Raw genomic sequence first — 1,153,433 nt, 5'->3', positions numbered from 1 at the left:
CTGGGAATGTACATGGGGATTCTAACCCTTGGAATGTACATGGGGATACTAACCCTGAAATGTACATGGGGATTCTAACCCAGGAACGTACATGGGGATTCTAACCATGGAAATGTACATGGGGATACTAACCCGGGAATGTACATGGGGATTCTAACCTGGGAATGTACATGGGGATTCTAACCTGGGAATGTACATGGTGATTCTAACCCTGGGAATGTCTATGGGGGATTCCAACCCTGGGAATGTACATGGGGATACTAACCCTGGAATGTACATGGGGATACAAAACTGGGAATGTACATGGGGATTCTAACGCGGGAATGTACATGGGGTTTCTAACCCTGGGAATGTACATGGGGATTGTAACCCGGGAATGTACATGGGAAATCTACCCGGGAATGTATATGGGGATTCTAACCCTGGGAATGTACATGGGGATACTAACCCTGGAATGTACATGGGGATTCTAAACTGGGAATGTACATGGGGATTCTAACGCGGGAATGTACATGGGGATTCTAACCCTGGGAATGTACATGGGGATTGTAACCCGGGAATGTACATGGGAAATCTACCCGGGAATGTATATGGGGATTCTAACCCTGGGAATGTACATGGGGATACTAACCCTGGAATGTACATGGGGATTCTAAACTGGGAATGTACATGGGGATTCTAACCCTGGGAATGTACATGGGGATTCTAACCTGGGAATGTACATGGGAATTCTAACCCGGGAATGTACATGGGGATTCTAACCCTGGGAATGTACATGGGGATTGTAACCCGGGAATGTACATGGGAAATCTACCCGGGAATGTATATGGGGATTCTAACCCTGGGAATGTACATGGGGATTCTAACCTTTGGAATGTACATGGGGATACTAACCCGGGAATGTACATGGGGATTCTAACCCAGGAACGTACATGGGGATTCTAACCTTGGGAATGAACATGGGGATTCTAACCCTGGGAATGTACATGGGGATACTAACCCGGGAATGTACATGGGGATTCTAACCTGGGAATGTACATGGGGATTCTAACCTCGGAATGTACATGGGGATTCTAACCCTGGGAATGTAAATGGGGGATTCCAACCCTGGGAATGTACATAGGGATACTAACCCGGGAATGTACATGGGGATTCTAACACGAGAATGTACATGGGGATTCTAACCCGGGGATGTACATGGGGATACTAAATCTGGGAATGTACATGGGGATTCTAACCTGGGAATATACATGGGGATACTAACCCTGGGAATGTACATGGGGATTCTAACCCGGGTATATAAGTGGGGATTCTAACCCGTGTATGTACATGGGGATTCTTACCCGGGAATGTACATGGAGATTCTAACCCGGGAAAGTACATGGGGATTCTTACCCGGGAGCGTACATGGGGATACTAACCCGGGAATGTACTTGGGGATACTAACCCTGGGAATGTACATGGGCATTGTATCCCGGGAATGGAGATGGAGAATGTTAACCGGGTATGTACATGGTGATTCTAACCCTGGGAATGTACTTGGGGATTCAAAACCTGGGAATGTTCATTTGCATTCTAACCCTGGAATGTCCATTGGGATACTAACCCGGGAATGTACATGGGGATTCCATCCCGAGAATGTACTTGGGGATTCTAACATGGGAATGTACATGGGGATTGTAACCCTGGGAATGTACTGTGGGGATTCTAACCCTGGGAATGTACATGGGGATTCTAACCGTGGGAATGTACATGGGGATTCTAACCCTGGGAATGTATATGGGGATTCTAACCCGGGAATGTGTATGGGGATTTCAACCCGGGAATGTACATGTGTATTCTAACCCGGGAATGTACATGGGGATTCTAACCCATGAACGTACATGGGGTTTCTAACCCGGGAATGTAAATGGGGATTCTAACCCGGGAAGGTACATGGACATTCAAACGTGGGAATTTTCATGGGTATATTAACCCAGGAATGATCATGGGGATTCTAACCCGGGAAGTTACATGGGGATTCTAACCCGGGGATGTACATGGGGATTCTAACCCTGGAATGTACATGGGGATTCTAACCAGGTAAAGTACATAGGGATTCTAACCCGGGAATGTACATGGGAATTCTAACCCTGGGAATGTACATACGGATTCTAACCCTGGTAATGTACATGGGAATTCTAACTCTGGGAATGTACATGGGGATTCTAACCCGGGAATGTGCATGGGCATTCTAATCCGGGAATGTACATGGGGATTCTAATCCGGGAATGTACATTGGGGATTCTAACCCGGTAATGTACATGGGTATACTAACCCTGCAATGTACATGGGGATTCTAACCCGGGAATGTACATTGGGGATTCTAACCCGGTAATGTACATGGGTATACTAACTCTGCAATGTACATGGGGATTCTAACCCGGGAATTTACATAGGAATTCTAACCCGGGAATGTACATGGGAATTCTAACCCTGGGAATGTACATACGGATTCTAACCCTGGTAATGTACATGGGAATTCTAACTCTGGGAATGTACATGGGGATTCTAACCCGGGAATGTGCATGGGCATTCTAATCCGGGAATGTACATGGGGATTCTAACCCGGGAATGTACATTGGGGATTCTAACCCCCTAATGTACATGGGTATACTAACCCTGCAATGTACATGGGGATTCTAACCCGGGAATTTACATAGGAATTCTAACCAGGGAATGTACATGGGGATACTAACCCGGGAATGTACATGGAGATTGTTACCCGTGAATGTACATGGCGATTCTAAACCTGGGAATGTACATGGGGATTCTAACCCTGGGAATGTACATTGGCATTCTAACGCGGGAATGTACATGGGGATACTAATCCGGGAATGTACACGGGGATTCTAAGCCGGGAATGTACATGGGGATTCTAAACTGGGATTGTACATGGGGATTCTATCGCGGGAATGTACATGGGGATTCTAACCCTGGGGATGTACATGGGGATTCTAACCCTGGTAATGTTCATGGGGATTCTAACCCTGGGAATGTACATGGGGATTCTAACCCTGGAATGTACATGGGGATTGTAACCCGGGAATGTACATGGGGATTTCTACCCGGGAATGTACATGGGGATTCTAACCCTGGGAAAGTACATGGGGATTCTAACCTTTGGAATGTACATGGGGATACTAACCCGGGAATGTACATGGGGATTCTAACCCAGGTACGTACATGGGGATTCTAAAATTGAGAATGTACATGGGGATTCTAACCCTGGGAATGTACATGGGGAAACTAACCCGGGAATGTACATGGGGATTCTAACCTGGGAATGTACATGGGGATTCTAACCTCGGAATGTACATGGGGATTCTAACACTGGGAATGTAAATGGGGGATTCCAACCCTGGGAATGTACATAGGGATACTAACCCGGGAATGTACATGGGGATTCTAACACGAGAATGTACAAGGGGATTCTAACCCGGGGATGTACATGGGGATACAATCTCTGGGAATGTACATGGGCATTGTATACCGGGAATGTACATGGAGATTGTTAACCGGGTATGTACATGGCGATTCTAACCCTGGGAATGTACTTGTGGATTCTAAACCTGGGAATGTTCATTTGCATTCTAACCCGGGAATGTCCATGGGGATACTAACCCGGGAATGTACATGGGGATTCCATTCCGGGAATGTACATGGGGATTCTAACCCTGGAATGTACATGGTGATTATAACCCTGGGAATGTACATGGGGATTCTATCCGTGGGAATGTAAATGGGGATTCTATCCCTGGGAATGTATTTGGGGATTCTAACCCTGGAATGTATATGGGGATTTCAACCCGGGAATGTACATCTGTATTCTAACCTGGGAATGTACATGGGGATTCTAAACCGGGAATGTACATGGGTATACTAACCCTGGAATGTACATGGGGATTCTAACCCTGGGAATGTACATGGGGATTCTAACCCTGGGAATGTACATGGGGATTCTAACCGTGGGAATGTACATGGGGATTCTAACCCTGGGAATGTATATGGGGATTCTAACCCGGGAATGTATATGGGGGATTCCAAACCTGGGAATGTACATGGAGATACTAACCGGGGAATGTACATGGGGATACTAACCCGGGAATGTACATGGGGATTCTAACACGAGGAAGTATATGGGGATTCTAACCCGGGAATGTACATGGGGATACTAACCCTGGGAATGTAGATGGGGATTCTAACCCTGGAATATAAATGGGGATTCTAACCCGGGAATGTATATGGGGATTCTTACCCGAGAATGTACATGGGGATTCTAACCCGGGAAATTACATGGGGATTCTAACCCGGAAGCGTACATGGGGATACTAACCAGGGAATGTATATGGGGATTCTTACCCGAGAATGTACATGGGAATTCTAACCCTGGGAATGAACATGGGGATTCTAAACTTGGGAATGAACATGGGAATTCTAACCCTGGGAATGAACATGGGGATTCTAACCTTGGGAATGTACATGGGGATTCTAACCCGGGAATGTACATGTGGATTCTAACCCGGTAATGTACATGGGTATACTAACCCTGCAATGTACATGAGGATTCTAACCCTGGAATTTACATGGGGATTCTAACCTGGGAATGTACATGGGGATACTAACCTGGGAATGTATATGGGGATTCTAACCCGGGAATGTACATGGGGATTCTAAACTGGGAATGTACATGGGGATTCTAACGCGGGAATGTACATGGGGATTCTAACCCTGGGAATGTACATGGGGATTGTAACCCGGGAATGTACATGGGGATTTCTACCCGGGAATGTACATGGGGATTCTAACACTGGAAATGTACATGGGGATTCTAACACTTGGAATGTACATGGGGATACTAACCCGGGAATGTACATGTGGATTCTAACCCTGGCAATGTATTTGGAGAATCTAACCCGTGAATGTACATGGGGATTCTAACCCGGGAATGTACATGGAGATTCTAAACCGGGAATGTGCATGGGGATTCAACCCGGGAATGTACATGGGGATTTTAAGCCTGTAATGTCCATGGGGATTCGAACCCTGGGAATGTACTTGGGGATTCTAACCCTGGGAATGTACATGGGGAGTCTAACCCTGGGAATGTACATGGGGATACTACCCCGGGAATGTACTTGGGTATTCTAACGCAGGAACGTACCTGGGGATTCTAAGCCAGGAATATACTTGGGGATTCTAACCCTGGGAATGTACTTGGAGATTCTAACCCTGGGAATGTACATGGGGATTCTAACCCAGGAATGTACATGTGGATTCTAACCCTGGCAATGTATTTGGGGTTTCTAACCCGGGAATGTACATGGGGATTCTAACCCGGGAATGTATATGGGGATTCTAACCCGGGAATGTGCATGGGGATTCAACCCGAGAATGTACATGGGGATTCTAACCCGGGAAGGTACATGGAGATTCTAACCCGGGAATGTACATGGGGATTCTAACCTGGGAATGTACATGGGAATTCTAACCCTGGGAATGACTATGGGGGATTCCAAACCTGGGAATGTACATGGGGATAATAACCCTGGAATGTACATGGGGATTCTAAACTGGGAATGTACAGGCGGATTCTAACGCAGGAATATACATTGGGGATTCTAACCCTGGGGATGTACATGGGGATTCTAACCCTGGTAATGTACATGTGGATTCTAACCCTGGGAATGTACATGGGGATTCTAACCCTGGGAATGTACATGGGGATTGTAACCCGGGAATGTACATGGGGATTTCTACCCGGGAACGTACATGGGGATTCTAACCCTGGGAATGTACATGGGGATTCTAACCTTTGGAATGTACATGGGGATACTAACCCGGGAATGTACATGGGGATTCTAACCCAGGTACGTACATGGGGATTCTAACCCGGGAGCGTACATGGGGATACTAACCCCGGAATGTACTTGGGGATACTAACCCTGGGAACGTACATGGGCATTGTATCCCGGGAATGTACATGGAGATTGTTAACCGGGTATGTACATGGTGATTCTAACCCTGGGAATGTACTTGGGGATTCTAAACCTAGGAATGTTCATTTGCATTCTAACCTGGGAATGTCCATGGGGATACTAACCCGGGAATGTACATGGGGATTCCATCCCGGGAATGTACATGGGGATTCTAACCCTGGAATGTACATGGGGATTCTAACCCTGGGAATGTACATGGGCATTCTAACCGTGGGAATGTACATGGGGATTCTAACCCTGGGAATGTACATGGGGATTCTAAATCGGGAATGTACATGGGTATACCAACCCTGGAATGTACATGGGGATTCTAACCCTGGGAATGTACATGGGGATTCTAATCCTGGGAATGTACATGGGGATTCTAACCGTGGGAATGTACATGGGGATTCTAACCCTGGGAATGTAAATGGGGATTCTAACCCGGGAATGTATATGGGGGATTCCAAACCTGGGAATGTATATGGGTATACTAACCGGGGAATGTACATGGGGATACTAACCCGGGAATGTACATGGGGATTATAACACGAGAAGGTATATGGGGATTCTAACCCGGGAATGTACATGGGGATACTAACCCTGGGAATGTACATGGGGATTCTAACCCTGGAATATAAATGGGGATTCTAACCCGGGAATGTATATGGGGATTCTTACCCGAGAATGTACATGGGGATTCTAATCCGGGAAAGTACATGGGGATTCTAACCCGGGAATGTACATGGAGATTCTAACCCGGGAATGTGCATGGGGATTCAACCCGGGAATGTACATGGGGATTCTAAGCCTGGAATGTCCATGGGGATTCTAACCCTGGGAATGTACTTGGGGATTCTAAACCTGGGAATGTACATGGGGAGTCTAACCCTGGGAATGTACATGGGGATACTAACCCGGGAATGTACATGGGGATTCTAACGCAGGAACGTACATGGGGATTCTAAGCCAGGAATATACTTGGGGATTCTAACCCTGGGAAAGTACTTGGAGATTCTAACCCTGGGAATGTACATGGGGATTCTAACCCGGGAATGTACATGTGGATTCTAACCCTGGCAATGTATTTGGGGTTTCTAAACCGGGAATGTACATGGGGATTCTAACCCGGGAATGTATATGGGGATTCTAACCAGGAATGTGCATGGGGATTCAACCCGAGAATGTACATGGGGATACTAACCCGGGAAGGTACATGGAGATTCTAACCCGGGAATGTACATGGGGATTCTAACCTGGGAATGTACATGGGAATTCTAACCCTGGGAATGACTATGGGGGATTCCAAACCTGGGAATGTACATGGGGATACTAACCCTGGAATGTACATGGGGATTCTAAACTGGGAATGTACATGTGGATTCTAACGCGGGAATATACATTGGGGATTCTAACCCTGGGGATGTACATGGGGATTCTAACCCTGGTAATGTACATGTGGATTCTAACCCTGGGAATGTACATGGGGATTCTAACCCTGGGAATGTACATGGGGATTGTAACCCGGGAATGTACATGGGGATTTCTACCCGGGAATGAACATGGGGATTCTAACCCTGGGAATGTACATGGGGATTCTAACATTTGGAATGTACATGGGGATACTAACCCGGGAATGTACATGGGGATTCTAACCCAGGAACATACATGGGGATTCTAACCTTGGGAATGTATATGAGGATTCTAACCCTGGGAATGTACATGGGGATACTAACCCGGGAATGTACATGGGGATTCTAACCTGGGAATGTACATGGGGATTCTAACTTCGGAATGTACATGGGGATTCTAACACTGGGAATGTAAATGGGGGATTCCAAACCTGGGAATGTACATAGGGATACTAACCCGGGAATGTACATGGGGATTCTAACACGAGAATGTACATGGGGATTCTAACCCGGGGATGTACATGGGGATACTAACTCTGGGAATGTACATTGGGATTCTAACCCGGGAATGTACATGGGGATTCTTACCCGAGAATGTACATGGGGATTCTAACCCGGGAAAGTACATGGGGATTCTAACCCGGAAGCGTACATGGGGATACTAACCAGGGAATGTATATGAGTTTTCTTACCCGAGAATGTACATGGGAATTCTAACCCTGGGAATGAACGTAGGTGTTAGCGTTAGTGTTTTCTTAGAAGAATCACTCAACACTCAGGGTCGGTTCCAATGCTGAAGCAGCTTTTATTACGCTCAGCGGGAAGGAAAAACTCAGGACCGTATCCAGGTTTCTCTTCACAGAACAAAGGATTACATGCACCTTTATATGTTTCACAACAGTTACAAAACAGTTTACTACAGCTACACAGCCCATCACGGCTGGACACAAGCCAATCACAATGATTATAGATTACATATAGGTTATTTTAACCCAATAGAATTCCCCTTATGTCTCAGGAACTATGTGTTTGTCTTTTGTCAGCTTGGGCTGATTGATATAGGTTCTCTCACTAGTTCTTTCTTCTTGGAGAAATAATTGGTTTCTAACCTTGTTTACAGGAGATGGGTTCTCTTATCTCTTTCTTCCTGGGGAATTAATTGGTTTATGGCCTTGAATATGGGAGATGGGTTCTCTCCTCATTATTCTTATTCTGCATCCAAGGCATTCCTATAGTGGGCCTCACAGGGTTATTGCTCGGTCATTGAACATTCAACAGTTCACAGCTTGACTACCTGATTTCCCATCATGCCTGGGCAGCCATTTTATGTGTGGCCACTTTAAACTTATATGTGTTTAGATATATCTAGCAGGTGCCTAATGCCTAGTATTCTGGTATATTCTAAAGGTGCCTACCTCCTACAACAACTCCCCCTTTCGGTAAAGGGACTAGTCCTAGTCCCCTTTTAACCGACCATTCAACCTTTATTAGATTTTGTGCACGGCCCGGTACTCCCTGCCTCAACGTGCTGGCCAGTCACGCGATTTCAGGAGTCCCGGTTGCTTAAATCGAATTGACAAAGGCCAAATCCTCCTGCCCCCTTATAAAACAGGCTTGTTTAGTATCCAGGGAACGGTGATTTGTCCGTCTTCGTTGTGCGTGGTGTCTGCATGCCTGGCAGGCCATTACGCCCCATGTTATTGCTAAGATCAATTGTATACCGACCAGTGTGTGTGAAATAATTCGGATCCATGGGTGGATGTTCACATTTATTCCCCAGTCCCAGACCTTTCTCCACCAACTCTGACTTTGTAAGTCTACCTCGGTATCTTCTTCCAGTTCTTTGATTTTAGTTTGTAGCTGGTGATAGAGTTTTACGGATTGCCCCACTCTGAGCCTTAACTCCCGTAATACCTCCGTGAGATGTGGGATAGGGACCTGCTCTGGCTCGTCATAATCCTGCAAATGATCATGGAGCTGATCAGTTACTTCAATAACTTCAGACTTCCGGCGCCTAACCTGGGTGATATGCGCTTGCCCGATCGCGACAGGTCGTCGTGGTGTAAAGCAAAAGTTTGGCTGCGGTATAGGGCACTGCAGGTCATTATACTGGTATGAACGCTCTGTGGTAGAGACGCAGTATCTTCCCCTCCCTCCGTAGCCTGCCCTCGCGAAGTGCATGTGTGCGGGCACTATTTCTAGTACACACCCGTTGGTTCGGTTAAACCCGCACTCGTCTAGTTCACCTCGGCCCACCGGGTGAGGGCATACTGTGATTTCCCCCCCTTTGCTTGCAATCTGCTAGGGAAATCCCAGTAAGTATGTTGTTTCGACGAACGGCAGAGGTGGTGGTCAGGTAGTAGCGTATGGAGACATTTTCCCGTATTACTCCGATATTCTCTAGTTGGTATAAGGGGAACGGCCCTGAGTCCGGCGTTGCTATAGGGATCAACAGGACTATCCCTATCCCGGTAGTCCTACCCATCTGGCAATCTGGAATTGCGGGGTATACTCGGGTCAGTCCCTTCAGAGTACAATTATCCAGTGTCCCCCTTTGGTTCGCCAACTGAGCTAAATGTGAACTGTCTATCCAATCGGGTACTTCCCCGCGTTGGATCTGGTCGAGGTTGTGGCGGATCTGTCCCACCATCCACAGACCATAAGCATGACAGAGTTGCCCCTGTCTTTGCTTTATTGTATCTTCTTGTTCTCTATCAATGAGGTGATTGATGGTTTTAGCGTGAGCTTCCAGGACTGAGATGCCATCCAACTGGATTTTGGCACCCTCCTTTCCTAGGTTGGCCTGGTCTTCCTGGTTTTGCTCCACCCTCTCATTTAATCCTTGTATGTCTATCGAGTTCACTACGGAGGTCTCTGTATTGAAAACGGTAGCAACATCATTAACTATTTCCCTCTTCATCCTGGGGCTAACCCCTGTCCCCGGAACCTACTGGCGCCCATTGCATCGGCAGCCTGCTGCATGACAACTTTACTTAATACATTGTACATCTTCCTTGACTGTTCGGTACAATATTCCGGCATCTGGATGCCTGAAATATTGATCAGAACAGGCACAATTTCATGTCTAACATTATCATACAACAGTTCCCCCTCGCTGTACATTACAATCCCATTCTCTGGTCCCTTCGTAGTTATGGGGCAAGGCAGTTCCTCGGGCAATGTAGTGATTCTTATGGGGCGCGGTGTTGGAGGGGGTGAGAAACATACATACAATTATATTGCAACCACCCCCGCCTCCTCGTAATACCCACACAGCCCCATTCCCTTCTTGCGGATGACTGATTGCTGGGATTGTCCCGGAGGCGCACAAATTATGCCGAAAGTACATTCATCGGGCCCTTTGACATCCCTCCGTTTAATGCAGCTGCTCCTTATACCCGTGGAGCACTGTACACATACCCGGTCCTTATTAGGATTCACTTGTAACCATGCATTAAAATAAGTTCTGTCCTTGCTCCAATCCTTAGTCGCTGGAACACATATTCCGTCCGTCAAATTGAACAACACTCCATAGTTCATATAGTTGTTTATTTCCAGCGTGCTCTGCTGTCCGTCGGTGTTGCCCAGGGTTCGTGTATGTCGCAGGGCTATCCATATTACGAGTAGCGCCGTTCGTATTCCCATTCCGGTAAGTATTATCTGTAATTTTAAACAGACGGCCTGGTCGTCACCAGGGGTTAAGTTTTTTGCTCTACGAGTGTCCCTGTCACCCTGCAAAATCAGAAGCACAAGGTTATAATCGAACCATTTCGAGCTGAATCTGTAGGGCGTGCGCCCGTGTCTTTACTCACTTAAATATTACCCAAACTCCTATTATGACCAAGGCCAAAGCTATTCCTCCAAACATCGCTGTCTGCTTTACCGTTAGGTTGGGTTTGTGGACTACACCTACCCACCGTGGGGTACATTGGCTCTATTGCCAGAGGTGATGGTGCTATGGCTGCGCACTGCACTATCCGTCTAGTCCTGTTATCTCTTCCAGCCTGTTTATCTTAGCTTTTAACTCTTCAATTTGTTTTATTGAATATCTATTTCTTTCTTGTATCAGGCAAGTATTATTACATAAGCTAGTTCTGTTTTTATTTTTTGTTTCCTCTGTTAGGTGAGTCTTTTTTTTTCTTATTAAGAAATCCAAATTAATAATGTTCAGTATAACACGGCTGTCAATGGAAAGGGTTAACTCCTTTACAGGTTTGTAAGAAGACCTGATGTCATTACGTGACTTCACGTAATCATCTGAAAAAAAGTCTTTGTGCCTTCAAAACTGGCTTCGAAATTAGGAATCCGTTAAAAACAGCATAAATCATTAGAGTAAACTCCAATGTTTTCTTAACTTCTAATTCAAGTACTTGCCAAAGAATTTTTTTTTTTTTTTAATTGTTTTAAAACAAGACCACACATACAATAGCAATTTTGTTTACTGAAATTCAATTCTGTTTTTTTTTATTTCTCTCTTTCTCCTCGTTATCTTCAAAACCTTCCTGCTTGTTTAGACTGTTCGGGACATTTTTGATAAACACTGTCCATTTTGGAAATCTTTTCAAACTGCATTGAAACTTTTTCATAATTGAAAATTCGAATCCATGTAGAGTGTTTTTTACTTATTCCAATTTTTTTTTTCCTCTTCTAATTAAACCAATATCTTTTTCACAGCAAACATCAACTAGTATTTAGTAAGTTATGTCTTTTTCCATTTAGTCCGTTACATCTTTTTTTCCTTTCTTCAAATTAGGTTTTGTATTTTACACGGAGGGTTCGTAACTCCATAAAGTTGTTAATTTAAAATCATTTGTTTACTTTCAAAGTGGCGTCTTTATCTTTTTCTTTTTCTCCATAACTGGAATGAAGTCCATCTTTGAGAGTTTGAGTGCTTTTTCGTTATCTCAAAATGCTCCAGTTTCAAAGTCGTTACTAAAGCTTGCTGTTTTTTTTTTAACATTTTCCAAAAGTTCCTTTTACACCTTCGCAGATAGCTCGCCACTTGCCCAGGAGTTTGACCTGATCAGATTTAATTTAATCTTTTTCTTTTTTTTTTTAAATCCACCTCAGTATTTCCTGTGCCTTCTCTGAATATCTCAAAATCCCAATTCAAACTTTGTAATTTCAATCTTTATTTAAAACTTTTTTTTTTAGAAGCTCTTTTTTTTTAAAGCATTCTTTATCTCACTCCGAGACTAAATTTATGTCTTTCAGCCCAATCAATCATTGCATGTTTTCTTTCGGCAAGTAAGTGAGCATGTCAAATAAATATTTTGCTCAACAAACCTATTCTTTATTTGTTTATTTTCCTAGCTCCGTAACTTATCATCCGAATAAATCCACACCTGCGTTTCTAACTTAAATTTCTTAAAACTTCCCACATACAGGACAACATTACAAAGGGTTTAAAAAAAGACTTTCACTCTGTTTCTAAAATAAACAGACACTTGCATTCCTCTTCCAACCAGGCTTTCGGAACATGAAAACATAAAAAATTCATTCTGCAGTCAAAAATCACACAGACACTTCTCACTCAACGATCAGACATTTACAACAGTCTCTCTTCTTGTTTTGGCCGGCTCTATTTTTGGATCCATGACCTTTCAGGGAATTCGTAGTTTTATCTAAATAATTCCTCACATAACTAGTTCCTGAGGATTCCACCCTGCTTTAATCATTTTTTTCAATTAGCTTCTTTTGTTTTGCCGCCAGGTGGCGGGTAAGCGACCCTTCTGGTCCCCACTCGAGTTTACTTGTTTTCATGGCCATTCCTGGGTAGGACTGGTATCGTTAGGAATCTACTCTCAGAGGTCCGCTTTCTTTCTAGCGCGACTTGTAGTAAACTGTCTCTTGGCTACTGTCAGGTCACAAGTTCTGCTGTTGCACAAACTTATACAATTCTTAAAAACGCGTTTAAGCAATTCCCGCAGTGCTCTACGTATCCTTAACGACTACCTACCACCGCTCAGCCCGTTGGTCCGACCCTGTTCACAGGTTTGGATTCCGTTAGCCGCTGTACACCGCTTGGTTCTATCCCGGGGTATTTCAAATTACACTACTGGGTCCGGAAGATGTCTCTCGGTATCACGATCCCACGGTCTAAGTGTGTTCCCTACGTCTACTTGGTTCCTGGCCGTCACGTGGGACAAAAGTCCTCTTAATTCAGGCTCAGGCTAGGCGTTTGAGATATTAGACCGTCTCCTCATGTCGATCAACCAGCTTCCACCTTCCGCACCCTTTATACTTAAAAATTGTTTTTTATACTCACCCGGGTTTTTTCCAAGGGCGTCCAGCGACTCCGCGAAAATCCCGTCGACTACGCCATTGTTAGCGTTAGTGTTTTCTTAGAAGAATCACTCAACACTCAGGGTCGGTTCCAATGCTGAAGCAGCTTTTATTACGCTCAGCGGGAAGGAAAAACTCAGGACCGTATCCAGGTTTCTCTTCACAGAACAAAGGATTACATGCACCTTTATATGTTTCACAACAGTTACAAAACAGTTTACTACAGCTACACAGCCCATCACGGCTGGACACAAGCCAATCACAATGATTATAGATTACATATAGGTTATTTTAACCCAATAGAATTCCCCTTATGTCTCAGGAACCATGTGTTCGTCTTTTGTCAGCTTGGGCTGATTGATATAGGTTCTCTCACTAGTTCTTTCTTCTTGGAGAAATAATTGGTTTCTAACCTTGTTTACAGGAGATGGGTTCTCTTATCTCTTTCTTCCTGGGGAATTAATTGGTTTATGGCCTTGAATATGGGAGATGGGTTCTCTCCTCATTATTCTTATCCTGCATCCAAGGCATTCCTATAGTGGGCCTCACAGGGTTATTGCTCGGTCATTGAACATTCAACAGTTCACAGCTTGACTACCTGATTTCCCATCATGCCTGGGCAGCCATTTTATGTGTGGCCACTTTAAACTTATATGCGTTTAGATATATCTAGCAGGTGCCTAATGCCTAGTATTCTGGTATATTCTAAAGGTGCCTACCTCCTACAACAATAGGGATTCTAAACTTGTGAATGTACATGGGAATTCTAACCCTGGGAATGAACATGGGGATTCTAACCTTGGCAATGTACATGGGGATTCTAACCCGGGAATGTACATGTGGATTCTAACCCGGTAATGTACATGGGTATACTAACCCTGCAATGTACATGGGGATTCTAACCCTGGAATTTACATGGGGATACTAACCAGGGAATGTACATGGGGATACTAACCTGGGAATGTATATGGGGATACTAACCCTGGGAATGTACATGGGGATTGTAACCCGGGAATGTACATGGAGATTGTTACCCGTGAATGTACATGGCGATTCTAACCCTGGGAATGTACATGGGGATCTAACCCTGGAAATGTATATTGGCATTCTAACGCGGGAATGTACATGGGGATACTACGCCGGGAATGTACACGGGGATTCTAACCCGGGAATGTACATGGGGATTCTAAACTGGGAATGTACATGGGGATTCTAACGCGGGAATGTACATGGGGATTCTAACCCTGGGAATGTACATGGGGATTGTAACCCGGGAATGTACATGGGGATTTCTACCCGGGAATGTACATGGGGATTCTAACACTGGAAATGTACATGGGGATTCTAACACTTGGAATGTACATGGGGATACTAACCCGGGAATGTACATGTGGATTCTAACCCTGGCAATGTATTTGGAGAATCTAACCCGTGAATGTACATGGGGATTCTAACCCGGGAATGTACATGGAGATTCTAACCCGGGAATGTGCATGGGGATTCAACCCGGGAATGTAGATGGGGATTCTAAGCCTGGAATGTCCATGGGGATTCGAACCCTGGGAATGTATTTGGGGATTCTAACCCTGGGAATGTACATGGGGAGTCTAACCCTGGGAATGTACATGGGGATACTACCCCGGGAATGTACATGGGGATTCTAACGCAGGAACGTACATGGGGATTCTAAGCCAGGAATATACTTGGGGATTCTAACCCTGGGAATGTACTTGGAGATTCTAACCCTGGGAATGTACATGGGGATTCTAACCTGGGAATGTACATGTGGATTCTAACCCTGGCAATGTTTTTGGGGTTTCTAACCCGGGAATGTACATGGGGATTCTAACCCGGGAATGTATATGGGGATTCTAACCCGGGAATGTGCATGGGGATTCAACCCGAGAATGTACATGGGGATTCTAACCCGGGAAGGTACATGGAGATTCTAACCCGGGAATGTACATGGGGATTCTAACCTGGGAATGTACATGGGAATTCTAACCCTGGGAATGACTATGGGGGATTCCAAACCTGGGAATGTACATGGGGATACTAATCCTGGAATGTACATGGGGATTCTAAACTGGGAATGTACATGGATTTCTAACGCGGGGATATACATTGGGGATTCTAACCCTGGGGATGTACATGGGGATTCTTACCCGGGAATGTACATGGAGATTCTAACCCGGGAAAGTACATGAGGATTCTAACCCGGGAGCGTACATGGGGATACTAACCCCGGAATGTACTTGGGGATACTAACCCTGGGAACGTACATGGGCATTGTATCCCGGAAATGTACATGGAGATTGTTAACCGGGTATGTACATGGCGATTCTAACCCTGGGAATGTACTTGGGGATTCTAAACCTGGGAATGTTCATTTGCATTCTAACCCGGGAATGTCCATGGGGATACTAACCCGGGAATGTACATGGGGATTCATTCCCGGGAATGTACATGGGGATTCTAACCCTGGAATGTACATGGGGATTCTAACCCTGGGAATGTACATGGGCATTCTAACTGTGGGAATGTACATGGGGATTCTAACCCTGGGAATGTATTTGGGGATTCTAACCCGGGAATGTATATGCGGATTTCAACCCGGGAATGTACATGTGTATTCTAACCCGGGAATGTACATGGGGATTCTAAACCGGGAATGTACATGGGTATACTAACCCTGGAATGTACATGGGGATTCTAACCCTGGGAATGTACATGGGGATTCTAACCCTGGGAATGTACATGGGGATTCTAACCGTGGGAATGTACATGGGGATTCTAACCCTGGGAATGTATATGGGGATTCTAACCCGGGAATGTATATGGGGGATTCCAAACCTGGGAATGTACATGGGGATACTAACCGGGGAATGTACATGGGGATACTAACCCGGGAATGTACATGGGGATTCTAACACGAGAAGCTATATGGGGATTCTAACCCGGGAATGTACATGGGGATACTAACCCTGGGAATGTACATTGGAATTATATCCCTGGAATATAAATGGGGATTCTAACCCGGGAATGTATATGGGGATTCTTACCCGAGAATGTACATGGGGATTCTAACCCGGGAAAGTACATGGGGATTCTAACCCGGAAGCGTACATGGGGATACTAACCAGGGAATGTATATGGGGATTCTTACCCGAGAATGAACATGGGAATTCTAACCCTGGGAATGAAAATGGGGATTCTAAACCTGGGAATGTACATGGGTATTCTAACCCTGGGAATGAACATGGGGATTCTAACCTTGGGAATGTACATGGGGATTCTAACCCGGGAATGTACATGTGGATTCTAACCCGGTAATGTACATGGGTATACTAACCCTGCAATGTACATGGGGATTCTAACCCTGGAATTTACTTGGGGATTCTAACCAGGGAATGTACATGGGGATACTAACCTGGGAATGTATATGGGGATACTAACCCTGGGAATGTACATGGGGATTGTAACCCGGGAATGTACATGGAGATTGTTACCCGTAAATGTACATGGCGATTCTAACCCTGGGAATGTACATGGGGATTCTAACCCTGGGAATGAACATTGGCATTCTAACGCGGGAATGTACATGGGGATACTAACTTGGAATGTACATGGAGATTGTAACCCGGGAATGTACATGGAGATTGTTACCCGTAAATGTACATGGCGATTCTAACCCTGGGAATGTACATGGGGATTCTAACCCTGGGAATGTACATTGGCATTCTAACGCGGGAATGTACATGGGGATACTAACCCGGGAATGTACACGGGGATTCTAACCCAGAAATGTACATGGGGATTCTAAACTGGGAATGTACATGGGGATTCTATCGCGGGAATGTACATGGGGATTCTAACCCTGGGAATGTACATGGGGATTGTAACCCGGGAATGTACATGGGGATTTCTACCCGGGAATGTACATGAGGATTCTAACACTGGAAATGTACATGGGGATTCTAACACTTGGAATGTACATGGGGATACTAACCCGGGAATGTACATGTGGATTCTAACCCTGGCAATGTATTTGGAGAATCTAACCCATGAATGTACATGGGGATTCTAACCCGGGAATGTACATGGAGATTCTAACCCGGGAATGTGCATGGGGATTCAACCCGGGAATGTACATGGGGATTCTAAGCCTGGAATGTCCATGGGGATTCGAACCCTGGGAATGTACTTGGGGATTCTAACCCTGGGAATGTACATGGGGAGTCTAACCCTTGGAATGTACATGGGGATACTACCCCGGGAATGTACATGGGGTTTCTAACGCAGGAACGTACATGGGGATTCTAAGCCAGGAATATACTTGGGGATTCTAACCCTGGGAATGTACTTGGAGATTCTAACCCTGGGAATGTACATGGGGATTCTAACCCGGGAATGTACATGTGGATTCTAACCCTGGCAATGTATTTGGGGTTTCTAACCCGGGAATGTACATGGGGATTCTAACCCGGGAATGTATATGGGGATTCTAACTCGGGAATGTGCATGGGGATTCAACACGAGAATGTACATGGGGATTCTAACCCGGGAAGGTACATGGAGATTCTAACCCGGGAATGTACATGGGGATTCTAACCTGGGAATGTACATGGGAATTCTAACCCTGGGAATGACTATGGGGGATTCCAAACCTGGGAATGTACATGGGGATACTAATCCTGGAATGTACATGGGGATTCTAAACTGGGAATGTACATGGGGATTCTAACGCGGGGATATACATTGGGGATTCTAACCCTGGGGATGTACATGGGGATTCTAACCCTGGTAATGTACATGTGGATTCTAACCCTGGGAAAGTACATGGGGATTCTAACCCTGGGAATGTACATGGGGATTGTAACCCGGGAATGTACATGGGGATTTCTACCCGGGAATGTACATGGGGATTCTAACCCTGGGAATGTACATGGGGATTCTAACCTTTGGAATGTACATGGGGATACTAACCCGGGAATGTACATGGGGATTCTAACCCAGGTACGTACATGGGGATTCTAACCATGGGAATGTACATGGGGATTCTAACCCTGGGAATGTACATTCTTATACTAACCCGGGAATGTACATGGGGATTCTAACCTGGGAATGTACATGGGGATTCTAGCCTCGGAATGTACATGGGGATTCTAACACTGGGAATGTAAATGGGGGATTCCAACCCTGGGAATGTACATAGGGATACTAACCCGGGAATGTACATGGGTATTCTAACACGAGAATGTACAAGGGGATTCTAACCCGGGGATGTACATGGGGATACTAACTCTGGGAATGTACATGGGGATACTAACCCGGGAATGTACATGGGGATTCTTATCCGGGAATGCACATGGAGATTCTAACCCGGGAGCGTACATGGGGATACTAACCCCGGAATGTACTTGGGGATACTAACCCTGGGAACGTACATGGGCATTGTAACCCGGGAATGTACATGGAGATTGTTAACCGGGTATGTACATGGCGATTCTAACCCTGGGAATGTACTTGGGGATTCTAAACCTGGGAATGTTCATTTGCATTCTAACCCGGGAATGTCCATGGGGATACTAATCCGGGAATGTACATGGGGATTCATTCCCGGGAATGTACATGGGGATTCTAACCCTGGAATGTACATGGGGATTCTAACCCTGGGAATGTACATGGGCATTCTAACTGTGGGAATGTACATGGGGATTCTAACCCTGGGAATGTATTTGGGGATTCTAACCCGGGAATGTATATGCGGATTTCAACCCGGGAATGTACATGTGTATTCTAACCCGGGAATGTACATGGGGATTCTAAACCGGGAATGTACATGGGTATACTAACCCTGGAATGTTCATGGGGATTCTAACCCTGGGAATGTACATGGGGATTCTAACCCTGGGAATGTACATGGGGATTCTAACCGTGGGAATGTACATGGGGATTCTAACCCTGGGAATGTATATGGGGATTCTAACCCGGGAATGTATATGGGGGATTCCAAACCTGGGAATGTACATGGGGATACTAACCGGGGAATGTACATGGGGATACTAACCCGGGAATGTACATGGGGATTCTAACACGAGAAGGTATATGGGGATTCTATCCCGGGAATGTACATGGGGATACTAACCCTGGGAATGTACATGGGAATTCTATCCCTGGAATATAAATGGGGATTCTAACCCGGGAATGTTTATGGGGATTCTTACCCGAGAATGTACATGGGGATTCTAACCCGGGAAAGTACATGGGGATTCTAACCCGGAAGCATACATGGGGATACTAACCAGGGAATGTATATGGGGATTCTTACCCGAGAATGAACATGGGAATTCTAACCCTGGGAATGAAAATGGGGATTCTAAACTTGGGAATGAACATGGGTATTCTAACCCTGGGAATGAACATGGGGATTCTAACCTTGGGAATGTACATGGGGATTCTAACCCGGGAATGTACATGTCGATTCTAACCCGGTAATGTACATGGGTATACTAACCCTGCAATGTACATGGGGATTCTAACCCTGGAATTTACTTGGGGATTCTAACCAGGGAATGTACATGGGGATACTAACCTGGGAATGTATATGGGGATACTAACCCTGGGAATGTACATGGGGATTGTAACCCGGGAATGTACATGGAGATTGTTACCCGTAAATGTACATGGCGATTCTAACCCTGGGAATGTACATGGGGATTCTAACCCTGGGAATGAACATTGGCATTCTAACGCGGGAATGTACATGGGGATACTAACTTGGAATGTACATGGAGATTGTAACCCGGGAATGTACATGGAGATTGTTACCCGTAAATGTACATGGCGATTCTAACCCTGGGTATGTACATGGGGATTCTAACCCTGGGAATGTACATTGGCATTCTAACGCGGGAATGTACATGGGGATACTAACCCGGGAATGTACACGGGGATTCTAACCCAGAAATGTACATGGGGATTCTAAACTGGGAATGTACATGGGGATTCTAACGCGGGAATGTACATGGGGATTCTAACCCTGGGAATGTACATGGGGATTGTAACCTGGGAATGTACATGGGGATTTCTACCCGGGAATGTACATGAGGATTCTAACACTGGAAATGTACATGGGGATTCTAACACTTGGAATGTACATGGGGATACTAACCCGGGAATGTACATGTGGATTCTAACCCTGGCAATGTATTTGGAGAATCTAACCCGTGAATGTACATGGGGATTCTAACCCGGGAATGTACATGGGGATTCTAACCCGGGAATGTGCATGGGGATTCAACCCGGGAATGTACATGGGGATTCTAAGCCTGGAATGTTCATGGGGATTCGAACCCTGGGAATGTACTTGGGGATTCTAACCCTGGGAATGTACATGGGGAGTCTAACCCTGGGAATGTACATGGGGATACTACCCCGGGAATGTACATGGGGATTCTAACGCAGGAACGTACATGGGGATTCTAAGCCAGGTATATACTTGAGGATTCTAACCCTGGGAATGTACTTGGAGTTTCTAACCCTGGGAATGTACATGGGGATTCTAACCCGGGAATGTACATGTGGATTCTAACCCTGGCAATGTATTTGGGGTTGCTAACCCGGGAATGTACATGGGGATTCTAACCCGGGAATGTATATGGGGATTCTAACCCGGGAATGTGCATGGGGATTCAACCCAAGAATGTACATGGGGATTCTAACCCGGGAAGGTACATGGAGATTCTAACCCGGGAATGTACATGGAAATTCTAAACCTGGGAAAGATTATGGGGATTCTAACCCTGGGAATGTACATGGTGATTCTACACCTAGGAATGTACATGAAGAGTCTAACCCTGGGAATGTACATGGGGATACTAACCCGGGAATGTACATGGGGATTCTAACCCATGAACGTACATGGGGTCTCTAACCCGGGAATGTACATGGGGATTCTAACCCGGGAATGTACATGGACATTCAAACCTGGGAATTTTCATGGGTATATTAACCCAGGAATGATCATGGGGATTCTAACCCGGGAAGGTACATGGGGATTCTAACCCGGGGATGTACGAGGGGATTCTAACCCTGAAATGTACATGGGGATTCTAACCAGGTAAAGTACATAGGGATTCTAACCCGGGAATGTACATGGGAATTCTAACCCTGGGAATGTACATACGGATTCTAACCCTGATAATGTACATGGGAATTCAAACTCTGGGAATGTACATGGGGATTCTAACCCGGGAATGTGCATGGGGATTCTAATCCGGGAATGTACATGGGGATTCTAACCTGGGAATGTACATGGGGATTCTAACCCGGTAATGTACATGGGTATACTAATCCGGTAATGTTCACGGGGATTCTAACCCGGGAATGTACATGGGGATTCTAAACTGGGAATGTACATGGGGATTCTAACTTGGGAATGTACATGGGGATTCTAACCCTGGGGATGTACATGGGGATTCTAACCCTGGTAATGTACATGGGGATTCTAACCCTGGGAATGTACATGGGGATTCTAACCCTGGGAATGTACATGGGGATTGTAACCCGGGAATGTACATGGGGATTTCTACCCGGGATTGTACATGGGGATTCTAATCCTGGGAATGTACATGGGGATTCTATCCCGGGAAGGTACATGGAGATTCTAATCCGGGAATGTACATGGGAATTCTAAACCTGGGAAAGATTATGGGGATTCTAACACGGGAATGTACATGGTGATTCTAACCCTAGGAATGTACATGAAGAGTCTAACCCTGGGAATGTACATGGGGATACTAACCCGGGAATGTACATGGGGATTCTAACCCATGAACGTACATGGGGTTTCTAACCCGGGAATGTACATGGGGATTCTAACCCGGGAATGTACATGGACATTCAAACCTGGGAATTTTCATGGGTATATTAACCCAGGAATGATCATGGGGATTCTAACCCGGGAAGGTACGTGGGGATTCTAACCCAGGGATGTACATGGGGATTCTAATCCTGGAATGTACATGGGGATTCTAACCAGGTAAAGTACATAGGGATTCTAACCCGGGAATGTACGTGGGAATTCTAACCCTGGGAATGTACATACGGATTCTAACCCTGGTAATGTACATGGGAATTCTAACTCTGGGAATGTACATGGGGATTCTAACCCGGGAATGTGCATGGGGATTCTAATCCGGGAATGTACATGGGGATTCTAACCCGGGAATGTACATTGGGGATTCTAACCCGGTAATGTACATGGGTATACTAACCCTGCAATGTACATGGGGATTCTAACCCGGGAATTTACATAGGAATTCTAACCCGGGAATGTACATGGGGATACTAACCCGGGAATGTACATGGAGATTGTTACCCGTGAATGTACATGGCGATTCTAAACCTGGGAATGTACATGGGGATTCTAACCCTGGGAATGTACATTGGCATTCTAACGTGGGAATGGACATGGGGATACTAATCCGGGAATGTACACGGGGATTCTAACCCGGGAATGTACATGGGGATTCTAAACTGGGAATGTACATGGGGATTCTAACCCTGGAATGTACATGGGGATTCTAAACTGGGAATGTACATGGGGATTCTAACGCGGGAATGGACTTGGGGATTTCTACCCGGGAATGTACATGGGGATTCTAATCCTGGGAATGTACATGGGGATTCTAACCTTTGGAATGTACATGGGGATACTAACCCGGGAATGTACATGGGGATTCTAACCCATGAATGTACATGGGGATTCTAATCCGGGAATGTACATGGGGATTCTAACCCGGGAATGTACATTGGGGATTCTAACCCGGTAATGTACATGGGTATACTAACCCTGCAATGTACATGGGGATTCTAACCCGGGAATTTACATAGGAATTCTAACCCGGGAATGTACATGGGGATACTAACCCGGGAATGTACATGGAGATTGTTACCCGTGAATGTACATGGCGATTCTAAACCTGGGAATGTACATGGGGATTCTAACCCTGGGAATGTACATTGGCATTCTAACGTGGGAATGGACATGGGGATACTAATCCGGGAATGTACACGGGGATTCTAACCCGGGAATGTACATGGGGATTCTAAACTGGGAATGTACATGGGGATTCTAACGCGGGAATGTACATGGGGATTCTAACCCTGGGGATGTACATGGGGATTCCAACCCTGGTAATGTACATGGGGATTCTAACCCTGGGAATGTACATGGGGATTCTAACCCTGGGAATGTACATGGGGATTGTAATCCGGGAATGGACTTGGGGATTTCTACCCGGGAATGTACATGGGGATTCTAATCCTGGGAATGTACATGGGGATTCTAACCTTTGGAATGTACATGGGGATACTAACCCGGGAATGTACATGGGGATTCTAACCCATGAATGTACATGGGGATTCTAACCTTGGGAATGTACATGGGGATTCTAACCCTGGGAATGTACATGGGAATACTAACCCGGGAATGTACATGGGGATTCTAACCTGGGAATGTACATGGAGATTCTAACCTGGGAATGTACATGGGGATTCTAACCCTGAGAATGTCTATGGGGGATTCCAACCCTGGGAATATACATGGGGATACTAACCCTGGAATGTACATGGGGATTCTAAACTGGGAATGTACATGGGGATTCTAACGCGGGAATGTACATGGGGATTCTAACCCTGGGGATGTACATGGGGATTCTAACCCTGGTAATGTACATGTGGATTCTAACCCTGGGAATATACATGGGGATTCTAACCCTGGGAATGTACATGGGGATTGTAACCCGGGAATGTACATGGGAATTCTAACCCTGGGAATGTACATACGGATTCTAACCCTGGTAATGTACATGGGAATTCTAACTCTGGGAATGTACATGGGGATTCTAACCCGGGAATGTGCATGGGGATTCTAATCCGGGAATGTACATGGGGATTCTAACCCGGGAATGTACATTGGGGATTCTAACCCGGTAATCTACATGGGTATACTAACCCTGCAATGTACATGGGGATTCTAACCCGGGAATTTACATAGGAATTCTAACCCGGGAATGTACATGGGGATACTAACCCGGGAATGTACATGGAGATTGTTACCCGTGAATGGAAATGGCGATTCTAAACCTGGGAATGTACATGGGGATTCTAACCCTGGGAATGTACATTGGCATTCTAACGTGGGAATGGACATGGGGATACTAATCCGGGAATGTACACGGGGATTCTAACCCGGGAATGTACATGGGGATTCTAACGCGGGAATGTACATGGGGATTCTAACCCTGGGGATGTACATGGGGATTCCAACCCTGGTAATGTACATGGGGATTCTAACCCTGGGAATGTACATGGGGATTCTAACCCTGGGAATGTACATGGGGATTGTAATCCGGGAATGGACATGGGGATTTCTACCCGGGAATGTACATGGGGATTCTAATCCTGGGAATGTACATGGGGATTCTAACCCTTGGAATGTACATGGGGATACTAACCCGGGAATGTACATGGGGATTCTAACCCATGAATGTACATGGGGATTCTAACCTTGGGAATGTACATGGGGATTCTAACCCTGGGAATGTACATGGGAATACTAACCCGGGAATGTACATGGGGATTCTAACCTGGGAATGTACATGGAGATTCTAACCTGGGAATGTACATGGGGATTCTAACCCTGAGAATGTCTATGGGGGATTCCAACCCTGGGAATATACATGGGGATACTAACCCTGGAATGTACATGGGGATTCTAAACTGGGAATGTACATGGGGATTCTAACGCGGGAATGTACATGGGGATTCTAACCCTGGGGATGTACATGGGGATTCTAACCCTGGTAATGTACATGTGGATTCTAACCCTGGGAATATACATGGGGATTCTAACCCTGGGAATGTACATGGGGATTGTAACCCGGGAATGTACATGGGGATTTCTACCCGGGAATTTATATGGGGATTCTAACCCTGGGAATGTACATGGGGATTCTAACCTTTGGAATGTACATGGGGATACTAACCCGGGAATGTACATGGGGATTCTAACACGAGAATGTACATGGGGATTCTAACCCGGGAATGTACATGGGGATACAAACCCTGGGAATGTACATGGGGATTCTAACCCTGGTATATAAATGGGGATTCTAACCCGGGAATGTAAATGGGGATTCTAACCCGGGAATGTACTTGGACATTCAAACCTGGGAATTTTCATGGGTATATTAACCCAGGAATGATCATGGGGATTCTAACCCGGGAAGGTACATGGAGATTCTAACCCAGGGATGTACATGGTGATTCTAACCCTGGAATGTACATGGGGATTCTAACCAGGTAAAGTACATAGGGATTCTAACCCGGGAATGTACGTGGGAATTCTAACCCTGGGAATGTACATACGGATTCTAACCATGGTAATGTACATGGGAATTCTAACTCTGGGAATGTACATGGGGATTCTAACCCGGGAATGTGCATGGGGATTCTAATCCGGGAATGTACATGGGGATTCTAACCCGGGAATGTACATTGGGGATTCTAACCCGGTAATGTACATGGGTATACTAACCCTGCAATGTACATGGGGATTCTAACCCGGGAATTTACATAGGAATACTAACCAGGGAATGTACATGGGGATACAAATCGGGAATGTACATGGAGATTGTTACCCGTGAATGGCGATTCTAAACCTGGGAATGTACATGGGGATTCTAACCCTGGGAATGTACATTGGCATTCTAACGTGGGAATGGACATGGGGATACTAATCCGGGAATGGACATTCAAACCTGGGAATTTTCATGGGTATATTAACCCAGGAATGATCATGGGGATTCTAACCCGGGAAGGTACATGGAGATTCTAACCCAGGGATGTACATGGGGATTCTAACCCTGGAATGTACATGGGGATTCTAACCAGGTAAAGTACATAGGGATTCTAACCCGGGAATGTACGTGGGAATTCTAACCCTGGGAATGTACATACGGATTCTAACCCTGGGAATGTACATACGGATTCTAACCCTGGTAATGTACATGGGAATTCTAACTCTGGGAATGTACATGGGGATTCTAACCCGGGAATGTACACGGGGATTCTAACCCGGGAATGTACATGGGGATTCTAAACTGGGAATGTACATGGGGATTCTAACGCGGGAATGTACATGGGGATTCTAACCCTGGGGATGTACATGGGGATTCCAACCCTGGTAATGTACATGGGGATTCTAACCCTGGGAATGTACATGGGGATTCTAACCCTGGGAATGTACATGGGGATTGTAATCCGGGAATGGACATGGGGATTTCTACCCGGGAATGTACATGGGGATTCTAATCCTGGGAATGTACATGGGGATTCTAACCCTTGGAATGTACATGGGGATACTAACCCGGGAATGTACATGGGGATTCTAACCCATGAATGTACATGGGGATTCTAACCTTGGGAATGTACATGGGGATTCTAACCCTGGGAATGTACATGGGAATACTAACCCGGGAATGTACATGGGGATTCTAACCTGGGAATGTACATGGAGATTCTAACCTGGGAATGTACATGGGGATTCTAACCCTGAGAATGTCTATGGGGGATTCCAACCCTGGGAATATACATGGGGATACTAACCCTGGAATGTACATGGGGATTCTAAACTGGGAATGTACATGGGGATTCTAACGCGGGAATGTACATGGGGATTCTAACCCTGGGGATGTACATGGGGATTCTAACCCTGGTAATGTACATGTGGATTCTAACCCTGGGAATATACATGGGGATTCTAACCCTGGGAATGTACATGGGGATTGTAACCCGGGAATGTACATGGGGATTTCTACCCGGGAATTTATATGGGGATTCTAACCCTGGGAATGTACATGGGGATTCTAACCTTTGGAATGTACATGGGGATACTAACCCGGGAATGTACATGGGGATTCTAACACGAGAATGTACATGGGGATTCTAACCCGGGAATGTACATGGGGATACAAACCCTGGGAATGTACATGGGGATTCTAACCCTGGTATATAAATGGGGATTCTAACCCGGGAATGTAAATGGGGATTCTAACCCGGGAATGTACTTGGACATTCAAACCTGGGAATTTTCATGGGTATATTAACCCAGGAATGATCATGGGGATTCTAACCCGGGAAGGTACATGGAGATTCTAACCCAGGGATGTACATGGTGATTCTAACCCTGGAATGTACATGGGGATTCTAACCAGGTAAAGTACATAGGGATTCTAACCCGGGAATGTACGTGGGAATTCTAACCCTGGGAATGTACATACGGATTCTAACCCTGGTAATGTACATGGGAATTCTAACTCTGGGAATGTACATGGGGATTCTAACCCGGGAATGTGCATGGGGATTCTAATCCGGGAATGTACATGGGGATTCTAACCCGGGAATGTACATTGGGGATTCTAACCCGGTAATGTACATGGGTATACTAACCCTGCAATGTACATGGGGATTCTAACCCGGGAATTTACATAGGAATACTAACCAGGGAATGTACATGGGGATACTAACCCGGGAATGTACATGGAGATTGTTACCCGTGAATGGCGATTCTAAACCTGGGAATGTACATGGGGATTCTAACCCTGGGAATGTACATTGGCATTCTAACGTGGGAATGGACATGGGGATACTAATCCGGGAATGGACATTCAAACCTGGGAATTTTCATGGGTATATTAACCCAGGAATGATCATGGGGATTCTAACCCGGGAAGGTACATGGAGATTCTAACCCAGGGATGTACATGGGGATTCTAACCCTGGAATGTACATGGGGATTCTAACCAGGTAAAGTACATAGGGATTCTAACCCGGGAATGTACGTGGGAATTCTAACCCTGGGAATGTACATACGGATTCTAACCCTGGGAATGTACATACGGATTCTAACCCTGGTAATGTACATGGGAATTCTAACTCTGGGAATGTACATGGGGATTCTAACCCGGGAATGTACACGGGGATTCTAACCCGGGAATGTACATGGGGATTCTAAACTGGGAATGTACATGGGGATTCTAACGCGGGAATGTACATGGGGATTCTAACCCTGGGGATGTACATGGGGATTCCAACCCTGGTAATGTACATGGGGATTCTAACCCTGGGAATGTACATGGGGATTCTAACCCTGGGAATGGACATGGGGATTGTAATCCGGGAATGGACATGGGGATTTCTACCCGGGAATGTACATGGGGATTCTAATCCTGGGAATGTACATGGGGATTCTAAACCTTGGAATGTACATGGGGATACTAACCCGGGAATGTACATGGGGATTCTAACCTTGGGAATGTACATGGGGATTCTAACCCTGGGAATGTACATGGGAATACTAACCCGGGAATGTACATGGGGATTCTAACCTGGGAATGTACATGGAGATTCTAACCTGGGAATGTACATGGGGATTCTAACCCTGAGAATGTCTATGGGGGATTCCAACCCTGGGAATATACATGGGGATACTAACCCTGGAATGTACATGGGGATTCTAAACTGGGAATGTACATGGGGATTCTAACGCGGGAATGTACATGGGGATTCTAACCCTGGGGATGTACATGGGGATTCTAAACCTGGTAATGTACATGTGGATTCTAACCCTGGGAATATACATTGGCATTCTAACGTGGGAATGGACATGGGGATACTAATCCGGGAATGGACATTCAAACCTGGGAATTTTCATGGGTATATTAACCCAGGAATGATCATGGGGATTCTAACCCGGGAAGGTACATGGAGATTCTAACCCAGGGATGTACATGGGGATTCTAACCCTGGAATGTACATGGGGATTCTAACCAGGTAAAGTACATAGGGATTCTAACCCGGGAATGTACGTGGGAATTCTAACCCTGGGAATGTACATACGGATTCTAACCCTGGGAATGTACATACGGATTCTAACCCTGGTAATGTACATGGGAATTCTAACTCTGGGAATGTACATGGGGATTCTAACCCGGGAATGTACACGGGGATTCTAACCCGGGAATGTACATGGGGATTCTAAACTGGGAATGTACATGGGGATTCTAACGCGGGAATGTACATGGGGATTCTAACCCTGGGGATGTACATGGGGATTCTAAACCTGGTAATGTACATGGGGATTCTAACCCTGGGAATGTACATGCGGATTCTAACCCTGGGAATGTACATGGGGATTGTAACCCGGGAATGGACATGGGGATTTCTACCCGGGAATGTACATGGGGATTCTAATCCTGGGAATGTACATGGGGATTCTAACCCTTGGAATGTACATGGGGATACTAACCCGGGAATGTACATGGGGATTCTAACCCAGGAATGTACATGGGGATTCTAGCCTTGGGAATGTACATGGGGATTCTAACCCTGGGAATGTACATGGGGATACTAACCCGGGAATGTACATGGGGATTCTAACCTGGGAATGTACATGGAGATTCTAACCTGGGAATGTACATGGGGATTCTAACACTGGGAATGTCTATGGGGGATTCCAACCCTGGGAATATACATGGGGATACTAACCCTGGAATGTACATGGGGCTTTTATACTGGGAATGTACATGGGGATTCTAACGCGGGAATGTACATGGGGTTTCTAACCCTGGGGATGTACATGGGGATTCTAACCCTGGTAATGTACATGTGGATTCTAACCCTGGGAATATACAAGGGGATTCTAACCCTGGGAATGTACATGGGGATTGTAACCCGGGAATGTACATGGGGATTTCTACCCGGGAATGTACATGGGGATTCTAACCCTGGGAATGTACATAGGGATTCTAACCTTTGGAATGTACATGGGGATACTAACCCGGGAATGTACAGGGGGATTCTAACCCAGGAACGTACATGGGGATTCTAACCTTGGGAATGTACATGGGGATTATAACCTGGGAATTTACATGGGGATTCTAACCTCGGAATGTACATGGGGATTCTAACCCTGGGAATGTAAATGGGGGATTCCAACCCTGGGAATGTACATAGGGATACTAACCCGGGAATGTACATGGGGATTCTAACACGAGAATGTACATGGGGATTCTAACCCGGGGATGTACATGGGGATAATAACTCTGGCAATGTACATGGGGATTCTAACCTGGGAATGTACATGGGGATTCTAACACGAAAATGTACATGGGGATTCTAACCTTGGTATATAAATGGGGATTCTAACCCAGGAATGTACATGGGGATTCTAACCCGGGAATGTGCATGGGGATTCTAATCCTGCAATGTACATGGGAATTCTAACCCGGGAATTTACATAGGAATTCTAACCAGGGAATGTACATGGGGATACTAACCCGGGAATGTACATGGAGATTGTTACCCGTGAATGTACATGGCGATTCTAACCCTGGGAATGTACATGGGGATTCTAACCCTGGGAATGTACATTGGCATTCTAACGCGGGAATGTACATGGGGATACTAATCTGGTAATGTTCACGGGGATTCTAACCCGGGAATGTACATGGGGATTCTAAACTGGGAATGTACATGGGGATTCTAACGCGGGAATGTACATGGGGATTCTAACACTGGGGATGTACATGGGGATTCTAACCCTGGTAATGTACATGGGGATTCTAACCCTGGGAATTTACATGGGGATTCTAACCCTGGGAATGTACATGGGGATTGTAACCCGGGAATGTACATGGGGATTTCTACCCGGGAATGTACATGGGGATTCTAATCCTGGGAATGTACATGGGGATTCTAACCCTTGGAATGTTCATGGGGATACTAACCCGGGAATGTACATGGGGATTCTAACCCAGGAACGTACATGGGGATTCTAACCTTGGGAATGTACATGGGGATTCTAACCCTGGGAATGTACATGAGGATACTAACCCGGCAATGTACATGGGGATTCTAACCTGGGAATGTACATGGAGATTCTAACCTGGGAATGTACATGGGGATTCTAACCCTGGGAATGTCTATGGGGGATTCCAACCCTGGGAATATACATGGGGATACTAACCCTGGAATGTACATGGGGATTCTAAACTAGGAATGTACATGGGGATTCTAACGCGGGAATGTACATGGGGATTCTAACCCTGGGGATGTACATGGGGATTCTAACCCTGGTAATGTACATGTGGATTCTAACCCTGGGAATATACATGGGGATTCTAACCCTGGGAATGTACATGGGGATTGTAACCCGGGAATGTACATGGGGATTTCTACCCGTGAATGTACATGGGGATTCTAACCCTGGGAATGTACATGAGGATTCTAACCTTTGGAATGTACATGGGGATACTAACCCGGGAATGTACATGGGGATTCTAACCCAGGAACGTACATGGGGATTCTAACCTTGGGAATGTACATACGGATTCTAACCCTGGTAATGTACATGGGAATTCTAACTCTGGGAATGTACATGGGGATTCTAACCCGGGAATGTGCATGGGGATTCTAATCCGGGAATGTACATGGGGATTCTAACCCGGGAATGTACATTGGGGATTCTAACCCGGTAATGTACATGGGTATACTAACCCTGCAATGTACATGGGGATTCTAACCCGGGAATTTACATAGGAATACTAACCAGGGAATGTACATGGGGATACTAACCCGGGAATGTACATGGAGATTGTTACCCGTGAATGGCGATTCTAAACCTGGGAATGTACATGGGGATTCTAACCCTGGGAATGTACATTGGCATTCTAACGTGGGAATGGACATGGGGATACTAATCCGGGAATGGACATTCAAACCTGGGAATTTTCATGGGTATATTAACCCAGGAATGATCATGGGGATTCTAACCCGGGAAGGTACATGGAGATTCTAACCCAGGGATGTACATGGGGATTCTAACCCTGGAATGTACATGGGGATTCTAACCAGGTAAAGTACATGGGGATTATAACCTGGGAATTTACATGGGGATTCTAACCTCGGAATGTACATGGGGATTCTAACCCTGGGAATGTAAATGGGGGATTCCAACCCTGGGAATGTACATAGGGATACTAACCCGGGAATGTACATGGGGATTGTAACCAGAAAATGTACATGGAGATTGTTAACTGGGTATGTACATGGGGATTCTAACTTTGGGAATGTACTTGGGGATTCTAAACCTGGGAAGGTACATGGGGATTCTATACTGGGAATGCACATGGGGATTCTAACCATGGGAATGTACATGGGGATTCTAACCCTGGGAATGTATATGGGGATTCTAACCCGGGAATGTATATGGGGATTTCAACACGGGAATGTACATGTGTATTCTAACCCGGGAATGTACATGGGGATTTTAAACCTGGAATGTACATGTGTATACTAAACCTTGAATGTACATGGGGATTCTAAACCTGGAATGTACATGAGGATTCTAACCCGGGAATGTACAAGGGGATTCAAACCTTGGAATGTGCATGGGGATACTAACCCGGGAATGTACATGGGAATTCTAACACGAAAATGTACATGGGGATTCTAACCTTGGTATATAAATGGGGATTCTAACCCGGGAATGTACATGGGGATTCTAACCCGGGAATGTGCATGGGGATTCTAATCCAGGAATGTACATGGGGATTCTAACCCGGGAATGTACATGGGGATTCTAACCCGGTAATGTACATGGGTATACTAATCCTGCAATGTACATGGGAATTCTAACCCGGGAATTTACATAGGAATTCTAACCAGGGAATGTACATGGGGATACTAACCCGGGAATGTACATGGTGATTGTTACCCGTGAATGTACATGGCGATTCTAACCCTGGGAATGTACATGGGGATTCTAACCCTGGGAATGTACATTGGCATTCTAACGCGGGAATGTACATGGGGATACTAATCTGGTAATGTTCACGGGGATTCTAACCCGGGAATGTACATAGGGATTCTAAACTGGGAATGTACATGGGGATTCTAACGCGGGAATGTACATGGGGATTCTAACACTGGGGATGTACATGGGGATTCTAACCCTGGTAATGTACATGGGGATTCTAACCCTGGGAATTTACATGGGGATTCTAACCCTGGGAATGTACATGGGGATTGTAACCCGGGAATGTACATGGGGATTTCTACCCGGGAATGTACATGGGGATTCTAATCCTGGGAATGTACATGGGGATTCTAACCCTTGGAATGTACATGGGGATACTAACCCGGGAATGTACATGGGGATTCTAACCCAGGAACGTACATGGGGATTCTAACCTTGGGAATGTACATGGGGATTCTAACCCTGGGAATGTACATGGGGATACTAACCCGGCAATGTACATGGGGATTCTAACCTGGGAATTTACATGGAGATTCTAACCTGGGAATGTACATGGGGATTCTAACCCTGGGAATGTCTATGGGGGATTCCAAACCTGGGAATATACATGGGGATACTAACCCTGGAATGTACATGGGGATTCTAAACTGGGAATGTACATGGGGATTCTAACGCGGGAATGTACATGGGGATTCTAACCCTGGGGATGTACATGGGGATTCTAACCCTGGTAATGTACATGTGGATTCTAACCCTGGGAATATACATGGGGATTCTAACCCTGGGAATGTACATGGGGATTGTAACCCGGGAATGTACATGGGGATTTCTACCCGTGAATGTACATGGGGATTCTAACCCTGGGAATGTACATGAGGATTCTAAACTTTGGAATGTACATGGGGATACTAACCCGGGAATGTACATGGGGATTCTAACCCAGGAACGTACATGGGGATTCTAACCTTGGGAATGTACATACGGATTCTAACCCTGGTAATGTACATGGGAATTCTAACTCTGGGAATGTACATGGGGATTCTAACCCGGGAATGTGCATGGGGATTCTAATCCGGGAATGTACATGGGGATTCTAACCCGGGAATGTGCATGGGGATTCTAATCCGGGAATGTACATGGGGATTCTAACCCGGGAATGTACATTGGGGATTCTAACCCGGTAATGTACATGGGTATACTAACCCTGCAATGTACATGGGGATTCTAACCCGGGAATTTACATAGGAATACTAACCAGGGAATGTACATGGGGATACTAACCCGGGAATGTACATGGAGATTGTTACCCGTGAATGGCGATTCTAAACCTGGGAATGTACATGGGGATTCTAACCCTGGGAATGTACATTGGCATTCTAACGTGGGAATGGACATGGGGATACTAATCCGGGAATGGACATTCAAACCTGGGAATTTTCATGGGTATATTAACCCAGGAATGATCATGGGGATTCTAACCCGGGAAGGTACATGGAGATTCTAACCCAGGGATGTACATGGGGATTCTAACCCTGGAATGTACATGGGGATTCTAACCAGGTAAAGTACATAGGGATTCTAACCCGGGAATGTACGTGGGAATTCTAACCCTGGGAATGTACATACGGATTCTAACCCTGGTAATGTACATGGGAATTCTAAATCTGGGAATGTACATGGGGATTCTAACCCGGGAATGTACACGGGGATTCTAACCCGGGAATGTATATGGGGATTCTAAACTGGGAATGTACATGGGGATTCTAACGCGGGAATGTACATGGGGATTCTAACCCTGGGGATGTACATGGGGATTCTAACCCTGGTAATGTACATGGGGATTCTAACCCTGGGAATGTACATGGGGATTCTAACCCTGGGAATGTACATGGGGATTGTAACCCGGGAATGGACATGGGGATTTCTACCCGGGAATGTACATGGGGATTCTAATCCTGGGAATGTACATGGGGATTCTAACCCTTGGAATGTACATGGGGATACTAACCCGGGAATGTACATGGGGATTCTAACCCAGGAATGTACATGGGGATTCTAGCCTTGGGAATGTACATGGGGATTCTAACCCTGGGAATGTACATGGGGATACTAACCCGGGAATGTACATGGGGATTCTAACCTGGGAATGTACATGGAGATTCTAACCTGCGAATGTACATGGGGATTCTAACACTGGGAATGTCTATGGGGGATTCCAACCCTGGGAATATACATGGGGATACTAACCCTGGAATGTACATGGGGATTCTAAACTGGGAATGTACATGGGGATTCTAACGCGGGAATGTACATGGGGATTCTAACCCTGGGGATGTACATGGGGATTCTAACCCTGGTAATGTACATGTGGATTCTAACCCTGGGAATATACAAGGGGATTCTAACCCTGGGAATGTACATGGGGATTGTAACCCGGGATTGTACATGGGGATTTCTACCCAGGAATGTACATGGGGATTCTAACCCTGGGAATGTACATAGGGATTCTAACCTTTGGAATGTACATGGGGATACTAACCCAGGAATGTACATGGGGATTCTAACCCAGGAACGTACATGGGGATTCTAACCTTGGGAATGTATATGGGGATTCTAACCCTGGGAATGTACATGGGGATACTAACCCGGGAATGTACATGGGGATTCTAACCCTGGGAATGTAAATGGGGGATTCCAACCCTGGGAATGTACATAGGGATACTAACCCGGGAATGTACATGGGAATTCTAACACGAGAATGTACATGGGGATTCTAACCCGGGGATGTACATGGGGATACTAACTCTGGCAATGTACATGGGGATTCTAACCTGGGAATGTACATGGGGATACTAACCCTGGGAATGTACATGGGGATTCTAACCCGGGTATATAAGTGGGGATTCTAACCCGGGTATGTACATGGGGATTCTTACCCGAGAATGTACATGGAGATTCTAACCCGGGAAAGTACATGGGGATTCTTACCCGGGAGCGTAAATGGGGATACTAACCCGGGAATGTACTTGGGGATACTAACCCTGGGAATGTACATGGACATTGTATCCCGGGAATGTACATGGAGAATGTTAACCGGGTATGTTCATGGTGATTCTAACCCTGGGAATGTACTTTGGGATTCAAAACCTGGGAATGTTCATTTGCATTCTAACCCGGGAATGTCCATGGGGATACTAACCCGGGAATGTACATGGGGTTCCATGCCGAGAATGTACTTGGGGATTCTAACATGGGAATGTACATGGGGATTGTAACCCTGGGAAGGTACTGTGGGGAGTCTAACCCTGGGAATTTACATGGGGATTCTAACCGTGGGAATGTACATGGGGTTTCTAACCCTGGGAATGTATATGGGGATTCTAACACGGGAATGTGTATGGGGATTTCAACCCGGGAATGTACATGTGTATTCTAACCCGGGAATGTACATGGGGATTCTAAACCGGGAATGTACATGGGTATACTAACCCGGGAATGTACATGGGGATTCTAAACCTTGGAATGTACATGGGGATTCGAACCCTGGGATTGTACATGGGGATTCCAACCGTGGGAATGTACATGGGGATTCTAACCCTGGGAATGTATATGATGATTCTAACCCGGGAATGTACAAGGGGTATCAAACCTTGGAATGTGCATGGGGATACTAACCGGGGAATGTACATGGGGATACTAACCCGGGAATGTACATGGGGATTCTAACACGAGAATGTACATGGGGATACTAACCGGGGAATGTACATGGGGATACTAACCCGGGAATGTACATGGGGATTCTAACACGAGAATGTACATGGGGATTCTAACCCGGGAATGTACATGGGGATACAAACCCTGGGAATGTACATGGGGATTCTAACCCTGGTATATAAATGGGGATTCTAACCCGGGAATGTACATGGGGATTCCTACCCGGGAATGTACATGGGGATTCTAACCCGGGAAAGTACATGGGGATTCTGACCCGGAAGCGTACATGGGGATACTAACCCGGGAATGTACTTGGGGATACTAACCCTGGGAATGTACATGGGGATTGTAACCAGAAAATGTACATGGAGATTGTTAACTGAGTATGTACATGGGGATTCTAACTTTGGGAATGTACTTGGGGATTCTAAACCTGGGAAGGTACATGGGGATTCTATACTGGGAATGCAGATGGGGATTCTAACCATGGGAATGTACATGGGGATTCTAACCCTGGGAATGTATATGGGGATTCTAACCCGGGAATGTATATGGGGATTTCAACACGGGAATGTACATGTGTATTCTAACCCGGGAATGTACATTGGGATTTTAAACCTGGAATGTACATGTGTATACTAAACCTTGAATGTACATGGGGATTCTAAACCTGGAATGTACATGAGGATTCTAACCCGGGAATGTACAAGGGGATTCAAACCTTGGAATGTGCATGGGGATACTAACCCGGGAATGTACATGGGGATTCTAACACGAAAATGTACATGGGGATTCTAACCTTGGTATATAAATGGGGATTCTAACCCGGGAATGTACATGGGGATTCTAACCCGGGAATGTGCATGGGGATTCTAATCCAGGAATGTACATGGGGATTCTAACCCGGGAATGTACATGGGGATTCTAACCCGGTAATGTACATGGGTATACTAATCCTGCAATGTACATGGGAATTCTAACCCGGGAATTTACATAGGAATTCTAACCAGGGAATGTACATGGGGATACTAACCCGGGAATGTACATGGAGATTGTTACCCGTGAATGTACATGGCGATTCTAACCCTGGCAATGTACATGGGGATTCTAACCCTGGGAATGTACATTGGCATTCTAACGCGGGAATGTACATGGGGATACTAATCTGGTAATGTTCACGGGGATTCTAACCCGGGAATGTACATGGGGATTCTAACCTGGGAATGTACATGGGGATTCTAACGCGGGAATGTACATGGGGATTCTAACACTGGGGATGTACATGGGGATTCTAACCCTGGTAATGTACATGGGGATTCTAACCCTGGGAATTTACATGGGGATTCTAACCCTGGGAATGTACATGGGGATTGTAACCCGGGAATGTACATGGGGATTTCTACCCGGGAATGTACATGGGGATTCTAATCCTGGGAATGTACATGGGGATTCTAACCCTTGGAATGTACATGGGGATACTAACCCGGGAATGTACATGGGGATTCTAACCCAGGAACGTACATGGGGATTCTAACCTTGGGAATGTACATGGGGATTCTAACCCTGGGAATGTACATGGGGATACTAACCCGGGAATGTACATGGGGATTCTAACCTGGGAATGTACATGGAGATTCTAACCTGGGAATGTACATGGGGATTCTAACCCTGGGAATGTCTATGGGGGATTCCAACCCTGGGAATATACATGGGGATACTAACCCTGGAATGTACATGGGGATTCTAAACTGGGAATGTACATGGGGATTCTAACGCGGGAATGTACATGGGGATTCTAACCCTGGGGATGTACATGGGGATTCTAACCATGGTAATGTACATGTGGATTCTAACCCTGGGAATATACATGGGGATTCTAACCCTGGGAATGTACATGGGGATTGTAACCCGGGAATGTACATGGGGATTTCTACCCGGGAATGTACATGGGGATTCTAACCCTGGGAATGTACATGAGGATTCTAACCTTTGGAATGTACATGGGGATACTAACCCGGGAATGTACATGGGGATTCTAACCCAGGAACGTACATGGGGATTCTAACCTTGGGAATGTACATACGGATTCTAACCCTGGTAATGTACATGGGAATTCTAACTCTGGGAATGTACATGGGGATTCTAACCCGGGAATGTGCATGGGGATACTAATCCGGGAATGTACATGGGGATTCTAACCCGGGAATGTACATTGGGGATTCTAACCCGGTAATGTACATGGGTATACTAACCCTGCAATGTACATGGGGATTCTAACCCGGGAATTTACATAGGAATACTAACCAGGGAATGTACATGGGGATACTAACCCGGGAATGTACATGGAGATTGTTACCCGTGAATGGCGATTCTAAACCTGGGAATGTACATGGGGATTCTAACCCTGGGAATGTACATTGGCATTCTAACGTGGGAATGGACATGGGGATACTAATCCGGGAATGGACATTCAAACCTGGGAATTTTCATGGGTATATTAACCCAGGAATGATCATGGGGATTCTAACCCGGGAAGGTACATGGAGATTCTAACCCAGGGATGTACATGGGGATTCTAACCAGGGAATGTACATGGGGATTCTAACCAGGTAAAGTACATAGGGATTCTAACCCGGGAATGTACGTGGGAATTCTAACCCTGGGAATGTACATACGGATTCTAACCCTGGTAATGTACATGGGAATTCTAACTCTGGGAATGTACATGGGGATTCTAACCCGGGAATGTACACGGGGATTCTAACCCGGGAATGTACATGGGGATTCTAAACTGGGAATGTACATGGGGATTCTAACGCGGGAATGTACATGGGGATTCTAACCCTGGGGATGTACATGGGGATTCTAACCCTGGTAATGTACATGGGGATTCTAACCCTGGGAATGTACATGGGGATTCTAACCCTGGGAATGTACATGGGGATTGTAACCCGGGAATGGACATGAGGATTTCTACCCGGGAATGTACATGGGGATTCTAATCCTGGGAATGTACATGGGGATTCTAACCCTTGGAATGTACATGGGGATACTAACCCGGGAATGTACATGGGAATTCTAACCCAGGAATGTACATGGGGATTCTAGCCTTGGGAATGTACATGGGGATTCTAACCCTGGGAATGTACATGGGGATACTAACCCGGGAATGTACATGGGGATTCTAACCTGGGAATGTACATGGAGATTCTAACCTGGGAATGTACAAGGGGATTCTAACACTGGGAATGTCTATGGGGGATTCCAACCCTGGGAATATACATGGGGATACTAACCCTGGAATGTACATGGGGATTCTAAACTGGGAATGTACATGGGGATTCTAACGCGGGAATGTACATGGGGTTTCTAACCCTGGGGATGTACATGGGGATTCTAACCCTGGTAATGTACATGTGGATTCTAACCCTGGGAATATACAAGGGGATTCTAACCCTGGGAATGTACATGGGGATTGTAACCTGGGAATGTACATGGGGATTTCTACCCGGGAATGTACATGGGGATTCTAACCCTGGGAATGTACATAGGGATTCTAACCTTTGGAATGTACATGGGGATACTAACCCGGGAATGTACATGGGGATTCTAACCCAGGAACGTACATGGGGATTCTAACCTTGGGAATGTATATGGGGATTCTAACCCTGGGAATGTACATGGGGATACTAACCCGGGAATGTACATGGGGATTCTAACCTGGGAATTTACATGGGGATTCTAACCTCGGAATGTACATGGGGATTCTAACCCTGGGAATGTAAATGGGGGATTCCAACCCTGGGAATGTACATAGGGATACTAACCCGGGAATGTACATGAGGATTCTAACACGAGAATGTACATGGGGATTCTAACCCGGGGATGTACATGGGGATACTAACTCTGGGAATGTACATGGGGATTCTAACCTGGGAATGTACATGGGGATACTAACCCTGGGAATGTACATGGGGATTCTAACCCGGGTATATAAGTGGGGATTCTAACCCGGGTATGTACATGGGGCTTCTTACCCGAGAATGTACATGGAGATTCTAACCCGGGAAAGTACATGGGGATTCTTACCCGGGAGCGTAAATGGGGATACTAACCCGGGAATGTACTTGGGGATACTAACCCTGGGAATGTACATGGACATTGTATCCCGGGAATGTACATGGAGAATGTTAACCGGGTATGTACATGGTGATTCTAACCCTGGGAATGTACTTGGGGATTCAAAACCTGGGAATGTTCATTTGCATTCTAACCCGGGAATGTCCATGGGGATACTAACCCGGGAATGTACATGGGGATTCCATGCCGAGAATGTACTTGGGGATTCTAACATGGGAATGTACATGGGGATTGTAACCCTGGGAAGGTACTGTGGGGAGTCTAACCCTGGGAATTTACATGGGGATTCTAACCGTGGGAATGTACATGGGGTTTCTAACCCTGGGAATGTATATGGAGATTCTAACACGGGAATGTGTATGGGGATTTCAACCCGGGAATGTACATGTGTATTCTAACCCGGGAATGTACATGGGGATTCTAAACCGGGAATGTACATGGGTATACTAACCCGGGAATGTACATGGGGATTCTAAACCTTGGAATGTACATGGGGATTCGAACCCTGGGATTGTACATGGGGATTCCAACCGTGGGAATGTACATGGGGATTCTAACCCTGGGAATGTATATGATGATTCTAACCCGGGAATGTACAAGGGGATTCAAACCTTGGAATGTGCATGGGGATACTAACCGGGGAATGTACATGGGGATACTAACCCGGGAATGTACATGGGGATTCTAACACGAGAATGTACATGGGGATACTAACCGGGGAATGTACATGGGGATACTAACCCGGGAATGTACATGGGGATTCTAACACGAGAATGTACATGGGGATTCTAACCCGGGAATGTACATGGGGATACAAACCCTGGGAATGTACATGGGGATTCTAACCCTGGTATATAAATGGGGATTCTAACCCGGGAATGTACATGGGGATTCCTACCCGGGAATGTACATGGGGATTCTAACCCGGGAAAGTACATGGGGATTCTGACCCGGAAGCGTACATGAGGATACTAACCCGGGAATGTACTTGGGGATACTAACCCTGGGAATGTACATGGGGATTGTAACCAGAAAATGTACATGGAGATTGTTAACTGGGTATGTACATGTGGATTCTAACTTTGGGAATGTACTTGGGGATTCTAAACCTGGGAAGGTACATGGGTATTCTATACTGGGAATGCACATGGGGATTCTAACCATGGGAATGTACATGGGGATTCTAACCCTGGGAATGTATATGGGGATTCTAACCCGGGAATGTATATGGGGATTTCAACACGGGAATGTACATGTGTATTCTAACCCGGGAATGTACATGGGGATTTTAAACCTGGAATGTACATGTGTATACTAAACCTTGAATGTACATGGGGATTCTAAACCTGGAATGTACATGAGGATTCTAACCCGGGAATGTACAAGGGGATTCAAACCTTGGAATGTGCATGGGGATACTAACCCGGGAATGTACATGGGGATTCTAACACGAAAATGTACATGGGGATTCTAACCTTGGTATATAAATGGGGATTCTAACCCGGGAATGTACATGGGGATTCTAACCCGGGAATGTGCATGGGGATTCTAATCCAGGAATGTACATGGGGATTCTAACCCGGGAATGTACATGGGGATTCTAACCCGGTAATGTACATGGGTATACTAATCCTGCAATGTACATGGGAATTCTAACCCGGGAATTTACATAGGAATTCTAACCAGGGAATGTACATGGGGATACTAACCCGGGAATGTACATGGAGATTGTTACCCGTGAATGTACATGGCGATTCTAACCCTGGGAATGTACATGGGGATTCTAACCCTGGGAATGTACATTGGCATTCTAACGCGGGAATGTACATGAGGATACTAATCTGGTAATGTTCACGGGGATTCTAACCCGGGAATGTACATGGGAATTCTAAAATGGGAATGTACATGGGGATTCTAACGCGGGAATGTACATGGGGATATTAACACTGGGGATGTACATGGGGATTCTAACCCTGGTAATGTACATGGGGATTCTAACCCTGGGAATTTACATGGGGATTCTAACCCTGGGAATGTACATGGGGATTGTAACCCGGGAATGTACATGGGGATTTCTACCCGGGAATGTACATGGGGATTCTAATCCTGGGAATGTACATGGGGATTCTAACCCTTGGAATGTACATGGGGATACTAACCCGGGAATGTACATGGGGATTCTAACCCAGGAACGTACATGGGGATTCTAACCTTGGGAATGTACATGGTGATTCTAACCCTGGGAATGTACATGGGGATACTAACCCGGGAATGTACATGGGGATTCTAACCTGGGAATGTACATGGAGATTCTAACCTGGGAATGTACATGGGGATTCTAACCCTGGGAATGTCTATGGGGGATTCCAACCCTGGGAATATACATGGGAATACTAACCCTGGAATGTACATGGGGATTCTAAACTGGGAATGTACATGGGGATTCTAACGCGGGAATGTACATGGGGATTCTAACCCTGGGGATGTACATGGGGATTCTAACCCTGGTAATGTACATGTGGATTCTAACCCTGGGAATATACATGGGGATTCTAACCCGGGAATGTACATGGGGATTTCTACCCGGGAATGTACATGGGGATTCTAACCCTGGGAATGTACATGAGGATTCTAACCTTTGGAATGTACATGGGGATACTAACCCGGGAATGTACATGGGGATTCTAACCCAGGAACGTACATGGGGATTCTAACCTTGGGAATGTACATGGGGATTCTAACCCGGGAATGTACATGGAGATTCTAACCTGGGAATGTACATGGGGATTCTAACCTCGGAATGTACATGGGGATTCTAACCCTGGGAATGTAAATGGGGGATTCCAACTCTGGGAATGTACATAGGGATATTAACCCAGGAATGTACATGGGGATTCTAAGACGAGAATGTACATGGGGATTCTAACCCGAGGATGTACATGGGGATACTAACTCTGGGAATGTACATGTGGATTCTAACCTGGGAATGTACATGGGGATACTAACCCTGGGAATGTACATGGGGATTCTAACCCGGGTATATAAGTGGGGATTCTAACCCGGGTATGTACATGGGGATTCTTACCCGGGAATGTACATGGAGATTCTAACCCGGGAAAGTACATGGGGATTCTTACCCGGGAGCGTACATGGGGATACTAACCCGGGAATCTACTTGGGGATACTAACCCTGGGAATGTACATGGGCATTGTACCCCGGTAATGTACATGGAGAATGTTAACCGGGTATGTACATGGTGATTCTAACCCTGGGAATGTACTTGGGGATTCAAAACCTGGGAATGTTCATTTGCATTCTAACCCAGGAATGTCCATGGGGATACTAACCCGGGAATGTACATGGGGATTCCATCCCGCGAATGTACTTGGGGATTCTAACATGGGAATGTACATGGGGATTGTAACCCTGGGAATGTACTGTGGGGATTCTAACCCTGGGAATGTACATGGGGATTCTAACCGTGGGAATGTACATGGGGATTCTAACCCTGGGAATGTCTATGGGGATTCTAACACGGGAATGTGTATGGGGATTTCAACCCGGGAATGTACATGTGTATTCTATCCCGGGAATGTACATGGGGATTCTAAACCGGGAATGTACATGGGTATACTAACCCGGCAATGTACATGGGGATTCTAAACCTTGGAATGTACATGGGGATTCTAACCCTGGGATTGTACATGGGGATTCTAACCGTGGGAATGTACATGGGGATTCTAACCCTGGGAATGTATATGGGGATTCTAACCCGGGAATGTATATGGGGGATTCCAAACCTGGGAATGTACATGGGGATACTAACCAGGGAATGTACATGGGGATACTAACCCGGGAATGTATATGGGGATACTAACCCTAGGAATGTACATGGGGATTCTAACCCTGGAATATAAATGAGGATTCTAACCCGGGAATGTACATGTGGATTCCTACCCGGGAATGTACATGGGGATTCTAACCCGGGAAAGTACATGGGGATTCTAACCCGGAAGCGTACATGGGGATACTAACCCGGGAATGTACTTGGGGATACTAACCCTGGGAATGTACATGGGGATTGTAACCAGAGAATGTACATGGAGATTGTTAACTGGGTATGTACATGTGGATTCTAACTTTGGGAATGTACTTGGGGATTCTAAACCTGGGAATGTACATGGGGATTCTATACTGGGAATGCACATGGGGATTCTAACCATGGGAATGTACATGGGGATTCTAACCCTGGGAATGTATATGGGGATTCTAACCCGGGAATGTATATGGGGATTTCAACACGGGAATGTACATGTGTATTCTAAACCCGGGAATGTACATGGGGATTTTAAACTTGGAATGTACATGGGTATACTAAACCTTGAATGTACATGGGGATTCTAAACCTGGAATGTACATGAGGATTCTAACCCGGGAATGTACAAGGGGATTCAAACCTTGGAATGTGCATGGGGATACTAACCCGGGAATGTACATGGGGATTCTAACACGAAAATGTACATGGGGTTTCAAACTTTGGTATATAGATGGGGATTCTAACCCGGGAATGTACATGGGGATTCTAACCCGGGAATGTGCATGGGGATTCTAATCCGGGAATGTACATGGGGATTCTAACCCGGGAATGTACATGGGGATTCTAACCCGGTAATGTACATGGGTATACTAACCCTGCAATGTACATGGGGATTCTAACCCGGGAATTTACATAGGAATTCTAACCAGGGAATGTACATGGGGATACTAACCCGGGAATGTACATGGAGATTGTTACCCGTGAATGTACATGGCGATTCTAACCCTGGGAATGTACATGGGGATTCTAACCCTGGGAATGTACATTGGCATTCTAACGCGGGAATGTACATGGGGATACTAATCCGGTAATGTTCACGGGGATTCTAACCCGGGAATGTACATGGGGATTCTAAACTGGGAATGTACATGGGGATTCTAACGCGGGAATGTACATGGGGATTCTAACACTGGGGATGTACATGGGGATTCTAACTCTGGTAATGTACATGGGGATACTAACCCTGGGAATTTACATGGGGATTCTAACCCTGGGAATGTACATGGGGATTGTAACCCGGGAATGTACATGGGGATTTCTACCCGGGAATGTACATGGGGATTCTAATCCTGGGAGTGTACATGGGGATTCTAACCCTTGGAATGTACATGGGGATACTAACCCGGGAATGTACATGGGGATTCTAACCCAGGAACGTACATGGGGATTCTAACCTTGGGAATGTACATGGGGATTCTAACCCTGGGAATGTACATGGGGATACTAACCCGGGAATGTACATGGGGATTCTAACCTGGGAATGTACATGGAGATTCTAACCTGGGAATGTATATGGAGATTCTAACCCTGGGAATGTCTATGGGGGATTCCAACCCTGGGAATATACATGGGGATACTAACCCTGGAATGTACATGGGGATTCTAAACTGGGAATGTACATGGGGATTCTAACGCGGGAATGTACATGTGGATTCTAACACTGGGGATGTACATGGGGATTCTAACCCTGGTAATGTACATGTGGATTCTAACCCTGGGAATATACATGGGGATTCTAACCCTGGGAATGTACATGGGGATTGTAACGCGGGAATGTACATGGGGATTTCTACCCGGGAATGTACATGGGTATTCTAACCCTGGGAATGTACATGGGGATTCTAACCTTTGGAATGTACATGGGGATACTAACCCGGGAATGTACATGGGGATTCTAACCCAGGAACGTACATGGGGATTCTAACCTTGGGAATGTACATGGGGATTCTAACCCTGGGACTGTACATGGGGATACTAACCCAGGAATGTACATGGGGATTCTAACCTGGGAATGTACATGGGGATTCTAACCTCGGAATGTACATGGGGATTCTAACCCTGGGAATGTAAATGGGGGATTCCAACTCTGGGAATATAGATAGGGATACTAACCCGGGAATGTACATGGGGATTCTAACACGAGAATGTACATGGGGATTCTAACCCGGGGATGTACATGGGGATACTAACTCTGGGAATGTACATGGGGATTCTAACCTGGGAATGTACATGGGGATACTAACCCTGGGAATGTACATGGGGATTCTAACCCGGGTATATAAGTGGGGATTCTAACCCGGGTATGTACATGGGGATTCTTACCCGGGAATGTACATGGAGATTCTAACCCGGGAAAGTACATGGGGATTCTAACCCTGGAGCGTACATGGGGATACTAACCCGGGAATGTACTTGGGGATACTAACCCTGGGAATGTACATGGGCATTGTATCCGGGAATGTACATGGAGAATGTTAACCGGGTATGTACATGGTGATTCTAACCCTGGGAATGTACTTGGGGATTCAAAACCTGGGAATGTTCATTTGCATTCTAACCCAGGAATGTCCATGGGGATACTAACCCGGGAATGTACATGGGGATTCCATCCCGAGAATGTACTTGGGGATTCTAACATGGGAATGTACATGGGGATTGTAACCCTGGGAATGTACTGTGGGGATTCTAACCCTGGGAATTTACATGGGGATTCTAACCGTGGGAATGTACATGGGGATTCTATCCCTGGGAATGTATATGGGGATTCTAACACGGGAATGTGTATGGGGATTTCAACCCGGGAATGTACATGTGTATTCTAACCCGGGAATGTACATGGGGATTCTAAACTGGGAATGTATATGGGTATACTAACCCGGGAATGTACATGGGGATTCTAAACCTTGGAATGTACATGGGGATTCTAACCCTGGGATTGTACATGGGGATTCTAACCGTGGGAATGTACATGGGGATTCTAACCCTGGGAATGTATATGGGGATTCTAACCCGGGAATGTATATGGGGGATTCCAAACCTGGGAATGTACATGGGGATACTAACCGGGGAATGTACATGGGGATACTAACCCAGGAATGTATATGGGAATTCTAACACGAGAATGTACATGGGGATTCTAACCCGGGAAGGTAGATGGGGATACTAACCCTGGGAATGTACATGGGGATTCTAACCCGGGAAAGTACATGGGGATTCTAACCCGGAAGCGTACATGGGGATACTAACCCGGGAATGTACTTGGGGATACTAACCCTGGGAATGTACATGGGGATTGTAACCAGAGAATGTACATGGAGATTGTTAACTGGGTATGTACATGGGGATTCTAAATTTGGGAATGTACTTGGGGATTCTAAACCTGGGAATGTACATGGGGATTCTATACTGGGAATGCACATGGGGATTCTAACCATGGAATGTACATGGGGATTCTAACCCTGGGAATGTATATGGGGATTCTAACCCGGGAACGTATATGGGGATTTCAACACTGGAATGTACATGTGTATTCTAACCTGGGAATGTACATGGGGATTTTAAACCTGGAATGTACATGGGTATACTAAACCTTGAATGTACATGGGGATTCTAAACCTGGAATGTACATGAGGATTCTAACCCGGGAATGTACAAGGGGATTCAAACCTTGGAATGTGCATGGGGTTACTAACCCGGGAATGTACATGGGGATTCTAACACGAAAATGTACATGGGGATTCTAACCTTGGTATATAAATGGCGATTCTAACCCGGGAATGTACATGGGGATTCTAACCCGGGAATGTGCATGGGGATTCTAATCCAGGAATGTACATGGGGATTCTAACGCGGGAATGTACATGGGGATTCTAACACTGGGGATGTACATGGGGATTCTAACCCTGGTAATGTACATGGGGATTCTAACCCTGGGAATTTACATGGGAATTCTAACCCTGGGAATGTACATGGGGATTGTAACCCGGGAATGTACATGGGGATTCTAACCCAGGAACGTACATGGGGATTCTAACCTTGGGAATGTACATGGGGATTCTAACCCTGGGAATGTACATGGGGATACTAACCCGGGAATGTACATGGGGATTCTAAGCTGGGAATGTACATGGAGATTCTAACCTGGGAATGTACATGGGGATTCTAACCCTGGGAATGTCTATGGGGGATTCCAACCCTGGGAATATACATGGGGATACTAACCCTGGAATGTACATGGGGATTCTAAACTGGGAATGTACATGGGGATTCTAACGCGGGAATGTACATGGGGATTCTAACCCTGGGGATGTACATGGGGAATCTAACCCTGGTAATGTACATGTGGATTCTAACCCTGGGAATATACATGTGGATTCTAACCCTGGGAATGTACATGGGGATTGTAACCCGGGAATGTACATGGGGATTTCTACCCGGGAATGTACATGGGGATTCTAACCCTGGGAATGTACATGGGGATTCTAACCTTTGTAATGTACATGGGGATACTAACCCTGGAATGTACATGGGGATTCTAACCCAGGAACGTACATGGGAATTATAACCTTGGGAATGTACATGGGGATTCTAACCCTGGGAATGTACATGGGGATACTAACCCGGGAATGTACATGGGGATTCTAACCTGGGAATGTACATGGGTATTCTAACCTCGGAATGTACATGTGGATTCTAACCCTGGGAATGTAAATGGGGGATTCCAACTCTGGGAATGTACATATGGATACTAACACGGGAATGTACATGGGGATTCTAACACGAGAATGTACATGGGGATTCTAACCTTTGGAATGTACATGGGGATACTAACCCGGGAATGTACATGGGGATTCTAACCCAGGAACGTACATGGGGATTCTAACCTTGGGAATGTACATGGGGATTCTAACCCTGGGAATGTACATGGGGATACTAACCCGGGAATGTACATGGGGATTCTAACCTGGGAATGTACATGGGGATTCTAACCTCGGAATGTACATGGGGATTCTAACCCTGGGAATGTAAATGGGAGATTCCAACTCTGGGAATGTACATAGGGATACTAACCCGGGAATGTACATGGGGATTCTAACACGAGAATGTACATGGGGATTCTAACCCGGGGATGTACATGGGGATACTAACTCTGGGAATGTACATGGGGATTCTAACCTGGGAATGTACATGGGGATACTAACCCTGGGAATGTACATGGGGATTCTAACCCGGGTATATAAGTGGGGATTCTAACCCGGGTATGTACATGGGGATTCTTACCCGGGAATGTACATGGAGATTCTAACCCGGGAAAGTACATGGGGATTCTTACCCGGGAGCTTACATGGGGATACTAACCCAGGAATGTATTTGGGGATACTAACCCTGGGAATGTACATGGGCATTGTATCCCGGGAATGTACATGGAGAATGTTAACCGGGTATGTACATGGTGATTCTAACCCTAGGAATGTACTTGGGGATTCAAAACCTGGGAATGTTCATTTGCATTCTAACCCAGGAATGTCCATGGGGATACTAACCCGGGAATGTACATGGGGATTCCAACCCGAGAATGTACTTGGGGATTCTAACATGGGAATGTACATGGGGATTGTAACCCTGGGAATGTACTGTGGGGATTCTAACCCTGGGAATTTACATGGGGATTCTAACCCGGGAATGTACATGGGGATTCTAACCCTGGGAATGTATATGGGGATTCTAACACGGGAATGTGTATGGGGATTTCAACCCGGGAATGTACATGTGTATTCTAACCCGGGAATGTACATGGGGATTCTAAACCGGGAATGTACATGGGTATACTAACCCGGGAATGTACATGGGGATTCTAAACCTTGGAATGTACATGGGGATTCTAACCCTGGGATTGTACATGGGGATTCTAACCGTGCAAATGTACATGGGGATTCTAACCCTGGGAATGTATATGGGGATTCTAACCCGGGAATGTATATGGGGGATTCCAAACCTGGGAATGTACATGGGGATACTAACCGGGGAATGTACATGGGGATACTATCCCGGGAATGTATATGGGGATTCTAACACGAGAATGTACATGGGGATTCTAACCCGGGAATGTACATGGGGATACTAACCCTGGGAATGTACATGGGGATTCTAACCCTGGAATATAAATGGGGATTCTAACCCAGGAATGTACATGGGGATTCCTACCCGGGAATGTACATGGGGATTCTAACCCGGGAAAGTACATGGGGATTCTAACCTGGAAGCGTACATGGGGATACTAACCCGGGAATGTACTTGGGGATACTAACTCTGGGAATGTGCATGGGGATTCTAATCCGGGAATGTACATGGGGATTCTAACGCGGGAATGTACATGGGGATTCTAACACTGGGGATGTACATGGGGATTCTAACCCTGGTAATGTACATGGTGATTCTAACCCTGGGAATTTACATGGGAATTCTAACCCGGGAATGTACATGGGGATTCTAACCCAGGAACGTACATGGGGATTCTAACCTTGGGAATGTACATGGGGATTCTAACCCTGGGAATGTACATGGGGATACTAACCCGGGAATGTACATGGGGATTCTAAGCTGGGAATGTACATGGAGATTCTAACCTGGGAATGTACATGGGGATTCTAACCCTGGGAATGTCTATGGGGGATTCCAACCCTGGGAATATACATGGGGATACTAACCCTGGAATGTACATGGGGATTCTAAACTGGGAATGTACATGGGAATTCTAACGCGGGAATGTACATGGGGATTCTAACCCTGGGGATGTACATGGGGAATCTAACTCTGGTAATGTACATGTGGATTCTAACCCTGGGAATATACATGTGGATTCTAACCCTGGGAATGTACATGGGGATTGTAACCCGGGAATGTACATCGGGATTTCTACCCTGGAATGTACATGGGGATTCTAACCCTGGGAATGTACATGGGGATTCTAACCTTTGTAATGTACATGGGGATACTAACCCGGGAATGTACATGGGGATTCTAACCCAGGAACGTACATGGGAATTCTAACCTTGGGAATGTACATGGGGATTCTAACCCTGGGAATGTACATGGGGATAGTAACCCGGGAATGTACATGGGGATTCTAACCTGGGAATGTACATGGGGATTCTAACCTCGGAATGTACATGGGGATTCTAACCCTGGGAATGTAAATGGGGGATTCCAACTCTGGGAATGTACATACGGATACTAACATGGGCATGTACATGGGGATTCTAACACGAGAATGTACATGGGGATTCTAACCTTTGGAATGTACATGGGGATACTAACCCGGGAATGTACATGGGGATTCTAACCCAGGAACGTACATGGGGATTCTAACCTTGGGAATGTACATGGGGATTCTAACCCTGGGAATGTACATGGGGATACTAACCCGGGAATGTACATGGGGATTCTAACCTGGGAATGTACATGGGGATTCTAACCTCGGAATGTACATGGGGATTCTAACCCTGGGAATGTAAATGGGAGATTCCAACTCTGGGAATGTACATGGGGATTCTAACCCGGGCATGTACATGGGGATACTAACTCTGGGAATGTACATGGGGATTCTAACCTGGGAATGTACATGGGGATACTAACCCTGGGAATGTACATGGGGATTCTAACCCGGGTATATAAGTGGGGATTCTAACCCGGGTATGTACATGGGGTTTCTTACCCGGGAATGTACATGGAGATTCTAACCCGGGAAAGTACATGGGGATTCTTACCCGGGAGCGTACATGGGGATACTAACCCGGGAATGTATTTGGGGATACTAACCCTGGGAATGTACATGGGCATTGTATCCCGGGAATGTACATGGAGAATGTTAACCGGGTATGTACATGGTGATTCTAACCCTGGGAATGTACTTGGGGATTCAAAACCTGGGAATGTTCATTTGCATTCTAACCCAGGAATGTCCATGGGGATACTAACCCGGGAATGTACATGGGGATTCCAACCCGAGAATGTACTTGGGGATTCTAACATGGGAATGTACATGGGGATTGTAACCCTGGGAATGTACTGTGGGGATTCTAACCCTGGGAATTTACATGGGGATTCTAACTCGGGAATGTATATGGGGATTCTAACACGGGAATGTGTATGGGGATTTCAACCCGGGAATGTACATGTGTATTCTAACCCGGGAATGTACATGGGGATTCTAAACCGGGAATGTACATGGGTATACTAACCCGGGAATGTACATGGGGATTCTAAACCTTGGAATGTACATGGGGATTCTAACCCTGGGATTGTACATGGGGATTCTAACCGTGCGAATGTACATGGGGATTCTAACCCTGGGAATGTATATGGGGATTCTAACCCGGGAATATATATGGGGGATTCCAAACCTGGGAATGTACATGGGGATACTAACCGGGGAATGTACATGGGGATACTAACCCGGGAATGTATATGGGGATTCTAACACGAGAATGTACATGGGGATTCTAACCCGGGAATGTACATGGGGATACTAACCCTGGGAATGTACATGGGGATTCTAACCCTGGAATATAAATGGGGATTCTAACCCAGGAATGTACATGGGGATTCCTACCCGGGAATGTACATGGGGATTCTAACCCGGGAAAGTACATGGGGATTCTAACCTGGAAGCGTACATGGGGATACTAACCCGGGAATGTACTTGGGGATACTAACCCTGGGAATGTACATGGGGATTGTAACCAGAGAATGTACATGGAGATTGTTAACTGGGTATGTACATGGGGATTCTAACTTTGGGAATGTACTTGGGGATTCTAAACCTGGGAATGTACATGGGGATTCTATACTGGGAATGCACATGGGGATTCTAACCATGGGAATGTACATGGGGATTCTAACCCTGGGAATGTATATGGGGATTCAAACCCGGGAATGTATATGGGGATTTCAACACTGGAATGTACATGTGTATTCTAACCCGGGAATGTACATGGGGATTTTAAACCTGGAATGTACATGGGTATACTAAACCTTGAATGTAAATGGGGATTCTAAACCTGGAATGTACATGAGGATTCTAACCCGGGAATGTACAAGGGGATTCAAACCTTGGAATGTGCATGGGGATACTAACCCGGGAATGTACATGGGAATTCTAACACGAAAATGTACATGGGGATTCTAACCTTGGTATATAAATGGAGATTCTAACCCGGGAATGTACATGGGGATTCTAACCCGGGAATGTGCATGGGGATACTAATCCGGGAATGTACATGGGGATTCTAACCCGGGAATGTACATGGAGATTCTAACCCGGAAATGTACATGGGTATACTAACCCTGCAATGTACATGGGGATTCTAACCCGGGAATTTAAATAGGAATTCTAACCAGGGAATGTACATGGGGATACTAACCCGGGAATGTACATGGAGATTGTTACCCGTGAATGTACATGGCGATTCTAACACTGGGAATGTACATGGGGATTCTAACCCTGGGAATGAACATTGGCATTCTAACGCGGGAATGTACATGGGGATACTAATCCGGTAAGGTTCACGGGGATTCTAACCCGGGAATGTACATGCAGATTCTAAACTGGGAATGTACATGGGGATTCTAATGCGTGAATGTACATGGGGATTCTAACCCTGGGGATGTACATGGGGATTCTAACCCTGGTAATGTACATGGGGATTCTAACCCTGGGAATGTACATGGGGATTCTAACCCTGGGAATGTACATGGGGATTGTAACCCGGGAATGTACATGGGGATTTCTAGCCGGGAATGTTCATGGGGATTCTAATCCTGGGAATGTACATGGGGATTCTAACCTGGGAAGATACAAGGAGATTCTAATCCGGAATGTACATGGGAATTCTAAACCTGGGAAAGATTATGGGGATTCTAACCCTGGGAATGTACATGGTGATTCTAACCCTAGGAATGTACATGAAGAGTCTAACCCTGGGAATGTACATGGGGATACTAACCCGGGAACGTACATGGGGATTCTAAACCATGAACGTACATGGGGTGTCTAACCCGGGAATGTACATGGGGATTCTAACCCGGAAATGTACATGGACATTCAAACCTGGGAATTTCCAAGGGTATTTTAACCCAGAAATGATCATGGGGATTCTAACCCGGGAAGGTACATGGGGATTCTAACCTGGGGATGTACATGGGGATTCTAACCCTGGAATGTACATGGGGATTCTAACCAGGTAAAGTACATAGGGATTCTAACCCGGGAATGTACATGGGAATTCTAACCCTGGGAATGTACATACGGATTCTAACCCTGGTAATGTACATGGGAATTCTAACTCTGGGAATGTACATGGGGATTCTAACCCGGGAATGTGCATGGGGATTCTAATCCGGGAATGTACATGGGGATTCTAACCCGGGAATGTACATTGGGGATTCTAACCCGGTAATGTACATGGGTATACTAACCCTGCAATGTACATGGGGATTCTAACCCGGGAATTTACATAGGAATTCTAACCAGGGAATGTACATGGGGATACTAACCCGGGAATGTACATGGAGATTGTTACCCGTGAATGTACATGGCGATTCTAACCCTGGGAATGTACATGGGGATTCTAACCTTGGGAATGTACATTGGCATTCTAACGCGGGAATGGACATGGGGATACTAATCCGGGAATGTACACGGGGATTCTAACCCGGGAATGTACATGGGGATTCTAAACTGGGAATGTACATGGGGATTCTAATGCGGGAATGTCATGGGGATTCTAACCCTGGGGATGTACATGGGGATTCTAACCCTGGTAATGTACATGGGGATTCTAACCCTGGGAATGTACATGGGGATTCTAACCCTGGGAATGTACATGGGGATTGTAACCCGGGAATGTACATGCGGATACTAATCCGGGAATGTACATGGGGATTCTAACCCGGGAATGTACATGGGGATTCTAAACTGGGAATGTACATGGGGATTCTAACGTGGGAATTTACATGGGGATTCTAACCCTGGGGATGTACATGGGGATTCTAACCCTGGTAATGTACATGGGGATTCTAACCCTGGGAATGTACATGGGGATTCTAACCCTGGGAATGTACATGGGGATTGTAACCCGGGAATGTACATGGGGATTTCTACCTGGGAATGTACATGGGGATTCTAATCCTGGGAATGTACATGGGGATTCTAACCCTTGGAATGTACATGGGAATACTAACCTGGGAATATACATGGGGATTCTTACCCAGGAATGTACATGGGGATTCTAACCTTGGGAATGTACATGGGGATTCTAACCCTGGGAATGTACATGGGGATACTAACCCAGGAATGTACATGGGGATTCTAACCTGGGAATGTACATGGGGATTCTAACCTAGGAATGTACATGGGGATTCTAACCCTGGGAATATACATGGGGATACTAACCCTGGAATGTACATGGGGATTCTAAACTGGGAATGTACATGGGGATTCTAACGCGGGAATGTACATGGGGATTCTAACCCTGGGGATGTACATGGGGATTCTAACCCTGGTAACGTACATGTGGATTCTAACCCTGGGAATATACATGGGGATTCTAACCCTGGGAATGTACATGGGGATTGTAACCCGGGAATGTACATGGGGATTTCTACCCGGGAATGTACATGGGGATTCTAACCCTGGGAATGTACATGGGGATTCTAACCTTTGGAATGTACATGGGGATACTAACCCGGGAATGTACATGGGGATTTTAACCTGGGAATGTACGTGGGGATTCTAACTTCGGAATGTACATGGGGATTCTAACCCTGGGAATGTAAATGGGGGATTCCAACCCTGGGAATGTACATAGGGATACTAACCCGGGAATGTACGTGGGGATTCTAACCTGGGAATGTACATGGGGATTCTAACCCTGGGAATATACATGGGGATACTAACCCTGGAATGTACATGCGGATTCTAATCCTGGGAATGTACATGGGGATTCTAACCCTTGGAATGTACATGGGGATACTAACCCGGGAATGTACATGAGGATTCTAACCCAGGAATGTACATGGGGATTCTAACCTTGGGAATGTACATGGGGATTCTAACCCTGGGAATGTACATGGGGATACTAACCCGGGAATGTACATGGGGATTCTAACCTGGGAATGTACATGGGGATTCTAACCTGGGAATGTACATGGGGATTCTAACCCTGGGAATATAAATGGGGATACTAACCCTGGAATGTACATGGGGATTCTAAACTGGGAATGTGCATGGGGATTCTAACGCGGGAATGTACATGGGGTTTCTAACCCTGGGGATGTACATGGGGATTCTAACCCTGGTAATGTACATTTGGATTCTAACCCTGGGAATATACATGGGGATTCTAACCCGGGTATATAAGTGGGGATTCTAACCCGGGTATGTACATGGGGATTCTTACCCAGGAATGTACATGTAGATTCTAACCCGGGAAAGTACATGTGGATTCTTACCCGGGAGCGTACATGGGGATACTAACCCGGGAATGTACTTGGGGATACTAACCCTGGGAATGTACATGGGCATTGTATCCCGGGAATGTACATGGAGAATGTTAACCGGGTATGTACATGGTGATTCCATCCCTGGGAATGTACTTGGGGATTCAAAACCTGGGAATGTTCATTTGCATTCTAACCCGGGAATGTCCATGGGGATACTAACCCGGGAATGTACATGGGGATTCCATTCCGAGAATGTACTTGGGGATTCTAACATGGGAATGTACATGGGGATTGTAACCCTGGGAATGTACTGTGGGGATTCTAACCCTGGGAATTTACATGGGGATTCTAACCGTGGGAATGTACATGGGGATTCTAATCCTGGGAATGTATATGGGGATTCTAACACGGGAATGTGTATGGGGATTTCAACCCGGGAATGTACATGTGTATTCTAACCCGGGAATGTACATGGGGATTCTAAACCGGGAATGTACATGGGTATACTAACCCTGGAATGTACATGGGGATTCTAAACCTTGGAATGTACATGGGGATTCTAACCCTGACATTGTACATGGGGATTCTAACCGTGGAAATGTACATGGGGATTCTAACCCTGGGAATGTATATGGGGATTCTAACCCGGGAATGTATATGGGGGATTCCAAACCTGGGAATGTACATGGGGATACTAACCGGGGAATGTACATGGGGATACTAACCCGGGAATGTACATGGGGATTCTAACCCTGGGAATGTACATGGGGATTCTAACCCGGGAATGTGCATGGGGATTCTAATCCTGGAATGTACATGGGGATTCTAACCCGGGAATGTACATGGGGATTCTAACCGGTAATGTACATGGGTATACTAACCCTGCAATGTACATGGGGATTCTAACCCGGGAATTTACATAGGAATTCTAACCAGGGAATGTACATGGGGATACTAACACGGGAATGTGTATGGGGATTTCAACCCGGGAATGTACATGTGTATTCTAATCCGGGAATGTACATGGGGATTCTAAACCGGGAATGTACATTGTTATAGTAACCCTGGAATGTACATGGGGATTCTAAACCTTGGAATGTACATGGGGATTCTAACCCTGGGATTGTACATGGGGATTCTAACCGTGGCAATGTACATGGGGATTCTAACCCTGGGAATGTATATGGGGATTCTAACCCGGGAATGTATATGAGGGATTCCAAACCTGGGAATGTACATGGGGATACTAACCGGGGAATGTACATGGGGATACTAACCCGGGAATGTAATTGGGGATTCTAACCCGGGAATGTACATGGGGATTCTAACCCGGGAATGTGCATGGTGATTCTAATCCGGGAATGTACATGGGGATTCTAACCCGGGAATGTACATGGGGATTCTAACCCGGTAATGTACATGGGTATACTAACCCTGCAATGTACATGGGGATTCTAACCCGGGAATTTACATAGGAATTCTAACCAGGGAATGTACATTGGCATTCTAACGCGGGAATGTACATGGGGATACTAATCCGGTAATGTTCACGGGGATTCTAACCCGGGAATGTACATGGGGATTCTAAACTGGGAATGTACATGGGGATTCTAATGCGTGAATGTGCATGGGGATTCTAACCCTGGGGATGTACATGGGGATTCTAACCCTGGTAATGTACATGGGGATTCTAACCCTGGGAATGTACATGGGGATTCTAACCCTGGGAATGCACATGGGGATTGTAACCCGGGAATGTACATGGGGAATTCTAGCCGGGAATGTACATGGGGATTCTAATCCTGGGAATGTACATGGGGATTCTAACCCGGGAAGGTACAAGGAGATTCTAATCCGGGAATGTACATGGGAATTCTAAACCTGGGAAAGATTATGGGGATTCTAACCCTGGGAATGTACATGGTGATTCTAACCCTAGGAATGTACATGAAGAGTCTAACCCTGGGAATGTACATGGGGATACTAACCCGGGAATGTACATGGGGATTCTAACCCATGAACGTACATGGGGTGTCTAACCCGGGAATGTACATGGGGATTCTAACCCGGAAATGTACATGGACATTCAAACCTGGGAATTTTCATGGGTATATTAACCCAGGAATGATCATGGGGATTCTAACCCTGGAAGGTACATGGGGATTCTAACCCGGGGATGTACATGGGGATGCTAACCAGGTAAAGTACATAGGGATTCTAACCCGGGAATGTACATGGGAATTCTAACCCTGGGAATGTACATACGGATTCTAACCCTGGTAATGTACATGGGAATTCTAACTCTGGGAATGTACATGGGGATTCTAACCCGGGAATGTGCATGGGGATTCTAATCCGGGAATGTACATGGGGATTCTAACCCGGGAATGTACATTGGGGATTCTAACCCGGTAATGTACATGGGTATACTAACCCTGCAATGTACATGGGGATTCTAACCCGGGAATTTACATAGGAATACTAACCAGGGAATGTACATGGGGATACAAATCGGGAATGTACATGGAGATTGTTACCCGTGAATGTACATGGCGATTCTAACCCTGGGAATGTACATGGGGATTCTAACCCTGGGAATGTACATGCGGATACTAACCCGGGAATGTACATGGGGATTCTAACCTGGGAATGTACATGCGGATACTAACCCGGGAATGTACATGGGGATTCTAACCTGGGAATGTACATGGGGATTCTAACCTGGGAATGTACATGGGGATACTAACACGGGAATGTGTATGGGGATTTCAACCCGGGAATGTACATGTGTATTCTAATCCGGGAATGTACATGGGGATTCTAAACCGGGAATGTACATTGTTATAGTAACCCTGGAATGTACATGGGGATTCTAAACCTTGGAATGTACATGGGGATTCTAACCCTGGGATTGTACATGGGGATTCTAACCGTGGCAATGTACATGGGGATTCTAACCCTGGGAATGTATATGGGGATTCTAACCCGGGAATGTATATGGGGGATTCCAAACCTGGGAATGTACATGGGGATACTAACCGGGGAATGTACATGGGGATACTAACCCGGGAATGTAATTGGGGATTCTAACCCGGGAATGTACATGGGGATTCTAACCCAGGAATGTGCATGGTGATTCTAATCCGGGAATGTACATGGGGATTCTAACCCGGGAATGTACATGGGGATTCTAACCCGGTAATGTACATGGGTATACTAACCCTGCAATGTACATGGGGATTCTAACCCGGGAATTTACATAGGAATTCTAACCAGGGAATGTACATTGGCATTCTAACGCGGGAATGTACATGGGGATACTAATCCGGTAATGTTCACGGGGATTCTAACCCGGGAATGTACATGGTGATTCTAACCCTAGGAATGTACATGAAGAGTCTAACCCTGGGAATGTACATGGGGATACTAACCCGGGAATGTACATGGGGATTCTAACCCATGAACGTACATGGGGTGTCTAACCCGGGAATGTACATGGGGATTCTAACCCGGAAATGTACATGGACATTCAAACCTGGGAATTTTCATGGGTATATTAACCCAGGAATGATCATGGGGATTCTAACCCTGGAAGGTACATGGGGATTCTAACCCGGGGATGTACATGGGGATGCTAACCAGGTAAAGTACATAGGGATTCTAACCCGGGAATGTACATGGGAATTCTAACCCTGGGAATGTACATACGGATTCTAACCCTGGTAATGTACATGGGAATTCTAACTCTGGGAATGTACATGGGGATTCTAACCCGGGAATGTGCATGGGGATTCTAATCCGGGAATGTACATGGGGATTCTAACCCGGGAATGTACATTGGGGATTCTAACCCGGTAATGTACATGGGTATACTAACCCTGCAATGTACATGGGGATTCTAACCCGGGAATTTACATAGGAATTCTAACCAGGGAATGTACATGGGGATACTAACACGGGAATGTGTATGGGGATTTCAACCCGGGAATGTACATGTGTATTCTAATCCGGGAATGTACATGGGGATTCTAAACCGGGAATGTACATTGTTATAGTAACCCTGGAATGTACATGGGGATTCTAAACCTTGGAATGTACATGGGGATTCTAACCCTGGGATTGTACATGGGGATTCTAACCGTGGCAATGTACATGGGGATTCTAACCCTGGGAATGTATATGGGGATTCTAACCCGGGAATGTATATGGGGGATTCCAAACCTGGGAATGTACATGGGGATACTAACCGGGGAATGTACATGGGGATACTAACCCGGGAATGTAATTGGGGATTCTAACCCGGGAATGTACATGGGGATTCTAACCCGGGAATGTGCATGGTGATTCTAATCCGGGAATGTACATGGGGATTCTAACCCGGGAATGTACATGGGGATTCTAACCCGGTAATGTACATGGGTATACTAACCCTGCAATGTACATGGGGATTCTAACCCGGGAATTTACATAGGAATTCTAACCAGGGAATGTACATTGGCATTCTAACGCGGGAATGTACATGGGGATACTAATCCGGTAATGTTCACGGGGATTCTAACCCGGGAATGTACATGGGGATTCTAAACTGGGAATGTACATGGGGATTCTAATGCGTGAATGTGCATGGGGATTCTAACCCTGGGGATGTACATGGGGATTCTAACCCTGGTAATGTACATGGGGATTCTAACCCTGGGAATGTACATGGGGATTCTAACCCTGGGAATGCACATGGGGATTGTAACCCGGGAATGTACATGGGGAATTCTAGCCGGGAATGTACATGGGGATTCTAATCCTGGGAATGTACATGGGGATTCTAACCCGGGAAGGTACAAGGAGATTCTAATCCGGGAATGTACATGGGAATTCTAAACCTGGGAAAGATTATGGGGATTCTAACCCTGGGAATGTACATGGTGATTCTAACCCTAGGAATGTACATGAAGAGTCTAACCCTGGGAATGTACATGGGGATTCTAACGCGGGAATGTACATGGGGATTCTAACCCTGGGGATGTACATGGGGATTCTAACTCTGGTAATGTACAAGGGGATTCAAACCTTGGAATGTGCATGGGGATACTAACCCGGGAATGTACATGGGGATTCTAACATGAAAATGTACATGGGGATTCTAATCCTGGGAATGTGCATGGGGATTCTAATCCGGGAATGTACATGGGGATTCTAACCCGGGAATGTGCATGGGGATTCTAATCCGGGAATGTACATGGGGATTCTAACCAGGGAATGTACATGGGGATTCTAACCCGGTAATGTACATGGGTATACTAACCCTGCAATGTACATGGGGATTCTAACCCGGGAATTTACATAAGAATTCTAACCAGGGAATGTACATGGGGATACTAACCCGGGAATGTACATGGAGATTGTTACCCATGAATGTACATGGCGATTCTAACCCTGGGAATGCACATGGGGATTCTAACCCTGGGAATGTACATTGGCATTCTAACGCGGGAATGTACATGGGGATACTAATCCGGTAAAATTCACGGGGATTCTAACCCGGGAATGTACATGGGGATTCTAAATTGGGAATGTACATGGGGATTCTAATGCGTGAATGTACATGGGGATTCTAACCCTGGGGATGTACATGGGGATTCTAACCCTGGTATTGTACATGGGGATTCTAACCCTGGGAATGTACATGGGGATTCTAACCCGGGAAAGTACATGGGGATTTCAAGCCGGGAATGTACATGGGGATTCTAATCCTGGGAATGTACATGGGGATTCTAACCCGGGAAGGTACAAGGAGATTCTAATCCGGGAATGTACATGGGAATTCTAAACCTGGGAAAGATTATGGGGATTCTAACCCTGGGAATGTACATGGTGATTCTAACCCTAGGAATGTACATGAAGAGTCTAACCCTGGGAATGTACATGGGGATACTAACCCGGGAATGTACATGGGGATTCTAACCCATGAACTTACATGGGGTTTCTAACCCGGGAATGTACATGGGGATTCTAACCCGGGAATGTACATGGACATTCAAACCTGGGAATTTTCATGTGTATATTAACCCAGGAATGATCATGGGGATTCTAACCCGGGAAAGTACATGGGGATTCTAACCCGGGGATGTACATGGGGATTCTAACCCTGGAATGTACATGGGGATTCTAACCAGGTAAAGTACATAGGGCTTCTAACCCAGGAATGTACATGGGAATTCTAACCCTGGGAATGTACATACGGATTCTAACCCTGGTAATGTACATGGGAATTCTAACTCTGGGAATGTACATGGGGATTCTAACCCGGGAATGTGCATGGGGATTCTAATCTGGGAATGTACATGGGGATTCTAACCCGGGAATGTACATTGGGGATGCTAACCCGGTAATGTACATGGGTATACTAACCCTGCAATGTACATGGGGATTCTAACCCGGGAATTTACATAGGAATTCTAACCAGGGAATGTACATGAGGATACTAACCCGGGAATGTACATGGAGATTGTTACCCGTGAATGTACATGGCGATTCTAACCCTGGGAATGTACATGGGGATTCTAACCCTGGGATTGTACATTGGCATTCTAACGCGGGAATGGACATGGGGATACTAATCCGGGAATGTACACGGGGATTCTAACCCGGGAATGTACATGGGGATTCTAAACTGGGAAGGTACATGGGGATTCTAACGCGGGAATGTACATGGGGATTCTAACCCTGGGGATGTACATGGGGATTCTAACCCTGGTAATGTACATGGGGATTCTAACCCTGGGAATGTACATGGGGATTCTAACCCTGGGGATGTACATGGGGATTGTAACCCGGGAATTTACATGGGGATTTCTACCCGGGAATGTACATGGGGATTCTAACCTTGGGAATGTACATGGGGATTCTAACCCTGGGAATGTACATGCGGATACTAACCCGGGAATGTACATGGGGATTCTAACCTGGGAATGTACATGGGGATTCTAACCTGGGAATGTACATGGGGATACTAACCCGGGAATGTACATGGGGATTCTAAACTGGGAATGTACATGGGGATTCTAACCTGGGAATGTACATGGGGATTCTAAACTGGGAATATACATGGGGATTCTAACGTGGGAATGTACATGGGGATTCTAACCCTGGGGATGTACATGGGGATTCTAACCCTGGTAATGTACATGTGGATTCTAACCCTGGGAATGTACATGGGGATTCTAACCCTGGGAATGTACATTGGCATTCTAACGCGGGAATGGACATGGGGATACTAATCCGGGAATGTACACGGGGATTCTAACCCGGGAATGTACATGGGGATTCTAAACTGGGAATGTACATGGGGATTCTAACGCGGGAATTTACATGGGGATTCTAACCCTGGGGATGTACATGGGGACTCTAACCCTGGTAATGTACATGGGGATTCTAACCCTGGGAATGTACATGGGGATTCTAACCCTGGGAATGTACATGGGGATTGTAACCCGGGAATGTACATGGGGATTTCTACCCGGGTATGTACATGGGAATTCTAATCCTGGGAATGTACATGGGGATTCTAACCCTTGGAATGTACATGGGAATACTAACCCGGGAATGTACATGGGGATTCTAACCCTGGAATGTACATGGGGATTCTAACCTTGGGAATGTACATGGGGATTCTAACCCTGGGAATGTACATGGGGATACTAACCCGGGAATGTACATGGGGATTCAAACCTGGGAATGTACATGGGGATTCTAACCTGGGAATGTACATGGGGATTCTAGCCCTGGGAATATACATGGGGATACTAACCCGGGAATGTACATGGGGATTCAAAACTGGGAATGTACATGGGGATTCTAATGCGGGAATGTACATGGGGATTCTAACCCTGGGGATGTACATGGGGATTCTAACCCTGGTAATGTACATGTGGATTCTAACCCTGGGAATACACAGGGGATTCTAACCCTGGAATGTACATGGGGATTCTAACCAGGTAAAGTACATAGAGCTTCTAACCCAGGAATGTACATGGGAATTCTAACCCTGGGAATGTACATACGGATTCTAACCCTGGTAATGTACATGGGAATTCTAACTCCGGGAATGTACATGGGGATTCTAACCCGGGAATGTGCATGGGGATTCTAATCTGGGAATGTACATGGGGATTCTAACCCGGGAATGTACATTGGGGATGCTAACCCGGTAATGTACATGGGTATACTAACCCTGCAATGTACATGGGGATTCTAACCCGGGAATTTACATAGGAATTCTAACCAGGGAATGTACATGGGGATACTAACCCGGGAATGTACATGGAGATTGTTACCCGTGAATGTACATGGCGATTCTAACCCTGGGAATGTACATGGGGATTCTAACCCTGGGAATGTACATTGGCATTCTAACGCGGGAATGGACATGGGGATACTAATCCAGGAATGTACACGGGGATTCTAACCCGGGAATGTACATGGGGATTCTAAACTGGGAAGGTACATGGGGATTCTAACGCGGGAATGTACATGGGGATTCTAACCCTGGGGATGTACATGGGGATTCTAACCCTGGTAATGTACATGGGGATTCTAACCCTGGGAATGTACATGGGGATTCTAACCCTGGGGATGTACATGGGGATTGTAACCCGGGAATTTACATGGGGATTTCTACCCGGGAATGTACATGGGGATTCTAACCTTGGGAATGTACATGGGGATTCTAACCCTGGGAATGTACATGCGGATACTAACCCGGGAATGTACATGGGGATTCTAACCTGGGAATGTACATGGGGATTCTAACCTGGGAATGTACATGGGGATACTAACCCGGGAATGTACATGGGGATTCTAAACTGGGAATGTACATGGGGATTCTAACCTGGGAATGTACATGGGGATTCTAAACTGGGAATATACATGGGGATTCTAACGTGGGAATGTACATGGGGATTCTAACCCTGGGGATGTACATGGGGATTCTAACCCTGGTAATGTACATGTGGATTCTAACCCTGGGAATGTACATGGGGATTCTAACCCTGGGAATGTACATTGGCATTCTAACGCGGGAATGGACATGGGGATACTAATCCGGGAATGTACACGGGTATTCTAACCCGGGAATGTACATGGGGATTCTAAACTGGGAATGTACATGGGGATTCTAACGCGAGAATTTACATGGGGATTCTAACCCTGGGGATGTACATGGGGATTCTAACCCTGGTAATGTACATGGGGATTCTAACCCTGGGAATGTACATGGGGATTCTAACCCTGGGAATGTACATGGGGATTGTAACCCGGGAATGTACATGGGGATTTCTACCCGGGAATGTACATGGGAATTCTAATCCTGGGAATGTACATGGGGATTCTAACCCTTGGAATGTACATGGGAATACTAACCCGGGAATGTACATGGGGATTCTAACTCTGGAATGTACATGGGGATTCTAACCTTGGGAATGTACATGGGGATTCTAACCCTGGGAATGTACATGGGGATACTAACCCGGGAATGTACATGGGGATTCTAACCTGGGAATGTACATGGGGATTGTAACCCGGGAATGTACATGGGGATTTCTACCCGGCAATGTACATGGGGATTCTAACCTTGGGAATGTACATGGGGATTCTAACCCTGGGAATGTACATGCGGATACTAACCCGGGAATGTACATGGGGATTCTAACCTGGGAATGTACATGGGGATTCTAACCTGGGAATGTACATGGGGATACTAACCCGGGAATGTACATGGGGATTCTAACCTGGGAATGTACATGGGGATTCTAACCTGGGAATGTACATGGGGATTCTAAACTGGGAATGTATATGGGGATTCTAACGTGGGAATATACATGGGGATTCTAACCCTGGGGATGTACATGGGGATTCTAACCCTGGTAATGTACATGTGGATTCTAACCCTGTGAATGTACATGGGGATTCTAACCCTGGGAATGTACATTGGCATTCTAACGCGGGAATGGACATGGGGATACTAATCTGGGAATGTACACGGGGATTCTAACCCGGGAATGTACATGGGGATTCTAAACTGGGAATGTACTTGGGGATTCTAACGCGGGAATTTACATGGGGATTCTAACCCTGGGAATGTACATGGGGATTCTAACCCTGGGAATGTACATGGGGATTGTAACCCGGGAATGTACATGGGGATTTCTACCCGGGAATGTACATGGGAATTCTAATACTGGGAATGTACATGGGGATTCTAACCCTTGGAATGTACATGGGAATACTAACCCGGGAATGTACATGGGGATTCTAACCCAGGAATGTACATGGGGATTCTAACCTTGGGAATGTACATGGGGATTCTAACCTGGGAATGTACATGGGGATACTAACCCGGGAATGTACATGGGGATTCTAAACTGGGAATGTACATGGGGATTCTAACGCGGGAATGTACATGGGGATTCTAACCCTGGGGATGTACATGGGGATTCTAACCCTGGTAATGTACATGTGGATTCTAACCCTGGGAATATACATGGGGATTCTAACCCTGGGAATGTACATGGGGATCGTAACCCGGGAATGTACATGGGGATTTCTACCCGGGAATGTACATGGGGATTCTAACCCTGGGAATGTACATGGGGATTCTAACCCTTGGAATGTACATGGGGATACTAACCCGGGAATGTACATGGGGATTCTAACCTGGGAATGTACGTGGGGATTCTAACCTCGGAATGTACATGGGGATTCTAACCCTGGGAATGTAAATGGGGGATTCCAACCCTGGGAATGTACATAGGGATACTAACCCGGGAATGTACGTGGGGATTCTAACCTGGGAATGTACATGGGGATTCTAACCCTGGGAATATACATGGGGATACTAAGCCTGGAATGTACATGCGGATTCTAATCCTTGGAATGTACATGGGGATTCTAACCCTTGGAATGTACATGGGGATACTAACCCGGGAATGTACATGGGGTTTCTAACCCAGGAATGTACATGGGGATTCCAACCTTGGGAATGTACATGGCGATTCTAACCCTGGGAATGTACATGGGGATACTAAACCGGGAATGTACATGGGGATTCTAACCTGGGAATGTACATGGGATTTCTAACCTGGGAATGTACATGGGGATTCTAACCCTGGGAATATAAATGGTGATACTAACCCTGGAATGTACATGGGGATTCTAAACTGGGAATGTACATGGGGATTCTAACGCGGGAATGTACATGGGGATTCTAACCCTGGGGATGTATATGGGGATTCTAACCCTGGTAATGTACATGTGGATTCTAACCCTGGGAATATACATGGGGATTCTAACCCTGGGAATGTACATGGGGATTGTAACCCGGGAATGTACATGGGGATTTCTACCCAGGAATGTACATGGGGATTCTAACCCTGGGAATGTACATGGGGATTCTAACTTTTGGAATGTACATGGGGATACTAACCCGGGAATGTACATGGGGATTCTAACCTGGGAATGTACGTGGGGATTCTAACCTCGGAATGTATTTGGGGATTCTAACCCTGGGAATGTAAATGGGGGATTCCAACCCTGGGAATGTACATAGCGATACTAACCCGGGAATGTACATGGGGATTCTAACACGAGAATGTACATGGGGATTCTAACCCGGGGATGTACATGGGAATACTAACTCTGGGAATGTACATGGGGATTCTAACCCGGGAATGTACATGGGGATACTAAACCTGGGAATGTACATGGGGATTCTAACCCGGGTATATATGTGGGGATTCTAACCCGGGTATGTACATGGGGATTCTTACCCGGGAATGTACATGGAGATTCTAACCCGGGAAAGTACATGGGGATTCTTACCCGGGAGCGTACATGGGGATACTAACCCGGGAATGTACATGGTGATTCTAACCCTGGGACTGTACTTGGGGATTCAAAACGTGGGAATTTTCATTTGCATTCTAACCCGGGAATGTCCATGGGAATACTAACCCGGGAATGTACATGGGGATTCCATCCCGAGAGTGTACTTGGGGATTCTAACATGGGAATGTAAATGGAGATTGTAACCCTGGGAATGTACTGTGGAGATTCTAACCCTGGGAATTTACATGTGAATTCTAACCATGGGAATGTACATGGGGATTCTAACCCTGGGAATGTACATGGGGATTCTAACCTGGGAATGTACATGGGGATTCTAAACTGGGAATGTACATGGGGATTCTAACCCTGGGGATGTACATGGGGATTCTAACCCTGGTAATGTACATGTGGATTCTAACCCTGGGAATGTACATGGGGATTCTAACCCTGGGAATGTACATTGGCATTCTAACGCGGGAATGGACATGGGGATACTAATCCGGGAATGTACACGGGGATTCTAACCCGGGAATGTACATGAGGATTCTAAACTGGGAATGTACATGGGGATTCTAACGCGGGAATTTACATGGGGATTCTAACCCTGGGGATGTACATGGGGATTCTAACCCTGGTAATGTACATGGGGATTCTAACCCTGGGAATGTACATGCGGATTCTAAACCTGGGAATGTATATGGGGATTGTAACCCGGGAATGTACATGGGGATTTCTACCCGGGAATGTACATGGGGATTCTAATCCTGGGAATGTACATGGGGATTCTAACCCTTGGAATGTACATGGGAATACTAACCCGGGAATGTACATGGGGATTCTAACCCAGGAATGTACATGGGGATTCTAACCTTGGGAATGTACATGGGGATACTAACCCGGGAATGTACATGGGGATTCTAACACAAAAATGTACATGGGGATTCTAACCCGGGAATGTACATGGGGATACTAAACCTGGGAATGTACATGGGGATTCTAACCTTGGTATATAAATGGGGATTCTATCTCTGGGAATGTACATGGGGATTCTAACCCGGGAATGTGCATGGAGATTCTAACCCGGGAATGTACATGGGGATTCTAACCCATGAACGTACATGGTGTTTCTAACCCGGGAATGTACATGGGGATTCTAACCCGGGAATGTACATGGACATTCAAACCTGGGAATTTTCATGGGTATATTAACCCAGGAATGATCATGGGGATTCTAACCCGGGAAGGTACATGGGGATTCTAACCCGGGGATGTACATGGGGATTCTAACACTGGAATGTACATGGGGATTCTAACCAGGTAAAGTACATAGGGATTCTAACCCAGGAATGTACATGGGAATTCTAACCCTGGGAATGTACATACGGATTCTAACCCTGGTAATGTACATGGTCATTCTAACTCTGGGAATGTACATGGGGATTCTAACCTGGGAATGTGCATGGGGATTCTAATCCGGGAATGTACATGGGGATTCTAACCCGTGAATGTACATTGGGGATTCTAACCCGGTAATGTACATGGGTATACAAACCCTGCAATGTACATGGGGATTCTAACCCGGGAATTTACATAGAAATTCTAACCAGGGAATGTACATGGGGATACTTACCCGGGAATGTACATGGAGATTGTTACCCGTGAATGTACATGGCGATTCTAACCCTGGGAATGTACATGGGGATTCTAACCCTGGGAATGTACATTGGCATTCTAACGCGGGAATGGATATGGGGATACTAATCCGGGAATGTACACGGGGATTCTAACCCGGGAATGTACATGGGGATTCTAAACTGGGAATGTACATGGGGATTCTAACGCGGAATGTACATGGGGATTGTAACCCGGGAATGTACATGGGGATTTCTACCCGGGAATGTACATGGGGATTCTAAACCTGGGAATGTACATGGGGATTCTAACCCTTGGAATGTACATGGGGATACTAACCCGGGAATGTACATGGGGATTCTAACCCAGGAACGTACATGGGGATTCTAACTTTGGGAATGTACATGGGGATTCTAACCCTGGGAATGTACATGGGGATTCTAACATGGGAATGTACATGGGGATTCTAACCTGGGAATGTACATGGGGATTCTAACCTGGGAATGTACATGGGGATACTAACCCGGGAATATACATGGGGATTCTAACCTGGGATTGTACATGGGGATTCTAACCTGGGAATGTACATGGGGATTCTAAACTGGGAATGTACATGGGGATTCTAACGCGGGAATGTACATGGGGATTCTAACCCTGGTAATGTACATGTGGATTCTAACCCTGGGAATGTACATTGGCATTCTAACGCGGGAATGGACATGGGGATACTAATCCGGGAATGTACACGGGGATTCTAACCCGGGAATGTACATGGGGATTCTAACCCTGGGTATGTACATGGGTATTCTAAACCTGGGAATGTACATGGGGATTGTAACCCGGGAATGTACATGGGGATTTCTACCCGGGAATGTACATGGGGATTCTAATCCTGGGAATCTACATGGGGATTCTAAACCTTGGAATGTACATGGGAATACTAACCCGGGAATGTACATGGGGATTCCATCCCAGGAATGTACATGGGGATTCTAACCTTGGGAATGTACATGGGGATTCTAACCCTGGGAATGTACATGGGGATACTAACCCGGGAATGTACATGGGGATTCTAACCTGGGAATGTACATGGGGATTCTAACCTGGGAATGTACATGGGGATTATAACCCTGGGAATATACATGGGGCTACTAACCCGGGAATGTACATGGGGATTCTAAACTGGGAATGTACATGGGGATTCTAACGCGGGAATGTACATGGGGATTCTAACCCTGGGGATGTACATGGGGATTCTAACCCTGGTAATGTACATATGGATTCTAACCCTGGGAATGTACATGGCGATTCTAACCCTGGGAATGTACATGGGGATTGTAACCCAGGAATGTACATGGGGATTTCTACCCGGGAATGTACATGGGGATTCTAACCCTGGGAATGTACATGGGGATTCTAACCTTTGGAATGTACATGGGGATACTAACCCGGGAATGTACATGGGGATTCTAACCTGGGAATGCACGTGGGGATTCTAACCTCGGAATGTACATGGGGATTCTAACCCTGAGAGTGTAAATGGGGGATTCCAACCCTGGGAATGTACATAGGGATACTAACCCGGGAATGTACGTGGGGATTCTAACCTGGGAATGTACATGGGGATTCTAACCCTGGGAATATACATGGGGATACTAACCCTGGAATGTACATGCGGATTCTAATCCTGGGAATGTACATGGGGATTCTAACCCTTGGAATGTACATGGGGATACTAACCCAGGAATGTACATGGGGATTGTAACCCAGGAATGTACATGGGGATTCTAACCTTGGGAATGTACATGGGGATTCTAACCCTGGGAATGTACATGGGGATACTAACCCGGGAATGTACATGTGGATTCTAACCTGGGAATGTACATGGGGATTCTAACCTGGGAATGTACATGGGGATACTACCCCTGGGAATATAAATGGGGATACTAACCCTGGAATGTACATGGGGATTCTAAACTGGGTATGTACATGGGGATTCTAACGCGGGAATGTACATGTGGATTCTAACCCTGGGGATGTACATGGGGATTCTAACGCTGGTAATGTACATGTGGATTCTAACCCTGGGAATATACATGGGGATTCTAACCCTGGGAATGTACCTGGGGATTGTAACACGGGAATGTACATGGGGATTTCTACCCGGGAATGTACATGGGGATTCTAACCCTTGGAATGTACATGGGGATTCTAACTTTTGAAATGTACATGGGGATTCTAAACTGGGAATGTACATGGGGATTCTAACGCGGAATGTACATGGGGATTGTAACCCGGGAATGTACATGGGGATTTCTACCCGGGAATGTACATGGGGATTCTAAACCTGGGAATGTACATGGGGATTCTAACCCTTGGAATGTACATGGGGATACTAACCCGGGAATGTACATGGGGATTCTAACCCAGGAACGTACATGGGGATTCTAACTTTGGGAATGTACATGGGGATTCTAACCCTGGGAATGAACATGGGGATTCTAACATGGGAATGTACATGGGGATTCTAACCTGGGAATGTACATGGGGATTCTAACCTGGGAATGTACATGGGGATACTAACCCGGGAATATACATGGGGATTCTAACCTGGGAATGTACATGGGGATTCTAACCTGGGAATGTACATGGGGATTCTAAACTGGGAATGTACATGGGGATTCTAACGCGGGAATGTACATGGGGATTCTAACCCTGGTAATGTACATGTGGATTCTAACCCTGGGAATGTACATTGGCATTCTAACGCGGGAATGGACATGGGGATACTAATCCGGGAATGTACACGGGGATTCTAACCCGGGAATGTACATGGGGATTCTAACCCTGGGTATGTACATGGGTATTCTAAACCTGGGAATGTACATGGGGATTGTAACCCGGGAATGCACATGGGGATTTCTACCCGGGAATGTACATGGGGATTCTAATCCTGGGAATGTACATGGGGATTCTAAACCTTGGAATGTACATGGGAATACTAACCCGGGAATGTACATGGGGATTCTAACCCAGGAATGTACATGGGGATTCTAACCTTGGGAATGTACATGGGGATTCTAACCCTGGGAATGTACATGGGGATACTAACCCGGGAATGTACATGGGGATTCTAACCTGGGAATGTACATGGGGATTCTAACCTGGGAATGTACATGGGGATTATAACCCTGGGAATATACATGGGGCTACTAACCCGGGAATGTACATGGGGATTCTAAACTGGGAATGTACATGGGGATTCTAACGCGGGAATGTACATGGGGATTCTAACCCTGGGGATGTACATGGGGATTCTAACCCTGGTAATGTACATATGGATTCTAACCCTGGGAATGTACATGGCGATTCTAACCCTGGGAATGTACATGGGGATTGTAACCCAGGAATGTACATGGGGATTTCTACCCGGGAATGTACATGGGGATTCTAACCCTGGGAATGTACATGGGGATTCTAACCTTTGGAATGTACATGGGTATACTAACCCGGGAATGTACATGGGGATTCTAACCTGGGAATGCACGTGGGGATTCTAACCTCGGAATGTACATGGGGATTCTAACCCTGAGAGTGTAAATGGGGGATTCCAACCCTGGGAATGTACATAGGGATACTAACCCGGGAATGTACGTGGGGATTCTAACCTGGGAATGTACATGGGGATTCTAACCCTGGGAATATACATGGGGATACTAACCCTGGAATGTACATGCGGATTCTAATCCTGGGAATGTACATGGGGATTCTAACCCTTGGAATGTACATGGGGATACTAACCCAGGAATGTACATGGGGATTGTAACCCAGGAATGTACATGGGGATTCTAACCTTGGGAATGTACATGGGGATTCTAACCCTGGGAATGTACATGGGGATACTAACCCGGGAATGTACATGTGGATTCTAACCTGGGAATGTACATGGGGATTCTAACCTGGGAATGTACATGGGGATACTACCCCTGGGAATATAAATGGGGATACTAACCCTGGAATGTACATGGGGATTCTAAACTGGGTATGTACATGGGGATTCTAACGCGGGAATGTACATGTGGATTCTAACCCTGGGGATGTACATGGGGATTCTAACGCTGGTAATGTACATGTGGATTCTAACCCTGGGAATATACATGGGGATTCTAACCCTGGGAATGTACCTGGGGATTGTAACACGGGAATGTACATGGGGATTTCTACCCGGGAATGTACATGGGGATTCTAACCCTTGGAATGTACATGGGGATTCTAACTTTTGGAATGTACATGGGGATACTAACCCGGGAATGTACATGGGGATTCTAACCTGGGAATGTAGGTGGGGATTCTAACCTCGGAATGTACATGGGGATTCTAACACTGGGAATGTAAATGGGGGATTCCAACCCTGGGGATGTACATAGGGATACTAACCCGGGAATGTACATGGGGATTCTAACACGAGAATGTACATGGGGATTCTAACCCGGGGATGTACATGGGGATACTAACTCTGGGAATGTACATGGGGATTCTAACCCGGGAATGTACATGGGGATACTAACCCTGGGAATGTACATGGGGATTCTAACCCGGGTATATAAGTGGGGATTCTAACCCGGGTATGTACATGGGGATTCTTACCCGGGAATGTACATGGAGATTCTAACCCGGGAAAGTACATGGGGATTCTTACCCGGGAGCGTACATGGGGATATTAATCCGGGAATGTACTTGGGGATACTAAGCCTGGGAATGTACATGGGCATTGTATCCCGGGAATGTACATGGAGAATGTTAACCGGGTATGTACATGGTGATTCTAACCCTGGGAATGTACTTGGGGATTCAAAACCTGGGAATGTTCATTTGCATTCTAACCCGGGAATGTCCATGGGGATACTAACCCGGGAATGTACATGGGGATTCCATGCTGAGAATGTACTTGGGGATTCTAACATGGGAATGTACATGGGGATTGTAACCCTGGGAATGTACTGTGGGGATTCTAACCCTGGGAATTTACATGGGGATTCTAACCGTGGGAATGTACATGGGGATTCTAACCCTAGGAATGTATATGGGGATTCTAACACGGGAATGTGTATGGGGATTTCAACCCGGGAATGTACATGTGTATTCTAACCCGGGAATGTACATGGGGATTCTAAACCGGGAATGTACATGGGTATACTAACCCTGGAATGTACATGGGGATTCTAAACCTTGGAATGTACATGGGGATTCTAACCCTTGGAATGTACATGGGGATTCTAACTTTTGGAATGTACATGGGGATACTAACCCGGGAATGTACATGGGGATTCTAACCTGGGAATGTAGGTGGGGATTCTAACCTCGGAATGTACATGGGGATTCTAACACTGGGAATGTAAATGGGGGATTCCAACCCTGGGGATGTACATAGGGATACTAACCCGGGAATGTACATGGGGATTCTAACACGAGAATGTACATGGGGATTCTAACCCGGGGATGTACATGGGGATACTAACTCTGGGAATGTACATGGGGATTCTAACCCGGGAATGTACATGGGGATACTAACCCTGGGAATGTACATGGGGATTCTAACCCGGGTATATAAGTGGGGATTCTAACCCGGGTATGTACATGGGGATTCTTACCCGGGAATGTACATGGAGATTCTAACCCGGGAAAGTACATGGGGATTCTTACCCGGGAGCGTACATGGGGATATTAATCCGGGAATGTACTTGGGGATACTAAGCCTGGGAATGTACATGGGCATTGTATCCCGGGAATGTACATGGAGAATGTTAACCGGGTATGTACATGGTGATTCTAACCCTGGGAATGTACTTGGGGATTCAAAACCTGGGAATGTTCATTTGCATTCTAACCCGGGAATGTCCATGGGGATACTAACCCGGGAATGTACATGGGGATTCCATGCTGAGAATGTACTTGGGGATTCTAACATGGGAATGTACATGGGGATTGTAACCCTGGGAATGTACTGTGGGGATTCTAACCCTGGGAATTTACATGGGGATTCTAACCGTGGGAATGTACATGGGGATTCTAACCCTAGGAATGTATATGGGGATTCTAACACGGGAATGTGTATGGGGATTTCAACCCGGGAATGTACATGTGTATTCTAACCCGGGAATGTACATGGGGATTCTAAACCGGGAATGTACATGGGTATACTAACCCTGGAATGTACATGGGGATTCTAAACCTTGGAATGTACATGGGGATTCTAACCCTGGGATTGTACATGAGGATTCTAACCGTGGAAATGTACATGGGCATTCTACCCCTGGGAATGTATATGGGGATTCTAACCCGGGAATGTATATGGGGGATTCCAAACCTGGGAATGTACATGGGGATACTAACCGGGGAATGTACATGGGGATACTAACCCGGGAATGTACATGGGGATTCTAACACGAGAATGTAATGAGGATTCTAACCCGGGAATGTACATGGGGATACTAACCCTGGGAATGTACATGGGGATTCTAACCCTGGAATATAAATGGGGATTCTAACCCGGGAATGTACATGGGGATTCCTACCCGGGAATGTACATGGTGATTCTAACCCGGGAAAGTACATGGGGATTCTAACCCGGAAGCGTACATGGGGATTCTAACCCGGGAATGTACTTGGGGATACTAACCCTGGGAATGTACATGGGGATTGTAACCAGAGAATGTACATGGAGATTGTTAACTGGGTATGTACATGGGGATTCTAACTTTGGGAATGTACTTGGGGATTCTAAACCTGGGAATGTACATGGGGATTCTATACTGGGAATGCACATGGGGATTCTAACCATGGGAATGTACATGGGGATTCTAAACCGGGGAATGTATATGGGGATTCTAACCCAGGAATGTATATGTGGATTTCAACCCGGGAATGTACATGTGTATTCTAACCCAGGAATGTACATGGGGATTCTAAACCTGGAATGTACATGGGTATACTAAACCTTGAATGTACATGGGGATTCTAAACCTGGAATGTACATGAGGATTCTAACCCGGGAATGTACAAGGGGATTCAAACCTGGGAATGTACATGGGGATACTAACCCGGGAATGTACATTGGGATTCTAACACGAAAATGTAAATGGGGATTCTAACCCGGGAATGTACATGGGGATACTAAACCTGGGAATGTACATGGGGATTCTAACCTTGGTATATAAATTGGGATTCTAACTCTGGGAATGTACATGGGGATTCTAACCCGGGAATGTGCATGGGGATTCTAACCCGGGAATGTACATGGGGATTCTAACCCATGAACGTACATGGGGTTTCTAACCCGGGAATGTACATGGGGATTCTAACCCGGGAATGTACATGGACATTCAAACCTGGGAATTTTCATGGGTATATTAAACCAGGAATGATCATGGGGATTCTAAACCGGGAAGGTACATGGGGATTCTAACCCGGGGATGTACATGGGGATACTAACCCTGGAATGTACATGCGGATTCTAATCCTGGGAATGTACATGGGGATTCTAACCCTTGGAATGTAAATGGGGATACTAACCCGGGAATGTACATGGGGATTCTAACCCAGGAATGTAGATGGGGATTCTAACCTTGGGAATGTACATGGGGATTCTAACCTGGGAATGTACATGGGGATACTAACCCGGGAATGTACATGGGGATTCTAACCTGGGAATATACATGGGGATTCTAACCCTGGGAATATAAATGGTGATACTAACCCTGGAATGTACATGGGGATTCTAAACTGGGAATGTACATGGGGATTCTAACGCGGGAATGTACATGGGGATTCTAACCCTGGGGATGTACATGGGGATTCTAACCATGGTAATTTACATGTGGATTCTAACCCTGGGAATATACATGGGGATTCTAACCCTGGGAATGTACATGGGGATTGTAACCCGGGAATGTACATGGGGATTTCTACCCGGGAATGTACATGGAGATTCTAACCCTGGGAATGTACATGGGGATTCTAACTTTTGGAATGTACATGGGGATACTAACCCGGGAATGTACATGGGGATTCTAAGCTGGGAATGTACGTGGGGATTCTAACCTCGGAATGTACATGGGGATTCTAACCCTGGGAATGTAAATGGGGGATTCCAACCCTGGGAATGTACATAGGGATATTAAACCGGGAATGTACATGGGGATTCTAACACGAGAATGTACATGGGGATTCTAACCCGGGGATGTACATGGGGATAGTAACTCTGGGAATGTACATGGGGATTCTAACCCGGGAATGTACATGGGGATACTAACCCTGGGAATGTACATGGGGATTCTAACCAGGGTATATATGTGGGGATTCTAACCCGGGTATGTACATGGGGATTCTTACCCGGGAATGTACATGGAGATTCTAACCCGGGAAAGTACATGGGGATTCTTACCCGGGAGCGTACATGGGGATACTAACCCGGGAATGTACTTGGGGATACTAACCCTGGGAATGTACATGGGCATTGTATCCCGGGAATGTACATGGAGAATGTTAACCGGGTATGTACATGGTGATTCTAACCCTGGGAATGTACTTGGGGATTCAAAACCTGGGGATGTTCATTTGCATTCTAACCCGGGAATGTCCATGGGGATACTAACCCGGGAATGTACATGGGGATTCCATCCCGAGAATGTACTTGGGGATTCTAACATGGGAATGTACATGGGGATTGTAACCCTGGGAATGTACTGTGGGGATTCTAACCCTGGGAATTTACATGGGGTTTCTAACCGTGGGAATGTACATGGGGATTCTAACCCTGGGAATGTATATGGGGATTCTAACCCGGGAATGTGTATGGGGATTTCAATCCGGGAATTTACATGTGTATTCTAACCCGGGAATGTACATGGGGATTCTAAACCGGGAATGTACATGGGGATTCTAACATGAAAATGTACATGGGGATTCTAACCCGGGAATGTATATGGGGGATTCCAAACCTGGGAATGTACATGGGGATACTAACCGGGGAATGTACATGGGGATACTAACCCGGGAATGTACATGGGGATTCTAACACGAGAATGTAATGAGGATTCTAACCCGGGAATGTACATGGGGATACTAACCCTGGGAATGTACATGGGGATTCTAACCCTGGAATATAAATGGGGATTCTAACCCGGGAATGTACATGGGGATTCCTACCCGGGAATGTACATGGTGATTCTAACCCGGGAAAGTACATGGGGATTCTAACCCGGAAGCGTACATGGGGATTCTAACCCGGGAATGTACTTGGGGATACTAACCCTGGGAATGTACATGGGGATTGTAACCAGAGAATGTACATGGAGATTGTTAACTGGGTATGTACATGGGGATTCTAACTTTGGGAATGTACTTGGGGATTCTAAACCTGGGAATGTACATGGGGATTCTATACTGGGAATGCACATGGGGATTCTAACCATGGGAATGTACATGGGGATTCTAAACCGGGGAATGTATATGGGGATTCTAACCCGGGAATGTATATGTGGATTTCAACCCGGGAATGTACATGTGTATTCTAACCCAGGAATGTACATGGGGATTCTAAACCTGGAATGTACATGGGTATACTAAACCTTGAATGTACATGGGGATTCTAAACCTGGAATGTACATGAGGATTCTAACCCGGGAATGTACAAGGGGATTCAAACCTGGGAATGTACATGGGGATACTAACCCGGGAATGTACATTGGGATTCTAACACGAAAATGTACATGGGGATTCTAACCCGGGAATGTACATGGGGATACTAAACCTGGGAATGTACATGGGGATTCTAACCTTGGTATATAAATTGGGATTCTAACTCTGGGAATGTACATGAGGATTCTAACCCGGGAATGTGCATGGGGATTCTAACCCGGGAATGTACATGGGGATTCTAACCCATGAACGTACATGGGGTTTCTAACCCGGGAATGTACATGGGGATTCTAACCCGGGAATGTACATGGACATTCAAACCTGGGAATTTTCATGGGTATATTAAACCAGGAATGATCATGGGGATTCTAAACCGGGAAGGTACATGGGGATTCTAACCCGGGGATGTACATGGGGATTCTAACCCTGGAATGTACATGGGGATTCTAACCAGGTAAAGTATATAGGGATTCTAACCCGTGAATGTACATGGGAATTCTAACCCTGGGAATGTACATACGGATTCTAACCCTGGTAATGTACATGGGAATTCTAACTCCGGGAATGTACATGGGGATTCTAACCCGGGAATGTGCATGGGGATTCTAATCCGGGAATGTACATGGGGATTCTAACCCGGGAATGTACATTGGGGATTCTAACCAGGTAATGTACATGGGTATACTAACCCTGCAATGTACATGGGGATTCTAACCCGGGAATTTACATAGGAATTCTAACCAGGGAATGTACATGGGGATACTAACCCGGGAATGTACATGGAGATTGTTACCCGTGAATGTACATGGCGATTCTAACCCTGGGAATGTACATGGGGATTCTAACCCTGGGAATGTACATTGGCATTCTAACGCGGGAATGGACATGGGGATACTAATCCGGGAATGTACACGGGGATTCTAACCCGGGAATGTACATGGGGATTCTAAACTGGGAATGTACATGGGGATTCTAACGCCGGAATGTACATGGGGATTCTAACCCTGGGGATGTACATGGGGATTCTAACCCTGGTAATGTACATGGGGATTCTAACCCTGGGAATGTACATGGGGATTCTAACCCTGGGAATGTACATGGGGATTGTAACCCGGGAATGTACATGGGGATACTAACCCGGGAATGTACATTGGGATTCTAACACGAAAATGTACATGGGGATTCTAACCCGGGAATGTACATGGGGATACTAAACCTGGGAATGTACATGGGGATTCTAACCTGGGAATGTACATGGGGATTCTAACCTGGGAATGTACATGGGGATTCTAACCCTGGGAATATACATGGGGATACTAATCCTGGAATGTACATGGGGATTCTAAACTGGGAATGTACATGGGGATTCTAACGCGGGAATGTACATGGGGATTCTAACCCTGGGGATGTACATGGGGATTCTAACCCTGGTAACGTACATGTGGATTCTAACCCTGGGAATATACATGGGGATTCTAACCCTGGGAATGTACATGGGGATTGTAACCCGGGAATGTACATGGGGATTTCTACCCGGGAATGTACATGGGGATTCTAACCCTGGGAATGTACATGGGGATTCTAACCTTTGGAATGTACATGGGGATACTAACCCGGGAATGTACATGGGGATTCTAACCTGGGAATGTACGTGGGGATTCTAACCTCGGAATGTACATGGGGATTCTAACCCTGGGAATGTAAATGGGGGATTCCAACCCTGGGAATGTACATAGGGATACTAACCCGGGAATGTACGTGGGGATTCTAACCTGGGAATGTACATGGGGATTCTAACCCTGGGAATATACATGGGGATACTAACCCTGGAATGTACATGCGGATTCTAATCCTGGGAATGTACATGGGGATTCTAACCCTTGGAATGTACATGGGGATACTAACCCGGGAATGTACATGGGGATTCTAACCCAGGAATGTACATGGGGATTCTAACCTGGGAATGTACATGGGGATTCTAACCTGGGAATGTACATGGGGATTCTAACCCTGGGAATATAAATGGGGATACTAACCCTGGAATGTACATGGGGATTCTAAACTGGGAATGTGCATGGGGATTCTAACACGGCAATGTACATGGGGATTCTAACCCTGGGGATGTACATGGGGATTCTAACCCTGGTAATGTACATTTGGATTCTAACCCTGGGAATATACATGGGGATTCTAACCCGGGTATATAAGTGGGGATTCTAACCCGGGTATGTACATGGGGATTCTTACCCAGGAATGGACATGGAGATTCTAACCCGGGAAAGTACATGGGGATTCTTACCCGGGAGCGTACATGGGGATACTAACCCAGGAATGTACTTGTGGATACTAACCCTGGGAATGTACATGGGCATTGTATCCCGGGAATGTACATGGAGAATGTTAACCGGGTATGTACATGGTGATTCTAACCCTGGGAATGTACTTGGGGATTCAAAACCTGGGAATGTTCATTTGCATTCTAACCCGGGAATGTCCCTGGGGATACTAACCCGGGAATGTACATGGGGATTCCATCCCGAGAATGTACTTGGAGATTCTAACATGGGAATGTACATGGGGATTGTAACCCTGGGAATGTACTGTGGGGATTCTAACCCTGGGAATTGACATGGGGATTCTAACCGTGGGAATGTACATGGGGATTCTAACCCTGGGAATGTATATGGGGATTCTAACACGGGAATGTGTATGGGGATTTCAACCTGGGAATGTACATGTGTATTCTAACCCGGGAATGTACATGGGGATTCTAAACCGGGAATGTACATGGGTATACTAACCCTGGAATGTACATGGGGATTCTAAACCTTGGAATGTACATGGGGATTCTAACCCTGGGATTGTACATGGGGATTCTAACCGTGGAAATGTACATGGGGATTCTAACCCTGGGAATGTATATGGGGATTCTAACCCGGGAATGTATATGGGGGATTCCAAACCTGGGAATGTACATGGGGATACTAACCGGGGAATGTACATGGGGATACTAACCCGAGAATGTACATGGGAATTCTAACACAAGAATGTACATGGGGATTCTAACCCGGGAATGTACATGGGGATACTAACCCTGGGAATGTACATGGGGATTCTAACCCTGGTATATAAATAGGGATTCTAACCCGGGAATGTACATGGGGATTCCTACCCGGGAATGTACATGGAGATTCTAACCCGGGAAAGTACATGGGGATTCTAACCCGGAAGCGTACATGGGGATACTAACCCGGGAATGTACTTGGGGATACTAACCCTGGGAATGTACATGGGGATTGTAACCAGAGAATGTACATGGCGATTGTTAACTGGGTATGTACATGGGGATTCTAACTTTGGGAATGTACTTGGGGATTCTAAACCTGGGAATGTACATCGGGATTCTATACTGGCAATGCAAATGGGGATTCTAACCATGGGAATGTACATGGGGATTCTAACCCTGGGAATGTATATGGGGATTCTAACCCGGGAATGTTTATGGGGATTTCAACACGGGAATGTACATGTGTATTCTAATTCAGGAATGTACATGGGGATTCTAAACCTGGAATGTACATGGGTATACTAAACCTTGAATGTACATGGGGATTCTAAACCTGGAATGTACATGAGGATTCTAACCCGGGAATGTACATGGGGATTCAAACCTGGGAATGTACATGGGGATACTAACCCGGGAATGTACATTGGGATTCTAACACGAAAATGTACATGGGGATTCTAACCCGGGAATGTACATGGGGATACTAAACCTGGGAATGTACATGGGGATTCTAACCTTGGTATATAAATGGGGATTCTAACCCTGGAATGTACATGGGGATTCTTACCCGGGAATGTACATGGGGATTCTAACCCGGGAAAGTACATGGGGATTCTAATCCGGGAGCGTACATGGGGATACTAACCCGGGAATGTACTTGGGGATACTAACCCTGGGAATGTACATGGAGATTGTTAACCGGCTATGTACATGGGGATTCTAACTTTGGGAATGTACTTGGGGATTCTAAACCTGGGAATGTACATAGGGATTCTAAACTGGGAATGTACATGGGTATACCAACCCTGCAATGTACATGGGGATTCTAACCCGGGAATTTACATAGGAATTCTAACCCAGGAATGTACATGGGGATACTAACCCGGGAATGTACGTGGGGATTCTAACCTCGGAATGTACATGTGGATTCTAACCCTGGGAATATAAATGGGGGATTCCAACCCTGGGAATGTACATAGGGATATTAACCTGGGAATGTACGTGGGGATTCTAACCTGGGAATGTACATGGGGATTCTAACCCTGGGAATATACATGGGGATACTAACCCTGGAATGTACATGCGGATTCTAATCCTGGGAATGTACATGGGGATTCTAACCCTTGGAATGTAAATGGGGATACTAACCCGGGAATGTACATGGGGATTCTAACCCAGGAATGTAGATGGGGATTCTAACCTTGGGAATGTACATGGGGATTCTAACCTGGGAATGTACATGGGGATACTAACCCGGGAATGTACATGGGGATTCTAACCTGGGAATATACATGGGGATTCTAACCCTGGGAATATAAATGGTGATACTAACCCTGGAATGTACATGGGGATTCTAAACTGGGAATGTACATGGGGATTCTAACGCGGGAATGTACATGGGGATTCTAACCCTGGGGATGTACATGGGGATTCTAACCATGGTAATTTACATGTGGATTCTAACCCTGGGAATATACATGGGGATTCTAACCCTGGGAATGTACATGGGGATTGTAACCCGGGAATGTACATGGGGATTTCTACCCGGGAATGTACATGGAGATTCTAACCCTGGGAATGTACATGGGGATTCTAACTTTTGGAATGTACATGGGGATACTAACCCGGGAATGTACATGGGGATTCTAAGCTGGGAATGTACGTGGGGATTCTAACCTCGGAATGTACATGGGGATTCTAACCCTGGGAATGTAAATGGGGGATTCCAACCCTGGGAATGTACATAGGGATACTAAACCGGGAATGTACATGGGGATTCTAACACGAGAATGTACATGGGGATTCTAACCCGGGGATGTACATGGGGATAGTAACTCTGGGAATGTACATGGGGATTCTAACCCGGGAATGTACATGGGGATACTAACCCTGGGAATGTACATGGGGATTCTAACCAGGGTATATATGTGGGGATTCTAACCCGGGTATGTACATGGGGATTCTTACCCGGGAATGTACATGGAGATTCTAACCCGGGAAAGTACATGGGGATTCTTACCCGGGAGCGTACATGGGGATACTAACCCGGGAATCTACTTGGGGATACTAACCCTGGGAATGTACATGGGCATTGTATCCTGGGAATGTACATGGAGAATGTTAACCGGGTATGTACATGGTGATTCTAACCCTGGGAATGTACTTGGGGATTCAAAACCTGGGGATGTTCATTTGCATTCTAACCCGGGAATGTCCATGGGGATACTAACCCGGGAATGTACATGGGGATTCCATCCCGAGAATGTACTTGGGGATTCTAACATGGGAATGTACATGGGGATTGTAACCCTGGGAATGTACTGTGGGGATTCTAACCCTGGGAATTTACATGGGGTTTCTAACCGTGGGAATGTACATGGGGATTCTAACCCTGGGAATGTATATGGGGATTCTAACCCGGGAATGTGTATGGGGATTTCAATCCGGGAATTTACATGTGTATTCTAACCCGGGAATGTACATGGGGATTCTAAACCGGGAATGTACATGGGGATTCTAACATGAAAATGTACATGGGGATTCTAACCCGGGAATGTATATGGGGGATTCCAAACCTGGGAATGTACATGGGGATACTAACCGGGGAATGTACATGGGGATACTAACCCGGGAATGTACATGGGGATTCTAACACGAGAATGTAATGAGGATTCTAACCCGGGAATGTACATGGGGATACTAACCCTGGGAATGTACATGGGGATTCTAACCCTGGAATATAAATGGGGATTCTAACCCGGGAATGTACATGGGGATTCCTACCCGGGAATGTACATGGTGATTCTAACCCGGGAAAGTACATGGGGATTCTAACCCGGAAGCGTACATGGGGATTCTAACCCGGGAATGTACTTGGGGATACTAACCCTGGGAATGTACATGGGGATTGTAACCAGAGAATGTACATGGAGATTGTTAACTGGGTATGTACATGCGTATTCTAACTTTGGGAATGTACTTGGGGATTCTAAACCTGGGAATGTACATGGGGATTCTATACTGGGAATGCACATGGGGATTCTAACCATGGGAATGTACATGGGGATTCTAAACCGGGGAATGTATATGGGGATTCTAACCCGGGAATGTATATGTGGATTTCAACCCGGGAATGTACATGTGTATTCTAACCCAGGAATGTACATGGGGATTCTAAACCTGGAATGTACATGGGTATACTAAACCTTGAATGTACATGGGGATTCTAAACCTGGAATGTACATGAGGATTCTAACCCGGGAATGTACAAGGGGATTCAAACCTGGGAATGTACATGGGGATACTAACCCGGGAATGTACATTGGGATTCTAACACGAAAATGTACATGGGGATTCTAACCCGGGAATGTACATGGGGATACTAAACCTGGGAATGTACATGGGGATTCTAACCTTGGTATATAAATTGGGATTCTAACTCTGGGAATGTACATGGGGATTCTAACCCGGGAATGTGCATGGGGATTCTAACCCGGGAATGTACATGGGGATTCTAACCCATGAACGTACATGGGGTTTCTAACCCGGGAATGTACATGGGGATTCTAACCCGGGAATGTACATGGACATTCAAACCTGGGAATTTTCATGGGTATATTAAACCAGGAATGATCATGGGGATTCTAAACCGGGAAGGTACATGGGGATTCTAACCCGGGGATGTACATGGGGATTCTAACCCTGGAATGTACATGGGGATTCTAACCAGGTAAAGTATATAGGGATTCTAACCCGTGAATGTACATGGGAATTCTAACCCTGGGAATGTACATACGGATTCTAACCCTGGTAATGTACATGGGAATTCTAACTCCGGGAATGTACATGGGGATTCTAACCCGGGAATGTGCATGGGGATTCTAATCCGGGAATGTACATGGGGATTCTAACCCGGGAATGTACATTGGGGATTCTAACCAGGTAATGTACATGGGTATACTAACCCTGCAATGTACATGGGGATTCTAACCCGGGAATTTACATAGGAATTCTAACCAGGGAATGTACATGGGGATACTAACCCGGGAATGTACATGGAGATTGTTACCCGTGAATGTACATGGCGATTCTAACCCTGGGAATGTACATGGGGATTCTAACCCTGGGAATGTACATTGGCATTCTAACGCGGGAATGGACATGGGGATACTAATCCGGGAATGTACACGGGGATTCTAACCCGGGAATGTACATGGGGATTCTAAACTGGGAATGTACATGGGGATTCTAACGCCGGAATGTACATGGGGATTCTAACCCTGGGGATGTACATGGGGATTCTAACCCTGGTAATGTACATGGGGATTCTAACCCTGGGAATGTACATGGGGATTCTAACCCTGGGAATGTACATGGGGATTGTAACCCGGGAATGTACATGGGGATACTAACCCGGGAATGTACATTGGGATTCTAACACGAAAATGTACATGGGGATTCTAACCCGGGAATGTACATGGGGATACTAAACCTGGGAATGTACATGGGGATTCTAACCTGGGAATGTACATGGGGATTCTAACCTGGGAATGTACATGGGGATTCTAACCCTGGGAATATACATGGGGATACTAATCCTGGAATGTACATGGGGATTCTAAACTGGGAATGTACATGGGGATTCTAACGCGGGAATGTACATGGGGATTCTAACCCTGGGGATGTACATGGGGATTCTAACCCTGGTAACGTACATGTGGATTCTAACCCTGGGAATATACATGGGGATTCTAACCCTGGGAATGTACATGGGGATTGTAACCCGGGAATGTACATGGGGATTTCTACCCGGGAATGTACATGGGGATTCTAACCCTGGGAATGTACATGGGGATTCTAACCTTTGGAATGTACATGGGGATACTAACCCGGGAATGTACATGGGGATTCTAACCTGGGAATGTACGTGGGGATTCTAACCTCGGAATGTACATGGGGATTCTAACCCTGGGAATGTAAATGGGGGATTCCAACCCTGGGAATGTACATAGGGATACTAACCCGGGAATGTACGTGGGGATTCTAACCTGGGAATGTACATGGGGATTCTAACCCTGGGAATATACATGGGGATACTAACCCTGGAATGTACATGCGGATTCTAATCCTGGGAATGTACATGGGGATTCTAACCCTTGGAATGTACATGGGGATACTAACCCGGGAATGTACATGGGGATTCTAACCCAGGAATGTACATGGGGATTCTAACCTGGGAATGTACATGGGGATTCTAACCTGGGAATGTACATGGGGATTCTAACCCTGGGAATATAAATGGGGATACTAACCCTGGAATGTACATGGGGATTCTAAACTGGGAATGTGCATGGGGATTCTAACACGGCAATGTACATGGGGATTCTAACCCTGGGGATGTACATGGGGATTCTAACCCTGGTAATGTACATTTGGATTCTAACCCTGGGAATATACATGGGGATTCTAACCCGGGTATATAAGTGGGGATTCTAACCCGGGTATGTACATGGGGATTCTTACCCAGGAATGGACATGGAGATTCTAACCCGGGAAAGTACATGGGGATTCTTACCCGGGAGCGTACATGGGGATACTAACCCAGGAATGTACTTGTGGATACTAACCCTGGGAATGTACATGGGCATTGTATCCCGGGAATGTACATGGAGAATGTTAACCGGGTATGTACATGGTGATTCTAACCCTGGGAATGTACTTGGGGATTCAAAACCTGGGAATGTTCATTTGCATTCTAACCCGGGAATGTCCCTGGGGATACTAACCCGGGAATGTACATGGGGATTCCATCCCGAGAATGTACTTGGAGATTCTAACATGGGAATGTACATGGGGATTGTAACCCTGGGAATGTACTGTGGGGATTCTAACCCTGGGAATTGACATGGGGATTCTAACCGTGGGAATGTACATGGGGATTCTAACCCTGGGAATGTATATGGGGATTCTAACACGGGAATGTGTATGGGGATTTCAACCTGGGAATGTACATGTGTATTCTAACCCGGGAATGTACATGGGGATTCTAAACCGGGAATGTACATGGGTATACTAACCCTGGAATGTACATGGGGATTCTAAACCTTGGAATGTACATGGGGATTCTAACCCTGGGATTGTACATGGGGATTCTAACCGTGGAAATGTACATGGGGATTCTAACCCTGGGAATGTATATGGGGATTCTAACCCGGGAATGTATATGGGGGATTCCAAACCTGGGAATGTACATGGGGATACTAACCGGGGAATGTACATGGGGATACTAACCCGAGAATGTACATGGGAATTCTAACACAAGAATGTACATGGGGATTCTAACCCGGGAATGTACATGGGGATACTAACCCTGGGAATGTACATGGGGATTCTAACCCTGGTATATAAATAGGGATTCTAACCCGGGAATGTACATGGGGATTCCTACCCGGGAATGTACATGGAGATTCTAACCCGGGAAAGTACATGGGGATTCTAACCCGGAAGCGTACATGGGGATACTAACCCGGGAATGTACTTGGGGATACTAACCCTGGGAATGTACATGGGGATTGTAACCAGAGAATGTACATGGCGATTGTTAACTGGGTATGTACATGGGGATTCTAACTTTGGGAATGTACTTGGGGATTCTAAACCTGGGAATGTACATCGGGATTCTATACTGGCAATGCAAATGGGGTTTCTAACCATGGGAATGTACATGGGGATTCTAACCCTGGGAATGTATATGGGGATTCTAACCCGGGAATGTTTATGGGGATTTCAACACGGGAATGTACATGTGTATTCTAATTCAGGAATGTACATGGGGATTCTAAACCTGGAATGTACATGGGTATACTAAACCTTGAATGTACATGGGGATTCTAAACCTGGAATGTACATGAGGATTCTAACCCGGGAATGTACATGGGGATTCAAACCTGGGAATGTACATGGGGATACTAACCCGGGAATGTACATTGGGATTCTAACACGAAAATGTACATGGGGATTCTAACCCGGGAATGTACATGGGGATACTAAACCTGGGAATGTACATGGGGATTCTAACCTTGGTATATAAATGGGGATTCTAACCCTGGAATGTACATGGGGATTCTTACCCGGGAATGTACATGGGGATTCTAACCCGGGAAAGTACATGGGGATTCTAATCCGGGAGCGTACATGGGGATACTAACCCGGGAATGTACTTGGGGATACTAACCCTGGGAATGTACATGGAGATTGTTAACCGGCTATGTACATGGGGATTCTAACTTTGGGAATGTACTTGGGGATTCTAAACCTGGGAATGTACATAGGGATTCTAAACTGGGAATGTACATGGGTATACCAACCCTGCAATGTACATGGGGATTCTAACCCGGGAATTTACATAGGAATTCTAACCCAGGAATGTACATGGGGATACTAACCCGGGAATGTACGTGGGGATTCTAACCTCGGAATGTACATGTGGATTCTAACCCTGGGAATGTAAATGGGGGATTCCAACCCTGGGAATGTACATAGGGATATTAACCTGGGAATGTACGTGGGGATTCTAACCTGGGAATGTACATGGGGATTCTAACCCTGGGAATATACATGGGGATACTAACCCTGGAATGTACATGCGGATTCTAATCCTGGGAATGTACATGGGGATTCTAACCCTTGGAATGTAAATGGGGATACTAACCCGGGAATGTACATGGGGATTCTAACCCAGGAATGTAGATGGGGATTCTAACCTTGGGAATGTACATGGGGATTCTAACCTGGGAATGTACATGGGGATACTAACCCGGGAATGTACATGGGGATTCTAACCTGGGAATATACATGGGGATTCTAACCCTGGGAATATAAATGGTGATACTAACCCTGGAATGTACATGGGGATTCTAAACTGGGAATGTACATGGGGATTCTAACGCGGGAATGTACATGGGGATTCTAACCCTGGGGATGTACATGGGGATTCTAACCATGGTAATTTACATGTGGATTCTAACCCTGGGAATATACATGGGGATTCTAACCCTGGGAATGTACATGGGGATTGTAACCCGGGAATGTACATGGGGATTTCTACCCGGGAATGTACATGGAGATTCTAACCCTGGGAATGTACATGGGGATTCTAACTTTTGGAATGTACATGGGGATACTAACCCGGGAATGTACATGGGGATTCTAAGCTGGGAATGTACGTGGGGATTCTAACCTCGGAATGTACATGGGGATTCTAACCCTGGGAATGTAAATGGGGGATTCCAACCCTGGGAATGTACATAGGGATACTAAACCGGGAATGTACATGGGGATTCTAACACGAGAATGTACATGGGGATTCTAACCCGGGGATGTACATGGGGATAGTAACTCTGGGAATGTACATGGGGATTCTAACCCGGGAATGTACATGGGGATACTAACCCTGGGAATGTACATGGGGATTCTAACCAGGGTATATATGTGGGGATTCTAACCCGGGTATGTACATGGGGATTCTTACCCGGGAATGTACATGGAGATTCTAACCCGGGAAAGTACATGGGGATTCTTACCCGGGAGCGTACATGGGGATACTAACCCGGGAATCTACTTGGGGATACTAACCCTGGGAATGTACATGGGCATTGTATCCCGGGAATGTACATGGAGAATGTTAACCGGGTATGTACATGGTGATTCTAACCCTGGGAATGTACTTGGGGATTCAAAACCTGGGGATGTTCATTTGCATTCTAACCCGGGAATGTCCATGGGGATACTAACCCGGGAATGTACATGGGGATTCCATCCCGAGAATGTACTTGGGGATTCTAACATGGGAATGTACATGGGGATTGTAACCCTGGGAATGTACTGTGGGGATTCTAACCCTGGGAATTTACATGGGGTTTCTAACCGTGGGAATGTACATGGGGATTCTAACCCTGGGAATGTATATGGGGATTCTAACCCGGGAATGTGTATGGGGATTTCAATCCGGGAATTTACATGTGTATTCTAACCCGGGAATGTACATGGGGATTCTAAACCGGGAATGTACATGGGGATTCTAACATGAAAATGTACATGGGGATTCTAACCCGGGAATGTACATGGGGATACTAAACCTGGGAATGTACATGGGGATTCTAACCTTGGTATACAAATGGGGATTCTAACCCTGGAATGTACATGGGGATTCTAACCCGGGAAAGTACATGGGGATTCTAATCCGGGAGCGTACATGGGGATACTAACCCGGGAATGTACTTGGGGATACTAACCCTGGGAATGTACATGGAGATTGTTAACCGGCTATGTACATGGGGATTCTAACTTTGGGAATGTACTTGGGGATTCTAAACCTGGGAATGTACATGGGGATTCTAAACTGGGGATGTACATGGGGATTCTAACCCGGGTATGTACATGGGGATTCTAACCCTGGGAATGTAAATGGGGATTCTAACCATGGGAATGTACATGGGGATTCTAACTCTGGGAATGTATATGGGGATTCTAACCCGGGAATGTATATGGGGATTTCAACACGGGAATGTACATGTGTATTCTAACCCTGGAATGTACATGGGGATTCTTACCCGGGAATGTACATGGGTATACTAACCCTTGAATGTACATGGTGATTCTAACCCGGGAATGTACAAGGTGATTCAAACCTGGGAATGTACATCGGGATTCTAACCCGGGAATGTACATGTGGATTCTAACCCAGGAACGTACATGGGGAATCTAACCTTGGGAATGTATATGGGAATTCTCACCCTGTGAATGTACGTGGGGATGCTAACCCGGGATTTTACATGGGAATTCTAACCCTGGAATGTACATGGGGATACTAACCCTGGAATGTACATGGGGATACTAATGCTGGGAATGTACATGGGGATTGGAACCCGGGAATGTACATGGTGATTGTAACCCGGCTATGTACGTCGGTATTCTAACCCTGGGAATGTATATAGGTGATTCCAACCCTGGGAATGTACATGGGGATATTAACCCGGGAATGTACATGGGGATACTAACCTGGGAATGTACATGGGGATTCTTACCCGGGAATGTACATGGGAATTCTAATCCTGGAATGTACATGGGGATTCAAACCCGGGTATAAAAATAGGGATTCTAAACCGGGAATGTACATGGGGATTCTTACCCGGAATGTACATGGGGATTCTAACCTGGGAAAGTACATGGGGATTCTAACCCGGGAGCGTACATCGGGATACTAACCCGGGAATGTACTTGGGGATACTAACTCTGGGAATATACATGGGGATTGTAACCCGGGAATTGTCATGGAGATTGTTAACTGGGTATGAACATGGGGATTCTAACCCTGGGAATGTACATGGGGATTCTAAACCTGGGAATGTACATTTGCATTCTAACCCGGGAGCGTACATGGGGATTCTAACCCTGGGAATGTACATTTGGATTCTAACACTTGGAATGTACATGGGAATACTAACCCGGGAATGTACATGGGGATTCTAACCCAGGAACGTACATGGGGATTCTAACCTTGGGAATGTACATGGGGAATCTAACCCTGGGAATGTACATGGGGATACTAACCCGGGAATGTACATGGGGATTCTAACCTGGGAATGTACATGGGGATACTAACCCTGGGAATGTATATGGGGGATTCCAACCCTGGGAATTTACATCGGTATACTAACCGGGTAATGTACATGGGGATACTAACCCGGGAATGTACATGGGGATTCTAACACGAGAATGTACATGGGGAATCTAACCCGGGAATGTACATGGGGAAACAAACCCTGGGAATGTACATGGGGATTCTAACCCGGGTATATAAATGGGGATTCTAACCCGGGAATGTACATGGGGATTCTTACCCGGGAATGTACATGGGGATTCTAACCCGGGAAAGTACATGGGGATTCTAACCCGGGAGCGTACATTGGGATACTAACCCGGGAATGTACTTGGGGATACTAACCATGGGAATGTACATGGGTATTGTAACCCGGGAATGTACATGGAGATTGTTAACCGTGTATGTACATGGGGATTCTAACCCTGGAAATGTACTTGGGGATTCAAAACCTGGGAATGTTCATTTGCATTCTAACCCGGGAATGTCCATGGGGATAGTAACCCGGGAATGTACATGGGGATTCCATCCCGGGAATGTACATGGGGATTCTAAACTGGGAATGTACATGGGGATTCTAACCTGGGAATGTACATGGGGATTCTAACCCTGGGAATGTACATGGGGATTCTAACCCTAGGAATAAACATGTGGATTCTAACCGTGGGAATGTACATGGGGATTCTAACCCTGGGAATGTATATGGGGATTCTAACCCGGGAATGTATATGGGGATTTCAACCCGGGAATGTACATGTTTATTCTAACCCGGGAATGTACATGGGGATTCTAAACCTGGAATGTATATGAGTATTCTAACCCTGGAATGTACATGGGGATTCTAATCCTGGAATGTACATGGGGATTCTAACCCGGGAATCTACAAGGGGATTCAAACCTGGGAATGTACATCGGGATTCTAACCCGGGAATATATATTTGGGATTCCAACCCTGGGAATGTACATTGGGATACTAACCCGGGAATGTACATGCGGATTCTAACACGAGAATGTTCATGGGGATTCTAACCCGGGAATGTTCATGGGGATACTAACCCTGGGAATGTACATGGGGATTCTAACCCGGGTATATAATTGGGGATTCTAACCCGGGAATGTACATGGGGATTCTTACCCGGGAATATACATGGGGATTCTAACCCGGGAAAATACATGGGGTTTCTAACCTGAGTATGTACATGGGGATTCTTACCCGGGAACGTACATGGAGATTCTAACCCGGGAAAGTACATGGGGATTCTAACACGAGAATGTACATGGGGATTCTAACCCGGGAATGTACATGGGGATACTAACTCTGGGAATGTACATGGAGATTCTAACCCGGGAATGTACATGGGAATACTAACCCTGGGAATGTACATGGGGATTCTAACTCGGGTATATAAGTGGGGATTCTAACCCGGGTATGTACATGGGGATTCTTACCCGTGAATGTACATGTAGATTCTAACCAGCGAAAGTACATGGGGATTCTAACCCGGGAGTGTACATGGGGATACTAACCCCGGAATGTACTTGGGGATACTAACCCTGGGAATGTACATGGGCATTGTATCCCGGGAATGTACATGGAGATTGTTAACCGGGTATGTACATGGCGATTCTAACCCTGGGAATGTACTTGGGGATTCTTAACCTGGGAATGTTCATTTGCATTATAACCCGGGAATGTCCATGGGGATACTAACCCGGGAATGTACATGGGGATTCCATCCCAGGAATGTACATGGGGATTCTAACCTGGGAATGTACATCGGGATTCACACCCTGGGAATGTACATGGGGATTCTAACCGTGGGAATGTACATGGGGATTCTAACCCTGGGAATGTATTTGGGGATTCTAACCCGGGAATGTATATGGGGATGTCAACCCGGGAATGTACATGTGTATTCTAACCCGGGAATGTACATGGGGATTCTAACCTGGGAATGAACATGGGTATACTAACCCTGGAATGTACATGGGGATTCTAACCCTGGGAATGTACATGGGGATTCTAACCATGGGAATTTACATGGGGATTCTAACCGTGCGAATGTCCATGGGGATTCTAACCCTGGGAATGTATATGGGGATTCTAACCCGGGAATGTATATGGGGGTTTCCAAACCTGGGAATGTACATAGGGATAGTAACCGGGGAATGTACATGGGGATACTAACCCGGGAATATACATGGGGATTCTAACACGAGAATGTACATGGGGATTCTAACCCGGGAATGTACATGGGGATACTAACCCTGGGAATGTACATGGGGATTCTAACCCTGGAATATAAATGGGGTTTCTAACCTGAGTATGTACATGGGGATTCTTACCCGGGAATGTACATGGAGATTCTAACCCGGGAAAGTACATGGGGATTCTAACACGAGAATGTACATGGGGATTCTAACCCGGGAATGTACATGGGGATACTAACTCTGGGAATGTACATGGAGATTCTAACCCGGGAATGTACATGGGGATACTAACCCTGGGAATGTACATGGGGATTCTAACTCGGGTATATAAGTGGGGATTCTAACCCGGGTATGTACATGGGGATTCTTACCCGGGAATGTACATGAAGATTCTAACCAGCGAAAGTACATGGGGATTCTAACCCGGGAGTGTACATGGGGATACTAACCCCGGAATGTACTTGGGGATACTAACCCTGGGAATGTACATGGGCATTGTATCCCGGGAATGTACATGGAGATTGTTAACCGGGTATGTACATGGCGATTCTAACTCTGGGAATGTACTTGGGGATTCTAAACCTGGGAATGTTCATTTGCATTATAACCCGGGAATGTCCATGGGGATACTAACCCGGGAATGTACATGGGGATTCCATCCCAGGAATGTACATGGGGATTCTAACCTGGGAATGTACATCGGGATTCACACCCTGGGAATGTACATGGGGATTCTAACCATGGGAATGTACATTGGGATTCTAACTCTGGGAATGTATTTGGGGATTCTAACCCGGGAATGTATATGGGGATGTCAACCCGGGAATGTACATGTGTATTCTAACCCGGGAATGTACATGGGGTTTCTAAACCGGGAATGTACATGGGTATACTAACCCTGGAATGTACATGGAGATTCTAACCCTGGGAATGTACATGGGGATTCTAACCATGGGAATGTACATGGGGATTCTAACCGTGCAAATGTACATGTGGATTCTAACCCTGGGAATGTATATGGGCTTCTAACCCGGGAATGTATATGGGGGATTCCAAACCTGGGAATGTACATAGGGATACTAACCGGGGAATGTACATGGGGATACTAACCCGGGAAAATACATGGGGATTCTAACCCGAGTATGTACATGGGGATTCTTACCCGGGAATGTACATGGAGATTCTAACCCGGGAAAGTACATGGGGATTCTAACACGAGAATGTACATGGGGATTCTAACCCGGGAATGTACATGGGGATAATAACTCTGGGAATGTACATGGAGATTCTAACCCGGGAATGAACATGGGGATACTAACCCTGGGAATGTACATGGGGATTCTAACTCGGGTATATAAGTGGGGATTCTAACCCGGGTATGTACATGGGGATTCTTACCCGGGATGTACATGAAGATTCTAACCCGGGAATGTAAATGGGGATTCTAACCCGGGAGCGTACATGGGGTACTAACCCCGGAATGTACTTGTGGATACTAACCCTGGGAATGTACATGGGCATTGTATCCCGGGAATGTACATGGAGATTGTTAACCGGGTATGTACATGGCGATTCTAATCTGGGAATGTACTTGGGGACTCTAAACCTGGGAATGTTCATTTGCATTCTAACCCGGGAATGTCCATGGGGATACTAACCCGGGAATGTACATGGGGATTCCATCCCGGGAATGTACATGGGGATTCTAACCTGGGAATGTACATCGGGATTCTAACCCTGGGAATGTACATGGGGATTCTAACCATGGGAATGTACATGGGGATTCTAACCCTGGGAATGTATTTGGGGATTCTAACCCGGGAATGTATATGGGGATTTCAACCCGGGAATGTACATGTGTATTCTAACCCGGGAATGTACATGGGGATTCTAAACCGGGAATGTACATGGGTATACTAACCCTGGAATGTACATGGGGATTCTAACCCTGGGAATGTACATGGGGATTCTAACCATGGGAATTTACATGGGGAGTCTAACCGTGCGAATGTACATGGGGATTCTAACCCTGGGAATGTATATGGGGATTCTAACCCGGGAATGTATATGGGGTTTCCAAACCTGGGAATGTACATAGAGATAGTAACCGGGGAATGTACATGGGGATACTAACCCGGGAATATACATGGGGATTCTAACACGAGAATGTACATGGGTATTCTAACCCGGGAATGTACATGGGGATACTAACCCTGGGAATGTACATGGGGATTCTAACCCTGGAATATAAATGGGGATTCTAACCCGGGAATGTATATGGGGTTTGTTACACGAGAATGTACATGGGGATTCTAACCCTGGAAAGTACATGGGGATTCTAACCCGGAAGCGTACATGGGGATACTAACCAGGGAATGTACTTGGGGATACTAACCCTGGGAATGTAATGGGGATTGTAACCAGAGAATGTACATGGAGATTGTTAACTGGGTATGTACATGGGGATTCTAAATTTGGGAATGTACTTGGGGATTCTAAACCTGGGAATGTACATGGGCATTCTAAACTGGGAATGTACATGGGGATTCTAACCCGGGAATGTACATGGGATTCTAACAATGGGAATGTACATGGGGATTCTAATCCTGGGAATGTACATGGGGATTCTAACCGTGGGAATGTACATCGGGATTCTAACCCTGTGAATGTATATGGGGATTCTAACCCGGGAATGTATATGGGGATTTCAACATGGGAATGTACATGTGTATTCTAACCCGGGAATGTACATCGGGATTCTAACCCGGGAAAGTACATGGAGATTCTAACCCGGGAGCGTACATGGGGATACTAACCCGGGAATGTACTTGGGGATACTAACCCTGGGAATGTACATGGGGATTGTAACCCGGCAATGTACATGGAGATTGTTAACCGGGTAGTACATAGGGATTCTAACCCTGGGAATGTACTTGGGGATTCTAAACCTGGGAATATTCATTTGCATTCTAACCCGGGAATGTCCATGGGGATACTAACCCGTGAATGTATATGGGGATTCCATCCCGGGAATGTACATGGGGATTCTAACCCGGGAATGTACATGGGGATTCTAACCTGGGAATGAACATGGGGATTCTAACCCTGTGAATGTATATGGGGATTCTAACCCGGGAATGTATATGGGGATTTCAACATGGGAATGTACATGTGTATTCTAACCCGGGAATGTACATGGGGATTCTAACCCGGGAAAGTACATGGAGATTCTAACCCGGGAGCGTACATAGGGATACTAACCCGGGAATGTACTTGGGGATACTAACCCTGGGAATGTACATGGGGATTGTAACCCGGCAATGTACATTAAGATTGTTAACCGGGTAGTACATGGGGATTCTAACCCTGGGAATGTACTTGGGGATTCTAAACCTGGGAATATTCATTTGCATTCTAACCCGGGAATGTCCATGGGGATACTAACCCGTGAATGTATATGGGGATTCCATCCCGGGAATGTTCATGGGGATTCTAACCTGGGAATGAACATGGGTATACTAACCCTGGAATGTACATGGGGATTCTAACCCTGGGAATGTACATGGGGATTCTAACCATGGGAATTTACATGGGGATTCTAACCGTGCGAATGTACATGGGGATTCTAACCCTGGGAATGTATATGGGGATTCTAACCCGGGAATGTATATGGTGGATTCCAAACCTGGGAATGTACATAGGGATACTAACCGGGGAATGTACATGGGGATACTAATCCGGGAATATACATGGGGATTCTACCACGAGAATGTACATGGGGATTCTAACCCGGGAATGTACATGGGGATACTAACCCTGGGAATCTACATGGGGATTCTAACCCTGGAATATAAATGGGGATTCTAACCCGGGAATGTATATGGGGGTTCTTACCCGAGAATGTACATGGGGATTCTAACCCGGGAAAGTACATGGGGATTCTAACCCGGAAGCGTACATGGGGATACTAACCAGGGAATGTACTTGGGGATACTAACCCTGTGAATGTACATGGGGATTGTAACCAGAGAATGTACATGGAGATTGTTAACTGGGTATGTACATGGGGATTCTAAATTTGGGAATGTACTTGGGGATTCGAAACCTGGGAATGTACATGGGCATTCTAAACTGGGAATGTACATGGGGATTTTAACCCGGGAATGTACATGGGATTCTAACAATGGGAATGTACATGGGGATTCTAACCCTGGGAATGTACATGGGGATTCTAACCGTGGGAATGTACATGGGGATTCTAACCCTGTGAATGAATATGGGGATTCTAACCCGGGAATGTATATGGGGATTTCAACATGGGAATGTACATGTGTATTCTAACCCGGGAATGTACATCGGGATTCTAACCCGGGAAAGTACATGGAGATTCTAACCCGGGAGCGTACATGGGGATACTAACCCGGGAATGTACTTGGGGATACTAACCCTGGGAATGTACATGGGGATTGTAACCCGGCAATGTACATGGAGATTGTTAACCGGGTAGTACTTGGGGATTCTAACCCTGGGAATGTACTTGGGGATTCTAAACCTGGGAATATTCATTTGCATTCTAACCCGGGAATGTCCATGGGGATAGTAACCCGTGAATGTATATGGGGGATTCCAAACCTGGGAATGTACATAGGGATAGTAACCAGGGAATGTACATGGGGATACTAACCCGGGAATATACATGGGGATTCTAACACGAGAATGTACATGAGGATTCTAAGCCGGGAATGTACATGGGGATACTAACCCGGGGAATGTACATGGGGATTCTAACCCTGGAATATAAATGGGGTTTCTAACCCGAGTATGTACATGGGGATTCTTACCCGGGAATGTACATGGAGATTCTAACCCGGGAAAGTACATGGGGATTCTAACACGAGAATGTACATGGTGATTTTAACCCGGGAATGTACATGGGGATACTAACTCTGGGAATGTACATGGAGATTCTAACCCGGGAATGTACATGGGGATACTAACCCTGGGAATGTACATGGGGATTCTAACTCGGGTATATAAGTGGGGATTCTAACCTGGGTATGTACATGGGGATTCTTACCCAGGAATGTACATGAAGATTCTAACCAGCGAAAGTACATGGGGATTCTAACCCGGGAGTGTACATGGGGATACTAACCCCGGAATGTACTTGGGGATACTAACCCTGGGAATGTACATGGGCATTGTATCCCGGGAATGTACATGGAGATTGTTAACCGGGTATGTACATGGAGTTCTAACCCTGGGAATGTACTTTGGGATTCTAAACCTGGGAATGTTCATTTGCATTATAACCCGGGAATGTCCATGGGGATACTAACCCGGGAATGTACATGGGGATTCCATCCCAGGAATGTACATGGGGATTCTAACCTGGGAATGTACATCGGGATTCACACCCTGGGAATGTACATGGGGATTCTAACCATGGGAATGTACATGGGGATTCTAACCCTGGGAATGTATTTGGGGATTCTAACCCGGGAATGTATATGGGGATGTCAACCCGGGAATGTACATGTGTATTCTAACCCGGGAATGTACATGGGGTTTCTAAACCGGGAATGTACTTGGGTATACTAACCCTGGAATGTACATGGAGATTCTAACCCTGGGAATGTACATGGGGATTCTAACCATGGGAATGTACATGGGGATTCTAACCGTGCAAATGTACATGGGGATTCTAACCCTGGGAATGTATATGGGGATTCTAACCCGGGAATGTATATGGGGGATACCAAACCTGGGAATGTACATAGGGATACTAACCGGGGAATGTACATGGGGATACTAACCCGGGAAAATACATGGGGATTCTAACCCGAGTATGTACATGGGGATTCTTACCCGGGAATGTACATGGAGATTCTAACCCGGGAAAGTACATGGGGATTCTAACACGACAATGTACATGGGGATTCTAACCCGGGAATGTACATGGGGATACTAACTCTGGGAATGTACATGGAGATTCTAACCCGGGAATGAACATGGGGATACTAACCCTGGGAATGTACATGGGGATTCTAACTCGGGTATATAAGTGGGGATTCTAACCCGGGTATGTACATGGGGATTCTTACCCGGGAATGTACATGAAGATTCTAACCCGGGAAAGTACATGGGGATTCTAACCCGGGAGCGTACATGGGGTACTAACCCCGGAATGTACTTGGGGATACTAACCCTGGGAATGTACATGGGCATTGTATCCCGGGAATGTACATGGAGATTGTTAACCGGGTATGTACATGGCGATTCTAACCTGGGAATGTACTTGGGGATTCAAAACCTGGGAATGTTCATTTGCATTCTAACCCGGGAATGTCCATGGGGATACTAACCCCGGAATGTACATGGGGATTCCATCCCGGGAATGTACATGGGGATTCTAACCTGGGAATGTACATCGGGATTCTAACCCTGGGAATGTACATGGGGATTCTAACCATGGGAATGTACATGGGGATTCTAACCCTGGGAATGTATTTGGGGATTCTAACCCGGGAATGTATATGGGGATTTCAACCCGGGAATGTACATGTGTATTCTAACCCGGGAATGTACATGGGGATTCTAAACCGGGAATGTACATGGGTATACTAACCCTGGAATGTACATGGGGATTCTAACCCTGGGAATGTATATGGGGATTCTAACCATGGGAATTTACATGGGGAGTCTAACCGTGCGAATGTACATGGGGATTCTAACGCTGGGAATGTAAATGGGGATTCTAACCCGGGAATGTATATGGGGGATTCCAAACCTGGGAATGTACATAGGGATAGTCACCGGGGAATGTACATTGGGATACTATCCCGGGAATATACATGGGGATTCTAACACGAGAATGTACATGGGGATTCTAACCCGGGAATGTACATGGGGATACTAACCCTGGGAATGTACATGGGGATTCTAACCCTGGAATATAAATGGGGATTCTAACCCGGGAATGTCCATGGGGATACTAACACGGGAATGTACATGGGGATTCCATCCCAGGAATGTACATGGGGATTCTAACCTGGGAATGTACATCGGGATTCACACCCTGGGAATGTACATGGGGATTCTAACCATGGGAATGTACATGGGGATTCTAACCCTGGGAATGTATTTGGGGATGTCAACCCGGGAATGTACATGTGTATTCTAACCCGGGAATGTACATGGGGTTTCTAAACCGGGAATGTACATGGGTATACTAACCCTGGAATGTACATGGAGATTCTAACCCTGGGAATGTACATGGGGATTCTAACCATGGGAATGTACATGGGGATTCTAACCGTGCAAATGTACATGGGGATTCTAACCCTGGGAATGTATATGGGGATTCTAACCCGGGAATGTATATGGGGGATTCCAAACCTGGAAATGTACATAGGGATACTAACCGGGGAATGTACATGGGGATACTAACCCGGGAAAATACATGGGGATTCTAACCCGAGTATGTACATGGGGATTCTTACCCGGGAATGTACATGGAGATTCTAACCCGGGAAAGTACATGGGGATTCTAACACGACAATGTACATGGGGATTCTAACCCGGGAATGTACATGGGGATACTAACTCTGGGAATGTACATGGAGATTCTAACCCGGGAATGAACATGGGGATACTAACCCTGGGAATGTACATGGGGATTCTAACTCGGGTATATAAGTGGGGATTCTAACCCGGGTATGTACATGGGGATTCTTACCCGGGAATGTACATGAAGATTCTAACCCGGGAAAGTACATGGGGATTCTAACCCGGGAGCGTACATGGGGTACTAACCCCGGAATGTACTTGGGGATACTAACCCTGGGAATGTACATGGGCATTGTATCCCGGGAATGTACATGGAGATTGTTAACCGGGTATGTACATGGCGATTCTAACCTGGGAATGTACTTGGGGATTCTAAACCTGGGAATGTTCATTTGCATTCTAACCCGGGAATGTCCATGGGGATACTAACCCGGGAATGTACATGGGGATTCCATCCCGGGAATGTACATGGGGATTCTAACCTGGGAATGTACATCGGGATTCTAACCCTGGGAACGTACATGGGGATTCTAACCATGGGAATGTACATGGGGATTCTAACCCTGGGAATGTATTTGGGGCTTCTAACCCGGGAATGTATATGGGGATTTCAACCCGGGAATGTACATGTGTATTCTAACCCGGGAATGTACATGGGGATTCTAAACCGGGAATGTACATGGGTATACTAACCCTGGAATGTACATGGGGATTCTAACCCTGGGAATGTACATGGGGATTCTAACCATGGGAATTTACATGGGGAGTCTAACCGTGCGAATGTACATGGGGATTCTAACCCTGGGAATGTATATGGGGATTCTAACCCGGGAATGTATATGGGGGATTCCAAACCTGGGAATGTACATAGGGATACTAACCGGGGAATGTACATGGGGATACTAACCCGGGAATATACATGGGGATTCTAACACGAGAATGTACATGGGGATTCTAACCCGGGAATGTACATGGGGATACTAACCCTGGGAATGTACATGGGGATTCTAACCCTGGAATATAAATGGGGATTCTAACCCGGGAATGTATATGGGGTTTGTTACCCGAGAATGTACATGGGGATTCTAACCCTGGAAAGTACATGGGGATTCTAACCTGGAAGCGTACATGGGGATACTAACCAGGGAATGTACTTGGGGATACTAACCCTGGGAATGTAATGGGGATTGTAACCAGAGAATGTACATGGAGATTGTTAACTGGGTATGTACATGGGGATTCTAAATTTGGGAATGTACTTGGGGATTCTAAACCTGGGAATGTACATGGGCATTCTAAACTGGGAATGTACATGGGGATTCTAACCCGGGAATGTACATGGGATTCTAACAATGGGAATGTACATGGGGATTCTAATCCTGGGAATGTACATGGGGATTCTAACCGTGGGAATGTACATCGGGATTCTAACCCTGTGAATGTATATGGGGATTCTAACCCGGGAATGTATATGGGGATTTCAACATGGGAATGTACATGTGTATTCTAACCCGGGAATGTACATCGGGATTCTAACCCGGGAAATTACATGGAGATTCTAACCCGGGAGCGTACATGGGGATACTAACCCGGGAATGTACTTGGGGATACTAACCCTGGGAATGTACATGGGGATTGTAACCCGGCAATGTACATGGAGATTGTTAACCGGGTAGTACATAGGGATTCTAACCCTGGGAATGTACTTGGGGATTCTAAACCTGGGAATATTCATTTGCATTCTAACCCGGGAATGTCCATGGGGATACTAACCCGTGAATGTATATGGGGATTCCATCCCGGGAATGTACATGGGGATTCTAACCCGGGAATGTACATGGGGATTCTAACCTGGGAATGAACATGGGGATTCTAACCCTGTGAATGTATATGGGGATTCTAACCCGGGAATGTATATGGGGATTTCAACATGGGAATGAACATGTGTATTCTAACCCGGGAATGTACATGGGGATTCTAACCCGGGAAAGTACATGGAGATTCTAACCCGGGAGCGTACATGGGGATACTAACCCGGGAATGTACTTGGGGATACTAACCCTGGGAATGTACATGGGGATTGTAACCCGGCAATGTACATGGAGATTGTTAACTGGGTAGTACATGGGGATTCTAACCCTGGGAATGTACTTGGGGATTCTAAACCTGGGAATATTCATTTGCATTCTAACCCGGGAATGTCCATGGGGATACTAACCCGTGAATGTATATGGGGATTCCATCCCGGGAATGTTCATGGGGATTCTAACCTGGGAATGAACATGGGTATACTAACCCTGGAATGTACATGGGGATTCTAACCCTGGGAATGTACATGGGGATTCTAACCATGGGAATTTACATGGGGATTCTAACCGTGCGAATGTACATGGGGATTCTAACCCTGGGAATGTATATGGGGATTCTAACCCGGGAATGTATATGGTGGATTCCAAACCTGGGAATGTACATAGGGATACTAACCGGGGAATGTACATGGGGATACTAATCCGGGAATATACATGGGGATTCTACCACGAGAATGTACATGGGGATTCTAACCCGGGACTGTACATGGGGATACTAACCCTGGGAATCTACATGGGAATTCTAACCCTGGAATATAAATGGGGATTCTAACCCGGGAATGTATATGGGGGTTCTTACCCGAGAATGTACATGGGGATTCTAACCCGGGAAAGTACATGGGGATTCTAACCCGGAAGCGTACATGGGGATACTAACCAGGGAATGTACTTGGGGATACTAACCCTGGGAATGTACATGGGGATTGTAACCAGATAATGTACATGGAGATTGTTAACTGGGTATGTACATGGGGATTCTAAATTTGGGAATGTACTTGGGGATTCTAAACCTGGGAATGTACATGGGCATTCTAAACTGGGAATGTACATGGGGATTCTAACCCGGGAATGTACATGGGATTCTAACAATGGGAATGTACATGGGGATTCTAACCCTGGGAATGTACATGGGGATTCTAACTGTGGGAATGTACATGAGGATTCTAACCCTGTGAATGAATATGGGGATTCTAACCCGGGAATGTATATGGGGATTTCAACATGGGAATGTACATGTGTATTCTAACCTGGGAATGTACATGGGGATTCTAACCCGGGAAAGTACATGGAGATTCTAACCCGGGAGCGTACATGGGGATACTAACCCGGGAATGTACTTGGGGATACTAACCCTGGGAATGTACATGGGGATTGTAACCCGGCAATGTACATGGAGATTGTTAACCGGGTAGTACATGGGGATTCTAACCCTGGGAATGTACTTGGGGATTCTAAACCTGGGAATATTCATTTGCATTCTAACCCGGGAATGTCCATGGGGATACTAACCCATGAATGTATATGGGGATTCCATCCCGGGAATGTACATGGGGATTCTAACCCGGGAATGTACATGGGGATTCTAACCTGGGAATGAACATGGGGATTCTAACCATGGGAATTTACATGGGGATTCTAACCGTGCGAATGTACATGGGGATTCTAACCCTGGGAATGTATATGGTGGATTCCAAACCTGGGAATGTACATAGGGATACTAACCGGGGAATGTACATGGGGATACTAATCCGGGAATATACATGGGGATTCTACCACGAGAATGTACATGGGGATTCTAACCCGGGAATGTACATGGGGATACTATCCCTGGGAATCTACATGGGGATTCTAACCCTGGAATATAAATGGGGATTCTAACCCGGGAATGTATATGGGGGTTCTTACCCGAGAATGTACATGGGGATTCTAACCCGGGAAAGTACATGGGGATTCTAACCCGGAAGCGTACATGGGGATACTAACCAGAGAATGTACTTGGGGATACTAACCCTGGGAATGTACATGGGGATTGTAACCAGAGAATGTACATGGAGATTGTTAACTGGGTAAGTACATGGGGATTCTAAATTTGGGAATGTACTTGGGGATTCTAAACCTGGGAATGTACATGGGCATTCTAAACTGGGAATGTACATGGGGATTCTAACCCGGGAATGTACATGGGATTCTAACAATGGGAATGTACATGGGGATTCTAACCCTGGGAATGTACATGGGGATTCTAACCGTGGGAATGTACATGGGGATTCTAACCCTGTGAATGAATATGGGGATTCTAACCCGGGAATGTATATGGGGATTTCAACATGGGAATGTACATGTGTATTCTAACCCGGGAATGTACATGGGGATTCTAACCCGGGAAAGTACATGGAGATTCTAACCCGGGAGCGTACATGGGGATTCTAACCCGGGAATGTACATGGGGATACTAACTCTGGGAATGTACATGGAGATTCTAACCCGGGAATATACATGGGGATACTAACCCTGGGAATGTACATGGGGATTCTAACTCGGGTATATAAGTGGGGATTCTAACCCGGGTATGTACATGGGGATTCCATCCCGGGAATGTTCATGGGGATTCTAACCTGGGAATGAACATGGGTATACTAACCCTGGAATGTACATGGGGATTCTCAACCTGGGAATGTACATGGGGATTGTAACCCGGCAATGTACATGGAGATTGTTAACTGGGTAGTACATGGGAATTCTAACCCTGGGAATGTACTTGGGGATTCTAAACCTGGGAATATTCATTTGCATTCTAACCAGGGAATGTCCATGGGGATACTAACCCGTGAATATATATGGGGATTCCATCCCGGGAATGTTCATGGGGATTCTAACCTGGGAATGAACATGGGTATACTAACCCTGGAATGTACATGGGGATTCTAACCCTGGGAATGTACATGGGGATTCTAACCATGGGAATTTACATGGGGATTCTAACCGTGCGAATGTACATGGGGATTCTAACCCTGGGAATGTATATGGGGATTCTAACCCGGGAATGTATATGGGGGATTCCAAACCTGGGAATGTACATAGGGATAGTAACCGGGGAATGTACATGGGGATACTAACCCGGGAATATACATGGGGATTCTAACACGAGAATGTACATGGGGATTCTAACCCTGGAATATAAATGGGGTTTCTAACTTGAGTATGTACAAGGGGATTCTTACCCGGGAATGTACATGGAGATTCTAACCCGAGAAAGTACATGGGGATTCTAACACGAGAATGTACATGGGGATTCTAACCCGGGAATGTACATGGGGATACTAACTCTGGGAATGTACATGGAGATTCTAACCCGGGAATGTACATGGGGATACTAACCCTGGGAATGTACATGGGGATTCTAACTCGGGTATATAAGTGGGGATTCTAACCCGGGTATGTACATGGGGATTCTTACCCGGGAATGTACATGAAGATTCTAACCAGCGAAAGTACATGGGCATTCTAACCCGGGAGTGTACATGGGGATACTAACCCCGGAATGTACTTGGGGATACTAACCCTGGGAATGTACATGGGCATTGTATCCCGGGAATGTACATGGAGATTGTTAACCGGGTATGTACATGGCGATTCTAACCCTGGGAATGTACTTGGGGATTCTAAACCTGGGAATGTTCATTTGCATTATAACCCGGGAATGTCCATGGGGATACTAACCCGGGAATGTACATGGGGATTCCATCCCAGGAATGTACATGGGGATTCTAACCTGGGAATGTACATCGGGATTCACACCCTGGGAATGTACATGGGGATTCTAACCATGGGAATGTACATGGGGATTCTAACCCTGGGAATGTATTTGGGGATTCTAACCCGAGAATGTATATGGGGATTTCAACCCGGGAATGTACATGTGTATTCTAACCCGGGAATGTACATGGGGTTTCTAAACTGGGAATGTACATGGGTATACTAACCCTGGAATGTACATGGAGATTCTAACCCTGGGAATGTACATGGGGATTCTAACCATGGGAATGTACATGGGGATTCTAACCGTGCAAATGTAGATGGGGATTCTAACCCTGGGAATGTATATGGGGATTCTAACCCGGGAATGTATATGGGGGATTCCAAACCTGGGAATGTACATAGGGATACTTACCGGGGAATGTACATGGGGATACTAACCCGGGAAAATACATGGGGATTCTAACCCGAGTATGTACATGGGGATTCTTACCCGGGAATGTACATGGAGATTCTAACCCGGGAAAGTACATGGGGATTCTAACACGAGAATGTACATGGGGATTCTAACCCGGGAATGTACATGGGGATACTAACTCTGGGAATGTACATGGAGATTCTAATCCGGGAATGAACATGGGGATACTAACCCTGGGAATGTACATGGGGATTCTAACTCGGGTATATAAGTGGGGATTCTAACCCGGGTATGTACATGGGGATTCTTACCCGGGAATGTACATGAAGATTCTAACCCGGGAAAGTACATGGGGATTCTAACCCGGGAGCGTACATGGGGTACTAACCCCGGAATGTACTTGGGGATACTAACCCTGGGAATGTACATGGGCATTGTATCCCGGGAATGTACATGGAGATTGTTAACCGGGTATGTACATGGCGATTCTAACCTGGGAATGTACTTGGGGATTCTAAACCTGGGAATGTTCATTTGCATTCTAACCCGGGAATGTCCATGGGGATACTAACACGGGAATGTACATGGGGATTCCATCCCGGGAATGTACATGGGGATTCTAACCTGGGAATGTACATCGGGATTCTAACCCTGGGAATGTACATGGGGATTCTAACCATGGGAATGTACATGGGGATTCTAACCCTGGGAATGTATTTGGGGCTTCTAACCCGGGAATGTATATGGGGATTTCAACCCGGGAATGTACATGTGTATTCTAACCCGGGAATGTACATGGGGATTCTAAACCGGGAATGTACATGGGTATACTAACCCTGGAATGTACATGGGGATTCTAACCCTGGGAATGTACATGGGGATTCTAACCATGGGAATTTACATGGGGAGTCTAACCGTGCGAATGTACATGGGGATTCTTACCCTGGGCATGTATATGGGGATTCTAACCCGGGAATGTATATGGGGGATTCCAAACCTGGGAATGTACATAGGGATACTAACCGGGGAATGTACATGGGGATACTAACCCGGGAATATACATGGGGATTCTAACACGAGAATGTACATGGGGATTCGAACCCGGGAATGTACATGGGGATACTAACCCTGGGAATCTACATGGGGATTCTAACCCTGGAATATAAATGGGGATTCTAACCCGGGAATGTATATGGGGTTTGTTACCCGAGAATGTCCATGGGGATTCTAACCCGGGAAAGTACATGGGGATTCTAACCCGGAAGCGTACATGGGGATACTAACCAGGGAATGTACTTGGGGATACTAACCCTGGGAATGTACATGGGGACTATAACCAGAGAATGTACATGGAGATTGTTAACTGGGTATGTACATGGGGATTCTAAATTTGGGAATGTACTTGGGGATTCTAAACCTGGGAATGTACATGGGCATTCTAAACTGGGAATGTACATGGGGATTCTAACCCGGGAATGTACATGGGATTCTAACAATGGGAATGTACATGGGGATTCTAATCCTGGGAATGTACATGGGGATTCTAACTCTGGGAATGTACATCGGGATTCTAACCCTGTGAATGTATATGGGGATTCTAACCCGGGAATGTATATGGGGATTTCAAAATGGGAATGTACATGTGTATTCTAACCCGGGAATGTACATGGGGATTCTAACCCGGGAAAGTACATGGAGATTCTAACCCGGGAGCGTACATGGGGATACTAACCCGGGAATGTACTTGGGGATACTAACCCTGGGAATGTACATGAGGATTGTAACCCGGCAATGTACATGGAGATTGTTAACCGGGTAGTACATAGGGATTCTAACCCTGGGAATGTACTTGGAGATTCTAAACCTGGGAATATTCATTTGCATTCTAACCCGGGAATGTCCATGGGGATACTAACCCGTGAATGTATATGGGGATTCCATCCCGGGAATGTACATGGGGATTCTAACCCGGGAATGTACATGGGGATTCTAACCTGGGAATGAACATGGGGATTCTAACCCTGTGAATGTATATGGGGATTCTAACCCTGGAATGTATATGGGGATTTCAACATGGGAATGTACATGTGTATTCTAACCCGGGAATGTACATGGGGATTCTAACCCGGGAAAGTACATGGAGAGTCTAACCCGGGAGCGTACATGGGGATACTAACCCGGGAATGTACTTGGGGATACTAACCCTGGGAATGTACATGGGGATTGTAACCCGGGAATGTACATGGAGATTGTTAACCGGGTAGTACATGTGGATTCTAACCCTGGGAATGTACTTGGGGATTCTAAACCTGGGAATATTCATTTGCATTCTAACTCGGGAATGTCCATGGGGATACTAACCCGTGAATGTATATGGGGATTCCATCCCGGGAATGTTCATGGGGATTCTAACCTGGGAATGAACATGGGTATACTAACCCTGGAATGTACATGGGGATTCTAACCCTGGGAATGTACATGGGGATTCTAACCATGGGAATTTACATGGGGATTCTAACCGTGCGAATGTACATGGGGATTCTAACCCTGGGAATGTATATGGGGATTCTAACCCAGGAATGTATATGGTGGATTCCAAACCTGGGAATGTACATAGGGATACTAACCGGGGAATGTACATGGGGATACTAATCCGGGAATATACATGGGGATTCTACCACGAGAATGTACATGGGGATTCTAACCCGGGAATGTACATGGGGATACTAACCCTGGGAATCTACATGGGAATTCTAACCCTGGAATATAAATGGGGATTCTAACCCGGGAATGTATATGGGGGTTCTTACCCGAGAATGTACATGGGGATTCTAACCCGGGAAAGTACATGGGGATTCTAACCCGGAAGCGTACATGGGGATACTAACCAGGGAATGTACTTGGGGATACTATCCCTGGGAATGTACATGGGGATTGTAACCAGAGAATGTACATGGAGATTGTTAACTGGGTATGTACATGGGGATTCTAAATTTGGGAATGTACTTGGGGATTCTAAACCTGGGAATGTACATGGGCATTCTAAACTGGGAATGTACATGGGGATTCTAACCCGGGAATGTACATGGGATTCTAACCCTGGGAATGTACATGGGGATTCTAACTGTGGGAATGTACATGGGGATTCTAACCCTGTGAATGAATATGGGGATTCTAACCCGGGAATGTATATGGGGATTTCAACATGGGAATGTACATGTATATTCTAACCTGGGAATGTACATCGGGATTCTAACGCGGGAAAGTACATGGAGATTCTAACCCGGGAGCGTACATGGGGATACTAACCCGGGAATGTACTTGGGGATACTAACCCTGGGAATGTACATGGGGATTGTAACCTGGCAATGTACATGGAGATTGTTAACCGGGTAGTACATGGGGATTCTAACCCTGGGAATGTACTTGGGGATTCTAAACCTGGGAATATTCATTTGCATTCTAACCCGGGAATGTCCATGGGGATACTAACCCGTGAATGTATATGGGGATTCCATCCCGGGAATGTACATGGGGATTCTAACCCGGGAATGTACATGGGGATTCTAACCTGGGAATGAACATGGGGATTCTAACCCTGTGAATGTACATGGGGATTCTAACCCGGGAATGTATATGGGGATTTCAACATGGGAATGTACATGTGTATTCTAACCCGGGAATGTACATGTGTATTCTAACCCGGGAAAGTACATGGAGATTCTAACCCGGGAGCGTACATGGGGATACTAACCCGGGAATGTACTTGGGGATACTAACCCTGGGAATGTACATGGGGATTGTAACCCGGCAATGTACATGGAGATTGTTAACCGGGTAGTACATGGGAATTCTAACCCTGGGAATGTACTTGGGGATTCTAAACCTGGGAATATTCATTTGCATTCTAACCCGGGAATGTCCATGGGGATACTAACCCGTGAATGTATATGGGGATTCCATCCCGGGAATGTTCATGGGTATTCTAACCTGGGAATGAACATGTGTATACTAACCCTGGAATGTACATGGGGATTCTAACCCTGGGAATGTACATGGGGATTCTAACCATGGGAATTTACATGGGGATTCTAACCGTGCGAATGTACATGGGGATTCTAACCCTGGGAATGTATATGGGGATTCTAACCTGGGAATGTATATGGTGGATTCCAAACCTGGGAATGTACATAGGGATACTAACCGGGGAATGTACATGGGGATACTAATCCGGGAATATACATGGGGATTCTACCACGAGAATGTACATGGGGATTCTAACCCGGGAATGTACATGGGGATACTAACCCTGGGAATCTACATGGGGATTCTAACCCTGGAATATAAATGGGGATTCTAACCCGGGAATGTATATGGGGGTTCTTACCCGAGAATGTACATGGGGATTCTAACCCGGGAAAGTACATGGGGATTCTAACCCGGAAGCGTACATGGGGATACTAACCAGGGAATGTACTTGGGGATACTAACCCTGGGAATGTACATGGGGATTGTAACCAGAGAATGTACATGGAGATTGTTAACTGGGTATGTACATGGGGATTCTAAATTTGGGAATGTACTTGGGGATTCTAAACCTGGGAATGTACATGGGCATTCTAAACTGGGAATGTACATGGGGATTCTAACCCGGGAATGTACATGGGATTCTAACAATGGGAATGTACATGGGGATTCTAACCCTGGGAATGTACATGGGGATTCTAACCGTGGGAATGTACATGGGGATTCTAACCCTGTGAATGAATATGGGGATTCTAACCCGGGAATGTATATGGGGATTTCAACATGGGAATGTACATGTGTATTCTAACCCGGGAGTGTACATGGGGATTCTAACCCGGGAAAGTACATGGAGATTCTAACCCGGGAGCGTACATGGGGATTCTAACCCGGGAATGTACATGGGGATACTAACTCTGGGAATGTACATGGAGATTCTAACCCGGGAATATACATGGGGATACTAACCCTGGGAATGTACATGGGGATTCTAACTCGGGTATATAAGTGGGGATTCTAACCCGGGTATGTACATGGGGATTCCATCCCGGGAATGTTCATGGGGATTCTAACCTGGGAATGAACATGGGTATACTAACCCTGGAATGTACATGGGGATTCTCACCCTGGGAATGTACATGGGGATTCTAACCATGGGAATTTACATGGGGATTCTAACCGTGCGAATGTACATGGGGATTCTAACCCTGGGAATATATATGGGGATTCTAACCCGGGAATGTATATGGGAGATTCCAAACCTGGGAATGTACATAGGGATAGTAACCGGGGAATGTACATGGGGATACTAACCCGGGAATATACATGGGGATTCTAACACGAGAATGTACATGGGGATTCTAACCCTGGAATATAAATGGGGTTTCTAACCTGAGTATGTACAAGGGGATTCTTACCCGGGAATGTACATGGAGATTCTAACCCGTGAAAGTACATGGGGATTCTAAGACGAGAATGTACATGGGGATTCTAACCCGGGAATGTACATGGGGATACTAACTCTGGGAATGTACATGGAGATTCTAACCCGGGAATGTACATGGGGATACTAACCCTGGGAATGTACATGGGGATTCTAACTCGGGTATATAAGTGGGGATTCTAACCCGGGTATGTACATGGGGATTCTTACCCGGGAATGTACATGAAGATTCTAACCAGCGAAAGTACATGGGGATTCTAACCCGGGAGCGTACATGGGGATACTAACCCCGGAATGTACTTGGGGATACTAACCCTGGGAATGTACATGGGCATTGTATCCCGGGAATGTACATGGAGATTGTTAACCGGGTATGTACATGGCGATTCTAACCCTGGGAATGTACTTGGGGATTCTAAACCTGGGAATGTTCATTTGCATTATAACCCGGGAATGTCCATGGGGATACTAACCCGGGAATGTACATGGGGATTCCATCCCAGGAATGTAGATGGGGATTCTAACCTGGGAATGTACATCGGGATTCACACCCTGGGAATGTACATGGGGATTCTAACCATGGGAATGTGCATGGGGATTCTAACCCGGGAATGTATATGGTGGATTCCAAACCTGGGAATGTACATAGGGATACTAACCGGGGAATGTACATGGGGATACTAATCCGGGAATATACATGGGGATTCTACCACGAGAATGTACATGGGGATTCTAACCCGGGAATGTACATGGGGATACTAACCCTGGGAATCTACATGGGGATTCTAACCCTGGAATATAAATGGGGATTCTAACCCGGGAATGTATATGGGGGTTCTTACCCGGGAATGTACATGGGGATTCTAACCCGGGAAAGTACATGGGGATTCTAACCCGGAAGCGTACATGGGGATACTAACCAGGGAATGTACTTGGGGATACTAACCCTGGGAATGTACAGGGGGATTGTAACCAGAGAATGTACATGGAGATTGTTAACTGGGTATGTACATGGGGATTCTAAATTTGGGAATGTACTTGGGGATTCTAAACCTGGGAATGTACATGGGCATTCTAAACTGGGAATGTACATGGGGATTCTAACCCGGGAATGTACATGGGATTCTAACAATGGGAATGTACATGGGGATTCTAACCCGGGAATGTACATGGGGATTCCATCCCAGGAATGTACATGGGGATTCTAACCTGGGAATGTACATCGGGATTCACACCCTGGGAATGTACATAGGGATTCTAACCATGGGAATGTACATGGGGATTCTAATCCTGGGAATGTATTTGGGGATTCTAACCCGGGAATGTATATGGGGATGTCAACCCGGGAATGTACATGTGTATTCTAACCCGGGAATGTACATGGGGTTTCTAAACCGGGAATGTACATGGGTATACTAACCCTGGAATGTACATGGAGATTCTAACCCTGGGAATGTACATGGGGATTCTAACCATGGGAATGTACATGGGGATTCTAACCGTGCAAATGTACATGGGGATTCTAACCCTGGGAATGTATATGGGGATTCTAACCCGGGAATGTATATGGGGGATTCCAAATCTGGGAATGTACATAGGGATACTTACCGGGGAATGTACATGGGGATACTAACCCGGGAAAATACATGGGGATTCTAACCCGAGTATGTACATGGGGATTCTTACCCGGGAATGTACATGGAGATTCTAACCCGGGAAAGTACATGGGGATTCTAACACGAGAATGTACATGGGGATTCTAACCCGGGAATGTACATGGGGATACTAACTCTGGGAATGTACATGGAGATTCTAATCCGGGAATGAACATGGGGATACTAACCCTGGGAATGTACATGGGGATTCTAACTCGGGTATATAAGTGGGGATTCTAACCCGGGTATGTACATGGGGATTCTTACCCGGGAATGTACATGAAGATTCTAACCCGGGAAAGTACATGGGGATTCTAACCCGGGAGCGTACATGGGGTACTAACCCCGGAATGTACTTGGGGATACTAACCCTGGGAATGTACATGGGCATTGTATCCCGGGAATGTACATGGAGATTGTTAACCGGGTATGTACATGGCGATTCTAACCTGGGAATGTACTTGGGGATTCTAAACCTGGGAATGTTCATTTGCATTCTAACCCGGGAATGTCCACGGGGATACTAACCCGGGAATGTACATGGGGATTCTAACCATGGGAATGTACATGGGGATTCTAACCCTGGGAATGTATTTGGGGATTCTAACCCGGGAATGTATATGGGGATTTCAACCCGGGAATGTACATGTGTATTCTAACCCGGGAATGTATATGGGGATTCTAAACCGGGAATGTACATGGGTATACTAACCCTGGAATGTACATGGGGATTCTAACCCTGGGAATGTACATGGGGATTCTAACCATGGGAATTTACATGGGGAGTCTAACCGTGCGAATGTACATGGGGATTCTTACCCTGGGAATGTATATGGGGATTCTAACCCGGGAATGTATATGGGGGATTCCAAACCTGGGAATGTACATAGGGATACTAACCGGGGAATGTACATGGGGATACTAACCCGGGAATATTCATGGGGATTCTAACACGAGAATGTACATGGGGATTCTAACCCGGGAATGTACATGGGGATACTAACCCTGGGAATCTACATGGGGATTCTAACCCTGGAATATAAATGGGGATTCTAACCCCGGAATGTATATGGGGTTTGTTACCCGAGAATGTCCAAGGGGATTCTAACCCGGGAAAGTACATGGGGATTCTAACCCGGAAGCGTACATGGGGATACTAACCATGGAATGTACTTGGGGATACTAACCCTAGGAATGTACATGGGGACTATAACCAGAGAATGAACATGGAGATTGTTAACTGGGTATGTACATGGGGATTCTAAATTTGGGAATGTACTTGGGGATTCTAAACCTGGGAATGTACATGGGCATTCTAAACTGGGAATGTACATGGGGATTCTAACCCGGGAATGTATATGGGATTCTAACAATGGGAATGTACATGGGGATTCTAATCCTGGGAATGTACATGGGGATTCTAACCGTGGGAATGTACATCGGGATTCTAACCCTGTGAATGTACATGTGTATTCTAACCCGGGAATGTACATGGGGATTCTAACCCGGGAAAGTACATGGAGATTCTAACCCGGGAGCGTACATGGGGATACTAACCCGGGAATGTACTTGGGGATACTAACCCTGGGAATGTACATGGGGATTGTAACCCGGCAAAGTACATGGAGATTGTTAACTGGGTAGTACATGGGGATTCTAACCATGGGAATGTACATGGGGATTCTAACCGTGCAAATGTACATGGGGATTCTAACCCTGGGAATGTATATGGGGATTCTAACCCGGGAATGTATATGGGGGATTCCAAATCTGGGAATGTACATAGGGATACTTACCGGGGAATGTACATGGGGATACTAACCCGGGAAAATACATGGGGATTCTAACCCGAGTATGTACATGGGGATTCTTACCCGGGAATGTACATGGAGATTCTAACCCGGGAAAGTACATGGGGATTCTAACACGAGAATGTACATGGGGATTCTAACCCGGGAATGTACATGGGGATACTAACTCTGGGAATGTACATGGAGATTCTAATCCGGGAATGAACATGGGGATACTAACCCTGGGAATGTACATGGGGATTCTAACTCGGGTATATAAGTGGGGATTCTAACCCGGGTATGTACATGGGGATTCTTACCCGGGAATGTACATGAAGATTCTAACCCGGGAAAGTACATGGGGATTCTAACCCGGGAGCGTACATGGGGTACTAACCCCGGAATGTACTTGGGGATACTAACCCTGGGAATGTACATGGGCATTGTATCCCGGGAATGTACATGGAGATTGTTAACCGGGTATGTACATGGCGATTCTAACCTGGGAATGTACTTGGGGATTCTAAACCTGGGAATGTTCATTTGCATTCTAACCCGGGAATGTCCACGGGGATACTAACCCGGGAATGTACATGGGGATTCTAACCATGGGAATGTACATGGGGATTCTAACCCTGGGAATGTATTTGGGGATTCTAACCCGGGAATGTATATGGGGATTTCAACCCGGGAATGTACATGTGTATTCTAACCCGGGAATGTATATGGGGATTCTAAACCGGGAATGTACATGGGTATACTAACCCTGGAATGTACATGGGGATTCTAACCCTGGGAATGTACATGGGGATTCTAACCATGGGAATTTACATGGGGAGTCTAACCGTGCGAATGTACATGGGGATTCTTACCCTGGGAATGTATATGGGGATTCTAACCCGGGAATGTATATGGGGGATTCCAAACCTGGGAATGTACATAGGGATACTAACCGGGGAATGTACATGGGGATACTAACCCGGGAATATTCATGGGGATTCTAACACGAGAATGTACATGGGGATTCTAACCCGGGAATGTACATGGGGATACTAACCCTGGGAATCTACATGGGGATTCTAACCCTGGAATATAAATGGGGATTCTAACCCCGGAATGTATATGGGGTTTGTTACCCGAGAATGTCCAAGGGGATTCTAACCCGGGAAAGTACATGGGGATTCTAACCCGGAAGCGTACATGGGGATACTAACCATGGAATGTACTTGGGGATACTAACCCTAGGAATGTACATGGGGACTATAACCAGAGAATGAACATGGAGATTGTTAACTGGGTATGTACATGGGGATTCTAAATTTGGGAATGTACTTGGGGATTCTAAACCTGGGAATGTACATGGGCATTCTAAACTGGGAATGTACATGGGGATTCTAACCCGGGAATGTATATGGGATTCTAACAATGGGAATGTACATGGGGATTCTAATCCTGGGAATGTACATGGGGATTCTAACCGTGGGAATGTACATCGGGATTCTAACCCTGTGAATGTACATGTGTATTCTAACCCGGGAATGTACATGGGGATTCTAACCCGGGAAAGTACATGGAGATTCTAACCCGGGAGCGTACATGGGGATACTAACCCGGGAATGTACTTGGGGATACTAACCCTGGGAATGTACATGGGGATTGTAACCCGGCAAAGTACATGGAGATTGTTAACTGGGTAGTACATAGGGATTCTAACCCTGGGAATGTACTTGGGGATTCTAAACCTGGGAATATTCATTTGCATTCTAACCCGGGAATGTCCATGGGGATACTAACCCGTGAATGTATATGGGGATTCCATCCCGGGAATGTACATGGGGATTCTAACCCGGGAATGTACATGGGGATTCTAACCTGGGAATGAACATGGGGATTCTAACCCTGTGAATGTATATGGGGATTCTAACCCGGGAATGTATATGGGGATTTCAACATGGGAATGTACATGTGTATTCTAACCCGGGAATGTACATGGGGATTCTAACCCGGGAAAGTACATGGAGATTCTAACCCGGGAGCGTACATGGGGATACTAACCCGGGAATGTACTTGGGGATACTAACCCTGGGAATGTACATGGGGATTGTAACCCGGCAATGTACATGGAGATTGTTAACCGGGTAGTACATGGGGATTCTAACCCTGGGAATGTACTTGGGGATTCTAAACCTGGGAATATTCATTTGCATTCTAACCCGGGAATGTCCATGGGGATACTAACCCGTGAATGTATATGGGGATTCCATCCCGGGAATGTTCATGGGGATTCTAACCTGGGAATGAACATGGGTATACTAACCCTAGAATGTACATGGGGATTCTAACCCTGGGAATGTACATGGGGATTCTAACCATGGGAATTTACATGGGGATTCTAACCGTGCGAATGTACATGGGGATTCTAACCCTGGGAATGTATATGGGGATTCTAACCCGGGAATGTATATTGTGGATTCCAAACCTGGGAATGTACATAGGGATACTAACCGGGGAATGTACATGGGGATACTAATCCGGGAATATACATGGGGATTCTACCACGAGAATGTACATGGGGATTCTAACCCGGGAATGTACATGGGGATTCTAACCCTGGGAATCTACATGGGGATTCTAACCCTGGAATATAAATGGGGATTCTAACCCGGGAATGTATATGGGGTTTGTTACCCGAGAATGTACATGGGGATTCTAACCCGGGAAAGTACATGGGGATTCTAACCCGGAAGCGTACATGGGGATACTAACCAGGGAATGTACTTGGGGATACTAACCCTGGGAATGTACATGGGGATTATAACCAGAGAATGTACATGGAGATTGTTAACTGGGTATGTACATGGGGATTCTAAATTTGGGAATGTACTTGGGGATTCTAAACCTGGGAATGTACATGGGCATTCTAAACTGGGAATGTACATGGGGATTCTAACCCGGGAATGTAAAAGGGATTCTAACAATTGGAATGTACATGGGGATTCTAATCCTGGGAATGTACATGGGCATTCTAACCGTGGGAATGTACATCGGGATTCTAACCCTGTGAATGTATATGGGGATTCTAACCCGGGAATGTATATGGGGATTTCAACATGGGAATGTACATGTGTATTCTAACCTGGGAATGTACATGGGGATTCTAACCCGGGAAAGTACATGGAGATTCTAACCCGGGAGCGTACATGGGGATACTAACCCGGGAATGTACTTGGGGATACTAACCCTGGGAATGTACATGGGGATTGTAACCCGGCAATGTACATGGAGATTGTTAACCGGGTAGTACATGGGGATTCTAACCCTGGGAATGTACTTGGGGATTCTAAACCTGGGAATATTCATTTGCATTCTAACCCGGGAATGTCCATGGGGATACTAACCCGTGAATGTATATGGGGATTCCATCCCGGGAATGTTCATGGGAATTCTAACCTGGGAATGAACATGGGTATACTAACCCTGGAATGTACATGGGGATTCTAACCCTGGGAATGTACATGGGGATTCTAACCATGGGAATTTACATGGGGATTCTAACCGTGCAAATGTACATGGGGATTCTAACCCTGGGAATGTATATGGGGATTCTAACCCGGTAATGTATATGGTGGATTCCAAACCTGGGAATGTACATAGGGATACTAACCGGGGAATGTACATGGGGATACTAATCCGGGAATATACATGGGGATTCTACCACGAGAATGTACATGGGGATTCTAACCGTGGGAATGTACATGGGGATTCTAACCCTGTGAATGTATATGGGGATTCTAACCCGGGAATGTATATGGGGATTTCAACATGGGAATGTACATGTGTATTCTAACCCGGGAATGTACATCGGGATTCTAACCCGGGAAAGTACATGGAGATTCTAACCCGGGAGCGTACATGGGGATACTAACCCGGGAATGTACTTGGGGATACTAACCCTGGGAATGTACATGGGGATTGTAACCCGGCAATGTACATGGAGATTGTTAACTGGGTAGTACATGGGGATTCTAACCCTGGGAATGTACTTGGGGATTCTAAACCTGGGAATATTCATTTGCATTCTAACCCGGGAATGTCCATGGGGATACTAACCCGTGAATGTATATGGGGATTCCATCCCGGGAATGTTCTTGGGGTTCTAACCTGGGAATGAACATGGGTATACTAACCCTGGAATGTACATGGGGATTCTAACCCTGGGAATGTACATGGGGATTCTAACCATGGGAATTTACATGGGGATTCTAACCGTGCGAATGTACATGGGGATTCTAACCCTGGGAATGTATATGGGGATTCTAACCCGGGAATGTATATGGTGGATTCCAAACCTGGGAATGTACATAGGGATACTAACCGGGGAATGTACATGGGGATACTAATCCGGGAATATACATGGGGATTCTAACCCGGGAATGTACATGGGGATACTAACCCTGGGAATCTACATGGGGATTCTAACCCTGGAATATAAATGGGGATTCTAACCCGGGAATGTATATGGGGGTTCTTACCCGAGAATGTACATGGGGATTCTAACCCGGGAAAGTACATGGGGATTCTAACCCGGAAGCGTACATGGGGATACTAACCAGGGAATGTACTTGGGGATACTAACCCTGGGAATGTACATGGGGATTGTAACCAGAGAATGTACATGGAGATTGTTAACTGGGTATGTACATGGGGATTCTAAATTTGGGAATGTACTTGGGGATTCTAAACCTGGGAATGTACATGGGCATTCTAAACTGGGAATGTACATGGGGATTCTAACCCGGGAATGTACATGGGATTCTAACAATGGGAATGTACATGGGGATTCTAACCCTGGGAATATACATGGGGATTCTAACCGTGGGAATGTACATGGGGATTCTAACCCTGTGAATGTATATGGGGATTCTAACCCGGGAATGTATATGGGGATTTCAACATGGGAATGTACATGTGTATTCTAACCTGGGAATGTACATGGGGATTCTAACCCGGGAAAGTACATGGAGATTCTAACCCGGGAGCGTACATGGGGATACTAACCCGGGAATGTACTTGGGGATACTAACCCTGGGAATGTACATGGGGATTGTAACCCGGCAATGTACATGGAGATTGTTAACCGGGTAGTACATGGGGATTCTAACCCTGGGAATGTACTTGGGGATTCTAAACCTGGGAATATTCATTTGCATTCTAACCCGGGAATGTCCATGGGGATAGTAACCCGTGAATGTATATGGGGATTCCATCCCGGGAATGTACATGGGGATTCTAACCCGGGAATGTACATGGGGATTCTAACCTGGGAATGAACATGGGGATTCTAACCCTGTGAATGTATATGGGGATTCTAACCCGGGAATGTATATGGGGATTTCAACATGGGAATGTACATGTCTATTCTAACCCGGGAATGTACATGGGGATTCTAAACCGGGAATGTACATGGGTATACTAACCCTGGAATGTACATGGGGATTCTAACCCTGGGAATGTACATGGGGATTCTAACCATGGGAATTTACATGGGGAGTCTAACCGTGCGAATGTACATAGGGATTCTAACCCTGGGAATGTATATGGGGATTCTAACCCGGGAATGTATATGGGGGATTCCAAACCTGGGAATGTACATAGGGATACTAACCGGGGAATGTACATGGGGATAGTAACCCGGGAATATACATGGGGATTCTAACACGAGAATGTACATGGGGATTCTAACCCGGGAATGTACATGGGGATACTAACCCTGGGAAGCTACATGGGGATTCTAACCCTGGAATATAAATGGGGATTCTAACCCGGGAATGTATATGGGGTTTGTTACCCGAGAATGTCCATGGGGATTCTAACCCGGGAAAGTACATGGGGATTCTAACCCGGAAGCGTACATGGGGATACTAACCAGGGAATGTACTTGGGGATACTAACCCTGGGAATGTACATGGGGACTATAACCAGAGAATGTACATGGAGATTGTTAACTGGGTATGTACATGGGGATTCTAAATTTGGGAATGTACTTGGGGATTCTAAACCTGGGAATGTACATGGGCATTCTAAACTGGGAATGTACATGGGGATTCTAACCCGGGAATGTACATGGGATTCTAACAATGGGAATGTACATGGGGATTCTAATCCTGGGAATGTACATGGGGATTCTAACCCTGGGAATGTACATCGGGATTCTAACCCTGTGAATGTATATGGGGATTCTAACCCGGGAATGTATATGGGGATTTCAAAATGGGAATGTACATGTGTATTCTAACCCGGGAATGTACATGGGGATTCTAACCCGGGAAAGTACATGGAGATTCTAACCCGGGAGCGTACATGGGGATACTAACCCGGGAATGTACTTGGGGATACTAACCCTGGGAATGTACATGGGGATTGTAACCCGGCAATGTACATGGAGATTGTTAACCGGGTATGTACATAGGGATTCTAACCCTGGGAATGTACTTGGGGATTCTAAACCTGGGAATATTCATTTGCATTCTAACCCGGGAATGTCCATGGGGATACTAACCCGTGAATGTATATGGGGATTCCATCCCGGGAATGTACATGGGGATTCTAACCCGGGAATGTACATGGGGATTCTAACCTGGGAATGAACATGGGGATTCTAACCCTGTGAATGTATATGGGGATTCTAACCCGGGAATGTATATGGGGATTTCAACATGGGAATGTACATGTGTATTCTAACCCGGGAATGTACATGGGGATTCTAACCCGGGAAAGTACATGGAGATTCTAACCCGGGAGCGTACATGGGGATACTAACCCGGGAATGTACTTGGGGATACTAACCCTGGGAATGTACATGGGGATTGTAACCTGGCAATGTACATGGAGATTGTTAACCGGGTAGTACATGGGGATTCTAACCCTGGGAATGTACTTGGGGATTCTAAACCTGGGAATATTCATTTGCATTCTAACCCGGGAATGTCCATGGGGATACTAACCCGTGAATGTATATGGGGATTCCATCCCGGGAATGTTCATGGGGATTCTAACCTGGGAATGAACATGGGTATACTAACCCTGGAATGTACATGGGGATTCTAACCCTGGGAATGTACATGGGGATTCTAACCATGGGAATTTACATGGGGATTCTAACCGTGCGAATGTACATGGGGATTCTAACCCTGGGAATGTATATGGGGATTCTAACCCGGGAATGTATATGGTGGATTCCAAACCTGGGAATGTACATGGTGGATTCCAAACCTGGGAATGTACATGTGTATTCTAACCCGGGAATGAACATTGGGATTCTAACCCGGGAAAGTACATGGAGATTCTAACCCGGGAGCGTACATGGGGATACTAACCCGGGAATGTACTTGGGGATACTAACCCTGGGAATGTACATGGGGATTGTAACCCGGCAATGTACATGGAGATTGTTAACCGGGTAGTACATGGGGATTCTAACCCTGGGAATGTACTTGGGGATTCTAAACCTGGGAATATTCATTTGCATTCTAACCCGGGAATGTCCATGGGGATAGTAACCCGTGAATGTATATGGGGATTCCATCCCGGGAATGTACATGGGGATTCTAACCCGGGAATGTACATGGGGATTCTAACCTGGGAATGAACATGGGGATTCTAACCCTGTGAATGTATATGGGGATTCTAACCCGGGAATGTATATGGGGATTTCAACATGGGAATGTACATGTGTATTCTAACCCGGGAATGTACATGGGGATTCTAACCAGGGAAAGTACATGGAGATTCTAACCCGGGAGCGTACATGGGGATACTAACCCGGGAATGTACTTGGGGATACTAACCCTGGGAATGTACATGGGGATTGTAACCCGGCAATGTACATGGAGATTGTTAACTGGGTAGTACATGGGAATTCTAACCCTGGGAATGTACTTGGGGATTCTAAACCTGGGAATATTCATTTGCATTCTAACCAGGGAATGTCCATGGGGATACTAACCCGTGAATATATATGGGGATTCCATCCCGGGAATGTTCATGGGGATTCTAACCTGGGAATGAACATGGGTATACTAACCCTGGAATGTACATGGGGATTCTAACCCTGGGAATGTACATGGGGATTCTAACCATGGGAATTTACATGGGGATTCTAACCGTGCGAATGTACATGGGGATTCTAACCCTGGGAATGTATATGGGGATTCTAACCCGGGAATGTATATGGGGGATTCCAAACCTGGGAATGTACATAGGGATAGTAACCGGGGAATGTACATGGGGATACTAACCCGGGAATATACATGGGGATTCTAACACGAGAATGTACATGGGGATTCTAACCCGGGAATATACATGGGGATACAAACCCTGGGAATGTACATGGGGATTCTAACCCTGGAATATAAATGGGATTTCTAACCTGAGTATGTACAAGGGGATTCTTACCCGGGAATGTACATGGAGATTCTAACCCGGGAAAGTACATGGGGATTCTAACACGAGAATGTACATGGGGATTCTAACCCGGGAATGTACATGGGGATACTAACTCTGGGAATGTACATGGAGATTCTAACCCGGGAATGTACATGGGGATACTAACCCTGGGAATGTACATGGGGATTCTAACTCGGGTATATAAGTGGGGATTCTAACCCGGGTATGTACATGGGGATTCTTACCCGGGAATGTACATGAAGATTCTAACCAGCAAAAGTACATGGGGATACTAACCCGGAAGCGTACATGGGGATACTAACCAGGGAATGTACTTGGGGGATACTAACCCTGGGAATGTACATGGGGATTATAACCAGAGAATGTACATGGAGATTGTTAACTGGGTATGTACATGGGGATTTTAAATTTGGGAATGTACTTGGGGATTCTAAACCTGGGAATGTACATGGGCATTCTAAACTGGGAATGTACATGGGGATTCTAACCCGGGAATGTAAAAGGGATTCTAACAATTGGAATGTACATGGGGATTCTAATCCGGGAATGTACATGGGCATTCTAACCGTGGGAATGTACATCGGGATTCTAACCCTGTGAATGTATATGGGGATTCTAACCCGGGAATGTATATGGGGATTTCAACATGGGAATGTACATGTGTATTCTAACCCGGGAATGTACATCGGGATTCTAACCCGGGAAAGTACATGGAGATTCTAACCCGGGAGCGTACATGGGGATACTAACCCGGGAATGTACTTGGGGATACTAACCCTGGGAATGTACATGGGGATTGTAACCCGGCAATGTACATGGAGATTGTTAACCGGGTAGTACATAGGGATTCTAACCCTGGGAATGTACTTGGGGATTCTAAACCTGGGAATATTCATTTGCATTCTAACCCGGGAATGTCCATGGGGATACTAACCCGTGAATGTATATGGGGATTCCATCCCGGGAATGTACATGGGGATTCTAACCTGGGAATGAACATGGGGATTCTAACCCTGTGAATGTATATGGGGATTCTAACCCGGGAATGTATATGGGGATTCTAACCGTGCGAATGTACATGGGGATTCTAACCCTGGGAATGTATATGGGGATTCTAACCCGGGAATGTATATGGTGGATTCCAAACCTTGGAATGTACATAGGGATACTAACCGGGGAATGTACATGGGGTTACTAATCCGGGAATATACATGGGGATTCTACCACGAGAATGTACATGGGGATTCTAACCGTGGGAATGTACATGGGGATTCTAACCCTGTGAATGTATATGGGGATTCTAACCCGGGAATGTATATGGGGATTTCAACATGGGAATGTACATGTGTATTCTAACCCGGGAATGTACATCGGGATTCTAACCCGGGAAAGTACATGGAGATTCTAACCCGGGAGCGTACATGGGGATACTAACCCGGGAATGTACTTGGGGATACTAACCCTGGGAATGTACATGGGGATTGTAACCCGGCAATGTACATGGAGATTGTTAACTGGGTAGTACATGGGGATTCTAACCCTGGGAATGTACTTGGGGATTCTAAACCTGGGAATATTCATTTGCATTCTAACCCGGGAATGTCCATGGGGATAGTAACCCGTGAATGTATATGGGGATTCCATCCCGGGAATGTACATGGGGATTCTAACCCGGGAATGTACATGGGGATTCTAACCTGGGAATGAACATGGGGATTCTAACCCTGTGAATGTATATGGGGATTCTAACCCGGGAATGTATATGGGGATTTCAACATGGGAATGTACATGTCTATTCTAACCCGGGAATGTACATGGGGATTCTAAACCGGGAATGTACATGGGTATACTAACCCTGGAATGTACATGGGGATTCTAACCCTGGGAATGTACATGGGGATTCTAACCATGGGAATTTACATGGGGAGTCTAACCGTGCGAATGTACATAGGGATTCTAACCCTGGGAATGTATATGGGGATTCTAACCCGGGAATGTATATGGGGGATTCCAAACCTGGGAATGTACATAGGGATACTAACCGGGGAATGTACATGGGGATACTAACCCGGGAATATACATGGGGATTCTAACACGAGAATGTACATGGGGATTCTAACCCGGGAATGTACATGGGGATACTAACCCTGGGAAGCTACATGGGGATTCTAACCCTGGAATATAAATGGGGATTCTAACCCGGGAATGTATATGGGGTTTGTTACCCGAGAATGTCCATGGGAATTCTAACCCGGGAAAGTACATGGGGATTCTAACCCGGAAGCGTACATGGGGATACTAACCAGGGAATGTACTTGGGGATACTAACCCTGGGAATGTACATGGGGACTATAACCAGAGAATGTACATGGAGATTGTTAACTGGGTATGTACATGGGGATTCTAAATTTGGGAATGTACTTGGGGATTCTAAACCTGGGAATGTACATGGGCATTCTAAACTGGGAATGTACATGGGGATTCTAACCCGGGAATGTACATGGGATTCTAACAATGGGAATGTACATGGGGATTCTAATCCTGGGAATGTACATGGGGATTCTAACCCTGGGAATGTACATCGGGATTCTAACCCTGTGAATGTATATGGGGATTCTAACCCGGGAATGTATATGGGGATTTCAAAATGGGAATGTACATGTGTATTCTAACCCGGGAATGTACATGGGGATTCTAACCCGGGAAAGTACATGGAGATTCTAACCCGGGAGCGTACATGGGGATACTAACCCGGGAATGTACTTGGGGATACTAACCCTGGGAATGTACATGGGGATTGTAACCCGGCAATGTACATGGAGATTGTTAACCGGGTATGTACATAGGGATTCTAACCCTGGGAATGTACTTGGGGATTCTAAACCTGGGAATATTCATTTGCATTCTAACCCGGGAATGTCCATGGGGATACTAACCCGTGAATGTATATGGGGATTCCATCCCGGGAATGTACATGGGGATTCTAACCCGGGAATGTACATGGGGATTCTAACCTGGGAATGAACATGGGGATTCTAACCCTGTGAATGTATATGGGGATTCTAACCCGGGAATGTATATGGGGATTTCAACATGGGAATGTACATGTGTATTCTAACCCGGGAATGTACATGGGGATTCTAACCCGGGAAAGTACATGGAGATTCTAACCCGGGAGCGTACATGGGGATACTAACCCGGGAATGTACTTGGGGATACTAACCCTGGGAATGTACATGGGGATTGTAACCTGGCAATGTACATGGAGATTGTTAACCGGGTAGTACATGGGGATTCTAACCCTGGGAATGTACTTGGGGATTCTAAACCTGGGAATATTCATTTGCATTCTAACCCGGGAATGTCCATGGGGATACTAACCCGTGAATGTATATGGGGATTCCATCCCGGGAATGTTCATGGGGATTCTAACCTGGGAATGAACATGGGTATACTAACCCTGGAATGTACATGGGGATTCTAACCCTGGGAATGTACATGGGGATTCTAACCATGGGAATTTACATGGGGATTCTAACCGTGTGAATGTACATGGGGATTCTAACCCTGGGAATGTATATGGGGATTCTAACCCGGGAATGTATATGGTGGATTCCAAACCTGGGAATGTACATGGTGGATTCCAAACCTGGGAATGTACATGTGTATTCTAACCCGGGAATGAACATTGGGATTCTAACCCGGGAAAGTACATGGAGATTCTAACCCGGGAGCGTACATGGGGATACTAACCCGGGAATGTACTTGGGGATACTAACCCTGGGAATGTACATGGGGATTGTAACCCGGCAATGTACATGGAGATTGTTAACCGGGTAGTACATGGGGATTCTAACCCTGGGAATGTACTTGGGGATTCTAAACCTGGGAATATTCATTTGCATTCTAACCCGGGAATGTCCATGGGGATAGTAACCCGTGAATGTATATGGGGATTCCATCCCGGGAATGTACATGGGGATTCTAACCCGGGAATGTACATGGGGATTCTAACCTGGGAATGAACATGGGGATTCTAACCCTGTGAATGTATATGGGGATTCTAACCCGGGAATGTATATGGGGATTTCAACATGGGAATGTACATGTGTATTCTAACCCGGGAATGTACATGGGGATTCTAACCAGGGAAAGTACATGGAGATTCTAACCCGGGAGCGTACATGGGGATACTAACCCGGGAATGTACTTGGGGATACTAACCCTGGGAATGTACATGGGGATTGTAACCCGGCAATGTACATGGAGATTGTTAACTGGGTAGTACATGGGAATTCTAACCCTGGGAATGTACTTGGGGATTCTAAACCTGGGAATATTCATTTGCATTCTAACCAGGGAATGTCCATGGGGATACTAACCCGTGAATATATATGGGGATTCCATCCCGGGAATGTTCATGGGGATTCTAACCTGGGAATGAACATGGGTATACTAACCCTGGAATGTACATGGGGATTCTAACCCTGGGAATGTACATGGGGATTCTAACCATGGGAATTTACATGGGGATTCTAACCGTGCGAATGTACATGGGGATTCTAACCCTGGGAATGTATATGGGGATTCTAACCCGGGAATGTATATGGGGGATTCCAAACCTGGGAATGTACATAGGGATAGTAACCGGGGAATGTACATGGGGATACTAACCCGGGAATATACATGGGGATTCTAACACGAGAATGTACATGGGGATTCTAACCCGGGAATATACATGGGGATACAAACCCTGGGAATGTACATGGGGATTCTAACCCTGGAATATAAATGGGATTTCTAACCTGAGTATGTACAAGGGGATTCTTACCCGGGAATGTACATGGAGATTCTAACCCGGGAAAGTACATGGGGATTCTAACACGAGAATGTACATGGGGATTCTAACCCGGGAATGTACATGGGGATACTAACTCTGGGAATGTACATGGAGATTCTAACCCGGGAATGTACATGGGGATACTAACCCTGGGAATGTACATGGGGATTCTAACTCGGGTATATAAGTGGGGATTCTAACCCGGGTATGTACATGGGGATTCTTACCCGGGAATGTACATGAAGATTCTAACCAGCAAAAGTACATGGGGATACTAACCCGGAAGCGTACATGGGGATACTAACCAGGGAATGTACTTGGGGATACTAACCCTGGGAATGTACATGGGGATTATAACCAGAGAATGTACATGGAGATTGTTAACTGGGTATGTACATGGGGATTTTAAATTTGGGAATGTACTTGGGGATTCTAAACCTGGGAATGTACATGGGCATTCTAAACTGGGAATGTACATGGGGATTCTAACCCGGGAATGTAAAAGGGATTCTAACAATTGGAATGTACATGGGGATTCTAATCCGGGAATGTACATGGGCATTCTAACCGTGGGAATGTACATCGGGATTCTAACCCTGTGAATGTATATGGGGATTCTAACCCGGGAATGTATATGGGGATTTCAACATGGGAATGTACATGTGTATTCTAACCCGGGAATGTACATCGGGATTCTAACCCGGGAAAGTACATGGAGATTCTAACCCGGGAGCGTACATGGGGATACTAACCCGGGAATGTACTTGGGGATACTAACCCTGGGAATGTACATGGGGATTGTAACCCGGCAATGTACATGGAGATTGTTAACCGGGTAGTACATAGGGATTCTAACCCTGGGAATGTACTTGGGGATTCTAAACCTGGGAATATTCATTTGCATTCTAACCCGGGAATGTCCATGGGGATACTAACCCGTGAATGTATATGGGGATTCCATCCCGGGAATGTACATGGGGATTCTAACCTGGGAATGAACATGGGGATTCTAACCCTGTGAATGTATATGGGGATTCTAACCCGGGAATGTATATGGGGATTCTAACCGTGCGAATGTACATGGGGATTCTAACCCTGGGAATGTATATGGGGATTCTAACCCGGGAATGTATATGGTGGATTCCAAACCTTGGAATGTACATAGGGATACTAACCGGGGAATGTACATGGGGTTACTAATCCGGGAATATACATGGGGATTCTACCACGAGAATGTACATGGGGATTCTAACCGTGGGAATGTACATGGGGATTCTAACCCTGTGAATGTATATGGGGATTCTAACCCGGGAATGTATATGGGGATTTCAACATGGGAATGTACATGTGTATTCTAACCCGGGAATGTACATCGGGATTCTAACCCGGGAAAGTACATGGAGATTCTAACCCGGGAGCGTACATGGGGATACTAACCCGGGAATGTACTTGGGGATACTAACCCTGGGAATGTACATGGGGATTGTAACCCGGCAATGTACATGGAGATTGTTAACTGGGTAGTACATGGGGATTCTAACCCTGGGAATGTACTTGGGGATTCTAAACCTGGGAATATTCATTTGCATTCTAACCCGGGAATGTCCATGGGGATACTAACCCGTGAATGTATATGGGGATTCCATCCCAGGAATGTTCATGGGGATTCTAACCTGGGAATGAACATGGGTATACTAACCCTGGAATGTACATGGGGATTCTAACCCTGGGAATGTACATGGGGATTCTAACCATGGGAATTTACATGGGGATTCTAACCGTGCGAATATACATGGGGATTCCATCCCGGGAATGTACATGGGGATTCTAACCTGGGAATGAACATGGGGATTCTAACCCTGTGAATGTATATGGGGATTCTAACCCGGGAATGTATATGGGGATTCTAACCGTGCGAATGTACATGGGGATTCTAACCCTGGGAATGTATATGGGGATTCTAACCCGGGAATGTATATGGTGGATTCCAAACCTTGGAATGTACATAGGGATACTAACCGGGGAATGTACATGGGGTTACTAATCCGGGAATATACATGGGGATTCTACCACGAGAATGTACATGGGGATTCTAACCGTGGGAATGTACATGGGGATTCTAACCCTGTGAATGTATATGGGGATTCTAACCCGGGAATGTATATGGGGATTTCAACATGGGAATGTACATGTGTATTCTAACCCGGGAATGTACATCGGGATTCTAACCCGGGAAAGTACATGGAGATTCTAACCCGGGAGCGTACATGGGGATACTAACCCGGGAATGTACTTGGGGATACTAACCCTGGGAATGTACATGGGGATTGTAACCCGGCAATGTACATGGAGATTGTTAACTGGGTAGTACATGGGGATTCTAACCCTGGGAATGTACTTGGGGATTCTAAACCTGGGAATATTCATTTGCATTCTAACCCGGGAATGTCCATGGGGATACTAACCCGTGAATGTATATGGGGATTCCATCCCAGGAATGTTCATGGGGATTCTAACCTGGGAATGAACATGGGTATACTAACCCTGGAATGTACATGGGGATTCTAACCCTGGGAATGTACATGGGGATTCTAACCATGGGAATTTACATGGGGATTCTAACCGTGCGAATGTACATGGGGATTCTAACCCTGGGAATGTATATGGGGATTCTAACCCGTGAATGTATATGGTGGATTCCAAACCTGGGAATGTACATAGGGATACTAACCGGGGAATGTACATGGGGATACTAATCCGGGAATATACATGGGGATTCTAACCCGGGAATGTACATGGGGATACTATCCCTGGGAATCTACATGGGGATTCTAACCCTGGAATATAAATGGGGATTCTAACCCGGGAATGTATATGGGGTTTGTTACCCGAGAATGTACATGGGGATTCTAACCCGGGAAAGTACATGGGGATTCTAACCCGGAAGCGTACATGGGGATACTAACCAGGGAATGTACTTGGGGATACTAACCCTGGGAATGTACATGGGGATTGTAACCAGAGAATGTACATGGAGATTGTTAACTGGGTATGTACATGGGGATTCTAAATTTGGGAATGTACTTGGGGATTCTAAACCTGGGAATGTACATGGGCATTCTAAACTGGGAATGTACATGGGGATTCTAACCCGGGAATGTACATGTGATTCTAACAATGGGAATGTACATGGGGATTCTAACCCTGGGAATGTACATGGGGATTCTAACCGTGGGAATGTACATGGGGCTTCTAACCCTGTGAATGAATATGGGGATTCTAACCCGGGAATGTATATGGGGATTTCAACATGAGAATGTACATGTGTATTCTAACCCGGGAATGTACATTGGGATTCTAACCCGGGAAAGTACATGGAGATTCTAACCCGGGAGCGTACATGGGGATACTAACCCGGGAATGTACTTGGGGATACTAACCCTGGGAATGTACATGGGGATTGTAACCCGGCAATGTACATGGAGATTGTTAACCGGGTAGTACATGGGGATTCTAACCCTGGGAATGTACTTGGGGATTCTAAACCTGGGAATATTAATTTGCATTCTAACCCGGGAATGTCCATGGGGATAGTAACCCGTGAATGTATATGGGGATTCCATCCCGGGAATGTACATGGGGATTCTAACCCGGGAATGTACATGGGGATTCTAACCTGGGAATGAACATGGGGATTCTAACCCTGTGAATGTATATGGGGATTCTAACCCGGGAATGTATATGGGGATTTCAACATGGGAATGTACATGTGTATTCTAACCCGGGAATGTACATGGGGATTCTAACCCGGGAAAGTACATGGAGATTCTAACCCGGGAGCGTACATGGGGATACTAACCCGGGAATGTACTTGGGGATACTAACCCTGGGAATGTACATGGGGATTGTAACCCGGCAATGTACATGGAGATTGTTAACTGGGTAGTACATGGGAATTCTAACCCTGGGAATGTACTTGGGGATTCTAAACCTGGGAATATTCATTTGCATTCTAACCAGGGAATGTCCATGGGGATACTAACCCGTGAATGTATATGGGGATTCCATCCCGGGAATGTTCATGGGGATTCTAACCTGGGAATGAACATGGGTATACTAACCCTGGAATGTACATGGGGATTCTAACCCTGGGAATGTACATGGGGATTCTAACCATGGGAATTTACATGGGGATTCTAACCGTGCGAATGTACATGGGGATTCTAACCCTGGGAATGTATATGGGGATTCTAACCCGGGAATGTATAGGGGGGATTCCAAACCTGGGAATGTACATAGGGATAGTAACCGGGGAATGTACATGGGGATACTAACCCGGGAATATACATGGGGATTCTAACACGAGAATGTACATGGGGATTCTAACCCGGGAATGTACATGGGGATACAAACCCTGGGAATGTAAATGGGGATTCTAACCCTGGAATATAAATGGGGTTTCTAACCTGAGTATGTACAAGGGGATTCTTACCCGGGAATGTACATGGAGATTCTAACCCGGGAAAGTACATGGGGATTCTAACACGAGAATGTACATGGGGATTCTAACCCGGGAATGTACATGGGGATACTAACTCTGGGAATGTACGTGGAGATTCTAACCCGGGAATGTACATGGGGATACTAACCCTGGGAATGTACATGGGGATTCTAACTCGGGTATATAAGTGGGGATTCTAACCCGGGTATGTACATGGGGATTCTTACCCGGGAATGTACATGAAGATTCTAACCAGCGAAAGTACATGGGGATTCTAACCCGGGAGTGTACATGGGGATACTAACCCCGGAATGTACTTGGGGATACTAACCCTGGGAATGTACATGGGCATTGTATCCCGGGAATGTACATGGAGATTGTTAACCGGGTATGTACATGGCGATTCTAACCCTGGGAATGTACTTGGGAATTCTAAATCTGGGAATGTTCATTTGCATTATAACCCGGGAATGTCCATGGGGATACTAACCCGGGAATGTACATGGGGATTCCATCCCAGGAATGTACATGGGGATTCTAACCTGGGAATGTACATCGGGATTCACACCCTGGGAATGTACATGGGGATTCTAACCATGGGAATGTACATGGGGATTCTAACCCTGGGAATGTATTTGGGGATTCTAACCCGGGAATGTATATGGGGATGTCAACCCGGGAATGTACATGTGTATTCTAACCCGGGAATGTACATGGGGTTTCTAAACCGGGAATGTACATGGGTATACTAACCCTGGAATGTACATGGAGATTCTAACCCTGGGAATGTACATGGGGATTCTAACCATGGGAATGTACATGGGGATTCTAACCGTGCAAATGTACATGGGGATTCTAACCCTGGGAATGTATATGGGGATTCTAACCCGGGAATGTATATGGGGGATTCCAAACCAGGGAATGTACATAGGGATACTAACCGGGGAATGTACATGGGGATACTAACCCGGGAAAATACATGGGGATTCTAACCCGAGTATGTACATGGGGATTCTTACCCGGGAATGTACATGGAGATTCTAACCCGGGAAAGTACATGGGGATTCTAACACGAGAATGTACATGGGGATTCTAACCCGGGAATGTACATGGGGATACTAAATCTGGGAATGTACATGGAGATTCTAACCCGGGAATGAACATGGGGATACTAACCCTGGGAATGTACATGGGGATTCTAACTCGGGTATATAAGTGGGGATTCTAACCCGGGTATGTACATGGGGATTCTTACCCGGGAATGTACATGAAGATTCTAACCCGGGAAAGTACATGGGGATTCTAACCCGGGAGCGTACATGGGGTACTAACCCCGGAATGTACTTGGGGATACTAACCCTGGGAATGTACATGGGCATTGTATCCCGGGAATGTACATGGAGATTGTTAACCGGGTATGTACATGGCGATTCTAACCTGGGAATGTACTTGGGGATTCTAAACCTGGGAATATACATGGGGATTCTAACACGAGAATGTACATGGGGATTCTAACCCGGGAATGTACATGGGGATACTAACCCTGGGAATCTACATGGGGATTCCAACCCTGGAATATAAATGGGGATTCTAACCAGGGAATGTATATGGGGTTTGTTACCCGAGAATGTACATGGGGATTCTAACCCGGGAATGTACATGGGATTCTAACAATGGGAATTTACATGGGGATTCTAACCCTGGGAATGTACATGGGGATTCTAACCCTGGGAATGTACATGGGGATTCTAACCCTGTGAATGAATATGGGGATTCTAACACGGGAATGTATATGGGGATTTCAACATGGGAATGTACATGTGTATTCTAACCCGGGAATGTACATCGGGATTCTAACCCGGGAAAGTACATGGAGATTCTAACCCGGGAGCGTACATGGAGATACTAACCCGGGAATGTACTTGGGGATACTAACCTGGGAATGTACATGGGGATTGTAACCCGGCAATGTACATGGAGATTGTTAACCGGGTAGTACATGGGGATTCTAACCCTGGGAATGTACTTGGGGATTCTAAACCTGGGAATATTCATTTGCATTCTAACCCGGGAATGTCCATGGGGATACTAACCCGTGAATGTATATGGGGATTCCATCCCGGGAATGTTCATGGGGATTCTAACCTGGGAATGAACATGGGTATACTAACCCTGGAATGTACATGGGAATTCTAACCCTGGGAATGTACATGGGGATTCTAACCATGGGAATTTACATGGGGATTCTAACCGTGCGAATGTACATGGGGATTCTAACCCTGGGAATGTATATGGGGATTCTAACCCGGGAATGTATATGGTGGATTCCAAACCTGGGAATGTACATAATGATACTAACCGGGGAATGTACATGGGGATACTAATCCGGGAATATACATGGGGATTCTACCACGAGAATGTACATGGGGATTCTAACCCGGGAATGTACATGGGCATACTAACCCTGGGAATCTACATGGGGATTCTAACCCTGGAATATAAATGGGGATTCTAACCCGGGAATGTATATGGGGGTTCTTACCCGAGAATGTACATGGGGATTCTAACCCGGGAAAGTACATGGGGATTCTAACCCGGAAGCGTACATGGGGATACTAACCAGGGAATGTACTTGGGGATACTAACCCTGGGAATGTACATGGGGATTGTAACCAGAGAATGTACATGGAGATTGTTAACTGGGTATGTACATGGGGATTCTAAATTTGGGAATGTACTTGGGGATTCTAAACCTGGGAATGTACATGGGCATTCTAAACTGGGAATGTACATGGGGATTCTAACCCGGGAATGTACATGGGATTCTAACAATGGGAATGTACATGGGGATTCTAACCCTGGGAATGTACATGGGGATTCTAACCGTGGGAATGTACATGGGGATTCTAACCCTGTGAATGAATATGGGGATCTAACCCGGGAATGTATATGGGGATTTCAACATGGGAATGTACATGTGTATTCTAACCCGGGAATGTACATGGGGATTCTAACCCGGGAAAGTACATGGAGATTCTAACCCGGGAGCGTACATGGGGATACTAACCCGGGAATGTACTTGGGGATACTAACCCTGGGAATGTACATGGGGATTGTAACCCGGCAATGTACATGGAGATTGTTAACCGGGTAGTACATGGGGATTCTAACCCTGGGAATGTACTTGGGGATTCTAAACCTGGGAATATTCATTTGCATTTTAACCCGGGAATGTCCATGGGGATAGTAACCCGTGAATGTATATGGGGATTCCATCCCGGGAATGTACATGGGGATTCTAACCCGGGAATGTACATGGGGATTCTAACCTGGGAATGAACATGGGGATTCTAACCCTGTGAATGTATATGGGGATTCTAACCCGGGAATGTATATGGGGATTTCAACATGGGAATGTACATGTGTATTCTAACCCGGGAATGTACATGGGGATTCTAACCCGGGAAAGTACATGGAAATTCTAACCCGGGAGCGTACATGGGGATACTAACCCGGGAATGTACTTGGGGATACTAACCCTGGGAATGTACATGGGGATTGTAACCCGGCAATGTACATGGAGATTGTTAACCGGGTAGTACATGGGAATTCTAACCCTGGGAATGTACTTGGGGATTCTAAACCTGGGAATATTCATTTGCATTCTAACCCGGGAATGTCCATGGGGATACTAACCCGTGAATGTATATGGGGATTCCATCCCGGGAATGTTCATGGGGATTCTAACCTGGGAATGAACATGGGTATACTAACCCTGGAATGTACATGGGGATTCTAACCCTGGGAATGTACATGGGGATTCTAACCATGGGAATTTACATGGGGATTCTAACCGTTCGAATGTACATGGGGATTCTAACCCTGGGAATGTATATGGGGATTCTAAACCGGGAATGTATATGGGGGATTCCAAACCTGGGAATGTACATAGGGATAGTAACCGGGGAATGTACATGGGGATACTAACCCGGGAATATACATGGGGATTCTAACACGAGAATGTACATGGGGATTCTAACCCGGGAATGTACATGGGGATACTAACCCTGGGAATGTACATGGGGATTCTAACCCTGGAATATAAATGGGGATTCTAACCCGGGAATGTATATGGGGCTTCTTACCCGAGAATGTACATGGGGATTCTAACCCGGGAAAGTACATGGGGATTCTAACCCGGAAGCGTACATGGGGATACTAACCAGGGAATGTACTTGGGGATACTAACCCTGGGAATGTACATGGGGATTGTAACCAGAGAATGTACATGGAGATTGTTAACTGGGTATGTACATGGGGATTCTAAATTTGGGAATGTACTTGGGGATTCTAAACCTGGGAATGTACATGGGCATTCTAAACTGGGAATGTACATGGGGATTCTAACCCGCGAATGTACATGGGATTCTAAAAATGGGAATGTACATGGGGATTCTAACCCTGGGAATGTACATGGGGATTCTAACCGTGGGAATGTACATGGGGATTCTAACCCTGTGAATGTATATGGGGTTTCTAACCCAGGAATGTATATGGGGATTTCAACATGGGAATGTACATGTGTATTCTAACCCGGGAATGTACATCGGGATTCTAACCCGGGAAAGTACATGGAGATTCTAACCCGGGAGCGTACATGGGGATACTAACCCGGGAATGTACTTGGGGATACTAACCCTGGGAATGTACATGGGGATTGTAACCCGGCAATGTACATGGAGATTGTTAACCGGGTAGTACATGGGGATTCTAACCCTGGGAATGTACTTGGGGATTCTAAACCTGGGAATATTCATTTGCATTCTAACCCGGGAATGTCCATGGGGATAGTAACCCGTGAATGTATACGGGGATTCCATCCCGGGAATGTTCATGGGGATTCTAACCTGGGAATGAACATGGGGATTCTAACCGTGGGAATGTAAATGGGGATTCTAACCCTGGGAATGTATCTGGGATTCTAACCCGGGAAAGTATATGGGGATTTCATCCCGGGAATGTACATGTGTATTCTAACCCGGGAATGTACATGGGGATTCTAAACAGGGAAAGTACATGGATATACTAACCCTGGAATGCACATGGGGAATCTAACCCTGGAATGTACAAGTGGATTCTAACCTGGGAATGTACATCGGGATTCTAACCCGGGAATGTATATTAGGCGATTCCAACCCTGGAAATGTACATGGGGATACTAACCGGGGAATGTACATGGGGATACTAACCCGGGAATGTACATGGGGATTCTAACACGTGAATGAACATAGGGATTCTAACCCGGGAATGTACATGGGGATACTAACCCTAAGAATGTACATGGGGATTCTAACCCGGGTATATAAATGTGGAATCTAAGCCGGGAATGTACATGGGGATTCTTACCCGGGAATGCACATGGGGATTCTAACCCGGGAAAATACATGTGGATTCTAACCCGGGAATGTACATGGGGATTCCATACCGGGAATGTACATGGGTATACTAACCCTGGAATGTACATGGGGATTCTAACACGGGAATGTACATGGGGATTCTAACCCGTGAATGTACATGGTAATTCTAACCCTGGGAATGTACATAGGGATTCTAACCCTGGGAATGTACATGGGGATTGTAACCCGGGAATGTACATGGGGATTTCTACCCGGGAATGTACATGGGGATTCTAACCCTGGGAATGTACATGGGGATTCTAACCCTGGGAATGTACATGGGGATTGTAACCCGGGAATGTACATGGGGATTTCTACCCGGGAATGTAAATGGGGATTCTAACCTGGGAATGTGCATGGGGATTCTAACCTGGGAATGTACATGGGGATTCTAACCCTGGGAATGTAAATGGGGGATTCCAACCCTGGGAATGTACATAGGGATACTAACCCGGGAATGTACATGGGGATTCTAACACGAGAATGTACATGGGGATTCTAACCCGGGGATGTACATGGGGATACTAACTCTGGGAATGTACATGGAGATTCTAACCCGGGAATGTACATGGGGATATTAACCCTGGGAATGTACATGGGGATTCTAACCCAGGTATATAAGTGGGGATTCTAACCCAGGAATGTCCATGGGGATACTAACCCGGGAATGTACATGGAGATTCCATCCTGGGAATGTACATGGGGATTCTAACGTGGGAATGAACATGGGGTCTAACCGTGGGAATGTACATGGGGATTCTAACCCTGGGAATGTATATGGGTTTCTAACCCGGGAATGTATATGGGGATTTCATCTCGGGAATGTACATGTGTATTCTAACCCGGGAATGTACATGGGGATTCTAAACAGGGAATGTACATGGGTATACTAATCCTGGAATGCACATGGGGAATCTAACCCTGGAATGTACAAGTGGATTCTAACCTGGGAATGTACATCGGGATTCTAACCCGGGAATGTATATGGGCGATTACAACCCTGGGAATGTACATGGGGATACTAACCGGGGAATGTACATGGGGATACTAACCCGGGACTGTACATGGGGATTCTAACACGAGAATGTACATAGGGATTCTAACCCGGGAATGTACATGGGGATACTAACCCTAGGAATGTACATGGGGATTCTAACCCGGGTATATAAATGTGGATTCTAACCCGGGAATGTACATGGGGATTCTTACCCGGGAATGCACATGGGGATTCTAACCCGGGAAAGTACATGGAGATTCTAACCCGGGAATGTACATGGGGATTCCATACCGGAAATGTATATGGGTATACTAACCCTGAAATGTACATGGGGATTCTAACACGGGAATGTACATGGGGATTCTAACCCGGGAATGTACATGGTAATTCTAACCCTGGGAATGTACATGGGGATTCTAACCCTGGGAATGTACATGGGAATTCTAACCCGGGAATGTGCATGGGGATTCTAAGCCGGGAATGTGCATGGGGATTCTAATCCGGGAATGTTCATGGGGATTTTAACCCGGTAATGTACATCGGTATACTATCCGTGGAATGTACACGGGGATTCTACACCGGGAATGTACATGGGGATTCTAACCAGGGAATGTACATGGGGTTTCTAACCTGGGAATGTACATGGGGATTATATCCCTGTAATGTCCATGGGGATTCTAACCCAGGCATGGACATGTGGATATAAATCCGGGAATGTACATGGGTATTCTCACCCTGGGAATGTACAAGGGCATTCTAACCCGGGTATGTACATGGGGATACTAACCCGGTAATGTACATGGGGATTCTAACCCGGGAATGTACATGGGGATTCTAAACTGGTAATGTACATGGGGATTCAACATGGGAATGTACATGGGGATTCTAACCCTGGGAATGTACAAGGGGATTCTAACCCTGGCAATTTACATGGGGATTCTAACCGTGGGAATGTACTTTGGGATTCTAACCATGGGAAATAACATGGGCATTCTAACCCGGGAATGTATATGGGGATTTCAACCCGGGAATGTACATGGGGATTCCATCCCGGGAATGTACATGGGGATTCTAAAATGTCAATGTACATGGGTATACTAACCCTTGGAATGCACATGGGAATACGAACCCAGGAATGTACATGGGGATTTTAACACGGGAATGTGCATGGGGATTCCAACCCAGGAAGATACATGGGGATTCTAACCCTGGGAATATATCTGGGGGAATCCAACCCTGGGAATGTACATTTGGATACTAACCCGGGAATGTACATGGGATACTAACCCGGGAATGTACATGGGGATTCTTACTCGGGAATGTACATGGGTTTACTAACGCTGGGAATGTATATGGGGATTGTAACCCGGGGAATGTACATGGGGATTGTAACCCGGGTATGTACATGGGGATTCTGACCCTGGGAATGTACATGAGGATTCTAACACTGGGAATGTACATGGGGATTCTAACCCGCGAATGTACTTGGGGATTCTAACCCGGGAATGTACTTGGGGATTATAACACGGGTATGTACATGGGGATTCTAACCCGGGAATGTACATGGGGATACTAACCCTGGGAATGTACATGGGGATTCTAACCCTGGAATATAAATGGGGATTCTAACCCGGGAATGTATATGGGGGTTCTTACCCGAGAATGTACATGGTGATTCTAACCCGGGAAAGTACATGGGGATTCTAACCCGGAAGCGTACATGGGGATACTAACCAGGGAATGTACTTGGGGATACTAACCCTGGGAATGTACATGGGGATTGTAACCAGAGAATGTACATGGAGATTGTTAACTGGGTATGTACATGGGGATTCTAAATTTGGGAATGTACTTGGGGATTCTAAACCTGGGAATGTACATGGGCATTCTAAACTGGGAATGTACATGGGGATTCTAACCCGCGAATGTACATGGGATTCTAAAAATGGGAATGTACATGGGGATTCTAACCCTGGGAATGTACATGGGGATTCTAACCGTGGGAATGTACATGGGGATTCTAACCCTGTGAATGTATATGGGGTTTCTAACCCAGGAATGTATATGGGGATTTCAACATGGGAATGTACATGTGTATTCTAACCCGGGAATGTACATCGGGATTCTAACCCGGGAAAGTACATGGAGATTCTAACCCGGGAGCGTACATGGGGATACTAACCCGGGAATGTACTTGGGGATACTAACCCTGGGAATGTACATGGGGATTGTAACCCGGCAATGTACATGGAGATTGTTAACCGGGTAGTACATGGGGATTCTAACCCTGGGAATGTACTTGGGGATTCTAAACCTGGGAATATTCATTTGCATTCTAACCCGGGAATGTCCATGGGGATAGTAACCCGTGAATGTATACGGGGATTCCATCCCGGGAATGTTCATGGGGATTCTAACCTGGGAATGAACATGGGGATTCTAACCGTGCGAATGTACATGGGGATTCTAACCCTGGGAATGTATCTGGGATTCTAACCCGGGAAAGTATATGGGGATTTCATCCCGGGAATGTACATGTGTATTCTAACCCGGGAATGTACATGGGGATTCTAAACAGGGAAAGTACATGGATATACTAACCCTGGAATGCACATGGGGAATCTAACCCTGGAATGTACAAGTGGATTCTAACCTGGGAATGTACATCGGGATTCTAACCCGGGAATGTATATTAGGCGATACCAACCCTGGAAATGTACATGGGGATACTAACCGGGGAATGTACATGGGGATACTAACCCGGGAATGTACATGGGGATTCTAACACGTGAATGAACATAGGGATTCTAACCCGGGAATGTACATGGGGATACTAACCCTAAGAATGTACATGGGGATTCTAACCCGGGTATATAAATGTGGAATCTAAGCCGGGAATGTACATGGGGATTCTTACCCGGGAATGCACATGGGGATTCTAACCCGGGAAAATACATGTGGATTCTAACCCGGGAATGTACATGGGGATTCCATACCGGGAATGTACATGGGTATACTAACCCTGGAATGTACATGGGGATTCTAACACGGGAATGTACATGGGGATTCTAACCCGTGAATGTACATGGTAATTCTAACCCTGGGAATGTACATAGGGATTCTAACCCTGGGAATGTACATGGGGATTGTAACCCGGGAATGTACATGGGGATTTCTACCCTGGAATGTACATGGGGATTCTAACCCTGGGAATGTACATGGGGATTCTAACCCTGGGAATGTACATGGGGATTGTAACCCGGGAATGTACATGGGGATTTCTACCCGGGAATGTAAATGGGGATTCTAACCTGGGAATGTGCATGGGGATTCTAACCTGGGAATGTACATGGGGATTCTAACCCTGGGAATGTAAATGGGGGATTCCAACCCTGGGAATGTACATAGGGATACTAACCCGGGAATGTACATGGGGATTCTAACACGAGAATGTACATGGGGATTCTAACCCGGGGATGTACATGGGGATACTAACTCTGGGAATGTACATGGAGATTCTAACCCGGGAATGTACATGGGGATATTAACCCTGGGAATGTACATGGGGATTCTAACCCGGGTATATAAGTGGGGATTCTAACCCAGGAATGTCCATGGGGATACTAACCCGGGAATGTACATGGGGATTCCATCCTGGGAATGTACATGGGGATTCTAACGTGGGAATGAACATGGGGTCTAACCGTGGGAATGTACATGGGGATTCTAACCCTGGGAATGTATATGGGTTTCTAACCCGGGAATGTATATGGGGATTTCATCTCGGGAATGTACATGTGTATTCTAACCCGGGAATGTACATGGGGATTCTAAACAGGGAATGTACATGGGTATACTAATCCTGGAATGCACATGGGGAATCTAACCCTGGAATGTACAAGTGGATTCTAACCTGGGAATGTACATCGGGATTCTAACCCGGGAATGTATATGGGCGATTACAACCCTGGGAATGTACATGGGGATACTAACCGGGGAATGTACATGGGGATACTAACCCGGGACTGTACATGGGGATTCTAACACGAGAATGTACATAGGGATTCTAACCCGGGAATGTACATGGGGATACTAACCCTAGGAATGTACATGGGGATTCTAACCCGGGTATATAAATGTGGATTCTAACCCGGGAATGTACATGGGGATTCTTACCCGGGAATGCACATGGGGATTCTAACCCGGGAAAGTACATGGAGATTCTAACCCGGGAATGTACATGGGGATTCCATACCGGAAATGTATATGGGTATACTAACCCTGAAATGTACATGGGGATTCTAACACGGGAATGTACATGGGGATTCTAACCCGGGAATGTACATGGTAATTCTAACCCTGGGAATGTACATGGGGATTCTAACCCTGGGAATGTACATGGGAATTCTAACCCGGGAATGTGCATGGGGATTCTAAGCCGGGAATGTGCATGGGGATTCTAACCCGGGAATGTTCATGGGGATTTTAACCCGGTAATGTACATCGGTATACTATCCGTCGAATGTACACGGGGATTCTACACCGGGAATGTACATGGGGATTCTAACCAGGGAATGTACATGGGGTTTCTAACCTGGGAATGTACATGGGGATTATATCCCTGTAATGTCCATGGGGATTCTAACCCAGGCATGGACATGTGGATATAAATCCGGGAATGTACATGGGTATTCTCACCCTGGGAATGTACAAGGGCATTCTAACCCGGGTATGTACATGGGGATACTAACCCGGTAATGTACATGGGGATTCTAACCCGGGAATGTACATGGGGATTCTAAACTGGTAATGTACATGGGGATTCAACATGGGAATGTACATGGGGATTCTAACCCTGGGAATGTACAAGGGGATTCTAACCCTGGCAATTTACATGGGGATTCTAACCGTGGGAATGTACATTGGGATTCTAACCATGGGAAATAACATGGGCATTCTAAACCGGGAATGTATATGGGGATTTCAACCCGGGAATGTACATGGGGATTCCATCCCGGGAATGTACATGGGGATTCTAAAATGTCAATGTACATGGGTATACTAACCCTTGGAATGCACATGGGAATACGAACCCAGGAATGTACATGGGGATTTTAACACGGGAATGTGCATGGGGATTCCAACCCAGGAAGATACATGGGGATTCTAACCCTGGGAATATATCTGGGGGAATCCAACCCTGGGAATGTACATTTGGATACTAACCCGGGAATGTACATGGGATACTAACCCGGGAATGTACATGGGGATTCTTACTCGGGAATGTACATGGGTTTACTAACGCTGGGAATGTATATGGGGATTGTAACCCGGGGAATGTACATGGGGATTGTAACCCGGGTATGTACATGGGGATTCTGACCCTGGGAATGTACATGAGGATTCTAACACTGGGAATGTACATGGGGATTCTAACCCGCGAATGTACTTGGGGATTCTAACCCGGGAATGTACTTGGGGATTCTAACACGGGTATGTACATGGGGATTCTAACCCGGGAATGTACATGGGGATTCTAACCCGGGAATATTCATGGGTAAACTAACCCAGGAATGTACATGGGTTTCTAACCCAGGAATGTACATGGGGGTTCTAACCCGCGAATGTACATGGGGATACAAACCCGGGAATGTACATGGGGATTCTAACTCGGGAATATACATGGGGATTCTAACCCGGGAACGTACATGGGGATACTAACCCAGGAATGTACATGGGGATACTAACCCTGGGAATGTATATGGAGATTGTAACCCGGGGAATGTACATGGGGATTGTAACCCGGGTATGTACATGGGGATTCTATCCCTGGGAATGTGCATGGGGATTCTAACCCTGGGAATGTACATGGGAATTCTAACCCTGGAATGTGCATGGGGATTCTAACCCGGGAATGTACATGGGGATTCTAACCCGGGAATGTACATGGGGATTCTAACCCGGTAATATACATGGGTACACTAACCCTGAAATTTACATGGGGATTCTAACCCGGGAATGTACATGTGGAATCTAACAAGGGAATGTACATGGGGATATAAACCCGAGAATGTACACTGGGATACTAAACCTGGGAATGTACATGGGGATTGTAACCCGGGAATGAACATGGAGATTGTTACCCGGGAATGTACATGGGGATTCTAACCCTGGGAATGTACATGGGGATTCTAAGCCGGGAATGTGCATGGGGATTCTAACCCGGGAATGTTCATGGGGATTTTAACCCGGTAATGTATATGGGTATACTAACCGTGGAATGTACACGGGGATTATATCCCGGGAATGTTCATGGGTATTCTAACCAGGGAATGTACATGGGGTTTGTAACCTGGGAATGTACATGGGGATTATATCCCTGGAATGTCCTTGGGGATTCTAACCCACTCATGGACATGTGGATACAAATCCGGGAATGTACATGGGGATTCTCACCCTGGGAATGTACAAGGGCATTCTAACCCGGGAATGTACATGGGGATACTAACCCGGGAATGTACATGGGGATTCTAACCCGGGAATGTACATGGGGATTCTAAACTGGTAATGTACATGGGGATTCAACATGGGAATGTACATGGGGATTCTAACCCTGGGAATGTACAAGGGGATTCTAACCCTGGGAATTTACATGGGGATGCTAACCGTGGGAATGTACTTTGGGATTCTAATCATGGGAGAGTACATGGGCATTCTAACCCGGGAATGTATATGGGGATTTCAACCCGGAAATGTACATGGGGATTCCATCCCAGGAATGTACATGGGGATTCTAAAATGTGAATGTACATGGATATACTAACCTTTGGAATGTACATGGGAATACAAACCCAGGAATGTACATGGGGATTCTAACTCGGGAATGTACATGGGGATTCTAACCCAGGAACATACATGGGGATTCTAACCCTGGGAATATATCTGGGGGAATCCAACCCTGGGAAAGTATATTTGGCTACTAACCCGGGAATGTACATGGGGATACTAACCCGTGAATGTACATGGGGATTCTTACTCAGGAATGTACATGGGTTTACTAACGCTGGGAATGTATATGGGGATTCTAACTTGGGAATATACATGGGGATTCTAACCCGGGAATGTACATGGGGATGCTAACCCAGGAATGTACATGGGGATACTAACCCTGGGAATGTATATGGAGATTGTAACCCGGGGAATGTACATGTGGATTGTAACCCGGGTATGTACATGGGGATTCTGACACTGGGAATGTACATGTGGATTCTAACCCGGGAAAGTACATGGGGATACTAACCCAGGAATGTACATGGGGATTTTAACACGGGAATGTGCATGGGGATTCCAACCCAGCAACATACATGGGGATTCTAACACTGGGAATATATCTGGGGGAATCCAACCCTGGGAATGTACATTTGGATACTAACCCGGGAATGTACATGGGATACTAACCCGGGAATGTACATGGGGATTCTTACTCGGGAATGTACATGGGTTTACTAACGCTGGGAATGTATATGGGGATTGTAACCCGGGGAATGTACATGGGGATTGTAACCCGGGTATGTACATGGGGATTCTGACCCTGGGAATGTACATGAGGATTCTAACCCTGGGAATGTACATGGGGGTTCTAACTCGGGAATGTACATGGGGATACAAACCCGGGAATGAACATGGGGATTCTAACTCGGGAATATACATGGGGATTATAACCCCGGGAGCGTACATGGAGATACTAACCCAGGAATGTACATTGGGATACTAACCCTGGGAATGTATATGGAGATTGTAACCCAGGAATGTACATTGGGATACTAACCCTGGGAATGTATATGGAGATTGTAACCCGGGGAATGTACATGGGGATTGTAACCCGGGTATGTACATGGGGATTCTATTCCTGGGAATGTACATGGGGATTCTAACCCTGGGAATGTACATGGGAATTCTAACCCTGGAATGTGCATGGGTATTCTAACCCGAGAATGTACATGGGGATTCTAACCCAGGAATGTACATGGGGATTCTAACCCGGTAATGTACATGGGTACACTAACCCTGAAATTTACATGGGGATTCTAACCCGGGAATGTACATGTGGAATCTAACAAGGGAATGTACATGGGGATATAAACCCGGGAATGTACACTGGGATACTAAACCTGGGAATGTACATGGGGATTGTAACCCGGGAATGAACATGGAGATTGTTACCCGGGAATGTACATGGGGATTCTAACCCTGGGAATGTACATGGGGATTCTAAGCCGGGAATGTGCATGGGGATTCTAACCCGGGAATGTTCATGGGGATTTTAACCCGGTAATGTACATGGGTATACTAACCGTGGAATGTACACGGGGATTCTATCCCGGGAATGTACATGGGGATTCTAACCAGGGAATGTACATGGGGTTTGTAACCTGGAAATGTACATGGGGATTATATCCCTGGAATGTCCTTGGGGATTCTAACCCACTCATGGACATGTGGATACAAATCTGGGAATGTACATGGGGATTCTCACCCTGGGAATGTACAAGGGCATTCTAACCCGGGAATGTACATGGGGATACTAACCCGGGAATGTACATGGGGATTCTAACCCGGGAATGTACATGGGGATTCTAAACTGGTAATGTACATGGGGATTCAACATGGGAATGTACATGGGGATTCTAACCCTGGGAATGTACAAGGGGATTCTAACCCTGGGAATTTACATGGGGATGCTAACCGTGGGAATGTACTTTGGGATTCTAACCATGGGAGAGTACATGGGCATTCTAACCCGGGAATGTATATGGGGATTTCAACCCGGAAATGTACATGGGGATTCCATCCCGGGAATGTACATGGGGATTCTAAAATGTGAATGTACATGGGTATACTAACCCTTGGAATGTACATGGGAATACGAACCCAGGAATGTACATGTGGATTCTAACACGGGAATGTACATGGGGATTCTAACCCAGGAACATACATGGGGATTCTAACCCTGGGAATATATCTGGGGGAATCCAACCCTGGGAAAGTATATTTGGCTACTAACCCGGGAATGTACATGGGGATACTAACCCGTGAATGTACATGGGGATTCTTACTCGGGAATGTACATGGGTTTACTAACGCTGGGAATGTATATGGGGATTCTAACTTGGGAATATACATGGGGATTCTAACCCGGGAATGTACATGGGGATGCTAACCCAGGAATGTACATGGGGATACTAACCCTGGGAATGTATATGGAGATTGTAACCCGGGGAATGTACATGTGGATTGTAACCCGGGTATGTACATGGGGATTCTGACACTGGGAATGTACATGTGGATTCTAACCCGTGAAAGTACATGGGGATACTAACCCAGGAATGTACATGGGGATTCTATCCCAGGAATGTACATGGGGATTTTAACCCGGTAATGTATATGGGTATACTAACTGTGGAATGTACACGGGGATTCTATCCCGGGAATGTACATGGGGATTCTAACCAGGGAATGTACATGGGGTTTGTAATCTGGGAATGTACATGGGGATTAAATCCCTGGAATGTCCATGGGGATTCTAACCCACTCATGGACATGTGGATACAAATCCGGGAATGTACATGGGGATTCTCACCCTGGGAACGTACAAGGGCATTCTAACCCGGGAATGTACATGGGGATACTAACCTGGGAATGTACATGGGGATTCTAACCCGGGAATGTACATGGGGATTCTAAACTGGTAATGTACATGGGGATTCAACATGGGAATGTACATGGGGATTCTAACCCTGGGAATGTACAAGGGGATTCTAACCCTGGGAATTTACATGGGGATGCCAACCGTGGGAATGTACTTTGGGATTCTAACCATGGGAGAGTACATGGGCATTCTAACCCGGGAATGTATATGGGAATTTCAACCCGGAAATGTACATGGGGATTCCATCCCAGGAATGTACATGGGGATTCTAAAATGTGAATGTACATGGGTATACTAACCCTTGGAATGTACATGGGAATACGAACCCAGGAATGTACATGGGGATTCTAACACGGGAATGTACATGGGGATTTTAACCCAGGAACATACATGGGGATTCTAACCATGGGAATATATCTGGGGGAATCCAACCCTGGGAAAGTATATTTGGCTACTAACCCGGGAATGTACATGGGGATACTAACCCGTGAATGTACATGGGGATTCTTACTCGGGAATGTACATGGGTTTACTAATGCTGGGAATGTATATGGGGATTCAAACTCGGGAATATACATGGGGATTCTAACCCGGGAACGTACATGGGGATACTAACCCAGGAATGTACATGGGGATACTAACCCTAGGAATGTATATGGAGATTGTAACCCGGGGAATGTACATGGAGATTGTAACCCGGGTATGTACATGGGGATTCTGACACTAGGAATGTACATGTGGATTCTAACCCGGGAAAGTACATGGGGATACTAACCCAGGAAAGTACATGGGGATTCTAACCCAGGAATGTACATGGAGATTATAACCCGGGAATGTACATGTGTATTCTAACCCGGGAATGTACATGGGGATTCTAACCCGGGAAAGTACATGGAAATTCTAACCCGGGAGCGTACATGGGGATACTAACCCGGGAATGTACTTTGGGATACTAACCCTGGGAATGTACATGGGGATTGTAACCCGGCAATGTACATGGAGATTGTTAACCGGGTATTACATGGGGATTCTAACGCTGGGAATGTACTTGGGAATTCTAAAACTGGGAATATTCATTTGCATTCTAACCCGGGAATGTCCATGGGGATACTAACCCGTGAATGTATATGGGGATTCCATCCCGGGAATGTACATGGGGATTCTAACCCTGGAATGTACATGTGGATTCTAACCTTGGAATGAACATGGGGATTCTAACCCTGTGAATGTATATGGGGATTCTAACCCGGGAATGTATATGGGGATTTCAACATGGGAATGTACATGTGTATTCTAACCCGGGAATGTACATGGGGATTCTAACCCAGGAAAGTACATGGAGATTCTGACCCGGGAGCGTACATGGGGATACTAACCCGGGAATGTACTTGGGGATACTAACCCTGGGAATGTACATGGGGATTGTAACCCGGCAATGTACATGGAGATTGTTAACCGGGTAGTACATGGGGATTCTAACCCTGGGAATGTACTTGGGGATTCTAAACCTGGGAATATTCATTTGCATTCTAACTGTGGGAATGTACATGGGGATTCTAACCCTGGGAATGAATATGGGTTTCTAACCCGGGAAAGTATATGGGGATTTCATCCCGGGAATGTACATGCGTATTCTAATCCGGGAATGTACATGGGGATTCTAAACAGGGAATGTACATGGTTATACTAACCCTGGAATGCACATGGGGAATCTAACCCTGGAATGTACAAGTGGTTTCTAACCTGGGAATGTACATCGGGATTCTAACCCGGGAATGTATATGGGCAATTCCAACCCTGGAAATGTACATGGCCATACTAACCGGGGAATGTAAATGGGGATACTAACCCGGGGATGTACATGGGGATTCTAACACGTGAATATACATAGGTATTCTAACCCGGGAATGTACATGGGGATACTAACCCTAAGAATGTACATGGGGATTCTAACCCGGGTATATAAATGTGGATTCTAAGCCGGGAATGTACATGGGGATTCTTACCCGGGAATGCACATGGGGATTCTAACCCGGGAAAATACATGTGGATTCTAACCCGGAAATGTACATGGGGATTCCATACCGGGAATGTACATGGGTATACTAACCCTGGAATGTACATGGGGATTCTAACCCGGGTATGTACATGGGGATTCTGACACTGGGAATGTACATGGAGATTCTAACCCGGGAAAGTACATGGGGATACTAACCCAGGAATGTACATGGAGATTCTAACCCAGGAATGTACATGGAGATTATAACCCGGGAATGTACATGGGGATTCTAACCCGGGAATATACATGGGGATTCTAACCCGGAAATGTACAATGGAATTCTAACCCTTGGAATGTACATGGGGATTCTAAACCCTGGGAATGTACATGTGGATTCTAACCCTTGATTGTACATGGGGATTCTAACCCGGGAATGCATATGGGGATTTTAACCCAGGAATTTACATGGGGATTCTAACCCGGGAATATACATTGGGATTCGAACCCGGGAATGTACATGGGTATACTAACCCTGGAATGTACATGGGGATTCTAACCCGGGAATGCACATGGCGATTCTAACCCAGGAATGTACATGGGGATTCCAATCCAGGAACATACATGGGGATTCTAACCTTGGGAATGTATATGGGGATTCTAACCCTGGGAATGTATATGGGGATACGAACCCAGGAATGTACATGGGGATTTTATCCCTGGGAATGTACATGGTGATTCTAAAGCGGGAAAGTACATGGGAATTCTAACCCTGGGAATATATCTGGGGGAATCCAACCCTGGGAATGTACATGTGGTTACTAACCCGGGAATGTACATGGGGATACTAACCCGGGAATGTACATGGGGATTCTAACTCGGTAATCCACATGGGTATTCTAACCCAGGAATGTACATGGGGATACTAACCCAGGAATGTACATGGGGATACTAACCCTGCGAATGTATATGAGGATTGTAACCCGGGGAATGTACATGGGGATTGAAACCCGGGTATGTACATGGAGATTTTGACCCTGGGATTGTACATGGGGATTCTAACCCTGGGAATGTACATGGGGATTCTAACCCGGGAATGTACTTGGGGATTCTAACCCGGGAATGTACATGGTGATTCTAACCCGGGAATGTACATGGGGATTCTAACCCGGGAAAGTACATGGAGATTCTAACCCGGGAGCGTACATGGGGATACTAACCCGGGAATGTTCTTGGGGATACTAACCCTGGGAATGTACATGGGGATTGTAACCCGGCAATGTACATGGAGATTGTTAACCGGGTAGTACATGGGGATTCTAACCCTGGGAATGTACTTGGGGATTCTAAACCTGGGAATATTCATTTGCATTCTAACCATGGGAATGTACATGGGGATTCTAACCCTGGGAATGTATATGGGTTTCTAACCCGGGAAAGTATATGGGGATTTCATCCCGGGAATGTACATGTGTATTCTAACCCGGGAATGTACATGGGGATTCTAAACAGGGAATGTACATGGGTATACTAACCCTGGAATGCACATGGGGAATCTAACCCTGGAATGTACAAGTGGATTCTAACCTGGGAATGTACATCGGGATTCTAACCCGGGAATGTATATGGGCGATTCCAACCCTGGAAATGTACATGGGGATACTAACCGGGGAATGTACATGGGGATACTAACCCGGGAATGTACATGGGGATTCTAACACGTGAATGTACATAGGGATTCTAACCCGGGAATGTACAAGGGGATACTAACCCTAAGAATGTACATGGGGATTCTAACCCGGGTATATAAATGTGGATTCTAAGCCAGGAATGTACATGGGGATTCTTACCCGGGAATGCACATGGGGATTCTAACCCGGGAAAATACATGTGGATTCTAACCCGGGAATGTACATGGGGATTCCATACCGGGAATGTACATGGGTATACTAACCCTGGAATGTACATGGGGATTCTAACCCGGGTATGTACATGGGGATTCTGACACTGGGAATGTACATGGGGATTCTAACCCGGGAATGTACATGGGGATACTAACCCAGGAATGTACATGGGGATTCTAACCCAGGAATGTACATGGAGATTATAACCCGGGAATGTACATGGGGATTCTAACCCGGGAATATACATGGGGATTCTAACCCGGAAATGTACAATGGAATTATAACCCTGGGAATGTACATGGGGATTCTAAACCCTGGGAATGTACATGTGGATTCTAATCCTGGGATTGTACATGGGGATTCTAACCCGGGAATGCCTATGGGGATTCTAACCCAGGAATTTACATGGGGATTCTAACCCGGGAATATAAATGGGGATTCGAACCCTGGAATGTACATGGGTATACTAACCCTGGAATGTATATGGGGATTCTAACCCGGGAATGCACATGGCGATTCTAACCCAGGAATGTACATGGGGATTCCAATCCAGGAACATACATGGGGATTCTAACCTTGGGAATGTATATGGGGATTCTAACCTTGGGAATGTATATGGGGATACGAACCCAGGAATGTACATGGGGATTCTATCCCTGGGAATGTACATGGTGATTCTAAAGCGGGAATGTACATGGGAATTCTAACCCTGGGAATATATCTGGGGGAATCCAACCCTGGGAATGTACATGTGGTTACTAACCCGGGAATGTACATGGGGATACTAACCCGGGAATGTACATGGGGATTCTAACTCGGGAATCCACATGGGTATTCTAACCCAGGAATGTACATGGGGATACTAACCCAGGAATGTACATGGGGATACTAACCCTGCGAATGTATATGAGGATTGTAACCCGGGGAATGTACATGGGGATTGAAACCCGGGTATGTACATAGAGATTTTGACCCTGGGATTGTACATGGGGATTCTAACCCTGGGAATGTACATGGGGATTCTAACCCGGGAATGTACTTGGGGATTCTAACCCGGGAATGTACATGGTGATTCTAACCCGGGAATGTACATGGGGATTCTAACCCGGGAAGTACATGGGGATTCTAAACGGGGATTGTACATGAGGATTCTAACCCGGGAATGTACATGGGGATACTAACCCAGGAATGTACATGGGGATACTAACCCTTGGAATGTATTTGGGGATTGTAAACTGGGGAATTTACATGGGGATTGTAACCCAGGAATGTACATGGGGATTCTAAACCGGGAATGTACATGAGGATTCTAACCCGGGAATGTACATGGGGATACTAACCCAGGAATGTACATGGGGATACTAACCCTTGGAATGTATTTGGGGATTGTAAACTGGGGAATCTACATGGGGATTGTAACCCAGGAATGTACATGGGGATTCTGACCATGGGAATGTACATGGGGATTCTCACCCTGGGAATGTACATGGGGATTCTAACCCGGGAATGTACATGGGGATTCTAACCCGGGAAAGTACATGGGGATTTTAACCCGGGAATCTACATGGGTTTTCTAACCCTGGAATATTCATGGTATACTAACCCATGAATGTACATGGGGATTCTAACCCAGGAATGTACATGGGGATTCTAACCCGGGAATGTTCATGGGTATACTAACCCAGGAATGTACATGGGGATTCTAATCCGGGAATGTACATCGGATTCTAACCCGGGAATGTAATAGGGGTTTCTAACCCTGGGAATGTACATGGGGATTCAAACCCTGGAAAGTACTAGGGGATTCTAACCCGGGAATGTACATGGGGATTCAAACCCGGGAATGTACATGGGGATTCTAACCCGGGAAAGTACATGGGGATTCTAACCCGGGAATGTACATGGCTTTTCTAACCCGGGAATATTCATGGGTATACTAACCCAGGAATGTACATGGGGATTCTAACCCAGGAATGTACATGGGGATTCTAACCCGGGAATGTTCATGGGTATACTAACCTGGGAATGTACATTGTGATTCTAATCCGGTAATGTACATGGGGATTCTAAACCGGGAATGTACATGGTTATTCTAACCCAGGAACGCACATGGGGATTCTAACCCGGGAATGTACATGGGGATTCTAACCCGGGAATGTACACGGGGATTCTAAACTGGGAATGTACATGGGGATTCTAACCCTGGGAATGTTCATGTGGATTCTAACCCGGAAATGTACAATAGAAATTCTAACCCTGGGAATGTACATGGGGATTCTAACCCTGTGAATGTACATGGGGATTCCATCCCTGGGAATGTACATGGGGATTCTAACCCGGGACTCTACATGGGGATACTAATCCGCGAATGTACATGGTGATCCTAACCCGGGAATGTACATGGGGATTCTAACGCGGGAATGTACATGGGTCTACTAACTCTGGAATGTACATGGGGATTTTAACCCGGGAATGTACATGGGGATTCTAACCTGGGAATGTACTTGGGGATTCTAACCCGGGAATGTACATAGGGACACTAACCCGGGATTGTATATGGTTATACTAACCCAGGAATGTACATGGGGATTCTAACCCGGGAATGTACATGGGGATTCTAACCCGGAAATTTACATGGGGATTCTAACCCCGGAATGTACATGGGAATTCTAAACCTGGGAATGAACATGGGTATTCTAATCCTGTGAATGTACATGAGGATTCCATCCCTGGGAATGTACATGGGAATTCTAACACGGGAATGTACATGGGGATTCAAACCCGGGAATGTACATGGTAATTCTAACCCTGGGAATGAACATGGGGATTCTAACACTGTGATTGTACATGGGGATTCCATCCCTGGGAATGTACATGGGGATTCTAACCCGGGACTCTACATGGGGATTCTAATCCAGGAATGTACATGGCGATTATAACCCTGGGAATGTACAAGGGGATTCTAACCCGGGAATGTACATGGGGATTCTAACCCTGGGAATGTATATGGGGATTCTAACCCGGGAATGTACTAGGGGATTCTAACCCGGGAATGTACATGGGGATTCTAACCCGGGAATGTACATGGGGATTCTAACCCAGGCTCGTACATGGGGATTCTAAACCGGGAATGTACATGGGGATTCTAACCCGGGAATTCTTACACGGGAATGTACATGGGGATTCTAACCCGGGAATGTTCATGGGTAAACTAACCAGGGAATGTACATGGGGATGCTAACGCGGGAATATACATGGGGATTCTAATCCGGGAATGTACATGGGCATTTTAACCCTGGGAATGTACATGGGGATTCTAAACCCTGGGAATGTACATGTGATTTCTAACCCTGGGAATATACATGGGGCTTCTAACCCGGGAATGTATATGGGGATTCTAACCCGGAAATGTACAAGGGGAATTCAACCCCGGGAATGTACATGGGGATTTTAACCCGGGAATGTGCATGGGGATTTGAACCCGGGAATGGGCATGGGGATTCTAACCTGGGGATGTCCATGGGGAATCTATCCCGGGAATGTATACGGGGATTCTAACCCAGGAACGTACAAGGGGACACTAACCCGGGTATGTACATGGGGATACTAACCCTGGAATGTACATGGGGATTCTACATCGGGAATGTACATGGGGATTTTAAACTGGTAATGTACATGGGGATTCAACACAGGAATATACATGGGCATTCTAACCCGGGAATGTATATGGGGATTTCAACCCGGGAATGTACATGGGGATTCCATCCCGGGAAAGTACATGGGGATTCTAAAATGTGAATGTACATGGGTATACTAACCCTTGGAATGTACATGGGGATACGAACCCAAAAATGTACATCGGGATTCTAACACGGGAATGTACATGGGGATTCTAACCCAGGAACATACATGGGGATTCTAACCCTGGGAATATATCTGGGGGAATCCAACCCTAGGAATGTACATTTGGATACTAACCCGGGAATGTACAAGGGGATTCAAACCTGGGTATGTACATGGGGATTCTAACCGAGGAATGTACACGGGAATTCTAACCCGGGAATATTCATGGGTATACTAACCCAGGAATGTACATGGGGATTCTAACCCAGGAATGTACATGGGTATTCCATCCCGGGAATGTACAAGGGGATACTAACCCGGGAATGTACATGGGGATTCTAACTCGGGAATGTACATGGGGATCCTAACCCAGGAACGTACATGGGGATACTAACCCAGGAATGTACATGGGGATACTAACCCTGGGAATATATATAGGGATTGTAACCCGGGGAATGTACATGGGTATATTAACCCGCGAATATACATGGGGATTCTAACCCGGGAATGTTCATGGGTAAACTAACCCGGGAATGTACATGGGGAATCTAACCCGGGAATATACATGGAATTCTAACCCGGAAATATACATGGGAATTCTAACCCTGGGAATGTACATGGGGATTCTAAACCCTGGGAATGTACATGTGGATTCTAACCCTGGGATTGTACATGGGGATTCTAACCCGGGAATGCATATGGGGATTCTAACCCAGGAATGTACATGGGGATTCTAACCCGGGAATGTACATGGGGATTCAACCCTGGGAATGAACATGGGGATTCTAACCAGGGAATGTACTTGGGGAATCTAACCCGGGAATGTACATGGGGATTCCATACCGGGAATGTACATGGGTATACTAACCCTGGAATGTACATGGGGATTCTAACCCGGGTATGTACATGGGGATTCTGACACTGGGAATGTACATGGGGATTCTAACCCGGGAAAGTACATGGGGATACTAACCCAGGAATGTACATGGGGATTCTAACCCAGGAATGTACATGGAGATTATAACCCGGGAATGTACATGGGGATTCTAACCCGGGAATATACATGGGGATTCTAACCCGGAAATGTACAATGGAATTATAACCCTGGGAATGTACATGGGGATTCTAAACCCTGGGAATGTACATGTGGATTCTAATCCTGGGATTGTACATGGGGATTCTAACCCGGGAATGCCTATGGGGATTCTAACCCAGGAATTTACATGGGGATTCTAACCCGGGAATATAAATGGGGATTCGAACCCTGGAATGTACATGGGTATACTAACCCTGGAATGTATATGGGGATTCTAACCCGGGAATGCACATGGCGATTCTAACCCAGGAATGTACATGGGGATTCCAATCCAGGAACATACATGGGGATTCTAACCTTGGGAATGTATATGGGGATTCTAACCTTGGGAATGTATATGGGGATACGAACCCAGGAATGTACATGGGGATTCTATCCCTGGGAATGTACATGGTGATTCTAAAGCGGGAATGTACATGGGAATTCTAACCCTGGGAATATATCTGGGGGAATCCAACCCTGGGAATGTACATGTGGTTACTAACCCGGGAATGTACATGGGGATACTAACCCGGGAATGTACATGGGGATTCTAACTCGGGAATCCACATGGGTATTCTAACCCAGGAATGTACATGGGGATACTAACCCAGGAATGTACATGGGGATACTAACCCTGCGAATGTATATGAGGATTGTAACCCGGGGAATGTACATGGGGATTGAAACCCGGGTATGTACATAGAGATTTTGACCCTGGGATTGTACATGGGGATTCTAACCCTGGGAATGTACATGGGGATTCTAACCCGGGAATGTACTTGGGGATTCTAACCCGGGAATGTACATGGTGATTCTAACCCGGGAATGTACATGGGGATTCTAACCCGGGAAGTACATGGGGATTCTAAACCGGGAATGTACATGAGTTTTCTAACCCGGGAATGTACATGGGGATACTAACCCAGGAATGTACATGGGGATACTAACCCTTGGAATGTATTTGGGGATTGTAAACTGGGGAATCTACATGGGGATTGTAACCCAGGAATGTACATGGGGATTCTGACCATGGGAATGTACATGGGGATTCTCACCCTGGGAATGTACATGGGGATTCTAACCCGGGAATGTACATGGGGATTCTAACCCGGGAAAGTACATGGGGATTTTAACCCGGGAATCTACATGGGTTTTCTAACCCTGGAATATTCATGGTATACTAACCCATGAATGTACATGGGGATTCTAACCCAGGAATGTACATGGGGATTCTAACCCGGGAATGTTCATGGGTATACTAACCCGGGAATGTACATGGGGATTCTAATCCGGGAATGTACATCGGATTCTAACCCGGGAATGTAATAGGGGTTTCTAACCCTGGGAATGTACATGGGGATTCAAACCCTGGAAAGTACTAGGGGATTCTAACCCGGGAATGTACATGGGGATTCAAACCCGGGAATGTACATGGGGATTCTAACCCGGGAAAGTACATGGGGATTCTAACCCGGGAATGTACATGGCTTTTCTAACCCGGGAATATTCATGGGTATACTAACCCAGGAATGTACATGGGGATTCTAACCCAGGAATGTTCATGGGGATTCTAACCCGGGAATGTTCATGGGTATACTAACCTGGGAATGTACATGGGGATTCTAATCCGGTAATGTACATGGGGATTCTAAACCGGGAATGTACATGGTTATTCTAACCCAGGAACGCACATGGGGATTCTAACCCGGGAATGTACATGGGGATTCTAACCCGGGAATGTACACGGGGATTCTAAACTGGGAATGTACATGGGGATTCTAACCCTGGGAATGTTCATGTGGATTCTAACCCGGAAATGTACAATAGAAATTCTAACCCTGGGAATGTACATGGGGATTCTAACCCTGTGAATGTACATGGGGATTCCATCCCTGGGAATGTACATGGGGATTCTAACCCGGGACTCTACATGGGGATACTAATCCGCGAATGTACATGGTGATCCTAACCCGGGAATGTACATGGGGATTCTAACGCGGGAATGTACATGGGTCTACTAACTCTGGAATGTACATGGGGATTTTAACCCGGGAATGTACATGGGGATTCTAACCTGGGAATGTACTTGGGGATTCTAACCCGGGAATGTACATAGGGACACTAACCCGGGATTGTATATGGTTATACTAACCCAGGAATGTACATGGGGATTCTAACCCGGGAATGTACATGGGGATTCTAACCCGGAAATTTACATGGGGATTCTAACCCCGGAATGTACATGGGAATTCTAAACCTGGGAATGAACATGGGTATTCTAATCCTGTGAATGTACATGAGGATTCCATCCCTGGGAATGTACATGGGAATTCTAACACGGGAATGTACATGGGGATTCAAACCCGGGAATGTACATGGTAATTCTAACCCTGGGAATGAACATGGGGATTCTAACCCTGTGAATGTACATGGGGATTCCATCCCTGGGAATGTACATGGGGATTCTAACCCGGGACTCTACATGGGGATTCTAATCCAGGAATGTACATGGCGAATATAACCCTGGGAATGTACAAGGGGATTCTAACCCGGGAATGTACATGGGGATTTTAACCCTGGGAATGTATATGGGGATTCTAACCCGGGAATGTACTAGGGGATTCTAACCCGGGAATGTACATGGGGATTCTAACCCGGGAATGTACATGGGGATTCTAACCCAGGCTCGTACATGGGGATTCTAAACCGGGAATGTACATGGGGATTCTAACCCGGGAATGTAGACGGGAATTCTTACACGGGAATGTACATGGGGATTCTAACCCGGGAGTGTTCATGGGTAAACTAACCAGGGAATGTACATGGGGATGCTAACCCGGGAATATACATGGGGATTCTAATCCGGGAATGTACATGGGCATTTTAACCCTGGGAATGTACATGGGGATTCTAAACCCTGGGAATGTACATGTGATTTCTAACCCTGGGAATATACATGGGGCTTCTAACCCGGGAATGTATATGGGGATTCTAACCCGGAAATGTACAAGGGGAATTCAACCCCGGGAATGTACATGGGGATTTTAACCCGGGAATGTGCATGGGGATTTGAACCCGGGAATGGGCATGGGGATTCTAACCTGGGGATGTCCATGGGGAATCTATCCCGGGAATGTATACGGGGATTCTAACCCAGGAACGTACAAGGGGACACTAACCCGGGTATGTACATGGGGATACTAACCCTGGAATATACATGGGGATTCTACATCGGGAATGTACATGGGGATTTTAAACTGGTAATGTACATGGGGATTCAACACAGGAATATACATGGGCATTCTAACCCGGGAATGTATATGGGGATTTCAACCCGGGAATGTACATGGGGATTCCATCCCGGGAAAGTACATGGGGATTCTAAAATGTGAATGTACATGGGTATACTAACCCTTGGAATGTACATGGGGATACGAACCCAAAAATGTACATCGGGATTCTAACACGGGAATGTACATGGGGATTCTAACCCAGGAACATACATGGGGATTCTAACCCTGGGAATATATCTGGGGGAATCCAACCCTAGGAATGTACATTTGGATACTAACCCGGGAATGTACAAGGGGATTCAAACCTGGGTATGTACATGGGGATTCTAACCGAGGAATGTACACGGGAATTCTAACCCGGGAATATTCATGGGTATACTAACCCAGGAATGTACATGGGGATTCTAACCCAGGAATGTACATGGGTATTCCATCCCGGGAATGTACAAGGGGATACTAACCCGGGAATGTACATGGGGATTCTAACTCGGGAATGTACATGGGGATCCTAACCCAGGAACGTACATGGGGATACTAACCCAGGAATGTACATGGGGATACTAACCCTGGGAATATATATAGGGATTGTAACCCGGGGAATGTACATGGGTATATTAACCCGCGAATATACATGGGGATTCTAACCCGGGAATGTTCATGGGTAAACTAACCCGGGAATGTACATGGGGAATCTAACCCGGGAATATACATGGAATTCTAACCCGGAAATATACATGGGAATTCTAACCCTGGGAATGTACATGGGGATTCTAAACCCTGGGAATGTACATGTGGATTCTAACCCTGGGATTGTACATGGGGATTCTAACCCGGGAATGCATATGGGGATTCTAACCCAGGAATGTACATGGGGATTCTAACCCGGGAATGTACATGGGGATTCAACCCTGGGAATGAACATGGGGATTCTAACCAGGGAATGTACTTGGGGAATCTAACCCGGGAATGTACATGGGGATTCTAACCCGGGAATGTACATGGGGATTCGAACCCGGGAACGTACATGGAGATTCTAACCCGGGAATGTACATGGGGATTCTAACCCGGGAATATTTATGGGTATACTAACCCAGGAATGTACATGGGGATTCTAACCCAGGAATGTACATGGAGATTCTAACCCGGGAATGTTCATGGGTATACTAACCCAGGAATGTACTTGCGGATTCTAATTCGGGAATGTACATGGGTTTCTATCCCGGAAAGTTCATGGGTATATTAACCCGCGAATGTATATGGGGATTCTAACCCGGGAATGTTCATGGGTAAACTAACCCGGGAATGTACATGTGGTTTCTAACCCGGGAATATACATGTGGATTCTAACCCGCAAATATACATGGGAATTCTAACCCTGGGAATGTACATGGGGATTCTAAACCCTGGGAATATACATGTGGATTCTAACCCTGGGATTGTACATGGGGATTCTAACCCGGGAATGTATATGGGGATTCTAACCCAGGAATGTACATGGGGATTCTAACCCGGGAATGTACATGGGGATTCGAACCCGGGAATGTACTTGGGTATACTAACCCTGGAATGTACATGGGGATTCTAACACGGGAATGTACATGGCGATTCTAACCCAGGAATGTACATGGGGATTCCAACCCAGGAACATACATGGAGATTCTAACCTTGGGAATGTATATGGGGATTCTAACCCTGGGAATGTATATGGGGATACGAACCCAGGAATGTACATGGGGATTCTAACACGGGAATGTACATGGGGATTCTAACCCGGGAATGTACATGGGAATTCTAACCCTGGGAATATATCCGGGGGAATCCAACCCTTGGAATGTACATGTGGATACTAACCCGGGAATGTACATTGCGATACTAACCGGGGAATGTACATGGGGATTCTAAATCGGGAATGTACATGGCTATTTTAACCCTGGAATGTACATGGGGATACTAACCCGGGAATGTACATGGGGATTCTAACCCAGGAACGTACATGGGGATACTAACCCAGGAATGTACATGGGGATACTAACCCTGTAATGTATAGGGGGATTGTAACCCGGGAATGTACATGGGGATTCTAACCCGGGAATGTACATGGGGATTCTAACCCGGGAAGTACATGGGGATTCTAACCCGGGAATGTACATGGGGATTCTAATCCGGGAATATTCATGGGTATATTAACCCAGGAATGTACATGGGGATTCTAACCCAGGAATGTAAATGGGAATTCTAACCCGGAAATGTACATGAGAATACTAACCCGGGAATGTACATGGGGATTCTAACCCGGGAATGTACATGGGGATACTAACCCGGGAATGGACATGGGGATTCTAACTCGGGAATGTACATGGGGATTGTAACCTGGGGAATGTACATGGGGAGTGTAACCCGGGTATGTACATGGGGATTCTGGCCCTGGGAATGGAAATGGGGATTCAAATCCTGTGAATGTACATGGGAATTCTAACCCGGGAATGTACTTGGGGATTCTAACCCGGGAATGTACATGGGGTTTCTAACCCAGGAATGTACATGGGGATTCTAACCCGGGAACGCATATGGGGATTCTAAACCGGGAATGTACATGGAGATTCTAACCCGGGAATATTTATGGGTATACTAACCCAGGAATGTACATGGGGATTCTAACCCAGGAATGTACATGAAGATTCTAACCCGGGAATGTTCATGGGTATACAAACCCAGGAATGTACATGCGGATTCTAATCCGGGTATGTACATAGGATTCTATCCCGGGAATGTTCATGGGTATATTAACCCGCGAATGTACATGGGGATTCTTACCCGGGAATGTTCATGGATGAACTAAACCGGGAATGTACATGGGGATTCTAACCCGGGAATATAGATGGGGACTCTAACCCGGAAATGTACATGGGAATTCTAACCCGGGAATGTATATGGGGATTCTAACCCAGGAATATAAATGGGGATTCATATCCGGGAATGTACATGGGGATTCGAACCCGGGAATGTACATGGGTATACTAAACCTGGAATGTACATGGGGAGTCTAACCCGGGAATGTACATGGCGATTCTAACCCAGGAATGTACATTTCGATTCCAACCTAGGAACATACATGGAGATTCTAACCTTGGGAATGTATATGGGGATTCTAACCCTGGGAATGTATATGGGGATACGAACCCACGAATGTACATGGGGATTCTAACATGGTAATGTACATGGGGATTCTAACCCGGGAATGTACATGGGAACTCTAACCGTGGGAATATATCTGGGGGAATCCAACCCTGGGAATGTACATGTGGATACTAACCCGGGAATGTACATGGGGATACTAACCGGGGAATGCACATGGGGATTCTAACTCGGGAATGTACATGGGTATTATAACCCAGGAATGTACATGGGGATACTAACCCGGGAATGTACATGGGGATACTAACCCGGGAATGTACATGGGGATTCTAACCCAGGAACGTACATGGGGATACTAACCCAGGAATGTACACGGGGATACTAATCCTGGGAATGTATATGGGGATTGTAACCCGGGAATGTACATGGGGATTCTAACCCTGGAATGTACATGGGGATTCTAACCCGGGAAGTACATGGAGATTCTAACCCAGGAATGTACATGGGGATTCTAACCCGGGAATATTCATGGGTATATTAACCCAGGAATGTACATGGGGATTCTAACCCAGGAATGTAAATGGGAATTCTAACCCGGAAATGTACATGGGGATACTAACCCAGGAATGTACATGGGGATTCTAACCCGTGAATGTACATGGGGATACTAACCCGGGAATGGACATGGGGATTCTAACTCGGAAATGTACATGGGGATTCTAACCTGGTAATGCACATGGGGATTCTAACACGGGAATGTACACGGGGATTCTAACCCGGGAATATTCATGGGTATACTAACCCAGGAATGTACATGGGGATTCTAACCGAGGAATGTACATGGGGATTCTAACCCGGGAATGTACATGGGGATACTAATCCGGGAATGGACATGGGGATTCTGACCCTGGGAATGTACATGGGGATTCAACCCTGGGAATGTACATGGGGATTCTAACCAGGGAATGTACTTGGGGAATCTTACCCGGGAATGTACATGGGGATTCTAACCCGGGAATGTACATGGGGATTCGAACCCGGGAACGTACATGGAGAATCGAACCCGGGAATGTACATGGGGATTCTAACCCGGGAATATTTATGGGTATACTAACCCAGGAATGTACATGGGGATTCTAACCCAGGAATGTACATGGAGATTCTAACCCGGGAATGTTCATGGGTATACTAACCCAGGAATGTACATGCGGATTCTAATTCGGGAATGTACATGGGTTTCTATCCCGGAAAGTTCATGGGTATATTAACCCGCGAATGTATATGGGGATTCTAACCCGGGAATGTTCATGGGTAAACTAAACCGGGAATGTACATGTGGATTCTAACCCGGGAATATACATGTGGATTCTAACCCGCAAATATACATGGGAATTCTAACCCTGGGAATGTACATGGGGATTCTAAACCCTGGGAATATACATGTGGATTCTAACCCTGGGATTGTACATGGGGATTCTAACCCGGGAATGTATATGGGGATTCTAACCCAGGAATGTACATGGGGATTCTAACCCGGGAATGTACATGGGGATTCGAACCCGGGAATGTACTTGGGTATACTAACCCTGGAATGTACATGGGGATTCTAACACGGGAATGTACATGGCGATTCTAACCCAGGAATGTACATGGGGATTCCAACCCAGGAACATACATGGAGATTCTAACCTTGGGAATGTATATGGGGATTCTAACCCTGGGAATGTATATGGGGATACGAACCCAGGAATGTACATGGGGATTCTAACACGGGAATGTACATGGGGATTCTAACCCGGGAATGTACTTGGGAATTCTAACCCTGGGAATATATCCGGGGGAATCCAACCCTTGGAATGTACATGTGGATACTAACCCGGGAATGTACATTGCGATACTAACCGGGGACTGTACATGGGGATTCTAAATCGGGAATGTACATGGCTATTTTAACCCTGGAATGTACATGGGGATACTAACCCGGGAATGTACATGGGGATTCTAACCCAGGAACGTACATGGGGATACTAACCCAGGAATGTACATGGGGATACTAACCCTGTAATGTATAGGGGGATTGTAACCCGGGAATGTACATGGGGATTCTAACCCGGGAATGTACATGGGGATTCTAACCCGGGAAGTACATGGGGATTCTAACCCGGGAATGTACATTGGGATTCTAATCCGGGAATATTCATGGGTATATTAACCCAGGAATGTACATGGGGATTCTAACCCAGGAATGTAAATGGGAATTCTAACCCGGAAATGTACATGAGAATACTAACCCAGGAATGTACATGGGGATTCTAACCCGGGAATGTACATGGGGATACTAACCCGGGAATGGACATGGGGATTCTAACTCGGGAATGTACATGGGGATTGTAACCTGGGGAATGTACATGGGGAGTGTAACCCGGGTATGTACATGGGGATTCTGGCCCTGGGAATGGACATGGGGATTCAAATCCTGTGAATGTACATGGGAATTCTAACCCGGGAATGTACTTGGGGATTCTAACCCGGGAATGTACATGGGGTTTCTAACCCAGGAATGTCCATGGGGATTCTAACCCGGGAACGCATATGGGGATTCTAAACCGGGAATGTACATGGAGATTCTAACCCGGGAATATTTATGGGTATACTAACCCAGGAATGTACATGGGGATTCTAACCCAGGAATGTACATGAAGATTCTAACCCGGGAATGTTCATGGGTATACTAACCCAGGAATGTACATGCGGATTCTAATCCGGGAATGTACATAGGATTCTATCCTGGGAATGTTCATGGGTATATTAACCCGCGAATGTACATGGGGATTCTTACCCGGGAATGTTCATGGATGAACTAAACCGGGAATGTACATGGGGATTCTAACCCGGGAATATAGATGGGGACTCTAACCCGGAAATGTACATGGGGATTCTAATCCGGGAATATTCATGGGTATATTAACCCAGGAATGTACATGGGGATTCTAACCCAGGAACGTAAATGGGAATTCTAACCCGGAAATGTACATGAGAATACTAACCCGGGAATGTACATGGGGATTCTAACCCGGGAATGTACATGGGGATACTAACCCGGGAATGGACATGGGGATTCTAACTCGGGAATGTACATGGGGATTGTAACCTGGGGAATGTACATGGGGAGTGTAACCCGGGTATGTACATGGGGATTCTGGCCCTGGGAATGGACATTGGGATTCAAATCCTGTGAATGTACATGGGAATTCTAACCCGGGAATGTACTTGGGGATTCTAACCCGGGAATGTACATGGGGTTTCTAACCCAGGAATGTACATGGGGATTCTAACCCGGGAACGCATATGGGGATTCTAAACCGGGAATGTACATGGAGAATCTAACCCGGGAATATTAATGGGTATACTAACCCAGGAATGTACATGGGGATTCAAACCCAGGAATGTACATGAAGATTCTAACCCGGGAATGTTCATGGGTATACTAACCCAGGAATGTACATGCGGATTCTAATCCGGGAATGTACATAGGATTCTATCCCGGGAATGTTCATGGGTATATTAACCCGCGAATGTACATGGGGATTCTTACCCGGGAATGTTCATGGATGAACTAAACCGGGAATGTACATGGGGATTCTAACCCGGGAATATAGATGGGGACTCTAACCCGGAAATGTACATGGGAATTCTAACCCGGGAATGTATATGGGGATTCTAACCCAGGAATATAAATGGGGATTCAAACCCGGGAATGTACATGGGGATTCGAACCCGGGAATGTACATGGGTATACTAAACCTGGAATATACATGGGGATTCTAACCCGGGAATGTACATGGCGATTCTAACCCAGGAATGTACATTTCGATTCCAACCTAGGAACATACATGGAGATTCTAACCTTGGGAATGTATATGGGGATTCTAACCCTGGGAATGTATATGGGGATACGAACCCACGAATGTACATGGGGATTCTAACACGGTAATGTACATGGGGATTCTAACCCGGGAATGTACATGGGAACTCTAACCGTGGGAATATATCTGGGGGAATCCAACCCTGGGAATGTACATGTGGATACTAACCCGGGAATGTACATGGGGATACTAACCGGGGAATGCACATGGGGATTCTAACTCGGGAATGTACATGGGTATTATAACCCAGGAATGTACATGGGGATACTAACCCGGGAATGTACATGGGGATTCTAACTCGGGAATGTACATGAGGATTCTAACCCGGGAACGTACATGGGGATACTAACCCAGGAATGTACATGGGGATACTAACCCTGGGAATGTATATGCGGATTGTAACCCGGGGAACGTACATGGGGATTGTAACCCGGGTATGTACATGGGGATTCTGACCCTGGGAATGTACATGGGGATTCAAACCCTGGGAATGTACATGGGGATTCTAACCCGGGAATGTACATGGGGATTCGAACCCGGGAATATACATGGGTATACTAACCCTGGAATGTACATGGGGATTCTAACATGGGAATGTACATGGGGATTCCAACCCAGGAACATACATGGAGATTCTAACCCGGGAATGTATATGGGGATTCTAACCCTGGGAATGTATATGGGGATACGAACCCAGGAATGTACATGGGGATTCTAACACGGGAATGTAAATGGGGATTCTAACCCGGGAATGTACATGGGAATTCTAACCCTGGAAATATATCCGGGGGAATCCAACCCTTGGAATGTACATGTGGATACTAACCCGGGAATGTACATTGCGATACTAACCGGGGAATGTACATGGGGATTCTAAATCGGGAATGTACATGGCTATTCTAATCCTGGAATGTATATGGGGATACTAACCCGGGAATGTACATGGGGATTCTAACCCAGGAACGTACATGGGGATACTAACCCAGGAATGTACATGGGGATACTAACCCTGGGAATGTATATGGGGATTGTAACCCGGGAATGTACATGGGGATTCTAACCCGGGAATGTACATGGGGTTTCTAACCCGTGAAGTACATGGGGATTCTAACCCGGGAATGTACATGGGGATTCTAACCCGGGAATATTCATGGGTATATTAACCCAGGAATGTACATGGGGATTCTAACCCAGGAATGTAAATGGGAATTCTAACCCGGAAATGTACATGGGGATACTAACCCGGGAATGTACATGGGGATTCTAATCCGTGAATGTACATGGGGATACTAACCCGGGAATGGACATGGGGATTCTAACTCGGGAATGTACATGGGGATTCTAACCCGGGAATGTACATGGGGATACTAATCCAGGAATGTACATGGGGATTCTAACCCGGGAATATTTATGGGTATACTAACCCAGGAATGTACATGGGGAATCTAACCCAGGAATGTACATGAAGATTCTAACCCGGGAATGTTCATGGGTATACTAACCCAGGAATGTACATGCGGATTCTAATCCGGGAATGTACATAGGATTCTATCCCGGGAATGTTCATGGGTATATTAACCCGCAAATGTACATGGGGATTCTTACCCGGGAATGTTCATGGATAAACTAAACCGGGAATGTACATGGGGATTCTAACCCGGGAATATAGATGGGGATTCTAACCCGGAAATGTACATGGGAATTCTAACCCGGGAATGTATATGGAGATTCTAACCCAGGAATATAAATGGGGATTCAAACCCGGGAATGTACATGGGGATTCGTACCCGGGAATGTACATGGGTATACTAACCCTGGAATGTACATGGGGATTCTAACCCGGGAATGTACATGGCGATTCTAACCCAGGAATGTACATTTCGATTCCAACCTAGGAACATACATGGAGATTCTAACCTTGGGAATATATATGGGGATTCTAACCCTGGGAATGTATATGGGGATACGAACCCACGAATGTACATGGGGATTCTAACACGGTAATGTACATGGGGATTCTAACCCGGAAATGTACATGGGAACTCTAACCCTGGGAATATATCTGGGGGAATCCAACCCTGGGAATGTACATGTGGATACTAACCCGGGAATGTACATGGGGATACTAACCGGGGAATGTACATGGGGATTCTAACTCGGGAATGTACATGGGTATTATAACACAGGAATGTACATGGGGATATTAACCCGGGAATGTACATGGGGATTCTAACTCGGGAATGTACATGAGGATTCTAACCCGGGAACGTACATGGGGATACTAACCCAGGAATGTACATGGGGATACTAACCCTGGGAATTTTTTTTGCGGATTGTAACCCGGGGAACGTACATGGGGATTGTAACCCGTGTATGTACATGGGGATTCTAACCCGGGAATGTACATGGGGATTCTAACCCGGGAAGGTACATGGGGATTCTAACCCGGGAATGTACATGGGGATTCTAACCCGGGAATATTTATGGATATACTAACCCAGGAATGTTATTGGGGATTCTAACCCAGGAATGTACATGGAGATTCTAACCCGGGAATGTACATGGGGATTCTAATCCGGGAATGTACATGGGATTCTATCCCTGGAATATTCATGGGTATATTAACCCGCGAATGTATATGGGGATTCCAACCCAGGAATGTTCATGGGTAAACTAACCCGGGAATGTACATGGGGATTCTAACCCGGAAATGTATATGGGAATTCTAACCCTGGGAATGTACATGGGGATTCTAAACCCTGGGAATGTACATGTGGATTCTAACCCTGGGATTGTACATGGGGATTCTAACCCGGGAACGTACATGGGGATACTAACCCAGGAATGTACATGGGGATACTAACCCTGGGAATGTATATGGGGATTGTAACCTGGGGAATGTACATGGGGATTGTAACCCGGGTATGTACATGGGGATTCTGACCCTGGGAATGGACATGGGGATTCAAATCCTGAGAATGTACATGGGAATTCTAACCCGGGAATGTACTTGGGGATTCTAACCCGGGAATGTACATGGGGTTTCTAACCCGGGAATGTACATGGGGATTCTAACCCGGGAATGCATATGGGGATTCTAACCCGGGAATGTGCATGGGGATTCTAACCCAGGAACATACATGGAGATTCTAACCTTGGGAATGTATATGGGGATTCTAACCCTGGGAATGTATATGGGGATACGAACCCAGGAATGTACATGGGGATTCTAACACGGGAATGTACATGGGGATTCTAACCCGGGAATGTACATGGGAATTCTAACCCTGGGAATATATCCGGGGGAATCCAACCCTTGGAATGTACATGTGGATACTAACCCGGGAATGTACATTGCGATACTAACCGGGGAATGTACATGGGGATTCTAAATCGGGAATGTACATGGCTATTTTAACCCTGGAATGTACATGGGGATACTAACCCGGGAATGTACATGGGGATTCTAACCCAGGAACGTACATGGGGATACTAACCCAGGAATGTACATGGGGATACTAACCCTGTAATGTATAGGGGGATTGTAACCCGGGAATGTACATGGGGATTCTAACCCGGGAATGTACATGGGGATTCTAACCCGGGAAGTACATGGGGATTCTAACCCGGGAATGTACATGGGGATTCTAATCCGGGAATATTCATGGGTATATTAACCCAGGAATGTACATGGGGATTCTAACCCAGGAATGTAAATGGGAATTCTAACCCGGAAATGTACATGAGAATACTAACCCGGGAATGTACATGGGGATTCTAACCCGGGAATGTACATGGGGATACTAACCCGGGAATGGACATGGGGATTCTAACTCGGGAATGTACATGGGGATTGTAACCTGGGGAATGTACATGGGGAGTGTAACCCGGGTATGTACATGGGGATTCTGGCCCTGGGAATGGAAATGGGGATTCAAATCCTGTGAATGTACATGGGAATTCTAACCCGGGAATGTACTTGGGGATTCTAACCCGGGAATGTACATGGGGTTTCTAACCCAGGAATGTACATGGGGATTCTAACCCGGGAACGCATATGGGGATTCTAAACCGGGAATGTACATGGAGATTCTAACCCGGGAATATTTATGGGTATACTAACCCAGGAATGTACATGGGGATTCTAACCCAGGAATGTACATGAAGATTCTAACCCGGGAATGTTCATGGGTATACAAACCCAGGAATGTACATGCGGATTCTAATCCGGGTATGTACATAGGATTCTATCCCGGGAATGTTCATGGGTATATTAACCCGCGAATGTACATGGGGATTCTTACCCGGGAATGTTCATGGATGAACTAAACCGGGAATGTACATGGGGATTCTAACCCGGGAATATAGATGGGGACTCTAACCCGGAAATGTACATGGGAATTCTAACCCGGGAATGTATATGGGGATTCTAACCCAGGAATATAAATGGGGATTCATATCCGGGAATGTACATGGGGATTCGAACCCGGGAATGTACATGGGTATACTAAACCTGGAATGTACATGGGGAGTCTAACCCGGGAATGTACATGGCGATTCTAACCCAGGAATGTACATTTCGATTCCAACCTAGGAACATACATGGAGATTCTAACCTTGGGAATGTATATGGGGATTCTAACCCTGGGAATGTATATGGGGATACGAACCCACGAATGTACATGGGGATTCTAACATGGTAATGTACATGGGGATTCTAACCCGGGAATGTACATGGGAACTCTAACCGTGGGAATATATCTGGGGGAATCCAACCCTGGGAATGTACATGTGGATACTAACCCGGGAATGTACATGGGGATACTAACCGGGGAATGCACATGGGGATTCTAACTCGGGAATGTACATGGGTATTATAACCCAGGAATGTACATGGGGATACTAACCCGGGAATGTACATGGGGATACTAACCCGGGAATGTACATGGGGATTCTAACCCAGGAACGTACATGGGGATACTAACCCAGGAATGTACACGGGGATACTAATCCTGGGAATGTATATGGGGATTGTAACCCGGGAATGTACATGGGGATTCTAACCCTGGAATGTACATGGGGATTCTAACCCGGGAAGTACATGGAGATTCTAACCCAGGAATGTACATGGGGATTCTAACCCGGGAATATTCATGGGTATATTAACCCAGGAATGTACATGGGGATTCTAACCCAGGAATGTAAATGGGAATTCTAACCCGGAAATGTACATGGGGATACTAACCCAGGAATGTACATGGGGATTCTAACCCGTGAATGTACATGGGGATACTAACCCGGGAATGGACATGGGGATTCTAACTCGGAAATGTACATGGGGATTCTAACCTGGTAATGCACATGGGGATTCTAACACGGGAATGTACACGGGGATTCTAACCCGGGAATATTCATGGGTATACTAACCCAGGAATGTACATGGGGATTCTAACCGAGGAATGTACATGGGGATTCTAACCCGGGAATGTACATGGGGATACTAATCCGGGAATGGACATGGGGATTCTGACCCTGGGAATGTACATGGGGATTCAACCCTGGGAATGTACATGGGGATTCTAACCAGGGAATGTACTTGGGGAATCTTACCCGGGAATGTACATGGGGATTCTAACCCGGGAATGTACATGGGGATTCGAACCCGGGAACGTACATGGAGAATCGAACCCGGGAATGTACATGGGGATTCTAACCCGGGAATATTTATGGGTATACTAACCCAGGAATGTACATGGGGATTCTAACCCAGGAATGTACATGGAGATTCTAACCCGGGAATGTTCATGGGTATACTAACCCAGGAATGTACATGCGGATTCTAATTCGGGAATGTACATGGGTTTCTATCCCGGAAAGTTCATGGGTATATTAACCCGCGAATGTATATGGGGATTCTAACCCGGGAATGTTCATGGGTAAACTAAACCGGGAATGTACATGTGGATTCTAACCCGGGAATATACATGTGGATTCTAACCCGCAAATATACATGGGAATTCTAACCCTGGGAATGTACATGGGGATTCTAAACCCTGGGAATATACATGTGGATTCTAACCCTGGGATTGTACATGGGGATTCTAACCCGGGAATGTATATGGGGATTCTAACCCAGGAATGTACATGGGGATTCTAACCCGGGAATGTACATGGGGATTCGAACCCGGGAATGTACTTGGGTATACTAACCCTGGAATGTACATGGGGATTCTAACACGGGAATGTACATGGCGATTCTAACCCAGGAATGTACATGGGGATTCCAACCCAGGAACATACATGGAGATTCTAACCTTGGGAATGTATATGGGGATTCTAACCCTGGGAATGTATATGGGGATACGAACCCAGGAATGTACATGGGGATTCTAACACGGGAATGTACATGGGGATTCTAACCCGGGAATGTACTTGGGAATTCTAACCCTGGGAATATATCCGGGGGAATCCAACCCTTGGAATGTACATGTGGATACTAACCCGGGAATGTACATTGCGATACTAACCGGGGACTGTACATGGGGATTCTAAATCGGGAATGTACATGGCTATTTTAACCCTGGAATGTACATGGGGATACTAACCCGGGAATGTACATGGGGATTCTAACCCAGGAACGTACATGGGGATACTAACCCAGGAATGTACATGGGGATACTAACCCTGTAATGTATAGGGGGATTGTAACCCGGGAATGTACATGGGGATTCTAACCCGGGAATGTACATGGGGATTCTAACCCGGGAAGTACATGGGGATTCTAACCCGGGAATGTACATTGGGATTCTAATCCGGGAATATTCATGGGTATATTAACCCAGGAATGTACATGGGGATTCTAACCCAGGAATGTAAATGGGAATTCTAACCCGGAAATGTACATGAGAATACTAACCCAGGAATGTACATGGGGATTCTAACCCGGGAATGTACATGGGGATACTAACCCGGGAATGGACATGGGGATTCTAACTCGGGAATGTACATGGGGATTGTAACCTGGGGAATGTACATGGGGAGTGTAACCCGGGTATGTACATGGGGATTCTGGCCCTGGGAATGGACATGGGGATTCAAATCCTGTGAATGTACATGGGAATTCTAACCCGGGAATGTACTTGGGGATTCTAACCCGGGAATGTACATGGGGTTTCTAACCCAGGAATGTCCATGGGGATTCTAACCCGGGAACGCATATGGGGATTCTAAACCGGGAATGTACATGGAGATTCTAACCCGGGAATATTTATGGGTATACTAACCCAGGAATGTACATGGGGATTCTAACCCAGGAATGTACATGAAGATTCTAACCCGGGAATGTTCATGGGTATACTAACCCAGGAATGTACATGCGGATTCTAATCCGGGAATGTACATAGGATTCTATCCTGGGAATGTTCATGGGTATATTAACCCGCGAATGTACATGGGGATTCTTACCCGGGAATGTTCATGGATGAACTAAACCGGGAATGTACATGGGGATTCTAACCCGGGAATATAGATGGGGACTCTAACCCGGAAATGTACATGGGGATTCTAATCCGGGAATATTCATGGGTATATTAACCCAGGAATGTACATGGGGATTCTAACCCAGGAACGTAAATGGGAATTCTAACCCGGAAATGTACATGAGAATACTAACCCGGGAATGTACATGGGGATTCTAACCCGGGAATGTACATGGGGATACTAACCCGGGAATGGACATGGGGATTCTAACTCGGGAATGTACATGGGGATTGTAACCTGGGGAATGTACATGGGGAGTGTAACCCGGGTATGTACATGGGGATTCTGGCCCTGGGAATGGACATTGGGATTCAAATCCTGTGAATGTACATGGGAATTCTAACCCGGGAATGTACTTGGGGATTCTAACCCGGGAATGTACATGGGGTTTCTAACCCAGGAATGTACATGGGGATTCTAACCCGGGAACGCATATGGGGATTCTAAACCGGGAATGTACATGGAGAATCTAACCCGGGAATATTAATGGGTATACTAACCCAGGAATGTACATGGGGATTCAAACCCAGGAATGTACATGAAGATTCTAACCCGGGAATGTTCATGGGTATACTAACCCAGGAATGTACATGCGGATTCTAATCCGGGAATGTACATAGGATTCTATCCCGGGAATGTTCATGGGTATATTAACCCGCGAATGTACATGGGGATTCTTACCCGGGAATGTTCATGGATGAACTAAACCGGGAATGTACATGGGGATTCTAACCCGGGAATATAGATGGGGACTCTAACCCGGAAATGTACATGGGAATTCTAACCCGGGAATGTATATGGGGATTCTAACCCAGGAATATAAATGGGGATTCAAACCCGGGAATGTACATGGGGATTCGAACCCGGGAATGTACATGGGTATACTAAACCTGGAATATACATGGGGATTCTAACCCGGGAATGTACATGGCGATTCTAACCCAGGAATGTACATTTCGATTCCAACCTAGGAACATACATGGAGATTCTAACCTTGGGAATGTATATGGGGATTCTAACCCTGGGAATGTATATGGGGATACGAACCCACGAATGTACATGGGGATTCTAACACGGTAATGTACATGGGGATTCTAACCCGGGAATGTACATGGGAACTCTAACCGTGGGAATATATCTGGGGGAATCCAACCCTGGGAATGTACATGTGGATACTAACCCGGGAATGTACATGGGGATACTAACCGGGGAATGCACATGGGGATTCTAACTCGGGAATGTACATGGGTATTATAACCCAGGAATGTACATGGGGATACTAACCCGGGAATGTACATGGGGATTCTAACTCGGGAATGTACATGAGGATTCTAACCCGGGAACGTACATGGGGATACTAACCCAGGAATGTACATGGGGATACTAACCCTGGGAATGTATATGCGGATTGTAACCCGGGGAACGTACATGGGGATTGTAACCCGGGTATGTACATGGGGATTCTGACCCTGGGAATGTACATGGGGATTCAAACCCTGGGAATGTACATGGGGATTCTAACCCGGGAATGTACATGGGGATTCGAACCCGGGAATATACATGGGTATACTAACCCTGGAATGTACATGGGGATTCTAACATGGGAATGTACATGGGGATTCCAACCCAGGAACATACATGGAGATTCTAACCCGGGAATGTATATGGGGATTCTAACCCTGGGAATGTATATGGGGATACGAACCCAGGAATGTACATGGGGATTCTAACACGGGAATGTAAATGGGGATTCTAACCCGGGAATGTACATGGGAATTCTAACCCTGGAAATATATCCGGGGGAATCCAACCCTTGGAATGTACATGTGGATACTAACCCGGGAATGTACATTGCGATACTAACCGGGGAATGTACATGGGGATTCTAAATCGGGAATGTACATGGCTATTCTAATCCTGGAATGTATATGGGGATACTAACCCGGGAATGTACATGGGGATTCTAACCCAGGAACGTACATGGGGATACTAACCCAGGAATGTACATGGGGATACTAACCCTGGGAATGTATATGGGGATTGTAACCCGGGAATGTACATGGGGATTCTAACCCGGGAATGTACATGGGGTTTCTAACCCGTGAAGTACATGGGGATTCTAACCCGGGAATGTACATGGGGATTCTAACCCGGGAATATTCATGGGTATATTAACCCAGGAATGTACATGGGGATTCTAACCCAGGAATGTAAATGGGAATTCTAACCCGGAAATGTACATGGGGATACTAACCCGGGAATGTACATGGGGATTCTAATCCGTGAATGTACATGGGGATACTAACCCGGGAATGGACATGGGGATTCTAACTCGGGAATGTACATGGGGATTCTAACCCGGGAATGTACATGGGGATACTAATCCAGGAATGTACATGGGGATTCTAACCCGGGAATATTTATGGGTATACTAACCCAGGAATGTACATGGGGAATCTAACCCAGGAATGTACATGAAGATTCTAACCCGGGAATGTTCATGGGTATACTAACCCAGGAATGTACATGCGGATTCTAATCCGGGAATGTACATAGGATTCTATCCCGGGAATGTTCATGGGTATATTAACCCGCAAATGTACATGGGGATTCTTACCCGGGAATGTTCATGGATAAACTAAACCGGGAATGTACATGGGGATTCTAACCCGGGAATATAGATGGGGATTCTAACCCGGAAATGTACATGGGAATTCTAACCCGGGAATGTATATGGAGATTCTAACCCAGGAATATAAATGGGGATTCAAACCCGGGAATGTACATGGGGATTCGTACCCGGGAATGTACATGGGTATACTAACCCTGGAATGTACATGGGGATTCTAACCCGGGAATGTACATGGCGATTCTAACCCAGGAATGTACATTTCGATTCCAACCTAGGAACATACATGGAGATTCTAACCTTGGGAATATATATGGGGATTCTAACCCTGGGAATGTATATGGGGATACGAACCCACGAATGTACATGGGGATTCTAACACGGTAATGTACATGGGGATTCTAACCCGGAAATGTACATGGGAACTCTAACCCTGGGAATATATCTGGGGGAATCCAACCCTGGGAATGTACATGTGGATACTAACCCGGGAATGTACATGGGGATACTAACCGGGGAATGTACATGGGGATTCTAACTCAGGAATGTACATGGGTATTATAACACAGGAATGTACATGGGGATATTAACCCGGGAATGTACATGGGGATTCTAACTCGGGAATGTACATGAGGATTCTAACCCGGGAACGTACATGGGGATACTAACCCAGGAATGTACATGGGGATACTAACCCTGGGAATTTTTTTTGCGGATTGTAACCCGGGGAACGTACATGGGGATTGTAACCCGTGTATGTACATGGGGATTCTAACCCGGGAATGTACATGGGGATTCTAACCCGGGAAGGTACATGGGGATTCTAACCCGGGAATGTACATGGGGATTCTAACCCGGGAATATTTATGGATATACTAACCCAGGAATGTTATTGGGGATTCTAACCCAGGAATGTACATGGAGATTCTAACCCGGGAATGTACATGGGGATTCTAATCCGGGAATGTACATGGGATTCTATCCCTGGAATATTCATGGGTATATTAACCCGCGAATGTATATGGGGATTCCAACCCAGGAATGTTCATGGGTAAACTAACCCGGGAATGTACATGGGGATTCTAACCCGGAAATGTATATGGGAATTCTAACCCTGGGAATGTACATGGGGATTCTAAACCCTGGGAATGTACATGTGGATTCTAACCCTGGGATTGTACATGGGGATTCTAACCCGGGAACGTACATGGGGATACTAACCCAGGAATGTACATGGGGATACTAACCCTGGGAATGTATATGGGGATTGTAACCTGGGGAATGTACATGGGGATTGTAACCCGGGTATGTACATGGGGATTCTGACCCTGGGAATGGACATGGGGATTCAAATCCTGAGAATGTACATGGGAATTCTAACCCGGGAATGTACTTGGGGATTCTAACCCGGGAATGTACATGGGGTTTCTAACCCGGGAATGTACATGGGGATTCTAACCCGGGAATGCATATGGGGATTCTAACCCGGGAATGTGCATGGGGATTCTAACCCGGGAATATTTATGGGTATACTAACCCAGGAATGTACATGCGGATTCTAACCCAGGAATGTACATGGGGATTCTAACCCGGGAACGTACATGGGGATTCTAACCGTGGAATGTACATGGGTATTCTAACCCGTGTATATTTATGGGTATACTAACCCAGGAATGTACATGGGGATTCTAACCCAGGAATGTACATGGAGATTCTAACCCGGGAATGTTCATGGGTATACTAACCCAGGAATGTACATGCAGATTCTAATTCGGGAACGTAAATGGGGATACTAACCGGGGAATGTACATGGGGATTCTAACTCGGGAATGTACATGGGTATTATAACCCGGGAATGTAAATGGGGATACTAACCCGGGAATATACATGGGGATTCTAACTCGGGAATGTACATGAGGATTCTAACCCGGGAACGTACATGGGGATACTAACCCAGGAATGTACATGGGGATACTAACCCTGGGAATGTATATGTGGATTGTAACCCGGGGAATGTACATGGGGATTGTAACCCGGGTATGTACATGGGGATTCTGACCCTGGGAACGTACATGGGGATTCAAACCCTGAGAATGTACATGGGGATTCTAACCCGGGAATGTACTTGGGGATTCTAACCCGGGAATGTACATGGGGATTCTAACCCAGGAAGGTACATGGGGATTCTAACCCGGGAATGTACATGGGGATTCTAACCCGGGAATATTTATGGGTATACTAACCCAGGAATGTACATGGGGATTCTAACCCAGGAATGTACATGGAGATTCTAACCAGGGAATGTACATGGGGATTCTAATCCGGGAATGTACATGGGATTCTATCCCGGGAATGTTCATGGGTATATTAACCCGCGAATGTATATGGGGATTCCAACTCGGGAATGTTCATGGGTAACCTAACCCGGGAATGTACATGGGGATTCTAACCCGGGAATATACATGTGGATTCTATCCCGGAAATGTACATGGGAATTCTAACCCTGGGAATGTACATGAGGATTCTAAACCCTGGGAATGTACATGTGGATTCTAACCCTGGGATTGTACATGGGGATTCTAACCCGGGAATGTATATGGGGATTCTAACCCAGGAATGTACATGGGGATTCTAATCCGGGAATGTACATGGGGATTCGAACCCGGGAATGTACATGGGTATACTAACCCTGGAATGAACATGGGGGTTCTAACACGGGAATATACATGGCGATTCTAACCCAGGAATGTACATGGGGATTCCAACCCAGGAACATACATGGAGATTCTAACCTTTGGAATGTATATGGGGATTCTAACCCTGGGAATGTATATGGGGGTACGAACCCAGGAATGTACATGGGGATTCTAACACGGGAATGTACATGGGTTATTCTAACCAAGGAATGTTCATGGGAATTCTAACCCTGGGAATATATCTGGGGGTAACCAATTCTTGGAATGTACATGTGGATACTAACCCGGGAATGTACATTGGGATACTAATGGGGGAATATACATGGGGATTCTAAATCGGGAATGTACATGGCTAATCTAACCCGGGAATGTACATGGGGATACTAACCCGGGAATGTACATGGGGATGCTAACCCAGGAACGTACATGGGGATACTAACCCAGGAATGTACATGGGGATACTAACCCTGGGAATGTATATGGGGATTGTAACCCGGGAATGTACATGGGGATTCTAACCCGGGAATGTACATGGGGATTCTAACCCGGAAAGTACATGGGGATTCTAACCCGGGAATGTACATGGTGATTCTAACCCGGGAATATTCATGGGTATATTAACCCAGGAATGTACTTGGGGATTCTAACCCAGGAATGTAAATGGGAATTCTAACCCGGAAATGTACATGGGGATACTAACCCTGGAATGTACATGGGGATTCTAACCCAGGAATGTACATGGGGATACTAACCCGGGAATGGAAATGGGGATTCTAACTCCGGAATGTACATGGGGATTCTAACCCGGGAACGTACATGGGGCTACTAACCCAGGATTGTACATGGAGATACTAACCCTGGGAATGTATATGGGGATTGTAACCCGGGGAATGTACATGGGGATTGTAACCCGGGTATGTACATGGGGATTCTGACCCTGGGAATGTACATGGGGATTCAAATCCTGGGAATGTACATGGGAATTCTACCCCGGGAATGTACATGGGGATTCTAACCCGGGAACGCATATGGGGATTCTAACCCCGGAATCTACATGGGGATTCTAACCCGGGAATATTTATTAGTATACTAACCCAGGAATGTACATGGGGATTCTAACCCAGGAATGTACATGAAGATTCTAACCCGGGAATGTTCATGGGTATACTAACCCAGGAATGTACATGCGGATTATAATCTGGGAATGTACATAGGATTCTATCCCGGGAATGTTCATGGGTATATTAACCCGCGAATGTACATGGGGATTCTAACACGGGAATGTTCATGGATAAATTAAACCGGGAATGTACATGGGGATTCTAACCCGGGAATATAGATGGGGATTCTAACCCGGAAATGTACATGGAAATTCTAACCCAGGAATGTATATGGGGATTCTAACCCAGGAATATACATGGGTATTCAAACCCGGGAATGTACATGGGGTTTCGAACCCGGGAATGTACATGGGTATAGAAAACCTGAAATATACATGCGGATTCTAACCCGGGAATGTACATGGCGATTCTAACCCAGGAATGTACATTGGGATTCCAACCTAGGAACATACATGGAGATTCTAACCTTGGGAATGTATATGGGGATTCAAACACTGGGAATGTATATGGGGATACGAACCCAGGAATGTACATGGGGATTCTAACACGGTAATGTACATGGGGATTCTAACCCGGGAATGTACATGGGAACTCTAACCCTGGGAATATATCTGGGGGAATCCAGCCCTGGGAATGTACATGTGGATACTAACCCGGGAATGTACATGGGGATACTAACCGGGGAATGTACATGGGGATTCTAACTCGGGAATGTACATGAGGATTCTAACCCGGGAACGTACATGGGGATACTAACCCAGGAATGTACATGGGAATACTAACCCTGGGAATGTATATGCGGATTGTAACCCGGGGAATGTACATGGGGATTGTAACCCGGGTATGTACATGTGGATTCTGACCCTGGGAATGTACATGGGGATTCAAACCCTGGGAATGTACATGGGGATTCTAACCCGGGAATGTACATGGGGATTCTAACCCGGGAATGTACATGGGGATTCTAACCCGGGAATGTACATGGGGATTCTAACCCGGGAAGGTACATGGGGATTCTAACCCGGGAATGTACATGGGGATTCTAACCCGGGAATATTTATGGGTATACTAACCCAGGTATGTACATGGGGATTCTAACCCAGGAATGTACATGGAGATTCTAACCAGGGAATGTACATGGGGATTCTAATCCGGGAATGTACATGGGATTCTATCCCGGGAATGTTCATGGGTATATTAACCCACAAATGTATATGGGGATTCCAACCCGGGAATGTTCATGGGTAAACTAAACCGGGAATGTACATGGGGATTTTAACCTGGGAATATACATGGGGATTCTAACCCAGAAATGTACATGGGAATTCTAACCCTTGGAATGTACATGGGGATTCTAAAGCCTGGCAATGTACATGTGGATTCTAACCCTTGGTTTGTACATGGGGATTCTAACCCAAGAATGTATATGGGGATTCTAACCCAGGAATGTACATGGGGTTACTAACCCAGGAATGTACATGGCTATTCTAACCCGGGAATATACATGGGGATACTAACCCGGGAATGTACATGGGGATTCTAACCCAGGAACATACATGGGGATACTAACCCAGGAATGTACATGGGGATACTAACCCTGGGAATGTATATGGGGATTGTAACCCGGGAATGTACATGGGGATTCTAACCCGGGAATGTACATGGTGATTCTAACCCGGAAAGTACATGGGGATTCTAACCCGGGAATGTACATGGGGATTCTAACCCGGGAATATTCATGGGTATATTAACCCATAAATGTACATGGGGATTCTAACCCAGGAATGTAAATGGGAATTCTAACCCGGAAATGTACATGGGGATACTAACCCTGGAATGTACATGGGGATTCTAACCCAGGAATGTACATGGGGATACTAACCCGGGAATGGACATGGGGATTCTAACACGGGAATGTACATGGGGATTCTAACCCGGGAACGTACATGGGGATACTAACCCAGGAATGTACATGGAGATACTAACCCTGGGAATGTATATGGGGATTGTAACCCGGGGAATGTACATGGGGATTGTAACCCGGTTATGTACATGGGGATTCTGACCCTGGGAATGTACATGGGGATTCAAATCCTGGGAATGTACATGTGAATTCTAACCCGGGAATGTACATGGGGATTCTAACCCGGGAATGTACATGGGGATTCTAACCCGGGAATATTTATTAGTATACTAACCCAAGAATGTACATGGGGATTCTAACCCAGGAATGTACATGAAGATTCTAACCCGGGAATGTTCATGGGTATACTAACCCAGGAATGTACATGCGGATTCTAATCCGGGAATGTACATAGGATTCTATCCCTTGAATGTTCATGGGTATATTAACACGCGAATGTACATGGGGATTCTAACCCGGGAATATAGATGGGGATTCTAACCCGGAAATGTACATGGGAATTCTAACCCAGGAATGTATATGAGGATTCTAACCCAGGAATATACATGGGGATTCAAACCCGGGAATGTACATGGGGATTCGAACCCGGGAATGTACATGGGTATACTAACACGGTAATGTACATGGGGATTCTAACCCGGGAATGTACATGGGAACTCTAACCCTGGGAATATATCTGGGGGAATCCAGCCCTGGGAATGTACATGTGGATACTAACCCGGGAATGTACATGGGGATACTAACCGGGGAATGTACATGGGGATTCTAACTCGGGAATGCACATGAGGATTCTAACCCTGGAACGTACATGGGGATACTAACCCAGGAATGTACATGGGAATACTAACCCTGGGAATGTATATGCGGATTGTAACCCGGGGAAAGTACATGGGGATTGTAACCCGGGTATGTACATGGGGATTCAGACCCTGGGAATGTACATGGGGATTCAAACCCTGGGAATGTACATGGGGATTCTAACCCGGGAATGTACATGGGGATTCTAACCCGGGAATGTACATGGGGATTCTAACCCGGGAATGTACATGGGGATTCTAACCCGGGAAGGTACATGGGGATTCTAACCCAGGAATGTACATGGGGATTCTAACCCGGGAATATTTATGGGTATACTAACCCAGGTATGTACATGGGGATTCTAACCCAGGAATGTACATGGAGATTCTAACCAGGGATTGTACATGGGGATTCTAATCCGGAAATGTACATGGGATTCTGTCCCGGGAATGTTCATGGGTATATTAACCCGCAAATGTATATGGGGATTCCAACCCGGGAATGTTCATGGGTAAACTAACCCGGGAATGTACATGGGGATTCTAACCTGGGAATATACATGGGGATTCTAACCCGGAAATGTACATGGGAATTCTAACCCTTGGAATGTACATGGGGATTCTAAACCCTGGGAATGTACATGTGGATTCTAACCCTGGGATTGTACATGGGGATTCTAACCCAAGAATGTATATGGGGATTCTAACCCAGGAATGTACATGGGGATACTAACCCGGGAATGTACATGGCTATTCTAACCCGGGAATGTACATGGGGATACTAACCCGGGAATGTACATGGGGATTCTAACCCAGGAACGTACATGGGGATACTAACCCAGGAATGTACATGGGGATACTAACCCTGGGAATGTATATGGGGATTGTAACCCGGGAATGTACATGGGGATTCTAACCCGGGAATGTACATGGTGATTCTAACCCGGAAAGTACATGGGGATTCTAACCCGGGAATGTACATGGGGATTCTAACCCGGGAATATTCATGGGTATATTAACCCAGGAATGTACATGGGGATTCTAACCCAGGAATCTAAATGGGAATTCTAACCCGGAAATATACATGGGGATACTAACCCTGGAATGTACATGGGGATTCTAACCCAGGAATGTACATGGGGATACTAACCCGGGAATGGACATGGGGATTCTAACACGGGAATGTACATGGGGATTCTAACCCGGGAACGTACATGGGGATACTAACCCTGGAATGTACATGGAGATACTAACCCTGGGAATGTATATGGGGATTGTAACCCGGGGAATGTACATGGGGATTGTAACCCGGGTATGTACATGGGGATTCTGACCCTGGGAATGTACATGGGGATTCAAATCCTGGGAATGTACATGTGAATTCTAACCCGGGAATGTACATGGGGATTCTAACCCGGGAACGCATATGGGGATTCTAACCCGGGAATGTACATGGGGATTCTAACCCGGGAATATTTATTAGTATACTAACCCAAGAATGTACATGGGGATTCTAACCCAGGAATGTACATGAAGATTCTAACCCGGGAATGTTCATGGGTATACTAACCCAGGAATGTACATGCGGATTCTAATCCGGGAATGTACATAGGATTCTATCCCTTGAATGTTCATGGGTATATTAACCCGCGAATGTACATGGGGATTCTAACCCGGGAATGTTCATGGATAATTTAAACCGGGAATGTACATGGGGATTCTAACCCGGGAATATAGATGGGGATTCTAACCCGGAAATGTACATGGGAATTCTAACCCAGGGATGTATATGAGGATTCTAACCCAGGAATATACATGGGGATTCAAACCCGGGAATGTACATGGGGATTCGAACCCGGGAATGTACATGGGTATACTAAACCTGGAATGTACATGGGGATTCTAACCCGGGAATGTACATGGCGATTCTAACCCAGGAATGTACATTGGGATTCCAACCTAGGAACATACATGGAGATTCTAACCTTGGGAATGTATATGGGGATTCTAACACTGGGAATGTATATGGATACGAACCCAGGAATGTACATGGGGATTCTAACACGGTAATGTACATGGGGATTCTAACCCGGGAATGTACATGGGCACTCTAACCCTGGGAATATATCTGGGGGAATCCAACCCTGGGAATGTACATGTGGATATTAACCCGGGAATGTAAATGGGGATACTAACCGGGGAATGTACATGGGGATTCTAACTCGGGAATGTACATGGGTATTATAACCCGGGAATGTAAATGGGGATACTAACCCGGGAATATACATGGGGATTCTAACTCGGGAATGTACATGAGGATTCTAACCCGGGAACGTACATGGGGATACTAACCCAGGAATGTACATGGGGATACTAACCCTGGGAATGTATATGTGGATTGTAACCCGGGGAATGTACATGGGGATTGTAACCCGGGTATGTACATGGGGATTCTGACCCTGGGAATGTACATGGGGATTCAAACCCTGAGAATGTACATGGGGATTCTAACCCGGGAATGTACTTGGGGATTCTAACCCGGGAATGTACATGGGGATTCTAACCCGGGAAGGTACATGGGGCTTCTAACCCGGGAATGTACATGGGGATTCTAACCCAGGAATGTACATGGAGATTCTAACCAGGGAATGTACATGGGGATTCTAATCCGGGAATGGACATGGGATTCTATCCCGGGAATGTTCATGGGTATATTAACCCGCGAATGTATATGGGGATTCCAACTCGGGAATGTTCATGGGTAAACTAACCCGGGAATGTACATGGGGATTCTAACCTGGGAATATACATGGGGATTCTAACCCGGAAATGTACATGGGAATTCTAACCCTTGGAATGTACATGGGGATTCTAAACCCTGGGAATGTACATGTGGATTCTAACCCTGGGATTGTACATGGGGATTCTAACCCAGGAATGTATATGGGGATTCTAACCCAGGAATGTACATGGGGATACTAACCCGGGAATGTACATGGCTATTCTAACCTGGGAATGTACATGGGGATACTAACCCGGGAATGTACATGGGGATTCTAACCCAGGAACGTACATGGGGATACTAACCCAGGAATGTACATGGGGATACTAACCCTGGGAATTTATATGGGGATTGTAACCCGGGAATGTACATGGGGATTCTAACCCGGGAATGTACATGGGGATTCTAACCCGGAAAGTACATGGGGATTCTAACCCGGGAATGTACATGGGAATTCAAACCCGGGAATGTACATGGGAATTCTCACCCTGGGAATATATCTGGGGGAATACAACCCTGGGAATGTACATGTGGATACTAAACCGGGAATGTACATGGGAATATTAACCCGGGAATGTACATGGGGATTCTAACTCGGGAATGTACATGGATATTCTAACCCGGGAATATACATGGGGATACTAACCCAGGAATGTACATGGGGATACTAACCCTGGGAATGTATATGGGGATTGTAACCCGGGGAATGTACATGGGGATTGAAACCCGGATATGTACATGGGGATTCTGACCCTGGGATTGTACATGGGGATTCTAACCCTGGGAATGTACATGGGGATTCTAACCCGGGAATGTACATGGGTTTTCTAACCCGGGAATATTCATGGGTATACTAACCCAGGAATGTTATTGGGGATTCTAACCCAGGAATACACATGGGGATTCTAACCCGGGAATGTTCATGGGTATACTAACCCGGGAATGTACATGGGGATTCAAACCCGGGAATATTCATGGGTATATTAACCCAGGAATGTACATGGGGATTCTAACCCAGGAATGTAAATGCGAATTCTAACCCGGAAATGTACATGGGGATACTAACCCGGGAATGTACATGGGGATTCTAACTCAGGAATGTACATGGGGATTCTAACCCGGGAATGGACATGGGGATTCTAACACGGGAATGTACATGGGGATTCTAACCCGGGAACGTACATGGGGATACTAACCCAGGAATGTACATGGAGATACTAACCCTGGGAATGTATATGGGGATTGTAACCCGGGGAATGTACATGGGGATTGTAACCCGGGTATGTACATGGGGATTCTGACCCTGGGAATGTACATGGGGATTCAAATCCTGGGAATGTACATGTGAATTCTAACCCGGGAATGTACATGGGGATTCTAACCCGGGAACGCATATGGGGATTCTAACCCGGGAATGTACATGGGGATTCTAACCCGGGAATATTTATTAGTATACTAACCCAAGAATGTACATGGGGATTCTAACCCAGGAATGTACATGAAGATTCTAACCCGGGAATGTTCATGGGTATACTAACCCAGGAATGTACATGCGGATTCTAATCCGGGAATGTACATAGGATTCTATCCCGGGAATGTTCATGGGTATATTAACCCGCAAATGTACATGGGGATTCTTACCCGGGAATGTTCATGGATAAACTAAACCGGGAATGTACATGGGGATTCTAACCCGGGAATATAGATGGGGATTCTAACCCGGAAATGTACATGGGAATTCTAACCCAGGAATGTATATGAGGATTCTAACCCAGGAATATACATGGGGATTCAAACCCGGGAATGTACATGGGGATTCGAACCCGGGAATGTACATGGGTATACTAAACCTGGAATGTACATGGGGATTCTAACCCGGGAATGTACATGGTGATTCTAACCCAGGAATGTACATTGGGATTCCAACCTAGGAACATACATGGAGATTCTAACCTTGGGAATGTATATGGGGATTCTAACACTGGGAATGTATATAGATACGAACCCAGGAATGTACATGGGGATTCTAACACGGTAATGTACATGGGGATTCTAACCCGGGAATGTACATGGGCTCTCTAACCCTGGGAATATATCTGGGGGAATGCAACCCTGGGAATGTACATGTGGATATTAACCCTGGAATGTAAATGGGGATACTAACCGGGGAATGTACATGGGGAATCTAACTCGGGAATGTACATGGGTATTATAACCCGGGAATGTACATGGGGATACTAACCCGGGAATGTACATGGGGATTCTAACTCGGGAATGTACATGAGGATTCTAACCCGGGAACGTACATGGGGATACTAAGCTAGGAATGTACATGGGGATACTAACCCTGGGAATGTATATGTGGATTGTAACCCGGGGAATGTACATGGGGATTGTAACCCGGGTATGTACATGGGGATTCTGACCCTGGGAATGTACATGGGGATTCAAACCCTGGGAATGTACATGGGGATTCTAACCCGGGAATGTACTTGGGGATTCTAACCCGGGAATGTACATGGGGATTCTAACCCGGGAAGGTACATGGGGATTCTAACCCGGGAATGTACATGGGGATTCTAACCCGGGAATATTTATGGGTATACTAACCCAGGAATGTACATGGGGATTCTAACCCAGGAATGTACATGGAGATTCTAACCAGGGAATGTACATGGGGATTCTAATCCGGGAATGTACATGGGATTCTATCCCGGGAATGTTCATGGGTATATTAACCCGCGAATGTATATGGGGATTCCAACTCGGGAATGTTCATGGGTAAACTAACCCGGGAATGTACATGGGGATTCTAACCTGGGAATATACATGGGGATTCTAACCCGGAAATGTACATGAGAATTCTAACCCTTGGAATGTACATGGGGATTCTAAACCCTGGGAATGTACATTTGGATTCTAACCCTGGGATTGTACATGGGGATTCTAACCCAGGAATGTATATGGGGATTCAACCCAGGAATGTACATGGGGATACTAACCCGGGAATGTACATGGCTATTCTAACCTGGGAATGTACATGGGGATATTAACCCGGGAATGTACATGGGGATTCTAACTCGGGAATGTACATGGATATTCTAACCCGGGAATGTACATGGGGATACTAACCGGGGAATGTACATGGGGATTCTAACTCGGGAATGTACATGGGTATTATAACCCGGGAATGTACATGGGGATACTAACCCGGGAATGTACATGGGGATTCTAACTCGGGAATGTACATGAGGATTCTAACCCGGGAACGTACATGGGGATACTAACCTAGGAATGTACATGGGGATACTAACCCTGGGAATGTATATGTGGATTGTAACCCGGGGAATGTACATGGGGATTGTAACCCGGGTATGTACATGGGGATTCTGACCCTGGGAATGTACATGCGGATTCAAACCCTGGGAATGTACATGGGGATTCTAACCCGGGAATGTACTTGGGGATTCTAACCCGGGAATGTACATGGGGATTCTAACCCGGGAAGGTACATGGGGATTCTAACCCGGGAATATTTATGGGTATACTAACCCAGGAATATACATGGGGATTCTAACCCAGGAATGTACATGGAGATTCTAACCAGGGAATGTACATGGGGATTCTAATCCGGGAATGTACATGGGATTCTATCCCGGGAATGTTCATGGGTATATTAACCCGCGAATGTATATGGGGATTCCAACTCGGGAATGTTCATGGGTAAACTAACCCGGGAATGTACATGGGGATTCTAACCTGGGAATATACATGGGGATTCTAACCCGGAAATGTACATGGGAATTCTAACCCTTGGAATGTACATGGAGATTCTAAACCCTGGGAATGTACATGTGGATTCTAACCCTGGGATTGTACATGGGGATTCTAACCCAGGAATGTATATGGGGATTCTAACCCAGGAATGTACATGGGGATACTAACCAGGGAATGTACATGGCTATTCTAACCCGGGAATGTACATGGGGATATTAACCCGGGAATGTACATGGGGATTCTAACTCGGGAATGTACATGGATATTCTAACCCGGGAATATACATGGGGATACTAACCCAGGAATGTACATGGGGATACTAACCCTGGGAATGTTATTGGGGTTTCTAACCCAGGAATACACATGGGGATTCTAACCCGGGAATGTTCATGGGGATTCTAACCCGGGAATGTACATGGAGATTCTAACCCGGGAATATTTATGGGTATACTAACCCAGGAATGTACATGGGGATTCTAACCCAGGAATGTACATTGGGATTCCAACCTAGGAACATACATGGAGATTCTAACCTTGGGAATGTATATGGGGATTCTAACACTGGGAATGTATATAGATACGAACCCAGGAATGTACATGGGGATTCTAACACGGTAATGTACATGGGGATTCTAACCCGGGAATGTACATGGGCTCTCTAACCCTGGGAATATATCTGGGGGAATGCAACCCTGGGAATGTACATGTGGATATTAACCCTGGAATGTAAATGGGGATACTAACCGGGGAATGTACATGGGGAATCTAACTCGGGAATGTACATGGGTATTATAACCCGGGAATGTACATGGGGATACTAACCGGGGAATGTACATGGGGATTCTAACTCGGGAATGTACATGAGGATTCTAACCCGGGAACGTACATGGGGATACTAACCTAGGAATGTACATGGGGATACTAACCCTGGGAATGTATATGTGGATTGTAACCCGGGGAATGTACATGGGGATTGTAACCCGGGTATGTACATGGGGATTCTGACCCTGGGAATGTACATGGGGATTCAAACCCTGGGAATGTACATGGGGATTCTAACCCGGGAATGTACTTGGGGATTCTAACCCGGGAATGTACATGGGGATTCTAACCCGGGAAGGTACATGGGGATTCTAACCCGGGAATGTACATGGGGATTCTAACCCGGGAATATTTATGGGTATACTAACCCAGGAATGTACATGGGGATTCTAACCCAGGAATGTACATGGAGATTCTAACCAGGGAATGTATATGGGGATTCCAACTCGGGAATGTTCATGGGTAAACTAACCCGGGAATGTACATGGGGATTCTAACCTGGGAATATACATGGGGATTCTAACCCGGAAATGTACATGGGAATTCTAACCCTTGGAATGTACATGGAGATTCTAAACCCTGGGAATGTACATGTGGATTCTAACCCTGGGATTGTACATGGGGATTCTAACCCAGGAATGTATATGGGGATTCTAACCCAGGAATGTACATGGGGATACTAACCAGGGAATGTACATGGCTATTCTAACCCGGGAATGTACATGGGGATATTAACCCGGGAATGTACATGGGGATTCTAACTCGGGAATGTACATGGATATTCTAACCCGGGAATATACATGGGGATACTAACCCAGTAATGTACATGGGGATACTAACTCTGGGAATGTTATTGGGGATTCTAACCCAGGAATACACATGGGGATTCTAACCCGGGAATGTTCATGGGGATTCTAACCCGGGAATGTACATGGGGATTCTAACCCGGGAATATTTATGGGTATACTAACCCAGGAATGTACATGGGGATTCTAACCCAGGAATGTACATGGAGATTCTAACCAGGGAATGTACATGGGGATTCTAATCCAGGAATGTACATGGGATTCTATCCCGGGAATGTTCATGGGTATATTAACCCGCGAATGTATATGGGGATTCCAACTCGGGAATGTTCATGGTTAAACTAACCCGGGAATGTACATGGGGATTCTAACCTGGGAATATACATGGGGATTCTAACCCGGAAATGTACATGGGAATTCTAACCCTTGGAATGTACATGGGGATTCTAAACCCTGGGAATGTACATGTGGATTCTAACCCTGAGATTGTACATGGGGATTCTAACCCAGGAATGTATATGGGGATTCTAACCCAGGAATGTACATGGGGATACTAACCCGGGAATGTACATGGCTATTCTAACCCGGGAATGTACATGGGGATACTAACCCGGGAATGTACATGGGGATTCTAACCCAGGAACGTACATGGGGATACTAACCCAGGAATGTACATGGGGATACTAACCCTGGGAATTTATATGGGGATTGTAACCCGGGAATGTACATGGGGATTCTAACCCGGGAATGTACATGGGGATTCTAACCCAGGAATACACATGGGGATTCTAACCCGGGAATGTACATGGGAATTCAAACCGGGGAATGTACATGGAAATTCTAACCCTGGGAATATATCTGGGGGAATACAACCCTGGGAATGTACATGTGGATACTAAACCGGGAATGTACATGGGGATATTAACCCGGGAATGTACATGGGGATTCTAACTCCGGAATGTACATGGATATTCTAACCCGGGAATGTACATGGGGATACTAACCCAGGAATGTACATGGGTATACTAACCCAGGAATGTTATTGGGGATTCTAACACAGGAATACACATGGGGATTCTAACCCGGGAATGTTCATCGGTATACTAACCCAGGAATGTACATGGGGATTCTAACCCGGGAATATTCATGGGTATATTAACCCAGGAATGTACATGGGGATTCTAACCCAGGAATGTAAATGGGAATTCTAACCCGGAAATGTACATGGGGATACTAACCCGGGAATGTACATGGGGATTCTAACCCAGGAATGTACATGGGGATACTAACCCTGGAATGGACATGGGGATTCTAACACGGGAATGTACATGGGGATTCTAACCCGGGAACGTACATGGGGATACTAACCCAGGAATGTACATGGAGATACTAACCCTGGGAATGTATATGGGGATTGTAACCCGGGTATGCACATGGGGATTCTGACCCTGGGAATGTACATGGGGATTCAAATCCTGGGAATGTACATGTGAATTCTAACCCGGGAATGTACATGGGGATTCTAACCCGGGAACGCATATGGGGATTCTAACCCGGGAATGTACATGGGGATTCTAACCCGGGAATATTTATTAGTATACTAACCCAAGAATGTACATGGGGATTCTAACCCAGGAATGTACATGAAGATTCTAACCCGGGAATGTTCATGGGTATACTAACCCAGGAATGTACATGCGGATTCTAATCCGGGAATGTATATAGGATTCTATCCCGGGAATGTTCATGGGTATATTAACCCGCGAATGTACATGGGGATTCTAACCCGGGAATGTTCATGGATAATTTAAACCGGGAATGTACATGGGGATTCTAACCCGGGAATATAGATGGGGATTCTAACCCGGAAATGTACATGGGAATTCTAACCCAGGAATGTATATGAGGATTCTAACCCAGGAATATACATGGGGATTCAAACCCGGGAATTTACATGGGGATTCTAACCCGGGAATGTACATGGGTATACTAAACCTGGAATGTACATGGGGATTCTAACCCGGGAATGTACATGGCGATTCTAACCCAGGAATGTACATTGGGATTCCAACCTAGGAACATACATGGAGATTCTAACCTTGGGAATGTATATGGGGATTCTAACACTGGGAATGTATATAGATACGAACCCAGGAATGTACATGGGGATTCTAACACGGTAATGTACATGGGGATTCTAACCCGGGAATGTACATGGGCACTCTAACCCTGGGAATATATCTGGGGGAATCCAACCCTGGGAATGTACATGTGGATATTAACCCGGGAATGTAAATGGGGATACTAACCGGGGAATGTACATGGGGATTCTAACTCGGGAATGTACATGGGTATTATAAACCGGGAATGTACATGGGGATACTAACCCGGGAATGTACATGGGGATTCTAACTCGGGAATGTACATGAGGATTCTAACCCGGGAACATACATGGGGATACTAACCCAGGAATGTACATGGGGATAGAAAGGAGATGAGGAAAAGTGGAGGGCAGAGAAACCCAAGGCAAAGAACAAAAAGGGCCACTGTACAGCAAAATTCTAAAAGGACAAAGGGTGTTAATAAAACAAGCCTGAAGGCTTTGTGTCTTAATGCAAGGAGTATCCGCAATAAGGTGGATGAATTAATTGTGCAAATAGATGTTAACAAATATGATGTGATTGGGATTACGGAGACGTGGCTCCAGGATGATCAGGGCTGGGAACTCAACATTCAGGGGTATTCAACATTCAGGAAGGATAGAATAAAAGGAAAAGGAGGTGGGGTAGCATTGCTGGTTAAAGAGGAGATTAATGCAATAGTTAGGAAAGACATTAGCTTGGATGATGTGGAATCTATATGGGTAGAGCTGCAGAACACCAAAGGGCAAAAAACGTTAGTAGGAGTTGTGTACAGACCTCCAAACAGTAATAGGGATGTTGGGGAGGGCATCAAACAGGAAATTAGGGGTGCATGCAATAAAGGTGCAGCAGTTATAATGGGTGACTTTAATATGCACATAGATTGGGCTAGCCAAACTGGAAGCAATACGGTGGAGGAGGATTTCCTGGAGTGCATAAGGGATGGTTTTCTAGACAAATATGTTGAGGAACCAACTAGGGGGGAGGCCATCTTAGACTGGGTGTTGTGTAATGAGAGAGGATTAATTAGCAATCTCATTGTGCGAGGCCCCTTGGGGAAGAGTGACCATAATATGGTGGAATTCTGCATTAGGATGGAGAATGAAACAGTAATTTCAGAGACCATGGTCCAGAACTTAAAGAAGGGTAACTTTGAAGGTATGAGGCGTGAATTGGCTAGGATAGATTGGCGAATGATACTTAGGGGGTTGACTGTGGATGGGCAATGGCAGACATTTAGAGACCGCATGGATGAACTACAACAATTGTACATTCCTGTCTGGCGTAAAAATAAAAAGGGGAAGGTGGCTCAACCGTGGCTATCTAGGGAAATCAGGGATAGTATTAAAGCCAAGGAAGTGGCATACAAATTTGCCAGAAATAGCAGCGAACCTGGGGACTGGGAGAAATTTAGAACTCAGCAGAGGAGGACAAAGGGTTTGATTAGGACAGGGAAAATGGAGTACGAGAAGAAGCTTGCAGGGAACATTAAGGCGGATTGCAAAAGTTTCTATAGGTATGTAAAGAGAAAAAGGTTGGTGAAGACAAACGTAGGTTCCCTGCAGTCAGAATCAGGGGAAGTCATAACGGGGAACAAAGAAATGGCGGATCAATTGAACAAGTACTTTGGTTCGGTATTCACTAAGGAGGATACAAACAACCTTCCGGATATAAAAGGGGTCAGAGGGTCTAGTAAGGAAGAGGAACTGAGGGAAATCTTTATTAGTCGGGAAATTGTGTTGGGGAAATTGATGGGATTGAAGGCCGATAAATCCCCAGGGCCTGATGGACTGCATCCTAGAGTACTTAAGGAGGTGGCCTTGGAAATAGCGGATGCATTGACAGTCATTTTCCAACATTCCATTGACTCTGGATCAGTTCCTATGGAGTAGAGGGTAGCCAATGTAACCCCACTTTTTAAAAAAGGAGGGAGAGAGAAAACAGGGAATTATAGACCGGTCAGCCTGACCTCAGTAGTGGGTAAAGTGATGGAATCAATTATTAAGGATGTCATAGCAGTGCATCTGGAAAATGGTGACATGATAGGTCCAAGTCAGCATGGATTTGTGAAAGGGAAATCATGCTTGACAAATCTTCTGGAATTTTTTGAGGATGTTTCCAGTAAAGTGGACAAGGGAGAACCAGTTGATGTGGTATATTTGGACTTTCAGAAGGCTTTCGACAAGGTCCCACACAAGAGATTAATGTGCAAAGTTAAAGCACATGGGATTGGGGGTAGTGTGCTGACGTGGATTGAGAACTGGTTGTCAGACAGGAAGCAAAGAGTAGGAGTAAACGGGTACTTTTCAGAATGGCAGGCAGTGACTAATGGAGTGCCGCAAGGTTCTGTGCTGGGGCCCCAGCTGTTTACATTGTACATTAATGATTTAGACGAGGGGATTAAATGCAGTATCTCCAAATTTGCGGATGATACTAAGTTGGGTGGCAGTGTGAGCTGCGAGGAGGATGCTATGAGGCTGCAGAGTGACTTGGATAGGTTAGGTGAGTGGGCAAATGCATGGCAGATGAAGTATAATGTGGATAAATGTGAGGTTATCCACTTTGGTGGTAAAAACAGAGAGACAGACTATTATCTGAATGGTGACAGATTAGGAAAAGGGAAGGTGCAACGAGACCTGGGTGTCATGGTACATCAGTCATTGAAGGTTGGCATGCAGGTACAGCAGGCGGTTAAGAAAGCAAATGGCATGTTGGCCTTCATAGCGAGGGGATTTGAATACAGGGGCAGGGAGGTGTTGCTACAGTTGTACAGGGCCTTGGTGAGGCCACACCTGGAGTATTGTGTACAGTTTTGGTCTCCTAACTTGAGGAAGGACATTCTTGCTATTGAGGGAGTGCAGCGAAGGTTCACCAGACTGATTCCCGGGATGGCGGGACTGACCTATCAAGAAAGATTGGATCAATTGGGATTGTATTCACTGGAGTTCAGAAGAATGAGAGGGGACCTCATAGAAACGTTTAAAATTCTGACGGGTTTAGACAGGTTAGATGCAGAAAGAATGTTCCCAATGTTGGGGAAGTCCAGAACCAGGGGTCACAGTCTGAGGATAAGGGGTAAGCCATTTAGGACCGAGATGAGGAGAAACTTCTTCACCCAGAGAGTGGTGAACCTGTGGAATTCTCTACCACAGAAAGTAGTTGAGGCCAATTCACTAAATATATTCAAAAGGGAGTTAGATGAAGTCCTTACTACTCGGGGGATCAAGGGTTATGGCGAGAAAGCACGAAGGGGGTACTGAAGTTTCATGTTCAGCCATGAACTCATTGAATGGCGGTGCAGGCTAGAAGGGCTGAATGGCCTGCTCCTGCACCTATTTTCTATGTCTATGTCTATGATACTAACCCTGGGAATGTATATGTGGATTGTAACCCGGGGAATGTACATGGGGATTGTAACCCGGGTATGTACATGGGGATTCTGACCCTGGAAATGTACATGGGGATTCAAACCCTGGGAATGTACATGGGGATTCTAACCCTGGAATGTACTTGGGGATTCTAACCCGGGAATGTACATGGGGATTCTAACCCGGGAAGGTACATGGGGATTCTAACCCGGGAATGTACATGGGGATTCTAACCCGGGAATATTTATGGGTGTACTAACCCAGGAATGTACATGGGGATTCTAACCCAGGAATGTACATGGAGATTCTAACCAGGGAATGTACATGGGGATTCTAATCCGGGAATGTACATGGGATTCTATCCCGGGAATGTTCATGGGTATATTAACCCGCGAATGTATATGGGGATTCCAACTCGGGAATGTTCATGGGTAAACTAACCCGGGAATGTACATGGGGATTCTAACCTGGGAATATACATGGGGATTCTAACCCGGAAATGTACATGGGAATTCTAACCCATGGAATGTACATGGGGATTCTAAACCCTGGGAATGTACATGTGGATTCTAACCCTAGGATTGTACATGGGGATTCTAACCCAGGAATGTATATGGGGATTCTAACCCAGGAATGTACATGGGGATACTAACCCGGGAATGTACATGGCTATTCTAACCCGGGAATGTACATGGGGATAATAACCCAGGATTGTACATGGGGATTCTAACCCAGGAACGTACATGGGGATACTAACCCAGGAATGTACATGGGGATACTAACCCTGGGAATTTATATGGGGATTGTAACCCGGGAATGTACATGGGGATTCTAACCCGGGAATGTACATGGGGATTCTAACCCGGAAAGTACATGGGGATTCTAACCCGGGAATGTACATGGGAATTCAAACCCGGGAATGTACATGGGAATTCTAACCCTGGGAATATATCTGGGGGAATACAACCCTGGGAATGTACATGTGGATACTAAACCGGGAATGTACATGGGGATATTAACCCGGGAATGTACATGGGGATTCTAACTCGGGAATGTACATGGATATTCTAACCCGGGAATGTACATGGGGATACTAACCCAGGAATGTACATGGGGATACTAACCCTGGGAATGTATATGGGGATTGTAACCCGGGGAATGTACATGGGGATTGAAACCCAGATATGTACATGGGGATTCTAACCCTGGGATTGTACATGGGTTTTCTAACCCGGGAATATTCATGGGTATACTAACCCAGGAATGTTATTGGGGATTCTAACCCAGGAATACACATGGGGATTGTAACCCGGGATTGTTCATGTATATACTAACCCGGGAATGTACATGGGGATTCTAATCCGGGAATGTACATGGGATTCTAACCCGGAAATGTTCATGGGTATAATAACCCGCGAATGAACATTGGGATTCTAATCCCGTAATGTACATGGGGATTCTAACCCGGGAATGTACTAGGGGATTCTAACCCTGGGAATGTACATGGAGATTCTAACCCTGGAATGTACATGGGGATTCTAACCCTGGGAATGTATATGGGAATTCTAACCCGGGAATGTACATGGGGATTCTAAACCGGTAATTTACATGGGGATTCTAACCCGGCAATGTACATGGGGATTCTAACCCGGGAATGTACACGGGGATTCTAACCTGGGAATGTACATGGGGATTCTAATCCGGGAATGTTCATGGGAATTCTAACCCGGAAATGTACATGGGAATTCTAACCCTGGGAATGTACATGGGGATTCTAAAACCTGGGAATGTACATGTGGATTCTAACCCTGGGAATGTATATGGGGATTCTAACCCGGGAATGTACATGGGGATTCTAACCCGGGAATGTACATGGAGATTCTAACCCATGATCGTACATGGGAATTCTAAACCGGGAATGTACATGGGGATACTAACCTGGGAATGTACACGGGGATTCTAACCCGGAAATGTACATGGGGATTCTAACCCGGGAATGTTCATGGGTAAACTAACCAGGGAATGTACATGGGGATGCTAACCCGGGAATATACATGGGGATTCTTACCCGGGAATGTACATGGTAATTTTAACCCTGGGAATGTACATGGGGATTCTAAACCCTGGGAATGTACATGTGGATTCTAACCCTGGGAATATATATGGGGCTTCTAACCCGGGAATATATATGGGGATTCTAACCCGGGTATTTACATGGGGATTCTACTCCGGGAATGTACATGGGGATTTTAACCCGAGAATGTACATGGGGATTGAACCCAGGAATGGGCATGGGGATTCTAACCTGGGAATGTCCATGGGGATTCTAACCCGGGAATGTATATGGGGATTCTAACCCAGGAACGTATAAGGGGACACTAACCCAGGAATGTACATGGGTATACTAATCCGGGAATGTACATGGGCATTCTAACCCGGGAATGTACATGGGGATTCTAAACCGGGAATGTACATGGGTATACTAACCATGGAATGTACATCTGGATTCTAAGCTGCGAATGTACATGGGGATTCTAACCCGGGAATGTACGAGGGGATTCAAACCTGGGTATGTACATGGTAATTCTAACCATGGGAATGAATATGGGGATTCTTACCCTGTTAATGTACATGGGGATTTCCATCCCGGGAATGTACATGGTGATTCTAACCCGGGAATCTACGTGGGGATTCTAATCCGGGAATGAACATGGGGATTCTCACCCTGGGAATGTACATGGGCATTATAACCCGGGAATGTACATGGGGATACTAACCCGGGAATGTACATTTGGATACTAACCCGGGAATGTACAAGGGGATTCAAACCTGGGTATGTACATGGGGATTCTAACCCGGTAATGTACATGGGGATTCTCACCCTGGAAATGTACATGGGCATTCTAACCTGGGAATGTACATGGGGATTCTAACCCGGGAATGTACATGGGGATTCTAAACTGGTAATGTACATGGGGATTCAACACGGGAATGTACATGGGGATTCTAACCCTGGGAATGTACATGGGAATTCTAACCCTGGGAATGTACATGGGGATTCTAACCCTGGAATGTACATGGGGATTCAAACCCGGGAATGTAAATGGTAATGCTAACCCTGGGAATAAACATGGGGATTCTTACCCTGTTAATGTACATGGGGATTCTAACCCGGGAATGTACAGGGGGATTCTAACCCGGGAAGTTCATGGGTAAACTATCCAGGGAATGTACATGAGTTTGCCAGCCCGGGAATATACATGGGGATTCTAACCCGGGAATGTACATGGTAATTTTAACCCTGGGAATGTACATGGGGATTCTAAACCCTGGGAATGTACATATGGATTCTAACCCTGGGAATATACATGGGGCTTCTAACCCAGGAATGTATATGGGGATTCTAAGCAGGGAATGTACATGGGGATTCTACCCCGGGAATGTACATGGGGATTTTAACCCGGGAATGTACATGGGGATTTGAACCCGGGAATCGGCATGGGGATTCTAACCTGGGAATGTCCATGGGGATTCTAACCCGGGAATGTATATGGGGATTCTTACCCAGGAACGTACAAGGGGACACTAACCAGGGAATGTACATGGGTATACTAATCCGGGAATATTCATGGGCATTCTAACCCGGGAGTATACATGGGGATTCTAAACCGGGAATGTACATGGGTATACTAACCCTGGAATGTATATCGGGATTCTAAGCTGGGAATGTACATGGGCATTCTAACCCGGGAATGTACATGGGGATACTAACCCGGGAATGTACATGGGGATTCTACCCCGGGAATGTACATGGGGATTCTAAACTGGTAATGTACATGGGGGTTCAACACGGGAATGTACATGGGGATTCTAACCGTGGGAATGTACATGGGGATTCTAACCCTGGGAATTTACATGGGGATTCTAACCGTGGGAATGTACATGGGCATTCTAACCCGGGAATGTATATGGGGATTTCAACCCTGGAATGTACATGGGGATTCCATCCCGGGAATGTAAATGGGGATTCTAAACTGTGAATGTACATGGGTATACTAACCCTTGGAATGTACATGGGGATACGAACCCAAGAATGTACATGGGGATTCTAACACGGGAATGTACATGGGGATTCTAACCCAGGAACATACATGGGGATTCTAACCCTGGGAATATATCTGGGGGAATCCAACCCTGGGAATGTACATTTGGAAAGTAACCCGGGAATGTACAAGGGAATTCAAACCTGGGTATGTATATGGGGATTCTAACCTGGGAATGTACATGGGGATTCTCACCCTGGGAATGTACATGGGCATTCTAACTCGGGAATGTACATGGGGATTCTAACCCAGGAATGTACATGGGGATACTAACCCATGAATGTACATTGGGATACTAAACCTGGGAATGTATATGGGGATTATAACTCGGGGAATGTACATGGGGATTGTAACCCGGGTATGTACATGGGGATCCTGACCCTGGGAATGTACATGGGAATTCAAACCCGGGAATGTACATGGGAATTCTAACCCTGGGAATATATCTGGGGGAATACAACCCTGGGAATGTACATGTGGATACTAAACCGGGAATGTACATGGGGATATTAACCCGGGAATGTACATGGGGATTCTAACTCGGGAATGTACATGGATATTCTAACCCGGGAATGTACATGGGGATACTAACCCAGGAATGTACATGGGGATACTAACCCTGGGAATGTATATGGGGATTGTAACCCGGGGAATGTACATGGGGATTGAAACCCGGATATGTACATGGGGATTCTAACCCAGGGATTGTACATGGGTTTTCTAACCCGGGATTATTCATGGGTATACTAACCCAGGAATGTTATTGGGGATTCTAACCCAGGAATACACATGGGGATTGTAACCCGGGATTGTTCATGTATATACTAACCCGGGAATGTACATGGGGATTCTAATCCGGGAATGTACATGGGATTCTAACCCGGGAATGTTCAGGGGTATAATAACCCGCGAATGAACATTGGGATTCTAATCCCGTAATGTACATGGGGATTCTAACCCGGGAATGTACTAGGGGATTCTAACCCTGGGAATGTACATGGAGATTCTAACCCTGGAATGTACATGGGGATTCTAACCCTGGGAATGTATATGGAAATTCTAACTCGGGAATGTACATGGGGATTCTAAACCGGTAATTTACATGGGGATTCTAACCCGGCAATGTACATGGGGATTCTAACCCGGGAATGTACACGGGGATTCTAACCTAGGAATGTACATGGGGATTCTAATCCGGGAATGTTCATGGGTAAACTAACCCGGGAATGTACATGGGGATTCTAACCTGGGAATATACATGGGGATTCTAACCCGGAAATGTACATGGGAATTCTAACCCATGGAATGTACATGGGGATTCTAAACCCTGGGAATGTACATGTGGATTCTAACCCTAGGATTGTACATGGGGATTCTAACCCAGGAATGTATATGGGGATTCTAACCCAGGAATGTACATGGGGATACTAACCCGGGAATGTACATGGCTATTCTAACCCGGGAATGTACATGGGGATAATAACCCAGGATTGTACATGGGGATTCTAACCCAGGAACGTACATGGGGATACTAACCCAGGAATGTACATGGGGATACTAACCCTGGGAATTTATATGGGGATTGTAACCCGGGAATGTACATGGGGATTCTAACCCGGGAATGTACATGGGGATTCTAACCCGGAAAGTACATGGGGATTCTAACCCGGGAATGTACATGGGAATTCAAACCCGGGAATGTACATGGGAATTCTAACCCTGGGAATATATCTGGGGGAATACAACCCTGGGAATGTACATGTGGATACTAAACCGGGAATGTACATGGGGATATTAACCCGGGAATGTACATGGGGATTCTAACTCGGGAATGTACATGGATATTCTAACCCGGGAATGTACATGGGGATACTAACCCAGGAATGTACATGGGGATACTAACCCTGGGAATGTATATGGGGATTGTAACCCGGGGAATGTACATGGGGATTGAAACCCGGATATGTACATGGGGATTCTAACCCTGGGATTGTACATGGGTTTTCTAACCCGGGAATATTCATGGGTATACTAACCCAGGAATGTTATTGGGGATTCTAACCCAGGAATACACATGGGGATTGTAACCCGGGATTGTTCATGTATATACTAACCCGGGAATGTACATGGGGATTCTAATCCGGGAATGTACATGGGATTCTAACCCGGAAATGTTCATGGGTATAATAACCCGCGAATGAACATTGGGATTCTAATCCCGTAATGTACATGGGGATTCTAACCCGGGAATGTACTAGGGGATTCTAACCCTGGGAATGTACATGGAGATTCTAACCCTGGAATGTACATGGGGATTCTAACCCTGGGAATGTATATGGGAATTCTAACCCGGGAATGTACATGGGGATTCTAATCCGGGAATGTTCATGGGAATTCTAACCCGGAAATGTACATGGGAATTCTAACCCTGGGAATGTACATGGGGATTCTAAAACCTGGGAATGTACATGTGGATTCTAACCCTGGGAATGTATATGGGGATTCTAACCCTGGGAATGTACATGGGGATTCTAACCCGGGAATGTACATGGAGATTCTAACCCATGATCGTACATGGAAATTCTAAACCGGGAATGTACATGGGGATACTAACCTGGGAATGTACACGGGGATTCTAACCCGGAAATGTACATGGGGATTCTAACCCGGGAATGTTCATGGGTAAACTAACCAGGGAATGTACATGGGGATGCTAACCCGGGAATATACATGGGGATTCTTACCCGGGAATGTACATGGTAATTTTAACCCTGGGAATGTACATGGGGATTCTAAACCCTGGGAATGTACATGTGGATTCTAACCCTGGGAATATATATGGGGCTTCTAACCCGGGAATATATATGGGGATTCTAACCCGGGTATTTACATGGGGATTCTACTCCGGGAATGTACATGGGGATTTTAACCCGAGAATGTACATGGGGATTGAACCCAGGAATGGGCATGGGGATTCTAACCTGGGAATGTCCATGGGGATTCTAACCCGGGAATGTATATGGGGATTCTAACCCAGGAACGTATAAGGGGACACTAACCCAGGAATGTACATGGGTATACTAATCCGGGAATGTACATGGGCATTCTAACCCGGGAATGTACATGGGGATTCTAAACCGGGAATGTACATGGGTATACTAACCATGGAATGTACATCTGGATTCTAAGCTGCGAATGTACATGGGGATTCTAACCCGGGAATGTACGAGGGGATTCAAACCTGGGTATGTACATGGTAATTCTAACCCTGGGAATGAATATGGGGATTCTTACCCTGTTAATGTACATGGGGATTTCCATCCCGGGAATGTACATGGGGATTCTAACCCGGGAATGTACATTTGGATACTAACCCAGGAATGTACAAGGGGATTCAAACCTGGGTATGTACATGGGGATTCTAACCCGGTAATGAACATGGGGATTCTCACCCTGGAAATGTACATGGGCATTCTAACCCGGGAATGTACATGGGGATTCTAACCCGGGAATGTACATGGGGATTCTAAACTGGTAATGTACATGGGGATTCAACACGGGAATGTACATGGGGATTCTAACCCTGGGAATGTACATGGGAATTCTAACCCTGGGAATGTACATGGGGATTCTAACCCGGGAATGTACATGGGGATTCAAACCCGGGAATGTAAATGGTAATGCTAACCCTGGGAATGAACATGGGGATTCTTACCCTGTTAATGTACATGGGGATTCTAACCCGGGAATGTACATGGGGATTCTAACCCGGGAAGTTCATGGGTAAACTATCCAGGGAATGTACATGAGTTTGCCAGCCCGGGAATATACATGGGGATTCTAACCCGGGAATGTACATGGTAATTTTAACCCTGGGAATGTACATGGGGATTCTAAACCCTGGGAATGTACATATGGATTCTAACCCTGGGAATATACATGGGGCTTCTAACCCAGGAATGTATATGGGGATTCTAAGCAGGGAATGTACATGGGGATTCTACCCCGGGAATGTACATGGGGATTTTAACCCGGGAATGTACATGGGGATTTGAACCCGGGAATCGGCATGGGGATTCTAACCTGGGAATGTCCATGGGGATTCTAACCCGGGAATGTATATGGGGATTCTTACCCAGGAACGTACAAGGGGACACTAACCTGGGAATGTACATGGGTATACTAATCCGGGAATATTCATGGGCATTCTAACCCGGGAGTATACATGGGGATTCTAAACCGGGAATGTACATGGGTATACTAACCCTGGAATGTATATCGGGATTCTAAGCTGGGAATGTACATGGGCATTCTAACCCGGGAATGTACATGGGGATACTAACCCGGGAATGTACATGGGGATTCTACCCCGGGAATGTACATGGGGATTCTAAACTGGTAATGTACATGGGGGTTCAACACGGGAATGTACATGGGGATTCTAACCATGGGAATGTACATGGGGATTCTAACCCTGGGAATTTACATGGGGATTCTAACCGTGGGAATGTACATGGGCATTCTAACCCGGGAATGTATATGGGGATTTCAAACCGGGAATGTACATGGGGATTCCATCCCGGGAATGTAAATGGGGATTCTAAACTGTGAATGTACATGGGTATACTAACCCTTGGAATGTACATGGGGATACGAACCCAAGAATGTACATGGGGATTCTAACACGGGAATGTACATGGGGATTCTAACCCAGGAACATACATGGGGATTCTAACCCTGGGAATATCTCTGGGGGAATCCAACCCTGGGAATGTACATTTGGATACTAACCCGGGAATGTACAAGGGAATTCAAACCTGGGTATGTACATGGGGATTCTAACCTGGGAATGTACATGGGGATTCTCACCCTGGGAATGTACATGGGCATTCTAACTCGGGAATGTACATGGGGATTCTAACCCGGGAATGTACATGGGGATACTAACCCAGGAATGTACATTGGGATACTAAACCTGGGAATGTATATGGGGATTATAACTCGGGGAATGTACATGGGGATTGTAACCCGGGTATGTACATGGGGATCCTGACCCTGGGAATGTACATGGGGATTCTAACCCTGGGAATGTACATGGTGATTCTAACCCGGGAATGTACTTGTGGATTCTAATCCGGGAATGTACATGGGGATTGGAACCCGGGAATGTATATGGGGATTCTAACCCGGGAATGTACAAGGGGATTCTAACCCGGGAATGTACATGGGGATTCTAACCTGGTAAGGTACATGGGGATTCTCACCCTGTGAATGTACATGGGGATTCTAACCCGGGAATGTACAAGGGGATTCAAACCTGGGTATGTACATGGGGATTCTAACCAGGTAAGGTACATGGGAATTCTCACCCTGGGAATGTACATGGGCATTCTAACCCGGGAATGTACATGGGGATACTAACCCGTGAATGTACATGGGGTTTTTACCCCGTGAATGTACATGGGGTTTTTACCCCGGGAATGTACATGGGGATTCTAAACTGGTAATGTACATGGGGATTCTAACCCGGGATTGTACATTGGGATTCTAAACTGGGAATGTACATGGGTATACTAACCCTGGAATGTACATCGGGATTCTAAACTGGTAATATACATGGGGATTCAACACGGGAATGTACATGGGGATTCTAACCCTGGCAATGTACATGGGGATTCTAACCCTGCGAATGCACATGGGGATTCTAACCGTGGGAATGTACATGGGCATTCCAACCCGGGAATGCATATGGGGATTTCAACCCGGAAATGTACATGGGGATTCCATCCCGGGAATGTACATGGGGATTCTAAAATGTGAATGTACATGGGTTTACTAACCTGTGAATGTACATGGGGATACGAACCCAAGAATGTACATGGGGATTCTAACACAGGAATGTACATGGGGATTCTAACCCAGGAACATACATGGGGATTCTAACCCTGGGAATTTATCTGGGGGAATCCAACCTTGGGAATGTACATTTGGATACTAACCCAGGAATGTACAAGGGGATTCAAACCTGGGTATGTACATGGGGATTCTAACCCGGTAATGTACATGGGGATTCTGACCCTGGGAATGTACATGGGCATTCTAACCCGGGAATGTACATGGGGATACTAACCCGGGAATGTACATGGGCATTCTACCCCGGGAATGTACATGGGGATTCTAAACTGGTAATGTACTTGGGGATTCAACACGGGAATGTACATGGGGATTATAACCCTGGGAATGTACATGGGGATTCTAAACCTGGGAATGTACATGGGGATTCTAACCGTGGGAATATACATGGGCATTCTAACCCGGGAATGTATATGGGGATTTCAACCCGGGAATGTACATGGGGATTCCATCCCGGGAATGTACATGGGGATTCTAAAATGTGAATGTACATGGGTAGACTAACCCTTGGAATGTACATGGGGATAGGAACACAAGAATGTACATGGGGATTCTAACACGGGAATGCACATGGGGATTCTAACCCAGGAACATACATGGGGATTCTAACCTGGGAATATATCTGGGGGAATCCAACCCTGGGAATGTACATTTGGATACTAACCCGGGAATGTACAAGGGTATTCAAACCTGGGTATGTACATGGGGATTCTAACCCGGGAATGTACATGGGGATTCTCACCCTGGGAATGTACATGGGCATTGTAACTTGGGAATGTAAATGGGGGATTCTAACCCGGGAATGAACATGGGGATACTAACCCAGGAATGTACATTGGGATACTAACCCTGGGAATGTATATGGGGATTATAACCAGGGGAATGTACATGGGGATTGTAACCCGGGTATGTACATGGCGATCCTGACCCTGGGAATGTACATGGGGATTCTAACCCTGGGAATGTACATGGGGATTCTAACCCGGGAATGTACTTGGGGATTCTGACCCGGGAATATACATGGGGATTCTAACACGGGAATGTAGATGGGGATTCTAAGCCGGGAAAGTACATGGGGATTCTAACCCGGGAATGTACATGGGGATTCTAACCCGGGAATATTCATGGGTATACTAAACCAGGAATGTACATGGAGATTCTAACCCAGGAATGTACATGGGGATTCTAACCCGGGAATGTACATGGGGATACTAACCCGGGAATGTACATGGGGATTCTAACTCGGGAATGTACATCGGGATTCTAACCCGGGAATGTACATGTGGATATTAATCCAGGAATGTACATGGGGATACTAACTCTGGGAATGTATATAGGAATTGTAACCCGGGGAATGTACATGGGGATTGTAACCCGGGTATGTACGTGGGGATTCTGACCCTGGGAATGTACTTGGGAATTCTAACCCTGGGAATGTACATGGGGATTCTAACCTGGGAATGTACATGGGGATTCTAACCCGGGAATGTACATGAGGATTCTAACCCGGGAACGAACATGGGGATTCTAACCCTGGAATGTACATGGGGATTCTAATCCGGGAATATTCATGGGTATACTAACCCAGGAATATACATGGGAATTCTAACCCAGGAATGTACATGGGGATTCTAACCCGGGAATGTACATGGGGATACTAACGCGGGAAGGTACATGATGATTCGAACTCGGGAATGTACATGGGGATTCTAACCCGGGAATGAACATGGGGATACTAACCCAGGAATGTACATGGGGATACTAACCCTTGGTATGTATATGGGGATTGTAACCCGGGTAATGCACATGGTGATTGTAACCCGAGTATGTACATGGGGATTCTGACCCTGGGAATGTACATGGGGATTCTAACCCTGGGAATGTACATGGGGATTCTAACCCAGGAATGTACTTCGGGATTCTAACCCGGGAATGTACATGGGGATTCTAACCCGGGAATGTGGATTCGGCTTCTAACCCTGGAAAGTACATGGGTTTTCTAACCCGGGAATATTCATGGGTATACTAACCCAGGAATGTACATGGGGATTCAAACCCAGGAATGTACATGGAAATTCTAACCCGGGAATGTTCATGGGTACACTAACCTGGGAATGTACATGGGGATTCTAATCCGGGAATGTACATGGGATTCTAACCCGGGAATGTACATGGGTATAATAACCCACGAATGTACATGGTGATTCTAATCCCGGAATGTACATGGGGATTCTAAACCGGGAATGTACTAGGGGATTCTAACCCTGTGAATGTACATGGGGATTCTAACCCTGGAATGTACATGGGGATTCCAAGCCTGCGAATGTATATGGGGATTCTAATCCTGGAATGTACATGGGGATTCTAAACCAGGAATGTACATGGGGATTCTAACCCGGTAATGTACATGGGGATTCTAAACCGGGAATGTACATGGGTATTCTAACCCAGGATCGTACATGGCGATTCTAACCCGTGAATGTACATCGGTATTCTAACCCGCGAATGTACACGGGGTTTCTAACCTGGGAATGTACATGGGGATTCTAACCCGGGAATGTTCATGGGTCAACTAACCCGGGAATGTACATGGGATTCTAACCCGGGAAAATTCATGGGGATTCTAACCCGGAAATGTACATGGGAATTCTAACCCTGGGAATATACATGGGGATTCTAAACCCTGGGAATGTACATGTGGATTCTAACCCTGGGAATGTACATGGGGATTCAAACCCGAGAATGTATCTGGGGATTCTAACCCAGGAATGTACATGGGGATTCTAACCTGGGAATGTACATGGGGATTCTAACCCGGGAATGTACATTGGTATACTAACTCTGGAATGTACATGGGGATTCTAACCTGGGAATGTACATGGGGATTCTAACCCGCGAATGTACATGGTGACACTAACCCGGGAATGTACATGGGTATACTAACCCGGGAGTGTACATGGGGATTCTAACCCGGGAATGTACATGCAGATTCTAACCCGGAAATGTACATGGGAATTCTAACCCCGGAATGTACATGGGAATTCTAACCCTGGGAATGAACATGGGGATTCTAACCCTGTGAATGTACATGGGGATTCCATCCCTGGGAATGTACATGGGGATTCTAACACGGGAATGTACATTGGGTTTCAAACCCGGGAATGTACATGGGAATTCTAACCCTGAGAATGAACATGGGAATTCTAACCCTGTGAATGTACATGGGGATTCCATCCCTGGGAATGTACATGGGGATTCTAACCGGGGAATGTACATGGGGATTCAAACCCGGGAATGTACATGGGAATTCTAACCCTGGGAATGAACATGGGGATTCTAACCCTGTCAATGTACATGGGGATTCCATCCCTGGGAATGTACATGGGGATTCAAACCGGGAATGTAAATGGGGATTCTAATCCGGGAATGTACATGTGGATTCTAACCCTGGGAATGTACATGGGGATTCAAACCCGAGAATGTATATGGGGATTCTAACCCGGGAATGTACATGGGGATTCTAACCCGGGAATGTACATGGGGATTCTAACCCGGGAATGTACATTGGTATACTAACTCTGGAATGTACATGGGGATTCTAACCTGGGAATGTACATGGGGATTCTAACCCACGAATGTACATGGGGACACTAACCCGGGAATGAACATGGGTATACTAACCCGGGAGTGTACATGGGGATTCTAACCCGGAATGTACATGCGGATTCTAACCCGGAAATGTACATGGGGATTCTAACCCCGGAATGTACATATGAATTCTAACCCTGGGAATGAACATCGGGATTCTAACCCTGTGAATGTACATGGGGATTCCATCCCTGGGAATGTACATGGGGATTCTAACACGGGAATGTACATGGGGTTTCAAATCCGGGAATGTACATGGGAATTCTAACCCTGGGAATGAACATGGGGATTCTAACCCTGTGAATGTACATGGGGATTCCATCCCTGGGAAAGTACATGGGGATTCTAACCGGGGAATGTACATGGGGATTCAAACCCGGGAATGTACATGGGAATTCTAACCCTGGGAATGAACATGGGGATTCTAACCCTGTCAATGTTCATGGGGTTTCCATCCCTGGGAATGTACATGGGGATTCAAACCGGGAATGTAAATGGGTATCTAATCCGGGAATGTACATGGCGATTCTAACCCTGGGAATGTACATGAGGATTCTAACCCGGGAATGTGCATGGGGATTCTAACCCTGGGAATGTATATTGGGATTCTAACCTGGGAATGTACAAAGGGATTCTAACCCGGGAATGTACATGGCGATTCTAACCCGGGAATGTACATGGGGATTCTAACCCAGGCGCGTACATGGGGATTATAAAACGGGAATGTACATGGGTATTCTAACCCGGGAATGTACACGGGGATTCTAACCCGGGAATGTACATGGGGATTCTAACCCAGGAATGTTCATAAGTAAACTAACCAGGGAATGTACATGGGGATCCAACCCAGGAATATACATGGGGATTCTAACCCGAGAACGTACATGGGAATTTTAACCATGGGAATGTACATGGGGATTCTAAACCCTGGGAATGTACATATGGATTCTAACCCGGGAATGTACATGGGGATTGTAACCCGGGAATGTACATGGGGATTCTAACCCGGGAATGTACATGGGGATTCTAACACGGGAAAATACAAGGGGATTCTAACCCGGGAATGTACATGGGGATTCTAAACCGTGAATATACATGGGGTTTCTAACCCGGGAATGTTCATGGCTATACTAACCCGGAAATATACATGGAGATTCTAATCCGGGAAAGTACATGGGATTCTAACCCAGGAATGTTCATGGGTATAATAACCTGGGAATGTACATGGTGATTCTAACCCGGGAATGTACATTGGAATTCTAACCCTGGGAATGTACATGTGGATTCTAACCCGGGAATTTACATGGGGATTCTAACCCGGGAATCTACGTGGGGATTCTAATCCGGGAATGTACATGCGGATTCGAAACCGGGAATGTACATGGGGGATTCTAACCCGGGAATGTACATGGGGATTCTAACCTGGGAATGTACATGTGGATTCTAACCCAGGAACGTCCATGGGGATTCTAACCCTGGAATGTACATGGGGATTCTAACCCGGGAATGGACATGGGGATTCTAAACCGGGAATGTACATGGGTATATTAATCCTGGAATGTACATCGGGATTCTAAGCTGGGAATGTACATGGGGATTCTAAACCGGGAATGTACAAGGGGATTCAAACCTGGGTATGTACATGGGGATTCTAACCCGTGAATGTACATGGGGATTCTAACCTAGGAACGTACATGGGGATTCTAACCTTTGGAATGTATATTGGGATTCTAACCCTGGGAATGTACATGGGGATATTAACCTTGCAATGTACATGGGGATTCTAACCCGGGAATGTATATGGGGGATTCCAACCCCGGGAAATTACGTGGGAATACTAATCCAGGAATGTACATGGGGATACTAACCCTGGGAATGTACATGGGGATTGTAACCGGGGAATGTACATGGGGATTGTAACCCGGGAATGTACATGGGGATTCTAAACCGTGAATATACATGGGGATTCTAACCTGGGAATGTTCATGGCTATACTAACCCGGAAATATACATGGAGATTCTAATCCGGGAAAGTACATGGGATTCTAACCCGGGAATGTTCATGGGTATAATAACCTGGGAATGTACATGGTGATTCTAACCCGGGAATGTACATTGGAATTCTAACCCTGGGAATGTACATGTGGATTCTAACCCGGGAATTTACATTGGGATTCTAACCCGGGAATCTACGTGGGGATTCTAATCCGGTAATGTACGTGGGGATTCGAAACCGGGAATGTACATGGGGATTCTAACCCGGGAATGTACATGGGGATTCTAACCTGGGAATGTACATGTGGATGCTAACCCAGGAACGTCCGTGGGGATTCTAACCCTGGAATGTACATGGGGATTCGAACTCGGGAATGTACACGGGGATTCTTACCTGATAATGCACATGGGTATTCTAACCCGTTAATGTACATGGGGATTCTAACCCGGGAATGTACATTGGAATTCTAACCCTGGGAATGTACATGTGGATTCTAACCTGGGAATTTACAAGGGGATTCTAACCCGGGAATCTACGTGGGGATTCTAATCCGGGAATGTACATGGGGATTTGAAACCGGGAATGTACATGGGGATTCTAACCCGGGAATGTACATGGGGATTCTAACCTGGGAATGTACATGTGGATGCTAACCCAGGAACGTCCATGGGGATTCGAACTCGGGAATGTACACGGGGATTCTTACCTGATAATGCACATGAGTATTCTAACCCGTTAATGTACATGGGGATTCTAACCCGGAAATGCACCTGGGGATTCTAACCCGGGAATGTACATGGGGATTCTAAAACTGGTAATGTACTTGGAGATTCTAACCCTGGGAATGTATATGGGGATTCTAACCCTGTGAATGTACATGGGGATTCCATCCCTGGGAATGTACATGGGGATTCTAACCCGGGAATACAGATGGGGATTCGAACCCGGGAATGTACATGGGAATTCTAACCCTTGAAATGAACATTGGGATTCTAACCCTGTGAATGTACATGGGGATTCCATCCCTGGGAATGTACATGGGGATTCTAACCCGGGAATGTACATGGGGATTCTAATCCGGGAATGTACATGGCGATTCTAACCCTGGGAATGTACATGAGGATCCTAACCCGGGAATGTGCATGGGGATTCTAACCCTGGAAATGTATATTGGGATTCTAACCCGGGAATGCACAAGGGGATTCTAACCCTGGAATGTACATGGGGATTCTAACCCGGGAATGTACATGGGGATTCTAACCCAGGCTCGTATTGGGGATTCTAAACCGGGAATGTACATGGGTATTCTAACCCGGGAATGTGCACGGGGATTCTAACCCGGGAATGTACATGGGGATTCTAACCCAGGAATGTTCATGGGTAAATTAACCAGGGAATGTACAAGGAGATCCAACCCAGGAATATACATGGGGATTCTAACCCGAGAACGTACATGGGAATTTTAACCATGGGAATGTACATGGGGATTCTAATCCCTGGGAATGTACATATGGATTCTAACCCGGGAATGTACATGGGGATTGTAACCCGGGAATGTACATGGGGATTCTAACCCGGGAATGTACATGGGGATTCTAACACGGGAAAATACAAGGGGATTCTAACCCGGGAATGTACATGGGGATTCTAAACCGTGAATATACATGGGGTTTCTAACCCGGGAATGTTCATGGCTATACTAACCCGGAAATATACATGGAGATTCTAATCCGGGAAAGTACATGGGATTCTAACCCAGGAATGTTCATGGGTATAATAACCTGGGAATGTACATGGTGATTCTAACCCGGGAATGTACATTGGAATTCTAACCCTGGGAATGTACATGTGGATTCTAACCCGGGAATTTACATGGGGATTCTAACCCGGGAATCTACGTGGGGATTCTAATCCGGGAATGTACATGCGGATTCGAAACCGGGAATGTACATGGGGGATTCTAACCCGGGAATGTACATGGGGATTCTAACCTGGGAATGTACATGTGGATTCTAACCCAGGAACGTCCATGGGGATTCTAACCCTGGAATGTACATGGGGATTCTAACCCGGGAATGGACATGGGGATTCTAAACCGGGAATGTACATGGGTATATTAATCCTGGAATGTACATCGGGATTCTAAGCTGGGAATGTACATGGGGATTCTAAACCGGGAATGTACAAGGGGATTCAAACCTGGGTATGTACATGGGGATTCTAACCCGTGAATGTACATGGGGATTCTAACCTAGGAACGTACATGGGGATTCTAACCTTTGGAATGTATATTGGGATTCTAACCCTGGGAATGTACATGGGGATATTAACCTTGCAATGTACATGGGGATTCTAACCCGGGAATGTATATGGGGGATTCCAACCCCGGGAAATTACGTGGGAATACTAATCCAGGAATGTACATGGGGATACTAACCCTGGGAATGTACATGGGGATTGTAACCGGGGAATGTACATGGGGATTGTAACCCGGGAATGTACATGGGGATTCTAAACCGTGAATATACATGGGGATTCTAACCTGGGAATGTTCATGGCTATACTAACCCGGAAATATACATGGAGATTCTAATCCGGGAAAGTACATGGGATTCTAACCCGGGAATGTTCATGGGTATAATAACCTGGGAATGTACATGGTGATTCTAACCCGGGAATGTACATTGGAATTCTAACCCTGGGAATGTACATGTGGATTCTAACCCGGGAATTTACATTGGGATTCTAACCCGGGAATCTACGTGGGGATTCTAATCCGGTAATGTACGTGGGGATTCGAAACCGGGAATGTACATGGGGATTCTAACCCGGGAATGTACATGGGGATTCTAACCTGGGAATGTACATGTGGATGCTAACCCAGGAACGTCCGTGGGGATTCTAACCCTGGAATGTACATGGGGATTCGAACTCGGGAATGTACACGGGGATTCTTACCTGATAATGCACATGGGTATTCTAACCCGTTAATGTACATGGGGATTCTAACCCGGGAATGTACATTGGAATTCTAACCCTGGGAATGTACATGTGGATTCTAACCTGGGAATTTACAAGGGGATTCTAACCCGGGAATCTACGTGGGGATTCTAATCCGGGAATGTACATGGGGATTTGAAACCGGGAATGTACATGGGGATTCTAACCCGGGAATGTACATGGGGATTCTAACCTGGGAATGTACATGTGGATGCTAACCCAGGAACGTCCATGGGGATTCGAACTCGGGAATGTACACGGGGATTCTTACCTGATAATGCACATGAGTATTCTAACCCGTTAATGTACATGGGGATTCTAACCCGGAAATGCACCTGGGGATTCTAACCCGGGAATGTACATGGGGATTCTAAAACTGGTAATGTACTTGGAGATTCTAACCCTGGGAATGTATATGGGGATTCTAACCCTGTGAATGTACATGGGGATTCCATCCCTGGGAATGTACATGGGGATTCTAACCCGGGAATACAGATGGGGATTCGAACCCGGGAATGTACATGGGAATTCTAACCCTTGAAATGAACATTGGGATTCTAACCCTGTGAATGTACATGGGGATTCCATCCCTGGGAATGTACATGGGGATTCTAACCCGGGAATGTACATGGGGATTCTAATCCGGGAATGTACATGGCGATTCTAACCCTGGGAATGTACATGAGGATCCTAACCCGGGAATGTGCATGGGGATTCTAACCCTGGAAATGTATATTGGGATTCTAACCCGGGAATGCACAAGGGGATTCTAACCCTGGAATGTACATGGGGATTCTAACCCGGGAATGTACATGGGGATTCTAACCCAGGCTCGTATTGGGGATTCTAAACCGGGAATGTACATGGGTATTCTAACCCGGGAATGTGCACGGGGATTCTAACCCGGGAATGTACATGGGGATTCTAACCCAGGAATGTTCATGGGTAAATTAACCAGGGAATGTACAAGGAGATCCAACCCGGGAATATACATGGGGATTCTAACACGAGAACGTACATGGGAATTTTAACCACGTGAATGTACATGGGGATTCTAATCCCTGGGAATGTACATGTGGATTCTAACCCGGGAAAGTACATGGGGATACTACCCCGGGAATGTACATGGGGATTTTAACCCGGGAATATACATGGGAATTTGAACCCGGGAATGGGCCTGGGTATTCTAACCTGGGAATGTCCATGGGGATTCTAACCCGGGAATGTACATGGGGATTCTAACCCAGGAACGTACAAGGGGACACTATCCCGGGAATGTACATGGGTATACTAATCCGGGAATGTACATGGGCATTCTAACCCGGGAATGTACATGGGGATTCGAAACCAGGAATGTACATGGGTATACTAACCCTGGAATGTACATCGGGATTCTAAGCTGGGAATGTACATGGGGATTCTAAACCGGGAATGTACAAGGGAATTCAAACCCGGGAATGTACATGGGGATTCTAAATTGGGAATGTACATGTGGATGCTAACCCAGGAACGTCCGTGGGGATTCTAACCCTGCAATGTACATGGGGATTCGAACTCGGGAATGTACACGGGGTTCTTACCTGATAATGCACATGGGTATTCTAACCCGTTAATGTACATGGGAATTCTAACCCGGGAATGTACATTGGAATTCTAACCCTGGGAATGTACATGTGGATTCTAACTCGGGAATTTACATGGGGATTCTAACCCGGGAATCTACGTGGGGATTCTAATCCGGGAATGTACATGGGGATTCGAAACCGGGAATGTACATGGGGATTCTAACCCGGGAATGTACATGGGGATTCTAACCTGGGAATGTACATGTGGATGCTAACCCAGGAACGTCCGTAGAGATTCTAACACTGGAATGTACATGGGGATTCGAACTCGGGAATGTACACGGGGATTCTTACTGATAATGCACATGAGTATCCTAACCCGTTAATGTACATGGGGATTCTAACCCGGCAATGCACCTGGGGATTCTAACCCGGGAATGTACATGGGGATTCTAAAACTGGTAATGTACTTGGAGATTCTAACCCTGGGAATGTATATGGGGATTCTAACCTGGTGAATGTACATGGGGATTCCATCCCTGGGAATGTACATGGGGATTCTAACCCGGGAATACACATGGGGATTCAAACCCGGGAATGTACATGGGAATTCTAACCCTGGGAATGAACATGGGGATTCTAACCCTGTGAATGTACATGGGGATTCCATCCCTGGGAATGTTCATGGGGATTCTAACCCGGGAATGTACATGGGGATTCTAATCCGGGAATGTACATGTGGATTCTAACCCTGGGAATGTACATGAGGATTCTAATCCGGGAATGTGCATGAGGATTCTAACCATGGGAATGTATATGGGGATTCTAACACGGGAATGTACAAGGGGATTCTATCCCGGGAATGTACATGGGGATTCTAACCCGGGAATGTACATGGGGATTCTAACCCAGGCTCGTATTGGGGATTCTAAACCGGGAATGTACATGGGTATTCTAACCCGGGAATGTACACGGGGATTCTAACCCGGGAATGTACATGGGGATTCTAACCCAGGAATGTTCATGGATAAATTAACCAGGGAATGTACATGGAGATCCAACCTGGGAATATACATGGGGATTCTAACCCGAGAACGCACATGGGAATTTTAACCATGGGAATGTACATGGGGATTCTAATCCCTGGGAATGTACATTTGGATTCTAACCCTGGGAATATACATGGGGCTTCTAACCCGGGAATGTATATGGGGATTCTAACCCGGGAAAGTACATGGGGATACTACCCCTGGAATGTACATGGGGATTTTAACCCGGGAATATACATGGGGATTTGAACCCGGGAATCGGCATGGGGATTCTAACCTGGGAATGTCCATGGGGATTCTAACTCGGGAATGTACATGGGGATTCTAACCCAGGAACGTACAAGGGGACACTAACCCGGGAATGTACATGGGTATACTAATCCGGGAATGTACATGGGCATTCTAACCCGGGAATGTACATGGGGATTCTAAACCAGGAATGTACATGGGTATACTAACCCTGGAATGTACATCGGGATTCTAAGCTGGGAATGTACATGGGGATTCTAAACCGGGAATGTACAAGTGGATTCAAACCTGGGTATGTACATGGGGATTCTAACCCGGGAATGTACATGTGGATGCTAACCCAGGAACGTCCGTAGAGATTCTAACACTGGAATGTACATGGGGATTCGAACTCGGGAATGTACACGGGGATTCTTACTGATAATGCACATGAGTATCCTAACCCGTTAATGTACATGGGGATTCTAACCCGGCAATGCACCTGGGGATTCTAACCCGGGAATGTACATGGGGATTCTAAAACTGGTAATGTACTTGGAGATTCTAACCCTGGGAATGTATATGGGGATTCTAACCCTGTGAATGTACATGGGGATTCCATCCCTGGGAATGTACATGGGGATTCTAACCCGGGAATACACATGGGGATTCAAACCCGGGAATGTACATGGGAATTCTAACCCTGGGAATGAACATGGGGATTCTAACCCTGTGAATGTACATGGGGATTCCATCCCTGGGAATGTTCATGGGGATTCTAACCCGGGAATGTACATGGGGATTCTAATCCGGGAATGTACATGGCGATTCTAACCCTGGGAATGTACATGAGGATTCTAATCCGGGAATGTGCATGAGGATTCTAACCATGGGAATGTATATGGGGATTCTAACACGGGAATGTACAAGGGGATTCTATCCCGGGAATGTACATGGGGATTCTAACCCGGGAATGTACATGGGGATTCTAACCCAGGCTCGTATTGGGGATTCTAAACCGGGAATGTACATGGGTATTCTAACCCGGGAATGTACATGGGGATTCTAACCTGGGAATGTAAATGGGGATTCTAACCCAGGAATGTTCATGGATAAATTAACCAGGGAATGTACATGGAGATCCAACCTGGGAATATACATGGGGATTCTAACCCGAGAACGCACATGGGAATTTTAACCATGGGAATGTACATGGGGATTCTAATCCCTGGGAATGTACATTTGGATTCTAACCCTGGGAATATACATGGGGCTTCTAACCCGGGAATGTATATGGGGATTCTAACCCGGGAAAGTACATGGGGATACTACCCCTGGAATATACATGGGGATTTTAACCCGGGAATATACATGGGGATTTGAACCCGGGAATCGGCATGGGGATTCTAACCTGGGAATGTCCATGGGGATTCTAACCCGGGAATGTACATGGGGATTCTAACCCAGGAACGTACAAGGGGACACTAACCCGGGAATGTACATGGGTATACTAATCCGGGAATGTACATGGGCATTCTAACCCGGGAATGTACATGGGGATTCTAAACCAGGAATGTACATGGGTATACTAACCCTGGAATGTACATCGGGATTCTAAGCTGGGAATGTACATGGGGATTCTAAACCGGGAATGTACAAGTGGATTCAAACCTGGGTATGTACATGGGGATTCTAACCCGGGAATGTACATGGGGATTCTAACCCAGGAACGTACATGGGGATTCTAAACTTTGGAATGTATATGGGGATTCTAACCCTGGGAATGTACATGGGGATACTAACCCTGGAATGTACATGGGGATTCTCTCCCGGGAATGTACATGTGGATTCTCACCCTGGGAATGTATATGGGGGATTCCAACCCTGGGAATGTACATGGGGATAATAACCCGGGAATGTACATGGGGATACTAACCTGGGAATGTACATGAAGATTCTAACCCGGGAATGGACATGGGGATTCTAACCCGGGAAATTACATGGGGATACTAACCCAGGAATGTACATGGGGATACTAACCCTGGGAATGTACATGGGGATTGTAACCCAGGAATGTACATGGGGATTGTAACCCGGGAATGTACATGGGGATTCTAACCCGGGAATGTACATGGGGATTCTAACCCGGGAAAATACAAGAGGATTCTAACCCGGGAATGTACAATGGGATTCTAACGCGGGAATGTTCATGGGTATACTAACCCGGGAATGTACATGGGGATTCTAAACCGTGAATATACATGGGGATTCCAACCCGGGAATGTTCATGGGTATACTAACCCGGAAATATACATGGAGATTCTAATCCGGGAATGTACATGGGATTCTAACCCGGGAATGTTCATGGGTATAATAACCTGGGAATGTACATGGTGATTCTAACCTGGGAATGTACATTGGAATTTTAACCCTGGGAATGTACATGTGGATTCTAACCCAGGAATTAACATGGGGATTCTAACCCTGGAAATGTATATGGGGATTCTAACCCGGGAAAGTACATGGGGATTCGAAACCGGGAATGTACATGGGGATTCTAACCTGGGAATGTACATGTGGATGCTAACCCAGGAACGTCCATGGGGATTCTAACCCTGGAATGTACATGGGGATTTGAACACGGGAATGTACACGGGGATTCTAACCTGATAATGCACATGGATATTCGAACCCGGGAATGTACATGGGGATTCTAACCCGGGAATGTTCATGGGTAAACTAACCCGGGAATGTACATGGGGATTCTAACCCGGGAATATAAATGCGGATTCTAACCCGGGAATGCACATGGGGATTCTAAGCCGGGAATGTACATGGGGATTCTAACCCTGGGAATGTTCATCGGGATTCAAACCCGGGAATGTATATGGGGATTCTAACCCAGGAATGGACTTGTGGATTCAAACCCGGGAATGTACATGGGGATTCTAACCTGGGAATGTACATGGGAATTCTAACCCGGGAATGTTCATGGGTCAACTAACCCGGGAATGTACATGGGGATTCTAACCCGGGAATAATCATTGGGATTCTAACCCGGAAAGGTACATGGGAATTCTAACCCTAGGAATGTACATGGGGATTCTAAACCCTGGGAATGTACATGTGGATTCTAACCCTGGGAATGTACATGGGGATTCAAACCCGGGAATGTATATGGGGATTCTAACCCGGGAATGTACATGGGGATTCTAACCCGGGAATAATCATTGGGGATTCTAAGCCCGGGAATGTAAATGGGTATACTAACTCTGGAATGTACATAGGGATTCTAACCTGGGAATGTACATGGGGATTCTAACCCGGGACTGTACATGGGGACACTAACCCGGGAATGTACATGGGTATACTATCCCGGGAATGTACATGGGGATTCTAACCCGGGAATTTACATGGGGATCCTAACCCGGAAATGTACATGGGGATTCTAACCCCGGAATGTACATGGGAATTCTAACCCTGGGAATGAACATGGGGATTCTAACCCTGTGAATGTACATGGGGATTCCATCCCTAGGAATGTACATGGGGATTCTAACCCGGGAATGTACATGGGGATTCAATCCCGGGAATGTACATGGGAATTCTAACCCTGGGAATGAACTTGGGGATTCTAACCCTGTGAATGTACATGGGGATTCCATCCCTGGAAATGTACATTCGTATTCTAACCCGGGAATGTAAATGGGGATTCTAATCTGGGAATGCACATGGCGATTCTAACCCTGGGAATGTAAATGAGGATTCTAACCCGGGAATGTGCATGGGGATTCTACCCCTGGGAATGTATATTGGGATTCTAACCTGGGAATGTACAAGGGGATTCTAACCCGGGAATGTACATGGCGATTCTAACCCGGGAATGTACATGGGGATTCTAACCCAGGCTCGTACATGGGGATTCTAAAACGGGAATGTACATGGGTATTCTATCCCGGGAATGTACACGGGGATTCTAACCCGGGAATGTACATGGGGATTCTAACCCAGGAATGTTCATGGGTAAACTAACCAGGGAATGTACATGGGGATCCAACCCGGCAATATACATGGGAATTCTAACCTGAGAATGTACATGGGAATTTTAACTATGGGAATGTACATGGGGATTCTAAACCCTGGGAATGTACATGTGGATTCTAACCCTGGGAATATACATGGGGCTTCTAACCCGGGAATGTATATGGGGATTCCAACCCAGGAATGTACATAGCGATTCTAACCCGGGAATGTACATGGGGATTCTAACCCAGGCGCGTACATGGGGATTCTAAAACGGGAAAGTACATGGGTATTCTAACCCGGGAATGTACACGGGGATTCTAACCCGGGAATGTACATGGGGATTCTAACCCAGGAATGTTCATAAGTAAACTAACCAGGGAATGTACATGGGGATCCAACCCAGGAATATACATGGGGATTCTAACCCGAGAACGTACATGGGAATTTTAACCATGGGAATGTACATGGGGATTCTAAGCCCTGGGAATGTACACATGGATTCTAACCCGGGAATGTACATGGGGATTCTAACACGGGAAAATACAAGGGGATTCTAACCCGGGAATGTACATGGGGATTCTAAACCGTGAATATACATGGGGATTCTAACCCGGGAATGTTCATGGCTATACTAACCCGGAAATATACATGGAGATTCTAATCCGGGAAAGTACATGGGATTCTAACCCAGGAATGTTCATGGGTATAATAACCTGGGAATGTACATGGTGATTCTAACCCGGGAATGTACATTGGAATTCTAACCCTGGGAATGTACATGTGGATTCTAACCCGGGAATTTACATGGGGATTCTAACCCGGGAATCTACGTGGGGATTCTAATCCGGGAATGTACATGCGGATTCGAAACCGGGAATGTACATGGGGATTCTAACCCGGGAATGTAAATGGGGATTCTAACCTGGGAATGTACATGTGGATGCTAACCCAGGAACGTCCATGGGGATTCTAACCCTGGATTATACATGGGGATTCTAACCCGGGAATGGACATGGGGATTCTAAACCGGGAATGTACATGGGTATATTAATCCTGGAATGTACATCGGGATTCTAAGCTGGGAATGTACATGGGGATTCTAAACCGGGAATGTACAAGGGGATTCAAACCTGGGTATGTACATGGGGATTCTAACCCGTGAATGTACATGGGGATTCTAACCTAGGAACGTACATGGGGATTCTAACCTTTGGAATGTATATTGGGATTCTAACCCTGGGAATGTACATGGGGATATTAACCTTGGAATGTACATGGGGATTCTAACCCGGGAATGTATATGGGGGATTCCAACCACGGGAAATTACGTGGGAATACTAATCCAGGAATGTACATGGGGATACTAACCCTGGGAATGTACATGGGGATTGTAACCGGGGAATGTACATGGGGATTGTAACCCGGGAATGTACATGGGGATTCTAACCCGGGAATGTACATGGGGATTCTAACATGGGAAAATACAAGGGGATTCTAACCCGGGAATGTACATGGGGATTCTAACGCGGGAATGTTCATGGGTATACTAACCCGGGAATGTACATGGGGATTCTAAACCGTGAATATACATGGGGATTCTAACCCGGGAATGTTCATGGCTATACTAACCCGGAAATATACATGGAGATTCTAATCTGGGAAAGTACATGGGATTCTAACCCGGGAATGTTCATGGGTATAATAACCTGGGAATGTACATGGTGATTCTAACCCGGGAATGTACATTGGAATTCTAACCCTGGGAATGTACATGTGGATTCTAACCCGGGAATTTACATTGGGATTCTAACCCGGGAATCTACGTGGGGATTCTAATCCGGTAATGTACGTGGGGATTCGAAACCGGGAATGTACATGGGGATTCTAACCCGGGAATGTACATGGGGATTCTAACCTGGGAATGTACATGTGGATGCTAACCCAGGAACGTCCGTGGGGATTCTAACCCTGGAATGTACATGGGGATTCGAACTCGGGAATGTACACGGGGATTCTTACCTGATAATGCACATGGGTATTCTAACCCGTTAATGTACATGGGGATTCTAACCCGGGAATGTACATTGGAATTCTAACCCTGGGAATGTACATGTGGATTCTAACCTGGGAATTTACATGGGGATTCTAACCCGGGAATCTACGTGGGGATTCTAATCCGGGAATGTACATGGGGATTTGAAACCGGGAATGTACATGGGGATTCTAACCCGGGAATGTACATGGGGATTCTAACCTGGGAATGTACATGTGGATGCTAACCCAGGAACGTCCATGGGGATTCGAACTCGGGAATGTACACGGGGATTCTTACCTGATAATGCACATGAGTATTCTAACCCGTTAATGTACATGGGGATTCTAACCCGGAAATGCACCTGGGGATTCTAACCCGGGAATGTACATGGGGATTCTAAAACTGGTAATGTACTTGGAGATTCTAACCCTGGGAATGTATATGGGGATTCTAACCCTGTGAATGTACATGGGGATTCCATCCCTGGGAATGTACATGGGGAATATAACCCGGGAATACACATGGGGATTCAAACCCGGGAATGTACATGGGAATTCTAACCCTTGAAATGAACATTGGGATTCTAACCCTGTGAATGTACATGGGGATTCCATCCCTGGGAATGTACATGGGGATTCTAACCCGGGAATGTACATGGGGATTCTAATCCGGGAATGTACATGGCGATTCTAACCCTGGGAATGTACATGAGGATTCTAATCCGGGAATGTGCATGGGGATTCTAACCCTGGAAATGTATATGGGGATTCTAACCCGGGAATGCACAAGGGGATTCTAACCCTGGAATGTACATGGGGATTCTAACCCGGGAATGTACATGGGGATTCTAACCCAGGCTCGTATTGGGGATTCTAAACCGGGAATGTACATGGGTATTCTAACCCGGGAATGTGCACGGGGATTCTAACCCGGGAATGTACATGGGGATTCTAACCCAGGAATGTTCATGGGTAAATTAACCAGGGAATGTACAAGGAGATCCAACCCGGGAATATACATGGGGATTCTAACACGAGAAAGTACATGGGAATTTTAACCATGTGAATGTACATGGGGATTCTAATCCCTGGGAATGTACATGTGGATTCTAACCCGGGAAAGTACATGGGGATATTACCCCGGGAATGTACATGGGGATTTTAACCCGGGAATATACATGGGAATTTGAACCCAGGAATGGGCCTGGGTATTCTAACCTGGGAATGTCCATGGGGATTCTAACCCGGGAATGTACATGGGGATTCTAACCCAGGAACGTACAAGGGGACACTATCCCGGGAATGTACATGGGTATACTAATCCGGGAATGTACATGGGCATTCTAACCCGGGAATGTACATGGGGATTCTAAACCAGGAATGTCCATGGGTATACTAACCCTGGAATGTACATCGGGATTCTAAGCTGGGAATGTACATGGGGATTCTAAACCGGGAATGTACAAGGGGATTCAAACCCAGGAATGTACATGGGGATTCTAAATTGGGAATGTACATGTGGATGCTAACCCAGGAACGTCCGTGGGGATTCTAACCCTGCAATGTACATGGGGATTCGAACTCGGGAATGTACACGGGGTTCTTACCTGATAATGCACATGGGTATTCTAACCCGTTAATGTACATGGGAATTCTAACCCGGGAATGTACATTGGAATTCTAACCCTGGGAATGTACATGTGGATTCTAACTCGGGAATTTACATGGGGATTCTAACCCGGGAATCTACGTGGGGATTCTAATCCGGGAATGTACATGGGGATTCGAAACCGGGAATGTACATGGGGATTCTAACCCGGGAATGTACATGGGGATTCTAACCTGGGAATGTACATGTGGATGCTAACCCAGGAACGTCTGTAGAGATTCTAACACTGGAATGTACATGGGGATTCGAACTCGGGAATGTACACGGGGATTCTTACCTGATAATGAACATGAGTATCCTAACCCGTTAATGTACATGGGGATTCTAACCCGGCAATGCACCTGGGGATTCTAACCCGGGGATGTACATGGGGATTCTAAAACTGGTAATGTACTTGGAGATTCTAACCCTGGGAATGTATATGGGGATTCTAACCCGGTGAATGTACATGGGGATTCCATCCCTGGGAATGTACATGGGGATTCTAACCCGGGAATACACATGGGGATTCAAACCCGGGAATGTACATGGGAATTCTAACCCTGGGAATGAACATGGGGATTCTAACCCTGTGAATGTACATGGGGATTCCATCCCTGGGAATGTTCATGGGGATTCTAACCCGGGAATGTACATGGGGATTCTAATCCGGGAATGTACATGGCGATTCTAACCCTGGGAATGTACATGAGGATTCTAATCCGGGAATGTGCATGGGGATTCTAACCATGGGAATGTATATGGGGATTCTAACCCGGGAATGTATATGGGGGATTCCAACCCCGGGAAATTACGTGGGAATACTAATCCAGGAATGTACATGGGGATACTAACCCTGGGAATGTACATGGGGATTGTAACCGGGGAATGTACATGGGGATTGTAACCCGGGAATGTACATGGGGATTCTAACCCGGGAATGTACATGGGGATTCTAACATGGGAAAATACAAGGGGATTCTAACCCGGGAATGTACTTGGGGATTCTAACGCGGGAATGTTCATGGGTATACTAACCCGGGAATGTACATGGGGATTCTAAACCGTGAATATACATGGGGATTCTAACCCGGGAATGTTCATGGCTATACTAACCCGGAAATATACATGGAGATTCTAATCCGGGAAAGTACATGGGATTCTAACCCGGGAATGTTCATGGGTATAATAACCTGGGAATGTACATGGTGATTCTAACCCGGGAATGTACATTGGAATTCTAACCCTGGGAATGTACATGTGGATTCTAACCCGGGAATTTACATTGGGATTCTAACCCGGGAATCTACGTGGGGATTCTAATCCGGTAATGTACGTGGGGATTCGAAACCGGGAATGTACATGGGGATTCTAACCCGGGAATGTACATGGGGATTCTAACCTGGGAATGTACATGTGGATGCTAACCCAGGAACGTCCGTGGGGATTCTAACCCTGGAATGTACATGGGGATTCGAACTCGGGAATGTACACGGGGATTCTTACCTGATAATGCACATGGGTATTCTAACCCGTTAATGTACATGGGGATTCTAACCCGGGAATGTACATTGGAATTCTAACCCTGGGAATGTACATGTGGATTCTAACCTGGGAATTTACAAGGGGATTCTAACCCGGGAATCTACGTGGGGATTCTAATCCGGGAATGTACATGGGGATTTGAAACCGGGAATGTACATGGGGATTCTAACCCGGGAATGTACATGGGGATTCTAACCTGGGAATGTACATGTGGATGCTAACCCAGGAACGTCCATGGGGATTCGAACTCGGGAATGTACACGGGGATTCTTACCTGATAATGCACATGAGTATTCTAACCCGTTAATGTACATGGGGATTCTAACCCGGAAATGCACCTGGGGATTCTAACCCGGGAATGTACATGGGGATTCTAAAACTGGTAATGTACTTGGAGATTCTAACCCTGGGAATGTATATGGGGATTCTAACCCTGTGAATGTACATGGGGATTCCATCCCTGGGAATGTACATGGGGATTCTAACCCGGGAATACAGATGGGGATTCGAACCCGGGAATGTACATGGGAATTCTAACCCTTGAAATGAACATTGGGATTCTAACCCTGTGAATGTACATGGGGATTCCATCCCTGGGAATGTACATGGGGATTCTAACCCGGGAATGTACATGGGGATTCTAATCCGGGAATGTACATGGCGATTCTAACCCTGGGAATGTACATGAGGATCCTAACCCGGGAATGTGCATGGGGATTCTAACCCTGGAAATGTATATGGGGATTCTAACCCGGGAATGCACAAGGGGATTCTAACCCGGGAATGTACATGGGGATTCTAACCCGGGAATGTACATGGGGATTCTAACCCAGGCTCGTTTTGGGGATTCTAACCCGGGAATGTGCACGGGGATTCTAACCCGGGAATGTACATGGGGATTCTAACCCAGGAATGTTCATGGGTAAATTAACCAGGGAATGTACAAGGAGATCCAACCCGGGAATATACATGGGGATTCTAACACGAGAACGTACATGGGAATTTTAACCACGTGAATGTACATGGGGATTCTAATCCCTGGGAATGTACATGTGGATTCTAACCCGGGAAAGTACATGGGGATACTACCCCGGGAATGTACATGGGGATTTTAACCCGGGAATATACATGGGAATTTGAACCCGGGAATGGGCCTGGGTATTCTAACCTGGGAATGTCCATGGGGATTCTAACCCGGGAATGTACATGGGGATTCTAACCCAGGAACGTACAAGGGGACACTATCCCGGGAATGTACATGGGTATACTAATCCGGGAATGTACATGGGCATTCTAACCCGGGAATGTACATGGGGATTCGAAACCAGGAATGTACATGGGTATACTAACCCTGGAATGTACATCGGGATTCTAAGCTGGGAATGTACATGGGGATTCTAAACCGGGAATGTACAAGGGGATTCAAACCCGGGAATGTACATGGGGATTCTAAATTGGGAATGTACATGTGGATGCTAACCCAGGAACGTCCGTGGGGATTCTAACCCTGCAATGTACATGGGGATTCGAACTCGGGAATGTACACGGGGTTCTTACCTGATAATGCACATGGGTATTCTAACCCGTTAATGTACATGGGAATTCTAACCCGGGAATGTACATTGGAATTCTAACCCTTGGAATGTACATGTGGATTCTAACTCGGGAATTTACATGGGGATTCTAACCCGGGAATCTACGTGGGGATTCTAATCCGGGAATGTACATGGGGATTCGAAACCGGGAATGTACATGGGGATTCTAACCCGGGAATGTACATGGGGATTCTAACCTGGGAATGTACATGTGGATGCTAACCCAGGAACGTCCGTAGAGATTCTAACACTGGAATGTACATGGGGATTCGAACTCGGGAATGTACACGGGGATTCTTACTGATAATGCACATGAGTATCCTAACCCGTTAATGTACATGGGGATTCTAACCCGGCAATGCACCTGGGGATTCTAACCCGGGAATGTACATGGGGATTCTAAAACTGGTAATGTACTTGGAGATTCTAACCCTGGGAATGTATATGGGGATTCTAACCCGGTGAATGTACATGGGGATTCCATCCCTGGGAATGTACATGGGGATTCTAACCCGGGAATACACATGGGGATTCAAACCCGGGAATGTACATGGGAATTCTAACCCTGGGAATGAACATGGGGATTCTAACCCTGTGAATGTACATGGGGATTCCATCACTGGGAATGTTCATGGGGATTCTAACCCGGGAATGTACATGGGGATTCTAATCCGGGAATGTACATGGCGATTCTAACCCTGGGAATGTACATGAGGATTCTAATCCGGGAATGTGCATGAGGATTCTAACCATGGGAATGTATATGGGGATTCTAACACGGGAATGTACAAGGGGATTCTATCCCGGGAATGTACATGGGGATTCTAACCCGGGAATGTACATGGGGATTCTAACCCAGGCTCGTATTGGGGATTCTAAACCGGGAATGTACATGGGTATTCTAACCCGGGAATGTACACGGGGATTCTAACCCGGGAATGTACATGGGGATTCTAACCCAGGAATGTTCATGGATAAATTAACCAGGGAATGTACATGGAGATCCAACCTGGGAATATACATGGGGATTCTAACCCGAGAACGCACATGGGAATTTTAACCATGGGAATGTACATGGGGATTCTAATCCCTGGGAATGTACATTTGGATTCTAACCCTGGGAATATACATGGGGCTTCTAACCCGGGAATGTATATGGGGATTCTAACCCGGGAAAGTACATGGGGATACTACCCCTGGAATGTACATGGGGATTTTAACCCGGGAATATACATGGGGATTTGAACCCGGGAATCGGCATGGGGATTCTAACCTGGGAATGTCCATGGGGATTCTAACCCGGGAATGTACATGGGGATTCTAACCCAGGAACGTACAAGGGGACACTAACCCGGGAATGTACATGGGTATACTAATCCGGGAATGTACATGGGCATTCTAACCCGGGAATGTACATGGGGATTCTAAACCAGGAATGTACATGGGTATACTAACCCTGGAATGTACATCGGGATTCTAAGCTGGGAATGTACATGGGGATTCTAAACCGGGAATGTACAAGTGGATTCAAACCTGGGTATGTACATGGGGATTCTAACCCAGGAACGTACATGGGGATTCTAAACTTTGGAATGTATATGGGGATTCTAACCCTGGGAATGTACATGGGGATACTAACCCTGGAATGTACATGGGGATTCTCTCCCGGGAATGTACATGTGTATACTCACCCTGGGAATGTATATGGGGGATTCCAACCCTGGGAATGTACATGGGGATACTACCCGGGAATGTACATGGGGATACTAACCTGGGAATGTACATGAAGATTCTAACCCGGGAATGGACATGGGGATTCTAACCCGGGAAATTACATGGGGATACTAACCCAGGAATGTACATGGGGATACTAACCCTGGGAATGTACATGGGGATTGTAACCCAGGAATGTACATGGGGATTGTAACCCGGGAATGTACATGGGGATTCTAACCCGGGAATGTACATGGGGATTCTAACCCGGGAAAATACAAGGGGATTCTAACCCGGGAATGTACAATGGGATTCTAACGCGGGAATGTTCATGGGTATACTAACCCGGGAATGTACAGTGGAATTTTAACCCTGGGAATGTACATGTGGATTCTAACCCGGGAATTAACATGGGGATTCTAACCCTGGAAATGTATATGGGGATTCTAACCCAGGAAAGTACATGGGGATTCGAAACCGGGAATGTACATGGGGATTCTAACCTGGGAATGTACATGTGGATGCTAACCCAGAAACGTCCATGGGGATTCTAACCCTGGAATGTACATGGGGATTTGAACACGGGAATGTACACGGGGATTCTAACCTGATAATGCACATGGATATTCGAACCCGGGAATGTACATGGGGATTCTAACCCGGGAATGTTCATGGGTAAACTAACCCGGGAATGTACATGGGGATTCTAACCCGGGAATATAAATGCGGATTCTAACCCGGGAATGCACATGGGGATTCTAAGCCGGGAATGTACATGGGGATTCTAACCCTGGGAATGTACATCGGGATTCAATACGGGAATGTATATGGGGATTCTAACCCAGGAATGGACTTGTGGATTCAAACCCGGGAAAGTACATGGGGATTCTAACCTGGGAATGTACATGGGAATTCTAACCCGGGAATGTTCATGGGTCAACTAACCCGGGAATGTACATGGGGATTCTAACCCGGGAATAATCATTGGGATTCTAACCCGGAAAGGTACATGGGAATTCTAACCCTATGAATGTACATGGGGATTCTAAACCCTGGGAATGTACATGTGGATTCTAACCCTGGGAATGTACATGGGGATTCAAACCCGGGAATGTATATGGGGATTCTAACACGGGAATGTACATGGGGATTCTAACCCGGGAATAATCATTGGGGATTCTAAGCCCGGGAATGTACATGGGTATACTAACTCTGGAATGTACATAGGGATTCTAACCTGGGAATGTACATGGGGATTCTAACCCGGGACTGTACATGGGGACACTAACCCGGGAATGTACATGGGTATACTATCCCGGGAATGTATATGGGGATTCTAACCCGGGAATGTACATGGGGATCCTAACCCGGAAATGTACATGGGGATTCTAACCCCGGAATGTACATGGGAATTCTAACCCTGGGAATGAACATGGGGATTCTAACCCTGTGAATGTACATGGGGATTCCATCCCTAGGAATGTACATGGGGATTCTAACCCGGGAATGTACATGGGGATTCAATCCCGGGAATGTACATGGGAATTCTAACCCTGGGAATGAACTTGGGGATTCTAACCCTGTGAATGTACATGGGGATTCCATCCCTGGAAATGTACATTCGTATTCTAACCCGGGAATGTAAATGGGGATTCTAATCTGGGAATGCACATGGCGATTCTAACCCTGGGAATGTAAATGAGGATTCTAATCCGGGAATGTGCATGGGGATTCTAACCCTGGGAATGTATATTGGGATTCTAACCTGGGAATGTACAAGGGGATTCTAACCCGGGAATGTACATGGCGATTCTAACCCGGGAATGTACATGGGGATTCTAACCCAGGCTCGTACATGGGGATTCTAAAACGGGAATGTACATGGGTATTCTAACCCGGGAATGTACACGGGGATTCTAACCCGGGAATGTACATGGGGATTCTAACCCAGGAATGTTCATGGGTAAACTAACCAGGGAATGTACATGGGGATCCAACCCGGCAATATACATGGGAATTCTAACCTGAGAATGTACATGGGAATTTTAACTATGGGAATGTACATGGGGATTCTAAACCCTGGGAATGTACATGTGGATTCTAACCCTGGGAATATACATGGGGCTTCTAACCCGGGAATGTATATGGGGATTCTAACCCAGGAATTTACATGGGGATTCTAACCCGGGAATCTACGTGGGGATTTTAATCCGGGAATGTACATGGGGATTCGAAACCGGGAATGTATATGGGGATTCTAACCCGGGAATGTACATGGGGATTCTAACCTGGGAATGTACATGTGGATGCTAACTCAGGAACATCCGTGGGGATTCTAACCCTGGAATGTACATGGGGATTCGAACTTGGGAATGTACACGGGGATTCTTACCTGATAATGCACATGAGTATTCTAACCCGTTAATGTACATGGGGATTCTAACCCGGCAATGCACCTGGGGATTCTAACCCGGGAATGTACATGGGGATTCTAAAACTGGTAATGTACTTGGAGATTCTAACCCTGGGAATGTATATGGGGATTTTAACCCGGCGAATGTACATGGGGATTCCATCCCTGGGAATGTACATGGGGATTCTAACCCGGGAATACACATGGGGATTCAAACCCGGGAATGTACATGGGAATTCTAACCCTGGGAATGAACATGGGGATTCTAACCCTGTGAATGTACATGGGGATTCCATCCCTGGGAATGTACATGGGGATTCTAACCCGGGAATGTACATGGGGATTCTAATCCGGGAATGTACATGGCGATTCTAACCCTGGGAATGTACATGAGGATTCTAATCCGGGAATGTGCATGGGGATTCTAACCATGGGAATGTATATGGGGATTCTAACCCGGGAATGTACAAAGGGATTCTAACCCGGGAATGTACATGGGGATTCTAACCCGGGAATGTACATGGGGATTCTAACCCAGGCTCGTATTGGGGATTCTAAACCGGGAATGTACATGGGGATTCTAACCCGGGAATGTACACGAGGATTCTAACCCGGGAATGTACATGGGGATTCTAACCCAGGAATGTTCAAGGATAAATTAACCAGGGAATGTACATGGAGATCCAACCCGGGAATATACATGGGGATTCTAACCCGAGAACGTACATGGGAATTTTAACCATGGGAATGTACATGCGGATTCTAATCCCTGGGAATGTACATGTGGATTCTAACCCTGGGAATATACATGGGGCTTCTAACCCGGGAATGTATATGGGGATTCTAACCCGGGAAAGTACATGGGGATACTACCCCGGGAATGTACATGGGGATTTTAACCCGGGAATATACATGGGGATTTGAACCCGGGAATGGGCATGGGTATTCTAACCTGGGAATGTCCATGGGGATTCTAACCCGGGAACGTACATGGGGATTCTAACCCAGGAACGTACAAGGGGACACTAACCCGGGAATGTACATGGGTATACTAATCCGGGAATGTACATGGGCATTCTAACCCGGGAATGTACATGGGGATTCTAACCCGGGAATGTACACGGGGATTCTAACCCGGGAATGTACATGGGGATTCTAACCCAGGAATGTTCATGGGTAAACTAACCAGGGAATGTACATGGGGATCCAACCCGGCAATATACATGGGAATTCTAACCTGAGAATGTACATGGGAATTTTAACTATGGGAATGTACATGGGGATTCTAAACCCTGGGAATGTACATGTGGATTCTAACCCTGGGAATATACATGGGGCTTCTAACCCGGGAATGTATATGGGGATTCTAACCCAGGAATGTACATAGCGATTCTAACCCGGGAATGTACATGGGGATTCTAACCCAGGCGCGTACATGGGGATTCTAAAACGGGAAAGTACATGGGTATTCTAACCCGGGAATGTACACGGGGATTCTAACCCGGGAATGTACATGGGGATTCTAACCCAGGAATGTTCATAAGTAAACTAACCAGGGAATGTACATGGGGATCCAACCCAGGAATATACATGGGGATTCTAACCCGAGAACGTACATGGGAATTTTAACCATGGGAATGTACATGGGGATTCTAAGCCCTGGGAATGTACACATGGATTCTAACCCGGGAATGTACATGGGGATTCTAACACGGGAAAATACAAGGGGATTCTAACCCGGGAATGTACATGGGGATTCTAAACCGTGAATATACATGGGGATTCTAACCCGGGAATGTTCATGGCTATACTAACCCGGAAATATACATGGAGATTCTAATCCGGGAAAGTACATGGGATTCTAACCCAGGAATGTTCATGGGTATAATAACCTGGGAATGTACATGGTGATTCTAACCCGGGAATGTACATTGGAATTCTAACCCTGGGAATGTACATGTGGATTCTAACCCGGGAATTTACATGGGGATTCTAACCCGGGAATCTACGTGGGGATTCTAATCCGGGAATGTACATGCGGATTCGAAACCGGGAATGTACATGGGGATTCTAACCCGGGAATGTAAATGGGGATTCTAACCTGGGAATGTACATGTGGATGCTAACCCAGGAACGTCCATGGGGATTCTAACCCTGGATTATACATGGGGATTCTAACCCGGGAATGGACATGGGGATTCTAAACCGGGAATGTACATGGGTATATTAATCCTGGAATGTACATCGGGATTCTAAGCTGGGAATGTACATGGGGATTCTAAACCGGGAATGTACAAGGGGATTCAAACCTGGGTATGTACATGGGGATTCTAACCCGTGAATGTACATGGGGATTCTAACCTAGGAACGTACATGGGGATTCTAACCTTTGGAATGTATATTGGGATTCTAACCCTGGGAATGTACATGGGGATATTAACCTTGGAATGTACATGGGGATTCTAACCCGGGAATGTATATGGGGGATTCCAACCACGGGAAATTACGTGGGAATACTAATCCAGGAATGTACATGGGGATACTAACCCTGGGAATGTACATGGGGATTGTAACTGGGGAATGTACATGGGGATTGTAACCCGGGAATGTACATGGGGATTCTAACCCGGGAATGTACATGGGGATTCTAACATGGGAAAATACAAGGGGATTCTAACCCGGGAATGTACATGGGGATTCTAACGCGGGAATGTTCATGGGTATACTAACCCGGGAATGTACATGGGGATTCTAAACCGTGAATATACATGGGGATTCTAACCCGGAAATGTTCATGGCTATACTAACCCGGAAATATACATGGAGATTCTAATCTGGGAAAGTACATGGGATTCTAACCCGGGAATGTTCATGGGTATAATAACCTGGGAATGTACATGGTGATTCTAACCCGGGAATGTACATTGGAATTCTAACCCTGGGAATGTACATGTGGATTCTAACCCGGGAATTTACATTGGGATTCTAACCCGGGAATCTACGTGGGGATTCTAATCCGGTAATGTACGTGGGGATTCGAAACCGGGAATGTACATGGGGATTCTAACCCGGGAATGTACATGGGGATTCTAACCTGGGAATGTACATGTGGATGCTAACCCAGGAACGTCCGTGGGGATTCTAACCCTGGAATGTACATGGGGATTCGAACTCGGGAATGTACACGGGGATTCTTACCTGATAATGCACATGGGTATTCTAACCCGTTAATGTACATGGGGATTCTAACCCGGGAATGTACATTGGAATTCTAACCCTGGGAATGTACATGTGGATTCTAACCTGGGAATTTACATGGGGATTCTAACCCGGGAATCTACGTGGGGATTCTAATCCGGGAATGTACATGGGGATTTGAAACCGGGAATGTACATGGGGATTCTAACCCGGGAATGTACATGGGGATTCTAACCTGGGAATGTACATGTGGATGCTAACCCAGGAACGTCCATGGGGATTCGAACTCGGGAATGTACACGGGGATTCTTACCTGATAATGCACATGAGTATTCTAACCCGTTAATGTACATGGGGATTCTAACCCGGAAATGCACCTGGGGATTCTAACCCGGGAATGTACATGGGGATTCTAAAACTGGTAATGTACTTGGAGATTCTAACCCTGGGAATGTATATGGGGATTCTAACCCTGTGAATGTACATGGGGATTCCATCCCTGGGAATGTACATGGGGAATATAACCCGGGAATACACATGGGGATTCAAACCCGGGAATGTACATGGGAATTCTAACCCTTGAAATGAACATTGGGATTCTAACCCTGTGAATGTACATGGGGATTCCATCCCTGGGAATGTACATGGGGATTCTAACCCGGGAATGTACATGGGGATTCTAATCCGGGAATGTACATGGCGATTCTAACCCTGGGAATGTACATGAGGATTCTAATCCGGGAATGTGCATGGGGATTCTAACCCTGGAAATGTATATGGGGATTCTAACCCGGGAATGCACAAGGGGATTCTAACCCTGGAATGTACATGGGGATTCTAACCCGGGAATGTACATGGGGATTCTAACCCAGGCTCGTATTGGGGATTCTAAACCGGGAATGTACATGGGTATTCTAACCCGGGAATGTGCACGGGGATTCTAACCCGGGAATGTACATGGGGATTCTAACCCAGGAATGTTCATGGGTAAATTAACCAGGGAATGTACAAGGAGATCCAACCCGGGAATATACATGGGGATTCTAACACGAGAAAGTACATGGGAATTTTAACCATGTGAATGTACATGGGGATTCTAATCCCTGGGAATGTACATGTGGATTCTAACCCGGGAAAGTACATGGGGATATTACCCCGGGAATGTACATGGGGATTTTAACCCGGGAATATACATGGGAATTTGAACTCAGGAATGGGCCTGGGTATTCTAACCTGGGAATGTCCATGGGGATTCTAACCCGGGAATGTACATGGGGATTCTAACCCAGGAACGTACAAGGGGACACTATCCCGGGAATGTACATGGGTATACTAATCCGGGAATGTACATGGGCATTCTAACCCGGGAATGTACATGGGGATTCTAAACCAGGAATGTCCATGGGTATACTAACCCTGGAATGTACATCGGGATTCTAAGCTGGGAATGTACATGGGGATTCTAAACCGGGAATGTACAAGGGGATTCAAACCCAGGAATGTACATGGGGATTCTAAATTGGGAATGTACATGTGGATGCTAACCCAGGAACGTCCGTGGGGATTCTAACCCTGCAATGTACATGGGGATTCGAACTCGGGAATGTACACGGGGTTCTTACCTGATAATGCACATGGGTATTCTAACCCGTTAATGTACATGGAAATTCTAACCCGGGAATGTACATTGGAATTCTAACCCTGGGAATGTACATGTGGATTCTAACTCGGGAATTTACATGGGGATTCTAACCCGGGAATCTACGTGGGGATTCTAATCCGGGAATGTACATGGGAATTCGAAACCGGGAATGTACATGGGGATTCTAACCCGGGAATGTACATGGGGATTCTAACCTGGGAATGTACATGTGGATGCTAACCCAGGAACGTCTGTAGAGATTCTAACACTGGAATGTACATGGGGATTCGAACTCGGGAATGTACACGGGGATTCTTACCTGATAATGAACATGAGTATCCTAACCCGTTAATGTACATGGGGATTCTAACCCGGCAATGCACCTGGGGATTCTAACCCGGGGATGTACATGGGGATTCTAAAACTGGTAATGTACTTGGAGATTCTAACCCTGGGAATGTATATGGGGATTCTAACCCGGTGAATGTACATGGGGATTCCATCCCTGGGAATGTACATGGGGATTCTAACCCGGGAATACACATGGGGATTCAAACCCGGGAATGTACATGGGAATTCTAACCCTGGGAATGAACATGGGGATTCTAACCCTGTGAATGTACATGGGGATTCCATCCCTGGGAATGTTCATGGGGATTCTAACCCGGGAATGTACATGGGGATTCTAATCCGGGAATGTACATGGCGATTCTAACCCTGGGAATGTACATGAGGATTCTAATCCGGGAATGTGCATGGGGATTCTAACCATGGGAATGTATATGGGGATTCTAACCCGGGAATGTATATGGGGGATTCCAACCCCGGGAAATTACGTGGGAATACTAATCCAGGAATGTACATGGGGATACTAACCCTGGGAATGTACATGGGGATTGTAACCGGGGAATGTACATGGGGATTGTAACCCGGGAATGTACATGGGGATTCTAACCCGGGAATGTACATGGGGATTCTAACATGGGAAAATACAAGGGGATTCTAACCCGGGAATGTACTTGGGGATTCTAACGCGGGAATGTTCATGGGTATACTAACCCGGGAATGTACATGGGGATTCTAAACCGTGAATATACATGGGGATTCTAACCCGGGAATGTTCATGGCTATACTAACCCGGAAATATACATGGAGATTCTAATCCGGGAAAGTACATGGGATTCTAACCCGGGAATGTTCATGGGTATAATAACCTGGGAATGTACATGGTGATTCTAACCCGGGAATGTACATTGGAATTCTAACCCTGGGAATGTACATGTGGATTCTAACCCGGGAATTTACATTGGGATTCTAACCCGGGAATCTACGTGGGGATTCTAATCCGGTAATGTACGTGGGGATTCGAAACCGGGAATGTACATGGGGATTCTAACCCGGGAATGTACATGGGGATTCTAACCTGGGAATGTACATGTGGATGCTAACCCAGGAACGTCCGTGGGGATTCTAACCCTGGAATGTACATGGGGATTCGAACTCGGGAATGTACACGGGGATTCTTACCTGATAATGCACATGGGTATTCTAACCCGTTAATGTACATGGGGATTCTAACCCGGGAATGTACATTGGAATTCTAACCCTGGGAATGTACATGTGGATTCTAACCTGGGAATTTACAAGGGGATTCTAACCCGGGAATCTACGTGGGGATTCTAATCCGGGAATGTACATGGGGATTTGAAACCGGGAATGTACATGGGGATTCTAACCCGGGAATGTACATGGGGATTCTAACCTGGGAATGTACATGTGGATGCTAACCCAGGAACGTCCATGGGGATTCGAACTCGGGAATGTACACGGGGATTCTTACCTGATAATGCACATGAGTATTCTAACCCGTTAATGTACATGGGGATTCTAACCCGGAAATGCACCTGGGGATTCTAACCCGGGAATGTACATGGGGATTCTAAAACTGGTAATGTACTTGGAGATTCTAACCCTGGGAATGTATATGGGGATTCTAACCCTGTGAATGTACATGGGGATTCCATCCCTGGGAATGTACATGGGGATTCTAACCCGGGAATACAGATGGGGATTCGAACCCGGGAATGTACATGGGAATTCTAACCCTTGAAATGAACATTGGGATTCTAACCCTGTGAATGTACATGGGGATTCCATCCCTGGGAATGTACATGGGGATTCTAACCCGGGAATGTACATGGGGATTCTAATCCGGGAATGTACATGGCGATTCTAACCCTGGGAATGTACATGAGGATCCTAACCCGGGAATGTGCATGGGGATTCTAACCCTGGAAATGTATATGGGGTTTCTAACCCGGGAATGCACAAGGGGATTCTAACCCGGGAATGTACATGGGGATTCTAACCCGGGAATGTACATGGGGATTCTAACCCAGGCTCGTTTTGGGGATTCTAACCCGGGAATGTGCACGGGGATTCTAACCCGGGAATGTACATGGGGATTCTAACCCAGGAATGTTCATGGGTAAATTAACCAGGGAATGTACAAGGAGATCCAACCCGGGAATATACATGGGGATTCTAACACGAGAACGTACATGGGAATTTTAACCACGTGAATGTACATGGGGATTCTAATCCCTGGGAATGTACATGTGGATTCTAACCCGGGAAAGTACATGGGGATACTACCCCGGGAATGTACATGGGGATTTTAACCCGGGAATATACATGGGAATTTGAACCCGGGAATGGGCCTGGGTATTCTAACCTGGGAATGTCCATGGGGATTCTAACCCGGGAATGTACATGGGGATTCTAACCCAGGAACGTACAAGGGGACACTATCCCGGGAATGTACATGGGTATACTAATCCGGGAATGTACATGGGCATTCTAACCCGGGAATGTACATGGGGATTCTAAACCAGGAATGTACATGGGTATACTAACCCTGGAATGTACATCGGGATTCTAAGCTGGGAATGTACATGGGGATTCTAAACCGGGAATGTACAAGGGGATTCAAACCCGGGAATGTACATGGGGATTCTAAATTGGGAATGTACATGTGGATGCTAACCCAGGAACGTCCGTGGGGATTCTAACCCTGCAATGTACATGGGGATTCGAACTCGGGAATGTACACGGGGTTCTTACCTGATAATGCACATGGGTATTCTAACCCGTTAATGTACATGGGAATTCTAACCCGGGAATGTACATTGGAATTCTAACCCTGGGAATGTACATGTGGATTCTAACTCGGGAATTTACATGGGGATTCTAACCCGGGAATCTACGTGGGGATTCTAATCCGGGAATGTACATGGGGATTCGAAACCGGGAATGTACATGGGGATTCTAACCCGGGAATGTACATGGGGATTCTAACCTGGGAATGTACATGTGGATGCTAACCCAGGAACGTCCGTAGAGATTCTAACACTGGAATGTACATGGGGATTCGAACTCGGGAATGTACACAGGGATTCTTACTGATAATGCACATGAGTATCCTAACCCGTTAATGTACATGGGGATTCTAACCCGGCAATGCACCTGGGGATTCTAACCCGGGAATGTACATGGGGATTCTAAAACTGGTAATGTACTTGGAGATTCTAACCCTGGGAATGTATATGGGGATTCTAACCCGGTGAATGTACATGGGGATTCCATCCCTGGGAATGTACATGGGGATTCTAACCCGGGAATACACATGGGGATTCAAACCCGGGAATGTACATGGGAATTCTAACCCTGGGAATGAACATGGGGATTCTAACCCTGTGAATGTACATGGGGATTCCATCCCTGGGAATGTGCATGGGGATTCTAACCCGGGAATGTACATGGGGATTCTAATCCGGGAATGTACATGGCGATTCTAACCCTGGGAATGTACATGAGGATTCTAATCCGGGAATGTGCATGAGGATTCTAACTTTGGGAATGTATATGGGGATTCTAACACGGGAATGTACAAGGGGATTCTATCCCGGGAATGTACATGGGGATTCTAACCCGGGAATGTACATGGGGATTCTAACCCAGGCTCGTATTGGGGATTCTAAACCGGGAATGTACATGGGTATTCTAACCCGGGAATGTACACGGGGATTCTAACCCGGGAATGTACATGGGGATTCTAACCCAGGAATGTTCATGGATAAATTAACCAGGGAATGTACATGGAGATCCAACCTGGGAATATACATGGGGATTCTAACCCGAGAACGCACATGGGAATTTTAACCATGGGAATGTACATGGGGATTCTAATCCCTGGGAATGTACATTTGGATTCTAACCCTGGGAATATACATGGGGCTTCTAACCCGGGAATGTATATGGGGATTCTAACCCGGGAAAGTACATGGGGATACTACCCCTGGAATGTACATGGGGATTTTAACCCGGGAATATACATGGGGATTTGAACCCGGGAATCGGCATGGGGATTCTAACCTGGGAATGTCCATGGGGATTCTAACCCGGGAATGTACATGGGGATTCTAACCCAGGAACGTACAAGGGGACACTAACCCGGGAATGTACATGGGTATACTAATCCGGGAATGTACATGGGCATTCTAACCCGGGAATGTACATGGGGATTCTAAACCAGGAATGTACATGGGTATACTAACCCTGGAATGTACATCGGGATTCTAAGCTGGGAATGTACATGGGGATTCTAAACCGGGAATGTACAAGTGGATTCAAACCTGGGTATGTACATGGGGATTCTAACCCGGGAATGTACATGGGGATTCTAACCCAGGAACGTACATGGGGATTCTAAACTTTGGAATGTATATGGGGATTCTAACCCTGGGAATGTACATGGGGATACTAACCCTGGAATGTACATGGGGATTCTCTCCCGGGAATGTACATGTGTATACTCACCCTGGGAATGTATATGGGGGATTCCAACCCTGGGAATGTACATGGGGATACTACCCGGGAATGTACATGGGGATACTAACCTGGGAATGTACATGAAGATTCTAACCCGGGAATGGACATGGGGATTCTAACCCGGGAAATTACATGGGGATACTAACCCAGGAATGTACATGGGGATACTAACCCTGGGAATGTACATGGGGATTGTAACCCAGGAATGTACATGGGGATTGTAACCCGGGAATGTACATGGGGATTCTAACCCGGGAATGTACATGGGGATTCTAACCCGGGAAAATACAAGGGGATTCTAACCCGGGAATGTACAATGGGATTCTAATGCGGGAATGTTCATGGGTATACTAACCCGGGAATGTACAGTGGAATTTTAACCCTGGGAATGTACATGTGGATTCTAACCCGGGAATTAACATGGGGATTCTAACCCTGGAAATGTATATGGGGATTCTAACCCAGGAAAGTACATGGGGATTCGAAACCGGGAATGTACATGGGGATTCTAACCTGGGAATGTACATGTGGATGCTAACCCAGAAACGTCCATGGGGATTCTAACCCTGGAATGTACATGGGGATTTGAACACGGGAATGTACACGGGGATTCTAACCTGATAATGCACATGGATATTCGAACCCGGGAATCTACATGGGGATTCTAACCCGGGAATGTTCATGGGTAAACTAACCCGGGAATGTACATGGGGATTCTAACCCGGGAATATAAATGCGGATTCTAACCCGGGAATGCACATGGGGATTCTAAGCCGGGAATGTACATGGGGATTCTAACCCTGGGAATGTACATCGGGATTCAATACGGGAATGTATATGGGGATTCTAACCCAGGAATGGACTTGTGGATTCAAACCCGGGAAAGTACATGGGGATTCTAACCTGGGAATGTACATGGGAATTCTAACCCGGGAATGTTCATGGGTCAACTAACCCGGGAATGTACATGGGGATTCTAACCCGGGAATAATCATTGGGATTCTAACCCGGAAAGGTACATGGGAATTCTAACCCTATGAATGTACATGGGGATTCTAAACCCTGGGAATGTACATGGGGATTCAAACCCGGGAATGTATATGGGGATTCTAACACGGGAATGTACATGGGGATTCTAACCCGGGAATAATCATTGGGGATTCTAAGCCCGGGAATGTACATGGGTATACTAACTCTGGAATGTACATAGGGATTCTAACCTGGGAATGTACATGGGGATTCTAACCCGGGACTGTACATGGGGACACTAACCCGGGAATGTACATGGGTATACTATCCCGGGAATGTATATGGGGATTCTAACCCGGGAATGTACATGGGGATCCTAACCCGGAAATGTACATGGGGATTCTAACCCCGGAATGTACATGGGAATTCTAACCCTGGGAATGAACATGGGGATTCTAACCCTGTGAATGTACATGGGGATTCCATCCCTAGGAATGTACATGGGGATTCTAACCCGGGAATGTACATGGGGATTCAATCCCGGGAATGTACATGGGAATTCTAACCCTGGGAATGAACTTGGGGATTCTAACCCTGTGAATGTACATGGGGATTCCATCCCTGGAAATGTACATTCGTATTCTAACCCGGGAATGTAAATGGGGATTCTAATCTGGGAATGCACATGGCGATTCTAACCCTGGGAATGTAAATGAGGATTCTAATCCGGGAATGTGCATGGGGATTCTAACCCTGGGAATGTATATTGGGATTCTAACCTGGGAATGTACAAGGGGATTCTAACCCGGGAATGTACATGGCGATTCTAACCCGGGAATGTACATGGGGATTCTAACCCAGGCTCGTACATGGGGATTCTAAAACGGGAATGTACATGGGTATTCTAACCCGGGAATGTACACGGGGATTCTAACCCAGGAATGTACATGGGGATTCTAACCCAGGAATGTTCATGGGTAAACTAACCAGGGAATGTACATGGGGATCCAACCCGGCAATATACATGGGAATTCTAACCTGAGAATGTACATGGGAATTTTAACTATGGGAATGTACATGGGGATTCTAAACCCTGGGAATGTACATGTGGATTCTAACCCTGGGAATATACATGGGGCTTCTAACCCGGGAATGTATATGGGGATTCTAACCCAGGAATTTACATGGGGATTCTAACCCGGGAATCTACGTGGGGATTTTAATCCGGGAATGTACATGGGGATTCGAAACCGGGAATGTATATGGGGATTCTAACCCGGGAATGTACATGGGGATTCTAACCTGGGAATGTACATGTGGATGCTAACTCAGGAACATCCGTGGGGATTCTAACCCTGGAATGTACATGGGGATTCGAACTTGGGAATGTACACGGGGATTCTTACCTGATAATGCACATGAGTATTCTAACCCGTTAATGTACATGGGGATTCGAACCCGGCAATGCACCTGGGGATTCTAACCCGGGAATGTACATGGGGATTCTAAAACTGGTAATGTACTTGGAGATTCTAACCCTGGGAATGTATATGGGGATTTTAACCCGGTGAATGTACATGGGGATTCCATCCCTGGGAATGTACATGGGGATTCTAACCCGGGAATACACATGGGGATTCAAACCCGGGAATGTACATGGGAATTCTAACCCTGGGAATGAACATGGGGATTCTAACCCTGTGAATGTACATGGGGATTCCATCCCTGGGAATGTACATGGGGATTCTAACCCGGGAATGTACATGGGGATTCTAATCCGGGAATGTACATGGCGATTCTAACCCTGGGAATGTACATGAGGATTCTAATCCGGGAATGTGCATGGGGATTCTAACCATGGGAATGTATATGGGGATTCTAACCCGGGAATGTACAAAGGGATTCTAACCCGGGAATGTACATGGGGATTCTAACCCGGGAATGTACATGGGGATTCTAACCCAGGCTCGTATTGGGGATTCTAAACCGGGAATGTACATGGGGATTCTAACCCGGGAATGTACACGAGGATTCTAACCCGGGAATGTACATGGGGATTCTAACCCAGGAATGTTCAAGGATAAATTAACCAGGGAATGTACATGGAGATCCAACCCGGGAATATACATGGGGATTCTAACCCGAGAACGTACATGGGAATTTTAACCATGGGAATGTACATGCGGATTCTAATCCCTGGGAATGTACATGTGGATTCTAACCCTGGGAATATACATGGGGCTTCTAACCCGGGAATGTATATGGGGATTCTAACCCGGGAAAGTACATGGGGATACTACCCCGGGAATGTACATGGGGATTTTAACCCGGGAATATACATGGGGATTTGAACCCGGGAATGGGCATGGGTATTCTAACCTGGGAATGTCCATGGGGATTCTAACCCGGGAACGTACATGGGGATTCTAACCCAGGAACGTACAAGGGGACACTAACCCGGGAATGTACATGGGTATACTAATCCGGGAATGTACATGGGCATTCTAACCCGGGAATGTACATGGGGATTCTAAACCAGGAATGTACATGGGTATACTAAGCCTGGAATGTACATCGGGATTCTAAGCTGGGAATGTACATGGGGATTCTAACCCGGGAATGTACATGGGTATTCTAACCCGGGAAAATACAAGGGGATTCTAACCCGGGAATGTACAATGGGATTCTAACGCGGGAATGTACATGGGTATACTAACCCGGGAATGTACATAGGGATTCTAAACCGTGAATATACATGGGGATTCCAACCCGGGAATGTTCATGGGTATACTAACCCGGAAATATACATGGATATTCTAAACCGGGAATGTACATGGGATTCTAACCCGGGAATGTTCATGGGTATAATAACCTGGGAATGTACATGGTGATTCTAACCCGGGAATGTACATGGGGATTCTAACCCAGGCTCGTATTGGGGATTCTAAACCGGGAATGTACATGGGGATTCTAACCCGGGAATGTACACGAGGATTCTAACCCGGGAATGTACATGGGGATTCTAACCCAGGAATGTTCAAGGATAAATTAACCAGGGAATGTACATGGAGATCCAACCCGGGAATATACATGGGGATTCTAACCCGAGAACGTACATGGGAATTTTAACCATGGGAATGTACATGCGGATTCTAATCCCTGGGAATGTACATGTGGATTCTAACCCTGGGAATATACATGGGGCTTCTAACCCGGGAATGTATATGGGGATTCTAACCCGGGAAAGTACATGGGGATACTACCCCGGGAATGTACATGGGGATTTTAACCCGGGAATATACATGGGGATTTGAACCCGGGAATGGGCATGGGTATTCTAACCTGGGAATGTCCATGGGGATTCTAACCCGGGAACGTACATGGGGATTCTAACCCAGGAACGTACAAGGGGACACTAACCCGGGAATGTACATGGGTATACTAATCCGGGAATGTACATGGGCATTCTAACCCGGGAATGTACATGGGGATTCTAAACCAGGAATGTACATGGGTATACTAAGCCTGGAATGTACATCGGGATTCTAAGCTGGGAATGTACATGGGGATTCTAACCCGGGAATGTACATGGGTATTCTAACCCGGGAAAATACAAGGGGATTCTAACCCGGGAATGTACAATGGGATTCTAACGCGGGAATGTTCATGGGTATACTAACCCGGGAATGTACATAGGGATTCTAAACCGTGAATATACATGGGGATTCCAACCCGGGAATGTTCATGGGTATACTAACCCGGAAATATACATGGAGATTCTAAACCGGGAATGTACATGGGATTCTAACCCGGGAATGTTCATGGGTATAATAACCTGGGAATGTACATGGTGATTCTAACCCGGGAATGTACATTTGAATTTTAACCCTGGGAATGTACATGTGGATTCTAACCCGGGAATTAACATGGGGATTCTAACTCTGGAAATGTATATGGGGATTCTAACCCGGGAAAATACATGGGGATTCGAAACCGGGAATGTCCATGGGGATTCTAACCTGGGAATGTACATGTGGATGCTAACCCAGGAACGTCCGTGAGGATTCTAACCCTGGAATGTACATGGGGATTTGAACTCGGGAATGTACACGGGGATTCTAACCTGATAATGCACATGGGTATTCGAACCCGGGAATGTATATGGGGATTCTAACCCGGGAATGTTCATGGGTAAACTAACCCAGGCTCGTACATGGGGATTCTAAAACGGGAATGTACATGGGTATTCTAACCCGGGAATGTACATGGGGATTCTAACCCGGGAATGTACATGGGGATTCTAACCCAGGAATGTTCATGGGTAAACTAACCAGGGAATGTACATGGGGATCCAACCCGGCAATATACATGGGGATTCTAACCTGAGAACGTACATGGGAATTTTAACCATGGGAATGTACATGGGGATTCTAAACCCTGGGAATGTACATGTGGAATCTAACCCGGGAATGTACATGGGGATACTACCCCGGGAATGTACATGGGGATTTTAACCCGGGAATATACATGGGGATTTGAACCCGGGAATGGGCATGGGGATTCTTACCTGATAATGCACATGACTATTCTAACCCGTTAATGTACATGGGGATTCTAACCCGGCAATGCACCTGGGGATTCTAACCCGGGAATGTACATGGGGATTCTAAAACTGGTAATGTACTTGGAGATTCTAACCCTGGGAATGTATATGGGGATTCTAACCCGGTGAATGTACATGGGAATTCCATCCCTGGGAATGTACATGGGGATTCTAACCCGGGAATACACATGGGGATTCAAACCCGGGAATGTACATGGGAATTCTAACCCTGGGAATGAACATGTGGATTCTAACCCTGTGAATGTACATGGGGATTCCATCCCTGGGAATGTACATGGGGATTCTAACCCGGGAATGTACATGGGGATTCTAATACGGGAATGTACATGGCGATTCTAACCCTGGGAATGTACATGAGGATTCTAATCCGGGAATGTGCATGGGGATTCTAACCATGGGAATGTACATGGGGATTCTAACCCGGGAATGTACAAGGGGATTCTAACCCGGGAATGTACATGGGGATTCTAACCCGGGAATGTACATGGGGATTCTAACCCAGGCTCGTATTGGGGATTCTAAACCGGGAATGTACATGGGGATTCTAACCCGGGAATATACATGGGGATTCTAACCCGAGAACGTACATGGGAATTTTAACCATGGGAATGTACATGCGGATTCTAATCCCTGGGAATGTACATGTGGATTCTAACCCTGGGAATATACATGGGGCTTCTAACCCGGGAATGTATATGGGGATTCTAACCCGGGAAAGTACATGGGGATACTACCCCGGCAATGTACATGGGGATTTTAACCCGGGAATATACATGGGGATTTGAACCCGGGAATGGGCATGGGTATTCTAACCTGGGAATGTCCATGGGGATTCTAACCCGGGAACGTACATGGGGATTCTAACCCAGGAACGTACAAGGGGACACTAACCCGGGAATGTACATGGGTATACTAATCCGGGAATGTACATGGGCATTCTAACCCGGGAATGTACATGGGGATTCTAAACCAGGAATGTACATGGGTATACTAAGCCTGGAATGTACATCGGGATTCTAAGCTGGGAATGTACATGGGGATTCTAACCCGGGAATGTACATGGGTATTCTAACCCGGGAAAATACAAGGGGATTCTAACCCGGGAATGTACAATGGGATTCTAACCCGGGAATGTACATGGGGATTCTAACCCGGGAATGTACATGGGGATTCTAACCCAGGCTCGTATTGGGGATTCTAAACCGGGAATGTACATGGGGATTCTAACCCGGGAATATACATGGGGATTCTAACCCGAGAACGTACATGGGAATTTTAACCATGGGAATGTACATGCGGATTCTAATCCCTGGGAATGTACATGTGGATTCTAACCCTGGGAATATACATGGGGCTTCTAACCCGGGAATGTATATGGGGATTCTAACCCGGGAAAGTACATGGGGATACTACCCCGGCAATGTACATGGGGATTTTAACCCGGGAATATACATGGGGATTTGAACCCGGGAATGGGCATGGGTATTCTAACCTGGGAATGTCCATGGGGATTCTAACCCGGAAACGTACATGGGGATTCTAACCCAGGAACGTACAAGGGGACACTAACCCGGGAATGTACATGGGTATACTAATCCGGGAATGTACATGGGCATTCTAACCCGGGAATGTACATGGGGATTCTAAACCAGGAATGTACATGGGTATACTAAGCCTGGAATGTACATCGGGATTCTAAGCTGGGAATGTACATGGGGATTCTAACCCGGGAATGTACATGGGTATTCTAACCCGGGAAAATACAAGGGGATTCTAACCCGGGAATGTACAATGGGATTCTAACGCGGGAATGTTCATGGGTATACTAACCCGGGAATGTACATGGGGATTCTAAACCGTGAATATACATGGGGATTCCAACCCGGGAATGTTCATGGGTATACTAACCCGGAAATATACATGGAGATTCTAAACCGGGAATGTACATGGGATTCTAACCCGGGAATGTTCATGGGTATAATAACCTGGGAATGTACATGGTGATTCTAACCCGGGAATGTACATGGGGATTCTAACCCAGGCTCGTATTGGGGATTCTAAACCGGGAATGTACATGGGGATTCTAACCCGGGAATGTACACGAGGATTCTAACCCGGGAATGTACATGGGGATTCTAACCCAGGAATGTTCAAGGATAAATTAACCAGGGAATGTACATGGAGATCCAACCCGGGAATATACATGGGGATTCTAACCCGAGAACGTACATGGGAATTTTAACCATGGGAATGTACATGCGGTTTCTAATCCCTGGGAATGTACATGTGGATTCTAACCCTGGGAATATACATGGGGCTTCTAACCCGGGAATGTATATGGGGATTCTAACCCGGGAAAGTACATGGGGATACTACCCCGGGAATGTACATGGTGATTCTAACCCGGGAATGTACATTGGAATTTTAACCCTGGGAATGTACATGTGGATTCTAACCCGGGAATTAACATGGGGATTCTAACCCTGGAAATGTATATGGGGATTCTAACCCGGGAAAATGCATGGGGATTCGAAACCGGGAATGTACATGGGGATTCTAACCTGGGAATGTACATGTGGATGCTAACCCAGGAACGTCCGTGAGGATTCTAACCCTGGAATGTACATGGGGATTTGAACTCGGGAATGTACACGGGGATTCTAACCTGATAATGCACATGGGTATTCGAACCCGGGAATGTATATGGGGATTCTAACCCGGGAATGTTCATGGGTAAACTAACCCGGGAATGTACATGGGGATTCTAACCCGGGAATATAAATGCGGATTCTAACCCGGGAATGCACATGGGGATTCTAAGCCGGGAATGTACATGGGGATTCTAACCCTGGGAATGTACATGGGAATTCTAACCCTGGGAATGTACATGGGGATTCTAAACCCTGGGAATGTACATGTGGATTCTAAACCTGGGAATGTACATGGGGATTCAAACCCGGGAATGTATATGGGGATTCTAACCCGGGAATGTACTTGTGGATTCTAACCCGGGAATGTACATGGGGATTCTAACCTGGGAATGTACATGGGGATTCTAACCCGGGAATGTTCATGGGTCAACTAACCCGGGAATGTACATGGGGATTCTAACCCGGGAATAATCATTGGGATTCTAACCCGGAAATGTACATGGGAATTCTAACCCTAGGAATATACATGGGGATTCTAAACCCTGGGAATGTACATGTGGATTCTAACCCTGGGAATGTACATGGGGATTCAAACCCGGGAATGTATATGGGAATTCTAACCCGGGAATGTACATGGGGATTCTAACCCGGGAATGTACATGTGGATTCTAAGCCCGGGAATGTACATGGGTATACTAACTCTGGAATGTACATAGGGATTCTAACCTGGGAATGTACATGGGGATTCTAACCCGGGAATGTACATGGGGACACTAACCCGGGAATGTACATGGGTATACTATCCCGGGAATGTACATGGGGATTCTAACCCGGGAATGTACATGGGGATCCTAACCCGGGAATGTACATGGGAATTCTAACCCTGGGAATGAACTTGGGGATTCTAACCCTGTGAATGTACATGGGGATTCCATCCCTGGGTATGTACATGGGTATTCTAACCCGGGAATATAAATGGGGATTCTAATCTGGGAATGCACATGGCGATTCTAACCCTGGGAATGTACATGAGGATTCTAACCCGGGAATGTGCATGGGGATTCTAACCCTGGGAATGTATATTGGGATTCTAACCTGGGAATGTACAAGGGGATTCTAACCCGGGAATGTACATGGCGATTCTAACCCGGGAATGTACATGGGGATTCTAACCCAGGCTCGTACATGGGGATTCTAAAACGGGAATGTACATGGGTATTCTAACCCGGGAATGTACATGGGGATTCTAACCCGGGAATGTACATGGGGATTCTAACCCAGGAATGTTCATGGGTAAACTAACCAGGGAATGTACATGGGGATCCAACCCGGCAATATACATGGGGATTCTAACCTGAGAACGTACATGGGAATTTTAACCATGGGAATGTACATGGGGATTCTAAACCCTGGGAATGTACATGTGGATTCTAACCCGGGAATGTACATGGGGATACTACCCCGGGAATGTACATGGGGATTTTAACCCGGGAATATACATGGGGATTTGAACCCGGGAATGGGCATGGGGATTCTTACCTGATAATGCACATGAGTATTCTAACCCGTTAATGTACATGGGGATTCTAACCCGGCAATGCACCTGGGGATTCTAACCCGGGAATGTACATGGGGATTCTAAAACTGGTAATGTACTTGGAGATTCTAACCCTGGGAATGTATATGGGGATTCTAACCCGGTGAATGTACATGGGGATTCCATCCCTGGGAATGTACATGGGATTCTAACCCGGGAATACACATGGGGATTCAAACCCGGGAATGTACATGGGAATTCTAACCCTGGGAATGAACATGTGGATTCTAACCCTGTGAATGTACATGGGGATTCCATCCCTGGGAATGTACATGGGGATTCTAACCCGGGAATGTACATGGGGATTCTAATCCGGGAATGTACATGGCGATTCTAACCCTGGGAATGTACATGAGGATTCTAATCCGGGAATGTGCATGGGGATTCTAACCATGGGAATGTACATGGGGATTCTAACCCGGGAATGTACAAGGGGATTCTAACCCGGGAATGTACATGGGGATTCTAACCCGGGAATGTACATGGGGATTCTAACCCAGGCTCGTATTGGGGATTCTAAACCAGGAATGTACATGGGGATTCTAACCCGGGAATATACATGGGGATTCTAACCCGAGAACGTACATGGGAATTTTAACCATGGGAATGTACATGCGGATTCTAATCCCTGGGAATGTACATGTGGATTCTAACCCTGCGAATATACATGGGGCTTCTAACCCGGGAATGTATATGGGGATTCTAACCCGGGAAAGTACATGGGGATACTACCCCGGCAATGTACATGGGGATTTTAACCCGGGAATATACATGGGGATTTGAACCCGGGAATGGGCATGGGTATTCTAACCTGGGAATGTCCATGGGGATTCTAACCCGGGAACGTACATGGGGATTCTAACCCAGGAACGTACAAGGGGACACTAACCCGGGAATGTACATGGGTATACTAATCCGGGAATGTACATGGGCATTCTAACCCGGGAATGTACATGGGGATTCTAAACCAGGAATGTACATGGGTATACTAAGCCTGGAATGTACATCGGGATTCTAAGCTGGGAATGTACATGGGGATTCTAACCCGGGAATGTACATGGGTATTCTAACCCGGGAAAATACAAGGGGATTCTAACCCGGGAATGTACAATGGGATTCTAACCCGGGAATGTACATGGGGATTCTAACCCGGGAATGTACATGGGGATTCTAACCCAGGCTCGTATTGGGGATTCTAAACCGGGAATGTACATGGGGATTCTAACCCGGGAATATACATGGGGATTCTAACCCGAGAACGTACATGGGAATTTTAACCATGGGAATGTACATGCGGATTCTAATCCCTGGGAATGTACATGTGGATTCTAACCCTGGGAATATACATGGGGCTTCTAACCCGGGAATGTATATGGGGATTCTAACCCGGGAAAGTACATGGGGATACTACCCCGGCAATGTACATGGGGATTTTAACCCGGGAATATACATGGGGATTTGAACCCGGGAATGGGCATGGGTATTCTAACCTGGGAATGTCCATGGGGATTCTAACCCGGGAACGTACATGGGGATTCTAACCCAGGAACGTACAAGGGGACACTAACCCGGGAATGTACATGGGTATACTAATCCGGGAATGTACATGGGCATTCTAACCCGGGAATGTACATGGGGATTCTAAACCAGGAATGTACATGGGTATACTAAGCCTGGAATGTACATCGGGATTCTAAGCTGGGAATGTACATGGGGATTCTAACCCGGGAATGTACATGGGTATTCTAACCCGGGAAAATACAAGGGGATTCTAACCCGGGAATGTACAATGGGATTCTAACGCGGGAATGTTCATGGGTATACTAACCCGGGAATGTACATGGGGATTCTAAACCGTGAATATACATGGGGATTCCAACCCGGGAATGTTCATGGGTATACTAACCCGGAAATATACATGGAGATTCTAAACCGGGAATGTACATGGGATTCTAACCCGGGAATGTTCATGGGTATAATAACCTGGGAATGTACATGGTGATTCTAACCCGGGAATGTACATTGGAATTTTAACCCTGGGAATGTACATGTGGATTCTAACCCGGGAATTAACATGGGGATTCTAACCCTGGAAATGTATATGGGGATTCTAACCCGGGAAAATGCATGGGGATTCGAAACCGGGAATGTACATGGGGATTCTAACCTGGGAATGTACATGTGGATGCTAACCCAGGAACGTCCGTGAGGATTCTAACCCTGGAATGTACATGGGGATTTGAACTCGGGAATGTACACGGGGATTCTAACCTGATAATGCACATGGGTATTCGAACCCGGGAATGTATATGGGGATTCTAACCCGGGAATGTTCATGGGTAAACTAACCCGGGAATGTACATGGGGATTCTAACCCGGGAATATAAATGCGGATTCTAACCCGGGAATGCACATGGGGATTCTAAGCCGGGAATGTACATGGGGATTCTAACCTTGGGAATGTACATGGGAATTCTAACCCTGGGAATGTACATGGGGATTCTAAACCCTGGGAATGTACATGTGGATTCTAAACCTGGGAATGTACATGGGGATTCAAACCCGGGAATGTATATGGGGATTCTAACCCGGGAATGTACTTGTGGATTCCAACCCGGGAATGTACATGGGGATTCTAACCTGGGAATGTACATGGGGATTCTAACCCGGGAATGTTCATGGGTCAACTAACCCGGGAATGTACATGGGGATTCTAACCCGGGAATAATCATTGGGATTCTAACCCGGAAATGTACATGGGAATTCTAACCCTAGGAATATACATGGGGATTCTAAACCCTGGGAATGTACATGTGGATTCTAACCCTGGGAATGTACATGGGGATTCAAACCCGGGAATGTATATGGGAATTCTAACCCGGGAATGTACATGGGGATTCTAACCCGGGAATGTACATGTGGATTCTAAGCCCGGGAATGTACATGGGTATACTAACTCTGGAATGTACATAGGGATTCTAACCTGGGAATGTACATGGGGACACTAACCCGGGAATGTACATGGGTATACTATCCCGGGAATGTACATGGGGATTCTAACCCGGGAATGTACATGGGGATCCTAACCCGGGAATGTACATGGGAATTCTAACCCTGGGAATGAACTTGGGGATTCTAACCCTGTGAATGTACATGGGGATTCCATCCCTGGGTATGTACATGGGTATTCTAACCCGGGAATATAAATGGGGATTCTAATCTGGGAATGCACATGGCGATTCTAACCCTGGGAATGTACATGAGGATTCTAACCCGGGAATGTGCATGGGGATTCTAACCCTGGGAATGTATATTGGGATTCTAACCTGGGAATGTACAAGGGGATTCTAACCCGGGAATGTACATGGCGATTCTAACCCGGGAATGTACATGGGGATTCTAACCCAGGCTCGTACATGGGGATTCTAAAACGGGAATGTACATGGGTATTCTAACCCGGGAATGTACATGGGGATTCTAACCCGGGAATGTACATGGGGATTCTAACCCAGGAATGTTCATGGGTAAACTAACCAGGGAATGTACATGGGGATCCAACCCGGCAATATACATGGGGATTCTAACCTGAGAACGTACATGGGAATTTTAACCATGGGAATGTACATGGGGATTCTAAACCCTGGGAATGTACATGTGGATTCTAACCCGGGAATGTACATGGGGATACTACCCCGGGAATGTTCATGGGGATTTTAACCCGGGAATATACATGGGGATTTGAACCCGGGAATGGGCATGGGGATTCTTACCTGATAATGCACATGAGTATTCTAACCCGTTAATGTACATGGGGATTCTAAACCGGCAATGCACCTGGGGATTCTAACCCGGGAATGTACATGGGGATTCTAAAACTGGTAATGTACTTGGAGATTCTAACCCTGGGAATGTATATGGGGATTCTAACCCGGTGAATGTACATGGGGATTCCATCCCTGGGAATGTACATGGGGATTCTAACCCGGGAATACACATGGGGATTCAAACCCGGGAATGTACATGGGAATTCTAACCCTGGGAATGAACATGTGGATTCTAACCTTGTGAATGTACATGGGGATTCCATCCCTGGGAATGTACATGGGGATTCTAACCCGGGAATGTACATGGGGATTCTAATCCGGGAATGTACATGACGATTCTAACCCTGGGAATGTACATGAGGATTCTAATCCGGGAATGTGCATGGGGATTCTAACCATGGGAATGTATATGGGGATTCTAACCCGGGAATGTACAAGGGGATTCTAACCCGGGAATGTACATGGGGATTCTAACCCGGGAATGTACATGGGGATTCTAACCCAGGCTCGTATTGGGGATTCTAAACCGGGAATGTACATGGGGATTCTAACCCGGGAATGTACACGAGGATTCTAACCCGGGAATGTACATGGGGATTCTAACCCAGGAATGTTCAAGGATAAATTAACCAGGGAATGTACATGGAGATCCAACCCGGGAATATACATGGGGATTCTAACCCGAGAACGTACATGGGAATTTTAACCATGGGAATGTACATGCGGATTCTAATCCCTGGGAATGTACATGTGGATTCTAACCCTGGGAATATACATGGGGCTTCTAACCCGGGAATGTATATGGGGATTCTAACCCGGGAAAGTACATGGGGATACTACCCCGGGAATGTACATGGGGATTTTAACCCGGGAATATACATGGGGATTTGAACCCGGGAATGGGCATGGGTATTCTAACCTGGGAATGTCCATGGGGATTCTAACCCGGGAACGTACATGGGGATTCTAACCCAGGAACGTACAAGGGGACACTAACCCGGGAATGTACATGGGTATACTAATCCGGGAATGTACATGGGCATTCTAACCCGGGAATGTACATGGGGATTCTAAACCAGGAATGTACATGGGTATACTAAGCCTGGAATGTACATCGGGATTCTAAGCTGGGAATGTACATGGGGATTCTAACCCGGGAATGTACATGGGTATTCTAACCCGGGAAAATACAAGGGGATTCTAACCCGGGAATGTACAATGGGATTCTAACGCGGGAATGTTCATGGGTATACTAACCCGAAAATGTACATGGGGATTCTAAACCGTGAATATACATGGGGATTCCAACCCGGGAATGTTCATGGGTATACTAACCCGGAAATATACATGGAGATTCTAAACCGGGAATGTACATGGGATTCTAACCCGGGAATGTTCATGGGTATAATAACCTGGGAATGTACATGGTGATTCTAACCCGGGAATGTACATTGGAATTTTAACCCTGGGAATGTACATGTGGATTCTAACCCGGGAATTAACATTGGGATTCTAACCCTGGAAATGTATATGGGGATTCTAACCCGGGAAAATACATGGGGATTCGAAACCGGGAATGTACATGGGGATTCTAACCTGGGAATGTACATGTGGATGCTAACCCAGGAACGTCCGTGAGGATTCTAACCCTGGAATGTACATGGGGATTTGAACTCGGGAATGTACACGGGGATTCTAACCTGATAATGCACATGGGTATTCGAACCCGGGAATGTATATGGGGATTCTAACCCGGGAATGTTCATGGGTAAACTAACCCGGGAATGTACATGGGGATTCTAACCCGGGAATATAAATGCGGATTCTAACCCGGGAATGCACATGGGGATTCTAAGCCGGGAATGTACATGGGGATTCTAACCCTGGGAATGTACATGGGAATTCTAACCCTGGGAATGTACATGCGGATTCTAAACCCTGGGAATGTACATGTGGATTCTAAACCTGGGAATGTACATGGGGATTCAAACCCGGGAATGTATATGGGGATTCTAACCCGGGAATGTACTTGTGGATTCTAACCCGGGAATGTACATGGGGATTCTAACCTGGGAATGTACATGGGGATTCTAACCCGGGAATGTTCATGGGTCAACTAACCCGGGAATGTACATGGGGATTCTAACGCGGGAATAATCATTGGGATTCTAACCCGGAAATGTACATGGGAATTCTAACCCTAGGAATATACATGGGGATTCTAAACCCTGGGAATGTACATGTGGATTCTAACCCTGGGAATGTACATGGGGATTCAAACCCGGGAATGTATATGGGAATTCTAACCCGGGAATGTACATGGGGATTCTAACCCGGGAATGTACATGTGGATTCTAAGCCCGGGAATGTACATGGGTATACTAACTCTGGAATGTACATAGGGATTCTAACCTGGGAATGTACATGGGGATTCTAACCCGGGAATGTACATGGGGACACTAACCCGGGAATGTACATGGGTATACTATCCCGGGAATGTACATGGGGATTCTAACCCGGGAATGTACATGGGGATCCTAACCCGGGAATGTACATGGGAATTCTAACCCTGGGAATGAACTTGGGGATTCTAACCCTGTGAATGTACATGGGGATTCCATCCCTGGGTATGTACATGGGTATTCTAACCCGGGAATATAAATGGGGATTCTAATCTGGGAATGCACATGGCGATTCTAACCCTGGGAATGTACATGAGGATTCTAACCCGGGAATGTGCATGGGGATTCTAACCCTGGGAATGTATATTGGGATTCTAACCTGGGAATGTACAAGGGGATTCTAACCCGGGAATGTACATGGCGATTCTAACCCGGGAATGTACATGGGGATTCTAACCCAGGCTCGTACATGGGGATTCTAAAACGGGAATGTACATGGGTATTCTAACCCGGGAATGTACATGGGGATTCTAACCCGGGAATGTACATGGGGATTCTAACCCAGGAATGTTCATGGGTAAACTAACCAGGGAATGTACATGGGGATCCAACCCGGCAATATACATGGGGATTCTAACCTGAGAACGTACATGGGAATTTTAACCATGGGAATGTACATGGGGATTCTAAACCCTGGGAATGTACAAGTTGATTCTAACCCGGGAATGTACATGGGGATACTACCCCGGGAATGTACATGGGGATTTTAACCCGGGAATATACATGAGGATTTGAACCCGGGAATGGGCATGGGGATTCTTACCTGATAATGCACATGAGTATTCTAACCCGTTAATGTACATGGGGATTCTAACCCGGCAATGCACCTGGGGATTCTAACCCGGGAATGTACATGGGGATTCTAAAACTGGTAATGTACTTGGAGATTCTAACCCTGGGAATGTATATGGGGATTCTAAAACTGGTAATGTACTTGGAGATTCTAACCCTGGGAATGTATATGGGGATTCTAACCCGGTGAATGTACATGGGGATTCCATCCCTGGGAATGTACATGGGGATTCTAACCCGGGAATACACATGGGGATTCAAACCCGGGAATGTACATGGGAATTCTAACCCTGGGAATGAACATGTGGATTCTAACCTTGTGAATGTACATGGGGATTCCATCCCTGGGAATGTACATGGGGATTCTAACCCGGGAATGTACATGGGGATTCTAATCCGGGAATGTACATGACGATTCTAACCCTGGGAATGTACATGAGGATTCTAATCCGGGAATGTGCATGGGGATTCTAACCATGGGAATGTATATGGGGATTCTAACCCGGGAATGTACAAGGGGATTCTAACCCGGGAATGTACATGGGGATTCTAACCCGGGAATGTACATGGGGATTCTAACCCAGGCTCGTATTGGGGATTCTAAACCGGGAATGTACATGGGGATTCTAACCCGGGAATGTACACGAGGATTCTAACCCGGGAATGTACATGGGGATTCTAACCCAGGAATGTTCAAGGATAAATTAACCAGGGAATGTACATGGAGATCCAACCCGGGAATATACATGGGGATTCTAAGCCGAGAACGTACATGGGAATTTTAACCATGGGAATGTACATGCGGATTCTAATCCCTGGGAATGTACATGTGGATTCTAACCCTGGGAATATACATGGGGCTTCTAACCCGGGAATGTATATGGGGATTCTAACCCGGGAAAGTACATGGGGATACTACCCCGGGAATGTACATGGGGATTTTAACCCGGGAATATACATGGGGATTTGAACCCGGGAATGGGCATGGGTATTCTAACCTGGGAATGTCCATGGGGATTCTAACCCGGGAACGTACATGGGGATTCTAACCCAGGAACGTACAAGGGGACACTAACCCGGGAATGTACATGGGTATACTAATCCGGGAATGTACATGGGCATTCTAACCCGGGAATGTACATGGGGATTCTAAACCAGGAATGTACATGGGTATACTAAGCCTGGAATGTACATCGGGATTCTAAGCTGGGAATGTACATGGGAATTCTAACCCGGGAATGTACATGGGTATTCTAACCCGGGAAAATACAAGGGGATTCTAACCCGGGAATGTACAATGGGATTCTAACGCGGGAATGTTCATGGGTATACTAACCCGAAAATGTACATGGGGATTCTAAACCGTGAATATACATGGGGATTCCAACCCGGGAATGTTCATGGGTATACTAACCCGGAAATATACATGGAGATTCTAAACCGGGAATGTACATGGGATTCTAACCCGGGAATGTTCATGGGTATAATAACCTGGGAATGTACATGGTGATTCTAACCCGGGAATGTACATTGGAATTTTAACCCTGGGAATGTACATGTGGATTCTAACCCGGGAATTAACATGGGGATTCTAACCCTGGAAATGTATATGGGGATTCTAACCCGGGAAAATACATGGGGATTCGAAACCGGGAATGTACATGGGGATTCTAACCTGGGAATGTACATGTGGATGCTAACCCAGGAACGTCCGTGAGGATTCTAACCCTGGAATGTACATGGGGATTTGAACTCGGGAATGTACACGGGGATTCTAACCTGATAATGCACATGGGTATTCGAACCCGGGAATGTATATGGGGATTCTAACCCGGGAATGTTCATGGGTAAACTAACCCGGGAATGTACATGGGGATTCTAACCCGGGAATATAAATGCGGATTCTAACCCGGGAATGCACATGGGGATTCTAAGCCGGGAATGTACATGGGGATTCTAACCCTGGGAATGTACATGGGAATTCTAACCCTGGGAATGTACATGCGGATTCTAAACCCTGGGAATGTACATGTGGATTCTAAACCTGGGAATGTACATGGGGATTCAAACCCGGGAATGTATATGGGGATTCTAACCCGGGAATGTACTTGTGGATTCTAACCCGGGAATGTACATGGGGATTCTAACCTGGGAATGTACATGGGGATTCTAACCCGGGAATGTTCATGGGTCAACTAACCCGGGAATGTACATGGGGATTCTAACCCGGGAATAATCATTGGGATTCTAACCCGGAAATGTACATGGGAATTCTAACCCTAGGAATATACATGGGGATTCTAAACCCTGGGAATGTACATGTGGATTCTAACCCTGGGAATGTACATGTGGATTCAAACCCGGGAATGTATATGGGAATTCTAACCCGGGAATGTACATGGGGATTCTAACCCGGGAATGTACATGTGGATTCTAAGCCCGGGAATGTACATGGGTATACTAACTCTGGAATGTACATAGGGATTCTAACCTGGGAATGTACATGGGGATTCTAACCCGGGAATGTACATGGGGACACTAACCCGGGAATGTACATGGGTATACTATCCCGGGAATGTACATGGGGATTCTAACCCGGGAATGTACATGGGGATCCTAACCCGGGAATGTACATGGGAATTCTAACCCTGGGAATGAACTTGGGGATTCTAACCCTGTGAATGTACATGGGGATTCCATCCCTGGGTATGTACATGGGTATTCTAACCCGGGAATATAAATGGGGATTCTAATCTGGGAATGCACATGGCGATTCTAACCCTGGGAATGTACATGAGGATTCTAACCCGGGAATGTGCATGGGGATTCTAACCCTGGGAATGTATATTGGGATTCTAACCTGGGAATGTACAAGGGGATTCTAACCCGGGAATGTACATGGCGATTCTAACCCGGGAATGTACATGGGGATTCTAACCCAGGCTCGTACATGGGGATTCTAAAACGGGAATGTACATGGGTATTCTAACCCGGGAATGTACATGGGGATTCTAACCCGGGAATGTACATGGGGATTCTAACCCAGGAATGTTCATGGGTAAACTAACCAGGGAATGTACATGGGGATCCAACCCGGCAATATACATGGGGATTCTAACCTGAGAACGTACATGGGAATTTTAACCATGGGAATGTACATGGGGATTCTAAACCCTGGGAATGTACAAGTTGATTCTAACCCGGGAATGTACATGGGGATACTACCCCGGGAATGTACATGGGGATTTTAACCCGGGAATATACATGAGGATTTGAACCCGGGAATGGGCATGGGGATTCTTACCTGATAATGCACATGAGTATTCTAACCCGTTAATGTACATGGGGATTCTAACCCGGCAATGCACCTGGGGATTCTAACCCGGGAATGTACATGGGGATTCTAAAACTGGTAATGTACTTGGAGATTCTAACCCTGGGAATGTATATGGGGATTCTAACCCTGTGAATGTACATGGGGATTCCATCCCTGGGAATGTACATGGGGATTCTAACCCGGGAATACACATGGGGATTCAAACCCGGGAATGTACATGGGAATTCTAACCCTGGGAATGAACATGTGGATTCTAACCCTGTGAATGTACATGGGGATTCCATCCCTGGGAATGTACATGGGGATTCTAACCCGGGAATGTACATGGGGATTCTAATCCGGGAATGTACATGGGGATTCTAACCCTGGTAATGTACATGAGGATTCTAATCCGGGAATGTGCATGGGGATTCTAACCATGGGAATGTATATGTGGATTCTAACCCGGGAATGTACAAGGGGATTCTAACCCGGGAATGTTCATGGGGATTCTAACCCGGGAATGTACATGGGGATTCTAACCCAGGCTCGTATTGGGGATTCTAAACCGGGAAAGTACATGGGGATTCTAACCCGGGAATATACATGGGGATTCTAACCCGAGAACGTACATGGGAATTTTAACCATGGGAATGTACATGCGGATTCTAATCCCTGGGAATGTACATGTGGAATCTAACCCTGCGAATATACATGGGGCTTCTAACCCGGGAATGTATATGGGGATTGTAACCCGGGAAAGTACATGGGGATACTACCCCGGGAATGTACATGGGGATTTTAACCCGGGAATATACATGGGGATTTGAACCCGGGAATGGGCATGGGTATTCTAACCTGGGAATGTCCATGGGGATTCTAACCCGGGAACGTACATGGGGATTCTAACCCAGGAACGTACAAGGGGACACTAACCCGGGAATGTACATGGGTATACTAATCCGGGAATGTACATGGGCATTCTAACCCGGGAATGTACATGGGGATTCTAAACCAGGAATGTACATGGGTATACTAAGCCTGGAATGTACATCGGGATTCTAAGCTGGGAATGTACATGGGGATTCTAACCCGGGAATGTTCATGGGTATTCTAACCCGGGAAAATACAAGGGGATTCTAACCCGGGAATGTATAATGGGATTCTAACGCGGGAATGTTCATGGGTATACTAACCCGGGAATGTACATGGGGATTCTAAACCGTGAATATACATGGGGATTCCAACCCGGGAATGTTCATGGGTATACTAACCCGGAAATATACATGGAGATTCTAATCCGGGAAAGTACATGGGATTCTAACCCGGGAATGTTCATGGGTATAATAACCTGGGAATGTACATGGTGATTCTAACCCGGGAATGTACATTGGAATTTTAACCCTGGGAATGTACATGTGGATTCTAACCCGGGAATTAACATGGGGATTCTAACCCTGGAAATGTATATGGGGATTCTAACCCGGGAAAATACATGGGGATTCGAAACCGGGAATGTACATGGGGATTCTAACCTGGGAATGTACATGTGGATGCTAACCCAGGAACGTCCGTTGGGATTCGAACCCTGGAATGTACATGGGGATTTGAACTCGGGAATGTATACGGGGTTTCTAACCTGATAATGCACATGGGTATTCGAACCCGGGAATGTATATGGGGATTCTAACCCGGGAATGTTCATGGGTAAACTAACCCGGGAATGTACATGGGGATTCTAACCCGGGAATATAAATGCGGATTCTAACCCGGGAATGCACATGTGGATTCTAAGCCGGGAATGTACATGGGGATTCTAACCCTGGGAATGTACATGGGAATTCTAACCCTGGGAATGTACATGGGGATTCTAAACCCTGGGAATGTACATGTGGATTCTAACCCTGGGAATGTACATGGGGATTCAAACCCGGGAATGTATATGTGGATTCTAACCCGGGAATGTACTTGTGGATTCTAACCCGGGAATGTACATGGGGATTCTAACCTGGGAATGTACATGGGGATTCTAACCCGGGAATGTTCATGGGTCAACTAACCCGGGAATGTACATGGGGATTCTAACCCGGGAATAATCATTGGGATTCTAACCCGGAAATGTACATGGGAATTCTAACCCTAGGAATATACATGGGGATTCTAAACCCTGGGAATGTACATGTGGATTCTAACCCTGGGAATGTACATGGGGATTCAAACCCGGGAATGTATATGGGTATTCTAACCCGGGAATGTACATGGGGATTCTAACCCGGGAATGTACATGTGGATTCTAAGCCCGGGAATGTACATGGGTATACTAACTCTGGAATGTACATAGGGATTCTAACCTGGGAATGTACATGGGGATTCTAACCCGGGAATGTACATGGGGACACTAACCCGGGAATGTACATGGGTATACTATCCCGGGAATGTACATGGGGATTCTAACCCGGGAATGTACATGGGGATCCTAACCCGGGAATGTACATGGGAATTCTAACCCTGGGAATGAACTTGGGGATTCTAACCCTGTGAATGTACATGGGGATTCCATCCCTGGGAATGTACATGGGTATTCTAACCCGGGAATATAAATGGGGATTCTAATCTGGGAATGCACATGGCGATTCTAACCCTGGGAATGTACATGAGGATTCTAACCCGGGAATGTGCATGGGGATTCTAACCCTGGGAATGCATATTGGGATTCTAACCTGGGAATGTACAAGGGGATTCTAACCCGGGAATGTACATGGCGATTCTAACCCGGGAATGTACATGGGGATTCTAACCCAGGCTCGTACATGGGGATTCTAAAACGGGAATGTACATGTGTATTCTAACCCGGGAATGTACACGGGGATTCTAACCCGGGAATGTACATGGGGATTCTAACCCAGGAATGTTCATGGGTAAACTAACCAGGGAATGTACATGGTGATCCAACCCGGCAATATACATGGGGATTCTAACCTGAGAACGTACATGGGAATTTTAACCATGGGAATGTACATGTGGATTCTAACACTGGGAATATACATTGGGATTCTAACCCAGGAATGTATATGGGGATTCTCATCTGGGAAAGTACATGGGGATACTACCCCGGGAATGTACATGGGGATTTTAACCCGGGAATATACATGGGGATTTGAACCCGGGAATGGGCATGGGTATTCTAACCTGGGAATGTCCATGGGGATTCTAACCCGGGAATGTACATGGGGATTCTAACCCAGGAACGTACAAGGGGACACTAACCCGGGAATGTACATGGGTATACTAATCCGGGAATGTACATGGGCATTCTAACCCGGGAATGTACATGGGGATTCTAAACCAGGAATGTACATGGGTATACTAAGCCTGGAATGTACATCGGGATTCTAAGCTGGGAATGTACATGGGGATTCTAAACCGGGAATGTACAAGGGGATTCAAACCTGGGTATGTACATGGGGATTCTAACCCGGGAATGTACATGGGGATTCTAACCCAGGAACGTACATGGGGATTCTAACCTTTGGAATGTATATGGGGATTCTAACACTGGGAATGTACATGGGGATACTAACCCGGGAATGTACATGGGGATTCTAACCCGGGAATGTACATGGGGATTCTAACCCTGGAATGTACATGGGAATTTTAACCATGGGAATGTACATGGGTATTCTCACCCTGGGAATGTATATGGGGGATTCCAACCCTGGGAATGTACATGGGGATACTAACCCGGGAATGTACATGGGGATACTAACCCGGGAATGTTCATGAAGATTCTAACCCGGGAATGGACATGGGGATTCTAACCCGGGAAATTAAATGGGGATAATAACCCAGGAATGTACATGGGGATACTAACCCTGGGAATGTACATGGGGATTGTAACCCGGGAATGTACATTGGGATTGTAACCCGGGAATGTACATGGGGATTCTAACCCGGGAAAATACAAGGGGATTCTAACCCGGGAATGTACAATTGGATTCTAACGCGGGAATGTTCATGGGTATACTAACCCGGGAATGTACATGGGGATTCTAAACCGTGAATATACATGGGGATTCCAACCCGGGAATGTTCATGGGTATACTAACCCGGAAATATACATGGAGATTCTAATCCGGGAATGTACTTGGGATTCTAACCCGGGAATGTTCATGGGTATAATAACCTGGGAATGTACATGGTGATTCTAACCCGGGAATGTACATTGGAATTTTAACCCTGGGAATGTACATGTGGATTCTAACCCGGGAATTAACATGGGGATTCTAACCCTGGAAATGTATATGGGGATTCTAACCCGGGAAAATACATGGGGATTCGAAACCGGGAATGTACATGGGGATTCTAACCTGGGAATGTACATGTGGATGCTAACCCAGGAACGTCCGTGGGGATTCTAACCCTCGAATGTACATGGGGATTTGAACTCGGGAATGTATACGGGGATTCTAACCTGATAATGCACATGGGTATTCGAACCCGGGAATGTACATGGTGATTCTAACCCGGGAATGTACATGGGGATTCTAACCCGGGAATATAAATGCGGATTCTAACCCGGGAATGCACATGGGAATTCTAAGCCGGGAATGTACATGGGGATTCTAACCCTGGGAATGTACATGGGAATTCTAACCCTTGGAATGTACATGGGGATTCTAACCCTGGGAATGTACATGGGGATTCAAACCCGGGAATGTATATGGGGATTCTAACCCGGGAATGTACTTGTGGATTCTAACCCGGGAATGTACATGGGGATTCTAACCTGGGAATGTACATGGGGATTCTAACCCGGGAATGTTCATGGGTCAACTAACCCGGGAATGTACATGGGGATTCTAACCCGGGAATAATCATTGGGATTCTAACCCGGAAATGTACATGGGAATTCTAACCCTAGGAATATACATGGGGATTCTAAACCCTGGGAATGTACATGTGGATTCTAACCCTGGGAATGTACATGGGGATTCAAACCCGGGAATGTATATGGGGATTCTAACCCGGGAATGTACATGGGTATACTAACTCTGGAATGTACATAGGGATTCTAACCTGGGAATGTACATGGGGATTCTAACCCGGGAATGTACATGGGGACACTAACCCGGGAATGTACATGGGTATACTATCCCGGGAATGTACATGGGGATTCTAACCGGGAATGTACATGGGGATCCTAACCCGGAAATGTACATGGGGATTCTAACCCCGGAATGTACATGGGAATTCTAACCCTGGGAATGAACATGGGGATTCTAACCCTGTGAATGTACATGGGGATTCCATCACTAGGAATGTACATGGGGATTCTGACCCGGGAATGTACATGGGGATTCAAACCCGGGAATGTACATGGGAATTCTAACCCTGGGAATGAACTTGGGGATTCTAACCCTGTGAATGTACATGGGGATTCCATCCCTGGGAATGTACATGGGTATTCTAACCCGGGAATATAAATGGGGATTCTAATCTGGGAATGCACATGGCGATTCTAACCCTGGGAATGTACATGAGGATTCTAACCCGGGAATGTGCATGGGGATTCTAACCCTGGGAATGTATATTGGGATTCTAACCTGGGAATGTACAAGGGGATTCTAACCCGGGAATGTACATGGCGATTCTAACCCGGGAATGTACATGGGGATTCTAACCCAGGCTCGTACATGGGGATTCTAAAACGGGAATGTACATGTGTATTCTAACCCGGGAATGTACACGGGGATTCTAACCCGGGAATGTACATGGGGATTCTAACCCAGGAATGTTCATGGGTAAACTAACCAGGGAATGTACATGGTGATCCAACCCGGCAATATACATGGGGATTCTAAACTGAGAACGTACATGGGAATTTTAACCATGGGAATGTACATGTGGATTCTAACACTGGGAATATACATTGGGATTCTAACCCAGGAATGTATATGGGGATTCTCATCTGGGAAAGTACATGGGGATACTACCCCGGGAATGTACATGGGGATTTTAACCCGGGAATATACATGGGGATTTGAACCCGGGAATGGGCATGGGTATTCTAACCTGGGAATGTCCATGGGGATTCTAACCCGGGAATGTACATGGGGATTCTAACCCAGGAACGTACAAGGGGACACTAACCCGGGAATGTACATGGGTATACTAATCCGGGAATGTACATGGGCATTCTAACCCGGGAATGTACATGGGGATTCTAAACCAGGAATGTACATGGGTATACTAAGCCTGGAATGTACATCGGGATTCTAAGCTGGGAATGTACATGGGGATTCTAAACCGGGAATGTACAAGGGGATTCAAACCTGGGTATGTACATGGGGATTCTAACCCGGGAATGTACATGGGGATTCTAACCCAGGAACGTACATGGGGATTCTAACCTTTGGAATGTATATGGGGATTCTAACACTGGGAATGTACATGGGGATACTAACCCGGGAATGTACATGGGGATTCTAACCCGGGAATGTACATGGGGATTCTAACCCTGGAATGTACATGGGAATTTTAACCATGGGAATGTACATGGGTATTCTCACCCTGGGAATGTATATGGGGGATTCCAACCCTGGGAATGTACATGGGGATACTAACCCGGGAATGTACATGGGGATACTAACCCGGGAATGTTCATGAAGATTCTAACCCGGGAATGGACATGGGGATTCTAACCCGGGAAATTAAATGGGGATAATAACCCAGGAATGTACATGGGGATACTAACCCTGGGAATGTACATGGGGATTGTAACCCGGGAATGTACATTGGGATTGTAACCCGGGAATGTACATGGGGATTCTAACCCGGGAAAATACAAGGGGATTCTAACCCGGGAATGTACAATTGGATTCTAACGCGGGAATGTTCATGGGTATACTAACCCGGGAATGTACATGGGGATTCTAAACCGTGAATATACATGGGGATTCCAACCCGGGAATGTTCATGGGTATACTAACCCGGAAATATACATGGAGATTCTAATCCGGGAATGTACTTGGGATTCTAACCCGGGAATGTTCATGGGTATAATAACCTGGGAATGTACATGGTGATTCTAACCCGGGAATGTACATTGGAATTTTAACCCTGGGAATGTACATGTGGATTCTAACCCGGGAATTAACATGGGGATTCTAACCCTGGAAATGTATATGGGGATTCTAACCCGGGAAAATACATGGGGATTCGAAACCGGGAATGTACATGGGGATTCTAACCTGGGAATGTACATGTGGATGCTAACCCAGGAACGTCCGTGGGGATTCTAACCCTCGAATGTACATGGGGATTTGAACTCGGGAATGTATACGGGGATTCTAACCTGATAATGCACATGGGTATTCGAACCCGGGAATGTACATGGTGATTCTAACCCGGGAATGTACATGGGGATTCTAACCCGGGAATATAAATGCGGATTCTAACCCGGGAATGCACATGGGAATTCTAAGCCGGGAATGTACATGGGGATTCTAACCCTGGGAATGTACATGGGAATTCTAACCCTTGGAATGTACATGGGGATTCTAACCCTGGGAATGTACATGGGGATTCAAACCCGGGAATGTATATGGGGATTCTAACCCGGGAATGTACTTGTGGATTCTAACCCGGGAATGTACATGGGGATTCTAACCTGGGAATGTACATGGGGATTCTAACCCGGGAATGTTCATGGGTCAACTAACCCGGGAATGTACATGGGGATTCTAACCCGGGAATAATCATTGGGATTCTAACCCGGAAATGTACATGGGAATTCTAACCCTAGGAATATACATGGGGATTCTAAACCCTGGGAATGTACATGTGGATTCTAACCCTGGGAATGTACATGGGGATTCAAACCCGGGAATGTATATGGGGATTCTAACCCGGGAATGTACATGGGTATACTAACTCTGGAATGTACATAGGGATTCTAACCTGGGAATGTACATGGGGATTCTAACCCGGGAATGTACATGGGGACACTAACCCGGGAATGTACATGGGTATACTATCCCGGGAATGTACATGGGGATTCTAACCGGGAATGTACATGGGGATCCTAACCCGGAAATGTACATGGGGATTCTAACCCCGGAATGTACATGGGAATTCTAACCCTGGGAATGAACATGGGGATTCTAACCCTGTGAATGTACATGGGGATTCCATCACTAGGAATGTACATGGGGATTCTGACCCGGGAATGTACATGGGGATTCAAACCCGGGAATGTACATGGGAATTCTAACCCTGGGAATGAACTTGGGGATTCTAACCCTGTGAATGTACATGGGGATTCCATCCCTGGGAATGTACATGGGTATTCTAACCCGGGAATGTAAATGGGGATTCTAACCTGGGAATGCACATGGCGATTCTAACCCTGGGAATGTACATGAGGATTCTAACCCGGGAATGTGCATGGGGATTCTAACCCTGGGAATGTATATTGGGATTCTAACCTGGGAATGTACAAGGGGATTCTAACCCGGGAATGTACATGGCGATTCTAACCCGGGAATGTACATGGGGATTCTAACCCAGGCTCGTACATGGGGATTCTAAAACGGGAATGTACATGGGTATTCTAACCCGGGAATGTACATGGGGATTCTAACCCGGGAATGTACATGGGGATTCTAACCCAGGAATGTTCATGGGTAAACTAACCAGGGAATGTACATGGGGATCCAACCCGGCAATATACATGGGGATTCTAACCTGAGAACGTACATGGGAATTTTAACCATGGGAATGTACATGGGGATTCTAAACCTGGGAATGTACATGTGGATTCTAACCCTGGGAATATACATGGGGCTTCTAACCCGGGAATGTATATGGGGATTCTAACCAAGGAAAGTACATGGGGATACTACCCTGGGAATGTACATGGGGATTTTAACCCGGGAATATACATGGGGATTTGAACCCGGGAATGGGCATGGGGATTCTAACCTGGGAATGTCCATGGGGATTCTAACCCGGGAATGTACATGGGGATTCTTTTCCAGGAACGTACAAGGGGACACTAACCCGGGAATGTACATGGGTATACTAATCCGGGAATGTACATGGGTATTCTAACCCGGGAATGGACATGGGGATTCTAAACCGGTAATGTACATGGGTATACTAACCCTGGAATGTACATCGGGATTCTAAGCTGGGAATGTACATGGGGATTCTAAACCTGGAATGTACAAGGGGATTCAAACCTGGGTATGGACATGGGGATTCTAACCTTAGGAATATATATGGGAATTCTAATCCTGGGAATGTACATGGGGATACTAACCCGGGAATGTACATGGCGATTCTAACCCTGGGAATGTACATGAGGATTCTAATCCGGGAATGTGCATGGGGATTCTAACCATGGGAATGTATATGGGGATTCTAACCCGGGAATGTACAAGGGGATTCTAACCCGGGAATGTACATGGGGATTCTAACCCGGGAATGTACATGGGGATTCTAACCCAGGCTCGTATTGGGGATTCTAAACCGGGAATGTACATGGGTATTCTAACCCGGGAATGTACACGGGGATTCTAACCCGGGAATGTACATGGGGATTCTAACCCAGGAATGTTCATGGATAAATTAACCAGGGAATGTACATGGAGATCCAACCCGGGAATATACATGGGGATTCTAACCCGAGAACGTACATGGGAATTTTAACCATGGGAATGTACATGGGGATTCTAATCCCTGGGAATGTACATGTGGATTCTAACCCTGTGAATATACATGGGGCTTCTAACCCGGGAATGTATATGGGGATTCTAACCCGGGAAAGTACATGGGGATACTACCCCTGGAATGTACATGGGGATTTTAACCCGGGAATATACATGGGGATTTGAACCCGGGAATGGGCATTGGTATTCTAACCTGGGAATGTCCATGGGGATTCTAACCCGGGAATGTACATGGGGATTCTAACCCAGGAACGTACAAGGGGACACTAACCCGGGAATGTACATTGCTATACTAATCCGGGAATGTACATGAGCATTCTAACCCGGGAATGTACATGGGGATTCTAAACCAGGAATGTACATGGGTATACTAAGCCTGGAATGTACATCGGGATTCTAAGCTGGGACTGTACATGGGGATTCTAAACCGGGAATGTACAAGGGGATTCAAACCTGGGTATGTACATGGGGATTCTAACCCGGGAATGTACATGGGGATTCTAACCCAGGAACGTACATGGGGATTCTAACCTTTGGAATGTATATGGGGATTCTAACCCGGGAATGTACATGGGGATTCTAACCCTGGAATGTACATGGGGATTCTCTCCCGGGAATGTACATGGGGATTCTCACCCTGGGAATGTATATGGGGGATTCCAACCCTGGGAATGTACATGGGGATACTAACCCGGGAATGTACATGGGGATACTAACCCGGGAATGTTCATGAAGATTCTAACCCGGGAATGGACATGGGGATTCTAACCCGGGAAATTACATGGGGTTACTAACCCAGGTATGTACATGGGGATACTAACCCTGGGAATGTACATGGGGATTGTAACCCGGGAATGTACATGGGGATTGTAACCCGGGAATGTACATGGGGATTCTAACCTGGGAATGTACATGGGGATTCTAACCCGGGAAAATACAAGGGGATTCTAACCCGGGAATGTACAATGGGATTCTAACGCGGGAATGTTCATGGGTATACTAACCCGGGAATGTACATGGGGATTCTAAACCGTGAATATACATGGGGATTCCAACCCGGGAATGTTCATGGGTATACTAACCCGGAAATATACATGGAGATTCTAATCCGGGAATGTAGATGGGATTCTCACCCGGGAATTTCATGGGTATAATAACCTGGGAATGTACATGGTGATTCTAACCCGGGAATGTACATTGGAATTTTAACCCTGGGAATGTACATGTGGATTCTAACCCGGGAATTAACATGGGGATTCTAACCCTGGAAATGTATATGGGGATTCTAACCCGGGAAAGTATATGGGGATTCGAAACCGGGAATGTACATGGGGATTCTAACCTGGGAATGTACATGTGGATGCTAACACAGGAACGTCCGTGGGGATTCTAACCCTGGAATGTACATGGGGATTTGAACTCGGGAATGTACACGGGGATTCTAACCTGATAATGCACATGGGTATTCGAACCCGGGAATGTACATGGGGATTCTAACCCGGGAATGTTCATGGGTAAACTAACCCGGGAATGTACATGGGGATTCTAACCCGGGAATATAAATGCGGATTCTAACCCGGGAATGCACATGGGGATTCTAAGTCGGGAATGTACATGGGGATTCTAAGCCTGGGAATGTACATGGGAATTCTAACCCTGGGAATGTACATGGGGATTCTAAACCCTGGGAATGTACATGTGGATTCTAACCCTGGGAATGTACATGGGGATTCAAACCCAGGAATGTATATGGGGATTCTAACCCGGGAATGTACTTGTGGATTCTAACCCGGCAATGTACATGGGGATTCTAACCTAAGAATGTACATGGGGATTCTAACCCGGGAATGTTCATGGGTCAACTAACCCGGGAATGTACATGGGGATTCTAACCCGGGAATAATCATTGGGATTCTAACCCGGAAATGTACATGGGAATTCTAACCCTAGGAATGTACATGGGGATTCTAAACCCTGGGAATGTACATGTGGATTCTAACCCTGGGAATGTACATGGGGATTCAAACCCGGGAATGTATATGGGGATTCTAACCCGGGAATATACATGGGGATTCTAACCCGGGAATGTACATGGGGATTCTAAGCCCGGGAATGTACATGGGTATACTAACTCTGGAATGTACATAGGGATTCTAACCTGGGAATGTACATGGGGATTCTAACCCGGGAATGTACATGGGGACACTAACCCGGGAATGTACATGGGTATACTATCCCGGGAATGTACATGGGGATTCTAACCCGGGAATGTACATGGGGATCCTAACCCAGAAATGTACATGGGGATTCTAACCCCGGAATGTACATGGGAATTCTAACCCTGGGAATGAACATGGGGATTCTAACCCTGTGAATGTACATGGGGATTCCATCCCTAGGAATGTACATGGGGATTCTAACCCGGGAATGTACATGGGGATTCAAACCCGGGAATGTACATGGGAATTCTAACCCTGGGAATGAACTTGGGGATTCTAACCCTGTGAATGTACATGGGGATTCCATCCCTGGGAATGTACATGGGTATTCTAACCCGGGAATGTAAATGGGGATTCTAATCTGGGAATGCACATGGCGATTCTAACCCTGGGAATGTACATGAGCATTCTAACCCGGGAATGTGCATGGGGATTCTAACCCTGGGAATGTATATTGGGATTCTAACCTGGGAATGTACAAGAGGATTCTAACCCGGGAATGTACATGGCGATTCTAACCCGGGAATGTACATGGGGATTCTAACCCAGGCTCGTACATGGGGATTCTAAAACAGGAATGTACATGGGTATTCTAACCCGGGAATGTACACTGGGATTCTAACCCGGGAATGTACATGGGGATTCTAACCCAGGAATGTTCATGGGTAAACTAACCAGGGAATGTACATGGTGATCCAACCCGGCAATATACATGGGGATTCTAACCCGAGAACGTACATGGGAATTTTAACCATGGGAATGTACATGGGGTTTCTAAACCCTGGGAATGTACATGTGGATTCTAACCCTGGGAATATACATGGGGCTTCTAACCCGGGAATGTATATGGGGATTCTAACCCAGGAAAGTACATGGGGATTCTACCCCGGGAATGTACATGGGGATTTTAACCTGGGAATATACATTGGGATTTGAACCCGGGAATGGGCATGGGGATTCTAACCTGGGAATGTCCATGGGGATTCTAACCCGGGAATGTACATGGGGATTCTTACCCAGGAACGTACAAGGGGACACTAACCCGGGAATGTACATGGGTATACTAATCCGGGAATGTACATGGGCATTCTAACCCGGGAATGGACATGGGGATTCTAAACCGGGAATGTACATGGGTATACTAACCCTGGAATGTACATCGGGATTCTAAGCTGGGAATGTACATGGGGATCCTAACCTGGAATGTACAAGGGGATTCAAACCTGGGTATGTACATGGGGATTCTAACCTTAGGAATATATATGGGAATTCTAACCCTGGGAATGTACATGGGGATACTAACCCGGGAATGTACATGGGGATTCTAACCCGGGAATGTACATGGGGATTCTAACCCGGGAATGTACATGGGGATTCTCACCCGGGAATGTACATGGGGATTCTCACCCTGGGAATGTATATGGGGCATTCCAACCCTGGGAATGTACATGGGGATGCTAACCCGGGAATGTACATGGGGATACAAATCCGGGAATGTACATGAAGATTCTAACCCGGGAATGTACATGGGGATTCTAACCCGGGAAGTTACATGGGGATTCTAACCCAGGAATGTACATGGGGATACTAACCCTGGGAATGTATATGGGGATTGTAACCCGGGAATGTACATGGGAATTCTAACCCGGGAATGTACATGGGGATTCTAACACGGGAAAAAAAAGGGGATTCTAACCCGGGAATGTACATGGGGATTCTAACGCGGGAATGTTCATGGGTATACTAACCCGGGAATGTACATGGGGATTCTAAACCGTGAATATACATGGGGATTCTAACCCGGGAATGTTCATGGGTATAATAACCTGGGAATGTACATGGTGATTCTAACCCGCGAATGTACATTGGAATTCTAACCTGGGAATGTACATGTGGATTCTAACCCTGGAATTTACATGGGGATTCTAACCCTGGGAATGTATATGGGGATTCTAAACCGGGAATGTACATGGGGATTCGAAACCGGGAATGTATTTGGGGATTCTAACCCGGGAATGTACATGGGGATTCTAACCTGGGAATGTACATGTGGATGCTAACCCAGGAACGTCCGTGGGGATTCTAACCCTGGAATGTACATGGGGATTCGAACTCGGGAATGTACACGGGGATTCTAACCTGATAATGCACATGGGTATTCTAACCCGGTAATGTAAATGGCGAATCTAACCCGGGAATGCACATGGTGATTCTAAGCCGGGAATGTACATGGGGATTCTAAACCTGGGAATGTACTTGGAGATTATAACCCTGGGAATGTATATGGGGATTCTAACCCTGTGAATGTACATGGGGATTCCATCCCTGGGAATGTACATGGGGAATATAACCCGGGAATACACATGGGGATTCAAACCCGGGAATGTACATGGGAATTCTAACCCTGGGAATGAACATGGGGATTCTAACCCTGTGAATGTACATGTTGATTCCATCACTGGGAATGTACATGGGGATTCTAACCCGGGAATGTACATGGGGATTCTAGTCCGGGAATGTACATGGCAATTCTAACCCTGGGAATGTACATGAGGATTCTAACCCGGGAATGTGCATGGGGATTCTAACCCTGGGAATGTATATGGGGATTCTAACCCGGGAATGTACAAGGGGATTCTAACCCTGGAATGTACATGGGGATTCTAACCCGGGAATGTACATGGGGATTCTAACCCAGGCTCATACTTGGGGATTCTAAACCGGGAATGTACATGCGTATTCTAACCCGGGAATGTGCACGGGGATTCTAACCCGGGAATGTAAATGGGGATTCTAACCCAGGAATGTTCATGAGTAAACTAACCAGGGAATGTACATGGGGATCTAACCCGGGAATATACATGGGGATTCTAACGCGAGAACGTACATGGGAATTTTAACCATGGGAATGTACATGGGGATTCTAATCCCTGGGAATGTACATATGGAATCTAACCCTGGGAATATACATGGGGCTTCTAACCCGGGAATGTATATGGGGACTCTAATCCGGGAAAGTACATGGGGATACTACCCCGGGAATGTACATGTGGATTTTAACCCGGGAATATACTTGGGGATTTGAACCCGGGAATGGGCATGGGTATTCTAACCTGGGAATGTCCATGGGGATTCTAACCCGGGAATGTACATGGGGATTCTAACCCAGGAACGTACAAGGGGACACTAACCCGGGAATGTACATGGGTATACTAATCCGGGAATGTACATGGGCATTCTAACCCGGGAATGTACATGGGGATTCTAAACCAGGAATGTACATGGGTATACTAACCCTGGAATGTACATCGGGATTCTAAGTTGGGAATGTACATGGGGATTCTAAACCGGGAATGTACTAGGGGATTCAAACCTGGGTATGTACATGGGGATTCTAACCCGGGAATGTACATGGGGATTCTAACCCAGGAACGTACATGGGGATTCTAACTTTTGGAATGTATATGGGGATTCTAACCCTGGGAATGTAAATGGGGATACAAACCCGGGAATGTACATGGGGATTCTAACCCGGGAATGTACATGGGGATTCTAACCCGGGAATGTACATGGGTATTCTCTCCCGGGAATGTACATGGGGATTCTCACCCTGGGAATGTATATGGGGGATTCCAACCCTGGGAATGTACATGGGGATACTAACCCGGGAATGTACATGGGGATACTAACCCGGGAATGTTCATGAAGATTCTAACCCGGGAATGGACATGGGGATTCTAACCCGGGAAATTACATGGGGTTACTAACCCAGGTATGTACATGGGGATACTAACCCTGGGAATGTACATGGGGATTGTAACCCGGGAATGTACATGGGGATTGTAACCCGGGAATGTACATGGGGATTCTAACCTGGGAATGTACATGGTGATTCTAACCCGGGAATGTACATTGGAATTTTAACCCTGGGAATGTACATGTGGATTCTAACCCGGGAATTAACATGGGGATTCTAACCCTGGAAATGTATATGGGGATTCTAACCCGGGAAAGTATATGGGGATTCGAAACCGGGAATGTACATGGGGATTCTAACCTGGGAATGTACATGTGGATGCTAACACAGGAACGTCCGTGGGGATTCTAACCCTGGAATGTACATGGGGATTTGAACTCGGGAATGTACACGGGGATTCTAACCTGATAATGCACATGGGTATTCGAACCCGGGAATGTACATGGGGATTCTAACCCGGGAATGTTCATGGGTAAACTAACCCGGGAATGTACATGGGGATTCTAACCCGGGAATATAAATGCGGATTCTAACCCGGGAATGCACATGGGGATTCTAAGTCGGGAATGTACATGGGGATTCTAAGCCTGGGAATGTACATGGGAATTCTAACCCTGGGAATGTACATGGGGATTCTAAACCCTGGGAATGTACATGTGGATTCTAACCCTGGGAATGTACATGGGGATTCAAACCCAGGAATGTATATGGGGATTCTAACCCGGGAATGTACTTGTGGATTCTAACCCGGCAATGTACATGGGGATTCTAACCTAAGAATGTACATGGGGATTCTAACCCGGGAATGTTCATGGGTCAACTAACCCGGGAATGTACATGGGGATTCTAACCCGGGAATAATCATTGGGATTCTAACCCGGAAATGTACATGGGAATTCTAACCCTAGGAATGTACATGGGGATTCTAAACCCTGGGAATGTACATGTGGATTCTAACCCTGGGAATGTACATGGGGATTCAAACCCGGGAATGTATATGGGGATTCTAACCCGGGAATATACATGGGGATTCTAACCCGGGAATGTACATGGGGATTCTAAGCCCGGGAATGTACATGGGTATACTAACTCTGGAATGTACATAGGGATTCTAACCTGGGAATGTACATGGGGATTCTAACCCGGGAATGTACATGGGGACACTAACCCGGGAATGTACATGGGTATACTATCCCGGGAATGTACATGGGGATTCTAACCCGGGAATGTACATGGGGATCCTAACCCGGAAATGCACATGGGGATTCTAACCCCGGAATGTACATGGGAATTCTAACCCTGGGAATGAACATGGGGATTCTAACCCTGTGAATGTACATGGGGATTCCATCCCTAGGAATGTACATGGGGATTCTAACCCGGGAATGTACATGGGGATTCAAACCCGGGAATGTACATGGGAATTCTAACCCTGGGAATGAACTTGGGGATTCTAACCCTGTGAATGTACATGGGGATTCCATCCCTGGGAATGTACATGGGTATTCTAACCCGGTAATGTAAATGGGGATTCTAATCTGGGAATGCACATGGCGATTCTAACCCTGGGAATGTACATGAGCATTCTAACCCGGGAATGTGCATGGGGATTCTAACCCTGGGAATGTATATTGGGATTCTAACCTGGGAATGTACAAGGGGATTCTAACCCGGGAATGTACATGGCGATTCTAACCCGGGAATGTACATGGGGATTCTAACCCAGGCTCGTACATGGGGATTCTAAAACAGGAATGTACATGGGTATTCTAACCCGGGAATGTACACTGGGATTCTAACCCGGGAATATACATGGGGATTCTAACCCAGGAATGTTCATGGGTAAACTAACCAGGGAATGTACATGGTGATCCAACCCGGCAATATACATGGGGATTCTAACCCGAGAACGTACATGGGAATTTTAACCATGGGAATGTACATGGGGTTTCTAAACCTTGGGAATGTACATGTGGATTCTAACCCTGGGAATATACATGGGGCTTCTAACCCGGGAATGTATATGGGGATTCTAACCCAGGAAAGTACATGGGGATACTACCCCGGGAATGTACATGGGGATTTTAACCTGGGAATATACATGGGGATTTGAACCCGGGAATGGGCATGGGGATTCTAACCTGGGAATGTCCATGGGGATTCTAACCCGGGAATGTACATGGGGATTCTTACCCAGGAACGTACAAGGGGACACTAACCCGGGAATGTACATGGGTATACTAATCCGGGAATGTACATGGGCATTCTAACCCGGGAATGGACATGGGGATTCTAAACCGGGAATGTACATGGGTATACTAACCCTGGAATGTACATCGGGATTCTAAGCTGGGAATGTACATGGGGATCCTAACCTGGAATGTACAAGGGGATTCAAACCTGGGTATGTACATGGGGATTCTAACCTTAGGAATATATATGGGAATTCTAACCCTGGGAATGTACATGGGGATACTAACCCGGGAATGTACATGGGGATTCTAACCCGGGAATGTACATGGGGATTCTAACCCGGGAATGTACATGGGGATTCTCACCTGGGAATGTACATGGGGATTCTCACCCTGGGAATGTATATGGGGCATTCCAACCCTGGGAATGTACATGGGGATGCTAACCCGGGAATGTACATGGGGATACAAATCCGGGAATGTACATGAAGATTCTAACCCGGGAATGTACATGGGGATTCTAACCCGGGAAGTTACATGGGGATTCTAACCCAGGAATGTACATGGGGATACTAACCCTGGGAATGTATATGGGGATTGTAACCCGGGAATGTACATGGGAATTCTAACCCGGGAATGTACATGGGGATTCTAACACGGGAAAATACAAGGGGATTCTAACCCGGGAATGTACATGGGGATTCTAACGCGGGAATGTTCATGGGTATACTAACCCGGGAATGTACATGGGGATTCTAAACCGTGAATATACATGGGGATTCTAACCCGGGAATGTTCATGGGTATAATAACCTGGGAATGTACATGGTGATTCTAACCCGGGAATGTACATTGGAATTCTAACCTGGGAATGTACATGTGGATTCTAACCCGGGAATGTTCATGGGTAAACTAACCCGGGAATGTACATGGGGATTCTAACCCGGGAATATAAATGCGGATTCTAACCCGGGAATGCACATGGGGATTCTAAGTCGGGAATGTACATGGGGATTCTAAGCCTGGGAATGTACATGGGAATTCTAACCCTGGGAATGTACATGGGGATTCTAAACCCTGGGAATGTACATGTGGATTCTAACCCTGGGAATGTACATGGGGATTCAAACCCAGGAATGTATATGGGGATTCTAACCCGGGAATGTACTTGTGGATTCTAACCCGGCAATGTACATGGGGATTCTAACCTAAGAATGTACATGGGGATTCTAACCCGGGAATGTTCATGGGTCAACTAACCCGGGAATGTACATGGGGATTCTAACCCGGGAATAATCATTGGGATTCTAACCCGGAAATGTACATGGGAATTCTAACCCTAGGAATGTACATGGGGATTCTAAACCCTGGGAATGTACATGTGGATTCTAACCCTGGGAATGTACATGGGGATTCAAACCCGGGAATGTATATGGGGATTCTAACCCGGGAATATACATGGGGATTCTAACCCGGGAATGTACATGGGGATTCTAAGCCCGGGAATGTACATGGGTATACTAACTCTGGAATGTACATAGGGATTCTAACCTGGGAATGTACATGGGGATTCTAACCCGGGAATGTACATGGGGACACTAACCCGGGAATGTACATGGGTATACTATCCCGGGAATGTACATGGGGATTCTAACCCGGGAATGTACATGGGGATCCTAACCCGGAAATGTACATGGGGATTCTAACCCCGGAATGTACATGGGAATTCTAACCCTGGGAATGAACATGGGGATTCTAACCCTGTGAATGTACATGGGGATTCCATCCCTAGGAATGTACATGGGGATTCTAACCCGGGAATGTACATGGGGATTCAAACCCGGGAATGTACATGGGAATTCTAACCCTGGGAATGAACTTGGGGATTCTAACCCTGTGAATGTACATGGGGATTCCATCCCTGGGAATGTACATGGGTATTCTAACCCGGGAATGTAAATGGGGATTCTAATCTGGGAATGCACATGGCGATTCTAACCCTGGGAATGTACATGAGCATTCTAACCCGGGAATGTGCATGGGGATTCTAACCCTGGGAATGTATATTGGGATTCTAACCTGGGAATGTACAAGGGGATTCTAACCCGGGAATGTACATGGCGATTCTAACCCGGGAATGTACATGGGGATTCTAACCCAGGCTCGTACATGGGGATTCTAAAACAGGAATGTACATGGGTATTCTAACCCGGGAATGTACACTGGGATTCTAACCCGGGAATGTACATGGGGATTCTAACCCAGGAATGTTCATGGGTAAACTAACCAGGGAATGTACATGGTGATCCAACCCGGCAATATACATGGGGATTCTAACCCGAGAACGTACATGGGAATTTTAACCATGGGAATGTACATGGGGTTTCTAAACCCTGGGAATGTACATGTGGATTCTAACCCTGGGAATATACATGGGGCTTCTAACCCGGGAATGTATATGGGGATTCTAACCCAGGAAAGTACATGGGAATACTACCCCGGGAATGTACATGGGGATTTTAACCTGGGAATATACATGGGGATTTGAACCCGGGAATGGGCATGGGGATTCTAACCTGGGAATGTCCATGGGGATTCTAACCCGGGAATGTACATGGGGATTCTTACCCAGGAACGTACAAGGGGACACTAACCCGGGAATGTACATGGGTATACTAATCCGGGAATGTACATGGGCATTCTAACCCGGGAATGGACATGGGGATTCTAAACCGGGAATGTACATGGGTATACTAACCCTGGAATGTACATCGGGATTCTAAGCTGGGAATGTACATGGGGATCCTAACCTGGAATGTACAAGGGGATTCAAACCTGGGTATGTACATGGGGATTCTAACCTTAGGAATATATATGGGAATTCTAACCCTGGGAATGTACATGGGGATACTAACCCGGGAATGTACATGGGGATTCTAACCCGGGAATGTACATGGGGATTCTAACCCGGGAATGTACATGGGGATTCTCACCCGGGAATGTACATGGGGATTCTCACCCTGGGAATGTATATGGGGCATTCCAACCCTGGGAATGTACATGGGGATGCTAACCCGGGAATGTACATGGGGATACAAATCCGGGAATGTACATGAAGATTCTAACCCGGGAATGTACATGGGGATTCTAACCCGGGAAGTTACATGGGGATTCTAACCCAGGAATGTACATGGGGATACTAACCCTGGGAATGTATATGGGGATTGTAACCCGGGAATGTACATGGGAATTCTAACCCGGGAATGTACATGGGGATTCTAACACGGGAAAATACAAGGGGATTCTAACCCGGGAATGTACATGGGGATTCTAACGCGGGAATGTTCATGGGTATACTAACCCGGGAATGTACATGGGGATTCTAAACCGTGAATATACATGGGGATTCTAACCCGGGAATGTTCATGGGTATAATAACCTGGGAATGTACATGGTGATTCTAACCCGGGAATGTACATTGGAATTCTAACCTGGGAATGTACATGTGGATTCTAACCCGGGAATTTACATGGGGATTCTAACCCTGGGAATGTATATGGGGATTCTAAACCGGGAATGTACATGGGGATTCGAAACCGGGAATGTATTTGGGGATTCTAACCCGGGAATGTACATGGGGATTCTAACCTGGGAATGTACATGTGGATGCTAACCCAGGAACGTCCGTGGGGATTCTAACCCTGGAATGTACATGGGGATTCGAACTCGGGAATGTACACGGGGATTCTAACCTGATAATGCACATGGGTATTCTAACCCGGTAATGTAAATGGCGAATCTAACCCGGGAATGCACATGGTGATTCTAAGCCGGGAATGTAAATGGGGATTCTAAACCTGGGAATGTACTTGGAGATTATAACCCTGGGAATGTATATGGGGATTCTAACCCTGTGAATGTACATGGGGATTCCATCCCTGGGAATGTACATGGGGAATATAACCCGGGAATACACATGGGGATTCAAACCCGGGAATGTACATGGGAATTCTAACCCTGGGAATGAACATGGGGATTCTAACCCTGTGAATGTACATGTTGATTCCATCACTGGGAATGTACATGGGGATTCTAACCCGGGAATGTACATGGGGATTCTAGTCCGGGAATGTACATGGCGATTTTAACCCTGGGAATGTACATGAGGATTCTAACCCGGGAATGTGCATGATGATTCTAACCCTGGGAATGTATATGGGGATTCTAACCCGGGAATGTACAAGGGGATTCTAACCCTGGAATGTACATGGGGATTCTAACCCGGGAATGTACATGGGGATTCTAACCCAGGCTCGTACTTGGGGATTCTAAACCGGGAATGTACATGTGTATTCTAACCCGGGAATGTGCACGGGGATTCTAACCCGGGAATGTAAATGGGGATTCTAACCCAGGAATGTTCATGAGTAAACTAACCAGGGAATGTACATGGGGATCTAACCCGGGAATATACATGGGGATTCTAACGCGAGAACGTACATGGGAATTTTAACCATGGGAATGTACATGGGGATTCTAATCCCTGGGAATGTACATATGGAATCTAACCCTGGGAATATACATGGGGCTTCTAACCCGGGAATGTATATGGGGACTCTAATCCGGGAAAGTACATGGGGATACTACCCCGGGAATGTACATGTGGATTTTAACCCGGGAATATACTTGGGGATTTGAACCCGGGAATGGGCATGGGTATTCTAACCTGGGAATGTCCATGGGGATTCTAACCCGGGAATGTACATGGGGATTCTAACCCAGGAACGTACAAGGGGACACTAACCCGGGAATGTACATGGGTATACTAATCCGGGAATGTACATGGGCATTCTAACCCGGGAATGTACATGGGGATTCTAAACCAGGAATGTACATGGGTATACTAACCCTGGAATGTACATCGGGATTCTAAGCTGGGAATGTACATGGGGATTCTAAACCGGGAATGTACTAGGGGATTCAAACCTGGGTATGTACATGGGGATTCTAACCCGGGAATGTACATGGGGATTCTAACCCAGGAACGTACATGGGGATTCTAACTTTTGGAATGTATATGGGGATTCTAACCCTGGGAATGTAAATGGGGATACAAACCCGGGAATGTACATGGGGATTCTAACCCGGGAATGTACATGGGGATTCTAACCCGGGAATGTACATGGGTATTCTCTCCCGGGAATGTACATGGGGATTCTCACCCTGGGAATGTATATGGGGGATTCCAACCCTGGGAATGTACATGGGGATACTAACCCGGGAATGTACATGGGGATACTAACCCGGGAATGTTCATGAAGATTCTAACCCGGGAATGTACATGGGGATTCTAACCCGGGAAGTTACATGGGGATTCTAACCCAGGAATGTACATGGGGATACTAACCCTGGGAATGTATATGGGGATTGTAACCCGGGAATGTACATGGGAATTCTAACCCGGGAATGTACATGGGGATTCTAACACGGGTAAATACAAGGGGATTCTAACCCGGGAATGTACATGGGGATTCTAACGCGGGAATGTTCATGGGTATACTAACCCGGGAATGTACATGGGGATTCTAAACCGTGAATATACATGGGGATTCTAACCCGGGAATGTTCATGGGTATAATAACCTGGGAATGTACATGGTGATTCTAACCCGGGAATGTACATTGGAATTCTAACCTGGGAATGTACATGTGGATTCTAACCCGGGAATTTACATGGGGATTCTAACCCTGGGAATGTATATGGGGATTCTAAACCGGGAATGTACATGGGGATTCGAAACCGGGAATGTATTTGGGGATTCTAATTCGGGAATGTACATGGGGATTCTAACCTGGGAATGTACATGTGGATGCTAACCCAGGAACGTCCGTGGGGATTCTAACCCTGGAATGTACATGGGGATTCGAACTCGGGAATGTACACGGGGATTCTAACCTGATAATGCACATGGGTATTCTAACCCGGTAATGTAAATGGCGAATCTAACCCGGGAATGCACATGGTGATTCTAAGCCGGGAATGTACATGGGGATTCTAAACCTGGGAATGTACTTGGAGATTATAACCCTGGGAATGTATATGGGGATTCTAACCCTGTGAATGTACATGGGGATTCCATCCCTGGGAATGTACATGGGGAATATAACCCGGGAATACACATGGGGATTCAAACCCGGGAATGTACATGGGAATTCTAACCCTGGGAATGAACATGGGGATTCTAACCCTGTGAATGTACATGTTGATTCCATCACTGGGAATGTACATGGGGATTCTAACCCGGGAATGTACATGGGGATTCTAGTCCGGGAATGTACATGGCGATTCTAACCCTGGGAATGTACATGAGGATTCTAACCCGGGAATGTGCATGGGGATTCTAACCCTGGGAATGTATATGGGGATTCTAACCCGGGAATGTACAAGGGGATTCTAACCCTGGAATGTACATGGGGATTCTAACCCGGGAATGTACATGGGGATTCTAACCCAGGCTCGTACTTGGGGATTCTAAACCGGGAATGTACATGGGTATTCTAACCCGGGAATGTGCACGGGGATTCTAACCCGGGAATGTAAATGGGGATTCTAACCCAGGAATGTTCATGAGTAAACTAACCAGGGAATGTACATGGGGATCTAACCCGGGAATATACATGGGGATTCTAACGCGAGAACGTACATGGGAATTTTAACCATGGGAATGTACATGGGGATTCTAATCCCTGGGAATGTACATATGGAATCTAACCCTGGGAATATACATGGGGCTTCTAACCCGGGAATGTATATGGGGACTCTAATCCGGGAATGTACATGGGGATACTACCCCGGGAATGTACATGTGGATTTTAACCCGGGAATATACTTGGGGATTTGAACCCGGGAATGGGCATGGGTATTCTAACCTGGGAATGTCCATGGGGATTCTAACCCGGGAATGTACATGGGGATTCTAACCCAGGAACGTACAAGGGGACACTAACCCGGGAATGTACATGGGTATACTAATCCGGGAATGTACATGGGCATTCTAACCCGGGAATGTACATGGGGATTCTAAACCAGGAATGTACATGGGTATACTAACCCTGGAATGTACATCGGGATTCTAAGCTGGGAATGTACATGGGGATTCTAAACCGGGAATGTACTAGGGGATTCAAACCTGGGTATGTACATGGGGATTCTAACCCGGGAATGTACATGGGGATTCTAACCCAGGAACGTACATGGGGATTCTAACTTTTGGAATGTATATGGGGATTCTAACCCTGGGAATGTAAATGGGGATACAAACCCGGGAATGTACATGGGGATTCTAACCCGGGAATGTACATGGGGATTCTAACCCGGGAATGTACATGGGTATTCTCTCCCGGGAATGTACATGGGGATTCTCACCCTGGGAATGTATATGGGGGATTCCAACCCTGGGAATGTACATGGGAATACTAACCCGGGAATGTACATGGGGATACTAACCCGGGAATGTACATGAAGAATCTAACCCGGGAATGTACATGGGGATTCTAACCCGGGAAATTACATGGGGATACTAACCCAGGAATGTACATGGGGATACCAACCCTGGGAATGTACATGGGGATTGTAACCCGGGAATGTACATGGGGATTCTAACCCGGGAATGTACATGGGGATTCTAACCCGGGAAAATACAAGGTGGTTCTAACCCGTAATGTACATGGGGATTCTAACGCTGGAATGTTCATGGGTATACTAACCCTGGAATGTACATGGGGATTCTAAACCGTGAATATACATGGGGATTCCAACCCGGGAATGTTCATGGGTATACTAACCCGGAAATATAAATTGAGATTCTAATCCGGGATTGTACATGGAATTCTAACCCGGGAATGTTCATAGGTATAATAACCTGGGAATGTACATGGTGATTCTAACCCGGGAATGTACATTGGAATTCTAACCCTGGGAATGTACATGTGGATTCTAACCCAGGAATTTACATGGTGATTTTAACCCTGGAAATGTATATCGGGATTCTAACATGGGAATGTATATGGGGATTCGAAACCGGGAATGTACATGGGGATTCTAACACGGGAATGTACATGGGGATTCTAACCTGGGAATATACATGTGGATGCTAACCCAGGAACGTCCGTGAGGATTCTAACACTGGAATGTACATGGGGATTCGAACTCGGGAATGTACACGGAGATTCTAACCTGATAATGCACATGGGTATTCTAACCCGGGAATGTACATGGGGATTCTAACCCGGGAATGTTCATCGGTAAACTAACCCGGGAATGCACATGGGGATTCTAACCCGGGAATATACATGGGGATTCTAACCCGGGAATGCACATGGGGATTCTAACCCTGTGAATGTACTTGGAGATTCTAACCCTGGGAATGTACATGGGGATTCTAACCCGGGAATGTACATGTGGATTCTAACCCTGGCAATGAATTTGGGGATTCTAACCCGGGAATGTACATGGGGATTCTAACCCGGGAATGTACATGGGGATTCTAACCCGGGAATGTGCATGGGGATTCAACCCGGGAATGTACATGGGGAATCTAACCCTGGAATGTACATGGGGATTCTAACCCGGGAAGGTACATGGGGATTCTAACCCGGGAATGTACGTGGGAATTCTAAACCTGGGAATGAACATGGGGATTCTAACCCTGGGAATGTACATGGGGATTCTAACTCTAGGAATATTCATGAAGAGTCTAACCCTGGGAATGTACATGAGGATACTAACCCGGGAATGTACATGGGGATTCTAACCCAGGAACGTACATGAGGATTCTAAACCGGTAATGTACATGGGGATTCTAACCCGGGAATGTACATGGACATTCAAACCTGGGAATTTTCATGGGTATACTAACCCAGGAATGATCATGGGGATTCTAACCCGGGAAGGTATATGGGGATTCTAACCCTGGAATGTACATGGGGAATCTAACCCGGGAAAGTACATGGGGATTCTAACCCGGGAATGTACATGGGAATTCTAACCCTGGGAATGTAGATAGGGATTTTAACCCTGGCAATGTACATGGGGATTCTAACTCTGATAATGTACATGGGGATTCTAACCCGAGAATGTGCATGGGGATTCTAATCCGGGAATGTACATGGCGATTCTAACCCAGGAATGTACATGGGGATTCTAAACCGGTAATATACATGGGTATACTAACCCTGCAATGTACATGGGGATTCTAACCCGGGAAAGTACATGGGGATACTAACCCGGGAGCGTACATTGGGATACTAACCCGGGAATGTACTTGGGGATACTAACCCTGGGAATGTAAATGGGGATTGTAACCCGGGAATGTACATGGAGATTGTTAACCGGGTATGTACATGGGGATTCTAACCCTGGGAATGTACATGGGGATACTAACCCGGGAATGAACATGGGGATACTCACCCGGTAATGTACATGGGGAGTCGAACCCGGGAATTTACATGGGAATTCTAACCCTGGAATGTACATGGGGATTCCATCACTGGGAATGTACATGGGGATTCTAACCCGGAATACACATGGGGATTCAAACCCGGGAATGTACATGGGAATTCTAACCCTGGGAATGAACATGGGGATTCTAACCCTGTGAATGTACATGGGGATTCTAACCCTGGGAATGTAAATGGTGATTCTTACCCGGGAATGTACAAGGGGATTCTAACCCTGGAATGTACTTGGGGATTCTAACCCGGGAATGTACATGGGGATTCTAACCCAGGCTCGTACTTGGGGATTCTAAACCGGGAATGTACATGGGTATTCTAACCCGGGAATGTGCACGGGGATACTAACCCGGGAATGTACATGGGGATTCTAACCCAGGAATGTTCATGAGTAAACTAACCAGGGAATGTACATGGGGATCCAACCCAGGAATATACATGGGGATTCTAACCCGAGAGCGTACATGGGAATTTTAACCATGGGAATGTACATGGGGATTCTAATCCCTGGGAATGTACATGTGGATTCTAACCCTGGGAATATACATGGGGCTTCTAACCCAGGAATGTATATGGGGATTCTAATCTGGGAAAGTACATGGGGATACTACCCCGGGATTGTACATGGGGAATTTAACCCGGGAATATACATGGGGATTTGAACCCGGGAATGGGCATGGGTATTCTAACCTGGGAATGTCCATGGGGATTCTAACCCGGGAATGTACATGGGGATTCTAACCCAGGAACGTACAAGGGGACACTAACCCGAGAATGTACATGGATATACTAATCCGGAATGTACATGGGCATTCTAACCCGGGAATGTACATGGGGATTCTAAACCAGGAATGTACATGGGTATACTAAGCCTGGAATGTACATCGGGATTCTAAGCTGGGAATGTACATGGAAATTCTAAACCGGGAATGTACAAGTGCATTCAAACCTGGGTATGTACATGGGGATTCTAACCCGGGAATGTACATGGGGATTCTAACCTGGGAATATACATGTGGATGCTAACACAGGAACGTCCGTGGGGATTCTAACACTGGAATGTACATGGGGATTCGAACTCAGGAATGTACACGGAGATTCTAACCTGATAATGCACATGGGTATTCTAACCCGGGAATGTACATGGGGATTCTAACCCGTGAATGTTCATTGGTAAACTAACCCGGGAAGGTACATGGGGATTCTAACCCGGGAATATACATGGGGATTCTAACCCGGGAATGCACATGGGGATTCTAAGCCGGGAATGTACATGGGGATTCTAACCCTGTGAATGTACTTGGAGATTCTAACCCTGGGAATGTACATGGGGATTCTAACCCGGGAATGTACATGTGGATTCTAACCCTGGCAATGAATTTGGGGATTCTAACCCGGGAATGTACATGGGGATTCTAACCCGGGAATGTACATGGGGATTCTAACCCGGGAATGTGCATGGGGATTCAACCCGGGAATGTACATGGGGAATCTAACCTGGAATGTACATGGGGATTCTAACCCGGGAAGGTACATGGGGATTCTAACCCGGGAATGTACGTGGGAATTCTAAACCTGGGAATGAACATGGGGATTCTAACCCTGGGAATGTACATGGGGATTCTAATTCTAGTAATATATATGAAGAGTCTAACCCTGGGAATGTACATGAGGATACTAACCCGGGAATGTACATGGGGATTCTAACCCAGGAACGTACATGGGGATTCTAAACCGGTAACGTACATGGGGATTCTAACCCGGGAATGTACATGGACATTCAAACCTGGGAATTTTCATGGGTATACTAACCCAGGAATGATCATGGGGATTCTAACCCGGGAAGGTACATGGGGATTCTAACCCTGGAATGTACATGGGGATTCTAACCCGGGAAAGTACATGGGGATTTTAACCCGGGAATGTACATGGGAATTCTAACCCTGGGAATGTACATGGGGATTCTAACCCGAGAATGTGCATGGGGATTCTAATCCGGGAATGTACATGGCGATTCTAACCCAGGAATGTACATGGGGATTCTAAACCGGTAATATACATGGGTATACTAACCCTGCAATGTACATGGGGATTCTAACCCGGGAAAGTACATGGGGATACTAACCCGGGAGCGTACATTGGGATACTAACCCGGGAATGTACTTGGGGATACAAACCCTGGGAATGTAAATGGGGATTGTAACCCGGGAATGTACATGGAGATTGTTAACCGGGTATGTACATGGGGATTCTAACCCTGGGAATGTACATGGGGATACTAAACCGGGAATGAACATGGGGATACTCACCCGGGAATGTACATGGGGAGTCGAACCCGGGAATTTACATGGGAATTCTAACCCTGGAATGTACATGGGGATTCCATCCCTGGGAATGTACATGGGGATTCTAACCCGGGAATACACATGGGGATTCAAACCCGGGAATTTACATGGGAATTCTAACCCTGGGAATGAACATGGGGATTCTAACCCTGTGAATGTACATGGGGATTCTAACCCTGGGAATGTATATGGGGATTCTAACCCGGGAATGTACAAGGGGATTCTAACCCTGGAATGTACATGGGGATTCTAACCCGGGAATGTACATGGGGATTCTAACCCAGGCTCGTACTTGGGGATTCTAAACCGGGAATGTACATGGGTATTCTAACCCGGGAATGTGCACGGGGATTCTAACCCGGGAATGTACATGGGGATTCTAACCCAGGAATGTTCATGAGTAAACTAACCAGGGAATGTATATGGGGATCCAACCCGGGAATATACATGGGGATTCTAACCCGAGAACGTACATGGGAATTTTAACCATGGGAATGTACATGGGGATTCTAATCCCTGGGAATGTACATGTGGATTCTAACCCTGTGAATATACATGGGGCTTCTAACCCGGGAATGTATATGGGGATTCTAATCTGGGAAAGTACATGGGGATACTACTCCGGGAATGTACATGGGGATTTTAACCCGGGAATATACATGAGGATTTGAACCCGGGAATGGGCATGGGTATTCTAACCTGGGAATGTCCATGGGGATTCTAACCCGGGAATGTACATTGTGATTCTAACCCAGGAACGTACAAGGGGACACTAAACCGAGAATGTACATGGATATACTAATCCGGAATGTACATGGGCATTCTAACCCGGGAATGTACATGGGGATTCTAAACCAGGAATGTACATGGGTATACTAACCCTGGAATGTACATCGGGATTCTAAGCTGGGAATGTACATGGGAATTCTAAACCGGGAATGTACAAGGGGATTCCAACCTGGGTATGTACATGGGGATTATAACTCGGGAAGGTACATGGGGATTCTAACCCAGGAACGTACATGGGGATTCTAAATTTTGGAATGTATATGGGGATTCTAACACTGGGAATGTACATGGGGATACTAACCCGGGAATGTACATGGGGATTCTAACCCGGTAATGTACATGGGGATTCTAACCCGGGAATGTACATGGGGATTCTCTCTCGGGAATGTACATGGGGATTCTCACCCTGGGAATGTATATGGGGGATTCCAACCCTGGGAATGTACATGGGGATACTAACCCGGGAATGTACATTGGGATACCAACCCGGGAATGTACATGAAGAATCTAACCCGGGAATGTACATGGGGATTCTAATCCGGGAAATTACATGGGGATACTAACCCAGGAATGTACATGGGGATACCAACCCTGGGAATGTACATGGGGATTGTAACCCGGGAATGTACATGGGGATTGTAACCCGGGAATGTACATGGGGATTCTAACGCTGGAATGTTCTTGGGTATACTAACCCGGGAATGTACATGGGGATTCTAAACCGTGAATATACATGGGGATTCCAACCCGGGAATGTTCATGGGTATACTAACACGGAAATATACATGGAGATTCTAATCCGGGAATGTACATGGAATTCTAACCCGAGAATTTTCATAGGTATAATAACCTGGGAATGTACATGGTGATTCTAACCCGGGAATGTACATTGGAATTCTAACACTGGGAATGTACATGTGGATTCTACCCCGGAAATTTACATGGAGATTCTAACCCTGGAAATGTATATGGGGATTGTAACACTGGAATGTACATGGGGATTCGAACTCGGGAATGTACACGGAGATTCTAACCTGATAATGCACATGGGTATTCTAACCCGGGAATGTACATGAGGATTCTAACCCGGGAATGTTCATTGTAAACTAACCCGGGAATGTACATGGGGATTCTAACCCGGGAATATACATGGGGATTCTAACCCGGGAATGCACATGGGGATTCTAAGCCGGGAATGTACATGGGGATTCTAACCCTGTGAATGTACTTGGAGATTCTAACCCTGGGAATGTACATGGGGATTCTAACCCAGGAATGTACATGTGGATTCTAACCCTGGCAATGAATTTGGGGATTCTAACCCGGGAATGTACATGGGGATTCTAACCCGGGAATGTACATGGGGATTCTAACGGGAATGTGCATGGGGATTCAACCCGGGAATGTACATGGGGAATCTAACCCTGGAATGTACATGCGGATTCTAACCCGGGAAGGTACATGGGGATTCTAACCCGGGAATGTACGTGGGAATTCTAAACCTGGGAATGAACATGGGGATTCTAACCCTGGGAATGTACATGGGGATTCTAACTCTAGGAATATACATGAAGAGTCTAACCCGGGAAAGTACATGGGGATTCTAACCCGGGAATGTACATGGGAATTCTAACCCTGGGAATGTAGATAGGGATTTTAACCCTGGCAATGTACATGGGGATTCTAACTCTGGGTATGTACATGGGGATTCTAACCCGAGAATGTGCATGGGGATTCTAATCCGGGAATGTACATGGCGAGTCTAACCCAGGAATATACATGGGGATTCTAAACCGGTAATATACATGGGTATACTAACCCTGCAATGTACATGGGGATTCTAACCCGGGAAAGTACATGGGGATACTAACCCGGGAGCGTACATTGGGATACTAACCCGGGAATGTACTTGGGGATACTAACCCTGGGAATGTAAATGGGGATTGTAACCCGGGAATGTACATGGAGATTGTTAACCGGGTATGTACATGGGGATTCTAACCCTGGGAATGTACATGGGGATACTAACCCGGGAATGAACATGGGGATACTCACCCGGCAATGTACATGGGGAGTCGAGCCCTGGAATTTACATGGGAATTCTAACCCTGGAATGTACCTGGGGATTCCATCACTGGGAATGTACATGGGGATTCTAACCCGGGAATACACATGGGGATTCAAACCCGGGAATGTACATGGGAATTCTAACCCTGGGAATGAACATGGGAATTCTAACCCTGTGAATGTACATGGGGATTCTAACCCTGGGAATGTATATGGGGATTCTAACCCGGGAATGTACAAGGGGATTCTAACCCTGGAATGTACATGGGGATTCTAACCCGGGAATGTACATGGGGATTCTAACCCAGGCTCGTACTTGGGGATTCTAAACCGGGAATGTACATGGGTATTCTAACCCGGGAATGTGCACGGGGATTCTAACCCGGGAATGTACATGGGGATTCTAACCCAGGAATGTTCATTAGTAAACTAACCAGGGAATGTACATGGGGATCCAACCCAGGACTATACATGGGGATTCTAACCCGAGAACGTACATGGGAATTTTAACCATGGGAAAGTACATGGGGATTCTAATCCCTGGGAATGTACATGTGGATTCTAACCCTGGGAATATACATGGGGCTTCTAACCCGGGAATGTATATGGGGATTCTAATCTGGGAAAGTACATGGGGATACTACCCCGGGAATGTACATGGGGATTTTAACCCGGGAATATACATGGGGATTTGAACCCGGGAATGGGCATGGGTATTCTAACCTGGGAATGTCCATGGGGATTCTAACCCGGGAATGTACATGGGGATTCTAACCCAGGAACGTACAAGGGGACACTAACCCGAGAATGTACATGGATATACTAATCCGGGAATGTACATGGGCATTCTAACCCGGGAATGTACATGGGGATTCTAAACCAGGAATGTACATGGGTATACTAACCCTGGAATGTACATCGGGATTCTAAGCTGGGAATGTACATGGGGATTCTAAACCGGGAATGTACAAGGGGATTCAAACCTGGGTATGTACATGGGGATTCTAACCCGGGAATGTACATGGGGATTCTAACCCAGGAACGTACATGGGGATTCTAACTTTTGGAATGTATATGGTGATTCTAACCCTGGGAATGTACATGGGGATACTAACCCGGGAATGTACATGGGGATTCTAACCCGGGAATGTACATGGGGATTCTAACCCGGGAATGTACATGGGGATTCTCTCCCGGGAATGTACATGGGGATTCTCACCCTGGGAATGTATATGGGGGATTCCAACCCTGGGAATGTACATGGGGATACTAACGCAGGACTGTACATGGGGATACCAACCCGGGAATGTACATGAAGAATCTAACCCGGGAATGTACATGGGGATTCTAACCCGGGAAATTACATGGGGATACTAACCCAGGAATGTACATGGAGATACCAACCCTGGGAATGTACATGGGGATTGTAACCCGGGAATGTACATGGGGATTGTAACCCGGGAATGTACATGGGGATTCTAACCCGGGAATGTACATGGGGATTCTAACCCGGGAAAATACAAGGTGGTTCTAACCCGTAATGTACATGGGGATTCTAACGCTGGAATGTTCATGGGTATACTAACCCGGGAATGTACATGGGGATTCTAAACCGTGAATATACATGGGGATTCCAACCCGGGAATGTTCATGGGTATACTAACACGGAAATATACATGGAGATTCTAATCCGGGAATGTACATGGAATTCTAACCCGGGAATGTTCATAGGTATAATAACCTGGGAATGTACATGGTGATTCTAACCCGGGAATGTACATTGGAATTCTAACCCTGGGAATGTACATGTGGATTCTAACCCAGGAATTTACATGGGGATTCTAACCCTGGAAAAGTATATGGGGATTCTAACACGGGAATGTATATGGGGATTCGAAACCGGGAATGTACATGGGGATTCTAACACGGGAATGTACATGGGGATTCTAACCTGGGAATATACATGTGGATGCTAACCCAGGAACGTCCGTGGGGATTCTAACACTGGAATGTACATGGGGATTCGAACTCGGGAATGTACACGGAGATTCTAACCTGATAATGCACATGGGTATTCTAACCCGTTAATGTACATGGGGATTCTTACCCGGGAATGTTGATTGGTAAACTAACCCGGGAATGTACATGGGGATTCTAACCCGGGATTATACATGGGGATTCTAACCCGGGAATGCACATGGGGTTCTAAGCCGGGAATGTACATGGGGATTCTAACCCTGTGAATGTACTTGGAGATTCTAACCCTGGGAATGTACATGGGGATTCTAACCCGGGAATGTACATGTGGATTCTAACCCTGGCAATGAATTTGGGGATTCTAACCCGGGAATGTACATGGGGATTCTAACCCGGGAATGTACATGGGGATTCTAACCCGGGAATGTACATGGGGATTCTAACCCTGGAATGTACATGGGGATTCTAACCCGGGAAGGTACATGGGGATTCTAACCCGGGAATGTACGTGGGAATTCTAAACCTGGGAATGAACATGGGGATTCTAACCCTGGTAATGTACATGGGGATTCTAACCCTAGGAATAGACATGAAGAGTCTAACCCTGGGAATGTACATGAGGATACTAACCCGGGAATGTACATGGGGATTCTAACCCAGGAACGTACATGGGGACTATAAACCGGTAATGTACCTGGGGATTCTAACCCGGGAATGTACATGGACATTCAAACCTGGGAATTTTCATGGGTATACTACCCCAGGAATGATCATGGGGATTCTAACCCGGGAAGGTACATGAGGATTCTAACCCTGGAATGTACATGGGGATTCTAACCCGGGAAAGTACATGGTGATTCTAACCCGGGAATGTACATGTGGATTCTAACCCTGGGAATGTAGATAGGGATTTTAACCCTGGCAATGTACATGGGGATTCTAACTCTGGGAATGTACATGGGGATTCTAACCCGAGAATGTGCATGGGGATTCTCATCCGGGAATGTACATGGCGATTCTAACCCAGGAATGTACATGGGGATTCTAAACCGGTAATATACATGGGTATACTAACCCTGCAATGTACATGGGGATTCTAACCCGGGAAAGTACATGGGGATACTAACCCGGGAGCGTACATTGGGATACTAACCCGGGAATGTACTTGGGGATACTAACCCTGGGAATGTAAATGGGGATTGTAACCCGGGAATGTACATGGAGATTGTTAACCGGGTATGTACATGGGGATTCTAACCCTGGGAATGTACATGGGGATACTAACCCGGGAATGAACATGGGGATACTCACCCGGGAATGTACATGGGGAGTCGAACCAGGGAATTTACATGGGAATTCTAACCCTGGAATGTACATGGGGATACTAACCCAGGAATGTACACGGGGATACTAACGCTGGGAATGTAAATGGGGATTGGAACCGGGAATGTATATGGGGATTGTAACCCGGCTATGTACGTGGGTATTCTAACACTGGGAATGTATATAGGGGATTCCAACCCTGGGAATGTTCATTTGCATTCTAAAGTGGGAATGTCCATGGGGATTCTAACCTTGGGAATGTACATGGGGATTCTAACCCTTGGAATGTACATGGGGATACTAACCCGGGAATGAACATGGGGATTCTAACCCAGGAATGTACATGGGGATTCTAACCTTGGGAATGTGCATGGGGATTCTAACCCTGGGAATGTACATGGGGATACTAACCCGGGAATGCACATGGGAACTCTAACCTGGGAATGTACATGGGGATTCTAACCTGGGAATGTACTTGGGGATTCTTACCCTGGGAATGTAGATAGGGTATACCAACCCTGGGAATGTACATGGGGATACTAACTGGAGAATGTACATAGGGATACTAACCCGGGAATGTACAGGGGCATTCTAACATGAGAATGTACATGGGGATTCTAACCCGGGAATGTACATGGGGATTCTTTCCCGGGAATGTACATGGGGATTCTAACCCGGGAAAGTACATGGGGATTCTAACCCGGGAGCGTACATTGGAATACTAACCCGGGAATGTACATGGGGATTCTAACCCGGGAAAGTACATGGGGATTCTAACCCGGGAGCGTACATTGGGATACTAACCCGGGAATGTACATGGGGATTCTTACCCGGGAATGTACATGGGGATTCTAACCCGGGAATGTACATGGGGATTCTAACCCGGGAAAGTACATGGGGATTCTAACCCGGGAGCGTACATTGGGAAACTAACCCGAGAATGTACTTGGGGATACTAATCCTGGGAATGTAAATGGGGATTGTAACCCGTTAATGTACATGGAGATTGTTAACCGGGTATGTACATGGGGATTCTAACTATGGAAATGTGCTTGGGGATTCTAAACCTGGGAATGTTCATTTGCATTCTAACCCGGGAATGTCCATGAGAATACTAACCCGGGAATGTACAGGGGGATTCCATCCCTGGAATGTACATGTGGATTCTAAACTGGGAATGTACATGGGGATTCTAACCCGGGAATGTACATGGGGATTCTTACCCTGGGAATGTACATGGGGATTCTAAACCTGGGAATGTACATGGAGATTCTAACCCTGGGAATGTATATGCGGATTCTAACCAGTGAATGTATATGGGTATTTCAACCCGGGAATGTACATGTTTATTCAAACCCGGGAATGTACATGGGGATTCTAAACCGGGAATGTACATGGGTATACTAACCCTGGAATGTACATGGAGATTCTAACCCTGGAATGTACATGGGGATTCTAACCCGGGAATGTACAAGGGGATTCAAACCTGGGAATGTACATTGAGATTCTAACCAGGGAATGTATATGGGGGATTCCAACCCTGGGAATGTACATGGGGATACTAACCGGAGAATGTACATGGGGATACTAACCCGGGAATGTAAATGGGGATTCTAACACGAGAATGTACATAGGGATTCTAACCGGGGAATGTTCATGGGGATACTAACCCTGGGAATGTACATGGGGATTCTAACCCGGCATTGTACATGGGGATTCTTACTCGGGAATGTATATGGGGATTCTAACCCTGGAAAGTACATGGGGATTCTAACCCGGGAGCGTATATGGGGATACTTACCCGGGACTGTACTTGGGGATGCTAACCCTGGGAATGTACATGGGGATTGTAACCCTGGAATGTACATGGAGATTGTTAACCGGGTATGTACATGAGTATTCTAACCCTGGGAATATACTTGGGGATTCTAAACCTGGGAATGTGCATTTGCATTCTAACCCGGGAATGTCCATGGGGATACTAACCCGGGAATGTACATGGGGATTCCATCCCGGGAATGTATATGGAGATTCTAAACTAGGAATGTACATGGGGATACTAACCTGGGAATGTACATGGGGATTCTAACCCTGTGAATATACATCTGGATTCTAACCCTGGGAATGTACCTGGGGATTCTAACCGTGGAAATGTACATGGGGATTCCAACCCTGGGAATGTATATGGGGATTCTAACCCGGGAATGTATATGGGGATTCTAAACCGGGAATGTACATGGGTATACTAGTCCTTGAATGTACATGGGGATTCTAACCCTGGAACGTACATGGAGATTATAACCCGGGAATGTACAAGGGGATTCAAACCTGGGAATGTACATCGGGATTCAAACCCGGGAATGTACATGGAGATTCTAACCCAGGACCGTAAATGGGGATTCTAACCTTGGGAATGTATATGGGGATTCTCACCCTGGGAATGTACATGGGGATACTAACCCGGGAATGTACATGGGGATTCTAACACGGAAATGTACATGGGGATTCAAACCCGGGAATGAACATGGGGATTCTAACCCGGGAATGTACATGGAGATTCTAACCCGGGAATGTACATGGGAATTCTAACCCTGGAATGTACATGGGGATACTAACCCAGGAATGTACATGGGGATACTAGCCCTGGGAATGTACATTAGGATTGTAACCCGGGAATGTACATGGGGATTGTAACCCGGGAATGTACATGGAGATTATTAACATGGTAGTACATGGGGGTTCTAACCCTGGGAATGTACATGGGGATTCTAACCTGTGTATATAAATGGGGATTCTAACCCGGGAATGTCCATGGGGATACTAACCCGGGAAAGTACATGGGGATTCCATCCCGGGAATATACATGGAGTTTCTAAACTGGGAATGTACATGGGGACTCTAACCTGGGAATGTACATGGGGATTCTAACATTGGGAATGTACATGGGGATTCTAACCCTGGGAATGAACATGGGGATTCTAACCGTCGGAATTTACATGGGGATTCTAACCCTGGTAATGTATATGGGGACTCTAACAAGGGAATGTATATGGGGATTTCATCCCGGGAATGTACATGTGTATTATAACCCGGGAATGTACATGGGGATTCTAAATCGGGAATGTACTTGGGTATACTGACCCTGGAATGTACATGGGGATTCTAACCCTGGAATGTACATGGGGATTCTAACCCGGGAATGTACAAGGGGATTCAAACCTGGGAATGTACATCGGGATTCTAACCCGGGAATGAATATGGGGGATTCCAACCCTGGGAATGTACACCGGGTTACTAACCTTGGAATGTACATGGGGATACTAACCCGGGAATGTACATGGGGATTCTAACACGAGAATGTACATGGGGATTCTAACCCGGGAATGTACATGGGGATACTAATCCTAGGAATGTACATGGGGATTCTAACCCTGGTATATAAATGGGGATTCTAACCCGGGAATGTACATGGGGATTCTTACCCGGGAATGTACATGGGGATTCTAACCCGGGAAAGTACATGGGGATTCTAACCCGGGAATGTACATGGGGATTCCATACCAGGAATGTACATGGGTATACTAACTCTGGAATGTACATGGGGATTCTAACCCTGGATTGTACATGGGGATTCTAACCCGGGAATGTACAAGGGGATTCAAACCTGGGAATGTACATCGGGATTCTAACCCGGGAATGTACATGGAGATTCTAACCCGGGAACGTACATAGGGATTCTAAACTTGGGAATGTATATGGGGATTCTCAACCTGGGAATGTACATGGGGATACTAACCCGGGAATGTACATGGGGATTCTAACCCGGGAATGTACATGGGAATTCAAAACCTGGGAATGAACATTGGGATTCTAACCCTGGGATTGTACATGGGGATTCGAACCCTGGGAATGTACATGGGGAGTCTAACCCTGGGAATGTACATTGGGATACTAACCCGGGAATGTACATGGGGATTCTAACCCAGGAACGTACATCTGGATACTAACACGGGAATGTACATGGAGATTCTAACCCGGGAATATACATGGGGATTTAAACCTGGGAATGTACATGGGGATTCTAACCCGGGAATGTTCATGGGGATTATAACCAGGGGATGTACATGGGAATACTAACCCTGGAATGTACATGGGGATTCTTACCCGGAATGTACATGGGGATTCTAACCCGGGAAAGTTCATGGGGATTCTAACCCGGAAGTTTACATGGGGATACTAACCCGAGAATGAACCTGGGGATACTAATGCTGGGAATGTACATGAGGATTGTAACCTGGGAATGTACATGGAGATTGTTAACCGGGTATGTACATGGGGAGTCTAACCCTGGGAATGTACTTGGGGATTCTAAACCTGGGAATGTACATTTGCATTCTAAACCGGGAATGTCCATGGGGTTTCTAACCCTGGGAATGTACTTGGGGATTCTATCCCTTGGAATGTACATGGGGATACTAACCCGTGATTGTACATGGGGATTCTAACCCAGGAACGTACATGGGGATTCTAACCTTGGGAATGTACATGGGGATTCTAATCCTGGGAATGTATATAGGGATTTCATCCCGGGAATGTACATGTGTATTATAACCCGGGAATGTACATGGGGATTCTAAACCGGGAATGTACATGGGTATACTGACCCTGTAATGTACATGGGGATTCTAAACCTGGAATGTACATGGGGATTCTAACCCGGGAATGTACAAGGGTATTCAAACCTGGGAATGTACATCGGGATTCTAACCCGGGAATGTATATGGGGGATTCCAACCCTGGGAATGTACATGGGGATACTAACCGGGGAATGTACATGGGGATACTAACCCGGGAATGTACATGGGGATTCTAACACGAGAATTTACATGGGGATTCTAACCCGGGAATGTACATGGGGATACTAATCCTAGGAATGTACATGGGGATTCTAACCCTGGTATATAAATGGGGATACTAACACGAGAATTTACATGGGGATTCTAACCCGGGAATGTACATGGGGATACTAATCCTAGGAATGTACATGGGTATACTAACCCTGGAATGTACATGGGGATTCTAACCCTGGAATGTACATGGGGATTCTAACCCGGGAATGTACAAGGGGATTCAAACCTGGGAATGTACATCGGGATTCTAACCCGGGAATGTACATGGGGATTCTAACCCGGGAACGTACATGCGGATTCTAACCTGGGGAATGTATATGGGGATTCTCACCCTGGGAATGTACATGGGGATAATAACCCGGGAATGTACATGGGGATTCTAACCCGGGAATGTACATGGGAATTCTAAACCTGGGAATGAAGATGGGGATTTTAACCCTGGGAATGTACATGGGGATTCGAACCCTGGGAAGGTACATGGGAATTCTAACCCTGGGAATGTACATTGGGATACTAACCCGGGAATGTACATGGGGATTCTAACCCAGGAACGTACATCTGGATACTAACCCGGGAATGTACATGGGGATTCTAACCCGGGAATGTTCATGGGGATTATAACCGGGGGATGTACATGGGAATTCTAACCATGGAATGTACATGGGGATTCTTACACGGAACGTACATGGGGATTCTAACCTGGGAAAGTTCATGGGGATTCTAACCCAGGAGCTTACATGGGGATACTAACCCGGGAATGAACTTGGGGATACTAACGCTGGGAATGTACATGGGGATTGTAACACGGGAATGTACATGGAGATTGTTAACAGTGTATGTACATGCGGATTCTAACCCTGGGAATGTACTTGGGGATTCTAAACCTGGGAATGTTCATTTGCATTCTAAACCGGGAATGTCCATGGGGATTCTAACCCTGGTATGTACATGGGGATTCTAACCCGGGAATGTACAAGGGGATTCAAACCTGGGAATGTACATCGGGATTCTAACCCGGGAATGTACATGGGGATTCTAACCCGGGAACGTACATGGGGATTCTAACCTTGGGAATGTATATGGGGATTCTCACCCTGGGAATGTACTTGGGGATAATAACACTTGAATGTACATGGGGATTCCAACCCGGGAATGTACATGGGAATTCTAAACCTGGGAATGAAGATGGGGATTCTAACCCTGGGAATGTACATGGGGATTCGAACCCTGGGAAGGTACATGGGAATTCTAACCCTGGGAATGTACATTGGGATACTAACCCGGGAATGTACATGGGGATTCTAACCTGGGAAAGTTCATGGGGATTCTAACCCAGGAGCTTACATGGGGATACTAACCCGGGAATGTACTTGGGGATATTAACGCTGGGAATGTACATGGGGATTGTAACCCGGGAATGTACATGGAGATTGTTAACAGTGTATGTACATGCGGATTCTAACCCTGGGAATGTACTTGGGGATTCTAAACCTGGGAATGTTCATTTGCATTCTAAACCGGGAATGTCCATGGGGATTCTAACCCTGGAATGTACATGGGGATTCTAACCCGGGAATGTACAAGGGGATTCAAACCTGGGAATGTACATCGGGATTCTAACCCGGGAATGTACATGGGGATTCTAACCCGGGAACGTACATGGGGATTCTAACCTTGGGAATGTATATGGGGATTCTCACCCTGGGAATGTACATGGGGATAATAACACTTGAATGTACATGGGGATTCCAACCCGGGAATGTACATGGGAATTCTAAACCTGGGAATGAACATGGGGATTCTAACCCTGGGAATGTACATGGGGATTCGAACCCTGGGAAGGTACATGGGAATTCTAACCCTGGGAATGTACATTGGGATACTAACCCGGGAATGTACATGGGGATTCTAACCCAGGAACGTACATCTGGATACTAACCCGGGAATGTACATGGGTATTCTAACCCGGGAATTTTCATGGGGATTATAACCGGGGGATGTACATGGGAATTCTAACCATGGAATGTACATGGGGATTCTTACACGGATTGTACATGGGGATTCTAACCCGGGAAAGTTCATGGGGATTCTAACCCGGGAGCTTACATGGGGATACTAACCCTGGAATGTACTTGGGGATACTAACGCTGGGAATGTACATGGGGATTGTAACCCGGGAATGTACATGGAGATTGTTAACAGGGTATGTACATGCGGATTCTAACCCTGGGAATGTACTTGGGGATTCTAACCCTGGGAAAGTACATGGGGATTCTAACCCTTGGAATGTACATGGGGATACTAACCCGGGATTGTACATGGGGATTCTAACCCAGGAACGTACATGGGGATTCCAACCTTGGGAATGTACATGGGGATTCTAACCCTGGGAATGTACATGGGGATACAAACCCGGGAATGTACATGGGGTTTCTAACCTGGGAATGTACATGGGGATTCTAACCTGGGAATGTACATGGGGATTCTAACCCTGGGAATGTATATGGGGGATTTCAACCCTGGGAATGTACATGGGGATACAAACTTGGGAATGTACATGGGGATACTAACACGGGAATGTACATGTGGTTTCTAACACGAGAATGTACATGGCGATTCTAACCCGGGAATGTACATGGGGATACTAAACCTGGGAATGTACATGGGGATTCTAACCCGGGTATATAAATGGGGATTCTAAACCGGGAATGTACATGGGGATTCTTTCCCGGAAATGTACATGGGGATTCTAACCCGGGAAAGTACATGGGGATACTAACCCGGGAGCGTACATTGGGATACTAACCCGGGAATGTACTTGAGGATACTAACCCTGGGAATGTACATGGAGATTGTAACCCGGGAATGTACATGGAGATTGTTAACCGGGTATGTACATGGGGATTCTAACCCTGGGAATGTAATTGGGGATACTAACCCGGGAATGAACATGGGGATACTCACCCGGGAATGTACATGGGGATTCGAACCCGGGAATTTACATGGGAATTCTAACCCTGGAATGTATATGGGGATACTAACCCAGGAATGTACATGGGGATACTGACGCTGCGAATGTACATGGGGATTGTAACCCGGGAATGTACATGGGGATTGTAACCCGGAAATGAACATGGAGATTATAAACCTGGTAGTACATGGGGATTCTAACCCTGGGAATGTACATGGGGATTCTAACCCGTGTATATAAATGGGGATTCTAACCCGGGAATGTCCATGGGGATACTAACCCGGGAAGGTAAATGGGGATTCCATCACGGGAATATACATGGGGTTTCTAAACTGGAAATGTACATAGGGATTCTAACCTGGGAATGTACATGGGGATTCTAACCCTGGGAATGTACATGGGGATTCTAACACGAGAATGTACATGGGGATTCTAACCCGGGAATGTACATGGGGATACTAATCCTAGAAATGTACATGGGGATTCTAACCCTATATAAATGGGGATTCTAACCCGGGAATGTACATGGGGATTTTTACCTGGGAATGTACATGGGGATTCTAACCCGGGAAAGTACATGGGGATTCTAACCTGGGAATGTACATGTGGATTCCATACCAGGAATGTACATGGGTATACTAAACCTGGAATGTACATGGGGATTCTAACCCTGGAATGTACATGGGGATTCTAACCCGGTAATGTACAAGGGGATTCAAACCTGGGAATGTACAACGGGATTCTAACCCGGGAATGTACATGGGGATTCTAACCCGGGAACGTACATAGGGATTCTAAACTTGGGAATGTATATTGGGATTCTCACCCTGGGAATGTACATGGGGATACTAACCCGGGAATGTACATGGGGATTCTAACCCGGGAATGTACATGGGAATTCTAAACCTGGGAATGAACATGGGGATTCTAACCCTGGGAATGTACATGGGGATTCGATCCCTGGGAATGTACATGGGGAGTCTAACCCTGGGAATATACATTGGGATACTACCCCGGGAATGTACATGGGGATTCTAACCCAGGAACGTACATCTGGATACTAACCCGGGAATGTACATGGGGATTCTAACCTGGGAATGTACATGGGGATTCTAACCCGGGAATGTTCATGGGGATTATAACCAGGGGATGTACATGGGAATTCTAACACTGGAATGTACATGGGGATTCTTACCCGGAATGTACTTGGGGATTCTAACCCGGGAAAGTTCATGGGGATTCTAACCCGGGAGCTTACATGGGGATACTAACCCGAGAATGAACTTGGGGATACTAATGCTGGGAATGTGCATGGGGATTGTAACCCGCGAATGTACATGGAGATTGTTAACTGGGTATGTACATGGGGATTCTAACCCTGGGAATGTACTTGGGGATTCTGTACCTGGTAATGTTCATTTGCATTCTGAACCTGGAATGTCCATGGGTATTCTAACCCTGGGAAGGTACATGGGGATTCTATCCCTTGGAATGTACATGGGGATACTAATCCGGGATTGTACATGGGGATTCTAACCCAGGAACGTACATGGGGATTCTAACCTTGGGAATGTACATGGGGATTCTAACCCTGGGAATATATATGGGGATTTCATCCCGGGAATGTACATGTGTATTATAACCCGTGAATGTACATGGGGATTCTAAACCGGGAATGTACATGGGTATACTGACCCTGGAATGTACATGGGGATTCTAAACCTGGAATGTACATGGGGATTCTAACCCGGGAATGTACAAGGGGATTCAAACCTGGGAATGTACATCGGGATTCTAACCCGGGAATGTATATGGGGGCTTCCAACCCTGGGAATGTACATGGGGATACTAACCGGGGAATGTACATGGGGATACTAACCCTGGAATGTACATGGGAATTCTAACATGAGAATTTACATGGGGATTCTAACCCCGGAATGTACATGGGGATACTAATCCTAGGAATTTACATGGGGATTCTAACCCTGGTATATAAATGGGGATTCTAACCCGGGAATGTACATGGGGGAACCTTACCCGGGAATGTACATGGGGATTCTAACCCGGGAAAGTACATGGGGATTCTAACCCGGGAATGTACATGGGGAATCCATACCGGGAATGTACATGGGTATACTGACCCTGGAATGTACATGGGGATTCTAACCCTGGAATGTACATGGGGATTCTAACCCGGGAATGTACAAGGGGATTCAAACCTGGGAATGTACATCGGGATTCTAACCCGTGAATGTACATGGGGATTCTAACCCGGGAACGTACATGGGGTTTCTAACCTTGGGAATGTATATGGGGATTCTCACCCTGGGAATGTACATGGTGATAATAACCCGGGAATGTACATGGGGATTCTAACCCGGGAATGTACATGGAATTCTAAACCTGGGAATGAACATGGGAATTCTAACCCTGGGAATGTACATGGGGATTCGAACCCTGCGAAGGTACATGGGGATTCTTACCCGGAATGTACTTGGGGATTCTAACCCGGGAAAGTTCATGGGGATTCTAACCCGGGAGCTTACATGGGGATACTAACCCGAGAATGAACTTGGGGATACTAATGCTGGGAATGTACATGGGGATTGTAACCCGCGAATGTACATGGAGATTGTTAACTGGGTATGTACATGGGGATTCTAACCCTGGGAATGTACTTGGGGATTCTGTACCTGGTAATGTTCATTTGCATTCTGAACCTGGAATGTCCATGGGTATTCTAACCCTGGGAAGGTACATGGGGATTCTATCCCTTGGAATGTACATGGGGATACTAATCCGGGATTGTACATGGGGATTCTAACCCAGGAACGTACATGGGGATTCTAACCTTGGGAATGTACATGGGGATTCTAACCCTGGGAATGTATATGGGGATTTCATCCCGGGAATGTACATGTGTATTATAACCCGTGAATGTACATGGGGATTCTAAACCGGGAATGTACATGGGTATACTGACCCTGGAATGTACATGGGGATTCTAAACCTGGAATGTACATGGGGATTCTAACCCGGGAATGTACAAGGGGATTCAAACCTGGGAATGTACATCGGGATTCTAACCCGGGAATGTATATGGGGGCTTCCAACCCTGGGAATGTACATGGGGATACTAACCCTGGAATGTACATGGGAATTCTAACATGAGAATTTACATGGGGATTCTAACCCCGGAATGTACATGGGGATACTAATCCTAGGAATTTACATGGGGATTCTAACCCTGGTATATAAATGGGGATTCTAACCCGGGAATGTACATGGGGGAACCTTACCCGGGAATGTACATGGGGATTCTAACCCGGGAAAGTACATGGGGATTCTAACCCGGGAATGTACATGGGGAATCCATACCGGGAATGTACATGGGTATACTGACCCTGGAATGTACATGGGGATTCTAACCCTGGAATGTACATGGGGATTCTAACCCGGGAATGTACAAGGGGATTCAAACCTGGGAATGTACATCGGGATTCTAACCCGTGAATGTACATGGGGATTCTAACCCGGGAACGTACATGGGGTTTCTAACCTTGGGAATGTATATGGGGATTCTCACCCTGGGAATGTACATGGTGATAATAACCCGGGAATGTACATGGGGATTCTAACCCGGGAATGTACATGGAATTCTAAACCTGGGAATGAACATGGGAATTCTAACCCTGGGAATGTACATGGGGATTCGAACCCTGGGAAGGTACATGGGGATTCTAACCCTGGAAATGTACATTGGGATACTAACCCGAGAATGTACATGGGGATTCTAACCCAGGAACGTACATCTGGATACTAACCCGGGAATGTACATGGGGATTCTAAACCGGGAATGTTCATGGGGATTATAACCGGGGGATGTACATTTGAATTCTAACCCTGGAATGTACATGGGGATTCTTACCCGGAATGTACATGGGGATTCTAACCCGGGAAAGTTCATGGGGATTCTAACGTGGGAGCTTACATGGGGATACTAACCCAGGAATGTACTTTGGGATACTAACGCTGGGAATGTACATGGGGATTGTAACCCGGGAATGTACATGGAGATTGTTAACCGGGTATGTACATGCGGATTCGTACCCTGGGAATGTACTTGGGGATTCTAAACCTAGGAATGTTCATTTGCATTCTAACCCGGGAATGTCCATGGGGATACTAACCCAGGAATGTACATGGGGATTACATACCGGGAATGTACATGGGGATTCTAAACTGGGAATGTACAAGGGGATTCTAACCCGGGAATGTACATGGGGATTCTAACCCTGGGAATGTACATGGGGATTCTAACCCTGGGAATGTACATGGGGATTCTAACCGTGGGAACGTACAATGGGATTCTAATCCTGGGAATGTAAATGGAGATTCTAACCCGGGAATGTATATGGGGATTCTAAACCGGGAATGTACATGGGTATACTAACCATTGAATGTACATGGGGATTCTAACCCTGGAACGTACATGGAGATTCTAACCCGGGAATGTACAAGGGGATTCAAACCTGGGAATGTACATCGGGATTCTAACCCGGGAATGTACATGGAGATTCTAACCCAGGACCGTACATGGGGATTCTAACCTTGGGAATGTGTGTGCGGATTCTCAGCTGGGAATGTACATGGGGATACTAACCCGGGAATGTGCATGGGGATTCTAACCCGCGAATGTACATGGGGATTCTAACCCGGGAATCAACATGGGGATTCTAACCCTGGGAATGTATATAGGCGATTCCAACATTGGGAATGTACATGGGGATAATAACCCGGGAATGTACATGGGAATTCTAACCCTGGAATGTACATGGGGATACTAACCCAGGAATGTAAATGGTGATACTAATCCTGGGAATGTACACGGGGATTGTAAGCCGGGAATGTACATGGGGATTGTAACCCGGCTATGTACATGGGGATTCTAACCCCGGAAATGTGCATGGGGATATTAACCCTGGGAATGTACATGGGGATTCTAACCCGGGTATATAAATGTGGATTCTAACCTGGGAATGTACATGGGGATTCTTACCCGGAATGTAGATGGGGATTCTAACCCAGGAAAGTACATGGAGATTCTAACCCGGGAGCGTACATGGGGATACTAACCCGGGAATGTACATGGGGATTCTAACCCGGGAATGTACATGGGGATACTAACCCAGGAATGTACAGGGCGGTACTAACCCTTGGAATGTATATGGGTATTGTAACCCGGGGAATGTACATGGGGATTGTAACCTGGGTATGTACATGGGGATTCTGACCCTGGGAATGTACATGGGGATTCTAACCCGGGAATGTTCTTGGGGATTCTAACGCGGGAATGTACATGGGGATTTTCACCCTGGGAATGTACATGGGGATTGTAACCCGGGAATGTACATGGAGATTGTTAACCGGGTAGTACATGGGGATTCTAACCCTGGGAATGTACATGGGGATTCTAACCCGGGTATATAAATGGGGATTCTAACCCGGGAATGTCCATGGGGATACTAACCCGGGAAGGTACAAGGGGATTCCATCCCGGGAATGTACATGGGGATTCTAAACTGGGAAAGTACATGGGGATTCTAACCTGGGAATGTACATGGGGATTCTAACCCTGGGAATGTAAATGGGGATTCTAAACCTGGGAATGAATATGGGGATTCTAACCGTGGGAATGTACATGGGGATTCTAACCCTCGGAATGTATATGGGGATTCTAACCCGGGAATGTATATGGGGATTTCATCCCGGGAATGTACATGTGTATTATAACCCGGGAATGTACATGGAGATTCTAAACCGGTAATGTACATGGGTATACTGACCCTGGAATGTACATGGGGATTCTAACCCTGGATTGTACATGAGGATTCTAACCCGGGAATGTACAAGGGGATTCAAACCTGGGAATGTACATCGGGATTCTAACCCGGGAATGTATATGGGGGATTCCAACCCTGGGAATGTACATGGGGATTCTAACCCGGGAATGTACATGGAAATTCTAAACCTGGGAATGAAGATGGGGATTTTAACCCTGGTAATGTACATGGGGATTCTAACCCAGAACGTACATCTGGATACTAACCCGGGAATGTACATGGGGATTCTAACCCGGGAATATACATGGGGATTCAAACCTGGGAAAGTACATGGGGATTCTAACCCGAAAGCTTACATGGGGATACTAACCCGGGAATGTACTTGGGGATACTAACGCTGGGAATGTACTTGGGGATTGTAACCCTGGAATGTACATGGAGATTATAACCCGGGGATGTACATGGGAATTCTAACCCTGGAATATACATGGGGATTCTTACCCGGAATGTACATGGGGATTCTAACCCGGGAAAGTACATGGGGATTCTAACCCGAGAGCTTACATGGGGATACTAACCCGGGAATGTACTTAGGGATACTAACGCTGGGAATGTACATGGGGATTGTAACCCGGGAATGTACATGGAGATTGTTAACCGGGTATGTACATGTGGATTCTAACCCTGGGAATGTACTTGGGGATTCTAAACCTGGGATTGTTCATTTGCATTCTAAACCTGGAATGTCCATGGGGATTCTAACCCTGGGAATGTACATGGGGATTCTAACCCTTGGAATGTACATGGGGATACTAACCCGGGATTGTACATGAGGATTCCAACCCAGGAACGTACATGGGGATTCTAACCTTGGGAATGTACATGGGGATTCTAACCCTGGGAATGTACATGGGGATTCAAACCCGGGAATGTACATGGGGTTTCTAACCTGGGAATGTACATGGGGATTCTAACCTGGGAATGTACATGGGGATTCTAACCCTGGGAATATACATGGGGATTCCAACTCTGGGAATGTACATGGGGATACAAACTGGGGAATGTACATGGGGATACTAACCGGGGAATGTACATGGGTATTCTAACACGAGAATGTACATGGGGATTCTAACCCGGGAATGTACATGGGGATACTAACACTGGGAATGTACATCGGGATTCTAACCCGGGTATATAAATGGGGATTCTAACCCGGGAATGTACATGGAGATTCTTACCCGGGAATGTACATGGGGATGCTTACCCGTGAAAGTACATGTGGATAATAACCCGGGAGCGTACATTGGGATACTAACCCGTGAATGTACTTGGGGATACTAACCCTGTGAATGTACATGGGGATTCTAACCCTGGGAATGTACATGGGGATACTAACCCAGGAATGAACATGGGGATACTCACACGCGAATGTACATGGGGATTCGAACCCAGAAATTTACATGGTAATTCTAACCCTGGAATGTACATGGGGATACTAACCCAGGAATGTACATGGGGATACTTACGCTGGGAATGTACATGGGGATTGGAAACCAGAAATGTACATGGGGATTGTAACCCGGCTATGTACGTGGGTATTCTAATCCTGGGAATGTATATCAGGGATTCCAACCCTGGGAATGTAAATGGGGATACTAACCCGGGAATGTACATGGGGATACTAACCCGGGAATGTACATGGGGATTCTAACCCGGGAATGTACATGGGGATTCTAACCCGGGAAAGTACATGGGGATTCTAACCCGGGAGCGTACATGGGGATACAAACCCGGGAATGTACATGGGGAATCTAACCCTGGGAATGTATATGGGGGATTCCAACCCTGGGAATGTACATGGGGATACTAACTGGGGAATGTACATGGGGATACTAACCCGGGAATGTACATGGGGATTATAACACGAGAATGTACATGGGGATTCTAACCCGGGAATGTACATGGGGATATTAACCCTGGGAATGTACATGGATATTTTAACCCGGGTATATAAATGGGGATTCTATCCCGGGAATGTACATGGGGATACTAACCCGGGAATGTACATGGGGATACTAACCCGGGAATGTACATGGGGATTCTAACCCGGGAATGTACATGGGGATTCTAACCCGGGAAAGTACATGGGGATTCTAACCCGGGTGCGTACATGGGGATACAAACCCGGGAATGTACATGGGGAATCTAACCCTGGGAATGTATATGGGGGATTCCAACCCTGGGAATGTACATGGGGATACTAACTGGGGAATGTACATGGGGATACTAACCCGGGAATGTACATGGGGATTATAACACGAGAATGTACATGGGGATTCTAACCCGGGAATGTACATGGGGATATTAACCCTGGGAATGTACATGGATATTTTAACCCGGGTATATAAATGGGGATTCTATCCCGGGAATGTACATGGGGATTCTTACCCAGGAATGTACATGGGGATTCTAACCCGGGAAAGTACATGGGGTTTCTAACCTGGGAGCGTACATTGGGATACTAACCCGGGAATGTTCTTGGGGATACTAACCCTGGGAATGTACATGGGGATGGTAACCCGGGAATGTACATTGAGATTGTTAACCGGGTATGTACATGGGGATTCTAACCCTGGGAATGTACTTGGGGATTCTAAACCTGGGAATGTCCATTTGCATTCTAACCCGGGAATGTCCATGGGGATACTAACCCGTGAATGTACATGGGGATTCCATCCCGAGAATGTACATGGGGATTCTAACCCGGGAATGTACATGGGATTCTAACCTAGGAATGTACATGGGGATTCTAACCCTGGGAATGTATATGGGGATTCTAACCCTGGGAATGTACATGTGGATTCTAACCGTGGGAATGTACATGGGGATTCTAACCCTGGGAATGCATATGTGGATTCTAACCCGGGAATGTATACGGGGATTTCAACCCGGGAATGTACATGTTTATTCTAACCCGGTAATGAACATGGGGATTCTAAACCTGGGAATGAACATGGGGATTCTAACCCTCGGAATGTATATAGGGAATTCCAACCCTGGGAATGTACATGGGGATAATAACCCGGGAATGTACATGTGAATACTAACCCGGGAATTGTACATGGGGATGCTAACCCAGGAATGTACATGGGAATTCTAACCCTGGAATGTACATGGGGATACTAACCCAGGAATGTACATGGGGATACTAAACCTGGGAATGTACATGGGGATTGTAACCCGGGAATGTACATGGGGATTGTAACCCGGCTATGTACATGGGGATTCTAACCCCGGGAATGTACATGGGGGTACTAACCCTGGGTATGTACATGGGGATTCTAACTCGGGTATATAAATGGGGATTCTAACCCGGGATTGTACATGGGGATTCTTACCCGGAATGTAGATGGGGATTCTAACCCTGGAAAGTACATGGAGATTCTAACACGGGTGCATACATGGGGATACTTACCCTGGAATGCACTTGGGGATACTAACCCTTGGAATGTAAATGGGGATTGTAACCCGGGAATGTACATGGAGATTGTTAACCGGGTAGTACATGGGGATTCTAACCCTGGGAATGTACATGGGGATTCTAACCCGGGTATATAAATGGGGATTCTAACGCGGGAATGTCCATGGGGATACTAACCCGGGAAGGTACATGGGGATTCCATCCCGGGAATGTACATGGGGATTCTAAACTGGGAATGTACATGGGGATTCTAACCTGGGAATGTACATGGGGATTCTAACCCTGGGAATGTACATGGGGATTCTAAACCTGGGAATGAAAATGGAGATTCTAACCTTGGGAATGTACATGGGAATTCTAACCCTAGGAATGTATATGGGGATTCTAACCCGGGAATGTATATGGGGATTTCATCCCAGGTATGTACATGTATATTCTAACCCTCGGAATGTACATGGGGATTCTAAACCGGGAATGTACATGGGTATACTGACCCTGGAATGTACATCGGGATTCTAACCCGGGAATGTATATGGGGATTCTAACCCGGGAATGTACATGTGGATTCTAACCCAGGAACGTACATCTGGATCCTAACCCGGGAATGTACATGGGGATTCTAACCCGGGAATGTACTTGGGAATTCAAACCTGGGAATGTACATGGGGATTCTAACCCGGGAATGTTCATGGGGATTATAACCCGGGGATGTACATAGGAATTCCAACCTTGGAATGTACATGGGGATTCTAACCCGGAAAAGTACATGGGAATTCTAACCCGGGAATGTACATGGTAATTCTAACCCTGGGAATGTACATGGGGATTCTAACCCTGGGAATATACATGGGGATTCTAACCCTGGGAATGTACGTGGGAATTCTAACCCGGGAATGTGCATGGGGATTCTAACCCGGGAATGTAAATGGAGATTCTAACCCGGGAATGTACATGGGGATTCTAACCCGGTAATGTACATGGGGATTCTAACCCGGGAATGTACATGGGGATTCTAACTTGGGAATGTACATGGGAAATCTAACCAGGGAATGTACATGGGAATACTAACCCGGGAATATACAATGGGATACTAACCCTGGGAATGGAGATGGGGATTGTAACCCGTGAATGTACATGGAGATTGTTACCCGGGAATGTACATGGGGATGCTAACCCTGGGAATGTACATGGGGATTCTAAGCCGGGAATGTGCATGGGGATTCTAACCCGGGAATGTACATGGGGATTCTAACCCGGGAATGTACATGGGGATTCTAACACGAGAATGTACATCGGGATTCTAACCCGGGAATGTATATGGGGGATTCCAACCCTGGGAATGTACATCGGGATTCTAACCCCGGAATGTACATGGGCATTCTAACCCGGGAACGTACATGGGGATTCTAACCCTGGGAATGTATATGGGGATTCTCACCCTGGGAATGTACATGGGGATACTAACCCGGGAATTACATGGGGATTCTAACTAGGGAATGTACATGGGAATTCTAAACCTGGGAATGAACATGGGGATTCTAACCCTGGGAATGTACATGGGAATTCAAACCCTGGGAATGTACATGGGGAGTCTAACCCTGGGAATGTACATTGGGATGCTAACCCGGGAATGTACATGGGGATTCTAACCCAGGAACGTATATCTGGATACTAACCCGGGAATGTACATGGGGATTCTAACCCGGGTATGTTCATGGCGATTATAACCCGGGGATGTACATGGGAATTCTAACCCTGGAATGTACATGGGGATTCTAACCCGGAAAAGTACATGGGGATTTTAACCCGGGAATGTACATGGTAATTCTAACCCTGGGAATGTACATGGGGATTCTAACCCGGGAATGTACATGGGGATTCTAACCCGGGAATGTACATGGGGATTCTAACACGAGAATGTACATCGGGATTCTAACCCGGGAATGTATATGGGGGATTCCAACCCTGGGAATGTACATCGGGATTCTAACCCTGGAATGTACATGGGCATTCTAACCCGGCAACGTACATGGGGATTCTAACCCTGGGAATGTATATGGGGATTCTCACCCTGGGAATGTACATGGGGATACTAACCCGGGAATGTATATGGTGATTCTAACTAGGGAATGTACATGGGAATTCTAAACCTGGGAATGAACATGGGGATTCTAACCCTGGGAATGTACATGGGAATTCAAACCCTGGGAATGTACATGGGGAGTCTAACCCTGGGAATGTACATTGGGATGCTAACCCGGGAATGTACATGGGGATTCTAACCCAGGAACGTATATCTGGATACTAACCCGGGAATGTACATGGGGATTCTAACCCGGGTATGTTCATGGCGATTATAACCCGGGGATGTACATGGGAATTCTAACCCTGGAATGTACATGGGGATTCTAACCCGGAAAAGTACATGGGGATTTTAACCCGGGAATGTACATGGTAATTCTAACCCTGGGAATGTACATGGGGATTCTAACCCTGGGAATCTACATGGGGATTCTAACCCGGGAATGTACATGGGGATTCTAACCCGGTAATGTACATGGGTATACTAACCCTGAAATTTACATGGGGTTTCTAACTCGGGGATGTAAATGGGGAATCTAACCAGGGAATGTACATGGGGATTCTAACCCGGGAATGTACATGGGAATTCTAACACGGTAATATACATGGGTACAATAACTGTGGAATGTACACGGCGATTCTACCCCGGGAATGTACATGGGGATTCTAACCCGGGAATGAACAAGGAGATTCAAACCTGGGAATGTACATCGGGATTCTAACCCGGGAATGTATATGGGGGATTCCAACCCTGGGAATGTACATGGGTATACTAACCGGGGAATGTACATGGGGATACTAACCCGGGAATATACATGGGGATTCTAACACGAGAATGTACATGGGGATTCTAACCCGGGAATGTACATGGGGATACTAACCCTAGGAATGTACATGGGGATTTTAACCCTGGTATATAAATGGGGATTCTAACCCGGGAATGTACATGGGGATTCTAACCCGGGAATGTACATGGGGATTCTAACCCGGGAAATTAAATGGGGATTCTAACCCAGTAATGTACATGGGGATTCAATCCCGGGAATGTACATGGGTATACTAACCCTGGAATGTACATGGGGATTCTAACCCTGGAATGTACATGGGGATTCTAACCCGGGAATGTACAAGGGGATTCAAACCTGGGAATGTACTATCGGGATTCTAAACCGAGAATGTACATGGGGATTCTAACCCGTGAACGTACATGGGGATTCTAACGTTGGGAATGTATATGGGGATTCTCACCCTGGGAATGTAAATGGGGATACTAACCTGGGAATGTACATGGGGATTCTAACCCGGGAATGTACATGGGAATTCTAAACCTGGTCATGAACATGGGAATCTAACCCTGGGAATGTACATGGAGATTCGAACCCTGGGAATGTACATGGGGATTCTAACCCGGGAATGTATATGGGGATTTCATCCCAGGTATGTACATGTATATTCTAACCCTCGGAATGTACATGGGGATTCTAAACCGGGAATGTACATGGGTATACTGACCCTGGAATGTACATCGGGATTCTAACCCGGGAATGTATATGGGGATTCTAACCCGGGAATGTACATGTGGATTCTAACCCAGGAACGTACATCTGGATCCTAACCCGGGAATGTACATGGGGATTCTAACCCGGGAATGTACTTGGGAATTCAAACCTGGGAATGTACATGGGGATTCTAACCCGGGAATGTTCATGGGGATTATAACCCGGGGATGTACATAGGAATTCCAACCTTGGAATGTACATGGGGATTCTAACCCGGAAAAGTACATGGGAATTCTAACCCGGGAATGTACATGGTAATTCTAACCCTGGGAATGTACATGGGGATTCTAACCCTGGGAATATACATGGGGATTCTAACCCTGGGAATGTACGTGGGAATTCTAACCCGGGAATGTGCATGGGGATTCTAACCCGGGAATGTAAATGGAGATTCTAACACGAGAATGTACATGGGGATTCTAACCCGGTAATGTACATGGGGATTCTAACCCGGGAATGTACATGGGGATTCTAACTTGGGAATGTACATGGGAAATCTAACCAGGGAATGTACATGGGAATACTAACCCGGGAATATACAATGGGATACTAACCCTGGGAATGGAGATGGGGATTGTAACCCGTGAATGTACATGGAGATTGTTACCCGGGAATGTACATGGGGATGCTAACCCTGGGAATGTACATGGGGATTCTAAGCCGGGAATGTGCATGGGGATTCTAACCCGGGAATGTACATGGGGATTCTAACCCGGGAATGTACATGGGGATTCTAACACGAGAATGTACATCGGGATTCTAACCCGGGAATGTATATGGGGGATTCCAACCCTGGGAATGTACATCGGGATTCTAACCCCGGAATGTACATGGGCATTCTAACCCGGGAACGTACATGGGGATTCTAACCCTGGGAATGTATATGGGGATTCTCACCCTGGGAATGTACATGGGGATACTAACCCGGGAATTACATGGGGATTCTAACTAGGGAATGTACATGGGAATTCTAAACCTGGGAATGAACATGGGGATTCTAACCCTGGGAATGTACATGGGAATTCAAACCCTGGGAATGTACATGGGGAGTCTAACCCTGGGAATGTACATTGGGATGCTAATCCGGGAATGTACATGGGGATTCTAACCCAGGAACGTATATCTGGATACTAACCCGGGAATGTACATGGGGATTCTAACCCGGGTATGTTCATGGCGATTATAACCCGGGGATGTACATGGGAATTCTAACCCTGGAATGTACATGGGGATTCTAACCCGGAAAAGTACATGGGGATTTTAACCCGGGAATGTACATGGTAATTCTAACCCTGGGAATGTACATGGGGATTCTAACCCGGGAATGTACATGGGGATTCTAACCCGGGAATGTACATGGGGATTCTAACACGAGAATGTACATCGGGATTCTAACCCGGGAATGTATATGGGGGATTCCAACCCTGGGAATGTACATCGGGATTCTAACCCTGGAATGTACATGGGCATTCTAACCCGGCAACGTACATGGGGATTCTAACCCTGGGAATGTATATGGGGATTCTCACCCTGGGAATGTACATGGGGATACTAACCCGGGAATGTACATGGGGATTCTAACCCGGTAATGTACATGGGGATGCTAACCCTGGGAATGTACATGGGGATTCTAAGCCGGGAATGTGCATGGGGATTCTAACCCGGGAATGTACATGGGGATTCTAACCCGGGAATGTACATGGGGATTCTAACACGAGAATGTACATCGGGATTCTAACCCGGGAATGTATATGGGGGATTCCAACCCTGGGAATGTACATCGGGATTCTAACCCCGGAATGTACATGGGCATTCTAACCCGGGAACGTACATGGGGATCCTAACCCTGGGAATGTATATGGGGATTCTCACCCTGGGAATGTACATGGGGATACTAACCCGGGAATGTACATGGGGATTCTAACTAGGGAATGTACATGGGAATTCTAAACCTGGGAATGAACATGGGGATTCTAACCCTGGGAATGTACATGGGAATTCAAACCCTGGGAATGTACATGGGGAGTCTAACCCTGGGAATGTACATTGGGATGCTAACCCGGGAATGTACATGGGGATTCTAACCCAGGAACGTATATCTGGATACTAACCCGGGAATGTACATGGGGATTCTAACCCGGGTATGTTCATGGCGATTATAACCCGGGGATGTACATGGGAATTCTAACCCTGGAATGTACATGGGGATTCTAACCCAGAAAAGTACATGGGGATTTTAACCCGGGAATGTACATGGTAATTCTAACCCTGGGAATGTACATGGGGATTCTAACCCTGGGAATCTACATGGGGATTCTAACCCTGGGAATGTACATGGGAATTCTAACCCAGGAATGTGCATGGGGATTCTAATCCGGGAATGTACATGGGGATTCTAACCCGGGAATGTACATGGGGATTCTAACCCGGTAATGTACATGGGTATACTAACCCTGAAATTTACATGGGGTTTCTAACTCGGGGATGTAAATGGGGAATCTAACCAGGGAATGTACATGGGGATTCTAACCCGGGAATGTACATGGGAATTCTAACACGGTAATATACATGGGTATAATAACCGTGGAATGTACACGGCGATTCTACCCCGGGAATGTACATGGGGATTCTAACCCGGGAATGAACAAGGAGATTCAAACCTGGGAATGTACATCGGGATTCTAACCCTGGAATGTATATGGGGGATTCCAACCCTGGGAATGTACATGGGTATACTAACCGGGGAATGTACATGGGGATACTAACCCGGGAATGTACATGGGGATTCTAACACGAGAATGTACATGGGGATTCTAACCCGGGAATGTACATGGGGATACTAACCCTAGGAATGTACATGGGGATTTTAACCCTGGTATATAAATGGGGATTCTAACCCGGGAATGTACATGGGGATTCTAACCCGGGAATGTACATGGGGATTCTAACCCGGGAAAGTAAATGGGGATTCTAACCCAGTAATGTACATGGGGATTCAATCCCGGGAATGTACATGGGTATACTAACCCTGGAATGTACATGGGGATTCTAACCCTGGAATGTACATGGGGATTCTAACCCGGGAATGTACAAGGGGATTCAAACCTGGGAATGTACTATCGGGATTCTAAACCGAGAATGTACATGGGGATTCTAACCCGTGAACGTACATGGGGATTCTAACGTTGGGAATGTATATGGGGATTCTCACCCTGGGAATGTAAATGGGGATACTAATCTGGGAATGTACATGGGGATTCTAACCCGGGAATGTACATGGGAATTCTAAACCTGGGCATGAACATGGGAATCTAACCCTGGGAATGTACATGGGGATTCGAACCCTGGGAATGTACATGGGGAGTCTAACCCTGGGAATGTACATTGGGATACTAACCCGCAATGTACATGTGGATTCTAACCCAGGAACGTACATCTGGATCCTTACCCGGGAATGTACATGGGGATTCTAACCCGGGAATGTATATGGGGATTCAAACCTGGGAATGTACATGGGGATTCTAACCCGGGAATGTCCATGGGGATTATAACCCGGGGATGTACATGGGAATTCCAACCGTGGAATGTACATGGGGATTCTAACCTGGGAAAGTACATGGGAATTCTAACCCGGGAATGTACATGGTAATTCTAACCCTGGGAATGTACCTGGGAATTCTAACCCTGGGAATATACATGGGGATTCTAACCCTGGGAATGTACATGGGAATTCTAACCCGGGAATGTGTATGGGGATTCTAACCCGGGAATGTACATGGGGATTCCAACCCGGGAATGTACATGGGGATTCTAACCCGGTAATGTACATGGGTATACTAACCCTGAAATTTACATGGGGTTTCTAACTCGGGAATGTACATGGGGAATCTAACCAGGGAATGTACATGGGAATACTAACCCGGGAATATACAATGGGATACTAACCCTGGGAATGGAGATGGGGATTGTAACCCGTGAATGTACATGGAGATTGTTACCCGGGAATGTACATGGGGATGCTAACCCTGGGAATGTACATGGGGATTCTAAGCCGGGAATGTGCATGGGGATTCTAACCCGGGAATGTACATGGGGATTCTAACCCGGGAATGTACATGGGGATTCTAACACGAGAATGTACATCGGGATTCTAACCCGGGAATGTATATGGGGGATTCCAACCCTGGGAATGTACATCAGGATTCTAACCCCGGAATATACATGGGCATTCTAACCCAGGAACGTACATGGGGATTCTAACTAGGGAATGTACATGGGAATTCTAAACCTGGGAATGAACATGGGGATTCTAACCCTGGGAATGTAAATGGGAATTCGAACCCTGGGAATGTACATGGGGAGTCTAACCCTGAGAATGTACATTGGGATGCTAACCCGGGAATGTACTTGGGGATTCTAACCCAGGAACGTACATCTGGATACTAACCCGGGAATGTACATGGGGATTCTAACCCGGGTACGTTAATGGGGATTATAACCCGGGGATGTACATGGGAATTCTAACCCTGGAATGTACATGGGGATTCTAACCCGGGAAAGTACATGGGGATTCTAACCCGGGAATGTACATGGTAATTCTAACCCTGGGAATGTACATGGGGATTCTAACCCTGGGAATCTACATGGGGATTCTAACCCTGGGAATGTACATGGGAATTCTAACCCGGGAATGTGCATGGGGATTCTAACCCGGGAATGTACATGGGGATTCTAACCCGGGAATGTACATGGGGATTCTAACCCAGTAATGTACATGGGTATACTAACCCTGAAATTTACATGGGGATTCTAACTCGGGAATGTAAATGGGGAATCTAACCAGGGAATGTACATGGGGATTCTAACCCGGGAATGTACATGGGGATTCTAACACGGTAATGTACATGGGTATAATAACCGTGGAATGTACACGGGGATTCTACCCCGGGAATGTACATGGGAATTCTAACCAAGGAAAGTACATGGGGTTTCTAACCTGGGAATGTACATGGGGATTCTATCCCTTGAATGTACATGGGAATTCTAACCCAGGCATGGACATGTGGATTCTAATCCGGGAATGTACATGGGGATTCTCACCCTGGGAATGTACATGGGCATTCTAACCCGGGAATGTACATGGGGATACTAACCCGGGAATGTACATGGGGATTCTAACCCGGGAATGTACATGGGGATTCTAAACTGGTAATGTACATGGGGATTCAACACGGGAATGTACATGTAGATTCTAACCCTGGGAATGTACATGGGGATTCTAACCCTGGGAATGTACATGGGGATTCTAACCGTGGGAATGTACATGGGGATTCTAACCATGGGAATGTACATGGGCGTTCTAACACGGTAATGTATATGGGGATTTCAACCCGGGAATGTACATGGGGATTCCATCCCGGGAATGTACATGGGGATTCTAAAATGTGAATGTACATGAGTATACTAACCCTTGGAATGTACATGGGGATACGAACCCAGGAATGTACATGGGGATTCTAACACGGGAATGTACATGGCGATTCTAACCCAGGAATGTACATGGGGATTCTAACCCTGGGAATATATCTGGGGGAATCCAACTCTGGGAATGTGCTTTTGGACAATAAGCCTGGAATGTACATGGGGATACTAACCCGGGAATGTACATGGGGATTCTAACTCGGGAATGTACATGGGGATTCTAACCCGGGAATGTACATGGAGATACTAACCCAGGAATGTACATGGGTTTACAAACCCTGGGAATGTATATGGGGATTGTAACCTGAGGAATGTACATGGGGATTGTAACCCGGGTATGTACATGGGGATATCTACCCTGGGAATGTACATGGGGATTCAAACCCTGGGAATGTACATGGGGATTCTAACCCGGGAATGAACTTGGGGATTCTAACACGGGAATGTACATGGGGATTCAATACCGGGAATGTACATGGGTATACTAACCCTGGAATGTACATGGGGATTCTAACCCTGGAATGTACATGGGGATTCTAACCCGGGAATGTACAAGGGGATTCAAACCTGGGAATGTACTATCAGGATTCTAAACCGAGAATGTACATGGGGATTCTAACCCAGGAACGTACATGGGGATTCTAACCTTGGGAATGTATATGGGGATTCTCACCTTGGGAATGTAAATGGAGATACTAACCCGGGAATGTATATGGGAATTCTAACCCGGGAATGTACATGGGAATTCTAAACCTGGGAATGAAAATGGGAATCTAACCCTGGGAATGTACATGGGAATTCTAACCCTGGAATGTACATGGGGATTCTAACCCGGGAAAGTACATGGGGATTCAGACCCGGGAATATACATGGTAATTCTAACCCTGGGAATGTACATGGGGATTCTAAACCTGGGAATCTACATGGGGATTCTAACCCTGGGAATGTACATGGGAATTCTAACCCAGGAATGTGCATGGGGATTCTAACCCGGGAATGTACATGGGGATTCTAACCCGGGAATGTACATGGGGATTCTAACCCGGTAATGTACATGGGTATACTAACCCTGAAATTTACATGGGGTTTCTAACTCGGGAATGTAAATGGGGAATCTAACCAGGGAATGTACATGGGGATTCTAACCCGGGAATGTACATGGGGATTCTAACACGGTAATGTACATGGGTATACTCACCGTGGACTGTACACGGGGATTCTACACCGGGAATGTACATGGGGATTCTAACCCGGGAATGTACAAGGAGATTCAAACCTGGGAATGTACATCGGGATTCTAACCCGGGAATGTATATGGGGGATTCCAACCCTGGGAATGTACATGGGTATACTAACCGGGGAATGTACATGGGGATACTAACCCGGGAATGTACATGGGGATTCTAACACGAGAATGTACATGGGGACTCTAACCCGGGAATGTACATGGGGATACTAACCCTAGGAATGTACATGGGGATTCTAACCCTGGTATATAAATGGAGATTCTAACCCGGGAATGTACATGGGGATTCTAACCTGGGAATGTACATGGGGATTCTAACTCGGGAAAGTACATGGGGATTCTAACCCGGGAATGTACATGTGGATTCAATACCGGGAATGTACATGGGTATACTAACCCTGGAATGTACATGGGGATTCTAACCCTGGAATGTACATGGGGATTCTAACCCGGGAAAGTACATGGGGATTCAAACCCGGGAATGTACATGGTAATTCTAACCCTGGGAATGTACATGGGGATTCTAACCCTGGGAATCTACATGGGGATTCTAACCCTGGGAATGTACATGGGAATTCTAACCCAGGAATGTGCATGGGGATTCTAACCCGGGAATGTACATGGGGATTCTAACCCGGGAATGTACATGGGGATTCTAACCCGGTAATGTACATGGGTATACTAACCCTGAAATTTACATGGGGTTTCTAACTCGGGAATGTAAATGGGGAATCTAACCAGGGAATGTACATGGGGATTCTAACCCGGGAATGTACATGGGGATTCTAACACGGTAATGTACATGGGTATACTAACCGTGGACTGTAAACGGGGATTCTACCCCGGGAATGTACATGGGGATTCTTACCCGGGAATGTACAAGGAGATTCAAACCTGGGAATGTACATCGGGATTCTAACCCGGGAATGTATATGGGGGATTCCAACCCTGGGAATGTACATGGGTATACTAACCGGGGAATGTACATGGGGATACTAACCCGGGAATGTACATGGGGATTCTAACACGAGAATGTACATGGGGATTCTAACCCGGGAATGTACATGGGGATACTAACCCTAGGAATGTACATGGGGATTCTAACCCTGGTATATAAATGGAGATTCTAACCCGGGAATGTACATGGGGATTCTAACCCGGGAATGTACATGGGGATTCTAACTCGGGAAAGTACATGGGGATTCTAACCCGGGAATGTACATGGGGATTCAATACCGGGAATGTACATGGGTATACTAACCCTGGAATGTACATGGGGATTCTAACCCGGGAATGTACAAGGGGATTCAAACCTGGGAATGTACTATCGGGATTCTAAACCGAGAATGTACATGGGGATTCTAACACGGGAACCTACATGGGGATTCTAACCTTGGGAATGTATATGGGGATTCTCACCCTGGGAATGTAAATGGGGATACTAACCCGGGAATGTACATGGGGATTCTAACCTGGGAATGTACATGGGAATTCCAAACCTGGGAATGAACATGGGAATCTAACCCTGGGAATGTACATGGGGATTCGAACCCTGGGAATGTACATGGGGAGTCTAACCCTGGGAATGTACATTGGGATACTAACCCGGGAATGTACATGTGGATTCTAACCCAGGAACTTACATCTGGATCCTAACCCGGGAATGTACATGGGGATTCTAACCCGGGAATGTACTTGGGGATTCAAACCAGGGAATGTACATGGGGATTCTAACCCGGGAATGTTCATGGGGATTATAACCCGGGGATGTACATGGGAATTCCAACCATGGAATGTACATGGGGATTCTAACCCGGGAAAGTACATGGGAATTCAAACCCGGGAATGTACATGGTAATTCTAACCCTGGGAATGTACATGGGGATTCTAACCTTGGGAATATACATGGGGATTCTAACCCTGGGAATGTACATGGGAATTCTAACCCGGGAATGTGCATGGGGATTCTAACCCGAGAATGTACATGGGGATTCTAACCCGGTAATGTACATGGGTATACTAACCCTGAAATTTACATGGGGTTTCTAACTCGGGAATGTACATGGGAAATCTAACCAGGGAATGTACATGGGAATACTAACCCGGGAATATGCAATGGGATACTAACCCTGGGAATGTACATGGGGATTGTAACCCGGGAATGTACATGGAGATTGTTACCCGGGAATGTACATGGGGATGCTAACCCTGGGAATGTATCTGGGGGAATCCAACTCTGGGAATGTACTTTTGGATAATAACCCGGGAATGTACATGGGGATACTAACCCGGGAATGTACATGGGGATTCTAACTCGGGAATGTACATGGGGATTCTAACCCGGGTATGTACATGGAGATACTAACCCAGGAATGTACATGGGGTTACTAACCCTGGGAATGTATATGGGGATTGTAACATGAGGAATGTACATGGGGATTGTAACCCGGGTATGTACATGGGGATATCTACCCTGGGAATGTACAAGGGGATTCTAACCCTGGGAATGTACATGGGGATTCTAACCCGGGAATGTACTTGATGATTCTAACCCGGGAATGTAAATGAGGATTCTAACCCGGGAATGTACATGGGGCTTCTAACCCGGGCAAGTACATGGGGATTCTAACCCGGGAATGTACATGGGGATTCTAACCCGTGAATATTCATGGGTATACTAACCCAGGAATGTACATGGGGATTCTAACCCGGGAATGTACATGGGGATTATAACTCGGGAATGTACATGGGGATTCTGACCCTGGGAATGTACATGGGTATACTAACCGGGGAATGTACATGGGGATACTAACCCGGGAATGTACATGGGGATTCTAACACGAGAATGTACATGGGGATTCTAACCCGGGAATGTACATGGGGATACTAACCCTAGGAATGTACATGGGGATTCTAACCCTGGTATATAAATGGGGATTCTAACCCGGGAATGTACATGGGGATTCTAACCCGGGAATGTACATGGGGATTCTAACCCGGGAAAGTAACTGGGAATTCTAACCCGGGAATGTACATGGGGATTCAATACCGGGAATGTACATGGGTATACTAACCCTGGAATGTACATGGGGATTCTAAACCTGGAATGTACATGGGGATTCTAACCCGGGAATGTACAAGGGGATTGTAACCTGAGGAATGTACATGGGGATTGTAACCCGGGAATGTACATGGGGATATCTACCCTGGGAATGTACATGGGGATTCAAACCCTGGGAATGTACATGGGAATCTAACCCTGGGAATGTACATGGGGATTCGAACCCTGGGAATGTACATGTGGAGTCTAACCCTGGGAATGTACATTGGGATACTAACCCGGGAATGTACATGTGGATTCTAACCCAGGAACTTACATCTGGATCCTAACCCGGGAATGTACATGGGGATTCTAACCCGGGAATGTACTTGGGGATTCAAACCAGGGAATGTACATGGGGATTCTAACCCGGGAATGTTCATGGGGATTATAACCCGGGGATGTACATGGGAATTCCAACCATGGAATGTACATGGGGATTCTAACCCGGGAAAGTACATGGGAATTCAAACCCGGGAATGTACATGGTAATTCTAACCCTGGGAATGTACATGGGGATTCTAACCTTGGGAATATACATGGGGATTCTAACCCTGGGAATGTACATGGGAATTCTAACCCGGGAATGTGCATGGGGATTCTAACCCGGGAATGTACATGGCGATTCTAACCCGGTAATGTACATGGGTATACTAACCCTGAAATTTACATGGGGTTTCTAACTCGGGAATGTACATGGGAAATCTAACCAGGGAATGTACATGGGAATACTAACCCGGGAATATGCAATGGGATACTAACCCTGGGAATGTACATGGGGATTGTAACCCGGGAATGTACATGGAGATTGTTACCCGGGAATGTACATGGGGATGCTAACCCTGGGAATGTATCTGGGGGAATCCAACTCTGGGAATGTACTTTTGGATAATAACCCGGGAATGTACATGGGGATACTAACCCGGGAATGTACATGGGGATTCTAACTCGGGAATGTACATGGGGATTCTAACCCGGGTATGTACATGGAGATACTAACCCAGGAATGTACATGGGGTTACTAACCCTGGGAATGTATATGGGGATTGTAACATGAGGAATGTACATGGGGATTGTAACCCGGGTATGTACATGGGGATATCTACCCTGGGAATGTACAAGGGGATTCTAACCCTGGGAATGTACATGGGGATTCTAACCCGGGAATGTACTTGATGATTCTAACCCGGGAATGTAAATGAGGATTCTAACCCGGGAATGTACATGGGGCTTCTAACCCGGGCAAGTACATGGGGATTCTAACCCGGGAATGTACATGGGGATTCTAACCCGTGAATATTCATGGGTATACTAACCCAGGAATGTACATGGGGATTCTAACCCGGGAATGTACATGGGGATTATAACTCGGGAATGTACATGGGGATTCTGACCCTGGGAATGTACATGGGTATACTAACCGGGGAATGTACATGGGGATACTAACCCGGGAATGTACATGGGGATTCTAACACGAGAATGTACATGGGGATTCTAACCCGGGAATGTACATGGGGATACTAACCCTAGGAATGTACATGGGGATTCTAACCCTGGTATATAAATGGGGATTCTAACCCGGGAATGTACATGGGGATTCTAACCCGGGAATGTACATGGGGATTCTAACCCGGGAAAGTAACTGGGAATTCTAACCCGGGAATGTACATGGGGATTCAATACCGGGAATGTACATGGGTATACTAACCCTGGAATGTACATGGGGATTCTAACCCTGGAATGTACATGGGGATTCTAACCCGGGAATGTACAAGGGGATTGTAACCTGAGGAATGTACATGGGGATTGTAACCCGGGAATGTACATGGGGATATCTACCCTGGGAATGTACATGGGGATTCAAACCCTGGGAATGTACATGGGGATTCTAACCCGGGAATGAACTTGGGGATTCTAACCCGGGAATGTACATGGGGATTCAATACCGGGAATGTACATGGGTATACTAACCCTGGAATGTACATGGGGATTCTAACCCTGGAATGTACATGGGGATTCTAACCCGGGAATGTACAAGGGGATTCAAACCTGGGAATGTACTATCGGGATTCTAAACCGAGAATGTACATGGGGATTCTAACCCGGGAACGTACATGGGGATTCTCACCTTGGGAATGTATATGGGGATTCTCACCCTGGGAATGTAAATGGGGATACTAACCCTGGAATGTACATGGGGATTCTAACCCTGGAACGTACATGGGGAGTCTAACCCGGGAATGTACATGGGGATTCTAACCCTGGAATATTCATGGGTATACTAACCCAGGAATGTACATGGGGATTCTAACCCGGGAATGTTCATGGGGATTATAACCCGGGGATGTACATGGGAATTCCAACCATGGAATGTACATGGGGATTCTAACCCGGGAAAGTACATGGGAATTCTAACCCGGGAATGTACATGGTAATTCTAACCCTGGGAATGTACTTGGGGATTCTAACACTCGGAATATACATGGGGATTCTAACCCTGGGAATGTACGTGGGAATTCTAACCCGGGAATGTGCATGGGGATTCTAACCCGGGAATGTAAATGGAGATTCTAACCCGGGAATGTACATGGGGATTCTAACCCGGTAATGTACATGGGTATACTAACCCTGAAATTTACATGGGGTTTCTAACTCGGGAATGTATATTGGAAATCTAACCAGGGAATGTACATGGGAATACTAACCCGGGAATATACAATGGGATACTAACCCTGGGAATGGACATGGGGATTGTAACCAGGGAATGTACGTGGAGATTGTTACCCGGGAATGTACATGGGGATGCGAACCCTCGGAATGTACATGGGGATTCTAAGCCGGGAATGTGCATGGGGATTCTAACCCGGGAATGTACATGGGAATTCTAACCCGGGAATGTACATGTGGATTCTAACACGAGAATGTACATCGGGATTCTAACCCGGGAATGTATATGGGGGATTCCAACCCTGGGAATGTACATCGGGATTCTAACCCGGGAATGTAAATGGGGATTCTAACCCGGGAATGTACATGGGGATTCTAACCCGGTAATGTACATGGGTATACTAACCATGAAATTTACATGGGGATTCTAACTCGGGAATGTAAATGGGGAATCTAACCAGGGAATGTACATGGGGATTCTAACCCGGGAATGTACATGGGGATTCTAACACGGTAATGTACATGGGTATACTAACCGTGGAATGTACACGGGGATTCTACCCCGGGAATGTACATGGGGATTCTAACCCGGGAATGTACAAGGAGATTCAAACCTGGGAATGTACATCGGGATTCTAACCCGGGAATGTATATGGGGATTCCAACCCTGGGAATGTACATGGGTATACTAACCGGGGAATGTACATGGGGATACTAACCCGGGAATGTACATGGGGATTCTAACACGAGAATGTACATGGGGATTCTAACCCGGGAATGTACATGGGAATACTAACCCTAGGAATGTACATGGGGATTCTAACCCTGGTATATAAATGGGGATTCTAACCCGGGAATGTACATGGGGATTCTAACCCGGGAATGTACATGGGGATTCTAACCCGGGAAAGTAAATGGGGATTCTAACCCGGGAATGTACATGGGGATTCAATCCCGGGAATGTATATGGGTATACTAACCCTGGAATGTACATGGGGATTCTAACCCTGGAATGTACATGGGGATTCTAACCCGGGAATGTACAAGGGGATTGTAACCTGAGGAATGTACATGGGGATTGTAACCCGGGTATGTACATGGGGATATCTACCCTGGGAATGTACATGGGGATTCAAACCCTGGGAATGTACATGGGGATTCTAACCCGGGAATGAACTTGGGGATTCTAACCCGGGAATGTACATGGGGATTCAATACCGGGAATGTACATGGGTATACTAACCCTGGAATGTACATGGGGATTCTAACCCTGGAATGTACATGGGGATTCTAACCCGGGAATGTACAAGGGGATTCAAACCTGGGAATGTACTATCGGGATTCTAAACCGAGAATGTACATGGGGATTCTAACCCAGGAACGTACATGGGGATTCTAACCTTGGGAATGTATATGGGGATTCTCACCCTGGGAATGTAAATGGAGATACTAACCCGGGAATGTACATGGGAATTCTAACCCGGGAATGTACATGGGAATTCTAAACCTGGGAATGAACATGGGAATCTAACCCTGGGAATGTACATGGGAATTCTAACCCTGGAATGTACATGGGGATTCTAACCCGGGAAAGTACATGGGGATTCAGACCCGGGAATATACATGGTAATTCTAACCCTGGGAATGTACATGGGGATTCTAACCCTGGGAATCTACATGGGGATTCTAACCCTGGGAATGTACATGGGAATTCTAACCCAGGAATGTGCATGGGGATTCTAACCCGGGAATGTACATGGGGATTCTAACCCGGGAATGTACATGGGGATTCTAACCCGGTAATGTACATGGGTATACAAACCCTGAAATTTACATGGGGTTCTAACTCGGAATGTAAATGGGGAATCTAACCAGGGAATGTACATGGGGATTCTAACCCGGGAATGTACATGGGGATTCTAACACGGTAATGTACATGGGTATACTAACCGTGGACTGTACACGGGGATTCTACACCGGGAATGTACATGGGGATTCTAACCCGGGAATGTACAAGGAGATTCAAACCTGGGAATGTACATCGGGATTCTAACCCGGGAATGTATATGGGGGATTCCAACCCTGGGAATGTACATGGGTATACTAACCGGGGAATGTACATGGGGATACTAACCCGGGAATGTACATGGGGATTCTAACACGAGAATGTACATGGGGACTCTAACCCGGGAATGTACATGGGGATACTAACCCTAGGAATGTACATGGGGATTCTAACCCTGGTATATAAATGGAGATTCTAACCCGGGAATGTACATGGGGATTCTAACCTGGGAATGTACATGGGGATTCTAACTCGGGAAAGTACATGGGGATTCTAACCCGGGAATGTACATGGGGATTCAATACCGGGAATGTACATGGGTATACTAACCCTGGAATGTACATGGGGATTCTAACCCTGGAATGTACATGGGGATTCTAACCCGGGAAAGTACATGGGGATTCAAACCCGGGAATGTACATGGTAATTCTAACCCTGGGAATGTACATGGGGATTCTAACCCTGGGAATCTACATGGGGATTCTAACCCTAGGATTGTACATGGGTATTCTAACCCAGGAATGTGCATGGGGATTCTAACCCGGGAATGTACATGGGGATTCTAACCCGGGAATGTACATGGGGATTCTAACCCGGTAATGTACATGGGTATACTAACCCTGAAATTTACATGGGGTTTCTAACTCGGGAATGTAAATGGGGAATCTAACCAGGGAATGTACATGGGGATTCTAACCCGGGAATGTACATGGGGATTCTAACACGGTAATGTACATGGGTATACTAACCGTGGACTGTAAACGGGGATTCTACCCCGGGAATGTACATGGGGATTCTAACCCGGGAATGTACAAGGAGATTCAAACCTGGGAATGTATATCGGGATTCTAACCCGGGAATGTATATGGGGGATTCCAACCCTGGGAATGTACATGGGTATACTAACCGGGGAATGTACATGGGGATACTAACCCGGGAATGTACATGGGGATTCTAACACGAGAATGTACATGGGGATTCTAACCCGGGAATGTACATGGGGATACTAACCCTAGGAATGTACATGGGGATTCTAACCCTGGTATATAAATGGAGATTCTAACCCGGGAATGTACATGGGGATTCTAACCCGGGAATGTACATGGGGATTCTAACTCGGGAAAGTACATGGGGATTCTAACCCGGGAATGTACATGGGGATTCAATACCGGGAATGTACATGGGTATACTAACCCTGGAATGTACATGGGGATTCTAACCCTGGAATGTACATGGGGATTCTAACCCGGGAATGTACAAGGGGATTCAAACCTGGGAATGTACTATCGGGATTCTAAACCGAGAATGTACATGGGGATTCTAACCCGGGAACCTAAATGGGGATTCTAACCTTGGGAATGTATATGGGGATTCTCACCCTGGGAATGTAAATGGGGATACTAACCCGGGAATGTACATGGGGATTCTAACCCGGGAATGTACATGGGAATTCTAAACCTGGGAATGAACATGGGAATCTAACCCTGGGAATGTACATGGGGATTCGAACCCTGGGAATGTACATGGGGAGTCTAACCCTGGGAATGTACATTGGGATACTAACCCGGGAATGTACATGTGGATTCTAACCCAGGAACGTACATCTGGATCCTAACCCGGGAATGTACATGGGGATTCTAACCCGGGAATGTACTTGGGGATTCAAACCAGGGAATGTACATGGGGATTCTAACCCGGGAATGTTCATGGGGATTATAACCCGGGGATGTACATGGGAATTCCAACCATGGAATGTACATGGGGATTCTAACCCGGGAAAGTACATGGGAATTCAAACCCGGGAATGTACATGGTAATTCTAACCCTGGGAATGTACATGGGGATTCTAACCTTGGGAATATACATGGGGATTCTAACCCTGGGAATGTACATGGGAATTCTAACCCGGGAATGTGCATGGGGATTCTAACCCGGGAATGTACATGGGGATTCTAACCCCGTAATGTACATGGGTCTACTAACCCTGAAATTTACATGGGGTTTCTAACTCGGGAATGTACATGGGAAATCTAACCAGGGAATGTACATGGGAATATTAACCCGGGAATATGCAATGGGATACTAACCCTGGGAATGGACATGGGGATTGTAACCCGGGAATGTACATGGAGATTGTTACCCGGGAATGTACATGGGGATGCTAACCCTGGGAATGTATCAGGGGGAATCCAACTCTGGGAATGTACTTTTGGATAATAACCCGGGAATGTACATGGGGATACTAACCCGGGAATGTACATGGGGATTCTAACTCGGGAATGTACATGGGGATTCTAACCCGGGAATGTACATGGAGATACTAACCCAGGAATGTACATGGGGTTACTAACCCTGGGAATGTATATGGGGATTGAAACCTGAGGAATGTACATGGGGATTGTAACCCGGGTATGTACATGGGGATATCTACCCTAGGAATGTACAAGGGGATTCTAACCCTGGGAATGTACATGGGGATTCTAACCCGGGAATGCACTTGATGATTCTAACCCGGGAATGTACATGAGGATCCTAACCCGGGAATGTACATGGGGCTTCTAACCCGGGCAAGTACATGGGGATTCTAACCCGGGAATGTACATGGGGATTCTAACCCGTGAATATTCATGGGTATACTAACCCAGGAATGTACATGGGGATTCTAACCCAGGAATGTACATGGGGATTATAACTCGGGAATGTACATGGGGATTCTGACCCTGGGAATGTACATGGGGATTCTAACCCGGGAATGTACATGGGGATTCTAACCCTGGAACGTACATGGGGATTCTAACCCGGGAATGTACATGGGGATTCTAACCCTGGAATATTCATGGGTATACTAACCCAGGAATGTACATGGGGATTCTAACCCGGGAATGTTCATGGGGATTATAACCCGGGGATGTACATGGGAATTCCAACCATGGAATTTACATGGGGATTCTAACCCGGGAAAGTACATGGGAATTCTAACCCGGGAATGTACATGGTAATTCTAACCCTGGGAATGTACATGGGGATTCTAACCCTCGGAATATACATGGGGATTCTAACCCTGGGAATGTACGTGGGAATTCTAACCCTGGAATGTGCATGGGGATTCTAACCCGGGAATGTAAATGGAGATTCTAACCCGGGAATGTACATGGGGATTCTAACCCGGTAATGTACATGGGTATACTAACCCTGAAATTTACATGGGGTTTCTAACTCGGGAATGTATATTGGAAATCTAACCAGGGAATGTACATGGGAATACTAACCCGGGAATATACAATGGGATACTAACCCTGGGAATGGACATGGGGATTGTAACCCGGGAATGTACATGGCGATTGTTACCCGGGAATGTACATGGGGATGCTAACCCTGGGAATGTACACGGGGATTCTAAGCCGGGAATGTGCATGGGGATTCTAACCCGGGAATGTACATGGGAATTCTAACCCGGGAATGTACATGTGGATTCTAACACGAGAATGTACATCGGGATTCTAACCCGGGAATGTATATGGGGGATTCCAACCCTGGGAATGTACATCGGGATTCTAACCCAGGAATGTACATGGGGATTCTAACCCGGGAATGTACATGGGGATTCTAACCCGGGAATGTACATGGGTATACTAACCCTGAAATTTACATGGGGATTCTAACTCGGGAATGTAAATGGGGAATCTAACCAGGGAATGTACATGGGGATTCTAACCCGGGAATGTACATGGGGATTCTAACACGGTAATGTACATGGGTATACTAACCGTGGAATGTACACGGGGATTCTACCCCGGGAATGTACATGGGGATTCTAACCCGGGAATGTACAAGGAGATTCAAACCTGGGAATGTACATCGGGATTCTAACCCGGGAATGTATATGGGGGATTCCAACCCTGGGAATGTACATGGGTATACTAACCGGGGAATGTACATGGGGATACTAACCCGGGAATGTACATGGGGATTCTAACACGAGAATGTACATGGGGATTTTAACCCGGGAATGTACATGGGGATACTAACCCTAGGAATGTACATGGGGATTCTAACCCTGGTATATAAATGGGGATTCTAACCCGGGAATATACATGGGGATTCTAACCCGGGAATGTACATGGGGATTCTAACCCGGGAAAGTAAATGGGGATTCTAACCCGGGAATGTACATGGGGATTCAATACCGGGAATGTACATGGGTATACTAACCCTGGAATGTACATGGGGATTCTAACCCTGGAATGTACATGGGGATTCTAACCCGGGAATGTACAAAGGGATTGAAACCTGGGAATGTACTATCGGGATTCTAAACCGAGAATGTACATGGGGATTCTAACCTGGGAACGTACATGGGGATTCTAACCTTAGGAATGTATATGGGGATTCTCACCCTGGGAATGTAAATGGGGATACTAACCCGGGAATGTACATGTGGATTCTAACCCGGGAATGTACATGGGAATTCTAAACCTGGGCATGAACATGGGAATCTAACCCTGGGAATGTACATGGGGATTCGAACCCTGGGAATGTACATGGGGAGTCTAACCCTGGGAATGTACATTGGGATACTAACCCGCAATGTACATGTGGATTCTAACCCAGGAACGTACATCTGGATCCTAACCCGGGAATGTACATGGGGATTCTAACCTGGGAATGAACTTGGGGATTCAAACCTGGGAATGTACATGGGGATTCTAACCCGGGAATGTTCATGGGGATTATAACCCGGGGATGTACATGGGAATTCCAACCGTGGAATGTACATGGGGATTCTAACCTGGGAAAGTACATGGGAATTCTAACCCGGGAATGTACATGGTAATTCTAACCCTGGGAATGTACATGGGAATTCTAACCCTGGGAATATACATGGGGATTCTAACCCTGGGAATGTACATGGGAATTCTAACCCGGGAATGTGCATGTGGATTCTAACCCGGGAATGTACATGGGGATTCTAACCCGGGAATGTACATGGGGATTCTAACCCGGTAATGTACATGGGTATACTAACCCTGAAATTTACATGGGGTTTCTAACTCAGGAATGTACATGGGGAATCTAACCAGGGAATGTACATGGGAATACTAACCCGGGAATATACAATGGGATACTAACCCTGGGAATGGACATGGGGATTGTAACCCGGGAATGTACATGGAGATTGTTACCCGGGAATGTACATGGGGATGCTAACCCTGGGAATGTACATGGGGATTCTAAGCCGGGAATGTGCATGGGGATTCTAACCCGGGAATGTACATGGGAATTCTAACCCGGGAATGTACATGTGGATTCTAACACGAGAATGTACATCGGGATTCTAACCCGGGAATGTATATGGGGGATTCCAACCCTGGGAATGTACATCGGGATTCTAACCCAGGAATGTACATGGGGATTCTAACCCGGGAATGTACATGGGGATTCTAACCCGGGAATGTACATGGGTATACTAACCCTGAAATTTACATGGGGATTCTAACTCGGGAATGTAAATGGGGAATCTAACCAGGGAATGTACATGGGGATTCTAACCCGGGAATGTACATGGGGATTCTAACACGGTAATGTACATGGGTGTACTAACCGTGGAATGTACACGGGGATTCTACCCCGGGAATGTACATGGGGATTCTAACCCGGGAATGTACAAGGAGATTCAAACCTTGGAATGTACATCGGGATTCTAACCCGGGAATGTATATGGGGGATTCCAACCCTGGGAATGTACATGGGTATACTAACCGGGGAATGTACATGGGGATACTAACCCGGGAATGTACATGGGGATTCTAACACGAGAATGTACATGGGGATTCTAACCCGGGAATGTACATGGGGATACTAACCCTAGGAATGTACATGGGGATTCTAACCCTGGTATATAAATGGGGATTCTAACCCGGGAATATACATGGGGATTCTAACCCGGGAATGTACATGGGGATTCTAACCCGGGAAAGTAAATGGGGATTCTAACCCGGGAATGTACATGGGGATTCAATACCGGGAATATACATGGGTATACTAACCCTGGAATGTACATGGGGATTCTAACCCTGGAATGTACATGGGGATTCTAACCCGGGAATGTACAAGGGGATTGAAACCTGGGAATGTACTATCGGGATTCTAAACCGAGAATGTACATGGGGATTCTAACCTGGGAACGTACATGGGGATTCTAACCTTGGGAATGTATATGGGGATTCTCACCCTGGGAATGTAAATGGGGATACTAACCCGGGAATGTACATGGGGATTCTAACCCGGGAATGTACATGGGAATTCTAAACCTGGGCATGAACATGGGAATCTAACCCTGGGAATGTACATGGGGATTCGAACCCTGGGAATGTACATGGGGAGTCTAACCCTGGGAATGTACATTGGGATACTAACCCGCAATGTACATGTGGATTCTAACCCAGGAACGTACATCTGGATCCTAACCCGGGAATGTACATGGGGATTCTAACCTGGGAATGAACTTGGGGATTCAAACCTGGGAATGTACATGGGGATTCTAACCCGGGAATGTTCATGGGGATTATAACCCGGGGATGTACATGGGAATTCCAACCGTGGAATGTACATGGGGATTCTAACCTGGGAAAGTACATGGGAATTCTAACCCGGGAATGTACATGGTAATTCTAACCCTGGGAATGTACATGGGAATTCTAACCCTGGGAATATACATGGGGATTCTAACCCTGGGAATGTACATGGGAATTCTAACCCGGGAATGTGCATGTGGATTCTAACCCGGGAATGTACATGGGGATTCTAACCCGGGAATGTACATGGGGATTCTAACCCGGTAATGTACATGGGTATACTAACCCTGAAATTTACATGGGGTTTCTAACTCAGGAATGTACATGGGGAATCTAACCAGGGAATGTACATGGGAATACTAACCCGGGAATATACAATGGGATACTAACCCTGGGAATGGACATGGGGATTGTAACCCGGGAATGTACATGGAGATTGTTACCCGGGAATGTACATGGGGATGCTAACCCTGGGAATGTACATGGGGATTCTAAGCCGGGAATGTGCATGGGGATTCTAACCCGGGAATATACATGGGGATTCTAACCCGGGAATGTACATGGGGATTCTAACACGAGAATGTACATCGGGATTCTAACAGGGGAATGTATATGGTAATTCTAACCCTGGGAATGTGCATGGTGATTCTAACCCGGGAATGTACATGGGGATTCTAACCCGGGAATGTACATGGGGATTCTAACCCGGTAATGTACATGGGTATACTAACCCTGAAATTTACATGGGGATTCTAACTCGGGAATGTAAATGGGAAATCTAACCAGGGAATGTACATGGGGATTCTAACCCGGGAATGTACATGGGGATTCTAACACGGTAATGTACATGGGTACAATAACCGTGGAATGTACACGGGGATTCTACCCCGGGAATGTACATGGGAATTCTAACCAAGGAAAGTACATGGGGTTTCTAACCTGGGAATGTACATGGGGATTCTATCCCTTGAATGTACACGGGAATTCTAACCCAGGCATTGACATGTGGATTCTAATCCGGGAATGTACATGGGGATTCTCACCCTGGGAATGTACATGGGCATTCTAACCCGGGAATGTACATGGGGATACTAACCCGGGAATGTACATGGGGATTCTAACCCGGGAATGTACATGGGGATTCTAAACTGGTAATGTACATGGGGATTAAACACGGGAATGTACATGTAGATTCTAACCCTGGGAATGTACATGGGGATTCTAACCCTGGGAATGTACATGGGGATTCTAACCGTGGGAATGTACATGGGGATTCTAACCATGGGAATGTACATGGGCATTCTAACCCGGTAATGTATATGGGGATTTCAACCCGGGAATGTACATGGGGATTCCATCCCTGGAATGTACATGGGGATTCTAAAATGTGAATGTACATGGGTATACTAACCCTTGGAATGTACATGGGGATACGAACCCAGGAATGTACATGGGGATTATAACACAGGAATGTACATGGGGATTCTAACCCAGGAACATACATGGGGATTCTAACCCTGGGAATATATCTGGGGGAATCCATATCTGGGAATGTACATTTGGACAATAACCCGGGAATGTACATGGGGATACTAACCCGGGAATGTACATGGGGATTCTAACTCGGGAATGTACATGGGGATTCTAACCCGGGAATGTACATGGAGATACTAACCCAGGAATGTACATGGGGTTACTAACCCTGGGAATGTATATGGGGATTGTAACCTGAGGAATGTACATGGGGATTGTAACCCGGGTATGTACATGGGGATATCTACCCTGGGAATGTACATGGGGATTCAAACCCTGGGAATGTACATGGGGATTCTAACCCGGGAATGAACTTGGGGATTCTAACCCGGGAATGTACATGGGGATTCAATACCGGGAATGTACATGGGTATACTAACCCTGGAATGTACATGGGGATTCTAACCCTGGAATGTACATGGGGATTCTAACCCGGGAATGTAAAAGGGGATTCAAACCTGGGAATGTAATATCGGGATTCTAAACCGAGAATGTACATGGGGATTCTAACCCAGGAACGTACATGGGGATTCTAACCTTGGGAATGTATATGGGGAATCTCACCCTGGGAATGTAAATGGAGATACTAACCCGGGAATGTACATGGGGATTCTAACCCGGGAATGTACATGGGAATTCTAAACCTGGGAATGAACATGGGAATCTAACCCTGGGAATGTACATGGGAATTCTAAACCTGGAATGTACATGGGGATTCTAACCCGGGAAAGTACATGGGGATTCAAACCAGGGAATGTACATGGAATTTCCAACCCTGGGAATGTACATGGGGATTCTAACCCTGGGAATCTACATGGGGATTCTAACCCTGGGAATGTACATGGGAATTCTAACCCAGGAATGTGCATGGGGATTCTAACCCGGGAATGTACATGGGGATTCTAACCCGGGAATGAACATGAGGATTCTAACCCGGTAATGTACATGGGTATACTAACCCTGAAATTTACATGGGGTTTCTAACTCGGGAATGTAAATGGGGAATCTAACCAGGGAATGTACATGGGGATTCTAACCCAGGAATGTACAAGGAGATTCAAACCTGGGAATGTACATCGGGATTCTAACCCGGGAATGTATATGGGGGATTCCAACCCTGGGAATGTACATGGGTATACTAACCCTGAAATTTACATGGGGTTTCTAACTCGGGAATGTAAATGGGGAATCTAACCAGGGAATGTACATGGGGATTCTAACCCGGGAATGTACATGGGGATTCTAACACGGTAATGTACATGGGTATACTAACCGTGGAATGTACACGGGGATTCTACCCCGGGAATGTACATGGGGATTCTAACCCAGGAATGTACAAGGAGATTCAAACCTGGGAATGTACATCGGGATTCTAACCCGGGAATGTATATGGGGGATTCCAACCCTGGGAATGTACATGGGTATACTAACCGGGGAATGTACACGGGGATACTAACCCGGGAATGTACATGGGGATTCTAACACGAGAATGTACATGGGAATTCTAACCCGGGAATGTACATGGGGATACTAACCCTAGGAATGTACATGGGGATTCTAACCCTGGTATATAAATGGAGATTCTAACCAGGGAATATACATGGGGATTCTAACCCGGGAATGTACATGGGGATTCTAACTCGGGAAAGTACATGGGGATTCTAACCCGGGAATGTACATGGGGATTCAATACCGGGAATGTACATGGGTATACTAACCCTGGAATGTACATGGGGATTCTAACCCTGGAATGTACATGGGGATTCTAACCCGGGAATGTACAAGGGGATTCAAACCTGGGAATGTACTATCGGGATTCTAAACAGAGAATGTACATGGGGATTCTAACCCGGGAACTTACATGGGGATTCTAACCTTGGGAATGTATATGGGGATTCTCAGTCTGGGAATGTAAATGGGGATACTAACCCGGGAATGTACATGGGGATTCTAACCCGGGAATGTACATGGGAATTCTAAACCTGGGAATGAACATGGGAATCTGACCCTGGGAATGTACATGGGGATTCGAACCCAGGGAATGTACATGGGGAGTCTATCCCTGGGAATGTACATTGGGATACTAACCCGGGAATGTACATGTGGATTCTAACCCAGGAACGTACATCTGGATCCTAACCCGGGAATGTACATGGGGATTCTAACCCAGGAATGTACTTGGGGATTCAAACCAGGGAATGTACATGGGGATTCTAACCCGGGAATGTTCATGGGGATTATAACCCGGGGATGTACATGGGAATTCCAACCATGGAATGTACATGGGGATTCTAACCCGGGAAAGTACATGGGAATTCAAACCCGGGAATGTACATGGTAATTCTAACCCTGGGAATGTACATGGGGATTCTAACCTTGGGAATATACATGGGGATTCTAACCCTGGGAATGTGAATGGGAATTCTAACCCGGGAATGTGCATGGGAATTCTAACCCGGGAATGTACATGGGGATTCTAACCCGGTAATGTACATGGGTATACTAACCCTGAAATTTACATGGGGTTTCTAACTCGGGAATGTACATGGGAAATCTAACCAGGGAATGTACATGGGAATACTAACCCGGGAATATACAATGGGATACTAACCCTGGGAATGGACATGGGGATTGTAACCCGGGAATGTACATGGAGATTGTTACCCGGGAATGTACATGGGGATGCTAACCCTGGGAATGTATCTGGGGGAATCCAACTCTGGGAATGTAATTTTGGATAATAACCCGGGAATGTATATGGGGATACTAACCCGGGAATGTACATGGGGATTCTAACTCGGGAATGTACATGGGGATTCTAACCCGGGAATGTACATGGAGATACTAACACAGGAATGTACATGGGGTTACTAACCCTGGGAATGTATATGGGGATTGTAACCTGAGGAATGTACATGGGGATTGTAACCCGGGTATGTACATGGGGATATCTACCCTGGGAATGTACAAGGGGATTCTAACCCTGGGAATGTACATTGGGATTCTAACCCGGGAATGTACTTGGGGATTCTAACCCGGGAATGTACATGAGGATTCTAACCCGGGAATGTACATGGGGCTTCTAACCCGGGCAAGTACATGGGGATTCTAACCCGGGAATGTACATGGGGATTCTAACCCGGGAATATTGATGGGTATACTAACCCAGGAATGTACATGGGGATTCTAACCCGGGAATGTACATGGGGATTATACCTCGGGTATGTACATGGGGATTCTGACCCTGGGAATGTTCATGGGGATTCTAACCCTGGGAATGTACATGGGGATTCTAACCCGGGAATGTACTTGGGGATTCTAACCTGGGAATGTACATGGGGATTCTAACCCGGGAATGTACATGGGGATTCTAACCCGGGAACGTACATGGGGATTCTAACCCGGGAATGTACATGGGGATTCTAACCCTGGAATATTCATGGGTATACTAACCCAGGAATGTACATGGGGATTCTAACCCAGGAATCTACATGGAGATTCTACCCGGGAATGTTCATGGGTATACTAACCCGGGAATGTACATGGGGATTCTAATCCGGGAATGTACATGGGATTCTGAACCGGGAATGTTCATCGGTATAATAACCCGCGAATGTACATGGAGATTCTAACCCGGGAATGTTCATGGGAAAACTAACCCGGGAATGTACATGGGGATTCTAACCCGGGAATAAACATGAGGATTCTATCCCGGAAATGTACATGGGAATTCTAACCCTGGGAATGTACATGGTGATTCTAAACCCTGGGAATGTACATGTGGATTCTAACCCTGGGAATGTAGATGGGGATTCTAACCCGGGAATGTATATGGGGATTCTAACCCAGGAATGTACATGGGGATTCTAACCCGGTAACATACATGGGGATTCTAACCTTGGGAATTTATATGGGGATTCTAACACTGGGAATGTATATGGAGATACGAACCCAGGAATGTGCATGGGGATTCTAATACGGGAATGTACATGGGGATTCTAACCCGGGAATGTACATGGGAATTCTAACACTGGGAATATATCTGTGGGAATCCAACCCTGAAAATGTACCTGTGGATACTAACCCGGGAATGTACATGGGGATACTAACCTGGGAATGTACATGAGGATTCTAACTCGGGAATGTACATGGGGATTCTAAACCGGGAATGTACATGGGGATACTAACCCAGGAATGTACATGGGGATACTAACCCTGGGAATGTATATGTGGATTGTAACCCGGAGAATGTACATGGGGATTGTAACCCCGGTATGTACATGGGGAATCTGACCCTGGGATTGTACATGGGGATTCTAACCCTGGGAATGTACATGGGGATTCTAACCCGGGAATGTACATGGGGATTCTAACCCGGGAAGTACATGGGGATTCTAACCCGGGAATGTACATGGGGATTCTAACCGGGGAAGTACATGGGGATTCTAACCCGGGAATGTACATGGGGATTGTAACCCGGGAATATTCATGGGTATACTAACCCAGGAATGTACATGGGGAATCTAACCCAGGAATGTACATGGGGATTCTAACCCGGGAATGTACATGGGGATACTAACCCGGGAATGGGCATGGGGATTCTAACTCGGGAATGTACATGGGGATTCTAACCCGGGAATGTACATGGGGATTCTAACCCTGGGAATGTACATGGGGATTCTAATTCGGGAATGTACATGGGGATTCTAACCCTGGAATGTACATGGGGATACTAACCCAGGAATGTACATGGGGATACTCAGCCTTGGAATGTATATGGGAATTGTAACCCAGGGAATGTACATGGGGATTGTAACCCCGGCATGTGCATGGGGATTCTGACCCTGTTAATGTACATGGGGATTCTAACCCTGGGAATGTACATGGGGATTCAAACCCGGGAATGTACTTGGGGATTCTAACCCGGGAATGTACATGGGGATTCTAACCCGGGAATGTACATGGGGATTCTAACCCTGGAAAGTACATGGGGATTCCAACACGGGAATGTACATGGGTTTTCTAACCCGGGAATGTTCATGGGTATACTAACCCGGGAATGTACAAGGGGATTCTAATCCGGGAATGCACATGGGATACTAACCCCGGAATGTTCATTGGTATAATAACCCGCGAATGTACATGGGGATTCTAATCCCGGAATGTACATGGGGATTCTAACCCGGGAATATAATAGGGGATTCTAACCCTGGGAATGTACATGGGGATTCTAACCCGGGAACTTACATGGGGATTCTAACCTTGGGAATGTATATGGGGATTCTCACCCTGGGAATGTAAATGGGGATACTAACCCGGGAATGTACATGGGGATTCTAACCCGGGAATGTACATGGGAATTCTAAACCTGGGAATGAACATGGGAATCTGACCCTGGGAATGTACATGGGGATTCGAACCCAGGGAATGTACATGGGGAGTCTATCCCTGGGAATGTACATTGGGATACTAACCCGGGAATGTACATGTGGATTCTAACCCAGGAACGTACATCTGGATCCTAACCCGGGAATGTACATGGGGATTCTAACCCAGGAATGTACTTGGGGATTCAAACCAGGGAATGTACATGGGGATTCTAACCCGGGAATGTTCATGGGGATTATAACCCGGGGATGTACATGGGAATTCCAACCATGGAATGTACATGGGGATTCTAACCCGGGAAAGTACATGGGAATTCAAACCCGGGAATGTACATGGTAATTCTAACCCTGGGAATGTACATGGGGATTCTAACCTTGGGAATATACATGGGGATTCTAACCCTGAGAATGTGAATGGGAATTCTAACCCGGGAATGTGCATGGGGATTCTAACCCGGGAATGTACATGGGGATTCTAACATGGTAATGTACATGGGTATACTAACCCTGAAATTTACATGGGGTTTCTAACTCGGGAATGTACATGGGAAATCTAACCAGGGAATGTACATGGTAATACTAACCCGGGAATATACAATGGGATACTAAACCTGGGAATGGACATGGGAATTGTAACCCGGGAATGTACATGGAGATTCTTACCCGGGAATGTACATGGGGATGCTAACCCTGGGAATGTATCTGGGGGAATCCAACTCTGGGAATGTAATTTTGGATAATAACCCGGGAATGTACATGGGGATACTAACCCGGGAATGTACATGGGGATTCTAACTCGGGAATGTACATGGGGATTCTAACCCGGGAATGTACATGGAGATACTAACCCAGGAATGTACATGGGGTTACTAACCCTGGGAATGTATATGGGGATTGTAACCTGAGGAATGTACATGGGGATTGTAACCCGGGTATGTACATGGGTATATCTACCCTGGGAATGTACAAGGGGATTCTAACCCTGGGAATGTACATTGGGATTCTAACCCGGGAATGTACTTGGGGATTCTAACCCGGGAATGTACATGAGGATTCTATCCCGGGAATGTACATGGGGCTTCTAACCCGGGCAAGTACATGGGGATTCTAACCCGGGAATGTACATGGGGATTCTAACCCGGGAATATTGATGGGTATACTAACCCAGGAATGTACATGGGGATTCTAACCCGGGAATGTACATGGGGATTATAACTCGGGTATGTACATGGGGATTCTGACCTTGGGAATGTTCATGGGGATTCTAACCCTGGGAATGTACATGGGGATTCTAACCCGGGAATGTACTTGGGGATTCTAACCTGGGAATGTACATGGGGATTCTAACCCGGGAATGTACATGGGGATTCTAACCCGGGAACGTACATGGGGATTCTAACCCGGGAATGTACATGGGGATTCTAACCCTGGAATATTCATGGGTATACTAACCCAGGAATGTACATGGGGATTCTAACCCAGGAATGTACATGGAGATTCTACCCCGGGAATGTTCATGGGTATACTAACCCGGGAATGTACATGGGGATTCTAATCCGGGAATGTACATGGGATTCTAAACCGGGAATGTTCATCGGTATAATAACCCGCGAATGTACATGGGGATTCTAACCCGGGAATGTTCATGGGAAAACTAACCCGGGAATGTACATGGGGATTCTAACCCGGGAATAAACATGAGGATTCTATCCCGGAAATGTACATGGGAATTCTAACCCTGGGAATGTACATGGTGATTCTAAACCCTGGGAATGTACATGTGGATTCTAACCCTGGGAATGTAGATGGGGATTCTAACCCGGGAATGTATATGGGGATTCTAACCCAGGAATGTACATGGGGATTCTAACCCGGTAACATACATGGGGATTCTAACCTTGGGAATTTATATGGGGATTCTAACACTGGGAATGTATATGGAGATACGAACCCAGGAATGTGCATGGGGATTCTAATACGGGAATGTACATGGGGATTCTAACCCGGGAATGTACATGGGAATTCTAACACTGGGAATATATCTGTGGGAATCCAACCCTGGGAATGTACCTGTGGATACTAACCCGGGAATGTACATGGGGATACTAACCTGGGAATGTACATGAGGATTCTAACACGGGAATGTACATGGGGATTCTAAACCGGGAATGTACATGGGGATACTAACCCAGGAATGTACATGGGGATACTAACCCTGGGAATGTATATGTGGATTGTAACCCGGAGAATGTACATGGGGATTGTAACCCCGGTATGTACATGGGGAATCTGACCCTGGGATTGTACATGGGGATTCTAACCCTGGGAATGTACATGGGGATTCTAACCCGGGAATGTACATGGGGATTCTAACCCGGGAAGTACATGGGGATTCTAACCCGGGAATGTACATGGGGATTCTAACCGGGGAAGTACATGGGGATTCTAACCCGGGAATGTACATGGGGATTGTAACCCGGGAATATTCATGGGTATACTAACCCAGGAATGTACATGGGGAATCTAACCCAGGAATGTACATGGGGATTCTAACCCGGGAATGTACATGGGGATACTAACCCGGGAATGGGCATGGGGATTCTAACTCGGGAATGTACATGGGGATTCTAACCCGGGAATGTACATGGGGATTCTAACCCTGGGAATGTACATGGGGATTCTAATTCGGGAATGTACATGGGGATTCTAACCCTGGAATGTACATGGGGATACTAACCCAGGAATGTACATGGGGATACTCAGCCTTGGAATGTATATGGGAATTGTAACCCAGGGAATGTACATGGGGATTGTAACCCCGGCATGTGCATGGGGATTCTGACCCTGTTAATGTACATGGGGATTCTAACCCTGGGAATGTACATGGGGATTCAAACCCGGGAATGTACTTGGGGATTCTAACCCGGGAATGTACATGGGGATTCTAACCCGGGAATGTACATGGGGATTCTAACCCTGGAAAGTACATGGGGATTCCAACACGGGAATGTACATGGGTTTTCTAACCCGGGAATGTTCATGGGTATACTAACCCGGGAATGTACAAGGGGATTCTAATCCGGGAATGCACATGGGATACTAACCCCGGAATGTTCATTGGTATAATAACCCGCGAATGTACATGGGGATTCTAATCCCGGAATGTACATGGGGATTCTAACCCGGGAATATAATAGGGGATTCTAACCCTGGGAATGTACATGGGGATTCTAACCCTGGAATGTACATGGGGATTCTAACCCTGGGAATGTATATGGGGATTCTAACCCGGGAATGTACATGGGGATTCTAAACTGGGAATGTACATGGGGATTCTAACCCAGTAATGTTATGGGGATTCTAAACCGGGAATGTACATGGTTATTCTAACCCAGGAACGTACATGGGGATTCTAACCCTGGAATGTACATGGGGATTCTAACCCGGGAATGTTCATGGGTCAACTAACCTGGGAATGTACATGGGAATTCTAACCCTGGAATATTCATGGTGATTCTAACCCGAAAATGTACATGGGAATTCTAACCCTGGGAATGTACATGGGGATTCTAACCCTGGAATGTACATGGGGATTCTAACCCTGGGAATGTATATAGGGATTCTAACCCGGGAAAGTACATGGGGATTCTAAACTGGGAATGTACATGGGGATTCCAACCCAGTAATGTTATGGGGATTCTAAACCGGGAATGTACATGGTTATTCTAACCCAGGAACGTACATGGGGATTCTAACCCTGGAATGTATATGGGGATTCTAACCCGGGAATGTTCATGGGTCATCTAACCTGGGAATGTACATGGGAATTCTAACCCTGGAATATTCATGGTGATTCTAACCCGGAAATGTACATGGGAATTCTAACCCTGGGAATGTACATCGGGATTTTAAACCCTGGGAATGTACATGTGGATTCAAACCCGGGAATGTACATGGGAATTCTAACCCTGGGAATGAACATGGGAATTCTAACCCTGTGAATGTACATGGGGATTCCATCCCTGGGAATGTACATGGGGATTCTAACCCGGGAATGTACATGGGGATTCTAATCCGGGAATGTGCATGGCGATTCTAACCCTGGGAATGTACATGGGGATTCTAACCCGGGAATGTACATGGGGATTCTAACCCTGGGAATGTATATGGGGATTCTAACCCGGGAATGTACAAGGGGATTCTACATCGGGAATGTACATGGGGATTCTAACACGGGAATGTACATGGGGATTCTAGCCCAGGCTCGTACATGGGGATTCTAAACCAGGAATGTACATGGGGATTCTAACCCGTGAATGTACACGGGGATTCTAACCCGGGAATGTACATGGGGATTCTAACTCGGGAATGTTCATGGGTAAACTAACCAGGAATGTACATGGGGATGCTAACCCGGGAATATACAAGGGGATTCTAACCCGGGTATGTACATGGAAATTTTAACCCTGAGAATGTACATGGGGATTCTAAACCCAGGGAATGTACATGTGGATTCTAACCCTGGGAATATACATGGGGCTTCTAACCCGGGAATGTACATGGGGATTCTAACCCGGGAATGTACATGGGGATTCTACTCCGAGAATGTACATGGGGATTTTAACCCGGGAATGTACATGGGGATTTAAACCCGGGAATGGGCATGAGTATTCTAACCTGGGAATGTAGATGGAGATTCTAACCCGGAAATGTATATGGGGATTCTAACCCAGGAATGTATATGGGGATTCTAACCCGGGAATATACATGGGGATTCTAACCCGGAAATGTACATGGAAATTCTAACCCTGGGAATGTACATGGGGATTCTAAACCCTGGGAATGTACATGTGGATTCTAACCCTGGGAATGTAGATGGGGATTCTAACCCGAGAATGTATATGGGGATCCTAACCCAGGAATGTACATGGGGATTCTAACCCGGGAATGTACATGGGTATACTAACCCAGGAATGTACATGGGGATATTAACCCGGGAATGTACAAGGCGATTCTAACCCAGGAATATACATGGGGATTCTAACCCGGTAACATACATGGGGATTCTAACCTTGGGAATTTATATGGGGATTCTAACACTGGGAATGTAAATGGGGATACGAACCCAGTAATGTGCATGGGGATTCTAACACGGGAATGTACATGGGGATTCTAACCCGGGAATGTACATGGGAATTCAAACCCTGGGTATATATCTGGGGGAATCCAACCCTGGGAATGTACATGGGGATTCTAACCCGGGAATGTACATGGGGATTCTAAACTGGTAATGTACATGGGGATTCAACACGGGAATGTACTTGTAGATTCTAACCCTGGGAATGTACATGGGGATACTAACCCTGGGAATGTACATCGGGATTCTAACCGTGGGAATGTACATGGGGATTCTAACCATGGGAATGTACATGGGCATTCTAACCCGGTAATGTATATGGGGATTTCAACCCGGGAATGTACATGGGGATTCCATCCCGGGAATGTACATGGGGATTCTAAAATGTGAATGTACATGGGTATACTAACCCTTGGAATGTACATGGGGATACGAACCCAGGAATGTACATGGGGATTCTAACACGGGAATGTACATGGGGATTCTAACCCAGGAACATACATGGGGATTCTAACCCTGGGAATATATCTGGGGGAATCCAAATCTGGGAATGTACTTTTGGATAATAACCCGGGAATGTACATGGGGATACTAACCCGGGAATGTACATGGGGATTCTAACTCGGGAATGTACATGGGGAATCTAACCCGGGAATGTACATGGGGATTCTAAACCGGGAATGTACATAGGTATACTAACCCTGGAATGTACATCGGGATTCTACACTGGGATTGTACATGGGGATTCTAACCCGGGAATGTACAAGTGGATTCAAACCTGGGTATGTACATGGGGATTCTAACCCGGGAATGTACATGGGGATTGTAACCCGGGAATTTACATGGGGATTCTAACCCGGAATGTACATGGGGATTCTAACCCGGGAAAATACATGGGGATTCTAACCCGGGATTGTACATGGGGATTCTGACCCTGGGAATGTTCATGGGGATTCTAACCCTGGGAATGTACATGGGGATTCTAACCCAGGAATGTACTTGGGAATTCTAACCTGGGAATGTACATGGGGATTCTAACCTGGGAATGTACATGGGGATTCTGACCCTGGGAATGTTCATGGGGATTCTAACCCTGGGAATGTACATGGGGATTCTAACCCGGGAATGTACTTGGGGATTCTAACCTGGGAATGTACATGGGGATTCTAACCCGGGAATGTACATGGGGATTCTAACCCGGGAACGTACATGGGGATTCTAACCCGGGAATGTACATGGGGATTCTAACCCTGGAATATTCATGGTTATACTAACCCAGGAATGTACATGGGGATTCTAACCCAGGAATGTACATGGAGATTCTAACCCGGGAATGTTCATGGGTATACTAACCCGGGAATGTACATGGGGATTCTAATCCGGGAATGTACATGGGATTCTAAACCGGGAATGTTCATCGGTATAATAACCCGCGAATGTACATGGGGATTCTAACCCGGGAATGTTCATGGGAAAACTAACCCGGGAATGTACATGGGGATTCTAACCCGGGAATAAACATGGGGATTCTATCCCGGAAATGTACATGGGAATTCTAACCCTGGGAATGTACATGGTGATTATAAACCCTGGGAATGTACATGTGGATTCTAACCCTGGGAATGTAGATGGGGATTCTAACCCGTGAATGTATATGGGGATTCTAACCCAGGAATGTACATGGGGATTCTAACCCGGGAATGTACATGGGGATTCTAACCCGGGAAAGTACATGGGTATACTAACCCTGGAATCTACATGGGGATTCTAACGCGGGAATGTACATGGCGATTCAAACCCAGGAATGTACATGGGGATTCTAACCCAGGAACATACATGGGGATTCTAACCTTGGGAATTTATATGGGGATTCTAACCCTGCGAATGTATATGGGGATACGAACCCAGGAATGTACATGGGGATTCTAACACGGGAATGGACATGGGGATTCTAACCCGGGAATATACATGGGAATTCTAACCCTGGGAATATCTCTGGGGGAATCCAACCCTGGGAATGTACATGTGGATACTAACCCGGGAATGTACATGGGGATACTAACTTGGGAATGTAAATGGGGATTCTAACTCGGGAATGTACATGGGGATTCTAACCCGGGAATGTACATGGGGATACTAACCCAGGAATGTACATGGGGATACTAACCCTGGGAATGTATATGTGGATTGTAACCCGGGGAATGTACATGGGGATTGTAACCCCGGTATGTACATGGGGATTCTGACCCTGGGATTGTACATGGGGATTCTAACCCTGGGAATGTACATGGGGATTCTAACCCGGGAATGTACATGGGGATTCTAACAAGGGAATGTACATGGGGATTCTAACCCGGGAAAGTACATGGGGATTCTAACCCGGGAAATACATGGGTATACTAACCCTGGAATGTACATGGGGATTCTAATCCGGAAATGTTCATGGGATTCTAACCCAGGAATGTTCATGGGTATAATAACCCGCAAATGTACATGGGGATTCTAACCCGGGAATGTTCATGGGAAAACTAACCCGGGAATGTACATGGAGATTCTAACCCGGGAATATACATGGGGAGTCTAACCCGGAAATGTACATGGGAATTCTAACCCTAGGAATGTACATGGGGATTCTAAATCCTGGGAATGTACTTGGGGATTCCATACCCTGGGAATGTACATGTGGATTCTAACCCTGGGAATGTAGATGGGGATTCTAACCCGGGAATCTATATGGGGATTCTAACCCAGGAATGTACATGGAGATTCTAACCCGGGTATGTACATGGGGATTCTAACCCGGGAATATACATGGGTATACTAACCCTGGAATGTACATGGGGATTTTAACCCCGGAATGTACATGGTGATTATAACCCAGGTATGTACATGGGGATTCTAACCCGGTAACATACATGGGGATTCTAACCTTGGGAATTTAAATGGGGATTCTAACACTGGGAATGTATATGGAGATACGAACCCAGGAATGTGCATGGGGATTCTAACACGGGAATGTACATGGGGATTCTAACCCGGGAATGTACATGGGAATTCTAACCCTGGGAATATATCTGTGGGAATCCAACCCTGGGAATGTACCTGTGGATACTAACCCGGGAATGTACATGGGGATACTAACCTGGGAATGTACATGAGGTTTTTAACTCGGGTATGTACATGGGGATTCTAAATCGGGAATGTACATGGGGATACTAACCCAGGAATGTACATGGGGATACTAACCCTGGGAATGTATATGTGGATTGTAACCCGGGGAATGTACATGGGGATTGTAACCCCGGTATGTACATGGGGAAACTGACCCTGGGATTGTACATGGGGATTCTAACCCTGGGAATGTACATGGGGATTCTAACCCGGGAATGTACATGGGGATTCTAACCCGGGAAGTACATGGGGATTCTAACCCGGGAATGTACATGGGGATTCTAACCGGGGAAGTACATGGGGATTCTAACCCGGGAATGTACATGGGGATTGTAACCCGGGAATATTCATGGGTATACTAACCCAGGAATGTACATGGGGCATCTAACCCAGGAATGTACATGGGGATTCTAACCCGGGAATGTACATGGGGATACTAACCCGGGAATGGGCATGGGGATTGTAACCCGGGTATGTAAATGGGGATATCTACCCTGGGAATGTACATGGGGATTCAAACCCTGGGAATGTACATGGGGATTCTAACCCGGGATTGAACTTGGGGATTCTAACCCGGGAGTGTACATGGGGATTCAATACCGGGAATGTACATGGGTATACTAACCCTGGAATGTACATGGGGATTCTAACCATGGAATGTACATGGGGATTCTAACCCGGGAATGTACAAGGGGATTCAAACCTGGGAATGTAATATCGGGATTCTACACCGAGAATGTACATGGGGATTCTAACCCAGGAACGTACATGGGGATTCTAACCTTGGGAATGTATATGGGGAATCTCACCCTGGGAATGTAAATGGAGATACTAACCCGGGAATGTACATGGGGATTCTAACCCGGGAATGTACATGGGAATTCTAAACCTGGGAATGAACATGGGAATCTAACCCTGGGAATGTACATGGGAATTCTAAACCTGGAATGTACATGGGGATTCTAACCCGGGAATGTACATGGGGATACTAACCCGGGAATAGGCATGGGGATTGTAACCCGGGTATGTACATGGGGATATCTACCCTGGGAATGTACATGGGGATTCAAACCCTGGGAATGTACATGGGGATTCTAACCCGGGATTGAACTTGGGGATTCTAACCCGGGAATGTACATGGGGATTCAATACCGGGAATGTACATGGGTATACTAACCCTGGAATGTACATGGGGATTCTAACCCTGGAATGTACATGGGGATTCTAACCCGGGAAAGTACATGGGGATTCAAACCCGGGAATGTACATGGTAATTCTAACCCGGGGAATGTACATGGGGATTCTAACCCTGGGAATCTACATGGGGATTCTAACCCTGGGAATGTACATGGGAATTCTAACCCAGGAATGTGCATGGGGATTCTAACCCGGGAATGTACATGGGGATTCTAACCCGGGAATGTACATGAGGATTCTAACCCGGTAATGTACATGGGTATACTAACCCTGAAATTTACATGGGGTTTCTAACTCGGGAATGTAAATGGGGAATCTAACCAGGGAATGTACATGGGGATTCTAACCCGGGAATGTACATGGGGATTCTAACTCGGGAAGGTACATGGGGATTCTAACCCGGGAATGTACATGGGGATTCAATACCGGGAATGTACATGGGTATACTAACCCTGGAATGTACATGGGGATTCTAACCCTGGAATGTACATGGGGATTCTAACCCGGGAATGTACAAGGGGATTCAAACCTGGGAATGTACTATCGGGATTCTAAACCGAGAATGTACATGGGGCTTCTAACCCGGGAACTTACATGGGGATTCTAACCTTGGGAATGTATATGGGGATTCTCACCCTGGGAATGTAAATGGGGATACTAACCCGGGAATGTACATGGGGATTCTAACCCGGGAATGTACATGGGAATTCTAAACCTGGGAATGAACATGGGATTCTGACCCTGGGAATGTACATGGAGATTCGAACCCTGGGAATGTACATGGGGAGTCTATCCCTGGGAATGTACATTGGGATACTAACCCGGGAATGTACATGTGGATTCTAACCCAGGAACGTACATCTGGATCCTAACCCAGGAATGTACATGGGGATTCTAACCCAGGAATGTACTTGGGGATTCAAACCAGGGAATGTACATGGGGATTCTAACCCGGGAATGTTCATGGGGATTATAACCCGGGGATGTACATGGGAATTCCAACCATGGAATGTACATGGGGATTCTAACCCGGGAAAGTACATGGGAATTCAAACCCGGGAATGTACATGGTAATTCTAACCCTGGGAATGTACATGGGGATTCTAACCTTGGGAATATACATGGGGATTCTAACCCTGGGAATGTGAATGGGAATTCTAACCCGGGAATGTGCATGGGGATTCTAACCCGGGAATGTACATGGGGATTCTAACCCGGTAATGTACATGGGTATACTAACCCTGAAATTTACATGGGGTTTCTAACTCGGGAATGTACATGTGAAATCTAACCAGGGAATGTACATGGGAATACTAACCCAGGAATATACAATGGGATACTAACCCTGGGAATGGACATGGGGACTGTAACCCGGGAATGTACATGGAGATTGTTACCCGGGAATGTACATGGGGATGCTAACCCTGGGAATGTATCTGGGGGAATCCAACTCTGGGAATGTAATTTTGGATAATAACCCGGGAATGTACATGGGGATACTAACCCGGGAATGTACATGGGGATTCTAACTCGGGAATGTACATGGGGATTCTAACCCGGGAATGTACATGGAGATACTAACCCAGGAATGTACATGGGGTTACTAACCCTGGGAATGTATATGGGGATTGTAACCTGAGGAATGTACATGGGGATTGTAACCCGGGTATGTACATGGGGATATCTACCCTGGGAATGTACAAGGGGATTCTAACCCTGGGAATGTACATTGGGATTCTAACCCGGGAATGTACTTGGGGATTCTAACCCGGGAATGTACATGAGGATTCTAACCCGGGAATGTACATGGGGCTTCTAACCCGGGCAGGTACATAGGGATTCTAACCCGGGAATGTACATGGGGATTCTAACCCGGGAATATTGATGGGTATACTAACCCAGGAATGTACATGGGGATTCTAACCCGGGAATGTACATGGGGATTATAACTCGGGAATGTACATGGGGATTCTGACCCTGGGAATGTTCATGGGGATTCTAACCCTGGGAATGTACATGGGGATTCTAACCCGGGAATGTACTTGGGGATTCTAACCTGGGAATGTACATGGGGATTCTAACCCGGGAATGTACATGGGGATTCTAACCCGGGAACGTACATGGGGATTCTAACCCGGGAATGTACATGGGGATTCTAACCCTGGAATATTCATGGATATACTAACCCAGGAATGTACATGGGGATTCTAACCCAGGAATGTACATGGAGATTCTACCCCGGGAATGTTCATGGGTATACTAACCCGGGAATGTACATGGGGATTCTAATCCGGGAATGTACATGGGATTCTAAACCGGGAATGTTCATCGGTATAATAACCCGCGAATGTACATGGGGATTCTAACCCGGGAATGTTCATGGGAAAACCAACCCGGGAATGTACATGGGGATTCTAACCCGGGAATAAACATGAGGATTCTATCCCGGAAATGTACATGGGAATTCTAACCCTGGGAATGTACATGGTGATTCTAAACCCTGGGAATGTACATGTGGATTCTAACCCTGGGAATGTAGATGGGGATTCTAACCCGGGAATGTATATGGGGATTCTAACCCAGGAATGTACATGGGGATTCTAACCCGGTAACATACATGGGGATTCTAACCTTGGGAATTTATATGGGGATTCTAACACTGGGAATGTATATGGAGATACGAACCCAGGAATGTGCATGGGGATTCTAATACGGGAATGTACATGGGGATTCTAACCCGGGAATGTACATGGGAATTCTAACACTGGGAATATATCTGTGGGAATCCAACCCTGGGAATGTACCTGTGGATACTAACCCGGGAATGTACATGGGGATACTAACCTGGGAATGTACATGAGGATTCTAACTCGGGAATGTACATGGGGATTCTAAACCGGGAATGTACATGGGGATACTAACCCAGGAATGTACATGGGGATACTAACCCTGGGAATGTATATGTGGATTGTAACCCGGAGAATGTACATGGGGATTGTAACCCCGGTATGTACATGGGGAATCTGACCCTGGGATTGTACATGGGGATTCTAACCCTGGGAATGTACATGGGGATTCTAACCCGGGAATGTACATGGGGATTCTAACCCGGGAAGTACATGGGGATTCTAACCCGGGAATGTACATGGGGATTCTAACCGGGGAAGTACATGGGGATTCTAACCCGGGAATGTACATGGGGATTGTAACCCGGGAATATTCATGGGTATACTAACCCAGGAATGTACATGGGGAATCTAACCCAGGAATGTACATGGGGACTCTAACCCGGGAATGTACATGGGGATACTAACCCGGGAATGGGCATGGGGATTCTAACTCGGGAATGTACATGGGGATTCTAACCCGGGAATGTACATGGGGATTCTAACCCTGGGAATGTACATGGGGATTCTAATTCGGGAATGTACATGGGGATTCTAACCCTGGAATGTACATGGGGATACTAACCCAGGAATGTACATGGGGATACTCAGCCTTGGAATGTATATGGGAATTGTAACCCAGGGAATGTACATGGGGATTGTAACCCCGGCATGTGCATGGGGATTCTGACCCTGTTAATGTACATGGGGATTCTAACCCTGGGAATGTACATGGGGATTCAAACCCGGGAATGTACTTGGGGATTCTAACCCGGGAATGTACATGGGGATTCTAACCCGGGAATGTACATGGGGATTCTAACCCTGGAAAGTACATGGGGATTCCAACACGGGAATGTACATGGGTTTTCTAACCCGGGAATGTACATGGGGATTCTAACCCGGGAAGTACATGGGGATTCTAACCCGGGAATGTACATGGGGATTCTAACCGGGGAAGTACATGGGGATTCTAACCCGGGAATGTACATGGGGATTGTAACCCGGGAATATTCATGGGTATACTAACCCAGGAATGTACATGGGGAATCTAACCCAGGAATGTACATGGGGATTCTAACCCGGGAATGTACATGGGGATTCTAACCCTGGGAATGTACATGGGGATTCTAATTCGGGAATGTACATGGGGTTTCTAACCCTGGAATGTACATGGGGATACTAACCCAGGAATGTACATGGGGATACTCAGCCTTGGAATGTATATGGGAATTGTAACCCAGGGAATGTACATGGGGATTGTAACCCCGGCATGTGCATGGGGATTCTGACCCTGTTAATGTACATGGGGATTCTAACCCTGGGAATGTACATGGGGATTCAAACCCGGGAATGTACTTGGGGATACTAACCCGGGAATGTACATGGGGATTCTAACCCGGGAATGTACATGGGGATTCTAACCCTGGAAAGTACATGGGGATTCCAACACGGGAATGTACATGGGTTTTCTAACCCGGGAATGTTCATGGGTATACTAACCCGGGAATGTACAAGGGGATTCTAATCCGGGAATGCACATGGGATACTAACCCCGGAATGTTCATTGGTATAATAACCCGCGAATGTACATGGGGATTCTAATCCCGGAATGTACATGGGGATTCTAACCCGGGAATATAATAGGGGATTCTAACCCTGGGAATGTACATGGGGATTCTAACCCTGGAATGTACATGGGGATTCTAACCCTGGGAATGTATATGGGGATTCTAACCCGGGAATGTACATGGGGATTCTAAACTGGGAATGTACATGGGGATTCTAACCCAGTAATGTTATGGGGATTCTAAACCGGGAATGTACATGGTTATTCTAACCCAGGAACGTACATGGGGATTCTAACCCTGGAATGTACATGGGGATTCTAACCCGGGAATGTTCATGGGTCAACTAACCTGGGAATGTACATGGGAATTCTAACCCTGGAATATTCATGGTGATTCTAACCCGAAAATGTACATGGGAATTCTAACCCTGGGAATGTACATGGGGATTCTAACCCTGGAATGTACATGGGGATTCTAACCCTGGGAATGTATATGGGGATTCTAACCCGGGAAAGTACATGGGGATTCTAAACTGGGAATGTACATGGGGATTCTAACCCGGTAATGTTATGGGGATTCTAAACCGGGAATGTACATGGTTATTCTAACCCAGGAACGTACATGGGGATTCTAACCCTGGAATGTACATGGGGATTCTAACCCGGGAATGTTCATGGGTCATCTAACCTGGGAATGTACATGGAAATTCTAACCCTGGAATATTCATGGTGATTCTAACCCGGAAATGTACATGGGAATTCTAACCCTGGGAATGTACATCGGGATTTTAAACCCTGGGAATGTACATGTGGATTCAAACCCGGGAATGTACATGGGAATTCTAACCCTGGGAATGAACATGGGGATTCTAACCCTGTGAATGTACATGGGGATTCCATCCCTGGGAATGTACATGGGGATTCTAACCCGGGAATGTACATGGGGATTCTAACCCGGGAATGGGCATGGGGATTCTAACTCGGGAATGTACATGGGGATTCTAACCCGGGAATGTGCATGGCGATTCTAACCCTGGGAATGTACATGGGGATTCTAACCCGGGAATGTACATGGGGATTCTAACCCTGGGAATGTATATGGGGATTCTAACCCGGGAATGTACAAGGGAATTCTACACCGGGAATGTACATGGGGATTCTAACCCGGGAATGTACATGGGGATTCTAGCCCAGGCTCGTACATGGGGATTCTAAACCAGGAATGTACATGGGGATTCTAACCCGTGAATGTACATGGGGATTCTAACCCGGGAATGTACATGGGGATTCTAACCCGGGAATGTTCATGGGTAAACTAACCAGGAATGTACATGGGGATGCTAACCCGGGAATATACAAGAGGATTCTAACCCGGGTATGTACATGGAAATTTTAACACTGGGAATGTACATGGGGATTCTAAACCCAGGGAATGTACATGTGGATTCTAACCCTGGGAATATACATGGGGCTTCTAACCCGGGAATGTACATGGGGATTCTAACCCGGGAATGTACATGGGGATTCTACCCCGAGAATGTACATGGGGATTTTAACCCGGGAATGTACATGGGGATTTAAACCCGGGAATGGGCATGAGGATTCTAACCTGGGAATGTAGATGGAGATTCTAACCCGGAAATGTATATGGGGATTCTAACCCAGGAATGTATATGGGGATTCTAACCCGGGAATATACATGGGGATTCTAACCCGGAAATGTACATGGAAATTCTAACCCTGGGAATGTATATGGGGATTCTAAACCCTGGGAATGTACATGTGGATTCTAACCCTGGGAATGTAGATGGGGATTCTAACCCGAGAATGTATATGGGGATTCTAACACAGGAATGTACATGGGGATTCTAACCCGGGAATGTACATGGGTATACTAACCCAGGAATGTACATGGGGATATTAACCCGGGAATGTACAAGGCGATTCTAACCCAGGAATATACATGGGGATTCTAACCCGGTAACATACATGGGGATTCTAACCTTGGGAATTTATATGGGGATTCTAACACTGGGAATGTAAATGGGGATACGAACCCAGTAATGTGCATGGGGATTCTAACACGGGAATGTACATGGGGATTCTAACCCGGGAATGTACATGGGAATTCAAACCCTGGGTATATATCTGGGGGAATCCAACCCTGGGAATGTACATGGGGATTCTAACCCGGGAATGTACATGGGGATTCTAAACTGGTAATGTACATGGGGATTCAACACGGGAATGTACATGTAGATTCTAACCCTGGGAATATACATGGGGATACTAACCCTGGGAATGTACATCGGGATTCTAACCGTGGGAATGTACATGGGGATTCTAACCATGGGAATGTACATGGGCATTCTAACCCGGTAATGTATATGGGGATTTCAACCCGGGAATGTACATGGGGATTCCATCCCGGGTATGTACATGGGGATTCTAAAATGTGAATGTACATGGGTATACTAACCCTTGGAATGTACATGGGGATACGAACCCAGGAATGTACATGGGGATTCTAACACGGGAATGTACATGGGGATTCTAACCCAGGAACATACATGGGGATTCTAACCCTGGGAATATATCTGGGGGAATCCAACTCTGGGAATGTACTTTTGGATAATAACCCGGGAATGTACATGGGGATACTAACCCGGGAATGTACATGGGGATTCTAACTCGGGAATGTACATGGGGAATCTAACCCGGGAATGTACATGGGGATTCTAAACCGGGAATGTACATGGGTATACTAACCCTGGAATGTACATCGGGATTCTACACTGGGATTGTACATGGGGATTCTAACCCGGGAATGTACAAGTGGATTCAAACCTGGGTATGTACATGGGGATTCTAACCCGGGAATGTACATGGGGATTGTAACCCGGGAATTTACATGGGGATTCTAACCCGGAATGTACATGGGGATTCTAACCCGGGAAAATACATGGGGATTCTAACCCGGGATTGTACATGGGGATTCTGACCCTGGGAATGTTCATGGGGATTCTAACCCTGGGAATGTACATGGGGATTCTAACCCAGGAATGTACTTGGGAATTCTAACCTGGGAATGTACATGGGGATTCTGACCCTGGGAATGTTCATGGGGATTCTAACCCTGGGAATGTACATGGGGATCCTAACCCGGGAATGTACTTGGGGATTCTAACCTGGGAATGTACATGGGATTCTAAACCGGGAATGTTCATCGGTATAATAACCCGCGAATGTACATGGGGATTCTAACCCGGGAATGTTCATGGGAAAACTAACCCGGGAATGTACATGGGGATTCTAACCCGGGAATAAACATGGGGATTCTATCCTGGAAATGTACATGGGAATTCTAACCCTGGGAATGTACATGGTGATTCTAAACCCTGGGAATGTACATGTGGATTCTAACCCTGGGAATGTAGATGGGGATTCTAACCCGGGAATGTATATGGGGATTCTAACCCAGGAATGTACATGGGGATTCTAACCCGGGAATGTACATGGGGATTCTAACCCGGGAAAGTACATGGGTATACTAACCCTGGAATCTACATGGGGATTCTAACGCAGGAATGTACATGGCGATTCGAACCCAGGAATGTACATGGGGATTCTAACCCAGGAACATACATGGGGTTTCTAACCTTGGGAATTTATATGGGGATTCTAACCCTGCGAATGTATATGGGGATACGAACCCAGGAATGTACATGGGGATTCTAACACGGGAATGGACATGGGGATTCTAACCCGGGAATATACATGGGAATTCTAACCCTGGGAATATCTCTGGGGGAATCCAACCCTGGGAATGTACATGTGGATACTAACCCGGGAATGTACATGGGGATACTAACTTGGGAATGTAAATGGGGATTCTAACTCGGGAATGTACATGGGGATTCTAACCCGGGAATGTACTTGGGGATACTAACCCAGGAATGTACATGGGGATACTAACCCTGGGAATGTATATGTGGATTGTAACCCGGGGAATGTACATGGGGATTGTAACCCCGGTATGTACATGGGGATTCTGACCCTGGGATTGTACATGGGGATTCTAACCCTGGGAATGTACATGGGGATTCTAACCCGGGAATGTACATGGGGATTCTAACAAGGGAATGTACATGGGGATTCTAACCCGGGAAAGTACATGGGGATTCTAACCCGGGAAATACATGGGTATACTAACCCTGGAATGTACATGGGGATTCTAATCCGGAAATGTTCATGGGATTCTAACCCGGGAATGTTCATGGGTATAATAACCCGCAAATGTACATGGGGATTCTAACCCGGTAATGTACATGGAGATTCTAACCCGGGAATATACATGGGGAGTCTAACCCGGAAATGTACATGGGAATTCTAACCCTAGGAATGTACATGGGGATTCTAAACCCTGGGAATGTACATGTGCATTCTAACCCTGGGAATGTAGATTGGGATTCTAACCCGTGAATGTATATGGGGATTCTAACCCAGGAATGTATATGGGGATTCTAACCCGGGAATATACATGGGGATTCTAACCCGGAAATGTACATGGAAATTCTAACCCTGGGAATGTACTTGGGGATTCCATACCCTGGGAATGTACATGTGGATTCTAACCCTGGGAATGTAGATGGGGATTCTAACCCGGGAATCTATACGGGGATTCTAACCCAGGAATGTACATGGAGATTCTAACCCGGGTATGTACATGGGGATTCTAACCCGGGAATATACATGGGTATACTAACCCTGGAATGTACATGGGGATTTTAACGCCGGAATGTACATGGCGATTCTAACCCAGGTATGTACATGGGGATTCTAACCCGGTAACATACATGGGGATTCTAACCTTGGGAATTTATATGGGGATTCTAACACTGGGAATGTATATGGAGATACGAACCCAGGAATGTGCATGGGGATTCTAACACGGGAATGTACATGGGGATTCTAACCCGGGAATGTACATGGGAATTCTAACCCTGGGAATATATCTGTGGGAATCCAACCCTGGGAATGTACCTGTGGATACTAACCCGGGAATGTAAATGGGGATACTAACCTGGGAATGTACATGAGGTTTCTAACTCGGGTATGTACATGGGGATTCTAAATCGGGAATGTACATGGGGATACTAACCCAGGAATGTACATGGGGATACTAACCCTGGGAATGTATATGTGGATTGTAACCCGGGGAATGTACATGGGGATTGTAACCCCGGTATGTACATGGGGAAACTGACCCTGGGATTGTACATGGGGATTCTAACCCTGGGAATGTACATGGGGATTCTAACCCGGGAATGTACATGGGGATTCTAACCCGGGAAGTACATGGGGATTCTAACCCGGGAATGTACATGGGGATTCTAACCGGGGAAGTACATGGGGATTCTAACCCGGGAATGTACATGGGGATTGTAACCCGGGAATATTCATGGGTATACTAACCCAGGAATGTACATGGGGAATCTAACCCAGGAATGTACATGGGGATTCTAACCCGGGAATGTACATGGGGATACTAACCCGGGAATGGGCAAGGGGATTCTAACTCGGGAATGTACATGGGGATTCCAACACGGGAATGTACATGGGTTTTCTAACCCGGGAATGTTCATGGGTATACTAACCCGGGATTGAACTTGGGGATTCTAACCCGGGAATGTACATGGGGATTCTAACCTTGGGAATTTATATGGGGATTCTAACACTGGGAATGTATATGGAGATACGAACCCAGGAATGTGCATGGGGATTCTAACACGGGAATGTACATGGGGATTCTAACCCGGGAATGTACATGGGAATTCTAACCCTGGGAATATATCTGTGGGAATCCAACCCTGGGAATGTACCTGTGGATACTAACCCGGGAATGTACATGGGGATACTAACCTGGGAATGTACATGAGGTTTCTAACTCGGGTATGTACATGGGGATTCTAAATCGGGAATGTACATGGGGATACTAACCCAGGGATGTACATGGGGATACTAACCCTGGGAATGTATATGTGGATTGTAACCCGGGGAATGTACATGGGGATTGTAACCCCGGTATGTACATGGGGAAACTGACCCTGGGATTGTACATGGGGATTCTAACCCTGGGAATGTACATGGGGATTCTAACCCGGGAATGTACATGGGGATTCTAACCCGGGAAGTACATGGGGATTCTAACCCGGGAATGTACATGGGGATTCTAACCGGGGAAGTACATGGGGATTCTAACCCGGGAATGTACATGGGGATTGTAACCCGGGAATATTCATGGGTATACTAACCCAGGAATGTACATGGGGAATCTAACCCAGGAATGTACATGGGGATTCTAACCCGGGAATGTACATGGGGATACTAACCCGGGAATGGGCATGGGGATTCTAACTCGGGAATGTACATGGGGATTCCAACACGGGAATGTACATGGGTTTTCTAACCCGGGAATGTTCATGGGTATACTAACCCGGGATTGAACTTGGGGATTCTAACCCGGGAATGTACATGGGGATTTAATACCGGGAATGTACATGGGTATACTAACCCTGGAATGTACATGGGGATTCTAACCCTGGAATGTACATGGGGATTCTAACCCGGGAATGTACAAGGGGATTCAAACCTGGGAATGTAATATCGGGATTCTAAACCGAGAATGTACATGGGGATTCTAACCCAGGAATGTACATGGGGATACTCAGCCTTGGAATGTATATGGGTATTGTAACCCAGGGAATGTACATGGGGATTGTAACCCCGGTATGTGCATGGGAATTCTGACCCTGTTAATGTACATGGGGATTCTAACCCTGGGAATGTACATGGGGATTCAAACCCGGGAATGAACTTGGGGATTCTAACCCGGGAATGTACATGGGGATTCTAACCCGGGAATGTACATGGGGGTTCTAACCCTGGAAAGTACATGGGGATTCCAACACGGGAATGTACATGGGTTTTCTAACCCGGGAATGTTCATGGGTATACTAACCCGGGAATGTACATGGGGATTCTAATCCGGGAATGTACATGGGATACTAACCCGGGAATGTTCATTGGTATAATAACCCGTGAATGTACATGGGGATTCTAATCCCGGAATGTACACGGGGATTCTAACCCGGGAATATACTAGGGGATTCTAACCCTGGGAATGTACATGGGGATTCTAACCCTGGAATGTACATGGGGATTCTAACCCTGGGAATGTATATGGGGATTCTAACCCGGGAATGTACATGGGGATTCTAAACTGGGAATGTACATGGGGATTCTAACCCGGTAATGTTATGGGGATTCTAAACCGGGAATGTACATGGTTATTCTAACCCAGGAACGTACATGGGGATTCTAATCCCGGAATGTACATGGGGATTCTAACCCGGGAATATACTAGGGGATTCTAACCCTGGGAATGTACATGGGGATTCTAACCCTGGAATGTACATGGGGATTCTAACCCGGGAATGTTCATGGGTCATCTAACCTGGGAATGTACATGGGAATTCTAACCCTGGAATATTCATGGTGATTCTAACCCGGAAATGTACATGGGAATTCTAACCCTGGGAATGTACATCGGGATTTTAAACCCTGGGAATGTACATGTGGATTCAAACCCGGGAATGTACATGGGAATTCTAACCCTGGGAATGAACATGGGGATTCTAACCCTGTGAATGTACATGGGGATTCCATCCCTGGGAATGTACATGGGGATTCTAACCCGGGAATGTACATGGGGATTCTAATCCGGGAATGTGCATGGCGATTCTAACCCTGGGAATGTACATGGGGATTCTAACCCGGGAATGTACATGGGGATTCTAACCCTGGGAATGTATATGGGGATTCTAACCCGGGAATGTACAAGGGGATTCTACACCGGGAATGTACATGGGGATTCTAACCCGGGAATGTACATGGGGATTCTAACCCAGGCTCGTACATGGGGATTCTAAAACAGGAATGTACATGGGGATTCTAACCCGTGAATGTACACGGGGATTCTAACCCGGGAATGTACATGGGGATTCTAACCCGGGAATGTTCATGGGTAAACTAACCAGGAATGTACATGGGGATGCTAACCTGGGAATATACAAGGGGATTCTAACCCGGGAATGTACATGGGAATTTTAACCCTGGGAATGTACATGGGGATTCTAAACCCAGGGAATGTACATGTGGATTCTAACCCTGGGAATATACAAGGGGCTTCTAACCCGGGAATGTATATGGGGATTCTAACCCGGGAATGTACATGGGGATTCTACCCCGAGAATGTACATGGGGATTTTAACCCGGGAATGTACATGGGGATTTAAACCCGGAATGGGCATGAGGATTCTAACCTGGGAATGTAGATGGAGATTCTAACCCGGAAATGTATATGAGGATTCTAACCCAGGAATGTATATGGGGATTCTAACCCTGGGAATGTACATGGTGATTCTAAACCCTGGGAATGTTCATGTGGATTCTAACCCGGGAATGTATATGGGGATTCTAACCCAGGAATGTATATGGGGATTCTAACCCGGGAATATACATGGGGATTCTAACCCGGAAATGTACATGGAAATTCTAACCCTGGGAATGTACATGGGGATTCTAAACCCTGGGAATGTACATGTGGATTCTAACCCTGGGAATGTAGATGGGGATTCTAACCCGGGAATCTATATGGGGATTCTAACCCAGGAATGTACATGGGGATTCTAACCCGGGAATGTACATGGGGATTCTAACCCGGGAATATACATGGGTATACTAACCCTGGAATGTACATGGGGATTTTAACCGCGGAATATACATGGCGATTCTAACCCAGGAATGTACATGGGGATTCTAACCCGGTAACATACATGGGGATTCTAACTTTGGGAATTTATATGGAGATTCTAACACTGGGAATGTATATGGAGATACGAACCCAGGAATGTGCATGGGGTATCTAACACGGGAATGTACATGGGGATTCTAACCCGGGAATGTACATGGGAATTCTAACCCTGGGAATATATCTGTGGGAATCCAACCCTGGGAATGTACCTGTGGATACTAACCCGGGAATGTACATGGGGATACTAACCTGGGAATGTACATGAGGATTCTAACTCGGGTATGTACATGGGGATTCTAAATCGGGAATGTACATGGGGATACTAACCCAGGAATGTACATGGGGATACTAACCCTGGGAATGTATATGTGGATTGTAACCCGGGGAATGTACATGGGGATTGTAACCCCGGTATGTACATGGGGAAACTGACCCTGGGATTGTACATGGGGATTCTAACCCTGGGAATGTACATGGGGATTCTAACCCGGGAATGTACATGGGGATTCTAACCCGGGAAGTACATGGGGATTCTAACCCGGGAATGTACATGGGGATTCTAACCGGGGAAGTACATGGGGATTCTAACCCGGGAATGTACATGGGGATTGTAACCCGGGAATATTCATGGGTATACTAACCCAGGAATGTAAATGGGGAATCTAACCCAGGAATGTACATGGGGATTCTAACCCGGGAATGTACATGGGGATACTAACCCGGGAATGGGCATGGGGATTCTAACTCGGGAATGTACATGGGGATTCTAACCCGGGAATGTACATGGGGATTCTAATTCGGGAATGTACATGGGGATTCTAACGCTGGAATGTACATGGGGATACTAACCCAGGAATGTACATGGGGATACTCAGCCTTGGAATGTATATGGGGATTGTAACCCAGGGAATGTACATGGGGATTGTAACCCCGGTATGTGCATGGGGATTCTGACCCTGTTAATGTACATGGGGATTCTAACCCTGGGAATGTATATGTGGATTCAAACCCGGGAATGTACTTGGGGATTCTAACCCGGGAATGTACATGGGGATTCTAACCCGGGAATGTACATGGGGATTCTAACCCTGGAAAGTACATGGGGATTCCAACACGGGAATGTACATGGGTTTTCTAACCCGGGAATGTTCATGGGTATACTAACCCGGGAATGTACATGGGGATTCTAATCCGGGAATGTACATGGGATACTAACCCGGGAATGTTCATTGGTATAATAACCCGCGAATGTACATGGGGATTCTAATCCCGGAATGTACATGGGGATTCTAACCTGGGAATATACTAGGGGATTCTAACCCTGGGAATGTACATGGGGATTCTAACCCTGAAATGTACATGGGGATTCTAACCCTGGGAATGTATATGGGGATTCTAACCCGGGAATGTACATGGGGATTCTAAACTGGGAATGTACATGGGGATTCTAACCCGGTAATGTTATGGGGATTCTAAACCGGGAATGTACATGGTTATTCTAACTCAGGAACGTACATGGGGATTCTAACCATGGAATGTACATGGGGATTCTAACCCAGGAATGTACACGGGCATTCTAACCTGGGAATGTACATGGGGATTCTAACCCGGAAAGGTACATGGGAATTCTAACCCTGGGAATGTACATCGGGATTTTAAACCCTGGGAATGTACATGTGGATTCAAACCCGGGAATGTACATGGGAATTCTAACCCTGGGAATGAACATGGGGATTCTAACCCTGAGAATGTACATGGGGATTCCATCCCTGGGAATGTACATGGGGATTCTAACCCGGGAATGTACATGGGGATTCTAACCCGGGAATGGGCATGGGGATTCTAACTCGGGAATGTACATGGGGATTCTAACCCGGGAATGTACATGGGGATTCTAACCCTGGGAATGTACATGGGGATTCTAATTCTGGAATGTACATGGGGATTCTAACCCTGGAATGTACATGGGGATACTAACCCAGGAATGTACATGGGGATACTCAGCCTTGGAATGTATATGGGGATTGTAACCCAGGGAATGTACATGGGGATTGTAACCTCGGTATGTGCATGGGAATTCTGACCCTGTTAATGTACATGGGGATTCTAACCCTGGGAATGTACATGGGGATTCAAACCCGGGAATGAACTTGGGGATTCTAACCCGGGAATGTACATGGGGATTCTAACCCGGGAATGTACATGGGGATTCTAACCCTGGAAAGTACATGGGGATTCCAACACGGGAATGTACATGGGTTTTCTAACCCGGGAATGTTCATGGGTATACTAACCCGGGAATGTACATGGGGATTCTAATCCGGGAATGTACATGGGATACTAACCCGGGAATGTTCATTGGTATAATAACCCGCGAATGTACATGGGGATTCTAATCCCGGAATGTACACGGGGATTCTAACCCGGGAATATACTAGGGGATTCTAACCCTGGGAATGTACATGGGGATTCTAACCCTGGAATGTACATGTGGATTCTAACCCTGGGAATGTATATGGGGATTCTAACCCGGGAATGTACATGGGGATTCTAAACCCTGGGAATGTTCATGTGGATTCTAACCCGGGAATGTATATGGGGATTCTAACCCAGGAATGTATATGGGGATTCTAACCCGGGAATATACATGGGGATTCTAACCCGGAAATGTACATGGAAATTCTAACCCTGGGAATGTACATGGGGATTCTAAACCCTGGGAATGTACATGTGGATTCTAACCCTGGGAATGTAGATGGGGATTCTAACCCGGGAATCTATATGGGGATTCTAACCCAGGAATGTACATGGGGATTCTAACCCGGGAATGTACATGGGGATTCTAACCCGGGAATATACATGGGTATACTAACCCTGGAATGTACATGGGGATTTTAACCGCGGAATGTACATGGCGATTCTAACCCAGGAATGTACATGGGGATTCTAACCCGGTAACATACATGGGGATTCTAACCTTGGGAATTTATATGGAGATTCTAACACTGGGAATGTATATGGAGATACGAACCCAGGAATGTGCATGGGGTAGCTAACACGGGAATGTACATGGGGATTCTAAACCCAGGGAATGTACATGTGGATTCTAACCCTGGGAATATACATGGGGCTTCTAACCCGGGAATGTATATGGGGATTCTAACCCGGGAATGTACATGGGGATTCTACCCCGAGAATGTACATGGGGATTTTAACCCGGGAATGTACATGGGGATTTAAACCCGGAATGGGCATGAGGATTCTAACCTGGGAATGTAGATGGAGATTCTAACCCGGAAATGTATATGAGGATTCTAACCCAGGAATGTATATGGGGAGTCTAACCCTGGGAATGTACATGGTGATTCTAAACCCTGGGAATGTTCATGTGGATTCTAACCCGGGAATGTATATGGGGATTCTAACCCAGGAATGTATATGGGGATTCTAACCCGGGAATATACATGGGGATTCTAACCCGGAAATGTACATGGAAATTCTAACCCTGGGAATGTACATGGGGATTCTAAACCCTGGGAATGTACATGTGGATTCTAACCCTGGAAATGTAGATGGGGATTCTAACCCGGGAATCTATATGGGGATTCTAACCCAGGAATGTACATGGGGATTCTAACCCGGGAATGTACATGGGGATTCTAACCCGGGAATATACATGGGTATACTAACCCTGGAATGTACATGGGGATTTTAACCGCGGAATGTACATGGCGATTCTAACCCAGGAATGTACATGGGGATTCTAACCCGGTAACATACATGGGGATTCTAACCTTGGGAATTTATATGGAGATTCTAACACTGGGAATGTATATGGAGATACGAACCCAGGAATGTGCATGGGGTATCTAACACGGGAATGTACATGGGGATTCTAACCCGGGAATGTACATGGGAATTCTAACCCTGGGAATATATCTGTGGGAATCCAACCCTGGGAATGTACCTGTGGATACTAACCCGGGAATGTACATGGGGATACTAACCTGGGAATGTACATGAGGATTCTAACTCGGGTATGTACATGGGGATTCTAAATCGGGAATGTACATGGGGATACTAACCCAGGAATGTACATGGGGATACTAACCCTGGGAATGTATATGTGGATTGTAACCCGGGGAATGTACATGGGGATTGTAACCCCGGTATGTACATGGGGAAACTGACCCTGGGATTGTACATGGGGATTCTAACCCTGGGAATGTACATGGGGATTCTAACCCGGGAATGTACATGGGGATTCTAACCCGGGAAGTACATGGGGATTCTAACCCGGGAATGTACATGGGGATTGTAACCCGGGAATATTCATGGGTATGCTAACCCAGGAATGTACATGGGGAATCTAACCCAGGAATGTACATGGGGATTCTAACCCGGGAATGTACATGGGGATACTAACCCGGGAATGGGCATGGGGATTCTAACTCGGGAATGTACATGGGGATTCTAACCCGGGAATGTACATGGGGATTCTAATTCGGGAATGTACATGGGGATTCTAACCCTGGAATGTACATGGGGATACTAACCCAGGAATGTACATGGGGATACTCAGCCTTGGAATGTATATGGGGATTGTAACCCAGGGAATGTACATGGGGATTGTAACCCCGGTATGTGCATGGGGATTCTGACCCTGTTAATGTACATGGGGATTCTAACCCTGGGAATGTATATGTGGATTCAAACCCGGGAATGTACTTGGGGATTCTAACCCGGGAATGTACATGGGGATTCTAACCCGGGAATGTACATGGGGATTCTAACCCTGGAAAGTACATGGGGATTCCAACACGGGAATGTACATGGGTTTTCTAACCCGGGAATGTTCATGGGTATACTAACCCGGGAATGTACATGGGGATTCTAATCCGGGAATGTACATGGGAATTCTAACCCTGGGAATGTACATCGGGATTTTAAACCCTGGGAATGTAGATGTGGATTCAAACCCGGGAATGTACATGGGAATTCTAACCCTGGGAATGAACATGGGGATTCTAACCCTGTGAATGTACATGGGGATTCCATCCCTGGGAATGTACATGGGGATTCTAACCCGGGAATGTACATGGGGATTCTAACCCGGGAATGGGCATGGGGATTCTAACTCGGGAATGTACATGGGGATTCTAACCCGGGAATGTACATGGGGATTCTAACCCTGGGAATGTACATGGGGATTCTAATTCGGGAATGTACATGGGGATTCTAACCCTGGAATGTACATGGGGATACTAACCCAGGAATGTACATGGGGATACTCAGCCTTGGAATGTATATGGGGATTGTAACCCAGGGAATGTACATGGGGATTGTAACCTCGGTATGTGCATGGGAATTCTGACCCTGTTAATGTACATGGGGATTCTAACCCTGGGAATGTACATGGGGATTCAAACCCGGGAATGAACTTGGGGATTCTAACCCGGGAATGTACATGGGGATTCTAACCCGGGAATGTACATGGGGATTCTAACCCTGGAAAGTACATGGGGATTCCAACACGGGAATGTACATGGGTTTTCTAACCCGGGAATGTTCATGGGTATACTAACCCGGGAATGTACATGGGGATTCTAATCCGGGAATGTACATGGGATACTAACCCGGGAATGTTCATTGGTATAATAACCCGCGAATGTACATGGGGATTCTAATCCCGGAATGTACACGGGGATTCTAACCCGGGAATATACTAGGGGATTCTAACCCTGGGAATGTACATGGGGATTCTAACCCTGGAATGTACATGTGGATTCTAACCCTGGGAATGTATATGGGGATTCTAACCCGGGAATGTACATGGGGATTCTAAACTGGGAATGTACATGAGGATTATAACCCGGTAATGTTATGGGGATTCTAAACCGGGAATGTACATGGTTATTCTAACCCAGGAACGTACATGGGGATTCTAATCCCGGAATGTACATGGGGATTCTAACCCGGGAATATACTAGGGGATTCTAACCCTGGGAATGTACATGGGGATTCTAACCCTGGAATGTACATGGTGATTCTAACCCGGAAATGTACATGGGAATTCTAACCCTGGGAATGTACATCGGGATTTTAAACCCTGGGAATGTACATGTGGATTCAAACCCGGGAATGTACATGGGAATTATAACCCTGGGAATGAACATGGGGATTCTAACCCTGTGAATGTACATGGTGATTCCATCCCTGGGAATGTACATGGGGATTCTAACCCGGGAATGTACATGGGGATTCTAATCCGGGAATATGCATGGCGATTCTAACCCTGGGAATGTACATGGGGATTCTAACCCGGGAATGTACATGGGGATTTTAACCCTGGGAATGTACATGGGGATACTAACCCTGGGAATGTATATGTGGATTGTAACCCGGAGAATGTACATGGGGATTGTAACCCCGGTATGTACATGGGGAATCTGACCCTGGGATTGTACATGGGGATTCTAACCCTGGGAATGTACATGGGGATTCTAACCCGGGAATGTACATGGGGATTCTAACCCGGGAAGTACATGGGGATTCTAACCCGGGAATGTACATGGGGATTGTAACCCGGGAATATTCATGGGTATACTAACCCAGGAATGTACATGGGGAATCTAACCCAGGAATGGGCATGGGGATTCTAACTCGGGATTGTACATGGGGATTCTAACCCTGGGAATGTACATGGGGATTCTAACCCGGGAATGTACATGGGGATTCTAACCCGGGAAGTACATGGGGATTCTAACCCGGGAATGTACATGGGGATTGTAACCCGGGAATATTCATGGGTATACTAACCCAGGAATGTACATGGGGAATCTAACCCAGGAATGTACATGGGGATTCTAACCCGGGAATGTACATGGGGATACTAACCCGGGAATGGGCATGGGGATTCTAACTCGGGAATGTACATGGGGATTCTAACCCGGGAATGTACATGGGGATTCTAACCCTGGGAATGTACATGGGGATTCTAATTCGGGAATGTACATGGTTATTCTAACCCAGGAACGTACATGGGGATTCTAACCCTGGAATGTACATGGGGATACTAACCCAGGAATGTACATGGGGATACTCAGCCTTGTAATGTATATGGGAATTGTAACCCAGGGAATGTACATGGGGATTGTTACCCCGGCATGTGCATGGGGATTCTGACCCTCTTAATGTACATGGGGATTCTAACTCTGGGAATGTACATGGGGATTCAAACCCGGGAATGTACTTGGGGATTCTAACCCGGGAATGTACATGGGGATTCTAACCCGGGAATGTACATGGGGATTCTAACCCTGGAAAGTACATGGGGATTCCAACACGGGAATGTACATGGGTTTTCTAACCCGGGAATGTTCATGGGTATACTAACCCGGGAATGTACAAGGTGATTCTAATCCGGGACTGCACATGGGATACTAACCCCGGAATGTTCATTGGTATAATAACCCGCGAATGTACATGGGGATTCTAATCCCGGAATGTACATGGGGATTCTAACCCGGGAATATACTAGGGGATTCTAACCCTGGGAATGTACATGGGGATTTTACCCTGGAATGTACATGGGGAATCTAACCCTGGGAATGTATATGGGGATTCTAACCCGGGAATGTACATGGGGATTCAAACCCGGGAATGTACATGGGAATTCTAACCCTGGGAATGAACATGGGGATTCTAACCCTGTGAATGTACATGGGGATTCCATCCCTGGGAATGTACATGGGGATTCTAACCCGGGAATGTACATGGGGATTCTAATCCGGGAATGTGCATGGCGATTCTAACCCTGGGAATGTACATGGGGATTCTAACCCGGGAATGTACATGGGGATTCTAACCCTGGGAATGTATATGGGGATTCTAACCCGGGAATGTACAAGGGGATTCTACACCGGGAATGTACATGGGGATTCTAACCCGGGAATGTACATGGGGATTCTAACCCAGGCTCGTACATGGGGATTCTAAAACAGGAATGTACATGGGGATTCTAACCCGTGAATGTACACGGGGATTCTAACCCGGGAATGTACATGGGGATTCTAACCCGGGAATGTTCATGGGTAAACTAACCAGGAATGTACATGGGGATGCTAACCCGGGAATATACAAGGGGATTCTAACCCGGGAATGTACATGGGAATTTTAACCCTGGGAATGTACATGGGGATTCTAAACCCAGGGAATGTACATGTGGATTCTAACCCTGGGAATATACATGGGGCTTCTAACCCGGGAATGTATATGGGGATTCTAACCCGAGAATGTACATGGGGATTCTACCCCGAGAATGTACATGGGGATTTTAACCCGGGAATGTACATGGGGATTTAAACCCGGAATGGGCATGAGGATTCTAACCTGGGAATGTAGATGGAGATTCTAACCCGGAAATGTATATGAGGATTCTAACCCAGGAATGTATATGGGGATTCTAACCCTGGGAATGTACATGGTGATTCTAAACCCTGGGAATGTTCATGTGGATTCTAACCCGGTATGTATATGGGGATTCTAACCCAGGAATGTATATGGGGATTCTAACCCGGGAATATACATGGGGATTCTAACCCGGAAATGTACATGGAAATTCTAACCCTGGGAATGTACATGGGGATTCTAAACCCTGGGAATGTACATGTGGATTCTAACCCTGGAAATGTAGATGGGGATTCTAACCCGGGAGTCTATATGGGGATTCTAACCCAGGAATGTACATGGGGATTCTAACCCGGGAATGTACATGGGGATTCTAACCCGGGAATATACATGGGTATACTAACCCTGGAATGTACATGGGGATTTTAACCGCGGAATGTACATGGCGATTCTAACCCAGGAATGTACATGGGGATTCTAACCCGGTAACATACATGGGGATTCTAACCTTGGGAATTTATATGGGGATTCTAACACTGGGAATGTATATGGAGATACGAACCCAGGAATGTGCATGGGGTATCTAACACGGGAATGTACATGGGGATTCTAACCCGGGAATGTACATGGGAATTCTAACCCTGGGAATATATCTGTGGGAATCCAACCCTGGGAATGTACCTGTGGATACTAACCCGGGAATGTACATGGGGATACTAACCTGGGAATGTACATGAGGATTCTAACTCGGGTATGTACATGGGGATTCTAAATCGGGAATGTACATGGGGATACTAACCCAGGAATGTACATGGGGATACTAACCCTGGGAATGTATATGTGGATTGTAACCCGGGGAATGTACATGGGGATTGTAACCCCGGTATGTACATGGGGAAACTGACCCTGGGATTGTACATGGGGATTCTAACCCTGGGAATGTACATGGGGATTCTAACCCGGGAATGTACATGGGGATTCTAACCCGGGAAGTACATGGGGATTCTAACCCGGGAATGTACATGGGGATTCTAACCGGGGAAGTACATGGGGATTCTAACCCGGGAATGTACATGGGGATTGTAACCCGGGAATATTCATGGGTATACTAACCCAGGAATGTACATGGGGAATCTAACCCAGGAATGTACATGGGGATTCTAACCCGGCAATGTACATGGGGATACTAACCCGGGAATGGGCATGGGGATTCTAACTCGGGAATGTACATTGGGATTCTAACCCGGGAATGTACATGGGGATTCTAATTCGGGAACGTACATGGGGATTCTAACCCTGGAATGTACATGGGGATACTAACCCAGGAATGTACATGGGGATACTCAGCCTTGGAATGTATATGGGGATTGTAACCCAGGGAATGTACATGGGGATTGTAACCCCGGTATGTGCATGGGGATTCTGACCCTGTTAATGTACATGGGGATTCTAACCCTGGGAATGTACATGTGGATTCAAACCCGGGAATGTACTTGGGGATTCTAACCCGGGAATGTACATGGGGATTCTAACCCGGGAATGTACATGGGGATTCTAACCCTGGAAAGTACATGGGGATTCCAACACGGGAATGTACATGGGTTTTCTAACACGGGAATGTTCATGGGTATACTAACCCGGGAATGTACATGGGGATTCTAACCCGGGAATGTTCATTGGTATAATAACCCGCGAATGTACATGGGGATTCTAATCCCGGAATGTACACGGGGATTCTAACCCGGGAATATACTAGGGGATTCTAACCCTGGGAATGTACATGGGGATTCTAACCCTGGAATGTACATGGGGATTCTAACCCTGGGAATGTATATGGGGATTCTAACCCGGGAATGTACATGGGGATTCTAAACTGGGAATGTACATGGGGATTCTAACCCGGTAATGTTATGGGGATTCTAAACCGGGAATGTACATGGTTAATCTAACCCAGGAACGTACATGGGGATTCTAATCCCGGAATGTACATGGGGATTCTAACCCGGGAATATACTAGGGGATTCTAACCCTGGGAATGTACATGGGGATTCTAACCCTGGAATGTACATGGGAATTCTAACCCTGGGAATGAACATGGGGATTCTAACCCTGTGAATGTACATGGGGATTCCATCCCTGGGAATGTACATGGGGATTCGAACCCGGGAATGTACATGGGATTCTAATCCGGGAATGTGCATGGCGATTCTAACCCTGGGAATGTACATGGGGATCCTAACACAGGAATGTACATGGGGATTTTAATCCTGGGAATGTACATGGGGATTCTAACCCAGGCTCGTACATGGGGATTCTAAACCAGGAATGTACATGGGGATTCTAACCCGTGAATGTACACGGGGATTCTAACCCGGGAATGTACATGGGGATTCTAACCCGGGAATGTACATGGGGATTCTAACCCGGGAATGTTCATGGGTAAATTAACCAGGAATGTACATGGGGATGCTAACCCGGGAATATACAAGGGGATTCTAACCCGGGAATGTACATGGGAATTTTAACCCTGGGAATGTACATGGGGATTCTAAACCCAGGGAATGTACATGTCGATTCTAACCCTCGGAATATACATGGGGCTTCTAACCCGGGAATGTATATGGGGATTCTAACCCGGGAATGTACATGGGGATTCTACCCCGAGAATTTACATGGGGTTTTTTACCCGGGAATGTACATGGGGATTTAATCCCGGAATGGGCATGAGGATTCTAACCTGGGAATGTAGATGGGAGATTCTAACCCGGAAATGTATATGGGGATTATAACCCAGGAATGCATATGCGGATTCTAACCCTGGGAATGTACATGGGGATTCTAAACCCTGGGAATGTTCATGTGGATTCTAACCCGGGAATGTATATGGGGATTCTAACCCAGGAATGTATATGGGGATTCTAACCCGGGAATATACATGGGGATTCTAACACGGAAATGTACATGGAAATTCTAACCCTGGGAATGTACATGGGGATTCTAAAGCCTGGGAATGTACATGTGGATTCTAACCCTGGGAATGTAGATGGGGATTCTAACCCGGGAATCTATATGGGGATTCTAACCCAGGAATGTACATGGGGATTCTAACCCGGGAATGTACATGGGGATTCTAACCCGGGAATATACATGGGTATACTAACCCTGGAATGTACATGGGGATTTTAACCCCGGAATGTACATGGCGATTCTAACCCAGGAATGTACATGGGGATTCTAACCCGGTAACATACATGGGGATTCTAACCTTGGGAATTTATATGGGGATTCTAACACTGGGAATGTATATGGAGATACGAACCCAGGAATGTGCATGGGGATTCTAACACGGGAATGTACATGGGGATTCTAACCCGGGAATGTACATGGGAATTCTAACCCTGGGAATATATCTGTGGGAATCCAACCCTGGGAATGTACCTGTGGATACTAACCCGGGAATGTACATGGGGATACTAACCTGGGAATGTACATGAGGATTCTAACTCGGGTATGTACATGGGGATTCTAAATCAGGAATGTACATGTGGATACTAACCCAGGAATGTACATGGGGATACTAACCCTGGGAATGTATATGTGGATTGAAACCCGGGGAATGTACATGGGGATTGTAACCCCGGTATGTACATGGGGAAACTGACCCTGGGATTGTACATGGGGATTCTAACCCTGGGAATGTACATGGGGATTCTAACCCGGGAATGTACATGGGGATTCTAACCCGGGAAGTACATGGGGATTCTAACCCGGGAATGTACATGGGGATTCTAACCGGGGAAGTACATGGGGATTCTAACCCGGGAATGTACATGGGGATTGTAACCCGGGAATATTCATGGGTATACTAACCCAGGAATGTACATGGGGAATCTAACCCAGGAATGTACATGGGGATTCTAACCCGGCAATGTACATGGGGATACTAACCCGGGAATGGGCATGGGGATTCTAACTCGGGAATGTACATGGGGATTCTAACCCGGGAATGTACATGGGGATTCTAATTTGGGAATGTACATGGGGATTCTAACCCTGGAATGTACATGGGGTTTAACCCAGGAATGTACATGGGGATACTCAGCCTTGGAATGTATATGGGGATTGTAAACCAGGGAATGTACAAGGGGATTGTAACCCCGGTATGTGCATGGGGATTCTGACCCTGTTAATGTACATGGGGATTCTAACCCTGGGAATGTACATGTGGATTCAAACCCGGGAATGTACTTGGGGATTCTAACCCGGGAATGTACATGGGGATTCTAACCCGGGAATGTACATGGGGATTCTAACCCTGGAAAGTACATGGGGATTCCAACACGGGAATGTACATGGGTTTTCTAACCCGGTAATGTTCATGGTTATACTAACCCGGGAATGTACATGGGGATTCTAATCCGGGAATGTACATTGGATACTAACCTGGGAATGTTCATTGGTATAATAACCCGCGAATGTACATGGGGATTCTAATCCCGGAATGTACATGGGGATTCTAACCTGGGAATATACTAGGGGATTCTAACCCTGGGAATGTACATGGGGATTCTAACCCTGAAATGTACATGGGGATTCTAACCCTGGGAATGTATATGGGGATTCTAACCCGGGAATGTACATGGGGATTCTAAACTGGGAATGTACATGGGGATTCTAACCCGGTAATGTTATGGGGATTCTAAACCGGGAATGTAAATGGTTATTCTAACCCAGGAACGTACATGGGGATTCTAACCATGGAATGTACATGGGGATTCTAACCCAGGAATGTACACGGGCATTCTAACCTGGGAATGTACATGGGGATTCTAACCCGGGAATGTTCATGGGTCAACTAACCTGGGAATGTACATGGGGATTCTAACCCTGGAATATTCATGGTGATTCTAACCCGGAAATGTACATGGAAATTCTAACCCTGGGAATGTACATCGGGATTTTAAACCCTGGGAATGTACATGTGGATTCAAACCCGGGAATGTACATGGGAATTCTAACCCTGGGAATGAACATGGGGATTCTAACCCTGTGAATGTACATGGGGATTCCATCCCTGGGAATGTACATGGGGATTCTAACCCGGGAATGTACATGGGGATTCTAATCCGGGAATGTGCATGGCGATTCTAACCCTGGGAATGTACATGGGGATTCTAACCTGGGAATGTACATGGGGATTCTAACCCTGGGAATGTATATGGGGATTCTAACCCAGGAATGTACAAAGGGATTCTACACCGGGAATGTACATGGGGATTCTAACCCGGGAATGTACATGGGGATTCTAACCCAGGCTCGTACATGGGGATTCTAAACCAGGAATGTACATGGGGATTCTAACCCGTGAATGTACACGGGGATTCTAACCCGGGAATGTACATGGGGATTCTAACCCGGAAATGTTCATGGGTAAACTAACCAGGAATGTACATAGGGATGCTAACCCGGGAATATACAAGGGGATTCTTACCCGGGAATGTACATGGGAATTTTAACCCTGGGAATGTACATGGGGATTCTAAACCCAGGGAATGTACATGTGGATTCTAACCCTGGGAATATACATGGGGCTTCTAACCCGGGAATGTATATGGGGATTCTAACCCGGGAATGTACATGGGGATTCTACCCCGAGAATGTACATGGGGATTTTAACCCGGGAATGTACATGGGGATTTAAACCCGGAATGGGCATGAGGATTCTAACCTGGGAATGTAGATGGAGATTCTAACCCGGAAATGTATATGGGGATTCTAACCCAGGAATGTATATGGGGATTCTAACATGGGAATATACATGGGGATTCTAACCCGGAAATGTACATGGGAATTCTAACCCTGGGAATGTACATCGGGATTCTAAACCCTGGGAATGTACATGTGGATGCTAACCCTGGGAATTTACATGGGGATTCAAACCCGGGAATGTACATGGGAATTCTAACCCTGGGAATGAACATGGGGATTCTAACCCTGTGAATGTACATGGGGATTCCATCCCTGGGAATGTACATGGGGATTCTAACCCGGGAATGCACATGGGGATTCTAATCCGGGAATGTGCATGGCGATTCTAACCCTGGGAATGTACATGGGGATTCTAACCCGGGAATGTACATGGGGATTCTAACCCTGGGAATGTATATGGGGATTCTAACCCGGGAATGTACAAGGGGATTCTACACCTGGAATGTACATGGGGATTCTAACCCGGGAATGTACATGGGGATTCTAACCCAGGCTCGTACATGGGGATTCTAAACCGGGAATGTACATGGGGATTCTAACCCGGGAATGTACACGGGGATTCTAAGCCTGGAATGTACATGGGGATTCTAACCCGGGAATGTTCATTGGTAAACTAACCAGGAATGTACATGGGGATGCTAACCCGGGAATATACATGCTGATTCTAAAACGGTAATGTACATGGGAATTTTAACCCTGGGAATGTACGTGGGGATTCTAAACCCAGGGAATGTACATGTGGATTCTAACCCTGGGAATATACATCGGGCTTCTAACGCGGGAATGTACATGGGGATTCTAACCCGGGAATGTACATGGGGATTCTACCCCTAGAATGTACATGGGGATTCTAAACCGGGAATGTACATGGGGATTCTAACCCGGGAATGTACACGGGGATTCTAAGCCTGGAATGTACATGGGGATTCTAACCCGGGAATGTTCATTGGTAAACTAACCAGGAATGTACATGGGGATGCTAACCCGGGAATATACATGCTGATTCTAAAACGGTAATGTACATGGGAATTTTATCCCTGGGAATGTACATGGGGATTCTAAACCCAGGGAATGTACATGTGGATTCTAACCCTGGGAATATACATGGGGCTTCTAACCCGGGAATGTATATGGGGATTCTAACCCGGGAATGTACATGGGGATTCTACCCCTAGAATGTACATGGGGAGTTTAACCCGGGAATGTACATGGGGATTTAAACCCGGGAATGGGCATGAGGATTCTAACCTGGGAATGTAGATGGAGATTCTAACCCGGAAATGTATATGGGGATTCTAACCCAGGAATGTATATGTGGATTCAAACCTGGGTATGTACATGGGGATTCTAACCCGGGAATGTACATGGGGATTATAACCCGGGAATTTACATGGGGATTCTAACCCGGAATGTACATGGGGATTCTAACCCGGGAAAATACATGGGGATTCTAACCCGGGATTGTACATGGGGATTCTGACCCTGGGAATGTTCATGGGGATTCTAACCCTGGGAATGTACATGGGGATTCTAACCCGGGAATGTACTTGGGGATTCTAACCTGGGAATGTACATGGGGATTCTAACCTGGGAATGTACATGGGGATTCTGGCCCTGGGAATGTTCATGGGGATTCTAACCCTGGGAATGTACATGGGGATTCTAACCCGGGAATGTACTTGGGGATTCTAACCTGGGAATGTACATGGGGATTCTAACCCGGGAATGTACATGGGGATTCTAACCCGGGAACGTACATGGGGATTCTAACCCGGGAATGTACATGGGGATTCTAACCCTGGAATATTCATGGGTATACTAACCCAGGAATGTACATGGGGATTCCAACCCAGGAATGTACATGGAGATTCTAACCCGAGAATGTTCATGGATATACTAACCCGGGAATGTACATGGGGATTCTAATACGGGAATGTACATGGGATTCTAAACCGGGAATGTTCATCGGTATAATAACCCGCGAATGTACATGGGGATTCTAACCCGGGAATGTTCATGTGAAAACTAACCCGGGAATGTACATGGGGATACTAACCCGGGAATAAACATGGGGATTCTATCCCGGAAATGTACATGGGAATTCTAACCCTGTGAATGTACATGGTGATTCTAAACCCTGGGAATGTACATGTGGATTCTAACCCTGGGAATGTAGATGGGGTTTCTAACCCGGGAATGTATATGGGGATTCTAACCCAGGAATGTACATGGGGATTCTAACCCGGGAATGTACATGGGGATTCTAACCCGGGAAAGTACATGGGTATACTAACCCTGGAATGTACATGGGGATTCTAACCCGGGAATGTACATGGCGATTCGAACCCAGGAATGTACATGGGGATTCTAACCCAGGAACATACATGGGGATTCTAACCTTGGGAATTTATATGGGGATTCTAACCCTGCGAATGTATATGGGGATACGAACCCAGGAATGTACATGGGGATTCTAACACGGGAATGGACATGGGGATTCTAACCCGGGAATGTACATGGGAATTCTAACCCTGGGAATATATCTGGGGGAATCCAACCCTGGGAATGTACATGTGGATACTAACCCGGGAATGTACATGGGGATACTAACTTGGGAATGTAAATGGGGATTCTTACTCGGGAATGTACATGGGGATTCTAACCCGGGAATGTACATGGGGATACTAACCCAGGAATGTACATGGGGATACTAACCCTGGGAATGTATATGTGGATTGTAACCCGGGGAATGTACATGGGGATTGTAACCCCAGTATGTACATGGGGATTCTGACCCTGGGATTGTACATGGGGATTCTAATGCTGGGAATGTACATGGGGATTCTAATCCTGGAATGTACTTGGGGATTCTAACCCGGGAATGTACATGGGGATTCTAACCCGGGAATGTACATGGGGATTCTAACCCGGGAAGTAGATGGATATACTAACCCGGGAATGTACATGAGGATTCTAGTCCGGAAATGTACATGGGTATAATAACCCGCAAATGTACATGGGGATTTTACCCGGGAATGTTCATGGGAAAACTAACCCGGGAATGTACATGGAGATTCTAACCCGGGAATATACATGGGGAGTCTAACCCGGAAATGTACATGGGAATTCTAACCCTAGGAATGTACATGGGGATTCTAAACCCTGGGAATGTACATGTGCATTCTAACCCTGGGAATGTAGATGGGGATTCTAACCCGGGAATGTATATGGGGATTCTAACCCAGGAATGTATATGGGGATTCTAACCCGGGAATATACATGGGGATTCTAACCCGGAAATGTACATGGAAATTCTAACCCTGGGAATGTACATGGGGATTCTAAACCCTGGGAATGTACATGTGGATTCTAACCCTGGGAATGTAGATGGGGATTCTAACCCGGGAATCTATATGGGGATTCTAACCCAGGAATGTACATGGGGATTCTAACCCGGGAATGTACCTGGGGATTCTAACCCTGGAATATATATGGGTATACTAACCCTGGAATGTACATGGGGATTTTAACCCCGGAATGTACATGGCGATTCTAACCCAGGAATGTACATGGGGATTCTAACCCGGTAACATACATGGGGATTCTAACCTTGGGAATTTACATGGGGATTCTAACACTGCGAATGTATATGGAGATACGAACCCAGGAATGTGCATGGGGATTCTAACACGGGAATGTACATGGGGATTCTAACCCGGGAATGTACATGGGAATTCTAACCCTGGGAATATATCTGTGGGAATCCAAACCTGGGAATGTACCTGTGGATACTAACCCGGGAATGTACATGGGGATACTAACCTGGGAATGTACATGAGGATTCTAACTCGGGTATGTACATGGGGATTCTAAATCGGGAATGTACATGGGGATACTAACCCAGGAATGTATATGGGGATACTAAACCTGGGAATGTATATGTGGATTGTAACCCGGGGAATGTACATGGGGATTGTAACCCCGGTATGTACATGGGGAAACTGACCCTGGGATTGTACATGGGGATTCTAACCCTGGGAATGTACATGGGGATTCTAACCCGGGAAGTACATGGGGATTCTAACCCGGGAATGTACATGGGGATTCTAACCGGGGAAGTACATGGGGATTCTAACCCGGGAATGTACATGGGGATTGTAACCCGGGAATATTCATGGGTATACTAACCCAGGAATATACATGGGGAATATAACCCAGGAATGTACATGGGAATTCTAACCCGGGAATGTACATGGGGATACTAACCCGGGAATGGGCATGGGGATTCTAACTCGGGAATGTACATGGGGATTCTAACCCGGGAATGTACATGGGGATTCTAACCCTGGGAATGTACATGGGGATTCTAATTCGGGAATGTACATGGGGATTCTAACCCTGGTATGTACATGGGGATACTAACCCAGGAATGTATATGGGGATACTCAGCCTTGGAATGTATATGGGGATTGTAACCCAGGGAATGTACATGGGGATTGTAACCCCGGTATGTGCATGGGGATTCTGACCCTGTTAATGTACATTGGGATTCTAACCCTGGGAATGTACATGGGGATTCTAATCCGGGAATGTACATGGGATACTAACCCGGGAATGTTCATTGGTATAATAACCCGGGAATGTACATGGGGATTCTAATCCCGGAATGTACATGGGGATTCTAACCCGGGAATATACTAGGGGATTCTAACCCTGGGAATGTACATGGGGATTCTAACCCTGGAATGTACATGGGGATTCTAACCCTGGGAATGTATATGGGGATTCTAACCCGGGAATGTACATGGGGATTCTAAACTGGGAATGTACATGGGGATTCTAACCCGGTAATGTTATGGGGATTCTAAACCGGGAATGTACATGGTTATTCTAACCCAGGAACGTACATGGGGATTCTAACCCTGGAATGTACATGGGGATTCTAACCCAGGAATGTACACGGGCATTCTAACCTGGGAATGTACATGGGGATTCTAACCCGGGAATGTTCATGGGTCAACTAACCTGGGAATGTACATGGGGATTCTAACCCTGGAATATTCATGGTGATTCTAACCCGGAAATGTACATGGGAATTCTAACCCTGGGAATGTACATCGGGATTTTAAACCCTGGGAATGTACATGTGGATTCAAACCCGGGAATGTACATGGGAATTCTAACCCTGGGAATGAACATGGGGATTCTAACCCTGTGAATGTACATGGGGATTCCATCCCTGGGAATGTACATGGGGATTCTTACCCGGGAATGTACATGGGGATTCTAATCCGGGAATGTGCATGGCGATTCTAACCCTGGGAATGTACATGGGGATTCTAACCCGGGAATGTACATAGGGATTCTAACCCTGGGAATGTATATGGGGATTCTAACCCGGGAATGTACAAGGGGATTCTACACCGGGAATGTACATGGGGATTCTAACGTGGGAATGTACATGGGGATTCTAACCCAGGCTCGTACATGGGGATTCTAAACCAGCAATGTACATGGGGATTCTAACCCGTGAATGTACACGGGGATTCTAACCCGGGAATGTACATGGGGATTCTAACCCGGGAATGTTCATGGGTAAACTAACCAGGAATGTACATGGGGATGCTAACCCGGGAATATACAAGGGGAAACTAACCCGGGAATGTACATGGGAATTTTAACCCTGGGAATGTACATGGGGATTCTAAACCCAGGGAATGTACATGTGGATTCTAACCCTGGGAATATACATGGGCTTCTAACCCGGGAATGTATATGGGGATTCTAACCCGGGAATGTACATGGGGATTCTACCCCGAGAATGTACATGGGGATTTTAACCCGGGAATGTACATGGGGATTTAAACCCGGAATGGGCATGAGGATTCAAACCTGGGAATGTAGATGGAGATTCTAACCCGGAAATGTATATGGGGATTCTAACCCAGGAATGTATATGTGGATTCTAACCCGGGAATATACATGGGGATTCTAACCCGGAAATGTACATGGAAATTCTAACCCTGGGAATGTACATGGGGATTCTAAACCCTGGGAATGTTCATGTGGATTCTAACCCTGGTAATGTAGATGGGGATTCTAACCCGGGAATGTATATGGGGATTCTAACCCAGGAATGTACATGGGGATTCTAACCCGGGAATGTACATGGGGATTCTAACCCGGGAATGTACATGGGTATACTAACCCAGGAATGTACATGGGGATATTAACCCGGGAATGTACAAGGCGATTCTAACCCAGGAATATACATGGGGATTCTAACCCGGTAACATACATGGGGATTCTAACCTTGGGAATTTATATAGGGATTCTAACACTGGGAATGTAAATGGGGATACGAACCCAGGAATGTGCATGGGGATTCTAACACGGGAATGTACATGGTGATTCTAACCCGGGAATGTACATGGGAATTCAAACCCTGGGTATATATCTGGGGGAATCCAACCCTGGGAATGTACATGTGGATACTAACCCGGGAATGTACATGGGGATACTAACCTGGGAATGTACATGGGGATTCTAACTCGGGAATGTACATGGGGATTCTAAACCGGGAATGTACATGGGGATACTAACCCAGGAATGTACATGGGGATACTAACCCTGGGAATGTATATGTGGATTGCAACCCGGGGAATGTACATGGGGATTGTAACCCCGGTATGTACATGGGGATTCTGACCCTGGGATTGTACATGGTGATTCTAAACCTGGGAGTGTACATGGGGATTCTAACCCGGGAATGTACATGGGGATTCTAAACCCTGGGAATGTACATGTGCATTCTAACCCTGGGAATGTAGATGGGGATTCTAACCCGGGAATGTATATGGGGATTCTAACCCAGGAATGTATATGGGGATTCTAACCCGGGAATATACATGGGGATTCTAACCCGGAAATGTACATGGAAATTCTAACCCTGGGAATGTACATGGGGATTCTAAACCCTGGGAATGTACATGTGGATTCTAACCCTGGGAATGTAGATGGGGATTCTAACCCGGGAATCTATATGGGGATTCTAACCCAGGAATGTACATGGGGATTCTAACCCTGGGAATGTACATGGGGATTCTAACCCTGGAATATATATGGGTATACTAACCCTGGAATGTACATGGGGATTTTAACCCCGGAATGTACATGGCGATTCTAACCCAGGAATGTACATGGGGATTCTAACCCGGTAACATACATGGGGATTCTAACCTTGGGAATTTACATGGGGATTCTAACACTGCGAATGTATATGGAGATACGAACCCAGGAATGTGCATGGGGATTCTAACACGGGAATGTACATGGGGATTCTAACCCGGGAATGTACATGGGAATTCTAACCCTGGGAATATATCTGTGGGAATCCAAACCTGGGAATGTACCTGTGGATACTAACCCGGGAATGTACATGGGGATACTAACCTGGGAATGTACATGAGGATTCTAACTCGGGTATGTACATGGGGATTCTAAATCGGGAATGTACATGAGGATACTAACCCAGGAATGTACATGGGGATACTAAACCTGGGAATGTATATGTGGATTGTAACCCGGGGAATGTACATGGGGATTGTAACCCCGGTATGTACATGGGGAAACTGACCCTGGGATTGTACATGGGGATTCTAACCCTGGGAATGTACATGGGGATTCTAACCCGGGAAGTACATGGGGATTCTAACCCGGGAATGTACATGGGGATTCTAACCGGGGAAGTACATGGGGATTCTAACCCGGGAATGTACATGGGGATTGTAACCCGGGAATATTCATGGGTATACTAACCCAGGAATATACATGGGGAATCTAACCCAGGAATGTACATGGGAATTCTAACCCGGGAATGTACATGGGGAATCTAACCCGGGAATGTACATGGGAATTCTAACCCTGGGAATATATCTGTGGGAATCCAAACCTGGGAATGTACCTGTGGATACTAACCCGGGAATGTACATGGGGATACTAACCTGGGAATGTACATGAGGATTCTAACTCGGGTATGTACATGGGGATTCTAAATCGGGAATGTACATGGGGATACTAACCCAGGAATGTACATGGGGATACTAAACCTGGGAATGTATATGTGGATTGTAACCCGGGGAATGTACATGGGCATTGTAACCCCGGTATGTACATGGGGAAACTGACCCTGGGATTGTACATGGGGATTCTAACCCTGGGAATGTACATGGGGATTCTAACCCGGGAAGTACATGGGGATTCTAACCCGGGAATGTACATGGGGATTCTAACCGGGGAAGTACATGGGGATTCTAACCCGGGAATGTACATGGGGATTGTAACCCGGGAATATTCATGGGTATACTAACCCAGGAATATACATGGGGAATCTAACCCAGGAATGTACATGGGAATTCTAACCCGGGAATGTACATGGGGATACTAACCCGGGAATGGGCATGGGGATTCTAACTCGGGAATGTACATGGGGATTCTAACCCGGGAATGTACATGGGGATTCTAACCCTGGGAATGTACATGGGGATTCTAATTCGGGAATGTACATGGGGATTCTAACCCTGGTATGTACATGGGGATACTAACCCAGGAATGTATATGGGGATACTCAGCCTTGGAATGTATATGGGGATTGTAACCCAGGGAATGTACATGGGGATTGTAACCCCGGTATGTGCATGGGGATTCTGACCCTGTTAATGTACATTGGGATTCTAACCCTGGGAATGTACATGGGGATTCTAATCCGGGAATGTACATGGGATACTAACCCGGGAATGTTCATTGGTATAATAACCCGGGAATGTACATGGGGATTCTAATCCCGGAATGTACATGGGGATTCTAACCCGGGAATATACTAGGGGATTCTAACCCTGGGAATGTACATGGGGATTCTAACCCTGGAATGTACATGGGGATTCTAACCCTGGGAATGTATATGGGGATTCTAACCCGGGAATGTACATGGGGATTCTAAACTGGGAATGTACATGGGGATTCTAACCCGGTAATGTTATGGGGATTCTAAACCGGGAATGTACATGGTTATTCTAACCCAGGAACGTACATGGGGATTCTAACCCTGGAATGTACATGGGGATTCTAACCCAGGAATGTACACGGGCATTCTAACCTGGGAATGTACATGGGGATTCTAACCCGGGAATGTTCATGGGTCAACTAACCTGGGAATGTACATGGGGATTCTAACCCTTGAATATTCATGGTGATTCTAACCCGGAAATGTACATGGGAATTCTAACCCTGGGAATGTACATCGGGATTTTAAACCCTGGGAATGTACATGTGGATTCAAACCCGGGAATGTACATGGGAATTCTAACCCTGGGAATGAACATGGGGATTCTAACCCTGTGAATGTACATGGGGATTCCATCCCTGGGAATGTACATGGGGATTCTTACCCGGGAATGTACATGGGGATTCTAATCCGGGAATGTGCATGGCGATTCTAACCCTGGGAATGTACATGGGGATTCTAACCCGGGAATGTACATAGGGATGCTAACCCTGGGAATGTATATGGGGATTCTAACCCGGGAATGTACAAGGGGATTCTACACCAGGAATGTACATGGGGATTCTAACGCGGGAATGTACATGGGGATTCTAACCCAGGCTCGTACATGGGGATTCTAAACCAGCAATGTACATGGGGATTCTAACCCGTGAATGTACACGGGGATTCTAACCCGGGAATGTACATGGGGATTCTAACCCGGGAATGTTCATGGGTAAACTAACCAGGAATGTACATGGGGATGCTAACCCGGGAATATACAAGGGGAAACTAACCCGGGAATGTACATGGGAATTTTAACCCTGGGAATGTACATGGGGATTCTAAACCCAGGGAATGTACATGTGGATTCTAACCCTGGGAATATACATGGGCTTCTAACCCGGGAATGTATATGGGGATTCTAACCCGGGAATGTACATGGGGATTCTACCCCGAGAATGTACATGGGGATTTTAACCCGGGAATGTACATGGGGATTTAAACCCGGAATGGGCATGAGGATTCAAACCTGGGAATGTAGATGGAGATTCTAACCCGGAAATGTATATGGGGATTCTAACCCAGGAATGTATATGTGGATTCTAACCCGGGAATATACATGGGGATTCTAACCCGGAAATGTACATGGAAATTCTAACCCTGGGAATGTACATGGGGATTCTAAACCCTGGGAATGTTCATGTGGATTCTAACCCTGGGAATGTAGATGGGGATTCTAACCCGGGAATGTATATGGGGATTCTAACCCAGGAATGTACATGGGGATTCTAACCCGGGAATGTACATGGGGATTCTAACCCGGGAATGTACATGGGTATACTAACCCAGGAATGTACATGGGGATATTAACCCGGGAATGTACAAGGCGATTCTAACCCAGGAATATACATGGGGATTCTAACCCGGTAACATACATGGGGATTCTAACCTTGGGAATTTATATAGGGATTCTAACACTGGGAATGTAAATGGGGATACGAACCCAGGAATGTGCATGGGGATTCTAACACGGGAATGTACATGGGGATTCTAACCCGGGAATGTACATGGGAATTCAAACCCTGGGTATATATCTGGGGGAATCCAACCCTGGGAATGTACATGTGGATACTAACCCGGGAATGTACATGGGGATACTAACCTGGGAATGTACATGGGGATTCTAACTCGGGAATGTACATGGGGATTCTAAACCGGGAATGTACATGGGGATACTAACCCAGGAATGTACATGGGGATACTAACCCTGGGAATGTATATGTGGATTGCAACCCGGGGAATGTACATGGGGATTGTAACCCCGGTATGTACATGGGGATTCTGACCCTGGGATTGTACATGGTGATTCTAAACCTGGGAGTGTACATGGGGATTCTAACCCGGGAATGTACATGGGGATTCTAACCCGGGAAGTACATGGGGAATCTAACCCTGGAATGTACATGGGGATTCTAACCCGGGAAGTACATGGGGATTCTAACCCGGGAATGTACATGGGGATTGTAACCCGGGAATATTCATGGGTATACTAACCCAGGAATATACATGGGGAATCTAACCCAGGAATGTACATGGGGATTCTAACCCGGGAATGTACATGGGGATACTAACCCGGGAATGTGCATGGGGATTCTAACTCGTGAATGTTCATGGGGATTCTAACCCGAGAATGTACATGGGGATTCTAACCCTGGGAATGTACATGGGGATTCTAACTCGGGAATGTACATGGGGATTCTAACCCGGGAATGTACATGGGGATACTAACCCAGGAATGTACATGGGGATACTCAGCCTTGGAATGTATATGGGGATTGTAACCCGGGGAATGTACATGGGGATTGTAACCCCGGTATGTACATGGGGATTCTGACCCTGGGAATGTACATGGGGATTCTAACCGTGGGAATGTACATGGGGATTCTAACCCGGGAAGTACATGGGGATTCTAACCCGGGAATGTACATGGGGATTCTAACCGGGGAAGTCCATGGGGATTCTAACCCGGGAATGTACATGGGGATTGTAACCCGGGAATATTCATGGGTATACTAACCCAGGAATATACATGGGGAATCTAACCCAGGAATGTACATGGGAATTCTAACCCGGGAATGTACATGGTGATACTAACCCGGGAATGGGCATGGGGATTCTAACTCGGGAATGTACATGGGGATTCTAACCCGGGAATGTACATGGGGATTCTAACCCTGGGAATGTACATGGGGATTCTAATTCGGGAATGTACATGGGGATTCTAACCCTGGTATGTACATGGGGATACTAACCCAGGAATGTATATGGGGATACTCAGCCTTGGAATGTATATGGGGATTGTAACCCAGGGATTGTACATGGGGATTGTAACCCCGGTATGTGCATGGGGATTCTGACCCTGTTAATGTACATTGGGATTCTAACCCTGGGAATGTACATGGGGATTCTAATCCGGGAATGTACATGGGATACTAACCCGGGAATGTTCATTGGTATAATAACCCGGGAATGTACATGGGGATTCTAATCCCGGAATGTACATGGGGATTCTAACCCGGGAATATACTAGGGGATTCTAAACCTGGGAATGTACATGGGGATTCTAACCCTGGAATGTACATGGGGATTCTAACCCTGGGAATGTATATGGGGATTCTAACCCGGGAATGTACATGGGGATTCTAAACTGGGAATGTACATGGGGATTCTAACCCGGTAATGTTATGGGGATTCTAAACCGGGAATGTACATGGTTATTCTAACCCAGGAACGTACATGGGGATTCTAACCCTGGAATGTACATGGGGATTCTAACCCAGGAATGTACACGGGCATTCTAACCTGGGAATGTACATGGGGATTCTAACCCGGGAATGTTCATGGGTCAACTAACCTGGGAATGTACATGGGGATTCTAACCCTGGAATATTCATGGTGATTCTAACCCGGAAATGTACATGGGAATTCTAACCCTGGGAATGTACATCGGGATTTTAAATCCTGGGAATGTACATGTGGATTCAAACCCGGGAATGTACATGGGAATTCTAACCCTGGGAATGAACATGGGGATTCTAACCCTGTGAATGTACATGGGGATTCCATCCCTGGGAATGTACATGGGGATTCTTACCCAGGAATGTACATGGGGATTCTAACCCGGGAATGTACATAGGGATTCTAACCCTGGGAATGTATATGGGGATTCTAACCCGGGAATGTACAAGGGGATTCTACACCGGGAATGTACATGGGGATTCTAACGCGGGAATGTACATGGGGATTCTAACCCAGGCTCGTACATGGGGATTCTAAACCAGCAATGTACATGGGGATTCTAACCCGTGAATGTACACGGGGATTCTAACCCGGGAATGTACATGGGGATTCTAACCCGGGAATGTTCATGGGTAAACTAACCAGGAATGTACATGGGGATGCTAACCCGGGAATATACAAGGGGAAACTAACCCGGGAATGTACATGGGAATTTTAACCCTGGGAATGTACATGGGGATTCTAAACCCAGGGAATGTACATGTGGATTCTAACCCTGGGAATATACATGGGCTTCTAACCCGGGAATGTATATGGGGATTCTAAACCCTGGGAATGTACATGTGGATTCTAACCCTGGGAATGTAGATGGGGATTCTAACCCGGGAATCTATATGCGGATTCTAACCCAGGAATGTACATGGGGATTCTAACCCTGGGAATGTACATGGGGATTCTAACCCTGGAATATATATGGGTATACTAACCCTGGAATGTACATGGGGATTTTAACCCCGGAATGTACATGGCGATTCTAACCCAGGAATGTACATGGGGATTCTAACCCGGTAACATACATGGGGATTCTAACCTTGGGAATTTACATGGGGATTCTAACACTGCGAATGTATATGGAGATACGAACCCAGGAATGTGCATGGGGATTCTAACACGGGAATGTACATGGGGATTCTAACCCGGGAATGTACATGGGAATTCTAACCCTGGGAATATATCTGTGGGAATCCAAACCTGGGAATGTACCTGTGGATACTAACCCGGGAATGTACATGGGGATTCTAACCTGGGAATGTACATGAGGATTCTAACTCGGGTATGTACATGGGGATTCTAAATCGGGAATGTACATGAGGATACTAACCCAGGAATGTACATGGGGATACTAAACCTGGGAATGTATATGTGGATTGTAACCCGGGGAATGTACATGGGGATTGTAACCCCGGTATGTACATGGGGAAACTGACCCTGGGATTGTACATGGGGATTCTAACCCTGGGAATGTACATGGGGATTCTAACCCGGGAAGTACATGGGGATTCTAACCCGGGAATGTACATGGGGATTCTAACCGGGGAAGTACATGGGGATTCTAACCCGGGAATGTACATGGGGATTGTAACCCGGGAATATTCATGGGTATACTAACCCAGGAATATACATGGGGAATCTAACCCAGGAATGTACATGGGAATTCTAACCCGGGAATGTACATGGGGATTCTAACCCGGGAATGTACATGGGACTTCTAACCCTGGGAATATATCTGTGGGAATCCAAACCTGGGAATGTACCTGTGGATACTAACCCGGGAATGTACATGGGGATTCTAACCTGGGAATGTACATGAGGATTCTAACTCGGGTATGTACATGGGGATTCTAAATCGGGAATGTACATGGGGATACTAACCCAGGAATGTACATGGGGATACTAAACCTGGGAATGTATATGTGGATTGTAACCCGGGGAATGTACATGGGCATTGTAACCCCGGTATGTACATGGGGAAACTGACCCTGGGATTGTACATGGGGATTCTAACCCTGGGAATGTACATGGGGATTCTAACCCGGGAAGTACATGGGGATTCTAACCCGGGAATGTACATGGGGATTCTAACCGGGGAAGTACATGGGGATTCTAACCCGGGAATGTACATGGGGATTGTAACCCGGGAATATTCATGGGTATACTAACCCAGGAATATACATGGGGAATCTAACCCAGGAATGTACATGGGAATTCTAACCCGGGAATGTACATGGGGATACTAACCCGGGAATGGGCATGGGGATTCTAACTCGGGAATGTACATGGGGATTCTAACCCGGGAATGTACATGGGGATTCTAACCCTGGGAATGTACATGGGGATTCTAATTCGGGAATGTACATGGGGATTCTAACCCTGGTATGTACATGGGGATACTAACCCAGGAATGTATATGGGGATACTCAGCCTTGGAATGTATATGGGGATTGTAACCCAGGGAATGTACATGGGGATTGTAACCCCGGTATGTGCATGGGGATTCTGACCCTGTTAATGTACATTGGGATTCTAACCCTGGGAATGTACATGGGGATTCTAATCCGGGAATGTACATGGGATACTAACCCGGGAATGTTCATTGGTATAATAACCCGGGAATGTACATGGGGATTCTAATCCCGGAATGTACATGGGGATTCTAACCCGGGAATATACTAGGGGATTCTAACCCTGGGAATGTACATGGGGATTCTAACCCTGGAATGTACATGGGGATTCTAACCCTGGGAATGTATATGGGGATTCTAACCCGGGAATGTACATGGGGATTCTAAACTGGGAATGTACATGGGGATTCTAACCCGGTAATGTTATGGGGATTCTAAACCGGGAATGTACATGGTTATTCTAACCCAGGAACGTACATGGGGATTCTAACCCTGGAATGTACATGGGGATTCTAACCCAGGAATGTACACGGGCATTCTAACCTGGGAATGTACATGGGGATTCTAACCCGGGAATGTTCATGGGTCAACTAACCTGGGAATGTACATGGGGATTCTAACCCTTGAATATTCATGGTGATTCTAACCCGGAAATGTACATGGGAATTCTAACCCTGGGAATGTACATCGGGATTTTAAACCCTGGGAATGTACATGTGGATTCAAACCCGGGAATGTACATGGGAATTCTAACCCTGGGAATGAACATGGGGATTCTAACCCTGTGAATGTACATGGGGATTCCATCCCTGGGAATGTACATGGGGATTCTTACCCGGGAATGTACATGGGGATTCTAATCCGGGAATGTGCATGGCGATTCTAACCCTGGGAATGTACATGGGGATTCTAACCCGGGAATGTACATAGGGATGCTAACCCTGGGAATGTATATGGGGATTCTAACCCGGGAATGTACAAGGGGATTCTACACCGGGAATGTACATGGGGATTCTAACGCGGGAATGTACATGGGGATTCTAACCCAGGCTCGTACATGGGGATTCTAAACCAGCAATGTACATGGGGATTCTAACCCGTGAATGTACACGGGGATTCTAACCCGGGAATGTACATGGGGATTCTAACCCGGGAATGTTCATGGGTAAACTAACCAGGAATGTACATGGGGATGCTAACCCGGGAATATACAAGGGGAAACTAACCCGGGAATGTACATGGGAATTTTAACCCTGGGAATGTACATGGGGATTCTAAACCCAGGGAATGTACATGTGGATTCTAACCCTGGGAATATACATGGGCTTCTAACCCGGGAATGTATATGGGGATTCTAACCCGGGAATGTACATGGGGATTCTACCCCGAGAATGTACATGGGGATTTTAACCCGGGAATGTACATGGGGATTTAAACCCGGAATGGGCATGAGGATTCAAACCTGGGAATGTAGATGGAGATTCTAACCCGGAAATGTATATGGGGATTCTAACCCAGGAATGTATATGTGGATTCTAACCCGGGAATATACATGGGGATTCTAACCCGGAAATGTACATGGAAATTCTAACCCTGGGAATGTACATGGGGATTCTAAACCCTGGGGATGTTCATGTGGATTCTAACCCTGGGAATGTAGATGGGGATACTAACCCGGGAATGTATATGGGGATTCTAACCCAGGAATGTACATGGGGATTCTAACCCGGGAATGTACATGGGGATTCTAACCCAGGAATGTACATGGGTATACTAACCCAGGAAAGTACATGGGGATATTAACCCGGGAATGTACAAGGCGATTCTAACCCAGGAATATACATGGGGATTCTAACCCGGTAACATACATGGGGATTCTAACCTTGGGAATTTATATAGGGATTCTAACACTGGGAATGTAAATGGGGATACGAACCCAGGAATGTGCATGGGGATTCTAACACGGGAATGTACATGGGGATTCTAACCCGGGAATGTACATGGGAATTCAAACCCTGGGTATATATCTGGGGGAATCCAACCCTGGGAATGTACATGTGGATACTAACCCGGGAATGTACATGGGGATACTAACCTGGGAATGTACATGGGGATTCTAACTCGGGAATGTACATGGGGATTCTAAACCGGGAATGTACATGGGGATACTAACCCAGGAATGTACATGGGGATACTAACCCTGGGAATGTATATGTGGATTGCAACCCGGGGAATGTACATGGGGATTGTAACCCCGGTATGTACATGGGGATTCTGACCCTGGGATTGTACATGGTGATTCTAAACCTGGGAGTGTACATGGGGATTCTAACCCGGGAATGTACATGGGGATTCTAACCCGGGAAGTACATGGGGAATCTAACCCTGGAATGTACATGGGGATTCTAACCCGGGAAGTACATGGGGATTCTAACCCGGGAATGTACATGGGGATTGTAACCCGGGAATATTCATGGGTATACTAACCCAGGAATATACATGGGGAATCTAACCCAGGAATGTACATGGGGATTCTAACCCGGGAATGTACATGGGGATACTAACCCGGGAATGTGCATGGGGATTCTAACTCGTGAATGTTCATGGGGATTCTAACCCGAGAATGTACATGGGGATTCTAACCCTGGGAATGTACATGGGGATTCTAACTCGGGAATGTACATGGGGATTCTAACCCGGGAATGTACATGGGGATACTAACCCAGGAATGTACATGGGGATACTCAGCCTTGGAATGTATATGGGGATTGTAACCCGGGGAATGTACATGGGGATTGTAACCCCGGTATGTACATGGGGATTCTGACCCTGGGAATGTACATGGGGATTCTAACCGTGGGAATGTACATGGGGATTCTAACCCGGGAAGTACATGGGGATTCTAACCCGGGAATGTACATGGGGATTCTAACCGGGGAAGTACATGGGGATTCTAACCCGGGAATGTACATGGGGATTGTAACCCGGGAATATTCATGGGTATACTAACCCAGGAATATACATGGGGAATCTAACCCAGGAATGTACATGGGAATTCTAACCCGGGAATGTACATGGGGATACTAACCCGGGAATGGGCATGGGGATTCTAACTCGGGAATGTACATGGGGATTCTAACCCGGGAATGTACATGGGGATTCTAACCCTGGGAATGTACATGGGGATTCTAATTCGGGAATGTACATGGGGATTCTAACCCTGGTATGTACATGGGGATACTAACCCAGGAATGTATATGGGGATACTCAGCCTTGGAATGTATATGGGGATTGTAACCCAGGGATTGTACATGGGGATTGTAACCCCGGTATGTGCATGGGGATTCTGACCCTGTTAATGTACATTGGGATTCTAACCCTGGGAATGTACATGGGGATTCTAATCCGGGAATGTACATGGGATACTAACCCGGGAATGTTCATTGGTATAATAACCCGGGAATGTACATGGGGATTCTAATCCCGGAATGTACATGGGGATTCTAACCCGGGAATATACTAGGGGATTCTAAACCTGGGAATGTACATGGGGATTCTAACCCTGGAATGTACATGGGGATTCTAACCCTGGGAATGTATATGGGGATTCTAACCCGGGAATGTACATGGGGATTCTAAACTGGGAATGTACATGGGGATTCTAACCCGGTAATGTTATGGGGATTCTAAACCGGGAATGTACATGGTTATTCTAACCCAGGAACGTACATGGGGATTCTAACCCTGGAATGTACATGGGGATTCTAACCCAGGAATGTACACGGGCATTCTAACCTGGGAATGTACATGGGGATTCTAACCCGGGAATGTTCATGGGTCAACTAACCTGGGAATGTACATGGGGATTCTAACCCTGGAATATTCATGGTGATTCTAACCCGGAAATGTACATGGGAATTCTAACCCTGGGAATGTACATCGGGATTTTAAATCCTGGGAATGTACATGTGGATTCAAACCCGGGAATGTACATGGGAATTCTAACCCTGGGAATGAACATGGGGATTCTAACCCTGTGAATGTACATGGGGATTCCATCCCTGGGAATGTACATGGGGATTCTTACCCGGGAATGTACATGGGGATTCTAATCCGGGAATGTGCATGGCGATTCTAACCCTGGGAATGTACATGGGGATTCTAACCCGGGAATGTACATAGGGATTCTAACCCTGGGAATGTATATGGGGATTCTAACCCGGGAATGTACAAGGGGATTCTACACCGGGAATGTACATGGGGATTCTAACGCGGGAATGTACATGGGGATTCTAACCCAGGCTCGTACATGGGGATTCTAAACCAGCAATGTACATGGGGATTCTAACCCGTGAATGTACACGGGGATTCTAACCCGGGAATGTACATGGGGATTCTAACCCGGGAATGTTCATGGGTAAACTAACCAGGAATGTACATGGGGATGCTAACCCGGGAATATACAAGGGGAAACTAACCCGGGAATGTACATGGGAATTTTAACCCTGGGAATGTACATGGGGATTCTAAACCCAGGGAATGTACATGTGGATTCTAACCCTGGGAATATACATGGGCTTCTAACCCGGGAATGTATATGGGGATTCTAACCCGGGAATGTACATGGGGATTCTACCCCGAGAATGTACATGGGGATTTTAACCCGGGAATGTACATGGGGATTTAAACCCGGAATGGGCATGAGGATTCAAACCTGGGAATGTAGATGGAGATTCTAACCCGGAAATGTATATGGGGATTCTAACCCAGGAATGTATATGTGGATTCTAACCCGGGAATATACATGGGGATTCTAACCCGGAAATGTACATGGAAATTGTAACCCTGGGAATGTACATGGGGATTCTAAACCCTGGGAATGTTCATGTGGATTCTAACCCTGGGAATGTAGATGGGGATTCTAACCCGGGAATGTATATGGGGATTCTAACCCAGGAATGTACATGGGGATTCTAACCCGGGAATGTACATGGGGATTCTAACCCGGGAATGTACATTGGTATACTAACCCAGGAATGTACATGGGGATATTAACCCGGGAATGTACAAGGCGATTCTAACCCAGGAATATACATGGGGATTCTAACCCGGTAACATACATGGGGATTCTAACCTTGGGAATTTATATAGGGATTCTAACACTGGGAATGTAAATGGGGATACGAACCCAGGAATGTGCATGGGGATTCTAACACGGGAATGTACATGGGGATTCTAACCCGGGAATGTACATGGGAATTCAAACCCTGGGTATATATCTGGGGGAATCCAACCCTGGGAATGTACATGTGGATACTAACCCGGGAATGTACATGGGGATACTAACCTGGGAATGTACATGGGGATTCTAATTCGGGAATGTACATGGGGATTCTAAACCGGGAATGTACATGGGGATACTAACCCAGGAATGTACATGGGGATACTAACCCTGGGAATGTATATGTGGATTGCAACCCGGGGAATGTACATGGGGATTGTAACCCCGGTATGTACATGGGGATTCTGACCCTGGGATTGTACATGGTGATTCTAAACCTGGGAGTGTACATGGGGATTCTAACCCGGGAATGTACATGGGGATTCTAACCCGGGAAGTACATGGGGAATCTAACCCTGGAATGTACATGGGGATTCTAACCCGGGAAGTACATGGGGATTCTAACCCGGGAATGTACATGGGGATTGTAACCCGGGAATATTCATGGGTATACTAACCCAGGAATATACATGGGGAATCTAACCCAGGAATGTACATGGGGATTCTAACCCGGGAATGTACATGGGGATACTAACCCGGGAATGTGCATGGGGATTCTAACTCGTGAATGTTCATGGGGATTCTAACCCGAGAATGTACATGGGGATTCTAACCCTGGGAATGTACATGGGGATTCTAACTCGGGAATGTACATGGGGATTCTAACCCGGGAATGTACATGGGGATACTAACCCAGGAATGTACATGGGGATACTCAGCCTTGGAATGTATATGGGGATTGTAACCCGGGGAATGTACATGGGGATTGTAACCCCGGTATGTACATGGGGATTCTGACCCTGGGAATGTACATGGGGATTCTAACCGTGGGAATGTATATGGGGATTCAAATCCGGGAAGTACATGGGGATTCTAACCCGGGAATGTACATGGGGATTCTACCCGGGGAAGTACATGGGGATTCTAACCCGGGAATGTACATGGGGATTGTAACCCGGGAATATTCATGGGTATACTAACCCAGGAATATACATGGGGAATCTAACCCAGGAATGTACATGGGAATTCTAACCCGGGAATGTACATGGGGATACTAACCCGGGAATGGGCATGGGGATTCTAACTCGGGAATGTACATGGGGATTCTAACCCGGGAATGTACATGGGGATTCTAACCCTGGGAATGTACATGGGGATTCTAATTCGGGAATGTACATGGGGATTCTAACCCTGGTATGTACATGGGGATACTAACCCAGGAATGTATATGGGGATACTCAGCCTTGGAATGTATATGGGGATTGTAACCCAGGGAATGTACATGGGGATTGTAACCCCGGTATGTGCATGGGGATTCTGACCCTGTTAATGTACATTGGGATTCTAACCCTGGGAATGTACATGGGGATTCTAATCCGGGAATGTACATGGGATACTAACCCGGGAATGTTCATTGGTATAATAACCCGGGAATGTACATGGGGATTCTAATCCCGGAATGTACATGGGGATTCTAACCCGGGAATATACTAGGGGATTCTAACCCTGGGAATGTACATGGGGATTCTAACCCTGGAATGTACATGGGGATTCTAACCCTGGGAATGTATATGGGGATTCTAACCCGGGAATGTACATGGGGATTCTAAACTGGGAATGTACATGGGGATTCTAACCCGGTAATGTTATGGGGATTCTAAACCGGGAATGTACATGGTTATTCTAACCCAGGAACGTACATGGGTATACTAACCCAGGAATATACATGGGGAATCTAACCCAGGAATGTACATGGGAATTCTAACCCGGGAATGTACATGGGGATACTAACCCGGGAATGGGCATGGGGATTCTAACTCGGGAATGTACATGGGGATTCTAACCCGGGAATGTACATGGGGATTCTAACCCTGGGAATGTACATGGGGATTCTAATTCGGGAATGTACATGGGGATTCTAACCCTGGTATGTACATGGGGATACTAACCCAGGAATGTATATGGGGATACTCAGCCTTGGAATGTATATGGGGATTGTAACCCAGGGAATGTACATGGGGATTGTAACCCCGGTATGTGCATGGGGATTCTGACCCTGTTAATGTACATTGGGATTCTAACCCTGGGAATGTACATGGGGATTCTAATCCGGGAATGTACATGGGATACTAACCCGGGAATGTTCATTGGTATAATAACCCGGGAATGTACATGGGGATTCTAATCCCGGAATGTACATGGGGATTCTAACCCGGGAATATACTAGGGGATTCTAACCCTGGGAATGTACATGGGGATTCTAACCCTGGAATGTACATGGGGATTCTAACCCTGGAATGTACATGGGGATTCTAACCCAGGAATGTACACGGGCATTCTAACCTGGGAATGTACATGGGGATTCTAACCCGGGAATGTTCATGGGTCAACTAACCTGGGAATGTACATGGGGATTCTAACCCTTGAATATTCATGGTGATTCTAACCCGGAAATGTACATGGGAATTCTAACCCTGGGAATGTACATCGGGATTTTAAACCCTGGGAATGTACATGTGGATTCAAACCCGGGAATGTACATGGGAATTCTAACCCTGGGAATGAACATGGGGATTCTAACCCTGTGAATGTACATGGGGATGCCATCCCTGGGAATGTACATGGGGATTCTTACCCGGGAATGTACATGGGGATTCTAATCCGGGAATGTGCATGGCGATTCTAACCCTGGGAATGTACATGGGGATTCTAACCCGGGAATGTACATAGGGATTCTAACCCTGGGAATGTATATGAGGATTCTAACCCGGGAATGTACAAGGGGATTCTACACCGGGAATGTACATGGGGATTCTAACGCGGGAATGTACATGGGGATTCTAACCCAGGCTCGTACATGGGGATTCTAAACCAGCAATGTACATGGGGATTCTAACCCGTGAATGTACACGGGGATTCTAACCCGGGAATGTACATGGGGATTCTAACCCGGGAATGTTCATGGGTAAACTAACCAGGAATGTACATGGGGATGCTAACCCGGGAATATACAAGGGGAAACTAACCCGGGAATGTACATGGGAATTTTAACCCTGGGAATGTACATGGGGATTCTAAACCCAGGGAATGTACATGTGGATTCTAACCCTGGGAATATACATGGGCTTCTAACCCGGGAATGTATATGGGGATTCTAACCCGGGAATGTACATGGGGATTCTACCCCGAGAATGTACATGGGGATTTTAACCCGGGAATGTACATGGGGATTTAAACCCGGAATGGGCATGAGGATTCAAACCTGGGAATGTAGATGGAGATTCTAACCCGGAAATGTATATGGGGATTCTAACCCAGGAATGTATATGTGGATTCTAACCCGGGAATATACATGGGGATTCTAACCCGGAAATGTACATGGAAATTCTAACCCTGGGAATGTACATGGGGATTCTAAACCCTGGGAATGTTCATGTGGATTCTAACCCTGGGAATGTAGATGGGGATTCTAACCCGGGAATGTATATGGGGATTCTAACCCAGGAATGTACATGGGGATTCTAACCCGGGAATGTACATGGGGATTCTAACCCGGGAATGTACATGGGTATACTAACCCAGGAATGTACATGGGGATATTAACCCGGGAATGTACAAGGCGATTCTAACCCAGGAATATACATGGGGATTCTAACCCGGTAACATACATGGGGATTCTAACCTTGGGAATTTATATAGGGATTCTAACACTGGGAATGTAAATGGGGATACGAACCCAGGAATGTGCATGGGGATTCTAACACGGGAATGTACATGGGGATTCTAACGCGGGAATGTACATGGGAATTCAAACCCTGGGTATATATCTGGGGGAATCCAACCCTGGGAATGTACATGTGGATACTAACCCGGGAATGTACATGGGGATACTAACCTGGGAATGTACATGGGGATTCTAACTCGGGAATGTACATGGGGATTCTAAACCGGGAATGTACATGGGGATACTAACCCAGGAATGTACATGGGGATACTAACCCTGGGAATGTATATGTGGATTGCAACCCGGGGAATGTACATGGGGATTGTAACCCCGGTATGTACATGGGGATTCTGACCCTGGGATTGTACATGGTGATTCTAAACCTGGGAGTGTACATGGGGATTCTAACCCGGGAATGTACATGGGGATTCTAACCCGGGAAGTACATGGGGAATCTAACCCTGGAATGTACATGGGGATTCTAACCCGGGAAGTACATGGGGATTCTAACCCGGGAATGTACATGGGGATTGTAACCCGGGAATATTCATGGGTATACTAACCCAGGAATATACATGGGGAATCTAACCCAGGAATGTACATGGGGATTCTAACCCGGGAATGTACATGGGGATACTAACCCGGGAATGTGCATGGGGATTCTAACTCGTGAATGTTCATGGGGATTCTAACCCGAGAATGTACATGGGGATTCTAACCCTGGGAATGTACATGGGGATTCTAACTCGGGAATGTACATGGGGATTCTAACCCGGGAATGTACATGGGGATACTAACCCAGGAATGTACATGGGGATACTCAGCCTTGGAATGTATATGGGGATTGTAACCCGGGGAATGTACATGGGGATTGTAACCCCGGTATGTACATGGGGATTCTGACCCTGGGAATGTACATGGGGATTCTAACCGTGGGAATGTACATGGGGATTCAAATCCGGGAATATACTTGGGGATTCTAACCCGGGAATGTACATGGGGATTCTAACCCGTGAATGTACATGGGTTTTCTAACCCGAGAATATTCATGGGTACACTAACCCAGGAATATACATGGGGATTCTAACCCAGGAATGTACATGGGGATTCTAACCTGGGAAAGTTCATGGGTATACTAACCCTGGAATGTACATGGGGATTCTAATCCGGGAATGTACATGGGATACTAACCCGGGAATGTTCATGGGTATAATAACCCGCAAATGTACTTGGGGATTCTAATCCCGGAATGTACATGGGGATTCTAACCCGGGAATATACTAGGGGATTCTAACCCTGGGAATGTACATGGGGATTCTAACCCTGGTATGTACATGGGGATTCTAACCCTGGGAATGTAAATGGGGATTCTAACCCAGGAATGTACATGGGGATTCTAAACCGGTAATGTACATGGGGATTCTAACCCGGTAATGTTATGGGGATTCTAAACCGGGAATGTACATGGGTATTCTAACCCAGGAACGTACATAGAGATTTTAACTCGGGAATGTACATGGAGATTCTAACCCGGGAATGTACACGGGGATTCTAACCTTGGAATGTACATGGGGATTCTAACCCGGGAATGTTCATGGGTCAACTAACCCGGGAATGTACATGGGGATTCTAACCCTGGAATATTCATGGTGATTCTAACCCGGAAATGTACATGGGAATTCTAACCCTGGGAATGTACATCGGGATTCTAAACCCTGGGAATGTACATGTGGATGCTAACCCTGGGAATTTACATGGGGATTCAAACCCGGGAATGTACATGGGAATTCTAACCCTAGGAATGAACATGGGGATTCTAACCCTGTGAATGTACATGGGGATTCCATCCCTGGGAATGTACATGGGGATTCTAACCCGGGAATGCACATGGGGATTCTAATCCGGGTATGTGCATGGCGATTCTAACCCTGGGAATGTACATGGGGATTCTAACCCGGGAATGTACATGGGGATTCTAACCCTGGGAATGTATATGGGGATTCTAACCCGGGAATGTACAAGGGGATTCTACACCGGGAATGTACATGGGGATTCTAACCCGGGAATGTACATGGGGATTCTAACCCAGGCTCGTACATGGGGATTCTAAACCGGGAATGTACATGGGGATTCTAACCCGGGAATGTACACGGGGATTCTAAGCCTGGAATGTACATGGGGATTCTAACCCGGGAATGTTCATTGGTAAACTAACCAGGAATGTACATGGGGATGCTAACCCGGGAATATACATGCTGATTCTAAAACGGTAATGTACATGGGAATTTTAACCCTGGGAATGTACATGGGGATTCGAAACCCAGGGAATGTACATGTGGATTCTAACCCTGGGAATATACATGGGGCTTCTAACCCGGGAATGTATATGGGGATTCTAACCCGGGAATGTACATGGGGATTCTATCCCTAGAATGTACATGGGGATTTTAACCCGGGAATGTACATGGGGATTTAAACCCGGGAATGGGCATGAGGATTCTAACCTGGGAATGTGCATAGGGATTCTATCCCGGGAATGTACATGGAGATTCTAACCCAGGAACGTACAAGGGGACACTAACCCGGGAATGTACATGGGTATACTAATCCGGTAATGTACATTGGCATTCTAACCCGGGAATGTACATGGGGATTCTAAACCGGGAATGTACATGGGTATACTAACCCTGGAATGTACATCGGGATTCTACGCTGGGATTGTACATGGGGATTCTAACCCGGGAATGTACATGGGGATTGTAACCCGGGAATTTACATGGGGATTCTAAACCGGGAATGTACATGGGGATTCTAACCCGGTAATATTATGGGGATTCTAAACCGGGAATGTACACGGGTATTCTAACCCAGGAACGTACATGGGGATTCTAACCCGGGAATGTATATGGGGATTCTAACCCGGGAATGTACATGGGGATTCTAACCCGGGAATGTACATGGGTTTTCTAACCCGGGAATATTCATGGGTACACTTACCCAGGAATATACATGTGAATTCTAACCCAGGAATGTACATGGGTATTCTAACCCGGGAATGTTCATGTGGATTCTAACCCGGGAATGTACATGGGAATTCTAACCCTGGGAATGTACATGGGGATGCTAACCCTGGGATTGTACATGGGGATTCTAACTCGGGAATGTACATGGGGATTCTAAACTGGGAATGTACATTGGGATACTAACCCAGGAATGTACCTGGGGATACTAACCCTGGGAATGTATATGTGGATTGTAACCCGAGGAATGTACATGACGATTGTAACCCCGGTATGTACATGGGGATTCTGACCGGGGGATTGTACATGGGGATTCTAACCCTGTGAATGTACATGGGGATTCTAACCCGGGAATGTACATTGGGATTCTAACCCGGGAAGTACATGGGGATTCTAACCCGGGAATGTACATGGGGATTCTAACCCGGGAAGTACATGGGGATTCTAACCCTGGAATGTACATGGGGATTGTAACCATGGAATATTCATGGGTATACTAACCCAGGAATGTACATGGAGAATCTAACCCAGGAATGTACATGGGGATTCTAACCCGGGAATGTACATGGGGATACTAACCCGGGAATGTGCATGGGGATTCTAACTCGGGAATGTATATGAGGATTCTAACCCGGGAATGTAGATGGGAATTCTAACCCTGGGAATGTACATGGGGATTCTAACTCGGGAATGTACATGGGGATTCTAACCCGGGAATTTACATGGGGATACTAACCCAGGAATGTACATGGGGATACTCAGCCTTGGAATGTATTTGGGGATTGTAACCCGGGGAATGTACATGGGGATTGTAACCCCGGTATGTACATGGGGATTCTGAACCTGGGAATGTACATGGGGATTCTAACCCTGGAAATGTACATGGGGATTCAAACCCGGGAATGTACTTGGGGATTCTAACCCAGGAATGTACATGGGGATTCTAACCCGGGAATGTACATGGGGATTCTAACCTGGGAAAGTACATGGGGATTCTAACCCGGGAATGTAAATGGGTTTTCTAACCCGGGAATATTCATGGGTACACTAACCCAGGAATATAAATGTGAATTCTAACCCAGGAATGTACATGGGTATTCTAACCCGGGAATGTTCATGGGTATACTAACCCGGGAATGTACATGGGGATTCTAATCCGGGAATGTACATGGGATACTAACCCGGGAATGTTCATGGGTATAATAACCCACGAATGTACATGGGGATTCTAATCACGGAATGTACATGGGGATTCTAACCCGGGAATATACTAGGGGATTCTAACCCTGGGAATGTACATGGGAATTCTAACACTGCAATGTACATGGGGATTCTAACTCTGGGAATGTATATGGAGATTCTAACCCGGGAATGTACATGGGGATTCTAATCCGGGAATGTACATGGGGATTCTAACCCGGTAATGTTATGGGGATTCTAAACCGGGAATGTACATGGGTATTCTAACCCAGGAACGTACATGGGGATTCTAACCCGGGAATGTATATGGGGATTCTAACCCGGGAATGTACATGGGGATTCTAACCTGGGAATGTACATGGGGATTCTAACCCGGGAAAGTACATGGGGATTCTAACCCGGGAATGTACATGGGTTTTCTAACCCGGGAATATTCATGGGTAAACTAACCCAGGAATATACATGTGTATTCTAACCCAGGAATGTACATTGGTATTCTAACCCGGGAATGTTCATGGGTATACTAACCCGGGAATGTACATGGGGATTCTAATCCGGGAATGTACATGGGATACTAACCCGGGAATGTTCATGGGTATAATAACCTGCGAATGTACATGGGGATTCTAATCCCGGAATGTACATGGGGATTCTAACCCGGGAATATACTAGGGGATTCTATCCCTGGGAATGTACATGGGGATTCTAACCCTGGAATGTACATGGGGATTCTAACTCTGGGAATGTATATGGGAATTCTAACCCGGGAATGTACATGGGGATTCTAAACCGGGAATGTACATGGGGATTCTAACCCGGTAATGTTATGGGGATTCTAAACCGGGAATGTACATGGGTATTCTAACCCAGGAACGTACATGGGGATTCTAACCCGGGAATGTATATGGGGATTCTAACCCGGGAATGTACACGGGGATTCTAACCTGGGAATGTACATGGGGATTCTGACCCTGGGATTGTACATGGGGATTCTAACTCGGGAATGTACATGGGGATTCTAAACCGGGAATGTATATTGGGATACTAACCCAGGAATGTACATGGGGATACTAACCCTGGGAATGTATATGTGGATTGTAACCCGGGGAATGTACATGGGGTTTGTAACCCCGGTATGTACATGGGGATTCTGACCCTGGGATTGTACATGGGGATTCTAACCCTGGGAATGTACATGGGGATTCTAACCCGGGAATGTACATTGGGATTCTAACCCGGGAAGTACATGGGGATTCTAACCCGGGAATGTACATGGGGATTCTAACCCGGGAAGTACATGGGGATTCTAACCCGGATATGTACATGGGGATTGTAACCATGGAATATTCATGGGTATACTAACCCAGGAATGTACATGGAGAATCTAACCCAGGAATGTACATGGGGATTCTAACCCGGGAATGTACATGGGGATACTAACCCGGGAATGTGCATGGGTTTCTAACTCGGGAATGTATATGGGGATTCTAACCCGGGAATGTACATGGGAATTCTAACCCTGGGAATGTACATGGGGATTCTAACTCGGGAATTTACATGGGGATTCTAACCCGGGAATTTACATGGGGATACTAACCCAGGAATGTACATGGGGATACTCAGCCTTGGAATGTATATGGGGATTGTAATCCGGGGAATGTACATGGGGATTGTAACCCCGGTATGTACATGGGGATTCTGACGCTGGGAATGTACATGGGGATTCTAACCTGGGAATGTACATGGGGATTCTAACCCGGGAAAGTACATGGGGATTCTAACCCGGGAATGTACATGGGTTTTCTAACCCGGGAATATTCATGGGTAAACTAACCCAGGAATATACATGTGTATTCTAACCCAGGAATGTACATGGGTATTCTAACCCGGGAATGTTCATGGGTATACTAACCCGGGAATGTACATGGGGATTCTAATCCGGGAATGTACATGGGATACTAACCCGGGAATGTTCATGGGTATAATAACCTGCGAATGTACATGGGGATTCTAATCCCGGAATGTACATGGGGATTCTAACCCGGGAATATACTAGGGGATTCTATCCCTGGGAATGTACATGGGGATTCTAACCCTGGAATGTACATGGGGATTCTAACTCTGGGAATGTATATGGGAATTCTAACCCGGGAATGTACATGGGGATTCTAAACCGGGAATGTACATGGGGATTCTAACCCGGTAATGTTATGGGGATTCTAAACCGGGAATGTACATGGGTATTCTAACCCAGGAACGTACATGGGGATTCTAACCCGGGAATGTATATGGGGATTCTAACCCGGGAATGTACACGGGGATTCTAACCTGGGAATGTACATGGGGATTCTGACCCTGGGATTGTACATGGGGATTCTAACTCGGGAATGTACATGGGGATTCTAAACCGGGAATGTATATTGGGATACTAACCCAGGAATGTACATGGGGATACTAACCCTGGGAATGTATATGTGGATTGTAACCCGGGGAATGTACATGGGGTTTGTAACCCCGGTATGTACATGGGGATTCTGACCCTGGGATTGTACATGGGGATTCTAACCCTGGGAATGTACATGGGGATTCTAACCCGGGAATGTACATTGGGATTCTAACCCGGGAAGTACATGGGGATTCTAACCCGGGAATGTACATGGGGATTCTAACCCGGGAAGTACATGGGGATTCTAACCCGGATATGTACATGGGGATTGTAACCATGGAATATTCATGGGTATACTAACCCAGGAATGTACATGGAGAATCTAACCCAGGAATGTACATGGGGATTCTAACCCGGGAATGTACATGGGGATACTAACCCGGGAATGTGCATGGGTTTCTAACTCGGGAATGTATATGGGGATTCTAACCCGGGAATGTACATGGGAATTCTAACCCTGGGAATGTACATGGGGATTCTAACTCGGGAATTTACATGGGGATTCTAACCCGGGAATTTACATGGGGATACTAACCCAGGAATGTACATGGGGATACTCAGCCTTGGAATGTATATGGGGATTGTAACCCGGGGAATGTACATGGGGATTGTAACCCCGGTATGTACATGGGGATTCTGACGCTGGGAATGTACATGGGGATTCTAATCCTGGGAATGTACATGGGGATTCTAACCCGGGAAAGTACATGGGGATTCTAACCCGGGAATGTACATGGGTTTTCTAACCCGGGAATATTCATGGGTAAACTAACCCAGGAATATACATGTGTATTCTAACCCAGGAATGTACATGGGTATTCTAACCCGGGAATGTTCATGGGTATACTAACCCGGGAATGTACATGGGGATTCTAATCCGGGAATGTACATGGGATACTAACCCGGGAATGTTCATGGGTATAATAACCTGCGAATGTACATGGGGATTCTAATCCCGGAATGTACATGGGGATTCTAACCCGGGAATATACTAGGGGATTCTATCCCTGGGAATGTACATGGGGATTCTAACCCTGGAATGTACATGGGGATTCTAACTCTGGGAATGTATATGGGAATTCTAACCCGGGAATGTACATGGGGATTCTAAACCGGGAATGTACATGGGGATTCTAACCCGGTAATGTTATGGGGATTCTAAACCGGGAATGTACATGGGTATTCTAACCCAGGAACGTACATGGGGATTCTAACCCGGGAATGTATATGGGGATTCTAACCCGGGAATGTACACGGGGATTCTAACCTGGGAATGTACATGGGGATTCTGACCCTGGGATTGTACATGGGGATTCTAACTCGGGAATGTACATGGGGATTCTAAACCGGGAATGTATATTGGGATACTAACCCAGGAATGTACATGGGGATACTAACCCTGGGAATGTATATGTGGATTGTAACCCGGGGAATGTACATGGGGTTTGTAACCCCGGTATGTACATGGGGATTCTGACCCTGGGATTGTACATGGGGATTCTAACCCTGGGAATGTACATGGGGATTCTAACCCGGGAATGTACATTGGGATTCTAACCCGGGAAGTACATGGGGATTCTAACCCGGGAATGTACATGGGGATTCTAACCCGGGAAGTACATGGGGATTCTAACCCGGATATGTACATGGGGATTGTAACCATGGAATATTCATGGGTATACTAACCCAGGAATGTACATGGAGAATCTAACCCAGGAATGTACATGGGGATTCTAACCCGGGAATGTACATGGGGATACTAACCCGGGAATGTGCATGGGTTTCTAACTCGGGAATGTATATGGGGATTCTAACCCGGGAATGTACATGGGAATTCTAACCCTGGGAATGTACATGGGGATTCTAACTCGGGAATTTACATGGGGATTCTAACCCGGGAATTTACATGGGGATACTAACCCAGGAATGTACATGGGGATACTCAGCCTTGGAATGTATATGGGGATTGTAACCCGGGGAATGTACATGGGGATTGTAACCCCGGTATGTACATGGGGATTCTGACGCTGGGAATGTACATGGGGATTCTAATCCTGGGAATGTACATGGGGATTCAAACCCGGGAATGAACTTGGGGATTCTAACCCGGGAATGTACATGGGGATTCTAACCCTGGAATGTACATGGGGATTCTAACCTGGGAAAGTACATGGGGATTCTAACCCGGGAATGTACATGGGTTTTCTAACCCGGGAATATTCATGGGTACACTAACCCAGGAATATAAATGTGAATTCTAACCCAGGAATGTACATGGGATACTAACCTGGGAATGTTCATGGGTATAATAACCCACGAATGTACATGGGGATTCTAATCACGGAATGTACATGGGGATTCTAACCCGGGAATATACTAGGGGATTCTAACCCTGGGAATGTACATGGGGATTCTAACCCTGCAATGTACATGGGGATTCTAACTCTGGGAATGTATATGGGGATTCTAACCCGGGAATGTACATGGGGATTCTAAACCGGGATTGTACATGGGGATTCTAACCCGGTAATGTTATGGGGATTCTAAACCGGGAATGTACATGGGTATTCTAACCCAGGAACGTACATGGGGATTCTAACCCGGGAATGTATATGGGGATTCTAACCCGGGAATGTACATGGGGATTCTAACCCGGGAATGTACATGGGGATTCTAACCCGGGAAAGTACATGGGGATTCTAACCCGGGAATGTACATGTGTTTTCTAACCCGGGAATATTCATGGGTACACTAACACAGGAATATACATGTGAATTCTAACCCAGGAATGTACATGGGGATTCTAACCCGGTAATGTTATGGGGATTCTAAACCGGGAATGTACATGGGTATTCTAACCCAGGAATGTACATGGGGATTCTAACCCGGGAAAGTACATGGGGATTCTAACCCGGGAATGTACATGGGTTTTCTAACCCGGGAATATTCATGGGTACACTAACCCAGTAATATACATGTGAATTCTAACCCAGGAATGTACATGGGTATTCTAACCCGGGAATGTTCATGGGTATACTAACCCGGGAATATACATGGGGATTCTAATCCGGGAATGTACATGGGATACTAACCCGGGAATGTTCATGGGTATAATAACCTGCGAATGTACATGGGGATTCTAATCCCGGAATGTACATGGGGATTCTAACCCGGGAATATACTAGGGGATTCTATCCCTGGGAATGTACATGGGGATTCTAACCCTGGAATGTACATGGGGATTCTAACTCTGGGAATGTATATGGGAATTCTAACCCGGGAATGTACATGGGGATTCTAAACCGGGAATGTACATGGGGATTCTAACCCGGTAATGTTATGTCGATTCTAAACCGGGAATGTACATGGGTATTCTAACCCAGGAACGTACATGGGGATTCTAACCCGGGAATGTATATGGAGATTCTAACCCGGGAATGTACACGGGGATTCTAACCTGGGAATGTACATGGGGATTCTAACCCGGGAATGTTCATGGGTCAACTAACCCGGTAATGTACATGGGGATTCTAACCCGGGGATATTCATGGTGATTCTAACCCGGAAATGTACATGGGAATTCTAACCCTGGGAATGAACATCGGGATTCTAAAACCTGGGAATGTACATGTGGATTCTAACCCTGGGAATGTACATGGGGATTCAAACCCGGGAATGTACATGGGAATTCTAACCCTGGGAATGAACATGGGGATTCTAACACTGTGAATGTACATGGGGATTCTAACACGGGAATGTACATGGGGATTCTAATCCGGGAATGTGCATGGCTATTCTAACCCTGGGAATGTACATGGGGATTCTAACCCGGGAATGTATATGGGGATTCTAACCCTGGGAATGTATATGGGGATTCTAACCCGGGAATGTACAAGCGGATTCTACACCGGGAATGTACATGGGGATTCTAACCCGGGAATGTACATGGGGATTCTAACCAGGCTCGTACATGGGGATTCTAAAGCGGGAATGTACATGGGGATTCTAACCCGGGAATGTACACGGGGATTTTAACCCGGGAATGTACATGGGGATTCTAATCCGGGAATGTTCATGGGTAAACTAACCAGGAATGTACATGGGGATGCTAACCCGGGAATATACATGAGGATTCTAACCCGGGAATGTACATGGGAATTTTAACCCTGGGAATGTACATGGCTATTCTAAACCCATGGAATGTACATGTGGATTCTAACCCTGGGAATATACATGGGGCTTCTAACCCGGGAATGTATATGGGGATTCTAACTCGGGAATGTACATGTGGATTCTACCCCGGTAATGTACATGGGGATTTTAACCCGGGAATGTACATGGGGATTTAAACCCGGGAATGGGCATGAGGATTCTAACCTGGGAATGTACATAGGGATTCTATCGCGGGAATGTACATGGAGATTCTAACCCAGGAACGTACAAGGGGACACTAACCCGGGAATGTACATGGGTATACTAATCCGGTAATGTACATTGGCATTCTAACCCGGAAATGTACATGGGGATTCTAAACCGGGAATGTACATGGGTATACTAACCCTGGAATGTACATCGGGATTCTAAGCTGTGATTGTACATGGGGATTCTAACACGGGAATGTACAAGGGGATTCAAACCTAGGTATGTACATGGGGATTCTAACCCAGGAACGTACATGAGGATTCTAATCCTGGGAATGTATATGGGGGATTCCAACCCTGGGACTATACATGGGGATACAAAACCGGGAATGTACATGGGAATAGTAACCCAGGAATGTACATGAAGATTCTAACCCGGGAATGTACATGGGAATTCTAACCCTGGGAATGAACATGGGGATTCTAAACCTGTGAATGTACATGGGGATTCCATCCCTGGGAATGTACATGGGGATTCTAATCCGGGAATGTACATGGGGATTCTAACCCGGGAATGTACATGGGGATTCTGACCCTGGGAAAGTACATGGGGATTCTAATCCGGGAATGTGCATGGCGATTATAACCCTGGGAATGTACATGGGGATTCTAACCCAGGAATGTACATGGGGATTCTAACACTGCGAATGTATATGGGGATTCTAACCCAGGAATATACATGGGGATTCTAACCCAGGCCCGTACATGGGGATTCTAACACTGGGAATGTACATGGGGATTCTAACCCGGGAATGTACATGGGATTCTAACCCAGGCTCGTACATGGGGATTCTAAACCGGGAATGTACATGGGGATTCTAACCCGGCAATGTACAAGGGGATTCTACACTGGGAATGTACATGGGGATTCTAACCCGGGAATGTACATGGGGATTCTAACCCGGGAATGTACATGGGGATTCTGACTCGGGAATGTATATTGGGATTCTAACACTGGGAATGTACATGGGGATTCTAACCCGGGAATGTACATGGGGATTCTAACCCAGGCTTGTACATGGGGATTCTAAACCGGGAATGTACATGGGGATTCTAACCCGGCAATGTACAAGTGTATTCTACACTGGGAATGTACATGGGGATTCTAACACGGGAATGTACATGGGGAGTCTAAACCAGGCTCGTACATGAGATTCTAAACCGGGAATGTACATGGGGATTCTAACCCGGAAATGTACACGGGGATTCTAACCCGGGAATATACATGGGGATTCTAACCCGGGAATGTTCATGGGTAAACTAACCAGGGAATGTACATGGGAATGCTAACCCGTGAATATACATGGGGATTCTAACCCAGGAATGTACATGGGAATTTTAACCCTGGGAATGTACATGGGGATTCTAAACCCTGGGAATGTACATGTGGATTCTAACCCTGGGAATATACATGGGGCTTCTAACCTGGGAATGTATATGGGGATTCTAACCCGGGAATGTACATGGGAATTCTACCCCGGTAATGTACATGGGGATTTTAACCCGGGAATGTACATGGGGATTTGAACCCGTGAATGTACATGGGGATTCTAAGCCGGGAATGTTCATGGGAAAACTAACCCGGGAATGTACATGGGGATTCTAACCCGGGAATATACATGGGGATTCTAACACGGAAATGTACATGGGAATTCTAACCCTGGGAATGTACATGGGGATTCTAAATCCTGGGAATGTACATATGGATTCTAACCCTGGGAATGTACATCGGGATTCTAACACCTGGGAATGTACATGGGAATTCTAACCCTGGGAATGAACATGGGGATTCTAACACTGTGAATGTACATGGGGATTCCATCCTTGGGAATGTACATGGGGATTCTAACACGGGAATGTACATGGGGATTCTAATCCGGAATGTGCATGGCGATTCTAACCCTGGGAATGTACATGGGGATTCTAACCCGGGAATGTATATGGGGATTCTAACCCTGGGAATGTATATGGGGATTCTAACCCGGGAATGTACAAGCGGATTCTACACCGGGAATGTACATGGGGATTCTAACCCGGGAATGTACATGGGGATTCTAACCAGGCTCGTACATGGGGATTCTAAAGCGGGAATGTACATGGGGATTCTAACCCGGGAATGTACACGGGGATTCTAACCCGGGAATGTACATGGGGATTCTAATCCGGGAATGTTCATGGGTAAACTAACCAGGAATGTACATGGGGATGCTAACCCGGGAATATACATGAGGATTCTAACCCGGGAATGTACATGGGAATTTTAACCCTGGGAATGTACATGGCTATTCTAAACCCATGGAATGTACATGTGGATTCTAACCCTGGGAATATACATGGGGCTTCTAACCCGGGAATGTATATGGGGATTCTAACTCGGGAATGTACATGTGGATTCTACCCCGGTAATGTACATGGGGATTTTAACCCAGGAATGTACATGGGGATTTAAACCCGGGAATGGGCATGAGGATTCTAACCTGGGAATGTACATAGGGATTCTATCGCGGGAATGTACATGGAGATTCTAACCCAGGAACGTACAAGGGGACACTAACCCGGGAATGTACATGGGTATACTAATCCGGTAATGTACATTGGCATTCTAACCCGGAAATGTACATGGGGATTCTAAACCGGGAATGTACATGGGTATACTAACCCTGGAATGTACATCGGGATTCTAAACTGGGATTGTACATGGGGATTCTAACACGGGAATGTACAAGGGGATTCAAACCTGGGTATGTACATGGGGATTCCAACCCAGGAACGTACATGAGGATTCTAATCCTGGGAATGTATATGGGGGATTCCAACCCTGGGACTATACATGGGGATACAAACCCGGGAATGTACATGGGAATAGTAACCCAGGAATGTACATGAAGATTCTAACCCGGGAATGTACATGGGAATTCTAACCCTGGGAATGAACATGGGGATTCTAACCCTGTGAATGTACATGGGGATTCCATCCCTGGGAATGTACATGGGGATTCTAATCCGGGAATGTACATGGGGATTCTAATCCGGGAATGTGCATGGCGATTATAACCCTGGGAATGTACATGGGGATTCTAACCCGGAAATGTACATGGGGATTCTAACACTGCGAATGTATATGGGGATTCTAACCCGGGAATGTACATGGGGATTCTAACCCAGGCCCGTACATGGGGATTCTAACACTGGGAATGTACATGGGGATTCTAACCCAGGCTTGTACATGGGGATTCTAAACCGGGAATGTACATGGGGATTCTAACCCGGCAATGTACAAGGGTATTCTACACTGGGAATGTACATGGGGATTCTAACACGGGAATGTACATGGGGAGTCTAAACCAGGCTCGTACATGAGATTCTAAACCGGGAATGTACATGGGGATTCTAACCCGGAAATGTACACGGGGATTCTAACCCGGGAATATACATGGGGATTCTAACCCGGGAATGTTCATGGGTAAACTAACCAGGGAATGTACATGGGAATGCTAACCCGTGAATATACATGGGGATTCTAACCCAGGAATGTACATGGGAATTTTAACCCTGGGAATGTACATGGGGATTCTAAACCCTGGGAATGTACATGTGGATTCTAACCCTGGGAATATACATGGGGCTTCTAACCTGGGAATGTATATGGGGATTCTAACCCGGGAATGTACATGGGAATTCTACCCCGGTAATGTACATGGGGATTTTAACCCGGGAATGTACATGGGGATTTGAACCCGTGAATGTACATGGGGATTCTAAGCCGGGAATGTTCATGGGAAAACTAACCCGGGAATGTACATGGGGATTCTAACCCGGGAATATACATGGGGATTCTAACACGGAAATGTACATGGGAATTCTAACCCTGGGAATGTACATGGGGATTCTAAATCCTGGGAATGTACATATGGATTCTAACCCTGGGAATGTACATCGGGATTCTAACACCTGGGAATGTACATGGGAATTCTAACCCTGGGAATGAACATGGGGATTCTAACACTGTGAATGTACATGGGGATTCCATCCTTGGGAATGTACATGGGGATTCTAACACGGGAATGTACATGGGGATTCTAATCCGGAATGTGCATGGCGATTCTAACCCTGGGAATGTACATGGGGATTCTAACCCGGGAATGTATATGGGGATTCTAACCCTGGGAATGTATATGGGGATTCTAACCCGGGAATGTACAAGCGGATTCTACACCGGGAATGTACATGGGGATTCTAACCCGGGAATGTACATGGGGATTCTAACCAGGCTCGTACATGGGGATTCTAAAGCGGGAATGTACATGGGGATTCTAACCCGGGAATGTACACGGGGATTCTAACCCGGGAATGTACATGGGGATTCTAATCCGGGAATGTTCATGGGTAAACTAACCAGGAATGTACATGGGGATGCTAACCCGGGAATATACATGAGGATTCTAACCCGGGAATGTACATGGGAATTTTAACCCTGGGAATGTACATGGCTATTCTAAACCCATGGAATGTACATGTGGATTCTAACCCTGGGAATATACATGGGGCTTCTAACCCGGGAATGTATATGGGGATTCTAACTCGGGAATGTACATGTGGATTCTACCCCGGTAATGTACATGGGGATTTTAACCCAGGAATGTACATGGGGATTTAAACCCGGGAATGGGCATGAGGATTCTAACCTGGGAATGTACATAGGGATTCTATCGCGGGAATGTACATGGAGATTCTAACCCAGGAACGTACAAGGGGACACTAACCCGGGAATGTACATGGGTATACTAATCCGGTAATGTACATTGGCATTCTAACCCGGAAATGTACATGGGGATTCTAAACCGGGAATGTACATGGGTATACTAACCCTGGAATGTACATCGGGATTCTAAACTGGGATTGTACATGGGGATTCTAACACGGGAATGTACAAGGGGATTCAAACCTGGGTATGTACATGGGGATTCCAACCCAGGAACGTACATGAGGATTCTAATCCTGGGAATGTATATGGGGGATTCCAACCCTGGGACTATACATGGGGATACAAACCCGGGAATGTACATGGGAATAGTAACCCAGGAATGTACATGAAGATTCTAACCCGGGAATGTACATGGGAATTCTAACCCTGGGAATGAACATGGGGATTCTAACCCTGTGAATGTACATGGGGATTCCATCCCTGGGAATGTACATGGGGATTCTAATCCGGGAATGTACATGGGGATTCTAATCCGGGAATGTGCATGGCGATTATAACCCTGGGAATGTACATGGGGATTCTAACCCGGAAATGTACATGGGGATTCTAACACTGCGAATGTATATGGGGATTCTAACCCGGGAATGTACATGGGGATTCTAACCCAGGCCCGTACATGGGGATTCTAACACTGGGAATGTACATGGGGATTCTAACCCAGGCTTGTACATGGGGATTCTAAACCGGGAATGTACATGGGGATTCTAACCCGGCAATGTACAAGGGGATTCTACACTGGGAATGTACATGGGGATTCTAACACGGGAATGTACATGGGGAGTCTAAACCAGGCTCGTACATGGAGATTCTAAACCGGGAATGTACATGGGGATTCTAACCCGGAAATGTACACGGGGATTCTAACCCGGGAATGTACATGGGGATTCTAACCCGGGAATGTTCATGGGTAAACTAACCAGGGAATGTACATGGGAATGCTAACCCATGAATATACATGGGGATTCTAACCCAGGAATGTACATGGGAATTTTAACCCTGGGAATGTACATGGGGATTCTAAACCCTGGGAATGTACATGTGGATTCTAACCCTGGGAATATACATGGGGCTTCTAACCTGGGAATGTATATGGGGATTCTAACCCGGGAATGTACATGGGAATTCTACCCCGGTAATGTACATGGGGATTTTAACCCGGGAATGTACATGGGGATTTGAACCCGTGAATGTACATGGGGATTCTAAGCCGGGAATGTTCATGGGAAAACGAACCCGGGAATGTACATGGGGATTCTAACCCGGGAATATACATGGAGATTCTAACACGGAAATGTACATGGGAATTCTAACCCTGGGAATGTACATGGGGATTCTAAATCCTGGGAATGTACATATGGATTCTAACCCTGGGAATGTAGATGGGGATTCTAACCCAGGAATGTATATGGGGATTCTAACCCAGGAATGTACATGGGGATTCTAACCCGGGAATGTACATGGGGATTCTAACCCGGGGATGTACATGGGTATACTAACCCTGGAATGTACATGGGGATTTTAACCCCGTAATGTACATGGCGATTCTAACCGAGGAATGTACATGGGGATTCTAACCCAGGAACATACATGGAAATTCTAAGCTTGGGAATTTATGTGGGGATTCTAACACTGGGAATGTATATGGGGATACGAACCCAGGAATGTACATGGGGATTCTAACACGGGAATGTACATGGGGATTCTAACCCGGGAATGTACATGGGAATTCTAACCCTGGGAATATATCTGGTGGAATCCAATCCTGGGAATGTACATGGGGATTCTAACCCGGGAATGTACATGGGGATTCTAACCCGGGAAGTACATGGGGATTCTAACCCGGGAATGTACATGCGGATTGTAACCCTGTAATATTCATGGGTATACTAACCCAGGAATGTACATGGGGATTCTAACCCAGGAATGTACATGGGGATACTAACCCGGGAATGTACATGGGGATTCTAACTCGGGAATGTACATGAGGATTCTAACCCCGGAATGTACATGGAGATTCTAACCCTGTGAATGTACATGGGGATTCTAACTCGGGAATGTACATGGTGATTCTAACCCGGGAATGTACATGGGGATACTAACCCAGGAATGTACATGGGGATAGTCAGCCTTGGAATGTATATGGGGATTGTAACCGGGGGAATGTACATGGGCATTGTAACCCGGGTATGTACATGGGGATTCTAACCCTGGGAATGTACATGGGGATTCTAACCCGGGAATGTACATGGGGATTCTAACCCGGGAAAGTACATGGGGATTCTAACCCGGGAATATACATGGGTTTTCTAACCCGGGAATATTCATGGTTACACTAACCCAGGAATGTACATGGGGATTCTAACCCGGTAATGTTATGGGTATTCTAACCCGGGAATGTACATGGGGATTCTAACCCAGGCCCGTACATGGGGATTCTAACACTGGGAATGTACATGGGAATTCTAACCCAGGCTTGTACATGGGGATTCTAAACCGGGAATGTACATGGGGATTCTAACCCGGCAATGTACAAGGGGATTCTACACTGGGAATGTACATGGGGATTCTAACACGGGAATGTACATGGGGAGTCTAAACCAGGCTCGTACATGGAGATTCTAAACCGGGAATGTACATGGGGATTCTAACCCGGAAATGTACACGGGGATTCTAACCCGGGAATGTACATGGGGATTCTAACCCGGGAATGTTCATGGGTAAACTAACCAGGGAATGTACATGGGATTGCTAACCCATGAATATACATGGGGATTCTAACCCAGGAATGTACATGGGAATTTTAACCCTGGGAATGTACATGGGGATTCTAAACCCTGGGAATGTACATGTGGATTCTAACCCTGGGAATATACATGGGGCTTCTAACCTGGGAATGTATATGGGGATTCTAACCCGGGAATGTACATGGGAATTCTACCCCGGTAATCTACATGGGGATTTTAACCCGGGAATGTACATGGGGATTTGAACCCGTGAATGTACATGGGGATTCTAAGCCGGGAATGTTCATGGGAAAACTAACCCGGGAATGTACATGGGGATTCTAACCCGGGAATATACATGGAGATTCTAACACGGAAATGTACATGGGAATTCTAACCCTGGGAATGTACATGGGGATTCTAAATCCTGGGAATGTACATATGGATTCTAACCCTGGGAATGTAGATGGGGATTCTAACCCGGGGATGTACATGGGTATACTAACCCTGGAATGTACATGGGGATTTTAACCCCGTAATGTACATGGCGATTCTAACCGAGGAATGTACATGGGGATTCTAACCCAGGAACATACATGGAAATTCTAAGCTTGGGAATTTATGTGGGGATTCTAACACTGGGAATGTATATGGGGATACGAACCCAGGAATGTACATGGGGATTCTAACACGGGAATGTACATGGGGATTCTAACCCGGGAATGTACATGGGAATTCTAACCCTGGGAATATATCTGGTGGAATCCAATCCTGGGAATGTACATGGGGATTCTAACCCGGGAATGTACATGGGGATTCTAACCCGGGAAGTACATGGGGATTCTAACCCGGGAATGTACATGCGGATTGTAACCCTGTAATATTCATGGGTATACTAACCCAGGAATGTACATGGGGATTCTAACCCAGGAATGTACATGGGGATACTAACCCGGGAATGTACATGGGGATTCTAACTCGGGAATGTACATGAGGATTCTAACCCCGGAATGTACATGGAGATTCTAACCCTGTGAATGTACATGGGGATTCTAACTCGGGAATGTACATGGTGATTCTAACCCGGGAATGTACATGGGGATACTAACCCAGGAATGTACATGGGGATAGTCAGCCTTGGAATGTATATGGGGATTGTAACCCGGGGAATGTACATGGGCATTGTAACCCGGGTATGTACATGGGGATTCTAACCCTGGGAATGTACATGGGGATTCTAACCCGGGAATGTACATGGGGATTCTAACCCGGGAAAGTACATGGGGATTCTAACCCGGGAATATACATGGGTTTTCTAACCCGGGAATATTCATGGTTACACTAACCCAGGAATGTACATGGGGATTCTAACCCGGTAATGTTATGGGTATTCTAACCCGGGAATGTAAATGGGTATTCTAACCCAGGAACGTACATGGGGATTCTAACTCGGGAATGTACATGGGGATTCTAACCCTGCGAATGTTCATGGGTAAACTAACCAGGGAATGTACATGGGGATGCTAACCCGTGAATATACATGGGGATTCTAACCTGAGAACGTACATGGGAATTTTAACCATGGGAATGTACATGGGGATTCTAAACCCTGGGAATGTACATGTGGATTCTAACCCTGGGAATATACATGGGGCTTCTAACCCGGGAATGTATATGGGGATTCTAACCCGGGAATGTACATGGGGAATCCATCCCGGGAATGTACATGGGGATTTTAACCCGGGAATCTACATGGGGATTTGAACCTGGGAATGGGCATGGGGATTCTAACCTGGGAATGCTCATAGGGATTCTATCCCGGGAATGTACATAGAGATTCGAACCCAGGAACGTACAAGGGGACACTAACCCTGGAATGTAAATGGGTGTACTAATCCGTGAATGTACATTGGCATTCTAACCTGGGAATGTACATGGGGATTCTAAACCGGGAATGTACATGGGGATACTAACCCTGGAATGTACATCGGGATTCTAAGCTGGGATTGTACATGGGGATTCTAACCCAGGAATGTACAAGGGGATTCAAACCTGGGTATGTACATGGGGATTCTAACCCGGGAACGTACATGGGGATTCTAACCCTGGGAATGTATATGGGGGATTCCAACCCTGGGAATGTACATAGGGATACTAACCCGGGAATGTACATGGGGATACTAACCCGGGAATGTACATGAAGATTCTAACCTGGGAATGTACATGGGGATTCTAACCCGAGATATTACATGGGGATACTAACCCAGGAATGTACATGGGGATACTAACCCTGGGAATGTACATGGGGATTGTAACCCGGGAATATACATGGGGATTGTAACCCGGGAATGTACATGGGGATTCTAACCTGGGAAAATACAAGGGGATTCTAACCCGGGAATGTACATTGGGATTCTAACGCGAGAATGTTCAAGGGTATACTAACACGGGAATGTACATGGGGATTCTAAACCGAGAATGTACATGGGGATTCTAACCCGGGAATGTTCATGGGTATACTAACCCGGAAATATACATGGAGATTCTAATCCGGGAATGTACATGGGATCCAACCCGGGAATGTTCATGGGTATAATAACCTGGGAATGTACATGGTGATTCTAACCCGGGAATGTACATTGGAATTCTAATCCTGGGAATGTACATGGGGATTCTAACCCGGGAATGTACATGGGGATTCTAACCCTGGGAATGTATATGGGGATTCTAACCCGGGAATGTACATGGGGATTCTAACCCGGGAATGTACATGGGGATTCTAACCCGGGAATGTTCATGGGTAAACTAACCCGGGAATGTACATGGGGAGTCTAACCCGGGAATATACATGGGGATTCTAACCCGGGAATGTATATGGGAATTCTAACCCTGGGAATGTAAATGGGGATTCTAAACCCTGGGAATGTACAAGTGGATTCGAACCATGGGAATGTACATGCGGATTCTAACCCGGTAATGTATATGGGGAATCTAATCCGGGGATGTACATGGGGATTCTAACTCGGGAATGTACATAGGGATTCTAACCCGGGAATGTACATAGGGATTCTAACCCGGGAACGTTCATGGTGAATCTAACCCTGGTAATGTAATGGGGATTCTAAACCTGGGAATGTACATGGGGATTCTAACCCGGGAATGTATATGGAGATTCTAACCCTGGGAGTGTATATGGGGATTCTAATCCGGGGATTTACATGGGGATTCTAACTCGGGAATGTACATGGGGATTCTAACTCGGGAATGTACATGGGGATTCTAACCCGGGAATGTACATGGGGATTCAAACCCTAGGAATGTATATGGGGATTCTAACTCGGGAATGTACATGGGGAATCGAAACCGGGAACGTACATGGAGATTCTAACCCTGGGAGTGTATATGGGGATTCTAACCCGCGAATGTACATGGGGATTCTAACCCGGGAATGTACATGGGAATTTTAAACCTGGGTATGTACATGGGGATTCTAAACCCTGGGAATGCACATGTGGATTCTAACCCTGGGAATATTCATGGGGCTTCTAACCCGGGAATGTATATGGGGATTCTAACCGGGAATGTACATGGGGATTCTACCCCGGGAATGAACATGGGGATTTTAACCCGGGAATGTACATGGGGATTTGAACCCGGGAATGGGCATGGGGATTCTAACCTGGGAATGTACATAGGGATTCTATCCCGGGAATGTACATGGAGATTCGAACCCAGGAACGTACAAGTGGACACTAACCCTGGAATGTACATGGGTGTAATAATCCGTGAATGTACACTGGCATTCTAACCCGGGAATGTACATGGGGATTCTAAACTGGGAATGTACATGGTTATACTAACCCTGGAATGTACATCGGTATTCTAAGCTGGGATTGTACATGGGGATTCTAACCCGGGAATGTACAAGGGGATTCAAACCTGGGTATGTACATGGGGATTCTAACCCGGGAACGTACATGGGGATTCTAACCCTGGGAATGTATATGGGGGATTCCAACCTTGGGAATGTACATGGGGATACTAACCCGGGAATGTACATGGGGATACTAACCCGGAAATGTAAATGAAGATTCTAACCTGGGAATGTACATGGAGATTCTAACCCGGGAAATTACATGGGGATACTAACCCAGGAATGTACATGGGGATACTAACCCTGGGAATGTACATGGGGATTGTAACCCGGGAATGTACATGGGGATTGTAACCCGGGAATGTACATGGGGATTCTAACGCGGGAAAATACAAGGGGATTCTAACCCGGGAATGTACATTGGGATTCTAACGCGAGAATGATCAAGTGTATACTAACCCGGGAGTGTACATGGGGATTCTAAACCGAGAATGTACATGGGGATTCTAACCCGGGAATGTTCATGGGTATACTAACCCGGAAATATACATGGAGATTCTAATCCGGGAATGTACATGGTGATTCTAACCCGGGAATGTACATTGGAATTTTAATCCTGGGAATGTACATGGGGATTCTAACCCGGGAATATACATGGTGATTCTAACCCTGGGAATGTATATGGGGATTCTAACCTGGGAATGTACATGGGGATTCGAAACCGGGAATGTACATGGGGATTCTAACCCGGGAATGTACATGGGGATGCTAACCCAGGAACGTCCGTGGCGATTCTAACCCTGGAATGTACATGGGGATTCGAACTCGGGAATGTACACGGGGATTCTAACCTGGGAATGCACATGGGTATTCTAACGCGGGAATGTACATGGGGATTCTAACCCGGGAATGTTCATGGGTAAACTAACCCGGGAATGTACATGGGGATTCTAACCCGGGAATATACATGTGGATTCTAACCCTGGAATGTACATGGGAATTCTAACCTTAGGAATGTAAATGGGGATTCTTAACCCTGGGAATGTACAAGTGGATTCGAACCCTGGGAATGTACATGGGAATTCTAACCCGGTAATGTATATGGGGATTCTAATCCGGGGATGTACATGGGGATTCTAACTCGGGAATGTACATGGGGATTCTAACCAGGGAATGTACATGGGGATTCTAACCCGGGAATGTATATGGGGATTCTAACCCGGGAATGTACATGGGGATTCGAAACCGGGAATGTACATGGAGATTCTAACCCTGGGAGTGTATATGGGGATTCTAACCAGCGAATGTACATGTGGGTTCTAACCCGGGAATGTACATGGGGATGCTAACCCAGGAACGTCCATGGGGATTCTAACCCGGGAATGTATATGGGGATTCTAACCCGGGAATGTACACGGGGATTCTAACCTGGTAATGCACATGGGGATTCTAACATGGGAATGTACATGGGGATTCTAACCCGGGAATGTTCATGGGTAAACTAACCCGGGAATGTACATGGGGATTTTAACCCGGGAATATACATGTGGATTCTAACCCGGGAATGTACATGGGAATTCTAACCCTGGGAATGTACATGGGGATTCGAAACCCTGGGAATGTACAAATGGCATCGAACCCTGGGAATGCACATGGGGATTCTAACCCGATAATGTATATGGGGATTCTAACCCGGGAATGTACATGGGGATTCTAAGCCGGGAATGTACATGGGGATTCTAACCCGGGAATGTACATGGGGATTCTAATCCAGGAACATACATGGGGATTCTAACCCTGGGAATTTACATGGAGATACTAACCCGGGAATGTACATGGGGATTCTAACCCGGGAATGTACATGGGGATTCTAACCCAGGAACATCCGTGGGGATTCTAACCCTGGAATGTACATGGGGATTCGAACTCGGGAATGTCCCCGGGTTTATAACCTGGGAATGCACATGGGTATTCTAACCCAGGAATGTACATGGGGATTCTAACCCGGGAATGTTCATGGGTAAACTAACCCGGGAATGTACATGGGGAGTCTAACCCGGGAATATACATGGGGATTCTAACCCGGGAATGTATATGGGAAATCTAACCCTGGGAATATAAATGGGGATTCTAAACCCTGGTTATGTACAAGTGGTTTCGAACCCTGGGAATGTACATGGGGATTCTAACCCGGTAATGTATATGGGGATTCTAATCCGGGAATGTACATGGGGATTCTAACTCGGGAATGTACATGGGGATTCTAACCCGGGAATGTACATGGGGATTCTAACCCGGGAATGTACATGGGGATTCTAACCCTGGGAATGTACATGGAGATTCTAAACCTGGGAATGTACATGGGGATTCTAACCCGGGAATGTACATGGGGATTCTAACCCTAGGAATGTATATGGGGATTCTAACCCGGGAATGTACATGGGGATTCGAAACCGGGATGTACATGCAGATTCTAACCCTGGGAGTGTATATGGGGATTCTAACCCACGAATGTACATGGGGATTCGATACCGGGAATGTACATGTGGATTCTAACCCGGGAATGTACACGGGGATTCTAACCTAGGAATGCACATGGGGATTCTAACCCGGGAATGTACATGGGGATTCTAACCCAGGAAAGTTCATGGGTAAACTAACCCGGGAATGTACATGGGGATTCTAACCCGGGAATATACATGTGGATTCTAACCCGGGAATGTACATGGGAATTCTAACCTTGGGAATGTACATGGGGATTCGAAACCCTGGGAATGTACAAGTGGCTTCGAACCCTGGGAATGTACATGGGGATCCTAACCCGGTAATGTATATGGGGATTCTAACCCGGGAATGTACATGGGGATTCTACCCTGGGAATGTACATGGGGATTCTAACCCGGGAATGTACATGGGGATTCTAACCCGGGAATGTACAAGGGGATTCTAATCCAGGAACGTACATGGGGATTCTAACCCTGGGAATTTACATGGAAATACTAACCCGGGAATGTACATGGGGACTCTAACACGGGAATGTACATGGGGATTCTAACCCGGGAATGTACATGGGGATTCAAACCTGGGAATGTAAATGGGAATTCTAACCCTGGGAATGAATATAGGGATTCAAAACCTGGGAATGTATATGGAGATTCTAACCCTGGGAATGTATATTGGGATTCTAACCTTGGGAATGTATATGGGGTTCAAACCCTGTGAATGTACATGGGGATACTAACCCGGGAATGTACATGGGGATACTAAGCCGGGAATGTACATGGGGATACTAACCCAGGAATGTACATGGGGATACGCACCCTGGAATGTACATGGGGATACTAACCCGGGAATGTACATGGGGATTCTAACCTGGGAATGTACATGGGGATACTAACCTGGGAATGTACATGGGGATACTAACCCGGGAATGTACATTGGGATTCTCACCCGGGAATGTACATGGGGATTCTAACCTAGGAATGTACATGGGGATTCTAACCCGGGAATGTACATGGGGATACTATCCTGAGAATATGCATGGGTATGCTAACCCTGGGAAAGTACATAAGAACATAAGAATTAGGAACAGGAGTAGGCCATCTAGCCCCGCGAGCCTGCTCCGCCATTCAAAAAGATGATGGCTGATCTGGCCGTGGACTCAGCTCCACTTACCCGCCCGCTCCCCGTAACCGTTAATCCCTTATTGGTGAAAAATCTATCAATCTGTGATTTGAATATATTCAATGAGCTCGCCTCAACTGATTCCTTGGGCAGAGAATTCCACAGATTCACAACCCTCTGGGAGAAGAAATTCCTTCTCAACTCGATTTTAAATTGGCTCCCCTGTATTTTGAGGCTGTGCCCCCTAGTTCTAGTCTCTTCGACCAGTGGAAACAACTTCTCTGCTTCCATCTTGTCGATCCCTTTCATTATTTTAAATGTTTCTAAAAGATCACCCCTCATCGTTCTGAACTCCAACGAGTAAAGACACAGTCTGCTAAATCTATCATCATAAGGTAACCCCCTCATCTCCGGAATCAGCCTAGTGAATCGTCTCTGTACCCCCTCCAAAGCTAGTATATCCTTCTTTAAGTAAGTTGACCAAAACTGCACTCAGTACTCCAGGTGCGGCCTCACCAATACCCTGTAAAGTTGCAGCAGGACCTCCCTGGTTTTCTGCTCCATCCCTCTCGCAATGAAGGCCGACATTCCATTCGCCTTCCTTATTATCTGCTGCACCTGCAAACTACATTTTTGGGATTCATGCACAAGGACCCCCAGGTCCCTCTGCATTGCAGCATGTTGTAATTTCTCCCCATTCAAATAATATTCCCTTTTACTGTTTTTTTTCCCCAAGGTGGATGACCTCACACTTTCCGACATTGTATTCCATCTGCCAAACCTTAGCCCATTCGCTTAACCTATCTAAATCTCTTTGCATCCTCTCTGTGTCAGCTACACAACCCGCTTTCCCACTAACCATCTGCAAATTTTGTTACACTGCAATCTGTCCCCTCTTCCAGGTCATCTATGTATATTGTAAACAGTTGTGGTCCCAGCACCGATCCCTGTGGCACACCACTAAGCACCGATTTCCAACCCGAAAAGGACCCATTTATCCCGACTCTCTGCTTTATGTTAGCCAGCCAATTCTCGATCCATGCTAATACATTTCCTCTGACTCCGCATACCTTTATCTTCTGCAGTACCCTTTTGTGTGGCACTTTATTGAATGCCTTTTGGAAATCTAAATACATCACATCCATTGGTACACCTCTATCCACCATGCTCGTTATATCCTCAAAGAATTCCAGTAAATTAGTTAAACATGATTTCCCCTTCATGAATCCATGTTGCGTCTGCTTGATGCAGTATTCCTATCTAGATATCCCGCTATTTCTTCCTTAATGATAGCTTCAAGCATTTTCCCCACTACAGATGTTAAACTAACTGGCCTATAGTTACCTGCCATATGTCTGTCCCCTGTTTTAAACAGAGGCGTTACATTAGTTGCATTCCAATCCGCTGGTACCTCCCCTGAGTCCAGAGAATTTTGGTAGATTATAACGAATACATCTGCTATCACTTCCACCATCTCTTTTAATACCTGGGATGCATTTCATCAGGACCAGGGGACTTGAATCCCATTAGCCTGTCCAGCACTACCCGCCTCGTGATAGTAATTATCTCAAGGTCCTCCTTTCCCACATTCTCGTGACCAATACATGGGGATTCGAACCTGGGAATGTACATGGGGATTCTAACCCGGGAATGAACATGGAATTACTAACCCGGGAATGGACATGGAGATTCTAACCCCGGGAATGTACATGGGGATTCTAACCCTGGAATGTACATGATGATTCTTACCCGGGAATGTACATGGAAATTCTAACCTGGAACTGTACATGGGGATTCTAACCCAGGAATGTACATGGGGATTCTAAACTGGGAATGTACATGTGGATACTAAACCGGGAATGTACATGGGGATTCGAAGCCGGGAATGGACATGGGGATTCTAACCCGGGAATGTACATGGGTATAATAACCCGGGAATGAACATGGGGATGCTAACCCGGGAATGTACACGGGGATTCTAACCTGGGAATGTACATGGGGATTCTAACCTTGGAATGTACATGGGGATTCTAACCCGGGAATGTACATGGGGATTCTAAGCTGGGAATATACATGGGGATACTAACCTGGGAATGTACATGGGGATACTAACCCGGGAATGTACATGGGGATTCTAACCCGGGAATATACATGTGGATTCTAACCCGGGAATGTACATTGGAATTCTAACCTTGGGAATGTATATGGGGATTCGAAACCCTGGGAATGTACAAGTGGCTTCGAACCCTGGGAATGTACATGGGGATTCTAACCCGGTAATGTATATGGGGATTCTAACCCGGGAATGTACATGGGGATTCTACACCGGGAATGTACATGGGGATTCTAACCCGGGAATGTACATGGGGATTCTAACCCGGGAATGTACATGGGGATTCTAATCCAGGAACGTACATGGGGATTCTAACCCTGGGAATTTACATGGAGATACTAACCCGGGAATGTACATGGGGATTCTAACACGGGAATGTACATGGGGATTCTAACCCGGGAATGTACATGGGGATTCAAACCTGGGAATGTAAATGGGAATTCTAACCCTGGGAATGAATATAGGGATTCAAAATCTGGGAATGTATATGGAGATTCTAACCCTGGGAATGTATATTGGGATTCTAACCTTGGGAATGTATATGGGGTTCAAACCCTGTGAATGTACATGGGGATACTAACCCGGGAATGTACATGGGGATACTAAGCCGGGAATGTACATGGGGATACTAACCCAGGAATGTACATGGGGATACGCAACCTGGAATGTACATGGGGATACTAACCCGGGAATGTACATGGGGATTCTAACCTGGGAATGTACATGGGGATACTAACCTGGGAATGTACATGGGGATTCTAACCCGGGTATGTACATGGGGATACTATCCCGGGAATATGCATGGGTATGCTAACCCTGGGAAAGTACATAAGAACATAAGAATTAGGAACAGGAGTAGGCCATCTAGCCCCGCGAGCCTGCTCCGCCATTCAAAAAGATGATGGCTGATCTGGCCGTGGACTCAGCTCCACTTACCCGCCCGCTCCCCGTAACCGTTAATCCCTTATTGGTGAAAAATCTATCAATCTGTGATTTGAATATATTCAATGAGCTCGCCTCAACTGATTCCTTGGGCAGAGAATTCCACAGATTCACAACCCTCTGGGAGAAGAAATTCCTTCTCAACTCGATTTTAAATTGGCTCCCCTGTATTTTGAGGCTGTGCCCCCTAGTTCTAGTCTCTTCGACCAGTGGAAACAACTTCTCTGCTTCCATCTTGTCGATCCCTTTCATTATTTTAAATGTTTCTAAAAGATCACCCCTCATCGTTCTGAACTCCAACGAGTAAAGACACAGTCTGCTAAATCTATCATCATAAGGTAACCCCCTCATCTCCGGAATCAGCCTAGTGAATCGTCTCTGTACCCCCTCCAAAGCTAGTATATCCTTCTTTAAGTAAGTTGCACTCAGTACTCCAGGTGCGGCCTCACCAATACCCTGTAAAGTTGCAGCAGGACCTCCCTGGTTTTCTGCTCCATCCCTCTCGCAATGAAGGCCGACATTCCATTCGCCTTCCTTATTATCTGCTGCACCTGCAAACTAAATTTTTGGGATTCATGCACAAGGACCCCCAGGTCCCTCTGCATTGCAGCATGTTGTAATTTCTCCCCATTCAAATAATATTCCCTTTTACTGTTTTTTTCCCCAAGGTGGATGACCTCACATTTTCCGACATTGTATTCCATCTGCCAAACCTTAGCCCATTCGCTTAACCTATCTAAATCTCTTTGCATCCTCTCTGTGTCCGCTACACAACCCGCTTTCCCACTAACCATCTGCAAATTTTGTTACACTGCACTCTGTCCCCTCTTCCAGGTCATCTATGTATATTGTAAACAGTTGTGGTCCCAGCACCGATCCCTGTGGCACACCACTAAGCACCGATTTCCAACCCGAAAAGGACCCATTTATCCCGACTCTCTGCTTTATGTTAGCCAGCCAATTCTCGATCCATGCTAATACATTTCCTCTGACTCCGCATACCTTTATCTTCTGCAGTACCCTTTTGTGTGGCACTTTATTGAATGCCTTTTGGAAATCTAAATACATCACATCCATTGGTACACCTCTATCCACCATGCTCGTTATATCCTCAAAGAATTCCAGTAAATTAGTTAAACATGATTTCCCCTTCATGAATCCATGTGGCGTCTGCTTGATGCAGTATTCCTATCCAGATATCCCGCTATTTCTTCCTTAATGATAGCTTCAAGCATTTTCCCCACTACAGATGTTAAACTAACTGGCCTATAGTTACCTGCCTTTTGTCTGTCCCCTGTTTTAAACAGAGGCGTTACATTAGTTGCATTCCAATCCGCTGGTACCTCCCCTGAGTCCAGAGAATTTTGGTAGATTATAACGAATGCATCTGCTATCACTTCCACCATCTCTTTTAATACCTGGGATGCATTTCATCAGGACCAGGGGACTTGAATCCCATTAGCCTGTCCAGCACTACCCGCCTCGTGATAGTAATTATCTCAAGGTCCTCCCTTCCCACATTCTCGTGACCAATACATGGGGATTCGGTACCTGGGAATGTACATGGGGATTCTAACCCGGGAATGAACATGGAATTACTAACCCGGGAATGGACATGGGGATTCTAACCCGGGAATGTACATGGGTATAATAACCCGGATATGAACATGGGGATGCTAACCCGGGAATGTACACGGGGATTCTAACCTGGGAATGTACATGGGAATTCTAACCTTGGAATGTACATGGGGATTCTAACCCGGGAATGTACATGGGGATTCTAACCCTGGAATGTACATGGGGATTCTAACCCGGGAATGTACATGGGGATTCTAACCCAGGAATGTACATGGGGATTCTAACCCGGGAATGTACATGGGGATAGTAACCCGGGAAAGTACGCGGGGATTCTAACCCTGGGAATGTACATGGGGATTCTAACCCTGTGAATGTACATGGGGATTCTAAACCTGGGAATGTAGATGGGGATTCTATCCCGGGAATGTGCATGGTGATACTAACCCGCGAATGTACACGGGGATTCTAACCCTGGGAATGTACATGGGGATTCTAACCCTGGGAATGTACATGGGGATGCTAACCCTGGTAATGAACATGGGGATTCTAACCCGGGAATGTACATGGGGATTCTAAGCTGGGAATGTATATGGGGATACTAACCTGGGAATGTACATGGGGATACTAACCCGGGAATGTACATGGGGATTCTAACCCTGGAATGTACATGGGGATTCTAACCCGGGAATGTACATGGGGATTCTAACCCAGGAATGTACATGCGGATTCTAACCCAGGAATGTACATGGGGATAGTAACCCGGGAATGTACACGGGGATTCTAACCCTGCGAATGTACATGGGGATTCTAACCCTGTGAATGTACATGGGGATTCTAAACCTGGGAATATAGATGGGGATTCCATCCCGGGAATGTGCATGGTGATACTAACCCGTGAATGTACACGGGGATACTAACCTGGGAATGTACATGGGGATTCTAAATTGGGAATGTACATGGGGATACTAACCCAGAAATATACATGGGGATTCTCACCCGGGAATGTACATGGGGATACTAACCCGGGAATGTACACGGGGATTACAACCCTGGGAATGTACATGGGGATTCTAACCTGTTAATGTGCATGGGGATTCTAACCCGGGAATGAACATGGAATTACTAACCCGGGAATGGACATGGGGATTCTCCCCTGGTAATGCACATGGGGATTCTAACTCTGGAATGTATATGAGGATTCTAACCGGGGAACGTACATGGGGATACTAACCTGGGAATGTACATGGGGATTCTAACCTGTGGATGTACATGGGGATATTAACCAGGGAATGTACATGGGGTTATTAACCCGGGAATGTACATGGGGATAGTAACCCGGTAATGTACACGGAGATTCTAACCCTGCGAATGTACATGGGGATTCTAACCCTGGGAATGTACATGGGGATTCTAACCCTGGTAATGAACACGGGGATTCTAACCCTGGGAATGTACATGGGGATTCTAACCCGGGAATGTACATGGGGATACGAACCCGGGAATGTACATGGGGATTCTAAACCGGGAATGTACATGGGGATTCTAACCCGGGAATGTACATCGGGATTTTAACCCGGGAATGTACATGGGGATATTAACCCTCCTAACCCGGCAATGTACATGGGGATTCTAACCCTGGGAATGTAAATGGGGATTCTAACCCTGGTAATGAACACGGGGATACTTCTCCTGGGAATGTACATGGGGATCCTAACCCCGTAATATACATGGGGATTCTAACCCGGGAATGTACATGGGGATACTTACCCGGGAATGTACATGGGGATTCTAACCCTGGGACTGTACATGAGGATTCTAACCCTGGGAATGTACATGGGGATTCTAACACTAGAATGTACATGGGGATACTAACCCAGGAATGTACACGGGGATCCTAACCCTGGGAATGTACATGGGGATTCTAACCCTGGGAATGTACATGGGATTCAAATACGTGAATGTACATGTGGATTCTAACTCATGAATGTACATGGGGATACTAACCAGGGAATGGATATGGGGATTCTAACCGGGGAATGAACATGGGGATTGTATCCAGGGAATGTATATGGGGATTCTAACCCGGCAATGTACATGGGGATACCTGACCGGGAATGTACATGGGGATACTAAATCGGGAATGTACATGGGGATACTAACCCGGGAATGTACATGGGGATTCTAACCCGCGAATGTACATGGGGATTCTAACCCGGGAATGTACATTGGGATTTTAACCCGGGAATGTACATGGGGATATTAACCCTCCTAACCCGGCAATGTACATGGGAATACTAACCTAGGAATGTACATGGGGATTCTAACCTGGGAATGTATATGGGGATTTCAACCTGGGAATGTACATGGGGATACTAACCTGGGAATGTACATGGGGTTTCTAACCCGGGAATGTACATGGGGATTCTAACCCAGGAATGTATTTGTGGATTTCAAACCGGGAATGTACATGGGGATTTCATTCCGGGAATGTACATGAGGATTCTAAACCGGGAATGTACATGGGTATACTAACCCTGGAATGTACATGGGGATTCTAACCCGGGAATGTACATGGGGATTCTAACCCGGGAATGTACAAGGGGATTCAAACCTGGGAATGTCCATGGGGATTCTAACCCTGGAATGTACATGGGGATTCTAACCCAGGAATGTACATGGTGATTCTAACCCGGGAATGTACATGAGGACACTAACCCAGGAATGTACATGGGGATACTAACCCTGGGAATGTACATCGAGATTGTAACCCGGGGAACGTACAAGCGTATTGTAACCCGGGTATGTACATAGGGATTCTGACCCTGGGAATGTACATGGGGATTTTAACCCTGGCAATGTACATGGGGATTCTAACCCCGGAATGTACATGGGGTTTCTAACCCGGGAATGTACATGGGGATTCTAACCCGGGAATGTACATGGGGTTTCTGACCCTGGGAAAGTACATGGGGATTCTAACCCTGGGAGTGAACATGGGGATTCTAACCCGGGTATGTGCATGAGGATTCTAACCCAAGAAAGTACATGGGGATTCTAACCCGGGAATGTACATGGGGATTCTAACCCGGGAATGTTCATGGGTATACTAACCCGGGATGTACATGGGGATTCTAACCCGGGAATGTACATGGGGATTCTAACCCGGGAATGTACACGGGGATCCTAACCCTGGGAACATACAAGGGGATTCTAAGCCTGGGAATGTATATGGGGATTCTAACCCGGGAATGTACATCGATTTTAACCCGGGAATGTACATGGGGATATTAACCCTCCTAACCTGGCAATGTACATGGGGATACTAACCTAGGAATGTATATGGGGATTCTAACCTGGGAATGTACATGGGGATTTCAACCCGGGAATGTACATGGGGATACTAACCTGGGAATGTATATGGGGATTCAAACCCGGAAATGTACATGGGGATACTAACCCTAGAATGTACATGGGGATACTGACCTGGGAATGCACATGGGGATTCTAACCCGGGAATGTACATGGGGCTTCTAACCCGGGAATGTACATGGGGATTCTAAACTGGTAATGTACATGGGGATTCAACACGGGAATGTACATGGGGATTCAAACCCTGGGAATGTACATGGGGATTCTAACCCTGGAATGTACATGGGGATTCTAAGCCAGGAACGTACATGGGGATTCTCACCTTGGGCATGTATATGGGTATTCTAACCCTGGGAATGTGCATGCGGATACTAACCCGGGAATGTACATGGGGTTTCTAACCCGGGAATGTACATGAGAACTCTAACCCACGAATGTACATGGGGATTCTAACCTGGTAATGTACATGGGGATTCTAACCCGGGAATGTACATGGGATTCTAAACCGGGAATGTACATAAGGACACTAACCCAGGAATGTACATGCGGATACTAACCCTGGGAATGTACATCGGGATTGTAACCCGGGGAATGTACAAGGGTATTGTAACCCGGGTATGTACCTGGTGATTCTGACCCTGTGAATGTACATGGGGATTTTAACCCTGGCAATGTACATGGGGATTCTAACCCCGGAATGTACTGGGGTTTCTAACCCGGGAATGTACATGGGGATTCTAACCCGGGAATGTACATGCGGATTCTGACACTGGGAAAGTACATGGGGATTCTAACCCTGGGAGTGAACATGGGGATTCTAACATGGGTATGTGCTTGAGGATTCTAACCCAGGAAAGTACATGGGGATTCTAACCCGGGAATGTACATGGGGATTCTATCCCGGGAATGTTCATGGGTATACTAACCCGGGATGTACATGGGGATTCTAACCCGGGAATGTACATGGGGATACTAACCCGGGAATGTACACGGGGATCCTAACCCTGGGAATGTACATGGGGATTCTAACCCTGGGAATGTACATGGGATTCAAATACGGGAATGAACATGTGTATTCTAACCCAGGAATGTACATGGGGATACTAACCAGGGAATGGACATGGGGATTCTAATCCGGGAATCTACATGGGGATTGTATCCAGGGAATGTACAAGGGGATTCAAACCTGGGAATGTCCATGGGGATTCTAACCCGGGAATGTACATGGGATTCTAACCCGGGAATGTTCATGGGTATAATAACCCGCGAATGTACATGGGGATTCTAATCCCGGAATGTACATGGAGATTCTAACCTGGGAAAATACTAGGGGATTCTAACCCTGAGAATGTACATGGGGATTCTAACCCGGGAATGTACATGGGGATTCTGACACTGGGAAAGTACATGGGGATTCTAACCCTGGGAGTGAACATGGGGATTCTAACATGGGTATGTGCTGGAGGATTCTAACCCAGGAAAGTACATGGGGATTCTAACCCGGGAATGTACATGGGGATTCTAACCCGGGAATGTTCATGGGTATACTAACCCGGGATGTACATGGGGATTCTAACCCGGGAATGTACATGGGGATACTAACCCGGGAATGTACACGAGGATCCTAACCCTGGGAATGTACATGGGGATTCTAACCCTGGGAATGTACATGGGATTCAAATACGGGAATGAACATGTGTATTCTAACCCAGGAATGTACATGGGGATACTAACCAGGGAATGGACATGGGGATTCTAATCCGGGAATCTACATGGGGATTGTATCCAGGGAATGTACATGGGGATTCTAACCCGGCAATGTACATGGGGATACCTGACTGGGAATGTACATGGGGATACTAACCCGGGAATGTACATGGGGATTCTAACCCGGGAATGGACATGGGGATTCTAACCCTGGAATGTACAGGGGGATTCTAACCCAGGAATGTACATGGGGATAGTAACCCTTTTAACCCGGGAATGTACAAGGGGTTACTAACCCGGGAATATACATTGGGATACTAACCGGGGAATGTACATGGGGATTCTTACCCGGGAATGTACATGGGGATTCTAACCCGGGAATGTACAATGGGATTCAATCCCGGGAATGCACATGGGGATACTAACCCTCCTAACCCGGCAATGTACATGGGGATACTAACCTAGGAATGTATATGGGGATTCTAACCCGGGAATGTACCTGGGGATTTCAACCCGGGAATATACATGGGGATACTAACCTGGGAATGTACATGGGGATTCTAACCCGGGAATGTACATGGGGATTCTAACCGTGGGAATGTACATGGGGATTCTAAACCTGGGAATGTACATGCGGATTCTAACCCGGGAATATATTTGGGGATTTCAACCCGGGAATGTACATGGGGATTCCATTCCGGGAATGTACATGGGGTTTCTAAACCGGGAATGTACATGGGTATACTAACCCTGGAATGTACATGGGGATTCTAACCCGGGAATGTACATGGGGATTCTAACCCGGAATGTACAAGGGGATTCAAACCTGGGAATGTCCATGGGGATTCTAACCCGGGAATGTACATGGAGATTCTAACCCGGGAATGTACATGGGGATTTTAACCCGGGAATGTACATGGGGATCTAACCAGGGAATGTACATGGGGTTCTAACCCGGGAATGTATATGGGGATTCTAACCCGGGAATCTACATGGGAATTCTAATCCTGGGAGTGAACATGGGGATTCTAACCTTGGGAATGTACATGGCGATTCTAACCCTGGGAATGCCCATGGGGATACTAACCCGGGAATGTACATGGGGATTCTAACCCAGGAACGTATATGGAGATTCTGAACTGGGCACATACATGGGGATTCCAACCCTGGGAATGTATCTGGGGATTCTAACCCCGGGAATGCATATGGGGATTCTAACCCCGAGAATGTATATGGGGATTCTAAACCTGGGAATGTACATGGGGATACTAACCCGGGAATGTACATGGGGATACTGACCCGGGATGTACATGGGGATTCTAACGCGGGAATGTACATGGGGATTCTAACCTGGTAATTTTCATGGGTATACTAACCCGGGAATGATCATGGGGATTGTAACCCGGGAATGTTGATGGGGATTCTAACCCGGGAATGTACATGGGGATTCTAACCTGGAAAAGTACGTAGGGATTCTAACCCAGGAATGTACGGGAATTCTAATCCTGGGAATGTAAATGGGGATTCTAATCCTGGGAATGTACGTAGGTATACTAAACTTTGGAATGTACATGGGGTTTATAACCCGGGAATGTACATGTGGATTCTAACCAGGGAATGTACATGCGGTTTCTAACCTGGGAATGTACTTGGGGATTCTAAACCTGGAACGTACATGGGGTTTCTAACCCAGGCACGTACATGGGGATATTAACCCGGGAATGAACATGGGGATATTCACCCTGGGAATGTAAATGGGGATTGTAACCCGGGAATGTACATGGAGATTGTTACCCGGGAATGTACATGGGGATTCTAACCCTGGAAATGTACATGGGGATACTAACCCTAGAATGTACATGGGGATACTGACCTGGGAATGTACATGGGGATTCTAACCCGGGAATGCACATGGGGATATTAACCCGGGAATGTACATGGGGTTTCTAACCCGGGAATGTACATGGGGATTCTAACCCGGGAATGTACATGGGGATTCTGACCCTGGGAAAGTACATGGGGATTCTAACCCTGGGAGTGAACATGGGGATTCTAACGTGGGTATGTGCATGAGGATTCTAACCCAGGAAAGTACATGGAGATTCTAACCCGGGAATGTACATAGGGATTCTAACCCGGGAATGTTCATGGGTATACTAACCCGGGATGTACATGGGGATTCTAACCCGGGAATGTACATGGGGATACTAACCCGGGAATGTACACGGAGATCCTAACCCTGGGAATGTACATGGGGATTCTAACCCTGGGAATGTACATGGGATTCAAATACGGGAATGAACATGTGTATTCTAACCCAGGAATGTACATGGGGATACTAACCAGGGAATGGACATGGGAATTCTAATCCTGGAATCTACATGGGGATTGTATCCAGGGAATGTACATGGGGATTCTAACCCGGCAATGTACATGGGGATACCTGACCGGGAATGTACATGGGGATACTAACCCGGGAATGTACATGGGGATTCTAACCCTGGAATGTACATGGGGATTCTAACCCTGGAATGTACATGGGGATTTGAACCCAGGAATGTACATGGGGATACTAACCCTTTTAACCCGGGAATGTACATGGGGTTACTAACCAGGGAATATACATTGGGATACTAACCGGGGAATGTACATGGGGATTCTAACCCGGGAATGTACATGGGGATTCTAACCCGGGAATGTACATCGGGATTCTAACCCGGAAATGTACATCGGGATTCTAACCCGGGAATGCACATGGGGATACTAACCCTCCTAACCCGGCAATGTACATGGGGATACTAACCTAGGAATGTATATGGGGATTCTAACCCGGGAATGTACCTGGGGATTCTAAACTGGTAATGCACATGGGGATTCAACACGGGAATGCAGATGGGATTTCTAACCCTGGGAATGTACATGGGGATTCTAACCCTGGGAATGTTCATGGGCATTCTAATCCGGGAATGTACATGGGGATACTAACCCGGGAATGTACATGGGGCTTCTAACCCTGGGAATGTATATGGGGATTCTAACCCTGGGAATGTTCATGGGCATTCTAATCCGGGAATGTACATGGGGATACTAACCCGGGAATGTACATGGGGCTTCTAACCCGGGAATGTACATGGGGATTCTAAACAGGTAATGTACATGGGGATTCAACACGGGAATGTACATGGGGATTCTAACCCTGGGAATGTACATGGGGATTCTAACCCGGTAATGTACATGGGGATTCTAACCCGGGAATGTACATGGGATTCTAAACCGGGAATGTACATAAGGACACTAACCCAGGAATGTACATGGGGATACTAACCCTGGGAATGTACATCGGGATTGTAACCCGGGGAATGTACAAGGGTATTGTAACCCGGGTATGTACCTGGTGATTCTGACCCTGGGAATGTACATGGGGATTTTAACCCTGGCAATGTACATGGGGATTCTAACCCCGGAATGTACATGGGGTTTCTGACACTGGGAAAGTACATGGGGATTCTAACCCTGGGAGTGAACATGGGGATTCTAACATGGGTATGTGCTTGAGGATTCTAACCCAGGAAAGTACATGGGGATTCTAACCCGGGAATGTACATGGGGATTCTAACCCGGGGATGTTCATGGGTATACTAACCCGGGATGTACATGGGGATTCTAACCCGGGAATGTACATGGGGATACTAACCCGGGAATGTACACGGGGATCCTAACCCTGGGAATGTACATGGGGATTCTAACCCTGGGAATGTACATGGGATTCAAATACGGGAATGAACATGTGTATTCTAACCCAGGAATGTACATGGGGATACTAACCAGGGAATGGACATGGGGATTCTAATCCAGGAATCTACATGGGGATTGTATCCAGGGAATGTACATGGGGATTCTAACCCGGCAATGTACATGGGGATACCTGACCGGGAATGTACATGGGGATACTAACCCGGGAATGTACATGGGGATTCTAACCCGGGAATGTACATGGGGATTCTAACCCTGGAATGTACATGGGGATTCTAACCCAGGAATGTACATGGGGATAGTAACCCTTTTAACCCGGGAATGTACAAGGGGTTACTAACCCGGGAATATACATTGGGATACTAACCGGGGAATGTACATGGGGATTCTAACCCGGGAATGTACATGGGGATTCTAACCCGGGAATGTACAATGGGATTCTAACCCGGGAATGCACATGGGGATACTAACCCTCCTAACCCGGCAATGTACATGGGGATACTAACCTTGGAATGTATATGGGGATTCTAACCCGGGAATGTACCTGGGTATTTCAACCCGGGAATATACATGGGGATACTAACCTGGGAATGTACATGGGGATTCTAACCCGGGAATGTACCTGGGTATTTCAACCCGGGAATATACATGGGGATACTAACCTGGGAATGTACATGGGGATTCTAACCCGGGAATGTACATGGGGATACTAACCCTAGAATGTACATGGGGATACTGACCTGGGAATGTACATGGGGATTCTAATCCGGGAATGCACATGGGGATACTAACCCGGGAATGTTCATGGGGATTAACCCGGGAATGTACATGGGGATTCTAACCCGGGAATGTACATGGGGATTCTAACCCGGAATGTACAAGGGGATTCAAACCTGGGAATGTCCATGGGGATTCTAACCCGGGAATGTACATGGAGATTCTAACCCGGGAATGTACATGGGGATTTTAACCCGGGAATGTACATGGGGATCTAACCAGGGAATGTACATGGGGTTCTAACCCGGGAATGTATATGGGGATTCTAACCCGGGAATCTACATGGGAATTCTAACCCTGGGAGTGAACATGGGGATTCTAACCTTGGGAATGTACATGGCGATTCTAACCCTGGGAATGCCCATGGGGATACTAACCCGGGAATGTACATGGGGATTCTAACCCAGGAACGTATATGGAGATTCTGAACTGGGCATATACATGGGGATTCCAACCCTGGGAATGTATCTGGGGATTCTAACCCCGGGAATGCATATGGGATTCTAACCCCGAGAATGTATATGGGGATTCTAAACCTGGGAATGTACATGGGGATACTAACCCGGGAATGTACATGGGGATACTGACCCGGGATGTACATGGGGATTCTAACGCGGGAATGTACATGGGGATTCTAACCTGGTAATTTTCATGGGTATACTAACCCGGGAATGATCATGGGGATTGTAACCCGGGAATGTTGATGGGGATTCTAACCCGGGAATGTACATGGGGATTCTAACCTGGAAAAGTACGTAGGGATTCTAACCCAGGAATGTACGGGAATTCTAATCCTGGGAATGTAAATGGGGATTCTAATCCTGGGAATGTACGTAGGTATACTAAACTTTGGAATGTACATGGGGTTTATAACACGGGAATGTACATGTGGATTCTAACCAGGGAATGTACATGCGGTTTCTAACCTGGGAATGTACTTGGGGATTCTAAACCTGGAACGTACATGGGGTTTCTAACCCAGGCACGTACATGGGGATATTAACCCGGGAATGAACATGGGGATACTCACCCTGGGAATGTAAATGGGGATTGTAACCCGGGAATGTACATGGAGATTGTTACCCGGGAATGTACATGGGGATTCTAACCCTGGAAATGTACATGATGATTCTAACCCGGGAATGTACATGGGGATACTAACCCTAGAATGTACATGGGGATACTGACCTGGGAATGTACATGGGGATTCTAACCCGGGAATGCACATGGGGATATTAACCCGGGAATGTACATGGGGTTTCTAACCCGGGAATGTACATGGGGATTCTAACCCGGGAATGTACATGGGGATTCTGACCCTGGGAAAGTACATGGGGATTCTAACCCTGGGAGTGATCATGGGGATTCTAACGTGGGTATGTGCATGAGGATTCTAACCCAGGAAAGTACATGGAGATTCTAACCCGGGAATGTACATAGGGATTCTAACCCGGGAATGTTCATGGGTATACTAACCCGGGATGTACATGGGGATTCTAACCCGGGAATGTACATGGGGATACTAACCCGGGAATGTACACGGAGATCCTAACCCTGGGAATGTACATGGGGATTCTAACCCTGGGAATGTACATGGGATTCAAATACGGGAATGAACATGTGTATTCTAACCCAGGAATGTACATGGGGATACTAACCAGGGAATGGACATGGGAATTCTAATCCTGGAATCTACATGGGGATTGTATCCAGAGAATGTACATGGGGATTCTAACCCGGCAATGTACATGGGGATACCTGACCGGGAATGTACATGGGGATACTAACCCGGGAATGTACATGGGGATTCTAACCCTGGAATGTACATGGGGATTCTAACCCTGGAATGTACATGGGGATTTGAACCCAGGAATGTACATGGGGATACTAACCCTTTTAACCCGGGAATGTACATGGGGTTACTAACCAGGGAATATACATTGGGATACTAACCGGGGAATGTACATGGGGATTCTAACCCGGGAATGTACATGGGGATTCTAACCCGGGAATGTACATCGGGATTCTAACCCGGAAATGTACATCGGGATTCTAACCCGGGAATGCACATGGGGATACTAACCCTCCTAACCCGGCAATGTACATGGGGATACTAACCTAGGAATGTATATGGGGATTCTAACCCGGGAATGTACCTGGGGATTCTAAACTGGTAATGCACATGGGGATTCAACACGGGAATGCAGATGGGATTTCTAACCCTGGGAATGTACATGGGGATTCTAACCCTGGGAATGTTCATGGGCATTCTAATCCGGGAATGTACATGGGGATACTAACCCGGGAATGTACATGGGGCTTCTAACCCTGGGAATGTATATGGGGATTCTAACCCTGGGAATGTTCATGGGCATTCTAATCCGGGAATGTACATGGGGATACTAACCCGGGAATGTACATGGGGCTTCTAACCCGGGAATGTACATGGGGATTCTAACCAGGGAATGTACATGCGGTTTCTAACCTGGGAATGTACTTGGGGATTCTAAACCTGGAACGTACATGGGGTTTCTAACCCAGGCACGTACATGGGGATATTAACCCGGGAATGAACATGGGGATACTCACCCTGGGAATGTAAATGGGGATTGTAACCCGGGAATGTACATGGAGATTGTTACCCGGGAATGTACATGGGGATTCTAACCCTGGAAATGTACATGATGATTCTAACCCGGGAATGTACATGGGGATACTAACCCTAGAATGTACATGGGGATACTGACCTGGGAATGTACATGGGGATTCTAACCCGGGAATGCACATGGGGATATTAACCCGGGAATGTACATGGGGTTTCTAACCCGGGAATGTACATGGGGATTCTAACCCGGGAATGTACATGGGGATTCTGACCCTGGGAAAGTACATGGGGATTCTAACCCTGGGAGTGAACATGGGGATTCTAACGTGGGTATGTGCATGAGGATTCTAACCCAGGAAAGTACATGGAGATTCTAACCCGGGAATGTACATAGGGATTCTAACCCGGGAATGTTCATGGGTATACTAACCCGGGATGTACATGGGGATTCTAACCCGGGAATGTACATGGGGATACTAACCCGGGAATGTACACGGAGATCCTAACCCTGGGAATGTACATGGGGATTCTAACCCTGGGAATGTACATGGGATTCAAATACAGGAATGAACATGTGTATTCTAACCCAGGAATGTACATGGGGATACTAACCAGGGAATGGACATGGGAATTCTAATCCTGGAATCTACATGGGGATTGTATCCAGGGAATGTACATGGGGATTCTAACCCGGCAATGTACATGGGGATACCTGACCGGGAATGTACATGGGGATACTAACCCGGGAATGTACATGGGGATTCTAACCCTGGAATGTACATGGGGATTCTAACCCTGGAATGTACATGGGGATTTGAACCCAGGAATGTACATGGGGATACTAACCCTTTTAACCCGGGAATGTTCATGGGGTTACTAACCAGGGAATATACATTGGGATACTAACCGGGGAATGTACATGGGGATTCTAACCCGGGAATGTACATGGGGATTCTAACCCGGGAATGTACATCGGGATTCTAACCCGGAAATGTACATCGGGATTCTAACCCGGGAATGCACATGGGGATACTAACCCTCATAACCCGGCAATGTACATGGGGATACTAACCTAGGAATGTATATGGGGATTCTACCCCGGGAATGTACCTGGGGATTCTAAACTGGTAATGCACATGGGGATTCAACACGGGAATGCAGATGGGATTTCTAACCCTGGGAATGTACATGGGGATTCTAACCCTGGGAATGTTCATGGGCATTCTAATCCGGGAATGTACATGGGGATACTAACCCGGGAATGTACATGGGGCTTCTAACCCTGGGAATGTATATGGGGATTCTAACCCTGGGAATGTTCATGGGCATTCTAATCCGGGAATGTACATGGGGATACTAACCCGGGAATGTACATGGGGCTTCTAACCCGGGAATGTACATGGGGATTCTAAACAGGTAATGTACATGGGGATTCAACACGGGAATGTACATGGGGATTCTAACCCTGGGAATGTACATGGGGATTCTAACCCGGTAATGTACATGGGGATTCTAACCCGGGAATGTACATGGGATTCTAAACCGGGAATGTACATAAGGACACTAACCCAGGAATGTACATGGGGATACTAACCCTGGGAATGTACATCGGGATTGTAACCCGGGGAATGTACAAGGGTATTGTAACCCGGGTATGTACCTGGTGATTCTGACCCTGGGAATGTACATGGGGATTTTAACACTGGCAATGTACATGGGGATTCTAACCCCGGAATGTACATGGGGTTTCTGACACTGGGAAAGTACATGGGGATTCTAACCCTGGGAGTGAACATGGGTATTCTAACATGGGTATGTGCTTGAGGATTCTAACCCAGGAAAGTACATGGGGATTCTAACCCGGGAATGTACATGGGGATTCTAACCCGGGGATGTTCATGGGTATACTAACCCGGGATGTACATGGGGATTCTAACCCGGGAATGTACATGGGGATACTAACCCGGGAATGTACACGGGGATCCTAACCCTGGGAATGTACATGGGGATTCTAACCCTGGGAATGTACATGGGATTCAAATACGGGAATGAACATGTGTATTCTAACCCAGGAATGTACATGGGGATACTAACCAGGGAATGGACATGGGGATTCTAATCCAGGAATCTACATGGGGATTGTATCCAGGGAATGTACATGGGGATTCTAACCCGGCAATGTACATGGGGATACCTGACCGGGAATGTACATGGGGATACTAACCCGGGAATGTACATGGGGATTCTAACCCGGGAATGTACATGGGGATTCTAACCCTGGAATGTACATGGGGATTCTAACCCAGGTATGTACATGGGGATAGTAACCCTTTTAACCCGGGAATGTACAAGGGGTTACTAACCCGGGAATATACATTGGGATACTAACCGGGGAATGTACATGGGGATTCTAACCCGGGAATGTACATGGGGATTCTAACCCGGGAATGTACAATGGGATTCTAACCCGGGAATGCACATGGGGATACTAACCCTCCTAACCCGGCAATGTACATGGGGATACTAACCTTGGAATGTATATGGGGATTCTAACCCGGGAATGTACCTGGGTATTTCAACCCGGGAATATACATGGGGATACTAACCTGGGAATGTACATGGGGATTCTAACCCGGGAATGTACCTGGGTATTTCAACCCGGGAATATACATGGGGATACTAACCTGGGAATGTACATGGGGATTCTAACCCGGGAATGTACATGGGGATACTAACCCTAGAATGTACATGGGGATACTGACCTGGGAATGTACATGGGGATTCTAATCCGGGAATGCACATGGGGATACTAACCCGGGAATGTTCATGGGGATTAACCCGGGAATGTACATGGGGATTCTAACCCGGGAATGTACATGGGGATTCTGACCCTGGGAAAGTACATGGGGATTCTAACCCTGGGAGTGAACATGGGGATTCTAACGTGGGTATGTGCATGAGGATTCTAACCCAGGAAAGTACATGGAGATTCTAACCCGGGAATGTACATGGGGATTCTAACCCGGGAATGTTCATGGGTATACTAACCCGGGATGTACATGGGGATTCTAACCCGGGAATGTACATGGGGATACTAACCCGGGAATGTACATGGGGATACTAATCCTGGGAATGTACATGGGGATTCTAACCCTGGGAATGTACATGGGATTCAAATACGGGAATGAACATGTGTATTCTAACCCAGGAATGTACATGGGGATACTAACCAGGGAATGGACATGGGGATTCTAATCCGGGAATCTATATGGGGATTGTATCCAGGGAATGTACATGGGGATTCTAACCCGGCAATGTACATGGGGATACCTGACCGGGAATGTACATGGGGATACTAACCCGGGAATGTACATGGGGATTCTAACCCTGGAATGTACATGGGGATTCTAACCCTGGAATGTACATGGGGATTTGAACCCAGGAATGTACATGGGGATACTAACCCTTTTAAACCGGGAATGTACATGGGGTTACTAACCAGGGAATATACATTGGGATACTAACCGGGGAATGTACATGGGGATTCTAACCCGGGAATGTACATGGGGATTCTAACCCGGGAATGTACATCGGGATTCTAACCCGGGAATGCACATGGGGATACTAACCCTCCTAACCCGGCAATGTACATGGGGATACTAACCTAGGAATGTATATGGGGATTCTAACGCGGGAATGTACCTGGGGATTTCAACCCGGGAATATACATGGGGATACTAACCTGGGAATGTACATGGGGATTCTAACCCGGGAATGTACATGGGGATTCTAACCCGGAAATGTACATCGGGATTCTAACCCGGGAATGCACATGGGGATACTAACCCTCCTAACCCGGCAATGTACATGGGGATACTAACCTAGGAATGTATATGGGGATTCTAACCCGGGAATGTACCTGGGGATTCTAAACTGGTAATGCACATGGGGATTCAACACGGGAATGCAGATGGGATTTCTAACCCTGGGAATGTACATGGGGATTCTAACCCTGGGAATGTTCATGGGCATTCTAATCCGGGAATGTACATGGGGATACTAACCCGGGAATGTACATTGGGATTCTAACCCTGGGAATGTACATGGGGATTCTAACCCTGGGAATGTTCATGGGCATTCTAATCCGGGAATGTACATGGGGATACTAACCCGGGAATGTACATGGGGCTTCTAACCCGGGAATGTACATGGGGATTCTAAACAGGTAATGTACATGGGGATTCAACACGGGAATGTACATGGGGATTCTAACCCTGGGAATGTACATGGGGATTCTAACCCTGGGAATGTACATCGGGATTGTAACCCGGGGAATGTACAAGGGTATTGTAACCCGGGTATGTACCTGGTGATTCTGACCCTGGGAATGTACATGGGGATTTTAACCCTGGCAATGTACATGGGGATTCTAACCCGGGAATGTACATGGGGTTTCTGACACTGGGAAAGTACATGGGGATTCTAACCCTGGGAGTGAACATGGGGATTCTAACATGGGTATGTGCTTGAGGATTCTAACCCAGGAAAGTACATGGTGATTGTAACCCGGGAATGTACATGGGGATTCTAACCCGGGGATGTTCATGGATATACTAACCCGGGATGTACATGGGGATTCTAACCCGGGAATGTACATGGGGATACTAACCCGGGAATGTACATGGGGATCCTAACCCTGGGAATGTACATGGGGATTCTAACCCTGGGAATGTACATGGGATTCAAATACGGGAATGAACATGTGTATTCTAACCCAGGAATGTACATGGGGATACTAACCAGGGAATGGACATGGGGATTCTAATCCGGGAATCTATATGGGGATTGTATCCAGGGAATGTACATGGGGATTCTAACCCGGCAATGTACATGGGGATACCTGACCGGGAATGTACATGGGAATACTAACCCGGGAATGTACATGGGGATTCTAACCCGGGAATGTACATGGGGATTCTAACCCTGGAATGTACATGGGGATTCTAACCCAGGAATGTACATGGGGATAGTAACCCTTTTAACCCGGGAATGTACAAGGGGTTACTAACCCGGGAATATACATTGGGATACTAACCGGGGAATGTACATGGGGATTCTAACCCGGGAATGTACATGGGGATACTAACCCTAGAATGTACATGGGGATACTGACCTGGGAATGTACATGGGGATTCTAATCCGGGAATGCACATGGGGATACTAACCCGGGAATGTTCATGGGGATTAACCCGGGAATGTACATGGGGATTCTAACCCGGGAATGTACATGGGGATTCTGACCCTGGGAAAGTACATGGGGATTCTAACCCTGGGAGTGAACATGGGGATTCTAACGTGGGTATGTGCATGAGGATTCTAACCCAGGAAAGTACATGGAGATTCTAACCCGGGAATGTACATGGGGATTCTAACCCGGGAATGTTCATGGGTATACTAACCCGGGATGTACATGGGGATTCTAACCCGGGAATGTACATGGGGATACTAACCCGGGAATGTACAAGGGGATCCTAATCCTGGGAATGTACATGGGGATTCTAACCCTGGGAATGTACATGGGATTCAAATACGGGAATGAACATGTGTATTCTAACCCAGGAATGTACATGGGGATACTAACCAGGGAATGGACATGGGGATTCTAATCCGGGAATCTATATGGGGATTGTATCCAGGGAATGTACATGGGGATTCTAACCCGGCAATGTACATGGGGATACCTGACCGGGAATGTACATGGGGATACTAACCCTGGAATGTACATGGGGATTCTAACCCTGGAATGTACATGGGGATTCTAACCCTGGAATGTACATGGGGATTTGAACCCAGGAATGTACATGGGGATACTAACCCTTTTAACCCGGGAATGTACATGGGGTTACTAACCAGGGAATATACATTGGGATACTAACCGGGGAATGTACATGGGGATTCTAACCCGGGAATGTACATGGGGATTCTAACCCGGGAATGTACATCGGGATTCTAACCCGGGAATGCACATGGGGATACTAACCCTCCTAACCCGGCAATGTACATGGGGATACTAACCTAGGAATGTATATGGGGATTCTAACGCGGGAATGTACCTGGTGATTTCAACCCGGGAATATACATGGGGATACTAACCTGGGAATGTACATGGGGATTCTAACCCGGGAATGTACATGGGGATTCTAACCCGGAAATGTACATCGGGATTCTAACCCGGGAATGCACATGGGGATACTAACCCTCCTAACCCGGCAATGTACATGGGGATACTAACCTAGGAATGTATATGGGGATTCTAACCCGGGAATGTACCTGGGGATTCTAAACTGGTAATGCACATGGGGATTCAACACAGGAATGCAGATGGGATTTCTAACCCTGGGAATGTACATGGGGATTCTAACCCTGGGAATGTTCATGGGCATTCTAATCCGGGAATGTACATGGGGATACTAACCCGGGAATGTACATTGGGATTCTAACCCTGGGAATGTACATGGGGATTCTAACCCTGGGAATGTTCATGGGCATTCTAATCCGGGAATGTACATGGGGATACTAACCCGAGAATGTACATGGGGCTTCTAACCCGGGAATGTACATGGGGATTCTAAACAGGTAATGTACATGGGGATTCAACACGGGAATGTACATGGGGATTCTAACCCTGGGAATGTACATGGGGATTCTAACCCTGGGAATGTACATCGGGATTGTAACCCGGGGAATGTACAAGGGTATTGTAACCCGGGTATGTACCTGGTGATTCTGACCCTGGGAATGTACATGGGGATTTTAACCCTGGCAATGTACATGGGGATTCTAACCCGGGAATGTACATGGGGTTTCTGACACTGGGAAAGTACATGGGGATTCTAACCCTGGGAGTGAACATGGGGATTCTAACATGGGTATGTGCTTGAGGATTCTAACCCAGGAAAGTACATGGTGATTGTAACCCGGGAATGTACATGGGGATTCTAACCCGGGGATGTTCATGGATATACTAACCCGGGATGTACATGGGGATTCTAACCCGGGAATGTACATGGGGATACTAACCCGGGAATGTACATGGGGATCCTAACCCTGGGAATGTACATGGGGATTCTAACCCTGGGAATGTACATGGGATTCAAATACGGGAATGAACATGTGTATTCTAACCCAGGAATGTACATGGGGATACTAACCAGGGAATGGACATGGGGATTCTAATCCGGGAATCTACATGGGGATTGTATCCAGGGAATGTACATGGGGATTCTAACCCGGCAATGTACATGGGGATACCTGACCGGGAATGTACATGGGAATACTAACCCGGGAATGTACATGGGGATTCTAACCCGGGAATGTACATGGGGATTCTAACCCTGGAATGTACATGGGGATTCTAACCCAGGAATGTACATGGGGATAGTAACCCTTTTAACCCGGGAATGTACAAGGGGTTACTAACCCGGGAATATACATTGGGATACTAACCGGGGAATGTACATGGGGATTCTAACCCGGGAATGTACATGGGGATTCTAACCCGGGAATGTACAATGGGATTCTAACCCGGGAATGCACATGGGGATACTAACCCTCCTAACCCGGCAATGTACATGGGGATACTAACCTTGGAATGTATATGGGGATTCTAACCCGGGAATGTACCTGGGTATTTCAACCCGGGAATATACATGGGGATACTAACCTGGGAATGTACATGGGGATTCTAACCCGGGAATGTACATGGGGATACTAACCCTAGAATGTACATGGGGATACTGACCTGGGAATGTACATGGGGATTCTAATCCGGGAATGCACATGGGGATACTAACCCGGGAATGTTCATGGGGATTAACCCGGGAATGTACATGGGGATTCTAACCCGGGAATGTACATGGGGATTCTGACCCTGGGAAAGTACATGGGGATTCTAACCCTGGGAGTGAACATGGGGATTCTAACGTGGGTATGTGCATGAGGAATCTAACCCAGGAAAGTACATGGAGATTCTAACCCGGGAATGTACATGGGGATTCTAACCCGGGAATGTTCATGGGTATACTAACCCGGGATGTACATGGGGATTCTAACCCGGGAATGTACATGGGCATACTAACCCGGGGATGTACACGGGGATCCTAACCCTGGGAATGTACATGGGGATTCTAACCCTGGGAATGTACATGGGATTCAAATACGGGAATGAACATGTGTATTCTAATCCAGGAATGTACATGGGGATACTAACCAGGGAATGGACATGGGGATTCTAATCCTGGAATCTACATGGGGATTGTATCCAGGGAATGTACATGGGGATTCTAACCCGGCAATGTACATGGGGATACCTGACCGGGAATGTACATGGGGATACTAACCCGGGAATGTACATGGGGATTCTAACCCTGGAATGTACATGGGGATTCTAATCCGGGAATGCACATGGGGATACTAACCCGGGAATGTTCATGGGGATTAACCCGGGAATGTACATGGGGATTCTAACCCGGGAATGTACATGGGGATTCTGACCCTGGGAAAGTACATGGGGATTCTAACCCTGGGAGTGAACATGGGGATTCTAACGTGGGTATGTGCATGAGGATTCTAACCCAGGAAAGTACATGGAGATTCTAACCCGGGAATGTACATGGGGATTCTAACCCGGTAATGTTGATGGGTATACTAACCCGGGATGTACATGGGGATTCTAACCCGGGAATGTACATGGGGATACTAACCCGGGAATGTACAAGGGGATCCTAATCCTGGGAATGTACATGGGGATTCTAACCCTGGGAATGTACATGGGATTCAAATACGGGAATGAACATGTGTATTCTAACCCAGGAATGTACATGGGGATACTAACCAGGGAATGGACATGGGGATTCTAATCCGGGAATCTATATGGGGATTGTATCCAGGGAATGTACATGGGGATTCTAACCCGGCAATGTACATGGGGATACCTGACCGGGAATGTACATGGGGATACTAACCCTGGAATGTACATGGGGATTCTAACCCTGGAATGTACATGGGGATTCTAACCCTGGAATGTACATGGGGATTTGAACCCAGGAATGTACATGGGGATACTAACCCTTTTAACCCGGGAATGTACATGGGGTTACTAATCAGGGAATATACATTGGGATACTAACCGGGGAATGTACATGGGGATTCTAACCCGGGAATGTACATGGGGATTCTAACCCGGGAATGTACATCGGGATTCTAACCCGGGAATGCACATGGGGATACTAACCCTCCTAACCCGGCAATGTACATGGGGATACTAACCTAGGAATGTATATGGGGATTCTAACCCGGGAATGTACCTGGTGATTTCAACCCGGGAATATACATGGGGATACTAACCTGGGAATGTACATGGGGATTCTAACCCGGGAATGTACATGGGGATTCTAACCCGGAAATGTACATCGGGATTCTAACCCGGGAATGCACATGGGGATACTAACCCTCCTAACCCGGCAATGTACATGGGGATACTAACCTAGGAATGTATATGGGGATTCTAACCCGGGAATGTACCTGGGGATTCTAAACTGGTAATGCACATGGGGATTCAACACGGGAATGCAGATGGGATTTCTAACCCTGGGAATGTACATGGGGATTCTAACCCTGGGAATGTTCATGGGCATTCTAATCCGGGAATGTACATGGGGATACTAACCCGGGAATGTACATTGGGATTCTAACCCTGGGAATGTACATGGGGATTCTAACCCTGGGAATGTTCATGGGCATTCTAATCCGGGAATGTACATGGGGATACTAACCCGGGAATGTACATGGGGCTTCTAATCCGGGAATGTACATGGGGATTCTAAACAGGTAATGTACATGGGGATTCAACACGGGAATGTACATGGGGATTCTAACCCTGGGAATGTACATGGGGATTCTAACCCTGGGAATGTACATCGGGATTGTAACCCGGGGAATGTACAAGGGTATTGTAACCCGGGTATGTACCTGATGATTCTGACCCTGGGAATGTACATGGGGATTTTAACCCTGGCAATGTACATGGGGATTCTAACCCGGGAATGTACATGGGGTTTCTGACACTGGGAAAGTACATGGGGATTCTAACCCTGGGAGTGAACATGGGGATTCTAACATGGGTATGTGCTTGAGGATTCTAACCCAGGAAAGTACATGGTGATTGTAACCCGGGAATGTACATGGGGATTCTAACCCGGGGATGTTCATGGATATACTAACCCGGGATGTACATGGGGATTCTAACCCGGGAATGTACATGGGGATACTAACCCGGGAATGTACATGGGGATCCTAACCCTGGGAATGTACATGGGGATTCTAACCCTGGGAATGTACATGGGATTCAAATACGGGAATGAACATGTGTATTCTAACCCAGGAATGTACATGGGGATACTAACCAGGGAATGGACATGGGGATTCTAATCCGGGAATCTACATGGGGATTGTATCCAGGGAATGTACATGGGGATTCTAACCCGGCAATGTACATGGGGATACCTGACCGGGAATGTACATGGGAATACTAACCCGGGAATGTACATGGGGATTCTAACCCGGGAATGTACATGGGGATTCTAACCCTGGAATGTACATGGGGATTCTAACCCAGGAATGTACATGGGGATAGTAACCCTTTTAACCCGGGAATGTACAAGGGGTTACTAACCCGGGAATATACATTGGGATACTAACCGGGGAATGTACATGGGGATTCTAACCCGGGAATGTACATGGGGATTCTAACCCGGGAATGTACAATGGGATTCTAACCCGGGAATGCACATGGGGATACTAACCCTCCTAACCCGGCAATGTACATGGGGATACTAACCTTGGAATGTATATGGGGATTCTAACCCGGGAATGTACCTGGGTATTTCAACCCGGGAATATACATGGGGATACTAACCTGGGAATGTACATGGGGATTCTAACCCGGGAATGCACATGGGGATACTAACCCTAGAATGTACATGGGGATACTGACCTGGGAATGTACATGGGGATTCTAATCCGGGAATGCACATGGGGATACTAACCCGGGAATGTTCATGGGGATTAACCAGGGAATGTACATGGGGATTCTAACCCGGGAATGTACATGGGGATTCTGACCCTGGGAAAGTACATGGGGATTCTAACCCTGGGAGTGAACATGGGGATTCTAACGTGGGTATGTGCATGAGGATTCTAACCTAGGAAAGTACATGGAGATTCTAACCCGGGAATGTACATGGGGATTCTAACCCGGGAATGTTCATGGGTATACTAACCCGGGATGTACATGGGGATTCTAACCCGGGAATGTACATGGGCATACTAACCCGGGAATGTACACGGGGATCCTAACCCTGGGAATGTACATGGGGATTCTAACCCTGGGAATGTACATGGGATTCAAATACGGGAATGAACATGTGTATTCTAATCCAGGAATGTACATGGGGATACTAACCAGGGAATGGACATGGGGATTCTAATCCTGGAATCTACATGGGGATTGTATCCAGGGAATGTACATGGGGATTCTAACCCGGCAATGTACATGGGGATACCTGACCGGGAATGTACATGGGGATACTAACCCGGGAATGTACATGGGGATTCTAACCCTGGAATGTACATGGGGATTCTAACCCTGGAATGTACATGGGGATTTGAACCCAGGAATGTACATGGGGATACTAACCCTTTTAACCCGGGAATGTACATGGGGTTACTAACCAGGGAATATACATTGGGATACTAACCGGGGAATGTACATGGGGATTCTAACCCGGGAATGTACATGGGGATTCTAACCCGGGAATGTACATGGGATTCTAAACCGGGAATGTACATAAGGACACTAACCCAGGAATGTACATGGGGATTCTAACCCTGGGAATGTACATCGGGATTGTAACCCGGGGAATGTACAAGGGTATTGTAACCCGGGTATGTACCTGGTGATTCTGACCCTGGGAATGTACATGGGGATTTTAACCCTGGCAATGTACATGGGGATTCTAACCCGGGAATGTACATGGGGTTTCTGACACTGGGAAAGTACATGGGGATTCTAACCCTGGGAATTAACATGTGGATTCTAACATGGGTATGTGCTTGAGGATTCTAACCCAGGAAAGTACATGGGGATTCTAACCCGGGAATGTACATGGGGATTCTAACCCGGGGATGTTCATGGGTATACTAACCCGGGATGTACATGGGGATTCTAACCTGGGAATGTACATGGGGATACTAACCCGGGAATGTACACGGGGATCCTAACCCTGGGAATGTACATGGGGATTCTAACCCTGGGAATGTACATGGGATTCAAATACGGGAATGAACATGTGTATTCTAACCCAGGAATGTACATGGGGATACTAACCAGGGAATGGACATGGGGATTCTAATCCGGGAATCTACATGGGGATTGTATCCAGGGAATGTACATGGGGATTCTAACCCGGCAATGTACATGGGGATACCTGACCGGGAATGCACATGGGGATACTAACCCGGGAATGTACATGGGGATTCTAACCCGGGAATGTACATGGGGATTCTAAACTGGTAATGCACATGGGGATTCAACACGGGAATGCACATGGGGTTTCTAACCCTGGGAATGTACATGGGGATTCTAACCCTGGGAATGTTCATGGGCATTCTAATCCTGGAATGTACATGGGGATACTAACCCGGGAATGTACATGGGGCTTCTAACCCGGGAATGTACATGGGGATTCTAAACTGGTAATGTACATGGGGATTCAACACGGGAATGTACATGGGATTCTAACCCTGGGAATGTAAATGGGGATTCTAACCGTGGGAATGTACATGGGGATTCTAAACCTGGGAATGTATATGGGGATTCTAACCCGGGAATATATTTGGGGATTTCAACCCGGGAATGTACATGGGGATTCCATTCCGGGAATGTACATTGGGTTTCTAAACCGGGAATGTACATGGGTATACTAACCCTGGAATGTACATGGGGATTCTAACCTGGGAATGTACATGGGGATTCTAACCCGGAATGTACAAGGGGATTCAAACCTGGGAATGTCCATGGGGATTCTAACCAGGGAATGTACATGGAGATTCTAACCCGGGAATGTACATGGGGATTTTAACCCAGGAATGTACATGGGGATCTAACCAGGGAATGTACAAGGGGTTCTAACCCGGGAATGTATATGGGGATTCTAACCCGGGAATCTACATGGGAATTCTAATCCTGGGAGTGAACATGGGGATTCTAACCTTGGGAATGTACATGGCGATTCTAACCCTGGGAATGCCCATGGGGATACTAACTCAGGAATGTACATGGGGATTCTAACCCAGGAACGTATATGGAGATTCTGAACTGGGCATATACATGGGGATTCCAACCCTGGGAATGTATCTGGGGAATCTAACCCCGGGAATGCATATGGGGATTCTAACCCCGAGAATGTATATGGAGATTCTAAACCTGGGAATGTACATGGGGATACTAACCAGGGAATGTACATGGGGATACTGACCCGGGATGTACATGGGGATTCTAACCCGGGAATGTACATGGAGATTCTAACCTGGTAATTTTCATGGGTATACTAACCCGGGAATGATCATGGGGATTGTAACCCGGGAATGTTGATGGGGATTCTAACCCAGGAATGTACATGGGGATTCTAACCTGGAAAAGTACATAGGGATTCTAACCCAGGAATGTACGGGAATTCTAATCCTGGGAATGTAAATGGGGATTCTAATCCTGGGAATGTACGTAGGTATACTGAACTTTGGAATGTACATGGGGTTTATAACCCGGGAATGTACATGGGGATTCTAACCAGGGAATGTACATGCGGTTTCCAACCTGGGAATGTACTTGGGGATTCTAAACCTGGAACGTACATGGGGTTTCTAACCCAGGCACATACATGGGGATACTAACCCGGGAATGAACATGGGGATACTCACCCTGGGAATGTAAATGGGGATTGTAACCCGGGAATGTACATGGAGATTGTTACCCGGGAATGTACATGGGGATTCTAAACCTGGAAATGTACATGAGGATTCTAACCCGGGAATGTACATGGGGATACTAACCCTAGAATGTACATGGGGATACTGACCTGGGAATGTACATGGGGATTCTAACCCGGGAATGCACATGGGGATATTAACCCGGGAATGTACATGGGGATTAACCCGGGAATGTACATGGGGATTCTAAACTGGTAATGCACATGGGGATTCAACACGGGAATGTACATGGGGATTCTAACCCCGGAATGTACATGGGGTTTCTAACACGGGAATGTACATGGGGATTCTAACCCAGGAATGTACATGGGGATTCTGACCCTGGGAAAGTACATGGGGATTCTAACCCTGGGAGTGAACATGGGGATTCTAACATGGGTATGTGCATGAGGATTCTAACCCAGGAAAGTACATGGGGATTCTAACCCGGGAATGTTCATGGGTATACTAACCCGGGATGTATATGGGGATTCTAACCCGGGAATGTACATGGGGATACTAACCCGGGAATGTACACGGGGATCCTAACCCTGGGAATGTACATGGGGATTCTAACCCTGGGAATGTACATGGGATTCAAATACGGGAATGAACATGTGTATTCTAACCCAGGAATGTACATGGGGATACTAACCAGGGAATGGACATGGGAATTCTAATCCTGGAATCTACATGGGGATTGTATCCAGGGAATGTACATGGGGATTCTAACCCGGTAATGTACATGGGGATACCTGACCGGGAATGTACATGGGGATACTAACCCGGGAATGTACATGGGGATTCTAACCCTGGAATGTACATGGGGATTCTAACCCTGGATTGTACATGGGGTTTTTAACCCAGCAATATACATGGGGATACTAACCCTTTTAACCCGGGAATGTACATGGGGTTACTAACCAGGGAATATACATTGGGATACTAACCGGGGAATGTACATGGGGATTCTAACCCGGGAATTTACATGGGGATTCTAACCCGGGAATGTACATCGGGATTCTAACCCGGGAATGCACATGGGGATACTAACCCTCCTAACCCGGCAATGTACATGGGGATACTAACCTAGGAATGTATATGGGGATTCTAACGCGGGAATGTACCTGGGGATTTCAACCCGGGAATATACATGGGGATACTAACCTGGGAATGTACATGGAGATTCTAACCCGGGAATGTACATGGGGATTCTAACCCGGAAATGTACATCGGGATTCTAACCCGGGAATGAACATGGGGATACTAACCCTCCTAACCCGGCAATGTACATGGGGATACTAACCTAGGAATGTATATGGGGATTCTAACCCGGGAATGTACCTGGGGATTCTAAACTGGTAATGCACATGGGGATTCAACACGGGAATGCAGATGGGATTTCCAACCCTGGGAATGTACATGGGGATTCTAACCCTGGGAATGTTCATGGGCATTCTAATCCGGGAATGTACATGGGGATACTAACCCGGGAATGTACATGGGGTTTCTAACCCGGGAATGTACATGGGGATTCTAAACAGGTAATGTACATGGGGATTCAACACGGGAATGTACATGGGGATTCTAACCCTGGGAATGTACATGGGGATTCTAACCGCGGGAATGTACATGGGGATTCTAACCCGGAATGTACAAGGGGATTCAAACCTGGGAATGTCCATGGGGATTCTAACCCGGGAGTGTACATGGAGATTCTAAACCTGGGATTGTTAATGGGGATTCTAATCCGGGAATATATTTGGGGATTTCAACCCGGGAATGTACATGGGGATTCCATTCCGGTAATGTACATGGGGTTTCTAAACCGGGAATGTACATGGGAATACAACCCTGGAATGTACATGGGGATTCTAACCCGGGAATGTACATGGGGATTCTAACCCGGAATGTACAAGGGGATTCAAACCTGGGAATGTCCATGGGGATTCTAACCCGGGAATGTACATGGAGATTCTAACCCGGGAATGTACATGGGGATTCTAACCCGGGAATGTACATGGGGATCTAACCTGGGAATGTATATGGGGATTCTAACCCGGGAAGTTACATGGGAATTCTAACCCTGGGAGTGAACATGGGGATTCTAACCTTGGGAATGTACATGGCGATTCTAACCCTGGGAATGTCCATGGGGATACTAACCCGGCAATGTACATGGGGATACCTGACCGGGAATGTACATGGGGATTCTAACCCAGGAACGTATATGGAGATTCTGAACTGGGCATATACATGGGGATTCCAACCCTGGGAATGTATCTGGGGATTCTAACCCCGGGAATGCATATGGGGATTCTAACCCCGAGAATGTATATGGGGATTCTAAACCTGGGAATGTACATGGGGATACTAACCCGGGAATGTACATGGGGATACTGACCCGGGATATACATGGGGATTCTAACCCGGGAATGTACATGGGGATTCTAACCTGGTAATTTTCATGGGTATACTAACCCGGGAATGATCATGGGGATTGTAACCCGGGAATGTTGATGGGGATTCTAACCCGGGAATGTACATGGGGATTCTAACCCGGGAATGTACATGGTGATTCTAACCTGGAAAAGTACGTAGGGATTCTAACCCAGGAATGTACGGGAATTCTAATCCTGGGAATGTACATGGGGATTCTAATCCTGGGAATGTACATAGGTATACTAACCTTTGGAATGTACATGGGGTTTATAACCCGGGAATGTACATGGGGATTCTAACAAGGGCATGTACATGGGGTTTCTAACCTGGAAATGTACTTGGGGATTCTAAACCTGGAACGTACATGGGGTTTCTAACCCAGGCACGTACATGGGGATACTAACCCGGGAATTAACATGGGGAGACTCACCCTGGGAATGTAAATGGGGATTGTAACCCGGGAATGTACATGGAGATTGTTACCCGGGAATATACATGGGGATTCTAACCCTGGAAATGTACATGGGGATTCTAACCCTGGGAATATACATGAGGATTCTAACCCGGGAATGTACATGGGGATACTAACCCTAGAATGTACATGGGGATACTGACCTGGGAATGTACATGGGATTTCTAACCCGGGAATGCACATGGGGATATTAACCCGGGAATGTACATGGGGATTAACCCAGGAATGTACATGGGGATTCTAAACAGGTAATGCACATGGGAATCAACACGGGAATGTACATGGGGATTCTAACCCCGGAATGTACATGGGGTTTCTAACCCGGGAATGTACATGGGGATTCTAACCCGGGAATGTACATGGGGATTCTGACCCTGGGAAAGTACATGGGGATTCTAACCCTGGGATTGAACATAGGGATTCTAACGTGGGTATGTACATGAGGATTCTAACCCAGGAAAGTACATGGGGATTCTAACCCGGGAATGTACATGGGGATTCTAACCCGGGAATGTTCATGGGTATACTAACCCGGGATGTACATGGGGATTTTAACCCGGGAATGTACATGGGGATACTAACCCGGGAATGTACACGGGGATCCTAACCCTGGGAATGTACATGGGGATTCTAACCCTGGGAATGTACATGGGATTCAAATACGGGAATGAACATGTGTATTCTAACCCAGGAATGTAAATGGGGATACTGACCAGGGAATGGACATGCGGATTCTAATCCGGGAATCTACATGGGGATTGTATCCAGGGAATGTACATGGGGATTATAACCCGGCAATGTACATGGGGATACCTGACCGGGAATGTACATGGGGATACTAACCCGGGAATGTACATGTGGATTCTAACCCTGGAATGTACATGGGGATTCTAACCCTGGAATGTACATGGGGATTCTAACCCAGGAATGTACATGGGGATACTAACCCTTTTAACCCGGGAATGTACATGGGGTTACTAACCTGGGAATATACATTGGGATACTAACCGGGGAATGTACATGGGGATTCTAACCCGGGAATGTACATCGGGATTCTAACCCGGGAATGCACATGGGGATACTAACCCCCCTTACCCGGCAATGTACATGGGGATACTAACCTAGGAATGTATATGGGGATTCTAACCCGGGAATGTACCTGGGGATTTCAACCCGGGAATATACATGGGTATACTAACTAGGGTTTGTACATGGGGATTCTAACCCGGGAATGTACATGGGGACAGTAACCCTAGAATGTACATGGGGATACTGACCTGGGAATGTACATGGGGATTCTAACCCGGGAATGCACATGGGGATACTAACCCGGGAATGTTCATGGGGAGTAACCCGGGAATGTACATGGGGATTCCAAACTGATAATGCACATGGGGATTCAACACGGGAATGCAGATGGGATTTCTAACCCTGGGAATGTATATGGGGATTCTAACCCTGGGAATGTTCATGGGGATATTAATCCGGGAATGTACATGGGGATTAACCCGGGAATGTACATGGGGATTCTAAACTGGTAATGCACATGGGGATTCAACACGGGAATGTATATGGGGATTCTAACCCCGGAAAGTACATGGGGTTTCTAACCCGGGAATGTACATGGGGATTCTAACCCGGGAATGTACATGGGGATTCTGACCCTGGGAAAGTACATGGGGATTCTAACCCTGGGAGTGAACATGGGGATTCTAACGTGGGTATGTGCATGAGGATTCTAACCCAGGAAAGTACATGGGGATTCTAACCCGGGAATGTACATGGAGATTCTAACCCGGGAATGTTCATGGGTATACTAACCCGGGATGTACATGGGGATTCTAACCCGGGAATGTACATGGGGATACTAACCCGGGAATGTACACAGGGATCCTAACCCTGGGAATGTACATGGGGATTCTAACCCTGGGAATGTACATGGGATTCAAATACGGGAATGAACATGTGTATTCTAACCCAGGAATGTACATGGGGATACTAACCAGGGAATGGACATGGGGATTCTAATCCGGGAATCTACATGGGGATTGTATCCAGGGAATGTACATGGGGATTCTAACCCGGCAATGTACATGGGGATACCTGACCGGGAATGTAAATGGGGATACTAACCCGGGAATGTACATGGGGATTCTAACCCTGGAATGTACATGGGGATTCTAACCCGGGAATGTACATGGGGATTCTAACCCAGGAATGTACATGGGGATACTAACCCTTTGAACCCGGCAATGTACATGGGGTTACTAACCAGGAAATATATATTGGGATACTAACCGGGGAATGTACATGGGGATTCTAACCCGGGAATGTACATGGGGATTCTAACCCGGGAATGTACATCGGGATTCTAACCCGGGAATGCACATGGGGATACTAACCCTCCTAACCCGGCAATGTACATGGGGATACTAACCTAGGAATGTATATGGGGATTCTAACGCGGGAATGTACCTGGGGATTTCAACCCGGAAATATACATAGGGATACTAACCTGGGAATGTACATGGGGATTTTAACCCGGGAATGTACATGGGGATTCTAACCCGGAAATGTACATCGGGATTCTAACCCGGGAATGCACATGGGGATACTAACCCTCCTAACCCGGCAATGTACATGGGGATACTAACCTAGGAATGTATATGGGGATTCTAACCCGGGAATGTACCTGGGGATTTCAACCCGGGAATATACATGGGGATACTAACCTGGGAATGTACATGGGGATTCTAACCCGGGAATGCACATGGGGATACTAACCCGGGAATGTTCATGGGGATTAACCCGGGAATGTACATGGGGATTCTAAACTGGTAATGCACATGGGGATTCAACACGGGAATGCAGATGGGATTTCTAACCCTGGGAATGTACATGGGGATTCTAACCCTGGGAATGTTCATGGACATTCTAATCCGGGAATGTACATGGGGATACTAACCCGGGAATGCACATGGGGCTTCTAACCCGGGAATGTACATGGGGATTCTAAACAGGTAATGTACATGGGGATTCAACACGGGAATGTACATGGGGATTCTAAACCTGGGAATGTACATGGGGATTCTAACCGTGGGAATGTACATGGGGATTCTAAACCTGGGAATGTACATGGGGATTCCATTCCGGGAATGTACATGGGGTTTCTAAACCGGGAATGTACATGGGTATACTAACCCTGGAATGTACATGGGGATTCTAACCCGGGAATGTACATGGGGATTCTAACCCGGAATGTACAAGGGGATTCAAACCTGGGAATGTCCTTGGGGATTCTAACCCGGGAATGTACATGGAGATTCTAACCCGGGAATGTACATGGGGATTCTAACCCGGGAATGTACATGGGGATCTAACCCGGGAATGTATATGGGGATTCTAACCCGGGAAGGTACATGGGAATTCTAACCCTGGGAGTGAACATGGGGATTCTAACCTTGGGAATGTACATGGCGATTCTAACCCTGGGAATGTCCATGGGGATACTAACCCGGCAATGTACATGGGGATACCTGACCGGGAATGTACATGGGGATTCTAACCCAGGAACGTATATGGAGATTCTGAACTGGGCATATACATGGGGATTCCAACCCTGGGAATGTATCTGGGGATTCTAACCCCGGGAATGCATATGGGGATTCTAACCCCGAGAATGTATATGGGGATTCTAAACCTGGGAATGTACATGGGGATACTAACCCGGGAATGTACATGGGGATACTGACCCGGGATATACATGGGGATTCTAACCCGGGAATGTACATGGGGATTCTAACCTGGTAATTTTCATGGGTATACTAACCCGGGAATGATCATGAGTATTGTAACCCGGGAATGTTGATGGGGATTCTAACCCGGGAATGTACATGGGGATTCTAACCCGGGAATGTACATGGTGATTCTAACCTGGAAAAGTACGTAGGGATTCTAACCCAGGAATGTACGGGAATTCTAATCCTGGGAATGTACATGGGGATTCTAATCCTGGGAATGTACATAGGTATACTAACCTTTGGAATGTACATGGGGTTTATAACCCGGGAATGTACATGGGGATTCTAACAAGGGCATGTACATGGGGTTTCTAACCTGGAAATGTACTTGGGGATTCTAAACCTGGAACGTACATGGGGTTTCTAACCCAGGCACGTACATGGGGATACTAACCCGGGAATTAACATGGGGAGACTCACCCTGGGAATGTAAATGGGGATTGTAACCCGGGAATGTACATGGAGATTGTTACCCGGGAATATACATGGGGATTCTAACCCTGGAAATGTACATGGGGATTCTAACCCTGGGAATATACATGAGGATTCTAACCCGGGAATGTACATGGGGATACTAACCCTAGAATGTACATGGGGATACTGACCTGGGAATGTACATGGGATTTCTAACCCGGGAATGCAAATGGGGATATTAACCCGGGAATGTACATGGGGATTAACCCAGGAATGTACATGGGGATTCTAAACAGGTAATGCACATGGGAATCAACACGGGAATGTACATGGGGATTCTAACCCCGGAATGTACATGGGGTTTCTAACCCGGGAATGTACATGGGGATTCTAACCCGGGAATGTACATGGGGATTCTGACCCTGGGAAAGTACATGGGGATTCTAACCCTGGGATTGAACATGGGGATTCTAACGTGGGTATGTACATGAGGATTCTAACCCAGGAAAGTACATGGGGATTCTAACCCGGGAATGTACATGGGGATTCTAACCCGGGAATGTACATGGGGACAGTAACCCTAGAATGTACATGGGGATACTGACCTGGGAATGTACATGGGGAATCTAACCCGGGAATGCACATGGGGATACTAACCCGGGAATGTTCATGGGGAGTAACCCGGGAATGTACATGGGGATTCCAAACTGATAATGCACATGGGGATTCAACACGGGAATGCAGATGGGATTTCTAACCCTGGGAATGTATATGGGGATTCTAACCCTGGGAATGTTCATGGGGATATTAATCCGGGAATGTACATGGGGATTAACCCGGGAATGTACATGGGGATTCTAAACTGGTAATGCACATGGGGATTCAACACGGGAATGTATATGGGGATTCTAACCCCGGAAAGTACATGGGGTTTCTAACCCGGGAATGTACATGGGGATTCTAACCCGGGAATGTACATGGGGATTCTGACCCTGGGAAAGTACATGGGGATTCTAACCCTGGGAGTGAACATGGGGATTCTAACGTGGGTATGTGCATGAGGATTCTAACCCAGGAAAGTACATGGGGATTCTAACCCGGGAATGTACATGGAGATTCTAACCCGGGAATGTTCATGGGTATACTAACCCGGGATGTACATGGGGATTCTAACCCGGGAATGTACATGGGGATACTAACCCGGGAATGTACACAGGGATCCTAACCCTGGGAATGTACATGGGGATTCTAACCCTGGGAATGTACATGGGATTCAAATACGGGAATGAACATGTGTATTCTAACCCAGGAATGTACATGGGGATACTAACCAGGGAATGGACATGGGGATTCTAATCCGGGAATCTACATGGGGATTGTATCCAGGGAATGTACATGGGGATTCTAACCCGGCAATGTACATGGGGATACCTGACCGGGAATGTAAATGGGGATACTAACCCGGGAATGTACATGGGGATTCTAACCCTGGAATGTACATGGGGATTCTAACCCGGGAATGTACATGGGGATTCTAACCCAGGAATGTACATGGGGATACTAACCCTTTGAACCCGGGAATGTACATGGGGTTACTAACCAGGAAATATATATTGGGATACTAACCGGGGAATGTACATGGGGATTCTAACCCGGGAATGTACATGGGGATTCTAACCCGGGAATGTACATCGGGATTCTAACCCGGGAATGCACATGGGGATACTAACCCTCCTAACCCGGCAATGTACATGGGGATACTAACCTAGGAATGTATATGGGGATTCTAACGCGGGAATGTACCTGGGGATTTCAACCCGGAAATATGCATAGGGATACTAACCTGGGAATGTACATGGGGATTTTAACCCGGGAATGTACATGGGGATTCTAACCCGGAAATGTACATCGGGATTCTAACCCGGGAATGCACATGGGGATACTAACCCTCCTAACCCGGCAATGTACATGGGGATACTAACCTAGGAATGTATATGGGGATTCTAACCCGGGAATGTACCTGGGGATTTCAACCCGGGAATATACATGGGGATACTAACCTGGGAATGTACATGGGGATTCTAACCCGGGAATGTACATGGGGATACTAATCCTAGAATGTACATGGGGATACTGACCTGGGAATGTACATGGGGATTCTAACCCGGGAATGCACATGGGGATACTAACCCGGGAATGTTCATGGGGATTAACCCGGGAATGTACATGGGGATTCTAAACTGGTAATGCACATGGGGATTCAACACGGGAATGCAGATGGGATTTCTAACCCTGGGAATGTACATGGGGATTCTAACCCTGGGAATGTTCATGGACATTCTAATCCGGGAATGTACATGGGGATACTAACCCGGGAATGCACATGGGGCTTCTAACCCGGGAATGTACATGGGGATTCTAAACAGGTAATGTACATGGGGATTCAACACGGGAATGTACATGGGGATTCTAAACCTGGGAATGTACATGGGGATTCTAACCGTGGGAATGTACATGGGGATTCTAAACCTGGGAATGTACATGGGGATTCCATTCCGGGAATGTACATGGGGTTTCTAAACCGGGAATGTACATGGGTATACTAACCCTGGAATGTACATGGGGATTCTAACCCGGGAATGTACATGGGGATTCTAACCCGGAATGTACAAGGGGATTCAAACCTGGGAATGTCCTTGGGGATTCTAACCCGGGAATGTACATGGAGATTCTAACCCGGGAATGTACATGGGGATTCTAACCCGGGAATGTACATGGGGATCTAACCCGGGAATGTATATGGGGATTCTAACCCGGGAAGGTACATGGGAATTCTAACCCTGGGAGTGAACATGGGGATTCTAACCTTGGGAATGTACATGGCGATTCTAACCCTGGGAATGTCCATGGGGATACTAACCCGGCAATGTACATGGGGATACCTGACCGGGAATGTACATGGGGATTCTAACCCAGGAACGTATATGGAGATTCTGAACTGGGCATATACATGGGGATTCCAACCCTGGGAATGTATCTGGGGATTCTAACCCCGGGAATGCATATGGGGATTCTAACCCCGAGAATGTATATGGGGATTCTAAACCTGGGAATGTACATGGGGATACTAACCCGGGAATGTACATGGGGATACTGACCCGGGATATACATGGGGATTCTAACCCGGGAATGTACATGGGGATTCTAACCTGGTAATTTTCATGGGTATACTAACCCGGGAATGATCATGAGGATTGTAACCCGGGAATGTTGATGGGGATTCTAACCCGGGAATGTACATGGGGATTCTAACCCGGGAATGTACATGGTGATTCTAACCTGGAAAAGTACGTAGGGATTCTAACCCAGGAATGTACGGGAATTCTAATCCTGGGAATGTACATGGGGATTCTAATCCTGGGAATGTACATAGGTATACTAACCTTTGGAATGTACATGGGGTTTATAACCCGGGAATGTACATGGGGATTCTAACAAGGGCATGTACATGGGGTTTCTAACCTGGAAATGTACTTGGGGATTCTAAACCTGGAACGTACATGGGGTTTCTAACCCAGGCACGTACATGGGGATACTAACCCGGGAATTAACATGGGGAGACTCACCCTGGGAATGTAAATGGGGATTGTAACCCGGGAATGTACATGGAGATTGTTACCCGGGAATATACATGGGGATTCTAACCCTGGAAATGTACATGGGGATTCTAACCCTGGGAATATACATGAGGATTCTAACCCGGGAATGTACATGGGGATACTAACCCTAGAATGTACATGGGGATACTGACCTGGGAATGTACATGGGATTTCTAACCCGGGAATGCAAATGGGGATATTAACCCGGGAATGTACATGGGGATTAACCCAGGAATGTACATGGGGATTCTAAACAGGTAATGCACATGGGAATCAACACGGGAATGTACATGGGGATTCTAACCCCGGAATGTACATGGGGTTTCTAACCCTGGAATGTACATGGGGATTCTAACCCGGGAATGTACATGGGGATTCTGACCCTGGGAAAGTACATGGGGATTCTAACCCTGGGATTGAACATGGGGATTCTAACGTGGGTATGTACATGAGGATTCTAACCCAGGAAAGTACATGGGGATTCTAACCCGGGAATGTACATGGGGATTCTAACCCGGGAATGTTCATGGGTATACTAACCCGGGATGTACATGGGGATTTTAACCCGGGAATGTACATGGGGATACTAACCCGGGAATGTACACGGGGATCCTAACCCTGGGAATGTACATGGGGATTCTAACCCTGGGAATGTACATGGGATTCAAATACGGGAATGAACATGTGTATTCTAACCCAGGATTGTAAATGGGGATACTGACCAGGGAATGGACATGGGGATTCTAATCCGGGAATCTACATGGGGATTGTATCCAGGGAATGTACATGGGGATTCTAACCCGGCAATGTACATGGGGATACCTGACCGGGAATGTACATGGGGATACTAACCCGGGAATGTACATGTGGATTCTAACCCTGGAATGTACATGGGGTTTCTAACACTGGAATGTACATGGGGATTCTAACCCAGGAATGTACATGGGGATACTAACCCTTTTAACCCGGGAATGTACATGGGGTTACTAACCCGGGAATATACATTGGGATACTAACCGGGGAATGTACATGGGGATTCTAACCCGGGAATGTACATCGGGATTCTAACCCGGGAATGCACATGGGGATACTAACCCTCCTAACCCGGCAATGTACATGGGGATACTAACCTAGGAATGTATATGGGGATTCTAACCCGGGAATGTACCTGGGGATTTCAACCCGGGAATATACATGGGGATACTAACTAGGGTTTGTACATGGGGATTCTAACCCGGGAATGCACATGCGGATACTAACCCGGGAATGTTCATGGGGAGTAACCCGGGAATGTACATGGGGATTCTAAACTGATAATGCACATGGGGATTCAACACGGGAATGCAGATGGGATTTCTAACCCTGGGAATGTACATGGGGATTCTAACCCTGGGAATGTTCATGGGGATATTAACCCGGGAATGTACATGGGGATTAACCCGGGAATGTACATGGGGATTCTAAACTGGTAATGCACATGGGGATTCAACACGGGAATGTATATGGGGATTCTAACCCCGGAATGTACATGGGGTTTCTAACCCGGGAATGTACATGGGGATTCTAACCCGGGAATGTACATGGGGATTCTGACCCTGGGAAAGTACATGGGGATTCTAACCCTGGGAGTGAACATGGGGATTCTAACGTGGGTATGTGCATGAGGATTCTAACCCAGGAAAGTACATGGGGATTCTAACCCGGGAATGTACATGGGGATTCTAACCCGGGAATGTTCATGGGTATACTAACCCGGGATGTACATGGGGATTCTAACCCGGGAATGTACATGGGGATACTAACCCGGGAATGTACACGGGGATCCTAACCCTGGGAATGTACATGGGGATTCTAACCCTGGGAATGAACATGGGATTCAAATACGGGAATGAACATGTGTATTCTAACCCAGGAATGTACATGGGGATACTAACCAAGAATGGACATGGGGATTCTAATCCGGGAATCTACATGGGGATTGTATCCAGGGAATGTACATGGGGATTCTAACCCGGCAATGTACATGGGGATACCTGACCGGGAATGTACATGGGGATACTAACCCGGGAATGTACATGGGGATTCTAACCCTGGAATGTACATGGGGATTCTAACCCTGGAATGTACATGGGGATTTGAACCCAGGAATGTACATGGGGATACTAACCCTTTTAACCCGGGAATGTACATGGGGTTACTAACCAGGGAATATACATTGGGATACTAACCGGGGAATGTACATGGGGTTCTAACCCGGGAATGTACATGGGGATTCTAACCCGGGAATGTACATCGGGATTCTAACCCGGGAATGCACATGGGGATACTAACCCTCCTAACCCGGCAATGTACATGGGGATACTAACCTAGGAATGTATATGGGGATTCTAACGCGGGAATGTACCTGGGGATTTCAACCCGGAAATATACATAGGAATACTAACCTGGGAATGTACATGGGGATTTCAACCCGGGAATGTACATGGGGATTCTAACCCGGAAATGTACATCGGGATCCTAACCCGGGAATGCACATGGGGATACTAACCCTCCTAACCCGGCAATGTACATGGGGATACTAACCTAGGAATGTATATGGGGATTCTAACCCGGGAATGTACCTCGGGATTTCAACCCGGGAATATACATGGGGATACTAACATGGGAATGTACATGGGGATTCTAACCCGGGAATGTACATGGGGTTACTAATCCTAGAATGTACATGGGGATACTGACCTGGGAATGTACATGGGGATTCTAACCCGGGAATGCACATGGGGATACTAACCCGGGAATGTTCATGGGGATTAACCCGGGAATGTACATGGGGATTCTAAACTGGTAATGCACATGGGGATTCAACACGGGAATGCAGATGGGATTTCTAACCCTGGGAATGTACATGGGGATTCTAACCCTGGGAATGTTCATGGGCATTCTAATCCGGGAATGTACATGGGGATACTAACCCGGGAATGCACATGGGGCTTCTAACCCGGGAATGTACATGGGGATTCTAAACAGGTAATGTACATGGGGATTCAACACGGGAATGTACATGGGGATTCTAACCCTGGGAATGTACATGGGGATTCTAACCGTGGGAATGTACATGGGGATTCTAAACCTGGGAATGTACATGGGGATTCTAATCCGGGAATATATTTGGGGATTTCAACTCGGGAATGTACATGGGGATTCCATTCCGTGAATGTACATGGGGTTTCTAAACCGGGAATGTACATGGGTATACTAACCCTGGAATGTACATGGGGATTCTAACCCGGGAATGTACATGGGGATTCTAACCTGGAATGTACAAGGGGATTCAAACCTGGGAATGTCCATGGGGATTCTAACCCGGGAATGTACATGGAGATTCTAACCCGGGAATGTACATGGGGATTCTAACCCGGGAATGTACATGGGAATCTAACCCGGGAATGTATATGGGGATTCTAACCCGGGAAGGTACATGGGAATTCTAACCCTGGGAGTGAACATGGGGATTCTAACCTTGGGAATGTACATGGCGATTCTAACCCTGGGAATGTCCATGGGGATACTAACCCGGCAATGTACATGGGGATACCTGACCGGGAATGTACATGGGGATTCTAACCCAGGAACGTATATGGAGATTCTGAACTGGGCATATACATGGGGATTCCAACCCTGGGAATGTATCTGGGGATTCTAACCCCGGGAATGCATATGGGGATTCTAACCCCGAGAATGTATATGGGGATTCTAAACCTGGGAATGTACATGGGGATACTAACCCGGGAATGTACATGGGGATACTGACCCGGGATATACATGGGGATTCTTACCCGGGAATGTACATGGGGATTCTAACCCGGGAATGTACAATGGGATTCTAACCCGGGAATGCACATGGGGATACTAACCCTCCTAACCCGGCAATGTACATGGGGATATTAACCTAGGAATGTATATGGGGATTCTAACCCGGGAATGTACCTGGGGATTTCAACCCGTGAATATACATGGGGATACTAACTAGGGTTTGTACATGGGGATTCTAACCCGGGAATGTACATGGGGACACTAACACTAGAATGTACATGGGGATACTGACCTGGGAATGTACATGGGGATTCTAACCCGGGAATGCACATGGGGATACTAACCCGGGAATGTTCATGGGGAGTAACCCGGGAATGTACATGGGGATTCTAAACTGATAATGCACATGGGGATTCAACACGGGAATGCAGATGGGATTTCTAACCCTGGGAATGTACATGGGGATTCTAACCCTGGGAATGTTCATGGGGATATTAACCCGGGAATGTACATGGGGATTAACCCGGGATTGTACATGGGGATTCTAAACTGGTAATGCACATGGGGATTCAACACGGGAATGTATATGGGGATTCTAACCCCGGAATGTACATGGGGTTTTTAACCCGGGAATGTACATGGGGATTCTAACCCGGGAATGTACATGGGGATTCTGACCCTGGGAAAGTACATGGGGATTCTAACCCTGGGAGTGAACATGGGGATTCTAACGTGGGTATGTGCATGAGGATTCTAACCCAGGAAAGTACATGGGGATTCTAACCCGGGAATGTACATGGGGATTCTAACCCGGGAATGTTCATGGGTATACTAACCCGGGATGTACATGGGGATTCTAACCCGGGAATGTACATGGGGATACTAACCCGGGAATGTACACGGGGATCCTAACCCTGGGAATGTACATGGGGATTCTAACCCTGGGAATGTACATGGGATTCAAATACGGGAATGAACATGTGTATTCTAACCCAGGAATGTACATGGGGATACTAACCAGGGAATGGACATGGGGATTCTAATCCGGGAATCTACATGGGGATTGTATCCAGGGAATGTACATGGGGATTCTAACCCGGCAATGTACATGGGGATACCTGACCGGGAATGTACATGGGGATACTAACCCGGGAATGTACATGGGGATTCTAACCCTGGAATGTACATGGGGATTCTAACCCTGGAATGTACATGGGGATTTTAACCCAGGAATGTACATGGGGATACTAACGCTTTTAACCCGGGAATGTACATGGGGTTACTAACCAGGGAATATACATTGGGATACTAACCGGGGAATGTACATGGGGATTCTAACCCGGGAATGTACATGGGGATTCTAATCCTGGGAATGTACATAGGTATACTAACCTTTGGAATGTACATGGGGTTTATAACCCGGGAATGTACATGGGGATTCTAACAAGGGCATGTACATGGGGTTTATAACCTGGAAATGTACTTGGGCATTCTAAACCTGGAACGTACATGGGGTTTCTAACCCAGGCACGTACATGGGGATACTAACCCGGGAATTAACATGGGGAGACTCACCCTGGGAATGTAAATGGGGATTGTAACCCGGGAATGTACAAGGAGATTGTTACCCGGGAATATACATGGGGATTCTAACCCTGGGAATATACATGAGGATTCTAACCCGGGAATGTACATGGGGATACTAACCCTAGAATGTACATGGGGATACTGACCTGGGAATGTACATGGGGATTCTAACCCGGGAATGTACATGGGGATTCTAATCCTGGGAATGTACATAGGTATACTAACCTTTGGAATGTACATGGGGTTTATAACCCGGGAATGTACATGGGGATTCTAACAAGGGCATGTACATGGGGTTTATAACCTGGAAATGTACTTGGGGATTCTAAACCTGGAACGTACATGGGGTTTCTAACCCAGGCACGTACATGGGGATACTAACCCGGGAATTAACATGGGGAGACTCACCCTGGGAATGTAAATGGGGATTGTAACCCGGGAATGTACATGGAGATTGTTACCCGGGAATATACATGGGGATTCTAACCCTGGGAATGTACATGGGGATTCTAACCCTGGGAATATACATGAGGATTCTAACCCGGGAATGTACATGGGGATACTAACCCTAGAATGTACATGGGGATACTGACCTGGGAATGTACATGGGGATTCTAACCCGGGAATGCACATGGGGATATTAACCCGGGAATGTACATGGGGATTAACCCAGGAATGTACATGGGGATTCTAAACAGGTAATGCACATGGGAATCAACACGGGAATGTACATGGGGATTCTCACCCCGGAATGTACATGGGGTTACTAACCCGGGAATGTACATGGAGATTCTAACCCGGGAATGTACATGGGGATTCTGACCCTGGGAAAGTACATGGTGATTCTAACCCTGGGATTGAACATGGGGATTCTAACGTGGGTATGTACATGAGGATTCTAACCCAGGAAAGTACATGGGGATTCTAACCCGGGAATGTACATGGGGATTCTAACCCGGGAATGTTCATGGGTATACTAACCCGGGATGTACATGGTGATTCTAACCCGGGAATGTACATGGGGATACTAACCCGGGAATGTACACGGGGATCCTAACCCTGGGAATGTACATGGGGATTCTAACCCTGGGAATGTACATGGGATTCAAATACGGGAATGAACATGTGTATTCTAACCCAGGAATGTACATGGGGATACTGACCAGGGAATGGACATGGGGATTCTAATGCGGGAATCTACATGGGGATTGTATCCAGGGAATGTACATGGGGATTCTAACCCGGCAATGTACATGGGGATACCTGACCGGGAATGTACATGGGGATACTAACCCGGGAATGTACATGGGGATTCTAACCCTGGAATGTACATGGGGATTCTAACCCAGGAATGTACATGGGGATACTAACCCTTTTAACACGGGAATGTACATGGGGTTACTAACCCGGGAATATACATTGGGATACTAACCGGGGAATGTACATGGGGATTCTAACCCGGGAATGTACATGGGGATTCTAACCCGGGAATGTTCATCGGGATTCTAACCCGGGAATGCACATGGGGATACTAACCCTCCTAACCCGGCAATGTACATGGGGATACTAACCTAGGAATGTATATGGGGATTCTAACCCGGGAATGTACCTGGGGATTTCAACCTGGGAATATACATGGGGATACTAACCTGGGAATGTACATGGGGATTCTAAACCGGGAATGTACATGGGGACACTAACCCTAGAATGTACATGGGGATACTGACCTGGGAATGTACATGGGGATTCTAACCCGGGAATGCACATGGGGTACTAACCCGGGAATGTTCATGGGGATTAACCCGGGAATGTACATGGGGATTCTAAACTGATAATGCACATGGGGATTCAACACGGGAATGCACATGGGGTTTCTAACCCTGGGAATGTACATGGGGATTCTAACCCTGGGAATGTTCATGGGCATTCTAATCCGGGAATGTACATGGGGATACTAACCCGGGAATGTACATGGGGCTTCTAACCCGGGAATGTACATGGGGATGCTAAACAGGTAATGTACATGGGAATTCAACTCGGGAATGTACATGGGGATTCTAACCCTGGGAATGTACATGGGGATTCTAACCGTGGGAATGTACATGGGGATTCTAAACCTGGGAATGTACATGGGGATTCTAATACGGCAATATATTTGGGGATTTCAACCCGGGAATGTACATGGGGATTCCATTCCGGGAATGTACATGGGGTTTCTAAACCGGGAATGTACATGGGGTTTATAACCCGGGAATGTACATGGGGATTCTAACAAGGGCATGTACATGGGGTTTATAACCTGGAAATGTACTTGGGGATTCTAAACCTGGAACGTACATGGGGTTTCTAACCCAGGCACGTACATGGGGATACTAACCCGGGAATTAACATGGGGAGACTCACCCTGGGAATGTAAATGGGGATTGTAACCCGGGAATGTACATGGAGATTGTTACCCGGGAATATACATGGGGATTCTAACCCTGGGAATGTACATGGGGATTCTAACCCTAGAATGTACATGGGGATACTGACCTGGGAATGTACATGGGGATTCTAACCCGGGAATGCACATGGGGATATTAACCCGGGAATGTACATGGGGATTAACCCAGGAATGTACATGGGGATTCTAAACAGGTAATGCACATGGGAATCAACACGGGAATGTACATGGGGATTCTCACCCCGGAATGTACATGGGGTTACTAACCCGGGAATGTACATGGAGATTCTAACCCGGGAATGTACATGGGGATTCTGACCCTGGGAAAGTACATGGGGATTCTAACCCTGGGATTGAACATGGGGATTCTAACGTGGGTATGTACATGAGGATTCTAACCCAGGAAAGTACATGGGGATTCTAACCCGGGAATGTACATGGGGATTCTAACCCGGGAATGTTCATGGGTATACTAACCCGGGATGTACATGGTGATTCTAACCCGGGAATGTACATGGGGATACTAACCCGGGAATGTACACGGGGATCCTAACCCTGGGAATGTACATGGGGATTCTAACCCTGGGAATGTACATGGGATTCAAATACGGGAATGAACATGTGTATTCTAACCCAGGAATGTACATGGGGATACTGACCAGGGAATGGACATGGGGATTCTAATGCGGGAATCTACATGGGGATTGTATCCAGGGAATGTACATGGGGATTCTAACCCGGCAATGTACATGGGGATACCTGACCGGGAATGTACATGGGGATACTAACCCGGGAATGTACATGGGGATTCTAACCCTGGAATGTACATGGGGATTCTAACCCAGGAATGTACATGGGGATACTAACCCTTTTAACACGGGAATGTACATGGGGTTACTAACCCGGGAATATACATTGGGATACTAACCGGGGAATGTACATGGGGATTCTAACCCGGGAATGTACATGGGGATTCTAACCCGGGAATGTTCATCGGGATTCTAACCCGGGAATGCACATGGGGATACTAACCCTCCTAACCCGGCAATGTACATGGGGATACTAACCTAGGAATGTATATGGGGATTCTAACCCGGGAATGTACCTGGGGATTTCAACCCGGGAATATACATGGGGATACTAACCTGGGAATGTACATGGGGATTCTAAACCGGGAATGTACATGGGGACACTAACCCTAGAATGTACATGGGGATACTGACCTGGGAATGTACATGGGGATTCTAACCCGGGAATGCACATGGGGATACTAACCCAGGAATGTTCATGGGGATTAACCCGGGAATGTACATGGGGATTCTAAACTGATAATGCACATGGGGATTCAACACGGGAATGCACATGGTGTTTCTAACCCTGGGAATGTACATGGGGATTCTAACCCTGGGAATGTTCATGGGCATTCTAATCCGGGAATGTACATGGGGATACTAACCCGGGAATGTACATGGGGCTTCTAACCCGGGAATGTACATGGGGATGCTAAACAGGTAATGTACATGGGAATTCAACTCGGGAATGTACATGGGGATTCTAACCCTGGGAATGTACATGGGGATTCTAACCGTGGGAATGTACATGGGGATTCTAAACCTGGGAATGTACATGGGGATTCTAATACGGGAATATATTTGGGGATTTCAACCCAGGAATGTACATGGGGATTCCATTCCGGGAATGTACATGGGGTTTCTAAACCGGGAATGTACATGGGTATACTAACCCTGGAATGTGCATGGGGATTCTAACCCGGGAATGTACATGGGGATTCTAACCCGGAATGTACAAGGGGATTCAAACCTGGGAATGTCCATGGGGATTCTAACTTGGGAATGTACATGGAGATTCTAACCCGGGAATGTACATGGGGATTCTAACCCGGGAATGTACATGGGGATCTAACCAGGGAATGTACATGGGGTTCTAACCCGGGAATGTATATGGGGATTGTAACCCGGGAATGTACATGGGAATTCTAACCCTGGGAGTGAACATGGGGATTCTAACCTTGGGAATGTACATGGCGATTCTAACCCTGGGAATGTCCATGGTGATACTAACCCGGGAATGTACATGGGGATTCTAACCCAGGAACGTATATGGAGATTCTGAACTGGGCATATACATGGGAATTCCAACCCTGGGAATGTATCTGGGGATTCTAACCCCGGGAATGCATATGGGGATTCTAACCCCGAGAATGTATATGGGGATTCTAAACCTGGGAATGTACATGGGGATACTAACCCGGGAATGTACATGGGGATACTGACCCGGGATGTACATGGGGATTCTATCCCGGGAATGTACATGGGGATTCTAACCTGGTAATTTTCATGGGTAAACTATCCCGGGAATGATCATGGGGATTGTAACCCGGGAATGTTGATGGGGATTCTAACCCGGGAATGTACATGGGGATTCTAACCCGGGAATGTACATGGTAATTCTAACCTGGAAAAGTACGTAGGGATTCTAACCCAGGAATGTACGGGAATTCTAATCCTGGGAATGTACATGGGGATTCTAATCCTGGGAATGTACATAGGTATACTAACCTTTGGAATGTACATGGGGTTTATAACCCGGGAATGTATATGGGGATTCTAACCAGGGAATGTACATGGGGTTTCTAACCTGGGAATGTACTTGGGGATTCTAAACCTGGAACGTACATGGGGTTTCTAACCCAGGCACGTACATGGGGAGACTAACCCGGGAATTAACATGGGGATACTCACCCTGGGAATGTAAATGGGGATTGTAACCCGGGAATGTACATGGAGATTGTTACCCGGGAATATACATGGGGATTCTAACCCTGGGAATGTACATGGGGATACTGACCTGGGAATGTACATGGGGATTCTAACCCGGGAATGCACATGGGGATATTAACCCGGGAATGTACATGGGGATTAACCCGGGAATGTACATGGTGATTCTAAACTGGTAATGCACATGGGGATTCAACACGGGAATGTACATGGGGATTCTAACCCCGGAATGTACATGGGGTTTCTAAACCGGGAATGTACATGGGGATTCTAACCCGGGAATGTACATGGGGATTCTGACCCTGGGAAAGTACATGGGGATTCTAACCCTGGGAGTGAACATGGGGATTCTAACGTGGGTATGTGCATGAGGATTCTAACCCAGGAAAGTACATGGGGATTCTAACCCGGGAATGTACATGGGGATTCTAACCCGGGAATGTTCATGGGTATACTAACCCGGGATGTACATGGGGATTCTAACCCGGGAATGTACATGGGGATACTAACCCGGGAATGTACACGGGGATCCTAACCCTGGGAATGTACATGGGGATTCTAACCCTGGGAATGTACATGGGATTCAAATACGGGAATGAACATGTGTATTCTAACCCAGGAATGTACATGGGGATACTGACCAGGGAATGGACATGGGGATTCTAATCCTGGAATCTACATGGGGATTGTATCCAGGGAATGTACATGGGGATTCTAACCCGGCAATGTACATGGGGATACCTGACCGGGAATGTACATGGGGATACTAACCCGGGAATGTACATGGGGATTCTAACCCTGGAATGTACATGGGGATTCTAACCCTGGAATGTACATGGGGATTCTAACCCAGGAATGTACATGGGGATACTAACCCTTTTAACCCGGGAATGTACATGGGGTTACTAACCCGGGAATATACATTGGGATACTAACCGGGGAATGTACATGGGGATTCTAACCCGGGAATGTACATGGGGATTCTAACCCGGGAATGTACATCGGGAATCTAACCCGGGAATGCACATGGGGATACTAACCCTCCTAACCCGGCAATGTACATGGGGATACTAACCTAGGAATGTATATGGGGATTCTAACCCGGGAATGTACCTGGGGATTTCAACCCGGGAATATACATGGGGCTACTAACCTGGGAAGGTACATGGGGATTCTAGCCCGGAAATGTACATGGGGACTCTAACCCTAGAATGTACATGGGGATACTGACCTGGGAATGTACATGGGGATTCTAACCCGGGAATGCACATGGGGATACTAACCCGGGAATGTTCATGGGGATTAACCCGGGAATGTACATGGGGATTCTAAACTGGTAATGCACATGGGGATTCATCACGGGAATGCACATGGGGTTTCTAACCCTGGGAATGTACATGGGGATTCTAACCCTGGGAATGTTCATGGGCATTCTAATCCGGGAATGTACATGGGGATACTAACCCGGGAATGTACATGGGGCTTCTAACCCGGGAATGTACATGGGGATTCTAAACAGGTAATGTACATGGGGATTCAACACGGGAATGTACATGGGGATTCTAACCCTGGAATGTACATGGGGATTCTAACCCGGCAATGTACATGGGGATTCTCAACTTGGGAATTTATATGGGAATTCTAACCCTGGGAATGTACATGGGGATACTAACCCGGGAATTAACATGGGGATACTCACCCTGGGAATGTAAATGGTGATTGTAACCCGGGAATGTACATGGAGATTGTTACCCGGGAATATACATTGGGATTCTAACCCTGGGAATGTACATGGGGATTCTAACCCTGGGAATGTACATGAGGATTCTAACTCGGGAATGTACATGGGGATACTAACCCTAGAATGTACATGGCGATACTGACCTGGGAATGTACATGGGGATTCTAACCCGGGAATGCACATGGGGATATTAACCCGGGAATGTACATGGGGATTAACCCAGGAATGTACATGGGGATTCTAAACTGGTAATGCACATGGGGATTCAACACGGGAATGTACATGGGGATTCTAACCCCGGAATGTACATGGGGTTTCTAACCCGGGAATGTACATGGGGATTCTAACCCGGGAATGTACATGGGGATTCTGACCCTGGGAAAGTACATGGGGATTCTAACCCTGGGATTGAACATGGGGATTCTAACGTGGATATGTACATGAGTATTCTAACCCAGGAAAGTACATGGGGATTCTAACCCGGGAATGTACATGGGGATTCTAACCCGGGAATGTTCATGGGTATACTAACCCGGGATGTACATGGGGATTCTAACCCGGGAATGTACATGGGGATACTAACCCGGGAATGTACACGGGGATCCTAACCCTGGGAATGTACATGGGGATTCTAACCTGGGAATGTACATGGGATTCAAATACGGGAATGAACATGTGTATTCTAACCCAAGAATGTACATGGGGATACTAACCAGGGAATGTACATGGGGATTCTAACCCGGCAATGTACATGGGGATACCTGACCGGGAATGTACATGGGGATACTAACCCGGGAATGTACATGGGGATTCTAACCCTGGAATGTACATGGGGATTCTAACCCGGGAATGTACATCGGGATTCTAACCCAGGAATGTACATGGGGATACTAACCCTTTTAACCCGGGAATGTACATGGGGTTACTAACCCGGGAATATACATTGGGATACTAACCGGGGAATGTACATGGGGATTCTAACCCGGGAATGTACATGGGGATTCTAACCCGGGAATGTACATCGGGATTCTAACCCGGGAATGCACATGGGGATACTAACCCTCCTAACCCAGCAATGTACATGGGGATATTAACCTAGGAATGTATATGGGGATTCTAACCCGGGAATGTACCTGGGGATTTCAACCCGGGAATATACATGGGGATACTAACCTGGGAATGAACATGGGGATTCTAACCCGGGAATATACATGGGGATTCTAACCCGGAAATGTACATTGGTATTCTAACCCGGGAATGCACATGGGGATACTAACCCTCCTAACCCGGCAATGTACATGGGGATACTAACCTAGGAATGTATATGGGGATTCTAACCCGGGAATGTACCTGAGGATTTCAACCCGGGAATATACATGGGGATACTAACCTGGGAATGTACATTGGGATTCTAAACCGGGAATGTACATGGGGATACTAACCCTAGAATGTACATGGGGATACTGACCTGGGAATGTACATGGGGATTCTAACCCGGGAATGCACATGGGGATACTAACCCGGGAATGTTCATGGGGATTAACCCGGGAATGTACATGGGGATTCTAAACTGGTAATGCACATGGGGATTCAACACGGGAATGCACATGGGGTTTCTAACCCTGGGAATGTACATGGGGATTCTAACCCTGGGTATGTTCATGGGCATTCTAATCCAGGAATGTACATGGGGATACTAACCTGGGAATGAACATGGGGATTCTAACCCGGGAATATACTTGGGGATTCTAACCCGGAAATGTACATTGGTATTCTAACCCGGGAATGCACATGGGGATACTAACCCTCCTAACCCGGCAATGTACATGGGGATACTAACCTAGGAATGTATATGGGGATTCTAACCCGGGAATGTATCTGAGGATTTCAACCCGGGAATATACATGGGGATACTAACCTGGGAATGTACATTGGGATTCTAAACCGGGAATGTACATGGGGATACTAACCCTAGAATGTACATGGGGATACTGACCTGGGAATGTACATGGGGATTCTAACCCGGGAATGCACATGGGGATACTAACCCGGGAATGTTCATGGGGATTAACCCGGGAATGTACATGGGGATTCTAAACTGGTAATGCACATGGGGATTCAACACGGGAATGCACATGGGGTTTCTAACCCTGGGAATGTACATGGGGATTCTAACCCTGGGAATGTTCATGGGCATTCTAATCCAGGAATGTACATGGGGATACTAACCCGGGAATGTACATGGGGCTTCTAACCCGGGAATGTACATGGGGATTCTAAACTGGTAATGTACATGGGGATTCAACACGGGATTGTACATAGGGATTATAACCCTGGGAATGTACATGGGGATTCTAACCCGGGAATGTACATGGGGAACTAACCAGGGAATGTACATGGGGATTCTAACCCGGGAATGTATATGGGGATTCTAACCCGGGAATGTACATGGGATTTCTAACCCTGGGAGTGAACATGGGGATTCTAACCTTGGGAATGTACATGGCGATTCTAACCCTCGGAATGTCCATGGGGATACTAACCCGGGAATGTACATGGGGATTCTAACCCAGGAACGTATATGGAGATTCTGAACTGGGCATATACATGGGGATTCTAACCCCGGGAATGCATATGGGGATTCTAACCCCGAGAATGTATATGGGGATTCTAAATCTGGGAATGTACATGGGGTTACTAAACCGGGAATGTACATGGGGATACTGACCCGGGATGTACATGGGGATTCTAACCCGCGAATGTACATGGGGATTCTAACCTGGTAATTTTCATGGGTATACTAACCCGGGAATGATCATGGGGATTGTAACCCGGGAATGTTGATGGGGATTCTAACCCGGGAATGTACATGGGGATTCTAACCCGGGAATGTACATGGTGATTCTAACCTGGAAAAATACGTAGGATTCTAACCCAGGAATGTACGGGAATTCTAATCCTGGAAATGTACATGGAGATTCTAATCCTGGGAATGTACATATGTATACTAACCTTTGGAATGTACATGGGGTTTATAACCCGGGAATGTACATGGGGATTCTAACCAGGGAATGTACATGCGGTTTCTAACCTGGGAATGTACTTCGGGATTCTAAACCTGGAACGTACATGGAGTTTCTAACCCAGGCACGTACATGGGGATACTAACCCGGGAATTAACATGGGGATACTCACCCTGGGAATGTAAATGGGGATTGTAACCCGGGAATGTACATGGAGATTGTTACCCGGGAATGTACATGGGGATTCTAACCCTGGGAATGTACATGGGGATTCTAACCCTGGAAATGTACATGAGGATTCTAACCCGGGACTGTACATGGGGATACTAACCCTAGAATGCACATGGGGATATTAACCCGGGAATGTACATGGGGATTAACCCGGGAATGTACATGGGGATTCTAAACTGGTAATGCACATGGGGATTCAACACGGGAATGTACATGGGGATTCTAACCCTGGGAATGTACATGGGGATTCTAACCCTGGGAATGTTCATGGGCATTCTAATCCGGGAATGTACATGGGGATACTAACCCGGGAACGTACATGGGGCTTCTAACCCGGGAATGTACATGGGGATTCCAAACTGGTAATGTACATGGGGATTCAACACGAGAATGCACATGGGGATTCTAACCCTGGGAATGTACATGGGGATTCTAACCCTGGGAATGTACATGGGGATTCTAACCGTGGGAAGGTACATGGGGATTCTAAACCTGGGAATGTACATGGGGATTCTAACCGTGGGAAGGTACATGGGGATTCTAAACCTGGGAATGTACATGGGGATTCTAACCCGGGAATATATTTGGGGATTTCAACCCTGCAATGTACATGCGGATTCTATTCCGGGAATGTACATGGGGTTTCTAAACCGGGAATGTACATGGGAATACTAACCCAGGAATGTACATTGGGATTCTAACCCGGGAATGTACATGGGGATTCTAACCCGGGTATGTACAAGGGAATTGAAACCTGGGAATGTCCATGGGGATTCTAACCCGGGAATGTACATGGAGATTCTAACCCGGGAATGTACATGGGGATTCTAACCCGGGAATGTACATGGGGAACTAACCAGGGAATGTACATGGGGATTCTAACCCGGGAATGTATATGGGGATTCTAACCCGGGAATGTACATGGGATTTCTAACCCTGGGAGTGAACATGGGGATTCTAATCTTGGGAATGTACATGGGGATTCTAACCCTGGGAATGTCCATGGGGATACTAACCCGGGAATGTACATGGGGATTCTAACCCAGGAACGTAAATGGAGATTCTGAACCGGGCATATACATGGGGATTCTAACCCGGGAATGTACATGGTGATTCTAACCTGGAAAAGCACATGGGGATTCTAACCCAGGAATGTACGGGAATTCTAATCCTGGGAATGTACATGGGGATTCTAATCCTGGTAATGTACATGGGTATTCTAACCCTGGAAATGTACATGGGAACTCTACGCCGGGAATGTGCATGGGGATTCTAACCCGGGAATGTACATGGGGATTTTAACCCGGGTATGTACTTGGGGATTCTAACCCGGTAATGTACATAGGTATACTACCCTTGGAATGTACATGGGGTTTATAACCCGGGAATGTACATGGGGATTCTAACCAGGGAATGTACATGGGATTTCTAACCTGGGAATGTACATGGGGATTCTAACCTGGTAATTTTCATGGGTTTACTAACCCGGGAATGATCATGGGGATTCTAACCCGGGAATGTTGATGGGGATTCTAACCCGGGAATGTACATGGGGATTCTAACCCGGGAATGTACATGGTGATTCTAACCTGGAAAAGCACATGGGGATTCTAACCCAGGAATGTACGGGAATTCTAATCCTGGGAATGTACATGGGGATTCTAATCCTGGTAATGTACATGGGTATTCTAACCCTGGAAATGTACATGGGAACTCTACGCCGGGAATGTGCATGGGGATTCTAACCTGGGAATGTACATGGGGATTTTAACCCGGGTATGTACATGGGGATTCTAACCCGGTAATGTACATAGGTATACTAACCTTGGAATGTACATGGGGTTTATAACCCGGGAATGTACATGGGTATTCTAACCAGGGAATGTACATGGGGTTTCTAACCAGGGAATGTACTTGGGGTTTCCAACCCTGGAATGTATATGGGGATTCTAAACTGGTAATGCACATGGGGATTCAACACGGGAATGTACATGGGGATTCTAATCCCGGAATGTACATGGGGTTTCTAACCCGGGAATGTACCTGGGGATTTCAACCCGGGAATATACATGGGGATACTAACCTGGGAATGTACATGGGGATTCTAAACCGGGAATGTACATGGGGACACTAACCCTAGAATGTACATGGGGATACTGACCTGGGAATGTACATGGGGATTCTAACCCGGGAATGCACATGGGGATACTAACCCGGGAATGTTCATGGGGATTAACCCGGGAATGTACATGGGGATTCTAAACTGATAATGCACATGGGGATTCAACACGGGAATGCACATGGGGTTTCTAACCCTGGGAATGTACATGGGGATTCTAACCCTGGGAATGTTCATGGGCATTCTAATCCGGGAATGTACATGGGGATACTAACCCGGGAATGTACATGGGGCTTCTAACCCGGGAATGTACATGGGGATGCTAAACAGGTAATGTACATGGGAATTCAACACGGGAATGTACATGGGGATTCTAACCCTGGGAATGTACATGGGGATTCTAACCGTGGGAATGTACATGGGGATTCTAAACCTGGGAATGTACATGGGGATTCTAATCCGGGAATATATTTGGGGATTTCAACCCGGGAATGTACATGGGGATTCCATTCCGGGAATGTACATGGGGTTTCTAAACCGGGAATGTACATGGGTATACTAACCCTGGTATGTGCATGGGGATTCTAACCCGGGAATGTACATGGGGATTCTAACCCGGAATGTACATGGGGATTCTAACCCAGGAACGTATATGGAGATTCTGAACTGGGCATATACATGGGGATTCCAACCCTGGGAATGTATCTGGGGATTCTAACCCCGGGAATGCATATGGGGATTCTAACCCCGAGAATGTATATGGGGATTCTAAACCTGGGAATGTACATGGGATACTAACCCGGGAAAGTACATGGGGATACTGACCCGGGATGTACATGGGGATTCTATCCCGGGAATGTACATGGGGATTCTAACCTGGTAATTTTCATGGGTAAACTAACCCGGGAATGATCATGGGGATTGTAACCCGGGAATGTTGATGGGGATTCTAACCCGGGAATGTACATGGGGATTCTAACCCGGGAATGTACATGGTGATTCTAACCTGGAAAAGTACGTAGGGATTCTAACCCAGGAATGTACGGGAATTCTAATCCTGGGAATGTACATGGGGATTCTAATCCTGGGAATGTACATAGGTATACTAACCTTTGGAATGTACATGGGGTTTATAACCCGGGAATGTATATGGGGATTCTAACCAGGGAATGTACATGGGGTTTCTAACCTGGGAATGTACTTGGGGATTCTAAACCTGGAACGTACATGGGGTTTCTAACCCAGGCACGTACATGGGGATACTAACCCGGGAATTAACATGGGGATACTCACCCTGGGAATGTAAATGGGGATTGTAACCCGGGAATGTACATGGAGATTGTTACCCGGGAATATACATGGGGATTCTAACCCTGGGAATGTACATGGGGATTCTAACCCTGGGAATGTACATGAGGATTCTAACCCGGGAATGTACATGGGGATACTCACCCTAGAATGTACATGGGGATACTGACCTGGGAATGTACATGGTGATTCTAACCCGGGAATGCACATGGGGATATTAACCCGGGAATGTACATGGGGATTAACCCGGGAATGTACATGGGGATTCTAAACAGGTAATGCACATGGAGATTCAACACGGGAATGTACATGGGGATTCTAACCCCGGAATGTACATGGGGTTTCTAAACCGGGAATGTACATGGGGATTCTAACCCGGGAATGTACATGGGGATTCTGACCCTGGGAAAGTACATGGGGATTCTAACCCTGGGAGTGAACATGGGGATTCTAACGTGGGTATGTGCATGAGGATTCTAACCCAGGAAAATACATGGGGATTCTAACCCGGGAATGTACATGGGGATTCTAACCCGGGAATGTTCATGGGTATACTAACCCGGGATGTACATGGGGATTCTAACCCGGGAATGTACATGGGGATACTAACCCGGGAATGTACACGGGGATCCTAACCCTGGGAATGTACATGGGGATTCTAACCCTGGGAATGTACATGGGATTCAAATACGGGAATGAACATGTGTATTCTAACCCAGGAATGTACATGGGGATACTGACCAGGGAATGGTCATGGGGATTCTAATCCGGGAATCTACATGGGGATTGTATCCAGGGAATGTACATGGGGATTCTAACCCGGCAATGTACATGGGGATACCTGACCGGGAATGTACATGGGGATACTAACCCGGGAATGTACATGGGGATTCTAACCCTGGAATGTACATGGGGATTCTAACCCTGGAATGTACATGGGGATTCTAACTCAGGAATGTACATGGGGATACTAACCCTTTTAACCCGGGAATGTACATGGGGTTACTAACCCGGGAATATACATTGGGATACTAACCGGGGAATGTACATGGGGATTCTAACCCGGGAATGTACATGGGGATTCTAACCCGGGAATGTACATCGGGAATCTAACCCGGGAATGCACATGGGGATACTAACCCTCCTAACCCGGCAATGTACATGGGGATACTAACCTAGGAATGTATATGGGGATTCTAACCCGGGAATGTACTTGGGGATTTCAACCCGGGAAATACATGGGGATACTAACCTGGGAAGGTACATGGGGATTCTAACCCGGAAATGTACATGGGGACTCTAACCCTAGAATGTACATGGGGATACTGACCTGGGAATGTACATGGGGATTCTAACCCGGGAATGCACATGGGGATACTAACCCGGGAATGTTCATGGGGATTAACCCGGGAATGTACATGGGGATTCTAAACTGGTAATGCACATGGGGATTCATCACGGGAATGCACATGGGGTTTCTAACCCTGGGAATGTACATGGGGATTCTAACCCTGGGAATGTTCATGGGCATTCTAATCCGGGAATGTACATGGGGATACTAACCCGGGAATGTACATGGGGCTTCTAACCCGGGAATGTACATGGGGATTCTAAACAGGTAATGTACATGGGGATTCAACACGGGAATGTGCATGGGGATTCTAACCCTGGGAATGTACATGGGGATTCTAACCGTGGGAATGTACATGGGGATTCTAAACCTGGGAATGTACATGGGGTTTCTAATCCGGGAATATGTTTGGGGATTTCAACCCGGGAATGTACATCGGGATTCCATTCCGGGAATGTACATGGGGTTTCTAAACCGGGAATGTACATGGGTATACTAACCCTGGAATGTACATGGGGATTCTAACCCGGCAATGTACATGGGGATTCTAACCCGGAATGTACAAGGGGATTCAAACCTGGGAATGTCCATGGGGATTCTAACCCGGGAATGTACATGGAGATTCTAACCCGGGAATGTACATGGGGATTCTAACCCGGGAATGTACATGGGGATCTAACCAGGGAATGTACATGGGGTTCTAACCCGGGAATGTATATGGGGATTCTAACCCGGGAATGTACATGGGAATTCTAACCCTGGGAGTGAACATGGGGATTCTAACCTTGGGAATGTACATGGCGATTCTAACCCTGGGAATGTCCATGGGGATACTAACCCGGGAATGTACATGGGGATTCTAACCCAGGAACGTATATGGAGATTCTGAACTGGGCATATACATGGGGATTCCAACCCTGGGAATGTATCTGGGGATTCTAACCCCGGGAATGCATATGGGGATTCTAACCCCGAGAATGTATATGGGGATTCTAAACCTGGGAATGTACATGGGGTTACTAAACCGGGAATGTACATGGGGATACTGACCCGGGATGTACATGGGGATTCTAACCCGCGAATGTACATGGGGATTCTAACCTGGTAATTTTCATGGGTATACTAACCCGGGAATGATCATGGGGATTGTAACCCGGGAATGTTGATGGGGATTCTAACCCGGGAATGTACATGGGGATTCTAACCCGGGAATGTACATGGTGATTCTAACCTGGAAAAATACGTAGGGATTCTAACCCAGGAATGTACGGGAATTCTAATCCTGGAAATGTACATGGGGATTCTAATCCTGGGAATGTACATAGGTATACTAAACTTTGGAATGTACATGGGGTTTATAACCCGGGAATGTACATGGGGATTCTAACCAGGGAATGTACATGCGGTTTCTAACCTGGGAATGTACTTCGGGATTCTAAACCTGGAACGTACATGGAGTTTCTAACCCAGGCACGTACATGGGGATACTAACCCGGGAATTAACATGGGGATACTCACACTGGGAATGTAAATGGGGATTGTAACCCGGGAATGTACATGGAGATTGTGACCCGGGAATGTACATGGGGATTCTAACCCTGGGAATGTACATGGGGATTCTAACCCTGGAAATGTACATGAGGATTCTAACCCGGGACTGTACATGGGGATACTAACCCTAGAATGCACATGGGGATATTAACCCGGGAATGTACATGGGGATTAGCCCGGGAATGTACATGGGGATTCTAAACTGGTAATGCACATGGGGATTCAACACGGGAATGTACATGGGGATTCTAACCCTGGGAATGTACATGGGGATTCTAACCCTGGGAATGTTCATGGGCATTCTAATCCGGGAATGTACATGGGGATACTAACCCGGGAACGTACATGGGGCTTCTAACCCGGGAATGTACATGGGGATTCCAAACTGGTAATGTACATGGGGATTCAACACAAGAATGCACATGGGGATTCTAACCCTGGGAATGTACATGGGGATTCTAACCCGGGAATATATTTGGGGATTTCAACCCGGCAATGTACATGGGGATTCTATTCCGGGAATGTACATGGGGTTTCTAAACCGGGAATGTACATGGGAATACTAACCCAGGAATGTACATTGGGATTCTAACCCGGGAATGTACATGGAGATTCTAACCCGGGTATGTACAAGGGAATTCAAACCTGGGAATGTCCATGGGGATTCTAACCCGGGAATGTACATGGAGATTCTAACCCGGGAATGTACATGGGGATTCTAACCGTGGGAAGGTACATGGGGATTCTAAACCTGGGAATGTACATGGGGATTCTAACCGTGGGAAGGTACATGGGGATTCTAAACCTGGGAATGTACATGGGGATTCTAACCCGGGAATATATTTGGGGATTTCAACCCGGCAATGTACATGGGGATTCTATTCCGGGAATGTACATGGGGTTTCTAAACCGGGAATGTACATGGGAATACTAACCCAGGAATGTACATTGGGATTCTAACCCGGGAATGTACATGGAGATTCTAACCCGGGTATGTACAAGGGAATTCAAACCTGGGAATGTCCATGGGGATTCTAACCCGGGAATGTACATGGAGATTCTAACCCGAGAATGTACATGGGGATTCTAACCCGGGAATGTACATGGGGAACTAACCAGGGAATGTACATGGGGATTCTAACCCGGGAATGTATATGGGGATTCTAACCCGGGAATGTACATGGGATTTCTAACCCTGGGAGTGAACATGGGGATTCTAATCTTGGGAATGTACATGGGGATTCTAACCCTGGGAATGTCCATGGGGATACTAACCCGGGAATGTACATGGGGATTCTAACCCAGGAACGTACATGGAGATTCTGAACCGGGCATATACATGGGGATTCTAACCCGGGAATGTACATGGTGATTCTAACCTGGAAAAGCACATGGGGATTCTAACCCAGGAATGTACGGGAATTCTAATCCTGGGAATGTACATGGGGATTCTAATCCTGGTAATGTACATGGGAATTCTAACCCTGGAAATGTACATGGGAACTCTACGCCGGGAATGTGCATGGGGATTCTAACCCGGGAATGTACATGGGGATTTTAACCCGGGTATGTCCTTGGGGATTCTAACCCGGTAATGTACATAGGTATACTAACCTTGGAATGTACATGGGGTTTATAACCCGGGAATGTACATGGGGATTCTAACCAGGGAATGTACATGGGATTTCTAACCCGGGAATGTACATGGGGATTCTAACCTGGTAATTTTCATGGGTATACTAACCCGGGAATGATCATGGGGATTCTAACCCGGGAATGTTGATGGGGATTCTAACCCGGGAATGTACATGGGGATTCTAACCCGGGAATGTACATGGTGATTCTAACCTGGAAAAGCACATGGGGATTCTAACCCAGGAATGTACGGGAATTCTAATCCTGGGAATGTACATGAGGATTCTAATCCTGGTAATGTACATGGGTATTCTAACCCTGGAAATGTACATGGGAACTCTACGCCAGGAATGTGCATGGGGATTCTAACCCGGGAATGTACATGAGGATTTTAACCCGGGTATGTACATGGGGATTCTAACCCGGTAATGTACATAGGTATACTAACCTTGGAATGTACATGGGGTTTATAACCCGGGAATGTACATGGGGATTCTAACCAGGGAATGTACATGGGGTTTCTAACCTGGGAATGTACTTGGGGTTTCCAACCCTGGAATGTACATGGGGTTTCTAACCCAGGCACGTACATGGGGATAATAACCCGGGAATGAACATGGGGATACTCACCCTGGGAATGTAAATGGGGCTTGTAACCCGGGAATGTACATGGAGATTGTTACCCGGGAATGTACATGGGGATTCTAACCCTGGGAATGAACATGGGGATTCTAACCCTGGGAATGTACATGGGCATTCTAACACGGGAATGTACATGGAGATACTAACCCGGCAATGTACATGGGGATTCTAAGCTGGGAATGTACATGGGGATTCTAAACTGGTAATGTACATGGGGATTCAACACGGGAATGCATATGGGGATTCTAACCCTGGGAATGTACATGGGGATTCTAAACCTGGGAATGTATTTGGGGATTCTAACCGTTGGAATGTACATGGGGATTCTAACAATGGGAATGTACATGGGGATTCTAACCCGGGAATGTATTTGGGGATTTCAACCCGGGAATGTACATGGGGATTCCATTCCTGGAATGTACATGTGGATTCTAACCCGGGAATGTACAAGGGGATTCAAACCTGGGAATGTACATGGGGATTCTAACCCAGGAATGTACATGGGGATTCAAAGCCAGGAACGTACATGGGGATTCTCACCTTGGGAATGTATATGGGGATTCTAACCCTGAAAATGTACATGGGGATACTAACCCGGGAATGTACATGGGGTTTCGAACCAGGGAATGTACATGAGAATTCTAACCCGGAAATGTAAATGGGGATTCTAACCCCGGGAATATATATGGGAGAATCCAACCCTGGGAATGTACATGGGGATACTAACCCGGGAAAGTATATTGGGATACTAACCCGGGAATGTACATGGGGATTCTAACCCGGGAATGTACGTGGGGATTCTAACCCGGCAATGTACATAGGGATACTAACCCAGGAATGTACATAGGGATACTAACCCTGGGAATGTACATCGGGATTGTAACCCGGGGAATGTACAAGGATATTGTAACCCGGGTATGTACATGGGGATTCTGATCCTGGGAATGTACATGGGGATTTTAACCCTGGCAATGTACAGGGGGATTCTAATCCGGGAATGTACATGGGTTTCTAACCCGGGAATGTACATGGGGATTCTAACCCGGGAATGTACATGGGGATTCTGACCCGGGAATATATTTGGGGATTTCAACCCGGGAATATACATGGGGATTCCATTCCGGGAATGTACATGGGGTTTCTAAACCGGGAATGTACATGGGTATACTAACCCTGGAAATGTACATGGGAACTCTACGCCGGGAATGTGCATGGGGATTCTAACCCGGGAATGTACATGGGGATTTTAACCCGGGTATGTACATGGGGATTCTAACCTGGTAATGTACATAGGTATACTAACCTTGGAATGTACATGGGGTTTATAACCCGGGAATGTACATGGGGATTCTAACCAGGGAATGTACATGGGGTTTCTAACCTGGGAATGTACTTGGGGATTCTAACCCTGGAATGTACATGGGGTTTCTAACCCAGGCACGTACATGGGGATAATAACCTGGGAATGAACATGGGGATACTCACCCTGGGAATGCAAATCGGGCTTGTAACCCTGGAATGTACATGGAGATTGTTACCCGGGAATGTACATGGGGATTCTAACCCTGGGAATGAACATGGGGATTCTAACCCTGGGAATGTACATGGGCATTCTAAAACGGGAATGTACATGGGGATACTAACCCGGCAATGTACATGGGGATTCTAAGCCGGGAATGTACATGGGGATTCTAAACTGGTAATGTACATGGGGATTCAACACGGGAACGCATATGGGGATTCTAACCCTGGGAATGTACATGGGGATTCTAAACCTGGGAATGTATTTGGGGATTCTAACCGTTGGAATGTACATGGGGATTCTAACAATGGGAATGTACATGGGGATTCTAACCCGGGAATGTATTTGGGGATTTCAACCCGGGAATGTACATGGGGATTCCATTCCTGGAATGTACATGTGGATTCTAACCCGGGAATGTACAAGGGGATTCAAACCTGGGAATGTACATGGGGATTCTAACCCAGGAATGAACATGGGGATTCAAAGCCAGGAACGTACATGGGGATTCTCACCTTGGGAATGTATATGGGGATTCTAACCCTGAAAATGTACATGGGGATACTAACCCGGGAATGTACATGGGGTTTCGAACCAGGGAATGTACATGAGAATTCTAACCCGGAAATGTAAATGGGGATTCTAACCCCGGGAATATATATGGGAGAATCCAACCCTGGGAATGTACATGGGGATACTAACCCGGGAATGTATATTGGGATACTAACCCGGGAATGTACATGGGGATTCTAACCCGGGAATGTACGTGGGGATTCTAACCCGGCAATGTACATAGGGATACTAACCCAGGAATGTACATGGGGATACTAACCCTGGGAATGTACATCGGGATTGTAACCCGGGGAATGTACAAGTCTATTGTAACCCGGGTATGTACATGGGGATTCTGATCCTGGGAATGTACATGGGGATTTTAACCCTGGCAATGTACAGGGGGATTCTAATCCGGGAATGTACATGGGGTTTCTAACCCGGGAATGTACATGGGGATTCTAACCCGGGAATGTACATGGGGATTCTGACCCGGGAATATATTTGGGGATTTCAACCCGGGAATATACGTGGGGATTCCATTCCGGGAATGTACATGGGGTTTCTAAACCGGGAATGTACATGGGTATACTAACCCTGGAATGTACATGGGGATTCTAACCCGGGAATGTACATGGGGATTCTAACCCGGAATGTACAAGGGGATTCAAACCTGGGAATGTCCATGGGGATTCTAACCCGGGAATGTACATGGAGATTCTAACCCGGGAATGTACATGGGGTTCTAACCCGGGAATGTACATGGGCATTCTAACCCGGGAATGTACATGGGAATTCTAACCCTTGGAGTGAACATGGGGATTCTAACCTTGGGAATGTACATGGCGATTCTAACCCTGGGAATGTCCATGGGGATACTAACCCGGGAATGTACATGGGGATTCTAACCCAGGAACGTATATGGAGATTCTGAACTGGGCATATACATGGGGATTCCAACCCTGGGAATGTATCTGGGGATTCTAACCCCGGGAATGCATATGGGGATTCTAACCCCGAGAATGTATATGGGGATTCTAAATCTGGGAATGTAAATGGGGTTACTAAACCGGGAATGTACATGGGGATACTGACCCGGGATGTACATGGGGATTCTAACCCGCGAATGTACATGGGGATTCTAACCTGGTAATTTTCATGGGTATACTAGCCCGGGAATGATCATGGGGATTGTAACCCGGGAATGTTGATGGGGATTCTAACCCGGGAATGTACATGGGGATTCTAACCCGGGAATGTACATGGTGATTCTAACCTGGAAAATTACATAGGGATTCTAACCCAGGAATGTACGGGAATTCTAATCCTGGGAATGTACATGGGGATTCTAATCCTGGGAATGTACATAGGTATACTAACCTTTGGAATGTACATGGGGTTTATAACCCGGGAATGTACATGGGGATTCTAACCAGGGAATGTACATGCGGTTTCTAACCTGGGAATGTACTTGCGGATTCTAAACCTGGAACGTACATGGGGTTTCTAACCCAGGCACGTACATGGGGATAGTAACCCGGGAATGAACATGGGGATACTCACCCTGGGAATGTAAATGGGGATTGTAACCCGGGAATGTACATGGAGATTGTTACCCGGGAATGTACATGGGGATTCTAACCCTGGGAATGTACATGGGGATTCTAACCCTGGGAATGTACATGAGGATTCTAACCCGGGAATATACATGGGGATACTAACCCTAGAATGTACATGGGGATACTGACCTGGGAATGTACATGGGGATTCTAACCCGGGAATGCACATGGGGATATTAACCCGGGAATGTACATGGGGATTAACCCGGGAATGTACATGGGGATTCTAAATCGTAATGCACATGGGGATTCAACACGGGAATGTACATGGGGATTCTAACCCTGGGAATGTACATGGGTATTCTAACCCTGGGAATGTTCATGGGCATTCTAATCCGGGTATGTACATGGGGACACTAACCCGGGAATGTACATGGGGCTTCTAACCCGGGAATGTACATGGGGATTCCAAACTGGTAATGTACATGGGGATTCAACACGGGAATGCACATGGGGATTCTAACACTGGGAATGTACATGGGGATTCTAACCATGGGAATGTACATGGGGATTCTAAACCTGGGAATGTACATGGGGATTCTAACCCGGGAATGTATTTGGGGATTTCAACCCGGGAATGTACATGGGGATTCCATTCTGGGAATGTACATGGGGTTTCTAAACTGGGAATGTACATGGGAATACTAACCCAGGAATGTACATGGGGATTCTAACCCGGGAATGTACATGGGGATTCTAACCCGGGAATGTACAAGGGAATTCAAACCTGGGAATGTCCATGGGGATTCTAACCCAGGAATGTACATGGAGATTCTAACCCGGGAATGTACATGGGGATTCTAACCCGGGAATGTACATGGGGAACTAACCAGGGAATGTACATGGGGATTCTAACCCGGGAATGTATATGGGGATTCTAACCCGGGAATGTACATGGGATTTCTAACCCTGGGAGTGAACATGGGGATTCTAATCTTGGGAATGTACATGGGGATTCTAACCCTGGGAATGTCCATGGGGATACTAACCCGGGAATGTACATGGGGATTCTAACCCTGGGAATGTACATGGGGATTCTAACCGTGGGAATGTACATGGGGATTCTAAACCTGGGAATGTACATGGGGATTCTAACCCGGGAATGTATTTGGAGATTTCAACCCGGAATGTACATGGGGATTCCATTCCGGGAATGTACATGGGGTTTCTAAACCGGGAATGTACATGGGAATACTAACCCTGGAATGTACATGGGGATTCTAACCCTGGAATGTACATGCGGATTCTAACCCGGGTATGTACAAGGGAATTCAAACCTGGGAATGTCCATGGGGATTCTAACCCGGGAATGTACATGGAGATTCTAACCCTGGAATGTACATTGGGATTCTAACTCGGGAATGTACATGGGGAACTAACCAGGGAATGTACATGGGGATTCTAACACAGGAATGTATATGGGGATTCTAACCCGGGAATGTACATGGGATTTCTAACCCTGGGAGTGAACATGGGGATTCTAATCTTGGGAATGTACATGGGGATTCTAACCCTGGATATGTCCATGGGGATACTAACCCGGTAATGTACATGGGGATTCTAACCCAGGAACGTACATGGAGATCCTGAACCGGGCAAATACATGGAGATTCCAACCCTGGGAATGTATCTGGGGATTCTAACCCCGGGAATGCATATGGGGATTCTAACCCCGAGAATGTATATGGGGATTCTAAACCAGGGAATGTACATGGGGATACTAAACCGGGAATGTACATGGGGATACTGACCCGGGATGTACATGGGGATTCTAACCCGGGAATGTACATGGGGATTCTAACCTGGTAATTTTCATGGGTATACTAACCCGGGAATGATCATGGGGATTCTTACCCGGGAATGTTGATGGGGATTCTAACCCGGGAATTTACATGGGGATTCTAACCCGGGAATGTACATGGTGATTCTAACCTGGAAAAGCACATGGGGATTCTAACCCAGGAATGTACGGGAATTCTATTCCTGGGAATGTACATGGGGATTCTAATCCTGGTAGTGTACATGGGTATTCTAACCCTGGAAATGTACATGGGAACTCTACGCCGGGAATGTGCATGGGGATTCTAACCCGGGAATGTACATGGGGATTCTAACCCGGGTATGTACATGGGGATTCTAACCCGGTAATGTACATAGGTATACTAACCTTGGAATGTACATGGGGTTTATAACCCGAGAATGTACATGGGGATTCTAACCAGGGAATGTACATGGGGTTTCTAAACTGGGAATGTACTTGGGGATTCTAACCCTGGAATGTACATGGGGTTTCTAACCCAGGCACGTACATGGGGATAATAACCCGGGAATGAACATGGGGATACTCATCCTGGGAATGTAAATGGGGCTTGTAACCCGGGAATGTACATGGAGATTGTTACCCGGGAATGTACATGGGGATTCTAACCCTGGGAATGTACATGGGGATTCTAATCCTGGGAATGTACATGGGCATTCTAACGCGGGAATGTACATGGGGATACTAACCCGGCAATGTACATGGGGATTCTAAGCCGGGAATGTACATGGGGATTCTAAACTGGTAATGTACATGGGGATTCAACACGGGAATGCATATGGGGATTCTAACCCTGGGAATGTACATGGAGATTCTAAACCTGGGAATGTACATGTGGATTCTAACCCGGGAATGTACATGGGGATTCTAACCCGGGTATGTACATGGGGATTCTAACCCGGTAATGTACATAGGTATACTAACCTTGGAATGTACATGGGGTTTATAACCCGGGAATGTACATTTGGGATTCTAACCAGGGAATGTACATGGGGTTTCTAACCTGGGAATGTACTTGGGGATTCTAACCCGGTAAAGTACATGGGGTTTCTAACCCAGGCACGTACATGGGGATAATAACCCGGGAATGAACATGGGGATACTCATCCTGGGAATGTAAATGGGGCTTGTAACCCGGGAATGTACATGGAGATTGTTACCCGGGAATGTACATGGGGATTCTAACCCTGGGAATGTACATGGGGATTCTAACCCTGGGAATGTACATGGGCATTCTAACGCGGGAATGTACATGGGGATACTAACCCGGCAATGTACATGGGGATTCTAAGCCGGGAATGTACATGGGGATTCTAAACTGGTAATGTACATGGGGATTCAACACGGGAATGCATATGGGGATTCTAACCCTGGGAATGTACATGGAGATTCTAAACCTGGGAATGTACATGTGGATTCTAACCCGGGAATGTACAAGGGGATTCAAACCTGGGAATGTACATGGGGATTCTAACCCGGGAATGTACATGGGGATTCGAAGCCAGGAACGTACATGGGGATTCTCACCTTGGGAATGTATATGGGGATTCTAACCCTGAAAATGTACATGGGGATACTAACCCAGGAATGTACATGGGGTTTCGAACCAGGGAATGTACATGAGAATTCTAACCCGGAAATGTAAATGGGGATTCTAACCCTGGGAATATACATGGGAGAATCCAACCCTGGGAATGTACATGGGGATACTAACCCGGGAATGTATATTGGGATACTAACCCGGGAATGTACATGGGGATTCTAACCCGGGAATATACGTGGGGATTCTAACCCGGCAATGTACATAGGGATACTAACCCAGGAATGTACATGGGGATACTAACCCTGGGAATGTACATCGGGATTGTAACCCGGGGAATGTACAAGGATATTGTAACCCGGGTATGTACATGGGGATTCTGACCCTGGGAATGTACATGGGGATTTTAACCCTGGCAATGTACATGGGGATTCTAATCCTGGAATGTACATGGGGTTTCTAACCCGGGAATGTACATGGGGATTGTAACCCGTGAATGTACATGGGGATTCTGACCCTGGGAATGTACATGGGGATTCTAACCCTGGGATTGAACATGGGGATTCCAACCCATGTATGTGCATGAGGATTCTAACCCAGGAAAGTACATGGAGATTCTCACCCGGGAATGTACATGGGGTTTCTAACCCGGGAATGTTCAAGGGTATACTAACTCGGGATGTACATGGGGATTCTAACCCGGGAATATACATGGGGAATTGAACCCGGGAATGTACATGGGGATTCTAACCAGGGAATGTTCATGTGTACACTAACCCGGGAATGTACATGGTGATTCTCACCCGGGAATGTACATGGGGATTCTAAATCGGGAATGTTCATGGGTATACTAACCTGGGAATGTACATGGGGATTCTAACCCGGGAATGTTCATGGGTATAATAACCCGGGAATGTTCATGGGGAAAATAACCCATGAATGTACATGGGGATTCATCCCGGGAATGTACATGGTAATTCTAACGCGGGAATGTAAATGGCGATTCTAACCCGGGAATGTCCATGGGGATTCTAACCCTGGGAATGTACATGGGGATTCTAACCCTGGAATGTACATGGAGATTCTAACCCGGGAATGTACATGTAGATTCTAACCCGGGAATGTACATGGGCATTCTAACCCGATAATGTACATGGGGATCAAACCAGGGAATGTACATGGGGATTCTAACCCAGGAATGTATATGGGGATTCTAACCCGGGAATGTACATGGGAATTCTAACCCTGGGAATCAACATGGGGATTCTAACATTGGGAATGTACAAGGGGATTCTAAACTGGGCATGTACATGGGGATTCCAACCCTGGGAATGTATCTGGGGATTCTAACACCGGGAATGCATATGGGGATTCTAACCCCGAGAATGTATATGGGGATTCTAAAACTTTTAAATGTACATGGGGAAACTAACCCGGGAATGTACATGGGGATACTGACCCGGGATGTACATGGGAATTCTAACACGGGAATGTACATGGGGATTCTAACCTGGTAATTTTCATGGGTATACTAACCCGGGAATGATCATGGGGATTCTAACCCGTGAATGTTGATGGAGATTCTAACCAGGTAATGCACATGTGGATTCAACACGGGAATGTACATTGGGATACTAACCCTGGGAATGTACATGGGGATTCTAACCCTGGGAATGTTCATGGGCATTCTAATCCGGGAATGTACATGGGGATACTAACCAGGGAATGTACATGGGGCTTCTAACCCGGGAATGTACATGGGGATTCTAAACTGGTAATGTACATGGGGATTCAACACGGGAATGTACATGGGGATTCTAACCATGGGAATGTACATGGGGATTCTAACATTGGGAATGTACATGGGGATTTTATCCGTGGGAATGAACATGGAGATTCTAAACCTGGGAATGTATATGGGGATTCTAACCCGGGAATGTATTTGGGGATTTCAACCCGGGAATGTACATGGGGATTCCATTCCAGGAATGTACATGGGGTTTCTAAACCGGGAATGCACATGGGTATACTAACCCTGGAATGTACATGGGGATTCTAACCCGGGAATGTACATGGGGATTCTAACCCTGGAAATGTACATGGGGATTCTAATCCTGGTAATGTACATGGGTATTCTAACCCTGGAAATGTACATGGGAACTCTACGCCGGGAATGTGCATGGGGATTCTAACCCGGGATGTACATGGGAATTCTAACACGGGAATGTACATGGGGATTCTAACCTGGTAATTTTCATGGGTATACTAACCAGGGAATGTACATGGGGCTTCTAACCCGGGAATGTACATGGGGATTCTAAACTGGTAATGTACATGGGGATTCAACACGGGAATGTACATGGGGATTCTAACCCTGGGAATGTACATGGGGATTCTAACACTGGGAATGTACATGGGGATTTTATCCGTGGGAATGAACATGGAGATTCTAAACCTGGGAATGTATATGGGGATTCTAACCCGGGAATGTATTTGGGGATTTCAACCCGGGAATGTACATGGGGATTCCATTCCAGGAATGTACATGGGGTTTCTAAACCGGGAATGCACATGGGTATACTAACCCTGGAATGTACATGGGGATTCTAACCCGGGAATGTACATGGGGATTCTAACCCGGGAATGTACAAGGGGATTCAAACCTGGGAATGTCCATGGGAATTCTAACCCGGGAACGTACATGGAGATTCTAGCCCGGGAATGTACATGGGGATTCTAACCCGGGAATGTACATGGGGATCTAACCAGGGAATGTACATGGGGATTCTAACCCGGAAATGTGTATGGGGATTCTAACCCGGGAATGTACATGGGATTTCTAACCCTGGGAGTGAACATGGGGATTCTAATCTTGGGAATGTACATGGGGATCCTAAGCCTGGGAATGTCCATGGGGATACTAACCCGCGAATGTACATGGGGATTCTAACCCAGGAACGTATATGGAGATTCTGAACCGGGCATATACATGGGGATTCCAACCCTGGGAATGTATCTGGGGATTCTAACCCCGGGAATGCATATGGGGATTCTAACCCCGAGAATGTATATGGGGATTCTAAACCTGGGAATGTACATGGGGATACTATCCCGGGAATGTACATGGGGATACTGACCCGGGATGTACATGGGGATTCTAACCCGGGAATGTACATGGGGATTCTAACCTAGTAATTTTCATGGGTATACTAATCCGGGAATGATCATGGGGATTCTAGCCCGGGAATGTTGATGGGGATTCTAACCCGGGAATGTACATGGGGATTATAACCTGGGAATGTACATGGTGATTCTAACCTGGAAAAGTACATGGGGTTTCTAACCCAGGAATGTACAGGAATTCTAATCCTGGGAATGTACATGGGGATTCTAATCTTGGGAATGTACATGGTTATTCTAACCCTGGAAATGTACATGGGGACTCTACGCCGGGAATGTGCATGGGGATTCTAACCCGGGGATGTACATGGGGATTCTAACCCGGGTATGTACATGGGGATTCTAACCCGGTAATGTACATAGGTATACTAACCTTGGAATGTACAAGGGCTTTATAACCCGGGAATGTACATGGGGATTCTAACCAGGGAATGTACATGAGGTTTCTAACCTGGGAATATACTTGGGGATTCTAACCCTGGAATGTACATGGGGTTTCTAACCCAGGCACATACATGGGGATAACCCGGGAATGAAAATGGGGATACTCACCCTGGGAATGTAAATGGGGATTGTAACCTGGGAATGTACATGAAGATTGTTACCCGGGAATGTACATGGGGATTCTAACCCAGGGAATGTACATGGGGATTCTAACCCTGGGAATGTACATGGGCATTCCAACGCGGGAATGTACATGGGGATACTAACCCGGCAATGTACATGGGGATTCTAAGCCTGGAATGTACATGTGGATTCTAAACTGGTAATGTACATGTGGATCAACACGGGAATGTACATGGGGATTCTAACCCTGGAATGTACATGGGGTTTCTAACCCAGGCACGTACATTGGGATACTAACCTGGGAATGTACATGGGGATACTAACCCTGGGAATGTAAATGGGGATTGTAACCCGGGAATGTACATGGAGATTGTTACCCGGGAATGTACATGGGGATTAACCCGGGAATGTACATGGGGATTCTAAACTGGTAATGCACATGTGGATTCAACACGGGAATGTACATGGGGATTCTAACCCTGGGAATGTACATGGGGATTCTAACCCTGGGAATGTTCATGGGCATTCTAATCCGGGAATGTACATGGGGATACTAACCAGGGAATGTACATGGGGCTTCTAACCTGGGAATGTACATGGGGATTCTAAACTGGTAATGTACATGGGGATTCAACACGGGAATGTACATGGGGATTCTAACCCTGGGAATGTACATGGGGATTCTAATCCTGGGAATGTACATGGGGATTCTAACCGTGGGAATGTACATGGGGATTCTAAACCTGGGAATGTATATAGGGATTCTAACCCGGGAATGTATTTGGGGATTTCAACCCGGGAATGTACATGGGGATTCCATTCTGGGAATGTACATGGGGTTTGTAAACCGGGAATGTACATGGGTATACTAACCCTGGAATGTACATGGGGATTCTAACCCGCGAATGTACATGGGGATTCTAACCCGGGAATGTACAAGGGGATTCAAACCTGGGAATGTCCATGGGGATTCTAACCCGGGAACGTACATGGAGATTCTAACCCGGGAATGTACATGGGGATTCTAACCCGGGAATGTACATTGGGATCTAACCAGGGAATGTACATGGGGATTCTAACCCGGGAATGTATATGGGGATTCTAACCCGGGAATGTACATGGGATTTCTAACCCTGGGAGTGAACATGGGGATTCTAATCTTGGGAATGTACATGGGGATCCTAACCCTGGGAATGTCCATGGGGATACTAACCCGGGAAAGTACATGGGGATTCTAACCCAGGAATGTACGGGAATTGTAATCCTGGGAATGTACATGGGGATTCTAATCCTGGGAATGTACATGGGTAATCTAACCCTGGAAATGTACATGGGGACTTTACGCCGGGAATGTGCATGGGGATTCTAACCCGGGAATGTACATGGGGATTCTAACCCGGGTATGTACATGGGGCTTCTAACCCGGTAATGTACATAGGTATACTAACCTTGGTATGTACATGGGGTTTATAACCCGGGAATGTACATGGGGATTCTAACCAGGGAATGTACATGGAGTTTCTAACCTGGGAATGTACTTGGGGATTCTAACCCTGGAATGTACATGGGGTTTCTAACCAAGGCACGTACATGGGGATAATAACCCGGGAATGAAAATGGGGATACTCACCCTGGGAATGTAAATGGGGATTGTAACCCGGGAATGTACATGGAGATTGTTACCCGGGAATGTACATGGGGATTCTAACCCTGGGAATGTACATGGGGATTCTAACCCTGGGAATGTACATGGGCATTCTAACGCGGGAATGTACATGGGGATACTAACCCGGCAATGTACATGGGGATTCTAACCCGGGAATGTACATGGGGATTCTAAACTGGTAATGTACATGGGGATTCAACACGGGAATGCACATGGGGATTCAAACCCTGGGAATGTACATGGGGATTCTAAACCTGGGAATGTACATGGGGATTCTAACCATTGGAATGTACATGGGGATTCTAACACTGGGAATGTACATGGGGATTCTAACCCGGGAATGTATTTGGGTATTACAACCCGCGAATGTACATGGGGATTCCATTCCTGGAATGTACATGTGGATTCTAAACCCGGGAATGTACAAGGGGATTCAAACCTGGGAATGTACATGGGGATTCTAACCCGGGAATGTACATGGTAATTCGAAGCCAGGAACGTACATGGGGATTCTCACCTTGGGAATGTATATGGGGATTCTAACCCTGAAAATGTACATGGGGATACTAACACGGAATGTACATGGGGTTTCGAACCAGGGAATGTACATGGGGCTTCTAACCCGGGAATGTACATGGGGATTCTAAACTGGTAATGTACATGGGGATTCAACACGGGAATGTACATGGGGATTCTAACCCTGGGAATGTACATGGGGATTCTAACACTGGGAATGTACATGGGGATTTTATCCGTGGGAATGAACATGGAGATTCTAAACCTGGGAATGTATATGGGGATTCTAACCCGGGAATGTATTTGGGGATTTCAACCCGGGAATGTACATGGGGATTCCATTCCAGGAATGTACATGGGGTTTCTAAACCGGGAATGCACATGGGTATACTAACCCTGGAAGGTACATGGCGTTTCTAACCCGGGAATGTACATGGGGATTCTAACACTGGAAATGTACATGGGGATTCTAATCCTGGTAATGTACATGGGTATTCTAACCCTGGAAATGTACATGGGAACTCTACGCCGGGAATGTGCATGGGGATTCTAACCCAGGATGTACATGGGAATTCTAACACGGGAATGTACATGGGGATTCTAACCTGGTAATTTTCATGGGTATACTAACCAGGGAATGTACATGGGGCTTCTAACCCGGGAATGTACATGGGGATTCTAAACTGGTAATGTACATGGGGATTCAACACGGGAATGTACATGGGGATTCTAACCCTGGGAATGTACATGGGGATTCTAACACTGGGAATGTACATGGGGATTTTATCCGTGGGAATGAACATGGAGATTCTAAACCTGGGAATGTATATGGGGATTCTAACCCGGGAATGTATTTGGGGATTTCAACCCGGGAATGTACATGGAGATTCCATTCCAGGAATGTACATGGGGTTTCTAAACTGGGAATGCACATGGGTATACTAACCCTGGAATGTACATGGGGATTCTAACCCGGGAATGTACATGGGGATTCTAACCCGGGAATGTACAAGGGGATTCAAACCTGGGAATGTCCATGGGAATTCTAACCCGGGAACGTACATGGAGATTCTAGCCCGGGAATGTACATGGGGATTCTAACCCGGGAATGTACATGGGGATCTAACCAGGGAATGTACATGGGGATTCTAACCCGGAAATGTGTATGGGGATTCTAACCCGGGAATGTACATGGGATTTCTAACCCTGGGAGTGAACATGGGGATTCTAATCTTGGGAATGTACATGGGGATCCTAAGCCTGGGAATGTCCATGGGGATACTAACCCGCGAATGTACATGGGGATTCTAACCCAGGAACGTATATGGAGATTCTGAACCGGGCATATACATGGGGATTCCAACCCTGGGAATGTATCTGGGGATTCTAACCCCGGGAATGCATATGGGGATTCTAACCCCGAGAATGTATATGGGGATTCTAAACCTGGGAATGTACATGGGGATACTATCCCGGGAATGTACATGGGGATACTGACCCGGGATGTACATGGGGATTCTAACCCGGGAATGTACATGGGGATTCTAACCTAGTAATTTTCATGGGTATACTAACCCGGGAATGATCATGGGGATTCTAGCCCGGGAATGTTGATGGGGATTCTAACCCGGGAATGTACATGGGGATTATAACCTGGGAATGTACATGGTGATTCTAACCTGGAAAAGTACATGGGGTTTCTAACCCAGGAATGTACAGGAATTCTAATCCTGGGAATGTACATGGGGATTCTAATCTTGGGAATGTACATGGTTATTCTTACCCTGGAAATGTACATGGGGACTCTACGCCGGGAATGTGCATGGGGATTCTAACCCGGGGATGTACATGGGGATTCTAACCCGGGTATGTACATGGGGATTCTAACCCGGTAATGTACATAGGTATAATAACCTTGGAATGTACAAGGGCTTTATAACCCGGGAATGTACATGGGGATTCTAACCAGGGAATGTACATGAGGTTTCTAACCTGGGAATATACTTGGGGATTCTAACCCTGGAATGTACATGGGGTTTCTAACCCAGGCACATACATGGGGATAACCCGGGAATGAAAATGGGGATACTCACCCTGGGAATGTAAATGGGGATTGTAACCTGGGAATGTACATGAAGATTGTTACCCGGGAATGTACATGGGGATTCTAACCCAGGGAATGTACATGGGGATTCTAACCCTGGGAATGTACATGGGCATTCCAACGCGGGAATGTACATGGGGATACTAACCCGGCAATGTACATGGGGATTCTAAGCCTGGAATGTACATGTGGATTCTAAACTGGTAATGTACATGTGGATCAACACGGGACTGTACATGGGGATTCTAACCCTGGAATGTACATGGGGTTTCTAACCCAGGCACGTACATTGGGATACTAACCCGGGAATGTACATGGGGATACTAACCCTGGGAATGTAAATGGGGATTGTAACCCGGGAATGTACATGGAGATTGTTACCCGGGAATGTACATGGGGATTAACCCGGGAATGTACATGGGGATTCTTAACTGGTAATGCACATGTGGATTCAACACGGGAATGTACATGGGGATTCTAACCCTGGGAATGTACATGGGGATTCTAACCCTGGGAATGTTCATGGGCATTCTAATCCGGGAATGTACATGGGGATACTAACCAGGGAATGTACATGGGGCTTCTAACCTGGGAATGTACATGGGGATTCTAAACTGGTAATGTACATGGGGATTCAACACGGGAATGTACATGGGGATTCTAACCCTGGGAATGTACATGGGGATTCTAATCCTGGGAATGTACATGGGGATTCTAACCGTGGGAATGTACATGGGGATTCTAAACCTGGGAATGTATATAGGGATTCTAACCCGGGAATGTATTTGGGGATTTCAACGCGGGAATGTACATGGGGATTCCATTCCGGGAATGTACATGGGGTTTGTAAACCGGGAATGTACATGGGTATACTAACCCTGGAATGTACATGGGGATTCTAACCCGCGAATGTACATGGGGATTCTAACCCGGGAATGTACAAGGGGATTCAAACCTGGGAATGTCCATGGGGATTCTAACCCGGGAACGTACATGGAGATTCTAACCCGGGAATGTACATGGGGATTCTAACCCGGGAATGTACATTGGGATCTAACCAGGGAATGTACATGGGGATTCCATCCCGGGAATGTATATGGGGATACTAACCCGGGAATGTACATGGGATTTCTAACCCTGGGAGTGAACATGGGGATTCTAATCTTGGGAATGTACATGGGGATCCTAACCCTGGGAATGTCCATGGGGATACTAACCCGGGAATGTACATGGGGATTCTAACCCAGGAATGTACGGGAATTGTAATCCTGGGAATGTACATGGGGATTCTAATCCTGGGAATGTACATGGGTAATCTAACCCTGGAAATGTACATGGGGACTTTACGCCGGGAATGTGCATGGGGATTCTAACCCGGGAATGTACATGGGGATTCTAACCCGGGTATGTACATGGGGCTTCTAACCCGGTAATGTACATAGGTATACTAACCTTGGTATGTACATGGGGTTTATAACCCGGGAATGTACATGGGGATTCTAACCAGGGAATGTACATGGAGTTTCTAACCTGGGAATGTACTTGGGGATTCTAACCCTGGAATGTACATGGGGTTTCTAACCAAGGCACGTACATGGGGATAATAACCCGGGAATGAAAATGGGGATACTCACCCTGGGAATGTAAATGGGGATTGTAACCCGGGAATGTACATGGAGATTGTTACCCGGGAATGTACATGGGGATTCTAACCCTGGGAATGTACATGGGGATTCTAACCCTGGGAATGTACATGGGCATTCTAACGCGGGAATGTACATGGGGATACTAACCCGGCAATGTACATGGGGATTCTAACCCGGGAATGTACATGGGGATTCTAAACTGGTAATGTACATGGGGATTCAACACGGGAATGCACATGGGGATTCAAACCCTGGGAATGTACATGGGGATTCTAAACCTGGGAATGTACATGGGGATTCTAACCATTGGAATGTACATGGGGATTCTAACACTGGGAATGTACATGGGGATTCTAACCCGGGAATGTATTTGGGTATTACAACCCGCGAATGTACATGGGGATTCCATTCCTGGAATGTACATGTGGATTCTAACCCGGGAATGTACAAGGGGATTCAAACCTGGGAATGTACATGGGGATTCTAACCCGGGAATGTACATGGTAATTCGAAGCCAGGAACGTACATGGGGATTCTCACCTTGGGAATGTATATGGGGATTCTAACCCTGAAAATGTACATGGGGATACTAACACGGAATGTACATGGGGTTTCGAACCAGGGAATGTACATGAGAATTCTAACCCGGAAATGTAAATGGGGATTCTAACCCTGGGAATATATATGGGGGATTCCAACCCTGGGAATGTACATGGGGATACTAACCCGGGAATGTATATTGGGATACTAACCCGGGAATGTACATGGGGATTCTAACCCGGGATTGTACATGGGGATTTTAACCCGGCAATGTACATAGGGATACTACCACAGGAATGTACATGGGGATACTAACCCTGGGAATGTACATCGGGATTGTAACCCGGGGAATGTACAAGGGTATTGTAACCCGGGTATGTACATGGGGATTCTGACCCTGGGAATGTACATGTGGATTTTAACCCTGGCAATGTACATGGGGATTCTAATCCGGGAATGTACATGAGGTTTCTAACCCGGGAATGTACATGGGGATTCTAACCCGGGAATGTACATGGGGAATCTGACCCTGGGAATGTACATGGGGATTCTAATCCTGAGATTGAACATGGGGATTCTAACCCGTGTATGTGCATGAGGATCTAACCCAGGAAAGTACATGGGGATTCTAACCCGGGAATGTACATGGGGTTTCTAACTCGGGAATGTTCATGGGTATACTAACCCGGGATGTACATGGGGATTCTAATCCGGGAATGTACATTGGGATTTTAACCCGAGAATGTACATGGGGATTCTAACCAGGGAATGTTCATGGGTACACTAACCCGGGAATGTACAAGTTGATTCTCACCGGGGAATGTAAATGGGGATTCTAAATCGGGAATGTTCATGGGTATACTAACCCGGGAATGTACATGGGGATTCTAACCCGGGAATGTTCATTGGTATAATAACCCGGGAATGTTCATGGGGAAAATAACCCATGAATGTACATGGGGATTCATCCCGGGAATGTACATGGTCATTCTAACGCGGGAATGTACATGGAAATTCTAACCCGGGAATGTCCATGTGGATTCTAACCCTGGGAATGTACATGCGGATTCTAACCCTGGAATGTACATGGAGATTCTAACCCGGGAATGTACATGGAGTTTCTAACCCGGGAATGTACATGGGGATTCTAACCCGGGAATGTACATGGAGATCTAACCAGGGAATGTACATGGGGATTCTAACCCGGGAATGTGTATGGGGATTCTAACCCGGGAATGTACATGGGAATTCTAACCCTGGGAATCAACATGGGGATTCTAACATTGGGAATGTACAAGGGGATTCTAAACCGGGCATGTACATGGGGATTCCAACCCTGGGAATGTACTGGGGATTCTAACACCGGGAATGCATATGGGGATTCTAACCCCGAGAATGTATATGGGGATTCTAAACCTTTCAAATGTATATGGGGATACAACCCGGGAATGTACATGCGGATACTGACCCGGGATGTACATGGGAATTCTAACACGGGAATGTACATGGGGATTCTAACCTGGTAATTTTCATGGGTATACTAACCAGGGAATGATCATGGTGATTCTAACCCGTGAATGTTGATGGAGATTCTAACCAGGGAATGTACATGGGGATTCTAACCCGGGAATGTACATGGTGATTCTAACCCGGGAAAGTACATGGGGATTCTAACCCGGGAATGTACATGGGAATTTTAATCCTGGGAATGTACATGGGGATTCTAATCCTGCAATGTACATGGGTATTCTAACCCTGGAAATGTAAATGGGGATTCTAAGCCGGGAATGTGAATGGGGATTCTAACCCGGGAATGTACATGGGGATTCTAACCCGGGAATGTACGTGGGGATAATAACCCGGTAATGTACATGGGTATACTAACCCTGGAATGTACATGGGGATTATAACCCGGGAATGCACATGGGGATTCTAACCAGGGAATGTACATGGGGTTTCTAACCTGGGAATGTACTTGGGATTCTAACCCTGGAATGTACATGCAGTTTCTAACCCAGGCACGTACATGGGGATAATAACCCTGGAATGTACATGGGGATACTAACCCTGGGAATGTAAATGGGGATTGTAACCCGGGAATGTACATGGAGATTGTTACCCGGGAATGTACATGGGGATTCTAACCCTGGGAATGTACATGGGGATTCTAACTCTGGGAATGTACATGGGCATTCTAACGCGGGAATGTACATGGGGATACTAACCCGGGAATGTACATGGGAATTCTAAGCCGGGAATGTAAATGGGGATTCTAAACTGGTAATGTACATGGGGATTCAACACGGGAATGCACATGGCGATTCTAACCCTGGGAATGTACATGGGGATTCTAATTCGGGAATGTACATGGGGATTCTAACCATTGGAATTTACATGGGGATTTTAACCCTGGGAATGTACATGGGGATTCTAACCCGTGAATGTATTTTGGGATTTCAACCCGGGAATGTACATGGGGATTCCATTCCGGGAATGTACATGTGGATTGTAAACCGGGAATGTACATGGATATACTACCCCTGGAATGTACATGGGGATTCTAACCCGGGAATGTACATGGGGATTCTAACCCGGGAATGTACAAAGGGATTCAAACCTGGGAATGTACATGGGGATTCTAACCCGGGAATGTACATGGGGATTCGAAGCCAGGAAAGTACATGGGGATTCTCACCTTGGGAATGTATATGGGGATTCTAACCCTGAGAATGTACATGGGGATACTAACCCTGGAATGTACATGGGGTTTCTAACCAGGGAATGTACATGAGAATTCTAACCCGGAAATGTACATGGGGATTCTAACCCTGGGAATATATATGGGGGATTCCAACCCTGGGAATGTACATGTGGATACTAACCCGGGAATGTACATTGGGATACTAACCCGGGAATGTACATGGGGATTCTAACCCGTGAATGTACATTTGGATTCTAACCCGGCAATGTACATAGTGACACTAACCCAGGAATGTACATGTGGATACTAACCCTTGGAATGTACATGTGGATACTAAACCTTGGAATGTACATCGGAATTGTAACCCGAGGAATGTACAAGGGTATTGTAACCCGGGTATGTACATGGGGATTCTGAACCTGGGAATGTACATGGGGATTTTAACCCTTGGAATGTACATGGGGATTCTAACCCGGGAATGTACATGGGATTTCTAACCCGGAATGTACATGGGGATTCTAACCCGGGAATGTACATGAGGATTCTAACCCGGGAAAGTACATGGGGATTCTAATCCGGGAATGTACATGGGGATTCTAACCTGGGAATGTTCATGGGTATACGAACCCGTGAATGTACATGGGGATTCTATCCCAGGAATGTACATGGGGATGCTAACCCGGGAATGTTCATGGGTATACTAACCCGGGAATGCACATGGGGATTCTAAATCGGGAATGTACATGGGATTCCAACCCGGTAATTTTGATGGGGATTCTAACCCGGGAATGACATGGGGATTCTAATCCGGGAATGTACATGAGGTTTCTAACCCGGGAAAATACATGGGGATTCTAACCCAGGAATGTACATGGGAATTCTAATCCTGCGAATGTACATAGGGGTTCTAATCCTGGGAATGTACATGGGTATTCTAACTCTGGAAATGTACATGGGGATTCTAAGCCTGGAATGTGCATGGGGATTCTAACCCGGGAATGTATATGGGGATTCTAACCCGGTAATGTAGATGGGTATACTATCCCTGGAATGTACATGAGGATTCTAACCCTGGGAATATACATGGGGCTTCTAACCCTAGGGATGTACATGGGCATTCTTTCCCGGGAATGTACATGGCGATACTAACCCGGGAATGTACATGGGGATTCTAACCCCGGAATGTACATGGGGATTCTAAACTGGTAATGTACATGGGGATTCAACACGGGAATGCACATGGGGATTCTAACCCTGGGAATGTACATGGGGATTCTAATTCGGGAATGTACATGGGATTCTAATGCGGGAATTTTGATGGGTATTTTAACCCGGGAAAGTACATGGGGATTCTAACCCGGGAATGTACATGGGGATTCTAACCCTGGAATGTACATGGGGATTCTAACCCGGTAATGTACATGGGTATCCTAACCCTGGAATGTACATGGGGATTCTAACCCGGGAATGTACATGGGGTTTCTAACCTGGGAATGTACATGAGGATTCTAACCCTGGAATGTACATGGGGTTTCTAACCCAGGCACGTACATGGGGATACTAACCCTGGGACTGTACATGGGGATACTAACCCTGGGAATGTACATTGGGATTGTAACCCGGGAATGTATCTGGGGATTCTAACCCTGGGAATGTACATGGGGATTCTAACCCTGGGAATGTACATGGGCATTCTAACACGGGAATGTACATGGGGATATTAACACGGGAATGTACATGGGGATTCTAAACCGGGAATGTTAATTGGTGATTCTAAACTGGTAATATATATGGAGATTCAACATGGGAATATACATGGGGATTCTAACCCTGGGAATGTACATGGGGATACTAACCCGGGAATGTCCATGGGGTTTCTAACCCGGGAATGTACATGAGAATTCTAACCCGGGAATGTACAAGGGGATTATAACCTTGGGAATATATATGGGGGATTCCAACCCTGGGAATGTACATGGGGATACTAACCCGGGAATGTACATGGGGATACTAACCCGGGAATGTACATGGGGATTCTAACCCGGGAATGTACATGGGGATTCTAAACCGGCAATGTACATAGGGATACTAACCCAGGAATGTACATGGGGATACAAACACTGGGAATGTACATCGGGATTGTAACCCGGGGAATGTACAAGGGTATTGTAACCCGGGTATGTACATGGGGATTCTGAACCTGGGAATGTATATGGGGATTTTAATCCTGGGAATGTACATGGGGATTCTTTTCCGGAATGTACATGGGCTTTCTAACCCGGGAATGTACATGGGGATTCTAACCCTGGAATGTACTTGGGGTTTCTAACCCGGGAAAGTACATGGTTATTCTAACCCGGGAATGTACATGGGGATTCTAACCCGGGAATGTTCATGGGTATACTAACCCGTGAATGTACATGGGGATTCTAACCTGGGAATGTACATGGGGATTCTAACCCGGGAATGTACATGGGATTTCTAACCCTGGGAGTGAACATGGGGATTCTAATCTTGGGAATGTACATGGGGATCCTAAGCCTGGGAATGTCCATGGGGATACTAACCCGGGAATGTACATGGGGATTCTAACCCAGGAACGTATATGGAGATTCTGAACCGGGCATATACATGGGGATTCCAACCCTGGGAATGTATCTGGGGATTCTAACCCCGGGAATGCATATGGGGATTCTAACCCCGAGAATGTATATGGGGATTCTAAACCTGGGAATGTACATGGGGATACTATCCCGGGAATGTACATGGGGATACTGACCCGGGATGTACATGGGGATTCTAACCCGGGAATGTACATGGGGATTCTAACCTGGTAATTTTCATGGGTATACTAACCCGGGAATGATCATGGGGATTCTAGCCCGGGAATGTTGATGGGGAATCTAACCCGGGAATGTACATGGGGATTATAACCCGGGAATGTACATGGTGATTCTAACCTGGAAAGGTATATGGGCTTTCTAACCCAGGAATGTACGGGAATTGTAATCCTGGGAATGTACATGGGGATTCTAATCTTGGGAATGTACATGGGTATTCTAACCCTGGAAATGTACATGGGGACTCTACGCCGGGAATGTGCATGGGGATTCTAACCCGGGAATGTACATGGGGATTCTAACCCGGGTATGTACATGGGGATTCTAACCCGGTAATGTACATAGGTATACTAACCTTGGAATGTACAAGGGCTTTATAACCCGGGAATGTACATGGGGATTCTACCAAGGAATGTACATGAGGTTTCTAACCTGGGAATATACTTGGGGATTCTAACCCTGGAATGTACATGGGGTTTCTAACCCAGGCACATACATGGGTATAACCCGGGAATGAAAATGGGGATACTCACCCTGGGAATGTAAATGGGGATTGTAACCTGGGAATGTACATGAAGATTGTTACCCGGGAATGTACATGGGGATTCTAACCCAGGGAATGTACATGGGGATTCTAACCCTGGGAATGTACATGGGCATTCTAACGCGGGAATGTACATGGGGATACTAACCCGGCAATGTACATGGGGATTCTACGCCTGGAATGTACATGTGGATTCGAAACTGGTAATGTACATGTGGATTCAACACGGGAATGTACATGGGGATTCTAACCCTGGAATGTACATGGGGTTTCTAACCCAGGCACGTACATGTGGATACTAACCCGGGAATGTACATGGGGATACTAACCCTGGGAATGTAAATGGGGATTGTAACCCGGGAATGTACATGGAGATTGTTACCCGAGAATGTACATGGGGATTAACCCGGGAATGTACATGGGGATTCTAAACTGGTAATGCACATGTGGATTCAACACGGGAATGTACATGGGGATTCTAACTCTGGGAATGTACATGGGGATTATAACCCTGGGAATGTTCATGGGCATTCTAATCCGGGAATGTACATGGGGATACTAACCAGGGAATGTACATGGGGCTTCTAACCTGGGAATGTACATGGGGATTCTAAACTGGTAATGTACATGGGGATTCAACACGGGAATGTACATGGGGATTCTAACCCTGGGAATGTACATGGGGATTCTAATCCTGGGAATGTACATGGGGATTCTAACCGTGGGAATGTACATGGGGATTCTAAACCTGGGAATGTATATAGGGATTCTAACCCGGGAATGTATTTGGGGATTTCAACCCGGGAATGTACATGGGGATTCCATTCCGGGAATGTACATGGGGTTTGTAAACCGGGAATGTACATGGGTATACTAACCCTGGAATGTACATGGGGATTCTAACCCGGGAATGTACATGGGGATTCTAACCCGGGAATGTACAAGGGGATTCAAACCTGGGAATGTCCATGGGGATTCTAACCCGGGAACGTACATGGAGATTCTAACCCGGGAATGTACATGGGGATTCTAACCCGGGAATGCACATTGGGATCTAACCAGGGAATGTACATGGGGATTCTAACCCGGGAATGTATATGGGGATTCTAACCTGGGAATGTACATGGGATTTCTAACCCTGGGAGTGAAATGGGGATTCTAATCTTGGGAATGTACATGGGGATCCTAACCCTGGGAATGTCCATGGGGATACTAACCCGGGAATGTACATGGGGATTCTAACCCAGGAATGTACGGGAATTGTAATCCTGGGAATGTACATGGGGATTCTAATCCTGGGAATGTACATGGGTAATCTAACCCTGGAAATGTACATGGGGACTTTACGCCGGGAATGTGCATGGGGATTCTAACCCGGGAATGTACATGGGGATTCTAACCCGGGTATGTACATGGGGCTTCTAACCCGGTAATGTACATAGGTATACTAACCTTGGTATGTACATGGGGTTTATAACCCGGGAATGTACATGGGGATTCTAACCAGGGAATGTACATGGAGTTTCTAACCTGGGAATGTACTTGGGGATTCTAACCCTGGAATGTACATGGGGTTTCTAACCAAGGCACGTACATGGGGATAATAACCCGGGAATGAAAATGGGGATACTCACCCTGGGAATGTAAATGGGGATTGTAACCCGGGAATGTACATGGAGATTGTTACCCTGGAATGTACATGGGGATTCTAACCCTGGGAATGTACATGGAGATTCTAACCCTGGGAATGTACATGGGCATTCTAACGCGGGAATGTACATGGGGATACTAACCCGGCAATGTACATGGGGATTCTAACCCGGGAATGTACATGGGGATTCTAAACTGGTAATGTACATGGGGATTCAACACGGGAATGCACATGGGGATTCAAACCCTGGGAATGTACATGGGGATTCTAAACCTGGGAATGTACATGGGGATTCTAACCGTTGGAATGTACATGGGGATTCTAACACTGGGAATGTACATGGGGATTCTAACCCAGGAATGTATTTGGGTATTTCAACCCGCGAATGTACATGGGGATTCCATTCCTGGAATGTACATGTGGATTCTAACCCGGGAATGTACAAGGGGATTCAAACCTGGGAATGTACATGGGGATTCTAACCCGGGAATGTACATGGTAATTCGAAGCCAGGAACGTACATGGGGATTCTCACCTTGGGAATGTATATGGGGATTCTAACCCTGAAAATGTACATGGGGATACTAACACGGAATGTACATGGGGTTTCGAACCAGGGAATGTACATGAGAATTCTAACCCGGAAATGTAAATGGGGATTCTAACCCTGGGAATATATATGGGGAATTCCAACCCTGGGAATGTACATGGGGATACTAACCCGGGAATGTATATTGGGATACTAACCCGGGAATGTACATGGGGATTCTAACCCGGGATTGTACATGTGGATTTTAACCCGGCAATGTACATAGGGATACTAACACAGGAATGTACATGGGGATACTAACCCTGGGAATGTACATCGGGATTGTAACCCGGGGAATGTACAAGGGTATTGTAACCCGGGTATGTACATGGGGATTCTGAACCTGGGAATGTACATGTGGATTTTAACCCTGGCAATGTACATGGGGATTCTAATCCGGGAATGTACATGAGGTTTCTAACCCGGGAATGTACATGGGGATTCTAACCCGGGAATGTACATGGGGATTCTGACCCTGGGAATGTACATGGGGATTCTAATCCTGAGATTGAACATGGGGATTCTAACCCGTGTATGTGCATGAGGATCTAACCCAGGAAAGTACATGGGGATTCTAACCCGGGAATGTACATGGGGTTTCTAACCCGGGAATGTTCAAGGGTATACTAACCCGGGATGTACATGGGGATTCTAACCCGGGAATGTACATTGGGATTTTAACCCGAGAATGTACATGGGGATTCTAACCAGGGAATGTACATGGGTACACTAACCCGGGAATGTACAAGTTGATTCTCACCCGGGAATGTACATGGGGATTCTAAATCGGGAATGTTCATGGGTATACTAACCCGGGAATGTACATGGGGATTCTAACCCGGGAATGTTCATTGGTATAAAAACCCGGGAATGTTCATGGGGAAAATAACCCATGAATGTACATGGGGATTCATCCCGGGAATTTACGTGGTAATTCTAACGCGGGAATGTACATGGGAATTCTAACCCGGGAATGTCCATGTAGATTCTAACCCTGGGAATGTACATGGGGATTCTAACCCTGGAATGTACATGGAGATTCTAACCCGGGAATGTACATGGAGTTTCTAACCCGGGAATGTACATGGGGATTCTAACCCGGGAATGTATATGGGGATCTAACCAGGGAATGTACATGGGGATTCTAACCCGGGAATGTGTATGGGATTCTAACCCGGGAATGTACATGGGAATTCTAACCCTGGGAATCAACATGGGGATTCTAACATTGGGAATGTACAAGGGGATTCTAAACCGGGCATGTACATGGGGATTCCAACCCTGGGAATGTACTGGGGATTCTAACACCGGGAATGCATATGGGGATTCTAACCCCGAGAATGTATATGGGGATTCTAAACTTTTAAATGTACATGGGGATACTAACCCGGGAATGTACATGCGGATACTGACCCGGGATGTACATGGGAATTCTAACACGGGAATGTACATGGGGATTCTAACCTGGTAATTTTCATGGGTATACTAACCAGGGAATGATCATGGGGAATCTAACCCGTGAATGTTGATGGAGATTCTAACCAGGGAATGTACATGGGGATTCTAACCCGGGAAAGTACATGGGGATTCTAACCCGGGAATGTACATGGGAATTCTAATCCTGGGAATGTACATGGAGATTCTAATCCTGCAATGTACATGGGTATTCTAACCCTGGAAATGTAAATGGGGATTCTAAGCCGGGAATGTGAATGGGGATTCTAACCCGGGAATGTACATGGGGATTCTAACCCGGGAATGTACGTGGGGATAATAACCCGGTAATGTACATGGGTATACTAACCCTGGAATGTACATGGGGATTATAACCCGGGAATGCACATGGGGATTCTAACCAGGGAATGTACATGGGGTTTCTAACCTGGGAATGTACTTGGGATTCTAACCCTGGAATGTACATGTGGTTTCTAACCCAGGCACGTACATGGGGATACTAACCCGGGAATGTACATGGGGATACTAACCCTGGGAATGTAAATGGGGATTGTAACCCGGGAATGTACATGGAGATTGTTACCCGGGAATGTACATGGGGATTCTAACCCATGGAATGTACATGGGGATTCTAACCCATGGAATGTACATGGGGATTCTAACCCTGGGAATGTACATGGGCATTCTAACGCGGGAATGTACATGGGGATACTAACCCGGGAATGTACATGGGAATTCTAAGCCGGGAATGTAAATGGGGATTCTAAACTGGTAATGTACATGGGGATTCAACACGGGAATGCACATGGGGATTCTAACCCTGGGAATGTACATGGGGATTCTAATTCGGGAATGTACATGGGGATTCTAACCATTGGAATTTACAAGGGGATTTTAACCCTGGGAATGTACATGGGGATTCTAACCCGTGAATGTATTTTGGGATTTCAACCCGGGAATGTACATGGGGATTCCATTCCGGGAATGTACATGTGGATTGTAAACCGGGAATGTACATGGATATACTACCCCTGGAATGTACATGGGGATTCTAACCCGGGAATGTACATTGGGATTCTAACCCGGGAATGTACAAAGGGGTTCAAACCTGGGAATGTACATGGGGATTCTAACCCGGGAATGTACATGGGGATTCGAAGCCAGGAACGTACATGGGGATTCTCACCTTGGGAATGTATATGGGGATTCTAACCCTGAGAATGTACATGGGGATACTAACCCGGGAATGTACATGGGGTTTCTAACCAGGGAATGTACATGAGAATTCTAACCCGGAAATGTACATGGGGATTCTAACCCTGGGAATATATATGGGGGATTCCAACCCTGGGAATGTACATGTGGATACTAACCCGGGAATGTACATTGGGATACTAACCCGGGAATGTACATAGGGATTCTAACCCGGGAATGTACATTTGGATTCTAACCCGGCAATGTACATAGTGACACTAACCCAGGAATGTACATGTGGATACTAACCCTTGGAATGTACATGTGGATACTAACCCTTGGAATGTACATCGGAATTGTAACCCGAGGAATGTACAAGGGTATTGTAACCCGGGTATGTACATGGGGATTCTGAACCTGGGAATGTACATGGGGATTTTAACCCTTGGAATGTACATGGGGATTCTAACCCGGGAATGTACATGGGATTTCTAACCCGGAATGTACATGGGGATTCTAACCCGGGAATGTACATGAGGATTCTAACCCGGGAAAGTACATGGGGATTCTAATCCGGGAATGTACATGGGGATTCTAACCTGGGAATGTTCATGGGTATACGAACCCGTGAATGTACATGGGGATTCTATCCCAGGAATGTACATGGGGATGCTAACCCGGGAATGTTCATGGGTATACTAACCCGGGAATGCACATGGGGATTCTAAATCGGGAATGTACATGGGATTCCAACCCGGTAATTTTGATGGGGATTCTAACACGGGAATGACATGGGGATTCTAATCCGGGAATGTACATGAGGTTTCTAACCCGGGAAAATACATGGGGATTCTAACCCAGGAATGTACATGGGAATTCTAATCCTGCGAATGTACATAGGGGTTCTAATCCTGGGAATGTACATGGGTATTCTAACTCTGGAAATGTACATGGGGAATCTAAGCCTGGAATGTGCATGGGGATTCTAACCCAGGATTGTACATGGGGATTCTAAACCTCGGAATGTATATGGGGATTCTAACGCTGGAAATGTACATGGGGATACTAACCCGGGAATGTACATGGGGATTCTAACGAGGGAATGTACTTGGGGAGTCTTACCCGGGAATGTACATGGGGATTCTAACCCGGGTATGTACATGGGGATTCTAACCCAGGAATGTGCATGGAGATTCGAACCCGGGAATGTACATGGAGATTCTAACCAGGGAATGTACATGGGGATTCTAACCATGGAATGTACATGGGGATTCTCACCTTGGGAATGTATATGGGGATTCTAACACTGAGAATGTACATGGGGATACTAACCCTGGAATGTACATGGGGTTTCTAACCAGGGAATGTACATGAGAATTCTAACCCGGAAATGTACATGGGGATTCTAACCCTGGGAATATATATGGGGGATTCCAACCCTGGGAATGTACATGTGGATACTAACCCGGGAATGTACATTGGGATACTAACCCGGGAATGTACATGGGGATTCTAACCCGGGAATGTACATTTGGATTCTAACCCGGCAATGTACATAGTGACACTAACCCAGGAATGTACATGTGGATACTAACCCTTGGAATGTACATGTGGATACTAACCCTTGGAATGTACATCGGAATTGTAACCCGAGGAATGTACAAGGGTATTGTAACCCGGGTATGTACATGGGGATTCTGAACCTGGGAATGTACATGGGGATTTTAACTCTTGGAATGTACATGGGGATTCTAATCCGGGAATGTACATGGGATTTCTAACCCGGAATGTACATGGGGATTCTAACCCGGGAATGTACATGAGGATTCTAACCCGGGAAAGTACATGGGGATTCTAATCCGGGAATGTACATGGGGATTCTAACCTGGGAATGTTCATGGGTATACGAACCCGTGAATGTACATGGGGATTCTATCCCAGGAATGTACATGGGGATGCTAACCCGGGAATGTTCATGGGGATTCTAACCCGGGAATGTACATGGGGATTCTAAACCGGCAATGTACATAGGGATACTAACCCAGGAATGTACATGGGGATACAAACACTGGGAATGTACATCGGGATTGTAACCCGGGGAATGTACAAGGGTATTGTAACCCGGGTATGTACATGGGGATTCTGAACCTGGGAATGTACATGGGGATTTTAACCCTGGGAATGTACATGGGGATTCTAATCCGGGAATGTACATGGGCTTTCTAACCCGGGAATGTACATGGGGATTCTAACCCTGGAATGTACATGGGGTTTCTAACCCGGGAAAGTACATGATTATTCTAACCCGGGAATGTACATGGGCATTCTAACACGGGAATGTACATGGGGATATTAACACGAGAATGTACATGGGGATTCTAACCCGGGAATGTACATGGGGATTCTAAACTGGTAATATATATGGGGATTCAACACGGGAATATACATGGGGATTCTAACCCTGGGAATGTACATGGGGATACTAACCCGGGAATGTCCATGGGGTTTCTAACCCGGGAATGTACATGAGAATTCTAACCCGGGAATGTACAAGGGGATTATAACCTTGGGAATATATATGGGGGATTCCAACCCTGGGAATGTACATGGGGATACTAACCCGGGAATGTACATGGGGATACTAACCCGGGAATGTACATCGGGATTGTAACCCGGGGAATGTACAAGGGTATTGTAACCCGGGTATGTACATGGGGATTCTGAACCTGGGAATGTACATGGGGATTTTAACCCTGGGAATGTACATGGGGATTCTAATCCGGGAATGTACATGGGCTTTCTAACCCGGGAATGTACATGGGGATTCTAAACCGGCAATGTACATAGGGATACTAACCCAGGAATGTACATGGGGATACAAACACTGGGAATGTACATCGGGATTGTAACCCGGGGAATGTACAAGGGTATTGTAACCCGGGTATGTACATGGGGATTCTGAACCTGGGAATGTACATGGGGATTTTAACCCTGGGAATGTACATGGGGATTCTAATCCGGGAATGTACATGGGCTTTCTAACCCGGGAATGTACATGGGGATTCTAACCCTGGAATGTACATGGGGTTTCTAACCCGGGAAAGTACATGATTATTCTAACCCGGGAATGTACATGGGGATTCTAACCCGGGAATGTACATGGGGATTCTAACCCGGGAATGTACATGAGGATTCTAACCCGGGAAAGTACATGGGGATTCTAATCCGGGAATGTACATGGGGATTCTAACCTGGGAATGTTCATGGGTATACGAACCCGTGAATGTACATGGGGATTCTATCCCAGGAATGTACATGGGGATGCTAACCCGGGAATGTTCATGGGTATACTAACCCGGGAATGCACATGGGGATTCTAAATCGGGAATGTACATGAGGTTTCTAACCCGGGAAAATACATGGGGTTCTAACCCAGGAATGTACATGGGAATTCTAATCCTGCGAATGTACATAGGGATTCTAATCCTGGGAATGTACATGGGTATTCTAACTCTGGAAATGTACATGGGGATTCTAAGCCTGGAATGTGCATGGGGATTCTAACCCAGGATTATACATGGGGATTTTAAACCTCGGAATATATATGGGGATTCTAACGCTGGAAATGTACATGGGGATACTAACCCGGGAATGTACATGGGGATTCTAACGAGGGAATGTACTTGGGGAGTCTTACCCGGGAATGTACATGGGGATTCTAACCCGGGTATGTACATGGGGATTCTAACCCAGGAATGTGCATGGAGATTCAAACCCGGGAATGTACATGGGGATTCTAACCAGGGAATGTACATGGGGATACTAACCATGGAATGTACATGGGGATTCTCACCTTGGGAATGTATATGGGGATTCTAACCCTGAGAATGTACATGGGGATACTAACCCTGGAATGTACATGGGGTTTCTAACCAGGGAATGTACATGAGAATTCTAACCCGGAAATGTACATGGGGATTCTAACCCTGGGAATATATATGGGGGATTCCAACCCTGGGAATGTACATGTGGATACTAACCCGGGAATGTACATTGGGATACTAACCCGGGAATGTACATGGGGATTCTAACCCGGGAATGTACATTTGGATTCTAACCCGGCAATGTACATAGTGACACTAACCCAGGAATGTACATGTGGATACTAACCCTTGGAATGTACATGTGGATACTAACCCTTGGAATGTACATCGGAATTGTAACCTGAGGAATGTACAAGGGTATTGTAACCCGAGTATGTACATGGGGATTCTGAACCTGGGAATGTACATGGGGATTTTAACCCTTGGAATGTACATGGGGATTCTAACCCGGGAATGTACATTGGATTTCTAACCCGGAATGTACATGGGGATTCTAACCCGGGAATGTACATGAGGATTCTAACCCGGGAATGTACATGGGGATTCTAAACTGGTAATGTACATGGGGATTCAACACGGGAATGCACATGGGGATTCTAACCCTGGGAATGTACATGGGGATTCTAATTCGGGAGTGTACATGGGATTCTAATGCGGGAATTTTGATGGGTATTTTAACCCGGGAAAGTACATGGGGATTCTAACCCGGGAATGTACATGGGGATTCTAACCCTGGAATGTACATGGGGATTCTAACCCGGTAATGTACATGGGTATCCTAACCCTGGAATGTACATGGGGATTCTAACCCGGGAATGTACATGGGGTTTCTAACCTGGGAATGTACATGAGGATTCTAACCCTGGAATGTACATGGGGTTTCTAACCCAGGCACGTACATGGGGATACTAACCCTGGGAATGTACATGGGGATACTAACCCTGGGAATGTACATGGGGATTGTAACCCTGGAATGTACATGGGCATTCTAACACGGGAATGTACATGGGGATATTAACACGAGAATGTACATGGGGATTCTAACCCGGGAATGTACATGGGGATTCTAAACTGGTAATATATATGGGGATTCAACACGGGAATATACATGGGGATTCTAACCCTGGGAATGTACATGGGGATACTAACCCGGGAATGTCCATGGGGTTTCTAACCCGGGAATGTACATGAGAATTCTAACCCGGGAATGTACAAGGGGATTATAACCTTGGGAATATATATGGGGGATTCCAACCCTGGGAATGTACATGGGGATACTAACCCGGGAATGTACATGGGGATACTAACCCGGGAATGTACATGGGGATTCTAACCCGGGAATGTACATGGGGATTCTAAACCGGCAATGTACATAGGGATACTAACCCAGGAATGTACATGGGGATACAAACATTGGGAATGTACATCGGGATTGTAACCCGGGGAATGTACAAGGGTATTGTAACCCGGGTATGTACATGGGGATTCTGAACCTGGGAATGTACATGGGGATTTTAACCCTGGGAATGTACATGGGGATTCTAATCCGGGAATGTACATGGGCTTTCTAACCCGGGAATGTACATGGGGATTCTAACCCTGGAATGTACATGGGGTTTCTAACCCGGGAAAGTACATGATTATTCTAACCCGGGAATGTACATGGGGATTCTAACCCGGGAATGTACATGGGGATTCTAACCCGGGAATGTACATGAGGATTCTAACCCGGGAAAGTACATGGGGATTCTAATCCGGGAATGTACATGGGGATTCTAACCTGGGAATGTTCATGGGTATACGAACCCGTGAATGTACATGGGGATTCTATCCCAGGAATGTACATGGGGATGCTAACCCGGGAATGTTCATGGGTATACTAACCCGGGAATGCACATGGGGATTCTAAATCGGGAATGTACATGGGATTCCAACCCGGTAATTTTGATGGGGATTCTAACCCGAGAATGACATGGGGATTCTAATCCGGGAATGTACATGAGGTTTCTAACCCGGGAAAATACATGGGGTTCTAACCCAGGAATGTACATGGGAATTCTAATCCTGCGAATGTACATAGGGATTCTAATCCTGGGAATGTACATGGGTATTCTAACTCTGGAAATGTACATGGGGATTCTAATCCTGGAATGTGCATGGGGATTCTAACCCAGGATTATACATGGGGATTCTAAACCTCGGAATGTATATGGGGATTCTAACGCTGGAAATGTACATGGGGATACTAACCCGGGAATGTACATGGGGATTCTAACGAGGGAATGTACTTGGGGAGTCTTACCCGGGAATGTACATGGGGATTCTAACCCGGGTATGTACATGGGGATTCTAACCCAGGAATGTGCATGGAGATTCGAACCCGGGAATGTACATGGGGATTCTAACCAGGGAATGTACATGGGGATTCTAACCATGGAATGTACATGGGGATTCTCACCTTGGGAATGTATATGGGGATTCTAACCCTGAGAATGTACATGGGGATACTAACCCTGGAATGTACATGGGGTTTCTAACCAGGGAATGTACATGAGAATTCTAACCCGGAAATGTACATGGGGATTCTAACCCTGGGAATATATATGGGGGATTCCAACCCTGGGAATGTACATGTGGATACTAACCCGGGAATGTACATTGGGATACTAACCCGGGAATGTACATGGGGATTCTAACCCGGGAATGTATATTTGGATTCTAACCCGGCAATGTACATAGTGACACTAACCCAGGAATGTACATGTGGATACTAACCCTTGGAATGTACATGTGGATACTAACCCTTGGAATGTACATCGGAATTGTAACCTGAGGAATGTACAAGGGTATTGTAACCCGAGTATGTACATGGGGATTCTGAACCTGGGAATGTACATGGGGATTTTAACCCTTGGAATGTACATGGGGATTCTAACCCGGGAATGTACATGAGGATTCTAACCCGGGAAAGTACATGGGGATTCTAATCCGGGAATGTACATGGGGATTCTAACCTGGGAATGTTCATGGGTATACGAACCCGTGAATGTACATGGGGATTCTATCCCAGGAATGTACATGAGGATGCTAACCCGGGAATGTTCATGGGTATACTAACCCGGGAATGCACATGGGGATTCTAAATCGGGAATGTACATGGGATTCCAACCCGGTAATTTTGATGGGGATTCTAACCCGGGAATGACATGGGGATTCTAATCCGGGAATGTACATGAGGTTTCTAACCCGGGAAAATACATGGGGATTCTAACCCAGGAATGTACATGGGAATTCTAATCCTGCGAATGTACATAGGGATTCTAATCCTGGGAATGTACATGGGTATTCTAACTCTGGAAATGTACATGGGGATTCTAAGCCTGGAATGTGCATGGGGATTCTAACCCGGGAATGTATATGGGGATTCTAACCCGGTAATGTAGATGGGTATACTATCCCTGGAATGTACATGAGGATTCTAACCCTGGGAATATACATGGGGCTTCTAACCCTAGGGATGTACATGGGCATTCTTTCCCGGGAATGTACATGGCGATACTAACCCGGGAATGTACATGGGGATTCTAACCCCGGAATGTACATGGGGATTCTAAACTGGTAATGTACATGGGGATTCAACACGGGAATGCACATGGGGATTCTAACCCTGGGAATGTACATGGGGATTCTAATTCGGGAATGTACATGGGATTCTAATGCGGGAATTTTGATGGGTATTTTAACCCGGGAAAGTACATGGGGATTCTAACCCGGGAATGTACATGGGGATTCTAACCCTGGAATGTACATGGGGATTCTAACCCGGTAATGTACATGGGTATCCTAACCCTGGAATGTACATGGGGATTCTAACCCGGGAATGTACATGGGGTTTCTAACCTGGGAATGTACATGAGGATTCTAACCCTGGAATGTACATGGGGTTTCTAACCCAGGCACGTACATGGGGATACTAACCCTGGGAATGTACATGGGGATACTAACCCTGGGAATGTACATGGGGATTGTAACCCGGGAATGTATCTGGGGATTCTAACCCTGGGAATGTACATGGGGATTCTAACCCTGGGAATGTACATGGGCATTCTAACACGGGAATGTACATGGGGATATTAACACGGGAATGTAAATGGGGATTCTAACCCGGGAATGTACATGGGGATTCTAAACTGGTAATATATATGGGGATTCAACACGGGAATATACATGGGGATTCTAACCCTGGGAATGTACATGGGGATACTAACCCGGGAATGTCCATGGGGTTTCTAACCCGGGAATGTACATGAGAATTCTAACCCGGGAATGTACATGGGGATTCTAAATCGGCAATGTACATAGGGATACTAACCCAGGAATGTAAATGGGGATACAAACACTGGGAATGTACATCGGGATTGTAACCCGGGGAATGTACAAGGGTATTGTAACCCGGGTATGTACATGGGGTTTCTGAACCTGGGAATGTACATGGAGATTTTAACCCTGGGAATGTACATGGGGATTCTAATCCGGGAATGTACATGGGCTTTCTAACCCGGGAATGTACATGGGGATTCTAACCCTGGAATGTACTTGGGGTTTCTAACCCGGGAAAGTACATGGTTATTCTAACCCGGGAATGTACATGGGGATTCTAACCCGGGAATGTTCATGGGTATACTAACCCGTGAATGTACATGGGGATTCTAACCTGGGAATGTACATGGGGATTCTAACCCGGGAATGTACATGGGTATACTAACGCGGGATGTACATGGGGATTCTAACCCGGGAATGTACATGGCTATTCTAACCCGGCAATGTACATGGGGATACTAACCCACGAATGTACATGGGGATACTAACCCTGGGAATGTACATTGGGATTGTAACCCTGGAACGTACATGGGGATTGTAACCCGGCTATGTACATGGGGATTCTAACCCTGGGAAAGAATATGGGGATTCTAACCATGGGAATGTACATGGGGATCTAACCAGGGAATGTACATGGTGATTCTAACCCGGGAATGTATATGGGGATTCTAACCCGGGAATGTACATGGGATTTCTAACCCTGTGAGTGAACATGGGGATTCTAATCTTGGGAATGTACATGGGGATCCTAACGCTGGGAATGTCCATGGGGCTACTAACCCGGGAATGTACATGGGGATTCTAACCCAGGAATGTACGGGAATTGTAATCCTGGGAATGTACATGGGGATTCTAATCCTGGTAATGTACATGGGTAATCTAACCCTGGAAATGTACATGGGGACTTTACGCCGGGAATGTGCATGGGGATTCTAACCCGGGAATGTCCATGGGGATTCTAACCCGGGTATGTACATGGGGCTTCTAACCCGGTAATGTACATAGGTATACTAACCTTGGTATGTACATGGGGTTTATAACCCGGGAATGTACATGGGGATTCTAACCAGGGAATGTACATGGAGTTTCTAACCTGGGAATGTACTTGGGGATTCTAACCCTGGAATGTACATGGGGTTTCTAACCAAGGCACGTACATGGGGATAATAACCCGGGAATGAAAATGGGGATACTCACCCTGGGAATGTAAATGGGGATTGTAACCCGGGAATGTACATGGAGATTGTTACCCGGGAATGTACATGGGGATTCTAACCCTGGGAATGTACATGGGGATTCTAACCCTGGGAATGTACATGGGCATTCTAACGCGGGAATGTACATGGGGATACTAACCCGGCAATGTACATGGGGATTCTAAGCCGGGAATGTACATGGGGATTCTAAACTGGTAATGTACATGGGGATTCAACACGGGAATGCACATGGGGTTTCAAACCCTGGGAATGTACATGGGGATTCTAAACCTGGGAATGTACATGGGGATTCTAACCGTTGGAATGTACATGGGGATTCTAACACTGGGAATGTACATGGGGATTCTAACCCGGGAATGTATTTGGGTATTTCAACCCGCGAATGTACATGGGGATTCCATTCCTGGAATGTACATGTGGATTCTAACCCGGGAATGTACAAGGGGATTCAAACCTGGGAATGTACATGGGGATCCTAACCCGGGAATGTACATGGTAATTCGAAGCCAGGAACGTACATGGGGATTCTCACCTTGGGAATGTATATGGGGATTCTAACCCTGAAAATGTACATGGGGATACTAACACGGAATGTACATGGGGTTTCGAACCAGGGAATGTACATGAGAATTCTAACCCGGAAATGTAAATGGGGATTCTAAGCCTGGGAATATATATGGGGGATTCCAACCCTGGGAATGTACATGGGGATACTAACCCGGGAATGTATATTGGGATACTAACCCGGGAATGTACATGGGGATTCTAACCCGGGAATGTACATGGGGATTTTAACCCGGCAATGTACATAGGGATACTTTCCCAGGAATGTACATGGGGATACTAACCCTGGGAATGTACATTGGGATTGTAACCCGGGGAATGTACAAGGGTATTGTAACCCGGGTATGTACATGGGGATTCTGACCCTGGGAATGTACATGGGGATTTTAACCCTGGCAATGTACATGGGGATTCTAATCCGGGAATGTACATGGGGTTTCTAAACCGGGAATGTACATGGGGATTCTAACCCGGGAATGTACATGGGGATTCTGACCCTGGGAATGTACATGGGGATTCTAATCCTGAGATTGAACATGGGGATTCTAACCCGTGTATGTGCATGAGGATTCTAACCCAGGAAAGTACATGGGGATTCTAACCCAGGAATGTACATGGGGTTTCTAACCCGGGAATGTTCAAGGGTATACTAACCCGGGATGTTCATGGGGATTCTAACTCGGGAATGTACATTGAGATTTTAACCCGAGAATGTACATGGGGATTCTAACCAGGGAATGTTCATGGGTACACTAACCCGGGAATGTACAAGTTGATTCTCACCCGGGAATGTACATGGGGATACTAAATCGGGAATGTTCATGGGTATACTAACCCGGGAATGTACATGGGGATTCTAACCCGGGAATGTTCATTGGTATAATAACCCGGGAACGTTCATGGGGAAAATAACCCATGAATGTACATGGGGATTCATCCCGGGAATGTACATGGTAATTCTAACGCGGGAATGTACATGGAAATTCTAACCCGCGAATGTCCATGTGGATTCTAACCCTGGGAATGTACATGGGGATTCTAACCCTGGAATGTACATGGAGATTCTAACCCGGGAATGTACATGGAGTTTCTAACCCGGGAATGTACATGGGGATTCTAACCCGGGAATGTACATGGGGATCTAACCAGGGAATGTACATGGGGATTCTAACCCGGGAATGTGTATGGGGATTCTAACCCGGGAATGTACATGGGAATTCTAACCCTGGGAATCAACATGGGGATTCTAACATTGGGAATGTACAAGGGGATTCTAAACCGAGCATGTACATGGGGATTCCAACCCTGGGAATGTACTGGGGATTCTAACACCGGGAATGCATATGGGGATTCTAACCCCGAGAATGTATATGGGGATTCTAAACCTTTTAAATGTACATGGGGATACTAACCCGGGAATGTACATGCGGATACTGACCCGGGATGTACATGGGAATTCTAACACGGGAATGTACATGGGGATTCTAACCTGGTAATTTTCATGGGTATACTAACCAGGGAATGATCATGGGGATTCTAACCCGTGAATGTTGATGGAGATTCTAACCAGGGAATGTACATGGGGATTCTAACCCGGGAATGTACATGGTGATTCTAACCCGGGAAAGTACATGGGGATTCTAACCCGGGAATGTACATGGGAATTCTAATCCTGGGAATGTACATGGGAATTCTAATCCTGCAATGTACATGGGTATTCTAACCCTGGAAATGTAAATGGGGATTCTAAGCCGGGAATGTGAATGGGGATTCTAACCCGGGAATGTACATGGGGATTCTAACTCGGGAATGTACGTGGGGATAATAACCCGGTAATGTACATGGGTATACTAACCCTGGAATGTACATGGGGATTATAACCCGGGAATGCACATGGGGATTCTAACCAGGGAATGTACATGGGGTTTCTAACCTGGGAACGTACTTGGGATTCTAACCCTGGAATGTACATGGGGTTTCTAACCCAGGCACATACATGGGGATACTAACCCGGGAATGTACATGGGGATACTAACCCTGGGAATGTAAATGGGGATTGTAACCCGGGAATGTACATGGAGATTGTTACCCGGGAATGTACATGGGGATTCTAACCCATGGAATGTACATGGGGATTCTAACCCTTGGAATGTACATGGGCATTCTAACGCGGGAATGTACATGGGGATACTAACCCGGGAATGTACATGGTAATTCTAAGCCGGGAATGTATATGGGGATTCTAAACTGGTAATGTACATGGGGATTCAACACGGGAATGCACATGGCGATTCTAACCCTGGGAATGTACATGGGGATTCTAATTCGGGAATGTACATGGGGATTCTAACCGTTGGAATTTACATGGGGATTCTAACCCTGGGAATGTACATGGGGATTCTAACCCGTGAATGTATTTTGGGATTTCAACCCGGGAATGTACATGGGGATTCCATTCCGGGAATGTACATGTGGATTGTAAACCGGGAATGTACATGGATATACTACCCCTGGAATGTACATGGGGATTCTAACCCGGGAATGTACATGGGGATTCTAACCCAGGAATGTACAAAGGGATTCAAACCTGGGAATGTATATGGGGATTCTAACCCGGGAATGTACATGGGGATTCGAAGCCAGGAACGTACATGGGGATTCTCACCTTGGGAATGTATATGGGGATTCTAACCCTGAGAATGTACATGGGGATACTAACCCTGGAATGTACATGGGGTTTCTAACCAGGGGATGTACATGAGAATTCTAACCCGGAAATGTACATGGGGATTCTAACCCTGGGAATATATATGGGGGATTCCAACCCTGGGAATGTACATGTGGATACTAACCCGGGAATGTACATTGGGATACTAACCCGGGAATGTACATGGGGATTCTAACCCGGGAATGTACATTTGGATTCTAACCCGGCAATGTACATAGTGACACTAACCCAGGAATGTACATGTGGATACTAACCCTTGGAATGTACATGTGGATACTAACCCTTGGAATGTACATCGGAATTGTAACCCGAGGAATGTACAAGGGTATTGTAACCCGGGTATGTACATGGGGATTCTGAACCTGGGAATGTACATGGGGATTTTAACTCTTGGAATGTACATGGGGATTCTAATCCGGGAATGTACATGGGATTTCTAACCCGGAATGTACATGGGGATTCTAACCCGGGAATGTACATGAGGATTCTAACCCGGGAAAGTACATGGGGATTCTAATCCGGGAATGTACATGGGGATTCTAACCTGGGAATGTTCATGGGTATACGAACCCGTGAATGTACATGGGGATTCTATCCCAGGAATGTACATGGGGATGCTAACCCGGGAATGTTCATGGGTATACTAACCCGGGAATGCACATGGGGATTCTAAATCGGGAATGTACATGGGATTCCAACCCGGTAATTTTGATGGGGATTCTAACCCGGGAATGACATGGGGATTCTAATCCGGGAATGTACATGAGGTTTCTAACCCGGGAAAATACATGGGGATTCTAACCCAGGAATGTACATGGGAATTCTAATCCTGCGAATGTACATAGGGATTCTAATCCTGGGAATGTACATGGGTATTCTAACTCTGGAAATGTACATGGGGATTCTAAGCCTGGAATGTGCATGGGGATTCTAACCCAGGAATGTATATGGGGATTCTAACCCGGTAATGTAGATGGGTATACTATCCCTGGAATGTACATGAGGATTCTAACCCTGGGAATATACATGGGGCTTCTAACCCTAGGGATGTACATGGGCATTCTTTCCCGGGAATGTACATGGCGATACTAACCCGGGAATGTACATGGGGATTCTAACCCCGGAATGTACATGGGGATTCTAAACTGGTAATGTACATGGGGATTCAACACGGGAATGCACATGGGGATTCTAACCCTGGGAATGTACATGGGGATTCTAATTCGGGAATGTATATGGGATTCTAATGCGGGAATTTTGATGGGTATTTTAACCCGGGAAAGTACATGGGGATTCTAACCCGGGAATGTACATGGGGATTCTAACCCTGGAATGTACATGGGGATTCTAACCCGGTAATGTACATGGGTATCCTAACCCTGGAATGTACATGGGGATTCTAACCCGGGAATGTACATGGGGTTTCTAACCTGGGAATGTACCTGAAGATTCTAACCCTGGAATGTACATGGGGTTTCTAACCCAGGCACGTACATGGGTCTACTAACCCTGGGAATGTACATGGGGATACTAACCCTGGGAATGTACATGGGGATTGTAACCCGGGAATGTATCTGGGGATTCTAACCCTGGGAATGTACATGGGGATTCTAACCCTGGGAATGTACATGGGCATTCTAACACGGGAATGTACATGGGGATATTAACACGGGAATGTACATGGGGATTCTAACCCGGGAATGTACATGGGGATTCTAAACTGGTAATATATATGGGGATTCAACACGGGAATATACATGGGGATTCTAACCCTGGGAATGTACATGGGGATACTAACCCGGGAATGTCCATGGGGTTTCTAACCCGGGAATGTACATGAGAATTCTAACCCGGGAATGTACAAGGGGATTATAACCTTGGGAATATATATGGGGGATTCCAACCCTGGGAATGTACATGGGGATACTAACCCGGGAATGTACATGGGGATACTAACCCGGGAATGTACATGGGGATTCTAACCCGGGAATGTACATGGGGATTCTAAACCGGCAATGTACATAGGGATACTAACCCAGGAATGTACATGGGGATACAAACACTGGGAATGTACATCAGGATTGTAACCCGGGGAATGTACAAAGGTATTGTAACCCGGGTATGTACATGGGGATTCTGAACCTGGGAATGTACATGGGGATTTTAACCCTGGGAATGTACATGGGGATTCTAATCCGGGAATGTACATGGGCTTTCTAACCCGGGAATGTACATGGGGATTCTAACCCTGGAATGTACTTGGGGTTTCTAACCCGGGAAAGTACATGGTTATTCTAACCCGGGAATGTACATGGGGATTCTAACCCGGGAATGTTCATGGGTATACTAACCCGTGAATGTACATGGGGATTCTAACCTGGGAATGTACATGGGGATTCTAACCCGGGAATGTACATGGGTATACTAACGCGGGACGTACATGGGGATTCTAACCCGGGAATGTACATGGCTATTCTAACCCGGCAATGTACATGGGGATAATAACCCACGAATGTACATGGGGATACTAACCCTGGGAATGTACATTGGGATTGTAAACCTGGAACGTACATGGGGATTGTAACCCGGCTATGTACATGGGGATTCTAACCCTGGGAAAGAATATGGGGATTCTAAACCTGGGAATGTACAAGGGGATGCTGACCCTGGGAATGTACATGGGGATTCTAACCCTGGGAATGTACATGGGGATTCTAACCTGGGTATGTACATGAGGATTCTAACCCAGGAAAGTATATGGGGATTCTAACCTGGGAATGTACATGGGGATTCTTACCCGCGAATGTACATGGTTATACTAACCCGGGATGTACATGAGAATTCTAACCCGGGAATGTATATTGCTATTCTAACCCGGGAATGTACATGGGGATTCTAACTCGGGAATGTTCATGGGGATTCTAACCCGGGCATGTTCATGGGTATACTAACCCGGGAATGTACATGGGGATTCTAACCCGGGAATGTACATGGGATTCAAACCCGGGAATGTTCATGGCTATAATAACCCAGGAATGTTCATGGGGAAAATAACCCATGAATGTACATGGGGATTCATCCCGGGAATGTACATGGTAATTCTAACCCGGAAATGTACATGGCGATTCTAATCTGGGAATGTACATTGGGATTCTAACCCTGGGAATGTACATGGGGATTCTAACCCTGTAATGTACATGGGGATTCTATCCCAGGAATGTATATGGGGATTCTAAGCCGGGAATGTACATGGAAATTCTTACCCTGGGAATGAACATGGGGATTCTAACCTTGGGAATGTACATGGGAATTCTAACCCTGGGAATGAACATGGGGATTCTAACCCGGGAATGTACATGGGATTAAAACCCGGGATTGTTCATGGGTATAATAACCCGGGAATGTTCATGGGAAAATAACCCATGAATGTACATGGGGATTCATCCCGGCAATGTACATGGTAATTCTAACCCGGGAATGTACATGGCGATTCTAACCTGGGAATGTACATGGTAATTCTAACCCGGGAATGTACCTGGAGATTATAAACTGGGAATGTACATGGGGATCTAACCAGGGAATGTACATGGGAATTCTAACACTGGGAATGAATATGGGGATTCTAACCTTGGGAATGTACATGGGGATTCTAATCCTGGGAATGACCATGGGGATACTAACCCGGGAATGTACATGGGGATTCTAACCCAGGAACGTGCATGGGGATTCTAACCCCGAGAATGTATATGGGGATTCTAAACCTGGGAATGTACATGGGGATACTAACCCGGGAATGTACATTGGGATACTGACCCGGGATATACATGGGGATTCTAACCCGGGAATGTATATGGGGATTCTAACCTGGGAATTTTCATGGGAATACTAACCCGGGAATGATCATGGGGATTCTAACCCGGGAATGTTGATGTGGTTTCTAACCCGGGAATATACATGGGAATTCTAACCCGGGAATGTACATGGGGATTCTATCCCCGGAAAGTACATCGGGATTCTAACCCGGGAATGTACATGGGAATTTTAATCCTGGGAATGTACATGGGGATTCTAATCCTGGGAATGTACATGGGTATTCTATCCCTGGAAATGTACATGGGGATTCTAAGCCGGAAATGTGCATGGGGATTCTAACCCGAGAATGAACATTGGGATTCTAACCCGGGAATGTACATGGGGATTCTAACCCGGTAATGTACATGGGTATACTAACCCTGGAAAGTACATGGGGGTTCTAACCCGGGAATGTACATGGGGATTCTAACCAGGGAATGTAAATGGGGTTTCTAACCTGGGAATGTATATGGGGATTCTAACCGTGGAATGTACCTGGGGTTTCTAACCCAGGCACGTACATGGGGATACTAACCCGGGAATGTGCATGGGGATACTAACTCTGGGAATGTACATGGGGATTGTAACCCGGGAATGTACATGGAGATTATTACCCGGGAATGTACATGTGGATTTTAACCCTGGGAATGTACATGGGGATTCTAACCCTGGGAATGTACTTGGGCTTTCTAACACGGGAATGTACATGGGGATACTAACCCGGGAATTTACATGGGGTTTCTAACACGGGAATGTACATGAGGATTTCAAACTGGTAATCTACATGGGGATTCAACACGGGAATATACATGGGGATTTTAATCCTGGGAATGTACATGGGCATTCTAACCCTGGGAATGTACATGGGGATTCTAACTGTGGGAATGTACATGGGGATTCTAACCCTGGGAATGTACATGGGGATTCTAACCCGGGAATGTTTATGGGTATACTAACTCTGGAATGTACATGTTGATTCTAACCCGGTAATGTACATGGGGATTCTAACCCGGGAATGTTCATGGGTATACTAACCTGGGAATGTACATGGGGAATTTCACCCGGGAATGTACATGGGATTCAAACCCTGGAATGTTCATGGCTATAATAACCCGGGAATGTTCATGGGGAAAATAACCCATTAATGTACAAGGTGATTCATCCGGGAATGTACATGGTAATTCTAACCCGGGAATGTACATGGCGATTCTAACCTGGGAATGTACATGTGGATTCTAACCCTGGGAATGTACATGGGGATTCTAACCGTTGGAATGTACATGGGGATTCTAACCCTGGGAAAGTACATGGGGATTCTAACCCGTGAATGTATTTTGGGATTTCAACCCGGGAATGTACATGGGGATTCAATTCCGGGAATGTACATGTGGATTGTAAACCGGGAATGTACATGGATATACTACCCCTGGAATGTACATGGGGATTCTAACCCGGGAATGTACATGGGGATTCTAACCCGGGAATGTACAAAGGGATTCAAACCTGGGAATGTACATGGGGATTCTAACCCGGGAATGTACATGGGGATTCGAAGCCAGGAACGTACATGGGGATTCTCACCTTGGGAATGTATATGGGGATTCTAACCCTGAGAATGTACATGGGGATACTAACCCTGGAATGTACATGGGGTTTCTAACCAGGGAATGTACATGAGAATTCTAACCCGGAAATGTACATGGGGATTCTAACCCTGGGAATATATATGGGGGATTCCAACCCTGGGAATGTACATGTGGATACTAACCCGGGAATGTACATTGGGATACTAACCCGGGAATGTACATGGGGATTCTAACCCGGGAATGTACATTTGGATTCTAACCCGGCAATGTACATAGTGACACTAACCCAGGAATGTACATGTGGATACTAACCCTTGGAATGTACATCGGAATTGTAACCCGGGGAATGTACAAATGTATTGTAACCCGGGTATGTACATGGGGATTCTGAACCTGGGAATGTACATGGGGATTTTAACCCTTGGAATGTACATGGGGATTCTAACCCGGGAATGTACATGGGGTTTCTAACCCGGAATGTACATGGGGATTCTAACCCCGGAATGAACAGAGGATTCTAACCCGGGAAAGTACATGGGGATTCTAATCCGGGAATGTTCATGGGGATTCTAACCCAGGAATGTTCATGGGTATACGAACCCGTGAATGTACATGGGGATTCTATCCCAGGAATGTACATGGGGATGCTAACCCGGGAATGTTCATGGGTATACTAACCCGGGAATGCACATGGGGATTCTAAATCGGGAATGTACATGGGATTCCAACCCGGTAATTTTGATGGGGATTCTAACCCGGGAATGACATGGGGATTCTAATCCGGTTATGTACATGAGGTTTCTAACCCGGGAAAATACATGGGGATTCTAACCCAGGAATGTACATGGGAATTCTAATCCTGGGAATGTACATAGGGATTCTAATCCTGGGAATGTACATGGGTATTCTAACTCTGGAAATGTACATGGGGATTCTAAGCCTGGAATGTGCATGGGGATTCTAACCCGGGAATGTACATGGGGATTCTAACCCGGTAATGTACATGGGTATACTATCCCTGGAATGTACATGGGGATTCTAACCGTGGGTATATACATGGGGCTTCTAACCCTGGGAATGTACATGGGCATTCTTTCCCGGGAATGTACATGGCGATACTAACCCGGGAATGTACATGGGGATTCTAACCCGGGAATGTACATGGGGATTCTAAACTGGTAATGTACATGGGGATTCAACACGGGAATGCACATGGGGATTCTAAACCTGGGAATGTACATGGGGATTCTAATTCGGAAATGCACATGGGATTCTAATGCGGGAATTTTGATGGGTATTTTAACCCGGTAAAGTACATGGGGATTCTAACCCGGGAATGTACATGGGGATTCTAACCCTGGAATGTACATGGGGATTCTAACCCGGTAATGTACATGGGTATCGTAACCCTGGAATGTACATGTGGATTCTAACCCGGGAATGTACATGGGGTTTCTAACCTGGGAATGTACATGAGGATTCTAACCCTGGAATGTACATGGGGTTTCTAACCCAGGCACGTACATGGGGATACTAACCCTGGGAATGTACATGGGGATACTAACCCTGGGAATGTACATGGGGATTGTAACCCGGGAATGTATCTGGGGATTCTAACCCTGGGAATGTACATGGGGATTCTAACCCTGGGAATGTACATGGGCATTCTAACACGGGAATGTACATGGGGATACTAACACGGGAATGTACATGGGGATTCTAACCCGGGAATGTACATGGGGATTCTAAACTGGTAATATATATGGGGATTCAACACGGGAATATACATGGGGATTCTAACCCTGGGAATGTACATGGGGATACTAACCCGGAAATGTCCATGGGGTTTCTAACCCGGGAATGTACATGAGAATTCTAACCCGGGAATGTACAAGGGGATTATAACCTTGGGAATATATATGGGGGATTCCAACCCTGGGAATGTACATGGGGATACTAACCCGGGAATGTACATGGGGATAGTAACCCGGGAATGTAATTGGGGATTCTAACCCGGGAATGTACATGGGGATTCTAAACCGGCAATGTACATAGGGATACTAACCCAGGAATGTACATGGGGATACAAACCCTGGGAATGTACATCGGGATTATAACCCGGGGAATGTACAAGGGTATTGTAACCCGGTATGTACATGGGGATGCAAAACCTGGGAATGTACAAAGGGATTTTAACCCTGGGAATGTACATGGGGATTCTAATCCGGGAATGTACATGGGCTTTCTAACCCGGGAATGTACATGGTTATTCTAACCCTGGATTGTACTTGGGATTTCTAACCCGGGAAAGTACATGGTTATTCTAACCCGGGAATGTACATGGGGATTCTAACCCGGGAATGTTCATGGGTATACTAACCCGTGAATGTACATGGGGATTCTAACCTGGGAATGTACATGGGGATTCTAACCCGGGAATGTACATGGGTATACTAACGCGGGATGTACATGGAGATTCTAACCCGGGAATGTACATGGCTATTCTAACCCGGCAATGTACATGGGGATACTAACCCACGAATGTACATGGGGATACTAACCCTGGGAATGTACATTGGGATTGTAACCCTGGAACGTACATGGGGATTGTAACCCGGCTATGTACATGGGGATTCTAACCCTGGGAAAGAATATGGGGATTCTAACCCAGGGAATGTACATGGGGATGCTGACCCTGGGAATGTACATGGGGATTCTAACCCTGGGAATGTACATGGGGATTCTAACCTGGGTATGTACATGAGGATTCTAACCCAGGAAAGTACATGGGGATTCTAACCTGGGAATGTACATGGGGATTCTTACCCGCGAATGTACATGGTTATACTAACCCGGGATGTACATGAGAATTCTAACCCGAGAATGTACATGGCTATTCTAACCCGGGAATGTACATGGGGATTCTAACCCGGGAATGTTCATGGGGATTCTAACCCGGGAATGTTCATGGGTATACTAACCCAGGAATGTACATGGGGATTCTAACCCGGGAATGTACATGGGATTCAAACCCGGGAATGTTCATGGCTATAATAACCCGGGAATGTTCATGGGGAAAATAACCCATGAATGTACATGGGGATTCATCTCGGGAATGTACATGGTAATTCTAACCCGGAAATGTACATGGCGATTCTAACCTGGGAATGTACATTGGGATTCTAACCCTGGGAATGTACATGGGGATTCTAACCCTGTAATGTACATGGGGATTCTAACCCGGGAATGTATATGGGGATTCTAACCCGGGAATGTACATGGGGATTCTAACCCTGGGAATGAACATGGGGATTCTAACCTTGGGAATGTACATGGGAATTCTAACCCTGGGAATGAACATGGGGATTCTAACCTTGGGAATGTACATGGGGATTCTAACCCAGGAATGTACATGGGATTAAAACCCGGGAATGTTCATGGGTATAATAACCCAGGAATGTTCATGGGAAAATAACCCATGAATGTACATGGGGATTCATCCCGGCAATGTACATGGTAATTCTAACCCGGGAATGTACATGGCGATTCTAACCTGGGAATGTACATGGTAATTCTAACCCGGGAATGTACATGGAGATTCTAACCTGGGAACGTACATGGGGATCTTACCAGGGAATGTACATGGGGATTCTAAACCGGGAATGTATATGGGGATTCTAACCCGGGAATGTACATGGGAATTCTAACACTGGGAATGAATATGGGGATTCTAAACTTGGGAATGTACATGGGGATTCTAACACTGGGAATGACCATGGGGATACTAACCCGGGAATGTACATGGGGATTCTAACCCAGGAACGTGCATGGGGATTCTAACCCCGAGAATGTATAAGGGGATTCTAAACCTGGGAATGTACATGGGGATACTAACCCGGGAATGTATATTGGGATACTGACCCGGGATATACATGGGGATTCTAACCCGGGAATGTATATGGGGATTCTAACCTGGGAATTTCCAAGAGAATACTAACCCGGGAATGATCATGGGGATTCTAACCCGGGAATGTTGATGTGGTTTCTAACCCGGGAATGTACATGGGGATTCTAACCCGAGAATGTACATGGGGATTCTAACCCGGGAATGTACAAAGGGATTCAAACCTGGGAATGTACATGGGGATTCTAACCCGGGAATGTACATGGGGATTCGAAGCCAGGAACGTACATGGGGATTCTCACCTTGGGAATGTATATGGGGATTCTAACCCTGAGAATGTACATGGGGATACTAACCCTGGAATGTACATGGGGTTTCTAACCAGGGAATGTACATGAGAATTCTAACCCGGAAATGTACATGGGGATTCTAACCCTGGGAATATATATGGGGGATTCCAACCCTGGGAATGTACATGTGGATACTAACCCGGGAATGTACATTGGGATACTAACCCGGGAATGTACATGGGGATTCTAACCCGGGAATGTACATTTGGATTCTAACCCGGCAATGTACATAGTGACACTAACCCAGGAATGTACATGTGGATACTAACCCTTGGAATGTACATCGGAATTGTAACCCGGGGAATGTACAAATGTATTGTAACCCGGGTATGTACATGGGGATTCTGAACCTGGGAATGTACATGGGGATTTTAACCCTTGGAATGTACATGGGGATTCTAACCCGGGAATGTACATGGGGTTTCTAACCCGGAATGTACATGGGGATTCTAACCCCGGAATGAACAGAGGATTCTAACCCGGGAAAGTACATGGGGATTCTAATCCGGGAATGTTCATGGGGATTCTAACCCAGGAATGTTCATGGGTATACGAACCCGTGAATGTACATGGGGATTCTATCCCAGGAATGTACATGGGGATGCTAACCCGGGAATGTTCATGGGTATACTAACCCGGGAATGCACATGGGGATTCTAAATCGGGAATGTACATGGGATTCCAACCCGGTAATTTTGATGGGGATTCTAACCCGGGAATGACATGGGGATTCTAATCCGGTTATGTACATGAGGTTTCTAACCCGGGAAAATACATGGGGATTCTAACCCAGGAATGTACATGGGAATTCTAATCCTGGGAATGTACATAGGGATTCTAATCCTGGGAATGTACATGGGTATTCTAACTCTGGAAATGTACATGGGGATTCTAAGCCTGGAATGTGCATGGGGATTCTAACCCGGGAATGTACATGGGGATTCTAACCCGGTAATGTACATGGGTATACTATCCCTGGAATGTACATGGGGATTCTAACCGTGGGTATATACATGGGGCTTCTAACCCTGGGAATGTACATGGGCATTCTTTCCCGGGAATGTACATGGCGATACTAACCCGGGAATGTACATGGGGATTCTAACCCGGGAATGTACATGGGGATTCTAAACTGGTAATGTACATGGGGATTCAACACGGGAATGCACATGGGGATTCTAAACCTGGGAATGTACATGGGGATTCTAATTCGGAAATGCACATGGGATTCTAATGCGGGAATTTTAATGGGTATTTTAACCCGGTAAAGTACATGGGGATTCTAACCCGGGAATGTACATGGGGATTCTAACCCTGGAATGTACATGGGGATTCTAACCCGGTAATGTACATGGGTATCGTAACCCTGGAATGTACATGTGGATTCTAACCCGGGAATGTACATGGGGTTTCTAACCTGGGAATGTACATGAGGATTCTAACCCTGGAATGTACATGGGGTTTCTAACCCAGGCACGTACATGGGGATACTAACCCTGGGAATGTACATGGGGATACTAACCCTGGGAATGTACATGGGGATTGTAACCCGGGTATGTATCTGGGGATTCTAACCCTGGGAATGTACATGGGGATTCTAACCCTGGGAATGTACATGGGCATTCTAACACGGGAATGTACATGGGGATACTAACACGGGAATGTACATGGGGATTCTAACCCGGGAATGTACATGGGGATTCTAAACTGGTAATATATATGGGGATTCAACACGGGAATATACATGGGGATTCTAACCCTGGGAATGTACATGGGGATACTAACCCGGAAATGTCCATGGGGTTTCTAACCCGGGAATGTACATGAGAATTCTAACCCGGGAATGTACAAGGGGATTATAACCTTGGGAATATATATGGGGGATTCCAACCCTGGGAATGTACATGGGGATACTAACCCGGGAATGTACATGGGGATAGTAACCCGGGAATGTAATTGGGGATTCTAACCCGGGAATGTACATGGGGATTCTAAACCGGCAATGTACATAGGGATACTAACCCAGGAATGTACATGGGGATACAAACCCTGGGAATGTACATCGGGATTATAACCCGGGGAATGTACAAGGGTATTGTAACCCGGGTATGTACATGGGGATGCAAAACCTGGGAATGTACAAAGGGATTTTAACCCTGGGAATGTACATGGGGATTCTAATCCGGGAATGTACATGGGCTTTCTAACCCGGGAATGTACATGGTTATTCTAACCCTGGATTGTACTTGGGATTTCTAACCCGGGAAAGTACATGGTTATTCTAACCCGGGAATGTACATGGGGATTCTAACCCGGGAATGTTCATGGGTATACTAACCCGTGAATGTACATGGGGATTCTAACCTGGGAATGTACATGGGGATTCTAACCCGGGAATGTACATGGGTATACTAACGCGGGATGTACATGGAGATTCTAACCCGGGAATGTACATGGCTATTCTAACCCGGCAATGTACATGGGGATACTAACCCACGAATGTACATGGGGATACTAACCCTGGGAATGTACATTGGGATTGTAACCCTGGAACGTACATGGGGATTGTAACCCGGCTATGTACATGGGGATTCTAACCCTGGGAAAGAATATGGGGATTCTAACCCAGGGAATGTACATGGGGATGCTGACCCTGGGAATGTACATGGGGATTCTAACCCTGGGAATGTACATGGGGATTCTAACCTGGGTATGTACATGAGGATTCTAACCCAGGAAAGTACATGGGGATTCTAACCTGGGAATGTACATGGGGATTCTTACCCGCGAATGTACATGGTTATACTAACCCGGGATGTACATGAGAATTCTAACCCGAGAATGTACATGGCTATTCTAACCCGGGAATGTACATGGGGATTCTAACCCGGGAATGTTCATGGGGATTCTAACCCGGGAATGTTCATGGGTATACTAACCCAGGAATGTACATGGGGATTCTAACCCGGGAATGTACATGGGATTCAAACCCGGGAATGTTCATGGCTATAATAACCCGGGAATGTTCATGGGGAAAATAACCCATGAATGTACATGGGGATTCATCTCGGGAATGTACATGGTAATTCTAACCCGGAAATGTACATGGCGATTCTAACCTGGGAATGTACATTGGGATTCTAACCCTGGGAATGTACATGGGGATTCTAACCCTGTAATGTACATGGGGATTCTAACCCGGGAATGTATATGGGGATTCTAACCCGGGAATGTACATGGGGATTCTAACCCTGGGAATGAACATGGGGATTCTAACCTTGGGAATGTACATGGGAATTCTAACCCTGGGAATGAACATGGGGATTCTAACCTTGGGAATGTACATGGGGATTCTAACCCAGGAATGTACATGGGATTAAAACCCGGGAATGTTCATGGGTATAATAACCCAGGAATGTTCATGGGAAAATAACCCATGAATGTACATGGGGATTCATCCCGGCAATGTACATGGTAATTCTAACCCGGGAATGTACATGGCGATTCTAACCTGGGAATGTACATGGTAATTCTAACCCGGGAATGTACATGGAGATTCTAACCTGGGAACGTACATGGGGATCTTACCAGGGAATGTACATGGGGATTCTAACCCGGGAATGTATATGGGGATTCTAACCCGGGAATGTACATGGGAATTCTAACACTGGGAATGAATATGGGGATTCTAAACTTGGGAATGTACATGGGGATTCTAACACTGGGAATGACCATGGGGATACTAACCCGGGAATGTACATGGGGATTCTAACCCAGGAACGTGCATGGGGATTCTAACCCCGAGAATGTATAAGGGGATTCTAAACCTGGGAATGTACATGGGGATACTAACCCGGGAATGTATATTGGGATACTGACCCGGGATATACATGGGGATTCTAACCCGGGAATGTATATGGGGATTCTAACCTGGGAATTTCCAAGAGAATACTAACCCGGGAATGATCATGGGGATTCTAACCCGGGAATGTTGATGTGGTTTCTAACCCGGGAATGTACATGGGGATTCTAACCCGGGAATGTACATGGGGATTCATACCCGGGAATGTACATGGGAATTCTAATCCTGGGAATGTACATGGGTATTCTATCCCTGGAAATGTACATGGGGATTCTAAGCCGGAAATGTGCATGGGGATACTAACCCGAGAATGAACATTGGGATTCTAACCCGGGAATGTACATGGGGATTCGAACCCGGTAATGTACATGGGTATACTAACCCTGGAAAGTACATGGGAGTTCTAACCCGGGAATGTAAATGGGGATTCTAACCAGGGAATGTAAATGGGGTTTCTAACCTGGGAATGTATATGGGGATTCTAACCGTGGAATGTACCTGGGGTTTCTAACCCAGGCACGTACATGGGGACACTAACCCGGGAATGTGCATGGGGATACTAACCCTGGGTATGTACATGGGGATTGTAACCCGGGAATGTACATGTAGATTGTTACCCGGGAATGTACATGTGGATTTTAACCCTGGGAATGTACATGGGGATTCTAACCCTGGGAATGTACTTGGGCATTCTAACACGGGAATGTACATGGGGATACTAACCCGGGAATGTACATGGGGTTTCTAACCCGGGAATGTACATGAGGATTTCAAACTGGTAATCTACATGGGGATTCAACACGGGAATGTACATGGAGATTGACCGTGGGAATGTACATGGGCATTCTAACCCTGGGAATGTACATGGGGATTCTAACCGTGGGAATGTACATGGGGATTCTAACCCTGGGAATGTACATGGGGATTCTAACCCGGGAATGTTCATGGGTATACTAACCCTGGAATGTACATGTTGATTCTAACCCGGGAATGTACATTGGGGATTCTAACCCGGGAATGTTCATGGGTATACAAACCCGGGAATGTACATGGGATTCAAACCCGGGAATGTTCATGGGTATAATAACCCGGGAATGTTCATGGGGAAAATAACCCATGAATGTACATGGGGATTCATCCCGGGAATGTACATGGTAATTCTAACCCGGGAATGTACATTGGGATTCTAACCTGGGAATGTACATTGGGATTCTAACCCTGGGAATGTACATGGGGATTCTAACCCTGTAATGTACATGGGGATTCTAACCCGGGAATGTATATGGGGATTCTAACCTTGGGAATGTACATGGGGAATCTAACCCGGGAATGTATATGGGATTAAAACCCGGGAATGTTCATGGGTATAATAACCCGGGAATGTTCATGGGAAAATAACCCATGAATGTACATGGGGATTCATCCCGGCAATGTACATGGTATTTCTAACCCGGGATTGTACATGGCGATTCTATCCTGGGAATGTACATGGTAATTCTAACCCGGGAATGTACATGGAGATTCTAACCTGGGAATGTACATGGGGATCTAACCAGGGAATGTACATGGGGATTCTAACCCGGGAATGTATATGGGGATTCTAACCCGGGAATGTACATGGGAATTCTAACACTGGAAATGAATATGGGGATTCTAACCTTGGGAATGTACATGGGGATTCTAACCCTGGGAATGACCATGGGGATACTAACCCTGGAATGTACATGGGGATTCTAACCCAGGAACGTGCATGGGGATTCTAACCCGGGAATGTTGATGTGGTTTCTAACCCGGGAATGTACATGGGGATTCTAACCCGGGAATGTACATGGGGATTCTATCCCCGGAAAGTACATGGGGATTCTAACCCGGGAATGTACATGGGAATTTTAATCCTGGGAATGTACATGGGGATTCTAATCCTGGGAATGTACATGGGTATTCTATCCCTGGAAATGTACATGGGGATTCTAAGCAGGAAATGTGCATGGGGATTCTAACCCGAGAATGAACATTGGGATTCTGACCCGGGAATGTACATGGGGATTCTAACCCGGTAATATACATGGGTATACTAACCCTGGAAAGTACATGGGGGTTCTAACCCGGGACTGTACATGGGGATTCTAACCAGGGAATGTAAATGGGGTTTCTAACCTGGGAATGAATATGGGGATTCTAACCGTGGAATGTACCTGGGGTTTCTAACCCAGGTACGTACATGGGGATACTAACCCGGGAATGTGCATGGGGATACTAACCCTGGGAATGTACATGGGGATTTTAACCCTGGGAATGTACATGGGGATTCTAACCCTGGGAATGTACATGGGCATTCTAACACGGGAATGTACATGGGGATACTAACCCGGGAATGTACATGGAGTTTCTAACCCGGGAATGTACATGAGGATTTCAAACTGGTAATCTACATGGGGATTCAACATGGGAATGTACATGGGGATTCTAACCCTGGGAATGTACATGGGCAATCTAACCCTGGGAATGTACATGGGGTTTCTAACCGTGGGAATGTACATGGGGATTCTAACCCTGGGAAGGTACATGGGGATTCTAATTCGGGAATGTACATGGGTTCTAACGTGGAAATTTTGATGGGGATTTTAACCAGGGAAAGTACATGGGGATTCTAACCCGGGAATGTACATGGGGATTCTAAACTGGTAATGTACATGGGGATTCAACATGGGAATGCACATGGGGATTCTAACCCTGGGAATGTACATGGGGATTCTAAATCGGGAATGTAAATGGGATTCTAAAGCGGGAATTTTGATGGGGATTTTAACCCGGGAAAGTACATGGGGATTCTAACCCGGGAATGTTCATGGGTATACTAACCCGGGATGTACATGGGGATTCTAACCCGGGAATGTACATGGCTATTCTAACCCGGGAATGTACATGGGGATTCTAACCCGGGAATGTTCATGGGTATACTAACCCTGGAATGTACATGTTGATTCTAAACTGCGATTGTACATGGGGATTCTAACCCGGGAATGTTCATGGGTATAATAACCCGGGAATGTTCATGGGGAAAATAACCCATGAATGTACATGGGGATTCATCCCGGGAATGTACATGGTAATTCTAACCCGGGAATGTACATGGCGATTCTAACCTGGGAATGTACATTGGGATTCTAACCCTGGGAATGAACATGGGGATTCTAACCTTGGGAATGTATATGTGAATTCTAACCCAGGGAATGAACCTGGGGATTCTAACCTTGGGAATGTACATGGGGATTCTAACCCGGGAATGTAAATGGGATTCAAACCCGGGAATGTTCATGGGTATAATAACCCGGAATCTTCATGGGGAATATAACCCATGAATGTACATGGGGATTCATCCCGGGAATGTACATGGTAATTCTAACCCGGGAATATACATTGCGATTCTAACCTGGGAATGTACATGTTAATTCTAACCCGGGAATGTACATGGCAATTCTAACCTGGGAATGGACATTGGGATTCTAACCCGGGAATGTACATGGGGATCTAACCAGGGAATGTAGATGGGGATTCTAACCGGGAATGTATATGGGGATACTAACCCGGGAATGTACATAGGTATTCTAACCCTGGGAATGAACATGGGGATTCTAACCTTGGGAATGTACATGGGGATTCTAACCCTGGGAATGTCCATGGGGATGCTAACCCGGGAATGTACATGGGAATTCTAACCCAGGAACGTGCATGGGGATTCTAAACCGGGCATGTACATGGGGATTCTAACCCCGGGAATGCATTAGGGGATTCTAACCCCGAGAATGTATATGGGAATTCTAAACCTCGGAATGTACATGGGGATACTAACCTGGGAATGTACATGGGGATACTCAGCCTTGGAATGTATATGGGGATTCTAACCCGGGAATGTATATGGGGATTCAAACCTGGGAATTTTCATGGGAATACTAACCCGGGAATGATCATGGGCATTCTAACCCGGGAATGTCAATGGGGTTTCTAACCTGGGAATATACATGGGGATTCTAACCCGGGAATGTACATGGGGATTCCATCCCCGGAAAGTACATGGGGATTCTAACCCGGGAATGTACATGGGGTTTCTAACACAGGCACGTACATGGGGATACTAACCCGGAAATGTGCATGGGGATACTAACCCTGGGAATGTACATGGGGATTGTAACCCGGGAATGTACATGGAGATTGTTACCCGGGAACGTACATGGAGATTCTAACCCTGGGAATGTACATGGGGTTTCTAACCCTGGGAATGTACATGGGCATTCAAACACGTGAATGTACATGGGGATACTAACCCGGGAATATACATGGGGACTCTAACCCGGGAATGTATATGGGGATTCTAAACTGGTAATCTACATGGGGATTCAACTCGGGAATGCACATGGGGATTCTAACCCTGGGAATGTACATAGGGTTTCTAATTCGAGAATTTAATTGGGATTCTAACGCGGGAATTTTGATGGGGATTTTAACCCGGGAAAATACATGGGGATTCTAACCCTGGAATGTTCATGGGGATTCTAACCCGGGAATGTACATGGGGTTTCTAACCTAGGAATGTGCATGAGGATTCTAACCCAGGAATGTCCATGGGGTTTCAACACAGGCACGTACATGGGGATACTAACCCGGTAATGTACATGGGGATACTAACCCTGGGAATGTACATGGGGATTGTAACCCCGGAAAGTACATGGAGATTGTTACCCGGGAATGTACATGGGGATTCTAACCCTGGGAATGTACATGGGGATTCTAACCCTTGGAATGTACATGGGCATTCTAACCCGGGAATGTTCATGGGGATACTTACACGGGAATGTACATGGGGATTCTAACCCGGGAACGTACATGGGGATTCTAAACTTGTATTGTACATGGGGATTCAACACGGGAATGTACATGGGGATTCTAACCCTGGGAATGTACATGTGGATTCTAACCCTGGGAATGTACATGGGGATTCTAACCCTGGGAATGTACATGGGCATTCTAACCCGGGAATGTTCATGGGGATACTAACACGGGAATGCACATGGGGATTCTAACCCGGGAATGTACATGGGGATTCTAAACTGGTAATGTACATGGGGATTCAAAATGGGAATATACATGGGGATTCTAACCCTGGGAATGTACATGGGATTCTAACCCTGGGAATGTACTTGGGGAATCTAACCCTGGGAATGTACATGGGGATTCTAACCAGGGAATGTATTTGGGGATTTCAACCCGGGAATGTACATGGGGATTCCATTCCGAGAATGTACATGTGGATTCTAAACCGGGAATGTACATGGATATACTACCCCTGGAATGTACATGGGGATTCTAACCCGGGAATGTACATGGGGATTCTAACCTGGGAATGTACAAAGGGATTCAAACCTGGGAACGTACATGGGGATTCTCACCTTGGAATCTATATGGGGATTCTAACCCTGAGAATGTACATGGGGATACTAACCCTGGAATGTACATGGGGATTCTAACCCTGGGAATGTACATGGGGATTCTAATTCGGGAATGTACATGGGATTCTAACACGGGAATTTTGATGGGGATTTTAACCCGGGTATGTACATGGGGATTCTAACCCGGGAATGTACATGGGGATTCTAAATGGTAATGTACATGGGGATTCTAACCCGGGAATGTATTTGGGCATTCTAACCCGGGAATGTACATGGGAATTCTAACCCGGGAATGTTCATGGGTATACTAACCCGGGATGTACATGGAGATTCTAACCCGGGAATGTACATGGCTATACTAACCCGGGAATGTACATGGGGATTCTAACCCGGGAATGTTCATGGGTATACTAACCCGGGAATGTTCATGGGTATAATAACCCGGGAATGTTCATGGGGAAAATAACCCATGAATGTACACGGGGATTCATCCTGGGAATGTACATGGTAATTCTAACCCGGGAATGTACATGGCGATTCTAACCTGGGAATGTACATTGGGATTCTAACCCTGGGTATGTACATGGGGATTCTAACCCTGTAATGTACATGGGGATTCTAACCCGGGAATGTATTTGGGGATTCTAACCCGGGAATGTACATGGGAATTCTAACCCTGGGAATGTACATGGGGATTCTAACCAGGGAATGTATTTGGGGATTTCAACCCGGGAATGTACATGGGGATTCCATTCCGAGAATGTACATGTGGATTCTAAACCGGGAATGTACATGGATATACTACCCCTGGAATGTACATGGGGATTCTAACCTGGGAATATTCATGGGGATTCTAACCCGAGAATGTACATGAGGATTCTAACCCGGGAATGTACTTGGGGATTCTAAGCCGGTAATGTACATGGGTATACTAACCCTGGAAAGTACATGGGGATTCTAACCCGGGAATGTACATGGGGATTCTAACCAGGGAATGTACATGGAGATTGTTACCCGGGAACATACATGGGGATTCTACCCCTGTGAATGTACATGGGGATTCTAACCCTGGGAATGTCCATGGGCATTCTAACACGGGAATGTACATGGGGATACTAACCCGGGAATGTACATGGGGATTCTAACCCGGGAATGTACATGGGGATTCTAAACTGGTAATCTACATGGGGATTCAACACGGGAATGCACATGGGGATTCTAACCCTGGGAATGTACATGGGGTTTCTAATTCGGGAATGTACATGGGATTCTAACGCTGGTATTGTGATGGGGATTTTACCCTGGGAAAGTACATGGAGATTCTAACCTGGGAATGCACATGGGGATTCTAACCCGGGAATGTACATGGGGATTCTAACCCGGGACTGTACATGGGGATTCTAACCCGGTAATGTACATGGGTATACTAACCCTGGAAAGTACATGGGGATTCTAACCCAGGAATGTACATGGGGATTCTAACCAGGGAATGTACATGGAGATTGTTACCCAGGAACGTACATGGGGATTCTAACCCTGGGAATGTACATGGGGATTCTAACCCTGGGAATGTACATGGGCATTCTAACATGGGAATGTACATGGGGATAGTAACCCGGGAATGTACATGGGGATTCTAAACTGGTAATCTATATGGGGATTCAACACGGGAATGCACATGGGAATTCTTACCCTGGGAATGTACATGGGGTTTCTAATTCGGGAATGTACATGGGATTGTAACGCGGGAATTTTGACGGGGATTTTAACACGGGAAAGTACATGGGGATTCTAACCCGGGAATGTACATGGGGATTCTAACCCGGGAATGTTCCTGGGGATTCTAACCCGGTAATGTACATGGGTATACTAACCCTGGGAATGTACATAGGGATTCTAACCCTGGCAATGTACATGGGGTTTCTAACCCAGGCACGTACATGGGGATACTAACCCGGTAATGTACATGGGGATACTAACCCTGGGAATGTACATGGGGATTGTAACCCCGGAAAGTACATGGAGATTGTTACCCGGGAATGTAAATGGTGAATCTAACCCTGGGAATGTACATGGGGATTCTAACCCTGGGAATGTACATGGGTATTCTAACTCAGGAATGTACATGGGGATACTAACACGGGAATGTACATGGGGATTCTAACCCGGGAATGTACATGGGGATTCTAAACTGGTAATGTACATGGGGATTCAACACGGGAATGTACATGGGGATTCTAACCCTGGGAATGGATATGGGGATTCTAACCCTGGGAATGTACATGGGGTATCTAACCCTGGGAATGAACATGGCGATTCTAACCCGGGAATGTATTTGGGGATTCTAACACTGGGAATGTACATGGGGTTTCTAACCCTGGGAATGTACATGAGCATTCTAACATGGGAGTGTACATGGGGATACTAACCCGGGAATGTACATGGGGTTTCTAACGCGGGAATGTACATGGGGATTTTAAACTGGTAATCTACATGGGGATTCAACACGGGAATGAACATGGGGATTCTAACCCTGGGAATGTACATGGGGATTCTAACCCTGGGAATGTACATGGGGATTCTAACCGTGGAAATGTACATGGGGATTCTAACCCTGGGAATGTACATGGGGATTCTAATTCGGGAATGTACATGGGATTCTAACACGGGAATTTTGATGGGGATTTTAACCCGGGTATGTACATGGGGATTCTAACCCGGGAATGTACATGGGGATTCTAAATGGTAATGTACATGGGGATTCTAACCCGGGAATGTATTTGGGCATTCTAACCCGGGAATGTACATGGGAATTCTAACCCGGGAATGTTCATGGGTATACTAACCCGGGATGTACATGGAGATTCTAACCCGGGAATGTACATGGCTATACTAACCCGGGAATGTACATGGGGATTCTAACCCGGGAATGTTCATGGGTATACTAACCCGGGAATGTTCATGGGTATAATAACCCGGGAATGTTCATGGGGAAAATAACCCATGAATGTACACGGGGATTCATCCTGGGAATGTACATGGTAATTCTAACCCGGGAATGTACATGGCGATTCTAACCTGGGAATGTACATTGGGATTCTAACCCTGGGTATGTACATGGGGATTCTAACCCTGTAATGTACATGGGGATTCTAACCCGGGAATGTATTTGGGGATTCTAACCCGGGAATGTACATGGGAATTCTAACCCTGGGAATGAACATGTGGATTCTAACCTAGGGAATGTACATGGAAATTCTAATTCTGGGAATGAACATGGGGATTCTAACCTTGGGAATGTACATGGGGATTCTAACCCAGGAATGTACATGGGATTCAAACCCGGGAATGTTCATGGGTATATTAACCCGGGAATGTTCATGGGGAATATAACCCATGAATGTACATGGGGATTCATCCCGGAAATGTACATGGTAATTCTAACCCGGGAATGTACATGGCGATTCTAACCTGGGAATGTACATGGTAATTCTAACCTGGGAATGTACATGGTAATTCTATCCCGGGAATGTACATGGCGATTCTAACCTGGGAATGTACATTGGGATTCTAACCCGGGAATGTACATGGGGATCTAACCAGGGAATGTACATGGGGATTCTAACCCGGGAATGTATATGGGGATTCTAACCCGGGAATGTCCATGGGAATTCTAACCCTGGGAATGAACATGGGGATTCTAACCTTGGGAATGTACATGGGGATTCTAACCCTGGGAATGTCCTTGGGGATACTAACCAGGGAATGTACATGGGGATTCTAACCCAGGAACGTGCATGGGGATTCTAAACCGGGCATGTACATGGGGATTCTAACCCCGGGAATGCATATGGGGATTCTAACCCCGAGAATGTATATGGGGATTCTAAACCTGGGAATGTACATGTGGATACTAACTCGGGAATGCACATGGGGATACTGACCCGGGATATACATTCGGATTCTAACCCGAGAATGTATATGGGGAATCTATCCTGGGAATTTCCATTGGGAATACTAACCCGGGAATGATCATGGGGATTCTAACCCGGGAATGTTGATGGTGTTTCTAACTCGGGAATGTACATGGGGATTCTAACCCGGGAATGTACATTTGGATTCTATCCCCGGAAAGTACATGGGGATTCTAACTCCGGAATGTACATGGGAATTTTAATCCTGGGAATGTACATGGGGATTCTAATCCTGGGAATATACATGGGTATTCTATCCCTGGAAATGTACATGGGGATTCTAAGCCGGAAATGTGCATGGGGATTCTAACCCGAGAATCTACATGATAATTCTAACCCGGGAATGTACATGGGGATTCTAACCCGGTAATGTACATGGATCTACTAATCCTGGAAAGTACTTGGGAATTCTAACCCGGGAATGTACATGGGGATTCTAACCAGGGAATGTACTTGGGGTTTCTAACTTGGGAATGTATATGGGGATTCTAACCGTGGAGTGTACCTGGGGTTTCTAACCCAGGCACGTACATGGGGATACTAACAGGGGAATGTGCATGGGGATACTAACCCTGGGAATGTACATGGGGATTCTAACCCTGGGAATGTACATGGGCATTCTAACACGGGAATGTACATTGGGATACTAACCCGGGAATGTACATGGCGATTCTAACCCGGGAATGTACATGGGGATTCTAAACTGGTAATCTACATGGGGATTCAACACGGGAATGTACATGGGGATTCTAACACTGGGAATGTACATGGGGATTCTAACCCTGGGAATGTACATGGGGATTCTAACCCTGGGAATGTATATGGGGATTCTAATTCGGGAATGTACATGGGATGCTAATGAGGCAATTTTGTTGGGGATTTTAACCCGGGAAAGTACATGGGGATTCTAACCCGGGAATGTACATGGGGATACTAAACTGGTAATGTACATGGGGATTCAACACGGGAAAGCACATGGGGATTCTATCCCTGGGAATGTACATGGGGATTCTAATTCGGGAATGTACATGGGATTCTATCTCGGGAATTTTGATGGGGATTTTAACCCGGGAAAGTACAGGGGGATTCTAACCTGGGAATGTACATGGGGATTCTAACCCGGGAATGTACATGGGGATTCTAACCCGGTAATGTACATGGGTATACTAACCCTGGATTGTATATGGGGATTCTAACCCAGGAATGTACATGGGGTTTCTAACCTGGGTATGTACATGGGGATTCTAACCCTGTAATGTACATGGGGATTCTAACCCGGGAATGTATTTGGGGATTCTAACCCGGGAATGTACATGGGAATTCTAACCCTGGGAATGAACATGTGGATTCTAACCTTGGGAATGTACATGGAAATTCTAATTCTGGGAATGAACATGGGGATTCTAACCTTGGGAATGTACATGGGGATTCTAACCCAGGAATGTACATGGGATTCAAACCCGGGAATGTTCATGGGTATATTAACCCGGGAATGTTCATGGGGAATATAACCCATGAATGTACATGGGGATTCATCCCGGAAATGTACATGGTAATTCTAACCCGGGAATGTACATGGCGATTCTAACCTGGGAATGTACATGGTAATTCTAACCTGGGAATGTACATGGTAATTCTATCCCGGGAATGTACATGGCGATTCTAACCTGGGAATGTACATTGGGATTCTAACCCGGGAATGTACATGGGGATCTAACCAGGGAATGTACATGGGGATTCTAACCCGGGAATGTATATGGGGATTCTAACCCGGGAATGTACATGGGAATTCTAACCCTGGGAATGAACATGGGGATTCTAACCTTGGGAATGTACATGGGGATTCTAACCCTGGGAATGTCCTTGGGGATACTAACCAGGGAATGTACATGGGGATTCTAACCCAGGAACGTGCATGGGGATTCTAAACCGGGCATGTACATGGGGATTCTAACCCCGGGAATGCATATGGGGATTCTAACCCCGAGAATGTATATGGGGATTCTAAACCTGGGAATGTACATGTGGATACTAACTCGGGAATGCACATGGGGATACTGACCCGGGATATACATTCGGATTCTAACCCGAGAATGTATATGGGGAATCTAACCTGGGAATTTCCATTGGGAATACTAACCCGGGAATGATCATGGGGATTCTAACCCGGGAATGTTGATGGTGTTTCTAACTCGGGAATGTACATGGGGATTCTAACCCGGGAATGTACATGGGGATTCTATCCCCGGAAAGTACATGGGGATTCTAACTCCGGAATGTACATGGGAATTTTAATCCTGGGAATGTACATGGGGATTCTAATCCTGGGAATATACATGGGTATTCTATCCCTGGAAATGTACATGGGGATTCTAAGCCGGAAATGTGCATGGGGATTCTAACCCGAGAATCTACATGATAATTCTAACCAGGGAATGTACATGGGGATTCTAACCCGGTAATGTACATGGATCTACTAATCCTGGAAAGTACTTGGGAATTCTAACCCGGGAATGTACATGGGGATTCTAACCAGGGAATGTACTTGGGGTTTCTAACTTGGGAATGTATATGGGGATTCTAACCGTGGAGTGTACCTGGGGTTTCTAACCCAGGCACGTACATGGGGATACTAACAGGGGAATGTGCATGGGGATACTAACCCTGAGAATGTACATGGGGATTCTAACCCTGGGAATGTACATGGGCATTCTAACACGGGAATGTACATTGGGATACTAACCCGGGAATGTACATGGCGATTCTAACCCGGGAATGTACATGGGGATTCTAAACTGGTAATCTACATGGGGATTCAACACGGGAATGTACATGGGGATTCTAACACTGGGAATGTACATGGGGATTCTAACCCTGGGAATGTACATGGGGATTCTAACCCTGGGAATGTATATGGGGATTCTAATTCGGGAATGTACATGGGATGCTAATGAGGCAATTTTGTTGGGGATTTTAACCCGGGAAAGTACATGGGGATTCTAACCCGGGAATGTACATGGGGATACTAAACTGGTAATGTACATGGGGATTCAACACGGGAAAGCACATGGGGATTCTATCCCTGGGAATATACATGGGGATTCTAATTCGGGAATGTACATGGGATTCTATCTCGGGAATTTTGATGGGGATTTTAACCCGGGAAAGTACAGGGGGATTCTAACCTGGGAATGTACATGGGGATTCTAACCCGGGAATGTACATGGGGATTCTAACCCGGTAATGTACATGGGTATACTAACCCTGGATTGTATATGGGGATTCTAACCCAGGAATGTACATGGGGTTTCTAACCTGGGAATGTACATGAGGATTCTAACCCTGGAATGTACATGGGGTTTCGAACACAGGCATGTACATGGGGATACTAACCCGGGAATGTACATGGGGATACTAACCCTGGGAATGTACATGGGGATTGTAACCCGGGAAAGTACATGGAGATTGTTACCCGGGAATGTACATGGGGATTCTAATCCTGGGAATGTACATGGGGATTTTAACCCTGGGAATATACATGGGCATTCTAACCCGTGAATGTACATGGGGATACTAACATGGGAATGTACATGGGGATTCTAACCCGGGAATGTACATGGGGATTCTAAACTGGTAATGTACATGGGGATTCAACACGGGAATGTACTTGGGGATTCTAACCCTGGGAATGTAAATGGGGATTCTAACCCTGGGAATGTACATGGGGATTCTAACCCTGGGAATGTACATGGGGATTCTAACCCGGGAATGTATTTGGGGATTTCAACCCAGGAATGTACATGCGTATTCCATTCCGGGAATGTACATGTGGATTCTAAACCGGGAATTTACATGGATATACTATCCCTGGAATGTACATGGGGATTCTAACCCGGGAATGTACATGGGGATTCTAACCCGGGAATGTACAAGGGGATTCAAACCTGCGAATGTACATGGGGATTCTAAGCCAAGAACTAAACATGGGGATTCTCACATTGGGAATGTATATGGTTATTCTAACCCTGGGAATATACATGGGGATACTAACCCTGCGAATGTACATGGGGTTTCTAACCTGAGAATGTACATGAGAATTCAAACCCGGGAATATACAAGGGGATAATAACCCTGGGAATATATATGGGTAATTCCAACCCTGGGAATGTACATGGGGATACTAACCCGGGAATGTACATGTGGATACTAACCCGGGAATGTAATTGGGGATTCTAACCCGCTAATGTACATGGGGATTCTAACCCGGCAATGTACATAGGGATACAAACCCAGGAATGTACATGGGGATACAAACCCTGTGAATGTACATCGGGATTGTAACCCGGGGAATGTACAAGGGTATTGTAACCCGGGTATGTACATGGGGATTCTGACCCTTGAATGTACATGGGGATTTTAAACCTGGGACTGTACATGGGGATTCTAACCCGGGAATGTACATGGGGTTTCTAACCCGGGAATGTACATGGGGATTCTAACCCGGGAATGTACATGGGTATTCTAACCCGGGAAAGTACATGGCTATTCTAACCCGGGAATATTCATGGGTATACTAACCCATGAATGCACATGGGGATTCTAACCCAGGACTGTACATGGGGATGCTAACCCGGGAATGTACATGGCTATACTAACCCGGGAATATACATGGGGATTCTAACCCGGGAATGTTCACGCGTATACTAACCCTGGAATGTACATGTTGATTCTAACCCGGGAATGTACATGGGGATTCTAACCCGGGAATATTCATGGGTATACTAACCCGGGAATGTTCATGGGGATTCTAACCCGGGAATGTACATGGGATTCAAACCCGGGAATGTTCATGGGTATATTAACCCGAGAATGTTCATTGGGAAAATAACCCATGAATGTACATGGGGATTCATCCTGGGAATTTACATGGTAATTCTAACCCGGGAATGTACATGGCGATTCTAACCTGGGAAGGTACATTGGGATTATAACCCTGGGAATGTATTTGGGGATTCTAACCCTGTAATGTACATGGGGATTCTAACCCGGGAATGTATTTGGGGATTCTAACCCGGGAATGTACAAGGGAATTCTAACCCTGGGAATGAACATGGGGATTCTAACCTTGGGAATGTACATGGGAATTCTAACCCTGGGAATGAACATGGGGATTCTAATCTTGGGAATGTTCATGGGGATTCTAACACGGGAATGTACATGGGATTCAAACCCGGGAATGTTCATGGGTATATTAACCCGGGAATGTTCATGGGGGAATATAACCCATGAATGTACATGGGGATTCATCCCGGGAATGTACATGGTAATTCTAACCCGGGAATGTACATGGCGATTCTAACCTGGGAATGTACATGGTAATTCTAACCCGGGAATGTACATGGCGATTCTAACCTGGGAATGTACATTGGGATTCTAACCCTGGAATGTACATGGGGATCTAACCTGGGAATGTACATGGGGATTCTAACCCGGGAATATATATGGGGATTCTAACCCGGGAATGTACATGGGAATTCTAACCCTGGGAATGAAAATTGGGATTCTAACCTTGGGACTGTACATGGGGATTCTAACCCTGGGAATGTCCATGGGGATACTAACCCGGGAATGTACATGGGGATTCTAACCCAGGAACGTGCATGGGGATTCTAAACCGGGCGTGTACATGGGGATTCTAACCCCGGGAATGCATATGGGGATTCTAACCCCGAGAATGTACATGGGGATACTAACCCTGGGAATGTACATGGGGATTGTAACCCGGGAAAGTACATGGAGATTGTTACCCGGGAATGTACATGGGGATTCTAATCCTGGGAATGTACATGGGGATTTTAACCCTGGGAATATACATGGGCATTCTAACCCGTGAATGTACATGGGGATACTAACATGGGAATGTACATGGGGATTCTAACCCGGGAATGTACATGGGGATTCTAAACTGGTAATGTACATGGGGATTCAACACGGGAATGTACTTGGGGATTCTAACCCTGGGAATGTAAATGGGGATTCTAACCCTGGGAATGTACATGGGGATTCTAACCCTGGGAATGTACATGGGGATTCTAACCCGGGAATGTATTTGGGGATTTCAACCCAGGAATGTACATGCGTATTCCATTCCGGGAATGTACATGTGGATTCTAAACCGGGAATTTACATGGATATACTATCCCTGGAATGTACATGGGGATTCTAACCCGGGAATGTACATGGGGATTCTAACCCGGGAATGTACAAGGGGATTCAAACCTGCGAATGTACATGGGGATTCTAAGCCAGGAACTAAACATGGGGATTCTCACATTGGGAATGTATATGGTTATTCTAACCCTGGGAATATACATGGGGATACTAACCCTGCGAATGTACATGGGGTTTCTAACCTGAGAATGTACATGAGAATTCAAACCCGGGAATATACAAGGGGATAATAACCCTGGGAATATATATGGGTAATTCCAACCCTGGGAATGTACATGGGGATACTAACCCGGGAATGTACATGTGGATACTAACCCGGGAATGTAATTGGGGATTCTAACCCGCTAATGTACATGGGGATTCTAACCCGGCAATGTACATAGGGATACAAACCCAGGAATGTACATGGGGATACAAACCCTGTGAATGTACATCGGGATTGTAACCCGGGGAATGTACAAGGGTATTGTAACCCGGGTATGTACATGGGGATTCTGACCCTTGAATGTACATGGGGATTTTAAACCTGGGACTGTACATGGGGATTCTAACCCGGGAATGTACATGGGGTTTCTAACCCGGGAATGTACATGGGGATTCTAACCCGGGAATGTACATGGGTATTCTAACCCGGGAAAGTACATGGCTATTCTAACCCGGGAATATTCATGGGTATACTAACCCATGAATGCACATGGGGATTCTAACCCAGGACTGTACATGGGGATGCTAACCCGGGAATGTACATGGCTATACTAACCCGGGAATATACATGGGGATTCTAACCCGGGAATGTTCACGCGTATACTAACCCTGGAATGTACATGTTGATTCTAACCCGGGAATGTACATGGGGATTCTAACCCGGGAATATTCATGGGTATACTAACCCGGGAATGTTCATGGGGATTCTAACCCGGGAATGTACATGGGATTCAAACCCGGGAATGTTCATGGGTATATTAACCCGAGAATGTTCATTGGGAAAATAACCCATGAATGTACATGGGGATTCATCCTGGGAATTTACATGGTAATTCTAACCCGGGAATGTACATGGCGATTCTAACCTGGGAAGGTACATTGGGATTATAACCCTGGGAATGTATTTGGGGATTCTAACCCTGTAATGTACATGGGGATTCTAACCCGGGAATGTATTTGGGGATTCTAACCCGGGAATGTACAAGGGAATTCTAACCCTGGGAATGAACATGGGGATTCTAACCTTGGGAATGTACATGGGAATTCTAACCCTGGGAATGAACATGGGGATTCTAATCTTGGGAATGTTCATGGGGATTCTAACACGGGAATGTACATGGGATTCAAACCCGGGAATGTTCATGGGTATATTAACCCGGGAATGTTCATGGGGGAATATAACCCATGAATGTACATGGGGATTCATCCCGGGAATGTACATGGTAATTCTAACCCGGGAATGTACATGGCGATTCTAACCTGGGAATGTACATGGTAATTCTAACCCGGGAATGTACATGGCGATTCTAACCTGGGAATGTACATTGGGATTCTAACCCTGGAATGTACATGGGGATCTAACCTGGGAATGTACATGGGGATTCTAACCCGGGAATATATATGGGGATTCTAACCCGGGAATGTACATGGGAATTCTAACCCTGGGAATGAAAATTGGGATTCTAACCTTGGGACTGTACATGGGGATTCTAACCCTGGGAATGTCCATGGGGATACTAACCCGGGAATGTACATGGGGATTCTAACCCAGGAACGTGCATGGGGATTCTAAACCGGGCGTGTACATGGGGATTCTAACCCCGGGAATGCATATGGGGATTCTAACCCCGAGAATGTATATGGGGATTCTAAACCTGGGAATGTACATGGGGATACTAACCCGGGAATGTACATGGGGATACTGACCCGGGATATACATGGGGATTCTAACCCGCGAATGTATATGGGGATCCTAACCTGGGAATTTTCATGGGAATACTAACGCAGGAATGATCATGGTGATTCTAACCCGGGAATGTTGATGGGGTTTCTAACTCGGGAATGTACATGGGGATTCTAACCCGGGAATGTACATGGGGATTCTATCCCCGGAAAGTACATGGGGATTCTAACCCCGGAATGTACATGGGAATTTAATCCTGCAAATGTACATGGGGTTTCTAATCCTGGGAATGTACATGGTTATTCTATCCCTGGAAATGTACATGGGGATTCTAAGCCGGAAATGTGCATGGGGATTCTAACCCGAGAATGTACATGGTGATTCTAACCCGGGAATGTACATGGGGATTCTAACCCGGTAATGTACATGGGTATACTAACCCTGGAAAGTACATGGGGATTCTAACCCGGGAATGTACATGGGGATTCTAACCAGGGAATGTACTTGGGGTTTCTAACCTGGGAATGTGTATGGGGATTCTAACCGTGGAATGTTGCTGGGGTTTCTAACCCAGGCACGTACATGGGGATACTAACCCGGAAATGTGCATGGGGATACTAACCCTGGGAATGTACATGGGGATTGTAACCCGGGAACGTACATGGAGATTGTTACCCTTGAACGTACATGGGGATTCTAACCCTGGGAATGTACATGGGGATTCTAATCCTGGGAATGTACATGGGCATTCTAACACGGGAATGTACATTGGGATACTAACCCGGGAATGTACATGGGGATTCTAACCCGGTAATGTACATGGGGATTCTAAACTGGTAATCTACATGGGGATTCAACACGGGAATGTTCATGGGGATTCTAACACTGGGAATGTACATGGGGATACTAACCCTGGGAATGTACATGGGGATTCTAACCCTGGGAATGTACATGGGGATTCTAATTCGGGAATGTACATGGGATTCTAACGCGGGAATTTTGATGGGGAATTTTACCCGGGAAAGTACATGGGGATTCTAACACGGGAATGGACATGGGGATTCTAAACTGGTAATGTACATGGGGATTCAACAGGGAATGCACATGGGGTTTCTATCCCTGGGAATGTACATGGGGATTCTAATTCGGGAATGTACATGGGATTCTAACGCCGGAATTTTGATGGGGATTTTAACCCAGGAAAGTATATGGGGATTCTAACCTGGGAATGTACATGGGGATTCTAACCCGGTAATGTACATGGGGATTCTAACCCGGTAAAGTACATGGGTATACTAACCCTGGAATGTACATGGGGATTCTAACCCGGAAATGTACATGGGGTTTCTGACCTGGGAATGTACATGGGGATTCTAACCCTGGAATGTACATGGGGTTTCTAACACAGGCACGTACATGGGGATACTAACCCGGGAATGTACATGGGGATACTAACCCTGGGAATGTACATGGGGACTGTAACCCGGGAAAGTACATGGAGATTGTAACTCAGGAATGTACATGGGGATTCTAAACCTGGGAATGTACATGGGGATTCTAACCCTGGGAATGTACATGTGTATTCTAACCCGTGAATGTACATGGGGATACTGACACGGGAATGTACATGGGGATTCTAACCCGAGAATGTACATGGGGATTCTAAACTGGTAATGTACATGGGGATTCTAACCCGGGAATGTATTTGGGGATTTCAACCCTGGAATGTACATGGGGATTCTAAGCCAGGAACGTACATGGGTATTCTCATCTTGGGAATGTATATGGGTATTCTAACCCAGGGAATGTACTTGGGGATACTAACCCTGGAATGTCCATGGGGTTTCTAACCTGGGAATGTACATGAGAATTCTCACCCGGGAATGTACAAGGGGATTATAACCCTGGGAATATATATGGGTGATTCCAACCCTGGGAATGTACATGGGGATACTAACCCGGGAATGTACATGGGGATACTAACCCGGGAATGTAATTGGGGATTCTAATCCGGTAATGTAGATGGGGATTCTAACCCGGCAATGTACATAGGGATACAAACCCAGGAATGTACATGGGAATACAAACCCTGGGAATGTACATCGGGATTTTAACCCGGGGAATGTACAAGGGTATTGTAACCCGGGTATGTACATGGGGATTCTGACCCTGGGAATGTACATGGGGATTTTAACCCTTGGACTGTACATGGGGATTCTAACGCGGGAATGTAAATGGGGTTTCTAACCCAGGAATGTACATGGGGATTCTAACCCGGGAATGTACATGGGGATTCTAACCCGGGAAAGTACATGGATATTCTAACCCGGGAATGTACATGGGGATTCTAACCCGGGAATGTTCATGGGTATACTAACCCGTGAATGTTCATGGGGATTCTAACCCAGGACTGTACATGGGGATGCTAACCCGGGAATGTTCATGGGTATACTAACACGGGAATGTTCATGGGGATTCTAATCCGGGAATGTACATGGGATTCTAACCCGGGAATGTTCATGGCTATAATAAACCGGGAATGTACATGGGGATTCTAACCATGGAATGTACATGGGGATTCTAACCCGGGAATGTACATGGGGATTCTAACCCTGGGAATGTATATGGGGATTCTAACCCGGGAATGTACATGGGGATAATAACCCGGGAATGTACATGGGGATGCTAACCCGGGAATGTACATGGGAATTCTTACCCTTGAATGTACATGGGATACTGACCCAGGAATGTACATGGGGATACCTACCCTGGTAATGTACATGGGAATTGTAACCCGGGAATGTACATGGGGATTGTAAACCGGCTATGTACATGGGGATTCTAACCCTGGGAAAGAACATGGGGATTCTAACCCTGGGAATGTACATGGGGATTCTGACCCTGGGAATGTACATGGGGATTCTAACCCTGGGAATGTACCTGGGGATTCTAACCCGGGTATGTACATGAGGATTCTAACCCAGGAAAGTACATGGGGATTCTAACCTGGGAATGTACATGGCGATTCTAACCCGGGAATGTTCATGGGTATACTAACCCGGGATGTACATGGGTATTCTAACCCGGGAATGTACATGGTTATTCTAACCCGGGAATGTACATGGGGATTCTAACCCGGGAATGTTCATGGGTATACTAACCCTGGAATGTACATGTTGATTCTAACCCGGGAATGTACATTGTGATTCTAAACCGGGAATGTACATGGGATTCAAACCCGGCAATGTTCATGTGTATAATAAACCTGGAATGTACATGGGGAAAATAACCCATGAATGTACATGGGGATTCATCCCGGGAATGTACATGGTAATTCTAAACCGGGAATGTACATGGCGATTCTAACCTGGGAATGTACATTGGGATTCTAACCCTGGGAATGTACATGGGGATTCTAACCCTTAAATGTACATGGGGATTCTGACCCGGGAATGTACACGGGAGACTAACCCAGGAATGTACATGGGGATACTAACCCTGGTAATGTACATGGGAATTCTAACCCGGGAATGTACATGGGGATTGTAAACCGGCTATGTACATGGGGATTCTAACCCGGCAATGTACATAGGGATACAAACCCAGGAATGAACATGGGGATACAAACCCTGGGAATGTACATCGGGATTGTAACCCGGGGAATGTACAAGGGTATTGTAACCCGGGTATGTACATGGGGATTCTGACCCTGGGAATGTACATGGGGAATTTAACCCTGGGACTGTACATGGGGATTCTAACCCGGGAATGTACATGGGGTTTCTAACCCGGGAATGTACATGGGGATTCTAACCTGGGAATGTACATGGGTATTCTAACCCGGGTATGTACATGGTAATTCTAACCCGGGAATGTTCATGGGTATACTAACCCGTGAATGCACATGGGGATTCTAACCCAGGACTGTACATGGGGATGCTAACCCGGGAATGTACATGGCTATACTAACCCAGGAATATACATGGGGATTCTAACCCGGGAATGTTCATGCGTATACTAACCCTGGAATGTACATGTTGATTCTAACCCGGGAATGTACATGGGGATTCTAACCCGGGAATGTTCATGGGCATGCTAACCCAGGAATGTTCATGGGGATTCTAACCCTGGAATGTACATGGGATTCAAACCCGGGAATGTTCATGGGTATAATAACCCGGGAATGTTCATTGGGAAAATAACCCATGAATGTACATGGGGATTCATCCTGGGAATTTAATGGTAATTCTAACCCGGGAATGTACATGGCGATTCTAACCTGGGAATGTACATTGGGATTCTAAACCTGGGAATGTACATGGGGATTCTAACCCTGTAATGTACATGGGGATTCTAACCCGGGAATGTATTTGGGGATTCTAACCCGGGAATGTACATGGGAATTCTAACCCTGGGAATGAACATGGGGATTCTAACCTTGGGAATGTACATGGGAATTCTAACCCTGGGAATGAACATGGGGATTCTAATCTTGGGAATGTACATGGGGATTCTAAAACGGGAATGTACATGGGATTCAAACCCGGGAATGTTCATGGGTATATTAACCCGGGAATGTTCATGGGGAATATAACCCATGAATGTACATGGGGATTCATCCCGGGAATGTACATGGTAATTCTAACCTGGGAATGTACATGGCGATTCTAACCTGGGAATGTACATGGTAATTCTAACCCGGGAATGTACATGGCGATTCTAACCTGGGAATGTACATTGGGATTCTAACCCTGGAATGTACATGGGGATCTAACCAGGGAATGTACATGGGGATTCTAACCCGGGAATATATATGGGGATTCTAACCCGGGAATGTACATGGGAATTCTAACCCTGGGAATGAACATGGGGATTCTAACCTTGGGAATGTACATGGGGATTCTAACCCTGGGAATGTCCATGGGGATACTAACCCGGGAATGTACATGGGGATTCTAACCCAGGAACGTGCATTGGGATTCTAAACCGGGCATGTACATGGGGATTCTAACCCCGGGAATGCATATGGGGATTCTAACCCCGAGAATGTATATGGGGATTCTAAACCGGGGAATGTACATGGGGATACTAACCCGGGAATTTACATGGGGATACTTACCCGGGATATACATGGGGATTCTAACCCGAGAATGTATATGGGGATTCTAACCTGGGAATTTTCATGGGAATACTAACCCAGGAATGATCATGGGGATTCTAACCCGGGAATGTTGATGGGGTTTCTAACTCGGGAATGTACATGGGGATTCTAACCCGGGAATGTACATGGGGATTCTATCCCCGGAAAGTACATGGGGATTCTAACCCCGGAATGTACATGGGAATTTTAATCCTGCAAATGTACATGGGGTTTCTAATCCTGGGAATGTGCATGGTTATTCTATCCCTGGAAATGTACATGGGGATTCTAAGCCGGAAATGTGCATGGGGATTCTAACCCGAGAATATACATGGGGATTCTAACCCGGGAATGTACATGGGGATTCTAACCCGGTAATGTACATGGGTATACTAACCCTGGAAAGTACATGGGGATTCGAACCCGGGAATGTACATGGGGATTCTAACCAGGGAATGTACTTGGGGTTTCTAACCTGGGAATGTGTATGGGGATTCTAACCGTGGAATGTTCCTGGGGTTTCTAACCCAGGCACGTACATGGGGATACTAACCCGGAAATGTGCATGGGGATACTAACCCTGGGAATGTACATGGGGATTGTAACCCGGGAACGTACATCGAGATTGTTACCCTTGAACGTACATGGGGATTCTAACCCTGGGAATGTACATGGGGATTCTAACCTGGGAATGTTCATGCGTATACTAACCCTGGAATGTACATGTTGATTCTAACCCGGAAATGTACATGGGGATTCTAACCCGGGAATGTTCATGGGCATACTAACCCGGGAATGTTCATGGGGATTCTAACCCTGGAATGTACATGGGATTCAAACCGGGGAATGTTCATGGGTATAATAACCCGGGAATGTTCATTGGGAAAATAACCCATGAATGTACATGGGGATTCATCCCGGGAATGTACATGGTAATTCTAACCCGGGAATGTACATGTCGATTCTAACCTGGGAATGGACATTGGGATTCTAACCCGGGAATGTACATGGGGATTCTAACCCTGTAATGTACATGGGGATTCTAACCCGGGAATGTATTTGGGGATTCTAACCCGGGAATATACATGGGAATTCTAACCCTGGGAATGAACATGGGGATTCTAACCTTGGGAATGTACATGGGAATTCTAACCCTGGGAATGAACATGGGGATTCTAATCTTGGGAATGTACATGGGGATTCTAACACGGGAATGTACATGGGATTCAAACCCGGGAATGTTCATGGGTATATTAACCCGGGAATGTTCATGGAGAATATAACCCATGAATGTACATGGGGATTCATCCCGGGAATGTACATGGTAATTCTAACCCGGGAATGTACATGGCGATTCTAACCTGGGAATGTACATGGTAATTCTAACCCAGGAATGTACATGGCGATTCTAACCTGGGAATGTACATTGGGATTCTAACCCTGGAATGTACATGGGGATCTAACCAGGGAATGTACATGGGGATTCTAACCCTGGGAATGTACATGTGCATTCTAACCCGTGAATGTACATGGGGATAGTGACACGGGAATGTACATGGGGATACTAACCCGGGAATGTACATGGGGATTCTAAACTGGTAATGTACATGGGGATTCAACACGGGAATGTACATGGGGATTCTAACCCTGGGAATGTACATGGGGAATCTAACCCTGGGAATGTACATGGGGATTCTAACCCTGGGAATGTACATGGGGATTCTAACCCGGGAATGTATTTGGGGATTTCAACCCTGGAATGTACATGCGGATTCCATTCCGGAATGTACATGTGGATTCTCAACCGGGAAAGTACATGGATATATTACCCCTGTAATGTAAATGGGGATTCAAACCCGGGAATGTACATGGGGATTCTAACCCGGGAATGTACAAGGGGATTCAAACCTGCGAATGTACATGGGGATTCTAAGCCAGGAACGTACATGGGTATTCTCACCTTGGGAATGTATATGGGTATTCTAACCCTGGGAATGTACATGGGGATACTAACCCTGGAATGTCCATGGGGTTTCTAACCCGGGAATGTACATGAGAATTCTAACCCGGGAATGTACAAGGGGATTATAACCCTGGGAATATATATGGGTGATTCCAACCCTGGGAATGTACATGGGGATACTAACCCGGGAATGTACATTGGGGATACTAACCTGGGAATGTAATTGGGGATTCTAACCCAGTAATGTAGATGGGGATTCTAACCCGGCAATGTACATAGGGATACAAACCCAGGAATGTACATGGGAATACAAACCCTGGGAATGTACATCGGGATTGTAACCCGGGGAATGTACAAGGGTATTGTAACCCGGGTATGTACATGGGGATTCTGACCCTGGAAATGTACATGGGGATTTTAACCCTTGGACTGTACATGGGGATTCTAACACGGGAATGTAAATGGGGTTTCTAACCCAGGAATGTACATGGGGATTCTAACCCGGGAAAGTACATGGATATACTAACCCGGGAATGTACATGGGGATTCTAACCCGGGAATGTTCATGGGTATACTAACCTGTGAATGTACACGGGGATTCTAACCCAGGACTGTACATGGGGATGCTAACCCGGGAATGTTCATGGGTATACTAACACGGGAATGTTCATGGGGATTCTAATCCGGGAATGTACATGGGATTCTAACCCGGGAATGTTCATGGCTATAATAAACCGGGAATGTACATGGGGATTCTAACCAGGGAATGTACATGGGGATGCTAACCCGGGAATGTTCATGGGTATACTAACACGGGAATGTTCATGGGGATTCTAATCCGGGAATGTACATGGGATTCTAACCCGGGAATGTTCATGGCTATAATAAACCGGGAATGTACATGGGGATTCTAACCATGGAATGTACATGGGGATTCTAACCCGGGAATGTACATGGGGATTCTAACCCTGGGAATGTATATGGGGATTCTAACCCGGGAATGTACATGGGGATACTAACCCGGGAATGTACATGGGGATGCTAACCTGGGAATGTACATGGGAATTCTTACCCTGGAATGTACATGGGATACTGACCCAGGAATGTACATGGGGATACCTACCCTGGTAATGTACATGGTAATTGTAACCCGGGAATGTACATGGGGATTGTAAACCGGCTATGTACATGAGGATTCTAACCCTGGGAAAGAAAATGGGGATTCTAACCCTGGGAATGTACATGGGCATTCTGAACCTGGGAATGTACATGGGGATTCTAACCCTGGGAATGTACCTGGGGATTCTAACCCGGGTATGTACATGAGGATTCTAACCCAGGAAAGTACATGGGGATTCTAACCTGGGAATGTACATGGGGATTCTAACCCGGGAATGTTCATGGGTATACTAACCCGGGATGTACATGGGGATTCTAACCCGGGAATGTACATGGTTATTCTAACCCGGGAATGTACATGGGGATTCTAACCCGGGAATCTTCATGGGTATACTAACCCTGGAATGTACATGTTGATTCTAACCCGGGAATGTACATGGTGATTCTAACCCGGGAATGTAGATGGGATTGAAACCCGGGAAGGTTCATGTGTATAATAAACCGGGAATGTACATGGGGAAAATAACCCATGAATGTACATGGGGATTCATCCCGGGAATGTACATGGTAATTCTAACCCGGGAATGTACATGGCGATTCTAACCTGGGAATGTACATTGGGATTCTAACCCTGGGAATGTACATGGGGATTCTAACCCTGTAATGTACATGGGGATTCTGACCCGGGAATGCACATGGGAGACTAACCCAGGAATGTACATGGGGATACTAATCCTGGTAATGTACATGGGAATTCTAACCCGGGAATGTACATGGGGATTGTAAACCGGCTATGTACATGGGGATTCTAACCCTGGGAAAGAACATGGGGATTCTAAGCCTGGGAATGTACATGGGCATTCTGACCCAGGGAATGTACATGGGGATTCTAACCCTGGGAATGTACCTGGGGATTCTAACCCGGTAAGTACATGAGGATTCTAACACAGGAAAGTACATGGGGATTCTAACCTGGGAATGTACATGGGGATTCTAACCTGGGAATGTTCATTGGTATACTAACCCGGGATGTACATGGGGATTCTAACCCGGGAATGTACATGGTTATTCTAACCCGGGAATGTACATGGGGATTCTAACCCAGGAATGTTCATGGGTATACTAACCCTGGAATGTACATGTTGATTCTAACCCGGGAATGTACATGGTGATTCTAACCCGGGAATGTACATGGGATTCAAACCCGGGAATGTTCATGTGTATAATAACCCGGGAATGTACATGGGGAAAATAACCCATGAATGTACATGGAGATTCATCCCGGGAATGCACGTGGTAATTCTAACCCGGGAATGTACATGGCGATTCTAACCTGGGAATGTACATTGGGATTCTAACCCTGGGAATGTACATGGGGATTCTAACCCTGGGAATGTACATGGGGATTCTAAACCGGGAAAGAACATGGATATATTACCCCTGTAATGTACATGGGGATTCTAACCCGGGAATGTACATGGGGATTCTAACCCGGGAATGTATTTGGGGATTTCAACCCGGGAATGTACATGCGGATTCCATTCCTGGAATGTACATGTGGATTCTAAACCGGGAATGTACATGGGTATATTACCCCTGGAATGTACATGGGGATTCTAACCCGGGAATGTGCATGGGGATTCTAACCCGGGAATGTACAAGGGGATTCAAACCTGCGAATGTACATGGGGATTCTAAGCCAGGAACGTACATGGGTATTCTCACCTTGGGAATGTATATGGGTATTCTAATCCTGGGAATGTACATGGGGATACTAACCCAGGAATGTCCATTAGGTTTCTAACCCGGGAATGTACATGAGAATTCTAAATCGGGAATGTACAAGGGGATGTTAACCCTGGGAATATATATGGGTGATTCCAACCCTGGGAATGTACATGGGGATACTAACCCGGGAATGTACATTGGGGATACTAACCCGGGAATGTAATTGGGGATTCTAACCCAGTAATGTAGATGGGGATTCTAACCCGGCAATGTACATAGGGATACAAACCCAGGAATGTACATGGGAATACAAACCCTGGGAATGTACATCGGGATTGTAACCCGGGGAATGTACAAGGGTATTGTAACCCGGGTATGTACATGGGGATTCTGACCCTGGAAATGTACATGGGGATTTTAACCCTTGGACTGTACATGGGGATTCTAACCCGGGAATGTAAATGGGGTTTCTAACCCAGGAATGTACATGGGGATTCTAACCCGGGAAAGTACATGGATATACTAACCCAGGAATGTACATGGGGATTCTAACCCGGGAATGTTCATGGGTATACTAACCTGTGAATGTACACGGGGATTCTAACCCAGGACTGTACATGGGGATGCTAACCCGGGAATGTTCATGGGTATACTAACACGGGAATGTTCATGGGGATTCTAATCCGGGAATGTACATGGGATTCTAACCCAGGAATGTTCATGGCTATAATAAACCGGGAATGTACATGGGGATTCTAACCAGGGAATGTACATGGGGATTCTAACCCGGGAATGTACATGGGGATTCTAACCCTGGGAATGTATATGGGGATTCTAACCCGGGAATGTACATAGGGATACAAACCCAGGAATGTACATGGGAATACAAACCCTGGGAATGTACATCAGGATTGTAACCCGGGGAATGTACAAGGTTATTGTAACCCGGGTATGTACATGGGGATTCTGACCCTGGGAATGTACATGGGGATTTTAACCCTTGGACTGTACATGGGGATTCTAACCCGTGAATGTAAATGGGGTTTCTAACCCAGGAATGTACATGGGGATTCTAACCCGGGAAAGTACATGGATATACTAACCCAGGAATGTACATGGGGATTCTAACCCGTGAATGTAAATGGGGTTTCTAACCCAGGAATGTACATGGGGATTCTAACCCGGGAAAGTACATGGGTATTCTAACCCGGGAATGTACATGGGGATTCTAATCCGGGAATGTTCATGGGTATACTAACCCGTGAATGTACACGGGGATTCTAACCCAGGACTGTACATGGGGATGCTAACCCGGGAATGTTCATGGGTATACTAACACGGGAATGTTCATGGGGATTCTAATCCGGGAATGTACATGGGATTCTAACCCGGGAATGTTCATGGCTATAATAAACCGGGAATGTACATGGGGATTCTAACCATGGAATGTACATGGGGATTCTAACCCGGGAATGTACATGGGGATTCTAACCCTGGGAATGTATATGGGGATTCTAACCCGGGAATGTACATGGGGATACTAACCCGGGAATGTACATGGGGATGCTAACCCGGGAATGTACATGGGAATTCTTACCCTGGAATGTACATGGGATACTGACCCAGGAATGTACATGGGGATACCTACCCTGGTAATGTACATGGTAATTGTAACCCGGGAATGTACATGGGGATTGTAAACCGGCTATGTACATGAGGATTCTAACCCTGGGAAAGAACATGGGGATTCTAACCCTGGGAATGTACATGGGCATTCTGAACCTGGGAATGTACATGGGGATTCTAACCCTGGGAATGTACCTGGGGATTCTAACCCGGGTATGTACATGAGGATTCTAACCCAGGAAAGTACATGGGGATTCTAACCTGGGAATGTACATGGGGATTCTAACCCGGGAATGTTCATGGGTATACTAACCCGGGATGTACATGGGTATTCTAACCCGGGAATGTACATGGTTATTCTAACCCGGGAATGTACATGGGGATTCTAACCCGGGAATCTTCATGGGTATACTAACCCTGGAATGTACATGTTGATTCTAACCCGGGAATGTACATGGTGATTCTAACCCGGGAATGTAGATGGGATTGAAACCCGGGAATGTTCATGTGTAAAATAAACCGGGAATGTACATGGGGAGAATAACCCATGAATGTACATGGGGATTCATCCCGGGAATGTACATGGTAATTCTAACCAGTGAATGTACATGGCGATTCTAACCTGGGAATGTACATTGGGATTCTAACCCTGGGAATGTACATGGGGATTCTAACCCTGTAATGTACATGGGGATTCTGACCCGGGAATGTACATGGGAGACTAACCCAGGAATGTACATGGGGATACTAACCCTGGTAATGTACATGGGAATTCTAACCCTGGAATGTACATGGGGATTGTAAACCGGATATGTACATGGGGTTTCTAACCCTGTAATGTACATGGGGATTCTAAGCCTGGGAATGTACATGGGCATTCTGACCCAGGGAATGTACATGGGGATTCTAACCCTGGGAATGTACCTGGGGATTCTAACCCGGTAAGTACATGAGGATTCTAACACAGGAAAGTACATGGGGATTCTAACCTGGGAATGTACATGGGGATTCTAACCTGGGAATGTTCATTGGTATACTAACCCGGGATGTACATGGGGATTCTAACCCGGGAATGTACATGGTTATTCTAACCCGGGAATGTACATGGGGATTCTAACCCAGGAATGTTCATGGGTATACTAACCCTGGAATGTACATGTTGATTCTAACCCGGGAATGTACATGGTGATTCTAACCCGGGAATGTACATGGGATTCAAACCCGGGAATGTTCATGTGTATAATAACCCGGGAATGTACATGGGGAAAATAACCCATGAATGTACATGGGGATTCATCCCGGGAATGCACGTGGTAATTCTAACCCGGGAATGTACATGGCGATTCTAACCTGGGAATGTACATTGGGATTCTAACCCTGGGAATGTACATGGGGATTCTAACCCTGGGAATGTACATGGGGATTCTAAACCGGGAAAGAACATGGATATATTACCCCTGTAATGTACATGGGGATTCTAACCCGGAAATGTACATGGGGATTCTAACCCGGGAATGTATTTGGGGATTTCAACCCGGGAATGTACATGCGGATTCCATTCCTGGAATGTACATGTGGATTCTAAACCGGGAATGTACATGGGTATATTACCCCTGGAATGTACATGGGGATTCTAACCCGGGAATGTGCATGGGGATTCTAACCCGGGAATGTACAAGGGGATTCAAACCTGCGAATGTACATGGGGATTCTAAGCCAGGAACGTACATGGGTATTCTCACCTTGGGAATGTATATGGGTATTCTAATCCTGGGAATGTACATGGGGATACTAACCCAGGAATGTCCATTAGGTTTCTAACCCGGGAATGTACATGAGAATTCTAAATCGGGAATGTACAAGGGGATTTTAACCCTGCGAATATATATGGGTGATTTCAACCCTGGGAATGTACATGGGGATACTAACCCGGGAATGTACATGGGGACACTAACCCGGGAATTATAATTGGGGATTCTAACCCGGTAATGTATATGGGGATTCTAACCCGGTAATGTACATAGGGATACAAACCCAGGAATGTACATGGGGATACAAACCCTGGGAATGTACATCGGGATTGTAACCTGGGGAATGTACAAGGGTATTGTAACCCGGGTATGTACATGGGGATTCTGACCCTGGGAATGTACATTGGGATTTTAACCCTGGGACTGTACATGGGGATTCTAACCCGGGAATGTACGTGTGGTTTCTAACCCGGGAATGTAAATGGGGATTCTAATCCTGGAATGTACTTGGGGTTTCTAACCCGGGAAAGTACATGGTTATTCTAACCGGGGAATGTACATGGGGATTCTAACCCGGGAATGTTCATGGGTATACTAACCCGTGAATGTACATGGGTATTCTAACCTGGGAATGTACATTGGGATTCTAACCCGGGAATGTACATGGGGATTCTAACCCGGTAATGTAAATGGGTATACTAACCCTGGAAAGTACATGGGGATTCTAACCCGGGAATGTACATGGGGATTCTAACCAGGGATTGTACTTGGGGTTTCTAACCTGGGAATGTGTATGGGGATTCTAACCGTGGAATGTACCTGGGGTTTCTAACCCAGGCACGTACATGGGGATACTAACCCGGAAATGTGCATGGGGATACTAACCCTGGGAATGTACATGGGGATTGTAACCCGGGAACGTACATGGAGATTGTTACCCTTGAACGTACATGGGGATTCTAACCCTGGGAATGTACATGGGGATTCTAATCCTGGGAATGTACATGGGCATTCTAACACGGGAATGTTCATTGGGATACTAACCCGGGAATGTACATGGGGATTCTAACCCGGTAATGTACATGGGGATTCTAAACTGGTAATCTACATGGGGATTCAACACGGGAATGTACATGGGGATTCTAACACTGGGAATGTACATGGGGATACTAACCCTGGGAATGTACATGGGGATTCTAACCCTGGGAATGTACATGGGGATTCTAATTCGGGAATGTACATGGGATTCTAACGCGGGAATTTTGATGGGGATTTTAACCCGGGAAAGTACATGGGGATTCTAACCCGGGAATGGACATGGGGATTCTAAACTGGTAATGTACATGGGGATTCAACACGGGAATGCACATGGGGTTTCTATCCCAGGGAATGTACATGGGGATTCTAATTCGGGAATGTACATGGGATTCTAACGCGGGAATTTTGATGGGGATTTTAACCCAGGAAAGTATATGGGGATTCTAACCCGGGAATGTACGTGGGGATTCTAACCCGGTAATGTACATGGGGATTCTAACCCGGTAATGTACATGGGTATACTAACCCTGGAATGTACATGGGGATTCTAACCCGGAAATGTACATGGGGTTTCTAACCTGGGAATGTACATGGGGATTCTAACCCTGGAATGTACATGGGGTTTCTAACACAGGCACGTACATGGGGATACTAACCTGGGAATGTACATGGGGATACTAATCCTGGGAATGTACATGTGGATTGTAACCCGGGAAAGTACATGGAGATTGTTACCCAGGAATGTACATGGGGATTCTAAACCTGGGAATGTACATGGGGATTCTAACCCTGGGAATGTACATGTGCATTCTAACCCGTTAATGTACATGGGGATACTGACACGGGAATGTACATGGTGATTCTAACCCGGGAATGTACATGGGGATTCTAAACTGGTAATGTACATGGGGATTCAACACGGGAATGTACATGGGGATTCTAACCCTGGGAATGTACATGGGGATTCTAACGCTGGGAATGTACATGGGGATTCTAACCCTGGGAATGTACATGCGGATTCTAACCCGGGAATGTATTTGGGGATTTCAACCCTAGAATGTACATGCGGAGTCCATTCCGGAATGTACATGTGGATTCTAAACCGGGAAGGTACATGGATATATTACCCCTGTAATGTACATGGGGATTCTAACCCGGGAATGTACATGGGGATTCTAACCCAGGAATGTACATGGGGATTCAAACCTGCGAATGTACATGGGGATTCTAAGCCAGGAACGTGCATGGGTATTCTCACCTTGGGAATGTATATGGGTATTCTAACCCTGGGAATGTACATGGGGATACTAACCCTGGAATGTCCATGGGGTTTCTAACCCGGGAATGTACATGAGAATTCTAACCCGGAAATGTACAAGGGGATTATAACCTTGGGAATAAATATGGGTGATTCCAACCCTGGGAATGTACATGGGGATACTAACCCGGGAATGTACATGGGGATACTAACCCAGGAATGTAATTGGGGATTCTAACCCGGTAATGTACATGGGGATTCTAACCCGGCAATGTACATAGGGATACAAACCCAGGAATATACATGGGAATACAAACCCTGGGAATGTACATCGGGATTGTAACCCGGGGAATGTACAAGGGTATTGTAACCCGGGTATGTACATGGGGATTCTGACCCTGGGAATGTACATGGGGATTTTAACCCTGGGACTGTACATGGCGATTCTAACCCGGGAATGTAAATGGGGTTTCTAACCCAGGAATGTACATGGGGATTCTAACCCGGGAATGTACATGGGGATTGTAACCCGGGAAAATACATGGGTATTCTAACCCGGGAATGTACATGGGGATTCTAACCCGGGAATGTTCATGGGTATACTAACCCGTGAATGTACATGGGGATTCTAACCCAGGACTGTACATGGGGATGCTAACCCGTGAATGTTCATGGGTATACTAACACGGGAATGTTCATGGGGATTCTAACCCGGGAATGTTCATGGCTATAATAAACCGGGAATGTACATGGGGATTCTAACCAGGGAATGTACATGGGGATTCTAACCCGGGAATGTACATGGGGATTCTAACCCTGGGAATGTATATGGGGATTCTAACCCGGGAATGTACATGGGGATACTAACCCGGGAATGTACATGGGGATGCTAACCCGGGAATGTACATGGGAATTCTTACCCTGGAATGTACATGGGATACTGACCCAGGAATGTACATGGGGATACCTACCCTGGTAATGTACATGGGAATTGTAACCCGGGAATGTACATGGGGATTGTAAACCGGCTATGTACATGGGGATTCTAACCCTGGGAAAGAACATGGGGATTCTAACCCTGGGAATGTAGATGGGGATTCTGACCCTGGGAATGTACATGGGGATTCTAACCCTGGGAATGTACCTGGGGATTCTAACCCGGGTATGTACATGAGGATTCTAACCCAGGAAAGTACATGGGGATTCTAACCTGGGAATGTACATGTTGATTCTAACCCGGGAATGTACATGGTGATTCTAACCCGGGAATGTACATGGGATTCAAACCCGGGAATGTTCATGTGTATAATAAACCTGGAATGTACATGGGGAAAATAACCCATGAATGTACATGGGGATTCTACTTGGGAATGTACATGGTAATTCTAACCCGGGAATGTACATGGCGATTCTAACCTGGGAATTTACATTGGGATTCTAACCCTGGGAATGTACATGGGGATTCTAACCCTGTAATGTACATGGGGATTCTGACCCGGGAATGTACATGGGAGACTAACCCAGGAATGTAGATGGGGATACTAACCCTGGTAATGTACATGGGAATTGTAACCCGGGAATGTACATGGGGATTGTAAACCGGCTATGTACATGGGGATTCTAACCCTGGGAAAGAACATGGGGATTCTAACCCTGGGAATGTACATGGGCATTCTGACCCAGGGAATGTACATGGAGATTCTAACCCTGGGAATGTACCTGGGGATTCTAACCCGATATGTACATGAGGATTCTAAAACAGGAAAGTACATGGGGATTCTAACCTGGGAATGTACATGGCGATTCTAACCCGGGAATCTTCATGGGTATACTAACCCTGGAAGTACATGGGGATTCTAACCCGGGAATGTACATGGTTATTCTAACCCGGGAATGTACATGGGGATTCTAACCCAGGAATGTTCATGGGTATACTAACCCTGGAATGTACATGTTGATTCTAACCCGGGAATGTACATGGTGATTCTAACCCGGGAATGTACATGGGATTGAAACCCGGGAATGTTCATGTGTATAATAACCCGGGAATGTACATGGGGAAAATAACCCATGAATGTACATGGGGATTCATCCCGGGAATGCACATGGTAATTCTAACCCGGGAATGTACATGGCGATTCTAACCTGGGAATGTACATTGGGATTCTAACCCTGGGAATGTACATGGGGATTCTAAACCTGTAATGTACATGGGGATTCTGACCCGGGAATGTACATGGGGATCTAACCAGGGAATGTACATGGGGATTCTAACCCGGGAATGTACATGGGGATTCTAACCCGGGAATGTACATGGGGATTCTAACCCGGGAATGTACAAGGGGATTCAAACCTACGAATGTACATGGGGATTCTAAGCCAGGAACGTACATGGGTATTCTCACCTTGGGAATGTATATGGGTATTCTAACCCTGGGAATGTACATGGGGATACTAACCTAGGAATGTCCATTAGGTTTCTAACCCGGGAAGGTACATGAGAATTCTAACCCGGGAATGTACAAGGGGATTATAACCCTGGGAATATATATGGGTGATTTCAACCCTGGGAATGTACATGGGGATACTAACCCGGGAATGTACATGGGGATACTAACCCGGGAATGAATTGGGGATTCTAACCCGGTAATGTACATGGGGATTCTAACCCGGGAATGTACATAGGGATACAAACCCAGGAATGTACATGGGGATACAAACCCTGGGAATGTACATCGGGATTGTAACCCGGGGAATGTACAAGGGTATTGTAACCCAGGTATGTACATGGGGATTCTGACCCTGGGAATGTACATGGGGATTTTAACCCTGGGACTGTACATGGGGATTCTAACCCGGGAATGTATGTGGGCTTCTAACCCGGGAATGTTCATGGCTATAATAAACCGGGAATGTAAATGGGGATTCTAACCAGGGAATGTACATGGGGATTCTAACCCGGGAATGTACGTGGGGATTCTAACCCTGGGAATGTATATGGGCATTCTAACCCGGGAATGTACATGGGGATACTAACCCGGGAATGTACATGGGGATGCTAACCCGGGAATGTACATGGGAATTCTTACCCTGGAATGTACATGGGATACTGACCCAGGAATGTACATGGGGATACCTACCCTGGTAATGTACATGGGAATTGTAACCCGGGAATGTACATGGGGATTGTAAACCGGCTATGTACATGGGGATTCTAACCCTGGGAAAGAACGTGGGGATTCTAAACCTGGGAATGTACATGGGGATTCTGACCCTGGGAATGTACATGGGGATTCTAACCCTGGGAATGTACCTGGGGATTCTAACCCGGGTATGTACATGAGGATTCTAACCCAGGAAAGTACATGGGGATTCTAACCTGGGAATGTACATGTTGATTCTAACCCGGGAATGTACATGGTAATTCTAACCCGGGAATGTACATGGGATTCAAACCCGGGAATGTTCATGTGTATAATAAACCTGGAATGTACATGGGGAAAATAACCCATGAATGTACATGGGGATTCATCCTGGGAATGTAGATGGTAATTCTAACCCGGGAATGTTCATGGCGATTCTAACCTGGGAATGTACATTGAGATTCTAACCCTGGGAATGTACATGGGTATTCTAACCCTGTAATGTACATGGGGATTCTGACCCGGGAATGTACATGGGAGACTAACCCAGTAATGTACATGGGGATACTAACCCTGGTAATGTACATGGGAATTGTAACCCGGGAATGTACATGGGGATTGTAAACCGGCTATGTACATGGGGATTCTAACCCTGGGAAAGAACATGGGGATTCTAACCCTGGGAATGTACATGGGCATTCTGACCCAGGGAATGTACATGGGGATTCTAACCCTGGGAATGTACCTGGGGATTCTAACCCGATATGTACATGAGGATTCTAAAACAGGAAAGTACATGGGGATTCTAACCTGGGAATGTACATGGGGATTCGAACCCAGGAATGTTCATGGTTATACTAACCCTGGAATGTACATGTTGATTCTAACCCGGGAATGTACATGGTGATTCTAACCCGGGAATGTACATGGGATTCAAACCCGGGAATGTTCATGTGTATAATAACCCGGGAATGTACATGGGGAAAATAACCCATGAATGTACATGGGGATTCATCCCCGGAATGCACATGGTAATTCTAACCCGGGAATGTACCTGGCGATTCTAACCTGGGAATGTACATTGGGATTCTAACCCTGGGAATGTACATGGGGATTCTAACCCTGTAATGTACATGGGAATTCTGACCCGGGAATGTACATGGGGATCTAACCAGGGAATGTACATGGGGATTCTAACCCGGGAATGTACTTTGGGATTCTAACCTGGGAATGTATTTGGGGATTTCAACCTGGGAATGTACATGCGGATTCCATTCCGGTAATGTACATGTGGATTCTAAACCGGGAATGTACATGGGTATATTACCCCTGGAATGTACATGGGGATTCTAACCCGGGAATGTACATGGGGATTCTAACCCGGGAATGTACAAGGGGATTCAAACCTGCGAATGTACATGGGGATTCTAAGCCAGGAACGTACATGGGTATTCTCACCTTGGGAATGTATATGGGTATTCTAACCCTGGGAATGTACATGGGGATACTAACCCAGGAATGTCCATTAGGTTTCTAACCCGGGAATTTACGTGAGAATTCTTACCCTGGAATGTACATGGGATACTGACCCAGGAATGTACATGGGGATACCTACCCTGGTAATGTACATGGGAATTGTAACCCGGGAATGTACATGGGGATTGTAAACCGGCTATGTACATGGGGATTCTAACCCTGGGAAAGAACATGGGGATTCTAACCCTGGGAATGTACATGGGGATTCTGACCCTGGGAATGTACATGGGGATTCTAACCCTGGGAATGTACCTGGGGATTCTAACCCGGGTATGTACATGAGGATTCTAACCCAGGAAAGTACATGGGGATTCTAACCTGGGAATGTACATGTTGATTCTAACCCGGGAATGTACATGGTGATTCTAACCCGGGAATGTACATGGGATTCAAACCCGGGAATGTTCATGTGTATAATAAACCGGGAATGTACATGGGGAAAATAACCCATGAATGTACATGGGGATTCATCTTGGGAATGTACATGGTAATTCTAACCCGGGAATGTACATGGCGATTCTAACCTGGGAATGTACATTGGGATTCTAACCCTGGGAATGTACATGGGGATTCTAACCCTGTAATGTACATGGGGATTCTGACCTGGGAATGTACATGGGAGACTAACCCAGGAATGTAGATGGGGATTCTAACCCTGGGAATGTACATGGGCATTCTGACCCAGGGAATGTACATGGGGATTCTAACCCTGGGAATGTACCTGGGGATTCTAACCCGATATGTACATGAGGATTCTAAAACAGGAAAGTACATGAGGATTCTAACCTGGGAATGTACATGGCGATTCTAACCCGGGAATCTTCATGGGTATACTAACCCGGGAAGTACATGTGGATTCTAATCCGGGAATGTACATGGTTATTCTAACCCGGGAATGTACATGGGGATTCTAACCCAGGAATGTTCATGGGTATACTAACCCTGGAATGTACATGTTGATTCTAACCCGGGAATGTACATGGTGATTCTAACCCGGGAATGTACATGGGATTCAAACCCGGGAATGTTCATGTGTATAATAACCCGGGAATGTACATGGGGAAAATAACCCATGAATGTACATGGGGATTCATCCCGGGAATGCACATGGTAATTCTAACCCGGGAATGTACATGGTGATTCTAACCTGGGAATGTACATTGGGATTCTAACCCTGGGAATGTACATGGGGATTCTAACCCTGTAATGTACATGGGGTTTCTGACCCGGGAATGTACATGGGGATCTAACCAGGGAATGTACATGGGGATTCTAACCCGGGAATGTACATGGGGATTCTAACCCGGGAATGTATTTGGGGATTTCAACCCGGGAATGTACATGCGGATTCCATTCCGGGAATGTACATGTGGATTCTAAACCGGGAATGTACATGGGTATATTACCCCTGGAATGTACATGGGGATTCTAACCCGGGAATGTACATGGGGATTCTAACCCGGGAATGTACAAGGGGATTCAAACCTACGAATGTACATGGGGATTCTAAGCCAGGAACGTACATGGGTATTCTCACCTTGGGAATGTATATGGGTATTCTAACCCTGGGAATGTACATGGGGATACTAACCTAGGAATGTCCATTAGGTTTCTAACCCGGGAAGGTACATGAGAATTCTAACCCGGGAATGTACAAGGGGATTATAACCCTGGGAATATATATGGGTGATTTCAACCCTGGGAATGTACATGGGGATACTAACCCGGGAATGTACATGGGGATACTAACCCGGGAATGAATTGGGGATTCTAACCCGGTAATGTACATGGGGATTCTAACCCGGGAATGTACATAGGGATACAAACCCAGGAATGTACATGGGGATACAAACCCTGGGAATGTACATCGGGATTGTAAACCGGGGAATGTACAAGGGTATTGTAACCCAGGTATGTACATGGGGATTCTGACCCTGGGAATGTACATGGGGATTTTAACCCTGGGACTGTACATGGGGATTCTAACCCGGGAATGTATGTGGGATTCTAACCCTGGAATGTTCATGGCTATAATAAACCGGGAATGTAAATGGGGATTCTAACCAGGGAATGTACATGGGGATTCTAACCCGGGAATGTACGTGGGGATTCTAACCCTGGGAATGTATATTGGGATTCTAACCCGGGAATGTACATGGGGATACTAACCCGGGAATGTACATGGGGATGCTAACCCGGGAATGTACATGGGAATTCTTACCCTGGAATGTACATGGGATACTGACCCAGGAATGTACATGGGGATACCTACCCTGGTAATGTACATGGGAATTGTAACCCGGGAATGTACATGGGGATTGTAAACCGGCTATGTACATGGGGATTCTAACCCTGGGAAAGAACATGGGGATTCTAACCCTGGGAATGTACATGGGGATTCTGACCCTGGGAATGTACATGGGGATTCTAACCCTGGGAATGTACCTGGGGATTCTAACCCGGGTATGTACATGAGGATTCTAACCCAGGAAAGTACATGGGGATTCTAACCTGGGAATGTACATGTTGATTCTAACCCGGGAATGTACATGGTAATTCTAACCAGGGATTGTACATGGGATTCAAACCCGGGAATGTTCATGTGTATAATAAACCTGGAATGTACATGGGGAAAATAACCCATGAATGTACATGGGGATTCATCCTGGGAATGTACATGGTAATTCTAACCCGGGAATGTACCTGGCGATTCTAACCTGGGAATGTACATTGAGATTCTAACCCTGGGAATGTACATGGGTATTCTAACCCTGTAATGTACATGGGGATTCTGACCCGGGAATGTACATGGGAGACTAACCCAGGAATGTACATGGGGATACTAACCCTGGTAATGTACATGGGAATTGTAACCCGGGAATGTACATGGGGATTGTAAACCGGCTATGTACATGGGGATTCTAACCCTGGGAAAGAACATGGGGATTCTAACCCTGGGAATGTACATGGGCATTCTGACCAGGGAATGTACATGGGGATTCTAACCCTGGGAATGTACCTGGGGATTCTAACCCGATATGTACATGAGGATTCTAAAACAGGAAAGTACATGGGGATTGTAACCTGGGAATGTACATGGCGATTCTAACCCGGGAATGTTCATGGGTATACTAACCCGGGATGTACATGGGGATTCTAACCCGGGAATGTACATGGTTATTCTAACCCGGGAATGTACATGGGGATTCAAACCCAGGAATGTTCATGGGTATACTAACCCTGGAATGTACATGTTGATTCTAACCCGGGAATGTACATGGTGATTCTAACCCGGGAATGTACATGGGATTCAAACCCGGGAATGTTCATGTGTATAATAACCCGGGAATGTACATGGGGAAAATAACCCATGAATGTACATGGGGATTCATCCCGGGAATGCACATGGTAATTCTAACCCGGGAATGTACCTGGCGATTCTAACCAGGGAATGTACATTGGGATTCTAACCCTGGGAATGTACATGGGGATTCTAACCCTGTAATGTACATGGGGATTCTAACCCGGGAATGTACATGGGGATTCTAACCCGGGAATGTACAAGGGGATTCAAACCTGCGAATGTACATGGGGATTCTAAGCCAGGAACGTACATGGGTATTCTCACGTTGGGAATGTATATGGGTATTCTAACCTTGGGAATGTACATGGGGATACTAACCCAGGAATGTCCATTAGGTTTCTAACCCGGGAATGTACGTGAGAATTCTAACCCGGGAATGTACAAGGGGATTATAACCCTGCGAATATATATGGGTGATTTCAACCCTGGGAATGTACATGGGGATACTAACCCGGGAATGTACATGGGGATACTAACCCGGGAATATAATTGGGGATTCTAACCCGGTAATGTACATGGGGATTCTAACCCTTAATGTACATAGGGATACAAACCCAGGAATGTACATGGGGATACAAACCCTGGGAATGTACATCGGGATTGTAACCCGGGGAATGTACAAGGGTATTGTAACCCAGGTATGTACATGAGGATTCTGACCCTGGGAATGTACATGGGGATTTTAACCCTGGGACTGTACATGGGGATTCTAACCCGGGAATGTACGTGGGGTTTCTAACCCGGGAATGTACATGGTGATTCTAACCCTGGAATGTACATGGGGATTCTAACCCGGGAAAGTACATGGGTATTCTAACCTGGGAATGTACATGGGGATTCTAACCCGGGAATGTTCATGGGTATACTAACCCGTGAATGTACATGGGGATTCTAACCCAGGACTGTACATGGGGATGCTAACCCGGGAATGTTCATGGGTATACTAACATGGGAATGTTCATGGGGATTCTAATCCACGAATGTACACGGGATTATAACTCGGGAATGTTCATGGGTATAATAAACCGGGAATGTACATGGGGATTCTAACCCGGGAATGTACATGGGGATTCTAACCCGGGAATGTACATGGGAATTCTAACCCTAGGAATGTATATGGGGATTCTAACCCGGGAATGTACATGGGGATTCTAACCCTGGGAATGTATATGGGGATTCTAACCCGGGAATGTACATGGGGATACTAACCCGGGAATGTACATGGGGATTCTAACCCGGGAATGTACATGGGAATTCTTACCCTGGATTATACATGGGATACTAACCCAGGAATGTACATGGGGATACTAACCCTGGTAATGCACATGGGAATTGTAACCCGGGAATGTACATGGGGGTTGTAACCCAGCTATGTACATGGGTATTCTAACCCTGGGAAAGAACATGGGGATTCTAACCCTGGGAATGTACATGGGGATTCTGACCCTGGGAATGTACATGGGGATTCTAACCCTGGGAATGTACCTGGAGATTCTAACCCGGGTATGTATATGAGGATTCTAACCCAGGAAAGTACATGCGGATTTTAACCTGGGAATGTACATGGGGATTCTAACCCGGGAATGTTCATGGGTATACTAACCCAGCATGTACATGGGGATTCTAACCCGTGAATGTACATGGTTATTCTAATCCGGGTATGTACATGGGGATTCTAACCCGGGAATGTTCATGGGTATACTAACCCTGGAATGTACATGTTGATTCTAACCCGGGAATGTACATGGTGATTCTAACCTGGGAATGTACATGGGATTCAAACCCGGGATGTTCATGTGTATAATAACCCGGGAATGTACATGGGGAAAATAACCCATGAATGTACATGGGGATTCACCCCGGGAATGTACATGGTAATTCTAAACCGGGAATGTACATGGCGATTCTAACCTGGGAATGTACATTGGGATTCTAACCCTGGGAATGTACATGGGGATACTAACCCTGTAATGTACATGGGGATTCTGACCCGGGAATGTACATGGGAGACTAACCCAGGAATGTACATGGGGATACTAACCCTGGTAATGTACATGGGAATTGTAACCCAGGAATGTACATGGGGATTGTAAACCGGCTATGTACATGGGGATTCTAACCCTGGGAAAGAACATGGGGATTCTAACCCTGGGAATGTACATGGGGATTCTGACCCTGGGAATGTACATGGGGATTCTAACCCTGGGAATGTACCTGGGGATTCTAACCCGGTATGTACATTAGGATTCTAAAACAGGAAAGTACATGGGGATTCTAACCTGGGAATGTACATGGCGATTCTAACCCGGGAATGTTCATGGGTATACTAACCCGGGATGTACATGGGGATTCTAACCCGGGAATGTACATGGTTATTCTAACCCGGGAATGTACATGGGGATTCTAACCCAGGAATGTTCATGGGTATACTAACCCTGGAATGTACATGTTGATTCTAACCCGGGAATGTACATGGTGATTCTAACCCGGGAATGTACATGGGATTCAAACCCGGGAATGTTCATGTGTATAATAACCCGGGAATGTACATGGGGAAAATAACCCATGAATGTACATGGGGATTCATCCCGGGAATGCACATGGTAATTCTAACCCGGGAATGTACCTGGCGATTCTAACCTGGGAATGTACATTGGGATTCTAACCCTGGGAATGTACATGGGGATTCTAACCCTGTAATGTACATGGGGATTCTGACCCGGGAATGTACATGGGGATTTAACCAGGGAATGTACATGGGGATTCTAACCCAGGAATGTACATGGGGATTCTAACCCGGGATGTATTTGGGGATTTTAACCCGGGAATGTACATGCGGATTCCATTCCGGGAATGTATATGTGGATTCTAAACCGGGAATGTACATGGGTATATTACCCCTGGAATGTACATGGGGATTCTAACCCGGGAATGTACATGGGGATTCAAACCTGCAAATGTACATGGGGATTCTAAGCCAGGAACGTACATGGGTATTCTCACCTTGGGAATGTATATGGGTATTCTAACCCTGGGAATGTACATGGGGATACTAACCCAGGAATGTCCATTAGGTTTCTAACCCGGGAATGTACATGAGAATTCTAACCCGGGAATGTACAAGGGGATTATAACCCTGGGAATATATATGGGTGATTTCAACCCTGGGAATGTACATGGGGATACTAACCCGGGAATGTACATGGGGATACTAACCCGGGAATATAATTGGGGATTCTAACCCGGTAATGTACATGGGGATTCTAACCCGGCAATGTACATAGGGATACAAACCCAGGAATGTACATGGGGATACAAAACCTGGGAATGTACATCGGGATTGTAACCCGGGGAATGTACAAGGGTATTGTAACCCAGGTATGTACATGGGGATTCTGACCCTGGGAATGTAAATGGGGATTTTAACACTGGGACTGTACATGGGGATTCTAACCCGGGAATATACGTGGGGTTTCTAACCCGGGAATGTACATGGGGATTCTAACCCGGGAATGTACATGGGGATTCTAACCCGGGAATGTTCATGGGTATACTAACCCGTGAATGTACATGGGGATTCTAACCCAGGACTGTACATGGGGATGCTAACCCGGGAATGTTCATGGGTATACTAACATGGGAATGTTCATCGGGATTCTAATCCACGAAGGTACATGGGATTATAACCCGGGAATGTTCATAGGTATAATAAACCGGCAATGTACATGGGGATTCTAACCCGGGAATGTACATGGGGATTCTAACCCAGGAATGTACATGGGAATTCTAACCCGGGAATGTATATGGGGATTCTAACCCGGTAATGTACATGGGGATTCTAAACTGGTAATCTACATGGGGATTCAATACGGGAATGTACATGGGGATTCTAACACTGGGAATGTACATGGGGATACTAACCCTGGGAATGTACATGGGGATTCTAACCCTGGGAATGTACATGGGGATTCTAATTCGGGAATGTACATGGGATTCTAACGCGGGAATTTTGATGTGGATTTTAACCCGGGAAAGTACATGGGAATTCTAACCCGGGAATGGACATGGGGATTCTAAACTGGTAATGTACATGGGGATTCAACACGGGAATGCACATGGGGTTTCTATCCCAGGGAATGTACATGGGGATTCTAATTCGGGAATGTACATGGGATTCTAACGCGGGAATTTTGATGGGGATTTTAACCCAGGAAAGTATATGGGGATTCTAACCCGGGAATGTACGTGGGGATTCTAACCCGGTAATGTACATGGGGATTCTAACCCGGTAATGTACATGGGTATACTAACCCTGGAATGTACATGGGGATTCTAACCCGGAAATGTACATGGGGTTTCTAACCTGGGAATGTACATGGGGATTCTAACCCTGGAATGTACATGGGGTTTCTAACACAGGCACGTACATGGGGATACTAACCTGGGAATGTACATGGGGATACTAACCCTGGGAATGTACATGGGGATTGTAACCCGGGAAAGTACATGGAGATTGTTACCCAGGAATGTACATGGGGATTCTAAACCTGGGAATGTACATGGGGATTCTAACCCTGGGAATGTACATGTGCATTCTAACCCGTGAATGTACATGGGGATACTGACACGGGAATGTACATGGGGATTCTAAACTGGTAATGTACATGGGGATTCAACACGGGAATGTACATGGGGATTCTAACCCTGGGAATGTACATGGGGATTCTAACCCTAGGAATGTACATGGGGATTCTAACCCTGGGAATGTACATGGGGATTCTAACCCGGGAATGTATTTGGGGATTTCAACCCTAGAATGTACATGCGGATTCCATTCCGGAATGTACATGGGGATTCTAACCCGGGAATGTACATGGCGATACTAACCCGGGAATATACATGGGGATTCTAACCCGGGAATGTACATGGGAATTCTTACCCTGGAATGTACATGGGATACTAACCCAGGAATGTACATGGGGATACTAACCCTGGTAATGTACATGGGAATTCTAACCCGGGAATGTACATGGGGGTTGTAACCCGGCTATGTACATGATGATTCTAACCCTGGGAAAGAAAATGGGGATTTTAACCCTGGGAATATGCATGGGGATTCTGACCCTGGGAATGTACATGGGGATTCTAACCCTGGGAATGTACCTGGGGATTCTAACCCGGGTATGTATATGAGGATTCTAACCCAGGAAAGTACATGCGGATTCTAACCTGCGAATGTACATGGGGATTCTAACCCGGGAATGTTCATGGGTATACTAACCCGGCATGTACATTGGGATTCTAACCCGTGAATGTACATGGTTATTCTAACCCGGGAATGTACATGGGGATTCTAACCCGGGAATGTTCATGGGTATACTAACCCTGGAATGTACATGTTGATTCTAACCCGGGAATGTACATGGTGATTCTAACCCGGGAATGTACATGGGATTCAAACCCGGGATGTTCATGTGTATAATAACCCGGGAATGTACATGGGGAAAATAACCCATGAATGTACATGGGGATTCATCCCGGGAATGTACATGGTAATTCTAACCCGGGAATGTACATGGCGATTCTAACCTGGGAATGTACATTGGGATTCTAACCCTGGGAATGTACATGGGGATACTAACCCTGTAATGTACATGGGGATTCTGACCCGGGAATGTACATGGGAGACTAACCCAGGAATGTACATGGGGATTCTAACCTGGGAATTTATTTGGGGATTTCAACCCGGGAATGTACATGCGGATTCCATTCCGGGAATGTACATGTGGATTCTAAACCGGGAATGTACATGGCTATATTACCCCTGGAATGTACATGGGGATTCTAACCCAGGAATGTACATGGGGATTCTAACCCGGGAATGTACAAGGGGATTCAAACCTGCGAATGTACATGGGGATTCTAAGCCAGGAACTTACATGGGTATTCTCACCTTGGGAATGTATATGGGTATTCTAACCCTGGGAATGTACATGGGGATACTAATCCTGGAATGTCCATGGGGTTTCTAACCCGGGAATGTACATGAGAATTCTAACCCGGGAATGTACAAGGGGATTATAACCCTGGGAATATATATGGGTGATTTCAACCCTGGGAATGTACATGGGGATACTAACCCAGGAATGTACATGGGGATACTAACCCGAGAATGTAATTGGGGATTCTAACCCGGGAATGTACATGGGGATTCTAACTCGGCAATGTACATAGGGATACAAACCCAGGAATGTACATGGGGATACAAATCCTGGGAATGTACATTGGGATTGTATAACGGGGGATGTACAAGGGTATTGTAACCCGGGTATGTACATGGGGATTCTGACCCTGGGAATGTACATGGGGATTTTAACCCTGGGACTGTACATGGGAATTCTAACCCGGGAATGTACGTGGGGTTTATAACCCGGGAATGTACATGGGGATTCCAACCCGGGAATGTACATGGGGATTCTAACCCGGGAAAGTACATGGGTATTCTAACCCGGGAATGTACATGGGGATTCTAACCCGGGAATGTTCATGGGTATACTAACCTGTGAATGTACATGGGGATTCTAACCCAGGACTGTACATGGGGATGCTAACCCGGGAATGTTCATGGGTATACTAACACGGGAATGTTCATGGAGATTCTAATCCACGAATGTACATGGGATTCAAACCCGGGAATGTTCATGGGTATAATAAACCGGGAATGTACATGGGGATTCTAACCCAGGAATGTACATGGGGATTCTAACCCGGGAATGTACATGGGGATTCTAACCCTGGGAATGTATATGGGGATTCTAACACGGGAATGTACATGGGTATTCTAACCCTGGGAATGTATATGGGGATTCTAACCCGGGAATGTACATGGGGATACTAACCCGGGAATGTACATGGGGATTCTAACCCGGGAATATACATGGGAATTCTTACCCTGGAATGTACATGGGATACTAACCCAGGAATGTACATGGGGATACTAACCCTGGTAATGTACATGGGAATTGTAACCCGGGAATGTACATGGGGGTTGTAATCCGGGAATGTACATGGGGATTCTAACCCTGGGAATGTATATGGGGATTCTAACACGGGAATGTACATGGTTATTCTAACCCTGGGAATGTATATGGGGATTCTAACCCTGGGAATGTACATGGGGATTCTAACCCGGGGAATGTACCTGGGGATTCTAACCCGGGTATGTATATGAGGATTCTAACCCAGGAAAGTACATGCGGATTCTAACCTGGGAATGTACATGGGGATTCTAACCCGGGAATGTTCATGGGTATACTAACCCGGCATGTACATGGGGATTCTAACCCATGAATGTACATGGTTATTCTAACCCGGGAATGTACATGGGGATTCTAACCCGGGAATGTTCATGGGTATACTAACCCTGGAATGTACATGTTGATTCTAACCCGGGAATGTACATGGTGATTCTAACCCGGGAATGTACATGGGATTCAAACCCGGGATGTTCATGTGTATAATAACCCGGGAATGTACATGGGGATAATAACCCATGAATGTACATGGGGATTCATCGCGGGAATGTACATGGTAATTCTCACCCGGGAATGTACATGGCGATTCTAACATGGGAATGTACATTGGGATTCTAATCCTGGTAATGTACATGGGGATTCTAACCCTGTAATGTACATGGGGATTCTGACCCGAGAATGTACATGGGGATCTAACCAGGGAATGTACATGGGGATTCTAACCCGGGAATGTACATGGGGATTCTAACCCGGGAATGTATTTGGGGATTTCATCCCAGGAATGTACCTGCGGATTCCATTCCGGGAATGTACATGTGGATTCTAAACCGGGAATGTACATGGATATATTACCCCTGGAATGTACATGGGGATTCTAACCCAGGAATGTACATGGGGATTCTAACCCTGGAATGTACAAGGGGATTCAAACCTGCGAATGTACATGGGGATTCTAAGCCAGGAACTTACATGGGTATTCTTACCTTGGGAATGTATATGGGTATTCTAATCCTGGGAATGTACATGGGGATACTAATCCTGGAATGTCCATGGGGTTTCTAACCCGGGAATGTACATGAGAATTCTAACCCGGGAATGTACAAGGGGATTATAACCCTGGGAATATATATGGGTGATTTCAACCCTGGGAATGTACATGGGGATAGTAACACGGGAATGTACATGGGGATACTAACCCGGGAATGTAATTGGGGATTCTAACCCGGGAATGTACATGGGGATTCTAACCCGGCAATGTACATAGGGATACAAACCCAGGAATGTACATGGGGATACAAACTCTGGGAATGTACATCGGGATTGTAACCCGGGGAATGTACAAGGGTATTGTAACCTGGGTATGTACATGTGGATTCTGACCCTGGGAATGTACATGGGGATTTTAACCCTGGGACTGTACATGGGCATTCTAACCCGGGAATGTACATGGGGATTCTAACCCGGGAATGTACATGGGGATTCTAACCCGGGAAAGTACATGGGTATTCTAACCCGGGAATGTACATGGGGATTCTAACCCGGGAATGTTCATGGGTATACTAACCCGTGAATGTACATGTGGATTCTAACCCAGGACTGTACATGGGGATGCTAACCCGGGAATGTTCATGGGTATACTAACACGGGAATGTTCATGGGGATTCTAATCCGGGAATGTACATGGGATTCTACCCTGGGAATGTTCATGGGTATAATAAACCGGGAATGTACATGGGGATTCTAACCCCGGAATGTACATGGGGATTCTAACCCGGGAATGTACATGGGGAATCTAACCCTGGGAATGTATATGGGGATTCTAACCCGAGAATGTACATGGGGATACTAACCCGGGAATGTACATGGGGATGCTAACCCGGGAATGTACATGGGAATTCTTACCCTGGAATGTACATGGGATACTAATCCAGGAATGTACATGGGGATACTAACCCTGGTAATGTACATGGGAATTGTAACCCTGGAATGTACATGGGGATTGTAACCCGGCAATGTACATGGGGATTCTAACGATGTGAAAGAAAATGGGGATTCTAACCCTGGGAATGTACATGGGGATTCTAACCCTGGGAATGTAGATGGGGATTCTAACCCTGGGAATGTACCTGGGGATTCTAACCCGGGTATGTACATGAGGATTCTAACCCAGGAAAGTACATGGGGATTCTAACCTGGGAATGTACATGGGGATTCTAACCCGGGAATGTTCATGGGTATACTAATCTGGGATGTACATGGGGATTCTAACCCGGGAATGTACATGGTTATTCTAAGCCGGGAATGTACATGGAGATTCTAACCTGGGAATGTTCATGGGTATACTAACCCTGGAATGTACATGTTGATTCTAACGCGGGAATGTACATGGTAATTCTAACCCGGGAATGTACATGGGATTCAAACCCGGGAATGTTCATGTGTATAATAACCCGGGAATGTACATGGGGAAAATAACCCATGAATGTACATGGGGATTCATCCCGGGAATGTACATGGTAATTCTAACCCAGGAATGTACATTGCGATTCTAACCTGGGAATGTACATTGGGATTCTAACCTGGGAATGTACATGGGGATCTAACCAGGGAATGTACATGGGGATTATACCCCGGGAATGTACATGGGGATTCTAACCCGAGAATGTAAATGGGTATTCTAACCCTGTGTTTGAACATGGGGATTCTAACCCTGGGAATGTCAATGGGGATACTAACCCGGGAATGTCCATGGGGATTCTAACCCAGGAACGTACATGGGGATTGTAATCCGGGAATGTACATGGAGATTGTTACCCGGGAATGTACATGGAGATTCTAACCCGGGAATGTACATGGGGTTTCAAACCCGGGAATATACCTAGGGATTCTAACCCGGGAATGTACATGGGGATTCTAACCCGTGAAAGTACATGGGTATTCTAACCTGGGAATGTACATGAGGATTCTAACCCTGGAATGTTCATGGGTATACTAACCTGTGAATGTACATGGGGATTCTAACCCAGGAATGTACATGGGGATGCTAACCAGGGAATGTTCATGGGTGTACTAACACTGTAATGTACATGGGGATTCTAATCCAGGAATGTACATGGGATTCTAACCCGGGAATGTTCATGGGTATAATAACCCGGGAATGTACATGGGGATTCTAACCCGGGAATATACAAGGGGATTCTAACCCGGGAATGTAGATGGGGATTCTAACCCTGGGAATGTACATGGGGATTCTAACCTGAGAATGTACATGGGGATTCTAACCCTGGGAATGTATATGGGGATTCTAACACGGGAATGTAACTGGGGATACTAACCCGGGAATGTACATGGGGATGCTAACCCGGGAATGTACATGGGAATTCTAACCCTGGAATGTACATGGGGATACTAACGCAGGAATGTACATGGGGATGCTAACCCGGGAATGTACATGGGAATTCTAACCCTGGAATGTACATGGGGATACTAACGCAGGAATGTACATGGGGATACTAACCCTTGGAATGTACATGGGGATTCTAACCCTGGGAATGTACATGGATATTCTGACCCTGGGAATGTAAATGGGGATTCTAACCCTGGGAATGTACATGGGGATTCTAACCCGGGTATGTACATGAGGATTCTAACCCAAGAAAGTACATGGGGATTCTAACCTGGGAAAGTACATGGGGATTCTAACCCGTGAATGTTCATGGGTATACTAACCCGGGATGTACATGGGGATTATAACCCGGGAATGTACCTGGATTTTCAAACCCGGGAATGTACATGGGGATTCTAACCCGCGAATGTATTTGGGTATTTCAACCCGAGAATGTACATGGGGTTTCCATTCCGGGAATGTACATGGGGATTCTAAACCGGGAATGTACATGGGTATACTACCCCTGGAGTGTACATGGCGATTCTAACCCGGGGATGTACATGGGGATTCTAACCCGGGAATGTACAAGGGGATTCAAACCTGGGAATGTACATGCTGATTCTAACCCGGGAATGTACATGGGGATTTTAAGCCAGGAACGTACAATGGGATTCTCACCTTGGGAATTTACATGGGGATTCTAACCCTAGGAATGTACATGGGGATATAACCCGGGAATGTAAATCGGGTTTCTAACCCGGGAATGTACATGGGAATACTAACCCGGGAATGTACATGGGTATTCTAACCCGGGAATGTACATGGGGATTCTAACTCGGGAATGTATACAGGGATACTAACCCAGGAATGTACATGGGGGTACTAATCCTGGGAATGTACATTGGGATTGTAACTCGGGGAATGTACAAGGGTACTGTAACCCGGGTATGTACATGGGGATTCAGACCCTTGGAATGTACATGGGGATTTTAACCCTGGGATTGTACATGGAGATTCTAACTCGGGAATGTACATGGGGTTTCTAATCCGGGAACGTACATGGGGATTCTAACCCGGGAATGTACATGGGGATTCTAACCTGGGAAAGTACATGGTGATTCTAACCCGGGAATGTACATGGGGATTCTAATCCGTGAATGTTCGTGGGTATACTAAGCCGTGAATGTACATGGGGATTCTAACCTAGGAATGTACATGGGGATACTAACCCGGGAATGTACATGGGTATTCTAATCCAGGAATGTACAGGGGATTCTAACCCGGGAATGTTCATGGGTATAATAACCCGGGAATGTACATGGGGATTCTAACCCGGGAATGTACATGGGGATTCTAACCGGAGAATGTACATGGGGATTTTAACCCTGGGAATGTACATGGGGATTCTAACCCGGGAATGTACATGGGGATTCTAACCCGAGAATGTACATGGGGATTCTAACGCAGGAATGTACATGGGGATTCTAACGCGGTAATGTCCATTGGTAAAATAACCCGGGAATGTACATGGAGATTCTAACCCGGGAATATACATGGGGATTCTAACCCGGGAATGTACATAGGAATTCTAACCCTGGGAATGTACATGGGGATTCTAAACCCTGGGAATTTAAATGTGGATTCTAACCCTGGGAATGTACATGGGGATTCTAACTCGGGAATGTATATGGGGATTCTAACCCGGGAATGTACATGGGGACTCTAACCCAGTAATGTACATGGGGATTCTAACCCGGGAATGTACATGGGTATACTAACTCTGGAATGTACTTGGGGATTTTAACCCGGAATGTACATGGGGATTCTAACCCGGGAATGTACATGGGGATGCTAACCTGGGAATGTACATGGGTATTCTAACCGTGGAATGTACATGGGGATTCTAACCCGGGAATGTACATGGGGATTCTAACCCGGGAATGTACATGGGAATTTTAACCCTGGGAATGCAATGGGGTTTCTAAACCCTGGGAATTTAAATGTGGATTCTAACCCTGGGAATGTACATGGGGTTTCTAACTCGGGAATGTATATGGGGATTCTAACCCGGGAAAGTACATGGGGATTCTAACCCGGGAATGTACATGGGTATACTAACTCTGGAATGTACATGGGGATTTTAACCCGGGAATGTACATGGGGATTCTAACCCGGGAATGTACATGGGGATGCTAACCTGGGAATGTACATGGGTATTCTAACCGTGGAATGTACATGGGGATTCTAACCCGGGAATGTACATGGGAATTTTAACCCTGGGAATGCACATGGGGATTCTAAACACTGGGAATTTAAATGTGGATTCTAACCCTGGGAATGTACATGGGGTTTCTAACTCGGGAATGTATATGGGGATTCTAACCCGGGAAAGTACATGGGAACTCTAACCCAGTAATGTACATGGGGATTCTAACCCGAGAATGTACATGGGGATACTAACCTGGGAATGTACATGGGGATGCTAACCCGGGAATGTACATGGGAATTCTTAACCTGGAATGTACATGGGAAACTAATCCAGGAATGTACATGGGGATACTAACCCTGGTAATGTACATGGGAATTGTAACCCTGGAATGTACATGGGGATTGTAAACCGGCTATGTACATGGGGATTCTAACCCTGGAAAAGAACATGGGGATTCTAACCCTGGGAATGTACATGGGGATTCTAACCCTGGGAATGTAGATGGGGATTCTAACCCTGGGATTGTACCTGGGGATTCTATCCCGGATATGTACATGAGGATTCTAACCCAGGAAAGTACATGGGGATTCTAACCTGGGAATGTACATGGGGATTCTAACCCAGGAATGTTCATGGGTATACTAATCCGGAATGTACATGGGGATTCTAACCCGGGAATGTACATGGTTATTGTAACCCGGGAATGTACATGGGGATTCTAACCCGGGAATGTTCATGGGTATACTAACCCTGGAATGTACATGTTGATTCTAACCCGGGAATGTACATGGTAATTCTAACCCGGGAATGTACATGGGATTCAAACCCGGGAATGTTCATGTGTATAATAACCCGGGAATGTACATGGGGAAAATAACCCATGAATGTACATGGGGATTCATCCCGGGAATGTACATGGGGATTCTAACCCGGGAATGTACATGGCGATTCTAACCTGGGAATGTACATTGGGATTCTAACCCTGGGAATGTACATGGGGATTCTAACCCGGGAATGTACATGGGGATTCTAACCCGGGAATGTACATGGGGATCTAACCAGGGAATGTACATGGGGATTCTAACCCGGGAATGTACTTGGGGATTCTAACCCGAGAATGAAAATGGGAATACTAACCCTGTGTTTGAACATGGGGATTCTAACCCTAGGAATGTCAATGGGGATACTAACCCGGGAATGTCCATGGGGATTCTAACCCAGGAACGTACATGGGGATTCTAAACCGGGCATGTACATGGGGATTCTATCCCCGGGAATGCATATGTGGATTCTAACCCCGAGAATGTACATGGAGATTGTAATCCGTGAATGTACATGGAGATTGTTACCCGGGAATGTACATGGAGATTCTAACCCGGGAATGTACATGGGGTTTCTAACCCGGGAATATACCTGGGGATTCTAAACCGGGAATGTACATGGGGATTCTAACCCGTGAAAGTACATGGGTATTCTAACCTGGGAATGTACATGGGATTCTAACCCTGGAATGTTAATGGGTATACTAACCTGTGAATGTACATGGGGATTCTAACCCAGGAATGTACATGGGGATGCTAACCAAGGAATGTTCATGGGTGTACTAACACTGGAATGTACATGGGGATTCTAATCCAGGAATGTACATGGGATTCTAACCCGGGAATGTTCATGGGTATAATAACCCGGGAATGTACATGGGTATTCTAACCCGGGAATGTACAAGGGGATTCTAACCCGGGAATGTAGATGGGGATTCTAACCCTGGGAATGTACATGGGGATTCTAACCCGAGAATGTACATGGGGATTCTAACCCTGGGAATGTATATGGGGATTCTAACCCGGGAATGTAACTGGGGATACTAACCCGGGAATGTACATGGGGATGCTAACCCGGGAATGTACATGGGAATTCTAACCCTGGAATGTACATGGGGATACTAACGCAGGAATATACATGGGGATACTAATCCTGGGAATGTACATTGGGATTGTAACCCGAGAATGTACATGGGGATTGTAACCCAGCTATGTACATGGGGATTCTAACCCTTGGAATGTACATGGGGATTCTAACCCTGGGAATGTACATGGATATTCTGACCCTGGGAATGTAAATGGGGATTCTAACCCTGGGAATGTACCTGGGGATTCTAACCCGGGTATGTACATGAGGATTCTATCCCAGGAAAGTACATGGGGATTCTAACCTGGGAAAGTACATGGGGATTCTAACCCGGGAATGTTCATGGGTATACTAACCCGGGATGTACATGGGGATTCTAACGCGGGAATGTACCTGGATTTTCAAACCCGGGAATGTACATGGGGATTCTAAGCCGCGAATGTATTTGGGGATTTCAACCCGAGAATGTACATGGGGATTCCATTCCGGGAATGTACATGGGGATTCTAAACTGGGAATGTACATGGGTATACTACCCCTGGAGTGTACATGGGGATTCTAACCCGGGGATGTACATGGGGATTCTAACCCGGGAATGTACAAGGGGATTCAAACCTGGGAATGTACATGGTGATTCTAACCCGGGAATGTACATGGGGATTTTAAGCCAGGAACGTACAATGGGATTCTCACTTTGGGAATTTACATGGGGATTCTAACCCTAGGAATGTACATGGGGATACTAACCCGGGAATGTAAATCGGGTTTCTAACCCGCGAATGTACATGGGAATACTAACCCGGGAATGTACATGGGTATTCTAACCCGGGAATGTACATGGGGATTCTAACTCGGGAATGTATACAGGGATACTAACCCAGGAATGTACATGGGGGTACTAATCCTGCGAATGTACATCGGGATTGTAACTCGGGGAATGTACAAGGGCACTGTAACCCGGGAATGTACATGGGGATTCAGACCCTTGGAATGTACATGGGGATTTTAACCCTGGGAATGTACATTGAAATTCTAACTCGGGAATGTACACAGGGTTTCTAATCCGGGAACGTACATGGGGATTCTAACCCGGGAATGTACATGGGGATTCTAACCTGGGAAAGTACATGGTGATTCTAACCCGGGAATGTACATGGGGATTCTATCCCGTGACTGTTCATGGGTATACTAAGCCGTGAATGTACATGGGGATTCTAACCTAGGAATGTACATGGGGATACTAACCCGGGAATGTATATGGGTATTCTAATCCAGGAATCTACAGGGGATTCTAACCCGGGAATGTTCATGGGTATAATAAACCGGGAATGTACATGGGGATTCTAACCCAGGAATGTACATGGGGATTCTAACCTGGGAATGTACATGGGGATTTTAACCCTGGGAATGTACATGAGGATTCTAACCCGGGAATGTACATGGGGATTCTAAACCGAGAATGTACATGGGGATTCTAACCCAGAAACGTACATGGGGATTCTAACCCGGTAATGTCCATTGGTAAAATAACCCGGGGATGTACATGGGGATTCTAATCCGGGAATATACATGGGGATTCTAACCCGGGAATGTACATGGGAATTCTAACCCTGGGAATGTACATGGGGATTCTAAACCCTGGGAATTTAAATGTGGATTCTAACCCTGGGAATGTACATGGGGATTCTATCTCGGGAATGTATATGGGGATTCTAACCCGGGAATGTACATGGGGACTCTAACCCAGTAATGTACATGGGGATTCTAACCCGGGAATGTACATGGGTATACTAACTCTGGAATGTACATGGGGATTTTAACCCGGGAATGTACATGGGGATTCTAAACCGGGAATGTACATGGGAATGTTAACCTGGGAATGTACATGGGTATTCTAACCCAGGAATGTACATGGGAATTCAAACCCAGGAATGTACATGAGGATTCTAACCCGGGAATGTCCATTGGTAAAGTAACTCGGGAATGTACATGGGGATTCTAACCCAGGAATATACATGGGGATTCTAACCCGGGAATGTACATGGGAATTTTAACCCTGGGAATGCACATGGGGATTCTAAACCCTGGGAATTTAAATGTGGATTCTAACCCTGGGAATGTACATGGGGTTTCTAACTCGGGAATGTATATGGGGATTCTAACCCGGGAACGTACATGGGGACTCTAACCCAGTAATGTACATGGGGATTCTAACCCGGGAATGTACAAGGGTATACTAACTCTGGAATGTACATGGGGATTTTAACCCGGGAATGTACATGGGGATTCTAACCCGGGAATGTACATGGGGATTCTAACCTGGGAATGTACATGGGTATTTTAACCCGGGAATGTACATTGGGATTCTAACCCAGGAGCGTACATGGGGACACTAACCCGGGAATGTACATTGGTATACTAACCCGGGAATGTACATGGGGATTCCAACCCGGGAATGTACATGGGGATTCTAACCCGGGAATTGACATGGAATTCTAATCCGGGAAATTACATGGGAATTCTAATCATGGGAATGAATATGGGGATTCTAATCCTGTGCATGTACATGGGGATTCCATCCCTGGGAATGTACATGTGGATTCTAACCTGGGAATGTACATGGGGATTCTATCCCTGGGAATGTACATGGGGATTCTAACCCAGGAATGTACATGGGGATTCTAACCCGGGGATGTACATGGGGAATCTAACCCGGGAATGTACAAGAGGATTCAAATCTGTGAATGTACATGGGGATTCTAACCCGGGCATGTACATGGGATTCTAAGCCAGGAACGTATATGGGGATTCTCACCTTTGGAATTTATATGGGGATTCGAACCCTGGGAATGTACATGGGGATACTAACCCAGGAATGTACATGGGGTTTCTAACCCGGGAATGTACATGAGAATTCTAACCCGGGAATGTACATGGGGATTCTAACCCTGGGAATATATATGGGGGATTCCAACACTGGGAATGTACATGGGGATACTAACCCAGGAATGTACATGGGGATACTAATCCTGGGAATGTACATCGGGATTGCAACCCGGGGAATGTACAAGGGTACTGTAACCCGGGTATGTACATGGGGATTCTGACGCTGGGAATGTACATGGGGATTCTAACCCTGGAAATTTACATGGGGATTCAAACCGTGGGAATGTACATGGGGATTCTAACCCTGGGAATTTACATGGGGATTCTAACCCGCGAATGTATTAGGGGATTTCAACCCGGGAATGTACATGGGGATTCCATTTCGGGAATGTACATGGTGATTCTAAACCGGGAATGTACATGGATATACTACCCCTGGAATGTACATGGGGATTCTAACCCGGGGATGTACATGGGGATTCTAACCCGGCAATGTACAAGGGGATTCAAACCTGGGAATGTACATGGGGATTCTAACCCGGGAATGTACATGGGGATTCTCAACTTGGGAATTTATATGGGAATTCTAATCCTGGGAATGTACATGAGAATTCTAACCCTGGAATGTACATAGGGATTCTAACCCTGGGAATATATATGGGGGATTCCAACCCTGGGAATGTAAATGGGGATACTAACCCGGGAATGTACATGGGGATATGAACCCCGGAATGTGCATGGGTATTCTAACCCGGGAATGTACACAGGGATTCTAACCTGGGAATGGACACAGGGATACTATCCCAGGAATGTACATGGGGATACTAACCCTGGGAATGTACATCTGGATTGCAACCCGGGGAATGTACAAGGTATTGTATCCCGGGTATGTACATGGGGAATATGACCCTTGCAATGTAAATGTGGATTTTAACCTTGGGAATGTACATAGGGATTCTAACCCGGGAATGTACATGTGGTTTCTGAACCCGGGAACGTACATGGGTTTTCTAACCTGGGATTGTAAATGGGGATTCTAACCTGGGAACGTACATGCTGATTCTAACCCGGGAATGTACATGGGGATTCTAACCCGGGAATGTTCATAGGCTTACTAACCTGTGAATGTACATGTGGATTCTATCCTAGGAATATACATGGGGATGCTAACCCTGGAATGTTCATGGGTATACTAACCCGGGAATCTGCACGGGAATTCTAATCCGGGAATGTACATGGGATTCTAACCCGGGAATGTACATGGGGATTCTAACCCTGGGAATGTACATGGGCATTCTAACCCGGGAATGTACATGGGGATACTAACCCGGCATTGTACATCGGGATTCTAACTCGGGAATGTACATTGGGATTCTAAACTGGTAATCTACATGGGGTTTCAAAACGGGAATGTACATGGTGATTCTAACGCTGGGAATGTACATGGGAATTCTAACCCTGGGAATGTACATGGGGATTCTAACCCGAGAATGTACATGGGGATTCTAACCCTGGGAATGTATATGGGGATTATAACCCGGGAATGTAACTGGGGATACTAACCCGGGAATGTACATGGGGTTGCTAACCCGGGAATGCACATGGGAATTCTAACCCTGGAATGTACATGGGGATACTAACGCAGGAATGTACATGGGGATACTAATCCTGGGAATGTACATTGGGATTGTAACCCGGGAATGTACATGGGGATTGTAACCCAGCTATGTACATGGGGATTCTAACCCTTGGAATGTACATGGGGATTCTAACCCTGGGAATGTATATGGATATTCTGACCCTGGGAATGTAAATGGGGATTCTAACCCTGGGAATGTACATGGGGATTCTAACCCGGGTATGTACATGAGGATTCTATCCCAGGAAAGTACATGGGGATTCTAACCTGGGAAAGTACATGTGGATTCTAACCCGGGAATGTTCATGGGTATACTAACCCGGGATGTACATGGGGATTCTAACGCGGGAATGTACCTGGATTTTCAAACCCGGGAATGTACATGGGGATTCTAAGCCGCGAATGTATTTGGGGATTTCAACCCGAGAATGTACATGGGGATTCCATTCCGGGAATGTACATGGGGATTCTAAACCGGGAATGTACATGGGTATACTACCCCTGGAGTGTACATGGGGATTCTAACCCGGGGATGTACATGGGGATTCTAACCCGGGAATGTACAAGGGGATTCAAACCTGGGAATGTACATGGTGATTCTAACCCGGGAATGTACATGGGGATTTTAAGCCAGGAACGTACAATGGGATTCTCACCTTGGGAATTTATATGTGGATTCTAACCCTAGGAATGTACATGGGGATACTAACCCGGGAATGTAAATCGGGTTTCTAACCCGGGAATGTACATGGGAATACTAACCCGGGAATGTACATGGGTATTCTAACCCGGGAATGTACATGGGGATTCTAACTCGGGAATGTATACAGGGATACTAACCCAGGAATGTACATGGGGGTACTAATCCTGCGAATGTACATCGGGATTGTAACTTGGGGAATGTACAAGGGTACTGTAACCCGGGAATGTACATGGGGATTCAGACCCCTGGAATGTACATGGGGATTTTAACCCTGGGAATGTACATGGAGATTCTAACTCGGGAATGTACACAGGGTTTCTAATCCGGGAACGTACATGGGGATTCTAACCCGGGAATGTACATGGGGATTCTAACCTGGGAAAGTACATAGTGATTCTAACCCGGGAATGTACATGGGGATTCTATCCCGTGACTGTTCATGGGTATACTAAGCCGTGAATGTACATGGGGATTCTAACCTAGGAATGTACATGGGGATACTAACCCGGGAATGTACATGCGTATTCTAATCCAGGAATGTACAGGGGATTCTAATCCGGGAATGTTCATGGGTATAATAAACCGGGAATGTACATGGGGATTCTAACCCGGGAATGTACATGGAGATTCTAACCTGGGAATGTACATGGGGATTTTAACCCTGGGAATGTACATGGGGATTCTAACACGGGAATGTACATGGGGATTCTAACCCGAGAATGTACATGGGGATTCTAACCCAGAAACGTACATGGGGATTCTAACCCGGTAATGTCCATTGGTAAAATAACCCGGGAATGTACATGGGGATTCTAATCCGGGAATATACATGGGGATTCTAACCCGGGAATGTACATGGGAATTCTAACCCTGGGAATGTACATGGGGATTCTAAACCCTGGGAATTTAAATGTGGATTCTAACCCTGGGAATGTACATGGGGATTCTAACTCGGGAATGTATATGGGGATTCTAACCCGGGAATGTACATGGGGACTCTAACCCAGTAATGTACATGGGGATTCTAACCCTGGGAATGTACATGGGTATACTAACTCTGGAATGTACATGGGGATTTTAACCCGGGAATGTACATGGGGATTCTAACCCGGGAATGTACATGGGGATGCTAACATGGGAATGTACATGGGGATGCTAACCCAGGAATGTACATGGGGATTCTAACCCAGGAATGTACATGGGGATTCTAACCCGGGAATGTCCATTGGTAAAGTAACCCGGGAATGTACATGGGGATTCTAACCCGGGAATATACATGTGGATTCTAACCCGGGAATGTAAATGGGAATTTTAACCCTGGGAATGCACATGGGGATTCTAAACCCTGGGAATTTAATTGTGGATTCTAACCCTGGGAATGTACATGGGGTTTCTAACTCGGGAATGTATATGGGGATTCTAACCCGGGAACGTACATGGGGTCTCTAACCCAGTAATGTACATGGGGATTCTAACCCGGGAATGTACAAGGGTATACTAACTCTGGAATGTACATGGGGATTTTAACCCGGGAATGTACATGGGGATTCTAACCCGGGAATGTACATGGGGATTCTAACCTGGGAATGTACATGGGTATTTTAACCCGGGAATGTACATTGGGATTCTAACCCAGGAGCGTACATGGGGACACTAACCCGGGAATGTACATTGGTATACTAACCCGGGAATGTACATGGGGATTCCAACCCGGGAATTTACATGGGGATTCTAACCCGGGAATGTACATGGAATTCTAATCCGGGAAATTACATGGGAATTCTAATCATGGGAATGAATATGGGGATTCTAATCCTGTGCATGTACATGGGGATTCCATCCCTGGGAATGTACATGTGGATTCTAACCCGGGAATGTACATGGGGATTCTAACCCGGGAATGTACATTTGAATTCTAACCCTGGGAATGAACATGGGTATTCTAACCCTGTGAATGTACATGGGGATTCTATCCCTGGGAATGTACATGGGGATTCTAACCCAGGAATGTACATGGGGATTCTAACCCGGGGATGTACATGGGGAATCTAACCCGGGAATGTACAAGAGGATTCAAATCTGGGAATGTACATGGGGATTCTAACCCGGGCATGTACATGGGATTCTAAGCCAGGAACGTATATGGGGATTCTCACCTTTGGAATTTATATGGGGATTCGAACCCTGGGAATGTACATGGGGATACTAACCCAGGAATGTACATGGGGTTTCTAACCCGGGAATGTACATGAGAATTCTAACCCGGGAATGTACATGGGGATTCTAACCCTGGGAATATATATGGGGGATTCCAACCCTGGGAATGTACATGGGGATACTAACCCAGGAATGTACATGGGGATACTAATCCTGGGAATGTACATCGGGATTGCAACCCGGGGAATGTACAAGGATACTGTAACCCGGGTATGTACATGGGGATTCTGACGCTGGGAATGTACATGGGGATTCTAACCCTGGAAATTTACATGGGGATTCAAACCGTGGGAATGTACATGGGGATTCTAACCCTGGGAATTTACATGGGGATTCTAACCCGCGAATGTATTTGGGGATTTCAACCCGGGAATGTACATGGGGATTCCATTCCGGGAATGTACATGGTGATTCTAAACCGGGAATGTACATGGATATACTACCCCTGGAATGTACATGGGGATTCTAACCCGGGGATGTACATGGGGATTCTAACCCGGGAATGTACAAGGGGATTCAAACCTGGGAATGTACATGGGGATTCTAACCCAGGAATGTACATGGGGATTCTCAACTTGGGAATTTATATGGGAATTCTAACCCTGGGAATGTACATGGGGATACTAACCCGGGAATCTACTTGGGGTTTCTAACCCAGGAATGTACATGAGAATTCTACCCCGGGAATGTACATGGGGATTCTAACCCTGGGAATATATATGGGGGATTCCAACCCTGGGAATGTACATGGGGATACTAACCCGGGAATGTACATGGGGATACGAACCCCGGAATGTGCATGGGTATTCTAACCCGGGAATGTACACGGGGATTCTAACCTGGGAATGGACACAGGGATACTATCCCAGGAATGTACATGGGGATACTAACCCTGGGAATGTACATCTGGATTGCAACCCGGGGAATGTACAAGGGTATTGTAACCCGGGTATGTACATGGGGATTATGACCCTTGCAATGTAAATGTGGATTTTAACCTTGGGAATGTACATAGGGATTCTAACCCGGGAATGTACATGTGGTTTCTGAACCCGGGAACGTAAATGGGGTTTCTAACCTGGGATTGTAAATGGGGATTCTAACCTGGGAACGTACATGCTGATTCTAACCCGGGAATGTACATGGGGATTCTAACCCGGGAATGTTCATAGGTATACTAACCTGTGAATGTACATGTGGATTCTATCCTAGGAATATACATGGGGATGCTAACCCTAGAATATTCATGGGTATACTAACCCGGGAATCTGCACGGGAATTCTAATCCAGGAATGTACATGGGATTCTAACCCAGGAATGTACATGGGGATTCTAACCCTGGGAATGTACATGGGCATTCTAACCCGGGAATGTACATGGGGAAACTAACCCGGCATTGTACATGGGGATTCTAACTCGGGAATGTACATTGGGATTCTAAACTGGTAATCTACATGGGGTTTCAAAACGGGAATGTACATGGTGATTCTAACGCTGGGAATGTACATGGGAATTCTAACCCTGGGAATGTACATGGGGATTCTAACCGTGGGAATGTACATGGGGATTTTAACCCTGGGAATATACATGGGGATTCTAACCCGCGAATGTATTTGGGGATTTCAACCCTGGAATGTTAATGTGGATTCCATTCCGGGAATGTACATGGGGATTCTAAACCGGGAATATACATGGGTATACTAACCCTGGAATGTACATGGGGATACTAACCCAGGAATCTACACGGGAATTTAAATCCATGAATGTACAGGGGATTCTAACCGAGGAATGTTCATGGGTATAATAACCCGGGAATGTCTATGGGGATTCTAACCCGGGAATGTACATGGGGATTCTAACCTGGGAATGTACATGGGGATTCTAACCCTGGGAATGTACATGGAGATTCAAACCCGGGAATGTACATGGGGATTCTAACCCTGGGAATGTATATGGGGATTGTAACCCAGGAATGTACATGGGGATTCTAAACCGGGAATGTACATGGGGATTCTAACCTGGAAATGTACATGATATTCTAACCCAGAAATGTACATGGGGATTCTAACCCAGTAACGTACATGGGGATTCTAACCCAGGAATGTACATGGGGATTCTAACCCGGGAATGTCCATGGGAAAAATAAGCCGGAAATGTACATGGGGTTTCTAACCCGGGAATGTACATGGGGATTCTAACCCGGGAATGTACATGGGAATTCTAACCCTGGGAATGTACATGGGAATCTGACTCGGGAATGTATATTGGGATTCTAACCCGTGAATGTACATGGGGATTCTAACCCGGGAATGTACATGGGGAATCTAACCCGCGAATGTACATGGGTATTCTAACTCTGGAATGTACATGGGGACTCTATCCCTGGGAATGTACATGGGGATTCTAACCCGGGAATGTACATGGGTATACTAACTCTGGAATGTACATGGGGATTTTAACCCGGGAATGTACATGGGGATTCTAACCCGGGAATGTACATGGGGATGCTAACCTGGGAATGTACATGGGTATTCTAACCCAGGAATGTACATGGGGATTCTAACCCAGGAATGTACATGGGGATTCTAACCCGGGAATGTCCATTGGTAAAGTAACCCGGGAATGTACATGGGGATTCTAACCCGGGAATATACATGGGGATTCTAACCCGGGAATGTACATGGGAATTTTAACCCTGGGAATGCACATGGGGATTCTAAACCCTGGGAATTTAAATGTGGATTCTAAACCTGGGAATGTACATGGGGTTTCTAACTTGGGAATGTATATGGGGATTCTAACCCGGGAACGTACATGGGGACTCTAACCCAGTAATGTACATGGGGATTCTAACCCGGGAATGTACAAGGGTATACTAACTCTGGAATGTACATGGGGATTTTAACCCGGGAATGTACATGGGGATTCTAACCCGGGAATGTACATGGGGATTCTAACCTGGGAATGTACATGGGTTTTTAACCCGGGAATGTACATTGGGATTCTAACCCAGGAGCGTACATGGGGACACTAACCCGGGAATGTACATTGGTATACTAACCCGGGAATGTACATGGGGATTCCAACCCGGGAATGTACATGGGGATTCTAACCCAGGAATGTACATGGAATTCTAATCCGGGAAATTACATGGGAATTCTAATCATGGGAATGAATATGGGGATTCTATTCCTGTGCATGTACATGGGGATTCCATCCCTGGGAATGTACATGTGGATTCTAACCCGGGAATGTACATGGGGATTCTAACCCGGGAATGTACATGGGAATTCTAACCCTGGGAATGAACATGGGTATTCTAACCCTGTGAATGTACATGGGGATTCTATCCCTGGGAATGTACATGGGGATTCTAACCCAGGAATGTACATGGGGATTCTAACCCGGGGATGTACATGGGGAATCTAACCCGGGAATGTACAAGAGGATTCAAATCTGGGAATGTACATGGGGATTCTAACCCGGGCATGTACATGGGATTCTAAGCCAGGAACGTATATGGGGATTCTCACCTTTGGAATTTATATGGGGATTCGAACCCTGGGAATGTACATGGGGATACTAACCCAGGAATGTACATGGGGTTTCTAACCCGGGAATGTACATGAGAATTCTAACCCGGGAATGTACATGGGGATTCTAACCCTGGGAATATATATGGGGGATTCCAACCCTGGGAATGTACATGGGGATACTAACCCAGGAATGTACATGGGGATACTAATTCTGGGAATGTACATCGGGATTGCAACCCGGGGAATGTACAAGGGTACTGTAACCCGGGTATGTACATGGGGATTCTGACGCTGGGAATGTACATGGGGATTCTAACCCTGGAAATTTACATGGGGATTCAAACCGTGGGAATGTACATGGGGATTCTAACCCTGGGAATTTACATGGGGATTCTAACCCGCGAATGTATTTGGGGATTTCAACCCGGGAATGTACATGGGGATTCCATTCCAGGAATGTACATGATGATTCTAAACCGCGAATGTACATGGATATACTACCCCTGGAATGTACATGGGGATTCTAACCCGGGGATGTACATGGGGATTCTAACCCGGGAATGTACAAGGGGATTCAAACCTGGGAATGTACATGGGGATTCTAACCCGGGAATGTACATGGGGATTCTCAACTTGGGAATTTATATGGGAATTCTAAACCTGGGAATGTACATGGGGATACTAACCCGGGAATGTACTTGGGGTTTCTAACCCGGGAATGTAGATGAGAATTCTAACCCGGGAATGTACATGGGGATTCTAACCCTGGGAATATATATGGGGGATTCCAACCCTGGGAATGTACATGGGGATACTAACCCGGGAATGTACATGGGGATACGAACCCCGGAATGTGCATGGGTATTCTAACCCGGGAATGTACACAGGGATTCTAGCCCGGGAATGGACACAGGGATACTATCCCAGGAATGTACATGGGGATACTAACCCTGGGAATGTACATCTGGATTGCAACCCGGGGAATGTACAAGGGTATTGTAACCCGGGTATGTACATGGGGATTATGACCCTTGCAATGTAAATGTGGATTTTAACCTTGGGAATGTACATAGGGATTCTAACCCGGGAATGTACATGTGGACTCTGAACCCGGGAACGTACATGGGGTTTCTAACCTGGGATTGTAAATGGGGATTCTAACCTGGGAAAGTACATGCTGATTCTAACCTGGGAATGTACATGGGGATTCTAACCCGGGAATGTTCATAGGCATACTAACCTGTGAATGTACAAGTGAATTCTAACCTAGGAATATACATGGGGATGCTAACCCTGGAATGTTCATGGGTATACTAACCCGGGAATCTGCACGGGAATTCTAATCCGGGAATGTACATGGGATTCTAACCCGGGAATGTACATGGGGATTCTAACCCTGGGAATGTACATGGGCATTCTAACCCGGGAATGTACATGGGGATATTAACCCGGCATTGTACATGGGGATTCTAACTCGGGAATGTACATTGGGATTCTAAACTGGTAATCTACATGGGGTTTCAAAACGGGAATGTACATGGTGATTCTAACGCTGGGAATGTACATGGGAATTCTAACCCTGGGAATGTACATGGGGATTCTAACCGTGGGAATGTACATGGGGATTTTAACCCTGGGAATGTACATGGGGATTCTAACCCGCGAATGTATTTGGGGATTTCAACCCTGGAATGTTAATGGGGATTCCATTCCGGGAATGTACATGGGGATTCTAAACCGGGAATATACATGGGTATACTAACCCTGGAATGTACATGGGGATACTAACCCAGGAATCTACACGGGAATTTAAATCCGTGAATGTACAGGGGATTCTAACCGAGGAATGTTCATGGGTATAATAACCCGGGAATGTCTATGGGGATTCTAACCCGGGAATGTACATGGGGATTCTAACCTGGGAATGTACATGGGGATTCTAACCCTGGGAATGTACATGGAGATTCGAACCCGGGAATGTACATGGGGATTCTAACCCTGGGAATGTATATGGGGATTGTAACCCAGGAATGTACATGGGGATTCTAAACCGGGAATGTACATGGGGATTCTAACCTGGAAATGTACATGATATTCTAACCCGGAAATGTACATGGGGATTCTAACCCAGTAACGTACATGGGGATTCTAACCCAGGAATGTACATGGGGATTCTAACCCGGGAATGTCCATGGGTAAAATAACCCAGAAATGTACATGGGGTTTCTAACCCGGGAATATACATGGGGATTCTAACCCGGGAATTATCATGGGAATTCTAACCCTGGGAATGTACATGGGAATCTGACTCGGGAATGTATATTGGGATTCTAACCCGTGAATGTACATAGGGATTCTAACCCGGGAATGTACATGGGGAATCTAACTCGCGAATGTACATGGGTATTCTAACTCTGGAATGTACATGGGGATTTTAAACCGGGAATGTACATGGGGATTCTAACCCGGGAATGTACATGGGGATTCTAACCCGGGAATGTACATGGGGGTTCTAACCCGGGAATCTACATGGGGATTCTAACCCGGGATTGTACATGGAATTCTAATCCCGGAGAGTACATGGGAATTCTAATCCTGGGAATGAACATGGGGATTCTAATCCTGTGCATGTACATGGGGATTCCATCCCTGGGAATGTACATGGTGATTCTAACCCGGGAATGTACATGGGGATTCTAACCCGGGAATGTACATGGGAATTCTAAACCTGGGAATGAACATGGGGATTCTAACCCTGTGAATGTACATGGGGATTCCATCCCTGGGAATGTACATGGGGATTCTAACCCGGGAATGTACATGGGGATTCTAACCCTGGGAATGTACATGATGATTCTAACCCGGGAATGTACATGGGGATTCTAAACCTGGGAATTTATATGGGGATTCTAACCCGGGAATGTACATGGGGATTCTAAACCGGAAATGTACATGGGGATTCTAACCCGGGTATTTACATGGGGATTCTAACCCGGGAATCTACATGGGGATTCTAACCCAGGAACGTTCATAGGGATTCTAACCCGGGAATGTACATGGGGATTCTAACCCTGGAATGGACACGGGTATTCTAAACTGGGAATGTACATGGGGATACTGACCCGGGATGTACATTGGGATTCTAACCCGGGAATGTACATGGGGATTCTAACCTGGGAATTTTCATGGGTATACTAACCCGGGAATGATCTTGGGAATTCCAACCCGGGAATGTACATGGGAATTCTAACCCGGGAATGTACATGGGGATTCTAACCCGGGATTGTACATGAGGATTCTAACCCGGGAAAGTACATGGGGATTGTAACCCGCTAATGTACATGGGAATTCTAATCCTGGGAATGTACATGGGGATTCTAACCCTCGGAATGTACATGGGGATTCTAAGCCGGGAATGTGCATGGGGATTCTAACCAGGGAATGTACATGCGGATTCTAACCCGGGTATGTACATGGGGATTCTAACCCGGGAATGTACATGGGAATTCTAACCCTGGGAATCAACATGGGGATTCTAACATTGGGAATGTACAAGGGAATTCTAAACCGGGCATGTACATGGGGATTCCAACCCTGGGAATATATCTGGGGATTCTAACACCGGGAATGCATATTGGGATTCTAACCCCGAGAATGTATATGGGGATGCTAAACCTTTTGAATGTACATGGGGATACTAACCCGGGAATGTACATGGGGATACTGACCCGGGATGTACATGGGGATTATAACACGGGAATGTTGATGGGGATTCTAACCAGGGAATGTACATGGGGATTCTAACCCGGGAATGTACATGGTGATTCTAACCCGGGAAAGTACATGGGGATTCTAACCCGGGAATGTACATGGGAATTCTAATCCTGGGAATGTACATGGGGATTCTAATCCTGCAATGTACATGGTATTCTAACCCTGGAAATGTACATGGGGATTCTAAGCCGGGAATGTGCATGGGGATTCTAACCCGGGAATGTACATGGGGATTCTAACCCGGGAATGTACGTGGGGATTCTAACCCGGTAATGTACATGGGTATACTAACCCTGGAATGTACATGGGGATTCTAACCCGGGAATGTACATGGGGATTCTAATCAGGGAATGTACATGGGGTTTCTAACCTGGGAATGTACTTGGGGATTCTAACCCTGGAATGTACATGGGGTTTCTAACCCAGGCAAGTACATGGGGATACTAACCCGGGAATGTACATGGGGATACTAACCCTGGGAATGTAAATGGGGATTGTAACCCGGGAATGTTCATGGAGGTTGTTACCCTGGAATGTACACGGGGATTCTAACCCATGGAATGTAAATGGGGATTCTAAACCTGGGAATGTAGATGGGCATTCTAACGCAGGAATGTACATGGGGATACTAAGCCGGGAATGTACATGGGGATTCTAAGCCGGGAATGTACATGGGGATTCTAAACTGGTAATGTACATGGGGATTCAACACGGGAATGTACATGGGGATTCTAACCCTGGGAATGTACATGGGGATTCTAACCCGGGAATGTATTTGGGGATTTCAACCCGGGAATGTACATGGGGATTCCATTCTGGGAATGTACATGTGGATTCTAAACCGGGAATGTACATGGATATACTACCCCTGGAATGTACATGGGGATTCTAACCCGGGAATGTACATGGGGATTCTAACCTGGGAATGTACAAAGGGATTCAAACCTGGGAACGTACATGGGGATTCTCACCTTGGAATCTATATGGGGATTCTAACCCTGAGAATGTACATGGGGATACTAACCCTGGAATGTACAGGGGTTTCTAACCAGGGAATGTACATGAGAATTCTAACCCGGAAATGTACATGGGGATTCTAACCCTGGGAATATATATGGGGGATTCCAACCCTGGGAATGTACATGTGGATACTAAGCCGGGAATGTACATTGGGATACTAACCCGGGAATGTACATGGGGATTCTAACCCGGGAATGTGCATGGGGATTCTAACACGGCAATGTACATAGTGATACTAACCCAGGAATGTACATGGGGTACTAACCCTGGGAATGTACATCGGGATTGTAACCCGGGGAATGTACAAGGGTATTGTAACCCGGGTATGTACATGGGGATTCTGAACCTGGGAATGTACATGGGGATTTTAACCCTTGGAATGTACATGGGGATTCTAACCCGGGAATGTACATGGGGTTTCTAACCCGGAATGTACATGGGGATTCTAACCCGGGAATGTACATGGGGATTCTAACCCGGGAAAGTACATGGGGATTCTAACCCGGGAATGTTCATGGGTATACGAACCCGTGAATGTATATGGGGATTCTATCACAGGAATGTACATGGGGATGCTAACCCGGGAATGTTCATGGATATACTAACCCGGGAATGTACATGGGGATTCCAAATCGGGAATGTACATGGGATTCCAACCCGGTAATTTTGATGGGGATTCTAACCCGGGAATGTACATGGGGATTCTAACCCGGGAATGTACATGAGGTTTCTAATTCAGGAAAGTACATGGGGATTCTAACCCGGGAATGTACATGGGAATTCTAATCCTGGGAATGTACATAGGGATTCTAATCCTGGGAATGTACATGGGTATTCTAACTTTGATATGTACATGGGGATTCTAAGCCTGGAATGTGCATGGGGATTCTAACACGGGAATGTACATGGTGATTCTAACCTGGTAATGTACATGGGTATACTATCCCTGGAATGTACATTGGGATTCGAAACCTGGAAATATATATGGGGCTTCTAACCCTTGGAATGTACATGGGTATTCTAACCCGGGAATGTACATGGCGAGACTAACCCGGGAATGTACATGGGGATTCTAACCCGGGAATGTACATGGAGATTCTAAACTGGTAAAGTACATGGGGATTCAATACGGGAATGCACATGGGGATTCTAACCCTGGGAATGTACATGGGGATTCTAATTCGGAAATGTACATGGGATTCTAACGCGGGAATTTTGATGGGTATTTTAACCCGGGAAAGTACATGGGGATTCTAACCCAGGAATGTACATGGGGATTCTAACCCGGGAATGTACATGGGGATTCTAACCCGGTAATGTACATGGGTATCCTAACCCTGGAATGTACATGGGGATTCTAACCCAGGAATGTACATGGGGTTTCTAACCTGGGAATGTACATGATGATTCTAACCCTGGAATGTACATGGGGTTTCTAACCCAGGCACGTACATGGGGATACTAACCCGGGAATGTACATGGGGATACTTACCCTGGGAATGTACATGGGGATTGTAACCCGGGAATTTACATGGGGATTCTAACCCTGGGAATATACATGGGGATTCTAACCCTGGGAATGTACATGGGCATTCTAACCCGGGAATTTACATGGGGATACTAACACCGGAATGTACATGCGGATTCTAACCCGGGAATGTACATGGGGATTCTAAACCTGGGAATTTATATGGCGATTCTAAACTGGTAATGTACATGGGGATTCAACACGGGAATGTACATGGGGATTCTAACCCTGGGAATGTACATTGGGATTCTAACCCTGGGAATGTACATGGGGATTCTAACCCGGGAATTTATTTGGGGATTTCAACCCGGGAATGTACATGGGGATTCCATTCCGGGAATGTACATGTGGTTTCTAACCCGGAAATGTACAAGGAGATTCAAACCTGGTAATGTACATTGGGATTCTAACCCGGGAATGTACATGGGGATTCTAAGCCAGGAACGTACATGGGGATTCTCACCTTGGGAATGTATTTGGGGATTCTAACCCTGGGAATGTACATGGGGATACTAACCCAGTAACGTACATGGGGATTCTAACCCAGGAATGTACATGGGGATTCTAACCCGGGAATGTCCATGGGTAAAATAACCCGGAAATGTACATGCGGATTCTAACCCGGGAATATACATGGGGATTCTAACCCGGGAATGTTCATGGGAATTCTAACCCTTGGAATGTACATGGGAATCTGACTCGGGAATGTATATTGGGATTCTAACCCGGGAATGTACAAGGGGATTCTAACCCGGGAATGTACATGGGGATTCTAACTCGCGAATGTACATGGGCATTCTAACTCTGGAATGTACATGGGGATTTTAAACCGGGAATGTACATGGGGATTCTAACCCGGGAATGTACATGGGGATTCAAACCCGGGAATGTACATGGGGGTTCTAACCCGGGAATCTACATGGGGATTCTAACCCGGGAACGTACATGGAATTCTAATCCGGGAAGGTTCATGGGAATTCTAACCCTGGGAATGAACATGCGGATTCTAATCCTGTGCATGTACTTGGGGATTCCATCCCTGGGAATGTACATGGGGATTCTAACCCGGGAATGTACATGGGGATTCTAACCCGGGAATGTACATGGGGATTCTAACCCGGGAATGTACATGGGAATTCTAATCCTGGTAATGTACATGGGGATTCTAACCCGGGAATGTACATGGGGATTCTAAACCTGGGAATTTATATGGGGATTCTAACCCGGGAATTTACATGGGGATTCTAACCCGGGAATCTAGAAACATAGAAACATAGAAAATAGGTGCAGGAGTAGGCCATTCGGCCCTTCTAGCCTGCACCGCCATTCAATGAGTTCATGGCTGAACATTCAACTTCAGTACCCCATTCCTGCTTTCTCGCCATACCCCTTGATCCCCCTAGCAGTAAGGACCTCATCTAACTCCTTTTTGAATATATTTAGTGAATTGGCCTCAACAACTTTCTGTGGTAGAGAATTCCACAGGTTCACCACTCTCTGGGTGAAGAAGTTCCTCCGCATCTCGGTCCTAAATGGCTTACCCCTTATCCTTAGACTGTGACCCCTGGTTCTGGACTTCCCCAACATTGGGAACATTCTTCCTGCATCTAACCTGTCTAACCCCGTCAGAATTTTATATGTTTCTATGAGGTCCCCTCTCATTCTTCTGAACTCCAGTGAATACAAGCCCAGTTGATCCAGTCTTTCTTGATAGGTCAGTCCCGCCATCCCGGGAATCAGTCTGGTGAACCTTCGCTGCACTCCCTCAATAGCAAGAATGTCCTTCCTCAGGTTAGGATACCAAAACTGTACACAATACTCCAGGTGTGGCCTCACCAATGCCCTGTACAACTGTAGCAACACCTCCCTGCCCCGGTACTCAAATCCCCTTGCTATGAAGGCCAACATGCCATTTGCTTTCTTAACCGCCTGCTGCACCTGCATGCCAACCTTCAATGACTGATGTACCATGACACCCAGGTCTCTTTGCACCTCCCCTTTTCCTAATCTGTCACCATTCAGATAATAGTCTGTCTCTCTGTTTTTACCACCAAAGTGGATAACCTCACATTTATCCACATTATACTTCATCTGCCATGCATTTGCCCACTCACCTAACCTATCCAAGTCGCTCTGCAGCCTCACAGCATCCTCCTCGCAGCTCACACTGCCACCCAACTTAGTGTCATCCGCAAATTTGGAGATACTACATTTAATCCCCTCATCTAAATCATTAATGTACAGTGTAAACAGCTGGGGCCCCAGCACAGAACCTTGCGGTACCCCACTAGTCACTGCCTGCCATTCTGAAAAGTACCCATTTACTCCTACTCTTTGCTTCCTGTCTGACAACCAGTTCTCAATCCATGTCAGTACACTACCCCCAATCCCATGTGCTCTAACTTTGCACATCAAACTCTTGTGTGGGACCTTGTCGAACACCTTCTGAAAGTCCAAATATACCACATCAACTGGTTCTCCCTTATCCACTCTACTGGAAACATCCTCAAAAAATTCCAGAAGATTTGTCAAGCATGATTTCCCTTTCACAAATCCATGCTGACTTGGACCTATCATGTCACCTCTTTCCAAATGCACTGCTATGACATCCTTAATAATTGATTCCATCATTTTACCCACTACCGATGTCAGGCTGACCGGTCTATAATTCCCTGTTTTCTCTCTCCCTCCTTTTTTAAAAAGTGGGGTTACATTGGCTACCCTCCACTCCATAGGAACTGATCCAGAGTCAATGGAATGTTGGAAAATGACTGTCAACGCATCCACTATTTCCAAGGCCACCTCCTTAAGTACTCTGGGATGCAGTCCATCAGGCCCTGGGGATTTATCGGCCTTCAATCCCATCAATTTCCCCAACACAATTTCCCGGCTAATAAGGATTTCCCTCAGTTCCTCCTCCTTACTAGACCCCCCGACCCCTTTTATAACCGGAAGGTTGTTCGTGTCCTCCTTCGTGAATACCGAACCAAAGTACTTGTTCAATTGGTCCGCCATTTCTTTGTTCCCCGTTATGACTTCCCCTGATTCTGACTGCAGGGGACCTACATTTGTCTTTACTAACCTTTTTCTCTTTACATATCTATAGAAACTTTTGCAATCCGTCTTAATGTTCCCTGCAAGCTTCTTCTCATACTCCATTTTCCCTGCCCTAATCAAACCCTTTGTCCTCCTCTGCTGAGTTCTAAATTTCTCCCAGTCCCCAGGTTCGCTGCTATTTCTGGCCAATTTGTATGCCACTTCCTTGGCTTTAATACTATCCCTGATTTCCCTTGATAGCCACGGTTGAGCCACCTTCCCTTTTTTATTTCTATGCCAGACAGGAATGTACAATTGTTGTAGTTCATCCATGCGGTCTCTAAATGTCTGCCATTGCCCATCCACAGTCAACCCCTTAAGTATCATTCGCCAATCCATCTCAGCCAATTCACGCCTCATACCTTCAAAGTTAGCCTTCTTTAAGTTCTGGACCATGGTCTCTGAATTAACTGTTTCATTCTCCATCCTAATGCAGAATTCCACCATATTATGGTCACTCTTCCCCAAGGGGCCTCGCACAACGAGATTGCTAATTAATCCTTTCTCATTACATAACACCCAGTCTAAGATGGCCTCCCCCCTAGTTGGTTCCTCGACATATTGGTCTAAAAAACCATCCCTTATGCACTCCAGAAAATCCTCCTCCACCGTATTGCTTCCAGTTTGGTTAGCCCAATCTATGTGCATATTAAAGTCACCCATTATAACTGCTGCACCTTTATTGCACGCACCCCTAATTTCCTGTTTGATGCCCTCCCCAACATCACTACTACTGTTTGGAGGTCTGTACACAACTCCCACTAACGTTTTTTGCCCTTTGGTGTTCTGCAGCTCTACCCATATAGATTCCACATCATCCAAGCTAATGTCCTTCCTAACTATTGCCTTAATCTCCTCCTTAACCAGCAATGCTACCCCACCTCCTTTTCCTTTTATTCTATCCTTCCTGAATGTTGAATACCCATGGATGTTGAGTTCCCAGCCCTGATCATCCTGGAGCCACGTCTCCGTAATCCCAATCACATCATATTTGTTAACATCTATTTGCACAGTTAATTCATCCACCTTATTGCGGATACTCCTTGCATTAAGACACAAAGCCTTTAGGCTTGTTTTTTTAACACCCTCTGTCCTTTTAGAATTTTGCTGTACAATGGCCCTTTTTGTTCTTTGCCTTGGGTTTCTCTGCCCTCCACTTTTCCTCATCTCCTTTCTGTCTTTTGTTTTTGCCTCCTTACATGGGGATTCTAACCCACGAACGTTCATAGGGATTCTAACCCGGGAATGTACATGGGGATTCTAACCCGGGAATGGACACGGGTATTCTAAACTGCAAAGGTACATGGGGATACTGACCCGGGATGTACATTGGGATTCTAACCCGGGAATGTACATGGGCATTCTAACCTGGGAATTTTCATGGGTATACTAACCCGGGAATGATCTTGAGGATTCCAAGCCGGGAATGTACATGGGGATTCTAACCCGGGAATGTACATGGGGATTCTAACCCGGGAATGTACATGGGGATTCTAACCTGGGAAAGTACATGGGGATTGTAACCCGCTAATGTACATGGGAATTCTAATCCTGGGAATGTACATGGGGATTCTAACCCTGGGAATGTACATTGGGATTCTAAGCCGGGAATGTGCATGGGGATTCTAACCAGGGAATGTACATGGGGATTCTAACCCGGGAATGTATATGGGGATTCTAATCCGGGAATGTACATGGGAATTCTAACCCAGGGAATCAACATGGGGATTCTAACATTGGGAATGTACAAGGGGATTCTAAACCGGGCATGTACATGGGGATTCCAACCCTGGGAATGTATCTGGGGATTCTAACACCGGGAATGCATATGGGGATTCTAACCCCGAGAATGTATATGGGGATTCTAAACCTTTTGAATGTACATGGGGATACTAACCTGGGAATGTACATGGGGATACTGACCCGGGATGTACATGGGGATTCTAACACAGGAATGTTGATGGGGATTCTAACCAGGGAATGTACATGGGGATTCTAACCCGGGAATGTACATGGTGATTCTAACCCGGGAAAGCACATGGGGATTCTAACCCGGGAACGTACATGGGAATTCTAATCCTGGGAATGTACATGGGGATTCTAATCCTGCAATGTACATGGGTATTCAAACCCTGGAAATGTACATGGGGATTCTAAGCCGGGAATGTGCATGGGGATTCTAACCCGGGAATGTACATGGGGATTCTAACCCGGGAATGTACGTGGGGATTCTAACCCACTAATGTACATGGGTATACTAACCCTGGAATGTACATGGGGATTATAACCCGGGAATGTACATGGGGATTCTAACCAGGGAATGTACATGGGGTTTCTAACCTGGGAATGTACTTGGGGATTCTAACCCTGGAATGTACATGGGGTTTCTAACCCAGGCACGTACATGGGGATACTAACCCGGGAATGTACATGGGGATACTAACCCTGGGAATGTAAATGGGGATTGTAACCCGGGAATGTTCATGGAGGTTGTTACCCGGGAATGTACATGGGGATTCTAACCCATGGAATGTAAATGGGGATTCTAAACCTGGGAATGTACATGGGCATTCTAACACGGGAATGTACATGGGGATACTAACCCGGGAATGTACATGGGGATTCCAAGCCGGGAATGTACATGGGGATTCTAAACTGGTAATGTACATGGGGATTCAACACGGGAATGTACATGGGGATTCTAACCCTGGGAATGTACATGGGGATACTAACCCAGTAACGTACATGGGGATTCTAACCCAGGAATGTACATGGCGATTCTAACCCGGGAATGTCCATGGGAATTCTAACCCTGGGAATGTACATGGGAATCTGACTCGGGAATGTATATTGGGATTCTAACCCGGGAATGTACATGGGGATTCTAACCCGGGAATGTACAAAGGGATTCAAACCTGGGAATGTACATGGGGATTCTAACCTGGGAATGTATTTGTGGATTTCAACCCGGGAATGTACATGGGGATTCCATTCCGGGAATGTACATGTGGATTCTAAACCGGGAATGTACATGGATATACTACCCCTGGAATGTACATGGGGATTCTAACCCGGGAATGTACATGGGGATTCTAACCTGGGAATGTACAAAGGGATTTAAACCTGGGAACGTACATGGGGATTTTCACCTTGGGAATGTATATGGGGATTCTAACCCTGAGAATGTACATGGGGATACTAACCCTGGAATGTACATGGGGTTTCTAACCAGGGAATGTACATGAGAATTCTAACCCGGAAATGTACATGGGGATTCTAACCCTGGAAATATATATGGGGGATTCCAACCCTGGGAATGTACATGTGGATACTAACCCGGGAATGTACATTGGGATACTAACCCGGGAATGTACATGGGGATTCTAACCCGGGAATGTACATGGGGATTCTAACACGGCAATGTACATAGTGATACTAACCCAGGAATGTCCATGGGGTACTAACCCTGGGAATGTACGTCGGGATTGTTACCCGGGGAATGTACAAGGGTATTGTAACCCGGGTATGTACATGGGAAGTCTGAACCTGGGAATGTACATGGGGATTTTAACCCTTGGAATGTACATGGGGATTCTAACCCGGGAATGTACATGGGGTTTCTAACCCGGAATGTACATGGGGATTCTAACCCGGGAATGTACATGGGGATTCTAACCCGGGAAAGTACATGGGGATTCTAACCCGGGAATGTTCATGGGTATACGAACCCGTGAATGTTTATGGGGATTCTATCACAGAAATGTACATGGGGATGCTAACCCGGGAATGTTCATGGATATTCTAACCCGGGAATGTACATGGGGATTCCAAATCGGGAATGTACATGGGATTCCAACCCGGTAATTTTGATGGGGATTCTAACCCGGGAATGTACATTGGGATAATAACCCGGGAATGTACATGGGGATTCTAACCCGGGAATGTACATGGGGAATCTAACACGGCAATGTACATAGTGATACTAACCCAGGAATGTACATGGGGTACTAACACTGGGAATGTACATCGGGATTGTAACCCGGGGAATGTACAAGGGTATTGTAACCCGGGTATGTACATGGGGATTCTGAACCTGGGAATGTACATGGGGATTTTAACCCTTAGAATGTACATGGGGATTCTATCCCGGGAATGTACATGGGGTTTCTAACCCGGAATGTACATGGGGATTCTAACCCGGGAATGTACATGGGGATTCTAACCCGGGAAAGTACATGGGGATTCTAACCCGGGAATGTTCATGGGTATACGAACCCGTGAATGTATATGGGATTCTATCACAGGAATGTACATGGGGATGCTAACCCGGGAATGTTCATGGATATACTAACCCGGGAATGTACATGGGGATTCCAAATCGGGAATGTACATGGGATTCCAACCCGGTAATTTTGATGGCGATTCTAACCCGGGAATGTACATGGGGATTCTAACCCGGGAATGTACATGAGGTTTCTAACTCGGGAAAGTACATGGGGATTCTAACCCGGGAATGTACATGGGAATTCTAATCCTGGGAATGTACATAGGGATTCTAATCCTGGGAATGTACATGGGTATTCTAACTTTGATATGTACATGGGGATTCTAAGCCTGGAATGTGCATGGGGATTCTAACACGGGAATGTACATGGTGATTCGAACCCGGTAATGTACATGGGTATACTATTCCTGGAATGTACATGGGGATTCTAACCCTGGGAATATATATGGGGCTTCTAACCCTGGGAATGTACATGGGCATTCTAACCCGGAAATGTACATGGCGATACTAACCCGGGAATGTACATGGGGATTCTAACCTGGGAATGTACATGGGGATTCTAAACTGGTAATGTACATGGGGATTCAACACGGGAATGCACATGGGGATTCTAACCCTGGGAATGTACATGGGGATTCTAATTCGGGAATGTAAATGGGATTCTAACGCGGGAATTTTGATGGGTATTTTAACCCGGGAAAGTACATGGGGATTCTAACCCTGGAATGTACATGGGGATTCTAAACCGGGAATGTACATGGGGATTGTAACCCGCTAATGTACATGGGAATTCTAATCCTGGGAATGTACATGGGGATTCTAACCCTGGGAATGTACATGGGGATTCTAAGCCGGGAATGTGCATGGGGATTCTAACCAGGGAATATACATGGGGATTCTAACCTGGGAATGTACATGGGGATTCTAACCTGGGAATTTTCACGGGTATACTAACCCGGGAATGATCTTGGCATTCCAAGCCTGGAATGTACATGGGGATTCTAACCCGGGAATGTACATGGGCATTGTAACCCGCTAATGTACATGGGAATTCTAATCCTGGGAATGTACATGGGGATTCTAACCCTGGGAATGTACATGGGGATTCTAAGCCGGGAATGTGCATGGGGATTCTAACCAGGGAATATACATGGGGATTCTAACCTGGGAATATACATGGGGATTCTAACCTGGGAATTTTCACGGGTATACTAACCCGGGAATGATCTTGGCATTCCAAGCCGGGAATGTACATGGGGATTCTAACCCGGGAATGTACATGGGGATTGTAACCCGCTAATGTACATGGGGATTCTAACACTGGGAATATATATGGGGCTTCTAACCCTGGGAATGTACATAGGCATTCTAACCCGGGAATGTACATGGCGATACTAACCCGGGAATGTACATGGGGATTCTAACCCGGGAATGTACATGGGGATTCTAAACTGGTAATGTACATGGGGATTCAACACGGGAATGCACATGGGGATTCTAACCCTGGGAATGTACATGGGGATTCTAATTCGGGAATGTACGAGATTCTAACGCGGGAATTTTGATGGGTATTTTAACCCGGGAAAGTACATGGGGATTCTAACCCGGGAATGTACATGGGGATTCTAAACCGGGAATGTACATGGGGATTGTAACCCGCTAATGTACATGGGAATTCTAATCCTGGGAATGTACATGGGGATTCTAACCCTGGGAATGTACATGGGGATTCTAAGCCGGGAATGTGCATGGGGATTCTAACCAGGGAATATACATGGGGATTCTAACCTGGGAATGTACATGGGGATTCTAACCTGGGAATTTTCACGGGTATACTAACCCGGGAATGATCTTGGCATTCCAAGCCGGGAATGTACATGGGGATTCTAACCCGGGAATGTACATGGGGATTGTAACCCGCTAATGTACATGGGAATTCTAATCCTGGGAATGTACATGGGGATTCTAACCCTGGGAATGTACATGGGGATTCTAAGGCGGGAATGTGCATGGGGATTCTAACCAGGGAATATACATGGGGATTCTAACCTGGGAATGTACATGGGGTTTCTAACCTGGGAATTTTCATGGGTATACTAACCCGGGAATGATCTTGGGATTCTAAGCCGGGAATGTGCATGGGGATTCTAACCAGGGAATGTACATGGGGATTCTAACCTGGGAATGTATATGGGGATTCTAACCCGGGAATGTACATGGGAATTCTAACCCTGGGAATCAACATGGGGATTCTAACATTGGGAATGTACAAGGGGATTCTAAACCTGGCATGTACATGGGGATTCCAACCCTGGGAATGTATCTGGGGATTCTAACACCGGGAATGCATATGGGGATTCTAACCCCGAGAATGTATATGGGGATTCTAAAACTTTTGAATGTACATGGGGATACTAACCCGGGAATGTACATGGGGATACTGACCCGGGATGTACATGGGGATTTTAACACGGGAATGTTGATGGGGATTCTAACCAGGGAAAGTACATGGGGATTCTAACCCGGGAACGTACATGGTGATTCTAACCCGGGAAAGTACATGGGGATTCTAACCCGGGAATGTACATGGGAATTCTAATCCTGGGAATGTACATGGGGATTCTAATCCTGCAATGTACATGGGTATTCTAACCCTGGAAATGTACATGGGGATTCTAAGCCGGGAATGTGCATGGGGATTCTAACCCGGGAATGTACATGGGGATTCTAACCCGGGAATGTACGTGGGGATTCTAACCCGGTAATGTACATGGGTATACTAACCCTGGAATGTACATGGGGATTATAACCCGGGAATGTACATGGGGATTCTAACCAGGGAATGTACATGGGGTTTCTAACCTGGGAATGTACTTGGGGATTCTAACCCTGGAATGTACATGGGGTTTCTAACCCAGGCACGTACATGGGGATACTAACCCGGGAATGTGCATGGGGATACTAACCCTGGGAATGTAAATGGGGACTGTAACCCGGGAATGTTCATGGAGGTTGTTACCCGGGAATGTACATGGGGATTCTAACCCATGGAATGTAAATGGGGATTCTAAACCTGGGAATGTACATGGGCATTCTAACGCGGGAATGTACATAGGGATACTAACCCAGGAATGTACATGGGGATTCTAAGCCGGGAATGTACATGGGGATTCTAAACTGGTAATGTACATGGGGATTCAACACGGGAATGTACATGGGGATTCTAACCCTGGGAATGTACATGGGGATTCTAACCCTGGGAATGTACATGGGGATTCTAACCGTTAGAATGTACATGGGGATTCTAACCCTGGGAATGTACATGGGGATTCTAACCCGGGAATGTATTTGGGGATTTCAACCCGGGAATGTACATGGGGATTCCATTCCGGGAATGTACATGTGGATTCTAAACCGGGAATGTTCATGGATATACTACCCCTGGAATGTACATGGGGATTCTAACCCGGGAATGTACATGGGGATTCTAACCTGGGAATGTACAAAGGGATTCAAACCTTGGAACGTACATGGGGATTCTCACCTTGGGAATGTATATGGGGATTCTAACCCTGAGAATGTACATGGGGATACTAACCCTGGAATGTACATGGGGTTTCTAACCAGAGAATGTACATGAGAATTCTAACCCGGAAATGAACATGGGGATTCTAACCCTGGGAATATATATGGGGGATTCCAACCCTGGGAATGTACATGTGGATACTAACCCGGGAATGTACATTGGGATACTAACCCGGGAATGTACATGGGGATTCTAACCCGGGAATGTACATGGGGATTCTAACACGGCAATGTACATAGTGATACTAACCCAGGAATGTACATGGGGTACTAATCCTGGGAATGTACATCGGGATTGTAACCCGGGGAATGTACAAGGGTATTGTAACCCAGGTATGTACATGGGGATTCTGAACCTGGGAATGTACATGGGGATTTTAACCCTTGGAATGTACATGGGGATTCTAACCTGGGAATGTACATGGGTTTTCTAACCCGGAATGTACATGGGGATTCTAACCCGGGAATGTTCATGGGTATACAAACCCGTGAATGTATATGGGGATTCTATCACAGGAATGTACATGGGGATGCTAACCCGGGAATGTTCACGGATATACTAACCCGGGAATGTACATGGGGATTCCAAATCGGGAATGTACATGGGATTCCAACCCGGTAATTTTGATTGGGATTCTAACCCGTGAATGTACATGGGGATTCTAACCCGGGAATGTACATGAGGTTTCTAACTCGGGAAAGTACATGGGGATTCTAACCCGGGAATGTACATGGGAATTCTAATCCTGGGAATGTACATAGGGATTCTAATCCTGGGAATGTACATGGGTATTCTAACTTTGATATGTACATGGGGATTCTAAGCCTGGAATGTGCATGGGGATTCTAACACGGGAATGTACATGGTGATTCTAACCCGGTAATGTACATGGGTATACTATACCTGGAATGAACATGTTGATTCTAACCCTGGGAATATATATGGGGCTTCTAACCCTGGGAATGTACATGGGTATTCTAACCCGGGAATGTACATGGCGATACTAACCCGGGAATGTACATGGGGATTCTAACCCGGGAATGTACATGGGGATTCTACACTGGTAATGTACATGGGGATTCAACACGGGAATGCACATGGGGATTCTAACCCTGGGAATGTACATGGGGATTCTAATTCTGGAATGTACATGGGATTCTAACGCGGGAATTTTGATGGGTATTTTAACCCGGGAAAGTACATGGGGATTCTAACCCGGGAATGTACATGGGGATTCTAAACCGGGAATGTACATGGGGATTGTAACCCGCTAATGTACATGGGAATTCTAATCCTGGGAATGTACATGGGGATTCTAACCCTGGGAATGTACATGGGGATTCTAAGCCGGGAATGTGCATGGGGATTCTAACCAGGGAATATACATGGGGATTCTAACCTGGGAATGTACATGGGGATTCTAACCTGGGAATTTTCACGGGTATACTAACCCGGGAATGATCTTGGCATTCCAAGCCGGGAATGTACATGGGGATTCTAACCCGGGAATGTACATGGGCATTGTAACCCGCTAATGTACATGGGAATTCTAATCCTGGGAATGTACATGGGGATTCTAACCCTGGGAATGTACATGGGGATTCTAAGCCGGAAATGTGCATGGGGATTCTAACCAGGGAATATACATGGGGATTCTAACCTGGGAATGTACATGGGGTTTCTAACCTGGGAATTTTCATGGGTATACTAACCCGGGAATGATCTTGGGATTCCAAGCCGGGAATGTACATGGGGATTCTAACCCGGGAATGTACATGGGGATTCTAACCCGGGAATGTACATGGGGATTCTAACCCGGGAAAGTACATGGGGATTGTAACCCGCTAATGTGCATGGGAATTCTAATCCTGGGAATGTACATGGGGATTCTAACCCTGCGAATGTACATGGGGATTCTAAGCCGGGAATGTGCATGGGGATTCTAACCAGGAAATGTACATGGGGATTCTAACCTGGGAATGTATATGGGGATTCTAACCCGGGAATGTACATGGGAATTCTAACCCTGGGAATCAACATGGGGATTCTAACATTGGGAATGTACAAGGGGATTCTAAACCGGGCATGTACATGGGGATTCCAACCCTGGGAATGTATCTGGGGATTCTAACACCGGGAATGCATATGGGGATTCTAACCCCGAGAATGTATATGGGGATTCTAAACCTTTTGAATGTACATGGGGATACTGACCCGGGATGTACATGGGGATTATAACACGGGAATGTTGATGGGGATTCTAACCAGGGAATGTACATGGGAATTCTAATCCTGGGAATGTACATGGGGATTCTAATCCTGCAATGTACATGGGTATTCTAACCCTGGAAATGTACATGGGGATTCTAAGCTGGGAATGTGCATGGGGATTCTAACCCGGGAATGTACATCGGGATTCTATCCCGGGAATGTACGTGGGGATTCTAACCCGGTAATGTACATGGGTATACTAACCCTGGAATGTACATGGGGATTATAACCCGGGAATGTACATGGGGATTCTAAACTGGTAATGTACATGGGGATTCAACACGGGAATGCACATGGGGATTCTAACCCTGGGAATGTACATGGGGATTCTAATTCGGGAATGTACATGGGATACTAATGCGGGAATTTTGATGGGTATTTTAACCAGGGAAAGTACATGGGGATTCTAACCCGGGAATGTACATGGGGATTCTAACCCGGGAATGTACATGGGGATTCTAACCCGGTAATGTACATGGGTATCCTAACCCTGGAATGTACATGGGGATTCTAACCCGGGAATGTACATGGGGTTTCTAACCTGGGAATGTACATGAGGATACTAATCCGGGAATGTACATGGGGATACTAACCCTGGGAATGTACATGGGGATTGTAACCCGGGAATGTACATGGGGATTCTAAACGTGGGAATGTACATGGGCATTCTAACCTGGGAATTTACATGGGGATACTAACACGGGAATGTACATGCGGATTCTAACCCGGGAATGTACATGGGGATTCTAATCTGGTAATGTACATGGGGATTCAACACGGGAATGTACATGGGGATTCTAACCCTGGGAATCTACATTGGGATTCTAACCCTGGGAATTTACATGGGGATTCTAACCCGAGAATGTATTTGGGGATTTCAACCCGGAAATGTACATTGGGATTCCATTCCGGGAATGTACACGTGCTTTCTAACCCGGGAATGTACAAGGGGATTCAAACCTGGTAATGTACATGGGGATTCTAACCCGGAAATGTACATGGGGATTCTAAGCCAGGAACGTACATGGGGATTCTCACCTTGGGAATGTATATTGGGATTCTAACCCTGGGAATGTACATGGGGATACTAACCCGGGAATGTCCATGGGGATTCTAACCCTGGGAATGTACATGGGCATTCTAACCCGGGAATGTACATGGCGATACTAACCCGGGAATGTACATGGGGATTCTAACCCGGGAATGTACATGGGGATTCTAAACTGGTAATGTACATGGGGATTCAACACGGGAATGCACATGGGGATTCTAACCCTGGGAATATACATGGGGATTCTAATTCGGGAATGTACATGGGATTCTAACGCGGGAATTCTGATGGGTATTTTAAACCGGGAAAGTACATGGGGATTCTAACCCGGGAATGTACATGGGGATTCTAACCCGGGAATGTATATGGGGATTGTTACCCGCTACTGTACATGGGAATTCCAATCCTGGGAATGTACATGGGGATTCTAACCCTGGGAATGTACATGGGGATTCTAAGCCGGGAATGTGCATGGGGATTCTAACCAGGGAATATACATGGGGATTCTAACCTGGGAATGTACATGGGGATTCTAACCTGGGAATTTTCATGGGTATACTAACCCGGGAATGATCTTGGGATTCCAAGCCGGGAATGTACATGGGGATTCTAACCCGGGAATGTACATGGGGATTCTAACCCGGGAAAGTACATGGGGATTGTAACCCGCTAATGTACATGGGAATTCTAATCCTGGGAATGTATATGGGGATTCTAACCCCGGAATGTACATGGGAATTCTAACCCTGGGAATCAACATGGGGATTCTAACATTGGGAATGTACAAGGGGATTCTAAACCGGGAAAGTACACGGGGATTGTAACCCGCTAATGTACATGGGAATTCTAATCCTGGGAATGTATATGGGGATTCTAACCCCGGAATGTACATGGGAATTCTAACCCTGGGAATCAACATGGGGATTCTAACATTGGGAATGTACAAGGGGATTCTAAACCGGGCGTGTACATGGGGATTCCAACCCTGGGAATGTATCTGTGGATTCTAACACCGGGAATGCATATGGGGATTCTAACCCCGGAATGTACATGGGAATTCTAACCCTGGGAATCAACATGGGGATTCTAACATTGGGAATGTACAAGGGGATTCTAAACCGGGCGTGTACATGGGGATTCCAACCCTGGGAATGTATCTGGGGATTCTAACCCGGGAATGTACATGGGGATTCTAAACTGGTAATGTACATGGGGATTCAACACGGGAATGCACATGGGGATTCTAACCCTGGGAATATACATGGGGATTCTGATTCGGGAATGTACATGGGATTCTAACGCGGGAATTCTGATGGGTATTTTAACCCGGGAAAGTACATGGGGATTCTAACCCGGGAATGTACATAGGGATTCTAATCCTGGGAATGTACATGGGTATTCTAACTTTGATATGTACATGGGGATTCTAAGCCTGGAATGTGCATGGGGATTCTAACACGGGAATGTACATGGTGATTCTAACCCGGTAATGTACATGGGTATACTATCCCTGGAATGTACATGGGGATTCTAACCCTGGGAATATATATGGGGATTCTAACCCTGGGAATGTACATGGGCATTCTAACCCGGGAATGTACATGGCGATACTAACCCGGGAATGTACATGGGGATTCTAACCCGGGAATGTACATGGGGATTCTAAACTGGTAATGTACATGGGGATTCAACACGAGAATGCACATGGGGATTCTAACCCTGGGAATGTACATGGGGATTCTAATTTGGGAATGTACATGGGATTCTAACGCGGGAATTTTGATGGGTATTTTAACACGGGAAGGTACATGGGGATTCTAACCCGGGAATGTACATGGGGATTCTAACCCGGGAATGTACATGGGGATTGTAACCCGCTAATGTACATGGGAATTCTAATCTTGGGAATGTACATAGGGATTCTAAACCTGGGAATGTACATGGGGATTCTAAGCTGGGAATGTGCATGGGGATTCTAACCAGGGAATATACATGGGGATTCTAACCTGGGAATGTACATGGGGATTATATCCTGGGAATTTTCATGGGTATACTAACCCGGGAATGATCTTGGGATTCCAAGCCGGGAATGTACATGGGGATTCTAACCCGGGAATGTACATGGGGATTCTAACCCGGGAATGTACATGGGGATTCTAACCCGGGAAAGTACATGGGGATTGTAACCCGCTAATGTACATGGGAATTCTAATCCTGGGAATGTACATGGGGATTCTAACCCTCGGAATGTACATGGGGATTCTAAGCCGGGAATGTGCATGGGGATTCTAACCAAGGAATGTACATGGGGATTCTAACCTGGGAATGTATATGGGGATTCTAACCCGGGAATGTACATGGGAATTCTAACCCTGGGAATCAACATGGGGATTCTAACATTGGGAATGTACAAGGGGATTCTAAACCGGGCATGTACATGGGGATTCCAACCCTGGGAATGTATCTGGGGATTCTAACACCGGGAATGCATTTGGGGATTCTAACCCCGAAAATGTATATGGGGATTCTAAACCTTTTGAATGTACATGGGGATACTAACCCGGGAATGTACATGGGGATACAGACCCGGGATGTAAATGGGGATTCTAACACGGGAATGTTGATGGGGATTCTAACCAGGGAATGTACATGGGGATTCTAACCCGGGAATGTACATGGTGATTCTAACCCGGGAAAGTACATGGGGATTCTAACCCGGGAATGTACATGGGAATTCTAATCCTGGGAATGTACATGGGGATTCTAATCCTGCAATGTACATGGGTATTCTAACCCTGGAAATGTACATGGGGATTCTAAGCCGGGAATGTGCATGGGGATTCTAAGCCTGGAATGTGCATGGGGATTCTAACCCGGGAATGTATGTGGGGATTCTAACCCGGTAATGTACATGGGTATACTAACCCTGGAATGTACATGGGGATTATAACGCGGGAATGTACATGGGGATTCTAACCAGGGAATGTACATGGGGTTTCTAACCTGGGAATGTACTTGGGGATTCTAACCCTGGAATGTACATGGGGTTTCTAACCCAGGCACGTACATGGGGATACTAACCCGGGAATGTGCATGGGGATACTAACCCTGGGAATGTAAATGGGGATTGTAACCCGGGAATGTTCATGGGGTTTCTAACCCAGGCACGTACATGGGGATACTAACCCGGGAATGTACATGGGGATACTAACCCTGGGAATGTAAATGGGGATTGTAACCCGGGAATGTTCATGGAGGTTGTTACCCGGGAATGTACATGGGGATTCTAACCCATGGAATGTAAATGGGGATTCTAAACCTGGGAATGTACATGGGCATTCTAACGCGGGAATGTACATGGGGATACTAACCCGGGAATGTACATGGGGATTCTAAGCCGGGAATGTACATGGGGATTCTAAACTGGTAATGTACATGGGGATTCAACACGGGAATGTACATGGGGATTCTAACCCTGGGAATGTACATGGGGATTCTAACCCTGGGAATGTACATGGGGATTCTAACCGTTGGAATGTACATGGGGATTCTAACCCTGGGAATGTACATGGGGATTCTAACCCGGGAATGTATTTGGGGATTTCAACCCGGGAATGTACATGGGGATTCCATTCCGGGAATGTACATGTGGATTCTAAACCGGGAATGTAAATGGATATACTACCCCTGGAATGTACATGGGAATTCTAACCCGGGAATGTACATGGGGATTCTAACCCGGGAATGTACAAAGGGATTCAAACCTCTGAATGTACATGGGGATTCTAACCCGGGAATGTATTTGGGGATTTCAACCCGGGAATGTACATGGGGATTCAATTCCGGGTATGTACATGTGGATTCTAAACCGGGAATGTACATAGATATACTACCGCTGGAATATACATGGGGATTCTAACCCGGGAATGTACATGGGGATTCTAACCTGGGAATGTACAAAGGGATTCAAACCTTGGAACGTACATGGGGATTCTCACCTTGGGAATTTATATGGGGATTCTAACCCTGAGAATGTACATGGGGATACTAACACTGGAATGTACATGGGGTTTCTAACCAGGGAATGTACATGAGAATTCTAACCCGGAAATGTACATGGGGATTCTAACCCTGGGAATATATATGGGGGATTCCAACCCTGGGAATGTACATGTGGATACTAACCCAGGAATGTACATTGGGATACTAACCCGGGAATGTACATGGGGATTCTAACCCGGGAATGTACATGGGGATTCTAACACGGCAATGTACATAGTGATACTAACCCAGGAATGTACATGGGGTACTAACCCTGGGAATGTACATCGGGATTGTAACCCGGGGAATGTACAAGGGTATTGTAACCCGGGTATGTACATGGGGATTCTAAACCTGGGAATGTACATGGGGATTTTAACCCTTGGAATGTACATGGGGATTCTAACCTGGGAATGTACATGGGGTTTCTAACCCGGAATGTACATGGGGATTCTAACCTGGGAATGTACATGGGGATTCTAACCCGGGAAAGTACATGGGGATTCTAACCCGGGAATGTTCATGGGTATACGAACCCGTGAATGTATATGGGGAGTCTATCACAGGAATGTACATGGGGATGCTAACCCGGGAATGTTCACGGATATACTAACCCGGGAATGTACATGGGGATTCCAAATCGGGAATGTACATGGGATTCCAACCCGGTTATTTTGATGGGGATTCTAACCCGGAAATGTACATGGGGATTCTAAACCGGGAATGTACATGAGGTTTCTAACCTGGGAATGTACATGGGATTCCAACCCGGTAATTTTGATGGGGATTCTAACCCGGGAATGTACATGGGGATTCTAAACCGGGAATGTACATGAGGTTTCTAACTCGGGAATGTTCATGGGTATACGAACCCGTGAATGTATATGGGGATTCTATCACAGGAATGTACATGGGGATGCTAACCCGGGAATGTTCATGGATATACTAACCCGGGAATGTACATGGGGATTCCAAATCGGGAATGTACATGGGATTCCAACCCGGAAATTTTGATGGGGATTCTAACCCGGGAATGTACATGGGGATTCAAAACCGGGAATGTACATGAGGTTTCTAACTCGGGAATGTACATGGGGATTCTAACCCGGGAATGTACATGGGAATTTTAATCCTGGGAATGTACATAGGGATTCTAATCCTGGGAATGTACATGGGTATTCTAACTTTGATATGTACATGGGGATTCTAAGCCTGGAATGTGCATGGGGATTCTAACACGGGAATGTACATGGTGATTCTTACCCGGTAATGTACATGGGTATACTATCCCTGGAATGTACATGGGGATTCTAACCCTGGGAATATATATGGGGCTTCTAACCCTGGGAATTTACATGGGCATTCTAACACGGGAATGTACATGGCGATACTAACCCGGGAATGTACATGGGGATTCTAATCCGGAATGTACATGGGGATTCTAAACTGGTAATGTACATGGGGATTCAACACGGGAATGCACATGGGGATTCTAACCCTGGGAATGTACATGGGGATTCTAACCCGGTAATGTACATGGTTAACCTAACCCTGGAATGTACATGGGGTTTCTAACCCAGGCACGTACATGGGGATACTAACCCGGGAATGTACATGGGGATACTAACCCTGTGAATGTACATGGGGATTGTAACCCAAATGTACATGGGGATTCTAAACATGGGAATGTACATGTGCATTCTAACCTGGGAATTTACATGGGGATACTAACACGGGAATGTACATGCGGATTCTAACCCGGGAATGTACATGGGGATTCTAAACTGGTAATGTACATGGGGATTCAACACGGGAATGTACATCGGGATTCTAACCCTGGGAATGTACATTGGGATTCTAACCCTGGGAATGTACATGGGGATTCTAACCCGGGAATGTATTTGGGGATTTCAACCCGGAAATGTACATGGGGATTCCATTCCGGGAATGTACACGTGGTTTCTAACCCGGGAATGTACAAAGGGATTCAAACCTGGTAATGTACATGGGGATTCTAACCCGGTAATGTACATGGGGATTCTAAGCCAGGAACGTACATGGGGATTCTCACCTTGGGAATGTATATGGGGATTCTAACCCTGGGAATGTACATGGGGATACTAACCCGGGAATGTCCATGGGGTTTCTAACCCGGGAATGTACATGAGAATTCTAACCCGGGAATGTACAAGGGGATTATAACCCTGGGAATGAACATGGGGATTCTAATCCTGTGCATGTACATGGGGATTCCATCCCTGGGAATGTACATGGGGATTCTAACCCGGGAATGTACCTGGGAATTCTAAACCGGGAATGTACATGGGAATTCTAACCCTGGGTATGAACATGGGGATTCAAACCCTGTGAATGTACATGGGGATTCCATCCCTGGGAATGTACATGGGGATTCTAACCTGGTAATGTACATGGGGATTCTAACCCGGGAATGTACATGGGGATTCTAACCCTGGGAATGTACATGGGGATTCTAACCCGGGAATGTACATGGGGATTCTAAACCTGGGAATTTATATGGGGAATCTAACCCGGGAATGTACATGGGGATTCTAAACCGGAAATGTACATGGGGTTTCTAACCCGGGAATTTACATGGGGATTCTAACCCGGGAATCTACATGGGGATTCTAACCCAGGAACGTTCATAGGGATTCTAACCCGGGAATGTACATGGGGATTCTAACCCGGGCATGGACACGTGTATTCTAAACTGGGAAGGCACATGGGGATCCTGACCCGGGATGTACATTGGGATTCTAACCCGGGAATGTACATGGGGATTCTAACCTGGGAATTTTCATGGGTATACAAACCCGGGAATGATCTTGGGGATTCCAACCCGGGAATGTACATGGGGATTATAACCCGGGAATGTACATGGGGATTCTAACCCGGGAATGTATATGGGGATTCTAACCCGGGAAAGTACATGGGGATTGTAACCCGTTAATGTACATGGGAATTCTAATCCTGGGAATGTACATGGGGATTCTAACCCTGGGAATGTACATGGGGATTCTAAGCCGGGAATGTGCATGGGGATTCTAACCAGGGAATGTACATGGGGATTCTAACACGGGAATGTATATGGGGATTCTAACCCGGGAATGTACATGGGAATTCTAACCCTGGGAATCAACATGGGGATTCTAATATTGGGAATGTACAAGGGGATTCTAAACCGGGCATGTACATGGGGATTCCAACCCTGGGAATGTATCTGGGGATTCTAACACCGGGAATGCATATGGGGATTCTAACCCCGAAAATGTATATGGGGATTCTAAACCTTTTGAATGTACATGGGGATACTAACCCGGGAATGTACATGGGGATACTGACCCGGGATGTACATGGGGATTCTAACACGGGAATGTTGATGGGGATTCTAACCAGGGAATGTACATGGGGATTCTAACCCGGGAATGTACATGGTGATTCTAACCCGGGAAAGTACATGGGGATTCTAACCCGGGAATGTACATGGGAATTCTAATCCTGGGAATGTACATGGGGATTCTAATCCTGCAATGTACATGGGTATTCTAACCCTGGAAATGTACATGGGGATTCTAAGCCGGGAATGTGCATGGGGATTCTAACCCGGGAATGTACATGGGGATTCTAACCCGGGAATGTACGTGGGGATTCTAACCCGGTAATGTACATGGGTATACTAACCCTGGAATGTACATGGGGATTATAACCCGGGAATGTACCTGGGGATTCTAACCAGGGAATGTACATGGGGTTTCTAACCTGGGAATGTACTTGGGGATTCTAACCCTGGAATGTACATGGGGTTTCTAACCCAGGCACGTACATGGGGATACTAACCCGGGAATGTGCATGGGGATACTAACCCTGGGAATGTAAATGGGGATTGTAACCCGGGAATGTTCATGGAGGTTGTTACCCGGGAATGTGCATGGGGATTCTAACCCATGGAATGTAAATGGGGATTCTAAACCTGGGAATGTACATGGGCATTCTAACGCGGGAATGTACATGGGGATACTAACCCGGGAATGTACATGGGGATTCTAAGCCGGGAATGTACATGGGGATTCTAAACTGGTAATGTACATGGGGATTCAACATGGGAATGTACATGGGGATTCTAACCCTGGGAATGTACATGAGGATTCTAACCCTGGGAATGTACATGGGGATTCTAACCGTTGGAATGTACATGGGGATTCTAACCCTGGGAATGTACATGGGGATTCTAACCCGGGAATGTATTTGGGGATTTCAACCCGGGAATGTACATGTGGATTCCATTCCGGGAATGTACATGTGGATTCTAAACCGGGAATATACATGGATATACTACCCTTGGAATGTACATGGGGATTCTAACCCGGGAATGTACATGGGGATTCTAACCCGGGAATGTACAAAGCGATTCAAACCTGGGAATGTACATGGGGATTCTAACCTGGGAATGTATTTGGGGATTTCAACCCGGGAATGTACATGGGGATTCCATTCTGGGAATGTACATGTGGATTCTAAACCGGGAATGTACATGGATATACTACCCCTGGAATGTACATGTGGATTCTAACCCGGGAATGTACATGGGGATTCTAACCTGGGAATGTAGAAAGGGATTCAAACCTGGGAACGTACATGGGGATTCTCACCTTGGGAATGTATATGGGGATTCTAACCCTGAGAATGTACATGGGGATACTAACACTGGAATGTACATGGGGTTTCTAACCAGGGAATGTACATGAGAATTCTAACCCGGAAATGTACATGGGGATTCTAACCCTGGGAATATATATGGGGGATTCCAACCCTGGGAATGTACATGTGGATACTAACCCGGGAATGTACATTGGGATACTAACCCGGGAATGTACATGGGGATTCTAACCCGGGAATGTACATGGGGATTCTAACACGGCAATGTACATAGTGATACTAACCCAGGAATGTACATGGGGTACTAACCCTGGGAATGTACATCGGGATTGTAACCCGGGGAATGTACAAGGGTATTGTAACCCGGGTATGTACATGGGGATTCTGAACCTGGGAATGTACATGGGGATTTTAACCCTTGGAATGTACATGGGGATTCTAACCCGGGAATGTACATGGGGTTTCTAACCCGGAATGTATATGGGGATTCTAACCCGGGAATGTACATGGGGATTCTAACCCGGGAAAGTACATGGGGATTCTAACCCGGGAATGTTCATGGGTATACGAACCCGTGAATGTATATGGGGATTCTATCACAGGAATGTACATGGGGATGCTAACCCGGGAATGTTCATGGATATGCTAACCCGGGAATGTACATGGGGATTCCAAATCGGGAATGTACATGGGATTCCAACCCGGTTATTTTGATGGGGATTCTAACCCGGGAATGTACATGGGGATTCTAACCCGGGAATGTACATGAGGTTTCTAACTCGGGAAAGTACATGGGGATTCTAACCCGGGAATGTACATGGGAATTCTAATCCTGGGAATGTACATAGGGATTCTAATCCTGGGAATGTACATGGGTATTCTAACTTTGATATGTACATGGGGATTCTAAGCCTGGAATGTGCATGGGGATTCTAACACGGGAATGTACATGGTGATTCTAACCCGGTAATGTACATGGGTATACTATCCCTGGAATGTACATGGGGATTCTAACCCTGGGAATATATATGGGGCTTCTAACCCTGGGAATGTACATGGACATTCTAACACGGGAATGTACATGGCGATACTAACACGGGAATGTACATGGGGATTCTAACCCGGGAATGTACATGGGGATTCTAAACTGGTAATGTACATGGGGATTCAACACGGGAATGCACATGGGGATTCTAACCCTGGGAATGTACATGGGGATTCTAATTCGGGAATGTACATGGGATTCTAATGCGGGAATTTTGATGGGTATTTTAACCCGGGAAAGTACATGGGGATTCTAACCCGGGAATGTACATGGGGATTCTAACCCGGGAGTGTACATGGAGATTCTAACCCGGTAATGTACATGGGTATCCTAACCCTGGAATGTACATGGGGATTCTAACCCGGGAATGTACATGGGGTTTCTAACCTGGGAATGTACATGAGGATTCTAACCCTGGAATGTGCATGGGGTTTCTAACCCAGGCACGTACATGGGGATACTAACCCAGGAATGTATATGGGGATACTAACCCTGGGAATGTACTTGGGGATTGTAACCCGGGAATGTACATGGGGATTCTAAACGTGGGAATGTACATGGGCATTCTAACCCTGGAATTTACATGGGGATACTAACACGGGAATGTACATGGGGATTCTAACCCGGGAATGTACATGGGGATTCTAAACCTGGGAATTTATATGGGGATTCAAACCCGGGAATGTACATGGGGATTCTAAACCGGAAATGTACATGGGGTTTCTAACCCAGGTATTTAAATGGGGATTCTAACCCGGGAATCTACATGGGGATTCTAACCCAGGAACGTTCATAGGGATTCTAACCCGGGAATGTACATGGGGATTCTAACCTGGGCATGGACACGTGTATTCTAAACTGAAAGGCACATGGGGATCCTGACCCGGGATGTACATTGGGATTCTAACCCGGGAATGTACATGGGGATTCTAACCTGGGAATTTTCATGGGTATACAAACCCGGGAATGATCTTGGGGATTCCAACCCGGGAATGTACATGGGGATTATAACCCGGGAATGTACATGGGGATTCTAACCCGGGAATGTATATGGGGATTCTAACCCGGGAAAGTACATGGAGATTGTAACCCGTTAACGTACATGAGAATTCTAATCCTGGGAATGTACATGGGGATTCTAACCCTGGGAATGTACATGGGGATTCTAAGCCAGGAATGTGCATGGGGATTCTAACCAGGGAATGTACATGGGGATTCTAACATGGGAATGTATATGGGGATTCTAACCCGGGAATGTACGTGGGAATTCTAACCCTGGGAATCACCATGGGGATTCTAACATTGGGAATGTACAAGGGGATTCTAAACCGGGCATGTACATGGGGATTCCAACCCTGGGAATGTATCTGGGGATTCTAACACCGGGAATGCATATGGGGATTCTAACCCTGAAAATGTATATGGGGATTCTAAACCTTTTGAATGTACATGGGGATACTAACCCGGGAATGTACATGGGGATACTGACCCGGGATGTACATGGGGATTCTAACACGGGAATGTTGATGGGGATTCCAACCAGGGAATGTACATGGGGATTCTAACCCGGGAATGTACATGGTGATTCTAACCCTGGAATTTACATGGGGATTCTAACCCGGGAATGTACATGGGAATTCTAATCCTGGGAATGTACATGGGGATTCTAATCCTGCAATGTACATGGGTATTCTAACCCTGGAAATGTTCATGGGGATTCTAAGCCGGGAATGTGCATGGGGATTCTAACCCGGGAATGTACATGGGGATTCTAACCCGGGAATGTACGTGGGAATTCTAACCCGGTAATGTACATGGGTATACTAACCCTGGAATGTACATGGGGATTATAACCCAGGAATGTACCTGGGGATTCTAACCAGGGAATGTACATGGGGTTTCTAACTTGGGAATGTACTTGGGGATTCTAACCCTGGAATGTACATGGGGTTTCTAACCCAGGCACGTACATGGGGATACTAACTCGGGAATGTGCATGGGGATACTAACCCTGGGAATGTAAATGGGGATTGTAACCCGGGAATGTTCATGGAGGTTGTTACCCGGGAATGTACATGGGGATTCTAACCCATGGAATGTAAATGGGGATTCTAAACCTGAGAATGTACATGGGCATTCTAACGCGGGAATGTACATGGGGATACTAACCCGGGAATGTACATGGGGATTCTAAGCCGGGAATGTACATGGGGATTCTAAACTGGTAATGTACATGGGGATTCAACACGGGAATGTACATGGGGATTCTAACCCTGGGAATGTACATGGGGATTCTAACCCTGGGAATGTACATGGGGATTCTAACCGTTGGAATGTACATGGGGATTCTAACCCTGGGAATGTACATGGGGATTCTAACCCGTGAATGTATTTTGGGATTTCAACCCGGGAATGTACATGGGGATTCCATTCCGGGAATGTACATGTGGATTCTAAACCGGGAATATACATGGATATACTACCCTTGGAATGTACATGGGGATTCTAACCCGGGAATGTACATGGGGATTCTAACCCGGGAATATACAAAGGGATTCAAACCTGGGAATGTACATGGGGATTCTAACCTGGGAATGTATTTGAGGATTTCAACCCGGGAATGTACATGGGGATTCCATTCTGGGAATGTACATGTGGATTCTAAACCGGGAATGTACATGGATATACTACCCCTGGAATGTACATGTGGATTCTAACCCGGGAATGTACATGGGGATTCTAACCCGGGAATGTAGAAAGGGATTCAAACCTGGGAACGTACATGGGGATTCTCACCTTGGGAATGTATATGGGGATTCGAACCCTGAGAACGTACATGGGGATACTAACACTGGAATGTACATGGGGTTTCTAACCAGGGAATGTACATGAGAATTCTAACCCGGAAATGTACATGGGGATTCTAACCCTGGGAATATATATGGGGGATTCCAACCTGGGAATGTACATGTGGATACTAACCCGGGAATGTACATTGGGATATTAACCCGGGAATCTACATGGGGATTCTAACCCGGGAATGTACATGGGGATTCTAACACGGCAATGTACATAGTGATACTAACCCAGGAATGTACATGGGGTACTAACCCTGGGAATGTACATCGGGATTGTAACCCGGGGAATGTACAAGGGTATTGTAACCCTGGTATGTACATGGGGATTCTGAACCTGGGAATGTACATGGGGATTTTAACCCTTGGAATGTACATGGGGATTCTAACCCGGGAATGTACATGGGGTTTCTAACCCGGAATGTACATCGGGATTCTAACCCGGGAATGTACATGGGGATTCTAACCCGGGAAAGTACATGGGGATTCTAACCCGGGAATGTTCATGGGTAAACAAACACGTGAATGTATATGGGGATTCTATCACAGGAATGTACATGGGGATGCTAACCCGGGAATGTTCATGGATATGCTAACCCGGGAATGTACATGGGGATTCCAAATCGGGAATGTACATGGGATTCCAACCCGGTAATTTTGATTGGGATTCTAACCCGTGAATGTACATGGGGATTCTAACCCGGGAATGTACATGAGGTTTCTAACTCGGGAAAGTACATGGGGATTCTAACCCGGGAATGTACATGGGAATTCTAATCCTGGGAATGTACATAGGGATTCTAATCCTGGGAATGTACATGGGTATTCTAACTTTGATATGTACATGGGGATTCTAAGCCTGGAATGTGCATGGGGATTCTAACACGGGAATGTACATGGTGATTCTAACCCGGTAATGTACATGGGTATACTATCCCTGGAATGTACATGGGGATTCTAACCCTGGGAATATATATGGGGCTTCTAACCCTGGGAATGTACATGGACATTCTAACACGGGAATGTACATGGCGATACTAACCCGGGAATGTACATGGGGATTCTAACCCGGGAATGTACATGGGGATTCTAAACTGGTAATGTACATGGGGATTTAACACGGGAATGCACATGGGGATTCTAACCCTGGGAATGTACATGGGGATTCTAATTCGGGAATGTACATGGGATTCTAATGCGGGAATTTTGATGGGTATTTTAACCCGGGAAAGTACATGGGGATTCTAACCCGGGAATGTACATGGGGATTCTAACCCGGGAGTGTACATGGGGATTCTAACCCGGTAATGTACATGGGTATCCTAACCCTGGAATGTACATGGGTTTCTAACCCGGGAATGTACATGGGGTTTCTAACCTGGGAATGTACATGAGGATTCTAACCCTGGAATGTGCATGGGGTTTCTAACCCAGGCACGTACATGGGTTACTAACCCAGGAATGTACATGGGGATACTAACCCTGGGAATGTACTTGGGGATTGTAACCCGGGAATGTACATGGGGATTCTAAACGTGGGAATGTACATGGGCATTCTAACCCGGGAATTTAAATTGGGATACTAAACTGGTAATGTACATGGGGATTCAACACGGGAATGTACATGGGGATTCTAACCCTGGGAATGTACATTGGGATTCTAACCCTGGGAATGTACATGGGGATTCTAACCCGGGAATGTATTTGGGGATTTCAACCCGGAAATGTACATGGGGATTCCATTCCGGGAATGTACACGTGGTTTCTAACCCAGGAATGTACTAGGGGATTCAAACCTGGTAATGTACATGGGGATTCTAACCCGGAAATGTACATGGGGATTCTAAGCCAGGAACGTACATGGGGATTCTCACCTTGGGAATGTATATGGGGATTCTAACCCTGGGAATGTACATGTGGATACTAACACGGGAATGTCCATGGGGTTTCTAACCCGGGAATGTACATGAGAATTCTAACCCGGGAATGTACAAGGGGATTATAACCCTGGGAATGAACATGGGGATTCTAATCCTGTGCATGTACATGGGGATTCCATCCCTGGGAATGTACATGGGGTTTCTAACCCGGGAATGTACATGGGGATTCTAAACCGGGAATGTACATGGGAATTCTAACCCTGGTTATGAACATGGGGATTCTAACCCTGTGAATGTACATGGAGATTCCATCCCTGGGAATGTACAAAGCGATTCTAACCTGGTAATGTACATGGGGATTCTAACCCGGGAATGTACATGGGGATTCTAACCCTGGGAATGTACATGGGGATTCTAACCCGGGAATGTACATGGGGATTCTAAACCTGGGAATTTATATGGGGATTCTAACCCGGGAATGTACATGGAGATTCTAAACCGGAAATGTACATGGGGTTTCTAACCCGGGAATTTACATGGGGATTCTAACCCGGGAATGTACATAGGAATTCTAATCCTGGGAATGTACATGGGGATTCTAATCCTGCAATGTACATGGGTATTCTAACCCTGGAAATGTTCATGGGGATTCTAAGCCGGGAATGTGCATGGGGATTCTAACCCGGGAATGTACATGGGGATTCTAACCCGGGAATGTACGTGGGAATTCTAACCCGGTAATGTACATGGGTATACTAACCCTGGAATGTACATGGGGATTATAACCCGGGAATGTACCTGGGGATTCTAACCAGGGAATGTACATGGGGTTTCTAACTTGGGAATGTACTTGGGGATTCTAACCCTGGAATGTACATGGGGTTTCTAACCCAGGCACGTACATGGGGATACTAACTCGGGAATGTGCATGGGGATACTAACCCTGGGAATGTAAATGGGGATTGTAACCCGGGAATGTTCATGGAGGTTGTTACCCGGGAATGTACATGGGGATTCTAACCCATGGAATGTAAATGGGGATTCTAAACCTGAGAATGTACATGGGCATTCTAACGCGGGAATGTACATGGGGATACTAACCCGGGAATGTACATGGGGATTCTAAGCCGGGAATGTACATGGGGATTCTAAACTGGTAATGTACATGGGGATTCAACACGGGAATGTACATGGGGATTCTAACCCTGGGAATGTACATGGGGATTCTAACCCTGGGAATGTACATGGGGATTCTAACCCTGGGAATGTACATGGGGATTCTAACCGTTGGAATGTACATGGGGATTCTAACCCTGGGAATGTACATGGGGATTCTAACCCGTGAATGAATTTTGGGATTTCAACCCGGGAATGTACATGGGGATTCCATTCCGGGAATGTACATGTGGATTCTAAACTGGGAATATACATGGATATACTACCCTTGGAATGTACATGGGGATTCTAACCCGGGAATGTACATGGGGATTCTAACCCGGGAATATACAAAGGGATTCAAACCTGGGAATGTACATGGGGATTCTAACCTGGGAATGTATTTGAGGATTTCAACCCGGGAATGTACATGGGGATTCCATTCTGGGAATGTACATGTGGATTCTAAACCGGGAATGTACATGGATATACTACCCCTGGAATGTACATGTGGATTCTAACCCGGGAATGTACATGGGGATTCTAACCCGGGAATGTAGAAAGGGATTCAAACCTGGGAACGTACATGGGGATTCTCACCTTGGGAATGTATATGGGGATTCTAACCCTGAGAACGTACATGGGGATACTAACACTGGAATGTACATGGGGTTTCTAACCAGGGAATGTACATGAGAATTCTAACCCGGAAATGTACATGGGGATTCTAACCCTGGGAATATATATGGGGGATTCCAACCCTGGGAATGTACATGTGGATACTAACCCGGGAATGTACATTGGGATATTAACCCGGGAATCTACATGGGGATTCTAACCCGGGAATGTACATGGGGATTCTAACACGGCAATGTACATAGTGATACTAACCCAGGAATGTACATGGGGTACTAACCCTGGGAATGTACATCGGGATTGTAACCCGGGGAATGTACAAGGGTATTGTAACCCTGGTATGTACATGGGGATTCTGAACCTGGGAATGTACATGGGGATTTTAACCCTTGGAATGTACATGGGGATTCTAACCCGGGAATGTACATGGGGTTTCTAACCCGGAATGTACATGGGGATTCTAACCCGGGAATGTACATGGGGATTCTAACCCGGGAAAGTACATGGGGATTCTAACCCGGGAATGTTCATGGGTAAACGAACACGTGAATGTATATGGGGATTCTATCACAGGAATGTACATGGGGATGCTAACCCGGGAATGTTCATGGATATGCTAACCCGGGAATGTACATGGGGATTCCAAATCGGGAATGTACATGGGATTCCAACCCGGTTATTTTGATTGGGATTCTAACCCGTGAATGTACATGGGGATTCTAACCCGGGAATGTACATGAGGTTTCTAACTCGGGAAAGTACATGGGGATTCTAACCCGGGAATGTACATGGGAATTCTAATCCTGGGAATGTACATAGGGATTCTAATCCTGGGAATGTACATGGGTATTCTAACTTTGATATGTACATGGGGATTCTAAGCCTGGAATGTGCATGGGGATTCTAACACGGGAATGTACATGGTGATTCTAACCCGGTAATGTACATGGGTATACTATCCCTGGAATGTACATGGGGATTCTAACCCTGGGAATATATATGGGGCTTCTAACCCTGGGAATGTACATGGACATTCTAACACGGGAATGTACATGGCGATACTAACCCGGGAATGTACATGGGGATTCTAACCCGGGAATGTACATGGGGATTCTAAACTGGTAATGTACATGGGGATTTAACACGGGAATGCACATGGGGATTCTAACCCTGGGAATGTACATGGGGATTCTAATTCGGGAATGTACATGGGATTCTAATGCGGGAATTTTGATGGGTATTTTAACCCGGGAAAGTACATGGGGATTCTAACCCGGGAATGTACATGGGGATTCTAACCCGGGAGTGTACATGGGGATTCTAACCCGGTAATGTACATGGGTATCCTAACCCTGGAATGTACATGGGGTTTCTAACCCGGGAATGTACATGGGGTTTCTAACCTGGGAATGTACATGAGGATTCTAACCCTGGAATGTGCATGGGGTTTCTAACCCAGGCACGTACATGGGTTACTAACCCAGGAATGTACATGGGGATACTAACCCTGGGAATGTACTTGGGGATTGTAACCCGGGAATGTACATGGGGATTCTAAACGTGGGAATGTACATGGGCATTCTAACCCGGGAATTTAAATTGGGATACTAAACTGGTAATGTACATGGGGATTCAACACGGGAATGTACATGGGGATTCTAACCCTGGGAATGTACATTGGGATTCTAACCCTGGGAATGTACATGGGGATTCTAACCCGGGAATGTATTTGGGGATTTCAACCCGGAAATGTACATGGGGATTCCATTCCGGGAATGTACACGTGGTTTCTAACCCAGGAATGTACTAGGGGATTCAAACCTGGTAATGTACATGGGGATTCTAACCCGGAAATGTACATGGGGATTCTAAGCCAGGAACGTACATGGGGATTCTCACCTTGGGAATGTATATGGGGATTCTAACCCTGGGAATGTACATGTGGATACTAACACGGGAATGTCCATGGGGTTTCTAACCCGGGAATGTACATGAGAATTCTAACCCGGGAATGTACATGGGGATTCTAAACCGGGAATGTACATGGGAATTCTAACCCTGGTTATGAACATGGGGATTCTAACCCTGTGAATGTACATGGAGATTCCATCCCTGGGAATGTACAAAGCGATTCTAACCTGGTAATGTACATGGGGATTCTAACCCGGGAATGTACATGGGGATTCTAACCCTGGGAATGTACATGGGGATTCTAACCCGGGAATGTACATGGGGATTCTAAACCTGGGAATTTATATGGGGATTCTAACCCGGGAATGTACATGGAGATTCTAAACCGGAAATGTAACTGGGGTTTCTAACCCGGGAATTTACATGGGGATTCTAACCCGGGAATCTACATGGGGATTCTAACCCAGGAACGTTCATAAGGATTCTAACCCGGGAATGTACATGGGGATTCTAACCCGGGAATGGACACGGGTATTCTAAACTGGGAAGGCACATGGGGATACTGACCCGGGATGTACATTGGGATTCTAACCCGGGAATGTACATGGGGATTCTAACCTGGGAATTTTCATGGGTATACTAACCCGGGAATGATCTTGGGGATTCCAACCCGGGAATGTACATGGGGATTCTAACCCGGGAATGTACATGGGGATTCTAACCCGGGAATGTATATTGGGATTCTAACCCGGGAAAGTACATGGGGATTCTAACCCGCAAATGTACATGGGAATTCTAATCCTGGGAATGTACATGGGGATTCTAACCCTGGGAATGTACGTGGGGATTCTAAGCCGGGAATGTGCATGGGGATTCTAACCCGGGAATGTACATGGGGATTCTAACCCGGGAATGTACGTGGGGATTCTAACCCGGTAATGTACATGGGTATACTAACCCTGGAATGTACATGGGGATTATAACCCGGGAATGTACATGGGGATTCTAACCAGGTAATGTACATGGGGTTTCTAACCTGGGAATGTACTTGGGGATTCTAACCCTGGAATGTACATGGGGTTTCTAATCCAGGCACGTACATGGGGATACTAACCCGGGAATGTACATGGGGATACTAACCCTGGGAATGTAAATGGGGATTGTAACCCGGGAATGTTCATGGAGGTTGTTACCCGGGAATGTACATGGGGATTCCAACCCATGGAATGTAAATGGGGATTCTAAACCTGGGAATGTACATGGGCATTCTAACGCGGGAATGTACATGTGGATTCTAAACCGGGAGTGTACATGGATATACTACCCTTGGAATGTACATGGGGATTCTAGCCCGGGAATGTACATGGGGATTCTAACCCAGGAATGTACAAAGGGATTCAAACCTGGGAATGTACATGGGGATTCTAACCCGGGAATGAATTTGGGGATTTCAATCCGGGAATGTACATGGGGATTCCATTCCGGGAATGTGCAAGTGGATTCTAAACCGGGAATGTACATGGATATACTACCCCTGGAATGTACATGGGGATTCTAACCAGCGAATGTACATGAGAATTCTAACCCGGAAATGTACATGGGGATTCTAACCCTGGGAATATATATGGGGGATTCCAACCCTGGGAATGTACATGTGGATACTAACCTGGGAATGTACTTTGGGATAATAACCTGGGAATGTACGTGGGGATTCTAACCCGGGAATGTACATGGGGATTCTAACACGGCAATGTTAATAGTGATACTAACCCATGAATGTACATGGGGATACTAACCCTGGGAATGTACATCGGGATTGTAACGCGGGGAATGTACAAGGGTATTGTAACCCGGGTATGTACATGGGGATTCTGAACCTGGGAATGTACATGGGGATTTTAACCCTTGGAATGTACATGGGGATTCTAACCCGGGAATGTACATGGGGTTTCTAACCCGGAATGTACATGGGGATTCTAACCCGGGAATGTACATGGGGATTCTAACCCGGAATGTACATGGGGATTCTAACCCGGGAAGGTACATGGGGATTCTAACCCGGGAAAGTACATGGGGATTCTAACCCGGGAATGTTCATGGGTATACCAACCCGTGAATGTACATGGGGATTCTATCACAGGAATGTACATGGGGATGCTAACCCAGGAATGTTGATGGGTATACTAACCCGGGAATGTACATGGGGATTCTAACCCGGGAAAGTACATGGGGATTCTAAGCCGGGAATGTGCATGGGGATTCTAACCAGGGAATGTACATGGGGATTCTAACCCGGGAATGTATATGGGGATTCTAACCCGGGAATGTACATGGGAATTCTAACCCTGGGAATCAACATGAGGATTCTAACATTGGGAATTTACAAGGGGATACTAAACCGGGCATGTACATGGGGATTCCAACCCTGGGAATGTATCTGGGGATTCTAACACCGGGAATGCATATGGGGATTCTAACCCCGAGAATGTATATGGGGATTCTAAACCTTTTGAATGTACATGGGGATACTAACCCGGGAATGTACATGGGGATACTGACCCGGGATGTACATGGGGATACTAACACGGGAATGTTGATGGGGATTCTAACCAGGGAATGTACATGGGGATTCTAACCCAGGAATGTACATGGTAATTCTAACCCGGGAAAGTACATGGGGATTCTAACCCGGAAATGTACATGGGAATTCTAATCCTGGGAATGTACATGGGGATTCTAATCCTGCAATGTACATGGGTATTCTAACCCTGGAAATACACATGGGGATTCTAAGCGGGGATGTGCATGGGGATTCTAACCCGGGAATGTACATGGGGATTCTAACCCGGGAATGTACGTGGGGATTCTAACCCACTAATGTACATGGGTATACTAACCCTGGAATGTACATGGGGATTCTAACCCGGGAATGTACATGGGGATTCTAACCAGGGAATGTACATGGGGTTTCTAACCTGGGAATGTACTTGGGGATTCTAACCCTGGAATGTACATGGGGTTTCTAACCCAGGCACGTACATGGGGATACTAACCCGGGAATGTACATGGGGATACTAACCCTGGGAATGTAAATGGGGATTGTAACCCGGGAATGTTCATGGAGGTTGTTACCCGGGAATGTACATGGGGATTCTAACCCATGGAATGTAAATGGGGATTCTAAACCTGGGAATGTACATGGGCATTCTAACGCGGGAATGTACATGGGGATACTAACCCGGGAATGTACATGGGGATACTAAGCCGGGAATGTACATGGGGATTCTAAACTGGTAATGTACATGGGGATTCAACACGGGAATGTACATGGGGATTCCATTCCTGGAATGTTCATGTGGATTCTAAACCGGGAATGTACATGGATATACTACCCCTGGAATGTACATGGGGATTCTAACCCGTGAATGTACATGGGGATTCTAACCAGGGAATGTACAAAGGGATTCAAACCTGGGAACGTACATGGGGATTCTCACCTTGGGAATGTATATGGGGATTCTAACCCTGAGAATGTACATGGGGATACTAACCCTAGAATGTACATGGGGTTTCTAACCAGGGAATATACATGAGAATTCTAACCCGGAAATGTACATGGGGATTCTAACCCTGGGAATATATATGGGGGATTCCAACCCTGGGAATGTACATGTGGATACTAACCCAGGAATGTACATTGGGATACTAACCCGGGAATGTACATGGGGATTCTAACCCGGGAATGTACATGGGGATTCTAACACGGCAATGTACATAGTGATACTAACCCAGGAATGTACATGGGGATACTAACCCTGGGAATGTACATCGGGTTTGTAACCCGGGGAATGTACAAGGGTATTGTGACCCGGTTATGTACATGGGGATTCTGAACCTGGGAATGTACATGGGGATTCTAACCCGGGAATGTACATGGGGATTCTAACCCTGTAATGTACATGGGTATACTAACCCTGGAATGTACATGGGGATTATAACCCGGGAATGTACATGGGGATTCTAACCAGGGAATGTACATGGGGTTTCTAACCTGGGAATGTACTTGGGGATTCTAACCCTGGAATATACATGGGGTTTCTAACCCAGGCACGTACATGGGGATACTAACCCGGGAATGTACATTGGTTATACTAACCCTGGGAATGTAAAAGGGAATTGTAACCCGGGAATGTTCATGGAGGTTGTTACCCGGGAATGTACATGGGGATTCCAACCCATGGAATGTAAATGGCGATTCTAAACCTGGGAATGTACATGGGCATTCTAACATGGGAATGTACATGTGGATTCTAAACCGGGCGTGTACATGGACATACTACCCCTGGAATGTACATGGGGATTCTAACCCGGGAATGTACATGGGGATTCTAACCCAGGAATGGACAATCGGATTCAAACCTGGGAATGTACATGGGGATTCTAACCCGGGAATGTATTTGGGGATTTCAACCCGGGAATGTACATGGGGATTCCATTCCGGGAATGTACATGTGGATTCTAAACCGGGAATGTACATAGATATACTACCTCTGGAATGTACATGGGGATTCTAACCCGGGAATGTACATGGGGATTCTAACCTGGGAATGTAGAAAGGGATTCAAACCTGGGAACGTACAAGGGGATTCTCACCTTGGGAATGTATATGGGGATTCTAACCCTGAGAATGTACATGGGGATACTAACCCTGGAATGTACATGGGGTTTCTAACCAGGGAATGTACATGAGAATTCTAACCCGGAAATGTACATGGGGATTCTAACCTTGGGAATATATATGGGGGTTTCCAACCCTGGAAATGTACATGTGGATACTAACCCGGGAATGTACTTTGGGATACTAACCCGGGAATGTACGTGGGGATTCTAACCCGGGAATGTACATGGGGATTCTAACACGGCAATGTACATAGTGATACTAACCCAGGAATGTACATGGGGATACTAACCCTGGGAATGTACATCGGGATTGTAACCCGGGGAATGTACAAGGGTATTGTAACCCGGGTATGTACATGGGGATTCTGAACCTGGGAATGTACATGGGGATTTTAACCCTTGGAATGTACATGTGGATTCTACCCGGGAATGTACATGGGGTTTCTAACCCGGAATGTACATGGGGATTCTAACCCGGGAATGTACATGGGGATTCTAACCCGGGAATGTACATGGGGATTCTAACCCGGGAATGTTCATGGGTATACGAACCCGTGAATGTACATGGGGATTCTATCACAGGAATGTACATGGGGATGCTAACCAGGGAATGTACATGGGTATACTAACCCGGGAATGTACATGGGGATTCTAACCCGGGAAAGTACATGGGGATTCTAAGCCGGGAATGTGCATGGGGATTCTAACCAGGGAATGTACATGGGGATTCTAACCCGGGAATGTATATGGGGATTCTAACCCTGGGAATGTACTTGGGGATTCAAAACCTGGGAATGTTCATTTGCATTCTAACCCTGGGAATATACATGTGGATACAAACCCGGGAATGTACATTGGGATACTAACCCGGGAATGTACATGGGGATTCTAACCCGGGAATGTACATGGGGATTCTAACACAGCAATGTACATAGTGATACTAACCCAGGAATGTACATGGGATACTAACCCTGGGAATGTACATCGGGATTGTAACCCGGGGAATGTACAAGGGTATTGTAACCCGGGTATGTACATGGGGATTCTGAACCTGGGAATGTACATGGGGATTTTAACCCTTGGAATGTACATGGGGATTCTAACCCAGGAATGTACATGGGGTTTCTAACCCGGAATGTACATGGGGATTCTAACCCGGGAATGTACATGGGGATTCTAACCCGGGAAAGTACATGGGGATTCTAACCCGGGAAAGTTCATGGGTATACGAACCCGTGAATGTATATGGGGATTATATCACAGGAATGTACATGGGGATGCTAACCCGGGAATGTTCATGGATATGCTAACTCGGGAATGTACATGGGGATTCCAAATCGGGAATGTACATGGGATTCCAACCCGGTAATTTTGATGGGGATTCTAACCCGGGAATGTACATGGGGATTCTAACCCGGGAATGTACATGAGGTTTCTAATTCGGGAAAGTACATGGGGATTCTAACCCGGGAATGTACATGGGAATTCTAATCCTGGGAATGTACATAGGGATTCTAATCCTGGGAATGTACATGGGTATTCTAACTTTGATATGTACATGGGGATTCTAAGCCTGGAATGTGCATGGGGATTCTAACACGGGAATGTACATGGTGATTCTAACCCGGTAATGTACATGGGTATACTATCCCTGGAATGTACATGGGGATTCTAACCCTGGGAATATATATGGGGCTTCTAACCCTGGGAATGTACATGGACATTCTAACACGGGAATGTACATGGCGATACTAACCCGGGAATGTACATGGGGATTCTAACCCGGGAATGTACATGGGGATTCTAAACTGGTAATGTACATGGGGATTCAACACGGGAATGCACATGGGGATTCTAACCCTGGGAATGTACATGGGGATTCTAATTCGGGAATGTACATGGGATTCTAATGCGGGAATTTTGATGGGTATTTTAACCTGGGAAAGTACATGGGGTTTCTAACCCGGGAATGTACATGGGGATTCTAACCCGGGAGTGTACATGGGGATTCTAACCCGGTAATGTACATGGGTATCCTAACCCTGGAATGTACATGGGGATTCTAACCCGGGAATGTACATGGGGTTTCTAACCTGGGAATGTACATGGGGATTCTAAGCGGGGATGTGCATGGGGATTCTAACCCGGGAATGTACATGGGGATTCTAACCCGGGAATGTACGTGGGGATTCTAACCCACTAATGTACATGGGTATACTAACCCTGGAATGTACATGGGGATTATAACCCGGGAATGTACATGGGGATTCTAACCAGGGAATGTACATGGGGTTTCTAACCTGGGAATGTACTTGGGGATTCTAACCCTGGAATGTACATGGGGTTTCTAACCCAGGCACGTACATGGGGATACTAACCCGGGAATGTACATGGGGATACTAACCCTGGGAATGTAAATGGGGATTGTAACCCGGGAATGTTCATGGAGGTTGTTACCCGGGAATGTACATGGGGATTCTAACCCATGGAATGTAAATGGGGATTCTAAACCTGGGAATGTACATGGGCATTCTAACGCGGGAATGTACATGGGGATACTAACCCGGGAATGTACATGGGGATACTAAGCCGGGAATGTACATGGGGATTCTAAACTGGTAATGTACATGGGGATTCAACACGGGAATGTACATGGGGATTCCATTCCTGGAATGTTCATGTGGATTCTAAACCGGGAATGTACATGGATATACTACCCCTGGAATGTACATGGGGATTCTAACCCATGAATGTACATGGGGATTCTAACCAGGGAATGTACAAAGGGATTCAAACCTGGGAACGTACATGGGGATTCTCACCTTGGGAATGTATATGGGGATTCTAACCCTGAGAATGTACATGGGGATACTAACCCTAGAATGTACATGGGGTTTCTAACCAGGGAATATACATGAGAATTCTAACCCGGAAATGTACATGGGGATTCTAACCCTGGGAATATATATGGGGGATTCCAACCCTGGGAATGTACATGTGGATACTAACCCAGGAATGTACATTGGGATACTAACCCGGGAATGTACATGGGGATTCTAACCCGGGAATGTACATGGGGATTCTAACACGGCAATGTACATAGTGATACTAACCCAGGAATGTACATGGGGATACTAACCCTGGGAATGTACATCGGGTTTGTAACCCGGGGAATGTACAAGGGTATTGTGACCCGGTTATGTACATGGGGATTCTGAACCTGGGAATGTACATGGGGATTCTAACCCGGGAATGTACATGGGGATTCTAACCCTGTAATGTACATGGGTATACTAACCCTGGAATGTACATGGGGATTATAACCCGGGAATGTACATGGGGATTCTAACCAGGGAATGTACATGGGGTTTCTAACCTGGGAATGTACTTGGGGATTCTAACCCTGGAATATACATGGGGTTTCTAACCCAGGCACGTACATGGGGATACTAACCCGGGAATGTACATTGGTTATACTAACCCTGGGAATGTAAAAGGGAATTGTAACCCGGGAATGTTCATGGAGGTTGTTACCCGGGAATGTACATGGGGATTCCAACCCATGGAATGTAAATGGCGATTCTAAACCTGGGAATGTACATGGGCATTCTAACATGGGAATGTACATGTGGATTCTAAACCGGGAGTGTACATGGATATACTACCCCTGGAATGTACATGGGGATTCTAACCCGGGAATGTACATGGGGATTCTAACCCAGGAATGGACAATCGGATTCAAACCTGGGAATGTACATGGGGATTCTAACCCGGGAATGTATTTGGGGATTTCAACCCGGGAATGTACATGGGGATTCCATTCCGGGAATGTACATGTGGATTCTAAACCGGGAATGTACATAGATATACTACCTCTGGAATGTACATGGAGATTCTAACCCGGGAATGTACATGGGGATTCTAACCTGGGAATGTAGAAAGGGATTCAAACCTGGGAACGTACAAGGGGATTCTCACCTTGGGAATGTATATGGGGATTCTAACCCTGAGAATGTACATGGGGATACTAACCCTGGAATGTACATGGGGTTTCTAACCAGGGAATGTACATGAGAATTCTAACCCGGAAATGTACATGGGGATTCTAACCTTGGGAATATATATGGGGGTTTCCAACCCTGGAAATGTACATGTGGATACTAACCCGGGAATGTACTTTGGGATACTAACCCGGGAATGTACGTGGGGATTCTAACCCGGGAATGTACATGGGGATTCTAACACGGCAATGTACATAGTGATACTAACCCAGGAATGTACATGGGGATACTAACCCTGGGAATGTACATCGGGATTGTAACCCGGGGAATGTACAAGGGTATTGTAACCCGGGTATGTACATGGGGATTCTGAACCTGGGAATGTACATGGGGATTTTAACCCTTGGAATGTACATGTGGATTCTACCCGGGAATGTACATGGGGTTTCTAACCCGGAATGTACATGGGGATTCTAACCCGGGAATGTACATGGGGATTCTAACCCGGGAATGTACATGGGGATTCTAACCCGGGAATGTTCATGGGTATACGAACCCGTGAATGTACATGGGGATTCTATCACAGGAATGTACATGGGGATGCTAACCAGGGAATGTACATGGGTATACTAACCCGGGAATGTACATGGGGATTCTAACCCGGGAAAGTACATGGGGATTCTAAGCCGGGACTGTGCATGGGGATTCTAACCAGGGAATGTACATGGGGATTCTAACCCGGGAATGTATATGGGGATTCTAACCCTGGGAATGTACTTGGGGATTCAAAACCTGGGAATGTTCATTTGCATTCTAACCCTGGGAATGTACATGTGGATACTAACCCGGGAATGTACATTGGGATACTAACCCGGGAATGTACATGGGGATTCTAACCCGGGAATGTACATGGGGATTCTAACACAGCAATGTACATAGTGATACTAACCCAGGAATGTACATGGGATACTAACCCTGGGAATGTACATCGGGATTGTAACCCGGGGAATGTACAAGGGTATTGTAACCCGGGTATGTACATGGGGATTCTGAACCTGGGAATGTACATGGGGATTTTAACCCTTGGAATGTACATGGGGATTCTAACCCAGGAATGTACATGGGGTTTCTAACCCGGAATGTACATGGGGATTCTAACCCGGGAATGTACATGGGGATTCTAACCCGGGAAAGTACATGGGGATTCTAACCCGGGAAAGTTCATGGGTATACGAACCCGTGAATGTATATGGGGATTATATCACAGGAATGTACATGGGGATGCTAACCCGGGAATGTTCATGGATATGCTAACTCGGGAATGTACATGGGGATTCCAAATCGGGAATGTACATGGGATTCCAACCCGGTAATTTTGATGGGGATTCTAACCCGGGAATGTACATGGGGATTCTAACCCGGGAATGTACATGAGGTTTCTAATTCGGGAAAGTACATGGGGATTCTAACCCGGGAATGTACATGGGAATTCTAATCCTGGGAATGTACATAGGGATTCTAATCCTGGGAATGTACATGGGTATTCTAACTTTGATATGTACATGGGGATTCTAAGCCTGGAATGTGCATGGGGATTCTAACACGGGAATGTACATGGTGATTCTAACCCGGTAATGTACATGGGTATACTATCCCTGGAATGTACATGGGGATTCTAACCCTGGGAATATATATGGGGCTTCTAACCCTGGGAATGTACATGGACATTCTAACACGGGAATGTACATGGCGATACTAACCCGGGAATGTACATGGGGATTCTAACCCGGGAATGTACATGGGGATTCTAAACTGGTAATGTACATGGGGATTCAACACGGGAATGCACATGGGGATTCTAACCCTGGGAATGTACATGGGGATTCTAATTCGGGAATGTACATGGGATTCTAATGCGGGAATTTTGATGGGTATTTTAACCTGGGAAAGTACATGGGGTTTCTAACCCGGGAATGTACATGGGGATTCTAACCCGGGAGTGTACATGGGGATTCTAACCCGGTAATGTACATGGGTATCCTAACCCTGGAATGTACATGGGGATTCTAACCCGGGAATGTACATGGGGTTTCTAACCTGGGAATGTACATGGGGATTCTAAGCGGGGATGTGCATGGGGATTCTAACCCGGGAATGTACATGGGGATTCTAACCCGGGAATGTACGTGGGGATTCTAACCCACTAATGTACATGGGTATACTAACCCTGGAATGTACATGGGGATTATAACCCGGGAATGTACATGGGGATTCTAACCAGGGAATGTACATGGGGTTTCTAACCTGGGAATGTACTTGGGGATTCTAACCCTGGAATGTACATGGGGTTTCTAACCCAGGCACGTACATGGGGATACTAACCCGGGAATGTACATGGGGATACTAACCCTGGGAATGTAAATGGGGATTGTAACCCGGGAATGTTCATGGAGGTTGTTACCCGGGAATGTACATGGGGATTCTAACCCATGGAATGTAAATGGGGATTCTAAACCTGGGAATGTACATGGGCATTCTAACGCGGGAATGTACATGGGGATACTAACCCGGGAATGTACATGGGGATACTAAGCCGGGAATGTACATGGGGATTCTAAACTGGTAATGTACATGGGGATTCAACACGGGAATGTACATGGGGATTCCATTCCTGGAATGTTCATGCGGATTCTAAACCGGGAATGTACATGGATATACTACCCCTGGAATGTACATGGGGATTCTAACCCGTGAATGTACATGGGGATTCTAACCAGGGAATGTACAAAGGGATTCAAACCTGGGAACGTACATGGGGATTCTCACCTTGGGAATGTATATGGGGATTCTAACCCTGAGAATGTACATGGGGATACTAACCCTAGAATGTACATGGGGTTTCTAACCAGGGAATATACATGAGAATTCTAACCCGGAAATGTACATGGGGATTCTAACCCTGGGAATATATATGGGGGATTCCAACCCTGGGAATGTACATGTGGATACTAACCCAGGAATGTACATTGGGATACTAACCCGGGAATGTACATGGGGATTCTAACCCGGGAATGTACATGGGGATTCTAACACGGCAATGTACATAGTGATACTAACCCAGGAATGTACATGGGGATACTAACCCTGGGAATGTACATCGGGTTTGTAACCCGGGGAATGTACAAGGGTATTGTGACCCGGTTATGTACATGGGGATTCTGAACCTGGGAATGTACATGGGGATTCTAACCCGGGAATGTACATGGGGATTCTAACCCTGTAATGTACATGGGTATACTAACCCTGGAATGTACATGGGGATTATAACTCGGGAATGTACATGGGGATTCTAACCAGGGAATGTACATGGGGTTTCTAACCTGGGAATGTACTTGGGGATTCTAACCCTGGAATATACATGGGGTTTCTAACCCAGGCACGTACATGGGGATACTAACCCGGGAATGTACATTGGTTATACTAACCCTGGGAATGTAAAAGGGAATTGTAACCCGGGAATGTTCATGGAGGTTGTTACCCGGGAATGTACATGGGGATTCCAACCCATGGAATGTAAATGGCGATTCTAAACCTGGGAATGTACATGGGCATTCTAACATGGGAATGTACATGTGGATTCTAAACCGGGAGTGTACATGGATATACTACCCCTGGAATGTACATGGGGATTCTAACCCGGGAATGTACATGGGGATTCTAACCCAGGAATGGACAATCGGATTCAAACCTGGGAATGTACATGGGGATTCTAACCCGGGAATGTATTTGGGGATTTCAACCCGGGAATGTACATGGGGATTCCATTCCGGGAATGTACATGTGGATTCTAAACCGGGAATGTACATAGATATACTACCTCTGGAATGTACATGGGGATTCTAACCCGGGAATGTACATGGGGATTCTAACCTGGGAATGTAGAAAGGGATTCAAACCTGGGAACGTACAAGGGGATTCTCACCTTGGGAATGTATATGGGGATTCTAACCCTGAGAATGTACATGGGGATACTAACCCTGGAATGTACATGGGGTTTCTAACCCGGGAATGTACATGAGAATTCTAACCCGGAAATGTACATGGGGATTCTAACCTTGGGAATATATATGGGGGTTTCCAACCCTGGAAATGTACATGTGGATACTAACCCGGGAATGTACTTTGGGATACTAACCCGGGAATGTACGTGGGGATTCTAACCCGGGAATGTACATGGGGATTCTAACACGGCAATGTACATAGTGATACTAACCCAGGAATGTACATGGGGATACTAACCCTGGGAATGTACATCGGGATTGTAACCCGGGGAATGTACAAGGGTATTGTAACCCGGGTATGTACATGGGGATTCTGAACCTGGGAATGTACATGGGGATTTTAACCCTTGGAATGTACATGTGGATTCTACCCGGGAATGTACATGGGGTTTCTAACCCGGAATGTACATGGGGATTCTAACCCGGGAATGTACATGGGGATTCTAACCCGGGAATGTACATGGGGATTCTAACCCGGGAATGTTCATGGGTATACGAACCCGTGAATGTACATGGGGATTCTATCACAGGAATGTACATGGGGATGCTAACCAGGGAATGTACATGGGTATACTAACCCGGGAATGTACATGGGGATTCTAACCCGGGAAAGTACATGGGGATTCTAAGCCGGGACTGTGCATGGGGATTCTAACCAGGGAATGTACATGGGGATTCTAACCCGGGAATGTATATGGGGATTCTAACCCTGGGAATGTACTTGGGGATTCAAAACCTGGGAATGTTCATTTGCATTCTAACCCTGGGAATGTACATGTGGATACTAACCCGGGAATGTACATTGGGATACTAACCCGGGAATGTACATGGGGATTCTAACCCGGGAATGTACATGGGGATTCTAACACAGCAATGTACATAGTGATACTAACCCAGGAATGTACATGGGATACTAACCCTGGGAATGTACATCGGGATTGTAACCCGGGGAATGTACAAGGGTATTGTAACCCGGGTATGTACATGGGGATTCTGAACCTGGGAATGTACATGGGGATTTTAACCCTTGGAATGTACATGGGGATTCTAACCCAGGAATGTACATGGGGTTTCTAACCCGGAATGTACATGGGGATTCTAACCCGGGAATGTACATGGGGATTCTAACCCGGGAAAGTACATGGGGATTCTAACCCGGGAAAGTTCATGGGTATACGAACCCGTGAATGTATATGGGGATTATATCACAGGAATGTACATGGGGATGCTAACCCGGGAATGTTCATGGATATGCTAACTCGGGAATGTACATGGGGATTCCAAATCGGGAATGTACATGGGATTCCAACCCGGTAATTTTGATGGGGATTCTAACCCGGGAATGTACATGGGGATTCTAACCCGGGAATGTACATGAGGTTTCTAATTCGGGAAAGTACATGGGGATTCTAACCCGGGAATGTACATGGGAATTCTAATCCTGGGAATGTACATAGGGATTCTAATCCTGGGAATGTACATGGGTATTCTAACTTTGATATGTACATGGGGATTCTAAGCCTGGAATGTGCATGGGGATTCTAACACGGGAATGTACATGGTGATTCTAACCCGGTAATGTACATGGGTATACTATCCCTGGAATGTACATGGGGATTCTAACCCTGGGAATATATATGGGGCTTCTAACCCTGGGAATGTACATGGACATTCTAACACGGGAATGTACATGGCGATACTAACCCGGGAATGTACATGGGGATTCTAACCCGGGAATGTACATGGGGATTCTAAACTGGTAATGTACATGGGGATTCAACACGGGAATGCACATGGGGATTCTAACCCTGGGAATGTACATGGGGATTCTAATTCGGGAATGTACATGGGATTCTAATGCGGGAATTTTGATGGGTATTTTAACCTGGGAAAGTACATGGGGATTCTAACCCGGGAATGTACATGGGGATTCTAACCCGGGAGTGTACATGGGGATTCTAACCCGGTAATGTACATGGGTATCCTAACCCTGGAATGTACATGGGGATTCTAACCCGGGAATGTACATGGGGTTTCTAACCTGGGAATGTACATGAGGATTCTAACCCTAGAATGTACATGGGGTTTCTAACCCAGGCACGTACATGGGGATACTAACCTGGGAATGTACTTGGGGATTGTAACCCGGGAATGTACATGGGGATTCTAAACGTGGGAATGTACATGGGCATTCTAACCCGGGAATTTACATGGGGATACTAACACGGGAATGTACATGCGGATTCTAACCCGGGAATGTACATGGGGATTCTAAACTGGTAATGTACATGGGGATTCAACACGGGAATGTACATGGGGATTCTAACCCTGGGAATGTACATTGGGATTCTAACCCTGGGAATGTACATGGGGATTCTAACCCGGGAATGTATTTGGGGATTTCAACCCGGAAATGTACATGGGGATTCCATTCCGGGAATGTACACGTGGTTTCTAACCCAGGAATGTACAAGGGGATTCAAACCTGGTAATGTACATGGGGATTCTAACCCGGAAATGTACATGGGGATTCTAAGCCAGGAACGTACATGGGGATTCTCACCTTGGGAATGTATATGGGGATTCTAACCCTGGGAATGTACATGGGGAGACTAACACGGGAATGTCCATGGGGTTTCTAACCCGGGAATGTACATGAGAATTCTAACCCGGGAATGTACAAGAGGATTATAACCCTGGGAATGAACATGGGGATTCTAATCCTGTGCATGTACATGGGGATTCCATCCCTGGGAATGTACATGGGGATTCTAACCCGGAAATGTACATGGGGATTCTAAACCGGGAATGAACATGGGAATTCTAACCCTGGTTATGTACATGGGGATTCTAACCCTGGGAATGTACATGGGGATTCTAACCCGGGAATGTACATGGGGATTCTAAACCTGGGAATTTATATGGGGATTCTAACCCGGGAATGTATATGGAGATTCTAAACCGGAAATGTAATGGGGTTTCTAACCCGGGAATTTACATGGGGATTCTAACCCGGGAATCTACATGGGGATTCTAACCCAGGAACGTTCATAAGGATTCTAACCCGGGAATGTATATGGGGATTCTAACCCGGGAATGGACACGGGTATTCTAAACTGGGAAGGCACATGGGGATACTGACCCGGGATGTACATTGGGATTCTAACCCGGGAATGTACATGGGGATTCTAACCTGGGAATTTTCATGGGTATACTAACCCGGGAATGATCTTGGGGATTCCAACCCGGGAATGTACATGGGGATTCTAACCCTGGAATGTACATGGGGATTCTAACCCGGGAATGTCCATGGTGATTCTAACCCGGGAAAGTACATGGGGATTCTAACCCGCTAATGTACATGGGAATTCTAATCCTGGGAATGTACATGGGGATTCTAACCCTGGGAATGTACATGGGGATTCTAAGCCGGGAATGTGCATGGGGATTCTAACCAGGGAATGTACATGGGGATTCTAACACGGGAATGTATATGGGGATTCTAACCCGGGAATGTACATGGGAATTCTAACCCTGGGAATCAACATGGGGATTCTAACATTGGGAATGTACAAGGGGATTCTAAACCGGGCATGTACATGGGGATTCCAACCCTGGGAATGTATCTGGGGATTCTAACACTGGGAATGCATATGGGGATTCTAACCCCGAGAATGTATATGCGGATTCTAAACCTTTTGAATGTACATGGGGATACTAACCCGGGAATGTACATGGGGATACTGACCCGGGATGTACATGGGGATACTAACACGGGCATGTTGATGGGGATTCTAACCAGGGATTGTACATGGGGATTCTAACCCGGGAATGTACATGGTGATTCTAACCCGGGAAAGTACATGGGGATTCTAACACGGCAATGTACATGGGAATTCTAATCCTGGGAATGTACATGGGGATTCTAATCCTGCAATGTACATGGGTATTCTAACCCTGGAAATGTACATGGGGATTCTAAGCCGGGAATGTGCATGGGGATTCTAACCCGGGAATGTACATGGGGATTCTAACCCGGGAATGTACGTGGGGATTCTAACCCGGTAATGTACATGGGTGTACTAACCCTGGAATGTACATGGGGATTATAACCCGGGAATGTACCTGGGGATTCTAACCAGGGAATGTACATGGGGTTTCTAACCTGGGAATGTACTTGGGGATTCTAACCGTGGAATGTACATGGGGTTTCTAACCCAGACACGTACATGGGGATACTAACCCGGGAATGTACATGGGGACACTAACCCTGGGAATGTAAATGGGGATTGTAACCCGGGAATGTTCATGGAGGTTGTTACCCGGGAATGTACATGGGGATTCAACCCATGGAATGTAAATGGGGATTCTAAACCTGGGAATGTACATGGGCATTCTAACGCGGGAATGTACATGTGGATTCTAAACCGGGAGTGTACATGGATATACTACCCCTGGAATGTACATGGGGATTCTAACCCGGGAATGTACGTGGGGATTCTAACCCAGGAATGTACAAAGGGATTCAAACCTGGGAATGTACATGGGGATTCTAACCCGGGAATGTATTGGGGGATTTCAATCCGGGAATGTACATGGGAATTCCATTCCGGGAATGTGCATGTGGATTCTAAACCGGGAATGTACATGGATATACTACCCCTGGAATGTACATGGGGATTCTAACCCGGGAATGTACAAAGGGATTCAAACCTGGGAACGTACAAGGGGATTCTCACCTTGGGAATGTATATGGGATTCCAACCCTGAGAATGTACATGGGGATACTATCCCTGGAATGTACATGGGGTTTCTAACCAGGGAATGTACATGAGAATTCTAACCCGGAAATGTACATGGGGATTCTAACTCTGGGAATATATATGGGGGATTCCAACCCTGGGAATGTACATGTGGATACTAACCCGGGAATGTACTTTGGGATACTAACCCGGGAATGTACGTGGGGATTCTAACCCGGGAATGTACATGGGGATTCTAACACGGCAATGTTAATAGTGATACTAACCCAGGAATGTACATGGGGATACTAACCCTGGGAATGTACATCGGGATTGTAACCCGGGGAATGTACAAGGGTATTGTAACCCAGGTATGTACATGGGGATTCTGAACCTGGGAATGTACATGGGGATTTTAACCCTTGGAATGTACATGGGTATTCTAACCCGGGAATGTACATGGGGTTTCTAACCCGGAATGTACATCGGGATTCTAACCCGGGAATGTACATGGGGATTCTAACCCAGGAAAGTACATGGGGATTCTAACCCGGGAATGTTCATGGGTATACCAACCCGTGAATGTACATGGAGATTCTATCACAGGAATGTACATGTGGATGCTAACCCGGGAATGTTCATGGGTATACTAACCCGGGAATGTACATGTGGATTCTAACCCGGGAAAGTACATGGGGATTCTAAGCCGGGAATGTGCATGGGGATTCTAACCAGGGAATGTACATGGGGATTCTAACCCGGGAATGTATATGGGGACTCTAACCCGGGAATGTACATGGGAATTCTAACCCTGGGAATCAACATGGGGATTCTAACATTGGGAATTTACAAGGGGATTCTAAACCGGGCATGTACATGGGGATTCCAACCCTGGGAATGTATCTGGGGATTCTAACACCGGGAATGCATATGGGGATTCTAACCCCGAGAATGTATATGGGGATTCTAAACCTTTTGAATGTACGTGGGGATTCTAACCCGGTAATGTACATGGGTATACTAACCCTGGAATGTACATGGGGATTATAACCCGGGAATGTACATGGGAATTCTAACCAGGGAATGTACATGGGGTTTCTAACCTGGGAATGTACTTGGGGATTCTAACCCTGGAATGTACATGGGGTTTCTAACCCAGGCACGTACATGGGGATACTAACCCGGGAATGTACATGGGGATACTAACCCTGGGAATGTAAATGGGGATTGTAACCCGGGAATGTTCATGGAGGTTGTTACCCGGGAATGTACATGGGGATTCCAACCCATGGAATGTAAATGGGGATTCTAAACCTGGGAATGTACATGGGCATTCTAACACAGGAATGTACATGTGGATTCTAAACCGGGAGTGTACATGGATATACTACCCCTGGAATGTACATGGGGATTCTAACCCGGGAATGTACATGGGGATTCTAACCCAGGAATGTACAAAGGGATTCAAACCTGGGAATGTACATGGGGATTCTAACCCGGGAATGTATTTGGGGATTTCAACCCGGGAATGTACATGCGGATTCCATTCCGGGAATGTACATGTGGATTCTAAACCGGGAATGTACATGGATATACTACCCCTGGAATGTACATGGGGATTCTAACCCGGGAATGTACATGGGGTTTCTAACCTGGGAATGTACAAAGGGATTCAAACCTGGGAACGTACAAGGGGATTCTCACCTTGGGAATGTATATGGGGATTCTAACCCTGAGAATGTACATGGGGATACTAACCCTGGAATGTACATGGGGTTTCTAACCAGGGAATGTACATGAGAATTCTAACCCGGAAATGTACATGGGGATTCTAACCCTGGGAATATATATGGGGGATTCCAACCCTGGGAATGTACATGTGGATACTAACCCGGGAATGTACTTTGGGATACTAACCCGGGAATGTACGTGGGGATTCTAACCCGGGAATGTACATGGGGATTCTAACACGGCAATGTACATAGTGATACTAACCCAGGAATGTACATGGGGATACTAACCCTGGGAATGTACATCGGGATTGTAACCCGGGGAATGTACAAGAGTATTGTAACCCGGGTATGTACATGGGGATTCTGAACCTGGGAATGTACATGGGGATTTTAACCCTTGGAATATACATGTGGATTCTACCCGGGAATGTACATGGGGTTTCTAACCCGGAATGTACATGGGGATTCTAACCCGGGAATGTACATGGGGATTCTAATCCGGGAAAGTACATGGGGATTCTAAACCTGGAGTGTACATGGATATACTACCCCTGGAATGTACATGGGGATTCTAACCCGGGAATGTACATGGGGATTCTAACCCAGGAATGTACAAAGGGATTCAAACCTGGGAATGTACATGGGGATTCTAACCCGGGAATGTATTTGGGGATTTCAACCCGGGAATGTACATGCGGATTCCATTCCGGGAATGTACATGTGGATTCTAAACCGGGAATGTACATGGATATACTACCCCTGGAATGTACATGGGGATTCTAACCCGGGAATGTACATGGGGTTTCTAACCTGGGAATGTACAAAGGGATTCAAACCTGGGAACGTACAAGGGGATTCTCACCTTGGGAATGTATATGGGGATTCTAACCCTGAGAATGTACATGGGGATACTAACCCTGGAATGTACATGGGGTTTCTAACCAGGGAATGTACATGAGAATTCTAACCCGGAAATGTACATGGGGATTCTAACCCTGGGAATATATATGGGGGATTCCAACCCTGGGAATGTACATGTGGATACTAACCCGGGAATGTACTTTGGGATACTAACCCGGGAATGTACGTGGGGATTCTAACCCGGGAATGTACATGGGGATTCTAACACGGCAATGTACATAGTGATACTAACCCAGGAATGTACATGGGGATACTAACCCTGGGAATGTACATCGGGATTGTAACCCGGGGAATGTACAAGAGTATTGTAACCCGGGTATGTACATGGGGATTCTGAACCTGGGAATGTACATGGGGATTTTAACCCTTGGAATATACATGTGGATTCTACCCGGGAATGTACATGGGGTTTCTAACCCGGAATGTACATGGGGATTCTAACCCGGGAATGTACATGGGGATTCTAATCCGGGAAAGTACATGGGGATTCTAACCCGGCAATGTTCATGGGTATACGAACCCGTGAATGTACATGGGGATTCTATCACAGGAATGTACATGGGGATGCTAACCCGGGAATGTACATGGGTATACTAACCCGGGAATGTACATGGGGATTCTAACCCGGGAAAGTACATGGGGATTCTAAGCCGGGAATGCGCATGGGGATTCTAACCAGGGAATGTACATGGGGATTCTAACCCGGGAATGTATATGGGGATTCTAACCCTGGGAATGTACATGGGAATTCTAACCCTGGGAATCAACATGGGGATTCTAACATTGGGAATTTACAAGGGGATTCTAAACCGGGCATGTACATGGGGATTCCAACCCTGGGAATGTATCTGGGGATTCTTACACCGGGAATGCATATGGGGATTCTAACCCCGAGAATGTATATGGAGATTCTAAACCTTTTGAATGTACATGGGGATACTATCCCGGGAATGTACATGGGGATACTGACCCGGGATGTACATGGGGATACTAACACGGGAATGTTGATGGGGATTCTAATCAGGGAATGTACATGGGGATTCTAACCCAGGAATGTACATGGTGATTCTAACCCGGGAAAGTACATGGGGATTCTAACCCGGAAATGTTTATGGAAATTCTAATCCTGGGAATGTACATGGGGATTCTAATCCTGCAATGTACATGGGTATTCTAACCCTGGAAATGTACATGGGGATTCTAAGCCGGGAATGTGCATGGGGATTCTAACCCGGGAATGTACATGTGGATTCTAACCCGGGAATGTACGTGGGGATTCTAACCCGCTAATGTACATGGGTATACTAACCATGGAATGTACATGGGGATTATAACCCGGGAATGTACATGGGGATTCTAACCAGGGAATGTACATGGGGTTTCTAACCTGTATATGTACTTGGGGATTCTAACCCTGGAATGTACATGGGGTTTCTAACCCAGGCACGTACATGGGGATACTAACCCGGGAATGTACATGGGGATACTAACCCTGGGAATGTAAATGGGGATTGTAACCCGGGAATGTTCATGGAGGTTGTTACCCGGGAATGTACATGGGGATTCTAACCCATGGAATGTAAATGGGGATTCTAAACCTGGGAATGTACATGGTCATTCTAACGCGGGAATGTACATGGGGATACTATCCCGGGAATGTACATGGGGATTCTAAGCCGGGAATGTACATGGGGATTCTAAACTGGTAATGTACATGGGGATTCAACACGGGAATGTACATGGGGATTCTAACCCTGGGAATGTACATGGGGATTTTAAACCTGGGAATGTACATGGGGATTCTAACCGTTGGATTGTACATGGGGATTCTAACCCTGGGAATGTACATGGGGATTCTAACCCGGGAATGTATTTGGGGATTTCAACCCGGAATGTACATGGGGATTCCATTCCGGGAATGTACATGTGGATTTTAAACCTGGAGTGTACATGGATATACTACCCCTGGAATGTACATGGGGATTCTAACCCGGGAATGTACATGGGGATTCTAACCCAGGAATGTACAAAGGGATTCAAACCTGGGAATGTACATGGGGATTCTAACCCGGGAATGCACATGGGGATTCTAAACTGGTAATGTACATGGGGATTTAACACGGGAATGCACATGGGGATTCTAACCCTGGGAATGTACATGGTGATTCTAATTCGGAATGTACATGGGATTCTAACGCGGGAATTTTGATGGGTATTTTAACCCGGGAATGTACATGTGGATTCTAACCCGGGAATGTACATGGGGATTCTAACCCGGGAAAGTACATGGGGATTCTAAGCCCGGAACGTACATGGGGATTCTCACCTTGGGAATGTATATGGGGATTCTAACCCTGAGAATGTACATGGGGATGCTAACCCGGGAATGTACATGGGGATACTAACCCTGGGGATGTACATGGGGATTGTAACCCGGGAATTTACATGGGGATTCTAACCCTGGGAATGTACATAGGGATTCTAACCCTGGGAATGTACATGGGCATTCTAACCCAGGAATTTACATGGGGATAATAACACGGGAATGTACATGCGGATTCTAACCCGGGAATGTACATGGGGATTCTAAACTGGTAATGTACATGGGGATTCAACACGGGAATGTACATGGGGATTCTAACCCTGGGAATGTGCAAAGGGATTCTAACCCTGGGAACGTACATGGGGATTCTAACCCGGGAATGTATTTGCGGATTTCAATCCGGGAATGTACATGGGGATTCCATTCCTGGAATGTACATGTGGTTTCTAACCCGGGAATGTACAAGGGGATTCAAACCTGGTAATGTACATTGGGATTCTAACCCGGGAATGTACATGGGGATTCTAAGCCAGGAACGTACATGGGGATTCTCACCTTGGGAATGTATATGGGGATTCTAACCCTGGGAATGTACATGGGGATACTAACCCGGGAATGTCCATGGGGTTTCTAACCCGGGAATGTACATGAGAATTCTAACCCGGGAATGTACAAGGGGATTATTACCCTGGGAATATATATGAGGGATTCCAACCCTGGGAATGTACATGGGGATATTAACCCGGGAATGTACATGGGGATACTAACCCGGGAATGTACATGGGGATTCTAACCCGGGAATGTACATGGGGATTCTAAACCGGCAATGTACATAGGGATACTAACCCAGGAATGTACATGGGGTACAAACCCTGGGAATGTACATCGGGATTGTAACCCGAGGAATGTACAAGGGTATTGTAACCCGGGTATGTACATGTGGATTCTGACCCTGGGAATGTACATGGGGATTTTAACCTTGGGAATGTACATGGGGATTCTAATCCGGGAATGTACATGGGGTTTCTAACCCGGGAATGTACATGGGGATTCTAACGCGGGAATGTACTTGGGGTTTCTAACCCGGGAAAGTACATGGTTATTCTAACCCGGGAATGTACATGGGGATTCTAACCCGGGAATGTTCATGGGTATACTAACCCGTGAATGTACATGGGGATTCTAACCCAGGACTGTACATTGGGATGCTAACCCGGGAATGTTCATGGGTATACTAACACGGGAATGTTCATGGGGATTCTAATCTGGGAATGTACATGGGAGTATAACCCGGGAATGTACATGGGAATCTGACTCGGGAATGTATATTGGGATTCTAACCCGGGAATGTACATGGGGATTCAAACCCGGGAATGTACATGGGAATTCTAACGCTGGAATGTACATGGGGATACTAACCCACGAATGTACATGGGGATACTAACCCTGAGAATGTACATGGGGATTGTAACCTTGGAACGTACATGGGGATTGTAACCCGGCTATGTACTTGCGGATTCTAACCCTGGGAAAGAACACGGGGATTCTAACCCTGGGAATGTACATGGGAATCTGACTCGGGAATGTATATTGGGATTCTAACCCGGGAATGTACATGGGGATTCTAATCCTTTGCATGTACATGGGGATTCCATCCCTGGGAATGTACATGGGTATTCTAACCCGGGAATGTACATGGGGATTCTAAACCGGCAATGTACATCGGGATACTAACCCAGGAATGTACATGGGGTACAAACCCGGGAATGTACATGGGGAGTCTAAACCTGGGAATCTATATGGGGATTCTAACCCGGGAATCTACATGGGGATTCTAACCCAGGAACGTTCATAGGGATTCTAACCCGGGAATGCACATAGGGATTCTAACCCGGGAATGGACACGGGGATTCTAAACTGGGAAGGTACATGGGGATACTGACCCGGGATTTACATTGGGATTCTAACCCGGGAATGAACATGGGGATTCTAACCTGGGAATGTACATGGGAATTCTAACCCTGGGAATGAACATGGGGATTCTAACCCTGGGAATGTACATGGGGATTCTAACCCGGGAATGTACATGGGGAGTCTAAACCCGGGAATCTATATGGGGATTCTAACCCGGGAATGTACATGGCGATTCTAACCCGGGAATTTACATGGGGATTCTAAACCGGGAATGTACATGGGGATTCTAACCCAGGAACGTTCATAGGGATTCTAACCCGGGAATGTACATGGGGATTCTAACCCGGGACTGTAAATGGGGATTCTAAGCTGGGAATTTTCATGGGTATACTAACCCGGGAATGATCTTGGGGATTCCAACCCGGGAATGTACATGGGGATTCTAAGCCGGGAATGTACATGGGGATTCTAACCCGGGAATGTACATGGGGATTCTAACCCGGGAAAGTACATGGGGATTGTAACCCGCTAATGTACATGGAAATTCTAATCCTGGGAATGTACATGGGGATTCTAACCCTGCGAATGTACATGGGGATTCTAAGCCTGGATTGTGCATGGGGATTCTAACCAGGGAATGTACATGGGGATTCTAACCCGGGAATGTATATGGGGATTCTAACCCGGGAATGTACATTGGAATTCTAACCCTGGGAATCAACATGGGGATTCTAACATTGGGAATGTACAAGGGGATTCTAAACAGGGCATGTACATGGGGATTCCAACCCTGGGAATGTATCTGGGGATTCTAACAACGGAAATGCATATGGGGATTCTAACACCGAGAATGTATATGGGGATTCTAAACCTTTTGAATGTACATGGGGATACTAACCCGGGAATGTACATGGGGATACTGACCCGGGAATGTACATGGGGATACTAACCCAGGAATGTACATGGGGATTCTAACCCGGGAATGTACATGGGGATTCTAAACCGGCAATGTACATAGGGATACTAACCCAGGAATGTACATGCGGTACAAACCCTGGGAATGTACATCGGTATTGTAACCCGGGGAATGTACAAGGGTATTGTAACCCGGGTATGTACATGGGGATTCTGACCCTGGAATGTACATGGGGTTTCTAACCCGGGAATGTACATGGGGATTCTAACCCAGGAATGTACTTGGGGATTCTAACCCGGGAAAGTACATGGTTATTCTAACCCGGGAATGTACATGGGGATTCTAACCCGGGAATGTTCATGGGTATACTAACCCGTGAATGTACATGGGGATTCTAACCCAGGACAGTACATTGGGATGCTAACCCAGGCATGTTCATGGGTATACTAACACGGGAATGTTCATGGGGATTCTAATCCGGGAATGTACATGGGAGTCTAACCCGGGAATGTTGATGGGTATAATAAACCGGGAATGTACATGGGGATTCTAACCCGGGAATGTACATGGGGATTCTAACCCTGGAATGTACATGGGGATTCAAACCCGGGAATGTATATGGGGATTCTAACCCTGGGAATGTATATGGGGATTCTAACCCGGGAATGTTCATGGGGATACTAACCCGGAAATGTACATGGGGATGCTAACCCGGGAATGTACATTGGGAATTCTAACCCTGGAATGTACATGGGGATACTAACCCACGAATGTACATGGGGATACTAACCCTGAGAATGTACATGCGGATTGTAACCCTGGAACGTACATGGGGATTGTAACCCGGCTATGCACATGAGGATTCTAACCCTGGGAAATAACATGGGGATTCTAACCCGCGAATGTACATGGGTATTCTAACTCTGGAATGTACATGGGGATTTTAAACCGGGAATGTACATGGGGATTCTATCCCGGGAATGTACATGGGGATTCTAACCCGGGAATGTACATGGGGTTTCTAACCCGGGAATGTACATGCGGATTCTAACCCGGGAATGTACATTGAATTCTAATCCGGGAAAGTACATGGGAATTCTACCCCTGGGAATGAACATGGGGATTCTAATCCTGTGCATGTACATGGGGATTCCATCCCTGGGAATGTACATGGGGATTCTAACCCGTGAATGTACCTGGGGATTCTAACCCGGGAATGTACATTAGAATTCTAACCCTGGGAATGAACATGGGGATTCCAACACTGTGAATGTATATGAGGATTCCATACCTGGGAATGTACATGGGGATTTTAACCCGGGAATTTACATGGGGACTCTAACCCGGGAATGTACATGAGGATTCTAACCCCGGGAATGAACATGGGGATTCTAACCCGGGAATGTACATGGGGAGTCTAAACCTGGGAATCTATATGGGGATTCTAACCCGGGAATCTACATGGGGATTCTAACCCAGGCACGTTCATAGGGATTCTAACCCGGGAATGCACATAGGGATTCTAACCCGGGAATGGACACAGGGATTCTAAACTGGGAAGGTACATGGGGATACTGACCCGGGATGTACATTGAGATTCTAGCCCTGGAATGTACATGGGGATTCTAACCTGGGAATGTACATGGGAATTCTAACCCTGGGAATGAACATGGGGATTCTAACCCTGTGAATGTATATGGGGATTCCATCCCTGGGAATGTACATGGGGATTCTAACCCGGGAATGTACATGGGGATTCTAACCCGGTAATGTACATGGGGATTCTAACCCTGGGAATGTACATGGGGATTCTAACCCGGGAATGTACATGGGGAGTCTAAACCCGGGAATCTATATGGGGATTCTAACCCAGGAATGTACATGGCGATTCTAACCCGGGAATTTACATGGGGAATCTAAACCGGGAATCTACATGGGGATTCTAACCCAGGAACGTTCATAGGGATTCTAACCCGGGAATGTACATGGGGATTCTAACCCGGGAATGTACATGGGGATTCTAAGCTGGGAATTTTCATGGGTATACTAACCCGGGAATGATCTTGGGGATTCCAACCCGGGAATGTACATGGGGATTCTAACCTGGGAATGTACATGGGGATTCTAACCCGGGAATGTACATCGGGATTCTAACCCGGGAAAGTACATGGGGATTGTAACCCGCTAATGTACATGGGAATTCTAATCCTGGGAATGTACATGGGGATTCTAACCCTGCGAATGTACATGGGGATTCTAAGCCTGGAATGTGCATGTGGATTCTAACCAGGGAATGTACATGGGGATTCTAACCCGGGAATGTATATGGAGATTCTAACCCGGGAATGTACTTCGGAATTCTAACCCTGGGAATCAACATGGGGTTTCTAACATTGGGAATGTACAAGGGGATTCTAATCCGGGCATGTACATGGGGATTCCAACCCTGGGAATATATCTGGAGATTCTAACACCGGGAATGCATATGGGGATTCTAGCCCCGAGAATGTATATGGGGATTCTAAACCTTTTGAATGTACATGGGGATACTAACCCGGGAATGTACATGGGGATACTGACCCGGGATGTACATGGGGATTCTAACCCGCGAATGTACATGGGTATTCTAACTCTGGAATGTAAATGGGGATTTTAAACGGGGAATGTACATGGGGATTCTAACCTGGGAATGTACATGGGGATTCTAACCCAGGAATGTACATGGGGGTTCTAACCCGGGAATGTACATGGGGATTCTAACCCGGGAATGTACATGGAATTCTAATCTGGGAAAGTACATGGGAATTCTAACCCTGGGAATGAACATGGGGATTCCAACCCTGTGAATGTATATGGGGATTCCATCCATGCGAATGTACATGGGGATTCTAACCCGGGAATGTACATGGGGATTCTAATCCTGTGCATGTACATGGGGATTCCATCCCTGGGAATGTACATGGGGATTCTAACCCGGGAATGTACATGGGGATTCTAACCCGGGAATGTACATTAGAATTGTAACCCTGGGAATGAACATGGGGATTCCAACCCTGTGAATGTAGATGGGGATTCCATCCCTGGGAATGTACATGGGGATTCTAACCCGGGAATGTACATGGGGATTCTAACCCGGGAATGTACATGGGGATTCTAACCCTGGGAATGTACATGGTGATTCTAACCCGGGAATGTACATGGGGAGTCTAAACCTGGGAATCTATATGGGGATTCTAACCCGGGAATGTACATGGGGATTCTAAACCATAAATGTACATGGGGATTCTAACCCTGGAATTTACATGGGGATTCTAAACCGGGAATCTACATGGGGATTCTAACCCAGGAAAGTTCATAGGGATTCTAAACTTGGAAGGTACATGGGGATACTGACCCGGGATGTACATTGGGATTCTAACCCGGGAATGTACATGGGGATTCTAACCTGGGAATGTACATGGGAATTCTAACCCTGGGAATGAACATGGGGATTCTAACCCTGTGAATGTATATGCGGATTCCATCCCTGGGAATGTACATGGGGATTCTAACACGGGAATGTACATGGGGAGTCTAAACCCGGGAATCTATATGGGGATTCTAACCCGGGAATGTTCATGGGGATTCTAACCCGGGAATTTACATGGGGATTCTAAACCGGGAATCTACATGGGGATTCTAACCCAGGAACGTTCATAGGGATTCTAACCCGGGAATGTACATGGGGATTCTAACCCGGGAATGTACATGGGGATTCTAAGCTGGGAATTTTCATGTGTATACTAACCCGGGAATGATCTTGGGTATTCCAAGCCGGGAATGTACATGGGGATTCTAACCCGGGAATGTACATGGGATTTCTAACCCGGGATTGTACATGGGGATTCTAACCCGGGAAAGTACATGGGGATTGTAACCCGCTAATGTACATGGGAATTCTAATCCTGGGAATGTACATGGGGATTCTAACCATGCGAATGTACATGGGGATTCTAAGCCGGGAATGTGCATGGGGATTCTAACCAGGGAATGTACATGGGGATTCTATCCCGGGAATGTTCATGGGTATACGAACCCGTGAATGTAGATGGGGATTCTATCACAGGAATGTACATGGGGATGCTAACCCGGGAATGTTCATGGGTATACTAACCCGGGAATGTACATGGGGATTCTAAATCTGGAATGTACATGGGATTCCAACCCGGTAATTTTGATGGGGATTCTAACCCGGGAATGTACATGGGGATTCTAACCCGGGAATGTACATGAGGTTTCTAACCCGGGAAAGTACATGGGGATTCTAACCCGGGAATGTACATGGGAATTCTAATCCTGGGAATGTTCATAGGGATTCAAATCCCGGGAATGTACATGGGTTTTCTAACTTTTGAAATGTACATGGGGATTCTAAGCCTGGAATGTGCATGGGGATTCTAACCCGGGAATGTACATGGGGATTCTTACCCGGTAATGTACATGGGTATACTATCCCTGGAATGTACATGGGGTTTCTAACCCTGGGAATATACATGGGGCTTCTAACCCTGGGAATATAGATGGCGATACTAACCCGGGAATGTACATGGGGATTCTAACCCGGGAATGTACATGGGGATTCTTACCCGGTAATGTACATGGGTATACTATCCCTGGAATGTACATGGGGTTTCTAACCCTGGGAATATACATGGGGCTTCTAACCCTGGGAATGTAGATGGCGATACTAACCCGGGAATGTACATGGGGATTCTAACCCGGAAATGTACATGGGGATTCTTACCCGGTAATGTACATGGGTATACTATCCCTGGAATGTACATGGGGATTCTAACACTGGGAATATACATGGGGCTTCTAACCCTGGGAATGCATATGGGGATTCTAACCCTGGGAATGTACATGGGGATTCTAATTCGGGAATGTACATGGGATTCTAACGCGGGAATTTTGATGGGTATTTTAACCCGGGAAAGTATATGGGGATTCTAACCCGGGAATGTACATGGGATTCTAACCCGGGAATGTACATGGGGATTCTAACCCGGGAAAGTACATGGGGATTCTAACCCGGGAATGTACATGGGAATTCTAATCCTGGGAATGTTCATAGGGATTCAAATCCCGGGAATGTACATGGGTTTTCTAACTTTTGAAATGTACATGGGGATTCTAAGCCTGGAATGTGCATGGGGATTCTAACCCGGGAATGTACATGGGGATTCTAACCCGGTAATGTACATGGGTATACTATCCCTGGAATGTACATGGGGATTCTAACCCTGGGAATATACATGGGGCATCTAACCCTGGGAATGTAGATGGCGATACTAACCCGGGAATGTACATGGGGATTCTAACCCGGGAATGTACATGGGGATTCTAAACTGGTAATGTACATGGGGATTCTAATTCGGGAATGTACATGGGATTCTAACGCGGGAATTTTGATGGGTATTTTAACCCGGGAAAGTATATGGGGATTCTAACCCGGGAATGTACATGGGATTCTAACCCGGGAATGTACATGGGGATTCAAACCGGTAATGTACATGGGTATCCTAACCCTGGAATGTACATGGGGAATCTAACCCGGGAATGTACATGGGGTTTCTAACCTGGGAATATACATGAGGACTCTAACCCTGGAATATACATGGGGTTTCTAACCCAGGCACGTACATGGGGATAATAACCGGGAATGTACAAGGGGATACTAACCCTGGGAATGTACATGAGGATTGTAACCCGGGAATTTACATGGGGATTCTAACCCTGGGAATGTACATGAGGATTCTAACCCTGGCAATGTACATGGGCATTCTAACCCGGGAATGTACATGGGGATACTAACACGGGAATGTACATGGGGATTCTAACCCGGGAATGATCATGGGGATTCTAAACTGGTAATGTACATGGGGATTCAACACGGGAATGTACATAGGGATTCAAACCCTGGGAATGTACATGGGGATTCTAACCCGGGAATGTATTTGGGGATTTCAACCCGGGAATGAACATGGGGATTCCATTCCGTGAATGTACATGTGGTTTCTAACCCGGGAATGTACATGGGGATTCTAACCTGGGAATGTACATGGGAATTCTAACCCTGGGAATGTACATGGGGATTCTAATTCGGGAATGTACATGGGATTCTAACGCGGGAATTTTGATGGGTATTTTAACCCGGGATAGTATATGGTGATTCTAACCCGGGAATGTACATGGGATTCTAACCCGGGAATGTACATGGGGATTCTAACCCGGTAATGTAAATGGGTATCCTAACCCTGGAATGTACATGGGGATTCTAACCCGGGAATGCACATGGGGTTTCTAACCTGGGAATATACATGAGGACTCTAACCCTGGAATGTACATGGGGTTTCTAACCCAGGCACGTACATGGGGATACTAACCCGGGAATGTACAAGGGGATACTAACCCTGGGAATGTACATGGGAATTGTAACCCGGGAATTTACATGGGGATTCTAACCCTGGGAATGTACATGGGGATTCTTACCCGGGAATGATCATGGGGATTCTAAACTGGTAATGTACATGGGGATTCAACACGGGAATATACATGGGGATTCAAACCCTGGGAATGTACATGGGGATTCTAACCCGGGAAAGTATTTGGGGATTTCAACCCGGGAATGTACATGGGGATTCCATTCCGGGAATATACATGGGGATTCTAACCCAGGAATGTACAAAGGGATTCAAACCTGGGAATGTACATGGGGATTCTAACCCGGGAATGTACATGGGGATTCTAAACTGGTAATGTACATGGGGATTTAACACGGGAATGCACATGGGGATTCTAACCCTGGGAATGTACATGGTGATTCTAATTCGGAATGTACATGGGATTCTAACGCGGGAATTTTGATGGGTATTTTAACCCGGGAATGTACATGTGGATTCTAACCCGGGAATGTACATGGGGATTCTAACCCGGGAAAGTACATGGGGATTCTAAGCCCGGAACGTACATGGGGATTCTCACCTTGGAATGTATATGGGGATTCTAACCCTGAGAATGTACATGGGGATGCTAACCCGGGAATGTACATGGGGATACTAACCCTGGGGATGTACATGGGGATTGTAACCCGGGAATTTACATGGGGATTCTAACCCTGGGAATGTACATAGGGATTCTAACCCTGGGAATGTACATGGGCATTCTAACCCAGGAATTTACATGGGGATACTAACACGGGAATGTACATGCGGATTCTAACCCGGGAATGTACATGGGGATTCTAAACTGGTAATGTACATGGGGATTCAACACGGGAATGTACATGGGGATTCTAACCCTGGGAATGTGCAAAGGGATTCTAACCCTGGGAATGTACATGGGGATTCTAACCCGGGAATGTATTTGCGGATTTCAACCCGGGAATGTACATGGGGATTCCATTCCTGGAATGTACATGTGGTTTCTAACCCGGGAATGTACAAGGGGATTCAAACCTGGTAATGTACATTGGGATTCTAACCCGGGAATGTACATGGGGATTCTAAGCCAGGAACGTACATGGGGATTCTCACCTTGGGAATGTATATGGGGATTCTAACCCTGGGAATGTACATGGGGATACTAACCCGGGAATGTCCATGGGGTTTCTAACCCGGGAATGTACATGAGAATTCTAACCCGGGAATATACAAGGGGATTATTACCCTGGGAATATATATGAGGGATTCCAACCCTGAGAATGTACATGGGGATATTAACCCGGGAATGTACATGGGGATACTAACCCGGGAATGTACATGGGGATTCTAACCCGGGAATGTACATGGGGATTCTAAACCGGCAATGTACATACGGATACTAACCCAGGAATGTACATGGGGTACAAACCCTGGGAATGTACATCGGGATTGTAACCCGAGGAATGTACAAGGGTATTGTAACCCGGGTATGTACATGGGGATTCTGACCCTGGGAATGTACATGGGGATTTTAACCTTGGGAATGTACATGGGGATTCTAATCCGGGAATGTACATGGGGTTTCTAACCCGGGAATGTACATGGGGATTCTAACCCGGGAATGTACTTGGGGTTTCTAACCCGGGAAAGTACATGGTTATTCTAACCCGGGAATGTACATGGGGATTCTAACCCGGGAATGTTCATGGGTATACTAACCCGTGAATGTACATGGGGATTCTAACCCAGGACTGTACATTGTGATGCTAACCCGGGAATGTTCATGGGTATACTAACACGGGAATGTTCATGGGGATTCTAATCCGGGAATGTACATGGGAGTATAACCCGGGAATGTACATGGGAATCTGACTCGGGAATGTATATTGGGATTCTAACCCGGGAATGTACATGGGGATTCAAACCCGGGAATGTACATGGGAATTCTAACCCTGGAATGTACATGGGGATACTAACCCACGAATGTACATGGGGATACTAACCCTGAGAATGTACATGGGGATTGTAACGTTGGAACGTACATGGGGATTGTAACCCGGCTATGTACTTGCGGATTCTAACCCTGGGAAAGAACATGGGGATTCTAACCCTGGGAATGTACATGGGAATCTGACTCGGGAATGTATATTGGGATTCTAACCCGGGGATGTACATGGGGATTCTAATCCTGTGCATGTACATGGGGATTCCATCCCTGGGAATGTACATGGGTATTCTAACCCGGGAATGTACATGGGGATTCTAAACCGGCAATGTACATCGGGATACTAACCCAGGAATGTACATGGGGTACAAACCCGGGAATGTACATGGGGAGTCTAAACCTGGGAATCTATATGGGGATTCTAACCCGGGAATCTACATGGGGATTCTAACCCAGGAACGTTCATAGGGATTCTAACCCGGGAATGCACATAAGGATTCTAACCCGGGAATGTACACGGGGATTCTAAACTGGGAAGGTACATGGGGATACTGACCCGGGATGTACATTGGGATTCTAACCCGGGAATGTACATGGGGATTCTAACCTGGGAATGTACATGGGAATTCTAACCCTGGGAATGAACATGGGGATTCTAACCCTGTGAATGTATATGGGGATTCCATCCCTGGGAATGTACATGGGGAATCTAACCCGGGAATGTACGTGGGGATTCTAACCCGGGAATGTACATGGGGATTCTAACCCTGGGAATGTACATGGGGATTCTAACCCGGGAATGTACATGGGGAGTCTAAACCCGGGAATCTATATGGGGATTCTAACCCGGGAATGTACATGGCGATTCTAACCCGGGAATTTACATGGGGATTCTAAACCGGGAATGTACATGGGGATTCTAACCCAGGAACGTTCATAGGGATTCTAACCCGGGAATGTACATGGGGATTCTAACCCGGGAATGTAAATGGGGATTCTAAGCTGGGAATATTCATGGGTATACTAACCCGGGAATGATCTTGGGGATTCCAACCCGGGAATGTACATGGGGATTCTAAGCCGGGAATGTACATGGGGATTCTAACCCGGGAATGTACATGGGGATTCTAACCCGGGAAAGTACATGGGGATTGTAACCCATTAATGTACATGGAAATTCTAATCCTGGGAATGTACATGGGGATTCTAACCCTGCGAATGTACATGGGGATTCTAAGCCTGGAATGTGCATGGGGATTCTAACCAGGGAATGTACATGGGGATTCTAACCCGGGAATGTATATGGGGATTCTAACCCGGGAATGTACATGGGAATTCTAACCCTGGGAATCAACATGGGGATTCTAACATTGGGAATGTACAAGGGGATTCTAAACCGGGCATGTACATGGGGATTCCAACCCTGGGAATGTATCTGGGGATTCTAACACCGAGAATGTATATGGGGATTCTAAACCTTTTGAATGTACATGGGGATACTAACCCGGGAATGTACATGGGGATACTGACCCGGGAATGTACATGGGGATACTAACCCAGGAATGTACATGGGTATTCTAACCCGGGAATGTACATGGGGATTCTAAACCGGCAATGTACATAGGGATACTAACCCAGGAATGTACATGCGGTACAAACCCTGGGAATGTACATCGGTATTGTAACCCGGGGAATGTACAAGGGTATTGTAACCCGGGTATGTACATGGGGATTCTGACCCTGGAATGTACATGGGGTTTCTAACCCGGGAATGTACATGGGGATTCTAACCCGGGAATGTACTTGGGGTTTCTAACCCGGGAAAGTACATGGTTATTCTAACCCGGGAATGTACATGGGGATTCTAACCCGGGAATGTTCATGGGTATACTAACCCGTGAATGTACATGGGGATTCTAACCCAGGACTGTACATTGTGATGCTAACCCGGGAATGTTCATGGGTATACTAACACGGGAATGTTCATGGGGATTCTAATCCGGGAATGTACATGGGAGTATAACCCGGGAATGTACATGGGAATCTGACTCGGGAATGTATATTGGGATTCTAACCCGGGAATGTACATGGGGATTCAAACCCGGGAATGTACATGGGAATTCTAACCCTGGAATGTACATGGGGATACTAACCCACGAATGTACATGGGGATACTAACCCTGAGAATGTACATGGGGATTGTAACGTTGGAACGTACATGGGGATTGTAACCCGGCTATGTACTTGCGGATTCTAACCCTGGGAAAGAACATGGGGATTCTAACCCTGGGAATGTACATGGGAATCTGACTCGGGAATGTATATTGGGATTCTAACCCGGGGATGTACATGGGGATTCTAATCCTGTGCATGTACATGGGGATTCCATCCCTGGGAATGTACATGGGTATTCTAACCCGGGAATGTACATGGGGAGTCTAAACCTGGGAATCTATATGGGGATTCTAACCCGGGAATCTACATGGGGATTCTAACCCAGGAACGTTCATAGGGATTCTAACCCGGGAATGCACATAAGGATTCTAACCCGGGAATGTACACGGGGATTCTAAACTGGGAAGGTACATGGGGATACTGACCCGGGATGTACATTGGGATTCTAACCCGGGAATGTACATGGGGATTCTAACCTGGGAATGTACATGGGAATTCTAACCCTGGGAATGAACATGGGGATTCTAACCCTGTGAATGTATATGGGGATTCCATCCCTGGGAATGTACATGGGGAATCTAACCCGGGAATGTACGTGGGGATTCTAACCCGGGAATGTACATGGGGATTCTAACCCTGGGAATGTACATGGGGATTCTAACCCGGGAATGTACATGGGGAGTCTAAACCCGGGAATCTATATGGGGATTCTAACCCGGGAATGTACATGGCGATTCTAACCCGGGAATTTACATGGGGATTCTAAACCGGGAATGTACATGGGGATTCTAACCCAGGAACGTTCATAGGGATTCTAACCCGGGAATGTACATGGGGATTCTAACCCGGGAATGTAAATGGGGATTCTAAGCTGGGAATTTTCATGGGTATACTAACCCGGGAATGATCTTGGGGATTCCAACCCGGGAATGTACATGGGGATTCTAAGCCGGGAATGTACATGGGGATTCTAACCCGGGAATGTACATGGGGATTCTAACCCGGGAAAGTACATGGGGATTGTAACCCATTAATGTACATGGAAATTCTAATCCTGGGAATGTACATGGGGATTCTAACCCTGCGAATGTACATGGGGATTCTAAGCCTGGAATGTGCATGGGGATTCTAACCAGGGAATGTACATGGGGATTCTAACCCGGGAATGTATATGGGGATTCTAACCCGGGAATGTACATGGGAATTCTAACCCTGGGAATCAACATGGGGATTCTAACATTGGGAATGTACAAGGGGATTCTAAACCGGGCATGTACATGGGGATTCCAACCCTGGGAATGTATCTGGGGATTCTAACACCGAGAATGTATATGGGGATTCTAAACCTTTTGAATGTACATGGGGATACTAACCCGGGAATGTACATGGGGATACTGACCCGGGAATGTTCATGGGGATACTAACCCAGGAATGTACATGGGTATTCTAACCCGGGAATGTACATGGGGATTCTAAACCGGCAATGTACATAGGGATACTAACCCAGGAATGTACATGCGGTACAAACCCTGGGAATGTACATCGGTATTGTAACCCGGGGAATGTACAAGGGTATTGTAACCCGGGTATGTACATGGGGATTCTGACCCTGGAATGTACATGGGGTTTCTAACCCGGGAATGTACATGGGGATTCTAACCCAGGAATGTACTTGGGGATTCTAACCCGGGAAAGTACATGGTTATTCTAACCCGGGAATGTACATGGGGATTCTAACCCGGGAATGTTCATGGGTATACTAACCCGTGAATGTACATGGGGATTCTAACACAGGACAGTACATTGGGATGCTAACCCAGGAATGTTCATGGGTATACTAACACGAGAATGTTCATGGGGATTCTAATCCGGGAATGTACATGGGAGTCTAACCCGGGAATGTTGATGGGTATAATAAACCGGGAATGTACATGGGGATTCTAACCCGGGAATGTACATGGGGATTCTAACCCGGGAATGTACATGGGGATTCAAACCCGGGAATGTATATGGGGATTCTAACCCTGGGAATGTATATGGGGATTCTAACCCGGGAATGTTCATGGGGATACTAACCCGGAAATGTACATGGGGATGCTAACCCGGGAATGTACATTGGGAATTCTAACCCTGGAATGTACATGGGGATACTAACCCACGAATGTACATGGGGATACTAACCCTGAGAATGTACATGGGGATTGTAACCCTGGAACGTACATGGGGATTGTAACCCGGCTATGCACATGCGGATTCTAACCCTGGGAAAGAACATGGGGATTCTAACCCTGGGAATGTACATGGAAATCTGACTCGGGAATGTATATTGGGATTCTAACCCGGGAATGTACATGGGGATTCTAACCCGGGAATGTACATGGGGATTCTAACCCGGGAATGTACATGGGGATACTAACCCGGGAATGTACATGGGGTTTCTAACCCGGGAATGTACATGCGGATTCTAACCCGGGAATGTACATTGAATTCTAATCCGGGAAAGTACATGGGAATTCTACCCCTGGGAATGAACATGGGGATTCTAATCCTGTGCATGTACATGGAGATTCCATCCCTGGGAATGTACATGGGGATTCTAACCCGTGAATGTACCTGGGGATTCTAACCCGGGAATGTACATTAGAATTCTAACCCTGGGAATGAACATGGGGATTCCAACACTGTGAATGTATATGAGGATTCCATACCTGGGAATGTACATGGGGATTCTAACCCGGGAATTTACATGGGGACTCTAACCCGGGAATGTACATGAGGATTCTAACCCCGGGAATGAACATGGGGATTCTAACCCGGGAATGTACATGGGGAGTCTAAACCTTGGAATCTATATGGGGATTCTAACCCGGGAATCTACATGGGGATTCTAACCCAGGCACGTTCATAGGGATTCTAACCCGGGAATGCACATAGGGATTCTAACCCGGGAATGGACACAGGGATTCTAAACTGGGAAGGTACATGGGGATACTGACCCGGGATGTACATTGAGATTCTAGCCCGGGAATGTACATGGGGATTCTAACCTGGGAATGTACATGGGAATTCTAACCCTGGGAATGAACATGGGGATTCTAACCCTGTGAATGTATATGGGGATTCCATCCCTGGGAATGTACATGGGGATTCTAACCCGGGAATGTACATGGGGATTCTAACCCGGTAATGTACATGGGGATTCTAACCCTGGGAATGTACATGGGGATTCTAACCCGGGAATGTACATGGGGATTCTAAACCCGGGAATCTATATGGGGATTCTAACCCAGGAATGTACATGGCGATTCTAACCCGGGAATTTACATGGGGAATCTAAACCGGGAATCTACATGGGGATTCTAACCCAGGAACGTTCATAGGGATTCTAACCCGGGAATGTACATGGGGATTCTAACCCGGGAATGTACATGGGGATTCTAAGCTGGGAATTTTCATGGGTATACTAACCCGGGAATGATCTTGGGGATTCCAACCCGGGAATGTACATGGGGATTCTAACCTGGGAATGTACATGGGGATCCTAACCCGGGAATGTACATGGGGATTCTAACCCGGGAAAGTACATGGGGATTGTAACCCGCTAATGTACATGGGAATTCTAATCCTGGGAATGTACATGGGGATTCTAACCCTGCGAATGTACATGGGGATTCTAAGCCTGGAATGTGCATGTGGATTCTAACCAGGGAATGTACATGGGGATTCTAACCCGGGAATGTATATGGAGATTCTAACCCGGGAATGTACTTCGGAATTCTAACCCTGGGAATCAACATGGGGTTTCTAACATTGGGAATGTACAAGGGGATTCTAATCCGGGCATGTACATGGGGATTCCAACCTTGGGAATATATCTGGAGATTCTAACACCGGGAATGCATATGGGGATTCTAACCCCGAGAATGTATATGGGGATTCTAAACCTTTTGAATGTACATGGGGATACTAACCCGGGAATGTACATGGGGATACTGACCCGGGATGTACATGGGGATTCTAACCCGCGAATGTACATGGGTATTCTAACTCTGGAATGTAAATGGGGATTTTAAACGGGGAATGTACATGGGGATTCTAACCCGGGAACGTACATGGGGATTCTAACCCAGGAATGTACATGGGGGTTCTAACCCGGGAATGTACATGGGGATTCTAACCCGGGAATGTACATATAATTCTAATCCGGGAAAGTACATGGGAATTCTAACCCTGGGAATGAACATGGGGATTCCAACCCTGTGAATGTATATGGGGATTCCATCCCTGGGAATGTACATGGGGATTCTAACCCGGGAATGTACATGGGGATTCTAATCCTGTGCATGTATATGGGGATTCCATCCCTGGGAATGTACATGGGGATTCTAACCCGGGAATGTACATGGGGATTCTAACCCGGGAATGTACATTAGAATTGTAACCCTGGGAATGAACATGGGGATTCCAACCCTGTGAATGTATATGGGGATTCCATCCCTGGGAATGTACATGGGGATTCTAACCCGGGAATGTACATGGGGATTCTAACCCGGGAATGTACATGGGGATTCTAACCCTGGGAATGTACATGGGGATTCTAACCCGGGAATGTACATGGGGAGTCTAAACCATAAATGTACATGGGGATTCTAACCCGGGAATTTACATGGGGATTCTAAACCGGGAATCTACATGGGGATTCTAACCCAGGAAAGTTCATAGGGATTCTAAACTTGGAAGGTACATGGGGATACTGACCCGGGATGTACATTGGGATTCTAACCCGGGAATGTACATGGGGATTCTAACCTGGGAATGTACATGGGAATTCTAACCCTGGGAATGAACATGGGGATTCTAACCCTGTGAATGTATATGCGGATTCCATCCCTGGGAATGTACATGGGGATTCTAACCCGGGAATGTACATGGGGAGTCTAAACCCGGGAATCTATATGGGGATTCTAACCCGGGAATGTACATGGCGATTCTAACCCGGGAATTTACATGGGGATTCTAAACCGGGAATCTACATGGGGATTCTAACCCAGGAACGTTCATAGGGATTCTAACCTGGGAATGTACATCGGGATTCTAACCCGGGAATGTACATGGGGATTCTAAGGTGGGAATTTTCATGTGTATACTAACCCGGGAATGATCTTGGGTATTCCAAGCTGGGAATGTACATGGGGATTCTAACCCGGGAATGTACATGGGGAGTCTAAACCTTGGAATCTATATGGGGATTCTAACCCGGGAATCTACATGGGGATTCTAACCCAGGCACGTTCATAGGGATTCTAACCCGGGAATGCACATAGGGATTCTAACCCGGGAATGGACACAGGGATTCTAAACTGGGAAGGTACATGGGGATACTGACCCGGGATGTACATTGGGATTCTAGCCCGGAAATGTACATGGGGATTCTAACCTGGGAATGTACATGGGAATTCTAACCCTGGGAATGAACATGGGGATTCTAACCCTGTGAATGTATATGGGGATTCCATCCCTGGGAATGTACATGGGGATTCTAACCCGGGAATGTACATGGGGATTCTAACCCGGTAATGTACATGGGGATTCTAACCCTGGGAATGTACATGGGGATTCTAACCCGGGAATGTACATGGGGAGTCTAAACCCGGGAATCTATATGGGGATTCTAACCCAGGAATGTACATGGCGATTCTAACCCGGGAATTTACATGGGGAATCTAAACCGGGAATCTACATGGGGATTCTAACCCAGGAACGTTCATAGGGATTCTAACCCGGGAATGTACATGGGGATTCTAACCCGGGAATGTACATGGGGATTCTAAGCTGGGAATTTTCATGGGTATACTAACCCGGGAATGATCTTGGGGATTCCAACCCGGGAATGTACATGGGGATTCTAACCTGGGAATGTACATGGGGATCCTAACCCGGGAATGTACATGGGGATTCTAACCCGGGAAAGTACATGGGGATTGTAACCCGCTAATGTACATGGGAATTCTAATCCTGGGAATGTACATGGGGATTCTAACCCTGCGAATGTACATGGGGATTCTAAGCCTGGAATGTGCATGTGGATTCTAACCAGGGAATGTACATGGGGATTCTAACCCGGGAATGTATATGGAGATTCTAACCCGGGAATGTACTTCGGAATTCTAACCCTGGGAATCAACATGGGGTTTCTAACATTGGGAATGTACAAGGGGATTCTAATCCGGGCATGTACATGGGGATTCCAACCTTGGGAATATATCTGGAGATTCTAACACCGGGAATGCATATGGGGATTCTAACCCCGAGAATGTATATGGGGATTCTAAACCTTTTGAATGTACATGGGGATACTAACCCGGGAATGTACATGGGGATACTGACCCGGGATGTACATGGGGATTCTAACCCGCGAATGTACATGGGTATTCTAACTCTGGAATGTAAATGGGGATTTTAAACGGGGAATGTACATGGGGATTCTAACCCGGGAACGTACATGGGGATTCTAACCCAGGAATGTACATGGGGGTTCTAACCCGGGAATGTACATGGGGATTCTAACCCGGGAATGTACATATAATTCTAATCCGGGAAAGTACATGGGAATTCTAACCCTGGGAATGAACATGGGGATTCCAACCCTGTGAATGTATATGGGGATTCCATCCCTGGGAATGTACATGGGGATTCTAACCCGGGAATGTACATGGGGATTCTAATCCTGTGCATGTATATGGGGATTCCATCCCTGGGAATGTACATGGGGATTCTAACCCGGGAATGTACATGGGGATTCTAACCCGGGAATGTACATTAGAATTGTAACCCTGGGAATGAACATGGGGATTCCAACCCTGTGAATGTATATGGGGATTCCATCCCTGGGAATGTACATGGGGATTCTAACCCGGGAATGTACATGGGGATTCTAACCCGGGAATGTACATGGGGATTCTAACCCTGGGAATGTACATGGGGATTCTAACCCGGGAATGTACATGGGGAGTCTAAACCATAAATGTACATGGGGATTCTAACCCGGGAATTTACATGGGGATTCTAAACCGGGAATCTACATGGGGATTCTAACCCAGGAAAGTTCATAGGGATTCTAAACTTGGAAGGTACATGGGGATACTGACCCGGGATGTACATTGGGATTCTAACCCGGGAATGTACATGGGGATTCTAACCTGGGAATGTACATGGGAATTCTAACCCTGGGAATGAACATGGGGATTCTAACCCTGTGAATGTATATGCGGATTCCATCCCTGGGAATGTACATGGGGATTCTAACCCGGGAATGTACATGGGGAGTCTAAACCCGGGAATCTATATGGGGATTCTAACCCGGGAATGTACATGGCGATTCTAACCCGGGAATTTACATGGGGATTCTAAACCGGGAATCTACATGGGGATTCTAACCCAGGAACGTTCATAGGGATTCTAACCTGGGAATGTACATCGGGATTCTAACCCGGGAATGTACATGGGGATTCTAAGGTGGGAATTTTCATGTGTATACTAACCCGGGAATGATCTTGGGTATTCCAAGCTGGGAATGTACATGGGGATTCTAACCCGGGAATGTACATGGGGAGTCTAAACCTTGGAATCTATATGGGGATTCTAACCCGGGAATCTACATGGGGATTCTAACCCAGGCACGTTCATAGGGATTCTAACCCGGGAATGCACATAGGGATTCTAACCCGGGAATGGACACAGGGATTCTAAACTGGGAAGGTACATGGGGATACTGACCCGGGATGTACATTGGGATTCTAGCCCGGAAATGTACATGGGGATTCTAACCTGGGAATGTACATGGGAATTCTAACCCTGGGAATGAACATGGGGATTCTAACCCTGTGAATGTATATGGGGATTCCATCCCTGGGAATGTACATGGGGATTCTAACCCGGGAATGTACATGGGGATTCTAACCCGGTAATGTACATGGGGATTCTAACCCTGGGAATGTACATGGGGATTCTAACCCGGGAATGTACATGGGGAGTCTAAACCCGGGAATCTATATGGGGATTCTAACCCAGGAATGTACATGGCGATTCTAACCCGGGAATTTACATGGGGAATCTAAACCGGGAATCTACATTGGGATTCTAACCCAGGAACGTTCATAGGGATTCTAACCCGGGAATGTACATGGGGATTCTAACCCGGGAATGTACATGGGGATTCTAAGCTGGGAATTTTCATGGGTATACTAACCCGGGAATGATCTTGGGGATTCCAACCCGGGAATGTACATGGGGATTCTAACCCGGGAATGTACATGGGGATCCTAACCCGGGAATGTACATGGGGATTCTAACCCGGGAAAGTACATGGGGATTGTAACCCGCTAATGTACATGGGAATTCTAATCCTGGGAATGTACATGGGGATTCTAACCCTGCGAATGTACATGGGGATTCTAAGCCTGGAATGTGCATGTGGATTCTAACCAGGGAATGTACATGGGGATTCTAACCCGGGAATGTATATGGAGATTCTAACCCGGGAATGTACTTCGGAATTCTAACCCTGGGAATCAACATGGGGTTTCTAACATTGGGAATGTACAAGGGGATTCTAATCCGGGCATGTACATGGGGATTCCAACCCTGGGAATATATCTGGAGATTCTAACACCGGGAATGCATATGGGGATTCTAACCCCGAGAATGTATATGGGGATTCTAAACCTTTTGAATGTACATGGGGATACTAACCCGGGAATGTACATGGGGATACTGACCCGGGATGTACATGGGGATTCTAACCCGCGAATGTACATGGGTATTCTAACTCTGGAATGTAAATGGGGATTTTAAACCGGGAATGTACATGGGGATTCTAACCCGGGAATGTACATGGGGATTATAACCCAAGAATGTACATGGGGGTTCTAACCCGGGAATGTACATGGGGATTCTAACCCGGGAATGTACATGGAATTCTAATCCGGGAAAGTACATGGGAATTCTAACCGTGGGAATGAACATGGGGATTCCAACCCTGTGAATGTATATGGGGATTCCATCCCTGGGAATGTACATGGGGATTCTAACCCGGGAATGTACATGGGGATTCTAATCCTGTGCATGTACATGGGGATTCCATCCCTGGGAATGTACATGGGGATTCTAACCCGGGAATGTACATGGGGATTCTAACCCGGGAATGTACATTAGAATTGTAACCCTGGGAATGAACATGGGGATTCCAACCCTGTGAATGTATATGGGGATTCCATCCCTGGGAATGTACATGGGGATTCTAACCCGGGAATGTACATGGGGATTCTAACCCTGGGAATGTACATGGGGATTCTAACCCGGGAATGTACATGGGGAGTCTAAACCTGGGAATCTATATGGGGATTCTAACCATGCGAATGTACATGGGGATTCTAAGCCGGGAATGTGCATGGGGATTCTAACCAGGGAATGTACATGGGGATTCTATCCCGGGAATGTTCATGGGTATACGAACCCGTGAATGTAGATGGGGATTCTATCACAGGAATGTACATGGGGATGCTAACCCGGGAATGTTCATGGGTATACTAACCCGGGAATGTACATGGGGATTCTAAATCTGGAATGTACATGGGATTCCAACCCGGTAATTTTGATGGGGATTCTAACCCGGGAATGTACATGGGGATTCTAACCCGGGAATGTACATGAGGTTTCTAACCCGGGAAAGTACATGGGGATTCTAACCCGGGAATGTACATGGGAATTCTAATCCTGGGAATGTTCATAGGGATTCAAATCCCGGGAATGTACATGGGTTTTCTAACTTTTGAAATGTACATGGGGATTCTAAGCCTGAAATGTGCATGGGGATTCTAACCTGGGAATGTACATGGGGATTCTTACCCGGTAATGTACATGGGTATACTATCCCTGGAATGTACATGGGGTTTCTAACCCTGGGAATATACATGGGGCTTCTAACCCTGGGAATGTAGATGGCGATACTAACCCGGGAATGTACATGGGGATTCTAACCCGGGAATGTACATGGGGATTCTTACCCGGTAATGTACATGGGTATACTATCCCTGGAATGTACATGGGGATTCTAACCCTGGGAATATACATGGGGCTTCTAACCCTGGGAATGCATATGGGGATTCTAACCCTGGGAATGTACATGGGGATTCTAATTCGGGAATGTACATGGGATTCTAACGCGGGAATTTTGATGGGTATTTTAACCCGGGAAAGTATATGGGGATTCTAACCCGGGAATGTACATGGGATTCTAACCCGGGAATGTACATGGGGATTCTAACCCGGGAAAGTACATGGGGATTCTAACCCGGGAATGTACATGGGAATTCTAATCCTGGGAATGTTCATAGGGATTCAAATCCCGGGAATGTACATGGGTTTTCTAACTTTTGAAATGTACATGGGGATTCTAAGCCTGGAATGTGCATGGGGATTCTAACCCGGGAATGTACATGGGGATTCTAACCCGGTAATGTACATGGGTATACTATCCCTGGAATGTACATGGGGATTCTAACCCTGGGAATATACATGGGGCTTCTAACCCTGGGAATGTAGATGGCGATACTAACCCGGGAATGTACATGGGGATTCTAACCCGGGAATGTACATGGGGATTCTAAACTGGTAATGTACATGGGGATTCAACACGGGAATGCATATGGGGATTCTAACCCTGGGAATGTACATGGGGATTCTAATTCGGGAATGTACATGGGATTCTAACGCGGGAATTTTGATGGGTATTTTAACCCGGGAAAGTATATGGGGATTCTAACCCGGGAATGTACATGGGATTCTAACCCGGGAATGTACATGGGGATTCAAACCGGTAATGTACATGGGTATCCTAACCCTGGAATGTACATGGGGATTCTAACCCGGGAATGTACATGGGGTTTCTAACCTGGGAATATACATGAGGACTCTAACCCTGGAATATACATGGGGTTTCTAACCCAGGCACGTACATGGGGATAATAACCCGGGAATGTACAAGGGGATACTAACCCTGGGAATGTACATGGGGATTGTAACCCGGGAATTTACATGGGGATTCTAACCCTGGGAATGTACATGAGGATTCTAACCCTGGCAATGTACATGGGCATTCTAACCCGGGAATGTACATGGGGATACTAACACGGGAATGTACATGGGGATTCTAACCCGGGAATGATCATGGGGATTCTAAACTGGTAATGTACATGGGGATTCAACACGGGAATGTACATGGGGATTCAAACCCTGGGAATGTACATGGGGATTCTAACCCGGGAATGTATTTGGGGATTTCAACCCAGGAATGAACATGGGGATTCCATTCCGGGAATGTACATGTGGTTTCTAACCCGGGAATGTACATGGGGATTCTAACCTGGGAATGTACATGGGAATTCTAACCCTGGGAATGTACATAGGGGTTCTAACGCGGGAATGTACATGGGGATTCTAAACTTGTAATGTACATGGGGATTCAACACGGGAATGCATATGGGGATTCTAACCCTGGGAATGTACATGGGGATTCTAATTCGGGAATGTACATGGGATTCTAACGCGGGAATTTTGATGGGTATTTTAACCCGGGATAGTATATGGTGATTCTAACCCGGGAATGTACATGGGATTCTAACCCGGGAATGTACATGGGGATTCTAACCCGGTAATGTAAATGGGTATCCTAACCCTGGAATGTACATGGGGATTCTAACCCGGGAATGCACATGGGGTTTCTAACCTGGGAATATACATGAGGACTCTAACCCTGGAATGTACATGGGGTTTCTAACCCAGGCACGTACATGGGGATACTAACCCGGGAATGTACAAGGGGATACTAACCCTGGGAATGTACATGTGAATTGTAACCCGGGAATTTACATGGGGATTCTAACCCTGGGAATGTACATGGGGATTCTTACCCGGGAATGATCATGGGGATTCTAAACTGGTAATGTACATGGGGATTCAACACGGGAATATACATGGGGATTCAAACCCTGGGAATGTACATGGGGATTCTAACCCGGGAATGTATTTGGGGATTTCAACCCGGGAATGTACATGGGGATTCCATTCCGGGAATGTACATGTGGTTTCTAACCCGGGAATGTACAAGGGGATTCAAACCTGCTAATGTACATAGGGATTCTAACCCGGGAATGTACATGGGGATTCTAAGCCAGGAACGTACATGGGGATTCTCACCTTGGGAATGTATATGGGAATCTAACCCTGGGAATGTACATGGGGATACTAACCCGGGAATGGTCCATGGGGTTTCTAACCTGGGAATGTACATGAGAATTCTAACCCGGGAATGTACAAGGGGATTATAACCCTGGGTATATATATGAGGGATTCCAACCCTGGGAATGTACATGGGGATACTAACCCAGGAATGTACATGGGGATACTAACCCGGGAATATACATGGGGATTCTAACCCGGGAATGTACATGGGGATTCTAAACTGGCAATGTACATAGGGATACTAACCCAGGAATGTACATGCGGTACAAACCCTGGGAATGTACATCGGGATTGTAACCCGGGGAATGTACAAGGGTATTGTAACCCGGGTATGTACATGGGGATTCTAACCCGGGAATGTACATGGGGATTCTAAGCCAGGAACGTACATGGGAATTCTCATCTTGGGAATGTATATGGGGATTCTAACCCTGGGAATGTGCATGGGGATACTAACCCGGGAATGTCCATGGGGTTTCTAACCCGGGAATGTACATGAGAATTCTAACCCGGGAATGTAGAAGGGGATTATAACCCTGGGAATATATATGAGGGATTCCAACCCTGGGAATGTACATGGGGTTAATAACCCGGGAATGTACATGAGGATACTAACCCGGGAATGTACATGCGGATTCTAACCCGGGAATCTACATGGGGATTCTAAACCGGCAATGTACATAGGGATACTAACCCAGGAATGTACATGGGGTACAAACCCTGGGAATGTACATCGGGATTGTAACCTGGGGAATGTACACGGGTATTGTAACCCGGGTATGTACATGGGGATTCTGACCCTGGGAATGTACATGGGGATTTTAACCCTGGGAATGTACATGGGGATTCTAATCCGGGAATGTACATGGGGTTTCTAACCCGGGAATGTACATGGGGATTCTAACCCGGGAATGTACTTGGGGTTTCTAACCCGGGAAAGTACATGGTTATTCTAACCCGGGAATGTACATGGGGATTCTAACCCGGGAATGTTCATGGGTATACTAACCCGTGAATGTACATGGGGATTCTAACCCAGGACTGTACATTGGGATGCTAACCCGGGAATGTTCATGGGTATACTAACACGGGAATGTTCATGGGGATTCTAATCCGGGAATGTACACGGGAGTCTAACCCGGGAATGTTCATAGGTACAATAAACCGGGAATGTACATGGAGATTCTAACCTGGGAATGTACATGGGGATACTAACCCGGGAATGTACACGGGGATTCAAACCCGGGAATGTACATGGGGATTCTAACCCTGGGAATGTATATGGGGATTCTAACCCGGGAATGTTCATGGGGATACTAACCCGGTAATGTAGATGGGGATGCTAACCCGGGAATGTACATGGGAATTCTAACCCTGGAATGTACATGGGGATACTAACCCACGAATGTACATGGGGATACTAACTCTGGGAACGTACATGGGGATTGTAACCCTGGAAGTACATGGGGATTGTAACCCGGCTATGTACATGGGGATTCAAACCTGGGAAAGAACATGGGGATTCTAACCCTGGGAATGTACATGGGGATTCTGAAGCTGGGAATGTACATGGGGATTCTAACCCTGGGAATGTACATGGGGATTCTAAACTGGATATGTACATGAGGATTCTAACCCAGGAAAGTACATGGGGATTCTAACCTAGGAATGTACATGGGGATTCTAACCTGGGAATGTACATGGGTATAGTAACCCGGGTTGTACATGGGGATTCTAACTCGGGAATGTACATGGCTATTCTAACCCGGGAATGTACATGGTGATACTAACCCACGAGTGTACATGGGGATACTAACCCTGGGAATGTACATGGGGATTGTAACCCTGGAACATACATGGGGATTGTAACCCGGCTATGTACATGGGGATTCTAACCCTCGGAAAGAACATGCGGATTCTAACCCTGGGATTGTAAATGGGGATTCTGACCCTGGGAATGTACATGGGGATTCTAACCCTGGGAATGTACATGGGGATTCTAACCTGGGTATGTACATGAGTATTCTAACCCAGGAAAGTACAAAGGATTTTAACCTGGGAATGTACATGGGGATTCTAACCTGGGAATGTACATGGGTATAGTAACCCGGGTTGTACATGGGGATTCTAACTCGGGAATGTACATGGGGATTGTAACCCTGGAACATACATGGGGATTGTAACCCGGCTATGTACATGGGGATTCTAACCCTCGGAAAGAACATGCGGATTCTAACCCTGGGATTGTAAATGGGGATTCTGACCCTGGGAATGTACATGGGGATTCTAACCCTGGGAATGTACATGGGGATTCTAACCTGGGTATGTACATGAGTATTCTAACCCAGGAAAGTACAAAGGATTCTAACCTGGGAATGTACATGGGGATTCAAACCTGGGAATGTACATGGGTATAGTAACCCGGGATGTACATGGGGATTCTAATCCGGGAATGTACATGGCTATTCTAACCCGGGAATGTACATGGGGATACTAACCCACGAATGTACATGGGGATACTAACCCTGGGAATGTACATGGGGATTGTAACCCTGGAAGTACATGGGGATTGTAACCCGGCTATGTACGTACGGGTCTAACCCTGGGAAAGAACATGGGGATTCTAACCCTGGGAATGTACATGGGGATTCTGACCCTGGGAATGTACATGGGGATTCTAACCCTGGGAATGTACATGGGGATTCTAAACTGGATATGTACATGAGGATTCTAACCAAGGAAAGTACATGGGGATTCTAACCTGGGAATGTTCATGGGGATTCTAACCTGGGAATGTACATGGGTATAGTAACCCGGGATGTACATGGGGATTCTAACCCGGGAATGTACATGGCTATTCTAACCCGGGAATGTACATGGGGATACTAACCCACGAATGTACATGGGGATACTAACCCTGGGAATGTACATGGGGATTGTAACCCTGGATCGTACATGGGGATTGTAACCCGGCTATGTACATGGGGATTCTAACCCTCGGAAAGAACATGCGGATTCTAACCCTGGGAATGTACATGGGGATTCTGACCCTGGGAATGTACATGGGATTCTGACCCTGGGAATGTACATAGGGATTCTAACCTGGGTATGTACATGATGATTCTAACCCAGGAAAGTACATGGGGATTCTAAACCGGGAATGTACATGGGGATTCTAACACTGGGAATGTACATTGGGATTCTAACCCTGGGGATGTACATGGGGATTCTAACCCGGGAATGTACATGGGGATTCTAACCCGGGAATGTATTTGGGGATTTCAACCCGGGAATGTACATGGGGATTCCATTCCGGGAATGTACATGTGGTTTCTAACCCGGGAATGTACAAGGGGATTCAAACCTGGTAATGTACATGGGGATTCTAACCCGGGAATGTACATGGGGATTCTAAGCCAGGAACGTACATGGGGATTTTCACCTCGGGAATGTATATGGGAATCTAACCCTGGGAATGTACATGGGGATACTAACCCGGAAATGGTCCATGGGGTTTCTAACCCGGGAATGTACATGAGAATTCTAACCCGGGAATGTACAAGGGAATTATAACCCTGGGAATATATATGAGGGATTCCAACCTGGGAATGTACATGGGGATTCCAAACCGGCAATGTACATAGGGATACTAACCCAGGAATGTACATGGGGTACAAACCCTGGGAATGTACATCGGGATTGTAACCCGGGGAATGTACAAGGGTATTGTAACCCGGGTATGTACATGGGGATTCTGACACTGGGAATGTACATGGGGATTTTAACCCTGGGAATGTACATGGGGATTCTAACCCGGGAATGTACATGGGGTTTCTAACCCGGGAATTTACATGGGGATTCTAACCCGGGAATGTACTTGGGGTTTCTAACTGGGAAAGTACATGGTTATTCTAACCCAGTAATGTACATGGGGATTCTAACCCGGGAATGTTCATGGGTATACTAACCCATGAATGTACATGGGGATTCTAACCCAGGACTGTACATTGGGATGCTAACCCGGGAATGTTCATGTGTATACTAACACGGGAATGTTCATGGGGATTCTAATCCGGGAATGTACATGGGAGTCTAACCCGGGAATGTTGATGGGTATAATAAACCGGGAATGTACATGGGGATTCAAACCCGGGAATGTACATGGGGTTTCTAACCCTGGGAATGTATATGGGGATTCTAACCCGGGAATGTACATGGGGATACTAACCCGGGAATGTACATGGGGATGCTAACCCGGGAATGTACATGGGAATTCTAACCCTGGAATGTACATGGGGATACTAACCGACGAATGTACATGGGGATACTAACCCTGTGAAATAACATGGGGATTCTAACCCTGGGAATGTACATGGGGATTCTGACCCTGGGAATGTACATGGGGATTCTAACCCTGGGAATGTACATGGGGATTCCAAACTGGGTATGTACATGAGGATTCTAACCCAGGAAAGTACATGGGGTTTCTAACGTGGGAATGTACATGGGGATTCTAACCCGAGAATGTACATGTGTATAATAACCCATGATGTACATGGGGATTCTAACCCGGGAATGTACATGGCTATTCTAACCCGGCAATGTACATGGGGATAATAACCCACAAATGTACATGTGGATACTAAACCTGGGAATGTACATGGGGATTGTAACCCTGGAACGTACATGGGGATTGTAACCCGGCTATGTACATGTGGATTCTAACCCTCGGAAAGAACATGGGGATTCTAACCCTGGGAATGTACATGGTGATTCTGACCCTGGGAATGTACATGGGGATTCAAACCCTGGGAATGTAGATGAGGATTCTAACCTGGGTATGTACATGATGATTCTAACCCAGGAAAGTACATGGGGATTCTAACCTGGGAATGTACATGGGGATTCTAACCCGGGAATGTACATGGGTATACTAACCCGGAATGTACATGGTGATTCTAACCCGGGAATGTACATGGCTATTCTAACCCGGGAATGTACATGGGGATTCTAACCCGGGAATGTTCATGGGTATACTAACCCTGGAATGTACATGTTGATTCTAACCCGGGAATGTACATGAGGTTTCTAACCCGGGAATGTTCATGGGTATACTAACCCGGGAATGTACATGGGGATTCTAACCCAGGAATGTACATGGGATTCAAACCCGGGAATGTTCATGGGTATAATAACCCGGGAATGTTCATGGGGAAAATAACCCATGAATGTACATGGGGATTCACCCTGGGAATGTACATGGTAATTGTACCTGGGAATGTACATTGCGATTCTATCCTGGGAATGTACATAGGGATTCTAACCCTGGGAATGTACATGGGGATTCTAACCCTGTAATGTGCATGGGGATTCTAACCCGGGAATGTATATGGGGATTCTAACCCGGGAATGTACATGGGGATTGTAACCCTGGAAGTACATGGGGATTCTAACCTGGGAATGTTCATAGGGATTCTAACCTGGGAATGTACATGGGTATAGTAACCCGGGATGAACATGGGGATTCTAACCCGGCAATGTACATGGCTATTCTAACCCGGGAATGTACATGGGGATACTAACCCACGAATGTACATGGGGATACTAACCCTGGGAATGTACATGGGGATTGTAACCCTGGATCGTACATGGGGATTGTAACCCGGCTATGTACATGGGGATTCTAACCCTCGGAAAGAACATGCGGATTCTAACCCTGGGAATGTACATGGGGATTCTAACCCTGGGAATGTAAATGAGGATTCTGACCCTGGGAATGTACATAGGGATTCGAACCTGGGTATGTACATGATGATTCTAACCCAGGAAAGTACATGGGGATTCTAAACCGGGAATGTACATGGGGATTCTAACCCTGGGAATGTACATTGGGATTCTAACCCTGGGAATGTACATGGGGATTCTAACCCGGGAATGTACATGGGGATTCTAACCCGGGAATGTATTTGGGGATTTCAACCCGGGAATGTACATGCGGATTCTAAGCCAGGAACGTACATGGGGATTTTCACCTTGGGAATGTATATGGGAATCTAACCCTGGGAATGTACATGGGGATACTAACCCGGGAATGGTCCATGGGGTTTCTAACCCGGGAATGTACATGAGAATTCTAACCCGGGAATGTACAAGGGAATTATAACCCTGGGAATATATATGAGGGATTCCAACCCTGGGAATGTACATGGGGATACTAACGCGGGAATGTACATGGGGATACTAACCCGGGAATATACATGGGGATTCTAACCCGGGAATCTACATGGGGATTCTAAACCGGCAATGTACATAGGGATACTAACCCAGGAATGTACATGGTGTACAAACCCTGGGAATGTACATCGGGATTGTAACCCGGGGAATGTACAAGGGTATTGTAACCCGGGTATGTACATGGGGATTCTGACCCTGGGAATGTACATGGGGATTTTAACCCTGGGAATGTACATGGGGATTCAAACCCGGCAATGTACATGGGGTTTCTAACCCGGGAATTTACATGGGGATTCTAACCCGGGAATGTACTTGGGGTTTCTAACTGGGAAAGTACATGGTTATTCTAACCCGGTAATGTACATGGGGATTCTAACCCGGGAATGTTCATGGATATACTAACCCATGAATGTACATGGGGATTCTAACCCAGGACTGTACATTGGGATGCTAATCCGGGAATGTTCATGTGTATACTAACACGGGAATGTTCATGGGGATTCTAATCCGGGAATGTACATGGGAGTCTAACCCGGGAATGTTCATGGGTATAATAAACCGGGAATGTACATGGGGATTCTAACCCGGGAATGTACATGGGGATTCTAACCCGGGAATGTACATGGTGATTCAAACCCGGGAATGTACATGGGGATTCTAACCCTGGGAATGTATATGGGGATTCTAACCCGGGAATGTACATGGGGATACTAACCCGGGAATGTACATGGGGGATGCTAACCCGGTAATGTACATGGGAATTCTAACCCTGGAATGTACATGGGGATACTAACCCACGAATGTACATGGTGATACTAACCCTGGGAATGTACATGGGGATTGTAACCCTGGAACGTACATGGGGATTGTAACCCGACTATGTACATGCGGATTCTAACCCTGTGAAAGAACATGGGGATTCTAACCCTGGGAATGTACATGGGGATTCTGACCCTGGGAATGTACATGTGGATTCTAACCTTGGGAATGTACATGGGGATTCCAAACTGGGTATGTACATGAGGATTCTAACCCAGGAAAGTACATGGGGTTTCTAACGTGGGAATGTACATGGGGATTCTAACCCAAGAATGTACATGTGTATAATAACCCGTGATGTACATGGGGATTCTAACCCAGGAATGTACATGGCTATTCAAACCCGGCAATGTACATGGGGATAATAACCCACAAATGTACATGGGGATACTAACCCTGGGAATGTACATGGGGATTGTAACCCTGGAACGTACATGGGGATTGTAACCCGGCTATGTACATGTGGATTCTAACCCTCGGAAAGAACATGGGGATTCTAACCCTGGGAATGTACATGGTGATTCTGACCCTGGGAATGTACATGGGGATTCAAACCCTGGGAATGTACATGGGGATTCTAACCTGGGTATGTACATGATGATTCTAACACAGGAAAGTACATGGGGATTCTAACCTGGGAATGTACATGGGGATTCTAACCCGGGAATGTACATGGGTATACTAACCCGGAATGTACATGGTGATTCTAACCCGGGAATGTACATGGGGATTCTAACCCGGGAATGTTCATGGGTATACTAACCCTGGAATGTACATGTTGATTCTAACCCGGGAATGTACATGAGGTTTCTAACCCGGGAATGTTCATGGGTATACTAACCCGGCAATGTACATGGGGATTCTAACCCAGGAATGTACATGGGATTCAAACCCGGGAATGTTCATGGGTATAATAACCCGGGAATGTTCATGGGGAAAATAACCCATGAATGTACATGGGGATTCACCCTGGGAATGTACATGGTAATTGTACCTGGGAATGTACATTGCGATTCTAACCTGGGAATGTACATAGGGATTCTAACCCTGGGAATGTACATGGGGATTCTAACCCTGTAATGTGCATGGGGATTCTAACCCGGGAATGTATATGGGGATTCTAACCCGGGAATGTACATGGGGATTCTAACCATGGGAATGAACATGGGGATTCTAACTTTGGGAATGTACATGGGAATTCTAACCCTGGGAATGAACATGGGGATTCTAACCCGGGAATGTATTTGGGGATTTCAACCCGGGAATGTACATGGGGATTCCATTCCGGGAATGTACATGTGGTTTCTAACCCGGGAATGTACAAGGGGATTCAAACCTGGTAATGTACATGGGGATTCTAACCCGGGAATGTACATGGGGATTCTAAGCCAGGAACGTACATGGATATTCTAACCCAGGAATATACATGGGGATACTAACCCACGAATGTACATGGGGATACTAACCCTGGGAATGTTCATGGGGATTGTAACCCTGGAACGTACATGGGGATTGTAACCCGGCTATGTACATGGGGATTCTAACCCTCGGAAAGAACATGCGGATTCTAACCCTGGGAATGTACATGGGGATTCTGACCCTGGGAATGTACATGGGGATTCTAACCCTGGGAATGTACATGAGGATTCTAACCTGGGTATGTACATGATGATTCTAACCCAGGAAAGTACATGGGGATTCTAAACCGGGAATGTACATGGGGATTCTAACCCCGGGAATGAACATGGGGATGCTAACCCGGAAATGTACATGCGGATTCTGACCCTGGGAAAGTACATGGGGATTCTAACCCTGGGAATGTACATGAGGATTCTAACCTGGGTATGTACATGATGATTCTAACCCAGGAAAGTACATGGGGATTCTAAACCGGGAATGTACATGGGGATTCTAACCCTGGGAATGTACATTGGGATTCTAACCCTGGGAATGTACATGGGGATTCTAACCCGGGAATGTATTTGGGGATTTCAACCCGGGAATGTACATGGGGATTCCATTCCGGGAATGTACATGTGGTTTCTAACCCGGGAATGTACAAGGCGATTCAAACCTGGTAATGTACATGGGGATTCTAACCCGGGAATGTACATGGGGTTTCTAAGCCAGGAACGTACATGGGGATTCTCACCTTGGGAATGTATATGGGAATCTAACCCTGGGAATGTACATGGGGATACTAACCCGGGAATGGTCCATGGGGTTTCTAACCCGGGAATGTACATGAGAATTCTAACCCGGGAATGTACAAGGGGATTATAACCCTGGGAATATATATGAGGGATTCCAACCCTGGGAATGTACATGGGGATACTAACCCGGGAATGTACATGGGGATACTAACCCGGGAATATACATGGGGATTCTAACCCGGGAATGTACATGGCGATTCTAAACCGGCAATGTACATAGGGATACTAACCCAGGAATGTACATGGGGTACAAACCCTGGGAATGTACATCGGGATTGTAACCCGGGGAATGTACAAGGGTATTGTAACCCGGGTATGTACATGGGGATTCTGACCCTGGGAATGTACATGGGGATTTTAACCCTGGGAATGTACATGGGGATTCTAACCCGGGAATGTACATGTGGTTTCTAACCCGGGAATGTACATGGGGATTCTAACCCGGGAATGTACTTGGGGTTTCTAACTGGGAAAGTACATGGTTATTCTAACCCGGTAATGTACATGGGGATTCTAACCCGGGAATGTTCATGGGTATACTAACCCGTGAATGTACATGGGGATTCTAACCCAGGACTGTACATTGGGATGCTAACCCGGGAATGTTCATGTGTATACTAACACGGGAATGTTCATGGGGATTCTAATCCGGGAATGTACATGGGAGTCTAACCCGGGAATGTTGATGGGTATAATAAACCGGGAATGTACATGGGGATTCTAACCCGAAAATGTACATGGGGATTTTAACCCGGGAATGTACATGGGGATTCAAACCCGGGAATGTACATGGGTATTCTAACCCTGGGAATGTATATGGGGATTCTAACCCGGGAATGTAAATGGGGATACTAACCCAGTAATTTAGATGGGGATGCTAACCCGGGAATGTACATGGGAATTCTAACCCTGGAATGTACATGGGGATACTAACCCACGAATGTACATGGGGATACTAACCCTGGGAATGTACATGGGGATTGTAACCCTGGAACGTACATGGGGATTGTAACCCGGCTATGTACATGCGGATTCTAACCCTGTGAAAGAACATGGGGATTCTAACCCTGGGAATGTACATGGGGATTCTGACCCTGGGAATGTACATGGGGATTCTAACCCTGGGAATGTACATGGGGATTCCAAACTGGGTACGTACATGAGGATTCTAACCCAGGAAAGTACATGGGGTTTCTAACGTGGGCATGTACATGGGGATTCTAACCCGGGAATGTACATGTGTATAATAACCCGTGATGAACATGGGGATTCTAACCCGGGAATGTACATGGCTATTCTAACCCGGCAATGTAAATGGGGATACTAACCCATGAATGTACATGGGGATACTAACCCTGGGAATGTACATGGGGATTGTAACCCTGAAACGTACATGGGGATTGTAATCCGGCTATGTTCATGGGGATTCTAACCCTCGGAAAGAACATGGGGATTCTAACCCTGGGAATGTACATGGTGATTCTGACCCTGGGAATGTACATGGGGATTCTAACCCTGGGAATGTACATGGGGATTCTAACCTGGGTATGTACATGATGATTCTAACCCAGGAAAGTACATGGGGATTCTAACCTGGGAATGTACATGGGGATTCTAACCCGGGAATGTACATGGGTATACTAACCCGGAATGTACATGGTGATTCTAACCCGGGAATGTACATGGCTATTCTAACCCGGGAATGTACATGGGGATTCTAACCCGGGAATGTTCATGGGTATACTAACCCTGGAATGTACATGTTGATTCTAACCCGGGAATGTACATGAGGTTTCTAACCCGGGAATGTTCATGGGTATACTAACCCGGGAATGTACATGGGGATTCTAACCCAGGAATGTACATGGGATTCAAACGCGGGAATGTTCATGGGTATAATAACCCGGGAATGTTCATGGGGAAAATAACCCATGAATGTACATGGGGATTCACCCCGGGAATGTACATGGTAATTGTAACCCGGGTATGTACATTGCGATTCTAACCTGGGAATGTACATAGGGATTCTAACCCTGGGAATGTACATGGGGATTCTAACCCTGTAATGTACATGGGGATTCTAACCCGGGAATGTATATGGGGATTCTAACCCGGGAATGTACATGGGGATTCTAACCATGGGAATGAACTTGGGGATTCTAACTTTGGGAATGTACATGGGAATTCTAACCCTGGGAATGAACATGGGGATTCTAACCTTGGGAATGTAAATGGGGATTCTAACCCGGGAATGTACATGGGATTCAAACCCTGGAATGTTCATGGTATAATAACCCGGGAATGTTCATGGGGAAAATAATCCATGAATGTACATGGGGATTCATCCCGGCAATGTACATGGTTATTCTAACCAGGGAATGTACATGGCGATTCTAACCTGGGAATGTACATGGTAATTCTAACCCGGGAATGTACATGGAGATTCTAACCTGGGTTTGTACATTGGAATTCTAAACCGGGAATGTACATGGGGATCTAACCAGGGAATGTACATGGGGATTCTAACCCGGGAATGTATATGGGGATTCTAACCCGTGAATGTACATGGGAATTCTAACCCTGGGAATGAATATGGGGATTGTAACCTTGGGAATGTACATGGGGATTCTAACCCTGGGAATGTCCATGGGGATACTAAACCGGGAATGTACATGGGGATTCTAACCTAGGAACGTGCATGGGGATTCTAAACCGGGCATGTACATGGGGATTCTAACTCCGGGAATGCATATGGGGATTCTAACCCTGAGAATGCATATGGGGATTCTAAACCTGGGAATGTACATGGGGATACTAACCCGGGAATGTACATGGGGATATTAACCCGGGATATACATGGGGATTCTAACCCGGGAATGTACATGACTATTCTAACCCGGGAATGTACATGGGGATACTAACCCACAAATGTACATGGGGATACTAACCCTGGGAATGTACATGGGGATTGTAACCCTGTAACGTACGTGGGGATTGTAACCCGGCTATGTACATGGGGATTCTAACCCTCGGACAGAACATGGGGATTCTAACCCTGGGAATGTACATGGGGATTCTGACCCTGAGAATGTACATGGGGATTCTAACCCTGGGAATGTACATGGGGATTCTAACCTGGGTATGTACATGAGGATTCTAACCCAGGAAAGTACATGGGGTTTCTAACCTGGGAATGTACATGGGGATTCTAACCCGGGAATGTACATGGGTATACTAACCCGGGATGTACATGGGGCTACTAACCCGGGAATGTTCATGGGTATACTAACCCTGGAATGTACATATTGATTCTAACCCGGTAATGTACATGGGCATTCTAACCCTGGAATGTTCATGGGTATACTAACCCAGGAATGTACTTGGGGATTTTAACCCGGGAATGTATATGTGACTCAAACCCGGGAATGTTCATGGGTATAATAACCCGGGAATGTTCATGGGGAAAAAACCCATGAATGTACATGGGGATTCATCCCGGGAATGTACATGGTAATTCTAACCCGGGAATGTACATGGCGATTCTAACCTGGGAATGTACATTGGGATTCTAACCGTGGCAATGTACATGGGGATTCTAACCCTGTAATGTACATGGGGATTCTAACCCGGGAATGTATATGGGGATTCTAACCCGGGAATGTACATGGGAACTCTAACCCTGGGAATGAACATGGGGATTCTAACTTTGGGAATGTACATGGGAATTCTAACCCTGGGAATGAACATGGGGATTCTAACCTTGGGAATGTACATGGGGATTCTAACCCGGGAATGTAAATGGGATTCAAACCCGGGAATGTTCATGGGTATAATAACCCGGGAATATTCATGGGGAAAATAACCCATGAATGTATATGGGGATTCATCCCGGCAAAGTACATGGTAATTCTAACCCGGGAATGTACATGGCGATTCTAACCTGGGAATGTACATGGTAATTCTAACCCGGGAATGTACATGGAGATTCTAACCTGGGAATGTACATTGGGATTCTAACCCGGGAATGTACATGGGGATCTAACCAATGAATGTACATGGGGATCTAACCAATGAATGTACATGGGGATTCTAACCCGGGAATGTATATGGGGATTCTAACCCGGGAATGTACATGGGAATTCTAACCCTGGGAATGAATATGGGGATTCTAACCTTGGGAATGTACATGGGGATTCTAACCCTGGGAATGTCCATGGAGATACTAACCCGGGAATGTACATGGGGATTCTAACCCAGGAACGTGCATGGGGATTCTAAACCGGGCATGTACATGGGGATTCTAACTCCGGGAATGCATATGGGGATTCTACCCCCGAGAATGTAAATGGGATTCAAACCCGGGAATGTTCATGGGTATAATAACCCGGGAATATTCATGGGGAAAATAACCCATGAATGTATATGGGGATTCATCCCGGCAAAGTACATGGTAATTCTAACCCGGGAATGTACATGGCGATTCTAACCTGGGAATGTACATGGTAATTCTAACCCGGGAATGTACATGGAGATTCTAACCTGGGAATGTACATTGGGATTCTAACCCGGGAATGTACATGGGGATCTAACCAATGAATGTACATGGGGATCTAACCAATGAATGTACATGGGGATTCTAACCCGGGAATGTATATGGGGATTCTAACCCGGGAATGTACATGGGAATTCTAACCCTGGGAATGAATATGGGGATTCTAACCTTGGGAATGTACATGGGGATTCTAACCCTGGGAATGTACATGGGGATTCTAACCCTGGGAATGTACATGGGGATTCTAACCCTGGGAATGTACATGGGGATTCTAATTCGGGAATGTACATGGGATTCTAACGCGGGAATATTTATGGGGATTTTAACCCGGGAAAGTACATGGGGGTTCTAACCCGGGAATGTACATGGGGATTCTAAACTGGTAATGTACATGGGGATTCAACACAGGAATGCACATGGGGATTCTAACCCTGGGACTGTACATGGGGATTCTAAATCGGGAATGTACATGGGATTCGAACGCGTGAATTTTGATGTGGATTCTAACCCAGGAAAGTACATGGGGATTCTAACCTGGGAATGTACATTGGGATTCTAACCCGGGAATGCTCATGGGTATAATAACCCGGGATGTACAAGGGGATTCTAACCCGGGAATGTACATGGCTATTCTAACCCGGGAATGTACATGGGGATTCTAACCCGGGAATGTTCATGGGTATACTAACCCTGGAATGTACATGTTGATTCTAACCCGGGAATGTACATGGGGATTCTAACCCAGGAATGTTCATGGATATACTAACCCGGGAATGTACATGGAGATTCTAATCCGGGAATGTACATGGGATTCAAACCCGGGAATGTTCATGGGTATAATAACCCGGGAATGTTCATGGGGAAAATAACCCATGAATGTACATGGGGATTCATCTTGGGAATGTACTTGGTAATTCTAACCCGGGAATGTACATGGCGATTCTAACCTGGGAATGTACATTGGGATTCTAACCCTGGGAATGTACATGGGGATTCTAACCCGGGAATGTATTTGGGGTTCTAACACGGGAATGTACATGGGAATTCTAACCCTGGGAATGATCATGGAAATCTAAACTTGGGAATGTACATGGGAATTCTAACCCTGGGAATGAACATGGGGATTCTAACCCTGGGAATGAACTTGGGGATTCTAACCCTGGGAATGTACATGGGCATTCTAACACGGGAATGTACATGGGGATACTAACCCGGGAATGTACATGGGGATTCTAACCCTGGAATGTACATGGGGATTCTAAACTGGTAATCTACATGCGGATTCAACACGGGAATGCACATGGGGAATCTAACCCTGGGAATGTACATGCGGTTTCTAATTCGGGAATGTACATGGGATTCTAACGCGGGAATTTTGATGGCGATTTTAACCAGGGAATGATAATGGGGATTCTAACCCGGGAATGTTGATGGGGTTTCTAACTAGGGAATGTACATGGGGATTCTATCCCCGGAAAGTACATGGGGATTCTAACCCGGGAATGTACATGGTAATTTTAATCCTGGGAATGTATATAAGGATTCTAATTCTGGGAATGTACATGGGTATTCTATCCCTGGAAATGTACATGGGGAGTCTAAGCCGGAAATGTGCATGGGGATTCTAACCCGGAAATGAACATGGGGATTCTAACCCGGTAATGTACATGGGTATACTAACCCTGGAAAGTACATGGGGATACTAACCCGGGAATGTACATGGGGATTGCAACCCGGGAATGTACATGGGGATTCTAACCCTGGGAATGTACATGGGGATTCTAACCCTGGGAATGTACATGGGATTCTAACACGGGAATGTACATGGGGATACTAACCCTGGGAATGTACATGGGGATTCTAACCCTGGGAATGTACATGGGGATTCTAACCGTGGGAATGTACATGGGGATTCTAACCCTGGGAATGTACATGGGGATTCTAACCCTGGGAATGTACATGGGGATTCTAACCGTGGGAATGTACATGGGGATTCTAACCCTGGGAATGTACATGGGGATTCTAATTCGGGAATGTACATGGGATTCTAACGCGGGAATATTTATGGGGATTTTAACCCGGGAAAGTACATGGGGGTTCTAACCCGGGAATGTACATGGGGATTCAACACAGGAATGCACATGGGGATTCTAACCCTGGGACTGTACATGGGGATTCTAAATCGGGAATGTACATGGGATTCGAACGCGTGAATTTTGATGTGGATTCTAACCCAGGAAAGTACATGGGGATTCTAACCTGGGAATGTACATTGGGATTCTAACCCGGGAATGCTCATGGGTATAATAACCCGGGATGTACAAGGGGATTCTAACCCGGGAATGTACATGGCTATTCTAACCCGGGAATGTACATGGGGATTCTAACCCGGGAATGTTCATGGGTATACTAACCCTGGAATGTACATGGGCATTCTAACACGGGAATGTACATGGGGATACTAACCCGGGAATGTACATGGGGATTCTAACCCGGGAATGTACATGGGGATTCTAAACTGGTAATCTACATGCGGATTCAACACGGGAATGCACATGGGGAATCTAACCCTGGGAATGTACATGCGGTTTCTAATTCGGGAATGTACATGGGATTCTAACGCGGGAATTTTGATGGCGATTTTAACCAGGGAAAGTACATGGGGATTCTAACCCGGGAATGTACATGGGGATTCTATCCCGGGAATGTACATGGGGATTCTAACCCGGTAATGTACATGGGTATACTAACCCTGGAATGTACATGGGGATTCTAACCCGGGAATGTACATGGGGTTTCTAACCTGGGAATGTACATGAGGATTCTAACCCTGGAATGTACATGGGGTTTCTAACCCAGGCACGTACATGGGGATACTAACCCGGGAATGTACATTGGGATACTAACCCTGGGAATGTACGTGGGGATTGTAACCCCGGAATGTACATGGAGATTGTTACCCGGGAATGTACATGGGGATTCTAACCCTGGGAATGTACATGAGGATTCTAACCCTGGGAATGTACATGGGCGTTCTAACACGGGAATGTACATGGGGATACTAACACGGGAATGTACATGGGGATTCTAACCCGGGAATGTACATGGGGATTCTAAACTGGTAATGTACTTGGGGATTCAACACGGGAATGTACATGGGGATTCTAACCCCGGAATGTATTTGGGGATTTCAACCCGGGAATGTACTTGGGGATTCCATTCCGGGAATGTACATGTGGATTCTAAACCAGGAATGTACATGGGGATTCTAACCCGGGAATGTACATGGGGATTCTAACCCGGGAATGTACATGGGGATTCTAACCCGGGAGTGTACATGGGGATTCTAACCCGGTAATGTACATGGGTATACTAACCCTGGAAAGTACATGGGGATTCTAACACGGGAATGTACATGGGGATTCTAACCAGGGAATGTACATGGAGATTGTTACCCGGGAACGTACATGGGGATTCTAACCCAGGGAATGTACATGGGGATTCTAACCCTGGGAATGTACATGAGCATTCTAACACGGGAATGTACATGGCGATACTAACCCGGGAATGTACATGGGGATTCTAACCCGGGAATGTACATGGGAATTCTAAACTGGTAATCTACATGGGGATTCAACACGGGAATACACATGGGGATTCTAACCCTGGGAATGTACATGGGGTTTCTAATTCGGGAATGTACATGGCATTCTAACACGGGAATTTTGATGGGGATTTTAACCCGGGAAAGTACATGGGTTTCTAACCCGGGAATGTATATGGGGATTCTAACCCAGGAATGTACATGGGGATTCTAACCCGGTAATGTACATGGGTATACTAACCCTGGAATGTAGATGGGGATTCTAACCCGGGAATGTACATGGGGTTTCTAACGTGGGAATGTCAATGAGCATTCTAACCCTGGAATGTACATGGGGTTTCTAACCCTGGCACGTACAATGGGGATTCTAACCCGGGAATGTACATGGGGATTCTAACCCGGGAATGTACATGGGGATTGTAAACTGGTAATGTACATGGGGATTCAACACGGGAATGTACATGGGGATTCTAACTCTGGGAATGTACATGGAGATTCTAATCCTGGGAATGTACATGGGGAATCTAACCCTGGGAATGTACCTGGGGATTCGAACCCGGGAAAAGTATTTGGGGATTTCAACCCGGGAATGTACATGGGGATTCCATTCCGGGAATGTACATGTGGATTCTAAACCGGGAATGAACATGGATATACTAACCCTGGAAAGTACATGGGGATTCTAACCCGGGAATGCACATGGGGATTCTAATCAGGGAATGTACATGGGGTTTCTAACCTGGGAATGTATATGGGGATTCTAACCGTGGAATGTACCTGGGGTTTCTAACCAAGGCACGTAAATGGGGATACAAACCCGGGAATGTGCATGGGGATACTAACCCTGGGAATATACATGGGGATTGTAACCCGGGAATGTACATGGAGATTGTTACCCGGGAATGCACATGGTCATTCTAACCCTGAAAATGTACATGGGGATTCTAACCCTGGGAATGTACATGGGCATTCTAACACGGGAATGTACATGGGGATACTAACCCGGGAATGTACATGGGGTTTGAAACCCGGGAATGTAAATAGAGATTTTAAACTGGTAATCTACATGGGGATTCAACACGGGAATGTACATGGGGATTCTAACCCTGGGAATGTACATGGGGATTCTAACGCTGGGAATGTACATGGGGATTCTAACCGTGGGAATGTACATGGGGATTCTAACCCGGGAATGTTCATGGGTATACTAACCCGGGAATGTACATGGAGATTCTAACCCGGGAATGTACATGGGGATTCAAACCCGGGAATGTTCATGGGTATAATAACCCGGGAATGTTCATGGGGAAAATAACCCAGGAATGTACATGGGGATTCATCCTGTGAATGTACATGGTAATTCTAACCCGGGAATGTACATGGCGATTCTAACCTGGGAATGTACATTGGGATTCTAACCCTGGGAATGTACATGGGGATTCTAACCTGTAATGTACATGGGGATTCTAACCCGTGAATGTATTTGGGGTTCTAACACGGGAATGTACATGGGAATTCTAACCCTGGGAATGAACATGGGGATTCTAAACTTGGGAATGTACATGGGAATTCTAACCCTGGGAATGAACATGGGGATTCTAACCTTGGGAATGTACATGGGGATTCTAAACCGGGAATGTACATGGGATTCAAACCCGGGAATGTTCATGGGTATAATAACCCGGGAATGTTCATGGGTATAATAACCCGGGCATGTTCATGGGGAATATATAACCCATGAATGTACATGGGGATTCATCCCGGGAATGTACATGGTAATTCTAACCCGGGAATGTATATGGGGATTCTAACCCAGGAATGTACATGGAGATTGTTACCCGGGATGTACATGGGGATTCTAACCCTGGGAATGTACATGGGGATTCTAACCCTGGGAATGTACATGGGCATTCTAACACGGGAATGTACATGGGGATACTAACACGGGAATGTACATGGGGATTCTAACCCGGGAATGTACATGGGTATACTAACCCTGGAATGTACATGGGGATTCTAACCCGGGAATGTACATAGGGTTTCTAACCTGGGAATGTACATGAGGATTCTAACCCTGGAATGTACATGGGGTTTCTAACCCAGGCACGTACATGGGTATACTAACCCGGGAATGTACATGGGGATACTAACCCTGGGAATGTACGTGGGGTTTGTAACCCCGGAATATACATGGAGATTGTTACCCGGGATGTACATGGGGATTCTAACCCTGGGAATGTACATGGGGATTCTAACCCTGGGAATGTACATGGGCATTCTAACACGGGAATGTACATGGGGATACTAACACGGGAATGTACATGGGCATTCTAACACGGGAATGTACATGGGGATACTAACACGGGAATGTACATGGGGATTCTAACCCGGGAATGTACATGGGGATTCTAAACTGGTAATGTACATGGGGATTCAACACGGGAATGTACATGGGGATTCTAACCCCGGAATGTATTTGGGGATTTCAACCTGGGAATGTACATGGGGATTCTAACCCGGGAATGTACATGGGGATTCTAACCCGAGAATGTACATGGGGATTCTAACCCGGGAATGTACATGCGGATTCTAACCCGGTAATGTACATGGGTATACTAACCCAGGAATGTACATGGGGATTCTAACCCGGGAATGTACATGGGGATTCTAACCAGGGATTGTACATGGGCATTCTAACCCGGGAATGTACATGGGGATACTAACACGGGAATGGACATGGGTATTCTAACCCGGGAATGTACATGGGGATTCCAAACTGGTAATGTACATGGGAATTCAACACGGGAATGCACATGGGGATTCTAACCCTGGGAATGTACATGGGGTTTCTAATTCGAGAATGTACATGGGATTCTAACAGGGAATTTTGATGGGGATTTTAAGCCGGGAATGTACATGGGGATTCTAACCCGGGAATGTACATGGGGATTCTAACCCAGGCACGTACATGGGGATACTAACCTGGGAATGTACATGGGGATACTAACCCTGGGAATGTACATGGGGATTGTAACCCCGGAAAGTACATGGAGATTGTTACTCGGGAATGTACATGGGGATTCTAACCCTGGGAATGTACATGGGGATTCTAACCCTGGGAATATACATGGGCATTCTAACCCGGGAATATACATGGGGATACGAACACGGGAATGTACATGGGGATTCTAACCCGGGAATGTACATGGGGATTCTAAACTGGTAATGCACATGGGGATTCAACACGGGAATGTACATGGGGATTATAACCCTGGGAATGTACTTGGGCATTCTAACCCTGTGAATGTACATGGGGAATCTAACCCTGGGAATGTACATGGAGATTCTAACCCTGGAATGTATTTGGGGATTTCAACCCGGGAATGTACATGGGGATTCCATTCCGGGAATGTACATGTGGAATCTAAACTGGGAATGTACATAGATATACTACCCCTGGAATGTACTTGGGGATTCTAACCCGGGAATGTACATGGGGATTCTAACCCGAGAATGTACATGTGGATTCTAACCCGGGAATGTACATGGGGATTCTAACCCGGTAATGTACATGGGTATACTAACCCTGGAAAGTACATGGGGATTCTAACCCGGGAATGTACATGGGGATTCTAACCAGGGAATGTACATGGGGTTTCTAACCTGGGAATGTATATGGGGATTCTAACCGTGGAATGTACCTGGGGTTTCTAACCCAGGCACGTACATGGGGATACTAACCCGGGAATGTGCATGGGGATACTAACCCTGGGAATGTACATGAGGATTGTAACCCGGGAATGTACATGGAGATTGTTACCTGGGAATGTACATGGGGATTCTAACCCTGGGAATGTACATGGGGATTCTAACCCTGGGAATGTACATAGACATTCTAACACGGGAATGTACATGGGGATACTAACCCAGGAATGTACATGGGGTTTCTAACCCGGGAATGTACATGGAGATTTTAAACTGGTAATCTAAATGGGGATTCAACACGGGAATGTACATGGGGATTCTAACCCTGGGAATTTACATGGGGATTCTAACCCTGGCAATGTACATTGGGATTCTAACCGTGGGAATGTACATGGGGATTCTAACCATGGAATGTACATAGGGATTCTAACCTTGGGAATGTACATGGGGATACTAACCCTGGAATGTACATGGGGATTCTAACCCGGTAATGTACATGGGTATACTAACCCTGGAATGTACATGGGGATTCTAACCCGGGAATGTACATAGGGTTTCTAACATGGGAATGTACATGAGGATTCTAACCCTGGAATGTACATGGGGTTTCTAACCCAGGCACGTACATGGGTATACTAACCCGGGAATGTACATGGGGATACTAACCCTGGGAATGTACGTGGGGATTGTAACCCCGGCATGTACATGGAGATTGTTACCCGGGATGTACATGGGGATTCTAACCCTGGGAATGTACATGGGGATTCTAACCCTGGGAATGTACATGGGCATTCTAACACGGGAATGTACATGGGGATACTAACACGGGAATGTACATGGGGATTCTAACCCGGGAATGTACATGGGGATTCTAAACTGGTAATGTACATGGGGATTCAACACGGGAATGTACATGGGGATTCTAACCCCGGAATGTATTTGGGGATTTCAACCCGGGAATGTACATGGGGATTCCATTCCGGGAATGTACATGTGGATTCTAAACCGGGAATGTACATGGGGATTCTAACCCGGGAATGTACATGGGGATTCTAACCCGAGAATGTACATGGGGATTCTAACCCGGGAATGTAAATGCGGATTCTAACCCGGTAATGTACATGGGTATACTAACCCAGGAAAGTACATGGGGATTCTAACCCGGGAATGTACATGGGGATTCTAACCAGGGATTGTACATGTGCATTCTAACCCGGGAATGTACATGGGGATACTAACACGGGAATGTACATGGGTATTCTAACCCGGGAATGTACATGGGGATTCCAAACTGGTAATGTACATGGGGATTCAACACGGGAATGCACATGGGGATTCTAACCCTGGGAATGTACATGGGGTTTCTAATTCGAGAATGTACATGGGATTCTAACAGGGAATTTTGATGGGGATTTTAACCCGGGAATGTACATGGGGATTCTAACACGGGAATGTACATGGGGATTCTAACCCAGGCACGTACATGGGGATACTAACCTGGGAATGTACATGGGGATACTAACCCTGGGAATGTACATGGGGATTGTAACCCCGGAAAGTACATGGAGATTGTTACTCGGGAATGTACATGGGGATTCTAACCCTGGGAATGTACATGGGGATTCTAACCCTGGGAATATACATGGGCATTCTAACCCGGGAATATACATGGGGATACGAACACGGGAATGTACATGGGGATTCTAACCCGGGAATGTACATGGGGATTCTAAACTGGTAATGCACATGGGGATTCAACACGGGAATGTACATGGGGATTCTAACCCTGGGAATGTACATGGGCATTCTAACCCTGGGAATGTACATGGGGAATCTAACCCTGGGAATGTACATGGAGATTCTAACCGTGGAATGTACCCGGGGTTTCTAACCCAGGCACGTACATGGGGATACTAACCCGGGAATGTGCATGGGGATACTAACCCTGGGAATGTACATGGGGATTGTAACCCGGGAATGTACATGGAGATTGTTACCTGGGAATGTACATGGGGATTCTAACCCTGGGAATGTACATGGGGATTCTAACCCTGGGAATGTACATGGACATTCTAAGACGGGAATGTTCATGGGAATACTAACCCAGGAATGTACATGGGGTTTCTAACCCGGGAATGTACATGGAGATTTTAAACTGGTAATCTACATGGGGATTCAACACGGGAATGTACATGGGGATTCTAACCCTGGGAATTTACATGGGGAATCTAACCCTGGCAATGTACATTGGGATTCTAACCGTGGGAATGTACATGGGGATTCTAACCATGGAATGTACATGGGGATTCTAATTCGGGAATGTACATGGGATTCTAAATCGGGAATGTACATGGGGATTCTAACCCTATAATGTACATGGGGATTCTAACCCGGGAATGTATTTGGGGATTCTAACCCGGGAATGTACATGGGAATTCTAACCCTGAGAATTAACATGGGGATTCTAACCTTGGGAATGTACATCGGAATTCTAACCCTGGGAATGAACATGGGGATTCTAACCTTGGGAATGTACATGGGGATTCTAACCCGGGAATGTACATGGGATTCAAAACCGGGAATGTTCATGGGTATAATAACCCGGGAATGTTCATGGGGAATATAACCCATTAATGTACATGGGGATTCATCCCGGGAATGTACATGGGGATTCTAAATCAGGAATGTACATGGGATTCTAACGCGTGAATTTTGATGGGAATTCTAACCCAGGAAAGTACATGGAGATTCTAACCTGGGAATGTACATGGGGATTATAACTCGGGAATGTTCATGGGTATACTAACCCGGGATGTACTAGGGGATTCTATCCCGGGAATGTACATGGCTATTCTATCTCGGGAATGTACATGGGGATTCTAACCCGGGAATGTTCATGGGTATACTAACCCGGGAATGTACATGGGGATTCTAACCCGGGAATGTACATGGGATTCAAACCCGGGAATGTTCATGGGTATAATAACCCGGGAATGTTCATGGGGAAAATAACCCATGAATGTACATGGGGATTCATCCTGGGAATGTACATGGTAATTCTAACCCGGGAATGTACATGGCGATTCTAACCTGGGAATGTACATTGGGATTCTAACCCTGGGAATGTACATGGAGATTCTAACCCTGTAATGTACATGGGGATTCTAACCCGGGAATGTTTTTGGGGTTCTAATACGGGAATGTACGTGGGAATTCTAACCCTGGTAATGAACATGGGGATTCTAAACTTGGGAATGTACATGGGAATTCTAACCCTGGGAATGAACATGGGGATTCTAACCTTGGGAATGTACATGGAGATTCTAACCCTGGGAATGTCCATGGGGATACTAACCCGGGAATGTACATGGGGATTCTAACCCAGGAACGTGCATGGGGATTCTAAACCGGGCATGTACATGGGGATTCTAACCCCGTGAATGCATATGGGGATTCTAACCCCGAGAATGTATATGGGGATTCTAAACCTGGGAATGTACATGGGGATACTAACCCGGGAATGTACATGGGGATGCTGACCTGGGATATACATGGGGATTCTAATCCGGGAATGTATATGGGGATTCTAACCTGGGAATTTTCATGGGAATACTAACCCGGGAATGATCATGGGGATTCTAACGCGGGAATGTTGATGGGGTTTCTAACCCGGAAATGTACATGGGGATTCTAACCCGGGAAGGTACATGGGGATTCTATCCCCGGAAAGTACATGGGGATTCTAACCCGTTAATGTACATGGTAATTTTAATCCTGGGAATGTACATGGGGATTCTAATCCTGGGAATGTACATGGGTATTCTATCCCTGGAAATGTACATTGGGATTCTAAGTCGGAAATGTGCATGGGGATTCTAACCCGAGAATGTACATGGGGATTCTAACCCGGGAATGTACATGGGGATTCTAACCCGGTAATGTACATGGGTATACTAACCCTGGAAAGTACATGGGGATTCTAACCCGGGAATGTACATGGGGATTCTAACCAGGGAATGTACATGGGGTTTCTAACCTGGGAATGTATATGGTTATTCTAACCGTGGAATGTACCTGGGGTTTCTAACCCAGGCACGTACATGGGGATACTAACCCGGGAATGTGCATGGGGATACTAACCCTGGGAATGTACATGGGGATTGTAACCCGGGAATGTACATGGTGATTGTTACCCGGGAACGTACATGGGGATTCTAACCCTGGGAATGTACATGGGGATTCTAACCCTGGGAATATACATGGGCATTCTAACACGGGAATGTACATTGGGATACTAACCCGGGAATCTACATGGGGATTCTAACCCGGGAATGTACATGGGGATTCTAAACTGGTAATCTACATGGGGATTCAACACGGGAATGTACATTGGGATTCTAACCCTGGGAATGTACATGGGGATTCTAACCCTGGTAATGTACATGGGGATTCTAATTCGGGAATGTACATGGGATTCTACCCCGGGAATGTACATGGGGATTCTAACCCGGTAATGTACATGGGTGTATTAACCCTGGAATGTACATGGGGATTCTAACCCGGGAATGTACATGGGGTTTCTAACCTGGGAATGTACATGAGGATTCTAACCCTGGAATGTACATGGGGTTTCTAACACAGGCACGTACATGGGGATACTAACCCGGGAATGTACATGGGGATACTAACCCTGGGAATGTACAAGAGGATTGTAACCCGGGAAAGTACATGGAGATTGTTACCCGGGAATGTACATGGAGATTCTAACCCTGGGAATGTACATGGGGATTCTAACCCTGGGAATGTACAATAGCATTCTAACCCGTGAATGTACATGGGGATACTAACACAGGAATGTGCATGAGGATTCTAACCCGGGAATGTACATGGGGATTCTAAACTGGTAATGTACATGGATATACTACCCCTGGAATGTACATGGGGATTCTAACCCGGGAATGTACATGGGGATTCTAACCCGGGAATGTATTTGGGTATTTCAACCCGGTAATGTACATGGGGATTCCATTCCGGGAATGTACATGTGGATTCTAAACAGGGAATGTACATGGATATACTACCCCTGGAATGTACATGGGGATTCTAACCTGGGAATGTACATGGGGATTCTAACCCGGGAATGTACAAGGGGATTCAAACCTGCGAATGTACATGGGGTTTCTAACCCAGGAATGTACATGGGGATTCTAAGCCAGGAACGTGCATGGGGATTCTCACCTTGGGAATTTATATATGGGTATTCTAACCCTGGGAATGTACATGGGGATACTAACCCGGGAATGTCCATGGGTTTTCTAACCCGGGAATGTACATGAGAATTCTAACCCGCGAATGTACAAGGTGTTTATAACCCTGGAAATATATATGGGTGATTCCAACCCTGGGAATGTAAATGGGGATACTAACCCGGGATTGTACATGGGGATACTAACCCGGGAATGTACATGGGGATTCTAACCCGGTAATGTACATGGGGATACAAACGCTGGGAATGTACATCGGGATTGTAACCCGGGGAATGTACAAGGGTATTGTAACCCGGTTATGTACATGGGGATTCTGACCCTGGGAATGTACGTGGGGATTTTAACCCTGGGACTGTACATGGGTATTCTAACCCGGGAATGGAAATGGGGTTTCTAACCAGGGAATGTACATGGGGATTCTAACCCGGGAAGGTACATGGGTATTCTAACCCAGGAATGTACATGGGGATTCTAACCCGGGAATGTTCATGGGTATACTAACCCATGAATGTACATGGGGATTCTAACCCAGGACTGTACATGGGGATTATAATCCGGGAATGTACATGGGAATCTAACCCGGGAATGTTCATGGGTATAATAAACCGGGAATGTACATGGCGATTCTAACCCCGGAATGTACATGGGGATTCTAACCCGGGAATGTACATGGGGATTCTAACCCTGGGAATGTATATGGGGATTCTAACCCGGGAATGTACATGGGGATACTAACCCAGGAATGTACATGGTGATGCTAACCCGGGAATGTACATGGGAATTCTAACCCTGGAATATACATGGGGATACTAACCCAGGAATGTACATGGGGATACTAACCCTGGTAATGTACATGGGAATTGTAACCCTGGGAATGTACATGTGGATTCTGAACCTGGGAATGTACATGGGGATTCTAACCCTGGGAATGTAGCTGGGGATTCTAACCCGGGAATGTTCATGGGCATACTAACCAGGGAATGTACATGGTGATTCTAACGTGGGAATGTACATGGGATTCAAACCCGGGAATGTACATGGGGATACTAACCCAGGAATGTACATGGTGATGCTAACCCGGGAATGTACATGGGAATTCTAACCCTGGAATGTACATGGGGATACTAACCCAGGAATGTACATGGGGATACTAACCCTGGTAATGTACATGGGAATTGTAACCCTGGGAATGTACATGTGGATTCTGACCCTGGGAATGTACATGGGGATTCTAACCCTGGGAATGTAGCTGGGGATTCTAACCCGGGAATGTTCATGGGTATACTAACCAGGGAATGTACATGGTGATTCTAACGTGGGAATGTACATGGGATTCAAACCCGGGAATGTTCATGGGTATAATAACCCGGGAATGTACATGGGGAAAATAACCCATGAATGTACATGGGGATTCATCCCGGGAATGTACATGGTAATTCTAATCTGGGAATGTACATGGCGATTCTAACCTGGGAATGTACATTGGGATTCTAACCCTGGGAATGTACATGGGGATTCTAACCCTGTAATGTACATGGGGATTCTAACACGGTAATGTACATGGGGATCTAACCAGGGAATGTACATGGGGATTCTAACCGTGGAATGTATATGGGGATTCAAACCCGGGAATGTAAATGGGAATTCTAAACTTGGGAATGAACATGGGGATTCTAACCCTGGGAATGTCAATGGGGATACTAACCCAGGAATGTCCATGGGGATTCTAACCCAGGAACGTACATGGGGATTCTAAACCGGGCATGTACATGGGGATTCTAAACCCGGGAATGCATATGTGGATTCTAACCCCGAGAATGTATATGGGGATTCTAAACCTGGGAATCAACATGGGGATACTAACCCGGGAATGTACATGGGGATACTGACCCATGTTATACATGGGGATTCTAACCCGGGAATGTATATGGGGATTCTAACCTGGGAATTTTCATGGGAATACTAACCCGGGAATGATCATGGGGATTCTAACCCGGGAATGTTGATGGGGTTTCTAACCCTGGAATATACATGGGGATTCTAACACGGGAATGTACATGGGGATTCTATCCCCGGAAAGTACATGGGCATTCTAACCCGGGAATGTACAAGGGAATTTTAATCCAGGGAATGTACATGGGGATTCTAATCCTGTGAATATACATGGGTATTCTATCCCTGGAAATGTACATGGGGATTCTAAGCCGGAAATGTGCATGGGGATTCTAATCCGAGAATGTACATGGGGATTCTAACCCGGGAATGTACATGGGGATTCTAACCCGGTAATGTACATGTGTATACTAATCCTGGATTGTACATGGGGATTCTAACCGGGGAATGTACATGGGGATTCTAACCCTGTAATGTACATGGGGATTCTAACACGGGAATGTACATGGGGATCTAACCAGGGAGTGTACATGGGGATTCTATCCCGGGAATATACATGGGGATTCTAAACTGGTAATCTACATGGGGATTCAACACATTAATCTACATGGGGATTCTAACCCTGGGAATGTACATGGGGATTCTAACCCTGGGAATGTACATGAGGATTCTAACCGTGGGAATAAACATGGGGATTCTAACCATGGGAATGTACATGGGGATTCTAACCCTGGGAATGTACATGAGGTTTCTAACCGTGGGAATAAACATGGGGATTCTAACCATGGGAATGTACATGGGGATTCTAACCCGGGAATGTACATGGGGATTCTAACCCGGGAAAGTACATGGGGATTCTCACCTTGGGAATTTATATGGGGATTCTAACCCTGGGAATGTACATGGGGTTTCTAACCCGGGAATGTACATGGGGATTCTAACCCGGGAATGTACATGGGGATTCTAAACCGTGAAAGTACATGGGTATTCTAACCCGGGTATGTACATGGGGATTCTAACCCTGGAATGTTCATGGGTATACTAACCTATGAATGTACATGCGGATTCTAACCAAGGAATGTACATGGGGATGCTAACCCGGGAATGTTCATGGGTATACTAACACTGGAATGTACATGGGGATTCTAATCCGGGAATGTACATGGGATTCTAACCCGGGAATGTTCATGGGTATAATAACCCGGGAATGTACATGGGGATTCTAACCCGGGAATATACATGGGGATTCGAACCCGGGAATGTACATGGGGATTCTAACCCTGGGAATGTACATGGGGATTCTAACCCGGGAATGTACATGGGGATTCTAACCCGGGAATGTATTTGGGTATTTCAACCCGGGAATGTACATGGGGATTCCATTCCGGGAATGTACATGTGGATTCTAAACAGGGAATGTACATGGATATACAACCCCTGGAATGTACATGGGGATTCTAACCCGGGAATGTACATGGGGATTCTAACCCGGGAAGGTACATGGGTATTCTAACCCGGGAATGTACATGGGGATTCTAACCCGGGAATGTTCATGGGTATACTAACCCATGAATGTACATGGGGATTCTAACCCAGGACTGTACATGGGGATTATAATCCGGGAATGTACATGGGAATCTAACCCGGGAATGTTCATGGGTATAATAAACCGGGAATGTACATGGCGATTCTAACCCCGGAATGTACATGGGGATTCTAACCCGGGAATGTACATGGGGATTCTAACCCTGGGAATGTATATGGGGATTCTAACCCGGGAATGTACATGGGGATACTAACCCAGGAATGTACATGGTGATGCTAACCCGGGAATGTACATGGGAATTCTAACCTGGAATGTACATGGGGATACTAACCCAGGAATGTACATGGGGATACTAACCCTGGTAATGTACATGGGAATTGTAACCCTGGGAATGTACATGTGGATTCTGAACCTGGGAATGTACATGGGGATTCTAACCCTGGGAATGTAGCTGGGGATTCTAACCCGGGAATGTTCATGGGTATACTAACCAGGGAATGTACATGGTGATTCTAACCCGGGAATGTACATGGGATTCAAACCCGGGAATGTACATGGGGATACTAACCCAGGAATGTACATGGTGATGCTAACCCGGGAATGTACATGGGAATTCTAACCCTGGAATGTACATGGGGATATTAACCCAGGAATGTACATGGGGATACTAACCCTGGTAATGTACATGGGAATTGTAACCCTGGAAATGTACATGTGGATTCTGACCCTGGGAATGTACATGGGGATTCTAACCCTGGGAATGTAGCTGGGGATTCTAACCCGGGAATGTTCATGGGTATACTAACCAGGGAATGTACATGGTGATTCTAACGTGGGAATGTACATGGGATTCAAACCCGGGAATGTTCATGGGTATAATAACCCGGGAATGTACATGGGGAAAATAACCCATGAATGTACATGGGGATTCATCCCGGGAATGTACATGGTAATTCTAATCTGGGAATGTACATGGCGATTCTAACCTGGGAATGTACATTGGGATTCTAACCCTGGGAATGTACATGGGGATTCTAACCCTGTAATGTACATGGGGATTCTAACACGGTAATGTACATGGGGATCTAACCAGGGAATGTACATGGGGATTCTAACCGTGGAATGTATATGGGGATTCAAACCCGGGAATGTAAATGGGAATTCTAAACTTGGGAATGAACATGGGGATTCTAACCCTGGGAATGTCAATGGGGATACTAACCCAGGAATGTCCATGGGGATTCTAACCCAGGAACGTACATGGGGATTCTAAACCGGGCATGTACATGGGGATTCTAAACCCGGGAATGCATATGTGGATTCTAACCCCGAGAATGTATATGGGGATTCTAAACCTGGGAATCAACATGGGGATACTAACCCGGGAATGTACATGGGGATACTGACCCATGTTATACATGGGGATTCTAACCCGGGAATGTATATGGGGATTCTAACCTGGGAATTTTCATGGGAATACTAACCCGGGAATGATCATGGGGATTCTAACCCGGGAATGTTGATGGGGTTTCTAACCCGGGAATATACATGGGGATTCTAACACGGGAATGTACATGGGGATTCTATCCCCGGAAAGTACATGGGCATTCTAACCCGGGAATGTACAAGGGAATTTTAATCCAGGGAATGTACATGGGGATTCTAATCCTGTGAATATACATGGGTATTCTATCCCTGGAAATGTACATGGGGATTCTAAGCCGGAAATGTGCATGGGGATTCTAATCCGAGAATGTACATGGGGATTCTAACCCGGGAATGTACATGGGGATTCTAACCCGGTAATGTACATGTGTATACTAATCCTGGATTGTACATGGGGATTCTAACCGGGGAATGTACATGGGGATTCTAACCCTGTAATGTACATGGGGATTCTAACACGGGAATGTACATGGGGATCTAACCAGGGAGTGTACATGGGGATTCTATCCCGGGAATATACATGGGGATTCTAAACTGGTAATCTACATGGGGATTCAACACATTAATCTACATGGGGATTCTAACCCTGGGAATGTACATGGGGATTCTAACCCTGGGAATGTACATGAGGATTCTAACCGTGGGAATAAACATGGGGATTCTAACCATGGGAATGTACATGGGGATTCTAACCCTGGGAATGTACATGAGGTTTCTAACCGTGGGAATAAACATGGGGATTCTAACCATGGGAATGTACATGGGGATTCTAACCCGGGAATGTACATGGGGATTCTAACCCGGGAAAGTACATGGGGATTCTCACCTTGGGAATTTATATGGGGATTCTAACCCTGGGAATGTACATGGGGTTTCTAACCCGGGAATGTACATGGGGATTCTAACCCTGGAATGTACATGGGGATTCTAAACCGTGAAAGTACATGGGTATTCTAACCCGGGTATGTACATGGGGATTCTAACCCTGGAATGTTCATGGGTATACTAACCTATGAATGTACATGGGGATTCTAACCAAGGAATGTACATGGGGATGCTAACCCGGGAATGTTCATGGGTATACTAACACTGGAATGTACATGGGGATTCTAATCCGGGAATGTACATGGGATTCTAACCCGGGAATGTTCATGGGTATAATAACCCGGGAATGTACATGGGGATTCTAACCCGGGAATATACATGGGGATTCGAACCCGGGAATGTACATGGGGATTCTAACCCTGGGAATGTACATGGGGATTCTAACCCGGGAATGTACATGGGGATTCTAACCCGGGAATGTATTTGGGTATTTCAACCCGGGAATGTACATGGGGATTCCATTCCGGGAATGTACATGTGGATTCTAAACAGGGAATGTACATGGATATACAACCCCTGGAATGTACATGGGGATTCTAACCCGGGAATGTACATGGGGATTCTAACCCGGGAATGTACAAGGGGATTCAAACCTGCGAATGTACATGGGGCTTCTAACCCAGGAATGTACATGGGGATTCTAAGCCAGGAACGTGCATGGGGATTCTCACCTTGGGAATTTATATATGGGTATTCGAACCCTGGGAATGTACATGGGGATACTAACCCGGGAATGTCCATGGGGTTTCTAACCCGGGAATGTACATGAGAATTCTAACCCGGGAATGTACAAGGGGTTTATAACCCTGGAAATATATATGGGTGATTCCAACCCTGGGAATGTACATGGGGATACTAACCCGGGAATGTACATGGGGATACTAACCCGGGAATGTACATGGGGATTCTAACCCGGTAATGTACATGGGGATACAAACGCTGGGAATGTACATCAGGATTGTAACCCGGGGAATGTACAAGGGTATTGTAACCCGGTTATGTACATGGGGATTCTGACCCTGGGAATGTACGTGGGGATTTTAACCCTGGGACTGTACATGGGTATTCTAACCCGGGAATGGAAATGGGGTTTCTAACCCGGGAATGTACATGGGGATTCTAACCCGGGAATGTACATGGGGATTCTAACCCTGGAAGGTACATGGGTATTCTAACCCGGGAATGTACATGGGGATTCTAACCCGGGAATGTTCATGGGTATACTAACCCATGAATGTACATGGGGATTCTAACCCAGGACTGTACATGGGGATTCTAATCCGGGAATGTACATGGGAATCTAACCCGGGAATGTTCATGGGTATAATAAACCGGGAATGTACATGGGGATTCTAACACCAGAATGTACATGGGGATTCTAAACCGGGAATGTACATGGGGATTCTAACCCTGGGAATGTATATGGGGATTCTAACCCGGGAATGTACATGGGGATACTAACCCAGGAATGTACATGGTGATGCTAACCCGGGAATGTACATGGGAATTCTAACCCTGGAATGTACATGGGGATATTAACCCAGGAATGTACATGGGTATACTAACCCTGGTAATGTACATGGGAATTGTAACCCTGGGAATGTACATGGGGATTCTGACCCTGGGAATGTACATGGGGATTCTAACCCTGGGAATGTAGCTGGGGATTCTAACCCGGGAATGTTCATGGGTATACTAACCAGGGAATGTACATGGTGATTCTAACGTGGGAATGTACATGGGATTCAAACCCGGGAATGTTCATGGGTATAATAACCCGGGAATGTACATGGGGAAAATAACCCATGAATGTACATGGGGATTCATCCCGGGAATGTACATGGTAATTCTAATCTGGGAATGTACATGGCGATTCTAACCTGGGAATGTACATTGGGATTCTAACCCTGGGAATGTACATGGGGATTCTAACCCTGTAATGTACATGGGGATTCTAACACGGGAATGTACATGGGGATCTAACCAGGGAATGTACATGGGGATTCTAACCGTGGAATGTATATGGGGATTCAAACCCGGGAATGTAAATGGGAATTCTAAACTTGGGAATGAACATGGGGATTCTAACCCTGGGAATGTCAATGGGGATACTAACCCAGGAATGTCCATGGGGGTTCTAACCCAGGAACGTACATGGGGATTCTAAACCGGGCATGTACATGGGGATTCTAAACCCGGGAATGCATATGTGGATTCTAACCCCGAGAATGTATATGGGGATTCTAAACCTGGGAATCAACATGGGGATACTAACCCGGGAATGTACATGGGGATACTGACCCATGGTGTACATGGGGATTCTAACCCGGGAATGTATATGGGGATTCTAACCTGGGAATTTTCATGGGAATACTAACCCGGGAATGATCATGGGGATTCTAACCCGGGAATGTTGATGGGGTTTCTAACCCGGGAATATACATGGGGATTCTAACCCGGGAATGTACATGGGGATTCTATCCCCGGAAAGTACATGGGGATTCTAACCCGGGAATGTACATGGGAATTTTAATCCAGGGAAAGTACATGGGGATTCTAATCCTGTGAATATACATGGGTATTCTATCCCTGGAAATGTACATGGGGATTCTAAGCCGGAAATGTGCATGGGGATTCTAACCCGAGAATGTACATGGGGATTCTAACCCGAGAATGTACATGGGGATTCTAACCCGGTAATGTACATGGGTATACTAATCCTGGATTGTACATGGGGATTCTAACCCGGGAATGTACATGGGGATTCTAACTTGGGAATGTACATGGGGTTTCTAACCTGGCAATGTATTTGGGGATTCTAACTGTGGAATGTACCTGGGGTTTCTAACCTAGGCACGTACATGGGGAATACTAACCCTGGAATATGCATGGGGATACTAACCAAGGGAATGTACATGGGGAATGTAACCCGGGAATGTACATGGAGATTGTTACCCGGGAATGTACATGGGGATTCTAACCCTGGGAACGTTCATGGGGAATCTAACCCTGGGAATGTACATGGGCATTCTAACATGGGAATGTACATTTGGATACTAACCCGGGAATGTACATGGGGATTCTATCCCGGGAATATACATGGGGATTCTAAACTGGTAATCTACATGGGGATTCAACACATTAATGTACATGGGGATTCTAACCCTGGGAATGTACATGGGGATTCTAACCCTGGGAATGTACATGAGGATTCTAACCGTGGGAATATACATGGGGATTCTAACCATGGGAATGTACATGGGGATTCTAACCCGGGAATGTACATGGGGATTCTAACCCGGGAAAGTACATGGGGATTCTCACCTTGGGAATTTATATGGGGATTCTAACCCTGGGAATGTACATGGGGTTTCTAAGCCGGGAATGTACATGGGGATTCTAACCTGGGAATGTACATGGGGATTCTAACCCGTGAAAGTACATGGGTATTCTAACCCGGGAATGTACATGGGGATTCTAACCCTGGAATGTTCATGTGTATACTAACCTATGAATGTACATGGGGATTCTAACCAAGGAATTTACATGGGGATGCTAACCCGGGAATGTTCATGGGTATACTAACACTGGAATGTACATGGGGATTCTAATCCGGGAATGTACATGGGATTCTAACCCGGGAATGTTCATGGGTATAATAACCCGGGAATGTACATGGGGATTCTAACCCGGGAATATACATGGGGATTCGAACCCGGGAATGTACATGGGGATTCTAACCCTGGGAATGTACATGGGGATTCTAACCCGGGTATGTACATGAGGATTCTAACCCAGGCAAGTACATGGGGATTCTAACCTGGGAATGTACATGGTGATTCTGACCCGGGAATGTTCATGGGTATACTAACGCGGGATGTACATGGGGATTCTAACCCGGGAATGTACATGGATTTTCTAACCCGGGAATGTACATGGGGATTCTAACCCGCAAATGTATTTGGGGATTTCAACCCGGGAATGTAAATGGGGATTCCATTCCGGGAATGTACATGGAGATTCTAAACCGGGAATGTACATGGGTATTCTACCCCTGGAGTGTACATGGGGATTCTAAATCGGGGATGTACATGGGGATTCTAACCCGGGAATGTACAAGGGGTTTCAAATCTGGGAATGTACATGGGGATTCTAACCCGGGAATGTACATGGGGATTCTAAGCCAGGAACGTACATGGGGATTCTCACCTTGGGAATTTATATGGGGATTCTAACCCTAGGAATGTACATGGGGATACTAACCCGGTAATGTAAATCGGGTTTCTAATCCGGGAATGTACATGAGAATTCTAACCCGGGAATGTACATGGGGATTCTAACCCTGGGAATATATATTGGGGATTCCAACCCTGGGAATGTACATGGGGATGCTAACCCGGGAATGTACATGAGTATTCTAACACGGGAATGTACATAGGGGTTCTAACTCGGGAATGTATACAGGGATACTAACCCAGGAATGTACATGGGGATATTAATCCTGGGAATGTACATCGGGATTGTAACCCGGGGAATGTACAAAGGTACTGTAACCCGGGTATGTACATGAGGATTCTGACCCTTGGAATGTACATGGGGATTCTAACCCTGGAATGTTCATGGGTATACTAACCTATGAATGTACATGGGGATTCTAACCAAGGAATTTACATGGGGATGCTAACCCGGGAATGTTCATGGGTATACTAACACTGGAATGTACATGGGGATTCTAATCCGGGAATGTACATGGGATTCTAACCCGGGAATGTTCATGGGTATAATAACCCGGGAATGTACATGGGGATTCTAACCCGGGAATATACATGGGGATTCGAACCCGGGAATGTACATGGGGATTCTAACCCTGGGAATGTACATGGGGATTCTAACCCGGGTATGTACATGAGGATTCTAACCCAGGCAAGTACATGGGGATTCTAACCTGGGAATGTACATGGTGATTCTGACCCGGGAATGTTCATGGGTATACTAACGCGGGATGTACATGGGGATTCTAACCCGGGAATGTACATGGATTTTCTAACCCGGGAATGTACATGGGGATTCTAACCCGCAAATGTATTTGGGGATTTCAACCCGGGAATGTAAATGGGGATTCCATTCCGGGAATGTACATGGAGATTCTAAACCAGGAATGTACATGGGTATTCTACCCCTGGAGTGTACATGGGGATTCTAAATCGGGGATGTACATGGGGATTCTAACCCGGGAATGTACAAGGGGTTTCAAATCTGGGAATGTACATGGGGATTCTAACCCGGGAATGTACATGGGGATTCTAAGCCAGGAACGTACATGGGGATTCTCACCTTGGGAATTTATATGGGGATTCTAACCCTAGGAATGTACATGGGGATACTAACCCGGTAATGTAAATCGGGTTTCTAATCCGGGAATGTACATGAGAATTCTAACCCGGGAATGTACATGGGGATTCTAACCCTGGGAATATATATTGGGGATTCCAACCCTGGGAATGTACATGGGGATGCTAACCCGGGAATGTACATGAGTATTCTAACACGGGAATGTACATAGGGGTTCTAACTCGGGAATGTATACAGGGATACTAACCCAGGAATGTACATGGGGATATTAATCCTGGGAATGTACATCGGGATTGTAACCCGGGGAATGTACAAAGGTACTGTAACCCGGGTATGTACATGAGGATTCTGACCCTTGGAATGTACATGGGGATTTTAACCCTGGGAATGTACATGGAGATTCTAACTCGGTAATCTACATGGGGTTTCTAACCCGGGAACGTACATGGGTATTCTAACCCGGGAATGTACATGGGGATTCTAACCCAGGAAAGTACATGGTGATTCTAACCCGGGAATGTACATGGGGATTCTAACACGGGAATGTTCATGGGTATACTAAGCCGTGAATGTACATGGGGATTCTAACCTAGGAATGTACATGGGGATACTAACCCGGGAATGTACATGGGTATTCTAATCCAGGAATGTACAGGGGATTCTAACCCGGGAATGTTCATGGGTATAATAACCCGGGAATGTACATGGGGATTCTAACCCGCAAATGTATTTGGGGATTTCAACCCAGGAATGTAAATGGGGATTCCATTCCGGGAATGTACATGGAGATTCTAAACCGGGAATGTACATGGGTATTCTACCCCTGGAGTGTGCATGGGGATTCTAAATCGGGGATGTACATGGGGATTCTAACCCGGGAATGTACAAGGGGTTTCAAATCTGGGAATGTACATGGGGATTCTAACCCGGGAATGTACATGGGGATTCTAAGCCAGGAACGTACATGGGGATTCTCACCTTGGGAATTTATTTGGGGATTCTAACCCCAGGAATGTACATGGGGATACTAACCCGGTAATGTAAATCGGGTTTCTAATCCGGGAATGTACATGAGAATTCTAACCCCAGGAATGTACATGGGGATACTAACCCGGTAATGTAAATCGGGTTTCTAATCCGGGAATGTACATGAGAATTCTAACCCGGGAATGTACATGGGGATTCGAACCCTGGGAATATATATTGGGGATTCCAACCCTGGGAATGTACATGGGGATGCTAACCCGGGAATGTACATGGGTATTCTAACACGGGAATGTACATAGGGATTCTAACTCGGGAATGTATACAGGGATACTAACCCAGGAATGTACATGGGGATATTAATCCTGGGAATGTATATCGGGATTGTAACCCGGGGAATGTACAAAGGTGCTGTAACCCGGGTATGTACATGGGGATTCTGACCCTTGGAATGTACATGGGGATTTTAACCCTGGGAATGTACATGGAGATTCTAACTCGGTAATCTACATGGGGTTTCTAACCCGGGAATGTACATGGGTATTCTAACCCGGGAATGTACATGGGGATTCTAACCCTTGAAAGTACATGGTGATTCTAACCCGGGAATGTACATGGGGATTCTAACACGGGAATGTTCATGGGTATACTAAGCCGTGAATGTACATGGGGATTCTAACCTAGGAATGTACATGGGGATACTAACCCGGGAATGTACATGGGTATTCTAATCCAGGAATGTACAGGGGATTCTAACCCGGGAATGTTCATGGGTATAATAACCCGGGAATGTACATGGGGATTCTAACCCGGGAATGTTCATGGGTATACTAACCCATGAATGTACATGGGGATTCTAACCCAGGACTGTACATGGGGATTATAATCCGGAATGTACATGGGAATCTAACCCGGGAATGTTCATGGGTATAATAAACCGGGAATGTACATGGCGATTCTAACCCCGGAATGTACATGGGGATTCTAACCCGGGAATGTACATGGGGATTCTAACCCTGGGAATGTATATGGGGATTCTAACCCGGGAATGTACATGGGGATACTAACCCAGGAATGTACATGGTGATGCTAACCCGGGAATGTACATGGGAATTCTAACCCTGGAATGTACATGGGGATACTAACCCAGGAATGTACATGGGGATACTAACCCTGGTAATGTACATGGGAATTGTAACCCTGGGAATGTACATGTGGATTCTGAACCTGGGAATGTACATGGGGATTCTAACCCTGGGAATGTAGCTGGGGATTCTAACCCTGGAATGTTCATGGGTATACTAACCAGGGAATGTACATGGTGATTCTAACGTGGGAATGTACATGGGATTCAAACCCGGGAATGTACATGGGGATACTAACCCAGGAATGTACATGGTGATGCTAACCCGGGAATGTACATGGGAATTCTAACCCTGGAATGTACATGGGGATACTAACCCAGGAATGTACATGGGGATACTAACCCTGGTAATGTACATGGGAATTGTAACCCTGGGAATGTACATGTGGATTCTGACCCTGGGAATGTACATGGGGATTCTAACCCTGGGAATGTAGCTGGGGATTCTAACCCGGGAATGTTCATGGGTATACTAACCAGGGAATGTACATGGTGATTCTAACGTGGGAATGTACATGGGATTCAAACCCGGGAATGTTCATGGGTATAATAACCCGGGAATGTACATGGGGAAAATAACCCATGAATGTACATGGGGATTCATCCCGGGAATGTACATGGTAATTCTAATCTGGGAATGTACATGGCGATTCTAACCTGGGAATGTACATTGGGATTCTAACCCTGGGAATGTACATGGGGATTCTAACCCTGTAATGTACATGGGGATTCTAACACGGTAATGTACATGGGGATCTAACCAGGGAATGTACATGGGGATTCTAACCGTGGAATGTATATGGGGATTCAAACCCGGGAATGTAAATGGGAATTCTAAACTTGGGATTGAACATGGGGATTCTAACCCTGGGAATGTCAATGGGGATACTAACCCAGGAATGTCCATGGGGATTCTAACCCAGGAACGTACATGGGGATTCTAAACCGGGCATGTACATGGGGATTCTAAACCCGGGAATGCATATGTGGATTCTAACCCCGAGAATGTATATGGGGATTCTAAACCTGGGAATCAACATGGGGATATTAACCCGGGAATGTACATGGGGATACTGACCCATGTTATACATGGGGATTCTAACCCGGGAATGTATATGGGGATTCTAACCTGGGAATTTTCATGGGAATACTAACCCGGGAATGATCATGGGGATTCTAACCCGGGAATGTTGATGGGGTTTCTAACCCGGGAATATACATGGGGATTCTAACACGGGAATGTACATGGGGATTCTATCCCCGGAAAGTACATGGGCATTCTAACCCGGGAATGTACATGGGAATTTTAATCCAGGGAATGTACATGGGGATTCTAATCCTGTGAATATACATGGGTATTCTATCCCTGGAAATGTACATGGGGATTCTAAGCCAGAAATGTGCATGGGGATTCCAATCGAGAATGTACATGGGGATTCTAACCCGGGAATGTACATGGGGATTCTAACCCGGTAATGTACATGTGTATACTAATCCTGGATTGTACATGGGGATTCTAACCGGGGAATGTACATGGGGATTCTAACCCTGTAATGTACATGGGGATTCTAACACGGGAATGTACATGGGGATCTAACCAGGGAGTGTACATGGGGATTCTATCCCGGGAATATACATGGGGATTCTAAACTGGTAATCTACATGGGGATTCAACACATTAATCTACATGGGGATTCTAACCCTGGGAATGTACATGGGGATTCTAACCCTGGGAATGTACATGAGGATTCTAACCGTGGGAATAAACATGGGGATTCTAACCATGGGAATGTACATGGGGATTCTAACCCTGGGAATGTACATGAGGTTTCTAACCGTGGGAATAAACATGGGGATTCTAACCATGGGAATGTACATGGGGATTCTAACCCGGGAATGTACATGGGGATTCTAACCCGGGAAAGTACATGGGGATTCTCACCTTGGGAATTTATATGGGGATTCTAACCCTGGGAATGTACATGGGGTTTCTAACCCGGGAATGTACATGGGGATTCTAACCCTGGAATGTACATGGGGATTCTAAACCGTGAAAGTACATGGGTATTCTAACCCGGGTATGTACATGGGGATTCTAACCCTGGAATGTTCATGGGTATACTAACCTATGAATGTACATGGGGATTCTAACCAAGGAATGTACATGGGGATGCTAACCCGGGAATGTTCATGGGTATACTAACACTGGAATGTACATGGGGATTCTAATCCGGGAATGTACATGGGATTCTAACCCGGGAATGTTCATGGGTATAATAACCCGGGAATGTACATGGGGATTCTAACCCGGGAATATACATGGGGATTCGAACCCGGGAATGTACATGGGGATTCTAACCCTGGGAATGTACATGGGGATTCTAACCCGGGAATGTACATGGGGATTCTAACCCGGGAATGTATTTGGGTATTTCAACCCGGGAATGTACATGGGGATTCCATTCCGGGAATGTACATGTGGATTCTAAACAGGGAATGTACATGGATATACAACCCCTGGAATGTACATGGGGATTCTAACCCGGGAATGTACATGGGGATTCTAACCCGGGAATGTACAAGGGGATTCAAACCTGCGAATGTACATGGGGTTTCTAACCCAGGAACGTACATGGGGATTCTAAGCCAGGAACGTGCATGGGGATTCTCACCTTGGGAATTTATATATGGGTATTCGAACCCTGGGAATGTACACGGGGATACTAACCCGGGAATGTCCATGGGGTTTCTAACCCGGGAATGTACATGAGAATTCTAACCCGGGAATGTACAAGGGGTTTATAACCCTGGAAATATATATGGGTGATTCCAACCCTGGGAATGTACATGGGGATACTAACCCGGGAATGTACATGGGGATACTAACCCGGGAATGTACATGGGGATTCTAACCCGGTAATGTACATGGGGATACAAACGCTGGGAATGTACATCGGGATTGTAACCCGGGGAATGTACAAGGGTATTGTAACCCGGTTATGTACATGGGGATTCTGACCCTGGGAATGTACGTGGGGATTTTAACCCTGGGACTGTACATGGGTATTCTAACCCGGGAATGGAAATGGGGTTTCTAACCCGGGAATGTACATGGGGATTCTAACCCGGGAATGTACATGGGGATTCTAACCCGGGAAGGTACATGCGTATTCTAACCCGGGAATGTACATGGGGATTCTAACCCGGGAATGTTCATGGGTATACTAACCCATGAATGTACATGGGGATTCTAACCCAGGACTGTACATGGGGATTCTAATCCGGGAATGTACATGGGAATCTAACCCGGGAATGTTCATGGGTATAATAAACCGGGAATGTACATGGGGATTCTAACACCGGAATGTACATGGGGATTCTAAACCGGGAATGTACATGGGGATTCTAACCCTGGGAATGTATATGGGGATTCTAACCCGGGAATGTACATGTGGATACTAACCCAGGAATGTACATGGTGATGCTAACCCGGGAATGTACATGGGAATTCTAACCCTGGAATGTACATGGGGATATTAACCCAGGAATGTACATGGGTATACTAACCCTGGTAATGTACATGGGAATTGTAACCCTGGGAATGTACATGGGGATTCTGACCCTGGGAATGTACATGGGGATTCTAACCCTGGGAATGTAGCTGGGGATTCTAACCCGGGAATGTTCATGGGTATACTAACCAGGGAATGTACATGGTGATTCTAACGTGGGAATGTACATGGGATTCAAACCCGGGAATGTTCATGGGTATAATAACCCGGGAATGTACATGGGGAAAATAACCCATGAATGTACATGGGGATTCATCCCGGGAATGTACATGGTAATTCTAATCTGGGAATGTACATGGCGATTCTAACCTGGGAATGTACATTGGGATTCTAACCCTGGGAATGTACATGGGGATTCTAACCCTGTAATGTACATGGGGATTCTAACACGGGAATGTACATGGGGATCTAACCAGGGAATGTACATGGGGATTCTAACCGTGGAATGTATATGGGGATTCAAACCCGGGAATGTAAATGGAAATTCTAAACTTGGGAATGAACATGGGGATTCTAACCCTGGGAATGTCAATGGGGATACTAACCCAGGAATGTCCATGGGGATTCTAACCCAGGAACGTACATGGGGATTCTAAACCGGGCATGTACATGGGGATTCTAAACCCGGGAATGCATATGTGGATTCTAACCCCGAGAATGTATATGGGGATTCTAAACCTGGGAATCAACATGGGGATACTAACCCGGGAATGTACATGGGGATACTGACCCATGGTGTATATGGGGATTCTAACCCGGGAATGTATATGGGGATTCTAACCTGGGAATTTTCATGGGAATACTAACCCGGGAATGATCATGGGGATTCTAACCCGGGAATGTTGATGGGGTTTCTAACCCGGGAATATACATGGGGATTCTAACCCGAGAATGTACATGGGGATTCTAACCCGGTAATGTACATGGGTATACTAATCCTGGATTGTACATGGGGATTCTAACCCGGGAATGTACATGGGGATTCTAACTTGGGAATGTACATGGGGTTTCTAACCTGGCAATGTATTTGGGGATTCTAACTGTGGAATGTACCTGGGGTTTCTAACCTAGGCACGTACATGGGGATACTAACCCTGGAATATGCATGGGGATACTAACCAAGGGAATGTACATGGGGAATGTAACCCGGGAATGTACATGGAGATTGTTACCCGGGAATGTACATGGGGATTCTAACCCTGGGAACGTTCATGGGGAATCTAACCCTGGGAATGTACATGGGCATTCTAACATGGGAATGTACATTTGGATACTAACCCGGGAATGTACATGGGGATTCTATCCCGGGAATATACATGGGGATTCTAAACTGGTAATCTACATGGGGATTCAACACATTAATGTACATGGGGATTCTAACCCTGGGAATGTACATGGGGATTCTAACCCTGGGAATGTACATGAGGATTCTAACCGTGGGAATATACATGGGGATTCTAACCATGGGAATGTACATGGGGATTCTAACCCGGGAATGTACATGGGGATTCTAACCCGGGAAAGTACATGGGGATTCTCACCTTGGGAATTTATATGGGGATTCTAACCCTGGGAATGTACATGGGGTTTCTAACCCGGGAATGTACATGGGGATTCTAACCTGGGAATGTACATGGGGATTCTAACCCGTGAAAGTACATGGGTATTCTAACCCGGGAATGTACATGGGGATTCTAACCCTGGAATGTTCATGGGTATACTAACCTATGAATGTACATGGGGATTCTAACCAAGGAATTTACATGGGGATGCTAACCCGGGAATGTTCATGGGTATACTAACACTGGAATGTACATGGGGATTCTAATCCGGGAATGTACATGGGATTCTAACCCGGGAATGTTCATGGGTATAATAACCCGGGAATGTACATGGGGATTCTAACCCGGGAATATACATGGGGATTCGAACCCGGGAATGTACATGGGGATTCTAACCCTGGGAATGTACATGGGGATTCTAACCCGGGTATGTACATGAGGATTCTAACCCAGGCAAGTACATGGGGATTCTAACCTGGGAATGTACATGGTGATTCTGACCCGGGAATGTTCATGGGGATTCTAACCCGCAAATGTATTTGGGGATTTCAACCCGGGAATGTAAATGGGGATTCCATTCCGGGAATGTACATGGAGATTCTAAACCGGGAATGTACATGGGTATTCTACCCCTGGAGTGTACATGGGGATTCTAAATCGGGGATGTACATGGGGATTCTAACCCGGGAATGTACAAGGGGTTTCAAATCTGGGAATGTACATGGGGATTCTAACCCGGGAATGTACATGGGGATTCTAAGCCAGGAACGTACATGGGGATTCTCACCTTGCGAATTTATATGGGGATTCTAACCCTAGGAATGTACATGGGGATACTAACCCGGTAATGTAAATCGGGTTTCTAATCCGGGAATGTACATGAGAATTCTAACCCGGGAATGTACATGGGGATTCTAACCCTGGGAATATATATTGGGGATTCCAACCCTGGGAATGTACATGGGGATGCTAACCCGGGAATGTACATGAGTATTCTAACACGGGAATGTACATAGGGGTTCTAACTCGGGAATGTATACAGGGATACTAACCCAGGAATGTACATGGGGATATTAATCCTGGGAATGTACATCGGGATTGTAACCCGGGGAATGTACAAAGGTACTGTAACCCGGGTATGTACATGAGGATTCTGACCCTTGGAATGTACATGGGGATTTTAACCCTGGGAATGTACATGGAGATTCTAACTCGGTAATCTACATGGGGTTTCTAACCCGGGAACGTACATGGGTATTCTAACCCGGGAATGTACATGGGGATTCTAACCCAGGAAAGTACATGGTGATTCTAACCCGGGAATGTACATGGGGATTCTAACACGGGAATGTTCATGGGTATACTAAGCCGTGAATGTACATGGGGATTCTAACCTAGGAATGTACATGGGGATACTAACCCGGGAATGTACATGGGTATTCTAATCCAGGAATGTACAGGGGATTCTAACCCGGGAATGTTCATGGGTATAATAACCCGGGAATGTACATGGGGATTCTAACCCGCAAATGTATTTGGGGATTTCAACCCAGGAATGTAAATGGGGATTCCATTCCGGGAATGTACATGGAGATTCTAACCCGGGAATGTACATGGGGATTCTAACTTGGGAATGTACATGGGGTTTCTAACCTGGCAATGTATTTGGGGATTCTAACTGTGGAATGTACCTGGGGTTTCTAACCTAGGCACGTACATGGGGAATACTAACCCTGGAATATGCATGGGGATACTAACCAAGGGAATGTACATGGGGAATGTAACCCGGGAATGTACATGGAGATTGTTACCCGGGAATGTACATGGGGATTCTAACCCTGGGAACGTTCATGGGGAATCTAACCCTGGGAATGTACATGGGCATTCTAACATGGGAATGTACATTTGGATACTAACCCGGGAATGTACATGGGGATTGTATCCCGGGAATATACATGGGGATTCTAAACTGGTAATCTACATGGGGATTCAACACATTAATGTACATGGGGATTCTAACCCTGGGAATGTACATGGGGATTCTAACCCTGGGAATGTACATGAGGATTCTAACCGTGGGAATATACATGGGGATTCTAACCATGGGAATGTACATGGGGATTCTAACCCGGGAATGTACATGGGGATTCTAACCCGGGAATGTACATGGGGATTCTCACCTTGGGAATTTATATGGGGATTCTAACCCTGGGAATGTACATGGGGTTTCTAACCCGGGAATGTACATGGGGATTCTAACCTGGGAATGTACATGGGGATTCTAACCCGTGAAAGTACATGGGTATTCTAACCCGGGAATGTACATGGGGATTCTAACCCTGGAATGTTCATGGGTATACTAACCTATGAATGTACATGGGGATTCTAACCAAGGAATTTACATGGGGATGCTAACCCGGGAATGTTCATGGGTATACTAACACTGGAATGTACATGGGGATTCTAATCCGGGAATGTACATGGGATTCTAACCCGGGAATGTTCATGGGTATAATAACCCGGGAATGTACATGGGGATTCTAACCCGGGAATATACATGGGGATTCGAACCCGGGAATGTACATGGGGATTCTAACCCTGGGAATGTACATGGGGATTCTAACCCGGGTATGTACATGAGGATTCTAACCCAGGCAAGTACATGGGGATTCTAACCTGGGAATGTACATGGTGATTCTGACCCGGGAATGTTCATGGGTATACTAACGCGGGATGTACATGGGGATTCTAACCCGGGAATGTACATGGATTTTCTAACCCGGGAATGTACATGGGGATTCTAACCCGCAAATGTATTTGGGGATTTCAACCCGGGAATGTAAATGGGGATTCCATTCCGGGAATGTACAAGGAGATTCTAAACCGGGAATGTACATGGGTATTCTACCCCTGGAGTGTACATGGGGATTCTAAATCGGGGATGTACATGGGGATTCTAACCCGGGAATGTACAAGGGGTTTCAAATCTGGGAATGTACATGGGGATTCTAACCCGGGAATGTACATGGGGATTCTAAGCCAGGAACGTACATGGGGATTCTCACCTTGGGAATTTATATGGGGATTCTAACCCTAGGAATGTACATGGGGATACTAACCCGGTAATGTAAATCGGGTTTCTAATCCGGGAATGTACATGAGAATTCTAACCCGGGAATGTACATGGGGATTCTAACCCTGGGAATATATATTGGGGATTCCAACCCTGGGAATGTACATGGGGATGCTAACCCGGGAATGTACATGAGTATTCTAACACGGGAATGTACATAGGGGTTCTAACTCGGGAATGTATACAGGGATACTAACCCAGGAATGTACATGGGGATATTAATCCTGGGAATGTACATCGGGATTGTAACCCGGGGAATGTACAAAGGTACTGTAACCCGGGTATGTACATGAGGATTCTGACCCTTGGAATGTACATGGGGATTCTAACCCTGGAATGTTCATGGGTATACTAACCTATGAATGTACATGGGGATTCTAACCAAGGAATTTACATGGGGATGCTAACCCGGGAATGTTCATGGGTATACTAACACTGGAATGTACATGGGGATTCTAATCCGGGAATGTACATGGGATTCTAACCCGGGAATGTTCATGGGTATAATAACCCGGGAATGTACATGGGGATTCTAACCCGGGAATATACATGGGGATTCGAACCCGGGAATGTACATGGGGATTCTAACCCTGGGAATGTACATGGGGATTCTAACCCGGGTATGTACATGAGGATTCTAACCCAGGCAAGTACATGGGGATTCTAACCTGGGAATGTACATGGTGATTCTGACCCGGGAATGTTCATGGGTATACTAACGCGGGATGTACATGGGGATTCTAACCCGGGAATGTACATGGATTTTCTAACCCGGGAATGTACATGGGGATTCTAACCCGCAAATGTATTTGGGGATTTCAACCCGGGAATGTAAATGGGGATTCCATTCCGGGAATGTACATGGAGATTCTAAACCGGGAATGTACATGGGTATTCTACCCCTGGAGTGTACATGGGGATTCTAAATCGGGGATGTACATGGGGATTCTAACCCGGGAATGTACAAGGGGTTTCAAATCTGGGAATGTACATGGGGATTCTAACCCGGGAATGTACATGGGGATTCTAAGCCAGGAACGTACATGGGGATTCTCACCTTGGGAATTTATATGGGGATTCTAACCCTAGGAATGTACATGGGGATACTAACCCGGTAATGTAAATCGGGTTTCTAATCCGGGAATGTACATGAGAATTCTAACCCGGGAATGTACATGGGGATTCTAACCCTGGGAATATATATTGGGGATTCCAACCCTGGGAATGTACATGGGGATGCTAACCCGGGAATGTACATGAGTATTCTAACACGGGAATGTACATAGGGGTTCTAACTCGGGAATGTATACAGGGATACTAACCCAGGAATGTACATGGGGATATTAATCCTGGGAATGTACATCGGGATTGTAACCCGGGGAATGTACAAAGGTACTGTAACCCGGGTATGTACATGAGGATTCTGACCCTTGGAATGTACATGGGGATTTTAACCCTGGGAATGTACATGGAGATTCTAACTCGGTAATCTACATGGGGTTTCTAACCCGGGAACGTACATGGGTATTCTAACCCGGGAATGTACATGGGGATTCTAACCCAGGAAAGTACATGGTGATTCTAACCCGGGAATGTACATGGGGATTCTAACACGGGAATGTTCATGGGTATACTAAGCCGTGAATGTACATGGGGATTCTAACCTAGGAATGTACATGGGGATACTAACCCGGGAATGTACATGGGTATTCTAATCCAGGAATGTACAGGGGATTCTAACCCGGGAATGTTCATGGGTATAATAACCCGGGAATGTACATGGGGATTCTAACCCGCAAATGTATTTGGGGATTTCAACCCAGGAATGTAAATGGGGATTCCATTCCGGGAATGTACATGGAGATTCTAAACCGGGAATGTACATGGGTATTCTACCCCTGGAGTGTGCATGGGGATTCTAAATCGGGGATGTACATGGGGATTCTAACCCGGGAATGTACAAGGGGTTTCAAATCTGGGAATGTACATGGGGATTCTAACCCGGGAATGTACATGGGGATTCTAAGCCAGGAACGTACATGGGGATTCTCACCTTGGGAATTTATTTGGGGATTCTAACCCCAGGAATGTACATGGGGATACTAACCCGGTAATGTAAATCGGGTTTCTAATCCGGGAATGTACATGAGAATTCTAACCCCAGGAATGTACATGGGGATACTAACCCGGTAATGTAAATCGGGTTTCTAATCCGGGAATGTACATGAGAATTCTAACCCGGGAATGTACATGGGGATTCGAACCCTGGGAATATATATTGGGGATTCCAACCCTGGGAATGTACATGGGGATGCTAACCCGGGAATGTACATGGGTATTCTAACACGGGAATGTACATAGGGATTCTAACTCGGGAATGTATACAGGGATACTAACCCAGGAATGTACATGGGGATATTAATCCTGGGAATGTATATCGGGATTGTAACCCGGGGAATGTACAAAGGTGCTGTAACCCGGGTATGTACATGGGGATTCTGACCCTTGGAATGTACATGGGGATTTTAACCCTGGGAATGTACATGGAGATTCTAACTCGGTAATCTACATGGGGTTTCTAACCCGGGAATGTACATGGGTATTCTAACCCGGGAATGTACATGGGGATTCTAACCCTTGAAAGTACATGGTGATTCTAACCCGGGAATGTACATGGGGATTCTAACACGGGAATGTTCATGGGTATACTAAGCCGTGAATGTACATGGGGATTCTAACCTAGGAATGTACATGGGGATACTAACCCGGGAATGTACATGGGTATTCTAATCCAGGAATGTACAGGGGATTCTAACCCGGAAATGTTCATGGGTATAATAACCCGGGAATGTACATGGGGATTCTAACCCGGGAATGTACATGGGGATTCTAACCTGGGAATGTAAATGGGGATTTTAACCCTGGGAATGTACATGGTGATTCTAACCCGGGAATGTACATGGGGATTCTAACCCGAGAATGTACATGGGGATTCTAACCCAGGAACGTACATGGGGATTCTAACCCGGAAATGTCCATTGGTAAAACAACCCGGGAATGTACATGGGGATTCTAACCCGGGAATATACATGGGGATTCTAACCCTGGAATGTACATGGGAATTCTAACCCTGGGAATGTACATGGGGATTGTAAACCCTGGGAATTTAAATGTGGATTCTAACACTGGGAATGTACGTGGGGATTGTAACTCGGGAATGTATATGGGGATTCTAACACGGGAATGTACATGGGGACTCTAACCCAGTAATGTACATGGGGATTCTAACCCGGTAATGTACATGGGTATACTAACTCTGGAATGTACATGGGGATTTTCACCCGGGAATGTACATGGGGATTCTAACCCGGGAATGTACATGGTGATTCTAACCTGGGAATGTACATGGTATTCTAATCCGGGAATGTTCATGGGGATTCTAACCCAGGAATGTACATGGGGATTCTAACCCGGGAATGTCCATTGGTAAAATAACCCGGGAATGTACATGGGGATTCTAACCCGGGAATATACATGGGGATTCTAACACGGGAATGTACATGGAAATTCTAACCCTGGGAATGTATATGGGGATTCTAAACCCTGGGAATTTAAATGTGGATTCTAACCCTGGGAATGTACATGGGGATTCTAACTCGGGAATGTATATGGGGATTCTAACCCGGGACCGTACATGGGGTCTCTAACCCAGTAATGTACATGGGGATTCTAACCCGGGAATGTACATGGGTATATTATCTCTGGAATGTACATGGGGATTTTATCCCGGGAATGTACATGGGGATTCTAACCCGGGAATGTACATGGGGATTCTAACCTGGGAATGTACATGGGTATTCTAACCCGGGAATGTACATGGGGATTCTAACCCAGGAGCGTACATGGGGACACTGACCCTGGAATGTACATGGGTATACAAACCCGGGAATGTACATAGAGATTCTAACCCGGGAATGTACATGGGGATTCTAACCCGGGAATGTACGTGGAATTCTAATCCGGGAAAGTACATGGGAATTCTAACCATGGGAATGAACATGGGGATTCTAATCCTGTGCATGTACATGGGGATTCCATCCCTGGGAATGTACATGTGGATTCTAACCCGGGAATGTACAAGGGGATTCTAACCCGGGAATGTACATGGGAATTCTAACCCTGGGAATGAACATGGGAATTCTAACCCTGTGAATGTACATGGGGATTCCATCCCTGGGAATGTACATGGTGATTCTAATCCGGGAATGTACATGGGGATTCTAACCCGGGGATGTACATGGGGAATCTAACCCGGGAATGTACAAGAGGATTCAAACCTGGGAATGTACATGGGGTTTCTAACCCGGGAATGTACATGGGGATTCTAAGCCAGGAACGTATATGGGGATTCTCACCTTGGGAATTTACATGTGGATTCGAACCCTGGGAATGTACATGGGGATACTAACCCGGGAATGTACATAGGGTTTCTAACCCGGGAATGAACATGAGAATTCTAACCCGGAAGATACATGGGGATTCTAACCCTGGGAATATATATGGGGGATTCCAACCCTGGGAATGTACATGGGGATACTAACCCAGGAATGTACATGGGTATACTAACCCGGGAATGTACATGGGTTTTCTAATCCGGGAATGTACATGGGGATTCTAACCCGGGAATGTACACAGGGATACTAATCCAGGAATGTACATGGGGATACTAACCCTGGGAATGTACATCGGAGTTGCAAGCCGGGGAATGTACAAGGGTACTGTAACCCGGGTATGTACATGCGGATTCTGACCCTTGGAATGTATATGGAGGTTTTAACCCTGGGAATGTACATGGAGATTCTAACTCGGGAATGTACATGGGGTTTCTAACCCGGGATTGTACATGAGAATGGTAACCCGGATATGTACATGGGGATTCTGACCCTTGGAATGTACATGGGGATTTTTACCCTGGGAATGTACATGGGGATTCCAACCCGGGAATGTACATTGGGTTTCTATCCCGGAAACGTACATGGGGATTCTAACCCGGGATTGTAAATGGGGATTCTAACCCGGGAAAGTACATACTGATTCTAACCCGGGAATGGACATGGGGATTATAACCTAGGAATGTACATGGAGATGCTAACCCTGGAATGTTCATGGGTATACTAAGCCTGGAATCTGCACAGGAATTCTAATCTGGGAATGTACATGGGATTCTAACCCGGGAATGTACATGGGGATTCTAACCCTGGGAATGTACATGGGCATTCTAACCCGGGAATGTACATGGGGATACTAACCCGGGAATGTACATGGGGATTCTAACCCGGGAATGTACATGGGGATTCTAAACTGGTAATCTACACGGGGATTCAACACGGGAATGTACATGGGGATTCTAACCCTGGGAATGTAGATGGGGATTCTAACCCTGGGAATTTACATTGGGATTCAAACCGTGGGAATGTACATGGGGATTCTAACCCTGGGAATGTACATGGGGATTCTAACCCGCGAATGTATTTGGGGAATTCAACCCGGGAATGTACATGGGGATTCCATTCCAGGAATGTACATGGTGATTCTAAACCGGGAATGTACATGGGTATATTACCCCTGGAATGTTCATGGGGATTCTAACCCGGGGATGTACATGGGGATTCTAACCCGGGAATGTACAAGGGGATTCAAACCTGGGAATGTACATGGGGATTCTAACCCGGGAATTTACATGGGGATTCTAAGCCAGGAACGTACATGGGGATACTCACCTTGGGAATTTATATGGGATTTCTAACCCTGGGAATGTACATGGGGATACTAACCCGGGAATGTACTTGGGGTTTCTAACTCGAGAATGTACGTGAGAATTGCAACCCGGGAATGTACATGGGGATTCTAACCCTGGGAATATATATGGGGGATTCCAACCCTGGGAATGTACATGGGGATACTAACCCGGGAATGTACATGGGGATACGAACCTGGGAATGTGCATGGGTATTCTAAACCGGGAATGTACACGGGGATTCTAACCCGGGAATGGACACAGGGATACTAACCCAGGAATGTACATGGGGATACTAACCCTGGGAATGTACATCGGGATTGCAACCCAGGGAATGTACAAGGTTATTGTAACCCGGGTATGTACATGGGGATTCTGACCCTTGGAATGTACATGGGGATTTTAACCCTGGGAATGTACATGGGGATTCTAACCCAGGAAAGTACATGGGGTTTCTAACCCGGGAACGTACATGGGGATTCTAACCCGGGATTGTAAATGGGGATTCTATCCCGGGAAAGTACATGCTGATTCTAACCCGGGAATATACATGGGGATTCTAACCCGGAAATGTTCATGGGTACACTAACCCGTGAATGTACATGGGGATTCCATCCTAGGAATGTACATGGGGATGCTAACCCTGGAATGTTCATGGGTATACTAACCCGGGAGTCTGCACGGGAATTCTAATCCGGGAATGTACATGGGATTCTAACCCGGGAATGTACATGGGGATTCTAACCCTGGGAATGTACATGGGCATTCTAACCCGGGAATGTACATGGGGATACTAACCCTGGAATGTACATGGGGATTCTAACCCGGGAATGTACATTGGGATTCTAAACTGGTAATCTACATGGGGTTTCAAAACGGGAATGTACATGGGGATTCTAACGCTGGGAATGTACATGGGGATTCTAACCCTGGGAATGTACATGGGGATTCTAACCCGGGAATGTATAAGGGGATTCAAACCTGGGAATGTACATGTGGATTCTAACCCTGAAATGTACATGGATATACTACCCCTGGATTGTACATGTGGATTCTAACCCGGGGATGTACATGGGGATTCTAACCCGGGAATGTACAAGGGGATTCAAACCTGGGAATGTACATGGGGATTCTAACCCTGGAATGTACATGGGGATTCTAAGCCAGGAACGTACATGAAAATTCTAACCTGGGAATGTACATGGGGATTCTAACCCTGGGAATATATATGGGGGATTCCAACCCTTGGAATATACATGGGGATACTAACCCGGGAATGCACATGGGGATACTAACCCTGGGAATGTACATCGGGATTGTAACCCGGGGAATGCACAAGATTATTGTAACCCGGGTATGTACATGGGGATTCTGACACTTGGAATGTATATGGGGATTTTAACGCTGGGAATATCCATGGAGATTCTAACCCGGGAATGTACATGGGGTTTCTAACTCGGGAACATACATGGGGATTGTAACCCGGGAATGTACATGGGGATTAGAACCCGGGAAAGTACATGGTGATTCTAACCCGGGAATGTACATGGGGATTCTAACCCGGGAATGTTCATGGGTATACTAACCCGTGAATGAACATGGTGATTCTAACCTAGGAATGTACATGGGGATGATAACCCTGGAATGTACATGGGGATACTAACCCGGGAATCTACACGGTAATTCTAGTCCAGGAATGTACAGGCGATTCTAATCGAGGAATGTTCATGGGTATAATAACCCGGGAATGTACATGGGGTTCTAACCCAGGATTGTACATGAGAATTGTAACCCGGATATGTACATGGGGATTCTGACCCTTGGAATGTACATGGGGATTTTTACCCTGGGAATGTACATGGTGATTCCAACGCGGGAATGTACATTGGGTTTCTATCCCGGAAACGTACATGGGGATTCTAACCCGGGATTGTAAATGGGGATTCTAACCCGGGAAAGTACATACTGATTCTAACCCGGGAATGTACATGGGGATTCTAACCTAGGAATGTACATGAGGATGCTAATCCTGGAATGTTCATGGGTATACTAAGCCGGGAATCTGCACAGGAATTCTAATGTGGGAATGTACATGGGATTCTAACCCGGGAATGTACATGGGGATTCTAACCCTGGGAATGTACATGGGCATTCTAACCCAGGAATGTACATGGGGATACTAACCCGGGAATGTACATGGGGATTCTAACCCGGGAATGTACATGGGGATTCTAAACTGGTAATCTACATGGGGATTCAACACGGGAATGTATATGGGGATTCTAACCCTGGGACTGTATATGGGGATTCTAACCCTGGGAATTTACATGGGGATTCAAACCGTGGGAATGTACATGGGGATTCTAACCCTGGGAATGTACATGGGGATTCTAACCCGCGAATGTATTTGGGGAATTCAACCCGGGAATGTACATTGGGATTCCATTCCGGGAATGTACATGGTGATTCTAAACCGGGAATGTACATGGGTATACTACCCCTGGAATGTACATGGGGATTCTAACCCGGGGATGTACACGGGGATTCTAACCCGGGAATGTACAAGGGGATTCTAACCCTGGGAATGTACATGGGCATTCTAACCCGGGAATGTACATGGGGATTCTAAGCCAGGAACGTACATGGGGATACTCACCTTGGGAAATTATATTGGATTTCTAACCCTGGGAATGTACATGGGGATACTAACCCGGGAATGTACTTGGGGTTTCTAACCCGAGAATGTACGTGAGAATTGCAACCCGGGAATGTACATGGGGATTCTAACCCTGGGAATATATATGGGGGATTCCAACCCTGGGAATGTACATGGGAATTCCAACCCTGGGAATGTACATGGGGATACTAACCCAGGAATGTACATGGGTATACTAACCCGGGAATGTACATGGGTTTTCTAATCCGGAAATGTACATGGGGATTCTAACCCGGGAATGTACACAGGGATACTAATCCAGGAATGTACATGGGGATACTAACCCTGGGAATGTACATCGGAGTTGCAAGCCGGGGAATGTACAAGGGTACTGTAACCCGGGTATGTACATGCGGATTCTGACCCTTGGAATGTACATGGAGGTTTTAACCCTGGAAATGTACATGGAGATTCTAACTCGGGAATGTACATGGGGTTTCTAACCCGGGATTGTACATGAGAATTGTAACCCGGATATGTACATGGGGATTCTGACCCTTGGAATATACATGGGGATTTTTACCCTGGGAATGTACATGGGGATTCCAACCCGGGAATGTACATTGGGTTTCTATCCCGGAAACGTACATGGGGATTCTAACCCGGGATTTTAAATGGGGATTCTAACCCGGGAAAGTACATACTGATTCTAACCCGGGAATGTACATGGGGATTCTAACCTAGGAATGTACATGAGGATGCTAACCCTGGAATGTTCATGGGTATACTAAGCCGGGAATCTGCACAGGAATTCTAATCTGGGAATGTACATGGGATTCTAACCCGGGAATGTACATGGGGATTCTAACCCTGGGAATGTACATGGGCATTCTAACACGGGAATGTACATGGGGATTCTAACCCTGGGAATGTAGATGGGGATTCTAACCCTGGGAAGTTACATGGGGATTCAAACCGTGGGAATGTACATGGGGATTCTAACCCTGGGAATGTACATGGGGATTCTAACCCGCGAATGTATTTGGGGAATTCAACCCGGGAATGTAAATGGGGATTCCATTCCGGGAATGTACATGGTGATTCTAAACCGGGAATGTACATGGGTATACTACCACTGGAATGTTCATGGGGATTCTAACCCGGGGATGTACATGGGGATTCTAAGCCGGGAATGTACAAGGAGATTCAAACCTGGGAATGTACATGGGGATTCTAACCCGGGAATGTACATGGGGATTCTAAGCCAGGAACGTACATGGGGATACTCACCTTGGGAATTTATATGGGATTTCTAACCCTGGGAATGTACATGGGGATACTAACCCGGGAATGTACTTGGGGTTTCTAACCCGAGAATGTACGTGAGAATTGCAACCCGGGAATGTACATGGGGATTCCAAACCTGGGAATATATATGGGGGATTCCAACCCTGGGAATGTACATGGGGATACTAACCCGGGAATGTACATGGGAATACGAACCTGGGAATGTGAATGGGTATTCTAACCCGGGAATGTACACGGGGATTCTAACCCGGGAATGGACACAGGGATACTAACCCAGGAATGTACATGGGGATACTAACCCTGGGAATGTACATCGGGATTCGAAGCCGGGGAATGTACAAGGGTACTGTAACCCGGGTATGTACATGCGGATTCTGACCCTTGGAATGTACATGGAGGTTTTAACCCTGGAAATGTACATGGAGATTCTAACTCGGGAATGTACATGGGGTTTCTAACCCGGGATTGTACATGAGAATTGTAACCCGGATATGTACATGGGGATTCTGACCCTTGGAATATACATGGGGATTTTTACCCTGGGAATGTACATGGGGATTCCAACCCGGGAATGTACATTGGGTTTCTATCCCGGAAACGTACATGGGGATTCTAACCCGGGATTTTAAATGGGGATTCTAACCCGGGAAAGTACATACTGATTCTAACCCGGGAATGTACATGGGGATTCTAACCTAGGAATGTACATGAGGATGCTAACCCTGGAATGTTCATGGGTATACTAAGCCGGGAATCTGCACAGGAATTCTAATCTGGGAATGTACATGGGATTCTAACCCGGGAATGTACATGGGGATTCTAACCCTGGGAATGTACATGGGCATTCTAACACGGGAATGTACATGGGGATTCTAACCCTGGGAATGTAGATGGGGATTGTAACCCTGGGAATTTACATGGGGATTCAAACCGTGGGAATGTACATGGGGATTCTAACCCTGGGAATGTACATGGGGATTCTAACCCGCGAATGTATTTGGGGAATTCAACCCGGGAATGTAAATGGGGATTCCATTCCGGGAATGTACATGGTGATTCTAAACCGGGAATGTACATGGGTATACTACCACTGGAATGTTCATGGGGATTCTAACCCGGGGATGTACATGGGGATTCTAAGCCGGGAATGTACAAGGAGATTCAAACCTGGGAATGTACATGGGGATTCTAACCCGGGAATGTACATGGGGATTCTAAGCCAGGAACGTACATGGGGATACTCACCTTGGGAATTTATATGGGATTTCTAACCCTGGGAATGTACATGGGGATACTAACCCGGGAATGTACTTGGGGTTTCTAACCCGAGAATGTACGTGAGAATTGCAACCCGGGAATGTACATGGGGATTCCAAACCTGGGAATATATATGGGGGATTCCAACCCTGGGAATGTACATGGGGATACTAACCCGGGAATGTACATGGGAATACGAACCTGGGAATGTGAATGGGTATTCTAACCCGGGAATGTACACGGGGATTCTAACCCGGGAATGGACACAGGGATACTATCCCAGGAATGTACATGGGGATACTAACCCTGGGAATGTACATCGGGATTGCAACCCAGGGAATGTACAAGGGTATTGTAACCCGGGTATGTACATGGGGATTCTAACCCTTGGAATGTACATGGGGATTTTAACCCTGGGAATGTACATGGGGATTCTAACCCAGGAATGTACATGGGGTTTCTAACCCGGGAACGTACATGGGGATTCTAACCCGGGATTGTAAATGGGGATTCTAACCCGGGAAAGTACATGCTGATTCTAACCCAGGAATGTACATGGGGATTCTAACCCGGAAATGTTCATGGGTACACTAACCCGTGAATGTACATGGGGATTCTAACCTAGGAATATACATGGGGATGCTAACCCTGGAATGTTCATGGGTATACTAACCCGGGAGTCTGCACTGGAATTCTAATCCGGGAATGTACATGGGATTCTAACCCGGGAATGTACATGGGGATTCTAACCCTGGGAATGTACATGGGCATTCTAAACCGGGAATGTACATGGGGATACTAACCCTGGAATGTACATGGGGATTCTAACCCGGGAATGTACATTGGGATTCTAAACTGGTAATCTATATGGGGTTTCAACACGGGAATGTACATGGGGATTCTAACGCTGGGAATGTACATGGGGATTCTAACCCTGGGAATGTACAAGGGGATTCTAACCCGGGAATGTATAAGGGGATTCAAACCTGGGAATGTACATGTGGATTCTAACCCTGAAATATACATGGATATACTACCCCTGGAATGTACATGGGGATTCTAACCCGGGGATGTACATGGGGATTCTAACCCGGGAATGTACAAGGGGATTCAAACCTGGGAATGTACATGGGGATTCTAACCCTGGAATGTACATGGGGATTCTAAGCCAGGAACGTACATGAGAATTCTAACCTGGGAATGTACATGGGGATTCTAACCCTGGGAATATATATGGGGGATTCCAACCCTTGGAATGTACATGGGGATACTAACCCGGGAATGTACATGGGGATACGAACCCGGGAATGTGCATGGTTATTCTAACCCGGGAATGTACATGGCGATTCTAACCCGGGAATGTACACAGGTATACTATCCCAGGAATGTACATGGGGATACTAACCCTGGGAATGTACATCGGGATTGTAACCCGGGGAATGCACAAGGTTATTGTAACCCGGGTATGTACATGGGGATTCTGACCCTTGGAATGTATATGGGGATTTTAACGCTGGGAATGTACATGGAGATTCTAACCCGGGAATGTACATGGGGATTCTAACCCGGGAACGTACATGGGGATTGTAACCCGGGAATGTACATGGGGATTAGAACCCGGGAAAGTACATGGTGATTCTAACCCGGGAATGTACATGGGGATTCTAACCCGGGAATGTTCATGGGTATACTAACCCGTGAATGAACATGGTGATTCTAACCTAGGAATGTACATGGGGATGATAACCCTGGAATGTACATGGGGATACTAACTCGGGAATCTACATGGGAATTCTAATCCGGGAATGTACAGGCGATTCTAACCGAGGAATGTTCATGGGTATAATAACCCGAGAATGTACATGGGGGTTCTAACCCGGGATTGTACATGAGAATTGTAACCCGGATATGTACATGGGGATTCTGACCCTTGGAATGTACATGGGGATTTTTACCCTGGGAATGTACATGGAGATTCCAACCCGGGAATGTACATTGGGTTTCTATCCCGGAAACGTACATGGGGATTCTAACCCGGGATTGTAAATGGGGATTCTAACCCGGGAAAGTACATACTGATTCTAACCCGGGAATGTACATGGGGATTATTACCTAGGAATGTACATGAGGATGCTAACCCTGGAATGTTCATGGGTATACTAAGCCGGGAATCTGCACAGGAATTCTAATGTGGGAATGTACATGGGATTCTAACCCGGGAATGTACATGGGGATTCTAACCCTGGGAATGTACATGGGCATTCTAACCCGGGAATGTACATGGGGATTCTAAGCCAGGAACGTACATGGGGATACTCACCTTGGAAATTTATATGGGATTTCTAACCCTGGGAATGTACATGGGGATACTAACCTGGGAATGTACTTGGGGTTTCTAACACGAGAATTTACATGAGAATTCCAACCCGGGAATGTACATGGGGATTCTAACCCTGGGAATATATATGGGGGATTCCAACCCTGGGAATGTACATGGGGATTCCAACCCTGGGAATGTACATGGGGATACTAACCCAGGAATGTACATGGGTATACTAACCCAGGAATGTACATGGGTTTTCTAATCCGGGAATGTACATGGGGATTCTAACCCGGGAATGTACACAGGGATACTAATCCAATAATGTACATGGGGATACTAACCCTGGGAATGTACATCGGAGTTGCAAGCCGGGGAATGTACAAGGGTACTGTAACCCGGGTATGTACATGCGGATTCTGACCCTTGGAATGTACATGGAGGTTTTAACCCTGGAAATGTACATGGAGATTCTAACTCGGGAATGTACATGGGGTTTCTAACCCGGGATTGTACATGAGAATTGTAACCCGGATATGTACATGGGGATTCTGACCCTTGGAATGTACATGGGGATTTGTACCCTGGGAATGTACATGGGGATTCCAACCCGGGAATGTACATTGGGTTTCTATCCCGGAAACGTAAATGGGGATTCTAACCCGGGATTGTAAATGGGGATTCTAACCCAGGAAAGTACATACTGATTCTAACCCGGGAATGTACATGGGGATTCTAACCTAGGAATGTACATGAGGATGCTAACCCTAGAATGTTCATGGGTATACTAAGCCGGGAATCTGCACAGGAATTCTAATCTGGGAATGTACATGGGATTCTAACCCGGGAATGTACATGGGGATTCTAACCCTGGGAATGTACATGGGCATTCTAACACGGGAATGTACATGGTGATTCTAACCCTGGGAATGTAGATGGGGATTCTAACCCTGGGAATTTACATGGGGATTCAAACCGTGGGAATGTACATGGGGATTCTAACCCTGGGAATGTACATGGGGATTCTAACCCACGAATGTATTTGGGGAATTCAACCCGGGAATGTAAATGGGGATTCCATTCCGGGAATGTACATGGTGATTCTAAACCGGGAATGTACATGGGTATACTACCACTGGAATGTTCATGGGGATTCTAACCCGGGGATGTACATGGGGATTCTAACCCGGGAATGTACAAGGGGATTCAAACCTGGGAATGTACATGGGGATTCTAACCCGGGAATGTACATGGGGATTCTAAGCCAGGACCGTACATGGGGATACTCACCTTGGGAATTTATATGGGATTTCCAACCCTGGGAATGTACATGGGGATACTAACCCGGGAATGTACTTGGGGTTTCTAACCCGAGAATGTACGTGAGAATTGCAACCCGGGAATGTACATGGGGATTCTAACCCTGGGAATATATATGGGGGATTCCAACCCTGGGAATGTACATGGGGATACTAACCCGGGAATGTACATGGGGATACGAACCTGGGAATGTGAATGGGTATTCTAACCCGGGAATGTACACGGGGATTCTAACCCGGGAATGGACACAGGGATACTAACCCAGGAATGTACATGGGGATACTAACCCTGGGAATGTACATCGGGATTGCAACCCAGGGAATGTACAAGGGTATTGTAACCCGGGTATGTACATGGGGATTCTGACCCTTGGAATGTACATGGGGATTTTAACCCTGGGAATGTACATGGGGATTCTAACCCAGGAATGTACATGGGGTTTATAACCCGGGAACGTACATGGGGATTCTAACCCGGGATTGTAAATGGGGATTCTAACCCGGGAAAGTACATGCTGATTCTAACCCGGGAATGTACATGGGGATTCTAACCCGGAAATGTTCATGGGTACACTAACCCGTGAATGTACATGGGGATTCTAACCTAGGAATGTACATGGGGATGCTAACCCTGGAATGTTCATGGGTATACTAACCCGGGAGTCTGCACGGGAATTCTAATCCGGGAATGTACATGGGATTCTAACCCGGGAATGTACATGGGGATTCTAACCCTGGGAATGTACATGGGCATTCTAACCCGGGAATGTACATGGGGATACTAACCCTGGAATGTACATGGGGATTCTAACCCGGGAATGTACATTGGGATTCTAAACTGGTAATCTACATGGGGTTTCAACACGGGAATGTACATGGGGATTCTAACGCTGGGAATGTACATGGGGATTCTAACCCTGGGAATGTACAAGGGGATTCTAACCCGGGAATGTATAAGGGGATTCAAACCTGGGAATGTACATGTGGATTCTAACCCTGAAATATACATGGATATACTACCCCTGGAATGTACATGGGGATTCTAACCCGGGGATGTACATGGGGATTCTAACCCGGGAATGTACAAGGGGATTCAAACCTGGGAATGTACATGGGGATTCTAAGCCAGGAACGTACATGAGAATTCTAACCTGGGAATGTACATGGGGATTCTAAACCTGGGAATATATATGGGGGATTCCAACCCTTGGAATGTACATGGGGATACTAACCCGGGAATGTACATGGGGATACGAACCCGGGAATGTGCATGGGTATTCTAACCCGGGAATGTACATGGGGATTCTAACCCGGGAATGTACACAGGTATACTAACACAGGAATGTACATGGGGATACTAACCCTGGGAATGTACATCGGGATTGTAACCCGGGGAATGCACAAGGTTATTGTAACCCGGGTATGTACATGGGGATTCTGACCCTTGGAATGTATATGGGGATTTTAACGCTGGGATTGTCCATGGAGATTCTAACCCGGGAATGTACATGGGGTTTCTAACCCGGGAACGTACATGGGGATTGTAACCCGGGAATGTACATGGGGATTAGAACCCGGGAAAGTACATGGTGATTCTAACCCGGGAATGTACATGGGGATTCTAACCCGGGAATGTTCATGGGTATACTAACCCGTGAATGAACATGGTGATTCTAACCTAGGAATGTACATGGGGATGATAACCCTGGAATGTACATGGGGATACTAACTCGGGAATCTACACGGGAATTCTAATCCGGGAATGTACAGGCGATTCTAACCGAGGAATGTTCATGGGTATAATAACCCGGGAATGTACATGGGGGTTCTAACCCGGGATTGTACATGAGAATTGTAACCCGGATATGTACATGGGGATTCTGACCCTTGGAATGTAAATGGGGATTTTTACCCTGGGAATGTACATGGAGATTCCAACCCGGGAATGTACATTGGGTTTCTATCCCGGAAATGTACATGGGGATTCTAACCCGGGATTGTAAATGGGGATTCTAACCCGGGAAAGTACATACTGATTCTAACCCGGGAATGGACATGGGGATTATAACCTAGGAATGTACATGAGGATGCTAACCCTGGAATGTTCATGGGTATACTAAGCCGGGAATCTGCACAGGAATTCTAATGTGGGAATGTACATGGGATTCTAACCCGGGAATGTACATGGGGATTCTAACCCTGGGAATGTACATGGGCATTCTAACCCGGGAATGTACATGGGGATACTAACCCGGGAATGTACATTGGGATTCTAACCCGGGAATGTACATGGGGATTCTAAACTGGTAATCTACATGGGGATTCAACACGGGAATGTACATGGGGATTCTAACCCTGGGAATGTATATGGGGATTCTAACCCTGGGAATTTACATGGGGATTCAAACCGTGGGAATGTACATGGGGATTCTAACCCTGGGAATGTACATGGGGATTCTAACCCGCAAATGTATTTGGGGAATTCAACCCGGGAATGTACATGGGGATTCCATTCCGGGAATGTACATGGTGATTCTAAACCGGGAATGTACATGGGTATACTACCCCTGGAATGTACATGGGGATTCTAAACCGGGGATGTACAAGGGGATTCTAACCCGGGAATGTACAAGGGGATTCAAACCTGGGAATGTACATGGGGATTCTAACCCGGGAATGTACATGGGGATTCTAAGCCAGGAACGTACATGGGGATACTCACCTTGGGAATTTATATGGGATTTCTAACCCTGGGAATGTACATGGGGATACTAACCCGGGAATGTACTTGGGGTTTCTAACACGAGAATGTACATGAGAATTCCAACCCGGAAATGTACATGGGGATTCTAACCCTGGGAATATATATGGGGGATTCCAACCCTGGGAATGTACATGGGGATACTAACCCGGGAATGTACATGGGGATACGAACCTGGGAATGTGCATGGGTATTCTAACCCGGGAATGTACACGGGGATTCTAACCCGGGAATGGACACAGTGATACTAACCCAGGAATGTATATGGGGATACTAACCCTGGGAATGTACATCGGGATTGCAACCCAGGGAATGTACAAGGGTATTGTAACCCGGGTATGTACATGGGGATTCTGACCCTTGGAATGTACATGGGGATTTTAACCCTGGGAATGTACATGGGGATTCTAACCCGGGAATGTACATGGGGTTTCTAACCAGGGAACGTACATGGGGATTCTAACCCGGGATTGTAAATGGGGATTCTAACCCGGGAAAGTACATGCTGATTCTAACCCGGGAATGTACATGGGGATTCTAACCCGGAAATGTTCATCGGTATACTAACCCGTGAATGTACATGGGGATTCTACCCTAGGAATGTACATGGGGTTGCTAACCCTGGAATGTTCATGGGTATACTAACCCTGGAATCTGCACGGGAATTCTAATCCTGGAATGTACATGGGATTCTAACCCGGGAATGTACATGGGGATTCTAACCCTGGGAATGTACAAGGGTATTGTAACCCGGGTATGTACATGGGGATTCTGACCCTTGGAATGTACATGGGGATTTTAACCCTGGGAATGTACATGGGGATTCTAACCCGGGAATGTACATGGGGTTTCTAACCCGGGAACGTACATGGGGATTCTAACCCGGGATTGTAAATGGGGATTCTAACCCGGGAAAGTACATGCTGATTCTAACCCGGGAATGTACATGGGGATTCTAACCCGGAAATGTTCATCGGTATACTAACCCGTGAATGTACATGGGGATTCTACCCTAGGAATGTACATGGGGATGCTAACCCTGGAATGTTCATGGGTATACTAACCCTGGAATCTGCACGGGAATTCTAATCCGGGAAAGTAATGGGATTCTAACCCGGGAATGTACATGGGGATTCTAACCCTGGGAATATACATGGGCATTCTAACCCGGGAATGTACATGGTGATACTAACCCTGGAATGTACATGGGGATTCTAACCCGGGAATGTACATTGGGATTCTAAACTGGTCACTTACATGGGGTTTCAACACGGGAATGTACATGGGGATTCTAACGCTGGGAATGTACATGGGGATTCTAACCCTGGGAATGTACATGGTGATTCTAACCCGGGAATGTACAAGGGGATTCAAACCTGGGAATGTACATGGGGATTCTAATCCTGGAATGTACATGGGTATACTACCCCTGGAATGTACATGGGGATTCTAACCCGGGGATGTACATGGGGATTCTAACCCGGGAATGTACAAGGGGATTCAAACCTGGGAATGTACATGGGGATTCTAACCCTGGAATGTACATGGGGATTCTAAGCCAGGAACGTACATGAGAATTCTAACCTGGGAATGTACATGGGGATTCTAACCCTGGGAATATATATGGGGGATTCCAACCCTTGGAATGTACATGGGGATACTAACCCTGGAATGTACATGGGGATCTGAACCCGGGAATGTGCATGGGTATTCTAACCTGGGAATGTACATGGGGATTCTAACCCGGGAATGTACACAGGTATACTAACACAGGAATGTACATGGGGATACTAACCCTGGGAATGTACATCGGGATTGTAACCCGGGGAATGCACAAGGGTATTGTAACCCGGGTATGTACATGGGGATTCTGACCCTTGGAATGTATATGGGGATTTTAACGCTGGGAATGTACATGGAGATTCTAACCCGAGAATGTACATGGGGTTTCTAACCCGGGAACGTACATGGGGATTGTAACCCGGGAATGTACATGGGGATTAGAACCCGGGAAAGTACATGGTGATTCTAACCCGGGAATGTACATGGGGATTCTAACCCGGGAATGTTCATGGGTATACTAACCCGTGAATGAACATGGTGATTCTAACCTAGGAATGTACATGGGGATGATAACCCTGGAATGTACATGGGGATACTAACCCGGGAATCTACACGGGAATTCTAATCCGGGAATGTACAGGCGATTCTAACCGAGGAATGTTCATGGGTATAATAACCCGGGAATGTACATGGGGGTTCTAACCTGGGAATGTACATGGGGATTCTAACCTGGTAATGTACATGGGGATTCTAACCGAGGAATGTTCATGGTATAATAACCTGGGAATGTACATGGGGATTCTAACCCGGGAATGTACATGGGGATTCTAACCGAGGAATGTATATGGGGATTCTAACCGTGGGAATGTACATGGGGTTTCTTTCTCGGGAATGTACATGGGGATTCTAACCCTGGGAATGTATATTGGGATTGTAACCCGGGAATGTACATGGGGATTCTAAACCGGGAATGTACAAGGGGATTCTAACCCGGAAATGTACATGGGTATTCTAACCCGGAAAGGTACATGGGGATTCTAACCCAGTAACGTACATGGGGATTCTAACCCAGGAATGTACATGGGGATTCTAACCCGGGAATGTCCATGGGTAAAATAAGCCGGGAATGTACATGGGGATTCTAACGCGGGAATATACATGGGGATTCTAACCCGGGAATGTACATGTGAATTCTAACCCTGGAATGTACATGGGGATTCTGACTCGGGAATGTATATTGGGATTCTAACCCGGAAATGTACATGGGGATTCTAACCCGGGAATGTACATGGGGATTCTAACCCGGGAATGTACATGGAATTCTAATCCGGGAAAGTTCATGGGAATTTTAACCCTGGGAATGAACATGGGGATTCTAATCCAGTGCATGTACATGGGGATTCCATCCCTGGGAATGTACATGGGGATTCCATCCCTGGGAATGTACATGGGGATTCCATCCCTGGGAATGTACATGGGGATTCCAACCCGGGAATGTACATGGGGATTCTAACCTGGGAATGTACATGGGGATTCTAACCCGGGAATGTACATGGGGATTCTGACTCGGGAATGTATATTGGGATTCTAACCCGGGAATGTACATGGGAATTCTAACCCGGGAATGTACATGGGGATTCTAACCCGCGAATGTACATGGATATTCTAACTCTGGAATGTACATGTGGATTTTAAACAGGGAATGTACATGGGGATTCTAACCCGTGAATGTACATGGGGATTCTAACCCGGGAATGTACATGGGGATTCTAACCCGGGAATGTACATGGAATTCTAATCCGGGAAAGTTCATGGGAATTCTAACCCTGGGAATGAACATGGGGATTCTAACCCTGTGAATGTACATGAGGATTCAATCCCTGGGAATGTACATGGGGATTCTAACCCAGGAATGTACATGGGGATTCTAACCCGGGAATGTACATGGGGATTCTAACACGGCAATGTACATGGGTATACTAACTGTGGAATGTACACGCGGATTCTACCCCGGGAATGTACATGGGGATTCTAACCAGGGAAGGTACATGGGTAAAATACCCCGGGAATGTAAATGTGTATTCTTACCCTGGAATATACATGGGGATTCTAACCCGGGAATGTACATGGGAATTCTAACCGTGGGAATGTACATGGGTATTTAAACCGGGAATGTACATGGGTATTCTAACCCGGGAATGTACATGCGGATTCTAACCCGGGAATGTACATGGGGATTCTAACACGGCAATGTACATGGGTATACTAAGTGTGGAATGTACACGCGGATTCTACCCCGGGAATGTACATGGGGATTCTAACCAGGGAAGGTACATGGGTAAAATACCCCGGGAATGTAAATGTGGATTCTTACCCTGGAATATACATGGGGATTCTAACCCGGTAATGTACATGGGAATTCTAACCGTGGGAATGTACATGGGGATTTAAACCGGGAATGTACATGGGTATTCTAACCCGGGAATGTACATGGGGATTCTAACCTGGGAATGAACATTGGGATTCTGACCCGGGAATGTACATTGGGATTCTAACCCAGGAACGTACATGGGGACACTAACCCGGGAATGTACATGGGTATACTAACCCGGGAATGTACATGGGGATTCTAACCCAGGAATGTACAGGGGAATTCTAAACCGGGAATGTACATGTGATTCTAATCCGGGAAAGTACATGGGAATTCTAACCCTGGGAATGAATAAGGGGATTCTAATCCTGTGAATGTACATGGGGATTCCATCCCTGGGAATGTACGTATGGATTCTAACCCGGGAATATACATGGGGATTCTATCCCGGGAAAATACATGGGAATTATAACACTGGGAATGAACATGGGGATTCTAACTCTGTGGATGTACATGGGGATTCCATCCCTGGGAATGTACATGGGGATTCTAACACTGGGAATGTACATGAGGATTCAGACCCAGGAATGTACATGGGGATTCTAACCCTGGGAATGTATATGGGGACTCTAACCCGGGAATGTACATGGAGATTCTAAACCGGAAATGTACATGGGGCTTCTAACCCGGGAATTTACATGGGGATTGTTACCCGGTAATGTACATGGGAATTCTAATCCTGGAATGTACATGGGGATTCTAACCCTGGGAATGTACATGGGTAAAATAACCCGGGAATGTACATGGGGATTCTAACCCGGGAATATACATTGGGATTCTAACCCGGGAATGTACATGGGGATTCTAAACCGGGAATGTACATGGGGATTCCATCCCTGGGAATGTACATGGGTATTCTAAACCGGAAATGTACATGGGGATTCTAACCCAATAACGTACATGGGGATTCTAACCCAGGAATGTACATGGGGATTTTAACCCGGGAATGTCCTTGGGTAAAATAAGCCAGGAATGTACATGGGGATTCTAACCCTGGGAATGTATATGGGAATTCTAACCCATGGGGATACAAACCCGGGAATGTACTTGGGGTTTCTAACCAGAGAATGTACATGAGAATTCCAACCCGGGAATGTACATGGGGTTTCTAAACCTGGGAATATATATGGGGGATTCCAACCCCGGGAATGTGCATGGGGATTCTAACCCGGGAATGTACATGGGGTTCTAACACGGCAATGTACATGGGTATACTAACTGTGGAATGTACACGCGGATTCTACCCCGGGAATGTACATGGGAATTCTAACCAGGGAAGGTACATGGGTAAAATACCCCGGGAATGTAAATATGGATTCTTACCCTGGAATATACATGGGGATTCTAACCCGGGAATGTACATGGGAATTCTAACCGTGGGAATGTACATGGGGATTTAAACCGTGAATGTACATTGGTATTCTAACCCGGGAATGTACATGGGGATTCTAACCTGGGAATGAACATGGGGATTCTGACCCGGGAATGTACATTGGGATTCTAACCCAGGAACGTACATGGGGACACTAACCCGGGAATGTACATGGGTATACTAACCCGGGAATGTACATGGGGATTCTAACCCAGGAATGTACAGGGGAATTCTAAACCGGGAATGTACATGTGATTCTAATCCGGGAAAGTACATGGGAATTCTAACCTGGGAATGAACATGGGGATTCTGACCCGGGAATGTACATTGGGATTCTAACCCAGGAACGCACATGGGGACACTAACCCGGGAATGTACATGGGTATACTAACCCGGGAATGTGCATGGGGATTCTAACCCAGGAATGTACAGGGGAATTCTAAACCGGGAATGTACATGTGATTCTAATCCGGGAAAGTACATGGGAATTCTAACCCTGGGAATGAATAAGGGGATTCTAATCCTGTGAATGTACATGGGGATTCCATCCCTGGGAATGTACGTATGGATTCTAACCCGGGAATGTACATGGGGATTCTATCCCGGGAAAGTACATGGGAATTATAACACTGGGAATGAACATGGGGATTCTAACTCTGTGGATGTACATGGGGATTCCATCCCTGGGAATGTACATGGGGATTCTAACCCTGGGAATGTACATGAGGATTCTAACCCAGGAATGTACATGGGGATTCTAACCCTGGGAATGTATATGGGGACTCTAACCCGGGAATGTACACGGAGATTCTAAACCGGAAATGTACATGGGGTTTCTAACCCGGGAATTTACATGGGGATTGTTACCCGGTAATGTACATGGGAATTCTAATCCTGGAATGTACATGGGGATTCTAACCCTGGGAATGTACATGGGTAAAATAACCCGGGAATGTAAATGGGGATTCTAACCCGGGAATATACATGGGGATTCTAACCCGGGAATGTACATGGGTAAAATAACCCGGGAATGTACATGCGGATTCTAACCCGGAATATACATTGGGATTCTAACCCGGGAATGTACATAGGAATTCTAACCCTGGGAATGTACATTGGGATGCTAAACCCTGGGAATGTAAATGTGGAATCTAACCCTAGGAGTGTACATGGGGATTCTAACTCGGGAATGTATATGGGGATTCTAACCCGGGAATGAACATGGGGATTCTAACCCAGGAATGTACAGGGGAATTCTAAACCGGGAATGTACATGTGATTCTAATCCGGGAAAGTACATGGGAATTCTAACCTGGGAATGAACATGGGGATTCTGACCCGGGAATGTACATTGGGATTCTAACCCAGGAACGCACATGGGGACACTAACCCGGGAATGTACATGGGTATACTAACCCGGGAATGTGCATGGGGATTCTAACCCAGGAATGTACAGGGGAATTCTAAACCGGGAATGTACATGTGATTCTAATCCGGGAAAGTACATGGGAATTCTAACCCTGGGAATGAATAAGGGGATTCTAATCCTGTGAATGTACATGGGGATTCCATCCCTGGGAATGTACGTATGGATTCTAACCCGGGAATGTACATGGGGATTCTATCCCGGGAAAGTACATGGGAATTATAACACTGGGAATGAACATGGGGATTCTAACTCTGTGGATGTACATGGGGATTCCATCCCTGGGAATGTACATGGGGATTCTAACCCTGGGAATGTACATGAGGATTCTAACCCAGGAATGTACATGGGGATTCTAACCCTGGGAATGTATATGGGGACTCTAACCCGGGAATGTACACGGAGATTCTAAACCGGAAATGTACATGGGGTTTCTAACCCGGGAATTTACATGGGGATTGTTACCCGGTAATGTACATGGGAATTCTAATCCTGGAATGTACATGGGGATTCTAACCCTGGGAATGTACATGGGTAAAATAACCCGGGAATGTAAATGGGGATTCTAACCCGGGAATATACATGGGGATTCTAACCCGGGAATGTACATGGGTAAAATAACCCGGGAATGTACATGCGGATTCTAACCCGGAATATACATTGGGATTCTAACCCAGGAATGTACATAGGAATTCTAACCCTGGGAATGTACATTGGGATGCTAAACCCTGGGAATGTAAATGTGGAATCTAACCCTAGGAGTGTACATGGGGATTCTAACTCGGGAATGTATATGGGGATTCTAACCCGGGAATGAACATGGGGATTCTAACCCGGGAATGTACATGGGGATTTTAACCCGGGAATGTACATGGGGATTCTAACCCGGGAATGTACATGGGGATTCTAACCCGGGAATGTACATTGGGATTCTAACCCAGGAACGTACATGGGGACACTAACCCGGGAATGTACATGGGTATACTAACCCGAGAATGTACATGGAGATTCTAACCCGGGATTGTACATGGGGATTCTAACCCGGGAATGTACATGGGATTCTAATCCGGGAAAGTACATGGGAATTCTAAACCTGGGAATGAATATGGGGACTCTAATCCTGTGAATATACATGGGGATTCCATCCCTGGGATAGTATATGGGGATTCTAACCCGGGAATTTACATGGGAATTCAAACCCGGGAATGTATATGGGAATTCTAAACCTGGGAATAAACATGGGGATTCTAACCCTGTGAATGTACATGGGGATTCCATCCCTGGGAATGTACATGGGGATTCTAACCTGGAAATATACATTGGGATTCTAACCCAGGAACGTACATGTGGACACTAACCCGGGAATGTACATGGGTATACGAACCCGTGATTGTACATGGGTATACTAACCCGGGAATGATCTTGGGGATTCCAACCCGGAAATGTACATGGGGATTCTAACCCTGGAATGTACATGGGGATTCTGACTCGGGAATGTATATTGGGATTCTAACCCGGGAATGTACATGGGAATTCTAACCCGGGAATATACATGGGGATTCTAACCTGCAAATGTACATGGGTATTCTAACTCTGGAATGTACATGGGGATTTTAAACAGGGAATGTACATGGGGATTCTAACCCAGGAATGTACATGGGGATTCTAACCCGGGAATGTACATGGGGATTCTAACCCGGGAATGTACATGGAATTCTAATTCGGGAAAGTTCATGGGAATTCTATCCCTGGGAATGAACATGGGGATTCTAACCCTGTGAATGTACATGGGGATTCCATCCCTGGGAATGTACATGGGGAATCTAACCCGGGAATGTACATGGGGATTCTAACCCGGGAATGTACATGGGGATTCTAACCCTGGGAATGTACATGGGGAATCTAACCCGGGAATGTACATGGGGATTCTAACCCGGGAATGTACATAGGGATTCTAACTCGGGAATGTACATGGGAATTCTAACCCTGGAATGTACATGGGGATTCTGACTCGGGAATGTATATTGGGATTCTAACCCAGGAATGTACATGGGAATTCTAACCCGGGAATATACATGGGGATTCTAATCCGCGAATGTACATGGATATTCTAACTCTGGAATGTACATGGGGATTTTAAACAGGAAATGTACATGGGGATTCTAACCCGGGAATGTACATGGGGATTCTAACCCGGGAATGTACATGGAATTCTAATCCGGGAAAGTTCATGGGAATTCTAACCCTGGGAATGAACATGGGGATTCTAACCCTGTGAATGTACATGGGGATTCCATCCCTGGGAATGTACATGGGGATTCTAACCCGGGAATGTACATTGGGATTCTAACCTGGGAATGAACATGGGGATTCTATCCCGGGAATGTACATTGGAATTCTAACCCAGGAACGTACATGGGGACACTAACCCGGGAATGTACATGGGTATACTAACCCGGGAATGTACATGGGGATTCTAACCCAGGAATGTACAGGGGAATTCTAAACCGGGAATGTACATGTGATTCTAATCCGGGAAAGTACATGGGAATTCTAACCTTGGGAATGAATAAGGGGATTCTAATCCTGTGAATGTACATGGGGATTCCATCCCTGGGAATGTACGTATGGATTCTAACCCGGGAATGTACATGGGGATTCTATCCCAGGAAAGTACATGGGAATTATAACACTGGGAATGAACATGGGGATTTTAACTCTCTGGATGTACATGGGGATTCCATCCCTGGGAATGTACATGGGGATTCTAACCCTGGGAATGTACATGAGGATTCTGACCCAGGAATGTACATGGGGATTCTAACCCTGGGAATGTATATGGGGACTCTAACCCAGGAATGTACACGGAGATTCTAAACCGGAAATGTATATGGGGTTTCTAACCCGGGAATTTACATGGGGATTGTTACCCTGTAATGTACATGGGAATTCTAATCCTGGAATGTACATGGGGATTCTAACCCTGGGAATGTACATGGGTAAAATAACCCGGGAATGTAAATGGGGATTCTAACCCGGGAATATACATTGGGATTCTAACCCGGGAATGTACATGGGGATTCTAAACCGGGAATGTACATGGGGAATCTAACCCGGAAATGTACATGGGTATTCTAAACCGGAAATGTACATGGGGATTCTAACCCAATAAAGTACATGGGGATTCTAACCCAGGAATGTACATGGGGATTCTAACCCGGGAATGTCCATGGGTAAAATAAGCCGGGAATGTACATGGGGATTCTAACCCGGGAATATACATGGGGATTCTAACCCGGGAATGTACATGGGAATTCTAACCCTGGAATGTACATGGGGATTCTGACTCAGGAATGTATATTGGGATTCTAACCCGGAAATGTACATAGGGATTCTAACCCGGGAATGTACATGGGGATTCTAACCCGCGAATGTACATGGGTATTCTAACTCTGGAATGTACATGTGGATTTTAAACAGGGAATGTACATGGGGATTCTAACCCGGGAATATACATGGGGATTCTAACCCTGGGAATGTACATGGGGAATCTAACCCGGGAATGTACATGGTGATTCTAACCCGGGAATGTACATGGGAATTCTAACCCTGGAATGTACATGGGGATTCTGACTCGGGAATGTATATTGGGATTCTAACCCGGGAATGTACATGGGAATTCTAACCCGGGAATGTACATGGGGATTCTAACCCGCGAATGTACATGGATATTCTAACTCTGGAATGTACATGGGGATGTTAAACAGGGAATGTACATGGGGATTCTAACCCGGGAATGTACATGGGGATTCTAACCCGGGAATGTACATGGGGATTCTAACCCGGGAATGTACATGGAATTCTAATCCGGGAAAGTTCATGGGAATTCTAACCCTGGGAATGAACATGGGGATTCTAACCATGTGAATGTAAATGGGGATTTCATCCCTGGGAATGTACATGGAGATTCTAACCTGGAAATGTACATTGGGATTCTAACCCGGGAATGTACATGGGGATTCTAACCCTGTGAATGTACATTGGGAATCTAACCCGGGACTGTACATGGGGATTCTAACCCTGGGAATGTTTGTGGGGATTCTAACCCAGGAATGTACATGGGGATTCTAAACCGGAAATGTACATGGGGATTCTAACCCGGAAATTTACATGGGGATTCTAACCCGGGAATCTACATGGGGATTCTAACCCAGGAACGTACATAGGGATTCTAACCCGGGAATGTACATGGGAATTCTAACCTGGGAATGGACAGGGGGATTCTAAACTGGGAAGGTACATGGGGATACTGACCCGGGATGTACATTGGGATTCTAACCCGGGAATGTACATGGGGATTCTAACCTGGGAATTTTCATGGGTATACTAACCCGGGAATGATCTTGGGGATTCCAACCCGGGAATGTACATGGGAATTCTAACCCGGGAATGTACATGGGGATTCTAACCCGGGAAGTACATGGGGATTCTAACCCGGGAAAGTACGTGGGGATTGTAACCCCTAATGAACAAGGGAATTCTAATCCTGGGAATGTACATGGGGATTCTAACCCTGGGAATGTACATGGGGATTCTAAGCCGGGAATGTGCATGGGGATTCTAACCCGGGAATGTACATGGGGATTCTAACCCGGGAATGTACATGGGGTTCTAACACGGCAATGTACATGGGTATACTAACTGTGGAATGTACACGCGGATTCTACCCCGGGAATGTACATGGGAATTCTAACCAGGGAAGGTACATGGGTAAAATACCCCGGGAATGTAAATATGGATTCTTACCCTGGAATATACATGGGGATTCTAACCCGGGAATGTACATGGGAATTCTAACCGTGGGAATGTACATGGGGATTTAAACCGTGAATGTACATGGGTATTCTAACCCGGGAATGTACATGGGGATTCTAACCTGGGAATGAACATGGGGATTCTGACCCGGGAATGTACATTGGGATTCTAACCCAGGAACGTACATGGGGACACTAACCCGGGAATGTACATGGGTATACTAACCCGGGAATGTACATGGGGATTCTAACCCAGGAATGTACAGGGGAATTCTAAACCGGGAATGTACATGTGATTCTAATCCGGGAAAGTACATGGGAATTCTAACCTGGGAATGAACATGGGGATTCTGACCCGGGAATGTACATTGGGATTCTAACCCAGGAACGTACATGGGGACACTAACCCGGGAATGTACATGGGTATACTAACCCGGGAATGTGCATGGGGACTCTAACCCAGGAATGTACAGGGGAATTCTAAACCGGGAATGTACATGTGATTCTAATCTGGGAAAGTACATGGGAATTCTAACCCTGGGAATGAATAAGGGGATTCTAATCCTGTGAATGTACATGGGGGTTCCATCCCTGGGAATGTACGTATGGATTCTAACCCGGGAATGTACATGGGGATTCTATCCCGGGAAAGTACATGGGAATTATAACACTGGGAATGAACATGGGGATTCTAACTCTGTGGATGTACATGGGGATTCCATCCCTGGGAATGTACATGGGGATTCTAACCCTGGGAATGTACATGAGGATTCTAACCCAGGAATGTACATGGGGATTCTAACCCTGGGAATGTATATGGGGACTCTAACCCGGGAATGTACACGGAGATTCTAAACCGGAAATGTACATGGGGTTTCTAACCCGGGAATTTACATGGGGATTGTTACCCGGTAATGTACATGGGAATTCTAATCCTGGAATGTACATGGGGATTCTAACCCTGGGAATGTACATGGGTAAAATAACCCGGGAATGTAAATGGGGATTCTAACCCGGGAATATACATGGGGATTCTAACCCGGGAATGTACATGGGTAAAATAACCCGGGAATGTACATGCGGATTCTAACCCGGAATATACATTGGGATTCTAACCCGGGAATGTACATAGGAATTCTAACCCTGGGAATGTACATTGGGATGCTAAACCCTGGGAATGTAAATGTGGAATCTAACCCTAGGAGTGTACATGGAGATTCTAACTCGGGAATGTATATGGGGATTCTAACCCGGGAATGAACATGGGGATTCTAACCCGGGAATGTACATGGGGATTTTAACCCGGGAATGTACATGGGGATTCTAACCCGGGAATGTACATGGGGATTCTAACCCGGGAATGTACATTGGGATTCTAACCCAGGAACGTACATGGGGACACCAACCCGGGAATGTACATGGGTATACTAACCCGTGAATGTACATGGGGATTCTAACCCGGGATTGTACATGGGGATTCTAACCCGGGAATGTACATGGGATTCTAATCCGGGAAAGTACATGGGAATTCTAAACCTGGGAATGAATATGGGGACTCTAATCCTGTGAATATACATGGGGATTCCATCCCTGGGATAGTATATGGGGATTCTAACCCGGGAATTTACATGGGAATTCAAACCCGGGAATGTATATGGGAATTCTAAACCTGGGAATAAACATGGGGATTCTAACCCTGTGAATGTACATGGGGATTCCATCCCTGGGAATGTACATGTGGATTCTAACCCGGGAAAGTACATGGGGATTCTAACCTGGGAATGTACATGGGGATTCTAAACCTGGGAATGTACATTGAGATTCTAACCCTGGAATGTACATGGGGATTCTAACCCGGCAATGTACATGGGGATTCTAACCCAGGAATGTACATGGGGATTCTAACCCGGAAATGTACATGGGATTCTAACCCGGGAATGTACACGGGGATTCTAACCAGGGAAGGTTCATGGGGATACTGACCCGGGATGTACATGGGGATTCTAACCCGGGAATGTACATGGGGATTCTAACCCGGGAATATACATGGGGATTCTAACCTGGGAATGTACATTGCGATTCTAAACTGGAAATGTACATTGGGATTCTAACCCAGGAACGTACATGTGGACACTAACCCGGGACTGTACATGGGTATACGAACCCGTGATTGTACATGGGTATATTAACCCGGGAATGATCTTGGGGATTCCAACCCGGAAATGTACATGGGGATTCTAACCCTGGAATGTACATGTGGATTCTGACTCGGGAATGTATATTGGGATTCTAACCCGGGAATGTACATGGGAATTCTAACCCGGGAATATACATGGGGATTCTAACCTGCGAATGCACATGGGTATTCTAACTCTGGAATGTACATGGGGATTTTAAACAGGGAATGTACATGGGGATTCTAACCCAGGAATGTACATGGGGATTCTAACCCGGGAATGTACATGGGGATTCTAACCCGGGAATGTACATGGAATTCTAATTCGGGAAAGTTCATGGGAAATCTATCCCTGGGAATGAACATGGGGATTCTAACCCTGTGAATGTACATGGGGATTCCATCCCTGGGAATGTACATGGGGAATCTAACCCGGGAATGTACATGGGGATTCTAACCCGGGAATGTACATGGGGATTCTAACCCTGGGAATGTACATGGGGAATCTAACCCGGGAATGTACATGGGGATTCTAACCCGGGAATGTACATAGGGATTCTAACTCGGGAATGTACATGGGAATTCTAACCCTGGAATGTACATGGGGATTCTGACTCGGGAATGTATATTGGGATTCTAACCCAGGAATGTACATGGGAATTCTAACCCGGGAATATACATGGGGATTCTAACCCGCGAATGTACATGGATATTCTAACTCTGGAATGTACATGGGGATTTTAAACAGGAAATGTACATGGGGATTCTAACCCGGGAATGTACATGGGGATTCTAACCCGGGAATGTACATGGGGATTCTAACCCGGGAATGTACATGGAATTCTAATCCGGGAAAGTTCATGGGAATTCTAACCCTGGGAATGAACATGGGGATTCTAACCCTGTGAATGTACATGGGGATTCCATCCCTGGGAATGTACATGGGGATTCTAACCCGGGAATGTACATTGGGATTCTAACCTGGGAATGAACATGGGGATTCTGACCCGGGAATGTACATTGGAATTCTAACCCAGGAACGTACATGGGTCACTAACCCGGGAATGTACATGGGTATACTAACCCGGGAATGTACATGGGGATTCTAACCCAGGAATGTACAGGGGAATTCTAAACCGGGAATGTACATGTGATTCTAATCCGGGAAAGTACATGGGAATTCTAACCTTGGGAATGAATAAGGGGATTCTAATCCTGTGAATGTACATGGGGATTCCATCCCTGGGAATGTACGTATGGATTCTAACCCGGGAATGTACATGGGGATTCTATCCCGGGAAAGTACATGGGAATTATAACACTGGGAATGAACATGGGGATTCTAACTCTGTGGATGTACATGGGGATTCCATCCCTGGGAATGTACATGGGGATTCTAACCCTGGGAATGTACATGAGGATTCTGACCCAGGAATGTACATGGGGATTCTAACCCTGGGAATGTATATGGGGACTCTAACCCAGGAATGTACACGGAGATTCTAAACCGGAAATGTACATGGGGTTTCTAACCCGGGAATTTACATGGGGATTGTTACCCGGTAATGTACATGGGAATTCTAATCCTGGAATGTACATGGGGATTCTAACCCTGGGAATGTACATGGGTAAAATAACCCGGGAATGTAAATGGGGATTCTAACCCGGGAATATACATTGGGATTCTAACCCGGGAATGTACATGGGGATTCTAAACCGGGAATGTACATGGGGATTCTAACCCGGAAATGTACATGGGTATTCTAAACCGGAAATGTACATGGGGATTCTAACCCAATAAGGTACATGGGGATTCTAACCCAGGAATGTACATGGGGATTCTAACCCGGGAATGTCCATGGGTAAAATAAGCCGGGAATGTACATGGGGATTCTAACCCGGGAATATACATGGGGATTCTAACCCGGGAATGTACATGGGAATTCTAACCCTGGAATGTACATGGGGATTCTGACTCAGGAATGTATATTGGGATTCTAACCCGGAAATGTACATAGGGATTCTAACCCGGGAATGTACATGGGGATTCTAACCCGCGAATGTACATGGGTATTCTAACTCTGGAATGTACATGTGGATTTTAAACAGGGAATGTACATGGGGATTCTAACCCGGGAATATAAATGGGGATTCTAACCCGGGAATGTACATGGGGATTCTAACCCGGGAATGTACATGGAATTCTAATCCGGGAAAGTTCATGGGAATTCTAACCCTGGGAATGAACATGGGGATTCTAATCTTGTGCATGTACATGGGGATTCCATCCCTGGGAATGTACATGGGGATTCCATCCCTGGGAATGTACATGGGGATTCCATCCCTGGGAATGTACATGGGGATTCTAACCCGGGAATGTACATGGGGATTCTAACCCGAGAATGTACATGGGGATTCTAACCCAGTAACGTACATGGGGATTCTAACCCAGGAATGTACATGTGGATTCTAACCCGGGAATGTCCATGGGTAAAATAAGCCGGGAATGTACATGGGGATTCTAACCCGTGAATATACATGGGAATTCTAACCCGGGAATGTACATGAGAATTCTAACCCTGGAATGTACATGGGGATTCTGACTCGGGAATGTATATTGGGATTCTAACCCGGAAATGTACATGGGGATTCTAACCCGGGAATGTACATGAGGATTCTAACCCGCGAATGTACATGGGTATTCTAACTCTGGAATGTACATGGGGATTTTAAACAGGGAATGTACATGGGGATTCTAACCCGGGAATGTACATGGGGATTCTAACCCGGGAATGTACATGGGGATTCTAACCCGGGAATGTACATGGAATTCTAATCCGGGAAAGTTCATGGGAGTTCTAACCCTGGGAATGAACATGGGGATTCTAATCCTGTGCATGTACATGGGGATTCCATCCCTGGGAATGTACATGGGGATTCCATCCCTGGGAATGTACATGGGGATTCTAACCCGGGAATGTACAAGGGGATTCTAACCCGGGAATGTACATGGGGATTCTAACCCTGGGAATGTACATGGGGAATCTAACCCGGGAATGTACATGGGGATTCTAACCCTGGGAATGAACATGGGGATTCTAATCCTGTGCATGTACATGGGATTCCATCCCTGGGAATGTACATGGGGATTCCATCCCTGGGAATGTACATGGGGATTCTAACCCGGGAATGTACAAGGGGATTCTAACCCGGGAATGTACATGGGGATTCTAACCCTGGGAATGTACATGGGGAATCTAACCCGGGAATGTACATGGGGATTCTAACCCGGGAATGTACATGGGGATTCTAAGCCAGGAACGTACATGGGGATACTCGCCTTGGGAATTTATATGGGATTTCTAACCCTGGGAATGTTCATGGGGATACTAACCCGGGAATGTACTCGGGGTTTCTAACCCGAGAATGAACATGAGAATTCCAACCCGGGAATGTACATGGGGATTCTAACCCTGGGAATATATATGGGGGATTCCAACCCTGGGAATGTACATGGGGATACTAACCCGGGAATGTACATGGGGATACGAACCTGGGAATGTGCATGGGTATTCTAACCCGGGAATGTACACGGGGATTCTAACCCGGGAATGGAAACAGGGATACTAACCCAGGAATGTACATGGGGATACTAACCCTGGGAATGTACATCGGGATTGCAACCCAGGGAATGTACAAGGGTAATGTAACCTGGGTATGTACATTGGTATTCTGACCCTTGGAATGTACATGGGGATTTTAACCCTGGGAATGTACATGGGGATTCTAACCCGGGATTGTACATGGGGTTTCTAACCCGGGAATGTACATGGGGATTCTAATCCGGGATTGTAAATGGGGATTCTAACCCGGGAAAGTACATGCTGATTCTAACCCGGGAATGTACATGGGGATTCTAACCCTGGAATGTACATGGGGATTCTAAGCCAGGAACGTACATGAGAATTCTAACCTGGGAATGTACATGGGGATTCTAACCCTGGGAATATATATGGGGGATTCCAACCCTTAGAATGTACATGGGGATACTAACCCGGGAATGTACATGGGGATACGAACCCGGGAATGTGCATGGGTATTCTAACCCGGGAATGTACATGGGGATTCTAACGCGGGAATGTACACAGGTATACTAACCCAGGAATGTACATGGGGATACTAAACATGGGAATGTACATCGGGATTGTAACCCGGGGAATGCACAAGGGTATTGTAACCCGGGTATGTACATGGGGATTCTGACCCTTGGAATGTATATGGGGATTTTAACGCTGGGAATGTACATGGAGATTCTAACCCGGGAATGTACATGGGATTTCTAACCCGGGAACGTACATGGGGATTGTAACCCGGGAATGTACATGGGGATTAGAACCCGGGAAAGTACATGGTGATTCTAACCCGGGAATGTACATGGGGATTCTAACCCGGGAATGTTCATGGGTATACTAACCCATGAATGAACATGGTGATTCTAACCTAGGAATGTACATGGGGATGATAACCCTGGAATGTACATGGGGATACTAACCCGGGAATCTACACGGGAATTCTAATCCGGGAATGTACAGGCGATTCTAACCGAGGAATGTTCATGGGTATAATAACCCGGGAATGTACATGGGGGTTCTAACCCGGGAATGTACATGGGGATTCTAACCCGGGAATGTTCATGGGTATACTAACCCGTGAATGAACATGGTGATTCTAACCTAGGAATGTACATGGGGATGATAACCCTGGAATGTACATGGGGATACTAACCCGGGAATCTACACGGGAATTCTAATCCGGGAATGTACAGGCGATTCTAACCGAGGAATGTTCATGGGTATAATAACCCGGGAATGTACATGGGGGTTGTAACCCGGGAATGTACATGGGGATTCTAACCTGGGAATGTACATGGGGATTCTAACCGAGGAATGTTCATGGGTATAATAACCCGGGAATGTACATGGGGATTCTAACCCTGGAATGTACATGGGGATTCTAACCTGGGAATGTACATGGGGATTCTAACCGTGGGAATGTACATGGGGTTTCTAACCCGGGAATGTACATGGGGATTCTAACCCTGGGAATGTATATGGGGATTGTAACCCGGGAATGTACATGGGGATTCTAACCCAGTAACGTACATGGGGATTCTAACCCAGGAATGTACATGGGGATTCTAACCCGGGAATGTACATGGGGATTCTAACCCGGGAATGTACATGGGGATTCTAACCCGCGAATGTACATGGGTATTCTAACTCTGGAATGTACATGGGGATTTGAAACAGGGAATGTACATGGGGATTCTAACCCGGGAATGTACATGGGGATTCTAACCCGGGAATGTACATGGGGATTCTAACCCGGGAATGTACATGGAATTCTAATCCGGGAATGAACATGGGGATTCTAATCCTGTGCATGTACATGGGGATTCCATCCCTGGGAATGTACATGGGGATTCCATCCCTGGGAATGTACATGGGGATTCTAACCCGGGAATGTACAAGGGGATTCTAACCCGGGAATGTACATGGGGATTCTAACCCTGGGAATGTACATGGGGAATCTAACCCGGGAATGTACATGGGGATTCTAACCCTGGGAATGAACATGGGGATTCTAATCCTGTGCATGTACATGGGATTCCATCCCTGGGAATGTACATGGGGATTCCATCCCTGGGAATGTACATGGGGATTCTAACCCGGGAATGTACAAGGGGATTCTAACCCGGGAATGTACATGGGGATTCTAACCCTGGGAATGTACATGGGGAATCTAACCCGGGAATGTACATGGGGATTCTAACCCGGGAATGTACATGGGGATTCTAAGCCAGGAACGTACATGGGGATACTCGCCTTGGGAATTTATATGGGATTTCTAACCCTGGGAATGTTCATGGGGATACTAACCCGGGAATGTACTCGGGGTTTCTAACCCGAGAATGAACATGAGAATTCCAACCCGGGAATGTACATGGGGATTCTAACCATGGGAATATATATGGGGGATTCCAACCCTGGGAATGTACATGGGGATACTAACCCGGGAATGTACATGGGGATACGAACCTGGGAATGTGCATGGGTATTCTAACCCGGGAATGTACACGGGGATTCTAACCCGGGAATGGAAACAGGGATACTAACCCAGGAATGTACATGGGGATACTAACCCTGGGAATGTACATCGGGATTGCAACCCAGGGAATGTACAAGGGTAATGTAACCTGGGTATGTACATGGGTATTCTGACCCTTGGAATGTACATGGGGATTTTAACCCTGGGAATGTACATGGGGATTCTAACCCGGGATTGTACATGGGGTTTCTAACCCGGGAATGTACATGGGGATTCTAACCCGGGATTGTAAATGGGGATTCTAACCCGGGAAAGTACATGCTGATTCTAACCCGGGAATGTACATGGGGATTCTAACCCTGGAATGTACATGGGGATTCTAAGCCAGGAACGTACATGAGAATTCTAACCTGGGAATGTACATGGGGATTCTAACCCTGGGAATATATATGGGGGATTCCAACCCTTAGAATGTACATGGGGATACTAACCCGGGAATGTACATGGGGATACGAACCCGGGAATGTGCATGGGTATTCTAACCCGGGAATGTACATGGGGATTCTAACGCGGGAATGTACACAGGTATACTAACCCAGGAATGTACATGGGGATACTAAACATGGGAATGTACATCGGGATTGTAACCCGGGGAATGCACAAGGGTATTGTAACCCGGGTATGTACATGGGGATTCTGACCCTTGGAATGTATATGGGGATTTTAACGCTGGGAATGTACATGGAGATTCTAACCCGGGAATGTACATGGGATTTCTAACCCGGGAACGTACATGGGGATTGTAACCCGGGAATGTACATGGGGATTAGAACCCGGGAAAGTACATGGTGATTCTAACCCGGGAATGTACATGGGGATTCTAACCCGGGAATGTTCATGGGTATACTAACCCATGAATGAACATGGTGATTCTAACCTAGGAATGTACATGGGGATGATAACCCTGGAATGTACATGGGGATACTAACCCGGGAATCTACACGGGAATTCTAATCCGGGAATGTACAGGCGATTCTAACCGAGGAATGTTCATGGGTATAATAACCCGGGAATGTACATGGGGGTTCTAACCCGGGAATGTACATGGGGATTCTAACCCGGGAATGTTCATGGGTATACTAACCCGTGAATGAACATGGTGATTCTAACCTAGGAATGTACATGGGGATGATAACCCTGGAATGTACATGGGGATACTAACCCGGGAATTTACATGGGAATTCTAATCCGGGAATGTACAGGCGATTCTAACCGAGGAATGTTCATGGGTATAATAACCCGGGAATGTACATGGGGGTTCTAACCCGGGAATGTACATGGGGATTCTAACCTGGGAATGTACATGGGGATTCTAACCGAGGAATGTTCATGGGTATAATAACCCGGGAATGTACATGGGGATTCTAACCCTGGAATGTACATGGGGATTCTAACCTGGGAATGTACATGGGGATTCTAACCGTGGGAATGTACATGGGGTTTCTAACCCGGGAATGTACATGGGGATTCTAACCCTGGGAATGTATATGGGGATTGTAACCCGGGAATGTACATGGGGATTCTAACCCAGTAACGTACATGGGGATTCTAACCCAGGAATGTACATGGGGATTCTAACCCGGGAATGCCCATGGGTAAAATAAGCCGGGAATGTACATGGGGATTCTAACCCGGGAATATAAATGTGGATTCTAACCCGGGAATGTACATGGGAATTCTAACCCTGGAATGTACATAGGGATTCTGACTCGGGAATGTATATTGGGATTCTAACCTGGGAATGTACATGGGAATTCTAACCCTGTGAATGTACATGGGGATTCCATCCCTGTGAATGTACATGGGGATTCCATCCCTGGGAATGTACATGGGGATTCTAACCCAGAATGTACATTGGGATTCTAACCTGGGAATGAACATGGTGATTCTATCCCGGGAATGTACATTGGAATTCTAACCCAGGAACGTACATGGGGACACTAACCCGGGAATGTACATGGGTATACTAACCCGGGAATGTACATGGGGATTCTAACCCAGGAATGTACAGGGGAATTCTAAACCGGGAATGTACATGTGATTCTAATCCGGGAAAGTACATGGGAATTCTAACCTTGGGAATGAATAAGGGGATTCTAATCCTGTGAATGTACATGTGGATTCCATCCCTGGGAATGTACGTATGGATTCTAACCCGGGAATGTACATGGGGATTCTATCCCTGGAAAGTACATGGGAATTATAACACTGGGAATGAACATGGGGATTCTAACTCTGTGGATGAACATGGGGATTCCATCCCTGGGAATGTACATGGGGATTCTAACCCTGGGAATGTACATGAGGATTCTGACCCAGGAATGTACATGGGGATTCTAACCCTGGGAATGTATATGGGGACTCTAACCCAGGAATGTACACGGAGATTCTAAACCAGAAATGTACATGGGGTTTCTAACCCGGGAATTTACATGGGGATTGTTACCCGGTAATGTACATGGGAATTCTAATCCTGAAATGTACATGGGGATTCTAACCCTGGGAATGTACATGGGTAAAATAACCCTGGGAATGTACATGGGCATTCTAACCCGGGAATGTACATGGGGATACTAACCCTGGAATGTACATGGGGATTCTAACCCGGGAATGTACATTGGGATTCTAAACTGGTAATCTACATGGGGTTTCAACACGGAATGTACATGGGGATTCTAACGCTGGGAATGTACATGGGGATTCTAACCCTGGGAATGTACATGGTGATTCTAACCCGGGAATGTACAAGGGGATTCAAACCTGGGAATGTACATGGGGATTCTAACCCTGGAATGTACATGGGTATACTACCCCTGGAATGTACATGGGGATTCTAACCCGGGGATGTACATGGGGATTCCAACCCGGGAATGTACAAGGGGATTCAAACCTGGGAATGTACATGGGGATTCTAACCCTGGAATGTACATGGGGATTCTAAGCCAGGAACGTACATGAGAATTCTAACCTGGGAATGTACATGGGGATTCTAACCCTGGGAATATATATGGGGGATTCCAACCCTTAGAATGTACATGGGGATACTAACCCGGGATGTACATGGGGATACGAACTCGGGAATGTGCATGGGTATTCTAACCCGGGAATGTACATGGGGAATCTAACGCGGGAATGTACACAGGTATACTAACCCAGGAATGTACATGGGGATACTAAACATGGGAATGTACATCGGGATTGTAACCCGGGGAATGCACAAGGGTATTGTAACCCGGGTATGTACATGGGGATTCTGACCCTTGGAATGTATATGGGGATTTTAACGCTGGGAATGTACATGGAGATTCTAACCCGGGAATGTACATGGGATTTCTAACCCGGGAACGTACATGGGGATTGTAACCCGGGAATGTACATGGGGATTAGAACCCGGGAAAGTACATGGTGATTCTAACCCGGGAATGTACATGGGGATTCTAACCCGGGAATGTTCATGGGTATACTAACCCATGAATGAACATGGTGATTCTAACCTAGGAATGTACATGGGGATGATAACCCTGGAATGTACATGGGGATACTAACCCGGGAATCTACACGGGAATTCTAATCCGGGAATGTACAGGCGATTCTAACCGAGGAATGTTCATGGGTATAATAACCCGGGAATGTACATGGGGGTTCTAACCCGGGAATGTACATGGGGATTCTAACCCGGGAATGTTCATGGGTATACTAACCCGTGAATGAACATGGTGATTCTAACCTAGGAATGTACATGGGGATGATAACCCTGGAATGTACATGGGGATACTAACCCGGGAATCTACACGGGAATTCTAATCCGGGAATGTACAGGCGATTCTAACCGAGGAATGTTCATGGGTATAATAACCCGGGAATGTACATGGGGGTTCTAACCCGGGAATGTACATGGGGATTCTAACCTGGGAATGTACATGGGGATTCTAACCGAGGAATGTTCATGGGTATAATAACCCGGGAATGTACATGGGGATTCTAACCCGGGAATGTACATGGGGATTCTAACCTGGGAATGTACATGGGGATTCTAACCGTGGGAATGTACATGGGGTTTCTAACCCGGGAATGTACATGGGGATTCTAACCCTGGGAATGTATATGGGGATTGTAACCCGGGAATGTACATGGGGATTCTAACCCAGTAACGTACATGGGGATTCTAACCCAGGAATGTACATGGGGATTCTAACCCGGGAATGCCCATGGGTAAAATAAGCCGGGAATGTACATGGGGATTCTAACCCGGGAATATAAATGTGGATTCTAACCCGGGAATGTACATGGGAATTCTAACCCTGGAATGTACATAGGGATTCTGACTCGGGAATGTATATTGGGATTCTAACCTGGGAATGTACATGGGAATTCTAGCCCTGTGAATGTACATGGGGATTCCATCCCTGGGAATGTACATGGGGATTCTAACCCTGGAATGTACATGGGGATTCTAAGCCAGGAACGTACATGAGAATTCTAACCTGGGAATGTACATGGGGATTCTAACCCTGGGAATATATATGGGGGATTCCAACCCTTAGAATGTACATGGGGATACTAACCCGGGAATGTACATGGGTATACGAACCCGGGAATGTGCATGGATATTCTAACCCGGGAATGTACATGGGGATTCTAACGCGGGAATGTACACAGGTATACTAACCCAGGAATGTACATGGGGATACTAAACATGGGAATGTACATCGGGATTGTAACCCGGGGAATGCACAAGGGTATTGTAACCCGGGTATGTACATGGGGATTCTGACCCTTGGAATGTATATGGGGATTTTAACGCTGGGAATGTACATGGAGATTCTAACCCGGGAATGTACATGGGATTTCTAACCCGGGAACGTACATGGGGATTGTAACCCGGGAATGTACATGGGGATTAGAACCCGGGAAAGTACATGGTGATTCTAACCCGGGAATGTACATGGGGATTCTAACCCGGGAATGTTCATGGGTATACTAACCCATGAATGAACATGGTGATTCTAACCTAGGAATGTACATGGGGATGATAACCCTGGAATGTACATGGGGATACTAACCCGGGAATCTACACGGGAATTCTAATCCGGGAATGTACAGGCGATTCTAACCGAGGAATGTTCATGGGTATAATAACCCGGGAATGTACATGGGGGTTCTAACCCGGGAATGTACATGGGGATTCTAACCCGGGAATGTTCATGGGTATACTAACCCGTGAATGAACATGGTGATTCTAACCTAGGAATGTACATGGGGATGATAACCCTGGAATGTACATGGGGATACTAACCCGGGAATCTACACGGGAATTCTAATCCGGGAATGTACAGGCGATTCTAACCGAGGAATGTTCATGGGTATAATAACCCGGGAATGTACATGGGGGTTCTAACCCGGGAATGTACATGGGGATTCTAACCTGGGAATGTACATGGGGATTCTAACCGAGGAATGTTCATGGGTATAATAACCCGGGAATGTACATGGGGATTCTAACCCTGGAATGTACATGGGGATTCTAACCTGGGAATGTACATGGGGATTCTAACCGTGGGAATGTACATGGGGTTTCTAACCCGGGAATGTACATGGGGATTCTAACCCTGGGAATGTATATGGGGATTGTAACCCGGGAATGTACATGGGGATTCTAACCCAGTAACGTACATGGGGATTCTAACCCAGGAATGTACATGGGGATTCTAACCCGGGAATGCCCATGGGTAAAATAAGCCGGGAATGTACATGGGGATTCTAACCCGGGAATATAAATGTGGATTCTAACCCGGGAATGTACATGGGAATTCTAACCCTGGAATGTACATAGGGATTCTGACTCGGGAATGTATATTGGGATTCTAACCTGGGAATGTACATGGGAATTCTAGCCCTGTGAATGTACATGGGGATTCCATCCCTGGGAATGTACATGGGGATTCTAACCCGGGAATGTACATGGAATTCTAATCCGGGAAAGTTCATGGGAATTCTAACCCTGGGAATGAACATGGGGGTTCTAACCCTGTGAATGTACATGGGGATTCCATCCCTGGGAATGTACATGGGGATTCTAACCCGGGAATGTACATTGGGATTCTAACCTGGGAATGAACATGGTGATTCTATCCCGGGAATGTACATTGGAATTCTAACCCAGGAACGTACATGGGGACACTAACCCTGGAATGTACATGGGTATACTAACCCGGGAATGTACATGGGGATTCTAACCCAGGAATGTACAGGGGAATTCTAAACCGGGAATGTAAATGTGATTCTAATCCGGGAAAGTACATGGGAATTCTAACCTTGGGAATGAATAAGGGGATTCTAATCCTGTGAATGTACATGTGGATTCCATCCCTGGGAATGTACGTATGGATTCTAACCCGGGAATGTACATGGGGATTCTATCCCGGGAAAGTACATGGGAATTATAACACTGGGAATGAACATGGGGATTCTAACTCTGTGGATGAACATGGGGATTCCATCCCTGGGAATGTACATGGGGATTCTAACCCTGGGAATGTACATGAGGATTCTGACCCAGGAATGTACATGGGGATTCTAACCCTGGGAATGTATATGGGGACTCTAACCCAGGAATGTACACGGAGATTCTAAACCAGAAATGTACATGGGGTTTCTAACCCGGGAATTTACATGGGGATTGTTACCCGGTAATGTACATGGGAATTCTAATCCTGAAATGTACATGGGGATTCTAACCCTGGGATTGTACATGGGTAAAATAACCCGGGAATGTACATGGGGATTCTAACCCGGGAATATACATTGGGATTCTAACCCGGGAATGTACATGGGGATTCTAAACCGGGAATGTACATGGGGATTCTAACCCGGAAATGTACATGGGTATTCTAAACCGGAAATGTACATGGGGATTCTAACCCAATAAGGTACATGGGGATTCTAACCCAGGAATGTACATGGGGATTCTAACCCGGGAATGTCCATGGGTAAAATAAGCCGGGAATGTACATGGGGATTCTAACCCGGGAATATACATGGGGATTCTAACCCGGGAATATACATGGGGATTCTAACCCGGGAATGTACATGGGAATTCTAACCCTGGAATGTACATGGGGATTCTGACTCGGGAATGTATATTGGGATTCTAACCCGGAAATGTACATAGGTATTCTAACCCGGGAATGTACATGGGGATTCTAACCCGCGAATGTACATGGGTATTCTAACTCTGGAATGTACATGGGGATTTTAAACAGGGAATGTACATGGGGATTCTAACCCGGGAATGTACATGGGGATTCTAACCCGGGAATGTACATGGGGATTCTAACCCGGGAATGTACATGGAATTCTAATCCGGGAAAGTTCATGGGAATTCTAACCCTGGGAATGAACATGGGGATTCTAATCCTGTGCATGTACATGGGGATTCCATCCCTGGGAATGTACATGGGGATTTCATCCCTGGGAATGTACATGGGGATTCCATCCCTGGGAATGTACATGGGGATTCTAACCCGGGAATGTACATGGGGATTCTAACCCGAGAATGTACATGGGGATTCTAACCCAGTAACGTACATGGGGATTCTAACCCAGGAATGTACATGGGGATTCTAACCCGGGAATGTCCATGGGTAAAATAAGCCGGGAATGTACATGGGGATTCTAACCCGTGAATATACATGGGGGTTCTAACCCGGGAATGTACATGAGAATTCTAACCCTGGAATGTACATGGGGATTCTGACTCGGGAATGTATATTGGGATTCTAACACGGAAATGTACATGGGGATTCTAACCCGGGAATGTACATGGGGATTCTAACCCGCGAATGTACATGGGTATTCTAACTCTGGAATGTACATGGGGATTTTAAACAGGGAATATACATGGGGATTCTAACCCGGGAATGTACATGGGGATTCTAACCCGGGAATGTACATGGGGATTCTAACCCGGGAATGTACATAGAATTCTAATCCGGGAAAGTTCATGGGAGTTCTAACCCTGGGAATGAACATGGGGATTCTAATCCTGTGCATGTACATGGGGATTCCATCCCTGGGAATGTACATGGGGATTCCATCCCTGGGAATCTACATGGGGATTCTAACCCGGGAATGTACATGGGGATTCTAACCCGGGAATGTACATGGGGATTCTAACCCTGGGAATGTACATGGGGAATCTAACCCGTGAATGTACATGGGGATTCTAACCCTGGGAATGTATATGGGGATTCTAACCCGGGAATGTACATGGGGATTCTAACCCGGGAATGTACATGGGGATTCTAAGCCAGGAACGTACATGGGGATACTCGCCTTGGGAATTTATATGGGATTTCTAACCCTGGGAATGTACATGGCGATACTAACCCGGGAATGTACTTGGGGTTTCTAACCCGAGAATGAACATGAGAATTCCAACCCGGGAATGTACATGGGGATTCTAACCCTGGGAATATATATGGGGGATTCCAACCCTGGGAATGTACATGGGGATACTAACCCGGGAATGTACATGGGGATATGAACCTGGGAATGTGCATGGGTATTCTAACCCGGGAATGTACACGGGGATTCTAACCCGGGAATGGAAACAGGGATACTAACCCAGGAATGTACATGGGGATACTAACCCTGGGTATGTACATCGGGATTGCAACCCAGGGAATGTACAATGGTATTGTAACCTGGGTATGTACATGGGGATTCTGACTCTTGGAATGTACATGGGGATTTTAACCCTGGGAATGTACATGGGGATTCTAACCCGGGAATGTACATGGGGTTTCTAACCCGGGAATGTACATGGGGATTCTAACCCGGGATTGAAAATGGGGATTCTAACCCGGGAAAGTACATGCTGATTCTAACCCGGGAATGTACATGGGGATTCTAACCCGGAAATGTTCATGGGTATACTAACCCGTGAATGTACATGGGGATTCTAACCTAGGAATGTACATGGGGACGCTAACCAAGGAATGTTCATGGGTATACTAACCCGGGAATCTGCACGGAAATTCTAATCCGGGAATGTACATGGGATTCTAACCCGGGAATGTACATGGGGATTCTAACCCTGGGAATGTACATGGGCATTCTAACCCGGGAATGTACATGGGGATACTAACCCTGGAATGTACATGGGGATTCTAACCCGGGGATGTACATGGGGATTCTAAACCGGGAATGTACAAGGGGATTCAAACCTGGGAATGTACATGGGGATTCTGACCCAGGAATGTACATGGGGATTCTAACCCTGGGAATGTATATGGGGACTCTAACCCAGGAATGTACACGGAGATTCTAAACCGGAAATGTACATGGGGTTTCTAACCCTGGAATTTACATGGGGATTGTTACCCGGTAATGTACATGGGAATTCTAATCCTGGAATGTAGATGGGGATTCTAACCCTGGGAATGTACATGGGTAAAATAACCCGGGAATGTATATGGGGATTCTAACCCGGGAATATACATTGGGATTCTAACCCGGGAATGTACATGGGGATTCTAAACCGGGAATGTACATGGGGATTCTAACCCGGAAATGTACATGGGTATTCTAAACCGGAAATGTACATGGGAATTCTAACCCAATAAGGTACATGGGGATTCTAACCCAGGAATGTACATGGGGATTCTAACCTAGGAATGTACATGGGGACGCTAACCAAGGAATGTTCATGGGTATACTAACCCGGGAATCTGCACGGAAATTCTAATCCGGGAATGTACATGGGATTCTAACCCGGGAATGTACATGGGGATTCTAACCCTGGGAATGTACATGGGAATTCTAACCCAGGAATGTACATGGGGATACTAACCCTGGAATGTACATGGGGATTCTAACCCGGGGATGTACATGGGGATTCTAAACCGGGAATGTACAAGGGGATTCAAACCTGGGAATGTACATGGGGATTCTGACCCAGGAATGTACATGGGGATTCTAACCCTGGGAATGTATATGGGGACTCTAACCCAGGAATGTACACGGAGATTCTAAACCGGAAATGTACATGGGAATTCTAACCCAATAAGGTACATGGGGATTCTAACCCAGGAATGTACATGGGGATTCTAACCTAGGAATGTACATGGGGACGCTAACCAAGGAATGTTCATGGGTATACTAACCCGGGAATCTGCACGGAAATTCTAATCCGGGAATGTACATGGGATTCTAACCCGGGAATGTACATGGGGATTCTAACCCTGGGAATGTACATGGGCATTCTAACCCGGGAATGTACATGGGGATACTAACCCTGGAATGTACATGGGGATTCTAACCCGGGGATGTACATGGGGATTCTAAACCGGGAATGTACAAGGGGATTCAAACCTGGGAATGTACATGGGGATTCTGACCCAGGAATGTACATGGGGATTCTAACCCTGGGAATGTATATGGGGACTCTAACCCAGGAATGTACACGGAGATTCTAAACCGGAAATGTACATGGGGTTTCTAACCCTGGAATTTACATGGGGATTGTTACCCGGTAATGTACATGGGAATTCTAATCCTGGAATGTAGATGGGGATTCTAACCCTGGGAATGTACATGGGTAAAATAACCCGGGAATGTATATGGGGATTCTAACCCGGGAATATACATTGGGATTCTAACCCGGGAATGTACATGGGGATTCTAAACCGGGAATGTACATGGGGATTCTAACCCGGGAATGTACATGGGGATTCTAACCCGAGAATGTACATGGGGATTCTAACCCAGTAACGTACATGGGGATTCTAACCCAGGAATGTACATGTGGATTCTAACCCGGGAATGTCCATGGGTAAAATAAGCCGGGAATGTACATGGGGATTCTAACCCGTGAATATACATGGGAATTCTAACCCGGGAATGTACATGAGAATTCTAACCCTGGAATGTACATGGGGATTCTGACTCGGGAATGTATATTGGGATTCTAACCCGGAAATGTACATGGGGATTCTAACCCGGGAATGTACATGAGGATTCTAACCCGCGAATGTACATGGGTATTCTAACTCTGGAATGTACATGGGGATTTTAAACAGGGAATGTACATGGGGATTCTAACCCGGGAATGTACATGGGGATTCTAACCCGGGAATGTACATGGGGATTCTAACCCGGGAATGTACATGGAATTCTAATCCGGGAAAGTTCATGGGAGTTCTAACCCTGGGAATGAACATGGGGATTCTAATCCTGTGCATGTACATGGGGATTCCATCCCTGGGAATGTACATGGGGATTCCATCCCTGGGAATGTACATGGGGATTCTAACCCGGGAATGTACAAGGGGATTCTAACCCGGGAATGTACATGGGGATTCTACCCCTGGGAATGTACATGGGGAATCTAACCCGGGAATGTACATGGGGATTCTAACCCTGGGAATGAACATGGGGATTCTAATCCTGTGCATGTACATGGGATTCCATCCCTGGGAATGTACATGGGGATTCCATCCCTGGGAATGTACATGGGGATTCTAACCCGGGAATGTACAAGGGGATTCTAACCCGGGAATGTACATGGGGATTCTAACCCTGGGAATGTACATGGGGAATCTAACCCGGGAATGTACATGGGGATTCTAACCCGGGAATGTACATGGGGATTCTAAGCCAGGAACGTACATGGGGATACTCGCCTTGGGAATTTATATGGGATTTCTAACCCTGGGAATGTTCATGGGGATACTAACCCGGGAATGAACTCGGGGTTTCTAACCCGAGAATGAACATGAGAATTCCAACCCGGGAATGTACATGGGGATTCTAACCCTGGGAATATATATGGGGGATTCCAACCCTGGGAATGTACATGGGGATACTAACCCGGGAATGTACATGGGGATACGAACCTGGGAATGTGCATGGGTATTCTAACCCGGGAATGTACACGGGGATTCTAACCCGGGAATGGAAACAGGGATACTAACCCAGGAATGTACATGGGGATACTAACCCTGGGAATGTACATCGGGATTGCAACCCAGGGAATGTACAAGGGTAATGTAACCTGGTTATGTACATGGGTATTCTGACCGTTGGAATGTACATGGGGATTTTAACCCTGGGAATGTACATGGGGATTCTAACCCGGGATTGTACATGGGGTTTCTAACCCGGGAATGTACATGGGGATTCTAACCCGGGATTGTAAATGGGGATTCTAACCCGGGAAAGTACATGCTGATTCTAACCCGGGAATGTACATGGGGATTCTAACCCTGGAATGTACATGGGGATTCTAAGCCAGGAACGTACATGAGAATTCTAACCTGGGAATGTACATGGGGATTCTAACCCTGGGAATATATATGGGGGATTCCAACCCTTAGAATGTACATGGGGATACTAACCCGGGAATGTACATGGGGATACGAACCCGGGAATGTGCATGGGTATTCTAACCCGGGAATGTACATGGGGATTCTAACGCGGGAATGTACACAGGTATACTAACCCAGGAATGTACATGGGGATACTAAACATGGGAATGTACATCGGGATTGTAACCCGGGGAATGCACAAGGGTATTGTAACCCGGGTATGTACATGGGGATTCTGACCCTTGGAATGTATATGGGGATTTTAACGCTGGGAATGTACATGGAGATTCTAACCCGGGAATGTACATGGGATTTCTAACCCGGGAACGTACATGGGGATTGTAACCCGGGAATGTACATGGGGATTAGAACCCGGGAAAGTACATGGTGATTCTAACCCGGGAATGTACATGGGGATTCTAACCCGGGAATGTTCATGGGTATACTAACCCATGAATGAACATGGTGATTCTAACCTAGGAATGTACATGGGGATGATAACCCTGGAATGTACATGGGGATACTAACCCGGGAATCTACACGGGAATTCTAATCCGGGAATGTACAGGCGATTCTAACCGAGGAATGTTCATGGGTATAATAACCCGGGAATGTACATGGGGGTTCTAACCCGGGAATGTACATGGGGATTCTAACCCGGGAATGTTCATGGGTTGACTAACCCGTGAATGAACATGGTGATTCTAACCTAGGAATGTACATGGGGATGATAACCCTGGAATGTACATGGGGATACTAACCCGGGAATCTACACGGGAATTCTAATCCGGGAATGTACAGGCGATTCTAACCGAGGAATGTTCATGGGTATAATAACCCGGGAATGTACATGGGGGTTCTAACCCGGAAATGTACATGGGGATTCTAACCTGGGAATGTACATGGGGATTCTAACCGAGGAATGTTCATGGGTATAATAACCCGGGAATGTACATGGGGATTCTAACCCTGGAATGTACATGAGGATTCTAACCTGGGAATGTACATGGGGATTCTAACCGTGGGAATGTACATGGGGTTTCTAACCCGGGAATGTACATGGGGATTCTAACCCTGGGAATGTATATGGGGATTGTAACCCGGGAATGTACATGGGGATTCTAACCCAGTAACGTACATGGGGATTCTAACCCAGGAATGTACATGGGGATTCTAACCCGGGAATGCCCATGGGTAAAATAAGCCGGGAATGTACATGGGGATTCTAACCCGGGAATATAAATGTGGATTCTAACCCGGGAATGTACATGGGAATTCTAACCCTGGAATGTACATAGGGATTCTGACTCGGGAATGTATATTGGGATTCTAACCTGGGAATGTACATGGGAATTCTAACCCTGTGAATGTACATGGGGATTCCATCCCTGTGAATGTACATGGGGATTCCATCCCTGGGAATGTACATGGGGATTCTAACCCAGAATGTACATTGGGATTCTAACCTGGGAATGAACATGGTGATTCTATCCCGGGAATGTACATTGGAATTCTAACCCAGGAACGTACATGGGGACACTAACCCGGGAATGTACATGGGTATACTAACCCGGGAATGTACATGGGGATTCTAACCCAGGAATGTACAGGGGAATTCTAAACCGGGAATGTACATGTGATTCTAATCCGGGAAAGTACATGGGAATTCTAACCTTGGGAATGAATAAGGGGATTCTAATCCTGTGAATGTACATGTGGATTCCATCCCTGGGAATGTACGTATGGATTCTAACCCGGGAATGTACATGGGGATTCTATCCCGGGAAAGTACATGGGAATTATAACACTGGGAATGAACATGGGGATTCTAACTCTGTGGATGAACATGGGGATTCCATCCCTGGGAATGTACATGGGGATTCTAACCCTGGGAATGTACATGAGGATTCTGACCCAGGAATGTACATGGGGATTCTAACCCTGGGAATGTATATGGGGACTCTAACCCAGGAATGTACACGGAGATTCTAAACCAGAAATGTACATGGGGTTTCTAACCCGGGAATTTACATGGGGATTGTTACCCGGTAATGTACATGGGAATTCTAATCCTGAAATGTACATGGGGATTCTAACCCTGGGAATGTACATGGGTAAAATAACCCTGGGAATGTACATGGGCATTCTAACCCGGGAATGTACATGGGGATACTAACCCTGGAATGTACATGGGGATTCTAACCCGGGAATGTACATTGGGATTCTAAACTGGTAATCTACATGGGGTTTCAACACGGAATGTACATGGGGATTCTAACGCTGGGAATGTACATGGGGATTCTAACCCTGGGAATGTACATGGTGATTCTAACCCGGGAATGTACAAGGGGATTCAAACCTGGGAATGTACATGGGGATTCTAACCCTGGAATGTACATGGGTATACTACCCCTGGAATGTACATGGGGATTCTAACCCGGGGATGTACATGGGGATTCCAACCCGGGAATGTACAAGGGGATTCAAACCTGGGAATGTACATGGGGATTCTAACCCTGGAATGTACATGGGGATTCTAAGCCAGGAACGTACATGAGAATTCTAACCTGGGAATGTACATGGGGATTCTAACCCTGGGAATATATATGGGGGATTCCAACCCTTAGAATGTACATGGGGATACTAACCCGGGATGTACATGGGGATACGAACCCGGGAATGTGCATGGGTATTCTAACCCGGGAATGTACATGGGGATTCTAACGCGGGAATGTACACAGGTATACTAACCCAGGAATGTACATGGGGATACTAAACATGGGAATGTACATCGGGATTGTAACCCGGGGAATGCACAAGGGTATTGTAACCCGGGTATGTACATGGGGATTCTGACCCTTGGAATGTATATGGGGATTTTAACGCTGGGAATGTACATGGAGATTCTAACCCGGGAATGTACATGGGATTTCTAACCCGGGAACGTACATGGGGATTGTAACCCGGGAATGTACATGGGGATTAGAACCCGGGAAAGTACATGGTGATTCTAACCCGGGAATGTACATGGGGATTCTAACCCGGGAATGTTCATGGGTATACTAACCCATGAATGAACATGGTGATTCTAACCTAGGAATGTACATGGGGATGATAACCCTGGAATGTACATGGGGATACTAACCCGGGAATCTACACGGGAATTCTAATCCGGGAATGTACAGGCGATTCTAACCGAGGAATGTTCATGGGTATAATAACCCGGGAATGTACATGGGGGTTCTAACCCGGGAATGTACATGGGGATTCTAACCCGGGAATGTTCATGGGTATACTAACCCGTGAATGAACATGGTGATTCTAACCTAGGAATGTACATGGGGATGATAACCCTGGAATGTACATGGGGATACTAACCCGGGAATCTACACGGGAATTCTAATCCGGGAATGTACAGGCGATTCTAACCGAGGAATGTTCATGGGTATAATAACCCGGGAATGTACATGGGGGTTCTAACCCGGGAATGTACATGGGGATTCTAACCTGGGAATGTACATGGGGATTCTAACCGAGGAATGTTCATGGGTATAATAACCCGGGAATGTACATGGGGATTCTAACCCGGGAATGTACATGGGGATTCTAACCTGGGAATGTACATGGGGATTCTAACCGTGGGAATGTACATGGGGTTTCTAACCCGGGAATGTACATGGGGATTCTAACCCTGGGAATGTATATGGGGATTGTAACCCGGGAATGTACATGGGGATTCTAACCCAGTAACGTACATGGGGATTCTAACCCAGGAATGTACATGGGGATTCTAACCCGGGAATGCCCATGGGTAAAATAAGCCGGGAATGTACATGGGGATTCTAACCCGGGAATATAAATGTGGATTCTAACCCGGGAATGTACATGGGAATTCTAACCCTGGAATGTACATAGGGATTCTGACTCGGGAATGTATATTGGGATTCTAACCTGGGAATGTACATGGGAATTCTAGCCCTGTGAATGTACATGGGGATTCCATCCCTGGGAATGTACATGGGGATTCTAACCCTGGAATGTACATGGGGATTCTAAGCCAGGAACGTACATGAGAATTCTAACCTGGGAATGTACATGGGGATTCTAACCCTGGGAATATATATGGGGGATTCCAAGCCTTAGAATGTACATGGGGATACTAACCCGGGAATGTACATGGGGATACGAACCCGGGAATGTGCATGGGTATTCTAACCCGGGAATGTACATGGGGATTCTAACGCGGGAATGTACACAGGTATACTAACCCAGGAATGTACATGGGGATACTAAACATGGGAATGTACATCGGGATTGTAACCCGGGGAATGCACAAGGGTATTGTAACCCGGGTATGTACATGGGGATTCTGACCCTTGGAATGTATATGGGGATTTTAACGCTGGGAATGTACATGGAGATTCTAACCCGGGAATGTACATGGGATTTCTAACCCGGGAACGTACATGGGGATTGTAACCCGGGAATGTACATGGGGATTAGAACCCGGGAAAGTACATGGTGATTCTAACCCGGGAATGTACATGGGGATTCTAACCCGGGAATGTTCATGGGTATACTAACCCATGAATGAACATGGTGATTCTAACCTAGGAATGTACATGGGGATGATAACCCTGGAATGTACATGGGGATACTAACCCGGGAATCTACACGGGAATTCTAATCCGGGAATGTACAGGCGATTCTAACCGAGGAATGTTCATGGGTATAATAACCCGGGAATGTACATGGGGGTTCTAACCCGGGAATGTACATGGGGATTCTAACCCGGGAATGTTCATGGGTATACTAACCCGTGAATGAACATGGTGATTCTAACCTAGGAATGTACATGGGGATGATAACCCTGGAATGTACATGGGGATACTAACCCGGGAATCTACACGGGAATTCTAATCCGGGAATGTACAGGCGATTCTAACCGAGGAATGTTCATGGGTATAATAACCCGGGAATGTACATGGGGGTTCTAACCCGGGAATGTACATGGGGATTCTAACCTGGGAATGTACATGGGGATTCTAACCGAGGAATGTTCATGGGTATAATAACCCGGGAATGTACATGGGGATTCTAACCCTGGAATGTACATGGGGATTCTAACCTGGGAATGTACATGGGGATTCTAACCGTGGGAATGTACATGGGGTTTCTAACCCGGGAATGTACATGGGGATTCTAACCCTGGGAATGTATATGGGGATTGTAACCCGGGAATGTACATGGGGATTCTAACCCAGTAACGTACATGGGGATTCTAACCCAGGAATGTACATGGGGATTCTAACCCGGGAATGCCCATGGGTAAAATAAGCCGGGAATGTACATGGGGATTCTAACCCGGGAATATAAATGTGGATTCTAACCCGGGAATGTACATGGGAATTCTAACCCTGGAATGTACATAGGGATTCTGACTCGGGAATGTATATTGGGATTCTAACCTGGGAATGTACATGGGAATTCTAGCCCTGTGAATGTACATGGGGACTCCATCCCTGGGAATGTACATGGGGATTCTAACCCGGGAATGTACATGGAATTCTAATCCGGGAAAGTTCATGGGAATTCTAACCCTGGGAATGAACATGGGGGTTCTAACCCTGTGAATGTACATGGGGATTCCATCCCTGGGAATGTACATGGGGATTCTAACCCGGGAATGTACATTGGGATTCTAACCTGGGAATGAACATGGTGATTCTATCCCGGGAATGTACATTGGAATTCTAACCCAGGAACGTACATGGGGACACTAACCCTGGAATGTACATGGGTATACTAACCCGGGAATGTACATGGGGATTCTAACCCAGGAATGTACAGGGGAATTCTAAACCGGGAATGTAAATGTGATTCTAATCCGGGAAAGTACATGGGAATTCTAACCTTGGGAATGAATAAGGGGATTCTAATCCTGTGAATGTACATGTGGATTCCATCCCTGGGAATGTACGTATGGATTCTAACCCGGGAATGTACATGGGGATTCTATCCCGGGAAAGTACATGGGAATTATAACACTGGGAATGAACATGGGGATTCTAACTCTGTGGATGAACATGGGGATTCCATCCCTGGGAATGTACATGGGGATTCTAACCCTGGGAATGTACATGAGGATTCTGACCCAGGAATGTACATGGGGATTCTAACCCTGGGAATGTATATGGGGACTCTAACCCAGGAATGTACACGGAGATTCTAAACCAGAAATGTACATGGGGTTTCTAACCCGGGAATTTACATGGGGATTGTTACCCGGTAATGTACATGGGAATTCTAATCCTGAAATGTACATGGGGATTCTAACCCTGGGAATGTACATGGGTAAAATAACCCGGGAATGTACATGGGGATTCTAACCCGGGAATATACATTGGGATTCTAACCCGGGAATGTACATGGGGATTCTAAACTGGGAATGTACATGGGGATTCTAACCCGGAAATGTACATGGGTATTCTAAACCGGAAATGTACATGGGGATTCTAACCCAATAAGGTACATGGGGATTCTAACCCAGGAATGTACATGGGGATTCTAACCCGGGAATGTCCATGGGTAAAATAAGCCGGGAATGTACATGGGGATTCTAACCCGGGAATATACATGGGGATTCTAACCCGGGAATATACATGGGGATTCTAACCCGGGAATGTACATGGGAATTCTAACCCTGGAATGTACATGGGGATTCTGACTCGGGAATGTATATTGGGATTCTAACCCGGAAATGTACATAGGTATTCTAACCCGGGAATGTACATGGGGATTCTAACCCGCGAATGTACATGGGTATTCTAACTCTGGAATGTACATGGGGATTTTAAACAGGGAATGTACATGGGGATTCTAACCCGGGAATGTACATGGGGATTCTAACCCGGGAATGTACATGGAATTCTAATCCGGGAAAGTTCATGGGAATTCTAACCCTGGGAATGAACATGGGGATTCTTATCCTGTGCATGTACATGGGGATTCCATCCCTGGGAATGTACATGGGGATTCCATCCCTGGGAATGTACATGGGGATTCCATCCCTGGGAATGTACATGGGGATTCTAACCCGGGAATGTACATGGGGATTCTAACCCGAGAATGTACATGGGGATTCTAACCCAGTAACGTACATGGGGATTCTAACCCAGGAATGTACATGAGGATTCTGACTCGGGAATGTATATTGGGATTCTAACACGGAAATGTACATGGGGATTCTAACCCGGGAATGTACATGGGGATTCTAACCCGGGAATGTCCATGGGTAAAATAAGCCGGGAATGTACATGGGGATTCTAACCCGTGAATATACATGGGGGTTCTAACCCGGGAATGTACATGAGAATTCTAACCCTGGAATGTACATGGGGATTCTGACTCGGGAATGTATATTGTGATTCTAACACGGAAATGTACATGGGGATTCTAACCCGGGAATGTACATGGGGATTCTAACCCGCGAATGTACATGGGTATTCTAACTCTGGAATGTACATGGGGATTTTAAACAGGGAATATACATGGGGATTCTAACCCGGGAATGTACATGGGGATTCTAACCCGGGAATGTACATGGGGATTCTAACCCGGGAATGTACATAGAATTCTAATCCGGGAAAGTTCATGGGAGTTCTAACCCTGGGAATGAACATGGGGATTCTAATCCTGTGCATGTGCATGGGGATTCCATCCCTGGGAATGTACATGGGGATTCCATCCCTGGGAATCTACATGGGGATTCTAACCCGGGAATGTACATGGGGATTCTAACCCGGGAATGTACATGGGGATTCTAACCCTGGGAATGTACATGGGGAATCTAACCCGTGAATGTACATGGGGATTCTAACCCTGGGAATGTATATGGGGATTCTAACCCGGGAATGTACATGGGGATTCTAACCCGGGAATGTACATGGGGATTCTAAGCCAGGAACGTACATGGGGATACTCGCCTTGGGAATTTATATGGGATTTCTTACCCTGGGAATGTACATGGGGATACTAACCCGGGAATGTACTTGGGGTTTCTAACCCGAGAATGAACATGAGAATTCCAACCCGGGAATGTACATGGGGATTCTAACCCTGGGAATATATATGGGGGATTCCAACCCTGGGAATGTACATGGGGATACTAACCCGGGAATGTACATGGGGATATGAACCTGGGAATGTGCATGGGTATTCTAACCCGGGAATGTACACGGGGATTCTAACCCGGGAATGGAAACAGGGATACTAACCCAGGAATGTACATGGGGATACTAACCCTGGGTATGTACATCGGGATTGCAACCCAGGGAATGTGCAAGGGTATTGTAACCTGGGTATGTACATGGGGATTCTGACTCTTGGAATGTACATGGGGATTTTAACCCTGGGAATGTACATGGGGATTCTAACCCGGGAATGTACATGGGGTTTCTAACCCGGGAATGTACATGGGGATTCTAACCCGGGATTGAAAATGGGGATTCTAACCCGGGAAAGTACATGCTGATTCTAACCCGGGAATGTACATGGGGATTCTAACCCGGAAATGTTCATGGGTATACTAACCCGTGAATGTACATGGGGATTCTAACCTAGGAATGTACATGGGGACGCTAACCAAGGAATGTTCATGGGTATACTAACCCGGGAATCTGCACGGAAATTCTAATCCGGGAATGTACATGGGATTCTAACCCGGGAATGTACATGGGGATTCTAACCCTGGGAATGTACATGGGCATTCTAACCCGGGAATGTACATGGGGATACTAACCCTGGAATGTACATGGGGATTCTAACCCAGGGATGTACATGGGGATTCTAAACCGGGAATGTACAAGGGGATTCAAACCTGGGAATGTACATGGGGATTCTGACCCAGGAATGTACATGGGGATTCTAACCCTGGGAATGTATATGGGGACTCTAACCCAGGAATGTACACGGAGATTCTAAACCGGAAATGTACATGGGGTTTCTAACCCTGGAATTTACATGGGGATTGTTACCCGGTAATGTACATGGGAATTCTAATCCTGGAATGTAGATGGGGATTCTAACCCTGGGAATGTACATGGGTAAAATAACCCGGGAATGTATATGGGGATTCTAACCCGGGAATATACATTGGGATTCTAACCCGGGAATGTACATGGGGATTCTAAACCGGGAATGTACATGGGGATTCTAACCCGGAAATGTACATGGGTATTCTAAACCGGAAATGTACATGGGAATTCTAACCCAATAAGGTACATGGGGATTCTAACCCAGGAATGTACATGGGGATTCTAACCTAGGAATGTACATGGGGACGCTAACCAAGGAATGTTCATGGGTATACTAACCCTGGAATCTGCACGGAAATTCTAATCCGGAAATGTACATGGGATTCTAACCCGGGAATGTACATGGGGATTCTAACCCTGGGAATGTACATGGGCATTCTAACCCGGGAATGTACATGGGGATACTAACCCTGGAATGTACATGGGGATTCTAACCCGGGGATGTACATGGGGATTCTAAACCGGGAATGTACAAGGGGATTCAAACCTGGGAATGTACATGGGGATTCTGACCCAGGAATGTACATGGGGATTCTAACCCTGGGAATGTATATGGGGACTCTAACCCAGGAATGTACACGGAGATTCTAAACCGGAAATGTACATGGGGTTTCTAACCCTGGAATTTACATGGGGATTGTTACCCGGTAATGTACATGGGAATTCTAATCCTGGAATGTAGATGGGGATTCTAACCCTGGGAATGTACATGGGTAAAATAACCCGGGAATGTATATGGGGATTCTAACCCGGGAATATACATTGGGATTCTAACCCGGGAATGTACATGGGGATTCTAAACCGGGAATGTACATGGGGATTCTAACCCGGAAATGTACATGGGTATTCTAAACCGGAAATGTACATGGGAATTCTAACCCAATAAGGTACATGGGGATTCTAACCCAGGAATGTACATGGGGATTCTAACCCGGGAATGTCCATGGGTAAAATAAGCCGGGAATGTACATGTGGATTCTAACCTGGGAATATACATGGGGATTCTAACCCGGGAATGTACATGGGAATTCTAACCCTGGAATGTACATGGGGATTCTGACTCAGGAATGTATATTGGGATTCTAACCCGGAAATGTACATAGGGATTCTAACCCGGGAATGTACATGGGGATTCTAACCCGCGAATGTACATGGGTATTCTAACTCTGGAATGTACATGGGGATTTTAAACAGGGAATGTACATGGGGATTCTAACCCGGGAATGTACATGGGGATTCTAACCCGGGAATGTACATGGAATTCTAATCCGGGAAAGTTCATGGGAATTCTAACCCTGGGAATGAACATGGGGATTCTAATCCTGTGCATGTACATGGGGATTCCATCCCTGGTAATGTACATGGGGATTCCATCCCTGGGAATGTACATGGGGATTCCATCCCTGGGAATGTACATGGGGATTCTAACCCGGGAATGTACATGGGGATTCTAACCCGAGAATGTACATGGGGATTCTAACCCAGTAACGTACATGGGGATTCTAACCCAGGAATGTACATGGGGATTCTAACCCGGGAATGTCCATGGGTAAAATAAGCCGGGAATGTACATGGGGATTCTAACCCGTGAATATACATGGGGATTCTAACCCGGGAATGTACATGAGAATTCTAACCCTGGAATGTACATGGGGATTCTGACTCGGGAATGTATATTGGGATTCTAACCCGGAAATGTACATGGGGATTCTAACCCGGGAAAGTACATGGGGATTCTAACCCGCGAATGTACATGGGTATTCTAACTCTGGAATGTACATGGGGATTTTAAACAGGGAATGTACATGGGGATTCTAACCCTGGAATGTACATGGGGATTCTAACCCGGGAATGTACATGGGGATTCTAACCCGGGAATGTACATGGAATTCTAATCCGGGAAAGTTCATGGGAGTTCTAACCCTGGGAATGAACATGGGGATTCTAATCCTGTGCATGTACATGGGGATTCCATCCCTGGGAATGTACATGGGGATTCCATCCCTGGGAATCTACATGGGGATTCTAACCCGGGAATGTACATGGGGATTCTAACCCGGGAATGTACATGGGGATTCTAACCCTGGGAATGTACATGGGGAATCTAACCCGTGAATGTACATGGGGATTCTAACCCTGGGAATGTATATGGGGATTCTAACCCGGGAATGTACATGGGGATTCTAACCCGGGAATGTACATGGGGATTCTAAGCCAGGAACGTACATGGGGATACTCGCCTTGGGAATTTATATGGGATTTCTAACCCTGGGAATGTACATGGGGATACTAACCCGGGAATGTACTTGGGGTTTCTAACCCGAGAATGAACATGAGAATTCCAACCCGGGAATGTACATGGGGATTCTAACCCTGGGAATATATATGGGGGATTCCAAACCTGGGAATGTACATGGGGATACTAACCCGGGAATGTACATGGGGATATGAACCTGGGAATGTGCATGGGTATTCTAACCCGGGAATGTACACGGGGATTCTAACCCGGGAATGGAAACAGGGATACTAACCCAGGAATGTACATGGGGATACTAACCCTGGGTATGTACATCGGGATTGCAACCCAGGGAATGTGCAAGGGTATTGTAACCTGGGTATGTACATGGGGATTCTGACTCTTGGAATGTACATGGGGATTTTAACCCTGGGAATGTACATGGGGATTCTAACCCGGGAATGTACATGGGGTTTCTAACCCGGGAATGTACATGGGGATTCTAACCCGGGATTGAAAATGGGGATTCTAACCCGGGAAAGTACATGCTGATTCTAACCCGGGAATGTACATGGGGATTCTAACCCGGAAATGTTCATGGGTATACTAACCCGTGAATGTACATGGGGATTCTAACCTAGGAATGTACATGGGGACGCTAACCAAGGAATGTTCATGGGTATACTAACCCGGGAATCTGCACGGAAATTCTAATCCGGGAATGTACATGGGATTCTAACCCGGGAATGTACATGGGGATTCTAACCCGGGAATGTACATGGAATTCTAATCCGGGAAAGTTCATGGGAATTCTAACCCTGGGAATGAACATGGGGATTCTAATCCTGTGTATGTACATGGGGATTCCATCCCTGGTAATGTACATGGGGATTCCATCCCTGGGAATGTACATGGGGATTCCATCCCTGGGAATGTACATGGGGATTCTAACCCGGGAATGTACATGGGGATTCTAACCCGAGAATGTACATGGGGATTCTAACCCAGTAACGTACATGGGGATTCTAACCCAGGAATGTACATGGGGATTCTAACCCGGGAATGTCCATGGGTAAAATAAGCCGGGAATGTACATGGGGATTCTAACCCGTGAATATACATGGGGATTCTAACCCGGGAATGTACAAGAGAATTCTAACCCTGGAATGTACATGGGGATTCTGACTCGGGAATGTATATTGGGATTCTAACCCGGAAATGTACATGGGGATTCTAACCCGGGAAAGTACATGGGGATTCTAACCCGCGAATGTACATGGGTATTCTAACTCTGGAATGTACATGGGGATTCTAACCCGGGAATGTACATGGAATTCTAATCCGGGAAAGTTCATGGGAGTTCTAACCCTGGGAATGAACATGGGGATTCTAATCCTGTGCATGTACATGGGGATTCCATCCCTGGGAATGTACATGGGGATTCCATCCCTGGGAATGTACATGAGGATTCTAACCCGGGAATGTACATGGGGATTCTAACCCGGGAATGTACATGGGGATTCTAAACCTGGGAATGTACATGGGGAATCTAACCCGGGAATGTACATGGGGATTCTAACCCTGGGAATGTATATGGGGATTCTAACCCGGGAATGTACATGGGGATTCTAACCCGGGAATGTACATGGGGATTCTAAGCCAGGAACGTACATGGGGATACTCGCCTTGGGAATTTATATGGGATTTCTAACCCTGGGAATGTACATGGGGATACTAACCCGGGAATGTACTTGGGGTTTCTAACCCGAGAATGAACATGAGAATTCCAACCCGGGAATGTACATGGGGATTCTAACCCTGGGAATATATATGGGGGATTCTAACCCTGGGAATGTACATGGGGATACTAACCCGGGAATGTACATGGGAATACGAACCTGGGAATGTGCATGGGTATTCTAACCCGGGAATGTACACGGGGATTCTAACCCGGGAATGGAAACAGGGATACTAACCCAGGAATGTACATGGGGATACTAACCCTGGGAATGTACATCGAGATTGCAACCCAGGGAATGTACAAGGCTATTGTAAACTGGGTATGTACATGGGGATTCTGACCCTTGGAATGTACATGGGGATTTTAAACCTGGGAATGTACATGGGGATTCTAACCCGGGAATGTACATGGGGTTTCTAACCCGGGAATGTACATGGGGATTCTAACCCGGGATTGTAAATGGGGATTCTAACCCGGGAAAGTACATGCTGATTCTAACCCGGGAATGTACATGGGGATTCTAACCCGGAAATGTTCATGGGTATACTAACCCGTGAATGTACATGGGGATTCTAACCTAGGAATGTACATGGGGATGCTAACCAAGGAATGTTCATGGGTATACTAACCCGGGAATCTGCACGGAAATTCTCATCCGGGAATGTACATGGGATTCTAACCCAGGAATGTACATGGGGATTCTAACCCTGGGAATGTACATGGGCATTCTAACCCGGGAATGTACATGGGGATACTAACCCTGGAATGTACATGGGGATTCTAACCCGGGGATGTACATGGGGATTTCAACCTGGGAATGTACAAGGGGATTCAAACCTGGGAATGTACATGGGGATTCTAACCCTGGAATGTACATGGGGATTCTAAGCCAGGAACGTACATGAGAATTCTAACCTGGGAATGTACAAGGTAATTCAAACCTGGGAATGTACATGGGGATTCTAACCATGGAATGTACATGGGTATACTACCCCTGGAATGTACATGGGGATTCTAACCCGGGGATGTACATGGGGATTCTAACCCTGGGAATGTACATGGGGATTCTAACCCGGGAACGTACATGGGGTTTCTAACCCGGGAATGTACAAGGGGATTCTAACCCGGGATTGTAAATGGGGATTCTAACCCGGGAATGTACATGGGGATTCTAACCCTGGGAATGTACATGGGGAATCTAACCCGGGAATATACATGGGGATTCTAACCCTGGGAATGTATATGGGGATTCTAACCCGGGAATGTACATGGGGATTCTAACCCGGGAATGTACATGGGGATTCTAAGCCAGGAACGTACATGGGGATACTCGCCTTGGGAATTTATATGGGATTTCTAACCCTGGGAATGTACATGGGGATACTAACCCGGGAATGTACTTGGGGTTTCTAACCCGAGAATGAACATGAGAATTCCAACCCGGGAATGTACATGGGGATTCTAACCCTGGGAATATATATGGGGGATTCCAACCCTGGGAATGTACATGGGGATACTAACCCGGGAATGTACATGTGGATATGAACCTGGGAATGTGCATGGGTATTCTAACCCGGGAATGTACACGGGGATTCTAACCCGGGAATGGAAACAGGGATACTAACCCAGGAATGTACATGGGGATACTAACCCTGGGTATGTACATCGGGATTGCAACCCAGGGAATGTACAAGGTTATTGTAACCTGGGTATGTACATGGGGATTCTGACCCTTGGAATGTACATGGGGATTTTAACCCTGGGAATGTACATGGGGATTCTAACCCGGGAATGTACATGGGGTTTCTAACCCGGGAATGTACATGGGGATTCTAACCCGGGATTGAAAATGGGGATTCTAACCCGGGAAAGTACATGCTGATTCTAACCCGGGAATGTACATGGGGATTCTAACCCGGAAATGTTCATGGGTATACTAACCCGTGAATGTACATGGGGATTCTAACCTAGGAATGTACATGGGGACGCTAACCAAGGAATGTTCATGGGTATACTAACCCGGGAATCTGCACGGAAATTCTAATCCGGGAATGTACATGGGATTCTAACCCGGGAATGTACATGGGGATTCTAACCCTGGGAATGTACATGGGCATTCTAACCCGGGAATGTACATGGGGATACTAACCCTGGAATGTACATGGGGATTCTAACCCGGGGATGTACATGGGGATTCTAAACCGGGAATGTACAAGGGGATTCAAACCTGGGAATGTACATGGGGATTCTGACCCAGGAATGTACATGGGGATTCTAACCCTGGGAATGTATATGGGGACTCTAACCCAGGAATGTACACGGAGATTCTAAACCGGAAATGTACATGGGGTTTCTAACCCTGGAATTTACATGGGGATTGTTACCCGGTAATGTACATGGGAATTCTAATCCTGGAATGTAGATGGGGATTCTAACCCTGGGAATGTACATGGGTAAAATAACCCGGGAATGTATATGGGGATTCTAACCCGGGAATATACATTGGGATTCTAACCCGGGAATGTACATGGGGATTCTAAACCGGGAATGTACATGGGGATTCTAACCCGGAAATGTACATGGGTATTCTAAACCGGAAATGTACATGGGAATTCTAACCCAATAAGGTACATGGGGATTCTAACCCAGGAATGTACATGGGGATTCTAACCCGGGAATGTCCATGGGTAAAATAAGCCGGGAATGTACATGTGGATTCTAACCTGGGAATATACATGGGGATTCTAACCCGGGAATGTACATGGGAATTCTAACCCTGGAATGTACATGGGGATTCTGACTCAGGAATGTATATTGGGATTCTAACCCGGAAATGTACATAGGGATTCTAACCCGGGAATGTACATGGGGATTCTAACCCGCGAATGTACATGGGTATTCTAACTCTGGAATGTACATGGGGATTTTAAACAGGGAATGTACATGGGGATTCTAACCCGGGAATGTACATGGGGATTCTAACCCGGGAATGTACATGGAATTCTAATCCGGGAAAGTTCATGGGAATTCTAACCCTGGGAATGAACATGGGGATTCTAATCCTGTGTATGTACATGGGGATTTCATCCCTGGTAATGTACATGGGGATTCCATCCCTGGGAATGTACATGGGGATTCCATCCCTGGGAATGTACATGGGGATTCTAACCCGGGAATGTACATGGGGATTCTAACCCGAGAATGTACATGGGGATTCTAACCCAGTAACGTACATGGGGATTCTAACCCAGGAATGTACATGGGGATTCTAACCCGGGAATGTCCATGGGTAAAATAAGCCGGGAATGTACATGGGGATTCTAACCCGTGAATATACATGGGGATTCTAACCTGGGAATGTACATGAGAATTCTAACCCTGCAATGTACATGGGGATTCTGACTCGGGAATGTATATTGGGATTCTAACCCGGAAATGTACATGGGGATTCTAACCCGGGAAAGTACATGGGGATTCTAACCCGCGAATGTACATGGGTATTCTAACTCTGGAATGTACATGGGGATTTTAAACAGGGAATGTACATGGGGATTCTAACCCTGGAATGTACATGGGGATTCTAACCCGGGAATGTACATGGGGATTCTAACCCGGGAATGTACATGGAATTCTAATCCGGGAAAGTTCATGGGAGTTCTAACCCTGGGAATGAACATGGGGATTCTAATCCTGTGCATGTACATGGGGATTCCATCCCTGGGAATGTACATGGGGATTCCATCCCTGGGAATGTACATGAGGATTCTAACCCGGGAATGTACATGGGGATTCTAACCCGGGAATGTACATGGGGATTCTAAGCCAGGAACGTACATGGGGATACTCGCCTTGGGAATTTATATGGGATTTCTAACCCTGGGAATGTACATGGGGATACTAACCCGGGAATGTACTTGGGGTTTCTAACCCGAGAATGAACATGAGAATTCCAACCCGGGAATGTACATGGGGATTCTAACCCTGGGAATATATATGGGGGATTCTAACCCTGGGAATGTACATGGGGATACTAACCCGGGAATGTACATGGGAATATGAACCTGGGAATGTGCATGGGTATTCTAACCCGGGAATGTACACGGGGATTCTAACCCGGGAATGGAAACAGGGATACTAACCCAGGAATGTACATGGGGATACTAACCCTGGGAATGTACATCGAGATTGCAACCCAGGGAATGTACAAGGCTATTGTAAACTGGGTATGTACATGGGGATTCTGACCCTTGGAATGTACATGGGGATTTTAACCCTGGGAATGTACATGGGGATTCTAACCCGGGAATGTACATGGGGTTTCTAACCCGGGAATGTACATGGGGATTCTAACCCGGGATTGTAAATGGGGATTCTAACCCGGGAAAGTACATGCTGATTCTAACCCGGGAATGTACATGGGGATTCTAACCCGGAAATGTTCATGGGTATACTAACCCGTGAATGTACATGGGGATTCTAACCTAGGAATGTACATGGGGATGCTAACCAAGGAATGTTCATGGGTATACTAACCCGGGAATCTGCATGGAAATTCTAATCCGGAAATGTACATGGGATTCTAACCCAGGAATGTACATGGGGATTCTAACCCTGGGAATGTACATGGGCATTCTAACCCGGGAATGTACATGGGGATACTAACCCTGGAATGTACATGGGGATTCTAACCCGGGGATGTACATGGGGATTCCAACCCGGGAATGTACAAGGGGATTCAAACCTGGGAATGTACATGGGGATTCTAACCCTGGAATGTACATGGGGATTCTAAGCCAGGAACGTACAAGAGAATTCTAACCTGGGAATGTACAAGGGGATTCAAACCTGGGAATGTACATGGGGATTCTAACCATGGAATGTACATGGGTATACTACCCCTGGAATGTACATGGGGATTCTAACCCGGGGATGTACATGGGGATTCTAACCCTGGGAATGTACATGGGGATTCTAACCCGGGAATGTACATGGGGTTTCTAACCCGGGAATGTACAAGGGGATTCTAACCCGGGATTGTAAATGGGAATTCTAACCCGGGAAAGTACATGCTGATTCTGACCCGGGAATGTACATGGGGATTCTAACCCGGAAATGTTCATGGGTATACTAACCCGTGAATGTACATGGGGATTCTAACCTAGGAATGTACATGGGGATGCTAACCAAGGAATGTTCATGGGTATACTAACCCTGGAACCTGCACGGAAATTCTAATCCGGGAATGTACATGGGATTCTAACCCAGGAATGTACATGGGGAATCTAACCCTGGGAATGTACATGGGCATTCTAACCCGGGAATGTACATGGGTATACTACCCCTGGAATGTACATGGGGATTCTAACCCGGGGATGTACATGGGGATTCCAACCCGGGAATGTACAAGGGGATTCAAACCTGGGAATGTACATGGGGATTCTAACCCTGGAATGTACATGGGGATTCTAAGCCAGGAACGTACATGAGAATTCTAACCTGGGAATGTACATGGGTATACTACCCCTGGAATGTACATGGGGATTCTAACCCGGGGATGTACATGGGGATTCCAACCCGGGAATGTACAAGGGGATTCAAACCTGGGAATGTACATGGGGATTCTAACCCTGGAATGTACATGGGGATTCTAAGCCAGGAACATACATGAGAATTCTAACCTGGGAATGTACATGGGGATTCTAACCCTGGGAATATATATATGGGGGATTCCAACACTTAGAATGTACATGGGGATACTAACCCGGGAATGTACATGGGGATACGAACCCGGGAATGTGCATGGGTATTCTAACCCGGGAATGTACATGGGGATTCTAACGCGGGAATGTACACAGGTATACTAACCCAGGAATGTACATGGAGATACTAAACATGGGAATGTACATCGGGATTGTATCCCGGGGAATGCACAAGGGTATTGTAACCCGGGTATGTACATGGGGATTCTGACCCTTGGAATGTATATGGGGATTTTAACGCTGGGAATGTACATGGAGATTCTAACCCGGGAATGTACATGGGATTTCTAACCCGGGAACGTACATGGGGATTGTAACCCGGGAATGTACATGGGGATTAGAACCCGGGAAAGTACATGGTGATTCTAACCCGGGAATGTACATGGGGATGATAACCCTGGAATGTACATGGGGATACTAACCCGGGAATCTACACGGGAATTCTAATCCGGGAATGTACAGGCGATTCTAACCGAGGAATGTTCATGGGTATAATAACCCGGGAATGAACATGGTGATTCTAACCTAGGAATGTACATGGGGATGATAACCCTGGAATGTACATGGGGATACTAACCCGGGAATCTACACGGGAATTCTAATCCGGGAATGTACAGGCGATTCTAACCGAGGAATGTTCATGGGTATAATAACCCGGGAATGTACATGGGGGTTCTAACCCGGGAATGTACATGGGGATTCTAACCTGGGAATGTACATGGGGATTCTAACCGAGGAATGTTCATGGGTATAATATCCCGGGAATGTACATGGGGATTCTAACCCGGGAATGTACATGGGGATTCTAACCTGGGAATGTACATGGGGATTCTAACCGTGGGAATGTACATGGGGTTTCTAACCCGGGAATGTACATGGGGATTCTAACCCTGGGAATGTATATGGGGATTGTAACCCGGGAATGTACATGGGGATTCTAAACCGGGAATGTACATGGGGATTCTAACCCGGAAATGTACATGGGTATTCTAACCCGGAAATGTACATGGGGATTCTAACCCAGTAACGTACATGGGGATTCTTACCCAGTAACGTACATGGGGATTCTAACCCAGGAATGTACATGGGGATTCTAACCCGGGAATGCCCATGGGTAAAATAAGCCGGGAATGTACATTGGGATTCTAACCCGGGAATATAACTGTGGAATCTAACCCGGGAATGTACATGGGAATTCTAACCCTGGAATGTACATGGGTATTCTGACTCGGGAATGTATATTGGGATTCTAACCCGGGAATGTACATGGGAATTCTAACCCGGGAATGTACATGGGGATTCTAACCCGCGAATGTACATGGGTATTCTAACTCTGGAATGTACATGGGGATTTTAAACAGGGAATGTACATGGGGATTCTAACCCGGGAATGTACATGGGGATTCTAACCCGGGAATGTACATGGGGATTCTAACCCGGGAATGTACATGGAATTCTAATACGGGAAAGTTCATGGGAATTCTATCCCTGGGAATGAACATGGGGATTCTAACCCTGTGAATGTACATGGGGATTCCATCCCTGGGAATGTACATGGGGATTCTAACCTGGGAATGTACATGGGGATTCTAACCCGGGAATGTACATTGGGATTCTAACCCTGTGAATGTACATGCGGAATCTAACCCGGGAATGTACATGGGGATACTAACCCGGGAATGTACATGGGGATTCTAACCCGGGAATGTACATGGGAATTCTAACCCTGGAATGTACATGGGAATTATAACCCGGGAATGTACATGGGGATTCTAACCCGCGAATGTACATGGATATTCTAACTCTGGGATGTACATGGGGATTTTAAACAGGGAATGTACATGGGGATTCTAACCCGGGAATGTACATGGGGATTCTAACCCGGGAATGTACATGGAATTCTAATCCGGGAAAGTTCATGGGAATTCTAACCCTGGGAATGAACATGGGGATTCTAACCCTGTGAATGTACATGGGGATTCCATCCCTGGGAATGTACATGGGGATTCTAACCCTGGGAATGTATATGGGGATTCTAACCCAGGAATGTACATGGGGATTCTAAACCGGAAATGTACATGGGGATTCTAACCCGGGAATTTACATGGGGATTCTAACCCAGGAACGTACATAGGGATTCTAACCCGGGAATGTACATGGGGATTCTAACCTGGGAATGGACACGGGGATTCTAAACTGGGAAGGTACGTGGGAATACTGACCCGGGATGTACATTGGGATTCTAACCCGGGTATGTACATGGGGATTCTAACCTGGGAATTTTCATGGGTATACTAACCCGGGAATGATCTTGGGGATTCCAACCTGGGAATGTACATGGGGATTCTAACCCGGGAATGTACATGGGGATTCTAACCCGGGAATGTAGATGGGGATTCTAACCCGGGAAAGTACATGGGGATTGTAACCCGCTAGTGAACAAGGGAATTCTAATCCTGGGAATGTACATGGGGATTCTAACCTTGGGAATGTACATGGGGATTCTAAGCCGGGAATGTGCATGGGGATTCTAACCCGGGAATGTACATGGGGATTCTAGCCCGGGAATGAACATGGGGTTCTAACACGGCAATGTACATGGGTATACTAACTGTGGAATGTACATGCGGATTCTACCCCGGGAATGTACATGGGGATTCTAACCAGGGAAGATACATGGGTAAAATACCCCGGGAATGTAAATGTGGATTCTTACCCTGGAATATACATGGGGTTTCTAAGCTGGGAATGTATATGGAAATTCTAACCGCGGGAATGTACATGGGGATTTAAACCGGGAATGTACATGGGTATTCTAACCTGGGAATGTACATGGGGATTCTAACCGAGGAATGTTCATGGGTATAATAACCCGGGAATGTACATGGGGATTCTAACCCGGGAATGTACATGGGGATTCTAACCTGGGAATGTACATGGGGATTCTAACCGTGGGAATGTACATGGGGTTTCTAACCCGGGAATGTACATGGGGATTCTAACCCTGGGAATGTATATGGGGATTGTAACCCGGGAATGTACATGGGGATTCTAAACCGGGAATGTACATGGGGATTCTAACCCGGAAATGTACATGGGTATTCTAACCCGGAAATGTACATGGGGATTCTAACCCAGTAACGTACATGGGGATTCTAACCCAGGAATGTACATGGGGATTCTAACCCGGGAATGCCCATGGGTAAAATAAGCCGGGAATGTACATGGGGATTCTAACCCGGAAATATAAATGTGGAATCTAACCCGGGAATGTGCATGGGAATTCTAACCCTGGAATGTACATGGGTATTCTGACTCGGGAATGTATATTGGGATTCTAACCCGGGAATGTACATGGGAATTCTAACCCGGGAATGTACATGGGGATTCTAACCCGCGAATGTACATGGGTATTCTAACTCTGGAATGTACATGGGGATTTTAAACAGGGAATGTACATGGGGATTCTAACCCGGGAATGTACATGGGGATTCTAACCCGGGAATGTACATGGGGATTCTAACCCGGGAATGTACATGGAATTCTAATACGGGAAAGTTCATGGGAATTCAATCCCTGGGAATGAACATGGGGATTCTAACCCTGTGAATGTACATGGGGATTCCATCCCTGGGAATGTACATGGGGATTCTAACCTGGGAATGTACATGGGGATTCTAACCCGGGAATGTACATTGGGATTCTAACCCTGTGAATGTACATGCGGAATCTAACCCGGGAATGTACATGGGGATTCTAACCCGGGAATGTACATGGGGATTCTAACCCAGGAATGTACATGGGAATTCTAACCCTGGAATGTACATGGGGATTCTGACTCGGGAATGTATATTGGGATTCTAACCCGGGAATGTACATGGGAATTATAACCCGGGAATGTACATGGGGATTCTAACCCGCGAATGTACATGGATATTCTAACTCTGGGATGTACATGGGGATTTTAAACAGGGAATGTACATGGGGATTCTAACCCAGGAATGTACATGGGGATTCTAACCCGGGAATGTACATGGGGATTCTAACCCGGGAATGTACATGGAATTCTAATCCGGGAAAGTTCATGGGAATTCTAACCCTGGGAATGAACATGGGGATTCTAACCCTGTGAATGTACATGGGGATTCCATCCCTGAGAATGTACATGGGGATTCTAACCCGGGAATGTACATGGGGATTCTAACCCGGGAATGTACATAGGGATTCTAACCCTGGGAATGTACATGGGGAATCTAACCCGGGAATGTACATGGGGATTCTAACCCTGGGAATGTATATGGGGATTCTAACCCAGGAATGTACATGGGGATTCTAAACCGGAAATGTACATGGGGATTCTAACCCGGGAATTTACATGGGGATTCTAACCCAGGAACGTACATAGGGATTCTAACCCGGGAATGTACATGGGGATTCTAACCTGGGAATGGACACGGGGATTCTAAACTGGGAAGGTACGTGGGAATACTGACCCGGGATGTACATTGGGATTCTAACCCGGGAATGTACATGGGGATTCTAACCTGGGAATTTTCATGGGTATACTAACCCGGGAATGATCTTAGGGATTCCAACCTGGGAATGTACATGGGGATTCTAACCCGGGAATGTAGATGGGGATTCTAACCCGGGAAAGTACATGGGGATTGTAACCCGCTAATGAACAAGGGAATTCTAATCCTGGGAATGTACATGGGGATTCTAACCTTGGGAATGTACATGGGGATTCTAAGCCGGGAATGTGCATGGGGATTCTAACCCGGGAATGTACATGGGGTTTCTAGCCCGGGAATGAACATGGGGTTCTAACACGGCAATGTACATGGGTATACTAACTGTGGAATGTACATGCGGATTCTACCCCGGGAATGTACATGGGGATTCTAACCAGGGAAGATACATGGGTAAAATACCCCGGGAATGTAAATGTGGATTCTTACCCTGGAATATACATGGGGATTCTAAGCTGGGAATGTATATGGAAATTCTAACCGCGGGAATGTACATGGGGATTTAAACCGGGAATGTACATGGGTATTCTAACCCGGGAATGTACATGGGGATTCTAACCTGGGAATGAACATGGGGATTCTGACCCGGGAATGTACATTGGGATTCTAACCCAGGAACGTACATGGGGACACTAACCCGGGAATGTACATGGGTATACTAACCCGGGAATATACATGGGGATTCTAACCCAGGAATGTACAGGGGAATTCTAAACCGGGAATGTACATGTGATTCTAATCCGGGAAAGTACATGGGAATTCTAACCTGGGAATGAACATGGGGATTCTGACCCGGGAATGTACATTGGGATTCTAACCCAGGAACGTACATGGGGACACTAACCCGGGAATGTACATGGGGATTCTAACCCTGGGAATGAATAAGGGGATTCTAATCCTGTGAATGTACATGGGGATTCCATCCCTGGCAATGTACGTATGGATTCTAACCCGGGAATGTACATGGGGATTCTATCCCGGGAAAGTACATGGGAATTATAACACTGGGAATGAACATGGGGATTCTAACTCTGTGGATGTACATGGGGATTCCATCCCTGGGAATGTACATGGGCATTCTAACCCTGGGAATGTACATGAGTATTTTAACCCAGGAATGTACATGGGGATTCTAACCCTGGGAATGTATATGGGGACTCTAACCCGGGAATGTACACGGAGATTCTAAACCGGAAATGTACATGGGGTTTCTAACCCGGGAATTTACATGGGGATTGTTACCCGGTAATGTACATGGGAATTCTAATCCTGGAATGTACATGGGGATTCTAACCCTGGGAATGTACATGGGTAAAATAACCCGGGAATGTACATGGGGATTCTATCCCGGGAATATACATTGGGATTCTAACCCAGGAATGTACATAGGAATTCTAACCCTGGGAATGTACATTGGGATTCTAAACCCTGGGAATGTAAATGTGGAATCTAACCCTAGGAGTGTACATGGGGATTCTAACTCGGGAATGTATATGGGGATTCTAACCCGGGAATGTACATGGGGATTTTAACCCGGGAATGTACATGGGGATTCTAACCCGGGAATGTACATGGGGATTCTAACCTGGTAATGTACATGGGGATTCTACCCCGGGAATGTACATTGGGATTCTAACCCAGGAACGTACATGGGGACACTAACCCGGGAATGTACATGGGTATACTAACCCGTGAATGTACATGGGGATTCTAACCCGGGATTGAACATGGGGATTCTAACCCGGGAATGTACATGGGATTCTAATCCGGGAAAGTACATGGGAATTCTAACTCTGGGAATGAATATGGGGACTCTAATCCTGTGAATATACATGGGTATTCCATCCCTGGGAAAGTATATGGGGATTCTAACCCGGGAATTTACATGGGAATTCGAACCCGGGAATGTATATGGGAATTCTAAACCTGGGAATAAACATGGGGATTCTAACCCTGTGAATGTACATGGGGATTCCATCCCTGGGAATGTACATGGGGATTCTAACCCGGGAAAGTACATGGGGATTCTAACCCGGGAATGTACATGGGGATTCTAAACCTGGGAATGTACATGGAGTTTCTAACCCGGGAATGTACATGGGGATTCTAACCCGGCAATGTACATGGGGATTCTAACCCAGGAATGTACATGGGGATTCTAACCCGGAAATGTACATGGGATTCTAACCCGGGAATGTCCACGGGGATTCTAACCAGGGAAGGTTCATGGGGATACTGACCCGGGATGTACATGGGGATTCTAACCCGGGAATGCACATGGGGATTCTAACCCGGGAATGTACATGGGGATTCTAACCTGGGAATGTACATGGCGATTCTAACCTGGAAATGTACATTGGGATTCTAACCCAGGAACGTACATGTGGACACTAACACGGGAATGTACATGGGTATACGAACCCGTGATTGTACATGGGTATACTAAGCCGGGAATGATCTTGGGGATTCCAACCCGGGAATGTACATGGGGATTCTAACCCGGGAATGTACATGGGGATTCTAACCCGGGAATGTACATGGGGATTCTAACCGTGGGAATGTACATGGGGATTCTAACCCGCGAATGTACATGGGTATTCTAACTCTGGAATGTACATGGGGATTTTAAACAGGGAATGTACATGGGGATTCTAACCCGGGAATGTACATGGGGATTCTAACCCGGGAATGTACATGGGGATTCTAACCCGGGAATGTACATGGAATTCTAATCCGGGAAAGTTCATGGGAATTCTATCCCTGGGAATGAACATGGGGATTCTAACCCTGTGAATGTACATGGGGATTCCATCCCTGGGAATGTACATGGGGATTCTAACCCGGGAATGTACATGGGGATTCTAACCTGGGAATGTACATGGCGATTCTAACCTGGAAATGTACATTGGGATTCTAACCCAGGAACGTACATGTGGACACTAACCCGGGAATGTACATGGGTATACGAACCCGTGATTGTACATGGGTATACTAACCCGGGAATGATCTTGGGGATTCCAACCCGGGATTGTACATGGGGATTCTAACCCGGGAATGTACATGGGGATTCTAACCCGGGAATGTACATGGGGATTCTAACCGTGGGAATGTACATGGGGATTCTAACCCGCGAATGTACATGGGTATTCTAACTCTGGAATGTACATGGGGATTTTAAACAGGGAATGTACATGGGGATTCTAACCCGGGAATGTACATGGGGATTCTAACCCGGGAATGTACACGGGGATTCTAACCCGGGAATGTACATGGAATTCTAATCCGGGAAAGTTCATGGGAATTCTATCCCTGGGAATGAACATGGGGATTCTAACCCTGTGAATGTACATGGGGATTCCATCCCTGGGAATGTACATGGGGATTCTAACCCTGGAATGTACATGGGGATTCTAACCCTGGGAATGTACATGGGGAATCTAACCCGGGAATGTACATGGGTATTCTGACTCGGGAATGTATATTGGGATTCTAACCCGGGAATGTACATGGGAATTCTAACCCGGGAATGTACATGGGGATTCTAACCCGCGAATGTACATGGGTATTCTAACTCTGGAATGTACATGGGGATTTTAAACAGGGAATGTACATGGGGATTCTAACCCGGGAATGTACATGGGGATTCTAACCCGGGAATGTACATGGGGATTCTAACCCGGGAATGTACATGGAATTCTAATGCGGGAAAGTTCATGGGAATTCTATCCCTGGGAATGAACATGGGGATTCTAACCCTGTGAATGTACATGGGGATTCCATCCCTGGGAATGTACATGGGGATTCTAACCTGGGAATGTACATGGGGATTCTAACCCGGGAATGTACATTGGGATTCTAACCCTGTGAATGTACATGCGGAATCTAACCCGGGAATGTACATGGGGATTCTAACCCGGGAATGTACATGGGGATTCTAACCCGGGAATGTACATGGGAATTCTAACCCTGGAATGTACATGGGGATTCTGACTCGGGAATGTATATTGGGATTCTAACCCGGGAATGTACATGGGAATTATAACCCGGGAATGTACATGGGGATTCTAACCCGCGAATGTACATGGATATTCTAACTCTGGGATGTACATGGGGATTTTAAACAGGGAATGTACATGGGGATTCTAACCCAGGAATGTACATGGGGATTCTAACCCGGGAATGTACATGGGGATTCTAACCCGGGAATGTACATGGGGATTCTAACCCGGGAATGTACATGGAATTCTAATCCGGGAAAGTTCATGGGAATTCTAACCCTGGGAATGAACATGGGGATTCTAACCCTGTGAATGTACATGGGGATTCCATCCCTGAGAATGTACATGGGGATTCTAACCCGGGAATGTACATGGGGATTCTAACCCGGGAATGTACATAGGGATTCTAACCCTGGGAATGTACATGGGGAATCTAACCCGGGAATGTACATGGGGATTCTAACCCTGGTAATGTATATGGGGATTCTAACCCAGGAATGTACATGGGGATTCTAAACCGGAAATGTACATGGGGATTCTAACCCGGGAATTTACATGGGGATTCTAACCCAGGAACGTACATAGGGATTCTAACCCGGGAATGTACATGGGGATTCTAACCTGGGAATGGACACGGGGATTCTAAACTGGGAAGGTACGTGGGAATACTGACCCGGGATGTACATTGGGATTCTAACCCGGGAATGTACATGGGGATTCTAACCTGGGAATTTTCATGGGTATACTAACCCGGGAATGATCTTGGGGATTCCAACCTGGGAATGTACATGGGGATTCTAACCCGGGAATGTACATGGGGATTCTAACCCGGGAATGTAGATGGGGATTCTAACCCGGGAAAGTACATGGGGATTGTAACCCGCTAATGAACAAGGGAATTCTAATCCTGGGAATGTACATGGGGATTCTAACCTTGGGAATGTACATGGGGATTCTAAGCCGGGAATGTGCATGGGGATTCTAACCCGGGAATGTACATGGGGTTTCTAGCCCGGGAATGAACATGGGGTTCTAACACGGCAATGTACATGGGTATACTAACTGTGGAATGTACATGCGGATTCTACCCCGGGAATGTACATGGGGATTCTAACCAGGGAAGATACATGGGTAAAATACCCCGGGAATATAAATGTGGATTCTTACCCTGGAATATACATGGGGATTCTAAGCTGGGAATGTATATGGAAATTCTAACCGCGGGAATGTACATGGGGATTTAAACCGGGAATGTACATGGGTATTCTAACCCGGGAATGTACATGGGGATTCTAACCTGGGAATGAACATGGGGATTCTGACCCGGGAATGTACATTGGGATTCTAACCCAGGAACGTACATGGGGACACTAACCCGGGAATGTACATGGGTATACTAACCCGGGAATATACATGGGGATTCTAACCCAGGAATGTACAGGGGAATTCTAAACCGGGAATGTACATGTGATTCTAATCCGGGAAAGTACATGGGAATTCTAACCTGGGAATGAACATGGGGATTCTGACCCGGGAATGTACATTGGGATTCTAACCCAGGAACGTACATGGGGACACTAACCCGGGAATGTACATGGGGATTCTAACCCTGGGAATGAATAAGGGGATTCTAATCCTGTGAATGTACATGGGGATTCCATCCCTGGCAATGTACGTATGGATTCTAACCCGGGAATGTACATGGGGATTCTATCCCGGGAAAGTACATGGGAATTATAACACTGGGAATGAACATGGGGATTCTAACTCTGTGGATGTACATGGGGATTCCATCCCTGGGAATGTACATGGGCATTCTAACCCTGGGAATGTACATGAGGATTTTAACCCAGGAATGTACATGGGGATTCTAAACCCTGGGAATGTAAATGTGGAATCTAACCCTAGGAGTGTACATGGGGATTCTAACTCGGGAATGTATATGGGGATTCTAACCCGGGAATGTACATGGGGATTTTAACCCGGGAATGTACATGGGGATTCTAACCCGGGAATGTACATGGGGATTCTAACCTGGTAATGTACATGGGGATTCTACCCCGGGAATGTACATTGGGATTCTAACCCAGGAACGTACATGGGGACACTAACCCGGGAATGTACATGGGTATACTAACCCGTGAATGTACATGGGGATTCTAACCCGGGATTGAACATGGGGATTCTAACCCGGGAATGTACATGGGATTCTAATCCGGGAAAGTACATGGGAATTCTAACTCTGGGAATGAATATGGGGACTCTAATCCTGTGAATATACATGGGTATTCCATCCCTGGGAAAGTATATGGGGATTCTAACCCGGGAATTTACATGGGAATTCGAACCCGGGAATGTATATGGGAATTCTAAACCTGGGAATAAACATGGGGATTCTAACCCTGTGAATGTACATGGGGATTCCATCCCTGGGAATGTACATGGGGATTCTAACCCGGGAAAGTACATGGGGATTCTAACCCGGGAATGTACATGGGGATTCTAAACCTGGGAATGTACATGGAGTTTCTAACCCGGGAATGTACATGGGGATTCTAACCCGGCAATGTACATGGGGATTCTAACCCAGGAATGTACATGGGGATTCTAACCCGGAAATGTACATGGGATTCTAACCCGGGAATGTCCACGGGGATTCTAACCAGGGAAGGTTCATGGGGATACTGACCCGGGATGTACATGGGGATTCTAACCCGGGAATGCACATGGGGATTCTAATCCGGGAATGTACATGGGGATTCTAACCTGGGAATGTACATGGCGATTCTAACCTGGAAATGTACATTGGGATTCTAACCCAGGAACGTACATGTGGACACTAACCCGGGAATGTACATGGGTATACGAACCCGTGATTGTACATGGGTATACTAAGCCGGGAATGATCTTGGGGATTCCAACCCGGGAATGTACATGGGGATTCTAACCCGGGAATGTACATGGGGATTCTAACCCGGGAATGTACATGGGGATTCTAACCGTGGGAATGTACATGGGGATTCTAACCCGCGAATGTACATGGGTATTCTAACTCTGGAATGTACATGGGGATTTTAAACAGGGAATGTACATGGGGATTCTAACCCGGGAATGTACATGGGGATTCTAACCCGGGAATGTACACGGGGATTCTAACCCGGGAATGTACATGGAATTCTAATCCGGGAAAGTTCATGGGAATTCTATCCCTGGGAATGAACATGGGGATTCTAACCCTGTGAATGTACATGGGGATTCCATCCCTGGGAATGTACATGGGGATTCTAACCCGGGAATGTACATGGGGATTCTAACCTGGGAATGTACATGGCGATTCTAACCTGGAAATGTACATTGGGATTCTAACCCAGGAACGTACATGTGGACACTAACCCGGGAATGTACATGGGTATACGAACCCGTGATTGTACATGGGTATACTAACCCGGGAATGATCTTGGGGATTCCAACCCGGGATTGTACATGGGGATTCTAACCCGGGAATGTACATGGGGATTCTAACCCGGGAATGTACATGGGGATTCTAACCGTGGGAATGTACATGGGGATTCTAACCCGCGAATGTACATGGGTATTCTAACTCTGGAATGTACATGGGGATTTTAAACAGGGAATGTACATGGGGATTCTAACCCGGGAATGTACATGGGGATTCTAACCCGGGAATGTACACGGGGATTCTAACCCGGGAATGTACATGGAATTCTAATCCGGGAAAGTTCATGGGAATTCTATCCCTGGGAATGAACATGGGGATTCTAACCCTGTGAATGTACATGGGGATTCCATCCCTGGGAATGTACATGGGGATTCTAACCCTGGAATGTACATGGGGATTCTAACCCTGGGAATGTACATGGGGAACCTAACCCGGGAATGTACATGGGTATTCTGACTCGGGAATGTATATTGGGATTCTAACCCGGGAATGTACATGGGAATTCTAACCCGGGAATGTACATGGGGATTCTAACCCGCGAATGTACATGGGTATTCTAACTCTGGAATGTACATGGGGATTTTAAACAGGGAATGTACATGGGGATTCTAACCCGGGAATGTACATGGGGATTCTAACCCGGGAATGTACATGGGGATTCTAACCCGGGAATGTGCTTGGAATTCTAATACGGGAAAGTTCATGGGAATTCTATCCCTGGGAATGAACATGGGGATTCTAACCCTGTGAATGTACATGGGGATTCCATCCCTGGGAATGTACATGGGGATTCTAACCTGGGAATGTACATGGGGATTCTAACCCGGGAATGTACATTGGGATTCTAACCCTGTGAATGTACATGCGGAATCTAACCCGGGAATGTACATGGGGATTCTAACCCGGGAATGTACATGGGGATTCTAACCCGGGAATGTACATGGGAATTCTAACCCTGGAATGTACATGGGGATTCTGACTCGGGAATGTATATTGGGATTCTAACCCGGGAATGTACATGGGAATTATAACCCGGGAATGTACATGGGGATTCTAACCCGCGAATGTACATGGATATTCTAACTCTGGGATGTACATGGGGATTTTAAACAGGGAATGTACATGGGGATTCTAACCCAGGAATGTACATTGGGATTCTAACCCGGGAATGTACATGGGGATTCTAACCCGGGAATGTACATGGGGATTCTAACCCGGGAATGTACATGGAATTCTAATCCGGGAAAGTTCATGGGAATTCTAACCCTGGGAATGAACATGGGGATTCTAACCCTGTGAATGTACATGGGGATTCCATCCCTGAGAATGTACATGGGGATTCTAACCCGGGAATGTACATGGGGATTCTAACCCGGGAATGTACATAGGGATTCTAACCCTGGGAATGTACATGGGGAATCTAACCCGGGAATGTACATGGGGATTCTAACCCTGGTAATGTATATGGGGATTCTAACCCAGGAATGTACATGGGGATTCTAAACCGGAAATGTACATGGGGATTCTAACCCGGGAATTTACATGGGGATTCTAACCCAGGAACGTACATAGGGATTCTAACCCGGGAATGTACATGGGGATTCTAACCTGGGAATGGACACGGGGATTCTAAACTGGGAAGGTACGTGGGAATACTGACCCGGGATGTACATTGGGATTCTAACCCGGGAATGTACATGGGGATTCTAACCTGGGAATTTTCATGGGTATACTAACCCGGGAATGATCTTGGGGATTCCAACCTGGGAATGTACATGGGGATTCTAACCCGGGAATGTACATGGGGATTCTAACCCGGGAATGTAGATGGGGATTCTAACCCGGGAAAGTACATGGGGATTGTAACCCGCTAATGAACAAGGGAATTCTAATCCTGGGAATGTACATGGGGATTCTAACCTTGGGAATGTACATGGGGATTCTAAGCCGGGAATGTGCATGGGGATTCTAACCCGGGAATGTACATGGGGTTTCTAGCCCGGGAATGAACATGGGGTTCTAACACGGCAATGTACATGGGTATACTAACTGTGGAATGTACATGCGGATTCTACCCCGGGAATGTACATGGGGATTCTAACCAGGGAAGATACATGGGTAAAATACCCCGGGAATATAAATGTGGATTCTTACCCTGGAATATACATGGGGATTCTAAGCTGGGAATGTATATGGAAATTCTAACCGCGGGAATGTACATGGGGATTTAAACCGGGAATGTACATGGGTATTCTAACCCGGGAATGTACATGGGGATTCTAACCTGGGAATGAACATGGGGATTCTGACCCGGGAATGTACATTGGGATTCTAACCCAGGAACGTACATGGGGACACTAACCCGGGAATGTACATGGGTATACTAACCCGGGAATATACATGGGGATTCTAACCCAGGAATGTACAGGGGAATTCTAAACCGGGAATGTACATGTGATTCTAATCCGGGAAAGTACATGGGAATTCTAACCTGGGAATGAACATGGGGATTCTGACCCGGGAATGTACATTGGGATTCTAACCCAGGAACGTACATGGGGACACTAACCCGGGAATGTACATGGGGATTCTAACCCTGGGAATGAATAAGGGGATTCTAATCCTGTGAATGTACATGGGGATTCCATCCCTGGCAATGTACGTATGGATTCTAACCCGGGAATGTACATGGGGATTCTATCCCGGGAAAGTACATGGGAATTATAACACTGGGAATGAACATGGGGATTCTAACTCTGTGGATGTACATGGGGATTCCATCCCTGGGAATGTACATGGGCATTCTAACCCTGGGAATGTACATGAGGATTTTAACCCAGGAATGTACATGGGGATTCTAAACCCTGGGAATGTAAATGTGGAATCTAACCCTAGGAGTGTACATGGGGATTCTAACTCGGGAATGTATATGGGGATTCTAACCCGGGAATGTACATGGGGATTTTAACCCGGGAATGTACATGGGGATTCTAACCCGGGAATGTACATGGGGATTCTAACCTGGTAATGTACATGGGGATTCTACCCCGGGAATGTACATTGGGATTCTAACCCAGGAACGTACATGGGGACACTAACCCGGGAATGTACATGGGTATACTAACCCGTGAATGTACATGGGGATTCTAACCCGGGATTGAACATGGGGATTCTAACCCGGGAATGTACATGGGATTCTAATCCGGGAAAGTACATGGGAATTCTAACTCTGGGAATGAATATGGGGACTCTAATCCTGTGAATATACATGGGTATTTCATCCCTGGGAAAGTATATGGGGATTCTAACCCGGGAATGTACATTGGGATTCTAACCCAGGAACGTACATGGGGACACTAACCCGGGAATGTACATGGGTATACTAACCCGGGAATATACATGGGGATTCTAACCCAGGAATGTACAGGGGAATTCTAAACCGGGAATGTACATGTGATTCTAATCCGGGAAAGTACATGGGAATTCTAACCTGGGAATGAACATGGGGATTCTGACCCGGGAATGTACATTGGGATTCTAACCCAGGAACGTACATGGGGACACTAACCCGGGAATGTACATGGGGATTCTAACCCTGGGAATGAATAAGGGGATTCTAATCCTGTGAATGTACATGGGGATTCCATCCCTGGCAATGTACGTATGGATTCTAACCCGGGAATGTACATGGGGATTCTATCCCGGGAAAGTACATGGGAATTATAACACTGGGAATGAACATGGGGATTCTAACTCTGTGGATGTACATGGGGATTCCATCCCTGGGAATGTACATGGGCATTCTAACCCTGGGAATGTACATGAGGATTTTAACCCAGGAATGTACATGGGGATTCTAACCCTGGGAATGTATATGGGGACTCTAACCCGGGAATGTACACGGAGATTCTAAACCGGAAATGTACATGGGGTTTCTAACCCGGGAATTTACATGGGGATTGTTACCCGGTAATGTACATGGGAATTCTAATCCTGGAATGTACATGGGGATTCTAACCCTGGGAATGTACATGGGTAAAATAACCCGGGAATGTACATGGGGATTCTATCCCGGGAATATACATTGGGATTCTAACCCAGGAATGTACATAGGAATTCTAACCCTGGGAATGTACATTGGGATTCTAAACCCTGGGAATGTAAATGTGGAATCTAACCCTAGGAGTGTACATGGGGATTCTAACTCGGGAATGTATATGGGGATTCTAACCCGGGAATGTACATGGGGATTTTAACCCGGGAATGTACATGGGGATTCTAACCCGGGAATGTACATGGGGATTCTAACCTGGTAATGTACATGGGGATTCTAACCCGGGAATGTACATTGGGATTCTAACCCAGGAACGTACATGGGGACACTAACCCGGGAATGTACATGGGTATACTAACCCGTGAATGTACATGGGGATTCTAACCCGGGATTGAACATGGGGATTCTAACCCGGGAATGTACATGGGATTCTAATCCGGGAAAGTACATGGGAATTCTAACTCTGGGAATGAATATGGGGACTCTAATCCTGTGAATATACATGGGTATTCCATCCCTGGGAAAGTATATGGGGATTCTAACCCGGGAATTTACATGGGAATTCGAACCCGGGAATGTATATAGGAATTCTAAACCTGGGAATAAACATGGGGATTCTAACCCTGTGAATGTACATGGGGATTCCATCCCTGGGAATGTACATGGGGATTCTAACCCGGGAAAGTACATGGGGATTCTAACCCGGGAATGTACATGGGGATTCTAAACCTGGGAATGTACATGGAGTTTCTAACCCGGAAATGTACATGGGGATTCTAACCCGGCAATGTACATGGGGATTCTAACCCAGGAATGTACATGGGGATTCTAACCCGGAAATGTACATGGGATTCTAACCCGGGAATGTCCACGGGGATTCTAACCAGGGAAGGTTCATGGGGATACTGACCCGGGATGTACATGGGGATTCTAACCCGGGAATGCACATGGGGATTCTAACCCGGGAATGTACATGGGGATTCTAACCTGGGAATGTACATGGCGATTCTAACCTGGAAATGTACATTGGGATTCTAACCCAGGAACGTACATGTGGACACTAACACGGGAATGTACATGGGTATACGAACCCGTGATTGTACATGGGTATACTAACCCGGGAATGATCTTGGGGATTCCAACCCGGGAATGTACATGGGGATTCTAACCCGGGATAGTACATGGGGATTCTAACCCGGGAATGTACATGGGGATTCTAACCGTGGGAATGTACATGGGGATTCTAACCCGCGAATGTACATGGATATTCTAACTCTGGAATGTACATGGGGATTTTAAACAGGGAATGTACATGGGGATTCTAACCCGGGAATGTACATGGGGATTCTAACCCGGGAATGTACACGGGGATTCTAACCCGGGAATGTACATGGAATTCTAATCCGGGAAAGTTCATGGGAAATCTATCCCTGGGAATGAACATGGGGATTCTAACCCTGTGAATGTACATGGGGATTCCATCCCTGGGAATGTACATGGGGATTCTAACCCGGGAATGTACATGGGGATTCTAACCTGGGAATGTACATGGCGATTCTAACCTGGAAATGTACATTGGGATTCTAACCCAGGAACGTACATGTGGACACTAACCCGGGAATGTACATGGGTATACGAACCCGTGATTGTACATGGGTATACTAACCCGGGAATGATCTTGGGGATTCCAACCCGGGAATGTACATGGGGATTCTAACCCGGGAATGTACATTGGGATTCTATCCCGGGAATGTACATGGGGATTCTAACCGTGGGAATGTACATGGGGATTCTAACCCGCGAATGTACATGGGTATTCTAACTCTGGAATGTACATGGGGATTTTAAACAGGGAATGTACATGGGGATTCTAACCCGGGAATGTACATGGGGATTCTAACCCGGGAATGTACACGGGGATTCTAACCCGGGAATGTACATGGAATTCTAATCCGGGAAAGTTCATGGGAATTCTATCCCTGGGAATGAACATGGGGATTCTAACCCTGTGAATGTACATGGGGATTCCATCCCTGGGAATGTACATGGGGATTCTAACCCGGGAATGTACATGGGGATTCTAACCCTGGGAATGTACATGGGGAATCTAACCCGGGAATGTACATGGGGATTCTAACCCGGGAATGTAAATGGGGATTCTAACCCGGGAATGTACATGGGAATTCTAACCCTGGAATGTACATGGGGATTCTGACTCAGGAATGTATATTGGGATTCTAACCCGGGAATGTACATGGGAATTCTAACCCGGGAATGTACATGGGGATTCTAACCCACGAATGTACATGGATATTCTAACTCTGGAATGTACATGGGGATTTTCAACAGTGAATGTACATGGGGATTCCATCCCTGGGAATGTACATGGGGATTCTAACCCTGGGAATGTACATGAGGATTTTAAACCAGGAATGTACATGGGGATTCTAACCCTGGGAATGTATATGGGGACTCTAACCTGTGAATGGACACGGAGATTCTAAACTGGAAATGTACATGGGGTTTCTAACCCGGGAATTTACATGGGGATTGTTACCCGGTAATGTACATGGGAATTCTAATCCTGGAATGTACATGGGGATTCTAACCCGGGAATGTATATGGGATTCTAATCCGGGAAAGTACATGGGAATTCTAACCCTGGGAATGAATATGGAGACTCTAATCCTGTGAATATACATGGGGATTCCATTCCTGGGAAAGTATATGGGGATTCTAACCCGGGAATTTACATGGGAATTCGAACCCGGGAATGTATATGGGAATTCTAAACCTGGGAATAAACATGGGGATTCTAACCCTGTGAATGTACATGGGGATTCCATCCCTGGGAATGTACATGGGGATTCTAACCCGGGAAAGTACATGGGGATTCTAACCCGGGAATGTACATGGGTTTCTAAACCTGGGAATGTACATGGAGATTCTAACCCGGGAATGTACATGGGGATTCTAACCCGGCAATGTACATGGGGATTCTAACCCAGGAATGTACATGGGGATTCTAACCCGGAAATGTACATGGGATTCTAACCCGGGAATGTACACGGGGATTCTAACCAGGGAAGGTTCATGGGGATACTGACCCGGGATGTACATGGGGATTCTAACCCGGGAATGTACATGGGGATTCTAACCCGGGAATGTACATGGGGATTCTAACCCTGGGAATGTACATGGGGAATCTAACCCGGGAATGTACATGGGGATTCTAACCCGGGAATGTAAATGGGGATTCTAACCCGGGAATGTACATGGGAATTCTAACCCTGGAATGTACATGGGGATTCTGACTCAGGAATGTATATTGGGATTCTAACCCGGGAATGTACATGGGAATTCTAACCCGGGAATGTACATGGGGATTCTAACCCACGAATGTACATGGATATTCTAACTCTGGAATGTACATGGGGATTTTCAACAGTGAATGTACATGGGGATTCCATCCCTGGGAATGTACATGGGGATTCTAACCCTGGGAATGTACATGAGGATTTTAAACCAGGAATGTACATGGGGATTCTAACCCTGGGAATGTATATGGGGACTCTAACCTGTGAATGGACACGGAGATTCTAAACCGGAAATGTACATGGGGTTTCTAACCCGGGAATTTACATGGGGATTGTTACCCGGTAATGTACATGGGAATTCTAATCCTGGAATGTACATGGGGATTCTAACCCGGGAATGTATATGGGATTCTAATCCGGGAAAGTACATGGGAATTCTAACCCTGGGAATGAATATGGAGACTCTAATCCTGTGAATATACATGGGGATTCCATTCCTGGGAAAGTATATGGGGATTCTAACCCGGGAATTTACATGGGAATTCGAACCCGGGAATGTATATGGGAATTCTAAACCTGGGAATAAACATGGGGATTCTAACCCTGTGAATGTACATGGGGATTCCATCCCTGGGAATGTACATGGGGATTCTAACCCGGGAAAGTACATGGGGATTCTAACCCGGGAATGTACATGGGGATTCTAAACCTGGGAATGTACATGGAGATTCTAACCCGGGAATGTACATGGGGATTCTAACCCGGCAATGTACATGGGGATTCTAACCCAGGAATGTACATGGGGATTCTAACCCGGAAATGTACATGGGATTCTAACCCGGGAATGTACACGGGGATTCTAACCAGGGAAGGTTCATGGGGATACTGACCCGGGATGTACATGGGGATTCTAACCCGGGAATGTACATGGGGATTCTAACCCGGGAATGTACATGGGGATTCTAAACTGGGAATGTACATGGCGATTCTAACCTGGAAATGTACATTGGGATTCTAACCCAGGAACGTACATGTGGACACTAACCCGGCAATGTACATGGGTATACGAACCCGTGATTGTACATGGGTATACTAACCCGGGAATGATCTTGGGGATTCCAACCCGGGAATGTACATGGGGATTCTAACCCGGGAATGTACATGGGGATTCTAACCCGGGAATGTACATGGGGATTCTAACCCGGGAAAGTACATGGGGATTGTAACCCGCTAATGAACAAGGGAATTCTAATCCTGGGAATGTACATGGGGATTCTAACCCTGGGAATGTACATGGGGATTCTAATCCGGGAATGTGCATGGGGATTCTAACCCGGGAATGTACATGGGGTTTCTAACCCGGGAATGTACATGGGGTTCTAACACGGCAATGTACATGGGTATACCAACTGTGGAGTGTACACGCGGAATCTACCCCGGGAATGTACATGGGGATTCTAACCAGGGAAGGTAAATGGGTAAAATACCCCGGGAATGTAAATGTGGATTCTTACCCTGGAATATACATGGGGATTCTAACCCGGGAATGTACATGGGAATTCTAACCCGGGAATGTACATGGGAATTCTAACCCTGGAATGTACATGGGGATTCTGACTCGGGAATGTATATTGGGATTCTAACCCGGGAATGTACATGGGAATTCTAACCCGGGAATGTACATCGGGATTCTAACCCACGAATGTACATGGATATTCTAACTCTGGAATGTACATGGGGATTTTCAACAGGGAATGTACATGGGGATTCCATCCCTGGGAATGTACATGGGGATTCTAACCCTGGGAATGTACATGAGGATTTTAACCCAGGAATGTACATGGGGATTCTAACCCTGGGAATGTATATGGGGACTATAACCCGGGAATGTACACGGAGATTCTAAACCGGAAATGTACATGGGGTTTCTAACCCGGGAATTTACATGGGAATTGTTACCCGGTAATGTACATGGGAATTCTAATCCTGGAATGTACATGGGGATTCTAACCCGGGAATGTATATGGGATTCTAATCCGGGAAAGTACATGGGAATTCTAACCCGGGAATGTACATGGGGTTCTAACACGGCAATGTACATGGGTATACTAACTGTGGAGTGTACACGCGGAATCTACCCCGGGAATGTACATGGGGATTCTAACCAGGGAAGGTAAATGGGTAAAATACCCCGGGAATGTAAATGTGGATTCTTACCCTGGAATATACATGGGGATTCTAACCCGGGAATGTACATGGGAATTCTATCCCTGGGAATGAACATGGGGATTCTAACCCTGTGAATGTACATGGGGATTCCATCCCTGGGAATGTACATGGGGATTCTAAACCGGGAATGTATATGGGGATTCTAACCCGGGAATGTACATGGGGATTCTAACCCTGGGAATGTACATGGGGAATCTAACCCTGGAATGTACATGGGAATTCTACCCCTGGAATGTACATGGGGATTCTGACTCGGGAATGTATATTGGGATTCTAACCCGGGAATGTACATGGGAATTCTAACCCGGGAATGTACATGGGGATTCTAACCCACGAATGTACATGGATATTCTAACTCTGGAATGTACATGGGGATTTTCAACAGGGAATGTACATGGGGATTCCATCCCTGGGAATGTACATGGGGATTCTAACCCTGGGAATGTACATGAGGATTTTAACCCAGGAATGTACATGGGGATTCTAACCCTGGGAATGTATATGGGGACTCTAACCTTGGAATGTACACGGAGATTCTAAACCGTAAATGTACATGGGGTTTCTAACCCGGGAATTTACATGGGGATTGTTACCCGGTAATGTACATGGGAATTCTAACCCTGGAATGTACATGGGGATTCTGACTCGGGAATGTATATTGGGATTCTAACCTCGGAATGTACATGGGAATTCTAACCCGGGAATGTACATGGGGATTCTAACCCGCGAATGTACATGGGTATTCTAACTCTGGAATGTACATGGGGATTTTAAACAGGGAATGTACATGGGGATTCTAACCCGGGAATGTACATGGGGATTCTAACCCGGGAATGTACACGGGGATTCTAACCCCGGAATGTACATGGAATTCTAATCCGGGAAAGTTCATGGGAATTCTATCCCTGGGAATGAACATGGGGAATCTAACCCTGTGAATGTACATGGGGATTCCATGCCTGGGAATGTACATGGGGATTCTAATCCGGGAATGTATATGGGGATTCTAACCCGGGAATGTACATGGGGATTCTAACCCTGGGAATGTACATGGGGAATCTAACCCGGGAATGTACATGAGGATTCTAACCCGGGAATGTAAATGGGGATTCTAACCCGGGAATGTACATGGGAATTCTAACCCTGGAATGTACATGGGGATTCTGACTCAGGAATGTATATTGGGATTCTAACCCGGGAATGTACATGGGAATTCTAAGCCGGGAATGTACATGGGGATTCTAACCCACGAATGTACATGGATATTCTAACTCTGGAATGTACATGGTGATTTTCAACAAGGAATGTACATGGGGATTCCATCCCTGGGAATGTACATGGGGATTCTAACCCTGGGAATGTACATGAGGATTTTAACCCAGGAATGTACATGGGGATTCTAACCCTGGGAATGTATATGGGGACTCTAACCTGTGAATGTACACGGAGATTCTAAACCGGAAATGTACATGGGGTTTCTAACCCGGGAATTTACATGGGGATTGTTACCCGGTAATGTACATGGGAATTCTAATCCTGGAATGTACATGGGGATTCTAACCCGGGAATGTATATGGGATTCTAATCCGGGAAAATACATGGGAATTCTAACCCTGGGAATGAATATGGAGACTCTAATCCTGTGAATATACATGGGGATTCCATTCCTGGGAAAGTATATGGGGATTCTAACCCGGGAATTTACATGGGAATTCGAACCCGGGAATGTATATGGGAATTCTAAACCTGGGAATAAACATGGGGATTCTAACCCTGTGAATGTACATGGGGATTCCATCCCTGGGAATGTTCCTGGGGATTCTAACCCGGTAATGTACATGGGTATACTAACCCTGGGAATGTACATAGGGATTCTAACCCTGGCAATGTACATGGGGTTTCTAACCCAGGCACGTACATGGGGATACGAACCCGGTAATGTACATGGGGATACTAACCCTGGGAATGTACATGGGGATTGTAACCCCGGAAAGTACATGGAGATTGTTACCCGGGAATGTAAATGGTGAATCTAACCCTGGGAATGTACATGGGGATTCTAACCCTGGGAATGTACATGGGTATTCTAACTCAGGAATGTACATGGGGATACTAACACGGGAATGTACATGGGGATTCTAACCCGGGAATGTACATGGGGATTCTAAACTGGTAATGTACATGGGGATTCAACACGGGAATGTACATGGGGATTCTAACCCTGGGAATGGATATGGGGATTCTAACCCTGGGAATGTACATGGGGTATCTAACCCTGGGAATGAACATGGCGATTCTAACCCGGGAATGTATTTGGGGATTCTAACCCTGGGAATGTACATGGGGTTTCTAACCCTGGGAATGTACATGAGCATTCTAACATGGGAGTGTACATGGGGATACTAACCCGGGAATGTACATGGGGTTTCTAACGCGGGAATGTACATGGGGATTTTAAACTGGTAATCTACATGGGGATTCAACACGGGAATGTACATGGGGATTCTAACCCTGGGAATGTACATGGGGATTCTAACCCTGGGAATGTACATGGGGATTCTAACCGTGGGAATGTACATGGGGATTCTAACCCTGGGAATGTACATGGGGATTCTAATTCGGGAATCTACATGGGATTCTAACACGGGAATTTTGATGGGGATTTTAACCCGGGTATGTACATGGGGATTCTAACCCGGGAATGTACATGGGGATTCTAAATGGTAATGTACATGGGGATTCTAACCCGGGAATGTATTTGGGCATTCTAACCCGGGAATGTACATGGGAATTCTAACCCGGGAATGTTCATGGGTATACTAACCCGGGATGTACATGGAGATTCTAACCCGGGAATGTACATGGCTATACTAACCCGGGAATGTACATGGGGATTCTAACCCGGGAATGTTCATGGTTATACTAACCCGGGAATGTTCATGGGTATAATAACCCGGGAATGTTCATGGGGAAAATAACCCATGAATGTACACGGGGATTCATCCTGGGAATGTACATGGTAATTCTAACCCGGGAATGTACATGGCGATTCTAACCTGGGAAGGTAAATGGGTAAAATACCCCGGGAATGTAAATGTGGATTCTTACCCTGGAATATACATGGGGATTCTAACCCGGGAATGTACATGGGAATTCTATCCCTGGGAATGAACATGGGGATTCTAACCCTGTGAATGTACATGGGGATTCCATCCCTGGGAATGTACATGGGGATTCTAAACCGGGAATGTATATGGGGATTCTAACCCGGGAATGTACATGGGGATTCTAACCCTGGGAATGTACATGGGGAATCTAACCCGGGAATGTACATGGGAATTCTACCCCTGGAATGTACATGGGGATTCTGACTCGGGAATGTATATTGGGATTCTAACCCGGGAATGTACATGGGAATTCTAACCCGGGAATGTACATGGGGATTGTAACCCACGAATGTACATGGATATTCTAACTCTGGAATGTACATGGGGATTTTCAACAGGGAATGTACATGGGGATTCCATCCCTGGGAATGTACATGGGGATTCTAACCCTGGGAATGTACATGAGGATTTTAACCCAGGAATGTACATGGGGATTCTAACCCTGGGAATGTATATGGGGACTCTAACCTTGGAATGTACACGGAGATTCTAAACCGGAAATGTACATGGGGTTTCTAACCCGGGAATTTACATGGGGATTGTTACCCGGTAATGTACATGGGAATTCTAACCCTGGAATGTACATGGGGATTCTGACTCGGGAATGTATATTGGGATTCTAACCTCGGAATGTACATGGGAATTCTAACCCGGGAATGTACATGGGGATTCTAACCCGCGAATGTACATGGGGATTCTAACTCTGGAATGTACATGGGGATTTTAAACAGGGAATGTACATGGGGATTCTAACCCGGGAATGTACATGGGGATTCTAACCCGGGAATGTACACGGGGATTCTAACCCCGGAATGTACATGGAATTCTAATCCGGGAAAGTTCATGGGAATTCTATCCCTGGGAATGAACATGGGGAATCTAACCCTGTGAATGTACATGGGGATTCCATCCCTGGGAATGTACATGGGGATTCTAATCCGGGAATGTATATGGGGATTCTAACCCGGGAATGTACATGGGGATTCTAACCCTGGGAATGTACATGGGGAATCTAACCCGGGAATGTACATGAGGATTCTAACCCGGGAATGTAAATGGGGATTCTAACCCGGGAATGTACATGGGAATTCTAACCCTGGAATGTACATGGGGATTCTGACTCAGGAATGTATATTGGGATTCTAACCCGGGAATGTACATGGGAATTCTAACCCGGGAATGTACATGGGGATTCTAACCCACGAATGTACATGGATATTCTAACTCTGGAATGTACATGGTGATTTTCAACAAGGAATGTACATGGGGATTCCATCCCTGGGAATGTACATGGGGATTCTAACCCTGGGAATGTACATGAGGATTTTAACCCAGGAATGTACATGGGGATTCTAACCCTGGGAATGTATATGGGGACTCTAACCTGTGAATGTACACGGAGATTCTAAACCGGAAATGTACATGGGGTTTCTAACCCGGGAATTTACATGGGGATTGTTACCCGGTAATGTACATGGGAATTCTAATCCTGGAATGTACATGGGGATTCTAACCCGGGAATGTATATGGGATTCTAATCCGGGAAAATACATGGGAATTCTAACCCTGGGAATGAATATGGAGACTCTAATCCTGTGAATATACATGGGGATTCCATTCCTGGGAAAGTATATGGGGATTCTAACCCGGGAATTTACATGGGAATTCGAACCCGGGAATGTATATGGGAATTCTAAACCTGGGAATAAACATGGGGATTCTAACCCTGTGAATGTACATGGGGATTCCATCCCTGGGAATGTACATGGGGATTCTAACCCGGGAAAGTACATGGGGATTCTAACCCGGGAATGTACATGGGGATTCTAAACCTGGGAATGTACATGGGGATGCTAACCCAGGAATGTACATAGGGATTCTAACCCGGAAATGTACATGGGATTCTAACCCGGGAATGTACACGGGGATTCTAACCAGGGAAGGTTCATGGGGATACTGACCCGGGATGTACATGGGGATTCTAACCCGGGAATGTACATGGGGATTCTAACCCGGGAATGTACATGGGGATTCTAATCTGGGAATGTACATGGCGATTCTAACCTGGAAATGTACATTGGGATTCTAACCCAGGAACGTACATGTGGACACTAACCCGGCAATGTACATGGGTATACGAACCCGTGATTGTACATGGGTATACTAACCCGGGAATGATCTTGGGGATTCCAACCCGGGAATGTACATGGGGATTCTAACCCGGGAATGTACATGGGGATTCTAACCCGGGAATGTACATGGGGATTCTAACCCGGAAAAGTACATGGGGATTGTAACCCGCTAATGAACAAGGGAATTCTAATCCTGGGAATGTACATGGGGATTCTAACCCTGGGAATGTACATGGGGATTCTAATCCGGGAATGTGCATGGGGATTCTAACCCGGGAATGTACATGGGGTTTCTAACCCGGGAATGTACATGGGGTTCTAACACGGCAATGTACATGGGTATACCAACTGTGGAGTGTACACGCGGAATCTACCCCGGGAATGTACATGGGGATTCTAACCAGGGAAGGTAAATGGGTAAAATACCCCGGGAATGTAAATGTGGATTCTTACCCTGGAATATACATGGGGAGTCTAACCCGGGAATGTACATGGGAATTCTAACCCGGGAATGTACATGGGAATTCTAACCCTGGAATGTACATGGGGATTCTGACTCGGGAATGTATATTGGGATTCTAACCCGGGAATGTACATGGGAATTCTAACCCGGGAATGTACATGGGGATTCTAACCCACGAATGTACATGGATATTCTAACTCTGGAATGTACATGGGGATTTTCAACAGGGAATGTACATGGGGATTCCATCCCTGGGAATGTACATGGGGATTCTAACCCTGGGAATGTACATGAGGATTTTAACCCAGGAATGTACATGGGGATTCTAACCCTGGGAATGTATATGGGGACTATAACCCGGGAATGTACACGGAGATTCTAAACCGGAAATGTACATGGGGTTTCTAACCCGGGAATTTACATGGGAATTGTTACCCGGTAATGTACATGGGAATTCTAATCCTGGAATGTACATGGGGATTTTAACCCGGGAATGTATATGGGATTCTAATCCGGGAAAGTACATGGGAATTCTAACCCGGGAATGTACATGGGGTTCTAACACGGCAATGTACATGGGTATACTAACTGTGGAGTGTACACGCGGAATCTACCCCGGGAATGTACATGGGGATTCTAACCAGGGAAGGTAAATGGGTAAAATACCCCGGGAATGTAAATGTGGATTCTTACCCTGGAATATACATGGGGATTCTAACCCGGGAATGTACATGGGAATTCTATCCCTGGGAATGAACATGGGGATTCTAACCCTGTGAATGTACATGGGGATTCCATCCCTGGGAATGTACATGGGGATTCTAAACCGGGAATGTATATGGGGATTCTAACCCGGGAATGTACATGGGGATTCTAACCCTGGGAATGTACATGGGGAATCTAACCCGGGAATGTACATGGGAATTCTACCCCTGGAATGTACATGGGGATTCTGACTCGGGAATGTATATTGGGATTCTAACCCGGGAATGTACATGGGAATTCTAACCCGGGAATGTACATGGGGATTCTAACCCACAAATGTACATGGATATTCTAACTCTGGAATGTACATGGGGATTTTCAACAGGGAATGTACATGGGGATTCCATCCCTGGGAATGTACATGGGGATTCTAACCCTGGGAATGTACATGAGGATTTTAACCCAGGAATGTACATGGGGATTCTAACCCTGGGAATGTATATGGGGACTCTAACCTTGGAATGTACACGGAGATTCTAAACCGGAAATGTACATGGGGTTTCTAACCCGGGAATTTACATGGGGATTGTTACCCGGTAATGTACATGGGAATTCTAACCCTGGAATGTACATGGGGATTCTGACTCGGGAATGTATATTGGGATTCTAACCTCGGAATGTACATGGGAATTCTAACCCGGGAATGTACATGGGGATTCTAACCCGCGAATGTACATGGGTATTCTAACTCTGGAATGTACATGGGGATTTTAAACAGGGAATGTACATGGGGATTCTAACCCGGGAATGTACATGGGGATTCTAACCCGGGAATGTACACGGGGATTCTAACCCCGGAATGTACATGGAATTCTAATCCGGGAAAGTTCATGGGAATTCTATCCCTGGGAATGAACATGGGGAATCTAACCCTGTGAATGTACATGGGGATTCCATCCCTGGGAATGTACATGGGGATTCTAATCCGGGAATGTATATGGGGATTCTAACCCGGGAATGTACATGGGGATTCTAACCCTGGGAATGTACATGGGGAATCTAACCCGGGAATGTACATGAGGATTCTAACCCGGGAATGTAAATGGGGATTCTAACCCGGGAATGTACATGGGAATTCTAACCCTGGAATGTACATGGGGATTCTGACTCAGGAATGTATATTGGGATTCTAACCCGGGAATGTACATGGGAATTCTAACCCGGGAATGTACATGGGGATTCTAACCAACGAATGTACATGGATATTCTAACTCTGGAATGTACATGGTGATTTTCAACAAGGAATGTACATGGGGATTCCATCCCTGGGAATGTACATGGGGATTCTAACCCTGGGAATGTACATGAGGATTTTAACCCAGGAATGTACATGGGGATTCTAACCCTGGGAATGTATATGGGGACTCTAACCTGTGAATGTACACGGAGATTCTAAACCGGAAATGTACATGGGGTTTCTAACCCGGGAATTTACATGGGGATTGTTACCCGGTAATGTACATGGGAATTCTAATCCTGGAATGTACATGGGGATTCTAACCCGGGAATGTATATGGGATTCTAATCCGGGAAAATACATGGGAATTCTAACCCTGGGAATGAATATGGAGACTCTAATCCTGTGAATATACATGGGGATTCCATTCCTGGGAAAGTATATGGGGATACTAACCCGGGAATTTACATGGGAATTCGAACCCGGGAATGTATATGGGAATTCTAAACCTGGGAATAAACATGGGGATTCTAACCCTGTGAATGTACATGGGGATTCCATCCCTGGGAATGTACATGGGGATTCTAACCCGGGAAAGTACATGGGGATTCTAACCCGGGAATGTACATGGGGATTCTAAACCTGGGAATGTACATGGAGATTCTAACCCGGGAATGTACATGGGGATTCTAACCCGGCAATGTACATGGGGATTCTAACCCAGGAATGTACATAGGGATTCTAACCCGGAAATGTACATGGGATTCTAACCCGGGAATGTACACGGGGATTCTAACCAGGGAAGGTTCATGGGGATACTGACCCGGGATGTACATGGGGATTCTAACCCGGGAATGTACATGGGGATTCTAACCCGGGAATGTACATGGGGATTCTAATCTGGGAATGTACATGGCGATTCTAACCTGGAAATGTACATTGGGATTCTAACCCAGGAACGTACATGTGGACACTAACCCGGCAATGTACATGGGTATACGAACCCGTGATTGTACATGGGTATACTAACCCGGGAATGATCTTGGGGATTCCAACCCGGGAATGTACATGGGGATTCTAACCCGGGAATGTACATGGGGATTCTAACCCGGGAATGTACATGGGGATTCTAACCCGGGAAAGTACATGGGGATTGTAACCCGCTAATGAACAAGGGAATTCTAATCCTGGGAATGTACATGGGGATTCTAACCCTGGGAATGTACATGGGGATTCTAATCCGGGAATGTGCATGGGGATTCTAACCCGGGAATGTACATGGGGTTTCTAACCCGGGAATGTACATGGGGTTCTAACACGGCAATGTACATGGGTATACCAACTGTGGAGTGTACACGCGGAATCTACCCCGGGAATGTACATGGGGATTCTAACCAGGGAAGGTAAATGGGTAAAATACCCCGGGAATGTAAATGTGGATTCTTACCCTGGAATATACATGGGGATTCTAACCCGGGAATGTACATGGGAATTCTAACCCGGGAATGTACATGGGAATTCTAACCCTGGAATGTACATGGGGATTCTGACTCGGGAATGTATATTGGGATTCTAACCCGGGAATGTACATGGGAATTCTAACCCGGGAATGTACATGGGGATTCTAACCCACGAATGTACATGGATATTCTAACTCTGGAATGTACATGGGGATTTTCAACAGGGAATGTACATGGGGATTCCATCCCTGGGAATGTACATGGGGATTCTAACCCTGGGAATGTACATGAGGATTTTAACCCAGGAATGTACATGGGGATTCTAACCCTGGGAATGTATATGGGGACTATAACCCGGGAATGTACACGGAGATTCTAAACCGGAAATGTACATGGGGTTTCTAACCCGGGAATTTACATGGGAATTGTTACCCGGTAATGTACATGGGAATTCTAATCCTGGAATGTACATGGGGATTCTAACCCGGGAATGTATATGGGATTCTAATCCGGGAAAGTACATGGGAATTCTAACCCTGGGAATGAATATGGAGACTCTAATCCTGTGAATATATATGGGGATTCCATCCCTGGGAAAGTATATGGGGATTCTAACCCGGGAATTTACATGGGAATTCGAACCCGGGAATGTATATGGGAATTCTAAACCTGGGAATAAACATGGGGATTCTAACCCTGTGAATGTACATGGGGATTCCATCCCTGGGAATGTACATGGGGATTCTAACCCGGGAAAGTACATGGGGATTCTAACCCGGGAATGTACATGGGGATTCTAAACCTGGGAATGTACATGGAGATTCTAACCCGGGAATGTACATGGGGATTCTAACACGGCAATGTACATGGAGATTCTAACCCAGGAATGTACATGGGGATTCTAACAGGAAATGTACATGTGATTCTAACCCGGGAATGTACACGAGGATTCTAACCAGGGAAGGTTCATGGGGATTCTAACCCGGGAATGTACATGGGGATTCTAACCCGGGAATGTACATGGGGATTCTAACCCGGGATTGAACATGGGGATTCTAACCCGGGAATGTACATGGGATTCTAATCCGTGAAAGTACATGGGAATTCTAACCCTGGGAATGAATATGGGGACTCTAATCCAGTGAATATACATGGAGATTCCATCCCTGGGAAAGTATATGGGGATTCTAACCCGGGAATTTACATGGGAATTCGAACCCGGGAATGTATATGGGAATTCTAAACCTGGGAATAAACATGGGGATTCTAACCCTGTGAATGTACATGGGGATTCCATCCCTGGGAATGTACATGGGGATTCTAACCCGGGAAAGTACATGGGGATTCTAACCCGGGAATGTACATGGGGATTCTAAACCTGGGAATGTACATGGAGATTCTAACCCGGGAATGTACATGGGGATTCTAACCCGGCAATGTACATGGGGATTCTAACCCAGGAATGTACATGGGGATTCTAACCCGGAAATGTACATGGGATTCTAACCCGGGAATGTACACGGGGATTCTAACCATGGAAGGTTCAAGGGGATACTGACCCGGGATGTACATGGGGATTCTAACCCAGGAATGTACATGGGGATTCTAACCCGGGAATGTACATGGGGATTCTAACCTGGGAATGTACATGGCGATTCTAACCTGGAAATGTACATTGGGATTCTAACCCGGGAATGTACATGGGGATTCTAACCCGGGAAAGTACATGGGGATTGTAACCCGCTAATGAACAAGGGAATTCTAATCCTGGGAATGTACATGGGGATTCTAACCCTGGGAATGTACATGGGGATTCTAATCCGGGAATGTGCATGGGGATTCTAACCCGGGAATGTACATGGGGATTCTAACTCGGGAATGTACATGGGGTTCTAACACGGCAATGTACATTGGTATACTAACTGTGGAGTGTACACGCGGAATCTACCCCGGGAATGTACATGGGGATTCTAACCAGGGAAGGTAAATGGGTAAAATATCCCGGGAATGTAAATGTGGATTCTTACCCTGGAATATACATGGGGATTCTAACCCGGGAATGTACATGGGAATTCTAACCATGGGAATGTACATGGGGATTTAAACCAGGAATGTACATGGGGATTCTAACCCGGGAATGTACATGGGGATTCAAACCTGGGAATGAACATGGGGATTCTGACCCGGGAATGTACATTGGGATTCTAACCCAGGAATGTACATGTGGACACTAACCCGGGAATGTACATGGGTATACGAACCCGTGATTGTACATGGGTATACTAACCCGGGAATGATCTTGGGGATTCCAACCCGGGAATGTACATGGGGATTCTAACCCGGGAATGTACATGGGGATTCTAACCCGGGAATGTACATGGGGATTCTAACCCGGGAAAGTACATGGGGATTGTAACCCGCTAATGAACAAGGGAATTCTAATCCTGGGAATGTACATGGGGATTCTAACCCTGGGAATGTACATGGGGATTCTAATCCGGGAATGTGCATGGGGATTCTAACCCGGGAATGTACATGGGGTTTCTAACTCGGGAATGTACATGGGGTTCTAACACGGCAATGTACATGGGTATACTAACTGTGGAGTGTACACGCGGAATCTACCCCGGGAATGTACATGGGGATTCTAACCAGGGAAGGTAAATGGGTAAAATACCCCGGGAATGTAAATGTGGATTCTTACCCTGGAATATACATGGGGATTCTAACCCGGGAATGTACATGGGAATTCTATCCCTGGGAATGTACATGGGGATTTAAACCGGGAATGTACATGGGGATTCTAACCCGGGAATGTACATGGGGATTCTAACCTGGGAATGAACATGGGGATTCTGACCCGGGAATGTACATTGGGATTCTAACCCAGGAACGTACATGGGGACACTAACCCAGGAATGTACATGGGTATACTAACCCGGGAATGTACATGGGGATTCTAACCCAGGAATGTACATGGGGATTCTAACCTAGGAATGTACATGGGGATTCTAACCCAGTAACGTACATGGGGATTCTAACCCAATAATGTACATGGGGATTCTAACCCGCGAATGCCCATGGGTAAAATAAGCCGGGAATGTAAATGGGGATTCTAACCCGGGAATATACATCGGGAATCTAACCCGGGAATGTACATGGGAATTCTAACCCTGGAATGTACATGGGGATTCTGACTCGGGAATGTATATTGGGATTCTAACCCGGGAATGTACATGGGAATTCTAACCCGGGAATGTACATGGGGATTCTAACCCGCGAATGTACATGGGTATTCTAACTCTGGAATGTACATGGGGATTCTAACCCAGGAATGTACATGGGGATTCTAACCCGGAAATGTACATGGGATTCTAACCCGGGAATGTACACGGGGATTCTAACCAGGGAAGGTTCATGGGGATACTGACCCGGGATGTACGTGGGGATTCTAACCCGGGAATGAACATGGGGATTCTAAACCTGTGAATGTACATGGGGATTCCATCCCTGGGAATGTACATGGGGATTCTAACCCGGGAATATACATTGGGATTCTAACCCGGGAATGTACATGGGTAAAATAACCTGGGAATATACATGCGGATTCTTACCCGGAATATACATTGTGATTCTAACCCGGAAATGTACATAGGAATTCTAACCCTGGGAATGTACATTGGGATTCTAAACCCTGGGAATGTAAATGTGGAATCTAACCCTAGGAGTGTACATGGGGATTCTAACTCGGGAATGTATATGGGGATTCAAACCCGGGAATGTACATGGGGATTCTAACCTGGTAATGTACATGGGGATTCTAACCCGGGAATGTACATTGGGATTCTAACCCAGGAACGTATATGGGGACACTAACCCGGGAATGTGCATGGGTATACTAACCCGTGAATGTACATGGGGATTCTAACCCGGGATTGAACATGGGGATTCTAACCCGGGAATGTACATGGGATTCTAATCCGGGAAAGTACATGGGAATTCTAACCCTGGGAATGAATATGGGGACTCTAATTCTGTGAATATACATGGGGATTCCATCCCTGGGAAAGTATATGGGGATTCTAACCCGGGAATTTACATTGGAATTCGAACCCGGGAATGTATATGGGAATTCTAAACCTGGGAATAAACATGGGGATTCTAACCCGGGAAAGTACATGGGGATTCTAACCCGGGAATGTACATGGGGATTCTAAACCTGGGAATGTACATGGAGATTCTAACCCGGGAATGTACATGGGGATTCTAACCCGGCAATGTACATGGGGATTCTAACCCAGGAATGTACATGGGGATTCTAACCCGGAAATGTACATGGGATTCTAACCCGGGAATGTACACGGGGATTCTAACCAGGGAAGGTTCATGGGGATACTGACCCGGGATGTACGTGGGGATTCTAACCCGGGAATGTACATGGGGATTCTAACCCGGGAATGTACATGGGGATTCTAACCTGGGAATGTACATGGCGATTCTAACCTGGAAATGTACATTGGGATTCTAACCCAGGAACGTACATGTGGACACTAACCCTGGCAATGTACATGGGTATACGAACCCGTGATTGTACATGGGTATACTAACCCGGGAATGATCTTGGGGATTCCAACCCGGGAATGTACATGGGGATTCTAACCCGGGAATGTACATGGGGATTCTAACCCGGGAATGTACATGGGGATTCTAACCCGGGAAAGTACATGGGGATTGTAACCCGCTAATGAACAAGGGAATTCTAATCCTGGGAATGTACATGGGGATTCTAACCCTGGGAATGTACATGGGGATTTTAATCCGGGAATGTGCATGGGGATTCTAACCCGGGAATGTACATGTGGATTCTAAACCGGGAATGTACATGGGGTTCTAACACGGCAATGTACATGGGTATACTAACTGTGGAGTGTACACGCGGAATCTACCACGGGAATGTACATGGGGATTCTAACCAGGGAAGGTAAATGGGTAAAATACCCCGGGAATGTAAATGTGGATTCTTACCCTGGAATATACATGGGGATTCTAACCCGGGAATGTACATGGGAATTCTAACTGTGGGAATGTACATGGGGATTTAAACCAGGAATGTACATGGGGATTCTAACCCGGGAATGTACATGGGGATTCTAACCTGGGAATGAACATGGGGATTCTGACCCGGGAATGTACATTGGGATTCTAACCCAGGAACGTACATGGGGACACTAACCCAGGAATGTACATGGGTATACTAACCCGGGAATGTACATGGGGATTCTAACCCAGGAATGTACATGGGGATTCTAACCCAGTAATGTACATGGGGATTCTAACCCGGGAATGCCCATGGGTAAAATAAGCCGGGAATGTACATGGGGATTCTAACCCGGGAATATACATGGGGATTCTAACCCGGGAATGTACATGGGAATTCTAACCCTGGAATGTACATGGGGATTCTGACTCGGGAATGTATATTGGGATTCTAACCCGGGAATGTACATGGGAATTCTAACCCGGGAATGTACATGGGGATTCTAACCCGGGAATGTACATGAAATTCTAATCCGGGAAAGTTCTTCGGAATTCTATCCCTGGGAATGAACATGGGGATTCTAACCCTGTGAATGTACATGGGGATTCCATCCCTGGGAATGTACATGGGGATTCTAACCCGGGAATGTACATGGGAATTCTAACCCGGGAATGTACATGGGGATTCTAACCCTGGGATTGTACATGGGGAATCTAACCCGGGAATGTACATGGGGATTCTAACCCGGGAATGTAAATGGGGATTCTAACCCGCGAATGTACATGGGTATTCTAACTCTGGAATGTACATGGGGATTTTAAACACGGAATGTACATGGGGATTCTAACCCGGGAATGTACATGGGGATTCTAACCCGGGAATGTACATGGGGATTCTAACCCAGTAATGTACATGGGGATTCTAACCCAGGAATGCCCATGGGTAAAATAAGCCGGGAATGTACATGGGGATTCTAACCCGGGAATATACATGGGGATTCTAAGCCGGGAATGTACATGGGAATTCTAACCCTGGAATGTACATGGGGATTCTGACTCGGGAATGTATATTGGGATTCTAACCCGGGAATGTACATGGGAATTCTAACCCGGGAATGTACATGGGGATTCTAACCCGCGAATGTACATGGGGATTCTAACACGGGAATGTACATGGAATTCTAATCCGGGAAAGTTCATGGGAATTCTATCCCTGGGAATGAACATGGGGATTCTAACCCTGTGAATGTACATGGGGATTCCGTCCCTGGGAATGTACATGGGGATTCTAACCCGGGAATGTACATGGGTATTCTAACTCTGGAATGTACATGGGGATTTTAAACAGGGAATGTACATGGGGTTCTAACCCGGGAATGTACATGGGGATTCTAACCCGGGAATGTACATGGGGATTCTAACCCGGGAATGTACATGGAATTCTAATCCGGGAAAGTTCATGGGAATTCTATCCCTGGGAATGAACATGGGGATTCCATCCCTGGGAATGTACATGGGGATTCCGTCCCTGGGAATGTACATGGGGATTCTAACCCGGGAATGTACATGGGAATTCTAACCCCGGAATGTACATGGGGATTCTAACCCTGGGAATGTACATGGGGAATCTAACCCGGGAATGTACATGGGGATTCTAACCCGGGAATGTAAATGGGGATTCTAACCCGGGAATGTACATGGGAATTCTAACCCTGGAATGTACATGGGGATTCTGACTCGGGAATGTATATTGGGATTCTAACCCGTGAATGTACATGGGAATTCTAACCCGGGAATGTACATGGGGATTCTAACCCGCGAATGTACATGGATATTCTAACTCTGGAATGTACATGGGGATTTTCAACAGGGAATGTACATGGGGATTCTAACCCGGGAATGTACATGGGGATTCTAACCCGGGAATGTACATGGGGATTCTAACCCGGGAATGTACATGGAATTCTAATCCGGGAAAGTTCATGGGAATTCTAACCCTGGGAATGAACATGGGGATTCTAACCCTGTGAATGTACATGGGGATTCCATCCCTGGGAATGTACATGGGGATTCTAACCCGGGAATGTACATGGGGATTCTAACCCGGGAATGTACATGGGGATTCTAACCCATGGAATGTACATGGGGAATCTAACCCGGGAATGTACATGGGGATTCTAACCCTGGGAATGTATATGGGGATTCTAACCCAGGAATGTACATGGGGATTCGAAACCGGAAATGTACATGGGGATTCTAACCCGGGAATTTACATGGGGATTCTAACCCTGGTATCTACATGGGGTTTCTAACCCAGGAACGTACATAGGGATTCTAACCCGGAAATGTACATGGGGATTCTAACCTGGGAATGGACACGGGGATTCTAAACTGGGAAGGTACATGGGGATACTGACCCGGGATGTACATTGGGATTCTAACCCGGGAATGTACATGGGGATTCTAACCCGGGAATGTACATGGGGATTCTAACCCGGGAATGTACATGGGGATTCTAACCCGGGAAAGTACATGGGGATTGTAACCCGCTAATGAACAAGGGAATTCTAATCCTGGGAATGTACATGGGGATTCTAACCCTGGGAATGTACATGGGGATTCTAAGCCGGGAATGTGCATGGGATTCAAACCCGGGAATGTACATGGGGATTCTAACCCGGGAATGTACATGGGGTTCTAACGCGGCAATGTACATGGGTATACTAACTGTGGAATGTACACGTGGATTCTACCCCGGGAATGTACATGGGGATTCTAACCAGGGAAGGTACATGGGTAAAATACCCCGGGAATGTAAATGTGGATTGTTACCCTGGAATATACTTGGGGATTCTAACCCGGGAATGTACATGGGAATTCTAACCGTGGGAATGTACATGGGGATTTAAACCGGGAATGTACATGGGTATTCTAACCCGGGAATGTACATGGGGATTCTAACCTGGGAATGAACATGGGGATTCTGACCCGGGAATGTACATTGGGATTCTAACCCAGGAACGTACATGGGGACACTAACCCGGGAATGTACATGGGTATACTAACCCGGGAATGTACATGGGGATTCTAACCGAGGAATGTACAGGGGAATTCTAAACCGGGAATGTACATGTGATTCTAATCCGGGAAAGTACATGGGAATTCTAACCTGGGAATGAACATGGGGATTCTGACCCGGGAATGTACATTGGGATTCTAACCCAGGAACGTACATGGGGACACTAACCCGGGAATGTACATGGGTATACTAACCCGGGAGTGTACATGGGGATTCTAACCCAGGAATGTACAGGGGAATTCTAAACCGGGAATGTACATGTGATTCTAATCCGGGAAAGTACATGGGAATTCTAACCCTGGGAATGAATAAGGGGATTCTAATCCTGTGAATGTACATGGGGATTCCATCCCTGGGAATGTACGTATGGATTCTAACCCGGGAATGTACATGGGGATTCTATCCCGGGAAAGTACATGGGAATTATAACACTGGGAATGAACATGGGGATTCTAACTCTGTGGATGTACATGGGGATTCCATCCCTGGGAATGTACATGGGGATTCTAACCCTGGGAATGTACATGAGGATTCTAACCCAGGAATGTACATGGGGATTCTAACCCTGGGAATGTATATGGGTCTCTAACCCGGGAATGTACACGGAGATTCTAAACCAGAAATTAAATGGGGTTTCTAACCCAGGAATTTACATGGGGATAGTTACCCGGTAATGTACATGGGAATTCTAATCCTGGAATGTACATGGGGATTCTAACCCTGGGAATGTACATGGGTAAAATAACCCGGGAATGTACATGGGGATTCTAACCCGGGAATATATATTGGGATTCTAACCCGGGAATGTACATGGGTAAAATAACCCGGGAATGTACATGCGGATTCTAACCCGGAATATACATCGGGATTCTAACCCGGGAATGTACATAGGAATTCTAACCCTGGGAATGTACATTGGGATTCTAAACCCAGGGAATGTAAATGTGGAATCTAAACCTAGAAGTGTACATGGGGATTCTAACTGGGGAATGTATATGGGGATTCTAACCCGGGAATGAACATGGGGATTCTAACCTGGGAATGTACATGGATATTTTAACCCGGGAATGTACATGGGGATTCTAACCTGGTAATGTACATGGGGATTCTAACCCGGGAATGTACATTGGGATTCTAACCCAGGAACGTACATGGGGACACTAACCCGGGAATGTACATGGGTATACTAACCCGTGAATGTACATTGGGATTCTAACCCGGGATTGTACATGGGGATTCTAACCCGGGAATGTACATGGGATTCTAATCCGGGAAAGTACATGGGAATTCTAACCCTGGGAATGAATATGGGGACTCTAATCCTGTGAATATACATGGGGATTCCATCCCTGGGAAAGTATATGGGGATTCTAACCCGAGAATTTACATGGGAATTCGAACCCGGGAATGTATATGGGAATTCTAAACCTGGGAATAAACATGGGGATTCTAACCCTGTGAATGTACATGGGGATTCCATCCCTGGGAATGTACATGGGGATTCTAACCCGGGAAAGTACATGGGGATTCTAACCCGGGAATGTATATGGGGATTCTAAACCTGGGAATGTACATGGAGATTCTAACCCGGGAATGTACATGGGGATTCTAACCCGGCAATGTACATGGGGATTCTAACCCAGGAACGTACATGGGGATTCTAACCCGGAAATGTACATGGGATTCTAACCCGGGAATGTACACGGGGATTCTAACCTGGGAAGGTTCATGGGGATACTGACCCGGGATGTACATGGGGATTCTAACCCGGGAATGTACATGGGGATTCTAACCCAGGAATTTACATGGGGATTCTAACCTGGGAATGTATATGGCGATTCTAACCTGGAAATGTACATTGGAATTCTAACCCAGGAACGTACATGTGGACACTAACCCGGGAATGTACATGGGTAAACGAACCCGTGATTGTACATGGGTATACTAACCCGGGAATGATCTTGGGGATTCCAACCCGGGAATGTACATGGTGTTTCTAACCCGGGAATGTACATGGGGATTCTAACCCGGGAATGTACATGGGGATTCTAACCCGGGAAAGTACATGGGGACTGTAACCCGCTAATGAACAAGGGAATTCTAATCCTGGGAATGTACATGGGGATTCTAACCCTGGGAATGTACATGGGGATTCTAAGCCGGGAATGTGCATGGGGTTTCTAACCCGGGAAAATACATGTGGATTCTAACCCGGGAATGTACATGGGGTTCTAACACGGCAATGTACATGGGTATACTAACTGTGGAATGTACATGCGGAATCTACCCCGGGAATGTACATGGGGATTCTAACCAGGGAAGGTACATGGGTAAAATACCCCGGGAATGTAAATGTGGATTCTTACCCTGGAATATACATGGGGATTCTAACCCGGGAATGTACATGGGAATTCTAACCGTGGGAATGTATATGGGGATTTAAACTGGGAATGTACATAGGGATTCTAACCCGGGAATGAACATGGGGATTCTGACCCGGGAATGTACATTGGGATTCTAACCCAGGAACGTACATGGGGACACTAACCCGGGAATGTACATGGGGACACTAACCCGGGAATGTACATGGGTATACTAACCCGGGAATGTACATGGGGATTCTAACCCAGGAATGTACAGGGGGATTCTAAACTGGAAATGTACATGTGATTCAATCCGGGAAAGTACATGGGAATTCTAACCCTGGGAATGAATAAGGGGATTCTAATCCTGTGAATGTACATGGGGATCCCATCCCTGGGAATGTACGTGTGGATTCTAACCCGGGAATGTAGATGGGGATTCTATCCCAGGAAAGTACATGGGGATTCCATCCCTGGGAATGTACATGGGGATTCTAACCCTGGGAATGTACATGAGGATTCTAACCCAGGAATGTACATGGGGATTCTAACGCTGGGAATGTATATGGGGACTCTAACCCGGGAATGTACATGGAGATTCTAAACCGGAAATGTACATGGGGTTTCTAACCCGGGAATTTACATGGGAATTGTAACCCGGTAATGCACATGGGAATTCTAATCCTGGAATGTACATGGGGATTCTAACCCTGGGAATGTACATGGGTAAAATAACGCGGGAATGTACATGGGGATTCCAACCCGGGAATATACATTGGGATTCTAACCCGGGAATGTACTTGGGTAAAATAACCCGGGAATGTACATGGGGATTCTAACCCGGAATATACATTGGGATTCTAACCCGGGAATGTACATAGGAATTCTAACCCTGGGAATGTACATTGGGATTCTAAACCCTGGGAATGTAAATGTGGAATCTAACCCTAGGAGTGTACATGGGGATTCTAACCCGGGAATGAACATGGGGATTCTAACCCGGGAATGTACATGGGGATTTTAACCCAGGAATGTACATGGGGATTCTATCCCGGGAATGCACATGGTGATTCTAACCTGGTAATGTACATGGGGATTCTAACCCGGGAATGTACATTGGGATTCTAACCCAGGAACGTACATGGGGACACTAACCCGGGAATGTACATGGGTATACTAACCCGTTAATGTACATGGGGATTCTAACCCGGGATTGTACATGGGGATTCTAACCCGGGAATGTATATGGGATTCTAATCCGGGAAAGTACATGGGAATTCTAACCCTGGGAATGAATATGGGGACTATAATCCTGTGAATATACATGGGGATTCCATCCCTGGGAAAGTACATGGGGATTCTAACCCGGGAATTTACATGGGAATTTGAACCCGGGAATGTATATGGGAATTCTAAACCTGGGAATGAACATGGGGATTCTAACCCTGTGAATGTACATGGGGATTCCATCCCTGGGAATGTACATGGGGATTCTAACCCGGGAATGTACATGGGGATTCTAACCCGGGAATGTACATGGGGATTCTAAACCTGGGAATGTACATGGAGATTCTAACCCGTGAATGTACATGGGGATTCTAACCCGGCAATGTACATGGGGATTCTAACCCAGGAACGTACATGGGGATTCTAACCCGGAAATGTACATGGGATTCTAACCCGGGAATGTACACGGGGATTCTAATCAGGGAAGGTTCATGGGGATACTGACCCAGGATGTACATGGGGATTCTAACCCGGGAACGTACATGGGGACACTAACCCGGGAATGTACATGGGTATACTAACCCGGGAATGTACATGGGGATTCTAACCGAGGAATGTACAGGGGAATTCTAAACCGGGAATGTACATGTGATTCTAATCCGGGAAAGTACATGGGAATTCTAACCTGGGAATGAACATGGGGATTCTGACCCGGGAATGTACATTGGGATTCTAACCCAGGAACGTACATGGGGACACTAACCCGGGAATGTACATGGGTATACTAACCCGGGAGTGTACATGGGGATTCTAACCCAGGAATGTACAGGGGAATTCTAAACCGGGAATGTACATGTGATTCTAATCCGGGAAAGTACATGGGAATTCTAACCCTGGGAATGAATAAGGGGATTCTAATCCTGTGAATGTACATGGGGATTCCATCCCTGGGAATGTATGTATGGATTCTAACCCGGGAATGTACATGGGGATTCTATCCCGGGAAAGTACATGGGAATTATAACACTGGGAATGAATATGGGGATTCTAACTCTGTGGATGTACATGGGGATTCCATCCCTGGGAATGTACATGGGGATTCTAACCCTGGGAATGTACATGAGGATTCTAACCCAGGAATGTACATGGGGATTCTAACCCTGGGAATGTATATGGGTCTCTAACCCGGGAATGTACACGGAGATTCTAAACCAGAAATTACATGGGGTTTCTAACCCGGGAATTTACATGGGGATAGTTACCCGGTAATGTACATGGGAATTCTAATCCTGGAATGTACATGGGGATTCTAACCCTGGGAATGTACATGGGTAAAATAACCCGGGAATGTACATGGGGATTCTAACCCGGGAATATATATTGGGATTCTAACCCGGGAATGTACATGGGTAAAATAACCCGGGAATGTACATGCGGATTCTAACCCGGAATATACATTGGGATTCTAACCCGGGAATGTACATAGGAATTCTAACGCTGGGAATGTACATTGGGATTCTAAACCCTGGGAATGTAAATGTGGAATCTAAACCTAGAAGTGTACATGGGGATTCTAACTGGGGAATGTATATGGGGATTCTAACCCGGGAATGAACATGGGGATTCTAACCTGGGAATGTACATGGATATTTTAACCCGGGAATGTACATGGGGATTCTAACCTGGTAATGTACATGGGGATTCTAACCCGGGAATGTACATTGGGATTCTAACCCAGGAACGTACATGGGGACACTAACCCGGGAATGTACATGGGTATACTAACCCGTGAATGTACATTGGGATTCTAACCCGGGATTGTACATGGGGATTCTAACCCGGGAATGTACATGGGATTCTAATCCGGGAAAGTACATGGGAATTCTAACCCTGGGAATGAATATGGGGACTCTAATCCTGTGAATATACATGGGGATTCCATCCCTGGGAAAGTATATGGGGATTCTAACCCGAGAATTTACATGGGAATTCGAACCCGGGAATGTATATGGGAATTCTAAACCTGGGAATAAACATGGGGATTCTAACCCTGTGAATGTACATGGGGATTCCATCCCTGGGAATGTACATGGGGATTCTAACCCGGGAAAGTACATGGGGATTCTAACCCGGGAATGTATATGGGGATTCTAAACCTGGGAATGTACATGGAGATTCTAACCCGGGAATGTACATGGGGATTCTAACCCGGCAATGTACATGGGGATTCTAACCCAGGAACGTACATGGGGATTCTAACCCGGAAATGTACATGGGATTCTAACCCGGGAATGTACACGGGGATTCTAACCTGGGAAGGTTCATGGGGATACTGACCCGGGATGTACATGGGGATTCTAACCCGGGAATGTACATGGGGATTCTAACCCGGGAATTTACATGGGGATTCTAACCTGGGAATGTATATGGCGATTCTAACCTGGAAATGTACATTGGAATTCTAACCCAGGAACGTACATGTGGACACTAACCCGGGAATGTACATGGCTATACGAACCCGTGATTGTACATGGGTATACTAACCCGGGAATGATCTTGGGGATTCCAACCCGGGAATGTACATGGTGTTTCTAACCCGGGAATGTACATGGGGATTCTAACCCGGGAATGTACATGGGGATTCTAACCCGGGAAAGTACATGGGGACTGTAACCCGCTAATGAACAAGGGAATTCTAATCCTGGGAATGTACATGGGGATTCTAACCCTGGGAATGTACATGGGGATTCTAAGCCGGGAATGTGCATGGGGTTTCTAACCCGGGAAAATACATGTGGATTCTAACCCGGGAATGTACATGGGGTTCTAACACGGCAATGTACATGGGTATACTAACTGTGGAATGTACATGCGGAATCTACCCCGGGAATGTACATGGGGATTCTAACCAGGGAAGGTACATGGGTAAAATACCCCGGGAATGTAAATGTGGATTCTTACCCTGGAATATACATGGGGATTCTAACCCGGGAATGTACATGGGAATTCTAACCGTGGGAATGTATATGGGGATTTAAACTGGGAATGTACATAGGGATTCTAACCCGGGAATGAACATGGGGATTCTGACCCGGGAATGTACATTGGGATTCTAACCCAGGAACGTACATGGGGACACTAACCCGGGAATGTACATGGGGTCACTAACCCGGGAATGTACATGGGTATACTAACCCGGGAATGTACATGGGGATTCTAACCCAGGAATGTACAGGGGGATTCTAAACTGGAAATGTACATGTGATTCAATCCGGGAAAGTACATGGGAATTCAAACCCTGGGAATGAATAAGGGGATTCTAATCCTGTGAATGTACATGGGGATTCCATCCCTGGGAATGTACGTGTGGATTCTAACCCGGGAATGTAGATGGGGATTCTATCCCAGGAAAGTACATGGGGATTCCATCCCTGGGAATGTACATGGGGATTCTAACCCTGGGAATGTACATGAGGATTCTAACCCAGGAATGTACATGGGGATTCTAACGCTGGGAATGTATATGGGGACTCTAACCCGGGAATGTACATGGAGATTCTAAACCGGAAATGTACATGGGGTTTCTAACCCGGGAATTTACATGGGAATTGTAACCCGGTAATGCACATGGGAATTCTAATCCTGGAATGTACATGGGGATTCTAACCCTGGGAATGTACATGGGTAAAATAACGCGGGAATGTACATGGGGATTCCAACCCGGGAATATACATTGGGATTCTAACCCGGGAATGTACTTGGGTAAAATAACCCGGGAATGTACATGGGGATTCTAACCCGGAATATACATTGGGATTCTAACCCGGGAATGTACATAGGAATTCTAACCCTGGGAATGTACATTGGGATTCTAAACCCTGGGAATGTAAATGTGGAATCTAACCCTAGGAGTGTACATGGGGATTCTAACCCGGGAATGAACATGGGGATTCTAACCCGGGAATGTACATGGGGATTTTAACCCAGGAATGTACATGGGGATTCTATCCCGGGAATGCACATGGTGATTCTAACCTGGTAATGTACATGGGGATTCTAACCCGGGAATGTACATTGGGATTCTAACCCAGGAACGTACATGGGGACACTAACCCGGGAATGTACATGGGTATACTAACCCGTTAATGTACATGGGGATTCTAACCCGGGATTGTACATGGGGATTCTAACCCGGGAATGTATATGGGATTCTAATCCGGGAAAGTACATGGGAATTCTAACCCTGGGAATGAATATGGGGACTATAATCCTGTGAATATACATGGGGATTCCATCCCTGGGAAAGTACATGGGGATTCTAACCCGGGAATTTACATGGGAATTTGAACCCGGGAATGTATATGGGAATTCTAAACCTGGGAATGAACATGGGGATTCTAACCCTGTGAATGTACATGGGGATTCCATCCCTGGGAATGTACATGGGGATTCTAACCCGGGAATGTACATGGGGATTCTAACCCGGGAATGTACATGGGGATTCTAAACCTGGGAATGTACATGGAGATTCTAACCCGTGAATGTACATGGGGATTCTAACCCGGCAATGTACATGGGGATTCTAACCCAGGAACGTACATGGGGATTCTAACCCGGAAATGTACATGGGATTCTAACCCGGGAATGTACACGGGGATTCTAATCAGGGAAGGTTCATGGGGATACTGACCCAGGATGTACATGGGGATTCTAACCCGGGAATGTACATGGGGATTCTAACCCGGGAATGTACATGGGGATTCTAACCTGGGAACGTACATGGCGATTCTAACCTGGAAATGTACATTGGGATTCTAACCCAGGAACGTACATGTGGACACTAACCTGGGAATGTACATGGGTATACGAACCCGTGATTGTACATGGGTATACTAACCCGGGAATGATCATGGGGATTCCAACCCGGGAATGTACATGGTCATTCTAACCCTGGAATGTACATTGGGATTCTAACCCGGGAATGTACATGGTGATTCTAACCCGGGAAAGTACATCGGGATTGTAACCCGGTAATGTACAGGGGAATTCGAATCCTGGGAATGTACATGGGGATTCTAACCCTGGGAATGTACATGGGGATTCTAAGACGGGAATGTGCATGTGGATTCTAAACCAGGAATGTACATGGGGATTCTCAGCTGGGAATGTTCATGGGGATTCTAACACGGTTATGTACATGGTTATACTAACCGTGGAATGTACACTGGGATTCTACCCCGGGAATGTACATGGGGATTCTAACCAGTGAATGTACACGGGGTTTCTAAACTACGAATGTACATGGGGATTCTATCCCTGGAATGTACATGGGGATTCGAACTCAGGAATGGACATGTGGATACTAATCCTGGAGAATACATGGGGATTCTAACCCTGGGAATGTACATGGGGATTCTAACCCTAGGAATGTATATGGGAATTCTAACCGTGGGAATGTACATGGGGATTCTAACCATGGGAATTGACATGGGAATTCTAACCCGGGAATGTATATGGGGATTTCAACCCGGGAATGTACATGGGGATTCTAACCCGGGAATGTACATGGGGATTTTAACCTGGGAATATATCTGGGGGAATCCAACCCTGGGAATGTACATGTAGATACTAACCCGGGAATGTACATGGGGATTCTAACCCCGGAATGTACATGGGGATTCTAACCTGGGAATATACATGGGGATACTAACCCAGGAATGTACATGGGGATACTAACCCTGGGAATGTATATGGGAATTGTAACCCGGGGAATGTACATGGGGATTCTAACCCAGGAATGTTCATGGTTAAACTAACCCGGGAATGTACATGGGGATTCTAACCCGGGAATATACATGGGGATTCTAACCCGGAAATGTATATTGGAATTCTAACCCTGGGAATGTACATGGAGATTCTAAACCCTGGGAATGTACATGTGGATTCCAACCCTGGGAATGTACATGGGGATTCTAACCCGGGAATGTACATGGGGATTCTAACCCGGGAATGTACATGGGGATTCTAACCCGGGAATGTACATGGGGATGCTAACACGGGAATGTACATGGGTATACTAAGTCTGGAATGTACATGGGGAGTCCAACCCTGGGAATGTACATGGGGATACTAACCCGGGAATTTACATGTGGATACGAACCCGGGAATGTGCATGGGTAGTCTAACCCGGGAATGTCCACGGGAATTCTAACCCGGGAATGGACACAGGGATACTAACCCAGGAATGTACATGGGGATACTAACCCTGGGAATGTACATCGGGATTGCAACCCGGGGAAGGTACAAGGGTATTGTAACCCGGGTATGTACATGAGGATTCTGACCATTGGAATGTACATGGGGATTTTAACCCTGGGAATGTAGATGGGGATTCTAACCCGGGAATGTACATGGGGTTTCTAACCCGGGAACATACATGGGGATTCTAATCCTGGATTGTAAATGGGGATTCTAACCCGGGAAAGTACATGCTGATTCTAACCCGGGAATGTACATGGGGATTCTAACCCGGGAATGTTCATGGGTATACTAACCCGTGAATGTACATGGGGATTCTAACCTAGGAATGTACATGGGGATGCTAACCCTGGAATGTTCATGGGGATACTAACCCGGGAATCTGCATGGGAATTCTAATCCGGGAATGTACATGGGATTCTAACCCGGGAATGTACATGGGGATTCTAACCCTGGGAATGTACATGTGCATTCTAACCCGGGAATGTACATGGGGATACTAACTCGGGAATGTACATGGGGATTCTACCCCGGGAATGTACATGGGAATTCTAAAATGGTAATCTACATGGGGTTTCAACACGGGAATGTACATGGGGATTCTAACGCTGGGAATGTACATGGAGATTCTAACCCTGGGAATGTACATGGGGATTCTAACCGTGGGAATGTACATGGGGATTTTAACCCTGGGAATGTACATGGGGATTCTAACCCGCGAATGTATTTGGGGATTTCAACCCGGGAATGTACATGGGGATACCATTCCGGGAATGTACATGGGGATTCTAAACCGGGAATGTACATGGGTATACTACCCCTGGAATGTACATGGGGATTCTAACCCGGGGATGTACATGGGGATTCTAACCCGGGAATGTACAAGGGGATTCAAACCTGGGAATGTACATGGGGATTCTAACCCGGGAATGTACATGGGGATTCTAAGCCAGGAACGTACATGAGAATTCTAACCTGGGAATGTACATGGGGATTCTAACCCTGGGAATATATATGGGGGATTCCAACCCTTGGAATGTACATGGGGATACTAACCCGGGAATGTACATGGGGATACGAACCCGGGAATGTGCATGGTTATTCTAACCCGGGAATATACATGGGGATTCTAACCCAGAAATGTACATAGGGATACTAACCCAGGAATGTACATGGGGATACTAACCCTGGGAATGTATATCGGGATTGTAACCCGGGGAATGTACAAGGCTATTGTAACCCGGGTATGTACAAGGGATTCTGACCCTTGGAATGTTAATGGGGATTTTAACCCTGGGAATGTACATGGAGATTCTAACCTGGGAATGAACATGGTGTTTCTAACCCGGGAACGCACATGGGGATTCTAACCCGGGAACGTACATGGCGATTCTAACCCGGGAATGTTCATGGGTATACTAACCCGTGAATGTACAGGGGGATTCTAACCTAGGAATGTACATGGGGATGATAACCCTGGAATGTACATGGGGATACTATCCCGGGAATGTACATGGGGATTCTAACCCGGGAATGTACATGGGAATTCTAAAATGGTAATCTACATGGGGTTTCAACACGGGAATGTACATGGGGATTCTAACGCTGGGAATGTACATGGGGATTCTAACCCTGGGAATGTACATGGGGATTCTAACCCTGGGAATATATATGGGGGATTCCAACCCTTGGAATGTACAAGGGGATACTAACCCGGGAATGTACATGGGGATACGAACCCGGGAATGTGCATGGTTATTCTAACCCGGGAATATACATGGGGATTCTAACCCAGAAATATACATAGGGATACTAACCCAGGAATGTACATGGGGATACTAACCCTGGGAATGTATATCGGGATTGTAACCCGGGGAATGTACAAGGCTATTGTAACCCGGGTATGTACAAGAGATTCTGACCCTTGGAATGTTAATGGGGATTTTAACCCTGGGAATGTACATGGGGATTCTAACCAGTGAATGTACATGGGGTTTCTAAACTGCGAATGTACATGGGGATTCTATCCCTGGAATTTACATGGGGATTCGAACCCAGGAATCGACATGTGGATACTAATCCTGGAGAATAAATGTGGATTCTAACCCTGGGAATGTACATGGGGATTCTAACCCTAGGAATGTATATGGGGATTCTAACCGTGGGAATGTACATGGGGATTCTAACCATGGGAATTGACATGGGAATTCTAACCCGGGAATGTATATGGGGATTTCAACCCTGGAATGTACATGGGGATTCTAACCCGGGAATGTACATGGGGATTTTAACCTGGGAATATATCTGGGGGAATCCAACCCTGGGAATGTACATGTAGATACTAACCCGGGAATGTACATGGGGATTCTAACCCGGGAATGTACATGGGGATTCTAACCTGGGAATATACATGGGGATACTAACCCAGGAATGTACATGGGGATACTAACCCTGGGAATGTATATGGGGATTGTAACCCGGGGAATGTACATGGGGATTCTTACCCAGGAATGTTCATGGTTAAACTAACCCGGGAATGTACATGGGGATTCTAACCCGGGAATATACATGGGGATTCTAACCCTGGGAATATATATGGGGGATTCCAACCCTTGGAATGTACATGGGGATACTAACCCGGGAATGTACATGGGGATACGAACCCGGGAATGTGCATGGTTATTCTAACCCGGGAATATACATGGGGATTCTAACCCAGAAATGTACATAGGGATACTAACCCAGGAATGTACATGGGGATACTAACCCTGGGAATGTATATCGGGATTGTAACCCGGGGAATGTACAAGGCTATTGTAACCCGGGTATGTACAAGGGATTCTGACCCTTGGAATGTTAATGGGGATTTTAACCCTGGGAATGTACATGGAGATTCTAACCTGGGAATGAACATGGTGTTTCTAACCCGGGAACGCACATGGGGATTCTAACCCGGGAACGTACATGGCGATTCTAACCCGGGAATGTTCATGGGTATACTAACCCGTGAATGTACAGGGGGATTCTAACCTAGGAATGTACATGGGGATGATAACCCTGGAATGTACATGGGGATACTATCCCGGGAATGTACATGGGGATTCTAACCCGGGAATGTACATGGGAATTCTAAAATGGTAATCTACATGGGGTTTCAACACGGGAATGTACATGGGGATTCTAACGCTGGGAATGTACATGGGGATTCTAACCCTGGGAATGTACATGGGGATTCTAACCCTGGGAATATATATGGGGGATTCCAACCCTTGGAATGTACAAGGGGATACTAACCCGGGAATGTACATGGGGATACGAACCCGGGAATGTGCATGGTTATTCTAACCTGGGAATATACATGGGGATTCTAACCCAGAAATGTACATAGGGATACTAACCCAGGAATGTACATGGGGATACTAACCCTGGGAATGTATATCGGGATTGTAACCCGGGGAATGTACAAGGCTATTGTAACCCGGGTATGTACAAGAGATTCTGACCCTTGGAATGTTAATGGGGATTTTAACCCTGGGAATGTACATGGGGATTCTAACCAGTGAATGTACATGGGGTTTCTAAACTGCGAATGTACATGGGGATTCTATCCCTGGAATTTACATGGGGATTCGAACCCAGGAATCGACATGTGGATACTAATCCTGGAGAATAAATGTGGATTCTAACCCTGGGAATGTACATGGGGATTCTAACCCTAGGAATGTATATGGGGATTCTAACCGTGGGAATGTACATGGGGATTCTAACCATGGGAATTGACATGGGAATTCTAACCCGGGAATGTATATGGGGATTTCAACCCTGGAATGTACATGGGGATTCTAACCCGGGAATGTACATGGGGATTTTAACCTGGGAATATATCTGGGGGAATCCAACCCTGGGAATGTACATGTAGATACTAACCCGGGAATGTACATGGGGATTCTAACCCGGGAATGTACATGGGGATTCTAACCTGGGAATATACATGGGGATACTAACCCAGGAATGTACATGGGGATACTAACCCTGGGAATGTATATGGGGATTGTAACCCGGGGAATGTACATGGGGATTCTTACCCAGGAATGTTCATGGTTAAACTAACCCGGGAATGTACATGGGGATTCTAACCCGGGAATATACATGGGGATTCTAACCCGGAAATGTATATTGGAATTCTAACCCTGGGAATGTACATGGAGATTCTAAACCCTGGGAATGTACATGTGGATTCCAACCCTGGGAATGTACATGGGGATTCTAACCCGGGAATGTACATGGGGATTCTAACCCGGGAATGTACATGGGGATTCCAACCCGGGAATGTACATGGGGATGCTAACACGGGAATGTACATGGGTATACTAAGTCTGGAATGTACATGGGGAGTCCAACCCTGGGAATGTACATGGGGATACTAACCCGGGAATTTACATGTGGATACGAACCCGGGAATGTGCATGGGTATTCTAACCTGGGAATGTCCACGGGAATTCTAACCCGGGAATGGACACAGGGATACTAACCCAGGAATGTACATGGGGATACTAACCCTGGGAATGTACATCGGGATTGCAACCCAGGGAAGGTACAAGGGTATTGTAACCCGGGTATGTACATGAGGATTCTGACCCTTGGAATGTACATGGGGATTTTAACCCTGGGAATGTAGATGGGGATTCTAACCCGGGAATGTACATAGGGTTTCTAACCCGGGAACGTACATGGGGATTCTAATCCGGGATTGTAAATGGGGATTCTAACCCGGGAAAGTACATGCTGATTCTAACCCGGGAATGTACATGGGGATTCTAACCCTGGAATGTTCATGGGTATACTAACCCGTGAATGTACATGGGGATTCTAACCTAGGAATGTACATGGGGATGCTAACCCTGGAATGTTCATGGGTATACTAACCCGGGAATCTGCATGGGAATTCTAATCCGGGAATGTACATGGGATTCAAACCCGGGAATGTACATGGGGATTCTAACCCTGGGAATGTACATGTGCATTCTAACCCGGGAATGTACATGGGGATACTAACTCGGGAATGTACATGGGGATTCTACCCCGGGAATGTACATGGGAATTCTAAAATGGTAATCTACATGGGGTTTCAACACGGGAATGTACATGGGGATTCTAACGCTGGGAATGTACATGGGGATTCTAACCCTGGGAATGTACATGGGGATTCTAACCGTGGGAATGTACATGGGGATTTTAACCCTGGGAATGTACATGGGGATTCTAACCCGCGAATGTATTTGGGGATTTCAACCCGGGAATGTACATGGGGATACCATTCCGGGAATGTACATGGGGATTCTAAACTGGGAATGTACATGGGTATACTACCCCTGGAATGTACATGGGGATTCTAACCCGGGGATGTACATGGGGATTCTAACCCGGTAATGTACAAGGGGATTCAAACCTGGGAATGTACATGGGGATTCTAACCCGGGAATGTACATGGGGATTCTAAGCCAGGAACGTACATGAGAATTCTAACCTGGGAATGTACATGGGGATTCTAACCCTGGGAATATATATGGGGGATTCCAACCCTTGGAATGTACATGGGGATACTAACCCGGGAATGTACATCGGGATACGAACCCGGGAATGTGCATGGTTATTCTAACCCGGGAATATACATGGGGATTCTAACCCAGAAATGAACATAGGGATACTAACCCTGGAATGTACATGGGGATACTAACCCTGGGAATGTATATCGGGATTGTAACCCGGGGAATGTACAAGGCTATTGTAACCCGGGTATGTACAAGGGATTCTGACCCTTGGAATGTTAATGGGGATTTTAACCCTGGGAATGTACATGGAGATTCTAACCTGGGAATGAACATGGTGTTTCTAACCCGGGAACGCACATGGGGATTCTAACCCGGGAACGTACATGGGGATTCTAACCCGGGAATGTTCATGGGTATACTAACCCGTGAATGTAAAGGGGGATTCTAACCTAGGAATGTACATGGGGATGATAACCCTGGAATGTACATGGGGATACTATCCCGGGAATGTACATGGGGATTCTAACCCGGGAATGTACATGGGAATTCTAAAATGGTAATCTACATGGGGTTTCAACACGGGAATGTACATGGGTATACTAAGTCTGGAATGTACATGGGGAGTCCAACCCTGGGAATGTACATGGGGATACTAACCCGGGAATTTACATGTGGATACGAACCCGGGAATGTGCATGGGTATTCTAACCCGGGAATGTCCACGAGAATTCTAACCCGGGAATGGACACAGGGATACTAACCCAGGAATGTACATGGGGATACTAACCCTGGGAATGTACATCGGGATTGCAACCCGGGGAAGGTACAAGGGTATTGTAACCCGGGTATGTACATGAGGATTCTGACCCTTGGAATGTACATGGGGATTTTAACCCTGGGAATGTAGATGGGGATTCTAACCCGGGAATGTACATAGGGTTTCTAACCCGGGAACGTACATGGGGATTCTAATCCGGGATTGTAAATGGGGATTCTAACCCGGGAAAGTACATGCTGATTCTAACCCGGGAATGTACATGGGGATTCTAACCCTGGAATGTTCATGGGTATACTAACCCGTGAATGTACATGGGGATTCTAACCTAGGAATGTACATGGGGATGCTAACCCTGGAATGTTCATGGGTATACTAACCCAGAAACGTACATGGGGATTCTAACCCGGGAATGTTCATGGGTATACTAACCCGTGAATGTACAGGGGGATTCTAACCTAGGAATGTACATGGGGATGATAACCCTGGAATGTACATGGGGATACTATCCCGGGAATGTACATGGGGATTCTAACCCGGGAATGTACATGGGAATTCTAAAATGGTAATCTACATGGGGTTTCAACACGGGAATGTACATGGGGATTCTAACGCTGGGAATGTACATGTGGATTCTAACCCTGGGAATGTACATGGGGATTCTAACCGTGGGAATGTACATGGGGATTTTAACCCTGGGAATGTACATGGGGATTCTAACCCGCGAATGTATTTGGGGATTTCAATCCGGGAATGTACATGGGGATACCATTCCGGGAATGTACATGGGGATTCTAAACCGGGAATGTACATGGGTATACTACCCCTGGAATGTACATGGGGATTCTAACCCGGGGATGTACATGGGGATTCTAACCCGGGAATGTACAAGGGGATTCAAACCTGGGAATGTACATGGGGATTCTAACCCGGGAATGTACATGGGGATTCTAAGCCAGGAACGTACATGAGAATTCTAACCTGGGAATGTACATGGGGATTCTAACCCTGGGAATATATATGGGGGATTCCAACCCTTGGAATGTACATGGGGATACTAACCCGGGAATGTACATGGGGATACGAACCCGGGAATGTGCATGGGGATACGAACCCGGGAATGTGCATGGTTATTCTAACCCGGGAATATACATGGGGATTCTAACCCGGAAATGTACATAGGGATACTAACCCAGGAATGTACATGTTGATACTAACCCTGGGAATGTATATCGGGATTGTAACCCGGGGAATGTACAAGGCTATTGTAACCCGGGTATGTACAAGGGATTCTGACCCTTGGAATGTTAATGGGGATTTTAACCCTGGGAATGTACATGGAGATTCTAACCTGGGAATGAACATGGTGTTTCTAACCCGGGAACGCACATGGGGATTCTAACCCGGGAACGTACATGGGGATTCTAACCCGGGAATGTTCATGGGTATACTAACCTGTGAATGTACAGGGGGATTCTAACCTAGGAATGTACATGGGGATGATAACCCTGGAATGTACATGGGGATACTATCCCGGGAATGTACATGGGGATTCTAACCCGGGAATGTACATGGGAATTCTAAAATGGTAATCTACATGGGGTTTCAACACGGGAATGTACATGGGGATTCTAACGCTGGGAATGTACATGGGGATTCTAACCCTGGGAATGTACATGGGGATTCTAACCCTGGGAATATATATGGGGGATTCCAACCCTTGGAATGTACAAGGGGATACTAACCCGGGAATGTACATGGGGATACGAACCCGGGAATGTGCATGGTTATTCTAACCCGGGAATATACATGGGGATTCTAACCCAGAAATGTACATAGGGATACTAACCCAGGAATGTACATGGGGATACTAACCCTGGGAATGTATATCGGGATTGTAACCCGGGGAATGTACAAGGCTATTGTAACCCGGGTATGTACAAGAGATTCTGACCCTTGGAATGTTAATGGGGATTTTAACCCTGGGAATGTACATGGAGATTCTAACCTGGGAATGAACATGGTGTTTCTAACCCGGGAACGCACATGGGGATTCTAACCCGGAAACGTACATGGGGATTCTAACCCGGGAATGTTCATGGGTATACTAACCCGTGAATGTACAGGGGGATTCTAACCTAGGAATGTACATGGGGATGATAACCCTGGAATGTACATGGGGATACTATCCCGGGAATGTACATGTGCATTCTAACCCGGGAATGTACATGGGGATACTAACTCGGGAATGTACATGGGGATTCTACCCCGGGAATGTACATGGGAATTCTAAAATGGTAATCTACATGGGGTTTCAACACGGGAATGTACATGGGGATTCTAACGCTGGGAATGTACATGTGGATTCTAACCCTGGGAATGTACATGGGGATTCTAACCGTGGGAATGTACATGGGGATTTTAACCCTGGGAATGTACATGGGGATTCTAACCCGCGAATGTATTTGGGGATTTCAACCCGGGAATGTACATGGGGATACCATTCCGGGAATGTACATGGGGATTCTAAACCGGGAATGTACATGGGTATACTACCCCTGGAATGTACATGGGGATTCTAACCCGGGGATGTACATGGGGATTCTAACCCGGGAATGTACAAGGGGATTCAAACCTGGGAATGTACATGGGGATTCTAACCCGGGAATGTACATGGGGATTCTAAGCCAGGAACGTACATGAGAATTCTAACCTGGGAATGTACATGGGGATTCTAACCCTGGGAATATATATGGGGGATTCCAACCCTTGGAATGTACATGGGGATACTAACCCGGGAATGTACATGGGGATACGAACCCGGGAATGTGCATGGGGATACGAACCCGGGAATGTGCATGGTTATTCTAACCCGGGAATATACATGGGGATTCTAACCCGGAAATGTACATAGGGATACTAACCCAGGAATGTACATGGGGATACTAACCCTGGGAATGTATATCGGGATTGTAACCCGGGGAATGTACAAGGCTATTGTAACCCGGGTATGTACAAGGGATTCTGACCCTTGGAATGTTAATGGGGATTTTAACCCTGGGAATGTACATGGAGATTCTAACCTGGGAATGAACATGGTGTTTCTAACCCGGGAACGCACATGGGGATTCTAACCCGGGAACGTACATGGGGATTCTAACCCGGGAATGTTCATGGGTATACTAACCTGTGAATGTACAGGGGGATTCTAACCTAGGAATGTACATGGGGATGATAACCCTGGAATGTACATGGGGATACTATCCCAGGAATGTACATGGGGATTCTAACCCGGGAATGTACATGGGAATTCTAAAATGGTAATCTACATGGGGTTTCAACACGGGAATGTACATGGGGATTCTAACGCTGGGAATGTACATGGGGATTCTAACCCTGGGAATGTACATGGGGATTCTAACCCTGGGAATATATATGGGGGATTCCAACCCTTGGAATGTACAAGGGGATACTAACCCGGGAATGTACATGGGGATACGAACCCGGGAATGTGCATGGTTATTCTAACCCGGGAATATACATGGGGATTCTAACCCAGAAATGTACATAGGGATACTAACCCAGGAATGTACATGGGGATACTAACCCTGGGAATGTATATCGGGATTGTAACCCGGGGAATGTACAAGGCTATTGTAACCCGGGTATGTACAAGAGATTCTGACCCTTGGAATGTTAATGGGGATTTTAACCCTGGGAATGTACATGGAGATTCTAACCTGGGAATGAACATGGTGTTTCTAACCCGGGAACGCACATGGGGATTCTAACCCGGAAACGTACATGGGGATTCTAACCCGGGAATGTTCATGGGTATACTAACCCGTGAATGTACAGGGGGATTCTAACCTAGGAATGTACATGGGGATGATAACCCTGGAATGTACATGGGGATACTATCCCGGGAATGTACATGGGGTTTCAACACGGGAATGTACATGGGGATTCTAACGCTGGGAATGTACATGGGGATTCTAACCCTGGGAATGTACATGGGGATTCTAACCGTGGGAATGTACATGGGGATTTTAACCCTGGGAATGTACATGGGGATTCTAACCCGCTAATGTATTTGGGGATTTCAACCCGGGAATTTACATTGGGATTCCATTCCGGGAATGAACATGGGATTCTAAACCGGGAATGTACATGGGTATACTACCCCTGGAATGTACATGGGGATTCTAACCCGGGGATGTACATGGGGATTCTAACCCGGGAATGTGCATGGTTATTCTAACCCGGGAATATACATGGGGATTCTATCCCGGATTTGTACACAGGGATATTAACCCAGGAATTTACATGGGGATACTAACCCTGGGAATGTATATCGGGATTGTAACCTGGGGAATGTACAAGGGTATTGTAACCCGGGTATGTACAAGGGATTCTGACCTTTGGAATGTTAATGGGAATTTTAACCCTGGGAATGTACATGGAGATTCTAACCTGGGAATGAACATGGGGTTTCTAACCCGGGAACGCACATGGGGATTCTAACCCGGGAATGTACATGGGGATTCTAACCCGGGAATGTTCATGGGTATACTAACCCGTGAATGTACAGGGGGATTCTAACCTAGGAATGTACATGGGGATGATAAACCTGGAATGTACATGGGGATACTAACCCGGGAATCTACACGGGAATTCTAATCCGGGAATGTAAAGGGGATTCTAACCGAGGAATGTTCATGGGTATAATAACCCGGGAATGTACATGGGGATTCTAACCCGGGAATGTACATGGGGATTCCATCCTGGGAATGTACATGGGGATTCTAACCCTGGGAATGTACATGGGGATTCTAACCCGGGAATGTACATGGGGATTCTAACCCTGGGAATGTATATGGGGATTCTAACCGTGGGAATGTACATGGGGATTCTAACCATGGGAATGTACATGGGAATTCTAACCCGGGAATGTATAAGGGGATTTCAACCCGGGAATGTACATGGGGATTCTAACCCGAGAATGTACATGGGGATTTTAACCTGGGAATATATCTGGGGGAATCCAACCCTGGGAATGTACATGTAGATACTAACCCGGGAATGTACATGGGGATTCTAACCCGGGAATGTACATGGGGATTCTAACCTGGGAATATACATGGGGATACTAACCCAGGAATGTACATGGGGATACTAACCCTGGGAATGTATATGGGGATTGTAACCCGGGGAATGTACATGGGGATTCTAACCCAGGAATGTTCATGGTTAAACTAACCCGGGAATGTACATGGGGATTCTAACCCGGGAATGTACAAGGGTATTGTAACCCGGGAATGTACAAGGGATTCTGACCTTTGGAATGTTAATGGGGATTTTAACCCTGGGAATGTACATGGAGATTCTAACCCGGGAATGAACATGGGGTTTCTAACCCGGGAACGCACATGGGGATTCTAACCCGGGAACGTACATGGTGATTCTAACCCGGGAATGTACATAGGGATGCTAACACGGGAATGTACATGGGTATACTAAGTCTGGAATGTACATGGGGATTCCAACCCTGGGAATGTACATGGGGATAGTAACCCGGGAATTTACTTGTGGATACGAACCCGGGAATGTGCATGGGTATTCTAACCCGGGAATGTCCACGGGAATTCTAACCCGGGAATGGACACAGGGATACTAACCCAGGAATGTACATGGGGATACTAACCCTGGGAATGTACATCGGGATTGCAACCCGGGGAAGGTACAAGGGTATTGTAACCCGGGTATGTACATGAGGATTCTGACCCTTGGAATGTACATGGGGATTTTAACCCTGGGAATGTAGATGGGGATTCTAACCCGGGAATGTACATGGGGTTTCTAACCCAGGAACGTAAATGGGGATTCTAATTCGGGATTGTAAATGGGGATTCTAACCCGGGAAAGTACATGCTGATTCTAACCCGGGAATGTACATGGGGATTCTAACCCGGGAATGTTCATGGGTATACTAACCCGTGAATTTACATGGGGATTCTAACCTAGGAATGTACATGGGGATGCTAACCCTGGAATGTTCATGGGTATACTAACCTGGGAATCTGCATGGGAATTCTAATCCGGGAATGTACATGGGATTCTAACCCGGGAATGTACATGGGGATTCTAACCCTGGGAATGTACATGGGCATTCTAACCTGGGAATGTACATGGGGATACTAACCCGGGAATGTACATGGGGATTCTAACCCGGGAATGTACATGGGAATTCTAAAATGGTAATCTACATGGGGTTTCAACACGGGAATGTACATGGGGATTCTAATGCTGGGAATGTACATGGGGATTCTAACCCTGGGAATGTACATGGGGATTCTAACCGTGGGAATGTACATGGGGATTTTAACCCTGGGAATGTACATGGGGATTCTAACCCGCGAATGTATTTGCGGATTTCAACCCGGGAATGTACATGGAGATACCATTCCGGGAATGTACATGGGGATTCTAAACCAGGAATGTACATGGGTATACTACCCCTGGAATGTACATGGGGATTCTAACCCGGGGATGTACATGGGGATTCTAACCCGGGAATGTACAAGGGGATTCAAACCTGGGAATGTACATGGGGATTCTAACCCGGGAATGTACATGGGGATTCTAAGCCAGGAACGTACATGAGAATTCTAACCTGGGAATGTACATGGGGATTCTAACCCTGGGAATATATATGGGGGATTCCAACCCTTGGAATGTACATGGGGATACTAACCCGAGAATGTACATGGGGATACGAACCCGGGAATGTGCATGGTTATTCTAACCCGGGAATATACATGGGGATTCTAACCCAGAAATGTACATAGGGATACTAATCCAGGAATGTACATGGGGATACTAACCCTGGGAAAGTATATCGGGATTCTAACCCGTGGAATGTACAAGGCTATTGTAACCCGGGTATGTACAAGGGATTCTGACCCTTGGAATGTTAATGGGGATTTTAACCCTGGGAATGTACATGGAGATTCTAACCTGGGAATGAACATGGTGTTTCTAACCCGGGAACACACATGGGGATTCTAACCCGGGAATGTACATGGGGATTCTAACCCGGGAATGTTCATGGGTATACTAACCCATGAATGTACAGGGGGATTCTAACCTAGGAATGTACATGGGGATGATAACCCTGGAATGTACATGGGGATACTATCCCGGGAATGTACATGGGGATTCTAACCCGGGAATATACATGGGAATTGTAAAATGGTAATCTACATGGGGTTTCAACACGGGAATGTACATGGGGATTCTAACGCTGGGAATGTACATGGGGATTCTAACCTGGGAATGTACATGGGGATTCTAACCCTGGGAATATATATGGGGGATTCCAACCCTTGGAATGTACATGGGGATACTAACCCGGGAATGTACATGGGGATACGAACCCGGGAATGTGCATGTTTATTCTAACCCGGGAATATACATGGGGATTCCAACCCAGAAATGTACATAGGGATACTAACCCTGGAATGTACATGGGGATACTAACCCTGGGAATGTATATCGGGATTGTAACCCGGGGAATGTACAAGGCTATTGTAACCCGGTTATGTACAAGGGATTCTGACCCTTGGAATGTTAATGGGGATTTTAACCCTGGGAATGTACATGGAGATTCTAACCTGGGAATGAACATGGTGTTTCTAACCCGGGAACGCACATGGGGATTCTAACCCGGGAACGTACATGGGGATTCTAACCCGGGAATGTTCATGGGTATACTAACCCGTGAATGTACAGGGGGATTCTAACCTAGGAATGTACATGGGGATGATAACCCTGGAATGTACATGGGGATACTATCCCGGGAATGTACATGGGGATTCTAACCCGGGAATGTACATGGGAATTCTAAAATGGTAATCTACATGGGGTTTCAACACGGGAATGTACATGGGGATTCTAACGCTGGGAATGTACATGGGGATTCTAACCCTGGGAATGTACATGGGGATTCTAACCGTGGGAATGTACATGGGGATTTTAACCCTGGGAATGTACATGGGGATTCTAAACCGCAAATGTATTTGGGGATTTCAACCCGGGAATTTACATGGGGATTCCATTCCGGGAATGTACATGGGATTCTAAACCGGGAATGTACATGGGTATACTACCCCTGGAATGTACATGGGGATTCTAACCCGGGGATGTACATGGGGATTCTAACCCGGGAATGTACAAGGGGATTCAAACCTGGGAATGTACATGGGGATTCTAACCCGGGAATGTACATGGGGATTCTAAGCCAGGAACGTACATGAGAATTCTAACCTGGGAATGTACATGGGGATTCTAACCCTGGGAATATATATGGGGGATTCCAAACCTTGGAATGTACATGGGGATACTAACCCGGGAATGTACATGGGGATACGAACCCGGGAATGTGCATGGGTATTCTAACCCAGGAATATACATGGGGATTCTAACCCGGATTTGTACACAGGGATATTAACCCAGGTATGTACATGGGGATACTAACCCTGGGAATGTATATCGGGATTGTAACCCGGGGAATGTACAAGGGTATTGTAACCCGGGAATGTACAAGGGATTCTGACCTTTGGAATGTTAATGGGGATTTTAACCCTGGGAATGTACATGGAGATTCTAACCCGGGAATGAACATGGGGTTTCTAACCCGGGAACGCACATGGGGATTCTAACCCGGGAACGTACATGGTGATTCTAACCCGGGAATGTACATGGGGATGCTAACACGGGAATGTACATGGGTATACTAAGTCTGGAATGTACATGGGGATTCCAACCCTGGGAATGTACATGGGGATACTAACCCGGGAATTTACATGTGGATACGAACCCGGGAATGTGCATGGGTATTCTAACCCGGGAATGTCCACGGGAATTCTAACCCGGGAATGGACACAGGGATACTAACCCAGGAATGTACATGGGGATACTAACCCTGAGAATGTACATCGGGATTGCAACCCGGGGAAGGTACAAGGGTATTGTAACCCGGGTATGTACATGAGGATTCTGACCCTTGGAATGTACATGGGGATTTTAACCCTGGGAATGTAGATGGGGATTCTAACCCGGGAATGTACATTGGGTTTCTAACCCGGGAACGTACATGGGGATTCTAATCCGGGATTGTAAATGGGGATTCTAACCCGGGAAAGTACATGCTGATTCTAACCCGGGAATGTACATGGGGATTCTAACCCTGGGAATGTACATGGGCATTCTAACCCGGGAATGTACATGGGGATACTAACCCGGGAATGTACATGGGGATTCTAACCCGGGAATGTACATGGGAATTCTAAAATGGTAACCTACATGGCGTTTCAACACGGGAATGTACATGGGGATTCTAACGCTGGGAATGTACATGGGGATTCTAACCCTGGGAATGTACATGGGGATTCTAACCATGGGAATGTACATGGGGATTTTAACACTGGGAATGTACATGGGGATTCTAACCCGCGAATGTATTTGGGGATTTCAACCCGGGAATGTACATGGGGATTCCATTCCGGGAATGTACATGGGATTCTAAACCGGGAATGTACATGGGTATACTACCCCTGGAATGTACATGGGGATTCTAACCCGGGGATGTACATGGAGATTCTATCCCGGGAATGTACAAGGGGATTCAAACCTGGGAATGTACATGGGGATTCTAACCCGGGAATGTACATGGGGATTCTAAGCCAGAAACGTACATGAGAATTCTAACCTGGGAATGTACATGGGGATTCTAACCCTGGGAATATATATGGGGGATTCCAACCCTTGGAATGTACATGGGGATTCTAACCCGGAAATGTACATAGGGATACTAACCCAGGAATGTACATGGGGATACTAACCCTGGGAATGTATATCGTGATTGTAACCCGGGGAATGTACAAGGCTATTGTAAGCCGGGTATGTACAAGGGATTCTGACCCTTGGAATGTTAATGGGGATTTTAACCCTGGGAATGTACATGGGGATTCTAACCCGGGGATGTACATGGGGATTCTAACCCGGGAATGTACAAGGGGATTCAAACCTGGGAATGTACATGGGGATTCTAACCCGGGAATGTACATGGGGATTCTAAGCCAGGAACGTACATGAGAATTCTAACCTGGGAATGTACATGGGGATTCTAACCCTGGGAATATATATGGGGGATTCCAACCCTTGGAATGTACATGGGGATACTAACCCGGGAATGTACATGGGGATACGAACCCGGGAATGTGCATGGGTATTCTAACCCGGGAATATACATGGGGATTCTAACCCGGATTTGTACACAGGGATATTAACCCAGGAATTTACATGGGGATACTAACCCTGGGAATGTATATCGGGATTGTAACCTGGGGAATGTACAAGGGTATTGTAACCCGGGTATGTACAAGGGATTCTGACCTTTGGAATGTTAATGGGGATTTTAACCCTGGGAATGTACATGGAGATTCTAACCCGGGAATGAACATGGGGTTTCTAACCCGGGAACGCACATGGGGATTCTAACCCGGGAACGTACATGGGGATTCTAACCCGGGAATGTTCATGGGTATACTAACCCGTGAATGTACAAGGGGATTCTAACCTAGGAATGTACATGTGGATGATAAACCTGGAATGTACATGGGGATACTAACCCGGGAATCTACACGGGAATTCTAATCCAGGAATGTACAGGGGATTCTAACCGAGGAATGTTCATGGGTATAATAACACGGGAATGTACATGGGGATTCTAACCCGGGAATGTACATGGGGATTCTAACCTGGGAATGTACATGGGGATTCTAACCCTGGGAATGTACATGGGGATTCTAACCCTGGGAATGTATATGGGGATTGTAACCCGGGAATGTACATGTGGATTCTAAACCGGGAATGTACATGGGTATTCTAACCCGGAAATGTACATGGGTATTCTAACACGGAAATGTACATGGGGATTCTAACCCAATAACGTACATGGGGATTCTAACCCAGGAATGTACATGGGGATTCTAACCCGGGAATGTCCATGGGTAAAATAACCCGGGAATGTACATGTGGATTCTAACCCGGGAATATACATGAGGATTCTAACCCGGGAATGTACATGGGAATTCTAACCCTGGGAATGTACATGGGGATTCTGACTCGGAAATGTATATTGGGATTCTAACCCGGGAATGTACATGTGGATTCTAACCCGGGAATGTACATGGGGAATCTAACCCGCGAATGTACATGGGTATTCGAACTCTGGAATGTACCTGGGGATTTTAAACCGGGAATGTACATGGGGATTCTAACCCGGGATTGTACATGGGGATTCTAACCCGTGAATGTACATGGTGGTTTAACCCGGGAATGTACATGGGGATTCTAATCCCGGAATGTACATGGGGATTCTAACCCTGGGAATGTACATGGGTAAAATAACCCGGGAATGTACATGGGGATTCTAACCCGGGAATATACATTGGGATTCTAAGCCGGGAATTTACTTGGGTAAAATAACCCGGGAATGTACATGGGGATTCTAACCCGAAATATACATTGGGATTCTAACCCGGGAATGTACATAGGAATTCTAAACCTGGGAATGTACATTGGGATTCTAAACCCTGGGAATGTAAATGTGGAATCTAACCCTAGGAGTGTACATGGGGATTCTAACTCTGGAATGTATATGGGGATTCTAACCCGGGAATGAACATGGGGATTCTAACCCGGGAATGTACATGGGGATTTTAACCCAGGAATGTACATAGGGATTCTAACCCAGGAATGCACATGGGGATTCTAACCTGGTAATGTACATGGGGATTCTAACCCGGGAATGTACATTGGGATTCTAACCCAGGAACGTACATGGGGACACTAAACTGGGAATGTACATGGGTATACTAACCCGTGAATGTACATGGGGATTCTAACCTGGGATTGTACATGGGGATTCTAACCCGGGAATGTATATTGGATTCTAATCTGGGAAAGTACATGGGAATTCTAACCCTGGGAACGAATATGGGGACTCTAATCCTGTGAATATACATGGGGATTCCATCCCTGGGAAAGTACATGGGGATTCTAACCCGGGAATTTACATGGGAATTTGAACCCGGGAATGTATATGGGAATTCTAAACCTGGGATTGAACATGGGGATTCTAACCCTGTGAATGTACATGGGGATTCCATCACTGGGAATGTACATGGGGATTCTAACCCGGGAATGTACATGGGGATTCTAACCCGGGAATGTACATGAGGATTCTAAACCTGGGAATGTACATGGAGATTCAAACCTGGGAATGTACATGGGGATTCTAACCCGGCAATGTACATGGGGATTCTAACCCAGGAACGTACATGGGGATTCTAACCCGGAAATGTACATGGGATTCTAACCCGGGAATTTACACGGGGATTCTAAACAGGGAAGGTTCATGGGTATACTGACCCGGGATGTACATGGGGATTCTAACCCGGGAATGTACATGGGGATTCTAACCTGGGAATGTACATGGTGATTCTAACCTGGAAATGTACATTGGGATTCTAACCCAGGAACATACATGTGGACACTAACCTGGGAATGTACATGGGTATACGAACCCATGATTGTACATGGGTATACTAACCCGGGAATGATCATGGGGATTCCAACCCGGGAATGTACATGGTCATTCTAACCCTGGGATGTACATTGGGATTCAAACCCGGGAATGTACATGGTGATTCTAACCCGGGAAAGTACATGGGGATTGTAACCCGGTAATGTACATGGGAATTCGAATCCTGGGAATGTACATGGGGATTCTAACCCTGGGAATGTACATGGGGATTCTCAGCCGGGAATGTACATGGGGATTCTAACCCTGGGAATGTACATGGGGATTCTAACCCGGGATTGTAAATGGGGATTCTAACCCGGGAAAGTATATGGGGATTGTAACCCTGGAATGTACATGGGGATTCTAACCGAGGAATGTTCATGGGTATAATAACCCGGGAATGTACATGGGGATTCTAACCCGGGAATGTACATGGGGATTCTAACCTGGGAATGTACATGGGGATTCTAACCCTGGGAATGTACATGGGGATTCTAACCCGGGATTGTAAATGGGGATTCTAACCCGGGAAAGTATATGGGGATTGTAACCCGGGAATGTACATGTGGATTCTAAACCGGGAATGTACATGGGGATTCTAACCCGGAAATGTACATGGGTATTCTAACTCGGAAATGTACATGGGGATTCTAACCCAATAACGTACATGGGGATTCTAACCCAGGAATGTACATGGGGATTCTAACCCGGGATTGTCCATGGGTAAAATAACCCGGGAATGTACATGGGGATTCTAACCCGGGAATATACATGGGGATTCTAACCCGGGAATGTACATGGGAATTCTAACCCTGGGAATGTACATGGGGATTCTAACTCGGGAATTTATATTGGGATTCTAACCCGGGAATGTACATGTGGATTCTAACCCGGGAATGTACATGGGGAATCTAACCCGCGAATGTACATGGGTATTCGAACTCTGGAATGTACCTGGGGATTTTAAACCGGGAATGTACATGGGGATTCTAACCCGGGATTGTACATGGGGATTCTAACCCGGGAATGTACATGGGGGTTTAACCCGGGAATGTACATGGGGGTTTAACCCGGGAATGTACATGGGGATTCTAATCCTGGAATGTACATGGGGATTCTAACCCTGGGAATGTACATGGGTAAAATAACCCGGGAATGTACATGGGGATTCTAACCCGGGAATATACATTGGGATTCTAAGCCGGGAATGTACTTGGGTAAAATAACCCGGGAATGTACATGGGGATTCTAACCCGGAATATACATTGGGATTCTAACCCGGGAATGTACATAGGAATTCTAAACCTGGGAATGTACATTGGGATTCTAAACCCTGGGAATATAAATGTGGAATCTAACCCTAGAAGTGTACATGGGGATTCTAACTCTGGAATGTATATGTGGATTCTAACCCGGGAATGAACATGGGGATTCTAACCCGGGAATGTACATGGGGATTTTAACCCAGGAATGTACATGGGGATTCTAACCCGGGAATGCACATGGGGATTCTAACCTGGTAATGTACATGGGGATTCTAACCCGGGAATGTACATTGGGATTCTAACCCAGGAACGTACATGGGGACACTAACCCGGGAATGTACATGGGTATACTAACCCGTGAATGTACATGGGGATTCTAACCCGGGATTGTACATGGGGATTCTAACCCGGGAATGTATATGGGATTCTAATCTGGGAAAGTACATGGGAATTCTAACCCTGGGAATGAATATGGGGATTCTAATCCTGTGTATATACATGGGGATTCCATCCCTGGGAATGTACATGGGGATTCTAAACCGGGAATTTACATGGGAATTTGAACCCGGGAATGTATATGGGAATTCTAAACCTGGGAATGAACATGGGGATTCTAACCCTGTGAATGTACATGGGGATTCCATCCCTGGAAATGTACATGGGGATTCTAACCCGGGAATGTACATGGGGATTCTAACCCGGGAATGTACATGGGGATTCTAAACCTGGGAATGTACATGGAGATTCTAACCCGGAAATGTACATGGGGATTCTAACCCGGCAATGTACTTGGGGTTTCTAACCCAGGAACGTACATGGGGATTCTAACCCGGAAATGTACATGGGATTCTAACCCGGGAATTTACACGGGGATTCTAACCTGGGAATGTACATGGCGATTCTAACCTGGAAATGTACATTGGGATTCTAACCCAGGAACGTACATGTGGACACTAACCTGGGAATGTACATGGGTATACGAACCCATGATTATACATGGGTATACTAACCCGGGAATGATAATGGGGATTCAAACCCGGGAATGTACATGGTGATTCTAACCCGGGAAAGTACATGGGGTTTGTAACCCGGTAATGTACATGGGAATTCGAATCCTGGGAATGTACATGGGGATTCTAACCCTGGGAATGTACATGGGGATTCTAAGATGGGAATGTGCATGTGGATTCTAAACTGGGAATGTACATGGGGTTTCTCAGCCGGGAATGTTCATGGGGATACTAACACGGTTATGTAAATGGTTATACTAACTGTGGAATGTACATGGGGATTCTACCCCGGGAATGTACATGGGGATTCTAACCAGGGAATATACATGGGGTTTCTAAACTGCGAATGTACATGGGGATTCTATCCCTGGAATGTACATGGGGATTCGAACCCAGGAATGGACATGTGGATACTAATCCTGGAGAATACATGGGGATTCTAACCCTGGGAATGTACATGGGGATTCTAACCCTGGGAATGTTTATGGGCATTCTAACCGTGGGAATGTACATGGGGATTCTAACCATGGGAATGTACATGGGAATTCTAACCCGGGAATGTATATGGGGATTTCAACCCGGGAATGTACATGGGAAATTCTAACCCGGGAATGTACTTGGGGATTGTAACCCGGGGAATGTACATGGGGATTCTAACCCAGGAATGTTCATGGTTAAACTAACCCAGGAATGTACATGGGGATTCTAACCCGGGAATATACATGGGGATTCTAACCCGGAAATTTATATTGGAATTCTAACCCTGGGAATGTACATGGAGATTCTAAACCCTGGGAATGTACATGTGGATTCCAACCCTGGGAATGTACATGGGGATTCTAACCCGGGAATGTATATGGGGATTCTAACCCGGGAATGTATATGGGGATTCTAACCCGGGAATGTACATGGGGATGCTAACACGGGAATGTACATGGGTATACTAAGTCTGGAATGTACATGGGGATTCCAACCCTGGGAATGTACATGGGGATACTAACCCGGGAATTTACATGTGGATACGAACCCGGGAATGTGCATGGGTATTCTAACCCGGGAATGTCCACGGGAATTCTAACCTGGGAATGGACACAGGGATACTAACCCAGGAATGTACATGGGGATACTAACCCTGGGAATGTACATCGGGATTGCAACCCGGGGAAGGTACAAGGGTATTGTAACCCGGGTATGTACATGAGGATTCTGACCCTTGTAATGTACATGGGGATTTTAACCCTGGGAATGTAGATGGGGATTCTAACCCGGGAACGTACATGGGGCTTCTAACCCAGGAACGTACATGGGGATTCTAACCCGTGAAAGTACATGCTGATTCTAACCCGGGAATGTACATGGGGATTCTAACCCGGGAATGTTCATGGTATACTAACCCTGGGAATGTATATGGGGATTGTAACCCGGGGAATGTACATGGGGATGCTAACCCTGGAATGTTCATGGTTAAACTAACCCGGGAATGTACATGGGGATTCTAACCCGGGAATATACATGGGGATTCTAACCCGGAAATGAATATTGGAATTGTAACCCTGGGAATGTATATGGAGATTCTAAACCCTGGGAATGTACATGTGGATTCCAACCCTGGGAATGTACATGGGGATTCTAACCCGGGAATGTATATGGGGATTCTAACCCGGGAATGTACATGGGGATTCTAACCCGGGAATGTACATGGGGATGCTAACACGGGAATGTACATGGGTATACTAAGTCTGTACATGGGGATTCCAACCCTGGGAATGTACATGGGGATACTAACCCGGGAATTTACATGTGGATACGAACCGGGAATGTGCATGGGTATTCTAACCCGGGAATGCCCATGGGAATTCTAACCCGGGAATGGACACAGGGATACTAACCCAGGAATGTACATGGGGATACTAACCCTGGGAATGTACATCGTGATTGCAACCCGGGGAAGGTACAAGGGTATTGTAACCCGGGTATGTACATGAGGATTCTGACCCTTGGAATGTACATGGGGATTTTAACCTTGGGAATGTAGATGGGGATTCTAACCCGGGAATGTACATGGGGTTTCTAACCCGGGAACGTACATGGGGATTCTAATCCGGGATTGTAAATGGGGATTCTAACCCGGGAAAGTACATGCTGATTCTAACCCGGGAATGTACATGGGGATTCTAACCCGGGAATGTTCATGGGTATACTAACCCGTGAATGTACATGGGGATTCTAACCTAGGAATGTACATGGGGATGCTAACCCTGGAATGTTCATGGGTATACTAACCCGGGAATCTGCATGGGAATTCTAATCCTGGAATGTACATGGGATTCTAACCCGGGAATGTACATGGGGATTCTAACCCTGGGAATGTACATGGGCATTCTAACCCGGGAATGTACATGGGGATACTAACCCGTGAATGTACAGGGGGATTCTAACCTAGGAATGTACATGGGGATGATAACCCTGGAATGTACATGGGGATACTATCCCGGGAATGTACATGGGGATTCTAACTCGGGAATGTACATGGGAATTCTATAATGGTAATCTACATGGGGTTTCAACACGGGAATGTACTTGGGGATTCTAACGCTGGGAATGTACATGGGGATTCTAACCCTGGGAATGTACATGGGGATTCTAACCGTGGGAATGTACATGGGGATTTTAACCCTGGGAATGTACATGGGGATTCTAACCCGCGAATGTATTTGGGGATTTCAACCCGGGAATGTACATGGGGATTCCATTCCGGGTATGTACATGGGATTCTAAACCGGGAATGTACATGGGTATACTACCCCTGGAATGTACATGGGGATTCTAACCCGGGGATGTACATGGGGATTCTAACCCGGGAATGTACAAGGGGATTCAAACCTGGGAATGTACATGGGGATTCTAACCCGGGAATGTACATGGGGATTCTAAGCCAGGAACGTACATGAGAATTCTAACCTGGGAATGTCATGGGGATTCTAACCCTGGGAATATATATGGGGGATTCCAACCATTGGAATGTACATGGGGATACTAACCCGGGAATGTACATGGTGATACGAACCCGGGAATGTGCATGGGTATTCTAACCCGGGAATATACATGGGGATTCCAACCCGGGAATGTACATGGGGATACTAACCCTGGGAATGTATATCGGGATTGTAACCCGGGGAATGTACAAGGCTATTGTAACCCGGGTATGTACAAGGGATTCTGACCTTTGGAATGTTAATGGGGATTTTAACCCTGGGAATGTACATGGAGATTCTAACCCGGGAATGAACATGGGGTTTCTAACCCGGGAACGCACATGGGGATTCTAACCCGGGAACGTACATGGGGATTCTAACCCGGGAATGTTCATGGGTACACTAACCCGTGAATGTACAGGGGGATTCTAACCTAGGAATGTACATGGGGATGATAACCCTGGAATGTACATGGGGATACTAACCCGGGAATCTACAAGGGAATTCTAATCCGGGAATGTACAGGGGATTCTAACCGAGGAATGTTCATGGGTATAATAACCCGGGAATGTACATGGGGATTCCAACCCGGGAACGTACATGGGGATTCTAACCTGGGAATGTACATGGGGATTCTAACCCTGGGAATGTACATGGGGATTCTAACCCGGGAATGTACATGGGGATTATAACCCTGGGAATGTTTATGGGGATTGTAACCCGGGAATGTACATGTGGATTCTAAACCGGGAATGTACATGGGGATTCTAACCCGGAAATGCACATGGGTATTCTAACACGGAAATGTAAATGGGGCTAACCCAGTAACGTACATGGGGATTCTAACACAGGAATGTACATGGGGATTCTAACCCGGGAATGTCCATGGGTAAAATAACCCGGGAATGTACATGGGGATTCTAACCCGGGAATATACATGGGGATTCTAACCCAGGAATGTACATGGGAATTCTAACCCTCGGAATGTACATGGGGATTCTGACTCGGGAATGTATATTGGGATTCTAACCCGGGAATGTTCATGTGGATTCTAATCCGGGAATGTACATGGGGAATCTAACCCGCGAATGTACATGGGTATTCGAACTCTGGAATGTACCTGGGGAATTTAAATCGGGAATGTACATGGGGATTCTAACCCGGGATTGTACATGGGGATTCTAACCCGGGAATGTACATGTCGATTCTAACCCGGGAATGTACATGGGGAATCTAACACGCGAATGTACATGGGTATTCGAACTCTGGAATGTACCTGGGGATTTTAAACCAGGAATGTACATGGGGGTTTAACCCGGGAATGTATATGGGGATTCTAACCCGGGGATGTACATGGAATTCTAATCCGGGAAAGTACATGGGAATTCTATCCCTGGGAATGAACATGGGAATTCTAATCCTGTGCATGTACATGGGGATTCCATCCCTGGGAATGTACATGGGGATTCTAACCCGGGAATGTACATGGGGATTCTAACCCGGGAATGTACATGGTAATTCTAACCCTGGGATTGAACATGGGGATTCTAACCCTGTGAATGTACATGGGGATTCCATCCCTGGGAATGTACATGGGGATTCTGACACGGGAATGTACATGGGGATTCTAACCCGGGAATGTACATGGGGATTCTAACCCTGGGAATGTACATGGGGATTCTAACCCGGGAATGTACATGGGGATTCTAACCCTGGGAATGTATATGGGGATTCTATCCCGGGAATGTACATGGGGATTCTAAACCGGAAATGTACATGGTGATTCTAACCCAAAAATTTACATGGGGATTCTAACCCGGGAATCTACATGGGGATTCTAACCCAGGAACGTACATAGGGATTCTACCCGGGAATGTACATGGTGATTCTAACCTGGGAATGGACACGGGGATTCTAACCTCGGAAGGAACATGGGAATACTGACCCGGGATGTACATTGGGATTCTAACCCGGGAATGTACATGGGGATTCTAACCTGGGAATTTTCATGGGTATACTAACCCGGGAATGTACATGGGGATTCTAACCCAGGAATGTACAGGGGGATTCTAAACCGGGAATGTACATGTGATTCTAATCCGGGAAAGTACATGGGAATTCTAACCCTGGGAATGAATAAGGGGATTCTAATCCTGTGAATGTACATGGGGATTCCATCCCTGGGAATGTACGTGTGGATTCTAACCCGGGAATGTACATGGGGATTCTATCCCGGGAAAGTACATGGGAATTATAACACTGGGAATGAACATCGGGATTCTAACTCTGTGGATGTACATGGGGATTCCATCCCTGGGAATGTACATGGGGATTCTAACCCTGGGAATGTACATGAGGATTCTAACCCAGGAATGTACATGGGGATTCTAACCCTGGGAATGTATATGGGGACTCTAACCCAGGAATGTACATGGAGATTCTAAACCGGAAATGTACATGGGGTTTCTAACCCGGGAATTTACATGGGGATTGTTACTCGGTAATCTACATGGGAATTCTAATCCTGGAATGTACATGGGGATTCTAACCCTGGGAATGTACATGGGTAAAATAACCCGGGAATGTACATGGGGATTCTAACCCGGTAATATACATTGGGATTCTAACCCGGGAATGTACTTGGGTAAAATAACCCGGGAATGTACATGGGGATTCTAACCCGGAATATACATTGGGATTCTAACCCGGGAATGTACATAGGAATTCTAACCCTGGGAATGTACATTGGGATTCTAAACCCTGGGAATGTAAATGTGGAATCTAACCCTAGGAGTGTACATGGGGATTCTAACTCTGGAATGTATATGGGGATTCTAACCCGGGAATGAACATGGGGATTCTAACCCGGGAATGTACATGGGGTTTTTAACCCAGGAATATACATAGGGATTCTAACCCGGGAATGCACATAGGGATTCTAACCTGGTAATGTACATGGGGATTCTAACCCGGGAATGTACATTGGGATTCTAACCCAGGAACGTACATGGGGACACAAACCGGGAATGTACATGGGTATACTAACCCGTGAATGTACATGGGGATTCTAACCCGGGATTGTACATGGGGATTCTAACCCGGGAATGTATATGGGATTCTAATCTGGGAAAGTACATGGGAATTCTAACCCTGGGAATGAATATGGGGACTCTAATCCTGTGAATATAAATGGGGATTCCATCCCTGGGAAAGTACATGGGGATTCTAACCCGGGAAAGTACATGGGAATTATAACACTGGGAATGAACATCGGGATTCTAACTCTGTGGATGTACATGGGGATTCCATCCCTGGGAATGTACATGGGGATTCTAACCCTGGGAATGTACATGAGGATTCTAACCCAGGAATGTACATGGGGATTCTAACCCTGGGAATGTATATGGGGACTCTAACCCAGGAATGTACATGGAGATTCTAAACCGGAAATGTACATGGGGTTTCTAACCCGGGAATTTACATGGGGATTGTTACCCGGTAATGTACATGGGAATTCTAATCCTGGAATGTACATGGGGATTCTAACCCTGTGAATGTACATGGGTAAAATAACCCGGGAATGTACATGGGGATTCTAACCCGGGAATATACATTGGGATTCTAACCCGGGAATGTACTTGGGTAAAATAACCCGGGAATGTACATGGGGATTCTAACCCGGAATATACATTGGGATTCTAACCCGGGAATGTACATAGGAATTCTAACCCTGGGAATGTACATTGGGATTCTAAACCCTGGGAATGTAAATGTGGAATCTAACCCTAGGAGTGTACATGGGGATTCTAACTCTGGAATGTATATGGGGATTCTAACCCGGGAATGAACATGGGGATTCTAACCCGGGAATGTACATGGGGTTTTTAACCCAGGAATATACATGGGGATTCTAACCCGGGAATGCACATAGGGATTCTAACCTGGTAATGTACATGGGGATTCTAACCCGGGAATGTACATTGGGATTCTAACCCAGGAACGTACATGGGGACACAAACCGGGAATGTACATGGGTATACTAACCCGTGAATGTACATGGGGATTCTAACCCGGGATTGTACATGGGGATTCTAACCCGGGAATGTATATGGGATTCTAATCTGGGAAAGTACATGGGAATTCTAACCCTGGGAATGAATATGGGGACTCTAATCCTGTGAATATAAATGGGGATTCCATCCCTGGGAAAGTACATGGGGATTCTAACCCGGGAATTTACATGGGAATTTGAACCCGGGAATGTATATGGGAATTCTAAACCTGGGAATGAACATGGGGATTCTAACCCTGTGAATGTACATGGGGATTCCATCCCTGGGAATGTACATGGGGATTCTAACCCGGGAATGTACATGGGGATTCTAACCCGGGAATGTACATGGGGATTCTAAACCTGGGAATGTACATGGAGATTCTAACCCGGGAATGTACATGGGGATTCTAACCCGGCAATGTACATGGGGATTCTAACCCAGGAACGTACATGGGGATTCTAACCCGGAAATGTACATGGGATTCTAACCCGGGAATGTACACGGGGATTCTAACCAGGGAAGGTTCATGGGGATACTGACCCGGGATGTACATGGGGATTCTAACCCGGGAATGTACATGGGGATTCTAACCCGGGAATGTACATGGGGATTCTAACCTGGGAATGTACATGGCGATTCTAACCTGGAAATGTACATTGGGATTCTAACCCAGGAACATACATGTGGACACTAACCTGGGAATGTACATGGGTATACGAACTCGTGATTGTACATGGGTATACTAACCCGGGAATGATCATGGGGATTCCAACCCGGGAATGTACATGGTCATTCTAACCCTGGAATGTACATTGGGATTCTAACCCGGGAATGTACATGGTGATTCTAACCCGGGAAAGTACATGGGGATTGTAACCCGGTAATGTACATGAGAATTCGAATCCTGGGAATGTACATGGGGATTCTAACCCTGGGAATGTACATGGGGATTCTAAGACGGGAATGTGCATGTGGATTCTAAACCGGGAATGTACCATGGGGATTCTCAGCTGGGAATGTTCATGGGGATTCTAACACGGTTATGTACATGGTTATACTAACCGTGGAATGTACACGGGGATTCTACCGCGGGAATGTACATGGGAATTCTAACCAGGGAATGTACATGGGGTTTCTAAACTGCGAATGTACATGGGGATTCTATCCCTGGAATGTACATGGGGATTCAAACCCAGGAATGGACATGTGGATACTAATCCTGGAGAATACTTGGAGATTCTAACCCTGGGAATATACATGGGGATTCTAACCCTGGGAATGTATATGGGGATTCTAACCGTGGGAATGTACATGGGGATTCTAACCATGGGAATGTACATGGGAATTCTAACCCGGGAATGTATATTGGGATTTCAACCCGGGAATGTACATGGGGATTCTAACCCGGGAATGTACATGGGGATTTTAACCTGGGAATATATCTGGGGGAATCCAACCCTGGGAATGTACATGTAGATACTAACCCGGGAATGTACATGGGGATTCTAACCCGGGAATGTACATGGGGATTCTAACCTGGGAATATACATGGGGATACTAACCCAGGAATGTACATGGGGATACTAACCCTGGGAATGTATATGGGGATTGTAACCCGGGAATATACATGGGGATTCTAACCCGGAAATGTATATTGGAATTCTAACCCTGGGAATGAACATGGAGATTCTAAACCCTGGGAATGTACATGTGGATTCCAACCCTGGGAATGTACATGGGGATTCTAACCCGGGAATGTATATGGGGATTCTAACCCGGGAATGTACATGGGGATTCTAACCCGCGAATGTACATGGGGATGCTAACATGGGAATGTACATGGGTATACTAAGTCTGGAATGTACATGGGGATTCCAACCCTGGGAATGTACATGGGGATACTAACCCGGGAATTTACATGTGGATACGAACCCGGGAATGTGCATGGGTATTCTAACCCGGGAATGTCCACGGGAATTCTAACCCGGGAATGGACACAGGGATACTAACCCAGGAATGTACATGGGGATACTAACCCTGGGAATGTACATCGGGATTGCAACCCGGGGAAGGTACAAGGGTATTGTAACCCGGGTATGTACATGAGGATTCTGACCATTGGAATGTACATGGGGATTTTAACCCTGGGATTGTAGATGGGGATTCTAACCCGGGAATGTACATGGGGTTTCTAACCCGGGAACGTACATGGGGATTCTAATCCGGGATTGTAAATGGGGATTCTAACCCGGGAAAGTACATGCTGATTCTAACCCGGGAATGTACATGGGGATTCTAACCCGGGAATGTTCATGGGTATACTAACCCGTGAATGTACATGGGGATTCTAACCTAGGAATGTACATGGGGATGCTAACCCTGGAATGTTCATGGGTATACTAACCCGGGAATCTGCATGGGAATTCTAATCCGGGAATGTACATGGGATTCTAACCCGGGAATGTACATGGGGATTCTAACCCTGGGAATGTACATGGGCATTCTAACCCGGGAATGTACATGGGGATTCTAAACCTGGGAATGTACATGGAGATTCTAACCCGGGAATGTACATGGGGATTCTAACCCGGCAATGTACATGGGGATTCTAACCCAGGAACGTACATGGGGATTCTAACCCGGAAATGTACATGGGATTCTAACCCGGGAATGTACACGGGGATTCTAACCAGGGAAGGTTCATGGGGATACTGACCCGGGATGTACATGGGGATTCTAACCCGGGAATGTACATGGGGATTCTAACCCGGGAATGTACATGGGGATTCTAACCTGGGAATGTACATGGCGATTCTAACCTGGAAATGTACATTGGGATTCTAACCCAGGAACATACATGTGGACACTAACCTGGGAATGTACATGGGTATACGAACCCGTGATTGTACATGGGTATACTAACCCGGGAATGATCATGGGGATTCCAACCCGGGAATGTACATGGTCATTCTAACCCTGGAATGTACATTGGGATTCTAACCCGGGAATGTACATGGTGATTCTAACCCGGGAAAGTACATGGGGATTGTAACCCGGTAATGTACATGAGAATTCGAATCCTGGGAATGTACATGGGGATACTAACCCTGGGAATGTACATGGGGATTCTAAGACGGGAATGTGCATGTGGATTCTAAACCGGGAATGTACCATGGGGATTCTCAGCTGGGAATGTTCATGGGGATTCTAACACGGTTATGTACATGGTTATACTAACCGTGGAATGTACACGGGGATTCTACCGCGGGAATGTACATGGGAATTCTAACCAGGGAATGTACATGGGGTTTCTAAACTGCGAATGTACATGGGGATTCTATCCCTGGAATGTACATGGGGATTCAAACCCAGGAATGGACATGTGGATACTAATCCTGGAGAATACTTGGAGATTCTAACCCTGGGAATATACATGGGGATTCTAACCCTGGGAATGTATATGGGGATTCTAACCGTGGGAATGTACATGGGGATTCTAACCATGGGAATGTACATGGGAATTCTAACCCGGGAATGTATATTGGGATTTCAACCCGGGAATGTACATGGGGATTCTAACCCGGGAATGTACATGGGGATTTTAACCTGGGAATATATCTGGGGGAATCCAACCCTGGGAATGTACATGTAGATACTAACCCGGGAATGTGCATGGGGATTCTAACCCGGGAATGTACATGGGGATTCTAACCTGGGAATATACATGGGGATACTAACCCAGGAATGTACATGGGGATACTAACCCTGGGAATGTATATGGGGATTGTAACCCGGGGAATGTACATGGGGATTCTAACCCGGGAATATACAATGGGATTCTAACCCGGAAATGTATATTGGAATTCTAACCCTGGGAATGAACATGGGGATGCTAACATGGGAATGTACATAGGTATACTAAGTCTGGAATGTACATGGGGATTCCAACCCTGGGAATGTACATGGGGATACTAACCCGGGAATTTACATGTGGATACGAACCCGGGAATGTGCATGGGTATTCTAACCTGGGAATGTCCACGGGAATTCTAACCCGGGAATGGACACAGGGATACTAACCCAGGAATGTACATGGGGATACTAACCCTGGGAATGTACATCGGGATTGCAACCCGGGGAAGGTACAAGGGTATTGTAACCCGGTAATGTACATGAGGATTCTGACCATTGGAATGTACATGGGGATTTTAACCCTGGGATTGTAGATGGGGATTCTAACCCGGGAATGTACATGGGGTTTCTAACCCGGGAACGTACATGGGGATTCTAATCCGGGATTGTAAATGGGGATTCTAACCCGGGAAAGTACATGCTGATTCTAACCCGGGAACGTACATGGGGATTCTAACCCGGGAATGTTCATGGGTATACTAACCCGTGAATGTACATGGGGATTCTAACCTAGGAATGTACATGGGGATGCTAACCCTGGAATGTTCATGGGTATACTAACCCGGGAATCTGCATGGGAATTCTAATCCGGGAATGTACATGGGATTCTAACCCGGGAATGTACATGGGGATTCTAACCCTGGGAATGTACATGGGCATTCTAACCCGGGAATGTACATGGGGATACTAACCCGGGAATGTACATGGGGATTCTAACCCGGGAATGTACATGGGAATTCTAAAATGGTAATCTACATGGGGTTTCAACACGGGAATGTACATGGGGATTCTAACGCTGGGAATGTACATGGGGATTCTAACCCTGGGAATGTACATGGGGATTCTAACCGTGGGAATGTACATGGGGATTTTAACCCTGGGAATGTACATGGGGATTCTAACCCACGAATGTATTTAGGGATTTCAACCCGGGAATGTACATGGGGATTCCATTCCGGGAATGTACATGGGGATTCTAACCCAGAAATGTACATAGGGATACTAACCCAGGAATGTACATGGGGATACTAACCCTGGGAATGTATATCGGGATTGTAACCCGGGGAATGTACAAGGCTATTGTAACCTGGGTATGTACAAGGGATTCTGACCCTTGGAATGTTAATGGGGATTTTAACCCTGGGAATGTACATGGAGATTCTAACCTGGGAATGAACATGGGGTTTCTAACCCGGGAACGCACATGGGGATTCTAACCCGGGAACATACATGGGGATTCTAACCCGGGAATGTTCATGGGTATACTAACCCGTGAATGTACAGGGGGATTCTAACCTAGGAATGTACATGGGGATGATAACCCTGGAATGTACATGGGGATACTATCCCGGGAATGTACATGGGGATTCTAACCCGGGAATGTACATGGGAATTCTAAAATGGTAATCTACATGGGGTTTCAACACGGGAATGTACATGGGGATTCTAACGCTGGGAATGTACATGGGGATTCTAACCGTGGGAATGTACATGGGGATTTTAACCCTGGGAATGTACATGGGGATTCTAACCCGCGAATGTATTTGGGGATTTCAACCCGGGAATTTACATGGGGATTCCATTCCGGGAATGAACATGGGATTCTAAACCGGGAATGTACATGGGTATACTACCCCTGGAATGTACATGGGGATTCTAACCCAGGGATGTACATGGGGATTCTATCCCGGGAATGTACAAAGGGATTCAAACCTGGAAATGTACATGGGGATTCTAACCCGGGAATGTACATGGGGATTCTAAGCCAGGAACGTACATGAGAATTCTAACCTGGGAATGTACATGGGGATTCTAACCCTGGGAATATATATGGGGGATTCCAACCCTTGGAATGTACATGGGGATACTAACCCGGGAATGTACATGGGGATACGAACCCGGGAATGTGCATGTTTATTCTAACCCGGGAATATACATGGGGATTCCAACCCAGAAATGTACATAGGGATACTAACCCTGGAATGTACATGGGGATACTAACCCTGGGAATGTATATCGGGATTGAAACCCGGGGAATGTACAAGGGTATTGTATCCCGCGAATGTACAAGGGATTCTGACCTTTGGAATGTTAATGGGGATTTTAACCTTGGGAATGTACATGGAGATTCTAACCCGGGAATGAACATGGGGTTTCTAACCCAGGAACGCACATGGGGATTCCAAGCCGGGAATGTACATGGGATTCTATACTGGAAATGTACATGGGGATTCAACACGGGAATGTACATGGGGATTCTAACCCTGGGAATGTACATGGGGATTCTAAGACGGGAATGTGCATGTGGAATCTAAACCGGGAATGTACATGGGGATTCTCAGCCGGGAATGTTCATGGGGATACTAACACGGTTATGCACATGGTTATACTAACTGTGGAATGTACACAAGGATTGAACCCCGCGAATGTACATGGGGATTCTAAACAGGGAATGTACATGGGGTTTCTAAACTGCGAATGTACATGGGGATTCTATCCCTGGAATGTACATGGGGATTCAAACCCAGGAATGGACATTTGGATACTAATCCTGGAGAATACATGGGGATTCTAACCCTGGGAATGTACATGGGGATTCTAAACCTGGGAATGTATATGGGGATTCTAACCGTGGGAATGTACATGGGGATTCTAACCATGGGAATGTACATGGAAATTGTAACCCGGGAATGTATATGGGGATTTCAACCCGGGAATGTACATGGGGATTCTAACCTGGGATTGTACTTGGGGATTGTAACCCGGGGAATGTACATGGGGATTCTAACCCAGGAATGTTCATGGTTAAACTAACCCGGGAATGTACATGGGGATTCTAACCCGGGAATATACATGGGGATTCTAACCCGGAAATGTATATTGGAATTCTAACCCTGGGAATGTACATGGAGATTCTAAACCCTGGGAATGTACATGTGGATTCCAACCCTGGGAATGTACATGGGGATTCTAACCCGGGAATGTATATGGGGATTCTAACCCTGGGAATGTACTTGGAGATTCTAACCCTGTGAATGTACATGGGGATTCCATCCCTGGGAATGTACATGGGGATTCTAACCCGGGAATGTACATGGGGATTCTAACCCGGGAATGTACATGGGGATTTTAACCTGGGAATATATCTGGGGGAATCCAACCCTGGGAATGTACATGTAGATACTAACCCGGGAATGTGCATGGGGATTCTATCCCTGGAATGTACATGGGGATTCAAACCCAGGAATGGACATGTGGATACTAATCCTGGAGAATACTTGGAGATTCTAACCCTGGGAATATACATGGGGATTCTAACCCTGGGAATGTATATGGGGATTCTAACCGTGGGAATGTACATGGGGATTCTAACCATGGGAATGTACATGGGAATTCTAACCCGGGAATGTATATTGGGATTTCAACCCGGGAATGTACATGGGGATTCTAACCCGGGAATGTACATGGGGATTTTAACCTGGGAATATATCTGGGGGAATCCAACCCTGGGAATGTACATGTAGATACTAACCCGGGAATGTGCATGGGGATTCTAACCCGGGAATGTACATGGGGATTCTAACCTGGGAATATACATGGGGATACTAACCCAGGAATGTACATGGGGATACTAACCCTGGGAATGTATATGGGGATTGTAACCCGGGGAATGTACATGGGGATTCTAACCCGGGAATATACATGGGGATTCTAACCCGGAAATGTATATTGGAATTCTAACCCTGGGAATGAACATGGGGATGCTAACATGGGAATGTACATAGGTATACTAAGTCTGGAATGTACATGGGGATTCCAACCCTGGGAATGTACATGGGGATACTAACCCGGGAATTTACATGTGGATACGAACCCGGGAATGTGCATGGGTATTCTAACCTGGGAATGTCCACGGGAATTCTAACCCGGGAATGGACACAGGGATACTAACCCAGGAATGTACATGGGGATACTAACCCTGGGAATGTACATCGGGATTGCAACCCGGGGAAGGTACAAGGGTATTGTAACCCGGTAATGTACATGAGGATTCTGACCATTGGAATGTACATGGGGATTTTAACCCTGGGATTGTAGATGGGGATTCTAACCCGGGAATGTACATGGGGTTTCTAACCCGGGAACGTACATGGGGATTCTAATCCGGGATTGTAAATGGGGATTCTAACCCGGGAAAGTACATGCTGATTCTAACCCGGGAACGTACATGGGGATTCTAACCCGGGAATGTTCATGGGTATACTAACCCGTGAATGTACATGGGGATTCTAACCTAGGAATGTACATGGGGATGCTAACCCTGGAATGTTCATGGGTATACTAACCCGGGAATCTGCATGGGAATTCTAATCCGGGAATGTACATGGGATTCTAACCCGGGAATGTACATGGGGATTCTAACCCTGGGAATGTACATGGGCATTCTAACCCGGGAATGTACATGGGGATACTAACCCGGGAATGTACATGGGGATTCTAACCCGGGAATGTACATGGGAATTCTAAAATGGTAATCTACATGGGGTTTCAACACGGGAATGTACATGGGGATTCTAACGCTGGGAATGTACATGGGGATTCTAACCCTGGGAATGTACATGGGGATTCTAACCGTGGGAATGTACATGGGGATTTTAACCCTGGGAATGTACATGGGGATTCTAACCCACGAATGTATTTAGGGATTTCAACCCGGGAATGTACATGGGGATTCCATTCCGGGAATGTACATGGGGATTCTAACCCAGAAATGTACATAGGGATACTAACCCAGGAATGTACATGGGGATACTAACCCTGGGAATGTATATCGGGATTGTAACCCGGGGAATGTACAAGGCTATTGTAACCTGGGTATGTACAAGGGATTCTGACCCTTGGAATGTTAATGGGGATTTTAACCCTGGGAATGTACATGGAGATTCTAACCTGGGAATGAACATGGGGTTTCTAACCCGGGAACGCACATGGGGATTCTAACCCGGGAACATACATGGGGATTCTAACCCGGGAATGTTCATGGGTATACTAACCCGTGAATGTACAGGGGGATTCTAACCTAGGAATGTACATGGGGATGATAACCCTGGAATGTACATGGGGATACTATCCCGGGAATGTACATGGGGATTCTAACCCGGGAATGTACATGGGAATTCTAAAATGGTAATCTACATGGGGTTTCAACACGGGAATGTACATGGGGATTCTAACGCTGGGAATGTACATGGGGATTCTAACCGTGGGAATGTACATGGGGATTTTAACCCTGGGAATGTACATGGGGATTCTAACCCGCGAATGTATTTGGGGATTTCAACCCGGGAATTTACATGGGGATTCCATTCCGGGAATGAACATGGGATTCTAAACCGGGAATGTACATGGGTATACTACCCCTGGAATGTACATGGGGATTCTAACCCAGGGATGTACATGGGGATTCTATCCCGGGAATGTACAAAGGGATTCAAACCTGGAAATGTACATGGGGATTCTAACCCGGGAATGTACATGGGGATTCTAAGCCAGGAACGTACATGAGAATTCTAACCTGGGAATGTACATGGGGATTCTAACCCTGGGAATATATATGGGGGATTCCAACCCTTGGAATGTACATGGGGATACTAACCCGGGAATGTACATGGGGATACGAACCCGGGAATGTGCATGTTTATTCTAACCCGGGAATATACATGGGGATTCCAACCCAGAAATGTACATAGGGATACTAACCCTGGAATGTACATGGGGATACTAACCCTGGGAATGTATATCGGGATTGAAACCCGGGGAATGTACAAGGGTATTGTATCCCGCGAATGTACAAGGGATTCTGACCTTTGGAATGTTAATGGGGATTTTAACCTTGGGAATGTACATGGAGATTCTAACCCGGGAATGAACATGGGGTTTCTAACCCAGGAACGCACATGGGGATTCCAAGCCGGGAATGTACATGGGATTCTATACTGGAAATGTACATGGGGATTCAACACGGGAATGTACATGGGGATTCTAACCCTGGGAATGTACATGGGGATTCTAAGACGGGAATGTGCATGTGGAATCTAAACCGGGAATGTACATGGGGATTCTCAGCCGGGAATGTTCATGGGGATACTAACACGGTTATGCACATGGTTATACTAACTGTGGAATGTACACAAGGATTGAACCCCGCGAATGTACATGGGGATTCTAAACAGGGAATGTACATGGGGTTTCTAAACTGCGAATGTACATGGGGATTCTATCCCTGGAATGTACATGGGGATTCAAACCCAGGAATGGACATTTGGATACTAATCCTGGAGAATACATGGGGATTCTAACCCTGGGAATGTACATGGGGATTCTAAACCTGGGAATGTATATGGGGATTCTAACCGTGGGAATGTACATGGGGATTCTAACCATGGGAATGTACATGGAAATTGTAACCCGGGAATGTATATGGGGATTTCAACCCGGGAATGTACATGGGGATTCTAACCTGGGATTGTACTTGGGGATTGTAACCCGGGGAATGTACATGGGGATTCTAACCCAGGAATGTTCATGGTTAAACTAACCCGGGAATGTACATGGGGATTCTAACCCGGGAATATACATGGGGATTCTAACCCGGAAATGTATATTGGAATTCTAACCCTGGGAATGTACATGGAGATTCTAAACCCTGGGAATGTACATGTGGATTCCAACCCTGGGAATGTACATGGGGATTCTAACCCGGGAATGTATATGGGGATTCTAACCCGGGAATGTACATGGGGATTCTAACCCGGGAATGTACATGGGGATGCTAACACAGGAATGTACATGGGTATACTAAGTCTGGAATGTACATGGGGATTCCAACCCTGGGAATGTACATGGGGATACTAACCCGGGAATTTACATGTGGATACGAACCCGGGAATGTGCATGGGTATTCTAACACGGGAATGTCCACGGGAATTCTAACCCGGGAATGGACACAGGGATACTAACCCAGGAATGTACATGGGGATACTAACCCTGGGAATGTACATCGGGATTGCAACCCGGGGAAGGTACAAGGGTATTGTAACCCGGGTATGTACATGAGGATTCTGACCCTTGGAATGTACATGGGGATTTTAACCCTGGGAATGTAGATGGGGATTCTAACCCGGGAATGTACATGGGGTTTCTAACCCGGGAACGTACATGGGGATTCTAATCCGGGATTGTAAATGGGGATTCTAACCCGGGAAAGTACATGCTGATTCTAACCCGGGAATGTACATGGGGATTCTAACCCGGGAATGTTCATGGGTATACTAACCCGTGAATGTACATGGGGATTCTAACCTAGGAATGTACATGGGGATGCTAACCCTGGAATGTTCATGGGTATACTAACCCGGGAATCTGCACGGGAATTCTAATCCGGGAATGTACATGGGATTCTAACCCGGGAATGTACATGGGGATTCTAACCCTGGGAATGTACATGGGGATTCTAACCCGGGAATGTACATGGGGATTCTAACCCTGGGAATGTACATGGGCATTCTAACCCGGGAATGTACATGGGGATACTAACCCGGGAATGTACATGGGGATTCTAACCCGGGAATGTACATGGGAATTCTAAAATGCTAATCTACATGAGGTTTCAACACGGGAATGTACATGGGGATTCTAACGCTGGGAATGTACATGGGGATTCTAACCCTGGGAATGTACATGGGGATTCTAACCGTGGGAATGTACATGGGGATTTTAACCCTGGGAATGTACATGGGGATTCTAACCCACGAATGTATTTGGGGATTTCAACCCGGGAATGTACATGGGGATTCCATTCCGGGAATGTACATGGGGATTCTAACCCAGAAATGTACATAGGGATACTAACCCAGGAATGTACATGGGGATACTAACCCTGGGAATGTATATCGGGATTGTAACCAGGGGAATGTACAAGGCTATTGTAACCTGGGTATGTACAAGGGATTCTGACCCTTGGAATGTTAATGGGGATTTTAACCCTGGGAATGTACATGGAGATTCTAACCTGGGAATGAACATGGGGTTTCTAACCCGGGAACGCACATGGGGATTCTAACCCGGGAACATACATGGGGATTCTAACCCGGGAATGTTCATGGGTATACTAACCCATGAATGTACAGGGGGATTCTAACCTAGGAATGTACATGGGGATGATAACCCTGGAATGTACATGGGGATACTATCCCGGGAATGTACATGGGGATTCTAACCCGGGAATGTACATGGGAATTCTAAAATGGTAATCTACATGGGGTTTCAACACGGGAATGTACATGGGGATTCTAACACTGGGAATGTACATGGGGATTCTAACCGTGGGAATGTACATGGGGATTTTAACCCTGGGAATGTACATGGGGATTCGAACCCGCAAATGTATTTGGGATTTCAACCCGGGAATGTACATGGGGATTCCATTCCGGGAATGTACATGGGGATTCTAAACCGGGAATGTACATGTGTATACTACCCCTGGAATGTACATGGGGATTCTAACCCGGGGATGTACATGGGGATTCTAACCCGGGAATGTACAAGGGGATTCAAACCTGGGAATGTACATGGGGATTCTAACCCGGGAATGTACTTGGGGATTCTAAGCCAGAAACGTATATGAGAATTCTAACCTGGGAATGTACATGGGGATTCTAACCCTGGGAATATATATGGGGGATTCCAACCCTTGGAATGTACATGGGGATTTTAACCCTGGGAATGTACATGGGGATTCTAACCCGCGAATGTATTTGGGGATTTCAACCCGGGAATTTACATGGGGATTCCATTCCGGGAATGAACATGGGATTCTAAACCGGGAATGTACATGGGTATACTACCCCTGGAATGTATATGGGGATTCTAACCCAGGGATGTACATGGGGATTCTAACCCGGGAATGTACAAAGGGATTCAAACCTGGAAATGTACATGGGGATTCTAACCCGGGAATGTACATGGGGATTCTAAGCCAGGAATGTACATGGAGATTCTAAGCCAGGAACGTACATGAGAATTCTAACCTGTGAATGTACATGGGGATTCTAACCCTGGGAATATATATGGGGGATTCCAACCCTTGGAATGTACATGGGGATACGAACCCGGGAATGTGCATGGGTATTCTAACCCGGGAATATACATGGGGATTCTAACCCGGATTTGTACACAGGGATATTAACCCAGGAATGTACATGGGGATACTAACCCTGGGAATGTATATCGGGATTGAAACCCGGGGAATGTACAAGAGGATTGTAACCCGCGAATGTACAAGGGATTCTGACCTTTGGAATGTTAATGGGGATTTTAACCCTGGGAATGTACATGGAGATTCTAACCCGGGAATGAACATGGGGTTTCTAACCCAGGAACGCACATGGGGATTCCAAGCCCGGAATGTACATGGGGATTCTAAACTGGTAATGTACATGGGGATTCAACACGGGAATGTACATGGGGATTCTAACCCTGGGAATGTACATGGGGATTCTAAGACGGGAATGTGCATGTGGATTCTAAACCGGGAATGTACATGGGGATTCTCAGCCGGGAATGTTCATGGGGATACTAACACGGTTATGTACATGGTTATACTAACTGTGGAATGTACACGAGGATTGAACCCCGCGAATGTACATGGGGATTCTAAACAGGGAATGTACATGGGGTTTCTAAACTGCGAATGTACATGGGGATTCTATCCCTGGAATGTACATGGGGATTCAAACCCAGGAATGGACATGTGGATACTAATCCTGGAGAATACATGGGGATTCTAACCCTGGGAATGTACATGGGGATTCTAAACCTGGGAATGTATATGGGGATTCTAACCCGGGAAAGTACATGGGGATTCTAACCCGGGAATGTACATGTGTTTTCTACCCCGGGAATATTCATGGGTACACTAACCCAGGAATATACACGTGAATTCTAACCCAGGAATGTACATGGGGATTCTAACCCGGTAATGTTATGGGGATTCTAAACCGGGAATGTACATGGGTATTCTAACCCAGGAATGTACATGGGGATTCTAACCCGGGAAAGTACATGGGGATTCTAACCCGGGAATGTACATGGGTTTTCTAACCCGGGAATATTCATGGGTACACTAACCCCGTAATATACATGTGAATTCTAACCCAGGAATGTACATGGGTATTCTAACCCGGGAATGTTCATGGGTATACTAACCCGGGAATATACATGGGGATTCTAATCCGGGAATGTACATGGGATACTAACCCGGGAATGTTCATGGGTATAATAATCTGCGAATGTACATGGGGATTCTAATCCCGGAATGTACATGGGGATTCTAACCCGGGAATATACTAGGGGATTCTATCCCTGGGAATGTACATGGGGATTCTAACCCTGGAATGTACATGGGGATTCTAACTCTGGGAATGTATATGGGAATTCTAACCCGGGAATGTACATGGGGATTCTAACCCTGGGAATGTACATGGGTAAAATAACCCGGGAATGTACATGGGGATACTAACCCGGGAATGTACATCGGGATTCTAACCCGGGAATGTACATGGGAATTCTAAAATGGTAATCTACATGGGGTTTCAACACGGGAATGTACATGGGGATTCTAACGCTGGGAATGTACATGGGGATTCTAACCGTGGGAATGTACATGGGGATTTTAACCCTGGGAATGTACATGGGGATTCTAACCCACGAATGTATTTGGGGATTTCAACCCGGGAATTTACATGGGGATTCCATTCCGGGAATGAACATGGGATTCTAAACCGGGAATGTACATGGGTATACTACCCCTGGAATGTACATGGGGATTCTAACCCAGGGATGTACATGGGGATTCTATCCCGGGAATGTACAAAGGGATTCAAACCTGGAAATGTACATGGGGATTCTAACCCGGGAATGTACATGGGGATTCTAAGCCAGGAACGTACATGAGAATTCTAACCTGGGAATGTACATGGGGATTCTAACCCTGGGAATATATATGGGGGATTCCAACCCTTGGAATGTACATGGGGATACTAACCCGGGAATGTACATGGGGATACGAACCCGGGAATGTGCATGTTTATTCTAACCCGGGAATATACATGGGGATTCCAACCCAGAAATGTACATAGGGATACTAACCCTGGAATGTACATGGGATACTAACCCTGGGAATGTATATCGGGATTGAAACCCGGGGAATGTACAAGGGTATTGTATCCCGCGAATGTACAAGGGATTCTGACCTTTGGAATGTTAATGGGGATTTTAACCTTGGGAATGTACATGGAGATTCTAACCCGGGAATGAACATGGGGTTTCTAACCCAGGAACGCACATGGGGATTCCAAGCCGGGAATGTACATGGGATTCTATACTGGAAATGTACATGGGGATTCAACACGGGAATGTACATGGGGATTCTAACCCTGGGAATGTACATGGGGATTCTAAGACGGGAATGTGCATGTGGAATCTAAACCGGGAATGTACATGGGGATTCTCAGCCGGGAATGTTCATGGGGATACTAACACGGTTATGCACATGGTTATACTAACTGTGGAATGTACACAAGGATTGAACCCCGCGAATGTACATGGGGATTCTAAACAGGGAATGTACATGGGGTTTCTAAACTGCGAATGTACATGGGGATTCTATCCCTGGAATGTACATGGGGATTCAAACCCAGGAATGGATATTTGGATACTAATCCTGGAGAATACATGGGGATTCTAACCCTGGGAATGTACATGGGGATTCTAAACCTGGGAATGTATATGGGGATTCTAACCGTGGGAATGTACATGGGGATTCTAACCATGGGAATGTACATGGGAATTGTAACCCGGGAATGTATATGGGGATTTCAACCCGGGAATGTACATGGGGATTCTAACCCGGGAATGTACTTGGGGATTGTAACCCGGGGAATGTACATGGGGATTCTAACCCAGGAATGTTCATGGTTAAACTAACCCGGGAATGTACATGGGGATTCTAACCCGGGAATATACATGGGGATTCTAACCCGGAAATGTATATTGGAATTCTAACCCTGGGAATGTACATGGAGATTCTAAACCCTGGGAATGTACATGTGGATTCCAACCCTGGGAATGTACATGGGGATTCTAACCCGGGAATGTATATGGGGATTCTAACCCGGGAATGTACATGGGGATTCTAACCCGGGAATGTACATGGGGATGCTAACACAGGAATGTACATGGGTATACTAAGTCTGGAATGTACATGGGGATTCCAACCCTGGGAATGTACATGGGGATACTAACCCGGGAATTTACATGTGGATACGAACCCGGGAATGTGCATGGGTATTCTAACACGGGAATGTCCACGGGAATTCTAACCCGGGAATGGACACAGGGATACTAACCCAGGAATGTACATGGGGATACTAACCCTGGGAATGTACTACGGGATTGCAACCCGGGGAAGGTACAAGGGTATTGTAACCCGGGTATGTACATGAGGATTCTGACCCTTGGAATGTACATGGGGATTTTAACCCTGGGAATGTAGATGGGGATTCTAACCCGGGAATGTACATGGGGTTTCTAACCCGGGAACGTACATGGGGATTCTAATCCGGGATTGTAAATGGGGATTCTAACCCGGGAAAGTACATGCTGATTCTAACCCGGGAATGTACATGGGGATTCTAACCCGGGAATGTTCATGGGTATACTAACCCGTGAATGTACATGGGGATTCTAACCTAGGAATGTACATGGGGATGCTAACCCTGGAATGTTCATGGGTATACTAACCCGGGAATCTGCACCCGAATTCTAATCCGGGAATGTACATGGGATTCTAACCCGGGAATGTACATGGGGATTCTAACCCTGGGAATGTACATGGGGATTAGAACCCGGGAATGTACATGGGGATTCTAACCCTGGGAATGTACATGGGCATTCTAACCCGGGAATGTACATGGGGATACTAACCCGGGAATGTACATGGGGATTCTAACCCGGGAATGTACATGGGAATTCTAAAATGCTAATCTACATGAGGTTTCAACACGGGAATGTACATGGGGATTCTAACGCTGGGAATGTACATGGGGATTCTAACCCTGGGAATGTACATGGGGATTCTAACCGTGGGAATGTACATGGGGATTTTAACCCTGGGAATGTACATGGGGATTCTAACCCACGAATGTATTTGGGGATTTCAACCCGGGAATGTACATGGGGATTCCATTCCGGGAATGTACATGGGGATTCTAACCCAGAAATGTACATAGGGATACTAACCCAGGAATGTACATGGGGATACTAACCCTGGGAATGTATATCGGGATTGTAACCAGGGGAATGTACAAGGCTATTGTAACCTGGGTATGTACAAGGGATTCTGACCCTTGGAATGTTAATGGGGATTTTAACCCTGGGAATGTACATGGAGATTCTAACCTGGGAATGAACATGGGGTTTCTAACCCGGGAACGCACATGGGGATTCTAACCCGGGAACATACATGGGGATTCTAACCCGGGAATGTTCATGGGTATACTAACCCGTGAATGTACAGGGGGATTCTAACCTAGGAATGTACATGGGGATGATAACCCTGGAATGTACATGGGGATACTATCCCGGGAATGTACATGGGGATTCTAACCCGGGAATGTACATGGGAATTCTAAAATGGTAATCTACATGGGGTTTCAACACGGGAATGTACATGGGGATTCTAACGCTGGGAATGTACATGGGGATTCTAACCGTGGGAATGTACATGGGGATTTTAACCCTGGGAATGTACATGGGGATTCTAACCCGCGAATGTATTTGGGGATTTCAACCCGGGAATTTACATGGGGATTCCATTCCGGGAATGAACATGGGATTCTAAACCGGGAATGTACATGGGTATACTACCCCTGGAATATATATGGGGATTCTAACCCAGGGATGTACATGGGGATTCTAACCCGGGAATGTACAAAGGGATTCAAACCTGGAAATGTACATGGGGATTCTAACCCGGGAATGTACATGGGGATTCTAAGCCAGGAACGTACATGAGAATTCTAACCTGGGAATGTACATGGGGATTCTAACCCTGGGAATATATATGGGGGATTCCAACCCTTGGAATGTACATGGGGATACTAACGCGGGAATGTACATGGGGATACGAACCCGGGAATGTGCATGGGTATTCTAACCCGGGAATATACATGGGGATTCTAACCCGGATTTGTACACAGGGATATTAACCCAGGAATGTACATGGGGATACTAACCCTGGGAATGTACATCGGGATTGAAACCCGGGGAATGTACAAGGGTATTGTAACCCGTGAATGTACAAGGGATTCTGACCTTTGGAATGTTAATGGGGATTTTAACCCTGGGAATGTACATGGAGATTCTAACCCGGGAATGAACATGGGGTTTCTAACCCAGGAACGCACATGGGGATTCCAAGCCCGGAATGTACATGGGGATTCTAAACTGGTAATGTACATGGGGATTCAACACGGGAATGTACATGGGGATTCTAACCCTGGGAATGTACATGGGGATTCTAAGACGGGAATGTGCATGTGGATTCTAAACCGGGAATGTACATGGGGATTCTCAGCCGGGAATGTTCATGGGGATACTAACACGGTTATGTACATGGTTATACTAACTGTGGAATGTACACGAGGATTGAACCCCGCGAATGTACATGGGGATTCTAAACAGGGAATGTACATGGGGTTTCTAAACTGCGAATGTACATGGGGATTCTATCCCTGGAATGTACATGGGGATTCAAACCCAGGAATGGACATGTGGATACTAATCCTGGAGAATACATGGGGATTCTAACCCTGGGAATGTACATGGGGATTCTAAACCTGGGAATGTATATGGGGATTCTAACCGTGGGAATGTACATGGGGATTCTAACCATGGGAATGTACATGGGAATTGTAACCCGGGAATGTATATGGGGATTTCAACCCGGGAATGTACATGGGGATTCTAACCCGGGAATGTACTTGGGGATTGTAACCCGGGGAATGTACATGGGGATTCTAACCCAGGAATGTTCATGGTTAAACTAACCCGGGAATGTACATGGGGATTCTAACCCGGGAATATACATGGGGATTCTAACCCGGAAATGTATATTGGAATTCTAACCCTGGGAATGTACATGGAGATTCTAACCCGGGAATATACATGGGGATTCTAACCCGGAAATGTATATTGGAATTCTAACCCTGGGAATGTACATGGAGATTCTAAACCCTGGGAATGTACATGTGGATTCCAACCCTGGGAATGTACATGGGGATGCTAACACGGGAATGTACATGGGTATACTAAGTCTGGAATGTACATGGGGATTCCAACCCTGGGAATGTACATGGGGATACTAACCCGGGAATTTACATGTGGATACGAACCCGGGAATGTGCATGGGTATTCTAACCCGGGAATGTCCACGGGAATTCTAACCCGGGAATGGACACAGGGATACTAACCCAGGAATGTACATGGGGATACTAACCCTGGGAATGTACATCGGGATTGCAACCCGGGGAAGGTACAAGGGTATTGTAACCCGGGTATGTACATGAGGATTCTGACCCTTGGAATGTACATGGGGATTTTAACCCTGGGAATGTAGATGGGGATTCTAACCCGGGAATGTACATGGGGTTTCTAACCCGGGAACGTACATGGGGATTCTAATCCGGGATTGTAAATGGGGATTCTAACCCGGGAAAGTACATGCTGATTCTAACCCGGGAACGTACATGGGGATTCTAACCCGGGAATGTTCATGGGTATACTAACCCGTGAATGTACATGGGGATTCTAACCTAGGAATGTACATGGGGATGCTAACCCTGGAATGTTCATGGGTATACTAACCCGGGAATCTGCACGGGAATTCTAATCCGGGAATGTACATGGGATTCTAACCCGGGAATGTACATGGGGATTCTAACCCTGGGAATGTACATGGGCATTCTAACCCGGGAATGTACATGGGGATACTAACCCGTGAATGTACAGGGGGATTCTAACCTAGGAATGTACATGGGGATGATAACCCTGGAATGTACATGGGGATACTATCCCGGGAATGTACATGGGCATTCTAACTCGGGAATGTACATGGGAATTCTATAATGGTAATCTACATGGGGTTTCAACACGGAAATGTACTTGGGGATTCTAACGCTGGGAATGTACATGGGGATTCTAACACTGGGAATGTACATGGGGATTCTAACCGTGGGAATGTACATGGGGATTTTAACCCTGGGAATGTACATGGGGATTCTAACCTAGGAATGTACATGGGGATGCTAACCCTGGAATGTTCATGGGTATACTAACCCGGGAATCTGCATGGGAATTCTAATCCGGGAATGTACATGGGATTCTAACCCGGGAATGTACATGGGGATTCTAACCCTGGGAATGTACATGGGTAAAATAACCCGGGAATGTACATGGGGATACTAACCCGGGAATGTACATCGGGATTCTAACCCGGGAATGTACATGGGAATTCTAAAATGGTAATCTACATGGGGTTTCAACACGGGAATGTACATGGGGATTCTAACGCTGGGAATGTACATGGGGATTCTAAACCTGGGAATGTACATGGGGATTCTAACCGTGGGAATGTACATGGGGATTTTAACCCTGGGAATGTACATGGGGATTCGAACCCGCAAATGTATTTGGGATTTCAACCCGGGAATGTACATGGGGATTCCATTCCGGGAATGTACATGGGGATTCTAAACCGGGAATGTACATGGGTATACTACCCCTGGAATGTACATGGGGATTCTAACCCGGGGATGTACATGGGGATTCTAACCCGGGAATGTACAAGGGGATTCAAACCTGGGAATGTACATGGGGATTCTAACCCGGGAATGTACTTGGGGATTCTAAGCCAGAAACGTACATGAGAATTCTAACCTGGGAATGTACATGGGGATTCTAACCCTGGGAATATATATGGGGGATTCCAACCCTTGGAATGTACATGGGGATACTAACCCGGGAATGTACATGGGGATACGAACCCGGGAATGTGCATGGTTATTCTAACCCGGGAATATACATGGGGAATCTAACCCGGAAATGTACATAAGGATACTAACCCAGGAATGTAGATGGGGATACTAACCCTGGGAATGTATATCGGGATTGTAACCCGGGGAATGTACAAGGCTATTGTAACCCGGGTATGTACAGGGGATTCTGACCCTTGGAATATTAATGGGGATTTTAACCCTGGGAATGTACATGCAGATTCTAACCTAGGAATGAACATGGGGTTTCTAACCCGGGAACGCACATGGGGATTCTAACCCGGGAACGTACATGGGGATTCTAACCCGGGAATGTTCATGGGTATACTAACCCGTGAATGTACAGGGGGATTCTAACCTAGGAATGTACATGGGGATGATAACCCTGGAATGTACATGGGGATACTATCCCGGGAATGTACATGGGGATTCTAACCCGGGAATGTACATGGAAATTCTAAAATGGTAATCTACATGGGGTTTCAACACGGGAATGTAAATGGGGATTCTAACGCTGGGAATGTACATGGGGATTCTAACCCTGGGAATGTACATGGGGATTCTAACCGTGGGAATGTACATGGGGATTTTAACCCTGGGAATGTACATGGGGATTCTAACCCGCGAATGTATTTGGGGATTTCTACCCGGGAATGTACATGGGGATTCCATTCCGGGAATGTACATGGGATTCTAAACCGGGAATGTACATGGGTATACTACCCCTGGAATGTACATGGGGATTCTAACCCGGGGATGTACATGGGGATTCTAACCCGGGAATGTACAAGTGGATTCAAACCTGGGAATGTACATGGGGATTCTAACCCGGGAATGTACATGGAGATTCTAAGCCAGGAACGTACATGAGAATTCTAACCTGTGAATGTACATGGGGATTCTAACCCTGGGAATATATATGGGGGATTCCAACCCTTGGAATGTACATGGGGATACTAACCCGGGAATGTACATGGGGATACAAACCCGGGAATGTGCATGGGTATTCTAACCCGGGAATATACATGGGGATTCTAACCCGGATTTGTACACAGGGATATTAACCCAGGAATTTACATGGGGATACTAACCCTGGGAATGTATATCGGGATTGTAACCCGGGGAATGTACAAGGGTATTGTAACACGGGTATGTACAAGGGATTCTGACCTTTGGAATGTTAATGGGGATTTTAACCCTGGGAATGTACACGGAGATTCTAACCCGGGAATGAACATGGGGTTTCTAACCCGGGAACGCACATGGAGATTCTAACCCGGGAATGTACATGGGGGTTTAACCCGGGAATGTACATGGGGATTCTAATCCTGGAATGTACATGGGGATTCTAACCCTGGGAATGTACATGGGTAAAATAACCCGGGAATGTACATGGGGATTCTAACCTGGGAATATACATTGGGATTCTAACCCGGGAATGTACTTGGGTAAAATAACCCGGGAATGTACATGGGGATTTTACCCGGAATATACATTGGGATTCTAACCCGGGAATGTACATAGGAATTCTAAACCTGGGAATGTACATTGGGATTCTAAACCCTGGGAATGTAAATGTGGAATCTAACCCTAGGAGTGTACATGGGGATTCTAACTCTGGAATGTATATGGGGATTCTAACCCGGGAATGAACATGGGGATTCTAACCCGGGAATGTACATTGGGATTCTAACCCAGGAACGTACATGGGGACACAAACCGGGAATGTACATGGGTATACTAACCCGTGAATGTACATGGGGATTCTAACCCGGGATTGTACATGGGGATTCTAACCCGGGAATGTATATGGGATTCTAATCTGGGAAAGTACATGGGAATTCTAACCCTGGGAATGAATATGGGGACTCTAATCCTGTGAATATAAATGGGGATTCCATCCCTGGGAAAGTACATGGGGATTCTAACCCGGGAATTTACATGGGAATTTGAACCCGGGAATGTATATGGGAATTCTAAACCTGGGAATGAACATGGGGATTCTAACCCTGTGAATGTACATGGGGATTCCATCCCTGGGAATGTACATGGGGATTCTAACCCGGGAATGTACATGGAGATTCTAACCCGGGAATGTACATGGGGATTCTAACCCGGGAATGTACATGGGGATTCTAACCCTGGGAATGTACATGGGGATTCTAACCCGGGAATGTACATGGGGATTCTAACCCTGGGAATGTATATGGGGATTGTAACCCGGGAATGTACATGTGGATTCTAAACCGGGAATGTACATGGGGATTCTAACCCGGAAATGTACATGGGTATTCTAACACGGAAATGTACATGGGGATTCTAACCCGGGAATGTACATGGGGAATCTAACCCGCGAATGTACATGGGTATTCGAACTCTGGAATGTACCTGGGGATTTTAAACCGGGAATGTACATGGGGATTCTAACCCGGGATTGTACATGGGGATTCTAACCCGGGAATGTACATGGGGGTTTAACCCGGGAATGTACATGGGGATTCTAATCCTGGAATGTACATGGGGATTCTAACCCTGGGAATGTACATGGGTAAAATAACCCGGGAATGTACATGGGGATTCTAACCTGGGAATATACATTGGGATTCTAACCCGGGAATGTACTTGGGTAAAATAACCCGGGAATGTACATGGGGATTTTACCCGGAATATACATTGGGATTCTAACCCGGGAATGTACATAGGAATTCTAAACCTGGGAATGTACATTGGGATTCTAAACCCTGGGAATGTAAATGTGGAATCTAACCCTAGGAGTGTACATGGGGATTCTAACTCTGGAATGTATATGGGGATTCTAACCCGGGAATGAACATGGGGATTCTAACCCGGGAATGTACATTGGGATTCTAACCCAGGAACGTACATGGGGACACAAACCGGGAATGTACATGGGTATACTAACCCGTGAATGTACATGGGGATTCTAACCCGGGATTGTACATGGGGATTCTAACCCGGGAATGTATATGGGATTCTAATCTGGGAAAGTACATGGGAATTCTAACCCTGGGAATGAATATGGGGACTCTAATCCTGTGAATATAAATGGGGATTCCATCCCTGGGAAAGTACATGGGGATTCTAACCCGGGAATTTACATGGGAATTTGAACCTGGGAATGTATATGGGAATTCTAAACCTGGGAATGAACATGGGGATTCTAACCCTGTGAATGTACATGGGGATTCCATCCCTGGGAATGTACATGGGGATTCTAACCCGGGAATGTACATGGGGATTCTAACCCGGGAATGTACATGGGGATTCTAAACCTGGGAATGTACATGGAGATTCTAACCCGGGAATGTACATGGGGATTCTAACCCGGCAATGTACATGGGGATTCTAACCCAGGAACGTACATGGGGATTCTAACCCGGAAATGTACATGGGATTCTAACCCGGGAATTTACACGGGGATTCTAACCAGGGAAGGTTCATGGGGATACTGACCCGGGATGTACATGGGGATTCTAACCCGGAAATGTACATGGGTATTCTAACCCGGGAATGTACATGGGGATTCTAACCCGGGAATGTACATGGGGAATCTAACCCGCGAATGTACATGGGTATTCGAACTCTGGAATGTACCTGGGGATTTTAAACCGGGAATGTACATGGGGATTCTAACCCGGGATTGTACATGGGGATTCTAACCCGGGAATGTACATGGGGGTTTAACCCGGGAATGTACATGGGGATTCTAATCCTGGAATGTACATGGGGATTCTAACCCTGGGAATGTACATGGGTAAAATAACCCGGGAATGTACATGGGGATTCTAACCTGGGAATATACATTGGGATTCTAACCCGGGAATGTACTTGGGTAAAATAACCCGGGAATGTACATGGGGATTTTACCCGGAATATACATTGGGATTCTAACCCGGGAATGTACATAGGAATTCTAAACCTGGGAATGTACATTGGGATTCTAAACCCTGGGAATGTAAATGTGGAATCTAACCCTAGGAGTGTACATGGGGATTCTAACTCTGGAATGTATATGGGGATTCTAACCCGGGAATGAACATGGGGATTCTAACCCGGGAATGTACATGGGGATTTTAACCCAGGAATGTACATGGGGATTCTAACCCGGGAATGCACATGGGGATTCTAACCTGGTAATGTACATGGGGATTCTAACCCGGGAATGTACATTGGGATTCTAACCCAGGAACGTACATGGGGACACAAACCGGGAATGTACATGGGTATACTAACCCGTGAATGTACATGGGGATTCTAACCCGGGATTGTACATGGGGATTCTAACCCGGGAATGTATATGGGATTCTAATCTGGGAAAGTACATGGGAATTCTAACCCTGGGAATGAATATGGGGACTCTAATCCTGTGAATATAAATGGGGATTCCATCCCTGGGAAAGTACATGGGGATTCTAACCCGGGAATTTACATGGGAATTTGAACCCGGGAATGTATATGGGAATTCTAAACCTGGGAATGAACATGGGGATTCTAACCCTGTGAATGTAAATGGGGATTCCATCCCTGGGAATGTACATGGGGATTCTAACCCGGGAATGTACATGGGGATTCTAACCCGGGAATGTACATGGGGATTCTAAACCTGGGAATGTACATGGAGATTCTAACCCGGGAATGTACATGGGGATTCTAACCCGGCAATGTACATGGGGATTCTAACCCAGGAACGTACATGGGGATTCTAACCCGGAAATGTACATGGGATTCTAACCCGGGAATTTACACGGGGATTCTAACCAGGGAAGGTTCATGGGGATACTGACCCGGGATGTACATGGGGATTCTAATCCGGGAATGTACTTGGGGATTCTAACCTGGGAATGTACATGGCGATTCTAACCTGGAAATGTACATTGGGATTCTAACCCAGGAACGTACATGTGGACACTAACCTGGGAATGTACATGGGTATACGAACCCATGATTGTACATGGATATACTAACCCTAGGAGTGTACATGGGGATTCTAACTCTGGAATGTACATGGTCATTCTAACCCTGGAATGTACAGTGGGATTCTAACCCGGGAATGTACATGGTGATTCTAACCCGGGAAAGTACATGGGGATTGTAACCCGGTAATGTACATGGGAATTCGAATCCTGGGAATGTACATGGGGATTCTAACCCTGGGAATGTACATGGGGATTCTAAGACGGGAATGTGCATGTGGATTCTAAACCGGGAATGTAAATGGGGATTCTCAGCCGGGAATGTTCATGGGGATACTAACACGGTTATGTACATGGTTATACTAACTGTGGAATGTACACGAGGATTCTACCCCGCGAATGTACATGGGGATTCTAACCATGGGAATGTACATGGGAATTCTAACCCGGGAATGTATATGGGGATTTCAACCCGGGAATGTACATGGGGATTCTAACCCGGGAATGTACTTGGGGATTGTAACCCGGGGAATGTACATGGGGATTCTAACCCAGGAATGTTCATGGTTAAACTAACCCGGGAATGTACATGGAGATTCTAAACCCTGGGAATGTACATGTGGATTCCAACCCTGGGAATGTACATGGGGATTCTAACCCGGGAATGTATATGGGGATTCTAACCCGGGAATGTACATGGGGATTCTAACCCGGGAATGTACATGGGGATGCTAACACGGGAATGTACATGGGTATACTAAGTCTGGAATGTACATGGGGATTCCAACCCTGGGAATGTACATGGGGATACTAACTCGGGAATTTACATGTGGATACGAACCCGGGAATGTGCATGGGTATTCTAACCCGGGAATGTCCACGGGAATTCTAACCCGCGAATGGACACAGGGATACTAACCCAGGAATGTACATGGGGATACTAACCCTGGGAATGTACATCGGGATTGCAACCCGGGGAAGGTACAAGGGTATTGTAACCCGGGTATGTACATGAGGATTCTGACCCTTGGAATGTACATGGGGATTCTAATCCGGGATTGTAAATGGGGATTCTAACCCGGGAAAGTACATGCTGATTCTAACCTGGGAATGTACATGGGGATTCTAACCCGGGAATGTTCATGGGTATACTAACCCTGGGAATGTATATGTGGATTGTAACCGGGGGAATGTACATGGGGATGCTAACCCTGGAATGTTCATGGTTAAACTAACCCGGGAATGTACATGGGGATTCTAACCCGGGAATATACATGGGGATTCTAACCCGGAAATGTATATTGGAATTCTAACCCTGGGAATGTACATGGAGATTCTAAACCCTGGGAATGTACATGTGGATTCCAACCCTGGGAATGTACATGGGGATTCTAACCCGGGAATGTATATGGGGATTCTAATCCGGGATTGTAAATGGGGATTCTAACCCGGGAAAGTACATGCTGATTCTAATGCGGGAATGTACATGGGGATTCTAACGCGGGAATGTATATGGGGATTCTAATCCGGGATTGTAAATGGGGATTCTAACCCGGGAAAGTACATGCTGATTCTAACGCGGGAATGTACATGGCGATTCTAACGCGGGAATGTTCATGGGTATACTAACCCGTGAATGTACATGGGGATTCTAACCTAGGAATGTACATGGGGATGCTAACCCTGGAATGTTCATGGGAATACTAACCCGGGAATCTGCACGGGAATTCTAATCCGGGAATGTACATGTGATTCTAACCCGGGAATGTACATGGGGATTCTAACCCTGGGAATGTACATGGGCATTCTAACCCGGGAATGTACATGGGGATACTAACCCGGGAATGTACATGGGGATTCTAACCCGGGAATGTACATGGGAATTCTAAAATGGTAATCTACATGGGGTTTCAACACGGGAATGTACATGGGGATTCTAACGCTGGGAATGTACATGGGCATTCTAACCCTGGGAATGTACATGGGGATTCTAACCGTGGGAATGTACATTTGGATTTTAACCCTGGGAATGTACATGGGGATTCTAACCCGCGAATGTATTTGGGGATTTCAACCCCGGGAATGTACATGGGGATTCCATTCCGGGAATGTACATGGGGATTCTAAACCGGGAATGTACATGGGTATACTACCCCTGGAATGTACATGGGGATTCTAACCCGGGGATGTACATGGGGATTCTAACCCGGGAATGTACAAGGGGATTCAAACCTGGGAATGTACATGGGGATTCTAACCCGGGAATGTACATGGGGATTCTAAGCCAGGAACGTACATGAGAATTCTAACCTGGGAATGTACATGGTGATTCTAACCCTGGGAATATATATGGGGGATTTCAACCCTTGGAATGTACATGAGGATACTAACCTGTGAATGTACATGGGGATACGAACCCGGGAATGTGCATGGTTATTCTAACCCGGGAATATACATGGGGATTCTAACCCGGAAATGTACATAGGGATTGTAACCCGGGGAATGTACAAGGCTATTGTAACCTGCGTATGTACTAGGGATTCTGACCCTTGGAATGTTAATGGGGATTTTAACCCTGGGAATGTACATGGAGATTCTAACCTGGGAATGACCATGGGGTTTCTAACCTTAAACGCACATGGGGATTCTAACCCGCGAACGTACATGGGGATTCTAACCCGGGAATGTTCATGGGTATACTAACCCGTGAATGTACAGGGGGATTCTAACCTAGGAATGTACATGGGGATGATAACCCTGGGATGTACATGGGGATACTATCCCGGGAATGTACATGGGGATTCTAACCCGGGAATGTACATGGGAATTCTAAAATGGTAATCTACATGGGGTTTCAACACGGGAATGTACATGGGGATTCTAACGCTGGGAATGTACATGGGGATTCTAACCCTGGGAATGTACATGGGGATTCTAACCGTGGGAATGTACATGGGGATTTTAACCCTGGGAATGTACATGGGGATTCTAACCCGCGATTGTATTTGGGGATTTCAACCCGGGAATGTACATGCGGATTCCATTCCGGGAATGTACATGGGATTCTAAACCGGGAATGTACATGGGTATACTACCCCTGGAATGTACATGGGGATTCTAACCCGGGGATGTACATGGGGATTCTAACCCGGGAATGTACAAGGGGATTCAAACCTGGGAATGTACATGGGGATTCTAACCCGGGAATGTACATGGGGATTCTAAGCCAGGAACGTACATGAGAATTCTAACCTGGGAATGTACATGGGGATTCTAACCCTGGGAATATATATGGGGGATTCCAACCCTTGGAATGTACATGGGGATACTAACCCGGGAAAGTACATGGGGATACGAACCCGGGAATGTGCATGGGTATTCTAACCCGGGAATATACATGGGAATTCTAACCCGGAAATGTACACAGGGATACTAAACCAGGAATGTACATGGGGATACTAACCCTGGGAATGTATATCGGGATTGTAACCCGGGGAATGTACAAGGGTATTGTAACCCGGGTATGTACAAGGGATTCTGACCTTTGGAATGTTAATGGGGATTTTAAATCTGGGAATGTACATGGAGATTCTAACCCGGGAATGAACATGGGGTTTCTAACCCGGGAACACACATGGGGATTCTAACCCGTGAACGTACATGGGGATTCTAACCCTGGAATGTTCATGGGTATACTAACCCGTGAATGTACAGGGGGATTCTAACCTAGGAATGTACATGGGGATGGTAACCCTGGAATGTACATGGGGATACTAACCCGGAATCTACACGGGAATTCTAATCCGGGAATGTACAGGGGATTCTAACCGAGGAATGTTCATGGGTATAATAACCCGGGAATGTACATGGGGATTCCAACCCGGCAATGTACATGGGGATTCTAACCTGAGAATGTACATGTGGATTCTAAACCGGGAATGTACATGGGGATTCTAACCCGGAAATGTACATGGGTATTCTAACACGGAAATGTACATGGGGATTCTAACCCAGTAACGTACATTGGGATTCTAACCCAGGAATGTACATGGGGATTCTAACCCGGGAATGTCCATGGGTAAAATAACCCGGGAATGTACATGGGGATTCTAACCCGGGAATATACATGGGGATTCTAACCCGGGAATGTACATGGGAATTCTAACCCTGGGAATGTACATGGGGATTCTGACTCGGGAATGTATATTGGGATTCTAACCCGGGAATGTACATGTGGATTCTAACCCGGGAATGTACATGGGGAATCTAACCCGCGAATGTACATGGGTATTCGAACTCTGGAATGTACCTGGGGATTTTAAACCGGGAATGTACATGGGGATTCTAAACCGGGATTGTACATCGGGATTCTAACCCGGGAATGTACATGTGGATTCTAACCCGGGAATGTACATGGGGAATCTAACCCGCGAATGTACATGGGTATTCGAACTCTGGAATGTACCTGGGGATTTTAAACCAGGCATTTACATGGGGTTTTAACCCGGGAATGTACATGGGGATTCTAACCCGGGATTGTACATGGAATTCTAATCCGGGAAAGTACATGGTAATTCTATCCCTGGGAATGAATATGGGAATTCTAATCCTGTGCATGTACATGGGGATTCCATCCCTGGGAATGTACATGGGGATTCTAACCCGGGAATGTACATGGGGATTCTAACCCGGGAATATACATGGGAATTCTAACCCTGGGATTGAACATGGGGATTCTAACCCTGTGAATGTACATGGGGATTCCATCCCTGGGAATGTACATGGGGATTCTAACCCGGGAATGTACATGGGGATTCTAACCCTGGGAATGTACATGGGGATTCTAACCCGGGAATGTACATGGGGATTCTAACCCTGGGAATGTATATGGGGATTCTATCCCGGGAATGTACATGTGGATTCTAACCCTGGGAATGTACATGGGGATTCTAACTCGCAAATGTATTTGGGGATTTCAACCCGGGAATGTACATGGGGATTCCATTCCGGGAATGTACATGGGGATTCTAAACCGGGAATGTACATGGGTATACTACCCCTGGAATGTACATGGGGATTCTAACCCGGGGATGTACATGGGGATTCTAACCCGGGAATGTACAAGGGGATTCAAACCTGGGAATGTACATGGGTATACTACCCCTGGAATGTACATGGGGATTCTAACCCGGGGATGTACATGGGGATTCTAACCCGGGAATGTACAAGGGGATTCAAACCTGGGAATGTACATGGGGATTCTAACCCGGGAATGTACATGGGGATTCTAAGCCAGGAACGTACATGAGAATTCTAACCTGGGAATGTACATGGGGATTCTAACCCTGGGAATATATATGGGGGATTCCAACCCTTGGAATGTACATGGGGATACTAACCCAGGAATGTACATGGGGATAAGAACCCGGGAATGTGCATGGTTATTCTAACCCGGGAATATACATGGGGATTCTAACCCGGATTTGTACACAGGGATATTAACCCAGGAATTTACATGGGGATACTAACCCTGGGAATGTATATCGGGATTGTAACCCAGGGAATGTACTAGGGTATTGTAACCCGGGTATGTACAAGGGATTCTGACCTTTGGAATGTTAATGGGGATTTTAACCCTGGGAATGTACACGGAGATTCTAACCCGGGAATGAACATGGGGTTTCTAACCCGGGAACGCACATGGGGATTCTAACCCGGGAACGTACATGGGGATTCTAACCCGGGAATGTTCATGGGTATACTAACCCGTGAATGTACAGGGGGATTCTAACCTAGGAATGTACATGGGGATGACAACCCTGGAATGTACATGGGGATACTAACCCGGGAATCTACACGGGAATTCTAATCCGGGAATGTACAGGGGATTCTAACCGAGGAATGTTCATGGGTATAATAACCCGGGAATGTACATGGGGATTCTAACCCAAGAATGTACATGGGGATTCTAACCCGGGAATGTACATGGGGATTCTAACCCTGGGAATGTACATGGGGATTCTAACCCGGGAATGTACATGGGGATTCTAACCCTGGGAATGTATATGGGGATTGTAACCCGGGAATGTACATGTGGATTCTAAACCGGGAATGTACATGGGGATTCTAACCCGGAAATGTACATGGGTATTCTAACACGGAAATGTACATGTGGATTCTAACCCGGGAATGTACATGGGGAATCTAACCCGCGAATGTACATGGGTATTCGAACTCTGGAATGTACCTGGGGATTTTAAACCGGGAATGTACATGGGGATTCTGACCCGGGATTGTACATGGGGATTCTAACCCAGGAATGTACATGGGGGTTTAACCCGGGAATGTACATGGGGATTCTAATCCTGGAATGTACATGGGGATTCTAACCCTGGGAATGTACATGGGTAAAATTACCCGGGAATGTACATGGGGATTCTAACCCGGGAATATACATTGGGATTCTAACCCTGGAATGTACTTGGGTAAAATAACCCGGGAATGTACATGGGGATTCTAACCCGGAATATACATTGGGATTCTAACCCGGGAATGTACATAGGAATTCTAAACCTGGGAATGTACATTGGGATTCTAAACCCTGGGAATGTAAATGTGGAATCTAACCCTAGGAGTGTACATGGGGATTCTAACTCTGGAATGTATATGGGGATTCTAACCCGGGAATGAACATGGGGATTCTAACCCGGGAATGTACATGGGGATTTTAACCCAGGAATGTACATGGGGATTCTAACCCGGGAATGCACATGGGGATTCTAACCTGGTAATGTACATGGGGATTCTAACCCGGGAATGTACATTGGGATTCTAACCCAGGAACATACATGGGGACACAAACCGGGAATGTACATGGGTATACTAACCCGTGAATGTACATGGGGATTCTAACCCGGGATTGTACATGGGGATTCTAACCCGGGAATGTATATGGGATTCTAATCTGGGAAAGTACATGGGAATTCTAACCCTGGGAATGAATATGGGGACTCTAATCCTGTGAATATAAATGGGGATTCCATCCCTGGGAAAGTACATGGGGATTCTAACCCGGGAATTTACATGGGAATTTGAACCCGGGAATGTATATGGGAATTCTAAACCTGGGAATGAACATGGGGATTCTAACCCTGTGAATGTACATGGGGATTCCATCCCTGGGAATGTACATGGGGATTCTAACCCGGGAATGTACATGGGGATTCTAACCCGGGAATGTACATGGGGATTCTAAACCTGGGAATGTACATGGAGATTCTAACCCGGGAATTTACATGGGAATTTGAACCTGGGAATGTATATGGGAATTCTAAACCTGGGAATGAACATGGGGATTCTAACCCTGTGAATGTACATGGGGATTCCATCCCTGGGAATGTACATGGGGATTCTAACCCGGGAATTTACATGTGGATACGAACCCGGGAATGTGCATGGGTATTCTAACCCGGGAATGTCCACGGGAATTCTAACCCGCGAATGGACACAGGGATACTAACCCAGGAATGTACATGGGGATACTAACCCTGGGAATGTACATCGGGATTGCAACCCGGGGAAGGTACAAGGGTATTGTAACCCGGGTATGTACATGAGGATTCTGACCCTTGGAATGTACATGGGGATTTTAACCCTGGGAATGTAGATGGGGATTCTAACCCGGGAATGTACATGGGGTTTCTAACCCGGGAACGTACATGGGGATTCTAATCCGGGATTGTAAATGGGGATTCTAACCCGGGAAAGTACATGCTGATTCTAACCTGGGAATGTACATGGGGATTCTAACCCGGGAATGTTCATGGGTATACTAACCCTGGGAATGTATATGGGGATTGTAACCGGGGGAATGTACATGGGGATGCTAACCCTGGAATGTTCATGGTTAAACTAACCCGGGAATGTACATGGAGATTCTAACCCGGTTATATACATGGGGATTCTAATCCGGAAATGTATATTGGAATTCTAACCCTGGGAATGTACATGCTAACACGGGAATGTACATGGGTATACTAAGTTTGGAATGTACATGGGGATTCCAACCCTGGGAATGTACATGGGGATACTAACCCGGGAATTTACATGTGGATACGAACCCGGGAATGTGCATGGGTATTCTAACCCGGGAATGTCCACGGGAATTCTAACCCGGGAATGGACACAGGGATACTAACCCAGGAATGTACATGGGGATACTAACCCTGGGAATGTACATCGGGATTGCAACCCGGGGAAGGTACAAAGGTATTGTAACCCGGGTATGTACATGAGGATTCTGACCCTTGGAATGTACATGGGGATTTTAACCCTGGGAATGTAGATGGGGATTCTAACCCGGGAATGTACATGGGGTTTCTAACCCGGGAACGTACATGGGGATTCTAATCCGGGATTGTAAATGGGGATTCTAACCCGGGAAAGTACATGCTGATTCTAACCTGGGAATGTACATGGGGATTCTAACCCGGGAATGTTCATGGGTATACTAACCCTGGGAATGTATATGGGGATTGTAACCGGGGGAATGTACATGGGGATGCTAACCCTGGAATGTTCATGGTTAAACTAACCCGGGAATGTACATGGAGATTCTAACCCGGGTATATACATGGGGATTCTAATCCGGAAATGTATATTGGAATTCTAACCCTGGGAATGTACATGGAGATTCTAAACCCTGGGAATGTACATGTGGATTCCAACCCTGGGAATGTACATGGGGATTCTAACCCGGGAATGTATATGGGGATTCTAATCCGGGATTGTAAATGGGGATTCTAACCCGGGAAAGTACATGCTGATTCTAACGTGGGAATGTACATGGGGATTCTAACGCGGGAATGTATATGGGGATTCTAATCTGGGATTGTAAATGGGGATTCTAACCCGGGAAAGTACATGCTGATTCTAACGCGGGAATGTACATGGCGATTCTAACGCGGGAATGTTCATGGGTATACTAACCCGTGAATGTACATGGGGATTCTAACCTAGGAATGTACATGGGGATGCTAACCCTGGAATGTTCATGGGTATACTAACCCGGGAATCTGCACGGGATTTCTTATCCGGGAATGTACATGTGATTCTAACCCGGGAATGTACATGGGGATTCTAACCCTGGGAATGTACATGGGCATTCTAACCCGGGAATGTACATGGGGATACTAACCAAGGAATGTACATGGGGATTCTAACCCGGGAATGTACATGGGAATTCTAAAATGGTAATCTACATGGGGTTTCAACCCGGGAATGTACATGGGGATTCTAACCGTGGGAATGTACATGGGGATTTTAACCCTGGGAATGTAAATGGGGATTCTAACCCGCGAATGTATTTGGGGATTTCAACCCCTGGAATGTACATGGGGATTCCATTCCGGGAATGTACATGGGGATTCTAAACCGGGAATGTACATGGGTATACTACCCCTGGAATGTACATGGGGATTCTAACCCGGGGATGTACATGGGGATTCCAACCCGGGAATGTACAAGGGGATTCAAACCTGGGAATGTACATGGGGATTCTAAACCGGGAATGTACATGGGGATTCTAAGCCAGGAACGTACATGAGAATTCTAACCTGGGAATGTACATAGGGATTCTAACCCTGGGAATATATATGGGGGATTCCAACCCTTGGAATGTACATGGGGATACTAACCCGGGAATGTACATGGGGATACAAACCCGGGAATGTGCATGGTTATTCTAACCCGGGAATATACATGGGGATTCTAACCCGGAAATGTACATAGGGATACTAACCCAGGAATGTACATGGGGATACTAACCCTGGGAATGTATTTCGGGATTGTAACCCGGGGAATGTACAAGGCTATTGTAACCTGCGTATGTACTAGGGATTCTGACCCTTGGAATGTTAATGGGGATTTTAACCCTTGGAATGTACATGGAGATTCTAACCTGGGAATGACCATGGGGTTTCTAACCTTAAACGCACATGGGGATTCTAACCCGAGAATGTACATGGGGATTCTAACCCGGGAATGTTCATGGGTATACTAACCCGTGAATGTACAGGGGGATTCTAACCTAGGAATGTACATGGGGATGATAACCCTGGAATGTACATGGGGATACTATCCCGGGAATGTACATGGGGATTCTAACCCGGGAATGTACATGGGAATTCTAAAATGGTAATCTACATGGGGTTTCAAACGGGAATGTACATGGGGTTTCTAACGCTGGGAATGTACATGGGGATTCTAACCCTGGGAATGTACATGGGGATTCTAACCGTGGGAATGTACATGGGGATTCTAACCCGCAAATGTATTTGGGGATTTCAACCCGGGAATGTACATGGGGATTCCATTCCGGGAATGTACATGGGATTCTAAACCGGGAATGTACTTGGGTATACTACCCCTGGAATGTACATGGGGATTCTAACCCGGGGATGTACATGGGGATTCTAACCCGGGAATGTACAAGGGGATTCAAACCTGGGAATGTACATGGGGATTCTAACCCGGGAATGTACATGGGGATTCCATTCCGGGAATGTACATGGGATTCTAAACCGGGAATGTACTTGTGTATACTACCCCTGGAATGTACATGGGGATTCTAACCCGGGGATGTACATGGGGATTCTAACCCGGGAATGTACAAGGGGATTCAAACCTGGGAATGTACATGGGGATTCTAACCCGGGAATGTACATGGGGATTCTAAGCCAGGAACGTACATGAGAATTCTAACCTGGGAATGGACATGGGGATTCTAACCCTGGGAATATATATGGGGGATTCCAACCCTTGGAATGTACATGGGGATAATAACCCGGGAATGTACATGGGGATACGAACCCGGGAATGTGCATGGGTATTCTAACCCGGGAATATACATGGGGATTCTAACCCGGAAATGTACACAGGGATACTAACCCAGGAATGTACATGGGGATACTAACCCTGGGAATGTATATCGGGATTGTAACCCGGGGAATGTACAAGGGTATTGTAACCCGGGTATGTACAAGGGATTCTGACCTTTGGAATGTTAATGGGGATTTTAAATCTGGGAAGTTACATGGAGATTCTAACCCGGGAATGAACATGGGGTTTCTAACCCGGGAACACACATGGGGATTCTAACCCGGGAACGTACATGGGGATTCTAACCCGGGAATGTTCATGGGTATACTAACCCATAAATGTACAGGGGGATTCTAACCTAGGAATGTACATGGGGATGATAACCCTGGAATGTACATGGGGATACTAACCCGGGAATCTACACGGGAATTCTAATCCGGGATTGTACAGGGGATTCTAACCGAGGAATGTTCATGGGTATAATAACCCGGGAATGTACATGGGGATTCCAACCCGGCAATGTACATGGGGATTCTAACCTGGGAATGTACATGGGGATTCTAACCCTGGGAATGTACATGGGGATTCTAACCCGGGAATGTACATGGGGATTCTAACCCTGGGAATGTATATGGGGATTGTAACCCGGGAATGTACATGTGGATTCTAAACCGGGAATGTACATGGGGATTCTAACCCGGAAATGTACATGGGTATTCTAACACGGAAATGTACATGGGGATTCTAACCCAGTAACGTACATGGGGATTCTAACCCAGGAATGTACATGGGGATTCTAACCCGGGAATGTCCATGGGTAAAATAACCCGGGAATGTACATGGGGATTCTAACCCGGGTATATACATGGGGATTCTAACCCGGGAATGTACATGGGAATTCTAACCCTGGGAATGTACATGGGGATTCTGACTCGGGAATGTATATTGGGATTCTAACCCGGGAATGTACATGTGGATTCTAACCCGGGAATGTACATGGGGAATCTAACCCGCGAATGTACATGGGTAATCGAACTCTGGAATGTACCTGGGGATTTTAAACCGGGAATGTACATGGGGATTCTAACCCGGGATTGTATATCGTGATTCTAACCCGGGAATGTACATGTGGATTCTAACCCGGGAATGTACATGGGGAATCTAAGCCGCGAATGTACATGGGTATTCGAACTCTGGAATGTACCTGGGGATTTTAAACCAGGCATGTACATGGGGGTTTAACCCGGGAATGTACATGGGGATTCTAACCCGGGAATGTACATGGAATTCTAATCCTGGAAAGTACATGGGAATTCTATCCCTGGGAATGAATATGGGAATTCTAATCCTGTGCATGTACATGGGGATTCCATCCCTGGGAATGTACATGGGGATTCTAACCCGGGAATGTACATGGGGATTCTAACCCGGGAATATTCATGGGAATTCTAACCCTGGGATTGAACATGGGGATTCTAACCCTGTGAATGTACATGGGGATTCCAACCCTGGGAATGTACATGGGGATTCTAACCCGGGAATGTACATGGGGATTCTAACCCGGGAATGTACATGGGGATTCTAACCCTGGGAATGTACATGGGGATTCTAACCCGGGAATGTACATGGGGATTCTAACCCTGGGAATGTATATGGGGATTCTATCCCGGGAATGTACATGGGGATTCTAACCCGGGATGTACATGGGGATTCTAACCATGGGAATGTACATGGGGATTCTAACCCGGGAATGTACATGGGGATTCTAACCCTGGGAATGTATATGGGGATTCTATCCCGGGAATGTACATGGGGATTCTAACCTGGGAAGGAACATGGGGATACTGACCCGGGATGTACATTGGGATTCGAACCCGGGAATCTACATGGGGATTCAAACCTGGGAATTTTCATGGGTATACTAACCCGGGAATGATCTTGGGGATTCCAACCCGGGAATGTACATGGGGATTCTAACCCGGGAATGTACATGGGGATTCTAACCCGGGAAAGTACATGGGGATTGTAACCCGCTAATGTACATGGGAATTCTAATCCTGGGAATGTACATGGGGATTCTAACCCTGGGAATGTACATGGGGATTCTAAGCCGGGAATGTGCATGGGGATTCTAACCCGGGAATGTACATGGGGATTCTAACCCGGGAATGTACATGGGGTTCTAACACGGCAATGTGCATTGGTATACTAACTGTGGAATGTACATGCGGATTCTACCCCGGGAATGTACATGGGGATTCTTACCAGGGAAGGTACATGTGTAAAATACCCCAGGAATGTAAATGGCGATTCTTACCCGGGAATATACATGGGTATTCTAACCCGGGAATGTACATGGGAATTCTAACCCTGGGAATGTACATGGGGATTTTAAACCGGGAATGTACATGGGGATTCTATCCCGGGAATGTACATGGGGATTCTAACCTGGGAATGAACATGGGGATTCTAACCCAGGAATGTACATTGGGATTCTAACCCAGGAACGTACATGGGGACACTAACCCGGGAATGTACATGGATATACTAACCCGGGAATGTACATGGGGATTCTAACCCAGGAATGTACAGGGGGATTCTAACCCGGGAATGTACATGTGATTCTAATCCGGGAAAGTACATGGGAATTCTAACCCTGGGAATGAATAAGGGGATTCTAATCCTGTGAATGTACATGGGGATTCCATCCCTGGGAATGTACGTGTGGATTCTAACACGGGAATGTACATTGGGATTCTATCCCGGGAATGTACATGGGAATTATAACACTGGAAATGAACATGGGGATTCTATCTCTGTGGATGTACATGGGGATTCCATCCCTGGGAATGTACATGGGTATTCTAACCTGGGAATGTACATGGGGATTCTAACCCGGGAATGTACATGGGGATTCTAACCGTGGGAATGTATATGGGGATTTTAACCCGGGAATGTACATGGGGATTCTAACCCTGGGAATGTACATGGGGATTCTAACCCTGGGAATGTACATGGGGATTCTAACCCGGGAATATACATTGGGATTCTAACCCGGGAATGTACATGGGTAAAATAACCTGGGAATGTACATGGGGATTCTAACGTGGAATATACATTGGGATTCTAACCCGGGAATGTACATGGCAATTCTAACCCTGGGAATATACATGGGGATTGTAAACCCTGGGAATGTAAATGTGTAATCTAACCCTAGGAGTGTACATGGGGATTCTAACTCTGGAATGTATATGGGGATTCTAACCCGGGAATGAACATGGGGATTCTAACCCGGTAATTTACATGGGGATTTTAACCTGGGAATGTACATGGGGATTCTAACCCGGGAATGTACATGGGGATTCTAACCCTGGGAATGTACATGGGGATTCTAACCCGGGAATGTACATGGGGATTCTAACCCTGGGAATGTATATGGGGACTCTAACCCGGGAATGTACATGGAGATTCTAAACCGGAAATGTACATGGGGTTTCTAACCCGGGAATTTACATGGGGTTTCTAACCCGGGAGTGTAAATGGGGATTCTAACCCAGGAACGTACATGGGGATTGTTACCCGGTAATGTACATGGGAATTCTAATCCTGGAATGTACATGGGAATTCTAACCCTGGGAATGTACATGGGTAAAATAACCCGGGAATGTACATGGGGATTCTAACCTGGGAATTTACATGGGGATTTTAACCTGGGAATGTACATGGGGATTCTAACCCGGGAATGTACATGGGAATTCTAACCCTGGGAATGTACATGGGGATTTTAAACCGGGAATGTACATGGGAATTCTAACCTGGGAATGAACATGGGGATTCTAACCCAGGAATGTACATTGGGATTCTAACCCAGGAACGTACATGGGGACACTAACCCGGGAATGTACATGGATATACTAACCCGGGAATGTACATGGGGATTCTAACCCAGGAATGTACAGGGGGATTCTAACCCGGGAATGTACATGTGATTCTAATGCGGGAAAGTACATGGGAATTCTAACCCTGGGAATGAATAAGGGGATTCTAATCCTGTGAATGTACATGGGGATTCCATCCCTGGGAATGTACGTGTGGATTCTAACCCGGGAATGTACATTGGGATTCTATCCCGGGAATGTACATGGGAATTATAACACTGGAAATGAACATGGGGATTCTATCTCTGTGGATGTACATGGGGATTCCATCCCTGGGAATGTACATGGGTATTCTAACCTGGGAATGTACATGGGGATTCTAACCCGGGAATGTACATGGGGATTCTAACCCTGGGAATGTACATGGGGATTCTAACCCGGGAATGTACATGGGGATTCTAACCCTGGGAATGTATATGGGGACTCTAAGCCGGGAATGTACATGGAGATTCTAAACCGGAAATGTACATGGGGTTTCTAACCCGGGAATTTACATGGGGTTTCTAACCCGGGAGTGTAAATGGGGATTCTAACCCAGGAACGTACATGGGGATTGTTACCCGGTAATGTACATGGGAATTCTAATCCTGGAATGTACATGGGAATTCTAACCCTGGGAATGTACATGGGTAAAATAACCCGGGAATGTACATGGGGATTCTAACCCGGGAATATACATTGGGATTCTAACCCGGGAATGTACATGGGTAAAATAACCTGGGAATGTACATGGGGATTCTAACGTGGAATATACATTGGGATTCTAACCCGGGAATGTACATGGCAATTCTAACCCTGGGAATATACATGGGGATTCTAAACCCTGGGAATGTAAATGTGTAATCTAACCCTAGGAGTGTACATGGGGATTCTAACTCTGGAATGTATATGGGGATTCTAACCCGGGAATGAACATGGGGATTCTAACCCTGGAATTTACATGGGGATTTTAACCTGGGAATGTACATGGGGATTCTAACCCGGGAATGTACATGGGGATTCTAACCTGTTAATGTACATGGGGATTCTAACCCGGGAATGTACATTGAGATTCTAACCCAGGAACGTACATGGGGACACTAACCCGGGAATGTACATGGGTATACTAACCCGTGAATGTACATGGGGACTTTAACCCGGGATTGTACATGGGGATTCTGACCCGGGAATGTACATGGGATTCTTATCCGGGAAAGTACATGGGAATTCTAACCCTGGGAATGAATATGGGGACTCTAATCCTGTGAATGTACATGGGGATTCCATCCCTGGGAAAGTACATGGGGATTCTAACCCGGGAATTTACATGGGATTTCGAACCCGGGAATGTACATGGGAATTCTAAACCTGGGAATGAACATGGGGATTCTAACCCGGGAATGTACATGGGAATTCTAACCCTGGGATTGAACATGGGGATTCTAACCCTGTGAATGTATATGGGGATTCCATTCCTGGGAATGTACAAGGGGATTCTAACCCGGGAATGTACATGGGGATTCTAACCCTGAGAATGTACATGGGGATTCTAACCCGGGAATGTACATGGGGATTCTAACCCTGGGAATGTATATGGGGGATTCTATCCCGGGAATGTACATGGGGATTCTAAACCGGAAATGTACATGGGGATTCTAACCCAAAAATTTACATGGGGATTCTAACCCGGGAATCTACATGGGGATTCTAACCCAGGAACATACATAGGGATTCTACCCGGGAATGTACATGGTGATTCTAACCCGGGAATGGACATGGGGATTCTAACCTGGGAAGGAACATGGGGATACTGACCCGGGATGTACATTGGGATTCTAACCCGGGAATGTACATGGCGATTCTAACCTGGGAATTTTCATGGGTATGCTAACCCGGGAATGATCTTGGGGATTCCAACCCGGGAATGTACATGGGGATTCTAACCCGGGAATGTACATGGGGATTCTAACCCGGGAATGTACATGGGGATTCTAACCCGGGAAAATACATGGGGATTGTAACCCGCTAATGTACATGGGAATTCTAATCCTGGGAATGTACATGGGGTTTCTAACCCGGGAATGTACATGGGGATTCTAAGCCGGGAATGTGCATGGGGATTCTAACCCGGGAATGTACATGGGGATTCTAACCCGGGAATGTACATGGGGTTCTAACATGGCAATGTGCATGGGTATACTAACTGTGGAATGTACATGCGGATTCTACCCCGGGAATGTACATGGGGATTCTAACCAGGGAAGGTACATGTGTAAAATACCCCGGGAACGTAAATGGCGATTCTTACCCGGGAATATACATGGGGATTCTAACCCGGGAATGTACATGGGAATTCTAACCCTGGGAATGTACATGGGGATTTTAAACCGGGAATGTACATGGGGATTCTATCCCGGGAATGTACATGGGGATTCTAACCTGGGAATGAACATGGGGATTCTAACCCAGGAATGTACATTGGGATTCTAACCCAGGAACGTACATGGGGACACTAACCCGGGAATGTACATGGATATACTAACCCGGGAATGTACATGGGGATTCTAACCCAGGAATGTACAGGGGGATTCTAACCCGGGAATGTACATGTGATTCTAATGCGGGAAAGTACATGGGAATTCTAACCCTGGGAATGAATAAGGGGATTCTAATCCTGTGAATGTACATGGGGATTCCATCCCTGGGAATGTACGTGTGGATTCTAACCCGGGAATGTACATTGGGATTCTATCCCGGGAATGTACATGGGAATTATAACACTGGAAATGAACATGGGGATTCTATCTCTGTGGATGTACATGGGGATTCCATCCCTGGGAATGTACATGGATATTCTAACCTGGGAATGTACATGGGGATTCTAACCCGGGAATGTACATGGGGATTCTAACCCTGGGAATGTACATGGGGATTCTAACCCGGGAATGTACATGGGGATTCTAACCCTGGGAATGTATATGGGGACTCTAAGCCGGGAATGTACATGGAGATTCTAAACCGGAAATGTACATGGGGTTTCTAACCCGGGAATTTACATGGGGTTTCTAACCCGGGAGTGTAAATGGGGATTCTAACCCAGGAACGTACATGGGAATTGTTACCCGGTAATGTACATGGGAATTCTAATCCTGGAATGTACATGGGAATTCTAACCCTGGGAATGTACATGGGGATTTTAAACCGGGAATGTACATGGGGATTCTAACCTGGGAATGAACATGGGGATTCTAACCCAGGAATGTACATTGGGATTCTAACCCAGGAACGTACATGGGGACACTAACCCGGGAATGTACATGGATATACTAACCCGGGAATGTACATGGGGATTCTAACCCAGGAATGTACAGGGGGATTCTAACCCGGGAATGTACATGTGATTCTAATCCGGGAAAGTACATGGGAATTCTAACCCTGGGAATGAATAAGGGGATTCTAATCCTGTGAATGTACATGGGGATTCCATCCCTGGGAATGTACGTGTGGATTCTAACCCGGGAATGTACATTGGGATTCTATCCCGGGAATGTACATGGGAATTATAACACTGGAAATGAACATGGGGATTCTATCTCTGTGGATGTACATGGGGATTCCATCCCTGGGAATGTACATGGATATTCTAACCTGGGAATGGACATGGGGATTCTAACCCGGGAATGTACATGGGGATTCTAACCCTGGGAATGTACATGGGGATTCTAACCCGGGAATGTACATAGGGATTCTAACCCTGGGAATGTATATGGGGACTCTAAGCCGGGAATGTACATGGAGATTCTAAACCGGAAATGTACATGGGGTTTCTAACCCGGGAATTTACATGGGGTTTCTAACCCGGGAGTGTAAATGGGGATTCTAACCCAGGAACGTACATGGGGATTGTTACCCGGTAATGTACATGGGAATTCTAATCCTGGAATGTACATGGGAATTCTAACCCTGGGAATGTACATGGGTAAAATAACCCGGGAATGTACATGGGGATTCTAACCCGGGAATATACATTGGGATTCTAACCCGGGAATGTACATGGGTAAAATAACCTGGGAATGTACATGGGGATTCTAACGTGGAATATACATTGGGATTCTAACCCGGGAATGTACATGGCAATTCTAACCCTGGGAATATACATGGGGATTCTAAACCCTGGGAATGTAAATGTGGAATCTAACCCTAGGAGTGTACATGGGGATTCTAACTCTGGAATGTATATGGGGTTTCTAACCCGGGAATGTACATGGGGATTCTAAGCCGGGAATGTGCATGGGGATTCTAACCCGGGAATGTACATGGGGATTCTAACCCGGGAATGTACATGGGGTTCTAACATGGCAATGTGCATGGGTATACTAACTGTGGAATGTACATGCGGATTCTACCCCGGGAATGTACATGGGGATTCTAACCAGGGAAGGTACATGTGTAAAATACCCCGGGAACGTAAATGGCGATTCTTACCCGGGAATATACATGGGGATTCTAACCCGGGAATGTACATGGGAATTCTAACCCTGGGAATGTACATGGGGATTTTAAACCGGGAATGTACATGGGGATTCTATCCCGGGAATGTACATGGGGATTCTAACCTGGGAATGAACATGGGGATTCTAACCCAGGAATGTACATTGGGATTCTAACCCAGGAACGTACATGGGGACACTAACCCGGGAATGTACATGGATATACTAACCCGGGAATGTACATGGGGATTCTAACCCAGGAATGTACAGGGGGATTCTAACCCGGGAATGTACATGTGATTCTAATGCGGGAAAGTACATGGGAATTCTAACCCTGGGAATGAATAAGGGGATTCTAATCCTGTGAATGTACATGGGGATTCCATCCCTGGGAATGTACGTGTGGATTCTAACCCGGGAATGTACATTGGGATTCTATCCCGGGAATGTACATGGGAATTATAACACTGGAAATGAACATGGGGATTCTATCTCTGTGGATGTACATGGGGATTCCATCCCTGGGAATGTACATGGATATTCTAACCTGGGAATGTACATGGGGATTCTAACCCGGGAATGTACATGGGGATTCTAACCCTGGGAATGTACATGGGGATTCTAACCCGGGAATGTACATGGGGATTCTAACCCTGGGAATGTATATGGGGACTCTAAGCCGGGAATGTACATGGAGATTCTAAACCGGAAATGTACATGGGGTTTCTAACCCGGGAATTTACATGGGGTTTCTAACCCGGGAGTGTAAATGGGGATTCTAACCCAGGAACGTACATGGGAATTGTTACCCGGTAATGTACATGGGAATTCTAATCCTGGAATGTACATGGGAATTCTAACCCTGGGAATGTACATGGGGATTTTAAACCGGGAATGTACATGGGGATTCTAACCTGGGAATGAACATGGGGATTCTAACCCAGGAATGTACATTGGGATTCTAACCCAGGAACGTACATGGGGACACTAACCCGGGAATGTACATGGATATACTAACCCGGGAATGTACATGGGGATTCTAACCCAGGAATGTACAGGGGGATTCTAACCCGGGAATGTACATGTGATTCTAATCCGGGAAAGTACATGGGAATTCTAACCCTGGGAATGAATAAGGGGATTCTAATCCTGTGAATGTACATGGGGATTCCATCCCTGGGAATGTACGTGTGGATTCTAACCCGGGAATGTACATTGGGATTCTATCCCGGGAATGTACATGGGAATTATAACACTGGAAATGAACATGGGGATTCTATCTCTGTGGATGTACATGGGGATTCCATCCCTGGGAATGTACATGGATATTCTAACCTGGGAATGGACATGGGGATTCTAACCCGGGAATGTACATGGGGATTCTAACCCTGGGAATGTACATGGGGATTCTAACCCGGGAATGTACATAGGGATTCTAACCCTGGGAATGTATATGGGGACTCTAAGCCGGGAATGTACATGGAGATTCTAAACCGGAAATGTACATGGGGTTTCTAACCCGGGAATTTACATGGGGTTTCTAACCCGGGAGTGTAAATGGGGATTCTAACCCAGGAACGTACATGGGGATTGTTACCCGGTAATGTACATGGGAATTCTAATCCTGGAATGTACATGGGAATTCTAACCCTGGGAATGTACATGGGTAAAATAACCCGGGAATGTACATGGGGATTCTAACCCGGGAATATACATTGGGATTCTAACCCGGGAATGTACATGGGTAAAATAACCTGGGAATGTACATGGGGATTCTAACGTGGAATATACATTGGGATTCTAACCCGGGAATGTACATGGCAATTCTAACCCTGGGAATATACATGGGGATTCTAAACCCTGGGAATGTAAATGTGGAATCTAACCCTAGGAGTGTACATGGGGATTCTAACTCTGGAATGTATATGGGGATTCTAACCCGGGAATGAACATGGGGATTCTAACCCGGGAATTTACATGGGGATTTTAACCTGGGAATGTACATGGGGATTCTAACCCGGGAATGTACATGGGGATTCTAACCTGTTAATGTACATGGGGATTCTAACCCGGGAATGTACATTGAGATTCTAACCCAGGAACGTACATGGGGACACTAACCCGGGAATGTACATGGGTATACTAACCCGTGAATGTACATGGGGACTTTAACCCGGGATTGTACATGGGGATTCTGACCCGGGAATGTACATGGGATTCTTATCCGGGAAAGTACATGGGAATTCTAACCCTGGGAATGAATATGGGGACTCTAATCCTGTGAATGTACATGGGGATTCCATCCCTGGGAAAGTACATGGGGATTCTAACCCGGGAATTTACATGGGATTTCGAACCCGGGAATGTACATGGGAATTCTAAACCTGGGAATGAACATGGGGATTCTAACCCGGGAATGTACATGGGAATTCTAACCCTGGGATTGAACATGGGGATTCTAACCCTGTGAATGTATATGGGGATTCCATCCCTGGGAATGTACATGCGGATTCTAACCCGGGAATGTACATGGGGATTCTAACCCTGGGAATGTACATGGGGATTCTAACCCGGGAATGTACATGGGGATTCTAACCCTGGGAATGTATATGGGGGATTCTATCCCGGGAATGTACATGGGGATTCTAAACCGGAAATGTACATGTGGATTCTAACCCAAAAATTTACATGGGGATTCTAACCCGGGAATCTACATGGGGATTCTAACCCAGGAACATACATAGGGATTCTACCCGGGAATGTACATGGTGATTCTAACCCGGGAATGGACACGGGGATTCTAACCTGGGAAGGAACATGGGGATACTGACCCGGGATGTACATTGGGATTCTAACCCGGGAATGTACATGGCGATTCTAACCTGGGAATTTTCATGGGTATGCTAATCCGGGAATGATCTTGGGGATTCCAACCTGGGAATGTACATGGGGATTCTAACCCGGGAATGTACATGGGGATTCTAACCCGGGAATGTACATGGGGATTCTAACCCGGGAAAATACATGGGGATTGTAACCCGCTAATGTACATGGGAATTCTAATCCTGGGAATGTACATGGGGATTCTAACCCGGGAATGTACATGGGGATTCTAAGCCGGGAATGTGCATGGGGATTCTAACCCGGGAATGTACATGGGGATTCTAACCCGGGAATGTACATGGGGTTCTAACACGGCAATGTGCATGGGTATACTAACTGTGGAATGTACATGCGGATTCTACCCCGGGAATGTACATGGGGATTCTTACCAGGGAAGGTACATGTGTAAAATACCCCAGGAATGTAAATGGCGATTCTTACCCGGGAATATACATGGGTATTCTAAACCGGGAATGTACATGGGAATTCTAACCCTGGGAATGTACATGGGGATTTTAAACCGGGAATGTACATGGGGATTCTATCCCGGGAATGTACATGGGGATTCTAACCTGGGAATGAACATGGGGATTCTAACCCAGGAATGTACATTGGGATTCTAACCCAGGAACGTACATGGGGACACTAACCCGGGAATGTACATGGATATACTAACCCGGGAATGTACATGGGGATTCTAACCCAGGAATGTACAGGGGGATTCTAACCCGGGAATGTACATGTGATTCTAATCCGGGAAAGTACATGGGAATTCTAACCCTGGGAATGAATAAGGGGATTCTAATCCTGTGAATGTACATGGGGATTCCATCCCTGGGAATGTACGTGTGGATTCTAACCCGGGAATGTACATTGGGATTCTATCCCGGGAATGTACATGGGAATTATAACACTGGAAATGAGCATGGGGATTCTATCTCTGTGGATGTACATGGGGATTCCATCCCTGGGAATGTACATGGGTATTCTAACCTGGGAATGTACATGGGGATTCTAACCCGGGAATGTACATGGGGATTCTAACCGTGGGAATGTACATGGGGATTCTAACCCGGGAATGTACATGGGGATTCTAACCCTGGGAATGTATATGGGGACTCTAACCCGGGAACGTACATGGAGATTCTAAACCGGAAATGTACATGGGGTTTCTAACCCGGGAATTTACATGGGGTTTCTAACCCGGGAGTGTAAATGGGGATTCTAACCCAGGAACGTACATGGGGATTGTTACCCGGTAATGTACATGGGAATTCTAATCCTGGAATGTACATGGGAATTCTAACCCTTGGAATGTACATGGGTAAAATAACTCGGGAATGTACATGGGGATTCTATCCCGGGAATATACATTGGGATTCTAACCCGGGAATGTACATGGGTAAAATAACCTGGGAATGTACATGGGGATTCTAACGTGGAATATACATTGGGATTCTAACCCGGGAATGTACATGGCAATTCTAACCCTGGGAATATACATGGGGATTGTAAACCCTGGGAATGTAAATGTGTAATCTAACCCTAGGAGTGTACATGGGGATTCTAACTCTGGAATGTATATGGGGATTCTAACCCGGGAATGAACATGGGGATTCTAAACTGGGAATTTACATGGGGATTTTAACCTGGGAATGTACATGGGGATTCTAACCCGGGAATGTACATGGGAATTCTAACCCTGGGAATGTACATGGGGATTTTAAACCGGGAATGTACATGGGGATTCTAACCTGGGAATGAACATGGGGATTCTAACCCAGGAATGTACATTGGGATTCTAACCCAGGAACGTACATGGGGACACTAACCCGGGAATGTACATGGATATACTAACCCGGGAATGTACATGGGGATTCTAACCCAGGAATGTACAGGGGGATTCTAACCCGGGAATGTACATGTGATTCTAATCCGGGAAAGTACATGGGAATTCTAACCCTGGGAATGAATAAGGGGATTCTAATCCTGTGAATGTACATGGGGATTCCATCCCTGGGAATGTACGTGTGGATTCTAACCCGGGAATGTACATTGGGATTCTATCCCGGGAATGTACATGGGAATTATAACACTGGAAATGAACATGGGGATTCTATCTCTGTGGATGTACATGGGGATTCCATCCCTGGGAATGTACATGGGTATTCTAACCTGGGAATGTACATGGGGATTCTAACCCAGGAATGTACATGGGGATTCTAACCCTGGGAATGTACATGGGGATTCTAACCCGGGAATGTACATAGGGATTCTAACCCTGGGAATGTATATGGGGACTCTAAGCCGGGAATGTACATGGAGATTCTAAACCGGAAATGTACATGGGGTTTCTAACCCGGGAATTTACATGGGGTTTCTAACCCGGGAGTGTAAATGGGGATTCTAACCCAGGAACGTACATGGGGATTGTTACCCGGTAATGTACATGGGAATTCTAATCCTGGAATGTACATGGGAATTCTAACCCTGGGAATGTACATGGGTAAAATAACCCGGGAATGTACATGGGGATTCTAACCCGGGAATATACATTGGGATTCTAACCCGGGAATGTACATGGGTAAAATAACCTGGGAATGTACATGGGGATTCTAACGTGGAATATACATTGGGATTCTAACCCGGGAATGTACATGGCAATTCTAACCCTGGGAATATACATGGGGATTCTAAACCCTGGGAATGTAAATGTGTAATCTAACCCTAGGAGTGTACATGGGGATTCTAACTCTGGAATGTATATGGGGATTCTAACCCGGGAATGAACATGGGGATTCTAACCCGGGAATTTACATGGGGATTTTAACCTGGGAATGTACATGGGGATTCTAACCCGGGAATGTACATGGGGATTCTAACCTGTTAATGTACATGGGGATTCTAACCCGGGAATGTACATTGAGATTCTAACCCAGGAACGTACATGGGGACACTAACCCGGGAATGTACATGGGTATACTAACCCGTGAATGTACATGGGGACTTTAACCCGGGATTGTACATGGGGATTCTGACCCGGGAATGTACATGGGATTCTTATCCGGGAAAGTACATGGGGATTCTAACCCTGGGAATGAATATGGGGACTCTAATCCTGTGAATGTACATGGGGATTCCATCCCTGGGAAAGTACATGGGGATTCTAACCCGGGAATTTACATGGGATTTCGAACCCGGGAATGTACATGGGAATTCTAAACCTGGGAATGAACATGGGGATTCTAACCCGGGAATGTACATGGGAATTCTAACCCTGGGATTGAACATGGGGATTCTAACCCTGTGAATGTATATGGGGATTCCATCCCTGGGAATGTACATGGGGATTCTAACCCGGGAATGTACATGGGGATTCTAACCCGGGAATGTACATGGGGATTCTAACCCTGGGAATGTACATGGGGATTCTAACCCGGGAATGTACATGGGGATTCTAACCCTGGGAATGTATATGGGGATTCTATCCCGGGAATGTACATGGGGATTCTAAACCGGAAATGTACATGGGGATTCTAACCCAAAAATTAACATGGGGATTCTAACCCGGGAATCTACATGGGGATTCTAACCCAGGAACATACATAGGGATTCTACCCGGGAATGTACATGGTGATTCTAACCCGGGAATGGACACGGGGATTCTAACCTGGGAAGGAACATGGGGATACTGACCCGGGATGTACATTGGGATTCTAACCCGGGAATGTACATGGGGATTCTAACCTGGGAATTTTCATGGGTATGCTAACCCGGGAATGATCTTGGGGATTCCAACCCGGGAATGTACATGGGGATTCTAACCCGGGAATGTACATGGGGATTCTAACCCGGGAATGTACATGGGGATTCTAACCCGGGAAAATACATGGGGATTGTAACCCGCTAATGTACATGGGAATTCTAATCCTGGGAATGTACATGGGGATTCTAACCCGGGAATGTACATGGGGATTCTAAGCCGGGAATGTGCATGGGGATTCTAACCCGGGAATGTACATGGGGATTCTAACCCGGGAATGTACATGGGGTTCTAACACGGCAATGTGCATGGGTATACTAACTGTGGAATGTACATGCGGATTCTACCCCGGGAATGTACATGGGGATTCTAACCAGGGAAGGTACATGTGTAAAATACCCCGGGAACGTAAATGGCGATTCTTACCCGGGAATATACATGGGGATTCTAACCCGGGAATGTACATGGGAATTCTAACCCTGGGAATGTACATGGGGATTTTAAACCGGGAATGTACATGGGGATTCTATCCCGGGAATGTACATGGGGATTCTAACCTGGGAATGAACATGGGGATTCTAACCCAGGAATGTACATTGGGATTCTAACCCAGGAACGTACATGGGGACACTAACCCGGGAATGTACATGGATATACTAACCCGGGAATGTACATGGGGATTCTAACCCAGGAATGTACAGGGGGATTCTAACCCGGGAATGTACATGTGATTCTAATGCGGGAAAGTACATGGGAATTCTAACCCTGGGAATGAATAAGGGGATTCTAATCCTGTGAATGTACATGGGGATTCCATCCCTGGGAATGTACGTGTGGATTCTAACCCGGGAATGTACATTGGGATTCTATCCCGGGAATGTACATGGGAATTATAACACTGGAAATGAGCATGGGGATTCTATCTCTGTGGATGTACATGGGGATTCCATCCCTGGGAATGTACATGGGTATTCTAACCTGGGAATGTACATGGGGATTCTAACCCGGGAATGTACATGGGGATTCTAACCCTGGGAATGTACATGGGGATTCTAACCCGGGAATGTACATGGGGATTCTAACCCTGGGAATGTATATGGGGACTCTAACCCGGGAACGTACATGGAGATTCTAAACCGGAAATGTACATGGGGTTTCTAACCCGGGAATTTACATGGGGTTTCTAACCCGGGAGTGTAAATGGGGATTCTAACCCAGGAACGTACATGGGGATTGTTACCCGGTAATGTACATGGGAATTCTAATCCTGGAATGTACATGGGAATTCTAACCCTGGGAATGTACATGGGTAAAATAACTCGGGAATGTACATGGGGATTCTAACCCGGGAATATACATTGGGATTCTAACCCGGGAATGTACATGGGTAAAATAACCTGGGAATGTACATGGGGATTCTAACGTGGAATATACATTGGGATTCTAACCCGGGAATGTACATGGCAATTCTAACCCTGGGAATATACATGGGGATTGTAAACCCTGGGAATGTAAATGTGTAATCTAACCCTAGGAGTGTACATGGGGATTCTAACTCTGGAATGTATATGGGGATTCTAACCCGGGAATGAACATGGGGATTCTAAACTGGGAATTTACATGGGGATTTTAACCTGGGAATGTACATGGGGATTCTAACCCGGGAATGTACATGGGAATTCTAACCCTGGGAATGTACATGGGGATTTTAAACCGGGAATGTACATGGGGATTCTAACCTGGGAATGAACATGGGGATTCTAACCCAGGAATGTACATTGGGATTCTAACCCAGGAACGTACATGGGGACACTAACCCGGGAATGTACATGGATATACTAACCCGGGAATGTACATGGGGATTCTAACCCAGGAATGTACAGGGGGATTCTAACCCGGGAATGTACATGTGATTCTAATCCGGGAAAGTACATGGGAATTCTAACCCTGGGAATGAATAAGGGGATTCTAATCCTGTGAATGTACATGGGGATTCCATCCCTGGGAATGTACGTGTGGATTCTAACCCGGGAATGTACATTGGGATTCTATCCCGGGAATGTACATGGGAATTATAACACTGGAAATGAACATGGGGATTCTATCTCTGTGGATGTACATGGGGATTCCATCCCTGGGAATGTACATGGGTATTCTAACCTGGGAATGTACATGGGGATTCTAACCCAGGAATGTACATGGGGATTCTAACCCTGGGAATGTACATGGGGATTCTAACCCGGGAATGTACATAGGGATTCTAACCCTGGGAATGTATATGGGGACTCTAAGCCGGGAATGTACATGGAGATTCTAAACCGGAAATGTACATGGGGTTTCTAACCCGGGAATTTACATGGGGTTTCTAACCCGGGAGTGTAAATGGGGATTCTAACCCAGGAACGTACATGGGGATTGTTACCCGGTAATGTACATGGGAATTCTAATCCTGGAATGTACATGGGAATTCTAACCCTGGGAATGTACATGGGTAAAATAACCCGGGAATGTACATGGGGATTCTAACCCGGGAATATACATTGGGATTCTAACCCGGGAATGTACATGGGTAAAATAACCTGGGAATGTACATGGGGATTCTAACGTGGAATATACATTGGGATTCTAACCCGGGAATGTACATGGCAATTCTAACCCTGGGAATATACATGGGGATTCTAAACCCTGGGAATGTAAATGTGTAATCTAACCCTAGGAGTGTACATGGGGATTCTAACTCTGGAATGTATATGGGGATTCTAACCCGGGAATGAACATGGGGATTCTAACCCGGGAATTTACATGGGGATTTTAACCTGGGAATGTACATGGGGATTCTAACCCGGGAATGTACATGGGGATTCTAACCTGTTAATGTACATGGGGATTCTAACCCGGGAATGTACATTGAGATTCTAACCCAGGAACGTACATGGGGACACTAACCCGGGAATGTACATGGGTATACTAACCCGTGAATGTACATGGGGACTTTAACCCGGGATTGTACATGGGGATTCTGACCCGGGAATGTACATGGGATTCTTATCCGGGAAAGTACATGGGGATTCTAACCCTGGGAATGAATATGGGGACTCTAATCCTGTGAATGTACATGGGGATTCCATCCCTGGGAAAGTACATGGGGATTCTAACCCGGGAATTTACATGGGATTTCGAACCCGGGAATGTACATGGGAATTCTAAACCTGGGAATGAACATGGGGATTCTAACCCGGGAATGTACATGGGAATTCTAACCCTGGGATTGAACATGGGGATTCTAACCCTGTGAATGTATATGGGGATTCCATCCCTGGGAATGTACATGGGGATTCTAACCCGGGAATGTACATGGGGATTCTAACCCGGGAATGTACATGGGGATTCTAACCCTGGGAATGTACATGGGGATTCTAACCCGGGAATGTACATGGGGATTCTAACCCTGGGAATGTATATGGGGATTCTATCCCGGGAATGTACATGGGGATTCTAAACCGGAAATGTACATGGGGATTCTAACCCAAAAATTAACATGGGGATTCTAACCCGGGAATCTACATGGGGATTCTAACCCAGGAACATACATAGGGATTCTACCCGGGAATGTACATGGTGATTCTAACCCGGGAATGGACACGGGGATTCTAACCTGGGAAGGAACATGGGGATACTGACCCGGGATGTACATTGGGATTCTAACCCGGGAATGTACATGGGGATTCTAACCTGGGAATTTTCATGGGTATGCTAACCCGGGAATGATCTTGGGGATTCCAACCCGGGAATGTACATGGGGATTCTAACCCGGGAATGTACATGGGGATTCTAACCCGGGAATGTACATGGGGATTCTAACCCGGGAAAATACATGGGGATTGTAACCCGCTAATGTACATGGGAATTCTAATCCTGGGAATGTACATGGGGATTCTAACCCGGGAATGTACATGGGGATTCTAAGCCGGGAATGTGCATGGGGATTCTAACCCGGGAATGTACATGGGGATTCTAACCCGGGAATGTACATGGGGTTCTAACACGGCAATGTGCATGGGTATACTAACTGTGGAATGTACATGCGGATTCTACCCCGGGAATGTACATGGGGATTCTAACCAGGGAAGGTACATGTGTAAAATACCCCGGGAACGTAAATGGCGATTCTTACCCGGGAATATACATGGGGATTCTAACCCGGGAATGTACATGGGAATTCTAACCCTGGGAATGTACATGGGGATTTTAAACCGGGAATGTACATGGGGATTCTATCCCGGGAATGTACATGGGGATTCTAACCTGGGAATGAACATGGGGATTCTAACCCAGGAATGTACATTGGGATTCTAACCCAGGAACGTACATGGGGACACTAACCCGGGAATGTACATGGATATACTAACCCGGGAATGTACATGGGGATTCTAACCCAGGAATGTACAGGGGGATTCTAACCCGGGAATGTACATGTGATTCTAATCCGGGAAAGTACATGGGAATTCTAACCCTGGGAATGAATAAGGGGATTCTAATCCTGTGAATGTACATGGGGATTCCATCCCTGGGAATGTACGTGTGGATTCTAACCCGGGAATGTACATTGGGATTCTATCCCGGGAATGTACATGGGAATTATAACACTGGAAATGAGCATGGGGATTCTATCTCTGTGGATGTACATGGGGATTCCATCCCTGGGAATGTACATGGGTATTCTAACCTGGGAATGTACATGGGGATTCTAACCCGGGAATGTACATGGGGATTCTAACCCTGGGAATGTACATGGGGATTCTAACCCGGGAATGTACATGGGGATTCTAACCCTGGGAATGTATATGGGGACTCTAACCCGGGAATGTACATGGAGATTCTAAACCGGAAATGTACATGGGGTTTCTAACCCGGGAATTTACATGGGGTTTCTAACCCGGGAGTGTAAATGGGGATTCTATCCCAGGAACGTACATGGGGATTGTTACCCGGTAATGTACATGGGAATTCTAATCCTGGAATGTACATGGGAATTCTAACCCTGGGAATGTACATGGGTAAAATAACCCGGGAATGTACATGGGGATTCTAACCCGGGAATATACATTGGGATTCTAACCCGGGAATGTACATGGGTAAAATAACCCGGGAATGTACATGGGGATTCTAACGCGGAATATACATTGGGATTCTAACCCGGGAATGTACATGGCAATTCTAACCCTGGGAATATACATGGGGATTCTAAACCCTGGGAATGTAAATGTGGAATCTAACCCTAGGAGTGTACATGGGGATTCTAACTCTGGAATGTATATGGGGATTCTAACCCGGGAATGAACATGGGGATTCTAACCCGGGAATTTACATGGGGATTTTAACCTGGGAATGTACATGGGGATTCTAACCCTGGAATGTACATGGGGCTTCTAACCTGTTAATGTACATGGGGATCCTAACCCGGGAATGTACATTGAGATTCTAACCCAGGAACGTACATGGGGACACTAACCCGGGAATGTACATGGGTATACTAACCCGTGAATGTACATGGGGATTATAACTCGGGATTGTACATGGGGATTCTGACCCGGGAATGTACATGGGATTCTTATCCGGGAAAGTACATGGGAATTCTAACCCTGGGAATGAATATGGGGACTCTAATCCTGTGAATGTACATGGGGATTCCATCACTGGGAAAGTACATGGGGATTCTAACCCGGGAATTTACATGGGATTTCGAACCCGGGAATGTACATGGGGATTCTAAACCTGGGAATGAACATGGGGATTCTAACCCGGGAATGTACATGGGAATTCTAATCCTGCGATTGAACATGGGGATTCTAACCCTGTGAATGTACATGGGGATTCTAACCCGGGAATGTACATGGGGATTCTAACCCTGGGAATGTACATGGGGATTCTAACCCGGTAATGTACATGGGGATTCTAACCCGGGAATGTACATGGGGATTCTAACCCGGGAAAGAACATGGGGATTGTAACCCGCTAATGTACATGGGAATTCTAATACTGGGAATGTACATGGGGATTCTAACCCTGGGAATGTACATGGGGATTCTAAGCCGGGAATGTGCATGGGGATTCTAACCCGGGAATGTACATGGGGATTCTAACCCGGGAATGTACATGGGGTTCTAACACGGCAATGTACATTGGTATACTAACTGTGGAATGTACATGCGGATTCTACCCCGGGAATGTACATGGGGATTCTTACCAGGGAAGGTACATGTGTAAAATACCCCAGGAATGTAAATGGCGATTCTTACCCGGGAATATACATGGGTATTCTAACCCGGGAATGTACATGGGAATTCTAACCCTTGGAATGTACATGGGGATTTTAAACCGGGAATGTACATGGGGATTCTATCCCGGGAATGTACATGGGGATTCTAACCTCGGAATGAACATGGGGATTCTAACCCAGGAATGTACATTGGGATTCTAACCCAGGAACGTACATGGGGACACTAACCCGGGAATGTACATGGATATACTAACCCGGGAATGTACATGGGGATTCTAACCCTGGGAATGTACATGGGGATTCTAACCCGGGAATGTACATGGGGATTCTAACCCTGGGAATGTATATGGGGATTCTATCCCGGGAATGTACATGGGGATTCTAAACCGGAAATGTACATGGGGATTCTAACCCAAAAATTAACATGGGGATTCTAACCCGGGAATCTACATGGGGATTCTAACCCAGGAACATACATAGGGATTCTACCCGGGAATGTACATGGTGATTCTAACCCGGGAATGGACACGGGGATTCTAACCTGGGAAGGAACATGGGGATACTGACCCGGGATGTACATTGGGATTCTAACCCGGGAATGTACATGGGGATTCTAACCTGGGAATTTTCATGGGTATGCTAACCCGGGAATGATCTTGGGGATTCCAACCCGGGAATGTACATGGGGATTCTAACCCGGGAATGTACATGGGGATTCTAACCCGGGAATGTACATGGGGATTCTAACCCGGGAAAATACATGGGGATTGTAACCCGCTAATGTACATGGGAATTCTAATCCTGGGAATGTACATGGGGATTCTAACCCGGGAATGTACATGGGGATTCTAAGCCGGGAATGTGCATGGGGATTCTAACCCGGGAATGTACATGGGGATTCTAACCCGGGAATGTACATGGGGTTCTAACACGGCAATGTGCATGGGTATACTAACTGTGGAATGTACATGCGGATTCTACCCCGGGAATGTACATGGGGATTCTAACCAGGGAAGGTACATGTGTAAAATACCCCGGGAACGTAAATGGCGATTCTTACCCGGGAATATACATGGGGATTCTAACCCGGGAATGTACATGGGAATTCTAACCCTGGGAATGTACATGGGGATTTTAAACCGGGAATGTACATGGGGATTCTATCCCGGGAATGTACATGGGGATTCTAACCTGGGAATGAACATGGGGATTCTAACCCAGGAATGTACATTGGGATTCTAACCCAGGAACGTACATGGGGACACTAACCCGGGAATGTACATGGATATACTAACCCGGGAATGTACATGGGGATTCTAACCCAGGAATGTACAGGGGGATTCTAACCCGGGAATGTACATGTGATTCTAATCCGGGAAAGTACATGGGAATTCTAACCCTGGGAATGAATAAGGGGATTCTAATCCTGTGAATGTACATGGGGATTCCATCCCTGGGAATGTACGTGTGGATTCTAACCCGGGAATGTACATTGGGATTCTATCCCGGGAATGTACATGGGAATTATAACACTGGAAATGAGCATGGGGATTCTATCTCTGTGGATGTACATGGGGATTCCATCCCTGGGAATGTACATGGGTATTCTAACCTGGGAATGTACATGGGGATTCTAACCCGGGAATGTACATGGGGATTCTAACCCTGGGAATGTACATGGGGATTCTAACCCGGGAATGTACATGGGGATTCTAACCCTGGGAATGTATATGGGGACTCTAACCCGGGAATGTACATGGAGATTCTAAACCGGAAATGTACATGGGGTTTCTAACCCGGGAATTTACATGGGGTTTCTAACCCGGGAGTGTAAATGGGGATTCTATCCCAGGAACGTACATGGGGATTGTTACCCGGTAATGTACATGGGAATTCTAATCCTGGAATGTACATGGGAATTCTAACCCTGGGAATGTACATGGGTAAAATAACCCGGGAATGTACATGGGGATTCTAACCCGGGAATATACATTGGGATTCTAACCCGGGAATGTACATGGGTAAAATAACCCGGGAATGTACATGGGGATTCTAACGCGGAATATACATTGGGATTCTAACCCGGGAATGTACATGGCAATTCTAACCCTGGGAATATACATGGGGATTCTAAACCCTGGGAATGTAAATGTGGAATCTAACCCTAGGAGTGTACATGGGGATTCTAACTCTGGAATGTATATGGGGATTCTAACCCGGGAATGAACATGGGGATTCTAACCCGGTAATTTACATGGGGATTTTAACCTGGGAATGTACATGGGGATTCTAACCCTGGAATGTACATGGGGCTTCTAACCTGTTAATGTACATGGGGATCCTAACCCGGGAATGTACATTGAGATTCTAACCCAGGAACGTACATGGGGACACTAACCCGGGAATGTACATGGGTATACTAACCCGTGAATGTACATGGGGATTATAACTCGGGATTGTACATGGGGATTCTGACCCGGGAATGTACATGGGATTCTTATCCGGGAAAGTACATGGGAATTCTAACCCTGGGAATGAATATGGGGACTCTAATCCTGTGAATGTACATGGGGATTCCATCACTGGGAAAGTACATGGGGATTCTAACCCGGGAATTTACATGGGATTTCGAACCCGGGAATGTACATGGGGATTCTAAACCTGGGAATGAACATGGGGATTCTAACCCGGGAATGTACATGGGAATTCTAATCCTGCGATTGAACATGGGGATTCTAACCCTGTGAATGTACATGGGGATTCTAACCCGGGAATGTACATGGGGATTCTAACCCTGGGAATGTACATGGGGATTCTAACCCGGTAATGTACATGGGGATTCTAACCCGGGAATGTACATGGGGATTCTAACCCGGGAAAGAACATGGGGATTGTAACCCGCTAATGTACATGGGAATTCTAATACTGGGAATGTACATGGGGATTCTAACCCTGGGAATGTACATGGGGATTCTAAGCCGGGAATGTGCATGGGGATTCTAACCCGGGAATGTACATGGGGATTCTAACCCGGGAATGTACATGGGGTTCTAACACGGCAATGTACATTGGTATACTAACTGTGGAATGTACATGCGGATTCTACCCCGGGAATGTACATGGGGATTCTTACCAGGGAAGGTACATGTGTAAAATACCCCAGGAATGTAAATGGCGATTCTTACCCGGGAATATACATGGGTATTCTAACCCGGGAATGTACATGGGAATTCTAACCCTTGGAATGTACATGGGGATTTTAAACCGGGAATGTACATGGGGATTCTATCCCGGGAATGTACATGGGGATTCTAACCTCGGAATGAACATGGGGATTCTAACCCAGGAATGTACATTGGGATTCTAACCCAGGAACGTACATGGGGACACTAACCCGGGAATGTACATGGATATACTAACCCGGGAATGTACATGGGGATTCTAACCCAGGAATGTACAGGGGGATTCTAACCCGGGAATGTACATGTGATTCTAATCCGGGAAAGTACATGGGAATTCTAACCCTGGGAATGAATAAGGGGATTCAAATCCTGTGAATGTACATGGGGATTCCATCCTTGGGAATGTACGTGTGGATTCTAACCCGGGAATGTACATTGGGATTCTATCCCGGGAATGTACATGGGAATTATAACACTGGAAATGAACATGGGGATTCTATCTCTGTGGATGTACATGGGGATTCCATCCCTGGGAATGTACATGGGTATTCTAACCTGGGAATGTACATGGGGATTCTAACCCGGGAATGTACATGGGGATTCTAACCGTGGGAATGTACATGGGGATTTTAACCCGGGAATGTACATGGGGATTCTAACCCTGGGAATGTATATGGGGACTCTAACCCGGGAATGTACATGGAGATTCTAAACCGGAAATGTACATGGGGTTTCTAACCCGGGAATTTACATGGGGTTTCTAACCCGGGAGTGTAAATGGGGATTCTAACCCAGGAATGTACATGGGGATTGTTACCCGGTAATGTACATGGGAATTCTAATCCTGGAATGTACATGGGAATTCTAACCCTGGGAATGTACATGGGTAAAATAACCCGGGAATGTACATGGGGATTCTAACCCGGGAATATACATTGGGATTCTAACCCGGGAATGTACATGGGTAAAATAACCTGGGAATGTACATGGGGATTCTAACGTGGAATATACATTGGGATTCTAACCCGGGAATGTACATGGCAATTCTAACCCTGGGAATATACATGGGGATTGTAAACCCTGGGAATGTAAATGTGTAATCTAACCCTAGGAGTGTACATGGGGATTCTAACTCTGGAATGTATATGGGGATTCTAACCCGGGAATGAACATGGGGATTCTAACCTGGGAATTTACATGGGGATTTTAACCTGGGAATGTACATGGGGATTCTAACCCGGGAATGTACATGGGAATTCTAACCTGTTAATGTACATGGGGATCCTAACCCGGGAATGTACATTGAGATTCTAACCCAGGAACGTACATGGGGATTCTAACCCAGGAATGTACATTGGGATTCTAACCCAGGAACGTACATGGGGACACTAACCCGGGAATGTACATGGATATACTAACCCGGGAATGTACATGGGGATTCTAACCCAGGAATGTACAGGGGGATTCTAACCCGGGAATGTACATGTGATTCTAATCTGGGAAAGTACATGGGAATTCTAACCCTGGGAATGAATAAGGGGATTCTACTCCTGTGAATGTACATGGGGATTCCATCCCTGGGAATGTACGTGTGGATTCTAACCCGGGAATGTACATTGGGATTCTATCCCGGGAATGTACATGGGAATTATAACACTGGAAATGAACATGGGGATTCTATCTCTGTGGATGTACATGGGGATTCCATCCCTGGGAATGTACATGGGTATTCAACCTGGGAATGTACATGGGGATTCTAACCCGGGAATGTACATGGGGATTCTAACCCTGGGAATGTACATGGGGATTCTAACCCAGGAATGTACATGGGGATTCTAACCCTGGGAATGTATATGGGGACTCTAACCCGGGAATGTACATGGAGATTCTAAACCGGAAATGTACATGGGGTTTCTAACCCGGGAATTTACATGGGGTTTCTAACCCGGGAGTGTAAATGGGGATTCTAACCCAGGAACGTACATGGGGATTGTTACCCGGTAATGTACATGGGAATTCTAATCCTGGAATGTACATGGGAATTCTAACCCTGGGAATGTACATGGGTAAAATAACCCGGGAATGTACATGGGGATTCTAACCCGGGAATATACATTGGGATTCTAACCCGGGAATGTACATGGGTAAAATAACCTGGGAATGTACATGGGGATTCTAACGTGGAATATACATTGGGATTCTAACCCGGGAATGTACATGGCAATTCTAACCCTGGGAATATACATGGGGATTCTAAACCCTGGGAATGTAAATGTGGAATCTAACCCTAGGAGTGTACATGGGGATTCTAACTCTGGAATGTATATGGGGATTCTAACCCGGGAATGAACATGGGGATTCTAACCCGGGAATTTACATGGGGATTTTAACCTGGGAATGTACATGGGGATTCTAACCCGGGAATGTACATGGGGATTCTAACCTGTTAATGTACATGGGGATTCTAACCCGGGAATGTACATTGAGATTCTAACCCAGGAACGTACATGGGGACACTAACCCGGGAATGTACATGGGTATACTAACCCGTGAATGTACATGGGGACTTTAACCCGGGATTGTACATGGGGATTCTGACCCGGGAATGTACATGGGATTCTTATCCGGGAAAGTACATGGGAATTCTAACCCTGGGAATGAATATGGGGACTCTAATCCTGTGAATGTACATGGGGATTCCATCCCTGGGAAAGTACATGGGGATTCTAACCCGGGAATTTACATGGGATTTCGAACCCGGGAATGTACATGGGAATTCTAAACCTGGGAATGAACATGGGGATTCTAACCCGGGAATGTACATGGGAATTCTAACCCTGGGATTGAACATGGGGATTCTAACCCTGTGAATGTATATGGGGATTCCATCCCTGGGAATGTACATGGGGATTCTAACACGGGAATGTACATGGGGATTCTAACCCTGGGAATGTACATGGGGATTCTAACCCGGGAATGTACATGGGGATTCTAACCCTGGGAATGTATATGGGGATTCTATCCCGGGAATGTACATGGGGATTCTAAACCGGAAATGTACATGGGGATTCTAACCCAAAAATTTACATGGGGATTCTAACCCGGGAATCTGCATGGGGATTCTAACCCAGGAACATACATAGGGATTCTACCCGGGAATGTACATGGTGATTCTAACCCGGGAATGGACACGGGGATTCTAACCTGGGAAGGAACATGGGGATACTGACCCGGGATGTACATTGGGATTCTAACCCGGGAATGTACATGGGGATTCTAACCTGGGAATTTTCATGGGTATGCTAACCCGGGAATGATCTTGGGGATTCCAACCCGGGAATGTACATGGGGATTCTAACCCGGGAATGTACATGGGGATTCTAACCCGGGAATGTACATGGGGATTCTAACCCGGGAAAATACATGGGGATTGTAACCCGCTAATGTACATGGGAATTCTAATCCTGGGAATCTACATGGGGATTCTAACCCGGGAATGTACATGGGGATTCTAAGCCGGGAATGTGCATGGGGATTCTAACCCGGGAATGTACATGGGGATTCTAACCCGGGAATGTACATGGGGTTCTAACACGGCAATGTGCATGGGTATACTAACTGTGGAATGTACATGCGGATTCTACCCCGGGAATGTACATGGGGATTCTAACCAGGGAAGGTACATGTGTAAAATACCCCGGGAACGTAAATGGCGATTCTTACCCGGGAATATACATGGGGATTCTAACCCGGGAATGTACATGGGAATTCTAACCCTGGGAATGTACATGGGGATTTTAAACCGGGAATGTACATGGGGATTCTATCCCGGGAATGTACATGGGGATTCTAACCTGGGAATGAACATGGGGATTCTAACCCAGGAATGTACATTGGGATTCTAACCCTGGAACGTACATGGGGACACTAACCCGGGAATGTACATGGATATACTAACCCGGGAATGTACATGGGGATTCTAACCCAGGAATGTACAGGGGGATTCTAACCCGGGAATGTACATGTGATTCTAATCCGGGAAAGTACATGGGAATTCTAACCCTGGGAATGAATAAGGGGATTCTAATCCTGTGAATGTACATGGGGATTCCATCCCTGGGAATGTACGTGTGGATTCTAACCCGGGAATGTACATTGGGATTCTATCCCGGGAATGTACATGGGAATTATAACACTGGAAATGAACATGGGGATTCTATCTCTGTGGATGTACATGGGGATTCCATCCCTGGGAATGTACATGGGTATTCTAACCTGGGAATGTACATGGGGATTCTAACCCGGGAATGTACATGGGGATTCTAACCCTGGGAATGTACATGGGGATTCTAACCCGGGAATGTACATGGGGATTCTAACCCTGGGAATGTATATGGGGATTCTAACCCGGGAATGTACATGGAGATTCTAAACCGGAAATGTACATGGGGTTTCTAACCCGGGAATTTACATGGGGTTTCTAACCCGGGAGTGTAAATGGGGATTCTAACCCAGGAACGTACATGGGGATTGTTACCCGGTAATGTACATGGGAATTCTAATCCTGGAATGTACATGGGAATTCTAACCCTGGGAATGTACATGGGTAAAATAACCCGGGAATGTACATGGGGATTCTAACCCGGGAATATACATTGGGATTCTAACCCGGGAATGTACATGGGTAAAATAACCCGGGAATGTACATGGGGATTCTAACGCGGAATATACATTGGGATTCTAACCCGGGAATGTACATGGCAATTCTAACCCTGGGAATATACATGGGGATTCTAAACCCTGGGAATGTAAATGTGGAATCTAACCCTAGGAGTGTACATGGGGATTCTAACTCTGGAATGTATATGGGGATTCTAACCCGGGAATGAACATGGGGATTCTAACCCGGGAATTTACATGGGGATTTTAACCTGGGAATGTACATGGGGATTCTAACCCTGGAATGTACATGGGGATTCTAACCTGTTAATGTACATGGGGATCCTAACCCTGGAATGTACATTGAGATTCTAACCCAGGAACGTACATGGGGACACTAACCCGGGAATGTACATGGGTATACTAACCCGTGAATGTACATGGGGATTATAACCCGGGATTGTACATGGGGATTCTGACCCGGGAATGTACATGGGATTCTTATCCGGGAAAGTACATGGGAATTCTAACCCTGGGAATGAATATGGGGACTCTAATCCTGTGAATGTACATGGGGATTCCATCCCTGGGAAAGTACATGGGGATTCTAACCCGGGAATTTACATGGGATTTCGAACCCGGGAATGTACATGGGAATTCTAAACCTGGGAATGAACATGGGGATTCTAACCAGGGAATGTACATGGGAATTCTAACCCTGCGATTGAACATGGGGATTCTAACCCTGTGAATGTACATGGGGATTCTAACCCGGGAATGTACATGGGGATTCTAACCCGGGAATGTACATGGGGATTCTAACCCTGGGAATGTACATGGGGATTCTAACCCGGGAATGTACATGGGGATTCTAACCCTGGGAATGTATATGGGGATTCTATCCCGGGAATGTACATGGGGATTCTAAACCGGAAATGTACATGGGGATTCTAACCCAAAAATTTACATGGGGATTCTAACCCGGGAATCTACATGGGGATTCTAACCCAGGAACGTACATAGGGATTCTACCCGGGAATGTACATGGTGATTCTAACCCGGGAATGGACACGGGGATTCTAACCTGGGAAGGAACATGGGAATACTGACCCGGGATGTACATTGGGATTCTAACCCGGGAATGTACATGGGGATTCTAACCTGGGAATTTTCATGGGTATACTAACCCGGGAATGATCTTGGGGATTCTAACCCGGGAATGTACATGGGGATTCTAACCCTGGGAATGTACATGGGGATTCTAACCCGGGAATGTACATGGGGATTCTAACCCTGGGAATGTATATGGGGATTCTATCCCGGGAATGTACATGGGGATTCTAAACCGGAAATGTACATGGGGATTCTAACCCAAAAATTTACATGGGGATTCTAACCCGGGAATCTACATGGGGATTCTAACCCAGGAACGTACATAGGGATTCTACCCGGGAATGTACATGGTGATTCTAACCCGGGAATGGACACGGGGATTCTAACCTGGGAAGGAACATGGGAATACTGACCCGGGATGTACATTGGGATTCTAACCCGGGAATGTACATGGGGATTCTAACCTGGGAATTTTCATGGGTATACTAACCCGGGAATGATCTTGGGGATTCTAACCCGGGAATGTACATGGGGATTCTAACCCGGGAATGTACATGGGGATTCTAACCCGGGAAAGTACATGGGGATTGTAACCCGCTAATGTACATGGGAATTCTAATCCTGGGAATGTACATGGGGATTCTAACCCTGGGAATGTACATGGGGATTCTAAGCCGGGTATGTGCATGGGGATTCTAACCCGGGAATGTACATGGGGATTCTAACCCGGGAATGTACATGGGGTTCTAACAAGGCAATGTACATGGGTATACTAACTGTGGAATGTACATGCGGATTCTACCCCGGGAATGTACATGGGGATTCTAACCAGGGAAGGTACATGTGTAAAATACCCCGGGAATGTAAATGGGGATTCTTACCCGGGAATATACATGGGGATTCTAACCCGGGAATGTACATGGGAATTCTAAACCTGGGAATGTACATGTGGATTTTAAACCGGGAATGTACATGGGGATTCTATCCCGGGAATGTACATGGGGATTCTAACCTGGGAATGAACATGGGGATTCTAACCCAGGAATGTACATTGGGATTCTAACCCAGGAACGTACATGGGGACACTAACCCGGGAATGTACATGGATATACTAACCCGGGAATGTACATGGGGATTCTAACCCAGGAATGTACAGGGGGATTCTAACCCAGGAATGTACATGTGATTCTAATCCGGGAAAGTACATGGGAATTCTAACCCTGGGAATGAATAAGGGGATTCTAATCCTGTGAATGTACATTGGGATTCCATCCCTGGGAATGTACGTGTGGATTCTAACCTGGGAATGTACATTGGGATTCTATCCCGGGAATGTACATGGGAATTATAACACTGGAAATGAACATGGGGATTCTATCTCTGTGGATGTACATGGGGATTCCATCCCTGGGAATGTACATGGGTATTCTAACCTGGGAATGTACATGGGGATTCTAACCCGGGAATGTACATGGGGATTCTAACCCTGGGAATGTACATGGGGATTCTAACCCGGGAATGTACATGGGGATTCTAACCCTGGGAATGTATATGGGGACTCTAACCCGGGAATGTACATGGAGATTCTAAACCGGAAATGTACATGGGGTTTCTAACCCGGGAATTTACATGGGGTTTCTAACCCGGGAGTGTAAATGGGGATTCTAACCCAGGAACGTACATGGGGATTGTTACCCGGTAATGTACATGGGAATTCTAATCCTGGAATGTACATGGGAATTCTAACCCTGGGAATGTACATGGGTAAAATAACCCGGGAATGTACATGGGGATTCTAACCCGGGAATATACATTGGGATTCTAACCCGGGAATGTACATGGGTAAAATAACCCGGGAATGTACATGGGGATTCTAACGCGGAATATACATTGGGATTCTAACCCGGGAATGTACATGGCAATTCTAACCCTGGGAATATACATGGGGATTCTAAACCCTGGGAATGTAAATGTGGAATCTAACCCTAGGAGTGTGCATGGGGATTCTAACTCTGGAATGTATATGGGGATTCTAACCCGGGAATGAACATGGGGATTCTATCCCGGGAATTTACATGGGGATTCTAACCTGTTAATGTACATGGGGATTCTAACCCGGGAATGTACATTGAGATTCTAACCCAGGAACGTACATGGGGACACTAACCCGGGAATGTACATGGGTATACTAACCCGTGAATGTACATGGGGATTATAACCCGGGATTGTACATGGGGATTCTGACCCGGGAATGTACATGGGATTCTTATCCGGGAAAGTACATGGGAATTCTAACCCTGGGAATGAATATGGGGACTCTAATCCTGTGAATGTACATGGGGATTCCATCCCTGGGAAAGTACATGGGGATTCTAACCCGGGAATTTACATGGGATTTCGAACCCGGGAATGTACATGGGAATTCTAAACCTGGGAATGAACATGGGGATTCTAAACCCGTGAATGTACATGGGGATTCCATCCCTGGGAATGTACATGGGGATTCTAACCCGGGAATGTACATGGGGATTCTAACGCGGGAATGTACATGGGGATTCTAACCTGGGAATGTACATGGGGATTCTAACCCAGGAACGTACATGGGGATTCTAACCTGTTAATGTACATGGGGATTCTAACCCGGGAATGTACATTGAGATTCTAACCCAGGAACGTACATGGGGACACTAACCCGGGAATGTACATGGGTATACTAACCCGTGAATGTACATGGGGATTATAACCCGGGATTGTACATGGGGATTCTGACCCGGGAATGTACATGGGATTCTTATCCGGGAAAGTACATGGGAATTCTAACCCTGGGAATGAATATGGGGACTCTAATCCTGTGAATGTACATGGGGATTCCATCCCTGGGAAAGTACATGGGGATTCTAACCCGGGAATTTACATGGGATTTCGAACCCGGGAATGTACATGGGAATTCTAAACCTGGGAATGAACATGGGGATTCTAAACCCGTGAATGTACATGGGGATTCCATCCCTGGGAATGTACATGGGGATTCTAACCCGGGAATGTACATGGGGATTCTAACGCGGGAATGTACATGGGGATTCTAACCTGGGAATGTACATGGGGATTCTAACCCAGGAACGTACATGGGGATTCTAACCCGGAAATGTACATGGGATTCTAACCCGGGAATGTACATGGGGATTCTAACCCGGGAAAGTACATGGGGATTGTAACCCGCTAATGTACATGGGAATTCTAATCCTTGGAATGTAAATGGGGATTCTAACCCTGGGAATGTACATGGGGATTCTAAGCCGAGAATGTGCTTGGGGATTCTAACCCGGGAATGTACATAGGGATTCTAACCCGGGAATGTACATGGGGTTCTAACACGGCAATGTACATGGGTATACTAACTGTGGCATGTACACGCGGATTCTACCCCGGGAATGTACATGGGGATTCTAACCAGGGAAGGTACATGGGTAAAATACCCCGGGAATGTAAATGGGGATTCTTACCCGGGAATATACATGGGGATTCTAACCCGGGAATGTACATGGGAATTCTAACCCTGGGAATGTACATGGGGATTTTAAACCGGGAATGTACATGGGGATTCTAACCTGGGAATGAACATGGGGATTCTAACCCAGGAATGTACATTTGGATTCTAACCCAGGAACGTACATGGGGACACTAACTCGGGAATGTACATGGGGATTCTAACCCGGAAATGTACATGTCATTCTAACCCGGGAATAAACATGGGGATTCTAACCCGGGAAAGTACATGGGGATTGTAACCCGCTAATATACATGGGAATTCTAATCCTTGGATTGTACATGGGGATTCTAACCCTGGGAATGTACATGGGGATTATAACCCGGGAATGTACATGGGGTTCTAACATGGCAATGTACATGGGTATACTAACTGTGGCATGTACACGCGGATTCTACCCCGGGAATGTACATGGGGATTCTAACCAGGGAAGGTACATGGGAAAAATACACCGGGAATTTAAATGGGGATTCTTACCCGGGAATATACATGGGGATTCTAACACTGGAATGTACATGGGAATTGTAACCCTGGGAATGTACATGGCAATTTAAAAGCGGGAATGTACATGGGGATTCTATCCCGGGAATGTACATGGGGATTCTAACCTGGGAATGAACAGGGACTCTGTTCAGTAAACCTTACCCTGAATACACAAGGACAATGTACATGACCCTTACCCTGAATACACAGGGACCCTGTAAAGTAACCCTTACCCTGTTTTCACGGGGACCGTGTACAGTAACCCTTACCCTGAATACACAGGGACCCTGTACAGTAACCCTTACCCTGAATACACAGGGACCGTATACAGTAACCCTTACCCTGAATACACAGGGACCCTGTACAATAACCCTGACCCTGAATACACAGGGACCCTGTACAGTAACCCTTACCCTGAATACACAGGGACCCTTTACAGTGACCCTAACCCTGAATACACAGGGACCCTGTATAGTGACCCTTACCCTGAATACACAGCGACCCTGTACAGTAACCCTAACCCTGAATAGACAGGGACCCTGTACATTAACCCTTACCCTGAATACACAGGGACACTTTACAGTAACCCTTACCCTGAATACACAGGGACCCTGTACAGTGACCCTAACCATGAATAAACTGGGACCCTGTACATTGACCCTTAACCTGAATACACAGGGACCCTGTACAGTAAACCTTACCGTGAATACACAGGGACACTGTACACTGACCCTTACCCTGAATACACAGGGAACGTATACAGTAACCCTTACCCTGAATACACATGTACCCTGCACAGTAACCCTTAGCGTGAATACACAGGGACCCTGTACAGTAATCCTTAACCTGAATACACAGGGACACTGTACACTGACCCTTACCCTGAATACACAGGGACCGTGTAGAGTAACCCATACCCTGAATACATCAGGTACCCTGTACAGTAAACCTTACCCTGAATACACAGGGACCCTGTACAGTAACCCTTATACTGAATACACAGGGACACTGTACACTGACCCTTAACCTGAATACACAGGGACCGTGAACAGTATCCCTTACCCTGAATACACAGGGACCCTGTACAGTAACCCTTACCCTGAATACACAGGGACCCTCTACATTAACCCTTACCCTGAATAGACAGGGACACTGTACACTGACCCTTACCCTGAATACACAGGGACCCTGTACAGTAAACCTTAACATGAATACACAGGGACCCTGTACATTAATCCTTACCCTGAATAAACAGGGACACTGTACAGTAACCCTTACCCTGAATACACAGGGACACTGTACACTGACCCTTACGCTGAATACACATGGACCCTGTACAGTGACCCTTACCCTGAATACACAGGGACACTTTACAGTAACCCTTACCCTTAATACACAGGGGCCGTGTACAGTAACTCTTACCCTGAATACACAGGGACCCTGTACATTAATCCTTACCCTGAATAAACAGGGACACTGTACAGTAACCCTTACCCTGAATACACAGGGACCGTATACAGTAACCCTTACCCTGAATACACATGGACCCTGTACAATAACCCTTACCCTGAATACACAGGGACCCTGTACAGTAACCCTTACCCTGAATACACAGGGACCGTGTACAGTAACCCTTACCCTGAATACACAGGGTGCCTGTAGAGTAACCCTTACCCTGAATACACAGGGATCCTGTACAATGACCCTTACCCTGAATAAACAGGGACCCTTTACAGTGACCCTAACCATGAATAAACTGGGACACTGTACAGTGAACTTAACCTGAATACACAGGGACCCTGTACAGTAACCCTTACCCTGAATACACAGGGACACTGTAAATTGACCCTTACTCTGACTACACAGTGACCGTGTACAGTAACCCTTACCCTGAATACACATGTACCCTGTACAGTAACCCTTAGCGTGAATACAGAGGGACCCTGCACAGTAACCTTTACCCTGAATACACAGGGACACTGTACACTGACCCTTACCCTGAATACACAGGGACTGTGTACAGTAACCCTTACCCTGACTACACAGGGACCCTGTACAGTAACCCTTACCCTGAATAGACAGGGACACTGTACACTGACCCTTACCCTGAATACACAGGGACCCTGTACAGTAAACCTTAACCTGAATACACAGGGACCCTGTACATTAACCCTTACCCTGAATAAACAGGGAGACTGTACAGTAACCCTTACCCTGAATATACAGGGACACTGTACACTGACCCTTACCCTGAATACACAGGGACCCTGTACAGTCACCCTTAGCCAGAATACACAGGGACCCTTTACAGTAACCCTTACCCTGAATACACAGGGGCCGTGTACAGTAACTCTTACCCTGAATACACAGGGACACTGTATAGTAACCCTTACCCTGAATACACAGGGACCCTCTACAGTAACCCTTACCCTGAATACACAGGGATCCTGTACAGTAATCCTTACCCTGAATTCACAAGGACACTGTACACTGACCCTTACCCTGAATACAGAGGGAACCTGTACAGTAACCCTTACCCTGTTTACACGGGGACCGTTTACAGTAAACTTACCCTGAATACACAGGGACCCTGTACAGTAACTCTTACCCTGAATAAACAGGGACCGTATACAGTAACCCTTACCCTGAATAAACAGGGACCCTGTACAGTAACCCTTACCCTGAATACACAGGGACCCTGTACAGTAACCCTTACCCTGAATACACAGGGACCGTGTACAGTAACCCTTACCCTGAATACACAGGGACCCTGTACAGTAACCCTTACCCTGAATACACAGGGACCCTGTACAGTAACCCTTACCCTGAATACACAGTGACCGTGTACAGTAAGCTTTACCCTGAATACACAGGGACCCTGTAGAGTAACCCTTACCCTGAATAGACAGGGATCCTGTACAGTAATCCTTACCCTGAATACACAGGCACACTGTACACTGTCCCTTACCCAGAATACACAGGGACCGTGTACATTAACCCTTACCCTGAATACACAGGTACCCTGTACAGTAACCCTTAGCCTGAATACACAGGGACCCTGTACAGTAACCCTTACTCTGAATCCACAGGGACCTGTATAGTAACCCTTACCCTGAATACACAGTGACCCTGTACAAATCCCCTTACCCTGAATACACAGGGACACTGTACACTGACCGTTACCCTGAATACACAGGGACCCTGTACAGTAACCCTTAACCTGAATACACAGGGACCCTGTACAGTAACCCTTACCCTGAATAAACAGGGACCCTGTACAGTAACTCTTACCCAGAATACACAGGGACACTGTACACTGACCCTTACCATGAATACACAGGGACCCTGTACAGTGATCATTACCCTGAATACACAGGGACCCTGTACAGTAACCCTTACCCTGAATACAAAGGGACCGTGTAGAGTAAACCTTACCCTGAATACACAGGGAGCCTGTACAGTAAACCTTACCCTGAATACACAGGGACCCTGTACAGTAACCCTTACCCTGAATACACAGGGACCCTGTACAGTAAAACTTACCATGAATACACAGGGACACCGTACACTGACCATTACCCTGAATACACAGGGACCCTGTACAGTATCCCTTACCCTGAATACACAGGGTCCATGTACAGTAACCCTAACCCTGAATACACAGGGACCCTGTACAGTAACACTTATCCTGAATACACAGGGACTCTTTACAGTAAACTTTACCCTGAATACACAGGGACCCTGTACAGTAACCCTTACCCTGAATACAGAGGTACCCTGTGCAGTGACCCTTACCCTGAAAACACAGAGACCCTATACAGTAACCCTTACCCTGAATACACAGGGACCCTGTACAGTGACCATTACCCTGAATACACAGGGACCTGTACAGTGAGCCTTACCCTGAACACACAGGGACCCAGTACAGTGACACTTAACCTGAATACACAGGGACCCTGTAAGCGATCCTTACCCTGAATACACAGGGACCCTGTATAGTGACCCTTACCCTGAATACACAGGGACCTGTACAGTGACCCTTACCCTGAATACACAGGGACCCTGTACAGTGAAACTTAACCTGAATACACAGGGACCCTGTAAGCGACACTTACCCTGAATACACAGGGACCCTGTACAGTAACCCTTACTCTGAATACACAGGGACCTGTACAGTGACCGTTACCCTGAATACACAGGGACCCTGTACAGTGACACTTACCCTGAATAAACAGGGACCCTGTACAGTAACCCTTACCCTGAATACACAGGGACCTGTACAGTGAACCTTACCCTGAATAAACAGGGACCCTGTACAGTGACACTTACCCTGAATACACAGGGACCCTGTACAGTAACCATTACCCTGAATACATAGGGATCCTGTACAGTGACCCTTACCCTGAATACACAGGGTCCCTGTACAGTAACCCTTACCTTGAATACACAGGGACCCGTACAGTGACCCTTACCCTGAATACACAGGGACACTGTACAGTAACCCTTACCCTGAATACACAGGGAACCTGTACAGTAACTGTTACCCTGAATACACAGGGACCTTGTACAGTAACCATTACCATGAATACACAGGGAACCTGTACACTGACCCTTACCCTGCATACACAGGGACCCTGTACAGTAACCCTTACCCTGAATACACAGGGACCCTGTAAAGTAACCCTTACCTGAATAAACAGGGACCCTGTACAGTAACCCTTTCCCAGAATACACAGGGACACTGTACACTGACCCTTACCCTGAATACACAGTGACCATGTACAGTGATCCTTACCCTGAATACACAGGGACCCTGTACAGTAACACTTACCCTGAATACACAGGGACGGTGTACAGTAAACCTTACACTGAATAAACAGGGACCCTGTACAGTAACCCTTACCCTGAATAAACAGGGACCCTGTACAGTAACCCTTACCCTGAATACACAGGGACCCTTTACAGTAAAACTTACCCTGAATACACAGGGACTCTGTACAGTAAACCTTACCCTGAATACACAGGGACCCTGTACAGTAACCCTTACCCTGAATACATAGGGACCCAGTGCAGTGACCCTTACCCTGAATACACAGGGACCCTGTACAGTGATCCTTATCCTGAATACACAGGGACCCTGTACAGTAACCCTTACCCTGAATACACAGGGACATGTACAGTGACCCTTACCCTGAATACACAGGGACCTTGTACAGTAACCCTTACCCTGAATACACAGGGACATGTACAGGGAACCTTACCTTGAATACACAGGGAACCTGTACAGTGACACTTACCCTGAATACACAGGGACCCTGTAAAGTAACCCTTACCCTGAATACACAGGGACCTGTACAGTGACCCTTAACCTGAATACACAGGGACACTGTACAGTAACCCTTACCCTGAATACACAGGGATCCTGTACAATGACCCTTACCCTGAATACACAGGGTCCCTGTACAGTAACCCTTACCCTGAATACACAGGGGCCGTGTACATTAACTCTTACCCTGAATACACAGGGACACTGTACAGTAACCCTTACCCTGAATACACAGGGACCCTCTACAGTAACCCTTACCCTGAATACACAGGGACCCTGTACAGTAATCCTTACCCTGAATTCACAAGGACACTGTACACTGACCCTTACCCTGAATACAGAGGGAACCTGTACAGTAACCCTTACCCTGTTTACACGGGGACCGTGTACAGTAAACTTACCCTGAATACACAGGGACCCTGTACAGTAACCCTTACCCTGAATAAACAGGGACCGTATACAGTAACCCTTACCCTGAATAAACAGGGACCCTGTACAGTAACCCTTACCCTGAATACACAGGGACCCTGTACAGTAACCCTTACCCTGAATACACAGGGACCGTGTACAGTAACCCTTACCCTGAATACACAGGGACCCTGTACAGTAACCCTTACCCTGAATACACAGGGACCCTGTACAGTAACCCTTACCCTGAATACACAGTGACCGTGTACAGTAACCCTTACCCTGAATACACAGGGACCCTGTAGAGTAACCCTTACCCTGAATAGACAGGGATCCTGTACAGTAACCCTTACCCTGAATACACAGGCACACTGTACACTGTCCCTTACCCAGAATACACAGGGACCGTGTACATTAAACCTTACCCTGAATACACAGGTACCCTGTACAGTAACCCTTAGCCTGAATACACAGGGACCCTGTACAGTAACCCTTACTCTGAATCCACAGGGACCTGTATAGTAACCCTTACCCTGAATACACAGTGACCCTGTACAAATCCCCTTACCCTGAATACACAGGGACACTGTACACTGACCGTTACCCTGAATGCACAGGGACCCTGTACAGTAACCCTTAACCTGAATACACAGGGACCCTGTACAGTAACCCTTACCCTGAATAAACAGGGACCCTGTACAGTAACTCTTATCCAGAATACACAGGGACACTGTGCACTGACCCTTACCATGAATACACAGGGACCCTGTACAGTGATCATTACCCTGAATACACAGGGACCCTGTACAGTAACCCTTACCCTGAATACAAAGGGACCGTGTACAGTAAACCTTACCCTGAATACACAGGGAGCCTGTACAGTAAACCTTACCCTGAATACACAGGGACCCTGTACAGTAACCCTTACCCTGAATACACAGGGACCCTGTACAGTAAAACTTACCCTGAAGACACAGGGACACCGTACACTGACCATTACCCTGAATACAAAGGGACCCTGTACAGTATCCCTTACCCTGAATACACAGGGTCCATGTACAGTAACCCTAACCCTGAATACACAGGGACCCTGTACAGTAACACTTATCCTGAATACACAGGGACTCTTTACAGTAAACTTTACCCTGAATACACAGGGACCCTGTACAGTAACCCTTACCCTGAATACAGAGGTACCCTGTGCAGTGACCCTTACCCTGAAAACACAGAGACCCTATACAGTAACCCTTACCCTGAATACACAGGGACCCTGTACAGTGACCATTACCCTGAATACACAGGGACCTGTACAGTGAGCCTTACCCTGAATACACAGGGACCCAGTACAGTGACACTTAACCTGAATACACAGGAACCCTGTAAGCGACCCTTACCCTGAATACACAGGGACCCTGTATAGTGACCCTTACCCTGAATACACAGGGACCTGTACAGTGACCCTTACCCTGAATACACAGGGACCCTATACAGTAACCCTTACCCTGAATACACAGGGACCCTGTACAGTGACCATTACCCTGAATACACAGGGACCTGTACAGTGAGCCTTACCCTGAATACACAGGGACCCAGTACAGTGACACTTAACCTGAATACACAGGAACCCTGTAAGCGAACCTTACCCTGAATAAACAGTGACAATGTACAGTAACCGTTACCCTGAATACACAGAGACCCTGTACAGTGACCCTTACCGTGAATACACAGGGACCCTGTACAGTAACCCTTAACCTGAATACACAGAGAACCTGTAGAGTAAACTTTATCCTGAATACCCAGGGACCCTGTACAGTGACCCTAACCCTGAATACACAGGGACCCTGTAGAGTCACCCTTACCCTGAATACACAGGCACACTGTACACTGTCCCTTACCCTGAATACACAGGGACCGTGTACATTATCCCTTACCCTGAATACACAGGTACTCTGTGCAGTAAACCTTACCCTGAATACACAGGGACCCTGTACAGTAACCCTTACCCTGAATACACAGGGACCCTGTTCAGTAACCCTTACCCTGAATACACAGGGACCGTGTACAGTAACCCTTACCCTGAATACACAGGGACCCTGTAGAGTAACCCTTACCCTGAATACACAGGGATCCTGTACAGTAACCCTTACCCTGAATACACAGGCACACTGTACACTGTCCCTTATCCAGAATACACAGGGACTGTGTACAGTAACCCATACCCTGAATACAAAGGGACCCTGTACAGTAACCCTTACCCTGAATACACAGGGACTCTGTACAGTAACCCTTACCCTGAATACACATGGACCCTGTGCAGTAAACCTTACCCTGAATACACAGGGATTCTGTACAGTAACCCTTACTCTGAATACACAGGGACCTGTATAGTAACCCTTACCCTGAATACACAGGGACCCTGTACAATAACCCTTACCCTGAATACACTGGGATACTGTACACTGACCGTTACCCTGAATACACAGGGACCCTGTACAGTAACCCTTAACCTGAATACACAGGGACCCTGTACAGTAACCCTTACGCTGAATAAACCGGGACCCTGTACAGTAACTTTTACCCAGAATACACAGGGACACTGTACACTGACCCTTAACATGTATACACAGGGACCCCGTACAGTGATCATTACCCTGAATACACAGGGACCCTGTACAGTAATCCTTACCCTGAATACAAAGGGACCGTGTACAGTAAACCTTACCCTGAATACACAGGGACCCTGTACAGTAACCCTTACCCTGAATACACAGGGACCCTGTACAGTAACCCTTACCCTGAATACACAGGGACACTGTGCAGTAACCCTAACCTGAATACACAGGGACCCTGTACAGTAACCCTTATCCTGAATACACAGGGACTCTGTACAGTAAACTTTACCCTGAATACACAGGGACCCTGTACAGTAACCCTTACCCTGAATACACAGTTACCCTGTGCAGTGACCCTTACCCTGAAAACACAGAGACCCTGTACAGTAACCCTTACCCTGAATACACAGGGACCCTGTACAGTGACCCTTACCCTGAATACACAGGGACCTGTACAGTGACCCTTACCCTGAATACACAGGGACCCTGTACAGTGACACTTAACCTGAATACACAGGGACCCTGTAAGCGACCGTTACCCTGAATACACAGGGACCCTGTACAGTAATCCTTACCCTGAATACACAGGGACCCTGTATAGTAACCCTTACCCTGAATACACAGGGACTCTGTACAGTAACCCTTACCCTGAATACACAGGTACCCTGTACAGTAACCCTTACCCTGAATACACAGGTACCCTGTACAGTAACCCTTACCCTGAATACACAGGGACACTGTACACTGACCCTTACCTTGAATACACAGGGACTGTGTACAGTAACCCATACCATGAATACACAGGGACCCTGTACAGTAACCCTTACCCTGAATACACAGGGACCCTGTACAGTGACCCTAAACCTGAATACACAGGTACCCTGTACAGTGACCCTTACCCTGAATACACAGCGACCCTGTACAGTAACCCTAAACCTGAATACACAGGTACCCTGTACAGTGACCCTTACCCTGAATACACAGGGACCCTGTGCAATGACCCTTACCCTGAATACACAGTGACCCTTTGCAATGACCCTTATCCTGAATACACAGGGACACTGTACAGTGATCCTTACCCTGAATACACAGGGACCCTGTGCAATGACCCTTACCCTGAATACACAGGGACACTGTACAGTGATCCTTACCCTGAATACACAGGGTCCCTGTACAGTAACCCTTACCCTGAATACACAGGGGCCGTGTACAGTAACTCTTACCCTGAATACACAGGGACACTGTACAGTAACCCTTACCCTGAATACACAGGGACCCTCTACAGTAACCCTTACCCTGAATACAGAGGTACCCTGTGCAGTGACCCTTACCCTGAAAACACAGAGACCCTATACAGTAACCCTTACCCTGAATACACAGGGACCCTGTACAGTGACCATTACCCTGAATACACAGGGACCTGTACAGTGAGCCTTACCCTGAATACACAGGGACCCAGTACAGTGACACTTAACCTGAATACACAGGGACCCTGTAAGCGATCCTTACCCTGAATACACAGGGACCCTGTATAGTGACCCTTACCCTGAATACACAGGGACCTGTACAGTGACCCTTACCCTGAATACACAGGGACCCTGTACAGTGAAACTTAACCTGAATACACAGGGACCCTGTAAGCGACACTTACCCTGAATACACAGGGACCCTGTACAGTAACCCTTACTCTGAATACACAGGGACCTGTACAGTGACCGTTACCCTGAATACACAGGGACCCTGTACAGTGACACTTACCCTGAATAAACAGGGACCCTGTACAGTAACCCTTACCCTGAATACACAGGGACCTGTACAGTGAACCTTACCCTGAATAAACAGGGACCCTGTACAGTGACACTTACCCTGAATACACAGGGACCCTGTACAGTAACCATTACCCTGAATACATAGGGATCCTGTACAGTGACCCTTACCCTGAATACACAGGGTCCCTGTACAGTGACCCTTACCCTGAATACACAGGGTCCCTGTACAGTAACCCTTACCTTGAATACACAGGGACCCGTACAGTGACCCTTACCCTGAATACACAGGGACACTGTACAGTAACCCTTACCCTGAATACACAGGGAACCTGTACAGTAACTGTTACCCTGAATACACAGGGACCTTGTACAGTAACCATTCCCATGAATACACAGGGAACCTGTACACTGACCCTTACCCTGCATACACAGGGACCCTGTACAGTAACCCTTACCCTGAATACACAGGGACCCTGTAAAGTAACCCTTACCTGAATAAACAGGGACCCTGTACAGTAACCCTTTCCCAGAATACACAGGGACACTGTACACTGACCCTTACCCTGAATACACAGTGACCATGTACAGTGATCCTTACCCTGAATACACAGGGACCCTGTACAGTAACACTTACCCTGAATACACAGGGACCGTGTACAGTAAACCTTACACTGAATAAACAGGGACCCTGTACAGTAACCCTTACCCTGAATAAACAGGGACCCTGTACAGTAACCCTTACCCTGAATACACAGGGACCCTTTACAGTAAAACTTACCCTGAATACACAGGGACTCTGTACAGTAAACCTTACCCTGAATACACAGGGACCCTGTACAGTAACCCTTACCCTGAATACATAGGGACCCAGTGCAGTGACCCTTACCCTGAATACACAGGGACCCTGTACAGTGATCCTTATCCTGAATACACAGGGACCCTGTACAGTAACCCTTACCCTGAATACACAGGGACATGTACAGTGACCCTTACCCTGAATACACAGGGACCTTGTTCAGTAACCCTTACCCTGAATACACAGGGACATGTACAGGGAACCTTACCTTGAATACACAGGGAACCTGTACAGTGACACTTACCCTGAATACACAGGGACCCTGTAAAGTAACCCTTACCCTGAATACACAGGGACCTGTACAGTGACCCTTAACCTGAATACACAGGGACACTGTACAGTAACCCTTACCCTGAATACACAGGGACCCTTTACAGTAAAACTTACCCTGAATACACAGGGACTCTGTACAGTAAACCTTACCCTGAATACACAGGGACCCTGTACAGTAACCCTTACCCTGAATACATAGGGACCCAGTGCAGTGACCCTTACCCTGAATACACAGGGACCCTGTACAGTGATCCTTATCCTGAATACACAGGGACCCTGTACAGTAACCCTTACCCTGAATACACAGGGACATGTACAGTGACCCTTACCCTGAATACACAGGGACCTTGTACAGTAACCCTTACCCTGAATACACAGGGACATGTACAGGGAACCTTACCTTGAATACACAGGGAACCTGTACAGTGACACTTACCCTGAATACACAGGGACCCTGTAAAGTAACCCTTACCCTGAATACACAGGGACCTGTACAGTGACCCTTAACCTGAATACACAGGGACACTGTACAGTAACCCTTACCCTGAATACACAGGGATCCTGTACAGTGACCCTTACCCTGAATACACAGGGTCCCTGTACAGTAACCCTTACCCTGAATACACAGGGGCCGTGTACAGTAACTCTTACCCTGAATACACAGGGACACTGTACAGTAACACTTACCCTGAATACACAGGGACCCTCTACAGTAACCCTTACCCTGAATACACAGGGACCCTGTACAGTAATCCTTACCCTGAATTGACAAGGACACTGTACACTGACCCTTACCTTGAATACAGAGGGAACCTGTACAGTAACCCTTACCCTGTTTACACGGGGACCGTGTACAGTAAACTTACCCTGAATACACAGGGACCCTGTACAGTAACCCTTACCCTGAATAAACAGGGACCGTATACAGTAACCCTTACCCTGAATAAACAGGGACCCTGTACAGTAACCCTTACCCTGAATACACAGGGACCCTGTACAGTAACCCTTACCCTGAATACACAGGGACCGTGTACAGTAACCCTTACCCTGAATACACAGGGACCCTGTACAGTAACCCTTACCCTGAATACACAGGGACCCTGTACAGTAACCCTTACCCTGAATACACAGTGACCGTGTACAGTAACCCTTACCCTGAATACACAGGGACCCTGTAGAGTAACCCTTACCCTGAATAGACAGGGATCCTGTACAGTAACCCTTACCCTGAATACACAGGCACACTGTACACTGTCCCTTACCCAGAATACACAGGGACCGTGTACATTAAACCTTACCCTGAATACACAGGTACCCTGTACAGTAACCCTTAGCCTGAATACACAGGGACCCTGTACAGTAACCCTTACTCTGAATCCACAGGGACCTGTATAGTAACCCTTACCCTGAATACACAGTGACCCTGTACAAATCCCCTTACCCTGAATACACAGGGACACTGTACACTGACCGTTACCCTGAATGCACAGGGACCCTGTACAGTAACCCTTAACCTGAATACACAGGGACCCTGTACAGTAACCCTTACCCTGAATAAACAGGGACCCTGTACAGTAACTCTTATCCAGAATACACAGGGACACTGTGCACTGACCCTTACCATGAATACACAGGGACCCTGTACAGTGATCATTACCCTGAATACACAGGGACCCTGTACAGTAACCCTTACCCTGAATACAAAGGGACCGTGTACAGTAAACCTTACCCTGAATACACAGGGAGCCTGTACAGTAAACCTTACCCTGAATACACAGGGACCCTGTACAGTAACCCTTACCCTGAATACACAGGGACCCTGTACAGTAAAACTTACCCTGAAGACACAGGGACACCGTACACTGACCATTACCCTGAATACAAAGGGACCCTGTACAGTATCCCTTACCCTGAATACACAGGGTCCATGTACAGTAACCCTAACCCTGAATACACAGGGACCCTGTACAGTAACACTTATCCTGAATACACAGGGACTCTTTACAGTAAACTTTACCCTGAATACACAGGGACCCTGTACAGTAACCCTTACCCTGAATACAGAGGTACCCTGTGCAGTGACCCTTACCCTGAAAACACAGAGACCCTATACAGTAACCCTTACCCTGAATACACAGGGACCCTGTACAGTGACCATTACCCTGAATACACAGGGACCTGTACAGTGAGCCTTACCCTGAATACACAGGGACCCAGTACAGTGACACTTAACCTGAATACACAGGAACCCTGTAAGCGACCCTTACCCTGAATACACAGGGACCCTGTATAGTGACCCTTACCCTGAATACACAGGGACCTGTACAGTGACCCTTACCCTGAATACACAGGGACCCTATACAGTAACCCTTACCCTGAATACACAGGGACCCTGTACAGTGACCATTACCCTGAATACACAGGGACCTGTACAGTGAGCCTTACCCTGAATACACAGGGACCCAGTACAGTGACACTTAACCTGAATACACAGGAACCCTGTAAGCGAACCTTACCCTGAATAAACAGTGACAATGTACAGTAACCGTTACCCTGAATACACAGAGACCCTGTACAGTGACCCTTACCGTGAATACACAGGGACCCTGTACAGTAACCCTTAACCTGAATACACAGAGAACCTGTAGAGTAAACTTTATCCTGAATACCCAGGGACCCTGTACAGTGACCCTAACCCTGAATACACAGGGACCCTGTAGAGTCACCCTTACCCTGAATACACAGGCACACTGTACACTGTCCCTTACCCTGAATACACAGGGACCGTGTACATTATCCCTTATCCTGAATACACAGGTACTCTGTGCAGTAAACCTTACCCTGAATACACAGGGACCCTGTACAGTAACCCTTACCCTGAATACACAGGGACCCTGTTCAGTAACCCTTACCCTGAATACACAGGGACCGTGTACAGTAACCCTTACCCTGAATACACAGGGACCCTGTAGAGTAACCCTTACCCTGAATACACAGGGATCCTGTACAGTAACCCTTACCCTGAATACACAGGCACACTGTACACTGTCCCTTATCCAGAATACACAGGGACTGTGTACAGTAACCCATACCCTGAATACAAAGGGACCCTGTACAGTAACCCTTACCCTGAATACACAGGGACTCTGAACAGTAACCCTTACCCTGAATACACATGGACCCTGTGCAGTAAACCTTACCCTGAATACACAGGGATTCTGTACAGTAACCCTTACTCTGAATACACAGGGACCTGTATAGTAACCCTTACCCTGAATACACAGGGACCCTGTACAATAACCCTTACCCTGAATACACTGGGATACTGTACACTGACCGTTACCCTGAATACACAGGGACCCTGTACAGTAACCCTTAACCTGAATACACAGGGACCCTGTACAGTAACCCTTACGCTGAATAAACCGGGACCCTGTACAGTAACTTTTACCCAGAATACACAGGGACACTGTACACTGACCCTTAACATGTATACACAGGGACCCCGTACAGTGATCATTACCCTGAATACACAGGGACCCTGTACAGTAATCCTTACCCTGAATACAAAGGGACCGTGTACAGTAAACCTTACCCTGAATACACAGGGACCCTGTACAGTAACCCTTACCCTGAATACACAGGGACCCTGTACAGTAACCCTTACCCTGAATACACAGGGACACTGTGCAGTAACCCTAACCTGAATACACAGGAACCCTGTACAGTAACCCTTATCCTGAATACCCAGGGACTCTGTACAGTAAACTTTACCCTGAATACACAGGGACCCTGTACAGTAACCCTTACCCTGAATACACAGTTACCCTGTGCAGTGACCCTTACCCTGAAAACACAGAGACCCTGTACAGTAACCCTTACCCTGAATACACAGGGACCCTGTACAGTGACCCTTACCCTGAATACACAGGGACCTGTACAGTGACCCTTACCCTGAATACACAGGGACCCTGTACAGTGACACTTAACCTGAATACACAGGGACCCTGTAAGCGACCGTTACCCTGAATACACAGGGACCCTGTACAGTAATCCTTACCCTGAATACACAGGGACCCTGTATAGTAACCCTTACCCTGAATACACAGGGACTCTGTACAGTAACCCTTACCCTGAATACACAGGTACCCTGTACAGTAACCCTTACCCTGAATACACAGGTACCCTGTACAGTAACCCTTACCCTGAATACACAGGGACACTGTACACTGACCCTTACCTTGAATACACAGGGACTGTGTACAGTAACCCATACCATGAATACACAGGGACCCTGTACAGTAACCCTTACCCTGAATACACAGGGACCCTGTACAGTGACCCTAACCCTGAATACACAGGTACCCTGTACAGTGACCCTTACCCTGAATACACAGCGACCCTGTACAGTAACCCTAAACCTGAATACACAGGTACCCTGTACAGTGACCCTTACCCTGAATACACAGGGACCCTGTGCAATGACCCTTACCCTGAATACACAGTGACCCTTTGCAATGACCCTTACCCTGAATACACAGGGACACTGTACAGTGATCCTTACCCTGAATACACAGGGACCCTGTGCAATGACCCTTACCCTGAATACACAGGGACACTGTACAGTGATCCTTACCCTGAATACACAGGGTCCCTGTACAGTAACCCTTACCCTGAATACACAGGGGCCGTGTACAGTAACTCTTACCCTGAATACACAGGGACACTGTACAGTAACCCTTACCCTGAATACACAGGGACCCTCTACAGTAACCCTTACCCTGAATACACAGGGACCCTGTACAGTAATCCTTACCCTGAATTCACAAGGACACTGTACACTGACCCTTACCCTGAATACAGAGGGAACCTGTACAGTAACCCTTACCCTGTTTACACGGGGACCGTGTACAGTAAACTTACCCTGAATACACAGGGACCCTGTACAGTAACCCTTACCCTGAATAAACAGGGACCGTATACAGTAACCCTTACCCTGAATAAATAGGGACCCTGTACAGTAACCCTTACCCTGAATACACAGGGACCCTGTACAGTAACCCTTACCCTGAATACACAGGGACCGTGTACAGTAACCCTTACCCTGAATACACAGGGACCCTGTACAGTAACCCTTACCCTGAATACACAGGGACCCTGTACAGTAACCCTTACCCTGAATACACAGTGACCGTGTACAGTAACCCTTACCCTGAATACACAGGGACCCTGTAGAGTAACCCTTACCCTGAATAGACAGGGATCCTGTACAGTAACCCTTACCCTGAATACACAGGCACACTGTACACTGTCCCTTACCCAGAATACACAGGGACCGTGTACATTAAACCTTACCCTGAATACACAGGTACCCTGTACAGTAACCCTTAGCCTGAATACACAGGGACCCTGTACAGTAACCCTTACTCTGAATCCACAGGGACCTGTATAGTAACCCTTACCCTGAATACACAGTGACACTGTACAAATCCCCTGACCCTGAATACACAGGGACACTGTACACTGACCGTTACCCTGAATGCACAGGGACCCTGTACAGTAACCCTTAACCTGAATACACAGGGACCCTGTACAGTAACCCTTACCCTGAATAAACAGGGACCCTGTACAGTAACTCTTATCCAGAATACACAGGGACACTGTACACTGACCCTTACCATGAATACACAGGGACCCTGTACAGTGATCATTACCCTGAATACACAGGGACCCTGTACAGTAACACTTACCCTGAATACAAAGGGACCGTGTACAGTAAACCTTACCCTGAATACACAGGGAGCCTGTACAGTAAACCTTACCCTGAATACACAGGGACCCTGTACAGTAACCCTTACCCTGAATACACAGGGACCCTGTACAGTAAAACTTACCCTGAATACACAGGGACACCGTACACTGACCATTACCCTGAATACACAGGGACCCTGTACAGTATCCCTTACCCTGAATACACAGGGTCCATGTACAGTAACCCTAACCCTGAATACACAGGGACCCTGTACAGTAACACTTATCCTGAATACACAGGGACTCTTTACAGTAAACTTTACCCTGAATACACAGGGACCCTGTACAGTAACCCTTACCCTGAATACAGAGGTACCCTGTGCAGTGACCCTTACCCTGAAAACACAGAGACCCTATACAGTAACCCTTACCCTGAATACACAGGGACCCTGTACAGTGACCATTACCCTGAATACACAGGGACCTGTACAGTGAGCCTTACCCTGAATACACAGGGACCCAGTACAGTGACACTTAACCTGAATACACAGGAACCCTGTAAGCGACCCTTACCCTGAATACACAGGGACCCTGTATAGTGACCCTTACCCTGAATACACAGGGACCTGTACAGTGACCCTTACCCTGAATACACAGGGACCCTGTACAGTGAAACTTAACCTGAATACACAGGGACCCTGTAAGCGACACTTACCCTGAATACACAGGGACCCTGTACAGTAACCCTTACTCTGAATACACAGGGACCTGTACAGTGACCGTTACCCTGAATACACAGGGACCCTGTACAGTGACACTTACCCTGAATAAACAGGGACCCTGTACAGTAACCCTTACCCTGAATACACAGGGACCTGTACAGTGAACCTTACCCTGAATAAACAGGGACCCTGTACAGTGACACTTACCCTGAATACACAGGGACCCTGTACAGTAACCATTACCCTGAATACACAGGGATCCTGTACAGTGACTCTTACCCTGAATACAACAGGGTCCCTGTACAGTAACCCTTACCTTGAATACACAGGGACCCGGTACAGTGACCCTTACCCTGAATACACAGGGACACTGTACAGTAACCCTTACCCTGAATACACAGGGAACCTGTACAGTAACTGTTACCCTGAATACACAGGGACCTTGTACAGTAACCATTACCATGAATACACAGGGAACCTGTACACTGACCCTCACCCTGAATACACAGGGACCATGTACAGTGATCCTTACCCTGAATACACAGGGACCCTGTACAGTAACACTTACCCTGAATACACAGGGACCGTGTACAGTAAACCTTACACTGAATAAACAGGGACCCTGTACAGTAACCCTTACCCTGAATAAACAGGGACCCTGTACAGTAACCCTTACCCTGAATACACAGGGACCCTTTACAGTAAAACTTACCCTGAATACACAGGGACTCTGTACAGTAAACCTTACCCTGAATATACAGGGACCCTGTACAGTAACCCTTACCCTGAATACATAGGGACCCAGTGCAGTGACCCTTACCCTGAATACACAGGGACCCTGTACAGTGACCCTTATCCTGAATACACAGGGACCCTGTACATTAACCCTTACCCTGAATACACAGGGACATGTACAGTGACCCTTACCCTGAATACACAGGGACCTTGTACAGTAACCCTTACCCTGAATACACAGGGACATGTACAGGGAACCTTACCTTGAATACACAGGGAACCTGTACAGTGACACTTACCCTGAATACACAGGGACTCTGTACAGTAACTCTTACCCTGAATACACAGGGACCTGTACAGTGACCCTTAACCTGAATACACAGGGACACTGTACAGTAACCCTTACCCTGAATACACAGGGATCCTGTACAGTGACCCTTACCCTGAATACACAGGGTCCCTGTACAGTAACCCTTACCCTGAATATACAAGGACCCGGTACAGTGACCCTTACCCTGAATACACAGGGAGCCTGAACAGGAAACCTTACCCTGAATACACAGGGAACCTGTACAGTAACTCTTACCCTGAATACACAGGGACCCTGTACAGTAACCCTTACCCTGAATATACAGGGACCCTGTACACTGATCCTTACCCTGAATACACAGGGACCCTGTACAGTAACCTTTACCCTGAATACACAGGGATTCTGTACAATAACCCTTACCCTGAATACACAGGGACCCTGTACAGTAACCCTTACCCTGAATACACAGGGACACTGTACAGTGACCCTTACCCTGAATACACAGGGATCCTGTACAATAACCCTTACCCTGAATACACAGGGACCCTGTACAGTGACCCTAACCCTGAATACACAGTGATCCTGTACAATAGCCCTTACCCTGAATACACAGGGACCCTGTACCGTAAACCTTACCCTGAATACACAGGGACCCTGTACAGTGACCCTTACCCTGAATACACAGGGATCCTGTACAATAACCCTTACCCTGAATACACAGGGAGCCTATACAGTGACCCATACCCTGAATACACAGGGATCCTGTACAATAACCCTTACCCTGAATACACAGGGACCCTGTACAGTAACCCTTACCATGAATACACAGGGACACTGTACAGTGAGCCTTACCCTGAATATACAGGGACCCTCTACAGTAACCCTAACCCTGAATACACAGGGATCCTGTACAGTAACCCTTACCCTGAATACACAGGGACCCTGTAAAGTGACCCTTACCCTGAATAAACAGTGACAATGTAGAGTAACCGTTACCCTGAATACACAGAGACCCTGTACAGTGACCCTTACCGTGAATACACAGGGACCCTGTACAGTAACCCTTACCCTGAATACACAGGGAACCTGTACAGTGACCGTAACCCTGAATACACAGGTACCCTGTACAGTAACCCTTACCCTGAATACACTGGGACCCTGTACAGTAACCCTTACCCTGAATACACAGGGACTGTGTACATTAAACCTTACCCTGAATACACAGGGACCCTGTACAGTAACCCTTAACCTGAATACACAGAGAACCTGTAGAGTAAACTTTATCCTGAATACACAGGGACCCTGTACAGTGACCCTAACCCTGAATACACAGGGACCCTGTAGAGTCACCCTTACCCTGAATACACAGGCACACTGTACACTGTCCCTTACCCTGAATACACAGGGACCGTGTACATTATCCCTTACCCTGAATACACAGGTACTCTGTGCAGTAAACCTTACCCTGAATACACAGGGACCCTGTACAGTAACCCTTACCCTGAATACACAGGGACCCTGTTCAGTAACCCTTACCCTGAATACACAGGGACCCTGTACAGTAACCTTTACCCTGAATACACAGGGACCCTGTAGATTAACCCTTACCATGAATACACAGGGATCCTGTACAGTAACCCTTACCCTGAATACACAGGCACACTGTACACTGTCCCTTACCCAGAATACACAGGGACTGTGTACAGTAACCCATACCCTGAATACAAAGGGACCCTGTACAGTGACCCTAACCCTGAATACACAGTGATCCTGTACAATAGCCCTTACCCTGAATACACAGGGACCCTGTACCGTAAACCTTACCCTGAATACACAGGGACACTGTACAGTGACCCTTACCCTGAATACACAGGGATCCTGTACAATAACCCTTACCCTGAATACACAGGGAGCCTGTACAGTGACCCATACCCTGAATACACAGGGATCCTGTACAATAACCCTTACCCTGAATACACAGGGACCCTGTACAGTAACCCTTACCATGAATACACAGGGACACTGTACAGTGAGCCTTACCCTGAATATACAGGGACCCTGTACAGTAACCCTAACCCTGAATACACAGGGATCCTGTACAGTAACCCTTACCCTGAATACACAGGGACCCTGTAAAGTGACCCTTACCCTGAATAAACAGTGACAATGTACAGTAACCGTTACCCTGAATACACAGAGACCCTGTACAGTGACCCTTACCGTGAATACACAGGGACCCTGTACATTAACCCTTAACCTGAATACACAGAGAACCTGTAGAGTAAACTTTATCCTGAATACACAGGGACCCTGTACAGTGACCCTAACCCTGAATACACAGGGACCCTGTAGAGTCACCCTTACCCTGAATACACAGGCACACTGTACACTGTCCCTTACCCTGAATACACAGGGACCGTGTACATTATCCCTTACCCTGAATACACAGGTACTCTGTGCAGTAAACCTTACCCTGATTACACAGGGACCCTGTACAGTAACCCTTACCCTGAATACACAGGGACCCTGTTCAGTAACCCTTACCCTGAATACACAGGGACCGTGTACAGTAACCCTTACCCTGAATACACAGGGACCCTGTAGAGTAACCCTTACCCTGAATACACAGGGATCCTGTACAGTAACCCTTACCCTGAATACACAGGCACACTGTACACTGTCCCTTACCCAGAATACACAGGGACTGTGTACAGTAACCCATACCCTGAATACAAAGGGACCCTGTACAGTAACCCTTACCCTGAATACACAGGGACTCTGTACAGTAACCCTTACCATGAATACACATGGACCCTGTGCAGTAAACCTTACCCTGAATACACAGGGATTCTGTACAGTAACCCTTACTCTGAATACACAGGGACCTGTATAGTAACCCTTACCCTGAATACACAGGGACCCTGTACAATAACCCTTACCCTGAATACACTGGGACACTGTACACTGACCGTTACCCTGAATACACAGGTACCCTGTACAGTAACCCTTAACCTGAATACACAGGGACCCTGTACAGTAACCCTTACGATGAATAAACCGGGACCCTGTACAGTAACTTTTACCCAGAATACACAGGGACACTGTACACTGACCCTTAACATGTATACACAGGGACCCCGTACAGTGATCATTACCCTGAATACACAGGGACCCTGTACAGTAATCCTTACCCTGAATACAAAGGGACCGTGTACAGTAAACCTTACCCTGAATACACAGGGACCCTGTACAGTAACCCTTACCCTGAATACACAGGGACCCTGTACAGTAACCCTTACCCTGAATACACAGGGACACTGTGCAGTAACCCTAACCCTGAATACACAGGGACCCTGTACAGTAACCCTTATCCTGAATACACAGGGACTCTGTACAGTAAACTTTACCCTGAATACACAGGGACCCTGTACAGTAACCCTTACCCTGAATACACAGTTACCCTGTGCAGTGACCCTTACCCTGAAAACACAGAGACCCTGTACAGTAACCCTTACCCTGAATACACAGGGACCCTGTACAGTGACCCTTACCCTGAATACACAGGGACCTGTACAGTGACCCTTACCCTGAATACACAGGGACCCTGTACAGTGACACTTAACCTGAATACACAGGGACCCTGTAAGCGACCGTTACCCTGAATACACAGGGACCCTGTACAGTAATCCTTACCCTGAATACACAGGGACCCTGTATAGTAACCCTTACCCTGAATACACAGGGACTCTGTACAGTAACCCTTACCCTGAATACACAGGTACCCTGTACAGTAACCCTTACCCTGAATACACAGGTACCCTGTACAGTAACCCTTACCCTGAATACACAGGGACCCTGTACAGTAACCCTTACCCTGAATACACAGGGACACTGTACACTGACTCTTACCTTGAATACACAGGGACTGTGTACAGTAACCCATACCATGAATACACAGGGACCCTGTACAGTAAGCCTTACCCTGAATAGACAGGGACCCTGTACAGTGACCCTAACCCTGAATACACAGGTACCCTGTACAGTGACCCTTACCCTGAATACACAGCGACCCTGTACAGTAACCCTAAACCTGAATACACAGGTACCCTGTACAGTGACCCTTACCCTGAATACACAGGGACCCTGTGCAATGACCCTTACCCTGAATACACAGTGACCCTTTGCAATGAACCTTACCCTGAATACACAGGGACACTGTACAGTGATCCTTACCCTGAATACACAGGGACCCTGTGCAATGACCCTTACCCTGAATACACAGGGACACTGTACAGTGATCCTTACCCTGAATACACAGGGTCCCTGTACAGTAACCCTTACCCTGAATATACAGGGGCCGTGTACAGTAACTCTTACCCTGAATACACAGGGACACTGTACAGTAACCCTTACCCTGAATACACAGGGACCCTCTACAGTAACCCTTACCCTGAATACACAGGGACCCTGTACAGTAATCCTTACCCTGAATTCAAAAGGACACTGTACACTGACCCTTACCCTGAATACAGAGGGAACCTGTACAGTAACCCTTACCCTGTTTACACGGGGACCGTGTACAGTAAACTTACCCTGAATACACAGGGAGCCTGTACAGTAACCCTTACCCTGAATAAACAGGGACCGTATACAGTAACCCTTACCCTGAATAAACAGGGACCCTGTACAGTAACCCTTACCCTGAATACACAGGGACCCTGTACAGTAACCCTTACCCTGAATACACAGGGACCGTGTACAGTAACCCTTACCCTGAATACACAGGGACCCTGTACAGTAACCCTTACCCTGAATACACAGGGACCCTGTACAGTAACCCTTACCCTGAATACACAGTGACCGTGTACAGTAACCCTTACCCTGAATACACAGGGACCCTGTAGAGTAACCCTTACCCTGAATAGACAGGGATCCTGTACAGTAACCCTTACCCTGAATACACAGGCACACTGTACACTGTCCCTTACCCAGAATACACAGGGACCGTGTACATTAAACCTTACCCTGAATACACAGGTACACTGTACAGTAACCCTTAGCCTGAATACACATTGACCCTGTACAGTAACCCTTACTCTGAATCCACAGGGACCTGTATAGTAACCCTTACCCTGAATACACAGTGACCCTGTACAAATCCCCTTACCCTGAATACACAGGCACACTGTACACTGTCCCTTACCCTGAATACACAGGGACCGTGTACATTATCCCTTATCCTGAATACACAGGTACTCTGTGCAGTAAACCTTACCCTGAATACACAGGGACCCTGTACAGTAACCCTTACCCTGAATACACAGGGACCCTGTTCAGTAACCCTTACCCTGAATACACAGGGACCGTGTACAGTAACCCTTACCCTGAATACACAGGGACCCTGTAGAGTAACCCTTACCCTGAATACACAGGGATCCTGTACAGTAACCCTTACCCTGAATACACAGGCACACTGTACACTGTCCCTTATCCAGAATACACAGGGACTGTGTACAGTAACCCATACCCTGAATACAAAGCGACCCTGTACAGTAACCCTTACCCTGAATACACAGGGACTCTGAACAGTAACCCTTACCCTGAATACACATGGACCCTGTGCAGTAAACCTTACCCTGAATACACAGGGATTCTGTACAGTAACCCTTACTCTGAATACACAGGGACCTGTATAGTAACCCTTACCCTGAATACACAGGGACCCTGTACAATAACCCTTACCCTGAATACACTGGGATACTGTACACTGACCGTTACCCTGAATACACAGGGACCCTGTACAGTAACCCTTAACCTGAATACACAGGGACCCTGTACAGTAACCCTTACGCTGAATAAACCGGGACCCTGTACAGTAACTTTTACCCAGAATACACAGGGACACTGTACACTGACCCTTAACATGTATACACAGGGACCCCGTACAGTGATCATTACCCTGAATACACAGGGACCCTGTACAGTAATCCTTACCCTGAATACAAAGGGACCGTGTACAGTAAACCTTACCCTGAATACACAGGGACCCTGTACAGTAACCCTTACCCTGAATACACAGGGACCCTGTACAGTAACCTTTACCCTGAATACACAGGGACACTGTGCAGTAACCCTAACCTGAATACACAGGGACCCTGTACAGTAACCCTTATCCTGAATACACAGGGACTCTGTACAGTAAACTTTACCCTGAATACACAGGGACCCTGTACAGTAACCCTTACCCTGAATACACAGTTACCCTGTGCAGTGACCCTTACCCTGAAAACACAGAGACCCTGTACAGTAACCCTTACCCTGAATACACAGGGACCCTGTACAGTGACCCTTACCCTGAATACACAGGGACCTGTACAGTGACCCTTACCCTGAATACACAGGGACCCTGTACAGTGACACTTAACCTGAATACACAGGGACCCTGTAAGCGACCGTTACCCTGAATACACAGGGACCCTGTACAGTAATCCTTACCCTGAATACACAGGGACCCTCTATAGTAACCCTTACCCTGAATACACAGGGACTCTGTACAGTAACCCTTACCCTGAATACACAGGTACCCTGTACAGTAACCCTTACCCTGAATACACAGGTACCCTGTACAGTAACCCTTACCCTGAATACACAGGGACACTGTACACTGACCCTTACCTTGAATACACAGGGACTGTGTACAGTAACCCATACCATGAATACACAGGGACCCTGTACAGTAACCCTTACCCTGAATACACAGGGACCCTGTACAGTGACCCTAACCCTGAATACACAGGTACCCTGTACAGTGACCCTTACCCTGAATACACAGCGACCCTGTACAGTAACCCTAAACCTGAATACACAGGTACCCTGTACAGTGACCCTTACCCTGAATACACAGGGACCCTGTGCAATGACCCTTACCCTGAATACACAGTGACCCTTTGCAATGACCCTTACCCTGAATACACAGGGACACTGTACAGTGATCCTTACCCTGAATACACAGGGACCCTGTGCAATGACCCTTACCCTGAATACACAGGGACACTGTACAGTGATCCTTACCCTGAATACACAGGGTCCCTGTACAGTAACCCTTACCCTGAATACACAGGGGCCGTGTACAGTAACTCTTACCCTGAATACACAGGGACACTGTACAGTAACCCTTACCCTGAATACACAGGGACCCTCTACAGTAACCCTTACCCTGAATACACAGGGACCCTGTACAGTAATCCTTACCCTGAATTCACAAGGACACTGTACACTGACCCTTACCCTGAATACAGAGGGAACCTGTACAGTAACCCTTACCCTGTTTACACGGGGACCGTGTACAGTAAACTTACCCTGAATACACAGGGACCCTGTACAGTAACCCTTACCCTGAATAAACAGGGACCGTATACAGTAACCCTTACCCTGAATAAATAGGGACCCTGTACAGTAACCCTTACCCTGAATACACAGGGACCCTGTACAGTAACCCTTACCCTGAATACACAGGGACCGTGTACAGTAACCCTTACCCTGAATACACAGGGACCCTGTACAGTAACCCTTACCCTGAATACACAGGGACCCTGTACAGTAACCCTTACCCTGAATACACAGTGACCGTGTACAGTAACCCTTACCCTGAATACACAGGGACCCTGTAGAGTAACCCTTACCCTGAATAGAGAGGGATCCTGTACAGTAACCCTTACCCTGAATACACAGGCACACTGTACACTGTCCCTTACCCAGAATACACAGGGACCGTGTACATTAAACCTTACCCTGAATACACAGGTACCCTGTACAGTAACCCTTAGCCTGAATACACAGGGACCCTGTACAGTAACCCTTACTCTGAATCCACAGGGACCTGTATAGTAACCCTTACCCTGAATACACAGTGACCCTGTACAAATCCCCTGACCCTGAATACACAGGGACACTGTACACTGACCGTTACCCTGAATGCACAGGGACCCTGTACAGTAACCCTTAACCTGAATACACAGGGACCCTGTACAGTAACCCTTACCCTGAATAAACAGGGACCCTGTACAGTAACTCTTATCCAGAATACACAGGGACACTGTACACTGACCCTTACCATGAATACACAGGGACCCTGTACAGTGATCATTACCCTGAATACACAGGGACCCTGTACAGTAACACTTACCCTGAATACAAAGGGACCGTGTACAGTAAACCTTACCCTGAATACACAGGGAGCCTGTACAGTAAACCTTACCCTGAATACACAGGGACCCTGTACAGTAACCCTTACCCTGAATACACAGGGACCCTGTACAGTAAAACTTACCCTGAATACACAGGGACACCGTACACTGACCATTACCCTGAATACACAGGGACCCTGTACAGTATCCCTTACCCTGAATACACAGGGTCCATGTACAGTAACCCTAACCCTGAATACACAGGGACCCTGTACAGTAACACTTATCCTGAATACACAGGGACTCTTTACAGTAAACTTTACCCTGAATACACAGGGACCCTGTACAGTAACCCTTACCCTGAATACAGAGGTACCCTGTGCAGTGACCCTTACCCTGAAAACACAGAGACCCTATACAGTAACCCTTACCCTGAATACACAGGGACCCTGTACAGTGACCATTACCCTGAATACACAGGGACCTGTACAGTGAGCCTTACCCTGAATACACAGGGACCCAGTACAGTGACACTTAACCTGAATACACAGGAACCCTGTAAGCGACCCTTACCCTGAATACACAGGGACCCTGTATAGTGACCCTTACCCTGAATACACAGGGACCTGTACAGTGACCCTTACCCTGAATACACAGGGACCCTGTACAGTGAAACTTAACCTGAATACACAGGGACCCTGTAAGCGACACTTACCCTGAATACACAGGGACCCTGTACAGTAACCCTTACTCTGAATACACAGGGACCTGTACAGTGACCGTTACCCTGAATACACAGGGACCCTGTACAGTGACACTTACCCTGAATAAACAGGGACCCTGTACAGTAACCCTTACCCTGAATACACAGGGACCTGTACAGTGAACCTTACCCTGAATAAACAGGGACCCTGTACAGTGACACTTACCCTGAATACACAGGGACCCTGTACAGTAACCATTACCCTGAATACACAGGGATCCTGTACAGTGACTCTTACCCTGAATACAACAGGGTCCCTGTACAGTAACCCTTACCTTGAATACACAGGGACCCGGTACAGTGACCCTTACCCTGAATACACAGGGACACTGTACAGTAACCCTTACCCTGAATACACAGGGAACCTGTACAGTAACTGTTACCCTGAATACACAGGGACCTTGTACAGTAACCATTACCATGAATACACAGGGAACCTGTACACTGACCCTTACCCTGAATACACAGGGACCATGTACAGTGATCCTTACCCTGAATACACAGGGACCCTGTACAGTAACACTTACCCTGAATACACAGGGACCGTGTACAGTAAACCTTACACTGAATAAACAGGGACCCTGTACAGTAACCCTTACCCTGAATAAACAGGGACCCTGTACAGTAACCCTTACCCTGAATACACAGGGACCCTTTACAGTAAAACTTACCCTGAATACACAGGGACTCTGTACAGTAAACCTTACCATGAATATACAGGGACCCTGTACAGTAACCCTTACCCTGAATACATAGGGACCCAGTGCAGTGACCCTTACCCTGAATACACAGGGACCCTGTACAGTGACCCTTATCCTGAATACACAGGGACCCTGTACATTAACCCTTACCCTGAATACACAGGGACATGTACAGTGACCCTTACCCTGAATACACAGGGACCTTGTACAGTAACCCTTACCCTGAATACACAGGGACATGTACAGGGAACCTTACCTTGAATACACAGGGAACCTGTACAGTGACACTTACCCTGAATACACAGGGACTCTGTACAGTAACTCTTACCCTGAATACACAGGGACCTGTACAGTGACCCTTAACCTGAATACACAGGGACACTGTACAGTAACCCTTACCCTGAATACACAGGGATCCTGTACAGTGACCCTTACCCTGAATACACAGGGTCCCTGTACAGTAACCCTTACCCTGAATATACAAGGACCCGGTACAGTGACCCTTACCCTGAATACACAGGGAGCCTGAACAGGAAACCTTACCCTGAATACACAGGGAACCTGTACAGTAACTCTTACCCTGAATACACAGGGACCCTGTACAGTAACCCTTACCCTGAATATACAGGGACCCTGTACACTGATCCTTACCCTGAATACACAGGGACCCTGTACAGTAACCTTTACCCTGAATACACAGGGATTCTGTACAATAACCCTTACCCTGAATACACAGGGACCCTGTACAGTAACCCTTACCCTGAATACACAGGGACACTGTACAGTGACCCTTACCCTGAATACACAGGGATCCTGTACAATAACCCTTACCCTGAATACACAGGGACCCTGTACAGTGACCCTAACCCTGAATACACAGTGATCCTGTACAATAGCCCTTACCCTGAATACACAGGGACCCTGTACCGTAAACCTTACCCTGAATACACAGGGACCCTGTACAGTGACTCTTACCCTGAATACACAGGGATCCTGTACAATAACCCTTACCCTGAATACACAGGGAGCCTATACAGTGACCCATACCCTGAATACACAGGGATCCTGTACAATAACCCTTACCCTGAATACACAGGGACCCTGTACAGTAACCCTTACCATGAATACACAGGGACACTGTACAGTGAGCCTTACCCTGAATATACAGGGACCCTCTACAGTAACCCTAACCCTGAATACACAGGGATCCTGTACAGTAACCCTTACCCTGAATACACAGGGACCCTGTAAAGTGACCCTTACCCTGAATAAACAGTGACAATGTAGAGTAACCGTTACCCTGAATACACAGAGACCCTGTACAGTGACCCTTACCGTGAATACACAGGGACCCTGTACAGTAACCCTTACCCTGAATACACAGGGAACCTGTACAGTGACCCTAACCCTGAATACACAGGTACCCTGTACAGTAACCCTTACCCTGAATACACTGGGACCCTGTACAGTAACCCTTACCCTGAATACACAGGGACTGTGTACATTAAACCTTACCCTGAATACACAGGGACCCTGTACAGTAACCCTTAACCTGAATACACAGAGAACCTGTAGAGTAAACTTTATCCTGAATACACAGGGACCCTGTACAGTGACCCTAACCCTGAATACACAGGGACCCTGTAGAGTCACCCTTACCCTGAATACACAGGCACACTGTACACTGTCCCTTACCCTGAATACACAGGGACCGTGTACATTATCCCTTACCCTGAATACACAGGTACTCTGTGCAGTAAACCTTACCCTGAATACACAGGGACCCTGTACAGTAACCCTTACCCTGAATACACAGGGACCCTGTTCAGTAACCCTTACCCTGAATACACAGGGACCCTGTACAGTAACCTTTACCCTGAATACACAGGGACCCTGTAGATTAACCCTTACCATGAATACACAGGGATCCTGTACAGTAACCCTTACCCTGAATACACAGGCACACTGTACACTGTCCCTTACCCAGAATACACAGGGACTGTGTACAGTAACCCATACCCTGAATACAAAGGGACCCTGTACAGTGACCCTAACCCTGAATACACAGTGATCCTGTACAATAGCCCTTACCCTGAATACACAGGGACCCTGTACCGTAAACCTTACCCTGAATACACAGGGACACTGTACAGTGACCCTTACCCTGAATACACAGGGATCCTGTACAATAACCCTTACCCTGAATACACAGGGAGCCTGTACAGTGACCCATACCCTGAATACACAGGGATCCTGTACAATAACCCTTACCCTGAATACACAGGGACCCTGTACAGTAACCCTTACCATGAATACACAGGGACACTGTACAGTGAGCCTTACCCTGAATATACAGGGACCCTGTACAGTAACCCTAACCCTGAATACACAGGGATCCTGTACAGTAACCCTTACCCTGAATACACAGGGACCCTGTAAAGTGACCCTTACCCTGAATAAACAGTGACAATGTACAGTAACCGTTACCCTGAATACACAGAGACCCTGTACAGTGACCCTTACCGTGAATACACAGGGACCCTGTACATTAACCCTTAACCTGAATACACAGAGAACCTGTAGAGTAAACTTTATCCTGAATACACAGGGACCCTGTACAGTGACCCTAACCCTGAATACACAGGGACCCTGTAGAGTCACCCTTACCCTGAATACACAGGCACACTGTACACTGTCCCTTACCCTGAATACACAGGGACCGTGTACATTATCCCTTACCCTGAATACACAGGTACTCTGTGCAGTAAACCTTACCCTGATTACACAGGGACCCTGTACAGTAACCCTTACCCTGAATACACAGGGACCCTGTTCAGTAACCCTTACCCTGAATACACAGGGACCGTGTACAGTAACCCTTACCCTGAATACACAGGGACCCTGTAGAGTAACCCTTACCCTGAATACACAGGGATCCTGTACAGTAACCCTTACCCTGAATACACAGGCACACTGTACACTGTCCCTTACCCAGAATACACAGGGACTGTGTACAGTAACCCATACCCTGAATACAAAGGGACCCTGTACAGTAACCCTTACCCTGAATACACAGGGACTCTGTACAGTAACCCTTACCATGAATACACATGGACCCTGTGCAGTAAACCTTACCCTGAATACACAGGGATTCTGTACAGTAACCCTTACTCTGAATACACAGGGACCTGTATAGTAACCCTTACCCTGAATACACAGGGACCCTGTACAATAACCCTTACCCTGAATACACTGGGACACTGTACACTGACCGTTACCCTGAATACACAGGTACCCTGTACAGTAACCCTTAACCTGAATACACAGGGACCCTGTACAGTAACCCTTACGATGAATAAACCGGGACCCTGTACAGTAACTTTTACCCAGAATACACAGGGACACTGTACACTGACCCTTAACATGTATACACAGGGACCCCGTACAGTGATCATTACCCTGAATACACAGGGACCCTGTACAGTAATCCTTACCCTGAATACAAAGGGACCGTGTACAGTAAACCTTACCCTGAATACACAGGGACCCTGTACAGTAACCCTTACCCTGAATACACAGGGACCCTGTACAGTAACCCTTACCCTGAATACACAGGGACACTGTGCAGTAACCCTAACCCTGAATACACAGGGACCCTGTACAGTAACCCTTATCCTGAATACACAGGGACTCTGTACAGTAAACTTTACCCTGAATACACAGGGACCCTGTACAGTAACCCTTACCCTGAATACACAGTTACCCTGTGCAGTGACCCTTACCCTGAAAACACAGAGACCCTGTACAGTAACCCTTACCCTGAATACACAGGGACCCTGTACAGTGACCCTTACCCTGAATACACAGGGACCTGTACAGTGACCCTTACCCTGAATACACAGGGACCCTGTACAGTGACACTTAACCTGAATACACAGGGACCCTGTAAGCGACCGTTACCCTGAATACACAGGGACCCTGTACAGTAATCCTTACCCTGAATACACAGGGACCCTGTATAGTAACCCTTACCCTGAATACACAGGGACTCTGTACAGTAACCCTTACCCTGAATACACAGGTACCCTGTACAGTAACCCTTACCCTGAATACACAGGTACCCTGTACAGTAACCCTTACCCTGAATACACAGGGACCCTGTACAGTAACCCTTACCCTGAATACACAGGGACACTGTACACTGACTCTTACCTTGAATACACAGGGACTGTGTACAGTAACCCATACCATGAATACACAGGGACCCTGTACAGTAAGCCTTACCCTGAATAGACAGGGACCCTGTACAGTGACCCTAACCCTGAATACACAGGTACCCTGTACAGTGACCCTTACCCTGAATACACAGCGACCCTGTACAGTAACCCTAAACCTGAATACACAGGTACCCTGTACAGTGACCCTTACCCTGAATACACAGGGACCCTGTGCAATGACCCTTACCCTGAATACACAGTGACCCTTTGCAATGAACCTTACCCTGAATACACAGGGACACTGTACAGTGATCCTTACCCTGAATACACAGGGACCCTGTGCAATGACCCTTACCCTGAATACACAGGGACACTGTACAGTGATCCTTACCCTGAATACACAGGGTCCCTGTACAGTAACCCTTACCCTGAATATACAGGGGCCGTGTACAGTAACTCTTACCCTGAATACACAGGGACACTGTACAGTAACCCTTACCCTGAATACACAGGGACCCTCTACAGTAACCCTTACCCTGAATACACAGGGACCCTGTACAGTAATCCTTACCCTGAATTCAAAAGGACACTGTACACTGACCCTTACCCTGAATACAGAGGGAACCTGTACAGTAACCCTTACCCTGTTTACACGGGGACCGTGTACAGTAAACTTACCCTGAATACACAGGGAGCCTGTACAGTAACCCTTACCCTGAATAAACAGGGACCGTATACAGTAACCCTTACCCTGAATAAACAGGGACCCTGTACAGTAACCCTTACCCTGAATACACAGGGACCCTGTACAGTAACCCTTACCCTGAATACACAGGGACCGTGTACAGTAACCCTTACCCTGAATACACAGGGACCCTGTACAGTAACCCTTACCCTGAATACACAGGGACCCTGTACAGTAACCCTTACCCTGAATACACAGTGACCGTGTACAGTAACCCTTACCCTGAATACACAGGGACCCTGTAGAGTAACCCTTACCCTGAATAGACAGGGATCCTGTACAGTAACCCTTACCCTGAATACACAGGCACACTGTACACTGTCCCTTACCCAGAATACACAGGGACCGTGTACATTAAACCTTACCCTGAATACACAGGTACACTGTACAGTAACCCTTAGCCTGAATACACATTGACCCTGTACAGTAACCCTTACTCTGAATCCACAGGGACCTGTATAGTAACCCTTACCCTGAATACACAGTGACCCTGTACAAATCCCCTTACCCTGAATACACAGGAACACTGTACACTGACCGTTACCCTGAATGCACAGGGACCCTGTACAGTAACCCTTAACCTGAATACACAGGGACCCTGTACAGTAACCCTTACCCTGAATAAACAGGGACCCTGTACAGTAACTCTTATCCAGAATACACAGGGACACTGTACACTGACCCTTACCATGAATACACAGGGACCCTGTACAGTGATCATTACCCTGAATACACAGGGAACCTGTACAGTAACCCTTACCCTGAATACAAAGGGACCGTGTACAGTAAACCTTACCCTGAATACACAGGGAGCCTGTACAGTAAACCTTAACCTGAATACACAGGGACCCTGTACAGTAACCCTTACCCTGAATACACAGGGACCCTGTACAGTAAAAATTACCCTGAATACACAGGGACACCGTACACTGACCATTACCCTGAATACACAGGGACCCTGTACAGTATCCCTTACCCTGAATACACAGGGTCCATGTACAGTAACCCTAACCCTGAATACACAGGGACCCTGTACAGTAACACTTATCCTGAATACACAGGGACTCTTTACAGTAAACTTTACCCTGAATACACAGGGACCCTGTACAGTAACCCTTACCCTGAATACAGAGGTACCCTGTGCAGTGACCCTTACCCTGAAAACACAGAGACCCTATACAGTAACCCTTACCCTGAATACACAGGGACCCTGTACAGTGACCATTACCCTGAATACACAGGGACCTGTACAGTGAGCCTTACCCTGAATACACAGGGACCCAGTACAGTGACACTTAACCTGAATACACAGGAACCCTGTAAGCGACCCTTACCCTGAATACACAGGGACCCTGTATAGTGACCCTTACCCTGAATACACAGGGACCTGTACAGTGACCCTTACCCTGAATACACAGGGACCCTGTACAGTGAAACTTAACCTGAATACACAGGGACCCTGTAAGCGACACTTACCCTGAATACACAGGGACCCTGTACAGTAACCCTTACTCTGAATACACAGGGACCTGTACAGTGACCGTTACCCTGAATACACAGGGACCCTGTACAGTGACACTTACCCTGAATAAACAGGGACCCTGTACAGTCACCCTTACCCTGAATACACAGGGACCTGTACAGTGAACCTTACCCTGAATAAACAGGGACCCTGTACAGTGACACTTACCCTGATAACACAGGGACCCTGTACAGTAACCATTACCCTGAATACACAGGGATCCTGTACAGTGACTCTTACCCTGAATACAACAGGGTCCCTGTACAGTAACCCTTACCTTGAATACACAGGGACCCGGTACAGTGACCCTTACCCTGAATACACAGGGACACTGTACAGTAACCCTTACCCTGAATACACAGGGAACCTGTACAGTAACTGTTACCCTGAATACACAGGGACCTTGTACAGTAACCATTACCATGAATACACAGGGAACCTGTACACTGACCCTTACCCTGCATACACAGGGACCCTGTACAGTAACCCTTACCCTGAATACACAGGGACCCTGTAAAGTAACCCTTACCTGAATAAACAGGGACCCTGTAGAGTAACCCTTTCCCAGAATACACAGGGACACTGTACACTGACCCTTACCCGGAATACACAGGGACCATGTACAGTGATCCTTACCCTGAATACACAGGGACCCTGTACAGTAACACTTACCCTGAATACACAGGGACCGTGTACAGTAAACCTTACACTGAATAAACAGGGACCCTGTACAGTAACCCTTACCCTGAATAAACAGGGACCCTGTACAGTAACCCTTACCCTGAATACACAGGGACCCTTTACAGTAAAACTTACCCTGAATACACAGGGACTCTGTACAGTAAACCTTACCCTGAATACACAGGGACCCTGTACAGTAACCCTTACCCTGAATACATAGGGACCCAGTGCAGTGACCCTTACCCTGAATACACAGGGACCCTGTACAGTGACCCTTATCCTGAATACACAGGGACCCTGTACATTAACCCTTACCCTGAATACACAGGGACATGTACAGTGACCCTTACCCTGAATACACAGGGACCTTGTACAGTAACCCTTACCCTGAATACACAGGGACATGTACAGGGAACCTTACCTTGAATACACAGGGAACCTGTACAGTGACACTTACCCTGAATACACAGGGACTCTGTACAGTAACCCTTTCCCTGAATACACAGGGACCTGTACAGTGACCCTTAACCTGAATACACAGGGACACTGTACAGTAACCCTTACCCTGAATACACAGGGATCCTGTACAGTGACCCTTACCCTGAATACACAGGGTCCCTGTACAGTAATCCTTACCCTGAATATACAAGGACCCGGTACAGTGACCCTTACCCTGAATACACAGGGACCCTGAACAGTAAACCTTACCCTGAATACACAGGGAACCTGTACAGTAACTCTTACCCTGAATACACAGGGACCCTGTACAGTAACCCTTACCCTGAATATACAGGGACCCTGTACACTGATCCTTACCCTGAATATACAGGGACCCTGTACAGTAACCTTTACCCTGAATACACAGGGATTCTGTACAATAACCCTTACCCTGAATACACAGGGACCCTGTACAGTAACCCTTACCCTGAATACACAGGGACACTGTACAGTGACCCTTACCCTGAATACACAGGGATCCTGTACAATAACCCTCACCCTGAATACACAGGGACCCTGTACAGTGACCCTAACCCTGAATACACAGTGATCCTGTACAATAGCCCTTACCCTGAATACACAGGGACCCTGTACCGTAAACCTTACCCTGAATACACAGGGACCCTGTACAGTGACCCTTACCCTGAATACACAGGGATCCTGTACAATAACCCTTACCCTGAATACACAGGGAGCCTGTACAGTGACCCATACCCTGAATACACAGGGATCCTGTACAATAACCCTTACCCTGAATACACAGGGACCCTGTACAGTAACCCTTACCATGAATACACAGGGACACTGTACAGTGAGCCTTACCCTGAATATACAGGGACCCTGTACAGTAACCCTAACCCTGAATACACAGGGATCCTGTACAGTAACCCTTACCCTGAATACACAGGGACCCTGTAAAGTGACCCTTACCCTGAATAAACAGTGGCAATGTACAGTAACCGTTACCCTGAATACACAGAGACCCTGTACAGTGACCCTTACCGTGAATACACAGGGACCCTGTACAGTAACCCTTACCCTGAATACACAGGGAACCTGTACAGTGACCCTAACCCTGAATACACAGGTACCCTGTACAGTAACCCTTACCCTGAATACACCGGGACCCTGTACAGTAACCCTTACCCTGAATACACAGGGACCCTGTACAGTAAAACTTACCCTGAATACACAGGGACACCGTACACTGACCATTACCCTGAATACACAGGGTCCCTGTACAGTATCCCTAACCCTGAATACACAGGTACACTGTACAGTAACCCTTACCCTGAATACACAGAGACCCTGTGCAATGACCCTTACCCTGAATACACAGGCACCCTGTACATTAACCCTTACCCTGAATACACAGGGACACTTTACAGTAACCCTTACACTGAATACACAGGGGCCCTGTACAGTGACCCTAACCATGAATAAACTGGGTCCCTGTACAGTTACCCTTAACCTGAATACACAGGGACCCTGTACAGTAATCCTTACCCTGAATAAACAGGGACACTGTACACTGACCCTTACCCTGAATACACAGGGACCGTATACAGTAACCCTTACCTGAATACACAGTGACCCTGTACAGTAATCCTTACCCTGAATACACAGGGACCCTGTACATTAACCCTTACCCTGAATACACAGTGACCCTGTACAGTAACCCTTACCCTGAATACACAGGGACCATGTACAGTAACCCTTACCCTGAATACACCGGGACCCTGTACAGTAACCCTTACCCTGAATACACAGGGACCCTGTACAGTAAAACTTACCCTGAATACACAGGGACACCGTACACTGACCATTACCCTGAATACACAAAGACCCTGTACAGTATCCCTAACCCTGAATACACAGGTACACTGTACAGTAACCCTTACCCTGAATACACAGAGACCCTGTGCAATGACCCTTACCCTGAATACACAGGGACCCTGTACATTAACCCTTACCCTGAATACACAGGGACACTTTACAGTAACCCTTACACTGAATACACAGGGGCCCTGTACAGTGACCCTAACCATGAATAAACTGGGTCCCTGTACAGTTACCCTTAACCTGAATACACAGGGACCCTGTACAGTAATCCTTACCCTGAATAAACAGGGACACTGTACACTGACTCTTACCCTGAATACACAGGGGCCGTGTACAGTAATCCTTACCCTGAATACACATGTACCCTGTACAGTAACCCTTAGCATGAATACACAGGGACCCTGTACAGTAACCCTTACCCTGAATACACAGGGACACTTTACACTGACCCTTACCCTGAATACACAGGGACCGTGTACAGTAATCCATACCCTGAATACACAGGGACCCTGTACAGTAAACCTTACCCTGAATACACAGGGACCCTGTACAGTAAGCCTTATCCTGAATACACAGGGACACTGTACACTGACCCTTACCCTGAATACACAGGGACCGTATACAGTAACCCTTACCTGAATACACAGTGACCCTGTACAGTAATCCTTACCCTGAATACACAGGGACCCTGTACATTAACCCTTACCCTGAATACACAGGGACCCTGTACAGTAACCCTTACCCTGAATACACAGGGACCATGTACAGTAACTCTTACCCTGAATACACAGGGACCCTGTACAGTAACCCTTACCCTGAATACACAGGGACACTGTACAGTAACCCTTACCCTGAATACACAGGGACCCTGTACAGTAACCCTTACCCTGAATACACAGGGACCGTATACAGTAACCCTTACCCTGAATAAACAGGGACCCTGTACAGTAACCCTTACCCTGAATACACAGGGACACTGTACAGTAACCCTTACCCTGAATACACAGGGACCGTGTACAGTAACCCTTAGCCTGAATAAACAGGGACCATGTACAGTAACCCTTACCCTGAATACACAGGGACCGTGTACATTAAACCTTACCCTGAATACACAGGGACCCTGTACAGTAACCCTTAACCTGAATACACAGAGAACCTGTAGAGTAAATTTTATCCTGAATACACAGGGACCCTGTACAGTGACCCTAACCCTGAATACACAGGGACCCTGTAGAGTCACCCTTACCCTGAATACACAGGCACACTGTACACTGTCCCTTACCCTGAATACACAGGGACCGTGTACATTATCCCTTACCCTGAATACACAGGTACTCTGTGCAGTAAACCTTACCCTGAATACACAGGGACCCTGTACAGTAACCCTTACCCTGAATACACAGGGACCCTGTTCAGTAACCCTTACCCTGAATACACAGGGACCGTGTACAGTAACCCTTACCCTGAATACACAGGGACCCTGTAGATTAACCCTTACCATGAATACACAGGGATCCTGTACAGTAACCCTTACCCTGAATACACAGGCACACTGTACACTGTCCCTTACCCAGAATACACAGGGACTGTGTACAGTAACCCATACCCTGAATACAAAGGGACCCTGTACAGTGACCCTAACCCTGAATACACAGTGATCCTGTACAATAGCCCTTACCCTGAATACACAGGGACCCTGTACCGTAAACCTTACCCTGAATACACAGGGACACTGTACAGTGACCCTTACCCTGAATACACAGGGATCCTGTACAATAACCCTTACCCTGAATACACAGGGAGCCTGTACAGTGACCCATACCCTGAATACACAGGGATCCTGTACAATAACCCTTACCCTGAATACACAGGGACCCTGTACAGTAACCCTTACCCTGAATACACAGGGACACTGTACAGTAACCCTTACCCTGAATACACAGGGACCCTGTACAGTAACCCTTACCCTGAATACACAGGGACCGTATACAGTAACCCTTACCCTGAATAAACAGGGACCCTGTACAGTAACCCTTACCCTGAATACACAGGGACACTGTACAGTAACCCTTACCCTGAATACACAGGGACCGTGTACAGTAACCCTTAGCCTGAATAAACAGGGACCATGTACAGTAACCCTTACCCTGAATACACAGGGACCGTGTACATTAAACCTTACCCTGAATACACAGGGACCCTGTACAGTAACCCTTAACCTGAATACACAGAGAACCTGTAGAGTAAATTTTATCCTGAATACACAGGGACCCTGTACAGTGACCCTAACCCTGAATACACAGGGACCCTGTAGAGTCACCCTTACCCTGAATACACAGGCACACTGTACACTGTCCCTTACCCTGAATACACAGGGACCGTGTACATTATCCCTTACCCTGAATACACAGGTACTCTGCGCAGTAAACCTTACCCTGAATACACAGGGACCCTGTACAGTAACCCTTACCCTGAATACACAGGGACCCTGTTCAGTAACCCTTACCCTGAATACACAGGGACCGTGTACAGTAACCCTTACCCTGAATACACAGGGACCCTGTAGATTAACCCTTACCATGAATACACAGGGATCCTGTACAGTAACCCTTACCCTGAATACACAGGCACACTGTACACTGTCCCTTACCCAGAATACACAGGGACTGTGTACAGTAACCCATACCCTGAATACAAAGGGACCCTGTACAGTGACCCTAACCCTGAATACACAGTGATCCTGTACAATAGCCCTTACCCTGAATACACAGGGACCCTGTACCGTAAACCTTACCCTGAATACACAGGGACACTGTACAGTGACCCTTACCCTGAATACACAGGGATCCTGTACAATAACCCTTACCCTGAATACACAGGGAGCCTGTACAGTGACCCATACCCTGAATACACAGGGATCCTGTACAATAACCCTTACCCTGAATACACAGGGACCCTGTACAGTAACCCTTACCATGAATACACAGGGACACTGTACAGTGAGCCTTACCCTGAATATACAGGGACCCTGTACAGTAACCCTAACCCTGAATACACAGGGATCCTGTACAGTAACCCTTACCCTGAATACACAGGGACCCTGTAAAGTGACCCTTACCCTGAATAAACAGTGACAATGTAGAGTAACCGTTACCCTGAATACACAGAGACCCTGTACAGTGACCCTTACCGTGAATACACAGGGACCCTGTACAGTAACCCTTAACCTGAATACACAGAGAATCTGTAGAGTAAACTTTATCCTGAATACACAGGGACCCTGTACAGTGACCCTAACCCTGAATACACAGGGACCCTGTAGAGTCACCCTTACCCTGAATACACAGGCACACTGTACACTGTCCCTTACCCTGAATACACAGGGACCGTGTACATTATCCCTTACCCTGAATACACAGGTACTCTGTGCAGTAAACCTTACCCTGAATACACAGGGACCCTGTACAGTAACCCTTACCCTGAATACACAGGGACCCTGTTCAGTAACCCTTACCCTGAATACACAGGGACCGTGTACAGTAACCCTTACCCTGAATACACAGGGACCCTGTAGAGTAATCCTTACCCTGAATACACAGGGATCCTGTACAGTAACACTTACCCTGAATACACAGGCACACTGTACACTGTCCCTTACCCAGAATACACAGGGACTGTGTACAGTAACCCATACCCTGAATACAAAGGGACCCTGTACAGTAACCCTTACCCTGAATACACAGGCACTCTGTACAGTAACCCTTACCCTGAATACACATGGACCCTGTGCAGTAAACCTTAACCTGAATACACAGGGATTCTGTACAGTAACCCTTACTCTGAATACACAGGGACCTGTATAGTAACCCTTACCCTGAATACACAGGGACCCTGTACAATAACCCTTACCCTGAATACACTGGGACACTGTACACTGACCGTTACCCTGAATACACAGGGACCCTGTACAGTAACCCTTAACCTGAATACACAGGGACCCTGTACAGTAACCCTTACGCTGAATAAACCGGGACCCTGTACAGTAACTTTTACCCAGAATACACAGGGACACTGTACACTGACCCTTAACATGTATACACAGGGACCCCGTACAGTGATCATTACCCTGAATACACAGGGACCCTGTACAGTAATCCTTACCCTGAATACAAAGGGACCGTGTACAGTAAACCTTACCCTGAATACACAGGGACCCTGTACAGTAACCCTTACCCTGAATACACAGGGACCCTGTACAGTAACCCTTACCCTGAATACACAGGGACACTGTGCAGTAACCCTAACCCTGAATACACAGGGACCCTGTACAGTAACCCTTATCCTGAATACACAGGGACTCTGTACAGTAAACTTTACCCTGAATACACAGGGACCCTGTACAGTAACCCTTACCCTGAATACACAGTTACCCTGTGCAGTGACCCTTACCCTGAAAACACAGAGACCCTGTACAGTAACCCTTACCCTGAATACACAGGGACCCTGTACAGTGACCCTTACCCTGAATACACAGGGACCTGTACAGTGACCCTTACCCTGAATACACAGGGATTCTGTACAATAACCCTTACCCTGAATACACAGGGACCCTGTACAGTAACCCTTACCCTGAATACACAGGGACACTGTACAGTGACCCTTACCCTGAATACACAGGGATCCTGTACAATAACCCTTACCCTGAATACACAGGGACCCTGTACAGTGACCCTAACCCTGAATACACAGTGATCCTGTACAATAGCCCTTACCCTGAATACACAGGGACCCTGTACCGTAAACCTTACCCTGAATACACAGGGACCCTGTACAGTGACCCTTACCCTGAATACACAGGGATCCTGTACAATAACCCTTACCCTGAATACACAGGGAGCCTGTACAGTGACCCATACCCTGAATACACAGGGATCCTGTACAATAACCCTTACCCTGAATACACAGGGACCCTGTACAGTAACCCTTACCATGAATACACAGGGACACTCTACAGTGAGCCTTACCCTGAATATACAGGGACCCTGTACAGTAACCCTAACCCTGAATACACAGGGATCCTGTACAGTAACCCTTACCCTGAATACACAGGGACCCTGTAAAGTGACCCTTACCCTGAATAAACAGTGACAATGTACAGTAACCGTTACCCTGAATACACAGAGACCCTGTACAGTGACCCTTACCGTGAATACACAGGGACCCTGTACAGTAACCCTTACCCTGAATACACAGGGAACCTGTACAGTGACCCTAACCCTGAATACACAGGTACCCTGTACAGTAACCCTTACCCTGAATACACCGGGACCCTGTACAGTAACCCTTACCCTGAATACACAGGGACCCTGTACAGTAAAACTTACCCTGAATACACAGGGACACCGTACACTGACCATTACCCTGAATACACAGGGTCCCTGTACAGTATCCCTAACCCTGAATACACAGGTACACTGTACAGTAACCCTTACCCTGAATACACAGAGACCCTGTGCAATGACCCTTACCCTGAATACACAGGCACCCTGTACATTAACCCTTACCATGAATACACAGGGACACTTTACAGTAACCCTTACACTGAATACACAGGGGCCCTGTACAGTGACCCTAACCATGAATAAACTGGGTCCCTGTACAGTTACCCTTAACCTGAATACACAGGGACCCTGTACAGTAATCCTTACCCTGAATAAACAGGGACACTGTACACTGACTCTTACCCTGAATACACAGGGGCCGTTTACAGTAATCCTTACCCTGAATACACATGTACCCTGTACAGTAACCCTTAGCATGAATACACAGGGACCCTGTACAGTAACCCTTACCCTGAATACACAGGGACACTTTACACTGACCCTTACCCTGAATACACAGGGACCGTGTACAGTAATCCATACCCTGAATAAACAGGGACCCTGTACAGTAAACCTTACCCTGAATACACAGGGACCCTGTACATTAAGGCTTATCCTGAATACACAGGGACACTGTAAACTGACCCTTACCCTGAATACACAGGGACCGTATACAGTAACCCTTACCTGAATACACAGTGACCCTGTACAGTAATCCTTACCCTGAATACACAGGGACCCTGTACATTAACCCTTACCCTGAATACACAGTGACCCTGTACAGTAACCCTTACCCTGAATACACAGGGACCATGTACAGTAACCCTTACCCTGAATACACAGGGACCCTGTACAGTAACCCTTACCCTGAATACACAGGGACACTGTACAGTAACCCTTACCCTGAATACACAGGGAACCTGTACAGTGATCCTAACCCTGAATACACAGGTACCCTGTACAGTAACCCTTACCCTGAATACACCGGGACCCTGTACAGTAACCCTTACCCTGAATACACAGGGACCCTGTACAGTAAAACTTACCCTGAATACACAGGGACACCGTACACTGACCATTACCCTGAATACACAGGGACCCTGTACAGTATCCCTAACCCTGAATACACAGGTACACTGTACAGTAACCCTTACCCTGAATACACAGAGACCCTGTGCAATGACCCTTACCCTGAATACACAGGGACCCTGTACATTAACCCTTACCCTGAATACACAGGGACACTTTACAGTAACCCTTACACTGAATACACAGGGGCCCTGTACAGTGACCCTAACCATGAATAAACTGGGTCCCTTTACAGTTACCCTTAACCTGAATACACAGGGACCCTGTACAGTAATCCTTACCCTGAATAAACAGGGACACTGTACACTGACTCTTACCCTGAATACACAGGGGCCGTGTACAGTAATCCTTACCCTGAATACACATGTACCCTGTACAGTAACCCTTAGCATGAATACACAGGGACCCTGTACAGTAACCCTTACCCTGAATACACAGGGACACTTTACACTGACCCTTACCCTGAATACACAGGGACCGTGTACAGTAATCCATACCCTGAATACACAGGGACCCTGTACAGTAAACCTTACCCTGAATACACAGGGACCCTGTACAGTAAGCCTTATCCTGAATACACAGGGACACTGTACACTGACCCTTACCCTGAATACACAGGGACCGTATACAGTAACCCTTACCTGAATACACAGTGACCCTGTACAGTAATCCTTACCCTGAATACACAGGGACCCTGTACATTAACCCTTACCCTGAATACACAGGGACCCTGTACAGTAACCCTTACCCTGAATACACAGGGACCATGTACAGTAACTCTTACCCTGAATACACAGGGACCCTGTACAGTAACCCTTACCCTGAATACACAGGGACACTGTACAGTAACCCTTACCCTGAATACACAGGGACCCTGTACAGTAACCCTTACCCTGAATACACAGGGACCGTATACAGTAACCCTTACCCTGAATAAACAGGGACCCTGTACAGTAACCCTTACCCTGAATACACAGGGACACTGTACAGTAACCCTTACCCTGAATACACAGGGACCGTGTACAGTAACCCTTAGCCTGAATAAACAGGGACCATGTACAGTAACCCTTACCCTGAATACACAGGGACCGTGTACATTAAACCTTACCCTGAATACACAGGGACCCTGTACAGTAACCCTTAACCTGAATACACAGAGAACCTGTAGAGTAAATTTTATCCTGAATACACAGGGACCCTGTACAGTGACCCTAACCCTGAATACACAGGGACCCTGTAGAGTCACCCTTACCCTGAATACACAGGCACACTGTACACTGTCCCTTACCCTGAATACACAGGGACCGTGTACATTATCCCTTACCCTGAATACACAGGTACTCTGTGCAGTAAACCTTACCCTGAATACACAGGGACCCTGTACAGTAACCCTTACCCTGAATACACAGGGACCCTGTTCAGTAACCCTTACCCTGAATACACAGGGACCGTGTACAGTAACCCTTACCCTGAATACACAGGGACCCTGTAGATTAACCCTTACCATGAATACACAGGGATCCTGTACAGTAACCCTTACCCTGAATACACAGGCACACTGTACACTGTCCCTTACCCAGAATACACAGGGACTGTGTACAGTAACCCATACCCTGAATACAAAGGGACCCTGTACAGTGACCCTAACCCTGAATACACAGTGATCCTGTACAATAGCCCTTACCCTGAATACACAGGGACCCTGTACCGTAAACCTTACCCTGAATACACAGGGACACTGTACAGTGACCCTTACCCTGAATACACAGGGATCCTGTACAATAACCCTTACCCTGAATACACAGGGAGCCTGTACAGTGACCCATACCCTGAATACACAGGGATCCTGTACAATAACCCTTACCCTGAATACACAGGGACCCTGTACAGTAACCCTTACCATGAATACACAGGGACACTGTACAGTGAGCCTTACCCTGAATATACAGGGACCCTGTACAGTAACCCTAACCCTGAATACACAGGGATCCTGTACAGTAACCCTTACCCTGAATACACAGGGACCCTGTAAAGTGACCCTTACCCTGAATAAACAGTGACAATGTAGAGTAACCGTTACCCTGAATACACAGAGACCCTGTACAGTGACCCTTACCGTGAATACACAGGGACCCTGTACAGTAACCCTTAACCTGAATACACAGAGAACCTGTAGTGTAAACTTTATCCTGAATACACAGGGACCCTGTACAGTGACCCTAACCCTGAATACACAGGGACCCTGTAGAGTCACCCTTACCCTGAATACACAGGCACACTGTACACTGTCCCTTACCCTGAATACACAGGGACCGTGTACATTATCCCTTACCCTGAATACACAGGTACTCTGTGCAGTAAACCTTACCCTGAATACACAGGGACCCTGTACAGTAACCCTTACCCTGAATACACAGGGACCCTGTTCAGTAACCCTTACCCTGAATACACAGGGACCGTGTACAGTAACCCTTACCCTGAATACACAGGGACCCTGTAGAGTAATCCTTACCCTGAATACACAGGGATCCTGTACAGTAACACTTACCCTGAATACACAGGCACACTGTACACTGTCCCTTACCCAGAATACACAGGGACTGTGTACAGTAACCCATACCCTGAATACAAAGGGACCCTGTACAGTAACCCTTACCCTGAATACACAGGGACCCTGTACAGTAATCCTTACCCTGAATACAAAGGGACCGTGTACAGTAAACCTTACCCTGAATACACAGGGACCCTGTACAGTAACCCTTACCCTGAATACACAGGGACCCTGTACAGTAACCCTTACCCTGAATACACAGGGACACTGTGCAGTAACCCTAACCCTGAATACACAGGGACCCTGTACAGTAACCCTTATCCTGAATACACAGGGACTCTGTACAGTAAACTTTACCCTGAATACACAGGGACCCTGTACAGTAACCCTTACCCTGAATACACAGTTACCCTGTGCAGTGACCCTTACCCTGAAAACACAGAGACCCTGTACAGTAACCCTTACCCTGAATACACAGGGACCCTGTACAGTGACCCTTACCCTGAATACACAGGGACCTGTACAGTGACCCTTACCCTGAATACACAGGGACCCTGTACAGTGACACTTAACCTGAATACACAGGGACCCTGTAAGCGACCGTTACCCTGAATACACAGGGACCCTGTACAGTAATCCTTACCCTGAATACACAGGGACCCTGTATAGTAACCCTTACCCTGAATACACAGGGACTCTGTACAGTAACCCTTACCCTGAATACACAGGTACCCTGTACAGTAACCCTTACCCTGAATACACAGGTACCCTGTACAGTAACCCTTACCCTGAATACACAGGGACCCTGTACAGTAACCCTTACCCTGAATACACAGGGACACTTTACACTGACCCTAACCTTGAATACACAGGGACTGTGTACAGTAACCCATACCATGAATACACAGGGACCCTGTACAGTAACCCTTACCCTGAATACACAGGGACCCTGTACAGTGACCCTAACCCTGAATACACGGGTACCCTGTACAGTGACCCTTACCCTGAATACACAGCGACCCTGTACAGTAACCCTAAACCTGAATACACAGGTACCCTGTACAGTGACCCTTACCCTGAATACACAGGGACCCTGTGCAATGACCCTTACCCTGAATACACAGTGACCCTTTGCAATGACCCTTACCCTGAATACACAGGGACACTGTACAGTGATCCTTACCCTGAATACACAGGGACCCTGTGCAATGACCCTTACCCTGAATACACAGGGACACTGTACAGTGTTCCTTACCCTGAATACACAGGGACCCTGTACATTAACCCTTACCCTGAATACACAGGGACACTTTACAGTAACCCTTACACTGAATACACAGGGGCCCTGTACCGTGACCCTAACCATGAATAAACTGGGTCCCTGTACAGTTACCCTTAACCTGAATACACAGGGACCCTGTACAGTAATCCTTACCCTGAATAAACAGGGACACTGTACACTGACCCTTACCCTGAATACACAGGGGCCGTGTACAGTAATCCTTACCCTGAATACACATGTACCCTGTACAGTAACCCTTAGCATGAATACACAGGGACCCTGTACAGTAACCCTTACCCTGAATACACAGGGACACTTTACACTGACCCTTACCCTGAATACACAGGGACCGTGTACAGTAAACCATACCCTGAATACACAGGGACCCTGTACAGTAAACCTTACCCTGAATACACAGGGACCCTGTACAGTAAGCCTTATCCTGAATACACAGGGACCCTGTACAATCAACCTTACCCTGAATACACAGGCACACTGTACACTGTCCCTTACCCTGAATACACAGGGACAGTGTACATTATCCCTTACCCTGAATATACAGGTACCCTGCACAATAACCCTTACCCTGAATACACAGGGACCCTTTACAGTAACCCTTACCCTGAATACACAGGGACACTGTACACTGACCCTTACCCTGAATACACAAGGACCATGTTCAGTAACCCATACCCTGAATACACAGGTACCCTGTGCAGTGACCCTTACCCTGAATACACAGAGACCCTGTACAGTAACCCTTACCCTGAATACACAGGGACCCTGTACAGTGACCCTTACCCTGAATACACAGGGACCTATATAGTGATCCTTACCCTGAATACACAGGGACCATGTACAGTGACACTTAACCTGAATACACAGGGACCCTGTAAGCGATCCTTACCCTGAATACACAGGGAACCTGTACAGTGACCCTTACCCTGAATACACAGGGACCTGTACAGTGACCCTTACACTGAATACACAGGGACCCTGTACAGTGTCACTTAACCTGAATACACAGGGACCCTGTAAGCGACCCTTACCCTGAATACACAGGGACCCTGTACAGTAACCCTTACTCTGAATACACAGGGACCTGTACAGTGACCCTTACCCTGAATACACAGGGACCCTGTACAGTGACACTTACCCTGAATACACAGGGACACTGTACAGTAACCCTTACCCTGAATACATAGGGACCTGTACAGTGACCCTTACCCTGAATAAACAGGGACCCTGTACAGTGTCACTTACCCTGAATACACAGGGACCCTGTACAGTAACCCTTACCCTGAATACACAGGGATCCTGTACAGTGACCCTTACCCTGAATACACAGGGTCCCTTTACAGTAACCCTTACCTTGAATACACAGGGACCCGGTACAGTGACCCTTACCCTGAATACACAGGGACCCTGTACAGTAACCCTTACCCTGAATACACAGGGAACCTGTACAGTAACTGTTACCCTGAATACACAGGGACCTTGTACAGTAACCCTTACCCTGAACACATAGGGAACCTGTACACTGACCCTTACACTGAAGACACAGGGACCCTGTACAGTAACCCTTACCCGAATAAACAGGGACCCTGTACAGTAACCCTTACCCTGAATAAACAGGGACACTGTACACTGAACCTTCTCCTGAATACACAGGGACCATGTACAGTGATCCTTACCCTGAATACACAGGGACCCTGTACAGTAACACTTACCCTGAATACACAGGGACCGTGTACAGTAAACCTTACCCTGAAAAACAGGGACCCTGTACAGTAACCCTTACCCTGAATACACAGGGACCCTGTACAGTAAACCTTACCCTGAATACACAGGGACCCTGTACAGTAAAACTTACCCTGAATACACAGGGACTCTGTACAGTAAACCTTACCCTGAATACACAGGGATCCTGTACAGTAACCCTTACCCTGAATACACAGGGACCCAGTGCAGTGACCCTTACCCTGCATACACAGGGACCCTGTGCAGTAATCCTTACCCTGAATACACAAGGACACTGTACACTGACCCTTACCCTGAATACACAGGGACCCTGTACAGTAACCCTTACCCTGAATACACAGGGACCGTATACAGTAACCCTTAGCCTGAATACACAGGGACCCTGTACAATAACCCTTATCCTGAATACACTGGGACACTGTACACTGACCGTTACCCTGAATACACAGGGACCCTGTACAGTAACCCTTAACCTGAATACACAGGGACCCTGTACAGTAACTCTTACGCTGAATAAGCCGGGACCCTGTACAGTAACTCTTACCCAGAATACACAGGGACACTGTACACTGTCCCTTACCCAGAATACACAGGGACTGTGTACAGTAACCCATACCCTGAATACAAAGGGACCCTGTACAGTAACCCTTACCCTGAATACACAGGGACTCTGTACAGTAACCCTTACCCTGAATACACATGGACCCTGTGCAGTAAACCTTACCCTGAATACACAGGGTTTCTGTACAGTAACCCTTACTCTGAATACACAGGGACCTGTATAGTAACCCTTAGCCTGAATACACAGGGACCCTGTACAATAACCCTTATCCTGAATACACTGGGACACTGTACACTGACCGTTACCCTGAATACACAGGGACCCTGTACAGTAACCCTTAACCTGAATACACAGGGACCCTGTACAGTAACTCTTACGCTGAATAAGCCGGGACCCTGTACAGTAACTCTTACCCAGAATACACAGGGACACTGTACACTGACCCTTAACATGTATACACAGGGACCCTTTACTGTGATCATTACCCTGAATACACAGGGACCCTGTACAGTAACCCTTACCCTGAATACAAAGGGACCGTGTACAGTAAACCTTACCTTGAATACACAGGGACCCTGTACAGTAACCCTTACCCTGAATACACAGGGACCCTGTACAGTAACCCTTACCCTGAATACACAGGGACACTGTGCAGTAAAACTTACCCTGAATACACAAGGACACCGTACACTGACCCTTACCCTGAATACACAGGGACCGTGTACAGTAACCCATACCCTGAATACACAGGGACCCTGTACAGTAACCCTAACCCTGAATAGACAGGGACCCTGTACAGTAACCCTTATCCTGAATACACAGGGACTCTGTACAGTAAACTTTACCCTGAATACACAGGGACCCTGTACAGTAACCCTTACCCTGAATACACAGTTACCCTGTGCAGTGACCCTTACCCTGAAAACACAGAGACCCTGTACAGTAACCCTTACCCTGAATACACAGGGACCCTGTACAGTGACCCTTACCCTGAATACACAGGGACCCTGTACAGTGACCCTTACCCTGAATACACAGGGACCTGTACAGTAACCCTTACCCTGAATACACAGGGACCGTATACAGTAACCCTTACCCTGAATACACAGAGACCCTGTACAGTAACCCTTACCCTGAATACACAGGGACCCTGTACAATAACCCTTACCCTGAATACACAGGGACCCTGTACAGTAACCCTTACCCTGAATACACAGGTACCCTGTACAGTAACCCTTACCCTGAATACACAGGTACCCTGTACAGTAACCCTTACCCTGAATACACAGGGACCCTGTACAGTAATCCTTACCCTGAATACACAGGGACACTGTACACTGACCCTTACCTTGAATACACAGGGACTGTGTACAGTAACCCATACCCTGAATACACAGGGACCCTGTGCAGTAACCCTTACCCTGAATACACAGGGACCCTGTACAGTGACCCTAACCCTGAATACACAGGTACCCTGTACAGTGACCCTTACCCTGAATACACAGCGACCCTGTGCAATGACCCTTACCCTGAATACACAGGGTCCCTGTACATTAACCCTTACCCTGAATACATAGGGACACTTTACAGTAACCCTTACACTGAATACGCAGGGACCCTGTACAGTGACCCTAACCATGAATAAACTGGGTCCCTGTACAGTAACCCTTAACCTGAATACACAGGAACACTGTACAGTAATCCTTACCCTGAATAAACAGGGACACTTTACACTGACCCTTACCCTGAATACACAGGGGCCGTGTACAGAAATCCTTACCCTGAATACACATGTACCCTGTACAGTAACCCTTAGCATGAATACACAGCGACCCTGTACAGTAACCCTTACTCTGCATACACAGGGACACTTTACACTGACCCTTACCCTGAATACACAGGGACCGTGTACAGTAATCCATACACTGAATACACAGGGACCCTGTACAGTAAACCTTACCCTGAATACACAGGGACCCTGTACAGTAACCCATATCCTGAATACACAGGGACACTGTACACTGACCCTTACCCTGAATACACAGGGACCGTGTACAGTAACCCTTACCCTGAATACACAGTGACCCTCTACAGTAACCCTTACCCTGTATACACAGGGACCCTGTACATTAACCCTTACCCTGAATATACAGGGACCCTGTACAGTAACCCTTACTCTGAATACACAGGGACCGTGTACAGTAACTCTTACCCTGAATACACAGGGACCCTCTACAGTAACCCTTACCCTGAATACACAGGGACACTCTACAGTAAGCCTTACCCTGAATAAACAGGGACCCTGTACAGTAACCCTTACCCTGAATACACAGGGACACTGTACACTGACCCTTACCCTGAATACACAGGGACCGTGTACAGTAACCCTTACCGTTTACACGGGGACCGTGTACAGTAACCCTTACCCTGAATACACAGGGACCCTGTACAGTAACCCTTACCCTGAATACACAGGGACCCTGTACAGTAACCATTACCCTGAATACACAGGGACCCTGTAAAGTAACCCTTACTCTGAATACACAGGGACCGTGTACTGTAACCCTTACCCTGAATAAACAGGGACCCTGTACAGTAACCCTTACCCTGAATACACAGGGACCGTGTACATTAAACCTTACCCTGAATACACAGGGACCCTGTACAGTAACCCTTAACCTGAATACACAGAGATCCTGTACAGTAAACTTTATCATGAATACACAGGGACCCTGTACAGTGACCCTTACCCTGAATACACAGTGACCCTGTACAGTAAACCTTACCCTGAATATACAGGCACACTCTACACTATCCCTTAACCTGAATACACAGGGACCGTGTACATTAACCCTTACCCTGAATACACAGATACCCTGTACAATAACCCTTACCCTGAATACACAGTGACCCTGTACAGTAACCCTTACCCTGAATACACAGGGACACTGTACACTGATCCTTACCCTGAATACACAGGGACCATGTACAGTAACCGATACCCTGAATACACAGGTACCCTGTGCAGTGACCCTTACCCTGAATACAGAGTGACCCTGTACAGTAACCCTTACCCTGAATACACAGGGACCCTGTACATTGACCCTTACCCTGAATACACAGAGACCTGTACAGTGACCCTTACTCTGAATACACAGGGACCCTGTACAGTGACACTTAACCTGAATACACATGGACCCTCTAAGCGATCCTTACCCTGAATACACAGGGACCCTGTACAGTGACCCTTACCGTGAATACACAGGGAGCTGTACAGTGACCCATACCCTGAATACACAGGGACCATGTACAGTGTCACTTAACCTGAATACACAGGGACCCTGTAAGCGACCCTTACCCTGAATACACAGGGACCCTGTACAGTAACCCTTACTCTGAATACACAGGGACCTGTACAGTGACCCTTACCCTGAATACACAGGGACCCTGTACAGTGACACTTACCCTGAATACACAGGGACCCTGTACAGTAACCCTTACCCTGAATACATAGGGACCTGTACAATGACCCATACCCTGAATAAACAGGGACCCTGTACAGTGTCACTTACCCTGAATACACAGGGACCCTGTACAGTAACCCTTATGCTGAATACATAGGGATCCTGTACAGTGACCCTTACCCTGATAACACAGGGTCACTTTACAGTAACCCTTACCTTGAATACACAGGGACCCGGTACAGTGACCCTTACCCTGAATACACAGGGACCCTGTACAGTAACCCTTACCCTGAATACACAGGGAACATGTACAGTAACTGTTACCCTGAATACACAGGGACCTTGTACAGTAACCCTTACCCTGAATACATAAGGAACCTGTACACTGACCCTTACACTGAATACACAGGGTCCTGTACAGTAACCCTTACCTGAATAAACAGGGACCCTGTACAGTAACCCTTACCCTGAATAAACAGGGACACTGTACACTGAACCTTACCCTGAATACACAGGGACCATGTACAGTGATCCTTACCCTGAATACACAGGGACCCTGTACAGTAACACTTACCCTGAATACACTAGGACCGTGTACAGTAAACCTTACCCTGAAAAACAGGGACCCTGTACAGTAATCCTTACCCTGAATACACAGGGACCCTGTACAGTAAACCTTACCCTGAATACACAGGGACCCTGTACAGTAAAACTTACCCTGAATACACAGGGACTCTGTACAGTAAACCTTACCCTGAATACACAGGGATCCTGTACAGTAACCCTTACCCTGAATACACAAGGACACCGTACACTGACCCTTACCCTGAATACACAGGGACCGTGTACAGTAACCCATACCCTGAATACACAGGGACCCTGTACAGTAACCCTAACCCTGAATAGACAGGGACCCTGTACAGTAACCCTTATCCTGAATACACAGGGACTCTGTACAGTAAACTTTACCCTGAATACACAGGGACCCTGTACAGTAACCCTTACCCTGAATACACAGTTACCCTGTGCAGTGACCCTTACCCTGAAACCACAGAGACCCTGTACAGTAACCCTTACCCTGAATACACAGGGACCCTGTACAGTGACCCTTACCCTGAATACACAGGGACCCTGTACAGTGACCCTTACCCTGAATACACAGGGACCTGTACAGTAACCCTTACCCTGAATACACAGGGACCGTGTACATTAAACCTTACCCAGAATACACAGGGACCCTGTACAGTAACCCTTAACCTGAATACACAGAGATCCTGTACAGTAAACTTTATCATGAATACACAGGGACCCTGTACAGTGACCCTTACCCTGAATACACAGTGACCCTGTACAGTAAACCTTACCCTGAATATACAGGCACACTCTACACTATCCCTTAACCTGAATACACAGGGACCGTGTACATTAACCCTTACCCTGAATACACAGATACCCTGTACAATAACCCTTACCCTGAATACACAGTGACCCTGTACAGTAACCCTTACCCTGAATACACAGGGACACTGTACACTGATCCTTACCCTGAATACACAGGGACCATGTACAGTAACCGATACCCTGAATACACAGGTACCCTGTGCAGTGACCCTTACCCTGAATACAGAGTGACCCTGTACAGTAACCCTTACCCTGAATACACAGGGACCCTGTACAGTGACCCTTACCCTGAATACACAGAGACCTGTACAGTGACCCTTACTCTGAATACACAGGGACCCTGTTCAGTGACACTTAACCTGAATACACATGGACCCTCTAAGCGATCCTTACCCTGAATACACAGGGACCCTGTACAGTGACCCTTACCGTGAATACACAGGGAGCTGTACAGTGACCCATACCCTGAATACACAGGGACCATGTACAGTGTCACTTAACCTGAATACACAGGGACCCTGTAAGCGACCCTTACCCTGAATACACAGGGACCCTGTACAGTAACCCTTACTCTGAATACACAGGGACCTGTACAGTGACCCTTTCCCTGAATACACAGGGACCCTGTACAGTGACACTTACCCTGAATACACAGGGACCCTGTACAGTAACCCTTACCCTGAATACATAGGGACCTGTACAATGACCCATACCCTGAATAAACAGGGACCCTGTACAGTGTCACTTACCCTGAATACACAGGGACCCTGTACAGTAACCCTTATGCTGAATACATAGGGATCCTGTACAGTGACCCTTACCCTGATAACACAGGGTCACTTTACAGTAACCCTTACCTTGAATACACAGGGACCCGGTACAGTGACCCTTACCCTGAATACACAGGGACCCTGTACAGTAACCCTTACCCTGAATACACAGGGAACATGTACAGTAACTGTTACCCTGAATACACAGGGACCTTGTACAGTAACCCTTACCCTGAATACATAAGGAACCTGTACACTGACCCTTACACTGAATACACAGGGTCCTGTACAGTAACCCTTACCTGAATAAACAGGGACCCTGTACAGTAACCCTTACCCTGAATAAACAGGGACACTGTACACTGAACCTTACCCTGAATACACAGGGACCATGTACAGTGATCCTTACCCTGAATACACAGGGACCCTGTACAGTAACACTTACCCTGAATACACTAGGACCGTGTACAGTAAACCTTACCCTGAAAAACAGGGACCCTGTACAGTAATCCTTACCCTGAATACACAGGGACCCTGTACAGTAAACCTTACCCTGAATACACAGGGACCCTGTACAGTACAACTTACCCTGAATACACAGGGACTCTGTACAGTAAACCTTACCCTGAATACACAGGGATCCTGTACAGTAACCCTTACCCTGAATACACAAGGACACCGTACACTGACCCTTACCCTGAATACACAGGGACCGTGTACAGTAACCCATACCCTGAATACACAGGGACCCTGTACAGTAACCCTAACCCTGAATAGACAGGGACCCTGTACAGTAACCCTTATCCTGAATACACAGGGACTCTGTACAGTAAACTTTACCCTGAATACACAGGGACCCTGTACAGTAACCCTTACCCTGAATACACAGTTACCCTGTGCAGTGACCCTTACCCTGAAACCACAGAGACCCTGTACAGTAACCCTTACCCTGAATACACAGGGACCCTGTACAGTGACCCTTACCCTGAATACACAGGGACCCTGTACAGTGACCCTTACCCTGAATACACAGGGACCTGTACAGTAACCCTTACCCTGAATACACAGGGACCGTATACAGTAACCCTTACCCTGAATACACAGAGACCCTGTACAGTAACCCTTACCCTGAATACACAGGGACCCTGTACAATAACCCTTACCCTGAATACACAGGTACCCTGTACAGTAACCCTTACCCTGAATACACAGGTACCCTGTACAGTAACCCTTACCCTGAATACACAGGTACCCTGTACAGTAACCCTTAACCTGAATACACAGGGACCCTGTACAGTAATCCTTACCCTGAATACACAGGGACACTGTACACTGACCCTTACCTTGAATACACAGGGACTGTGTACAGTAACCCATACCCTGAATACACAGGGATCCTGTGCAGTAACCCTTACCCTGAATACACAGGGACCCTGTACAGTGACCCTAACCCTGAATACACAGGTACCCTGTACAATGACCCATACCCTGAATACATAGCAACCCTGTACAGTAACCCTAACCCTGAATAGACAGGTACCCTGTACAGTGACCCTTACCCTGAATACACAGGGACCCTGTGCAATGACCCTTACCCTGAATACACAGGGTCCATGTACATTAACCCTTACCCTGAATACATAGGGACGCTTTACAGTAACCCTTACACTGAATACGCAGGGACCCTGTACAGTGACCCTAACCATGAATAAACTGGGTCCCTGTACAGTAACCCTTAACCTGAATACACAGGAACACTGTACAGTAATCCTTACCCTGAATAAACAGGGACACTTTACACTGACCCTTACCCTGAATACACAGGGGCCGTGTACAGAAATCCTTACCCTGAATACACATGTACCCTGTACAGTAACCCTTAGCATGAATACACAGCGACCCTGTACAGTAACCCTTACTCTGCATACACAGGGACACTTTACACTGACCCTTACCCTGAATACACAGGGACCGTGTACAGTAATCCATACACTGAATAAACAGGGACCCTGTACAGTAAACCTTACCCTGAATACACAGGGACCCTGTACAGTAACCCATATCCTGAATACACAGGGACACTGTACACTGACCCTTACCCTGAATACACAGGGACCGTGTACAGTAACCCTTACCCTGAATACACAGTGACCCTCTACAGTAACCCTTACCCTGTATACACAGGGACCCTGTACATTAACCCTTACCCTGAATATACAGGGACCCTGTACAGTAACCCTTACTCTGAATACACAGGGACCGTGTACAGTAACTCTTACCCTGAATACACAAGGACCCTGTACAGTAACCCTTACCCTGAAAACACAGGGACCCTCTACAGTAAGCCTTACCCTGAATAAACAGGGACCCTGTACAGTAACCCTTACCCTGAATACACAGGGACACAGTACACTGACCCTTACCCTGAATACACAGGGACCGTGTACAGTAACCCTTACCGTTTACACGGGGACCGTGTACAGTAACCCTTACCCTGAATACACAGGGACCCTGTACAGTAACCCTTACCCTGAATACACAGGGACCCTGTACAGTAACCATTACCCTGAATACACAGGGACCCTGTAAAGTAACCCTTACCCTGAATACACAGGGACCGTGTACTGTAACCCTTACCCTGAATAAACAGGGACCCTGTACAGTAACCCTTACCCTGAATACACAGGGACCGTGTACATTAAACCTTACCCAGAATACACAGGGACCCTGTACAGTAACCCTTAACCTGAATACACAGAGATCCTGTACAGTAAACTTTATCATGAATAAACAGGGACCCTGTACAGTGACCCTTACCCTGAATACACAGTGACCCTGTACAGTAAACCTTACCCTGAATATACAGGCACACTCTACACTATCCCTTAACCTGAATACACAGGGACCGTGTACATTAACCCTTACCCTGAATACACAGATACCTGTACAATAACCCTTACCCTGAATACACAGTGACCCTGTACAGTAACCCTTACCCTGAATACACAGGGACACTGTACACTGATCCTTACCCTGAATACACAGGGACCATGTACAGTAACCGATACCCTGAATACACAGGTACCCTGTGCAGTGACCCTTACCCTGAATACAGAGTGACCCTGTACAGTAACCCTTACCCTGAATACACAGGGACCCTGTACAGTGACCCTTAACCTGAATACACAGAGACCTGTACAGTGACCCTTACTCTGAATACACAGGGACCCTGTACAGTGACACTTAACCTGAATACACATGGACCCTCTAAGCGATCCTTACCCTGAATACACAGGGACCCTGTACAGTGACCCTTACCGTGAATACACAGGGAGCTGTACAGTGACCCATACCCTGAATACACAGGGACCATGTACAGTGTCACTTAACCTGAATATACAGGGACCCTGTAAGCGACCCTTACCCTGAATACACAGGGACCCTGTACAGTAACCCTTACTCTGAATACACAGGGACCTGTAAAGTGACCCTTACCCTAAATACACAGGGACCCTGTACAGTGACACTTACCCTGAATACACAGGGACCCTGTACAGTAACCCTTACCCTGAATACATAGGGACCTGTACAATGACCCATACCCTGAATAAACAGGGACCCTGTACAGTGTCACTTACCCTGAATACACAGGGACCCTGTACAGTAACCCTTACGCTGAATACATAGGGATCCTGTACAGTGACCCTTACCCTGATAACACAGGGTCACTTTACAGTAACCCTTACCTTGAATACACAGGGACCCGGTACAGTGACCCTTACCCTGAATACACAGGGACCCTGTACAGTAACCCTTACCCTGAATACACAGGGAACATGTACAGTAACTGTTACCCTGAATACACAGGGACCTTGTACAGTAACCCTTACCCTGAATACATAAGGAACCTGTACACTGACCCTTACACTGAATACACAGGGTCCTGTACAGTAACCCTTACCTGAATAAACAGGGACCCTGTACAGTAACCCTTACCCTGAATAAACAGGGACACTGTACACTGAACCTTACCCTGAATACACAGGGACCATGTACAGTGATCCTTACCCTGAATACACAGGGACCCTGTACAGTAACACTTACCCTGAATACACTAGGACCGTGTTCAGTAAACCTTACCCTGAAAAACAGGGACCCTGTACAGTAATCCTTACCCTGAATACACAGGGACCCTGTACAGTAAACCTTACCCTGAATACACAGGGACCCTGTACAGTAAAACTTACCCTGAATACACAGGAACTCTGTACAGTAAACCTTACCCTGAATACACAGGGATCCTGTACAGTAACCCTTACCCTGAATACACAGGGACCCAGTGCAGTGACCCTTACCCTGAATACACAGGGACCCTGTACACTAATCCTTACCCTGAATACACAAGGACACTGTACGCTGACCCTTACCCTGAATACACAGGGACACTCTACAGTAAACCTTACCCTGAATACACAGGGACCGTATACAGTAACCCTTACCCTGAATACACAGGGAACCTGTACAGTAACCCTTACCCTGTATACACAGGGACCCTGTACAGTAACCCTTACCCTGAATACACAGGGACCGTGTACAGTAACCCTTACCCTGAATACACAGGGACCCTGTAGAGTAACCCTTATCCTGAATACACAGGGATCCTGTACAGTAACCCTTACCCTGAATACACAGGCACACTGTACACTGTCCCTTACCCAGAATACACAGGGACTGTGTACAGTAACCCATACCCTGAATACAAAGGGACCCTGTACAGTAACCCTTACCCTGAATACACAGGGACTCTGTACAGTAACCCTTTCCCTGAATACACATGGACCCTGTGCAGTAAACCTTACCCTGAATACACAGGGATTCTGTACAGTAACCCTTACTCTGAATACACAGGGACCTGTACAGTAACCCTTACCCTGAATACACAGGGACCCTGTACAATAACCCTTACCCTGAATACACAGGGACACTGTACACTGACCATTGCCCTGAATACACAGGAACCCTGTACAGTTACCCTTAACCTGAATACACAGGGACCCTGTACAGTAAACCTTACCCTGAATAAACCGGGACCCTGTACAGTAACTCTTACCCAGAATACACAGGGACACTGTACACTGACCCTTAACATGTATACACAGGGACCCTGTACAGTGATCATTACCCTGAATACACAGGGACCCTGTACAGTAACCCTTACCCTGAATACAAAGGGACCGTGTACAGTAAACCTTACCCTGAATACACAGGGACCCTGTACAGTAACCCTTACCCTGAATACACAGGAACCCTGTACAGTAACCCTTACCCTGAATACACAGGGACCCTGTGCAGTAAAACTTACCCTGAATACACAAGGACACCGTACACTGACCCTTACCCTGAATACACAGGGACCGTGTACAGTAACCCATACCCTGAATACACAGGGACCCTGTACAGTAAACCTTACCCTGAATACACAGGTACCCTGTGCAGTGACCCTTACCCTGAAAACACAGAGACCCTGTACAGTAACCCTTACCCTGAATACACAGGGACCCTGTACAGTGACACTTAACCTGAATACACAGGGACCCTGTAAGCGACCGTTACCCTGAATACACAGGGACACTGTACAGTAACCCTTACCCTGAATACACAGGGACCCTTTACATTAACCCTTACCCTGAATACACGGGGACCCTGTACAGTAACCCTTACCCTGAATACACAGGTACCCTGTACAGTAACCCTTACCCTGAATACACAGGGACCTGTATAGTAACCCTTACCCTGAATACTCAGGGACCCTGTACAAATACCCTTACCCTGAATACACAGGGATACTGTACACTGACCGTTACCCTGAATACACAGGGACCCTGTACAGTAACCCTTAACCTGAATACACAGGGACCCTGTACAGTAACCCTAACCCTGAATATACAGGGACCTTGTACAGTGACCCTAACCCTGAATACACAGGTACCCTGTACAGTGACCCTTACCCTGAATACATAGCGACCCTGTACAGTAACCCTAACCGTGAATACACAGGTACCCTGTACAGTGACCCTTACCCTGAATACACAGGGACCCTGTGCAATGACCCTTACCCTGAATACACAGGGTCCCTGTACATTAACCCTTACCCTGAATACACAGGGACACTTTACAGTAACCCTTACACTGAATACACAGGGACCCTGTACAGTGACCCTAACCATGAATAAACTGGGTCCCTGTACAGTTACCCTTAACCTGAATACACAGGGACCCTGTACAGTAACCCTTACCCTGAATACACAGGGACACTTTACACTGACCCTTACCCTGAATACACAGGGACCGTGTACAGTAATCCATACACTAAATACACAGGGACCCTGTACAGTAATCCTTACCCTGAATACACAGGGACCCTGTACAGTAACCCATATCCTGAATACACAGGGACACTGTACACTGACCCTTACCCTGAATACACAGGGTCCGTGTACAGTAACCCTTACCGTGAATACACAGAGACCCTGTACAGTAACCCTTACCCTGTATACACAGGGACACTCTACATTAACCCTTACCCTGAATACACAGGGACCCTGTACAGTAACCCGTACTCTGAATAAACAGGGACCGTGTACAGTAACTCTTACCCTGAATACACAGAGACCCTGTACAGTAACCCTTACCCTGAATACACAGGGACACTCTACAGTAACCCTTACCCTGAATAAACAGGGACCCTGTACAGTAACCCTTACCCTGAATACACAGGGACACTGTACACTGACCCTTACCCTGAATACACAGGGACCCTGTACAGTAACCCTTACCGTTTACACGGGGACCGTATACAGTAACCCTTACCCTGAATACACAGGGACCCTGTACAGTAACCCTTACCCTGAATACACAGGGACCGTATACAGTAACCCTTACCCTGAATACACGGGGACCCTGTACAGTAACCCTTACCCTGAATACACAGGGACCATGTACAGTAACCCTTACCCTGAATACACAGGGACCGTGTACAGTAACCCTTACCCTGAATAAACAGGGACCCTGTACAGTAACCCTTACCCTGAATACACAGGGACGGTGTACATTAAACCTTACCCTGAATACACAGGGTCCCTGTACAATAACCCTTAACCTGAATACACAGAGATCCTGTACAGTAAACTTTATCCTGAATACACAGGGACCCTGTACAGTGACCCTTACCCTGAATACACAGGGACCCAGTACAGTAACCCTTACCCTGAATACACAGGCACACTCTACACTGTCCCTTACACTGAATACACAGGGACCGTGTACATTAACCCTTACCCTGAATACACAGGTACCCTGTACAATAACCCTTACCCTGAATACACAGGGACCCTGTACAGTAACCCTTAACCTGAATACACAGGGACACTGTACACTGACCCTTACCCTGAATACACAGTGACCATGTACAGTAACCCATACGCTGAATACACAGGTACCCTGTGCAGTGACCCTTACCCTGAATACAGAGAGACCCTGTACAGTAACCCTTACCCTGAATACACTGGGACCCTTTACAGTGACCCTTACCCTGAATACACAGGGACCTGTACAGTGACCCTTACCCTGAATACACAGGGACCCTGTACAGTGACACTTAACCTGAATACACAGGGACCCTGTAAGCGATCCTTACCCTGAATACACAGGGACCCTGTACAGTGACTCTTACCCTGAATACACAGGGAGCTGTACAGTGACCCTTACCCTGAATACACAGGGACCCTGTACAGTGTCACTTAACCTGAATACACAGGGACCCTGTAAGCGACCCTTACCCTGAATACACAGGGACCCTGTACAGTAACCCTTACTCTGAATACACAGGGAACTGTACAGTGACCCTTACCCTGAATACACAGGGACCCTGTACAATGACACTTACCCTGAATACACAGGGACCCTGTACAGTAACCCTTACCCTGAATACATAGGGACCTGTACAGTGACCCTTACCCTGAATAAACAGGGACCCTGTACAGTGTCACTTACCCTGAATACACAGGGACCCTGTACAGTAAACCTTAGGCAGAATACATAGGGATCCTGTACAGTGAACCTTAACCTGAATACACAGGGTCCCTTTACAGTAACCCTTACCTTGAATACACAGGGACCCGGTACAGTGACCCTTACCCTGAATACACAGGGACCCTGTACAGTAACCCTTACCCTGAATACACAGGGAACCTGTACAGTAACTGTTACCCTGAATACACAGGGACATTGTACAGTAACCCTTACCCTGAATACACAGGGAACCTGTACACTGACCCTTACCCTGAATACACAGGGAGCCTGTACAGTAACCCTTACCTGAATAAACAGGGACCCTGTACAGTAACCCTTATCCTGAATAAACAGGGACACTGTACACTGAACCTTACCCTGAATACACAGGGACCATGTACAGTGATCCTTACCCTAAATACACAGGGAGCCTATACAGTAACACTTACCCTGAATACACTAGGACCGTGTTCAGTAAACCTTACCCTGAAAAACAGGGACCCTGTACAGTAATCCTTACCCTGAATACACAGGGACCCTGTACAGTAAACCTTACCCTGAATACACAGGGACCCTCTACAGTAAAACTTACCCTGAATACACAGGGACTCTGTACAGTAAACCTTACCCTGAATACACAGGGATCCTGTACAGTAACCCTTACCCTGAATACACAGGGACCCAGTGCAGTGACCCTTACCCTGAATACACAGGGACCCTGTACACTAATCCTTACCCTGAATACACAAGGACACTGTACGCTGACCCTTACCCTGAATACACAGGGACACTCTACAGTAAACCTTACCCTGAATACACAGGGACCGTATACAGTAACCCTTACCCTGAATACACAGGGAACCTGTACAGTAACCCTTACCCTGTATACACAGGGACCCTGTACAGTAACCCTTACCCTGAATACACAGGGACCGTGTACAGTAACCCTTACCCTGAATACACAGGGACCCTGTAGAGTAACCCTTATCCTGAATACACAGGGATCCTGTACAGTAACCCTTACCCTGAATACACAGGCACACTGTACACTGTCCCTTACCCAGAATACACAGGGACTGTGTACAGTAACCCATACCCTGAATACAAAGGGACCCTGTACAGTAACCCTTACCCTGAATACACAGGGACTCTGTACAGTAACCCTTTCCCTGAATACACATGGACCCTGTGCAGTAAACCTTACCCTGAATACACAGGGATTCTGTACAGTAACCCTTACCCTGAATACATAGGGACCTGTACAATGACCCATACCCTGAATAAACAGGGACCCTGTACAGTGTCACTTACCCTGAATACACAGGGACCCTGTACAGTAACCCTTACGCTGAATACATAGGGATCCTGTACAGTGACCCTTACCCTGATAACACAGGGTCACTTAACAGTAACCCTTACCTTGAATACACAGGGACCCGGTACAGTGACCCTTACCCTGAATACACAGGGACCCTGTACAGTAACCCTTACCCTGAATACACAGGGAACATGTACAGTAACTGTTACCCTGAATACACAGGGACCTTGTACAGTAACCCTTACCCTGAATACATAAGGAACCTGTACACTGACCCTTACACTGAATACACAGGGTCCTGTACAGTAACCCTTACCTGAATAAACAGGGACCCTGTACAGTAACCCTTACCCTGAATAAACAGGGACACTGTACACTGAACCTTACCCTGAATACACAGGGACCATGTACAGTGATCCTTACCCTGAATACACAGGGACCCTGTACAGTAACACTTACCCTGAATACACTAGGACCGTGTTCAGTAAACCTTACCCTGAAAAACAGGGACCCTGTACAGTAATCCTTACCCTGAATACACAGGGACCCTGTACAGTAAACCTTACCCTGAATACACAGGGACCCTGTACAGTAAAACTTACCCTGAATACACAGGGGCTCTGTACAGTAAACCTTACCCTGAATACACAGGGATCCTGTACAGTAACCCTTACCCTGAATACACAGGGACCCAGTGCAGTGACCCTTACCCTGAATACACAGGGACCCTGTACACTAATCCTTACCCTGAATACACAAGGACACTGTACGCTGACCCTTACCCTGAATACACAGGGACACTCTACAGTAAACCTTACCCTGAATACACAGGGACCGTATACAGTAACCCTTACCCTGAATACACAGGGAACCTGTACAGTAACCCTTACCCTGTATACACAGGGACCCTGTACAGTAACCCTTACCCTGAATACACAGGGACCGTGTACAGTAACCCTTACCCTGAATACACAGGGACCCTGTAGAGTAACCCTTATCCTGAATACACAGGGATCCTGTACAGTAACCCTTACCCTGAATACACAGGCACACTGTACACTGTCCCTTACCCAGAATACACAGGGACTGTGTACAGTAACCCATACCCTGAATACAAAGGGACCCTGTACAGTAACCCTTACCCTGAATACACAGGGACTCTGTACAGTAACCCTTTCCCTGAATACACATGGACCCTGTGCAGTAAACCTTACCCTGAATACACAGGGATTCTGTACAGTAACCCTTACTCTGAATACACAGGGACCTGTACAGTAACCCTTACCCTGAATACACAGGGACCCTGTACAATAACCCTTACCCTGAATACACAGGGACACTGTACACTGACCATTGCCCTGAATACACAGGAACCCTGTACAGTTACCCTTAACCTGAATACACAGGGACCCTGTACAGTAAACCTTACCCTGAATAAACCGGGACCCTGTACAGTAACTCTTACCCAGAATACACAGGGACACTGTACACTGACCCTTAACATGTATACACAGGGACCCTGTACAGTGATCATTACCCTGAATACACAGGGACCCTGTACAGTAACCCTTACCCTGAATACAAAGGGACCGTGTACAGTAAACCTTACCCTGAATACACAGGGACCCTTTACAGTAACCCTTACCCTGAATACACAGGAACCCTGTACAGTAACCCTTACCCTGAATACACAGGGACCCTGTGCAGTAAAACTTACCCTGAATACACAAGGACACCGTACACTGACCCTTACCCTGAATACACAGGGACCGTGTACAGTAACCCATACCCTGAATACACAGGGACCCTGTACAGTAAACCTTACCCTGAATACACAGGTACCCTGTGCAGTGACCCTTACCCTGAAAACACAGAGACCCTGTACAGTAACCCTTACCCTGAATACACAGGGACCCTGTACAGTGACACTTAACCTGAATACACAGGGACCCTGTAAGCGACCGTTACCCTGAATACACAGGGACACTGTACAGTAACCCTTACCCTGAATACACAGGGACCCTTTACATTAACCCTTACCCTGAATACACAGGGACCCTGTACAGTAACCCTTACCCTGAATACACAGGTACCCTGTACAGTAACCCTTACCCTGAATACACAGGGACCTGTATAGTAACCCTTACCCTGAATACACAGGGACCCTGTACAAATACCCTTACCCTGAATACACAGGGACACTGTACACTGACCGTTACCCTGAATACACAGGGACCCTGTACAGTAACCCTTAACCTGAATACACAGGGACCCTGTACAGTAACCCTAACCCTGAATATACAGGGACCTTGTACAGTGACCCTAACCCTGAATACACAGGTACCCTGTACAGTGACCCTTACCCTGAATACATAGCGACCCTGTACAGTAACCCTAACCGTGAATACATAGGTACCCTGTACAGTGACCCTTACCCTGAATACACAGGGACCCTGTGCAATGACCCTTACCCTGAATACACAGGGTCCCTGTACATTAACCCTTACCCTGAATACACAGGGACACTTTACAGTAACCCTTACACTGAATACACAGGGACCCTGTACAGTGACCCTAACCATGAATAAACTGGGTCCCTGTACAGTTACCCTTAACCTGAATACACAGGGACCCTGTACAGTAACCCTTACCCTGAATACACAGGGACACTTTACACTGACCCTTACCCTGAATACACAGGGACCGTGTACAGTAATCCATACACTAAATACACAGGGACCCTGTACAGTAATCCTTACCCTGAATACACAGGGACCCTGTACAGTAACCCATATCCTGAATACACAGGGACACTGTACACTGACCCTTACCCTGAATACACAGGGTCCGTGTACAGTAACCCTTACCGTGAATACACAGAGACCCTGTACAGTAACCCTTACCCTGTATACACAGGGACACTCTACATTAACCCTTACCCTGAATACACAGGGACCCTGTACAGTAACCCGTACTCTGAATAAACAGGGACCGTGTACAGTAACTCTTACCCTGAATACACAGAGACCCTGTACAGTAACCCTTACCCTGAATACACAGGGACACTCTACAGTAACCCTTACCCTGAATAAACAGGGACCCTGTACAGTAACCCTTACCCTGAATACACAGGGACACTGTACACTGACCCTTACCCTGAATACACAGGGACCCTGTACAGTAACCCTTACCGTTTACACGGGGACCGTATACAGTAACCCTTACCCTGAATACACAGGGACCCTGTACAGTAACCCTTACCCTGAATACACAGGGACCGTTTACAGTAACCCTTACCCTGAATACACGGGGACCCTGTACAGTAACCCTTACCCTGAATACACAGGGACCATGTACAGTAACCCTTACCCTGAATACACAGGGACCGTGTACAGTAACCCTTACCCTGAATAAACAGGGACCCTGTACAGTAACCCTTACCCTGAATACACAGGGACGGTGTACATTAAACCTTACCCTGAATACACAGGGTCCCTGTACAATAACCCTTAACCTGAATACACAGAGATCCTGTACAGTAAACTTTATCCTGAATACACAGGGACCCTGTACAGTGACCCTTACCCTGAATACACAGGGACCCAGTACAGTAACCCTTACCCTGAATACACAGGCACACTCTACACTGTCCCTTACACTGAATACACAGGGACCGTGTACATTAACCCTTACCCTGAATACACAGGTACCCTGTACAATAACCCTTACCCTGAATACACAGGGACCCTGTACAGTAACCCTTACCCTGAATACACAGGGACACTGTACACTGACCCTTACCCTGAATACACAGTGACCATGTACAGTAACCCATACGCTGAATACACAGGTACCCTGTGCAGTGACCCTTACCCTGAATACAGAGAGACCCTGTACAGTAACCCTTACCCTGAATACACTGGGACCCTTTACAGTGACCCTTACCCTGAATACACAGGGACCTGTACAGTGACCCTTACCCTGAATACACAGGGACCCTGTACAGTGACACTTAACCTGAATACACAGGGACCCTGTAAGCGATCCTTACCCTGAATACACAGGGACCCTGTACAGTGACCCTTACCCTGAATACACAGGGAGCTGTACAGTGACCCTTACCCTGAATACACAGGGACCCTATACAGTGTCACTTAACCTGAATACACAGGGACCCTGTAAGCGACCCTTACCCTGAATACACAGGGACCCTGTACAGTAACCCTTACTCTGAATACACAGGGAACTGTACAGTGACCCTTACCCTGAATACACAGGGACCCTGTACAATGACACTTACCCTGAATACACAGGGACCCTGTACAGTAACCCTTACCCTGAATACATAGGGACCTGTACAGTGACCCTTATCCTGAATAAACAGGGACCCTGTACAGTATCACTTACCCTGAATACACAGGGACCCTGTACAGTAAACCTTAGGCAGAATACATAGGGATCCTGTACAGTGAACCTTAACCTGAATACACAGGGTCCCTTTACAGTAACCCTTACCTTGAATACACAGGGACCCGGTACAGTGACCCTTACCCTGAATACACAGGGACCCTGTACAGTAACCCTTACCCTGAATACACAGGGAACCTGTACAGTAACTGTTACCCTGAATACACAGGGACATTGTACAGTAACCCTTACCCTGAATACACAGGGAACCTGTACACTGACCCTTACCCTGAATACACAGGGAGCCTGTACAGTAACCCTTACCTGAATAAACAGGGACCCTGTACAGTAACCCTTATCCTGAATAAACAGGGACACTGTACACTGAACCTTACCCTGAATACACAGGGACCATGTACAGTGATCCTTACCCTAAATACACAGGGAGCCTATACAGTAACACTTACCCTGAATACACTAGGACCGTGTTCAGTAAACCTTACCCTGAAAAACAGGGACCCTGTACAGTAATCCTTACCCTGAATACACAGGGACCCTGTACAGTAAACCTTACCCTGAATACACTGGGACCCTGTACAGTAAAACTTACCCTGAATACACAGGGACTCTGTACAGTAAACCTTACCCTGAATACACAGGGATCCTGTACAGTAACCCTTACCCTGAATACACAGGGACCCAGTGCAGTGACCCTTACCCTGAATACACAGGGACCCTGTACACTAATCCTTACCCTGAATACACAAGGACACTGTACGCTGACCCTTACCCTGAATACACAGGGACACTCTACAGTAAACCTTACCCTGAATACACAGGGACCGTATACAGTAACCCTTACCCTGAATACACAGGGAACCTGTACAGTAACCCTTACCCTGTATACACAGGGACCCTGTACAGTAACCCTTACCCTGAATACACAGGGACCGTGTACAGTAACCCTTACCCTGAATACACAGGGACCCTGTAGAGTAACCCTTATCCTGAATACACAGGGATCCTGTACAGTAACCCTTACCCTGAATACACAGGCACACTGTACACTGTCCCTTACCCAGAATACACAGGGACTGTGTACAGTAACCCATACCCTGAATACAAAGGGACCCTGTACAGTAACCCTTACCCTGAATACACAGGGACTCTGTACAGTAACCCTTTCCCTGAATACACATGGACCCTGTGCAGTAAACCTTACCCTGAATACACAGGGATTCTGTACAGTAACCCTTACTCTGAATACACAGGGACCTGTACAGTAACCCTTACCCTGAATACACAGGGACCCTGTACAATAACCCTTACCCTGAATACACAGGGACACTGTACACTGACCATTACCCTGAATACACAGGAACCCTGTACAGTAACCCTTAACCTGAATACACAGGGACCCTGTACAGTAAACCTTACCCTGAATAAACCGGGACCCTGTACAGTAACTCTTACCCAGAATACACAGGGACACTGTACACTGACCCTTAACATGTATACACAGGGACCCTGTACAGTGATCATTACCCTGAATACACAGGGACCCTGTACAGTAACCCTTACCCTGAATACAAAGGGACCGTGTACAGCAAACCTTACCCTGAATACACAGGGACCCTGTACAGTAACCCTTACCCTGAATACACAGGAACCCTGTACAGTAACCCTTACCCTGAATACACAGGGACCCTGTGCTGTAAAACTTACCCTGAATACACAAGGACACCGTACACTGACCCTTACCCTGAATACACAGGGACCGTGTACAGTAACCCATACCCTGAATACACAGGGACCCTGTACAGTAACCCTTACCCTGAATACACAGGTACCCTGTGCAGTGACCCTTACCCTGAAAACACAGAGACCCTGTACAGTAACCCTTACCCTGAATACACAGGGACCCTGTACAGTGACACTTAACCTGAATACACAGGGACCCTGTAAGCGACCGTTACCCTGAATACACAGGGACACTGTACAGTAACCCTTACCCTGAATACACAGGGACCCTTTACATTAACCCTTACCCTGAATACACAGGGACCCTGCGCAGTAACCCTTACCCTGAATACACAGGTACCCTGTACAGTAACCCTTACCCTGAATACACAGGGACCTGTATAGTAACCCTTACCCTGAATACACAGGGACCCTGTACAAATACCCTTACCCTGAATACACAGGGACACTGTACACTGACCGTTACCCTGAATACACAGGGACCCTGTACAGTAACCCTTAACCTGAATACACAGGGACCCTGTACAGTAACCCTAACCCTGAATATACAGGGACCTTGTACAGTGACCCTAACCCTGAATACACAGGTACCCTGTACAGTGACCCTTACCCTGAATACATAGCGACCCTGTACAGTAACCCTAACCGTGAATACACAGGTACCCTGTACAGTGACCCTTACCCTGAATACACAGGGACCCTGTGCAATGACCCTTACCCTGAATACACAGGGTCCCTGTACATTAACCCTTACCCTGAATACACAGGGACACTTTACAGTAACCCTTACACTGAATACACAGGGGCCCTGTACAGTGACCCTAACCATGAATAAACTGGGTCCCTGTACAGTGACCCTTACCCTGAATACACAGGGACCCTGTGCAATGACCCTTACCCTGAATACACAGGGTCCCTGTACATTAACCCTTACCCTGAATACACAGGGACACTTTACAGTAACCCTTACACTGAATACACAGGGGCCCTGTACAGTGACCCTAACCATGAATAAACTGGGTCCCTGTACAGTTACCCTTAACCTGAATACACAGGGACCCTGTACAGTAACCCTTACCCTGAATACACAGGGACACTTTACACTGACCCTTACCCTGAATACACAGGGACCGTGTACAGTAATCCATACACTAAATACACAGGGACCCTGTACAGTAAACCTTACCCTGAATACACAGGGACCCTGTACAGTAACCCATATCCTGAATACACAGGGACACTGTACACTGACCCTTACCCTGAATACACAGGGTCCGTGTACAGTAACCCTTACCGTGAATACACAGAGACCCTGTACAGTAACCCTTACCCTGTATACACAGGGACACTCTACATTAACCCTTACCCTGAATACACAGGGACCCTGTACAGTAACCCGTACTCTGAATAAACAGGGACCGTGTACAGTAACTCTTACCCTGAATACACAGAGACCCTGTACAGTAACCCTTACCCTGAATACACAGGGACACTCTACAGTAAGCCTTACCCTGAATAAACAGGGACCCTGTACAGTAACCCTTACCCTGAATACACAGGGACACTGTACACTGACCCTTACCCTGAATATACAGGGACCCTGTACAGTAACCCTTACCGTTTACACGGGGACCGTATACAGTAACCCTTACCCTGAATACACAGGGACCCTGTACAGTAACCCTTACCCTGAATACACAGGGACCGTATACAGTAACCCTTACCCTGAATACACGGGGACCCTGTACAGTAACCCTTACCCTGAATACACAGGGACCATGTACAGTAACCCTTACCCTGAATACACAGGGACCGTGTACAGTAACCCTTACCCTGAATAAACAGGGACCCTGTACAGTAACCCTTACCCTGAATACACAGGGACGGTGTACATTAAACCTTACCCTGAATACACAGGGTCCCTGTACAGTAACCCTTAACCTGAATACACAGAGATCCTGTACAGTAAACTTTATCCTGAATACACAGGGACCCTGTACAGTGACCCTTACCCTGAATACACAGGGACCCAGTACAGTAACCCTTACCCTGAATACACAGGCACACTCTACACTGTCCCTTACACTCAATACACAGGGACCGTGTACATTAACCCTTACCCTGAATACACAGGTACCCTGTACAATAACCCTTACCCTGAATACACAGGGACCCTGTACAGTAACCCTTACCCTGAATACACAGGGACACTGTACACTGACCCTTACCCTGAATACACAGTGACCATGTACAGTAACCCATACCCTGAATACACAGGTACCCTGTGCAGTGACCCTTACCCTGAATACAGAGAGACCCTGTACAGTAACCCTTACCCTGAATACACTGGGACCCTGTACAGTGACCCTTACCCTGAATACACAGGGACCTGTACAGTGACCCTTACCCTGAATACACAGGGACCCTGTACAGTGACACTTAACCTGAATACACAGGGACCCTGTAAGCGATCCTTACCCTGAATACACAGGGACCCTGTACAGTGACCCTTACCCTGAATACACAGGGAGCTGTACAGTGACCCTTACCCTGAATACACAGGGACCCTGTACAGTGTCACTTAACCTGAATACACAGGGACCCTGTAAGCGACCCTTACCCTGAATACACAGGGACCCTGTACAGTAACCCTTACTCTGAATACACAGGGAACTGTACAGTGACCCTTACCCTGAATACACAGGGACCCTGTACAATGACACTTACCCTGAATACACAGGGACCCTGTACAGTAACCCTTACCCTGAATACATAGGGACCTGTACAGTGACCCTTACCCTGAATAAACAGGGACCCTGTACAGTGTCACTTACCCTGAATACACAGGGACCCTGTACAGTAAACCTTAGGCAGAATACATAGGGATCCTGTACAGTGACCCTTAACCTGAATACACAGGGTCCCTTTACAGTAACCCTTACCTTGAATACACAGGGACCCGGTACAGTGACCCTTACCCTGAATACACAGGGACCCTGTACAGTAGCCCTTACCCTGAATACACAGGGAACCTGTACAGTAACTGTTACCCTGAATACACAGGGACATTGTACAGTAACCCTTACCCTGAATACACAGGGAACCTGTACACTGACCCTTACCCTGAATACACAGTGAGCCTGTACAGTAACCCTTACCTGAATAAACAGGGACCCTGTACAGTAACCCTTATCCTGAATAAACAGGGACACTGTACACTGAACCTTACCCTGAATACACAGGGACCATGTACAGTGATCCTTACCCTAAATACACAGGGACCCTATACAGTAACACTTACCCTGAATACACAGGGACCATGTACAGTAAACCTTACCCTGAAAAACTGGGACCCTGTACAGTAATCCTTACCCTGAATACACAGGGACCCTGTACAGTAAACCTTACCCTGAATACACAGGGACCCTGTACAGTAACCCTTACCCTGAATACACAGGGACCCAGTGCAGTGACCCTTACCCTGAATACACAGGGACCCTGTACAGTAATCCTTACCCTGAATACACAAGGACACTGTACACTGACCCTTACCCTGAATACACAGGGATCCTGTACAGTAACCCTTACCCTGAATACACAGGGACCTTATACAGTAACCCTTACCCTGAATACACAGGGACCCTGTACAGTAACCCTTACCCTGAAAACACAGGGATCCTGTACAGTAACCCTTACCCTGAATACACAGGGACCCTGTACACTTACGCTGAAAACATAGGGATCCTGTACAGTGACCCTTACCCTGAATACACAGGGTCCCTTTACAGTAACCCTTACCTTGAATACACAGGGACCCGGTACAGTGACCCTTACCCTGAATACACAGGGACCCTGTACAGTAACCCTTACCCTGAATACACAGGGAACCTGTACAGTAACTGTTACCCTGAATACACAGGGACACTGTAGAGTAACCCTTACCCTGAATACACAGGGATCCTGTACACTGACCATTACCCTGAATACACAGGGAGCCTGTACAGTAACCCTTACCTGAATAAACAGGGACCCTGTACAGTAACCCTTATCCTGAATAAACAGGGACACTGTACACTGAACCTTACCCTGAATACACAGGGACCATGTACAGTGATCCTTACCCTGAATACACAGGGACCCTGTACAGTAACACTTACCCTGAATACACAGGGACCATGTACAGTAAACCTTACTCTGAAAAACAGGGACCCTGTACAGTAATCCTTACCCTGAATACACAGGGACCCTGTACAGTAAACCTTACCCTGAATACACAGGGACCCTGTACAGTAAAACTTACCCTGAATACACAGGGACTCTGTACAGTAAACCTTACCCTGAATACACAGGGACCCTGTACAGTAACCCTTACCCTGAATACACAGGGACCCAGTGCAGTGACCCTTACCCTGAATACACAGGGACCCTGTACAGTAATCCTTACCCTGAATACGCAAGGACACTGTACACTGACCCTTACCCTGAATACACAGGGACCCTGTACAGTAACCCTTACCCTGTTTACACGGGGTTGGTCTACAGTAACCCTTACCCTGAATACACAGGGATCCTGTACAGTAACCCTTACCCTGAATACACAGGAACCGTATACAGTAACCCTTACCCTGAATACACAGGGACCCTGTACAGTAACCCTTACCCTGAAAACACAGGGATCCTGTACAGTAACCCTTACCCTGAATACACAGGGACCGTGTACAGTAACCTTACCCTGAATACACAGGGACCCTGTAGAGTAACCCTTACCTGAAAACACAGGGATCCTGTACAGTAACCCTTACCCTGAATACACAGGCACACTGTACACTGTCCCTTACCCAGAATACACAGGGACTGTGTACAGTAACCCATACCCTGAATACATAGGGACCCTGTAGAGTAAGCCTTACCCTGAATACACAGGGACTCTGTACAGTAACCCTTACCCTGAATATACATGGACCCTGTGCAGTAACCCTTACCCTGAATACACAGGGATTCTGTACAGTAACCCTTACTCTGAATACACAGGGACCTGTATAGTAACCCTTACCCTGAATACACAGGGAACCTGTACAATAACCCTTACCCTGAATACACAGGTACCCTGTGCAGTGACCCTTACCCTGAAAACACAGAGACCCGGTACAGTAAACTTACCCTGAATACACAGGGACCCTGTACAGTGACCCTTACCCTGAATACACAGGGACCTGTTCAGTGACCCTTACCCTGAATACACAGGGACCCTATACAGTGACACTTAACCTGAATACACAGGGACTCTGTAAGCGACCCTTACCCTGAATACACAGGGACCTGTTCAGTGACCCTTACCCTGAATACACAGGGACCCTATACAGTGACACTTAACCTGAATACACAGGGACTCTGTAAGCGACCCTTACCCTGAATACACAGGGACCCTGTACAGTGACCCTTACCCTGAATACACAGGGACCTGTACAGTGACCCTTACCCTGAATACACAGGGACCCTGTACAATGACACTTAACCTGAATACACAGGGTCCCTGTACAGTAACCCTTACCCTGAATACACAGGGACACTCTACAGTAACCCTTACCCTGAATAAACAGGGACCCTGTACAGTAACCCTTACCCTGAATACACAGGGACACTGTACACTGACCCTTTCCCTGAATACACAGGGACCCTGTACAGTAACCCTTACCGTTTACACGGGGACCGTGTACAGTAACCCTTACCCTGAATACACAGGGACTCTGTACAGTAACCCTTACCCTGAATACACAGGGACCGTATACAGTAACCCTTACCCTGAATACACAGGGACCCTGTACAGTAACCCTTACCCTGAATACACAGGGACCCTGTACAGTAACCCTTACCCTGAATACACAGGGACCGTGTACAGTAACCCTTACCCTGAATAAACAGGGACCCTGTACAGTAACCCTTACCCTGAATACACAGGGTCCGTATACATTAAACCTTACCCTGAATACACAGGGACCCTGTACAGTAACCCTTAACCTGAATACACAGAGAATATTACAGTAAACTTTATCCTGAATACACAGGGACCCTGTACAGTGACCCTTACCCTGAATACACAGGGACCCTGTACAGTAACCCTCACCCTGAATACACAGGCACACTCTACACTGTCCCTTACCCTGAATACACAGGGACCGTGTACATTAACCCTTACCCTGAATACACAGGTACCCTGTACAATAACCCTTACTCTGAATACACAGGGACCCTGTACAGTAACCCTTACCCTGAATAAACAGGGACACTGTACACTGACCCCTACCCTGAATACACAGGGACCATGTACAGTAACCCATACCCTGAATACACAGGTAACCTGTGCAGTGACCCTTACCCTGAATACAGAGAGACCCTGTACAGTAACCCTTACCCTGAATACACTGGGACCCTGTACAGTGACCCTTACCCTGAATACACAGGGACCTGTACAGTGACCCTTACCCTGAATACACAGGGAGCTGTACAGTGACCCTTACCCTGAATACACAGGGACCCTGTACAGTGTCACTTAACCTGAATACACAGGTACCCTGTAAGCGACCCTTACCCTGAATACACAGGGACCCTGTACAGTAACCCTTACCCTGAATACATAGGGACCTGTACAGTGACCCTTACACTGAATAAACAGGGACCCTGTACAGTGTCACTTACCCTGAATACACATGGACCCTGTACATTAACCCTTACGCTGAATACATAGGGATCCTGTACAGTGACCCTTACCCTGAATACACAGGGTCCCTTTACAGTAACCCTTACCTTGAATACACAGGGACCCGGTACAGTGACCCTTACCCTGAATACACAGGGACCCTGTACAGTAACCCTTACCCTGAATACACAGGGAACCTGTACAGTAACTGTTACCCTGAATACACAGGGACCTTGTACAGTAACCCATAACCTGAATACACAAGGAACCTGTACACTGACCCTTACCCTGAATACACAGGGACCCTGTACAGTAACCCTTACCTGAATAAACAGGGACCCTGTACACAACCCTTATCCTGAATAAACCGGGACACTGTACACTGAACCTTACCCTGAATACACAGGGACCATGTACAGTGATCCTTACCCTGAATACACAGGGACCCTGTACAGTAACACTTACCCTGAATACACAGGGACCGTGTACAGTAAACCTTACCCTGAAAAACAGGGACCCTGTACAGTAACCCTTACCCTGAATACACAGGGACCCTGTAAAGTAAACATTACCAAGAATACACAGGGACCCTGTACAGTAAAACTTACCCTGAATACACAGGGACTCTGTACAGTAAACCTTACCCAGAATACACAGGGACCCTGTACAGTAACCCTTACCCTGAATACACAGGAACCCAATGCAGTGACCCTTACCCTGAATACACAGGGACCCTGTACAGTAATCCTTACCCTGAATACACAAGGACACTGTATACTGACCCTTACCCTGAATACACAGGGACCCTGTACAGTAACCCTTACCCTATTTACACGGGGATCATCTACAGTAACCCTTACCCTGAATACACAGGGACCCTGTACAGTAACCCTTACCCTGAATACACAGGGACCCTGTACAGTAAACCTTACCATGAATACACAGAGACCCTGTACAGTAAAACTTACCCTGAATACACAGGGACTCTGTACAGTAAACCTTACCCTGAATACACAGGGACCCTGTACAGTAACCCTTACCTGAATACACAGGGACCCTGTACAGTAATCCTTACCCTGAATACACAAGGACACTGTACACTGACCCTTACCCTGAATACACAGGGACCCTGTACAGTAACCCTTACCCTGAATACACAGGGACCGTATACAGTAACCCTTACCCTGAATACACAGGGACCCTGTACAGTAACCCTTACCCTGAATACACAGGGACCCTGTACAGTAACCCTTACCCTGAATACACATGGACCGTGTACAGTAACCTTACCCTGAATAGACAGGGAACCTGTAGAGTAACCCTTACCCTGAATACACAGGGATCCTGTACAGTAACACTTACCCTGAATACACAGGCACACTGTACACTGTCCCTTACCCAGAATACACAGGGACTGTGTACAGTAACCCTTACCCTGAATACACAGGGATTCTGTACAGTAACCCTTACTCTGAATACACAGGAACCTGTATAGTAACCCTTACCCTGAATACACAGGGAACCTGTACAATAACCCTTACCCTGAACACACAGGGACACTGTACACTGACCGTTACCCTGAATACACAGGGACCCTGTACAGTAACCCTTAACCTGAATACACAGGGACCCTGTACAGTAACCCTTACCCTGAATAAACAGGGACCCTGTACAGTAACTCTTACCCAGAATACACAGGGACACTGTAAGCGAATCTTACCCTGAATACACAGGGACCCTGTACAGTGTCACTTAACCTGAATACACAGGGACCCTGTAAGCGACCCTTACCCTGAATACACAGGGACCCTGTACAGTAACCCTTACTCTGAATACACAGGGACCTATACAGTGACCCTTACCCTGAATACACAGGGACCCTGTACAGTGACACTTACCCTGAATACACAGGGACCCTGTACAGTAACCCTTACCCTGAATACATAGGGACCTGTACAGTGACTCTTACCCTGAATAAACAGGGACCCTGTACAGTATCACTTACCCTGAATACACAGGGACCCTGTACAGTAACCCTTACGCTGAATACATAGGGATCCTGTACAGTGACCCTTACCCTGAATACACAGGGTCCCTTTACAGTAACCCTTACCTTGAATACACAGGGACCCGGTACAGTGACCCTTACCCTGAATACACAGGGACCCTGTACAGTAACCCTTACCCTGAATACACAGGGAACCTCTACAGTAACCCTTACCCTGAATACACAGGGACCCTGTACAGTAAAACTTACCCTGAATACACAAGGACACCGTACACTGACCCGTACCCTGAATACACAGGGACCGTGTACAGTAACCCATACCCTGAATACACAGGGACCCTGTACAGTAACCCTAACCCTGAATACACAGGGACCCTGTACAGTAAACCTGATCCTGAATACACAGTGACTCTGTACAGTAAACTTTACCCTGAATACACAGGGACCCTGTACAGTAACCCTTACCCTGAATACACAGGTACCCTGTGCAGTGACCCTTACCCTGCATACAGAGAGACCCTGTACATTAACCCTTACCCTGAATACACTGGGACCCTGTACAGTGACCCTTACCCTGAATACACAGGGACCTGTACAGTGACCCTTACCCTGAATACACAGGGACCCTGTACAGTGACACTTAACCTGAATACACAGGGACCCTGTAAGCGATCCTTACCCTGAATACACAGGGACCCTGTACAGTAACCCTTACTCTGAATACACAGGGACCTGTACAGTGACACTTACCCTGAATACACAGGGAGCCTGTACAGTGAAACTTACCCTGAATACACAGGGACCCTGTACAGTAACCCTTACGCTGAATACATAGGGATCCTGTACAGTGACCATTACCCTGAATACACAGGGTCCCTTTACAGTAACCCTTACCTTGAATACACAGGGACCCGGTACAGTGACCCTTACCCTGAATACACAGGGACCCTGTACAGTAACCCTTACCCTGAATACACAGGGAACCTGTACAGTAACTGTTACCCTGAATACACAGGGACCTTGTACAGTAACCCTTAACCTGAATACACAGGGAACCTGTACACTGACCCTTACCCTGAATACACAATGACCCTGTACAGTAACCCTTACCTGAATAAACAGGGACACTGTACACTGAACCTTACCCTGAATACACAGGCACCATGTACAGTGATCCTTACCCTGAATACACAGGGACCCTGTACAGTAACACTTACCCTGAATACACAGGGACCGTGTACAGTAAACCTTACCCTGAAAAACAGGGACCCTGTACAGTAACCCTTACCCTGAATACACAGGGACCCTGTACAGTAAACCTTACCAAGAATACACAGGGACCCTGTACAGTAAAACTTACCCTGAATACACAGGGACTCTGTACAGTAAACCTTACCCTGATTACACAGGGACCCTGTACAGTAAACCTTACCCTGAATACACAGGGACCCAATGCAGTGACCCTTACCCTGAATAGACACAGGAACCCTGTACAGTAATCCTTACCCTGAATACACAAGGACACTGTATACTGACCCTTAACCTGAATACACAGGGCACCTGTACAGTAACCATTACCCTATTTACACGGGGATGGTCTACAGTAACCCTTACCCTGAATACACAGGGACCCTGTACAGTAACCCTTACCCTGAATACACAGGGACCCTGTACAGTAAACCTTACCATGAATACACAGAGACCCTGTACAGTAAAACTTACCCTGAATACACAGGGACTCTGTACAGTAAACCTTACCCTGAATACACAGGGACCCTGTACAGTAACCCTTACCCTGAATACACAGGGACCCTTTGCAGTGACCCTTACCCTGAATACACAGGGACCCTGTACACTAATCCTTACCCTGAATACACAAGAACACTGTACACTGACCCTTACCCTGAATACACAGGGACCCTGTACAGTAACCCTTACCCTGTTTACACGGGGATCATCTACAGTAACCCTTACCCTGAATACACAGGGACCCTGTACAGTAACCCTTACCCTGAATACACAGGGACCGTATACAGTAACCCTTACGCTGAATACACAGGGACTCTGTACAGTAACCCTTACCCTGAATACACAGGGACCCTGTACAGTAACCCTTACCCTGAATACACAGGGACCGTGTACAGTAACCTTACCCTGAATAGACAGGGACCCTGTAGAGTAACCCTTACCCTGAATACACAGGGATCCTGTACAGTAACCCTTACCCTGAATACACAGGCACACTGTACACTGTCCCTTACCCAGAATACACAGGGACTGTGTACAGTAACCCATACCCTGACTACACAGGGACCCTGTAGAGTAACCCTTACCCTGAATACACAGGGACTCTGTACAGTAACACTTACCCTGAATACACATGGACCCTGTGCAGTAACCCTTACCCTGAATACACAGGGATTCTGTACAGTAACCCTTACTCTGAATACACAGGGACCTGTATAGTAACCCTTACGCTGAATACACAGGGAACCTGTACAATAAACCTTACCCTGAACACACAGGGACACTGTACACTGAACGTTACCCTGAATACACAGGGACCCTGTGCAGTAACCCTTACCCTGAATACACAGGGATTCTGTACAGTAACCCTTACTCTGAATACACAGGGACCTGTATAGTAACCCTTACCCTGAATACACAGGGAACCTGTACAATAAACCTTACGCTGAACACACAGGGACACTGTACACTGACCGTTACCCTGAATACACAGAGACCCTGTACAGTAACCCTTAACCTGAATACACAGGGACCCTGTACAGTAACCCTTACCCTGAATAAACAGGGACCCTGTACAGGAACTCTTACCCAGAATACACAGGGACATTGTAAGCGATTCTTACCCTGAATACACAGGGACCCTGCACAGTGACCCTTACCCTGAATACACAGGGAGCTGTACAGTGACCCTTAACCTGAATACACAGGGACCCTTTACAGTGTCACTTAACCTGAATACACAGGGACCCTATAAGCGACCCATACCCTGAATACACAGGGACCCTGTACAGTAACCCTTACTCTGAATACACAGGGACCTGTACAGTGACCCTTACCCTGAATACACAGGGACCCTGTACAGTGACACTTACCCTGAATACACAGGGACCCTGTACAGTAACCCTTACCCTGAATACATAGGGACCTGTACAGTGACTCTTACCCTGAATACACAGGGTCCCTTTACAGTAACCCTTACCTTGAATACACAGGGACCCGGTACAGTGACCCTTACCCTGAATACACAGGGACCCTGTACAGTAACCCTTACCCTGAATACACAGGGAACCTGTACAGTAACCCTTACCCTGAATACACAGGGACCCTGTACAGTAAAACTTACCCTGAATACACAAGGACACCGTACACTGACCCGTACCCTGAATACACAGGGACCGTTTACAGTAACCCATACCCTGAATACACAGGGACCCTGTACAGTAACCCTAACCCTGAATACACAGGGACCCTGTACAGTAAACCTGATCCTGAATACACAGGGACTCTGTACAGTAAAGTTTACCCTGAATACACAGGGACCCTGTACAGTAACCCTTACCCTGAATACACAGGTACCCTGTGCAGTGACCCTTACCCTGCATACAGAGAGACCCTGTACATTAACCCTTACCCTGAATACACTGGGACCCTGTACAGTGACCCTTACCCTGAATACACAGGGACCTGTACAGTGACCCTTACCCTGAATACACAGGGACCCTGTACAGAGACACTTAACCTGAATACACAGGGACCCTGTAAGCGATCCTTACCCTGAATACACAGGGACCCTGTACAGTGACCCTTACCCTGAATACACAGGGAGCTGTACAGTGACCCTTACCCTGAATACGCAGGGACCCTGTACAGTGTCACTTAACCTGAATACACAGGGACCCTGTAAGCGACCCTTACCCTGAATACACAGGGACCCTGTACAGTAACCCTTACTCTGAATACACAGGGACCTGTACAGTGACACTTACCCTGAATACACAGGGACCCTGTACAGTGACACTTACCCTGAATACACAGGGACCCTGTACAGTAACCCTTACCCTGAATACATAGGGACCTGTACAGTGACCCTTACCCTGAATAAACAGGGACCCTGTACAGTGTCACTTACCCTGAATACACAGGGACCCTGTACAGTAACCCTTACGCTGAATACATAGGGATCCTGTACAGTGACCATTACCCTGAATACACAGGGTCCCTTTACAGTAACCCTTACCTTGAATACACAGGGACCCGGTACAGTGACCCTTACCCTGAATACACAGGGACCCTGTACAGTAACCCTTACCCTGAATACACAGGGAACCTGTACAGTAACTGTTACCCTGAATACACAGGGACCTTGTACAGTAACCCTTAACCTGAATACACAGGGAACCTGTACACTGACCCTTACCCTGAATACACAATGACCCTGTACAGTAACCCTTACCTGAATAAACAGGGACCCTGTACAGTAACCCTTATCCTGAATAAACAGGGACACTGTACACTGAACCTTACCCTGAATACACAGGGACCATGTACAGTGATCCTTACCCTGAATACACAGGGACCCTGTACAGTAACACTTACCCTGAATACACAGGGACCGTGTACAGTAAACCTTACCCTGAAAAACAGGGACCCTGTACAGTAACCCTTACCCTGAATACACAGGGACCCTGTACAGTAAACCTTACCAAGAATACACAGGGACCCTGTACAGTAAAACTTACCCTGAATACACAGGGACTCTGTACAGTAAACCTTACCCTGATTACACAGGGACCCTTTACAGTAACCCTTACCCTGAATACACAGGGACCCAATGCAGTGACCCTTACCCTGAATACACAGGGACCTGTACAGTGACCCTTACCCTGAATACACAGGGAGCTGTACAGTGACCCTTACCCTGAATACACAAGGACACTGTATACTGACCCTTAACCTGAATACACAGGGACCCTGTACAGTAACCATTACCCTATTTACACGGGGATGGTCTACAGTAACCCTTACCCTGAATACACAGGGAACCTGTACAGTAACCCTTACCCTGAATACACAGGGACCCTGTACAGTAAACCTTACTATGAATACACAGAGACCCTGTACAGTAAAATTTACCCTGAATACACAGGGACTCTGTACAGTAAACCTTACCCTGAATACACAGGGACCCTGTACAGTAACCCTTACCCTGAATACACAGGGACCCTTTGCAGTGACCCTTACCCTGAATAGACAGGGACCCTGTACACTAATCCTTACCCTGAATACACAAGAACACTGTACACTGACCCTTACCCTGAATACACAGGGACCCTGTACAGTAACCCTTACCCTGTTTACACGGGGATCATCTACAGTAACCCTTACCCTGAATACACAGGGACCCTGTACAGTAACCCTTACCCTGAATACACAGGGACCGTATAAAGTAACCCTTACCCTGAATACACAGGGACCCTGTACAGTAACCCTTACCCTGAATACACAGGGACCCTGTACAGTAACCCTTACCCTGAATACACAGGGACCGTGTACAGTAACCTTACCCTGAATAGACAGGGACCCTGTAGAGTAACCCTTACCCTGAATACACAGGGATCCTGTACAGTAATCCTTACCCTGAATACACAGGCACACTGTACACTGTCCCTTACCCAGAATACACAGGGACTGTGTACAGTAACCCATACCATGAATACACAGGGACCCTGTAGAGTAATCCTTACCCTGAATACACAGGGACTCTGTACAGTAACCCTTACCCTGAATACACATGGACCCTGTGCAGTAACCCTTACCCTGAATACACAGGGATTCTGTACAGTAACCCTTACTCTGAATACACAGGGACTTGTATAGTAACCCTTACCCTGAATACACAGGGAACCTGTACAATAAACCTTATCCCGAACACACAGGGACACTGTACACTGACCGTTACCCTGAATACACAGGGACCCTGTACAGTAACCCTTAACCTGAATACACAGGGATCCTGTACAGTAACCCTTACCCTGAATAAACAGGGACCCTGTACAGGAACTCTTACCCAGAATACACAGGGACATTGTAAGCGATTCTTACCCTGAATACACAGGGACCCTGCACAGTGACACTTACCCTGAATACACAGGGAGCTGTACAGTGACCCTTACCCTGAATACACAGGGACCCTGTACAGTGTCACTTAACCTGAATACACAGGGACCCTATAAGCGACCCTTACCCTGAATACACAAGGACCCTGTACAGTAACCCTTACTCTGAATACACAGGGACCTGTACAGTGACCCTTACCCTGAATACACAGGGACCCTGTACAGTAACCCTTACCCTGAATACACAGGGAACCTGTACAGTAACTGTTACCCTGAATACACAGGGACCTTGTACAGTAACCCTTAACCTGAATACACAGGGAACCTGTACACTGACCCTTACCCTGAATACACAATGACCCTGTACAGTAACCCTTACCTGAATAAACAGGGACACTGTACACTGAACCTTACCCTGAATACACAGGCACCATGTACAGTGATCCTTACCCTGAATACACAGGGACCCTGTACAGTAACACTTACCCTGAATACACAGGGACCGTGTACAGTAAACCTTACCCTGAAAAACAGGGACCCTGTACAGTAACCCTTACCCTGAATACACAGGGACCCTGTACAGTAAACCTTACCAAGAATACACAGGGACCCTGTACAGTAAAACTTACCCTGAATACACAGGGACTCTGTACAGTAAACCTTACCCTGATTACACACGGACCCTGTACAGTAAACCTTACCCTGAATACACAGGGACCCAATGCAGTGACCCTTACCCTGAATAGACACAGGAACCCTGTACAGTAATCCTTACCCTGAATACACAAGGACACTGTATACTGACCCTTAACCTGAATACACAGGGCACCTGTACAGTAACCATTACCCTATTTACACGGGGATGGTCTACAGTAACCCTTACCCTGAATACACAGGGACCCTGTACAGTAACCCTTACCCTGAATACACAGGGACCCTGTACAGTAAACCTTACCATGAATACACAGAGACCCTGTACAGTAAAACTTACCCTGAATACACAGGGACTCTGTACAGTAAACCTTACCCTGAATACACAGGGACCCTGTACAGTAACCCTTACCCTGAATACACAGGGACCCTTTGCAGTGACCCTTACCCTGAATACACAGGGACCCTGTACACTAATCCTTACCCTGAATACACAAGAACACTGTACACTGACCCTTACCCTGAATACACAGGGACCCTGTACAGTAACCCTTACCCTGTTTACACGGGGATCATCTACAGTAACCCTTACCCTGAATACACAGGGACCCTGTACAGTAACCCTTACCCTGAATACACAGGGACCGTATACAGTAACCCTTACGCTGAATACACAGGGACTCTGTACAGTAACCCTTACCCTGAATACACAGGGACCCTGTACAGTAACCCTTACCCTGAATACACAGGGACCGTGTACAGTAACCTTACCCTGAATAGACAGGGACCCTGTAGAGTAACCCTTACCCTGAATACACAGGGATCCTGTACAGTAACCCTTACCCTGAATACACAGGCACACTGTACACTGTCCCTTACCCAGAATACACAGGGACTGTGTACAGTAACCCTTACTCTGAATACACAGGGACCTGTATAGTAACCCTTACCCTGAATACACAGGGAACCTGTACAATAAACCTTACCCTGAACACACAGGGACACTGTACACTGAACGTTACCCTGAATACACAGGGACCCTGTGCAGTAACCCTTACCCTGAATACACAGGGATTCTGTACAGTAACCCTTACTCTGAATACACAGGGACCTGTATAGTAACCCTTACCCTGAATACACAGGGAACCTGTACAATAAACCTTACGCTGAACACACAGGGACACTGTACACTGACCGTTACCCTGAATACACAGAGACCCTGTACAGTAACCCTTAACCTGAATACACAGGGACCCTGTACAGTAACCCTTACCCTGAATAAACAGGGACCCTGTACAGGAACTCTTACCCAGAATACACAGGGACATTGTAAGCGATTCTTACCCTGAATACACAGGGACCCTGCACAGTGACCCTTACCCTGAATACACAGGGAGCTGTACAGTGACCCTTAACCTGAATACACAGGGACCCTGTACAGTGTCACTTAACCTGAATACACAGGGACCCTATAAGCGACCCATACCCTGAATACACAATGACCCTGTACAGTAACCCTTACTCTGAATACACAGGGACCTGTACAGTGACCCTTACCCTGAATACACAGGGACCCTGTACAGTGACACTTACCCTGAATACACAGGGACCCTGTACAGTAACCCTTACCCTGAATACATAGGGACCTGTACAGTGACTCTTACCCTGAATACACAGGGTCCCTTTACAGTAACCCTTACCTTGAATACACAGGGACCCGGTACAGTGACCCTTACCCTGAATACACAGGGACCCTGTACAGTAACCCTTACCCTGAATACACAGGGAACCTGTACAGTAACCCTTACCCTGAATACACAGGGACCCTGTACAGTAAAACTTACCCTGAATACACAAGGACACCGTACACTGACCCGTACCCTGAATACACAGGGACCGTTTACAGTAACCCATACCCTGAATACACAGGGACCCTGTACAGTAACCCTAACCCTGAATACACAGGGACCCTGTACAGTAAACCTGATCCTGAATACACAGGGACTCTGTACAGTAAAGTTTACCCTGAATACACAGGGACCCTGTACAGTAACCCTTACCCTGAATACACAGGTACCCTGTGCAGTGACCCTTACCCTGCATACAGAGAGACCCTGTACATTAACCCTTACCCTGAATACACTGGGACCCTGTACAGTGACCCTTACCCTGAATACACAGGGACCTGTACAGTGACCCTTACCCTGAATACACAGGGACCCTGTACAGAGACACTTAACCTGAATACACAGGGACCCTGTAAGCGATCCTTACCCTGAATACACAGGGACCCTGTACAGTGACCCTTACCCTGAATACACAGGGAGCTGTACAGTGACCCTTACCCTGAATACGCAGGGACCCTGTACAGTGTCACTTAACCTGAATACACAGGGACCCTGTAAGCGACCCTTACCCTGAATACACAGGGACCCTGTACAGTAACCCTTACTCTGAATACACAGGGACCTGTACAGTGACACTTACCCTGAATACACAGGGACCCTGTACAGTGACACTTACCCTGAATACACAGGGACCCTGTACAGTAACCCTTACCCTGAATACATAGGGACCTGTACAGTGACCCTTACCCTGAATAAACAGGGACCCTGTACAGTGTCACTTACCCTGAATACACAGGGACCCTGTACAGTAACCCTTACGCTGAATACATAGGGATCCTGTACAGTGACCATTACCCTGAATACACAGGGTCCCTTTACAGTAACCCTTACCTTGAATACACAGGGACCCGGTACAGTGACCCTTACCCTGAATACACAGGGACCCTGTACAGTAACCCTTACCCTGAATACACAGGGAACCTGTACAGTAACTGTTACCCTGAATACACAGGGACCTTGTACAGTAACCCTTAACCTGAATACACAGGGAACCTGTACACTGACCCTTACCCTGAATACACAATGACCCTGTACAGTAACCCTTACCTGAATAAACAGGGACCCTGTACAGTAACCCTTATCCTGAATAAACAGGGACACTGTACACTGAACCTTACCCTGAATACACAGGGACCATGTACAGTGATCCTTACCCTGAATACACAGGGACCCTGTACAGTAACACTTACCCTGAATACACAGGGACCGTGTACAGTAAACCTTACCCTGAAAAACAGGGACCCTGTACAGTAACCCTTACCCTGAATACACAGGGACCCTGTACAGTAAACCTTACCAAGAATACACAGGGACCCTGTACAGTAAAACTTACCCTGAATACACAGGGACTCTGTACAGTAAACCTTACCCTGATTACACAGGGACCCTTTACAGTAACCCTTACCCTGAATACACAGGGACCCAATGCAGTGACCCTTACCCTGAATACACAGGGACCTGTACAGTGACCCTTACCCTGAATACACAGGGAGCTGTACAGTGACCCTTACCCTGAATACACAAGGACACTGTATACTGACCCTTAACCTGAATACACAGGGACCCTGTACAGTAACCATTACCCTATTTACACGGGGATGGTCTACAGTAACCCTTACCCTGAATACACAGGGAACCTGTACAGTAACCCTTACCCTGAATACACAGGGACCCTGTACAGTAAACCTTACTATGAATACACAGAGACCCTGTACAGTAAAATTTACCCTGAATACACAGGGACTCTGTACAGTAAACCTTACCCTGAATACACAGGGACCCTGTACAGTAACCCTTACCCTGAATACACAGGGACCCTTTGCAGTGACCCTTACCCTGAATAGACAGGGACCCTGTACACTAATCCTTACCCTGAATACACAAGAACACTGTACACTGACCCTTACCCTGAATACACAGGGACCCTGTACAGTAACCCTTACCCTGTTTACACGGGGATCATCTACAGTAACCCTTACCCTGAATACACAGGGACCCTGTACAGTAACCCTTACCCTGAATACACAGGGACCGTATAAAGTAACCCTTACCCTGAATACACAGGGACCCTGTACAGTAACCCTTACCCTGAATACACAGGGACCCTGTACAGTAACCCTTACCCTGAATACACAGGGACCGTGTACAGTAACCTTACCCTGAATAGACAGGGACCCTGTAGAGTAACCCTTACCCTGAATACACAGGGATCCTGTACAGTAATCCTTACCCTGAATACACAGGCACACTGTACACTGTCCCTTACCCAGAATACACAGGGACTGTGTACAGTAACCCATACCATGAATACACAGGGACCCTGTAGAGTAATCCTTACCCTGAATACACAGGGACTCTGTACAGTAACCCTTACCCTGAATACACATGGACCCTGTGCAGTAACCCTTACCCTGAATACACAGGGATTCTGTACAGTAACCCTTACTCTGAATACACAGGGACTTGTATAGTAACCCTTACCCTGAATACACAGGGAACCTGTACAATAAACCTTATCCCGAACACACAGGGACACTGTACACTGACCGTTACCCTGAATACACAGGGACCCTGTACAGTAACCCTTAACCTGAATACACAGGGATCCTGTACAGTAACCCTTACCCTGAATAAACAGGGACCCTGTACAGGAACTCTTACCCAGAATACACAGGGACATTGTAAGCGATTCTTACCCTGAATACACAGGGACCCTGCACAGTGACACTTACCCTGAATACACAGGGAGCTGTACAGTGACCCTTACCCTGAATACACAGGGACCCTGTACAGTGTCACTTAACCTGAATACACAGGGACCCTATAAGCGACCCTTACCCTGAATACACAAGGACCCTGTACAGTAACCCTTACTCTGAATACACAGGGACCTGTACAGTGACCCTTACCCTGAATACACAGGGACCCTGTACAGTGACACTTACCCTGAATACACAGGGACCCTGTACAGTAACCCTTACCCTGAATACATAGGGACCTGTACAGTGACCCTTACCCTGTATAAACAGGGACCCTGTACAGTGTCACTTACCCTGAATACACAGGGACCCTGTACAGTAACCCTTACGCTGAATACATAGGGATCCTGTACATTGACCCTTACCATGAATACACAGGGTCCCTTTACAGTAACCCTTACCTTGAATACACAGGGACCCGGTACAGTGAACCTTACCCTGAATACACAAGGACCCTGTACAGTAACACTTACCCTGAATACACAGGGAACCTGTACAGTAACCCTTACGCTGAATACATAGGGATCCTGTACAGTGACCCTTACCCTGAATACACAGGGTCCCTTTACAGTAACCCTTACCTTGAATACACAGGGACCCGGTACAGTGACCCTTACCCTGAATACACAGGGACCCTGTACAGTAACCCTTACCCTGAATACACAGGGAACCTGTACAGTAACTGTTACCCTGAATACACAGGACCTTGTACAGTAACCCTTACCCTGAATACACAAGAACCTGTACACTGACCCTTACCCTGAATATACAGGGACCCTGTACAGTAACCCTTAGCTGAATAAACAGGGACCCTGTACAGTAACCCTTATCGTGAATAAACAGGGACACTGTACATTGAACCTTACCCTGAATACACAGGGTACCATGTACAGTGATCCTTACCCTGAATACACAGGGACCCTGTACAGTAACACTTACCCTGAATACACAGGGACCGTGTACAGTAAACCTTACCCTGAAAAACAGGGACCCTGTACAATAACCCTTACCCTGAATACACAGGGACCCTGTACAGTAAACCTTACCCTGAATACACAGGGACCCTGTACAGTAAAACTTACCCTGAATACACAGGGACTCTGTACAGTAAACCTTACCCTGAATACACAGGGACCCTGTACAGTGACCCTTACCCTGAATACACAGGGACCTGTACAGTGACCCTTACCCTGAATACACAGGGACCCTGTACAGTGACACTTAACCTGAATATATAGGGACTCTGTAAGCGACCCTTACCCTGAATACACAGGGACCCTGTACAGTGACCCTTACCCTGAATACACAGGGACCTGTACAGTGACCCTTACCCTGAATACACAGGGCCCCTGTACAGTGACACTTAACCTGAATACATAGGGACTCTGTAAGCGACCCTTACCCTGAATACACAGGGACACTGTACAGTGACCCTTACCCTGAATACACAGGGACCTGTACAGTGACCCTTACCCTGAATACACAGGGACCCTGTACAGTGACACTTAACCTGAATACACAGGGACCCTGTACAGTAACCCTTACGCTGAATACATAGGGATCCTGTACAGTGACCCTTACCCTGAATACACAGGGTCCCTTTACAGTAACCCTTACCTTGAATACACAGGGACCCGGTACAGTGACCCTTACCCTGAATACACAGGGACCCTGTACAGTAACCCTTACCCTGAATACACAGTGAACCTGTACAGTAACTGTTACCCTGAATACACAGGGACCTTGTACAGTAACCCTTACCCTGAATACACAAGAACCTGTACACTGACCCTTACCCTGAATATACAGGGACCCTGTACAGTAACCCTTACCTGAATAAACAGGGACCCTGTACAGTAACCCTTATCCTGAATAAACAGGGACACTGTACACTGAACCTTACCCTGAATACACAGGGACCATGTACAGTGATCCTTACCCTGAATACACAGAGATCCTGTACAGTAACACTTACCATGAATACACAGGGACCGTGTACAGTAAACCTTATCCTGAAAAACAGGGACCCTGTACAGTAACCCTTACCCTGAATACACAGGGACCCTGTACAGTAAACCTTACCCTGAATACACAGGGACCCTGTACAGTAAAACTTACCCTGAATACACAGGGACTCTGTACAGTAAACCTTACCCTGAATACACAGGGACCCTGTACAGTGACCCTTACCCTGAATACACAGGGACCTGTACAGTGACCCTTACCCTGAATACACAGGGACCCTGTACAGTGACACTTAACCTGAATACATAGGGACTCTCTAAGCGACCCTTACCCTGAATACACAGGGACCCTGTACAGTGACCCTTACCCTGAATACACAGGGACCTGTACAATGACCCTTACCCTGAATACACAGAGACCCTGTACAGTGACACTTAACCTGAATACACAGGGACCCTCTACAGTAACCCTTACCCTGAATACACAGGGACACTCTACAGTAACCCTTACCCTGAATAAACAGGGACCCTGTACAGTAACCCTTACCCTGAATACACAGGGACACTGTACACTGACCCTTACCCTGAATACACAGGGACCCTGTACAGTAACCCTTACCGTTTACACGGGGACCGTGTACAGTAACCCTTACCCTGAATACACAGGGACCCTGTACAGTAACCCTTACCCTGAATACACAGGGACCGTATACAGTAACCCTTACCCTGAATACACAGGAACCCTGTACAGTAACCCTTACCCTGAATACACAGGGACCCTGTACAGTAACCCTTACCCTGAATACACAGGGACCGTGTACAGTAACCCCTACCCTGAATAAACAGGGACCCTGTACAATAACCCTTACCCTGAATACACAGGATCCGTGTACATTAAACCTTACCCTGAATACTCAGGGACCCTGTACAGTAACCCTTAACCTGAATACACAGAGAAGCATTACAGTAAACTTTATCCTGAATACACAGGGACCCTGTACAGTAACCCTTACCCTGAATACACAGGCACACTCTACACTGTCCCTTACCCTGAATACACAGGGACCGTGTACATTAACCCTTACCCTGAATACACAGGTACCCTGTACAATAATCCTTACCCTGAATACTCAGGGACCCGAAACACTAACCCTTACCCTGAATAAACAGGGACACTGTACACTGACCCTTACCCTGAATACACAGGGACCATGTACAGTAACCCATACCCTGAATACACAGGTACCCTGTGCAGTGACCCTTACCCTGAATACAGAGAGACCCTGTACAGTAACCCTTACCCTGAATACACTGGGACCCTGTACAGTGACCCTTACCCTGAATACACAGGGACCTGTACAGTGACCCTTAACCTGAATACACAGGGACCCTGTACAGTGACACTTAACCTGAATACACAGGGACCCTGTAAGCGATCCTTACCCTGAATACACAGGGACCCTGTACAGTGACCCTTATCCTGAATACACAGTGAGCTGTACAGTGACCCTTACCCTGAATACACAGGGACCCTGTACAGTGTCACTTAACCTGAATACACAGGGACCCTGTAAGCGAACCTTACCCTGAATACACAGGGACCCTGTAGAGTAACCCTTACTCTGAATACACAGGGACATGTACAGTGACCCTTACCCTGAATACACAGCGAACCTGTACAGTGACACTTACCCTGAATACACAGGGACCCTGTACAGTAACCCTTACCCTGAATACATAGGGACCTGTACAGTGAACCTTACCCTGAATAAACAGGGACCCTGTACAGTGTCACTTACCCTGAATACACAGGGACCCTGTACAGTAACCCTTACGCTGAATACATAGGGATCCTGTACAGTGACCCTTACCCTGAATACACAGGGTCCCTTTACAGTAACCCTTACCTTGAATACACAGGGACCCGGTACAGTGACCCTTACCCTGAATACACAGGGACCCTGTACAGTAACCCTTACCCTGAATACACAGGGAACCTGTACAGTAACTGTTACCCTGAATAAACAGGGACCTTGTACAGTAACCCTTACCCTGAATACACAGGGAACCTGTACACTGACCCTTACCCTGAATACACAGGGACCCTGTACAGTAACCCTTACCTGAATAAACAGGGACCCTGTACAGTAACCCTTATCCTGAATAAATAGGGACACTGTACACTGAACCTTACCCTGAATACACAGGGACCATGTACAGTGATCCTTACCCTGAATACACAGGGACCCTGTACAGTAACACTTACACTGAATACACAGGGACCGTGTACAGTAAACCTTACCCTGAAAAACAGGGACCCTGTACAGTAACCCTTACCCTGAATACACAGGGACCCTGTACAGTAAACCTTACCCTGAATACACAGGGACCCTGTACAGTAAAACTAACCCTGAATACACAGGGACTCTGTACAGTAAACCTTACCCTGAATACACAGGGACCCTGTACAGTAACCCTTACCCTGAATACACAGGGACCCAATGCAGTGACCCTTACCCTGAATACACAGGCACCCTGTACAGTAATCCTTACCCTGAATACACAAGGACACTGTATACTGACCCTTACCCTGAATACACAGGGACCCTGTACAGTAACCCTTATCCTGAATAAACAGGGACACTGTACACTGAACCTTACCCTGAATACACAGGGACCATGTACAGTGATCCTTACCCTGAAAAACAGGGACCCTGTACAGTAACCCTTATCCTGAATACACAGGGACCGTGTACAGTAACCCTTACCCTGAATAAACAGGGACCCTGTACAATAACCCTTACCCTGAATACACAGGATCCGTGTACATTAAACCTTACCCTGAATACTCAGGGACCCTGTACAGTAACCCTTAACCTGAATACACAGAGAAGCATTACAGTAAACTTTATCCTGAATACACAGGGACCCTGTACAGTAATCCTTACCCTGAATACACAGGCACACTCTACACTGTCCCTTACCCTGAATACACAGGGACCGTGTACATTAACCCTTACCCTGAATACACAGGTACCCTGTACAATAATCCTTACCCTGAATACTCAGGGACCCGAAACACTAACCCTTACCCTGAATAAACAGGGACACTGTACACTGACCCTTACCCTGAATACACAGGGACCATGTACAGTAACCCATACCCTGAATACACAGGTACCCTGTGCAGTGACCCTTACCCTGAATACAGAGAGACCCTGTACAGTAACCCTTACCCTGAATACACAGGGACCTGTACAGTGACCCTTAACCTGAATACACAGGGACCCTGTACAGTGACACTTAACCTGAATACACAGGGACCCTGTAAGCGATCCTTACCCTGAATACACAGGGACCCTGTACAGTGACCCTTATCCTGAATACACAGTGAGCTGTACAGTGACCCTTACCCTGAATACACAGGGACCCTGTACAGTGTCACTTAACCTGAATACACAGGGACCCTGTAAGCGAACCTTACCCTGAATACACAGGGACCCTGTAGAGTAACCCTTACTCTGAATACACAGGGACATGTACAGTGACCCTTACCCTGAATACACAGGGAACCTGTACAGTGACACTTACCCTGAATACACAGGGACCCTGTACAGTAACCCTTACCCTGAATACATAGGGACCTGTACAGTGAACCTTACCCTGAATAAACAGGGACCCTGTACAGTGTCACTTACCCTGAATACACAGGGACCCTGTACAGTAACCCTTACGCTGAATACATAGGGATCCTGTACAGTGACCCTTACCCTGAATACACAGGGTCCCTTTACAGTAACCCTTACCTTGAATACACAGGGACCCGGTACAGTGACCCTTACCCTGAATACACAGGGACCCTGTACAGTAACCCTTACCCTGAATACACAGGGAACCTGTACAGTAACTGTTACCCTGAATAAACAGGGACCTTGTACAGTAACCCTTACCCTGAATACACAGGGAACCTGTACACTGACCCTTACCCTGAATACACAGGGACCCTGTACAGTAACCCTTACCTGAATAAACAGGGACCCTGTACAGTAACCCTTATCCTGAATAAATAGGGACACTGTACACTGAACCTTACCCTGAATACACAGGGACCATGTACAGTGATCCTTACCCTGAATACACAGGGACCCTGTACAGTAACACTTACACTGAATACACAGGGACCGTGTACAGTAAACCTTACCCTGAAAAACAGGGACCCTGTACAGTAACCCTTACCCTGAATACACAGGGACCCTGTACAGTAAACCTTACCCTGAATACACAGGGACCCTGTACAGTAAAACTAACCCTGAATACACAGGGACTCTGTACAGTAAACCTTACCCTGAATACACAGGGACCCTGTACAGTAACCCTTACCCTGAATACACAGGGACCCAATGCAGTGACCCTTACCCTGAATACACAGGGACCCTGTACAGTAATCCTTACCCTGAATACACAAGGACACTGTATACTGACCCTTACCCTGAATACACAGGGACCCTGTACAGTAACCCTTATCCTGAATAAACAGGGACACTGTACACTGAACCTTACCCTGAATACACAGGGACCATGTACAGTGATCCTTACCCTGAAAAACAGGGACCCTGTACAGTAACCCTTATCCTGAATACACAGGGACCCTGTACAGTAAACCGTACCCTGAATACACAGGGACCCTGTACAGTAAAACTAACCCTGAATACACAGGGACTCTGTACAATAAACCTTACCCTGAATACACAGGGACCCTGTACAGTAACCCTTACCCTGAATACACAGGGACCCAATGCAGTGAACCTTACCCTGAATACACAGGGACCCTGTACAGTAATCCTTACCCTGAATACACAAGGACACTGTATACTGACCCTTACCCTGAATACACAGGGACCCTGTACAGTAACCCTTACCCTATTTACACGGGGATCATCTACAGTAACCCTTACCCTGAATACACAGGGACCCGGTACAGTAACCTTTACCCTGAATACACAGGGACCCTGTACTGTAAACCTTACCATGAATACACAGAGACCCTGTACAGTAAAACTTACCCTGAATACACAGGGACTCTGTACAGTAAACCTTACCCTGATTACACAGGGACCCTGTACAGTAATCCTTACCCTGAATACACAAGGACACTGTACACTGACCCTTACCCTGAATACACAGGGACCCTGTACAGTAACCCTTACCCTGTTTACACGGGGATCATCTACAGTAACCCTTACCCTGAATACACAGGGACCCTGTACAGTAACCTTACCCTGAATACACAGGGACCGTATACAGTAACCCTTACCCTGAATACACAGGGACCCTGTACAGTAACCCTTACCCTGAATACACAGGGACCCTGTACAGTAACCCTTACCCTGAATACACAGGGACCGTGTACAGTAACCTTACCCTGAATAGACAGGGACCCTGTAGAGTAACCCTTACCCTGAATACACAGGGATCCTGTACAGTAACCCTTACCATGAATACACAGGCACACTGTACACTGTCCCTTACCCAGAATACACAGGGACTGTGTACAGTAACCCATACCCTGAATACACAGGGACCCTGTAGAGTAACCCTTACCCTGAATACACAGGGACTCTGTACAGTAACCCTTACCCTGAATACACATGGACCCTGTGCAGTAACCCTTACCCTGAATTCACAGGGATTCTGTACAGTAACCCTTACTCTGAATACACAGGGACCTGTATAGTAACCCTTACCCTGAATACACAGGGAACCTGTACAATAACCCTTACCTTGAATACACAGGGACATTGTACACTGACCGTTACCCTGAATACACAGGGACCCTGTACAGTAACCCTTAACCTGAATACACAGGGACCCTGTACCGTAACCCTTACCCTGAATAAACAGGGACCCTGTACAGTAACTCTTACCCAGAATACACAAGGACACTGTAAGCGATCCTTACCCTGAATACACAGGGACCCTGTACAGTGACCCTTACCCTGAATACACAGGGAGCTGTACAGTGACCCTTATCCTGAATACACAGGGACCCTGTACAGTGTCACTTAACCTGAATACACAGGGACCCTGTAAGCGACCCTTACCCTGAATACAGAGGGACCCTGTTCAGTAACCCTTACTCTGAATACACAGGGACCTGTACAGTGACCCTTACCCTGAATACACAGGGACCCTGTACAGTGACACTTACCCTGAATACACAGCGACCCTGTACAGTAATCCTTACCCTGAATACATAGGGACCTGTACAGTGACCCTTACCCTGAATAAACAGGGACCCTGTACAGTGTCACTTACCCTGAATACACAGGGACCCTGTACAGTAACCCTTACGCTGAATACATAGGGATCCTGTACAGTGACCCTTACCCTGAATACACAGGGTCCCTTTACAGTAACCCTTACCTTGAATACACAGGGACCCGGTACAGTGACCCTTACCCTGAATACACAGGGACCCTGTACAGTAACCCTTACCCTGAATACACAGGGAACCTGTACAGTAACTCTTACGCTGAATACATAGGTATCCTGTACAGTGACCCTTACCCTGAATACACAGGGTCCCTTTACAGTAACCCTTACCTTGAATACACAGGGACCCGGTACAGTGACCCTTACCCTGAATACACAGGGACACTGTACAGTAACCCTTACCCTGAATACACAGGGAACCTGTACAGTAACTGTTACCCTGAATACACAGGGACCTTGTACAGTAACCCTTACCCTGAATACACAGGGAACCTGTACACTGACCCTTACCCTGAATACACAGGGACCCTGTACAATAACACTTACCTGAATAAACAGGGACCCTGTACAGTAACCCTTATCCTGAATAAACAGGGACACTTTACACTGAACCTTACCCTGAATACACAGGGACCATGTACAGTGATCCTTACCCTGAATACACAGGGACCCTGTACAGTAACACTTACCCTGAATACACAGGGACCGTGTACAGTAAACCTTACCCTGAAAAACAGGGACCCTGTACAGTAATCCTTATTCTGAATACACAGGGACCCTGTACAGTAAACCTTACCATGAATACACAGAGACCCTGTACAGTAAAACTTACCCTGAATACACAGGGACTCTGTACAGTAAACCTTACCCTGAATACACAGGGACCCTGTACAGTAACCCTTACCCTGAATACACAGGGACCAGTGCAGTGACCCTTACCCTGAATACACAGGGACCCTGTACAGTAATCCTTACCCTGAATACACAAGGACACTGTACACTGACCCTTACCCTGAATACACAGGGACCCTGTACAGTAACCCTTACCCTGTTTACACGGGGATCATCTACAGTAACCCTTACCCTGAATACACAGGGACCCTGTACAGTAACCCTTACCCTGAATACACAGGGACCGTATACAGTAACCCTTACCCTGAATACACAGGGACCCTGTACAGTAACCCTTACCCTGAATACACAGGGACCCTGTACAGTAACCCTTACCCTGAATACACAGGGACCGTGTACAGTAACCTTGCCCTGAATAGACAGGGACCCTGTAGAGTAACCCTTACCCTGAATACACAGGGATCCTGTACAGTAACCCTTACCCTGAATACACAGGCACACTGTACACTGTCCCTTACCCAGAATACACAGGGACTGTGTACAGTAACCCATACCCTGAATACACAGGGACCCTGTAGAGTAACCCTTACCCTGAATACACAGGGACTCTGTACAGTAACCCTTACCCTGAATACACATGGACCCTGTGCAGTAACCCTTACCCTGAATACACAGGTATTCTGTACAGTAACCCTTACTCTGAATACACAGGGACCTGTATAGTAACCCTTACCCTGAATACACAGGGAACCTGTACAATAACCCTTACCCTGAATACACAGGGACACTGTAAACTGACCGTTACCCTGAATACACAGGGACCCTGTACAGTAACCCTTAACCTGAATACACAGGAACCCTGTACCGTAACCCTTACCCTGAATAAACAGGGACCCTGTACAGTAACTCTTACCCAGAATACACAGGGACACTGTAAGCGATCCTTACCCTGAATACACAGGGACCCTGTACAGTGACCCTTACCCTGAATACACAGGGAGCTGTACAGTGACCCTTACCCTGAATACACAGGGACCCTGTACAGTGTCACTTAACCTGAATACATAGGGACCCTGTAAGCGACCCTTACCCTGAATACACAGGGACCCTGTACAGTAACCCTTACTCTGAATACACAGGGACCTGTATAGTGACCCTTACCCTGAATACACAGGGACCCTGTACAGTGACACTTACCCTGAATACACAGGGACCCTGTACAGTAATCCTTACCCTGAATACATAGGGACCTGTACAGTGACCCTTACCCTGAATAAACAGGGACCCTGTACAGTGTCACTTACCCTGAATACACAGGGACCCTGTACAGTAACCCTTACGCTGAATACATAGGGATCCTGTACAGTGACCCTTACCCTGAATACACAGGGTCCCTTTACAGTAACCCTTACCTTGAATACACAGAGACCCGGTACAGTGACCCTTACCCTGAATACACAGGGACCCTGTACAGTAACCCTTACCCTGAATACACAGGGAACCTATACAGTAACCCTTACGCTGAATACATAGGGATCCTCTACAGTGACCCTTACCCTGAATACACAGGGTCCCTTTACAGTAACCCTTACCTTGAATACACAGGGACCCGGTACAATGACCCTTACCCTGAATACACAGGGACCTTGTACAGTAACCCTTACCCTGAATACACAGGTAACCTGTACACTGACCCTTACCCTGAATACACAGGGACCCTGTACCGTAACACTTACCTGAATAAACAGGGACCCTGTACAGTAACCCTTATCCTGAATAAACAGGGACACTGTACACTGAACCTTACCCTGAATACACAGGGACCATGTACAGTGATCCTTACCCTGAATACACAGGGACCCTGTACAGTAACACTTACCCTGAATACACAGGGACCGTGTACAGTAAACCTTACCCTGAAAAACAGGGACCCTGAACAGTAACCCTTACCCTGAATACACAGGGACCCTGTTCAGTAAACCTTACCCTGATTAAACAGGGACCCTGTACAGTAAAACTTACCCTGAATACACAGGGACTCTGTACAGTAAACCTTACCCTGAATACACAGGGACCCTGTACAGTAACCCTTACCCTGCATACACGGGAACCCAAGGCAGTGACCCTTACCCTGAATACACAGGGACCCTGTACAGTAATCCTTACCCTGAATACACAAGGACACTGTATACTGACCCTTACCCTGAATACACAGGGACCTTGTACAGTAACCCTTACCCTATTTACACGGGCTCATCTACAGTAACCCTTACCCTGAATACACAGGGACCCTGTACAGTAACCTTTACCCTGAATACACAGGGACCCTGTACAGTAAACCTTACCATGAATACACAGAGACCCTGTACAGTAAAACTTACCCTGAATACAAAGGGACTCTGTACAGTAAACCTTACCCTGAATACACAGGGACCCTGTACAGTAACCCTTACCCTGAATACACAGGAACCCAGTGCAGTGACCCTTTCCCTGAATTCACAGGGACCCTATACAGTAATCCTTACCCTGAATACACAAGGACACTGTACACTGACCCTTACCCTGAATACACAGGGACCCTGTACAGTAACCCTAACCCTGTTTACACGGGGATCATCTACAGTAACCCTTACCCTGAATACACAGGGACCCTGTACAGTAACCCTTACCCTGAATACACAGGGACCGTATACAGTAACCCTTACCCTGAATACACAGGGACCCTGTACAGTAACCCTTACCCTGAATACACAGGGACCCTGTACAGTAACCCTTACCCTGAATACACAGGGACCGTGTACAGTAACCTTACCCTGAATAGACAGGGACCCTGTAGAGTAACCCTTACCCTGAATACACAGGGATCCTGTACAGTAACCCTTACCCTGAATACACAGGCACACTGTACACTGTCCCTTACCCAGAATACACAGGGACTGTGTACAGTAACCCATACCCTGAATACACAGGGACCCTGTAGAGTAACCCTTACCCTGAATACACAAGGACTCTGTACAGTAACCCTTACCCTGAATACACATGGACCCTGTGCAGTAACCCTTACCCTGAATACACAGGGATTCTGTACAGTAACCCTTACTCTGAATACAAAGGGACCTGTATAGTAACACTTACCCTGAATACACAGGGAACCTGTACAATAACCCTTACCCTGAATACACAGGGACACTGTACACTGGCCGTTACCCTGAATACACAGGGACCCTGTACAGTAACCCTTAACCTGAATACACAGGGACCCTGTACAGTAACCCTTAGCATGAATAAACAGGGACCCTGTACAGTAACTCTTACCCAGAATACACAGGGACACTGTAAGCGATCCTTACCCTGAATACACAGGGACCCTGTACAGTGACCCTTACCCTGAATACACAGGGAGCTGTACAGTGACCCTTACCCTGAATACACAGGGACCCTGTACAGTGTCACTTAACCTGAATACACAGGGACCCTGTAAGCGACCCTTACCCTGAATACACAGGGACCCTGTACAGTAACCCTTACTCTGAATACACAGGGACCTGTACAGTGACCCTTACCCTGAATACACAGGGACCCTGTACAGTGACACTTACCCTGAATACACAGGGACCCTGTACAGTAACCCTTACCCTGAATACATAGGGACCTGTACAGTGACCCTTACCCTGAATAAACAGGGACCCTGTACAGTATCACTTACCCTGAATACACAGGGACCCTGTACAGTAACCCTTACGCTGAATACAGAGGGATCCTGTACAGTGACCCTTACCCTGAATACACAGGGTCCCTTTACAGTAACCCTTACCTTGAATACACAGGGACCCGGTACAGTGACCCTTACCCTGAATACACAGGGACCCTGTACAGTAACCCTTACCCTGAATACACAGGGAACCTATACAGTAACCCTTACGCTGAATACATAGGGATCCTCTACAGTGACCCTTACCCTGAATACACAGGGTCCCTTTACAGTAACCCTTACCTTGAATACACAGGGACCCGGTACAATGACCCTTACCCTGAATACACAGGGACCTTGTACAGTAACCCTTACCCTGAATACACAGGTAACCTGTACACTGACCCTTACCCTGAATACACAGGGACCCTGTACCGTAACACTTACCTGAATAAACAGGGACCCTGTACAGTAACCCTTATCCTGAATAAACAGGGACACTGTACACTGAACCTTACCCTGAATACACAGGGACCATGTACAGTGATCCTTACCCTGAATACACAGGGACCCTGTACAGTAACACTTACCCTGAATACACAGGGACCGTGTACAGTAAACCTTACCCTGAAAAACAGGGACCCTGAACAGTAACCCTTACCCTGAATACACAGGGACCCTGTTCAGTAAACCTTACCCTGATTAAACAGGGACCCTGTACAGTAAAACTTACCCTGAATACACAGGGACTCTGTACAGTAAACCTTACCCTGAATACACAGGGACCCTGTACAGTAACCCTTACCCTGCATACACGGGAACCCAAGGCAGTGACCCTTACCCTGAATACACAGGGACCCTGTACAGTAATCCTTACCCTGAATACACAAGGACACTGTATACTGACCCTTACCCTGAATACACAGGGACCTTGTACAGTAACCCTTACCCTATTTACACGGGCTCATCTACAGTAACCCTTACCCTGAATACACAGGGACCCTGTACAGTAACCTTTACCCTGAATACACAGGGACCCTGTACAGTAAACCTTACCATGAATACACAGAGACCCTGTACAGTAAAACTTACCCTGAATACAAAGGGACTCTGTACAGTAAACCTTACCCTGAATACACAGGGACCCTGTACAGTAACCCTTACCCTGAATACACAGGAACCCAGTGCAGTGACCCTTTCCCTGAATTCACAGGGACCCTATACAGTAATCCTTACCCTGAATACACAAGGACACTGTACACTGACCCTTACCCTGAATACACAGGGACCCTGTACAGTAACCCTAACCCTGTTTACACGGGGATCATCTACAGTAACCCTTACCCTGAATACACAGGGACCCTGTACAGTAACCCTTACCCTGAATACACAGGGACCGTATACAGTAACCCTTACCCTGAATACACAGGGACCCTGTACAGTAACCCTTACCCTGAATACACAGGGACCCTGTACAGTAACCCTTACCCTGAATACACAGGGACCGTGTACAGTAACCTTACCCTGAATAGACAGGGACCCTGTAGAGTAACCCTTACCCTGAATACACAGGGATCCTGTACAGTAACCCTTACCCTGAATACACAGGCACACTGTACACTGTCCCTTACCCAGAATACACAGGGACTGTGTACAGTAACCCATACCCTGAATACACAGGGACCCTGTAGAGTAACCCTTACCCTGAATACACAAGGACTCTGTACAGTAACCCTTACCCTGAATACACATGGACCCTGTGCAGTAACCCTTACCCTGAATACACAGGGATTCTGTACAGTAACCCTTACTCTGAATACAAAGGGACCTGTATAGTAACACTTACCCTGAATACACAGGGAACCTGTACAATAACCCTTACCCTGAATACACAGGGACACTGTACACTGGCCGTTACCCTGAATACACAGGGACCCTGTACAGTAACCCTTAACCTGAATACACAGGGACCCTGTACAGTAACCCTTAGCATGAATAAACAGGGACCCTGTACAGTAACTCTTACCCAGAATACACAGGGACACTGTAAGCGATCCTTACCCTGAATACACAGGGACCCTGTACAGTGACCCTTACCCTGAATACACAGGGAGCTGTACAGTGACCCTTACCCTGAATACACAGGGACCCTGTACAGTGTCACTTAACCTGAATACACAGGGACCCTGTAAGCGACCCTTACCCTGAATACACAGGGACCCTGTACAGTAACCCTTACTCTGAATACACAGGGACCTGTACAGTGACCCTTACCCTGAATACACAGGGACCCTGTACAGTGACACTTACCCTGAATACACAGGGACCCTGTACAGTAACCCTTACCCTGAATACATAGGGACCTGTACAGTGACCCTTACCCTGAATAAACAGGGACCCTGTACAGTATCACTTACCCTGAATACACAGGGACCCTGTACAGTAACCCTTACGCTGAATACAGAGGGATCCTGTACAGTGACCCTTACCCTGAATACACAGGGTCCCTTTACAGTAACCCTTACCTTGAATACACAGGGACCCGGTACAGTGACCCTTACCCTGAATCCACAGGCACCCTGTACAGTAAGCCTTACCCTGAATACACAGGGAACCTGTACAGTAACTGTTACCCTGAATACACAGGGACCTTGTACAGTAACCCTTACCCTGAATACACAGGGAACCTTTACACTGACCCTTACTCTGAATACACAGAGACTCTGTACAGTAACCCTTACCTGAATAAACAGGGACCCTGTACAGTAACCCTTATCCTGAATAAACAGGGACACTGTACACTGAACCTTATCCTGAATACACAGGGACCATGTACAGTGATCCTTACCCTGAATACACAGAGACCCTGTACAGTAACACTTACACTGAATACACAGGGACCGTGTACAGTAAACCTTACCCTGAAAAACAGGGACCCTGTACAGTAACCCATACCCTGAATACACAGGGACCCAGTGCAGTGACCCTTACCCTGTTTACACGGTGATCATCTACAGTAACCCTTACCCTGAATACACAGGGACCCTGTACAGTAACCCTTACCCTGAATACACAGGGACCGTATACAGTAACCCTTACCCTGAATACACAGGGACCCTGTACAGTAACCCTTACCCTGAATACACAGGGACCCTGTACAGTAACCCTTACCCTGAATACACAGGGACCGTGTACAGTAACCTTACCCTGAATAGACAGGGACCCTGTAGAGTAACCCTTACCCTGAATACACAGGGATCCTGTACAGTAACCCTTACCCTGAATACACTGGCACACTGTACACTGTCCCTTACCCAGAATACACAGGGACTGTGTACAGTAACCCATACCCTGAATACACAGGGACCCTGTGCAGTAACCCTTACCCTGAATACACAGGGATTCTGTACAGTAACCCTTACTCTGAATACACAGGGACCTGTATAGTAACCCTTACCCTGAATACACAGGGAACCTGTACAATAACCCTTACCCTGAATACACAGGGACACTGTACACTGACCGTTACCCTGAATACACAGGGACCCTGTACAGTAACCCTTAACCTGAATACACAGGGACCCTGTACAGTAACCCTTAGCATGAATAAACAGGGACCCTGTACAGTAACTCTTACCCAGAATACACAGGGACACTGTATGCGATCCTTACCCTGAATACACAGGGACCCTGTACAGTGACCCTTACCCTGAATACACAGGGAGCTGTACAGTGACCCTTACCCTGAATACACAGGGACCCTGTACAGTGTCACTTAACCTGAATACACAGGGACCCTGTAAGCGACCCTTACCCTGAATACACAGGGACCCTGTACAGTAACCCTTACTCTGAATACACAGGGACCTGTACAGTGACCCTTACCCTGAATACACAGGGACCCTGTACAGTGACACTTACCCTGAATACACAGGGACCCTGTACAGTAACCCTTACCCTAAATACATAGGGACCTGTACAGTGAACCTTACGTTGAATAAACAGGGACCCTGTACAGTGTCACTTACCCTGAATACACAGGGACCCTGTACAGTAACCCTTACCCTGAATACATAGGATCCTGTACAGTGACCCTTACCCTGAATACACAGGTTCCCTTTACAGTGACCCTTACCCTGAATACACAGGGACCCTGTACAGTGACACTTAACCTGAATACACAGGGACCCTGTAAAGTAACCCTTACCCTAAATACATAGGGACCTGTACAGTGAACCTTACGTTGAATAAACAGGGACCCTGTACAGTGTCACTTATCCTGAATACACAGGGACCCTGTACAGTCACCCTTACGCTGAATACATAGGGATCCTGTACAGTGACCCTTACCCTGAATACACAGGTTCCCTTTACAGTAATCCTTACCCTGAATACACAGGGAACCTGTACAGTAACCCTTACGCTGAATACATAGGGATCCTCTACAGTGACCCTTACCCTGAATACACAGGGTCCCTTTACAGTAACCCTTACCTTGAATACACAGGGACCCGGTACAGTGACCCTTACCCTGAATACACAGGGACCCTGTACAGTAACCCTTACCCTGAATACACAGGGAACCTGTACAGTAACTGTTACCATGAATACACAGGGACCTGTACAGTGACCCTTACCCTGAATACACAGGGACCCTGTACAGTGTCACTTAACCTGAATACACAGGGACCCTGTAAGCGACCCTTAACCTGAATACACAGGGACCCTGTACAGTAACCCTTACTCTGAATACACAGGGGCCTGTTCAGTGACCCTTACCCTGAATACACAGGGACCCTGTACAGTTACACTTACCCTGAATACACAGGGACCCTGTACAGTAACCCTTACCCTAAATACATAGGGACCTGTACAGTGAACCTTACGTTGAATAAACAGGGACCCTGTACAGTGTCACTTAACCTGAATACACAGGGACCCTGTACAGTGACCCTTACCCTGAATACACAGGGACCCTGTACAGTGACACTTACCCTGAATACACAGGGACCCTGTACAGTAACCCTTACCCTAAATACATAGGGACCTGTACAGTGAACCTTACGTTGAATAAACAGGGACCCTGTACAGTGTCACTTAACCTGAATACACAGGGACCCTGTACAGTAACCCTTACGCTGAATACATAGGAATCCTGTACAGTGACCCTTACCCTGAATACACAGGTTCCCTTTACAGTAACCCTTACCTTGAATACACAGGGACCTGGTACAGTGACCCTTACCCTGAATACACAGGGACCCTGTACAGTAACCCTTACCCTGAATACACAGGGAACCTGTACAGTAACTGTTATCCTGAATACACAGGGACCTTGTACAGTAACCCTTACCCTGAATACACAGGGAACCTGTACACTGACCCTTACCCTGAATACACAGGGACCCTGTACAGTAACACTTACCTGAATAAACAGGGACCCTGTACAGTAATCCTTATCCTGAATAAACAGGGACACTGTACACTGAATCTTACCCTGAATACACAGGGACCATGTACAGTGATCCTTACCCTGAATACACAGGGACCCTGTACAGTAACACTTACCCTGAATACACAGGGACCGTGTACAGTAAACCTTACCCTGAAAAACAGGGACCCTGTACAGTAACCCTTAACCTGAATACACAGGGACCCTGTACAGTAAACCTTACCCTGAATACACAGGGACCCTGTACAGTAAAACTTACCCTGAATACACAGGGACTCTGTACAGTAAACCTTACCCTGAATACACAGGGACCCTGTACAGTAACCCTTACCCTGAATACACAGGGACCCAATGCAGTGACCCTTACCCTGAATACACAGGGACCCTGTACAGTAATCCTTACCCTGAATACACAAGGACACTGTATACTGACCCTTACCCTGAATACACAAGGACCCTGTACAGTAACCCTTACCCTATTTACACGGGCTCATCTACAGTAACCCTTACCCTGAATACACAGGGACCCTGTACAGTAACCCTTACCCTGAATACACAGGGACCCTGTACAGTAAACCTTACCATGAAAACACAGAGACCCTGTACAGTAAAACTTACCCTGAATACACAGGGACTCTGTACAATAAACCTTACCCTGAATACACAGGGACCCTGTACAGTAACCCTTACCCTGAATACAAAGGGACCCAGTGCAGTGACCCTTACCCTGAATACACAGGGACCCTGTACAGTAATCCCTACCCTGAATACACAAGGACAATGTACACTGACCCTTACCCTGAATACACAGGGACCCTGTACAGTAACCCTTACCCTGTTTACACGGGGATCATCTACAGTAAACCTTACCCTGAATACACAGGGACCCTGTACAGTAACCCTTACCCTGAATACACAGGGACAGTATACAGTAACCCTTACCCTGAATACACAGGGATGCTGTACAGTAACCCTTACCCTGAATACACAGGGGACCCTGTACAGTAACCCTTACCCTGAATACACGGGGTCCGTGTACAGTAACCTTACCCTGAATACACATGGACCCTGTGCAGTAACCCTTACCCTGAATACACAGGGATTCTGTACAGTAACCCTTACTCTGAATACACAGGGACCTGTATAGTAACCCTTACCCTGAATACACAGGGTACCTGTACAATAACCCTTACCCTGAATACACAGGGACACTGTACACTGACCGTTACCCTGAATACACAGGGACCCTGTACAGTAACCCTTAACCTGAATACACAGGGACCCTGTACAGTAACCCTTACCCTGAATAAACAGGGACCCTGTACAGTAACTCTTACCCAGAATACACAGGGACACTGTAAGCGATCCTTACCCTGAATACACAGGGACCCTGTACAGTGACCCTTACCCTGAATACACAGGGAGCTGTACAGTGACCCTTACCCTGAATACACAGGGACCCTGTACAGTGTCACTTAACCTGAATACACAGGGACCCTGTACAGTAACACTTACCCTGAATACACAGGGACCCTGTACAGTAAAACTTACCCTGAATACACAAGGACACCGTACACTGACCCTTACCCTGAATACACAGGGACCGTGTACAGTAACCCATACCCTGAATACACAGGGATCCTGTACAGTAACCCTAACCCTGAATACACAGGGACCCTGTACAGTAACCCTTATCCTGAATACACAGGGACTCAATACAGTAAATTTTAACCAGAATACACAGGGACCCTGTACAGTAACCCTTACCCTGAATACACAGGGAACCTGTACAGTAACTGTTACCCTGAATACACAGGGACCCTGTACAGTAACCCTTACCTGAATAAACAGGGACCCTGTACAGTAACCCTTATCCTGAATAAACAGGGACACTGTACACTGAACCTTACCCTGAATACACAGGGACCATGTACAGTGATCCTTACCCTGAATACACAGGGACCCTGTACAGTAACACTTACCCTGAATACACAGGGACCGTGTACAGTAAACCTTACTCAGAAAAACAGGGACCCTGTACAGTAACCCTTACTCTGAATACACAGGGACCCTGTACAGTAAACCATACCCTGAATACACAGGGACACTGTACAGTAAAACTTACCCTGAATACACAGGGACTCTGTACAGGAAACCTTACCCTAAATACACAGGGACCCTGTACAGTAACCCTTACCCTGAATACACAGGGACCCAATGCAGTGAACCTTACCCTGAATACACAGGGACCCTGTACAGTAACCCTTACCCTGTTTACACGGGGATCATCTACAGTAACCTTTACCCTGAATACACAGGGACCCTGTACAGTAACCCTTACCCTGAATACACAGGGACCGTATACATTAAACCTTACCCTGAATACACAGGGACCCTGTACAGTAACCCTTACCCTGAATAAACAGGGACCCAGTACAGTAACCCTTACCCTGAATACACAGGGACCGTGTACAGTAACCTTACCCTGAATACACAGGGACCCTGTAGAGTAACCCTTACCCTGAATACACAGGGATCCTGTACAGTAACCCTTACCCTGAATACACAGGCACACTGTACACTGTCCCTTACCCAGAATACACAGGTACTGTGTACAGTAATCCATACCCTGAATACACAGGGACCCTGTAGAGTAACCCTTACCCTGAATACACAGGGACTCTGTACAGTAACACTTACCCTGAATACACATGGACCCTGTGCAGTAACCCTTACAATGAATACACAGGGATTCTGTACAGTAACCCTTACTCTGAATACACAGGGAACCTGTACAATAACCCTTACCCTGAATACTCTGGGACACTGTACACTGACCGTTACCCTGAATACACAGGGACCCTGTACAGTAACCCTTAACCTGAATACACAGGGACCCTGTACAGTAACCCTTAGCCTGAATAAACAGGGACCCTGTACAGTAACTCTTACCCAGAATACACAGGGACACTGTACACTGACCCTTACCATGAATACACAGGGACTCTGTACAGTAACCCTTACCCTGAATACACATGGACCCTGTGCAGTAACCCTTACCCTGAATACACAGGGATTCTGTACAGTAACCCTTACTCTGAATACACAGGGACCTGTATAGTAACCCTTACCCTGAATACACAGGGTACCTGTACAATAACCCTTACCCTGAATACACAGGGACACTGTACACTGACCGTTACCCTAAATACACAGGGACCCTGTACAGTAACCCTTAACCTGAATACACAGGGACCCTGTACAGTAACCCTTACGCTGAATACATAGGGATCCTGTACAGTGACCCTTACCCTGAATACACAGGGTCCCTTTACAGGAACCCTTACCTTGAATACACAGGGACCCGGTACAGTGACCCTTACCCTGAATACACAGGCACCCTGTACAGTAACCCTTACCCTGAATACACAGGGAACCTGTACAGTAACTGTTACCCTGAATACACAGGGACCCTGTACAGTAACCCTTACCTGAATAAACAGGGACCCTGTACAGTAACCCTTATCCTGAATAAACAGGGACACTGTACACTGAACCTTACCCTGAATACACAGGGACCATGTACAGTGATCCTTACCCTGAATACACAGGGACCCTGTACAGTAACACTTACCCTGAATACACAGGGTCCGTGTACAGTAAACCTTACCCTGAAAAACATAGACCCTGTACAGTAACCCTTACTCTGAATACACAGGGACCCTGTACAGTAAACCATACCCTGAATACACAGGGACACTGTACAGTAAAACTTACCCTGAATACACAGGGACTCTGTACAGGAAACCTTACCCTAAATACACAGGGACCCTGTACAGTAACCCTTACCCTGAATACACAGGGACCCAATGCAGTGAACCTTACCCTGAATACACAGGGACTCTGTACAGTAATCCTTACCCTGAATACACAAGGACACTGTACACTGACCTTTACCCTGAATACACAGGGACCCTGTACAGTAACCCTTACCCTGTTTACACGGGGATCATCTACAGTAACCTTTACCCTGAATACACAGGGACCCTGTACAGTAACCCTTACCCTGAATACACAGGGACCGTATACATTAAACCTTACCCTGAATACACAGGGACCCTGTACTGTAACCTTTACCCTGAATACACAGGGACCCAGTACAGTAACCCTTACCCTGAATACACAGGGACCGTGTACAGTAACCTTACCCTGAATAGACAGGGACCCTGTAGAGTAACCCTTACCCTGAATACACAGGGATCCTGTACAGTAACCCTTACCCTGAATACAAAGGCACACTGTACACTGTCCCTTACCCAGAATACACAGATACTGTGTACAGTAATCCATACCCTGAATACACAGGGACCCTGTAGAGTAACCCTTACCCTGAATACACAGGGACTCTGTACAGTAACACTTACCCTAAATACACATGGACCCTGTGCAGTAACCCTTACAATGAATACACAGGGATTCTGTACAGTAACCCTTACTCTGAATACACAGGGAACCTGTACAATAACCCTTACCCTGAATACTCTGGGACACTGTACACTGACCGTTACCCTGAATACACAGGGACCCTGTACAGTAACCCTTAACCTGAATACACAGGGACCCTGTACAGTAACCCTTAGCCTGAATAAACAGGGACCCTGTACAGTAACTCTTACCCAGAATACACAGGGACACTGTACACTGACCCTTACCATGAATACACAGGGACCCTGTACAGTGATCATTACCCTGAATACACAGGGACCCTGTACAGTAACCCTTACCGTGAATACAAAGGGACCGTGTACAGTAAACCTTACCCTGAATACACAGGGACCCTGTACAGTAACCCTTACCCTGAATACACAGGGACCCTGTACAGTAACACTTACCCTGAATACACAGGGACCCTGTACAGTAAAACTTACCCTGAATACACAAGGACACCGTACACTGACCCTTACCCTGAATACACAGGGACCGTGTACAGTAACCCATACCCTGAATACACAGGGATCCTGTACAGTAACCCTAACCCTGAATACACAGGGACCCTGTACAGTAACCCTTATCCTGAATACACAGGGACTCAATACAGTAAATTTTAACCTGAATACACAGGGACCCTGTACAGTAACCCTTACCCTGAATACACAGGTACCCTGTGCAGTGACCCTTACCCTGAAAACACAGAGACCCTGTACAGTAACCCTTACCCTGAATACACAGGGACCCTGTACAGTGACCCTTATCCTGAATACACAGGGACCTGTACAGTGAACCTTACCCTGAATACACAGGGACCCTGTACAGTGACACTTAACCTGAATACACAGGGACCCTGTAAGCGACCCTTAACCTGAATACACAGGGACCCTGTACAGTGACCCTTACCCTGAATACACAGGGACCTGTACAGTGACCCTTACCCTGAATACACAGGAACCCTGTACAGTGACACTTAACCTGAATGCACAGGGACCCTGTAAGCGAACCTTACCCTGAATACACTGGGACCCTGTACAGTAACCCTTACCCTGAATACAGAGGGACCCAGTGCAGTGAACCTTACCCTGAATACACAGGGACCCTGTACAGTAATCCTTACCCTGAATACACAGGGAACCTTTACAGTAACCCTTACGCTGAATACATAGGGATCCTCTACAGTGACCCTTACCCTGAATACACAGGGTCCCTTTACAGTAACCCTTACCTTGAATACACAGGGACCCGGTACAATGACCCTTACCCTGAATACACAGGGACACTGTACAGTAACCCTTACCCTGAATACACAGGGAACCTGTACACTGACCCTTACCCTGAATACACAGGGACCCTGTACCGTAACACTTACCTGAATAAACAGGGACCCTGTACAGTAACCCTTATCCTGAATAAACAGGGACACTGTACACTGAACCTTACCCTGAATACACAGGGACCATGTACAGTGATCCTTACCCTGAATACACAGGGACCCTGTACAGTAACACTTACCCTGAATACACAGGGACCGTGTACAGTAAACCTTACCCTGAAAAACAGGGACCCTGTACAGTAACCCTTACCCTGAATACACAGGGACCCTGTTCAGTAAACCTTACCCTGAATAAACAGGGACCCTGCACAGTAAAACTTACCCTGAATACACAGGGACTCTGTACAGTAAACCTTACCCTGAATACACAGGGACCCTGTACAGTAACCCTTACCCTGCATACACGGGAACCCAAGGCAGTGACCCTTACCCTGAATACACAGGGACCCTGTACAGTAATCCTTACCCTGAATACACAAGGACACTGTATACTGACCCTTACCCTGAATACACAGGGACCTTGTACAGTAACCCTTACCCTATTTACACGGGCTCATCTACAGTAACCCTTACCCTGAATACACAGGGACCCTGTACAGTAACCTTTACCCTGAATACACAGGGACCCTGTACAGTAACCCTTACCCTCAATACACAGGGACCCAGTGCAGTGACCCTTTCCCTGAATTCACAGGGACCCTATACAGTAATCCTTACCCTGAATACACAAGGACACTGTACACTGACCCTTACCCTGAATACACAGGGACCCTGTACAGTAACCCTTACCCTGTTTACACGGGGATCATCTACAGTAACCCTTACCCTGAATACACAGGGACCCTGTACAGTAACCCTTACCCTGAATACACAGGGACCGTATACAGTAACCCTTACCCTGAATACACAGGGACCCTGTACAGTAACCCTTACCCTGAATACACAGGGACCCAGTACAGTAACCCTTACCCTGAATACACAGGGACCGTGTACAGTAACCTTACCCTGAATACACAGGGACCCTGTTGAGTAACCCTTACCCTGAATACACAGGGATCCTGTACAGTAACCCTTACCCTGAATACACAGGCACACTGTACACTGTCCCTTACCCAGAATAAACAGGTACTGTGTACAGTAATCCATACCCTGAATACACAGGGACCCTGTAGAGTAACCCTTACCCTGAATACACAGGGACTCTGTATAGTAACACTTACCCTGAATACACATGGACCCTGTGCAGTAACCCTTACAATGAATACACAGGGATTCTGTACAGTAACCCTTACTCTGAATACACAGGGAACCTGTACAATAACCCTTACCCTGAATACTCTGGGACACTGTACACTGACCGTTACCCTGAATACACAGGGACCCTGTACAGTACCCCTTAACCTGAATACACAGGGACCCTGTACAGTAACCCTTAGCCTGAATAAACAGGGACCCTGTACAGTAACTCTTACCCAGAATACACAGGGACACTGTACACTGACCCTTACCATGAATACACAGGGACCCTGTACAGTGATCATTACCCTGAATACACAGGGACCCTGTACAGTAAGCCTTACCGTGAATACAAAGGGACCGTGTACAGTAAACCTTACCCTGAATTCACAGGGACCCTGTACAGTAACCCTTACTCTGAATACACAGGGACCCTGTACAGTAACCCTTACCCTGAATACACAGGGACCCTGTACAGTAAAACTTACCATGAATACACAAGGACACCGTACACTGACCCTTACCCTGAATACACAGGGACCGTGTACAGTAACCCATACTCTGAATACACAGGGATCCTGTACAGTAACCCTAACCCTGAATACACAGGGACCCTGTACAGTAACCCTTATCCTGAATACACAGGGACTCTGTACAGTAAACTTTAACCTGAATACACAGGGACCCTGTACAGTAACCCTTACCCTGAATACACAGGTACCCTGTGCAGTGACCCTTACCCTGAAAACACAGAGACCCTGTACAGTAACCCTTACCCTGAATACACAGGGACCCTGTACAGTGACCCTTATCCTGAATACACAGGGACCTGTACAGTGACCCTTACCCTGAATACACAGGGACCCTGTACAGTGACACTTAACCTGAATACACAGGGACCCTGTAAGCGACCCTTAACCTGAATACACAGGGACCCTGTACAGTGACCCTTACCCTGAATACACAGGGACCTGTACAGTGACCCTTACCCTGAATACACAGGAACCCTGTACAGTGACACTTAACCTGAATACACAGGGACCCTGTAAGCGAACCTTACCCTGAATACACTGGGACCCTGTACAGTAACCCTTACCCTGAATACACAGGGACCCAGTGCAGTGAACCTTACCCTGAATACACAGGGACCCTGTACAGTAATCCTTACCCTGAATACACAGGGAACCTTTACAGTAACCATTACGCTGAATACATAGGGAACCTCTACAGTGACCCTTACCCTGAATACACAGGGTCCCTTTACAGTAACCCTTACCTTGAATACACAGGGACCCGGTACAATGACCCTTACCCTGAATACACAGGGACACTGTACAGTAACCCTTACCCTGAATACACAGGGAACCTGTACACTGACCCTTACCCTGAATACACAGGGACCCTGTACCGTAACACTTACCTGAATAAACAGGGACCCTGTACAGTAACCCTTATCCTGAATAAACAGGGACATGTACACTGAACCTTACCCTGAATACACAGGGACCATGTACAGTGATCCTTACCCTGAATACACAGGGACCCTGTACAGTAACACTTACCCTGAAAAACAGGGACCCTGTACAGTAACCCTTACCCTGAATACACAGGGACCCTGTTCAGTAAACCTTACCCTGAATAAACAGGGACCCTGCACAGTAAAACTTACCCTGAATACACAGGGACTCTGTACAGTAAACCTTACCCTGAATACACAGGGACCCTGTACAGTAACCCTTACCCTGCATACACGGGAACCCAAGGCAGTGACCCTTACCCTGAATACACAGGGACTCTGTACAGTAATCCTTACCCTGAATACACAAGGACACTGTATACTGACCCTTACCCTGAATACACAGGGACCTTGTACAGTAACCCTTACCCTATTTACACGGGCTGATCTACAGTAACCCTTACCCTGAATACACAGGGACCCTGTACAGTAACCATTACCCTGAATACACAGGGACCCTGTACAGTAACCCTTACCCTGAATACACAGGGACCCAGTGCAGTGACCCTTTCCCTGAATTCACAGGGACCCTATACAGTAATCCTTACCCTGAATACACAAGGACACTGTACACTGACCCTTACCCTGAATACAAAGGGACCCTGTACAGTAACCCTTACCCTGTTTACACGGGGATCATCTACAGTAACCCTTACCCTGAATACACAGGGACCCTGTACAGTAACCCTTACCCTGAATACACAGGGACCGTATACAGTAACCCTTACCCTGAATACACAGGGACCCTGTACAGTAACCCTTACCCTGAATACACAGGGACCCTGTACAGTAACCCTTACCCTGAATACACAGGGACCGTGTACAGTAACCTTGCCCTGAATAGACAGGGACCCTGTAGAGTAACCCTTACCCTGAATACACAGGGATCCTGTACAGTAACCCTTACCCTGAATACACAGGCACACTGTACACTGTCCCTTACCCAGAATACACAGGGACTGTGTACAGTAACCCATACCCTGAATACACAGGGACCCTGTAGAGTAACCCTTACCCTGAATACACAGGGACTCTGTACAGTAACCCTTACCCTGAATACACATGGACCCTGTGCAGTAACCCTTACCCTGAATACACAGGGATTCTGTACAGTAACCCTTACTCTGAATACACAGGGAACTGTATAGTAACCCTTACCCTGAATACACAGGGAACCTGTACAATAACCCTTACCCTGAATACACAGGGACACTGTACACTGACCGTTACCCTGAATACACAGGGACCCTGTACAGTAACCCTTAACCTGAATACACAGGGACCCTGTACAGTAACCCTTAGCCTGAATAAACAGGGACCCTGTACAGTAACTCTTACCCAGAATACACAGGGACACTGTAAGCGATCCTTACCCTGAATACACAGGGACCCTGTACAGTGACCCTTATCCTGAATACACAGGGAGCTGTACAGTGACCCTTACCCTGAATACACAGGGACCCTGTACAGTGTCACTTAACCTGAATACACAGGGACCCTGTAAGCGACCCTTACCCTGAATACACAGGGACCCTGTACAGTAACCCTTACTCTGAATACACAGGGACCTGTACAGTGACCCTTACCCTGAATACACAGGGACCCTGTACAGTGACACTTACCCTGCATACACAGGGACCCTGTACAGTAACCCTTACCCTGAATACATAGGGACCTGTACAGTGACCCTTACCCTGAATAAACAGGGACCCTGTACAGTATCACTTACCCTGAATACACAGGGAACCTGTACAGTAACTGTTACCCTGAATACACAGGGACCTTGTACAGTAACCCTTACCCTGAATACACACGGAACCTTTACACTGACCCTTACTCTGAATACACAGGGACTCTGTACAGTAACCGTTACCTGAATAAACAGGGACCCTGTACAGTAACCCTTATCCTGAATAAACAGGGGCACTGTACACTGAACCTTATCCTGAATACACAGGGACCATGTACAGTGAGCCTTACCCTGAATACACAGGGACCCTGTACAGTAACACTTACCCTGAATCAACAGGGACCGTGTACAGTAAACCTTACCCTGAAAAACAGGGACCCTGTACAGTAACACTTACCCTGAATACACAGTGACCCAGTGCAGTGACCCTTACCCTGTTTACACGGGGATCATCTACAGTAACCCTTACCCTGAATACACAGGGACCCTGTACAGTAACCCTTACCCTGAATACACAGGGACCGTATACAGTAACCCTTACCCTGAATACACAGGGACCCTGTACAGTAACCCTTACCCTGAATACACAGGGACCCTGTACAGTAACCCTTACCCTGAATACACAGGGACCGTGTACAGTAACCTTACCCTGAATAGACAGGGACCCTGTAGAGTAACCCTTACCCTGAATACACAGGGATCCTGTACAGTAACCCTTACCCTGAATACACTGGCACACTGTACACTGTCCCTTACCCAGAATACACAGGGACTGTGTACAGTAACCCATACCCTGAATACACAGGGACCTTGTAGAGTAACCCTTACCCTGAATACACAGGGACTCTGTACAGTAACCCTTACCCTGAATACAGATGGACCCTGTGCAGTAACCCTTACCCTGAATACACAGGGATTCTGTACAGTAACCCTTACTCTGAATACACAGGGACCTGTATAGTAACCCTTACCCTGAATACACAGGGAACCTGTACAATAACCCTTACCCTGAATACACAGGGACACTGTACACTGACCGTTACCCTGAATTCACAGGGACCCTGTACAGTAACCCTTAACCTGAATACACAGGACCCTGTACAGTAACCCTTAGCCTGAATAGACAGGGACCCTGTACAGTAACTCTTACCCAGAATACACAGGGACACTGTAAGCGATCCTTACCCTGAATACACAGGGACCCTGTACAGTGACCCTTACCCTGAATACACAGGGAGCTGTACAGTGACCCTTACCCTGAATACACAGGTACTCTGTACAGTGTCACTTAACCTGAATACACAGGGACCCTGTAAGCGACCCTTACCCTGAATACACAGGGACCCTGTACAGTAACCCTTACTCTGAATACACAGGGACCTGTACAGTGACCCTTACCCTGAATACACAGGGACCCTGTACAGTGACACTTACCCTGAATACACAGGGACCCTGTACAGGAACCCTTACCCTAAATACATAGGGACCTGTACAGTGAACCTTACGTTGAATAAACAGGGACCCTGTACAGTGTCACTTCCCCTGAATACACAGGGACCCTGTACAGTAACCCTTACGCTGAATACATAGGGATCCTGTACAGTGACCCTTACCCTGAATACACAGGTTCCCTTTACAGTAACCCTTACCCTGAATACACAGGGAACCTGTACAGTAACCCTTACGCTGAATACATAGGGATCCTCTACAGTGACCCTTACCCTGAATACACAGGGTCCCTTTACAGTAACCCTTACCTTGAATACACAGGGACCCGGTACAGTGACCCTTACCCTGAATACACAGGGACCCTGTACAGTAACCCTTACCCTGAATACACAGGGAACCTGTACAGTAACTGTTACCATGAATACACAGGGACCTGTACAGTGACCCTTACCCTGAATACACAGGGACCCTGTACAGTGTCACTTAACCTGAATACACAGGGACCCTGTAAGCGACCCTTAACCTGAATACACAGGGACCCTGTACAGTAACCCTTACTCTGAATACACAGGGACCTGTTCAGTGACCCTTACCCTGAATACACAGGGACCCTGTACAGTGACACTTACCCTGAATACACAGGGACCCTGTACAGTAACCCTTACCCTAAATACATAGGGACCTGTACAGTGAACCTTACGTTGAATAAACAGGGACCCTGTACAGTGTCACTTAACCTGAATACACAGGGACCCTGTACAGTGACCCTTACCCTGAATACACAGGGACCCTGTACAGTGACACTTACCCTGAATACACAGGGACCTTGTACAGTAACCCTTACCCTATTTACACGGGCTCATCTACAGTAACCCTTACCCTGAATACACAGGGATCCTGTACAGTAACCTTTACCCTGAATACACAGGGACCCTGTACAGTAAACCTTACCATGAATACACAGAGACCCTGTACAGTAAAACTTACCCTGAATACAAAGGGACTCTGTACAGTAAACCTTACCCTGAATACACAGGGACCCTGTACAGTAACCCTTACCCTGAATACACAGGGACCCAGTGCAGTGACCCTTTCCCTGAATTCATGGGACCCTATACAGTAATCCTTACCCTGAATACACAAGGACACTGTACACTGGCCCTTACCCTGAATACACAGGGACCCTGTACAGTAACCCTTACCCTGTTTACACGGGGATCATCTACAGTAACCCTTACCCTGAATACACAGGGACCCTGTACAGTAACCCTTACCCTGAACACACAGGGACCGTATACAGTAACCCTTACCCAGAATACACAGGGACCCTGTACAGTAACCCTTACCCTGAATACACAGGGACCCTGTACAGTAACCCTTACCCTGAATACACAGGGACCGTGTACAGTAACCTTACCCTGAATAGACAGGGACCCTGTAGAGTAACCCTTACCCTGAATACACAGGGATCCTGTACAGTAACCCTTACCCTGAATACACAGGCACACTGTACACTGTCCCTTACCCAGAATACACAGGGACTGTGTACAGTAACCCATACCCTGAATACACAGGGACCCTGTAGAGTAACCCTTACCCTGAATACACAAGGACTCTGTACAGTAACACTTACCCTGAATACACATGGACCCTGTGCAGTAACCCTTACCCTGAATACACAGGGATTCTGTACAGTAACCCTTACTCTGAATACACAGGGACCTGTATAGTAACCCTTACCCTGAATACACAGGGAACCTGTACAATAACCCTTACCCTGAATACACAGGGACACTGTACACTGGCCGTTACCCTGAATACACAGGGACCCTGTAAAGTAACCCTTAACCTGAATACACAGGGACCCTGTACAGTAACCCTTAGCCTGAATACACAGGGACCTGTACAGTGACCCTTACCCTGAATACACAGGGACCCTGTACAGTGACACTTACCCTGAATACACAGGGACCCTGTACAGTAATCCTTACCCTGAATATATAGGGACCTGTAAAGTGACCCTTACCCTGAATAAACAGGGACCCTGTACAGTATCACTTACCCTGAATACACAGGGACCCTGTACAGTAACCCTTATGCTGAATACAGAGGGATCCTGTACAGTGACCCTTACCCTGAATACACAGGGTCCCTTTACAGTAACCCTTACCTTGAATACACAGGGACCCGGTACAGTGACCCTTACCCTGAATACACAGGCACCCTGTACAGTAAGCCTTACCCTGAATACACAGGGAACCTGTACAGTAACTGTTACCCTGAATACACAGGGACCTTGTACAGTAACCCTTACCCTGAATACACAGGGAACCTTTACACTGACCCTTACTCTGAATACACAGGGACTCTGTACAGTAACCCTTACCTGAATAAACAGGGACCCTGTACAGTAACCCTTATCCTGAATAAACAGGGACACTGTACACTGAACCTTATCCTGAATACACAGGGACCCTGTACAGTGACCCTTACCCTGAATACACAGGGAGCTGTACAGTGACCCTTACCCTGAATACACAGGGACTCTGTACAGTGTCACTTAACCTGAATACACAGGGACCCTGTAAGCGACCCTTACCCTGAATACACAGGGACCCTGTACAGTAACCCTTACTCTGAATACACAGGGACCTGTACAGTGACCCTTACCCTGAATACACAGGGACCCTGTACAGTGACACTTACCCTGAATACACAGGGACCCTGTACAGTAACCCTTACCCTAAATACATAGGGACCTGTACAGTGAACCTTACGTTGAATAAACAGGGACCCTGTACAGTGTCACTTACCCTGAATACACAGGGACCCTGTACAGTAACCCTTACCCTGAATACATAGGGATCCTGTACAGTGACCCTTACCCTGAATACACAGGTTCCCTTTACAGTGACCCTTACCCTGAATACACAGGGACGCTGTACAGTGACACTTACCCTGAATACACAGGGACCCTGTACAGTAACCCTTACCCTAAATACATAGGGACCTGTACAGTGAACCTTACGTTGAATAAACAGGGACCCTGTACAGTGTCACTTCCCCTGAATACACAGGGACCCTGTACAGTAACCCTTACGCTGAATACATAGGGATCCTGTACAGTGACCCTTACCCTGAATACACAGGTTCCCTTTACAGCAACCCTTACCCTGAATACACAGGGAACCTGTACAGTAACCCTTACGCTGAATACATAGGGATCCTCTACAGTGACCCTTACCCTGAATACACAGGGTCCCTTTACAGTAACCCTTACCTTGAATACACAGGGACCCGGTACAGTGACCCTTACCCTGAATACACAGGGACACTGTACAGTAACCCTTACCCTGAATACACAGGGAACCTGTACAGTAACTATTACCATGAATACACAGGGACCTGTACAGTGACCCTTACCCTGAATACACAGGGACCCTGTACAGTGTCACTTAACCTGAATACACAGGGACCCTGTAAGCGACCCTTAACCTGAATACACAGGGACCCTGTACAGTAACCCTTACTCTGAATACACAGGGACCTGTTCAGTGACCCTTACCCTGAATACACAGGGACCCTGTACAGTGACACTTACCCTGAATACACAGGGACCCTGTACAGTAACCCTTACCCTAAATACATAGGGACCTGTACAGTGAACCTTACGTTGAATAAACAGGGACCCTGTACAGTGTCACTTAACCTGAATACACAGGGACCCTGTACAGTGACCCTTACCCTGAATACACAGGGACCCTGTACAGTGACACTTACCCTGAATACACAGGGACCTTGTACAGTAACCCTTACCCTATTTACACGGGCTCATCTACAGTAACCCTTACCCTGAATACACAGGGATCCTGTACAGTAACCTTTACCCTGAATACACAGGGACCCTGTACAGTAAACCTTACCATGAATACACAGAGACCCTGTACAGTAAAACTTACCCTGAATACAAAGGGACTCTGTACAGTAAACCTTACCCTGAATACACAGGGACCCTGTACAGTAACCCTTACCCTGAATACACAGGGACCCAGTGCAGTGACCCTTTCCCTGAATTCACAGGGACCCTATACAGTAATCCTTACCCTGAATACACAAGGACACTGTACACTGGCCCTTACCCTGAATACACAGGGACCCTGTACAGTAACCCTTACCCTGTTTACACGGGGATCATCTACAGTAACCCTTACCCTGAATACACAGGGACCCTGTACAGTAACCCTTACCCTGAACACACAGGGACCGTATACAGTAACCCTTACCCAGAATACACAGGGACCCTGTACAGTAACCCTTACCCTGAATACACAGGGACCCTGTACAGTAACCCTTACCCTGAATACACAGGGACCGTGTACAGTAACCTTACCCTGAATAGACAGGGACCCTGTAGAGTAACCCTTACCCTGAATACACAGGGATCCTGTACAGTAACCCTTACCCTGAATACACAGGCACACTGTACACTGTCCCTTACCCAGAATACACAGGGACTGTGTACAGTAACCCATACCCTGAATACACAGGGACCCTGTAGAGTAACCCTTACCCTGAATACACAAGGACTCTGTACAGTAACACTTACCCTGAATACACATGGACCCTGTGCAGTAACCCTTACCCTGAATACACAGGGATTCTGTACAGTAACCCTTACTCTGAATACACAGGGACCTGTATAGTAACCCTTACCCTGAATACACAGGGAACCTGTACAATAACCCTTACCCTGAATACACAGGGACACTGTACACTGGCCGTTACCCTGAATACACAGGGACCCTGTAAAGTAACCCTTAACCTGAATACACAGGGACCCTGTACAGTAACCCTTAGCCTGAATAAACAGGGACCCTGTACAGTAACTCTTACCCAGAATACACAGGGACACTGTAAGCGATCCTTACCCTGAATACACAGGGACCCTGTACAGTGACCCTTACCCTGAATACACAGGGAGCTGTACAGTGACCCTTACCCTGAATACACAGGGACCCTGTACAGTAACCCTTACTCTGAATACACAGGGACCTGTACAGTGACCCTTACCCTGAATACACAGGGACCCTGTACAGTGACACTTACCCTGAATACACAGGGACCCTGTACAGTAACCCTTACCCTGAATACATAGGGACCTGTAAAGTGACCCTTACCCTGAATAAACAGGGACCCTGTACAGTATCACTTACCCTGAATACACAGGGACCCTGTACAGTAACCCTTATGCTGAATACAGAGGGATCCTGTACAGTGACCCTTACCCTGAATACACAGGGTCCCTTTACAGTAACCCTTACCTTGAATACACAGGGACCCGGTACAGTGACCCTTACCCTGAATACACAGGCACCCTGTACAGTAAGCCTTACCCTGAATACACAGGGAAACTGTACAGTAACTGTTACCCTGAATACACAGGGACCTTGTACAGTAACCCTTACCCTGAATACACAGGGAACCTTTACACTGACCCTTACTCTGAATACACAGGGACTCTGTACAGTAACCCTTACCTGAATAAACAGGGACCCTGTACAGTAACCCTTATCCTGAATAAACAGGGACACTGTACACTGAACCTTATCCTGAATACACAGGGACCATGTACAGTGATCCTTACCCTGAATACACAGGGACCCTGTACAGTAACACTTACCCTGAATACACAGGGACCGTGTACAGTAAACCTTACCCTGAAAAACAGGGACCCTGTACAGTAACCCTTACCCTGAATACACAGGGACCCAGTGCAGTGACCCTTACCCTGTTTACACGGGGATCATCTACAGTAACCCTTACCCTGAATACACAGGACCCTGTACAGTAACCCTTACCCTGAATACACAGGGACCGTATACAGTAACCCTTACCCTGAATACACAGGGACCCTGTACAGTAACCCTTACCCTGAATACACAGGGACCCTGTACAGTAACCCTTACCCTGAATACACAGGGACCGTGTACAGTAACCTTACCCTGAATAGACAGGGACCCTGTAGAGTAACCCTTACCCTGAATACACAGGGATCCTGTACAGTAACCCTTACCCTGAATACACTGGCACACTGTACACTGTCCCTTACCCAGAATACACAGGGACTGTGTACAGTAACCCATACCCTGAATACACAGGGACCCTGTGCAGTAACCCTTACCCTGAATACACAGGGATTCTGTACAGTAACCCTTACTCTGAATACACAGGGACCTGTATAGTAACCCTTACCCTGAATACACAGGGAACCTGTACAATAACCCTTACCCTGAATACACAGGGACACTGTACACTGACCGTTACCCTGAATACACAGGGACCCTGTAGAGTAACCCTTAACCTGAATACACAGGGACCCTGTACAGTAACCCTTAGCCTGAATAAACAGGGACCCTGTACAGTAACTCTTACCCAGAATACACAGGGACACTGTAAGCGATCCTTACCCTGAATACACAGGGACCCTGTACAGTGACCCTTACCCTGAATACACAGGGAGCTGTACAGTGACCCTTACCCTGAATACACAGGGACCCTGTACAGTGTCACTTAACCTGAATACACAGGGACCCTGTAAGCGACCCTTACCCTGAATACAAAGGGACCCTGTACAGTAACCCTTACTCTGAATACACAGGGACCTGTACAGTGACCCTTACCCTGAATACACAGGGACCCTGTACAGTGACACTTACCCTGAATACACAGGGACCCTGTACAGTAACCCTTACCTTAAATACATAGGGACCTGTACAGTGAACCTTACGTTGAATAAACAGGGACCCTGTACAGTGTCACTTACCCTGAATACACAGGGACCCTGTACAGTAACCCTTACCCTGAATACATAGGATCCTGTACAGTGACCCTTACCCTGAATACACAGGTTCCCTTTACAGTGACCCTTACCCTGAATACACAGGGACCCTGTACAGTGACACTTACCCTGAATACACAGGGACCCTGTACAGTAACCCTTACCCTAAATACATAGGGACCTGTACAGTGAACCTTACGTTGAATAAACAGGGACCCTGTACAGTGTCACTTACCCTGAATACACAGGGACCCTGTACAGTAACCCTTACGCTGAATACATAGGGATCCTGTACAGTGACCCTTACCCTGAATACACAGGTTCCCTTTACAGTAACCCTTACCCTGAATACACAGGGAACCTGTACAGTAACCCTTACGCTGAATACATAGGGATCCTCTACAGTGACCCTTACCCTGAATACACAGGGTCCCTTTACAGTAACCCTTACCTTGAATACACAGGGACCCGGTACAGTGACCCTTACCCTGAATACACAGGGACCCTGTACAGTAACCCTTACCCTGAATACACAGGGAACCTGTACAGTAACTGTTACCATGAATACACAGGGACCTGTACAGTGACCCTTACCCTGAATACACAGGGACCCTGTACAGTGTCACTTAACCTGAATACACAGGGACCCTGTAAGCGACCCTTAACCTGAATACACAGGGACCCTGTACAGTAACCCTTACTCTGAATACACAGGGACCTGTTCAGTGACCCTTACCCTGAATACACAGGGACCCTGTACAGTGACACTTACCCTGAATACACAGCGACCCTGTACAGTAACCCTTACCCTAAATACATAGGGACCTGTACAGTGAACCTTACGTTGAATAAACAGGGACCCTGTACAGTGTCACTTAACCTGAATACACAGGGACCCTGTACAGTGACCCTTACCCTGAATACACAGGGACCCTGTACAGTGACACTTACCCTGAATACACAGGGACCCTGTACAGTAACCCTTACCCTAAATACATAGGGACCTGTACAGTGAACCTTACGTTGAATAAACAGGGACCCTGTACAGTGTCACTTAACCTGAATACACAGGGACCCTGTACAGTAACCCTTACGCTGAATACATAGGGATCCTGTACAGTGACCCTTACCCTGAATACACAGGTTCCCTTTACAGTAACCCTTACCTTGAATACACAGGGAACCTGTACAGTAACTGTTATCCTGAATACACAGGGACCTTGTACAGTAACCCTTACCCTGAATACACAGGGAACCTGTACACTGACCCTTACCCTGAATACACAGGGACCCTGTACAGTAACACTTACCTGAATAAACAGGGACCCTGTACAGTAATCCTTATCCTGAATACACAGGGACCCTGTACAGTAACACTTACCTGAATAAACAGGGACCCTGTACAGTAATCCTTATCCTGAATAAACAGGGACACTGTACACTGTACCTTACCCTGAATACACAGGGACCATGTACAGTGATCCTTACCCTGAATACACAGGGACCCTGTACAGTAACACTTACCCTGAATACACAGGGACCATGTACAGTAAACCTTACCCTGAAAAACAGGGACCCTGTACAGTAACCCTTAACCTGAATACACAGGGACCCTGTACAGTAAACCTTACCCTGAATACACAGGGACCCTGTACAGTAAAACTTACCCTGAATACACAGGGACTCTGTACAGTAAACCTTACCCTGAATACACAGGGACCCTGTACAGTAACCCTTACCCTGAATACACAGGGACCCAATGCAGTGACCCTTACCCTGAATACACAGGGACCCTGTACAGTAATCCTTACCCTGAATACACAAGGACACTCTATACTGACCCTTACCCTGAATACACAAGGACCCTGTACAGTAACCCTTACCCTATTTACACGGGCTCATCTACAGTAACCCTTACCCTGAATACACAGGGACCCTGTACAGTAACCCTTACCCTGAATACACAGGGACCCTGTACAGTAAACCTTACCATGAATACACAGAGAGCCAGTACAGTAAAACTTACCCTGAATACACAGGGACTCTGTACAATAAACCTTACCCTGAATACACAGGGACCCTGTACAGTAACCCTTACCCTGAATACACAGGGACCCAGTGCAGTGACCCTTACCCTGAATACACAGGGACCCTGTACAGTAATCCCTACCCTGAATACACAAGGACAATGTACACTGACCCTTACCCTGAATACACAGGGACCCTGTACAGTAACCCTTACCCTGAATACACAGGGACAGTATACAGTAACCCGTACCCTGAATACACAGGGACCCTGTACAGTAACCCTTACCCTGAATACACAGGGACCCAGTGCAGTGACCCTTAACCTGAATACACAGGGATCCTGTACAGTAATCCCTACCCTGAATACACAAGGACAATGTACACTGACCCTTACCCTGAATACACAGGGACCCTGTACAGTGACCCTTACCCTGAATAAACAGGGACCCTGTACAGTATCACTTACCCTGAATACACAGGGAACCTGTACAGTAACTGTTACCCTGAATACACAGGGACCTTGTACAGTAACCCTTACCCTGAATACACACGGAACCTTTACACTGACCCTTACTCTGAATACACAGGGACTCTGTACAGTAACCCTTACCTGAATAAACAGGGACCCTGTACAGTAACCCTTATCCTGAATAAACAGGGACACTGTACACTGAACCTTATCCTGAATACACAGGGACCATGTACAGTGAGCCTTACCCTGAATACACAGGGACCCTGTACAGTAACACTTACCCTGAATACACAGGGACCGTGTACAGTAAACCTTACCCTGAAAAACAGGGACCCTGTACAGTAACTCTTACCCTGAATACACAGGGACCCAATGCAGTGACCCTTACCCTGTTTACACGGGGATCATCTACAGTAACCCTTACCCTGAATACACAGGGACCCTGTACAGTAACCCTTACCCTGAATACACAGGGACCGTATACAGTAACCCTTACCCTGAATACACAGGGACCCTGTACAGTAACCCTTACCCTGAATACACAGGGACCCTGTACAGTAACCCTTACCCTGAATACACAGGGACCGTGTACAGTAACCTTACCCTGAATAGACAGGGACCCTGTAGAGTAACCCTTACCCTGAATACACAGGGATCCTGTACAGTAACCCTTACCCTGAATACACTGGCACACTGTACACTGTCCCTTACCCAGAATACACAGGGACTGTGTACAGTAACCCATACCCTGAATACACAGGGACCTTGTAGAGTAACCCTTACCCTGAATACACAGGGACTCTGTACAGTAACCCTTACCCTGAATACAGATGGACCCTGTGCAGTAACCCTTACCCTGAATACACAGGGATTCTGTACAGTAACCCTTACTCTGAATACACAGGGACCTGTATAGTAACCCTTACCCTGAATACACAGGGAACCTGTACAATAACCCTTACCCTGAATACACAGGGACACTGTACACTGACCGTTACCCTGAATACACAGGGACCCTGTACAGTAACCCTTAACCTGAATACACAGGACCCTGTACAGTAACCCTTAGCCTGAATAAACAGGGACCCTGTACAGTAACTCTTACCCAGAATACACAGGGACACTGTAAGCGATCCTTACCCTGAATACACAGGGACCCTGTACAGTGACCCTTACCCTGAATACACAGGGAGCTGTACAGTGACCCTTACCCTGAATACACAGGGACTCTGTACAGTGTCACTTAACCTGAATACACAGGGACCCTGTAAGCGACCCTTACCCTGAATACACAGGGACCCTGTACAGTAACCCTTACTCTGAATACACAGGGACCTGTACAGTGACCCCTACCCTGAATACACAGGGACCCTGTACAGTGACCCTTACCCTGAATACACAGGGACCCTGTACAGTGACACTTACCCTGAATACACAGGGACCCTGTACAGTAACCCTTACCTTAAATACATAGGGACCTGTACAGTGAACCTTACGTTGAATAAACAGGGACCCTGTACAGTGTCACTTACCCTGAATACACAGGGACCCTGTACAGTAACCCTTACCCTGAATACATAGGATCCTGTACAGTGACCCTTACCCTGAATACACAGGTTCCCTTTACAGTGACCCTTACCCTGAATACACAGGGACCCTGTACAGTGACACTTACCCTGAATACACAGGGACCCTGTACAGTAACCCTTACCCTAAATACATAGGGACCTGTACAGTGAACCTTACGTTGAATAAACAGGGACCCTGTACAGTGTCACTTACCCTGAATACACAGGGACCCTGTACAGTAACCCTTACGCTGAATACATAGGGATCCTGTACAGTGACCCTTACCCTGAATACACAGGTTCCCTTTACAGTAACCCTTACCCTGAATACACAGGGAACCTGTACAGTAACCCTTACGCTGAATACATAGGGATCCTCTACAGTGACCCTTACCCTGAATACACAGGGTCCCTTTACAGTAACCCTTACCTTGAATACACAGGGACCCGGTACAGTGACCCTTACCCTGAATACACAGGGACCCTGTACAGTAACCCTTACCCTGAATACACAGGGAACCTGTACAGTAACTGTTACCATGAATACACAGGGACCTGTACAGTGACCCTTACCCTGAATACACAGGGACCCTGTACAGTGTCACTTAACCTGAATACACAGGGACCCTGTAAGCGACCCTTAACCTGAATACACAGGGACCCTGTACAGTAACCCTTACTCTGAATACACAGGGACCTGTTCAGTGACCCTTACCCTGAATACACAGGGACCCTGTACAGTGACACTTACCCTGAATACACAGCGACCCTGTACAGTAACCCTTACCCTAAATACATAGGGACCTGTACAGTGAACCTTACGTTGAATAAACAGGGACCCTGTACAGTGTCACTTAACCTGAATACACAGGGACCCTGTACAGTGACCCTTACCCTGAATACACAGGGACCCTGTACAGTGACACTTACCCTGAATACACAGGGACCCTGTACAGTAACCCTTACCCTAAATACATAGGGACCTGTACAGTGAACCTTACGTTGAATAAACAGGGACCCTGTACAGTGTCACTTAACCTGAATACACAGGGACCCTGTACAGTAACCCTTACGCTGAATACATAGGGATCCTGTACAGTGACCCTTACCCTGAATACACAGGTTCCCTTTACAGTAACCCTTACCTTGAATACACAGGGAACCTGTACAGTAACTGTTATCCTGAATACACAGGGACCTTGTACAGTAACCCTTACCCTGAATACACAGGGAACCTGTACACTGACCCTTACCCTGAATACACAGGGACCCTGTACAGTAACACTTACCTGAATAAACAGGGACCCTGTACAGTAATCCTTATCCTGAATACACAGGGACCCTGTACAGTAACACTTACCTGAATAAACAGGGACCCTGTACAGTAATCCTTATCCTGAATAAACAGGGACACTGTACACTGTACCTTACCCTGAATACACAGGGACCATGTACAGTGATCCTTACCCTGAATACACAGGGACCCTGTACAGTAACACTTACCCTGAATACACAGGGACCATGTACAGTAAACCTTACCCTGAAAAACAGGGACCCTGTACAGTAACCCTTAACCTGAATACACAGGGACCCTGTACAGTAAACCTTACCCTGAATACACAGGGACCCTGTACAGTAAAACTTACCCTGAATACACAGGGACTCTGTACAGTAAACCTTACCCTGAATACACAGGGACCCTGTACAGTAACCCTTACCCTGAATACACAGGGACCCAATGCAGTGACCCTTACCCTGAATACACAGGGACCCTGTACAGTAATCCTTACCCTGAATACACAAGGACACTCTATACTGACCCTTACCCTGAATACACAAGGACCCTGTACAGTAACCCTTACCCTATTTACACGGGCTCATCTACAGTAACCCTTACCCTGAATACATAGGGACCCTGTACAGTAACCCTTACCCTGAATACACAGGGACCCTGTACAGTAAACCTTACCATGAATACACAGAGAGCCAGTACAGTAAAACTTACCCTGAATACACAGGGACTCTGTACAATAAACCTTACCCTGAATACACAGGGACCCTGTACAGTAACCCTTACCCTGAATACACAGGGACCCAGTGCAGTGACCCTTACCCTGAATACACAGGGACCCTGTACAGTAATCCCTACCCTGAATACACAAGGACAATGTACACTGACCCTTACCCTGAATACACAGGGACCCTGTACAGTAACCCTTACCCTGAATACACAGGGACAGTATACAGTAACCCGTACCCTGAATACACAGGGACCCTGTACAGTAACCCTTACCCTGAATACACAGGGACCCAGTGCAGTGACCCTTAACCTGAATACACAGGGATCCTGTACAGTAATCCCTACCCTGAATACACAAGGACAATGTACACTGACCCTTACCCTGAATACACAGGGACCCTGTACAGTGACCCTTACCCTGAATAAACAGGGACCCTGTACAGTATCACTTACCCTGAATACACAGGGAACCTGTACAGTAACTGTTACCCTGAATACACAGGGACCTTGTACAGTAACCCTTACCCTGAATACACACGGAACCTTTACACTGACCCTTACTCTGAATACACAGGGACTCTGTACAGTAACCCTTACCTGAATAAACAGGGACCCTGTACAGTAACCCTTATCCTGAATAAACAGGGACACTGTACACTGAACCTTATCCTGAATACACAGGGACCATGTACAGTGAGCCTTACCCTGAATACACAGGGACCCTGTACAGTAACACTTACCCTGAATACACAGGGACCGTGTACAGTAAACCTTACCCTGAAAAACAGGGACCCTGTACAGTAACTCTTACCCTGAATACACAGGGACCCAATGCAGTGACCCTTACCCTGTTTACACGGGGATCATCTACAGTAACCCTTACCCTGAATACACAGGGACCCTGTACAGTAACCCTTACCCTGAATACACAGGGACCGTATACAGTAACCCTTACCCTGAATACACAGGGACCCTGTACAGTAACCCTTACCCTGAATACACAGGGACCCTGTACAGTAACCCTTACCCTGAATACACAGGGACCGTGTACAGTAACCTTACCCTGAATAGACAGGGACCCTGTAGAGTAACCCTTACCCTGAATACACAGGGATCCTGTACAGTAACCCTTACCCTGAATACACTGGCACACTGTACACTGTCCCTTACCCAGAATACACAGGGACTGTGTACAGTAACCCATACCCTGAATACACAGGGACCTTGTAGAGTAACCCTTACCCTGAATACACAGGGACTCTGTACAGTAACCCTTACCCTGAATACAGATGGACCCTGTGCAGTAACCCTTACCCTGAATACACAGGGATTCTGTACAGTAACCCTTACTCTGAATACACAGGGACCTGTATAGTAACCCTTACCCTGAATACACAGGGAACCTGTACAATAACCCTTACCCTGAATACACAGGGACACTGTACACTGACCGTTACCCTGAATACACAGGGACCCTGTACAGTAACCCTTAACCTGAATACACAGGACCCTGTACAGTAACCCTTAGCCTGAATAAACAGGGACCCTGTACAGTAACTCTTACCCAGAATACACAGGGACACTGTAAGCGATCCTTACCCTGAATACACAGGGACCCTGTACAGTGACCCTTACCCTGAATACACAGGGAGCTGTACAGTGACCCTTACCCTGAATACACAGGGACTCTGTACAGTGTCACTTAACCTGAATACACAGGGACCCTGTAAGCGACCCTTACCCTGAATACACAGGGACCCTGTACAGTAACCCTTACTCTGAATACACAGGGACCTGTACAGTGACCCCTACCCTGAATACACAGGGACCCTGTACAGTGACACTTACCCTGAATACACAGGGACCCTGTACAGTAACCCTTACCCTAAATACATAGGGACCTGTACAGTGAACCTTACGTTGAATAAACAGGGACCCTGTACAGTGTCACTTACCCTGAATACACAGGGACCCTGTACAGTAACCCTTACCCTGAATACATAGGGATCCTGTACAGTGACCCTTACCCTGAATACACAGGTTCCCTTTACAGTGACCCTTACCCTGAATACACAGGGACGCTGTACAGTGACACTTACCCTGAATACACAGGGACCCTGTACAGTAACCCTTACCCTAAATACATAGGGACCTGTACAGTGAACCTTACGTTGAATAAACAGGGACCCTGTACAGTGTCACTTCCCCTGAATACACAGGGACCCTGTACAGTAACCCTTACGCTGAATACATAGGGATCCTGTACAGTGACCCTTACCCTGAATACACAGGTTCCCTTTACAGTAACCCTTACCCTGAATACACAGGGAACCTGTACAGTAACCCTTACGCTGAATACATAGGGATCCTCTACAGTGACCCTTACCCTGAATACACAGGGTCCCTTTACAGTAACCCTTACCTTGAATACACAGGGACCCGGTACAGTGACCCTTACCCTGAATACACAGGGACCCTGTACAGTAACCCTTACCCTGAATACACAGGGAACCTGTACAGTAACTGTTACCATGAATACACAGGGACCTGTACAGTGACCCTTACCCTGAATACACAGGGACCCTGTACAGTGTCACTTAACCTGAATACACAGGGACCCTGTAAGCGACCCTTAACCTGAATACACAGGGACCCTGTACAGTAACCCTTACTCTGAATACACAGGGACCTGTTCAGTGACCCTTACCCTGAATACACAGGGACCCTGTACAGTGACACTTACCCTGAATACACAGGGACCCTGTACAGTAACCCTTACCCTAAATACATAGGGACCTGTACAGTGAACCTTACGTTGAATAAACAGGGACCCTGTACAGTGTCACTTAACCTGAATACACAGGGACCCTGTACAGTGACCCTTACCCTGAATACACAGGGACCCTGTACAGTGACACTTACCCTGAATACACAGGGACCTTGTACAGTAACCCTTACCCTATTTACACGGGCTCATCTACAGTAACCCTTACCCTGAATACACAGGGATCCTGTACAGTAACCTTTACCCTGAATACACAGGGACCCTGTACAGTAAACCTTACCATGAATACACAGAGACCCTGTACAGTAAAACTTACCCTGAATACAAAGGGACTCTGTACAGTAAACCTTACCCTGAATACACAGGGACCCTGTACAGTAACCCTTACCCTGAATACACAGGGACCCAGTGCAGTGACCCTTTCCCTGAATTCACAGGGACCCTATACAGTAATCCTTACCCTGAATACACAAGGACACTGTACACTGGCCCTTACCCTGAATACACAGGGACCCTGTACAGTAACCCTTACCCTGTTTACACGGGGATCATCTACAGTAACCCTTACCCTGAATACACAGGGACCCTGTACAGTAACCCTTACCCTGAACACACAGGGACCGTATACAGTAACCCTTACCCAGAATACACAGGGACCCTGTACAGTAACCCTTACCCTGAATACACAGGGACCCTGTACAGTAACCCTTACCCTGAATACACAGGGACCGTGTACAGTAACCTTACCCTGAATAGACAGGGACCCTGTAGAGTAACCCTTACCCTGAATACACAGGGATCCTGTACAGTAACCCTTACCCTGAATACACAGGCACACTGTACACTGTCCCTTACCCAGAATACACAGGGACTGTGTACAGTAACCCATACCCTGAATACACAGGGACCCTGTAGAGTAACCCTTACCCTGAATACACAAGGACTCTGTACAGTAACACTTACCCTGAATACACATGGACCCTGTGCAGTAACCCTTACCCTGAATACACAGGGATTCTGTACAGTAACCCTTACTCTGAATACACAGGGACCTGTATAGTAACCCTTACCCTGAATACACAGGGAACCTGTACAATAACCCTTACCCTGAATACACAGGGACACTGTACACTGGCCGTTACCCTGAATACACAGGGACCCTGTAAAGTAACCCTTAACCTGAATACACAGGGACCCTGTACAGTAACCCTTAGCCTGAATAAACAGGGACCCTGTACAGTAACTCTTACCCAGAATACACAGGGACACTGTAAGCGATCCTTACCCTGAATACACAGGGACCCTGTACAGTGACCCTTACCCTGAATACACAGGGAGCTGTACAGTGACCCTTACCCTGAATACACAGGGACCCTGTACAGTAACCCTTACTCTGAATACACAGGGACCTGTACAGTGACCCTTACCCTGAATACACAGGGACCCTGTACAGTGACACTTACCCTGAATACACAGGGACCCTGTACAGTAACCCTTACCCTGAATACATAGGGACCTGTACAGTGACCCTTACCCTGAATAAACAGGGACCCTGTACAGTATCACTTACCCTGAATACACAGGGACCCTGTACAGTAACCCTTATGCTGAATACAGAGGGATCCTGTACAGTGACCCCTACCCTGAATACACAGGGTCCCTTTACAGTAACCCTTACCTTGAATACACAGGGACCCGGTACAGTGACCCTTACCCTGAATACACAGGCACCCTGTACAGTAAGCCTTACCCTGAATACACAGGGAACCTGTACAGTAACTGTTACCCTGAATACACAGGGACCTTGTACAGTAACCCTTACCCTGAATACACAGGGAACCTTTACACTGACCCTTACTCTGAATACACAGGGACTCTGTACAGTAACCCTTACCTGAATAAACAGGGACCCTGTACAGTAACCCTTATCCTGAATAAACAGGGACACTGTACACTGAACCTTATCCTGAATACACAGGGACCATGTACAGTGATCCTTACCCTGAATACACAGGGACCCTGTACAGTAACACTTACCCTGAATACACAGGGACCGTGTACAGTAAACCTTACCCTGAAAAACAGGGACCCTGTACAGTAACCCTTACCCTGAATACACAGGGACCCAGTGCAGTGACCCTTACCCTGTTTACACGGGGATCATCTACAGTAACCCTTACCCTGAATACACAGGGACCCTGTACAGTAACCCTTACCCTGAATACACAGGGACGGTATACAGTAACCCTTACCCTGAATACACAGGGACCCTGTACAGTAACCCTTACCCTGAATACACAGGGACCCTGTACAGTAACCCTTACCCTGAATACACAGGGACCGTGTACAGTAACCTTACCCTGAATAGACAGGGACCCTGTAGAGTAACCCTTACCCTGAATACACAGGGATCCTGTACAGTAACCCTTACCCTGAATACACTGGCACACTGTACACTGTCCCTTACCCAGAATACACAGGGACTGTGTACAGTAACCCATACCCTGAATACACAGGGACCCTGTGCAGTAACCCTTACCCTGAATACACAGGGATTCTGTACAGTAACCCTTACTCTGAATACACAGGGACCTGTATAGTAACCCTTACCCTGAATACACAGGGAACCTGTACAATAACCCTTATCTGAATACACAGGGACACTGTACACTGACCGTTACCCTGAATACACAGGGACCCTGTAGAGTAACCCTTAACCTGAATACACAGGGACCCTGTACAGTAACCCTTAGCCTGAATAAACAGGGACCCTGTACAGTAACTCTTACCCAGAATACACAGGGACACTGTAAGCGATCCTTACCCTGAATACACAGGGACCCTGTACAGTGACCCTTACCCTGAATACACAGGGAGCTGTACAGTGACCCTTACCCTGAATACACAGGGACCCTGTACAGTGTCACTTAACCTGAATACACAGGGACCCTGTAAGCGACCCTTACCCTGAATACAAAGGGACCCTGTACAGTAACCCTTACTCTGAATACACAGGGACCTGTACAGTGACCCTTACCCTGAATACACAGGGACCCTGTACAGTGACACTTACCCTGAATACACAGGGACCCTGTACAGTAACCCTTACCTTAAATACATAGGGACCTGTACAGTGAACCTTACGTTGAATAAACAGGGACCCTGTACAGTGTCACTTACCCTGAATACACAGGGACCCTGTACAGTAACCCTTACCCTGAATACATAGGATCCTGTACAGTGACCCTTACCCTGAATACACAGGTTCCCTTTACAGTGACCCTTACCCTGAATACACAGGGACCCTGTACAGTGACACTTACCCTGAATACACAGGGACCCTGTACAGTAACCCTTACCCTAAATACATAGGGACCTGTACAGTGAACCTTACGTTGAATAAACAGGGACCCTGTACAGTGTCACTTACCCTGAATACACAGGGACCCTGTACAGTAACCCTTACGCTGAATACATAGGGATCCTGTACAGTGACCCTTACCCTGAATACACAGGTTCCCTTTACAGTAACCCTTACCCTGAATACACAGGGAACCTGTACAGTAACCCTTACGCTGAATACATAGGGATCCTCTACAGTGACCCTTACCCTGAATACACAGGGTCCCTTTACAGTAACCCTTACCTTGAATACACAGGGACCCGGTACAGTGACCCTTACCCTGAATACACAGGGACCCTGTACAGTAACCCTTACCCTGAATACACAGGGAACCTGTACAGTAACTGTTACCATGAATACACAGGGACCTGTACAGTGACCCTTACCCTGAATACACAGGGACCCTGTACAGTGTCACTTAACCTGAATACACAGGGACCCTGTAAGCGACCCTTAACCTGAATACACAGGGACCCTGTACAGTAACCCTTACTCTGAATACACAGGGACCTGTTCAGTGACCCTTACCCTGAATACACAGGGACCCTGTACAGTGACACTTACCCTGAATACACAGCGACCCTGTACAGTAACCCTTACCCTAAATACATAGGGACCTGTACAGTGAACCTTACATTGAATAAACAGGGACCCTGTACAGTGTCACTTAACCTGAATACACAGGGACCCTGTACAGTGACCCTTACCCTGAATACACAGGGACCCTGTACAGTGACACTTACCCTGAATACACAGGGACCCTGTACAGTAACCCTTACCCTAAATACATAGGGACCTGTACAGTGAACCTTACGTTGAATAAACAGGGACCCTGTACAGTGTCACTTAACCTGAATACACAGGGACCCTGTACAGTAACCCTTACGCTGAATACATAGGGATCCTGTACAGTGACCCTTACCCTGAATACACAGGTTCCCTTTACAGTAACCCTTACCTTGAATACACAGGGAACCTGTACAGTAACTGTTATCCTGAATACACAGGGACCTTGTACAGTAAGCCTTACCCTGAATACACAGGGAACCTGTACACTGACCCTGTCCCTGAATACACAGGGACCCTGTACAGTAACACTTACCTGAATAAACAGGGACCCTGTACAGTAATCCTTATCCTGAATACACAGGGACCCTGTACAGTAACACTTACCTGAATAAACAGGGACCCTGTACAGTAATCCTTATCCTGAATAAACAGGGACACTGTACACTGTACCTTACCCTGAATACACAGGGACCATGTACAGTGATCCTTACCCTGAATACACAGGGACCCTGTACAGTAACACTTACCCTGAATACACAGGGACCATGTACAGTAAACCTTACCCTGAAAAACAGGGACCCTGTACAGTAACCCTTAACCTGAATACACAGGGACCCTGTACAGTAAACCTTACCCTGAATACACAGGGACCCTGTACAGTAAAACTTACCCTGAATACACAGGGACTCTGTACAGTAAACCTTACCCTGAATACACAGGGACCCTGTACAGTAACCCTTACCCTGAATACACAGGACCCAATGCAGTGACTCTTACCCTGAATACACAGGGACCCTGTACAGTAATCCTTACCCTGAATACACAAGGACACTCTATACTGACCCTTACCCTGAATACACAAGGACCCTGTACAGTAACCCTTACCCTATTTACACGGGCTCATCTACAGTAACCCTTACCCTGAATACACAGGGACCCTGTACAGTAACCCTTACCCTGAATACACAGGGACCCTGTACAGTAAACCTTACCATGAATACACAGAGAGCCTGTACAGTAAAACTTACCCTGAATACACAGGGACTCTGTACAATAAACCTTACCCTGAATACACAGGGACCCTGTACAGTAACCCTTACCCTGAATACACAGGGACCCAGTGCAGTGACCCTTACCCTGAATACACAGGGACCCTGTACAGTAATCCCTACCCTGAATACACAAGGACAATGTACACTGACCCTTACCCTGAATACACAGGGACCCTGTACAGTAACCCTTACCCTGAATACACAGGGACAGTATACAGTAACCCTTACCCTGAATACACAGGGACCCTGTACAGTAACCCTTACCCTGAATACACAGGGACCCAGTGCAGTGACCCTTACCCTGAATACACAGGGACCCTGTACAGTAATCCCTACCCTGAATACACAAGGACAATGTACACTGACCCTTACCCTGAATACACAGGGACCCTGTACAGTGACCCTTACCCTGAATAAACAGGGACCCTGTACAGTATCACTTACCCTGAATACACAGGGAACCTGTACAGTAACTGTTACCCTGAATACACAGGGACCTTGTACAGTAACCCTTACCCTGAATACACACGGAACCTTTACACTGACCCTTAATCTGAATACACAGGGACTCTGTACAGTAACCCTTACCTGAATAAACAGGGACCCTGTACAGTAACCCTTATCCTGAATAAACAGGGACACTGTACACTGAACCTTATCCTGAATACACAGGGACCATGTACAGTGAGCCTTACCCTGAATACACAGGGACCCTGTACAGTAACACTTACCCTGAATACACAGGGACCGTGTACAGTAAACCTTACCCTGAAAAACAGGGACCCTGTACAGTAACCCTTACCCTGAATACACAGGGACCCAGTGCAGTGACCCTTACCCTGTTTACACGGGGATCATCTACAGTAACCCTTACCCTGAATACACAGGGACCCTGTACAGTAACCCTTACCCTGAATACACAGGGACCGTATACAGTAACCCTTACCCTGAATACACAGGGACCCTGTACAGTAACCCTTACCCTGAATACACAGGGACCCTGTACAGTAACCCTTACCCTGAATACACAGGGACCGTGTACAGTAACCTTACCCTGAATAGACAGGGACCCTGTAGAGTAACCCTTACCCTGAATACACAGGGATCCTGTACAGTAACCCTTACCCTGAATACACTGGCACACTGTACACTGTCCCTTACCCAGAATACACAGGGACTGTGTACAGTAACCCATACCCTGAATACACAGGGACCCTGTAGAGTAACCCTTACCCTGAATACACAGGGACTCTGTACAGTAACCCTTACCCTGAATACAGATGGACCCTGTGCAGTAACCCTTACCCTGAATACACAGGGATTCTGTACAGTAAGCCTTACTCTGAATACACAGGGACCTGTATAGTAACCCTTACCCTGAATACACAGGGAACCTGTACAATAACCCTTACCCTGAATACACAGGGACACTGTACACTGACCGTTACCCTGAATACACAGGGACCCTGTACAGTAACCCTTAACCTGAATACACAGGGACCCTGTACAGTAACCCTTAGCCTGAATAAACAGGGACCCTGTACAGTAACTCTTACCCAGAATACACAGGGACACTGTAAGCGATCCTTACCCTGAATACACAGGGACCCTGTACAGTGACCCTTACCCTGAATACACAGGGAGCTGTACAGTGACCCTTACCCTGAATACACAGGGACTCTGTACAGTGTCACTTAACCTGAATACACAGGGACCCTGTAAGCGACCCTTACCCTGAATACACAGGGACCCTGTACAGTAACCCTTACTCTGAATACACAGGGACCTGTACAGTGACCCTTACCCTGAATACACAGGGACCCTGTACAGTGACACTTACCCTGAATACACAGGGACCCTGTACAGTAACCCTTACCCTAAATACATAGGGACCTGTACAGTGAACCTTACGTTGAATAAACAGGGACCCTGTACAGTGTCACTTACCCTGAATACACAGGGACCCTGTACAGTAACCCTTACCCTGAATACATAGGGATCCTGTACAGTGACCCTTACCCTGAATACACAGGTTCCCTTTACAGTGACCCTTACCCTGAATACACAGGGATGCTGTACAGTGACACTTACCCTGAATACACAGGGACCCTGTACAGTAACCCTTACCCTAAATACATAGGGACCTGTACAGTGAACCTTACGTTGAATAAACAGGGACCCTGTACAGTGTCACTTCCCCTGAATACACAAGGACCCTGTACAGTAACCCTTACGCTGAATACATAGGGATCCTGTACAGTGACCCTTACCCTGAATACACAGGTTCCCTTTACAGTAACCCTTACCCTGAATACACAGGGAACCTGTACAGTAACCCTTACGCTGAATACATAGGGATCCTCTACAGTGACCCTTACCCTGAATACACAGGGTCCCTTTACAGTAACCCTTACCTTGAATACACAGGGACCCGGTACAGTGACCCTTACCCTGAATACACAGGGACCCTGTACAGTAACCCTTACCCTGAATACACAGGGAACCTGTACAGTAACTGTTACCATGAATACACAGGGACCTGTACAGTGACCCTTACCCTGAATACACAGGGACCCTGTACAGTGTCACTTAACCTGAATACACAGGGACCCTGTAAGCGACCCTTAACCTGAATACACAGGGACCCTGTACAGTAACCCTTACTCTGAATACACAGGGACCTGTTCAGTGACCCTTACCCTGAATACACAGGGTCCCTGTACAGTGACACTTACCCTGAATACACAGGGACCCTGTACAGTAACCCTTACCCTAAATACATAGGGACCTGTACAGTGAACCTTACGTTGAATAAACAGGGACCCTGTACAGTGTCACTTAACCTGAATACACAGGGACCCTGTACAGTGACCCTTACCCTGAATACACAGGGACCCTGTACAGTGACACTTACCCTGAATACACAGGGACCTTGTACAGTAACCCTTACCCTATTTACACGGGCTCATCTACAGTAACCCTTACCCTGAATACACAGGGATCCTGTACAGTAACCTTTACCCTGAATACACAGGGACCCTGTACAGTAAACCTTACCATGAATACACAGAGACCCTGTACAGTAAAACTTACCCTGAATACAAAGGGACTCTGTACAGTAAACCTTACCCTGAATACACAGGGACCCTGTACAGTAACCCTTACCCTGAATACACAGGGACCCAGTGCAGTGACCCTTTCCCTGAATTCACAGGGACCCTATACAGTAATCCTTACCCTGAATACACAAGGACACTGTACACTGACCCTTACCCTGAATACACAGGGACCCTGTACAGTAACCCTTACCCTGTTTACACGGGGATCATCTACAGTAACCCTTACCCTGAATACACAGGGACCCTGTACAGTAACCCTTACCCTGAACACACAGGGACCGTATACAGTAACCCTTACCCTGAATACACAGGGACCCTGTACAGTAACCCTTACCCTGAATACACAGGGACCCTGTACAGTAACCCTTACCCTGAATACACAGGGACCGTGTACAGTAACCTTACCCTGAATAGACAGGGACCCTGTAGAGTAACCCTTACCCTGAATACACAGGGATCCTGTACAGTAACCCTTACCCTGAATACACAGGCACACTGTACACTGTCCCTTACCCAGAATACACAGGGACTGTGTACAGTAACCCATACCCTGAATACACAGGGATTCTGTACAGTAACCCTTACTCTGAATACACAGGGACCTGTATAGTAACCCTTACCCTGAATACACAGGGAACCTGTACAATAACCCTTACCCTGAATACACAGGGACACTGTACACTGGCCGTTACCCTGAATACACAGGGACCCTGTACAGTAACCCTTAACCTGAATACACAGGGACCCTGTACAGTAACCCTTAGCCTGAATAAACAGGGACCCTGTACAGTAACTCTTACCCAGAATACACAGGGACACTGTAAGCGATCCTTACCCTGAATACACAGGGACCCTGTACAGTGACCCTTACCCTGAATACACAGGGAGCTGTACAGTGACCATTACCCTGAATACACAGGGACCCTGTACAGTGTCACTTAACCTGAATACACAGGGACCCTGTAAGCAAGCCTTACCCTGAATACACAGGGACCCTGTACAGTAACCCTTACTCTGAATACACAGGGACCTGTACAGTGACCCTTACCCTGAATACACAGGGACCCTGTACAGTGACACTTACCCTGAATACACAGGGACCCTGTACAGTAACCCTTACCCTGAATACATAGGGACCTGTACAGTGACCCTTACCCTGAATAAACAGGGACCCTGTACAGTATCACTTACCCTGAATACACAGGGACCCTGTACAGTAACCCTTACGCTGAATACAGAGGGATCCTGTACAGTGACCCTTACCCTGAATACACAGGGTCCCTTTACAGTAACCCTTACCTTGAATACACAGGGACCCGGTACAGTGACCCTTACCCTGAATACACAGGCACCCTGTACAGTAAGCCTTACCCTGAATACACAGGGAACCTGTACAGTAACTGTTACCCTGAATACACAGGGACCTTGTACAGTAACCCTTACCCTGAATACACAGGGAACCTTTACACTGACCCTTACTCTGAATACACAGGGACTCTGTACAGTAACCCTTACCTGAATAAACAGGGACCCTGTACAGTAACCCTTATCCTGAATAAACAGGGACACTGTACACTGAACCTTATCCTGAATACACAGGGACCATGTACAGTAATCCTTACCCTGAATACACAGGGACCCTGTACAGTAACACTTACCCTGAATACACAGGGACCGTGTACAGTAAACCTTACCCTGAAAAACAGGGACCCTGTACAGTAACCCTTACCCTGAATACACAGGGACCCAGTGCAGTGACCCTTACCCTGTTTACATGGGGATCATCTACAGTAACCCTTACCCTGAATACACAGGGACCCTGTACAGTAACCCTTACCCTGAATACACAGGGACCGTATACAGTAACCCTTACCCTGAATACACAGGGACCCTGTACAGTAACCCTTACCCTGAATACACAGGGACCCTGTACAGTAACCCTTACCCTGAATACACAGGGACCGTGTACAGTAACCTTACCCTGAATAGACAGGGACCCTGTAGAGTAACCCTTACCCTGAATACACAGGGATCCTGTACAGTAACCCTTACCCTGAATACACTGGCACACTGTACACTGTCCCTTACCCAGAATACACAGGGACTGTGTACAGTAACCCACACCCTGAATACACAGGGACCCTGTGCATTAACCCTTACCCTGAATACACAGGGATTCTGTACAGTAACCCTTACTCTGAATACACAGGGACCTGTATAGTAACCCTTACCCTGAATACACAGGGAACCTGTACAATAACCCTTACCCTGAATACACAGGGACACTGTACACTGACCGTTACCCTGAATACACAGGGACCCTGTACAGTAACCCTTAACCTGAATACACAGGGACCCTGTACAGTAACCCTTAGCCTGAATAAACAGGGACCCTGTACAGTAACTCTTACCCAGAATACACAGGGACACTGTAAGCGATCCTTACCCTGAATACACAGGGACCCTGTACAGTGACCCTTACCCTGAATACACAGGGAGCTGTACAGTGACCCTTACCCTGAATACACAGGGACCCTGTACAGTGTCACTTAACCTGAATAAACAGGGACCCTGTACAGTGTCACTTACCCTGAATACACAGGGACCCTGTACAGTAACCCTTACCCTGAATACATAGGATCCTGTACAGTGACCCTTACCCTGAATACACAGGTTCCCTTTACAGTGACCCTTACCCTGAATACACAGGGACCCTGTACAGTGACACTTACCCTGAATACACAGGGACCCTGTACAGTAACCCTTACCCTAAATACATAGGGACCTGTACAGTGAACCTTACGTTGAATAAACAGGGACCCTGTACAGTGTCACTTACCCTGAATACACAGGGACCCTGTACAGTAACCCTTACGCTGAATACATAGGGATCCTGTACAGTGACCCTTACCCTGAATACTCAGGTTCCCTTTACAGTAACCCTTACCCTGAATACACAGGGAACCTGTACAGTAACCCTTACGCTGAATACATAGGGATCCTCTACAGTGACCCTTACCCTGAATACACAGGGTCCCTTTACAGTAACCCTTACCTTGAATACACAGGGACCCGGTACAGTGACCCTTACCCTGAATACACAGGGACCCTGTACAGTAACCCTTACCCTGAATACACAGGGAACCTGTACAGTAACTGTTACCATGAATAAACAGGGACCTGTACAGTGACCCTTACCCTGAATACACAGGGACCCTGTACAGTGTCACTTAACCTGAATACACAGGGACCCTGTAAGCGACCCTTAACCTGAATACACAGGGACCCTGTACAGTAACCCTTACTCTGAATACACAGGGACCTGTTCAGTGACCCTTAACCTGAATACACAGGGACCCTGTACAGTGACACTTACCCTGAATACACAGGGACCCTGTACAGTAACCCTTACCCTAAATACATAGGGACCTGTACAGTGAACCTTACGTTGAATAAACAGGGACCCTGTACAGTGTCACTTAACCTGAATACACAGGGACCCTGTACAGTGACCCTTACCCTGAATACACAGGGACCCTGTACAGTGACACTTATCCTGAATACACAGGGACCCTGTACAGTAACCCTTACCCTAAATACATAGGGACCTGTACAGTGAACCTTACGTTGAATAAACAGGGACCCTGTACAGTGTCACTTAACCTGAATACACAGGGACCCTGTACAGTAACCCTTACGCTGAATACATAGGGATCCTGTACAGTGACCCTTACCCTGAATACACAGGTTCCCTTTACAGTAACCCTTACCTTGAATACACAGGGAACCTGTACAGTAACTGTTATCCTGAATACACAGGGACCTTGTACAGTAAACCTTACCCTGAATACACAGGGAACCTGTACACTGACCCTTACCCTGAATACACAGGGACCCTGTACAGTAACACTTACTTGAATAAACAGGGACCCTGTACAGTAATCCTTATCCTGAATACACAGGGACCCTGTACAGTAACACTTACCTGAATAAACAGGGACCCTGTACAGTAATCCTTATCCTGAATAAACAGGGACACTGTACACTGAACCTTACCCTGAATACACAGGGACCATGTACAGTGATCCTTACCCTGAATACACAGGGACCCTGTACAGTAACACTTACCCTGAATACACAGGGACCGTGTACAGTAAACCTTACCCTGAAAAACAGGGACCCTGTACAGTAACCCTTAACCTGAATACACAGGGACCCTGTACAGTAAACCTTACCCTGAATACACAGGGACCCTGTACAGTAAAACTTACCCTGAATACACAGGGACTCTGTACAGTAAACCTTACCCTGAATACACAGGGACCCTGTACAGTAACCCTTACCCTGAATACACAGGGACCCAATGCAGTGACCCTTACCCTGAATACACAGGGACCCTGTACAGTAATCCTTACAATGAATACACAAGGACACTGTATACTGACCCTTACCCTGAATACACAAGGACCCTGTACAGTAACCCTTACCCTATTTACACGGGCTCATCTACAGTAACCCTTACCCTGAATACACAGGGACCCTGTACAGTAACTCTTACCCTGAATACACAGGGACCCTGTACAGTAAACCTTACCATGAATACACAGAGAGCCTGTACAGTAAAACTTACCCTGAATACACAGGGACTCTGTACAATAAACCTTACCCTGAATACACAGGGACCCTGTACAGTAACCCTTACCCTGAATACACAGGGACCCAGTGCAGTGACCCTTACCCTGAATACACAGGGACCCTGTACAGTAATCCCTACCCTGAATACACAAGGACAATGTACACTGACCCTTACCCTGAATACACAGGGACCCTGTACAGTAACCCTTACCCTGAATACACAGGGACAGTATACAGTAACCCTTACCCTGAATACACAGGGGACCCTGTACAGTAACCCTTACCCTGAATACACAGGGACCCTGTACAGTAACCCTTACCCTGAATACACAGGGACAGTATACAGTAACCCTTACCCTGAATACACAGGGACGCTGTACAGTAACCCTTACCCTGAATACACAGGGGACCCTGTACAGTAACTCTTACCCTGAATACACAGGGACCGTGTACAGTAACCTTACCCTGAATAGAGAGGGACCCTGTAGAGTAACCCTTACCCTGAATACACAGGGATCCTCTACAGTAACCCTTACCCTTAATACACAGGCACACTGTACACTGTCCCTTACCCAGAATACACAGGGACTGTGTACAGTAACCCATACCCTGAATACACAGGGACCCTGTAGAGTAACCCTTACCCTGAATACACAGGGACTCTGTACAGTAACCCTTACCCTGAATACACATGGACCCTGTGCAGTAACCCTTACCCTGAATACACAGGGATTCTGTACAGTAACCCTTACTCTGAATACACAGGGACCTGTATAGCAACCCTTACCCTGAATACACAGGGTACCTGTACAATAACCCTTACCCTGAATACACAGGGACACTGTACACTGACCGTTACCCTGAATACACAGGGACCCTGTACAGTAACCCTTAACCTGAATACACAGGGACCCTGTACAGTAACCCTTACCCTGAATAAACAGGGACCCTGTACAGTAACTCTTACCCAGAATACACAGGGACACTGTAAGCGATCCTTACCCTGAATACACAGGGACCCTGTACAGTGACCCTTACCCTGAATACACAGGGAGCTGTACAGTGACCCTTACCCTGAATACACAGGGACCCTGTACAGTGTCACTTAACCTGAATACACAGGGACCCTGTAAGCGACCCTTACCCTGAATACACAGGGACCCTGTACAGTAACCCTTACTCTGAATACACAGGGACCTGTACAGTGACCCTTACCCTGAATACACAGGGACCCTGTACAGTGACACTTACCCTGAATACACAGGGACCCTGTACAGTAACCCTTACCCTGAATACATAGGGACCTGTACAGTGACCCTTACCCTGAATAAACAGGGACCCTGTACAATGTCACTTACCCTGAATACAGAGGGACCCTGTACAGTAACCCTTACGCTGAATACATAGGGATCCTGTACAGTGACCCTTACCCTGAATACACAGGGTCCCTTTACAGTAACCCTTACCTTGAATACACAGGGACCCGGTACAGTGACCCTTACCCTGAATACACAGGCACCCTGTACAGTAACCCTTACCCTGAATACACAGGGAACCTGTACAGTAACTGTTACCCTGAATACACAGGGACCCTGTACAGTAACCCTTACCTGAATAAACAGGGACCCTGTACAGTAACCCTTATCCTGAATAAACAGGGACACTGTACACTGAACCTTACCCTGAATACACAGGGACCATGTACAGTGATCCTTACCCTGAATACACAGGGACCCTGTACAGTAACACTTACCCTGAATACACAGGGACCGTGTACAGTAAACCTTACCCTGAAAAACAGGGACCCTATACAGTAACCCTTACTCTGAATACACAGGGACCCTGTACAGTAAACCATACCCTGAATACACAGGGACACTGTACAGTAAAACTTACCCTGAATACACAGGGACTCTGTACAGGAAACCTTACCCTAAATACACAGGGACCCTGTACAGTAACCCTTACCCTGAATACACAGGGACCCAATGCAGTGAACCTTACCCTGAATACACAGGGACCCTGTACAGTAATCCTTACCCTGAATACACAAGGACACTGTACACTGACCCTTACCCTGAATACACAGGGACCCTGTACAGTAACCCTTACCCTGTTTACACGGGGATCATCTACAGTAACCTTTACCCTGAATACACAGGGACCCTGTACAGTAACCCTTACCCTGAATACACAGGGACCGTATACATTAACCCTTACCCTGAATACACAGGGACCCTGTACAGTAACCCTTACCCTGAATACACAGGGACCCAGTACAGTAACCCTTACCCTGAATACACAGGGACTGTGTACAGTAACCTTACCCTGAATACACAGGGACCCTGTAGAGTAACCCTTACCCTGAATACACAGGGATCCTGTACAGTAACCCTTACCCTGAATTCCCAGGCACACTGTACACTGTCCCTTACCCAGAATACACAGGTACTGTGTACAGTAATCCATACCCTGAATACACAGGGACCCTGTAGAGTAACCCTTACCCTGAATACACAGGGACTCTGTACAGTAACACTTACCCTGAATACACATGGACCCTGTGCAGTAACCCTTACAATGAATACACAGGGATTCTTTACAGTAACCCTTACTCTGAATACACAGGGAACCTGTACAATAACCCTTACCCTGAATACTCTGGGACACTCTACACTGACCGTTACCCTGAATACACAGGGACCTTGTACAGTAACCCTTAACCTGAATACACAGGGACCCTGTACAGTAACCCTTAGCCTGAATAAACAGGGACCCTGTACAGTAACTCTTACCCAGAATACACAGGGACACTGTACACTGACCCTTACCATGAATACACAGGGACCCTGTACAGTGATCATTACCCTGAATACACAGGGACCCTGTACAGTAACCCTTACCGTGAATACAAAGGGACCGTGTACAGTAAACCTTACCCTGAATACACAGGGACCCTGTACAGTAACCCTTACCCTGAATACACAGGGACCCTGTACAGTAACCCTTACCCTGAATACACAGGGACCCTGTACAGTAAAACTTACCCTGAATACACAAGGACACCGTACACTGACCCTTACCCTGAATACACAGGGACCGTGTACAGTAACCCATACCCTGAATACACAGGGATCCTGTACAGTAACCCTAACCCTGAATACACAGGGACCCTGTACAGTAACCCTTATCCTGAATACACAGGGACTCTGTACAGTAAACTTTAACCTGAATACACAGGGACCCTGTACAGTAACCCTTACCCTGAATACACAGGTACCCTGTGCAGTGACCCTTACCCTGAAAACACAGAGACCCTGTACAATAACCCTTACCCTGAATACACAGGGACCCTGTACAGTGACCCTTATCCTGAATACACAGGGACCTGTACAGTGACCCTTACCCTGAATACACAGGGACCCTGTACAGTGACACTTAACCTGAATACACAGGGACCCTGTAAGCGACCCTTAACCTGAATACACAGGGACCCTGTACAGTGACCCTTACCCTGAATACACAGGGAGCTGTACAGTGACCCTTACCCTGAATACACAGGAACCCTGTACAGTGACACTTAACCTGAATACACAGGGACCCTGTAAGCGAACCTTACCCTGAATACACTGGGACCCTGTACAGTAACCCTTACCCTGAATACACAGGGACCCAGTGCAGTGAACCTTACCCTGAATACACAGGGACCCTGTACAGTAATCCTTACCCTGAATACACAGGGAACCTTTACAGTAACCCTTACGCTGAATACATAGGGATCCTCTACAGTGACCCTTACCCTGAATACACAGGGTCCCTTTACAGTAACCCTTACCTTGAATACACAGGGACCCGGTACAATGACCCTTACCCTGAATACACAGGGACACTGTACAGTAACCCTTACCCTGAATACACAGGGAACCTGTACACTGACCCTTACCCTGAATACACAGGGACCCTGTACCGTAACACTTACCTGAATAAACAGGGACCCTGTACAGTAACCCTTATCCTGAATAAACAGGGACACTGTACACTGAACCTTACCCTGAATACACAGGGACCATGTACAGTGATCCTTACCCTGAATACACAGGGACCCTGTACAGTAACACTTACCCTGAATACACAGGGACCGTGTACAGTAAACCTTACCCTGAAAAACAGGGACCCTGTACAGTAACCCTTACCCTGAATACACAGGGACCCTGTTCAGTAAACCTTACCCTGAATAAACAGGGACCCTGCACAGTAAAACTTACCCTGAATACACAGGGACTCTGTACAGTAAACCTTACCCTGAATACACAGGGACCCTGTACAGTAACCCTTACCCTGCATACACGGGAACCCAAGGCAGTGACCCTTACCCTGAATACACAGGGACCCTGTACAGTAATCCTTACCCTGAATACACAAGGACACTGTATACTGACCCTTACCCTGAATACACAGAGACCTTGTACAGTAACCCTTACCCTATTTACACGGGCTCATCTACAGTAACCCTTACCCTGAATACACAGGGACCCTGTACAGTAACCTTTACCCTGAATACACAGGGACCCTGTACAGTAACCCTTACCCTGAATACACAGGGACCCAGTGCAGTGACCCTTTCCCTGAATTCACAGGGACCCTATACAGTAATCCTTACCCTGAATACACAAGGACACTGTACACTGACCCTTACCCTGAATACACAGGGACCCTGTACAGTAACCCTTACCCTGTTTACACGGGGATCATCTACAGTAACCCTTACCCTGAATACACAGGGACCCTGTACAGTAACCCTTACCCTGAATACACAGGGACCGTATACAGTAACCCTTACCCTGAATACACAGGGACCCTGTACAGTAACCCTTACTCTGAATACACAGGGACCTGTACAGTGACCCTTACCCTGAATACACAGGGACCCTGTACAGTGACACTTACCCTGAATACACAGGGACCCTGTACAGTAACCCTTACCCTAAATACATAGGGACCTGTACAGTGAAACTTACGTTGAATAAACAGGGACCCTGTACAGTGTCACTTACCCTGAATACACAGGGACCCTGTACAGTAACCCTTACCCTGAATACATAGGGATCCTGTACAGTGACCCTTACCCTGAATACACAGGTTCCCTTTACAGTGACCCTTACCCTGAATACACAGGGACGCTGTACAGTGACACTTACCCTGAATACACAGGGACCCTGTACAGTAACCCTTACCCTAAATACATAGGGACCTGTACAGTGAACCTTACGTTGAATAAACAGGGACCCTGTACAGTGTCACTTCCCCTGAATACACAAGGACCCTGTACAGTAACCCTTACGCTGAATACATAGGGATCCTGTACAGTGACCCTTACCCTGAATACACAGGTTCCCTTTACAGTAACCCTTACCCTGAATACACAGGGAACCTGTACAGTAACCCTTACGCTGAATACATAGGGATCCTCTACAGTGACCCTTACCCTGAATAACAGGGTCCCTTTACAGTAACCCTTACCTTGAATACACAGGGACCCGGTACAGTGACCCTTACCCTGAATACACAGAGAACCTGTACAGTAACCCTTACCCTGAATACACAGGGAACCTGTACAGTAACTGTTACCATGAATACACAGGGACCTGTACAGTGACCCTTACCCTGAATACACAGGGACCCTGTACAGTGTCACTTAACCTGAATACACAGGGACCCTGTAAGCGACCCTTAACCTGAATACACAGGGACCCTGTACAGTAACCCTTACTCTGAATACACAGGGACCTGTTCAGTGACCCTTACCCTGAATACACAGGGACCCTGTACAGTGACACTTACCCTGAATACACAGGGACCCTGTACAGTAACCCTTACCCTAAATACATAGGGACCTGTACAGTGAACCTTACGTTGAATAAACAGGGACCCTGTACAGTGTCACTTAACCTGAATACACAGGGACCCTGTACAGTGACCCTTACCCTGAATACACAGGGACCCTGTACAGTGACACTTACCCTGAATACACAGGGACCTTGTACAGTAACCCTTACCCTATTTACACGGGCTCATCTACAGTAACCCTTACCCTGAATACACAGGGATCCTGTACAGTAACCTTTACCCTGAATACACAGGGACCCTGTACAGTAAACCTTACCATGAATACACAGAGACCCTGTACAGTAAAACTTACCCTGAATACAAAGGGACTCTGTACAGTAAACCTTACCCTGAATACACAGGGACCCTGTACAGTAACCCTTACCCTGAATACACAGGGACCCAGTGCAGTGACCCTTTCCCTGAATTCACAGGGACCCTATACAGTAATCCTTACCCTGAATACACAAGGACACTGTACACTGACCCTTACCCTGAATACACAGGGACCCTGTACAGTAACCCTTACCCTGTTTACACGGGGATCATCTACAGTAACCCTTACCCTGAATACACAGGGACCCTGTACAGTAACCCTTACCCTGAACACACAGGGACCGTATACAGTAACCCTTACCCTGAATACACAGGGACCCTGTACAGTAACCCTTACCCTGAATACACAGGGACCCTGTACAGTAACCCTTACCCTGAATACACAGGGACCGTGTACAGTAACCTTACCCTGAATAGACAGGGACCCTGTAGAGTAACCCTTACCCTGAATACACAGGGATCCTGTACAGTAACCCTTACCCTGAATACACAGGCACACTGTACACTGTCCCTTACCCAGAATACACAGGAACTGTGTACAGTAACCCATACCTGAATACACAGGGATTCTGTACAGTAACCCTTACTCTGAATACACAGGGACCTGTATAGTAAAACTTACCCTGAATACACAGGGACTCTGTACAGTAAACCTTACCCTGAATACACAGGGACCCTGTACAGTAACCCTTACCCTGCATACACGGGAACCCAAGGCAGTGACCCTTACCCTGAATACACAGGGACCCTGTACAGTAATCCTTACCCTGAATACACAAGGACACTGTATACTGACCCTTACCCTGAATACACAGAGACCTTGTACAGTAACCCTTACCCTATTTACACGGGCTCATCTACAGTAACCCTTACCCTGAATACACAGGGACCCTGTACAGTAACCTTTACCCTGAATACACAGGGACCCTGTACAGTAACCCTTACCCTGAATACACAGGGACCCAGTGCAGTGACCCTTTCCCTGAATTCACAGGGACCCTATACAGTAATCCTTACCCTGAATACACAAGGACACTGTACACTGACCCTTACCCTGAATACACAGGGACCCTGTACAGTAACCCTTACCCTGTTTACACGGGGATCATCTACAGTAACCCTTACCCTGAATACACAGGGACCCTGTACAGTAACCCTTACCCTGAATACACAGGGACCGTATACAGTAACCCTTACCCTGAATACACAGGGACCCTGTACAGTAACCCTTACTCTGAATACACAGGGACCTGTACAGTGACCCTTACCCTGAATACACAGGGACCCTGTACAGTGACACTTACCCTGAATACACAGGGACCCTGTACAGTAACCCTTACCCTAAATACATAGGGACCTGTACAGTGAAACTTACGTTGAATAAACAGGGACCCTGTACAGTGTCACTTACCCTGAATACACAGGGACCCTGTACAGTAACCCTTACCCTGAATACATAGGGATCCTGTACAGTGACCCTTACCCTGAATACACAGGTTCCCTTTACAGTGACCCTTACCCTGAATACACAGGGACGCTGTACAGTGACACTTACCCTGAATACACAGGGACCCTGTACAGTAACCCTTACCCTAAATACATAGGGACCTGTACAGTGAACCTTACGTTGAATAAACAGGGACCCTGTACAGTGTCACTTCCCCTGAATACACAAGGACCCTGTACAGTAACCCTTACGCTGAATACATAGGGATCCTGTACAGTGACCCTTACCCTGAATACACAGGTTCCCTTTACAGTAACCCTTACCCTGAATACACAGGGAACCTGTACAGTAACCCTTACGCTGAATACATAGGGATCCTCTACAGTGACCCTTACCCTGAATAACAGGGTCCCTTTACAGTAACCCTTACCTTGAATACACAGGGACCCGGTACAGTGACCCTTACCCTGAATACACAGAGAACCTGTACAGTAACCCTTACCCTGAATACACAGGGAACCTGTACAGTAACTGTTACCATGAATACACAGGGACCTGTACAGTGACCCTTACCCTGAATACACAGGGACCCTGTACAGTGTCACTTAACCTGAATACACAGGGACCCTGTAAGCGACCCTTAACCTGAATACACAGGGACCCTGTACAGTAACCCTTACTCTGAATACACAGGGACCTGTTCAGTGACCCTTACCCTGAATACACAGGGACCCTGTACAGTGACACTTACCCTGAATACACAGGGACCCTGTACAGTAACCCTTACCCTAAATACATAGGGACCTGTACAGTGAACCTTACGTTGAATAAACAGGGACCCTGTACAGTGTCACTTAACCTGAATACACAGGGACCCTGTACAGTGACCCTTACCCTGAATACACAGGGACCCTGTACAGTGACACTTACCCTGAATACACAGGGACCTTGTACAGTAACCCTTACCCTATTTACACGGGCTCATCTACAGTAACCCTTACCCTGAATACACAGGGATCCTGTACAGTAACCTTTACCCTGAATACACAGGGACCCTGTACAGTAAACCTTACCATGAATACACAGAGACCCTGTACAGTAAAACTTACCCTGAATACAAAGGGACTCTGTACAGTAAACCTTACCCTGAATACACAGGGACCCTGTACAGTAACCCTTACCCTGAATACACAGGGACCCAGTGCAGTGACCCTTTCCCTGAATTCACAGGGACCCTATACAGTAATCCTTACCCTGAATACACAAGGACACTGTACACTGACCCTTACCCTGAATACACAGGGACCCTGTACAGTAACCCTTACCCTGTTTACACGGGGATCATCTACAGTAACCCTTACCCTGAATACACAGGGACCCTGTACAGTAACCCTTACCCTGAACACACAGGGACCGTATACAGTAACCCTTACCCTGAATACACAGGGACCCTGTACAGTAACCCTTACCCTGAATACACAGGGACCCTGTACAGTAACCCTTACCCTGAATACACAGGGACCGTGTACAGTAACCTTACCCTGAATAGACAGGGACCCTGTAGAGTAACCCTTACCCTGAATACACAGGGATCCTGTACAGTAACCCTTACCCTGAATACACAGGCACACTGTACACTGTCCCTTACCCAGAATACACAGGAACTGTGTACAGTAACCCATACCTGAATACACAGGGATTCTGTACAGTAACCCTTACTCTGAATACACAGGGACCTGTATAGTAAAACTTACCCTGAATACACAGGGACTCTGTACAGTAAACCTTACCCTGAATACACAGGGACCCTGTACAGTAACCCTTACCCTGCATACACGGGAACCCAAGGCAGTGACCCTTACCCTGAATACACAGGGACCCTGTACAGTAATCCTTACCCTGAATACACAAGGACACTGTATACTGACCCTTACCCTGAATACACAGAGACCTTGTACAGTAACCCTTACCCTATTTACACGGGCTCATCTACAGTAACCCTTACCCTGAATACACAGGGACCCTGTACAGTAACCTTTACCCTGAATACACAGGGACCCTGTACAGTAACCCTTACCCTGAATACACAGGGACCCAGTGCAGTGACCCTTTCCCTGAATTCACAGGGACCCTATACAGTAATCCTTACCCTGAATACACAAGGACACTGTACACTGACCCTTACCCTGAATACACAGGGACCCTGTACAGTAACCCTTACCCTGTTTACACGGGGATCATCTACAGTAACCCTTACCCTGAATACACAGGGACCCTGTACAGTAACCCTTACCCTGAATACACAGGGACCGTATACAGTAACCCTTACCCTGAATACACAGGGACCCTGTACAGTAACCCTTACTCTGAATACACAGGGACCTGTACAGTGACCCTTACCCTGAATACACAGGGACCCTGTACAGTGACACTTACCCTGAATACACAGGGACCCTGTACAGTAACCCTTACCCTAAATACATAGGGACCTGTACAGTGAAACTTACGTTGAATAAACAGGGACCCTGTACAGTGTCACTTACCCTGAATACACAGGGACCCTGTACAGTAACCCTTACCCTGAATACATAGGGATCCTGTACAGTGACCCTTACCCTGAATACACAGGTTCCCTTTACAGTGACCCTTACCCTGAATACACAGGGACGCTGTACAGTGACACTTACCCTGAATACACAGGGACCCTGTACAGTAACCCTTACCCTAAATACATAGGGACCTGTACAGTGAACCTTACGTTGAATAAACAGGGACCCTGTACAGTGTCACTTCCCCTGAATACACAAGGACCCTGTACAGTAACCCTTACGCTGAATACATAGGGATCCTGTACAGTGACCCTTACCCTGAATACACAGGTTCCCTTTACAGTAACCCTTACCCTGAATACACAGGGAACCTGTACAGTAACCCTTACGCTGAATACATAGGGATCCTCTACAGTGACCCTTACCCTGAATAACAGGGTCCCTTTACAGTAACCCTTACCTTGAATACACAGGGACCCGGTACAGTGACCCTTACCCTGAATACACAGAGAACCTGTACAGTAACCCTTACCCTGAATACACAGGGAACCTGTACAGTAACTGTTACCATGAATACACAGGGACCTGTACAGTGACCCTTACCCTGAATACACAGGGACCCTGTACAGTGTCACTTAACCTGAATACACAGGGACCCTGTAAGCGACCCTTAACCTGAATACACAGGGACCCTGTACAGTAACCCTTACTCTGAATACACAGGGACCTGTTCAGTGACCCTTACCCTGAATACACAGGGACCCTGTACAGTGACACTTACCCTGAATACACAGGGACCCTGTACAGTAACCCTTACCCTAAATACATAGGGACCTGTACAGTGAACCTTACGTTGAATAAACAGGGACCCTGTACAGTGTCACTTAACCTGAATACACAGGGACCCTGTACAGTGACCCTTACCCTGAATACACAGGGACCCTGTACAGTGACACTTACCCTGAATACACAGGGACCTTGTACAGTAACCCTTACCCTATTTACACGGGCTCATCTACAGTAACCCTTACCCTGAATACACAGGGATCCTGTACAGTAACCTTTACCCTGAATACACAGGGACCCTGTACAGTAAACCTTACCATGAATACACAGAGACCCTGTACAGTAAAACTTACCCTGAATACAAAGGGACTCTGTACAGTAAACCTTACCCTGAATACACAGGGACCCTGTACAGTAACCCTTACCCTGAATACACAGGGACCCAGTGCAGTGACCCTTTCCCTGAATTCACAGGGACCCTATACAGTAATCCTTACCCTGAATACACAAGGACACTGTACACTGACCCTTACCCTGAATACACAGGGACCCTGTACAGTAACCCTTACCCTGTTTACACGGGGATCATCTACAGTAACCCTTACCCTGAATACACAGGGACCCTGTACAGTAACCCTTACCCTGAACACACAGGGACCGTATACAGTAACCCTTACCCTGAATACACAGGGACCCTGTACAGTAACCCTTACCCTGAATACACAGGGACCCTGTACAGTAACCCTTACCCTGAATACACAGGGACCGTGTACAGTAACCTTACCCTGAATAGACAGGGACCCTGTAGAGTAACCCTTACCCTGAATACACAGGGATCCTGTACAGTAACCCTTACCCTGAATACACAGGCACACTGTACACTGTCCCTTACCCAGAATACACAGGAACTGTGTACAGTAACCCATACCTGAATACACAGGGATTCTGTACAGTAACCCTTACTCTGAATACACAGGGACCTGTATAGTAAACCTTACCCTGAATACACAGGGAACCTGTACAATAACCCTTACCCTGAATACACAGGGACACTGTACACTGGCCGTTACCCTGAATACACAGGGACCCTGTACAGTAACCCTTAACCTGAATACACAGGGACCCTGTACAGTAACCCTTAGCCTGAATAAACAGGGACCCTGTACAGTAACTCTTACCCAGAATACACAGGGACACTGTAAGCGATCCTTACCCTGAATACACAGGGACCCTGTACAGTGACCCTTACCCTGAATACACAGGGAGCTGTACAGTGACCATTACCCTGAATACACAGGGACCCTGTACAGTGTCACTTAACCTGAATACACAGGGACCCTGTAAGCGAGCCTTACCCTGAATACACAGGGACCCTGTACAGTAACCCTTACTCTGAATACACAGGGACCTGTACAGTGACCCTTACCCTGAATAAACAGGGACCCTGTACAGTATCACTTACCCTGAATACACAGGGACCCTGTACAGTAACCCTTACGCTGAATACAGAGGGATCCTGTACAGTGACCCTTACCCTGAATACACAGGGTCCCTTTACAGTAACCCTTACCTTGAATACACAGGGACCCGGTACAGTGACCCTTACCCTGAATACACAGGCACCCTGTACAGTAAGCCTTACCCTGAATACACAGGGAACCTGTACAGTAACTGTTACCCTGAATACACAGGGACCTTGTACAGTAACCCTTACCCTGAATACACAGGGAACCTTTACACTGACCCTTACTCTGAATACACAGGGACTCTGTACAGTAACCCTTACCTGAATAAACAGGGACCCTGTACAGTAACCCTTATCCTGAATAAACAGGGACACTGTACACTGAACCTTATCCTGAATACACAGGAACCATGTACAGTAATCCTTACCCTGAATACACAGGGACCCTGTACAGTAAACCTTACCCTGAAAAACAGGGACCCTGTACAGTAACCCTTACCCTGAATACACAGGGACCCAGTGCAGTGACCCTTACCCTGTTTACATGGGGATCATCTACAGTAACCCTTACCCTGAATACACAGGGAACCTGTACAGTAACCCTTACCCTGAATACACAGGGACCGTATACAGTAACCCTTACCCTGAATACACAGGGACCCTGTACAGTAACCCTTACCCTGAATACACAGGGACCCTGTACAGTAACCCTTACCCTGAATACACAGGGACCGTGTACAGTAACCTTACCCTGAATAGACAGGGACCCTGTAGAGTAACCCTTACCCTGAATACACAGGGATCCTGTACAGTAACCCTTACCCTGAATACACTGGCACACTGTACACTGTCCCTTACCCAGAATACACAGGGACTGTGTACAGTAACCCACACCCTGAATACACAGGGACCCTGTGCAGTAACCCTTACCCTGAATACACAGGGATTCTGTACAGTAACCCTTACTCTGAATACACAGGGACCTGTATAGTAACCCTTACCCTGAATACACAGGGAACCTGTACAATAACCCTTACCCTGAATACACAGGGACACTGTACACTGACCGTTACCCTGAATACACAGGGACCCTGTACAGTAACCCTTAACCTGAATACACAGGGACCCTGTACAGTAACCCTTAGCCTGAATAAACAGGGACCCTGTACAGTAACTCTTACCCAGAATACACAGGGACACTGTAAGCGATCCTTACCCTGAATACACAGGGACCCTGTACAGTGACCCTTACCCTGAATACACAGGGAGCTGTACAGTGACCCTTACCCTGAATACACAGGGACCCTGTACAGTGTCACTTAACCTGAATACACAGGGACCGTGTAAGCGACCCTTAACCTGAATACACAGGGACCCTGTACAGTAACCCTTACTCTGAATACACAGGGACCTGTACAGTGACCCTTACCCTGAATACACAGGGACCCTGTACAGTGACACTTACCCTGAATACACAGGGACCCTGTACAGTAACCCTTACCCTAAATACATAGGGACCTGTACAGTGAACCTTACGTTGAATAAACAGGGACCCTGTACAGTGTCACTTACCCTGAATACACAGGGACCCTGTACAGTAACCCTTACCCTGAATACATAGGATCCTGTACAGTGACCCTTACCCTGAATACACAGGTTCCCTTTACAGTGACCCTTACCCTGAATACACAGGGACCCTGTACAGTGACACTTACCCTGAATACACAGGGACCCTGTACAGTAACCCTTACCCTAAATACATAGGGACCTGTACAGTGAACCTTACGTTGAATAAACAGGGACCCTGTACAGTGTCACTTACCCTGAATACACAGGGACCCTGTACAGTAACCCTTACGCTGAATACATTGGGACCCTGTACAGTGACACTTACCCTGAATACACAGGGACCCTGTACAGTAACCCTTACCCTAAATACATAGGGACCTGTACAGTGAACCTTACGTTGAATAAACAGGGACCCTGTACAGTGTCACTTAACCTGAATACACAGGGACCCTGTACAGTGACCCTTACCCTGAATACACAGGGACCCTGTACAGTGACACTTACCCTGAATACACAGGGACCCTGTACAGTAACCCTTACCCTAAATACATAGGGACCTGTACAGTGAACCTTACGTTGAATAAACAGGGACCCTGTACAGTGTCACTTAACCTGAATACACAGGGACCCTGTACAGTAACCCTTACGCTGAATACATAGGGATCCTGTACAGTGACCCTTACCCTGAATACACAGGTTCCCTTTACAGTAACCCTTACCTTGAATACACAGGGAACCTGTACAGTAACTGTTATCCTGAATACACAGGGACCTTGTACAGTAAACCTTACCCTGAATACACAGGGAACCTGTACACTGACCCTTACCCTGAATACACAGGGACCCTGTACAGTAATCCTTATCCTGAATACACAGGGACCCTGTACAGTAACACTTACCTGAATAAACAGGGAACCTGTACAGTAATCCTTATCCTGAATAAACAGGGACACTGTACACTGAACCTTACCCTGAATACACAGGGACCATGTACAGTGATCCTTACCCTGAATACAGAGGGACCCTGTACAGTAACACTTACCCTGAATACACAGGGACCGTGTACAGTAAACCTTACCCTGAAAAACAGGGACCCTGTACAGTAACCCTTAACCTGAATACACAGGGACCCTGTACAGTAAACCTTACCCTGAATACACAGGGACCCTGTACAGTAAAACTTACCCTGAATACACAGGGACTCTGTACAGTAAACCTTACCCTGAATACATAGGGACCCTGTACAGTAACCCTTACCCTGAATACACAGGGACCCAATGCAGTGACCCTTACCCTGAATACACAGGGACCCTGTACAGTAATCCTTACCCTGAATACATAAGGACACTGTATACTGACCCTTACCCTGAATACACAAGGACCCTGTACAGTAACCCTTACCCTATTTACACGGGCTCATCTACAGTAACCCTTACCCTGAATACACAGGGACCCTGTACAGTAACCCTTACCCTGAATACACAGGGACCCTGTACAGTAAACCTTACCATGAATACACAGATAGCCTGTACAGTAAAACTTACCCTGAATACACAGGGACTCTGTACAATAAACCTTACCCTGAATACACAGGGACCCTGTACAGTAACCCTTACCCTGAATACACAGGGACCCAGTGCAGTGACCCTTACCCTGAATACACAGGGACCCTGTACAGTAATCCCTACCCTGAATACACAAGGACAATGTACACTGACCCTTACCCTGAATACACAGGGACCCTGTACAGTAACCCTTACCCTGAATACACAGGGACAGTATACAGTAACCCTTACCCTGAATACACAGGGGACCCTGTACAGTAACCCTTACACTGAATACACAGGGACCCTGTACAGTAACCCTTACCCTGAATACACAGGGACAGTATACAGTAACCCTTACCCTGAATACACAGGGACGCTGTACAGTAACCCTTACCCTGAATACACAGGGGACCCTGTACAGTAACCCTTACCCTGAATACACAGGGACCGTGTACAGTAACCTTACCCTGAATAGAGAGGGACCCTGTAGAGTAACCCTTACCCTGAATACACAGGGATCCTCTACAGTAACCCTTACCCTTAATACACAGGCACACTGTACACTGTCCCTTACCCAGAATACACAGGGACTGTGTACAGTAACCCATACCCTGAATACACAGGGACCCTGTAGAGTAACCCTTACCCTGAATACACAGGGACTCTGTACAGTAACCCTTACCCTGAATACACATGGACCCTGTGCAGTAACCCTTACCCTGAATACACAGGGATTCTGTACAGTAACCCTTACTCTGAATACACAGGGACCTGTATAGTAACCCTTACCCTGAATACACAGGGTACCTGTACAATAACCCTTACCCTGAATACACAGGGACACTGTACACTGACCGTTACCCTGAATACACAGGGACCCTGTACAGTAACCCTTAACCTGAATACACAGGGACCCTGTACAGTAACCCTTACCCTGAATAAACAGGGACCCTGTACAGTAACTCTTACCCAGAATACACAGGGACACTGTAAGCGATCCTTACCCTGAATACACAGGGACCCTGTACAGTGACCCTTACCATGAATACACAGGGAGCTGTACAGTGACCCTTACCCTGAATACACAGGGACCCTGTACAGTGTCACTTAACCTGAATACACAGGGACCCTGTAAGCGACCCTTACCCTGAATACACAGGGACCCTGTACAGTAACCCTTACTCTGAATACACAGGGACCTGTACAGTGACCCTTACCCTGAATACACAGGGACCCTGTACAGTGACACTTACCCTGAATACACAGGGACCCTGTACAGTAACCCTTACCCTGAATACATAGGGACCTGTACAGTGACCCTTACCCTGAATAAACAGGGACCCTGTACAGTGTCACTTACCCTGAATACAGAGGGACCCTGTACAGTAACCCTTACGCTGAATACATAGGGATCCTGTACAGTGACCCTTACCCTGAATACACAGGGTCCCTTTACAGTAACCCTTACCTTGAATACACAGGGACCCGGTACAGTGACCCTTACCCTGAATACACAGGCACCCTGTACAGTAACCCTTACCCTGAATACACAGGGAACCTGTACAGTAACTGTTACCCTGAATACACAGGGACCCTGTACAGTAACCCTTACCTGAATAAACAGGGACCCTGTACAGTAACCCTTATCCTGAATAAATAGGGACACTGTACACTGAACCTTACCCTGAATACACAGGGACCATGTACAGTGATCCTTACCCTGAATACACAGGGACCCTGTACAGTAACACTTACCCTGAATACACAGGGACCGTGTACAGTAAACCTTACCCTGAAAAACAGGGACCCTATACAGTAACCCTTACTCTGAATACACAGGGACCCTGTACAGTAAACCATACCCTGAATACACAGGGACACTGTACAGTAAAACTTACCCTGAATACACAGGGACTCTGTACAGGAAACCTTACCCTAAATACACAGGGACCCTGTACAGTAACCCTTACCCTGAATACACAGGGACCCAATGCAGTGAACCTTACCCTGAATACACAGGGACCCTGTACAGTAATCCTTACCCTGAATACACAAGGACACTGTACACTGACCCTTACCCTGAATACACAGGGACCCTGTACAGTAACCCTTACCCTGTTTACACGGGGATCATCTACAGTAACCTTTACCCTGAATACACAGGGACCCTGTACAGTAACCCTTACCCTGAATACACAGGGACCGTATACATTAACCCTTACCCTGAATACACAGGGACTGTGTACAGTAACCTTACCCTGAATACACAGGGACCCTGTAGAGTAACCCTTACCCTGAATACACAGGGATCCTGTACAGTAACCCTTACCCTGAATACACAGGCACACTGTACACTGTCCCTTACCCAGAATACACAGGTACTGTGTACAGTAATCCATACCCTGAATACACAGGGACCCTGTAGAGTAACCCTTACCCTGAATACACAGGGACTCTGTACAGTAACACTTACCCTGAATACACATGGACCCTGTGCAGTAACCCTTACAATGAATACACAGGGATTCTGTACAGTAACCCTTACTCTGAATACACAGGGAACCTGTACAATAACCCTTACCCTGAATACTCTGGGACACTGTACACTGACCGTTACCCTGAATACACAGGGACCCTGTACAGTAACCCTTAACCTGAATACACAGGGACCCTGTACAGTAACCCTTAGCCTGAATAAACAGGGACCCTGTACAGTAACTCTTACCCAGAATACACAGGGACACTGTACACTGACCCTTACCATGAATACACAGGGACCCTGTACAGTGATCATTACCCTGAATACACAGGGACCCTGTACAGTAACCCTTACCGTGAATACAAAGGGACCGTGTACAGTAAACCTTACCCTGAATACACAGGGACCCTGTACAGTAACCCTTACCCTGAATACACAGGGACCCTGTACAGTAACCCTTACCCTGAATACACAGGGACCCTGTACAGTAAAACTTACCCTGAATACACAAGGACACCGTACACTGACCCTTACCCTGAATACACAGGGACCGTGTACAGTAACCCATACCCTGAATACACAGGGATCCTGTACAGTAACCCTAACCCTGAATACACAGGGACCCTGTACAGTAACCCTTATCCTGAATACACAGGGACTCTGTACAGTAAACTTTAACCTGAATACACAGGGACCCTGTACAGTAACCCTTACCCTGAATACACAGGTACCCTGTGCAGTGACCCTTACCCTGAAAACACAGAGACCCTGTACAATAACCCTTACCCTGAATACACAGGGACCCTGTACAGTGACCCTTATCCTGAATACACAGGGACCTGTACAGTGACCCTTACCCTGAATACACAGGGACCCTGTACAGTGACACTTAACCTGAATACACAGGGACCCTGTAAGCGACCCTTAACCTGAATACACAGGGACCCTGTACAGTGACCCTTACCCTGAATACACAGGGAGCTGTACAGTGACCCTTACCCTGAATACACAGGAACCCTGTACAGTGACACTTAACCTGAATACACAGGGACCCTGTAAGCGAACCTTACCCTGAATACACTGGGACCCTGTACAGTAACCCTTACCCTGAATACACAGGGACCCAGTGCAGTGAACCTTACCCTGAATACACAGGGACCCTGTACAGTAATCCTTACCCTGAATACACAGGGAACCTTTACAGTAACCCTTACGCTGAATACATAGGGATCCTCTACAGTGACCCTTACCCTGAATACACAGGTTCCCTTTACTGTAACCCTTACCTTGAATACACAGGGACCCGGTACAATGACCCTTACCCTGAATACACAGGGACACTGTACAGTAACCCTTACCCTGAATACACAGGGAACCTGTACACTGACCCTTACCCTGAATACACAGGGACCCTGTACCGTAACACTTACCTGAATAAACAGGGACCCTGTACAGTAACCCTTATCCTGAATAAACAGGGACACTGTACACTGAACCTTACCCTGAATACACAGGGACCATGTACAGTGATCCTTACCCTGAATACACAGGGACCCTGTACAGTAACACTTACCCTGAATACACAGGGACCGTGTACAGTAAACCTTACCCTGAAAAACAGGGACCCTGTACAGTAACCCTTACCCTGAATACACAGGGACCCTGTTCAGTAAACCTTACCCTGAATAAACAGGGACCCTGCACAGTAAAACTTACCCTGAATACACAGGGACTCTGTACAGTAAACCTTACCCTGAATACACAGGGACCCTGTACAGTAACCCTTACCCTGCATACACGGGAACCCAAGGCAGTGACCCTTACCCTGAATACACAGGGACCCTGTACAGTAATCCTTACCCTGAATACACAAGGACACTGTATACTGACCCTTACCCTGAATACACAGGGACCTTGTACAGTAACCCTTACCCTATTTACACGGGCTCATCTACAGTAACCCTTACCCTGAATACACAGGGACCCTGTACAGTAACCTTTACCCTGAATACACAGGGACCCTGTACAGTAACCCTTACCCTGAATACACAGGGACCCAGTGCAGTGACCCTTTCCCTGAATTCACAGGGACCCTATACAGTAATCCTGACCCTGAATACACAAGGACACTGTACACTGACCCTTACCCTGAATACACAGGGACCCTGTACAGTAACCCTTACCCTGTTTACACGGGGATCATCTACAGTAACCCTTACCCTGAATACACAGGGACCCTGTACAGTAACCCTTACCCTGAATACACAGGGACCGTATACAGTAACCCTTACCCTGAATACACAGAGACCCTGTACAGTAACCCTTACCCTGAATACACAGGGACCCTGTACAGTAACCCTTACCCTGAATACACAGGGACCGTGTACAGTAACCTTACCCTGAATAGACAGGGACCCTGTAGAGTAACCTTTACCCTGAATACACAGGGATCCTGTACAGTAACCCTTACCCTGAATACACAGGCACACTGTACACTGTCCCTTACCCAGAATACACAGGGACTGTGTACAGTAACCCATACCCTGAATACACAGGGACCCTGTAGAGTAACCCTTACCCTGAATACACAGGGACTCTGTACAGTAACCCTTACCCTGAATACACATGGACCCTGTGCAGTAACCCTTACCCTGAATACACAGGGATTCTGTACAGTAACCCTTACTCTGAATACACAGGGAACAGTATAGTAACCCTTACCCTGAATACACAGGGAACCTGTACAATAACCCTTACCCTGAATACACAGGGACACTGTACACTGACCGTTACCCTGAATACACAGAGACCCTGTACAGTAACCCTTAACCTGAATACACAGGGACCCTGTACAGTAACCCTTAGCCTGAATAAACAGGGACCCTGTACAGTAACTCTTACCCAGAATACACAGGGACACTGTAAGCGATCCTTACCCTGAATACACAGGGACCCTGTACAGTGACCCTTACCCTGAATACACAGGGAGCTGTACAGTGACCCTTACCCTGAATACACAGGGACCCTGTACAGTGTCACTTAACCTGAATACACAGGGACCCTGTAAGTGACCCTTCCCCTGAATACACAGGGACCCTGTACAGTAACCCTTACTCTGAATACACAGGGACCTGTACAGTGACCCTTACCCTGAATACACAGGGACCCTGTACAGTGACACTTACCCTGAATACACAGGGACCCTGTACAGTAACCCTTACCCTGAATACATAGGGACCTGTAAAGTGACCCTTACCCTGAATAAACAGGGACCCTGTACAGTATCACTTACCCTGAATACACAGGGAACCTGTACAGTAACTGTTACCCTGAATACACATGGACCTTGTACAGTAACCCTTACCCTGAATACACAGGGAACCTTTACACTGACCCTTACTCTGAATACACAGGGACTCTGTACAGTAACCCTTACCTGAATAAACAGGGACCCTGTACAGTAACCCTTATCCTGAATAAACAGGGACACTGTACACTGAACCTTATCCTGAATACACAGGGACCATGTACAGTGATCCTTACCCTGAATACACAGGGACCCTGTACAGTAACACTTACCCTGAATACACAGGGACCGTGTACAGTAAACCTTACCCTGAAAAACAGGGACCCGGTACAGTAACCCTTACCCTGAATACACAGGGACCCAGTGCAGTGACCCTTACCCTGTTTACACGGGGATCATCTACAGTAACCCTTACCCTGAATACACAGGGACCCTGTACAGTAACCCTTACCCTGAATACACAGGGACCGTATACAGTAACCCTTACCCTGAATACACAGGGACCCTGTACAGTAACCCTTACCCTGAATACACAGGGACCCTGTACAGTAACCCTTACCCTGAATAAACAGGGACCCTTTACAGTGACACTTACCCTGAATACACAGGGACCCTGTACAGTAACCCTTACCCTGAATACATAGGGACCTGTACAGTGACCCTTACCCTGAATAAACAGGGACCCTGTACAGTATCACTTACCCTGAATACACAGGGAACCTGTACAGTAACTGTTATCCTGAATACACATGGACCTTGTACAGTAACCCTTACCCTGAATACACAGGGAACCTTTACACTGACCCTTACTCTGAATAGACAGGGACCCTGTAGAGTAACCCTTACCCTGAATACACAGGGATCCTGTACAGTAACCCTTACCCTGAATACACTGGCACACTGTACACTGTCCCTTACCCAGAATACACAGGGACTGTGTACAGTAACCCATACCCTGAATACACAGGGACCCTGTAGAGTAACCCTTACCCTGAATACACAGGGACTCTGTACAGTAACCCTTACCCTGAATACACATGGACCCTGTGCAGTAACCCTTACCCTGAATACACAGGGATTCTGTACAGTAACCCTTACTCTGAATACACAGGGACCTGTATAGTAACCCTTACCCTGAATACACAGGGAACCTGTACAATAA

The sequence above is a fragment of the Pristiophorus japonicus genome, chromosome Y, assembly GCF_044704955.1.
Source record: "Pristiophorus japonicus isolate sPriJap1 chromosome Y, sPriJap1.hap1, whole genome shotgun sequence".
Classification (NCBI taxonomy): domain Eukaryota; kingdom Metazoa; phylum Chordata; class Chondrichthyes; family Pristiophoridae; genus Pristiophorus; species Pristiophorus japonicus.
Note: the sequence above shows the minus strand (reverse complement) of the source record.